The 1,058,803-nt window shown below is 46.3% G+C and overlaps 1 protein-coding gene across 1 annotated transcript; it reads right to left on the reverse strand.

Moving 5' to 3' along the window:
- Positions 1-98,705: 98,705 nt before the first annotated feature.
- On the reverse strand, positions 98,706-974,972 carry MMP2 (matrix metallopeptidase 2). Its single transcript, XM_040328746.1, has 13 exons — positions 974,669-974,972; positions 897,898-898,121; positions 895,907-896,055; positions 819,582-819,710; positions 810,513-810,686; positions 706,070-706,243; positions 608,425-608,598; positions 480,380-480,535; positions 433,325-433,466; positions 294,733-294,869; positions 248,799-248,958; positions 185,209-185,318; positions 98,706-99,450 (listed from the first exon to the last, which is right to left on the reverse strand). The coding sequence occupies exons 1-13, from the start codon at positions 974,807-974,809 to the stop codon at positions 99,347-99,349; spliced, it is 1,974 nt and encodes a 657-aa protein (XP_040184680.1). The 5' UTR covers positions 974,810-974,972; the 3' UTR covers positions 98,706-99,346.
- Positions 974,973-1,058,803: the final 83,831 nt, after the last annotated feature.

Below are 1,058,803 nucleotides of genomic sequence, written 5' to 3' on the forward strand. Positions count from 1 at the left end.
CGGCCATGCCATCCATTGTGCTACTGAGTCCATATGTGTAATCAACTGCTGTGCTGAGCATACTCTCCTTTTACTGTATAAAGAAAAGCCCGGAGCTAAGAGAAAGAATGCCATAGGCGGAGGGCTGGCATGGCTATGGTAAGATGGGAATGTAAGAGAGAGGGATGTGGATTGGCAGGAGCAAGGTGGGAGGGGGAGGGGGACAGGTCAGTTAAAAGAGTTGATCCCTCCCACCACTGTAACACATCCCCAGGGAAATTTTCAGAGATGTCCAGGATACAGGAGCTGCTAGCAGAGCTCAGGGCCAAAGCCTCAGCCAGGGGGCAGGATTGGGTTCAGCAGAACCTGGGCCCCATCATGGACCAGCCAGCGGTAGGTCCGCAAACCAGGGGGAGAGAGTCAGCGCGAGCTAGGCGCTCCAATCCGCCTGATGGCTTCTCCCCTGACCTGTCTCCCAGAGCCGTGCGTTCAGGGAATCCCGCCTCGCGGGCCCCTTCGGGCCCCCCCGCCAAGCGGAGGAACGCTATCGCAGGGGGGACGCCAGAAGGAATCCCCAGCCCCAACGCAGCTCTACGGGTGGCCAGTCCGGGAGCTCCGGAGCGGCCTATTCGCCCGTTCGGCGGATGGAATCGGAGCGCGCGGGCCCCTCCCACCACGCGGTGGAACTCGTGGGGGGGCCTCGGCGGGCCAGAATCGAGGGTGGCGGTCCCCGGGCCTACTACCTCCGCGGCGAGTAGGAGTGATGGCACCAGGACTGGAGAGAGCCCCCCCGGCCCGGGGAAGGTGACGAGGAAATCGGTCGGCGGGTCTGCGGTGAGGAGGCAAAGCCAGGAGTCAGCAGGACCTTCGCCTCCCAGGGATCCTTCCCCTGAGGGGTTTTCTTCTGATGGCGAATGAGGCGCAGACAGGTCGGAGGGCGAGTTGTCCGGATCTGAGGAGGAGCCGGTTGTCGCAGCACGGTCAGCGGCGAAGGATTCGGGACGGTCGGCTGGGGGTTCTCTCCCCAGGCAGCCCGGTAAGTCTACACATAAGGATATTACTGATAACATGTCTGTTAGGGGGGTTGATGGTGTTAGCCAGGACAGGTCAGGGACCGAGGGGTCCAAGGGGGAGGAGGCTGGTTTTAAGGGGTTTTTGGCTGGGATAAAGGAGTTGGTCAGCCTTTTTGAGCAGGGGGGAGCGGGTCTAGTCCGGCGGCCGCATGGGGGGCCCCGCAGGCGAGCGTAGGGGTGAGTGTACCTGAGGCGGGGGTGGTTTCGCCCCCTGCGACGGTTGTCCCCCCTCCACCCCCGCGGTGGCAGATAACGCACAGAAAAAGGGGGAGGAGGGTAGCAAGGCTACGGTGGAAAGGCAGGACGTTGTGAGGTTGGCTGATGCCGCTAAATGCGAAGTATACGTATGCTTCGAGGGCCCGTTGGGGACTCATTTAAAGGCGGAGGTACGCGAGAAAATTGGTAAAGGTGAGTATGTGGAGATATTTTCATTGTTGCCGCTGGAAAAGTTCAACCTGGATAGGGTCAAGCCGGATAACTACAAAAAGGACGACGAGGAAAAGCGTAGGTATCGGCTGATCCCGCGTACATTCTCTAATTGGTTGCAGGCTTTTGGTATTTTGGTCAGTGTGATTAGCACAAAAAAGCCGGAATGCGGGGCTGCACTTTTTGGGTACCAGGACTCCATAGGGGAGGCTTATAGGGTGTATGGTGGTACTGCTTGGCTTAGATACGATGAGCAGTTCAGGCAACGGATGGCAGTGCGTCCGGACTTGCGGTGGGATCACAAAGACATAAATTTGTGGGTCCGCCTCATGACTTCTGCCAGGGCCCCCAATCAGTTTTTTCAGGCAGGGGCCGGCGGATCGTCTTCCTCTGGACAGCCGGCCAGTAAAGCAAAAGGGGTGTGTTGGCAATATACATAGTTACATAGTTAGTCAGGTTGAAAAAAGACACAAGTCCATCCAGTTCAACCACAAAAAATAAAAAAACAAAATAAAAAACACAGTAAAATCCTATACACCCAACTCCATACCCACAGTTGATCCAGAGGAAGGCAAAAAAAAAACAGCAGAGCATGATCCAATTTGCTACAGCAGGGGAAAAAATTCCTTCCTGATCCCCCGAGAGGCAATCGGATTTACCCTGGATCAACTTTACCTACAAATCTTAGTACTCAGTTATATTCTGTACATTTAGGAAAGAATCCAGGCCTTTCTTAAAGCAATCTACTGAGCTGGCCAGAACCACCTCTGGAGGGAGTCTGTTCCACATTTTCACAGCTCTTACTGTGAAAAAACCTTTCCGTATTTGGAGGTGAAATCTCTTTTCCTCTAGACGTAAAGAGTGCCCCCTTGTCCTCAGTGTTGACCGTAAAGTGAATAACTCAACACCAAGTTCACTGTATGGACCTCTTATATATTTGTACATGTTGATCATATCCCCCCTTATTCTCCTCTTCTCAAGAGTGAATACATTTAGTTCTTCTAATCTTTCCTCATAGCTGAGCTCCTCCATGCCTCTTATCAGTTTGGTTGCCCTTCTCTGCACTTTCTCCAGTTCTCCGATGTCCTTTTTGAGAACTGGTGCCCAAAACTGAACTGCATAGTCCAGATGAGGTCTTACTAATGATTTGAACAGGGGCAAAATTATATCTCTGTCTCTGGAGTCCATACCTCTCTTAATACAAGAAAGGACTTTGCTCGCTTTGGAAACCGCAGCTTGGCATTGCATGCCATTATTGAGCTTATGATCAACTAAAACCCCCAGATCCTTCTCCACTACAGATCCCCCCAGTTGTACTCCCCCTAGTATGTATGATGCATGCATATTCTTAGCCCCCAAGTGCATAACTTTACATTTATCTACATTAAACCTCATCTGCCACTTAGTCGCCCAATTAGACAGAGCATTGAGGTCGGCTTGTAAATTGGAGACATCCTGCAAGGACGTTATTCCACTGAATAGCTTGGTGTCATCTGCAAAGACATAAATGTTACTTTTGATCTCAGACCCAATATCATTTATAAATATATTGAAAAGTAAGGGTCCCAGCACTGAACCTTGGGGTACACCACTGATAACATTGGACCATTCAGAGTAAGAATCATTAACCACGACTCTCTGAATTCTGTCTTTCAGCCAGTTTTCTATCCATTTACAAACTGATATATCCAATCCTGTAGACCTTACCTTACACATGAGCCGTGTGTGCGGAACTGTATCGAACGCTTTTGCAAAATCCAAATATATCACGTCCACAGCCACGCCTCTGTCCAGGGTTTTACTTACCTCTTCATAAAAGGAAATCAGGTTTGTCTGACAACTTCTGTCTTTCATGAATCCATGTTGTCTGCTGCTTAAATAGTTTTTTTCCAGCAAGAACTCATCCATGTGGTCTTTTATTAAACGTTCCAGTATCTTCCCAACTATAGAAGGTAAACTAACAGGTCTATAGTTACTTGGTAAATACTTTGTTCCCTTTTTAAATATGGGCACCACATTGGCCCTGCGCCAATCCAGTGGTACTATTCCTGTCTTTAATGAGTCCCTAAATATTAGATACAGTGGCTTTGAAATGACAGAGCTCAACTCACCTAGGATCCGTGGATGGATGCCATCAGGTCCAGGTGCTTTATCCACCTTTATTCTGTCTAAATATTTCTGGACCATATCACTTTTGAGCCATTGTGGATTTGAGGCTGTGTCACTCCCACCCCCATTTTGGACATGAGCTCCCCCATGCTCCATTGTATACACAGAGCTGAAGAAAACATTTAATAAATTTGCCTTCTCTTTGTCCCCAGTCACCCACTCTAGATTATTTTGTAAGGGGCCTACATGCTCAGACTTCACCTTTTTACTATTAATATATTTAAAGAATTTTTTGGGGTTTGTCCTACTATCTTTTGCAATCTGTCGTTCGTTTTGAATTTTTGCATCCTTGATTTCCTTTTTGCATATCCTGTTATATTCTTTGTAACATTTAAACAACACTAGTGTTGCTTCATTTTTATATTTTTTAAAAGCTACTTTCTTATTGTTTATAGCTTTTTTAACTTTGACCGTGAGCCACATAGGTTTTATTTTTAGCCTTTTAAACTTATTGCCCATGGGAACATACTTTGCAGTGAGGTTCCACACAGTCTTTTTGAAGAATTCCCATTTCTGTTCTGTGTTCATCTGTGCCAATAGTCCCTCCCAGTCCAAGTCCTGGAGAGCAGCCCTCATCCTTGGAAAATGTGCTCTCTTAAAATTTAGTGTTTTAATATTTCCTGTATGTATTTCTTGCTTATAGTTAACATTAAATGAAATCATGTTATGATCACTGCTACCCAGGTGTTCCTTTATCTGAACATTAGTAATAAGCTCTGCATGGTTTGAGATTATCAGGTCCAACAGGGCATCATTCCTAGTTGGGGCCTCAATAAACTGCACCATAAAATTGTCCTGCAATAGGTTTTTAAATTTTTGTCCTTTAACTGTCCCAGAAGTGCCATTAATCCAGTCAATTTCTGGGTAGTTAAAATCCCCCATTATTATCACCGTCCCAGACCTTGCAGCCCTTTCCATCTGTGCAAGGAGCTGAGTCTCCACCTCCTCATTAACATTGGGTGGTTTATAACAAACTCCAATGATTAATTTTGAACTACGCACATCTGTATGCAGTTCCACCCATAATGCTTCAGCCTCATCACACTCTCCATCAACCAGGTTCTCTTTCACGCTTGCTTTGAGGTTACTTCTCACATAGAGACAGACCCCTCCACCTTTCCTTTTTACCCTGTCTTTCCGAAAGAGAGCATAGCCAGAAATATTAATAGCCCAGTCATGTGAGGATTGAAGCCAAGTTTCAGCAATACCGATTACATCATAGCTCTCCTCATGCACCAGAGCTTCCAGCTCACCTGTTTTGCTTGGCAGACTTCTGGCATTGGTGAACAAACACTTAAATGTATTGTTACATTTTTCTCTGGTGTTTTTCATATAATATAACGCCGGTAGCTGCAAGTTTGGGTCATCATGCAGGTTTAAACACGAGTGTTCCGGGTGCGGGGGAACTCACGCCCTGTCACGATGTTTTAAACAAGGAAAAGGTCATTCAGGTGAGTTTGGCAACAAAAGGGAGGACTCTGGTGATGGTGGGAAGGATGCGTCCGTTCCTAAGTAAGTATCCGGATAGACAAGCGGCCCGCTTATTAGAGGAGGGTTTTGCGGAAGGTTTTAGGATTCCATGCTCATTGCAGGTCATTCTGCCCATTCCTCGCAATTTGCGGTCTGCATTGCGGCACCCTGAGGTGGTTTCGGAGAAACTGCTGAAGGAAGTGGCTTTGGGGCATATGGCAGGCCCCTTTTCAGGGGCCCCATTACCAGATTTGGTGGTTTCGCCTTTGGGGGTTGTTCTGAAGAAAGAGCCAAACAAATTTAGATTGATTCACCACCTCTCCTTTCCTAAAGGGGGGTCGGTGAATGATGCCATAGACCCGGACACTTGCACGTTTAGCTACACGTCATTTGATGCAGCCATGTCTTGGGTGCGGCACTACGGGCAAGGTGCGTTGATGGTCAAGGCCAAGTGGAAGCCGCTTTTAGGCTCTTGCCGGTGCACCCTGAAAGCTTTCGCCTGTTGGGGTGCACTTGGGATGATGAATTTTTCGTGGATCGGTGCTTGCCAATGGGGTGCTCAGTGTCGTGCGCAGTTCAGTTCGTTCTTGGAATGGGTGGTCAGGGACGTGTCAGGGGTCAATTCCATTATCCATTATTTGGATGACTTCCTCTGCGTGGTCCCGGCGGAGTCCAGGACGTGTGCGATACTGTTGGGTACGTTGGAACACGTGGCGGACAGGTTCGGGGTTCCGTTGGCTCCGGATAAGACGGAGGGTCCTAAGACAGTTCTCACATTTTTGGGGATCACAATAGACTCGGCGGCCATGAAGTGCAGGTTGCCCATTGGCAAGGTGGACGCATTGAAGGACTAGATATGAGGTATGTTGTCAGTTCAAAAAGTGACGCTTCGAGCACTGCAATCATTGTTGGGCAAGCTCAACTTTGCGTGCCGCATTGTACCCATGGGCAGGGCATTTTGTCAACGGCTGTTAGCTAGCAAGGCAGGGGTGCGGTCACCACACCATTTTGTCCGTTTGGTGAAGGCACATAGGCAAGACTTGCAGGTGTGGCACACATTCTTGGAGTCCTTTAACGAAAGGGCGCTGTGGATGTCTGGGCCCGTCAGCAACTTTGATATGGAGCTGTTCACGGACGCAACGGGTTCCACGGGCTTTGGAGCTTTCTTCCAGGGCAAGTGGAGCGCTGGTTCTTGGCATCAGTGTTGGGTGCAGGCGGGTTTTACGAAAAATTTGGTGCTGTTGGAGTTATTCCCTGTAGTGTTGGCAGTTGAACTGTGGGGCGAATCTTTTCGGGATCAAAAAGTTAGTTTTCATGGGGACAACCTGGGAGTCGTTCAAGTTATCAACAAAGCATCGGAATCGTCGCCACCGGTGGTGCGCATGCTGCAGAGGTTGGTTTTGCGTTGCATGCAATTGAACATTTTCATATATGCAGTGCATCTCCCTGGGGTAGTTTTCAGTGGGACAGGTTTCGGGAGTTGGCGCCGGAAGCGGAGCAACAAGGAATCACCTGTCCCGACTGGCTCTGGAGGATTGCCTTGGAGTAACACACGGATGGATTCGGAGGTCGGTGAGTGAGACGACGTGGGCCGCTTACAGCAAGGTGTGGGAGGAGTGGGCTGAGGTAGGCCGCGAAACAGGTGTGGAGATCACGGGTCCTGAGGCGAAGTTACTGGTGCTTTATTTCATTTCACGGGCAATGGAAGCCGGGGTGTCGATATCCATGTTGGGTAAGAAAGTGGCTGCGCTGGCCTTTTTATTTATGTTTAAATTATTTTTTATTGTTTTCACATAAATAGAAGAACTTTACATATTAACTTTAAAAACATTTTTTTAAATTCACTGACCATTATAAAATTCATAAGTTCCTCATACACATAACATTGACATATACAAACTACATATTACAACCATACAATAAACACTTGTGTGGGTACAGAGCTGGGTCCAACCTTACTATACTGTCTCTATAATGATGTCCTTTAAAATAATACCACATTTCCCTCTCTTCTCCCCCCCCCAAAGGAAAAAAAAACAATTTAAGATAAAGGGAGCAGGAAAATAGGGGTTGTACCTGCTCCTCCTTTGTGCCCAATCCCTTCCTATATATATATATTCACCCAGGTGTATCTTATCTTAAAAAAAAACAAAAAATAAATAATATATCCTATCCCTAAGGAAGTGAGGTGGTGGCCCCCCCTGTCCACCGTGCCACCTCAGGTTATGTGAGGCAAAAAAAAAAATGTTGGGGGGGGGGGGGGAGTGGGGTGGAGGGAGGGAAAAAGCTCCCTTTCTAATTATCCGCCTGCAGATTTTCTTCTCTCCCCATAATCCTTAGGTAAATCTGGGATTGCTTGAATTGTGTCCATTTCCCCAAATTTCTTGGAATTTTATTTCTGCTTCTTCTTGATAACTTATGAACTCTTCCATTACTCTTATTTTATCTACCTCACTAAACCATTCTTTTATCCTTGGTGGGTCTTTATTTCTCCAGTTTCTCGGGATTAATGGGCCAAATCCTCAAAGCAGATGCGCCGACTTAACCAGAGTTTTCTAAATTTACACGGCGCGTATCTTTGCGCCCGATCCTCATAACGAGTTACGCCTTAAAATCCGGGTTTTCCGTCCTACCTAAAATAATTACACCTGCGCATCCCCGGACACAAATTACGCTAGTCACGCCGCTGTTTTTGATAGGCAAAGATGCAAATGAGGGAGATAGGGCGATCCTCAAAATTAAGTGTGTGCGCCGTAGATTACGCCCTGTGCGCACCTGTTAGTTTCCCTGCGCAAATTTACTCTTTATAAAAGCAGACCTAATTTTACACATGCCGTGTAAGGGTCTGCTCAAGCAACTGAATAGAGGTAGAGCTGACAACACATCTCTGCAGCACAACAATCTGACTGCCAAAATGCCCGGCACATCAATGGTTGTAACGGCACTTGCCACTTTACAGGCACAAAGAAGGAGGAGGGCACAGAGGAGGAGGAGGAGGGCACAGGAGAGGGTTTACCGCCCACGGCGAGATCTTTTTGCCATGCCTGCTTCAGAGGTGTATGGCAACTACAGATTTAACAGGGAAGCCATCCTGGAGCTCACAGAAATCCTGAAGGATGATCTCACCACCCCAACCCAACGATCCCATGCCCTGCCACCTCTCCAAAAAGTAATGGCAACATTACATTTTCTGGCCACTGGGTCTTTCCAGCGCGCATCTGGAGGTCTGTCTGGGATGGTCCAGTCCTCTATGAGCAGGTGTGTCCATCAAGTGGTCCCTGCAATACTGCGGCGCATGGCCAATCAGTTCCAAAAGCCCACCCAGGAGGACCAGCGTCTGCAAACCATGACGGACTTTTATGAAATTGATGGGTTCCCACGGACCATCGGGGCGATAGACTGTACACATGTGGCACTACAGCCCCCCCATGACACTGAGCACCTGTTCCGGAATCGAAAAGGCTGGCATTCTATAAATGTGCAGGTGATTGTAGATGCCCATGGCCTCATCTGGCACGTTTGTGCTAAATTTCCTGGTTCGTGCCATGACAGTTTTATTTTCCGGCAGACCAACATCTCCCGAGATTTGGAGATGAACGTGTATGGAGACAGCTGGCTGATTGGTGAGTGACATTTGTGTCAGGTATGTCCCCCCCATGATGCAGACATCACAAGGGGCACATGCATGACTAACATCCTCCTGTCTTTTCCCTTACAGGTGACTCTGGATATGCCCTGGGACCCCACCTGATGACCCCCTTCAGGAACCCCCAAACCCCAGGAGAGCAACGCTACAACCAGGCGCACATTCGCACCCAGGCAGTTGTGGAACGCACATTTGGGCTTCTGAAGTCCCGCTTCAGATGCCTGGACAAGACTGGGGGTACATTGTTGTATTCCCCAGACTTTGTATGCCAAATAATTGGGGCATGTTGTATACTCCACAACTTTGCCATGAGAAGGGGACTGCATATTGACTTATGTGCTTACCTGACCCCCCACCCAGGCAATCCCCCCCTAACCCACTCTACCCGGTCTGCTGAGGGCACAGCAGCCAGGAGACACCTTGCAGAAGGCATCTTTTCACAGTAAATGCACATAAATCATGTCACAATGAAATTTTTTGGATTCACCAAAAACGCACATAAATCATGTCACAATGAAAATGTATGTTTGCACAGTAAATGCACATGAATAATGTCACAAAGAGAATGTATCTTTGATCAGTAAATGCACATTAATTAGATCACAATGAGAATGTATTTTTTCACAGAAAACGCACATTAATTATCTCACAATGAGAATGCATGAATGCACACCACTGTGGTCCCTAGCACAGACACATCACATGCACATCGAATTGGATTAGATCCAAGTACCCCCCCCCCTTTGGTACTTGGGAGCAGTAACGCCACACCACGGCTCCAATTATGTCACTGTGCATTCATACACCATTCAGGAACCTGGGATGACTTCTCCCTGGTCCTGGGGATCCCTACTCCACCAAAACTGAGGGTGACACCCTTATTTCATCAGGAATGCCACCCCCCAACATTCACACATCATTCACACACATAAACCAAATCATAAGTACAGTATAAGAAACAAAATCATAAAAAAAACAAAAATAAAAAAAAGTACCCCTGCAACTTAATGACGTTGCCGAGTGCTCCTTCTGGGCTGCCCACGGGCACGGCCACGGACAACTGGAGGATCTTCACGGGGGGGGGGTGTTAGCAGGGGAAGAAGTATCTTCATGGGGGGAGGTGTGAGCAGGGGAAGGAGGATCTTCATGGGGGGAGGTGTGAGCAGGGGAAGGAGGATCTTCATGGGGGGGTGGGTGAGCAGGGGAAGAAGGAGCCTCCCCTGGTGTCTGTCCTCCTGCTGGCCTGCCCTCCAAGGCCACGGCTATCCTTGTCAGACAGCCAGTGATGGCAGCCGTATTAGCCTGGCCAGCCCGGGTATTTTCCTCCACAGCCCGGGTATTGTCCTACACAGCCTGGGTGAGGGCAGTCACCTCCTGGCCCACGCCTGTTGTGGCGTTCTTCAGGTCCCACAAACATGTGATGACCCCCACTGAGTTGGTGGCCACATCACCCAGTGACTCCCTCATTACATCCAGGCTGTGCTCCATCTTGTTCAAAGTTTTTTTCATCTCACCCAGACTGCGGGTCTGCTGGGCATTGTCCCTCTGCAGACTGACCGGCAGACGCTCAAACCCCCCCTGGTCTCCTGGGTCAGCCTCCTGCTTGCCCCTGAGGCTTGTGGCCTGGGAGGAGGGGAGAGAGTGACCCATGGGGTTTGCTGCATGTTGGGGGAGGAGTGGGAGGGGCCACCCCTGATGGTGGCCTGACTGGTGCCAGCCTCTGGGGTAGCCTCTGGGGTAGCCTCAGGGGAAGACTCAAAGGTCCTATCTTGGCTCAACATGATTTCCCGGCCAATCATAAAATGGTCATTCTCCTCCCCCTCATCCTCCTCCCACTGAACCTCCTCATGAGGGCAGGTGTGGACACTCCCCTCCCATGGGGAATCCTGCCCTTCTTGGGACTCCACATCAGCCTGTCTTGGGGGTGGTGCAGCAGCCTGCCCTGATGGGCCAGCAACCTCCTGCCCTGATGAGGCTGCCACCTCCTGCCCTGATGGGGCTGCCACCTCCTGCCCTGATGACCCAGCAACCTCCTGGGCTGATGACCCAGCAACCTCCTGGGCTGATGGGGCTGCAATCTCCTGGCCATCTGTGGAGGACACAAAACAATCACAGGTTGGTGGATCCACACACTTGGCACATCTTCCCTTCCCCCACCCACACATGCTAATCAACAGATAGAAAAAACAAAAACTTACCTGTCCTCACAGGAGCATCAGAGTCAAAGCCAGGCAGGCCCACCACCTGCTGTGGGTGGAAACACTGGGTCACTGCCCATTCCTCCTCAGTCAGCCTGACTGGGCAGGGTCCCCCTCCTCCAGTGCCCCTTCTATGAGCATGCAGCGTTGCCAGCTTGTTCCGGGCCACGCTCTTCAAATCATTAATTTTTTTTTGTATGCCAGCGATGGTCCTGGTCTCCCCCCCCCGCGCCGCATTGATCCGATCGGTGATATTTTTAAGGATCTCCTTCCTCCTGGCCGGGGTGGTGTTCTGGCTCTCAGGGCCATGGAGAAAACGCCCATATTTGATGATGCCCTGAGCAAGAATTCGCTTCTTTCCCAGGGTAAAATTCAGCTTCCTGCGCTTGGGGGCCATCACAGACACCACCCAGCAACAAGAAACTCACCCCAAAAAAAAAGCAACAATACACACACAACAAACAAACAAACAAACTCACTGCAAAAAAAAATACAAACACAAGCAGACAGCTACTATAAATTAAAAAACAAACAGGCAAAAAAGGGAAACAAAAAAAAACCAAAAGACAAAAAACAAAAACACTTATCAAAAACAAACACCAAATATACTCTACAACTCCGCAAACAACTTTTCTCACAAACACAACTCACCAACAAACACTGACAAACGTTCTGAACAGAAGCAACTTGCTCAAGGAAGGGAACACAGGGAAATACTTTTGCAAGGGAAGTGTGTTTGACTGGGGCTATTTACACACAGGGCGATCCTCAAACTAAGTACGCTTGGCCTTTTACCTATCTCACTGATTGCGCTGAGCTCAGTTCTGCACATGCCCAGTGAGAAGCAGATTTGTGCGTGCATGCGCAGTACAGCCGGCCCTTCATTTGCATGGGGTCACGGCTCATTACAATGAAGCACGCCCACTTCCTTCCCACTTGCAAAAACCCTGCCTTACGCCTCGGAATTTAAGTTACGTAAGCGCAATTTTGTGCGCAAATGCGATGTGGATACGGCACTTACGACACCAACTTAGGGCGCCGTAACTTAAATGACATAAGTTAGGTAAAACTAAATTTGCACAGCTTTTTGAGGATTTGGCCCAAGGTTTTTGCTGCATTTAACCACTTGACAACTGGGCACTTAAACACCCTTAATAACCAGACCAATTTTCAGCTTTCGGTGCTCTCACATTTTGAATGACAATAACTCAGTCATACAACACTGTAACCAAATGAAATTTTTGTCCTTTTTTTCCCACAAATAGAGCTTTCTTTTGGTGGTATTTGATCACCTCTGTGGTTTTTATTTTTTCCGCTATAAATGAAAAAAGAAAGAAAATTTTGTAAAAAAAATGAATTTTTCTTCATTTCTATTATAACATTTTGCAAAAAAGTAATTTTTTTCATAAATTTGGCCTAAAATGTATACTGCTACATATCTTTGGTAAAAAAAAAAAAATTGGGTTATTATTTAGTCTGGGTGAAAGTTATAGGGTCTACAAGCTATGGTACCAATTACTGAAAATTGATCAATTTGATCACACCCGATGTACTGACAGCCTCTCTCATTTCTTGAGACCCTAACATGCCAGAAAAGTACAAATACCCCCCAAATGACCCCTTTTTGGAAAGAAGACATTCCAAGGTATTTAGAAAGAGGCATGGTGAGTTTTTAGAAGTTGTAATTTTTTCCCACAATTCTTTGCAAAATCAAGATTTTTTTTTTTTTCACAAAATGTTCATATTCGCCGGTTATTTCTCACACACAGCATATGCATAACACTAATTACACCCCAAAAAACATTCTGCTATTCCTCCCGAGTATGCCGATACCAAATGTGTGAGACTTTTACACAGCGTGGCCACATACAGAGGCCCGACATGCAGGGAGCACCATCAGGCGTTCTGGAGCACCCAGACCAGTTCTGACATTCCTCTCCTACATGGAAAAATCACCATTTATGTGCTAGAAAATTACATAGAACCCCAAAACATTATATATGCTTTTTTAGCAAAATCCCTAGAGAATACAATGGCGGTCGTTGCAACTTTTTATCGCGCACGTTATTTTCGCAGCAATTGTTCGAATGCGTTTTTTTGGAAATAAAACGGTTTTGTGCTTTTAAAAAAAAAAAAACATTAAAGTTAGCCCAATGTTTTTGCATAATGTGAAAGATGAAGTTACGCCGAGTCAATAGATACCCAACATGTCACCCTTCAATATTGCACACGCTTGTGGAATGGTGCCAAACTTCGCTACTTAAAAATCCCCATAGGCGACGCTTTAAATATTTTTACTGGTTACATCTTTTTAGTTGGAGAAGAGCTCTAGGGCCAAAAGTATTGCTCTTGCTCCAACGTTCGCAGCGATACCTCACATGTGTGGTTTGAACACCGTTTTCATATGTGGGCGGGACTTGCGTGTGCGGTCGCTTCTGTATACGAGCACGCAGGAACAGGGGCGCTTTAAAAAAAAAAAAAAATTTTATTGTTCATTTCACTTTATTTATTTTAGTTTGATACGTTTTTCCCCAAAAATAAATGTTTTGATCACTTTTATTCCTATTACAAGGAATGTAAACATCCCTTGTAATAGGAATATAGCATGACAGGTCCTCTTTACAGTGAGATGTGGGGTCAATAAGAACCCACATCTCACCTCTAGGCTGGGAAGCCTGAAAAAAAATAAAAAAAATAAAACGATCCTGGTTTCGATCGTAGCGGTGAGTCAGAAGAGGCACCGGAGGGAGAAGGGAGGGGAGACGTCCCCTTTCGCCTCCCGTAAGAACAATCAAGAGGCGGAACAGCCGACATGATTGTTCTTATGGTGTAGGGAATCGCCGGCTGAAAAAAATGATATCTGAATGATGCCTGTAGCTGCAGGCATCATTCAGATATCCCTGCACAAAGTCAAGGACGTCATGACGGCCGGCGGGCGGGAAGTGGTTAAAACGCATTTTTTCCCCAGAGTATTTTCTGGGTACTGCAGAGTATTAGCCAGGGTATTGCAGAGTATTGGCCGGGGTATTGCAGAGTATTGGTGTTGGGGTATTGCAGAGTATTAGCCGGGGTATTGCAGAGTATTGGTGCGGGGGTATTGCAGAGTATTAGCCGGGGTATTGCAGAGTATTGGTGTTGGGGTATTGCAGAGTATTGGTGTTGGGGAATTGCAGAGTATTGGTGCAGGGGTATTGCAGAGTATTGGTGCGGGGGTATTGCAGAGTATTGGTGCGGGGGTATTGCAGAGTATTGGTGCGGGGGTATTGCAGAGTATTGTGCGGGGGTATTGCAGAGTATTGGTGCGGGGGTATTGCAGAGTATTGTGCGGGGGTATTGCAGAATATTGTGCTGGGGTATTGCAGAGTATTGGTGCGGGGGTATTGCAGAGTATTGGTGCGGGGGTATTGCAGAGTATTGGTGCGGGGGTATTGCAGAGTATTGGTGCGGGGGTATTGCAGAGTAATTGCGCAGAGTAATTGTGCAGGGGTATTGCAGAGTATTGCCGGGGAGTAATGCAGAGCATTGCCGGGGAGTAATGCAGAGTATTGCGCAGGGGAGTAATGCAGAGTATTGCGCAGGGGAGTAATGCAGAGTATTGCGCAGGGGGGTATGCAGAGTATTGAGCAGGGGGGGTATGCAGAGTATTGCGCAGGGGGTGGTATGCAGAGTATTGCGCAGGGGGGTATGCAGAGTATTGCGCAGGGGGGTATGCAGAGTATTGCGCAGGGGGGTATGCAGAGTATTGCGCAGGGGGGTATGCAGAGTATTGCGCAGGGGAGGTATGCAGAGTATTTCGCAGGGGGGTATGCAGAGTATTGCGCAGGGGGGTATGCAGAGTATTGCGCAGGGGGTATGCAGAGTATTGCGCAGGGGGGGGGTATGCAGAGTATTTCGCAGGGGGGGGGGTATGCAGAGTATTTCGCAGGGGGGGGGGTATGCAGAGTATTTCGCAGGGGGTATGCAGAGTATTTCGCAGGGGGGTATGCAGAGTATTTCGCAGGGGGGTATGCAGAGTATTGCGAAGGGGGGTATGCAGAGTATTGCGCAGGGGAGGTATGCAGAGTATTTCGCAGGGGGGTATGCAGAGTATTGCGCAGGGGGGTATGCAGAGTATTGCGCAGGGGAGGTATGCAGAGTATTTCGCAGGGGGGTATGCAGAGTATTGCGCAGGGGGGTATGCAGAGTATTGCGCAGGGGGTATGCAGAGTATTGCGCAGGGGGGGTATGCAGAGTATTTCGCAGGGGGGGGGGGGATGCAGAGTATTTCGCAGGGGGGGGGGGTATGCAGAGTATTTTGCAGGGGGGTATGCAGAGTATTTCGCAGGGGGGTATGCAGAGTATTGCGAAGGGGGGTATGCAGAGTATTGCGCAGGGGAGGTATGCAGAGTATTTCGCAGGGGGGTATGCAGAGTATTGCGCAGGGGGGTATGCAGAGTATTGCGCAGGGGGGGTATGCAGAGTATTTCGCAGGGGGGGGTATGCAGAGTATTTCGCAGGGGGGGTATGCAGAGTATTTCGCAGGGGGGGTATGCAGAGTATTTCGCAGGGGGGGTATGCAGAGTATTGCGCAGGGGGGTATGCAGAGTATTGCGCAGGGGGGTATGCAGAGTATTGCGCAGGGGGGTATGCAGAGTATTGCCGGGGGTATGCAGAGTATTGCGCAGGCGGGGTATTGCAGAGTATTGTAGGGGGGGTATTGCAGCGTATTGCAGAGTGTATTGCACAGTATTGCAGAGTGTATTGCACAGTATTGCAGGGGGTTTCAGGGATGGCTGAGCAGGGATGGATGGATCTGTGACTGCAATAGTCACAGATCCATCCACAGCGCTGCTGACACCCGCGCTCCCCCCTCTCACACTGTACCGCTCGGTACAGAGAGAGGAGGGAGGAACCGGCGTCATCAAAAGACGCCGGTTTGTTTACATGTGATCGCTCCGTCATTGGACGGCCGCTATCACGGATGTTCCCGTGTGCGCGCCCCAGGGGACGCGCGGGAGAGAGACTCTGGGAGGACGTACATTGACGCCCTCCTAGAGTTAACCACCCGCCCTGTAGACGAATATTGTCTATGGGGCGGTTACCAAGTGGTTAAAAGGAATGGGGTGAGGGATGTTCTGTAGTCTTTCCTCTGTCCTTCCATAGCATGGAATAAACATTTCCAGGGATCCAATCCTATCTCCTTCCCTTCTATCTGTTTTATTAATCCTAGAACCTCCACCCAATATGTTTGGATAAATCTGCAGTGCCACCAGATATGAGCATGGTTTCCTTCTTCCCCACATTCCCTCCAGCACCAGGGCGATGTATCACAGTTTATTTTACGCATTTTAGTGGGGACATAATACCATTTGGTCAGTAACTTATAATTCATTTCTTTCTCCTTTGTGTCCTTTGATGTAGAATGTACATAATCCATAACCTTTTTCTTCAACCTCTCCGGAACTTTTTGTTTTAGTTCTATTTCCCATTTTTCCAGGGGGTGAGTGGTCCCCTCCTCATTAGTGGATATCAATAACCTATAAATTTTGGAAATTGTCCCTTTTCTATTCATCCCTCCTTGATCTATTAATCTTTCCCAGGGATTTAATCTTTCAATACTTCGCAAAGGTTTTGGAAGGGATTCAGTGAAATGTTGGAGCTGCACGTACCTCCAGCTATCCCATTGCGATCTTCCATATTTTTCTCGTAGTTCTTCTAATTGGCACAGCCTATTCCCCTTTAAAACATCCCCTAACCTTAATTTCTCAGAGTGTGTCCATTTTAGGTATAGTTTATTATTTTTTCCCGGTGGGAAATAATCATTTCCCGTTAAGGACATCAATGGGCTATTATATTTCCCCTCCGAGTCTCTAATTAATTTATCCCATATCTTGAATGTTTCTATTGTAATTGGGGAGGATGCCTTCGGGAGATCTCTGTATTTTTTCGGGATCCAAATAGTCTGTCCCAACTCCATTTTACTCATATTTTCTTCTAAAGACACCCATTTCTTATGTGATATACAGGGCCGGACTGGCCTACCGGGATCCCGGGAAATATCCCGGTAGGCCGCCTGCACTCAGTGCCCTGTGGCCGCTGATGGCTCGGAGCTTGTCTGTTGCCTGTCAGTCAGTAAAGCAAAGAGCAGCGGCGGCCGCCGCAATGCCTACTCTGATCCGGCGCCGGCGCGCCGCCCACTGAGCTGCCTCCTCTCCTGCTTCCCTCAGTGATGATATCCATGCCTGAGTGGAGCTGGAGCAGAAGAACGCCGAGCTGCTGCTTGATTTCTCCTCCTTCCATCTATCACGTGCGGCGCCAGCTCCGCCCACTGCATGAAGAAGAGCCACGAGTGAGAGCAGCAGGAGAATAGGAGAAGTAAACGGCCATGGAGATTCTCAGACTCTCATCATTACAAGGTGCATCTCTCTCTCTCTCTCTCTCTCTCTCAAAGCAAACTACCGTAATTATTTTGTTTGCCTGTAAATCGTCTGCAGAGCATTGTTTCTCTTTCCCACCATTGCAGCCCCCCCCTCTCTCTCTCCCTCCCCCCACCATTGCAGCCCCCCCTATCTCTCTCTCTCTCTCTCCCTCCCCCCACCATTGCAGCCCCCTCTCTCTCTCTCTCCCCCCACCATTGCAGCCCCCCCCCTCTCTCCCCCCCCCATTGCAGCCCCCTCTCTCCCCCCACCATTGCAGCCCCCCTCTCTCTCTCTCTCTCCCCACCATTGCAGCCCCCCTCTCTCCCCCACCATTGCAGCTCCCCCTCTCTCTCTCCCCCACCATTGCAGCCCCCCTCTCTCTCTCCCCCCACCATTGCAGCCCCCCTCTCTCTCTCCCCCCACCATTGCAGCCCCCTCTCTCTCCCCCCCACCATTGCAGCCCCCTCTCTTTCTCTCCCTCCACCATTGCAGCCCCCCCTCTCTCTCTCTCCCCCCCCCACCATTGCAGCCCCCCCTCTCTCTCTCCCCCACCATTGCAGCCCCCTATCTCTCTCCCCCCCACCATTGCAGCCCCCTATCTCTCTTCCCCCCACCATTGCAGCCCCCCTCTCTCTCTCCCCCCACCATTGCAGCCCCCCTCTCTCTCCCCCCCCACCATTGCAGCCCCCCTCTCTCTCCCCCCCACCATTGCAACCCCCCACCATTGCAGCTCCCCCTCTATCTCTCCCTCACCATTGCAGCCCCTCTTTCTCTCCCCCACCATTGCAGCCCCCCTCTCTCTCCCCCCCCATTGCAGCCCCCCCCCCTCTCTCCCCCCACCATTGCAGCCCCTCTCTCTCTCCCCCCACCATTGCAGCCCCCCTCTCTCCCCCACCATTGCAGCTCCCCCTCTCTCTCTCCCCCACCATTGCAGCCCCCCCTCTCTCCCACCATTAAAGCCCCCTCTCTCTCACACACTATAGCAGCACTTTTCTCTCTCTCACCATTGCAGCCCCCCCTCTCTCTCTCTCTGGCCCCATACACACAGCCGAGGAACTCGACGTGCCAAACACATCGAGTTCCTCGGCGTGTTCAGTCCTGGAGCCGCCGAGGAGCTCGGCGGGCCGAGTTCTCCCATAGAACAACGAGGAAATAGAGAACATGTTCTCTATTTCCTCGCCGAGGTCCTCGTCGGCTTCTTCGGCCGAAAGTGTACACACGGCCGGGTTTCTCGGCAGAATTCAGCTCTGAACCGAGTTTCTGGCTGAATTCTGCCGAGAAACTCGGTCGTGTGTACGGGGCCTCTCTCTCTCTCTCTATTGCAGCCCCCTCTCTCTCTACTGCAGCTCCTGTCTCTCACTATTGCAGCCTCTCTCTCTCTCTCACTATTGCAGCCCCTTTCTCTATGTCTCACCACTGCAGCCCCTCTCTCTCTCTCACCACTGCAGCCCCTCTATCTCTCATCATTGCAGCCCCTTTCTCTCTCTCTCACACACCATTGCAGTCCCTCTCTCTTTCTATTGCAACTCCTCTCTCACTATTGCAGCCCCTCTCTCTCTCTCTCTCTCACTATTGCAGCCCCTTTCTCTCTGTCTCACCACTGCAGCCCCACTCTCTCACCACTGCAGCCCCAATATATCTCATCATTGCAGCCCCTTTCTCTCTCGCTCACCATTGCAGCCCCTCTCTCTCTCTCTCTATTGCAGCCCCTCTCTCTCTCTCTCTCTCTCTATTGCAGCCCCTCTCTCTCTCTCTCTCTATTGCAGCCCCTCTCTCTCTCTCTCTCTATTGCAGCCCCTCTCTCTCTCTCTCTCTCTATTGCAGCTCCTCTCTCTCTCTATTGCAGCTCCTCTCTCTCACTATTGCAGCCTCTCTCTCTCTCTCACTATTGCAGCCCCTTTCTCTCTGTCTCACCACTGCAGCCCCTCTCTCTCACCACTGCAGCCCCAATATATCTCATCATTGCAGCCCCTCTCTCACTATTGCAGCCCCTCTCTCTCACTATTGCACCCCCTTTCTCACTATTGCAGCCCCTCTCTCACTATTGCAGCCCCTCTCTCTCACTATTGCAGCCCCCCCCTCTCTATTGCAGCCCCTCTCTCTTTCTATTGCAGCTCCTCTCTCTCTCTATTGCAGCCCCTCTCTCACTATTGCAGCCCCTCTCTCTCTCACTATTGCAGCCCCTCTCTCTCTCACTATTGCAGCCCCTCTCTCTCTCACCACTGCAGCCCCTCTCTCTCACCACTGCAGCCCCTCTCTCTCACCACTGCAGCCCCTTTCTCTATCTCTCATCATTGCAGCCCCTTTCTCTCTCTCTCTCACAACTGCAGCCCCTCTCTCTCACCACTGCAGCCCCTCTCTCTCTCTATTGCAGCTCCTCTCTCTCTCTCTCTCTATTGCAGCCCCTCTCTCTCTCACTATTGCAGCTACTCTCTCTCTCACCACTGCAGCCCCTCTCTCTCACCATTGCAGCCCCCCTCTCTCCCATCACTGCAGCCCCCCCTCTCTCTCTCACTATTGCAGCCCCTTTCTCTCACCATTGCAGCCCTCTCTCTCTCGCCCACCAATGCAGCCCCCCCTCTCTCCCACCATTAAAGCCCCCTCTCTCTCACACACTATAGCAGCACTTTTCTCTCTCTCACCATTGCAGCCCCCCCCTCTCTCTCTCTCTCTCTCTCTCTCTCTCTATTGCAGCCCCCTCTCTCTCTACTGCAGCTCCTGTCTCTCACTATTGCAGTCTCTCTCTCTCTCTCTCTATCTCTCTCTCTCTCTCTCTCTCTCACTATTGCAGCCCCTTTCTCTATGTCTCACCACTGCAGCCCCTCTCTCTCTCACCACTGCAGCCCCTCTATCTCTCATCATTGCAGCCCCTTTCTCTCTCTCTCTCACACACCATTGCAGTCCCTCTCTCTTTCTATTGCAACTCCTCTCTCACTATTGCAGCCTCTCTCTCTCTCTCTCTCTCTCTCTCTCTCTCTATTGCAGCCCCTTTCTCTCTGTCTCACCACTGCAGCCCCACTCTCTCACCACTGCAGCCCCAATATATCTCATCATTGCAGCCCCTTTCTCTCTCACTCACCATTGCAGCCCCTCTCTCTCTCTCTCTATTGCAGCCCCTCTCTCTCTCTCTCTCTCTATTGCAGCCCCCCTCTCTCTCTCTATTGCAGCCCCTCTCTCTCTCTCTATTGCAGCTCCTCTCTCTCTCTATTGCAGCCCCTCTCTCTCTTTCTCTCTCTCTCTATTGCAGCTCCTCTCTCTCTCTCTCTCTCTTTCTCTCTCTCTATTGCAGCTCCTCTCTCTCACTATTGCAGCCTCTCTCTCTCTCACTATTGCAGCCCCTTTCTCTCTGTCTCACCACTGCAGCCCCTCTCTCTCACCACTGCAGCCCCAATATATCTCATCATTGCAGCCCCTCTCTCACTATTGCAGCCCCTCTCTCTCACTATTGCAGCCCCTCTCTCACTATTGAGGCCCCCTCTCTCTCTATTGCAGCCCCTCTCTCTCTCTCTATTGCAGCTCATCTCTCTCTCTATTGCAGCCCCTCTCTCTCTCTATTGCAGCTCCTCTCTCTCTCTATTGCAGCCCCTCTCTCTCTCTATTGCAGCCCCACTCTCTCTGTATTGCAGCCCCTCTCTCTCTCTCTCTATTGCAGCCCTTCTCTCTCTCTCTATATTGCAGCCCCTCTCTCTCTCTCTATTGCAGCTTCTCTCTCTCTCTCTATTGCAGCCCCTCTCTCTCTCACTATTGCAGCCCCTCTCTCTCTCACCACTGCAGCCCCTCTCTCTCTCACCACTGCAGCCCCTCTCTCTCACCACTGCAGCCCCTTTCTCTATCTCTCATCATTGCAGACCCTTTCTCTCTCTCTCACAACTGCAGCCCCTCTCTCTCACCACTGCAGCCCCTCTATCTCTCATCATTGCAGCCTCTTTCTCTCTCTCTCACCATTGCAGCCTCTCTCTCTCTCTCTCTCTCTCTCTCTATTGCAGCCCCTCTCCCTCTCTCTCACTATTGCAGCCCCTCTCCCTCTCTCTCACTATTGCAGCCCCTTTCTCTCTGTCTCACCACTGCAGCCCCTTTCTCTCTCACCATTATAGCCCCTCTCTCTCACCATTGCAGCCCCTTTCTCTCTCTCTCTCGCCATTGTAGCCCCTCTTTCTCACCATTGCAGCCCCTCTCTCATGGAGTTAACTTATGTATTATAATAAAATAATATACTGTAAATAATAATAAAATGTGAATGTATTTATTATAATAATAAATAAAAACATTTTTCAGGTAAAAAAATGTGCATTTATATATATATTTTTTTGCCTGTTCTCTCTGCATTGATGCAATTTTTAGCGGTGATTTACTAACTTTTTTGCAGTGCTTTTCGGGGGGCAGTGGGGCACTTTTTTTTTATGTAATCTTTATTTTAAAGATATTTGCAGATAACAAACAGAATAACATGAGACGGGACAAAAAAAAAAAAAAAAAGTAAGGCCACAATGCATGGGAAATCTATCGCCAGGTACACACAATCAGCAAAGTAGGAAAGACCTAGGAATATCGCGGGGTGCATACTATTCGGAGGTCATATCTGGGGGAATATTTATCAACATATAACAACCATGATATAAATTCACACATCTATGGATCACCCCTACCAGCTTCGGTCAGTGCATCCCAGTGGGGCACTTTTAACCCCCGCTAGTGGCCAAAAAAGTTTAAAACTATGGGGCTGGTATGACATTTTTCCAGGGCTGGTTTTTATTCCCAGTCCGGCCCTGGTGATATATTATGGACCCAGTATATTACTCTTTTTATTATTGCTGCTTCATAATATTTTTGGGGGTCTGGAAGTAGTACCCCCCCCCCCATTTTCTCTTGATCTACTCATTACTTTATATGAGATACGACTTCCTCTCCCCTTCCAAACAAATTTTTGCATTAGACTTCTCAGGGTTCTAAAATATGCCCCAGGAATACGGATTGGTAGGCTCTGGAAGATATACAAAAATTTCGGAAGTGTCATCATTTTAATTACGTTTATCCTTCCTAGCCATGACAATCTGTATGCCTGGTATCCCTTTAGGTCTTGTTTGATTTTATTCAGTAGGGGAATATAATTATCTTGATATAAATCCATTGTTATTACTGATAAGTAGACTCCTAGATATTTCAGTCCCCTTTCCCTCCATACAAAGGGGAAGAGTGCTTTCAATTCTCTTTTATCTTTTAGGGGTGTGTCTATATGTAATATCTCAGTTTTTTCCATATTAATTTTAAAATCAGAAATCTTTCCATATTCCTCCATTTCTTCCATAACCTTTGGGAGTGATTGTCTAGGATTAGCTATAAATAGCATAATATCATCTGCGTAAGCAGCTATCTTATGTTCTTGCTCTCCTACCTTGATACCCTTTATTTCTCGGTTCTTTCTTATGGAAGTTAAGAGGGGTTCTAAAGACAGAACAAACAACAAGGGGGGAAGTGGGCATCCCTGACATGTCCCATTATGTAGCTTAAATGTCTCTGACAGAGTCCCATTCACCTGGACTTGAGCCGTAGGTTCCGAATATAATGCCCCTATCCATCTCATCATTTTTGATTTCAGGCCAAATCCTTGCAGTGTTTGTAACATGTATTCCCAATTGACTCTGTCAAAGGCCTTTTCAGCATCTACAGATAAAAAAAGGGCCGGTCTCTTTCTTTTTTTTTGGCTTCATGTATTAACAAAGATGTCCTTAGTATATTATCCCTTGTTTCCCTTCCAGGGACAAAACCTGCCTGGTCTGTCTCTATGCAGTCTGGCATGTGTAATTTCAATCTTTCGGCCAAGATCCTAGCATAGATTTTAATGTCTTCATTAATCAGGGATATTGGCCTAAAGCTTGAACACAGCGTTGGATCCTTGCCTTCTTTTGGTAGTATTGTTATATGAGCTCCTAATGCTTCTTTACGAATTTTCATCCCTTCTCCGATGGAGTTCATATAACAATAAAAGTACAGCGTTAATACTCCAAAACATTTTTTGTAGTACAAGGATGTGTACCCATCCGGTCCTGGACTTTTTCCATTTTTGCTATTTTTAATTGCCTGCTGGATTTCCTCCTCAGATATCTCACATTCTAATTTATTTGATTCTTCTTCTGGAATAGCTAATAATTTTATTTTATCTCTTTCCTCTTCTGTGTTTGCCCTTTGTCCTGACTATCGCTTACATTATACAAGGATTGATAGTACTCGAGAAATTTTTTACCAATATCTCTCGTTGTATGTTTCAAGGTCCCCCTTTTATCCTTTATTTTTGCTATATAATTTAGGTTTCGTCTTGGTTTAATTGTTTCTGCCAATAGTCTCCCAGGTTTGTTACCAAATTCATATCTTTTTTTTGCTGTTTTTAAAAATACTCTTTTTGTCTCTTGTTCCAACAGATTCTTCAATGCCTATCGTTTTCTTGTTAGCTCCTGCAGTATATTACTGTCAATTGACTCTTTATGTACCTGCTCCAGCCCCTGAATTTCTTGTAGAATCAGTTTTTTTTCAGCTGCCCCGATTTTTCTTCTTTTTGCCCCTTCAGCTATTAATCTCCCTCTCATAAATACTTTATGAGTTTCCCATAGTGTGGATGGTGCAATATTTTCTATATTATTTTCTTCAAAATTTAATTTAAATCCCTTTCCAATGCATCACAAACACTATGGTCATACAGGAGAGCAGTGGCGGCTGGTGCTCAAAAATTTGGGGGGGGGCGCAAACAAACTGAAAAATTCAACTGTTAGTAATGCAGAACTGTAAATAGCCAAGCCATTTATCAGGCGATTATGTATCATTGCTGCTAGATAAAATATATAAAATGTTAATGTTTATGTCAACTGTTAAAAAATGCAATAAAGGTATCACGAATCAGTATTTTTTTGGGGGATGGTGGGATCAGTGCCCGGGGGGAGGGATGGTGGGATCAGTGCCTGGGGGGAGGGATGGTGGGATCAGTGCCTGGGGGGAGGGATGGTGGGATCAGTGCCCGAGGAGGGGGATGGCGGGATGAGTGCCCGGGGGGAGGGATGGTGGGATGAGTGCCCGGGGGGGGATGGTGGGATCCGTGCCCGGGGGGGATCAGTGCCCGGGGGGGTGGGATCAGTGCCCGGGGGGGGATGGTGGGATCCGTGCCTGGGGGGGTGGTGGGATCAGTGCCCAGGGGGAGGGATGGTGGTATCAGTGCCCGGGGGGAGGGATGGTGGGATCAGTGCCCGAGGAGGGGGATGGTGGGATCAGTGCCTGGGGGGAGGGATGGTGGGATCAGTGCCCGGGGGGGTGGTGGGATCAGTGCCCGGGGGGGGTGGTGGGATCAGTGCCTGGGGGAGGGATGGTGGGATCAGTGCCCGGGGGGAGGGATGGTGGGATGAGTGCCCGGGGGGGTGGTGGGATGAGTGCCTGGGGGGAGGGATGGTGGGATGAGTGCCCGGGGGGGTGGTGGGATGAGTGCCTGGGGGGGGGGATGGTGGGATGAGTGCCCGGGGGGGTGGTGGGATGAGTGCCTGGGGGGAGGGATGGTGGGATGAGTGCCCGGGGGGGGATGGTGGGATGAGTGCCTGGGGGGAGGGATGGTGGGATGAGTGCCCGGGGGGGATGGTGGGATGAGTGCCTGGGGGGAGGGATGGTGGGATGAGTGCCCGGGGGGGTGGTGGGATGAGTGCCCGGGGGGAGGGATGGTGGGATGAGTGCCCGGGGGGGATGGTGGGATGAGTGCCCGGGGGGGATGGTGGGATGAGTGCCTGGGGGGAGGGATGGTGGGATGAGTGCCCGGGGGGGTGGTGGGATGAGTGCCTGGGGGGAGGGATGGTGGGATGAGTGCCCGGGGGGAGGGATGGTGGGATGAGTGCCTGGGGGGAGGGATGGTGGGATGAGTGCCCGGGGGGGGGGGGTGGTGGGATGAGTGCCTGGGGGGAGGGATGGTGGGATGAGTGCCCGGGGGGGTGGTGGGATGAGTGCCTGGGGGGAGGGATGGTGGGATGAGTGCCCGGGGGGGGGGGTGGGATGAGTGCCTGGGGGGAGGGATGGTGGGATGAGTGCCCGGGGGGAGGGATGGTGGGATGAGTGCCCGGGGGGGGTGGTGGGATGAGTGCCTGGGGGGAGGGATGGTGGGATGAGTGCCCGGGGGGGGGGTGGTGGGATGAGTGCCTGGGGGGAGGGATGGTGGGATGAGTGCCCGGGGGGGATGGTGGGATGAGTGCCTGGGGGGAGGGATGGTGGGATGAGTGCCCGGGGGGGTGGTGGGATGAGTGCCTGGGGGGAGGGATGGTGGGATGAGTGCCCGGGGGGAGGGATGGTGGGATGAGTGCCTGGGGGGAGGGATGGTGGGATGAGTGCCCGGGGGGGGTGGTGGGATGAGTGCCTGGGGGGAGGGATGGTGGGATGAGTGCCCGGGGGGGTGGTGGGATAAGTGCCTGGGGGGAGGGATGGTGGGATGAGTGCCCGGGGGGTCGGTGGGATGAGTGCCTGGGGGGAGGGATGGTGGGATGAGTGCCCGGGGGGGATGGTGGGATGAGTGCCTGGGGGGAGGGATGGTGGGATGAGTGCCCGAGGGGGATGGTGGGATGAGTGCCTGGGGGGAGGGATGGTGGGATGAGTGCCCGGGGGGGATGGTGGGATGAGTGCCTGGGGGGAGGGATGGTGGGATGAGTGCCCGAGGGGGGTGGTGGGATGAGTGCCTGGGGGGAGGGATGGTGGGATGAGTGCCCGTGGGGGTGGTGGGTTGAGTGCCTGGGGGGAGGGATGGTGGGATGAGTGCCCGGGGGTGGTGGGATGAGTGCCTGGGGGGAGGGATGGTGGGATGAGTGCCCGGGGGGAGGGATGGTGGGATGAGTGCCTGGGGAGGTGGTCGGATGAGTGCCTGGGGGAGGGATGGTGGGATGAGTGCCCGGGGGGGATGGTGGGATGAGTGCCCGGGGGGGGTGGTGGGATCAGTGCCTGGGGGAGGGATGGTGGGAGCAGTGTCCGGGGGTAGTGTGACCACATCTCCAAACTGCCATTCAGGGACACCCCCCCCCCCCCCCAAAAAGTTGATTTTTGGGAAAAAATCTAGGCATCAAGAAGAACAACAATATGTTGCACAAAGCGTGTCGTGGTTAGGGTGACCACATTTCCAAACTGCCATTCATGGACACTCGTCCCCCCCCCCTGCTGCCAGTGTGCCCATCAATTGACGCTACTGTGCCCCATCAGATGCTGCCAGTGTGCCCATCAATTGCCGCTACTGTGCCCAATCAGATGCTGCCAGTGTGCCGATTAATTGCTGCTACTGTGCCCCATCAGATGCTGCCAGTGTGCCCATCAATTGCCGCCACTGTGCCCCATCAGATGCTGCCAGTGTGCCCATCAATTGTCGCTACTGTGCCCCATCAGATGCTGCCAGTGTGCCCATCAATTGCTACTACTGTGCCCATCAATTGTTGCTTTGCTCACCTTTTATTATGAAGTCTGACTCTGTCTGGTGACTCTGGTCTGGTGGGGCAGGGGCAGTCTTCAGCCAGCGCCGGTCTTCTTTCCTGGTTCAAACAGGACAGGAGGCAGTCGGGCCACTCGGGCAAGGAGGAGGAGGAGCCTGCCTGGACTGGAGGAGGTCGGTGTGCCCATCAATTGCCGCTACTGTGCCCATCAGATGCTGCCAGTGTGCCGATTAATTGCCACTACTGTGCCCCATCAAATGCTACCAGTGTGCCCATCAATTGTTGCTACTGTGCCCCATCAGATGCTGCCAGTGTGCCCATCAATTGCCACTACTGTGCCCCATCAGATGCTGCCAGTGTACCCATCAATTGCCAGTACTGTGCCCCATTAGATGCTGCCAGTGTGTCTGTCAATTGCCGCTACTGTGCCCCATCAGATGCTGCCAGTATGCCCATCAATTGCCGCTACTGTGCCCATCAGATGCTGCCAGTGTGCCCATCAATTGCCACTACTGTGCCCCATCAAATGCCAGTGTGCCCATGAATTGTTGCTACTGTGCCCAATCAGATGCTGCTTGTGTGCCCATCAATTGCCGCTACTGTGCCCATCAGATGCTGCCAGTGTGCCGATTAATTGCCGCTACTGTGCCCAACAAATTCTGCCAGTGTGCCCATCAATTGCTGCCAGTCAGTGTCAATTCATTGCCGCTTTTGGTCACCTGATCATATGCTGTTCCATTTGCTTTGCTCACCTTTTAATATGGAGTCTGACTCTCTGTCTGGTGGTGCAGGGGCAGTCTTCAGCCAGCGCCGGTCTTCTTTCCTGGTTCAGACAGGACAGGAGGCAGTGGGGCCGCTCGGGCGGGAGGAGGAGGAGCCTGCCTGGACTGGAGGAGGTCGGTGAATGTCACGGCCCGGGCTGATTTGATGGTGCCTGAAATGCACTGCGGGCAGCGGGAGGTCAGGACGGACCGGGAGGTGGGGGGACACCTGAGCCGAGCTGTGGAGGTCACTGAGCAGTGGGCTGGAGCAGTGGAGGAGGTCAGAGTACTCGGTCTGACCTGCCGTGAGTGTGACTGCGATGCCGCTGGCTGCTCTCTCTGCTGCTTCTGCCGTGGCCAAAGGAGGAGGAGAGGAGGAGGAGGTTGGTGGGTGGAGTCGAGTCGGAGTCTTGGTTGGAGAGTGCGGGCAAAATGTGACGTCACTGGTTGCTACACGCCAAGCGGGGGGCGGCCCTAGCAACCAGTGAGTTTAGCCTTCTTTTGTTACAGTGGCACTATGGCAGGCAGTACTTATTGGATTCCGGGACATTGTATTGTCCCGGAATGAAGGCAACCGGGACAAGGGACAAAAAAAAAATTACGGGATAATCCCGGGCAGTCTGGGACACGTGGTCACCCTACCCGGGGGGAGGGATGGTGGGATGAGTGCCTGGGGGGGGGGTGGTGGGATGAGTGCCTGGGCGGAGGGATGGTGGGATGAGTGCCCGGGGGGGATGGTGGGATGAGTGCCTGGAGGGAGGGATGGTGGGATGAGTGCCCGGGGGGGGATGGTGGTTTGAGTGCCTGGGGGGGGGGATGGTGGGATGAGTGCCTGGGGGGGTGGTGGGATGAGTGCCCGGGGGGGGATGGTGGGATGAGTGCCTGGGGGGGTGGTGGGATGAGTGCCTGGGGGCTGGGGGGTGAGTCCCTTAACATTAGCAGCCCCCCCCCTTAGAGATCCCATTAGCTGAGTGAATATCAGTGCTGTGGCGGCAGGACTCGGAGTGAACTGCGGGGGGAGGGGGTGCGCTGCTGGATTGTAGATGAGAGCCCACGGCCAACACAAACACAGGTATGCTGCGGGGGGGTGAGGAGGGGGGGGGCTGCTGCTGGAATCCAGCAGCAGCAGCGGCCCCCCCCCTCCTCTCCCCCCGCAGCGCCGCATACCTGTGTTTGTGTTGGCCGTGGGCTCTCATCTACAATCCAGCAGCGCCCCCCCCTTCCCTCGCAGTTCACTCCGAGTCCTGCCGCCACAGCACTCACCAGTCCGGAGCACAGTGCGTGCTTGAAATTCCCCCCTCCATCTCAATGTGCCGCTGCTGGAAGAGAGCTCACGGTTGGCCACAAACACAGCTATGCTGGTGGTGGCGGAGCTGGCTGGCAGTACTAGCGGCGGCGGTTCTCGGGAGTGCTGATGCGGGGGATGGAGCCGGGAAGTAACACTTACCTTCTTGGCGCCGCTCCTCAATAATGCCCCCACACGATACAGAGAGATGCCGCCGGAAGTCATGTGACGATCCGCCCTCTGACCTCTGCTCCGGTCCTGCCAATCCCATGATAGCTAGCGGACATGCTAGCAAATCAAATGAAGTGGGAGTGTGTGCGGGCGCACAGCTTGCGCCCTGCACACGCCCTAAACACGGGCAAATCAGCTTCCCAGCCTGCGATCAGCTGATTGCAGGCTGGGAAGCTTCCCATAGACCGCCGCATGTCCGGCGCCTGGTCACTCTTAAAGTGACATTTTTTTAAAAAAAAAAAAAAAAATTTTTTCTTCCACAGCTTGGGGGGGGGCGGCGCCCGAGCGCCCCCCTATGGGCGGGCCGCCACTGCAGGAGAGACTCATCCAATTTCCAAGATCTCTGCCTAACCGGAACGTCCTCTAAGTCTAATAGGGTCATTACTGGGGCATGGTCCGAGAGGGTTATAGACTTTACCTCCACTTTTGTTATCCCTTCCATAAGTTGATGGTCTAAAAAAGTATAGTCAATTCTTGAATAAATGGAGTGTACCTGAGATTAATATGTAAAATCCCTTCCTTTAGGGTGGAAAATCCTCCAAATTTCTACTAATTGTTGCTGGTATAATTTTCTTTTAATAACCTTAAGAGCCCTCCCTTCCGACCGCAGGGAAAGGGGTTGAGTGTCCTTTTTATTTAAATGGCAGGGGTTACCGGATCTCACGAAAGAATTTTGGGTGAGACAGGCGCTAAAAGGTTATAGGCGGGCCAAGCCCAGCAGGGATGCCAGACGGCCAGTTTCGTTTGGATTGTTGCAGGGTTTGTTCAGCAGTTTGTCGGAGGTCTGCACCTCGACGTACAAAGTCGTGTTGTTTCACGCGGCATTTGCATTGGCCTTTTTTGGAGCATTCAGGATAGGGGAGTTGGTCAGCCCTTCCAAGAAAGTGCAGGGCGGGATCTGGATGAATGAGGTGAGTTAACAATATAAAAAAGCCGCGCCCAATATCAAAACAAATAACTATGTAACGTTGGACAGTCCATAGACAATGAGAGTGGTAATGGATTTCAACCAACATCCAGCAAATAGTATCAGTAAAATGATCAGAGGCTGATTTGCATGTAGAAATATTAGCTTGTCAGATTTTCAATGCACCTGGTGACATGCATACAATCTGTGTTATCCCACCACCAGAAACATATATCAGCTTACCAGATGGCAAGCCTTTGGTGCAGTTGGCTATAGCCCAGCCACAGCCTTTTAATCCCCTGGACTAGGATACTCCGAGATTGCCAGCCAAATAGCAGCCTGTTATGATGGAATTCCCTTGATTGCCTCTAGGGGGGGCGTTGTTGCAGCGATAGGGTGGCAATTTGGTTAAGAAAATCCAAGACGGATCAAAGCGGGAAGGGAAAAAGGGTAATCGTTTTTGCTGTGCCAGAATTGCCCTTATGTCCGGTAGTGGCTGTCCGGGGATTCTTAGAGAACCGGCCGGAAAAAGGTGGGTCCTTGCTAATACACGCAGATGGGTCGCCGCTATCCAGGTTTCAATTTACGGCGGTCTTTCGCACATGTCTGAGGTCATTGGGTTTGGCAGACAGGGAATATTCATCCCACTCTTTTCGGATAGGGGCAGCAACGAAGGCAGCCAGGAGTGGTTTAGATGAGGAGTCAGTGAAGCGGATAGGGAGATGGGAGTCTAATGGGGGCGCACATAAATACGAAACCTATTTATTGGTCAAGTTATAAAAATAAAAAAAAGGGGGGGGAAAGGGGGGGGGTAGCACTGCTGGGAAGATGTTTTCGCTGCTGGGGATATGCATATGTGTCAGTGGTCAGGGATGCTAGGTTATGGCGGAGCTATTTCTTTCTTGTCTTTCAGGTGCCCTGGTTTGGATACTGGGGTACTCCTATGTGTTTTGGGGGGCTAAGAGGGCTGAGGCTAGACCAGAAGGCCGGTAATTGGGGTTTCCTAGGGAGGAGGCCCGGATTCACTGGCTGGGAGTGCCGGGCATGTTGTGGAGTAGGATGGTTCCGGAGGTGCATAAGTATGCGCGTCTGGACAGCCCGCCCGACGTTCTTATCTTGCACGTGGGTGGGAATGACCTCGGTCTTAGGTCAATGCTGGACCTAACCAAGGACATAAAATTTGATGTCCTTCGCCTACGCATGGCTTTCCCGGACATGATTATAGTCTGGTCAGACATGGTGTCGCGCACATCGTGGCGCCTTGCCAGATCTTGGGGAGGCATTAACAGAGCCAGAAGTAAAGTGAACAGGTATGTGGGGAGGTTCATGGGGAGGAACGAAGGTTTGGTGATTCGCCACACGGAGCTGGAAGAGGAGACATGGAGGTATTTACGCAGAGACGGGGTGCACTTAACGGATGTTGGGATTGACATATGGGTGTTGGGCCTGCAGGATGGGATACAGATAGGGTTGCCACCTCATCCCTTTAAAACAGAACACATATGAATTACACAGGTTCTGTGGCTAATTAAGGTGGTAATTAGACTCATTTGGTGCCTTACATGCATTAAATTAGCCTCAGGACCTGTGTAATTCATATGTGTTCTGTTTTAAAGGGATGAGGTGGCAACCCTAGATACAGAGGGCCCTTAGGGTGTGGAGGGTCGCACAACTGTAAAGGTTTTTACAGTGGTGCGCTGTGGCGGGTGTCTGGTCTTGCTTTGCAGGAGGAGGAAATACCTGGAAAAAGATGGGTCAGGACTTGTCGGTGGTATGGGTCCTGATATTTTGGCTTTCAGCAAGCGGAGGCTTAGCTGGAAGCACTGGGAATGGGGCACTGCGGTCAGGATTGTCTTTGAGTCAGCAGGTCGGCTTGAGGCCTATTATCGGATGGGAGAAGACCGCAGTGCAGAAACCAAAGGAAGTGTTTAATAAAAGGTTTTTCCCTGCAAAAGTTGATTGACACCTTTTTGGTTTTAGTTAAATGTTAAAGTTATTATATTTTAAAATAAAGGAGGCTGCTACGGCCATGTTTACTCCACAGTCCACACCCTCGGTATTGGTCTAAGTTACTAAAAGGGAGGTATAGATGGTAACATGGGTGGTGAAGTACTGAAGTGACATAGATTATACAGTAGTCATGACTTAAGTTGGATTATTTAAATCTAGTTAATAACACATCTACATTAAATAAAAATTTGGTCTCACATAAAAAGATCTTAAATACAATGAACATCCAATTATTATGCCCACAAACATGGACTAATTGAACACCCCAACCCGTAACCCTTTGTTCGTCTCGCTCCCTCGTACCTTAAATGACGACACAGACAACTTCTTAACCTTGAATGGACATAGGGGTCGGCCACAGCTTTATTTTGTTAAACATAACGTAACTTGTTAACCTTTATTAACCTTCACATGGTTGATTACTAGGGGGGAAGCACCAGCCAGCCGCCGGCCTAAGCCGACGGGCATAAAAGCCTTCCACCCCTCCTTTCCATAATTATTCTCCTGTACCGCCAGCTGTGACTTAAATAGCCAATATAACCACTCGCACATAAATGCAAATAAATAACACAGGGCCTGCAAGGCCAACGACATATCCCCGTAAACATAGAATTACAGCAAAACAGTCCAACGTGTCCGTCCGCTTATCTAATTTTTTTTATTTTTATTTTATTTATTTATTATTATTATAATTTTTTTTTTTTTTTTTTTTGGAGAACAAAACGTAAGTAAAAATTGCAGACAATTCCAGACAGTAAGGGGCGGGAGGGCGGGGAGCTGCTCTGCTGGCGCTGCACGGTAAGAGGAAGTGGGGAGGGGGGAGCATCCTTGCTTTATAGCCTCTGTCCCATCTCCAAGTACTCCCCCCTCCCCTACTCCTGCACTATTGGTTCTACGCTGGCCTATGGTAAGCCTCCATCCCCTATGAGAGAAGGGGGGGGAGGAGTGAGGCTCGTTTAACCCCTTCCTGGCTGTCCTGCATGTCACTTAGTCCGTGGCACCTAGCCCTAATTGGGCCGGTGCCAACCAGACTAATTGAACACCCCAACCCGTAACCCTTTGTTCGTCTCACTCCCTCGTACCTTAAATGACGACACAGACAACTTCTTAACCTTGAATGGACGTAGGGGTCGGCCACAGCTTTATTTTGTTAAACATAACGTAACTTGTTAACCTTTATTAACCTTCACATGGTTGATTACTAGGGGGGAAGCACCAGCCAGCCGCTGGCCTAAGTCGACGGGCATAAAAGCCTTCCACCCCTCCTTTCCATAATTATTCTCCTGTACCGCCACAGGAGGAGCTCAGCCCCTCAAACTGAGCTCCGACCCCCACCCAGAATATAAAGGGCCTGCTCAATGCCATCCTGCAGGCCAGATAAAAATATATCCAGCACGATGTCGTTAAGGTGAACACCGTCTTGGCTCATAAGCCGTCTGTTGTCCCCTTCCAACTGTCTATGTCGGACAACTACCCCAGACCTGGCCCTGACATAACGGGACATACAGGAATTTATGGTCCTACGGGCCCTCTCTATGCCAGCAGCGTCCCTGTCCTCCTGCCAAGTGACCTGAGGGACGATCTCAGACCAAACAATCAAAAGTTCTGAAAAAAGGAAAACCATTCTCTCCAGATCCATGCGCATGAGCACAATTATTTCCGGAACCCGTAGGGAACGTATGTCGTTCCCACCGGCATGAATCACCAGCACCACCGGCGTCTGAGATTCACCGGCAATCTGGAAAGCCTCCATAAGGATCCGGGACCAAGGGAGACCCCCAATACCTCGCCAATGCACCTCCACCGGAAATCCCAGAGATCTACCGCCCGGCCGGCAAATGGCCCTCTGCGCGGCACGATGAATGTAAGAGTGCCCAACAATGTGCACAACTGGAGCGCGAGGACCTAAGAAGGAGAAAACATTAAAGTAACAATTCAGGGCGAACATAACCCGCATAGCACCCCGACTTCCACCGACCAATCCTCTGAATTTCACCCACCGAGAGCCCGGCCCTCGCTGCTTCCGTAGCCGCACCGATTCTAAATGAATGCGTGCCAAAATCACCAGCCGAAACCCCCGCAGCCGCTAGACAGCTCTTAAACACCGAACTAAGCTGGTACCGCGTAAGGGGGGCCCCAGAAGCATGTACTAGAAATTTTTCCCCAACTGGACTCACCTTCAGGAACTCTGTCACCATGGCAACCGGACAAAGGGTACCTCCCACCGCCCCCAGGCGCAGCCAGCAACCCTCGCTCAACTGATCTGTCTTGGACTTTCTAATCCAGACTTGAACCACCCCGTTAGCCAGTAAAACATCCTCCCTGAAAAGACCCCTTGGCCGAGGCCGGCACCAGCTCACTTACCCTTAATGCGCCGGAAAACGCCAGGCAAAAAGCCATGGAAAAGAGAAGCCCCTCGTATGGAGAAGAGCAAACCCCCCCCGTGACCCTGACCAAACAAAGTAAAAGAAATCGGACGCCTGCTGTCCTTCTTGGTATGCACCTTACGCCAACCCTTTAAAGCCTGCAAAATGCCAAAATGTTTTGAGCAATCCTGCCAGCCATGCAACTTCAGGTGAAAACCAACACCTCCCAGACGGCGTTGCGCCACCGCAGCGGAACAGCCGGAATGCTCTAAGCCCAATAGGTAGTCAATCGTGACTTGAAAGCGGACACTCCCGCTGGAAGCTATGTTCCTACTACCCGCCACTCCCAACCAGGCCTTCCACGCCTTACCATGATTGGCCCAGGTGGCCGGAGACACAGAGGAGGCGATGAGCGACAATAGATTTACAACGCCAGGGTCCAAAGGAACTGCGGGCAGGGCAGGCCCTCCTGAGCCGCCCCCGGGCACAGCGTGCGAAACTCCTGGAAACGGAAACGAGACAATAAATCAGCGATCACATTGTCGACACCAGGAACATGACGAGATCTAAACTATATATTAAACTCCTAGGCACCTGAGAACCAGGTGAGGGAGTAGGGCAAGGACCGGAAGGGAGGAGGAGGACAAACCATTAATGCAATGGACCACGCTGCTATTATCAGTCCAAAAACAAATCTTCCTGTCCCTGAGCTTGTCTCCCCAAAGTTCGACCGCCCCCACAATGGGAAAAAGCTCAAGGAGAGTCAGGTTGCGACATAACCCCTTATCCTGCCACTCTTGTGGCCAAGTTTCCGCGCTCCAATCGTTCCCGAGAATTGCCCCGTAACCCACCGATCCAGCTGCATCGGTGAAAAGGGACAACTCCTGACTGCCCACCTCGTCCGACAAAAAACACGTGCGACCGTTGTAGCGGCGCAAGAATTCACGCCAGACTAAAAGGTCCGCCTTTAGGCACGAAGTTAGTCGTATCCGATGTTCCGGCCTCTTGGCCCCCTTGGTAGCCAGCGATAGCCGCCGTGAAAAAACCTGACCCATCGGCATAATGCGACAGGCGAAAACCAAGAGACCCAAGAGCGACTGCAACTGACGCAGAGTGACCTTCCGAACTTCGCAAAAACCGTCAATCAAGCCCAATAGTTTCTCGAGCTTGCCCGCCGGTAACCGAAAAACCATCTCAAGGGAATCAATTTCAATGCCCAGGAAGGACAGACTGGTAGTCGGACCCTCCGTCTTTTCAGCGGAAAGCGGAACACCAAACCATCAGGGCACAAAAAGAATCCAACAAGGATTGACAATGAAAAGACCCACCCGAGGCCACGATCAGAAAATCATCCAAATAATGAATGATAGATCGACAGCCAGTGTCACACCGGACCACCCATTCTAAAAAGGAACTGAACATTTCAAAATAGTGGCACGATATAGAGCACCCCATCGGCAAACAGGTATCGTAGTAAAACAGGCCATCCACACAGCAACCCAGAAGATGGTAGCATTCCGGGTGCACCGGCAACAACCTGAAGGCGGATTCGATATCCGTCTTAGCCATAAGGGCACCCCGACCGACCCGTCGGACCAACATCACCGCCCTGTCAAAAGACACATAGTAAACCGACGCCTCCTCCTTAGAGATACCGTCGTTGACCGATGAGCCCCTCGGATAAGACAGATGGTGAATCAGGCGAAACTTACCACTGTCCTTTTTGGGGACAACCCCCAAAGGGGAAATCCTCAAATTGGAAAATGGGGGGGATGAAGAACGGACCCTCAATGCGACCCAAATTAACTTCTTTACTAACCTTGTCCCGTAGGGCGTCCGGATAGAGCGCAGCCGATTGCAAATTGTTAGCCAGTTGAGGAGAAGCTGAAGGAACAAAGGGGATAAGAAAACCATACAAAAAACCTATGCGCAACTGCTCCGCCGCTGACCTATTGGGGTAACTCTCTAGCCAGAGCAACATCTCGTCCACGCTCACCGGCGTCTTTCCCTTCAGCAGGCCCTGCGGCCCTCTGAACCGGTTTTGCGCCGCGGGGGCAGCGGACTGCCCCATGGGCGCCACCGCAAGAAGAGCATTCATGCTTAAACTTGCATAACCCAAAGAACTTGCAATGGCCCTCGTTGAAGAGCCAGCAAGTTCGCGGTCTTTTTGCGGCCGCTGCGCCCTGTTGACCTGTTGAGGAAGCAGCGGCCCCCCCGAGAAAGGGAGTCTGCCTTTGTGCCATCATGAGCCGCAGCCAGACATCCGTCGCTTTACAGCCCCATCCCACCTCGGGCTGCAACGCTAACCGCCGTCGGAACTCCTCATCATATCTCCACCAAGCACTGCCGCCATGAGATTTATATGCGTTGTAGACCGAATCCAGATAGATGAAGAGCTCCGAACAGCATTAAAGGTGTTTTTCTCCCATTATACCACCTAGTACCACAAAAGCCTGAAGCCAGTTACCTATCGTTCTAGCAATGCGGGGCCTGCGCTCGACTGACCTGTCCGTAAAAAACTTGCGCTCCTTGTCAATAGTGTGCTGGTCCGCTGACACCAGGGACCAGATATCCACGTACTTGTTATCCCATATTTTTTGCTTAATGTCATCGCTAACATGCAAGCCCAACAGGCTAATCCCGCAGAAAAAGGACTCCTTGTGCACACTAGCTCTTGGCGGAGACGGAGCCCGCTTGTTTGGAAGAGGCGTGACCGCCCCCTGGGAACCGGACTCCAGCTGCGCCAACAGTGCCTTCAGGGCCGGTACCAAAACCTGCGACCCACCCCCAGCACCCCAGGCCCCTGCATAATCAAACTCACCAACCACGGCAGAAGACGAAGGAGGAGGCACCTCTGGAGAGACCACAGATGACATCGCGGAGGCGGACGCCGGAGCAGGCGGAAGCATCGCAGCTACTGGAGAGGGAGCCACTGGAATGGGCACAGCTAAGGGAGCAACAGAGGATGCGGGCGCGCCGGACATTATGCCCACGCGAGAAGGCTGCCTAGAGCGCCTTGAGGACCCCTGCCTGGATCTATGACGGCCCTCCGAGCCGTTGGGGCTCCTGGATCGGCTGGCAGAGGAGGATGGCGACCCCCAGCGGGAGGACATAGAGCGCCTGGAACTACTATGGCGCCTGGGAGACCTATGGCGATGGCTACGGCCGTATCTGTAGTACATCTCCGAACTACGGGAGGAGGATCTGGAGTAGGACCGCATCTCCCGTCTGCGGGAGCGGTCGCGCCTGTGACTAGCGGCGCGGGGGCAATCATCAGCGGGAATGTTTTGGTGGGGCAGAGGAGGGGTTAATTAAATTCTCCCCTGCATCCTCAAATATGGATGCAAGAGGATCGCTGTGAGCAGCCTGGCCAGGGGGGGCACAACATCTACATCACCAGTAGGCATGAGGGCAGCAGCAGCATCTCTTACTAGGCCAGCCTCCTCACTAGCTGAGGAGCTGGATCCACTCGGGGCATTGGTATTGCCCATGGCTTCAGAGAACAGGGAGGGAGAGACCCAGGGAGTTAATGCAGGTCGGCAGGGGAGTGAAGAAGCGCCTCGTGGAGCTTCAACAGAGGAAGGGGGCGGGGCTACGACGGCCCCGCCCCTTCCTCCCCCCTTCACAGCCACAGCTGCTGCGGAGCCTCCCCGACGCCGTGAAACCCTGGGGGGACTAGGACTAAGCCTGACGGGCGGGCGGATGGCCCTGCGAGGGGCCAGCCGACCCCTTACCTGATCGGCGATAGCGGAGCAAGGCGAGGGGGGCAGTCCCGGCACCCCCAAATCGCCGGCAACACGGGCTAGGAAGCTGCCATCGGACCGCGCCCTCTCCCGGATCAAAGCCATTAGATCCTCAGCCATGACCAGCTTGGAGCTGCTCTGCTGGCGCTGCACGGTAAGAGGAAGTGGGGAGGGGGGAGCATCCCTGCTTTATAGCCTCTGTCCCATCTCCAAGTACTCCCCCCTCCCCTACTCCTGCACTATTGGTTCTAAGCTGGCCTATGGTAAGCCTCCATCCCCTATGAGAGAAGGGGGGGAGGAGTGAGGCTCGTTTAACCCCTTCCTGGCTGTCCTGCATGTCACTTAGTCCGTGGCACCTAGCCCTAATTGGGCCGGTGCCAACCAAACCTTGAAACATCTATTCTTGGACTGTCTGTATACACAGCCTGAAAGAAAACCAAATGACGCAAAATAACAAAAACAAATATTCAGAGTACACATGAAATTTACTTACGTCTTCTGAGAACGCTTCTAATTCTCTCCATCTGGTCCGGCTCTCTGATTTTCAAATCAGACCATCGCTTGCGCAGCTGCTCCCTGGACCTCTGCACCCCGAATTTTGCATGGAGAGTCCTCCGTACCTTCTCCATTATCTGGGCCTTGAGTTTATTGGGGTTCTTGTAAGGCCCTTTTTTGCCGTCGTAGTTCTCCTTTTTAAGAACAGCCACCATCTCTACCATCTCTTCGAAGCTCATGTTGGTGGCTTTGTACCTCCTGCTCCTCCTGGTGTGTGCCTGGCCTCTCTCCTGCCTGGTTGCAGCTTGCTGTCTTCCCTCCATCATTTCTTCTGACTCTTGCATTGACCGACTGAAAAGGGGCGTGTCAATCACTAGAACAATCGTCATGGGCGTGGCAACGTGCAGAGCTTCTCACATGCGCAGTGTATAAAGGGATATTGCGTGAATGAGAACGTCGTTCACAGTCGGTAGAAAACGTCGGAAAAATGATCGTGCAATACGACGATACGAAACTTGATTTTTGGACTTCATGATCAGTTGATGAGTTTGTGGGTTAGATATGGGGAGAAAGCTAAGGCTTGACTGACATTTTTTTTGCTAAATTTTTGACTTTCAGAAATAATGGAGGCCTTCAGAGAACAGAATCTTCACAGAATTTGTTCAAAGGAGGCCCAGGATGGCAACCCCCCTTTTCTCTAGAATTTTTATTTCACAAAAAAATTTATTGAGCCAAGATCTGGCATTGTAATGCCCCCCCCCCTAAAATAATCGACATATTGTTGCCACACAGCACGTGCACTTTGGGGGGCCAAGCCTGTATGGACAGTCTCACGGGCCACCACCACTGGAACATCAGTGGCCTCATCAGGCACAAGTGTCATGTAGTTTGTTGATGGTCTCTTTAGGAAATTGTGCAATATGCAGGAGCAAAGTATGACATTGTTCTGATTCTACTTAAGAAACCTACAGTCCTTATCTTGTTTGCAACGCCTGTATACTGCTGTTCAAAGTATATAGGGCCAAAAGGTCTTGTCAGGGCCGATCCTCGCTATAGGCTCACTATGCAAGCCGCTTAGGGCCCCGCAAAGCCGCGAAGGGCCCCCCCAAAGTAGTAGAGGCCCCGCCTGGTGAGAAGTCATTTTCGCACCCTCACCTCGCTTCTAAACTCTCTGGCTGAGTAATTTCCGACAGCAGAACACCCCCTCCCCCCGCTTCTCAACTTTCTTTAATGTGACATGTGACTGTCATGAGGGCCCCCCCGCTTCTCATTTTTAATGTGCCATGTCATTTTGCTTACGGCCCCAGGGAGGTCAGGATCGGCACTGGGTCTTGTGTAATGACCTGGGGGGAGTGGTGGCGGGGAAACTCATGCTATTTTTTTCAATGATTTTTATCCATATTGCAGGGACCAAGCATTACATTAAACCCGCAGGCAGTATTAAATTACTTTTTTCTGAGAGTAATCTCATGTTGTGCAGGGACATTTCTAAACACGTGCCACTACTATAGACACCCAGCAGGTACCATATTTGAAGGAATTTTTTATTTTTTTTCACTTTAAGCATCATTAAAATCGCTGCTCAAGAAAAAACTACAGTTTTTAAAACTTTTTGTTCCATTGATACATGTTCCCTGGGGCAAGACCCGGGTTCTCAAAGACGTTTTCCATCAATAACTTGCATATTGGGCTTTAAAATGAGCACTTTTGAATTTGAACGTTCGAGTCCCATAGACTTCAATGGGGTTCTAAATGTTCGCGCGGACGTTCTGGTGCGAACCGAACCCGGGTAGGTTCGGCTCATCCCTACTCATCAGATGTCTCCACTGATTCAATACCAGAATAATTTTCTAATGCGGTTACCGCATTTCCTTTCAAATTTTCAACCTTGATTTCTATCATATTACTATTACTTGCAATAAACATAGCATATGGTTTTCCTGCATCTTACTTAACCGCTATCTTTATTGTGCACTGGGCATGTGCTGAGGGTGTCTCCACTGTACTTTCGGCTAATTCTTTCCTAAGCAGCATTATAATACGCTCACTAGTCGACTCTTTCTTATTCAAAGAGGCAATGAAACTATCTTTTTTCTTACGAGTCTTCTCTAACATACTAACCCTCTTTTCCAATACACTCTTCTCATTCACTAATTGTTCAATACGTTTAACAGCACCTGCATCACACTTTCCTGACGCCAACATGGCAGCATACTAGTGATAGAGCTCCGCCTCTTGACCACTCCCTCAGGACCAGTGAATAGCATAAATTAAGGCATGGTTAGCCGCCACCCTATTCTCCTTTTTTTCCTCATACCTCACGCACCAGTGAAGAGTAAGCAGTATTATGTCCCCCCTCTGCCTCAGTGCAGTAGCCGTCTGGGTTCAGCCTCTCCCAGTGCGAAGTCCCAGCGCTCAGGCTGCTAAAAGCGCTATTGTCTGGGAGCCCCTTCTGTGGGTCTTATTGGGGCCCCTGCAGTGTTTCCTCTTTAGGAACGAAATCTGCTTTTAAAATTGATAACTGCAGCGCTTGTGGAATATGGGAGGGGCCAGCTATGTTTTATCTCTCTTGGCCCCTTGTGCCATACATGGTCTCCTGTACCTTTTACCTATATCTCCCTCTTTTGTCTTTCATTACCTTTTTTATTCACTGCTTCAGCAAAACAAACAGGAGAAACTACAGGCTTGTCTTCTAACACAGGTACAGAGATAGGAAAGGTTCAGTCTCTTTAACCAAGAGGCTGATATATAGACAAAGTACACGGCTATAGCCAGAGCTACAGTCTCTGATATGGTTTTGCTCACCCCAGTAGGTACACAATCCAACAATGGATCCTCTCACACAGCATGCTGCTGTCTGTGTCTGTGTCTGTGTCTGTGTCTGTCTCTCTCTCTCTCTCTCTCTCTCTCTCCACACACAGCTCATCTCTGACATGTTCAGCTCAGCTGACAATCAGGTCTGAAAGGGAAGTTCCTACCCTATTCAATTAACCCCTTCTTAACCCGCCCCAGACTGACCCTCTGCAGGTAGGTATGTATACATATATATATATATGTGTGTGTGTAGGTGTATATACAGATGTAGGTGTATGTAGATAAATCAGGAAGGAAAGTGGAATCCTTTCTCCTATGGCTTCTCCTGCTCCTTCTGTCGCTCTTTTTCAGCTATCCTTACCTCAGCTGGCCGTCCCATTTCTCCACAGATCAAGAGTCAGTTACTGCTTATAATACAAAGACCCTCAACAACTAGGGTGGGGACCACCGTATAGGTAAGTTTTCAGGAAAAAGAGTGCCCTCTTGTGCGGATTGCTTTGATTTGCTTCAGCCCCGCATGCCCACGCTCTCAAAAGGGCCAAGGCAACGCGGACGTTCTTCAGGGGAGCATAGCCTGGATGGCGCCCCCACTCAGGAGAAAATTTCCAAGGAAGACGTCTTCGCTCCTCTTCCCCATAGCCGGTGCCCCAGCAAAAGTCCTGCAGGGCCTATGGCACAGTACCTATGCCCAGGAAGCTGGTGAGTAGACACTGCCTGGAGAAGTATGCAGCTAACAGGTAATGCCAAATGTCTTTATTATTGATAAAAGTGGCACAAGATTCAGTTTTGAACTTGCCTCAATTACCTGAAGCTACTGTTACACTTGTATTGTAAACTGTTGTAGACTGTTGCCATAGGAGACAGCGTTCCTATCAGTGCAGATGTGGCATTTTGCTGGATGCTTTTACCTGCGTGGCTGTCCTTCTGTAGAAGTCTTGGAGTCTGCCGGGTTGGTGTTGCGGCTGCCTGGGGTGTCCTGGCCCTAATCCTCTCTCCCAGAGTTCTGTTGAGGAGAGATGGAATCGCTTTGCAGACTGAGGCCCTGACACATGATTCAAACCCCAAATTGTCCTGGTGAATCCTGGACAGGTGACACACCCTAGGTGTCTGGCGCCCATAAATCTACTTTGCACTGCACCCATTATACCTTACGACCCACTGTATGTGAAGGGGTGTCAGCAACTCGTGGCTCTGGTGGTTCTCGTTAGACTGAAGGAGGCCTGGCTACATATATTACAGATACAGCAGTTTGCTACTCGGGATATGGAGGCTGCACAGGAAGTCCCACATAGTTGCTTTTTAAACCACTTGAAGAGCATCCTGGCACTTTGGTGGCTAGGGAGGCCATACGGTTGAGACCCTGGGCTGAGTATTGCTTCCTAGAAACAAAAGTGGGAAGGAATTGAAGGAGCTAGAGAAAAATGCCCATATAAACAGGCTGTCAAAACTGTATACCCTGAACAAGCTAAGGGTCAACCCGCTCCTACATTCTGTAGCTTCTGCAGGTTCCAGCAATAATCAGTCCATGTGTTGGGCGAGTATAATGGGAATGGTTTAATAAATATCAACCAGCTGCTGCACCTGCAGGACTCTGATGAGAGTGACAGGGTCTGCATCCCTTTAGACATGATTTCCTTTTGGGAGTATCTTGCCAAAAAATGAAATTTTTGTAGCAGTGGGTGTAAAAGTCTGACTTGTATCTTAGTGCAGACTTCTGGGAAAAAATCAGTCACACAAGTGCATGCCCAAGCTCTAGGGCTCAGTTTCCTTTAGTGCGACTTGAGACTGGAAAGTCGCATGACAGGCCGTTCCCCATGATTTCCAATGAAGTATCGTTTATGTTTGTGCGACTTCAAGTGGCAGCGACTTCAAAATAGTCCCTGAACTACTTTGATCCCACTTTGATGCGACTTACACAGGCATTGTTTCCAGTCGCATCAAAATTGCAGCAAAAAAAAAAATTATAACTGCAAAAATCGCAGCAAGATCACGTGACTTTGGGGTTGCAATAGTGAAATGGAGCCTTGAGGTAAAATCTAGAGGGCACACTTTACGTGTTTCTGGAAAGCATGTGGTACAGGTCCTTGGATGAAGGTATCAGGCACTCATGGTCACTTCGGGAAATTCCTCACTGCTCCTCCTCCAGACCATTTCTCTCCCACGCATATGCCAAGTCCACCACAACAGGTGTGCTGCTACAATGCTTACAATAAGAAAGGAAAAAGTGAATCTGCGCTACAGAATATTTTCAAATTAATAATAAGGATCTCAGGTAGTAGGAATAGTATAATTAGTGTGAGTGGCTGCCCCTGCAAAAATCCCCACAAAAATGGAGAAAGGTATGAGAAAATAATAAAAAGCAGGTGGTGGCGCCAACCTAAAGTGTAGAATATAGACTGATGTCAATTAATAATTAATATTGTATAAGTGATATAATAAAAACCAGAAACCAAAAAATGTTACGTGGTGATCCAAAAACCAAAAAACAAATAACAAATAAAATCAAATCAAAGTTGCGTGGTGATCCAAAAACCAAAAAACAAATAAAATCAAATCAAAAAAAGTGTTCCAGTGCTAAAATCTCATTCCTTCTCTGCTTCATGCAAAAGTTTGAGTGAATCAATAAAAATATATATAGTGCAATGTGCTTTCAACAAACAGTATTCATACTGTAAGTAAAACAGTCTTTATGCAGAAAAAGTCCCATGCAATAAAAATGATTGAAACAATTAAAAAGTGCTGTGTGCTTCTTCCACGTGAAAACAACGTAAATGTAAATCTTCTGTGCAAAAAAACGTGCTCTCTCCCTGTGGTCCCGCACTCACCAGATACTTGAACCCCTGCAGGGGTAACAGGCGTTCCCAGTATAATATACTGACAAATCCCTGGATCTAAAAACTCCACCGCTCAGAAGAGGAGACAAATAGATTGCCCAATAGTGTGATACCGTTTTTAAATGATCAATAATTTTTTATTCACATTAAACAGGGTACTCACATTTAGTAGACAAGTTAAAACACATAAAGCATAAAAACGTGTGCTGTAGCTTAGAGTAGCGTCTGCTCTACCGGTTTCGTCGATCTGACGTCATCTGGAGCGCGCTCCAGATGACGTCAGATCGACGAAACCGGTAGAGCAGACGCTACTCTAAGCTACAGCACACGTTTTTATGCTTTATGTGTTTTAACTTGTCTACTAAATGTGAGTACCCTGTTTAATGTGAATAAAAAATTATTGATCATTTAAAAACGGTATCACACTATTGGGCAATCTATTTGTCTCCTCTTCTGAGCGGTGGAGTTTTTAGATCCAGGGATTTGTCAGTATATTATACTGGGAACGCCTGTTACCCCTGCAGGGGTTCAAGTATCTGGTGAGTGCGGGACCACAGGGAGAGAGCACGTTTTTTTGCACAGAAGATTTACATTTACGTTGTTTTCACGTGGAAGAAGCACACAGCACTTTTTAATTGTTTCAATCATTTTTATTGCATGGGACTTTTTCTGCATAAAGACTGTTTTACTTACAGTATGAATACTGTTTGTTGAAAGCACATTGCACTATATATATTTTTATTGATTCACTCAAACTTTTGCATGAAGCAGAGAAGGAATGAGATTTTAGCACTGGAACACTTTTTTTGATTTGATTTTATTTGTTTTTTGGTTTTTGGATCACCACGCAACTTTGATTTGATTTTATTTGTTATTTGTTTTTTGGTTTTTGGATCACCACGTAACATTTTTTGGTTTCTGGTTTTTATTATATCACTTATACAATATTAATTATTAATTGACATCAGTCTATATTCTACACTTTAGGTTGGCGCCACCACCTGCTTTTTATTATTTTCTCAATGCTTACAATGCTACAATACACTTCAGACTCAAGGGATTGCAGGTTTTCTATACAATCCTGTTTGGAGTTTGCAGGGGATGTTGGCTAGTGTCTAGTAGCAGATCGGAAGAGGTCGAACCTTTCTGGGCCCTCTTTGAGATCTTTAAGATGAAGTCCATTAAACAGTACAACCACATGGCTGGATGCTGTTGCTGGATTGTCAGGATGCCTATCCTATCCTCACACCTTAGAGGGAAAGCAAAACCAACTGTCTCCATTCTAACGGTTAGTGTACCTGGGGGTGCTTTAGTTCCTCTTATGTCTATCAGAGGAATTGGTGACGGTCAAGAACAGAATTCTGAGGAAGTATACTTCCGCTTGTTTGATGGTTTCTCAGTGCCTTAGTCATCTGGGCACAACATCATCATGCATACAGATGATTCCTGGGGTGCATGGGCACCTGCGCAAATTACAACTTCAATTTCAAGAATTCTGCAAGGGAGGAAACAGGATTGAACACCGCTAATAACAGTGTTACCCAATATGAGTAGCGGTCCGCAGTGATGGAAAGTCCTTGAGCAAGTCTCGGTCTGTTAGGACCTTTACACTGAAGAATTGCTACGAATCATGTCTACAAGACACTCGGGAAGATGCACTGTGAGGGAATTTCGGTCAAGGCAAGCGGGGATTTCCAGCCAAGGAGGGTAATCTTGAACGCGCTGGGGTTCAAGCAGCCTTTTTTAGCACTTTGGCCTTACTACACAGAGTCAAGGAAGACCAGTCTCCTTGCAGTTGAGAAACAGGGCAGTAGTTGCCTATATTCAGCTCCAGGGTGAAACTCACGGCAATATGCTAGTGAGAGAGATATAACCCATAACGCCTGGGATGGAAGATCACCAGCAAAATTCCAGAAGCAGTTTACCTCCCAGCGGATTTTTTTTAACAAGTACAAGCTTCCCAGAGCACAACGAGGGTCTATGTCCCAGGTCTTCTCTGACCTGGTCCACAGGTGGGGCTTACCACAGACAGACCTCCTTGTTTCCCAGAGTAATCGCAAACTTTGGGTATGTCTGACTTTGTTTCCGCACCCGAAGGCGCAGATGCTCTGATCTCTCCATGGGACTGCAATGAGTGAGTGAGTGAAAAACTTGTATAGCGCTACACCTGAGAACTAAATCGCCTCAAGGTGCTTTTTCCATCCATTGTTTTCCTTATCTTTCAGAAGAGGTGGGTCTTAAGTTTCTTCCTGAAGGCCCGATGGTTTTCTTCCATGCGGATGTCCATTAGCAGAGCGTTCCATAGCTGTGGCCCTTGGACTCTAATCTAACCTATATATTTTCCCCAACATTTCCTGTAAATGAGATTCCTCTTGAGGCTGTCAACAGAGAACATAGTTGTCATAGCCAGTCCTCCATATTGACCAGGAGGCCCTCGGTTTTCCCTGGCCATACAGAAGTCGTTGCCCCTCCATTACCTATGCAGACTGAGGATGCAAGCAGGGGTACTAAAGGGGGAGGGTGGGCAACTCGGTTGCTCCAGTTTCACTACAGAGTGATCTCTACTTTGTTGTGTGCGAGAAGACATTCTACTTACAACATCTAGGCCTAATTCTGGAACAAGTTTGCCTTTTCTTGGTAGAGCGAGACATTCATCCTACTGCCCTTTCAGTGCCAGCTGTTCTATACTTCCTCCAGGCCTTAGCCTATCATCACAACTCACGAGCGTCGACTATATCGACAATAACACATTTAAATGGGCCAAGAATCTTTCAGTTTGTACAACTTTTGAGTTTTTGGAGAGTAGGTCTCCAAGGAAAAGATATATTGGAGTTGCTGGTTCTCATATCAGTTCAACCGTTCGTTCCAACAGAGCAGTGTTCGGTTCAGGCCATTACTTATAAGGCAGTATAAATTTCAAGAACTTTAGGCAGAAGGTTTTCGGAGATTCAAGCTCTTGGAGCTTCAAAGTAAAAAAAAAAATATATATATATGTTCTTTTCTTTCCAAAAGGAGTAGAGTTGGTCTTGTAGATCATCTTGCCACAAACATGGCATGATAATTTTTCATAACTTTAAAGTAGTATCTGTCCTCAATTGTCCCTTTCAGGTCATCTAAATAAACCATTTATCATTCCAGCTGGGAATCAAGGGAAAGAGGTTACTGCCTGGACCCTAGCAGGCTTGGTTGTACATATAGGACTAGGGGTTGCAAGCCTCCGTCAGCAGTGGCGGAGCACTCTACCAGAGCAGTTGAAGCCTCATAGGCAACACATTCAAAAGAGCCTGTGGTGCCCATCTGTAGAGGGGTATCGTGGTCTTCCCACCATTCTTACTCAAACTTGACAGAATAGACCCGGGGGTCCTGTCATCAGGGAACTTTGTAGGAAGGACTATTTAGTCCTCTGTCTCATCCTAATTAGAGGATTGGTTGGACAAGTAGATCCCCACCCTGTCAGCTAGTTATTTATCACTAGTATGCTGCCATGTTGGCATCAGGAAAATGGAAAATTGTATCAAATACTTACCGTAATTTTCCTTTCCTGACGCCAAACCATGGCAGCATATGAGCCCACCCATGTGCGTTCGGTATGTGGCTTGTTACAAAGAATAGGACGGCGGCTAACCATGCCTTAATTTATGCTATCCACTGGTCCTGAGGGAGTGGTCAAGAGGCGGAGCTCTATCACTAGTATGCTGCCATGGTTTGGCGTCAGGAAAAGAAAATTACGGTAAGTATTTGATACAATTTTCCATTTTTTAGCTATATTCATTATATTGCCCAAGATATCCATAATTTCATGTCTTATAGCATTCTTTTGTACAGTATTAAAACCATTCTTGTTAAGTAGTTTTCCAAGAAGATCCATTGTTATGTTAAATCTGCAACTAGCCACACTGAAACCTGTTTGACCAGTTGCTTAGACAATACACACCTGAATCACCACAAACAAAAAAAAACTGCTATCAAGCTATTTAAAACTAATGCTCTTCCAAACCAGGATATTATCTCCTTACCACTGATTTCTAGTCCTCCTAGATTGCAGGCCACATTAAACATTCTCTAGGAAAAGCACGTGGGTAATAAAAAATTAAAAGCTTAAATTTTTTTAAAAAATTAAATAAAATAAAAATTCATAAAAAATAAAAATATTTTCTCCCACTCTTTCCGCAAAGATGTGTGGTTTATCCTGTCAATCTGCAGGCTATATCACATATCCAGGGGTGATCACTCCCCTTTACTCCCCAGTGTATGCACTGGTTACAGGCCTAACACACGTTAACACTACAATATAAACGTTTAAAATAAAAACATACAGACAAAAATCTTTCAAAGCGTCTGTATTCTGATGAAATTTCACAAAAACCTTCTGGAGCATCAAAGCAGGGTTTCAAGATTTGTGAGCCAGCGTCAATCTTTCATCCGCACTAGAGACGATTTTCAGTTCTGGGTAGGGTTGCCACCTCATCCCTTTAAAACAGAACACATATGAATTACACAGGTTCTGTGGCTAATTAAGGTGGTAATTAGACTCATTTGGTGCCTTACCTGCATTAAATCAGCCACAGAACCTGTGTAATTCATACTGATACGCCGGCGTAACTCTCTCTGAATCTGGCCAATAGTATTTGTAGTAACAAGTATTAATTGCATATGAAAGGCAAAATAGCTCAGGTACTTTGAGAGTACATATAGTATTAGCCCATGGCCACAGGCGTTCACTGGACAGCAAACAACTTTGTATTCTGTGGCTGGTGGTACATTAGGCATTCACCGGATACAGAAGTAAGTGTCGGCCATTACAGGCCCCAAAAATTAGCAACCAGCCACAGGCATTCACCGGACAGCAAACAACTTTGTATTCTTTGGCTGGTGGTACATTAGGCATTCAACGGATACAGAAGTAAGTGTCGGCCATTACAGGCCTCAAAAATTAGCCCACGGCCACAGGTGTTCACCTGACAGCAAACAACCTTGTATTCTGTGACTGGTGGTACATTAGGCATTCACCAGATACAGAAAAAAGTGTCAGCCAGTACAGGCCCCAAAATATTTGCCCACAGGCGTTCACCTGAATTTGAATGAAGCATGGTCTACTGGTCTCATTTTTATAAATGTGAGGTAGTCAACACTGTTGTGAGCTAGGCGAGTGCGCTTATCAGTCACAATCCCCCTGCTGCGCTGAACATCCTTTCGGACAGGACACTGGATAAGGGGAAAGCCAAAAGTTCCATTGAAAATTGTGCAAGCTCTGGCCAGAGGTCAAGCCTGCCCACCCAGTAGTCCAGGGGTTTATCACTTTTCAATGCGTCCACATCGGCCGTTAACCCGATGTAGTCGGACACCTGTCGGTCTAGGCATTCCCTGATGCTGGATCCGGAGGACAGCTGTCGATGGGTCGGCTGAAATAATGATCTCATATCATTAGTGACCAAGACATCTTCAAACCACCCTCTTCTTGCAGGCGCTGTTGGATTGGTACCCAAAACTGTTTCTCTGTGAGTGGAAATTCCTCTGCCAGCGGATGCAAAAGCAGAATGCAGCATTTCTTGAAGCAAGGCCTGGAAGTGCTGCATTCTGATAGCCCTCTGTGATGGTGGTAACATTTCCACCATGTTTTGTTTGTACCAGGGGTCTAAGTACGTTGCCACCCAGTACTGGTCCTTGCCCTTTTTGCTTTTTATATGGGGGTCCCTCTTAAAACACTGGAGCATTAAGGCCCCATTTGCACTAAACTGGAAGTGGTGTAGTGGCCTGGCTCCTGCTCATCATCCAGGATAATGTCGTCCTCGTTTTCCTCCCCCCATCCACGGACAACACCAGGGATCCCAGAAAGGTTTAAAGCATGCTCTTCTTGCTCCTCCTCCTCTGCCCCGGCACCATCCTCCTCTGACTCCTCTTCAGACTTCCGTTGTTGACTTGTCTCAGGTGGAGTAGCCCCCCCCCCTGGGAATTTATCCAGCATTGCGACTTCCTCATCTTCCTGCTCCTCGACGGCTTGATCAATGACACAACGCAATGCATGCTCCAGAAAGAAGGCGTAAGGTACGATGTCACTGACGGCGCCCTGGCTGCGACTGACCAGTTTGGTGATCTCATCAAATGGCCGCAGAAGTCTGCATGAGTCGCGCATGAGCAGCCACTGGCGCGGTGCAAAAAAACCAAGCTCCCCAGAACATGTCCTGCCGCAGAGTTCGTACAGGTAGTCGTTAACTGCACGTTTCTGCTGAAGCAGCCTATCAAGCATATACAATGTTGAGTTCCACCGCGTTGGGCAGTCACAAATAAGACGTCTGACCGGCAGGTTGTGTCACCGCTGAATGTCAGCAAGGTGAGCCATGGCCGTGTAAGATCTTCTGAAATGGGCCGAGATTTTCCTGGCCTGCCACAAGACATCCTGGAGCCCAGGGTATTTGGCAACGAATCGCTGCACGTTCAGGACGTGTGCCATGCATGGCACGTGTGTAATGTTGCCCTGTTTCAGTGTGCTCAGCAGATTGGCACCGTTGTTGCACACCACTTTACCAACTGTCAAATTGAGCGGTGTTAGCCACTGATCTGCCTGCGAACGCAAAGCTGAAAGGAGTGCAGGACCAGTGTGGCTCTTGTCTTCCAAAAGCACAACAGACGCAGCACAGCATGGCAACGTCTCACCTGGCATGTCGAATAGGTTTTGGGGATCTTGTGCGGCACAGCGGAAGAGATGGTAGCATCGGAAAATGAGGAGTCAGCCAAAGAGGAGAGGGAGGATGAAGTAGGAGGAGGAGGAGAAGAAGAGGCAGGCCTGCATGTAATCCGTAGCGGTAAAATCAAATATACATGGGTGCCACCGGTTACATGCTTGACGGCCATTAGAAGGTTCACCCAGTGGGCAGTAAAAGTTATATACCTTCCCTGCCTGTGTTTTTGAGACCACGTGTCTGTGGTCAGATGTATCTTGGCACCGACACTGTGTGCCAGAGATACATTCACTTGCCGCTGAACATGGCCATATAGCTCTGGGATGCCCTTCTGTGAAAAAAATGTCCTTCCTGGGACCTTCCATTGTGGTGTTCCAATGGCCACAAATTTTCGAAAGGCCTCTGAGTCCACCAGTTTATATGGTAGTAGTTGGCAGGCTATCAGTTCCGACACGCCAGCGGTCAACCATTGGGCAAGAGGGTTATCCGGCATCATCGTTTTTTTACAATCGAACATTTGGGCCACGGAAGCCTGCCTTTTTGCAGAAAAACGTGAGGAAGGCATGATGGAAGGTGGAGTGGAGGAAAATTGTGAGCATAGAAGGGAAGGAGAAGGAGAAAAGGCTGGACGGTGAGAGCTTGGAGTGTGGATTTGTAGATTCTGATGGCGTTGTTCCCACTAGGCTCGGTGATGGGAGGCCAGGTACCTTCTTAAGGCGGTCGTCCCTAGGTATGTGTTGGGCTTACCGCGACTTATGCGTTGACTGCAAAGGCTGCAGATGGCAACACTATTGTCTGCAGTGGAAACGTAAAAAAAAGCCCACACTGCAGAGCCATGGGCCGGCGTCCTGGGAGCGCCAGATGTGACCGTACATGGTTGATTGCTCACTCCTGATACATTAGGAGTCTGGTTTGTCCCTCCTGTGCAATGTAAGTTCGGCTCGCTTCTCCTCCCTATCTGCTGGTCCATCTCTCCCTCTGAACTCCCCTCCTCTTCCTCTCTTGTGGGCACCCACGTAACGTCTGTAGAGACGTCATCATCAACGTCACCTTCCCCATCACTAACAATAGAGATCTTGGAGTAGGCAGCAACAGTGGGCACCAACCTCCTTGGGCTGATCTGAGTACTGTCGTCAGAATGCTGAGTGCCGGCTGTTGCTACCTCCTCTTCCTGATCCAATGGCTGCACATCAAAAATGTCTTCTGATGCATCGGAAAATAATTCCTGTGACTCAAGCGGAGGGTATATGGTGGTGATGGTGTTGTAGCGAGCCACTCAACCAAGTCTGGTGCGTTCTTCGATGTAATCGAACGAACATTGTGCCACTTCCCACTTTGGCTCCGGCCTGGTTCTCTTGCCCTACCCCTACCATCCCTGCGGAAGGGCCTGCCCCTTCCTCTGCCTGTCATTTTTTAAAAGAAAGCCCCATAGAAGGGGAACCCAGGCGGAGGGGCCACATGACTGGGGGAACACTGTGCGGTGCACACACAGGATAGGGAAGTGAGGTCTTAGGGGTGGGGTTACCTAGCACGAGGAGGGTTTGTTAAAAGTAGTGGGTGGGCGGGGCTGGTCATTCCGGCCCTATTCATGGTAGAGGTAACATACAGACTGTTTTTTCCCTCCCTCCCTCCCTGTGGAAGTGTCTGGTATGGGTATTTGTTTTTAATGTTATTTTTGTGTTTCAGGTGGACGTTGGCATTGGTCTGGGGTTCCTGAGGGTTGGGTGGTGGTTGGTATATATATATATATATATATATATATATATATATATATATATATATATATATATATATATATATATATATATATATATATATGGGATGTATATACCTGAGATGGTTGGTAGGAGTCGGGGCCTGTCATGGGATGGGCACCTTCCCTATCTGGTTAGGTGGGGGCTATTGGTCAATCGTGCTGAAGAGTGAAATGAAGGAGGAAGTCATTGTCTCGTGAGCTGATTGGAGGCCATTTAATCCAGTAGGTGTTGCATGGTTTATATAGGGGGTTAAGAGGTTTTGGGGTTTGTTATTGGTTTAAGTAGCAAAGACACTAGTAGTACACCAGTCATGACCCTGTGACAAAAGTCTCTAGAGAAGCACAGTATATGTGGAAGAAGGTATAAAACAAAATCTGTCATTTTGGGAGGCCACTGGTTTATCGCACCAGTTATGAAACTTTTTTTTCAGGATTTTTTTTTTAATGTGTGTAGCAGAGGTAACGCAGCGAAAGAGGCAAATATTCAGCAGTAACCAAATACACTGCCAGTTACAATGCTGCACAATACAAATCCACTATAATATGCTTTCTATATTCGAAAGTATATTATAAGTGTATATTACACCTATATACTGCAGAGCAAGCAGCACACCTATTCCAATGCTTGAAAGGGCTTTTGTGGACCTGTTAGGTAGCGATTTGTGTCGCTAAAGTCTGTCCCTGCTGGAAATGCCAACCTCTCCCTACACTGACAAAAAGTATATGAATGTATTACACACTGGTGCTGATTTACCAAGCCTTTTCTCCATGATTCATGGAGCAAAGACTGGAGCAACAGCCGTTTTGACATTTACTAAAGGAATGCGCTGCTAAAGCAGCAAAATTCCTTATTTACTAGAATGCCTAGTGCGCCCAGGAGGGTGCACATGGTGCGCCTCTATGGACCTGGCGCACGGCATTAAGAAATGTAAAATGAAGGTGTTTGTGAGAGAGTTTATTAGGGGAGATGTGGGGTGATGTGGGGAAGTGTAGTGACATGTGTTTTTTTTTAAGTTTTACGAGCCGAATTGAAAGTGAAAGTGATTTTTGTGAAAACGAGCGGCTACGTCGGCAAGTACATTTAAACCTCCAGGGGGTTTATTTGTGTACTGCGCATGCACAAGCGGCAAATTCGGCCACTTACGCACGCCACTTCACTACGCCGGCACAATATTGGTAAATATTAAGCAGCATAGCTGGCTTTGCGTGGCTTGAAGCGGCGCACGTGAATTCCCGAATTGTTTTCAGCTTACGCTGACCATGAAGGGGAACTCCACACCAAATTGGTTCCAGCTCCTCCCACTTTGATCATTCCACTTCCTGCTGGAGCAGTGAGAAGACCTGTCTTCCAGAGCTCCTGAGTTCCAGAGACCAGCCACCAGGACCAGCCTCCAGCCCGGGAAGAGGGGAGGTATGGCCTCCCTCAGCCCAGGTGAAGGACCAGCATCCGGCCTCCGGAGGTACCCCCCCGGCGTATACAGGTCAGCATACCCAGGCTCCCTCAGGATGGTCATGCTGCCACAGCTGGGGCCCACCATGTGCCGGCCTCCATGACCCCGTCAGCGTGCAGTAGAGCGGGATGATCTGGCAGTGAAAGCGCCAGGGACTGCTCCTGCAGCTGCTTTGTCACTGGGAGAGGGGCAGGTGCATGGTGGAGGTGTAATAATGAAGTCCTCTTCAGGCAAACAGCTGGTGTGTAGTGTGGCCAAGATGGCGCCGGCTGCTGGGGGAGGAGCAGCTGAGGCCACATTCCCCAGTGTGAACCAGCCTCTTTTCAGGGAAGGGAGATGTGGCCAGCTCCCATCCAGTGCTCGCCCCCCGTGACCGCAAGTGATCCCCCCCCCCCCCCGCGACCGGAAATGACCCCCCCCCCGTGACCAGAAGTGCCAAAACCCCCCCCCCCCCACAAATTTGCGGCTGGTGTCACCGGCTTGGAGGAGAGGCCGGGGGTGCGGGGGTTGCCCAGTCCCGGATGCTGCAGCGGGCACCTCCAGGCACCCCCGGCAGGCTAAGGACGGTATGGACGGTAAAGATTAGGACGGTTTTATGGACAGTAAGCCGCCTGCCCCCCAGGTCCCCATGGACACTACCACAAGCCACGAGGGGCTCCCTGCAGCACAGACGGGATGGGGGGCATGTCAGGTGGGACCCCTCCTGGTGGACTGTGCAGCCTATGACTTTATCCGGCAGTTGGAGGGGTCCCAGGGGGGCTCCCCCCCAGTACAGGTTGAGTCCCAAGGGGCTGGTGAGGTCGCAGAGGGGTCTGGGTGGGGGAGTTTGGTGGGGGAGGTGCCCCCCTCTGCTGTAGCCCCGGGGGGAGGAGCCTGTAGTCAGGCCAAGGGTGGTGGGTCAGGGTGGTCAGGATAGATCAGCGGGGGTGGGTGCAACACCACCGGCAGGGATGGGGGCCCCCCGCCCCCTCCCCACTTCTGGGGGTGCTGAGGGGGGTGCCCCACTTCCGAAGAACATCTTACAGGGGTCTCCGGAGGCCAACTTATTGTCTGCCCTAAAGGGGGGTCGCTCTTTTGCCCAGGTGGCGGGCTCTTGTGCCCCTCTGGACCACCTGTATAGCCAGGTTTGGCGCCAAGAATTTCCGCACCCCCCTGCTGACCAGGAAAGGATGCAGGGGTCGGCGTGGACGAGGGGTACAGGTGGTCCAGAGAGGAGGCGTAGAAATGTTATCCAGCTCAGGTACGAGGGTCCGGACCCCTGCCCCGCCCGAGGTGAGGTGGTGGGCCTGGTACTTTCCTTGGGTTTTGGGGTGGGTGACCTCTTTGCGGTCATCCACCCCACCAACACGCGGGAGTTTGACATCAGTTTTGTCACTCCCGTGTGTATGGAATGCTTCATCACCAGCTTTGGGCTGGTGAGGGGCGTTGACCCTTGGAAAAAGTATCGGCTCATTCCCATCTCCAGGCAGGAGGAGGTAAAGAACATCACCATCCTGGTGAGGAATGAGTCGCTCCCTCCGGAGGACATTGCCACCTGGCTCGGGAGGTACGGGCAATTGCAAACCCCCCTGAGAAAGAACCTCGATGAGCGCGGGGTTTGGACCGGGGCTTGGTTGACCAGGATCCGGCTCAAGAGGGAGGGCAACAGCGGTATGATTCTGTCTGGAATTACGTACCAAAAGCGGTACAATTATTTTGCAAGGAAATTTGGCGTTTTATACTGTAGGCCTGTAATTTTTAGAAATAACTCACTTAAATCTGACCAAGCAAGAGTCTTGTAGGCATCCCGGGTATGATTTTTTTTTTTTAAAACAAAATTATAAAATTATAATAAAATAAATAATTATAAATAATTATAACAAATAATAATATAATTATAATAAAAATTATTCAATAATGTAATCCACTCAATCACTGAAATTTGCTCAGTTGCAGAATTGTCGCTGTCAATATTATTTTTTTTTTATGACAAATTTCCCCACAAATCGCTATCGCACATTTCTGCAAGTGATTATAATTTATTATTGCTGTTTTCTAGCTGATCTAAAACCATTTTTGACATAAAGGGACACTTTTGGACAATCTACAGTTTTTAGGCAGAAAGAACATTTTTTATTATATAAAAGTGCATGCAGGACACTGGGCAGACCACTAGGGACAATGGGGTGTGTATTCTTTACATACAGTACTGTAATCTATAAGATTACAGTATACTGTTTGTAAAGTGTTTGTTTACTTTTTTGAATTTGGCGCCGATCTCCGCTCCCGTGCGTCGTAACGTCGCAGGGAACGGAGATCGGCGGCACACAGGGACACTGTGAATCGAGCAAGGAGGACTCGCTCGCTCACACAGCGGGGTGGCATCGCTGGATCCAGGAACAAGGTAAGTAACTTGCCTGTGGATCCAGCGAAAAGGTAAGCCGCGCCGCTGCACACTCTGCACGTCCACCCTGAGCGTGACTCGGGGATACCGATCCTAACATTGGAAACCTACCCCGAGTCACGATCGGGTTTACCGCCAAGGGGGTTTAGTGTGGCAGCCCGACCCACATGAGTTCGGACTGTACGGTGGTCAGATGTAGCCGGTGCCTTGAGTTTGGCCACCAGTCCGACTCATGTGGGAAGATCTGTTGTAACATTTGTGGTGAGATGGGGCACCCATTCAGTAGGTGCCCCAAAGCATATTGGGGTCCTTTCTCAGGGGGGGGACCTCCCGGGCTGGGAGCGGCCAAAGCTCCCCCAGCGAGTGATGGCCGGGGGGATGGGGATCCTGGGGCCCCTAATGCCCCTCCGGAGGGACCAACAGGCCCACAGCCTCAAAGAAGGCGGAGCAGGCGTGGGCGAGGGGCTCCCCCCCGGGAGACACAGGCTCAGTTGGCCAGGAGGCTCCCGATCCTCTGGAAGGCGAAGCTGGTGGGGAGGAGTCGGGGAGGCCTGGGGGTCCTGGGCCTGAGGGTCCGGGCACCCGGCTTTCCCCTCCTTTTGTTGCAGGGCCGATCCCCATTCCCCTTCCCCCTCCCCCTCCTAAACCTGTTCCATCTGCCTCCACATGCAACCCCCCTTCATCTTCCCCTCCCTAGTCCCGTCCCCCCTCTCCCCTTCTTCTTCTCCCAAGTCTGATCCCCTTCCTGTCCTCCCCCTGTCTCTGCCCCCCCTCCTGCCTCTCCCATCCCCCCCTTCTGGACCCAGGGTCTCCTCTGGCCTTGTGGCCATGGAGACGGAGGCTGCTCGGGCCTCATCTAAGAGGGAAATCTCGAGCAGCGGGTCTGAGGAGGGGGGTAGCGTAGTCACCTCGGAGAGATGGCAGGAGTGGGAGCAGGTGAGACGCAAAAAGAAGAAGGGGAAGGCTGCTAAATCTGGGGGCGGGAGGTCCCCTGTGAAGGGTGGGGTTCCCCCAGGGGCACGAAGTGGGGTGTCCCTGGGGAACCCATTTGGTATCCTCTCCTCCTCCTCGGACTCAGAGGAGGAGGGAGTGTAAATATGTAAATATGTTTTGGTGTTTGTAGTATGAAGGAGAACGTGACCCTTTCAATCATTTTGATGGCGGTACCCTCTCCAATACAGAGATTGGAGAGGGTAATATTCGTTCTACAGGAGCTCGCTTTATGGCCTTTGATTTTCTCAGCCGTGTTGAAGCTGACATTTTGTTTTTGCAGAAGACCTGGCTGGCATCTGTGGCAGAGATGCATTTAGCAAAGAGGGAGTGGAGATGTGGGCCCTCCCTCTGGTCTCTTGCGGCCGAGCCCTGCAGTGGGGTTGCGGTCCTTTTTAAGACTGGTTCGGTGGCTTGCTGGCGAGTGATTGAATTGGAGATTGGTAGATGTCTGGTGGTGGACGCCGTTGTGAGGGGGGCAATTCCTCCGGCTCATTAATTTTTATGGGCCTCAAACCAAGAGGGAGAGGAAGAGCCTCCTTACGGCGGTTAAGCCTTATCTTTTTCCATCCCAGCAGGTGATCTTTGGTGGTGACTTCAATATGATCACTAGGCCCAATGACCGGGCAGGTGCCGCCAACCCTCTGGGATATGATAGTACTTTTTTGAATAGCATAGTGAGGGAGGCCGGGTTGGTGGATGTGCACGTTCGTCACCTCCCCAACCTCACTGGTTTCACATTTGCCTGAGGTAGTTCTAAGAGTAGATTAGATAGTTATTTTTTTAAAGGAGGACTCTACTTGCTCGGCTCCAGAGCTGCAGTCGGTGGAGTTCTCCGATCACTGTATGGTATCTGTGGCCCTGAATGTCGCCGACACTCCTCAGAAAGGGAGGGGTTTGTGGCACCTGAATGGGTCGCTACTGGAGGATCCTGAGGTTAGGGAAGCCTATGAGGTTTTCTTCCTGGACCAGACCTCGCTCCGTGAGGGCAACTGCTCCCACCTTGAGTGGTGGGAAGTAGTTAAAAAGAGGTCTGGCGACTTTTTCCGGGAAATCTCTGGGTACAGGGCAGCTTCCAAGTACCAGGCCTACCAGAGACTACGCAGGCAGCTTGACCGCCTGGTGTCCTCTGGGGGCTCTCGGGAACAGATATCCGGTCTGAAGGCGCAGATGAAGGAGTGTCAGTATGACCGTCTCGCCTCCCTGGTTTTTGAGAGGGATTATGGGAAGCTTATCTCTCCTGATCCCTACAAGAGCTGTGGTGAGGCGGCGAGTTCGAAGGTCTTACACGGCCTGAAGGATGCCTCGGGATCTCTGGTCCGGTCCAGATCGGGAATCCTGGGTGTCGTCAGAGACCACTTTTCGGACCTCCTGAAGAAGCGGCCTCTAGACATGGAGAAAGTCAGGGTATTCCTTAATGAGACCCCGCTGAAAGTGGGGTCTGACCTTCCTGACTCTCTAACAGAAAAGATCTCGGTAGCTGAAGTCGAGCAGGCTATCAGCTCTTTAGCTTCTAAAAAGTCGCCTGGGCCCGATGGGCTCACGGCCGAGTTCTACAAAACCTTTAAGGGCCTCTTGGCTCCTCATCTGAGGGACGTGTTTAGTGAATGTTTGGTCTATGGCCTGCTGCCTCCCTCAATGAGAATGTCAGCTCTGATCCTTCTGTCAAAGAGTAAAGATCCGTCTGTGGTGGAGAATTGGCGTCCGATCACCCTTCTTACCACAGATAGGAAGATACTGGCAAAGATCTTGTTTACACGTCTGTCTGCTTTGGCGGGCAGGATGCTGTCTCCCTCTCAGCACTGCACAATTCCTGGCCGGGGCACTTTTAGTGCCGTCCTGAACGTCCGGGAGGCTGTGGAAAGGTGCAGGGCTGATGGCAGCGAGCGGTATCTGCTTGCACTGGATCAGGCTAAAGCGTTTGATCGGGTGAACCATGAGTACCTTTGGCTGCTTCTGAGGAGATACGGTCTGCCTGATCAATTCGTTGATTGGCTACAGGTATTGTATAGGGGTGCTGAGAGCTTCCCTCTTGTCAACGGTTGGGTGGGTCGGGCCTTTGCTGTGGACTCTGGCGTCCGGCAGGGCTGCCCATTGAGCCCCCTCCTGTACATCTTTGCGGTTGACCCCTTTGTAAGGAGACTAGACTGCGGGCGTCTGGGGGGGGTTCCCAGTGGGACCTGTCGGGGGTCTGGTTTCGGCAGTGAGGGTCGTGGCCTACGGATGACGTCTCTGTGATGGTATCTGGTCGTGAGGAGGCCCATTATGTGGAATCCCAGATCGGGTGCTACTCTGAGGCGTCAGGTTCGCTGGTCAATTGGGACAAGAGTGAAGTTTTCTGGATGGGGAAGGAGGGGGAGCAGTTCCCCCCCTTCCGGACGTGTTCCCCACGCCCGTACCAGAGATTCGAGTCCTTGGCATTCATTTCGGCCCGGGTGATTATCCCAAGCTAAATTGGGAGCGCAGGCTGGTGAGTACCACTCGAAAGGTGAAGGCCTGGAGAGGTTGGAAACTTTCCCTGAGGGAAAGGGTATGCTTGGTCAAGACGTACTTATTGCCTGAGTTTCTCTTTGTGAGCTACGTGTGTGTCTTTTGCCAGCATCTCTCTATGCTCGGGTCTATGGTCTGTTCTTCCTGCTGTTGTGGGGAAACAGACTGAACCTGATCAAGAGGGAGGTCACATACCGCCAGCGAAGGCAAGGAGGGTTGAACATGGTCAACCCGGTGGTGTTCTTTATCATCATTTTTGTAAAGTACAACTTGCAGTCCATCTTTGTGGATGCGCCTTCCTGGTGGGAATGTTCATGCAAGGACTGGCTCTTGCTGTTCTTGAGGGAGTGGGGGGAGGCCCGGCGATCTGAGGAGATCGCATGGGTATCTCCCGTCCTACGTCTCCCTGGCATTGAAGGTACTGAGGCAGTGGCGGATAACTGCCCTTGAGGTGGGCTCTCTGGGTGGGCGTGAGCTGTACCTGAGGGTCATGGCCTCGGACATTTTGAAGCCCCTGTCTTTAAGGGACTGTCCTTAGAGGGTCCTCATGGGGGGGGTTAGCCCTCTTGAATTCTTCCAGAATTCTGAACAAGTTTTGGGATCTTGCATGGAGGTCGTTCCATGGACGGCTGTATGTCCGTGCAAATCTCAAGTACCGGAACCTAGGGGACAGGGAATGTCCCCGACGGGAATGTGGAGGGACATTGGAGACCATGGACCATTTTCTGGTCCAATGTCCCTTCAACATGGAGGTTCTTACAGAGGTAGGGGGTGCCATCGGCTACCCCCACTTTCCGGCCCTGACCTATGCTGAGCGAGTGTACGGTGACTTCAGGGTCCACAGGGGTTTTGAGTTATCGTCACTTTATTTAGTCAGCGTAGTTGTGCTTTATTACACTTGGCACTCTCGGTGTTTGGTGTCCACTAGGGACAAAATCCTGTCTGTGCATGAGGTGGTGGGTGACATCTTTCGGGAATTTGTGAAGGTGCGGGATCTGGAGAGGGGTAGGGTCGGGCCTGAGAGGAGCGCCTATTTATGGAGGGGGTTCCTCTTCCAGCCCCCTTAGGCCATGACCCTGCCCCTCTCCATGGGTAGGGGCAACTTTCCTTTCTCGCCCCCCTTAGATTTTGTTTATAGCTTATTTTTGAAATAAGGCTACAGACATGTCTGATTACCATGTTCTCGCTCATATGTGGGTTGGAGGTATTTGTTGTTATGGTGGTGGGGTGTGTTGTGGGTTGGCGATGATCTGGACAGTAGTGGTTTCTATGGACTTTAATATTTCCCTACTGTACCAGTGAGCTGTTTTAAGTTGGTTTTGTTGTTTTTATTGGCAATGATCTGGACAAGCTTTTTCTGATGGACTATAAAGACTTTTTCTTGTACCAGTGAGCCTATTGTAAATACCTTACTTTTTTCAGTTATTTTCTTGGAGGGTGGAGGTCGGTGGTGTGATGGTATTATGTTTGTTGTTTGTTTTATGTTACTTTGTTTATTTTGTCTATTGTTTAAATTTTTGGTCGAAGCTTAAATAAAAAAATTTCCACAGCAAATTTAAAATAAAAACCGGCGTGGGTTCCCCTCCAGGAGCACATCAGGTCCTTAGGTTTGGTCTGGATCGTAAGGGGGAAAACCTTACGCCTGAAAAAACGGTGTGGGGGTTCCCCCAAGATCCATACCAAACCCTTATCCAAGCACGCCGCCTGGCCGGACAGGAATAGGGGTGGGGACGAGCGAGCGCCCCCCCTCCTGAGCCGTACCAGGCCGAATGCCCTCAACATAGGGAAGTGTGTGCTTTGGGGCAGGGGGGCATTGCGCCCCCACCCCAAAGCACTCTTGTCCCCATGTCGATAGGGACAAGGGCCTCTTCCCGACAACCCTGGCCATTGGTTGTCGGGGTCTGCGGGTGGGGGCTTATCGGAATCTAGGGGCCCCCTTTAATAAGGTGGCCCCCAGATGCCGGCCCCCCACCCTATGTGAATGAGTATGGGGTACATCGTACCCCTACCCATTCACCTGGGGAAAAAATCTTAAGTTAAAAAAAACACTACACAGGTTTTTGAAGTAATTTATTAGTCAGCTGGGGGGTCTTCTGCCGGACCCCCCCTTTCTTCTTTAAGCTCTTTTACAAGGGGGGGTAGGCCCGGTCTCCTCCGCCGTTACCTGCAGGGGTATCTGGTCTTCTCTGTTCCCTCTTCTACCGGGCTCTAGCGCGGGGCCCGGTCTTCTCCTCCGCTGTCTTCTATGTTCCCTCTTCTGCCGGGCTCCACCGCGGGGGCCGGTCTTCTCTTCTAGCGATGTTGATACAACGAGCTCTCCCGCTGTAATGCAGTGTGAGCATTGCGCGAATACTTATATAGGCATGGGGCGTGGTCCCCGGGTGATGCCACCCGGCGACCCCACCCTTTGTTACATCACATTCCAATCATGCCCCGGGAATCTGATGTAACAAGGGGTGGGGTCGCCGGGTGGTATCACCCAGTGACCACGCCCCATGCCTATATAAGTCGTTGCACAGCGCTCACACGGCATTACCATGGGAGAGCTCGTTGTGTCAACATCTCTAGAAGAGAAGACCCAGCCCTCGCAGTGGAGCCCGGCAGAAGAGAAGACAGCGGAGGAGAAGACCGGGCCCCGCGCTGGAGCCGGGAAGAAGAGGGAACAGAGAAGACAGCGGAGGAGAAGACCGGGCCCCGCGCTGGAGCCCGGAAGAAGAGGGAACAGATAAGACAGCGAAGGAGAAGACCGGGCCCCGCGCTGGAGCCCGGAAGAAGAGGGAACAGAAGACAGAGGAGAAGACCGCCTCCCCCCCGGGAGAAAACGACGGAGAAGACCGTGCTCACCCCCCCCCCAATGTAAAAGAGCTTAAAGGGGGGAGGGTGCCCCGGCAGAAGGCGGCGGAGAAGAGCGGCTCCCCCCCGGCAGAAAACGATTGAGAAGACCGGGAGAACCCCCCCAATGTAAAAGAGCTTAAAGGGGGAGGGTGCCCCGGCAGAAGGCGGCGGAGAAGACCCCCCCCCCGGCAGAAAACGACGGAGAAGACCGGACGCACCCCCCAATGTAAAAAAGCTTAAAGGGGAAGGGTGCCCCGGCAGAAGGCGGCGGAAAAGACCGGCTCCCCCCCCGGCAGAAAACGATGGAGAAGACCGGGTGCACCCCCCAATGTAAAAGAGCTTAAAGGGGGAGGGTGCCCGCCGCGACCCCCCAGCTGACTAATAAATTGCTTCAAACACCTGTGTAGTGTGTTTTTTTAACTTAACATTTTCCCCCCAGGTAAATGGGTAGGGGTACTCATTCACATAGGGTGGGGGGCTGGTATCTGGGGGCCACCTTATTAAAGGGGGCTTCCAGATTCCGATAAGCCCCCCGCCCGCAGACCCCGACAACCAACGACCAGGGTTGTCGGGAAGATGTCCTCATCAACATGGGGACAAGGTGCATTGAGGTGGGGGGCGCAGTGCCCCCCTGCCCCAACACCCCCCATGTTGAGGGCATGCGGTCTGGTACAGCTCAAGAGGGGGAGTGCTCGCTCATCCCCACCCCCATTCGTGTCCGGCCAGGCGGCGTGCTCGGATAAGGGTTTGGTATGGATCTTGGGGGGAATCCCCACACCATTTTTTCGGTGTAGGTGTTCCCCCTTACAATCCCTACCAAACCTAAGGGCCTGATATGCTCCTGAAGGGGAACCCACGCAGTTTTTTTTTTAGGAAATTTGGTGCGGAGTTCCCCTTCATGATCAGCGTTCCCCGCTCGCCCCTGGTCCTGACGCCGGTGCCCGCGGGCACCCGCGATCGCTCGTTACAAAGCGAGAACCGGGAGCTGTGCGTGTAAACACGCAGCTCCCGGTCCTGTCAGGGGGAGAAATGCCTGATCGTCTGTTCATACAATGTATGAACAGCGATCTGTCATTTCCCCAAGTCAGTCTCACCCCCCCTTCAGTTGGGACACACACAGGGAACATAATTAACCCCTTACTCGCCCCCTAGTGTTAACCCCCTTCCCTGCCAGTGGCATTTTATAGTAATCAATGCATTTTTTAGCACTGATCGCTATAAAAATGCCAATGGTCCTAAAAATGTGTCAAAAGTGTCCGATGTGTCCGCCATAAGGTCGCAGTACCGATAAAAATCGATGATCGCCGCTATTACTAGTAAAAAAAAATATTAATAAATATGCCATAAAACTATCCGCTATTTTGTAGACGCTATAACTTTTACGCAAACCAATCAATAAACGCTTATTGCGATATGTTTATACCAAAAATGTGTAGAAGAATACGCATCGGCCTAAACTGAGAAATTTTTTTTTTATATATTTTTGGGGATATTTATTATAGCAAAAAGTAAAAAATATTATTTTTTTTTCTAAATTGTCGCTCTATTTTTGTTTATAGCGCAAAAAATAAAAACCGCAGAGGTTATCAAATACCACCAAAAGAAAGCTCTATTTGTGGGAAAAAAATTCCGCCAATTTTGTTTGGGAGCCACGTCGCACGACCGCACAATTGTGAGTAAAAGCGACGAATCGCAAAAAGTGGTCCGGTCATTGACCAGCAATATGGTCCGGGGCTGAAGTGGTTAAAAAATAACAAAACAGTAAAGTTAGCCCAATTCTTTGTGATAATGTGAAAGATGATGTTACACCGAGTAAATAGATACCTAACTTATCACGCTTTAAAATTGCACACACTGGAATGGCGCCAAACTTCGGGACGTAAAAATCTCCATTGGCTACGCTTGTTTTTTTTTTTTTACAGGTTACCAGTTTATAGTTACAGAGGAGGTCTAGTGCAAAAATGATTGCTCTCGCTCTAACGCACGCGTTTATACCTCACATGTGTGGTTTGAACTCCGTTTACATATGTGGGCGGGACTTACATGCGTTTTCGCTTCTGAGTGCAAGCTACTAGGGACAGGGGCGTTTACATTTTTTTATTTATTTTTTCCTTTTTTTTGATCACTTTTATTCCTATTACAAGAAACCTAAACATCCCTTGTAATAGGAATAGTGTGTGACAGGTCCTCTTTAGGGAGAGAGGCAGGGTCAATAAGACCCCACATCTGTCCTTCAGTCAGACCCCACTGATCTCATGCTTTCAGCCGCGATTGCAGCTTTGTTTCTGTTTTTAAATCTCTATGCTCCTCATTCGGCGGTGGACGATTCGTTCTTCCGGGCCTCCGATGGCACGGGAGAGCCCGGAGAAGCACCGAATGGCGGTGGGAGAGGGGATGTCCCCTCCCGCCGCCTGTAAGAATGATCAAGTGGCGGAACTGCCGCTATGATCGTTCTTATGGTGTGAACAATCGCCTCCTGTAAAAAAAGATATCTGAATGATGCCTGTAGCTGCACCCATCATTCAGATATCCCACACTGAATTCCAGGATGTCATATGATATCCTACGGTACGGAAATGGTTAAAATTTGCCTTGGAGTCAGGGCCGATTCTACCATTAGGCAGCCGCCTAGGGCGCACTGGAGAGAGGCGGTGGGTCTACCACCCAGGGCACCTGGCCACCTGTGATCCTACTCCCTCTCAGCAACTAACTCAACAGGCAGCTTCCTCCGCTGGCACAGCAGCGGTGGAGGAATGGAGGAAGGAAAGAAAACATTCCCTGCGTGCCCCTGATCATCACAGTGCCACTGGCATTGAGTGTGATCTGTCTGTGTACCTGCGGTCACATCGTTACTGTCCACCACCAGTCTGCCTCTGATGCAGGGCCGTCTTTAATATGGTTTGGGCCCTGGGCAAACATTTTTTTTGGGCCCCCCTCCAGCTTATTTTGGGCCTGGCTGGTTCACATGTATGTTTTGGTGGTCCTCATTTGTGCAGGTACAGCAGCCCATTGATTTGAATGGGCTGCCATGCCTTCGTTTCCTGCAGAAAAAAGGTGCATTCAGCATTTTAAAAATACAGTTGCCTTGAAATCCATTCTGCTTTTGCACCATGCTACTTACCTGCAGTTCTTGCACACACAAACGCACTGTGTTTTTAAAAGCGTGACCTAAACGTCTAAAAATGCAGCAAGTTTGACAGTGCGGGAACTGCAGATAAGTCACAACAGACAGCATAATGGACAGACAGTGCTGTATTTCAGTGCTTGATGGGCATAGGTGTGCCGTGTGCGCAGCCTATTACATGAGGCATGCGCTTTTCTTTGCAGGAAATGCAGGCATGGCGGCCCATTCAAATGAATGGGCTGCTGTGCCTGCGAAAATGTGGGCTGCCAAAACACATACATGTGAACCAGCCAGGCCCAAAATAAGCCCATCAAGCAGTTATATACAGACAGTAATGCCATGTGCTCTGAGGCCTTACTGGACTGCAGGTCTGGTCTGTGATTTAAAGAGTTCCTCTATTTTACACATGGCATGGCATGGGGTCCCATGGTGCTAAAGCAGAATGAACAGATGGTGCTGTGACCCCCATGCCATGCCATGTGTAAAATAGAGGAACTTTTTAAAACACTGACCAGACCTGCAGTGAATCATCAAATACTATAAAGACTTTGGGCACACTCTACAGAAAACTTCTATATACAATATAGATTAGCAAACAGTGTCATACCTTGAGGAGCAGGACATGAAGAAGTCAGCCTCGGGAAGAGCAAACTGGGGATGTTATAAAATCACATTCTAATTCACTTTTATATACAAGCAGCACCCAGTGGCAGGAAGGGAGAAGTGCACATCTAAAGGGAAGCCAGGGGTGCTGTACATTTTAAAACACTGGGAAGGGAAGCAGTACTGTCACTGGCTGCGTGCCGCTAATGATTTTCAGCCTGATTTGTGGGCAGCACAGGGGCTTAACGGGCGGCAGGGATCAGGAATTATGGGGCCACTTACACAGCTTCAGGCATGAGACCCCTGGAGAGAACCGTGCGGGGGGTGCTGCCGTCTGAAATTGAGGAGCAGGGGGGGCTGCCGCGAATTTAGAAGTGGGGGGCCCATTACAAAAAAAGAAATAAAGAAAGAAATAAAGAAAAATATATATAAAAAAAAAGGGGTGTTGCCATCCGGGGCCCTGGGGACCTCTGGGCCCTTTAATAAAAAGAAAAAAAGAAATAAAAAATCTATAAAAAATATATATATATATTTTTTTTTAAAAAGGGGGTTGCCATCTGGGGCCCTGGGGACCCCTGGGTCCTTTAATAATTTTTTTTATAAATAAATATATAAAAAAAAATGTTTATAAAAAAAAGGGGGGTTGTCATCCAGGGCCCTGGGGAACTACGGGCCCCTGGGGACCCCCAGACCTCTAAAAAAAAAATTGTCCCTTTACTAAAAAATAAAATAAAAATATATTTAAAAAAATATATTTTTTTTTATTTAAAAATAAATAAAAAAAGGGGGGTTGCCATCTGGGGCCCTGGGGGCCTCCGGGCCCCTGGGGACCCCTTAAAAAAATTGTCCCTTTAATAAAAAATTAAATAAAAATATATAAAAAAATATTTTTTTTATTTAAAAATAAATAAAAAACAGGGGGGTTGCCATCTGGGGCCCTGGGGACCCCTAAAAACAAAAAAAAAAAAAAAAAATTTTTTTTAAAGGGGTTGCTTTGGGCCCCCAACAGTGACAGGGCCCTGGGCAGCTTCCCCATTTGCCCTGTGGTAAAGACGGCCCTGCTCTGATGTACTGCTCCGCATCCGCTACAGCCAGCCAGCTCTGCCTCTGAGCCTCTGCCTTTCTGTCCAGTGCTGCCTATGCCCATACGTTGCATCCCCCCCTCCATCATGGAGGCCGCTCTCTCTCCTGTGTTTTTCCTATTGCGGCAGCCAGTGCAAGATTTACAGTACCCTGTCGCCGAGAACCAGAGTGATGAGATCACGCTGAAAGTACAATAACGGCGGCAGGTACTGTATGTCCCTTAGGTGGGACCTGGGCCCTCATACCCATTTTAAGGCCAATTACTAGAAGATAAGCCAGCCAAGTGGGGTCTAGCAAAATGAACAAGTCATTTCGCATAGACTGCAATGGTATTTATGGTATAACTTTTGCCCATGTTAGGCTCTTTGTTTGCCCACCCGGACCAGGGCGTATTTGTCCCATCTCTAATTTTGTAGCATACTGGATGATGTGATTCATTTTGGACAGGGCTTTGCCTTTGTATTTCTGGTGATCTGAGCATGCCCAGGGACTTAGATTTTTTGATGTTGCTTTTTGTATGTGAACAGCACTTGGATGTTTCTGAGCATGCTCATAGAGCGTGTTTTTTGGGGTTAGTAATTCAAGGACATCCTTAACAGGTGTACCCACTTTAAAGTTCAGTCTCTACCTTGGGCGAACTTGTGTTTTGCATGTTTCATGGGTAGGGATGAGCTTCGTGTTTGAGTTGAACCCATGTTCGATCGTTCATCGAAATATGAACTGTGACGGTATCGGTATGATATCCCCGTCAAGCATTCCCTCCTCTCCATACAAGAACATCACAGGATCATCCACACATGAGTCAAGACTGAATGCTGGAACCAAGACTGATTTATTGGCAGCTTGCTGCTGGTTATAAATACAGTTTTACAAGCTAAATCCTTAATCAAGGAACAATGGGAGCTCCACCCCCTTTTCACACACTCTGGAGTTTCTCATACAGAATATAGCCAGACAATTCGGAGCCGACCTGAGAAACATTTTCTTTAAATAATGACATCAGGGAAGTTAATTACAAGGTGTACAGAACACATTAGCTGGGCAGCCTGGCACCGCATAATGAAGCAATCAGAATACATAACATGAGTCACCTCTAATCACAGTACAGGATTAACATCCCTTTGAAATAAAGAGCTAGCTGCAGACGGGTCATTAACATGTCAATAGCTTGTAACACATGAATCCATTTTACCTCTAACCCACAATTTAACCAAGCAGGGAGAATTACACTGACATATCCTTCACAATGGCCCCCCTTTTTCTCCCTGCTACGGCAAACCCGGTTGGACCTTTCCTGGTCCAGTAGGGTTGACGGGTTCAGAGCTTTCAGTCCGAGGTTAACTCCGTTTGGCGTGACTGACCTCCATTGGCAACTGCTTCCGACTCAGGTATGCCACCGGGTCGTCAGATCACACGCCGGTCAGTCCCCAAGTCTTTGTGTGATCTGCAGAGTCACCAGAAGTCAGTGTGAAGACGGCGAATGGGTCTGTGCGCCGCCGTCTAGGTTATGGCTCTGAAGTGACAATCACAGGAGATTCATAAAAAGGAAAAGTTATATTTGTTGAAATGCTGTAGCACTGGTGCTCAGAGTCCGGGGGGGGAGGGGAATCAGAGCCCCATAAGGTCAGCCACCCCCTGCTCCCTCCACAGCCGCCGGTTCTCCTCTTTGAGCTTCTCCAGCTCCATCTCCAGTTCATGGAGCCTGGGGGGGTCAGCCCGCTGTGACCTCAGGTGGTTGTTCTCCTCCTCCATGCGGCTTATGCACTCCTCCAGCTCTATGTACTCACGGATCAGCTCCTGCTTGCTCATGTCCTGCAGGCTTTCCACGTGGTCCTTCATCATCAGGAACTGGGTGGTGGTGTAAGGGGCCACCGGTGGGCCCTTGACGAACATCTCGGCCCGCATCTGGGGCGCCCGCTGCGACTCCCTCTCCTCCAGTCGCTTCTTCTCCTCCCAGGTCCGCTGGTTATATGACTTCCAGGACCTCTTCTTCTTGGAGGGTAGCTGGCGGTGCCTCTTTCTGCCCAGCTCCCTCCAAGGCCCCTCCGGCTCATGGCTGTCGCCCATGACCAGCTGACAATGGTGTTCCCTGTTGTCCGTAATAACAGATTGTACCATGAGGGCTTCGTAAGGGGTGCCCAATGGTTCTTCCTGACCCAGCTCCTGGGGATCCCAAGCCGAGTCTACACAATGGGCTGCTGCTGGTGGGCGGTACCCAGATTGAGACCAATTTGATCTGGTGTTGTCATTCAGGGGGCAATTCTGCTTGAAGTGACCCAACTGTTTGCACCGGAAGCAGCGTTGTTCGTTGTCCTCCTGGCGTGGATAGCGAGGGCTCGATGTCATCGGTCTGTTAGGAGGTTGGTATCTAGCGGCTGGTGGGTGTGAGGGCACTGTTGGTCGTGGAGGTTGTACCTGTGGTGTGACCTGGTTCGTCTTGCGAGTATCCGCATATTCATCCGCCAACTTAGCGGCCTCTGGTAGAGTCATGGGCCAGCGATCTCTCACCCAGTCTTTGACATCCGTCTGGATGTGATTGTAAAATTGCTCCAGGAGCATTAGTTGCAAAATGTCCTCTGCGGTGGTGGCCTGGCTGCTGTTAACCCAGTTAGAGGCCGACCGAGATAACTGGCATGCCCATTCTGCGTAAGAGTCTTTCGTGGTTTTGCGTGAGTCCCTGAACTTCTGTCGGTGGGACTCTGGGGTTACTGCATAACGAGCCAGGAGCACTTCTTTAACCCGGGCGTAGCTATGGATATCCTGATCTGGCACGGTCCGGAAAGCATCAGAAGCTTTGCCTGACAGTTTGCCTGACAATATTGCAACCCACTCTCCTGTAGCTATTCGGTACAGGTTACATTGTCGCTCAAAATCTGCCAGGTAGTTATCAATTTCACAGTCCTTTTCATCAAAAGCTTTAAAAGCGCTAAACAAAAGCTTCCTTGTGTCCGCTGCTTGTTGGACTGCTGCCAGTTTTAACTGTAGTTCTGCGTCTCTTATGTGTTTATCCTTCTGTAGTTCTGCATCTCTTATTTGTTTATCCTTCTGTAGTTCAGCGTCTCTTATGTGTTTATCCTCCTTCGCTAACAGGTCCATCACTTTCAGCACCACATCTGCCGTTGGGTTCGGACCGAACCATGCTAGCTTCTCTCTCATTGCCTTGTTGGTTGGTGACTCCTCCTGAATCACTGGTGTCTCCATCTCTTGTACTGCTGGCGTTGCTGCATCCAAGTTCTCCTGGTCTATCTCCATTAGTTCTGCTATGATGACCCGCTTGGTTTTGTTGCTAGCAATCCTTCCACGAACTTCCAGTAGTTCTTTCGGTGTCTGCTTGGAATCCGGGTGTAAAGGAGAGTAGAAGGGAAGATCCCGCTGCTACCAACCATTTGTGACGGTATCGGTATGATATCCCCGTCAAGCATTCCCTCCTCTCCATACAAGAACATCACAGGATCATCCACACATGAGTCAAGACTGAATGCTGGAACCAAGACTGATTTATTGGCAGCTTGCTGCTGGTTATAAATACAGTTTTACAAGCTAAATCCTTAATCAAGGAACAATGGGAGCTCCACCCCCTTTTCACACACTCTGGAGTTTCTCATACAGAATATAGCCAGACAATTCGGAGCCGACCTGAGACACATTTTCTTTAAATAATGACATCAGGGAAGTTAATTACAAGGTGTACAGAACACATTAGCTGGGCAGCCTGGCACCGCATAATGAAGCAATCAGAATACATAACATGAGTCACCTCTAATCACAGTACAGGATTAACATCCCTTTGAAATAAAGAGCTAGCTGCAGACGGGTCATTAACATGTCAATAGCTTGTAACACATGAATCCATTTTACCTCTAAGGCCCCGTACACACGGCCGAGGAACTCGACGTGCCAAGCACGTCGAGTTCCTCGTCGAGTTCTGGGATGAAGCCGCCGAGGAGCTCGGCGGGCCGCCTTCTCCCATGGAACAACGAGAAAATAGAGAACATGTTCTCTATTTTCTCGTCGAGCTCCTCGGCGGCTCCATCGAGCCAAAACTGTACAGACGACAGAGTTTCTCGGCAGAATCCGGGTTTTGACCGAGTTTCTCGGTGAATTCTGCCGAGAAACTCTGTCATGTGTACGGGGCCTTACCCACAATTTAACCAAGCAGGGAGAATTACACTGACATATCCTTCACATGAACGTTTCGGGCCGTTCGCGCCAAATTCGAGTGGTGTGTCACGGCCCATAATTCACTGCGGCATTGCTGGCTGATGATTGGCCAATTATGCACTATGACCTGCATGCTTGGCCAATCACAGCGTGCAAAAAACGGAGAGCCATAATTGGCCAAAGCGCCGCATTGCAGGGCGGCCTTGTGTAGTGTGTTGCAGCAGTGGTTAGAGAAGAGATCTGTCAGAGAGAGAGAGTGTCTTTTTCTCTAGGTAGATAAAGCAGGCAGGCTAGTCAGTTAAAGGTACAGTGTGTAGAGGATATATATACATCCCAGGTGTTTTACATATATTTATACACTGTATAGTTTAGCTAGATCAGTTGTTCCTAATTTACTGGCAGGCAGTTGATTGATTGTGCTAGCTGCAGTATTCTCACGTGGTGTATTGCCTGTGTGCGCTGTAGTTTGCACCTAAAGCTACTTGGTGTGTACTGCACGGTTGCTCTGTAGTTTGCACCTAAAGATACTTGGTGTGTACTGCCCGTACGCTCTGTAGTTTGCACCTAAAGCTACTTGGTGTGTACTGCACGGTTGCTCTGTAGTTTGCACCTAAAGCTACTTGTTGTGTACTGCACGGTTGCTCTGTAGTTTTCACCTAAAGCTACTTGGTGTGTACTGCACATGTGCTCTGTAGTTTGCACCTAAAGCTACTGCCCGTTTCCTTTGTAGTTTGCACCTAAAGCTACTGCCCGTGTCCTCTGTGGTTTGCACCTAAAGCTACTTGGTGTGAACTGCACGTGTGCTCTGTAGTTTGCACCTAAAGCTACTTGGTGTGTACTGCACGGTTGCTCTGTAGTTTGTACCTAAAGCTACTTGGTGTGTACTGCATGTGTGCTCTGTAGTTTACACCTAAAGCTACTGCCCGTGTCCTCTGTAGTTTGCACCTAAAGTTACTTGGTGTGTACTGCATGGTTGCTCTGTAGTTTGCACCTAAAGCTACTTGGTGTGTACTGCCCGTGTGCTGTGTAGTTTGCACCTAAAGCTACTTGTTGTGTACTGCACGGTTGCTCTGTAGTTTGCACCTAAAGCTAATTGGTGTGTACTGACCGTGTGCTCTGTAGTTTGCACCGAAAGCTACTTGGTGTGTACAGCACGGTTGCTCTGTAGTTTGCACCTAAAGCTACTTGGTGTGTACTGCATGGTTGCTCTGTAGTTTGCACCTAAAGCTACTTGGTGTGTACAGCACGTTTGCTCTGTAGTTTGCACCTAAAGCTACTGCCCGTGTCCTCTGTAGTTTGCACCTAAAGTTACTTGGTGTGTACTGCATTGTTGCTCTGTAGTTTGCACCTAAAGCTACTTGGTGTGTACTGCATGGTTGCTCTGTAGTTTGCACCTAAAGCTACTTGGTGTGTACTGCCCGTGTGCTGTGTAGTTTGCACCTAATGCTACTGCCCGTGTCCTCTGTAGTTTGCACCTAAAGCTACTTTGTGTGTACTGCACGGTTGCTCTGTAGTTTGCACCTAAAGCTACTTGGTGTGTACTGCATGTGTGCTCTGTAGTTTGCACCTAAAGCTACTGCCCGTGTCCTCTGTAGTTTGCACCTAAAGCTACTTGTTGTGTACTGCACGGTTGCTCTGTAGTTTGCACCTAAAGCTACTTGGTGTGTACTGACCGTGTGCTCTGTAGTTTGCACCTAAAGCTACTTGGTGTGTACTGCACGGTTGCTCTGTAGTTTGCACCTAAAGCTACTTGGTGTGTACAGCACGGTTGCTCTGTAGTTTGCACCTGAAGCTACTTGGTGTGTACTGACCGTGTGCTCTGTAGTTTTCACCTAAAGCTACTGCCCGTGTCCTCTGTAGTTTGCACCTAAAGCTACTTGGTGTGTACTGCCCGTGTGCTCTGTAGTTTACACCTAAAGCTACTGCCCGTGTCCTCTGTAGTTTGCACCTAAAGTTACTTGGTGTGTACTGCATGGTTGCTCTGTAGTTTGCACCTAAAGCTACTTGGTGTGTACTGCCCGTGTGCTGTGTAGTTTGCACCTAAAGCTACTTGGTGTGTACAGCACGGTTGCTCTGTAGTTTGCACCTAAAGCTACTTGGTGTGTACTGACCGTGTGCTCTGTAGTTTGCACCTAAAGCTACTTGGTGTGCACAGCACGTTTGCTCTGTAGTTTGCACCTAAAGCTACTTGTTGTGTACTGCACGGTTGCTCTGTAGTTTGCACCTAAAGCTATTTGGTGTGTACTGCCCGTGTGCTCTGGAGTTTGTACCTAAAGCTACTTGTTGTGTACTGCACGATTGCTCTGTAGTTTGCACCTAAAGCAACTTGGTGTGTACTGACCGTGTGCTCTGTAGTTTGCACCTAAAGCTACTTGGTGTGTACTGCACGGTTGCTCTGTAGTTTGCACCTAAAGCTACTTGGTGTGTACAGCACGTTTGCTCTGTAGTTTGCACCTAAAGCTACTGCCCGTGTCCTCTGTAGTTTGCACCTAAAGCTACTTGGTGTGTACTGACCGTGTGCTCTGTAGTTTGCACCTAAAGCTACTGCCCGTGTCCTCTGTAGTTTGCACCTAAAGTTACTTGGTGTGTACTGCATTGTTGCTCTGTAGTTTGCAACCAAAGCTACTTGGTGTGTGTGATACATTTGCCTATATGTCTCAGTTTACTGCTCCCTGCTAGCCAGGTTATTGATGTGCTAATGTCCCTCACTATTTCTAAAGGTTAATTGATCTATTGTGTTGTGTGAAGGAGAGCTGGGTTTAAGTGGCTTGTGTTAATTATTCTGATTGCTCCAGTGTGGTAATTATCTCTCTATATGCGGGGTCGAGCGGTCTGGTTGATGTATTCAGTACAGCTAGTGCTCAGCGTCATTGATGTCATTGTCTAAAGAAAATGTGTTTTCAGCATCGGCCCCGTCGTGTCTACCTACTCATCTGTATGGAAGCCCCAGTGTGAGGGGGGCGGAGATTTGTCATTGTAACAGTTTTGGAAATGACATATAAGCTGTGTGTGTTATAACATTAAAGTCTGTGTTGTTCAAGCAGTAAGCTTGTCTCATGTGTGGCTTTCTGGGCGATTCCAGGGATATCCCTCCTCGTGGAATATTGGGGTGATTTTCGTTATGGGAAGAAGGGAACGTTGACGGGGATATCATACCGATACCGTCACAATTGGTTGGTAGCAGTGGGATTTTTCCCTTCTATTCCCCTTCACACCCGGATTCCAAGCAGACACTGGAAAAACTACTGGAAGTTCGTGGAAGGATTGCTAGCAACAAAACCAAGCGGGTCATCATAGCAGAATCAATGGAGCTAGACCAGGAGGACGGGATTGCAGCAACGCCAGCAGTACAAGAGATGGAGACACCAGTGATTCAGGAGGAGGAATCGCCAGCCAACAAGCTAATGAGAGAGAAGCTAGCGTGGTTCGGCCCGAACCCAACGCCAGATGTGGTACTGAAAGTGATGGACCTGTTAGCGAAGGAGGCTGAAGAAATAAGGGACGCAGAACTACAGAAGGATAAACAAATAAGGGACGCAGAACTACAGAAGGATAAACAAATAAGAGACGCAGAGCTACAGGAGGATAAACAAATAAGGGACGCAGAGCTACAGAAGGCTAAAGAAATAAGAGACGCAGAACTACAGAAGGATAAACAAATAAGAGACGCAGAGCTACAGGAGGATAAACAAATAAGGGACGCAGAACTACAGAAGGCTAAAGAAATAAGAGACGCAGAACTACAGAAGGATAAACAAATAAGGGACGCAGAACTACAGTTAAAACTGGCAGCAGTCCAACAAGCAGCCGCACATTCTCCAAACAGTGAGTACAGCACAGCAGACGCAAGGAAGATTCCGTTTAGCGCTTTTAAAGCTTTTGATGAAAAGGACTGTGAGATTGATAACTTCCTGGCGGATTTTGAGCGACAATGTAACCTGCACCGAATAGCTAGAGGAGAGTGGGTTGCAATATTGTCAGGCAAACTGTCAGGCAAAGCTTCTGATGCTTTCCGGACCGTGCCAGATCAGGATATTCATAGCTACGCCCGGGTTAAAGAAGTGCTCCTGGCTCGTTATGCAGTAACCCCAGAGTCCCACCGACAGAAGTTCAGGGACTCACGCAAAACCACGAAAGACTCTTACGCAGAATGGGCATGCCAGTTGTCCCGGTCGGCCTCTAACTGGGCTAACAGCAGCCAGGCCACCACCGCAGAGGACATTTTGCAACTAATGCTCCTGGAGCAATTTTACAATCACATCCAGACGGACGTCAAAGATTGGGTGAGAGATCGCAGGCCCATGACTCTACCAGAGGCCGCGAAGTTGGCGGATCAATATGCAGATACTCGCAAGACGAACCAGGTCACACCACAGGAACAACCTCCACCACAAACGGTGCCCTCACACCCACCAACCGCTAGATACCAACCTCCTAACAGACCGGTGACATCTAGCCCTCGCTATCCACGCCAGGAGGGCAACGAACAACGCTGCTTCCGGTGCAAACAGCTGGGTCACTTCAAGCAGAATTGCCCCATGAATGACAACACCAGGTCAAATTGGTCTCAACCTGGGTACCGCCCACCAGCAGCAGCCCATTGTGTAGACTCGGCTTGGGATCCAAAGGAGCTGGGTCAGGAAGAACCATTGGGCACCCCTTACGAAGCCCTCATGGTACAATCTGTTATTACGGACAACAGGGAACACCATTGTCAGCTGGTCATGGGCGACAGCCCTGAGCCGGAGGGGCCCTGGAGGGAGCTGGGCAGAAAGAGGCACCGCCGGCCACCCTTTAAGAAGAAGAGGTCCTGGAAGCCGTTTAACAAGCTGACCTGGGAGGAGAAGAAGCGACTGGAGGAGAGGGAGTCGCAGCGGGCGTCCCAGATGCGTGCCGAGATGTTCGCCAAGGGCCCACCGGTGGCCCCTTACACCACCACCCAGTTCCTGATGATGAAGGACCACGTGGAGAGCCTGCAGGACATGAGCAAGCAGGAGCTGATCCGTGAGTACATAGAGCTGGAGGAGTGCATAAGCCGCATGGAGGAGGAGAACAACCACCTGAGGTCACAGCGGGCTGACCCCCCCAGGCTCCATGAACTGGAGATGGAGCTGGAGAAGCTCCAAGAGGAGAACCGGCGGCTGCGGAGGGAGCAGGGGGTGGCTGACCTTATGGGGCTCTGATTCCCCCCCCCCCCCCCGGACTCTAAGCACCAGTGCTACAGCATTTCAACAAATATAACTTTTTCTTTTTATGAATCTCCTGGGATTGTCACTTCAGAGCCATAACCTGCCCCCTCCCATAGCGGGACACCTAGACGGCGGCGCACAGACCCATTCGCTGTCTTCACACTGACTTCTGGTGACTTTGCAGATCGCACAAAGACTTGGGGACTGACCGGCGTGTGATCTGACGACCCGGTGACATACCTGAGTCTGAAGCAGTTGCCAAGGGAGGTCAGTCATGCCAAACGGAGTTAACCTCTGACTAATAGCTCTGAACCCGTCAACCCTACTGGACCAGGGAAGGTCCAACCGGGTTTGCCGGAGCAGGGAGCAAAAGGGGGGCCATTGTGATACATTTGCCTATATGTCTCAGTTTACTGCTCCCTGCTAGCCAGGTTATTGATGTGCTAATGTCCCTCACTATTTATAAAGGTTAATTGATCTATTGTGTTGTGTGAAGGAGAGCTGGGTTTAAGTGGCTTGTGTTAATTATTCTGATTGCTCCAGTGTGGTAATTATCTCTCTATATGCGGGGTCGAGCGGTCTGGTTGATGTATTCAGTACAGCTAGTGCTCAGCGTCATTGATGTCATTGTCTAAAGAAAATGTGTTTTCAGCATCGGCCCCGTCGTGTCTACCTACTCATCTGTATGGAAGCCCCAGTGTGAGGGGGCCGGAGATTTGTCATTGTAACAGTTTTGGAAATGACATATAAGCTGTGTGTGTTATAACATTAAAGTCTGTGTTGTTCAAGCAGTAAGCTTGTCTCATGTGTGGCTTTCTGGGCGATTCCAGGGACATCCCTCCTCGTGGAATATTGGGGTGATTTTCGTTATGGGAAGAAGGGAACGTTGACGGGGATATCATACCGATACCGTCACAGTGTGTACTGCATGGTTGCACTGTAGTTTGCACCTAAAGCTACTTGGTGTGTACTGCCCGTGTAGTTTGCACCTAAAGCTACTGCCCGTGTCCTCTGTAGTTTGCACCTAAAGCTACTTTGTGTGTACTGCACGGTTGCTCTGTAGTTTGCACCTAAAGCTACTTGGTGTGTACTGCACATGCACTCTGTAGTTTGCACCTAAAGCTACTTTGTGTGTACTGCACGGTTGCTCTGTAGTTTGCACCTAAAGCTACTTGGTGTGTACTGACTGTGTGCTCTGTAGTTTGCACCTAAAGCTACTTGGTGTGTACTGCACGGTTGCTCTGTAGTTTGCACCTAAAGCTACTTGGTGTGTACAGCACGGTTGCTCTGTAGTTTGCACCTAAAGCTACTTGGTGTGTACAGCACGGTTGCTCTGTAGTTTGCACCTAAAGCTACTTGGTGTGTACTGCCCGTGTGCTCTGTAGTTTGCACCTAAAGCTACTTGGTGTGTACTGCACGGTTGCTCTGTAGTTTGCACCTGAAGCTACTTGGTGTGTACTGCCCGTGTGCTGTGTAGTTTTCACCTAAAGCTACTTGGTGTGTACTGCCCGTGTCCTCTGTGGTTTGCACCTAAAGCTACTTGGTGTGTACTGACCGTGTGCTCTGTAGTTTGCACCTAAAGCTACTGCCCGTGTCCTCTGTGGTTTGCACCTAAAGCTACTTGGTGTGTACTGCATTGTTGCTCTGTAGTTTGCACCTAAAGCTACTTGGTGTGTACTGCCCGTGTGCTCTGGAGTTTGTACCTATAGCTACTTGGTGTGTACTGCCCGTGTGCTCTGTAGTTTGCACCTAAAGCTACTGCCCGTGTGCTCTGTAGTTTGCACCTAAAGCTACTGCCCGTGTGCTCTGTAGTTTGCACCTAAAGCTACTTGATGTGTACTGCACGGTTGCTCTGTAGTTTGCATCTAAAGCTACTGCCTGTGTCTTCTGTAGTTTGCACCTAAAGCTACTGCCCGTGTCCTCTGTGGTTTGCACCTAAAGCTACTTGGTGTGTACTGCACGGTTGCTCTGTAGTTTGCACCTAAAGTTACTTGGTGTGTACTGCATTGTTGCTCTGTAGTTTGCACCTAAAGCTACTTGGTGTGTACTGCCCGTGTGCTCTGTAGTTTGCACCTAAAGCTACTGCCCGTGTCCTCTGTGGTTTGCACCTAAAGCTACTTGGTGTGTACTGCACGGTTGCTCTGTAGTTTGCAACTAAAGCTACTTGGTGTGTACAGCACGGTTGCTCTGTAGTTTGCACCTAAAGCTACTTGGTGTGTACTACTCGTGTGCTCTGTAGTTTTCACCTAAAGCTACTGCCCGTGTCCTCTGTGGTTTGCACCTAAAGCTACTTGGTGTGTACTGCACGGTTGCTCTGTAGTTTGCACCTAAAGCTACTTGGTGTGTACAGCACGGTTGCTCTGTAGTTTGCACCTAAAGCTACTTGGTGTGTACAGCACGGTTGCTCTGTAGTTTGCACCTAAAGCTACTTGGTGTGTACTGCCCGTGTGCTCTGGAGTTTGTACCTATAGCTACTTGGTGTGTACTGCCCGTGTGCTCTGTAGTTTGCACCTAAAGCTACTGCCCGTGTGCTCTGTAGTTTGCACCTAAAGCTACTTGGTGTGTACTGCATTGTTGCTCTGTAGTTTGCACCTAAAGCTACTTGGTGTGTACTGCCCGTGTGCTCTGTAGTTTTCACCTAAAGCTACTTGGTGTGTACTGCACGGTTGCTCTGTAGTTTGCACCTAAAGCTACTTGGTGTGTACAGCACGGTTGCTCTGTAGTTTGCACCTAAAGCTACTTGGTGTGTACAGCACGGTTGCTCTGTAGTTTGCACCTAAAGCTACTTGGTGTGTACTGCCCGTGTGCTCTGTAGTTTGCACCTAAAGCTACTTGGTGTGTACTGCACGGTTGCTCTGTAGTTTGCACCTAAAGCTACTTGGTGTGTACTGCCCGTGTCCTCTGTGGTTTGCACCTAAAGCTACTTGGTGTGTACAGCACGTTTGCTCTGTAGTTTGCACCTAAAGCTACTTGGTGTGTACTGACCGTGTGCTCTGTAGTTTGCACCTAAAGCTACTGCCCGTGTCCTCTGTGGTTTGCACCTAAAGCTACTTGGTGTGTACTGCCCGTGTGCTCTGTAGTTTGCACCTAAAGCTACTGCCCGTGTGCTCTGTAGTTTGCACCTAAAGCTACTTGGTGTGTACTGCACGGTTGCTCTGTAGTTTGCACCTAAAGCTACTTGGTATGTACTGCACAGTTGCTCTGTAGTTTGCACCTAAAGCTACTTGATGTGTACTGCCCGTGTGCTCTGTAGTTTGCATCTAAAGCTACTGCCTGTGTCTTCTGTGGTTTGCACCTAAAGCTACTGGGTGTGTACTGCCCGTGTGCTCTGTAGTTTGCACCTAAAGCTACTGCCCGTGTGCTCTGTAGTTTGCACCTAAAGCTACTTGGTGTGTACTGCACGGTTGCTCTGTAGTTTGCACCTAAAGCTACTTGGTGTGTACTGCACAGTTGCTCTGTAGTTTGCACCTAAAGTTACTTGGTGTGTACTGCATTGTTGCTCTGTAGTTTGCACCTAAAGCTACTTGGTGTGTACTGCCCGTGTGCTCTGTAGTTTGCACCTAAAGCTACTGCCTGTGTGCTCTGTTGTTTGCACCTAAAGCTACTTGGTGTGTACTGCACGGTTGCTCTGTAGTTTGCACCTAAATCTACTTGGTGTGAACTGCACGTATGCTCTGTAGTTTGCACCTAAAGCTACTTGGTGTGAACTGCACGTATGCTCTGTAGTTTGCACCTAAAGCTACTTGGTGTGTACTGCACGTGCGCTCTGTAGTTTGCACCTAAAGCTACTTGGTGTGTACTGCACGTGCGCTCTGTAGTTTGCACCTAAAGCTACTTGGTGTGTACTGCCTGTGTCCTCTGTAGTTTGCACCTAAAGCTACTGCCTGTGTGCTCTGTTGTTTGCACCTAAAGCTACTTGGTGTGTACTGCACGGTTGCTCTGTAGTTTGCACCTAAAGCTACTTGGTGTGAACTGCACGTATGCTCTGTAGTTTGCACCTAAAGCTACTTGGTGTGTACTGCACGTGCGCTCTGTAGTTTGCACCTAAAGCTACTTGGTGTGTACTGCCCGTGTGCTCTGTAGTTTGCACCTAAAGCTACTGCCCGTGTCCTCTGTGGTTTGCACCTAAAGCTACTTGGTGTGTACTGCAGGTTTGCTCTGTAGTTTGCACCTAAAGCTACTTGGTGTGTACTGCCCGTGTGCTCTGTAGTTTGCACCTAAAGCTACTGCCCGTGTGCTCTGTAGTTTGCACCTAAAGCTACTTGGTGTGTACTGCACGGTTGCTCTGTAGTTTGCACCTAAAGTTACTTGGTGTGTACTGCATTGTTGCTCTGTAGTTTGCACCTAAAGCTACTTGGTGTGTACAGCACGGTTGCTCTGTAGTTTGCACCTAAAGCTACTTGGTGTGTACAGCACGGTTGCTCTGTAGTTTGCACCTAAAGCTACTTGGTGTGTACTGCCCGTGTGCTCTGTAGTTTGCACCTAAAGCTACTTGGTGTGTACTGCACGGTTGCTCTGTAGTTTGCACCTAAAGCTACTTGGTGTGTACTGCCCGTGTGCTCTGTAGTTTGCACCTAAAGCTACTTGGTGTGTACTGCCCGTGTGCTCTGGAGTTTGCACCTAAAGCTACTGCCCGTGTGCTCTGTAGTTTGCACCTAAAGCTACTGCCCGTGTGCTCTGTAGTTTGCACCTAAAGCTACTTGGTGTGTACTGCACGGTTGCTCTGTAGTTTGCACCTAAAGCTACTTGGTATGTACTGCACAGTTGCTCTGTAGTTTGCACCTAAAGCTACTTGGTATGTACTGCACAGTTGCTCTGTAGTTTGCATCTAAAGCTACTGCCTGTGTCTTCTGTGGTTTGCACCTAAAGCTACTTGGTGTGTACTGCCCGTGTGCTCTGTAGTTTGCACCTAAAGCTACTGCCCGTGTGCTCTGTAGTTTGCACCTAAAGCTACTTGGTGTGTACTGCACGGTTGCTCTGTAGTTTGCACCTAAAGCTACTTGGTGTGTACTGCACGGTTGCTCTGTAGTTTGCACCTAAAGTTACTTGGTGTGTACTGCACAGTTGCTCTGTAGTTTGCACCTAAAGCTACTTGGTGTGTACTGCATTGTTGCTCTGTAGTTTGCACCTAAAGCTACTTGGTGTGTACTGCCCGTGTGCTCTGTAGTTTGCACCTGAAGCTACTTGGTGTGTACTGCACGGTTGCTCTGTAGTTTGCACCTAAAGCTACTTGATGTGTACTGCCCGTGTGCACTGTAGTTTGCACCTAAAGCTACTGCCGTGTCCTCTGTAGTTTGCACCTAAAGCTACTTGATGTGTACTGCCCGTGTGCTCTGTAGTTTGCACCTAAAGCTACTTGGTGTGTCCTGCCTGTGTCCTCTGTGGTTTGCAACTAAAGCTACTGCCCTTGTTCTCTGTAGTTTGCACCTAAAGCTACTTGGTGTGAACTGCACGTATGCTCTGTAGTTTGCACCTAAAGATACTTGGTGTGTACTGCACGGTTGCTCTGTAGTTTGCACCTAAAGCTACTTGGTGTGTACTGCCCGTGTGCTCTGTAGTTTGCACCTAAAGCTACTTGGTGTGAACTGCACGTATGCTCTGTAGTTTGCACCTAAAGCTACTTGGTGTGTACTGCACGTGCGCTCTGCAGTTTGCACCTAAAGCTACTTGGTGTGTACTACTCGTGTGCTCTGTAGTTTTCACCTAAAGCTACTGCCCGTGTCCTCTGTGGTTTGCACCTAAAGCTACTTGGTGTGTACAGCACGTTTGCTCTGTAGTTTGCACCTAAAGCTACTTGGTGTGTACTGCCCGTGTGCTCTGTAGTTTGCACCTAAAGCTACTGCCCGTGTGCTCTGTAGTTTGCACCTAAAGCTACTTGGTGTGTACTGCATGGTTGCTCTGTAGTTTGCACCTAAAGCTACTTGGTATGTACTGCACAGTTGCTCTGTAGTTTGCACCTAAAGCTACTTGGTGTGTACTGCCCGTGTGCTCTGTAGTTTGCATCTAAAGCTACTTGGTGTGTACTGCACGGTTGCTCTGTAGTTTGCACCTAAAGCTACTTGGTGTGTACTGACCGTGTGCTCTGTAGTTTTCACCTAAAGCTACTGCCCGTGTCCTCTGTAGTTTGCACCTAAAGCTACTTGGTGTGTACTGCACATGCGTTCTGCAGTTTGCACCTAAAGCTACTTGGTGTGTACTGCACGCGTGCTCTGTAGTTTGCACCTAAAGCCACTTGGTGTGTGCTCTGTAGTTTGCACCTAAAGCCACTTGGTGTGTGCTCTGTAGTTTGCACCTAAAGCCACTTGGTGTGTGCTCTGTAGTTTGCACCTAAAGCTACTTGGTGTGTGCTCTGTATTTTGCACCTAAAGCTACTGCCCGTGTCCTCTGAAGTTTGCACCTAAAGCTACTGCCCGTGTGCTCTGTAGTTTGCACCTAAAGCTACTGCCTGTGTGCTCTGTAGTTTGCACCTAAAGCTACTTGGTGTGTACTGCACGTGCGCTCTGTAGTTTGCACCTAAAGCTACTTGGTGTGTACTGCACGGATGCTCTGTAGTTTGCACCTAAAGCTACTTGGTGTGTACTGCCCGTGTGCTCTGCAGTTTGCACCTAAAGCTACTTGGTGTGTACTGCACGGTTGCTCTGTAGTTTGCACCTAAAGATACTTGGTGTGTACTGCACGGTTGCTCTGTAGTTTGCACCTAAAGCTACTTGGTGTGTACTGCCCGTGTGCTCTGTAGTTTGCACCTAAAGCTACTTGGTGTGTACTGCACGTGCGCTCTGTAGTTTGCACCTAAAGCTACTTGGTGTGTACTGCACGGATGCTCTGTAGTTTGCACCTAAAGCTACTGCCCGTGTGCTCTGTAGTTTGCACCTAAAGCTACTGCGTGTGTACTGCACGGTTGCTCTGTAGTTTGCACCTAAAGCTACTTGATGTGTACTGCCCGTGTGCTCTGTAGTTTGCACCTAAAGCTACTGCCGTGTGCTCTGTAGTTTGCACCTAAAGCTACTGTCCTTGTCCTCTGTAGTTTGCACCTAAAGCTACTTGGTGTGTACTGCCCGTGTGCTCTGTAGTTTGCACCTAAAGCTACTTGGTGTGTACAGCACGGTTGCTCTGTAGTTTGCACCTAAAGCTACTTGGTGTGTACTACTCGTGTGCTCTGTAGTTTGCACCTAAAGCTACTGCCCGTGTCCTCTGTGGTTTGCACCTAAAGCTACTTGGTGTGTACAGCACGTTTGCTCTGTAGTTTGCACCTAAAGCTACTTGGTGTGTACAGCACGTTTGCTCTGTAGTTTGCACCTAAAGCTACTTGGTGTGTACTGCCCGTGTGCTCTGTAGTTTGCACCTAAAGCTACTTGGTGTGTACTGCATTGTTGCTCTGTAGTTTGCACCTAAAGCTACTTGGTGTGTACTGACCATGTGCTCTGTAGTCTTCACCTAAAGCTACTGCCCGTGTCCTCTGTAGTTTGCACCTAAAGATACTTGGTGTGTACTGCACGGTTGCTCTGTAGTTTGCACCTAAAGCTACTTGGTGTGTACTGCCCGTGTGCTCTGTAGTTTGCACCTGAAGCTACTTGGTGTGAACTGCACGTATGCTCTGTAGTTTGCACCTAAAGCTACTTGGTGTGTACTGCACGTGCGCTCTGTAGTTTGCACCTAAAGCTACTTGGTGTGTACTGCACGGATGCTCTGTAGTTTGCACCTAAAGCTACTGCCCGTGTGCTCTGTAGTTTGCACCTAAAGCTACTTGGTGTGTACTGCACGGTTGCTCTGTAGTTTGCACCTAAAGCTACTTGATGTGTACTGCCCGTGTGCTCTGTAGTTTGCACCTAAAGCTACTGCCGTGTGCTCTGTAGTTTGCACCTAAAGCTACTGTCCTTGTCCTCTGTAGTTTGCACCTAAAGCTACTTGGTGTGTACTGCCCGTGTGCTCTGTAGTTTGCACCTAAAGCTACTTGGTGTGTACAGCACGGTTGCTCTGTAGTTTGCACCTAAAGCTACTTGGTGTGTACTACTCGTGTGCTCTGTAGTTTGCACCTAAAGCTACTGCCCGTGTCCTCTGTGGTTTGCACCTAAAGCTACTTGGTGTGTACAGCACGTTTGCTCTGTAGTTTGCACCTAAAGCTACTTGGTGTGTACAGCACGTTTGCTCTGTAGTTTGCACCTAAAGCTACTTGGTGTGTACTGCATTGTTGCTCTGTAGTTTGCACCTAAAGCTACTTGGTGTGTACTGCCCGTGTGCTCTGTAGTTTGCACCTAAAGCTACTGCCCGTGTGCTCTGTAGTTTGCACCTAAAGCTACTTGGTGTGTACTGCACGGTTGCTCTGTAGTTTGCACCTAAAGCTACTTGGTATGTACTGCACAGTTGTCTGTAGTTTGCACCTAAAGCTACTTGATGTGTACTGCCCGTGTGCTCTGTAGTTTGCACCTAAAGCTACTGCCGTGTCCTCTGTAGTTTGCATCTAAAGCTACTTGGTGTGTACTGCACGGTTGCTCTGTAGTTTGCACCTAAAGCTACTTGGTGTGTACTGACCGTGTGCTCTGTAGTTTTCACCTAAAGCTACTGCCCGTGTCCTCTGTAGTTTGCACCTAAAGCTACTTGGTGTGAACTGCACGTGTGCTCTGTAGTTTGCACCTAAAGCCACTTGGTGTGTGCTCTGTAGTTTGCACCTAAAGCTACTTGGTGTGTGCTCTGTAGTTTGCACCTAAAGCCACTTGGTGTGTGCTCTGTAGTTTGCACCTAAAGCTACTGCCCGTGTCCTCTGAAGTTTGCACCTAAAGCTACTTGGTGTGTACTGCACGGTTGCTCTGTAGTTTGCACCTAAAAGCTACTTGGTGTGTACTGCACATGCGCTCTGCAGTTTGCACCTAAAGCTACTTGGTGTGTACTGCCCGCGTGCTCTGTAGTTTGCACCTAAAGCTACTGCCCGTGTGCTCTGTAGTTTGCACCTAAAGCTACTGCCTGTGTGCTCTGTAGTTTGCACCTAAAGCTACCAGGTGTGTACTGCACGGTTGCTCTGTAGTTTGCACCTAAAGCTACTTGGTGTGTACTGCCCGTGTGCTCTGTAGTTTGCACCTAAAGCTACTGCCTGTGTGCTCTGTAGTTTGCACCTAAAGCTACTTGGTGTGTACTGCACGGTTGCTCTGTAGTTTGCACCTAAAGCTACTTGATGTGTACTGTCCGTGTGCTCTGTAGTTTGCACCTAAAGCTACTTCCGTGTCCTCTGTAGTTTGCACCTAAAGCTACTGCTGTGTCCTCTGTAGTTTGCACCTAAATCTACTTGGTGTTTTTTCCTCCCGTGTGCTCTGTAGTTTGCACCTAAAGCTACTTGGTGTGTACTGCACGGTTGCTCTGTAGTTTGCACCTAAAGCTACTTGGTGTGTCCTGCCTGTGTCCTCTGTGGTTTGCAACTAAAGCTACTGCCCTTGTTCTCTGTAGTTTGCACCTAAAGCTACTTGGTGTGTACTGACCATGTGCTCTGTAGTCTTCACCTAAAGCTACTGCCCGTGTGCTCTGTGGTTTGCAACTAAAGCTACTGCCCTTGTCCTCTGTAGTTTGCACCTAAAGCTACTTGGTGTGTACTGCACGGTTGCTCTGTAGTTTGCACCTAAAGATACTTGGTGTGTACTGCACGGTTGCTCTGTAGTTTGCACCTAAAGCTACTTGGTGTGTACTGCCCGTGTGCTCTGTAGTTTGCACCTAAAGCTACTGCCCGTGTCCTCTGTAGTTTGCACCTAAAGCTACTTGGTGTGTACTGCACGTGCGCTCTGTAGTTTGCACCTAAAGCTACTTGGTGTGTACTGCACGGATGCTCTGTAGTTTGCACCTAAAGCTACTTGGTGTGTACTGCACATGCGTTCTGCAGTTTGCACCTAAAGCTACTTGGTGTGTACTGCACATGTGCTCTGTAGTTTGCACCTAAAGCTACTTGGTGTGTACTGCCCGTGTGCTCTGTAGTTTGCACCTAAAGCTACTTGGTGTGTACTGCCCGTGTGCTCTGTAATTTGCACCTAAAGCTACTTGGTGTGTACTGCACGGTTGCTCTGTAGTTTGCACCTAAAGCTACTTGGTTTGTACTGCCCGTGTGCTCTGTAGTTTGCGCCTAAAGCTACTTGGTGTGTGTACTGCCTTTGTCCTCTGCAGGCCATTAGTATGTCTGGAAGGACAACAAGGAGATGCAGAGAGTCACGAGGGCAAGCTGGCTCTGCGTCTAGAGGCAACAGTGCTGGTCGTGGATGCGGTGCATCCTCATCAGCACATGGCCGTTGGATACGCTCGTCCTTGTTTTCGGCAGCTGGCTGCGTTGAGCCGCAACATGCCGAAGACTTGTTAGAGTAGCTTGCAAAGTAGCTGCCAAGGCATCCTCTTCCCTCTGCTCAATGGCATCACTCACTCCTTCCCTAGCCCCACCATGTCCTCCTGAGGAGTCCCCCGAACTGTTTGAACACAGTGTTGGGTACATGCTGCATGAGGATGCCAGGTTTTATACAGTGATGAGGAGGGAGAGGATGATGAGGTCACTGACTCTACGTGGGTGCCTGATAGGAGAGAGGAAGAGGAGGAGGAGGAGGAGGAGGAGGAGGCACAGGCACATCTCCAACGAGGCATGATGCCCTCCAGGGACCAGCTTAAGGCCAGCACACCGACTGCATCACAACGCAGAGCTACGCATTTGTGCAGGGCGCTGCTGTGTCTCAGCGTTATTCCAAAAGTTCTTTTATGTGGGCCTTTTTTGAGACATGTGCATCAGATTGCACTGCTGCTATTTGCAACATATGTCTCAAGCGTATCTCGCGTGGCCAAAACATCACCGGCTTGGGAACCACATGCTTGACCAGACATATGTTGACCTGCCATGCAGTTCATTGGCAAGCGTACCTCAAAGACCCACACCAAAGAACAAAGCGGACCTCCCCTTGCCCCTCATCAGCTGGGATCTCCAACCCCACTATACCCTCAGTCCTCTCTGAAGCCTGCACTGATAGGACTGAAGGTGTACAATTAGGTGTGTCACAGCCTAGTACATGCGGGCAATCTACTATCGGTACACTGATGACAGATTGTACCAGGCAAATTTCCCTGCCCCAGCTGCTGCAGCGCCAAAAGAAGTTCTCTCCCAGCCATCCGCATGCCCAGAGGTTGAATGATAGCTTAGCTAAATTGCTAGCACTTAAACTGCTGCCTTTTCAGTTGGTAGATTCTGCCCCCTTCCGTGAGTTTGTGGAATGTGCAGTACCTCAGTGGCAAGTTCCCAAATGCCACTTTTTCTCACGGAAGGCGATTCCGGCTCTCTACCTCCATGTGGAAGGCAAGGTCCATGCCTAGCTGGACAGGGCGGTCAGTGGTAAGGTGCATATTACCGCTGACTCATGGTCCAGCAGGCATGGACAGGGACATTACCTATCTTTCACGGCACATTGGGTGACTCTGCTGGCAGCTGGGAAGGACGCAGGGCAAGGTACAGTCGTGTTGGAGGTTGTTCCACCACCACGCCTCCAAAATGCTTAAACTGGTTGTGACACACCTCTCTCATCCACCCCCTCCTCTTCTTGTTCCTCTGTGGCCTCTTCCTGTGCTGATGTGTCCTCGGAACCAGCGGTGCTCCGTAGGCGTTCAAGGGGCTACACAGGTACGCAGGCAAAGAGATGCCATGCGGTGCTAGAGCTGGTGTGCTTGGGAGACAGGAGCCACACTGGGGCAGAGGTTCTGTCAGCTCTGCAGGGGCAGGCTCAGAGGTGGTTGACGCCACGCCAACTTAAGCCAGGAATGGTGGTTTGCGACAATGGCACCAACCTCCTCTCCGCCCTGCGACAGGGACAACTGACCCATGTGCCCTGTTTTGCTCATGTCCTTAATTTGGTGGTACAGCGGTTCTTGGGCAGGTACCCGGGCTTACAGGATGTCCTGAAGCAGGCCAGGAAAGTCTGTGTGCATTTCCGACGGTCATATAATGCCAGTGCTCGGCTGGCAGACCTCCAAAGGGAATACAACCTGCCCAAGAACCGCCTAATCTGTGACATGCCCACCAGGTGGAACTCTACTGCAGCGGCTGCACACGCAGCAGAGGGCCATCAATGAGTACCTGTGCCAATATGGCAGCAGAACTGGGTCAGGGGAGCTTTGTTTTTTTCCCCCACGCCAGTGGGCCTTGATCAGGGATGCATGAACTGTCCTGTCACCATTTGAGGAGGCCACGAGGATGGTTATCAGTGACAGTGCATGCATCAGTGAGACTGTCCCTCTTATTCACATGTTGGAGCACACGCTGCATGGAATAATGGACAGGGCCCTTGAGGCAGAACAGAGGGAGGAAGAGGAGGACTTCCTTACCTCTCAAGGCCCCCTTTATCCACACAGTGTTCCAGCTTGCCCGCCTATCACACAGGAAGAGGACGAGGAGGAGGATTGTGTCAGCATGGAGGTGGAGCCTAGCACTCAGCATCAGCAGTCTTCAAGGGATCAATTACAGTCCCAAGGAACCCATGGACTTGTACGTGGCTGGGATGAGGTGGCTGCGGATCATGTCGTCCTCAGTGACCCAGAGGACTCCACACCGAATGCCTCAGCAAACCTACGCTGCATGGCCTCCCTGATCCTGCAAAGCCTGCGCAAGGATCCTCGTATTCGTGCTATCAAGGAGAGGGATCATTACTGGCTGACAACTCTCCTTGATCCACGTTACAAAAATAAGGTTGCGGACCTTATCTTGCCAGCGCAGAGGGAGCAGAAGATGAAACATCTTCGGGAGGCCTTGCAAAAATTTCTGTGCAATGCGTTCCCAGAGACTGGGGGGTTACAAAATCCTGGTCCTGGACAACATGTTGCTGAGGCTTCGGTCAGTCACAGAAGGAGCGGTGGAGAAGGTGGCCGTCTGACTGATGCGTTCAGACAATTTTTTAGTCCGCAGCCCCAAGGTATGACCGGTTCCAGCAACCATCGCCAGCGTCTGTTTTACATGGTGCGGGAATACCTAGGGGCAAGATCAGACTTGGACACCTTTCCCACCGAAAATCCTCTGGCTTACTGGGTCTTGAGGATGAATCACTGGCCAGAGCTTGCACAGTACACAATTGAGCTACTGGCTCGTCCTGCATCCTGCGTTCTTTCAGAACGCACATTCAGTGCTGGTGGAGGCTTTGTAACCTTTCACAGGGTGCGCCTCTCCACCGACTCGGTCGATCGACTGACCTTTATTAAAATGAATCAGGCTTGGATCACCACCAGCTACCAAGCACCTGATGCTGATGTAACTGTGTAATTTTTTTTTAAATGTCAGATCCCTTCAAGACTGCCTATGCTGATGCTGAGTGACTATCCTGTTATGCTGAGTGAATATCCTTTACCTCCTCAATGATCTTGCTAATTGCTTGTAAGAACATTGTTGGTTCTGGGCACCGCCACCAGTGGCTAAGGCCCAATTTGTCTGCCCCTGTTTAACAGGGGCACTTTAATTACAATTTTTGATGCAATGCCATAAAAATACCCCCTTATTTTGTAAATGCTATAACTTTTGCGCAAATCAATCAATAAACGCTTATTCCTTTTTTTTTTTTTACGAAAAATATGTAGAAGAATACACGGCCTAAACTGAGGAAAAATTTTTTTATATATATTTTTGGGGGATTTTTATTATAGCAAAAAGTAAAAAAATATTTTTTTTCAAAATTTTCGCTCTATTTTTGTTTATAGCGCAAAAAATAAAAACCGCAGAGGTGATCAAATACCACCAAAAGAAAGCTCTATTTGTGGGAAAAAAAGGACGCCTATTTTGTTTGGGAGCCACGTCGCACGACCGCGCAATTGTCAGTTAAAGCGACGCAGTCCCGAATCGCAAAAAGTGCTCTGGTCTTTGGGCAGCAATATGATCCGGGGGTTAAGTGGTTAAGCATCATTAAAATCGCTGCTCCAGAAAAAACAACCGTTTTTAAAACTTTTTTTTCCATTAATACATGTTCCCTGGGGCAAGACCCGGGTTCTCAAACCCGTTTTCCGACAATAACTTGCATATTAGGCTTTAAAATTAGCACTTTTGAATTTGAACGTTCGAGTTCCATTGACGTCAATGGGGTTCTAAATGTTCGCGCGAACGTTTGGTCCATTCGAAGGTTCTGGTGCGAACCAAATGGAGGGGTGTTCGGCTAATCCCTATTCATGGGCTATGCATGTGTTTTCAAAGCTTGCAAGTGTTACCTGCCTTGAAAAGAGGCCAGATTGTGTGTGTGTGGGGCCGGCAAGATTATATTTGTGTGTCCTTATCGAATGTCTTTGCAAAACAGATATGTTTTTTGACTGGTTTACTTATTTTGGGTGGGGGCTATCTTCGCCTGAAATATTTGTGAGGTTGTCAATGTATGTTTTTAGGGTGTTCACTTTGATGTATTTGTCTGTGCTGCATTATTTTGCTAAAAATTTCTCAAGATGTTGTGACTAATTAATGTTTCAATCCTTAATAGATGTCTGGGTCTATTTATCCTGTTATATTTCCAAAGCATAAACCATATTCTATTCTGTCTCAAATAAACACGTTTATTTTTATTTTTTAATTTTTATTTATTTTTGCTTGATTTGTTTGTTTTTGCTTTCCTTGTTTTGTTGACCAATGAAATTACTTTAAAATTTTGAAGTTTGTTTTTTTGTTACTTTTTCATGCTACAGATTTTGACAGCTGCAGCTGAAATAGGCTGAATGGCCTAACAAAACAGGTGTGATTTTTGTCTTGAAGCTCCTTTCCTGGTGCCTTCATGCATGGATTGTTTGCTGCCATGTATAATCACCAGGAAAGGAAAAATACAGAGCGGTAAGTATTTTTTCCTTTTTACTGCAGTGGTTCTCAAGTACCCCCGGCAGGACATGTTTTGTGGATTTATCTTATCAAAAATTGCTGTCCAGACTGTCTTTTAAAGCACATGTGCAAGATGAAGGAAAACCTGCAAACATGGCCTGTTGTGGGGGGGGGGGGGTGTTTTGGGATATTGGCGGACAGGCTTGAAGTGCTGATTTACAACACTGTGTTTAAATCTAGCGCAAGGCAATCCTATTCTAATTCTGTTGTGGCAAAACTGGGCTGTACGCAGCGCATACCGCCATTTTGCCCTGTGCTATTAAACACAGAATCCATCTTAATGAAATAATCCATATTTAAGCTAAATAAATTCACTTACCATTCATTCCCTGCCATTCATACAAAGAGACACCATCACCCATCAGCTTGTTCTCAAATCATCTAGCTCCTAGTCATCATTGACTTCCAGCAGCTTGTCTCTTTATTATATAGCGTCAACATCAGTAACAAAAGGTGTGGCTTCACAAAACAGCCAATCAGACATGTTGTATACTTTCAAAAGAACCAATCACAGACATGTGATTCAAACAAATGCTTAGTAGTGATGTATACAAACGGCTGGGGGGCAGTGACCATGCTCTGTGAGACACAAAGGAATCAGATAGCATGGCCACTGCACACAGAGCCGTGTGCAAACCACCATCGCCATTGTTGCAAACCATACTTTAATCATGGATCAGATAACCATCATTTTCATATAGTTATCCTACAGTTTCCATGTACGCAGATCTGTCCACTCGGAGTCATTTAATGCAGTTGACAAGAAGTGGCCAGTCCCTTGCTGAGGCATAAATGGACATCCCTAAAAGGAGCGTGCAAATCTGCTGTTTCCATGAAAAGGTGTTTGCGCCAAAGGCCTTCCACCAACGTCTGTATGCGTGAATTCGCTCACCTGAGCACATTACAGCAAAACCCACACTGGGGGGACATCTGGCAACATACATTTATAGAATTTTCCACAACAAATTGTGGGTGTTTGAAGGAAGCCAAGTGAGTGTTAGAACCCCTGCTTGTGTTTTTTGGGTTGGGCTTTGTGTCCCTTTTCTTAAAATTAGCTTCACTTCCTGTCACACAGCTGAACAGGAAGTGAGGTTAAAACCTTACCAATGTCTTTTCTTGGGGACACACAGGTCAATCTAACTAGTGTCCCCATTAAGCAAATTGCACTCCAGCACTGCTGTGTACACCCCACATGATTAGTTAGTTTTGGGTTTAGTAAAGGCAAAGCCACTCTGCAGTACAAGCGTAGTCGCTGAAAATCTGAGGAGAAGCACTGATGATTTTAACATCTAATCATGTAGAAGCAAAGTATTTTTTTTTTTTTGTTCTTTTCTTCCTTGCTTGTCCACTTGTAGTGCAAAGTGGATTTAGATTTTGGATTTGCCTTTAGTAAATAGACCCCAAAGTCCACGATCCCTAATAATTTGGGGTGTACACAGCAAAATGCTAGAGTGCAATTTACATAATGGGAAACTATTTAGATTGATCTGTGTGTCCCCAAGAAAAGATATTAGTAAGGTTTTACCCTCACTTCCTGTTTGGCTATGTGACAGGAAGTGAATAAATTTGAAGTAGAAAGTGACAAAATTTGTGAGGTGTCTTCACCCTATCAGGGGTGCAGACATCCCCAAAAAATGAGCAGATGATACTTTTTTTGCAAATTAAGAAAATTGTTTATTTAACATTGGGTGGTGTTTTTGGGGGTCCCTAACACACATTCATACATAATAGCAACGCTGTATCCTGGCCTATTGACATGGTTATATTTTCTTAGTCCTCTCAATAAAATTATCAGAAATGTGTGCTTAAAGTAGAACTATAATCAACATGTTTTTTTTTTTTTTTTTCATTTTGGATAGAGTGAGTGAGGGAGGGAGGGTTATAGCGCCTGTCAGTTTATTTTGTACCATCCCTGTCCAATTGCGGAGATTTGCCTTCACTTCCTGACCCATAGCCACACAGGAAGTGAGAGAAAATCTATGCAAATTAAGGGAATCCAGTGCCCCCCCCTCCCCCCAGAACTAGTGTGTGTCCCGACTACCCCCTGAAAATTTCTGGACGGGTCATAAAAAACAGGGTGTGGCCTTGACAGGAAGGGGTGGGTCATTTTTCTATTAGGAGGTGCAGAAGTTTAGTCAGGCCTAGGGCAGCACAAAACCTAAATATACTACTGCATATTAGGGCTTAGACAGGATCCGATTTACAGCATGTTTTTAGATTGTGGGAGGAAACCCACGCAGGCACAGGGAGAACATGCAAACTCCAGGAAGATGGTGTCACTGGCGGGATTCGAACCAGCGACCCTTTTTGCTGCTAGGTGAAAGTGCTATCCACTACACCACTGTGCTGAACAAACATGCTTGTGGCTGAAAGCATGAGATCAATGTTTTTTTTTTCCCGATCTCATGCTTTCCAGCCTGGAGGACAGATGTGAAGTCTTATTGTACCCGTCTCTCTCCATAAAGAGGACCTGTCACACATTAGTCCTATTACAAGGGATGTTTACATTTCTTGTAATAGGGATAAAAGTGATAAAAAAAAAGAAAAAACGAAAAAAAAAATCCGTAAAAAAAAAAAAAACGCCCCTGTCCCTACTAGCTCGCACTCAGAAGCAAACGCCTATGTAAGTCCCGCCCACATATGTAAACGTTCAAACCACACCTGTGAGTTATTGACACGTGCATTAGAGCGAGAGCAATATTTTTAGCACTAGACCTCCTCTGTATCTCTAAACTGGTAACCTGTAAAAAAAATTCAAGCGTCGCCTATGGAGATTTTTAGTCCCGAAGTTTGGCGCCATTCCATGAGTGTGTGCAATATTAAAGCGTGACAAGTTAGGTATCTATTTACTCGGTGTAACATCGTCTTTCACATTATCCCTAAATATTGAACTAACTTTACTGCTTTGTTATTTCTTCATTCATGATACCGTTTTTTGGCAAAAAAAAGGCGTTTGAAAAATTATTGCGCAAATACCGTTGGAAATAAAAAAATGTAATGACCGCCACTTTATTCCCTAGGGTGTCTGCTAAAAAAAATATAGAATGTTTGGGGGTCCTGAGTAATTTTCCACGAACAAAATATAATTTTTACATGAAGGAGAGAAGTGCCAGAATAGGCGCGGTATGGAAGTGGTTATAGTGAAACAATAAAAATGAAATATTCCTTTACATTTCATAGTGGGGGGGGGGGGGGGGTATAGCATGCCTGTGAAGTAGCGCATGTTTCCTGTGCTTAGAACTGTCCCTGTACAAGATGTCATTTCTGAAGGGAAAAAAGAGTAATTAAAAAGTACTCATGGCTATAAAGAATACAGTCATTGCTCATAAAACAAAAAAAAGTGGGGGTCCCCCCAAATTTAATTACCAGGCCCTTCAGGTCTGGTATGGATATTAAGGGGAACCCCGCCATCAATGAAATAAAAAATGACGTGGGGTTCCCCCCAAATATCCATACGAGGCCCTTAAGGTCTTGTATGGATTTTAAGGGAAACTCCATCCCAAATTTATAAAAAAAAAAATGGCGTGGAGTTCCCCCAAAAATCCACACCAGACCCCTTATCCGAGCACGCAACCTGGCCGGCCGCAGAAAAGAGGGGGGGATGAGAGAGCGCCCCCCCTCTCCTGAACCGTACCAGGCCACATGCCCTCAACATGGGGAGGGTGCTTTGGGGTCCTCCCCAAAGCACCTTGTCCCCATGTTGATGGGGACAAAGGGCCTCATCCCCACAACCCTGGCCGGTGGTTGTGGGGGTCTGCGGGACTCCCAGATCCCACCCCCTGTGTGAAATGGTAATGGTGTACATTGTACCTCTACCATTTCACCAAAAAGAAGTGTCAAAAATGTAAAAAAAAAGACAATGGCCGGTTTTTGACAATGCCTTTATTAATGTCTTTTTCCTTTCCGCGCTTCTTCTTCTTCCATCTTCATCTTTTCTGCATTCATTCAGGTTTCTTCCTCCATCTTCTTCTTTTTCCTCTGCTTCTTTCTTGGGTCTTCTCATGCGCATCTTGCACCGGTTTCTTTCTCCATCTTCTCCTTCCTTCGGTCTTCTTGTCTGCATCTTGCACGGCTTCTTCTTCCCCGGACGATCGGCTTCCAATTGAAGTTCCCGCTGTGTGACGCTCCTGCGCCCCGCCCCCTCTGACGCCACGGGGAAAGCCATAAGAAATAAGAAAGTCCCGTGTGGTACATGTGCGTCAGAGGGGGGCGGGGTCACAGGAGAGTCACACAGCGGGAACTTCAATTGGAAGCGGATCGTCTGGGGAAGAAGAAGCCGTGCAAGATGCGGATGAGAAGACCGAAGGAAGGAGAAGATGGAGGAAGAAGCTGGTGCAAGATGCGGACAAGAAGACCCAAGAAAGAAGCAGAGGAAGAAGAAGATGGAGGAAGAAACCCGAATGAATGCAGGAAAGAAGAAGATGAAAGAAGAAGAAGAAGAAGCGGGGAAAGAAGACATTAATAAAGGAATTGTCAAAAACCGGCTATTGTCTTTTTTTACATTTTTGATACTTTTTTGGGGTGAAATGGTAGAGGTACAATGTACTCCATTACCATTTCACACAGGGGGGGGGGGGCTGGGATCTGGGTGTCCCCTTCGTTAAAGGAGTCTTCCAGATTCCGATAAGCCCCCTGCCTGCAGACCCCCACAACAGACAATTCATTATAGCCGTGAGTGATTTTTTAAATGACTTTTTTTCCTTCAGAATGTCATTTTGTGCAGGGACAGTTCTAAGTACGTGAAACATGCGCTATTTCACATGCTTACTTTACACCCCCCCTAGGTACGAAATTTAAAGGAATATTTCACTTTTATTGTTGCACTTTAAGCATTATTAAATTCACTGCTCCCGAAAAAACGTCAGTTTTAAAAAAAAAAAAAAAACATTGATATATGTCCCCTGGGGCAGGACTCAGGTCCCCAAACACTTTTAGGACAAAAATTAGCATATTAACCTTTAAAATTAACACTTTTGATTTTTCCCATAGACTTCTAAAGGAGTTCGGTGGTGGCTTTACATATTAATTGCATTGCGCCCGCTGCTACGCTGGTTCATGCGCCTAATTAAGTATTCATCGGGCGTGAACCGGCGCAGCACATTGCTTTTAGTAAATCAGCCCCACTATCATGTACTGCAGAGCAAGTAGCACACCTATACCAGTGCTTGAAAGGACTTTTGTGGACCTATTAGGTAGCGATTTGTGTTGCTAAAGTCTGTCCCTGCTGGAAACGCTAACTCTCCTTACACTGACAAAAAGTATATGAATGAATGTATTAGACACCTATATATTGCACAGCAGGTTGCACACCTATACCAGTCCTTAAAAGGACCTTTGTGGATCTTTTAGATAGCTATTTGATAGAATACAGCCTGTCCCTGATCCAAACAGCACCCTCTCTCTACACTGACAAAAAGCAGAATGTAAGATGGTCGCCAGATCAGGTCTATTTATAAAGTAGGGGGTATGTCCATGTGCTGAAATGTCTTAATTGTCTGTCCTGCACCACCTGATGGATGTGTCATAGGTCAAAGTTCTTATCCATGTAACATTGCGGACCGCCGCGAACATCGGCAGATGTCTGCCGGTTTGGCGGACCGCGAACGCGCAAAGTTCGCCCAGAGACGACCGCCGGGTGAACCGGCAGGCCATTTCTAATTGCAGTGTAAGAAAAAGGGGGTGAATATTGCGCTAACCGAATAAAATTAAAACTTAAGCAGCTACACTACAATAAGACAAATATTGAACAGTGATGTGGGGAAAAAAATGTAGCGCTGTGATACCATAGAGACAATGATTCCTCTTGGTAGGTGCTAAATCAATACTGTACTGAAACAGTGATGAATACCATAAACAAACAAATAATGGTAAAGTAAGTGTACAAGCTAGTGCTATAAAGAACACAAACACAAAAAATATATTAGAAAGTCCATCAAAAAATTGGAGAGATGAATAGATGGTAAAATAACCACTTGGATCCTCAGAGTCAGAATAACACCTTCTAAATGGAAGTAGGTGCAGGTCAACCCCAATGGTGCAGGTCAAAAAATATAGGTTTTATTTGAATAAAACCAAGATATACATAAAAAGTGATCACAAAGTATAAAAGGGGGCAATAGGGGAAATGGTAAAAACCAAGTCCTACGCGTTTCGTCCTAGAGGGACTTCAACTCAATATATTTTTTGTGTTTGTGTTCTTTATAGCACTAGCTTGTACACTTACTTTACCATTATTTGTTTGTTTATGGTATTCATCACTGTTTCAGTACAGTGTCTATTGATTTAGCACCTACCAAGAGGAATCATTGTCTCTATGGTATCACAGCGCTACATTTTTTCCCCGCATTTCTAATTGCAGTGGTATGCCCGCTGGCTTGCCCACAAATCCCTGGCTGTGCTGGATGGATGTTCACACTTCTGTTCAAAAGTTGGGAGGTATGGATTATGATGTACCTACAGTATAAGTGTCTAGAGGTGTTCAAATAAGCTGGTAAGAGTGCTTTCACACTAAAAGCGTCTGGGCGTCAGCGATAAAATTACTTTTTTCAGGCACTTTACAGTTGATATTGTTAGCGCTAAAGTGCCTGAAAAACGTCTCCAGTGTGAAAGGGGTCTAATAGAGAACAAGTAGGACCAGTGTAGATTGTATGTTTCCCAACCCTTTATGACTGGGTGTTTAATATAGTAACTTCTTCCCTTCCCTTTCAGCCAAGAACACTAGTATATTTCTGCCAAATACTAACATTATAGGAGCTCTCTTGATGATAGTCATTGCAGCAGTTTATTTTTAGGAACAAAAAGAAGGTTCCTTGGTTAGTGGTTTTGTCTCACTATGCAAGACGTATGTGGTCTACTTGAAAAATCAAAAAAAAAGTCAGGAAAAAATAAATAAAAGAAACTGTTTATTCTTATACGCAAAATCTTTTTAGTAGCACTGTATCTGAGCTGTATATCTAAACACATTTGCAATCATAATGTTTATTCAACCAATCAAAAAAACAAATAGGACAATTTACAAATACTGCTTCAGTCCCACAATTGTTCCGCATATTTAAATATCAGAGCCTTATAACTGTGGTTACATTTTCTTCCAACATGTAAAGCATATTCTTCTTGTTTATGTTTAGAATACATACATTGTGACAATAGACAGTACAGATCAATAAAATAAACTGTATATTAGCAGAATATTCCTATCTGCATGTATTCTATCATGACTATTTACTATCATGTAAATGGCACATTGAAAACAGCACATTTCAAAAATGCTGTTTCATTCCAAAACAAAAGTTAAATATGTATTCAATGGAACATTGTAAACCTAGCCCAAATAATATTTCACATAACTGTATTAAAACATCCCCCATGCACACAATACATTAAATATTTCTAACACAAAAATGAGGTGCAATTACATGCACTGCCATTATACCAGTGCCAGACTGGCCCTTCACATCATTTCCTTAACCAGCAACAACAAAAAATACACATTTAGAATAGAATACATAAAACAAAACATATACTCTTCAGCATGACAGCCAATCATTTTTAATATTGCCAACTTTAACAATCTTTAGTATTCTATCTTCCATTTCATGATAGTATTGATCTTTGAAGAAATAGCTGTAGCCTGAAAAACAAGAGTGACAAATAACAGTTGAATAACAGTGGAAAAGCAATTCCTAAAAATGTATGATGAAAAATAAAGAACAGAGGTCTGAACTTGGAATGAGTTTTGCTTGTTCAAAGGTTCGGAGAGCAGCCAAACTAAGGGGCAGATCCACAAAACGAGTACGCCGGCGTATCTACTGATACGCCGGCGTACTTTCAAATTTCCCGCATCGTATCTTTGTTTTGAATCCTCAAAACAAGATACGACGGCATCTGGGTTAGATCCGACAGGCGTACGGCTTCGTACGCCTTCGGATCTAAGATGCAATTTTTCGGCGTCCGCTGGGTGGCGTTCACGTCGTTTTCCACGTCGAGTATGCAAATTAGCTATTTCCGACGATCCACGACAGTACGAGCGGCCGTCGCATTCTTTTACGTCGTCTCCGGTCAGCTTTTTCCGGCGTATAGTTAAAGCTGCTGTTTCGTGGCGTATAGTTAAACCTGCTATGTTAAGTTTGGCCGTTGTTCCCGCGTTTAATTTTAATTTTTTTTTCATTTGCGTAAGTCGTCCGTGAATCGCGGGATGGACGTAATTTACATCCAAGTCAAAACAATGACGTCTTGTGACGTCATTTCGCTCAATGCACGGCGGGAAATTTAGGGACAGCGCATGCGCAGTTCGTTTGGTGCGGGGACGCGCTTCATTTAAATGAAACACGCCCCCCTACTCGCCGATTTGAATTAGGCGCCGTTACGCCACGAGAGATACACTACGCCGCCGTAACTAACGGCGCAAATTCTTTGTGGATTCAAAGCTGCCAAAAGTAAGTTACAGCGGCGTAGCGTATCTCACATACGCTGCGCCCATCTAATTGTATGTGGATCTGCCCCTAAATGTTTATTTGGCTGAGCCAAACATCCAGCTGCAGCAGGAAGTGAAACATTTAGCAGCAGGTTTACTGCATGCATGTTAAATGTGATAGCTGTCTGCTCAGGCTGGTTGTTAGAACACAAGTGGCTGCCAGCTACCTAACAACAAATCATTGTCAGGACTATTTGGCTGCCAGTCAGGTAATGAATGTAAAAAAAAGAGATGAGGATAGAGTAAAAAATAAATAAATTATACCAGACATTTATCTGAGCATGCAGCCTTACAAACTAAGAAAGAAGTAGGAGATGAACATGCTATCCCCTCAACATTGGAGTACCACCTTGTGTTTCAGGAACCCCCCAGCAAAGTCCCTACAGTCCTGGCCTGGTGGTTGTGTGTGTCTGTAGGGGGGGGGGGGTCTGCAGGCAGGGGACTTGAAACCCTCTTCAAGAATGATACTGCCCCTTCCCCTATATGAATGAGTAAGGGGTGCATAGAGTACTCCTATTCATTCACACAAAAATATAAATAAACACACATATACTGACACGTTCGGCAGGAAGTGATGTTGTCACGCCGTGATTTCCCAGCAGACTCTACGCGTTTTGCAATCAAGGTTGCATCATCAGGAAGCTTCCTGATGATGCAACGTCGATTGTGAAACGCGTAGAGGCTGCTGGGAAATCGCAACGTCACTTCCTGCTGGTTCACGAGCGGTAACGAGGCTTGGAACACGCGCGAATATAGGGGCACACACGCTGTTTCATCAAACCCCATACAGACCGCTGGAAAGGCTTAGTGCCAGCCTCAACGGCACTTGACTTGTGAGTGCAATATTTCTAATTCTGTTTTTTTACCAATAAATAGCAGTGATGTTCGTTCTGTCCACCAGATGTCTATGCTGATTATTTGCATCTGTGTTGTTAAAATTACATGTAAGGTTTTTAATTTACAAAAGACAATCATATGTGGAGTGTTCTTTTTTGGTATTGCTGCAGTTGTTCTGGTTATTTGATTTACTGTATGTGTAATTAACCACTTGACCACTGGGTACTTAAACCCACTTCCTAACTAGACCAATTTTCAGCGCTCTCACATTTTGAATGACAATTACTCAGTCATACAACATTGTACCCATATTAAATTTTTGTCCTTTTTTCACACAAATAGAGCTTTCTTTTGGTGGTATTTAATCACTGTTTTTTCTTTTTTTTGCGCTATAAAAGAAATAAAGACTTAAAATTCTGTAAAAATCTGAACTTTTCTTCGTTTCTGTTATAAAATTTAGCAAAATTAGTAATTTTTCTTCAAAATTTTTGGCCTAAATTTATAAAAAAAACTGTTTTGTGCTTTAAAAAACGGTAAAGTTAGCCCAATGTTTTTGCATAATGTGAAAGATGAAGTTACGCGCAGTAAATAGATACCCAACATGTCACCCTTCAAAATTGCATACGCTCGTGGAATGGCACCAAACTTCGCTACTTAAAAATCCCCATAGGCGACGCTTACATTTTTTTACTGGTTACATGTAGGGTTTAGTGTTGAGCAGAATACGCCATATTCGATTTCGCGATATATCTCGAATATATAGTTGAATATTCAAGATATATTCGCTAAATTCGAATATTCGTGATATTTTATCGAAATGAAATGATTGCGAATTTTCGCTATTGCGAATGCGAAAATAATTGTGAATTTTCGATAACTGCGGTAGGAGCACTCTGATTGGCTCAGAATATTCGTGATATTTTACAATACAAAATAATTGCGAATATTCGGCAAATGCGGAAGGAGCACTCTGATTGGCTCAGAATATTCTTGATATTTTACAATACAAAATAATTGCGAATATTCGGCAAATGCGGAAGGAGCACTCTGATTGGCTCAGAATATTCTTGATATTTTACAATACAAAATAATTGCGAATATTCGGCAAATGCGGAAGGAGCACTCTGATTGGCTCAGAATATTCTTGATATTTTACAATAGAAAATAAAAAGTGTTTTGCATTGGTGGTGATTCTTTACTCTATCCATCTGTCACAGCCGTTTATCAATCAAACACCTTGAAGATTGAACACGTTCATGCTGCGTGCTTTGGACTTTTTTTCACTTCACATATCAAAGACATTTTTATGAAAGATTATTTTTCTATTATTGGGACTATATTTCTTTATATATTTGTTTCACTGTGTATTTCACAAGTTATTTGCGCTTGCTTATTTTATAATTTGCCCACATGTCTTGTCACTAGACATATTTTTTATTCTTGTAGAGCGACTCCATTTTCTGTCTTGTATTAATTTATGTTGTATAACATTTTTGAGTTGCTGCTGTATTCTCCCCTTTTTTTAAGGTATGCGCAATTTTTTCCTTCTTACAAAAAAAAATAATATCAAACATACAAATATTCATAACAGAAACATACACAAAGCCCCCCCCCCTTTTGCATCAGAGACAATCAGAGTTCTCCTACCACAGTTATCGAAAATTCGCAATCATTTTCGCATTCGCATTAGCGAAAATTCGCAATTTTATTTTTTTTATATTCGGCAACATAAAAGGATCGCCTCAGCTTAGCTACTCGGCCCAGGGTCTCTAATCATACCAGCAATGCTTTTAGACGTCGATAGGATGTGATCTGTTTTAAAAATAAAATTGAAAAAATGCGAATATTCGGAATTGCGAATATTCATTGCGAAATTCGAAATATATCGCGAATACTCGAATATGCCATATTCGAGCCGAATATTCGCAATACGAATATTCGTGAGCAACACTAGTAGGGTTGAGCGAACCCATGACCCGGGTTCGGTACGGACTTTGGTTTTTTTTCCCGAACCCGGACCCGAATAATTGAAAAAAGTTTGGGTCCGGGATCGGAGTTCGGGGAAAAAAAATGTGCGGAGGTCCCCACAAATTCAATAACCAGAACCCGGCCGTCAGTTTAAAACAAAAATGACGTGGGGTTCCCCCTAAATATCCATAACCAGACCCGTTATCCGAGCACGTTGACCTGGCCGGCCGCAGAAAAGAGGGGGGGACAGAGTGCGCCCCCCCCTCTCCTGAACCGCACCAGGCCACATACCCTCAACATGGGGAGGATGTCCCCATGTTAATGAGGACAAGGGTCTCATCCCCACAACCCTTGCCCGGTGGTTGTGGGGGAATGCGGGCAGGAGGTTTATCAGAATCTGGAAGACCACTTTAACAAAGGGGACCCCCAGATCCTGACCCCTCCCTGTGTGAAATGGTAATGGGGTACACTGTACCCCTACCATTTCACGAAGGAAGTGTAAAGTATTGTAAAAAAACACACTGACACCATTGAATAAAGTCCTTTATTAAAAAAAAAAACTCCAGCGGTGAGAAATCCACTAGTTCCCGGCTTCCTGCGTTGTCCTGATCCTGCGACGGCTGCGGGTGATCTCCAGCGATGAGAAGATCCTGCGTCGGGTGATCTCCGCTCCAGCGATGAGAAGATCCATCCATCCGGCGCAGCACCATCCCCGACCTCCTCTCAGCGCTGGACACAGCCCAGCGAATGACGCGCTGCAGCTGTGACATTACTTATATAGAGGAGGCAGAGCCACCCGTCACGTGACCCCGCCCCCTCTGACGTACCCTCTGCTACGTCACTGGGTAAGCCCGGCTTCCCTCTTCCTGGGCTTCCCCAGTGATGTAGCAGAGGGTACGTCAGAGGGGGCGGGGTCACGTGACGGGTGGCCCTGCCTCCTCTATAAAAGAAATGTCACAGCTGCAGTGCATCATTCGCTGGGCTGTGTCCAGCGCTGAGAGGAGGTCGGGGATGCTGCTGCGCCGGATGGATGGATCTTCTCATCGCTGGAGCGGAGATCACCCGACGCAGGATCTTCTCATCGCTGGAGATCACCCGCAGCCGTCGCAGGATCAGGACAACGCAGGAAGCCGGGATCGAGTGGATTTCTCACCGCTGGAGTTTTTTTTTTATTTTTTTTATTAAGGACTTTATTCTATGGTGTCAGTGTGTTTTTTTACAATACTTTACACTTCCTTCGTGAAATGGTAGGGGTACAGTGTACCCCATTACCATTTCACACAGGGGGGGGTCAGGATCTGGGGGTCCTCTTTGTTAAAGGGGTCTTCCAGATTCTGATAAGCCTCCCGCCCGCATACCCCCACAACCACCGGGCAAGGGTTGTGGGGATGAGACCCTTGTCCCCATCAACATGGGGACATCCTCCCCATGTTGAGGGCATGTGGCCTGGTGCGGTTCAGGAGGGGGGGGCACACTCTGTCCCCCCCTCTTTTCTGCGGCCGGCCAGGTCAACGTGCTCGGATAACGGATCTGGTTATGGATATTTAGGGGGAACCGCACGTCATTTTTGTTTTAAATTGACGGCGGGGTTCCCCTGAATATCCATACCAGACCTGAAGGGTCTGGTTATTGAATTTGCGGGGACCTCCGTGCATTTTTATTTCTAAAAGTCCGTGTCCCATTGACTACAATGGGGTTCGAAATCAAAAAAGAAGGGGGGGATATAAGAGGGGGGAAAGAAAAAAGATGAGAAAATCTAAAATCAGAGACACAGAGAGAGAGGAAAAAGAGGAAGAAAAAGGAAGGAGGGATAGTGGAAACACAAGGATAGCACTCACATGGGCCACATCTGTAAATATATTAGAGGGGAACAACACCTAAGGTAGACATTGATGGTCAGACTTTCAGGCCAAGGAAGTATAATAAAAAATAGTTTAATAGCATATACATTTACAAACAATAAATAGAGCAATATAATTTACAACAAATGACCACTGTATGCACAATCCTCAGAAGTCGCCAACGCACGTTTCACCGTGGGGCTTCTTCAGGACGAAGACGAGGAATACATGAGTGACAAAAAACAGAAATTCATCTGCAATGATACAGTGTAATAAATTAGTGACACAAAATTGTGTAAATCAAAGAAAGAATAAAACAAATGAACATTTCAGTGTTACAATGGGGTTCGGCGTTCAGGTTCGGGTTCCCGAACCCAAACTTTTTTTTTAAAGTTCGGGTCCGGACCCGAACCCGAACATCCAGGTGTCCGCTCAACTCTAGTTACATGTTTCGAGTTACAGAGGTCTAGGGACGAAATTATTGCTCTTGCACTAACGTTCGCATCAATACCTCACATGTGTGGTTTGAACACCATTTTCATATGTGGGCGGGACTTACATATGCGTTCGCTTCTGCATGTGAGCGCACAGGGACAGGGGTGCTTTAAAAAAAATTATTGTTCATTTTACTTTATTTATTTTAGTTTGACACTTGTAAAGTTGGGGGTTGTTAACTCTTGTGGTATATGCATTTTTAAGTCATTCACGCCAGTCCGGAACTATATTTAAGTGCATGGTAGCCCATTTTTATTAAAAAGGCAAAAATAATAGTCCAAACAAAAGGTTTCCCACACAGGGGGTTCTTCTCCATCAAACACAAAACCGAAACCGAAAATACTAGCCCACCTGGCTCTCTGTAGCAGTACTTCTGCGCTTTGTCCTGGTCACCCAGACCAGCGGACGCCTCAACGTAGATGGCTTCCCTTCAGCGTCTACAGCTCTGCCTCTTGCAGTAGCCAACGTTCTGTCTGTCTCCTGCAGCCTCTCTGATTTTGGAGACCTCCTGTCTCTTACTGTGGAGCTGTCTCCAACTGAGAGCCATGAGGACTTCCCACACTCGCATTATAAAGGCTGTGCTCACCTGAGCACACACCCTGCTGATCATCCACAAAATCTGGATACAGGGTTGGAGATTCTGTCCCACCCCAGACACTGTGGAATCTTCAAACTACAGAGCTCCATGTCAAAGTACCAAAACCTGGAGAAAGCTGCAAAAGCAGTCTTCTCCAGTCCACATCTACACTCTGTAGAGTTGCACCCAGCAAATGTGCATACCCTGTGTCCAGCCAACTGTCCATTTTACTGTGACAGTAGCTCCTACTGTCACATATCCCCTCCCCTTGTTTCGACCCAGAGGGCGGAACACACCAGTCCAACCTCCTCACTTTGGCATGACCACGCAAGCTACGACCCACATGGGCCAAACCTTGTCCCATCAGGTGACTTTCTCCACGTCCCCCTGCTACATTTACTCGGGGTCGGCAAAGACAATCCCATGCCTTTTTGCGTGCATGCTTCCAAAAGCGATGTCTTTCCATTTCCCTTGGACCTACCCTAGCCACCTTATCAGTAGGGAGTTTATTACTCTTGGCACCTTTTTTCACCCAAGGCTGATTTCTGAGCTTTGAGGGTCCGATACCATTAAGGTTACCAAGGGCTCCCTCAATTTCCGATAGACCACCCCTTTTCCCTTTATTTAATTTGGAAGGGGTCAGATTTTTAAACACTTGTTTAGTGATAAGCGGGGGCTCTTTTATTGGGGTGACACTGGTCCCTCTCTGAGCTCTATGTACAGGCACCCCCTTACTGTCCAAACTTAGCGTCACTTGTTTCCTCATGTTCACTGCATGCTTCATTCTGTCAGTTTCATCACGAACATCTTCATATGACTGTGGCCTTGTCCTAGTCTCCCTCTGAAGGACCTTCTGACTGTCTTGCCACTCTGAGGTTTTTGAGTCATGTGATACCTTGCTGAGCTTTGGGCTATTTACCGTTAACCATTGTTTACCCGGATCCTTCTCAGATCTTAGAAATTCCTCAAAGCTCAGGAAATCTTCCTCAGAATTACCCTCCTGAACCTGTAGGGGGCCTAATTCTGCTATATCTTTTATCTCTTCTGTGTTAAACCTACCATTCCCTGTCTCACTACAATTTTCAGGATTTGCTACAACCATATCAACTTGACCAAGACCATCAGGTCTACCATTATTTTTGTTGTCACCCATGGTAACCAAACCATCAAAAATTGCAGATAAGCTGCATTTTCATCATGGTCAGAAATATCAATGCATTTGTCATATTTAATTTCACCTATGTTTGGCAGGGCAGTGTCTGGAGAGGAACTGCACCCAGTGGAGTGGTTGTCTATGGCAGCTTCACTATACACAAACTCCATTGGCATGAGATCCTCTACCAGCAACTGTCCCGACCGCTGAACATCATCGCATAACACAACATTTGGACCTTTGACTACAATCACTCTATTTATTGCTGTGCCATCTGGCATTTCCACAGACACCAGCTCCTTTGGCGCGGCATCATCCATTACCATATCATTAGGTCCTTTGTGGATCACAGACATGACCTCTTCTGTGCGTTCGCCATTACTTGGCGTTTCAATCTTGTGAGCAACATCATCTGCAGCAAATGCACCATTGCATACAAGTTGCTCTGCAGGTCCTTCATCTGGCACTGCAGAAATCATGTCTGCTCCACTTTTACCAACAGAGGCCTTTTCCACCAAAGCCAACAGACTTTTTGCCCACCTGTCCCAGTCTGTTATCTCTGCTCTACCAGAGGGACAGAGTGGCACAGCAACAGACACATTGAAAACTTCACTTTTGTTTAAACCAGACACAGGCGGCATAACCACACCCTCACCACCTTGCTCTGGTGGCGCTTCATTAAATGCATGAACACCTTCACACCTGTCATTGCCAGACTGCAATAACACACTTCCATCATGAGTGTTATGAAACATATCAGTTTTAGCATTTAACACTTCAATATCACCATGTTCAGGTACCGTCTTATTCCTTTAGAGCGGCACCATAGCTGTCCCAGGCAACTTCCGGCTCCAAAACGCAGAGCTCCCTGGGGGTTTCTAGGGACACATCTAACCTTTGTCTCAGTTGCTAGGGGAGATAGCACATCTTTAACTGCCTTCATAGAAACATTTTTATCTCTAGTGAGCTGCACTAGCCCATTAGCAACTGGACCATCAACTTTAGACAACACAATATTATCAGTTTTACCCATCATATTGTCATATTCAAGTTTACCACTTGCCTCCCCACTGGACAGGGCACTGCAGCGAGGCAAGTCCTATTCCACACAGACAGTGGATCTCCTATTTGGGGCCACTTCAACTCCAGTGTGCACATTGACATAGTCAATCTTTTCCATGTATTTACCAGCAACAGTCTTACCGATCATTGTAACAGGGGTTGCTATGTTCACTTGAGTGCGTTGTCTATCATTTGTTGCACTTTCGCTGGCCAACTCTCCCTGGTGGCCATGGGATGAAACTGCAGCAGCCACTGCTGACTCCTTAGCACCCCCTGCAGGCACAACAGGTACTTCCTCACTGTTGCCAGAGGTGATTGCAAACACGCTTGTACAAGGATCTGGGCTTGCAGACAAAGACCTGCAACATGCAATGCCTTTTGCCTGGCTGCACTTCCGCACACAGCCAACAGTTCCTGATGTGAACTCACTATGGAGCAAGGACCCGGATTCCACCGTCTTGTGCCCGCTGAATCCACCACTTGTAAAGTTGGGGGTTGTTAACTCTCGTGGTATATGCATTTATAAGTCATTCACGCCAGTCCGGAACTATATTTAAGGGCATGGTAGCCCATTTTTATTAAAAAGGCAAAAATAATAGTCCAAACAAAGGTTTCCCACACAGGGGGTTCTTCTCCATCAAACACAAAACCGAAAATACTAGCCCACCTGGCTCTCTGTAGCAGTACTTCTGCTCTTTGTCCTGGTCACCCAGACCAGCGGACTCCTCAACGTAGATGGCTTCCCTTCAGTGTCTACAGCTCTGCCTCTTGCAGTAGCCAATGTTCTGGCTGTCTCCTACAGCCTCTCTGATTTCTGGAGACCTCCTGTCTCTTACTGTGGAGCTGTCTCCAACTGAGAGCCATGAGGACTTCCCACACTCGCATTATAAAGGCTGTGCTCACCTGAGCACACACCCTGCTGATCATCCACAAAATCTGGATACAGGGTTGGAGATTCCGTCCCACCCCAGACACTGTGGAATCTCCAAACTACAGAGCCCCATGTCAAAGTACCAAAACCTGGAGAAAGCTGCAAAAGCAGTCTTCTCCAGTCCACATCTACGCTCTGTAGAGTTGCACCCAGAAAATGTGCATACCCTGTGTCCAGCCAACTGTCCATTTTACCGTGACAGTAGCTCCTACTGTCACACACTTTTTTCCCCAAAAATATTTTTTTGATCACTTTTATTTCTATTACAAGGAATGTAAACATCCCATGGCATGACAGGTCCTCTTTACAGAGAGATATGGGGTCAATAAGACCCCACATCCTACCTCTAGGCTGGGAAGCCTGAAATAAAAAAAAAAACAATCCTGGCTTTGATTGTAGCGGAAAGTCGGTAGAAGCACCAGAGGGCGGCGGGGGGGACGTCCCCTCTCGCCTCCCGTAAGAATGATCAAGCAGTGGAACAGCTGCTATGATCATTCTTATGGTGTAGGGAATCACTGGCTGAAAAAGCTGATATCTGAATGATGCCTGTAGCTGCAGGCATCATTCAGATGTCCTCGCACAAATTCAAGAATGTCACATGACAGCCGGCAGGTGGGAAGTGGTTAAAACGCTTTTTTTTAAATACAAAGTTAAGCATTCCTGAGTATGTATTGGGTGGGCTCCTGCGCTGTGTAGGATATGGGTGAGGGAGAGTGGGCCAGATGGGTGACAATGGGGTGGAAGGACAACAACAGGGGTGTTGTCCTCTTAAGACAGAAAAAATTGAATGTGTAAAGTGTGAAAGTGTCTGCGCTGTAGGAAACCTAGACTGGGGAAAGGGCAAGGGAGGGGTGAGTGGGCGGAAGTCCGTGGGTCAGTGGGATAATGGATGTATAAACACAGTAAGGGTGACCCACAATGAAAAGGAAATAGGTGTGGTCTGGCCTGAAAGGTGTGGCAAGAAACACATAAAAAAACTCTTGTCACTAATAAGTGAATATTTCAAACAAATAAACTTTTGAGGTGAATGGAGAAAATCAACATATAAAGTGAGCGGAGCTCAAATAAAAGTGATAAAATCTGATGAACAATGGTGAAAAACAATCAAAAAACAAGCAAAATGGAGATTGACTGATAGGTAGATAGGTGGTTGAGTATAGGAAATACCAAACTCCAGTGAGTCGTGGTGTATGATCAGGTAGGTCCACACATCGTGCACCCTTCACCAGTAGTGAATCAAATGGCTTACCTCTCTACTCACATATAAACTCAAGTCAATCACTGTACCAGCTGGTTATTGAATGGATATTTGCTTGTTTCAATCGTGGTGCATACATGTAAAGACAGCGATATAGATGTTGTTGCTTTGACTTCTTGCAAACAACAAGGAGACAAAATTTCCACAGTCAGGGGTGGTTAATGTCCACTTACACAACTTACAATGATGTATAAGGGGCGTGTGCCTATCTCCACGAGCGCCGGACTCGTATCCCAATCTTCCTACTACTGCCAGTATCCTCTCAGCATCGAATGGAGCCGTCCGCTCGTGATGAGACAAATGGGCAGAAATGAAAGGAGAGGGGGGGGGCACATCGCGTAAACCAGGCAAAATAAATTTATTAAAACAAGTATTAAAGATAAAAGACTCACATAGGGCAGTCTAAAGACGGTTCCGTAGCTACGAGCGCCGCGCTCGTCCACTGTCCGTCAGGTACTGCTCCTGGTGTGTACTCTGTATTCCTGGAGTTTGGTATTTCCTATACTCAACCACCCATCTACCTATCAGTCAATCTCCATTTTGCTTGTTTTTTGATTGTTTTTCACCATTGTTCATCAGATTTTATCACTTTTATTTGAGCTCCGCTCACTTTATATGTTGATTTTCTCCATTCACCTCAAAAGTTTATTTGTTTGAAATATTCACTTATTAGTGACAAGAGTTTTTTTTATGTGTTTCTTGCCACACCTTTCAGGCCAGACCACACCTATTTCCTTTTCATTGTGGGTCACCCTTACTGTGTTTATACATCCATTATCCCACTGACCCACGGACTTCCGCCCACTCACCCCTCCCTTGCCCTTTCCCCAGTCTAGGTTTCCTACAGCGCAGACACTTTCACACTTTACACATTCCTGAGTATGGCTGAGAATGGCCGAGTATGGCTGGGTATGGCTGAGCATGGCTGGGTATGGCTGAGCATGGCTGGGTATGGCTGAGCATGGCTGGGTATGGCCAAACATGGCTGGGTATGGCCAAGCATGGCTGGGTATGGCAGAGTATGGCTGGGTATGGCTGAGCATGGCTGGGTAGTGCAGAGTATTGCAGGGTATTGCAGAGTATTGCAGAGTATTGTATGGTATTGCAGAGTATTGTAGAGTATTGCTGTATTGCTGGGTATTGCAGAGTATTGAAGGGTATTGAAGGGTATTGCCAGGTATTCTGACTCTGTTGTGAAGCAATTTATCCCTTGTGAGACCTCTATGCCTGGCCTGTATAAGCAGATATAATCACTGAGGACAATCCTTATCAGATATCTTGAACTCACCAATACCGATTCTATTCACAGAAGTTGCTTTAATCCAAACATCAGAATACATCAGATGACAGGTTACAGCAGATGAACAGGTAGAAGTATTGTGCGGTCAAAAGATGATACTGCCTGTAGCTTACAATGCAGAATACATGTGCCCTTGTTACATGTGGCCTGATAAGCTGTCTCCATTAAGCAGGAAGAAGCAAGTCAGGAAGAAGGGGTGGAGCATTACACAGAAAGGAAGTGTGTCATAGATCCAGACAAAAGAAATATAGAGAATATGTGCATTACCACAAAAGGTCACTAGATGGCAGCATGAAACATAACATACATAGGAAATGGTTAGGAGAAACAGTATTATATATAACAAATTATATGCCCATTGGGCGGCGCACTCCCCGTCTGGCATTGTAAATGTTACTACAGTATATATATCAGAACGGTAGTGACGCAACTGCTAATAACAAACCGTGGTATTTGCCTTGATGTCTTGAAAACCTGAACATAAAAACATGCTTATATATGCTACAATAATAACTGCAGTGAGGCATCAAGAAGTGTCATTTAAAGTTCAAGACACTTTCTTCTTGAAGTCACAAGTAGGATTCAGCAGCGTAAGCAAACAAGTTCATTCTGCAAAGGGCAAGAGCAGAATCATTTCTGTGATAGGTCTGATGAAAGTCTTTACAGTCCCTTGTCTTGAAACCTCCACCTTGCGTACCTTACCATCATCACTAAGAACGCTCTTTACAATAAGTCCCATGGGCCATTCAATTCTTTCAGCTTGCTGGTCCTTAAAGGGGTTGTAAAGGTAAAAAAAGTTTACTAAATAGCTTCCTTTACCTTAGTGCAGTCCTCCTTCACTTACCTCATCCTTCGATTTTGCTTTCAAATGTCCTTAATTCTTCTGAGAAATCCTCACTTCCTGTTTATCTGTCTGTAACTCCACACAGTAATGCTAGGCTTTCTTCCTGGTGTGGAGTGTCATGCTCGCCACCTCCCTTGGACTACAGGAGAGTCAGGACGCTCTCTACGTTGCAGATAGAGAAAGGAGCCATGTGTTAGTGGGCGTCCTGACTCTCCAAGGGAGGGGGCGAGCATGACACTCCACACCAGGGAGAAAGCCTTGCATTACTGTGTGGAGTTACAGTCAGAAGAACAGGAAGTGAGGATTTCTCAGAAGAAATAAGGACATTTAAAAGCAAAATCGAAAGATGAGGTAAGTGAACTAAGGTAAAGGAAGCTATTTAGGGAAAAAAAATGTACCTTTACAACCCCTGTCACGTACCTGGTTGGAGGCCGAAATGCCGAGAGGGCTCCCCTTGCGGCTGAGTGCAGTACACCTCTGAGGTTGGGTACAGAGGGTGTAGTGCCCAGAGAAGCACAGGTTTCCAGATGGATCCAGGAGAGAAGAGCTGGCGAGTGCCTGAAGAATACTGGAGAATACAGGAAACACCGCTGGGCTGCAGTCTCTAGGAATCCTCGGTAACACTTGGCAAGGTGTGCACAAGGAGCAACAATGGAAGCTGGCTGGGGATCAAACACTGTGGATCCAGGCAGGAGATGCAGGTTGCAGGAACGGAGACAAACCAAAAATCTGGTATTGGAAAACAGGCAGGAACAGATAACTGAAGCAAAGTCTGTGAAACAAGCCGGGATCAGGTGCTGGAGAAGGTAACAAGTCAGTAAAGCAAGCCAGGGGGTCAAACCAGGAGAGCAGATCAGACAGGTCAGGAACAAGCCGGGTCACAACAGGAAATCCAAACAGCAGTAGTACAGAGGCTCAGGAACTCAGGAAGGCTGATGACAATCCAGCAATTTGGATCAGACAGTGGCAGCCTTTTATAGGCCAGCAGGAGGACTCACCTGTCACATGATGTGCCTATGGCGCCCATTTCTTCTACTAGCAAGATTGCCAGTACTTCTTCTATGGCCATTTCCCTGACAATAGGCCAGCAGGAGGATCCACCTGTCACATGATGTGCCCATGGCGCCCATTTCTTCTACTGGCAAGATTGCCAGTACTTCTTCTACGGCCATTTCTCGGACAGTGCCCCACCCCAAGGGGCAGCCTCCGGATGCCACAATGGGCCGATGCTTCGGGATGTCTGCTGTGAAAGTCCCGTACCAGTCTAGGAGCATGCACATTGTTTGCAGGCTCCCAGGAATTGTCTTCGAGAGGGTAACCCCCTCCATTTGATGAGATACTGGATCTGCCTACCTCTCCTACAGCAATCCATAATGGCTTCAACCTCAAATTCTGATTCCCCTCCTACCAGGACTGGAGGTGGAGATGGCTCTTCTCTTCCAGGAAATGGACTGGGTACCGCGGGCTTAAGCAGGGAGATGTGGAACACTGGATGGATCTTGTAAGTATTGGGTAGTGCCAGTTCAAAAGCCACTGGATTTATTTCTCCTTTAATTTCAAAGGGACCAATAAACTTGGGTCCAAGCTTCTGGGCTGGACATGAGAGCTTGAGGTTTACTGAAGAAAGCCATACCTTGTCCCCAACCTTAAAGACAGGATTCCCTCTTCTTCTGTTATCATGAAACCTCTTATTGTCCTCTTGGGCTTTTCGCATGGCCTCCTGAAGTATCTTGTCGTTAGTTTGAATGAACCTTAACCGATCCTGAACAGTGGGGGCAGATGTTTCAGGTATAGTATTTGGAAGGAAGGAAGGGTGAAATCCATAATTTGCCCAGAAGGGAGACTGATTGATGGCTGCATGCAAAGAATTGTTATATACAAACTCAGCGCAGGAAAGAAGGGAGATCCAGTCACCCTGTGAGCAAGTACAGAAGCATCAAAGATACTGTTCTAAGGTCTGGTTAGTCCTTTCTGTTTGACCATTGCTCTGGGGGTGGTACGCTGAGGAAAGACATACTTCAATTGATAGAGATTTGCAGAGATCTCTCCAGAACTTGAAGGTAAATTGTACCCCTCTGTCAGAGACAATACTATCTGGTAGTCCATGTAATCTGATGATCTCTTTCCAGGGATGGGTAGTGGCCTCAAAAGTCCCCATGGTTTGGCATTGGAACCCTTATTGCGCTGGCATGTGGTGCAGTCTTTAAGTCAGGTTGGATGAGAAAAAAAATTTGAGCAGAAAGGATCGTACTTGGCTCTGTTGTTTCAGGGGTGTTTGGAAACATTCGAGAGAGTGCATCCGCTTTCCCATTCTTGGAACCTGGGCGATATGCAAGATGAAAATTTAACCTGGAGAAAAACAAAGCCCATCGGGCTTGCCGGGGTCTTAAACGTTTGGCTGTCCTGAGGTACTCCAGGTTCTTATGGTCTGTAAAAATCATAATGGGATGAGTCGCAGGGGTGGACTGACAACTCATGGGGCCCCCGGGCAATAGAAGATTATGGGGCCCCTGGGCTTACAGATGGCCACCACTCCAGGAGGCATTGCATAGGCAGGGCAGCTAAAATCTCAGGATTTTCACATCAAAATCATGTCGGTTTTGGACATATCAGGGACAGATGTAAAAAAAACACCGATTTTTACATACTGTCTCTGGTTTTATTGAGCCTGGCAACCCTGATGGGGCCCCCTAGTGGCATGGGGCCCTCGGGCAGTGCCCGAGAGTCCCATGGTCAGTCCGCCCCTGGATGAGCGGCACCCTCCAATAAGTATCTCCATTCTTCTAAGGCAGATTTAATGGCCAATAGTTCTCGAACTCCAACGTCATAATTTCTCTCTGGTGGGCTCATCTTTTGGGAAAAGAAAGCAATGGGGTGTAGAAGAGTTTTGGGTCCTTGCCGTTGGGACAGGATTGCCCCTGTAGCTACTTCAGAGGCGTCTACTTCCAAAACGTAGGGCAGAGTTGAATCCGGGTGCTGTATAGTGTTGAGCAGAATATGCCATATTCGATTTCGCGATATATCTCGAATATATATTCGAATATTCGAGATATATTCGCTAAATTCGAATATTCGTGATATTTTATCGAAATGAAATTATTGCGATTTTTCGCTATTGCGAATGCGAAAATAATTGCGATTTTTTGATAACTGCGGTAGGAGCACTCTGATTGGCTCAGAATATTCGTGATATTTTATCGAAATATCGCAACATGCGAATGCGATATTTATTGCGCAATTTCGAGAAATGCTGGAGGAGCGCTCTGATTGGCTCAGAATATTCGTGATATTTTATCGAAATATCGCAACATGCGAATGCGATATTTATTGCGCAATTTCGACAAATGCTGTAGGAGCACTCTGATTGGCTCAGAATATTCGTGATATTTTACAATACAAAATAATTGCGAATATTCGGCAAATGCGGAAGGAGCACTCTGATTGGCTCAGAATATTCTTGATATTTTACAATACAAAATAATTGCGAATATTCGGCAAATGCAGAAGGAGCACTCTGATTGGCTCAGAATATTCTTGATATTTTACAATACAAAATAATTGCGAATATTCGGCAAATGCAGAAGGAGCACTCTGATTGGCTCAGAATATTCTTGATATTTTACAATACAAAATAATTGCGAATATTCGGCAAATGCAGAAGGAGCACTCTGATTGGCTCAGAATATTCTTGATATTTTACAATAGAAAATAAAAAGTGTTTTGCATTGGTGGTGATTCTTTACTCTATCCATCTGTCACAGCCGTTTGTCAATCAAACACCTTAAAGATTGAACACGTTCATGCTGCATGCTTTGGACTTTTTTTCACTTCACATATCAAAGACATTTTTATGAAAGATTATTTTTCTATTATTGGGACTATATTTCTTTATATATTTGTTTCACTGTGTATTTCACAAGTTATTTGCGCTTGCTTATTTTATAATTTGCCCACATGTCTTGTCACTAGACATATTTTTTATTCTTGTAGAGCGACTCCATTTTCTGTCTTGTATTAATTTATGTTGTATAACATTTTTGAGTTGCTGCTGTATTCTCCCCTTTTTTAAGGTATGCGCAATTTTTTCCTTCTTACAAAAAATAATAATATCAAACATACAAATATTCATAACATACACATACACAAAGCCCCCCCCTTTTGCATCAGAGACAATCAGAGTTCTCCTACCACAGTTATCGAAAATTCGCAATTATTTTCGCATTCGCAATAGCGAAAAATCGCAATATTTTTTTTTTCAATTTGGCAACATAAAAGGATCGCCTCAGCTTAGCTACTCTGCCCAGGGTCTCTAATCATACCAGCAATGCTTTTAGACGTCGATAGGATGTGATCTGTTTTAAAAATCAAATTGAAAAAATGCGAATATTCGGAATTGCGAATATTCACCGCGAAATTCGAAATATAGCGCGATTTCTCGAATATGCTATATTCGAGCCGAATATTCGCAATGCGAATATTCGTGAGCAACACTAGTGCTGTAGAATTGGTGCAGACGTGAACAGATTTTTTAATTTGTCAAAGGCTGCCTGAGCTTTTAGGGACCACTAGAACCGGACCGTCTGATGGGTCAATTGAGTGATGGGTGCTATGGTGGTGGAGAAACCCTTCACAAATTTCCTGTAAAAATTGGAGAACCCTATGAAGCGCTGGACACCCTTCTTGTCCGAGGGAGCTGGCCAGTCGAGTATTGCTTCCACCTTCTTTGGGTCCATTGCAATTGCTTCTGTGGATATGATGAGACCCAGAAATTGAATAGATGTCTTTTCGAAATCACATTTGTCTGCTTTGACATATAGACCATTAGCCAGATTCAGGTAGATGGGCGCATCTTTGTGCTGGCGTAACGCAACGTATATGCGCTACGCCGGGATAAGTCAGTGAGGTAACTACACGATTCACAAAGCACTTGCTCTCAACGTTGCGCCGGCGTAACGTAAATTTGAAGGCGTAAGTGTAAGTGGGTGTGACCTTATGCAAATGATGGCCTGAGCGTGGAGCAGTGGCTTAAGCCCGGCGTATCATCAACGGAGCATGCGCAATGATGTCGACGTATGATCTCTTCCTTGTGCGCATGCTCACAACTACGCCGGCCCAACTTCCTGGTATTTGCCGGCCACCGGCTTACGCCGAGCGCATAAATACGCCCAGACATGCGCCCGTCCGATGCAAAATTACATCCTGCTTTTTCCCCCCCTGAGCAAGGTAATTTTGCTGTGCGATGGCTGCTACAGTGAACAAGAGGAAGAGGAATTTTTCTCCCCAGGAGAAGGCAGTTGTCATCACTGCCATGGAGAAATATGACTCCTTCCTCCATGGTGCCCAGAGTCGGGATACTAGCTGCACAAAGAAACAGGTCATCCTGGAGACCATCGCGACTGAGGTTAGTGCCCTTGGCAATGCGACCCGGAGCGCCAAGGACATTAATAAGAAGATAAATGATCTGAAGCTCCGTGTGCGGGAGAAGCTGGCCGCCATTAGGAAGCACCAGAGGGGCACGGGTGGCGGACCACCATGCAATATCAGTTTGACCCCGGAGGAGGAGGTGGTCGCCCAGTGTCTGCAGAGGGAGCAGTTGGAGGGCGTTGAGGGCTACGATTCCCGTGATGATGCCTCTAGGACAGGTAAGGCCGCGTACACACGGTCGGACAAAACCGATGAGAATGGACCGAGGTTCAGTTTAATCGGTCCAAATCGACCGTGTGTATAGCCTATCAGTCTATTGTCCTTCGGTCCAAAATTTTAAAACATGCTTTAAAATCGACCCGACGGACCGCTGCCCGATCGGTCCAAACCGATGGTAAGTACAGAAAGCATCGGTTCAATACCCGCGCATGCTCAGAATCAAGTCGACGCGTGATTGGAAGCCTTGAACTTCGTTTTATTCAGCACGTCGTGTGTTTGATGTCACCGCGTTCTGACCCGATCGGTTTTTGAAACAATGGTGTGTATGCACATCAGACCATCAGGCCACTTCAGCGGTGAAGCGATGGAAATGGCCCGTCGGACCATTCTCATCGGTTTGGAAGTGTTTTATATCCCCTATCCGGTGTGTAGCATGTGAGGGGGTGGAAGGGAACATGTGACAAGTGTGTGGGTCCCCCAACATGTGACTGCTTTGTGTCATCCACAGATGTGCAGGAGGGAGCGGGCCCATGTTCTGCCGGTGGCCGTCCCACAACATCTTCCCCGGAACAGCCTCAGCCAGACCCCCTAGATCCAGCGGTGGAGGGGAGTGGCCACACCTCTCCTCTCGAGGAGGTGGTGGAGGAGTCGGTGGACCTTGGACAGATTTGCCTCATTATAGAGGAGACCACTGTTCTGCCTGGGCCCTCTCACAACTCCCCCCCATCAGGGAAAGCCCCTCTGTCTCAGGCACCAGCAGGGGAACCCCCTCAAGGGGCTCACCCTACACCCGCTCCCAAGCATCTTCTGCCCCAAGGAAGGTGACACGGAAGACCAGGGGTGTTCCTGATGCTGTGCAGGAACAACAACCAGGGCCGGCAGACCCGGCATATGGGGGAGATAGCCAGGCACCTGCACCGGGTGGCAGAAAACACAGCCCAAATTTTGGACGCAGTGCAGGATGGCAATGCCAATAGCGCAGCAGTGGTCACCTGCGTTGGGGAGCTGCAGGCCACCACTGCGAACCTATTGGGGCCATCCAGGCCAACACGGCTGCCATCCAGGAGGAGGGGAGGCAGAGGCAGCGAAACCATCAGCATAACCTGCCAGCTGAGGATGCAGGCCCAGACAAACCACTTTCTGAGCCGCATTGCAGTGGCCTTGGAGGGCAGGCAGCCATCACCTGCCAGGAGTGGCACACCCGGGGATGAGCCACCTCCAGATGCCCCCCCCCACCCCAGGCTCCCCCCAGGCAGCTGAGGAGCCAGAGAGGTGCCACCAGGCGCAGCCCCCGTCAGGCCAAATGAGTGCTTTTTTTTTTGTCTCAGGAGTTTTTTTTTTGGTTTTGGTTATTTATGCTCAGGATTTGAGTATTTTTTTTTATGCTCAGGTCATGAGCCTTTTTTTTTTATGTAAGCACACGGTGAGGAGTGCTGGCTACAGTGTGACTGGTGTATGAATGTGGGGGTGACACTCCTGCCAGTAAGGGGTGTCACCCTCGGTCGTCGGGGAGAAATTATCCACACGACCGCGTGAATGTGGTATGAATGGACAGCGACATAATTGGGGCCTTGGCGTGGCGTTGCTGCTCCCAAGTCCTGCATGGTGGACTTGGGCTAATCCAATGTGATGTGGATGTGGTGTGTGTGTGAGCTAGGGACCACAGTGGTGTGCATGCGTGCATTCTCCTTGTGCCATGATGAATGTGCGTGTTTAACGTGCAAAGATGTCTTCTGTGAAGCATCTCCTGACTGCTGTTTCCTCAGCAGACAGGGTAGCCTCCTTTAGGGGGGGATTGTGTGGTTCGGGGGTCAGGTCATCACGTATGCCAATCTCCAGGCCCTTTCTCATGGCGTAGTTGTGCAGCACGCAACATGCACCAATGATCTGGCACACAAAGTTTGGGGAATACCAAGGGTCCCCCCGGACTTATCCAGGCATCGGAAACGGGACTTCAGGAGGCCAAATGTGCGTTCCACCACTGCACGGGTACGTATGTGTGCAGCATTGTAGTTTATCTCTCCTCTGGTTTGGGGATTCCGGTATGAAGTCAGGAGATGGGGTCCAAGTGCATATGCAGAGTCACCTGGAAGGGAAAAGACAGGAGGATGTTAGTCGTGCATGTGTCCCTCGTGATGTCTGCATCATGGGGTTGGACAGTCATGCCTGACTCCCATGTCACTCACCAAGCAGCCAGCTGTCCCTGTACAGGTTCTGTTCAAAATCTGTTGGGATGTTGCTTTGACGGTATATGTAGCTGTCGTGGCTGGACCCTGGGTGTTTGGCACGGACGTGCCATATGAGGCATTGGGCATCGGCTATCACCTGACGTTGATGGAATGCCACTGCTTACGATTGCGGTATTGTGACGATCCTGTCTTTATGTATATAATTTGATTAAATGGATCTCAACTGCAGAGGTTTCTCAGAATACAAACCAATTAGTCACTCTATATATATATTTAAGAGTTAATGGTTTTATCTCATCACAACCTCAAATGAAGTACCAACATAATCAAAGAGCTTATTAACTCATAAGCTTCTATACTGCAATATAGATATGTGCCAGACTATGTAATATCTCTCGAGAGTTACAATAGTACTAGATAAAAGTCTATGATTTCAATCAGTGTTATAGAATCCAATAATTAAGCATACAGCTTCTACTCATGTATGTTCTGGGAGATCTCCTCTAAACAATTAAGGTAGAGTGACAGGCAAAGTCCATGAACTAACAGCATACAATAGCCTTATACTGGAATGTCTAGTTAGAGATACTTGCGGTACTGCTGGTTTAGATGAAGGAAGTGTATGCTGGAATCCTGGACGCAGGCTGTTAGGAATCCTCCCTGTAGACCGTTGTTTTAGGTTGGGATGCAATCCCTGTAGTGCTGTACCCTGGAGATGGTCAGCTGGTTCCTGGAGGGGGTGAGCTGGTTCCTGGAGAAGGTGAGCTGCTTCCTGGAGAGGTTGACCTAATGGCTGGAGTAGCAGGTTCACAGGGGTGTCAGTTCCAGGTCCTGGGTGACGGCAGGGGTCCAACAAAATAGCGGAACACCCTGCCGTCAGTGTAGTGGGTTTAAATAGCCCGCTAACCGCGGGAAAGAGCCAGCCACGCTGGACGCACTTCCGCGTTCCAGCGTGGAACGCAAGCGCGGCGCACCGGAAGTGACGCTGGGCTAGCCAAGAGACGAGCGCAGCTGAAGAAAGTAAACAAAGCTGCGCTCGTCTCACAGTGAATAACGCCAGTGGCGTTACAGGTATATGTGCTCTGTTTTTTACGGGGGGGGCCGTAGTGCCACATGTGTGCAATCCACGGTGCCTGGGAATCCTGCAATTTGGTAGAAATCCTGCATTGCCTTCAGCCGCAGATGCTCCTGGGTGGGTCTGAGGATGTGGTGGGACATGCGTCTGAGGATTGCGGGGACAACCTGGTGCACACATCTGCTCATGGTGGATTGTGACATCCCAGCCACGACTCCACTTGTACGCTGAAAAGATCCACTGGCGAGGAAATGCAGTGTTGCCAGTACCTTGACCAGTGGCTGCACTGCATGTGCACGATGTGTCTTGCTGGTGATGTCATCATGCAGGGTTGTGGCTAATTCTAGGATGGCATCAGGGCTGAATCTGAAGATGCGATACACCTCACATGCCAAAGACGTCCATGCGCGTGCGGTATATCCTCTCCCGTGCCCTCCTACGAGTCGGTGGACCCATTAGTATTGCTAGGACCACGGCTGCCCCTGGAATGTTGGCACACAGATGTGTTCTCCTGCAAGTGTGGTTGCTCAGCTCGACCGTAATGGTGCTGCTGTAGCTGCTCTCCAGCTGACCTGTGCACGTCTGGTGCAAAGAAAATCCAGCTTTTTGATGGAATAACTTTAGGCCTGACGTACGACTTACGCGCACCGCGCGTAGCCTGCGTCGGGCGCTCTTACATGCGTGAATCGGCGTATCTCCCTCATTTGCATATTTGAATAGGAAATCAATGTGAGCGCAAGATGCGTCAAGCGTAAATATGCGCCCACGATACGCCGGCGTAGGAAAGTGTAATCGGTCGGAGGAAGCCTATTTTCAGGCGTATCTTGTTCTGTGGGTACGGAACATAAATACGCCGGCGCATATTTACACTTATGCGGTGTATCTGTAGATACGCCGGCGTAAGTCTTTCTGAATCTGGCTACATGTTTTCTCAGGGTTAGGAGCACTTTCTTTACGTGGGTTCGGTGAAGTTCCAAAGAGGCAGAAAAGATGAGAATATCATCGAGGTATACTGTTAAGACCTGCAGTGGTTATGGTACTGCGGCCTTCTTTCCATCCCTCAATCGCCAAGCTTAAGTGATTAACGCTACCATAGGAGGTAGAGGGATAGTGGAGATGAATGCAGTTTCTAGGATGATTCTTCCCAATGGTTAGAATATTCCCCCAAACATGAGCCAAGACTTCATGAAGGGTGTACCAGGCATAGAACAACTTTATTGAGCAGGCTCTTATATACACCAAAAAGAATACTTGCAGTAATCGTATGGACAATGACACACTCCACCCACAACATCATACAATGGGTACTAACGAGCCTCCAATACACATCTTTTAGGAGACAGACATTCTGTCTCTGAGATAATCTACATGAGTTAATTACTAATCATTTCGGTGACAAAAGATAAGCTCTTCTTACCTGCTACACAATACACATTTATCCTCAATCGAAATTCACACAATACAGTGTCAATTAGCATCACACCATGAAAGGTTCCTGAGAGCCAGACTAAGGTTCATTTACATGACAGTAGCAGACAACATTAACACAGCAAGCTTTTATAGTACACCCGCCCTCTCTCTGCCTGGGAGATATTGAAATCAGTTAGGGAATAAACCGATTATCTCCAGGCAGAGAGCACATAATTTTCCCAAAAGTTGGAACACCCCTTTCCACACAAGGTATCCCTACCATTACATATCCCCTGATAGCCCCGATGTGGGGGACCAACATATCCAAATTTCACCCAGATCGGTCCAGGGGTTCTTAAAAAACAAACCGAACCTATGAGAAAATACTGAATAAAGTCTATTTTCTTCACATATACAATTACAAAGTAGTCAAGGAATTCCCAGAAGATATCGTTCACTAGATGCTGGAACGTGGCTGGAGCATTGCATAATCCGAACGGCATCACAAGGTATTCGAAGTGGCCGAACCTCCTCCGGAATGCTGTCTTCCACTCGTCTCCCTGGCGGATGCGGACAAGATTGTAGGCGCCCTTTAGATCTAATTTAGTGAAGAACCGGGTGGTTTTGAACCTTTGAAAGAGTTCAGGAACAAGAGGGAGAGGTTATCGATTTTTTACGGTAATTTTATTGATGTCTCTGTAGTCTACACATGGCCGTAATGTGCCGTCCTTCTTCTCCACAAAGAAAATATCCGCTCCAGCGGGAGAAGAAGAGCGTTGTATAAACCCCTTTTCAAGACTCTCATCAATATATAACTGTAAGGCTTCCAGCTTGTTCTCAGATAGAGGAAAGATTCGTCCGAATGGGATCTCAGCCCCTGGAAGCAGTTCAATCGGACAATCATAAGGCCGGTGAGGTGGGAGGACATCAGCATTTTTCTTGTCAAAAATGTCTATGAACTCATGATAAGTGTAGCGCTACCCCCTCAGGAGCCGCTGGTTGTTTTGGGATCGGCGTATTAAGTTACCTTTTTTATCGTTGTCTAGGGATGATTGTAGTAAGTAGAGCAGTAAACGAATGTCCAATCAGCAGATAAGATTTTCTAAATGCTTTATTGTCTCGGCCCAACACGACCAACATCAACATGAGATAGGACAGAAAAGGTTGATGAAGTAAGAGAACCTTGCAGTATCAGGCTTGGATAAGAGACGAGCAATCCTGCTCTCAGTATTAGTAGATACAATTCGTCGCCACTCTAGCCAGAGTGGGTGAAGTGCCCCTGGACAGACTCCTGCCACGAGCCTGGCAGCCGAAGTGTCACTTTAAGGTTGCTGGGAGGAACAGGCCTCTGCCACAGGCCTGGCTCTAGTGGGGCCTCTGCCACAGGTCAAGAACTTGGATGAGCTGAATAGTTGAGCTTATCCTCCCAGTAAATTGTGCTTGGGGTCACCGACTGACAGTACTGAGGTTATCTGTCAGTCTTCGGTCACCCAGATGGTTCGTTCGAGCTTCTCAGACAACCTGCCTCCGGATTCTCCTTGAGCTGATCCCCCACTGCACAGCACGTAGCTTGGGATCTCTTCAGTAGAGTCAGGGACCCAGTAAGTCACTGGGGCCCCCAGTAGCATCAGTCGCTCCAGGCCATGAGGGCCCAGAGTCAGGAACTCTGCGTTGCGCGAGACTCCAGGCCAAGTAGGCCATAGTGGTGGAGCACGCGATGTGCACACACCCCAAAGGTGGATGCCGCACCTGGAACCAGGAACCCGCGAAGAGCCCCGAACAACGGCTTCCGCCACAGAAATACTCCTCCCCAGCATGCCCCGCGAGGGAAAACTCCTCTAATTGGCTGCTAGGGAAAAGCGGCTCTGCCTGGACCCCTCTGGCGCCACCTGCCGCCCAGGGATGGTGCCTCATCCCTAGAACACAGAACAATCCAGATTTGGCGACAGACAAATTTGACATAATTCAGAATGAGAGCAAGTTATCTCTCTCATTCTCCCACTAACTTTAGCGTAGCACCTTTACTGAAAGTAAGGGGGTGCTACATAAGCAGAAGGGACAAGCAGGAGGTTATCAGGAGCAGGTTGCACGGCCAGACAGCTAGCAGGCTTACTGTAACTGGATGTAAAGCAATGTTGCAAGCAATAGTCTTAAGAAAAAGAGATTTCCTTCTTGACCCAGTTGATTTGTGGATTATTTGCCTATAGCCACGAAATTCCCAAGATAATGGGAAACATGGGAGAACATAACGGCTACAGAATGGCTAGGTGGATAAGTTTGTCAAGAGTGTCTGGAACAGCAACTCGGGCTAGTTCATCTTTAAGGGTCTCGGATAGTCCTTGGCGATACTGAAACCTGAGTGCTGCCTCATTCCAGCTTGTATCAGTGGACCATCTGCGGAATTCCGCTGTATAATCTTCCACTGGGTGTTCTTCTTGCCGTAAGGCGACTAAGGCAGATTCAGCGGAGGCCATACACTGGGAGTCATCATACAAAAGAGTCATAGCCTCAAAGAAAGTGTCCATAGTGTTCAAAGCCGGGCTCTTTTGTTCCAGCAGGTTATGAGCCCAAGCTTGGGGTTCCTCGGATAGTAGGGAAATGATGAATCCTACTTTGACAAACTCGGAGGAAAAGTTCTAGGCTGGAGGGCCAGGTACAGCAGGCACGCATTCTTAAAAGCCCGAAACTTATTTCGGTCACCGAAGAATCGTTCGGGTGTTGGTACCCATGGTTCAGGAGAAGGCATTATCACTGTATGGGTCGGGTTAGCAGATTATTGAGGCAGGGAAGCTGATGCTGTGTTAGTGGAAGATGAGCTAGAGTCCACCAAGGCTGGAGCAACAGGCAAATGCTGCAGCCGATCTTCCAAATGAACGTAACCGTCCTGGAGTTTCTGGATGACTTGTGTAAGGGTGGTGACTTGTTGGCACATCATCTCGAGCGGGGGAGCAACTCTGTCAGCCTCGGTCATGGCTAGATTGTACTGTCACGTACCTGGTTGGAGGCCAAAATGCAGAGAGGGCTCCCCTTGCGGCTGAGTGCAGTACACCTCTGAGGTTGGGTACAGAGGGTGTAGTTCCCAGAGAAGCACAGGTTGCCAGATGGATCCAAGACAGAAGAGCTGGCGAGTGCCTGAAGAATACTGGAGAATACAGGAAACACCCCCTGGGCTGCAGTCTCTAGGAATCCTCGGTAACACTTGGCAAGGTGTGCACAAGGAGCAACAATGGAAGCCGGCTGGGGATCAAACACTGTGGATCCAGGAGATGCAGGTTGCAGGAACGCCAAAGGTCTGATATTGGAAAACAGACAGGAACAGATAACTGAAGCAAAGTCCGTGAAACAAGCCGGGATCAGGTGATGGAGAAGGTAACAAGTCAGTAAAGCAAGCCAGGGGGTCAAACCAGGAGAGCAGATCAGACAGGTCAGGAACAAGCTGGGTCACAACAGGAAATCCAAACAGCAGTAGTACAGAGGCTCAGGAACTCAGGAAGGCTGCCGACAATCCAGCAATTTGGATAAGACAGTGGCAGCCTTTTTTAGGCCAGCAGGAGGATCCATCTGTCACATGATGTGCCTATGGCGCCCATTTCTTCTACTGGCAAGATTGCCAGTACTTCTTCTACGGCCATTTCCCTGACAACCCCTTTAACCACTTGCTTACTGTGCACATATACCTTCCTGCTCAGGCGAAATTTCAGCTTCCGGGACTGCGTCGCTTTAACTGACAATTGTGCGGTCGTGCGACGTGGCTCCCAAACAAAATTAACGTCCTTTTTTTCTCACAAATAGAGCTTTCTTTTGGTGGTATTTAATCGCCTATGCGGTTTTTATTTTTTGGGCTATAAACAAAAAAAGAGCGTCAATTTTGAAAAAAAAAACAATAATAAATATCCCATTTTAAAAAAAAAAGAAGAAAATTCTCAGTTTAGGCCGATACGTATTCTTCTACATATCTTTGGTAAAAAAAAAAAAAAAAATCGCAATAACCGTATAGTGGTTTGCGCAAAAGTTATAGCGCCTACAAAATAGGGGACATAATTATGATTTTTTTTTTATTATTTTATTTTTTTACTAGGAATGCCGGCGATCTGCAATTTTTATTGGGACTGCGACATTATAGCGGACACATCGGACACTTTTGACACATTTTTGGGACCATTCACATTTATACAGTGAACAGTGCTATAAACATGCACTGATAACTGTATAAATGTGACAGGCAGGGAAGGGGTTAACACTAGGGGGTAAGGGGGTAAGGAAGGGGTTAAAGGTGTAGCCTAGTGAGTGTTCTAACTGTAGGAGGAGGTGACCGATCTGTGTCCCTATGTACAAGGGACACAGCATCGGTCTCCTCTCCCTGACAGTACGTGGATCTCTGTGTTTACACACAGAGATCCACAGTCCTGCTCAGTTACTGGGCAATTGCGGGTTCTCTGGCAGCCATCCGCCGGGCACGCGCATCGTGTTCCCAGTAACGCGACGGGTGCATGTGCCGGCGGCTTTAAAAGACGAGGACATCATATGACGTCCTGTCAGAATAACTGAGCTACCTTGCCGCCGTCAATTGACGGCGGCTGGTAGTATGGAGGTTAAGCAGAACAAGGTCTCCAAATTGGAGGTTAGTGTTCAGATCAGTGGCAAATGTCTTGACTTCAGGACAGATCTCTGGATCTTTGTCAGGTTCTAGAAGACTGAAGACATCAGCTGTGGTTTCCTATGGATGATCCAGCAGGAATTAAGGACCTGTTAACCATGAAGAATTTGTAAAGACACTTGCAGACCTTGGCCTGGTGACAAGTGAGGCCCGGAGTAAAGCCAGAAAACAATAACGCAGGGCCGGGCATGACTGTGGGGAGGTAGGGCAAGAAAGGGTTAAAGAAGGAAGGAAGCTGGTTGGTGGAAGGAAAAATGCAGGGACTTGCAGAGAGGGGAGGAGTATTATAAAAGGGGGAGGCGTGGACCAAGGAGGAAAGTGCGGGAAGGAACGACCAGAGGAGGCAGGTTTTTCTCTGCTCCTGGTCTTTAGATAGTAAAGATGGATATAGATCTAATATTCGCACGGCTAAGGGCGGCGGCCGCGTCTCGGGACCCCGGATGGCTGGAGGAACAGGTCGGCGGTCTGCTGAGGGAAGAAGCGGGGGGTCCCAGGAGACAGAAGCGCGGCTGCCTCGCGCTTGGAGGTCCAGGGCCCCGGAGCGTTACTCGCCCAGCCCTACGGTGAGAGCTCAGCGCCCAGTTAGGAGCCCCCATGTGGACCCGGCGCCCCCCCCGGCCAAGCGCGCCAATGCTTCGGCGGGGGGTGAGGCGGACCGGAATCCTCGCCGTCGGCGGAGCTCGGTGGGCGGGGCTACGGGTCACGATGGCGCCCGTTCCTCGCCTGCCCGTCGGGGACACAGGGATCGCTCGGTCTCCCCCTCTAGCCCGGGGATCTCAAGGGGGGGGACTCGGCGTGGGAGAAGCAGGGATTCGACCGGCGGGCTGGATTCCCATGCGGCCGCCGGTTCCCGGAGGGGAGGGGGGTCGGATTCCCCCTACCAGCAAGATGGAGGGCCGGGGCCTAGTCGGGGCCCTGGGAGAGCAGATGGGCAGTCCGCCCCGACGACAGCCGGGTCACAATCCAGAGGTCGCCCGGCGCCTAGGCCAGGGTCTGCGACCTCCAGGCATGGTCCGCCTGGGGGGTTGACTTCTTCTCGGACGCCGGCTTCGGAAGACAGGTCGGAGGGCGAAGTCTCAGAGTTGGACGGAGAGGAGCCCGCGGTGGCGTCGCCGGCGGTGGACGGGCCTGCTAGGGCTGTGGGAGACGCATCCAGCCGACACGGTAAGCACACTAACTCTATGGAAGGGGATGTAGCTGCTGTTTTGTGTAGATTGTTGGGGGTTGGGGGTGGGGGGGGCACCTGTTGTTTCTGTGGGGGGTGTTGTTGCTGGGGGGGGGTGGGCCGGTAGTCCAACCCCCGCCCCCCGCTGCTGGCCCTGGGGTGGCGGGCGTCCCGCCTGCTGCGCCGGGGACACCGGCGGGTCTGGGGGAATTTTTCAGGGGATTGCGGGACCTTGTCCAGAGGTTTTCTGGGGGGCTACAACCACATCCACAGGTGGCGCCGTGGGTGGGGGGGGGCTGCAGTGGCAGCACCCCCTGCGGTGGTGGCGGACGTCCCCCTCACCGGGGGGTCGGGGCCGGTTCCGGATAGCAGCACGGCGGGGGATAAGGCGGGGGGGGACAAGCCAGCGGTGGTCAGATCTGATGTGGTGCGCATAGCTGACGCTGCAAAAGGCGAAGTCTACGTTTGTTATGAGGGTCCGCTAGGAGTGCATTTGAAACAGGAGGTGCGGGACAAGATTGTAAAAGGTGAGTACGTGGAAATCTTCTCCCTCCTCCCTTTGGAGAAGTTCAATCTGGATAGAGTGAAGCCGGATGACTCCAAAAAGGAGGATGAGGAGAAGAGGAGGTACAGGCTGATCCCGCGCACTTTTGTGAACTGGTTACAGGCCTTTGCCATTATGGCCAGCGTCAAAGGGGAGAAGAATCCGGAGCATTGCTCCGGGCTGTTCTGCTATATGGACGCGATTGGGGAGGCTCATCGGGTTTATGGGGGGACGGGTTGGCTGCGTTATGACGAGCAATTTCGTCAGCGCAGGGCTGTGCGCCCCTCACTCAGGTGGGACCACAAGGATATCAGCCTGTGGATGCGCATGATGTCTGCGCCACAGACGCCGAACCAGTTTTTTTCGGGGGGGGCCGGAGGTACATCCACCTCGGGACCGCCGGCCGGAAAAAAGTGGGGGTTATGCTGGAAGTTTAACGAGGGTTCCTGCACATATGGAGGAACCTGTCGTTTCCGTCACGAATGTTCAGGGTGTGGGGGGAGCCATCCATTGTCGCGATGTTTTAAAAAAGGGAAGCGAACAGGGGAGGCTGGGAACAAGAGGGACGACTCCGGTGAAGGGGGAAAGGATGCCTCCTTTCCTAAATAGGTATCCAGATAGGGCGGCGGCTGCGCTGCTTGCCTCCGGTTTCTCGGTGGGTTTTACCATTCCGTGCGCATTGTCAGAGGTGCCACCTTTGGCGAAGAACTTGCGGTCGGCTCTTGAGAACCCGGGGGTAGTGTCAGACAAGTTGGCCAAGGAGGTGGAATTGGGTAGGATGGGGGGGCCGTTCGAGGAGGTGCCTTTGCCCAGGCTGGTGGTGTCGCCCCTGGGAGTGGTGCCCAAAAAAGAGCCTAACAAGTTCCGCCTCATTCACCATTTGTCCTTCCCAAAGGGGGGATCGGTGAATGACGCGATTGACCCAGAGGCTTGTACAGTGTCGTACACGTCGTTCGACGCGGCAGTGCAGTGGGTCAGGCGCTATGGGCAAGGGGCGCTCATGGCGAAATCGGACATTGAGGCTGCATTTCGTTTGCTGCCGGTACACCCGGACAGTTTTTGGCTGTTGGGCTGCCGGTGGCAGGGGAAGTATTATGTGGACCAGTGTTTGCCCATGGGGTGCTCCATCTCGTGCGCCTTGTTTGAGAAGTTCAGTTCTTTTTTGGAATGGGTAGTTAGGGACGTGGCAGGGGTAAATTCTGTCATCCACTACCTTGATGATTTTCTGTGCGTTGGCCCCCCGGCTTCCAAGGTTTGCGCGACATTGCTGGCAACATTGCAGCATGTGGCGGAAAGGTTTGGAGTGCCGCTGGCGGCAGATAAGACGGAGGGTCCAACTACAGAATTGAGTTTCCTAGGGATCGTGATAGACTCGGTGGCCATGGAGTGTAGGTTACCTGTGGAGAAGGTGGACAATCTCCGGCTGGAGATAAAAGGTATGTTGGGACGCCAAAAAGTGCAGTTGAGGGCACTGCAATCACTGCTGGGCAAATTGAATTTTGCCTGCCGCATCATCCCTATGGGACGGGTGTTTAGCCGACGGCTGTCGGCGGCTACAGCAGGGGTTAAAGTGCCGACGCATTTTGTAAGACTGACAAGGGAGCTACATGCGGACTTGCGGGTGTGGCATTCGTTTCTAGAGGACTACAATGGCCGGTCCTTGTGGATGGAAGGCCCGGTGAGTAACTTTGATTTGGATCTGGTCACGGACGCGGCTGGATCTACGGGTTACGGGGCTTTCTTCAAAGGGCACTGGAGTGCGGAAGGGTGGCCGGCGGAGTGGGTCACGGAGGGGTTGGTGAAGAACCTGGTATTGCTGGAATTGTTCCCTGTGGTGGTGGCGATGGAGTTGTGGGGGGAATCTTGCAGGAATATGAAGATCAGACTAAACTGTGACAACATGGGAATGGTACAAGTCATCAATCGGATCATCGCTTCTTCTTTGCCGGTGGTTCGGTTGCTGCGCCATTTGGTGTTGAGATGCCTGCAATGGAACATATTTATGTATGCGGTGCATATTCCGGGTGTGGACAACAAGCTGGCTGACGCGCTGTCTCGCTTTCAGTGGGACAAGTTCAGAGAGTTGGCCCCGCACGCGGACAGAGAAGGGGTGCCCTGCCCGGGGTGGATGTGGGGGATTGTTTCAGAATCGCCGCAACATGGATCAGGCGCTCGGTGAGTGGGCCTACGTGGGCGGCTTATGCCAAGGTCTGGAAGGAGTGGGACATTTTCATTCGCGTTACGGAAGACAAGCCAGGTGATGCTGAAATGGGTTTGTTGGTACTGTACTTTGCGGCTAGACACATGGAGGGGGGCGGGTCTGTTTCTGCGCTGGACAAAAAGTTGGCGGCACTGGCCTTTTTATTTAAGCTACAGGGCAGGTTGGATTTTACAAAGTCTTTTTGGGTGAAACAAGCGGTGAAAGGGTACAGGAAAGGGAATAGGAGCAGGGATACGAGGAGACCGGTGTCCTTCGGGATCTTGCAGGCGATCTGTGGGGTGCTGTCGGAGGTATGCTCTGGTGAGTACGAAGTTATTTTGTTTAGGGCGGTTTTTACTATCGCGTTTTTTGGGGCGTTCCGGGTGGGAGAATTAGTTAGCCCCTCGAAAACAGTTGGGGGAGGGTTGTTAGTCACAGACGTACAAGTGGGGGAAGGTAGAGTGGTGTTTAGGTTGCGCAGGTCAAAAACGGATCAGGTCGGTAAAGGGGTGGATGTGTTTTTATATGCGCTACATGGGTCGGGAGTTTGCCCGGTGACGGTGGTGAGGGAGTTTTTGGCCATACGCCCAGGGCTGGGAGGGCCCCTGCTAATGCATGCGGACGGGTTGTTCGTGTCCAAGTTTCAATTCACGGCAGTGTTTAGGAAGTGCCTACGGGCAGCTGGGTTCGACGGAAAGCAATTCGCTTCACACTCCTTCCGCATCGGGGCGGCTACTGAGGCGGCTCTGTGCGGGTTGGATGAGGCGGCAGTGAAACGTATTGGCAGGTGGGAATCAAGGAGGTTCAGGTCATACGTTAGACCACATATGTTGATGGAGTAAAATGTCACGGAAGGTGGGAGGTGGTGCATGTGGAAGGTGGTACATGATACTGTTCACTCAATTTTGTTGTTTGTTTTTCAGATGGTGGTCAGGAGCGCCTCGTTTGGATTTTGGGGCACTCATATGTGTATTGGGGGGCCAGAAGGGCGGAAGCTAGGCCAGAGGGCAGGCAGCTGGGATTCCCTAGGGGAGAAGCCAGGATACGGTGGTTGGGTATTAGGGGGATGGGGTGGGGCAGGGTGCTGCCGGAGGTGCAACACTATGCCCGATTGGACCGTCCTCCTGATGTGTTAGTCCTCCATGTAGGGGGGAATGATTTAGGAATTAGGCCCATCGGGGACTTGATCACGGCCGTTAAGGCGGATGTATTGACCTTTCGCGCGGCTTATCCTGGAATGCTACTGGTTTGGTCCGACATAATCGTTTGGACCACTTGGCGCATGGCAAGATCGGTAGGGAGGCTGAACAAGGGGCGGATCAAGGTTAACAAGGTGATTGGGCGGTTTGTGGTGAGACATGGGGGGCTAGTGGTAAGACACTTGGAGTTGGAGGAGAACGTAGGCCTATACCTCAGTAAAGATGGTGTTCATTTATCCGATGTGGGTATGGAGCTGTGGTTTTTGGATCTGCAGGAGGGGATACAGAGGGCCCTGCGGGTGTGGAGGGGCCCGTAAGGGCAAGGCGTTACCCTTTCGGGCTGTGGCGGTGTTCGGTGGTCTTTGATGGTGGCAGTTACAGACGGGATGAAAATGGTGGTGGGCTCATCGGTGGGATGGGACCCTTATGGGGGATTATTCCAGTGGAACGGTGTCCGCTGGAATACGGGTATGGTTGCACTGCGGTGGGAAAAGGTTTGTCTCCGAGCTGGGTCGGCTGGGGACCGGTTATGGTTAATGGTTTCCACAGTGTAAGGTTAAATAAAGGAAGTTTAAGCCGGGTACCGTCAAAGACCAATAGGCTGGGTTATTATTATTAAAAGTGGTTATTAAAGTGTTAAAGGAAAAGTTTGTTGATTTAAGTATTTTATTTAATATTATTTTGTGGTAAAATAAAAATGTTGTCTGTCTTGGCCAAATTTAACTCCAACAACTTGTGTCTCTCGTTTATATAGTAGGGGGGGTAAGGTAATGGTAACAATGTGGTTGGTTTTCGGGGGGTAATTGGGCTATCCGAATTACACTGGTCATGATCTGCAGGGTTAATTTCAGATGGAACATAATGCCATTGTTCAGGTTTAGATGATTTCCTGATTCTCTCTACATGGTTGCTCACATAGATGTAGAAACGTTTAGTCTGGTTGTATATGTAGCCCAGAACAACTTTGCTGTCTGTGTAGAATTTGATGTCATCTATCTGAATGTCTAGCTCACGCAGTATGAAATCTGCTATTTCTACAGCTAGCACAGTCCCACAAAGTTCAAGCCTGGGAATCGTGTGTTCAGGCTTAGGTGCTAACTTAGCTTTCCCAAACAGAAACCCTATGTGGCCTTGATTAGAAGAATCTTTCACCTTGAGGTAAGCGACAGCTGCTATGGCCTCAGTAGATAGGGTTGCCAACTCAGAACCTGTGTAATTAATATGTGTTCTGTTTTAAAGGGATGAGTTGGCAACCCTATCAGTAGATGCGTCTGAGAAGATGTGAAGCTCTTTCCTTTGACTTGTAGCAAGGGAGGCATAAGTGTAGCAGCGTGGTATACTGATTCCATCTAAAGCAGGGGTCTCAAACTCAAATTACTTGAGGGCCACAAGACAAGTTTTCATATGCCATGGGGGGCCGCATGCAAACTTTCAAACTTCAAAAACAACAGTACTGGTGTCAGCGAACACATTATTAACCCCCAGCACTGGTGTCAGCGAGCGCATTATTACCACCAGCACTGGTGTAAGTCAGGGTTTGACAAATTTGTTTGGAATCTAGGAGCCAGCTAAAAAAGTTAGGAGCCAGAAAACGCACCCCGTCCCGACGAGCTTGCGCGCAGAAGCGAACACATACGCGAGCAGCGCCCGCATATTCAAACCACACATGTGAGGTATCGCCGCGATTGGTAGAGCAAGAGCAATAATTATAGCCCTAGACCTCCTCTGTAACTTAAAACATGCAACCTGTAGATTTTTTTAAACGTCGCCTATGAAGATTTTAAAGGGTAAAACAGTTTGTCGGCATTCCACAAGCGGACGCAATTTTGAAGTGTGACATGTTGGGTATGAATTTACTCGGCGTAACATTATCTTTCGTAATATTAAAAAAAATTGGGATAACTTTACTGTTGTCTTATTTTTTAATTAAAAAAAGTGTAATTTTTTTCCCAAAAAAGTGCGCTTGTAAGACCGCTGCGCAAATACGGCGTAACAGAAAGTATTGCAACAATCGCCATTTTATTCTCTAGGGTGTTAGGATAAAAATATATATAATGTTTGGGGGTTCTAATTAGAGGGAAGAAGATGGCAGTGAAAATAGTGTAAAATGACATTAGAATTGCTGTTTAACTTGTAATGCTTAACTTGTAATACCAACGGCCACCACCAGATGGCGCCAGCTCACACATCTGGTGGTAATAACTTGTAATACCAACGGCTCACCACCAGATGGCGCCAGCTCACAAAAAAAAATATTTTTTTTCCTCTTTGCTCCCTCCACTTCCGCCCTGCCTGCGGGCCATTTATAACTGGGCCGCGGGCCGCAAATGGCCCGCGGGCCGGTACTTTGAGACCACTGATCTAAAGCATGTAGAGATTGTTTCCAGGACTCCCACTTTGAAAGCTGGTCTATTGGTAGTGGAGCATCCCAATCTTTAATATTCTCTGAGAGCTGTCTAAGTAAGGATTTACCATGTATGGTGATAGGGTTTTGAATCCCAATGGATCGTATAGACTGTTCACCACTGACAGAACACCACGTTTGGTAAATGGCTTGTCTGCAGAGCTGACTTGAAAGCCAAAGGTATCCTTTAATAAGTTCCACCGTAGGCTCAGACTTCTCTGTAGAGGTGGTATGTCCATTCCCAGATTTAAGTCTTTAAACCCTGTGGCATGATCGCCAGGTTGAGCAGGAACAAAGATTGTCTCTGGACTGCCGCACTCTGAACAAATTGTAGCCTTTTATTAAAAGAAGGACAGCACTACAAGTCACAGCAAAATAAGACCTGACCTCTGACGTGTTTCACACTGAAACTAGTGCTTAGTCATAGATATGACTAAGCACTAGTTTCAGTGCGAAACGCGTCAGCAGTCAGGTCTTATTTTGCTGTGACTTGTAGTGCTGTCCTTTTAATAAAAGGCTACAATTTGTTCAGAGTGTGGCTGTCCAGAGACAATCTTTGTTCTTGCTTTGCTAAGTGCATTGCCTGCACTTGAGTTGTCTGCAACGGAGGATATTCATCTGGGTTCCCACCTGGAGCGGCTATTCCCTTTTCCCATGATCGCCAGGTTGAAAGGCTTTCATAACAGCAACACTATTTGAGGCAATCTTGTGTAGTCTGAGGTTGGCCTCAAAAAGCATACCTTGTGTCCTTTGGAGCAGGTCTATAGCTTCTTCATCTGTAGGTAAAGATTTAAGTCCATCGTCCACATAGAAGTCTCTCTCAACGAAGTGTCGGGCATCCGCGCCATACTCCTTCTCTCCAACAAGGGCAGTCCTTTGTAAACCGTATGTTACAGCGGGTGAGGGACTATTTCCGATCATGCGGTATTCAATCATCTCATTGTCCATATTGTTGTCACAGTGCCACAGAAACCTAAGGAAGTTCCTATGGTCTTCACGTACAATGAAGCAATGTAACATTTGTTCAATGTCAGCAGTTATGGCAACTGGGTCTCTTCTAAACCTCACAAGTACATCTACAAGGTTGTTGGTTAGGTTCTGACCAGTGAGAAAAACATCGTTCAGGGATACGCCTTAATGCTTGGTACTGGAGTCAAATACTTCCCTGATTTGCTTTGGCTTATGTGGATGATACACTCTGAAGAAAGGCTACCAGCACTCATCGTGTCTTTGAAGTGGTGGAGCTGGTTCGGCATGATCATCGTCAAAGATCCTTTTCATAAAGGTGATAAAATGGTCCTTCATTTCAGGCCTGTTCTTTAGTGTTCGCTGAAGTGAGTTGAATCTGGATAGAGCCTGTTCACGATTGGTTGGAAGTTTAACCCTTGCAGGACAAAGAGATAATGGTGCAACCCAGCTGTTAGACTCATCCTGGAAGAATTCCTTGTCCATTATTTTGATGAACTCTCTGTCTTCAACTGACAAGGCTATTTTGTTGTTATTGCTTGTAGTACAAAACACTGTGGTATCTAGGTTGTCACCACAAAGGTTAGGAGTGACATCAGGTACTTGGATGATGTCAAGAGGCTTCTCTTTTACTTCATAATGGTGAGGACAATGTTTGAATAGTGTTGCTCACGAATATTCGCATTGCGAATATTCGACTCGAATATAGCATATTCGAGAAATCGCGCTATATTTCGAATTTCGCGGTGAATATTCGCAATTCCGAATATTCGCATTTTTTCAATTTGATTTTTAAAACAGATCACATCCTATCGACGTCTAAAAGCATTGCTGGTATGATTAGAGACCCTGGGCCGAGTAGCTAAGCTGAGGCGATCCTTTTATGTTGCCAAATTGAAAAAAAAAAAATTGCGATTTTTCGCTATTGCGAATGCGAAAATGATTGCGAATTTTCGATAACTGTGGTAGGAGAACTCTGATTGTCTCTGATGCAAAAGGGGGGGGCTTTGTGTATGTGTATGTTATGAATATTTGTATGTTTGATATTATTATTTTTTGTAAGAAGGGAAAAATTGCACATACCTTAAAAAAGGGGAGAATACAGCAGCAACTCAAAAATGTTATACAACATAAATTAATACAAGACAGAAAATGGAGTCGCTCTACAAGAATAAAAAATATGTCTAGTGACAAGACATGTGGGCAAATTATAAAATAAGCAAGCGCAAATAACTTGTAAAATACACAGTGAAACAAATATATAAAGAAATATAGTCCCAATAATAGAAAAATAATCTTTCATAAAAATGTCTTTGATATGTGAAGTGAAAAAAAGTCCAAAGCATGCAGCATGAACGTGTTCAATCTTTAAGGTGTTTGATTGACAAACGGCTGTGACAGATGGATAGAGTAAAGAATCACCACCAATGCAAAACACTTTTTATTTTCTATTGTAAAATATCAAGAATATTCTGAGCCAATCAGAGTGCTCCTTCCGCATTTGCCGAATATTCGCAATTATTTTGTATTGTAAAATATCAAGAATATTCTGAGCCAATCAGAGTGCTCCTTCTGCATTTGCCGAATATTCGCAATTATTTTGTATTGTAAAATATCAAGAATATTCTGAGCCAATCAGAGTGCTCCTTCTGCATTTGCCGAATATTCGCAATTATTTTGTATTGTAAAATATCAAGAATATTCTGAGCCAATCAGAGTGCTCCTTCCGCATTTGCCGAATATTCGCAATTATTTTGTATTGTAAAATATCACGAATATTCTGAGCCAATCAGAGTGCTCCTACAGCATTTCTCGAAATTGCGCAATAAATATCGCATTCGCATGTTGCGATATTTCGATAGAATATCACGAATATTCTGAGCCAATCAGAGCGCTCCTCCAGCATTTCTCGAAATTGCGCAATAAATATCGCATTCGCATGTTGCGATATTTCGATAGAATATCACGAATATTCTGAGCCAATCAGAGTGCTCCTACCGCAGTTATTAAAAAATCGCAATTATTTTCGCATTCGCAATAGCGAAAAATCGCAATCATTTACTTTCGATAAAATATCACGAATATTCGAATTTAGCGAATATATCTCGAATATTCGAATATATATTCGAGATATATCGCGAAATCGAATATGGCATATTCTGCTCAACACTATGTTTGAAGTGGGATGCACGTCCATTTCCTAACAAGTAAGTTTTGAAGGAGCGGATCTCGGATGACGTACACATTCTATCCAAGCATACATCGCCCACGATTACCCAGCCTAGATCAAGTTTTTATGCGTAAGGGGCATTATCAGGTCCATTGCACTGCTTGCGTAATTTATGTACTCTGAGAATGTCTCTTCCTAGCAAGACCAAGATCTCAGTATTCATGACCATTGCAGGAATCTCATTAGCAAGGTGCCTTAAGTGAGGATGGTGATATGCAGCCTCTGGAGTAGGAATTTCTTCCCTTTCGTCTGGTATCTGGTCACACTCAACTAATGTTGGTAGGGGTATGCCCTCTTCCTTATTGATATGAGAGACCATGAACCCATCGGCCCTTCTGCCGAAGGTCTCTTCACGACCGGAACAGGTTCTGAGAGTATACGGTGATGCATTTCCATCTATACCAAAGATCTGTAGAAAGAAATGTTTGGACAGCCGCACTCTGGAAAAACCTTCTCGGTTGCCTTTTATTGAGCTCTGAGTTTTATTGAGTTTTCTCTGAGTTCCTGTGCCCTTGTTAAATGTGGCCTGATAAGCTGTCTCCATTAAGCAGGAAGAAGCAAGTCAGCAGGAAGAAGCAAGTCAGGAAGAATCGGTGGAGCATTACACAGAAATGAAGTGTGTCATAGATCAGACAAAAGAAATATAGAGAATATGTGCATTACCACAAAAGGTCACTAGATGGCAGCATGAAACAAGACATAACATACGAAATTACCGTATTTTCCGGCGTATAAGACGACTTTTTGGATGCAAAAAAATGCATCCAAAGTCGGGGGTCGTCTTATACGCCGGGTACGGTCTCCGTGCAGCTGCGATCGTCATAATTTCAAAGCTGCGCGCCGTCTTCTCAGCGCGTCCTCGCTGTCCTGTGATAGGCGGAACAGAAATCTTCCCAGCAGCGCCTCTGTTCTGTTTTCCGCCTATCACGGATGCCTTCTCATCCTCGGACGAGATGAGAAGGCATCCGTGATTGGCGGAACATAGAACAGAGGCGCTACTGGGAAAATTTGTGTTCTGCCAATCACAGGACACGCTGAGAAGACGGCGCGCGGCTTTGAAATCATGGACGCTCGCAGCAGACGGAGACTGTCACCGGCCTGCAAAACGTGAGTGATGGCACAGTGGGGGGGAAAGTGGGGGCACGTAATGTGATGGCACTGTGGGGGCATGCAATGTGATGGCACTGTGGGGGCATGCAATGTGATGGCACTGTGGGGGAAAGTAATGTGATGGCACTGTGGGGGAAAGTAATGTGATGGCACTGTGGGGGCATGTAATGTGATGGCACTGTGGGGGCATGTAATGTGATGGCACTGTGGGGGCATGTAATGGCACAGTGGGGGCATGTAATGGCACAGTGGGGGCATGTAATGGCACAGTGGGGCTTGGAAAAAAAGGGGGTAGTCTTATACAGTGAGTATATCCCGAAAACCTAAATTTTTCCTGGAAAATTAGGGGGTCGTCTTATACGCCGAGTCGTCTTATACGCCGGAAAATACGGTAGTTAGAAGAAACAGTATTATATATAACAAATTATATGCCCATTGCAGGGTATTGAAAATTGGAAAGAAACTGCGCTAAAACACTGCAAAAGAGAAAGCTGCAACACAGTTACAGCCTGTTCAATTTGAGAGCTGCGATTACCATGTAAACAATAGATACAAAAACAGAATATGAGAAAAATATAAATCGCGCTACCTCTAAAACATGTGAAAAAAGTGTTTAACCACTTAAGTACCTGCTCACGACTATATAAGTCCTGTTTATAAAGATGGATATCTCGGTAACGGCTGCAGCTGCTGCCACAACCGAGATATCCATCTTTACTTTGAGCAGTCCTGTAATTGATAACGTTGGTCTCCGCCGCGGATTCGCCGCAAGATCACCGATCTCGGCGTCGGGAGAGGGCCCCCCCCTCCCGCTCCCTCCACCACTTACCGGAGCCTTCGGTAGCGGCGGAGGCGATCGGGGTCCTGTCCCCTGCTCGGCTGGGATACAAGTGAGGTCAAGATGGCCCCCACCCATCCCCATAGAATAGCAGGGCGGAAGTGACGTAAATTTTTTCTAGTTGTCATTTTTTCAAATGCCAAAATGTTTTTTTTTTTTTGCATTTAAGTCTAAATATGAGATCTGAGGTCTTTTTTACCCCAGATCTCATATTTAAGAGGACCTGTCATGCTTTTTTCTATTACAAGGGATGTTTACATTCCTTGTAATAGGAATAAAAGTGATCCATTTTTTTTTCAGTGTAAAGATAAATAAAATAAATGCGCGCGACGAGCTCGCCCGCAGAAGTGAACGCATACGTGAGTAGCGCCCACATATGAAAACGGTGTTCAAACCACACAAGTGAGGTATCATCGCGATCGTTAGAGCGAGAGCAATAATTCTAGTCCTAGACCTCCGCTGTAGCTCAAAAGATGCAACCTATATAATTTTTTAAACATCGCCTATGGAGATTTTTAAGGGTAAAAGTTTGACGCCATTCCACGAGCGGGCGCAATTTTGAAGCGTGACATGTTGGGTATCATTTTACTCAACGTAACATTATCTTTTACAATATATAAAAAAATTCGGCTAACTTTACTGTTGTCTTATTTTTTAATTAAAAAAAAGTGAATTTTTTCCAAAAAAAAGTGCGCTTGTATGACTGCTGCGCAAATAAGGTGTGACAAAAAGTATTTTATTCTCTAGGGTGTTAGAAAAAAATGTATATAATGTTTGGGGGTTTTAAGTAATTTTCTAGCAAAAATAACTGTTTTAGTCTTGTAAATGCCAAATTTGAAAAACAGCCAAGGTCCTTAAAGTGGAGCTCCACCCTCTTTTACAAGTTGTCTGCATCCTCTGCTGCTCTGTCCCCTTATGCTGATTTGGCATATCATTTATTTATTTTTTAAACTCACTGTTTTACAGCTCATTTCCATTGTTTCTGGCCGCGGCCTGAGCTGCCTGAGTGTGTCATCCACGCACCGCTATGCCTCCTGGGACATGTTTGTCATCAATCCCAGGAGGCAACAGGCGTTCCTGAGTGCTGGATCAGAGATGGAAGCTCCATGATTGGCTGAGCAGCATGTCGTTTATCCACAGCCTACTAGGAACAGCTGCTGCAGGAGGCCAGACACAGTAAGAGAAACGCCGACATGAGGAGGAGAAGGAGGGGGGAGTGGGGGAGTTCTGAGGAGTCTCTGATTGTTATGTGAGATGATTGGGAGTCAGGGCTGGCTCCAGCATAAGACACAGTGCCCTGCACACGAGGAAGAATTGTGTACACTCCACATGTCCTCCTCCTGTCATACTGTCTCCTCCAACGCTGTATCCTGGCCTAGGCCAACAAGGCCCAGGCCTAGGGCAGCATTTGCAGGGGGGCAGCATGGAAAGTGTCTTGTGCTACACTGTTGGTGTAATGCAAGCTGTTTCTAATTTTGACTGTCCTATCATCCTGGACCACAAACCTTCCTCACTGTGCTATATGTTTTCTGCTGAACCATTGGCATGGTTATATATTCTTAGTCCTCTCCATAAAATTATCAGAAATTTGTGCTTGAAGTAGAACTATAGGCAACACTTTTTTTCCTATTTTGGATAGAGTAAGGGGGGGTTGTAGCCCCTGTCAATTTTTTTTTTTTTTTTACCATCCCTGTCCCATTGCAGAGATTTTCCTTCACTCTCTGCCCCATAGCTAAACAGGAAGTGATATGAAATCTATGCAAAATAAAGCGGAGGTTCACCCTCAAACTGAACTTTCTATCTATCATTTCTGCAGCCTTAATAAATGCCTGTAGCGTTGTCATTTTTTTCAAGATCTGTACCCTTACCTGTATTCAGCCTCACTTCTGGGTCTTCTTCCCTGCGGGGAGTGGGCGTGTTGCTTCTTTTCCCCGACGACTCGAGGCGTAATGGGAGCTGTGCGCAAGGTCTCCTGGGAGTGACGTTTCAACACTCACAGGAGACCAACCCGAAATAGCTAGGCGAGGCGTGTATTCTCGCGCTAGCTCGAGTGTCACGTGACGTGGGAAGCGGGTCACATGACTCGCAAAGCGCCTCATGTGACGAGGGCGCATCACGGAATCCAGGAAGTGTTTGCTTGTGGGCTTCACAATGACCACAAGCAAGATGGAAAAGCCCTGGACTATTTTTTATAAGTTATTCTTTTGGACGAAAATGGAACAGATGGATGTACGAGCGGCTAGCAAGTGAGTAGTACCATGCTAGCTATATTACATAGCATTGCAGATTTTCAAAAAAAAATGCATAACCCGCGGAACCTCCGCTTTAAGGGAATCCATTCCCCCCACCCAGGCATTGAGAACTAGTGTCCCCACTCGAAAATGTCAGGGTGGGTCTTAAACAAAGGGGTGTGGCCTTGACAGGAAGGGGGTGGGTCATATTTAAATTAGGGGGTGCACAAGTTTAGTCAGGCCTAGGGCAGCACAAAACTTAAAGCGGAGGTTCACCCATGCAGCATACTAGCGTCAGCTACAGTATGCATTTATTTTATTTTTTTCAGCTGTACTCACTGTTTAATTCGTTTCAGACTCCTTCGGGGAGTAGGCGTTCCTGTCAAGAGGGGAACATGATTGACGGCCAGCTATGGCGTGTCACGCTTCCCGGAAATAGCCGAAATAGGACTTGGCTCTTCACGGCGCCTGCGCAGTCAGCTCCTAGTCTGTGCGCAGGCGCCGTATAGCGCCGTGAAGAGCCGAGACCTACTTCGGCTATTTTCGGGAAGCCCGACGCCCCATAGCCGGCCATCAATCATGTTCCTCTCTTGATAGGAACGCCTATTCCCCCCGGGTGTCTAAAACGAAAACTATTGGATAACACTGTGAGTACAGCGCAAAAAAAATAAATAAAGGCATACTGTAGCTGACGCTAATATGCTGCATGGCATGGTAGAAAGCAGTTTTTTAGGGTGAACCTCCGCTTTAAATACACCACTAGTCTCCTCCCCATGTCTCTATAACCTCCCTCCTGTCACACCCCCCCCCCATGTCACACTGTCTCCCCCCATGTATCTATGACCCCTCTCCTGTCACACTGTCTCCCTCCATGTCTCTATGACCCCCCTCCTGTCACACTGTCTCCCCCATGTCTCTATGACCCCTCTCCTGTCACACTGTCTCCTCCCATGTCTCTTTGACCCCCCTCCTGTCACACTGTCTCCCCATGTCTCTGTGACCCCTCTCCTGTCACACTGTCTCCCGCCATGTCTCTATTACCCCCCTCCTGTCACACGGTCTCCCCCCATGTCTCTATGACACCTCTCCTGTCACACTCCCCCCATGTCTCTATGACCCCTCTCCTGTCACACTGTCTCCCCCATGTGTCTATGACTCCCCTCCTGTCACACTGTCCCCCATGTCTCTATGACCCCCCTCCTGTCACACTGTCTCCCCCATGTCTCTATAACCCCCCTCCTGTCACACTGTCTCCCCCATGTCTCTATGACCCCCCTCCTGTCACACTGTCTCCCCTATGTCACTATGACCCCCCTCATGTCACACCATCTCCCCCATGTCTCTATGATCCCCCCTCCTGTCACACTGTCTCCCCCCATGTCTCTATGACCCCCCTCCTGTCACAAAGTCTCCCCCCCATGTCTCTATGACCCTCCTCCTGTCACACTGTCTCCCCCGTGTCTCTATGACCCTCCTCCTGTCACACTGCCTCCCCCATGTCTCTATGACCACCCTCCTGTCACACTGTCCCTGCCATGTCTCTATGACCCCCCCTTCTGTCACACTGGGGGGTAATGCAATTTGGTGGAGGGCAATGTGATTTGGCGGGGTGATGAAATGTGCTGGGGGCGATGCAATTTGGCGGGGGGCAATGCAATGTGATGCAATTTGGCAGGGGAAATGCGATATGCTGGGGCGATGCGATTTGGTGGGCGAAATTATGTACTGGGGCAATGCAATTTGGTGAGGAGGCGATGCGATGTGCTGTGGCAATGCGATGCAATTTGCCGGGGGGGCGATGCAATGTGCTGGAGCGATGCGATGCAATTTGGTGGGGGGCAATGCGACTTGGTGGGCGATGTGCTGGGGCGATGCGATTTGGTGGGGGGGCGATGCAATGTGCTGGGACGATGTGATGCAATTTGGTGGGGGGCAATGCGACTTGGTGGGCGATGCGATTTGGTGGGCGATGCGATGCAATTTATCGGGGCGCTGCGATATGGTGGGCGATGTGATTTGGTGGGCGATGCAATTTGGCGTGGGGTGATACGATTTGGTGGGCGATACGATTTGGTGGGTGATGCAATTTGGTGGGGGCAGCAATCTGGTGGGGGATGTGATTGCTGGGACAATGCGATTTGTTGGGTGAGGAGCTGAGGTGATGCGATTTGGTGGGGGGAGCTGCGATTTGGTGGGCAATGTGATTTGGCGTGGGGTGATGCAATGTGCTGGGGTGATACGATTTGGTGAGCAGTGCGATTTGGTGGGGGGCAGCGATCTGGTGGGGGATGTGATTGCTGGGGCAATGCGATTTGGTGGGCGAGGAGCAGGGGTGATGCGATTTGGTGGGCGATGCGATTTGGTGGGGGAAGCGATCTGGTGGGGGGATGTGATTGCTGGGGCAATGCGATTTGGTGGACAAGGAGCTGGGGTGATGCCATTTGGTGGGCGCTATGCAATGTGCTGGGGCGATGCTCTGGGGAAATGCGATTTGGTGGACGATGCGATTTGGTGGGGGCGCTGCAATTTGGTGGGCGATGTGATTTGGTGGGCAATGCGATTTGGCGTGGGGTGATGCAATGTGCTGGGGTGATGTGATTTGGTGGGGGCAGCGATCTGGTGGGGGGGATGTGATTGCTTGGGCAATGCGATTTGGTGGGCGAGGAGCTTGGGTGATGCGATTTGGTGGGAGTGATGCGATTTGGTGGTGCTGCGATTTGGTGGACAATGTGATTTAGCGTGGGGTGATACAATGTGCTGGGGTGCAGCGATCTGGTGGGGGGATGTGATTGCTGGGGCAATGCGATTTGGTGGGCGAGGAGCTGGGGTGATGCAATTTAATGGGGGCCATGCGATGTGCTGGGGCGATGCGCTGGGGGCAATGTTATTTGGTGGGTGATGCGATGTGCTGGGGCGATGCGATGCAATTTTTGCGGGGGGGCCATGTGATGTGATGGGGGAATATTTACTCAATTTTAACAATTATCTATATAACATAGAGAAAGTTATTTGTGCAAATAGTTGTAAAGCAGTTTTTTAAATACTCCCACCATCCCATATAACACCAAAACACAAACCCCATTTTCAACATTATTATGCGCAGTTTAAACTTCATAAAGTCGTCTTCAGTACATCTAGATGCATAAATGAATTGTGTTGCTAATTATTATTATTTATTTAAATGAAAAGCTGTACAGAAAAAAGTGGGGTGACAACTTCCTCTGACACTGCTGTTGCTATGGAAACCTGACCTGAAACCTATTACATTTCTTGTGCAGCACAGAGCGTGTGCGAGATCTGCAAGCATGAAATCCAGGAAGTAATACAGTTTGGCTTCAGATGCCCACACTTAAGATGGCCACGGTCTAATGCTAGTTTATAAACTTATGCTGTAATAACCTAACAAAACAGACCTTAGTTTGCAGACTAACTTTACTAGAATACATTAAGCTTGTGTATTATAGGGGTATTTTTATTTAACCACTTGCCTACTGTGCACATACACCCCCTTCCTGCCCAGACGAGATTTTAGCTTCCGGCACTGCGTCGCTATAACTGACAATTGCGTGGTCGTGCGACGTGGCTCCCAAACAAAATTGACGTCCTGTATTTCCCCACAAATAGAGCTTTCTTTTGGTGGTATTTGATCGCCTGTGCGGTTTTTATTTTTTGGGCTATAAACAAATAAATATTTTGAAAAAAAAACACAATATTTTTTTACTTTTTGCTATAATAAATATCCCATTTTTAAAAAAAAAAATCTTTTTTTTTTCTTAGTTTAGGCAGATACGTATTATTCTATATATTTTTGGTAAAAAAAAAAAATGGCAATAACCTGGTTTGCGCAGAAGTTATATTGCCTACAAAATAGGCGACATAATGATTTATTTTTTATTTATTTTTTACTAGGAATGGCGGCGATCTGCGTTTTTTTCAGGACTGCGACATTATAGCGGACACATCGGACACTTTTGACACATTTTTGGGACCATTCACATTTTTACAGTGAACAGTACTATAAATATGCATTGATTACTGTATAAATGTGACTGGCAGGGAAGGGGTTAACCACTAGGGGGCGGGGAAGGGGTTAAATGTGTATCCTGGGTGTGTTCTAACTGTAGGTTGAGGGGGGTGACTGGGGGAGGTGACCGATCCCTATGTACAAGGGACACAGATCGGTCTCCTCTCTCCCTGACAGGACGTGGAGCTCTGTGTTTACACACAGAGCTTCACGTCCCTGCTCAGTTACTGGGCAATCGCGGGTGCCCGGCGGCCATCACGGCTGCCGGGCACGCGCACTGTGTTCCCAGTGACGCAAAGGCTTTAAATGACAGGACGTCATATGACGTTCTGTCAGAACAATAGAGCATTCCGCCCGCCGTCATTTGACGGCGGGCGGGTGTTAAGTGGTTAAAAGGTGTAATTGTGGCCGGAGCTCCACTTTAAGTGGTTAAATCACAAAGCAAAAATAAGTTTTGTATGATGGTATATATAAATCACTAATATACCAAAAACAGGAGAGGTTGATTGCCACTATAGAACACTATAGAGTACTCTCATACATTAATAATAAACATAAAAATAAATTAAATAAGAATTTAATTGCCTGTCTACACGTCCTGCTGTTTCTCCAGTGTTTTTTGTGTTTCTGCAAACCCCAGTGACTTGGCCTGTGATAAACTGCTGGGAGGCGTGGGAGCAGGCGTTTCCATCTGCCAGAGCCCCGTCTGGGCTCCGCCTAGGCTCCGCCCCCCGCAGGTGGCTCGTCTCATCAGCCCCACCTGCCCGCCCTTCATAATCTGGGCCAGAGCGCTGACGCGCTATCCAGACCTGCCAGGTCCTGCCGGCGCTGCCTGTCTACACATCCTGCTGTTTCTCTAGTGTTTTTTGTGTTTCTGCAAACCCCTGTGACTTGGCCTGTGATAAACTGCTGGGAGGCGTGGGAGCAGGCGTTGCCATCTGCCAGAGCCCCGTCTGGGCTCCGCCCCCCGCAGGTGGCTCGTCTCATCAGCCCCACCTGCCCGCCCTTCATAATCTGGGCCAGAGCGCTGACGCGCAGCGTCAGCGCAGCGGCGCCGGCGGCGGCGCGCCCTTGGCGCTCTGAAGGGCGCGACAAAGGGTGCGGCGTCTGCGGGCGTCCACGGCCGTTCGCGACTGGCGAGGGGGTAAAACGCTGCCGGACTAATCTTTCTAAGCAGAAGGGAATTGGGAACACAGCGTGTGATCTGCGACCTGTGAGGGGGTACACCAAGCGGATGGTTCCCAAAACTGGAAAGAATCTAAGACATTACAGACAGTATTAAAATTGTAAGTAATACTCCGATACATTTATCTTGACTCTCTAAAGTACTCTTTTTTGCCCCTAGGATACAAATATCAGAAATGGACTTGTTACAGTTTTACAACAATGGCTCAGTGGAGCCAGATGGATTAAAAGCTGCGTTTCTCAATTGCATTAATAAGGGACATCAACATACCGAGGGCTTAGAACCTATTTAAAAAGTATACGGAAGAAAGCACATTTGGAGGGGAAAGCTCAGTGTGGCCCTGACAAAGCCCACTATAAATATTTAGCAGGGAGACTGGTGGGTAATAGTAAATGGGCCTTAATGAATGTTCGCTCCTTAGTGGCCCATGCAAACAATATTTTTGATGTAATTAATGAACATGATTGTGATTTCTTATGTATAACTGAAACATGGCTGACGGATGCAAGCACTCCAGGAAAGCCCGGAGCAAAAGAAAGTATGCCATAGGCGGAGGGCTGGCATGACGGGGTTAATCTGGGAATGCAAGAGAGAGGAGACTGGGATGTGAAAAGTGGGAGGGGGGAGAGTATGGTACTATAAATACAATGAGCCCTCCCACTGGGGTAACACATTCCCCAGGGAAATTTCAGGGATGTCACGCATTCAGGAGCTTTTAGCTGAGCTCCGGGCCGAGGCCTCTGCCAGGGGGCAGGATTGGGTTCAGCAGAACCTGGGCCCCATCATGGACCAACCACCCGTGGGTCCACAGACCAGGGGGAGAGAGTCAGCGCGAGCTAGGCGGTCTAAGCCGCCTGAGCGCTTCTCCCCTGACCTCTCCCCGAGAGCCGTACGTCCTTCGGGCCCCCCCACCAAGCGACGGAACTCTGCTACAGGGGGGGGGGGGATGCCGGAAGGAATCCCAGCAGCAAAGCGGTTCTACGAGCGGCCGCTCCGGGAGCTCCCGGTCGGCCGAATCGCCCGTTCGTCGCAGGGACATGGAGCGCGCGGGCCCCTCCCACCACGCGGGGGATCACGTGTAGGGGCCTCTGCGGACATACTCGAGGGCGGCGAGTCACGGGCCTACTACCTCCGTGGCCGGGACTCTACGCCAGATGGAGGGTGAGGTCAGCAGAGCGGCGGGAAGGAGAGAGGACGACAGGGCTGGAGAGAGCCCCCCCACACGGGGAAAGCGACGAGGAAATCGTCCGGCGGGTTCGCAGCGAGGGGGCGGAGCCAAGAGGCGGCAGGACCTTTGCCTCCCAGGGATCCTTCCCCTGGTGGGTTTTCAGCAGATGAGGTCGATCAAGCTGTGGACCGGTCTGAGGGGGAGCTGTCCGGATCGGAGGATGGAGGGGTCAGCGCGGATAGGCCTGCAGCGGGGGATTCGGGACGGTCGGCTGGGGGTTCTCTCCCCAGGCAACCCGGTAAGTCCTCTCTAAACTCTTCTGACAATGCTGTTTCTATGCTGGGGGTGGCTGGGGTTAGCCAGGGCAGGTCAGGGACAGAGGTTTCCAGGGGTGAGGAGGCTAGTTTTAAGGGGTTCCTGGTTGGGATTAAGGAGCTGGTTGCCCGTTTTGAACAAGAGGGGGGTGGGCCTAGCCCGGCGGGGGCATGGGGCTCTCCACAGACGGGTGTAGCGGTGGTAGTGCCTGCGGCGGGGTTAGTACAGCCCCCAGTGCCGGTTGTTGACCCCCCGCTCCCTCCCCAGCGGTGGTTGAGGGCGCGCAGAAGAAAGGGGAGGAGGGTAACAAGGCCCCGGTGGAAAGGCAGGATGTTGTCAGGCTGGCCGACGCAGCGAAATGCGAGGTCTACGTTTGCTTTGAAGGGCCGTTAGGAACTCATCTGAAGGCGGAGGTACGCGAAAAAATAGGAAAAGGTGAGTATGTGGAGATATTTTCGTTGTTGCCATTGGAAAAGTTCAACCTGGACAGGGTTAAGCCGGATGACTACAAGAAAGACGACGAGGAAAAGCGTAGGTATCGGCTCATTCCGCGTACCTTCTCAAATTGGTTGCAGGCATTTGGCATTCTAGCCAGTGTGATTTGCATTAAGAAGCCAGAGTGCGGTGCGGCGCTTTTTGGGTACCAGGATTCCATAGGAGAGGGGCGTATAGGGTTTACGGGGTACTGCTTGGCTGCGATATGACGAGCAGTTTAGGCAAAAGATGGCAATGCGGCCGGATTTGCGGTGGGACCACAAAGATATCAATCTGTGGGTCCGTCTCATGACGTCTGCCAGGGTACCGAATCAGTCTTTTCGGGACGGGGCCGGTGGATCGTCTTCCTCTGGACAGCCGGCCAGTAAAACTAAAGGGGTGTGTTGGCAATACAACGCCGGGAGTTGCAAGTTTGGAGCCGCATGCAGATTCAAGCACGAGTGTTCAGGCTGCGGGGGATCTCACACCCAGGCTAGGTGTTTCAAGCAAGGAAAGGGTCGCGCAGGTGAGTTTGGCAACAAGAGGGAGGACTCCGGTGATGGTGGGAAGGATGTGTCCGTTCCTAAGTAGGTATTACATAGTTACATAGTTACATAGTTAGTCAGGTTGAAAAAAGACACACGTCCATCCAGTTCAACCTCAAAAAAAGAAACAAACAAAATAAAAAACACAATACAATCCCATACACCCAACTCCATACCCACAGTTGATCCAGAGGAAGGCAAAAAACCCCAGCAGAGCATGATCCAATTTGCTACAGCAGGGGAAAAAATTCCTTCCTGATCCCCCGAGAGGCAATCGGATTTACCCTGGATCAACTTTACCTACAAATCTTAGTACTCAGTTATTTTATGTACATTTAGGAAATAATCCAGGCCTTTCTTAAAGCAATCTACTGAGCTGGCCAGAACCACCTCTGGAGGGAGTCTGTTCCACATTTTCACAGCTCTTACTGTGAAAAAACCTTTCCGTATTTGGAGGTGAAATCTCTTTTCCTCTAGACGTAAAGAGTGCCCCCTTGTCCTCAGTGTTGACCGTAAAGTGAATAACTCAACACCAAGTACACTGTATGGACCTCTTATATTTTTGTACATGTTGATCATATCCCCCTAATTCTCCTCTTCTCAAGAGTGAATAGATTTAGTTCTTCTAATCTTTCCTCATAGCTGAGCTCCTCCATGCCTCTTATCAGTTTGGTTGCTCTTCTCTGCACTTTCTCCAGTTCTCCGATATCCTTTTTGAGAACTGGTGCCCAAAACTGAACTGCATATTCCAGATGAGGTCTTACTAATGATTTGTACAGGGGCAAAATTATATCTCTGTCTCTGGAGTCCATACCTCTCTTAATACAAGAAAGGACTTTGCTCGCTTTGGAAACCGCAGCTTGGCATTGCATGCCATTATTGAACTTATGATCAACTAAAACCCCCAGATCCTTCTCCACTACAGATCCCCCCAGTTGTACTCCCCCTAGTATGTATGATGCATGCATATTCTTAGCCCCCAAGTGCATAACTTTACATTTATCAACATTAAACCTCATCTGCCACTCAGTCGCCCAATTAGACAGAGCATTGAGGTCAGCTTGTAAATTGGAGACATCCTGCAAGGACGTTATTCCACTGCATAGCTTGGTGTCATCTGCAAAGACAGAAATGTTACTTTTGATCCCAGACCCAATATCATTTATAAATATATTGAAAAGTAAGGGTCCCAGCACTGAACCTTGGGGTACACCACTGATAACATTGGACCATTCAGAGTAAGAATCATTAACCACGACTCTCTGAATTCTGGCTTTCAGCCAATTTTCTATCCATTTACAAACTGATATATCCAATCCTGTAGACCTTACCTTACACATGAGCCGTGTGTGCGGAACTGTATCGAACGCTTTTGCAAAATCCAAATATATCACGTCCACAGCCACGCCTCTGTCCAGGGTTTTACTTACCTCTTCATAAAAGGAAATTCAGACAGGCAGGCCGCCCGTTTATTGGAAGAGGGCTTTGCGGAAGGTTTTAGGATTCCATGCTCGTTGCAGGTTATTCCGCCAGTTCCTCGCAATTTGCGGTCGGCTTTACGGCACCCTGAGGTAGTTTCGGAGAAACTAATGAAGGAAGTGGAATTGGGGCGTATGGCGGGCCCTTTCTCAGAGCCCCCCTTACCCGATTTGGTGGTTTCGCCTTTGGGAGTGGTTCCAAAGAAGGAGCCGAACAAATTCAGGCTAATTCACCACCTTTCCTTTCCAAAAGGGGGGGCGGTGAATGACGCCATTGACCCCGACACCTGTGCGGTTAGCTACACGTCCTTTGATGCGGCGGTGGCGTGGGTTCGCCACTACGGGGAAGGGGCGTTGTTGGCTAAGGCGAACGTGGAAGCGGCCTTCCGGCTGCTGCCGGTGCACCCCGACAGCTTTCGCCTGCTGGGGTGCACTTGGGGCGGTGAGTTTTTTGTGGATCAATGCCTGCCCATGGGATGTTCGGTGTCGTGCTCTCTGTTTGAGCAGTTTAGTTCATTTGTAGAATGGGTGGTCAGGGATGTGTCATGTATCAGCTCTATCATCCACTACCTAGATGATTTCCTCTGCGTGGGACCGGGGGGGTCCAAGACGTGTGCAATACTCTTGGGTATGTTGGAGCACATAGCGGACCGGTTTGGGGTTCCGTTGGCCCCAGATAAGACGGAGGGTCTGAGGACGGTGATCACGATAGACTCTACCGCCATGGAGTGCAGATTGCCGGACGGCAAGGTGGACGCGTTGAGGGACGAAGTACGAGGTATGTTCAGAAGGTGACATTGCGAGAGCTCCAATCGCTGTTGGGGAAGCTCAATTTCGCGTGTCGCATTATACCCATGGGCAGGGCTTTTTGCCGGCGGCTGTCTGCCAGCACGGCAGGGGTTAAGTCGCCACACCACTTTATCCGGCTGTTGAAGACACATAAGCAGGATTTACGGGTCTGGCATACATTTTTGGAGTCCTTTAATGGGAGGGTGCTGTGGATGGCGGGGCCGGTCAGCAACTTTGATATTATATTCGAGTTGTTCACCGATGCGGCGGGTTCCATGGGCTTTGGAGCTTTTTTCCAAGGCAAATGGAGCGCGGGCTCTTGGCCTCAGTGTTGGGTGCAGGCGGGTTTTACAAAAAACCTGGTACTTTTGGAACTGTTTCCTGTGGTGTTAGCAGTGGAACTGTGGGGCGAGGCTTTTCGGGATCGAAAAGTTCGCTTTCACGTAGACAACATGGGGGTCGTTCAGGTGCTGAACAAATCGTCTGCATCATCGGCACCAGTGGTGCGAATGCTGCAGAGGTTGACTTTACGTTGCATGCAACTGAATATTTTCCTGTATGCAGTGCACATTCCGGGGGTTGAAAACGTCATCGCTGACGCGTTCTCGTTTTCAGTGGTCCAGGTTTCGGGAGTTGGCGCCGGAAGCGGAACAGCAAGGACTCACCTGTCCCGACTGGCTGTGGAGGATTGCCTTGGAGTAGCCCACAGGTGGATTCAGAAGTCGGTGAGTGAGACGACGTGGGCCGCTTAAAGCAAGGCTTGGCAGGAGTGGGCTGAGGTAGGCCGTGAAACAGGGGTGGAAATCACGGGCCCGGATGTGAGGTTGCTAGTGCTATATTTTGTTTCGCGGTTGATGGAGGCCGGGTCGTCGGTGTCTGGATTGGGGAAGAAGGTGGCGGCTTTGGCCTTTTTATTTAAATGGCAGGGTTTGCCGGATTTCACAAAAGACTTTTGGGTCAGACAGGCACTAAAAGGTTATAGACCGGCTAAGCCCAGCAGGGATGCCAGACGGCCAGTATCGTTTGAATTACTGCAGGGTTTGTTCGATTGTTTGTTGGAGGTCTGCACCTCGACTTACGAAGTTGCGTTATTTTGTGCGGCCTTTGCATTAGCCTTTTTTGGAGCCTTCCGGATAGGGGAATTGGTTAGCCCTTCCAAGAAGGTTCAGGGCGGGATCTGGAGGAATGAGGTAAGTTGTGACAGTGATAGGGTGTCAATTTGGTTGAGAAAATCCAAAACGGACCAAGTTGGGAAGGGAAAACGGGTAACGATTTTTGCGGTGCCAGAGTCATCGTTGTGTCCGGTAGGTGCGGTGCAGAGGTTTTTGGGGAACCGTCCTGAGAAAGAGGGGTCCTTGCTCATACATGCAGATGGGTCCCCGCTATCCAGGTTTCAGTTTACAGCGGTTTTCGGCTCGTGTTTGAGGTCATTGGGTTTGGCGGACAAGGAATATTCGTCCCATTCTTTTCGTATAGGGGCGGCGGCTACTGAGGCAGCCAGGTGTGGGTTGGATGAGGAATCGGTGAAGAGGATAGGGAGATGGGAGTCCAATAGGTTTCGGATTTACGTACGCCCCCATTTGCTGGTCCAGTTATAAAAAAAAAAAAAAGAAAAAGGGGGAAATAAGATGAGCATATTTAAGGGGAAGTTATAGGGTCATGCAAAAGGGGGGGGGGGGTTTCTTCATGTGATATGTGGGAGAGTTACTGTTGTTTCGTATGGTGAATTTGTGGTGGTACGGGCTGCTAGGTTACGCTGGAGCTATTCATTTTTGTCTTACAGGTTCGACGCCGGCGCTAGTGTGGATAGTGGGGCACTCCTATGTGTATTGGGGGGCTAGGAGGGCTGAGGCAAGACCGGAAGGCAGTTGGGGTTCCCCAGGGAGGAGGCCCGGATTCACTGGATAGGGGTGCGAGGGATGCTGTGGAGTAGGCTGGTGCCTGAGGTGCATAAGTATGCGCGGCTGGACCGCCCGCCCGACGTTCTTATCCTGCACGTGGGCGGGAACGACCTCGGCATGAGGTCAATGTTGGACTTAACCAAGGACATAAAGTTTGATGTCCTCAGGTTACGTATGGCCTTCCCGGACACGATTATAGTATGGTCGGACATGGTGTCTCGCACGTCGTGGCGCCTTGCCAGATCCTGGGGGGGTATAAATAGGGCCAGGAGGAAAGTTAACAGGGACGTGGGGAGGTTAATGGAGAGGAACGGGGGTTTGGTGATTCGCCACATGGAGCTTGAGGAGGACACATGGAGGTACCTTCGCAGGGATGGGGTGCACTTAACGGACGTGGACATCGATATGTGGGTGTTAGGTCTGCAGGACGGGATACAGAGGGCCCTTAGGGTGTGGAGGGTCGCACAACTGTAAAGGTTTTTACAGTGGTGCGCTGTGGCGGGTGTATGTCGTTTTGCAGGAGGAGGAAATACTTGGTAAAGATGGGTCAGGACTTGTCGGTGGTATGGGTCCTGATATTTGGGACTGCAGCAAGCGGAGGCTTATCTGGAAACACTGGAATCGGGCACTGCGGTCAGGATTGTCTTTGAGCCAGTAGGTCGGCTTGAGGCCTATTATCGGATGGAGAAGGCCGCAGTGCAATAATCGTATAAAATGTTAATAAAGGTTTTCCCTGCAAAATTGAGTACACCTTTGGTTATAATAAATGGTTTTGAGTTCTATGTTAAAGTTATTATATTTTAAATAAAGGAGGCTGCTACGGCCATGTTTACTCCACACCCTCGGTATTGGTCTAGTTTACTATAGCATGTTTAGCATGGGTTAAGTTAAGGGTAAATGCTGAAGTGACATAGATTATACAACAGTCATGCTTTATCTGCAGCAGTACCGTCGGGGTACAAGATATTTACTCAAAATAGGGTTAATGGGCGGGGAGGTGGGACTGCTATTATCTTTAAGGATGTTTTTACTATAAAAAAAAGGAATGAGACTCAAGGAATGGGTTGTGAAATTCTATCCCTGCAATTAGAATGTGCAGTTAATATTTTTTATGATATACACATTATATATATTACTCCTGCCAGGAAGGCTTTGGCACTAGAGTTTTTCTGGACCTGGGCAGATAATGCCCATTGTAAGTCGGCCCCCACACTTCTGTTGGGTGATTTTAATGTGTGGTTAGACAAACCAGATTTAGCTGAAGCCTATCTTTTCCGTCAAAAAGGAGATGAGTTGGACTTATCCATCCTGAAGACGGAACCTACTCATATGCTGGGACACACTCTGGATGTAATACTTTCCAGGGATATAGTTATATTGCAGACTTTTTTGTGAATAAAATAATTAAAATATATAAGGGCCTTGAAGGCCAGGTAAGTGCCGAACTGGAGATGACGAGGTCACCCCCGTCGGCGGTAAGGGTACCAGAAATTCTGGTTTCAGAATTTGATTTTAGGACAGTTTCCACTATAGAAGTCTTGGATTTAATTGCGAAATCTAAGGCTTCAGCACCTCCTTCCGACCCGTGTCCAGGCCAGGTGTTTAAAGAAGCCCGTGTGATTTTAGCCCCAGTTTTAGCTGATCTTATCAATTGCTCTCTAGTGGACGGAACCATTCCTAGATTTTTTAAACGGGCAATTGTTACCCCTATCTTAAAAAAAGGTGGTACCGATCCCTCTGACCCGGAGAAGTCCAGGCCTATCACAGGGCTATCCTTTCCAGCCAAGATAATGGAGAAGGTTGTCTGTGGTCAGCTGCAGCTTTTCATGGAGGAGGGCAATCTGTTTGATAAGTGGCAGTCCGGTTTCCGGCCCAAACATGGGACGGAGACGGCGTTGCTGGATGTCATGGACCATCTACTGGTCGACGCGGATCGGGGGGCCCACTCAATCCTTATTCTCTTGGACCTGTCAGCCGCATTCGACACAGTAAATCACCAGATCTTGCTGACCCGGCTTCAGGAGGTGGCGAGGGTGAGTGACCAGGCCTTGAAATGGTTTAAGTCATTTTTAGAGGAGAGGGAGTATAGGGTGAAACTGGGGGACTTCTACTCGGAGCCTATCAAGGTGACGTGTGGGGTCCCACAGGGGTCCCCGCTTTCCCCTCTTCTCTTTAACATCTATCTTCGCCCTCTGCTGGCGGTGATCGCAAGTCTGGGACTTCGATTTCAGTCCTATGCGGATGACACCCAGTTGTTCTCCAGAATCTCGACCAATGAGCCAAAGGCAGAGGCCAAGTTGGTAGCAGGTTTAGAGATCATAAAAAACTGGATGGCAGCTAACTACCTGCAGCTAACCCAGGCCAAAACCAAGGTTCTGAGATCAGGGAATATTCCTGAGGGACACTGGGTGTTATCATGGCCCGATGGGGCAGGGGTGTGCCCGCGGACGGCCGACACGGTGGGGACACTAGGGGTCCTTATTGACAGCGACTTGACGCTAATCCCCTATGTCGGTCAGGTTGTCAAGACCTGCCATTTTAAGATGCGGCTTCTTTACCGCATTTTGCCTTTTCTGTCAGATCTGGAAAGGATCTCGGTAGTGCGAGCTCTGGTCCTTCCACATCTGGACTATTGTAATGGTCTCCTGGCTGGACTGCCTCAAGTCCAGATTAGGAGACTTCAAAAAGTCCAGAATCAGGCGGTAAGGCTTGCATTAAATCTCAGAGGCCACTGCCCCACCACGAGACATCAGGCTGCCCTGCATTGGCTGCCAGTTGGTCAGAGGGTGCGTTTTAAAATTCTAACACTTGTTTTTAAAGCGTTTCACGGGCTAGGACCCACCTATCTCTGTGAGAAATTGAATAGACATGTTACTGGCCGCTCCCTTAGATGGAGCTGCCAATTCCGTTTGGAACAGCCAAAGAGTCGGCTGAAAAAATGGGGGGGCAGGGCTTTTTCTGTCCTTGGCCCGAGAGAATGGAATCTACTTCCCCTAAGTCTTAGACAGAGTCCTGACCTACCCACATTCAGGAGGGATCTAAAAACCTATCTGTGGGCAGAGGCAGATTGATAGGAAGAGTGAGGTTAGGGTCATTCTGGCGGGAAGCACTGCTAGATCTTTTGGGAATTGTGTGTTGTCTCTCTTTTGGTCTTATGTGATTTCTATGGTTTTTGTACTGTATTGGTTTTATGGTGTTATATTGTTGTTTTATTATTTGATTTTAATTGTGGTACATATTTTATATTGTTACTATGTTAATTTATGCCTGTAACACTCGGTCCTGTTGTGAATTGTTAAGGTCTGGAAGCGTTTCGATACCTTCGGGTGATTCTACGCTATACAAGCAATAAACAATAAACAATAAACAATTAAATAGAAATTATGCATTCAAATTGATTTTCTTAAATGAAACAAAAAATAAAAATTAAAGTTATAGGGTATTATAGCAGATAAAGTCCATAAATGTTTAACACATGAAATACCAAACACCCACCCCCTCCACCAAACAATAGATTAGCTCCTTACCAGATCGCCATGATCCCTTATGACAGGGGATCATGAACAGCATATATTAGGTAGTCACTTCCAGCCACGCAGTTCAGACAGATTGGATCCTTAACATTGGGTCTCATCCACAAGTGATAAAATCACCAGCATAAATGCCCACCATGTAAAAAACAATAACAGCTCCACATAGCGCATTAAATGAGTAGAACAATGTATTAAAAAGTTGTATTGCACTTACAAGCATGCAGTAAAATAATGCCTCAAATCCGATGTGCCAGCCGGTACACAGCACGCAGCTCTGTTCTACGTCAGTTTCGTAAAATATTACTTCTACCAGGGGCAATATTTCACGAAACGGAAGTAGGGCGGAGCGGCACGCTTTCATCACACAAGAGCTCCAAACGTTCCTCGAGAGGACGGGTGTCTGGAAATTTGTGTACCGGCCGGCACATCAGATTTGAGGCATTATTTTACTGCATGCTTGTAAGTGCAATACAACTTTTTAATACATTTTTCTACTCATTTAATGCACTATGTGGAGCTGTTATTGTTTTTTACATGGTGGGCATTTATGTTGGTGATTTTATCACTTGTGGATGAGACCCAATGTTAAGGATTGAATCTGTCTGAACTGCGTGGCTGGAAGTGACTACCTAATATATGCTGTTCATGATCCCCTGTCATAAGGGATCATGGCGATCTGATAAGGAGCTAATCTATTGTTTGGTGGAGGATACATCACTATTCTTTGGACACGTTTACAACATATTCTGGAATTTGGCACAGAGCACGGGTGTTTGGCATTTCATGTGTAAAACATTTATGGACTTCTGCTTCTGCTTCTGCTATAATACCCTATAACTTTAAATGTTATTTTTTGTTTCATTTAAGAACATTTATTTGAATGCATAATTTCTATTTAATTCTTATTTAATTTATTTTTATGTTTATTATTAATGTTGTCACTGATTCACTGTGATTGAGGGGTATGAGAGTGCTCTATAGTGTTCTATAGTGGCAATCAACCTCTCCTGTTTTTGGTATATTAGTGATTTATATATACCATCATACATTGCAAGGTATTGCAGAGTATTGCCGGGTATTGCAGAGTATTGCAGGGTATTGCCATATCGCAGAGTATTGAAAGGTATTGCAGGGTATTGCCGGGTATTGCAGGGTATTGCAGGGTATTGCCGGGTATTGCAGAGTATTGCATAGTATTGCCGGGTATTGCAGAGTATGGGCAGGGTATTGCAGAGTATGGGCAAGGTATTGCAGAGTATGGGCAAGGTATTAGAGGGTATTGCAGAGTATGGGCAGGGATAGCAGAGTATGGGCAGGGATGGCTGAGCAGGGATGGATGGATCTGTGACTTCAATTGTCACAGAGCAGCCTGTGGGCACTACAGATCCAGCCGACAGCGCTGCTGCCATCCGCTCTTTCCCCATCTCCTCTCACAATGTACCGATCGGTACACAGAGGGGAGAGGAAATCAGCGTCATCACATGATGCCGGTTTGTTTACAAGTGATCGCTCCATCATTTGAAGGAGCAATCATGTGGTAAATGGCCGCGATCACGTGATATTTCCGCCCCGAGGGGGCGCGCAGGAGCAAGATTCTGGGAGGACGTCCCAGGGACATCCTCCCAGAATAACTCAACCGCGCTGTAGCCATATTTCAGCTATGGCCTGGTCGGAAAGTGGTTAAGGAAGTTGTTAGTAAGCAGGGAAGTCTGGGTAGAATCTTCACAGGAAGTGAAGCAGCCACCATCCTTTGAGAAGATACTGCAGGAAGCAAGACATTTACTGTATTTGCTGGCGTATATCTATTGCCATCACCCCTTAGAGAACTTAAGAAGTACGTTTTTACTATCTCATTCTATATTGTAGATCGTTGTTTATGTAATGTATGCAATATTGTACTTATCAAGGTCTATTTCTGTTATTTTGTAGTTTCACCTGGCTTGTTCTTATAAAACTAAGATCAAAGAAATATGGTATCTGAAGTTTAAGGGAAAAGAAGGTTTAGCTGTATGTCCTTGAGACAGAATAGTGACATTTTTAAGCTGACCTCGGAAGTCTGTACAGCCCGGGGCTACGCAATATCCACACAGTCGCAAGCCTTAAAGAAACAGGCCTGCGGCAGGCGAAGCAAGCAGCCACGCTACACAGAGATGCGCTCTGTCAAGCAGCATCAACACTAGAACGGTCTCTAAACAGCAAGACAGCTTCTTCCCCTCAGCCATGTCTCACAGTGGGACATCTTCTTACAAAACACGTTCACAAGCAAGCTCATCTAGGTCATCTGTTGCAAATGAAGCAGCTATCGCCCGTTCAAAAGCTGAAGCAGCAAGAGCCACTGCCGCATTCGCAGACCAAGAGCTGCAGATAAAAAAAGAAAAGGCCTTGAAGCAGAAAGGGTGAGACAGGAACAAGAAAGAGAGAAGGAAAGAGTACACATGGAGGATGAGCTAGCTCAGCAAGAGGCATCTCTGAAATTGCAGCAAGCTATACTGGAAGCTAACATGGAAAGGCTGGCAGTGGACCGAGACGCTGCCGCCACCATTGCAGAAGCAGAAGCTTTAGAAGCAGCCGTCTATGATGAGCCAAGAGTAGGCAGCAGCATACCAGGCCTAGAGGTGGACCAACAAGATTTCACGCAACGCACGTCAGATTATGTCTACCAGCACTATGACCCAAGCAGCATCTCACAACAAGAAATTAAGCATGACGTCAGTAAGTTACATAAAAAAAAGCAGCAACAAGCCGACCTTGGACCCCAGTGCTACAAGCAAGAAAAATCTGACAGAGATCCAGACTATCCAGTCCCAACCAAACCTTTTACTCCACAAGGTACCCAGCCTTCATACTAACATCAAACACCTGTCTTCACTCCAAAGGGGTATGCAATGAGCCGGTACGAAATGCCAACCTTATGCAAGTATGAGCCCAGCGTGCCTAAAGAAGAGATTTCTACCAGGTACGCCTATACACTGGCACCACAATACACCAGCAGCCTACCACAATGCCAATCAGGCTACTGTAGACTTTGCCAAGTTCCTTGCCAAACGTGAGTTAGTTACCCAAGGACTTGTCAAATTTAGAGATCGCCCTCAACACTACAGAGCGTGGAGATCCTCTTTCCAGAGTGCCATTCAAGGACTAGATCTATCCTGCAGGGAACAGATAGACCTCCTCATAAAGTGGCTTGGCAATGATTCTGCTGAACATGCCAAAAGGAGCAGAGACATTAGAATAAACCACCCTGAGATAGGCCTTACAAACATCTATAACAGACTGGATAGATGTTATGGCTCACCAGAGGCTATAGAGAGTACACTGTTTAAAACGATTGAGGACATCCCAAAAATACCTAGCAGAAACTACCAAAGACTCAGAGAATTCAGTGACCTGTGCATGGAGTTACAAGTGGCTAAAGCAGAAGGGGACTTACCTGGCCTTTCTTATCTTGACTCTGCTACAGGTATTAACTCCTTGGCACAAAAACGTCCTTATGAGTTACACGAACGATGGATTGCTCATGGCTGTAACTACAAACGAAAACACAATGTGCCTTTTCCACCCTTTAGTGAGTTTGAGGACTTTGTAGAGAGACAAGCAGGAATGAAAGATGACCCAGCTTCATTTTTCCAGTGTCTTATACCCCTTCTTCTGGCCCTAAACAACACAGAGCTCCAGTAGCAGTGCACAAAACTAACATTTCTTCCCACAGATTTGCAGAGTCTCAGCCAGAGGATCAAGACAGCGACCCTACTAAGTTCTGCCCTCTACATAAGATGCCACCTCTTCTGAAATGCAGAGCCTTCAGGACAAAGACCATCCAGGATCGCAAAGCTTTCCTCAAAGAGAACAACATATGTTACAAGTTCTGCTCTTCGTCCACACACTTCGCCAAGGACTGTAAGGTCAGTGTTAAATGTACAGAATGTGACAGCACAGAGCACAACACAGCTCCACACCCAAGGCCTACTCCAAGAACTTTCCCACCTGTTCATAGGGACAAGGAGCAAGGCAGGAAGACCAAAGACATAGCAATCACTTCACAGTGCACTGAAGTCTGCAAAAGAAGTACAGGTGGCAGATCCTGCTCTAAAATCAGTCTTGTGAGAGTTTACCCAAAAGGACGCAGAAACATAGCAGTCAAGCTCTCTATGTCATCTTGACCAGAGTAATAAGTCACTAGCTAGATCTGTATTTTTTGACATTCTAAACCTTAAAGGCCCCAGCAGCCCTTACTCCCTTAGGACTTGTGCAGGTACAATGGAAACGGCGGGGAAAAAACGGCCTACAAATTGAATCTTTGGATGGTAAGAAATGCCTACCCTTACCGACCATAATAGAGTGCAACCAGATGCCAGACAACAGATCAGAGATTCCCACACCAGACGCAGCAGCTCCCCAGAACTAGATGATCAGACTCAGATAATCTTACTCCTGGAGAGAGATATCTTGCAAGTCCACAAAGTAAGAAAACTGATCAACGGTCCTCAAAACCCCCCATATGCCCAAAAACTGGATCTCGGGTGGGTCATTATAGGTGATGTTTGCCTGGGAGGTGCACACAAACCAGCATCTGTTAATAACCTGCTCACTAGTACCCTCGAGAATGGTCGTCCTTCTCTTTTCCAACCCTGTCAAAATGACATCCTCATAAAGGAGCTACCACACAACAACCCTGTACTTCTTCCCTTCCTAAGTCCCCTCTGTGACAGCAATACCTATGACGACGACCAAAGCGACTTAGGAAGCACAGTGTTCAAGAGAACAAAGGAAGATAACCAGGTAGCAATGTCAATTGAGGATAGGCTTATCCTAGAAGTTATGGAAAGGAGTATGGAGAAAAACGTGACTAATAGCTGGGTTGCACCTCTTCCCTTTAAGCCACAAAGATGACATTTGCCTAAGGCCCCGTACACACAAGAGGATTTATCCGTGGAAACGGTCCCCTGGACCGTTTCCGCGGATAAATCCTCTGGCGGATTTTGATCTGATGGTTGTACTAACCATCAGATCAAAATCCGTGCGGAATTCCCTCCGCGGTGACGTGTCACGCCGTCGCCGCGATGATGACGCAGCGACGTGCGCGACGCTGAAATATAAGGACTTCCACGCATGCGTCGAATCATTACGACGCATGCGAGGGAGGGAATCAGACGGATTGATCCAGTGAGTCTGTACAGACCACCGGATCAATCCGCTGGACTGGATTCCAGCGGATAGATTTCTTAGCATGCTAAGAAATTTTTATCCGCTGGAAATCCATCGGCCCGAAAAATATCTGCAGATAAATATCCGCTGGGTCGTACACACCAGTGGATCTATCCGCTGAAACCGATCCGCGGATAAATTCCAGCGGATAGATCCTCTCGTGTGTACGGGGCCTAACAGAGAACTAGCATATAAACGCCTCACTTCCCTAAGAAACAATCTTAAAAGGAAACCAGGGATGGGAGAACATTTATTTTCCTTCATGGAGAAAATATTCCAGAATGGTCATGCTGAGATAGCCCCAAACCTCAAGGACTCAGAGGAATGTTGGTACCTACCCATATTTGGGGTCTATCACCCTAAGAAGCCAGGGCAGATTAGAGTGGTGTTCGATTCCAGCGCCAAGCATGAGGGTGTCTCTCTAAATGATGTCCTTCTCTCTGGCCCTGACCTTAAAAACAGACTATTAGGAGTACTCCTCCGTTTCTGCAAAGATTCAGTCGTATTCATGGCAGACATACAACAAACATTCTATTGCTTTCTTGTTAAAGAAGAACACCAAAACTTTCTGAGGTTTTTCTGGTTCAGGGGCAACAACCCCTCTGGAGACATCACAGAATACCGCATGAGGGTGCACATATTTGGTAACAGTCCTTCCTCTGCAGTTGCTATGTATGGCCTCAGACACTCTGCTAGAGTGGGAGAGTCAGAGTATGGGTCAGATATCAGACAATTTGTGGACAAGGATTTCTATGTAGATGATTGCTTGAAATCACTACCCACAAATGAAGCCGCAATCAGTCTCCTCAAAAGAACTCAAGCAATGCTTGCTTGTTCCAACTTAAGACTCCACAAGATTGCTTCCAACAGTAGAGAAGTTTTAGAAGCCTTTCCTGTCCAAGATCATTCTATCAAGTTAAAGGACTTAGATCTAGATACAGACTCACTTCCCATGCAACGCAGCCTTGGTTTGCTTTGGGACTTAAGATCTGACACTGAAGTAAAACCCTTTACCCGTAGAGGTGTCCTGACTATCATAAACAGCCTGTATGATCCTTCATGCCGCATACAGACGGTCGTTTTTTGTGTGAAAAAAAACGACGTTTAAAATCATGAAATAAAACAAAGTTTTTGAAACTTCATTTTCAAAAACGACAATGCCTACACACCATCGTTTTTCCAAAATGCTCTAGCAAAGTGAGGTTACGTTCACCACTTTTTTCCATTGAAGCTCGCTTCATAACTAGCTTCTGAGCATGCGCGGGTTTAAAAACGTTGTTTTGCCCACACACGGTCATTTTTTGTGAAACAAAAAAAACGACGTTTTGAAAAACGACACACAAAAATTCAAGCATGTTCGAATTTTTTTTTGTCGTTTTTCAGAAGACATAAAACGATGTTTTCCCCACACACGGTCATTTTAAATGACGTTTTCAAAAACGTTGTTTTTTTCATCACAAAAAACGACCGTCTGTACGCGGCATTAGGCTTTGCAGACACTACTTAGAGACTAGACCTGTGAGTCGTTAGATTGGGACCACCCTCTCCCCACCGACAGGAAGAACTTATGGCAGGAGTGGAAAGACTCGCTAACAGCTTTATCCAACCTTAAAATTCCATGCCCATATGCTCCTCTGTCATCTGCAGACGTTCAGATACAAACACTTTGTGTGTTTTCAGATGCTTATGTTAAAGCAATTGCTGCTGTAGCTTACTTGAAAACCATAGACACTTCAAGTTTCATTAATGCTCTTAGACGTTTCATTGCAATCAGAGGCCCAGTGAAACTCATTCGCTCCGACAGAGGGTCTAACTTTGTAGGAGCAGTAAAAGAACTTAAAGCGGAGGTTCACACAAAAAGTGAACCTCCGCTTTTTGGATCCCTCCCCCCCTCCGGTGACACATTTGGCACCTTTCAGGGGGGAGGGGGGTGCAGATACCTGTCTTAGACAGGTATTTACACCACTTCCGGGTCTGATCCCCACGGGGGAATCCAGCCTGTGACGTCACTTCCCCGGCTGTCTTCTGGGAAACACTCTTCCCAGAAGAGAGCGGGGACCAGTGACGGCGCGCCGCGATCCTCGCGCATGCGCAGTAGGGAATCGGGCAGTGAAGCAGTCAGGCTTCACTTCCTGATTCCCTCACTGAGGATGGCGGCGTAAGCAGCCGGGGACCGAGCGATTGCTCAGCCTCCGCTGCTCACATCGCGGGTGCGCTGGACAGGTAAGTGTCCATTTTTTAAAAGTCAGCAGCTGCCGTATTAGTAGCTGCTGACTTTTAAAAAAAATCGCCGGAGCCTCCGCTTTAAAATTCCTTCTAACTTGGATGTTCTCAGAGTAGAAAGATACTTGAGTGAACAAAACTGCATATGGATCTTCAACCCACCTCACTCTTCTCACATGGGAGGTGTTTGGGAGAGGATTATAGGCATAGCTCGCAGAATTCTTGACTCTATCTTCCTACAAGTAGCAACTGCAAGGCTTACTCACAAATGTTTAGTGACATTTATGGCAGAGGTTACAGCTATCATTAACGCCAGACCTTTGACATCAATTTCAAGTGACTCTAAAGATCCAGTGGTCCTCACACCTGCCATGTTACTCACACAAAAGACTAGTCTTGCCGGTGCTCCAGCTGAAGAGTTTTGTGATAAGGACCTTTACAAACGTCAATGGAGACAAGTACAAACCCTTGCCAATACCTTCTGGAACAGTTGGAGGAAACAATATATATCTACAAGTAAGGAGAAAGTGGCACACTGAAAATCCTAATCTTAAACCTGGTGATGTTGTGCTCATGAAAGATTTCCAGACACTAAAGAATATGTGGCCTTTAGGTCTGGTCATCAAAGTACTCCCAAGTGAGGACAATGGTGTCCGTAAGGTCGAGGTCAAGATCTTTCAACAGAATGAGGCTAAAGTTTTCTTAAGATCAGTGACCAAACTTGTTCTGTTGCTTTCTACGGAGGACTCTGTTAGTGACGTCACTTGACGTCAGACGGGGAGTGTTCTGTCCACCAGATGTCTATGCTGATTATCTGTATCTGTGTTGTTAAAATTACCTGTAACGTTTGTAATGTTACATAAGACAATCATATGTGGAGTGCTCGCTCTAGTGTTCTTTTTTGGTATTGCTGCAGTTGTTCTGTTTATTTGATTTACTGTGATTTACTGTATGTGTAATTAAAGACAAAGTAAACCCTCAAAAAAGAAAACCTGCAAGACAAAGGCATAATGAGCATACTAGCTCATTATGAATTACTTACCTGAGAACAAAGCCCCCACATCGTCCTCGGACACCTCCTCCGTCGCCGCCATGATACCCAAAGTGACTTCCAGGTATCACTGCTCCAGCGCTGTGACTGGCCTGAGCAGCGATGACGTCACTCCCGTGCATGCGTGCGGGAGCCGACACTAACAGCATGATGAGTGTAGGTTAAGGAGATATTTCTTGCACCTACAGGTAAGCCTTAATCTAGGCTTACCTGTAGGTCAAAGTGGTCTGTGAGGGTTTACAACCACTTCAATACCGGGCTTTTATACCCACCTCAATACCGGGCCTATTCTGGCACTTCTCTCCTACATGTACTTCTCTCCTACATCTCCTACATGTACAAATCATCGTTCTTTTGCTAGAAAATTACGCAGAACCCCCAAACATTATATATGTTTTTTTAGCAGACACCCTAGGGAATAAAACGACGGTCATTGCAACTTTTTATCTTGCACGGTATTTGCGCAATAATTTTTCAAACGCCTTTTTTTGGGAAAAAATTGTTTCATGAATTAAAAAAATAACAAAACAGTAAAGTTAGCCCAATGTTTTTGTAAAATATGGAAGATTATGTTACACCAAGTAAATAGATACCTAACATGTCACACTTTAAAATTGCGCACAATCATGGAATGGCGCCAAACTTGGTACTTAAAAATCTCCATAGGCAATGCTTTGACATTTTTTACAGGTTACCAGTTTAGATTTACAGAGGAGATCTAGTGCTAGAATTGTTGCTGGCACTCTAACGCACGCGGCGATACCTCACATATGTGGTTTAAACGGCGTTTACATATGTCGGCGGACTTACGTGTGCGTTCGCTTCTGCGCGCAAGCTACCGGGGACAGGGGTGTTTTAATTTTTTTTTTATTCTTTTATTATTATTTTTTACTTTTTTTTTTTTTACTTTTTAAAAAAATATATATTTTTTTAACTTTTATTCCTATTACAAGGAATTTACACATCCCTTGTAATAGGAAATGTGTGTGACAGGTCCTCTTTATGGAGAGATGTGGGGTCAATAAGACCCCACATCTCTCCTCCAGGCTGGAAAGCATGAGATCGGTGAAAAAGATTTACACAATAAATTATTGTGTAGATTATTGTGTAATCTCTATTTTATCTAAAACGCATGAACAATGACAACTGCTAAAAAGTTGGTCATTGTTCATGCATTGTAACCAGATATTTTTTAATTTGGTTATTGTCAAAGAAAAAAAGATATCTAAGAAAAATATATATATCTCTAAAAAAATAACAAAAAATTTAAAAAAAATTGATGTTGACAAATATTTCTAAGCAAAAATATATTTCTTGATAAAAAAAAATAAAAAAAAATAAAGAATTTCTATTAAGATATTTTTGGAAAAAATAAAAATGACACATTTGAATTGTGAAACAATAAATATTTTTGGTTACTCAACAATGTGTGGCTTATTATTATATCAATGCTGCCTAAAAGAACAAATCTAGATTTGTGGTGTTTACATTGACAATGATGAGTATTTAGTACAGGAAAATAAACATGACACTATGATAACGGAGGAGAAAGCTACAATAAACTCAAATTAGAAAATAATCAAACAAAGAAAAATACTAGAACAGGGGAAGAAAAATTGGGCCTTAGACACTGGTAGCGGTGCCACAACACTGCAACCCCTTACAGATACTCTAGTTGGGGCGCAGTAATAAGGCCTGCTGCAAAAAAATTCATCGGAAATTGTTATTACTTGCCCCTGTTAAACAGGGGCAGACAAATTGGGCCTTAGACACAACACTGCAACCCCTCACAGATACTGTAATTGGAGCGCAACAAAGAGCCACATGCAAAGAATTGCATCAAATTTTTTTTATCATACGCCCCTGTTAAACAGGGGCAGAAAAATTGGCCCTTAGGCACTGGTGGCGGTGCCACAACACTGCAACCCCTCACAGATAATGTCATTGGAGCGCAGCAAAAAGCCACATGCAAAGTATTGCATCAAAATTTGTTAATATACGTCCCTGTTAAACAGGGGCAGAAAAATTGGGCCTTAGGCACTGGTGGCGGTGCCCAGAACCAACAATGTTCTTACTAGCTATCAGCAAGATCATTGAGGAGGAAAAGGATATTCAGTCAGCAGCATAACAGGACAGTCACTCAGCATCAGCATAGGCAGTCTCCAAGGGATCTGACATTTCAAAAAAAATATTCAGTTACATCAGCATCAGGTGCTTGGTAGCTGGTGTTGATCCAAGCCTGATTCATTTTTATGAAGGTCAGTCGATCGACGGAGTCGGTGGAGAGGCGCACCCTGTGATCGGTCACAAAGCCTCCAGCAGCACTGAATGTGCATTCTGAAAGAACGCTGGATGCAGGACAAGCCAGTAGCTCAATTGCGTACCGTGCAAGCTCTGGCCAGTGATCAATCCTCAAGACCCAGTAAGCCAGAGGATTTTTGGTGGGAAAGGTGTCAAAGTCTGATCTTGCCCCTAGGTATTCCCGCACCATGTAAACCAGACGCTGGAGATGGTTGCTGGAACCGGTCATACCTTAAAAATTGTCTGAACGCATCGGTCAGAAAGCCACCTTCTCCACCGCTCCTTCTGTGACTCACCGAAGCCTCAACAACACGTTGTCCAGGACCAGGATTTGGTAATCCCCCAGGTTCTGGGAACGCGTTGCACAGACCTTTCTGCAAGGCCTCCCGAAGATGTTTCATCTTCTGCTCCCTCTGAGACGGCACGATAAGATCCGCAACCTTACTCTTGTAACGTGGATCAAGGAGAGTTGCCAGCCAGTAATGATCCCTCTCCTTGATAGCACGAATACGAGGATCCTTACGCAGGCTTTGCAGGATCAGGGAGGCCATGCAGCGTAGATTTGCTGAGGCATTCGGGGCACAGTCCTCTGGGTCACTGAGGACGACAGGATCCGCAGCCACCTCATCCCAGCCACGTAAAAATCCATGGGTTCCTTGGGACTGTAAGGCCTAGTACACACGAGAGGATTTATCCGCGGATACGGTCCACCGGACCATTTCCGCTGATAAATCCTCTCGAGGATTTCCGAGGATTTTGATCTGATGGAGTGTACTCACCATCGGATCAAAATCCGCCCCGAAATCCCATCGCGATGACGTGTCACTCCGTCGCCGCGATGATAACGCAGCGACGTGCGCGACGCTGTCATATAAGGAATTCCACGCATGCGTCGAATCATTACGACGCATGCGGGGGATTCATTCGGACGGATTGATCCGGTGAGTCTGTACAGACCAGCGGATCAATCCGTTGGGATGGATTCAAGCGGATAGATTTTAAAGCATGTCTTAAAATTTTTATCCGCTGGAAATCCATCCCAGGGGATAAAAATCAGCGGAAACAGATCCGCTGGATTGTACACACCAGGGGATCTATCCGCTGGAGCCGGTCCGCGGATCAATTCCAGCGGATGGATCCTCTCGTGTGTACGGGGCCTTAAGTGATCCCTTGAAGACTGCTGATGCTGAGTGCTAGGCTCCACCTCCATGCTGCTGATACAATCATCCTCCTCCTCCACCTCCTCGTCCTCTTCCTGTGTGCTAGGCGGGCGAGCAGGACCACTGTCTGGATAAAGGGGGCCTTGAGAGGTAAGTAAGTCCTCCTCTTCCTCCCTCTGTTCTGCCTCAAGGGCCCTGTCCATTATTCCACGTAGCGTGTGCTCCAACATGTGAATAAGAGGGACAGTCTCACTGATGCATGCACTGTCACTGCTCACCATCCTTGTGGCCTCCTCAAATGGTGACAGGACAGTGCCAGAGGCGTCCCTAGGGGGGCCAGAGGGGGCCCTGACCCCCCCCAACATCATGCTGTGCCCCACCATGTGCCCCCCCAAAAAAAAAAATATATATATTTTTTTTGCAATTTTTGTATTTTGCTCCCCGAGAGGGAGAGCGTCCCCAGTCAGCTCTGCAGGGGATTCCTCCCCCTCCCTGTGCTCGCCGACACTGCATAATGCGAGCGCTCACACAACCAGATATTCTAGCCTGGGCCGTGTTTAAGTGTGTGCACTGCAGACTGCAGTACACTGTAATCACTGAACTTCATTATCTCCATCCCTTCTGTCCCCCCCGATCTGTCTCCCTTCCCCTCTCCTGTTCTTTTAAAACATTCACAATTTACTTTCACTTTCAGTTAGGCAGATAATATACGGTGCAAATTTCTTTCCTGCATCCACAGATTGCAGGAAAGAAACTTGCATGATTCCCCCATCAACAGACAGTGGTGACAGGGGAATATCCCTCCTGCCCAGCAATTATATTCTCCCGACAAACAGTGATTATCACCAGTGACTATACAGCAACCACTAGTGATAATCATAAGATAATCTGCTCATTAATGGTTCAAATCTCAGCCAGTTTCTGCTGAACCAGCTGAGATTTAAAACTGTCTATGGCTGGTCTTAGCTCTTAGGCAGCCCATACATTGATTAGCACTGTGGAGTGTCGGCTTCCTGGCGTGATCGGGGATGTGGGATTTCAAACACACCCGAGCCCATCTCTATTGGTTGTAGACAGTTGAGCTCCCTGCAGGTTGCTTAGCAGCAGTGGACCCTTCTCTGACATGCTGATCGGGATGCAATCCAGGTGATGCTCTTAGTCAAATCCTAGTCATAAATATCAGTGATTTTATTGATCAAAGCCCACACTTTACAGGCATAGAGCCCACATGGCTGCTGATCATATGGTTGATTATATTTATGTGGTTGTACTCTTGATGCTAATAAATACTGTGTTTATTAGATCTGACTGGGAGCATCACCTGGATCACATGCCGATCAGCATGTCAACAGAGAAGGTTATACAGCATTACTGCTGCTAGGTGACCAGCTGGGGGCTCAGCTCTCTATAACCAATAGTGCCAGCCTTCCCCTGCATGCACCCATAATGTCACCAGCACTAGGTTCTAATAGACTGCCGATGCTGCCAAGGAGACAGACGCCAGACCAGCTCTGTAAATAGCAGGGACAGGAAAGCTGGGGATCCCCACTGTGGCAGAACACCAGGGCCCGGTGGCAAGACAACCTTTGAAACCCTGATAGTTCTCCCACTGCTTTGGACCCCTATATTTTCTTGGTGTGCTGGTGACATATATCTCTTGTTTTCTGCCACCCTGGGGGGCCCCAGTATAGTAGGAAGGGAGCTCACTGCAGAACATGTGAAAGGGCCCATAGTGGAATCGTAATAAAGGGCCCCAGGATATATATATATATATATATAAATAAATATATATAATTGCATTTTATAGTTGGCCCCCCTACTTTTGTCCCTGTCCCCCCATGTGCCCCCCCTAAATATGAAAGCTGGAGACGCCACTGGACATTGCATGCATTCCTGATCAAGGCCCACTGGCGTGGGGAAAAAAACCAAGCTCCCCTGACCCAGTTATGCTGCCATATTGGCACAGGTACTCATTGATGGCCCTCTGCTGCGTGTGCAGGCGCTGCAGCATGGCCAATGTAGAGTTTCATCTGGTGGGCATGTCACAGATTAGGCGGTTCTTGGGCAGGTTGTATTCCCTTTGGAGGTCTGTCAGCTGAGCAGTGGCATTATATGACCTTCGGAAATGCACACAGACTTTCCTGGCCTGCTTCAGGACATCCTGTAAGCCCGGGTACCTGCCCAAGAACCGCTGCACCACCAAATTCAGAACATAAGCAAAACAGGGCACATGGGTCAGTTGTCCCTGTCGCAGGGCAGAGAGGAGGTTGGTGCCATTGTCGCAAACCACCATTCCTGGCTTAAGCTGGCGTGGCGTCAACCACCTCTAAGCCTGCCCCTGCAGAGCTGACAGAACCTCTGCCCCAGAGTGGCTCCTGTCTCCCAAGCACACCAGCTCTAGCACCGCATGGCATCTCTTTGCCTGCATTCCTGCGTAGCCCCTCGTACGCCTACGGAGCACGGCTGGTTTCCGAGGACACATCAGCACAGGAAGAGGCCACAGAGGAAGAAGAAGAGGAGGGGTGGAGGAGAGAGGTGTGTCACAACCAGTAGTAGTGGTTTGGAGGCGTGGTGGCGGAACAACCTCCAACACTACTGTACCTTGCCTTGCATCCTTCCCAGCTGCCAGCAGAGTCACCCAATGCGCCGTGAAAGAGAGGTAACGTCCCTGTCCATGCCTGCTGGACCATGAGTCAGCGGTAATATGCACCTTACCACTGACCGCCCTGTCCAGCGAGGCATGGACATTGCCTTTCACATGGCGGTAGAGAGCCGGAATCGCCTTCCGTGAGAAAAAGTGGTGTTTGGGAACTTGCCACTGAGGTACCACACATTCCACAAACTCACGTAAGGGGGCAGAATCTACCAACTGAAAAGGCAGCAGTTGAAGTGCTAGCAATTTCGCTAAGCTAGCATTCAACCGCTGGGCATGTGGATGGCAGGGAGAGTACTTCTTTTGGCGCTGCAGCAGCTGGGGCAGGGAAATTTGTCTGGTACCATCAGTAGATTGTCCACATGTACTACCAGGTTGTGACACACCTAATTCTACACCTTCAGTCCTATCAGTGCAGGCTTCAGAGAGGACTGAGGGTCTAGTGGGGTTGGAGATCCCAGCTGATGAGGGGTAAGGGGAGGTCCGCTTTGTTCTTTGGCGTGGGTCTTTCAGGTATGCTTGCCAAAAAACTGCATGGCAGGTCGACATATGTCTGGTCAAGCGTGTGGTGCCCAAGCGGGTGATGTTTTGGCCACGCGAGATACGCTTGTGACATATGTTGCAAATAGCAGCAGTGCGATCTGATGCACATGTCTCAAAAAAGGCCCACACCAAAGAACTTTTGCAGTAACGTTGAGACACAGCAGCGCCCTGCACAGGCGTAGCTCTGCGATGTAATGCAGTTGGTGTGCTGCCCTTAAGCTGGCCCCTGGAGGGCATCCTGCCTCTTTGGAGATGTGCCTGTGCCTCTTGCTCTTCCTCCTCCTCTCTCCTATCATGACCTCATCATCCCCTCCCTCATCACTGTCGAAAACCTGGCAGTATGCTGCAGCTGGGGGAACATGACTGCCAGATTTCTGTCCCTCTCGGGCACCCCCTCTCTCTGGGCTCACATTACTGCCTTCCTCTATCTGTGTTCCATCATCAGAGCCTTTAAAACGCTGTGCATCTTCATGCAGCATGTACCCAACACTGTGTTGAAACAGTTCGGGGGACTCCTCAGGAGGACATGGTTGGACTAAGGAAGGAGTGAGTGATGCCATTGTGCAGAGGGAAGAGGACGCCTTGGCAGCTGCTTTGCCAGACAAAGTAAGCTCAGCCTGGGTGAGAGAGGATGAGGAGGATGAGGACGGCTTGGTCATCTACTCTACCAATTTGTCTGCATGTTGAGGCTCAAAACGGCCAGTTCCCGAAAACAAGGATGAGCGTGTCCAACGGCCACGTGCTGAAGAGGATGCACCGTGTCCACCACCAGCACTGTTGCCTCTATATGCAGAGCCTGCTTGCCCTTGTGACTCTCTGCCTCTCTTTGTTGTCCTTCCAGACATTATAATGGCCTGCAGAGGACAAAATCAGTACACACACCTCGTAGTTTTAGGTGCAAACTGCAGAGGACACGTGCAGTACACACCAAGTAGCTTTATGTGCAAACTAATGAGCACACTTGCAGTATACACCAAGTAGGTTTAGGTGCAAATTACAGAGCACACTTGCAGTATACACTAAGTAGGTTTAGGTGCAAACTATACAGCACAAGTGCAGTAAACACCAAGTAGGTTTAGGTGCAAATTATAGAGCACAAGTGCAATAAACACCAAGTAGGTTTAGATGCAAACTACAGAGCACAAGTGCAGTAAACACCAAGTAGGTTTAGGTGCAAACTATACAGCACATGTGCAGTAAACACCAAGTAGGTTTAGGTGCAAACTATACAGCACAAGTGCAGTAAACACCAAGTAGGTTTAGGTGCAAACTATACAGCACAAGTGAAGTAAACACCAAGTAGGTTTAGGTGCAAACTATACAGCACAAGTGCAGTAAACTCCAAGTAGGTTTAGGTGCAAACTATACAGCACAAGTGCAGTAAACACCAAGTAGGTTTAGGTGCAAACTATACAACACAAGTGCAGTAAACACCAAGTAGGTTTAGGTGCAAACTATACAGCACAAGTACAGTAAACTCCAAGTAGGTTTAGGTGCAAACTATACAGCACAAGTGCAGTAAACACCAAGTAGGTTTAGGTGCAAACTATACAGCACAAGTGCAGTAAACACCAAGGGCTAGATTCACATAGATTTGCCTATCTTTAGGCGGGCGTAGCGTATCGCATATACGCTATGCCGCCGTAACTTTGACAGGCAAGTGCAGTATTCTCAAAGCAAAGTTGCGGCGGCGCAGCGTAAATAGGCCGGCGTAAGCCCGCCTAATTCAAATGTGGAAGATGCGGGCGTGTTTTATGATAATTTATTGTGACCCCACGTAAATGACGCTTTTTCCGAACGGCGCATGTGCCGTCCGTGAAAGTATCCCAGTGCGCATGCTCCAAATTAACCCGCATAAAATCAATGCTTTCGACGTGAATGTAAATTACGCACAGCCCTATTCGCGAACGACTTACGCAAACGACGTAATCAACGTAAAATTGGACGCGGCCCCCGACGTCCATACTTACCATTGGCTATGCCTCATATGGCAGGCATAACTTTACGCCAGAAAAAGCCTTATGTAAACGACGTAAAAAAATCCGCCGGGCGCGCCTACGTTTCTGAATCGGCGTATCTAGCTCATTTGCATGTTCTACGCGGAAATCAGCGGAAGCGCCACCTAGCGGCCAGCGTAAATATGCACCCTAAGATACGACGGCGTAGGAGACTTTCGTATCTTAGCAACATTTAAGCGTATCTCAGTTTGAGCATACGCTTAAAGTTGCGACAGCGTGGATTCAGACTTACAACGGCGTATCTACTGATACGCCTGTCGGAAGTGTTACTGAATCTAGCCCCAAGTAGGTTTAAGTGCAAACTATACAGCACAAGTGCAGTAAACTCCAAGTAGGTTTAAGTGCAAACTATACAGCACAAGTGCAGTAAACACCAAGTAGGTTTAGGTGCAAACTATACAGCACAAGTGCAGTAAACACCAAGTAGGTTTAGGTGCAAACTATACAGCACAAGTGCAGTAAACACCAAGTAGGTTTAGGTGCAAACTATACAGCACAAGTGCAGTAAACACCAAGTAGGTTTAGGTGCAAACTATACAGCACAAGTGCAGTAAACACCAAGTATGTTTAAGTGCAAACTATACAGCACAAGTGCAGTAAACACCAAGTAGGTTTAGGTGCAAACTATACAGCACAAGTGCAGTAAACACCAAGTAGGTTTAGGTGCAAACTATACAACACAAGTGCAGTAAACACCAAGTAGGTTTAGGTGCAAACTATACAGCACAAGTGCAGTAAACTCCAAGTAGGTTTAGGTGCAAACTATACAACACAAGTGAAGTAAACACCAAGTAGGTTTAGGTGCAAACTATACAGCATAAGTACAGTAAACTCCAAGTAGGTTTAGGTGCAAACTATACAGCACAAGTGCAGTAAACACCAAGTAGGTTTAGGTGCAAACTATACAGCACAAGTGCAGTAAACACCAAGGGCTAGATTCACATAGATTTGCCTATCTTTAGGCGGGCGTAGCGTATCGCATATACGCTATGCCGCCGTAACTTTGACAGGCAAGTGCAGTATTCTCAAAGCAAAGTTGCGGCGGCGCAGCGTAAATAGGCCGGCGTAAGCCCGCCTAATTCAAATGTGGAAGATGCGGGCGTGTTTTATGATAATTTATTGTGACCCCACGTAAATGACGCTTTTTCCGAACGGCGCATGTGCCGTCCGTGAAAGTATCCCAGTGCGCATGCTCCAAATTAACCCGCATAAATTCAATGCTTTCGACGTGAATGTAAATTACGCACAGCCCTATTCGCGAACGACTTACGCAAACGACGTAATCAACGTAAAATTGGACGCGGCCCCCGACGTCCATACTTACCATTGGCTATGCCTCATATGGCAGGCATAACTTTACGCCAGAAAAAGCCTTATGTAAACGACGTAAAAAAATCCGCCGGGCGCGCCTACGTTTCTGAATCGGCGTATCTAGCTCATTTGCATATTCTATGCGGAAATCAGCGGAAGCGCCACCTAGCGGCCAGCGTAAATATGCACCCTAAGATACGACGGCGTAGGAGACTTTCGTATCTTAGCAACATTTAAGCGTATCTCAGTTTGAGCATACGCTTAAAGTTGCGACAGCGTGGATTCAGACTTACAACGGCGTATCTACTGATACGCCTGTCGGAAGTGTTACTGAATCTAGCCCCAAGTAGGTTTAAGTGCAAACTATACAGCACAAGTGCAGTAAACTCCAAGTAGGTTTAAGTGCAAACTATACAGCACAAGTGCAGTAAACACCAAGTAGGTTTAGGTGCAAACTATACAGCACAAGTGCAGTAAACACCAAGTAGGTTTAGGTGCAAACTATACAGCACAAGTGCAGTAAACACCAAGTAGGTTTAGGTGCAAACTATACAGCACAAGTGCAGTAAACACCAAGTAGGTTTAGGTGCAAACTATACAGCACAAGTGCAGTAAACACCAAGTAGGTTTAAGTGCAAACTATACAGCACAAGTGCAGTAAACACCAAGTAGGTTTAGGTGCAAACTATACAGCACAAGTGCAGTAAACACCAAGTAGGTTTAGGTGCAAACTATACAACACAAGTGCAGTAAACACCAAGTAGGTTTAGGTGCAAACTATACAGCACAAGTGCAGTAAACTCCAAGTAGGTTTAGGTGCAAACTATACAACACAAGTGAAGTAAACACCAAGTAGGTTTAGGTGCAAACTATACAGCATAAGTACAGTAAACTCCAAGTAGGTTTAGGTGCAAACTATACAGCACAAGTGCAGTAAACACCAAGTAGGTTTAGGTGCAAACTATACAGCACAAGTGCAGTAAACACCAAGGGCTAGATTCACATAGATTTGCCTATCTTTAGGCGGGCGTAGCGTATCGCATATACGCTATGCCGCCGTAACTTTGACAGGCAAGTGCAGTATTCTCAAAGCAAAGTTGCGGCGGCGCAGCGTAAATAGGCCGGCGTAAGCCCGCCTAATTCAAATGTGGAAGATGCGGGCGTGTTTTATGATAATTTATTGTGACCCCACGTAAATGACGCTTTTTCCGAACGGCGCATGTGCCGTCCGTGAAAGTATCCCAGTGCGCATGCTCCAAATTAACCCGCATAAATTCAATGCTTTCGACGTGAATGTAAATTACGCACAGCCCTATTCGCGAACGACTTACGCAAACGACGTAATCAACGTAAAATTGGACGCGGCCCCCGACGTCCATACTTACCATTGGCTATGCCTCATATGGCAGGCATAACTTTACGCCAGAAAAAGCCTTATGTAAACGACGTAAAAAAATCCGCCGGGCGCGCCTACGTTTCTGAATCGGCGTATCTAGCTCATTTGCATATTCTATGCGGAAATCAGCGGAAGCGCCACCTAGCGGCCAGCGTAAATATGCACCCTAAGATACGACGGCGTAGGAGACTTTCGTATCTTAGCAACATTTAAGCGTATCTCAGTTTGAGTATACGCTTAAAGTTGCGACAGCGTGGATTCAGCCTTACAACGGCGTATCTACTGATACGCCTGTCGGAAGTGTTACTGAATCTAGCCCCAAGTAGGTTTAAGTGCAAACTATACAGCACAAGTGCAGTAAACTCCAAGTAGGTTTAGGTGCAAACTATACAGCACAAGTGCAGTAAACACCAAGTAGGTTTAGGTGCAAACTATACAGCACAAGTGCAGTAAACACCAAGTAGGTTTAGGTGCAAACTATACAGCACAAGTGCAGTAAACACCAAGTAGGTTTAGGTGCAAACTATACAGCATAAGTGCAGTAAACACCAAGTAGGTTTAGGTGCAAACTATACAGCACATGTGCAGTAAACACCAAGTAGGTTTAAGTGCAAACTATACAGCACAAGTGCAGTAAACACCAAGTAGGTTTAGGTGCAAACTATACAGCACAAGTATATATATTGGAAGATACTGCGCAGGTCTATTAGGTGAAATAGTGATGACACTATAAAAATAATGTGAAAAATAATAAAAATGAAAATAATATATATGTCAGATACACACAAAAATACGATTTTAAAAGGAAAAGCTGCGCTGCAAATTAGATCAACATAAATCTTCAATTATGTTATGGGCACACAAAACCCCAGTGCATTAAAACTGAAAAAAAGTTGTGCAAAAGTCCATATAGGATGTATCACAGAAGATTGCAGGAAGTGACAGAGAGTTCTCCGAATGGGTGAGGCTAAATTTCAGGCAAAATCTTGTGAATCAGATGACAAATCCACCACCACTTATGTACCAACTGCTTACCAGAGCAAGAAATAAATCAGGCATGTATACACATAGGTCAGTAAGGGTCCTGGGTAAACTGCCACTCTCTCTCCTGTTTCACCAATCTTCTATGTCAGACCAACTTTCTCCATAGATGTAACCCAGAGGAGAAAAACACTAAAAATATAACTAGTCATTGGAGAGCGTCGTAGGACATTACAACTTCACTCAGACAGTCCAGCCTTCTGATTGTTCCAGGGTTATTTTTTTGTGTTGGGCAGCTTATGTACATCTTGTCTTATATCGGGTTTGGTAATTCCTGAAGAGGTCTAGTGATGTATTCCTTGGTGACCTGAGTCCTGGCTCTGTGCAGGCTGGAGGAGGCACAGCAATGGTCACCACTCTGCACACTCCACACACAGCACTGTGAATGAAATGTATCGTCCCCAGGAACAGCTCAGCCCTTTCCACTTCCTGGGGAGGGGGAGGGATCACATCAATGCTGCTTCTTGAACTTTTGCACAACTTTTTTTCAGTTTTAATGCACTGGGGTTTTGTGTGCCCATAACATAATTGAAGATTTATGTTGATCTAATTTACAGCGCAGCTTTTCCTTTTAAAATTATACAGCACAAGTGCAGTAAACACCAAGTAGGTTTAGGTGCAAAATTTACAGCACAAGTGCAGTAAACACCAAGTAGGTTTAGGTGCAAACTATACAACACAAGTGAAGTAAACACCAAGTAGGTTTAGGTGCAAACTATACAGCACAAGTGCAGTAAACACCAAGGGCTAGATTCACATAGATTTGCCTATCTTTAGGCGGGCGTAGCGTATCGCATATACGCTATGCCGCCGTAACTTTGACAGGCAAGTGCAGTATTCTCAAAGCAAAGTTGCGGCGGCGCAGCGTAAATAGGCCGGCGTAAGCCCGCCTAATTCAAATGTGGAAGATGCGGGCGTGTTTTATGATAATTTATTGTGACCCCACGTAAATGACGCTTTTTCCGAACGGCGCATGTGCCGTCCGTGAAAGTATCCCAGTGCGCATGCTCCAAATTAACCCGCATAAATTCAATGCTTTCGACGTGAATGTAAATTACGCACAGCCCTATTCGCGAACGACTTACGCAAACGACGTAATCAACGTAAAATTGGACGCGGCCCCCGACGTCCATACTTACCATTGGCTATGCCTCATATGGCAGGCATAACTTTACGCCAGAAAAAGCCTTATGTAAACGACGTAAAAAAATCCGCCGGGCGCGCCTACGTTTCTGAATCGGCGTATCTAGCTCATTTGCATATTCTACACGGAAATCAGCGGAAGCGCCACCTAGCGGCCAGCGTAAATATGCACCCTAAGATACGACGGCGTAGGAGACTTTCGTATCTTAGCAACATTTAAGCGCATCTCAGTTTGAGTATACGCTTAAAGTTGCGACAGCGTGGATTCAGCCTTACAACGGCGTATCTACTGATACGCCTGTCGGAAGTGTTACTGAATCTAGCCCCAAGTAGGTTTAAGTGCAAACTATACAGCACAAGTGCAGTAAACACCAAGTAGGTTTAGGTGCAAACTATACAGCACAAGTGCAGTAAACACCAAGTAGGTTTAGGTGCAAACTATACAGCACAAGTGCAGTAAACACCAAGTAGGTTTAGGTGCAAACTATACAGCACAAGTGCAGTAAACTCCAAGTAGGTTTAGGTGCAAACTATACAGCACAAGTGCAGTAAACACCAAGTAGGTTTAGGTGCAAACTATACAGCACAAGTGCAGTAAACACCAAGTAGGTTTAGGTGCAAACTATACAGCACAAGTGCAGTAAACACCAAGTAGGTTTAGGTGCAAACTATACAGCACAAGTGCAGTAAACACCAAGTAGGTTTAGGTGCAAACTATACAGCACAAGTGCAGTAAACACCAAGTAGGTTTAGGTGCAAACTATACAGCACAAGTGCAGTAAACACCAAGTAGGTTTAGGTGCAAACTATACAGCACAAGTGCAGTAAACTCCAAGTAGGTTTAGGTGCAAACTATACAGCACAAGTGCAGTAAACACCAAGTAGGTTTAGGTGCAAACTATACAGCACAAGTGCAGTAAACACCAAGTAGGTTTAGGTGCAAACTATACAACACAAGTGCAGTAAACACCAAGTAGGTTTAGGTGCAAACTATACAACACAAGTGCAGTAAACACCAAGTAGGTTTAGGTGCAAACTATACAGCACAAGTGTAGTAAACTCCAAGTAGGTTTAGGTGCAAACTATACAACACAAGTATATATATTGGAAGATACTGCGCAGGTCTATTAGGTGAAATAGTGATGACACTATAAAAATAATGTGAAAAATAATAAAAATGAAAATAATATATATGTCAGATACACACAAAAATACGATTTTAAAAGGAAAAGCTGCGCTGCAAATTAGATCAACATAAATCTTCAATTATGTTATGGGCACACAAAACCCCAGTGCATTAAAACTGAAAAAAAGTTGTGCAAAAGTCCATATAGGATGTATCACAGAAGATTGCAGGAAGTGACAGAGAGTTCTCCGAATGGGTGAGGCTAAATTTCAGGCAAAATCTTGTGAATCAGATGACAAATCCACCACCACTTATGTACCAACTGCTTACCAGAGCAAGAAATAAATCAGGCATGTATACACATAGGTCAGTAAGGGTCCTGGGTAAACTGCCACTCTCTCTCCTGTTTCACCAATCTTCTATGTCAGACCAACTTTCTCCATAGATGTAACCCAGAGGAGAAAAACACTAAAAATATAACTAGTCATTGGAGAGCGTCGTAGGACATTACAACTTCACTCAGACAGTCCAGCCTTCTGATTGTTCCAGGGTTATTTTTTTGTGTTGGGCAGCTTATGAACGTCTTGTCTTATATCGGGTTTGGTAATTCCTGAAGAGGTCTAGTGATGTATTCCTTGGTGACCTGAGTCCTGGCTCTGTGCAGGCTGGAGGAGGCACAGCAATGGTCACCACTCTGCACACTCCACACACAGCACTGTGAATGAAATGTATCGTCCCCAGGAACAGCTCAGCCCTTTCCACTTCCTGGGGAGGGGGAGGGATCACATCAATGCTGCTTCTTGAACTTTTGCACAACTTTTTTTCAGTTTTAATGCACTGGGGTTTTGTGTGCCCATAACATAATTGAAGATTTATGTTGATCTAATTTACAGCGCAGCTTTTCCTTTTAAAATTATACAGCACAAGTGCAGTAAACACCAAGTAGGTTTAGGTGCAAAATTTACAGCACAAGTGCAGTAAACACCAAGTAGGTTTAGGTGCAAACTATACAGCACAAGTGCAGTAAACACCAAGTAGGTTTAGGTGCAAACTATACAGCACAAGTGCAGTAAACACCAAGTAGGTTTAGGTGCAAACTATACAGCACACGGGCAATACAACACGTTAGAACACTGCAGCTAGCACAATCAACTGCCTGACAAATAGGAATAGCTGATCTAGCTAAACTATACAGTGTATAAATATATGTGCAACACCTGGGATGTATATATATCCTCTACACACTGTAAATGTAACTAAACTGTCTAGCCTGCCTGCTCTATCTATCTATCTAGAAAAAAAGACACTGTCTCTCTCTCTCTCTCTCTCTCTCTCTAGGACTGATCTTTTCACTAACACCGCCTCAACACACTACACAAGGCCGCCCTGCAGGCAAGCCCTGAGCCATAATTGGCCAAAGCCACCCTGGCTTTGGCCAATTACGGCTCTCTGTACTGACGGCCCTGTGATTGGCCAAACATGTGGGTCATAGTGCATGCTTGGCCAATCATCAGCGCGCAATGCCACAGTGAATTATGGGCCGTGGTGAATTTGGTGCGAACGACCCGTTTTGTTCGTATTTCAACGAACGGACGAACAGATGATGTTCGAGTCGAACATACGTTCGAATCGAACGCGGAGCTCTTCCCTATTAAAGGGTTAGTAAAGGTTCCCGTTTAAATAACAAACATGTCATACTTGCCTCCACTGTGCAGTTAGTTTTGCACAGAGTGGCCCGATCCTCCTCTTCTGGGTTTCCTCGGCGGCTGTCTCGGCTCCTCCCCGCAAGAGCTAACCACCGTTCTGGGAATCGCTCTCCCAAGGGGGTAAGCTTGAGGGCACGCTCCTGTCATACAGTCGGCGGCCATAGCCGGCGACTGTATCACCCGGCCCTGCCCCCCGGCATGCCGCGTCATTGATTTGATTAACAGCAGCGGGAGCCAATGGATGCTCTGCTATCGATCATTCAATGAATGAGCTGAGAAGCCTGGACGAGAAGCCAGCGCATTTACAAAGCGGGACTTTGGACAGCTCAGGTAAGTAAATGGTAGGGCATTGGATGTTTTTTTCACCTAATGCATAGGATGCATTAAGGCAGGGGTGCCCAACCTTTTTAAGCGCAAGGGCCACTTAAGCGACTTGGCAACTGGTCACGGGCCACAATTAGCGGAGCGGGTGGATAGCAGGTTAAATTGCAGGTAGGACACAATTCAATTTACATCTGCCACTCCTTAGAGGTGAATAGAGGGTCCAACTGGGTTGGACTGACCGTGTGAAAGGGGCCCATGGCTGCTTTCACACTGATGCGCTGCGGGTTACTCGCACCACGGGTGCAACGCAGTGTACCTTTGGCTTTTCTGCACTTTGCTATAGACTTCTATTATATTCTGCAGGTTTGGTGCACTTTCAGAAAGCTCACCAAACTCGCAGGTAATAGAAGTCTATGGCTCAGTGCAGGTAACCCACAGGTGCACTGCTCTGCATCTGTGGATTAGTTTGAAAGCAGCCCAGTAACCACTGCAGAACAGATATGCCCATACATACACTGTAATTTTAGTAATAAACTGACCTTCAGCCTAGGTTCACACTGCTGCGAATTCAAAATCGTGGTAAAATGCGCGATTTTACCGCGATTTCGCGGCCGCGATTTTGCCGCGATTTCGGCCGCAATTTAATGTAAATCGCGGCCCGAAATCGCAAAAAGTAGTACAGGAACTACTTTTTGAAATCGCAGATGCGGCGTCGCACTGATTAGGACAGTGCCATTGCCGACAATTGCCGGCAAATGCCGCCGATTTGAGATGCGATTTGACATGTCAAATCGCATCTCAAATCGTTCCAAATCGTACCCAGTGTGAACCAGGGCTATATAACAGTATTCTATTCTATTCCATACCAGAGCAGGAGGTCGCGGGCCACATCAGAGGGCTCCGCGGGCCACTGGTTGGGCATCCCTGCATTAAGGTGGAAAAATCGTGAAACTTTACAACCCTTTTAATGTTACTATAGACACTATAGTTACTATAACATTTGTCACTCATTGTAAATGCATTTAGATGAAGAATAGACTTTGTGAAACACCAAGCTCTCTCATTGTTCTTAATTTCCACCTGGTTTCAGAGAGTAAAAACATGCTTCATTTTTCAGTCCAACTAGCATCAAGAGGAAACGAAAAAGCATTCTTGTGTCTCTGACTTCAGTGCCAGCCAGTCATTGAATAAAGGAGGTGTTTGCTGCCAACAGCATTTGGATGTTGAATTCCAGTATTATGTGTAGAACATCATAAAGAACATGAGCAGTGTCCAGTTTTAAGTGACAGCATGAGGGGTTTCCAGGACCCGCCCAGACCACTTCTAGTATAATCTGTGCCTGTATTCAAGAGGGACTGTGTGAAGGCATTGGCCCAGATTCAAGAAGCAATTGCGCCCGTGTAACCATAAGTTACACGGCGCAATTGCTTACTTGCTCTGGTGTAACGAGTGCTCCTGATTCAGGAACCTCGTTACACCGACTGCAGCCTAAAATCTGCGCGGCATAAGGCACTTATGCCTCGCAGATTTTAGACTGCATTCTTGTGCTTGCCGCTAGGGGGCGCTCCCATTGTGATCAGCGTGTAGTATGCAAATTGCATACTACCAACTGATTCACAAACTTGCGCGGGCCCCGCGCAAGCCAGGTACGGAGTTTCCGTACGACAACTTTAGCGCAAGGCTGCCCTTTATAATAGCAGGGGCAGCCAATGCTAAAGTATGGCCGCCGCTCCCGCGACGTGAAATTTGAATTTCACGTCGTTTGCGTAAGTGCTTCGTGAATGGCGCTGGACGCCATTCACGTTCACTTTGAAGCAAATGACGTCCTTGCGACGCCATTTGCCGCAATGCACGTCGGGAAAGTTTCCCGACGGAGCATGCGCTGTACGCTCGGCGCGGGAGCGCGCCTTATTTAAATGATTCCCGCCCCCGGCGGGATTATTTAACTTGTGCGTGCTTACGCCGGGCAAATTTGCCGACGCGCCCTCGCAGTTCACGGAGCTACTGCTCCGTGAATCGAGGGCAGCGCAAAATATTTGCGTGGGCGCAGGGCAAAATCGTTGCCCTGTGCCCGCGCAAATAAAGTGCAAGCTATGCTGAATCTGGGCCAGTGTTTGCTCTCTCCTGCCTTGATTGTTTGCATACGTTTCTGAATAAGTCACAAGGCAACTTACCACTTCCACGGACATCTACCACAGCATCCAAATTATCGTGTACGCCATTCCATGAATCTGCAATTAGTTTTGGGAAACCAGGGTCCATTTTCTTTTTCGCTTCATTATATCTGAGCAAATAAGATAAGAAATACATTTGATTTAAGTTTAAACTTCATCAGAGAAACTTCACCAAAAAATACGGATGCAATGTATATTGATATTATATGAACCACTCCCAAGTCAGGACACTTTCACCCCCTTCCAGTCTAGGCCAATTTGCAGCTTTCAGCACTGTGGCACTTTGAATGACAATTGTGCGGTCATGCAACACTGTACCCATTTGTTCACACATATATAGCTAGATTCAGGTAGAGTTAGGTCGGCGTATCAGTAGATACGCCGACCTAACTCTGAATCTGCGCCGACCTAGGTTTTAGTGTATTCTCAAACAGAGATACACTTAAACCTATCTAAGATACGACGGCTTGCGCCGTCCTATCTTAGGGTGCAATATTTTGGCTGGCCGCTAGGTGGCGCTTCCATTGCGGTCGGCGTAGAATATGTAAATCACTAGATATGCCTATTCACGAATGTACGCCCGACCGACGCAGTACAGATACGCCGTTTACGTAACGCTTTATCAGGCCTAAAGTTATTCCAACAAATAGTTGGAATAGTAATGTTAAAGTATGGCCGCCGTTCTCGCTTTGAAATTTTATGTCGTTTGCGTAAGTCGTCCGTGAATAGGGATTTACGTAGTTTACATCCACGTCGAAATCAATAGGCCCATGCGGCGTACTTAGCCGCAATGCACACTGGAAAATGTAGGCGGTCGGCGCATGCGCAGTTGCAAAAAAACGTCAATCACGTTGGGTCAAGCCTAATTATCATAAAACACGCCCCCTCAGCCAAATTTGAATTAGGCACCCTTACGCCCGCCCGCTTTAGGCTACGCCGCCGTAACTTAGCAGGCAAGTACATTGTGAATCATGTACTTGCCTCGCTAACTTACGGCGGCGTAGCCTAAATGCCTTAAGCTACGCCGCCGAAAGGATATGAGCTCGCCATCCTGAATCTAGCTAATAGAGCTTTCTTTTGCTGGTATTTGGTATTTTGGTGGTATTTATTTTTTTTGCTATATAAATTAAAAAAAGACTAAAAATTATGAAACAAATATGTTTTTGCTTAGTTTTTGTTATAAAACTTTGCAAATAAATAATCTTTCTTCATAAATTTAGGGCAAAATGTATTATGCTAAATTTTTTGGGTAAAACTAACCCGCAACAGTGTATATTACTTAGTCTGTGTGAAAGTTAGGGAGTATACAAACTAGGGGATATACAGTCAATCTGAAAATGTATAAGTTGAGATCCTAAAATGCTGGGCGCTGCTATGAAATATGGCAGCGATCAGGACACCAGCATGGGGTATGGAAGTGACCAGGACATTGGTATGAGGTATGGTGGTGATAAGGACGCTGGTACTGTGGTGATCAGGACACTGGTATGGGGTATTGCAGTGATCAAGATGCTGGTATTGAGTATGGCAATGATCAGGACACTGGTATGGCATAGGGGATGATCAGAATGCTAGTATGACATATGGGGTGATCATAACGCTGATATGGGGTATGGCGGTGATCAGGATGCTGGTATGGGGTATAGTGGTTATTAGGGCACTAATATAATGTAAAAAAACTGTGATCATGGTACTGGTATGGTATATAGCGGTGATCAGGGCACTGGTATTGCTTATGGCAGTGATCAGGATGCTGGTATGACAAATGGCGGTGATCATGGTACTGGTGTGGTGTATGACAGTGTTTAGGTGAGCACTGGGACAGATGACAGGTCTGGCTGCATTTTCTATTACATTCTGGGGGGCATCCGGGACACTGGGGCAGTGATCAGAGACACTGGGGCCGGCTGACACTGCAGTATATTCAAAGGCTGCAGCGTCCGTTCTTTCTTTTCGTTCACCTTCTGTTCACTGTGAATGGACACAGAAATTACATGGTAATGTAATGTGATCCGCTGTCCTGTGCGCCAGAATGCCTGGTGCGCGCTCTGTGAGCCACGCAGGAACCGTCAATGTGAAGTGACGTAGGCGTACATTAACCCACATCGACGCAGCTTCCCGTCCACCGTTTATAGATAATGGGTGGACAGGAAGTCGTTCATAATAGAAGGGAATAAGTGGACCGCAATAGCAAACATACTGTATATTACCCTATATTGTACAATTATTACAGCATAGACTATTAATACATGCATACAGTGTCTTGAAAAAGTATTCATACCTCTTTACACATTTTGTTATGTTACAACCAAAAAACATGAATGTATTTTATTGGGATTTTTGGAATTGACCAAAAGTGGTACATAATTGTGAAGTGGAAGGAAAATGATAAATGTTTTTTTTTTTACAAATAAATATCTGAAAAGTGTAGCGTGCATTTGTATTCAGCCCCCTTTACTCTGATACCCCTCAGGCTAGGTTCACACTGGTGTGACAAACGCTCCGACATTGGGAGCTCATGTCGCATGGACGTGTGAAAATCAATGTTTCCCTATGGGAGCGACTTTGAAAATGCTCCCTGCACTACTTTGGTCCAATTTTGATCCCACTTCATCCCAATGAATATCACTGAAGTTGGATCAAAGTCCTATTGACGTCTTGCATGATCCAACTTTGGCATGTAACTTGTGCTCTGATGATCTTGAGGAGAAACTCCACGCCAAATAAAAATAAAACGAAGGTTCCCCATCTAAGAGCATACCAGGCCCTTCGGTGTGGTATGATTTTTTAGGGGAACCCCCTGTGCTAAAAACAGTGTGGGGGTCCCCCCAAAACCAATACCAGACCTTATGCGAGCACGCAGCCCAGCCAGTCAGGAAAGGGGGTGGGGACGCGTCGCTCTCTCCCCCTGTAATACCGTGTGTGCGGTGCGCAACAACTTATATTGGCATATATGATGTCACCACCCAGGGCATGATGGGATGGTAACGTCATAAGAGGGCGGGGTCGCCGGATGACATCACCCAGTGACCACGCCCCATGACAATATAAGTCGTTGCGCACACGGCATTACAGCAGGAGAGAGCGTCGCAACTACATCAGAAGAAGAGCAGAGGGAAGAAGATGAAGAAGACCGGGCAAGAGCTAGCAAAAGAGGAGGCAAAAGAGCAGAAGAAAGCAGAGGAACCTGGCAGAAGACACCGAACAGTGGGAGAAGAACCGGAGAGCACGGAGAAGAGGCCGGAGAGAGTGGAGAAGTTGGAAGAGACCCCAAAGTCAAAAGAAACCCCCGGAGCTACCTAATAAATTACTTGTAAAAAACCTGGGTAGTGTGTTTTATTTTTGAATTTTTTTTTCCAGGTGAATGGGTAGGGGTACAATGTACCCCATACTCATTCACATAGGGTGGGGGCCGGGATCTGGGGGCCTCCTTATTAAAGGGGGTTCACAGATTCCGATAAGCCCTCTCCCGCAGACCCCGACAACCGATGGCCAGGGTTGTTGGTAAGAGGCCCTTGTCCTCATCAACATGGGGACAGGTTGCTTTGGGGTGGGGGGTGCAGGGCCCCCTGCCTCAAAGCACCCACCCCCATGTTGAGAGCATGCGGTCTGATATGGTTCAGGAGGGGGGGCGCTAGCTCACCCCCACCCCCTTTCCTGACCGGCCTGGCTGTGTGCTCAGATAAGGGAAAAGGCAAAAGAGCAGAAAACCCAATAAAGGAACCCGGCAAATAAAAAAAAGGCTGTATTCCCCTCTAGGAGCATACCAGGCCCTTTGGATTTTAAGGGGAACCCCCCTACGCCAAAAAAACAGCGTGGGGGTCCCCCAAAATCCATACCAGACCCTGGTACATCAGGTCCCCATGCGAGTTCCCCCTTACATCTGGTCCCCATGCGAGTTCCCCCTTACATCTGGTCCCCATGCGAGTTCCCGCCCTCTTCGCGGCCAAGGCAAAAAACAAAAGAACAAAAGCTGGACAGCCGCACTCCAAAATCTTCTTTAAAAGAGATGTCTTTATTTTCAACTGTGCATACAGTCACTGCAAGCCCACAAAAATCAGTATGGCCAACGTTTCGCACTGGCGTCAGTGCTTAGATCATCACGAGGCTCACCTGGAGCGGTGAGAATTCTGTCTGTGTGTCTACTCTGGATTGTGCCTCTTCGCGGCCAACACCCCTTCAGATAAAAATCCACGGAAAAGTCAGATGAAAGTCCGATCGTGTGTATGAGGCTTTACAAAGCTTCCCTCTATGAATCTCTCTTAAAAATGGGGACCAGATGTACCAGGGTCTGGTATGGATTTTGGGGGGACCCCACGCTGTTTTTTTGGCGTAGGGGGTTCCCCTTAAAATCCAAAGGGCCTGGTATGCTCCTAGAGGGGAATACAGGCTTTTTTTTTATTTGGTATGGAGTTCCTGTAATAGATTAATTAATTTCCTGACACAATTTCTCAGGGCGAAACCCATTCTGCCGCTTGTCCAAATTAATATGGTGAGACTGTGCAATCTATAGACACAAATACCACATCTCACCTCTTTCAGCATTCACCAGCAAGAGAAAGTGACTGGAGCCTGCTGGCTCTTTTATTAAAACCACAGAATCACAAATACATGCACTTGATTGGTTCACATTATACATCCACACCCACTCTACCCTCCTCCCCACATGCCCTCCTGTGAGCACATGTAAGATTCTTTGTTTAATACTAAAACACAGGGGCTCCTTGGTCAACTTTGCAAGGGTTCTCTCCTCAAACCAATGTAAAAGGAAAAGTAGGAGGAGAAGTTCATATCTAGCATAAACAGCTCTTGTTACAAGACTCAAAGTTCCTCATGTCATCCAAAGGCATAGATTTCCTTTTAAAAGTCACACAAGCTCCGAGTGAAGGGAAGGGGAGGGGGAGGCTTTCCTGTTACAATTGAGGCATTTAGGAGGGAGTGAAGAGTGGGGGGGATGGAGCTGCTTTCAATAAAATGTCCTTTTGTATCTCCATTTCAAATGGTAACTTTTTACAATGTTATATCTGTTTTTTCATATTTTCAATGCTGGGTTCATAACTTTAAAACAATATCTGATATAAAATCCTCAAGGAAAATAAGCAGTATTGTGACATACCCATACATACATATGCATAATGCGTATAAAAAAAATAAACAGTATAGGGAATATAGGAAAGAGAAACATTTCAGTGATTCTAATAATAAAAATAATAAAATATTCATTTTATTTTCACGTCCACCACATTCCTCCTCAAGATTCATACCATACACAGTGCCTGGTATTGTCGGGATCGAAGTCGGATCCCTGTTCTTTGAAGTCAAACGCATGTCGGACTTCAAGTCGCAGGTCAAATTTGGATCCAAAGTAGTATGACTGTCATGTCGTACCAGTGTGAACCCAGCCTTACTAAAATCTAGTGGAGCCAATTGCCTTCAGAAGTTAACAAATTAGTAAATAGAATCCACCTGTGCGTAATTTAATCTCAGTATAAATACAGCTGTTATGTGAAGCCCTCAGAGGTTTGTTAGAGAACCTTAGTGAACACACAAGCACCACACTCCAGACAGGTCAGGGATGAAGTTTTGGAGAAGTTTAATGCAGGGTTAGGTTATAAAAAAATATCCCAAGCTTTGAAGATCTCACGGAGCACTGTTCTATCCATCATCCAAAAATGGAAAGAGTATGGCACAACTGCAAACCTACCAAGACATGGCCGTCCACCTAAACTGACAGGCCAAGCAAGAAAAGCATTAATCAGAGAAGTAGCCAAGAGACCTGTGGCAGCTCTGGAGGAGCTGCAGAGATCCACAGCTCAGGTGGGAGAATCTGTCCACACGACTGGTGATGGACGAACATCTGACGGGACGGTTTGCGAACGCTAACCACAAACTTTTGCAAATGTTCGCAAACCGCAAGTTCGCAGCGGGACCTATTGACTTTAATGGCAGGCAAACATTAAAAACCTGCAGGTCACATTTGCAGCCACAAAATACTTACTTACTAGCTCACCTCTCAGCAAACAACTTTGTATTCTGTGACTAGGAGGAACATTAAGCTATTCACCGGATACAGAAGTAAGTGTCGGCCATTACAGGCCCCAAAAAAGTAGCCCACGGCCATAGGCGTTCACCTGACAGCAAACAACTTTGTATTCTGTGACTGGTGGTACATTAGGCATTCACCAGATACAAAAGTAAGTGTCGGCCATTACAGGTCCCAAAAATTAGCCCACGGCCACAGGCATTCACCTGACAGCAAACAACTTTGTATTCTGTGGCTGGTGGTAGGCCAGTGTTTCTCAACTCCAGTCCTCGAGGCGCCCCAACAGGGCATGTTTTCAGGATTTCCCTCAGATGAAATGGCTGTGATAATTACCAAGGCAGTGAAACTGAACAAATCACCTGTGCAAAATAATGGAAAGCCTGAAAACATGACCTGTTGGGGCGCCTTGAGGACTGGAGTTGAGAAACACTGCATTAGGCATTCACCAGATACAGAAGTAAGTGCCACCCATTACAGGCCCCAAAAATTAGCCCACAGGCGTTCACCTGACAACAAGCAACTTTGTATTCTATGGCTGGTGGTACAATAGGCATTCACCGGATACAGAAGTAAGTGTCGGCCATTACAGGCCCCAAAAAATTAGCCCACGGCCACAGGCGTTCACCTGACAGCAAACAACTTTGTATCCTGTGGCTGGTGGTACAATAGGCATTCACCGGATACAGAAGTAAGTGTCGGCCATTACAGGCCCCAAAAATTAGCCCACGGCCACAGGCGTTCACCTGACAGCAAACAACTTTGTATTCTGTGGCTGGTGGTACATTAGGCATTCACCAGATACAGAAGTAAGTGTCGGCCATTACAGGTCCCAAAAATTAGCCCACAGGTGTTCACCTGACAACAAGCAACTTTGTATTCTATGGCTGGTGGTACAATAGGCATTCACCGGATACAGAAGTAAGTGTCGGCCATTGCATTGCACGATGGTCACTTTTACTCTCCCTCATCTTCCTTCTCCCCACTCTCTTTTTATTTACCCCTGTGTTGTCACTTTTATGTATTTTTTATTTTGGTGTAGCACATTTGTCACAGTGTGATTAGTAGGGTGTAGGTCCTCGGGCCTGCCCTGAACGTCTTGGGAGTGGGTGGACATGGCCTTCTGGCTTAGTTCGCCTGCTCTCATGGGGTCTCACTTCGAGGGAGCCCCACCTAGTACTTGGGTGGGTTTGTTTCAGCCGCCCATTACAGGCCCCAAAAATTAGGCCACAGGCATTCACCTGACAGCAAACAACTTTGTATTCTGTGACTGGAAGTAAATTTAGCTATTCACCGGATACAGAAGTATGTGTTGGCCATTACAGGCCCCAAAAATTAGCCCACAGGGGTTCACCTGACAGCAAACAACTTTGTATTATGTGGCTGATGGTACATTTGGCATTCACCGGATACAGAAGTAAGTGCCGGCCAGTACAGGCCCCAAAAATTAGCCCATGGCCACAGGCGTTCACCGGACAGCAAACAACTTTGTATTCTGTGACTGGAAGTATATTAAGCTATTCACCGGATACAAAAGTAAGTGTTGGCCAGTACAGGCCCCAAAAATTAGCCCACAGGGATTCACCTGACAGCAAACAACTTTGTATTATGTGACTGGTGGTACATTAGGCATTCACCGGATACAGAAGTAAGTGCCGGCCAGTAAAGGCCCCAAAAATTAGCCCACAGGCGTTCACCTGAATTTGAATCAAACATGGTCTACTGGTCACATGTGTTGAATTCCTCCGAGATCCATGCCTCATTCATTTTTATAAATGTGAGGTAGTCAACACTGTTGTGAGCTAGGCGAGTGCGCTTATCGGTCACGACCCCCCCTGCTGCGCTGAACGTCCTTTTGGACAGGACCCTGTATGAGGGAAAACCAACAGTTCTATTGCAAATTGTGCAAGCTCTGGCCAGAGGTCAAGCCTGCCCACCCAGTAGTCCCGGGATTCATCACTTCTCAGTCCATCCACATCGGCCGTTAACCCGATGTAGTCGGACACCTGTCGGTCTAGGCATTCCCTGATGCTGGATCCAGAGGACAGCTGTAATGGGTCGGCTGAAAGAATGATCTCATATCATTAGTGACCAACACATCTTCAAACCGCCCTCTTCTTGCAGGCGCTGTTGGATTGGTACCCGAAACTGTTTGAGTGGAAATTCCTCTGCCAGAGCACGCGAAAGCAGAATGCAGCATTTCTCGAAGCAAGGCCTGAAAGTGCTGCATTCTGATAGCCCTCTGTGATGGAGATAACATTTCCACCATGTTTTGTTTGTACCGGGGGTCTAAGTATGTTGCCACCCAGTACTGGTCCTTACCCTTTATGTTTATTATACGGGGGTCCCTCTTAAAACACTGGAGCATGAAGGCCCCCATTTGCACTAAACTGGAAGCGGTGTAGTGGCCTGGCTCCTGCTCATCATCCAGGATAATTTCGTCCTCGTTCTCCTCCCCCCATCCATGGACAACACCAGGGATCCCAGAAAGGTTTAAAGCATGCTTTTCTTGCTCCTCCTCATCCGCCCCGGCACCATCCTCCTCTGACTCCTCTTCAGACTCCTGTTGTTGACTTGTCTCAGGTGGAGTAGCCCCCCTGGGAATTCATGCATGTTCCAGAAAGAAGGCGTAAGGTACGATGTCACTGATGGCGTCCTGGCTGCGACTGACCAGTTTGGTGATCTGCATGAGTCGCGCATGAGCAGCCACTGGCACAGTGAAAAAAAAAACAAGCTCCCCAGAACCTGTCCTGCCGCAGAGTTCATACAGGTAGTCGATAACTGCACGTTTCTGCTGGAGCAGCCTATCAAGCATATACAATGTTGAGTTCCATCGCGTCGGGCAGTCACAAATAAGACATCTGACAGGCAGGTTGTGTCGCTGCTGATTGTCAGTAAGGCGAGCCATGGCCGTGTAAGATCTGAAATGGGCCGAGATTTTCCTGGCCTGCCGCAAGACGTCCTGGACCCCAGGGTATTTGGCAACGAATCGCTGCACAACCAAGTTCAGGATGTGTGCCATGCATGGCACATGTGCAATTTTGCCCTGTTTCAGCGCGCTCAGCAGATTGGCGCCGTTGTCGCACACCACTTTACCAACTGCCAAATTGAGCGGTGTTAGCCACTTATCTGCCTGTAAACGCAAAGCTGAAAGGAGTGCAGGACCAATGTGGCTCTTGTCTTCCAGGCACAACAGACGCAGCACACCATGGCAACGTCTCACCTGGCATGTCAAATAGGTTCTGGGGATCTTGGGCGGGGCAGCGGAAGAGACGGTAGCATCGGAAAAGCAGGAGTCAGCCAAGGAGGAGAGGGAGGATGGAGTAGGAGGAGAAGAAGAGGCAGGCCTGCATGCAATCCGTGGCGGTAAAACCAAATCTACATGGGTGCCACGGGTTACATGCTTGACGGCCGTCAGAAGGTTCACCCAGTGGGCAGTAAAAGTTATATACCTTCCCTGCCCGTGTTTGCTAGACCACGTGTCTGTGGTCAGATGTATCTTGGCACCGACACTGTGTGGCAGAGATACATTCACTTGCTGCTGAACATGGTCATATAGCTCTGGGATGCCCTTCTGTAAAAAAAAATCCTTCCTGGGACCTTCCATTGTGGTGTTCCAATGGCCACAAATTTTTTGAAAGGCCTCCAAGTCCACCAGTTTATATGGCAGTAGTTGGCGCGCTATCATTTCCGACAAGCCAACGGTCAACCGTTGGGCAACAGGGTTATCCAGGGTCATCGTTTTTTTACGATTGAACATTTGGGCCACGGAAGCCTGCCTTTTTGCAGAAAAACTTGAGGACGGCATGATGGAAGGTGGAGTGGAGGACAATTGTGAGCATAGAGGAGAAGGAGAAGAGGCTGGACGGTGAGAGCCTGGAGTGTGGCTTTGTGGGTTCTGATGGCATGGCTCCCACTAGGCTCGGTGATGGGAAGCCAGGTGCCTTCTTAAGGCGGTCGTTCCTAGGTGAGTGTTGGGCTTACTGTGACTTATGCATTGACTGCAAAGGCTGCAGATGGCAACACTATTGTCTGCAGCGTACATGTTAAAAAAAGCCCACACTGCGGAGCCATGGGTGACCGTACATGGTTGATGGATCGCTCCTGATACATTAGGAGTCTGGTTTGTCCCTCCTGTGGCTGGTCCATCTCTCCCTCTGAACTCCCCTCCTCTTCCTCTCTTGTGGGCACCCACGAGACCTCTGTAGACACGTCATCATCAACGTCACCTTCCCCATCACTAACAATAGAGATCTCGGAGTAAGCAGCAACAGCGGGCACCAACCTTCTTGGGCTGATCTGGGTACTGTCGTCAGACTGCTGAGTGCTGGCTGTTGCTACCTCCTCTTCCTGATCCAATGCCAAGAATGGCTGCACATCAGAAATGTCATCTGATGGATTGGAAAATAATTACTGTGACTCAAGCGGAGAGTATATGGTGGTGGTGGTGTTGGTGGTGAGCCACTCAACCAAGTCTTGTGCATCCTTTGACGTAATCAAACTAACATTGTGCCACTTCCCACTTTGGCTCCGGCCTGGTGCTCCTGCCCTACCCCTACGACCCCTGCGGAAGGGCCTGCCTCTTCCTCTGCCTGTTATTTTTTAAATGACCCTGTGACAAAAGGTATATAACATCCCGCTTCAATCTGTCGTTTTGGGGGGCCACTGGTTTATCGCACCAGTTATGAAACTTTTTTTTTCAGGAAATGTTGTCACTGTGTGTAGCAGAGGTAACAGAGCGAAAGAGGCAAAAATTCTGCAGTACCCAAATACACCACCAGTCACAATGCTGCACAATACAAATCCACTATAATATGCTTTCTATATTCTAAAGTATATTATAAGTGTATTACACACCTATATACTGCACACCAAACATTAGTACACCTATACCAGTCCTTGAAATGACTTTTGTGGACCTGTGGGGTAACGATTTGTGTAACTACAGTCAGTCTCTGCTCCGCACACAGCAACCTGTCCCTACACTGACAAAAAGTATATAAATGTATTGCACCCCTATATACTGCACACCAAGTAGTACTCCTATACCAGTCCTTGAAAGGACTTTTGTGGACCTGTCAGGTAACGATTTGTGTCACTACAATCTGTCCCTGCTCCACACACAGCAACCTGTCCCTACACTGACAAAAAGTATATAAGTGTATTGCACCCCTATATACAGCACACCAAGTAGTACACCTATACCAGTCCTTGAAAGGACTTTTGTGGACCTGTTAGCTAACGATTTGTGTCACTAGTACCACAGCCTGTCCCTGCTCCACACAGCACAGCAACCTCTCCCTAAACAGGCAAACAGCAGAATGTAAGATGACTGTAAGATCAGGTCTATTTATAAGGTAGGGGGTATGTCCATGTGCTGAAATGTCTCAATTGGCTGTCCTGTACCACCTGATGTATGTGTCATGGGTCAAAGTTCTTCTCAATGTAAAATGGCGGACAGCCGCGAATATCGCCAGATGTCCGCCTGTTCGGCGGACCGCGAACGAGCAAAGTTCACCGCGAAACGACCGCCGGGCGAACCGCCAGGCCATCTCTACACACGACAACTATTAGTTGTGCTCTGCACAAAATTGGCCTTTATAGAAGAGTGGCAGGAAGAAAGCCATAAGAAGCCCAGTATGCAGTTTGTGAGAAGCCATGTGGGGGACACAGCAAACATGTGGAAGAAGGTGCTCTGGTCAGATGATAATAATGCTGGATGTGGAGGTCCTGGGCTGGCGTGGTTACACGTGGTCTGCGGTTGTGATTCCGGTTGGATGTACTGCCAAAAAAACTCCTTTGGAGATGGCTTATGGTGGAGAAATGCACATTCAATTCAAGGGCAACAGCTCTGGTGGACATTCCTGCAGTCAGCATGCCAATTGCACGCTCCCTCAAAACTTGCGACATCTGTGGCATTGTGCTGTGTGATGAAACTGAACATTTTAGAGTGGCCTTTTATTGTGGCCAGCCTAAGGGCTCTTTCACACGTTCCTTCCGTTCGTCCGTTAACGGACCGCAATGCTTCCCTATGGGCTAGCGTCCGTTAGCGGATGAGCATCCGCTAACGTCCGTTAGCATCCGTCTGCGTTAAGTTCCTTTTTTTGGACGGAAGAAAACCCTATTTTTCTTCCGTCTAAAAAACGGAACGGACGAAAAACGGACGTTAACGGATGATCCGTTTATCATCCGATCCGCTAACGTCCGTTTTTCATCAAAATATGTAAAAAATAGAAATTCACCAAACTTTAATATGCATGCAATACGCATACACAACAATAACCTTTCACCCAGGTAGTGGTTTTTCCCAAGTCACATGTTCCCAGCACATGCTGCCCAGTTCCTGGACATTTATAGCAATTGCCTGTGTGTGATTGTCCAGCTAAAACTGATAAAATGGCAAAGGATGTGAGCCAAGAGGAGCTAATCCATCTGGTCCAAGATCGCCCTGCAATATGGGATAAGAGGTGTGGAGAATATAGCGACAGAAATGTCTCTAATAAAAAATGGGAGGAAGTCTTTCAGACGGTGACACCGAACTGGCAGACACTAAGCAAAAGAGAAGGATTGGAACGTGGTAAGTAGTTTGTGGGTTATGGGGGGTGGGTTGTTATCTTGTAGTCCACCCATATGTCAACATCCATATCCACTGACCATGTCACCTGCCACATCACCTGCCACAAGTTGTGTATTGGCCACTGGCCACGTCACCTGCCACGTCACCTGCCACAAGTTGTGAATTGGCCACTGGCCACGTCACTTGCCACAAGTTGTGAATTGGCCACTGGCCACGTCACCTGCCACAAGTTGTGAATTGGCCACTGGCCACGTCACCTGCCACATCACCCTGCCACGTCACCTGCCACAAGTTGTGGATTGGCCACTGGCCACGTCACCTGCCACATCACCTGCCACATCACCTGCCACAAGTTGTGGATTGGCCACTGGCCACGTCACCTGCCACGTCACCTGCCACAAGTTGTGAATTGGCCACTGGCCATGTCACCTGCCACAAGTTGTGAATTGGCCACTGGCCACGTCACCTGCCACATCACCTGCCACAAGTTGTGGATTGGCCACTGGCCACGTCACCTGCCACATCACCTGCCACAAGTTGTGGATTGGCCACTGGCCACGTCACCTGCCACGTCACCTGCCACAAGTTGTGGATTGGCCACTGGCCACGTCACCTGCCACAAGTTGTGGATTGTCCACTGGCCACGTCACCTGCCACATCACCTGCCACGTCACCTGCCACAAGTTGTGGATTGTCCACTGGCCACGTCACCTGCCACAAGTTGTGAATTGTCCACTGGCCACGTCACCTGCCACATCACCTGCCACGTCACCTGCCACAAGTTGTGGATTGGCCACTGGCCACGTCACCTGCCACATCACCTGCCACAAGTTGTGGATTGGCCACTGGCCACGTCACCTGCCACAATTTGTGGATTGTCCACTGGCCACGTCACCTGCCTCAAGACCCAGGGCAGCACAAAATCTAAATACACCACTGCTATCATGGCACAACTGTTCTCCAAGTATGTGTTGTTTTAAATAGTATACGTACATTTAGGAGTTCTATGGGTTTATTTTATTTTCTGTTTCTTCATAGGAGAGAGTATCGTCACACGGTGGCGCTCACTACGAGATAGGTTTAGGCGGGATTTAACGGAGGAGACAAAGTCCCGCAGTGGAGCTGGAGCATCAAAATATAAAAAGGGGGCATTTTTTGAAATGCTCGAATTTCTCCGAAACGTGATGAGCGTAAGAAGGTACCTAGCCTATTTATTACATTATTTGACCAACTGAACTACAAATATTAAACTTCATCCACACATATAAGTATCTGAATTAACAGAAATGCATAATGACCTAGTATGCATATCATAGTAGCTCATTATTAATGAATTGCTTACCTGAGATGGAAGTCCCCGTATAGGTCTTCTTTCCCCTCATTTATCACTGCCATCACTCCTTGAGTGACTGGTAGGTATTGGGGGTCATTTACTAATGGCAAATCCACTTTGCACTGCAAGTGCACTTGGAAGTACCGTCACTGTAGATCTGAGGGGAAGATCTGAAATGAGGGGAAGCTCTGCTGATTTTATCATCCAATCATGTGGATGCTAAAATACTCTTTTTTATTTTCCTTGCATGTCCCTCTCAGATCTACAGCGACTGGACTTCCAAATGCTCTGATAGTGCACTGGTAGTGCAAAGTGGATTTCCCTTTAGTAAATAACCCCCACTGTGTTTCAGGGGGTGTTGATAGGTAACAGTCAGACAACTTTGTCTATTTTTTTCTGCAAATATGTTCAAACCAAGTATTCCAAAAGTGGTATGTAGGGTTTACCACAACAGTATACACACACATGGATCTATGTATTGTAAAAACAAGTCTGTATTGACCTTCAACCCATCTACCGACCAATATTTTACAGTACTGCCAGTAACATTAGTGAAACCGATATAGAAGCTTCACAGCCAGATCCCGAGGGAGAAAGTGGAGTGACTGAAAGTGCGGCAGCTGAAGATACCACTGCAGCTGCAAGACCCATTCGATCAACCCCAAGTGTGCCTGTAAGTATCGAACATAAAATGCCTACTGTTGAAATATTGTCAAAAGATAATGTGCTAATAGATATATGTTCCACCCCTCAGATTTGTTCTGTTGCTTCAACATCGAAAAAGCGTCAGAAGAAACACACATTAGACGACGCCATGCTGAGTTTCATGGAGGAGATGAGAGGAAGGAGACCGGAATCAAACGATCCTTTTTTGGACCCTAATAACGAGGACGCATGCTTCCTAAGAAGCCAGTATCACCTGCTGCAAAAAATTAATCCAGAAAGAAAATTAGACATGCGCTTGGGAATCGGCCAGTATATCGGAAGTTGTCTAAGGGCGTCTATGTCAGGAGACCCTGTGCCCCCAGTTATCTCCCCTCCCCAACGCCAATTCTACCCCGATCACGCACCACCAGCTCCCTACACTCACCGTTTCCAACCCAGCCCTATCCCCCATCATCACCGTGCCCCTGCCTCCACTGCCCAAAATTTTCTAGTCCCACCCCAGGCACCCAACTATGATCCCTCTCCTTCCCAGGGGACTTCACACTCTGATTCTTCCCTTTTCCCCGCCCCTTATTACCAAGACCTTTAATTATTATTTTTTTGCAAAGTTGTGATACCATACTACTTTAATAAATTGGTTTTTGCCCCTTTTTTCGATGTCTATTTCTTATTTTAAAGATTTTACTATAAGTTACATTCTACATGTTGCGTTCATAAAGTTCAATTAAAAATAATAGACTGCATGAAAATGTATTTTTTTTGGTATTTTATGTGAAAAGAAACAAACTGATATATCATAGGGACACCGGTAATGACAATTAAAGCATGAAAGCATACAATCAGAAATGTAGAAATTAATTGGCGTTTTCACTATGACAACAAAGATCATGCAAATTAACTAAAAGGGGTGAAACATGTTACTAGCAAGGTGCACATCATAAAGTGCCTCGTGACTGTTTTTACACATACTGATACTGCCACGGAACCTCTCCTTCTGGGGACATAAATTTTTTTGTAAAATTGTCACGCATGGTAATGGCAGAATTGTTGGGTTGCAGTCCAGAAAAGCGTACAGAAGGTAGGTCTATCTCGTCCTCTTCCTCAACAGAAATCCCTTCCTTCTCGCGGATGACATTGTGGAGGACACAGCAGGCTTGGATTGCAAGTTGGGCATTCTCCACGCTAAGTTGTATAGCGGTATGAAATATGCGCCATTTGCCGCTCAAAATGCCAAAGGTGCATTCAATAAGGCGCCTTGCACGACTCAAGCGGTAGTTGAAGATTTTTTTGGGGGTCGTTAAATTGTGCCTGGCATGAGGCCTTAAAAGATGATGAGAAAGTCCAAATGCCTCATCAGCAACAAGAACATGTGGCAAATCTGGTCCTACAGTTGATGGTAGTGGTTTATCTGCTGGGAAATTAAAGTGTCCCTCCAGTATTCTTCTCCCCATTACTGATGCTGAAAATACTCTTGCGTCTGCATTAGATCCATAGGCTCCTATATCAACGGCTATAAATCTGTAGTTACTGTCGCAAATTGCCATTAGCACTAGGGAAAAGTATTTTTTATAATTGTAAAATTGCGAGCCAGATCCAGGTGGCACATGGATTCTGATATGTTTCCCACCCAGGGCTCCAACACAATTAGGGAATTGTGTTTTTTTCCAAAAGCCATTCGCAATTTCCTGCCACATGGTAGCATCAGGAACCGGCATTGCAGAAGACCGAAGCTCCTCCCATATTGCTTCACAGGTCTCATGTACTATTACTGATATAGTTGAGATTCCCAATAAAAAAAAATGGTTTAGTGACGTATAAGAAACTCCAGATGCAAGAAACCTAGGAAGAGTAGAAGAGTAGAAGAAATTACGAAAGGAATCCAACATTACACTGGACATAATCAAGCTAAATGGCTGGCTGGCTGGCTTACCTGAGGGTAATGAGAAGTCGCTCCTCTGGAGGCACAGCACGTCGCATGTCTGTGTTTGTCCGGTATAATCGTGGATGTAACTTTTCAAGCAAATAATCAAAGGATGGAATCGTCATTCTGGTAAAATTAAAAAATTTAGGAGGGTAACGTCACAAATCTGCATAGTGAAGAGCAAAGAAACCCTCAGTTGGCCTTTTGAGGAGCATGGGATGTGCCCAGTACCTGCGTCTCCTCGCAGACATGTTCTTGGTCATGCTTTTTTTTCTCCACACATAGTAGAGCATGACAAATGATGTCACATTCTCATAATAATTCCCCAAATCCATCGTAATAAGCAGTAAAGTACAGCAATGAATCAGGAACCAAACAGCCGGCTGTTAACATACAGCAAGAAGAAAGCACAAGGCACGCTGGGGGAAACAAAGAATCATGGGAAAATTCTTGAAAAGATGATTAATAAAGTTCTAAAACAAAAAAAATAAAAAAAACGGATCAAAAAACGGATCGAAAAACGGATGGAAAACGGACGTCAACGGACGGAAAACGGAACGGAAACGGATGTAAACGGATGGAAAACGGACGAAAAACGAATGAAAAAACGGATCAACTGAAGGGGAAAAAAATGATCTAAAAAACTGAACGGACATGTGAAAGACCCCTAAGGCACACCTGTGCAATAATTATGCTGTGTAATCAGCATCTTGATATGCCACACCTGTGAGGTGGACGAACTATCTCGTCAAATGAGAAGTGCTCACTAACAAAGATTTATCCCTGGTTCACACTGGAGCGTTTTGACATGCGATTTGACATGTCATTGGCGGCATTTGCCACCGTCCTAATCGGTGCAACGCCGTATTTGCGGTGCTGCACTGATTTCAAAATATAGGGCCAGATTCACGAACAATTACGGCGGCGTAATGTATCCTCTTTACGTTACTCCGCCGCAAGTTTTCATCGTAAGTGCTTGATTGCGTGTAATCTTGCGGCGGCGTAGCGTAAAGCCGTCCGGCGCAAGCCCGCCTAATTCAAATGGGGCGTGTACCATTTAAATTAGGCGCGTTCCTGCGCCAAACGTTCTGCGTATGCGCCGTTAGGAAATTTCCCGCCGTGCTTTGCGCGAAATTATGGCGCCCCGACGTGCCTTACGTCCTTTCGTATTCCTGGACATCTTACGCAAAAAAAAAAATTGAAATTTGACGCGGGAACGACAGCCATACTTTAACATGGCTGGTCTAAATCTAAGCCATGAAATAGCAGGCGTAAGTTTGCAACGGGAAAAACCGACTAGCGACGACGTAAGAGAATGCGACGAACGTGCGTACCTTCGTGGATCACCGTAAACAGCTAATTTGCATACCCGACGCGGAAAACGACGCAAACTCCACCCAGCGGTCGCCGAAGTATTGCATCCTTAGATCCAAAGGCGTACGAAGCTGTACGCCTGTCGGATCTTAGCCAAAAGCCGTCGTATCTTTGTTTGTGAATTACAAATAAAGATACGACGCAGCAAATTTTAAAGTACGTCGGAGTATCAGCAGATACTCGGCGTACTTTTTCTGTGAATCTGGCCCATAGTTTCTATACTACTTTTTGTGATTTTGGGCCGAGATTTTAATTGACACCTGTGCAGAAACCTGCACAGATGTCTCTGAAATCTCGTCCGAAATCAGGACTGAAAGGTGGGAGTGAAATTGTGCGAGTTCAGCTGAACTCGCACGGCTTCATTCCCACAGCCCAGTGTGAATCTGGGCTTAGACAGATTTGTGAACAATATTTGAGAGAAAGAGGCCTTGACAATGGTATAACGTAACATAACCCTTATCTGCTAAGACCCACATTTTTACCCAACCTCTATCTTTAATAAATAACTGAGACCACCACTTTAATGTTGGAGTAAAAAACTGGCCGTAGCAGCCTCCATTTATTTTAAATAACCTTTTTAAATATTAAATATCATTTTTTAACACATAAAATTATGTATACCTGAGATACAACAACAACCTTTTCCTTTAACCCTACTAGTGCTGGACTTTGCAGGCACATTAACACAACTTGTAACCATTCTAAAACCTTTTTGAGCACTGCGGTACCTAACTTCTGGTCATAGGCCTCAAGCCGACAAACTGACTCAGAGACGACCACTGACCGCTGTGCCCCCATTAACAACCTCCCAGCTACACTCTGTAAACTGGACTAACAGCCCCTTCAGAACCCATATCACCTCTGGGTAATGGCATCCACTTTTGGGGTAATTACTTCTCCTGCAAACTCCAAACACCCGCCGCCGCCATGACATCTTAACTTCGCACCTGTGTGGGAGAGACAAAAACAAGGAAAGCACCCAAAACCACCAAAACTTCTCCCCTCGTGTGCTTAGCCCGGGAAGCGGGGGGAGGGAATTTATAACCTCCCCTCCCCTCGCTCTGCTACCTCCCTTGACCACTCCTACCGACCAGACCAGGGTTTAGTTAACCCTGTCATGGCCGGCCCTCCGCTTATTGCTGTGTCTTTCATTGCTCCGGGCCTCACTTTCCTGACTGCTCCATATCAGCACAGCTGGGTATAGGCTCCGCCCATAATTCCTCCAGCTCTTAACTCATATACATTTCAGCCCACCTATAGCTTTGGCGTTCTTCTTTTTTCCTCCTATGTGCAGGATCTAGGTGTGCTCCTCTACCTGGCTGGTCTAAAGGGCTGGCCATCCGTCCATGTGTGTGGATTAGACTGGACGCAGTCCCTGATGTCTCGGCTAAATTACCCGAAATCCACGGAGCCCAGCTGCTGGTCCTCTGGGCCGCTTTTATCATGGCTAACAGCCTTGTCTGGGGTCCGTTGGGTCCATGTAAAGTGGGCAGTGGTGTTGGCAGAATCTCCCCTATGCACGCTGTGCCGATATTCACAATCAAAAAATAAAAAAAAATGGTTTGTATCCAAATGAATGCTGCATTGCTAGGTATTGATGTAACTTGCTCCCAGCAGCCACTATGCATAGCCTGAGCTCCTCCACAGGGTGTACTCTGCATAACAGGTGCACAAAATAACACTTTGTTCACACATGGTAATAACCTGTTGATGGCTTCTCATATTTGCTATTTTTTATTGTGCCAAGCCCCTCAAAAGACCAGCATTTCCAGAGAAGATAGAGGAATCACCTGTGGATGACTACCGGAGCCAGCTATGGTCTGTTGAAATATAGGATATCCTTTTATATTTCTTTGTGCTCTCCAGTTTTTCACCCCCCCCCCCCCAAAAAAAGGATAGAAGCATGTTTATGATGTCTATAATTCCCTTGGTTTGTGTACATTGAAGAATATAAGGGGGAGGCGGACTAAGGTGACCATCATTTTTTTTAATAAAAAAAAACAGTTTAAAAAAAAAAATCTGTTATTTTGAGCCACGCTTGCCTTCTCTGACTAAAAAAAACCCATTAATTGCAGCCTCACTGTGCCACCAAACGCAGCCACTCTGCAATCACATTCAGCCACTGTGCCCATCAAACGCAGCCACTGTGCCATCAATTGTCGCCACTGTGCCCATCACATGATGCAGCCACTGTGCCCATCAAACGCAGCCACTGTGCCATCACATGCAGCCACTGTGCCCATCAAACGCAGCCACTGTGCCATCACATGCAGCCACTGTGCCAACACATGCAGCCACTGTGCCATCAATTGTCGCCACTGTGCCCATCAAACGCAGCCACTGTGCCAATCACACGCAGCCACTGTGCCATCACATGCAGCCACTGTGCCAACACACGCAGCCACTGTGCCATCAATTGTTGCCACTGTGCCCATCACACGCAGCCACTGTGCCCATCACACTCAGCCACCGTGCCATCAAACGCAGCCACTGTAACCATCAATTGTTGCCAGTTTGCCCCACTGTGCCCATCAATTGCCACCAGCGTGCTACCAGTTTGCCCCATCAATTTCCACCAGTGTGCTGGTGGAGGAGGCTGACTGAGGTGACCAGCACTTTGTTAATAAAAAATGGCAGATAAAAAAAAAAGTGTTTGTGTTATTTTGAGCCATGCTGGCCTTCTCTGACTAGCAAAAAAAAAAGAACATAAATTGCAGCCTCACTATGCCACCAAACCCAGCCACTGTGCCATCACATGCAGCCACTGTGCCATCACATGCAGCCACTGTGCCAACACACGCAGTCACTGTGCCATCAATTGACGCCACTGTGCCCATCAAACGCAGCCACTGTGCCCATCATACGCAGCCACTGTGCCCATCACATGCAGCCACTGTGCCCATCAAACGCAGTCACTGTGCCAACACACACAGCCACTGTAACCATCAATTGTTGCCAGTTTGTCCCATCAATTGCCACCAGTGTGCCCATCAATTGCCGCCAGTGTGCTGCCAGTTTGCCCCATCAATTGCCACCAGTGTGCTGCCAGTTTGCCCCATCAATTGCCGCCAGTGTGCTGACAGTTTGCCCCATCAATTGCTGCTAGTGTGCTGCCAGTGTGCCCATCAATTGCCGCCAGTGTGCCCATCAATTGCCGCCAGTGTGCTGCAGTGTGCCCATCAATTGCTGCTAGTGTGCTGCCAGTTTGCCCCATCAATTGCCGCCAGTGTGCCCATCAATTGCCACTAGTGTGCCCATTTCTTCAAAACGGGGGGGGGGGGGGGGTTTGCCATCTTCATCCTGGGCACCAAATGGCCTTGTCCCAGCACTGGATTCTGTTGCAAATTCCTACCTTTTTGTTGCTGTCCTGAACAAAACTCTTTCATTATTTCCTGATTCATGGCAGGGTTAGGTTTAGTTTATTAACCACCTGGTGAATCAGGGCTGTAGATGGAAGTGTCTACCTCCCTCTAGCAGTGGTTAACCCTTTAGGGTTTGTTACTGAGCAAGGACAGCTTGACAATTCCCTTATGTTGGATGGATCAAGTGCTCGTTCTACAAGATTGGAGTATGTTGTCACAGCAGGATGTCAAAGTTATGCCCTTTTTGAACCGAAAGATGTCCAGGGGTTGGGATCAGTTTCCACACTCACTCCAGAGAGGTTAGCTTCTGCATTTCTGGCTGGGAGTCCAGGAAAAACTGGGAGGCCAACGCATAAACTAAGAAGTGACATGTCAGGATGCTTTCTGGTATTTTGGGATTGTGCACCCATACGTGCCTTAGGGGCACTTTGTGGCTCCTCTGTGGACATAGGTACGGCTTTGGTGATTGACACATGGTCCCTTAAGGCAAGCATTTTAGGCCATATTTGGAGATCTTTCATGCTTGATGTCTCAGATTGAATCATAGAAATCGCCTCGCTCCAGCAGCTCAGGTAGGTTCAGTTTAACTCTCGATCCCATTCAAGTCGGGTTTCTGGACCAGTGGCCTAAACTTGTGGTTGAAGAAACTAAATCATCTGCAATGTCGATCCCTTCTAATGACCTAGTGGTTGGTGGTTCAGTCAGGTACCAGCAAAGTAGTAGGGTAGCTCTACTTCAAGAGCAATGGGCTCAGGGCCAATGGTCTTTTTCAAGGGTCCAAGATGATCGTGTTTACTCTGCAAGGACATTATTGGTTATAGGCGGATGTGCGCTCTTGTCTCTGCTATGTCTGATCAGCATGGTCGGGATTCATAGCACGCAATAGCACAAGCAATAAGAGTATAATCTGGATATGTGTTGTTCTCTGGTATAGCGCAGAATAAGGATTCCAATCAGTGGTAAAATGGGAGTCTTGGGTTGTTATTACCAAAGATGCTGTCCATGTCTGTTTAGCTTACATTCACCCTGTCTCTGCTCAGACACACCCATCAGAATCCTTTAATTGTATTGTATTGGACATCCTGTTGGAGGAATGTCCTTATATGGTAATTTTCCTGTGTGAAGTTGACATGCTGTGACATCACTTCCTGATGGTAACTTCTTTTGTGATGGTGATAATAAAAAGAGCGACACAGAGGACTCCCGGGGGGAGATGCCAGAGATGCTGAGAATATAGCAGTGCAGTGATGTCTTTTTACTTGGATGAATGCAGTATCGAGTGAGTGGATTTTTAGCTAAGATGCATTATATCATTAAGACGAAATGTGTTATTATTAGAGACAGGAGATTTGGCTGTGTTCTCTGCCTTATTTCACTGACAGAATGGTGGGCCAGGACCAAGTGAATAGGGCCTCCTTTGGCATCGGGTCAAGATGAGGGATTGCATGGATCTACGTTCCGATGCGTAGGGAGGCTCTGCTTTGCAAAATAACACATTTTTCCTCTTTTTGAAATAATACTGGAAGTTTGAATGTGTGTGTGTGTGTGTGTGTGTCTGTTGTATGAGAAATGTCTGTTGTGTGTATGAGTGAGGCCCCGTACACACGGACGGATAATCCGATGAAAACGGTCCGTCGGACCGTTTTCAGCGGACATGTCCGCCCGGAGATTTCTGTCTGATGGTTGTACACATCATCAGACAGAAATCCGCGCGTAAACAATACGCGGGGCGTGGCCGCGCCGTCGCCGCGACGATGACACGGCGACGTGCGCGGCCCTGGAAGTTCAATGCTTCCACGCATGCGTCGAATCAGTACGACGCATGCGAGGGATAGCGGTCGTTCGGATGTGTCCGGTGAGTCTGTACAGACGACCGAACACGTCCGACGGACAGGTTTCCAGCGGACAGATTTCTTAGCATGCTAAGAAATTTTTATCCGCTGGAAACTGTCCGATCCGTCGGACAATTGTCCGCTCTGGCCTACACACGACCGGATCTGTCCGCTGGAACTGGTCCGGCGGACCAGTTTCATCGGATCGATCCGGTCGTGTGTACGGGGCCTGAGTGTTTGTTGTATGAGAAATGTCTGTTGTGTGAATGTATGGTGTTTGACTAGATTGAAGTTGTGTAGAGATAACTGAATGAGAAATGGAGACTGTGTGTGATTTGATTGTTTGTCTGATGCAGGACAGATGTCCCCACGGTTTACAATGAAGCTGTTTAGAAAAGTGACTTTTGTGTGATGTATTGAGCAGGGTGAGAATATGAATTTTATGTATGGAACAAGTAGATTGCATGAGTCTTGTAGAGTGTGTAGCTGACTCAAGACACACATTTTTCAGTGGACTTTGATGGTCATTTAGAAAAGCTTAAAATGGCTGCTGCATATATAATTTGAACATGTGCTTGAATGGGGGAGGGGCGACCAGTATTGTTGATAGTTCTGTGTATCTCTTGACTTTCCAACTTTCAGAACAAAGTTATGTGTAATATGTTCGTGATCTATATGAAACATAGAAATGGATACATTGTGATGTTTACCTTTGTATGGGACCAAGACACATGTCCCCATAAGTGTAAAAATATTTTAAGTAAAGAGTTTGGTTTTAAGTTGAAAATGCCTGCTGCATATTTAAGTGGCCAGGCATTGCTGAAAGCCAGACAATAGTAGCTGTTTGTTGAAAGGGCTACACTGTTTGAATGGTCTCAGGTTTCTAGGATCGCTGTTCGTATTTCTCAATGTCTTATTCCTTTGAAAGCTGTTGTGAACTTTGAGAAAAGAGTGTTGTTGTTTTAATGTTGTGCTATGTTGTGTTTCATGTAACTAACATTTTTGAATGTGCTGTTTAGTTAGCCAAGGGTCCAAGTAGCCTAAAGTGTGTGTCTATGGTTAAGTGTGCATTCTCAAATGTTTAGTCAGTCTTTGTGGGAAAATGTTTGGTTTTCTAGTGAAGAAATCTCGGTGTTGGCGGGAAAAACTGCATTTGGTGGCCATCTTGTTGTTGTCTGGCAGGTGGCTACTGTCACTGGCCATCGTTCTGTGGTCCAGATTTCATCTACCATTTTGTTGTGGCCTGGCTTTCATTTGCTTTTTCTTTTGGTTGATTGTTACCATGTGGCTGTGCTGTGGCATTCGTTGGCTATCTTGCTGGTTGCTGGTTGAATTTCTCAGCCTTTGGGGCAGATTTCTATGTTTGGTGCGAATTGAGTAGTGTGGTCTTTTTTGTGTTGGAATCTGGTGGACACCATATTTGTTTTCCCTTGTATGGGAAACCATGTGGTCTTGTATTTTTTTTTGTATTTAAGTAAATGTAAGCTACTGTAGGTTAGCTGTGTGTGTACTTTTTTATCATCTTTGCAGTGTGAGAGTGGCGATTTTTGTATTGAATTTGTTTTTTAAGTGAAATCTCTACTTTACACTGAATTTCAATAGATTGTAAGACTAACTTTAACTGAGTTTTTGTACACAGTGGTGTGTGTGTTGTTTTTATGTTTAAATATTTGGGAGTTTCCCAGAGAGCAATTTATTGTTTTTGAAGCTTGTATTGTAAAGCCTGCAAAGGAGGGGGGGGCTTTGGTTGACCTCAGTGAGCCATCTTTTTGCAGGAGTTTGTATTTAGGTCTCGAAACTTGTGGTAAGACTTCCGAGTCAAGGGGGATTCCATCCTATTTGAAAAAGGAGGGTTTATTCCATCCTTTCCTTGACAAAGTATTTTTTTTTTTATTGTTGAAATGTGTATGATGTTAGCCATTAATTTGCTCCCCTCCCCCTCCCTCTTCCTGTACATTGATATGTAAATAAACCAGTTTGGGGGTTTTAATTGCTGAGCATGCAACAGGAAGTTCTTTTCAGCATTTTATGCATCCACAGGAAGTTGGTGGGAGGAGCTTGGTTTTCTGAAAGGTGAGCAATGAGATTTGTGCTTGGAAGGACAATGGAAAACATTTTCGCATTTGAAAGAGTGTTATATATTTTGTTCCAGTTTTGTGAAGTTTTATACTGTAATATAACTGTAATACAGTTTTAGGTAGAGAGAAAACATGAGGCATCCAAGTTATTGTTGTAACATCTAGATACAGAGAGAAGTCACATTTTTCTGTAGAGAAAGCGGGCGTGAGTGTTCTGTTTAGTTTTGTCTGGCGACGCAGTGTATGGGCGTACAGTGGAAAGTGCTTGTGTATACATACACTGTGAGGGGTAGAGGCATAATTCGGGGGGTGAAAACGCCTTGATTAGGGTTTCTAGTTGGGGACTGGACCATATATAGTGGTTGTTGTCCGTCAATCCACTGTAGAAGAAGGCACTGGGCGGTGCTCCCCGAAATGGGTGCAAGGGTTTCCCTGGACGCAGGGGTAAGACTAAAAGCCGATTCGAATTGCCACGGACACAAAGAGGTCTGTGCAAGGGAAGGAATGGAGGCTTCCCACAGTCAGACGGTGACACAGTGCTTAAAGCCTAGTTTTGGGGCAAAGGCCATTAAACGCCAAAAAGATTGACATATGTGGTCCAAGTATACTATTTTGGGTATCCCTCTGGAGTTGATGGGGCGCGACTGCGGCTTCAGAAATCTGTAGCGATGAGTGGGCTGATGGATGTGCAGTACACGATTTTGTGATTCTCAGAGGAGGAACTGTGGTTAAAATTCTCATGCCCGTTTTTTTTAACTTTGTATGGCTGGTCCATGCAAGGTTTTCAAGCTGCTCTCATGTTTTTCCCATTGTATTTTTTTCTATTGCTGAAAGAGTGAAGGTTGGCTGTTTGTTTTGTTTTTTTCATTTTTGTTTTGGAAACTATGAAGTATCTCCCCCACATTTGTATCTGAATGTTTGTATGTATTAATGTGAATATGTTCGAACTTACCGTGGCGATCCTCTGTCGCATTGCGGCTGTTGTATTTTTGTAGGAACGGGAAAAGTAAGGGTTACAGAGGGTTTTGTTTGAACCAGTTTTAAATAATGTCATTTACAATTTACCAGTGTACAGGAATGTCATTATTGTTTGCCATTCTTTGCAGGTTAAATATGAAGGCTAGAGTAATAATTTTTGCTTATAAGTATTTTTTCAGGTCCAAGGAGTTTCTGAAAGTGTATGTACATAGAGAGCAGGTGTATGTAGATAGCTGTACACATGAATAAATACACAAGTCTAAGAAGGTAAAAGTATCATAAGCTATTTCATTGTTTTTTTTCCTGCACCACGCATCTCTTCCTTCAATCTGTAATGAGGAAGACAATGGGGGGATAAATGACAGTTTTTCAAACTAATAACACTAACCTTTCTAATTCTAACCAAAGTTTGTGCCAAGACTGTCTTTCTTTTATGGAATTTGAATCAGCAAGCAAGCAGTCTGGTGAAGTAGGTTCCCATCCCAGATGCTAAAAACCTTTCTTTCTGTCAATGGTTCCAGGTATTACACCCCAGATGGTAAGCCAAGCACAGGTTATGCAGTGACCACAGTCCCGATGTCTGTGTTATTGTCATATGAGGTTTGTTTGGAGGTCAACCAAAACCAGTCAGACTTTCCTCATTAGTTGTCACTTACATTCTCAGCTGATGGGGTAGGTGCAGTCATTGTAACATGAACTTCAAAAGGTCCACTACAGGGTTCACGAGTCCCTCCTGGACCCTGACACAATAACCAGTTTACATTCTTTCCAACCAGGTGACTCGGTCATTGTAAAGAAACTTGATGAGGGATGAGACCACGCCAGCCACTGCAAGAAGTGTCTCAAACACACCAAATAATTGATTAGTGTCTTTGTTTATTTATATTTTTTTGTTTAGTAAATTTTAGCAAGAGTAACGATGAAAAGCAACTACAGCGGTACATGCTATTTATGATGTTATTATTGGCATGAGGAGTTTTGACAAACTAGTGAAGACACCAAACAGACACTTGTCAATAGAATTTAACAATACATTTTTAGAGCGTAAAATTGGTTATAGTTTTAATAGCTCTGCCTCTTGTCGGTTTGGGTATCGGGACAACTATGTAGCCCACAAGTGTGTTTGAACTTTAGTTTGGTGCTTATGCGGATCTACAGCTTATAATGTAATTCCCCCAATGCAAGAGGTTCATGCATGCTGGTGAAACTCGTCCCAGCATCTTATGTCGCAGCCGATCGTTGGGATCTAATGCCTTTGAGAAGGTAAGAATGGCAGGGACAGCTAGAAGGGAATTGTTTACCAACCCCGACCAGGTCTGGGCATGGTTTCCTGCATGTACAAAGTGGGGGGGGCTTGAGCTTATGATACAATTGAACAATTCTCATCCATTGTGGATGGGATGTTCATGTAAACTGTTGAAGCCAGAGCTATAGTTAGTGAAGGTTGGAATCATTTGAAGGGTCTGGGAATCTTTGGGGATTTAATTTTTATTTTACAGCGGATCATAGTTGAAGGAAGGAAGTAGGGGTCTATATACTCATGTGATTTCTTCCTATTCCTTCTATATGCCATGATGAGGTACTCCTGTTGCCTGATTGGACGTGCGATCAGAGCCCAAGCAGATGACCACATCTTCCTTGATGAGACGTACCGAAGCCCAACCCACGTACAAGTCAGAGGATTCCAGACCAACCGGCAATTACTACAGCTCACCATGTCATCTCTCCTGAAGAACAGACTCTACATGTCAAGCCGTGTTTTCCTTTTTATGGACTCATATGGACTGTAAGGACTGATTCATTTCCAGGTGTAAGAAGACGATCAAGATTCATCGAGGGATACGTGGGAGCATATGACAAAAAAAAGATCTGACTGGGGCAGACTGACGCTGGTTGAGTCCCATCTGGTAGTGGAAAACATCTTAAGGTTGGAGAGTGTTGTTTGCAGAGTGGGGATATGTCCACCGATGAAGGGCCCATGTGCATTAGTGCAGACGATCGTGTTTACTCTGCAAGGACATTATTGGTTATAGGCGGATTTGCGCTCTTGTCTCTGCTATGTCTGATCAGCATGGTCGGGATTCGTAGTGCACGCCTGCAGATAGCCTCCCTTCCACAAGCAATAATAGTATAATCCGGATATGCGTTTGTTCTCTGGAATAGCGCAGAATAAGGATTCCTATCAGCGGTAAAATGGGAGTCTTGGGTTGTTATGACCAGAGATGGCGTCCATGCTTGTTTAGCTTACATTCACCCTCTCTCTGCTCAGACACACCCATCAGAATCCTTTAATTGTATTGTATTGTATTATATTGTATTGGACATCCTGTTGGAGGGATGTCCTTATATGGTCATTTTCCTGTGTGAAGGCGACATGCTGTGACATCACTTCCTGTTGGTAACTTCTTTTGTGATGGTGATAATAAAAAGAGCGTCACTTATAAGTTTATTTGTTTTTCCACAATATACATATGGATAGAAAAAAGGCAAGTACCAAACCCTTTCCCCATCCTATTTTAATACATCTTAGATCTTCTGGTCAGTGCCTTTCTATTAAGTCTATTCAAATATGTTACTTATTATTTCCTTGTTGGCTTATACTGAGACCAACAGGCTATTAATTAGGTGACTGTCCATCTTTACACTATAACCCCCCCTTTCCCCCTTTCCTTCACCTTCTTCTCTTTTTCTCACAGAGAAACAGGTGAAGGACCTAAATAATTCACAAAAATATAGGCAATGGTGACTCATCCAAAGCAGTCAGAGATAGGTGACAAGAGGCAATCCTGCATTAGTCACACTAACCAGATCATCTTATCCGATTTGATGGTGGTCATAGATATAATATTAAATACTACCATCTGCATTCCTCTGAATTAGTACTGCATATCAAAAATTGGGAGAGAAAAAAAAAGAATTGGTCAAAAAGGAATACGGATAAATATGACTGCAATTTATTAATTATCCACATAAAAACACATTAATAACACAAAAAGTGCCAGTATCTCCACAGCACTAGTAAAATTAGACGTTAGTCTAAACAAGGACAAGTGGCCACCACAATCATACACACAGCTTACATACACCTGCAGGAATCAAAGAACTGGGGCATGATAAAGAATATATAAATCACAGGGCTAGATTGAGGATAGTATAGCTGCAAGAAAATCTGTGAAGCTGGATACAGTTCCAATCAATTCTATCACCAGTTCATAGGGGACAAATTCCACATGGAGATGAAGTAGATAGAACTACAATTCAATGGTAGACAGCAGCAAGTAAGTCATTGGAAACACTGCTAGTTTGGCAGTGATAGGTGTGATTACCATTTAATGGGATCTGTTTGAACCAAGCAAGGATTGCTGTAGAGGCTGCAATCAGCAAGATGTACCATACTTCGGTACAGCTGAAAAACAAGATCACAATATCAAAAACTGCTTATTGCTTAGATCTTACCACCCTTGGAAAGTAGTCAGTATCAGTAGTAGTCAGTATCTGTAGATTTCAGAGATTCCTCTGGTTACAGAGGCCGGCGTTTTTTTGCAGATTCCTCCAGTGGTAGGGTGGGAAGTGCGCTGAAGATCTGTTAGGATCGAAACATGTAAGCATCACGCTTATCAGCGATCAAGCAGGACTGACCACCACTACAGCCACCTAATTATATTTTTACTGGGGGCCTTCTCTCCCAACTTGAGAATCTATTTTTACTGCAGCATACATCACTGCACGGACATCACTTTGAGACATACAGCAAGTATTTAAAACTGCATGCTGACTTCTTATTGCCTATCTACACTGCCATCTACTGGCATTCAAAGACATTACAAAGGCATCTATTCACCCTGGAACTGAATGGTCTGGCCTTGGTATGCAGAGGACCTGATTTGAGGGCGCACTTCCCACCCTACCACTGGAGGAATCTGCAAAAAAATGCCGGCCTCTGTAACCAGAGGAATCTCTGAAATCTACAGATACTGACTACTTTCCAAGGGTGGTAAGATCTAAGCAATAAGCAGTTTTTGATATTGTGATCTTGTTTTTCAGCTGTACCGAAGTATGGTACATCTTGCTGATTGCAGCCTCTACAGCAATCCTTGCTTGGTTCAAACAGATCCCATTATATGGTAATCACACCTATCACTGCCAAACTAGCAGTGTTTCCAATGACTTACTTGCAGCTGTCTACCATTGAATTGTAGTTCTATCTACTTCTTCTCCATGTGGAATTTGTCCCCTATGAACTGGTGATAGAATTGATTGGAACTGTATCCAGCTTCACAGATTTTCTTGCAGCTATACTATCCTCAATCTAGCCCTGTGATTTATATATTCTTTATCATGCCCCAGTTCTTTGATTCCTGCAGGTGTATGTACAGTAGGTGTTTGTGATATTGTGTTTTTAGCACGACAGCGTCGCGCTGATACTCGGCGACATGGTGCCGAGATCTCGCACTCACTGGAATAGTGACAGCACATCCCAGCAAGCGCGTCATAGAAGCGACGGGAGATCCGACTTGGATTCCCGCCAATTCTACACGTGTGCGGCGTTTGTTATGAATCCTGAGTGGGAAGTCCCCGCCGGATTTTAAATAAAAATCCGGCATGGGTCCCCCCCTCAGGAGCATACCGGGCCCTTAGGTCCGTTATGGGTTGTAAGGAGAGCCCCCCTACGCCGAAAAAAACGGCGTAGGGGATCCCCCTACAATCCATACCAGACCCGTATCCAAAGCACGCTACCCGGCCAGCCAGGAAGGGAGTGGGGACGAGCGAGCGCCCCCCCCCCCCCCTCCTGAGCCGTACCAGGCTGCATGCCCTCAACATGGGGGGGTTGGGTGCTCTGGGGCAGGGGGGCGCACTGCGGCCCCCCCACCTCAGAGCACCCTGTCCCCATGTTGATGAGGACAGGGCCCCTTCCCGACAACCCTGGCCGTTGGTTGTCGGGGTATGCGGGCGGGAGGCTTATCGGAATCTGGGAGCCCCCTTTAATAAGGGGGCCCCCAGATACCGGCCCCCCACCCTAAGTGAATGAGTATGGGGTACATCGTACCCCTACCCATTCACCTGCAAGAAAAGTGGTAAAAACACAAATAAACCACACAGTGTATTAAAATATTTTATTAGTCTGCTCCGTAGGCCGCCCCCTGTCTTCTTTATTAGCTCTTTTACCAGGGGGAGCTTCTTCTTTGACGTCTTCGGGTGGGTGGGGGCCGCCGTCTGGTTCTCTTCCACCGCCGGGGGGGTGGCTTTTAAAAAAGCCCCCACCCCCCGGCGGGTTTCCTCCGGCGTCTTCGGCGGGGCTCTTCTTCTTCCGCTATCCCGACGGGTCTTCTCCGCTATCCGGGGGGTCTCCTTCTATGTTCGCCGCTCTCCGCTGTTGACTCGTCGCACCCCGGTTCTTCGTCTCGCAGTCCGGTCCCTTCTTCCGTGCTGTACGTCTTCTTCCGTGCTGTGAGTTCTTCTTCCGTGCTGTGACGTCATGTTCTTCACTTCTCTTCTTCTCCCGATGTTGACACGCCGGTCCTTCTCGCTGAAATGACGGATGCGCGCCTTGCATCGGACCTATATAGGCCTCACAGTCCCATCATGCTCTGTACCTACCCATGTGATACCTACCTCGTGGTAGGTATCACATGGGTAGGTACAGAGCATGATGGGACTGTGAGGCCTATATAGGTCCGATGCAAGGCGCGCATCCGTCATTTCAGCAAGAAGGACCGGCGTGTCAACATCGGGAGAAGAAGAGAAGTGAAGAACATGACGTCACAGCACGGAAGAAGAACTCACAGCACGGAAGAAGGGACCGGACTGCGAGACGAAGAATCGGGGTGCGACGAGTCAACAGCGGAGAGCGGCGAACATAGAAGGAGACCCCCCGGATAGCGGAGAAGACCCGTCGGGATAGCGGAAGAAGAAGAGCCCCGCCGAAGACGCCGGAGGAAACCCGCCGGGGGGGTGGGGGCTTTTTTAAAAGCCACCCCCCCCCGGCGGTGGAAGAGAACCAGACGGTGGCCCCCACCCACCCGAAGACGTCAAAGAAGAAGCTCCCCCTGGTAAAAGAGCTAATAAAGAAGACAGGGGGCGGCCTCCGGAGCAGACTAATAAAATATTTTAATACCCTGTGTGGTTTATTTGTGTTTTTACCACTTTTCTTGCAGGTGAATGGGTAGGGGTACAATGTACCATATACTCATTCACTTAGGGTGGGGGGCCGGTATCTGGGGGCCCCCTTATTAAAGGGGGCTCCCAGATTCCGATAAGCCTCCCGCCCGCATACCCCGACAACCAACGGCCAGGGTTGTCGGGAAGGGGCCCTGTCCTCATCAACATGGGGACAGGGTGCTCTGAGGTGGGGGGGCCGCAGTGCGCCCCCCTGCCCCAGAGCACCCAACCCCCCCATGTTGAGGGCATGCAGCCTGGTACGGCTCAGGAGGGGGGGGCGCTCGCTCGTCCCCACTCCCTTCCTGGCTGGCCGGGTAGCGTGCTTTGGATACGGGTCTGGTATGGATTGTAGGGGGACCCCCTACGCCGTTTTTTTCGGCGTAGGGGGGCTCTCCTTACAACCCATAACAGACCTAAGGGCCCGGTATGCTCCTGAGGGGGGACCCATGCCGGATTTTTATTTAAAATCCGGCGGGGACTTCCCCCTCAGGATTCATAACAAACGCCGCACACGTGTAGAATTGGCGGGAATCCAAGTCGGATCTCCCGTCGCTTCTATGACGGCTCTGTCTCCATCGCGGCAAGCCAGCTCGGCGCTGGCTCCCGCGATGGGGCTCGTAGGTGCTCAATCTCGCCGAGAAAGAGAGCGAGATTGACACAAAATCGGGTTCACCTACTGTAAGCTGTGTGTATGATTGTGGTGGCCACTTGTCCTTGTTTAGACTAACGTCTAATTTTACTAGTGCTGTGGAGATACTGGCACTTTTTGTGTTATTAATGTGTTTTTATGTGGATAATTAATAAATTGCAGTAATATTTATCCGTATTCCTTTTTGACCAATTCTTTTTTTCTATCCCAATTTTTGAGGTGAAGGACCTACCCTAACCCCACCTCCCTCCAAAAAAAAAAAAATGTATAAGTCTGGAAGAAGCAGAAGTTTGTCCTTCACACTATACAGGGGGCGTCTCTTTCTTTCCCTTCCTTTACTCCTCACTGTTCTATCTCATCCAATAGTCTCTTCCCCTCGTCTGAATTTCTAAATAAGTTCCAACTCTTCCATGTTTCTTCGTATTGGTTTTTCTTACCCTTGGCTGAGAGGACCAAGTCCTCCATGGCTTCTATATCCTTCACCCTATTTATCCAGTCTAGAATTAATGGGGACCTGGTATCTCTCCAATGCAGGGGAATCCCTGCTTTAGCTGCGTTAATCATATGACACAGTACTGATCTCCTATAGGTCTGAACCGGGATCTGAGAACAGTGGAGTAAGAAGAATGCGGGATCATCGGGTAATTGTAAATCTGAGACTTTTTGTACAATTCTTAGGATCGTCGCCCAATAGTATCTTATTTTTTTACAGGACCAGAATATATGGAGCAATGTCCCGCATTCTTCTCCACATCTCCAGTATCTGTCCGAATTTTCCGTAGAGAATTTTTTACGTCGTACTGGTGTATAATATAGGGTGACCAGACATCCCTTCTTTCAGGGGACAGTCCCCAAAATGAGGACACTGTCCCCAGTTTTGTCCCCGGATTGCAGGGGTGGACTTAGGGATATGTCTGTGTCAATGACGACTCTAGGGGGGGCAGAGGGGGCCCTGACCCCCCCCAACATTATGCTGTGCCCCACCATGTGCTCCCCCCCCCCCCCAAAAAAAAAAGCATTTTTGTATTTTGCTCGGGCCGCCGCTGGAGTAACAGTCTCTCCTGAGAGGGAGAGCGTCCCCAGTCAGCTCTGCGGGGCATTGCTCCCCCCCTCCCTCTGCTCGCTGACACTGCATAATGCGAGCGCTCACACAACCACAGCCGCCCGATCTGCTCCTTCCCCTGCATCCTCATTGGCACGGAGAAGAGCGAGTTGCAGAAAGGACTCCATGAGCACTGTGGGGGAGGGGGGGGGGGCCCAAAGCCTCCATCTCAGTTACAGAAAAAACAGACTGATTTCTCCCGTCCTTAGGACAGGAGAACCAGCCTGTAAGTTCCGAGAGTGGTGACTGCAAGCTGAGCCGAGTGTCAGTCTATGACACTCTTTTACAGCCCAGCGAGTCCAGCCACCCCCCCCCACTCTCCTCACATACGAGCAGGGAGGAATACAGCTCCTCTTCCTCCTCCTTTCAGTCCCGCCCACACTATCCTGGTGTGCTGTATCTGAAGAGAGGGGATGTGTGGGCGGGAAATATGAAAATCAGCAGCATGTGTGTGAATGATGCCTGCGATTCTAGCCTGGACCGTGGGTAAGTGTGTGCACTGCAGACTGCAGTACACTGTAATCACTGAACTGCATTATCTCCATTCCTTTTCTCCCCTATCTGTCTCCCTCCCCCTCTCCTGTTCTTTCAAGACATTCACAATTTACTTTCTGTAACGGTCACCACCGTTTACGACATTCCATTCCATCGCCCCACGACAGCTTATCCGACAGTCCGACAGACTGACCCATTTCATTTCCCAGAATAACCGAGACAACACAAGCTCTGGTACTGGTTCCAAAATGAATGAATGAATGAATCCTTTAATGGTAACTTAGCTTTCTTATATACAGTACAAGCATGTTACAGTTAATCACAGGGACAAAGACACACTCCACTCACACATCACACAATGGAGGGCTTCATACACATTCTTTTAGATAATGACATTCCGATGAGTTAATTACTACTCATTACCCAGACGGTCTGGCTCCGCATTTAGAGGGGTTAATTACTACAGCTTGACAAGTCACATTCCACATCTTATTAGCATACACAATGATTAGGTCTTAAGAGCAGACCTAATTAGCACAATGGACACAAAACAGTATTAGCTTCACACAATGGAATGTCTAGGAGCAGACTCAATTAACACCTCAAAAGCATGTGTCCCCACATTGAATGAAAACACTTTATTGACCTGTCGGAGTCAGACTTTAACAACTTGTAATATTTCAAGATATCCTGCAAAACATGAATTACCAGTAATGTCCCATCGCATGTAATTTATCATTATCATTTCTCAGTCACCCTATGCCCAAAAGGGGCACAGGAGGACCCAAGAGTCATTAGTGACGCTGGCACAGGAGTACCCCCCCATCCTTCAAAAGTCTCTGGGTGTCACTGGCCATTCTGTTACACTTTCACTTTCAGTTAGGCAGGTAATATGCAGTACAAATTTCTTTCCTACATCCACAGATTGCAGGAAAGAAACTTGCATGATTCCCCCATCAACACAGACAGTGCTGACAGGGGAATATCCCTCCTGCCCAGCAATTGTATTCTCCCGACAAACAGTGATTATCACTAGTGGCTATACAGCAACCACTAGTGATAATTATAAGAGAATCTGCTCATTAATGGTTCAAATCTCAGACAGTTCCTGCTGAACCAGCTGAGATTTAAACTGTCTATGGCTGGTCTTAGCTCTTAGGCAGCCCATACATTGATCACTTTTTTTCATTCAACTATTAGGTTGAATGAAAAAAAAAAAAGAAATTATCCAATTCCCCCATCTACACATTATAGGTGGACGGGGGAATCCTCCCAGTGTGGACCAGTGCTGGAACAACCAGACTTGCTGTCCTGTCCCGGCTATTCTCTGTCTCCATGGCATCGGCGGCAGCACATTGGAACCCAGAGCTGGTTACTTTATGGGGCTGATGTACAGGAGGGCCAGCACAATTTGTTTTTAGAGATGGGCTGGGCATGTTCAAAATTCCACATGCCAGAGCCTGCCAGGAAGCCCACACTGCACAGCGCTAATCACAGGCAGTGAGACATTTCCCGGTCCGCTGCTGCACAGATCAGGCTGTGATTAGCACAGTGGAGTGTTGGCTTCCTGGCGGGATCGGGCATGTGGGATTTCAAACACACCCGAGCCCATCTCTATTGGTTGTAGACAGTTGAGCTCCCTGCAGGTTGCTGAGCAGCAGTAGAGCCTTCTCTGACATGTTGATCGTGAAGCAATCCAGGTGATGCTCCTAGTCAAAACCTAGTGTTAAATATCAGAGATTTTATTGATCAAAGCCCACACTTTACAGGCATTGAGACCACATGGCTGCGGCATATACGTTTGATTATATATATATATATATATATATATATATATATATATATATATATATATATATATATATATATATATATAAAACAAAGTATCAAATAAAGGAAACCGTGGTTCAAATGATAAAACAGCGCTTACTGATGTTTAAAAGGTAGCCCTGTATAGAGCTTAGTAAGAAAAATAAGTGATGATGTGTTGGTTGATCTAAAAAAGGTGTTAGTGCACCCTACACCAATTAAAGATTCACCAGAAATAATGTGGGTTACTCCCCCCTCTGGGGTGCAGGCTTACCACAAGCAGGAAAACAAGATGCGTGTTGCTGTTTTCCTTCTATGACACACCATCCACCACTTTCAGAATCAATGTAAGGGTTAATCTCGGCGAGGGTACATGAAAAGTGGTGGATGGTGTGTCATAGAAGGAAAACAGCAACACGCATCTTGTTTTCCTGCTTGTGGTAAGCCTGCACCCCAGAGGGGGGAGTAACCCACATTATTTCTGGTGAATCTTTAATTGGTGTAGGGTGCACTAACACCTTTTTTAGATCAACCAACACATCATCACTTATTTTTCTTACTAAGCTCTATACAGGGCTACCTTTTAAACATCAGTAAGCGCTGTTTTATCATTTGAACCACGGTTTCCTTTATTTGATACTTTGTTTTATAGTTTTAAATGGGTCTCACTCATTTATTTTAAATAGCAGCTACTAAGGATTAATATCACTGACATCCACTGATATTTCCTTTTCACTTTTGACCATTATACACTGGTTTCTTCCAAACTCAGTTCTAGTAGATACACTTTTCTCTGGCACCGGAAGTGCAAAATAGGCCTTGTTTGTTGCACCATACTTGTATCTTTTATATATATATATATATATATATATATATATATATATATATATATATATAATATATATATATATATATATATATATATATATATATATATATATGTGGTTATTCTCTTGATGCTAATAAATACTGTGTTTATTACATCTGACTGGGAGCATTACCTGGATCACATCCCGATCAGCATGTCAACAGAGAAGGTTATACAGCATTACTGCTGCTAGGTGACCAGCTGGGGGCTCAGCTCTCTATAACCAATAGTGCCAGCCTTCCCCTGCATCCACCCATAATGTCACCAGCACTAGGTCCTAATAGACTGCCGCCGCTGCCAAGGAGACAGATGCCAGACCAGCGCTGTCAATAGAAGGGACAGGACAGCTGGGGAACCCCACAGTGGTAGAACACCAGGGCCCAGTGGCAAGATAACCTTTGTGTGCTGGTGACATATCTCTTGTTTTCTGCCACCCTGGGGGGCCCCAGTATAGTAGGAAGGGAGCTCACTGCAGAACATGTGAAAGGGCACCTTGTGGGATCGTAGTAAATAGCCCCAGGAGATTTATATATATATATATATATATATATATATATATATATATATATATATATATATATAAAAAAATTGCATTTTATAGTTGGCCCCCCTACTTTTGTCCCTGTCCCCCCATGTGCCCCCCTAAATATGAAAGCTGGAGACGCCACTGGTCTGTGTCTCTGCCTGCCTCTAACCAGACAATGCCTCACCCGACCCACTTGTGGCTCACTGTGCCGCCATGTCTGCAGTGATATCTGCTCCTGCTGGCCAAACTTTCTCCCTCCATATCTACCCCCTGCACTCAGCACCTCCATCCACTCAGTGTGCTACAGGTGGGACATGGAGGTGGAGCCTCCATCTTGCTTTGGGCTCTGGCTGGCTGGAGGAGGCATACAGAGGTGGGGTTTCAGGTGGAGCCTCCATATTACCTGCTGTTCTCTTGAAAACTGTGCAGAGATTGCGCTGGGATACTTGGCTATTAAGTGTTTGGGAAATTGTGTACATCAGGAATTCAACAAAGGGTTCTCACCTCCCCCATACACCATAAACATATACAGTTCTCACCCCCCATACATCATCCACATATACAGTTCTCACCCCCCCCATACACCATCCATCCATACAGACCCCCCCCCCCCCCCACACACACACACCATCCATCCTAAATTCTAAGAAGTATATTTTTTTTATCTCACGGGTGAAATGTGAGAAATGAACGCTATCTCTAACTATATCATACAATCATTCCATAAACACATACCACATACACTGCATATATAATTTGAGGAAAATATGATTATTAAATCGTAAATTTGCCCAAAAAAAAAAATGTCCCCGGATTTAATTTCACCTTAGTATAATACGACTGCATCAGAAGCTTATAATTTAATTCCTGAGTCCGCGTACAGACTGAGGAATTTAGAGTCTGGTAGATAATCTGATATAGATATGAATAAATTATGTGAGTGTTGGTTGAGAGATGTCCCAAAACTGTCATCAGAAAATTGTGGGGAGATATACAAATTTCCATTTCAGATTTTAGTCTCACTTCGAGATAAATTAATCCAATTTAAAATAACACATAGGAGTTGTTATACAACGTATAAATTGTTTAAAATATTTCCATCAAATCCTCAAAATTGTTGGAGATGCGCAGGCATTCCAGGGAACTTTATACATATATTCTGGACCTGTCTGAAGATAAGGGGGTTTTGGAGAGAGGTCTTGAGAGTAATTGATGAAGTGATGTTAATCCAACTTGATCTGGAGGCAGGGATCTGCCTGTTGGGATTAGTAGAGGAAACTATGGCCCCTATAGAAAAAAGAATAGAGGTGCTTTTTTACGCAAGAAAGGCTATAGTGTTAAAGCGGGAGTTCACCCATTTTAAAAAAAAAAAAAAATCTCCCCTTAGCTTCCTGCTCGTTCGGTCTAGGGGAATCGGCTATTTATATTAAAATCTGAGCAGTACTTACCCGTTTTCGAGCTGCATCTTCTTCCGTCGCTTCCGGGTATGGGTCTTCGGGAGCAGGCGTTCCTTCTTGATTGACATTCTTCCGAGAGGCTTCCGACGGTCGCATCCATCGCGTCACTCGTAGCCGAAAGAAGCCGAACGTCGGTGCGGCTCTATACTGCGCCTGCGCACCGACGTTCGGCTTCTATCGGAAAATCGTGACGCGATGGATGCGACCGTCGGAAGCCTCTCGGAAGCCTGTCAATCAAGAAGGAACGCCCATTCCCGAAGCCCATACCCGGAAGCGACGGAGAGGATGCGTCTTGTAAACGGGTAAGTACTGCACATATTTTAAAATAAATAGCCGATTCCCCTAGTAATAACGAGCAGGAATCTAAGGGGGAAAAGTGCCCTCTAAGGGTGAACCCCCGCTTTAAATTGGAAAAAAACAGAAGCCCCCTCTGTGGTGCAATGGAAAAACTTGATAAACAATAATCTGTCATTGTATAAAGAGACATACCATAACAGAGGAAACGGGGAAAAGTATAAGAAAATATTGGCAAATTGGACAGAGAATGTGACAACGGCTTCAGGATAGGGGGGTGTGGAAGTGGGAGGGAACTAGAGAAATGGAAGAAAGGGATAAGAAAGAGATCAAATAGGAATAAGATGCAGAATATGTAATGGAATGTTTGTATTAATGTGATTTTAATAAGGAGATAAATGTGAAATGTATGTTTGTATATGAGAAAGGAAAAAATCAATAAAGAGATTTAATAAAAAAGATAATCTGTTTGCGTTGCCTGTTTGCGTAGTGGGGTGAAGGTCCTATCTAGGTCCTTTTCCCATTTGTCTCAAAGTCATCTCAAGGTTTGTTTAGTAATCCGTACATTTTAGAGATCACTCGGGAGAGTGGTTCTTTATCGTTACAGTATGACTCAAAGGTCGTTAACCGACGCTGAAAATTTATACCAGGTTCTAAAGATCTCATGAAGTGGTTTATTTGGAGAGCCTGCCAGATGTTAACTTCAAAGGGACCTCCTACTTGCATCAATGTTTTAATAGTTGGCCATGTTTCTGATTTAATAAAATGTGAGGCCTGATATATTCCCTTCTCTTTAAGGGTCTGGAAGACTCCTGCTTCAATACGTAGCCTAAAACTTGGGTTTCCCAAAATGGGGAACAAAGGTTTTGAAGAGAGTTTCCCATTTCGGCAAATCCGCACTGTAATCCCAAGAGTTGTACCGATTGTAGGGTGTTTCTTAAGAAAAATCGGTAGGGCTGCATAGCACCATGGGGCCCTACTCAAGGGGACTGGACTCAGCTGCTGCTCCATGTCAATCCTGTATGTCTACACCAGTCTATTAGTCTTGATAAATGTACTGCTTGGTAGTACTTAAATATATCAGGGACTGCCATTCCACCAAAGCTCTTAGGTATAGTCAACCAATCTCGTTTGATCCTTGGGCGTTTCCCCACCAAAATAAAATTCCTGGCGCAAGAACGTCACAGGGATCGTAATTGGTAATGCTTGAAGCAAATACAAAACTTTCGGGAGGACAGACATTTTAATTATATTAATGCGACCAAACCACGAATGGAAACCATGTCGCCATTTGTCAAAAAGAGATCGTACTAAATTATACGATAGTAGGTATCTTATATGTGTGAACAAACAGTTCAAAAGATAAACAGCGCTAATGAGATGATATGACAACTCAAAACTAAAGAATAAACAGCCCAGTGGACCCAGTTGGTGTAAAGGTAGTGGACTCCTAAGTGTCAGTGCACCCAAAACAATTCAAGAGAAAATACCTCTGTAGGTGCCCAAACTCACCCACCAAGGGTGTGAGATTGCCACAATAGAGAGATGTTGAAGCTCTATAGGTACACGATCTGGTCCTCCAGGTATTAGTACGTCAAAAACACAGGTCTCAGCAAGGTGTCATGAAAGACAGATAAAGAGACAAATGATAGTGCAATACTGCTTAAATGAACCTGACTAAAGAGGGTTAACAACCTAAAGTGTGTGCCCGTACAATTAATCACTGAAAGATAAGCATAAAATACGATCACCACTGTCACCGCCGTTTAAAATCCTCCAGGGGCCGCGCGCGTGCTGAGCAGAAGCTGTAAGGACAGGCGCTGGATCGAGGTTGGTGGATGGTGGAGCGCGGTGGAACGCAGGCTATGTCCGTATGTAGCGTCGTTGTAGCCACGCCCTGACGCGTTTCGTCACTTCCTGACTTCAACAGAGGGCGTGGCTACCCAACGCATTCACTGTTCCTTTATACTCTGTCAGCAAAAGGCTATTGAGTCAGTTTACCCGCCCACTGGTCATGATTGGTGCTGCTCCGATCTGGTGGGCGGGCTGACCTCAGCCTTGCTGTGTAGAGTTCACAAAGGGCAAAGTGAAAAAACGGAATAGTAAAGAAAGTTACTGCATTTAATCTGGTTAAAAAAACCTACTAATATATACAAAAATTGCTTGTCACCGACGGGTATAGGGAGCATTTGTAAATGTTCTCTACAAGCAGGGGTGTATATAGGTATATTTGGCGAATACAAGTGTTTGTTAAAATAGCTAATAAAGAAACAAATAGAAGGAATGTGTTTGTACAACACGGGTGTCAGTACACCCAATCACCGAGTGCTGTGGGCGTGTTTCAAATGCCTATCAGACAACTCGGGATTTGTATGATGTTTGCTATTGATGTTTTAAAGGTATTAGAGAGGCAGATTATTTCAGACATTCGTTTAGACTTAGTGGCTTGTGCACAGTACAGTGCAAGATGACTATGGTCATGGAGTCAAAGTAAGACATTTAATAAATTTGCGATAAAAAAATGCACAAAAAATATGCACAAAAAATGCACAGCAACGCACAACTCTCAGGTGAAAATGTGCTCATAGATGAAAAAATTCCAGGTAATATCATGGAAAATGCACAATAATATGTGCTAGTATATGTATATATGGTATATGCTGTGTATTGGTGAACAAAGGTACGCTCTTATATACAGATTATAAAACCAAGCTTATGTAGGCTGAGCCAAACTGACATAAGTTTTAGCCATCACACACTTTGTCAGTGAAAAAGAGTCTTTGAGTAGAAGTCCAGTTCAATATAGTGTGTGGCTTTATGTCATCCAAAGTTTCTGGACAGGGCCGGTATGCAATCATAGTGGTAAGGAGGGTTAAAAAAAGAGACTGATAGAAGGAGGGTTATAAAATAGAAGAACCGATATAGAATATATATAAAAATTATAGAATATATATATATATATATAAAATATATAATAAAATTAAGAAAATAGCCGGTAAAAAATACTGATAATAGAGACTGATAAAATAGGGAACGTAAAACTTGGTAAAACTGATAAAAATGGCTAAAAAAGGGGATGGTAAGACTGAAACTGTAATAAAATCAGAGGTCACTGATAAAACAGTTAATATCTAGGTCCACATTCAATCCTTTCGGCACAAGTGTGCCTGCCATAAAAATCCATTCAGTTTCACGTTTCGAAAGTTCCCTTATATGGTTACAGCCTCTCCAGGAGGATTCAACATGTTCAACACCCCAAAACTTCAGACCTGCAGGGTTCTTGTTGTGATATAATTTAAAGTGCAGGGAAACATTGTGGTCCTTGTACCCTAATTTAATATTTGCCACATGTTCGGCAATTCTGATTCTTAATTTTCTTTTTGTACGGCCGATATACATCAATTTGCACGGGCATTCAAGCATATACACGACGTGTGTTGTGTTGCATGTGATGAAGGATTTCACTTTAAATTCGATACCGTTAGAAGTAGCAGTGAAGGACTCTACAGGGCCTCTTGCTCTGTCTGCTTCCTTGCATGGGAGACATTTTTTACATGGGAAGAAGGCCTCTTTATTCCACATGGATGGTGGTTTTCTTGGAGGGTCAAGGACTTTTTTGACAATTTTATCTCCAAAATTGGCCGCTTTCCTGTATATGAATCCTGGTTTCTTTGGGAGTACAGTATTTAAAACTTTATCTAGAAAGAGGATGTGCCAGTGGTTTTTAAAGATCATCTCAACCTCTTTATACTGACTGTGATAGCCTGATATAAAACTCCATTCATGAATATTTCTTTTAGCAGGTGCTCGAGTTGTAGATAGGCAGTCGGAACGTGGTATTAGTGCCAGTTCGTCTATGATCCGGACAAGTTTATTGTTGTCGTAGCCTTTTTCTACAAATTTCTCTTTTAAAAGATTGGCCTGTGATCTAAAATCTAGAACGTTACTGCAATTTCGTTTTACTCTCATCAATTGGCCCTTAGGAATGTTCCTTAACCACATTGGGTGGTGGCCGCTTAGCATTGGCAAATAGCTATTACAGTCAGTCGGTTTGAAATAGACATTAGTACCAAGCTTATTTCCTTCTCTAAAAATGTTAAGATCAAGAAAATGCACACTCTGCTGATTGTACTCACTGGTGAGTTGGATATTACATATATTTGTATTTAGATCTTTTAAAAAGGTTTCTAATGTTAAAAGTGGACCAGCCCAAATAAAAAATAAGTCATCAATATAACGACAATAAAATAAAAGTTCCTCACGCGGTGTGTTAAAAATGGTCTTGTCCTCCCATTCCGCCATAAAAAGGTTTGCTATACTGGGGGCAAATTTAGCCCCCATAGCAACGCCTTTATTCTGTAGATAAAAACAGTCGTTATACCAGAAGAAATTGTGACTAAGGCAAAAATCAAGGCAATTACGTAAAAAAACTTTGAGGCTATGTCTGATGTCGTCTCTTTTGGAAAGTGCCCAGTTTAATGCAAAAGGGCATCATCATGCTGTATAATTGTATACAATGACGAAACATCAGCAGTGACCAAATACACGTCACTAAGTCCGGTTAGATCTATTCCTTCTAGCTGGATCAGTAGGTCTTTAGTGTCCCTCAAGTATGCCTTGGTGTTAGTAACGCTTTTTTGGAGGTAATGATCCAGAAATTCACCAACACGAGATGTAACCGAACCAATGCCGTTTACTATTGGTCTAGCAGGAGGGTACTAAATTATACATTGGTGGAAAATGTATTTTAAAAATGTCCTTCTCCTTTGATGGAATGTTTGTACCCAGATACTTAAGTGTTGTTCCCCATTTAAAACCAAAATTTGATTGAATAGTATTACGAGAAAGGGGTGTTTTTGCCACACTCATAGCTTCAGATTTAGTATGGTTTATTTTTAAATTAGATAGTAAACCATATTTCTCAAACTCTCCCATCAAATTAGGGAGAGAGATATGTGGATATGTCATGGAGAACAATAAATCGTCCGCATATGCCAAGATCTTGTGAGTTCCCTCCCCGATCTGAATTCCCCATATGTCAGGATTTTGGCGGATTCTATTCAACAGGGGTTCTAAAGCTACCGCCATGGATCTTAGGTTTGCAAACCAAGCTCTTCTTGGCCACCATGGTGCTATCAGAAGAATCTGGCCGGGAGACCTGCTGAGTTTTTGAAGAACTCGCGGAATAAGCGCCACCGGCGGGAAGGCATAGGCCAGCCCGAAGCGCCAGGTCTGGGATAGTGCATCCAGACCAGGCCCGGACTGGCCATAGGGCATACCGGGCATATGCCCGGTGGGCCGCGGCGGCCCGCGGGCCGGTAGCGGCCCGCGAATGGCCCTTGGCGGCCCGCGGGCCGATCGCGGCCCGCGAACGGCCCTCAGCGGCCCGCATGTCACTTCTACCCAGAGGTGTACCAAGGCCCTTGGGGCGGACTGAGCTGGGTTGCAAGAATGCATTTGCCCCCTGGGCTGCTCTAATGTCCTGCAAAAAGGCCACTGAGCTGGCCGAGTGCGCCACCTGCCACAAGTTGTGGATTGTCCACTGGCCACGTCACCTGCCATGTCACCTGGCCACAAGTTGTGGATTGTCCACTTGCCATGTCACCTGGTCACGTCACCTGCCACGTCACCTGGCCACATCACCTGCCACATCACCTGGCCACATCACCTGCCACAAGTTGTGGATTGTCCACTGGCCACGTCAACTGGCCACGTCACCTGCCACAAGTTGTGTATTGTCCACTTGCCACGTCACTTGCCACAAGTGGATTATGCACTTGCCAAATCACCTGGCCACGTCACCTGCCACAAGTTGTGGATTGTCCACTGGCCACGTCACCTGCCATGTTACTTGCCACAAGTTGTGGATTGTCCACTTGCCACGTCACCTGGCCACATCACCTGCCACGTCACCTGGCCATGTCACCTGCCACAAGTTGTGGATTGTCCACTGGCCACGTCACCTGCCACGTCAACTGGCCACGTCAATTGCCACAAGTTGTGGATTGTCCACTGGCCACGTGACCTGGCCACATCACCTGGCCACGTCACTTACCACAAGTTGTGGATTGTCCACTTGCCACGTCACCTGCTTCAAGTTGTGTATTGTCCACTTGCCATGTCATCTGCCATGTCACCTGGCCACGCCACCTGCCACAAGTTGTGGATTGTCCACTGGCCACGTCACCTGGCCACGTCACCTGCCACAAGTTGTGGATTGTCCACTTGCCATGTCACCTGGCCATGTCACCTGGCCACGTCACCTGCCACATCAATTTGCACGGGCATTCAAGCATATACACGACGTGTGTTGTGTTGCATGTGATGAAGGATTTCACTTTAAATTCGATACCGTTAGAAGTAGCAGTGAAGGACTCTACAGGGCCTCTTGCTCTGTCTGCTTCCTTGCATGGGAGACATTTTTTACATGGGAAGAAGGCCTCTTTATTCCACATGGATGGTGGTTTTCTTGGAGGGTCAAGGACTTTTTTGACAATTTTATCTCCAAAATTGGCCGCTTTCCTGTATATGAATCCTGGTTTCTTTGGGAGTACAGTATTTAAAACTTTATCTAGAAAGAGGATGTGCCAGTGGTTTTTAAAGATCATCTCAACCTCTTTATACTGACTGTGATAGCCTGATATAAAACTCCATTCATGAATATTTCTTTTAGCAGGTGCTCGAGTTGTAGATAGGCAGTCGGAACGTGGTATTAGTGCCAGTTCGTCTATGATCCGGACAAGTTTATTGTTGTCGTAGCCTTTTTCTACAAATTTCTCTTTTAAAAGATTGGCCTGTGATCTAAAATCTAGAACGTTACTGCAATTTCGTTTTACTCTCATCAATTGGCCCTTAGGAATGTTCCTTAACCACATTGGGTGGTGGCCGCTTAGCATTGGCAAATAGCTATTACAGTCAGTCGGTTTGAAATAGACATTAGTACCAAGCTTATTTCCTTCTCTAAAAATGTTAAGATCAAGAAAATGCACACTCTGCTGATTGTACTCACTGGTGAGTTGGATATTACATATATTTGTATTTAGATCTTTTAAAAAGGTTTCTAATGTTAAAAGTGGACCAGCCCAAATAAAAAATAAGTCATCAATATAACGACAATAAAATAAAAGTTCCTCACGCGGTGTGTTAAAAATGGTCTTGTCCTCCCATTCCGCCATAAAAAGGTTTGCTATACTGGGGGCAAATTTAGCCCCCATAGCAACGCCTTTATTCTGTAGATAAAAACAGTCGTTATACCAGAAGAAATTGTGACTAAGGCAAAAATCAAGGCAATTACGTAAAAAAACTTTGAGGCTATGTCTGATGTCGTCTCTTTTGGAAAGTGCCCAGTTTAATGCTAAAAGGGCATCATCATGCTGTATAATTGTATACAATGACGAAACATCAGCAGTGACCAAATACACGTCACTAAGTCCGGTTAGATCTATTCCTTCTAGCTGGATCAGTAGGTCTTTAGTGTCCCTCAAGTATGCCTTGGTGTTAGTAACGCTTTTTTGGAGGTAATGATCCAGAAATTCACCAACACGAGATGTAACCGAACCAATGCCGTTTACTATTGGTCTAGCAGGAGGGTACTAAATTATACATTGGTGGAAAATGTATTTTAAAAATGTCCTTCTCCTTTGATGGAATGTTTGTACCCAGATACTTAAGTGTTGTTCCCCATTTAAAACCAAAATTTGATTGAATAGTATTACGAGAAAGGGGTGTTTTTGCCACACTCATAGCTTCAGATTTAGTATGGTTTATTTTTAAATTAGATAGTAAACCATATTTCTCAAACTCTCCCATCAAATTAGGGAGAGAGATATGTGGATATGTCATGGAGAACAATAAATCGTCCGCATATGCCAAGATCTTGTGAGTTCCCTCCCCGATCTGAATTCCCCATATGTCAGGATTTTGGCGGATTCTATTCAACAGGGGTTCTAAAGCTACCGCCATGGATCTTAGGTTTGCAAACCAAGCTCTTCTTGGCCACCATGGTGCTATCAGAAGAATCTGGCCGGGAGACCTGCTGAGTTTTTGAAGAACTCGCGGAATAAGCGCCACCGGCGGGAAGGCATAGGCCAGCCCGAAGCGCCAGGTCTGGGATAGTGCATCCAGACCAGGCCCGGACTGGCCATAGGGCATACCGGGCATATGCCCGGTGGGCCGCGGCGGCCCGCGGGCCGGTAGCGGCCCGCGAATGGCCCTTGGCGGCCCGCGGGCCGATCGCGGCCCGCGAACGGCCCTCAGCGGCCCGCATGTCACTTCTACCCAGAGGTGTACCAAGGCCCTTGGGGCGGACTGAGCTGGGTTGCAAGAATGCATTTGCCCCCTGGGCTGCTCTAATGTCCTGCAAAAAGGCCACTGAGCTGGCCGAGTGCGCCACCTGCCACAAGTTGTGGATTGTCCACTGGCCACGTCACCTGCCATGTCACCTGGCCACAAGTTGTGGATTGTCCACTTGCCATGTCACCTGGTCACGTCACCTGCCACGTCACCTGGCCACATCACCTGCCACATCACCTGGCCACATCACCTGCCACAAGTTGTGGATTGTCCACTGGCCACGTCAACTGGCCACGTCACCTGCCACAAGTTGTGTATTGTCCACTTGCCACGTCACTTGCCACAAGTGGATTATGCACTTGCCAAATCACCTGGCCACGTCACCTGCCACAAGTTGTGGATTGTCCACTGGCCACGTCACCTGCCATGTTACTTGCCACAAGTTGTGGATTGTCCACTTGCCACGTCACCTGGCCACATCACCTGCCACGTCACCTGGCCATGTCACCTGCCACAAGTTGTGGATTGTCCACTGGCCACGTCACCTGCCACGTCAACTGGCCACGTCAATTGCCACAAGTTGTGGATTGTCCACTGGCCACGTGACCTGGCCACATCACCTGGCCACGTCACTTACCACAAGTTGTGGATTGTCCACTTGCCACGTCACCTGCTTCAAGTTGTGTATTGTCCACTTGCCATGTCATCTGCCATGTCACCTGGCCACGCCACCTGCCACAAGTTGTGGATTGTCCACTGGCCACGTCACCTGGCCACGTCACCTGCCACAAGTTGTGGATTGTCCACTTGCCATGTCACCTGGCCATGTCACCTGGCCACGTCACCTGCCACGTCACCTGCCACGTCACCTGGCCACGTCACCTGCCACAAGTTGTGGAATGTGCACTGGCCACGTCACCTGCCACGTCAACTGGCCACGTCACCTGCCACAAGTTGTGGATTGTCCACTTGCCACGTCACCTGCCTCAAGTTGTGTATTGTCCACTTGCCACGCCATCTGCCATGTCACCTGGCCACGCCACCTGCCACAAGTTGTGGATTGTCCACTGGCCACGTCACCTGCCACAAGTTGTGGATTGTCCACTTGCCATGTCACCTGGCCACGTCACCTGGCCACGTCACCTGCCACATCACCTGGCCACGTCACCTGCCACAAGTTGTGGAATGTCCACTGGCCACGTCACCTGCCACAAGTTGTGGATTGTCCACTTGCCACGTCACCTGCCTCAAGTTGTGTATTGTCCACTTGCCACGTCATCTGCCATGTCACCTGGCCACGCCACCTGCCACAAGTTGTGGATTGTCCACTGGCCACGTCACCTGGCCACGTCACCTGCCACAAGTTGTGGATTGTCCACTTGCCATGTCACCTGGCCACATCACCTGCCACGTCACCTGCCACATCACCTGGCCACGTCACCTGCCACGTCACCTGCCACAAGTTGTGGATTGTCCACTTGCCACGTCACCTAACCACGACACCTGCCACAAGTTGTGGATTGTCCACTTGTCACGTCACCTGCCACAAGTGGATTATCCACTTGCCAAATCACCTGGCCACGTCACCTGCCACAAGTTGTGGATTGTCCACAATGCAATGCAAGCAATTACATTTTTTAATGTTTTTTTATGGTTTTTCATAATTTGCCATCATTTTTGAGATTTCTAATGTAAAAAAATAGGTCACCTTTAAAAACGCCTATAAACGAAATCGCGGCAAAACGCCGGTACCGCGTTTTGCCGCGTTTAGCAGCGATTTGCCGCGATTTGCGTCTGAAACGCGAAAACTTTTGTGTCTGAACCCAAAATTTTGCTTCTGAAAAAACGAGCCTAAACCCAACTGTTTTAAAACGCAAAAATAAAAAAGAATGTGTGCATGGACACATAGGATAACATTAAATGTGTTCATTTGATGGGAACAGTGGCTGCATTTGATGGGACAAAGTGGCTGCATTTGATGGGGCACAGTGGCTGCATTTGATGGGACAAAGTGGCTGCATTTGATGGGACAAAGTGGCTGCATTTGATGGGACAAAGTGGCTGCATTTGATGGGGCACAGTGGCTGCATTTGATGGGACAAAGTGGCTGCATTTGATGGGGCACAGTGGCTGCATTTGATGGGACAAAGTGGCTGCATTTGATGGGACAAAGTGGCTGCATTTGATGGGGCACAGTGGCTGCATATAATGGGGCACCGTGGCTGCATTTGATGGGGCACAGTGGCTGCATTTGATGGGGCACAGTGGCTGCATATAATGGGGCACAGTGGCTGCATTTGATGTTTTTGTTCAGTTTGATTGCTTCCCCCCAAAAAAATGTTGAGCACCAGTGTGAGCCAAAAGGCTTGCACTCACAGATACTCCACTGAAAAGTTATCAATTCTCATGTCACTTTTCAGAGGCATTTGACAGACAGTAAGGAGGTGATGCCTAATTTCCTCCCTGCCTGTTTTAACCTCAGCCAGTCCCTCCAGATATTTCACTTTGTACTCCACCTTATTTTCATTACTCTTTATAGGTATTAGATGTTCTCTCACCTTATTCTTTGCACATCTAATACATAATGAGAGTTCTGGAAATAAGATGGAGTTCAAAGTGAATTTCTAAACCTAAGTTGAGAACCCCTTTCAGAAGATTTGAGGATATTATTAAACTCAGAGACTGGTGGACTTAGGCCATCATAAATAGATTGAAAATCTGCCAGTTCAGCAGAAATTTCAATCTATCAATGTGCAGACTGGTTATACAGACTCCGATCTATCAACTGACTTCAGTACAACAATGGGAAATGTCGAACGATTTCTCTCTGTTCCAGCAATGTGGAGTGATTTCTCTCTGTGCCACAAATGTGGAGCAGTCTCTCTCTCTGTGCGGGCATTCCATCATTAACCCCCGCCGCGTGCCCCCCCCCCCCCCCCGGGCTGCTCAGTCTAAAATGCCCAGGCCTATTTTTTGTCCCAGTCCGGGCCTGATCCAGACCCTCCGACTGTAGTTCTTGGGAAATCGAGAAATACCTTTCTACCTTCCTGTTTTGTCGGTTGGCAAACAAGTCTATTTCCGGATTTCCAAAGTACTGAACCAGGGTTTGAAAGACCTCTGGGTTCAGTTCCCATTCCTCCTGCCTCAACTGCTGATGGCTTCAGGTTTTGGTGAATCGTCCACCACTCCAGGGAAGTCAGGACCTGAGGGGTGAGCAGTATTTCCTGATCCAGGGACTCTCTCTTTCTGTCCCACGAAGACAGGAAGAAGAAATGCAGTATCCTGGCATGAAACTGAGCCCAGACTACTGCAGGAATGCTTGCTGACATAAGGCCTAAGACTCTCAGAACATTTCTTCTGGAGAGTCTGGGGTTCTTTATCAGGTCCCCTGCTGCTGAGGCTAGTTTTAACACTTTGTCTTCTGGCAAGAAGAGCCTCTGCTGCCTGGTGTCCACTATATATCCCAGAAAGGTCTTGACCTGTTCTGGTTTGAGGGAGGATTTTTATTTGTTGACTATCCACCCTAGACTCTCCAGGACTGCTATTGCCTTGTTGGAATCCAATGTGACTTGGATGGCTGACTTCCCTGAAATCAGTAAGTCGTCCAGATAGGGTATAAGGGATATACCCTGGAGGTGCAAAAATGCCATTGCTTCCGCTAGGATTTTTGTAAATATCCTTGGGCTGGAGGTTAGCCCAAATGGTAGTGCCCTGAACTGCCAGTGGAGGATTTCTCCTTCCACCACGACCGCAAACCTCAGGTACACCTGGCGATCCATATGTGATTGTCACCGGCGCAAAAAACAGGTTATATTATATTGACCTGCTGCGGTACTGTGTAAACCTCCAAAAAGGTTTATGAGTGAAAGCAGAAGAATGTGGTTACTGCGCTGGTCTAAATACGCAATGACACAAAATGGTAAATTAAATCTAATACAATAAAGTGCTGAATCCAGTGCAGTGATATGCGTGATAAAACACAATAAATAACTATACAAATAAATAAATAAGTAAATAAATTGCAATATCCAGCTGTTACAAGCGTGTACTATTGCGTAGTGCTAAGTGCAACTACTGTGCCACCAAACAAGATTTAAATAAGTAAATAATTAAACAATAAAAAATCTCACAAGCATGTGACTAAATAAATATCAAAATTTCATTCTGTTAAACATATGAGATAAATACGTGATACTGTGTGCAACTAGTTTACCAACAAACAGATCTGAATTAATATAAATATAAATATGGATATAAAGTGCAAAGTCATAACATATGTGCAAAAAGCTTTTTAAAGTTCATGTGCCTGCATAACACAACTCCAAGATTGCCTGGAAAACCAGCAACTTGTCAGTTTGGAATCCAGTAAAGGGAAAAAGTTTCTATGTGGTAATTTGTCCTGGAGTTATATCTCATACATCTAGGGTGCAGCTATCTCTTCCACCCGACGGAAACAAGTGCTACCACCACCAACTGCTGAAATACACACTCACCAGACCCCAGCTGATAATAATCCCAAAGCCTTATTCCGTTATGATCGATCGTGTCCTCTTTTCCTCTCTCACAAGATTTTCCTTTGTGCCTCAAAAAACAGGGGGCTCATCATAGTATAGTATGTTTTAAAAAGGTTTATTTCTTTAAAAATATTTAAAATCAAACTACTCACAAAGGAGGTGCTTTAACCAGCACCTGGTGTATTTGGCAGTATCGGGTTTGGACAGCCGCTCACCAGCTTGTCTTTGGGTTGCGCGCCCGGCTCCTGCTACACTTATGGTTCCGCTGGTCAGATGTACCCCCTCTGTGCGTTGTCCACCTGGCTTCTACGCGTTTCGCAAGTCTGCGTCATCAGGAAAGCTGGTGGATATTGATAGTGCAACTGTATTTATACTCTCAACTATTAATTGAATGAAATGGCGAAACCGGAAGTAGTTCCACCGCCATCTTGGCTAAACCGGAAGTGTCCCGGCCGCCATCTTTACTACTGTATGCTCTCAGGTATACTCTGAGCTGTCAATTGGGTGGAATGGCGAAACCGGAAGTAGTTCCACCGCCATCTTAGCTGTACCGGAAGTGCCCCAGCGGCCATCTTTACTGCTGTATGCTGGCCAGTACTGTATACAGATCATTGGGAGGATGTTTCTACTGGGTGGCTGCTATGTGTTATTGTGCAGCAAAGCCCACTCTAGCACACCGCTGCCGCCGTTACCTCCCCTTTGTTAATCTACCTCCCCTCTCTATTTTGATCTGGGAGTTACTGAGTCGAAACCGGATGTGCCCGTTACGCCATTTTAGTTTCTGGCATATACTACATATGTTATATGATTCCTAGTACCCTCACTATTTCTACCGGAAGTACCCGGTCGGCCATATTGGGTACTGGATTCCGCCCTGACTTGCTATGTGCGTCTGTGCCCGATGCTGCCATAGACACGTTACAGAGACACATCGACATTTATCGTATAGTTCTTATTACTATTGCCCTTAAGTGTCAAAAAAAACCTTAATATTGGGGAATACTTAAAAACAGTAGAGCAATCTCCATATGACAAATGGGTGGTTGCATCTACAGGTGGTTCTCAAAAAATTTGCATATTGTGATAAAGTTCATTATTTTCTGTAATGTACTGATAAACATTAGACTTTCATATATTTTAGATTCATTACACACAACTGAAGTAGTTCAAGCCTTTTTATTGTTTTAATATTGATGATTTTGGCATAAAGCTCATGAAAACCCAAAATTCCTATCTAAAAAAATTAGCATATCATGAAAAGGTTCTCTAAACGAGCTCTTAACCTAATCATCTGAATCAACTAATTAACTCTAAACACCTGCAAAAGATTCCTGAGGCTTTTAAAAACTCCCAGCCTGGTTCATTACTCCAAACCGCAATCATGGGTAAGACTGCCGACCTGACTGCTGTCCAGAAGGCCATCATTGACACCCTCAAGCAAGAGGGTAAGACACAGAAAGAAATTTCTGAACGAATAGGCTGTTCCCAGAGTGCTGTATCAAGGCACCTCAGTGGGAAGTCTGTGGGAAGGAAAAAGTGTGGCAGAAAACGCTGCACAACGAAAAGAGGTAACCGGACCCTGAGGAAGATTGTGGAGAAGGACCGATTCCAGACCTTGGGGGACCTGTGGAAGCAGTGGACTGAGTCTGGAGTAGAAACATCCAGAGCCACCGTGTACATGCGTGTGCAGGAAATGGGCTACAGGTGCCGCATTCCCCAGGTCAAGCCACCTTTGAACCAGAAACAGCGGCAGAAACGCCTGACCTGGGCTACAGAGAAGCAACACTGGACTGTTGCTCAGTGGTCCAAAGTACTTCTTTTGGATGAAAGCTAATTTTGCATGTCATTCGGTAATCAAGGTGCCAGAGTCTGGAGGAAGACTGGGGAGAGGGAAATGCCAAAATGCCTGAAGTCCAGTGTCAAGTACCCACAGTCAGTGATGGTCTGGGGTGCCATGTCAGCTGCTGGTGTTGGTCCACTGTGTTTTATCAAGGGCAGGGTGAATGCAGCTAGCTATCAGGAGATTTTGGAGCACTTCATGCTTCCATCTGCTGAAAAGCTTTATGGAGATGAAGATTTCATTTTTCAGCACGACCTGGCACCTGCTCACAGTGCCAAAACCACTGGTAAATGGTTTACTGACCATGGTATTACTGTGCTCAATTGGCCTGCCAACTCTCCTGACCTGAACCCCATAGAGAATCTGTGGGATATTGGGAAGAGAAAGTTGAGAGACGCAAGACCCAACACTCTGGATGAGCTTAAGGCCGCTACCGAAGCATCCTGGGCCTCCATAACACCTCAGCAGTGCCACAGGCTGATTGCCTCCATGCCACGCCGCATTGAAGCAGTCATTTCTGCAAAAGGATTCCCAACCAAGTATTGAGTGCATAACTGAACATAATTATTTGAAGGTTGACTTTTTTTTTATTAAAAACACTTTTCTTTTATTAGTCGGATGATATATGCAAATTTTTTGAGATAGGAATTTTGGGCCAGATCCTCAAAAGAGATACGCAGACTTAACTGCTGTTCAGTCTGTGTCTAACTTTGGAAACGATCCTCAAAAGGCTTTTTCCAAAGTTAGGCAGAAGATCAGGCATGTGTAATTGAATTACACTGCCGAATCTTAGGATGCAGTACCGCATCCGCCGCTGGGGGCATTTCGAGTCGAAATGCCGTTTCTAGTATGCAAATTAGCACTTAAGGCGATCCACAAAGCTTTCCAGCTTCGTTTTTTCGCCGTAAGTGTTATTTTGCAAGTGTAAAACTAGGGCTGATGTTACAAAGTGTAAACTAGTCACACCATGTAAAAGCCCATTCCAGCGACGGCATTTGGTATGCATTCCCGAGGGAGAACTCCACGGCAATTTGTAAAAACAAAACCGGCATGGGTTCCCCCCCAGGAGCATACCAGGCCCTTAGGTCTGGTATGGGTTGTAAGGGGACCCCCCTACGCCGAAAAATCGACGTAGGGGGTCCCCCTACAATCCATACCAGACCCGTATCCAAAGCACGCTACCCGGCCGGTCAGGAAGGGAGTGGGGACGAGCGAGCGCCCCCCCCCCCCTCCTGAGCCGTGCCAGGCCGCATGCCCTCAACATGGGGGGGTTGGGTGCTCTGGGGCAGGGGGGCGCACTGCGGGCCCCCCCACCTCAGAGCACCCTGTCCCCATGTTGATGAGGACAGGACCTCTTCCCGACAACCCTTAGTAACAGGCAGCCGGTGCGGTCTTCTGTGACGTCAGGGTCTTCTGTTCTTCTCCCCTCTTCCGATGTTGCCTCGTCGCTTCTTGTCGCTGTAATGATGGAAGCGCGCCTTGCATCCCATTTATATAGGCATCACCGTCCCATCATGCTCCGGCAGGTACCCACGTGGTGGGTGCACGTGGGTAGGCACCCACCATGTGGGTACCTACCGGAGCATGATGGGACGGTGATGCCTATATAAATGGGATGCAAGGCGCGCTTCCATCATTACAGTGACAAGAGGCGACGAGGCAACATCGGAAGAAGGGAAGAGAAGACCCTGACGTCACATAAGACTGCGCCGGCTGCCTGTTAGAAATTGAGCTAACACACAAAGATAGCAGGCAGCCAGCGCTGAAGAAGAAGGCACCGGACATCTGGAGAAGAACCGGGGTTCGCCGAGTCAACAGCGGAAGAGGGGAGAAGATGGAAGAAGCCCCCCGGAGTCCGGAGAAGCCCCCCCCGGAGAGCGGAAGAAGAAACCCCCCCCGGAGAGCGGAGAAGACCCCCGGAGAGCGGAAGAAGAAGCCCCCCCTGATAATAGAGCTAATAAAGAAGACAGGGGGGGCATCCGGAGCAGAATAATAAATTATTTTAAAAAGCCTTGTGTTGTGTGTTTACTAACTTTAACTTTTTGCCTACAGGTGAATGGATAGGGGTACGATGTACCCCATATCCATTCACTTAGGGTGGGGGGCCGGTATCTGGGGGCCCCCTTATTTGAGGGAACTCCCAGATTCCGATAAGCCCCCGCCCGCAGACCCCGACAACCAATGGCAAGGGTTGTCGGGAAGAGGTCCTGTCCTCATCAACATGGGGACAGGGTGCTCTGAGGTGGGGGGGCCCGCAGTGCGCCCCCCTGCCCCAGAGCACCCAACCCCCCCATGTTGAGGGCATGCGGCCTGGCACGGCTCAGGAGGGGGGGGGGGCGCTCGCTCGTCCCCACTCCCTTCCTGACCGGCCGGGTAGCGTGCTTTGGATACGGGTCTGGTATGGATTGTAGGGGGACCCCCTACGTCGATTTTTCGGCGTAGGGGGGTCCCCTTACAACCCATACCAGACCTAAGGGCCTGGTATGCTCCTGGGGGGTGAACCCATGCCGTTTTTTTCTTTGAAAATTGGCATGGAGTTCTCCCTCAGGAATGCATGCCGAGCGACGATGTCATTTTTTTTTTTTTTTTCCCGACGCAACTTTTTTAAGCCGTCGCGATCCTCAAAACTCGGCGTAACGTAACTTCGCGCATGCGCAATACGGCCGGCGCGGGAGCGCGCCTCATTTAAATGGGACTCGCCCCATTTGAATAGGAACGCCTTGCGCCGGCGGAATTTTAGTTACACAGCCTGAAATTTCTAGATAAGTGCTTTGTGGATCGGGCACTTAGGTAGAAACTTTAAGGCAGTGTAACTTAAATGGGATTTTTTAAATTATGCCAGGTTTTTGTGGATCTGGCCCTTTGGGTTTTCATGAGCTGTATGCCAAAATCATCAATATTAAACTATTGAACTACTTCAGTTGTGTGTGTAATGAATCTAAAATATATGAAAGTCTAATGTTTATCAGTACATTACAGAAAATAATGAACTTTATCACAATATGCTAATTTTTTGAGAACCACCTGTATAATGTTATTACTACATTTTGTCATCAAAAGTACATAAAATTATTTGAATACAAGAATAAAAATAAATTTGGAAGCTGGGAATGACTAGAATGAGTGTGGATGCATACCCAAATTCTATGCGAGTATGAATGCATGCTCAAATTGTATATGAGCCATGTGTCAATAATCCTCCAGAAAACAATTAACATCTAGTTCTACATTCATTCCCTTAGGTCTGAGTGTCTCCATTTTATAAATCCATTCTGTTTCGTTACGTGAAACCTCCCTTCTCATATTTAAATTTCTCCAGTTCTGTTCTATTTTGTCAATAGCATAAATTTTCAGTTTACTGGGATCTTTGTTATGTTTTTGTTTAAAATGCAACGAAACACTGTGGTGTATGAACCCCTTTTTTATATTCCTAATGTGCTCCCCCATGCGCACTGACAGCTTCCTAGTGGTTCTACCCACATACTGCAGCCCGCACTCGCACTCCAGCACATAGGTGACATGCGTGCTACTGCATGTAATGAGTTTCTCTATTTTGAATTCATTTTTGTTAGTGTGGGATTTGAAATGGCTGACCTTCCTAGGCCCTTTTGTTATGCAACATGGTTTGCACTTCCCGCATCTAAAAAAACCCTTCTGATCGAAGAAGGTGGTAATTTTCTTGGGAGGGTCCGGTACATTTTTTACTAAGGTGTCTCCGAGTCTTCTGGCTCTCCTGTATATGAATTTTGGCTTGGCAGGTAGAATTCTATTGAGTGCAAAGTGTAAAGGAGTGATACTGCGCTGGTCTGAAATATGTGGAATTAACTGATCTAAATTATACCACAAATAATAATGAAATAAATAACTAGTGATTGCTGCTGCAGCCAAAAAATGTTAGATATACATCAAAAGCAATATAAATGGAAATAAGCTGCGCTGCGCTATTGATATGATTTAAATATGTGATCTATACCAAACATGGATAATAAATACATAAATGAACAACCATAAAAAAGTGATTATAAGTTCAGGTGAACTTAAATAAAGTGACATGTGCACACAAGTATCTCAGTGCAATCCACGTGTATAAAGTCCCAAAGGAAAATTCAAAAATTTCCAATCTCCGTGCAGATTTCAAATGCCAGAATAGAAAGTGCTGAAAGAATCTCGGGAAATTGTGTCCAAGTAGCAGGATAGATAAAGCCACCACCTCCTATCTATGTCCTGCTTACCAGATGGAATGGATCCCTAATGAAAGAGATCAAATACGCATGTGGCTCCACAGCCCTGATGGTACTCAATCTATCCAGCAAGTAAAGGGTCTTCACTTCTCAGTTCACAATATAGCTCTCCTCTACGTTCACAATACAGCTCTCCTCTGCTGCCAATTTCAGCAAAGTTTCTTCTCTATTCCCCCAATTCACTTCTCACCTGGAAGTGTTACCTGGTGAGAAGTTTTTTGAAAACCTCTGTGGTGGTTGGAGCTAATTTTAGGGTTAAAAGTTGATTTATTTTTTAAAAGGCTGTGCGTGTATTCTGGAGTCTCTGTTTCTTTTAGGTTTTCACCTTTGCTTCCAAAGTATTTTTTTAGATTTAGTTTCCTTATACATTTTTGCAAATCTATAAATGTTTCAAATCCGTTGAAAGCTTTACTGGGCGCAAATTTAATTCCTTTATCTAGGACCAGTAACTCTTCCTGTGAAAATACAATATCGGTTAAATTAAAAATGCCTTTGCCTAGTTTAACCTTTTTCTTTTTGCTTCCCCCTCTGCACCCTCTATTTCTTGGGGGTTGTGGTTCCATCCTCCCCTGCTGGTTTGAAAAACCGGCATTGGTGGTCTGAATGACTCCCCCCAGTCCCTCCATTCCCCCTGCCACTGGGGGGTCCATAGTTTTGGCCATCATAACCCCTACCCCTCCCCCTCGGTCCTCCTCTCCAGGGTCTTGAGTATTGGCCGTTGTAGGGTTGGTAGGGATATTGGTGGGGTGGTGGTCCTCCCTGTTGTGGTGGTCCTCCCTGTTGTCCCCCCTGTGTAGATTTATTTGGGGTGGGTCTATTGGAGCTGTTTTTGTCGGGTGTGTCCGATTTCTTTTTTGTACTGGTTGAGGCAACAGTTCCCTGTGTATTTCCTACTGCTTGTGACTCAGCTGTTTCCGGTTCATCATTAAGCGAGGTGTTAGTTGAGCTAGGTGTGCTGTCATTCTCTTGCCAGCTATATATTTTTCCAGCTAAGTAATCTTTTTTATCCCGCTGGTATTTTTTTCCTCCATGTTGTCACTTTAGGTACTGGCCTTTAAAATAGTAACTTACTACTGCTGGTCGCAGCCTCCACCATATGTAAGCTGGGGGATAGGTAGCAGGTACAAAAGCTCCCTGGGATGAGCAGGCACAGATACCACGTCCAAAACATAAGTGACAAACAGTGGGGTGTTTATTGGTGCTATATACAAAGTCTTATTTACAGGTGCTGTACAGTGTGCCGAAAAACAGAACAAAAATAGTAAACAAAAAACCTAGCCGTGTCCCGGCTCTAACTATACAATATTACAAGCCCTCACTACCAGGCTGAACAAGCCTACAGCTTGTCAGCTTCCACATAATACTGCTTAACAGTTCCACCAACCTTCTTGCTCTCACAGATAAGCATTATCAGTGTTTCCCAGGCAGAGCAAAGGCTGTCTGCTCATGTGAGCTTAAATTGGCCTGTACTGGATCAGAGACAGTGGCGTCACTAGGGTTGGTGTCACCTGGTGCGGTAAAATATGGTGTCACCCCCCCCCCCCCCTCCCCCAATAACATTTTTCAAATATTTTTTATCCTACTGTTTGCTCTCTGTTCTCCTTTCTTCCCCTTTTCTCTCTCTCTCTATCCATCTTTCTTGTTCGTTCTATCCCTTCTTCTTTCTCTCCATTTTTCTTTGTCCCCTCCCCCACCTCTCTTTCTCCAGAACCGGAATTCACATCTCAGGGGCCTATAGGCCAGGGGCGTACCTAGAGCATTTGGCACCCAGGGCGGATCCAATATCTGGCACCCCCCCACGTTAAAATGTAAAAACACCCCACTGTGCCCCCTGCATACCTCTGCATCCTTCAATATCTTTTTGTTACTACTGTGTACCCCTCTCCACAACTGCACCTCTGGACCCCTTTACATTGCACAGCACCCTGCATCAATGGACCCCTTTACATTACACAGCCCCCTGCATCACTGGACCCCTTTAAAATTACACAGTACCCTGCATCACTGCACCCCTTTACATTACACAGCACCCTGCATCACTGGACCCCTTTAAAATTACACAGTACCCTGCATCACTGGACCCCTTTAAAATTACACAGCACCCTGTATCACTGGACCCCTTTACATCTCATAGCCCCCTGCACCTCTGGACCCTTTTACATTACACAGCCCCCTGCACCACTGGACCCCTTTACATCACATAGCCCCCTGCACCTATGGACCCCTTTACATTACACAGCACCCTGCATCACTGGACCCCTTTACACTACACAGCACCCTGCATCACTGCACCCCTTTTACATTACACAGCCGCCTGCACCTCTGCACCCCTTTACATCACATAGCCCCCTGCACCTCTGGACCCTTTTACACTACACAGCCCTCTGCACCCCTTTACATTACACAGCACCCTGCATCACTGCACCCCTTTTACATTACACAGCCACCTGCACCTCTGGACCCCTGCATGTTACACAGACCCCCCTTCAGTGCAGACACCCCCTCAGTGCAAACACCCCCCCACAGTGCAACCCCCCCTCAGTGCAAACACCCCCCCTTAGTGCAAACCCCCCTTAGTGAAAACCCCCTCAGTGCAAACACCCCCTTAGTACATCCCCCCTTCAGTGAAATCCCCCAGGTGCAAACACCCCCCCTCCCCATTCAGTACCTCAGATCATCGCATGCAGTGCCACAGCACATGGACAGAAGGTCCCCTTGGCCTCTCCCCCTCTGTACACACAAACAGAGAGGACTGGGCTGTGCCTGTGTGCCGACTGTCGACCACCGCTAACAGCCCGTGGCTGTGAGAGGAGGGGATGGATGGTACTGCGGTGTCACCCCGCAACCCCCCCTCCTCTTGTACCGCAGCGCTCGGCACTCCGATTCCGCGGCGCTCATGGCCCCCCCCCCACATGTCAGCTAAAAAAATATATATATATATATATATTTTTTTTATTTTTTTTAAATGGTTTAAATGGATGGTGTCACCCCTCTAGCGGGTGTCACCCAGGGCGGCCCGCACCCCCTAGCAACGCCTCTGATCAGAGATCAGAGATCCCTGAACGTGTAAGAGAGGAGCCTGGTAGAGGTGTAAACCCCGAACAGGACTTTCCCAGGCTCTCTCTGGGACGCTCTGCTACACTGTCCATGGACGAAAGAGAAATTGGCTTTTGAAATTATGTGTTCTTACCCTACCTTCACATCTCCCTTTCCTATACTGTAATTTACCGAAAATGTGATTTCTGTTTCCTAAATTATTCCATGCTTCCACATCTGCAATTAGCATTTTGTTGTTTAAAATTAGTAGGTCCAGTAGAATATTCTTTCTTGTTGGGACTTTCACCCCTTGACTCATTAAATTGTCCTGCGTCACGTTTAGGAAATGACGAGCCTTAATTGACTGTGCAGACCATTCTGCCCAGTCAGTATCAGGACATTGCTCTGTCTCACTCATTTCTAACTGTGAAAAGAGATGGGTCTCCTCCTCATCCTTAAGGTTAGGGGGCCTATAGCAAACATCTACAATACATTTTTTTTAATTCATTATTTATAGTGACACAGATAGGTGAGTTCCAAAATAATGAGAAAGCTGCCATCAGGGGGGTACAGGCAGTACACCTGTAGGGGGCCCGGAGGCCCACAGGGCCCCAGATGTCAACCCCTCTTTTATTTTTATTTTTTATAAAAAAAATATATATATTTTAATTTTTTTTTTTTAAAGGGCCAATTTTTTTTTTTTTTTGTTTAGGGGTCCGGAGGTTATTATTATTATTATTATTATTATTATTATTATTATTAAAAGGGTCCAGAGGTCCCCAGGGTTCCGGATGGCAACCCCCTTTTTTTTAATAAAAAAAAAAAAAAAATGTTATATTATTTTATTTCTTTTTTTTCTTTTTAGTTCTTTTTATATATATATTATATATATTTTTTTATTAAAGGGCTCAGAGGTCCCCAGGGCCCCATGTGGCAAACTCCCTTTTTTATAAATGTTTATTTTAATAATTTGTATATATATATATATAGCCAGATTCAGAAAGACTTACGACGGCGTATCAGTAGATACCCCGTCGCCGATTCACGAACGTACTTGCGCCCGATACGCTGTTTACGTAAGGCGTTTTTCCGGCATAAAGATAAACCACCAAAAATATGGCGCAGCCCATGCAAGGTATGGACGACGGAACAGTCGTCGTATTTTACATCGTTTGCGTAAGCGTACGTGAATGGGGCTGGGCGTAGGTGATGTTCACGTCGAAAAGCATGCGCCGTACAAACGGCCCTCATTTACATGGGGTCACGGGTAATTTACATGGAGCACGCTCCCTACCTGCCTATTTTGAATTAGGCGGGGTTACGCCAGGCCATTTGCGCTACGCCGACGTAACTTAGGAGGCAAGTGCTTTGTGAATACAGTACTTGCCTCACTATGTTACGTTGCCGTAGTGCAAATGGGATGCACTATGCTGGCATAAAGATACGCGCCTCTACGTGAATCTGGCCAATAGGGCCCAGAGGTCCCCAGGGCCCCAGATGGCAACCCCCCTTTTAAAAAAAAAATATATATATATATATATATATATATTTTATATATTTTTTTTCTTTCTTTTTTTTTTCTTTTTATTAAAGGGCCCAGAGGTCCCCAAGGCCCCGTATGGCTACCCCCCTTTTTTTATCTATATTTTTCTTTATTCCTTTTTTTTTGTAAAGGCCCCCCCCCACTTCTCAATTTGCGGCAGCCCCCCCCCCCCCTGCCACTCAAATTCAGGCAGCAGCAGCCCCCATGCCTGAAGCTGTGTAAGGGGCCCCATAATTCCTGATGGCGGCCCTGGCCATGGCTGCCATACCCTAGATAAGCCACTGATTTCAGGTACTGATATCAGCTTAAAAGCAGTCTGCAGAAGCCTCAGCATTGCACCCATGATACAGTAACCATGATTGAAATGCTTTCCAGGCTAAAATGGTTTAATTTCATCAATGCATATTTTTTCATAACATTAGTTGAATTAGATTTAATACAAAGATGAACTTATCCTTTACCACATTTCACAAACTCTCAAGACCAATTTGCTTGTCTTTATTATTTAAAAAAATACCCTTCGACTTTGTGAAATTTTCAATGCGCAGGATACATATTTTGCATGCGTTTAATTAGTATTATCACTTGATGCGATTGGTATTACCTCCAAAACTTGTCACCAGCGAAAAGGTATGTTTTCTTGTTTCTGCCCCAGTTAAATGCAGCATCCACCCGTTTGAGATCTGGTGGCAATCCAAGGTTAGTTAACTTCTTTGGGTATCCTCTTTCCAGGGCGCTTGTAGAATAAATCCAATATTCATCACCTGTTAATGAGAAATTCATGGATTTTAAAAGCACATTGTGTATATCTAAATATGCATCTGCATAAATCAGCAAGATTTTTAAGAGGACATTCAATATGCTAATGAAACTACAGGATACATTCTCTACTGTACAATATGGAGAGGACACATATAATAGAGATGGAAGAGCTGCTTGCCCCGGAATTACATATTATGGAAAGGTTCCCCAGTGGGGCTTTTAGGCAGCGATGTCAGAAAAGTAGGATAATTGTTGCTATATAAAAATAGTATTAATTTGTGAAAATCTCGGATGTCACAATGAATAAAAATGCAATATATAAAAGGCAGGTACAATAGTAAAATATCACATTTCATGATGCAGTAGACATAGACCGTTTTACATATCATTATATTCCATGTTATTATACAATGTTGAGCCCCGATGCTTTTCGACCTGTTATCGGTTTCTTCAGGGGGATAATTGTTTCTAAAAAAATATTACATGAAGTTCAAAATTAAGAAAGGAAAACATGTCATCATACATCACATTGAATCTACCATAGTGATATATTTACCGCTAAAACAAGGAATCAAAGATATATAGAGCCGCTGGATAATCCGGAGGGACTTGAGGCTACCCCCACCTTCCCAAGAGTGAAGAGCCCACCCAAGAGGGCCTAAAGGTGGGTGCCGCACTCGAAGAAGAACCTAGACCAATGGTGTCTGTCTCATAAAAACCCTCCCCCAGCATGCACAGCAAGAAGAACCCCTCCTGATAGGCTGCTGGGGAAAAGCACCCAAACCTTGACTCCACTGCTGCCACCTATCGTCCTGGGGTGGGACCAGCACCCCAGAAACAATAGAATAAGCCCACAGCCAAGCTGAGACAGAGATCCAATTTGAACAGATTAACTGGTTTAGAGCTAATTAACTCTCTGATCCCCCTCTAAATTTACGAAGCACCGGTACTTGGAAGTAACCAGGCGCTACACAAACATATAGCCATATTTGTTTCTTTTTTTTTTATCATTCAAGTTTAATCTTATTTTCAAAATATAGACGTACATTCGATATTATAAAACAAAAATTCATTACATTGCATTACACAATGACATATTCAGTATTATATTCTCTTTAACAATACCGTGGTCCAAATCAAAGAATTATTCAATAGTCAGATATAAAGAACACAACAAAAAATCACATGTTTTTGTAAACCAACCCAACTGAAGTCGAGTAAATACCCGTACATTCCCACCCTTAATCATCCCCTAAGTTTTGTTTAAACTATTGTAACTAGTATTATGAATCACACTAGAAGTTATAATATTCGACTCCATAAATATGATGAATTCGTAAATAACCTCCCTACATTCCCTACACCATATCTGGGTCGAGTCGTTTCAAGGGAAGCATAGCGCCTTCTCCATCTATTCTTCCCCCCAATTCCATAACAATTTCCTGTGGTGAATTAGAAGGGATAAAATGAAGAAATAAAGAATGGGAAAATAAATAAATACTATGGTATACTTATACTTTCGATCCAGGGAAAGAATATTTTCATAACATAAAAAATTATCAAACAATTAATGTAAAAATGTATTTGAGGAATCGACTACACCTTTAATATCCTCTCCTCAGGTTCCAGGAGATAAAAAAATACTGCCATCAGAAATGCCAGTATACCTAAATTGACTAAAGAACGCATCCATATAGATAAAATAAAATTGTATATGAAAAAAAAAAAGAACCAAACCATAAATAAAACATGTAAAGAGGGTTCCTTGTGTTATTTATATAATACAAAAAAAAATCAAAGAAATTAAACCAAAAGAAAAAGAGAAAGGAAAAGGCGGTGAGGACGAAAAAGTAAAGAGAAAGAAGGGTAGACAGCCTACCTGCCAAAGTATACAGCAATAAGTAGCAAATTGCTTTTCAAAATTCACATGGTATTTAAGATACCCAAGTACTTCAACCACGGTTCCCAAATCTCAGTAAATTGATTATCAGAATCTAATAGAAAGCCTATCCTCTTCTCTTGTTCCATTATCCAAGTGACTTTCCTTTTCATATATAATATTGAAACTGTTGGTTTTTTCCAAGCAGCTGCTATAGAAATCCTGGCTCCTATCAAAATAAATAATATTAGTCTTCTGGTAGACTTATGAGCATGTGGTATAAGTTCATTCAGTAAAGCAATCGCCGGAGACTGATGTATATTACAACCAGTTATACATCTTATAATATGAAATACTGTATTCCAGAATCTATGTATCTTTGGGCATTCCCACTATATATGATTTAAAGAACCAACCCCCTGACATCCTCTAAAGCATAGAGGAGACAAAGAAGGATAAAAAGTGGCTAGTCTAATCTCCTTGAATGTATACATCTGAGGCCCCATACACACCATAGAATCTATCCGCAGATAAATCCCATCAAATGGGTTTCTGCGGATAGATCCTATGGTGTGTACACTCCGTCGGATATTTATCTGCAGATAAATCTCCCCTGGGATGGATTTCCAGCAGATGGATATTTGCTGACATGCTCAACAAATCCATCTGCTGGAATCCATTCCAACGGATGGATCCGCTCGTCTGTACAGACTTACCGGATCCATCCGCCCAAAGGGATTCCCCGCACGCGTCGTAATGATTTGACGCATTCGTGGAATTCCTTATATGACAGCGTCGCGCCCGTCACCGCGTCATAATAGCGGTGACGGCGCGACACGTCATCGGCAGAGGATTTCAGCGCGGATTTCAATGCGATGGTGTGTACACGCCATCGCATAGAAATCTTCTGAAACCCTCGAGAGGATTTATCCGCGGATACGGTCCGCTGGACCGTATCTGCGGATAAATCCTCTCGTGTGTATGGGGCCTGAGAGTTGAGCTAATCTAGCAGCTTTGTAATACCACAATAAGTTCGGAAGACCAAATCCACCCTGTTGAGGTAGATTAAAAAGAGAGCACAAAGAAACACGTGGGTTCTTTTTATTCCAAACAAATCTGGTAAGTTTACTCTGAAAGGTTTTCAAATGGTTCATCTTTATTGGTATCGGGATCGAACGGAATAGATATAAAATCCTGGGCAAGAGAGTCATTTTAGTGGAACTTAGTGGAACTTATCCTTCCCATCCAACCTATATTATGTGAGCCCCACTCTTCTAGATCAGATTCAAGTTTCTTATATATGGGAGGGTAGTTGGCCTGATATAGGTCTTCAAATTTCGAGGTCAGATTAATACCTAAATATTTAATGGACGTTGTATTCCAACAAAAAGTATAATTTTTTCGAATGAGGGAAACCATAGACTTAGAGAGTGACACATTAAGGGCCCTGGATTTAGTAATATTGACTTTAACCCTTTCATGCCTATGCCTATGTATGACATTTGGTGTTTACAAGTTAAAATCCATATTTTTGGCTAGAAAATTACTTAGAACCCCCAAACATTATATATATATTTTTAGCAGAGAATCTAGAGAATAAAATGGCGATTGTTGCAATATTTTATGTCATACGGTATTTGTGCGGCGGTGTTTTAAACACAACTTTTTGGGAAAAATGTACTTTCATGAATTTTAAAAAAATGAAAAAGTAAAATTAGCCCAATTTTTTTGCATAATGTGAAAGATGATGTTATGCCGAGTAAATAGATACCAAGCATGACACGCTTTATAATTGCACGCACTCGTGGAATGGCGACAAACTACGGTAACTAAAAATCTCCATAGGCGACGCTTTAAACTTTTTTTACGGTTACCAGGTTAGAGTTACAGAGTAGGCCTAGTGCTATAATTATTGCTCTCGCTCTTACGATCGCGGCGATACCTCACATGTGTTATTTGAACACCGTTTTCATATGCGGGCGCGACTTCCGTATGCGCTTTCTTTGCTGCGCAAGCTCGCGGGGAGGGGGGCGCTTTAAAAATTTTTTTTTTTTGTTTTCTTATTTATTTATTTATTTTTTCTAATATTACATTTTTTTTTTTTTTTTTTTTACATTTTGATCACTTTTATTGCTGTCACAAGGAATGTAAACATCCCTTGTGACAGCAATAGGTCGTGACAGGTACTCTTTATGGAGGGATCGGGGTCTAAAAGACCTCCGAGCCCTCCTTTGCACTTCAAAGTATTCAGATCGCCGAAAACGGCGATTCTGAATACTGTGTACTTTTTTAAATCCGGCGCCATTGGCAGCCGAGAAACCCGGAAGTGACGTCATGACGCCGCTTCCGTGGTTTCAATGCGCACACTGAATCAAAGCCGTTTACGGCTTTGTTTCAGAGCGCGCCGAGACGCTGGAGGCGCCGGATCGTGGATCGGGTCTCCCGGTGGGACGGGAGGCCCGGTCAGAGCGGCGAGAGGCGGCGGGAGGGGGGGGATGTCCCCTCCCGCTCCTCCGGCATAACAACCGAGCGGCTTTTAGCCGCATCGGTTGTTATGTTTGGAAAGCCGATCGCCCGCTCTAAACAACGGTACCGGGATGATGCCTGCGGCTGCAGGCATCATCCCGGTACAACCCCTGAAAGCCGAGGACGCATATATGCGTACGCTCGGCGTGAAAGGGTTAAGGCCCGAAACTTTCGAGAATTTATCCAATAGAGAATATATTGCAGATATGTGGGTATGGAGTTGGGTGTATAGGATTGTACTGTGTTTTTTATTTTGTTTTTTTTATTTTTTGTGGTTGAACTGGATGGACTTGTGTCTTTTTTCAACCTGACTAACTGTGTAACTATGTATAAAGAAGAGATTGGGGAGGTTACAAATAGCAAAAGATCATCCGCAAATAACGCACACTTGTGTTCTTTCCGGGCACATTCAACCCCTCTGATATTCGGGTTGTTCCTTATTGCTATTGCCAAAGACTCTATTACAACAGCGAATAACAGGGGAGATAAAGGACAACCCTGACATGTACCCCTTTTAATTCTAATAGTCTCTGAATATATTCCCTGCAGTTTTATTTTGGCCTCAGGTGAAGATTAAAGAGCAGTTAAGGAACCTAAAGTTCTAGGACCAAATCCCCATCGCCTTAAGACAGAAAACATATATGGCCAGGATACTGAATCAAAAGCCTTCTGGAGGTCTTGTCAGGAATGCTGGTAGATCAGACTGTGTGACCGCACAGAGGAACCAAACAAGGTGAGTAGTGAAATAAAAGGTGTTTATTTACAAATGTGTGAACCACCAGTGCACAATAAAACGACAAACAGTATGTACAAATAAAGGGGAATACCGTATTCATAAACGAGCCAAGCCGAGGTCATACACATGGGAGGTCAGTAGATGGGTAAGGATGGGGGCAGGAATCAGGACACAGGGAGGACAAGTCCAGGCAGGGATCAAGGATCAGGATCAGGATCAGGTCCAGAAATCAGGGTCAAATACAAGCTGAAGATCAGGGTAAGTAGACCGATACCAGGGCGAGGACTGATTGCACACGCCGGGTGTATATAATCCTGTTAATTACGTTCAGGTTACACCTGAACGCAGGAAGGGCTGTGTGCTCCACACTGCTAAGAATCCCCCGCTGGTGGACGCCAGTACTGCAGCCCAAGGATAACATGCAAAATATATATAGGAAATACAGCGCAGGTCTGTGAATAATGATTTATAATGACATAAAATCAAAATAAATTAATGAGTGTGGCTGCTGCAGCAAAAAAAATGTTAGATAAACAAATAATATCAATTGTAAAGGGAATGAATGCTGCGCTGCTAGTATGGTGTGTATAAGTGATTCAATACCAACATAATAAGGTAAAATTAAACACACCACAATACACAAAGTGCTTAAATGTGCAAAAAATATCAAAAGAAAAAATAGTGCACTGAAATATATAGTCCTTATAGCTGAGATCAGCTAAAAATGATTGAACGTGTAATCTTCATGTAAACACCCAAGTTGTGTTGGAAAAAATTCACAGCAAGTGTGAGATAGCTGATTGAAGAACCTCCACCTCAAGTAAATAATCTGCTTACCGAACACCAAATAATAAATCACATGTAGTACTGATAGATAACCTCCGTTCTCCAGCTAGGTTCCTCCACACCAGATGGAATTGATGGATAGTCCTTAGCCAGAACGCACTCATGCGTTGAACCCAGGAGTAAGAACAAGAAGGGCAAACATAGAGTAGTACTGCTAACAAAACGATTTATTGGTAGAACAAAAAAATATTGCACTCACATGTCCAAAGTAGTACAAAGGCGTGTGTTTTAAATGTAAAGCCGGCTGGCTTGAATAGTCCGCTCGTTCCTTCCGGATAGTCGCGGGCAAACAGTGATGACGTCAGCACGCCGTTCCTCCCTACGCCGTTTCGTCAATGAGATGACATCTTCCAGGGGCACGAGCGGCGTGCTGACTCACCACTACTTATGTGCATTCAGTGTCAATAGGACCGCCCAGACTTGACTTCCGGGGATCGTGGACACAGATCCGCCATTTTTGATGAGGGATCCTAGCCCAAATAGTGTATATCCCAACAACATTAAATGTTGGTGCTAACAATAATTCTCCATATTATATTGAATAAAATTATATAGCAGCTAGTCACTAAGGCTAAAAGTTATGTAAAAAATTATATAAAAAAATTTGATATAAGTTATTTACAAAACAGAAAGGATTATTGGTTACGGTCAATCTAATTAATCAGATTGAACTGACTTAGGTCATATGCCGCAGACCTATCAGCGTAAAATACACCTCAATTTATAGGTGTATCTTGGTTAAAAAAACAACAACAAACACATTCAACCAGCGTTAGGCCAAGGTATAGGCACTCATTGAAGTACAAATCCCAAACCCATCATTGGTTGACCATGTGATGACATTGAATGTTTAAAATATTAAGTTAGGTCAAAAGGGACTCATATCATTGAATCCACTCATGATCCAACTGTGTGACAATATAAAAACATCCGATCATGTATGGCAGAAAATGATCGGAATAACAAAGACAAAAATCAATTAAAATTTGAAAAAGCGATGCATCAGATTGAGCTGATATGGCACACATAAGGTGCAGATCTAGAAACAGAAAATAAGTTAAAACCAGAAAAAGTAAAAAGAAAAAACATTTTTAAGGAAGTCCTGATACCCAAGATGTCAAGTCAGGTTCACAACATGTACTTCAAAGATGATACTAAGTATTCATAATGTAAGATAACCTAGCTGTTGTCAATAAACGCGTTGACATCAACATCTATATTTAATCCATATGGAGTATATGTACGAACACGGTGTATCCAGGCCATTTCTAGCCTGGATAGTTCTCTTACTAGAGAACCACCTCTCCAATGGGCATCATACTTGTCTATGCCCAGGAACAGAGTTCCCTCAGGATTCCTATTGTGACACAAATCATAATGGTGTGATACTGAATGATTTGGGAACCCTGATCTTATATTGGTTATGTGTTCTCCCAATCTCACCTGCATGGATCTCTTGGTTCGGCCTATATATTGCAACCCGCAAGGGCACTGTAGCAAATAGACTATACCCGTAGAGCTGCAGGTAATAAATGGTTCGATGGAATGCTCTCTCAAGGTACTAGTTGATATGAATCTCAGAGTTTTTTTAGGTACAGCTTTGTTTAATGTACAGATTTGACATCTGCGACATTGGTGATATCCAGAAATGCCTCTCTGGAAAAAAGAGACCTTTTTAGTTGGCGGATCTACAACGTTTGGTGCTAATTTATCCCTTAATGAAGGGACACCTCTGAATATGATCTGAGGGTTGGCCGGAAGGAAAGTGCTAATTGTCCTGTCATTGCCCAGCAAATGCCAGTGCTTTTTAATAATCTTCTTAATAAGATAGTGCTGGGTGGAGTAATTAGTGACAAATGGTACAATAGGGCCTTCCCGGCATGGCCTAGTGGCGGAATCTAAAAGTTTCGAACGGTCCATATCAGCAACCTCTTTCCTCACAGTATCCAAGCTAGTAGGTTCATAACCCTTCTCAACCAGTCTGATTTTAAGGACTTGAGATTGGGATTGGTAATCCTCAAGTGACGTGCAGTTCCTCCTCATTCTGATAAATTGGCTCTTGGGTACAGAATTGAGCCAACTTTTATGGTGGCAACTCCCCACCGGAATGAAGGAGTTCCTGTCCGTCTTCTTAAAGTGTGTTTGTGTTTGAAAGTTACCCTCCTTCTTAATGATGGTAAGGTCAAGGAAGTTGATAGTTTCCCTGTCCATCTCGTGAACGAGATGGATGCCCCTATTATTATTATTAAGGGAACCTATAAACTCATCCAGTTGGAGTTTAGTGCCATTCCATAGGAGGAGGATGTCGTCGATATACCTTGCCCACAACAAAATGTGTGGGTTCCGGTCCTTATAGACGACATCCTCCTCCCATTTAGCCATGAATAAGTTGGCAAGACTCGGCGCATATTTTGCGCCCATGGCGACACCTCTAATTTGCTGGTAGAAATTATGATTGAACCAGAAATAATTATGTCCAGCGGCATATTCCAAAAGTTCAATCAAATATTCTCTCTGTCCTTGAGGTACGTCAGAGAGAGCATCTAAATAATATTTGACAGTTGATATACCTAACTCATGTGAAATGATAGTATATAATGAGCTTACGTCAGCTGTCACCAGCCAGGTGTCATCATTCGGCTGGATCTGAGACAGCATATTGATGACCTGCTTGGTATCTTTCAGGTATGATGGCATTTGTTGGACCAAGGGTTGTAAGAAATGATCAATGTATTTGCCCACCCTGGACGTAACCGAGTCTATGCCACTGACTATCGGACGTCCAGGGGGGCAAGTGAGGCTTTTATGAATCTTTGGTAAACAATAGAGAATTGGGGTTCTAGGTGCCCTGGGAATAAGAAATTCCCGTTCTTTCTCACCCAGTATACCTAGATCAGAGCCTTTCTTAACTAGCACCTCCAGTTCTTTTTGGTATTGATTCACTGGGTTGCCCATAAGGAGTGAATAAGTATCTCGATCATCCACCAATTTCATGGTGCCCTCGATATACTTCAAACAATCCATGACAACAATGCCTCCTCCCTTGTCCGCTGGACGGATAACTATTTGGCTATTGTTACATAGGGAGTCTAGACCCTTAATTAGTTCCTGGTCCATTTTCTGATTAGTTACCTTAATAGATTCTAAGTCTCTGAGTACAACATCCCTAAAGACCCTAAGGGATGGTGCTAACGTCCCTGGAGGATTCCATGTGGATGCATTAGCCAACCCTGACTGGATAGAGGGATGCTGAGCTATTGCTCTATCTTGATTAGGGAGGCCAGCGAAATAACGCTTGATATTAATTTTCCGTATATAACGATGAACATCCATATACGTGGAGAATTTATTCATTTTTTTGGGGGGGCAAATTTGAGTCCTCTGTCTAACAGTGACAGTTCTGATTGTGTCAAAGTGTGGGAACTCAAATTATAAATGCCCAAACCCCCTACATCCTTTGTTTCTTTGGGTCTTGTTCTCCTCCCCCCTCTGCACCCTCTTTGTTTTCTACAGGTCTTTTCACACCGTGATTGGTCCTGGGAAAACCCCATTGATCGTTTGTACGAGTGCCTAGTTGGTCTAAAGGGAAATCTCTTGAGGGGCCTAACCTGTAGAGTTCTTGAATCTGGTTAGCCCTCTCATAGTCCACTTGACTGGTATTACGTGATCCATCCCTATCCCTCAATGGATAAAATTGGTTTCTCACGTCAATATCACTGTCATTATCATAGTCATCTCCACCTCTACCTGTGTAGTGACGAGTGCCATGGTGACTTGTAGGTCCCTGATTGGGGCCATAGTGATGGCCTTCAGCACCATTTCTTCCATTACCTCTTTCTCTCCTTGGGGAGTCACTATAATAGTGATGTTGACCTTGGTAATGAGCACCTCCATTACGTTCTTGGTTACCCACATATTTACCATGAGATGGTTTAACCCAACCCGAGTTGTATTCTTGATGGTAATTGTTGGGAAAGGTACCAGGTGTTTTATTTGGAAGTGCGTGTGGAGTCTTATTAACTTTTTTGGCAACCTTCTTCTTTTTAGGAGTCTTGCCTTGATCCTTATTAACCCGCGGTGTTTGTGGGAGAGTGACCCTTACAGTGGGGGTCTCCTCACCCTGCATAATAGCTTCCATTCGGGAGTTTGATTCAGATTGTTCATCAGCAGCCAGTTTCTTCTGCCATTCAAAAACTAGACTCGATTGGTAATCACTAAAATCTCTATTATACTTTTTCTTTATTTTCTGTTCCTTTTCTTCTCTATCTAAAATTTTTAAAAGGTTAGAGGATCTATCTTTATATTCGTCGCTCTCCTTATGAGATGACATTGTTTCCTTTAACGCTTTAATTTCATTATCAAGTTTAGTAAGCTTCGTATTTTTCCTGGTAACCAGAAATTCCAAAAAATTTACCCCTGCTTCATTAAAATATCGGAACCATTCCTGAAGATCTAGGTCACCCTTTTGGGTGACCTAGAGGTGGAGGTGGAGGTTCTTCAATCGGCTATCTCACACTTGCTGTGAATTTTTTCCAACACAACTTGGGTGTTTACAAGATTACACGTTCAATCATTTTTAGCTGATCTCAGCTATAAGGACTATATATTTCAGTGCACTATTTTTTCTTTTGATATTTTTTGCACATTTAAGCACTTTGTGTATTGTGGTGTGTTTAATTTTACCTTAGTATGTTGGTATTGAATCACTTATACACACCATACTAGCAGTGCAGCATTCATTCCCTTTACAATTGATATTATTTGTTTATCTAACATTTTTTTTGCTGCAGCAGCCACACTCATTAATTTATTTTGATTTTACGTCATTATAAATCATTATTCACAGACCTGCGCTGTATTTCCTATATATATTTTGCACGTTACTTAGATACCACTTACAGCAGCGGTCATCACACTACCTAAGGTAGAGTTTGTATATCACATACATATAACATTGTGGAATCACAATACACTTATTTATTCTTTATATTGATTTTGATCAATTTGGGTTGGTAGCTCACTTCACTCTTACATCGCATTTTTCATTATGGATGTTTTTGAATACCGAGCAGCCAAAAGAGTTAATACTGACGGAGTTTTCCAGATGTATCAAGAAGGCGATTTGAGTGGTTTGTTTGTCAGACTGAAAAATCTGACCATTGCTGAGATACATACACAATGGGATGTAGCCTTCTTAGAAACATATATTAAGTTAAGTATGGTGCCGAGAAGCCTTAGATGGCAGGTGAGCCCCCAAAAGGGTGACCTAGATCTTCAGGAATGGTTCCGATATTTTAATGAAGCAGGGGTAAATTTTTTGGAATTTCTGGTTACCAGGAAAAATACGAAGCTTACTAAACTTGATAATGAAATTAAAGCGTTAAAGGAAACAATGTCATCTCATAAGGAGAGCGACGAATATAAAGATAGATCCTCTAACCTTTTAAAAATTTTAGATAGAGAAGAAAAGGAACAGAAAATAAAGAAAAAGAAAAAGTATAATAGAGATTTTAGTGATTACCAATCGAGTCTAGTTTTTGAATGGCAGAAGAAACTGGCTGCTGAGGAACAATCTGAATCAAACCCCCGAATGGAAGCTATTATGCAGGGTGAGGAGACCCCCACTGTAAGGGTCACTCTCCCACAAACACCGCGGGTTAATAAGGATCAAGGCAAGACTCCTAAAAAGAAGAAGGTTGCCAAAAAAGTTAATAAGACTCCACACGCACTTCCAAATAAAACACCTGGTACCTTTCCCAACAATTACCATCAAGAATACAACTCGGGTTGGGTTAAACCATCTCATGGTAAATATGTGGGTAACCAAGAACGTAATGGAGGTGCTCATTACCAAGGTCAACATCACTATTATAGTGACTCCCCAAGGAGAGAAAGAGGTAATGGAAGAAATGGTGCTGAAGGCCATCACTATGGCCCCAATCAGGGACCTACAAGTCACCATGGCACTCGTCACTACACAGGTAGAGGTGGAGATGACTATGATGATGACAGTGATATTGACGTGAGAAACCAATTTTATCCATTGAGGGATAGGGATGGACCACGTAATACCAGTCAAGTGGACTATGAGAGGGCTAACCAGATTCAAGAACTCTACAGGTTAGGCCCCTCAAGAGATTTCCCTTTAGACCAACTAGGCACTCGTACAAACGATCAATGGGGTTTTCCCAGGACCAATCACGGTGTGAAAAGACCTGTAGAAAACAAAGAGGGTGCAGAGGGGGGAGGAGAACAAGACCCAAAGAAACAAAGGATGTAGGGGGTTTGGGCATTTATAATTTGAGTTCCCACACTTTGACACAATCAGAACTGTCACTGTTAGACAGAGGACTCAAATTTGCCCCCCCCAAAAAAATGAATAAATTCTCCACGTATATGGATGTTCATCGTTATATACGGAAAATTAATATCAAGCGTTATTTCGCTGGCCTCCCTAATCAAGAGCAATAGCTCAGCATCCCTCTATCCAGTCAGGGTTGGCTAATGCATCCACATGGAATCCTCCAGGGACGTTAGCACCATCCCTTAGGGTCTTTAGGGATGTTGTACTCAGAGACTTAGAATCTATTAAGGTAACTAATCAGAAAATGGACCAGGAACTAATTAAGGGTCTAGACTCCCTATGTAACAATAGCCAAATAGTTATCCGTCCAGCGGACAAGGGAGGAGGCATTGTTGTCATGGATCGTTTGAAGTATATCGAGGGCACCATGAAATTGGTGGATGATCGAGATACTTATTCACTCCTTATGGGCAACCCAGTGAATCAATACCAAAAAGAACTGGAGGTGCTAGTTAAGAAAGGCTCTGATCTAGGTATACTGGGTGAGAAAGAACGGGAATTTCTTATTCCCAGGGCACCTAGAACCCCAATTCTCTATTGTTTACCAAAGATTCATAAAAGCCTCACTTGCAAGTGCGCATGCGCGCGGCGCCGAGGACGGTCATGAGCTGATCGAGCTCCGCACAGCCGCGGCCCTTCAAGCTATAATCAGCACCTGAGCGGGCGGATCGGACCCTGGCCAGCACACCCCACTACTGGGACTCGGACCATGCAGCGGAGGACCGCCGGCAACAAATTTAATCAGCGCCGACCCTCACAGCATTCCCGCAAGACGCGCTCTCAGGCCCAGCAGCAATCTCCCCAGCCTAAGATGGCGCCGGGCAGGGGAGACACTACACGTGGCGGCTCCCGGGACAGGCCGGAGGATCGAGCGGAGGAGGTGAGGAGGGGAGGGGGAGACGCGGAGCGGGACACTCTGCAGACAGGGGCACAATCGCCCTGGGGACAGATACAGCCTGGCCATACAGCTGGAGGAGGAGATGGCTCTCCCTTGCATCAGGCCCCCCTAAGTGTGATGGCGCTGGGTGGCAAAGTAGCGCTGACAGGCGGAGGCCTAGACCCAGAGACTGACACTCATGGCCCTGGCAATATAATGTCCATCCAGGCTGAAGTACATAGAGACCCCTTCTCTTCACAGTCACAAATTGGGACCCCCTCCCCATGCTCTGACCAGGGCCTAGAGCCTCACCATCTTACCTTGCCTGGTTCCCCTGATGAAGCACCACTGCTGTTTACCACATCCCCAGCTTCGTCCACAGACAGACAGATGGCTGAATTAGCTGAGATCACATTCAGCCAGGGAAGCTCCGCGCTCCTGATGTCCCCTGCCCATGCCCCTGCCCCTGCTTCCTCATATTCTGGAGACACTGTGCTTCTGGCCAGATTCTCAGCCCTTTTACAACAAGAACTGACTAAAGCATGCACAATGATTACTTCTGGGATAAAGTCAGATTTCCAAAATATTGGAGCACGGCTGGATAGCATTGAAACCAAAATGGACGGCACGGTTAGACGCGTTAATCAAAACTCCAAAATTATCATGTCCTTACAGGACCAATTGGATGACGCTAACGCAAAGATTGAAGATTTGGAGAATAGATCTCGCAGGTACAATTTCCGGGTGAGGGGCCTCCCAGAAACGGTCCTGAACCTGGAGGAAACAGTCCATGCCTTGATGACACAGCTAATCCCGGACATTTCTCCCCACCAGCTAGAACTCGATAGAGTGCATCGCGCTTTAACGGCCCCCAGGCCGGACGGCCTGCCACGGGATGTTATAGTCAAGCCACACTACTACAGGATCAAGGAGAAAGTGATGCTGGAGGCCAGGCAGCTGGGCAACATAACCGTTATGGAACACCCGGTCCAAATCTTTGCGGACATTTCGCAATCCACGATCCAGAAGAGAAGAGCGCTTAAACCCCTCTTGAACCATCTTGTTAATCGTCACATCAAATATCGCTGGTCTTTTCCATTCAAACTCTCGTTCTCATATAAAGGCAGATCCTGCTCTTTCAATTCGTTTCAATCGGGAGAAGCGCTACTCCAAGAATTGGGACTGATCACCATGGATCCCCAGGCTTCCACCAGTGCCCCGGGGGGTGGAGACAGGCCTGTGTCCCCCCTATGGTCCCAGCAGGGCCGCTCCAGGGCCAGAAGGCCCCCTCCGAATACTTGATGATTGGACACAATCCGTGCCTACCTCTTTACCTAAATACCCCCCTGCAGGGCCCCCTCACAGATTTCTGGGGCTGACCCCTCCAGAAGTGAGGGTTGCAATAACGGGGACGAATAGTTCTGACGTGTCTGTTTTGTTATGCTCATTTCGTTATGTTATCCGCATACGAGTTGCCGCGAGAAGGGCCTTATTCTAAATTTTTTCTTCTTCTTTTTCGCGTTCGTTTTTTTTTTTTTTTTTTTTTTTTATATATATCCTCATGGTCACTTTTGTTTCGCGTTTTTAATTTTTCCGTTGCTACGCGATAAGACCAAGTAATCAGCTTATGTGCTGAGTTGGTCCGGTCCGGAATGGAAGCTAGAAACTGCTTTATACACTACGGGTGTGTGGTTGGCGGGGGGGGCTCCGCCTGCTCGTATCGGGTTGCGAGGGTGAAGGGCCGGGGTGGTAACGCATGCCACGAATAGCGAACTTGCCTCTCCTGGTTGGGTGAGGGCAACTTCGCGCAGGTTAACGGGCAATTTTGTTCTCTTTATGCCCATGACTACGCGCCGTTTTTCGGCGGACCCGGGGGGGGGGGGAGGGGGGAGCGTTTATTTCTCGCTCTCCCCTCCTCCTCCCCCTTCTTTCTATTTCGTCATTTTTTGCGCTATGGTTTATTTGGAATTTTTCCTTATTTTTGTTTTGGCAGCGATCGTCTTTTGGGTGGTCTTTGTCGAACTGTAATGTACTGAACTCAGATTTACTTCTTCCATGCCTTTTCTTCTTTAACCAGACTTTCTTTTCTCTCTCCTGTCCTCCTTTTGGTGCATCCCCATCCCGAGATCAGATTCCACTACAAGGTCCGAGACCCTCGGGGACTGAACCCCTGTTTCTCCAGAACCGTGAGTACAGACTACCGAACCAACATGGCGAATAGGTCCCTTACTAAATACACCATCCTAACACACAATGTGCAGGGTATTAATTCCCCTACAAAACGAGCGAAGGCCTTCCAACAGTACCACAAAATGGGAGTTGATGTTCTGCTCCTACAGGAAACGCATTTTTCAAAGACCTCGGCCCCCAGGTATTTAAACGCTAGATACACAACGGTCTTTCTATCAAATGGGCCTGACAAAAAGAGAGGGGTAGCGATATGTTTTGCAAAAAAGGTCCCATTCACGCCAATCACCGTCATTAGAGATAAGGAGGGTAGATACATCATGGTAGTGGGGAAAATCAACGAGAGCGAGGTCACTTTCCTATCGTATTATGCCCCCAATGTAGGTCAATTGGCTTTCTTTCGTTCTATGCTGGAGGTCATAATGCCCCACGTGGCGGGCCATGTGATCCTCGGCGGGGATAGTAACACCTCTCTTGATCGGGTTCTAGATAGATCCAATCCCGGGAAAGCAATACTGAAACACGCTACTAGACGAAGCGGAGTAATGGCGCGTCTTCTACATAGCTATGATCTGGTAGACGTGTGGAGAGACGCCCACTCTACTGATAGGGACTTCACGTTCTATTCCCATGTGCATAAGACATATTCACGCATAGATCATGTGTTCACGTTCTCTCCCCTGCTTTCATTCGTTTCGTCTGCTACGATAATCCCCATGTCTTGGTCGGATCACTCTTCGGTACAAATTGTGTTGACTGACCTCTGGGCAAAGTCAGGCCCACCATCGTGGCGTTTGAACGAGTCTTTACTGAATGACCCTGCCTTCGAAAAGGAAATCGAGCGAGCCATAAAACAGTTTTTTGAGGAAAACTCCTCGTCGGTCTCCTCTCCGGTGACACTGTGGGCGGCCCATAAGGCCACCGTGCGGGGAACGCTTATACAGCTTTCCTCTAAGGTTAAGAGGGAGCGTGAACACACGATTCGGCAGCAGGAAGATGAATTGCGTCGGGTAATGCGTGAACAGAAGTCTAACCCACACCTCGATTTTAGAACCCAAATAGACGAGGCGCGTACGGCTCTGAACCTGAGCCTTACTACAAAGGCGGAGAAATATCTTAGGTGGTCACACCATAGATTTTATTCTTTGGGCGATAAGCCGAACAAACTACTGGCGAGAAGGTTGACCCCTAGGCCATTTAACCCCGCTCTTCCCAAACTGAGACTGAAGAATGGCCAGGTTACCCAGAATCCCCACAAGATCCTCCAAGAGTTTGCCGATTTCTATTCTAAACTGTACGAATCTCCAGGGGACTTTAGCAGGACTCAGGCAGAGGCTTTTTTGGGTAATCTTTCTATCCCCAAGTTATCTAGCGACCACGTGGAATTGATGGAGGCAGAATTCACAACGGAGGAAATTCTGGCGGCCATTAAGTCTCTGAACCCTTCTAAATCACCGGGCCCGGACGGGTTCTCGGGCCACTACTACCGTAAATATGCGGAAATCCTAGCTCCGCATTTATGTGCTCTCTTCAATGGTTTACGCGGAGGCTCCCCCCTCGCGCCACATGAGAATAGGGCGTTTATACATGTCATCCCTAAGCCCAACAAGGACCATAGCGACTGCTCAAACTACCGCCCGATCTCGCTGATCAATGTCGACCTTAAGCTCCTGACGAAAATATTGACCACCCGAGTGAACTCATTTTTAGCACGATACATACACCCTGACCAAGTGGGATTTGTCCCCCATAGACAGGCCCCAGACCAGACTAGAAGAATCATAGACATCATATCTGCGCTAAACTCGGGCTGGGATGGGGGAGGACAGAGAGGGGCTTTACTACTAGGGTTAGATCTGCAGAAGGCGTTTGACTCACTATCCTGGGATTACCTTTTTTTTATTTTAGAGAGATATGGGTTTGGGTCACATTTTCTGACGACACTTAGAACAATATACAACGCTCCCGTTGCCAACTTGGTGGTCAAGGGCTATAGGTCTCAAGACATCCCTATACATAGAGGTACCCGACAAGGCTGCCCACTGTCCCCAGTGTTGTTTATCTTGGCTTTGGAGCCCTTGGCGACCAAGATTAGAGCACATCCGGACATATTGGGGGTCTGCTGTGGGGGACGGGAGCATAAATGTGCGCTGTTCGCGGATGACATACTGATGCTCCTCTCCTCTCCGGTTACCTCCTTGCCAATCCTGAAGGGGGTACTGGGACATTTTGCGACGTTTACGGGTTTGCGGGTAAATCATTCCAAATCCCAGGCTCTCGGCGTCTCCCTGAGGCCCCACATAGTCCGAGCCTTGCAAGGTCAGTACACTTTTAGATGGCAAGAGGAAGCCCTCCCTTACCTGGGTATTTATTTAACACCTACTCTTACTACACTATATAGGAAGAACTATCCCCCCCTGTTCCGCAAGTTGTTAGAGGACCTTCAGAGGTGGTCAACTAAACCCCCGTCATGGTTCGGTAGGCTGTATTCGGTCAAGATGATCATCCTGCCTAAGGTGTTGTACCTATTTAGAACTCTCCCATTAGCCGTTGTGAGTGCGGATCTTAGGAAGTTTCAGACCAAACTACTCGATTACATATGGGACCATAAGAGGCCTAGGGTGAACAGGAAAACATTATACACACCTAAATCGGGAGGAGGATTAGGTGTGCCGGACCTCCTTAAGTATTACCACTCAGCCCAGTTGGCTCAGCTGATCCGTTTTCACACGGGTCGATCCAAACCGCTTTGGATGGGATTGGAGTCTTCCTTGATTCCAGACAGAGAGATCAGCCACCTGATGTGGCTGAGGGGACGGAATAGGCCGTCTGTGATGTGTCCGTCTCTGTCATTCTCCCTGAGCCTCTGGGATCGCCTAGCAAAAACATACCAATTTAAATCACCACACACCCCGATGGCTTCACTATTCCACAACCCCGAGTTCACCCCGGGTCTCCGGCCCCAGGACTTTAATTGGTGGATCAATAAGGGTCTACTGAGGATAGCGGATCTATGCGACCACAAGGGGGCTTTGTCAAAGTCGGTTCTACAGGAGAGGTATGATCTTCCAAAAGCTGAATACTTTCGATACGCTCAGATTGCTCACTTTTTGGGGACTTTGAACCGCTCTTCGGACCTCTCCACATCAACGGCTATGGAACAACTTTGTAGAACCTTTGACAAACACTCCGGTCACATATCAATAATCTACAGCATGTTGTCCTCTAATACTCAAAAGTTGGTTTATATGCAAAAGTGGGAACAGGATCTTGGCACGGCTCTTGAAATGGCGGAATGGAGCAAGCTGATACAGGGGGCGTCTAGATCCTATATTAACACCTCTTTAATTGAGGCCAATTACAAAGTGTTGTTACGGTGGTACATGGTCCCTGTGCGAATAGCCACCTTTGTCCCAGGGGCGTCTCCGCGGTGCTTTAGAGGGTGCAATGAGGACGGCTCCATGTACCACACTTGGTGGATATGTCAAAAGGTGAGGCGATTCTGGATACGCACCTACAATTTTATCTATTCTATAACCCAGGTGAACCTCGTTAAGTCGCCTCTGCATGCACTGCTGGGACGCCCGGTGGAGGGTACGTCAAAGTACATGAAAAAACTGATAGCTTTTATTTTTGTGGCAGCTAGAATTTCCATCGCCAAGTCATGGAGATCCCCCACTGTCCCTTTTTGCCTCTTGAAGTCTAAGTTGTCATGGATCATGGTGAACGAGAGGTTGTCAGCCATTCTGAATGACAAAGTCAAGGTTTTCGATAAGGTGTGGGATCCCTGGATCACTTACCTCACGAATGTACACTGATCCAACTCGAGGCTGGTGGATGGGGATGCGCCATCCCTCCCCCCCTTTTTCTCTTTTTTTTTTCTTTCTCTCTCGCTCTTCTTTCCCTTCTCCTCTTCTATCCTTTTTCCTCCTCTTCTTCCTTCCTCTTTGCTCTATTACTGATATGTTACCAATTCAGAGGTAGTGGGCTGGGGTATGTTGGCCCTTTGGGCCTGGATAGCGCCACAACTGGGGGATCCCGGGCTAAGTTGACGATTATCCCTGTTGGGAGATGGTTCTGGGGGGAACGTTATGGATTCTGGATACTAGATATGTAACTGTTATGTGTAAATATGCAATAATCTGTATTGGATTGATGGCCCCCCAGATGTGGACTGCGGGTGCATATTTCCCCCCCCCCCCCGCTCCTAACTTTCTTTGTATACCCCTCTCCCTGATTTTTATTTCTCTTTGAAAACTCAATAAAAATATTGGAAACAAAAAAGCCTCACTTGCCCCCCTGGACGTCCGATAGTCAGTGGCATAGACTCGGTTACGTCCAGGGTGGGCAAATACATTGATCATTTCTTACAACCCTTGGTCCAACAAATGCCATCATACCTGAAAGATACCAAGCAGGTCATCAATATGCTGTCTCAGATCCAGCCGAATGATGACACCTGGCTGGTGACAGCTGACGTAAGCTCATTATATACTATCATTTCACATGAGTTAGGTATATCAGCTGTCAAATATTATTTAGATGCTCTCTCTGACGTACCTCAAGGACAGAGAGAATATTTGATTGATCTTTTGGAATATGCCGCTGGACATAATTATTTCTGGTTCAATCATAATTTCTACCAGCAAATTAGAGGTGTCGCCATGGGCGCAAAATATGCGCCGAGTCTTGCCAACTTATTCATGGCTAAATGGGAGGAGGATGTCGTCTATAAGGACCGGAACCCACACATTTTGTTGTGGGCAAGGTATATCGACGACATCCTCCTCCTATGGAATGGCACTAAACTCCAACTGGGTGAGTTTATAGGTTCCCTTAATAATAATAATAGGGGCATCCATCTCGTTCACGAGATGGACAGGGAAACTATCAACTTCCTTGACCTTACCATCATTAAGAAGGAGGGTAACTTTCAAACACAAACACACTTTAAGAAGACGGACAGGAACTCCTTCATTCCGGTGGGGAGTTGCCACCATAAAAGTTGGCTCAATTCTGTACCCAAGAGACAATTTATCAGAATGAGGAGGAACTGCACATCACTTGAGGATTACCAATCCCAATCTCAAGTCCTTAAAATCAGACTGGTTGAGAAGGGTTATGAACCTACTAGCTTGGATACTGTGAGGAAAGAGGTTGCTGATATGGACCGTTCGAAACTTTTAGATTCCGCCACTAGGCCATGCCGGGAAGGCCCTATTGTACCATTTGTCACTAATTACTCCACCCAGCACTATCTTATTAAGAAGATTATTAAAAAGCACTGGCATTTGCTGGGCAATGACAGGACAATTAGCACTTTCCTTCCGGCCAACCCTCAGATCATATTCAGAGGTGTCCCTTCATTAAGGGATAAATTAGCACCAAACGTTGTAGATCCGCCAACTAAAAAGGTCTCTTTTTTCCAGAGAGGCATTTCTGGATATCACCAATGTCGCAGATGTCAAATCTGTACATTAAACAAAGCTGTACCTAAAAAAACTCTGAGATTCATGTCAACTAGTACCTTGAGAGAGCATTCCATCGAACCATTTATTACCTGCAGCTCTACGGGTATAGTCTATTTGCTACAGTGCCCTTGCGGGTTGCAATATATAGGCCGAACCAAGAGATCCATGCAGGTGAGATTGGGAGAACACGTAACCAATATAAGATCAGGGTTCCCAAATCATTCAGTATCACACCATTATGATTTGTGTCACAATAGGAAACCTGAGGGAACTCTGTTCCTGGGCATAGACAAGTATGATGCCCATTGGAGAGGTGGTTCTCTAGTAAGAGAACTATCCAGGCTAGAAATGGCCTGGATACACCGCGTTCGTACATATACTCCATATGGATTAAATATAGATGTTGATGTCAACGCGTTTATTGACAACAGCTAGGTTATCTTACATTATGAATACTTAGTATCATCTTTGAAGTACATGTTGTGAACCTGACTTGACATCTGGGGTATCAGGACTTCCTTAAAAATGTTTTTTCTTTTTACTTTTTCTGGTTTTAACTTATTTTCTGTTTCTAGATCTGCACCTTATGTGTGCCATATCAGCTCAATCTGATGCATCGCTTTTTCAAATTTTAATTGATTTTTGTCTTTGTTATTCCGATCATTTTCTGCCATACATGATCAGATGTTTTTATATTGTCACACAGTTGGATCATGAGTGGATTCAATGATATGAGTCCCTTTTGACCTAACTTAATATTTTAAACATTCAATGTCATCACATTGTCAACCAATGATGGGTTTGGGATTTGTACTTCAATGAGTGCCTATACCTTGGCCTAACGCTGGTTGAATGTGTTTGTTGTTGTTTTTTTAACCAAGATACACCTATAAATTGAGGTGTATTTTACGCTGATAGGTCTGCGGCATATGACCTTAGTCGGTTCAATCTGATTAATTAGATTGACCGTAACCAATAATCCTTTCTGTTTTGTAAATAACTTATATCAAATTTTTTTATATCATTTTTTACATAACTTTTAGCCTTAGTGACTAGCTGCTATATAATTTTATTCAATATAATATGGAGAATTATTGTTAGCACCAACATTTAATGTTGTTGGGATATACACTATTTGGGCTAGGATCCCTCATCAAAAATGGCGGATCTGTGTCCACGATCCCCGGAAGTCAAGTCTGGGCGGTCCTATTGACACTGAATGCACATAAGTAGTGGTGAGTCAGCACGCCGCTCGTGCCCCTGGAAGATGTCATCTCATTGACGAAACGGCGTAGGGAGGAACGGCGTGCTGACGTCATCACTGTTTGCCCGCGACTATCCGGAAGGAACGAGCGGACTATTCAAGCCGGCCGGCTTTACATTTAAAACACACGCCTTTGTACTACTTTGGACATGTGAGTGCAATATTTTTTGTTCTACCAATAAATCGTTTTGTTAGCAGTACTACTCTATGTTTGCCCTTCTTGTTCTTACTCCTGGGTTCAACGCATGAGTGCGTTCTGGCTAAGGACTATCCATCAATTCCATCTGGTGTGGAGGAACCTAGCTGGAGAACGGAGGTTATCTATCAGTACTACATGTGATTTATTATTTGGTGTTCGGTAAGCAGATTATTTACTTGAGGTGGAGGTTCTTCAATCAGCTATCTCATGTGTTTACATGAAGATTACACGTTCAATCATTTTTAGCTGATCTCAGCTATAAGGACTATATATTTCAGTGCACTATTTTTTCTTTTGATATTTTTTGCACATTTAAGCACTTTGTGTATTGTGGTGTGTTTAATTTTACCTTATTATGTTGGTATTGAATCACTTATACACACCATACTAGCAGCGCAGCATTCATTCCCTTTACAAGGATAACATAGCACCACCAGGGAAGAACTCCCCCGACAGTCCAAGACTGTCGGGAGACACCTGGTGGTGGGCCACAGTACTGCACGCCAAATACCAGGCAGTAACACCAGCAGGGGGAACCTTCCCTGACAGTACCCCCCCCCCCCAAAGGAGCGGCCTCCGGACGCTCCAATTAGATGTTGCTGGGGGAAGTCCGTGGTGTCAAGCTGGGCAGCAGATAAAGTCACATCAGGTTGGGCCGGATGAAAGTCCATGACTTTTAACAGGGCAAAGTGCAGCTCAAGCTGGGCAGCGGGTACAGAAATCTTAAGTTGGGCAAAAAGTACATCAAGCTGGGATGCAGATAGGGGCAAATCAAGCTGGGCAGCAGACTCCGGGTCGTCGAGCTGGGCAGCAAACTCCGGGTCGTCGATCTGGGCAGCAGGCTCCGGGTCGTCGAGCTGGGCAGCAGGCTCCGGGTCGTCGAGCTGGGCAGCAGGCTCCGGGTCGTCGAGCTGGGCAGCAGGCTCCAGGTCGTCGACCTGGGCAGCGGGCAGGGACACCTCAGACTGGGCAGCGGACAGGAACTTCACAGGCAGGGCGGATGGCACTGAAACAGGCAGGGCAGATGGCACTGAAACAGGCAGGGCAGATGGCACTGAAACAGGCAGGGCAGATGGCACTGAAACAGGCAGGGCAGATGGCACTGAAACAGGCAGGGCAGATGGCACTGGCACAGCAATTTCAGGCTGGCAAACTGGCACAGCAACTTCAGGCTGGCAAACTGGCACAGCAACTTCAGGCTGGCAAACTGGCACAGCAACTTCAGGCTGGCAAACTGGCACAGGAGCTTCAGGCTGGCAAACTGGCACAGGAGCTTCAGGCTGGCAAACTAGCACAGGAACTTCAGGCTGGCAAACTTGCACAGGAACTTCAGGCTGGCATACAGGATCAGGCTGGCAAACTGGCCGCATAGCAGGTAGAGGTTTGGCAGAATCAGGTTCAGCTGGCATGCAAGCAGACTGGAGCAGGTTGGTTGGTGTGGAGACAGGTTGGGTTACTGGCAGGATCATCTTGGTTGGGAAAAAAATTTCGTTTTTTCTTGGGCTTAGCCACAGGAGCTCTGTAGGTAAGGGGTGCAGCGGACTGGAAAGGAGGATTGGGATATGGCAGAGTAGAGGGAACAGTAGCTGGAGGAAGTTTTTGTGGGTTAATAGGCGGCTGAGAAGAGACAGGTGGGTTGTATGCAGGATAGGTACAGGGAGCAGAGACTGGATATTGGTATCTGGTGGGAAGCAGTGTATACTGAGCTTCGACTGGGGTTGCCATTGGTGATGGACAGATGGATCTTTGGGAAAGTGAGTGGTTAATGGCAGGGCTGGAAACAGGTGGATTAAAGGCAGGATAGGTACAATTAGTAGAAACTGGGTAGTAATATTTGGTAGGATGCGGAATTATCTGGGCTGGGGTTGCCATAGGTGATGGACAGATGGATCCTTGGGAAGGCAGGTGGTTAATGGCAGGGCTGGAATGTAGTGGTTTGGCAGAAATCAGGAGATCTGACCATGCCTGCAGCACAGGCTGAACAAAAGCAGGTTCACACACACCTTGTCTAATCAGAGCATGCACTGAACAAATGCATTCAGACAACTTTTGCTGGGGACAAGAAGAATAATGCTCATCAAAAGACGTCGGATCATCCTCTAATAACCACACCAGGGATTCAACTTGGTCATGACTGAAGGGGGGAAAGAAATCGTCACTGCCATCAGGAATAAATGACAGGGCTGGCTTTACACACAAACGGATTAATGCCTGAACATCATTGAAAGTTATGCAACCCTGATCCACCCAGGAATGAGATGATCGGATAGTTTCCATCAGCTGGTCACTAGTCCACCCCTCCAGAACCTGGCGACAATATTCCTCATCCTCCTCTGCCAGCAGAGAAAAGTAAATGATTTCATTGAAATCCATTTTCAAAAAACGCACAACACCAGTATGGTTCCTCAAAGCAATCACGTCTGATCAAGGGATGGCCCTGGTATACTGTCAGGAATGCTGGTAGATCAGAGTGTGTGACCGCACAGAGGAACCAAACAAGGTGAGTAGTGAAATAAAAGGTGTTTATTTACAAATGTGTGAACCACCAGTGCACAATAAAACGACAAACAGTATGTACAAATAAAGGGGAATACCGTATTCATAAACGAGCCAAGCCGAGGTCATACACATGGGAGGTCAGTAGATGGGTAAGGATGGGGACAGGAATCAGGACACAGGGAGGACAAGTCCAGGCCGGGATCAAGGATCAGGATCAGGTCCAGAAATCAGGGTCAAATACAAGCTGAAGATCAGGGTAAGTAGATCGATACCAGGGCGAGGACTGATTGCACACGCCGGGTATATATAAGCCTGTTAATTACGTTCAGGTTACACCTGAACGCAGGAAGGGCTGTGTGCTCCACACTGCTAAGAATCCCCCGCTGGTGGACGCCAGTACTGCAGCCCAAGGATAACATAGCACCACCAGGGAAGAACTCCCCCGACAGTCCAAGACTGTCGGGAGACACCTAGTGGTGGGCCACAGTACTGCACGCCAAATACCAGGCAGTAACACCAGCAGGGGGAACCTTCCCTGACAGGTCTATTGACAAAAGCATACTCTCCTGTCTATGGTTTCCAACCCATCCAGATTGCAATATTGAAATTAAGTCGACCGCCTTTCGGACCTGGTCTGGAGCTTGTCTATTACGAATAAATCGTACCTGATCTTTATGTATATATTGACCTATGAAGGACGATAGTCTATTAGCCATTATTTTAGTCAATATTTTTAGGTCATTGTTAACCTCCTCCCAACCGCTCCATAGACAAAAGACGTCTACAGAGCGGTTGAGTTATTCCGGGACGACGTCCCTGGGACGTCCTCCCAGAATCCTTCACTCGCGCGCCCCCTGCGGCGCGCTCCCAGAATCATCTGTGAGCGCCGGGTCTAGAAGACCCGGCGCATCACAGATCGCGGTAAATCGCCGCTGATAGCGGCGGTTTACCACGTGATCGCTCCGTCAAATGACGGAGCGATCACTTGTAAACAAACCGGCGTCATGTAATGACGCCGGTTCCTCCCTCTCCTCTCTGTACCGATCGGTACAGTGTGAGAGGAGGGGGGGAGCGCGGGGTGTCAGCAGCTGCTGTGGGATGGATCTGTGACAAATGCAGTCACAGATCCATCCATCCCTCCCTGTGCAATACTCTGCAGTACCATCAATACTCTGCAATACCCCCCACACTCTGCAATACCCCCCACACTCTGCAATACCCCCCACAATCTGCAATACCCCCCACAATCTGCAATACCCCCCACAATCTGCAATACCCCCAATACTCCGCAATACCTGCTAATATGACAGAAACGAGATTTATTTTTTTATTTTTACAAAATTTTCAGTGTTTTTTCTTTTATAGCGCAAAAAATAAAAAACCCAGAGGTGATCAAATACCACCAAAAGAAAGCTCTATTTGTGGGGAAAAAAGGACAAAAATTTCAGATGGGCACAATGTTGTATGACTGAGTTATTGTCATTCAAATTGTGAGAGCACCGAAAGCTGAAAATTGGTCTGGTGAGGAAGGGGGTTTAAGTGCCCAGTGGTCAAGAGGTTAATCAAAGATATCGGTCTGTAATTCTCAACCAAGCTGGAATCCTTGTCAGGTTTAGGGATCACAGATATGTATGCCAAATTAAGTTGACTGCCTATTGGATTACCGTCCGATAAACCATTAAAAAACCTTGCGAGATAGGGTGCTAAAAGGATTGAAAACTTTTTGTTATAAGGAGATGAAAAGCCATCAGGGCCGGGAGCCTTATTTTTCTTCAACCCCTTAGTAACTTCCATAACCTCTTCCACTAAAATGGGAGCCTCCGTTTCATTACTATGTAAATCCGACAATCTTGGAAGATCCAAGCCCTCAAGGAACTCTGAAATTACATTAGAATCACAGCTGTCATCGAAATGATAAAGCTTTGAATAAAAATTTTGAAAGGCTTCCATCACCCGTTGAGGATTTAGGGTAAGTGAACCATCAACTTGTTTAATCTTGGGAATGATTCTTGATCTAAATCTAGGTGAAAGCTTATTTGCCAACATTGGACCAATTTTATCCTTCATTCGATAAAATTTTGTCCTGGACCATTTAATAGCTTTTCCTGCTTTAACCATAAGCGCTAGGTTTAAAGCAGTTCTGGCCACGTCAAAAGTGGAAGTAGGAAATCCAATTGGGTCCGTTTTATGTTGTAAACACAAGTCAGTAAATTTTCGTTCAAGTTCTTCTATCTCCATTTTTTTCAATCTCTTTTGTCTAGCTGCTATCTGTATCAGTTTGCCTCTAATCGTTACCTTGTGAGCTGCCCATAAGATTTCTGGCGAGATCCCGTCTGTATCATTAATATCAAAATAATCTTTTATGGTTTGTAACCATAGGTGTGCGCAGCCTATGGCATTAGGGTGTGCACCCCAAAGCTTAAACACACACTAACAATCCCTCACCATGTTCATTCAGAAAGGAAAGGGGCTGATAAATACATATTTACCAGCCCCTTCCCTCACTCATCCTAAAACCTCCCAGCAGCAACAGCCATCAGGAGAGAAGAGGAGGGAAGCCGGTAGTGCATGCCGAGGGAAGGAGGGGGGAGGCAGGGCAGTAGGGGAAATCTGTGCTGCACAGGGTGATTAGGGTGTGCCTGGGCACACCCGGCACACCCTGTGTGCATGCCTATGTTTGTAACTATATTGGGGTCATTTAAGAGTAATTGGTTAAGGGTCCAATGAGAAACCCTCCGGTTAGTATCCATCCTCTTTAAAGCCAACATAACTATGGAATGATCCGACCATGGAACATCTATAATAGAGGAGTTTAGAGCACAAGGAATATGATGAATAGATAGTAATATGTGATCTATACGCGAAAATGATTGATGAGGACTAGAGTAGTGTGTATAATCTTTTGCTGTCGGGTTCAGTTCCCTCCAGATATCCGTTAATCTGGATTGGTGAATTAGACGAGCAATTTGAGTGCTGGCTTTAGTTGGTCCGATTAATTTTGCCTTTGATGGTCCAGATTTATCCAGTCCAGAATCAAAGGCCAAATTGGAGTCACCTCCCATAACTACGATTCCCTCCATGAAAGATTGGAGAGCCTCAAACATATGGTAAAAAAAAAATTCTGTCCCCTATTAGGAGCATAATAGGAAACAAAAGTATATATTTTTCCATCCAAGGTACCCTTGATCAAAACAAACCTGCCGTCTGGATCAACATACTCCTGAGGCCCCATACACACGGGAGGATTTATCCGCGGATACGGTCCAGCGGACCGTTTCCGCGGATAAATCCTCTCAAAGATTTCTGCAGATTTCTCTGCGATGGAGTGTACTCACCATCGCATTGAAATCCGCGTCGAAATCCTCTGGCGATGACGTGTCGCGCCGTCGCCGCGATTATGACGCGGCGACGTGCGCGACGCTGTCATATAAGGAATTCCACGCATGCGTCGAATCATTACGACGCATGCGGGGGATCCCTTCGGACGGATGGATCCGGTGAGTCTGTACAGACCAGCAGATCCATCTGTTGGGATGGACTCCAGCAGATGGATATGTTCTGCATGTCAGCAAATATCCGATCTGCTGGAATCCATCCCAGGGGAGATATATCCGTGGAAAAAGATCCGCTGGCGTGTACACACCATAGGATCTATCCGCTGAAACCCATTTGCTGGGATTTATCTGCGGATGGATTCTATGGTGTGTACGGGGCCTTAGACAAGTCAAAATTGCAATGTTTAGAGAACAAAATAGCTACTCCCTTAGTTTTATTTTCAGCCTTGGATAAATAAAACGTTGGAAATTTTTCATGTAAAAACGAGGGGGTGTACCGCTTTGGGAAGTGGGTCTCCTGTAGAAATACTACATCGACACGAAGGGACTTATAGAATTGTAATGCCTTTCTTCTTTTGATCGAAGAATTCAACCTCTGTGCGTTATGCAAAACCACACGGAGGGGAGAGGGAGAACTAGTTATACCAGCCATTGAACAGGATAGTAATGAACCTAAGCAACATGCCCATCTGGAGTTTGGTGGCTCTAGAGCCAATATTAGACAGTAGATGGGCCGTATAACTGCATTAAAAGCCCTATTTCAATAGGACCATACATTTGCAGGTAGGCTAAAGAGGCAAGAAAAACAGAAAAGATAGAGAAAATCATAGAATAAGAAGAAAAATATAAACTTATCAGCATAAAGCAAAATAATAGAGAGCCAAAAAATGGCCCAGAATGAGGGGAAGGTGAAGTCCCCCTTCCCTCATTCAAAAAAGTAACATTAGAATAGCACATAAAAAGGGCTACGAACTCACACCCCAGGACGACCAAACGTCAATCTAAGGAGTGAGTTGAGACCTAATGACTCACCACTGACCTGCTATCATTGTCATAAAAAAAAAAAAAGCATAAAATAATGTCACATTCAAAAGAGATTCAGTTCGGACAAACCTTAACCATTGAACGGAAATTATAACAATTGCATTTTTGCAATGTGGGTAATATGAAAAAAAAGAAAAATCCCTGTACTCTAAAAATACTTATGCATAAAATATATACGGGCATATATATACGGATACAGAAATATCATAGGATGTTATAATAATGAAAAAAAAAATCCCTGCACTCTAAAAATACTTATGCATAAAATATATACGGGCATATATATACGGATGAATAATGGGGGGAACCAATGCGCAAACCAATCTATCAAGGGCAGATAGCCAAACAAAATACAACTAACAAGCAGCAGCCACAACTAGTAGTGCTCACACACTGGCAGTAAATTGATATATGTGGGTTGTAATGGCGCTTGCAATAAATAAGAACTAAATAATCATAATGACAATTCCTGTTGATGTATAAAAATAATATGAACCAAGTAAAAAATCCACCACTTGCTGTGTTTATAAAAATGTTCCACTCCAAATACAGTTGAAACAACCATCCAGCATCAATAAAATAATGTGGACGGTGATGGGAGTGAGAATATATTAATATGGATGTCCTAATTCAGATGATACAAATGACCTGGGATAATGGACTCACCAGAGCATCAATAAATGTGAGGGATGTTATGATTGAGATAAAATCAAATTTAACTCTAGGTGAACAAATGTGCCAATAACCGTAATATGTGATAAAAAATGAATAAATGACAATAAAATCCAAATATCAAAAATAAATAATAAGTGAAAAATCCAAAACAGTGCTCCATTCATTAAAAGTGCATTTGTGTAAAAATAGTAATAGTCCAATAATAATACTGAAAACAAACAGTCCTTATCAGTGAAAAAAATCAATATCATGCATGGGTCGTCCAGACCCAATCCATAAATAAATCAAAGTGAATTGTCCCATTAAAATTCAAAAAAACACAAAAAGTGTGTCATAAAAAATATATATAAATATAAAATGAATTAAATAAAAAATATTATTTAAATATTTTTAGTGATAAATATAGTAAAAATATATAAAAATGTGTCCAGTGCACAAACGTGCAGAAACCAATGGATGAAATCCAATAATGTGTCCAGTGCACAAACGTGCAAAATGAAGTAAATCCAAAGTAAATTACAATCAGACACTTGAAAGGTGCATATGTGCTCCACCAACCACCAGGCTTTCCACAGTGTAGGTATAACGGATCAATGTTCATGCAAGCCCCTTACCTCAAGGAGGCTATTTTAAAGCCTGTATTGCTGTCAGATAGGGATTTTCCAGCCAGCCTACTACTCCACTCCCACACGAAAAACGGCTCCAACACAGGTGCTCAAATACAAAACAGGGATGCTTCCATAGCATAATACCATAAACATTTATTTGAAATTTAAAATAGTAACACTTACAGACAGCGCTGTAACATCAGCATGTAAAACACAGACAGATATGTCTCCGCCCTGCGGCCGCAAGCGGATGACGTCACCAGCGAACCTCCTACTTCCTCCTCACGCGTATCGTGACACCACGTCACTTAATCATAGGCCGAAATAGATGGTAATAGACTTTTAATAACGTCCTGTACTGCAGAGTTAACATCAAGAATAGATTCTGGCAGACCTCTGATCCTAAAATTACCCCTTCTAGATCTATTCTCAAGTTCATCGATCTTAGCTTGCGCTATTGTCCAGTTGTTCCTGCATGTATTGCATGTGATCAGCATTTTGAGTCGTTCTAGCAATATTAACATCCAGATTATGTTCAATAGTCTCAATTCTTTTACCCAGGCTTTGAAAGTCAGCTCTAATTTCTCCAGTTATCCTTTCAGCATTTTGTGCTAAGCCTCTGTCCAGCATTTCAGATATTCTAGCAAACAATTCAGAAACATTAAAGGTGACATCAAGAGCCTGTTCATTGTTTGTAGCCTTATGGACCGGATTACTTGAGGAAATCAACACAGGTGTCATTTGAACTGTTTCCACACGGTTCGGTTCCTGAGGTAAAGCTTGATGCATTACAGGGGGACACAGAATCTTTATGTGATGGAGGTGCTTCAGCTGCAATTTGTGCATATGTATGAGGTACTGTGACCATTTTGAGAAGATTCTTTGTCACAGCAGCTTGCTTATTATCGCTTTTGCCCTTTATTTTTTTATAATATTTACCAGGCATGTGCCTGTAGCTCAGTGTATCTGTAATAGAACCACAATATGCTGAAGTTTATCTCTTATTCATATCAGGTCAGTATTTCCATATAATGAAAAATTCTTATGACATCATCTTATCACGGTGGCCAGTGGTGAGGTAAGCCTCCTTCCTTTAAGCCTCCATCTTAGCTGCGCCTTTGAAGGCACCTCTAACTCACAAATTCAAGCCTTGAGGTATTGCAACAAGCATGAGGTGAAAAGACATCACTGACAGAGGGCCTAAGGAGAACTACAATTGCTGACGCTCACCTTAATTATTATGGAATTGGCCCTTTAATAGCTCCGCCGCTGGTAAGTGGGTCTCTTTTTCATTCACCAAAGTAGTATTAGCAACAGCTATAGAGTCAAGCTTCCGACCCCGATTGTCCCTCAGCCGAGGTATCGCAGTGCAGACAAGGATGCCTCGTAGGCCTCAAAATGGCGCCGGCGGGACTCCAACAAAAGGAGTAAATACCGTCTGTAATCTCCGAGCGGACGCCCGTACTTGACTCCCCACTTAGAGCGGTGTATCCTGGGTGGATGAAGGAGGGGAAGCCGTGCAATTCACTCCACAATCCGCACTCAAGCACGGCGGTGTCTGAGGCCTCTTAGGCCTAAAAATGGCGATGATGCCACAGTATACAGCGGAGGCCTCGGTTCACAGCGATGAGTGAGCAGGCAGTTTAGCCACTCAATAAAGGTACGAGGCCGATCAGGGAGAATCCCGGACACAGGATGGGGGGTTTTGGGGATTGAAATGCCAATACCGAGAACAGATGGCTCTAGATTCTAACCGGCTAGACAGAGTTCATCCAGAGCACGTCCATCGCCATTCACGTCCGGCCACACCCCCCCATATTTGTTTCTTATACGGAACTCCATCTCGTCACATGCCACAGCACAGGAAAAAGGGTCTTTAAGTTAAATCTGACACTCTTGTGCTAAAGCACAATCTTCTCTGATTCATGAGATCAGCAACAATTTATCTCCAGGAGAAGCAGCCAGCCGGGGCTGTACAAGAAGTCTCCCTCTACATGTCAGGCTCTGCTACAAGGTACATAACACACGCTCCAGTAGAATCCTCCTCAGGGGCTGCATCCTAATTCTGATTTTCTGTAGGGGAGTCCATCAGCATCCTTGGAACTCTATCCCACCTCCAGTGAAGATCAGCAGTACCAAGCCTCAGCTCCAGGCTCATCACTTCCCAGGCTTCCTCAGGCAGACAGGCCTAAATCATCAGTCTTATCATGTACAGTTGTACACCATCCCCAGGCCACAGCGGTGTATCTAGGGTATGGCACATATGGCGTGTGCCATGGGCGCCATATTAGGGGGGGCGTTCGTGAGAAGGGGTGAGTGGCTGGGCAAAAGCAGTGTTGCCAATGCCAACCACAGCCGCCTGTATTTTTCGGCAGTTTCCGGAGCGGCCGATCCAGTCCTGGATTCAGCCAGCGGGTTGGGCCGTCCAGCCACGAGGGCGGACTTGACAGAGGATGAGCTGACGGCGCGCTACTATTGGTGGCAAGGCAAGTGATGTCATCTCATGGCGCATACCCACAGGGCAGGCCAGATTTGAAAATCAGTCACCTAGAGCAGGAGTAGGCAAGCTGTACAGGCGTAACGGAGGAGCCATCGTAGTGGTCTGAGTTTTTTTTCTGATGATCCAGAGAGTCGGCGACAGCATGATAGCCCAGGCATCCACAGCACAAACGGACCAGCCCAGGGCGAGCAGGCACACCTTAGGGTAATAAATAGAGGAGGTGATGGAGGCAGGAGGAATGGATCATGGAGGAAGAAGGGATGGATCACGAAGGAAGGAGGGATGGATCACGGAGGAAGGATGGATGGTGTGATGGTGACAGGAGGGATGGCTTATGGAGGAAGGAGGGATGGTGTGATGGAGGGATGGTGTAATGGAGGCGGGAGGGAGGGTGTGATGGTGACAGGAGGGATGGATCACAGAGGAAGGAGGGATAGATCACGGAGGAAGAATGGATGGATCACGGAGGAAGGATGGATCACGGATGAAGGATGGATGGATCATGAAGGATGGATGGATGGTGTGATGGTGACAGGAGGGATGGATCACAGAGGAAGGAGGGATGGATCACGGAGGAAGGAAGGATGGATCACGGAGGAAGGATGGATGGATCACGGAGGAAGGATGGATGGTGTGATGGTGACAGGAGGGATGGATCATGGAGGCGGGAGGGAGGATGTGATGGTGACAGGAGGGATGGATCATGGAGGGAGGATGGATGGTGTCAGGAGGGATGGATCATGGAGGAAGGAGGGATGGTGTGATGGTAACAGGAGGGATGGTGTGATGGAGGATTAAATAGAGGCAAGGCACTCAGTGGCGGTCTCGGCGGCTCTGAGGCAGTGGCACTCCCCCACAACAAAGAAGGTCAGGACACTACACTACTCTGGGGGGTGAATGTTTGACAGGGGCGCAGTTTTGATGCTTGCCATAGGTGCCATTTCCAGGAGGGGTGGTGTGATGGTGACAGGAGGGATGGTGAGATGGTGACTGGATCATGGAGGAAGGAGGGATGGATCATGGAGGCGGGAGGGAGGGTGTGATGGTGACAGGAGGGATGGATCATCTAGGAAGGAGGGATGGTGTGATGGTGACAGGAGGGATGGTTCATGGAGGAAGGAGGGATGGTGTGATGGTGACAGGAGGGATGGATCATGGAGGGAGGAGGGATGGTGTGATGGTGACAGGGGGGATGGATCATGGAGGAAGGAGTGATAGTGTGATGGTGACAAGAGGGATGGATCATGGAGGAAGGAGGGATGGTGTGATGGTAACAGGAGGGATGGTGTGATGGAGGATCAAATAGAGGCAAGGCACTCAGTGGCGGTCTCGGCGGCTCTGAGGCAGTGGCACTCCCCCACAACAAAGAAGGTCAGGACACTACTGTGGGGGGGTGAATGTTTGACAGGGGAGCAGTTTTGATGCTTGCCATAGGTGCCATTTCCACTAGATACGCCTCTGCTAGGCCAAAGTTGGGGAGGAAGAGCTCTTGCATCAGCCAGCCCCAATTATTTATACCGTTTCTCACAATGCACCACTGGCACAGTAAACTCCTAGTAGTGGGCTGGGAAAATATATGAATATTGATAATCCATACCTACTATAAGATCTCTCAGTAATACCAAAGGCAACAGTGCCACCAAATGACAGAAGGGAGAACTGACAGCCTGGATGAACTTAGGTGAAGGCAATGCTGTATCTTAGCCTAGGCCGACAAGGCTTAGGCCTAGGTTGGCACTTTGGGGGGGGCAGCACCAAAGCCACCCCCAGCACGAAAACCCCTCCCGACCCATCCTCCTGAGTCTGACTCCCAGGGCCGCCTTCTGGCTCCTGCACTAATATAGCCCCTGGCGCGGCGGCCTGTAGCCTGGCACTTGCTAAAATCATTAGCAATATGGGGAGTACTTAGGCATACGTCCCAGGGGGAGGGAGCGACTGACACCCCCATGAAACAGCCAGTGACTGGCCAGACCGGGTGCATGTCATTCCGTGGAAGAGGCGGAGCCTAATGCTCCTCCTACCCTCCCCTGAGTGACATCCTTATGCATATTCTTCCTGGCCTGGGGGCGGGGTCTCTCTGTGACTGTAGGAGGAAAAGAAAGAGGACAATGACGGGAACCCCCTCAGGTGGTGGCCAGGACAGCAAGTAAGTATTTTTGTAAGTCATCGTCCATATAAACTGTCAGTTACAGTGCTCAACATGGATTGAATGCTAATTTTCTGAGCATATTGCAATAAAGTGTTCCATGCATGCTACAATCTCATTAAACTTTGCAATACATGAACTTTCACCGATTATGGACTGTTTAATACATTTGCATAGATTCCAGTGTAGTGATATAGATATATATAGTGCCCAGTACTCCGGTTAGATAATTGATATCTTAGATGTTAGTATGATGACTTATAAATTACGTTGTTTCGCAGAAACACACCAGGCTCTCCAGAGAACGCAAAATTTAATTAACTTCCAATAACATACAAAGTCCAAATTCCACAAACGATACCAATCCAACAGAGTATTTCAGAATCCCATCTTTTCCTAGACCTGTGCAATATTCATCATAGAGTGACAAGACTAGCTGAATGCCAGCTTGACTGCCGCAAATATTGGTCTCACACTGGGGGGAGTGGTTCTCTGAATGAATGGAAACTTCCCCAAGTCTAATTACCATTAATAAATACTTGTATGTAAGGAAGTATCAGGCCATCTCACACAACTAGTCTTAGATAAGATTAACACATCAAAAGGGTCCTCAGCTGTTCCTTTGATCTGTGTTTGACCACTAACCCTTTTGGTCAGCAAACACCTTTTGATGTGTAACCTTGAATTCCTGTATGTCACACATATATACTGTGCCTTACATATACCACGATATTTTAAAATGCCTACATATCTATATTAATATTACAACATCCAGCATGCATGAAGCACTTTGCAGTACATGAATGTTCACTGAATCTGGACTGTCTAATACGTTTCCATAGATTCCAGCATATGCAATGTGCTCCATGCTAAAAATCAATGCAAACCCATTAAACAATCCACATTCAGTGAAAATCCATGCACTACAAAGTGCTCCATGCTATAATCAAAACATAAATAATATACACTAGTAAGCTGTGATATTTTGAAACTGACGAGGTTGCACGGATTGCCACTGATGAGGTGGTACTCCTAAGCTGCACTCATAGGCTGCACTGATGGGCACTGGTAGGCTGCACTGATGGGCACTGGTAGGCTGCACGGGTAGGGTACACTGATGGGCACTGATAAAGGCAGCACTGATGGGACTGTACTGGACACTGATAGGCTGTACTGATGGGCACAGGTGAGGTGGCACTCTTATGCTGCACTGATAAGACAACACTGATAGGCTGCACTGGTGGCCCCTGATGAGACTAATGCACTAATAAGGCTGCACAGATTAGGCGGCAATCCTAAGCTGCACTGATGGGGCTGCACTGAAGGCCACTAATAAGGCTGCACTGATGGCCAGTGATAAAGGCTGCACTGATGGCAACTGATAAGGCAGCATTCTTAAGCTGCACTAATAGGGCTGCACTGATAAGGCAGCACTGAAATGCTGCACTGGTGGCCCCTGATGAGGCTGTACTGATAGGTGGCACTGATGAGGCTGCACTGATGGGTACTGATATGCTTTATTTTGATATTGTTAAAGTTGTTGTTAATATTTATTTTTGTAACTTAATTCTGCATAAAACATTTAAAAGTGTAATTTCATGAGATATGTTTAGGTGTGAGGTATGTTTAGGGGCGGGGAGGGGCTGGGTGGGCCAAGTGGTGGCGAGTAACTCTTAAGGCGTGGCTAGTGGCTCAGGACTTGAAATTTTGAGCCCTGCATTGTACATTCACATAAGTCCTTGCCCTTAATGAGCTTACAATCTAAGGTTCCTAACTCACATTCATACATACACATGGCAGGGGCAATTTAGACAGGAGCCAATTACAATTGGATAGATTGATGTAAGTATGGAGTGAATGGTGCGTGATTGTGTGTGCTAATGTACAGAAAGGAAGAGGTGGAGCTCTAAGAGGAAAAGGTGGGGCCTAAAGAGGAAAGGGTGTGGTTTACAGATGATAGGGCATGTCTTAAACAGGAAGGGGTGTGGATTTGACCAGAAGGGGTGGGTCGCATTTAAATTAGGGGGTGCATGAGTTTAGTCAGGCCTGGGGCAGCACAAAACCTAAATACACCACTGGGTGAAGGTGCATAAACCAAAGACTACAAATTGGTATTGACTGACTACAGCTATGCTTACTTAGGTGTATGCAGCATGGGACCGATGCAGCATCTATCCCCCAGCATCTCTACACCTAGTCTCTACTCACAGATCCCCAAGAGGAGAGCTGATCACTGTCAATCAGCAGCTCTCCTCTCTGCTCCTCCATGCTCACTGGAGCACTGAGCTGTGGAGGGGCGGGGATCAGCCGTCTCAGTCTCCCAGCGGCATGCTGTAAAGCTGAGACAGGCACCAGTCCAGGCACCTGGCGGATCCAGACTTCATTGTCGTGATGACGTGGTGCCTGACCTGATTCTAGTGACGTCAGCAGAGAGCGGACTTCAGACCGCTCTCTGCTGAAAACAGGTCACAAGAGTGCAAATTGAATTGCACTCCTGTGACCCTTAAGAGAACCCCAGTCAAACGAGCTCAGGCTGGACTTTTCATTTAACCACTTAAGCCCTGGACCATTTGGCTGGCTAAATACCAGGCCACTTTTTTGCGATTCGCCACTGCGATGCTTTAACTGACAATTGCGCGATCATGCAACGTGGCTCCCAAACAAAATTGACGTCCTTTTTTTCACACAATAGAGCTTTCTTTTGGTGGTATTTGATCACCTCTGTGGTTTTTATTTATTGTGCTATAAACAAAAATAGAGCGACAATTTTGAAAAAAAAAAAAATTTTTACTTTTTGCTATAATAAATATTCCCCAAAAATATATATAAAAAGAAAATCATTTTTTTCCCTCAGTTTAGGCTGATTCATATTCTTCTACATATTTTTGGTAAAAAAAAATTGGTTTGCGCCAAAGTTATAGCGTCTACAAAATAGGGGATAGTTTTATTGCATTTTTATTAATAATTTATTTTCACTAGTAATGGCGGCGATCAGTGATTTTTATCATGACTGCGACATTATGGCGGACACTTTGGACACTTTTGACGCCATTTTGGGACCATTGTCATTGATACAGCGATCAGTGCTATAAAAATGCACTATTTACTGTAAAAATGACACTGGCAGTGAAGGGGTTAACCAGTAGGGGGCACTGAAGGTGTTAAGTGTGTCTATGGGAGTGCTTCTAACTGTAGGGGGCATGGGCTGTGTGTGACAAGACACCGATCACCACCGATTATAGGGAGCTGTAAGTAGTATCCTGTCACTAGGAAGAATAGGAAAATGCTTGTTTACATCAGCATTTCCCCATTCTCCCTCTCCGAGAGACGATCACTGATATCCCCGTGGACTTACAGACCTTGCGGCAGGCGCGTGCCACAATTTTGCTACTTAAAGGGGATGTACAGGTACATCCATCTGCCCAGCCTAGCCATTGTGCCGACGTATATAGTCGTGCGCTGGTCGGCAAGTGGTTAAAGTGGAGGTTCACCCATAATATAAACTTTGTATTAACACGATCTACAGAGCTTACACTTTTACAAATGACTGTTGTTATTTTTAGTTTTTATGTCATTACCGAGATTCAGATGTATTTGCTGTGACTTCCGGGTATTATTCCCCGCGGGAGTGGGCGTATCTCTCCCTTTCCCCGATGCCCCAGTGTGTGCTGGGACCTGTCCGCAATGTCTCCTGGGAGTTCTGCGTCATGATTCGATCTGCAGCACTAATAATCGAAAACTCGCGCTATCCCCCTCGTCACGTCGAAAATCGCCATTTTAAGTAAGGGAGCGCATGTCGAATTTGCCATTATACAGCTCGCGCTGCTCGTCGTCAACACAGAGCGTGCACTAGATCCTGCGGTGAATGATGGGAGCATAGCATCATCGCTTCCTGGAAGTCTTTGCTTGTGGGCTTCACAATGCCCACAAGCAAGATGGAAAACGCCTGGCACGATTTTTGTACCACTTGACCTCTGAAAGTTTTTACCCCCTTCATGACAAGGGCTTTTTTTGCTATTCAACATTGTGCTACTATGCACAATTTTTATTTTTTATTATTTAAATTAGGGCTGGGGAAATTAAAGATTAATTCCTCGATTAATCTTTAATTCTTTTGATCGATCAAAATTCTTGACATCACCGGAGAGCCTGGACAGTGAGACTTACTCTGCTGGATGCGAGCAAACTGCACCCATTGGATTGAGGTACCTCTGCATCTGTGGAGCAGGCTCCATCAGGGGAATGGGGCAAAAATAACTATCGTCTTCCTGTTCTAAGCAGTTTTGTGCAGACAATTCTTTGTGTATTGGTAACAGGGCCGCCATCAGGAATTATGGGGCCCCTTACACAGGTTCAGGCATGGGCCCCCTGGAGCCGAGAACCGGGGGGGGGGTGCTGCCGCCTGAAATTGAGAAGCGCGGGGGGGGGGGGGGGGGGGGGTCTGCCGCGAATTGAGAAGCGGGGGTGGGGCACTTTACAAAAAAAAGAAGAAATAAAGAAAAGTATATATAAAAAAAAGGGGGGTAGCCATCCGGGGCCTTGGGGACCTCGGGGCCCTTTAATAAAAATAAAAAAATAAATAAAAAAATATATATTTTTTTTTAAAAAAAAGGGGGGTTGCCATCTGGGGCCCTGGGGACCTCTGGGCCATATATATATATATATATATATATATATATATATATATATATATATATTATATATATATATATACACACACAAAAAAAAGTATATATAAAAAAAGGGGGGTTGCCATCCGGGACCTATGGGCCCTTTAAACATTTATAAAAAAAAAAAAGGGGAGTTTCCATCCAGGGCCCTGAGGATCTCTGGGTCCTTTAAAAGAATATATATATATATATATATATATATATATATATATATATATATATATATATATATATATATATATATATATATATATATATATATATAAACAAACAAAAAATAAACATTTATAAAAAAATAAAAACAGGGGGTTTGCCATCTGGGGCCCTGTGCCTGTACCCCCCTGATGGCTGCCCTGATTGGCAACATATGTTACGTGCGAAAGGCTGTTCAGTTCTTCAGGGTATTGTTAATAAAATGCGATCATGTCTGCTTCCAGAAAATGTAAACACTCTGGTATGTCTGCGTGACTGGCTAAAGAGATACCTACTTGCCTACTATAGAGTGACTGACAGTACGTTTTTCTTAAAGTTTAATAAGAAAAATATACTTATGTCAGTGCTACAATTTGAATTTAAAATGTATTTGTGTGAACTGTAAAGTTAAGTCATGGATTGTGGAAACTAACTAGTGACGTGTGATTGTATATAGTGTATACCACATTTACCACTGACTAATGCAGAGTTGCAATGCAAGGAGATCAGTTAAAAGTAGTTGGATCTGTATGTGCGTTATAATTAATCGAAATTAGTCGATAAATCGGTTTAAAAAAAAATCGATTAATCGAACATGAAAATTTTAATCAGTAACAGCCCTAATTTAAATGGAAAAAAAAGACAGACCATTTAGAAAAATAACTATTTTCTACTTTCTGTGTTAAAACATATCCAATAAATAAAAAAAATAATAATTTCTTCATAAATTTAGGCCACAATGTATTTTGCTACATGTCTTTGGTAAAATAAAAAAATCAGGAATTTACACAGCTATAGATAGTATACTGTATTGGTGATGATCAATGACTTATAGTGGGACTGTGATAGTGTGTCAGGCAATCTGGTGCCAATAGACCCTCGTTGGAAATGGTACACTTTAGGGCTCATGCACACTGCATTTCAAAGAAGCTCAAAAAAGCTGCTCCTACAGACTTTTGAGCTTTATTGAGCTCCCAATTTTACTGCCTGGAACTCCCCTCCATGTTAGGAGAGCATACGCTCTTACAATAGGTGACCAGACATCCCCAGTTTCCGGGGACAGTCCCTAGAAACAGGACACTGTCCCCGGACCAAGTCTGTCCCCAGTTTTGTCCTCGGATTGGATTGGAAAAGGGGTTGGGGCAATTTCAAAAAATTAAAGAATGAATAAAAATCTGAATTACACAACCCCGCTCTGTCGCTGCTACTAGCTTAGGGGGGTGTATTTTTTTCCATTATCTGTGCCCCTTTCTGTTGATCATGTGCTGGTCGAAGTGGAGGGACTATTTCCGCATGTTCTTCTGCCTTGGCTCAAGTCCCAGGCCAAGCCTCCTACCTGCTTATCTCCTTGCCTTCCCTGGCAGAGTGATCTTCCTCCGCTCCCCACCCAGTAGTAGCCGGGGCCCGGAGAGTTAGGCCTCGTACACACGATAGGTTAACCAGAGGACAACAGTCTGAAGGACCGTTGTCATAGGTTAACCGATGAAGCTGACTGATGGTCCGTCACGCCTACACACCATAGGTTAAATAACCGATCGTGTCAGAACGCGGTGACATAAAACACAACGACGTGCTGAAAAAAAACGAAGTTCAATGCTTCCAAGCATGCGTCGACTTGATTCTGAGCATGCGCGGGTTTTTAACCGATAGGTCAAAACCAATCGTTGGTATGCAAAACTATCGGTTAGGTGTCCATCGGTTAAATTTTAAAGCAAGTTCCAATTTTTTTAACCTAAGGTTAAATAACCTATGGGGCCCACACACAATCGGTTTTGAGCGATGAAAACGGTCCATCAGACCATGGTCCTCTGGCTAACCTATCGTGTGTACGAGGCCTAAGACTTGACAGGCTGTGAGGCAGAAGGCAGCGGCGATGGGTAGAGTCGCTGATTGCAGCCATTACTAGTAAAAAAAAAAATATGTCCCCGGATTTCATTTAAAAAAGCTGGTCACCTTATCTTACAGACAAAAAAAACCCCACTAAAAGTGCGTTCTTGAGAGGAGCTTTTAAGCGGAAAAGATGTCTAAGTGCACAAAAATGTATGAAAAAGTGCAAAAAAGCATTAAGAAGCTTGGAAAAGTTTGAAAACACACACAAAAATAGGAAAAAATTAGCTAAGGGAGGGTTTGTAAAAAAAATGCTTATGCTCAATAAAAAAAAAGCACAAAAAAGCTTGAAGAAGCTCAATAAAAACGTGCAAAAGAGCATAAAAAAGCACAAGCTTCTTCAAGCTACAGAGAAATAAAATCACAAATGCCTGTAAATTTTTCTTTGAGCTGCAGTGTGCATGAGACATGACTGACACTAACATCATTAGATAATATTATACACTGTGGCCCGGATTCACGTACGAGTTACGCCGGCGTATCTCCAGATACGCCGTCGTAACTCTGAGTCCGAGCCGTCGTATCTATGCGCCTGATTCTTAGAATCAGTTACGCATAGATTTGTATTAGATCCGACCGGCGTAAGTCTCTTACGCCATCGTATCTTAACTGCATATTTACGCTGGCCGCTAGGGGCGTGTACGCTGATTTACGCCTAGAAATATGTAAATCAGCTAGATACGCGAATTCACGAACATACACCCGGCCGACGCAGTACAGATACGCCGTTTACAGTAGGCTTTTCCCGGCGAAAAGTTACCCCTGCTATATGAGGTGTACATGCGGCGTACCAATGTTAAGTATGGACGTCGTTCCCGCGTCAAATTTTGAAAATTTTACGTTGTTTGCGTAAGTCGTTCGTGAATAGGGCTGGGCGTCATTTACGTTCACGTCGAAAGCATTGGCTTCTTGCGGGTTAATTTGGAGCATGCGCACTGGGATACTTTCTAGGACGGCGCATGCACCGTTCGTAAAAAGCGTCATTTACGTGGGGTCACATTAAATTAACATAACACACGCCCACATCTACCACATTTAAATTAGGCGGGCTTACGCCGGCCTATTTACGCTACGCCGCCGCAACTTTGGTTTGAGAATATGGCACTTGCCTGTCAAAGTTGCGGAGGCGTAACGTAAATAGGATATGTTACGCCCGCACAAAGATACGCGATTCTACGCGAATCCGGGCCTGTCACTTTACTAATGACCCTGACTGGGAAGGGGTTAACCTCTAGGAGCAATTAAGGTTTTTAGCCACAACAAGGTCAATAGAGGTTTGGAGATTAATTAGACTGACAGGTACCTAACTTAAAGAGGAAGTAAACCCCTGCAAGACAAAGGCATAATGAGCTAGTATGCATAGCATACTAGCTTATTATGAATTACTTACCTGAGATCAAAGCCCCTGCAGCAGTCCTCGGACACCTCCTTCGTCGCCATCATACCCGGAGTGACTTTCGGGTATCGCTGCTCCGGCGCTGTGACTGTCCGGAGCAGCGATGACGTCACTCCCCTGCGCATGATCGCCGTTAGAAGCGACACGCTCAGTGCGCCTGCGCTCGATATCTACGGTGCATGCGCCGTAGACAACAGTGCCTGTCTTTTCTGCAAATATCTCCTAAACCTTTTAGGTTTGGGAGATATTTGTTGCACCTACAGGTAAGCCTTAATCTAGGCTTACCTGTAGGTTAAAGGGGTTTACAACCACTTTGAGCTCGCCATACACTGATGAAAATTTGTTCGGTTCAGCAGAGACCAGTTCAATTATAATCAGTGTATGGCTATCCCTCCTCGACAGAAGTTGATTGTTTAGTCAACTTCTGTTGAAGGAACAATCTGCAAATTTTTATTGATCAGTTGATTGGCCACTGTGGCAGGTCCTTCTGTTAGAATACAATATCCCGATGAGGGGATTTTTCCATACACCTTCATGTGGATGAAGATAACTGGCCAAACAAAACAAACTGTATATGGCCATCTTGATAGTACCCTCTTTTTTGATACATTTACATCTGAGGAAGATTAGTTGACCCGTCAGTATTGAAATCAGAGATGATAAGAAATACTATTAGAAATTTTGGACAATGTTACAAATGATATAACAGATCAGGGGAAGAAAGAGGGGTTGCCAAAATGTCTCTCAGAGGGCACCTAGTTTGCAAGGGTTAACATTGCAATACTTGAAGAGCATTGTAATAAACTGTGGCAGGAAGATCTTAGCACTTAGACCCCTTTCACACTGAATGCGCTTTTCAGATGTTTTATCGCTAAAAATAGCACCTGTAAAGCGTCTCTCAAACCTCCCTAGCGTGAAAGCCCGAGTGCAAGCAGCATTTTTGGGACGGTGCAGGAGCGGTGTATACACTGCTTTTTGCACCTCCCCTGCCAATAAAATCAATGGGCAGCACTACCAAAGCTGATGAAGAAGGCGGTCCTCCAGTGCTCTTGTGACACTGCATGTGGAAGTTCCCACCCGCTCTAGCACTCTGCAAGGACGTCAATTTTGTTTGGGAGCCACGTCGCACGACCGTGCAATTGTTAGTTAAAGCGACGCAGTGCCGGAAGCTGAAATTTCACCTGGGCAGGAGGGGGGTATATGTGCCCAGTAAGCAAGTGGTTAAGTAACAGATTAGGGCTATAGGCTCTAATTGGCTTCAAAATAGGATGGGCTTGTGGCACAGAACATTGCACCATGAGCCCACCCAGGTGTTACAACAGCGAATTAATATTTGCTGTTGAAACACTGATTTTCAATCCGGCCAATCAGAAGTGGGTGTGAGACCCGTTTTCTGATTAGCCGAAAAGATTGCCTGCCGAGGGATGAAATGGAGACAACCGCCGTAATGACCCATGGATCGCAGGTGAACAGTAGGCCCCCCGCCACAATGACCCGTGGACAGCAGGGATACAGGAGGCCACTGCCAAAGCGATGGGGTAAGTGCTACCGACCACCTGATGGACCGGGGGGCTTTGTGTCGGTGCCATACTGTTTGCCGCCCCACCCCCCACAAAAAAAGGGGATGATCACCGGCTGCCAATGATCCATAATCAAAACTTAAAAAAAAAAAATTGGATAAAGTATTGAGGTGTTGGAACCCAGTTTAACTGCCATTTATGTCTCTGATATATATATATTTGCCCTTTGTTTTTTGTCCACTGTTTGAGCTGTCACCAGAGGAGAAATAAAATATAAAATGAATAAAGAGAAATAAATCTTTGAATGGATGTACTTGTTTTAGTGAAAACTGTCTAATGCCGCATACAGGGCTTTTTGCCTTCCACTACTGTATCGAAAATGAAACAAAAACATTGGCTATAGATATACAATAAACAATAAGAGTCGGTTCACACTAGGGCGACACGACTTCCAGCGCAACTTTCAGAGGCGACTCCGACACGACTTGAGCATGAACCACAAGGCGATCTGGGGCGATTTACAACACGACTTGAAGTCGTCTCCAGGACAGGAGACTTTCCAGTGGCCAATCAAACAACAATCAGCTCTAGGGGAGGGAGGGAGGGGGAGGGAGGGGGAGGGAGAGGTTTGCCTGAGAAATGTATGTTATCTTCCTGGAAAGTCGCTTCAGTTAAGACAGTGATCAGACTTGGATCAGACTTGGAGGCGACTTCCATTGAAATCAATGGGTACAAATCGCCTACAAGTCGGATTGAAGTAGTACAGGAACTTCTTTTGAAGTCAGAGCGACTCGAGTCGTGTGTATTAACACCGCTCCCATTCACTTGCATTGTTTTTCTCGACAGCACGACTTGGGACGACTTGAGGCGACTTCAAGTCGGATCCCAAGTCGCCCCAGTGTGAACCGGCTCTTATGGTATTACTTATAAATCATATCATAAACATCAATCTCACCTGCAAAGAAAACAGTCTTCTCCTCTTCAGGGTCTTCATACACAGCATCTATTTTCTCGGGTAGCTCAGACCAAAATGTAGCAACAAGGAGAGGACCTGATGGCTTCTCTCTACGGTTCACAGACCTCCATATAAACCTTGGGGGAAAAAAAATTGATATTTAGCAAAAGATTGTGTCACGAGTCAAATAAATTCCCAATTTTTCAAGCAAGTCCCGAGTTTTTTTTATACCATTAAACTGAGAATTAAACATCCTGTGTAAGACTGGATTCACACCTATGCATTTTTAATGCTTTTTGCATTTTGCAGATTTGCACTACAGTCCATTTACCAGGGATTCCTATGGAACATGTTCTGTGCCAACCCTATTAGTCAGAATGGCTTAATGGTCTTTCTCCGATATGTATGTAGCGCCCACTTACTTTCAGTACGGGCACTACACTAAAGTTAGTGGGGAATGGGAGAGTTCATTTTTGCTCCCATTCACAACTTGTTAAATTTGGGCTGCTGTCATTCCGGAACTGTCCTATGGGTCAGTCGGCATTCTAGGGGTGCGATCCCACCCCTGGGCGACAGTTGGCGCTAGAGAGGTTCTGGCAGAGCCACTTTTCCCCAGCAGCCAATTAGAGGAGTTTTCCCTCGCTGGGCATGCTATCTGTGCAGACGCCATTGATTCTCGTCTCTTCGCAGGGTCCGAGTTCCAGGTGCGGCATCCACCTTTGGGGTGCGCGCATCCATGGACCCCGCCACCATGGCCTACCTGGCCAGAGTTGCGCACCATGCGGAGCTCCATCCTGATGTTGAAAGGGGCCCCAGCGACTTGCTGGGTCCTGAACTTTACTAGGAAGATCCTAGGCTGAGGGCTGCGCGGTGGGGAATCGGCTCAGGGAGAACCCAGAGAGAGGTTATCCAGGAGTTCTGAACGAACCATCGGGAGTCTGGTTACCGAGGTACTGACAGTGCAGCTGTCTACCGGTGACTCCAACTGAATTTACTAGCAGGATTCGCTCAATCCAACCATCGCTCAATACATTTCTAAGCCTGTGGCAGAGGCCTGTTTCCTCCCAGCGATCTACAGGTGACACTTCGGCTGCCAGGCTTGTGGCAGAAGTCTGTCCGGGGGCACTTCACCCACTCTGGCTAGAGTGGCGACGAACTGATTTCACTGTTACTGAGAGCAGGATTGCTCTCTTCATCTCTAAGGCCTGATACCTCCATTCTTCTTATGCTTCATCAACCTTTCCTATCCTACCTCATGTTGATGTTGGCCGTGTTGGGCCTTGGAATAAAGCATTCAAGAAAATCCATTTGATGACTGGACATTCGCTCACTGTTTTGGCTCACTGCTATCACCCCTAGACACACTGCAGGGTAACTTAATACGCTGATCCCAAAACAATCAGCGGCTCCTTCGTGGGTAGCGCTACACGTTTCTTGCAGGTATTGGGGCTTGACTTTTTCTGACTTCATAACATTCCTTAGTCTAGTAATAGTGCTGGCTACAAAGGCTAATGCCGCGTACACAAGACCGTTTTCATGATGAGAAAAATTTAATTTTTTAACTTGGTCATTAAAAACGATCGTGTATAGGCGCATCGAGGCCTACGGGTAACTGACTGCGTTTCTGTACTTTTTTGTACTTTTAAGAATTTTAATAAATAATAAATAAATAGGCTCCAGAGCATTTTTCTCGACGTGAAAAATGGGCATTAAAAATTTAGAACATGCTCTAATTTTTCGCATCGTTTTTCACGTCGTGAAAAACGATCTGTGTACGCTTTAACGACGGGAAAAAACGTGCATGCTCAGAATCGAGCTATGAGATGGGAGCGCTCGTTCTGATAAAACTAGCATTTGTAATGGAGATAGCACATTTGTTATGTTGTAAGCGCATTCTTTTCTTCTTTTTAATGCTACACTAATCAAATTCTTTTGCTGCTGATATTCTCACAGAGTTATGACAAACTTGTTTCTTTATTATTTATTGTGATCTCATGAATAATCTTTATTTTTTGTAAGCCAGATCTCTCTATAAAAAAAAAATAAGATTTTCAATCTTTTAATGAAGATCTTCTTTTTTGGTTATTATTTGGATAATATTTTAGACTGCTTTCCATTTTTTTTTTTTAGTGCGTCAAGTTACCACAACAACATTATTATTTAGTATTATTTACCCACAAGGAGGTTAGTGTCCCTTGTTAATTTGAAAAAGTTTTTTTGAAATGTCCCTGCTTACTCACTAGCAAACTCTCTATTTTTAATAGAAACACATGGTCAAGTTTTGACAGAAAACCAAAAATCCATTTATTCTCGTTCAAAATAAAAAAAGGTGAAGGCAAACCAAAAACACAGGTAATAAAAACAAAGAAGCCAGGAAGGCAGCACTGGAGACCCTGCTTGAATTTGTGCAGACACAGATCCCCACAGCAAACAACCAAGGATGTCAAGATTGGGACCATGAGAAGCACATATATCATAATTTTCTTGTTTCCTTTGTAGCCTTCCCTGCAGTCTTCCTGCAGTCTTCCCTGCAGCCTTTGATAACCGAGTCTTCAGAGGCTGTGTCCCTGGAGGAGAGCTTGTGGCAGGAGCAGGAACAATAGCAGGAACAGGAGGTGCGATCTGCACAAGGTCGGTATAATCGGTGAGCTTCCCCATCATGCCCATGTTGACTGCCTTCAAAATTAGTGTTTTGCATCGGAGACGCGGGCCCATCTCCATTGTTGGAAGCTTGTGACCAATAAGGGCAGCAAATCTCTCTGCAGCGGTGGGGGGCTCTCTGAGGGCCGCAGTAGCCTCCCTAATTAGGGCCTGTGTCTCCTCCTCCTTCTGTATAAGCCTCCAGGCCCTTTTTGCTGTAATGCAGAGAGGAGGTATCTGCGACCTGGTGTTACACCGTGCCTCCTCCTGTGTCCCAATGGGGCCTGCCTCCTCCTGTGTCCCACTGGGGCCTGCCTTCTCCTGGCTTACATTTTCTCCCCCCTCATCCTGGCTTTGCTCTGTCTGTGTATAAAAAAGGTACATAGTTATATTTTGGTCTTCATCTATCACACACATGTTTTACCTCATGACAGTTGAAAATTGAATGCTAATAAATATTAAAGACAATCATTCTGACCCCTGCATTTTTCATTCTTGTCCCCATCATTTTTGGCCATTTTGATATGTCCAACACTTTTTGTTCAATCATTACATTTTGAGCACTAGTGACATCTATTTGACATCATTATACTTTTAGTACAAAAAATCTTTAGCAAATTAAATACCTGGCTCCATGTGGGAAAATCAGGCTCCTCCAGGAACTCTGGTTGTTCCTCCGAAGATGGCTGATCTTTGCTGCAGGGAAGGCTGGAGGGTTATCTGCAAGGAAGACTGGAGGGTTGGCTGCAGGGAAGGCTGGAGCTACTTCTGCGGGGAAGGGTTGAAAGGGATTCCCTTGCTTCCAGATGATCATCAAGGAAATGTAGTTGACTGAAGTACCACAGATTAGGCTTGTAGATCTGATCTGCAGCTGCTCCTGACCTCATTGATTTTAATACTTTACTTCGTTCAGAATGATATGTGCCCCTAATGGTTCAAATTTTTTTATTGACATCCTTGATAGTTGCTGTGGGTATCTGGGTTTTCACAAATGCAAGCAGGCTCTCCAGTGCTTGATTCCTGGCTTCTTTGTTTTTTTTTCAGATTACTTTTTGTCTGCCATAAAATTGGCAGATCCTTCCATCCTTGCAGAAACTCTGACATAAAATCGTGGTCCTTGAAGACCTGCAGGATTTCTGCAAGTCAAAATCAATACAAAAATACTAATGTCAGTCAAGCCTCTGCTACTAATCTTTCTCACCACATATAGGCCACAAACTCATCCACTGATACCCTCGATCTACACGTTCGTTTATTCTGCCTTCTTTCACACACTGAACGTCGTTTTGACCCATGCGGATTACCGTTAAATACACGGTGCATGCGTGAAGCTCCATACGCTTTCCCCTTTCGTTCTAGTATTCTCCCCGCCCCTTCTCACTCGTCTAGTGCAAGACAACATGGCGGACACTCAGCAAGTGGCAACCTCAACCGAGGAGGAAAACCAGGAGGAACCACACACCAGATCCCGGAGATACAAGGCCACAAACATGGCGTTTGAGGAGATGGTGGAAATGGGGGCAATATTGAGGAGGGAGGATTATGATGTTAAACATGGCCTATACAAAAAGTCTAATCAGGTGAAGGCCCAAATAATGGACAAAATGGTCAAAACTCTGTACCAAAAATTTGGGGTGCGCAGATCAAAGGAACAGCTCCGCAAAAGATGGTCTGACATCAAGTTGAGGGAGCCGGAGCAATACCAGAAAATTAAAAGAGTTATTTGAAAAAGTTAGTGATTTTCCTGTGTACTCAGATTAGTATTAATATCATGGTGCTGCATGTGCTTTTTCTTTAATGTAGTACAGTTCAAGATGTCAAGTTTCATGGGAATCGTAGGAATCATCCCTCATTCGCTCATAATACGATCTTTTTGTCTGATACAGTGTTTACTAAATTTCACCATGCCTATTTAGTGAGCGATTGAACGATGATACCTATGACCGATTATTGTGCCCACGAACATGAAACTTGACATCTTGAATTATTTATGTGGTTGTGTAGATGTGTTGTTAAAGCGGATGTCCGGCAAAAAAAAATATTAAAAGCCAGCAGCTACAAATACTGCAGCTGCTGACTTTTAATATTAGCACACTTACCATCGCCGTCGACTGCAGAGGACGAGTGGTCGCTCGTCACTCTGCTGCCCCACCGCCATCCTCGGTGAGGGAACCAGGAAGTGAAGCGCTTGGGCTTCACTGCCCGGTTCGCTACGGCGCATTTGTGAGTCATGCTACGCCGTGCTGACTGGTTCCCGCTGTGTTCTGGAAGTTGTGTGTTTCCCAGAACACAACGGGGGGGGGGGCTGGATCTGACATCCTGCCCGCAGTCTACCCGCAGACTGTGTGGCCGGAAGTGGGTGCAAATACCTGTCTTTAGAAAAGTATCTGCACCCCCCCCCCCTGAAAGGTGTCAAATGTGACACCGGAGGGGGGGAGTGTTCCGATGAGCGGAAGTTCCACTTTAGGGTGGAGCTCCGCTTTAACTATATTTAACTAATCTAACTGTATACGGTAAGGAGAGTATGCTCAGCAGCTGGTTACACATCTGGACTCAGTAGCACAAGTGTGGGCCACAAGAACAACCTTTTTAGTGTGTCACACACAGGTTATCCAGTGGATACTTGGTGTGTTTCCATGTGGGAAACTTGACCAAAATAGATAAATGTAGCAGCTTTGGTAATAGATACAATCATGTGTTCAGCTTAGAAGTATTGACAAAACAGACAATTGTACCACACTTCCAAAGAATGATTTATATTCCTCTTTCAGGCCTCAAATCTTTTTTACGCAAGTATCCCTTTTGTTTCAATCTCATAGAGCTTCAAAGAGCTTCAAGACGGGAGCCTAGGAACCCCACACCTCCAAACTAAGACCCACAACCGCGGCATGTGGAGGAGGAAGTGGAGGAAATGTAAACTGGCACCACAACAGGTCAGTGTCATACACCACAGCTTCAGGTAATATATGTAGGCCTGCATATTTATAATACATGGTGTTTTTCGAAACTTTAGGTGATATTCGGCCTGTGGAGCAAGAAAGATTCACCAGTCACAGTGCCCAGATGGTGATCCATGAAATCAGGGTCTGCAAACGTGACCGGGATAAAATAAACCAAATCTTGCTCCAGATCAGGCAAAAGACCAAGCAGATGGAGCAAAGACTAAAACACATACTAGATGTGGTTGGGAGGGTTTAAAATAGTGGAATATGCCCCAAAAAAATATTTTTATTTTGTTTGTTGTTTTGATAGTTTGTTTTGTAATGTTTTTAATTGTTTTTAGTACAATTGTACATGTTCATGCATTTTAGCAAGATAACCAAGACAGTACAAAAATATTTTATATTTTTCACAAAAAAAATTGAAACAATAACAAAGATTTGATACTCAACAATGTGTGGCTTCTTATATCAATGTTGCCTAAAATACCAAATAAATATTTGGGGTGTTTACACTGACAATGATGGTTATTTAGTAAAGGAAAATACACATGGCACTACAAGTGCACTAGGAGAACATAGGAGAAAGATAAAAGAAACCCAAAGAAAAAAAACAAGATGTTTTTAGTAAAAAATATATTTTTATTAAAAAGGAAGAACATTCAAACCTCATCAGGCATTGCAATGGCCCCCTACCCATAAAATACTCTAAATACTGTTGGCGGACATCACGGCCGCTTTGGGGGGCCAAGCCTGTAGGGCCAGCTTCCTAGGCCGGCAATGGCATTTCTGATTGTAGTGTGGCCTCAGGCCCAATGAAAGATAAATAATTTTGGGATTTTTTTTTAAAAAAGTTATGAAGGATGCAACAGCACATCACAACATGATTCCACTTGTACTCCGCCAGATTTTTTAAGGTCAGAAAGAGGTGGAAATGGCTGGCCATGGTGCCAAAGGCATTTTCAACAACCCTTCTGGCTCTGGCCAGCCTGAAATTAAACATCCTCCTCTCAGGGGTGAGGGTCCTTTGGGGAAAAGGCCTCATCAGATGGTGACCCAGTGCAAACGCCTCATCCACGATGAAAACAAAGGGTAGTCCCTCTTCATTCTCTGCCGCAGGTGGCAATGCCAGGTCATCTGATTGGAGCTGTTGGGCGAACTCTGTCTGGGCAAACATTCCTCCATCAGACATCTGCCCATTTTTCCCCACATCCACAAAAATAAATTTGTAATTGGCAGACACCACCGCCATCAGCATGATACTATGGAACCCTTTATAATTAAAATAATAGGACCCCGAATGGGGTGATGGTATGATGCGGACGTGCTTGCCATCAATGGCTCCTCCACAGTTGGGAAAGTTCCAACGCTGTGAAAACTCAGATGCCACAGTCTGCCATTCCTGTGGCGTAGAAGGGAACTGTGTAGTAAAAAAAAATACTTTGAGACATAAACATTGCAAGCAGATTATTCAAAAACATTCTTGCCAAAATATCAGTATATCATTAATTTGAAGGAGTATTTTAAGACAAAAAAAAGGATTACTAATCAGATTCCTCACCCCCTCTGATGGCCCAATAAAATTATTGTATGGGGGGGGGGTTCAAGATGAGTTGGGGACCTCAGAAATCAAGGCTCTAGCACTCTGAATTAAAAAAATAAAATAAATGCACACATTTTAGGGGGGGGGGGGGTCAAGCAATACAATGGAGCAGACAAAATACATTGCGAAGTGACAAGGCTAGGTGTCTTTGGGCCCAGGATAGAATGCTGGAGAGGTTGGCTATTGGAAATATGCATGTGGGCCAAAAAAGGAGCATTACAAGTTTACAGCATGCATGGGGACAAAGGGGACATTCACAGCATATTACAATCATGGGAATTAGGGACTGATTCAAAAAATACTATACATTAGCAAGCATTAAATACATAGAATGTGAGTTTAAAGGACAAAAATGTACCTTAATATAGTCCTCCTGCAGGACTTTGATTATGGCAGAACAGGTGTCTGGGATTATAAGGCCCAGAGCCTGGGGGGAGATGCCTGTCGAGAACTTGAGGTCCTGCAACTTCTCCCTGTTGCCAGGTAGCGCATCGTAGCAACTAGCCTCTGCTCAGCAGTGATGGCTTCCTGCCTGGTGATATAGGGGGACGCCAAAGCCAACAGATGCTGAAAAACGGGGTCAGACATCCTAAGGAAATTTCTGAAGTCATCAGGGTTATTCTCCTGGATCTCCCGCAGCAGAGGCATGTGACAGAATTGGTCCCGCTGGAGCAACCAATTCTTGGCCCGTGAACTCCTCCTCACCCTGTTCATGGACCGGAGCCGGGATAAAGCAGAAATCCCAGCACCAAGCACAGCACGATCTTGGCGACGGTCGTCTAATCAGATCGAACTAAAAGAACGCACTGAAGAACAGCAAGGCCTCTGAAAAACGACCTAAAAAACAGTAACAAGCGGACAAGAACGCACTGCAAAAACAGATACGATTTGACTACAAGCACCGAAAGACAGATACGAACCCACAAGCACAAACTAAACACCAGAAAACGATCTTTAAAGCACAAAGACTGAAAAGCACAAATAGTCACTCACCAAACTTTTACTAACACACGGTAACACAAAATCAGCAAAAGCAGCCCCAAGGGTGGCGCCATCCGAATGGTACTTCCCCTTTTTAGTGCTGTTGTATGTGTTGTACATCACCGCGCTTTGCTCGAGCATTTTTTTTTTACGATCGTGTGTATGCAAGGCAGGCTTCACAAGAATTACGTTGAGAAAAACTTTGTTTTTTCCATGACATTAAAACGGACATGTGTACACGGCATAAGTCTCACTGGACATTGAAACAGCTATCCATGCCATAGCTATAAAGACAGAGAAAGTAAGGCCTCCGTAAGAAAGTAAAAACTTGACTGGTGTACTGCTAGTGTGCTTGCTAAACTATACCAACCCTCAAAACCCCTTACATAAAATTGCTTACAAGATTAAACACATGACACCTTCTGGATCAAATGGCCATCAAAGGCCCCTTTATTAATTACAAAAGATAAATGACAAACAACATATAAACAGAATATATATATATATATATATATATATATATATATATATATATATATATATATATATAAATAAAGCAGCGCTCCTATTGGAATTAATACTCTATGATTTGTAAGTCCAAAGTTCATTGGAAAAACAATGTACTAGTAGGACGACTGTCAATCTAAGTGACGTCATCATGCTGATCGGCACTGGCGTGTGTCAGCACAGCGGGAGAAACAAACTAGAATCAAGCGGTGGATGCCGTTCCTGGATGCTCGTTCCTGTGACCTGATCTAGCGATGAGCGTTTTATATGATGTATTGCCTGAATTTTTCTACTAAATTGTAAGTGCAATTCCTACCTTTTATGCTTTTAAAAATTAAAACCAAACGGAATTATGCTATGTGCCACCATTTGTCTTTTTCCTCACATGGGAGTTGAGATCTAAGGAGGATTGGATTGGATTCACCCCAAGCTGTGATTTGTGTTTTTATACAACGCTCATTATCCAGCGTTGTCTGGTAAGAGTTTTACCTGACTATTGCACGAGTGGTGGTGTTGGTTATAAGGATATTACTGGATCTGCTCCGCAGGAGACATTCCTTCTCTCTTCTCACGGATTACTTTTTGGGACTATTTCTTTGACCATTGTTTTCCCAATGAACTTTGGACTTACAAATCATAGTGTATTAATTCCAATAGGAGCGCTGCTTTATATACAGGTGGTTCTCAAAAAATTAGCATATTGTGGTAAAGTTCATTATTTTCTGTAATGTACTGATAAACATTAGACTTTCATATATTTTAGATTCATTACACACAACTGAAGTAGTTCAAGCCTTTTTATTGTTTTAATATTGATGATTTTGGCATAAAGCTCATGAAAACCCAAAATTCCTATCTCAAAAAATTAGCATATCATGAAAAGGTTCTCTAAACGAGCTCTTAACCTAATCATCTGAATCAACTAATTAACTCTAAACACCTGCAAAAGATTCCTGAGGCTTTTAAAAACTCCCAGCCTGGTTCATTACTCCAAACCGCAATCATGGGTAAGACTGCCGACCTGACTGCTGTCCAGAAGGCCATCATTGACACCCTCAAGCAAGAGGGTAAGACACAGAAAGAAACTTCTGAACGAATAGGCTGTTCCCAGAGTGCTGTATCAAGGCACCTCAGTGGGAAGTCTGTGGGAAGGAAAAAGTGTGGCAGAAAACGCTGCACAACGAAAAGAGGTAACCGGACCCTGAGGAAGATTGTGGAGAAGGACCGATTCCAGACCTTGGGGGACCTGCGGAAGCAGTGGACTGAGTCTGGAGTAGAAACATCCAGAGCCACCGTGTACATGCGTGTGCAGGAAATGGGCTAGAGGTGCCGCATTCCCCAGGTCAAGCCACTTTTGAACCAGAAACAGCGGCAGAAACGCCTGACCTGGGCTACAGAGAAGCAACACTGGACTGTTGCTCAGTGGTCCAAAGTACTTCTTTTGGATGAAAGCAAATTTTGCATGTCATTCGGTAATCAAGGTGCCAGAGTCTGGAGGAAGACTGGGGAGAGGGAAATGCCAAAATGCCTGAAGCCCAGTGTCAAGTACCCACAGTCAGTGATGGTCTGGGGTGCCATGCCAGCTGCTGGTGTTGGTCCACTGTGTTTTATCAAGGGCAGGGTGAATGCAGCTAGCTATCAGGAGATTTTGGAGCACTTAATGCTTCCATCTGCTGAAAAGCTTTATGGAGATGAAGATTTCATTTTTCAGCACGACCTGGCACCTGCTCACAGTGCCAAAACCACTGGTAAATGGTTTACTGACCATGGTATTACTGTGCTCAATTGGCCTGCCAACTCTCCTGACCTGAACCCCATAGAGAATCTGTGGGATATTGGGAAGAGAAAGTTGAGAGACGCAAGACCCAACACTCTGGATGAGCTTAAGGCTGCTACCGAAGCATCCTGGGCCTCCATAACACCTCAGCAGTGCCACAGGCTGATTGCCTCCATGCCACGCCGCATTGAAGCAGTCATTTCTGCAAAAGGATTCCCAACCAAGTATTGAGTGCATAACTGAACATAATTATTTGAAGGTTGACTTTTTTTTTATTAAAAACACTTTTCTTTTATTAGTCGGATGAAATATGCTAATTTTTTGAGATAGGAATTTTGGGTTTTCATGAGCTGTATGCCAAAATCATCAATATTAAAACAATAAAACGGCTTGAACTACTTCAGTTGTGTGTAATGAATCTAAAATATATGAAAGTCTAATGTTTATCAGTACATTACAGAAAATAATGAACTTTATCACAATATGCTAATTTTTTGAGAACCACCTGTATATATTCTGTTTATATGTTGTTTGTCATTTATTCAATCTGTCTATGGACAGTAGTTAGTCGCAGCTCCAGCTATCATTAGCTTGTTCGCGAGGGAGGTGTATCTGCACATTTCTCGCTCTGTTTGGTTATTTTATCACTGTTTTATCTTATAGTTTCATTATTATAAGCACTATCTGTCTCCCTAAGTGCTGAGTATTTGGGAAGGGCTGTCTGTTTTAATTTACAATTACAAAAGATAACATATAAAAATAACTTGTAAAATTAACCATTTTAATAAAATATATACATATATCTGTAAATAAATATATATATATTTAACATATAAACATTTAAACCCAAACAAACTTTCTTTAACTGCTGTGACGAGGTTCCTGAGAGAAGGTAAAAAATTGCTATATAAATCGGCTGTCCACCATCACCACCGTATCCTGGCCTCTAGCCGTGATCCCACTAGCTCAGAGACAAATGACTCAATCCTACTTTCACCATTAGGGATGAGCCGAACACCCCCCGGTTTGGTTCGCATCAGAACCTTCGAACTGACCGAACGTTCGCGCAAACTTTAGAACCCCATTAAAGTCTATGGGACTCGAACATTTGAAATCAAATGTGCTAATTTTAAAGGCTAATATGCAAGTTATTGTCCTAAAAAGGATTTGGGGACCCGGTCCTGCCCCAGGGAACATGTATCAATGTAAAAAAAAGTTTTAAAAACTACAGTTTTTTTCGGGAGGAGTGATTTTAATGATGCTTAAAGTGAAAAAAGTCATTTAAAACTGCTTGCGGCTTTAATGTAATGTCTGGTCACTACAATATGGATGAAAATCACTGAGAAAAAAGGCATGGGTCCCCCCCCCCCCCAGGCCATTACCAGCCCCTTTGGGTCTTGTATGGATACTAAGGGGAACCCTGCACCCTAATAAAAAATAGAAAGGTGTGGTGCCCCCAGGCCCTATATACTCTGAACAGCAGTATACAGGCGATGCAAACAAGACAGGGACTGTATGTTTGTTGTTAAGTAGAATCTGTTTGTAATTTTGAACTGTTACATTTTTAAAGCCAAAAAATCAATTTTTAAACTTTTTGGAAAACATAGGGAAGGGTTATCACCCCTGTAACATTTGTTTTGCTGTCTGTGCACCTGTTCAGAAATTTCACCTCAAGCATTTGATACTGTCTCATGGCCTTATCTAAATTTTATACTTACTCATTGGGGTTTTGGTCCACATTTTTTACAATGGATAAGCTCCCTTTACAGTTATCCGCAGTATTCTGGGTTTCGTTCCGACTGTTTCCAGATTGGTAGGGGCACCGGACAGGGTTGTCCCCTGCCCCCCCTACTTTTTGCTTTGGTGATAGAACCCCTAGCTGCCCTGATTAGGAACAGCCCTGATGTTAGGGGACTGGAAATTGCCTCCACTACCCACAAGATATGCCTATTTGCGGATGATGCACTCTTAGGCCCCATACACACGAGAGGATTTATCCGCAGATACGGTCCAGCGGACCGTATCCGCGGACAAATCCTCTCGAGGATTTCAGAAGATTTCTATGCGATGGCGTGTACACACCATCGCATTGAAATCCGCGCTGAAATCCTCTGCCGATGACGTGTCGCGCCGTCGCCGCTATTATGATGCGGCGACGGGCGCGACGCTGTCATATAAGGAATTCCACGCATGCGTCAAATCATTACGACGCGTGCGGGGAATCCCTTTAGACGGATGGATCCGGTAAGTCTGTACAGACGAGCGGATCCATCCGTTGGAATGGATTCCAGCAGATGGATTTGTTGAGCATGTCAGCAAATATCCATCTGCTGGAAATCCATCCCAGGGGAGATTTATCCGCGGATAAATATCCGACGGAGTGTACACACCATAGAATCTATCCGCAGAAACCCATTTGATGGGATTTATCTGCGGATAGATTCTATGGTGTGTATGGGGCCTTATTTGTGACTTCCCCCCGTTTAACCCTTCCAAAATTAATGCAAATCCTCGATAAATTCGCTAATATCTCGGGCCTGGAAGTTAATCAATCCAAATCGCGGGCTCTCAATGTGTCTCTCTCTGCTAAGGAAGAAACTCATCTCCAGGAATATTTCCCCTTTACCTGGTCCACTACCATACCTAGGCATAAAACTCACTGGTGACCTGGCTTCTCTCTTCCGATCCAATTATCTCCCTATGCTGTCACAGCTATCATCTCTGTTAGACTCTTGGAAACCATTATGTGTCTCATGGCTTGGGCGGGTGGCTGCTGTCAAGATGTCCCTGCTTCCTAAGTTATTGTATCTTTATAGAGTCCTGCCGATAGCAGTCCCGTCTTACTTTCATCGGATTATCCAGTCCCGAGTGTTTAAATATGTATGGGGGTCTACTAAACCCAGGGTATCCAGATCTATTCTCCTCCGCAATAGACTCAATGGAGGACTTGGGATCCCCAATTTCCTTCGCTACTATCAGGCCTCCCAGCTGGCCCAGATCACTTTGCTTCATGCGTCTACTGAAATCCCCATATGGGTCAGCCTGGAGGCCATTAATATTTCTCCTCTGTTGGTCTATAATCTATTATGGTTACCCCCGTCGGCCCGCACCTCTATTACGAATCCGGTTACGCGCCATTCACTCAAAATTTGGGACACTTTATGTATCCCTTTCCAATTGGTCTCCTCCCATACCCCTTTACTCTAATTTTTTGCCACCCACTTTTTTATCCTGCTTTCACTGAACCGGAATCTTTTCGGCTATGGTCCCAGGCAGGGATATACCAAATTTGTGATATGGTAGGAAAAACGTCTCTCAAGACCTTCCTGGAACTCCAGGCCCAGGTTAAATTATTCTCCTCTGTTGAACACTTCCACTATCTACAAATAGCCCATTTGACTCGGACAACGATAGGTGTCCAACCCTCACTTGATAGTATGTCCTTCTATGAAAACATTTGTACTTCAGACCCACATGCTCCAGGTATCATATCACGTATCTATAGTCACCTTACTGCTCCACCATCTGAACTTCTTCTATATGCTGCACATTGGTCCAAAGATTTACAAGTAACATTGGAACCGGAGGACTGGATGGATATATGGGCCAACACTAAAACCTCTACTCAAAATGTGGTAGCCTTAGAGGCCAACTATAAGGTGATCATGCGGTGGTACCTAGTCCCTGCTAGGATAGCTAAGTTCTCCCCTTCTTACCTGCCCGTATGTTTCCGAGGCTGTGGAGAGAGAGGTACTCACGTACATATCTGGTGGACATGCCATATTGTACAACAATTCTGCAAAACAATATTTTTTATGGCCTCTACCCTATTACATGACAACCTCTCCCCTGATCCATCTTTAGCCTTGCTAAATCATATTAAAGGTGATTACACTAAGGCCCAGGTCCCCCTTCTTCTCCAACTGACCACGGCCGTTAAACAAACCATAGCCAAGGCTTGGAAGGCCCCTAAACTCCACATAACCAAAGTGAAACACAGAGTGACCCAAGCTATGATCCATAGTAAGACTGAAGCGATTGTTCTGGACCGAGTTTCCCGGCACGACAAAATATGGTCCCCATGGGTGGAGAATTTCCTCCCCCCTGAGTTTGATGCCACCTTACCTTCCCCATAAACGTTGTGTCGTTACCTCAATGTGACATTACGACCCCTTGGGGGTTCGCGCGCCCACGCCGACAATCTCCCTCCCTACTTCTCCTTCCTCCTTTTCTACTTCGTTTCTACCTCTCACCTTCCTATTTCCTCTTCTCCGTCCCTATTTCTTGGGACTCTCTTGTCCCCATACTAAAATACGTTACTTATGTATCCATGGGTGGTGCTGTGTTCTACCACCCCATTTAGCCTATGTTTCCTTAATTTTGAACTTACAGAGCACATACTGTTATTTTGCACTACTCTTGGAATGGAGTCGTCTCCATTGTTACTTTGGATTTAGTTGTCCCTAATTACTATGTTCCCTGTAGTATCCGTTATACGACCTTCCCTACGATGTTTGCATTGTTTTCAAGCTATCTGATGTCACATTTGTATCCATTGTAACTAAGATGTACCATTACATTGCCTTTATTGATCCAAACAGAAATGTTTGCTATGTTACTCTGTATTCTTTATTTTCAATAAAAAATGTGAACAAGAAATTTCACCTCACTTTCTGTCCCAATGACAAAAGTTTTTTTTAAATTTGGGGTTTTTAGTGAAACAAGGATTGGTGATAAAGCATCAGTGGAGAGGAGACACCTCTTACAGGAGAGAATTTCCCTTCCTAGGGGTTGATTTCCTCTCACTTCTTGTTGTCTCCTTCCATTTGCAAGTCGGAGTCGTTGTTAGTTGGATGTTTGAAAGTAGGGGCCTGCCGTATATACTCTGCAGAAATTTGGGCCTTATGCCGCTTTTCGGGTTCTAAAAAATGACGTATTTTTTTTTGGTCATTAAAAACGATCGTGTGTGGGCTCCAGAGAATTTTTCACGATCTAAAAAATGGCCATTCAAAATTTCGAACATGCTCTATTTTTTCACACCGTTTTTAACGTTGTCGTTTTTAAGGTTGTAAAAAATGGTCGTGTGTGGGCTTGAACGACGTGAAAAAAACGCGCATGCTGAGAAGCAAGTTATGAAACGGGAGCGCTCGTTCTGGTAAAACTACCTTAATAGAGTAAGCACATTCATCACGCTGTAACAGACAGAAAAGCGTGAATCGTCTTTTACTAACACAAAATCAGCTAAAGCAGCCCAAAGGGTGGCGCCATGCGAATGGAACTTCCCCTTTATAGCGCAGTTGTACGTGTTGTACGTCACCGCGCTTTGCTAGAGTTAGTCTTGGTGGGCGCTGGAACGCCCTGCTGTGATCTAATATATCAAGAATTGTAATTACATGCCATTGTTGAACAGTGGTTGAAAAATTGGGTCTTTGGTGGTTTTGGTGGTGGTGCTGGTGCCACAACACTGTAAGTCCTCACAGTTACTATTGGTGGGCGCAGGAATGGGCCCTGCTGTGAAATAGTAGATCAAGAATTGTAATTACATGCCCCTGTTGAACAGGGGCAGAAAAATTGGGCCTTTGTTGGTGGTGGTGGTGGTGCTGGTGCCACAACACTGTAAGTTCTCACAGTTACTCTTGGTGGGTGCTGGAATGGGCCCTGCTGTGAAATATTAGATCAAGAATTGTAATTGAATGCACCTGTTGAACAGGGGCAGAAAAAATTGGGCCTTTGGTGGTGGTGGTGGTGTTGCCACAACACTGTAAGCCCTCACAGTTACTCTTGGTGGGCGCAGGAATGGACCCTGCTGTGAAATATTAGATCAAGAATTGTAATTACATGCCTCTGTTGAACAGGGGCAGAAAAAATTGGGCCTTTGGTGGTGGTGGTGTTGCCACAACACTGTAAGCCCTCACAGTTACTCTTGGTGGGTGCAGGAATGGACTCTGCTGTGAAATATTAGATCAAGAATTGTAATTACATGCCCCTGGTGTTCGGGGGCAAAAAAAATTGGCCTTAGGCACTGGTTCCACAACACAGCAACCCCTCACAGATACTCTAGTTGGAGCGCAGGAATGAGCCCTGCTGCAAAGTATTACATCAAAAATTGTAATTGCACGCCCCTGTTAAACTGGGGCAAAAAAATTGGGCCTTAGGCACTGGTGCCATGACACAGCAACCCCTCACAGATACTCTAGTTGGAGCACAGGAATGAGCCCTGCTGCAAAGTATTGCATCAAAAATTGTAATTACACGCCCCTGTTAAACAGGGGCAGAAAAATTGGGCCCACACTGGGCCCACACTGGTGCTGGTGCCACAACACTGCAATCCCTTAGCCACTGGTGGCGGTGCCCAGAACCAAAAATGTTCTTACAAGCTATTAGCATGATCATTGAGGAGAAAGAGGATAGTCACTCAGCATAACAGGATAGTCAATCAGCATAACATGATAGTCACTCAGCATCAGCATAGGCAGTCTTGAAGGGATCTGACATTTAAAAATAAATTATTCGGTTACATCAGCATCAGGTGCTTGGTAGCTGGTGGTGATCCAAGACTGATTCATTTTTATGAAGGTCAGTCGATCGACCGAGTCATTGGACAGGTGCACCCTGTGATTGGTTACAAGGCATTCAGCAGCACTGAATGTGCGTTCCGAAAGAACGCTGGATGCAGGACACGCCAGTAGCTTAATTGCATACTGTGCAAGCTCTGGCCAGTGATCCATCCTCAAGACCCAGTAAGCCAGAGAACTTTTGGTGGGAAAGGTGTCCAAGTCTGATCTTGCACCTAGGTATTCCAGCACCATGTAAAACAGACGCTGGCGATGGTTGCTGGAACCGGTCATACCTTGGGGCTGACATCGGTCAGACGGCCACCTTATCCACCGCTCCTTCTTTTACTGACCAAAGCCTTAGCAACCCGTTGTCCAGGACCAGGATTTTGTGACCTCCCAGTCTCTGGGAACGCGTTGCACAGACCTTACTGCAAGGCCTCCCGAAGATGTTTCATCCTCTGTTCCCTCTGTGAAGACAAGGATCCTTCCACAGGCTTTGCAGGATCAGGGAGGCCATGCAGCGTAGGTTTGTTGAGGCATTCGGTCCGGAGTCCTCTGGGTCACTCAGGACGACATGATCCGCAGCCACCTCGTCCCAGCCATGTACAAGTCCATGGGTTTCTTGGGACTGTAATTGATCCCTTGAAGACTGCTGCTGATGCTGAGTGCTAGGCTCCACCTCCATGCTGACACAATCCTCCTCCTCCTCCTCCTCTTCCTGTGTGACAGGCGGACAAGCAGGAACACTGTCTGGATTAAGGGGGCCTTGAGAGGTAAAGAAGTCCTCCTCTTCCTCCCTCTGTTCTGCCTCAAGTACCCTGTCCATTAATCCACGCAGCATGTGCTCCAACAGGTGGATAAGAGAGACAGTGTCACTGATGCATGCACTGTCAGTGCTCACCATCCTTGTGGCCTCCTCAAATGGTGACAGGATGATGCATGCATCCCTGATCATGGCCCACTGGCGTGGGGAAAAAACAAGCTCCCCTGACCCTGTCCTGGTGCCATATTGGCACAGATACTCATTGATGGCCCTCTGCAGGTGGAACTCTACATTGGCCATGCTGCAATGGCGCGTGTGCAGCCGTTGCAGCATGGCCAATGTAGAGTTCCACCTGGAGGGCATGTCACAGATTAGGCGGTTCTTGGGTAGGTTGTATTCCTTTTGGAGGTCATTCAGCCAAGCACTGGCATTATATGACCGTCGGAAATGCACACAGAGTTTCCTGGCCTGCTTCAGGACATCCTGTAAGCCCAGGTACCTGCCCAAGAACCGCTGCCCCACCAAGTTAAGAACATGAGCTAAACAGGGCACATGGGTCAGTTGTCCCTGTCGGAGGGCGGAGAGGAGGTTGGTGCCATTGTCGCAAACCACCATTCCTGGCTTAAGCTGGCATGGCATCAACCACCTCTGAGCCTGCCCCTGGAGAGCTGACAGAACCTCTGCCCCAGTGTGGGTCCTGTCCCCCAAGCACACCAGCTCAAGCACCACATGGCATATTTTTGCCTGCGTACCTGCGTAGTCCCTTGAACGCCTACGGAGCTACGCTGGTTCCGAGGACAAATCAGTACAGGAAGAGGCCATGGAGGAAGAAGAAGAGGAGGGGGTGGAGGAGAGAGGTTTGTCACAATCACCAGTAGTAGCCTTTGGGAGGCGTGGTGGCGGAACAACCTCCAACACTACTGTACCTTGTCCTGCATCTTTCCCAGCTGCCAGCAGAGACACCTAATGTGCCCTGATAGATAGGGAACGTCTCTGTCCATGCCTGCTGGACCATGAGTCAGCAGTAATATGCACCTTACCGCTGACCGCCCTGTCCAGCGAGGCATAGTCATTGCCTTTCACATGCCGGTAGAGAGTCGGAAACGCCTTCCATGAGAAAAAGTGGCGTTTGGGAACCTGCCACTGAGGTACTGCACATTCCACAAACTCACGGAAGGGGCAAAGTCTACCAACTGAAAAGGTAGCAGTTGAAGTGCTAACAACTTAGCCAAGCTAGCATTCAACCGCTGGGCATGTGGATGGCTGGGAGCGAACTTCTTTTGGCGCTGCAGCAGCTGGGGCAGGGAAATTTGCCTGGTACAATCTGCCGTTGGTGTACCGATAGCAGATTGCACGCAAGTACTTGGCTGTGACACACCTAATTCTACGGAAAAATAAAAAATTGAGGGGCTTTGGACTTTAGAAAAATATAAAGAATTTATTCATATAAATACATCGTAGATTCAGGTCCTTACGGAGGCGCAGTGTACCCTTTTTACCCTGCGCCTACGCAAATTATTTGCGCTACGCTTCATTCATGAAGCAGTAGGCACGTAATTTGCTTGGGCGCTCTTCAAAAATGCCCTGCGTAAGGGCGCCTAATGTAAATGATCCCGTAGGGGGCGGGAATCATTTAAATTAGGCGCGTTCCCGCACCGAGCGTAGAGCGCATGCTCCGTCGGGAAACTTTCCAGACGTGCATTGCGGTAAATGACGTCGCAAGGACGTCATTTGCTTCAAAGTGAACGTGAATGGCATCCAGCGCCATTCACGATTCACTTACGCAAACTACGTAAATTTCAAACCTCGCGATGCGGGAACGACGGGTATCCTTAGCATTGGCTTCCCCTGCTTTTAGCATGTGCAGCCTTACGCGAAACCCGACAAACGCAAACGACGTAAACTGCGTACGCAGGGCTCGCGTAACGTTGTGAATCGGCGTTAGTATGCAATTTGCATACTATACACTGACCACAACGGGAACGCCACCTAGCGGCCAACGTAAGAATGCAGCCTAAGATATGAGGGCATAAGAGCCTTATGCCACGCATATCTTAGGCTGTAGTCGGCGTAACAAGCTCTCTGAATCAGGAGAACTCGTTACGCCGGGGCAAGTAAGCAATTGCGCTGCGTAACTATGGTTACGCAGGCGCAATTGCTTTTTGAATCTGGGCCATCATCTGTGCATTGGTGCCCACATAGATTATGTTACTATTTTGTATCTATTGATTATGTTTGTTGTTCTAATTTTCTTTTTTCTTTACTTAGCCAAATATACTATGCTTTTGAAGAAGTGTGCTCGCACGTGAAACATGTCAAGCTTTTCTCTCTCCAATCAAATGCAACTTGATAATCTATTGCTGCAGGTGTTGAGCCACATTTTAGGACACTGATGCTACTATGGAAAGAATTTAGTGATCTTCCTTAAGGTCTTGTCATCAGTGTGGTTCCTCCACTAGCCTATGCAATGTTCTGATTGGATGTTTTGTATATTTTTTGAAATGTAAAGGACTTTTAGAATTTAACTTATTTATATACATGAATAAATTCTTTATATTTTTCTAAAATTACTCTATTACTGTGCCTACAAAGTCCAAAGCCCCTCAATTTTTTCTTTTTCCATATTTCTCTATGAGGACGCGGCACATGTTTTATCTAGATGTATCCACAGTGCCACACTTATCTAATTAATTCAATCTATTTGGGTGGGAACACCCAGGCAACCGAGTCAAATTAACCCTTTGACTGGGAGTGGCTTTATCACTATTTATTATAATTTTTGTTATAAAAAAAACTTTATCCCAATCTTCCTGTATCTATTAACTCATATGTTTTGAGTATCTTTTTTGAATTATGGACTTTGTGGGTTCAGCATGGATGGGTTACATGTCAGAAATTCAGACAAATTGTAATGTCGATAATTAACAAGAAATTGGCACCAATCAATATATAGCTAAAATGAAATAGTTATTAAAAAAGAAATCGAATCTACATTGACATATAGGATTTCTAAATAAATATGTTAGAGAAAACATCAGCCCTTTGGGCCTTAGAGTCCAGGTCTACCCTTCTTTCCAGAACGCTACTCCAGAATTTAAATTAGCGTGGGAAAAAATACTCACAATGTGCAGCACTGAATTAACAACTTAAGACCCGGACCATTATGCAGGTTAAGGACCTTGCCCCTTTTTGCGATTCTGCACTGCGTCATTTCATAGAAAAAGATGAAGTTGTGCTAAAAAAATGAGGATGAATATGACTTATCAGGTCATATAATGGTGAACACTACAAAGTCCAAATAAGAAATTCTTCTCAAACAGAATATGTATAAATAGTGTTAAAGTTCTGTGAATAATTAAATTCCATATGAAATCACATCAGTGAAAAGGATCTGGATCGCTGCTCCCTGAAAATGCTGACCCTTACCGGATAATAAGATCCAAATGGATCAAGCCGAGCAGGTAGCCAAACACCTGGGCTGCACAGGAGATCAGAGTCTTGATGTGGTCTTCCCAGCAGTCCGTCAGCAGGGCATCCAGAAAGCAAAATAAAACTAAAATAGTGTAATACTGTATGGTATACACACACAAATCATCCCCCTGTGACTGGCAAACGGACAGTGTGACATGCAAAACCACCACCAAAGTACACACTGACCCTTACCAGAGCCCTGGATCTAAATAGATCAGAAACCGCAAGGGGAATGTAGGCAGCAAATGGAAAAAATCTTCTCACAAGACAGTCCTCGGACTCACCAGGCAAACAACGGTCATGGAGAAGAAAAGCTCACAATAGTGTGATAACGTTTTGGAACATTTATTAAATAAAACGTAGCACACTTACAGATATGACGATAAAAACAGCATAAAAGAATCCGGCCGGTAATAGAACGTATAGTCCTCAAATCGCGGTGACGTCAGTACGTCTCCTCCCGACGTTTCGTCTAATCAGACTTGCTCACGGGTAGTGAGGAGGCGTCCTGCTTCACCGCTTAAGTACATGTAAAGAGGCGGAGCCGGCAGAGCCAGTGTTGGACACACGTCTCAGGTGACCATCTGTCCGCCATCTTAACTCAGGGAAAAAAGAAGGGCAAAATACAAAAACAACCTGGAGATGCCCAGAAACTGAAGGTCACAAAGAGGAAATTTACATACGCCAATCCAATGACCTCCTGTGCGTCCCAGAGTCTCAAAAAAGCGCAGAATCCAGGTACAAATAAAAAAAATTAATTAATATAAAACAAAATATTTTAAATGCGGCCCGAAGCAGCAAAATAAAACTCTAAACAGAATAACTGCATAATTGACTGATAAATATTGCAGTTTCAAATATTTGCTAAACCAATTGTACGCTAGCAAAACAAGGTGAAGACCAAAGCTGTGGACTGCGGTGTGTATAATTACAGCACCACAAAATCGCAAAAAACGAATGTCATTACAACATGCCACAGCAACTAACATTGTCAAATTAATTAAATAAAGACAATGGGCCAAATCCACAGCCAGCGGCGCAAAATAATTTTTTTAAAACTTATGTCATTTAAGTTACGGCGCCCTAAGTTGGTGTCGTAAGTGCCGTATCCACAGCGCATTTGCGAACAAAATTGCGCCTGCCGTAACCTAAATTCGGAGGCGTAAGGCGGGGTTATGGCAAGTGGGAAGGAAGTGGGCGTGCTTCATTGTAATGAGCCGTGACCCCATGCAAATGAAGGTCCGGCCGTACTGCGCATGTGCGCAGGAATCTGCTGCTCACTGCGCATGTGCAGAACTTTGCTTGGCGCAATCAGTGAGATAGGTAAAAGGCCAAGTGTACTTAGTTTGATGATCGCCCTGTGCTTAACTAGCCCCAGGCAAACACACTTCATTTGCAAAAGCATTTCCCTGTGTTCCCTTCCATGAGCAATTTGCTTCTGCTCTTAGTTTGTCAGTGTTTGTTGGTAAGTTGTGTGTGATAGAGAAGTGTTGGAGGAGTAGTAGATAGTAGTTGTTGTTTGTTTGTGATAAGTGTATTTTTTGTTTGATTGTTTCTGCTCAGTTAATTTTTTTTTTTTTCTGCTTGGATTTTGTGTTTGGTTTTTGTGTGTTTGTATTTGACTTTGTAGTAGCTGTCTGCTTGTGTGTGTATTTTTGTGTATTTGTTTGGTGTGTATTTTTGTGTGTTTGTCCTGTTTGTTTTCGTGTTGCTGTGTGGTGTTTGTGATGGCTCCCAAACGCAGAAAGCTGAATTTTTCACATGTTGAAAAGCAAATCCTTGCCAGGTATATCATCCAATATGGAAGATATTTACATGGGCCTGATAGCCGGAACACCTCCCCGGCCCAAAGGAAGAGGATCTATGCCAAAATTACAGATCACATAAATGCGGCGGGGGGAGGGGAGACGAGGACCCCCGCTGGCATTAAGAAAAAGATCAATGATCTGAGGAGCGTGGTCCGCAATAAGGTGGCCAAGCTCACTGCGCATAGGAGGGGCACTGGAGGAGGGGGACCATGCCCCATCCGGCTGACTGAGGAGGAATGGGCAGTGGCCCGGTGTTTCGAGCCAGAGCAGGTGGTGGGCCTGCCTGGTTATCAGTCTGATGTTCCTGTGAGGCCAGGTAAGGTTTTTTTTTTCTATTTGGTGATTAGCATGTGTGGGTGGGGGAAGGGAACATGTGCCAAGTGTGTGGATCCTCAAACCTGTGATTGTTTGGTGTCTTCCACAGATGACCAGGAGATTGCTGGGCCATCAGGCCAGGCTGCTGCACCACCCCAAAGACAGGAGGCTGCTGAGGAGTCCCCAGGGGAGGGGAGTGGCCAAACCTCCCCTCATGAGGAGGCTGAGGGGGAGGAGGATGAGGGGGAGGAGGAAGAAGATCTCCAGATTGGCCGGGAAATCATTATTGCCACTGATCTCATGACATTTGACGATACCCTTGAGGCTAGCCTTGAGGCTCCCCTTGAGGCTCCCCTTGAGGCTACCCCAGAGGCTACCCCAGAGGCTGGCACCAGTCAGGCCACCATCAGTGGTAGCCCCTCCCACTCCTCCCACAACATGCCGCAACCCACAAGGGTCACTCTATCCCCTCCTCCCTGGCCACAAGCCTCAGGGGCAGGCAGGATGGCGACCCAGGAGACCAGGGGGGGGTCTGAGCATATGCCGGCCAGTCTGCTGAGGGACAATGCCCAGCAGACCCGCAGTCTGGGTGACATCAAAAAAACTATGGCCAAGATGGAGCACAGCCTGGATGTAATGAGGGAGTCACTCAGTGATGTGGCCACCAATTCATTGGGTGTCATCACCTGTTTGTGGTCCCTGCATACCGCCACAACAGGCGTGGCCCAGAAGGTGACTGCCCTCACCCGGGCTGTGCAGGACAACACCCGGGCTGTGCAGGACAACACCCGGGCTGGCCAGGCCAATATGGCTGCCATCACTGTCTGCCTGAACAGGATAGCAGTGGCCTTGGAGGGCAGGCCAACTGGAGGTCAGACACCAGGGGAGGCTCCTCGCTCCCCTGCTCCCCCCCCCATGAAGATACTCCCTCCACTGCTCCCCCCCATGAAGATACTCCCTCCCCTGCCCCCCCGTGAAGATCCTCCAGGTGCCCGTGGCCGTGCCCCTGCCCGTGGGCAGCCCAGACGGAGCACTCGCCGCCGGACTTAAATACCAGGGGTACTTTTTTTTTTTTTTTGGTTTTATAATTTTGTTTATTATACTGTACTTATGATTTGGTTTATGTGTGTGAATGATGTGTGAATGTGGGGGGGTGGCATTCCTGACAAAATAAGGGTGTCACCCTCAGTTTTGGTGGAGAAGGGATCCCCAGGACCAGGGAGAAGTGATCCTAGGTTCCTGAATGGTGTATGAATGCACAGTGACATAATTGGAGCCGTGGCGTGGCGTTACTGCTCCCAAGTACCAAAGGGGGGGGGGGGTACTTGGATCTAATCCAATTCGATGTGCATGTGATGTGTCTGTGCTAGGGACCACAGTGGTGTGCATTCATGCATTCTCATTGTGACATAAATCATGTGCGTTTCCAGAGACAAAAACATTCTCAATGTGTCATTATTCATGTGCGTTTACTGTGCAAAGCAACATTCTCATTGTGACATAATTCATGTGCGTTTGCAGTGAAAACAAATAATATCATTGTGACATAATTCATGTGCGTTTGCAGTGAAAACAATTAATATCATTGTGACATGATTTATGGCCATTTACTGTGAAAAGATGCCTTCTGCGAGGCGTCTCCTGGCTACTGTGCCCTCAGTAGACCGGGTAGAGTGGGCTAGGGGGGGATTGCCTGGGTGGGGGGTCAGGTCAGCACGTAAGTTAATCTCCAGTCCCCTTCTCATTGCAAAGTTGTGAAGAATACAACAAGCCCCTATTATTTGGCACACAAAGTCTGGGGAATACAACAGTGTACCCCCAGACTTATCCAGGCATCTGAAGCGGGACTTCAGCAGCCCAAATGTGCGCTCCACCACTGCCCGGGTGCGAATATGAGCCTCGTTGTAGCGTTGCTCTCCTGGGGTTTGGGGGTTCCTGAAGGGGGTCATCATGTGAGGTCCCAGGGCATATCCAGAGTCACCTGGAAGGGAAAAGACAGGAGGATATTAGTCATGCATGTGCCCCTTGTGATGTCTGCATCATGGGGGGGGACAGTCATACCTGACACCCATGTCACTCACCAACCAGCCAGCTGTCTCCATACACGTTCAGCTCCAATTCACGTGATATGTTGGTCTGCCTGAAGATATAGCTGTCATGGCACGAACCCGGAAATTTGGCACAGACATGCCAGATGAGGCCATGGGCATCTACGATTACCTGCACATTTATGGAATGCCAGTTTTTGCGATTCCTGAACAGGTGCTCTGTATCATGGGGGGGCTGTAGTGCCACATGGGTACAGTCAATGGCCCCGATGGTCCGTGGGAATCGGGCAATCTGATAAAAGTCGGCCATGATCTTCATTCGCTGGTCCTCCTGGGTGGGCTTTTCAAATTGACTGCCCATGCGTCTCAGTATTGCAGGGACAACCTGGTGCACACACCTGCTCATTGAGGACTGTACCATCCCAGCCAGACCTCCACATGTTCTTTGGAAAGACCCAGTGGCAAGAAAATGCAGGGTTGCCATAACTTTGATGTGAGCTGGCAGGGCATGGGGTGGGTTGGGTTGGGGTGTTGAGATCATCCTGCAGGATCCTGGTTAATTCCAGGATGGCTTCCTGGTTAAATCGGAAGTTGCCAAAGACCTCTGAAGCAGTCATGCCAAAGAGATCTTGGCATGGGCGGTATACCCTCTCCTGTGCTCTCCTCCTCCTCCTCTGTGCCCTCCTCCTTCTCTGCGCCTGTAAAGTTGCGAGTTCCGTTATAATCATGGATGGCCCGGGCATTTTGGCAGTCAGATTGAAGTCCAACAAAGAAGTGTTGTCAGCTCTTCCTCAATGGTGTTGCTTCAGCAGACCTTTACAGGGCCGGTGTAAAATTAGGGCTGCTTTTATAAAGTCTAATTTTGCTCCAGGAAATTAACAGGTGCGCACAGGGCGTAATCTACGGCGCACGGGGCGTAATCTACGGCGCACACACTTAATTTTGAGGATCGCCCTATCTCCCTCATTTGCATCTTTGCCTATCAAATAAAGCGGCGTGACTAGCGTAATTTGCGTCAGAGAATGCGCCGGAGTAATTATTTTAGGTAGGACGGAAAAACAGGATTTTTCGTTTTGAGGATCGGGCACAAAGATACGCGCGGAGTAAAATTAGAAATCTCGAGTTAAGTCGGCGCATCTGCTTTGTGGATTTGGCCCAATGTGTCTCCCACGTTGGTATAGTATATGTGCAAATTTAATGTAAAAAGAAAAAAATTAAGAATGAACATAATTAAAAATATACACAACCATCTGTATATAAAAAAATCACATATATATGGTGGCTCATCTAGGCACCTGAGACCTATGTCCATAGTACAATAAAAAACATCACCAAGGCAATAACCAATGCCCCAATGAAATGCATAGAATAAATATAAAAACAAAAACACGAACATCCTATGTATTGCATACATCAAAAATTATTTAAAGTATTTAGACTTACAATACAAAATGAGCCACTAAAGACACCACCATCGGCGACTGACTGGGGCCCTGATGATTTTAAAATTAGGGGAGGGTGGAACCCAGGAAACTGGAACAGAGGCAAGTGACAATACAGGCCTTAACTAGAACTAGGAGTTATCGATGAAGCAGTTCACATCCACTTCTATGTTCAAACCGTGCGGTTCGTAACATTTTAATGTGTGTACCCACAACATCTCGGTTCTTGAGATACTCCTCACTAGGTCACTGCCTCTCCAGTGCGCCTGAAATTTATCTATCCCCATACAAATAATGCCCTTAGGGTCTTTATTGTGGGCCACCAAAAAATGTTTGGACACTGAGTGGTTAAGGAAGCCACTCATAATATTGCTTATATGTTCATTTAAGCGTATTTGGAGTGAACGCTTTGTCCTGCCCACGTATTGAAGGCCACAAGGGCATTGCAATAAATAAATAACCCCTGTACTAGAGCAAGTAATAAATGACTCGATGGGAAAGTCTTAGATATGGCCGAAATTCCCTTGTGGAGACTCTGGATTTGGTCACAAATACCAAGCGAGAGGATCTGCTTCAGACGAAGCCGAAGGTTGACCAATTGGTTAATTATAGAGCCCCTTTTATTACAGACTACTCTTGCCAACATGCCAGTGTCAGACATATTGTGTCCAGGCAATGGCATATACTTAGAAGTGACAAGACCCTGAATGCCATTCTCCCTGATAAGCCGAGAGTGGTATTCAGGGGCTCCACATCCCTTAAAGATAAACTGTCACCTAATGTCTTGGATCCTCCCAAGATCCAATCAATGTTTTTGTCAGGCCTTGTGGGTTTTTTCAAATGTGGGAAGTGCCAGGTCTGTGCTGTTAATACTGTAATTTCAAAAAAGACCACAAGTTTTTGTTCCAGACATTCGTCTAAGACTTTTCCCATTGAGTCATTTACTACTTGCTCTAGTACAGGGGTTATTTATTTATTGCAATGCCCTTGTGGCCTTCAATACGTGGGCAGGACAAAGCGTTCACTCCAAATACGCTTAAATTAACATATAACCAATATTATGAGTGGCTTCCTTAACCACTCAGTGTCCAAACATTTTTTGGTGGCCCACAATAAAGACCCTAAGGGCATTATTTGTATGGGGATAGATAAATTTCAGGCGCACTGGAGAGGCAGTGACCTAGTGAGGAGTATCTCAAGAACCGAGATGTTGTGGGTACACACATTAAAATGTTACGAACCGCACGGTTTGAACATAGAAGTGGATGTGAACTGCTTCATCGATAACTCCTAGTTCTAGTTAAGGCCTGTATTGTCACTTGCCTCTGTTCCAGTTTCCTGGGTTCCACCCTCCCCTAATTTTAAAATCATCAGGGCCCCAGTCAGTCGCCGATGGTGGTGTCTTTAGTGGCTCATTTTGTATTGTAAGTCTAAATACTTTAAATAATTTTTGATGTATGCAATACATAGGATGTTCGTGTTTTTGTTTTTATATTTATCCTATGCATTTCATTGGGGCATTGGTTATTGCCTTGGTGATGTTTTTTATTGTACTATGGACATAGGTCTCAGGTGCCTAGATGAGCCACCATATATATGTGATTTTTTATATACATATGGTTGTGTATATTTTTAATTATGTTCATTCTTAATTTTTTTCTTTTTAAATTAAATTTGCACATATACTATACCAACGTGGGAGACACATTGTCTTTATTTAATTCATTTGACAATGTTAGTTGCTGTGGCATGTTGTAATGACATTCGTTTTTTGCGATTTTGTGGTGCTGTAATTATACACACCGCAGTCCACAGCTTTGGTCTTCACCTTGTTTTGCTAGCATACAAATTGGTTTAGCAAATATTTGGAACTGCAATATTTATCAGTCAATTATGCAGTTATTCTGCTTAGAGTTTTATTTTGCTGCATTTAAAATATTTTGTTTTATATTAATTATTTTTTTTATTTGTACCTGGATTCTGTGCTTTTTTGAGACTCTGGGATGCACAGGAGGTCATTGGATTGGCGTATGTAAATTTCCTCTTTGTGACCTTCAGTCTCTGGGCATCTCCAGGTTGTTTTTGTATTTTGCCCTTCTTTTTTCCCTGAGTTAAGATGGCGGACGGATGGTCACCTGAGACGTGTGTCCAACACTGGCTCTGCCGGCTCCGCCTCTTTACATGTACTTAAGCGGTGACGCAGGACGCCTCCTCACTACCCATGAGCAAGTCTGATTAGACGAAACGTCGGGAGGAGACGTACTGACGTCACCGCGATTTGAGGACTATACGTTCTATTACCGGCCGGATTCTTTTATGCTGTTTTTATCGTCATATCTGTAAGTGTGCTACGTTTTATTTAATAAATGTTCCAAAACGTTATCACACTATTGTGAGCTTTTCTTCTCCATGACCGTTGTTTGCCTGGTGAGTCCGAGGACTGTCTTGTGAGAAGATTTTTTCCATTTGCTGCCTACATTCCCCTTGCGGTTTCTGATCTATTTAGATCCAGGGCTCTGGTAAGGGTCAGTGTGTACTTTGGTGGTGGTTTTGCATGTCACACTGTCCGTTTGCCAGTCACAGGGGGATGATTTGTGTGTGTATACCATACAGTATTACACTATTTTAGTTTTATTTTGCTTTCTGGATGCTGGGAAGACCACATCAAGACTCTGATCTCCTGTGCAGCCCAGGTGTTTGGCTACCTGCTCGGCATGATCCATTTGGATCTTATTATCCGGTAAGGGTCAGCATTTTCAGGGAGCAGCGATCCAGATCCTTTTCACTGATGTGATTTCATATGGAATTTAATTATTCACAGAACTTTAACACGATTTATACATATTCTGTTTGAGAAGAATTTCTTATTTGGACTTTGTAGTGTTCACCATTATATGACCTGATAAGTCATATTCATCCTAATTTTTTTAGCGCAACTTCATCTTTTTCTATGTCATTTTTTGTTTGTATAAACATTTTGAGTTTGCAGCTGATTTTGAATGTATTAGATAAGCGCACTTTTTTTCATTTTTCCATATACTGCGTCATTTTAACCGACAATTGCACGGTCGTGCGACGTGGCTCCCAAACAAAATTGGCGTCCTTTTTTCCCACAAATAGAGGTTCTTTTGGTGGTATTTGATCACCTCTGTGGTTTTTATTTTTTGCGCTATAGACAAAAATAGAGCGCCAATTTTGAAAAAAATGCAATATTTTTTTATTTTGCTATAATAAATATCCCCCAAAAATATATAAAAGAAACATTTTTTTCCTCAGTTTAGGCCGATACGTATTCTTTTAGGGGATAGTTTTATGGCATTTGTATTAATATTTTTTTTTTTACTAGTAATGGCGGCGATTAGCGATTTTTTTTCGTGACTGCGACATTATGGTGGACACATCAGACACTTTTGACACATTTTTAGGACCATTGTCATTTGTACAGCGAAAAGTGCTATAAAAATGCACTGATAACTGTGAAAATGACAATGGCAGTGAAGGGGTTAACCACTAGGGGGTGCTAAGGGGTTAAGTGTGCCCTAAGGGAGTGATTCTTATTGTAGGGGGGGCATGGCTGTAGGTGTGATGTCGTTCTCTATAACAGTATATCAGTGACACTGCCACACAGAAGAACGGGAAGGTGTGTTTACACACGGAGCTTCGGCTGGGCTTCTTAAAGGCGACATACAGGTACGTGCCTGTGCCCAGCCGTGCCATTCTGCCGACGTATATCGGCGTTAGGCGGTCCTTAAGTGGTTAATAAAACTCCTAATTATTCAATACCAATCTGAGCTATCGACGTTAGATCAAGATATTCTGTTGCTGCAATCAAATAATGAGAGCATTAAAGCCCATGCCCAGTTTAATAAGCATTGTCAAGAAATAAAAGACTTTGGCCCGGTGCATTGCCACGAAATGAGATTTGCCATCGGATAAGATGGTCCGCCTCCATCACATCCTATTGGCTCACTCCTGTCACGTGACATATTTAAACGTCAAGTATCGACGCGAACATCAGTCTCAGCTAGGCTATAATAGAGAGAGGATCTCCTCTCCCTGTGATAGCTGAAGCTGCACGGAGCTGGTACACGGAGCTATTTGCGTAGTGCTGCGCCTGCGCACTACTACTTTACCTGCACCCGATGCTCTACTTTCTGTTCCCCGTTCCCTGAGCCTTAGCGGGGGACGGGGAGTAGAGCTGCGGGTGCGGGGTGTAGTTAGCGCTGGCGGGAGGCACGCTGACAGCGCTATCGGGCATTGGGATCCCGATATCGCCGTGGATCTATCTCGCTCGCGGGGAGGCATGACAGCGCTATCGGGCAGAGGGATCCCGATATCGCTGTAGATCCCGAAGTGACATTGTAATGAAGGAGAACATTTATTAGCCTGACATGGTAATAAAGGAGAACATTTATTAGCCTAGTAAATGTATGAGCTTCTGTGGCCCGATTCCGCTCTCGGAATCGGGCCACAGAGGCCATGTGAGCTCCGTGCACCAGCTCCGTGCAGCTTCAGCTATCACAGGGAGAGGAGATCCTCTCCCTATGATAGCTTAGCTGAGACTGATGTTCGCGTCGATACTTGACGTTTAAATATGTCACGTGACAGGAGTGAGCCAATAGGATGTGATGGAGGCGGACCATCTCATCCGATGGCAAATCTCATTTCGTGGCAATGCACCGGCTCAGGTCTCTGCCACAGGCCAATTACAGTAACTGAGCTAGATAGATAGATGGAGCAAATCCTCCCAGTAGATTTCTGCATTGGTCACCAGATGACAGCAAACATACCTGTCAGTACTCTGGTCACCGGATCCCCAATTGGTTTGTTCAGGCTCTGTTGGACGACCTGCCTCCGGGTCCCCCTCAAACCGACTCCCCAATCGAATGGCACCCAGCCTGGGATCCTTTCAATGGAATTGGGAACCCAGCAAGTCGCTGGGGTCCCCTGGTACCTCCGGGTGAGGTCCCAAGTAGTCTGCAATCATGGCTAGGTGGGCCACGCCGGCGGGGTCCATGGATCTGCACACCCTGAGGGTGGATGCCACATCTGGAACCGGGACCCCGTGAAGATTTTAGAACACATGACACCTGTCACAGATATACTCCTCTCCAGCACGCCCCCTGAGGGAAAAACTCCTCTGATTGGCTGCTGGAGAAACTTACTCTGCCAGAACCCCTCTGGCGCCAACTGCTGGCCAGGGATGATATTGCATCCCTGGACCACAGACTGACCCAGTGGACATTTCTGGAATGACAGAAGTCCCACAATTTGAACAAATAGTGAATGGGAGCAAGGTAACTCTCCCATTCCCCACTAACTTTAGCGTAGTGCCCATACTGAAAGTAAGGGGGCGCTACAGGTTTATCTCACACGTACAAATATGGTGGAAACACTGCAAAAAAAAAATGTTTGCCCTAAATGGATGTTTTTTGAATAGCACAATAGAAGAACAGTATCTAAAGGGTGTATCTTACACGTACAGATATGGAGGAAACACTGCAAAATATATTTTTTTGCCCTAAATGGGTTTTTTTTGAATAGCACAATAGAAAGAAAAGTATCTAAAGGGTGTATCTCACAGTAACATATGCAGTGCTGGTGTAATTTGATTTCTGAAGCAGGACTGGCTCCTATCTATTTCTCTCCCTAAAACCAACACCAGGAACCTTTCCCTAAAGTATCTAAAGCAGAGTGACTTGCTGTGCTATGTAGATCTCTGAGTAATTTGACTTCTGAAGCAGGACTGACTGACTCCTATCTAATTCTCTCCCTAAAAACAACAGCAGCAACCTTTCCCTAAAGTATCTAAAGCAGAGTGACTTGCTGTGCTATGTAGATCGCTCAGTAATTTGACTTCTGAAGCAGGACTGACTCCTATCTAATTCTCTCCCTCAGAGCAGCAGCAGCGCCAGCCTTTCCCTATCCTATCTAAAGCAGAGTGACGTGCTGTGCTATGTGCCTCTAGCTTATATAGAGGCTGGGTCACATGCTGCACTGGCCAATCACAGCCATGCCATTAGTAGGCATGGCTGTGATGGCTTATTGGTCACACAAGTTAAACAAATGTTGATTGGCTGCCCTGCAGTGCGCTATTACATTGCCGAACACCGAACTCGAACCCGAACTTACAGTAAATTGTTCGGGTTCGCTCAACCCAACTCCTTTATTATGAATTCTTTCATTTGTATTCACCATTCTTCGACCATCGGGGGGTATATAGATATCCACATATGGGCTATTCATTTTCGTGCCTGAAACAGGCCTCTCTTCATTGTGATATGGGTATTTTTTTTTAATATTTAGTTCCTCCATTATGCTTAATAAACAAAGTTTCGGATCTAATGGGATTTCTATACCTAGGGCACTATCTATGTTTTTAATTATTTCCTGCCAATATCAATGGAGTTTGGGGCAGTTCCACAGCATGTGTATCCAGTTAGCCGGTGCACCACTACACCTAGGGCATAAAGAGGATTCTCTGCGTTTCCACTTAACTCGTTTTTCAGGGGTATAGTATGATTTGTAATAAAAAGTTGATTTTTGAGTGTCGGACAGTGATACTTTTGTGATTGCAGACAATACCTCTGACCACTGAGCATCAGTCAGTGCTCCCAGGCCTCGTTCCCACTGTACCCTGACCGGTACCACTACCGATTCCTTAAATTTACTCTGCAATATCTCATATAATTTAGAGATGAGTCCCTTCTTTTGCTCCCTTTTCTTAAAAAATGCTATTATTTTAGAGGCATTAAGCTTAAATACGGATGTACGGGCCTCGACATTAAGAGCATGTCTAAGCTGGAGATACTGGAAGAACCTCTGTCTTGGAATCCTAAATTTCTTAGATATTTGCGCAAATGATTTTATGTTATCAGTTCAAAACAGTTGTTCCACATATCTCAGCCCCTGAGTTTGCCAAAGCCCAAATCTCAGAATTTAGTCTACATAACTCCCAATTACATCAGTATCTACAATTAAGGCATGCTATACATTGTGAAAGTAGACTGTCCCCATTTGTTCTGACGACACACCCTCTAATTAGGGACGTACTCTCGACAGATGACAGGGCGGGCATGATATCAAGGGTGTATGCCAGATTACCTAATTCCCCACATGATGCAAGTAAACTTCCCTGTAGAAGAGGATGGGAACGTGACCTTGGCCCTATTGATGGGGAAGTCTGGGAGCTGTGCTTGACATCTGCTCCCATGGTTTCTGTCTCTGCATCACAGAGGCTATCCCATTTATATCTTTTACATAGGGTGTACAGAACACCAGCCGGACTGCACAAATGGGGCCTCAGGGACACCCCACTGTGCCCAAAATGTAACGCACACACTGGAGATCTTTTGCATATGCTATGTCCAAAACTTTTCAGGTACTGGAGATATGTCCTTGATACTATATCTCAAGTATTTCAGATTCCAGTCATACAGTATCCAGTTGTGTGCCTGCTTGGCGCCTTGGAGCTACCCGACTTATCGCCAAATGGCCATATTGCAGTGCTGCGCTCGTTCTATCTTGCCCGCAAGGAGATTGCAAGATTATGGATTACTCCAAGAGTACCAACGGGCGGACAATGGGTAAATCAGGTCAATAAGCTACTGATTCATGAAAAACTAACATACCAGCACCGCAATGTCTTGAGGAAGTTTTATTTAATGTGGCAACCTTGGTTAGACACTCCAGGATTGGGTCCTCTTCAATTGGTGAGGAATAGACTACTGCAGGGATAGTGTGCCTAATGGGAGGGTGGAAGGCGTGTGTAAGCAGCTGTCAGTAATAGGGCAGTCTAGTGCTGCAAGAGCAAGTGGTAAAGTAATCATATGTGTTCATACTGCAGTCAATTGTTATGTTTTTGTATGTATTTATGTTTAACACTTCTGCCTCTAGAGTGTCTCCAACACCATTTTGGAGGAGCCCTGTGTTCTATTAGGCCGCACAAGATCTCAAGAGATTTGGGCGACCATTTTTGGGTGGTTTCTTTTTATAGTAAAGCTCAGGCTGGTTTTAGGCAGAACACGTGTGGATGTAGATAGGGACAGAGACCCTGCTTGTGAGGGAGAGAGAGGAGAAGACAGGGAGAGTGTTCCGGCCTGTGAGGGATAGTTCAGGGGTCCTACGGAGTCCTGCAGTGGTAACCTTGGTCGGATGAAAGACTCCCAGCTGCTACGGGTAACGTGTTTCCAGCCTCTTCCAATACGCATTGTGTGCTGGGGTATATAATGTACCATTAAGTGGGAAGTGCCTGTGATACTCAGAAATCCACATCGCTTAGAACAACAGTATCTGTATTGCATATCTGTGCCTCCATGCCTGGAGAGGAATCATTTGCCGTTTGATTGTAAAGACTGTTACTACTACCGCCTCTCGGTAATAAACGTTACCTTGTTCAAAGAACTTTACGCGTGTCTCCCTCAGTGAATCGCCGCACCCCATCCCCGCTTACATTTTGGCGTAGTTGGCAGGATGTCAGTTCCATCGTCCTCAAGCGGGGGAGCGGCTAGAGGGTCCTTCATGGCACCGTACGGAGCGGCCTTAGCACTGATTCCAAAATTCAATGGTGCAAATATTCCCCTGACAGATTGGGTGGAGAGACTGGACAGCTCGGTCCGATTGTTCAAAATACCCACAGCACACTTTGCAGATTTGGCGGTTAATGCGCTGGAAGGAGAAGCCCGCCGGGCTGTGATGGTTCTGCCTGAGAAGGAGAGAGATAACAGAGCCGCCATTGTGGCCCGCTTAGAAAGTTTGTATGGTGAGAGTACCTCCATAGTCGAACTCCGGAAGAATTTCTACAGTCGGGAGCAGTATGATCGAGAGACTATTCCTCAATTTGCAGTGGCATTGCAGGAGATCTGGTGCCGGTTGGAGGAGAAAATGGCCCCCACAGGAACTGGAGTTGCTCACCCCGATCTGCTAATACGGGACCAGTTCCTCGCTGGTGTGTGGTCCCCTTCATTAAAAAGAGCCTTGAAGGATCGAGTGAGGGCTGATGGTACAGTGAAGTTTGCAGTGATCCTACAAGAGGCCATCGAGAGGGAACAGGACCATGAACGGGCTGGTGCCAGAAGCCAGGTTACCCGCACTCAGGGAGCTGGTTGGCCGGTGGGGCAGGAAGAAGCGACTGCCCCATGCCCTGCCACAGTCTCAACGGTGGAGATGCCCTCGATGGAGAAGGCCGTACGAGACTTAGCTGAGATGGTCCCCTCCCTCAGCCAAGAGGTGGCAGCCTTGCGGAGAGGGTCAGAACAACCCCGAGCAGGGACCAACCCACTCCGGAGGGACCCAGATACTGACCGAAAATGCTGGCAGTGCGGACGGTTAGGCCACATCGCAAGGGACTGTATGAAACAGGGAGCCCAGAACGTACAAAGGCATCCTTTAAACTAGTGATTCCCGTGGTAGAGGGGCAACCCGCGGGAAATGTTCAGTCACCGCCTCAACGTGATCCTACAATGATTTCTGGATGCCCCGTGGCGACAGTGATGTTCAATAGTGTTGAGCAGAATATGCCATATTCGATTTCGCGATATATCTCGAATATATATTCGAATATTCGAGATATATTCGCTAAATTCGAATATTCGTGATATTTTATCGAAATTAATTGAATGCGATTTTTCGCTATTGCGAATGCGAAAATAATTGCGATTTTTTTAATAACTGCGGTAGGAGCGCTCTGATTGGCTTAGAATATTCGTGATATTTTATCGAAATATCGCAACATGCGAATGCGATATTTATTGCGCAATTTCGAGATATGCTGGAGGAGCGCTCTGATTGGCTCAGAATATTCGTGATATTTTATCGAAATATCGCAACATGCGAATGCGATATTTATTGCGCAATTTCGAGATATGCTGGAGGAGCGCTCTGATTGGCTCAGAATATTCGTGATATTTTATCGAAATATCGCAACATGCGAATGCGATATTTATTGCGCAATTTCGAGATATGCTGGAGGAGCGCTCTGATTGGCTCAGAATATTCCTGATATTTTATCGAAATATCGCAACATGCGAATGCGATATTTATTGCGCAATTTCGAGATATGCTGGAGGAGCGCTCTGATTGGCTCAGAATATTCCTGATATTTTATCGAAATATCGCAACATGCGAATGCGAAATTTATTGCAGATATTTCGAAAACTGCTGTAGCAGCACTCTGAAATCGAATATGTATGATATTTTAACCAAAATACATATTGCGATTGCGATTTTTCGATCGCGCATGCGCAATTGCGCGAACAACACGCGACCATTTCCTGGAGCCTTGCCAGTTTCCCAATATTACAGCAACATGGTGGGAAGCAATTTCTCAAAGTCTGAGGAAAAGTTGCTGATTTGTGTAAGTATTTTGACCACTGTTATTTCATCATCTTCAACTGCATTTAAGTCTAGTTTAAAAGTTAGTATATATGATCAGATATTAGTATTTAACCAAAAATGTGTCTCCTGCTTTTACAAAACTACAAGTCCCAGCATGCCTGGACAGCTGCAGACACCCTGGTTGGCAAATGTGTATTTAGGCACTTTTCCTTGTTATTTAGCATAATGAATTTAAAATTTTTTTGGACATAGGACGTATGCGAACGTCCTGACTTCAGTGTCCTCAAGGCCCAAGGACGTTCGAATACATATTGCCCTTTAGATGTTGCAGAACTACAACTTCCAGCATGCCTGGGAATGCTGGCACTTCTAGTATTGTAAGTTCTGCAGGCCCACATTTTTCAGGCCTTTATGCACGGGTCTCTAAACTGTGGCACCCTAGATGCAGCAAAAGTAAAATTCTTAGCATGCACTGAAAGACCGTGGCTGATGGGAGTAGTAGTTTTGCAACAGCTGGAGGTGGACTGGTCTTGAAACCCAGAGTTAGGTAACAAACCCGTAGTGTTTTGCAACCATTCTGCCTCCAGCTGGTTATTTTCTGTTGAAAAGCCTGTGGCGTGCAAAACACAACCCAAAAACTCCACCCGGTGCAAGGAAAAATTTGCACACACCTAAAGAGTGACATCACAAAAAACTGCGACGGTTGCATACGTCAGTGGTCCTCCGAAAAGGTCCCGTCTCTGACCCCCCGGGGCGTTAGGCTCCTAGGCTCCTGACAGGGAAAAGAGTTACTGTGGTCCATACAGCCGAAGCCATATGGACCCATCTCGGTCCAAGCAGCGCAATCAACACGCGAACAACACGCGACCATTTCCTGGAGCCTTGCCAGTTTCCAACTTATGATCGCAGCGCAATCACACAGCAACATGGTTGGAAGCAATTTCACTAAGTCTGAGGAAAAGTTGCTGATTTGTGTAAGTATTTTGACCACTGTTATTTCATCATCTTCAACTGCATTTAAGTCTAGTTTAAAAGTTAGTATATATGATCAGATATTAGTATTTAACCAAAAATGTGTCTCCTGCTTTTACAAAACTACAAGTCCCAGCCCAGCCCAGCATTTAAGTCTAGTTTAAAAGTTAGTATATATGATCATATATTAGTATTTCACAAAAAATGTGTCTCCTGCTTTTACAAAACTACAAGTCCCAGCATGCCTGGACAGCTGCAGACACCCTGGTTGGCAAATGTGTATTTAGGCACTTTTCCTTGTTATTTAGCATAATGAATTTAAAATTTTTTTGGACATAGGACGTATGCGAACGTCCTGACTTCAGTGTCCTCAAGGCCCAAGGACGTTCGAATACATATTGCCCTTTAGATGTTGCAGAACTACAACTTCCAGCATGCCTGGGAATGCTGGCACTTCTAGTATTGTAAGTTCTGCAGGCCCCCATTTTTCAGGCCTTTATGCACGGGTCTCTAAACTGTGGCACCCTAAATGCAGCAAAAGTAAAATTCTTAGCATGCACTGACAGACCGTGGCTGATGGGAGTAGTAGTTTTGCAACAGCTGGAGGTGGACTGGTCTTGAAACCCAGAGTTAAGTAACAAACACGTAGTGTTTTGCAACCATTCTGCCTCCAGCTGTTTTTTTCCTGTTGAAAAGCCTGTGGCGTGCAAAACACAACCCAAAAACTCCACCCGGATGCAGTGAAAAATGTGCACACACCTAAAGAGTGACATCACAAAAAACTGCGACTGGTACATACGTCAGTGGTCCTCCGAAAAAGGTCCCGTCTCTGACCCCCCGGGGCGTTAGGCTCCTGACAGGGAAAAGAGTTAGCAACGCATATCTCCCCTATACGTGTATCCTGTGTTGTTAATAATATATTCATAATTATGCAAATGATAATGGCTGCTATATTTATGCAAAAAAGGTGGCGACCGAAATGGCAGGATATAAAATCTTTCATGTTACCCCTGTCATTGATTAATAAGGCGAGAATGCTTCCAATTGTTGAATAGCATACATTTACGTCATATATCCATAAGGCTGTCAACAGAAGTATTACAATATACTTTGTTCTTCATCTTGCAGAAGTTCCTGGAAACAGGATACGATGACCTGCGGCGGCAGCCACAGAAAAGGGCTGTGGTCAGCGCCCTAATCGCTGACTTTGGCGGCCAACATGACCACAAGGCCATTGTTAAGAAGTGGTCTGACCTCAAGAGGCGCCAAATGGGTAATGTCAGACGTCTTCGGGCTAAATATCATCCAGGTAAGTTATTGTTGACAGTTATGTTTTTTTTTAAAAAAGTGTATTTTGTGCGTGAACTCGAAAGAGAGAGGAGCCGGCCTGCAGGAGTTGGGAGGCCTCCCCCAGAGGCAATCTGCCACCTTTCTCCATGCCCCGGTTGGCAATGGCGGGTGTGAGGGGGTCCTCCCAACCCAACCTCGCATAGCACACCCACCAGTGGCGGGGCTGAGACCACCAAACTCAATTCACAGGTAGCCGAGAGCGGGATCCGAACCCCTAGCTGCAGAGGTGAATCAGTTGTCAGTGCAGTGGCAATCGCGTGGAGCCACCGCAGCTCCTTTGGTGACAGTTATGTAAGGTCATATGTAATTCATGTAAGGTCAGATGTTGTTAACCAAGATGCCATGTTGTGCTAACATATATCACCACCGGCCAAGGTATTCATAGTACTGTTGAAAAAATACATGGGGCAGCAGACAGGAACACAGAAGTTATGTGGGAACATAATTTTCCCATTGCTTTGCATGGGACTTTAAAGAAAAACCCCGACCATGGCAAGTGGGGGTGGGTAAGGTTTAAACCACCTATCCTATGTTTGTGGCTGACATATAAGTAACCTGTGTGCCAAGTTTCATATAAATATCTTTAGCCGTTTGTACGTGATGCTGGAACATACATACATACATACATACATACATACATTTATGCACACACACACGTTGAGTTTTATATATATAGATTACCACTAAATTCCTGTGTTAGGAGTGGGGTTGTTATAGTAATCCCGTGTGCTCCATCAGGCCCTTTTTTTAACATGAGATGGTCTGAACAAAACAAAGGAGACAAAAACAGCTCATTTTAACATGGTTGCATCCCAGCTCACGCTCAGTCCCCTGTAGTGCCCACAAGACCCTTTAATATAACATTGTCCCATTGGTTAACTGTCTATATAAATCAATTTGTATTCATATACAATACAGCACAGTACACAGAATTTGCATACGTCATTAGAAAACATTTTTATAATATATGAACATTGTGTTATTATAGGAGCTCCAATGCCAGTTGTCCGCGCCAAGCGCAGAAGGCGCCAGGCCGATGAGGAGGAGGAGGAGGATGCGGCAGAGGAGGATGCGGCAGAGGAGGACATGGATGAGGAGGAGCAGCCAGGGCCCTCCCACTCCCCAACCCCAGCTCCTGTTGAGGAGCAAGCTGAGGAGCTTCCCCCCCCCACCACCCCAACTTCTCAAGCAGAAGAGCAGGAGGAAGAGAGCGGTCCTGTGAGCCTCATTCAGGAAGGTAAATATGTGCACAATGATTAATAACATTTCAACAACAAAATGTAGATATAAAAATGGACAACATATAAAGCGCACCTGTCAGATTGTATAACCATAATATGGTATTGATGCTAGAAGTATACAGGTAGTGCATAATTATTAGGCAAGTTGTATTTTTTGAGGATTCATTTTATTATTGAACAACAACCATGTTCTCAATGAACCCCAAAAACTCATTAATATCAAAGCTGAATTTTTTTGGAAGTAGTTTTTAGTTTGTTTTTAGTGTTAGTTATTTTCGGGGGATATCTGTGTGTGCAGGTGACTACTATTACTGTGCAGAATTATTAGGCAACTTAACCAAAAAATAAATAGATAGCCATTTCAATGATTTATTTTTAACAGTGAAACCAATATAACATCTCAACATTCACAAATACACATTTCTGACATTTAAAAACAAAACAAAAACAAATCAGTGACCAATATAGCCACCTTTCTTTGCAAGGACACTCAAAAGCCTGACATCCATGGATTCTGTCAGTGTTTTGATCTGTTCACCATCAACATTGCGTGCAGCAGCAACCACAGCCTGCCAGACACTGTTCAGAGAGGTGTACTGTTTTCCCTCCTTGTAAATCCCACATTTGATGATGGACCACAGGTTCTCAATGGGGTTCAGATCAGGTGAACAAGGAGGCCATGTCATTACTTTTTTTTATTTAATACCCTTTCTTGCCAGCCACGCTGTGGAGTACTTTGACACGTGTGATGGAGCATTGTCCTGCATGAAAATCATGTTTTTCTTGAAGGATGGTGACTTTTTCCTGTACCACTGCTTGAAGAAGGTCTCTTCCATAATCTGGCAGTAGGACTGGGAGTTGAGCTTGACTCCATCCTCAATCCGAAAAGGCCCCACAAGCTCATCTTTGATGATACCAGCCCAAACCAGTACTCCACCACCACCTTGCTGGCGTCTGAGTCGGACTGGAGCTCCCTGCCCTTTACCAATCCAGCCACGGGCTCTTCCATCTGGCCCATCAAGACTCACTCTCATTTCAGCAGTCCATAAAACCTTAGAAAAATCTTTCTTGAGATATTTATTGGCACAGTCTTGACGTTGCAGCTTGTGTGTCTTGTTCAGTGGTCATCGTCTTTCAGCCTTTCTTACCTTGGCCATGTCTCTGGGTATTGCACACCTTGTGCTTTTGGGCACCCCAGTGATGTTGCAGCTCTGAAATATGGCCAATCTTGTGGCAAGTGGCATCTTGGCAGCTGCACGCTTAACTTTTCTCAGTTCATGGGCAGTTATTTTGCACCTTTGTTTTTCCACACGCTTCTTTTGTTTGATGATCACGCTTCAGAAGCTTTGCAACTTTAAGAGTGCTGCATCCCTCTGCTAGATATCTCTCTATTTTGGACTTTTCAGAGTCTGTCAAATCCTTCTTTTGGCCAATTTTGCCAAAGAAAAGGAAATTGACTAATAATTATGCACACCTGATATAGAGTGTTGATGTCATTAGACCACACACCTTCTCATTACAGAGATGTACATTACCTAATATGCCTAATCTGTAGTAGGCTTTCGAGCCTATACAGCTTGGAGTAAGACAACATGCATAAAGAGGATGATGTGGTCCAAATACTCATTTGCCTAATAATTCTGCACTCCCGGGATGTGTTAGACACATAACAAGTGTATACACATGATAATGATTGATTAATAAGCAAAAAAAAATATTTATTTATTTGGTAACGTTATTTGAAATCCAAATGTTTTTTTATTATATCCTAAAAGCATCAAGAGATCTGAAGAGGCAAAATATACTCATTGAAAAGACGCACCAGAAGATCCTTCAGAACCAGCGTAAGATGAGCTACCTCAACCAACAAAATGCTCTGCTAGAGCAGCAGCTATCGGGTCAGATTGCGGAAATGCACCGCATTCAAAAACGGATTGAGAGCTATATTTAAATTTATTTTTGTATTAAAAAAACTTATTTTTTGGAAATGTTTCATTTCTTTTTGAGATAGAGTTGTAGGTTTTTCAACACATCTAACTTCACATCAAACAAATCAACATCAACACATTTAACTTCATAATAAGCAAAAACATTTTATACTATTATTTTATTTAACATTAACCTAGGACAAACTAAAGCACACGACACAGACACGACGAACACAAAATAAACTGTTGAAAAATGAACATAACAAAAGCAACAATATATATATATATATATACAAAGAGAGAGAGAGGGAGAGCAAGAAAGAGAGAGAATGCAGATGAGCTCTTGCAGTCAGCCCAATGGTTGCAGTATAAATGCCGCAAAACAGGGTTTAACATAAGGTTCATTGTTATAGTTACACTTGCTGTTTAGATCCGGTCTGGTAGTCCGGTCTGGTAGCTTGTAGCGGAGGCTGTTGGTGGATCCGCTGTGCCAGAAAGCTCATGAAGCTTTACTCAGCATGGAGGCAGCAGCAGGAGTATTAAAATATAATATAACTAGACAATGCATTTCCTGAGGAAAATGCGAGTGGGAATGCTGAATAGCTTAATTGGTGAGCCCCTTGCCAAAGACATTCACCATAACCACTACACTATCTTTAGGACACACAGCTTCTTTCTCTATCTGCAAAGTATAGAGTATGCTGACTTCCTGGTCGCCCCTCCCCCCTCAATAGGTTTCCCCTCCCCCCCAGGTCAGTGAGGAGGAATATTGCACTGAGGTCAGGAAAGTTATTTATGGAAAGAAATAACATTACAAACGCTTTTAATTCACAGATCTAATACATGATTTAAGCCTCCAAACAAAGCTTAATAAATCCTCAAACGTACATGCAATTGATACAACGACTACACCGTTTGAAATACACGGCCCTTGTAAACGCATCGATATGAAATTTATGTAGATAAACTTAAAAATGTGGCCATTTCTGCGATTTAGAAAAGAGCGTCTTTGTGAGTTCTGCAGCAACATTTTTTAGATAATTTCACATGAGAGTCTATGAGACATAATTTCTGGCTGTTGCTCCAATAATTAAAACTAAAATACGTATCGCAGAATTGGTCACATTGCCATAAACCAGACAAGCATAGCTACGTTTTGATCTAAAAATTGTGTATGAAAAGTAGATCTTGTGGGCGTGAGACCAATTTGTTTCCCCTTTTTGTAAAGATATTTTTAATTACAAAGATCTCCAATGTTAAGGTCACCTGACAGACTCTAAATCCCCTCCATAGGATTACATTATAACCTATTGCATTTTTGTGAAAAATTCGCAAAACGTAAATTGCGTTTTCACCAAAAAATTGTAAACGATAACGATTTGAAAAGTCATAGCCGGATAGCTAAATATTTTGTGACCGCTTTAAAGTTTTTTCAGTGTCTGTAAGTGAAAGTATGAAGTAGCTGAAACTTTTGGCATGGCATGTGAATTCAAAGGGGAAAAGGATGTTCTCATTGACTTCAATGTTTAAAAAAAGGGTCTAAAAGCTTAAAATTTATAAAAGTGTAAAAAGTAGAAAAAAACTTGAAGAAGTCCCATCATTAGCTGAACGAGACGAACATTTTTACAGTTGAATGGTCTCAATAGTTGAAAGTATGCCGAAGTTACGCAGAACCAAAAAACTTAAGGAATAATAAGATTACTAAATTTACGGATATCAATACTGGAAATGTTTATTAAAGCATTCACACTAATTAAGATTAATACATTTACGGGTATCCATACTAGGAATGCTTATTAAAGCATTCCCACTAAGTATCACACAGGCATGATTTACAAGCAGTAGTGGTAATAGTAATACATAGCATAAAAACACTTGGGGAATACTTTACAGCATCAGTAGTGGTCATAGTAGTCAATAGTGTACCAAAAAATTGGGACACAGGTGTCTTGACTGAGCTGTAATAGTAGTAGTAGACATTGACAATACAGTGTCAAATCACTCGGGCAAGAGGTGCCATGATGAACAGCAGTCTTAATAAGAGTATATAGGGTGTGAAATAACTGCTGACATAGGTGTCTTGACTGGGCAGCAGAAGCAGCAGTAGTAGTATTAACAGTAGTAGTTGATACAGAGTCATATCACATGGGCAGGAGGTGCCATCATGAACAGCAGTAGGAATAGGAGTATATAGAGTGTCAAATAACTGCTGACATAGGTGTATTGACTGGGCAGCAGCAGCAGAAGCAGCAGTAGTATTAACAGTAGTAGTTGATACAGAGTCATATCACATGGGCAGGAGGTGCCATGATGAACAGCAGTAGGAATAGGAGTATATAGAGTGTCAAATAACTGCTGACATAGGTGTCTTGACTGGGCAGCAGCAGCAGAAGCAGCAGTAGTATTAACAGTAGTAGTTGATACAGAGTCATATCACATGGGCAGGAGGTGCCATCATGAACAGCAGTAGGAATAGGAGTATATAGAGTGTCAAATAACTGCTGACATAGGTGTATTGACTGGGCAGCAGCAGCAGAAGCAGCAGTAGTATTAACAGTAGTAGTTGATACAGAGTCATATCACATGGGCAGGAGGTGCCATGATGAACAGCAGTAGGAATAGGAGTATATAGAGTGTCAAATAACTGCTGACATAGGTGTCTTGACTGGGCAGCAGCAGCAGAAGCAGCAGTAGTATTAACAGTAGTAGTTGATACAGAGTCATATCACATGGGCAGGAGGTGCCATCATGAACAGCAGTAGGAATAGGAGTATATAGAGTGTCAAATAACTGCTGACATAGGTGTCTTGACTGGGCAGCAGCAGCAGCAGAAGCAGCAGCAGTAGTATTAACAGTAGTAGTTGATACAGAGTCATATCACATGGGCAGGAGGTGCCATGATGAACAGCAGTAGGAATAGGAGTATATAGAGTGTCAAATAACTGCTGACATAGGTGTCTTGACTGGGCAGCAGCAGCAGCAGAAGCAGCAGCAGTAGTATTAACAGTAGTAGTTGATACAGAGTCATATCACATGGGCAGGAGGTGCCATGATGAACAGCAGTAGGAATAGGAGTATATAGAGTGTCAAATAACTGCTGACATAGGTGTCTTGACTGGGCAGCAGCAGCAGAAGCAGCAGTAGTATTAACAGTAGTAGTTGATACAGAGTCATATCACATGGGCAGGAGGTGCCATCATGAACAGCAGTAGGAATAGGAGTATATAGAGTGTCAAATAACTGCTGACATAGGTGTCTTGACTGGGCAGCAGCAGCAGAAGCAGCAGTAGTATTAACAGTAGTAGTTGATACAGAGTCATATCACATGGGCAGGAGGTGCCATGATGAACAGCAGTAGGAATAGGAGTATATAGAGTGTCAAATAACTGCTGACATAGGTGTCTTGACTGGGCAGCAGCAGCAGAAGCAGCAGTAGTATTAACAGTAGTAGTTGATACAGAGTCATATCACATGGGCAGGAGGTGCCATCATGAACAGCAGTAGGAATAGGAGTATATAGAGTGTCAAATAACTGCTGACATAGGTGTCTTGACTGGGCAGCAGCAGCAGCAGAAGCAGCAGCAGTAGTATTAACAGTAGTAGTTGATACAGAGTCATATCACATGGGCAGGAGGTGCCATGATGAACAGCAGTAGGAATAGGAGTATATAGAGTGTCAAATAACTGCTGACATAGGTGTCTTGACTGGGCAGCAGCAGCAGAAGCAGCAGTAGTATTAACAGTAGTAGTTGATACCGAGTCATATCACATGGGCAGGAGGTGCCATCATGAACAGCAGTAGGAATAGGAGTATATAGAGTGTCAAATAACTGCTGACATAGGTGTATTGACTGGGCAGCAGCAGCAGAAGCAGCAGTAGTATTAACAGTAGTAGTTGATACAGAGTCATATCACATGGGCAGGAGGTGCCATGATGAACAGCAGTAGGAATAGGAGTATATAGAGTGTCAAATAACTGCTGACATAGGTGTCTTGACTGGGCAGCAGCAGCAGAAGCAGCAGTAGTATTAACAGTAGTAGTTGATACAGAGTCATATCACATGGGCAGGAGGTGCCATCATGAACAGCAGTAGGAATAGGAGTATATAGAGTGTCAAATAACTGCTGACATAGGTGTATTGACTGGGCAGCAGCAGCAGAAGCAGCAGTAGTATTAACAGTAGTAGTTGATACAGAGTCATATCACATGGGCAGGAGGTGCCATGATGAACAGCAGTAGGAATAGGAGTATATAGAGTGTCAAATAACTGCTGACATAGGTGTCTTGACTGGGCAGCAGCAGCAGAAGCAGCAGTAGTATTAACAGTAGTAGTTGATACAGAGTCATATCACATGGGCAGGAGGTGCCATCATGAACAGCAGTAGGAATAGGAGTATATAGAGTGTCAAATAACTGCTGACATAGGTGTCTTGACTGGGCAGCAGCAGCAGCAGAAGCAGCAGCAGTAGTATTAACAGTAGTAGTTGATACAGAGTCATATCACATGGGCAGGAGGTGCCATGATGAACAGCAGTAGGAATAGGAGTATATAGAGTGTCAAATAACTGCTGACATAGGTGTCTTGACTGGGCAGCAGCAGCAGCAGAAGCAGCAGCAGTAGTATTAACAGTAGTAGTTGATACAGAGTCATATCACATGGGCAGGAGGTGCCATGATGAACAGCAGTAGGAATAGGAGTATATAGAGTGTCAAATAACTGCTGACATAGGTGTCTTGACTGGGCAGCAGCAGCAGAAGCAGCAGTAGTATTAACAGTAGTAGTTGATACAGAGTCATATCACATGGGCAGGAGGTGCCATCATGAACAGCAGTAGGAATAGGAGTATATAGAGTGTCAAATAACTGCTGACATAGGTGTCTTGACTGGGCAGCAGCAGCAGAAGCAGCAGTAGTATTAACAGTAGTAGTTGATACAGAGTCATATCACATGGGCAGGAGGTGCCATCATGAACAGCAGTAGGAATAGGAGTATATAGAGTGTCAAATAACTGCTGACATAGGTGTCTTGACTGGGCAGCAGCAGCAGAAGCAGCAGTAGTATTAACAGTAGTAGTTGATACAGAGTCATATCACATGGGCAGGAGGTGCCATCATGAACAGCAGTAGGAATAGGAGTATATAGAGTGTCAAATAACTGCTGACATAGGTGTCTTGACTGGGCAGCAGCAGCAGCAGAAGCAGCAGCAGTAGTATTAACAGTAGTAGTTGATACAGAGTCATATCACATGGGCAGGAGGTGCCATGATGAACAGCAGTAGGAATAGGAGTATATAGAGTGTCAAATAACTGCTGACATAGGTGTCTTGACTGGGCAGCAGCAGCAGAAGCAGCAGTAGTATTAACAGTAGTAGTTGATACCGAGTCATATCACATGGGCAGGAGGTGCCATCATGAACAGCAGTAGGAATAGGAGTATATAGAGTGTCAAATAACTGCTGACATAGGTGTATTGACTGGGCAGCAGCAGCAGAAGCAGCAGTAGTATTAACAGTAGTAGTTGATACAGAGTCATATCACATGGGCAGGAGGTGCCATGATGAACAGCAGTAGGAATAGGAGTATATAGAGTGTCAAATAACTGCTGACATAGGTGTCTTGACTGGGCAGCAGCAGCAGAAGCAGCAGTAGTATTAACAGTAGTAGTTGATACAGAGTCATATCACATGGGCAGGAGGTGCCATCATGAACAGCAGTAGGAATAGGAGTATATAGAGTGTCAAATAACTGCTGACATAGGTGTATTGACTGGGCAGCAGCAGCAGAAGCAGCAGTAGTATTAACAGTAGTAGTTGATACAGAGTCATATCACATGGGCAGGAGGTGCCATGATGAACAGCAGTAGGAATAGGAGTATATAGAGTGTCAAATAACTGCTGACATAGGTGTCTTGACTGGGCAGCAGCAGCAGAAGCAGCAGTAGTATTAACAGTAGTAGTTGATACAGAGTCATATCACATGGGCAGGAGGTGCCATCATGAACAGCAGTAGGAATAGGAGTATATAGAGTGTCAAATAACTGCTGACATAGGTGTCTTGACTGGGCAGCAGCAGCAGCAGAAGCAGCAGCAGTAGTATTAACAGTAGTAGTTGATACAGAGTCATATCACATGGGCAGGAGGTGCCATGATGAACAGCAGTAGGAATAGGAGTATATAGAGTGTCAAATAACTGCTGACATAGGTGTCTTGACTGGGCAGCAGCAGCAGCAGAAGCAGCAGCAGTAGTATTAACAGTAGTAGTTGATACAGAGTCATATCACATGGGCAGGAGGTGCCATGATGAACAGCAGTAGGAATAGGAGTATATAGAGTGTCAAATAACTGCTGACATAGGTGTCTTGACTGGGCAGCAGCAGCAGAAGCAGCAGTAGTATTAACAGTAGTAGTTGATACAGAGTCATATCACATGGGCAGGAGGTGCCATCATGAACAGCAGTAGGAATAGGAGTATATAGAGTGTCAAATAACTGCTGACATAGGTGTCTTGACTGGGCAGCAGCAGCAGAAGCAGCAGTAGTATTAACAGTAGTAGTTGATACAGAGTCATATCACATGGGCAGGAGGTGCCATCATGAACAGCAGTAGGAATAGGAGTATATAGAGTGTCAAATAACTGCTGACATAGGTGTATTGACTGGGCAGCAGCAGCAGAAGCAGCAGTAGTATTAACAGTAGTAGTTGATACAGAGTCATATCACATGGGCAGGAGGTGCCATGATGAACAGCAGTAGGAATAGGAGTATATAGAGTGTCAAATAACTGCTGACATAGGTGTCTTGACTGGGCAGCAGCAGCAGCAGAAGCAGCAGTAGTAGTATTAACAGTAGTAGTTGATACAGAGTCATATCACATGGGCAGGAGTTGCCATGATGTACAGCAGTCTTAATAAGAGTATATAGGGTGTGAAATAACTGCTGACATAATTGTCTTGACTGATCCAAAGGAGTCATGGGAGAAAATCATGTGGTCAGATGAGACTATAATATAATTTTTTGATCATAATTTCACTTACCGTGTTCGGAGGAAGAATAATGATGAGTACCATGCCAAGAACGCCATCCCTAATGTGAAGCATGGGGGTGGTAGCATCATGCTTTGGTGGTGTTTTTCTGCACATGGGACAGGGTGACTGCACTGTATTAAGGAGAGGATGACCGGGGCCATGTATTGCAAGATTTTGGGCAACAACCTCCTTCCCTGAGTTAGAGCTTTGAAGATGGGTCGAGGCTGGGTCTTCCAACATGAGAATGACCCAAAGCACACAGCCAGGATAACCAAGGATTGGCTCTGTAAGGAGCATATCAAGGTTCTGGCGTGGCCTAGCCAGTCTCCAGACCTAAACCCAATAGAGAATCTTTGGAGGGAGCTCAAACTCCGTGTTTCTCAGCGATAGCCCAGAAACATGACTGATGTAGAGAAGATCTGTGTGGAGGAGTGGGCCAAAATCCCTCCTCCAGTGTGTGCAAAGCTGGTGTAAAACTACAAGAAATTTTTGACCGCTGTAATTGCAAAGAAAGCCTACTGTACCAAATATTAACATTGATTTTCTCTGATGTTGAAATAGTTATATTCAGCACTGTAAATACATCAGGTCCGGGGCTTCATCAGGGAATGCATGGCAAGGGACCCTTCAGCGCCCTGAACCGACGACGGGTGCCAGAAAGTCACCGCCGATCCAGGACTCATTCATCTTTATGAATGTGAGTCTGTCCACGGACTCTGTGGACAGACGGGTCCTCTTGTCCGTGACCACCCCACCTGCCGCGCTGAATGTCCGCTCAGATAGTACGCTGGAGGGGGGGCAAGACAATAACTCCAGCGCATACTGAGCGAGCTCGCGGCAGGTGTCCAATCTGGCAACCCAGTACTCCATGGGGTCGTCGGTGCTCATACTGTCAGAAGCACCGACGGACGCCATGTAGTCTGCCACCATGTGGGCCAGCCGCTGGTGGTGACTGCTGCTGCTGCTGCTGGTGGTGGTACTGGGTCGCTCGGTTTGGAAGAACATCCTCATCTCTTCCATTAGGTCCCCTGCTCGGCTGCAGCTGGGTGCAGCCACCTGCTGGGTGAGATGAGGGGGGACAACTGGAGGCCGGGGAGTTGCCTGCTCCAACCGTCTGACAATGGCTGCCTGCAGTTCCTCCATCCGGTGCTGCCTCCGGCTGGCTGGGATGAACTGCTCCAGTTTCCCCTTGCACCTGGGATCCAAAAGGGTGGCCATCCAGAAATCATCCCTCGTCTTGATGGTCTTAACCCGGGGGTCCCTCCTGAGGCATCTGAGCATGTGGGCAGCCATGGGGAAGAGCACAGCCCGCTGTGACTCCTCAATGCTGGCCAGGTTAATGAGGTGCGACTCTTCTTCCCTGAGGCGCTGCTGGTCAAACTCAGACATGCCCAACCCCCGGACTATCGGTGCCCCCAACACCGGCTCTCCCTCCTGACCAGGCCCTGACTCCGGGACGACACCAGCAACCACCTCCTCCTCCTCTTCATCATCATCCTCCTCCTCCTCCTCCTCCTCCTGGTCCTGGCCCTGGTCTCGGTGGAGCATTGCTGACTCCTCCTGCTCCACCAAGGCACTCTCCCCAGCCTCGAGCAGGCGATCTAGTGTCCTCTCCAGCATGAACAGTATTGGCAGCACGCTATTGAGGCCAATTTGCTCACTGCTGACCATCTTGGTCGCCTGCTCGAAGGAGGACAACACTTGGCAGACCTGGTTTATCTGCCCCCACTGCGCACAGGCGATGAAAGGGAGTTGTGGTGAAGCCCTCTGAGTGCCTAGTTCCATCAGGTACTCCCTCACCGCCCTTTGCTGCTCCCACAACCTCTTCAGCATGTGGAGGGTGGAGTTCCACCGCGTCACACTGTCCACAATCAGCCTGTGAAGGGGCAGATTGTACTTCCGCTGCAATTTGGACAGGGACGCGGTAGCGGTTGGGGAGCGCCTGAAGTGGCTGGCAATCCTACGCGCCTTTGCCACAATGTCACTCAACCCTGGATAAGTGCGCAGGAACTTCTGCACCACCAGGTTGAGGACATGTGCCAGACAGGGCACGTGCGTCAGACTGCCAGCATGGAGGGCGGCGAGTAGGTTGCTGCCGTTATCGCAGACAACCATACCTGGCTGGAGCCTTCGGGGTGTCAGCCACTTCTGGACCTGAGCTTGAAGTGCTTTCAGCACTTCTTCTGCAGTGTGTCTCCGGTCCCCTAAACTAACAAGCTGGAGCACGGCCTGACAGCGCACGTGCCCCACACTTGAGTAGCTACGGGGGCGCTTGCTGGGAGGCTCAGCAGCTGCGGAGACAGTGGCTTGAGGGAGACCAGCAGTTCTCCCCTGGACACCCCGGGGCGGCACCACAAGATCGGTTGCCGACGATCCCTCACCGACGCCTCGGAGGGAAACCCAATGGGCCGTGAAGCTGATGTAGCGTCCCTGCCCATGCCTGCTGGTCCAGCCATCCATTGTCAGATGAACCCTGTCGCTGACAGCGTGATCCAGCGACAGGGTTACATTCTGAACAATGTGCTGGTGTAGGGCAGGGACACCAGTCCTGGCAAAGAAATGGCGGCTGGGGACACGCCATTGGGGTTGGGCCTGCTCCAACATCTGCCTGAAGGGGTTGCTGTCAACTATGTTGAAGGGCAGCAGATGTTGGGCAATAACCCTTGCCAGGAGCCCATTGAGGGAACGCACACGTCGGTCTCCAGGGGGGAAGGGAGTGGTGCGGTCAAAGGCGTCTGAAATCGACGCCTGGCGCCGGACGGCAGTGCGGGACACAGACGTGGAGGGTGCTGTGGAAGTAGAGGTCTGGCTGCCGGTACCAGTACCTCTACTAGAGGGAGCGGGGGGGCATGACCTGCTGGAAACAGATGAAGATGTGGCAGGGGCTGCTGTACCCTGCTCACTTGTGGTGGTGGCGCTGCTACCACCACCACGCTTCATCTCCTCATACAACGCCCAGTGGTTTATCCTGAGGTGCTGGTTCAGGGCTGTGGTACCCACCCGAGCCAAACACTTCCCTCTCTTCACCCTCACTTTACAAATCCGGCAGATGGCCACGGTAGGGTTGTCTGCCACCAGGGTAAAGAAATTCCAGACAGGTGACTTCAGCACCGCCCTCCTGTCAGATGGGGTGACGCTTACTTGCACCTGCTGGGATTCGGTGCGCACAGGTGGAGCTGCCTGCTGCTGCTGCTGCTGCTGCTGCTCCTCCTCCTGACACCTCCTGCTGCCATCACCAGTGGAGACCCTGACGATGGTCTCCCTGGTGGTGACCTGGCGCACCGTTTCACCAGGGTGCCTACCTTCCCCGTCGTCACTGACGTAGTGAGCCGACGCGTCAGATGGCAACCATGATGGGTCACCCTCTTCGCCCCCAGAGATGTCAGACCAAGGGCTGAGATGTGTTGGTCTGAGGGAACCACGTGACATGGAGCCTCTAGCCTGGCTCCGCTGTCCCCTCACCCACGCCTGGGTCTGACTAGGTGCTGCTGTTTCCTGCACCAAAACAGCAGCACCAGTTTGAAGGGATGTCTCTGGGATACTGCCAGCAGGTATCCCATCCTCCTCATCCATCCCTTCAAAAAGGTCCTGACCATCAGGACAGAGCTGGAGGTCTGCCTGATGCATGGCCTCCCCCAAGAGATCCCTATCACTGTCGCTGTCGAACAGTAAGATGCTGGACTCTTGGGGGCTGGGGGGGGGTAGTACAGGCAACGGTGTAATGGTGGTACTACTGTGAGTCGGGACCGACGACTCAGTGGCACTGCTGTGCCCCATGTAGTCCACCACTACTTGAGCCTGAGATGGCAATATCGGGCGGCTGCCCGATGGGAAGAACTCCCGGATCAGGCGTACTCCCCTTGCACCCGATCCTCTACCACTAGTAGGGGCACGAGAGGTACCCCGTGCTGGCAGCGATCCAGCACTGGGAGTAACTCCCCTACCCCTACTGCCACGGCCACGGATGCCGCTCATAATTGCTGATATGTGTGTGGGGGGGTTAAACTTTATTGGGGGGGAAAATGTGAACAAAATGTGTTTTTGTGTTTTTTTTACAAGACAGGCACGCAGACAAAGACGTACACAGACAGCTACTAAACTATAAGAAAAGTAGTACACCAGACAAGGACTACAAAATTAAAGAAAAAAAAAAAAAGCACTAAACAAACACTAACTTTTTTTTTTTTTTTTTTTTTTAAACACAAAACACAGACACTAAACACACACTAAGCTAAGCTAGATGAAATAAATGTACACTAACAGTGTGTACACTTACTACACAAAATTTAACTAAACTGAACACAAAACTTAGCTTTTATAAAAGCTCTTTAGGGAAAACTAAACAAAATTTGAACTGAGATGCCTATCAAATATCACTGAACAGTGAACCTGCAAGATCTGACAGTAACACAAGATGAACAAAACTTAGCTTTTAGAAAAGCTCTTTTATAAAGCTCAGATCAATATGTGTTCTGAAATCTCTTGCAAATATAACTGAACAGGGAGGATTGCAGGATCAAACAGTAACACAAATGAAAAAAACAGCACAAAACAGCACAAAACGTAGCTTTGAAAAAAGCTCTTGGGTCTATTGCTTTGAAAAAAGCAGTTGATATACTGGAAAAGATCCACTGGAATCACTAAATAGCAATGCTGGTGATGATCTAAATCAATCAAGAACAAAGACACAGGAAACCAGGAACACAGAAACAGCCTCCACACTCTATAGCCAGCTTCTGAATCTGCAATGAAATGGTGCTGGGAGTGAGCTTATATAATGTCCATGCAGGCAGGTTCCTATTGGTTGCTAACCTGTGACGAGTGTGGAAGGAGAACTCTGATTGGCTCTGATGCAAAAGGGCGGAGCAAATAATCGCGCAATATTCCTATTGCCGAATATTCGCATTGCGAATATTCGGCAATATAAAATGATCGCTTCAGCTACTCGGCCCAATGGCTCTAATCATACCAGCAATGCTTTCAGACGTCTATGGAGATCACTAGGATGTGATCTGTTTTAAAAATGAAACTGTAAAAATCGCTCTGATGCGGAAGATCGGGGCGAGGAAAATAATCGCGCGATATTGCGTTTGCCGAATAATCGCATTGCGATCTTTCTGGAAAATTCAATGAACGCTTCAGCTACTCGGCCCAGGGTCTCTAATGATACCAGCAATGCTTTTAGACGTCGATGGAGATATCTAGGATGTGATCTGATTAAAAAAAAAAATTGTAAAAAATCGAATATTCGGAATTGCGAATATTCACCGCGAATTTCGAAATATAGCGCGATTTCTCGAATATGCTATATTCGAGTCGAATATTCGCAATGCGAATATTCGTGAGCAACACTAATGTTCAACGGACAGCCGGCCAGGTGTCTGGTGGACACTGGATCAGAAGTCACTACCATGGCCTATTCGTTCTATCAGCGACATTTTGGGCCGACCCCAACGCTAGACCCCTCCTGGGTGAGACTGAAAGCTGCCAACAACCTTCCTATTCCAGTAGTAGGGGTCACTTGGATGTCCATGAATGTATATGAGCAGACCCTCCCTAGGGTTGGAATCGTGGTGACTCGGAATGCCTCTTTCCCAGAGATCCCAGTAGTGTTGGGCATGAACGCCCTAAAGGAACTGGACTTAACACGTCTCCTTCGGGAGGCTTCAACACAAGCATCTGGGCAATCGGAAACCAAAGCTGCAGAATCGGATCAAAGCTTGTCGGGCAGTTCAGACGCAGAGCCATAAACATACTGAGAAAGTGGCGCTCATCCACCTCCCTGCCCGACATCGGGTTATTATACCCCCACGCCAGGAGTTGGTGTGCCCCCTTCCCGTGGCGGCTAGAAGACCCGTCAGAGGGGCCACTGTGATGGTAGAACCACAACGCAATCTGGAAACCAAAGGTGAATGGCTGGTAGCCAGAACTTTGTCTGTTGTCCGTCAGGGACAGGTGTTGGTGCAACTGGTTAACTTGGGGTCCACCCCTATTCAAGTGCCCACGGACGTGACCATTGCCGAGTTATATACAGTACCCAAAAGCTGCATTACTGACCCTTGCCCTGGGGTGGAGGCCGCCTGCGCTGCTCTGCAAACGGCTCTACCTGATTCAGCAGAAGCCTATCTTCCGAAATTGTTAGCACAACTGGCACTTCTGGTGCCGGGAATGATTCTTGACCAACGTAACAAGCTCCAGCAATTAGTTCACAGACATATGATGGCATTCTCTCAAGGCCCTGAGGACTAAGGTTGTACTAATGCTTTGGATCATTCCATCCACACCGGAGATACAGCTCCTGTTCGGGAAAGATATCGCAATATACCCCCCGCTCTTTGTCAAGAGGTCAAAGACTTGTTACGCGGTATGCTGAAAGGGAGGGTGATTCGAGAGAGTTGTAGCCCCTGGGCTGCGCCCATAGTCCTGGTGCGAAAAAAAGATGGCAGCTTACGTTTTTGTGTGGACTATCGCAGATTGAATGCCTGTACCCATCGGGATGCTTACCCACTACCCCGGGTCGAAGAATCTCTAATGGCCTTGGGGCAGGCACAGTACTTATCCACGCTCGACTTGGCCAGCGGATATTGGCAGGTCCCCGTAAAAGAGGAAGATCGTGAAAAAACGGCCTTTATCACCCCTCTGGGACTATTTGAGTTCAATCGGATGCCCTTTGGCCTGACCAATGCCCCCAGTATGTTTCAACGGTTGATGGAACGTTGCTTGGGAGACTTGAACTTTGAATCTGTCCTGATTTATTTAGATGACATTATCATCTTCTCCAGAACTTTCGAGGACCATTTGCTACATCTGGATCAAGTCCTCCAGCGGTTGACCCAGTATGGCCCTCGGCTCAAACCAGAAAAATGTCATCTCATGAGAACCAAAATCCAGTATTTGGGGCATGTGGTCGAGGCAAAAGGGGTGTCCCCTGATCCAGATAAAATTCAGGCTGTACAGGCGTGGACAAGCCCTAAAACGGTAACAGAGCTACGCTCCTTTTTGGGACTTGTGGGTTACTACCGCAGATTCATTCCGAACTTTGCTAATATTGCAGCCCCCTTGACCCAGTTGCTGTGCGGTCAGCCTGCTCATCGCAAGGGTAAATCTTCTCCCAGTATCATTGACAGTTAGGGGGCAGCACAGAGTGAGGCATTGGAGGCCCTCAAGGTGCAGCTGACTTCTGCACCCATATTGGCCTACGCGGACTACCGTAAACCCTTCCGGGTGTACACCGATGCCAGCCTTCAAGGACTGGGGGCTGTGCTTGCTCAGGAGCAAGATGGAACTGAGCGGGTCATCGCTTATGCAAGTCGGAGCTTGCGCCCTACCGAACGTAATCCAGTCAACTACAGCTCTTTTAAACTGGAGTTGTTAGCGGTAGTCTGGGCCATCACCGAAAAGTTTGCTGAGTACTTGGTGAGTGGCCGGGTGGACATATATACTGACAACAATCCTCTCGCCTACCTAGAGACGGCGAAACTGGGCGCCTTGGAACAACGCTGGGTGGCACGATTGGCCCGGTTCAGCTATACCATTCACTACAAACCAGGGCGCTCCAATGGTAATGCTGACGCCCTCTCTCGATATCCCTTTGACCAGCCTTAGGATGATCTAGATCAACAACTCGAGGGGGAGGAGGTCGTTCCCTCCGGGGTCAACATGCAGGAGCAACTGGCTTCAATGACTCTGCAAAGTAATCAGGGCCTACCAGGAGGGTCAGAAATTCACACTCCTCGAGAATGGTTGCAATTTCAGCGGAACGATCCTGACCTGGATCAGCTCGTTAGATACTGGGACAGGAATCGGAAGCCAGATTCCAGAGAGCGAAGAAAGCTCTCACCGACGTTTTGCCAGCTGCTAAAACAGTGGGATCGGCTGGAAAGATGTAATGGACTCCTTTACCGACAAGCACGGGTGCCTGGAGAGTCACAAGTTATTCATCAGCTGGTTATCCCTCAATCGGAGGCCTTGGAGGTTTGTCAAATATTTCACCGGATTGGAGGGCACTTCTGTGCGGAACGGACAGAGGCCCTTATTCGTAGGTACATATTTTGTCCGGGACTATCTAAGTGGGTGCAAAGGGCATGTCAGGAGTGTCAGAGTTGTGCCATCCACAAGGGAAGAACAGAGCAAACTACCCCTCTGGTGGTGAGGACGGGAGAACCCTTTGAATTGCTGACCATGGACTTCCTGACAGTGGCTGACACATCGTCAGGGTATCGCTATGCCTTGGTGTTTGTGGACCACTTCTCTAAGTTTGCCATCGTAGTGCCAACTAAAGATCAGACTGCCACCACTACGGCTAAACTGTTCTGGACCTATGTAGTCCAGCCCTATGGGTGCCCCAAAAGGATTCTGTCGGACTAAGGGCCGAACTTTGAATCTAAGGTGTTTTCTGAACTGTGTCGTCTTAGTGGTATTCGGAAGTCGCATACTACTCCTTACCACCCCCAAGGAAATGGGGCCTGTGAACGTTTTAATCGCACCTTGTTGGGATTAATTCGCACCTTAGAGCAGGAACATCGAGAACGTTGGCCGCAGTATGTAGGAGATGTCATTTAGGCTTACAATCAGACTGTGCATAGAGCCACTGGTTATACTACTCATTTTCTGATGTTTGGGCGTTATGGCCGGTTACCGGTGAATTTACTCCTAGAAACCCCAGAGCCTATTATGTCAAGGACCCCATACGAGTGGGTCCAAGATCACTGGCACCGGCTGGATCAAGCCAAACAAATAGTGCTGGGAAAGCACCAGGATTTAGCCGAGGAAAGTGCTGTCCAATTGTTGCCACTTGCAGCGGGCGACAGAGTCTTGGTGAGGAATCCCAAACATCTGAGGGGCAGCAAGCTGGAGCCTAAGTGGGAGCCATGTCCATATCGGGTCGAACACCAACCTTTCACGGGGCGGCCTGTGTATGATCTGGTCTCAGAGAAGCCAGATGGGCCTCGTAAAAGACTGCATCATAATCTGCTTCGTCCCTGTGTGTTCAGTGCGGAGTCACGAACGGATAATCCTGTTCCTGTCTTCCCACCGTCGGCTAGACGGGACTGCAGCCAGGAAATCCTCAACAGTGACTCTGCAACATGGTGTTTGCCTCCTCTGCCTGCAGTAGAGAGCTTATCCCCAGCTGAAGGAGCTACAGATAACCAAGCTACTGTAACTGAATGGGACTTGCTACCAGGGGAACCAGATGTGCAAGTTACCCCCATCCCTGTGGAGGATGATCCTCTTAGAGACGAAGTAGCGCCTATTAACCCTGTCGTGGGTGAGGAACAGTGCCCTGTTGTAGCTGATGGAGATGAACGCTGGCTCCCAGTTGATGGTGGCATCATATGTGGACTCTCTGACCAGAAGTGCATTCTTTGATCAAAAATGCCTGAGTTAAAAACCAGGAGTTTAAAACAGAAGGTAAGACAGGAGTCTTCATTATTATTTTTTTCTCAATCACTGATCCAGAACAAGCTTGCAGCTAATAAAGTTGGAACTCTTGTTATATAGATTCAGCGGTGCAGCAGACGCTCTCACCTTAGTCTGCTCACCCCAGGGATAGTGATACCACCAGCTACCCCCTGAGCCGCCTCCTCACATAATCCAGCCGCGTAGCCCCCGGCGGCAACTCGGCATTCCCTGGCTTGGTGCCCCCCCGATACACCATTCACCTGCCAGCTGCACATCAATCCCCCCGGACACCAGCAGGACCCCCCTCTTCCCTAGGGCTTGAACTGCATCCCGGTAGCTACCGGCGCACGCTTCCTCGGAGTAGGACGTGTGGCCCACGGGATGTAGATAGGTAGGGCCCCATCCCCCCCCCGATTCATCGCCGCAACCTGCCAGCTGTTCATCAATCCCCCCCGGACACCAGCTGGACCCCCCTCTTCCCTAGGGCTAGAACTGCATCCCGGCAGCTACCGGCGCACGCTTCCTAGGAGTAGGACGTGTGGCCCACGGGATGTAGATAGGTAGGGCCCCACCCCCCCCTTCATCGTCGCGACCGAGTGGCCCCCCTCCCCTCTCCTCCAGATACCAGCCTGCTACCCCCTGTAATTGGGTCACCTACCACCATCGACTGACTCAATAACTACCAGTTGGCAATCCCCACCCCTGCCCCCCCCCTCGAGGTCACCACCTTGGCTCTTTGCAGCCGGAGTGGTGGTCATCTTGCGACACCCTAGCCCCACTCCCCCTTTCTCACATACCATTTGTACTTGATCCAGGGTTCGCCCGATCGCCTCTCAAGGGGTCAGGAAGGAATTTTTTCCCTGTCGTAGCATATTGGCGTAGCACGACCAGGGTTTTTTTTTTGCCTTCCTCTGGACCAAGTCAGGACCGAGGATTAAGTTAATCCTTGATAATCCCCCCCTCCCTCCTCCCCCTGGTGTTTGGCGACTATGGTTAATCTGCAATACTCTGCAGAAACCATTGGGGATTTGAGGCAATTTGCCGCAATACTACCAGCCATCACTAAAAAAGCCCTAAGAACTGAGCGACTTTTGAGAATCGATTTTTTTGCCCTAAATGGGTGTTTTTTGAATAGCACAATAGAAGAACGGTATCTAAAGTGTTTATCTCACACGTACAGATATGGTGGAAACACTGCAAATTTTGCCCTAAATGAATGTTTTTTGAATAGCACAATAGAAGAAAAGTATCTAAAGGGTGTATCTCACAGTAACATATGCAGTGCTGGTGTAATTTGATTTCTGAAGCAGGACTTGCTCCTATCTATTTCTCTCCCTAAAACCAACACCAGGAACCTTTCCCTAAAGTATCTAAAGCAGAGTGACTTGCTGTGCTATGTAGATCGCTGAGTAATTTGACTTCTGAAGCAGGACTGACTCCTATCTAATTCTCTCCCTCAGAGCAGCAGCAGCGCCAGCCTTTCCCTATCCTATCTAAAGCAGAGTGACGTGCTGTGCTATGTGCCTCTAGCTTATATAGAGGCTGGGTCACATGCTGCACTGGCCAATCACAGCCATGCCATTAGTAGGCATGGCTGTGATGGCTTATTGGTCACACAAGTTAAACAAATGTTGATTGGCTGCCCTGCAGTGCGCCATTACATTGCCGAACACCGAACTCGAACCCGAACTTACAGTAAATTGTTCGGGTTCGCTCAACCCAACTCCTTTATTATGAATTATTTTTATTTGTATTCACCATTCTTCGACCGTCGGGGGGTATATACTGTAGATATCCACATATGGGCTATTCATTTTCGTGCCTGAAACAGGCCTCTCATCATTGTGATATGGGTATTTTTTTTTAATATTTAGTTCCTCCATTATGCTTAATAAACAAAGTTTCGGATCGAATGGGATTTCTATACCTAGGGCACTATCTATGTTTTTAATTATTTCCTGCCAATATCGATGGAGTTTGGGGCAGTTCCACAGCATGTGTATCCAGTTAGCCGGTGCACCACTACACCTAGGGCATAAAGAGGATTCTCTGCGTTTCCATTTAACTCGTTTTTCAGGGGTATAGTATGATGTGTAATAAAAAGTTGTGTTAATTTTTGAGTGTCGGACAGTGATACTTTTGTGATTGCAGACAAGACCTCTGACCACTGAGCATCAGTCAGTGCTCCCAGGCCTCGTTCCCACTGTACCCTGACCAGTACCACTACCGATTCCTTAAATTTACTCTGCAATATCTCATATAATTTAGAGATGAGTCCCTTCTTTTGCTCCCTTTTCTTAAAAAATGCTATTATTTTAGAGGCATTAAGCTTAAATACGGATGTACGGGCCTCGACATTAAGAGCATGTCTAAGCTGGAGATACTGGAAGAACCTCTGTCTTGGAATCCTAAATTTCTTAGATATTTGCGCAAATGATTTTATGTTATCAGTTCAAAACAGTTGTTCCACATATCTCAGCCCCTGAGTTTGTCAAAGCCCAAATCTCTGAATTTAGTCTACATAACTCCCAATTACATCAGTATCTACAATTAAGGCATGCTATACATTGTGAAAGTAGACTGTCCCCATTTGTTCTGACGACGCACCCTCTAATTAGGGACGTACTCTCGACAGATGACAGGGCGGGCATGATATCAAGGGTGTATGCCAGATTACCTAATTCCACACATGATGCAAGTAAACTTCCCTGTAGAAGAGGATGGGAACGTGACCTTGGCCCTATTGATGGGGAAGTCTGGGAGCTGTGCTTGACATCTGCTCCCATGGTTTCTGTTGCTGCATCACAGAGGCTATCCCATTTATATCTTTTACATAGGGTGTACAGAACACCAGCCCGACTGCACAAATGGGGCCTCAGGGACAGCCCACTGTGCAAAATGTAACGCACACACTGGAGATCTTTTGCATATGCTATGGAAGTGTCCAAAACTTTTCAGGTACTGGAGATATGTCCTTGATACTATATCTCAAGTATTTCAGATTCCAGTCATACAGGATCCAGTTGTGTGGCTGCTTGGCGCCTTGGAGCTACCCGCCTTATCGCCAAATGGCCATATTGCAGTGCTGCGCTCGTTCTATCTTGCCCGCAAGGAGATTGCAAGATTATGGATTACTCCAAGAGTACCAACGGGCGGACAATGGGTAAATCAGGTCAATAAGCTACTGATTCATGAAAAACTACCGTACCAGCACCGCAATGTCTTGAGGAAGTTTTATTCAATGTGGCAACCTTGGTTAGACACTCCAGGATTGGGTCCTCTTCAATTGGTGAGGGATAGACTACTGCAGGGATAGTGTGCCTAATGGGAGGGTGGAAGGCGTGTGTAAGCAGCTGTCAGTAATAGGGCAGTCTGGTGCTGCAAGAGCAAGTGGTAAAGTAATCATATGTGTTCATACTGCAGTCAATTGTTATGTTTTTGTATGTATTTATGTTTAACACTTCTGCCTCTAGAGTGTCTCCAACACCATTTTGGAGGAGCCCTGTGTTCTGATAGGCCGCACGAGATCTCGAGAGATTTGGGCGACCATTTTTGGGTGGTTTCTTTTTATAGTAAAGCTCAGGCTGGTTTTAGGCAGAACACGTGTGGATGTAGATAGGGACAGAGACCCTGCGTGTGAGGGAGAGAGAGGAGAAGCCAGGGAGAGTGTTCCGGCCTGTGAGGGATAGTTCAGGGGTCCTACGGAGTCCTGCAGTGGTAACCTTGGTCGGATGAAAGACTCCCAGCTGCTACGGGTAACGTGTTTCCAGCCTCTTCCAATACGCATTGTGTGCTGGGGTATATAATGTACCATTAAGTGGGAAGTGCCTGTGATACTCAGAAATCCACATCGCTTAGAACAACAGTATCTGTATTGCATATCTGTGCCTCCATGCCTGGAGAGGAATCATTTGCCGTTTGATTGTAAAGACTGTTACTACTACCGCCTCTCGGTAATAAACGTTACCTTGTTCAAAGAACTTTACGCGTGTCTCCCTCAGTGAATCGCCGCACCCCATCCCCGCTTACACGTGGGCGCAGAGCTGTGAATGGTACTGATGGTGGAGTACTGGGGGTGGTGTGATGTGCGGTACTCCTCCGCAGAGTTATGTGGAGGATGTGACTACACTGGCAGGCTACGGCATTAATACTCTTTTTCTTTTCATTTTTCTCTCTTTCTTTTTTTTTTTCCTCTCTCTTCTTTTAGTTTGTTTGATTCTTCAACTTGTTGAGGTTACTGGTTGATACTACGGAACACAGTCAGATCCCACCTATTAGATTATGATCTATAATGCGCAGTGCTTTATGATACAACTGTAACTGCAATCATTGTTGATCTGCCTGTGTATGTATATGTAACTGAATTTTTTATTTTTGTACAATAAACTTTTTTCTGATTAAAAAAAAAGCCCAAATCTCTCCAATCTCTGCACTTCCTCGTAATTTGCGTTGTTCCATATTGGTGTATAGGGGGTGTAGCCTGTAATACTAGTGATCTTTTTTAATGCTAGCCATACCTTATTGAGTAGCTCGCCTGTCACAAATTTCTTATCTTTTAGAAATGTTTTTGTATCTAATAAAGATATCAATGAGTATTCCTTGCCCAGCGGAAGTAATAGCATCTGTATGGGATCATTCTCATCTACCTCTGTCCAGCCAAAAAATTGCTGAGTTTGCGAGGCTATAAAATAGTTTTTAGGATGTGGGATAGCGAGTCCCCCCTCATCTTTAGCCAGCATTAAGGTTGTTAGTTTAATACATGTATATTTTTTCTTCCAAATAAGTTTACGAAATAGAGATTCTATCCTTCTATACCAAAATGGCGCTATCAACATCGGACTATTATGAAAAAATTACAATAATTGTGGGGCCCAAATCATCTTTACAAGGTTGGGAGTTAATGGGAGTTTGCTCCAGGTTCGACATTTATCTTTAAACCTAGTCAATAATGGTTTGAGGTTGAAGTCCACATAGTCCCCCACTTTTCGTGTTACCTCAATCCCTAAATACTTAACCTTATGTTTTATTTGAATTCGTTTTGCACAGTCTGGTAATGAGATGTTTGCGGAACCCAGAGAGTTGTCCGAATGCAGAGACGAGAGTCATAAGTTCTTCGAAAGATTTTGTGGGGTCGCTCAGAAAAATTAAGGCATCATCTGCATATAAAGCTATTTTGTCCTATCTTCCTGCACGTCAAAATCCTTCTATCCCCGTGGACTGTCTGACCTCAGCAGCCAATGGTTCTACTGCCAGTGCAAACAGCAACGGGGATAGAGGGCAACCCTGTCTAGTTCCCCAGGATAACGGGAAAGCTGGCAAAATAGTGTCATTGATTCTCAGCCTTGCCAAAAGATTTTTATATAATAATTGTATCCAGGTTATGAAACCTGGACCTATACCAAAGGCAGACAATACCATCCATAAATATTCCCATTCTACCATGTCAAATGCCTTCTGGGCATCCAACGACAAAATGGCACCAGCTCCCCCGTTATCCATTGGCAATTGCAGGTTAAAAAAAAACCTATGGCCTGTTGTAATGCTGCACAGTGCTGGATGTGGTCTCAGGTCTGAGTGGTGACCTGTAATGCACAGTGCCCTGGAAGCCAGTAGTCAGAGGGGACCTGTAATTGCTGCACAGTGCTGGATGGTGGTCTGAGGGATGGATGGCCTGTAATCCACAGTGCTCTGGATGGCACAGCCAGTGATCAGAGGAGGCCTGTGTAATGCGCACACACAGTGCTCTGGACGGATGATGGTCTAAGGGGGAGGCTTCAGACCTGCTGTAATTATAATGTACTCACATTCTGCTCTGCTCTGGACCTGGGCGCCTGGCTGGCGGTTGTCTGCCTCATGACTCGGGAGTGGGACAGTCTCGTCGGGACATGGAACGCCTGGCTGTAATGCACAGTGCTGCTCTGGTCTCTGGCAGTCAGGGTACACACAGTCACTTGCTTGCTGGGAGTGGAAGCAGGCGGAGCTCTGTGAAAACTGGAAGTTAGTTCATGAGAGTAAACGTCCCTCCTTACCATTTTCGGTTTCATTTTCATCATAGTTTTCATCAGTGGACAAAAATGTGCTGTACTTTTCGTTTTCATCACTGTAAAAATTAAACTGACGAAAACCTTTTCATTGATACAATTAACACTGGTGGTCAATCGTTTCAATGGCAGCAGAGAGGTCTAGGAATAGCCTTTTCAGTCCACCAGATACTGTAATTGTCTACTTATACGTCTGGAATCCTGAATTTTGCCAACTTCGTACTCTTGATGGCCATTCACAGAAACCAGAGAAGGACGTCTAGAGGCTAGAGAGAACCTATTCTTGACAAAGGGCTTAAGCAAAGATACATGAAACATGGGGATTCAAAGGTGAGGAGGCAAGTGTAGTTTATAAGAAACTGGGTTGACCTGACAAAGAATGCGAACAGGTCCTATAATTCTAGGACTTAACTTGGGAGAAGGTTGTCGCAGTTTAATGTTCTTGGTGGACAACCATACCAGCTGATTGGGATGATAGCGGGGTGCAGGTTTTCTGTGATGATTAGGGATGAGCCGAACACCCCCCGTTCGGTTCGCACCAGAACCTTCGAACGGACCGAACGTTCGCACGAACATTTAGAACCCCATTGACGTCAATGGGACTCGAACATTCGAATTCAAAAGTGCTCATTTTAAAGCCTAATATGCAAGTTATTTGAGAACCCAGGTCTTGCCCCAGGGAACATGTATCAATGGAAAAAAAAGACGGAAAAATGCATTTTTTTCTGGAGCAGTGATTTTAATGATGCTTAACTAGTTGCCGACCAGCCGCCGCAGTTCTATGGTGGCAGGTCGGCTCTCCTGCGCGAGAGCCCGTAGCTCTACGTCGCCTCGCGAAGCGGCCACTTTGGGAGCGAGGACCGGGAGCTGTGTGTGTAAACACACAGCTCCCGGTCCTGTCAGGGGAGAAATGCCTGACCATCTGTTCATACAATGTATGGACAGCGATCAGTCATTTCCCCTAGTGAGTCCACCCCCCTACAGTTAGAACACACCCAGGGAACATGCTTAACCCCTTCCCTGCCCCCTAGTGTTAACCTCTTTCCTGCCAGTTCTATTTTTATAGTAATCAATGCATTTTTATAGCACTGATCGCTATAAAAATGCCAATGGTCCCAAAAATGTGTCAAAAGTGTCCGAAGTGTCCGCCATAATGTCGCAGTACCGAAAAAAAAAATCGCTGATCACTGCCATTACTATTAAAAAATATATATTAATAAAAATGCCATAAAACTACCCCCTATTTTGTAAACACTATGGGGCAGATCCACGTACCTTTCTATCTAAGATACACTACGCCGCCGCAACTTATCTTTTTTTTTTAATCCACAAAGAATCCACGCCGTAAGTTACGGTGGCGTAGTGTATCTCTCGCGGCGGAAGGGCGCGGAATTCAAATGGATGTAATGGGGGCGTGTTTTATGTGAATACGTCGTGACCCGACGTAAACTACGTTTTTTTTTTAACTGCGCATTGCGCCATCCCTGGGGGTATCCCAGTGCGCATTCTCGAAATTAAACCAGCCAATGCTTGCGACTGTGACGTCATTCTACGAAAATTCCTATTTGCGAACGACTTACTCAAACGACGTAAAAAATTCAAAATTGTACACAGGAATGACCGCCATACTTAACATTGAGTACGCCTCATAATAGCAGCTTTAACTATACGCCGGAAAAAGCCGAATGCAAACGGCGTAAAAAAATGCGCCGGCCGGACGTACGTTCGTGGATCGCCGTAAATAGCTAATTTGAATACTCGACGCGGATTTCCCAATTCCAGCAGATAAAAATTTGTAGACGTGTGCTTGAATTGGCTCCCGCGGATCGATCCAGTGGTCTGTACAGACTCACCGGATCAATCCGTCCGAAGGGACCCCCCGCATGCGTCGTAATGATTCGACGCATGCGTGGAATTCCTTATATGACAGCGTCGTGCTCGTCGCCGCATCATCATCGCGGCGACGGCGCGACACGTCATCGCGAGGGGATTTTGGCGCGGATTTCGATCCTATGGTGAGTACAAATCCGCTGAAATCCTCGAGAGGATTTATCCGCGGAAACGGTCCGCTGGACCGTATCCGCGGATAAATCCTCTCGTGTGTACTAGGCCTAAGGCCTCCTACACACGACCGAACATGTCCGCTGAAACTGGTCCGCGGACCAGTTTCCGCGGACATGTTCGGTCGTGTGTAGGGCCGACCGGACAATTTTCCGGCCTAGCGGACAGGTTTCCAGCGGACAAAAGTTTCTTAGCATGCCATGTCCGATGGTCAGTACGACTCATCGGACATGTCCGCTGGCCCGAGAACCCGTGCATGGCGTTGAAGTGATTTGACGCATGCGTGGAAGCATTGAACTTCTGGGTTTGCGGATTTGGCGGTGTCAACATCACCGCCACGTCACCGCGCTGTCTGTCCGCGGGTATTTTGGTTTGATGGTGTGTACAACCATCAGACCAAAATCTCTGAGTGGACATGTCCGCGGACCGTTTTCATCGGACATGTTCGATCGTCTGTACAACGCCTGTCGGATCTAGCCGAGATGCCGTCGTATCTTGTTTTGAGGATTCAAAACAAAGATACGACGCGTGAATTTTGAAATTACGCCGGCGTATCAATAGATAAGCCGGCGTAATTTATTTGTGGATCTGCCCCTATAACTTTTGCGCAAACCAATCAATAAACGCTTATTGAGATTTTTTTTTACGAAAAATATGTAGAAGAATACGTATCGGCCTAAACTGAGGAAAAAAATGTTTTTTTTTATATATATTTTTGGGGGATATTTATTATGGTAAAAAGTAAAAAATATTATTTTTTTTCAAAATTGTCGCTCTATTTTTGTTTATAGCGCAAACACTAAAAACGGCAGAGGTGATCAAATACCACCAAAGGAAAGCTGTGGGAAAAAAAAGGACGCCAATTTTGTTTGGGAGCCACGTCGCACGACCGCGCTATTGTCAGTTAAAGCGACGCAGTGCCGAATCGCAAAAAGTGGTCTTTGACCATCAATATGGTTCGGGGCTTAAGTGGTTAAAGTGAAAAAAAAAAATTCCTTTAAATATCGTACCTTCTGGGTGTCTATAGTATGCCTGTGAAGTGGCACATGTTTAGAACTGTCCCTGCACAAAATTAGATTACTATAAGATAAAAGTAATTTTAAACTGCTTGTGGCTTTAATGTAATATCTGATCCCTGCAATATGGATGAAAATCATTGAGAAAAATAGCACAGGTTTTTTTTTTTAGATGCCTTCAAAGTGTTGTTGCTAGGCAGAATAGTTAATCTTTCCACTTCCTGCACCTAGGTGCTTAATGCTTCCTAACCTACACCGCACAGACTCCTGGGAATGTAGTGGGTGTAACTTTCCAGGAGTCTATGCACTCCCCAGTCTCAAAGAATCATGTGACTTGGACAGCACAGGTGCTGAAACCTGATCTGACACTGCTTGTGCAGCACTGAGCATGTGCGAAATCTGCAAGGCTGAAATCCAGGAAGTCTTACAGTCTGGCTTCATGATGCCCACACTTAAGATGGCCCCAGTCAATTTCTATTTTATAAAGTGTCTAAATGCTGTAACAACCTAACAAAACGGACCTTAGTTTACAGACTAACTTTACTAGAATACATTAAGCTTGTGTATTACAGGGGTATTTATATTTAAAAAGTGAAATTGTGTCCGGAACTCCGCTTTAAGTAGAATCTGTTTGTAATTGTGAACTGGTTCTTTTCAAATTTTTTATTAAGCAAGAAATCACAGAGTACAATAACAAACATCTTTCAAATTGACATGGTTAAGGGTACATTGTGGTACAGTCCCAGTGGGATCAGTAAGACCGTAGAAATAATAACACAGTGATAAAGGTCTGAACAGCAAATGTCTACTGAGAGAGTGATCAAATACATTACAAAAAAGCAAAAGGACCGAGGGTTCAGCATCTATAAAAATATAACGTAAAGATCAGGGAAGGGAGGAAACCCAACCCAATATCAATGTACCAGTTAGGAAAGCACTCTGTAGATCAAAAGGAGATAATCCGTAGGCTAATTCCAGTCAAAAGCCTGTGGGATTGCCTGAGAGGATTCATATAAGGCATTTCAAAAGAAGCAGAGAACAGAGAGGGTGCAGAAGAGAAAAGAAAAAAGGAAGAGGGGAAGGAAAGAAGGAGAAAGAGCAAGAGAGCTGGAGGGTAGAGGGGAGAGTGAAGGAAGTGTCGGCGGGGCCGCACGGACCCCAGAAGGGCATAGTACTTAAAAGGGTCAATGTGACCCTGTTATGAAACCTGTCAAATCCTGGGGGAAGAAAATGATCCACCCAAGGCGACCAAGTTTTGTCGTGGTGGGCCATTCGGTCTAAGATGATAGCCTCTTTTTTGCTATGAACCATCGCCTGGGTCACCCTGTTTTTAACTTCAGCTACATGTAAATTTGGGGTTTTCCAGGCCCTAGCTATAGACTGTTTAGCAGCCGTAGTTAGTTGTAACAAGAGTCTAATCTGGGCCCTCGTGTAATCTTTTTGCACATGATTTAAAAGGGCCAGGGATGGGTCAGGGAGAAGTTTGTCATTGAGTAGGGTGGAAGCCATTTGAAATATAATTACCCAGAACTGCTGCACAACCGGACAGGACCACCATATATGCTCGTGAGTACCAGTCATACCACAACCCCGGAAACAGACAGGTGAATAAGAGGGTAAGAATTTGGAAATCCTAGCTGGGACCAGATACCACCTCATGAGGACCTTATAATTGGCTTCCAGAGCCACAATATTCTGGGAGGAGGATTTTGTACGGGACCAAATGTCGTCCCAGTCTGAATTATCCAGCGTTATCTGAAGGTCTTTAGACCACTGTGCAGCATAGAGGGGAAGATCAGTTGAGGAGGTTGTGAAGTGGCCATAAATTCGCGAGATAATACCAGGGGCATGAGGATCCGAATTGCAAATATTCTCATAAAAGGACATGCCATCTAGGGAAGGGCAGTCGCCTATTATGGAACGAACGAAATGGGCTATCTGCAGGTAACGGAAACATTCTCTGGGGGGAGTTCAGCCTGGGCCTGCAGATCTGGAAAAGACTTGAGAGATGTAGCAGTAACCAAATCGCCTATCCGGTGTAACCTGGCCTGGAGTCAGAGCCGAAAGGAGTCTGGCTCCGTGAAGGCTGGGTAAAAGAGCGGATGGCCTATAAAGGAAAGTAGAGGGACGTGGGGGGAAACCAACCGGTAACGTCCACGTAGGCTATCCCAGAGTTTGAGTGAGTGGCGGGTAACTGGGTTAAGTATAGGGCCACGAACCGAAGGGGACAACCAGAGAAGGTTAGATACCCGTAATGGGAAAACATCCACAGCCTCCAAGCTAACCCACAATGGAATTTCCAACGAGGCATGAAGTAATGTCATTTGGGCCAGCTGAGCGGCCTGGTAGTAACGGGCAAAATTGGGAATACCCAGGCCCCCACTGAGTTTGCTACGAAGGAGAATGGACCTGGAAACTCTAGGTTTAATGGGACCCCAAATGTATTTAAAAACCCGGGATTGGACAGCGCGATGAAAGTAGGAGGGGACGGAAATCGGAAGGACTCTATATAAGTATAAAAGTTTCGGAAGTAGGGACATCTTAACAGCTGCCACTCGACCGAGCCAAGAGACACAGAGCGGTTTCCAAGCTTCTAGAAGGGAAGATAAGTGCGATAACATTGGGAGGTAGTTAGAGCTATAGAGGGAGGCAGGATCAGTCGTCAGTTTTATACCCAAGTATGGCAGAGACGTGGTGGACCAAGGAAAGGGGAAATATTCTTGTAAGTGTGCAACTTCCAGAGGAGGTAGAGACACATTAAGAGCCTTAGATTTAGAGTTGTTTACTTCAAGGCCAGAAACATTCGCAAATTTCTCCCAAATGTGGATAAGGTTAGGGAGAGTCGTACGAGGTGAATAAGTGATAAATAAAAGAGCATCATCTGCGAATAGGCAGATTTTATGGGAGATGGAAGCAACCTCCAGACCTCTTACATCAGGACTAGCCCTGATCATGGCTGCAAGGGGTTCAATCGCCAGAGCGAATATTAAGGGGGATAGGGGGCACCCCTGTCTCGTACCTCTTTCTATTTAAAAAGTATCCGAGCGAAACCCAGAATACTTAACATAGGCCTGAGGTTGGTTATATAGGGAGTTCACCCACTGTAAAAAATGCGGGCCGAAACCCCAACGGGTGAGAATATAATTTAGATAAGGCCAGGAGACCGTATCAAAGGCCTTCCTAATGTCCAGGGATAATAGGTGCATGGGGACTTTACGGGTTCTGGGCTGGCTAAATATTGAAGGAGGACCACTCTTCTGATGTTATCACTGGCCTGGCGGCGAGGTATAAAGCCTACCTGGTCTTTATGTATTAGGCCACCAATGATAGGATTAAGGCGTAGGGCCATGATTTTGGCTAAGAGTTTAACATCAAGATTAAGTAATGAAATAGGCCTAAAATTGGACCATAGGGAATTATCAACATTAGGCTTAGGAATCATGGCAATTATGGCTGTCAATGTGTCTCGACCAAAGGAATGTTGCTGAAGCAAGGCGTTAAAGGAGCTAGTAAGGAGTGGGGCTAGGGTACCAGCAAATTTCTTAAAGTAGGTTCCCTAAAGCCCATCAGGGCCCGGTCGCTTATGGGGTTTAAGGGTTTTGATTGCTGCTAGAACCTCCTCAGTAGTGATGGGTCTATCAAGGGATTCGCGACTAGAGTCAGATAAAGTGGGTAGAGGAACATTCTGAAAGAGCTCATCAGCGGTGGAAGGAGAAAAGGATGACTGGGCCTTATAAAGTGTTTGTAGCCTATTCCGAAATTCAGAAAGGACCTTTACAGGATTACTAGCATAAGTATTTTTATCTATACGTAGCCTGATAGGAACATGATTCCTTTCTGGACGGCGAAGACGAAGGGCCAGAAAGGTATCTGGTTTATTAGCTTTTGTGTAGATGGTATGATTAGACCTACGAATGGATTTATCTGCTAGTTCAGCCAGAGCCAGATCCAGCTCCGTCCTCGCCTTCTCCATCTGTATCCTATAAGGCTCAGAGGGGGAGGATTGAAATTGAAGGAAACAGTGGTGAAAATCATTCTCTAGTTCGGCTAGCCTGGCCTTCCTGTCACGATTTAGGTGGGTGGATACCGAAATAAGTTTACCTCTGATGACTGGTTTATGCGCCTCCCAGAGGAGAACAGGAGAGATGTCAGGGGTAGAATTATGTTTCAAATAGTCAGCTAAGGCTATTTGAATATCAAAACAGTAAGATTGATTAGTGAGGTGAGCCTCATTTATGCACCATGTACGATCTTTGGACCTAGGGACTAAGGAAGAAACCGTGGTGATAACTGCACAGTGGTCGGACCAAGGGATAGGCTGAACAATGGAGTTGAGTAATATGGGGGAGGAGGCAACCGAAACAAAGATATGATCGATCCTGGAAAAGGATTTATGTGGGTACGAATAGAACGTGTAGTTTTTCTTAGTCGGGTTGCATTCCCGCCATGTGTCAAGCAAGGAGGCTTGTTGCAGGAGTTTCCGAAAACGGATGGAGGGGGAAAACTGGTCAGGAGCATAAGGGGATTTGTCCATGTGCGGCTGTAGCACCATGTTGGAATCACCACATAATAATAGCGTGCCTTTGCCGTGAGAACGCAAGACCTGAAGCAAGTGTGAGAAGAAGGGGATTGGATTAGTGTTTGGAGCGTAATATGAGACCAGAGTAGTCTCCACATCTTGGAGTAGGCCTACTACTATGATGTAGCGACCCTTAGGGTCCTTAATCTCAGAAGTGACTGTGAAGGGGAGAGTGTGGTGAAGAGCAAGTAGGACACCGCAGTGTTTTGTAGATGCCGAAGCAGTAAACACCTGGGGGTATCGGGAGCTAAAAAATGTTGGGGTAGTGCGAGCAGAAAAATGGGTCTCTTGGAGGGCTACTATACCTGCCTTTAAGGTTGCAAACGTTTGGAAAGCTTTAACCCTCTTATTAGGCGAGTTGAGGCCTTTGACGTTTAGGGAGAGTATATTCAAAGAGGCCATCTGGGAACGAGAATGGAGAATTTAAGCGATTCCTTCAGGGCCATGCGACCCAGCCGACCTGGAAAGGGGGGAGAAGAAGAGAAAACAAAGGAGAGAAGAAAAGAAGAAGAGGAGAAGAGGGTAATCATGTAGGGCAATCAAACGGACACAGAGAGAGAGATGAGTCAGACTCTATTGCCCGACTAAATAGTGCACCAACACACGCGCTAGCCAGCTAGCCTGTGGGTGGGTGAACCGCAGTAAGGGGGAGCAGTGACAGCTCCCTGCCACTAATGGGATATATAGATCTAACTTTTAGAAACAATTTGCAATAATAGTCGGCTCCCATTGAAGCCGGCATTTGAAAGTTAAAATAAAATACAAAAAACAATAAAACAAAAGTAACAGTACGCTTATTAACCCTGCCACTAACAATCGGGTATCTGCGAATAACATATGAAACATCAGAAGCAGATGGTGTAGTGGCAAAGTATCGAAGTAATGCACAAGATAAGGATATGGGAAAGGTAGAGGGAAGGTGGGATTAGAGGTAAGGGGAAGAGAGAGAGGGAAGGGGGGGTAGGAAGAGAGGGGGGAGGGGAAAGGGATGGAGGGGACTGGGAAGTGAAAGGGAAGGACCTATGGGGCCAGCATGGGGGATAGAAAAGGGTGGGCGAGGAGGGAAGGGGTGGAAAGGGAAGGAATAGTGTGGGGGGAAAAGGGGAGGGGTTAGACAGGGAAAGGTGGGGAGGGGAGAGCCTCAAAGATGTAATACATGAGAACTCGTGCAGTTATACAGGAGATTAACTTCCCCTTAGTATAGCATAGGGTATATTGGGTAACCACCATTATAATTTACGGGCTTCATAGCTCAGCATCCGCCAGCACCCAAATGGGCCCAGGCGGAGGCCAGGGCAACAGGACATACAGAGTCACCTGTACTAGGCAGATTGGGGAAAAGGAGAACAAATAAGCACAAAACGTCTGTACTTGTGTTGTTAAAAGGAAAGACAACTAACCATGGTAAACAAATTAAACAACATAAATTAGATTAATATAATACTGAACCTGAGCAACCCTCGTTGGCAAAGAGAGAGTTGCTGCTACCTCCTCCATGCAGGAGGGGAGAACTAGGGCAGGCTGTCCCTGTGTGCTGCAATTGGGGAACCGTCCATGGATTGGACAACTAGAAACGGAGGCTCCAGACAGTTCGAACGACTCAAATGAGGAGATTCGTCACGGCACTAGAGAAGAATCGGGAGACCTGCGAAAAAAGGTTTAGACAAGCAAACTCAGTGGGGTGAGTACAGCTGACGATTCGACGATCCATCTTTAGGTATGCGAGCAGGGGTTCCCTTACGAACGGAAGATGGACCCGGCTGAGGCCTCTGTGAGTTGGTCGTGTACGGATGAGCAGCGATGCGAGCCGGGGTGCGGGGAGAGGCAGTCTCTGGCGGTTGTGCCGGATCGGCTAGATGGAGTGACTCCAAGAGACGCTGGAGAGATTCAGGTGAGGTACAGGAATGCTGCTGGCCTTGATAGGAGAATTGCAGGGCAAAAGGGAATCGCCATGTGTATTTCAGCTGGTGATGCACAAGCACCTGTAACTGTGGTTTCATGGCACGTCTTTTTGCAATCGTGAGTGGAGCCAGATCAGAAAAGAGTTGGTAAGTGTGGCCCTGGAACAGGAGAGCGTCCTTATTACGAGCAGCAGTTAGTAATTGTTCCTTCGTGCGAAAGAAGTGTAATTTAACAATGTCACGAGGGGGACCGTCTTGCTGGCGACGGGTCAAGGCCCTGTGAATTCTATCAAATTATAACCGTTCAACCAGTATGGAGGATGCAGAGAGTTCCTGAAATAGGGCCGTTGAGAAAGATTGCAGATCATCAACACTCTCGGGTATACCTCGAATACGTAAATTAGACCTGCGAGAGCGGTTCTCCGCGTCCTCTAAGCGTGAGAGGAGGGTGGAATTTTCTTCACGGAGAGCCGCCTGCTCCTGGGCCTGTTCTTGGAGGGTCAGGTTCATGTCATCCACCCTAGTCTCTAGGTCCGCAGTGCGCTGGCCGAGCTCTCTAATCTCCCGTGACAGCCTGTTGGTTATCTGGTCGAAGGTAGTCTTAAGGGCATTGTGGAGCATGGACTCCATGTGATTAAGAAAGTCATTTTGCGACATACCCGATGACGGAAGAGTAGGGGAGCTGCCAGTATGAAATCCATCGCCATCCTCCTCGTCGCTGTCTGCCTGTACGGACCTGACTGGGGAGGCGGCCTGTTGTTTAGCCAGGGCCTTCGCCGCCATCTTGGACGAGGCGCGGGGCCAGAGCTTCCTTGATCGGCTTGGGTTCGGTTTACCGCGGTGGCCGGTCAGAACCATCCCGGGTGAAGCAGGCGGCTATCAGGGGTAGATTGCCCGAAAAGGCAGGGTTGCTGCGCGGTTCAGATATACAAGTCCCGATGTAGTGGCGGGGAGTGCGGAGCTCTAAGGGAACGCGTCCACCATCGTGAGCCTTCGCGCATGCGCCCCCGAACTGGTACTTTTTTAAAGTGTAGCTCCAGCCATAAAATCTATTTTTAAGCTTTTTTGAAAACAGAGAAGGGTTATCACCCCTGTAACATTTGTTTTGCTGTCTGTGTTAATCTGTTCAGAAGATTGCAATTCACTTTCTGTCCCAATGACAAATGATTTTTGGAAAATGTTTTTTTACCGAAACAAGGATTGGTGATAAAGCATGAGTGGACAGTAAACACCTCTTACAGAAGAGAATTTCCCTTCCTAGGGGTAGATTTCCTCTCACTTCCTGTTGTCCTCTTCCGTTTGCGAGTTGTTCGTAAGTTAGATGTTTGAAAGTAGGGGCCTGCCGTATATACTCTGCATACGTTTAGGCCCTATGTGTTTGTGTTGCCACACCACTGTAAGCCCTCACAGTTAGTCTTGGTGGGCGGCGAGCACTGGAACTCCCTGCTGTGTGAACTATTATATCAAGAACTCCAATTAAATGGCATTGTTGAACAATGGCAGAAAAAATGGGCCTTTGGTGCTGGCGCTGGTGCCACAACACTGTAAGTCCTCACAGTTACTCTTGGTAGGTGCAGGAATGGGCCCTGCTGTGAAATATTAGATCAAGAATTGTAATTACATGCCCCTGTTGAAAAGGGGCAGAAAAATTGGGCCTTTGTTGGTGATGGTGGTGCTGGTGCCACAACTCTGTAAGCCCTCACAGTTACTCTTGGTGGGCACAGGAATGGGCCCTGCTGTGAAATATTAGATCAAGAATTGTAATTACATGCCCCTGTTGAACAGGGGCAGAAAAATTGGGCCTTTGTTGGTGGTGGTGCTGGTGCCAAAACACTGCAACCCCTCACAGATACTCTAGTTAGAGTGTAGGATTGAGCCCGCTGCAAAGTATTGCATGAAAAATTGTAATTACACGCCCCTGTTAAACAGGGGCAGAAAAATTGGGCCTTAGGCACTGGTGCTGGTGCCACAACACTGCAACCCCTCACAGATACTCTAGTTGGAGCGCAGGAATGAGCCCGCTGCAAAGTATTGCATCAAAAATTTTAATTACATGCCCCTGTTAAACAGGGGCAGAAACATTGGGCCTTAGGCACTGGTGGTGTTGCCCAGAACCAAAAAATGTTCTTACAAGCCATCAGCATGATCATTGAGGAGGAAAAGGATAGTCACTCAGCATAACAGGATAGTCACTCAGCATCAGCATAGGCAGTCTTGAAGGGATCTGACATTTCAAAAAAAAATATTCAGTTACATCAGCATCAGGTGCTTGGTAGCTAAAGAAAACACTAAAAATCAGCGCTCATGGCTCTCAAAAACATTTACTATGTACCACAAAAGTGTAAAAATAAGTCCATTTATTGATGGGTCCAATCCAGACATAAAGATATATATATATATTTTTTTGTAAATCTATTTATTAAATGTTAAAACATTCAACAAAAAGAAGAAAACAACATACATTCCAACAGACATTGGTCATGACAAAAAATGGCTAAGGTACATACAGAAATATGAGACGAGGCAATCTGATTACATAAAATAAGGTGGGGAGCTCAAGTCATCACAATGGTCTCAGCGAGCCGTCATTCACGGGTAGAAGGACAACTCCGGGCAGACATAAAGATAAATTTAAAATAATAATATTAATAGTCCATGGGCCAGATTCACAAAGAGATACGACGGCGTATCTCCTGATACGCCGTCGTATCTCTGAGATCCGACGGTCGGATCTATGCGACTGATTCATAAGAATCAGTTACGCATAGATCTCCCTTAGATCCAACTGGTGTAAGTGACTTACACCGTCGGATCTTAGGCTGCAATCTTCCGCTGTCCGCTAGGTGGCGTTTCGTGTTTTACTCGCAACGAATATGCAAATGAGGAGATACGCCGATTCAGAAACGAACGCCCGCCCGTCGCTTTTTTTTTACGTCGTTTGCGTTCGGCTTTTTCCGGCAAGTAGTTACCCCTGCTATATGAGGGGTAGCTAATGTTAAGTATGGCCGTCGTTCCCGCGTCGAGTTTTGAATTTTTACGTCATTTGCGTAAGTCGGTCGCGAATATGGATGGTTGTAATTTACGTTAACGCCGAAAACAATGATGTCCTAGCGACGTCATTTGGAGCATGCGCACTGGTAAATTTCGCTGGCGGCGCATGCGCAGTTAAATCGGCGCAGGGACGCGCCTGATTTAAATTGTACACTCCCCCTAGCCACAGAATTTGAATTCCGCCGGGGGAGTTACGATCCGCCGGCGCAAGTTTGGAGGTAAGTGCTTTGTGAATACTGCACTAGTCTCGCAAAATTGCACCGGCGGATCGTAAATCACATAGATTACGCAAATCTAAAGATCCGCTAATCTATGTGAATCTAGCCCCATGTGTGTAGATAAGATACATATGATGAACTACAATGTACAGTCAGCAATTAGCTACCATGGAGCACAAAGGGTTAAGGTTTCCGGAACTCAGAGAGCAGCTCCTCAAATGGAAAAAAAATACACAGGGCCATATCCACAAAAGAGATACTCCGGCGTAAGCCGTCGTATCTCTGGTTCTAACTTTGGAACTGATCCTCAGAAGCAGTTTTCCTAAGTTAGGCAGAAGATCCGACATCTGTAAGGGACTTACACTGCCGGATCTTAGGATGCAGTACCGCATCCGCCACTGGGGGCATTTCGAGTCGAAATGCCTCTGTTAGTATGCAAATTAGCACTTAGGGCGATCCTCAAAGCTTTTGTACCTAGTTTTTACGCCGTAAGTGTTAGTTTGCCTGGTGTAAAACTAGGGCTGCTTTTACAAAGTGTAAAGTTAGTCACACCTTGTAAAGGCCCATTCAAGCGACGGCATTTGGTATGCATTCCCGAGGGAGAACTCCATGCCAATTTTCAATGAAAAAAACGGCATGGGTTCCCCCTCAGGAGCATACCAGGCCCTTAGGTCTGGTATGGGTTGTAAGGAGACCCCCCTCCGCCGCAAAATTGACGTAGGGGGTCCCCCTACAATCCATACCAGACCCGTATCCAAAGCACGCTACCCGGCCAGCCAGGAAGGGAGTGGGGACGAGCGAGCGCCCCCCCCCCCTCCTGAGCCGTGCCAGGCCGCATGCCCTCAACATGGGGGGGTTGGGTGCTCTGGGGCAGGGGGGCGCACTGCGGGCCCCCCCACCCCAGAGCACCCTGTCCCCATGTTGATGAGGACAGGACCTCTTCCCGACAACCCTTGCCATTGGTTGTCGGGGTCTGCGGGCGGAGGCTTATCGGAATCTGGGAGTCCCCTTTAATAAGGGGGCCCCCAGATACCGGCCCCCCACCCTAAGTGAATGGATATGGGGTACATCGTACCCCTATCCATTCACCTGTAGGCAAAAAGTAAAAGTTAATAAACACACAACACAAGGCTTTTTAAAATATTTTATTATTCTGCTCCGGACGCCCCCCCTGTCTTCGTTATTAGCTCAATTACCAGGGGGGGCTTCTTCTTCCACTCTCCGGGGGTCTTCTCCGCTCTCCGGGGGTGTTCCGCTCTCCGGGGGGGGCTTCTCCGGACTCCGGGGGGCTTCTTCCATCTTCTCCCCTCTTCCGCTCTTGACTCGGCGAACCCCGGTTCTTCTGCAGCTGTCCGGTGCCTTCTTCTTCAGCGCTGGCTGCCTGCTATGTTTGTGTGTTAGCTCGATTTCAAACAGGCAGCCGGCGCGGTCTTCTGTGATGTCAGGGTCTTCTGTTCTTCCTATGTTGCCTCGTCGCCTCTTGTCGCTGTAATGATGGAAGCGCGCCTTGCATCACATTTATATAGGCATCGCCGTCCCATCATGCTCCGGTAGGTACCCACGTGGTGGGTGCCTACCCACGTGCACCCACCACGTGGGTACCTACCGGAGCATGATGGGACGGCGATGCCTATATAAATGTGATGCAAGGCGCGCTTCCATCATTACAGCGACAAGAGGCGACGAGGCAACATAGGAAGAACAGAAGACCAGAAGACCCTGACATCACAGAAGACCGCGCCGGCTGCCTGTTTGAAATCGAGCTAACACACAAACATAGCAGGCAGCCAGCGCTGAAGAAGAAGGCACCGGACAGCTGCAGAAGAACCGGGGTTCGCCGAGTCAAGAGCGGAAGAGGGGAGAAGATGGAAGAAGCCCCCCGGAGTCCGGAGAAGCCCCCCCCGGAGAGCGGAACACCCCCGGAGAGCGGAGAAGACCCCCGGAGAGTGGAAGAAGAAGCCCCCCCTGGTAATTGAGCTAATAACGAAGACAGGGGGGGCGTCCGGAGCAGAATAATAAAATATTTTAAAAAGCCTTGTGTTGTGTGTTTATTAACTTTTACTTTTTGCCTACAGGTGAATGGATAGGGGTACGATGTACCCCATATCCATTCACTTAGGGTGGGGGGCCGGTATCTGGGGGCCCCCTTATTAAAGGGGACTCCCAGATTCCGATAAGCCTCCGTCCGCAGACCCCGACAACCAATGGCAAGGGTTGTCGGGAAGAGGTCCTGTCCTCATCAACATGGGGACAGGGTGCTCTGGGGTGGGGGGGCCCGCAGTGCGCCCCCCTGCCCCAGAGCACCCAACCCCCCCATGTTGAGGGCATGCGGCCTGGCACGGCTCAGGAGGGGGGGGGGGCGCTCGCTCGTCCCCACTCCCTTCCTGGCTGGCCGGGTAGCGTGCTTTGGATACGGGTCTGGTATGGATTGTAGGGGGACCCCCTACGTCAATTTTGCGGCGGAGGGGGGTCTCCTTACAACCCATACCAGACCTAAGGGCCTGGTATGCTCCTGAGGGGGAACCCATGCCGTTTTTTTCATTGAAAATTGGCATGGAGTTCTCCCTCAGGAATGCATGCCGAGCGACGCTGTCATTTTTTTTTAAAATTATTTGTTTTCCCGGCGCGTCTTTTTTTCACCCGTCGTAACTTTAGTGTCCCGTCGCAATCCACAAAGCCGCCCGGCGTCAATTACGTTCGCGCGATGCACGTCGGGAAAATGACGTCACGCGCATGCGCAGTACGGCCGGCGCGGGAGCGCGCCTCATTTAAATTGTAAACGCCCCCCGGAGAGGAGGAACGCCTTACGACGGCGGCACTTAACTTACACTGCTTGAAATTTTTACGTAAGTGCTTTGAGGATCAGGCACTTAGGTAAAAACTTTAAGTCAGTGTAACTTAACTGCTGAAAGTTAAGTTACGCCGCCTGGCTGAGGATTTGGCCCACAGTACCTTGGGGCTAGCCATATGCGATCGGTGGTAAAGAGGAAGGTGACCGGATCCTCAAATGCAAACCGCGCTGGCCGGAACTTGGGGATGAGCGGCGCTGTGAATCAACAGTGCCGTAGGTCTGATGTTGGCCACGGAAGTGTGCTGCTGCACGCTAGAGTGCAGCAGCAGACTTCCGTGCTAACATCAGACCTACGGCACTGTTGATTCACAGCGCCGCTCATCCCCTCGGACGGCAGCTGGTGTTGCAGATGTGTGACGTCATCCCCATAGAGGAACTGAGGAAGCGTGCGTTTGTGGTCCTCTCCCGGTCACAGCCGTGCTACGGCTCCAGCCAGCGCTGTCTGCGCTTGAGAATTCCCCATCTCCCTCCTCTGAGAGCCACAAGCCGTGTGACAAATTCTGGCCAGCACGGTTTTCATTTGAGAATCCGGTCACCTTCCTCTTTACCACCGATCGCATACGGCTAGCCCCAAGGTACTGTGTATTTTTCTTCCATTTGAGGAGCTGCTCTCTGAGTTCCCGGAAACCTTAACCCTTTGTGCTCCATGGTAGCTAATTGCTGACTGTACATTGTAGTTTATCATATGTACGTTATCTACACACATGGACTATTAATATTATTATTTTAAATATATCTTTATGTCTGGATTGGACCCATCAATAAATGGACCTATTTTTACATCTTTTTGGTACATAGTGAATGTTTTTGAGAGCCATGAGATTTTTAGTGTTTTCTTATGTTTCATTGGCACTGTACTTCCGGGTACGTTTTTTTTTTTTTGCAGCTCTGGACTCTCCCATATACACCCTCCAATGAGAGATTGGTAACCTCCTGAAGTTTCAATTTTTCTTATTTATACTACCATTGTTTAGCGCCAGTGTTTTTGTTGTTTTTTCAGGTGCTTGGTAGCTGGTGGTGATCCAAGCCTGATTCATTTTTATGAAGGTCAGTCGATCGACCAAGTCGGTGGAGAGGCGCACCCTGTGATTGTGATTGCCTCCAGCAGCACAGAATGTGCGTTCTGAAAGAACGCTGGATGCAGGACAAGCCAGTAGCTCAATTGCATACTGTGAAAGCTCTGGCCAGTGATCCATCCTCAAGACCCAGTAAGCCAGAGGATTTTCGGTGGGAAAGGTTTCCAAGTCTGATCTTTCCCCTAGGTATTCCCACACCATGTAAAACAGACGCTGGCAATGGTTGCTGAAACCCGGTCATACCTTGGGGCTGCGGACTAATAATGTGTCTGAACGCATCGGTCAGACGGCCACCTTCTCCACCGCTCCTTCTGTGACTGACCGAAGCCTCAGCAACACGTTGTCCAGGACCAGGATTTTGTAACCTCCTAGTCTCTGGGAACGCGCTGCACAGACCTTTCTGCAAGGTCTCCCGTTGATGTTTCATCTTCTGCTCCCTCTGCGACGGCAAGTTAAGGTCCGCAACCTTATTCTTGTAACGTGGATCAAGGAGAGTTGCCTGCCAGTGATGATCCCTCTCCTTGATAGCACAAATACGAGGATCCTTTCACAGGCTTTGCAGGATCAGGGAGGCCATATAACGTAGGTTTGCTGAGGCATTCGGTGCGGAGTCCTCTGGGTCACTGAGGACGACATGATCCACAGCCACCTCGTCCCAGCCACGTACAAGTCCATGGGTTTCTTGGGACTGTAATTGATCCCTGGAGGCTAGACTGCTGCTGATGCTGAGTGCTAGGCTCCACCTCCATGCTGACACAATCCTCCTCCTCCTCGTCCTCTTCCTGTGTGATAGGTGGGCAAGTAGGAACACTGTCTGGATGAGGGGGGCCTTGAGAGGTAAGGAAGTCCTCCTCTTCCTCCCTCTGTTCCGCCTCAAGGGCCCTGTCCATTATTCCATGCAGCGTGTGCTCCAACATGTGAATAAGAGGGACAGTTGTACTGATGCATGCACTGTCACTGCTCACCATCCTCGTGGCCTCCTCAAATGGTGACAGGACAGTGCATGCATCCCTGATCATGGCCCACTGGCGTGGGGGAAAAAAACAAGCTCCCCTGACCCAGTTCTGCTGCCATATTGGCACAGATACTCATTGATGGCCCTCTGCTGCGTGTGCAGCCGCTGCAGCATGGCCAACGTAGAGTTCCACCTGGTGGGCATGTCACAGATTAGGCGGTTCTTGGGCAGGTTGTATTCCCTTTGGAGGTCTGCCAGCCAAGCACTGGCATTATATGACCGTCGGAAATGCACACAGACTTTCCTGGCCTGCTTCAGAACATCCTGTAAGCCCGGGTACCTGCCCAAGAACCGCTGCACCACCAAGTTAAGGACATGAGCAAAACAGGGCACATGGGTCAGTTGTCCCTGTTGCAGGGTGGAGAGGAAGTTGGTGCCATTGTCGCAAACCACCGATCCTGGCTTAAGCTGGCGTGGCATCAACCGCCTCTGAGCCTGCCCCTGCAGAGCTGACAGAACCTCTGCCCCAGTGTGGCTCCTGTCCCCCAAGCACACCAGCTCAAGCACCGCATGGCATCTCATTGCCTGCGTACCTGCGTAGCCCCTTGAACGCCTATGGAGCACCGCTGGTTCCGAGGACACATCAGCACAGGAAGAGGCCACAGAGAAAGAAGAAGAGGAGGGGGTGAAGGATAGAGGCGTGTCACAAGCAGTAGTAGCATTTTGGAGGCGTGGTGGCAGAACAACCTCCAACACTACTGTACCTCGTCCTGCGTCCTTCCCAGCTGCCAGCAAAGTCACCCAATGCGCCGTGAAAGATAGGTAACGTCCCTGTCCATGCCTGCTGGACCATGAGTCAGCGGTAATATGCACCTTACCACTGACCGCCCTGTCTAGCGAGGCATGGACATTGCCTTCCACATGCTGGTAGAGAGCCGGAATCGCCTTCCGTGAGAAAAAGTGGCGTTTGGGAATTTGCCACTGAGGTACCGCACATTCCACAAACTCACGGAAGGGGGCAGAATCTACCAACTGAAAAGGCAGCAGTTGAAGTGCTAGCAATTTAGCTAAGCTAACACTCAACCGCTGGGCATGTGGATGGCTGGGAGAGAACTTATTTTGGTGCTGCAGCAGCTGGGGCAGGGAAATTTGCCTGGTACAATCTGCCATCGGTGTACCGATAGTAGATTGCCCGCATGTACTAGGCTGTGACACACCTAATTCTACACCTTCAGTCCTATCAGTGCAGGCTTCAGAGAGGACTGAGGGTATAGTGGGGTTGGAGATCCCAGCTGATGAGGGGCAAGGGGAGGTCCGCTTTGTTCTTTGGTGTGGGTCTTTGAGGTACGCTTGCCAACGAACTGCATGGCACGTCGACATATGTCTGGTCAAGCATGTGGTGCCCAAGCGGGTGATGTTTTGGCCAGGCGAGATACGCTTGAGACATATGTTGCAAATAGCAGCGGTGCGATCTGATGCACTCGTCTCAAAAAAGGCCTACACCAAAGAACTTTTGGAATAACTCTGAGAAACAGCAGCACCCTGCACATGCGTAGCTCTGCGTTGTGATGCAGTCGGTGTATTGCCCTTAAGCTGGCCCCTGGAGGGCATCCTGCCTCGTTGGAGATGTGCCTGTGCCTCCTCCTCTCTCCTATCAGGCACCCACGTATAGTCAGTGACCTCATCATCCCCTCCCTCCTCATCACTGTAGAAAACCTGGCAGTATGCTGCAGCTGGGGGAACATGACTGCCAGATTGCTGTCCTTCTTGGGCACCCCCTCTCTCTGGTCTCACGTTACTGCCTTCCTCTAGCTTTGTACCATCATCGGAGCCTTCAAAACGCTGCGCATCCTCATGCAGCATGTACCCAACACTGTGGTCAAACAGTTCGGGGGAGAAAATGGAAAGAGGGTGTGGGTCGACTTCCAATTGATGGGGGAGTGGTTGACCATGATGGAGTGAGGAGGTGTCAGGTGAGAGCTTGACCGCCGTAATTGCCAGGACTGCAGCCGAGAAGGAGACCGGCTCTAATGGGAGATTAGCAGCTTGAATAGCCTGCATATACTGCACAGCTCGTACAAGTCACGATCAACAGATCACGATAGACAGGATTCCCTTCCGATATACCTGTCTATGTCCAGGCGGGGCAGAAATCCTGGGGTGCCATATATGTTTACACCGATGCACCGCTATACTACACGCAATATGGCTGGAAGACAGGATGCCAAGCAGAGCGGGATTGAAATCCTGGGGACTAATAGAGGTGGAATGCGGTCGTCCCTACCTGAAACCAGCGCGCACGCACCAGCTATCTCCACTTTACAGCGAGATCAGCGTCAGCAGCTGCCAAAGCAGGTAGGAGATATGGCAACATTGGGGGGTGTTACCCCGGAAAATGACACTGGTGATCCCTTAAAGAGCTGGTCTGATCAGATTAACTGCAAGGAGATACAGGTATGCATGCCTGACCCACTCCATAGAGAAATGGAAGGGACAGAGGGTGAACCTAACATCAGAGCCCTATTAGAGAGGAGATTGAAGGTGTAAACAGGAAATTAGCTGTAATTGAGAATGGATTGCAGAGTGTGGAGACAATTCAGGGAGTGGTGGAGCTACGTCTGAAAACTCTGGAGGAAATAGTTTACTCACAAAACTCCCAAATAACAATGTTACAGCTATACTCTGAAGAAAATGAGAATAGGAGCAGAAGAAACAATATACGGATTAAAGGTATAGCAGAGTCGATTGAAGGACCAGCATTAAGAGATGTAGTACTGACCATAAACAAACTTCTTAAAAATCCTCCAAATACTAGTAATGGATCGGGTGCATAGAATACCAGGCTTTAAACACCGCAATCAGAGCTACCCCCGGGACGTGCTTTGTAGGATACATTTTTTCAGGATTAAGGAGGACATTCTTAGGGCGGCCTGGCAGTCGGGAACCCTGGAGTATGATGGTGGGGAGATTCGAATCTTTCCGGACCTTTGCAGGCAGACTAAACGCAGACGACGCATGTTAAAACCACTGTTAGACCTTATACTTAGCAGTGGAGCTACGTATAAATGGGGGTACCCGCTAGCAGTGTTTGTAAGAAAGGGGGGGGGAGCTTTAACTTGCGTACCCCTGAACAACTTCCAGAACTATTTAGGTTTTTGGAGACAGCACCTATAGAGGTCCCCAATTGGATCGAACTAACAACTACAACAGATTTTACTTCATAAATCAATAAAAAGGACTAAATAATAACCTAAATTATTTTTAAGGGGTGAAGAGTATACTAGAGGATATAATATGTTAATCCCTTCGTATCTTTAATTTTCCTCATCGTTTTCTTCCCATATTTGTAGTTGTGGAAAGCGTTAAAGTGCTAAAAGTTAAGGGCAGTTGAAAGGCCTCTGTTTTTTTTTTTTTTTTTGTATGTGCGTTTTTCTTTTTTTTTTCTCGGTTTTCTTTTTTTGTTTTCTCTCTCTCTCTCTCTCTCTCTCTCTCTCTTCCTCTTTCTCCTTTTTCTTTTCTCTCTTCTCTCATCCTCTCTCTCTCGTGGGGGGGGGGATCTGCCGGAGATATCCGGGGGAGTGGGCGGGGAAGGGGGGGGTGGGTGGTTTTTGGGGGATAGGGGATGGGGGGAGGGGAGGTAGGTAAGCTGCGGGGGGGTATCACAGTGAGTTAGTAGATAGGTAACAGGGACCCCAATATTTATACCCGGGGCTTTTCTCTCATTCTATCACATTATTAAAGTGCCACTGCATGGTAGATTCTAACTCACAATTATTTATTTTATTTATTTTTTATCTGATTCTCCTTCCCTAATTTAAAGGGATCATACAACACAGGGAGGTAGACACCATTGGGGAAAGGGCTCTTAGGAGAGGGCATTTGTTACATGTAGAATATACCAGTCTCTTTTTTTTTTTTGTGGGGAGACTAATGTAGATTCACGGTATTCACGGTATACTTTGTATCACGTGAGGAGGGGTAGGCGGGGAAATGGGAGTAGTATCACTTTACGAAGGGAGAGGGGGATGGGGTAGGGGGGGAGAGGGAGGGGAGGAATTAGAGAGAGTATTGGAAATTAATAAGGGATAATAAAGGATGTAAGAAGAAGAATAAAGAAATGTGGGCTCATAAATGGGAACGAAATTATTGTTATCGATTGGATCCCACAATTTTGGAGAGTATCCCTTAATCGGGGTAATGGGGAGGTGTATGTAGCGGTATGTAGTGGTAGAGAATATGGGAAGATGGGGAATCAGGGATTAAGTTAATTGGGAGTGATTGGTGGGTAATGGTCGATACTAGATATGTTATTTGGGAAAACGGTCTTATCAGGGGGTCCCAACCATCTGAAACAAATGATCGATGTTAGTGGACACGTCTATATTAGGGTATTTATCCCTGGACCCTCTTCCTCTCTCTCTATGGTCAACTTATATGTATATATGTGGGTATGGTGATATGCTGACGGGGGGGGGGGGGGGGGAGGGGTAATAATGTAATAAAAGGATGTTGTATACACTCCTGTATAGATAAATGTGCAGATGGGTTTAGGTTAATTGTGCAATTCAATCATTTGAATAATTCATTGATAGTGGTGGTTATGCTATTATTTGTTTATTTTTTATGTAGGTCACCCCCCTTTTTCGTTTCTCTCCTCTTTCCCCCTCCCTGCTGGTGGGTCTGCATATACCCATGTGGGTGTGGGGATGCACTGGCGGGGGGGGGGGGTGATGGAGGGGAGTTGTTTCTGTATATATCTGTATAATCCGGTATAGTTAAACGTCCAGGAGGGGGCAGTGTATTTGCAATAAGGGATAAATGTATTAGAGTCTGTATACTTCTGTTTATGCTTATATAGTTAAAAGTCTTGGCGGGCTTAGTTTAGTGTATCTGGAAACAGGGATAAGTGTCAACCCGTGATAAAAAGGGTTTAATAGGCGGGTGCAGGATGGCATAGGCCTCACCTCTCTGTCTTGGTTTACCACTACCCCCAATTTCTACGCCTCTACTCCGCTAGGAGGGAAGTCGGAGGCGTAGGTCCTTCTTTTTTTTTTTCTTTAGTCTTCTCTGGGATCCTAGGGGACTAACCAGATTGGAAGACATTGAGTGGAGGCGCAGTTAGCGGCCTCACATTGAGTGGAGGCGCAGTTAGCGGCCTCTATAAAACCTTATTTTATTTTTTTTCTCTACCCCTCCTTCTTTGAAACATTGGGGATAGCCTAAGAGAAATATTAAAATGACTAGGATTACTTTAACCTCTTATAATGTGAAAGGGTTAAATAACCCAGAGAAACGGTCTAAGCTGCTGGCGGAATTATGGAGATTAAAGGCGCATGTTGTATTCCTCAGGAGACACATTTCAGGAAAAATAAAATTCCAAAATTAGGAAATTACAGATTCCCAACTGTGTATCATAGTGTCTCGTTGACAGCAAAGACAAAGGGGGTATCGATTATTTTCTCAAAGACGATACCATGGAAAGAATCAAATATAATCCAGGATGAGGAAGGGCGTCTACTTATTGTAAAAGGATATATAAATGAACAGAAGGTGACTTTAGTTAACTTATATCTACCTAATGAAGGACAGGTTTCAAGTCTGGAGAAATATTCAAATATCATACATCAGAATAAGGAAGGTATTGTGATTTTGGGAGGGGATATGAATATGGCATTTGATCCTATCTTAGACACATCCAAAGGTACCTCACATATAGCGTATAGTAAACTAAGTAAAGCAAAAAAACTTTTACAAGAGCTACAGGTGGTAGATAGTTGGAGGACTACACACACACATGATAGAGACTATACGTTTTTTTCTGCAAAACACAAATCATACTCCAGAATAGATTACATATTTATATCTCAAAACTTTTTGCAGTATATAGTGGAGGCCTACATTGGATCATTTTCAATTTCAGATCACGCACCAACAAATTGTACAGTGGAATGGGGAGAACCGTCTTTACGTGAGTGGCATTGGAAAATTAATGAATCCCTTTTGAAAGACCCAGAATATGAGGAAAAAATAGCACAGGAATTAGAAGTATTTTTTTTCTATTAATGAGGGGGGGAGTTACCCCAACCTGCACACATAAGTGTTTCATTAGAGGAATTTTAATTTCACTAGTAACACGTAGGAAGTGTCAGTTGGGAGCGCAGATTGAAGCGCTACTAGGGGAAATCCGTAGATTGGAAAATATACATAAAAAATCATTGGCAATACAGATAGAGGAGAAATTGAAGTGTTCACGAGATGAACTGAATTTATTATTAACAGATAAAGCAAAAGCCTCATTAAGACGATGAAAACAAGCCTTTTATGAATACGGCAATAAACCAAGTAGGATGTTAGCAAGAGCACTTAGAGTAACGAGGGCTCAAAACCATATAGAGTGTATTAAAACAACAGGGGATAAGTTAGTTAAATCCTCACAAGAAATCGCAAAGGTATTTAGAAATTATTATATGAGTCTATACCAATTAAAAGATGAGCAAAAGACTTGACTCTGTGAGGGAGAGTCAAAGGAATATATAGAGGGGTCAGGAATGCCTAGACTTTCAGAGGAGATTGGGAGGAGTATAGATGGTCAAATTACATCAGAAGAATTTATAAGCACCCTTAAAATGTTAAAACCAGGTAAAGCTCCCGCACCAGATGGATTTACTCTATTATTTTATAAGACCTATGCTGAAAAGTTGATGCCAAGGTTCTTGGATGCATTTAATTCTATACGAGAAGGGCATAAGATGCCCGAGGAAGCTCTTATGGCACACATAGCTGTTATATCAAAGGAGGGGAAAGACCCAGCACAGTGTTCAAATTACCGACCAATATCATTACTAAATGTAGATTTAAAGATTTTTACAAAAATATTAGCAAATAGACTAATGCCATATATTCCCTGTCTGGTACATCAGGATCAAGTCGGATTTACCCCAGCGAGGGAAGGTAGAGAAAACACGCAACGGGTGATAAGTGCGATCCACTTCTCACAGTCCTATAAGAAACCCCTAGTACTTATATCTACTGATGCTGAAAAAGAATTCGATAGGGTGGATTGGAAGTTTTTAAAAACAATTATACAATATATAGGACTGGGAGAAGGGATGCAAAAATGGATTATGAGTTTATATTCTCAACCGAAAGCCAGAGTTAAGATAAACGATACCATCTCTGAGTCCTTTGCTATATGTAACGGGACACGTCAAGGGTGCCCCCTATCACCAATTATCTTTATCTTGACGTTGGAACCTTTCCTAAGAACAATAAGGCTGAATACAGATATTAGGGGTATCTGTGTAAAAGGAGGGGAACATAAACTTGCAGCATTTGCGGATGATTTGATGTTTTTCCTAACTATGCCAGTGCTATCTCTCCCCCCACTGTTATCAGAAATTGATAAATATGGGACACTCTCTAATTTTAAAGTTAATTACAATAAATCGGAAGCAATGGGGGTAGAGCTAAGTATGGCACAACAACAGCAATTAAAGACTTTTTTCTCATTTAAATGGACAAACTCACACATAGGGTACCTTGGGACTAAAATACCAAAGAAATTAAATAGAATTCTGGAATTAAATTTGGTACCGTTGGTAAGACAAATTAAGTTAGACCTGCAGAAATGGGATAAAGAAGTCTTTACTTGGTTTGGCAGAATCAACATCATAAAGATGAATGTAATGCCGAGGTTGTTAAAACCTACAACCGACGCTTCCAACGAGGATACCCCAGGGGTTTCTAAGAGACGTTAGAGCAAAGTTTGCAGGATTTATATGGGCAGGGAAACCAGCCAGAGTGCGTAGAGACATTTTAACGCTACCAAAGGAAAAAGGGGGGGTGGGATTCCCAGACCCACTCTCGTATTATGAGGCAGTACATCTGTCAAGAGTATTGGATTGGTGCGTCACACTAAAAGACAAACCATGGATCATTTTGGAACAGGCAATGTCGGAAATACCACTAGAAGGCCTAATTTGGTTAAGTGACTCCACGATACCACAAACCGTTAAACGACATCCAACGATAGGGACGACTATCAGTGTGGTTAAAAAGATTTTTTTTAAAAATAAATAGACCAACGGAAGTGAGTCAGATGATACCAATTTTGGGCAACCCGGCTTTTGTACCTGGTTTAAAGGACCCAGGTTTTCTAAATGTGAAAAGACGGGGTACAACCAGATTAACACATTTCATGAGGGATAACCATATAATGTCAAGTGAGGAAATAGAAAGTGAATTATCAGAAGATCTGGATCCATATAGGAGGAGACAGCTAAGGGCATACCTTCGATCAATCTTGGGGCAGTCGACGGAGATTGCGACATTGTCTGAATTTGAGAAGCTATGTCTAAAAGGAGACTCGCTGAGACATTTGGTATCTCTGTTTTATACCCTAGTGAACGAACTAAAAGCTCCACAAGAATTAGGTTATATGCAGGCCTGGGAGAGAGATCTAGGGGTAACCTTTTCAAACCTTTGTTGGCGTTGTCAAAAAGAAGAGGGCACTTTGTTACATATCTTTTGGGAGTGTGAAGGAGTAAAAGACTTTTGGAAAATGGTATCAGAGGTAATTGAAGAAATAACTGAAGTAGCTCTCGGAGAGAATCCGGCGACATATTTGTTGTTTGACATTCCGATTTCATTGGAAAAATATAAAAAATCTTTGGTAAGACATTTGCTCACAACAGCTAAAGCATGTATTCCGGTTCTCTGGAAAAGTAATATCTCACCAAGTAGACCACAATGGTTTGCAAAAATTACTGAAATTCAGCATATGGAAAATCTTACAATGGCCCTAAGGGAACAAGAGGACAAGTTTAGGGAAATCTGGGCCCCCTATATTAGATACAAGGAACAAGGGGAATGGGGTAGGGAGGAGGGGTAGTGGGGAAGAAGGAAAATAAATATATATATATATTTTTTTTGTTTTTGTTTATGCTTCTGCTGGTTGGACATACAGTTTTGGAGCAGGGGGGGGGGGGGGGTGGGTATAACAGGGGGAGACCCCAGGTTACTGACACCTTAAACAGGGAGAGAACACGTTAAGCGTTTAGCTAATGGGAAGTAGTAGAAAGGTGAGGTAAACCTCTACTTGTTTTTTGCTTAATTAGGAATAAGAAAATGTTGTTAAGAGAAAGGTTATTCTCGATTAAGAAAACCTGAATTCTGGCTGAAATGTATGACGTTTAATTGTGATGTGTTATTATCCCTGTGTGAGGGGGAAAAAAATGGAAAAATAAAGAATTAAAAAAAAAAAACAGTTCGGGGGACTCCTCAGGAGGACATGGTGGGGCTAGGGAAGGAGTGACTGATGCCATTGAGCAGAGGGAAGAGGACGCCTTGGCAGCTGCTTTGCCAGACAAAGTACCCTGAGCCTGGGTGAGAGAAGATGAGGAGGATGAGGACGGCTTGGTCATCCACTCTACCAAGTCTTCGGCATGTTGCGGCTCAACACGGCCAGCTGACGAAAACAAGGACGAGCGTGTCCAACGGCCACGTGCTTATAAGGATGCACCGTGTCCACGACCAGCACTGTTGCCTCTAGACGCAGAGCCTGCTTGCCCTTTTTTATCGGCTCATGACTCTGCCTCTCCTTGTTGTCCTTCCAGACATACTAATGGCCTGCAGAGGACAAAGGCAGTACACACACCACGTAGCTTTAGGTGCACACTGCAGAGAACACAGGCAGTGTACACCACATAACTTTAGGTGCAAACTGCAGAGGACACGGGCAGTACACACCAAGTAGCTTTAGGTGCAAACTGCAGAGGACACGGGCAGTACACACCACGTAGCTATTAGGTGCAAACTGCAGAGGACACGGGCAGTACACACTAAGTAGCTTTAGGTGCAAACTGTAGAGGACAGGGGCAGTGCACACCACGTAGCTTTAGGTGCAATCTGCAGAGGACATGGGCAATACACACCAAGTAGCTTTAGGTGCAAACTGCAGAGAACACGGGCAGTACACACCACGTAGCTTTAGGTGCAATCTGCAGAGGACACGGGCAGTACACACCAAGTAGCTTTAGGTGCAAACTGCAGAGAACATGGGCAGTACACACTACGTAGCTTTAGGTGCAAACTGCAGAGGACAAAGGCAGTACACACTACGTAGCTTTAGGTGCAAACTGCAGAGGACACGGGCAGTACACACCAAGTAGCTTTAGGTGCAAACTGCAGAGGACAAAGGCAGTACACACACCATGTAGCTTTAGGTGCAAACTGCAGAGGACACGGGCAGTACACACCAAGTAGCTTTAGGGGCAAACTGCAGAGGACAAAGGCAGTACACACCACGTAGCTTTAGGTGCAATCTACAGAGGACACGGGCAGTACACACCACGTAGCTTTAGGTGCACACTGCAGAGGACACAGGCAGTACACCACGTGAGAATACTGCAGCTAGCAAAATCACCTGCCTGCCAGTAAATTAGGAAGCAAAAAAGAAAAGTGCGCTACTATCATAGCATCAAAGCCATTTTTTACAGGTGTGCATAATAAATTGAATACATCAAAAAAATTAAATGAATACATTAAATAAAAATAAAAAAGTCTCTGTGTATCAAATAACCACAAGTGTTGCAAGCCAATAAGTGCAATAAGTCCTATCGCAAAGCAGCTGATTTTCAGGGATCTTATACTCTTCACAAACACTTGTTCCTATGGCGATATCAGAAGGGAAGGTAATTTAAATCCAAAAAGATAAAAGATGGCCGCTTACCAGAACGATGTATGCTCAAGGGGTTATTGGGCACTCAGAGGGCTGTAACTCCGTGGATCCCGAGAGGTATTCCAATGCTGCGTCTCAGCTCCCTTCTTGGACTTTCAGGTTTGGAAGATATGCCGTTCCGTGTGCTCCAACAGATTCTTTGTGCTCAATCAATGAGTGGGATTAGAAGGAGAGGATGAAGGACTTCATGGTGCAGTAGGTTTAATAAAAAGTTTTATTTTCTTCAGCATGACACTGACAGACAGTAAACATATTCACCCTGCAAACACGGATCCTCATAGATCAAAGGGTTGGATGTCAGCGTGTGTAACAGCTGACGGCTGCGATGCAGTCCGCACAGCTGATGAGCGTGGTGACGTCAAATGCTAGGCTCCGCTGAGACGCAGCATTGGAATACCTCTCGGGATCCACGGAGTTACAGCCTTCTGAGTGCCCAATAACCCCTTAAGGGTACATTGTTCTGGTAAGCGGCCATCTTTTATCTTTTTGGATTTAAATTACCTGCCTGCTGATATCGCCATAGGAACAAGTGTTTGTGAAGAGTATAAGATCCCTGAAAATCAGCTGCTTTGCGATAGGACTTATTGCACTTATTGGCTTGCAACACTTGTGGTTATTTGATACACAGAGACTTTTTTATTTTTTATTTTTATTTAATTTATTCATTTAACTTTTTTGATGTATTCAATTTATTATGCACACCTGTAAAAAATGGCTTTGATGCTATGATAGTAGCGCACTTTTCTTTTTTGCTTACATATGTTCTTTGGAGCCCAATATTAGGCTCCTATATATTTGAGTGCAGCACTTCACTTTTTATTTTTTCGTCACAATTTTATTTATTTTCACATTGCATTTTTTGGGAGTAGCGCGGATTGTTCTGTGCCTTTAGTAAATTAGGAAGAGCTGATCTAGCTAAACTATACAGTGTATAAATATATATACAACACCTGGGATGCATATATATCCTCTACACACTGGCCCAGATTCAAAAAGCAATTGCGCCTGCGTAACCATAGTTATGCAGCGCAATTGCTTACTTGCGCAGGCGTAACGACTTCTCCTGATTCAGAGAGCTTGTTACGCCGACTGCAGCCTAAGATATGCGTGGCATAAGGCTCTTATGCCCTCATATCTTAGGCTGCATTCTTACACAGGCCGCTAGGTGGCGTTCCCGTTGTGGTCAGCATATAGTATGCAAATTGCATACTAACGCCGATTCACAACGTTACGCGAGCCCTGCGTACGCAGTTTACGTAGTTTGCGTACGTCGGGTTTCGCGTACGGCTGCACATGCTAAAAGCAGGGGCAGCCAATGCTAAGGATACCCGTCGTTCCGGCGTCGCGAGGTTTAAATTTTACGTCGTTTGCGTAAGTGAATCGTGAATGGCGCTGGACGCCATTCACGTTCACTTTGAAGCAAATGACGTCCTTGCGACGTCATTTGCCGCAATGCACGTCGGGAAAGTTTCCCGACGGAGCATGCGCCCTACGCTCGGCGCGGGAACGCGCCTAATTTAAATGATTCCCACCCCCTACGGGATCATTTAAATTGTGCGCGCTTACGCCAGGCACTTTGCCGGAGCGCCCACGCAATTTACAGAGCTACTGCTCCGTGAATCGAGGGTAGCGCAGAAAATTTGCGGGGGCGCAGGGCAAAAACGGTGCCCTTCGCCTACGTAAAAAATGCGCAAATGTTACTGAATCTACCCCACTAACTTTAACTGACTAGCCTGCCTGCTCTATCTACCTAGAAAAAATTACACTCTCTCTCTCTGTCTCTAACCACCACCGCAACACACTACACAAGGCCGACCTGCAGGCGGACTTTTATAGTGTGGGGCATGTACTAAACCCCCTGAGCCATAATTATGGCTCTCCATTTTTTGCATGCTGTGATTGGCCAAGCATGCGGGTAATAGTGCATGCTTGGCCAATTATCAGCCAGCAATGCACTGCGATGCCACAGTGAATTATGGGCCATGACACGCCACTCGAATTTGGTGCGGACGGCCCGTAACATTCGTAATTCGACGAACGGGCGAACATACTTTGTTCGAGTCGAACATGGGTTTGACTCGAACACAAAGCTCATCCCTAGTGACGATCTACATACCCCTTGTATCCCTTGTATCTGTGTACAGACGGAAGCAGAACCTTTATGTTTCTCCAGTGCATAGTTAATCTTGACACCACGTTGGCTGCTGCAGGTACCTCTACCAAGGAAGACTGGAATGGGAGAACCCTGGGTTGATACCTGTAACGGTCACCACCGTTTACGACCTTCCATCAACCCACGACAGCTTCAGACACTCCAACCATCCAGCAGACCCAAACCATTCCATAAGAATTCCCTCAATAACGAGTCATTCACCTGCACAATCCACATTTCACAGACGTCTGACCTTTAGAGTCACAACACATCTATCATCAATAGCACACAATGAAAGGTCTTCCAGAAGCCTGACTCAATTAACAACTCACTAGCCAGGGCTAATCATTGAAAAGAGTCATTGGCCCAGATTCAGGTAGATTTGCCCATTACTTACACATGAGCTGCTCAGCTGAATTTCTCTGCGCTGGGGCAATTTTGCCAAATTGCCACCTGATTCAGGAATCGTTTGTTCATTTAATTTGCTCCTGTTTAAGGCAAAGCTGAGGGCGCAAGGCCACGCAAGTGAAAGTGGGTGTGCCCCTATGTAAATGAGCATTTTTCGGCTCAGCAGAGGTTTGCGCCGGGCGCGCGCAAGCGCAGTAAGAGCGCTGCCGTCTGCGCATGCGTCAAACTGCGCCTAGCATACTTTCAGGGCAAATCCTGCTCAGCTGCTTGCACTGAGCAAATAAATAGGAGCAGACTTGCGCAGGTTCTTTGCTGAATTTCATCCTGTTTTTTCCAACCCCCCCTGAGCAAGGAAATTCAGCCCATTTTGAAGAGATGGCACCTCCCAAAGGAACTAAAAAAAGAAAGGCAAACTTCGTGGCTGCGGAGATGGACATCCTAATTGCTGCACTCCAGCAACATAAAGAACTCCTATATGGTGCCCAGCGGGCAAACACCACCGTTGCCCAAAGGAGGGCTATCTATGAAGCCATAGCCCTGGACATCAATGCCCTGGGTAATGAAGATCGTTCCTGGGATGACATCCAAAAAAAACTGAATGATATGAGGCGCAGGGTCCGGGATAAACTGGCTCTTATCCGAAAACATACCGGTGGCACGGGAGGTGGACCGCGATGTAAGATCCGCCTAAATCATGAGGAGGAGCTTATTGCCCAAACTTTTGTGCAGGAGCAGGTGGAGGGACTTGCAGGGTACGACTCCACTGTAGGGAACTTGGGGACTGGTAAGTAATTTTTGTTTCATATCTGCTGTGCATCATGGGAGGGGGTAGAAGTGAACATATTTGTGGGTAGAAGTGAAGATGGAACTATTATTTTTGATTCATATCTGCTGTGCATCATGGGAGGGGGTAGAAGTGAACATATTTGTGGGTAGAAGTGAAGATGGAACTATTATTTTTGATTCATATCTGCTGTGCATCATGGGAGGGGGTAGAAGTGAACATGTGAGCAGTGTGTTGCACCAGCAAAATCTTTCGTTTTGGTGTCATCCACAGGTGGTGATGAGGATGATGAAGCTGGGCCGTCTTCGGCTGCGGGGCGACCCACGCCATCCATACCTGAGCCAGGGGTCCAGTCAGGCCCCATGGACATTATGGCAATGCTGGTCCAGGAGGAGATCCTACCGGGGGCCAAGTATGGTGGAGGAAGTGGTTTTGGAGGAGGATTCCTTTTTCCTCATCCAGGAGGACTCTGGCTCCCTCCAGGAGGATACCACCATCCCTGATCAACCCACCACCCCCCCGGCCAGCACGTCATCCCCCTCCAGGGCAAGCCCCTCCAGGGCAAGCCCCTCCATTGTGGACCCCTCCCCTTCTCCCTCTGTCCGTGCCCGAGCCTCTCCTCCCAGGAAGGCTCTGTCCAAGACCAGGCATATATCCTCCAGCCTCCGTGACGGTCTGCTGGAGGAGCAGGCCCTGCAGACCCGCCATATAGGGGCCATGGTGGGAGATGTTAGACGTCTGGCGGACAGCATGGCATCCACCTCCACCTCTGTGCAGCATGCCCTCACCCTGCATGCAGACCGGGACAAACATGTCTCACAGAGCCTGGCTGAAATAAGTGGCAACTCCAAGGCCATAGTCACCTGCTTGGTGGCTCAGGAGAACGCCCCCGCTTTATTAAGCAGGATGGCAGCTGCGGTGGAGGCCAACACCGCTGCAGTGCGGGAGGAGGGGAGAGTTACCCGCCGTCATCAGCGGAACACCACCACCCGCCAAATGCGGATGTTGGCCCAGACCAACACCATCCTCGCCCGCCTGGCCAACGCCATAGAGGGCATGCAGCCACCACCTGCGAGGAGTCTGGAAGTAGGGGTTGATGCTCCTCCCCCCCTCCATCCCCACCCCATGCCTCCTCCGCACCACGGAGATTGAGGAGCCAGAGCCGGGGCACCCTTGGCCCAAACAAGAAATCAAAAAAATGATATAATTTGAAGAATTATTATATGCTCAGAATATAAGTTTTATTTTTTTTGTTAGATGCTCAGAATATGAGCTTTTATATTTATTTGTAGTCCCTACACACAGTGAGGAGTGTATACTACAGTGTGACTGGTGTGTGAATGGGGGGGGGGTGGCACTCCTGCTGGAAAAGGGGTGTCACCCTCTGCCATGTGAAAGGTGTATGAATGGACAGCAACATAATTGGAGCCTTGACGCGGCGTTGCTGCTCCCTAATACCATGGGGTATTGTTGGGTCTAATCCAATTTGGGGTGCATGTGTCGTGTGTGTGCTAGGGACTACAGTGGTGTGCATACATGCATTATACTTGTGACAAGATCAGGGTGTGTTTAATGTGCAAAGAGACGTTCCACAAGACCATTCCGGATTGCTCTTCCCTCAGAAGATCCGGTAGTGTTTATTGGGGGGGGGGGGGTTGCGTGGTTCGGGGGTAAGGTCATTGCATAGCTCAATGTGCATGCCCCTTCTCTCAGCAAAATTGTGGAGAATACAACATGCCCCGACGATTTGGCACACAAAGTTGGGTGAATACAACAGGGTCCCCCCTGATTTATCCAGACATCTGAATCAAGATTTAAGGATGCCAAATGTGCGCTCCACCACCGCACGGGTACGTGCATGGGCTTCGTTAAATCTTTCCTCTCCTGGTGTTTGAGGGTTACGAAATGGGGTCATCATGTGAGGTCCCAGGGCATATGCTGCGTCACCTGGAAGGGAAAAGACAGGAGGATGTTAGTCGTGCATGTGCCCCTTGTGATGTCTGCATCATGGGGGGGGGGCAGTCATACCTGACACCCATGTCACTCACCAATCAGTCAGCTGTCTCCATACATGTTCTGGTCAAACTTGGTTGGGATGGGGCTGTGTCGGTAAATAAAACTGTCATGGCTTGACCCTGGGTGTTTGGCACGGACATGCCATATGAGGCCATGTGCATCCACAATCACCTGCACATTTATCGAATGCCAATGCTTCATGTTGCAGTAGATATGCTCGAGGAGCCGGGGGGGCGTAGTGCCACATGGGTACAATCTATTGCACCCACAGTGCGTGGGAATCTGGCTATTTCATAAAAATCACTGATTGCCTTCTGCCGCAGGTCAGCCGTGGTTTGTTTGATAAATTGTGTGCCCATGCGTCTGAGTATTGCAGGGATCACTTGGTGCACACACCTGCTCATGCTGGATTGGGACATCCCCGCCACCATTCCACCTGTGCGCTGAAATGAGCCACTTGCCAAAAAATGAAGGGTTGCCACTACCTTCACCAGTGGCTGCACTGCCTGTCCCCGATGGGTCGGGCTGCTGATGTCATCCTGCAGGATTGTTACCAACTCAAGGATGACTTCAGGGCTGAAGCGAAACATGCGATACACCTCATTATCACTCATCTCGAAAAGGTTGTAGCGCCCTCTGTAAATCCTCTCCCGTGCCCTCCTACGAGTCGGCTCAGTCAATAGAATATCAAGAACCATAGCTGCCCCTGGCATGTTGGTGCACAGATGTGAGGTCCCGAAAATGTGGGTGCTCTGCTTGTTCAGCTCGTCTGTCTAGGTGCTGCTGAAGTTGCGCGCTCCTGCAGATGACATTTGGCCATCTTTTGCTAACTTGCCCCTGCTTTTAGCAGGAGCAAGTTTGCCCGGGGAAAAAAGCTTGCGCGCTTCCAGCGCAAGATGCGCATCACACGCGCATGTTTCTGAATCATCGGCAGTACCTAATTTGCATATTCGCTGAGGGAATTCCATGAATGCGCAACTTACACCCCGCGCAAAATTGCGCTATAATTGCGCCGGAGCAGCGAGGCTGCGTGCGCGGGAAAATGGCCAAATTTCAGGCTTAACTGGTTTACAGAATCAGCCGCAAATTTGCCTGGGAGCAAATCAGTACTTGCGCGGCGCAAATCACACTTGCTCCCGCGCAAGTGCTTCTTGAATCTGGGCCATTATTGACCGGTAGGGTCACAATATTCTTTACAGACATTGGCCCAGATTCAAGTAGAATCGCGCAATATTTGCGTGGGCAAAGAGCAAATTTTTTTCTCTGCGCCCACGCAAATATTGCGCTTTGCCCGCGATTCACGGAGCAGTTGCTCCGTAAATTGCGCGGGCAATATGCTAAGCAGCCGGGCGCAAGGCTGCCTAATGTAAATGATCCCGCCGGGGGCGGGAATCATTTAAATTAGGCGCGCTCCCGCGCCGAGCGAACAACGCATGCTCCGTCGGGAAACTTTCGTCCAGCGCCATTCACGGTTCACTTACGTAAACGACGTGAAATTTAAACGTCGCGAGCGGGAGGCGCAGCTATACTTTAGCATTGGCTGCGCCTGCTATTAGCAGGAGCAACCTTATGCTAAAGGCGCCGTACGGAAACTCCGTACCTTGCGTACGCAGGGCCCGCGCAACTTTTGTGAATCGGTGGTAGTATGCAATTTGCATACTACACGCCGATCACAAAGGCCGCGCCCCCTAGCGGCCAACGCAAGAATGCAGCCTGGGATGTGAAGGCATAAGGAGGCTTATGTTTGTCACATCCTAGGCTGCATTCGGTGTAACGAGGTTCCTGAATCAGGAGCACTCGTTACACCGGAGCAAGTAAGCACTTGCGCCGCGCAACTATGGTTGCGCGGGCGCAAGTGCTTCTTGAATCTGGGCCATTAAAGAATATATGGTAAATTACTGTCCATGTTAAAACAATCCGATATATGTCTCTTTATTTCCTGGCTCAATCTGTGCCCAAAAGGGACTCCTGTTACAATACCCAAAGGCAACTTGGAAGGGTGAACATCTAAAGCCTCGTACAGACGGGCAAACATGTACGATGAAAACGGTCCGCCGGACTGTTTTCAGCGTACATGTCTGCCCGGAGATTTCTGTATGATGGCTGTACACACCATCATACATAAATCCGCGCGTACTGAGTTGGTCCCTTTTTTAGTGAGAGCAGTGCTGGGAGTCTGAATTTTAGAAAACCTCTTGATAAATTTTTGGTTGTAATTACAGAATCCAATGAATCGCTAAACTTCCTTTAAAGTGGTTGGTCTGGGCCATAATAAAATGTCATCGAGCTTCTTGGAATCCATCGGACGAGATTATATACCCCAAGAATAGTATTTCTGCTAGTTCAAAAGGAGCACTTGGAAAGTTTGGCTTACAACCTATGATCTCTAAGGCCCCGTACTCACGACCAAACATGTCTGCTGAAACTGGTCCGCGGACCAGTTTCAGCAGACATGTTAGGCCGTGTGTATGCACGAGCGGACCATTTTCGGGCGGATCGGACAGGTTTCCAGCGGACAACTGTTTCCTGGACTTGCTTTAAAACAGTCCGCTGGAAACCTGTCCCCCCGACATGTACGGTCGTCTGTACAGACCTACCGTACATGTCCGGCCGCCCGCCATCCCTCGCATGCGTGGAATGACTTTGACGCATGCGTGGAAGCATTTTAAAGGCAGGCCGCCCACATCGACGCGGCGACACTGCGGACACGCCCCGCGCGGACTTCTGTTCGATGGTGTGTACAGCCATCGAACAGAAGTCCCCGGGCAGACATGTCCGATGAAAACGGTCCGCGGACCGGTTTCATCGGACATGTCTGCTCGTGAGTACTCGGCCTTAAACGTTGGAGAACAGTGAGTAAAAGGCAACAATGATGCTGTAAATCCTTAGAATGAATGAGAATGTCATTCAAGTAGCTGACAACAAAAGTGTTGTGTAGATCCCTGAAAATGTCATTTACAAACTCTTGGAACACAGCATTGCAATGATAAAATGGCATGACGCAACACTCATTATGCCCCCTATGAGTATTGAAAGCTGTCTTCCATTCGTTCCCCACTTTGATTCTGATGAGATTGCAGGCAGAATGAAGGCCCAGTTTGGAAGAGATCTTAGATCCTTGAACACTGTGAAACAGCTCAGTAATTAAAGAAAGGGTACAGATTTTTTTTTTACAGTAATTCGATTAAGAGCCATGAAGAGAGATTGCACCAGCTCACTGAGGTCCATATGGCCCTAGTATAATGTCAGGTCTGCCAGGAGATTTCAACCATCACCTTTCCTGACCGGTAGTCTTGTTAGCCCAGTATCAGGTGAAGGAACAGTTAAGATCCTGCAGCCAGATTAGAAGACTACCAGCAAACATCTCATGGTTAGTAGAGGCCAAAAACAGGAACTAGGTGGAAGAAAGGACCATCCTAAATGATCCAAGTGGCGAACCAAGGCAGAAGTACATGGGCACAGTTAGAGGCCGAAGACAGGAACCAGGTGGAGGAAAGGACAATCCTAAATAATCCAAGTAGCGGCTTCTTCGCAGGATCAAGAGGGAAAATAAACCGGTAATTCTGGTGGCCCCAGCTTGGCCCAGAAGATCCTGGTATACAGAAATTGTAAAGATGGCAGTAGGAAATCCATGGCTTCTTCCACTACGCCCAGACCTGCTCTTGCAGGGACCAGTATTCTATCCTTCCTTACTAGGGATGAGCTTCGAGTTTGAGTCAAACTCATGTTCGACTCGAACATTGCCTGTTCGGCGAACAACGAACAATTAGGGGTGTTCGCGGCAAATTCGAAAAGCCGCGGAACACCCTGTTAAAGTCTATGGGAGAAATCTAACGTGCTAATTTTAAAGGCGTGGAGTTCCCCCACAAATTCACACCAGACCCCTTATCCGAGCACGTTAACCTGGCCGGCCGCAGAAAAGAGGGGGGGACAGAGTGCGCCCCCCTCTCCTGAACCGTACCAAGCACATGCCCTCAACATGGGGAGGATGTCCCCATGTTGATGGGGACAAGGGCCTTATCCCCACAACCCTGGCCCGGTGGTTGTGGTGGTCTGCGGGCGGGGGCTTATCAGAATCTGGAAGACCCCTTTAATAAAGGGGACCCCCAGGTCCTGGCCCCCCCTATGTGAATTGGCAATGGGGTACCTCTGTACCCCTACCATTTCACGAAGGAAGTGTAAATAGTTGGAAAAAACACACACACACCGTAGAAAAAAAGTCCTTTATTAATAAAAAAATAATCCAGCGGTGGTAATCTACTCGGTCCCAGCTCCCTGCTCCAACGTTGTCTGTATCCAGTGACGGGTGATCTCCGGTCCAGCGATGAGAAGATCCATCCATCCAGAGTGCAGCCACGCCGACCTCCTCTCTCCGCTGGACACAGTCCAGCGAATGACGCGGGTGAAGCTGTGACATTTCTTATATAGGGAAGGTGGGGCCACCCGTCACGTGACCCTGCCCCCTCTGACGCACCCTCTGCTACGTCACTGGGGAAGCCCAGTCTTCCCCTTTGCTGGGCTTCCCCAGTGACGTAGTAGAGGGTGTGTCAGAGGGTGCGGGGTCACGTTACGGGTGGCCCCACCTCCCCTATATAAGAAATGTCACAGCTTCACCCGCATCAGTCGCTGGACTGTGTCCAGCGGAGAGAGGAGGTCGGCGATGCTGCGCTCTGGATAGATGGATCTTCTCATCGCTGGATCGGAGATCAACCGCACCCGTCGCTGGATACAGACAACGTTGGAGCAGGAAGCCGGGACCGAGAGTGGATTACCACCGCTGGATTTTTTTTCTTTTTTTTTTATTAATAAAGGACTTTTTTCTACGGTGTGTGTGTTTTTTCCAACTATTTACACTTTCTTCGTGAAATGGTAGGGGTACAAAGTACCCCATTACAAATTCACATAGGGGGGGCCAGGATCTGGGGGTCCCCTTTGTTAAAGGGGTCTTCCAGATTCTGGTAAGCCCCCTGCCCGCAGACCCCCACAACCACCGGGCAAGGGTTGTGGGGATGAGGCCCTTGTCCCCATCAACATGGGGACATCCTCCCCATGTTGAGGGCATGTGGCCTGGTACGGTTCAGGAGAGGGGGGGCCGCACACTGTCCCCCCTCTTTTCTGCTGCCGGCCAGGTTAACGTGCTCGGATAAGGGGTCTGGTGTGAATTTTTGGGGGAACTCCATGCCATTTTTTTTTCAATTTGGGGTGGAGTTCCCCTTAAAATCCACACCAGACCTGAAGGGTCTGGAATGGATATTTGGGGGGAACCCCACGTAATTTTTTTTAAAATTGACGGCGGGGTTCCCCTTAATATCCATTCCAGACCTGAAGGGCCTGGTAATGGAATTTGGGGGGACCCCCACGCTATTTTTTTTTTTTATGAATGAATTCTCTCTGAATTGCCAGAGCTGACAATTCATTAGTCCGGTTTTAAAAGACTTTTTTTCCTTTCAGAAATTACACTTTGTGCAGGGACAGTTCTATGTACTGTAAACATGCGCTATTTCACATGCTAACTTTACACCCCCCAGGTACGAAATTTAAAGTAATATTTCACTTTTGTTTCACTTTTAGCATTATTAAATTCACTGCTCCCGAAAAAAAGTTTTTAAAACTTTTTTTGCATTGATACATGTCCTATCAGATAATAACGAAAGTACACTTACCAAGGCCAAGATGCTGAGGGTGGCTCCCTTTGCGACCCGGCGCGGTCCGCCCCCTGGAGTGGGGACAGGGGAACAGACGCACCAGGAGGCACCAGTACCGATGGGAAGGTGAAGGTCGGGTGCGTGGAACAGGACCAACCAGGCAGTAGTCCGCTTGGAATAGCTGGGAAGCGCGGCAGGAAATTCCAGGAGGTCCGGGAAGCAGGATTGGTAGAAAACAGGGAAATCCAGGAAACAGACTGCGGTCAAGGAAGCACAGATAAACAGGGTAGTCCAAAGTTCAAGCCAAAAGGTCAAGGGCAGGTGAGATCAGATTAGTCCAATAAGCAAGCCGAGGTCAAGGTAGGAGAAAGCAGCAATCCGGTAGAGTAGAGCCAAGGTCAGGTAAACAGGAACAAGATAAGGTAAGGTTTTTCCAAGATCCAAGAAACACTCCAAACAAACGCTGTGACAAACCATCAACTAGCCACAGGAAAGGGAGAGGTTTAAATAGCCCGCTTCAGGGCTCTGATTGGCCGGACGGACTACAGGTCTGTGCGCGCCCGTGCGCGCGCCCATGCACGCGCCCGCGCGCGCCAACACTACGCACGCGCGCGGCGCAAACAGCCGCGACTGCACCGTTCGGGGAGACAGGTAAGGATTAGTGCCCTGACATGTCCCCTGGGACAGGACCCAGGTCCCCAAACACTTTTTAGGACAATAACTTGCATATTAGCCTTTAAAATTAGCACTTTAGATTTCCAATGTTCGAGTTCCATAGACTTTAACGGGGTTTTAAAGTTCACACGAACATTTGGTGTGTTTGCAAGTTCTGGTGCGAACCGAACAGGGGGGTGTTCAGCTCATCCCTGTTCCTTACATAGTCTAAATTTGATGGCTTGGCTGTTGAAACCTACATCTTGAAGGGTCGTGGGCTTTCGGGTCCAGTTCTCTCCACTCTGGTTAATGCTAGGAAGCCGGCCTCCAGGTTCACCTATTACAAAATCTTGAAGGCATGTGTTTCCTGGTGTGAATCCAAGGGGTGGCATACTCTAAAGTATGTAATCGGTAGAATTCTTGCCTTTCTACAGCTGGTGGTAGAAATTAAGCTAGTCTTGAGCACCATCAAGGGTCAGATCTTGGTCTTATCAATATTTTTTCAAAAGCTGCTTGCCTCTCATTGCTTGGTCCGGCCTTTTATTCAAGGGGTGTTGCGTTTAAATCCACCAAGTCTCCCTTGTGCCCGTGGGATTTAAATTTAGTTTTATCTGTTTTACAAAACAGCCTTTTGAACCAATGTGCCATATTCCTTTAGTCCCGTTAACAAGGAAATAGAAGGGTATCGGAATTAGGGGCCTTTTCCTGTAAAAAGCCATATTTAATTATTCACAAAGACAGGGTGGTGTTGCGTCCTCACCCAAATTTTCTGCCTAAGGTGGTATCAGGATTCCATCTGAAACAAGATGTGGTCCTACTATCCTTTTGTCCAGATCGGCATTCTGCGGAAGAAAGATTGTTGTACTTTGGATGTAGTAAGAGCAGTCAAGATCTATCTGAAAGCAACTGCTCAGGTACGGAAAACTGATGTTTTGTTTGTTGTGCCAGAAGGTCTCAGAAGGGGCCAGGCAGTGTCATAATCTACTATCTCTAAGTGTATTGGGCAAGTTATTGTTCAGGCCTATGGTTTGGAGGAAAATACCTCCTTTTCATGTGAGAGCGCACTTAACCAGAGCTGTAAGTGCTTCATGGGCAGTGCATCACGGGCCTCCATGGCTCAGATCTGCAAGGCTGTAACTTGGTCTTCAGTCCATACATTTACGAAAATCTATCAAGTGGATGTAAGAGGGCATGAGGATGCCGCCTCCGGGAGCAAGGGGGTGCAGGCAACAGTATAGGTCCTCACATCCGATGGGGGTCTGCTTTTTGATCTGTGTCTCCCTCCCCTCAGGTTAAGCATTGCTCTGGAACATCCCATTAAGTAATTAACAAGGCTCTGTTTCCCATGATGTAAGAAAAAGAAAATAGGATTTTTTTTAATAGCTTACCTGTAAAATCCTTTTCTTGGGACACAGAGCTCCCGCCGATCTTATGGGACTCTTATTGCTTTGTTACAAAAACTGAGGTACTCTCCATATAGGAGGGGTTACATAGACCACCTGTCTTGTAATTAAGGTGTGCCAGTATCCAATCACCTGATGGTGAACTATAACCCATTAAGTAATTATCAAGGCTATGTGTCCCGTGATGTACTCCAAGAAAAGGATTTTACAGGTAAGCTGTTTAACCACTTAAGGACCGCCTCCTGCACATATACGTCGGCAGAATGGCACGGCTGGGCATAAGCACGTACAGGTTCGTCCTCTTTAAGTGCCCAGCCGTGGGTCGCGACCTGGTCCGAAGCTCCGTGACCGCGGGACCCGCGGACCCGATCGCCGCTGGAGTCCCGCGATCGGTCCCCAGAGCTGAAGAACGGGGAGAGCTGTGTGTAAACACAGTTTTCCCATTCTTCACTGTGGCACCCTCATTGATCGTGTGTAGGGAAACACAATCAATGACATCACACCTACAGCCACACCCCCCTACAGTTAGAAACACAAATGAGGTCACACTTAACCCCTTCAGCGCCCCCTTGTGGTTAACTCCCAAACTGCAATTGTCATTTTCACATTAAACAATGCATTTTTAATGCATTTTTTGCTGTGAAAATTACAATGGTCCCAAAAATGTGTCAGAATTGTCCGAAGTGTCCACCATAATGTTGCAGGCACGAAAAAAAACGCTGATCGCCGCCATTAGTAGTAAAAAAAAATTATAAAAATGCAATAAAACTATCCCCTATTTTGTAAACGCTATAAATTTTGCGCAAACCAATCGATAAACTCTTATTGCGATTTTTTTTACCACAAATAGGTAGAAGAATACGTATCAGCCTAAACTGAGGAAAAAAATGTTTATATATTTTTGGGGGATATTTATTATAGCAAAAACTAAAAAATATTGCATTTTTTTCAAAATTTGTTTATAGCTCAAAAAATAAAAACCGCAGAGGTGATCAAATACCACCAAAATAAAGCTCTATTTGTGAGAAAAAAAAGGACGCCAATTTTGTTTGGGAGCCACGTCGCACGACCACGCAATTGTCAGTTAAAGCGACGCAGTGCCGAATCTTAAAAACTGGCCAGGTCCTTTAGCTGCCTAAAGGTCTGGGTCTTAAGTGGTTAAAAAATCCTATTTTTTTTTTCTATAATAAAACACTACATTTAGTTTCTGTCCTCTGGTGTCTATTTATCATATTACTATTAGAATATGCCCCATGATTTTGGAGGGGAGCTTCAGCAAGTGTAATGAGATGGAGCCCTGTTAACCCCTATGTACTATAGCCTTGATGTTGGACTCTTTAAACACTTCAACTCTGGAAGATTTAATCCCCTTGTCCAAGTATTTTTTTTGCTATATGGCACTGCGCTACTTTAACTCGCAATAGCGCAGTCATGCAACACTGTACCCAAATGAAATTTATACAATTTTTTCCACACAAATAGAGCTTTCTTTTGGTGGTATTTGACCTTCACTGGGTTTGTTTTATTTTTTATTATATAAACTTAAAAAGACCAAACATTTTGAAAAAACATATTTTTTCTACTAAAACATATTCAATATTTTTTATTTTATTTTTTTAAATCTACCAGTAATTTTTTCATAAATTTAGGCTAATATATATTATTTGCTATAGTCTTGTTGTATATATATATATATATATATATATATATATATTATATATATATATATATATATATATATCATAGCTTGGATTTAATAGGCTTGTGTCTTTTTTCAACCTTGCCTACTGTGTAACTGTATACTAGTAATGGCGGTGATCAGCGACTTATAGTGGGATTGTGATAGTTGGCAGACAATCTGACACTAACTGCCACTTTGTGGGAACTAACTGCCCCTGACATCTCCAGTGACACTAATACAGTGATCAATGCTAATAATATACATTGTCACTGTACTAATGACACTGGCTGAGAAGGGGTTAACATCTAGAGGCAATCAAGGGGTTAATGTGTGCTGATTTTTACAACAGATTGACCTGCTTTGCAGGGAAAAAAACAAAGAGATCATTCCCTCTGTACAGAGCCCTGTGTTGATTGTCAACACAGGTCTCTGGGCTGTGATTCGACACAGCCGATCAGCAGGTCCCAGCAACAAATGATTGGCCGGGATCTGCTGACAGACTCCCTTTGTGTCAAATCACAGGGCAGTAGGCAGGCAGAGGCTAAGAAGAGGTGTATAAGAGGGGTGTGATACTGGGAAATTCAGCTCAGTGGTAGATGTGTTTGTTTTCAGTCCACAATGTGGGTTTTAAGGCCAAACTGTGGTTTTCGTTTACCAAAGTTTATTGTAAATACAAATGTGAATAAGCATACATACATTTTAAACATATGGACAGTACAAAGTTCAGCATAGTATCTTTGATAAAAAAATACATTAAGCATTGTATGATGACATTGTAAAACCTATGAAGGAGAAATCAGATATCATTGCGTAGTTCCATGACTCAAAAAACGTTAGCCAAGAGTTAAATAAAAAGCGAAGGGTAGAGGGTATGGATAAAAGAGAAAGTATCCTGGGGTGTCATCACTAACTGGTGGACCAACTAGACTATTTATAGTTATATACTTGTAAGCAGAGCTTTTTTTCTCAGAAAATAGGTGCAGGAACTCAACCACGACCCGTTGAGATTTCACAAACAGTAGAAGGGTCTAAAAGGGGCATTAAATACCAGAATTGCATTACATACAGAGTGCAGAGTTCAGGGGGTTACAAAGCTGTCACTTGTAAACACAGAAACCAGACTTCTGTGTTTACAAGTGATTGTGGTGAGGGGGCACCAAAGGGTCTGAGCCAGAGGTGGTGGAACTGAGTTCCCCCAAGTTCCCCCTGAAAAAAAGCCCTGCTTGTAAGCTATCATTAAGGGTATGGTATACTCTTTCCGAGAGTTTGAGAGTCTCCATCCGATCCAACACCTGTTGCCAGGAAATGTTGTTGGTTCTCCAATTCAGTGCAACCATCCACTGTATTGAACTACACAGGGAATGTAGTAATCTAACATATGGGGTGGGAACATCAGGAATCCCAGCATAGAGGATGCAAATTTGGGGGGAGAAGGAGATTTTGTGACCTGAGGTCGCCTCAAACGTTGCTGCTGCAGTTTTCCACACTTGGTCTAGGAAAGGGCAGCTCCAAAATGTGTGTAGGAGAGTGCCCTGTTCAGTGCAGCCCCTAAAACAGTTCGGGGAAACAGATAAATAGAAGGAATGCAGCTTAGAGGGTGTAAAGTACCACCTAGAGAATATTTTAATTGGTGTTTCTCTAAAAGAAATAGCTTTATTGCACTTATGGAGATTCTCTGCCATAGAGTACCAAGATTCAGGAGGAATTGTGACTCCCAGATCCAATTCCCAATGTAGCATCGGGGAGGATTTCTCCTCCAGTTTAAGATTATTGAGGTAGCTATATATTAGAGAGATCATCCCTCTATCCCGTGAGGAGGAGAGGCATATCTTCTCAAACAGTGTCTTGGTGGGGAGGGTGGAAAGTGAGAAGTAGTTTGCAAAAAAAGATTTTATAAGCCTGTAGTTTTCTAACTCTGAATAGGGGAGGCCGTGGTCTTTTTGTATCATTGCAAAAGATTTAAACTCCCATTTAGATTATAGTGAGGATAATGTAAATAGATTTTTATCTATCCATAATTAAAAATGTCGCCTGTTAGTGTATGCTAGGTTGAATCCGATGTCACCCAGGAATGAGGTAAGAGGGGATATAGGAGAGGAAAGAAGGTGAGTGTCATTTATTTTTACCCATAATTGAAAGAGGTGAGCAACAACCAGGTTGAGTTTGGAGAGCTTCCTGTAAAGTATATTTTTGGACCATAATATGCCCTGAAGATGGTATGGAAGAACAGAAGTAGTTTCAAATCTTTTCCATGGTATATTTTGCATAGGAGAGAACCATTGTGACAGCTGGGAGAGTTTTGTGGCCAGGTAGTAGTGCCAAAGGTTGGGTAGACCCAGGCCTCCCTTTGATTGAGGACGGTGTAAGAGAGCGTAGCTATATCTGGATTTTTTACCTGCCCAGATAAATTTGTTGATGGTTCTCTGGATACCCTCAATCCTAGTTTTGGGAACAAGTATGGGAAGGGAAATAATACAATAATTTAGGGATAATACTCATTTTAATAGCACAAACTCTGCCCAGAAATGAGATGTGATAAGAGGACCAGGAGTTCATAAGAGAGTCGACGCGTGCGATGATAGGGAGATAGTTAGCTTTATATAATTGTGTATATGAAGAGGTAATATTGACTCCCAGATATCTGAAGGAGCCTGGGCACCAAATGAGCGGGAAGTTGTTACATAATCTAGTCTGTAAATCTGGAGGTAAGTTAAGAGAAAGGGCTGAACATTTAGCAGGATTAATTTTAAGGCCTGAGATAGCATGGAAGGTGTCCAATGTATCCAAGAGCACTGGGATGGAGAGGAGGGGTTCCGTTAGGAACACTAGTGCATCATCAGCGTATAGACTAATCTTGAACTCCGAGTCCCCTCCAGGATACCCACGAATGTCAGTATTATGCCTGATGGCCTGAGCTAGAGGCTCTATGGCCAGTGCAAAAAGGAGAGGGGAGAGGGGACATCCCTGCCTGGTTCCTCTACCAAGCGGGAAGAACTCTGAATTGTTACCAGGGATTTTGATACAAGTTTGAGGGGCGTGGTAAAGGGCATTAAAGCCTTATAGGAATTTGCCTGTGATTCCGAATTTAGGAAGAAGCCTATTCAAATAGGACCAGCTCACGCTATCAAAAGCTTTGTGGATGTCCAAGCTCAAGAGGCAGGCCTGTTTGGAGTTCAAATTAGCATCCTGGATGACATTAGTCACCAGTCTTATGTTGTCTACTATCTGCCTACCTGGGATAAAGCCTGATTGGTCGTGATGGATTAAGGGAGAAATAACTGTGGCCAGTCTGTCCGCTAGGATTCTACCAAATATTTTAAGATCATTATTTAATACCTATATGGGGCGAAAATTTTGAGGGAGGGTGTGGTCATTATCGGGTTTAGGGATCAGGGAGAGGTTTGCCAAAAGCATCTCCTCTGGGAATTGATTACCCTCCAGGACATAATTAAAGAGTTTCATAAGATTAGGGGCTAATAGGGGGGACATTTTTTTATAGTAGGAGGTTGTAAAGCCATCCGGGCCCGGGGCCGTGGATACTTTGAGGGATTTAATTACCTGGGAGACTTCCTCTGTTGTACAGGGTCTGTTGAGGGATTCAGTTTGATGGAGATCCAAAGAGGGAAGTTGTAGGTCATTTAACCAGGTATTGGCGAGTGTATCTGGATCCATACCTGGGTCAGACAATAGTTTTTTGTAAAAGTCTGTGAAGATATTAAGAACTCCTTGTGGATGTGTGACCAGGTTACCATGAGTGTCACGCAATTTGTAAATATGAGTGGGGTTGACGTCTTGATTCAACTTCCTGGCAAACATTGCCGAGGGAGAATTACTGTGTAACAAGAATTTGGCCTTTGAAAACCTCAAAGACCTTTCTGTGTTAGCCGACAAAATAAGATCAAGGGCCTTGCGTTTGGATTGGATCTGTTGTGTGATTTCCTGTGAAGTTGAATGTTGTAGTTTGTTGTATAATTGATTTAAATCATTTGTCAGACATTTTATATCAGCCAGTCTTTCCCTATTTTTAGACGCTGCCATTTTGATGATATGACCCCTTAGAACTGCCTTATGGGCTACCCAAACAGAGGTAGGGGGTGTGTCTTCATTGATATTGTCTTCAAAATAGTTGTCAATATGGGTTGCAATGGAATCCTTATTTACTGAGTCGGTCAGTAGGGCATCATTAAGTCGCCAATTGTATGTTGAGGGGGAAAGGCCTATGTGTGATGTATCGAAAGAGATAATTTTGTGGTCAGACCATGGGCATGGATGTATATGAGCATGGGATGAGTTGGCCAACAAAACAGGGGTCCAAAAAATGTAGTCCAACCTGGCATAACAATTGTGTGGGTGAGAGTAATGTGTAAAGGCTTTGATTCCTACATTGTGGGCCCTCCAGGAGTCTATTAGTTGGTTTTTATTGATATGTCTGTTAATTGTCTTAGAGAACGACTTCGAGGAGGGTGAGATTTTACTTCTGTCTAGGGCTGGATGAGCTGTTAGGTTAAAATCTCCACACAGGATCATATGGGGGGAGTGAAATCTGTCAAGAATATTAAAAAAGTATATACGGATGCGATAGTAATCCCTTTGTTGTTAATAGTACCCTTTAGAATTATAAAGCGGCTATCTGGATCTTTAAAAATCTGTTGTATATCAAAAATGACTGAGTTACGGCTGAAAATTGCTACCCCGCTACGGTCTTGTTAGAGAAGGTGGTATAGTGGTGCTGACCATATGATCTATTAAAAAAGGTGGGGTGGTTGGCCGTGGCAAAGTGTGTCTCTTGGAGTAATGCCGCGTACACACCATCACTTTATGTGATGAAAAAAAATGACGTTTTTAAAAACGTCACTTTAATTGACTGTGTGTGGGGGAAAACGTTGTTTTATGTCTTGTAAAAAACGACCAAAAAAAATTGAAGCATGCTTCAATTTTATGTGTCGTTTTTCAAAAGTGCACTTTTTACTTCACAGAAATTGACCGTGTGTAGCAAAAAACGTTGTTTTCTAAGAAGTTTTTTCATCCACGCATGCCCAGAAGCTACTTATGAAGCGAGCTTCAATGGTAAAACATGGTGGAACGTAACCTCGCTTTGCAAGATCATTGTGAGAAAACGATGGTGTGTAGGCAACTTCGTCTTTGAAAATTGAAGTTTCAAAAACGTCATTTTTTACTTCACAGAAAGTGTCGTTTTTTTTCATCACATAAAGTGATGGTGTGTACGCGGCATAAGACAATGTCTGCTCCAATTCTCTTGTAGTGTTGGAATTTCTTTTTACGCTTATGAGGTGAGTTAAATCCCTGTGTATTGTGGGAAACTATTCTAAGACCCATGAGTAATCAATATGGGGACGATCAACAGAGCAAATTTTATCAGGACACAAAACCGCAAGCTTTGGTTTAGGTAATAATACAGAAATACAATTGTAATAACTATCAGCATAGACCTGGGTATAGCAGAAGAGGGTGTGTGAGTCAGGCATAAATAATCTATGTAGAGCAATGAAATCGCAAAGAATACAATGCATGAGCAATAAAACAGTATAAAAGGTTCAATCAAGTGACTGTCACTGGATAAGCTTATCCCAAAAATGGCCCTATTGGCCCATAACATAAACCACAAAATTATTAGAATAACAGAACAGACTTTGGGGACAGGAGAAGGCCTGTCAAACATTCTACAACTACGAGTTGTAAGAAATGGGACAAAAATGTCCCTAGACCACAAACCACTCGAGTGGCGGCCCATCCTGGAACGGAGCAGCAGTCGAGAACAGTTGTGGAAGTGGGGTCAATCTAGCGACGACGGATGCTCCAGGCATCTTGAAAAAAGATAAAAAAAGTAAAAATACAGGTTAATCAATGTAGGAATAAATGTGTATAGGGTGGGAGCCCCCACCCAAATGAAATGTACTATGAAGCGGAAAGGTTACTCCAGGGCGTATAGTGCATAATTAGAGAGGGCTGGGGCAAAGGTATAGTCCGAGAGAACTTCGAGGACGTAGCAAGCTCACGTTAGTTGGTAGTGGGACAAAGATATTTGACCGTGAACTCATGGAGGATATGTTGACCTACCATTGTGAGACCACAGCAGGCAGGTATTCAGCAGCAGTCCTAAGGAACGGGTTCAGGATGAGCTTCTGAGAAGTGGGTTGATGAATTGTCCCGTGCTAGAGTCCATCTCTGGAGAGGGGAGTATAAGTGGAAAAAAAACAGCGAGAAAAATATATAAAAAAAAAAAAAACAAGAGACAATGAATTGAAGCAAGGGTGACCGCACAGGATCAAAAGGGGTTAGTTCTGAAAAGATTGTATCAATCTTCTTTGGTCTCTCTGGCTGCGTCTGGAGGACAGGGTTGACCAAATCAGGGAAGGTCTGGGTGTAGCAGGGGGACGAATAAGAGGGTCTTGGGTTAACAAGCCCAATTTCACCAGAAGTTCTTTCCCTCTATGACATTGTTGACCGTGTACGTAGATCCATTGTGTGGGATCGTTAGCTTAAAGGGGAATCCCCAGCGGTATCTGATCCTAGCAGCTTGTAATACAGTGGTGACTTCCTTCATCCTGCGCCTCCTATCCAGAGTTGCAGGGGATATATCCGGATATATTTGGATTCTCTTGCCATCCATGTTGAGATTAGGGGAATTTCTGGAGACGCGCATGATGTCCTCTTTAATAAGGAAGTCCCTCATACACATCACAATGTCCCTGGGTGGACCATCAGGGGGAGGTTTGGGACGCAGCGCTCTGTGGATCCTGTCACAGATAAAGGCAGAGGGAGGTTTGTCTGGTAAAAGGCTTTGAAAAAACTTTGATACTGCAGGCATCAGATCTGTCACAGTCTCAGGGACCCCACGCAGCCTAATATTATGGCGGCGATTTCGGTTGTCAAGGTCCTCAACCTGTGCCTGCATGAAGACAAAGTTATCAGCTAAGTTCTCATAATCTTTTCTAAGATCGTTGTGAGCCAGGGAGAGCTCATCGTGCTTGGTTTCAAGGAGATCCGTGCGGCTGCCAATGCTGGCAATCTCCTGGGACAGGGCTGCAGTGGATTTATGCACTTCATGTTCTATTTTTTCCACCAATTTATTAAATATAGCTGTTAAGCTATCATCCAGGTCCGCCTTAGAGAGAGGGGGATTGTACTCACTGTTGTTGTGCTGTGTAGGAACGGCCATAGGTGGATGAACGTCCGTGCAGGCCTGTGTCCCCTCGTGCTGGCCGGCGCCATCTTGGGACGCCTTCTTGTGCCTCTGCTCCATTGTAAGGAGAAAGTTTGTCAGGGTGTGCCTGGAGCTCCGATTGGCCTTCTTCCTAGCGGATGGCATACACTGTGTGTTCCCACAGGGGTGCTGGGTGAAATCGCCGCTGAGGGTGCTAAATTGCCCTGGGAAATCCGCCTAAAAGGCCCGGGTCACGTGGAGCGCGGCTCAGGCGAGTCCGGTCAGCATCGCGCCGCGCATGCGCCCCCCAAACTGTGGTTTTAGGCTTGTCAGCCTAGTTATATTAAATTAAAAGTGAAGTCAACAAACAGTTGCCCATACTGAATGTTCAGCAGCAAAAAGTAATCAAAACTACCAAGCCATCTGGATCTCTTCCGCAGCACCGCTGGCGCTGCCCTGGTCACTTGCTCACCTTACTCCCCTGGCTTTCTGGGCTTTTCTGGCTCACTCAGCCTGTACTTAAAGCGGAGTTCCGGACACAATTTCACTTTTTATATATAAATACCCCTGTAATACACAAGCTTAATGTATTCTAGTAAAGTTAGTCTGTAAACTAAGGTCCGTTTTGTTAGGTTGTTACAGCATTTAGACACTTTATAAAATAGAAATTGACTGGGGCCATCTTAAGTGTGGGCATCATGAAGCCAGACTGTAAGACTTCCTGGATTTCAGCCTTGCAGATCTCGCACATGCTCAGTGCTGCACAAGCAGTGTTTCAGTGTTTCAGATCAGGTTTCAGCACCTGTACTGTCCAAGTCACATGATTCTTCGAGACTGGGGAGTGCACAGACTCCTGGAAAGTTACACCCACTACATTCCCAAGAGTCTGTGCGGTGTAGGTTAGGAAGCTTAAGCACCTAGGTGCAGGAAGTGGGAAGATTAACTATTCTGCCTAGCAACAACACTTTGAAGGCATCTAAAAAAAAAAAAAAAAATTCTTAAAGGACTAATGACATTTTTCTGAAACTACTGATGTAATGTTATATTTATGGGTGGAACTCCACTTTAAAGCTCCAGTTGTACAGGCCCACTCCTGACTTCTCAATAGGGGTTCTCCTGCCACCTCAGACTCTCTTACTCCTCTGAGACTTCCAGATTCCCTCAATCTCCTGGACTTGCCCAGTTGTCTCAGCTCTCCAGTCACCCTGACTTGCTTAGCTGCCTCAACTCTCAGCCTGAACAACATTAAATCTTTACTCCAGCAGGGAGTGCTGTCTCTTGGGTAGAGTACCTCTGTCCCCTAATAGGAACACACACCTGTTTTCAAATGTGAGCACTGAGCTACACCAAAGTCTATCATTATAAGGGCTATGTGCACCTGGACATGCCTGATGGCCTTCCGCAAGACATGGACATTGGGTTGGGGATTTAAACCCTCTCTAACCACTATGAGATTGCCAAAACTACAGAGCTCAATCCAGGAACACCAAAATCCAGAGACCGTTGAAAAAAACTGTTTCCTCCGCTCAAAATTGATACTCTGGAGTCCCGCACTTTGCATTAGTGCAAACCCTGTGTTCTTTTTACAGCCATTTTCCCAGTGGCAGGGCCTCACACTATCACGAGGGTCATGGGTGCTCAACCTGTGGCCCTCCAGTTGTTGTGGAACTACAAGTCCCATCATACCTCTTTTTTCCTTTGGGAGACATGCTTGTAACTGTCTGCCTTGCAATGCCTCATGGAACTTGTAGTTTTGCAACAGCTGGAGGGCCACAGGTTGAGCACCCATGGGTTATAGAGTAATCACCTTATAGGAGTACATAAATGGTCCATATATTTCACTTTCAAACTAATTGCAAATTCTAAGTCACTCTTTACACCAACGAGAAAAAAAAAAAGATTTAACCTTGGCATACAGAAAAGCTACTTGTGGTGAAAATTGAATGCCCTGTACACTGTTATAAAGTCATTAAAGAAAATAATAATAATAATTTAATATTTACTGGCAGAGATGTTAAACGTTTACTTAGGCTTAAAAAGCTAATGAACCAGAATTCACAATTATCAACTGTTGCTTGTTAAAGAAACCTTTCAGTGCAAAACATATGTTTGCCGAGTGCTCAAGACATTAGCAATTGGATATGCTATCTCTAACTTTTACAAGCCTTATTTGAGAGTTCAGAACAATGGTAACTTTCCTTACCAAACAGTAGATGTTGTCCCAACTTTAATAGACAAACAAGAAAATGTTTGCTATATTTGTTGGTTAGAAAACCTGCTATAGAAAACATTTTCACAGATAACTAACTAAGCATTTATCACATGGAAGTAATCCCTATCTGAAAAAAAAACATTTAGGCAGATTCAGAGAGACTTACGCCGATGTATCAGTAGATACGCCGTTGTAAGTCCGAATGTGCGCCGTCGTATCTTTAAGCATATTCTGGAAACCAGCTACGCCTGAATTTGGCCAAGATACGACCGAAGTAAGTCTCCTACGCCGTTGTATCTTGGGTGCATATTTACGCTGGCCGCAAGGGGCGCTTCCGTTGATTTACGCGTTGAATATGTAAATGAGCTAGATACGCCGATTCACGAACGTACTTGCTATCTGAATTATGCCTGTAGCTGCAGGCATCATTCAGATATTCCCCACTGAATTCCAGGATGTCATATGACATCCTACAGTACGGAAGTGGTTAAAATTTGCCTTGGAGTCAGGGCCAGTGCTACCACTAGGCAGCCGCCTAGGGCACACTGGAGATAGGCGGGGGCACCGCCACCCAGGGCTCCCGGCCACCGGTGATCCTACTCCCTTTCAGCAACTAACTCAACAGGCAGCCGCTCCACTCCAGAGTCCCTCCGTACAGTGTTAGAGGCACTGGCAAAGCAGCGGTGAAGAATTGAAGGAAGGAAAGAAAACATCCCCTGTGCACCCCTGATCATCACAGTGCCACTGGCAGTGAGTGTGACCTGTCTGTGTACCTGCAGTCACATCGTTACCCCCCCCTTCCATCATGGAGGCCGCTCTCTCCTGTGTTTTTCCTATTGCAGCAAACAGCGCGAGATGTACAGTACCCTGTCACCGAGAACCAGAGCGATGAGATCACGCTCAAAGTACAATAACGGCGGCAGGTACTGTATGTCCCTTAGGGTGGGACCTAGGCCCCCAGACCCATTTTAAGGCCAATAACTAGAAGATAAGCCAACCAAGTGGGACTAGCAAAATGAACAAGTCAATTCCCATAGACTGCAATGGTATTTATGTTATAACTTTTGCCCATGCTAGGCTCTTTGTTTGCCCACCTAGACCAGGGGGTGTTTGTCCCATCTCTAATTTTGTAGCATGCTGGATGATGTGATTAATTTTGGACAGGGGTTTGCCTTATTTTCTGCTAGCTGCATTTCTGTTGATCTGACCATGCCCAGGGACTTAGATTTGTTGATGTTGCTTTTTGTGTGTGAACAGCACTTGGATGTTTCTGGGCATGCTCATAGAGTGTGTTTCTTTGGGTTAGTAATTTAAGGACATCCTTAACAGGTGTACCCACTTTAAAGTTTCAGTCTCTACATTGGGTGAACTTGCGTTTTGTGTGTTTCATGGACTGTGCATGTGTTTTCAATTGCCTCATTAGCACACAAGCCTATGTTATATAAAGCTTGCAGATAGCAGTCTTTACCTTGCCCTGAAAAGAGGCAAGAGTGTGTGTGTGTGTGTGTGTGTGTGTGTGTGTGTGTGTGTGTGGGGTGTGGGGTGTGGGGGGGGGGGGCGCGACCAGAGTTTATTTGGGTGTTCTTATTGAATGTCTATTTTATTGTTGCATTTTATTTATGTCTTTGCAAATATATGTTTTTGATCAAGGTTTTTTTGACTGGTTTATTTATTTATTTTGGGTGGGGGCTATCTTCGCCTGAAATTTTTGTGAGGTTGTCAATGTATGTTGTTTTTAGGGTGTTGTTTTGTACACTTTGATGTAATTGTCTGTGCTGCATTATATTGCTAAATATTTCTCAAGATGTTGTGACTAATTAATGTTTCAATCCTTTCAAAGTCATATTTGAATTAGGAGGTGCAGAAGTTTAGTCAGGCCTAGGGCAGCACAAAACCTAAATATACTACTACATATTTAGACAGGATCCGATTTACAGCATGTTTTTAGATTGTGGGAGGAAACCCACGCAGGCACAGGGAGAACATGCAAACTCCAGGCAGATGGTGTCACGAGCGGGATTCGAACCAGCGACCCTTTTTGTTCGGCGAACAGCAAACAATTTGGGGTGTTTGCGGCAGATTCGAAAAGCAGCGGAACACCCTTTAAAAGTCTATGGGAGAAAATGATAGAATGTTAATTTTAAAGGTTAATATGCAAGTTATTGTTTGGTGACCCGGGTCCTGCCCCAGGGGACATGTATCAATGCCAAAAAAAGGTTTGAAAAAAATGCATTTTTTTCAGGAGCAGTTATTTTAATAATGCTTAACCACTTTTGTACCGTAGGATGCCATATGACGTCTTGGACTTCAGTGAGGGATATCTGAATGATGCCTGCAGCTACAGGCATCATTCAGAAATCCTTTTTTAAAGGCGGTGATTGTTCACACCATACGAATGATCATAGCGGTGCTTCTCTGGGCTCTCCCGTGGCCCGGAGAACGAATCGTCCGCCGCCGAATGAGGAGCATAGTGATTTAAAAACATAAACAAAGCGGCTGAAAGCATGAGATCAGTGATTTTTTCTTTCCTGATCTCATGCTTTCCAGCCTGGAGGACAGATGTGGGGTCTTATTGACCCCGTCTCTCTTCATAAAGAGGACCTGTCACACACTATTCCTATTACAAGGGATGTTTACGTTCCTTGTAATAGGAATAAAAGTGATAAAAAAAGGTAAAAAAAGTGCAAAACTAAAAAAAATGCGTAAACAAAAAAAAACGCCCCTGTCCCTAGTAGCTCGCGCCCAGAAGCAAACGCGCACGTAAGTCCGGCCCACATATGTAAACGCCGTTCAAACCACACATGTGAGGTATTGACGCGTGCGTTAGAGCGAGAGCAATAATTCTAGCACTAGATCTCCTCTGTAACTCTAAACTGGTAACCTGTAAAAAAAATTCAAGTGTCGCCTATGGAGATTTTTAAATCCCGAAGTTTGGCGCCATTCCATGAGTGTATCTATTTACTCGGTGTAAAATCATCTTTCACATTATCCCAAAAAATTGGGCTAACTTTACTGTTTTGTTATTTTTTAATTCATGAAAAAAAAATTTTCCAAATAAAAAGGCGTTTGAAAAATTATTGCGTAAATACCGTTGGAGATAAAAAGTTGCAATGACCGCCACTTTATTCCCTAGGGTGTCTGCTAAAAAAATATATATAATGTTTGGGGGTTCTGAGTAATTTTCCAGAAACAAAATATAATTTTTACATGAAGGAGAGAAGTGCCAGAATAGGCTCGGTATGGAAGTGGTTAAAGTGAAACAATAAAAGTGAAATATTACTTTTAATTTCATACCTAATAGTATGCCTGTGAAGTAGTGCATGTTTCCCGTGCTTAGAACTGTCCCTGTACAAGATGTCATTTCTGAAGAAAAAAAGTAATTTAACCACTTAAGACCCGGACCTTTAGGCAGCTAAAGGACCCGGCCAGGTTTTGCGATTCAGCACTGCGTTGCTTTAACAGACAATTGCGCGGTCGTGCGACGTGGCTCCCAAACAAAATTTATAGCGTTTACAAAATAGGGGATAGTTTTATTGCATTTTTATTATTTTTTTTTTTTTTTTTTTTTTTTACTACTAATGGCGGCGATCAGCGTTTTTTTTCTCGTGACTGCGACATTATGGCGGACACTTCGGACAATGTTGACACATTTTTGTCACGGAGCTTCAGACCGGGTCCCACGGCTGGGCACTAGCACAGGACGTACCTGTATGTGCATGTACCCAGCTGTGCCATTCTGCCGACGTAAATGTGCAGGAGGCGGTCCTTAAGTGGTTAAAAGTACTCGTGGCTATAAAGAATACAGAGAACAGTCATTGCTAAAAATAAAATAAAAAAAAAGCATGGGGGTCCCCCCGAATTCAATTACCAGGCCCTTCAGGTCTGGTATGGATATTAAGGGGAACCCCCGCCATCAAATAAAAAAAAATGATGTGGAGTTCCCCCCAAATATCCATACCAGGCCCCTTATCCGAGCACGCAACCTGGACGGCCGCAGGAAAAGAGGGGGGGCGAGAGAGCGCTCCCCCCTCCTGAACCGTACCAGGCCACATGTCCCCCCAAAGCACCTTGTCCATATGTTGATGGGGACAAGGGCCTCATCCCCACAACCCTTGCCGGTGGTTGTGGGGGTCTGCGGGCGGGGGGCTTATCGGAATCTGGAAGACCCCTTTAACAAAGGGGACACCCAGATCCGCCCCCCCCCGTGTGAAATGGTAATGGGGTACATTGTACCGCTACCATTTCACAAAAAAAGTAAAAAAATGTAAAAAAGACAATAGCCGGTTTTTGACAATTCCTTTATTAATGTCTTCTTTCCGCGTTTCTTCTACCATCTTCTTCTTTTCTGCATTCGGGTTTCTACCTCCATCTTGTTCTTCCTCTGCTTCTTCCTTCGGTCTTCTTGTCTGCATTTTGCACCGGCTTCTTCTTTTCTGCATTCGGGTTTCTTCCTCCATCTTGTTTTTCCTCTGCTTCTTCCTTCGGTCTTCTCGTCCGCATCTTGCACTGGCTTCTTCTTCCCTGCTTGGTTCTCCGGATGACCCGCTTCCAATTGAAGTTCCTGCTGTGTGACGCTTCTGTTCTTCTGACAATTCTTTTATCACTGAGGACGCGGAGTCACCCGGTGACCCCGCCCCCCTCTGACGCACATATACTTCACTGGGACTTCCCTATGGCTTTCCCCGTGGCGTCAGAGGGGGGCGGGGTCACCGGGTGATGCAGTGTCCTCAGTTATAAAAGAACTGTCATAAAAACAGAAGCGTCACACGGCGGGAACTTCAATTGAAAGCGGGTCGTCCGGAGAACCAAGCAGGGAAGAAGAAGCCGGTGCAAGATGCAGACGAGAAGACCGAAGGAAGAAGCAGAGGAAGAACAAGATGGAGGAAGAAACCAGAATGCAGAAAAGAAGAAGATGTAAGAAGAAGCGGGGAAAGAAGACATTAATAAAGGAATTGTCAAAAAACGACTATTGTCTTTTCTTACATTTTTTACACTTTTTTTTTACCATTTCACACAGGGGAGGCTTGTATCTAGGGGTCCCCTTTGTTAAAGGGGTCTCCCAGATTCTGATAAGCCCCCCACCCGCAGACCCCCACAACCACTGGGCAAGGGTTGTTGGGATGAGGCCCTTGTCCCCATCAACATGGGGACAAGGTGCTTTGGGGGGGACCCCAAAGCATCCTCCCCATGTTGAGGGCATGTGGCCTGGTACGCTCTCTCTTTTCCTGCGGCTGGCCAGGTTGCGTGCTTGGATAAGGGGTCTGGTGTGGAATTTTGGGGGAACTTCACGCCATTTTTTTTTTTACATTTGGAGTGGAGTTCCCCTTAAAATCCACACAAGACCTAAAGGGCCTGGTATGGATATTTGGGGGGAACCCCACGTCATTTTTTTTTAAATTTGATGGCGGGGTTCCCCTTTATATCCATACCAGACCTGAAGGGCCTGGTAATTGAATTTGGGGGGACCCCCAAGTTTTGTTTTTTTTCTTTAGCAATGACTGTTCTCTGTATTGCCGGCAATTCATTATAGCCATTTTGTCATTTTGTGCAGGTACAGTTCTAAGCACGGGAAACAAGCGCTAATTTACAGGCATGCTATACACCCCCCCCCCCCCCGGTATGAAATTAAAAGCAAAATTTCACTTTTATTGTTTCACTTTAAGCACTATTAAATTCACTGCTCCCGAAAAAACGGCCATTTAAAAAAAAAAATGCATTGATACATGTCCCCTGGGGCAGGACTCAGGTCCCCAAACACTTTTTATGACAAAAACTTGCATATTAACTTTTAAAATTAACACTTTTGATTTCTCCCATAGACTTCTAAAGGGTGTTTCGTGGCTTCTACCATTTACATATTTATTATTGCATTGCGTCCGCTGCTGCGCCAGTTTACACGCTCAATTAATGATTTATCCGGCACACCAATTGAGGCATGAACCGGCGAAGCACATTGTTCATAGTAAATTAGCCCCTCGGTGTAACAGAGTTGAAGTTATGCAAGTCAGAATACATTTTAACAAACCATAAACAAACCAAATCATGTATAATTTTTCATATGTATCTATATATATATATATATATAGATATATAATCATAAGTGATGCATATGCCGCTTCTCTGACATTTCAAGAAAACACCTGTATACATGTTGCATTATAAATACACATGATATTAAAAGTAAGAATATATGTTGATATGGAATAAATTAAAAATTTGGTTTAGATTAGATTATCAATGACATCTTAGGTCATAGGGACAAGTATGATTTTAGTATCTGTTGACCTGGGGACTTTGTTAGAAGTAATACATATATATACATGAGTGTGATTTTTAAATAGAAGTGTTTTAACCACTTAAGGACTGTCTAACGCCGATATACGTCGGCAGAATGGCACGGATGGGCACAATCACGTAAGAGTACGTCCCCTTTAAGTGCCCAGCCGTGGGTCAATGCTCCGTGACCGCGGCCATGGGACCCGCGGACCCGATCGCCCCCTGTGTCCCGTGATTGGTCACAGGAGCTGAAGAACGGGGAGAGGTGTGTGTAAACACACCTTCCTCGTTCTTCACAGTGGCAATGTCAGTGATCGTCTGTTCTCTGATATAGGGAACGACGATCAATGATGTCACACGTCCAGCCCCACCCCCCTACAATTAGAAACACATATGAGGTCACACTTAACCCCTACAGCCCCCCCTAGTGGTTAACTCCTAAACTACAATTGTCATTTTCACAGTAATCAATGCATTTTTATAGCACTTTTCGCTGTGAAAATTACAATGGTCCCAAAAATGTGTCAAAATTGTCCGATATGTCTGCCATAATGTTGCAGTCATGAAAAAAAAATTGCTGATCGCCGCCATTAGTAGTAAAAAAAAATTAATACAAATGCCATAAAACTATCCCCTATTTTGTAAACGCTATAAATTTTGTGCAAACCAATCGTTAAACGCATATTGCGATTTTTTTTACCAAAAATAGGTAGAAGAATACGTATCGGCCTAAACTGAGGAAAAAAAAAATTATATCTTTTTTTGGGATATTTATTATAGGAAAAAGTAAAAAATAGTGATTTTTTTTTCAAAATTGTCGCTCTATTTGTGGGGAAAAAAGGACGCCAATTTTGTTTGGGAGCCATGTCGTACGACCGCGCAATTGTCAGTTAAAGCGACGCAGTGCCGAATTGCAAAAAGGGGCAAGGTCCTTTAGCTGCATAATGGTCCTGGTCTTAAGTGTTTTTTTTTTACTAGGTACCTGGTCCATGGCTTCATAACAGAGCATTCCCCAGGGGACAACGGGGGAAGGAGGCACTCTTTTACTGCCCACCCGCAGTCCACCCCACCCTGGCACAAACGTGTCTAGGACTAACAATAAAAACTCTGTGGGAATCCCAGGTGCTAACACCTGCTGCCACCACCAGCATGTGGGGAAGGACCCAAATACTGACTCCAAATATTAATTAATATTTACATAGTGTGTATTATATATGCACACCTGTCCTTACAAATAGACAAAAGCTCCTAGAGCCCTATTCAGGGCCTCTCACCCACTTGCTACGCTGACCAGGGGTAACCAGGGGATTCATCTCCGGAGGAGACTGCCCAGCGCTGCTGTCCGCTCTCAGCACACAGCGGTATCTGCAGGGACCTGTATTTAAACAGGTAAAGCCTCCTAGGGTTTTTTTATTTAACCGCTTCCATACCGCGTCATTGTAAAATGACGGCGGCAGGAACCCCTCGCCGATCCGGGTGGACGTCATATGACGTCCTGTTTTCCCGGGGATCTAGGGCGTGGGCATGCGCCCGTGGCGACGCTCGAGACCCGGCGCGGGTGCCCGTCAGCCGTGATTGCCGCCGGGTGCCCGCGATTGCCGGTAATCACGGCAGGAGTGTGGATCTGTGTGTGTAAACACACAGATCCACTTCCTGTCAGAGGTGAGGAGACCAATATGTGTTCCCAGTACAGAGGAACACACATCGGTCTCCTCCCCTTGAGAGTCCTCTCCCCCCTACAGTTATAACACACCTTAGGGAACATATTAACCCCTTCAACGCCCCCTAGTGGTTAACCCCTTCCCTGCCAGTCACGTTTACACAGTAATCAATGCATATTTATAGCATTAATCGCTGTTTAAATGTGAATGGTCCCAAAAACGTGTCAAAAGTGTCCGATGTGTTCGCCGCAATGTCACAGTCACAGTAAAAAAAAATCGCAAATCGCCGCCAATACTAGTAAAAAAAATATTAAAATAAAAATGCCAAAAATCTATCACCTATTTTGTAGACGCTATAACTTTTGCGCAAACCAATCAATATACGATTATTGCAATTTTTTTTACCAAAAATATGTAGTAGAATACGTATCGGCCTAAACTGAGGAAAAAAAATGGTTTTTTTTTAAAAAATTGTGATATTTATTAAATAAAAAAGTAAAAAATATTGTGTTTTTTTTTAAAAAAGTGACGCTCTTCTTTTGTTTATAGCGCAAAAAAAAACAAAAAACGCAGAGATGATCAAATACCACCAAAATAAAGCTCTATTTGTGGGGGGAAAAAACATAAAGATTTAGTTTGGGTACAGTGTTGCATGACCACGCAATTGTCATTCAAAGTGCAACAGCGCTGAAAACTAAAAATTGGTCTGGGCAGGAAGGGGGTGAAAATGCCCTGTATACAAGGGGTTAAAGTGGAGGTTCACCCGGAAATACAATTTTTTACCCTTAGATTCCTGCTCATTTTGTCTAGGGGAATCGGCTAGTTGTTTTAAAATGGAAGCTGTACTTACCGTTGTAGAGAGCGATCTTCTCCGCCGCTTCCGGGTATGGGCTGCGGGACTGGGCGTTCCTATTTTGATTGACAGTCTTCCGACAGGCTTCCGACGGTCGCATCCATCGCGTCACGATTTTCCGAAAGTAGCCGAACGTCGGTGCGCAGGCGCAGTATAGAGCCGCACCGACGTTCGGCATCTTTCGGCTACTCGTGACGCGATGGATGCGACCGTCGGAAGCCTGTCGGAAGACTGTCAATCAAAATAGGAACGCCCAGTCCCGAAGACCATACCCGGAGTCGGCGGAGAAGATCGCTCTCTACAACGGTAAGTACAGCTTCGATTTTAAAACAACTAGCTGATTCCCCTAGACAAAATGAGCATCAATCTAAGGGTAAAAACATTTTTATGGGTGAACTCCCGCTTTACGGATAAGACACAGATACAGCATAAAAAGCAAAACCTTTACAGGTGTCACCAATCAGTCAGCGTCTAACTACTCGCTGAAGTATAATCATAAACATCTGTGCTCATCACAGGGCTTTTTACCTCACAGGAAAGCCCAATAAAAAAATAAATAAAAAAAAACACAGGCCAAATAACACAGTCCCCTCAGAAGGGCCCCCTCCCCCCTGACAGTGGCAATGTTAGCAATGCAGCAAGGGAAAAGGAGCAGGGAAGGGAGGACCCCCGAACCCCAGGAATGCCCAGCCGTACCAACCCACCGAAGCAGGAGGGACTGTACTTACCCGTCCAAGCGAGGACTCGCTGACGCATTCCTGACAGAACTACAATCGCAATGGAGGTAGCTGTCGGCCCGGTCCACTGTGAGTGAGACAACACCACAGCCCAGTCATATGTGGACCTCGGAGCAAAGCTCACCGACCACCCCAGGAGTCATGGGGTATGGCGTGGCAGACCCAGCCTCTTTGCAAAGGTGTGTCCACGCTTGCTGGTCAGACTGAGTAGACTACAAGGATCTATATAATCCAGCCTGTCTCTCAGTCGACAGTTGAAAGAAGATTCTTCAAGAAAAAGTAAAATAAAATAAAAATAAAATTTCTCCTCAGGGCGCTGGGCCCAAAGGGAGCCATACGTCCTTCTCCTTGCTAGGCAAAACTAAACTGAGGCTGCATGCTACAGTAAGGAGAGTTATGTCTGGAGGGACCGCCCCCTGGGGCCTGTTCAACTCTGTTAATGTAACATGTATTTAACTATTTAACATGTTTCTGCCTAGTCCTCTCCTGTAAACAGGGAACATAACCCACTTGTCAAGATTTAAGGAGCTGTGCCCGTCCATGGACGATAAGAGAAACAGACGTTTTGTTTCATTGTCATTTACAGAAGGTTATTGAACCTATTGAGAATTTATCATGACAGCATTATGTCAAAGGGACTGCATGCCCATTTTGCGGGTATTTTTTTTGATTTTCAAGTCGTTCATGTAACGCAATTGTTATCTTAATTTCATGTAAATATTTATATTTTTGTCAACCAATAAATGTAGCTATTTTGTATGATCATACGTCTCCGTGAATAAGTTTCATATTATAGACTGTGCATATTATAGACTGTGTCATATAGATTGACTTGTATTCAAAAATATCTTCGTTAAAAATTACTTAATAATAAATATTGTGCGGGAAAACTGTCCCCTAAAAAGCACAACACACGATCCGAGTTTCCGTCGGAATAAACTCGGAATTCCGTTCAAGCTGTCTTGCATACACGCTGTCACACCAAATTCCGACCGCCAAAAACACGGTGACGTGCAACACGTACGACGAGCCGAGAAAAATTAAGTTCAATGCTTCCGAGCATACATAGACTTGATTCTGAGCATGCATGGTTTTTCATCGTCTGAATTACATACAGACGAACGGAATTTCCGAACATGTTCGCTTTCTAACTCTGTCGGAATTTCTGACGGAAAAAGTCAGATGGGGCATACACACGGTCGGAATATCGGATGAAAAAATTCCGTCTGACTTTTTCCATCAGAAATTCCGATCGTGTGTACGAGGCATTTCAAACTTTGATGATTGTTTTAAAAAGGTAGAATGATTTTATGAATGCAGAAAATATCATAAACGTTAAAGTGGCTGTAAACCCCTCCTTACAACTTGCAACCTACAGGTAAGCCTAGATTAAGGCTTACCTGTAACCTACACGGTTAAGGAGATATTTGCTGTAAGTGCTGCACCGATGTCAATGGTGCGCGCGCCGTAGACAACGGCGCAGGCTCACTGAGCGTGCCGTGTTTATTGAAAAAAAGGGGGTGGAGATAAGGGCCGTCTAATGTGAGCCACCCTCACTGCGCGTAGCTGGAGAATAAATGTGAACACTAGTGATATTTATAAAATAAATGAATAAATTAATAAATATGCAAGAGCTGCTGCTTTAAAAATTATAGAATCCAAAATAGTTAATATGCAAATACAGTGATACCTATTATAAATAAGGTGCCAAATGTGATATTAAACAGCGCCCAAAAAAATAGGTGAAAATGTAAATCAACAAATATAATATTGGTACAGTGACATAGTGAAAAATAAATAAATAATCCACCCTCTAAGTGAGTCAATATATAAGTGTCCAAAAATCCGTGCAAAAATCGCATCAAAAAATACCAGGTTGGCAAATAAAGTCCATGAACTGTCTAAGTGAACAAAAAAATATATATAAATAGTTCATAAATGGAGAGCAAAGGAAAAGAAAAAATCCTTCCCGATCTTCAATAAGTGCTTTCACCACACCACAGTGACTGCGTGCTTCCACCACCCATCAGAAATGCAAACTCACCGCAACAAATGGCCTGACACTTTCGTGTTTAGGCACACAGGCTTGTTAACTGACTCCCTCAGTTTAGTTGATAGAACTCCTTCTTTTCATATAGAGTGGAGCATTCAGTTAAACAGATGGAGATCCGAAGCAAAAAGAAAACTCCAAGATAACAGCCATATGCAAATAAGAAAAAGAGAGCACAATAGTGTGATACTGTAACACAACTTTTAATAACACACTACAAATCTCCCAAAGAATGCACTCACAAAGGTAACTCTTGTTACAAGCAGTGTATAAATCCAAAAACTGACACGGTGTAAAACAAAAAATAAAGATATCCTCCAGGTGAACTAGTGGTCACAGCGGACCAACGAATAGCCCAAGTGTTACTCACAGCCCTTGTGCAGGTTTACTGGAGCCGCTGCTTAGGTAATTGAGCTGGTGGCAGATTAGACCATTCCACGTTCAAGCTTAGAAAGTTAAGGTGTGCGGTTGTGACTTCAGTAATCACTCCCCGACATGTTTCATCGAAATGATTTCTTCATGGGGTTACTTACCAGCTGTCTAGTGCCGCTTTATATAGTTGCCAGGGTCCTCCCTCCCCCCTTGTGTTGATGCGTGCCTACTGATGTTAACAAACTGCAGCTGAGTGGACTTACGTTCCTCCCAGCCATGCTAACATGCAGCTGATCCGCTCATCCAATCAGAGCAGCATCATCGTCATGACGCTGTAGCTGGCATTCTTCCAACGTGGTGGAGGCCCTCAGTGGCGACATCGGTGTATTACACCACATCCCACTGCCTAGTATCGAATGTAATGTCTAACCCCGATGGTTAAACTGGGGTATGACACTCAACCTGCCTGCAGTGTATTCCATAATGGAGGGATGAAAACCAAATATTGCTGACTGTCAGCTTTTCGGATGTCCCTATGACCACAAGTTACCTCTAGGTCTATGCATACAGAGTATAGCAGTATAAATTCAGAAACACAGAGTACATTGGCTCTCATTATTTAAGCACAAGAGCCAGCCAATTAATGGTGTGTATAGTTATGAATGACATGTATACATATATAAAATATATATTATATAGCACTCTAAAATCTACAAACACATCTCTAGACAATAAGTGTATATACAAAATATAAATGATATTTTAAAAATTGTATATAAAAGAGTTGCAGATATTGTTATCCATATTAAAAATGCATAAAAATATTAGTTAAAAGATATTAATAGGAATAAACAATATATATAAAATAATACATATATTTTTAAAAATGTTAAAATTATTTAAAAACATTATATTAAAATGAATACTGGAAAAAGATAATAAACTGGGCCATGAGCTGTAAATGACATGTGTATAAATGTACGTTAGTAAAACAAATAAATGCTCTGGTTTAGACGTAAGTGGGTGTACTACATCATCCCCATATGCATGCACTCATCAAAACTCTGATCATGACGGGTAGCCCAGTTGTTTGGCCCCCTTATATAAACATAGCTCATGATCATCCTATATATGTAAAAACGCATGTCTCAAATCTATTGCTCATAATTTAGGCATTGCTAATGAAGCAATTCACATCCAGTTCTATGTTTAGTCCCCTCGGAAAATGGCTTTTTAACAGGAAGATCCATTGAGTTTCGCGCTGCGACAGGTCTCTCACCCTATTTGAGCCTCTCCACGAAGGGTACACACAGTCAATACCGCAGAACTGAGCTAACGAGGGGTCTTGGTTATGTTTTTCTTTAAAGTGGACTGACACACTATGATACTCGAAGCCTTTCTTAATATTCGCAAGGTGTTCAGCCACTCGAATCCGCAATAACCGCTTGGTTCTCCCTACATAAAGTAGCCCACAGGGGCACCAGATCAGGTATACTACGTAAGAAGAGTTACACGTAATAAATTCTTTAATAGAAAAACTCTTCCCATCACTACTCATGACCTGTTGTTTACCCCTGTTACTTGTTCGTACAGTTCTACAGCAGATGCATTTCCTACAGGAGAAAAATCCATCGGGGTTAGACATTACATTCGATACTAGGCAGTGGGATGTGGTGTAATACACCGATGTCGCCACTGAGGGCCTCCACCACGTTGGAAGAATGCCAGCTACAGCGTCATGACGATGATGCTGCTCTGATTGGATGAGCGGATCAGCTGCATGTTAGCATGGCTGGGAGGAACGTAAGTCCACTCAGCTGCAGTTTGTTAACATCAGTAGGCACGCATCAACACAAGGGGGGAGGGAGGACCCTGGCAACTATATAAAGCGGCACTAGACAGCTGGTAAGTAACCCCATGAAGAAATCATTTCGATGAAACATGTCGGGGAGTGATTACTGAAGTCACAACCGCACACCTTAACTTTCTAAGCTTGAACGTGGAATGGTCTAATCTGCCACCAGCTCAATTACCTAAGCAGCGGCTCCAGTACACCTGCACAAGGGCTGTGAGTAACACTTGGGCTATTCGTTGGTCCGCTGTGACCACTAGTTCACCTGGAGGATATCTTTATTTTTTGTTTTACACCGTGTCAGTTTTTGGATTTATACACTGCTTGTAACAAGAGTTACCTTTGTGAGTGCATTCTTTGGGAGATTTGTAGTGTGTTATTAAAAGTTGTGTTACAGTATCACACTATTGTGCTCTCTTTTTCTTATTTGCATATGGCTGTTATCTTGGAGTTTTCTTTTTGCTTCGGATCTCCATCTGTTTAACTGAATGCTCCACTCTATATGAAAAGAAGGAGTTCTATCAACTAAACTGAGGGGGTCAGTTAACAAGCCTGTGTGCCTAAACACGAAAGTGTCAGGCCATTTGTTGCGGTGAGTTTGCATTTCTGATGGGTGGTGGAAGCACGCAGTCACTGTGGTGTGGTGAAAGCACTTATTGAAGATCGGGAAGGATTTTTTCTTTTCCTTTGCTCTCCATTTATGAACTATTTATATATATTTTTTTGTTCACTTAGACAGTTCATGGACTTTATTTGCCAACCTGGTATTTTTTGATGCGATTTTTGCACGGATTTTTGGACACTTATATATTGACTCACTTAGAGGGTGGATTATTTATTTATTTTTCACTATGTCACTGTACCAATATTATATTTGTTGATTTACATTTTCACCTATTTTTTTGAGCGCTGTTTAATATCACATTTGGCACCTTATTTATAATAGGTATCACTGTATTTGCATATTAACTATTTTGGATTCTATAATTTTTAAAGCAGCAGCTCTTGCATATTTATTAATTTATTCATTTATTTTATAAATATCACTAGTGTTCACATTTATTCTCCAGCTACGCGCAGTGAGGGTGGCTCACATTAGACGGCCCTTATCTCCACCCCCTTTTTTTCTACATTTATAACTTTATTCATTGCTGCTATGGAAGCCATTAATTTTCTGTCGAATAGACAGATTAATGCAGAATCAGTTTTCTCCACCAACCAGGAAATGGCTGAGTGTGAGGAAGATTATCCAGGAACTCTGAAAATCTTAGAGAACCTGTTAGAAAAACAGGTCAAAGCCTGGTGGGACGTGTTCACCTTTGAGCACTATAACAAGGAGGGACTTATTTTCAGAAGCTTGAGGTGGGAGGTGACACCTCAAGATGGTTTAACCGACACTAAGTACATGACCGAATGGTTAAATTTTTTCAATAGGGTAGGTAAAGAGTTGCAGAATTTAGTACTTAAAAGGAAAGAAATTAAATTATCTTTACTGAATGAAAAAATTCAGGTTTTACAGAATAAATTGGAACCAATTAAGGAAACCAGTTTAATGAAGGATTTTAATGTTAATATGAAAAAGAAACTGGAAAAAGTTGATAGAGAAACACAGAAAAGGAAAGTTAAAAAAATTAACAGGGATTCTGAGGATTTTAAAAATGATAAAATTTATGCTTGGCAGAGCACAGGAATCACCAATAATAATATGGATGAGGAAGCCATTGTGGATTCACAACAATCATCAAGAACCTTGGAAGTCATAGCAAAGAAGGATACTATTAAACAAAGTACCAATAGTAAAAAACCAAAGCTTGATCAGAGCTCATCCAATCAAGCTCGAGGTATTGGTACGAATATTGGTAAAAAAGATCATTATGCCTCTCAACAGGCATCACCTGGACCTTCAAGGCAGGAGAGAAATGGCCAACAATATGGTCACCAATATCAGTCCCCTCGGACTCCACAATTTTATGGGAGGAAGGATCAGTGGGACTATCCCTCACATCAGAATTACCAACAGTGGCCCCATCACCCGCCCCCTTTGGGATATTATCCAGGACCTGAATATGGACATATGGGTAACAGATTCCAACCCTTGGCAGAGGATTACCATAATGGTTATTACTCTCAACAGCCTTTTTTAGGGCATCGGGGGAGGGGAGGGAGAGGCGGGACGCCGAAGAGGTACCCACAGACCAGGAACAACAAGGGAGGAGACAAGCATGCTACTCCGAAATTTCCGCAAAGAGGACCAGAAATCTATCAAAGAGAAGACGGGGATGCAGGGCAGGGCGAAGGAAACAATCCCAGAAAACGAATGAGGGAAGTGGAAGCATAGGAATATTTAACCTGAGTAAGGTAGCGTTGAGCCCGAAAGAGCTCAATGTCCTCAATACGGGTTTAAAATGTGCCCCTAGAAAAACGATGAACAAATTCGATGTGTACATGGACACACAGAAATTCATCAGGACTCTTAATTTAAAGAAATATTTCTTGAGCCACCCTGTAACGTCTTCTATGAATAGTACCATTGTGACAACGAAAGTAGATAGTGGACTTAAGAATAAATCATTATTCAATCCCCAGATTTCCAATAATCATTTTATTGAGGTCTTCAAACAGTTGGTACTCAAAGACATTGAGGAATTACCTCTGAAAAAAGGGGTTAACCCCTGTTACATCAAAGAGGGTATTGAATCTTTGGAGGATAAGAAGGATATTGTGATCCGACCAGCGGACAAAGGGGGAGGGGTGGTAGTCCTGGACAAGGAGTTCTACTGTACCCAATTATCCCATATGTTGAGCGATACCTCCACATATAAAAAACTACCATCAGATCCTACTGAACCTTTTAAGGTACAACTTGATGCGTTGGTAGATTGGGGATATCACATTGGAGCTTTAAGTCTTAAAGAGAAAAAATACTTAGCTCCTTCAGCGTGCAGGATACCGGTGATCTATACTTTGCCGAAGATCCATAAGAATGAAACCATTCCACTTGCTCGTCCAATAGTCAACGGGATTGGATCAGTTACAGCCAGACTGGGAGAATATCTCGATAGGTTTCTTCAATTGAGTGTGCGGACCACCAAGGCATATCTGAAAGATACCACTGACCTGCTACAGTCCCTGGACAAAGTGAGCATCAAGCCTGATATAGACATTTTTTTGGTGACAGCCGACGTGGCGTCACTTTATACTATCATTCAGCATGATGATGCCGCACTGGCATTGAACTGGGCTCTTAGCAGGAGGGATGATTTATCGCACATTCAGAAGAGATTTATGGGACATGTATTAGAATTCTGCATGTCCCATAACTACTTCTGGTTCGATGGCTCTTTCTTTTCCCAGCAGGTTGGCGTGGCTATGGGGGCTAAGTTTGCCCCCAGCCTCGCCAACCTGTTTATGGCTGAGTGGGAGGACAGGCATGTTTTTCATAACCGGAGACCCCAATTATTATTTTATCGGAGGTTTATAGACGATATTTTATTTATATGGGAAGGATCACAACAAGAAGCACTCCAGTTCCTGGGAGAACTCAATAATAATTCCAATAATATTAAACTGGAATACACGATCAGTGGAAATACTGTCAATTTCTTGGATGTGACTATTCAAAGAGAAGGAAATAAATTAAAGACTAAAGTGTATTTTAAAACCACTGATCGGAACAGTTACCTGTCCATTAATAGTGGACACCATCCAGCGTGGATTAAAAATATCCCTAAGGGGCAATTTTTAAGAGTTCGACGCAACTGCTCAGATGTCACTGACTATCTCTCACAAGCACAAATACTCAAGAATAAATTTGTTCAAAAGGGATATGATGAGCCAGCTTTGAATACTATGATTGAAGACATTGCTGTTATCCCTAGAGATAAATGCTTGGAGAAGAAGGCAGAAGAGCCAAACAATAATCAACACCAATGCGGATTCCTGTCTGGGTTTCATGCCCAATATAGGGAGGTAGAGGCCATTTTTAAAAATCACTGGCACATCTTGGGTAAGGACAGACACCTTGCCGAAATTCTTCCGAGTCAACCACGATTCATCTACAGGAGGGCTCCTAATTTCGGTGATAAGGTGGTTCGTAAGATTTTAGATCCCCCAGACCAACAGGCCCTTAGAATAGATCTTAAAGGATTTTTCTCCTGTAGGAAATGCATCTGCTGTAGAACTGTACGAACAAGTAACAGGGGTAAACAACAGGTCATGAGTAGTGATGGGAAGAGTTTTTCTATTAAAGAATTTATTACGTGTAACTCTTCTTACGTAGTATACCTGATCTGGTGCCCCTGTGGGCTACTTTATGTAGGGAGAACCAAGCGGTTATTGCGGATTCGAGTGGCTGAACACCTTGCGAATATTAAGAAAGGCTTCGAGTATCATAGTGTGTCAGTCCACTTTAAAGAAAAACATAACCAAGACCCCTCGTTAGCTCAGTTCTGCGGTATTGACTGTGTGTACCCTTCGTGGAGAGGCTCAAATAGGGTGAGAGACCTGTCGCAGCGCGAAACTCAATGGATCTTCCTGTTAAAAAGCCATTTTCCGAGGGGACTAAACATAGAACTGGATGTGAATTGCTTCATTAGCAATGCCTAAATTATGAGCAATAGATTTGAGACATGCGTTTTTACATATATAGCATGATCATGAGCTATGTTTATATAAGGGGGCCAAACAACTGGGCTACCCGTCATGATCAGAGTTTTGATGAGTGCATGCATATGGGGATGATGTAGTACACCCACTTACGTCTAAACCAGAGCATTTATTTGTTTTACTAACGTACATTTATACACATGTCATTTACAGCTCATGGCCCAGTTTATTATCTTTTTCCAGTATTCATTTTAATATAATGTTTTTAAATAATTTTAACATTTTTAAAAATATATGTATTATTTTATATATATTGTTTATTCCTATTAATATCTTTTAACTAATATTTTTATGCATTTTTAATATGGATAACAATATCTGCAACTCTTTTATATACAATTTTTAAAATATCATTTATATTTTGTATATACACTTATTGTCTAGAGATGTGTTTGTAGATTTTAGAGTGCTATATAATATATATTTTATATATGTATACATGTCATTCATAACTATACACACCATTAATTGGCTGGCTCTTGTGCTTAAATAATGAGAGCCAATGTACTCTGTGTTTCTGAATTTATACTGCTATACTCTGTATGCATAGACCTAGAGGTAACTTGTGGTCATAGGGACATCCGAAAAGCTGACAGTCAGCAATATTTGGTTTTCATCCCTCCATTATGGAATACACTGCAGGCAGGTTGAGTGTCATACCCCAGTTTAACCATCGGGGTTAGACATTACATTCGATACTAGGCAGTGGGATGTGGTGTAATACACCGATGTCGCCACTGAGGGCCTCCACCACGTTGGAAGAATGCCAGCTACAGCGTCATGACGATGATGCTGCTCTGATTGGATGAGGGGATCAGCTGCATGTTAGCATGGCTGGGAGGAACGTAAGTCCACTCAGCTGCAGTTTGTTAACATCAGTAGGCACGCATCAACACAAGGGGGGAGGGAGGACCCTGGCAACTATATAAAGCGGCACTAGACAGCTGGTAAGTAACCCCATGAAGAAATCATTTCGATGAAACATGTCGGGGAGTGATTACTGAAGTCACAACCGCACACCTTAACTTTCTAAGCTTGAACGTGGAATGGTCTAATCTGCCACCAGCTCAATTACCTAAGCAGCGGCTCCAGTACACCTGCACAAGGGCTGTGAGTAACACTTGGGCTATTTGTTGGTCCGCTGTGACCACTAGTTCACCTGGAGGATATCTTTATTTTTTGTTTTACACCGTGTCAGTTTTTGGATTTATACACTGCTTGTAACAAGAGTTACCTTTGTGAGTGCATTCTTTGGGAGATTTGTAGTGTGTTATTAAAAGTTGTGTTACAGTATCACACTATTGTGCTCTCTTTTTCTTATTTGCATATGGCTGTTATCTTGGAGTTTTCTTTTTGCTTCGGATCTCCATCTGTTTAACTGAATGCTCCACTCTATATGAAAAGAAGGAGTTCTATCAACTAAACTGAGGGGGTCAGTTAACAAGCCTGTGTGCCTAAACACGAAAGTGTCAGGCCATTTGTTGCGGTGAGTTTGCATTTCTGATGGGTGGTGGAAGCACGCAGTCACTGTGGTGTGGTGAAAGCACTTATTGAAGATCGGGAAGGATTTTTTCTTTTCCTTTGCTCTCCATTTATGAACTATTTATATATATTTTTTTGTTCACTTAGACAGTTCATGGACTTTATTTGCCAACCTGGTATTTTTTGATGCGATTTTTGCACGGATTTTTGGACACTTATATATTGACTCACTTAGAGGGTGGATTATTTATTTATTTTTCACTATGTCACTGTACCAATATTATATTTGTTGATTTACATTTTCACCTATTTTTTTGAGCGCTGTTTAATATCACATTTGGCACCTTATTTATAATAGGTATCACTGTATTTGCATATTAACTATTTTGGGTGCCGTGTTTATTAATGGGGCAATGGGGGGTCAATGCCGTAATCCTGCGCATGCGCAGGGATCTGCCGTTCCCACGCGTTTACGCAGGAGAGACGTCATCGCCGCTCCGGCCAGTCACAGCCCCGGAGTGGCGAAACAAGGAAGAAGACTGCAAGAGACATGGTGGCGGTGGCTGAGGGGACCAACGAGAACTTTGGGGGCTTCCATCTCAGGTAAGTCAATCATAATGAGCTAGTATGCTATGCATACTAGCTCATTGTGACTTTCTCTTGCAGGGTTTTTTTTTTTTTAAAAAGAAGGTTGATGGTTTACTTCCTCTTAAATATTTATAAGACATACAGTAGCACTGTGCAATGTTAAGTTTTTACAGTTGGAGCAAAGTAGGTCATACTTTTTAATGGATTTTTACCTTCTTCCAGATTATCTGCTGATTTCGTTTTCTGCAGATGCAGGGTTTTAATTTATTTTTGTCTTTTGGTTTCAACCTAGATCACTATGTACTGTATGTTTGTGGAAAAATCTCTTTACAAATATTTTTCTTACCGGTCTTTAAAGAAGAATATTTCTCCCCTAATTTGTGAAATGCCATCAAACACAATGTCACTGGTGCACAAATCTGGGGTTACAGGGCCTTCTGTGGGATAAGGATCAGGTCCTGGTCTTGGTTCTTTTCCTTCTCCCCTTCCTGAAAGATTCACATAAATAAAGAATCAAATAAGATACATATAATAAATGTAAAAACGATTTCTTGCTAGACTGAGTGATTGTACCACATTCTGTAACTCTAGTAAAGGACAGTCCTAGAAATGTAAAGGTAAATTATAAAAACCACAGGAAATGGCCTAGCCAGCATGGAATGATATAGTAATATGACTGAGCTCTGTGCAGGGACACCTATGGTAAAGTGGTGCAGTCACTGGGTGTGCCTTCCCTACATCAGAACTTTGCCTAATGCCTGAGGCAAGTGCCAAGAAGCCCCAACCGACTTAGGAACGTGTCTAATCCTGCTGCCCAATCTCCTGCTATGTCCTACTCTGGGATTTGGCATATTTTCTTTGGAAGAAAGAGGAAGTCTGTCGATGCCTGGGAAGCACCTAGGGTACCAAGGCTCACGCCAGGCTGTACATACAGCTTAAAAGGCAACTTTCAAATACATGCCAGGCCTTAGTAGTTGGTGCAGTTTGGGCAGCAATAATGAAGGACAAAGAGGCCAGTGATGTATACCTCTATTGAAATGATCCTCTGAAGCCCAAGTTATCCCCTTCATTAAGCAATAGGACAACATCTGGCACCAAAAGGCTCCCTTCCAACCATGCTCTATAGCAGTGATGGTGAACCTTGGCACCCCAAATGTTTTGGAACTACATTTCCCATGGTTCTCATGCACTCTGCAGTGTAGATGAGCATCATGGGAAATGTAGTTCAAAAACATCTGAGGTGCCAAGGTTCGCCATCACTGCTCTATAGCAACTAAATATTACTTGGGAAAGAGAGGAGGAGAGTGGAAGTCATGCCTATTATGAACAGTAGGCCACACAAGAGGTGGTTAATGAATGTGGAGATAACTTTTTTTTACAATTGAATCTTATGGCTGCATTATTGAACCAAGTTTTATTCACCTGAGGCCTTGTACAGACGACACCGTTTTCATCGGACATGCCTGCTGGGAGGTTTTGGTCTGATGTGTGTACACAACATCAGACCAAAATCCCTGCGGACACAGAACGCGGTGACGTAGAAGACACCGACGTTCTCTGACACGGAAGTTCAATGCTTCCACTCATGCGTCGAATCAATTCGACGCATGCGCGGGATTTCGGGCCGCTAGTTATACGTCATAACCAGCGGACATGTCCGATGAGTCGTACTAACCATCGGACATGTCGACGGACATGGTTCCAGCGGACAAGTTTCTTAGCATGCTAAGAAACTTTTGTCCGCTGGAAACCTGTCCTCTAGGCCAGGAAACCAGTCCGCAAGGCCGTACACACGGTCGGACATGTCCGCGGAAACTGGTCCGCGGACCAGTTTCAGCAGACATGTTCGGTCGTGTGTACGAGGCCTAACAGTAAAACAAAGCATACTAATGTCTGGTGTGCTGCTAGTGTTATTCTGTGTGCTTAACCCTTCATATACCTACAGTCAGCCAGGAGGGCTGGTAGCAGGGGCAGACTGACAACCCATGGGCCCCCCGGGCAATAGGAGATTATGGGGTCCCAGGCAATAGGAGATTATGGGGCCACACAGTATACACACAATATACACACAGAGTATACATACATATACACACACACAGTATACATACACACACACTGAGAAGGTACTGGAGAGGCAGGGCAGCTATAATCTTGGCATTTTTAGACCAAAAGGATGTCGGATAAGGGACATTTCAGGTACAGATGTAAAAAACAGATTTTTACATACTGTCCCTGGTTTTACTAAGGCTGGCAATCCTGATGGCGCCCCCTAGTGGCAGTGCAGTGCCCGAATGGTCAGTCCGCCCCTGGCTGGTAGGTTCTGCAGGAAGTAGAGCTGGGAGAAGTTCTACAGAGGAGAGGAGAAAGTCCTGTATGCAGTTTTCAAAGAGAGCTCCTCAAGGGACATTTGCTGTTGATCACTCAAACTTTTTCTGACGGTGTCCAGAAAAAGAGGACAGTTCAGGATTTTGTACATAGGAAAAACATTGTCCCCATTCATTGGTTTGGTCAAGTTCCCAAAATCCCTTTACCCCATCCATGTTATTACCCCTAATAAAACAACAAAACCAAGCTCAGAGACTAATTTCTCATGTCCAACTGTGAGTGGAGAATTATTGTTGTCTAGCTATGCAGGAATAGGGGAACCAGTTACCAGCAGCCCCTGCAGGGGTAGTGCTACACTAATATAAAAGGTTTCTAATTTAGGATGCATACTCATATATATAGGGAAGTCATAACTACATACTGTAGCTTTAACCCTTTTTAAAGCGGAACTAAACCCATTGATTTACCGCTTTAATACTTGGCACTTTTTCTCCCTTCCTGACAAGCCAAATTTTCAGCTTTCAGCACTGTTGCATTTTAAATGACAATTGTGCGGTCATGCAATGCTCTACCCAAACAACATTTTTATATAGTTCCCTTTTGGTGGTATTTAATCACCACTGGGTTTCTTATTTTTTGCTTACAAAAACAAAAAAAGGCCAAAAATTTGAAAAATTTGGAGAATAAGTAATTTTTTTTCTTGTAAAAAATTATTTACTGCTCTGTTCCTAAAAAAAATTCTAATAGTTAGTACTGCTGCAACTTCATGTGAGACACACAATCAAATACAACAAAATAAATAAGCTGCGCTGAATACAGTGATATGTCAATATAAAGTGACACATGAAAAAATGTCAGAAGCAGGGAAACTAATGAATCCTCTTTGCCCCTGATAATAAACCATACATTAATGAAACTTAAATAGTGAACATAAAAAATAAGAGAATACAAAAATGCTCAAGAAATGAAAAGTGAAGAGGGGACAGTGTCTATTCAAGTGGGGGGGAGTATGTAGTGCCTGGTTACTTTTCAGAACCAGTGCTAGTGTAAATTTAGAGGGGGTCAGAGAGTTAAGTGACTCTGGCCTGGTTGATTTGTTTAAATTTGAAGCCTCTGTCCCAGCTTTGGCTGTGCTGTGGGCTCATGCTGGCGGTTCTGGGGTGCGGGTCACACCCCAGGCCGACAGGTGGCAGCAGTGGAGTCAAGGATTCAGATTCTTCCCCCAGCTGCCTATCAGGAGGAGTCTTCCTTGCTGTGCATGCTGGGGAGGGGTATTTATGAGGCAGGCGCCATTTTCTTGGGTCTTCTTCCCGTGTGGCACCCACCTTCAGCCATACCATGGCACCCCGGCAAAATGGCCTTCCGGGCCGGGGTGTGCGTGCTACGTGGTGTTCCTGGTTCCGGGACCATGTTGGTCCGGAGCAACTGAGCTGTGGCTGGAGCCCAGTGATCGACTGGGTCCCCAATCTGATGAGGTCCTGAACTGTCCGTTCCTGTGTGAGGAAGCTGTTCGGTGGAGAGTCTACCTGAGGAGTACCAAGAGAGGCTGGTGTTCCAAAAGGGCCCTGACTATCCACCGGGGACCAGGGTAACTGGGTGCTGAGAGGCTGGACGTCGGTCGCCTATCAGCCGGTACCCATACCGAAACTACCTGAAGGAGATCCGGGTGTCGAATCTGTTAAGGATTCGGGACCACTATTATCTCCATTGGGCCATATTCTCCAAGAATCTCCGCCTGCTTCGCTTAGGGCACTTACACTCCGCTGTCCCAACTTACTGGAGCAGGTGTTGTATTCCCCAACCACTTGCTCCATAAGTTGGAACAGCGGAGTGTAAGTGTCCCGGCGTAGCCTGGCGGATCTCCAAGGGGGCGGCTTCTATTCAAATGAAGCGCGCCCCCGATGCAAAAGAACTGGGCATGCGCCGGGCTGCAAAAAGCCCAGTGCGCATGCTCCAGTTCTCGGCGGAAAACGTCAATGACGCCGACGTGTGCGTCATTGACGTAAAGTCGTATTCAAGAACAACTTACGTAAACGACGTATCCGACGAAAAAACACGACGGGGACCCGACGCCATCCGTAACATGGCCTACGCGAGACTTGCGGAAACTTACCCCTCATATAGCAGGGGTAAGTTTCCGCTTACGCAAACGACGTTAGCGACGGTTACGCGACGCGAACTCGTTCGGGAATCGGCGTAGAAGGATCATTTGCATATGCAAATGACTCCTTCACGTAAATGCCATCTAGCGGCGGCCGGCGTCATTGCATTTAAGATCCGCCAGTGTAAGATGGCGGATCTTAAGTGTATCTATGCAAAAATGATTCTGAGAATCAGGAGCATAGATACACTGGCCTAAAAAGGGAGTTACGATGGAGTATCTGACTTACTCCATCGTAACTTCACTGAGAATATGGCCCATTGTGTTCAACTATCAGGAGGGTCTGTGGCAGAGACTTAAAGGGTCACTAAAGGAAAACATTTTTTAGCTAAAAAGCTTCCTTTACCTTACTGCAGTCCTGGTTTCATGTCCTCATTGTTCGTTTTTGCTTTGATGTTGCTGTAATTCCTCTGTTCTGGACACTTCCTGGTTGCCTGTTTCCAGTAAAGCCCAGAGCAGGGAACAAAGTGACTAGGAGGAGGGCTGGCATGACAGAGGGAACAGGGTACGTGGGGAAATTAATGATTGGCCAGCCAGCGTTGCGGGGGCGGGGAGAGGAGTTCATAAAAGGGGATGTTCCCGCCCCCGGCAAGCACAGCGCGGAGGAAAGTCAGGGAGCAGCACCATGTCGGATGTAGCTAGTATGTTGGCCCAACTGCAGGCGGAGGCGGCGGCGCACGGCCCTGAGTGGCTTCGGGAGCAGCTGCTGCCTATATTCGGTAGGCCGGCAGCAGGAGAAGGTGAGGGGGGTCAAGACACGGGGCGAGCTCGGCGGTCTAGCCCGCCGGAGCGCTTCTCACCCGACTCCTCCCCCAGGGCCCAGCGTCACCTAGGGAGTCCCCATTCGCGTGCCCCTCCGGGCCCCCCCCGCGAAGCGCGCTGCTATGCCTGCAAAGGGGGGGACCGGGAGGAATCCCCAACGTGGACGGGGCTCGGCAAGCGGCCGCTCCGCCAGCCCTGGGGCGGCCCCAACGCCCGCTCGGCACATGGACTCTGAGACGGCGGGCCCCGCCCCCCGGGCTACTGCGCGGGGCGCGGTGCCTCAGCAAGGGAGGCCTAGAAGTGTGACTGCTGGGCCATCCACTTCCCCAGCCTGCGGCCTGGCTACTGCGGGTATGGAGGACGGGAGATCTAGTGAAGGACAAGTTGGAGGCAGCAGGGCTGGGGGAAGCCCCCCAGGCCCGCGGAAGGCGACGCAGAAATCCGTGAACGGGTCTGGTGCGCAGAAGGGTGGTCAGGCGGACGGATCCTTCCCCTGGTGGGTTTTTCGGTGGAGGACGAGGAACCATCTGCAGTGCGGTCGGAGGGGGAGCTGACGGAGTCCGAGGACGATCTACCCCCCCGGAGGACGGCAGCTGCGGTGTAGACGGGACGGTCGGCTGGTGGGTCAATCCCTAGGCAGCCCAGTAAGTCTGATTTACCATTACCTTTTACTGCTGGTTTGGGGGTGTTAGCGCCAGTTAGCGGCGGGGTGGGGGCTGCTAGTGCTGTGGGGTCTGAAGGGTCTAGTGTGGTAGCAGGGACGGCTCCTGGCAACGGTGTAGGCGGGGTGGCGGACCTGGGACTGGGAGGTTTTGCGGGTTTCCTAGCGGGTATAAAGGAGTTGGTGGGTAGGTTTGAGAACCCGGGCGGGGCGGTATCCGGACCGGCGGCGGCTTGGGTCCCCCCCGCGGGGGCGGTTGGGGGTGGAGTTGTGGTTTCTGCGGTGCCCGGGACTCCCCCGGCAGTGGTGACTGCGCCCCCGCCGGTGGTAGCCGCCGCGGCAACGCCTGGGGGTGCGGTAGCATTGGTGGTGCCTGCGGAAGGCAAAGGAGCAGGTGAGCCGGCGGGTAGGCAGGAGATAATTTGGCTCGCCGACGCGGCGAAATGTGAGGTTTACGTCTGCTATGAGGCGTCGTTGGGGACCCACCTGAAGGCGGAGTTTAGAGAAAAGATCTGGAAGGGTGAGTATGTGGAGATTTTCTCTCTTCTCCTATTGGAAAAATGTAATCTGGATAGGGGTAAGCCGGACAAATCCAAGAAGGAAGAGGAGGAGAGGCGTAGGTATCGGTTGATCCCGCGTACGTTCGCCAATTGGTTGCAGGCCTTTAGTATTCTGGCATGTGTAGTGGGGGAGAAGAAACCGGAGTACTGTTCGGGGCTCTTTATTTACCAGAATGCGATTGGGGAGGCACACAGAGTTTACGTGGGTTCCGCGTGGCTGCGGTACGATGAACAGTTTAGGCAGAGAATGGCGGTGCGACCGGACCTGCGCTGGAACCAGAAGGACATGAACCTTTGGCTGTGTTTGATGATGGCGGCGAGGGCCCTGGGCCAGTTTTTTCAGGGGGGGGGGGGCGGGGGTCCAACTTCCCAAGGGCAACCGGCCAGTCGGGCTAAAGGGGTGTGTTGGCAGTTCAACTCTGGCACCTGCAGGTTCGGAGGCACCTGCCGGTACAAGCACGAGTGCTCTGGTTGCGGGGGCTCCCAACCTTTGTCAAAATGTTTTAAACAAGGCAAGGAGCGTGCCGGAGAGTCTGCTAACAAGAGGGAGGACTCCAGTGATGGTGGAAAGGATGCGGCCGTTTCTCGGTAGGTATCCGGACAAGGGGGCGGCGCACATTCTGGAGAGGGGTTTTTCGGTGGGTTTTCGGATTCCGTGCAATCTGGAGGTGGTTCCCCCGGTTTCTCGCAAACCCGAAGTGGTTTCGGAGAAACTACGGAAGGAGGTGGCTCTCGGGTGCATGGGGGGTCCTTTTTTGGCAGCACCCTGGGTGGATCTAGTAGTTTCTCCACTTGGGGTGGTCCCCAAATAGGAACCCAACAAGTTTAGGTTGATTCACCACCTCTCCTTTCCAAAAGGGGATGGGATCGGTCAATGACGCGATTGATCCGGAGGCCTGTACGGTGAGCTACACATCGTTTGATGCGGCAGTGCACTGGGTTAGGCACTATGGGCGGGGTGCGTTGATGGCAAAGTCGGATATCGAAGTGGCGTTTCGCTTGTTGCCAGTACACCCGGACAGTTTCCGACTGTTAGGGTGTCATTGGGAGGGGCAGTTCTATGTGGACCAGTGTCTTCCCATGGGGTGCTCCATTTCCTGTGCGCTGTTCGAGATGTTCAGCTCGTTCTTTGAGTTGGTGGTGCGGGACGTGTCAGGTCTCAATTCAATCATCCATTATCTGGACGAATTCCTGTGTGTGGGTCCGGCGGCCTCTAGGATTTCCGCTGTGCTTCTGGCTATGCTTGAACACATCGCAGACCGTTTCGGGGTGCCATTGGCCCCCGAGAAGACGGAAGGGCCGCGCACGGTCATGACGTTCTCGGGCATCACTTTGGATTCTGAGGCGATGGAATGCCGATTGCCGGAAGACAAATTAGAGGCACTTAAGGCGGAGATCAGGGGCATGCTGGGGGTTAGAAAAGTTCGGCTGCGGGAGCTCCAGTCCTTGCTGGGCAAACTGAATTTTGCGTGCCGCATTTTGCCCATGGGACGGGTATTTAGCCGATGGTAGTTGGCTAGTATGGCGGGGGTGGAGTCACCTAAGCACCTTGGTAGCCTGAAGAAGGTACACAGGGAAGACTTGCGAGTGTGGCACTCCTTTTTGGAGTCCTTCAATGGCAGGGCGCTGTGGATGGCAGGCCCGGTCAGTAACTTTGATCTGGAACTGTACACGGACGCCGCGGGGTCCACAGGTTTTCGGAGCTTTCTTCCAGGGCAGGTGGAGCGCGGGCCCGCGGCCGGCGAGCTGGGTGGAGGCAGGTTTTACAAAGAACCTGGTGTTACTGGAATTGTTTCCGGTGGTACTGGCGGTGGAACTGTGGGGGACTGATTTCAGGGACAGGAAGGTTAGATTCCATGGTGACAACCTGGGAGTGATGCAAGTGATCAACCGGGTGTCGGCCTTTTCGCCCCCAGTGGTTCGCTTGCTGCAGCATCTAGTGCTGAGATGCTTGCAATTTAATGTTTTTATTCATGCAGTTCACCTCCCTGGAGTGGAGAACGTCATTGCTGACGCTTTATCTCACTTTCAGTGGGACAGGTTCAGAGAGTTGGTGCCGGCAGCGGAACAACACGGAGTGCCTTGTCTGGATTGGCTGTGGAGGATTGTGTTAGCGTGATCTCTAGATGGCTCAGGAGGTCGGTGAGTGAGGCCACGTGGGGGGCGTACAGCAAGGTGTGGCAGGAGTGGGAGTCTTTTGCGAGATTGGCGGCGGTCGAGACGTTTGGTACTGAGGTTCGTTGGTTGGTGCTTTACTTTGTGTCCAGAAACATGGAAGACGGGGTGTCGGTGGCCGCGTTGAACAAAAAAATGGCTGGCCTGGCGTTCCTGTTCAAGTTACAGGGTTGCCAGGACTTCACCAAAGACTTTTGGGTGTGACAGGCGCTCAAAGGCTACAGGAAGGCCAGAGTGACTAGGGACTCTAGGCGCCCGGTGTCTTTCTCCGTTCTTCAGGGACTCTTGCAAAAGTTTCCCTTTGATCTGTTGATCGGATTACGAGGTAGCGCTGTTCAGGGTGGCATTTGCATTGGCGTTTTTCGGCGCCTTCAGGATCGGTGAGCTGGTCAGCCCTTCTAAGAAGGTCCAAGGGGGCTTGGGGTTACACGAGGTAAGTTGTGGGGTGGACAGGGTGTCAGTGTGGCTGCGCAGGTTGAAAACGGTCCAGGCAGGGAGGGGAAAGGAGGTCCAGGTTTTTGCGTTGCCTGGGTCCCCACTGTGTCCAGTGGGGGCGGTACAGGCCTTCTTAGAGGTGCGCTCTGGGGCGGGGGGGTCCTTCTTGATGCACAGGGATGGATTGCCTCTAAGTTTCGGTTTGTTGCTGTTTTTAAGAAGGGCGTGCGTGCATTGGGGTTGGACGAGAAAGAGAGGCCCGGAGCAAAAATCAGCATGCCATAAGCACAGGGCCGGCCATGACGGGGTTAAAGAAAAACCCTGCCATGGTCGGGGGGAGGGGTTAGCAGTGAAGGAGAGCGGTGGGAGGGGAGGTTATAAATTCCCCCTCCCACGCTTCCCGGGTTAACACGCACGAGGGGCGAAGTTTGCTGCTGGGGACTCTGGGCTCTGCCAGAAACGACTGGGGAGAGGTAGGCCGCGACCGGGGACTTTATTTTCGGGCGATCTGCGGTTCAGAGAGGCGCTGTTGGGGATCTGTGCTCTGCCAGACGGAAAAAAAAAAAAAAACGAGCGCTGCTAGGCCGCGGCCGGGGACTCGATTTTTCTTTCACCTCCATCTGCCTGCTACTATGGCTGGGGTTGAGGCGATGCTCGCCCAGCTCAGGCAGGAGGCGGATCGCCGCGGTGAGGGGTGGCTCCAGTCCATGCTGGGGCCGCTCCTCCCACAGGGGGATACCAGGACTGATTTACCCGGGGGGGAGGGGGGCACCCCGCGAGTGCGGGGGTCTCGGCCTGCAGAGTGGGTCAATAACGATAATTCACCCGTCCGGGGGGGGGGGGGGACACCCCGCGATCGCGGGTGTCCCGGCCTCCTGTGCGGTATTCCCCAGGACCGTCCACCCGGTCCCATAGGAGGGAGGGCAGCCCCATACGGGCCCCCTCGGGCCCCCCAGCAAAACGTACAGCGGCGGCGGGGCGCCAGGAGAAGGCCACCGATCGGCAGCGTGGGGCAGGGAGGGGGTGGCCAGGGGGCTCTAATGCGGCGGCCAGGTCCGCTCGGCGAGAAGATCGGAGGGACGCGGGCTCCAACCCCCGTTTTGCACCGGAGGGCCGAGAGCCTCGGCAACGCACATCTGTCCCTGCGGTGTCTAGCTCTCCAGCATCCGCGGCTAGCCACCTCCAATCCAGCCCCGTGGTGAGGGAGCGAGGGGAGGGGAAGACGGCAGAGTGTACGAGGCGCCAAGGAAAGCAACGAGGGTGCGCAGCGAGAGCGAGTCCAGCTCTGGGCCCACGGCTCCCAGGCCCGAGTCGCCTGGAGGGCTTTCATCTGGTGAGGAGGGTCAGCCTGGAGATCGATCGGAAGGGGAGCTGTCGGAGGAGGATGTCGGGCCCAGGACGGAGGTCGCAGAACGGGAGTCAAGCCGGACGGCTGGTGGGATTGCTTCCAGACAGCCCTGTGAGTCGTTTTTGGCTTTTTCTTCTACTGTACAAAATGTGGGGGTGTCAGTGGGGGGACGGGGAGGGGGTCCCCGTAGTCGGTTAGGGGTGCCCGCAGGGGTGAGTAGTGGGGGTTCTGGTGCCCTGGGGAACAGTCGGGAGAGGATGCGGGTTTGCACCGGTTTCTGTCTGGTCTGGAGGCGTTGGTGAGCCAGCTGAAGGGTGGGGTCAGCCCCGCCGTTAGCCTGGCGGCAGCATGGGGTCCGGCGGGGGGGTCCGGGGTTACGTCACCTGCAGTGGCAGTCACCGTGTCGGGGGCTGTGGTGCCTGTGGACAAGGGGCAAGAGGTAGGGGCGGTGGAGGGTACTGTGGTGCCGCCTATGGAAAAAGGAGATGCGGGAGTCGATTCCGCGAAGAAGAGGGATTTGGTCCGGTTGGCGGACGCAGCAAAAGGGGAGGTGTATACATGTTATGAGGGACCGCTGGGTTCGCATTTGAAACCGGAGGTGCGGGAAAAGATTTGGAAGAGTGAATATGTAGAGATATTCGCGTTGTTACCGCTGGAGTCCAAGAAAGAGGACGAGGAGAAGAGGAGGTATAGGCTTATACCTAGGACTTTTGCGAACTGGTCGCAGGCCTACTCGATCATGGCGAGCGTGATCGGCGAGAAAAACCCCGAACATTGTTCGGCGCTTTTCAGTTACCAGGAGGCGATTAGCGAAGCCTACCGAAGTTACGGGGGCACCGGGTGGCTCCGGTATGATGAGCAGTTCCGGCAACGCCGGGCTATCAGGCCAGATATTAGGTGGGACACTAAGGACATGCGGCTTATGTCGGCCCCACGGACGTCCACGCCGTTTTTTCAGGGGGGGGGGGCGGTGGAACCTCTTCCCCAGGACAGTCGGCCAGAAAGAAAAAGGGGGTCTGCTGGCAGTTCAACGAAGGAAACTGAAAGTTCGGAGGGTCTTGCCGGTTCAAGAACGAGTGCTCCAGCTGTGGTGGCAATCACCCCTCTGCCCGGTGTTTTAAACAAGGCAAGGGACGTTCCGGAGATTCTTCAAGTAAGAGGGAGGACTCCGGTGATGGTGGAAAGGATGCGACCGTTTCTCGGTAGATATCCTGACAGGGCGGCCGCCCTGTCATTGGAAAGGGGATTCTCCGTGGGTTTTAGCATTCCGTGCAAGTTGGCGGTGGTCCCCCCGGTGGCTAAGAATTTGCGTTCCGCGTTACAACACCCGGAGGTGGTTTCGGAGAAACTGCTGAAGGAAGTGGCATTGGGCAGGATGGGGGGCCCATTTGTCTCGCCTCCCTTGGACGATTTGGTGGTTTCCCCATTGGGGGTGGTGCCTAAGAAGGAGCCGAACAAATTCCGGCTCACTCATCATTTGTCGTTTCCAAAGGGGGGGTCGGTCAACGACGCTATCAGCATGGAGGAGTGTACGGTGAGTTACACCTCTTTTGATGCTGCGGTGGGCTGGGTTAGACGGTATGGCCGGGGGGCCTTGATGGCCAAGTCGGACATTGAGGCGGCGTTTCGGCCCCTGCCGGTCCACCCGGATAGTTTTCGGCTTTTGGGTTGCCATTGGGGTGGGGAGTTCTACATAGACAAGTGTCTACCGATGGGCTGCTCCATTTCCTGCGCGCTGTTTGAACGGTTTAGTTCTTTCCTAGAATGGGTGGTTCGGGATGTGTCCGGAGTGAGCTCCGTGATCCACTATCTGGACGACTTCCTCTGTGTTGGCCCGGCTGGGTCGCGGATTTGCGCAGTGTTGTTGGCCACGTTGGAGCACATTGCGGAGCGATTTGGTGTGCCGCTGGCACCCGAGAAAACGGAAGGACCGAGATCGGTCATCCAATTCTTGGGCATTGTGATCGATTCGGAGGTGATGGAATGTAGGTTACCGCTGGACAAGTTGGAGGGCCTCAAGGCCGAGATTCAGGAGATGGTGGGTTTGCGGAAAGTGCAACTCCGAGCGCTGCAGTCGCTCCTGGGGAAGCTAAATTTCGCATGCCGCATTCTCCCCATGGGGAGGGTCTTTTGCAGGCGTCTCTCGGCGGCCACAGCGGGGGTCAGGTCACCCAGGCACTATGTGCGCCTGGGGAAGGAACATAGGGAGGATTTGTTGGTGTGGCACTCCTTTTTGAAATCCTTCAACGGCAGGGCCTTGTGGATGTCCGGTCCGGTGAGTAATTTTGACATGGAGTTGTTCACAGATGCAGCCGGAGGTGCAGGTTTTGGGGCATATTTTCAGGGGCAGTGGAGTGCGGGCTCTTGGCCTCAGGCCTGGTTGGAGGCGAGGTTCACAAAGAACTTGGTGCTGTTGGAATTATTTCCGGTGGTGCTGGCAGTAGAATTGTGGGGTTTGGCCTTCCGGGACCGGAAGGTGCGGTTCCATGGTGATAATATGGGGGTGGTCCAGGTGATCAACAGAGTTATGGCGTCCTCTCCGCCAGTTATTCGGCTATTACGGCACCTGGTGCTGCGCTGTTTGCATATGAACGTATTTGTATATGCAGTGCATTTACCGGGGTAGGAGAATGTAGTGGCTGACGCTCTGTCTCGCTTTCAGTGGGACAGGTTCCGGGAGCTGGTGCCGGAGGCAGAGGAGCAAGGGGTCCCCTGTCCGGAGTGGCTTTGGAGGATTCCGTTGGAATCGTCTCCAGTTGGATCAGAAAGTCGGTAAGTGTGAACACTTGGAGGGCGTATGAGAAGGTTTGGGCGGAATGGCAGGCTCTGGTTAGGGAGGCCGAGGTGGACCCGGCCGGTCCCGAGGTCAAGGGATTGGTGATTTATTTCTTGGCCAGGAACATGGAGGCCGGGGTGTCTCAGTCCATGTTGGACAAAAAATTGGCTGGCTTGGCTTTCCTGTTGGCAAGGGTGTCCGGACTTTACTAAGGAATTTTGTGTCCGGCAGGCTCTTAAAGGTTACAGGAAGCAGGGGCGTCGGGCGGATTCCCGGCGCCCGGTGTCGTTTGAAATATTGAGGGGTATTATGGGGGAGTTGGGGATATTGTGTTCGTCCCGGTTTGAGGTGTTATTGTTTCGGGTGGCGTTCGCGTTGGCGTTTTTTGGAGCTTTTCGAGTAGGGGAATTGGTTAGCCCCTCGAAGACAGTACAGGGTGGCATGTTAGCTGGTGACGTGGCGTGGACGCGAGAAGGGGTTGCATTGTTGCTACGTCGGTCCAAGACGGATCAGAAAGGGAAGGGCAAAGTGGTGTGAGTTTTCCCTATTGAGGGGTCGGACTTATGCCCGGTTAGGGTGGTGCAGGAATTTTTGGAAGTACGGCCGAAGTTGGGCGGATCATTTTTGCTGCATGAGGATGGGACAGCGTTGTCGCGGTATCAATTCGTGACGGTGTTCAGACGGTGCCTGGGGGCTTTGGGCCTTGTGGCTCAGGAGTTCTCGGCGCATTCTTTTCGGATTGGGGCCGCGACGGAAGCGGCCCGTTGTGGCTTGGATGAGGAATTGGTGAAGAGGATTGGCAGATGGGAGTCAAGGAGGTTTCGACTATATGTTAGACCCCAGCTCATGGTAGAATTAGGGGTGAGCGGGGGTGCAGGCTAATATACGTCCCGAGAAAAGTTAAGGGGCCACCTCCAATGTTGGTGGGGAGTGGACCGGGGTTTTTGGTTAAGGGAACATGTTGGGGTCGGGGATGGGAGCGTCTCCCGATGGGCTTATTTGTGATGGTTTTCTTACTTACTGTCTTTCAGGTGTGGGACAAGGACTGGTCTGGATAATGGGCCACTCCTTCGTTCATAGGGGGGCTGCGAGAGCGGATAGGCGACCGGACGGTCGCCAGCTGGGGGTCCCAAGACAGGAAGCGATGGTGCGGTGGTTGGGTTTCCCGGGGATGTTGTGGAGCAGGGTGGTGCCGGAAGTGCACAAGTTTGCACGGTTGGATCGACCGCCGGATGTTTTGTTGATACATGCGGGGGGTAACGACCTTGGGATTCGTACTATGTTGGATGTCGCACGCGACATCAAATTAGATTTTTTGCGAATTCGCATCTCCTACCCGGAAACGGTAGTGATATGGTCCGACATTGTGGGCAGGTCATCATGGCGGATGGCCAGATCATGGGAAGGTGTGAACAGGGCCAGGAGAAAGATCAATCGGGACGTGGCTAAGTTTGTGATCAGGAATGGCGGGTTGGTGGTTAGACATCCTGAGTTGGAGGTGGATACGTGGAGGTATCAGCTGAGAGATGGAGTACATTTGACCGACGTGGGGATTGACATGTGGGTGTTGGGCCTGCAAGATGGGATCCAGCGAGTATTGAGGGTGTGGAGGGGCGCCCAAAGGTAAGGAGTTACCTTTGGGTGCTGGTGGCGGGTGTTTTGGACTTTGCAGGAGAAGAACTTACCCTAAAGTGAATGCCATTACCCAGAGGTGGTATGTGTTCTGAAGGGGCTGGTAGTCCAGTCTACCAAGGTGTAGCTGGGAAGTGGTTAATGGGGGCACTGCGGTCAGGTGGTCGTCTCTGAGTCAGTTTGTCGGCTTGAGGCCTAAGACCAGAGTTAGGTATCGCAGTGCTCATAAAGGTTTAGCATGGTTACAAATGGTTTAATGTGCCTGCAAAGTCCAGCACCAGTAGTGTTAATATTGTATTTCAGGTTTACATATGTTTATGTGTGGAAATGTTATTTAATGTTATTTAATATTTAAAAAAGGTTATTTAAAATAAATGGAGGCTGCTACGGCCAGTTTTTTACTCCAAAGATTACAGTAGTGGTTTCAGTTATTTATTAAGGTAAAAGTTGAGTAAAATGTGGGTCTTAGCAGATAAGGGTTTATGTATTTATACCATAGTCAAGAGAGGCCCGGAGCAAAAATCAGCATGCCATAAGCGCAGGGCCGGCCATGACGGGGTTAAAGAAAAACCCTGCCATGGTCGGGGGGAGGGGTTAGCAGTGAAGGAGAGCGGTGGGAGGGGAGGTTATAAAATCCCCCTCCCACGCTTCCCGGGTTAACACGCACGAGGGGCGAAGTTTCCCACCCACCCTCCCTTTGTTGGTTATTTTGAGGGGGCAATTGGTTTATTGGGGTAGTAACGGTAAGTGATATGGCGTTTGTGGTCTGGGTGCTTTTCTGTTTTTTTGTCTCTCCACACAGGTGCAAACTTATGATGTCATGGCGGCGGCGGGTGTTTTGGACTTTGCAGGAGAAGAAATTACCCTAAAGTGGATGCAATTACCCAGAGGTGGTATGGGTTCTGAAGGGGCTGGTAGTCCAGTCTACCAAGGTGTAGCTGGGAAGTGGTTAATGGGGGCACTGCGGTCAGGTGGTCGTCTCTGAGTCAGTTTGTCGGCTTGAGGCCTAAGACCAGAGTTAGGTATCGCAGTGCTCATAAAGGTTTAGCATGGTTACAAATGGTTTAATGTGCCTGCAAAGTCCAGCACCAGTAGTGTTAATATTGTATTTCAGGTTTACATATGTTTATGTGTGGAAATGTTATTTAATGTTATTTAATATTTAAAAAAGGTTATTTAAAATAAATGGAGGCTGCTACGGCCAGTTTTTTACTCCAAAGATTACAGTAGTGGTTTCAGTTATTTATTAAGGTAAAAGTTGAGTAAAATGTGGGTCTTAGCAGATAAGGGTTTATGTATTTATACCATAGTCAAGGATTTTCTTCCCACTGCGACCGAGGCGGCTCGTTCTGGGTCGGGCATGGAAGTGGTTAAGCGTATTGGCAGGTGGGAATCCCGTAGGTTCCAGAGCTACGTTCGCCCCCACCTTTTGGATAGGTAAGGCAGTTTGAGGGGGGGGATGTGTGTGGGTTTGTGAAGTAGGGGAGTGTTATCATTTTGTGTTGGGGTGATCTGTTGTGGTTACCTGGTTTGTACTTACCGTATTTTCCGGCGTATAAGACGACTGGGCGTATAAGAAAATTTTTTGGTTTTGGGATATACTCACTGTATGAGACTACCCCCTTCTTACTAGTCTTTCTGAAAGCTGAGGGGGAGCCAGAACCGCTGACAGAAACAGGCTTTTTCAAATCTCACTGTGCCATTACATTACACGCCTCACTGTGCCATTACATCACTTGCCCCTCACTGTGCCATCACTTGCCCCCTCTCTGTGCCATCACTTGCCCCCTCTCTGTGCCATCACTTGCCCCCTCTCTGTGCCATCACTTGCTCACTGTGCCATCACTTGCCCCCTCTCTGTGCCATCACTTGCCCCCTCTCTGTGCCATCACTTGCCCCCTCTCTGTGCCATCACTTGCCCCCTCTCTGTGTCATCACTTGCTCACTGTGCCATCACTTGCCCCCTCTCTGTGCCATCACTTGCCCCCTTTCTGTGCCATCACTTGCCCCCTCTCTGTGCCATCACTGCAAACGGTGCATTTACGGTACTCACATTTTTTTTCTGAATAGCAGGCCAGGCGGTGCGGTGACAGTCTCCGTGCTGCGAGCGTCAAGGATTTAAAAGACGCGCCTTCTCCTCAGACTGTCCTGTGTTAGGCGGAACACAAATCTTCCCAGCAGCACTTCTGTTCTTTGTTCCGCCTATCACGGATGTCTTCTCATCTCGTTCGAGGATGAGAAGGCATCTGTGATAGCAGAAACACAGAACAGAGGCGCTGCTGGGAATATTTGTGTTCCTCCTATCACAGAACACACTGAGGAGAAGGAGCGTCTTTCAAATCATTGACACTCGCAGCAGCACGGAGACCGTACCCGGCGTATAAGACGATCCCCGACTTTGGATGCATTTTTTTGCATCCAGAAAGTCATCTTATACGCCGGAAAATACGGTATCTTTTCTTTCAGGTGCGATTCAGGCCTTAGTGTGGATTCTCGGCCACTCATTCCTCTTCTGGGGGGCTAAGCGGGCTGACGTTAGGCCGGATGGTCGGCAACTGGGCTTTCCTAGAGAGGAAGCCTGTGTTCGCTGGCTGGGTGTGCCGGGGATGCTTTGGGGTAGGACAGTCCCGGAGGTGCATCGCTTTGCGCGCCTGGACCGGCCACCCGACGTTTTACTATTGCACGTGGGTGGCAACGATCTTGGGGTTCGATCGATGCTGGACATTACAAGGGACATCAAATTTGATGTCCTGAGGCTTAGGATGGCATTCCCGGACACGGTTATTGTGTGGTCCGACATAGTTGCTCGGACCGCATGGCGATTAGCGAGGTCGGTGGAAGGAATCAATAAGGCCTGAAGGAAGATTAACCGCGATGTGGGCAGATTTATGGTTGGGAATGGGGGGTTGGTGGTGCGCCACATGGAACTGGAGGAGGACACCTGGAGGTACGCGCAGCGGCTCAAAATCCTGAGGACGTCATATAATGTCCAGTCAGGATTCTACAACCACTTTGCCGACGTCAATATTTCATTGGCGAGCGGCAAGTGTTTAATAAATACTACCTTGTACGGTATCACACTATGTGAGTTTTTTTTCCCATTACGCATGTTATATGGTTACCGTATCTCTGGCTTCAACAAGACTACATGTATTTACACTTCCTGGTGTTTACTGGTGTAGCACTACCCCCAAAATAGCTGCTGGTTTAGATTTGGGCCTGCCGTTACCTTACTGTTCCATACGCTCGTTTCAGGGGTTCACCTTGAAGAGTTGCGCACAGAAATGTCTGCACCAAACACAAAGTCTCTTTTCAAGGTTTTTATTGAACAAAGTTCTCTAACAGAGGGGTAGAGGGATGGGGAGAGACTCAGGTACCTTGGTTTTGCAGATCATGGGTACAACTCAGATTCAGAGGATTAATTCAGTTCCACACTGGATGTCAGCAACCACCAGATAGACCTACTCTCACTGGCTCGTCAAAGTCTCTGCCACACACTTGATAAGTGTTGTCAGGCCGTCCCACGATCTTCTGCCACAAGATCGTGTAACCACTTGCACACTTTGTACAGTTCCAATAAAGCACACAACTCACGGTGCCAAGAATCTTTCAGCCAGGCCGGCAGCACAGGGAGGTAAATTTGCCAGGATACGTCCTTCAATTGAATCCCACTAGTTCAGCTTCCTCCCTTGGGCAAGGTAGCGAAGGACCATCCCTGGATTAGTAGGCCCCAGAAACTCCTGGGCCTACTCTCAGGCCGCGTACACACGGTCGATCCATCCGATGAGAATGGTCCGACGGACCGTTTTCATTGGTTCACCGCTGAAGCAGACCGATGGTCTGATGTGCGTACACACCATCAGTTCAAAAACCGATCGGGTCAGAACGCGGTGACGTAAAACACACGACGTGCTGAAAAAAATTAAGTTCAATGCTTCCAAGCATGCGTCGACTTGATTCTGAGCATGCGCGGGTTTTAAACTGATGCTTTTGTGTACTAACCATCGGTTTGGACCGATGGTCAGCGGTCCATCGGTTCGATTTTAAAGCAAGTTCTCTAATTTTTGTCTGAAGCACAACAGACCGATGGGCCGTACACACGGTCAGTTTGGACTGATGAAACTGGACTTCAGGCCGTTTATCGGTTTGGACCGACCGTGTGTACGTGGCCTCAGGTGCGAGGCCTCGGACCAGCCGGCCCCGAGGCTATGAAACAGCTCACACATCCCTGAAGACAGGGAGGCCATCAGGTCAGGATCGGAAGACCCTCGCCAAAACGGCATCTGTTAAGTACCCCTCCCCAGGATGCACAGCGGGTTGACCACGCCCCTGAGCCGCTTCTGGGAAAGAGATACCCAATGCATTCACCCTGCTGCCTTTCCAACCTTGACCAGTGGTAACACTGTCAAGGGGAAAATTGTGCAACCCAGCTGAACTGAAACAGAACCAACAATTTAGCATAATCCTCCTGAGCTAAACTATAGCTCAGGCAACTAAAATTTAACACATGGCGCATACTCAATGGGAGCATGGCGCTACACACTTCCCCCACTGCAAAAAATACATTCTCGTCATAGAGAAAAATTTTTACTCTCACACCTGAGAATCGGTACCTGAGTCCCAAAAACTTGGACGGGAAGGGAAAGGGTAAAATAATAAAAGAAAATATAAATTTAAGTACAAAATTAGCTGACAGGGGCTATAACCCTCCCTCACTCTATCCAAAATGAAAGAAAAAAAGTATTGATTATAGTTCTACTTTAAGCACAAATTGTTGATAATTTTATTGAGAGGACTAAGAAAATATAACCATGCCAATAGGCCAGGATAAAGCGTTGCTAATATGTATGAATGTGTGTTAGGGACCCCCAAAAACACCACCCAATGTTAAATAAACAATTTTCTTAATTTGCAAATAAGTATTATCTGCTCATTTTTTGGGGATGTCTGCACCCCTGATAGGGTGAAGACACCTCACAAATGTTGTCACTTTCTACTTCAAATTCATTCACTTCCTGTCACATAGCCAAACAGCAAGTGAGGGTAAAACCTTACTAATGTCTTTTCTTGGGGACACACAGATCAATCTAAATAGTTTCCCATTATGTAAATTGCACTCTAGAATTTTGCTGTGTACACCCCAAATTATTAGGGATCTTGGACTTTGGGGTCCATTCACTAAAGGCAAATCCACTTTGCACTACAAGTGGACAAGCAAGGAAGAAAAAAACAAAAAAAATTTGCTTCTACAGGATTGGATGTTAAAACTATCAGTGCTTCCCCTCTGATTTTCAGCAACTACGCTTCTACTGCAGAGTGGCTTTGCCTTTACTAAACCCCAAACTAACTAATGATTTGGGATGTACACAGCAGTGCTGGAGTGAAATTTGCTTAATGGGGACACTAGTTAGATTGACCTGTGTCCCCAAGAAAAGACATTGGTAGGGGTTTAACCTCACTTGCTGTTCAGCTGTGTGACAGGAAGTGAAGCCAATTTAAAAAAAATGGACACAAAGCCCAAACCAAAAAACACAAGCAGGGGTTCTAACACTCACTTGGCTTCCCTCAAACACCCATAATTAGAATAGGATTGGCTTGCGCTAGATTTAAGCACAGTGCTGTAAATCAGCACTTCAAGCCTGTCCACCAATACTACACCCCCCAACAGGCCATGTTTGCAGGTTTTCCTTCATCTTGCACATGTGCTTTAAAAGACAGTCTGGACAGCAATTCTTGATAAGATAAATCCACAAAACATGTCCTGTTGGGGGTACTTAAGGACTGAGGCTGAGAATCACTGCAGTAAAAAAGGAAACAATACTTACTGCTCTGTATTTTTCCTTTCCTGGTGACTAAACATGGCAGCAAACATTTCATGCATACACACCAGGAAAGGAGCTTCGAGACACATCACAACTGATTGGCCAAACCAATCAGCCCTAATTCAGCTGCAGCTGTCAAAATCTGTAGCATGAAAAAGTAACAAAAAACAAACTTTAAAATTTGAAAGTAATTGTATTGGTAAACAAAACAAGGAAAGCAAAAAAAATAAAACAAAAACAAAAATAAATAAATATAAAAAATTAAAATAAACATAGGTTCATTTGAGACAGTAAACAGAATATGGTTTATGCTTTGGAAATAACACAATAGAGCCACAGACACAGGATTGAAACATTGGTCACAACATCTTGAGAAATATTTAGCAAAATAATGCAGCACAGACAAAGTGAACACCGTAAAAAAAACATACATTGACAAAAAAAAACCTTGTTCAAAAACATATCTGTTTTGCAAAGACATTCTTGCCAGCCCCCACACACACAGGGCCTGATCCTCAAAAGGGATACGCCGGCGTATCTACTGATACGCCATCGTATCCCTGTTTCTATCTATGGAACTGATCCACAGAATCAGTTTCACATAGATAGGCAGAAGATCCGACATGTGTAAGGGACTTACACTGTCGGATCTTAGGATGCAGTACCGCAGCCGCCGCTGGGGGCATTTCTCGTCGAAATGCCGCTTCGGGTATGCAAATTAGCACTTACGGAGATCCACAAAGCTTTTACGCTTCGTTTTTTCTCCGTAAGTATTAGTTTGCCGTCGCAAAATTAGGGCTGCTTTTACAAAGTGTAAAGTTAGTACACCTTGTAAAAGTAGACCCTTCTTTCCCGCGACGCTGTCAAATTTCTTTTTAAATTATTATTTTTCCCGCCGCATCTTTTTTTTTCCCCCCGACGCAACTTTTTTTACCCGGCGCAATTCACAAAACTCGGCATAACGTAAAACCGCGCAAAGCACATCGGGAAAATCGCGTTGGGAGCATGCGCAGTACGTCCGGGAGCGCGCCTAATTTAAATGGGACTCGCCCCATTAGATTAGGAACGCCTTGCGCCGGACGGATTTAAGTTACACCACTCAAAAATTCTAGGTAAGTGCTTTGTGGATCGGGCACTTAGGTAGAGATTTTGCGGCAGTGTAACTTAAATGGGAAAAATTACGTTGCGCCGGGTTTTTGTGGATTAGGCCCACAGTCTGCCCTCTTCTCAGGGCAGCTAGCAAATGCTCTAAACACACTTTATATAACATAGGCTTGTGTGTTAATGATGCAATTGAAAGCACATGGACAAAGTTCAGTCTCTACTTTGGGTGAACTTGTAAGTGGTTACACCTGTTAAGGATGTCCTTAAATTACTAACCCAAAAAACACGCTCTATGAGCATGCTCAGAGACATCCAAGTGAGTTCACACACAAAAAGCAACATCAAAAAATCTAAGTCCCTGGGCATGCTCAGTTCACCAGAAATGCAGAGGCAGAAACATAAACAAAGCTGCAATCGTGGCTCAAAGCATGAGATCTCTGTTTTTTTCCCGATCTCATGCTTTCCAGCCTGAAGGACAGATGTGAGGTCTTATTGAATTATTATGTAAAAAAAAATTATAATAATAATAAAAATGCCCTGTCCCTAGTAGCTCGCACTCAGAAGCGAACATGCATGCAAGTCCCGCCCACATATGTAAACGCCGTTCAAACCACACATGTGAGGTATTGACGCATGCGTTAAAGCGAGAGCACTAGACCTCCTCTGTAACTCTAAACTGGTAACCTGTAAAAAAAAAACAAGCGTCGCCTATGGAGATTTTATGAAGTTTGGAGTCATTCCATGAGTGTGTGCAATATTAAAGCGTGACAAGTTAGGTATCTATTTACTCGGTGTAACATCGTCTTTCACATTATCACAAAAAATTGGGCTAACTTTACTGTTTTCTTATTTTTTAACCACTTGAGCCCCGGACCATATTGCTGGTCAATGACTGGGCCACTTTTTGCGATTCGGCACTGACAATTGCACGGTCGTGCGTTTTATGGCATTTTTATTAATATTTTTACTAGTAATGGCGGCGATTTTTATCGGTACTGCGACCTTATTACGGACACTTTTGACACATTTTTGGGACCATTGTCATTTTTATAGCGACCAGTGCTATAAAAATGCATTAATTACTATAAAAATGCCACTGGCAGAGAAGGGGTTAAGTATGTTCCCTAGGTGTGTTCTAACTGAAGGGGGGTGAGACTTACTTGGGGAAATGACAGATCGCTATTCATATTGTATGAACAGACGATCAGGCATTTGTCCCCCTGACAGGACCGGGAGCTGTGTGTTTACACACACACAACTCCTGATTCTCGCTCTGGGACCAGGGGCGAGCGGGGAACGCTGATGATGAAGGGGAACTCCACACTAAATTTAAGAAAAAAAACGGTGTGGGTTCCCCTGCAGTGGCACATTAGACCCTTAGATTTGGTCTGGATCGTAAGGGGGGAAACCTACGCCGAAAAAAGCAGCGTGGGGGTTCCCCCAAGATCCATACCAAACCCTTATCCGAACACGCAGTCTGGCCGGACAGGAATGGGGGTGGGGACGAGCGAGTGCCCCCCCTCCTGAGCCCTACCAAACTGCATGCCCTCAACATGGGGAAGTGTGTGCTTTGGGGCAGGAGGGGCACTGCGCCCCCCCACCCCAAAGCACTCTTGTCCCCATGATGATGGGGACAAGGGCCTCTTCCCGACAACCCTGGCCGTTGGTTGTCGGGGTATGCGGGCGGGGGGCTTATCAGAATCTGGGAGCCCCCTTTAATAAGGTGGCCCCCAGATACCGGCCCCCCATCCTATGTGAATGAGTATGGGGTACATCGTACCCCTACCCATTCACCTGGGGGAAAAATGGAAAGTTAAAAAAACACACTACACAGATTTTTAAAATAATTTATTAGTCAGCTGGGGGTCTTCCGCCGGGGCCCCCACCCCATTTAAGCTATTTTGCATTTGGGGGGGCACCCGGTCTTCGTAGTTTTCTGCCGGGGGGTGTGCCACCCCCCCCCCCCGGGCTTCTCCGCTGTCTTCCGCCAGGGTAGTTTTCTGACGGGGGGTGGGCCACCCCCTAAACTTCTCCGCTGTCTTCCGCCGGGGCCCCCACCCCATTTAAGCTCTTTTACATTTGGGGGGCACCCGGTCTTTGTAGTTTTCTGCCGGGGGGTGTGCCCCCCCGGGCTTCTCTGCTGTCTTCCGCCAGGGTAGTTTTCTGCCGGGGGGTGGGTCACCCCCCTAAGCTTCTCGGCTGTCTTATGCCGGGGCCCCCACCCCATTTAAGCTCTTTTACATTCGGGGGGCACCTGGTCTTCGTAGTTTTCTGCCGGGGGTGGGCCACCCCCCGGACTTCTCCGTTGTTTTCCGCCAGGGTAGTTTTCTGCCGGGGGGTGGGCCACCTCCCGGGCTTCTCCACTGTGTTCTCTGTTCCCTTTTCTGCCGGGCTCCGGTCTTCTCTCTTCTGCCGTCCGCCCGGGCTTCTTTCCGCTGTGTTCTCTGTTCCCTCTTCTGCCTGGCTCCATCGCGGGGGCCAGGGCTTCTCTCCACTGTCTTCTCTGTTCCCTCTTCTGCCGGGCTCCGGTCCTCTCTCTTCCCTCTTCTGCCGTCCGCCCGGGCTTCTGCGCTGTGTTCTCTGTTCCCTCTTCTGCCTGGCTCCACCGTGGGGGCAGGGCTTCTCTCCGCTGTCTTTTTCCTTCTTCTCTTCCAGCGATGTTGACACGACGAGCTCTCCCGCTGTAATGCCGTCTTCTGCCTGGCTCCACCGCGGGGGCCAGGGCTTCTCCGCTGTCTTCTTCCTTCTTCTGTTCCAGCGATGTTGACACAACAAGCTCTCCCGCTGTAATGCTGTCTGAGCGGTGCGCAACGACTTATATAGGCATAGGGCGTGGTCACCGGGTGATGCCACCCAGTGACCCCACCCTTTGTGACATCACATTCCCGGGGCATGATGGGAATGTGATGTCACAAAGGGTGGGGTCACCGGGTGGCATCACCCGTTGACCACGCCCTATGCCTATATAAGTCGTTGCGCACCGCTCAGACGGCAATACAGCGGGAGAGCTCGTTGTGTCAACATCGCTGGAACAGAAGAAGGAAGAAGACAGCGGAGAAGCCCTGGCCCCCGCGGTGGAGCCAGGCAGAAGAGAGAAGACCGGAGCCCGGGAGAAGACAGCCAGGAGAAGCCCGGGCCCGGGGACCCGGCAGAAAACGTTGAAGACTGGGCCTACACCCCCCTTGTAAAAGAGCTTAAAGAAGAAATGGGGGGCCCCGGCAGAAGACCCCCCCCAGCTGACTAATAAATTACTACAAAAATCTGTGTGGTGTTTTTTTTAAACTTTACATTTTTCCACCATGTGAATGGGTAGGGGTACGATGTACCCCATACTCATTCACATAGGGTGGGGGGATGGCATCTGGGGGCCACCTTATTAAAGGGGGCTCCCAGATTCCGATAACCCCCCGCCCGCATACCCTGACAACCAACGGCCAGCGTTGTCGGGAAGAGACCCTTGTCCCTATCGACATGGGGACAAGAGTGCTTTGGGGTGGGGGGCGCAGTGCCCCCTGCCCCAAAGCACACACTCCCCCTGCTCGCTCGTCCCCACCCCCATTCCTGTCTGGCCAGACTGCGTGCTTGGATAAGGGTTTGTTATGGATCTTGGAGGAACCCCCACACTGTTTTTTTCAGCATAGGTTTTCCCCCTTACGATCCAGACCAACCTGAAGGGTCTAATGTGCCACTGCAGGGGAACCCACGCTGTTTTTTTGTTTGAAATTTGGCACCGAGTTCCCCTTCATGGTCAGCGCAAGCTGAAAACGGTTTGGGCTTTCACGTGCGCAGCCTCAAGTCGCGCAAATGCAGCTACGCCGCTTGGGATTTACCAAGATTTTGCCGGCGTAGTGAGATGGCGTGCGTTAAAAAACTCCCAAATTGCCGCGCACGCATGCGTAGTACACAAATAAACCTCCCGGAGGTTTATTCGTACTTGCGGCGTACGGCGCTCGTTTTCACAAAAATCACTTTCACTTTCAATTCGGCCCGGGAAACTTAAAGCGGTGGTTCCCCCTTAAAAACAACTTTTTTTTATTCCACTGGCCCCCCACATTACAATCGAATTAAGGCTATTATTTTTTTTTGTCTGCTGTACATACCTTGATACAGCATCTTCACCCGTGCATCCGGGTTGCGAGTCCCGCGGGAGTGGGCGTTCCTCACATGTGTTTGATTGACATTTTTCGGAAAAACGAGCTCCCCCCTGTCGCGTCAGCCGCGTCACGGTTGGCGAAAGGAGCCGAACGGCGAGTCGGCGCTATACTGTGCATGCGCATAGCCGTTCGGCTCCTTTCGCCAATCGTGACGCGGCTTACGCGACGGGGGGAGAGCTCGTTTTTGGGAAAAACATCAATCAAACACATGTGAGGAACGCCCACTCCCGCGGGACTCGCAACCCGGATGCACGGGTGAAGATGCTGTATCAAGGTATGTACAGCAGCAAAAAAAAAAAAATAGCCTTAATTCGATTGTAATGTGGGGGGCCAGTGGAATAAAAAAAAGTTGTTTTTAAGGGGGAACCACCCCTTTAAACAAACACATGTCACTACACTTCCCCACATCCCCCCTAATAAACTCCCGCCCAAACCCCTTCTAATTACATTTCTAAATGCCGTGCGCCAGGTCTATAGAGGCGCACCATGCGCCCTCTCCTGGGCGCACTAGGCATTATAGTAAATAAAGAAATACGCTGCTCTGCCAGCGTATTTCTTTAGTAAATGTCAAAAAGGCTTTTACTCCTGCCTTTGCTCCATGAATCATGGAGCAAAGGCTTGGTAAATCAGCCCCATAATGTCAATAATTCACATATATAGGTTCTTTATTTTACCAGGTATTATCATTTAGACAGATGAGTCTTTTGCAAGGGGTGTAAATTCATCATCATCAGGTTCAGTGTTGCCAACCGTCAGTATTTTTACTGGCAGCCAGTAAAAAATAGGCAATTTGCTCCTGCCAGTAAATGCCAGTAAAATAAAAAGGTTGCCAGTAAAAAATATGGCTGTGATGCTTGGCTTGGTCCAGAGCTGGCCGAAACCATCTCAATGCCTGCTACAGTGTGTTCGGGCGGCTCTGGCGGAGGCGGTGCCTGAGCATGTCCTGTGATATGGTGCAAGGGAGCCAAGCCGAGCAGCCAGATCGGGTCGGGAGCAAGGCAGGCTGGGAGCGGGACTGTCAGTGCTATTTAGACTGGAGTGGACTGGAGGGATCACCTGGCATGGAGAGTGACTGTCGCTGTGACTCAGGAGTGGACTTGTGTCGGTGATCTGTGCTGCTGCACACTGCTGTCATTGGCCCAGATTCAGGTACGACTTGCGCGGGGGCAATCGCGATTTGCGCCGCGTAAGTACGGATTTGCACCCAGGCAAATTTTTGCGGATGACCCAGAAAACAAGCTAAGCCTTAAATCAGGCATTTTTCAGCGCAGGCAGTTTCTCTTCCCTGGCGCAATTAATGGGCATTTTTGCACAGGGTGCAACTTGCGCTCTCAGTGTTTTCCCTCAGCAAATATGCAAATTAGGAACTAACGCTGATTCAAAAACCTGCGTGGGTGAGGCGCAGTTTGCACACCAAGCGCGCAAGCTGTTTGCCCCGGGCAAACTTGCACATTATAAAAGCAGGGGCAAGTTAGCAACAGATGGCCACAGGTCAGCTGGAGAGCAACTACAGCACTCCTCACCGTGTGTAGGGACTACAAAAAAAAAAAAAAAAAAAACTTTGAGCATAAACTAAATATAGAAAAGCTCCTAATCTGAGCAAAAAAAAAATATCCCCAAAAAAAAAAAATATAAGCATATTCAAAATAAATAGAAAAAGCTCATTATATGAGCAGCAAGGGATACTGTAGGTAAAAAATACAAAAAATAAAAGGAAAATAATATATTTTTTTTTTTGGACATCCTTGTGCCAAGGGTGCCCCGGCTCTGGCTCCTCAGTCTGCGTGGTTGAGCCTGTGGTGGGGATGGAGCCTGGGCTGAGGATGGAGCCTGTGGTGGGGATGGAGCATGGGGTGGGGATGGAGGGGGGGGAGGAGCATCAACCCCTACTTCCTCACTCCTGGCAGGTGGTGCCTGCATGCCCTCCATGGCGTTGGCCAGGCGGGTGAGCACGCTGTTGGTTTGGGCCAACATCCGCAGCTGCCGGGTGGTATTGGTCCTCTGCTGCCGCCGGGTTAATCTCCCCTCCTCCCGCACAGCAGCAGTGTTGGCCTCCACTGCACCTGCCAACCTGCTCACCTCCACTGTTAGCAAAGCGATGGCGCCCTGCTGCTCGACCATGCAGGCGACGATGGCTCCTCAGTTGGCACTGACTTCCTCCAAGCTCTCAGTATCTCGTATCCCCCGGTCAGCATGCAGGGTGAGGGCCTGCTGCAGAGAGGAGGAGGAGGATGCCAGGCTGTCCGCCACCCGCCTCAAGTCTCCCACCATGTCCCCTATATGGCGGGTATGCCGGGCCTGCTCCTTCTGCAGACCTTCACGGAGGCTGGAGGGTACACCCCTCGTTTTACATAGAGCCTTCCTTGGAGGAGAGGCTGGGGCACGAACTGAGGGAGAAGAAGGGGAGGGGGCCACACTGGAGGGAGGGACACTGGAGGGGGGGACACTGGAGGGGGGGACATTGGAGGGGCTTGCCCTGGAGGGGCATGACGTTATGGTCGGGGGGTGGTGGGGAGGTCAGGGATGGTGGGATCCTCCTGGAGGTACACAGATTCATCCAGGTTGAGGATAATGGACTCCTCCACCACTTCCTCCTCCCTAGATGGACTATGGGCGATATCCTCCTCCACCAACATGCCCAGTATCTGCAGGGGGCCTGACTGGACCCCATGATGTTCTGGGGATGGCATGGGTCGCCCTACAGCCGACGACGGCCCAGCCTCATCATCAACATCTGTGGATGACACAAAAAAAATATGTTGCTGGAGCAACACACTTATCACATGTTCCCTTCTACCCCCTCCCATGATACACAGCAAATATGAGAAAAAATAAACTTGTTACATGTTCCCTTCTACCCCCTCATATGTTCCCTTCTACCCCCTCCCATGATACACAGCAAATATGAGAAATAAAAACTTTTTACATCTTCCCTTCTACCCCCTCATATGTTCCCTTCTACCCCCTCCCATGATACACAGCAAATATGAGAAAAAAAAAACTTACCAGTCCCCAAGTCCCCAACAGTGGAGTCATAGCCTGGGAGTCCCTCCACCTGCTCCAGCGCTAAACTCTGTGCGATAACCTCCTCCTCTGGATTTAATCGTAAAGAGCAGGCTGGTCCTCCTCCCGTGCTCCTGCTATGCTTTCTGATTAGGACAATTTTGTCCCTGACTCGACGACGCATGTCAGTAAAAAATTTTTGGATGTCCTCCCAGGACCTCTCCTCAATGCCCAGGGCATTTATGTCCAATGTAATAGCCTCATATATTGCCCTCATTTGGGCTACGGTGGTATTCTTCCGCTCTGAACCATAAAAAACGGCAGTATGGCGCGTCAGTGCCGCAAGCAGTATATCCATCTCAGCGGAGACAAAATTTGCTTTTCTTTTTTTTTTCAGGGGGTGCCATCTCAGAAAAAAGGGCAAAATTACCTTGCTCAGGGGGGGGGGGGGTGGAACAAGCAGGATGTAATTTTGCACAGGACCTGCGCAGGTCTGCCCCTATTTATTTGCTCAGTGCAAGCAGGTGAGCAGGATTTGCCCTGAAAATAGGACAGGTGCAGTTGCACACAGGCACACATGGAAGCGTTCGATCTGAGCATGCTCCGTAGAGGATGCGATGCGCCGGGCGTAAGCCACTGCTGAGCGGAAAGACCATCATTTGCATAGGGGCACACCCACTTTCACTTGCACAGGCTTGCGCCCTCAATTTTGCCTTACACAGGAGCAAATTACCAGACAAAAGGCATCCTGAATCAGGTGGCAATCTTGACAAATTGCCCCGGCGCAGAGAAATTCAGCTAAGCTGCACAGGTGTAAGTAATGGGCAAATCTACCTGAATCTGGGCCATTGTCACTGTGAAGCCTCATACACACGATCGGACTTCCAACTGACTTTTCCGTGGATTTTGCTCCGAAGGGCATTGGCCGTGAACTTGGTATGCATACACACGCCAACAAACACGAACGTAGTGACGTAATAGACGTACTACGTGGTTTTTCTGCTCTTTACCTCCACCCTTTGGGCAACTTCTGCGATTGTTGTCTGAATCATTAGCATTGGTTCTGAGCATGCGTGTTTGTACTTTAGACTTTAGTCCGATGGACTTGTGTACACACAACATTTGTTGCCGGGAAAATTGTGTCTGTTCTCACAGCGAATATTTGTGCGATGAAAAAGCGAAAAAGTTTGTCCGATGGAGCGTACACACGGTCAGATTGGCCGCTAAAACAAGTCCATCGGACATTTGTTGTCAAAAAGTCAGATCGTATGTATGGACCTTGAGAGTCAGTTTCATATGTGTGTGTGCCTGACCCAATCTAATTTCTTACCCTCCTGAGTCGTGTCCCTGAGCTACTTACTATATCGAAAATAAGAAATATGTTTTTTGTATTATTATTTATTATGTCTTAAATCGTATTGCTAATTGTATATTCTACTTGTTTGTAGCCTAAATACTGAAATTTGCACTTAAAACTTTTGGAAATGCCAGTAAAAATGTGGCTGTGCCAGTAACTTTTGGGTGGTTTGTCAGTAAATTTCAATCTGGTAGGTTGGCAACACTGATCAGGTTCCAGGCACAGTTCTGTGTCGCTCTGAAGGAGCATAGTCTTTGTTAAGGATGTGTCAATCAGTCTTTGAAGATTTCCCCTAATAAAGTTAATGCAGCAACATCCACACAGTATAAGGACTGCGGCTGCCATAACAATAGAGATGAGCAAACTTTTTACAAAATTACCCCATTTACCAAACCATTTTTCAAAGAGTTCTCAGTTAATTCTTGGGATAGCATTTGTAGTCATTGTAAGACCTTGGTGATACTTCCATCAGGTGCCGTATTGTTTGGAATAAAAGTGCAGTTATATTTAATAGTATTTCATTGCTGACATTTAAGGTATAATTTCTCTAACAATGTGGAATGTATGGGCCAGATTCACGTAGAGCGGCGCATATATAGACCGGCGTAGCGCATCTCATTTCCGTTACGCCGGCTCAACTTAGAGACGCAAGTACCGTATCCACAGAGTATTTGCGCCCAAATATGCGCCAGCGTAACGTTAATTCTGAAGCGCAAGGCGGGGTAATTGAAAGTGGGAAGGAAGTGGGCGTGCTCCATTGAAATGAGTCGTGACCCCATGCAAATGAAGGGCCGGCCGGACTGCGCATGCGCGCATGGCGCTGACTATGTTCTGCGCCTCACTGTGCATGCTCAGAACTCGGCCCGGCGCAATCAGTGAGATAGGAACTAGGCCCAGCGTACTTAGTGAGATACGCCTAGTGCATAAATAGGCCCAGACATACGTCCTTCCATTGCAAAAGTACATCCATGTGTTTCCCTTCCTGAAGCAAGGTGCTTTTATTCTGTTGTCTGTGGCTGTTTGTTGGTTTGTGTCGGAGTGTTATTGGAAAGTCTTATTGGAGAGTGTTATTGGAGATTGTATTTGCTGTCTGTATTTGCTGTCTGTTTTTTGTGTCTGTTTTTTGTGTCTGTTTTTTGTGTCTGTTTTTTGTGTCTGTTTTTTGTGTCTGTTTTGTGCTGTCTGTTTTGTGCTGTCTGTTTTGTGCTGTCTGTTTTGTGCTGTCTGTTTTGTGCTGTCTGTTTTGTGCTGTCTGTTTTGTGCTGTCTGTTTGTGCTGTCTGTTTGTGCTGTCTGTTTGTGCTGTCTGTTTTTGCTGTCTGTTTTTGCTGTCTGTTTTTGCTGAGTGTTTGTGCTGAGTGTTTGTGCTGAGTGTTTGTGCTGAGTGTTTGTGCTGAGTGTTTGTTGCTGAGATGGCACCAAAGAAGAGGAAGTTGAACTTCTCTGTGCGGGAGAAGGAGATTCTGACCAGGGCCATTACCCTATATGGGCGGTTTTTGCATGGCCCTGAGAGCCGGGACACCACCCCGGCCAGGAAGAAGCAGATCCTGCAGGACATTGTAGATGATATCAATGTGTTGGGGAGGGAGACGAGGACCCTCAGTGGGATCACAAAAAAGATCAATGATCTGAGGCGCGTGGTCCGTGGGAAGCTGGCCAAGCTAACAGCACATTCCAGGGGCACTGGAGGGGGACCACCTTGCACCATTAGGCTGACTGCTGAGGAGCGTGCAGTGGCCCAGTGCTTCCACAGGCAGCAAGTGGTGGGCCTGCCTGGCTTTGACTCCGAGGAGGCTGTGAGGACAGGTAATTTTTTATTTATTTTTTCTATCTGGCAAGTAGCATGTGTGGGGGGGAAGGGAATATGTGACAAGTGTGTGGATCCTCCAACCTGTGAATGTTTTGTGTCATCCACAGATAGGCAGGAGGGTGCGGGGCCATCTGGCCAGTCTGCACCATCCCCCGGACATCAGGCTGATGAAGACACCCAGGCAAGCCCGGAGTCCTCAGGGGAGGGGAGTGGCCACAGCTCACCTCATGAGGAGGATGAGGAGGAGGAGGTTGAGGGGGGGAGGTTGAGGAGGAGGAGGTCACCAGTGCCAATGAGGTAGTTCTCTATTTGGAGGAGGTTCCCCCTGTGGCTGGCAGCAGTCAGGCCTCCATCAGGGGTAGCCCCTCCCACTCCTCCCCCGACAGGACTCCCCCGCAAGGGTCTCTCCTACTCCCAGGCCACAAGCCTCATCTGGAGGCAGGAAGGCGACCCACAAGACCAGGGGGTGGCAGACTTTCTGCCTGCTAATCTGTGGAGGGACCAGGCCCTTCAGACCCGCCATCTGGGTCAGGTCACCCAGACTTTGGCACGGATGGAGGAGAGCCTGGCCTCCATAAAGGACTCAGTGATGGACATGAGCTGTAACTCTTTGGCTTTCATAAACTGCTTCAATGAAATGCAGACCGCCACAGCAGGCGTGGGTCAGGAGGTGGGTGCCCTGACCCAGGCAGTCCAGGCCAACACGGCAACCCTGAATGTGGGCCTCACCAGGATAGCCGTGGCCTTGGAGGGCAGGCCGGCAGGTGGGCAGAGACCAGGGGAGGCTCCTCCTTCCCCTGATTCCCCCCCCCCATGAGTCTCCCCTGAGGGGCCGTGGCCGGCCCAGGCGTGGGTCACGCCAACAACATAAATTTTTTGTGTATTTTTGTTTTCAGTGTTTTATTTTATTTTTTTGTTTTTACTGTGATTATGATTTGTTTTATGTTTGTGAATGATGTATAAATGTGGGGGTGACATTCCTGCTGGAAAAGGGGTGTCACACTCATTTGTGGTGGAGAAGGGTTCCCCAGGACCAGGGAGAAGTGATCCCAGGTCCGTGTGAATGGTGTATGAATGTACAGTGACATAATTGGAGCCTTGGCGTGGCGTTGCTGCTCCCTAGTACCGTGCGGTGTACTTTGGTCTAATCCAATTTGATGAGGATGTGGGGTGTGTGTGCTAGGGACCACAGTGGTGTGCATGCGTGCATTCTACTTGTGCCATGATTAATGTGTGTGTTTAATGTGCAAAGATGCCTTCTGTGAGGCGTCTCCTGACTGCTGCTCCCTCAGAAGACGGGGTACCCTCGGTTAGGGGGGAATGTCTGGTTCGGGGGTCAGGTCATCACAGAGCTCAATCTCCAGGCCCCTTCTCATGGCGAAGTTGTGCAGCATGCAACATGCCCCGATGATCTGGCACACAAAGTTTGGGGAATACAACAGGGTACCCCCAGACTTATTCAGGCATCGGAAACGGGACTTCCACCACTCCACGGGTACGTGCGTGTGCTTCATTGTATCTTTGCTCTCCTGGGGTTTGGGGGTTCCGGAATGGAGTCATGAGATGGGGTCCAAGTGCATATGCAGAGTCACCTGGAAGGGAAAAGACAGGAGGATGTTAGTCGTGCATGTGCCCCTCGTGATGTCTGCATCATGGGGGGGACAGTCATGCCTGACACCCATAATTCCTGGATGGCATCAGGGCTGAATCTGAAGATGCGAAACACCTCAGAATCAGCCATGCCAAAGACGTCTATGCGCAGTCGGTATATCCTCTCCTGTGTCCTCCTCCGTTCCCTCCTCCTTCTGCGCGCATCTAAAGCCACTAGTATAGCTATGACCATGGATGCCCCTGGCATGTTGGCATACAGATTGTTGTCCTGCAAGTGTGTGTGCTCAGCTCGTCCCCAACGGTGTTGCTTTAGCTGACCTGCACACGTCTGGTGCAAAGTTAAGGCTGCTTTTATAAGGGGTAACTTTAGACCGGACATACAGCTGATGCGCACAGCGCGTAGCCTGCACCGCACAAATGTACTTTTGTGGATCGCCGTATCTCCCTCATTTGCATATTTGACTAGCAAAACAATGGTGCGTCTAGCGTATTTTTGCGCCCCACGATGCGCCGTTGTAATCTTTTTACGTCGGTCGGAAAAAGCTGGTTTTCAGGCGTATCTCATTTTGGGCATACGGCGCATAGATACGCACGGCGCATATTTACACTTATGCCGCGCATCTCTAGATACGCCGGCGTAAGTGCTTTGTGAATCTGGCCCTATGTTCCTTGCTAAAGAACATTATTTTTTACCAAATTGTTATGGGTAAAATTTGGCTTTAACAGTTAAAAAAACAGTTACATTTCCGGAATGCAACTGTCATATTTGCTTGTGCCCTCAACCAAACTGTGAAACCGTCAAATGACTGGGGTCATAACTGATCACATGTGTAGCATCATGGCAGTTGAGATCAAACAGAGGCTAAGATGGCACTTCCTTCACTGAAAAGGATAAGAGGATTCAGTTCTGCTTTAACCCTAAAGGTATAGTTCACCTTTACCACAATAAACTGCCTATGCAAATAAGGGGCATCTGTAGATAAAAACAAACTGTGTAGCTCTGACTAAAGTTGAATAAAGAGCTTTCTATAGGTGTAGGCCATTTGCTTACCTTATGAAACCTGACTGGAATACTCCCAGGTAGGAATGAGCTTCGAATTAGAGTCAAACTCATGTTCGACTCGAACATTGCCTGTTCGCCTATTCGGCGAACAGCGAACAATTTGGGGTGTTCGCGGCAAATTCGAAAAGCCGCACAACACCCTGTAAAAGTCTATGGGAGAAATCTAAAGTGCCAATTTTAAAGACTAATATGCAAGTTATTGTCCTAAAAAGTGTTCGGGGACCTGGGTCCTGCCCCAGGGGACATGTATCAATGCAAAAAAAAAGTTTTAAAAAATTTAGTTTTTTCGGGAGCAGTGATTTTAATAATGCTTAAAGTGAAACAATAAAAGTGAAATATTCCTTTAAATTTTGTACCTGGGGGTGTATAATATGCATGTGAAGTAGCGCTTGATTCCCTTGCTTAGAACTGTCCCTGCACAAAGTGTAATTTCTGAAGGAAAAAAAGTCATTTAAAATCACTTGCGGCTATAATGAATTGTCGGCTCCCCGCAATTCAGAGAAAAGTCATTCATAAAAAGAAATTCAATTACCAGGCCCTTCAGGTCTGGTATGGATATTTAGGGGAACTGCACGTTAAATTAAAAAAAAATGACGTGGGGTTCCCCCAAATATCCATTCCAGACCCTTCAGGTCTGGTGTGGATTTTAAGGGGAACTCCACCCCTAATTAAAAAAATGGCATGGAGATCCCCCCAAAAATCCACACCAGACCCCTTATCCGAGCACGCAACCTGGCAGGCCGCAGGAAAAGAGGGGAAAAAGACAAAAAAAAAAACCTAAGGGTGGCACTTTAAAAGTGACCACAAGCAAAGTCAGTTTTTTTGTAAAAATATATATAATTTTATTACAGTACAAAAAATTGAATTAATGGATAAAAAGACACAATGGAATGGATTGAATCCAAAACAATCTTTCTTGTAGATAAACTTTGATGTCAAACCCAACAGCCGTTTCGATATACAACCTTCCTCAGGGGTATTATAGACGTTACAATTCAAAATTATATTATTATAAAATTAATTCACTGATCTATGTGTCGAGAAACAATGTGCATGTCTCAAGATATTATAAAGAGATACTAGACTTGCGTCTCATGACTCAGCAGGCCAGGCCGAAGACAGAACTCCAACGGGGGTCCCCATCAGAACACACAAGAGAAACAAAAAAGGGTCCAAATATGTCCCCCATCTGCTCCCAATCCTAATGGAAAATAATATATCCCAAAGGCAACGAAAGTAGAGATTGTACATATAGTCCAAAATCATCCAGAACCAGCCGATATTCAGTAGTGGTAACACTTGTCTCTGAGGTGAAGATATTTGTAGTTCCACCCCAGCGGAGTGTATCTATACACTAGTGGATACCCAGAACTGGCACAAATCCGACATTGCATCAGTATGATCTATAATTTTGAAAATTCAATTATATGGGAAGATATTTACGATTATTAACTGGTATTTATTTACCAAATTATAAACAAATTAAAAGAGGAATCAAAGTCCTATTGGATGCAATGGATAAGGCAGAGGGCACCATAATAATAGGAGGAGACCTAAATTTCATTATGGACCCAAAGATTGATACTACAGCAATTCAATCACATAGAAATAATAATCAACTAGAAGAATTTAAACAACTATTAGAAAAATATCAAATGGTAGATATTTGGAGAGTCCAACACCAAACTGAAAAAAACTACTCATATTATTCAAACATCCATAAAACTTACCACAGAATAGACTATTTCTTTATAAATCAAACAGGTCTTAGGATGTCCTGTTGTACAAATATCGGAAGTTTTCTGTGGTCTGATCATGCACTGATTTATATGGAGTTACAGATAATTGAATATTCAAAATTGAGAGGAGTATGGAGATTGAACGATAATCTGATTATGGATAATGAATGTGAAAAAGATATTCGTCGAACAATAATAGATTTTGTTCAGAACCACGAGTCAGATGAATTTTTAATCCCCATACAATGGGAAACATTAAAATATGTAGCAAGGGGTCAATTTATCAAGCATGGAGCCAGACTAAAAAAAGATAAAGAACAAAAAATAACCCAATTATGGGAGGAAATATACATTTTGGAAAGGATACACAAACAAAAACCTAATCCAATAGATGCAATTAAATTAAAAGATAAACAAAGATAACTAAAAGACAGGCTTGATGAACAGCCCTTACGGTGGAGGGATAAAAATAGGGCCCAACAATATAATTATGGTAATAAAACTGGGAAATGACTTGCTTGAACATTAAAACAACAACAACCTTTAACATCCATAGTAAAAAAAAAAAAACTATAGGGCAAATGACTTATGATCCTAAATAAATTTCAGAAAAATTTCACACATACTATTCCAAATTATATAATATAAAGGGACAACAAAAAAAAAAAAGAAAAGGAGGAAAATATAAAGGAAATATGGCAATATATTAAGAAAACAGCCCTACCTACTCTCTCTAAAGAAATAATGGAGGAATTAGATAGGGAAATATCAGTAGAAGAGATACAACAGGTTATATCCAGTCTGGATCTGGGCAAAAGCCCGGGTCCGGATGGATATACATCAAGATTTTATAAAACATATCAGGATATAATTGTACCAATCTTAAAAAAGACATACAATTGTATTTCTGGAAAACAAACATTTACATCTCAAACAATGGAAACATTTATTACATTAATTCCTAAACCAGGTAAAGATCATACATTATGTAATAACTACCGTCCAATTTCCTTTACCAATATATAGATTATCACCGATTTTGTCAAAACACATAAACTTAGATCAAACAGGTTTTATTGAAGGTAGAGAAACAAGAGACAACATAATAAAAACGTGTACACTGATGCAATATGCCCAAAAGACTGCCATCCCAGCATGTCTTGTATCATTAGATGCCGAAAAAGCATTTGACAGAGTGGGATGGCGGTTTATGGAAGAAACTTTGATACAAATAGGAATTGGTCCTAAAATGTTGAATATGATTATGGCATTATATCATAGCTCTAAAGCAAAAGTTAAAATAAATGGGAATTATTCGGAGTATATAGAAATAACAAATGGAACTCGACAGGTATGTCCCCTGTCTCCATTGTTATACGTATTGGTAATGGAACATCTTACCACGGCAATACGGGAAAATAAAGATATTCAGGGGATAAACATTAAAGGGGTTGTAAAGGTTTGTCTTTTATTTTCTAAATAGGTTCCTTTAAGCTAGTGCATTGTTGGTTCACTTATCTTTTCCTTCGATTTCCCTTCTAAATGTTTTTTTTCTTTGTTTGAATTTCTCACTTGCTGTTTGTCCTCAGTAGACTTTCCACCATCATCCGAGCGGTGGAAAGTCATTTAGAACAGCTTACTGAACACCTTACTGAGGAGGAACAGGAAGTGAGAAATTCAGACAAAGAAAACAAAGAAAAAAGGGAAATTGAAGGAAAAGGTAAGTGAACCAACAATGCACTAGCTTTAAGGAACCTATTTAGAAAATAAAAAACAAACCTTTACAACCCCTTTAAAGAACAAGAATACAAAATAGCAGTTTATACAGATGATTTATTAGTATATATTACCAATCCGATTATATCAATACCAAACTTAATACAGGAGATTAAAAACTTTGGTAAACTAAGTAATTATAAAGTGAATTACGATAAATCAGAAATGTTAAATATCTCATTGACAGAAGAAACACAAACGCTTCTCCAAAAAAAATTCACTTTAAATGGCAAAAGGAGGTAATTAAATATTTAGGGATATATATTCCAACTAATTGTCAGAGAAACATATTGTAAAGAAACATATTTGACTTTAAACACTAGATGGCAGCAAAGTTGACAGTGAGAGCTGTCAAAGAAACCTTCAGCTGCAGACTGGCTGTCACATGACACGCACCACATGACTTCCTGGCTGCCTATAAAGCTGAGCAGATGCTCAGAGGAAATTGCAGGTTTGTCTTCAGCTTCCTGTACCCGAGTTCCTGTTTCCTATTGATTGATTACCTGCTGTCACCCGGATTGACCCTGACCTACTCTGATCTTCTCCTGGACTCGACCTCGGCTTGTTTTACGGACTTTGTTCCTGCCTCCTGTGTTTGACCCTCTACCTGTGACCCGGATTCACCTTCAGTCTCCTGTGCTTTGACCTTCTGCTTGTGACCCAGTTTTGCCTCCTGTCTCCAGTGCCTTGACCCACAGTCTGTGACCTGGATTGTCTGTTTAGCTGTGTTTGAGCCTCAGCCTGCTCTGGACTTTCTACCTGACTTCTCCTGCTGGACCCTGATACCCATTGGTCCCTGCTACAGTTCTACAGGACTTCCACGCAAGCTCTACCCTGCCTGCTGGTAGCTTGTGCCTCTTGATGCCATCCACCCTCTGTACCACATCCAGGGGGCGGACTGAGCTTAGTTGCATCAGCGAACTGCTCTCGGCATCTCGGCCTTGGTAAGTACCCTATTCTGATACTAATTTGAAAAAGCTACAAGAATTTAATTATACTTTAATAATAAAAGAAGCAATACAACTATATAAAAGTATTATAAAATTATTTATTCATGGATGGGAAGAATTAATGTGGTAAAAATGAATATACTACCTAAACTGTTGTATATATTTAAAGCTATACCCATGATTCCTCCCCAAAAATTAATGGAACAATTACGAAAAGCAATGAGCAGTTTTATTTGGGCACAAAAAGTCCCAAGAATAAAAAGGGAGATATTAATTAGAACTAAGGAAAACGGAGGACTGTCCTTGCCTGACTTTAATAAATTCTCACAGGCAGCATCAATGGTTAGGTTAATTGATTGGCATCATAACACAGAGAAGAGACAATGGATCAAAATAGAAGAAAAGTCTCCCATGGATAAAACCTCAATTTTTTCCAGATAAAAATGCTTTAACACTTTTTGTGATAGATACATTAAAAATATGGGATGCAATTATCAAAAAAGGGGCACTATCTACAATAGTGGTTCTCAACCTGGGGGTCGGGACCCCCTCGGGGGTCAAATGATGATTTGCCAGGGGTCACCAGATCCTGGGATGTTCCTGAAGCCCGCACCACTCTCCCAGCCTTCTTGCGGCTGCTCAGCAGGGATGTCTCTGGAGCCGGTGGCCACCCAGCTGGCTGTTCCTGGAGCACACGGCCGCCCACTCAGCCTCTTTGCAGCCACCCATTCACCCATTCAGTTCACAGCATGGCTGGGGGGCAGAGACTAGAGGTCCACTGATTGGTGGGGATTGTGAGGTGGGAGGGGCTGGAGGAGACCCCATCTCCTGATTTCAGCATAGGTGTCACTGCTACGAGAGTCACCACAAAGTCAGAGACACACTGGGTAACACTACCTGCGATTATAGTTGCCATTAAAAGTCCCCACTACAGTTTTAAGATCAGCAGATGACCTTGATCAAGAGCACCTAAGTTGGCTGATCAGAACTCCCCCCAGCATTGCCACTCGTCCCATTCCCCCTCCACCAAGGAGTTAGAGAAGGAATTAAAATAGAGAATACATGGAAGGGAGAGGAAAATAGTGGGAGGAAGAAAGAAAAAGGTAGAGAAAAAATAACAGAAAGAAACAAGAAAGACAGCTAGAGAGCGGGATGGGGGAAAACAAGAAATTAGGATAGCGAGAGATAAAAGGGAAAAAGAGGAGAACAAATAGAAAGAGTGGTACATCCTAAAATGTACCATATGAGGTTTTAATACTGTATGATTGGAGGGGACTCAGGGAGCACTAAATTTCTGCGGGGTTAGGGGGGCAAATTACTTGTCTTGCCTTGGGTGCTGACAACCCGCGCTACGAAAATAATTTTACTGTTAGGGGTCCCCACAACTTGGGAAATTTTATCAAGGGGTCACGGCACTAAAAGGTTGAGAACCACTGATCTACAATGAATGGGCCAATGACTCCAATTTTCCATAATCCAGAATTCCCTCCAGCACAAAAAGCTAGTAAATGTTTAAAATGGAATAGCACAGAGACTACTAGAATAGCACAAGTTCTGAAGGAGGGTAGAATACCAAATTTTCAGGATATAGGAATTGAATTCAAGGATAAATGGATATGGAAATACTCCCAACTAAAAACATATATAGAATCTAAAATACAAATATCAGCATTAAATAGATCATTGACAGGGTTTGAACACTTATTAATAGAAGATCAAGAAATGAGTAGACGCCTGTCAAATGTTTATAAATTACTACTTCCATCAGGTCCAATCAATGAAGTAATACATATGAGAAAATGGGGGGAGGAGATAGAAATACCAATATCTTGAATGGAATGGGAAAAGGCAATACTAATAATTCATAAAGCATCAACATAAATGAATCATCAAGAAAGAAATGATAAATTACTAAATGAGGTGGTATTGGAATCCAGTTGCCTTAAATAAAATTAATAAAGACAATGCAGCAATGTGCTGGAGGTGTTTTAAGGAAAGGAACATTGGTACACATTTAGTATGAGTGTAGACGTGTGAAGGAGTTCTGGAATAAGATAATGACAATCTATCAAAAAGTATCAGGAGTAGAATTAGAAATAGATATAAAAGATATAGTATTATCAATCACATCAAGATCTATAAAAAATACAAGATTAGATATTTTTCACTACATGATTACAGCGGCAAGAACAATAATAGCACGTAAATGGAGAAAGACAGAGGCCCATATTCTCGTAGATCGGCGCATATTTAGTCAGGCGTAGCGCATCTCAGATGCGCTACGCCGGCTTAACTTGGAGAGAGCTGTCCCATATTCCCGGACCACATGCGTCCTACGATGCGCTCGCGCAACTTAAATGTGTCGGCGTAAGCCGGCGCAAGTGACGGTAGGAGGGAAGTGGGCGTGAAGCATTCTAATGAACCGTGACCCCATGCAAATGATGTCCAGACCGAACGGAGCATGCGCCGGACGTGCCCCGCCCTCTGCGCATGCGCAAACCAACATTAGGCGTAACTCCCCGCTGAGTTGGGCCGGCCCAGTGCATAAAAGCGTCACCACATGCGCCCAACGAGTGCAAAGTGACTCCATTTATTCTGTTGGTGGTGTGAGATTTAGATCTTTAACTTTGCAATGCCTGGACCCAGGAAGGAGAGAAGAAAAAAAAACTTCACCCCAGATGAGAGGGCCATCATTGTCTCTGCGATGGAGAGATACGATGCTCGCCTCCATGGTGCAGATAGTGGCAGCACCAGCAAGACAAAAAAGGATGAGATCCTTAGGAGAATTGCTGCACAGGTCAATGCCTTAGGCCATGAGGTCAGGACCCCCCAGGACATAAAAAAAAAATGAATGACCTGCGTGGTGTGGTGAGGAATAAGCTTGTCACCATTAACAAGCATTCCAGGGGCACTGGAGGGGGGCCACCCTGTCCCATTCGGCTCACAGAAGAGGAGCAGGTGATTGCCAGATGCCTTCAGAGGGAGCAGGTGGAGGGCCTGGAGGGCCACGACTCAAGTGAGCCGCCCATGAGGACAGGTAAGTGTGTTTTATCTTCTATCTGGTGTGTAGCATGTTTGGGGGGGGCAAGGGGACATGTGACAAGTGTGTGGGTCCACCAACATGTGAATGTTTTGTGTCATCCACAGGTGTGCAGGAGGGAGCGGGGCCATCCAATGCTGCCAGTGGCCGTCCCACGCCATCATCCCCTGAGCATCCTGCTTCTGTGGCAGACCCCCTGGGAAGCCAACAGGCCTTGGTGGAGGGGAGTGGGCAGTCCTCCGTGCAGGAGGTGGTTGAGGAGGTCGTCCATGAGGAGGTGGTCCATGAGGAGGTGGTCCACACAGATCAGGAGGTGTTCCTCTTTTTGGAGGATTCTCATGTGGTGGCAGGACCATCCCAAACCCACCACATCTCCAGCCCCTCAGGGTCCTCCAACACCCTCTCCAGTCCCTCCCGTCCCATCCCCCTCATCTCCAGCCCCTCAAGGTCCTCCCCCTATGCAAGGGCCCCAGCCACTCCTGTCCCCAGGAAGGCGACCCACAGGACAAGGGTTGCGGCAGGAATGCTGCAAGAAAATCTTGCCAGGCAGCAGGACCAACAGAGCCGCCATATGGGGGAACTTGTGGTGGAGTTGAGGCGCCTATCCAACAGCGTGGCCTCCTTGGGAGCAGTACCAGATGCTCTCCAAGATGTCGCTGGAAACAGTGCAGCCAAAGTCACCAGCCTGGGGGAGCTGAAGACGACCACAGCTGATCTTGTGGGGGAGGTCAGGTGCCTTTGAGTGGCTGTACAGGCCCAGACAGCTTCCCAGGAGGCCCACACAGCTTCCCTGGAGGCTGTGCTCACCCGCATAGCGGTGGCTTTAGAGGGCAGACAGGCAGCCAGGGAGGGACCTGGGGATGCTCCTCCACCTGATGCCCCACCCCCCCAACTGAGGCTCCCCCCAGGCAAGTGAGGGCCAGGAACCTGGGCACCAGGCGTAGCCCGCGCCGGGGCAAGTGATTTTTTTTAACTTATGTTTGCTCTGTTTAAGAGCTTTTTTTATATTATTTGCTCTGGTTAAGAGCTTTTTTTTTTGGGTGCTGCACACACGCAGTAGTGCAGAGTACGGTGTGAATGGTGTGTGAATGTGGGGGGGTGACACTCCTGCCAGTAAGGGGTGTCACCCTCGGTCGCTGGGGATACGTTCTTCCCAGGTCCGTATGAATGACGTATGAATGGATAGCAACATCATTGGGGCCTTGACGCGGCGTTGCTGCTCCCTAGTACCATGTGGGGTACTTCGGTCTAATCCAATGTGATGTGCATGTGGGGTGTGTGTGCTAGGGACCACAGTGGTGTGCATGCATGCATTCTCATTGTGCCATGTTTAATGTGTGTGTTTAACGTTCAAAGATTCGTTCCACGAGACATCTCCTGACTGCTGTACCATCAGCAGATGGGGTACCCTCGGTTAGGGGGGGATTGTCTGGTTCGGGGGTCAGGTCATCACGTATGTCAATCTCCAGGCCCTTTCTCACTGCGAAGTTGTGCAGCATGCAGCGATGATCTGGCACACGAAGTTTGGGGAATACAACAGGGTACCCCCAGTCTTATCCAGGCATCGGAAATGTGACTTAAGGAGGCCAAATGTGCGTTCCACCACTCCACGGGTGCGTGTGCTTCATTGTATCTTCTCTCTCCTGGGGTTTGGGGGTTCCGGAATGGGGTCATGAGATGGGGTCCCAGTGCATATGCAGAGTCACCTGGAAGGGAAAAGACAGGAGGATGTTAGTCATGCATGTGCCCCTCATGATGTCTGCATCATGGGGGGGACAGTCATACCTGACACCCATGTCACTCACCAACCAGCCAGCTGTCCCCATACACGTTCTGTTCAAATTGTCTTGGGATGTTGCTTTGACGGAATATGAAGCTGTCATGGCTGGATCCTGGGTGTTTGGCACAGACGTGCCATATGAGGCCATGGGCATCCACTATCACCTGTACATTGATTGAATGCCAATGCTTCCGATTGCGATAAATGTGCTCTGTCTCATGGGGGGGCTGTAGTGCCACATGTGTGCAATCAATGGCCCCCACGGTGCGTGGGAATCCGTCAATTAGGCAGAAATCACACATTGAGTTCAGCCGCAGGTCCTCCTGGGTGGGTTTGATGATGTGGTGGGACATGCGTCTGAGGATTGCAGGGACAACCTGGTGCACACATCTGCTCATGCTGGTTTGTGATATCCCAGCCACGTCTCCACTTGTTCTTTGAAAAGAACCAGTGGCCAGGAAATGCAGTGTTGCCAGGACCTTCACCAGTGGCTGCACTGCATGTGAGCGGTGTGTCTGGCTGGTGATGTCATCCTGCAGGGCTCTGGTAATTTCCAGGATGGCATCAGGGCTGAATCTGAAACAGCGATACACATCCAAATCACCCATGCCAAAGAGGCTAATGCGCGGTGAGTATATCCTCTCACGTGCCCTCCTACGTGCCCTCCTCCTTCTACGCGCCTCGGCCTCTGCACACACTAGTAGTGCTAAGACCACGCCTGCCCCTGGCATGTTGGCATACGAATGTGTTGTCCTATAAGTGTGGTTGCTCAGCTCGTCCGGGATGGTGCTGCTGTATTTGCTTTCAAGCTGACTTACTCAGGTCTGGAGCAAAGTTACCCGTGCTTTATGAGGGGTAACTTTAGGCCGGCCATTCGTCTTACGCGCACAGCGCGTAGCCTACGCCGATCGTGCGTAGGTTCGGGAATCAGCGCATCTACATTATTTGCATATTTGAATACTAATTCTATGGCAGCGCAGGATGCCATCAGCGGAAATATGCGCCTACGCTGCGTAAACTGAAATAAGTTAAGACGGACGGGAGAAGCCTTGTTTCTGGCGGATCTGGTTCTGTGACTACGGCGCATAAATACGAAGGCGCATCTTTACACTTACGCCGCGCATGTCCATATACGCCGGCGTAACTTCTTTGAGAATATGGCCCAGAAACCCCAACAATAATAGAATGGGTAAATGAAATGAATGAAACACAACATATGGAAAAAAGATAAGGAAGGATACATAAAAAATCAATACCAGAAGTGGGAAGATTTCAGGCACTCGGTAAATATAACTACATTTTTTTTAGGGGTTTGAGGGGAGAGGCAGAGTGGAGGAGAAGAAGAGAGAGAAGAAGAGAGAGAAAAAGAGAGAGAAAAAGAGAGAGAAAAAGAGAGAGAAAAAGAGAGAGAAAAAGAGAGAGAAAAAGAGAGAGAAAAAGAGAGAGAGAGAGAGAATAATATAGTTTTTTTTTTTTTTTTATGAATGTGTATGGAAGTAAGCATGAATGACTGAATGGGTCGGTTAATATTTTAAATATATTTTTAGGATAAAGAAGTGTATAAGTATTGAATAAGGTTTTATGTGTAGCGGGGTCACACTATCATGGACTATATAGTGTGAATCCCCACTGGAGCTCTAGTTATATTTGTATAAACATGTTGACATTTTGTTTAGAAGCCAAGCATTGTGGGATCAGGAGATATGCACTCCATTGACTCATAGTAGAAACAGACTACACTTTCCACAATGCCCTGCCTTATTGGAACATGTGACACCTCCGCACAGACCTCCGCTAGGGGCGCTCGCGAGCATAGACTATTAAAAAGTGCACTATAGGGTTAACCTGTTAGACATTTCTTTTACTGTTTGCTGACTCTTGCAAGGGCTCTTGCGGAGTCATTGTGTGTTAATACTTGTGTATAATTAATATGCTATTCAAACCCTTTTGATTTGCTTTACCATATGCACAGTAAAGTTATTCTTTGGTTTGAATATAGTAATTGTGTGACGTGTGTTTACTCCGGGAATCGCCCACAGGAGAACGTAATAATATTGCATTGTTTTTTTTTGCATGTTTCATGTGTGCTATTGTGGCCTCAACCAAGTAGGGGCCACAATACTTTTATAATTATCTGGTGTGCCAAGGGAGGGTTCAAGCTAGTTAAAAGGGGTGAATCAGTTATTGAGAGTAGATCCCAAATCTAATCAGTGGCTCCTCCGGGGGTAGCACTACATATATATATATTTGGAACAATTGTAAATTGTATGGAATCTTGTCTAAATGATTTTTTTGTATTAAGAAAGAAAGAAAAGAAGAAAATCAATAAAGAGAAATTAAAAACAAAAATGAGCTTCGCAGCACAATGGTACAGCAGCGTTTGAACCGGCTTTCACTCACGTGTATAGAAAATGATATCCTAAAAACCATTGACTTCAAGCCAATTATAAAGGAATTCTCTATAAAGAAGTATCACAAGTTTAATAAATAATTGGTGCTTTTGTACTGTCCCATTTCAATCTGTAATTTCTTGTTTTTCAATTTCTTGCTTTTCAATATTGTCCAAACGTTGTGTTAATGTTTAAACACTGATTTTGTTGGAAGTACCAATAAATATAGCCTTATTGATAATTTGCATTTTTATTCTTGTGTGTGATTTTGTATACAGGGCCTTAGTGCACTGTATTGCCCGGGGGCCTCTAATGCTCTTAGGCTCCATGCACACATGCACACAGAAGCTGATAAACTGTAGTTTATTGGCGTTTTGTCTTTTTTTTAAAAGCCCATAAACTGCACTCTATGTTAGCCTATGTGTCCATGCACACATGGAAGTTTTTTAGTGTTATTGAGCAGTGGAGTTTATAGGCTTTTTTCTGAACGCCATAAATTTGCCAGGATTTCAAAGTGCCGTTTTTCGGTGGGAAAAACGCAAAACGCCGAAAAACGCTAATATACGCTCAAAAATGCAGCTCACCAGCGTTTTTTTTTTATCCCAAAAAAAGAAAAAAAAAGAAGCTACACTGAAAAACACTAATAAAAGCTATTGTAAAAGCGCTTAAAAAAGTTGAAAGGCTCCCAGCAAAGCTACTGGTGTGTTTTATAGCTTTTTTTAGCTTCCAGTGTGCATGGAGCCAAGATGGCACTGAAGGAATCAGGTTGGTCAGTACTATTGTATTGTTGGAAGGAATTCGGGGGGGGGGATAAAAGTCTGCAGATTAGGGGGGCGCAAATTACTTGCCTTGCCCCGGGTGCTGACAACTCATGCTACGCCACTGGCCTTTTGTAAACACAAGTACATTTTCAAGTTCTAAACTTTGGCTGGTTAAATCAGACTCAATTCACAACTGAAACTACTTACCATAAAGGTCTTGAATTCCACTGATATCATCTTGTGAGAGGCGGAAGTTTTTAGTGTAGGTATAAATTGGGGCCATTAAAGCACCTGGGTCATCAGAGTGTTCCAATCCGAGAGCATGTCCAAACTCATGAGCAGCCACAAGAAACAGACTGTATCCTGAAAAAACAAATGCATATATTGAGATTTTGATTTTTCCAATGTATTTTTTTTTGTGTGGAGCATTCAGCACAATCAATGGGGTGGGTATACTAAAGACACATAGACTGTACATTTTGCAAGTGCAATTGCACTCATTTTCCCCAGGGCTTTACAGTGGTAAGGCTCCGTTGCTTTCCATCGGCTAATCACATGCAAGGAAAAAAGGGCAAAATTCTTTTTTTTTCTTTGCACCTGATTGGGTATTCTTTGCCAAGTGAAGCTTTACCACATTTACATTCAGACAGGGTTTACATCTAAGCCGCATTCGGCACACAGCAGGGGTCCTGTGCGTCCCCGAATTTTGGGCTGAATTTGAACCTGAAATTAACCAAAAGACTCACAGGACCCGGAGCAAATTAACATCAGAGCCACAGAAACCGCCTCCATAGAGAGCCAGTCACAATCTCTTGCCATTGTGAATTGGAACCCACATCCAATTCACACTAATGTGAACCCAGCCTTACTAAGAAAATTAGTGCAGTTGAGTTAGCTTCTTATTCGCATGCAGAAGTTGGCTCCTTATTCTGCCAGCTTCTTATTCAGGTTGGATCTTTATTCACAAAAGTGATTATTTACTAAACAATCATCTGCAATGTTTATAATAAAATTGTGAACTTTAACAACAATTCTTTATCTCTAAATGTATTTAACTAGTTGCCGACCAGCCGCCGTCGTTTTACGGCGGCAGGTCAACACTCCTGTGCGAGAGCCCGTAGTATAACGTCGGGCGCGTGAACGGCTAGGGGGCGCGCGCGCGCCTCCCCGCCACTCACGACGATCAGATTCGCTTTGGAACTGATCAATCTCCAGGTCCAGGCCAATAAAATCTGGCCTGGACCTGGTGATCACTCTCAGCCAATGGTTGTCTTCCCCTGTCTCTGTATTTGTAAACATTGACAAGGGAAGTGCTGCTCTCTCCCTCGTGTCGGTCTTTTAGTTCCAGAACGAGAGGGAGAGAGCATCTAAACGTGAGTTACACAACAGTACACTGACACCAGGTCACATAGGCACACATTTAACCCCCCGATCACCCCCCAAATTAATCTCTTCACTGCCTGTCACTGTGTCACCCAGTACAGCGATCAGATTTTTTAAAATCATTTTTAGGGTAATTAGTCTTAAGCCCTAATAAGTCTAGGGACCCCCCCTAACCCCCCCAATAAAGGTTTAACCCCTTGATTACCCCCTGTCACCAGTGATCACAGTATAAGTGTCACGGGTGACGCAGTTTAGCTAGTTTATTTTTTATAGCGTCAAGGCACCGCCATATATTTCCCAATAAAGGTTTAACCCCCTGATTGCCCGGCGGGTGATCAAAGTTTGGTTTTAGCGCCAGATAGGGTCTGCGTCGCCCCAGGCAGCGTCAGATTAGTGCCAGTAGCGCTAACACCCTCGCACGCACCTTACGCCTCCCTTAGTGGTATAGTATCTGAACGGATCGATACCTGATCTGATCTATACTAGCGTCCCCTGCAATTTAGGGTTCCCAAAAACGCATTGTTAGCGGGATCAGCCCAGATACCTGCTAGCACCAACGTTTAGCCCCTTCGCCCAGCCCACACAAGTGCAGTATCGATCAATCAATCAATCACTGTCACAAAACACAAAAACACATAACTGCAGTGTTTGCAGAGTCAGGCCTGATCTCTGCGATCGCTAACAGTTTCAGGTCAGGTGCTTTTTTACCTGTGAATCTTACTACTGTACCCCTAAATTTAGAGCTCAAAATGGCAAATCGAAGGTACAGTAGTGAAGAGGCCTACTTGTTTCTGAGCCTGACAGATAGTGAGGAGGAGGTCACGCATCTGTCAAATTCTAGCTCAGAATACGATCCTATAGACGACAGTGGCTCCCTGACAGATAGCTCTGACGACGGAGTTGTGGTCCCTGCTAGGGTCAGGCGTACCAGACCCTCATCTTCTGCTGTCGCTGAGGTGCAAGAACCGCAGGGCTCTCGTATGGAGCAGAGAAGTACTAGCGCCGCTATTCCTTCTGGTGAACTGGCAAGCACCAGCGGCTTAGTACATCCTGGTCGTATATCCAGCACTGCAGTATCACATGGTGACGTGGCGAGTCCCATAAGTGCAGTTCAAGCTGGCGAGGTGGCAAGCACAAGTAGTGTCCCGCTGCCACCAAGAAGAAGACGACAAAGACAGGCCTGTCATCCCCATAGTGCCCTCCCTGCTGCATTCGTCAATCCTGATTTGGTGCCCACCACTTCTGCAGCACCCGTACTTCCCCCATTCACTGGCCAACCCAGAATTCAGGTGGAAACAGTTGATTTTACGCCACTGGATTTTTATTTGCTGTTTTTCACCGAAGATTAGAGTTGAGCGGACACCTGGATGTTCGGGTTCGAACCCGAACTTTTAAAAAAAAGTTTGGGTTCGGGAACCCGAACCCGAACTCCATTGTAGTCAATGGGACATGGACTTTTAGAAAAAAAAATGTGCGGAGGTCCACGCAAATTCAATAACCAGACCCTTTAGGTCTGGTATGGATATTCAGGGGAACCCCGCCGTCAATTTAAAACAAAAATGACGTGCGGTTCCCCCTAAATATCCATAACCAGACCCTTCAGGTCTGGTATGGATATTCAGGGGAACCCCGCCATCAATTTAAAACAAAAATGACCTGCGGTTCCCCCTAAATATCCATAACCAGACCCGTTATCCGAGCACGTTGACCTGGCCGGCCGCAGAAAAGAGGGGGGGACAGAGTGCGGCCCCCCCCTCTCCTGAACCGCACCAGGCCACATGCCCTCAACATGGGGAGGATGTCCCCATGTTGATGGGGACAAGGGTCTCATCCCCACAACCTTTGCCCTGTGGTTGTGGGGTATGCGGGCGGGGGGTTTATCAGAATCTGGAAGACCCCTTTAACAAAGGGGACCCCCAGATCCTGATCCCCCCCTTTCCTCTTCTCGGGCTTACCCAGTGACGTAGCAGAGGGTACGTCAGAGGGGGCGGGGTCACGTGACGGGTGGCTCTGCCTCCTCTATATAAGAAATGTCACAGCTTCAGCCGCTCATTCGCTGGACTGTGCCCAGCGGTGAGAGGAGGTCCGGGATTTTTTACAAGACTTTACACTTCCTTCGTGAAATGGTAGAGGTACAGTGTACCCCATTACCATTTCACACAGGGGGGGTCAGGATCTGGGGAGAGAGCCTGCTTACAGTGTAATAATTTGTTAGCAGTGAAGTGGAGGGATTCACGGAATGTTTTCGTTCTGTCCACGCTTCACGCAGACACGGCAGTCCAAATTCCTACGGCGACTGGTGTTGTGGAGAAACCCCTCTGTATCCACGAGTACAACCTTAACATGGGAGGGGTGGACCTCAATGACCAGTTGTTGGCACTGTACCTAATTGCCCGTAAGGCCAGACGCTGGTACAAAAAGTGTCTGTTTATTTGTTTCAATTGGCTTTGCTGAACACTCATGTGCTATACAGAGCTTCAGGACGGACTGGATCCTTCCTAAAATTCCAGGAAGAGATCATTGCAGCCCTTCTGTTTCCAGACGGTGCTATGCCCCACCTTCCCAACGCAATTGCAGTGAGCCGGCTGTATGAGAGGCATTTTCCTTTTGTCCTCCCTGGTACCCCTACCCAAAGAAACCGCCAAAGAAGATGTCGTGTCTGCAGCAAACGCGAATTTAAGCGTGACACCCGCTTTTATTGTCCCTCCTGTCCTGACCAACCTGGTCTCTGCATTGGTGTATGTTTCAAACGCTACCACACACTAGTTGAGTTTTAGCGTAGGGTACAGCACCACACAGTCCTAGGCACACTAACACAGAAAAAATATAAAATAAAAAATAAAAAAATAGTTGTGGTTGTATTTTTCTCCTCTCTCTTTATTGTTCTCTCTTATGTTCACTCTCTACTGTCCACTCACTATTGTTCTATATCTATTGTTCTCTCTATTTTTACAATGTTTTATTGTATTTGCTTTGCAGGTATGGTATGTTATACTGTAATGTTTGTTTTAATGTTAACCATCATTTGCTTAGCAGGTACTGTACGCCATTCAGTTGCAGCGCGGATTTATTAAGCGTGACAGCAACAGCATTTGCTCCCACGATACATAAACCCGCGACTCCAACGCTGTAGGAGGTGATTTCACCACCACAGTTAAAAAAAAGAGCATATATGCCGAAGCATGGGGGCATTAGGGGCAGAGGAGCGATTTTGCTCCTAATGCCGCATACATACGGTCGAAATTCCGACGGAGGCTTGCCTGTGGAAAAGTTTGACCGTGTGTACGCAGCATAACTTTTTTTGCAAGAGGATGCCCCCATGCTTCGGCATATATATTTTTTAGGCACAGGTTGCGTTAAATTTTTTTTTATTTTTTACTGTTTTTTTTTGGTATTTGCTTTGCAGGTATGGTATGGTAAGGTCTTACTGTTAAAATGTAATGTTACTTTTTTTAATGTTAACCATCATTTGCTGTAAAAAAAACGCCTTTCGGTTGCAGCGTGGATTTATTTAGCGTGACAGCAACAGCGTTTGCTCCCACGATACATAAAGCCGCGACTCCAATGCTGTAGGAGGTGATTTCACCACTACAGTTAAAAAAAGAGCATATATGCCGAAGCATGGGGGCATTAGGGGCGGAGGAACGATTTTGCTCCTAATGCCGCGTACATACAGTCGAAACTCTGACGGAAGCTTGCCCGTGGAAAAGTCAGACCGAATGTGAGCGGCATAACTTTTTTGCGGGAGGATGCCCCCATGCTTTGGCATATATAAATGGTGCATGTATGCCCATCATTAGAAGTGGGTGGATGAAGGGAGGTATTGTAATGGTGGGCATACCCACCGATCAATCTCTTTTTTTTGTTTAGGCAACAGGCTGCAAGAAAAAAAAAAAAAAGATTACAATACATGTCCAACAAGAACCATCAACGTATGGTATGTTGCTGGACCTTGAATGGTTATACCAGAATGATGCCTGCGGGTTTAGGTATTATCTTGGTATCTTTCTTTTCAGCCAGCAGTCGGCTTTAATGTAAAAGCAATCCTAGCGGTCAATTAGCCTCTAGACTGCTTTTACAAGCAGTGGGAGGGAATGCCCCCCTCGGATATAATCAGCGCCATTGGGAAAGTGGGAAAACATTTTATCACACCGATCTTGGTGTGGTCAGATGCTTTGAGGGCAGAGGAGAGATCTAGAGTCTGATAGACCCCAATGTTTTCAAAAAAGAGTACCTGTCACTAACTATTGCTATCATAGGGGATATTTACATGCCCTAAGATAACAATAAAAATTCTAAAAAAAATAAAAAAAGGAAGGAACAGTTTAAAATAAAATTAAAAAAGCAAAATATATAATAATAATAAAAAAAAACCCTGTCCCCCCCTGCTCTCGTGCAAAGACAAACGCAAGCGTCAGTCTGGCGTCGTATGTAAACAGCAATTGTACCATGCATGTGAGGTATCACCGTGAAGGTCAGATTGAGGGCAGTAATTTTAGCAGTAGACCTACTCTGTAAATCTAATGTGGTAACCTGTAGAGGCTTTTAAAGGCTTTTAAAAATGTATGTGGTTTGTCGCCACTGCGCATTTGTGCGCAATTTTAAAGCGTGTCGCGTTTGGTATCTATGTACTCGGCCTAAGATCATCTTTTTTTATTTCATCAAACATTTGGGCAATATAGTGTGTTTTAGTGCATTAAAATAAAAAAATATGTATTTTTGCCCAAAAAAATGCAACACCCACCATTTTAATATGTAGGGCCTTTGCTTTAAAATATATAATGTTTGGGGGTTCAACGCAATTTTCTTGCAAAAAAAAATATGTCTTCATGTAAACAAAAAGTGTCAGAAAGGACTTTGTCTTCAAAGTGGTTAGAAGAGTGGGTGATGTGTGATATAAGCTTTTAAATGTTGTGCATAAAATGCCAGGACAATTCTAAACCCTCCCAAATTACCCCATTTTGGAAAGAAGACACCCTAAGCTATTTGCTGAGAGGCATGTCGAGTCCATGGAATATTTTATATTTTGACACAAGTTGCGGGAAAGAGAATTATTTTTATTTATTTTTAATTTTTTTGCACAAAAGTGTCACTAAATGATATATTGCTTAAACATGCCATGGGCATATGTGGAATTACACCCCATAATACATTTTGTTACTTCTCCTGAGTACGGGGATACCACATGTGAGAGAGCCTAGCCGCATATGGGACCCCAAAAACCAAGCACCGCCTTCAGGCTTTCTAAGGGTGTAAATTTTTTATTTCACTCCTCAATGCCTATCACAGTTTCGGAGGCCATGGAATGCCCAGATGGCACAAAACCCCCCCAAATGACCCCATTGTGGTATCCCCATACTCAGGAGAAGCAGCAGAATGTATTTTGGGGTGTAATTCCACATATGCCCATGGCATGTGTGAGCAATATATCATTTAGTGACAACTTTGTGCAAAAAAAAAAAACATGTTCCCGCAACTTAAGGCAAAATATTAAATATTCCATAGACTCAACATGCCTCTCAGCAAATAGCTTGGGGTGTCTACTTTCCAAAATGGGGTCATTTGGGGGGGGGGGGTTGTGCTATTTGGGCATTTTATGGCCTTCAAAACTGTGATAGGTAGTGAGGAGTGAAATCAAAAATTTATGCCCTTAGAAATCCTGAAGGCGGTGCTTGGTTTTCGGGGCCCCGTATACGGCTAGGCTCCCAAAAAGTCCCACACATGTGGTATACCCGTACTCAGGAGAAGCAGCAGAATGTATTTTGGGGTGTAATTCCACATATAACCATGGCATGTGTGAGCAATATATCATTTAGTTACAACTTTTTGTAATTGTTTATTTATTTTTTGTCATTATTCAATCACTTGGTACAAAAAATAATAATATCCAGTGGGCTCAACATGCCCCTCAGCAATTTCCTTGGGGTGTCTACTTTCCAAAATGTGGTCATTTGGGAGGGTTCTGTACTGCCCTAACATTTTAGCACCTCAAGAAATGAGATAGGCAGTCTTAAACTAAAAGCTGTGTAAATTCCAGAAAATGTACCCTAGTTTGTAGACGCTATAGCTTTTGCGCAAACCAATAAAAATACGCTTATTGACATTTTTTTTACTAAAGAAAATTGAGTTTGTTCGATTTTTCTAATAACAAAAACTAGAAAATATCATTTTTTTTCTAAATTTTGGTATTTTCCGTTTAAAGCGCAAAAATTAAAAATTGCAGAGGCAATCAAATACCATCAAAAGAAAGCTCTATTTGTGGGGAAAAAAAGGATGCAAATTTTGTTTGGGTACAACATTGTATGACCGCGCAATTACCAGTTAAAGCAGCACAGTGCCAAATTGTAAAAACACCTCTGGTCTTTAGGCTGACAAATGGTCCGGGGCTAAAGTGGTTAAAGGGGTAATTCTGAATAAATATATGAAAACCTTCTTGGCTCACCCAAATTCCATTTGTTTTATATTTATTGGGCATCCTACTATATAGGGAATTTCAATTTGGCCTGAGCCAAGTGATATAAATCCTAAAGTATGGCACCTTGAAAGCCATGCATTTCAATGGGAAATTCCGAATAAGAAGCCAAGCTATTCCTATATGAAATCCATCTTGGCTCACCCAAATTGCACTTGTTTTATACTCATTGGCCATCCTACTATATAGGGAAGTTCAATTTGGGCCGAGCCACGTGATATAAATCCTAAAATATGGCACCTTGCTATCATATATTTGTTACAGTAAGGCTGCAATGATGGTGAGGGGGGCTGTAATGACAGTGAGGGGGGCTGTAATGATGGTAAGGGGGAAGTTATCATGGTGAGGGGGGCTGTAATGATGGCGAGGGCGGCTGCAATGATGGTGAGGGGGGTTGCAATGATGGTGAGGGAGGCTGCAATGAGGGCACAGTAAGGCGGCAGTGATGGTGAGGCTGCAATGAGAGCACAGTAGAGGCTGCAATGATGGTGAGGCGGCAATAATGGGCACGGTGGGGTGGCAATGATGGGCACGGGTTGGGGGACTTTCAGTTTTTTTCTTTGGCGGGGGGGGGGGGGCGGCATTGAAGGACCCGGCCTTGGGGCAGCAAAGGGCGTAAATCTGGGCCTGCCTATGGCAAGACTTATCTGTAGGCAAAATGGATATCTCCTAAACGTGTACCGTTTAGGGGATTTAAACCCTGCATGCAGCCCTATCTTGTTTGTAACCCGGAAACCGCCTGTATATTCCAATTTAAAAAAAAAAAAAATTTCCTCAGTTTAGGCCGATATGTATTCTTCTAAATGTTTTTGGTAAAAAAAATTGCAATAGGCGTATATTGATTGTTTTGTGCAAAAGTTATGATGTCTACAAAATAGGGGATAGATTTATGACATTTTTATTATTATATTTTTAACTAGTAATGGTCAGCGATTTTTATTGGGACTGCGATTTGCGGTGGCCAGATTGGACACTTTTGACACATTTTTGGGACCAGTGACAATTATACATCGATCAGTGCTATAAAAATGCACTGATTACTGTATAAATGTCACTTTCAGGGAAGTGGTTAACACTAGGGGGCGATCAAGGGGTTAACTGTGTTCCCTAGGTGTGTTCTAACTGTGGGGGGAAGGGACTGACTAGGAGGAGAGAGAGAGATCGGTGTTCATACTTAGAATGAACACACGATCTGTCTCCTCCCCCCTGAGAGAACCAGGATCTGTGTGTTACACAGAGATCCTGGTTCTCGCTCTGTCACGAGCGATCGCGGGTGCCCAGCACACACGCCCCCTAGTGGTCAAAAGGCGATTCGATGTAAGGAAACTTAATTTCGTCCAGGGGAGCCAACCTGCCGCAGCTGGTCGTGAAGGGGTTAACTTCTATAGTCAGGAAGATACTGGAGAGTTTAATAAAAGACCACATAGACGAGTTCTTGCTGGAAAAAAAATATTTTAAGCAACAGACAGCATTGAGTCATGAAAGAAAATCCTAAGAGTATGATGGCCATGGTTAGAACATGGATATACTCTAGGGTTAAAATTAAACAAAATGATGGTGGTGAGGAGGAAGGAGCTGGTCCGCGGACCAGTTTCAGCAGACATGTTTGGCCGTGTGTAGGCCCGAGCGGACCATTTTCGGGCGGATCGGACAGGTTTCCAGCGGACAACTGTTTCCTGGACTTGCTTTAAAACAGTCCGCTGGAAACCTGTCCGCCCGGACATGTACGGTCGTCTGTACAGACCTACCGTACATGTCCGGCCGCCCGCCATCCCTCGCATGCGTCAAATGACTTTGACGCATGCGTGGAAGCATTTAAAAGGCAGGCCTGCCCACGTCGCCGCGTCATTGTCGCGGCGACACCGCGTCATCAACGCGGCGACACCGCGGACACGCCCCGCGTATTGTTTACGCGCAGACTTCTGTTCGATGGTGTGTACAGCCATCGAACAGAAGTCCCTGGGCAGACATGTCCGATGAAAACGGTCCACGGACCGGTTTCATCGGACATGTCTGCTCGTGAGTACAAGGCCAAAGGTATGTGAGTAGAAAGGGGAGAATATTCTTTCCCTTTCTACTCACATACCTTTTTGTTCTTATACTTTGAGGATTGTCATTCTCTCTGTTTGATAAGGTTGGCCTGGTTTCATTTTTTACTTTTCATTTGACTATTTCTATTCCAAATACCCTCTACACTTTTACCTTTGAGTGCCCCATGTGCAGTCCTTGTGGGTGGATGGTGTGCTGATGGGTGCCCCTTCTCCTGTGGTCCCTGGTAATAAATGTTGTATATAATGTAAGTGTTATTCGGTGTCAGCCTAATGTACAATTATTATTTATATTGTCATATTGTTGAATGTTACTAACATATTGTTGACCTGATTGATCCTCACTGTCCCTTGAAAATGGTACTTTTTGAGTTGAGTAGATACAGTAGTATTCTCTGCCTATAAAGTCCCATTGGGTAATTTCTTGTATTTATTTTTTGCATATTGGGATGTTGGCAGTGCAGTCCCCTTTAACCAGTTGAAGATCAGGCATTTTCTGAAACTTTTTGGTTACATGTGAAAATCAGTTCTTTGCTAGACAATTTGTTAGAACTCCCAAACATTATTATTATTATATTTTTAGAGGCCCTAGAAAATAAATTGTAGGGTTTTGCAATTTTTTTTTTATTTCACACGGTATTTGCGCAGCGTTTTTTCAAATGCAGTTTTTGGGAAAAAATACACTTTTCAAATGCTAATGCAAAAAAATAGGATTTTATGCTCACCGTAAAATCTTTTTCTCTGAGTTCAGGGACGGACACAGCCTTGATCTTGACAACTTGGGAAAAAGCCTTCCTTTAGGAGTGACTAGGCAAAAAGTGTTAACAACTTCAAAGCTGAACCGCCCCACCCAGGGTGTGGTCTTACTGACAATGTCCCCTCAGCCTGCACCAAGCAGTTCAGTTCGTAGTAAGCAGTACAAACCTAAAAAAGGAGGGGTGGGTGCTGTGTCCGTCCATGAACTCAGAGAAAAAGATTTTACCGTGAGCATAAAATCCTATTTTCTCTTTCGTTCATGGACGGAAACAGCCTTAATCTTGACAACGTGGGACGTCCCAAAGCAGTGTCAAAATGAGGGGTGGGAACAGCATAAAATTAAACTTCACCCCAAAACAAAACAGAGCTCCTCAACTGAGGAGTTGTAACTCTAAACAGCCACCTGCAAAACTTTGCGGCCGAAGAAGCATCCGAAGATGCACTCACATCAACTTAGTGAAAAGTGTGGCTGGGCGACCAGGTCGTCGCCTTACACACCTGGGAAACAGACACTTGATGTCAGAAAGCCCAAGAGGCACCATTGCCCTGGTCCAATGCATCATGATAGGGAGACGCCCAAACCTTTATGGCGTAATTTGAATAGAGGTAAGATTTATCTGGGACCCCAGAGACCCAGAAAAACCAAGTAAATGGGCAAGGGCTATTGGACTATGTCGGTACTTAGGTAAATCAGTTATCAATAGAGTATGATAGAGGTAAAAAAGTTCAATTTATTAAAACATAAACATAACATAAATAACTTGAGAAATACACAGTGTTTTAAAAATACAGAGATGGTAGTGTAGAACAATTGATTATACGACCAGCCAACACCTAATGAAGATGGTATAACGGGCCCTAGTTTGCGGGCAACGATCAGGCGGAGGGGGTCATATAGATCAGGCTCTCAACTAGTTTTGCTACTCAAAGGTAGCTTCGTCAGGAGATTTGGGTCTGTGAATACAGATTCACTCCTCGGAGGAGCCTAGGCCCCACGTAGAGACAAAGTCTCACGTAGGTTGTGGATGGTGGAAACGCCCCCAGCAAGATGAGGATCTGTATTGACTGTATATAATGTCAAAAAACTTAAGTGCCCTGGGACCTAATTAGTAGTGGGCGAGGACCAACCAAAGGAGCCACCAAGAAAAACAATTCTGGGAGAGCCCAGTTAAGGGATACCAGCAATGGAGGTAGAAAGTTAGGACCAATTGAATGGGTAGATCAAGCAGCGTGTCCCAGGGTCGGGTGTGTAAGGCATAGGGAAGGCATAGATTAGCCGGTACTGACTCCACGGCGCCACTAACGCATCTGTCGCGTCTGCCCATGGGTCTCTTGACCTGGCCACAAACCTCAATACCTTCCGATTGAGTCGAGACGCCAGGACATCTAAGTCTGGCGTGCCCCATCTTGGGCAAAGGAGCTGAAACACCTCCGGGTTTAGAGACCATTCTCCTTGGTCCAGCATCTGGCGACTCAGGTAGTCCGCCTGCCAGTTTTCCACACCCGGAATGTATATGGCCGACAGGGCCGGTATGCTCCTTTCTGCCCACCTTAGGATGTGAGCGACTTCTGACGCTGCAGCCGAGCTTCTTGTTCCTCCTTGATGGTTGACATATGCCACCGCCGTGGCATTGTCTGACTGGATCCTGACTGGACGCCCTTGTAGCCTCTGAGACTATGTGGAGAGGCACAGCCTTATCGCCCTAAGTTTCAGGACATTGATTGGCAAATTGGAATCCTCTGGAGACCAGCGACCCTGGGTCGACTGAACCCCCCAGACTCCTCCCCAACCAGTAAGGCTGGCGTCTGTCGTGATGACTGTCCAGTGATAAGGAAGGAACGACTTCCCGGACAGAAGTGCCGGTGAGGTCAGCCACAAAACTAGGGAGGCCATGACCAGGTGGCTCACCCGGATTTGATAATCCAGGGATGATGGGCACTTGTCCCATCTGGACATAATTTCCTTCTGTAGCACTCGCGTGTGAGATTGTGCATATGGTACCACCTCAAAGGAGGCAACCATGAGGCCCAGGACTCGCATTCAAAGGTGGAGTGACGACCATTTCTGGGATGTCAACTGCCACACCGCAGCTCGAAGGGTCTACAACTTTTCCACAGGGAAGAAAACCTTTGCCTCTGAGGAGTCCAGAGGCGTTGAGTTGGTACCATTACTGACTTCTGAATGTTCAGTAGCCACCCAAAGTGTCTGAGGGTCTGACAGGTTATAGACATGCTCACCTCTAATTCTGAGGCTGAAGCGGCCCTCGGAAGCAGGTCATCCAAGTAGCCTACGATAGCGATGCCACGTTGTCTTAGTAGGGCGAGAATTGGGGCAAGCACCTTGGTGAACACCCTTGGTGCTGATGTCTGGCCAAAGGGGAGAGACACAATTTATAGTGGTCTTCCCCGACCGCAAAACGCAGATATCTCTGATGCTTTGTGCATATGGGGACATGTAACTAGGCATCCCTGATGTCCAAGGATGCCAGAAAGTCCCCCGGCAGTGAACCGATTCCATCCGAAATCTTTGTACCTTCACGAAGCAATTGAGGGCCCTAAGGTCCAGAATTGGGCGAACGCCCTCCTTCTTTGGTACTATGAACAGATTGGAGTAAAACCCTTGAAACCGTTCCAGAAACTGGGACAGGAATAAGCACCTCGCAATTTTGAAGGTCTTAAACTGCCCCAAATAGGGCTTCCCGACGCGTCGGTTGTAGCTGGAGGTTGGAGGGAAAAAATCTGTTTGGTGGGCAAGATAGAATTCAATCTTGTACTCTGAAGACACTACTTCGCAAACCCACCGGTCGGGGACCTAAGATGTCCACCGGGTCGAGAATTCGCGAAGACGCCCCCCATCCGCAAGATGGGTGGGGGCAAACTTTCATGCGGACGTAGCTTGTCTGCAGGTTTGTTGGGTTTGCGAAACCAGGGACGTCTCTGTCCCTGAGCAAGCGCTTTATCGGCCTGTGGTCTTTTACCCGCCGTACTGGGCGAACAAAAAAAAACGCTTGTGTGCGGTAAAGAAGGGCTCTTGCCTATGGACTGTGGAAGCAATGTGCTCTTACCTCCTGTAGCATCTTTAATTATGTCATGCAGGGAAGTTCCAAAAAGTCTGTCGCCCTTAAAGGGCAAGTCCATCAGGGCTTTCTTGGAAGATAGGTCGGCAGGCCAAATCTTTAACCAAAGTAGACGGCGTAACACCACCGCCTGACTTGAAGCTCTGGCCAGCAGAGGACTAGTGCCCAAGGCTGATTCACAAATGACTTTTAGGCCTTGTACTAGTTGGTCAGCTAGGGCTACCTTGTTTGAGGAAGCCTGACGTGCTTGTAACCCATTGAGCAGCATCTTTGAACATTCCGTGAGTGTCTGAGACACCAGGGCCCCAACTATGGTTGGGCATACAGCCAAACCCACTACCATGTACAGGTTGCGGGTGATCGCCTCATCCTTCTCGTCTGCAGGGTCTTTGAAGGTGGGAGCCCCCTCCACTGGTATGGTGGTTAGCTTGTTTAATCTGGACACCGGAGGGTCCACTATCGGGGGCGAGGTCCATCTTTTCAAGAAACTCTCTTCAAGAGGAAAACGCACCGCTAGATCTTTAGGAACTGAAAAAACCTTCTGTGGTTTATCCCACTCCTTGTATAAAAGTTTGTCTAAATAAGACATACACGGAGACACTTTAGCAGTGCGGGTTGCCTTACGGAACCCAAAAGGGACTGGCGCATCTGCTGCTTCTGCAGACCCCTCTATTTTTTGAGTATCTCGCACTGTGGTGCGACGCCATGCTGTCCAGACACCTGACACAGGGACTCCCCTCCTGGCTGCAGCAGAGACAAGTGGTTCCCCCCCAGAGGACTCACCACCCAGGAACCGTGTAGATGGTTTAGCTAGCAGAGCTGCTTCCTGCAGTGTGTTTCTGTCGATTTGTGCTCTCCAAAAGCTGGGATCGAAGGCTGTTTGTGGGGCTGCTATTTTTGTCAATCTTTCAGACTGATCAGTCAGCAGAGTGTATCTGTTCATCTGCCGTTTTAAGATGGTCTGATCCATGGTAAAATGGCTGCCGATCTGAAACTAGAGGCCAACAGGGCGGAAAACCACAGTGCAGCAGAGTAATGCAGCAGTCAGTACACATCAGCAGAAATCACCAAGAGAATGGCCGCCGAGCATCGCTAGAGGCCAATACAGATGCGGCTACAAGGACATGGCTGCCAGTGCAAGTAAAAAAAATACAGCATGGGCACACCAAACATGGCCGCCGACAGCATGGAGCAGGACACACAGGTAGCAGAATCTCTTATGCAGCTTTATACACTGTGCAAGTAAAGAAATACAGCATGTACACACTAAACATTGCCACCGACAGCATGGAGCAGGACACACAGGTAAGCAGAATCTCTTATGCAGCTTTATACATTGAAAAAACTTTTTCAAAGAAAATACATTTCTTATAAGAAAAAAAACACTGCGCAGAAAAAAAAAATGTGTAAGTGCTGCCAAGTACCAGAAAATTGTAGATACAAATTAAAAGAGAAATTAAAAAGAAGAGGTACAGTGCAAAAACCTGTGAATAATTAATTGTGAGACCCTAATGTTTAAACATGGGTATAAAATAAATGAATACACAAAAAGGTGGCCTGAATATACAGGCAATCAAGGACCCGTACTAAATAGTGAATAAATGTTAATGATAAGTCCAAAGGTGTCAAGTAGAAAACAATTAACATATTAAAAAAGTCCAAAAGATAAATTCTCCAGTGTGAAATGCTAATAATAAACTCAAGATGTGACATCAAAAGAAATCCATGTGATCTGTCCACCAGATAAAACACCCGAGTGACTTAGTGTTGTAGTCTGCTTACCGGAACAAATGACCACGACAGCGGTCAATATGGGCACAGGATTTATTTAAAGTCTCCCAGCAAGACTAGGGGGAATCCGGTTCCTAGGTCCTGGATATGGCTTTCACATATGTCTCAGAAGGGAGAGAAAATAGAAGATCCCCATAGTGTAAAATTGCTAAAAAAGGTTTTTTTTTTTTTTTTTTAAAGTAATGCACTTACAGAATTGTCGACAATGTGCGCATTGAAATAGACATCCGCCTGTGTGTGCGAGTGATCTCGGCATCTTCTCGTGTCCTCCCGCTGTCTCTGCTTACTGTGTAGGAGACGTGATGGCGTCGGGACGCAGGCTACACCTACGCGTTTCGTCACAAGATGACGTCGTCGGGGATTGGCTGCTCAGCCAATCCCCGACGACGTCATCTTGTGATGAAATGCGTAGGTGTGGCCTGCGTCCCGACGCCATCATGTCTCCTACACAGTAAGCAGAGACAGCGGGAGGACACGAGAAGACGCCGAGATCACTCGCACACACAGGCGGATGTCTATTTCAATGTGCACATTGTCGACAGTTCTGTAAGTGCATTACTTTTTAATAAAATACCCTTTTTTAGCAATTTTACACTATGGGGATTTTCTATTTTCTCTCCCTTCTGAGACATATGTGAAAGCCATATCCAGGACCTAGGAACCGGATTCCCCCTAGTCTTGCTGGGAGACTTTAAATAAATCCTGTGCCGATATTGACCGCTGTCGTGGTCATTTGTTCCGGTAAGCAGACTACAACAGTAAGTCACTCGGGTGTTTTTTTCTGTTGGACAGATCACATGGATTTCTTTTGATGTCACATCTTGAGTTTACTATTAGCGATTCACCATTTCACACTGGAGAATTTATCTTTTGGACTTTAATATATTCATTGTTTTCTACTTGACACATTTGGACTTTGTTATCATTAACATTTATTCACTATTTAGTACGGGTCCTTGATTGCCTGTATATTCAGGCCACCTTTTTGTGTATTCATTTATTTTATACCCATGTTTAAACATTAGGGTCTCACAATTAATTATTCACAGCTTTATACATTGTGCAAGTAAAGAAATACAGCATGGACACACCAAACATGGCTGCCGACCGCATGGAGCAGGACACACAGGTAGCAGAATCTCTTATGCAGCTTTATACCTTGTGCAAGTAAAGAAATACAGCATTGACACACCAAACATGGCCGCCGATAGCATGGAGCAGGACTCACAGGTAAGCTGAATCTCTTATGCAGCTTTATACATTGTGCAAGTAAAGAAATACAGCATGGACACACCAAACATGGCCACCGACAGCATGGAGCAGGACACACAGGTACGCCTTTCGGGCGTTCAAACTATTTAAGGAAGGAGAGGAGGAAATTGAAGCGTTCCTGCAGGACTTTGAGAGACTATGCCAGATACATAAGGTACTTTCCCAAGATTGGGTCGCCTTACTGGCGAGTAATTTAACTGGCAGAGTGGCAGATGCATATTTGGCCATGGAGGACGAGGACGCTAAAGACTATGACTGGGTAAAAGAAGCTCTGCTAGCCCAATTTGCCATTACACCTGAAGCCAGCCGGATTACGTTTTGAGAATCCCCGGAAACAAACCAACATAACATACGTGGAGTGGGCACATCGTCTGCAGCGGAACCTTAAGGGCTGGTTCCAAGGAATAAAGTAGAATGACCGCGCTTAGGAAACGCTAAATGGAAATATGTAGCAGTGTTAATAAGAACCAAACATAAAGTATATAATCCAATATAGGAAAAAGTGAAAGACTGCAGCCCCCCCAAAAATGTGATCCCCTAAAGGATACAGAGAATAATAGCAGTGGTGTGGGGGTAGTGGCGCTGTCTAAATGAAGGCTGATAATACCCAGAAGTTGGTATGTACCGGACTATATTAGCCTCAAAATGGTGTATGACTAGTGGGTCTAAAATATAGTGCCTCCTTAGGTTAGTAAGTGGTGTACCAGTGGTAGAGTGAATATGATAACTACCATGAGTGTTGCTATAACCACATGCAGTACATAACGTAAATTAGTGCAAAAAATACAGATAAATATAAATGTGACCAACGTTGAGTAAAAATAATATGAAGTAGTAGCAAACAGCACTAATGCTGGAACTAAAAAGTGTCCAAAAAAATATATATCCAAAAAATATAAAAATATTAGTTATTAATCCATAAAAAACAACAGTCCATATGTATGAACCAATGTGAAAAAGTAAATAAAGTGACAGCAGTCCATAAAGGTGTATCAAAGGTGATAATTGGTGACCATGTGACTTTCCAGGCAGGTAGGTGATCACAGTATGCGATAGTGCAGTTATGCGCAGTGGGTCCGGTGCTCCCCCTCCTGGGTCCCTACTCACCAGAGGAACTCACCCCTGCAGGGGTAAAGTGCATAAAACGTGGATGATGTCCAGGCGACTCAGGTCCTCGCTCTCCTTATGGATCCTATAGTCCAGCTGGTGCCAAAGGTCCTAGGTAACCAAATTCCTCCAAAGGGAAAAAAAGGGTCTCATAGGGTAGTAGGTTCAAGTTTCAGGGAGTATAATTTATTAGTACAGCCGTAGGCTTATACTGGAACAGTATATACAAAAATATGTGAACATAAAATAAGATAAAATAAAATAAAACTGGGGCCAGATAAAATGCTTATAAAAACAAGCAGACAGTTATCTGTATGGTAACAAGCTTCCCTGCACAGCACCGAGTCCAAAAACAAAGATCAGCGCCAGCATGGGAACGGCGTGCGTTCCACCAGGTAATCAGCTGGTTGATCCAGGAAGTGCGTGCGGGCGTGCGTGTATCCGCTTTACGCACGTTTCGTTCTCTTACGTCTTCTGAAGCGGGTACACGCATACCGCTACTGATGGTTAATATAGCCAGCGTCACCATGGAAGGACCCTCCCACTTAGCGGCGGTATCTAATCATATTTTCGATGGGGAAATCCCGTGCAATCGAATCATATCGGCAGATGTCCCTGGGTAGATATAGTTTCCATGGTGGGCATTGGCTTAAACGGAAATGACACAACATTACATGCGGTAACATCTAAGTTTGACTATACAGGTTATATGGGCACAGGGTTCGCGAGCTGCTCTCATTTGCGATACTAGTGTGGAGTACAGTCAGAACTAAGATGCATATGTTAAAACAGAACAGAACAGCATGGATGGATTAAAGATGAATAATGATAAACCAACTAAACCAAATGTGTTAATGCATTTGAACCCTGTGATCAGTAAGTAAGCCCGATATAGGGGTAACCTCATGTATATGGCATAATGCATGTGTAAAAATGCAAATTAAAAAGAGAGCATACATTTCAGAATACATAATGCAATAGTATAACCCCTCACAGGGTGACCACCCCAAGGCTGCAATATGCAATACACCTCAACTAAGCAGCAGGTGAGGGGGCAAGTGGGGGCAGTAATATACCTTATATTAAGGCATAAGGGGACAGAATGGATAGCATAACCCATGTCTTATAGAAAATGGGATCAGATGGTGGAGTACAAGACACATGAGTGCTGGGGTACACGACACTAGCGTCATAGAATAAATATGGATGAGTGGACAATAGGCATTAAACATAGGCAATGCATCACCCTGGGGAGACGCAAAAACTGGACAAGACAATAAAAAAATTATATATATATAGAAAGCGGGGCCTCCCAGGCAGCATACCCCGAGAAGTGGCAAGCAAAGGATGGGACTCTAGGTGGAATGATATCTGTATTTATATCTAATAGTCCCCCATAAGTTAGGGAGCACTGTATATCCCTGTGTGCCCTGAGCAGGTGATCTGAAGTACCCTTCAACTACGGGTTTGCAAGGAAGCAGTTAAGGTCAATGTCCTTGTTCAACCCATGGGGTGCAAGCGAGCCCAGGCGGTATATCCAACTGGTCTCGTTTTGGGATATGGCAATGATCTTATTTCCTCCCCTTCAGTTATCTTTTATTGTATCAATGCCATAAAAAATCAGGCCAGTGGGGTCTTGCTGGTGGAATTCTTTAAAATGGCGTGAGAGATGGTGTTTGGGGAAACCTGCTTTGATCCTATTGATGTGTTCCCGGATTCTTATCTTCAAGGGTCGCGTGGTTCTACCCACGTATTGCAAGTGGCACGGACACTCAATGACATAAGTCACGTCCTTTGGCACCAGCTGGACTATAGGATCCATAAGGAGAGCGAGGACCTGAGTCGCCTGGACATCATCCACGTTTTATGCACTTTACCCCTGCATGGGGTGAGTGCCTCTGGTGAGTAGGGACCCAGGAGGGGGAGCACCGGACCCACTGCGCATAACTGCACTATCGCATACTGTGATCACCTACCTGCCTGGAAAGTCACATGGTCACCAATTATCACCTTTGATACACCTTTATGGACTGATGTCACTTTATTTACTTTTTCACATTGGTTCATACATATGGACTGTTGTTTTTTATGGATTAATAACTAATATTTTTATATTTTTTGGATATATATTTTTTTGGACACTTTTTAGTTCCAGCATTAGTGCTGTTTGCTACTACTTCATATTATTTTTACTCAACGTTGGTCACATTTATATTTATCTGTATTTTTTGCACTAATTTACGTTATGTACTGCATGTGGTTATAGCAACACTCATGGTAGTTATCATATTCACTCTACCACTGGTACACCACTTACTAACCTAAGGAGGCACTATATTTTAGACCCACTAGTCATACACCATTTTGAGGCTAATATAGTCCGGTACATACCAACTTCTGGGTATTATCAGCCTTCATTTAGACAGCGCCACTACCCCCACACCACTGCTATTATTCTCTGTATCCTTTAGGGGATCACATTTTTGGGGGGGCTGCAGTCTTTCACTTTTTCCTATATTGGATTATATACTTTATGTTTGGTTCTTATTAACACTGCTACATATTTCCATTTAGCGTTTCCTAAGCGCGGTCATTCTACTTTATTTTTTGTTTCACACCTACCGGTGTGTTTTACTGCAGCTATGGAACTGTTTGGCTATATGAGCAGTAGAAATATAGACGTTGGGGGCATTTTTAGCCAGGAAGAAATTATTAACAGACAGGATATGCAAGGGTTGGTCAAACAACTAAGGCATATAATGGAAAAGCAATTGAGAGTATGGTGGGACATAGCCACCCTGGAAACATATATAAAAGAAAAAATTACCCCCAGGAGGTTACGATGGGATATACACCCGAATGACAACGTTGAGGACGCTGAGCTTATGAACGAATTGTATTGTTTTTTTAATACATGTGAAAACGAACTCCTACATAAAATTGTTAAAAGAAGGAAGTTCAAATTAAAAACAATAGAAAAAAGTATTACAGAAATACAAAATCTTTTAACACCATTTGCAAGCCAGCAAGACTATAAAGACAAAACCAAAGAATTGCAGGATCTGATTAAAAAATATGACAGTGACATCCATAGCAAGAAGCAAAAGAAATTTAAGAGGGATGTACTTGACTATAAAAATATGCAAGTATATAAATGGCAAGCTTCTATGGAAGACCCGACAGAAGGGCTTGATGATACTATAACTGATGAGAGTGAACTCATACTTATAGCTAATGATGGGGAAGCCACCCCCAGGCACCCGATCATCTATACAACAACCAATGGACCTGAACAACACGGACAAAACACCCCTCATATGCCAAGATGGCAACAAGGGAGACCCGAGAACAGAAGGGTTAGATATCAAGATAATGAATACTATAGGAGCCCCAATCCACCCAGAAGGAGGTCATATAGCCGTAACAGGCACTCCTCAGGAAGAGACCACTACCCCACCAATCCACACTACAATCATGGTAGAAATGGAGGGGACTATGAGGATTTTCACAGAGGAGGCCCCAACACCCGTCCACCAGGAAGATGGAGACCGAGAACGGGTTACGGAAATCCAGGATGGAGAGGGACGAATGGCAACCGAGGGGCTACCCATGGAAGACCACAAGGGAGAGGAGAAAACCCAAGGAACCAAGTACATCAAGGACAGGGAACCTACCCCAGTCCATGGGACAACAGATCACGCAATCAGGACAGAGAAATGGAACACACCCAAAGAGAAAACGCACCAGAGGGTGCAGGGGAGGGCAGAAGAAAACGCCCAAGGCACTATTAGGCAAAGGCATATTTAATCTTAGTGACATTCAACTAACTAAGGAAGAGTTACATATTTTAGACTTGGGCCTCAAATATTCCCCAGAAAAGGCGCTAGATCAATTTGAGGTCTATATAGACCTCCAGAAATTTCTCAGAAAATTTAATCTACGAAAATTCTTCTTGACCAATCAAGATGAAAGCCCAATGGAAACATCTGAATACACTCAAGCTAACTTAAGGAATAATTCCACATTCAACCCAAATACACCAGGGAATCAGTGTATAGGGGCTTTTAAGAAAATGGTGGAATGTGACCTTAGGAAATTGCAGCGTAAATTTAAAAACAAAAATAGAGATGTGTGGAAAACAATTAAGGAAATCGGTAAGAAAAACAAAGTCATTATTAGACCGGCTGACAAGGGGGGTGGCCTCGTTATCCTTAACAAAAGGGATTATGAAGAGGAGATGGAAAATTTGCTCAAAGTTGAAAATACGTATAAGAAGCTGAAGGGGAACCCTAAAATACGGTTTAACAAATTACTCGAGAAATTCGTAAAAAAGGGGAAGACCTTAGGGATACTGAATAAAAATGAAGCTGAGTATTTAGTGTCGAATTCTACGAAAACACCGGTGCTATATTACACTCCCAAGATACATAAGAGACTTGAAAAACCTCCAGGCAGACCTATAATAAGTGGTATTAATTCCATTTTCTCTCATCTAGGAGAGTACCTCGACACCTATCTGCAACCTATTGTTAAGTTGGGAAGATTCCACCTTCGTGACAGCCTACAACTGATCAACGAATTACAACAGGTTGACGGTGCGGAACATCTACTCCTGGCTACCATTGATGTTAACTCTCTTTACACCAGCATATCCCAGGAGGATGGTGTCATGGGGGTAGAAAAAGCTCTACATCAAAACACCAATCTAAAACAAGCACAGATTAACTTTATTGTTGAAGGACTTAAGATGGCCATGGAGTGCAATTATTTTTGGTACCGGAAACCACTACTATGTCCAAACTAGGGGGGTAGCGATGGGGGCCCGTTATGCCCCCAGCGTTGCCAACCTACTGATGGACAGCTGGGAGGAAGAGTATGTTTACAGTCGTAATATCCCACAGATCAAACTGTATAGGCGATATATTGACGACCTTATTATCCTCTGGGACGGCACGATCGACACTTTCCAGGCATTTCTATCTAATCTGAATACCAACATATTTGGCCTCACCTTTACTGGTAAATGCAGTACAGAATGCATAGACTATCTTGATCTACAGATCTACAAGGAGGGCTCAAAATTACACACAAGAACCCACTTCAAAACCACGGATCACAATGGATATATTCCATCTACTAGCTGCCACCATCCTAGGTGGAAAGCTAATATACCAAAAGGACAACTGATGCGACTCCGGAGGAATTGCAGTTCTGTTACTGAATTTCAAGCACAAGCTGACATAATTGTCGACCGGTTCAAAGAAAAAGGGTATAAAGAGGCACATTTAGCGAAATTAAAAGATGAAGTGCTGAATATGGACAGGAACAATATGTTGTCACTTAATAAAAAGAACAAAAAGAACAAAACTGATGTGGCATTTATTACCGGCTTCAATTCCCAATATAAAGACTTTGAGCACATAGTAAAAAAGTACTGGCCAATCTTACAGGAAGACCATGCCCTCACCAAAGTCCTGGGCAAAAAACCTAGCTTCATCTACAGACGTGCCCCCTCCCTACGTCATCATTTGGTGCACAATGTAGTAGACCCACCCCAACAGGTCAATATCTGCCCTGATCTGAAGGGATTCTTCAAATGTCAGAGATGCCTGGGCTGCAGGGTCAGCAAAAAGCAACCGAGAAGAAAAATGAGTTTTAAATCCAGAAATGATTTCAAAGAATACAAAATCAAGGAACTCATTACCTGTGACACAACGCACGTGACTTATGTCATTGAGTGTCCCTGCCACTTGCAATACGTGGGTAGAACCACGCGACCCTTGAAGATAAGAATCCGGGAACACATCAATAGGATCAAAGCAGGTTTCCCCAAACACCATCTCTCACGCCATTTTAAAGAATTCCACCAGCAAGACCCCACTGGCCTGATTTTTTATGGCATTGATACAATAAAAGATAACTGGAGGGGAGGAAATAAGATCATTGCCATATCCCAAAACGAGACCAGTTGGATATACCGCCTGGGCTCGCTTGCACCCCATGGGTTGAACAAGGACATTGACCTTAACTGCTTCCTTGCAAACCCGTAGTTGAAGGGTACTTCAGATCACCTGCTCAGGGCACACAGGGATATACAGTGCTCCCTACCCCTGTCTACCACCAACTTATGGGGGACTATTAGATATAAATACAGATATCATTCCACCTAGAGTCCCATCCTTTGCTTGCCACTTCTCGGGGTATGCTGCCTGGGAGGCCCCGCTTTCTATATATATATAATTTTTTTTATTGTCTTGTCCAGTTTTTGCGTCTCCCCAGGGTGATGCATTGCCTATGTTTAATGCCTATTGTCCACTCATCCATATTTATTCTATGACGCTAGTGTCGTGTACCCCAGCACTGATGTGTCTTGTACTCCACCATCTGATCCCATTTTCTATAAGACATGGGTTATGCTATCCATTCTGTCCCCTTATGCATTAATATAAGGTATATTACTGCCCCCACTTGCCCCCTCACCTGCTGCTTAGTTGAGGTGTATTGCATATTGCAGCCTTGGGGTGGTCACCCTGTGAGGGGTTATACTATTGCATTATGTATTCTGAAATGTATGCTCTCTTTTTAATTTGCATTTTTACACATGCATTATGCCATATACATGAGGTTACCCCTATATCGGGCTTACTTACTGATCACAGGGTTCAAATGCATTAACACATTTGGTTTAGTTGGTTTATCATTATTCATCTTTAATCCATCCATGCTGTTCTGTTCTGTTTTAACATATGCATCTTAGTTCTGACTGTACTCCACACTAGTATCGCAAATGAGAGCAGCTCGCGAACCCTGTGCCCATATAACCTGTATAGTCAAACTTAGATGTTACCGCATGTAATGTTGTGTCATGTCCGTTTAAGCCAATGCCCACCATGGAAACTATATCTACCCAGGGACATCTGCCAAAATGATTCGATTGCACGGGATTTCCCCATCGAAAATATGATTAGATACCGCCGCTAAGTGGGAGGGTCCTTCCATGGTGACGCTGGCTATATTAACCATCAGTAGCGGTATGCGTGTACCCGCTTCAGAAGACGTAAGAGAACGAAACGTGCGTAAAGCGGATACACGCACGCCCGCACGCACTTCCTGGATCAACCAGCTGATTTCCTGGTGGAACGCACGCCGTCCCCATGCTGGCGCTGATCTTTGTTTTTGGACTCGGTGCTGTGCAGGGAAGCTTGTTACCATACAGATAACTGTCTGCTTGTTTTTATAAGCATTTTATCTGGCCCCAGTTTTATTTTATTTTATCTTATTTTATGTTCACATATTTTTGTATATACTGTTCCAGTATAAGCCTACGGCTGTACTAATAAATTATACTCCCTGAAACTTGAACCTACTACCCTATGAGACCCTTTTTTTCCCTTTGGAGGAATTTGGTTACCTAGGACCTTTGGCACCAGCTGGACTATAGGATCCATAAGGAGAGCGAGGACCTGAGTCGCCTGGACATCATCCACGTTTTATGCACTTTACCCCTGCAGGGGTGAGTGCCTCTGGTGAGTAGGGACCCAGGAGGGGGAGCACCGGACCCACTGCGCATAACTGCACTATCGCATACTGTGATCACCTACCTGCCTGGAAAGTCACATGGTCACCAATTATCACCTTTGATACACCTTTATGGACTGCTGTAACTTTATTTACTTTTTCACATTGGTTCATACATATGGACTGTTGTGTTTTATGGATTAATAACTAATATTTTTATATTTTTTGGATATATATTTTTTTGGACACTTTTTAGTTCCAGCATTAGTGCTGTTTGCTACTACTTCATATTATTTTTACTCAACGTTGGTCACATTTATATTTATCTGTATTTTTTGCACTAATTTACGTTATGTACTGCATGTGGTTATAGCAACACTCATGGTAGTTATCATATTCACTCTACCACTGGTACACCACTTACTAACCTAAGGAGGCACTATATTTTAGACCCACTAGTCATACACCATTTTGAGGCTAATATAGTCCGGTACATACCAACTTCTGGGTATTATCAGCCTTCATTTAGACAGCGCCACTACCCCCACACCACTGCTATGGTTCCAAGGAAGCCACGCTTATACCATAGAGGACATCACCCAGCTAGTACTCTTAGAACAGTTCTTTAACCACATCCCTCCAGTAGTACGGGATTGGGTGCGAGATAAGCGACCACGGACTGTACAGCAATCGGCCACTTTGGCCGATGAATATCTGGACTCTCGAAGGTCAGACGAAAAGGAGCGCTATCCACTATTCCACTATCTCGGCCCAGTTTACCAGCCCGACCAATCCTCCTACCAGACTTAAGTTCTATACCTGTAACCAAACTGGTCATCAGCAGCGATATTGCCCTACCTGATCCATGAGGTACCGAGAGACTGCTCATTGCTCATCCATCCAGACCCTCAGCCCAACACAAACCTCCTACCAGACCTAAGTGCTATACCTGTAACCAAAACGGTCATCTGCAGCGATATTGCCCTACCCGATCCACAAGGTACCGAGAGACTGCTCATCCATTCAGACCAGCTGCTCATCGCTTCCAGAACGAGCCCAACCATCGAGATGTTCAGGAAGAGTGCGGCAAACTTTTTGAAGCTGATCCTGTCCAAGCTGCTGCCGGAGATAATCGGCAGCACCATCATCAGGCGGTTTGGGTTAATGGGCAGCCGGCCCAGGGACTCCGCGACTCCGGGGCTACGATTACCCTCATCCAGCCTCACATGATTCCCCAGTCGGCCCGGCCTGGCCAGACTGTTGCAGTCAGGGTAGCAGGGGGCAAGGTGCTGCGATTATCCACCGCCCAAGTCCTCTTGGATTGGGGAGCAGGGGAGCGACAAGTGCGAGTGGCATTACTACGTGAGTTACCCGCAGAAGTACTTTTGGGGAACGATTCGGGGCATTTAACTTCCTCATATGCCCCAGAGGCCGCCATGGCCGTGACCACCCGATGCCAGAGCCAACTTCAAGGCTCCTATGTGGACCAAGACGCCTCCATGTTCGGGCTGGGAGCTGTACTAAGTTGGTGATGATGGGAAAGAGCAAACTGGTGGCGTATCTCAGCCACAACGTGTTACCCTGTGAAGTTGGATATGCTGCCATGGAAAAAGTGTTTGGCCTTAGTCTGGGCATTAAAGAAATTGCAGCCCTATGTGTATGGACGCTTTTTTACCGTCATGTCGGACCACAATCCCTTGATATGGCTTAACCGGGTGGCGGGAGAGAACTGGCGATTACTAAGGTGGAGCCTGGCTTTGCAACCGTACAATTTCACCATACAATATCGGCCAGGGCCTCAAAACGGGAATGCTGATGGGTTATCCCGGCAGACAGACCTGGAACCTTAAGACTGCTTTTCCAAAATCCTCGAGTTGACCCATTCGGGGTCCCACTGTGGCTGTTGGACTGTTTCCCAGGGGGAGTAATGTCATGGACCTTGGAATGCTGAAGCGTTTCTACTTGAAATCTGTTACACAGTGGGGGGTCTTCTGTCCTGTCTTAAGGCTAAATCCCCCCCTCCAGACGGCTCCATGGTCTGGAGGGAAAGTATTGTTCTGTGTTTGGCTGTTTGTGTACTGTGATTACCCACTGGGGCTTCTGTCTCATTACACATATCAGTTCTCCTGTTCAAGCTATCGGACCAATCCCTGCTGACCCTGTTTCAAGTCCTCATTTGCATGGCCAAGGGGACCTAATTGGGAACTACAATGTACTTTACAATTGACCAATAGGAAAGTGGTTTCAAACTGCTGTATAAAAGTGTGTGTGCATCCAATAAAAGAGTCTCCGGTTTGAACTTACATACAGCCTGCCTGGTGTTTGTTCTGATGGATTTCGAATGGCACATAGCTGTAGTTCGAATCCCGGAGCCAGGGCCACCATCAGGAATTATGGGGCCCCTTACACAGCTTCAGGCATGGGCCCCCTGGAGCAGAGAACCGGGGGGGGGAGGGGCCTGCCGCCTGAAATTGAGAAGCGGGGGGGGGCTGCCGCAGATTGAGAAGCGGGGGGGCCCTTTACACAAAAAAGAAGAAATAAAGAAAAAAATATATAAAAAAAAGGGGGTAGCCATCTGGGGACCTCTGGGCCCTTTAATAAAAATAAAAAAGATATATAAAAAAATATATATTTTTTTTTAACAAGGGGGTTGCCATCTGGGGACCTCTGGGCCCTTTAATAATATATATAAATGTGTGTGTGTGTGTGTGTGTGTGTGTGTGTGTGTATGTATGTATATATATATATATATATATATATATATATATATATATATATATATATATATATATAGATATATAGATATATAGATATATAAAGAAATTACAAAAAAGGGGGGTTGCCATCCGGGACCTCTGGGCCCTTTAATAAAAATGAAAAAAAGAAACCTCTGGGCCCTTTAATAATAATAAAATATATATATATATATATATATATATATATATATATATATATATATATATATATATATATAAAAATTAAAATAAACATTTATGAAAAAAAAGGGGGGTTGCCATCTGGGGACCTCAGGGCCCTTTAATAAAATATATATATATATATATATATATATATATATATATATATAAACAAAAATAAAAATATAAACATTTATAAAAAAAAAGGGGGGGGATTTGCCACACATGGGGCCCTGGGGACCTCTGAGCCCTTTAATAATATATATATATATATATATATATATATATATATATATATATATATAAAAACATATAAAGACAAAAAAATATATATATAAAAAAAATATAATTTTTTTTATAAAAAAAGGGGGGTTGCCATCCGGGGCCCTATAAAAAATATATAAAGACAAAAAATATATATATATATATATATATATATATATATATATATATATATATATATAAAAAATATATATATATATAAAAAAAATATATAATTTTTTTTATAAAAAAGGGAGGTTGCCACCCGGGGCCCTGGGAACCTCTGGGCCCTTTAATAATAATAATAATAATAATATTATATATATATGGGGACCTCCGGACCTCTAAAAAAAAAAAAAATGGCCCTTTATTAAAAAATAAAATAAAAATATATAAATAAAATATTTTTTTTATAAAAAATAAATAAAAAAAGGGGGGTTGCCATCCGGGGCCTCCGGGCCCCTGGGGACCTCCGGACCTCTAAAAAAGAAAATTGGCCCCTAAAAAATAAATAAAAAAAAAAACATTTTTTTTTTTTTAAAGGGGGTTGCCATCCGGGCCCCTGGGGACCTCCGGGCCCCTTACAGGTGTAATGCCTGTACCCCCCTGATGGCGGCCCTGCCCGGAGCATCGGATGGCGATCTGCAATCTGATCCAATAGTAGCAGAGGAGTGTCGGGAGAGTGAAACCGAGCGAGCAAGGGTCTTGTTACAAGCATAATCTCTTATGCAGCGCTATACACTGATTTAGTGACTTATGGTTCCCCAAGTGAAGCTCCCCAGAGGAACCCCTGCCCAACAGCTAGCTCAGAGAGTCTAAGGAGGAGGGGGGAGGGAGGGAAAAAGGGGAATATAGAGCCCTTTACTCACCTCTCCAGGGATGCCCAGCTCTGTCTTCTTGCTAAAGCAAGGTAGAAACTACTTACCCTTCCTGTGGGTTTATGCTGGAAGCATCCTGAACAGCGCATCTACCGCATGGTAACGGAGGTGGCTGTCAGCCAGGCTACTGCTACTCGGCCTTATAGACAAGTCCTATGCAAGCCCGGGCATGTCGTGGACGATCCAGTGCATAGCTATGGTCGGCACACGCTCGATGGCCGAAACTGGGGGGACTACAAGGATCTGGGATCCAGCCTGTCACCCAGTCAGCAGTTGATCGAATATCGCAGGAAAAACTTAAATAAATAAAAAATCCAAAAAATAAATTTGAACTAAAAGCCTCCAAGCCTATTGGCCTGAAGGGAGCTATGTCTCCTCCTTAACTAGGCAGAAAAAAACTGAACTGCTTGGTGCAGGCTGAGGGGATATACAATAGTCAGAAGGACCGCACCCTGGGTGGGGCGGTTTAGATTTGAAGTTGTTAACACTTTCTGCCTAGTCACTCCTAAAAGAAGGTTATTTTCCACGTTGTCAAGATTAAGGCTGTGTCCGTCCATGAATGAAAGAGAAAAAACACAATACTTAAAGAGGAAGTATACCCCGATAGGTTTTACTTCCTCTTTTGCTCAGTGCAAACCCTGTAAATGTAAAAACATAATGGCATTGCATACTAGCCCATTATGTGACACTTACCTGCAAACGAAGCCCACGCCGTCCCCTGTGAACGCTGCGTCCATTTTCTCCCCTCTTCCTTCCGGAGTCGCGGACACTGTTCTGTGATTGGCTGGAGCCACGTGACATCACTAGCATTGGTGCACTACAAGTGATTTATCTCCTAAACGGCACACATTTAGGAGATATTTCCACTACCTATAGGTAAGCCTTAAGTCAGCAGGAAGGGTGTGCAACCACTTTAACCACATTTTTTTGTAAAATGCAAAAGATGATGTCACACTAAGTAACTAGATACCAAACATGTCACTTTACAGGTTACCACTTTAGATGTACAGAGAAGGTCTAGTGCTAGAATTACTACTCATGATCTGATGTTCAACGGTAACACCTCACATTTGTTGGACGATTACAGGTCGCATGCGTTCGGGGCCGACACATATGTTTGCCTTTGTGCGCTAGCACAGGGGGATGGGGCACTTGAATTTTTATTTTATTATTCATTTATATTATACATTTTTTACACTGTTTCATTAAATTGTTTTTTCGTATCACTTTTATTGCTGTCACAGGGAATGTAAACATCCCTGTGACAGCAATAGGGACGTGACAGGTACTTTTTATGGAGGCATCTGGGGCCTATAAGACCCCAAATCCTTCCTTTGCACGTGAAAGCATTAAAACGCCAAGATCCGCGTTTTTGAACACTAATGACGTCACTTCCAGGTTACCATATCTGAGACCCGATCAAAGCAGACATCGGCTTTGTTCAGTTCTCTGGCTACCTGGTGCATGTGCCGGCTGGTTGCTCGGGACTCCAGGTGGGACGGGAGAGCCCTGGCAAGCGGCAGAAGGCAGCAGGACATCCTATCCCACTGCTTGTAATAACAGCCGAGCGGCTGTTTAGCTGTTTGTTATTACAAGAAAGCCGACCGCCAGCTCTAAAAAACGGTACTCGGGTGATGCCTGCAGCATCACAGATACATGATTTGGCAGCAAGTGGTTAAACACTTTACCTATCTCCATTTATTGATATGTATTTATTAGGGATGCACCAATACCGATACTAGCCATTTTCGTGAGTATGGCTACTTGTGAAAATGCTCCAATACCGTGAACCGAAACTGACGTCGCTTGGGAGCAGACCTCCTCCTCCTCCCTTCCGGACAGTGCCTTCCCCGCTGCTTCCTCCCAGTGGCCTCCCTTGGTGCAGGCCCGCCGGGCTGCCTGTCCTAGCAGCCCACAAGCCTTGTCTCCGTTCTACACACCTCTCTCCTCCAGCTCTGACTCCCGGCCACACAGAGCACTGGATCCGGGCTCTCGCTGGCTGGATGCTGAGGCAGAGGGGAGAGGGGCTCTACATGAAGACACTGTACAGCGGTACCCTGTTGTACTGAGCCCTCCTCCATTTTTCCTTTTTATGAACTGGTGCCCAAAACTGAACTGCATATTCTAGATGGTGTCTTACTAATGATTTGTACAAGGGCAAAGTTATACCTTTCTCTGAAATCCATAAGACCCCTTTCACACTGAGGTGCTTTGCAGGCGCTATAGCACTAAAAATAGCACCTGCAGAGCACCCTGAAAGAGCCTCTCCATTCACTTCATTGTGAAAGCCTGTCCAGCACACTGGAGCGGTGCTCTGGCAGGGCATCAGAAAAAGTCATCCCAGGTGAAATCTCATAAGACAAAATGCATCGGGTGACATCTACCTACACCACTACGCTACTCTGCATTTCTGTCCAAGCCTTTATGTACTATGAAAATGTGAGTGTACTTTTTTACATTTTCATTTTTTAAAAACCTTACGGTATTATGCTATGTGGGCCTTTCTTTCAATTCTTGGTAACCACGCATATTGAGACCTTCCACCCATATCCATTATTTATGGATATTTATGTATTTTTCACAAAGAATGTATTTACAGCCTTAAGGTTGGTCCCAGGTTGAGCCGCCATTTAGGGAGCTTGATTGCAGACCCACCGGCGCCCATTGCTAAGCAGCGGGCACCGGGAGGAATCCCCGGCCTAGGTGGTACCCAGCCAGGAGACAAGGATCGGTAGACAAGGATCGAGCGGTGGCGGTTGCTGGGCCTCCCGCCCGGCAGGGTGCCACCCAGCGTGGAAGACCCGCCAGAGCGGCTATGGGCTCCTCTTCTAGGGCGGCCATGGCCATCCCGGGGAGAAGCGGAGGTCCTGACGGTGGTGACAGCGTCGCGTACAGAGTGCCATCTGCGGCCCCGCAGAGAGCCCTGCGGGGGATGATGGCAGGGGAGAGGCGTGAAGAAGGATGAGGTCCGGTGGCCCCCCAGCACAGGTCGGTGACTACAGCGTCCCCTGCTTCCCAGGGGGACCAGCGTTCTGAGGGAGAGCTGTCAGACACAGACTTGGTTGGTCCTGAAATAGTGGCGGGCCCGTCGGGGGTGCAGCGCGGATCTGGTGTGACGGGTGGTTGGACGGGTTTCCCCTGGGCAGCCGGGTAAGTCCTCTTCTATTCCTCTCACTGTTTCTGCTCCTGTGTCTGTGGTATCTGTGTCCCCACCTCCCCCCCTTCCCCTTGCAGCAATGTCTGGGTATCCAGTGGGGGGGTGGTTACATGGCAGTGCCGGTGGGTGTGGGGTTGGGTACAGGTGTGGGGGGTGGGTTCCCCAGTGCTGGCGCGGCATTTCTGCAGCAACTGGTGGCGTCTCTGATTCAAGGTTGTCGGGATATGGCTAGTGGGGGGGCTTGGCTGTTCCCGCTGTGACCCCAGTACCACCAGTGGCAGCTTGGCTGGTGGGGGATTGTGGGCGGGCGGGCGCCACGGCCCTGTCAGTCTCAACAGCGGGAGTGCAGGTTGGCCTACAGCAGCATCCGGGGGCTCCCGGGGCTGTTCTGGCTCCCATGACGGTGACCTCTACAGTGGGGGTGGGAGTAGGAGTAGTGAATCCGGTGCCGCTCAGGTGAGGTGGGGGGCCGAGTGTCGTTCCCCCGGCGGGGGTTGGTGCTTCTCAGGTGAGTACGGGCAGAGGTCCGGCTACAGGGTTGAGGGTGGATGGTGTTCGTTTAGCGGACGCGGCTCGGTGTGAGGTTTATCTCTGCTACGAGGGCCCCTTAGGTGCACGGAAGTGAGGGAACGCATTTGTAAGGAAAAATACGTTGAGATCTTCTAATTGCTGCCGCTGGAAAAGTTTAATTTGGACAAAGTTGTTCATCATTCAACATATTTTCAAGGTTTTTGGTGCCCCCCTTGCACAGGACAAGACGGAGGGGCCTGTGACGGTGTTGAAATTTGTGGGTATCTTTATTGATACTGAAAGGATGGAATGCATGCTTCCGGAGGACAACCTCACAGATCCCTGGGAGTCGGTGGGGTCAGTGGCCCGTAGTTCGAAGGTGCAGTTGAGGGTTTTGCAATCAGTGTTGGGTAAGCTCAAATTTGCTTGCCGGATTATGCCTATGGAAAGGGTTTTCTGCAGAAGGTTGGTGGCTGCCACGGCTGGGGTGAGGGCCCTTCATCATTTTGTTCGCTTGGGTCGGGAGCACAGGGATGATCTGCGAGTTTGGGACAGGTTTCTGGAGAAGTATAACGGGAGGTCTTTTTGGTTGGAACCGGTGGCACAGGCACCAGATTTAATGCTCTTTACCGATGTGGCAGGATCGGTGGGGTTTGCGGCCTATGTTCAGGGAAGGTGGTGCATGGACAGATGGCCGGAGGTATTGTCGGAGTCGGCATTGATCAGGAATTTGATGCTGCTGGAGTTGTTTCCTATAGTGTTGGTGGTAGAAATTTGGGGGCAGAGTTTCGGAACCAGAGGATTTGTTTCCATTGTGACAATCTGGGGGTGGTGCATGCAATCAACTCGTTGATGGCATCATCATATCCAGTGGTGCGTGTGTTACGCCATTTAGTGTTAAGATGCTTGGAATTTAATATTGTTGCGTGTGCTGTGCATATCCCCGGGATGGTTAATGAGGTGGCTGATGCGCTCTCTCGTTTGCAGTGGGACAGATTTCGGCAGCTGGGTCCAGAGGCGGAGCAGTGTGTGGTTCCGTGCCCGAGTGGCTTGTGGGATCTGCTGTTGGAACGGTGATGTCGTTGCTTCAGCGGTCTGTTGCGGAATCTACTTGGAAGTCGTATAAGTGTGTGTGGCGGAAGTAGTACGAATTTTGTGAGTGATCTTGGGGTTGGTCCCTCTTCTGAGGACAGACTCCATGTGTTGTTGTATTTGCTGGGGCGTAATTGTGAGCAGGGGGTGTCGTTTGTGTCTTTAAATGTCAAAATGGCTGGTTTAGCGTTTTTGTTTCGTTTGGGGGGGGTTGAGGATGTCACAAAGGCATTTGTGGTGCGCAAGGCGTTGCGGGGATATCGGAAGGGGCGTGTGCGGCCTGATTCCAGGCGGCCGGTGTCCTTGGCGATGTTGGAAGTTTTAGTGGGGGTGTTGCCTCGGGTGTGTAGTTCTCCATTTGAGGTTTAGTTATTTCGGACAGCTTTTGTGGTAGCCTTTTTTGGGGCGCTGAGGGTGGGCGAATTGGTTAGCCCTTCAAAGTCAGTGGCTGGGAGTTTGGATGTGTTAGATGTGAGGGTGCATTGGGAATCTAAAACCGACCAGTTGGGCAAGGGGACTAAAGTGGTGTTAGGCAGGGTGCCCGGACTGGGTCTTTGCCCGGTACAGATACTCCAGGAGTGGTCAGTTTTACGGACTCCTGGGGCGGGTCCTCTTTTGGTTCACAAAAATGGTTTGCGCTTGTCGAGGTATCAGTTTGGGGCGGTGTTCAAACGTTGCTTGGGGCTGGGGGGTTCAATGTGGCTGAATATTCCTCCCATTCTTTCAGAATTGGGGCGGCGACTGAGGCTTCCTGTTGGGGGTTGAGCGATGAGATTCTGCAGTGGATTGGTCGCTGGGAGTCCCAACGTTTCAGGCTTTATGTTCGCCCTCACTTGCTGTAGGGGTGGGGGGGTGGGGGGGCCCTTCCTTTTGTGCTTCTCCTCAATGTTGGTATTTGTGGGGTTCTGTTGGGGAGTGTTTGTTGGAGGAAGTATGTGTGGTGCCTGGTTTCTCTATCTATGTCTATTGTGTTCTTTTCTTTTAAGCCCGGTGTGCTTGATGTGGATCCTGGGCCATTCTTACGTTCACTGGGGGGCAAAACAGGCTTTGGTCAGGCCAGGAGGCAGGCAGATGGGTTTTCCCCGGGGGGAAGCAATGGTGCGTTGGATTGGGATCCCTGGCATGCTCTGGTCTAGGGTAATGCCTGAGATTCATCATTATGCCCATTTGGATAGGTCGCCGGATGTGCTTCTGTTACTCGTGGGGGGCAATGACCTCTGTTTACGGGCATCTCGGGACCTCATTAGGGACGTCAAATGGGATTTTCTCCGGATACGTTCGGCATTCCCGGAGACCATCGTAGTGTGGTCGGATATTATTAGGAGGTTCGTTCTGTTGACAAGGGGCTCGTTCTGTTGACAAGATCAACAAGGCGAGGGTAAAGGTCAATAAGGCGGTGGCAAAATTTGTGGCCCGTAATGGGGGGTTGGTTGTTCGCCACTGTATGGCCTCTATTTAAAAGGGGATGGGGTGCATTTGTCCGCGGTGGGCATAGACATGTGGGTCCTGGGGCTCCAGGATGGGCTACAATGTGCCTTATGGCTGTGGCGGGCCGTCCACTCGTAAGGGATCACTGGTGGACGTCTGTGGCAGGGGTCTCTGTGTTCCCGAAGGTCGGATGGTGGTGGCATATATATATATATATATATATATATATATATATATATTTATATATATTTAGTTTCGATAGTTTTTATTAGTTTTGACAGTTTTAAACATAAGTGACATGAACAAAAAATACAAAGAAACATATCAGTGAGTTGGATCACAAGGTGAGGAGGCATCTTATCCATACAAGACTAAGATGGTGTACATAACAGATGAGAGTAATTGGATACCCGTAACCCATCACGCCAGAAGGGCCATTTTTCATATAGAACCGAGGTAATAGTATATCACCAAACTCAACATGACTAAAATGAGATAATACAACTGAAGTAACAAAAACAAGAAAAACAAGAAAAAAAAAAAACAGAATAGCAGACTAAAACTTGGGCATTAGAAACAAACGCAGTCAATCACCCTTAGCAGTGGGCAGTATATCTGCATTGTGTCAGGCAAGAGCTAACTCACGGAGGGCCAGGTCAGGGTTGAACCTTATACCATTCGTTCCAAGGTTCCCAGACTTTATTAATCTCTGTATAATTACCTACCCTATAGTTGTTCATATGTGCCATTGGTATTGATTATTTGGATAACTTCAGACAGTGTAGGTCGAGGAGTGGTCTTCCAATGTCTGACCAAGGCTAGCCTAGTAGCTAGAAGGATGTGGGATAGAAGCGTCCTTGAATGATAAGGGATCTGATCTATACCCAAGGAAAGTAGCGCCAGCCCTGGGGACAGGGTCAGATTGAGTTTAAGGACCTGTGCTACCAGGTTTTGGATTAGCTGCCAGTATTGCATTGTCACGGGGGAAGGACCATAGAATATGGAACAGCGTACCCGTTCCCCCACATTCCCTCCAGCACCCGGGGGATATACCCTTGCCGATCTTGGACAATCTGAATGTGGTGAGATACCATCTCAATAAGATTTTTTGGAATAGTTCCCAAAGATTAACACATTTGGTGGAGGAGGTATGTTACCCTCAGGGCCGTCTGCCATTGATCAACTGAATATACTGTATCGAATTCTCTCTCCCAGGCTTGCATATCAAAAGATTTGGTGAATGTGAACTTATCCTGTAGGTAAGAGTAGAACACTGATATGCCCTTGACATTTGTACGTTTTGCTGAGTAATATTGAGCTATATGACACGGGAGGAGAGTATATAGGTCAGTCTGTTTCAGTAGGTGTGAAATTTGCACATATGAAAAGCATTCAGTCGTGGGTATAGAGTACTCCAGTTGGAGAGCTCTAAATGTTTTGAGTGCAGGTCCCACATACAAGTCCTCTATATCTAGTACCCCACCTGAACTCCAGCCCTCCACAGAGATATCAGGGATAAGACAGGATAGAGCAGTCAGCGGAAATCTCATTGGGATGAGTCTATACTGTGGGGAAACTTGCGTCAGTATTCCCATGCATCAGTAGATGTTCTTATAGTCGGTCCAATGTCCGGGGATGGGTCTGGACGGAGGTTGCTCGTGATGAGATAGTCGTAAAGATTCCGGCCCGGGATCTGCTGTTGTTCAAGAGCAGCCCACAGGGATGGAGCGGAGTTAGGAAACCAGCCCTTCAGCTGGGCTAAGATCGAGGCTGTATAGTAATCCTTGATGTGGGTGTGGCCTATACCTCCCGCCCTCCTATGCTTGATAATTTTGCGGAATGCGCATAGCGCCCGTTTACCCCCCCAAAGAAATTTATTGAGAGTAGATTGCGCTGAGAGGAAGAAGGAGGGTGGGACCGGGATGGGCAGAGTCCTAAAGACATATAGTAGCTGTGGGAGGACCTGCATTTTGAAGGCGGCCAGTCGCCCCGACCAGGATAGTTCGAATTTTGCCAGAGCCTCTAATTTAGTATGTAACAATTGCAAAAACGGGGTGTAGTTTTCCCTTACTAACTCAGAGGGTGAAGATGTGAGAGTTATACCTAGGTATGATATACCTTTCTCCATCCATGTAAAGGGAAACTTCGTGCTAAGGGCGTGCCTAGTTTGGGCAGGAATACCCAACCCTAAAATATGTGACTTGGTTTCATTGACCTTATAGTATGACACTGTCGTAAATAATTGCAATAACTGGTGAGCCGAAGCCAGAGAGGACTCGACATCGGTGAGCATCAAAATGATGTCATCCGCAAAGAGGCTTATGGTATGTTGTACACCTCCAACCATAAAGCCACTTATCTGGTGGTGACAATGTATATAAGTTGCCAGGGGTTCCATAAGGAGATTAAATATAAGAGGGGACAATGGGCACCCCTGGCAGGTTCCATTAGAAATATTGAATGCCTTGGAGAGCGTCCCCGATATATACACCTGGGCCGAGGGAGTCGTTTAAAGTGCCATAATAGCCGAGTATATTCTGCCCTTGAACCCAAATTTGGAAAGCACTTTGGCCAAGTAATCCCAGTGGACTCTATCAAATGCCTTCTCTGCGTCCAAAGCAAGGAGCAGAGAAGGCGTCTTTGTTCAATTGGCTAGGTGCACAATATTAATTAGACGCCTAGTGGCATCAGATGTCTGTCGGCCCTTTGTGAACCTCGATTGGTCCAGGTGTATCAATGACAGCAATAGGTCCACCAATCTATTGGCGAGGAGCTTGGCATATAACTTCAAATCGTTATTGAGCAATGAAATGGGCTTAAAATTCTGGGGTATGTCAGGGTCCTTCCCGGGCTTCGGCAACGCCACAATCATAGCCCTGAGCATCTCAGATGGAAAAAAGGACGAGGAGGCAGCTTGATTAAAAATACCTCCTAAATATGGGACTAGTTCCAGTTTAAATGCCTTATAATACTCTCCGGTGAAGCCATCAGGCCCAGGAGCTTTGTTGTTAGGAAGGGAATCTATGGCTTTGGCGATTTCAGTTTCCAAAAAGGGAGAATTTAAATCTTCCAGTTGGTCAGATGATATTTGGGGGAGTTCAATTTTGTTCAGAAAGTCTGAGATAATGGGTCCCGTGGGTTGGATTGTGGAAGGGTCATCTTTTAAATTGTAGAGTGAGCTGTAATAGCAACTGAACGCGTCAGCTATCGCTTGTGGGTGGAACAATTTATCTCGGGTGAAGGGGTGACGAACAAAGGGGATAGTGGTCTTATGTCTCAACCCTCTGAGGCGGTTGGCCAAGAGTTTCCCAGCCCTGTTGCCACTTACGTAGTATGTCATTTTAAGGCGCTTGGAAGATTTTTCAAAGTTGTCGAGTAGAATCAAGCGGAGCTCGCTCCTAAGTTGTGTTAATTGACTAGAGACTAGCGGGGAAGCATTTTGCTTATTCTGGGATTCTAGAGTGTGTATATGTGAAGAAAATAGACTTTATTCTGGACTTTCTCATAGGTTCTGTTTGTTTTTTAAGAACCCCTGGACCGATCTGGGTGAAATTTGGATATGTTGATCCCCCAGATCGGAGCTATCAGGGGATATGTAATTGTAGGGATACCTTGTGTGGAAAGGGGTGCTCCAACTTTTGGGAAACTTGGGGTGCTCTCTGCCTGGAGATAATTGGTTTATTCCTTAACTGATATCAATATCTCCCAGGCAGAGCTTGCTGTGATAATATCGTCTGCGGTGTCATGTAAATGAACTTTGGTCTTTCTCTCAAGAAGCGTTCATTGTGTGAATTTCTATTGTTTAGCAGGTGAGAAGAGCTTATCTCTGCATCACCTCGTCTGGGTAACTGACCAGTAATTAACACATGTGGATTACATCGGAGACAGGACGTCTGTTTCCTTAGAGGTCGTTAGTAAAACCATTGTATGATGTTGTGTGAGGAGATTGTCATTGTTCATCTGATTACTTCAAGTATTCCTTTTGCTGTATATAAGACCTGCCTCTCATTAAAGCTATTGTAGATCTGGACACCCTTCATGAAGTCTTGGCTCATGTTTGGGGGGAACATTCATCTTGGAAACTGCATTCATCTCCACTATCCCCCTACCTTCTATGGTAGCGATAATCCCTTATGCTCGGCGATTGAGGGACGGAAAGAAGGCCGCAGTACCTTAACCACTGCAGGTCTTAACAGTATATTAGAAATGAGAGTTTGTATCTGCTGCCCTCTCATCCTCTTAGCCCTCGCACCCATCTTAATCAAAACCCCTCTCATAAATGCCTTATGGAAATTCCATAATACCATAGGGTCCGATACAGAGCCGACATTACAAGAGAAAAAAATCAGTTAGTTCCTTCTGCAAGGTCTTTCTGGAGTAGTCAGCTTGAAACAACCTCGGGCTGGAACGCCAGACGAATGCAGTATCCACGCCCGGCGAATCAGTAACCGAGAGTGTCACAGAGGTATGATCCGACCATGTGATAACATTAATTTTAGTATCCACAATTTTAGGCAACAACCATTTGTCCGTAAAAAAAGATCTAATCTTGTGTAAACGCCATGACTCGTTAAGAAGAAAGAATAGTCCCTCTCAGTGCTGTGGAGACATCTCCAAGTGTCAGAGATCCTGTGAGTGTAGTGTTGATTGCAGAGAATGATGGTGTCTGCGTGAGCACGACGTGGAGTCCATCTGAGGATCAGGGGAGGTTGAAGTCTCCACATAGGAGAAGAAAACCCTTTTGTATCGGTCTAACACTTCTGAGGACTTGTTTTAAAAAGTGTATTTGGTGGTCATTAGACGCATAAACATTAACCACTGTGTAAGTGATAGAGTTGATGTCGCACACAAGGATGTGGTAGTGTCCCTGGGAGTCAGCAATTTCATTGTGCAATTTGAACGCAACAGAGTCCCTAATTGCTGTCATCACCCCCCGTTTTTTAGCCGAGGCACTGGCTTTAAAGATGTGTGGATATTTTGGATGGGTGCATTTAGGTGTTTTGTCGCCCTGAAAGTGGGTCTCTTGGGTGCAGAGGACATCACAATTAAATCGAATCGCCTCAGCCCACAATGATTTTCTTTTGGCTGGGTGGTTGAGGCCTTTAGCGTTAATAGTCAAGAAAGTGATAGTCATCCTGGGACAGCGATCTCAGTTTATAAGCAGTATGAAAAATAATTAACACTTACATCAGGTGGCTTAGTATACCATACCGGTGAGCCAAGAAGAGTCACCTTCACGGTCAGACGATCACGCGTGAGTCCATTCAATAGATCTTCAGTGGATAGGAGGATGCTTATGAGACCAACTGCAGAGTGGGGTGTTAGACTGCAACGTAAACAATGAGAAACAAACAAAAATAAAAAAAAACACAAAAATAGAGAAAAAAGATCCAAAACAGGTAAACATAGGTCACTGTGACCTGAGTGCAGATTATGGCTGCAAGTAACCAAAAGGGTGTAAGGCAAGTTCAGCAGGGTGCCTCCAGAACAGGGCAATCAGGAATAGTAAAACAATATCAGCAGCCCACAGCTTCTTCAGCTGTGTGAGCGAGCATTCTTGGAGTTGACCACATTCCAATCACCTCCAACGCGATCTGGATTGCGGCTGTTAGACCCACCGGGGAGATCATCTGGGATGATATTCCATGTCTTGAGAAAGTCTAAGCCTTTAGCCAGGGAATCCACTGTATGTTCTTTTCCATCATTGGTGATAATGAGTTTGGTTGGAAATCCCCATTTATAGACTATTTTGTGGTTACGCAATGCCTTGGAAATGGTGTTGAGATTTTGCCGTTTCTGCAACGTAAATTGAGATAAATCGGAGAAGAACTGAAGATCTTTGTACTGTGGGGGGATGAGATCCCTATTACACACCTTGGACATCAGTCGTTCTTTTACGTGGAAAAAATGCAGGCGTAGGATGATATCCCTCGGTATTTTATCTGGAAGGTAGGAGGGTTTTGGTAGTCTGTGGATTCTGTCCATTTTTATGTCCATTTCAGTGAGGTCAGGTAGGATTGAGGTAAAGATCTTGGAGACATAATCGCGCAATTCTGATTGTTGAATGGATTCGGGAACCCCGTGTATTTTGAGGTTGTTCCTCCTGGAAGGGTCCTCTATGTCTGCAATTTTAGCCTTGACTGCCTCCATTTCTTCGTCCCTAGCATCATGGGCATCCACAAGGCTGTTGATTGTGGTGGCAAATTCCCCCATCCTATTCTCGACATGGTCTACCCGTGATGTTACAGCCTGCAGTTCACTCCCAAATTTATGGACGCACGCCATCATGTCGCTGTGAAGGGAGCTCCTCAGAGATACCAGCATATCTTTAAGCGTGGTATCCAACACTGGTTGGTTACTCGTGGGGAAACGGTCGATGGAGTCCGAGAGCTCCCTGGTGTTGTCTCCAGATTCAAGGCCTGCACTCACCTCATGGGAAGATCCTGTATTATCCAACTTAAACCTGGCTTTCTCAGGGCTTCCAGATGCAGAGGAAGAGGTAGGAGAGTGTCTATTGCTAGTTGGAGACATTCGTTTAGAGGGTTTATCCTTCCTCTGTGGTAGATGAGGGGTGCTGGCTGCAGAGGGCCCAGGTGTGCCAGTGCTATCTTTCCTCTGCTCTAGGGAGAAGTATTCTGTTAGTTTTTGCGGCTTTTGAAGCCCCTTTTGTTTTTTGGTCATGTTTGCAGGAATCAGCGAAGGGTAGTTATAAAGGCAGGTTGTCTCAATCTGCTCAGTGTGGGCTGCTATGTGCTAATTATTCTCTGTGGGGCCTGGAGCACCATTTTTATTTGCCATCTCGGAGCTAAGCAGGCCTAGCTTCAGGTAGATCAGGTCAATAGTGGTGCAAAGAGCAGGCCATCTCCACCCCCTCCAATCAGAGAAAAAAGCTCCACTCCAGCCTCCCTCTGGGGTGCAGTGCTGTTAGGTCTGGGTGTTCTGTCAGTGAGGCAGGATCTGGCTTGGTTTGCAGGAGGACTGCAGGCCTCGGGTGTACCAAGATGGCCGCCGTGAGTCTGCTATACAGCAGGTGTACAGAAAGTGCAGTTCCAAATACTGGTCGCAGGGATAGAAGGGAGGGTGGGTGCTAGTGGGCGACCGTATTGCCAAAGGAGGCTCGGCCGAGGTGCGCTTCCTCGGGGTACAGCACCAGGAAAGTCCGGGAATTCACAGGCCTAACTAGGCCGCACCAGATCGCGGTCGCCGTGGACGATTCTGGGACCCGGCGTGGCCGTCAGACAGCACCGGGTAGGTGGTGAGGAGGGGGGTAAGGGCTGGATGTGGTCCCCTACCTCCAGAAGCTGTGGGATCCGGCTCCCCCGGCAGGCCTCGAGCAGGCAATATGGCGGCGGGTTGGTGCGGGAGTATCTCCGGCGCCGACCGGTCAAATTCCTCCAGAGTACTGACACCAGACTTTGCGGGGATCAGGGCCAAGGATGTTGAAGGTTTTAGGGCTCAGAAGGGCGAAGAAACACCCCGATGGCTGCGGATTACAATAGTGGTACTCGGAGCTCCTCTCTGAGACGTCCGCCGCCGTCCACGTCTGGCCACGCCCCCTCTCTCTATATATATATATTTATATGTATATATCAGTTATGGGTGGTAGAGGTTGGGGGCCTGTCTCGGGATGGGCACCTCCCCTATATGGTCATGGGCTATTGGTTAGGGATGAGCCGAACACCCCGTTCGGTTCGCACCAGAACCTTCGAACGGACCGACCATTCGCACAAACATTTAGCACCCCATTGACGTCTATGGGACTCGAACGTTCGAATTCAAAAGTGCTAATTTTAAAGCCTAATATGCAAGTTATTGTAGTAAAATGTGTTTGAGAACCCGGGTCTTGCCCCAGGGAACATGTATCAATGGAAAAAAAAAGTTTTAAAAACGGTTGTTTTTTTTGGAGCAGTGATTTTAATGATGCTTAACCACTTCAGCCCCGTACTATATTGCTGGTCAAAGACCGGGCCCCTTTTTGCGATTCGGCACTGCGTCGTTTAACTGACAATTGCGCGGTCGTGCGACGTGGCTCCCAAACAAAATTGGCATCCTTTTTTCCCACAAATAGAGCTTTCTTTTGGTGGTATTTGATCACTGTAACGGATTATGGACTATTCTGCCTGGACATTGATAATAATTGCAGGATCTTGAGAGACTACAAGATGTTGGTTAATTGTGACCCCAACCAGTCAATATTCTATGACTCAGTCTAGTGACATGCTAATTGCGTCAGGGCCTGGGAGACAGTCCATTGTCCTTGTATAAAGGTGTTGTAATGGACAGGTGTTAATCCCAGGTCTGCTCTCAGAACTATAATTATGCATGCTAAAAACTGTTTATGTGTGATAACACTGTCTCTGTATGCGGAGACGAAACGTCTGCCTAGGAGACGGAGTGGGTGAAGGTTTTGTTGTTATTAATTAAAGAAGGTTTAGTAATTAGCCTTAGTGTGTGATGAGGGGGGGAGTGTCATTTGTTTCTGTACAGTTGTAACCAGATATAAGGAGGAAAAATGTGGAAAATAAAGTGAGTCTGCTTGACTCTGCAAACGTAGCACGTCTCGTTTCTTGGAAGGGCGTTCGATGGGATATACCGGCGGTACCTGCATATCGCAGCTTGCCAGGGAAAAGGACGTCTCCAACGGCTGAGACCCTCACACCACTTGGGTAGCCGTTACAATCACCTCTGCGGTTTTTATTTTTTGCGCTATAAACAAACAAATAGAGCAACAATTTTGAAAAAAAAATAATATTTTTTACTTTTTGCCATAATAAATATCCCCAAAAATATATAAAAAAAACATTTTTTTTCCTCAGTTTAGGCCGATGCGTATTCTTCTACATATTTTTCATAAAAAAAATCGCAATAAGCGTTTATTGATTGGTTTGTGCAAAAGTTATAGCGTTTACAAAATAGGGGATAGTTTTATGGCATTTTTATTAATATTTTTTTTTTACTAGTAATGGCAGCGATCAGCGATTTTTATTGTTACTGCGACCTTATGGCGAACACTTCGGACACTTCTGACACATTTTTGGGACCATTAGCATTTATTTTTATAGCGATCAGTGCTATAAAAATGCATTGATTACTATAAAAATGCCACTGGCAGGGAAGGGGTTAACACTAGGGGGCGAGGAAGGGGTTAAGTATGTTCCCTGTGTGTGTTCTAACTGAAGGGGGGGTGGGAATGACTAGGGGAAATGACTGATCGCTGTTCATACATTGTATAAACAGACGATCCGTCATTCCTCCCCCTGACAGGACCGGGAGCTGTGTGTTTACACACACAGCCCCCGGTTCTCGCTCTGTAACAAGCGATCGCGGGTGCCCAGCAGTGATCACGCCCGCCGGGCACACGCATCGGCACCAGGGGCGAGCGGGGGGCGCCCCTATTGGCTGAAACGCGGGATTGACGTATAGCTACGTGATCTCGCGCAGCCGACCTGCCGCCATATAACTGGCGGCTGGTCGGCAAGTAGTTAAAGTGAAAAGAATAAATTAAAAATTCCTTTAAATATCGTACCTGCTGGGTGTCTATAGTATACCTGTGAAGTGGCACGTGTTTAGAACTGTCCCTGCACAAAATGAGATTACTATAAGAAAAAAGTAATTTAAAACTGCTTGGGGCTTTAATGTAATGTCTGGTCCCTGCAATATGGATGAAAATCATTGAGAAAAATAGCACAGACACAGACAGTACACACACCACGTAGCTTTAGGTGCACACTGCAGAGGACAATGGCAGTACACACACCACGTAGCTTTAGGTGCACACTACAGAGGACACGGGCAGTACACACCACATAGCTTTAGGTGCACACTGCAGAGGACACAGGCAGTACACACCATGTAGCTTTAGGTGCACACTGCAAAGGACACAGGCAGTACACACACCACGTAGCTTTAGGTGCACACTGCAGAGGACACAGGCTGTACACAACGTGGGAATACTGCAGCTAGCACAATCACCTGCCTGCCTGTCAGTAAATTAGGAAGAGCGGATCTAGCTAAACTATACAGTGTATAAATATATATACAACACCTGGGATGCATATATATCCTCTACACACTGTAACTTTAACTGACTAGCCTGCCTGCCTGCTCTATCTACCTACAAAAAATGACACTCTCTCTCTCTGTCTTCCCTCTCTAAACCACCGCAACACACTACACAAGGCCGACCTGCAGGCGGCCTTTTATAGTGTGGGGCATGTACTAAACCCCCTGAGCCATAATTGGCCAAAGCCACCCTGGCTTTGGCCATTTATGGCTCTCCGTTTTTTGCAAGCTGTGATTGGCCAAGCATGTGGGTCATAGTGCATGCTTGGCCAATCATCAGCCAGCAATGCACTATGCTGCCGCAGTGAATTATGGGCCATGACACGCCACTCGAATTTGGCGCGAATGGCCCAAAACTTTCGTAATTCGACGAACGATCAAACATACGCTGTTCGAGTCGAACATGAGTTCGACTCGAATACGAAGCTCATCTCTACTATTGGTCATCGGGCTAAATGGTGGAAGAAGGATTGAGTCATTGTCTCTGAGCTGTGGATCGCGGCTGGAGGCCAGGATACTGTGGAGATCGTGACAGGCGATGAAATAGCAGTTGGTACCTTCTTTCAGGAACCCAGGCGCAGCAGTTAAGGAAAATCTGCAGGGGAAAATGGTATGTGTTAAATATATACCGTTATGGAAAGATATATATATTTATAAAAATTGTTATTTTTGATAAGTTATTTTTTATGTTATCTTTTGGAGTTAATAAATGGGCCTTTGTTGGTCATTTAAACCAGAAGATGTAATGGTCTTATTTAGAAGTAAGTTAGCATAAGGATAAGGGGTTTTGGTAAACAGCATGCACAATAGCATTGCACCAGTCATGTGTTTTTGTTAATATTTTGTGAACATTTTGTGACAGTACAATAGATTGGGGGGATCCGCGCTTAGGATAAGGAGTTTTTTAAGCTGCTGCCTCCCTGACAAGTCTCAAAAAAACCTGGATATATTAATTAATTAGATTAGGGGGTGGTGGCGCTGCTTATACTTGGTGTTTGAGTGTCCACAGGATGTCCTATATTATAAGAAGATGTTATATTTGTAGGGGAGCTCCAATTACTAGGAGAGACCAATGGAAGTGGGTCTCCTAGACCTGCTTGTCGTTTATCCAAACGACCAGGTGCTACCCCCTATTATTGCTTATAATCAGCACTGGTGACCCAATGATCTGTTGGTTCTTCCAGTGAAATTGGTGTGTGTGTTTCAAAAAGAGTGTGAAGGCAGCCAGTAGATTAAATTGCAGTTCTGGTAATGTCCTATGTGCTAGGTGTCTCAAGTGGTTCCAAATTATAACCTCAGGGTGATAATGTGTGCAATAGGTGCACAGATCCAGTGTTCCGTGATATCCAAATTAAAAAATATATATAAACAGGGATGGACTGGCCATAGGGAGTACCGGGAGATTCCCGGTGGGCTGGTCCATAAATGGGCCGATTTTGAGTGACAGCCCAGAGTTTCTGCGCTCTGCTGACTGCTGCTTATGAGAGTACTGTGTATTAGCGAGGACTTGCTCTGCTCATCCCACACATCCACAGCCAGTCAGCAGGCAGCGTAACCCTCCCCCCTCCAGCCCGCCACATTTGACTACCCGGGTGCTGGAGTGGGGCTGAATGGGGGCGCAAGGAAGGAGAAACACAATGCCGACGAGATACAAGAACGATTGCCAGTCCTGCAGCACACAGATCGGCAGGACTCGGGAGAAATGTCACATCACAGTCTAACATGTACACTGGCTGCAGTGTCTTCCAGAAATCTAGGCAGTGTGCAGGTCAGTCCCCTCTCCCCCTCTCTCTCCGTCCCTCTTGTCTCTCGCTCCAGTACTTTTTTGTATAGCTGTTTGCACACTGATAAGACCTGCTGGCATTCTGTGTCCAGTGACTGTGTGACACATGGCTGGCTGTTAACCATTTCAGTTATTTAGCCAGAGCTCTGTGTGTGCTGCACGGTTTGTGTGATGTTTTTTGGAAGGATTAACTGCTAGTTCAGGCTAGAACTTCACAGACCAATTAACTGTTTACTGTCCTCCACTAATCCTGACCAGATCACTGTTTGTAAGAACATTTGTATTTTGGAAATTGGATGTGCAGTTGTCACATGGGTGTACTTTCAAAGGAAGATTACCAACTTGATCTTTACAGAGATGGTTTAAATGGAGTGGAGCAATCCTGCGATACTATATACTGTTACACTGGGTTCAGCCATGAACGCAGTCTCTGACCATCTCCTGTAGTATGTCCGCAGTCTCTGATCATCTCCTGTAGTATGTCCGCAGTCTCTGACCATCTCCTGTAGTATGTCCGCAGTCTCTGACCATCTCCTGTAGTATGTCCGCAGTCTCTGATCATCTCCTGTAGTATGTCCGCAGTCTCTGACCATCTCCTGTAGTATGTCCGCAGTCTCTGACCATCTCCTGTAGTATGTCCGCAGTCTCTGATCATCTCCTGTAGTATGTCCGCAGTCTCTGACCATCTCCTGTAGTATGTCCGCAGTCTCTGACCATCTCCTGTAGTATGTCCGCAGTCTCTGACCATCTCCTGTAGTATGTCCGCAGTCTCTGACCATCTCCTGTAGTATGTCCGCAGTCTCTGACCATCTCCTGTAGTATGTCCGCAGTCTCTGACCATCTCCTGTAGTAGGTCTGCAGTCTCTGACCATCTCCTGTAGTATGTCCGCAGTCTCTGACCATCTCCTGTAGTATGTCCGCAGTCTCTGATCATCTCCTGTAGTATGTCCGCAGTCTCTGACCATCTCCTGTAGTATGTCCGCAGTCTCTGATCATCTCCTGTAGTATGTCCGCAGTCTCTGACCATCTCCTGTAGTATGTCCGCAGTCTCTGATCATCTCCTGTAGTATGTCTGCAGTCTCTGACCATCTCCTGTAGTATGTCCGCAGTCTCTGACCATCTCCTGTAGTATGTCCGCAGTCTCTGATCATCTCCTGTAGTATGTCCGCAGTCTCTGACCATCTCCTGTAGTATGTCCGCAGTCTCTGACCATCTCCTGTAGTATGTCCGCAGTCTCTGATCATCTCCTGTAGTATGTCTGCAGTCTCTGACCATCTCCTGTAGTAGGTCTGCAGTCTCTGACCATCTCCTGTAGTATGTCCGCAGTCTCTGACCATCTCCTGTAGTATGTCCGCAGTCTCTGATCATCTCCTGTAGTATGTCCGCAGTCTCTGATCATCTCCTGTAGTATGTCCGCAGTCTCTGACCATCTTCTGTAGTATGTCTGCAGTCTCTGATCATCTCCTGTAGTATGTCCGCAGTCTCTGACCATCTCCTGTAGTATGTCCGCAGTCTCTGATCATCTCCTGTAGTATGTCTGCAGTCTCTGACCATCTCCTGTAGTATGTCCGCAGTCTCTGACCATCTCCTGTAGTATGTCCGCAGTCTCTGATCATCTCCTGTAGTATGTCCGCAGTCTCTGACCATCTCCTGTAGTATGTCTGCAGTCTCTGATCATCTCCTGTAGTATGTCCACAGTCTCTGACCATCTCCTGTAGTATGTCCGCAGTCTCTGACCATCTCCTGTAGTATGTCCGCAGTCTCTGATCATCTCCTGTAGTATGTCCGCAAGTCTCTGACCATCTCCTGTAGTATGTCCGCAGTCTCTGACCATCTCCTGTAGTATGTCCGCAGTCTCTGATCATCTCCTGTAGTATGTCCGCAGTCTCTGACCATCTCCTGTAGTATGTCCGCAGTCTCTGACCATCTCCTGTAGTATGTCTGCAGTCTCTGACCATCTCCTGTACCGTGTCTAGTTTATAAACTGTTTTTGTGTGTGTTCGCAAAATTAAAGTGGGCCAGTCTGGATGAAGTCCAGGGCCAAATTTTTGTCCCAGTCCATCCCTGTATATAAAACACAAAAAATATATATAAAGTGTCCCCCAGGGCACTATGAGTGATAATTCAGGACCATTAAGGTCAGGGAAACTATATAATCAATCTGTTTATATATATATATATATTTTTTAAATAATTTCACTCAATAATTATTTTCTTCATCCTCACTATTATATGGATTTGTTGTGTATATGCATAAGAGTGATTGCAGTACAATGGAGTTTCCAACTCAAGATCTTTACTTGTTATATGTTCACACTGGGGTATTAGCAATTGAGTAGCCAACTGAGTTGTTTAGCATATCAATATAATTTCTAATACAAAGAGCTATTTTTGTCTTCGGCGCCGTTGTGTCCTTCCCCCTAATTGGACAATACCAAGGGTTAACGGGTGGGAGGACTATGGGATCTAATTAACCGTATAGCCAGCAATCAAATTCCTCACTATAGGCGGGACACATCCAAAGCCGTGTATAAAAATCATGAGCGTACGTTTGGTGCTTGAATCGCCTTTGAGAACGTCATACGACGAAACGCGTCAGGTGACCATAGACGCAAGCACACACGTACGCACGGCCCACCAGCTGACTGTATCGCTGTCCTCCGAGCCGCGATCTGCCTGAACGGGAAGCCACGAACGCTCTCTGCTGTCCGCACGGCGGTATCGTGTGATACAGGCTTCGCTTGATAGCTCGTGAGTAGGAACGGATAACAGGGCTTATTGTGCCATCGTAGCTCATCTTCATTTTTATTTTCATTTTTATATATCATTTTTTTCTGCAAGCTTATTTTTTGATTGGTCCTCTGATCTTCAATTTTAATTTCATTATTTTTTATTCCCTGGAAGTGTTTCCTAAACTAACTTTTCTCTGCTACTTGTACATATATCCCACGGGGATTTGGGATTATTGGTTGGTTTGCTATACCACCTAACAACTAGCAGATTCATTTATGATTATATTTTTTAAATAAAGACAAATGGTCTTTTTCTTTTACCAACGCAGTGTCACGCTATGTGGATTTCTTTTTTTCTTTTTTAATTATTATCCTTCGGACACCTGGAAGTTGCTTGGATTCCCTTCCCTCCCCCTCTGGAGAGGTGATTAAGTATTGTCTTGCCGTTTAACAATATAAACCAGCGCAACAACAAATACCGAGGTACCACCACCATTGCCTTCTGCCCCTAGGGGTGCCAACATCTGGTGAGTGGGGACCCAACAGGGGGAGCACAAAAGTCACGATAAAATCGATCAAGAAGAAAATCACACGAAGTCACTATTTTGTTTTTCTAAATATGCACTTTTGTCATCAGTGATACATTGTTTCCAAACTGAACAATTGTTTGGTCTCTGAGATCCTGCTTAATCAAGAGGTCTTTCTAGCAAATCCACTGCTTATACCCACTGAGGGTTGTTTTGTTTATTTTGATTAATTTTATATGTGAGCTCGGACGTTCAACTTCACTCCTCACATGTTCACTTTTCACTGTTGCTGGTTTTCTTTCACTTCTAAGTAACCACAGCAAGCATATATATATATATTTTTTATCCTTGTCTATGCACCCTATTGAGGGTTGGTATATATTCATATTAATTAATTGTCGCTTTGCATTTAATTTCTGGTTTAGGACCTGACAATATTTGTTGTTGGTCATAATCAGACTGTATTGTTCCTTTCATTTATTTTTTCTTTACACTTATTTTTCAACTCACCTATTGGCAGAGGTGACTTACACCAAGGCTCACAGTACAACCATTACTTCTTGCCTGCACAGTGTCCTGGAATAAGGCACTAACAATTTATATACCATTTGGTTGACACTTTATCCCACAGTCACTTTAGGGTGCTATACCCTGAATTATCACTCATAGTGCCCTGGGGGACACTTTATATATATTTTTTGTGTTTTATATATATTTTTTAATTTGGATATCACGGAACACTGGATCTGTGCACCTATTGCACACATTATCACCCTGAGGTTATAATTTGGAACCACTTGAGACACCTAGCACATAGGACATTACCAGAACTGCAATTTAATCTACTGGCTGCCTTCACACTCTTTTTGAAACACACACACCAATTTCACTGGAAGAACCAACAGATCATTGGGTCACCAGTGCTGATTATAAGCAATAATAGGGGGTAGCACCTGGTCGTTTGGATAAACGACAAGCAGGTCTAGGAGACCCACTTCCATTGGTCTCTCCTAGTAATTGGAGCTCCCCTACAAATATAACATCTTCTTATAATATAGGACATCCTGTGGACACTCAAACACCAAGTATAAGCAGCGCCACCACCCCCTAATCTAATTAATTAATATATCCAGGTTTTTTTGAGACTTGTCAGGGAGGCAGCAGCTTAAAAAACTCCTTATCCTAAGCGCGGATCCCCCCAATCTATTTTTCTAGCAACTATATTAGTTGTATTTAGATCTGCAGCTATGGACATTTTTGGCTACATGTCAAACAGAAACATTGATGTGGGAGGTATTTTCAGCCAGGAACAAGTAAACACAAAACAAGATATGGAAAGTTTGTTGAAACAACTGAAACATGCATTAGAGAAACAGTTAAGGGTTTGGTGGGACATAGCCACCCTTGAAACCTATGTGAAAGAAAAAATAACACCTAGACGCCTAAGATGGGATGTAAACCCGAACGACCATCTAAATGACCCAGCATTGACAGAAAAATGGTTCCAGTTTTTTAGTAAATGTGAAAGTGACTTATTACAGACCATCATAAAGAGGAGACAAGTCAAACTTAAAGGAGTGGAGTCACAAATAGTAGAATTAAAAAATTCTCTAGTCCCCTTCACTAGTAAACCCGAGTATAAAGAAAAAGAATTACAGCTTCAAACCCACATAAAAAAATATGACACTGACATACAACTAAAAAAACAAAAAAAGTTTAAAAGGGATGTACTGGACTACAAGAATAACAAAGTATACAAGTGGCAAGTGGAGGATGATTGCCTTTTTGAATTAGATGAAAACTCCCTGTCTGAAAGTTCAAGTGAGGACTTAGAAGATATTGAACCAGAAGAAATGGACGGCAGACCGAGACTAAGATTTGAATTGACCCCAGAACAACAGCCAAGAAATGACACTAATCAACATACAAGACCAAGAATAGATATGAGAGAATCAAGAAGAAGACGAGAGTCTGGAAGAGGCAACACTGAACATCATAACACCCCTAGAAGATATAGATCCCCAAATATGGGATATGGAGCAGGGAGACAATATCCCTATCAAAGAGAACAAACAGAAAATGGGGGTTTTCAGAGAGGAAATCACAACAACAGACCTCAAGGGAGACGACAATCCAACACCACATACAGGAACCCCCGGTGGGCAGGACACACCAGGAATCGAGGAGGAGCCAATGGATGGGAAAATACACCGAGAGACAGAGAGAGACATCAAGAACCTACAGACCAATACACTCAACGGAACCAACCAATGAATGGGAGACCAGGCCGAACTCCGAATTGGGAGAGAACGGACACTACAATGGAGTGGCACCAAAAAGAGGAGATGCACAAGAGGAAAGAGAGGGGGGCAGAAGAAAAAGGCAAAGAGAGTACTAGGGGAGGGGATTTATAATCTCAGCAGTGCCATTTTCTCAGATGAAGAATGGAAAGCACTAGATCTCGGCCTAAAATTTGCCCCTGAAAAAACATTAAATAAATTTGACACATATATAGATCTACAAAAGTATATGAGGAAGCTAAACCTTAAAAAACATTTTACCCTAAATAAAGATGTACGTCTGCCAGACCCCAAGATGTATATACATACTAATCTAAAAAATAAATCGTTATACAATCCGAAAACACCTGGTAACCAATGCCTCAACGCCTTTAGAAAGATGGTGGAAAAGGACATTGAAACATTGGAAAAAAAGCAATCGAGAGGTAACAAGAACATTTGGAAAACAATAAAACAAATTGGAGAGAAGAAGGAAGTTGTCATTAGACCGGCGGATAAGGGGGGGGGGGATTAGTTATACTCAATAAAATTGACTATGAAGCTGAAATGGAGAATCTATTAAATGTACCTGATACATATGTAAAGTTAAAAAAGAACCCTGGACCCATATATAAAAAACAACTATCTCAATATGTCAAGAAGGGAGTAAGACTGGGGATCCTGAACACCAAAGAGGCGAAGTATCTAATATCTGAGTCCACAAAGACACCAGTTATATATCAGGTGCCTAAAATCCACAAACGATTACAGAAACCGCCAGGAAGACCGATCGTGAGCGGTATAAATTCCATTTTCTCGCGACTAGGAGAATACCTGGACCAATTCCTCAAACCATTGGTAACAAAAGGGAGATCCCATTTGAAGGATGGCACTCAATTAATGGTAGAATTAGGGAATATCAAGAACACCGAGAATCTACTGCTGGCAACAATAGATGTAGACTCGTTATATACAAGTATAAGACAACAAGACGGACTAAAAGGAGTGGAAAAGGCACTACACGAACTTACTGAAATGAGGCAAGAACAAGTAACATTCATATTAGAGGGCTTGAAAATGGCTATGGCTAATAATCATTTCTGGTACAAGAAACAGTTTTATGTACAGAAGAAGGGCGTAGCGATGGGGGCTCGCTACGCCCCGAGTGTCGCTAATTTGTTTATGGACATGTGGGAGTCGGAACATATATACGGGCAGAACATACCTCAGTTACGACACTACAGAAGATACATAGATGATCTTATCATCCTCTGGGATGGGACAGAAGACAGCCTAAAAACCTTCATACAGGAACTAAACAATAATAGATTTGGTATAACCTTTACGGGGAAATGGCATGACCAATCTGTTGACTATCTGGATCTACAGATATTTAAGCATAATGGGGAGCTCTGCACAAAAACATTCTTCAAAAAAACCGACAGAAACGGATACATATCCACCTCTAGCTGCCACCACCCCCAGTGGATAGGCAATATCCCTAAGGGACAACTGCTGAGAGTAAGGAGAAACTGTCGACGATTAGAAGATTATGATATCCAAGCAGAAGTACTCATCAAGAGATTCCTCGAAAAAGGTTATAAAGAAGACCTATTAACCAAACTAAAGAACAACATCAGACTAATGGATAGAGAAACACTGTTGAAGAAAAAGAAATCCACAACAGCACCAAAAATGGACCTATGCTTTATTACTGGATTCAATAACCAGTATCAACAAGTGGAGAAGATTTTTAGAAAGTACTGGCCCATCCTTAGAGAAGATAGAACACTAGCTAACATCCTCCCACCTCGCCCTAAGTTCATCTATCGGAGAGCTCCTACTTTAAGGACACATCTTGTACATAATGTACTAGATCCCCCTCAGAACATCAATATATGTCCAGATCTTAAAGGCTTCTATAGGTGTCAACGTTGCCTCCCATGCAGAACCAACCGACCTCAACCCCGGAGAAAAACCACCTTTAAATCCACAGTATATAATCAGGAATATCAAATAAAAGAATTAATCACGTGCAACAGCACGCACGTGACTTACGTCATTGAGTGCCCATGCCACCTACAGTATATAGGCCGTACCACCAGGGCCCTGCGTGTAAGAATCCGAGAACATATAAGAAACATAAAAAAAGGCTTTCCCAAGCACAGTCTCTCGAGACACTTCGCAGAGAAACACCACAAAGACCCGAGCTGCATGACCTTCTTTGGGATTGACATCATCAAGGATCACTGGCGGGGTGGCAATAAACGAGTACAAGTGTCACAAAACGAAACAAGATGGATACACAAGATGGGATCTCTAGCGCCTAGAGGCCTAAACTTAGACATAGACCTGAATTGTTTCATTTCCAATTTCTAATAACAATAAGACCATCTTAATTAGATGCCCCACTGGAGATCTGATCTTTATAGCCAATATTTCAGATGAAACATATCTTCTTTGATCAACTTCATACCAATTTTCTACTAAGAGCACTCTCTGATAGAATTATCTGATAGAATCAACAGGTGAATCCAAACCTAGAAGTATTACTTCCTTCCCTCCAGACCAAGTTTACTAGAAACAAATAAAATTACCACATATAAAGAACCAACATAAGATTGAAACTAAATATGAAAATCTTCAAACCATCCAACCCCAAATAAAAGTATGTGGGTTCTGGACTACAACACTCCTTATCCTTAGATATTAGGTGATTATATCCCACAAAGAGATGTGGGGTTCCTCACCATCCTTTCTATAAGCCATTGTTAACAATCTGAAACAGATGATAGGCTCCACTCAAAATATAGAAAATGCCCGGCATCAATGAAAGACATTTTGTCAAATTTTCGGTTACATCTTTTGTAGTATCTCATACATACTTTTCAGTTATGCATCTATTTTCAGAATAAGAACTCCCCGTCACACTCACCGAGGGAGGAGTATGAAACCATCCCTTTTTTCCCTCCTTGTATATAGACTACCCACCTAGTGGACCGCCTTGTTATAACAACATATTGTTGAGTGGGGGCATTCTCCCCTCCCCCACGGGCGAATGATGGGCTCTCTCATACAAGGCTTGCCCACTATGTGTATAGGATAATACAACACAAACACAATGAGCTCTCTGTACACAATTATTTACAGTATTGGATAACTATGGAACCCAGATAGGATTCCTTCACACTGACTCGAGTCTTATATTTAAACTATTATCACCCTATATACACTTTACACTTGGATATTCTTCCTTTAATATCTCTCCTTGATCATTAAGGTCAGGGAAACTATATAATCAATCTGTTTATATACATATATATTTTTTAAATAATTTCACTCAATAATTATGTTCTTCATCCTCACTATTATATGGATTTGTTGTGTATATGCATAAGAGTGATTGCAGTACAATGGAGTTTCCAACTCAAGATCTTTACTTGTTATATGTTCACACTGGGGTATTAGCAATTGAGTAGCCAACTGAGTTGTTTAGCATATCAATATAATTTCTAATACAAAGAGCTATTTTTGTCTTCGGCGCCGTTGTGTCCTTCCCCCTAATTGGATAATACCAAGGGTTAACGGGTGGGAGGACTATGGGATCTAATTAACCGTATAGCCAGCAATCAAATTCCTCACTATAGGCGGGACACATCCAAAGCCGTGTATAAAAATCATGAGCGTACGTTTGGTGCTTGAATCGCCTTTGAGAACGTCATACGACGAAACGCGTCAGGTGACCATAGACACAAGCACACACGTACGCACGGCCCACCAGCTGACTGTATCGCTGTCCTCCGAGCCGCGATCTGCCTGAACGGGAAGCCACGAACGCTCTCTGCTGTCCGCACGGCGGTATCGTGTGATACAGGCTTCGCTTGATAGCTCGTGAGTAGGAACGGATAACAGGGCTTATTGTGCCATCGTAGCTCATCTTCATTTTTATTTTCATTTTTATATATCATTTTTTTCTGCAAGCTTATTTTTTGATTGGTCCTCTGATCTTCAATTTTAATTTCATTATTTTTTATTCCCTGGAAGTGTTTCCTAAACTAACTTTTCTCTGCTACTTACATATATCCCACGGGGATTTTGGGATTATTGGTTGGTTTGCTATACCACCTAACAACTAGCAGATTCATTTATGATTATATTTTTTAAATAAAGACAAATGGTCTTTTTCTTTTACCAACGCAGTGTCACGCTATGTGGATTTCTTTTTTTCTTTTTTAATTATTATCCTTCGGACACCTGGAAGTTGCTTGGATTCCCTTCCCTCCCCCTCTGGAGAGGTGATTAAGTATTGTCTTGCCGTTTAACAATATAAACCAGCGCAACAACAAATACCGAGGTACCACCACCATTGCCTTCTGCCCCTAGGGGTGCCAACATCTGGTGAGTGGGGACCCAACAGGGGGAGCACAAAAGTCACGATAAAATCGATCAAGAAGAAAATCACATGAAGTCACTATTTTGTTTTTCTAAATATGCACTTTTGTCATCAGTGATACATTGTTTCCAAACTGAACAATTGTTTGGTCTCTGAGATCCTGCTTAATCAAGAGGTCTTTCTAGCAAATCCACTGCTTATACCCACTGAGGGTTGTTTTGTTTATTTTGATTAATTTTATATGTGAGCTCGGACGTTCAACTTCACTCCTCACATGTTCACTTTTCACTGTTGCTGGTTTTCTTTCACTTCTAAGTAACCACAGCAAGCATATATATATATATATTTTTTATCCTTGTCTATGCACCCTATTGAGGGTTGGTATATATTCATATTAATTAATTGTCGCTTTGCATTTAATTTCTGGTTTAGGACCTGACAATATTTGTTGTTGGTCATAATCAGACTGTATTGTTCCTTTCATTTATTTTTTCTTTACACTTATTTTTCAACTCACCTATTGGCAGAGGTGACTTACACCAAGGCTCACAGTACAACCATTACTTCTTGCCTGCACAGTGTCCTGGAATAAGGCACTAACAATTTATATACCATTTGGTTGACACTTTATCCCACAGTCACTTTAGGGTGCTATACCCTGAATTATCACTCATAGTGCCCTGGGGGACACTTTATATATATTTTTTGTGTTTTATATATATTTTTTAATTTGGATATCACGGAACACTGGATCTGTGCACCTATTGCACACATTATCACCCTGAGGTTATAATTTGGAACCACTTGAGACACCTAGCACATAGGACATTACCAGAACTGCAATTTAATCTACTGGCTGCCTTCACACTCTTTTTGAAACACACACACCAATTTCACTGGAAGAACCAACAGATCATTGGGTCACCAGTGCTGATTATAAACAATAATAGGGGGTAGCACCTGGTCGTTTGGATAAACGACAAGCAGGTCTAGGAGACCCACTTCCATTGGTCTCTCCTAGTAATTGGAGCTCCCCTACAAATATAACATCTTCTTATAATATAGGACATCCTGTGGACACTCAAACACCAAGTATAAGCAGCGCCACCACCCCCTAATCTAATTAATTAATTTTGTGACAGTACAGTTCCCAGTCCTGGTAATTGTCACCCAGGGTTCTCAAATAGGCAGGTTGAGGGGCTCCAATGTTGTTTAATGTGGAGGAATCTGTTTTATCAGTTTCCTCCAAAGTTTTTAAAATCCAGTTGGGGACCCTTGAGCCTGGAGATTCCATAGTGATATGGGTGGGATGGAATCTCCAATCCTGGGACAGGGCTTTGGAAACAGCCAGGAGTCTGGCTGGTTGATTGAGCAGGTGGGTCCTGGGCTTATAGCAGAGTCAGGGCTAGTGTTCTGGGCCCCACCCTCCAGAGGAGTCCAGGTGTGCATGGGAAAATCCAGAGTGCAGGCTTGCAAGGGAGAAGTGTGCATGTCTGCATGCTATAGTCAGAAGGCCCAAAGCTGTGGGCTGAGCAGCACGGAAGCTGAGAGGAGGTACAGTGATTGTATGGGAACTTTGGTACATGGCCAGGAGGGCTGAAGTGTAAAGCCTAAGCGGCAGTATTGCTGAAGAGAGGTAGGTGGCTTGGTATTTTCCGTTGATTATTACATTACTGCTGTAGCAATTTGAGACCCCCTGCGAATTCTGGATAGATGCTTTCTTTCTTTAATAAAAGTGGGCCAACAAGCCCTTAAAAGGCACAACTGGCGTGGACTCTGCTCACTGGTATGTTCTACACAGAAGCTAAATAACCCCCAATACCACAATATATATGAGCGCTGCACTTTGTTTATAATTACAGTTTTTTTTCCACTGGTCTTGGGTTGTGCTGGCTACTACACATATATATCTATAGACTGAAGCACAGTGCGATATATTCACAATTTTTTACACTGTTACATAGTTAGTCTGGTTGAAAAAAGATGCAAGTCCACCTAGATCAACCAATCGAAGAAAACACATTTTTGTTTATTTTTTAATAAAGGAATTGTCAAAAAATGTGTGTGTTTTTATTAATTTTGACACTTTGTTAGTGAATGGGTATGGGTACTATGTACCCAAATTCTCATTCACATGGAGGCTTCCACTCCCCCCCCTTTCCTGACCTGGTAGGCTGCATGCCCATATAAAGGCCTGGTTTGGACTGGGGGGTGGGCAACATGTGTTTTTTAGTTGCTTTTCTTTTAAAGCGGAGCTCTGCCGTACAAAAAATATTAAAAGCCAGCAGCTACAAATACTACAGCTACTGACTTTTAATATTAGGACACTTACCTGTTGTAACGGACCTATGAACTATTCTGCCTGGACATCGATAATCCTCATGCAGTGAGGCCTACAAAGAACTGCATGACTTGTTACAATTGGATTTACCACATTATATTCTGAGCTCAAAGGGTTAATTATAGAAGGAACTCTTTCACTGCTAAGTGCTAATATTCCCTTTGCATAGCTAATTGACTCTCCTTTGTGTAGTTAACAGCCTCCTGTCAGGTGTATGCTGATGGGATTATGTGTGAGTGTATAATTGTTTTAAAGGTTAATTGAATTCTATTGATAAAGGAAGGTGTCTGATCAAATCATGTTAAATGTAAGCTTGGAGCCAAACCGTCTAGAGACTGATTGGCTCAAGGGAATGTCATTATTTCAAAGTATCTGTATTGAAGCCCCCCCTGTGTGAGGGGGGGCGGAGATTGTCATTGTTCCTGTACAGTTTGTAACCACATATAAGCTAGGTGAAATGTGCCATTAAACAGTCTACTTGACCCTTCAAACGTAGCCTCGTCTCGTTCTTGGAAGGGCGTTCGATGGGATATACCGGCTGTACCTGCATATCACAACTTGCCAGGGAAAAGGACATCTCCAACGGCTGATACCCCCTCACTACCAGTGGGTAGCCGTTACATTGGTTGGCAGCAGCGGGATGGTCCTTTTATCCAAAGAGCAAGTTCCGAATGGAGTCTCACTACGCCAGGCTGAAAAGATCCACACTAAAAGATCTATTGGAGAGTCGTGGTAGGAGTACCAGTAACAGACCACGGAGGGAGCTGATAGCTGACCTGCTGGAGCTGGATGAAATGGATGGATCCATGGAAGGAACGGAGCCCCTTGCACCTGTCAGCGAGGAAGATGTAATTACGGGTATTGTACAGCGGAGATTATCCTTGTATCCAGAAACGTCCGTGGAACTAATAAACCAGCTGTTCCAGGAAGCAAGGAAGGAGATACAAACGAAGAGGGGACAAGAACTGGAACTGGTAAGAGCTAGACAGCCCATTACACATGCAGGTCCTACTCCCCCACCCGCTGCTACAGGAAAGAAAATACCATTCACTGCATTTAAAGCTTTTGTAGAAAGTGAGGAGGAAATGGATGGATATTTGGCTGATTTTGAGAGGCAGTGCTCACTACACCAGGTACCACCAGACCAATGGGTCACTATTTTGTCAGGGAAATTGTCGGGCAAAGCCAATGAAGCCTTTCGGGCTCTCGCTCCAGAGGATATTTTACAAAATCAGCAAGTTAAAAAGGCGCTGCTAACCCGATACGCCGTAACTCCAGAAGCCTATTGCCGTCGCTTCCGGGAGTCCAAGAAGAAGGCTGTGGACTCCCACATGGAATGGGCCAACCGGTTACAAAGGGTGGCATCCCTTTGGGTCCAAGGGTGCAAGGCCAACACTGGGGAGGAAGTGTTGCAGCTGTTCCTAATGAAACATTTCTTCCAAGACCTGGCCGCAGACATACAAGACTGGATACGAGATCGCCGTCCCGCTAACTTAAACGAGGCGGCTCGGCTAGCAGATGAGTACGCGGAAACAAGGAAAGTAAGCCAGGGTACTACACGGCTGGCTCATAAGGTAGAACCACGTACTCCAACCGTCACCCCACGCCCAGAGTTTCAGGCTCCAGTACCACCAGGACCACCACGTCCTCAGGGGCCTCACAACTACCCCCGGGATTCGTCAAGGGTGACGTGTTATCACTGCAGCGACACGGGACATATTGCTCGTTATTGCCCTCTGAGAGCTACAACTACCAACTGGAGACGCACAACCCCCAACACAGAGGGCACTCCATCACGTCCCTCTGTGGCTCACTGCCTGGAGACCGAGGGGGGCCCGGAGGAATGTCTGGGAATGTTTTATGAGGCAGACCCAATAGAAGCTGCCTCTCCAGATAACCGTCAGCATCACCGTCAGGAGGTACGGGTGAATGGACGAGCAGCACAAGGCCTAAGAGATACCGGGACTACTATCACATTGATTCAAAACCATCTGGTAAGGCCAGAGAACATGTCCACTCGCACAGTTGCCGTCCGGGTCGCAGGGGGTGCTGTATTTTGCGTACCCACTGCCCGGGTGCACTTAGACTGGGGAGCCGGGTCAGGAAAGACCACAGTTGGTATCATGGACAACCTACCTGCCGAGGTTGTGCTGGGCAACGACATTGGCCCTCTGACTTCGGCTTATTTACCTACACCTGCTGCTGCTTGTCCCGTGACCACCCACGTTGCTGCAACCACCCACGTTGCTGGAAGCAACTCGCTTGCTGCTGAGACCCGGGTAAGACTACCTTCCCCGACATGTACTGTAGATCCGGCACAATATCACAGTCTAAAATGGGAATGTGACAAGTTGGCCAGTGAGAAATCAGAGATGCAACGACACTACGTCATGTATTATGAGATGTCCCGTGGCTTGAACATTGAAATGCACAAACAGGCGGAAATTGTCAAAAGATTAAATGGGATTTGCATCCAGGTGGTGCCTTATCTGTCCCAAGAGCATCAGCAACAGGTTTTGGGAGCCATTGAGAGAGCAAAGCAAGTGACTGTTCCAGAACTGAATTCCATTATTCACCTTCACCATCACCTACCGATCTGGTAAGCCAAATGACAATGCGGATGGTTTATCCAGGCAAACAGAACTTTTTCCCTAACAGCAGACCGTACATCCCCAAGTTGACCCGAAAAGGATCAATCCGGGTCTGCCGGAGTGTTCCACAAAAGGGGAGTAGTGTAACGGACCTATGAACTATTCTGCCTGGACATCGATAATCCTCATGCAGTGAGGCCTACAAAGAACTGCATGACTTGTTACAATTGGATTTACCACATTATATTCTGAGCTCAAAGGGTTAATTATAGAAGGGACTCTTTCACTGCTAAGTGCTAATATTCCCTTTGCATAGCTAATTGACTCTCCTTTGTGTAGTTAACAGTCAGGTGTATGCTGAGTGCATAATTGTTTTAAAGGTTAATTGAATTCTATTGATAAAGGAAGGTGTCTGATCAAATCATGTTAAATGTAAGCTTGGAGCCAAACTGTCTAGAGACTGATTGGCTCAAGGGAATGTCATTATTTCAAAGTATCTGTATTGAAGCCCCCCCCCTGTGTGAGGGGGGGCGGAGATTGTCATTGTTCCTGTACAGTTTGTAACCACATATAAGCTAGGTGAAATGTGCCATTAAACAGTCTACTTGACCCTTCAAACGTAGCCTCGTCTCGTTCTTGGAAGGGTGTTCGATGGGATATACCGGCTGTACCTGCATATCACAACTTGCCAGGGAAAAGGACGTCTCCAACGGCTGATACCCCCTCACTACCAGTGGGTAGCCGTTACACCTGTCCTGGAGTCCAGCGATGTCGGCAGCAGAAGACTAGCAATCGCTCGTCACTCTGCTGCCCCCACCACCACCATAAGGGAAGCAGGAAGTGAAGCATTGCGGCTTCGATGCCCGGTTTCCTACGGCACATGCGCGAGTCGTGCATCACCATGCTCACTGGTCCCGCTGTGTTCTGGAAGCTGTGTGTTTCCCAGAACACAACGGGGGGACAGGGACAGGAAGTGACGCACTACCCGCAGGTCCCCGCAGAGTGGACTCCCAGGAGTTGGGTGCAAATACCTGTCTTAGACAGGTATCTGCACCCCCCGAAAGGTGCCAAATGTGACACCGGAGGAGGGGAGGTTTCCGATAAGCGGAAGTTCCACTTTAGGGTCTAGCTCCCCTTTGACCAGCTTTTTTTTATTATTTACAGTAGCTGTCAGCGGGGAACCAATTGACAGTTGATGACTCATCCCTTGTTAAGGATGTCACAACTGGCTTTCTGGCCCCACTCCTTAAAAACTAAATGATACTGCACCCTGATTGGCAAAGCTTTGCTGTGCAGGGCGTTCGGCGGGGCAAATTCAGATGTTGGGTGAACAGGCGGAACAGCCAATGTTTGGCCCAAACTCATGCTCGGGCCGAACCTTCCACCCAACACTAATCACTATCATATCTCCAGTGTCTCTTCAGAGAGAATACGTTTAATGTTTGTAGTCATTCCAAGAAACTAAGGTCCTCCAGTTCCCTTATTAGCTTTGTTGCCCTTCTCTGGACTCTCCATTTCCAGCACATGCTTCCTGAGGAATGGTAACCAGAACTGGATGGCATACTCAGATGTGTCTGAACCAGTGTTTCATAAAGTGACACATGAAGACCTCATAATCTATTGGATATAACAAGCAAAAGTATAACCATTGCTCTTGTAACGTTTGGGGATTATAGCTCCGCAAGACTAAGTGCATAAACCGTTTAAAAACGGCTTTTATATACAAACAAACCAAAAATAAGTCTTCACTCAGCACACAGGGAAAACTATAAAATAAAGTCCGCTTAGCTTTAACATAAAATAAAGTCCGCTTGTCTTCAGGACAAAAATAAGTTAAAGAAAAAGCACATACAGTTTGTAGATGGGTCTTTGCCCCAGAACTTTAAAAGTCCTAGCTGTATCCTTAACAGCTCCCAGCAGACGCACAGCTCATCTCCACAGGTGCAATCCCCATACTCCTCCTCATCACACTTCCAGCACCACTTCCTGTTTTATGAGATGTTCTCTGGATTTGTTAACCCCCTCTATGCTGACTCCCAGTGGTCAGGGGCAGAGGCCCCCCCCCCCTCGAATAGCACTTTAGAGCCTCCGAAATTCCGTGCCCCAAATGACTAGGGATGAGCTTCGCGTTCGATACGAATGTATGTTCGACTCGAACATCGGTCGTTCGATCGTTCGTCGAAACTCGAACAAAACGGGTCGTTCGCGCCAAATTCGAGTGACGCAAAACGTCCCATAATTCACTGCGGCGTTGAGCGCTGATGATTGGCCAAGCATGCTGTATGTCCCGCATGCTTGGCTAATCACAGCGCGCAAAAAACGAAGAGCCATAATTGGCCAAAGCCAGGGTGGCTTTGGCCAATTATGGCTCAGGGGGATTAGTACACACCCCACACTATAAAAGGCAGCATGCGCGGCGGCCTCGTGTAGTGTGTTCCGGCTTTGTGAAAGAGAGGAGCAGTCAGACAGTTAGAGAGAGAGAGATAGATAGAGACACAGTGGGGTAGATTCAGGTAGGGCTGCGCTCTCTTACGGAGGCGCAGCGTACCGTTTTAACGCTACGCCTCCGTAAATTACTTGCGCTACGCTTCATTCACGAAGCAGTAGCTCCGTAATTTGTGTGTGCGCTCCGTAAAACTGGCCGGCGTAAGCGCGCGTAATTTAAATGATCCCGTAGGGGGCGTGGATCATTTAAATTAGTCACAAAATATTCCAACTGCACACCTTACAGGAAAATGGCCAATAAGTAAAAGGGTGCTGAAACGATCACCAGCTGGGAACCGGAAAGCAAATCATGTACACATATTCGCCAGCACACCAAGGATCATTGAAAAAACTTCCAAAAATTTTATGCATAATAGCGATCCAAAAAGCAACGTTTCGAGGTCACACAGGACCTCTTCGTCAGGCAAAAGACTTTTGCCTGACGAAGAGGTCCTGCATGACCTCGAAACGTTGCTTTTTGGATCGCTATTATGCATTAAATTTTTGGACGTTTTTTCAATGATCCTTGCTGTGCTGGCGAATATGTGTAGATCATTTAAATTAGGCGCGTTCCCGCGCCGAACGTAGTGCGCATGCTCCGTCTGGAAACTTTCCCGACGTGAATTGCGGTAAATGACGTCGCAAGGACGTCATTTGCTTCAACGTGAACGTAAATGGCGTCCAGTGCCATTCACGATTCACTTACGCAAACAACGTAATTTTCAAAAATCGCAATGCGGGAACGACGGGTATACTTAGCATTGGCTGCTCCTGCTAATAGCATGAGCAGCCTTACGCAGAAACCGACGAACGCAAACAACGTAAAATGCGAACGCCAGGAGCGTGTACGGTTGGGAATCGGCGTGAGTATGCAATTTGCATACTCTACGCTGACCACTACGGGAACGCCACCTAGCGGCCAGCGTAAGAGCCTTATGCCAGTCATATCTTAGGCTACAGTCGGTGTATCGAGCTTTCTGAATACAGAAAAGTCGATACGCCGGCGCAAATTAGCAATTACGCTGCGTATCTATGGATACGCAGGCGTAATTGCTACCTGAATCTACCCCAGTGTCTTTTCTACCAGATAGATAGATAGATAGATAGATAAATAGATAGATAGATAGATAGATAGAGCAGGAAGGCTAGTCAGTATAGTTAAATCTACAGTTTGTAGAGAATATATTCACATCCCTAGGAGTTGTCAATATATTTATAAACTGTATAGCTCAGCTAGATCTGCTATTAGTATCTGTCAGGCAGGAGATTGTTCTTCATGCAGTGCTCTAACATGTTGTATTGCCTGCATTAGGGATTAGCTTAAACATAGTACTCTGTGTTATTCAACGTGTGCTAGTTAATTGCACATACACGCATTACCTGTTACTGCACGTGTGCAATTTATTTGCACAGAAACGCAGTCGCTGTTAATGCAAGTGGGCTATTGAATTGCACAGAAACGCAGTCACTCTTACTGCGTGTGTGCTGTTTAATAGTAAGTAAACGCAGTTGGTGTCACTGCGTGTGTGCTGTTACATAGCACCTGAACGCAGTCGCTCTTACTGCGTGTGTGCAGTTTACTAACACCTGAACGCAGTTGGTGTGACTGCGTCTGTTTTGTTACATAGCACCTGAACGCAGTCGCTCTTACTGCGTGTGTGCAGTTTACTAACACCTGAACGCAGTTGGTGTGACTGCGTCTGTTTTGTTACATAGCACCTGAACGCAGTCGCTCTTACTGCGTGTGTGCAATTTACTAACACCTGAACGCAGTTGGTGTGACTGCGTCTGTTTTGTTACATAGCACCTGAACGCAGTCGCTCTTACTGCATGTGTGCAGTTTACTAACACCTGAACGCAGTTGGTGTGACTGCGTCTGTTTTGTTACATAGCACCTGAATGCATAAATATGGCTGGAAGGACAAAGAGAGGCAGAGAGTCACGAGGGCAAGCAGGCTCTGCATCTAGAGGTAACGCTGGTGGTGGATGTGGTGCATCCTCTTCAGCACGTGGCCGTGGCCGCTCGTCCTTCTTTTCGGGAGCTGGCCGTGTTGAGCCTCAACATGCAGAGAAATTAGTTGAGTGGATGACCAAGCCGTCCTCATCCTCCTCATCCTCTCTCACACAGACTGATCATAGTTTTTCTGGCAAAGCAGCTGCCAAGGCGTCCTCTTCCCTCTGCACAATGGCATCACACAATCCTTCCCTAGTCCCACCGTGTCCTCCTGAGGAGTCCCCCGAACTGTTTCAACACAGTGTTGGGTACATGCTGCATGAAGATGCGCAGCGTTTTGAAGACTCCGATGATGGAACATAGATAGAGGAAGGCATTGATGTGAGCCCAGGGAGAGGGTGTGGCCGAGAGGGACAACAATCTGGGAGTGATGTTCCCCCAGCTGGAGCATACTGCCAGGTTGTCGACAGGGATGATGAGGAGGGAGGGGATGATGAGGTCACTGACTCTACCTGGGTGCCTGATAGGAGAGAGGAGGAGGAAGAGGAGGATGAGGAAGAGGAGGAGGAGGACGAGGCACAGGCACATCTCCAAAGAGGCAGGATGCCCTCCAGGGGTCAGCTTAAGGGCAGCACACCAACTGCATTACGTGGCACTGCTGTGTCTTAACGGTACAGCAAAAGTTCTTTGGTGTGGGCCTTTTTTGAAACATGTCCATCAGATCGTACATTTGCTGTTTGCAACATATGTCTCAAGCGTATCTCGCGTGGCCAAAACATCACCCGCTTGGGCACCACATGCTTGTCCAGACATATGTCGAGCTGCCATGCAGCTCGTTGGCAAGCATACCAGAAAGACCCACACCAAAGACCAAAGCTTACCTCCCCTTGCCCTTCTGTGACCTCCAATCCCACTAGACCCCCAGTCCTCTCTGAAGCCTGCACTGAAGTTGTAGAAATAGGTGTGTCACAACCTAGTAGTGGTAGTACATGCGGGCAATCTACTGATAGTACCAGACTAATTTCCCTGCCCCAGCTGCTGCAAAGCCTGAAAGAAGTACACTCCCAGCCATCCTCATGCCCAGCGGTTGAATGCTAGCTTACCAAAATTGCTAGCACTTCAACTGTTACCTTTTCAGTTGGTAGATTCTGCCCCCTTCCGTGAGTTTGTGGAATGTGCAGTACCTCAGTGGCAAGTACCCAAACGCCACTTTTTCTCACGGAAGGCGATTCCGGCTCTCTACCGGCATGTGGAAGGCAATGTCCATGCCTCGCTGGACAGGGAGGTCAGTGGTAAGGTGCATCTTACCGCTGACTCATGGTCCAGCAGGCATGGACAGGGACGTTACCTGTCTTTTACGGCCCATTGGGTGACTCTGCTGGCAGCTGGGAAGGACGCAGGGCAAGGTACAGTAGTTTTGGAGGTTGTTCCGCCACCACGCCTCCAAAACACTACTACTGCTTGTGACACACCTCTCTCCTCCACCCCCTTCTCTTCTTCTTCCTCTGTGGCCTCTTCCTGTGGTGATGCTTCCTCAGAACCAGCCGTGCTCCGTAGGCGTACGAGGGGCTACGCAGGAATGCAGGCCAAGAGATGCCATGCGGTGCTAGAGCTGGTGTGCTTGGGAGACAGGAGCCACACTGGGGAAGAGGTTCTTTCAGCTCTGCAGGGGCAAGCTCAGTGGTGGTTGACGCCACACCAGCTGAAGTCTGGAATGGTGGTCAGCGATAATGGCACCAACCTCCTCTCTGCCCTGCGACAGGGAAAACTCACCCATGTGCACTGTTTTGCGCATGTTCTCAATTTGGTGGTGCAGCGGTTCTTGGGCAGGTACCCGGGCTTACAGGATGTCCTGAAGCAGGCCAGGAAAGTCTGTGTGCATTTCCGGAGGTCATATAATGCCACTGCTTGGCTGACAGACCTCCAGAGGGAATACAACCTGCCCAAGAACCGCCTAATCTGTGACATGCCCACCAGATGGAACTCTACGTTGGCCATGCTGCAGCGTCTGCACACGCAGCAGGGGGCCATCAATGAGTACCTGTGCCAATATGGCAGCAGAACTGGCTCAGGGGAGCTTGGTTTTTTTTCACCACGGCAGTGGGCCTTGATCAGGGATGCATGCACTTTCCTGTCACCATTTGAGGAGGCCACGGGGATGGTGAGCAGTGACAGTGCATGCATCAGTGAGACTGTCCCGCTTATTCACATGTTGGAGCACACCCTATGTGGAATAATGGACAGGGCCCTTGAAGCAGAACAGAGGGAGGAAGAGGAGGACTTCCTTACCTCTCAAGGCCCCCTTTATCCAGACACTGTTCCTGCTTGCCCACCTAGAACACAGGAAGAGGAGGAGGATGAGGAGGAGGAGGAGGAGGAGGAGGATTGTATCAGCAGCATGGAGGTGGAGCCTAGCACTCAGCATCAACAGCAGCAGTGTTCAAGGGATCATTTACAGTCCCAAGGAACACGTGGACTTTTACGTGTTCCTTTACGTGGGATGAGGTGGCTTCGGATCCTGTCGTCCTCAGTGACCCAGAGGACTCTGCCCCGAATGCCTCTGCAAACCTACGCTGCATGGCCTCCCTGATCCTGCAAAGCCTGCGTAGGGATCCTCGTGTACGTGCTATCAAGGAGAGGGATCATTACTGGCTGGCAACTCTCCTTGATCCACGTTACAAGAGTAAGGTAGCGGACCTTATGTTGCCATCGCAGAGGGAGCAGAAGATGAAACTTCTGCGGGAGGCCTTGCAGAAGGGTCTGTGCAATGCGTTCTCAGAACCGGGGGGATTACCACAACCTGGCCCTGGACAACGTCTTGCTGAGGCTTCGGTGAGTCAGAGAAGGAGCGATGGAGAAGGTGGCCATCTGACCGATGCGTTCAGACAATTTTTTAGTCCGCAGCCCCAAGGTCTGACCGGTTCCAGCAACCATCGCCAGCGTCTGGTTTACATGGTCCGGGAATACCTAGCGGCAAGATCCGACTTGGACACCTTCCCCACGGAAAATCCTCTGGCTTACTGGGTCTTGAGGATGGATCACTGGCCAGAGCTTGCACAGTACGCAATTGAGCTACTGGCTTGCCCTGCATCCAGTGTTCTTTCAGAACGCACATTCAGTGCTGCTGGAGGCTTTGTGACCGATCACAGGGTGCGCCTCTCCACCGACTCTGTTGATCGACTGACCTTCATCAAATGAATCAGGCTTGGATCAACACCAGCTACCAAGCACCTGATGCTGATGTTACTGAATAATAATTTTTTGTTGAAATGTCAGATCCCTTTGAGACTGCTGATGCTGAGTGACTGTCCTGTTATGCTGCTGATGGAATATCCTTCTCCTCCTCACTTTTCTTGCTGATAGCTAGTAAGAAATTTTGTTTTTCTGTGCTCCGCCACCAGTGCCTAAGGCCTAATTTTTCTGTCCCTGTTTAACAAGGGCGCCTAATAAAAAAATTTGATGCAATACTTTGCACGTGGCTCCTTGTTGCACTCCAATTAACAATATTGGGAGGGGTTGCAGTGTTGTGTTGTGCCTAAGGCCTAATTTTTCTGCCCCTGTGTAACAAGGGCGTCTAATAAAAAATTTTGATGCAATACTTTGCACGTGGCCTAAGGCACAATTTTTCTGCCCCTGTGTAACAGGGGCGTCTAATAACAATTTTTGATGCAATACTTTGCACGTGGCTCCTTGTTGCGCTCCAATTACAGATATTGGGAGGGGTTGCAGTGTTGTGTTGTGCCTACGGACACATTTTTGTGCCCCTGTGTAACAGGGGTGCCTAATAACAATTGTTGATGCAATACTTTGCACGTGGCTCTTTGTTGCGCTCCAATTACAGTATGTTTGAGGGGTGCCCTTTTTTCTACAATTTTGCTTTCACAAAAAAATAATGGCCCCCCCCACCACCCCTAAAATAAATCGAGAAATTGTTGCCACACAGCACGTGCGCAAGCAGTATTAAATTACTTTGTTCTTATAATAATTTCATGTTGTGCAGGGACATTTCTAAACACGTGCCACTACTATAGACACACAGCAGGCGTGATATTTGAAGGAATTTTTCATTTTTTTAAGCATCATTAACCACTTCCCGACCTCCGCATGTAAATGTACGTCCACAATATGGCACGTACAGGCACATGGGCGTTAATGTACGTCCTTGCCTATTAGCAGGTGGGGGGTACGATCGGAACCCCCCCCCGCTACATGCGGCGGTCGGGTTCGCTCGGGGAGCGATCCGGGACCACGGCGCAGCTATTTGTTTATAGCCGCTCCATCGCGATCGCTCCCCGGAGCTGAAGAACGGGGAGAGCTGTATGTAAACACGGCTTCCCCGTGCTTCACTATGGCGGCGCATCGATCGTGTCATCCCCTTTATAGGGGAGACACAATCAATGACGTCAGTCCTACAGCCACACCCCCCTACAGTTGTAAACACACACTAGGTGCACCCTAACTCCTACAGCGCCACCTGTGGTTAACTCCCAAACTGCAACTGTCATTTTCACAATAAAGAATGCAATTTAAATGCATTTTTTGCTGTGAAAATGACAATGGTCCCAAAAATGTGTCAAAATTGTCCGAAGTGTCCGCCATAATGTCGCAGTCACGAAAAAAAATGCTGATCGCCGCCATTAGTAGTAAAAAAAAATAAAAATAATAAAAATGCAATAAAACTATCCCCTATTTTGTAAACGCTATAAATTTTGCGCAAACCAATCGATAAACGCTTATTGCGATTTTTTTTACTAAAAATAGGTCGAAGAATACGTATCGGCCTAAACTGAGGGAAAAAAATGTTTTTATATATGTTTTTGGGGGATATTTATTATAGCAAAAAGTAAAAAATATTGGCCCAGATTCAGGTACGACTTGCGCGGGAGCAAGTGTGATTTGCACCGCGCAAGTACGGATTTGCTCCCAGGCAAATTTGCGGGTGACCCAGAAAGCAAGCTAAGCCTGAAATGTGCCATTTTTGCACGGAGGCAGTTTCTCTGCCCCGGCGCAATTAAGGGGCAATTTTGCTCAGGGAGCAACTTGCGCTCTCATGGTTTTTCCTCAGCAAATATGCAAATGAGGAACTGCCACTGATTCATAAACTTGCGCGTGTGAGGAGCATTTTGCTCCCAAAGCGCGCAAGCTGTTTAGCCGGGGCAAATTTGCACTTTATAAAAGCAGGGGCAAGTTAGCAACAGATGGCCACAGGTCAGCTGGAGAGAAACTACAGCACTCCTCACCGTGTGTAGGGACTACAAACAAAAACAAAAAAACTTTGAGCATAAACTAAATATAGAAAAGCTCCTAATCTGAGCAAAAAAAAAATATCCCCAAAAAAATAAATATATAAGCATAATCAAAATAAATAGAAAAGGCTCATTATATGAGCAGCAAGGGATAGGTAAAAAATACAAAAATAAAAGGAAAATATATATATATTTTTTTGGACATCCTTGTGCCAAGGGTGCCCCGGCTCTGGCTCCTCAGTCTGCGTGGTTAAGCCTGTGGTGGGGATGGAGCCTGGGCTGAGGATGGAGCCTGTGGTGGGGATCGAGCATGGGGTGGGGATGGAGGGGGGGGAGGAGCATCAACCCCTACTTCCTCACTCCTGGCAGGTGGTGCCTGCAAGCCCTCCATGGCGTTGGCCAGGCGGGTGAGCACGCTGTTGGTTTGGGCCAACATCCGCAGCTGCCGGGTGGTATTGGTCCTCTGCTGCCGCCGGGTTAATCTCCCCTCCTCCCGCACAGCAGCAGTGTTGGCCTCCACCGCACCTGCCAACCTGCTCACCTCCGCTGTTAGCAAAGCGATGGCGCCCTGCTGCTCAACCATGCAGGTGACCATGGCTCCACAGTTGGCACTGACTTCCTCCAAGCTCTCAGTATCTCGTATCCCCGGTCAGCATGCAGGGTGAGGGCCTGCTGCAGAGAGGAGGAGGAGGATGCCAGGCTGTCCGCCACCCGCCTCAAGTCTCCCACCATGTCCCCTATATGGCGGGTCTGCCGGGCCTGCTCCTCCTGCAGACCTTCACGGAGGCTGGAGGGTACACCCCTAGTTTTACATAGAGCCTTTCTTGGAGGAGAGGCTGGGGCACGAACTGAGGGAGAAGAAGGGGAGTGGGCCACACTGGAGGGAGGGACACTGGAGGGGGGGACACTGGAGGGGCTTGCCCTGGAGGGGGATGACGTGATGGTCGGGGGGTGGTGGGGAGGTCAGGGATGGTGGGAGCCTCCTGGAGGTACACAGATTCATCCAGGTTGAGGATAATGGACTCCTCCACCACTTCCTCCTCCCTAGATGGACTATGGGCGATATCCTCCTCCACCAACATGCCCAGGATCTGCAGGGGGCCTGACTGACCCCATGATGTTCTGGGGATGGCGTGGGTCGCCCTACAGCCGACGATGGCCCAGCCTCATCATCAACATCTGTGGATGACACAAAAAATATATGTTGCTGGAGCAACACACTTATCACATGTTCCCTTCTACCCCCTCCCATGATACACAGCAGATATGAGAAACAAAAACTTTTTACATCTTCCCTTCTACCCCCTCATATGTTCCCTTCTACCCCCTCCCATGATACACAGCAAATATGAGAAACAAAAACTTGTTACATGTTCCCTTCTACCCCCTAATATGTTCATTTCTACCCCCTCCCATGATACACAGCAAATATGAGAAACAAAAACTTGTTACATGTTCCCTTCTACCCCCTCATATGTTCACTTCTACCCCCTCCCATGATACACAGCAAATATGAGAAACAAAAACTTGTTACATGTTCCCTTCTACCCCCTCATATGTTCCCTTCTACCCCCTCCCATGATACACAGCAGATATGAGAAACACAAACTTGTTACATGTTCCCTTCTACCCCCTCATATGTTCACTTCTACCCCCTCCCATGATACACAGCAAATATGAGAAACAAAAACTTGTTACATGTTCCCTTCTACCCCCTCATATGTTCACTTCTACCCCCTCCCATGATACACAGCAGATATGAGACACAAAAAAACTTACCAGTCCCCAAGTCCCCAACAGTGGAGTCATAGCCTGGCAGTCCCTCCACCTGCTCCAGCGCTAGACTCTGAGAGATGACCTCCTCCTCCGGATTGAGTCGCACAGAACAGGCTGGTCCTCCTCCCGTGCCCCTGCTATGCTTTCTGATTAGGACAATTTTGTCCCTGACTCGACGACGCATGTCAGTAAAATTTTTTTGGATGTCCATCCAAGTCCGGTCCTCAAAGCCCAGGGCATTTATGTCCAATGTAATAGCCTCATATATTGCCCTCCTTTGGGCTACGGTGGTATTCTTCCGCTCTGAACCAAAAAGAACGGCAGTATGGCGCGTCAGTGCCGCAAGCAGTATATCCATCTCAGCGGAGACAAAATTTGCTTTTCTTTTTTTTTTCCTTATCAGGAGGTGCCATCTCAGAAAACAGGGCAAAATTACCTTGCTCAGGGGGGGTGGAACAAGCAGGATGTAATTTTGCACAGGACCTGCGCAGGTCTGCCCCTATTTATTTGCTCAGTGCAAGCAGGTGGGCAAAATTTGCCCTGAAAATAGGAGCAAACCACTGCTGAGTGGAAAAAAGATCATTTGCATAGGGCACACCCACTTTCACTTGCGCTGCCTTAGGCCCTGATTTTTGCCTTACAAAGGAGCAAGTTAGCAGACAAAAGGAATCCTGAATCAGGTGGCAATCTTTCCAATTTGCCCCAGCGCAGAGCAAATCAGCTGCTCTTCACATGTGCAACTAAAGGGCAAATCTACCTGAATCTGGGCCATTGAATTTTTTTCAAAATTGTCGCTCTATTTTTGTTTATAGCGCAAAAACTAAAAACCGCAGATGTGATCAAATACCACCAAAAGAAAGCTCTATTTGTGGGAAAAAAAGGACGCCAATTTTGTTTGGGAGCCACGTCGCACGACCGCGCAATTGTCAGTTAAAGCGACGCAGTCCCGAACTGTAAAAACACCTTGGGTCTTTAGGCTGCATATTGGTCCGGGGCTTAAGTGGTTAAAATCGCTGCTCTGGAAAAACGGCCTATTTAAAAAAAAAAATTCCATTGATACATGTTCCCTGGGGCAAGACCCGGGTTCTGAAAGACGTTTTCCAACATTAAATTGAATATTGGTCTTTAAAATTAGCGTTTTTGAATTCGAACGTTCGAGTCCCATAGACTTCAATGGGGTTCTAAATGTTCGTGCGAACCCGCGGTCTGTTCGAATGTTCTGGTGCGAACCGAACCCGGGTATGTTCGGCTCATCCCTACAAATGACTATCAAGACAGAGAGAACTGCGAGCCAGAGAATCCCTCACCCATTTTGGGTGACCCCCTAAACACTCTCACAGCTCTGTTTAAAGGGACCACAACCCAAATACTGGAGCTGTAAAGCAGCCGTCCAGGATCCAACCTTGGTGTCCTGTACATATCCCCCCCCTCTGCCTCAACGCGGAGGTGTTGGAGGCACCACTTGACATCATACAATGGACTCGGGAAAGGGCATCGGCATTCTGATGTTGTCTCCCGGGGCTGTGCTCTATCATAAAATTGAACTCCTGGAGAGAAAGGAACCACCTTGTTACCCTGGCATTGGTGTGCTTGTTCTGTCTCGTCCAGGTAAGGGGAGCATGGTCTGACACCAAGCGAAATTTCCTACCTAGACCGAAGCGTACCGTTGATGTGGATGCAAAGTTTTGTCCAAGGCCCTTTGGAACGTGGCGGGGGTAGAGTGTAGACCAAACGGCATCCTTTTACCCCGGAAGCGGCCTTCCGGGGTAGAGAAGGCTGTTTTCTCCCTGGCTTTCTATGGTCAGGGGAATCTGCCAGTACCCTTTTGTGAGGTCCAGCATGGTGATATACCTGGCAGAACTCAACCTCTCAATTAACTCATCTACCCGGGACATGCGATATGCATCAAACTTGGAGACTTCATTAAGTTTTCTGAAGTTGTTGCAGAAGCGGAGGGTGCCGTTGGGTTTGGGTACTAACACGATTGGACTCGACCACTTGCTCTGCGACTCTTCAATGACTCCAAGCTCGAGCATTCTTTTAACCTCTTCAGATATTGCCACCCTATGGGCTACTGGGATACGGTAAGGCTTTAACCAAATTTTTACATTGGGTTTGGTTACAATATCATGCTCAATGGCGTTGGTGAGACTGGGCAACACTGAAAACATGTCCCTATTTCTTTGCAGAAACTCTTTTGCTTTGTGGGTTTGGGGCCTAGTCAGGGTAGCAGCAACCTGCACCAGGTCGATCCCTGCAGGGTCCCATGAATGTACCCCTACCACCGCAGATACCTGTTCTCTGTCCGGCCTCCAGGGTTTCAACAAATTTACATGATAGATCTGGTATGGTTTTCTTTTCCCTGGCTGGTGTACCTTGTAATTCACCTCACCCACTTTCTCTACTACCTAAAACAGACCTTGCCACTTGGCCAAGAATTTGCTCTCCACCGTGGGTATTAGAACAGCCACCCGGTCTCCTACTTGAAACTGTCTAATTTTAGTCGACCTGTTATACACTCTTCTTCAGGCTGGGTTCACACTTGTCCGACAAACGCTCTGACATTGGGAGCTCATGTCGCATGACGTGTGAAAATCAATGTTTCCCTATGAGAGCCGTCTTAACTGGTCCGACACAAGTCGGTCCGACTTTGAAAATGCTCCCTGTACTACTTTGGTCCGACTTTGATCCTACTTCAGCCCATTGAAATTCATTGAAGTCGGACCAAAGTAGGAGCCTTGTCCTTACCATCCGACTTTTGACATCCGACATTGTGATTACAACAGCAGTCAAAGGAATTTATCTCACTCTGGGGTTGTTTTGATTGGTCAAAGAACAAGTTAGACTATCACAAAGTCGGATCAAAGTAGTATCCTGTTCATGAAAGTATGGATGTAGGACCAATGTAGGATCAATGTAGGACCAATGTAGGACCGATGTCGCAGAGCAAAGTAGGATGAAAGTTGTACTGCTGTCGTGTAGTATAGTGTGAACCCAGCCTTAGGCATCATGAGCCTTCTGCATGTGCTCCCTCACCAGCGGCATCAACTTAGCCACCCTAGCTCAAACGGTGAGAAGCCCATGGATGCTTGTGGAACCTCCCGGATGGCAAACAACAGGGCAGGGAGTAACATATCTCAATCCTTCCCATCTTTCTGGACCACTCTTTTCAACATGGACTTTAGAGTTTTATTAAACCTCTCAACTAGGCCATCGGCCTGCGGGTGATAGACGGATGGCCGCAACTGCTTAATCTGAAACAGTTTGCACAAGTCCGCCATCACCTTTGACATATAAGAGGTGCCCTGGTCCATCAGTATCTTTTTGGGGAACCCAGTTCGTGAGAACATTTGAAATAATTCCCTGGCAATGGCCTTAGAGGAAGTTTTCCTCCAAAGGGACCGCTTCTGGATACCTGGTTGCGTAATCTAGGATGACTATTATGCATTGGTGCCTCCTGTAAAAGGCGCCTGTCACTGCTCTGCGCTCCACACTGGAACGCAGCGCGGCGACCGCGCAATGATGTCATCGCCCGGCGCCGCGTGCGTTCCAGCTTGGAACGCGGAAGTGCCCAGCGCAATCAGCGCTGTATAGGGCACACATGCCTCTCACCTATAAACAGAACGGCGTGTATTACACATGCCTAGGGATGAGCCAAACACCCCCCCCCCCGTTCGGTTCGCACCAGAACCTTCGAACGGACCGAACATTTAGAACCCCATTGAAGTCTATGGGACTCGAATGTTCGAATTCACAAGTGCTCATTCTAGGGGGCGTGGCTAACCGCCGAGCTGTATGGAAGCCTGAATCCACAGCTCCTGCACTGAACGGAGAACCGAGCACCAACAGCACTGATCCACACAGCAGAAATGCAGTACCAGGACCCCTGTACATCGGGGAACTAGACTGGGACCTCCCGCAAACGAAAGGAGTACAGGATGCCAAGGAAATTTACTAATTTCTTCTCTATGGCGCCCATTGGACGAATCCAAGATGGCGCTTGTGATCGCTCCCCGCGAGGCAATCGGGCCTACACTGACCTGCCTGATGAAGATGATTCATCCATCCGGCCACAGATTCTATCCCCAGATCCCTCCTCGCCTCCTGGGCCATCTTCTACCTCCAACAGCCCGGCAAAGGCACGGATGTGCCTGGATACAGGAGCCCAGGCCTCTGAGGTAAGACCTGCACTGGACAGTCTCCTTACACTGCCGCTTGCATCATCATCCATTGCGGCCTTCCCCACTACCAACCAGCCGGTTATTGACACGATGCTGAAGGACATGCTGATCTCATTACATAGCTCCCTGCATAATGACATTTCAACTATGATCTCAGCATTTAGATCAGAGATGGTGCACATAGGGAACAGGATGGGGCATATTGAATATAAGCCCACACTAGAGATGAACAGCAGTGGGTGCGGGCCAAAATGGCGGACCTCGAGGACCGTTCGAGACGCAATAACCTCAAAATCCGTGGTATACCAGAAACGATCGTTCCGGCCGATCTGAACTCATACGCTAGAAAGATGATTTCTACTTTGCTGTCTGACCTCCCTCCCGTGGAGACTATCACTGATGGCATCCACCGATTGCCGAAACTCCCTCATCTCCCTGTGGAAGTCCCCCGTGACACCCTGATGAGAATCCACTTCTTTCATGCTAAAGATATGCTCCTAAAAAAAAGCAGGCCCATGGACCAACTACCACAACCTTACTCACAGCTACAACTTTTTGCTGATATCTCCCAATACACCAGGCAACAAAGGCGTCAGCTCCAAACCATCACCAAGCCTCTCAACAACCACAAGATACCCTACCAATGGGGGTTCCCGACCAAGCTTCTGGTAACCAAAAATGGGGTGAAACACAGCATCCACACAGTGAAAGAAGGCATTAAACTGCTTAGAAAGTGGAAAATTCTCCCTGAAGGGGACACCTCACCGCAATTCTCTCCCGCAGAGAACTCTCGATCCCTCATCAAGAGTTCCCACTTCAATGCGGACAAGTGATCTTGAGGTCAGTGCATTCATTGTACAAGTTTAAATATGCACTCCGGTTCGGTGCCTGCTCGTGGCAGATAGTCCACAAACTTCTACCCTCCAATAATGCTCAGTAGTTTTACTGGTATACTACTGACCCCTGTTCTTGTTTTATTGTGCCCTTCCCTCTTTGTTCCTTTTTTTTACCCCTGTGTCATCTTACACTGACTGTTGTCCTCATATCTTCCTCCCTACCTGCCCTGATCCCAGAGAGCACGATTCTACTGCACCGCAGTCTTCCCTGAAAGATCCCCATCCGTGAACCTCGGCATCCGACGGACTCACAGGATTCCCTATTGACCCAGCTCTACTGTTCACGAACTGTAAGTACTACTTTACCTTCACATGCTACGCACCACTTTCCAAGATGCCAAAATGTATTTCACTTAACGTGAAAGGCCTAAACCATCCAGCCAAAAGGGCCTCTATGTGGAAAACAGCTCTTGACTCCCATTGTGATGTCCTCTGTGCACAAGAGACACACTTTAAGATTACTGCAGAACCCTCTTGTACCAACAAAAACTTTCACAATCTCTTTAAGGCCTCCAGGCCTGACAAAAAGAATGGCGTTCTGATAGCCTTCAAAAACACAGCATCTCTCAAACTCCACAATACCTTGATTGACCCCAATGGTAGATACCTAGCGTTGGACTGCTCCTTGAATGATGTCAGATACACCATTGTGACGGTATACGCCACCAACAAAAAACAAATCAGCTTCCTGTCCAAAATGATGAAGAAAATCGACCGCTTTAAGCAAGGCCACCTCATCGTCTGCGGAGACTTTAATATAATCCCGGATACCTCCATTGATGCTTCGTCCAGATCTAGTCGGACCTCATCACCTATGAGCTCCATACGTTCACACGATTTATACGACGTGTGGCGTTGCCACCATACTACCGAAAGAGACTACTCTTATTTTTCTCTGTGTTATAATTCTTACACCCGAATTGACTACTTTTTAGTTGACAAATGGACCCTACCTACAGCATCAGCATCCGAGATTTCTACCATTACGTGGTCAGACCATGCTCCAGTCACACTAACTATCAGTGATTCACTATCTACTTCCGGTATGCGGATTTGGAGAGCTAATGCAGCAATCATACACTCACCAACCTACTCGGTGTACATCAAAGACTGTTTAGAAGAATTTTTCACCCTTAATGCTGGCTCTGTCAGCGATAATACTGTTCTTTGGAATGCCAATAAGGCGTTCATCCGAGGGATTTTTATTCAACTGGGAGCTAGAGAGAGGAGGAGGAGATCCCAGCATCTAGATACCCTCACATCTGAGATCAACTCACTAGAAAGTCAAAATCAATCTCACCCAGACCAAACACAAACTAGGTCTTCTCAGGCAAGAACTGAGATCCCACCTATGGACTCTTTTGAAAGGGCCCATACTCACTTCAGAGCTAGACATTACTCCACAGGTAATAAAGCAGGGAAAGCCATGGCCACCAGAATCAAGGGTCATTACTCCAAGACCAAAATCACCCACCTTTACCACCCCGCCTCAATTTAAAAACTACTAGATCCCTCAGCCATTGCGGAAGCTTTTCGCCACTACTATAATACACTTTACAACTTAAGAGACGATACCTCTGTATCGCAGCCCTCCCCCCATGATATATCATCGTTCCTTTGAGGAGATCAACCTCCCTAGTTTATCTGAGGACCAACTGAAAACGTTAAATGCCCCATTTACTTCCCAAGAAATTCTGCTTACAATATCAAAATTACCCTCCAATAAATCCCCAGGCCCTGATGGACTCACCAGTGAGTACTATAAACAGTTTGGGAACATTCTATCGCCCTTCCCCTCTAATGTGTGCAATGACGCTGCCTCGTCCTCCTCTCTCCCTCCCGAAATGCTATCTGCCCTGATCATTACGCTGCCAAAGCCAGGCAAGGAACCCACTTATGCACAAAATTTCTGACCCATATCACTCCTCAACCTAGACACTAAGATCTATGCAAAACTCATAGCCAATCGGCTGATTGACCTGATGCCCCTACTCATACACAACGACCAGTCTGGTTTCACGAAAGAGAGACAAACGTTCGACGCTACTCGCAGGATTTTTAATATTATTCATAATGCTGGGTCGACACAAACGCCTTCTCTGCTCCTCTCCCTGGACGCAGAGAAGGCGTTCAATAAAGTCCATTGGGAATACATGAAAGCAACCCTCATTAAATTTGGCTTCCAGGGACCTATATTATCAGCCATATTGGCGCTATACTCTTCCCCCTCAGCACAGGTCTACACTTCAGAGATGCTCTCTAAACCATTCGCTATCACTAATGGCACCTGACAAGGCTGCCCTTTGTCCCCGCTCATATTCAACCTAGTGATGGAACCCCTAGCAGAACACGTCAGGGCCCACTTCAAAATAACAAGCTTCAAAATCGGCACTGTAGACCACAAAATCAATTTATTCGCAGATGACGTGATACTGATGCTTACCGACCCCCTTTCCTCCCTGGCTTCGGTACAATCACTATTGCAAGATTTAGTAATATTTCCTATTACAAGGTTAATGAACATAAGTCCCACATTCTAGACTTGGGCGTAGACGCAATCACGAGCAACATCCTCAGAAATACATATCCATACTCCTGGGCAGACACTGGAATAACTTAGGTATCACACTTTCAAAATCAACAAAGGGTCTCTCTACTCATAACTACACTAACCTTAGACAAATGCTGATCAGAGAAACTGCAAAACTCTCTAAACACGAATTCTCATGGGCGGGCGCTTAGCGGCCTTTAAAATGATGTTACTGCCCAAGTTATTATATATCTTCCGTACATTACCTATACCTCTCTCACACTTGTAGCGCCCCCTTACTTTCAGTAAAGACACCACGCTAAAGTTAGTGGGGAATGAGAGAGATAATTTGCTCTCATTCCCGAAATATGTTAAATTTGGCTGTCGCCAAATCTGGATTGTTCTGTGGGTCAGACTGCGTTCTAGGGATGTGGTACCATCCCTGGGCGGCAGGTGGCACCAGAGAGGTCCAGGCGGAGCCGCTTTTTCCTAGCAGCCAATTAGAGGAGTTTTCCCTCGCGGGGCATGCTGGGGAGGAGTATTTCTGTGGCAGAAGCCGTTGTTCTTGGTTCTTCGCGGGTTCCTGGTTCCGGGTGCGGCACCCACCTTCAGGGTGTGCACACATCACGGGCCCCACCACTATGGCCTACCTGGCCTGGGGTCACGCGCAAGGCGGAGTTCCTGACTCTGGGCCCTCATGGCATGGGGCAACTGATGCTACCAGGGGCCCCAGTGACTTACTGGGTCCCCAGCTCTACTGAAGAGATCCTAAGCAAAGTGCTGTGCGGTGGGGGATCGGCTCAAGGAGAACCCAGAGGCAGGTTGTCTGAGAGACTTGAACGAACCATCGGGGATCTGGTGACCGGGACATTGACAGGTACACTTCAACTGTCAACCGGTGACCTTGGTGCAATTCATTGGGAGGATTCGCTCTGCTGTCCACATTGTCAGCATTGAGCCTGTGGCAGAGACCTCATCTGGCATCCTAATTTAATATAATCAGAGCCAAGTCCGTGGCAGGGACTTGTTCCTTCCCATAACCTTAAAGTGACGCTTCGGCTGCCAGGCTCGTGGCAGGAGTCTGTCCTGAGGCACCTCACCCACTCTGGCTGGAGTGGCAACGAACTGTAACTACTACTACTCAGAGCAGGATTGCTTTCCTCTTATGCAGGCCTGATACTGCAAGGTTCTCTTACTTCATCAACCTTTTCTGTCTACCTCATGTTGATGTTGGTCATGTTGGGCCGAGAAATAAAGCATTCAGAAAACCTTATTCGCTGATTGGACATTCGTTTACTGCTCTACTCACTACCTTCACCCCTAGACAACACATAGAGGTAACTCAATACGCCGATCCCAAATCAACCAGCGGCTCCTGAGGGGGTAGCGCTACACACTCATACCTCAATTCCCTGCAATCCATTCTTACTCAATTTGTGTGGCAGGGTAAAAAATCTAGATGCAGTCATGCAAAACTTATCAAACACAGATCGGTAGGGGGGATGGGTTACGTTGATATCTGAGACTACTATTTAGCTACTATACTTTCACAAATTAAAGAATGGCACACCATGACACCGGGACCAAACCTATCAAATTGGTTGTTTAGTGTGGTCGCCAAGAGTACACCACTGAACCTATACTCCCCTACCATTCAAGCCTCCGTCAAGGCTTGGAGAATAATTGACCACACCCAATGGACCAATCATCTGACCAAGCCCATACCCATCCTCATTGGGACACTAAAATGCTATATCCGGACTTAACTATCCCAACCTGGCTAACAGACCGCATGACTCGTACCTCTGAACTCCGTTCCATTGCTGCTACAAATTCATTCTCACAAATTCAAAAGGAATTTAAAGCTCCCACCAGAGATTACTTTACTTACTACAGATTACAAAAATGCCTAGCAGCAAACCCTTCTCTAGAAGGCTCTTTACCCCTAAACCTATGAAACTACTTCTTCTCTGACACACATAAATTTAGGGGCACCTCAACAATATACTCCATTTTACATGACAAGAACACCTTCCAAAAAATCCAAACCCCTCACCGACTGGGAAACTGATGTACAATGCCATTTCTCTGATCAGCAATGGCAAGTTGCAATTAAATCTACAGTATATACAAATACACATCCTGCACCTCGCTATGGGAACTTACTCAAAAAATATTAATGAGATGGTATATGACACCAGATAGCCAAATTCTGTGCATACACCTCAAACACATGCTGGAGAGAATGCAGCTTACCAGGCACGCTCTTACATATTTTTTGGTCCTGCCCACACATACGACAAATTTGGACTGACGTAGAAATGATGCTGCGGGAGATTCTTCACCTCCCCGTCGCATTAACACCTCACTTAGCTATCCTCAATTTGACTATTGATGATATACCACCGAACCTCCATCTTGTGACCACTCATATTCTGTTGGCAACAAGACTTTTGATCGTTAAAATATGGTAAACGACTCCCCGATCAGTACCCGGGAGCTGCTGGAGGTCCCCGGGGAAGCCGAGGACAATCGCAGTGGCTCCCAGTCGGATGCCGACGACACGGTACCCCTGGAGGATCCGTCAGCTCCGGTGCTGCCGTGGAACGCAGTGAGTATCTCACCGGGGTCCCTCGTGCAAGGTTCTGTGGAGGCCTCGGGCTCGGACGGGCCCGAGCTCACGCTTAGAGACATTTTCACCGCAATAACTGCATGTAATTCATCGGTGACACATATGGCAGCTGAGCTTAAAGGGGTCAAGGCAGAAATGTCATTTTTGCGCCAAGACATGCAAAAACTGAGGGACCGCACTACTGATGTGGAGGGACGTGTGAGTGTACTGGAGGATGACTTAGCCCCCATGCAAAGGGAGGCTCATGCCCAACAATTAATGGTCGCCAAGCACGCGGCAAAAATCGATGAGCTCGAGAACAGAATGCGTCGCAATAATATTAGAGCTATTGGAATCCCTGAAAGAATGGAAGGGAAAAATCCAGTGGCATTCATAGAACAATGGCTGACAGAAAAATTTGGCAAGGAATCATTCTCAAATATGTTTGCTGTGGAACGCGCGCATCGCGTCCCTTTGAGGCCTCTACCCCCTGGGAACCCCCCCAGGGCCTTCCTGTTCAAACTCTTACATTACAGGGATAGGGATGTCATTCTGTCTAAGGCGCGCACTTTGGGAGATGTTCTAGTAATGGACAACTCCAGGATCTCCCTGTTCCCAGATTTCTCAGCAGAGGTGCAAAAACAGCGTGCACAATTTAATGAGGTTAAGAAGCGGCTGCGCTTCCTGGAATTACAATATGCCATGCTTTACCCTGCCCGGCTGCGAGTGGTAGCCAGAAATGAAGTACACTTCTTTGAGAGACCTGCCCAAGCCATGCAGTGGATGGACAGGGAGGAACGCTCCTTGCGGGAAGATTTGGGGAGAAGACGCAGGAATGATTGACTGTCCCCTATCGGGTCTGTTTTTTGCTAGTCGCGCTCTCTGACGGAGGGGCTGAAGTTCTGTTTTATTTTCAATCTCCTAACAAGGCGGAGGACTATTTCCATGGGAAGTGCTTACATTGTTTGAATACGTTTCAAGTCACCCTGACTAAAGGTCTGCTGATTGTAGAGGCCTTTGAGCTGGCTAGTGAACTTAGCCCCCTGACAATGGGTCCCTCGTGGACGAGGTGGTTCTTCTTCAGTTTTTTGATTTTTTTTCTTATGTTTGACTTTTTTTTTGAGTTTAAAACACGTCCTGTTGGACGGAGAACTTACAGTCTGCCTAACTTTTGCCTCTACAGGTTATGCCCAGTCTGCACGGACTTGGTAGTCAAGGGGATATTCTGCTATAATACCTACAGTACTAGAAGTGTGCCTTTATATGATGTTCACCCTTTTTTTTGGCATTTCGCATTATTTTTTTATAAGTTTTTTCTGGTCCAGGACAGGAGGGTTTTTATTTTCTGTGGGGTTGCCTTGGTCTACTCATTTTGGCAGATGTCTCTGATGTGTCTGATATCATTGTCTATCAATATCACTAATGGCTACTAACTGTGTGTTGACTAGCTGGAATGTTAGGGGCTTAGGAGATAAAGTGAAACGTCTTGCAGTGGGTCATGTACTTAAACGCCTGGGCTCCTCAGTGGTGTGCTTACAAGAGACCCACATGATTCAGGGACAGGACTCCCCGTTCTCATCTAGACTGTATGGCAGTCAATATCATTCAACCTACTCATCGTATGCCAGAGGGGTTAGCATACTCATTGGCATAAATGTCCCGTTTGCTCTTACCTCCTCTCTTATAGATCCGGGGGGTCGTTTTGTTTTTTTGCACTGCATGTTGAATGGCATACAGTGCATCATAGCTAGCGTGTATATACCGCCTCCCTTTTCGGTAGATGTCCTTAAGACCCTAGCTACCTTCATGTCCCGACGCCCGGGGGTCCCTGCTCTGGTAGTAGGGGATTTTAATAATTTTCTTTGTGCTAGCCTTGACAAGTTTTCTCCTGGGGCATCGGCGACCACCCCGAGAGGGAGCCAGACGCCTTTCGCCCGGCTTCTGCAGGAGCTGGGTTTGAGGGACGTTTGGAGGCTTAGCCACCCACGGGAGAAATGTTATTCATGTCACTCAGCCTCACATAGGGGTCTTTCAAGAATTGATCTAGGCCTGGGTAACGGTGAGATGCTTCCCCTGGTCTCGTCCGCGAGGTATGAGACCAGGTCTGTTTCTGATCATTCACCTCTCAGGCTTAATCCGTTCTGGATGTCGCTGTTCCCAACCCCTGATCCTATCCGCACCGAACTAGTGAATTTTATCAGGGTTAATAGAAACTCCACTGGGCTTGGTGTGATGTGGGATTCTCTTAAAGCTTATCTGAGGGGTCAATTTATCCGATCTATCAATTCCATCAAAACTGGGACGAAGTCCTGGGAGCAATTTGTACTTCGGGAGGCTGAGAGGGCTGAGTCAGCTTACGTGGACTCCCCCTCTGAGAATACCGAACGGGCGTGGAATGAAGCACAGAATATGGTAAAACATGTAACTCTGACTAGGGCCGAGAATAAGAGATTCTTCCTACAGCAGAAATATTTTGAAGACAGGGAGGGTACTGGTCATATGCTGGCTATGATGGTGAAATCGCAGAGGGGGTCGGCCCATATAGAGTCAATTAAGGATGGTTCTGGGACACTAGTGTCTTCTCACGCGGAGGTATTGTCCACATTTAAGGATTTCTATGCTGATGGGTATTCCTCTAAGGTCTCGCCCACGAGGGAGGAGATTACTCCCTTTTTGGATCAGTGTCCTCTCCCGCGCCTGGCGGCCGTTGAGGTGGCGCAATTGAATGCTCCACTCACGGTGGATGAGATACTAGATGCCTTAGCGCTCTCCTCTCCTGGTAAGTCTCCGGGCTCGGATGGCTTGCCGGCGGAGGTTTATGGGCGCTACTCAGATGGTCTGATATCTCTTTTGAAAGATGTGTTTGTGGATTCGTTCGAGCGAGGCTCACTGCCCCAATCTATGAATGAAGCCATAATAGTGTTATTACTGAAACCGGGTAAGAATCCCCAGAGTGCTGATTCTTATAGACCTATATCATTATTGACGACTGACGTTAAATTATTAGCCAGAGTATTAGCCACCAGATTAGCCAAGGTCATAAATAAGCTTATACACACAGATCAGTCAGGTTTCATCCCCTCCCGATCCACAGCCATTAACATTAGGCGTCTTTTTCTTAACCTACAGATACCCGCCGATAACGAGGGCCAGAGAGCGATACTATCCTTAGACGCGGCCAAGGCCTTTGATAGCGTCGAATGGCCTTATTTGTGGGAGGTCCTGGGTCGTTTTGGATTGGGTGACAACTTTCTGCAATGGGTACGCCTATTGTATGCTGCCCCCACGGCCAGGCTTAGAGTGAATGGGGACCTCACGGACCCCTTTCCTTTGTATAGAGGCACAAGGCAGGGGTGTCCCTTGTCACCCCTGCTTTTTGCTATGGCCCTCGAACCGTTGGCGGCTTTGATTAGGTCCTCCCCCTTGATAGCCGGATTCCAGAGAGGCGACTGTATAGAGAAAATCTCACTTTACGCAGATGATACTTTGTTGTATCTGGGAGATGTGGGTACATCCCTAACGGCGGCTATGGAGCTAATCCAACGCTTTGGCTCCTTGTCAGGTTTTTCAATTAATTGGAGCAAATCCGTTCTGTTACCTGTTGATGGCCCGATTGACTCTTTACCAGAGGCGGCAGGGTCCTTGCAGGTGGTTACATCCTTTAAATACCTGGGGGTTCAGGTGTCAGTCAACCCACAGAAATATTTGGAGGAGAACCTCTTACCCCTTTTCAAACGCCTACAATCGACGTGCAATACCTGGTGTAAACTCCCGTTGTCAGTGATAGGACGCATAAATTTAATTAAGATGGTGTGGGGCCCCCAACTTTTATATATTATGCATAACTCCCCTCAGTGGATACCTCGTCGCTGGTTCACCCGTATAGACTCCCTGTTTAGATCATTGATTTGGAAAAAGAAGGTTGCCCGCATTCGACTATCTACATTGCAATATGACAAAGACCAAGGGGGAGCGGCGGTCCCCAATCCTAAATTTTATTTTTTTGCTTCCCAACTACAGCATTTGTGTGGTATGGGGCGGGTTAGCGACAATGATTCCATTGACAAGCTGCTCCGAGTGGGATCGGGGGAAGCGTCGGTTTTGACATGTCTGGAGGCGGGGTTTCCGCATCTACCACGGGCAGCGCCCACAGTGGTCCTTTTGGGAAAACTGTGGACTACGGTCAAGTCAACATTGGGCGTCTCGGGATTTTTAGTGGATACTCCCCTGTGGGACAACCTGAATTTGATGGAGGTCTCCAAACTTGACGGCTTCCTATCTTGGAAATTGGCAGGGATTCAGAATATTGCCCAGATCTACCATAACAATGTACTTAAATCGTTTCAAGACTTACAAAATGAGTTTGATCTACCTAGGCAGCAATTTTATAGATATTTACAACTCAGACATGCCCTTCAGGCCCAAGGTCGGATTTCTGTCCTCCAACTTCCTAGTCATAGGCTGATCATAGATATATCCACTGGCAAAGATAAAAAAGGAATGATATCCCAAGTATACTCCTCCCTTCTGTCGTCTATACAGAACTCAGCGACTTTACCATGTAGGAGAGGCTGGGCGGAGGACCTGGGGGACATTGATGGGGAGACATGGGACTCTTGTCTGCAAGCAGGTCCCTTGACCTCAGTTTCACAATCCCATAGACTGTCTCACCTGTTTCTGTTGCACAGGGTCTACCGCACACCCATTCAACTGTTCCGTTGGGGAAGAAGGGATTCCTCTCTGTGTCCCAAACATTGTGGGGAGGAAGGTTCACTCATTCACCTAATGTGGCGCTGTCCCAAATTGCATCGGTTCTGGAGGAGTGTCACTGAGGTTATTTCCTCGGTGTTTCAGGTCAGGGTCCCGTTGGACCCCAAGATATGCATACTAGGTGCTGTTGACGAAGAGGTATATCCTCCACCGTTTAATATAGCAGTGATTAGGCTTTTATATCTAGCAAGGAAACAGATAGCTAGACTCTGGCTGTCTCCGCACGTCCCGACTAAAAAACAATGGGTCGACCAGGTAAACCTCATTATTGTAAGGGAGCACTACACGTATCAGCATAGAAATGCACCCAAAAAATTCTCCTCCATCTGGCAGCCCTGGTTGGAGACGCCTGGGTTGGCACCTCCGAGACTGGTCATGACTCGGCTGTTGCAGATGTAGGTGGTACTCTCCCCCAGGGCTTAATGCCTGCTCGTGAATGGCAATATTTACACTACTGGGCATTATACTGTGGACTCGTGAGATTTCATTATTGGTGGGCGAGGGTTCAGAATGACTGGGCAGACTGTGCAGTGCAGAATTTCTATAAGGCCCGTTGGCCTAGTGTTTGGTCTAGTGGAGGGCAAGGCGTTTTCTTTTTGCCTACCCGACCCAGTGTTACTTTCGTTATTACAATGTATGGTTTTTGTACCTTTCTTGTGCCTTAATGCTGACATGTGTACGCTACCTGCCTTTCAGTGATGATACTCTGTGTATTTCTCATGTATGCTGATTTATATTATTGTATCTGAATTTCTTTTATTCTTGGCACAATAAAACATTTTTTTGATTTAAAAAAAAAAAATATGGTAAACGAAAGATGCCCCTAGACTCACAGAAGTAGTCACCTTAGTACAAACTCACTATACCTATGAAACTATCCTAAGTTAATCAACCTCTGGAATCCGTGGACTCTTTGGTACACAAACAAATACAACAAGTGATAAATTCATGACATATACTATGGTCTCTTGATGGTGCTCCCCCCCCTCTAACCTGCTCCCTCCTCCCCTTTTACCTTCCCTACCCTTCCCCCTCTCTGCTCCCTTCTTGATGCTACATATGCATGCTGTTACTGCTGCAACTTACTACCAGTATGTTATGTGTTCAACTTATCCATTGATTCTCCTGTCTCAAACTGGAATGTACGCACTGTGAGAGGTGCGAGCCTATTACTATGTTATTGCTCAATTTGGGTACGTTGCCATTTCTATACTGTCTTTTACATCTTATTATTGTACTTGCATTCCTGTACACTTGAAAAATTTCAATAAAACATTTGAAATAAAAAAAAAAGTGGGTCCCCCCCTCCAGATTCATACCAGGTCCTTTGAGTCTGGTATGGCCCTTAAAGGGGAACCCCCACACAAAAAAACGGTACAAGGTCCCCGCCAAAATCCATACCAGACCCTTATCTGAGCATGCAGCCTGGCAGTCCAGGAAAAGGTGGAGGTGAGCGAGCGCCCCCCCCCCCTCCTGAACCATACTAGGCCACATGCCCTCAACATGGTGGCTCCACAATGATTTAAGACATCGGTGGCAGAATCGGAGAAATAAGACATGTTGGAGCTACGACGGGTACATTCTTCATTTTTAATAAAGGATTTGTCAAAAAAAAGGTGCTAATTTTAAAGCCTAATATGCAAGTTATTGTCGTAAAACGGGTTTGAGAACCCGGGTCTTGCCCCAGGGGACATGTATCAATGTAAAAATAGTTTTAAAAATGTTTGTTTTTTCTGGAGCATTAATTTTAATGATGCTTAAAGTGAAAAAAAAATGAAAAATTCCTTTAAATATCATACCTGCTGGGTGTCTATAGTATGCCTGTGATGTGGCACATGTTTAGAACTGTTCCTGCACAAAATGAGATCACTATAAGAAAAAAGTAATTTAAAACTGCTTGCGGCTTTAATGTAATGTCTGGTCCCTGCAATATGGATGAAAACCATTGAGAAAAATAGCATGAGTTTCCCCGCCCGCCTCCCCCCAGGTCATTACCAGCCCCTTTGGCCCTATATACTTTTAACAGCAGTATACAGGCGGTGCAAACAAGACAGGGCCTGTAGGTTTGTTGTTAAGTAGAATCTGTTTGTAATTTTGAACTGGTGCTTCTTTAAATTGTAACTCCAGCCATAAAATCAATGTTTAAGCCTTTCTGAAAACATAGAGAAGGGTTATCACCCCTGTAACATTTGTTTTGCTGTCTGTGTGCATCTGTTCAGAATATTGCAATTCACTTTCTGTCCCAATGACAAATGATTTTTTTTAAATTTGGGTTTTTTAGTGAAACAAGGATTGGTGATAAAGCATCAGTGGACAGGAGACACCTCTTACAGAAGAGAATTTCCCTTCCTAGGGGTAGATTTCCTCTCACTTCCTGTTGTCTCCTTCCGTTTGCAAGTAGGATTCGTTTGTAAGTTGGATGTTTGAAAGTAGGGGCCTGCCGTATATACTCTGCAGAAATTTGGGGTCTAGGTGTTGGTGTTGCCACAACACTGTAAGCCCTCACAGTTAGTCTTGGTGGGCGCTGGAAAGCCCTGCTGTGTGAACTAGTATATCAAGAATTGTAATTACATGCCATTGTTGAACAGTGGTAGAAAAATTGGGCGCTCGTGCCACAACACTGTAAGTCCTCACAGTTACTCTTGGTGGGCGCAGGAATGGGCCCTGCTGTGAAATATTAGATCAAGAATTGTAATTACACGCCCCTGTTAAACAGGGGCAGAAAAATTGGGCCTTAGGCACTGGTGCTGGTGCCACAACACTGTAAGTCCTCACAGTTACTCTTGGTGGGCGCAGGAATGGGCCCTGCTGTGAAATATTAGATCAAGAATTGTAATTACACGCCCCTGTTAAACAGGGGCAGAAAAATTGGGCCTTAGGCACTGGTGCTGGTGCCACAACACTGTAAGTCCTCAAAGTTACTCTTGGTGGGCGCAGGAATGGGCCCTGCTGTGAAATATTAGATCAAGAATTGTAATTACATGCCCCTGTTGAAAAGGGGAAGAAAAATTGGGCCTTTGTTGGTGGTGCTGGTGCCACAACTCTCTAAGCCCTCACAGTAACTCTTGGTGGACACAGGAATGGGCCCTGCTGTGAAATATTAGATCAAGAACTGTAATTACATGCCCCTGTTGAACAGGGGCAGAAAAATCGGGCCTTTGTTGGTGGTGGTGCTGGTGCCACAACACTGCAACCCCTCACAGATACTCTAGTTGGAGCGCAGGAATGAGCCCGCTGCAAAGTATTACATAAAGAATTGGAATTACATACCCCTGTTAAACAGGGGCAGAAAAATTGGGCCTTAGCCACTGGTGGCAGTGCCTAGGGCCAAAAATTTTCTTTACAAGCTTATCAGCATGATAATTGAGGAGGAAAAGGATAGTCACTTAGCATCAGCATAGGTAGTCTTGAAGGGATCTGACATTTCAAAAAAAATCCAAGCCTGATTCATTTTTATGAAGGTCAGTCGATCGACCGAGTCGGTGGAGAGGCGCACCCTGTGATCGGTTACAAAGCCTCCAGCAGCACTGAATGTGCATTCTGAAAGAACGCTGGATGCAGGACAAGCCAGTAGCTCAATTGCGTACTGTGCAAGCTCTGGCCAGTGATCTATCCTCAAGACCCAGTAAACCAGAGGATTTTCATTTGTAAAGGTGTCCAAGTCTGATCTTGCCCCTAGGTATTCCCGAACTATGTAAAACAGACGCTGGCGATGGTTGCTGTAACCAGTCATACCTTGGGGCTGCAGACTAAAAAATTGTCTGAACGCATCGGTCAGACGGCCACCTTCTCCACTGCTCCTTCTGTGACTGACCAAAGCATCAGCAACATGTTGTCCAGGACCAGGATTTTGTAACCTCCTAGTCTCTGGGAACGCGTTGCACAGACCTTTTTGCAAGGCCTCCCGAAGATGTTTCATCTTCTGCTCCCTCTGTGCCAGCAAGATAAAGTCTGCAACCTTACTCTTGTAACGTGGATCAAGGAGGGTTGCCAGCCAGTAATGATCCCTATCCTTGATAGCATGAATACGAGGATCCTTCCGCAGGCTTTGCAGGATCAGGGAGGCCATACAACGTAGGTTTGCTGAGGCATTCGGTGCAGAGTCCTCTGGGTCACTGAGGACTACATGATCCGCAGCCACCTCGTCCCAGCCACGTACAAGTCCATGGGTTTCTTGGGACTGTAATTGAAGACTGCTGCTGATGCTGAGTGCTAGGCTCCACCTCCATGCTGACACAATCCTCCTCCTCCTCCTCCTCCTCCTCCTCCTCTTCCTCCTCTTCCTCTTCCTGTGTGATAGGCGGGCAAGCAGGAACACTGTCTGGATAAAGGGGTCCTTGAGAGGTAAGGAGGTCCTCCTCTTCCTCCCTCTGTTCTGCCTCAAGGGCCCTGTCCATTATTCCACGCAGCGTGTCCCCCAACAGATGAATAACAGGGACAGTGTCACTGTGTTACGACCCTGATTCTGAGAACACTCTGTCTCAAGTTTAGACTCCAGCTGTAGAGGCCTATCAGAATTAACCACCAGCTCACTCTCACTGAACTATAAGAGTATGGGGTCTATATCATCATATCCTCTGATTGGAGCAAAACATGTAGTAATAGTTTAATACTTGTTAAACTATGTAGTAACCTTTGTCTAGAGAAATGACAAGGATAAGTCTTTAGTAAGTGCTTTCTGAATATATAGGTAGTGGACTTGAGTCATGTAGGAAATTAGCACTCCTGGTATAACATATAGAAGCAAACCTCAATATATTTAGAGCAAGTATCTCAACAGTTAATATGTATTTCTGAAAGAGAGAGATGAAGGTAGTCCAGACTATGGGTAGCAACACTAACTGTATGGCAAAATAGTCTTTAAACACAAGCAGTTAAAGAGGTAGTGTGGACCAGGTCAGTTTGCATAGGAGTAGATGGTAATCCCAATGTGCAGTAATATGCTCTATATAATTATGCAGTTTAAGAAGTAGTGTAGACCAGGTCTGTTTGCACAGGAGAAGATGGTAATCCCAATATGCAGTAATATGCTCTATATGCTTATGCAGTTTAAGAAGTAGTGTGGACCAGGTCTGTTTGCACAGGAGAAGATGGTAATCCCAATATGCAGTAGTATGCTCTATATGCTTATGCAGTTTAAGAAGTAGTGTGGACCAGGTCTGTTTGCACAGGAGTAGATGGTAATCCCAATATGCAGTAATATGCTCTATATGCTTATGCAGTTTAAGAAGTAGTGTGGACCAGGTCTGTTTGCACAGGAGTAGATGGTAATCCCAATATGCAGTAATATACTCTATATACTTGCGGTTAGGAGGTAGTCCAGACTGGGAAAATAAGCACAGGTGTATAGCTGGTGGTCCTTCTATCTAGTATAGCAAATAAGATCTGGATCCAAGTATCCCACAAGTGAACTTCAAGGTTGGTGTGAGTTGGTGGAGGGTCTCCAGGTGGCGACAGGGTCCAACAGGAATATTCCAACAACCTGTCGCCAGTGCTGGAGGTTTAAATAGCCCGGTCTCCCATGCACGCCGAGCGCCGCACACTGGAACGCACTTCCGCGTTCCAGCGTGGAGCGCAGACGTCCGCGTACCGGAAGTGACGCGGATGTCTATGTGAATGGAGCGCAGCTGTCATAGTAGGTAAAGCTGCGCTCCTAGTACCCAAATTAACGCTAATAGCGTTACACACTGATGCATGCACTGTCACTGCTCACCATCCTCATGGCCTCCTCAAATGGTGACAGGAAAGTGCATGCATCCCTGATCATGGCCCACTGGCATGGGGAAAAAAACAAGCTCCCCTGACCCTGTCCTGCTGCCATATTGGCACAGATACTCATTGATGGCCCTCTGCTGCATGTGCAGCCGCTGCAGCATAGCCAACGTAGAGTTCCACCTGGTGGTCATGTCACAGATTAGGTGGTTCTTGGGCAGGTTGTATCCCTATTGGAGGTCTGCCAGCCGAGCACTGGCATTACATGACCTTTGGAAATGCACACAGACTTTCCTGGCCTGCTTCAGTACATCCTGTAAGCCCTGGTACCTGCCCAAGAACCGCTGCACCACCAAGTTAAGGACATGAGCAAAACAGGGCACATGGGTCAGTTGTCCCTTTCGCAGGGCGGAGAGGAGGTTGGTGCCATTGTCGCAAACCACCATTCCTGGCTTAAGCTGGCGTGGCGTCAACCACCTCTGAGCCTGCCCCTGCAGAGCTGACAGAACCTCTGGCCCAGTGTGGCTCCTGTCCCCCTATAGAGCACCACTGGTTCTGAGGACACATCAGCACAGGAAGAGGCCACAGAGGAAGAAGAAGAGGAGGGGGTGGAGGAGAGAGGTGTGTCACAACCAGTAGTAGCAGTTTGGCGACGTGGTGGCAGAACAACCTCCAACACTACTGTACCTTGTCCTGCGTCCTTCCCAGCTGCCAGCAGAGTCACCCAATGCGCCATGAAAGATAGGTGACATCCCTGTCCATGCCTGCTGGACCATGAGTCAGCGGTAATATGCACCTTACCACTGACTGCCCTGTCCAGCGAGGCATGGACATTGCCTTCCACATGGCGGTAGAGAGCCGGAATCGCCTTCCATGAGAAAAAGTGGTGTTTGAGAACTTGCCACTGAGGTACCGCACATTCCACAAACTCACGGAAGGGGACAGAATCACTAACTGAAAAGGCAGCAATTGAAGTGCTAGCAATTTAGCTAAGCTAGCATTCAACCGCTGGGCATCTGGATGGCTGGGAGAGAACTTCTTTCGGCGCTGCAGCAGGTGGGGCAGGGAAATTTGCCTGGTACAATCTGCCATCGGTGTACCGATAGTAGATTGCCCGCAAGTACTTGGCTGTGACACACCTAATTCTACACCTTCAGTTCTATTAGTGCAGGCTTCAGAGAGGACTTAGGGTATAGTGGGGTTGGAGATCCCAGCTGATGAGGAGCAAGGAGAGGTCTGCTTTTGTTCTTTGGTGTGGGTCTTTGAGGTACGCTTGCCAACGAACTGCATGGCAGGTCGACATATGTCTGGTCAAGCATGTGGCGTCCAAGCGGGTGATGTTTTGGCCACGCGAGATACGCTTGAGACATATGTTGCAAATAGCAGCGGTGCGATCTGATGCACTCGTCTCAAAAAAGGCCTACACCAAAGAACTTTTGGAATAACGCTGAGAGACAGCACCTCCCTGCACATGCGTAGCTCTGCAGTGTGATGTAGTCTGTGTGCTGCCCTTAAGCTGGCCCCTGGAGGGCATCCTGCCTCGTTGGAGATGTGCCTCCTTCTCCTCCTCCTCCTCCTCTCTCCTATCAGGCACCCACGTAGAGTCAGTGACCTCATCATCCCCTCCCTCCTCATCACTGTAGAAAACCTGGCAGTATGCTGCAGCTGGGGGAACATGACTGCTAGTTTGCTGTCCTTCTTGGGCACCCCCTCTCTCTGCACTCACGTTACTGACTTCCTCTAGCTGTATACCATCATCGGAGCCTTCAAAATGTACCCAATACTGTGGTCAAACAGTTCGGGGGACTCTTTAGGAGGACATGGTGGGGCTAGGGAAAGAATGACTGATGTCATTGAGCAGAGGGAAGAGGCCGCGTTGGCAGCTGCTTTGTCAGACAAAGTAAACTGAGCCTGGGTGAGAGAGGATGAGGAGGATGAGGATGGCTTGGCCATCCACTCTACCATGTCTTCGGCATATTGTGGCTCAACACGGCCAGCTGCCGGAAAAAAGGATGAGCTTGTCCCACGGCCACGTGCTGATGAGGATGCACCGTGTCCACGACCAGCACTGTTGCCTATAGACACAGAGCCTGCTTGCCCTCTTTTATTGGCTTGTGACTCTCTGCCTCTCCTTGTTGTCCTTCCAGACATAGGAATGACCTGCAGAGGACACAGACAGTACACCATGTGAAAGTACTTGCAGCAATATACCCTGCCTGTAGTATTAATATGAGCAGATCCCTGCCTCTAGGAGTAAATATGAGAAACACCAGCTTTACGTTAGGTGCACAATGTGCAGAGGACACAGACAGTACACACACCACGTAGCTTTAGGTGCACACTGTAGAGGACACAGACAGTACACCACGTGAAAGTACTTGCAGCAATATACCCTGCCTGTAGTATTAATATGAGCAGATCCTTGCTTCTAGGAGTAAATATGAGAAACACCAGCTTTACGTTAGTTGCACAATGTGCAGAGGACACAGACTACAACACATGGCAGGGGAGGTATACCAAAAGAATGGCCCAGCTGGTGTGATGAAGACAGATGAATAAAGTAAGAATTTGTAGATCAACTGCTGTCCAATACAGTGGCGGCTGGTGCTCCATTTTTTTAGGGGGGCGCAAACAAAATCACAACCACCCCCCCCCCCCCAACGTCACTCACCCATGATTGGGCTTACAGACGGACAGAGATATAGAATAGATAGATAGATAGATAGATAGATAGATAGATAGATAGATAGATAGATAGATAGATAGATAGATAGATAGATAGAAATAGATAGAATAGATAGATAGAATAGATAGATAGAATAGATAGAATAGATAGATAGATAGAATGAATAGATAGCTAGCTATAGATATAGAATAGATAGCTAGCTATAGATATAGAATAGATAGCTAGCTATAGATATAGAATAGATAGCTAGCTATAGATATAGAATAGATAGAAATAGATATAGAATAGATAGATAGAATAGATAGCTAGCTATAGATATAGAATAGATAGCTAGCTATAGATATAGAATAGATAGAAATAGATATAGAATAGATAGATAGAATAGATAGCTAGCTATAGATATAGAATAGATAGCTAGCTATAGATATAGAATAGATAGCTAGCTATAGATATAGAATAAGATAGCTAGCTATAGATATAGAATAAGATAGCTAGCTATAGATATAGAATAAGATAGCTAGCTATAGATATAGAATAAGATAGCTAGCTATAGATATAGAATAAGATAGCTAGCTATAGATATAGAATAAGATAGCTAGCTATAGATATAGAATAAGATAGCTAGCTATATATAGATAGATATAAGATAGCTAGATATAGAATAGATAGAATAGATAGATAGATAGATAGATAGATAGATAGATAGATAGATATAGAATAGATAGCTAGCTATAGATATAGAATAGATAGAAATAGATATAGAATAGATAGATAGAATAGATAGCTAGCTATAGATATAGAATAGATAGCTAGCTATAGATATAGAATAGATAGAAATAGATATATAATAGATAGATAGAATAGATAGCTAGCTATAGATATAGAATAGATAGCTAGCTATAGATATAGAATAGATAGCTAGCTATAGATATAGAATAGATAGCTAGCTATAGATATAGAATAGATAGCTAGCTATAGATATAGAATAGATAGATAGAATAGATAGATAGAATAGATAGATAGATAGATAGAATAGATAGAATAGATAGAATAGATAGATAGAATAGATAGATAGAATAGATAGAATAGATAGAATAGATAGAATAGATAGATAGAATAGATAGATAGAATAGATAGATAGATAGATAGAATGAATAGATAGCTAGCTATAGATATAGAATAGATAGATAGAGATAGATAGATAGATAGATAGATAGATAGATAGATAGATAGATAGATAGATAGATAGATAGATAGATAGATAGATAGATAGATAGATATAGAATAGATAGCTAGCTATAGATATAGAATAGATAGAATAGATATAAATAGATATAGAATAGATAGATAGATAGATAGATAGATAGATAGATAGATAGATAATAAATAGATAGATAGATAGATAGATAGATAGATATAGATATAGATAGATAGAGATATAATAGATTGATATATAGAGAGATAGATAGAATAGATAGAGATATAATAGATAGATATATAGGCCCAGATTCTCATACATTAGCGCTGCTCCTGGGCAGCGTAATGTATGAGCTCTAACGTTACACCGCCGCAGGTCTACAGGTTTAAATCCTGATTCTCAGAACACTTACCTGTAAACTTGCGGCGGTGTATCGTTAGATTGCTCGGCGCAAGCCCGCCCAATTCAAATGGGGCGGGCACCATTTAAATTAGGCGCGCTCCCGCGCCGAGCGTACTGCGCATGCTCCGTCGGGTAAATTACCCGACGTGCATTGCGCTAAATGACGTCGCCCCGATGTCATTTGCCTAGATGTATACGTAAATGGCGTCCAGCGCCATTCACGGACGTCTTACGCAAACGACATAATTTTGATTCAATTCGACGCGGGAACGACGGCCATAGTTAACATTGGTTGCCCCTGCTAATAGCAGGGGCAACCTTACGTGTCGGGTACGCTATGCAAACGACGTTAATTCGCTGCGTCGACCTCGCGTATGTTCGGGAATCGCCGTACTTACCTCATTTGCATAGACGACGGGGAAAAGCGACGATGCGACACCTAGCGGCGGGAAAAAAAATTACTTTTAAGATCTGACAGCGTAACAGCCTTACGCTTGTCAGATCTAATGGGTACCTATGCGCAACTGATTCTAAGAATCAGTCGCATAGATACCCGGGGCCAGATGAGGAGTTACGACGGCGCTAATGGTGTTGCGCCGTCGTAACGCCTTCGATAATCTGGGCCATAGAGAGATAGAGAGATAGATAGAGAGATAGATAGAGAGATAGATAGAGAGAGAGAGAGAGAGATAGATAGATAGATAGATAGATAGATAGATAGATAGATAGATAGATAGATAGATAGATAGACAGATAGACAGATAGACAGATAGATAGAAATAGAATAGATAGATAGAAATAGATAGATATAGAATAGATAGATAGAAATAGAAATAGATAGATATAGAATAGATAGATATAGAATAGATAGATAGATAGATAGATAGATAGATAGATAGATAGATAGATAGATAGATAGATAGATAGATAGATAGATATAGATATAGAATATATAGATATAGATAGATAGATAGAAATAGATAGATATAGAATAGATAGATGGATAGATAGATAGAAATAGATAGATAGATAGATAGATAGATAGCTATACTGTATAGATAGATAGATAGAAAGATAGATAGATAGATAGATAGATAGATAGATAGATAGATAGATAGATAGATAGATAGATAGATAGATAGATAGATAGAAAGATAGATAGATAGATTTAGAATAGAAAGAGAGAGATATAGAAGAGAGATGAGAGAATAAAGACCTATACACAGCATGAGCTGCATGACTCTAGGAGGTCGCAGAGCTGGGAACCCTCGTGTTACACATACTGGAGATGTGTAATAACACTAACAGCCCCATCAAGATTACTGTCCCCAGGAAATGTGGTAAAAGCTTCTCGGGAAACTGCTGCACATTCTGAGAGCACAACACAAGAGTTCTCTGCTTAATTACCTGCTACCGTGTTTCCCCGAAAATAAGCCTGGGTCTTATATTAATTTTGTTACCCAAAAACACACTAGGGCTTATTATCGGGGTAGGTCTTATTCTATCTTGTCTCCCCCCTGCCTCTCAGAAATCCCCTGTGGAAATTCCTAAAACTTACAGCACTGCATATTGCATTATGTGTATGTCTGGAATTCAAATTGTACAACATACCTTCTTAGTGCTGGGAACATCTGTAACCCTTGGAAGCTCTCTTCAAGCACTGCAGAGGGAGGGGGGCCCGATATCCCTCGCTGACAGCTTGCAGAAGAGATGATATCAGCTGATCGCTGCTCAGCTATTCTGTTGCCCGTCTGAGCCCTTATCTCAGCTTTAAGGAATGCAGAGGGAGGGGGGCCCGAAATTCCACCCGACAGCATTCAGAGGAGCAGATCGGCGTAACATCAGCTGATCGCTGCTCGGCATTTTCGTTGCCAGTCGGAGCCCTTATCTCAGCTCTAAGGAATGCAGAGGGAGGGGGGCCCGACATTCCACCCAACAGCATTCAGAGGAGCAGATCGGCGTAACATCAGCTGATCGCTGCTCGGCATTTTCGTTGCCAGTCGGAGCCCTTATCTCAGCTCTAAGGAATGCAGAGGGAGGGGGGCCCGACATTCCTCCTGACAGCTTTTAGAAAAGCAGATCAGCGTAACATCAGCTGAGCGCTGCTTGGTGATTCCGTGGCCCGCCAAAAGTCTCTTCACATCTCTAAGGAATGCAGAGGGAGGAGAGACCGCGATCCCCGCTGGGAGGAGACTGGAAGATAACAGCGCGAGTACAGCTGAGAGCAGAGGGAGGTCAGCGCTATACCAAAAGGTACAACTACACTATACAATACAGTAATAGAGTGGACTCTAGTATTTCCCTGACACTTTAAACTAGGGCTTATTTTAATCAGGAAGGGGAATATTTCAATCATATATCAATCGCTTGCTAATAACTACAACAAATTACCTCATATGCTGGCATGGGAAAGGGAACTTAATATCAACTGGGATTTATCTGACTGGTGCAGTAATTATTCTAGATCCATTAAAGGATATGTGAATATATCCCTTGTAGAGGCTAATGTTAAAATTTACACTAGGTGGTATCTGGTTCCCGTTAAACTGGCTTCCATGTATCCGTCAACTTCGCCCCTTTGCTTCAGAGGTTGTCAGGGATTGGGGTCTATGATACATATATGGTGGGAATGTCCCAAAATACGTGGATACTGGAATAAGGTGTTCAACATAATAAGACGTGTCACAGGCTGTAATTTGCATCAATCCCCCACTATCGCTTTACTTCACGGGATGTTACCCCAAACCTCCAAGGTTATTAGAAAACTCATCCTATACATTCTGACAGGTGCCAGGATCACAATTGCAGCTGCGTGGAAAAAATCTACTGTCTCCATCCGGTATATGAAACAAAAGGTTACATGGATTATGGAACAAGAAAAGAGGGTCTGTTCCATGTTGGATATGTCTACTCTTTTCCATGAAATATGGGAACCGTGGATGAAATTTATGGGAATATCTTTTATCCCATAAAGGCTGTGGTGATATTTATATCCATAAGACGATGTAGTTCGTTGGCAGGCAGGCTGCCATCTCTTTTTCCTTTTACTTTCCTCTGACCTTCTTTTTATTTTTCTTTTCTTCTCTTTTTCTCTTTTCATTGATTGTTATTTGATTTGATAATTTTGTCTTTTACACGAGGATAACATCCTTGTTATTTCTCACTCTCAGAGTGATATGTTTAGAAAAAAAAAAAAAAAAAAAAAGATATATATAAACATTTGTATTAGCATATGTTTGAGTTATCTAAAGATTCCACCAAATTTTTGGGGATGTTAGGTATGTTAAGGGTATTGAAAATATATATTTACAGTTACTGGTGGGTATTGGTGATAGTTATTGGAGGGAGGAAAGGGGGATTTAAGGATTTGCTTAACCTCTTGGACACAGACTGTTCCCAGTGGGGGTGTCAGAGAGGTCTTGGTTATACAGAAATCCTGCCCTTTGTTCGCTCCATGAAATTAAACCCAGTACACACATGGTTTTTTTTTTTTTTTTTTTTTTTTGTGTGACGACAATAAGTCTGAGGAATTATATAATATATGGAAATATCCTTTTATTTATTTAATTATAAATTATTGGTTATACCTAGCTTTTCTATTATCTATTACAATCGGTTATACTCTCACCGTATGGTGATAGCATATGATATGGTTGTATATGATAGTCAGTTTCTATGACAAGAACATCTTCTATGTAAAACAATGCATTGGATTTATTATTTACTGTGTATTACTAAATTGTATACTGCTGTTTTAGTACAAATGTATGTACTTTTATTGAAAATAAACATAAATTTGAATGAAAAAAAAAAAAACTAGGGCTTATTTTCAGGGTAGGGCTTATATTGCAGCCCTTCCTGAAAATCGGGGTAGGTCTTATTTTCGGGGTAGGTCTTACTTTCGGGGAAACACGGTAGCAGCTCAGTGAGATGTCCCGATCACCGGCCGAAATCCTCTCATGTTCAGACTTGCCAGGATGAGTCACTGAGAAAACCGGAAGTGATTGGCTGGTTCGATAAAAGCACCGCCCTAAGTCCTATGGATCAGCCAATCACTAACCACCAACAGGACACATCCAGCACAGAGTGGTTGTAAGAGCACGGAGCTTTGCGCTCCATGGGCAGTATAAAAGCCAGCCGATAGATTTGCTTGCCCAATCTCACGATTTCGATGACATCATGCTTCCCACAGCACCTCTGTGGCCGGCGCTCCGCCCCCCCACACACACACTTAAAGGGACATGTTATAAAAAAAATGACATTTTTTTTTTTCATTTTTTTTTTTTTTGGTTGATGAGTAGCTTTGGGGGGGCGGCGCCCCTGCGCCCCCTATGGACAGGCCGCCACTGAATTGGTCAGAGAAACCTTACAAGAGAAAGATATCAACACTAACACTTGAAATTCCATGAACTGTTATAAGTGGCCATGGCATGTCAGGAGCACATTTGTACAGGCTATGATACCCCCATGACTGTTGTAGGTGGGAAATTGATAGACCGAGTGGTCATCAAGAGTTTATTCAATTACCACAATGAATGACCAAGGGGACATTGTCACTTTGCCGGATCCTAGATTTTACTTGTAGGATTAATACCTACAGTGTCATTTTTTTGTTGCTGCTATTGAGGAAATCATGGACGGGAGCGATCACCCCTTTTCAGTTTTTGTTTTAATTTTTCCTCCGGATCCACATTTGGCTTTATGTGCAGAACTTCAGGGGATATAATGATGAGTTAGTAAGATTAGGGTCCTGGCGGTTTCATCACGGCAAGAAAAAGGAAAGAAGAAGAAAAGTTTTTTTCCCTCTCTGATTGCTCTAATTTGAGTATGGACTGCCTTATGTTGGTAGTACCAGCGCACTGACCGCTAGGGGCAGTGTTCTGCAACTTCTACCACTGCAGAAAGAATAACTTGTATATATATTTTCTCCTAAGCCCTTGCAGTTTGAGAAAATCTTAGCACTTATTTTAGATGTGTCTCTTTGGGAGAAAAGGAGGCTTCGCCTTAGTTGGCAGAGGTGCAGCTTCAATTTCACCCTCAGTGGCCCAGATTCAAGAAGCAATTGCGCCCGTGTAACCATAAGTTACACGGCGCAATTGCTTACTTGCTCCGGTGTAACGAGTGCTCCTGATTCAGGAACCTCCTTACACCGGCTGCAGCCTAAAATCTGCGCGGCATAAGGCTCTTATGCCTCGCAGATTTTAGGCTGCATTCTTGCGGGGGCCGCTAGGGGGCGCTCCCATTGTGTATCAGCGTGTAGTATGCAAATTGCATACTACCACTGATTCACAATCTTGCGCTACTTTAGCGCAAGGCTGCCCTTTCTAATAGCAAGGGCAGCCTGTGCTAAAGTATACCGCCGCTCCCGCGTCGCAACGTTCAAATGTTACGTCGTTTGCGTAAGTGCTTCGTGAATGGCGCTGGACGCCATTCACGTTCACTTTGAAGCAAATGACGTCCTTGCGACGTCATTTGCCGCAATGCACGTTGGGAAAGTTTCCCGACGGAGCATGCGCTGTACGCTCGGCGCGGGAGCGCGCCTAATTTAAATGATTCCTGCCCCCAGCGGGATCATTTAACTTGCGCGCGCTTACGCCGGGCAAATTTGCCGGTGCGCCCTCGCAAGTCACGGAGCTACTGCTACAAAATATTTGCGTGGGCGCAGGGCAAAATCGTTGCCCTGCTCCCACGCAAATATCGTGCAAATCTTATTGAATCTGGGCCAGTGACTTTAGATGTATATTAATGTATATTTTGTGTATGTTCTTCCATTTTTGTTTTCAGGTTATTGATCATCTATCAAAACTGTCGGAGAATGGGGCAGGATAGATAGTCAGGAATGTGTAATGTCATAATGCATCACTGTGAATAATTGTACAAAGTAATGTTTTATATTTTTAAAAATTTTCTCTCTTTTCTATTTCTTTCTTTTACTGTTAAATCAACTCAGGTCAGGTGTTCGGGCTTGAACACCAGTTTGTTGGGACACTGAGGACAGTGTCTATTTAAGTGGGGGGAGTGTGTAGCGCCTGGTTACTTCCAAGTACCGGTGCTTTGTTAAATTTAGAGGGGCATCAGAGAGTTAGTTGGCTCTGATCCAGTTAAGCTGTTCAACTTGGGTCTCTGTCTCAGCTTGGCTGTGCTGTGGGCTTATTCCTGGGGTGCTATTCCCACCCCAGGACGATAGGTGGCAGCAGTGGAGTCGAGGTGGGTGCTTTTCCCCAGCAGCCTATCAGGAGGGTTTCTCCTCGCTGTGCAAACTGGGGGAGGGTATTTATGAGACAGACGCCATTGGTCTGGGTCTTCTTCGAGTGGTCACCGATCAGTCGGTAACCTGCAAACTACCTGAAGGAGATCCAGGGCAAAGTCTATTAAGGAGGATTATCCCCGCTACCTCAATCCTAAGGAGGGTCTGTGGCAGAGACTTTTCCTCTAAGTTCCTCTAAGTTTTCCTCTAAGTTCCGAGTGATACTCTGGCTGCCAGGTCAGTGAGAGAGGCCTGTCCAGGTACACTATACCCACTCCGGCTGGAGTGGCGAAGAAGACTGTGGGGCTGATTTTCCAAGCCTTTACTCCATGACTCATGGAGTAAAAGCAGGAGTAGCAGCCGTTTTGACATTTACTAAAGAAATACGCTGCTAGTGCAGTGTATTTCAATAGTTACTAAAGTGCTCAGTGCGCCCGGCACATTGAAATGTAAATTGCGGGGGTTCGGGTGGGAGTTTATTAGGGGAGGGAGGGGGGTGATGCAGGGGAAGTGTAGTGACATGTGTTTGAATGTGTTTGGCGGGCCGAATTGAAAGTGAAAGTGTTTTTTGTAAACAGATCCCCGTATGCTTGCACAGTGCGCCTGAACCTCTGGAGGTTCATTTGCATACTGGGCATGCGTAGAGAGAAATTTCAGAGCTTCCCATGCGCCGTGTCAGTACGCTGAGAAAATCTTGGTAAATACCAAGCGGCGTACCCGTGATTGCGCTGCGTGACGCGGCACACGGGAATCTCCGACCTGTTTTCAGCCTGCGCTGACCATGAAGGGGAACTCCGCGCCAAATTTCAAACTTGAAACCGGCGCGGGTCCCCCTCCAGGGGTACATTAGGCTCTTAGGCTTGGTCTGGAATGTGAGGGGTTAAACCTGCGCCTAAAATCGGCGCAGGGTTTCCCCCCAGATCCAAACCAAGCCCTCATCCCAGGCACACAGTCTGGCCCGGACAGGAATGGGGGCGGGGACGAGCGAGCGCCCCCCCTCCTGAGCCGTACCAGACCACATGCCCTCAACATGGGGGAGTGTGTGCTGTGGGGGAGGGGGGGCACTGTCGATAGGGACAAGAGCCTCTTCCCGACAACCCTTGCCATTGGTTGTCGGGGTCTGTGGGCGGGGGCTAATCGGAATCTGCGAGCCCCCTTTAATAAGGGGGCCCCCAGATGCCGGCCCCCACCCTATGTGAATGAGTATGGGGTACATCGTACCTCTACCCATTCACCTGGGGGAACAATTTAAAGTAAAAAAAAAAACACCACACAGAATAAAATAATTTATTAATCAGCTCTGGAGCCCCCCCTTTCTTCTTTAGCTCTTTCACAAGGGGGGGTTTCTTCTTTCCCGATCTTCCGCCGGGACCCTGGGCTTCGGTGATTTCTGCCGGGGGAGGGCGCCATCCCTCGGTCCTCTCCGGAGCCTTCCGCCGGGGGCCCCACCCCATTTAAGCTTTTACATTAGGGGGGGGCATCCGGACTTCGGCGAGTTCTGCCGGGGGATGGCGCCTATCCCCCGGTCTTTCCGGTGCCTTCCGCCAGGGCTCCGGTCTTGTTCCTCGTCTTCTGCCGGGGGTGCGCCAACTCCCCGGTCTTTTCTCTGCTCCCTCTTCTGCCTGTCTCCCCCGCAGAGCCAGGGCTTTCTTTCCGCTTCTTTCTTCTCTGTTCCCTCTTCTGCCTGTCTCCTCCGGGAGCCCAGGGCTTTCTTTCCGCTGTCTTCTTCCTTCTCTTCCATTGGATGTTGACACGACGAGGTTCCGCGCTGACATGCTGTGTGAGCGGCGGGCATCGACTTATATAGGGCAATGCCACCATGTGACCTCAACCCATGTGACATCACATTCCCTGGGCATGATGGGAATGTGATGTCACATGGGATGAGGTCACATGCTGGCATTGCCCTATATAAGTCAATGCCCACTGCTCACACGGCATTCCAGCGCGAGACCTCGTCGTGTCAACATCGAATGGAAGAGAAGGGAGAAGACAGCAGAGACAAGCCCTGAGCTCCGCGGAGGAGACAGGCAGAAGCGGAAGGCACCGCAGAAGCCCGGAGGGTGGCGCCCTCCGGCGGAAGAAAGCCCTGTGCTCCGCGGAGGAGACAGGCAGAAGCGGAAGGCACCGCAGAAGCCCGCGGGTGTCGCCCCCCGGCGGAAAACACCGTAGAAGCCCGGAGCCCTCCCACATAGGCAAGAAGCCTCATGGCGAAGGGGGCTCCGGCAGAAAACAGCCCGGGGGGGGGGGGGGCTACAGCAGCACCCCCCGGCAGAAAACGACGAAGCCCGGAGCCCTCCCACATAGGCAAGGAGCCTCATGGCGAAGGGGGCTCCGGCAGAAAACAGCCCGGGGGGGCTACAGCAGCACCCCCCCGGCAGAAAACGACGAAGCCCGGAGCCCTCCCACATAGGCAAGGAGACTCATGGCGAAGGGGGCTCCGTCAGAAAATGGCGTAGAAGACAAGGGGGGGTAGGTGCACCCCCCCGCAGAAAACGACGAAGCCTGGAGCCCTCCCACATAGGCAAGGAGCCTCATGGCGAAGGGGCTCCGGCAGAAAACAGCCCGGGGGGGGGCTACAGTAGCACCCCCCCCCGGCAGAAAACGACGAAGCCCGGAGCCCTCCCACATAGGCAAGGAGCCTCATGGCGAAGGGGGCTCCGGCAGAAAACAGCCCGGGGGGGGGGGCTACAGCAGCACCCCCCCCCGGCAGAAATCGACGAAGCCCGGAGCCCTCTCACATAGGCAAGGAGCCTCATGGCGAAGGGGGTCCCGGCTGAAGACGGCGAAGCCCGGGGCCTAATGGGGTGGTGGTGGGGGGCCCCGGCAGAAGAGCCCCGGCTGACTAATAAATTAATTTATTAATGTGTGTGGTGTTTTATTTATTTACATTTTTTTCCCCAGGTGAATGGGTAGGGGTACAATGTACCCCCATACTCATTCACATAGGGTGGGGGGCGGAATCTGGGGGCCACCTTATTAAAGGGGCCTCTCAGATTCTGATAAGCCCCCCGCCCACATACCCCGACAACCAACGGCCAGGGTTGTCAGGAAGAGGCTCTTGTCCCTATCGACATGTGTGCTTTGGGGTGGGGGGCAGTTCCACCCTCCCCCACAGCACACACTCCCCCATGTTGAGGGCATGCGGTCTGGTACGGCTCAGGAGGGGGGGGGGGCGCTCGTACGTCCCCGCCCCCATTCCTGTCCGGTCAGACTGCATGCCTGGGATAAGAGCTTGGTCTGGATCTTGGGGGGGGGGAGACCCCACGCTGGTTTTCGGTGCGGGTTTAACCCCTTATGTTCCAGACCAAGTCTAAGAGCCTGGTATGCACCTGGAGGGGAACCCACATTTTTTTTATTTGGTCTGGAGTTCCCCTTCATGAACAGCGATCTGTCATTTACCCATGTCAGTCCCACCCCCCCTTCAGTTAGAACACACCCAGGGAACATATTTAACCCCTCCCTCGCACCTAGTGTTAACCCCTTCCCTGCCAGTGTAATTTTTATAGTAAGCAATGCATTTTGATAGCACTGATCGCTAGAAAAATGCCAATGGTTCCAAAAAAGTGTCCGATGTGTCCGCCATAATGTCGCAGTACCGATAAAAATCGCTGATCGCCGCAATAACTAGTTAAAAATAAAAATTAACAAAAATGCCATATTTTGTAGACGCTATAACTTTTGCCAAAACCAATTAATAAACGCTATTTGCGTTTTTTTGGAACCAAAAAGATGTAGAATATGTATCGGCCTAAACTGAGGAATTTTTTTTTTTTTTAGAATATATATTTTTGGGGATATTTATTATAGCAAAAAGTCAAAATTATATATATTTTTTTAAATTGTCGCTCTATTTTTGGTTATAGCTCTAAAAAATAAAAAAATGCAGAGGTGATCAAATACCACCAAAATAAAGCTCTCTTTGTGGGAAAAAAAAGGTTGCCAATTTTGTTTGGGAGCCACGTCGCACGACTGCGCAATTGTCAGTTAAAGCAACGCCGTGCCAAATGCACGCGTCAATACCTCACATGTGTGGTTTGAACGGTATTTACATATGTGGGCGGGATTTACGCAAGTCCCGCCCACATATGTAAACATCGTTCAAACCACACATGTGAGGTATTGACGCGTGCGTTAGAGCGAGAGTAATACTTTTAGCACTAGACCTTCTTTGTAACTATAAACTGGTAACCTGAAAAAAAAAAAAGGTTGCCTATGGGGATTTTAAAGTACTGAATTTTGGCCCCATTTCATGAGTGTTTGCAATAGTAAAGCGTGACATGTAAGGTATCTATTTACTCGGTGTAACATCATCTTTCATATTATCACCAAAAATTGGGCTAACTTTAGTGTTTTGTTAATTTTTAACCACTTGAGCCCCAGACCATATTACTGGTCAATGACCAGGCCAGTTTTTGTGATTCGGCACTGCGTCGTTTTAACTGACAATTGCGCGGTCGTGCGACGTGGTTCCCAATCAAAATTGTCGTCCTTTTTTTCCCCACAAATAGATTATTAAATGTGCGTGTTCACTTCTGTCTGTAAGGACAGGGGCATTTTAATTATTATTATTTAGTTTTGTAATGTAATAATTCACTAAAACCTCCCCTTCAGGCTGGAAAGCATGAGTTCAGGGGAAAAAAAAAAAGCTCTCATGCCATTGCAGCTTTGTTCCTACATGAGTCTGCTCAGACACTTAGAAAAAAATTTCCCTTCTTTTTAAAAGGTGAAAATCACTTGGATGCTCATAGAAGCTTGGTTGGGTTAATACCAGGTGTAAGCACTTACAAGGTCACCCAAACTAGAGACTGAAATTTGTTCATGTGATTTCAATTGCTTCATTACTAGCACATGTTATAAAAAGCGTGGATCGATCAGTCCTCAGCTGCCCACATAGGGGCAGGCAGGAATGCTGTTGCTAAACAGAAATGTGTTTTTTTGCATGTTAAATTTTATTTTGCCAATGGTTTTTGTTTATTTTTAAATGATGTTCACTTTGATGTATTTGTCTCTGCGGCCTTATTTTGAAAAAAAATTGTGAAGATGTTGGGACGTTAAACCTATTTTTGATTTTTGAAATGTACTTTTGTTTGTGTGTGTGTTTGTTTGTTTGTCTTTTTTTGCTTTTCTTGTTTTGTTGACCAATAAAAATTACTTTAAAATTTTGAAGTTTTGTTTTTTGTTACTTTTTCATGCTACATATTTTGACAGGTGCAGCTGAAATAGGTTTGGGCCTAACAAATTATGTGTGATTTTTGTCTAAGCTTCTTTCCTGGTGTGTAGGCATGAAATGTTTGCCATGTTTAATCTCAAGGAAATTAAAGACAAACTGGTAAGTATTTTCTTTTTTCTGCAGTGGTCCTCAGCCCTCAAGTACCCCCGACAGGACATGTTTTGTGGATTTCTCTTATCAAGAATTGCTGTCCAGACTGTCTTTTAAAGCAAGATGAAGGAAAACCCCTGGGGGGGGGGCTATTGGTGGACAGGCTTGAAGTGCTGATTTACAGCACTGTGCTTAAATCTAGCGCAAGGCAATCCTATTCAAATTGTGGGTGTTTGAGGGAAGCCAAGTGAGTGTTAGAACCCCTGCTTGTTTTTTTTTGGGTTGAACTTTGTGTCCCTTTTCTTAAAATTGGCTTCACTTCCTGTCACACAGCTGAACAGGAAGTGAGGTTAAAACCCTACCAGTGTCTTTTCTTGGGGACACAGGTCAATCTAACTAGTGTCCCCATTAAGCAAATTGCACTCCAGCACTGCTGTGTACACCCCAAATCATGGGTCTTCAAACTACGGCCCTCCAGTTGTTCAGGAACTACAATTCCCATCATGCCTAGTCATGTCTGTGAATGTCAGTGCATTACAAGGCCTCATGGGATGTGTAGTTCTACAACAGCTGGAGGGCCGTAGTTTGAGGATCCCTGCCCCAAATTATTATTTAGTTTGGGGTTTAGTAAAGGCAAAGCCACTCTGTAAGTACAAGCATAGTTGCTGAAAATCAGAGAGGAAGCACTGATGGTTTTAACATCCAATCCTGTAGAAGCAAAGTTCTTTTGTTTTCTTCCTTGCTTGTCCACTTGTAGTGCAAAGTGGATTTGCCTTTAGTAAATGGACCCCAAAGTCCAAGATCCCTAATAATTTGGGGTGTACACAGCAAAATGCTAGAGTGCAATTTACATAATGGGAAACTATTTAGATTGATCTCTGTGTCCCCCAAGAAAAGATATTAGTAAGGTTTTACCCTCACTTCCTGTTTGGCTATGTGACAGGAAGTGAATGAATTTGAATTAGAAAGGGTGAAGACACCTCACAAATGTTGTCACTATCAGGGGTGCAGACATCCCCAAAAAATGAGCAGATAATACTTATTTGCAAATTACTAATTTTTTAGTTAACATTGGGTGGTGTTTGTGGGTGGTCCTAACACACACATTCATACATATTAGCAACGCTGTATCCTGGCCTATTGGCATGGTTATATTTTCTTAGGCCTCTCAATAAAACTTGTGCTTAAACTAGAACTATAATCAACACTTTTTATTTTCTTTAATTTTGGATAGAGTGAGGGAGGGTTATAAGGCCCTGTCAGTTTATTTTGTATTATCTGTGTCCAATTGGGGAGATTTGCCTTCACTTCCTGCCCCATAGCCAAACAGGAAGTGAGAGAAAAACTTTGCAAATTAAGGGAGTCCAGTAGCCCCCCCCCCCCAGAACTAGTGTGTGTGTGTGCCCTGAAAATTCCTGGGCGGGTCATACAAAAACAGGGTGTGGCTTTGACAGGAAGGGGTGGGTAATTTTTCTATTAGGAGGTTCAGAAATGTAGTCAGGCCTAGGGCAGCACAAAACCTAAATATACTACTGCATATTAGGGCTTATTTAGACCGGATCCGATTTACAGCATGTTTTTATATTGTGGGAGGAAACCCACGCAGGCACAGGGAGAACATGCAAGCTCCATGCAGATGGTGTCACGAGCGGGATTCGAACCAGCCACCCTTTTGCTGCTAGGTCAAAGTGCTATACACTACACCACTGTGCTGAACGAACATGATTGCAGCTGAAATAGGAAGAAAAGTGATCCAAAATAAAAAAAAGTGACAAAAAAGTGCAAGAAGAAAAATATGAGGTAAAAAAAAATATATATAAAAAAAAAAAAAAAACGCCCCTGTCCCTAGAAGCTCGCACTCAGAAGCGAATATGCATGTAACACCATTCAAACCACACATGTGAGGTATTGACGCGTGCGTTAGAGCGAGAGAAATAATTCTAGCCCTAGACCTCCTCTGTAACTCTGAACTGGTCACCTGTAAAAAAAAATCAAGCATCGCCTATGGATATTTTTATGTCCCGAAGTATGGCGCCATTCCATGAGTGTGTGCAATATTAAAGCGTGACAAGTTGGTATCTATTTACTCGGTGTAACATCATCTTTCACATTATCCATAAAAATTGGGCTAACTTTACGGTTTTGTTATTTTTTAATTCATGGACCGTTTTTTTTTTTGGGCCAAAAATTATTGCGCAAATACCGTTGGAAATCAAATAAAAAATGGCCGCCACTTTATTCCCTAGTGTGTCTACTAAAAAAATATATTTAATGTTTGGGGGTCCTGAGTAATTTCCCAGGAAGTGCCAGAATAGGCGCGGTATGGAAGTGGTTAAAGTGAAATATTCCTTTAAATTTCATACAGGGGGGGAGGGGGTTTACACGCATGTCCCTGTACAAGATGTCATTTCTGAAGTGAAAAAAAAGTAAGTTTAAAGTACTCATGGCTATAAAGAATAGTCATTGCTCATAAAACTAAAAAAAAAAAAATGTATGGGGGTCCCCCCAAATTAAATTACCAGGCCCTTCAGGTCTGGAATGGATATTAAGGGGAACCCCGCTGTAAAAACCAAAAAAAAAATGGTGTGGGGTCCCCCCAAATATCCATACCAGGCCCTTCAGGTCTGGTGTGGATTTTAAGGGGAACTCCACCCCAAATTTAAAAAAAAATGGCGTGGAGTCCCCCTAAAAATCCACACCAGACCCTTATCTGAGCATGTTAACCTGGCCGGCCGCAGAAAAGAGGGGGGGACAGAGTGCAGCCCCCCCCTCTCCTGAACCGCACCAGGCCACATGCCCTCAACATGGGGGGATGTCCCCGTGTTGATGGGGACAAGGGCCTCATCCCCACAACCCTTGCCCGGTGGTTGTGGGGGTCTGCGGGACGGGGGGCTTATCAGAATCTGGAAGACCCCTTTAACAAAGGGGACCCCCAGATCCCACCCCCCCCTGTGTGAAATAGTAATGGGGTACATTGTACCCCTACCATTTTACCAAAAAAAAGTGACAAAAGTGTGAAAAATGACAGTAGCCGGTTTTTGACAAATCTTTTAATAAAATCTTCTTTCGGCGGGTCCTTCTTCTTTCATTCGGGTTTCTTCCTCTGCTTCTTTCTTGGGTCTTCTCGTCCACATCTTGCCGTCTTGCCGTCTTCTCCCATCTTCTTCTCTGTCCGTCGACCTTCTCATCCCGCATCTTCTTGATCTTCTGGGTGCTGCACTTGAAATTGAAGATCCTGCCGTGTTCCCGCTCCTGGGACCCGCCCCCCTCTGATGCCACAGGTTAACTCATATGAAAGTCCGCGTGTGGCATATGTGCGTCAGAGGGGGGCGGGGTCACATGAGTGTGACACGGCGGGAACTTCAATTGGAAGCTGCGGCGGCTTCTTCTTCTCCGGACGTCGCGCTTGAAATTGAATTCCCCCGCCGTGTGACGCTCTGTGACCCCGCCCCCCTCTGACGCACATGACTTTCTAAGGAGTTTACTTGTGGCCTCAGAGGGGGGCGGGTCCCAGGAGCGGAACACGGCGGCCAATTCAAATTCAAGCGCTGCGTCCAGGGAAGAAAAAGAGGTGGACGAGAAGGCTGGCGGACCGAGAAGAAGACCGGAGAAGACACCGGGCAAGATGCGGACGAGGAGGCTGAAGGACAGAGAAGACAGGAGAAGACACCGGGCAAGATGCGGACGAGAAGGCTGAAGGACGGACGGAGAAGATAGAAGAACACGTCGGGCAAGATGTGGATGAGAAGACCCAAGAAAGAAGCAGAGGAAGAAACCCGAATGAAAGAAGAAAAGAAGATTTTATTAAAAGATTTGTCAAAAACCGGCTACTGTCATTTTTAACACTTTTAATTTTTTTTGGGGGTGAAATGGTAGAGGTACAATGTACCCCATTACCATTTTACATGGGGGGGCATGATCTGGGGGTCCCCTTTGTTAAAGGGGTCTTCCAGATTCTGATAAGCTCCCCACCCGCAGACCCCCACAACCACCGGGCAAGGGTTGTGGGGATGAGGTCCTTGTCCCCATCAACATGGGGACATCCTCCCCATGTTGAGGGCATGTGGCCTGGTGCGGTTCAGGAGAGGGGGGGCCACACTCTGTCCCCCCCTCTTTTCTGCGGCCGGCCAGGTCAACGTGCTCGGATAAGGGTCTGGTGAGGATTTTTAGGGGGACTCCACACCATTTTTTTTTTAATTTGGGGTGGAGTTCCCCTTAAAATCCACACCAGACCTGAAGGGCCTGGTATGGATATTTGCCAGGGGAATCCACGCCATTTTTTTTTTTTTACGGCGGGGTTCCCCTTAATATCCATATCAGACCTGAAGGGCCTGGTAATTTAATTTGGGGGACCCCCATACATTTTTTTTTTCCTTTATGAATGAATCCCTTTAGAATTGCCGGGAGCCGACAATTCATTATTGCCGCGTGTGAATTTTAAATGGATTTTTTCCTTCAGAATGTAATTTTTCGCGCGGACAGTTCTAAGTGCGGGAAAAATGCGCTATTTCACATGCTGATATTACACCCCCCCTAGGTACGAAATTTAAAGGAATATTTCACTTTATTGTTTCACTTTAAGCATTATTAATTTCACTGCTCCCGAAAAAACGGCCGTTTTAAAAAATAAAAAAAGCATTGATACATGTCCCCTGGGGCAGGACTGAGGTCCCCAAACACTTTTTAGGACAAAACTTGCAGATTAGCCTTTAAAATGAACACTTGATTTCTCCCATAGACTTCTATAGGGAGTTCGGCGCGGCTTTACATTTTACTTGCAATGCGCCGGCTGCTACGCTGGTTCATGCGCTTAATTAAGGCTTCACCCGGCGCACTAATTAAGACATGAACCAGCGCAGCGCACTGACAATAGTAAATCAGCCCCTAAGTGTTGTTGGAAGCAGGACTGTTTCCCTATTGCTACTCCTGAATCTGCGATTTCTCCTTTTACTTCAACTCTTCTATCACCACAAAGTTTTATAGTTTTTACCCGGCTGGGTAATAAAGAGCACAGAAAAAGACACCTGTCATGGACATTCCCTTACTGCTACATTCACCATACACCCCTAGACGGCAGAGAAGCCACGAGGTAACATGCCACCCAAAACAAACCAGCAGCTCCTTCGGGGATGCTACAGTTGTAAAAAGTTTATTCTATTAAAACAGCTTCAAACATTGCACTCACATAAGCTCATATCAATGAAGCCTAGAGGCATCCACTTGCAGCAGCAAGTACTGGTGTAATGTGGTCTCAGTGGACACAGCATAGGTGAACTGAATCTCACCAGCGAAATATCGTGTCACTTCAGTATAGCGTGCCGTGAAGCATTGAAAAAACAGTTCTATGTGACTTTAAAGTTGAGTTCCACCCAAAAATTGAACTTCCGCTTTAAGGGAAGGTGACCCCCTGACATTCCACATTTGACATGTCATTTTTTTTGGGGTGGGGGTGGAAACCCTCTTTTTAGAGGGTTCCAGCTCCCACTTCTTCCCAGGGCAATGTGGTGCCGGAAGGAAGTTCACCTCTCCCCCCTCCCTCTCAGAAATCATCTGGAACACGTCACAGTGTCACAGTGTGCAGCGTGGCTTGAAGTCACAGCCAAGCGCCCACAGTGACAATGCTGGCGCCGTGGAGAGGAGGGGGAGATGGGCGTGGCCTCATTCCCCCACATCGCTGGACCCTGGGACAGGTGAGTGTCCGATTATTAAAAGTCAGCAGCTGCAGTATTTGTAGCTGATGACTTTTAATATATATATATATATATATTTTTTTTTTTATATTCAGAACTCCGCTTTAACTAAAAATCATATGTGTCTCATGGATGCATAGAGAAGGGCTTGGGAGCGAGCATGCACCAGTGCCCCCAGAGCAAGTGGCTTGATATTGGGGGCACTGGCTGAAGAGGAGGAGTCAGGAGCACCAGTGGAGCACCCCAAAAGAGGAGGATTGGGGATGCTCTGTGCAAAACCACTGCACAGAGCAGGTAAGTATAACATGTTTGTTTTTGTTTTTTAGCCTTTAACCACTTAAGCCCCGGATCATTTTGTTGCTAAAGGACCAGGCCCCTTTTTGCGATTCGGCACTGCGTCGCTTTAACTGCGGTCATGCAACGTGGCTTCCAAACAAAACTGACGTCCTTTTTTTCCCCACAAATAGAGCTTTCTTTTGGTGGTATTTAATCACCTCTGTGGTTTTTCTTTTTTGTGCTATAAACAAAAATAGAGAGACAATTTTGAAAAAAATTCAATATTGTTTACTTTTTGCTATAATAAAAATCCCCCAAAAATATATACATTTTTTTTCCTCAGTTTAGGCCAATACATATTCTTCTACATATTTTTTGTAAAAAAAAAAATCGCAATAAGCGTTTATTGATTGGTTTGCGCAAAATAGGGGAATTTTTTACTAGTAATGGCGGAGATCATAATTATTTATTGTGACTGCGTCATTATGGCGGACACATGGGACAATTTTGAGCGATCAGTGCTGTAAAAATGCACTGAATATTGTGAAAATGACACTAGCAGTAAAGGGGTTAACCTGTAGGGGGTGCTGAAGGGGTAAAGTGTGATCAAAGGGAGTGATTCTTACTGTGTGGGGGCGTGGCTTGGCGTCTGATGTCACTAATCGGCGTTCCCTATGACAGGAAACAGACGATCAGTGACACTCTCACTAGGAAGAACGGGGAAATGTTTGTTTACACTTACCTCTTCCCAGGGATGGACTGACCATTGGGACTACAGGGAGTTTCCCGGTGGGCCGATGGCTCAGTGGGCCGGCTTCAGTGACAGCGGACCGCCGCCCCCCTCTGCTCCTCTATCTCTCCCTCCCCGCAGAGCTTACCTCCTCTCCCTCTCCGCAGCGCTCACCTGGGGGGAACAGAGAATCAGGGGGAGGACCAGAGGAGCAGGGGGGATGACAGAGGAGCATGGGGGAGGGGACAGACAGCTGATGCAACAGCTATGGCCTGGGAGTTTCTCACTTCTGCCTAATCTTGTCCCATAAGTGGGAGCACCAAACTGATTCTTTGCCCCGGGTGAAATAATGTCTAGCTTCCCTACTGGTACTGCCTATAAGAGTACCAGTACCAACCGTTCTACTCTAATAAAGTAGAACGGCTAGTGGCTAGTGAAGGGGGAGAGGGGGCTTGGGTGGCCGGGGGGGGGGGGGGGTGTCTGGCCACCATAGGAGAGACATGTCAAAGTGGGCCAGTCTGGATGAAGTCCAGGGCCCAATTTTTGTCCCAGTCCAGCCCTGCCTCTTCCTGTTCTTCAGCTCTGTGACCCGATCACGGGACACCGGCGGGGATCGGGTCCACGGGTCCCGCAGGTGTGGTCATGGACCACAGGACCGGGTCGCGAGCGCGCCGCCAGCTGCGCGCACGACCCACGGCTGGGCTCTTAAAGACGAAGTACCTGTATGTGCTTATGCCCAGCCATGCCGCTCTGCCAACGTATATCGGCGTTAGGCGGTCCTTAACTACTTGCCGACCAGCCGCCGTCATTCTACAGCGGCAGGTCGGCTCTCCTGGGCGAGAGCCCGTAGCTATACGGCGGCTCTTTGAGTGGCCACTAGGGCGCGTGCGCGCGCCCCCCGCTCGCCCCCGACTCCCGTGCGTGTGCCCGGCGGGCTCGATCGCCGCCGGGCACCCGCGATTGCTCGTTACAGAGCGGGGACCGGGAGCTGTCAGGGGGGGAAATGCTGATCTTCTGTTCATACAATGTATGAACAGAGGATCAGTGTTTCCCCTAGTGAGGCCACCCCCCCCACAGTAAGAACACACCCAGGGACATACTTAACCCCTTCCCCGCCCCCTAGTGTTAATCCCTTCACTGCCAGTGGCATTTTTATAGTAATCCAATGCATTTTTATAGCACTGATCACTATAAAAATGGCAATGGTCCCAAAAATGTGTCAAAAGTGTCCGCCATAATATCGCAGTACCAAAAAAAATCGCTGATCGCCGCCATTACTAGTAAAAAAAAATATTTTATTAAAAATGCCATAAAAATACCCCCTATTTTGTAAACGCTATAACTTTTGCGCAAACCAATCAACAAACGCTTATTGCGATTTTTTTTAACGAAAAATATGTAGAAGAATACGTATCGTCCTAAACTGAGGAAAAAAAAAGTTTTTTTATATATTTTTTACTAGTAAAAAAAAATATTTTAATAAAAATGCCATAAAAATACCCCCTATTTTGTAAACGCTATAACTTTTGCGCAAACCAATCAACAAACGCTTATTGCGATTTTTTTTAATGAAAAATATGTAGAAGAATACGTATCGTCCTAAACTGAGGAAAAAAAAGGTTTTTTATATATTTTTGGGGGATATTTATTACAGCAAAAAGTAAAAAATATTCATTTTTTTTTTTAAATTGTCGCTCTATTTTTGTTTATAGCGCAAAAAATAAAAACCACAGAGGTGATCAAATACCACCAAAAGAGAGGGGCGTGGCGACCGGACCCTAAGATGGATGTGTAGCTTAGGAGCTCCGTGATCCCCAGGAGAAAATCAGCTCCCATCAGCGCTCACAGGCAGCATCCACAGCCGCAAACACCACCGCCTGCCCTGCGAACCGCGGCCGCACAATCTGCGAATGGGGAAGAACAGGAAAAAACCCCTTCAGCCGCAGAAATTGGAGAACTTCTTCTCCTCAGCAGCGCGCGGGTTTCAACAAAATAGCGCCGACGCCAGAAGCTCTCGAGAGGACAGGCACGGAGCGCAGCAAGGAGGACGCGATCTCCCATCTGATGACACCCGCCCGTTGCTTCCGATCAGCAGCTCATCGTCGGGGACAAACAGCCCAACTACCCGGAGCCCTGCCAAGACAAAGCAGAGGAGGCACTCCCCGTCACAGCCGCACCACGCTCCGGACATGGAGGTAAGCGGACCCCAGCGTGACAGCACTGGCCAGAGGCTTCAGGGAGGGGATCCCATAACGGACTTTCCCACTGACAACAGGCCTTTGTCTGACACGATGCTAAAGGACATGCTGCTGTCCCTGAGATCATCCCTGCAGGCTGATCTATACGCAGGGCTTAAAGAATGTCGGGCAGAGGTCCACGCCCTGGGGAACAGAGTCACTCAGGTGGAAACCAAAATGGAGGAGTGCACATCATCATACAATGTGCTGGTTGGGGCCCACACAGATCAGAGGGAGGAAATGGTCTGGATAAAGGACAAAATAGCGGATCTCGAAGACAGATCCAGGAGGAATAACCTCAAACTACGCGGTGTTCCCGAGTCTGTTGCACCTAATCAGCTCTTACAATTTGCGCAGACCCTATTTTCCACGTTGCTGCCGGAGGCGACGGCTCAGGATCTCCTCGTGGACAGAATCCACAGAATCCCCAAACCATCCTTCCTCCCTGATGACACTCCGAGAGATGTCCTGTTAAGAGTGCATTTTTTTCATATCAAGGACCAAATCTTGCTAATGTCCCGTAAACCTGGAGGTATGCCTCAGCAGTATGCTACAGTAAGGCTTTTACCTGACCTATCCAGGCACACTTTGCAACATCGTCGGAACCTGTTATCTATTACCAAAGCATTGAGAAACCACAATATCCTCCATAAGTGGAAATATCCAGCTACGCTTTCAATCACCCACAATGGCAATACTGTCACGGTGTCCAAATTGGAAGAAGGGTTAGCTGCCCTACGACAATGGGGTATGCTCCCGGATCAGTCCGCACTCCCACCTTCCGCCTCCGCCCCACAACCGTTGCAAAATGATTGGCAGGTGGTGTCACGCAAGAGATCCTCCAAAAAGAATACTAGTGGATTTGCTCACGCCTAATTGCCGAGCCACATTCTCCTACCGGGAGGAGTTACTGTCTTCTAACTCTCCTATTCACCCCCGTTTTTCAATAGCAGCTACGACTGCACAAGGATCGCTTTATGGATCCATTTCTTAAATCAACCCTGTTAAGTGTTTCTGTTGGTTTTCTTTTTTTTGCATTTTTTGTTCTTCCCTCATATATCCATGTTTTTGTGATGTACACAGCCGCTTCTGTCTTAATAAGCCCAGCATCGTCGAAGACCGACTACCCAGGCTTTCACCCTCGTCCACATTACCGGCACTCAGGTGCGATCGACCAAAGAACTGTGAGTACCTGAGCACTGCCACCCAGAATACACTGTCTCTGTCACAATGACGATTAAAATACTGTCAATGAATGCTCGGGGTCTAAACCACCCTGCTAAACGGTTCTCCATGTGGAAAGAAACCCGTAAGCGAGGAGCCGACATCCTATGTGTGCAGGAAACCCACTTTCACTTAGGCAACGCCCCAGCCTGCTTCCATAAAGACTATATACAGCCTACACACCTACCGGCAAGAGCGGAGGGGTCCTGCTTGCTATCAGGAACACTCTTTCCTTCCAACCTAGAAACGTGGTTCTGGATGACGGTGGCAGATATATTATTGTGGCGGGTGATATCAACTCCAAACCTTACACCATAGCCACGTTATACGCACCTAACAAGCACCAACTACGCTTTATAACCAAAGTCCTCAAGAAAGCAAAAGCGCTGAACTACGGTAACCTGCTGGTATGCGGGGACTTCAACGTTACAAGCGATCCATCCATAGACTCTTCCTCAGGCATGGTCAAAGGAGCTTTGGCACTCAAGTCCCTGATCCACAGGGAGGAACTATTTGACGCATGGAGGTGCCTTCATGCGAATGAAAGGGACTACACCTTTTTTTCGAACAGACACTGCTCATATTCCTGCATAGATATGTTTTTGTTGGATAAGTGGCTTTTGCAAAATGTGGAAGTCACAACAATTCATGACATTACATGGTCAGACCATGCAGCTATTGCACTGTCTATAAAAGAAAGGGGAGTCTCCTCTTCACCACCCATCTGGCGCTGTAATCCCAGAATCCTCCAAGATCAACACTACCAAAAAACCATAGCGACCCACTTACACAACTACTTTCTCGATAACGCAGGTTCGGTAGCGGATCCATTTACTATATGGAATGCGCACAAGGCCTTCATAAGAGGCATACTAAGGGCTACTGAAAAAAAAAAGCAGGCCAGTCGTCTCAACACAGTACTCACAGAATTACGAGATATAGAGGCCTCAGAACAAACAATCTCCCTCGGCCCCTTTAGCAAAAAAATTACATGCCCGTAGAGAAAAAATTAGAGAACTCCTATCTCAACAATACGACAAACATTTGAGAAGTCTCAGGCTGAATTACTATTCTAATGCTAACAGAGCAGGAAAATACCTGGCAAATAGGCTTAAAGCAGCTCGCACTAAGACAAGAATTGCATATCTGCTTAACCAAACTTCCACACACAAAATAATCAACCCCCAGGCAATAGCTAACCAGTTTGCAGAGTATTATAGCTCACTATATAACCTCCGAGACTACCCTAACACCCCCCAACCAAACGAGGAAACCATCAATACTTTCCTGCGGAAGATACACCTTCCTTCCCTGTCTGAGCAACAGCTTAATTTACTTAATGCCCCTATTACAGAACAGGAAGTGGAAAAAATAATTCACTCACTCCCTCCTGGGAAATCACCCGGACCCGACGGGTTCTCCAACGAATACTTCAAGATATTCAAATCCACTCTGCCTCCCCACATGTCCACTATCTTTAATGAAGCCACAGTCTCGGCTTCCCTGCCACGAGAAATGCTAATAGCCCATATAGTAACCCTCCCTAAACCAGGCAAGGACCCCACGACACCGGCAAACTTCAGGCCTATATCTCTCCTCAACACGAACACAAAAATGTATGCGAAACTCTTGGCCAAGAGACTAACAGATATTATCCCTCATATCATTCAACGCGACCAGATGGGTTTTGTGCGGGGGAGACAAACCTCCGACGCTACGAGGAGACTTGTTAACATAATACATCATGCTGAGCGAACTCGAACGCCTTCTCTGCTGCTGTCTATAGACGCAGAGAAGGCGTTCGACAGAGTCCACTGGACTTATATGGAAAAAGTTCTAGATAGGTTTGGTTTCAGGGGACCCATATTGAATGCTATTATGGCTTTATATTCCTGCCCTTCGGCAAGGGTGCTTTCTGGGGGGTTTCTGTCATCAACGTTTACCATTTCCAATGGAACAAGACAGGGTTGCCCCCTGTCCCCATCCATCTTCAACTTGATGATAGAGCCCCTAGCGGAAGCTATCAGGTCGAACACCCGGATTACGGGCTTTCAGTTTGGTTCTGGGGAGCATGTTATTAACTTGTTTGCTGATGATGTAATTCTGCTCCTGACCAACCCACATACATCCTTGAAAGAAGCACACAACATTCTCACGTCCTTTGGGGAGGTATCGTACTACAAAGTCAATTTTGCCAAGTCTCTGATCTTAGACCTGGGGGTACCTCCCCGTACTAAATCCCTGTTACAAACTACTCTGCCCTACACCTGGAGCTCGGGAAAAATCACTTACCTTGGCATTACGCTTACAAACAGAATATCAGCGCTTGTCAGAGCCAATTTATACCCACTCATAGCTAGACTGGAGAACCAATTCAGGGATTTAGCACAAAAAGAAATATCCTGGATGGGTAGAATCGCTGCATACAAAATGCTCATATTACCGCAAATATTGTACGTGTTCCGCACACTGCCGATCCATATACCACAGCACTATCTCAAGAAACTCACATCTATGGGTTAGAAGTACATATGGAACAGTAAAAAAGCAAGATGCTTACGAAACAACCTAACTTCCCATAAACGAGTAGGAGGGGCGGGATTGGCAGATGTATATGAGTATCTCTGGGCGGTGAGGTTGGACCAAATCAAGTACTGGTTCCTGGAGAAGGATAAGCCTCTCTGGGTCGACCTAGAAAGGGACATTTCAGTAACTACAGACCTAAAACTACTACTCCTGAGTGATAGGTGGGTGCAGTGGGACCTGATTACACTTCCACCTACCGTGCAGGCCTCTATGAGGGCCTGGAGGTTCCTACTGGAACACCATCAACAAGACATGCAAGACACGAAATACAAACTCCCATTACAATTGCTGGAGGTCAAACTCCCAATGTTGAAGGTGAGGGACTTGATGGACCAAGGCATTACACATATCTCTGACATTTATGCAGGCCCTACACTTAAATAGACATGCCAAATTATGGCACAATATCGCCTCACTAATACCACACTGTTCACGTGTTTAAGAATCAATCACTTCCTCAGAACTACATCTCCACCAACAATACACCTCCCGAGCAGGATATGGCATTTCTACTCCTCAGCCACACCTGTCACAAAAGGCATATCCTTCTTCTATAATACGCTTAGGGATAGGTTGACGTTTTCAAAAACCATAGCAATGAAAAAATGGGAATCGGACCTTGGTACCACTTTTTCTGACTCCCAATGGACACAAGCATTCAAGACCATACATACGGCCTCATACTGTGTCAAACACTGGGAACTAACGATCAAATTAGCAAACAGGTGGCATTACACCCCGCTTAGAATTGCCCAGTTCTTCCCAGGCGCATCTCCTAGTTGCTGGAGGAATTGTGGACAACCGGGGAACCTACTTCACATGTTTTGGCACTGTCCGAATATAAGAAGTTTATGGAACCAGGTTTTCCATCTCATTTCTTCCCTGACAGGTGTACTCACGTCCCCAGACCCTGCCCTGGCGATTTTACATCTGAACATTGACAAATTTCAACATGTCATGAGGCCGATGGTTACGCACTTACTTTTAGAGACACGCTCCAAGATTCTACAAAATTGGAAATCCAGTCAGGCCTTAAACCTATCAGATATAGTAACAGCCACCCATAGGAACTATACTTTTGAGAGACTGATAGCTATTAACTCAATGAGATGTAAGCATTTTGACGACTGCTGGGCTCCGTGGCCCGATACTCCTGCTTCATGGTAATACTTTCCATCTTGCTATGACTACATTGTATAAATACATTTTGGAAGCTTGTATGTCACAATACCTATGATACCTTTTGTTATCTTTGTTTTTATATTTTACCCTTTAAATATTCAATAACCATATTGAAAAAAAAATACCACCAAAAGAAATCTCTATTTGTGGAAAAAAAAGGACGCCAATTTTGTTTGGGAGCCATGTCGCACGACCGCGCAATTGTCAGTTAAAGCGGCACAGTCCCGAATCGCAAAAAGTGCTCTGGTCTTTGGGCAGCAATATGGTCCGGGGGTTAAGTGGTTAAGTGCTTAATGTCGCTTTAATGTCGCTTTAAAGTGTTTGTTAGTGTAATTTTTTTTAGTAAAATAACAAACATGATATTTACTTGCCATGTGTGTCCAGTGGTCCTATGGGGGACCTCATCTTCTGGGGTCTTCCATAGAAAGCCGCTTCCTATGGTGGCACAACTGTGGTCTCAAACCCATGTGCAATTTTTAACACACACAGACCCACCCCTCTGCTCTCTGCCCTGCTGCTGCCTCTGTGAGCAGAGAGAGTGGAGAGAGCTGCTGAATATGGGCACAAAGCAGAATTGAGATAGGACTCAGGTAAGTGTAAAGATGGGTGAGGGGATTATATAAACACCAGGATATTTTTTTTACCTTACTGCAGGTAATGCAATAAGGTAAAAAATGTCCAGGCTTTAGAACAACTTTAAAGTTCATAAACGTGTCCCCTGCCCCCCCCCCATAGCAATGTCCTCTATTCCTTCACATCACCCCTACAGTAATGTACTTTGCCCCTCCCACAGTAGTGTCCTCTCCCCCTCCCCCATAGCAGTGCCTTCTGCCCCTTCACATCACCCCCCCCCCCCCCCACTGTAGTGTCCCCTGAACCTCTGCCCCCGCCACAGCAGTGTACTCAGTCCCTTTTCACATCACCCCCCCATATTTAGGGTCTAACATGTAACATGCTCCTACTCAACCACTTCCCACCACCAACGCTCCCCTGTCTGTGATGGTGGGTGGGGGATCTTCTCCCTGCACCCGCTGTCACCATTTGAAAACAGTGTGGCCATACAGGGCTCCACTGACATGGCCGTGTCATTTATGCACACTGCACAGTTTCCTATAAATGAATAAACTACAAGTACCATCATAAAAGGCAGAAGAAAGAATTCCACAGTGTATATTATTAATTAATGGTTAAAGATCCAAGATAAATAAAGCATGTCAGTCAGTATGGTAAAATCTTGCTCAGTCCTTTTCACACAGTGGGAGAGCCGATCAGCAGTTGTATCCAAGGAGGGGAAGCGAAGTGACAAGATGACTGACCGGCTTCCGGGACCACACTGGAATACACAGAACCAGAAGTGACGTCAGGCCCCCGCTGATCGCGGGAGCAATGCTTTACAGGATGCAATGTAAAAAAAATTATAAATGTACTTTCTTTTTACCTGCAAAAAAGGTGTGCATTTGTTTGTAGCGCCCCCTTACTTTCAGTAAAGGCACTACGCTAAAGTTAGTGGGAGAATGAGAGAGGTAAGTTGCTATCAGTCCTAATTGTGTTAAATTTGGCTGTAGCCAAATCTGGATTGTTCTGTGGGTCAGACTGCGTTCTAGGGATGTGATGCAATCCCTGGACGACAGGTGGCACCAGAGAGGTCCAGGCGGAGCCGCTTCTTCCAAGCAGCCAATGAGAGGATTTGAGCCTCGCATGCTGGGAGGGAGTATTTCTGTGGCGGAGGCCGTTCTTGGTTCTTCGTGGGTTCCTGGTTCCGGGGGTGGCACCCACCTTTAGGGTGTGCGCACATCGCGGGCCCCACCACTATGGCCCACCTGGCCTGGGGTCGCGCGCCACGCAGAGTTCCATACTCTGGGCCCTCCTGGCTTAGAGCAACTGATGCCACAAAGGGGCCCCAGTGACTGACTGGGTCCCCCTTCTACTGAGGAGATCCCAGGCTGTGTGCCGTTCGGTGGGGGATCGGCTCAAGGAGAACCGGGAGGCAGGTTGTCTGAGAGACTTGAACGAACCATCGGGGATCTGGTGACCGGTTACTGACAGGCACGCTGAAACTGTCAGACGGTGACCCTGACGTGATTTATTGGGAGGATTCGCTCTGCGTTCACATTGTCAGCATTGAGCCTGTGGCAGAGGCCTCAACTGGCATCTTAATTCAATCATAGCCAGGCCTGTGGCAGAGGCCTGTTCCTCCCAACAATCTTAAAGTGACGCTCCGGCTGCCAGGCCTGTGGCAGGGGTCTGTCCGGGGGCACTTCGCCCACTCTGGCTGGAGTGGCAACGAATTGTACAACTGTTGCTGAGAGCAGGATTGCTTTCCTTCTATCCAGGCCTGATACCGCAAGGTTCTTCTACTTTATCAACCTTTTCTGTCTACCTCATGTTGATGTTGGCCATGTGTTGGGCCGAGAAATAAAGCATTCAGAAAACCTCATTCGCTGATTGGACATTCGTTTACTGCTCTGCTCACTACTATTACCCCAGGACAACGATTAAAGGTAACTTAATACGCCGATCCAAAAACAACCAGCGACTCCTGAGGGGGTAGCGCTACATGTTATTTTTTTTAATTTTTTTTACAAAAGGTGAACTTAAAGTGTATACTAAACCCAGGACCCTGAATTCACTATATCTTGTCTCCCACAGTACACAGAACATGGAAATGCAATTATTTTAGTAAATATAAACTGCTAAATATCTTTTCTCATCAGAAGTATATAGCAGTTTTGTGACTTCTGGTTAAAGCTTGTAGGATGACTTTTCATTCTACTCTGGCTGTCCTATGAGGTTGCAGGACCCCTGACTCTCTGACTGGACAGTGCTGATTGGCCCTGTGCTGATAACATGCACTTTTCCAAGAAAAAAACTCTCTAGCAATACACACCAAACTGAGCATGTGCAGAGTGACAAAGGCTCTGTCTTATCAGTTGATAGATTGGGGACAGTGGAATAAGGGATCGGAGAAGACAGGAACAAACAGCCTTTTTACACAATGTAGATGATTAACCCCTTAGGTTCCATAGTGAGTATAACAAGTATGCTTTACTGCATATAAAGACTGATTTTACTGTTTGGGGCTTAGTAACACTTTAAAGTGTTTCTAAAGTCTGGAGGTTTTTTACCTTCATGCATTCTTTGCATGAAGGTAAAAAACCTTCAGTGTGCAGCTCCCCCAGCAGCCTCTCCTAATACTTACCTAAGCCCAATATCAATCCAATGATGTGCATAAGAGCAGTGGCTCTGCCGGATCTCTCCCTTCTCATTGACTGAGAAAGCCCATTATACTTTTACTTTGCAGGGTTTGCAGGGGAACAAAGAGGAAGTAAAACACATCAGGGTTTACTTCCTCTTTTAAAGTATATGTGAACCTTCACCTTTTACTACAACCCATTCAGCTTAAAATAGAAATGAAAGGCAAAACATTTGAGTATAGATATATATATATATATATATATATATATATATATATATATATATATATAAAAATATATATATATAAACACCCTTTTCCCCTTTTTTATAAGTGATAGCATTTCCTCTGTTCTCAGAGAGCTCGGTAAGGAGAAGCACCACACTGATCTTCCCAGTGAATGGCTGTGTCTGGGAACATGTCAAGTCTGATCATTGGAGGAGAGCAGATTGAGTTCCCAGCACAGCTAGAACACTGACCACGCTGTGCCCTCATTCCTGGTGTAGTCAGTTTCTTTAGCAAAGCAGAGGGACTGGCTGGAACACTGAGTATTTTACACAAAGGAAAAAAATGCCAAAAGAACATGATATTTTTTTATACAAGTACATGGTACAGCAATCATAGTATTAACTTATGGGCCTACATATTCTTTAAATGTGACAAACTACTACTAGCTGTCTTTATAAACTTTATTCTAACATACTGTCTGGTAATTTACTTTGTTATTTCTATAGGTTTTAATTACCTTGATCAGGGCAGAAACCCCATTTGCGGTCATTATCATAGTTGCTGGTTGTTGCACACCATAGTTTGCCATCGCTTCTTCCAGTGCTGGTGCATGAGTTATAATTATTGCCAAGGAAAGTAAAAGGGAAGACACAAGGAGAGCCATCTGAATTTCCGCCCACTGTGGAGAGTGCTGAAATAAAAGATGATGAATTTATTTTAAAGCAATTGCACATCCAACTAATATAAAAAAAATAGCAAAACATTATTTAAAATGTCAATTCCAAGTAAAATACTTAAAATGCAGCAGTACACTTTCAAGATTATCCCTACGTTTAGCACTTTACTTCTACTAATACAGTTCCCCATGCATTAAGCCTACAGGATGTGGAGGCAGCTTCATGATTACATTCAGAAATTTACCAGCTATGAAATTTTGCTTACCTTGGGGCATAAAATCAATGTGCTGTTGTCTACCAAAAGATAAAGAATGTGCAAAAGAGTAATGGCAATTTGGAAGCCAAATTCTTATGCCAAAAAAATGGTACAATCAAATTTCTCATTTGACCCATGGAAGGTATTGTACACACCAAGCAGTGTTGCCAACCTGCCAGATTGAAATTCACTGACATGACACCCAAAATTTATTGGCACAACCAAGTTTTTCCTGGCATTTCCAAAACTTACAAACCTACAGTTTTAAATGCAAATGTCAGTATTTAAGCTACAAACAAGTACAATATGCAATTAGCAATATGATTTAGGGTAAATATTTGTCAGGTCACCTGTGGTCAGATGACAGATGCACCCCGTTGGAGTGAGGAGTGCACCACAAGGTAGTGGACCCTATAGCAGACTGCTGCGGATGGACCACAGAGTGGATATGGGGGACAGGCCCACTGGAGCTCAAACAGGGATCCCACAGGAAGCTTGAGCCCAAGATTCCCCAGGGCGCGGAATCTAAGATCCAGCTGGTATTCACCAGAGCCTCTAGTGGTGAGGATGGCCTTAGCTGCAAATGGATTCAGGTCGCGGCCCCCAGGGGCCCCTAGGTCACGCTCCGTAGGGAGAGAGGGGAAGCAGCCACTCAGGACACAAGAGATAGTGAAGGGTAAGCCAAGGTCGGGCGACAAGCAGACAAGGATAAACAAGGGACAGGCCAAGGGTCAGGGTCACAGGCAAACAAGAGTAGTCGGGGACAAGCCAAGATCGGTACACAGAGATGAATGTAGCACACGGCAAGCAGGAACCTAAACACACAATGCTTAACAAACAATGTTGATCAGCAATGCAGACCTGCAGTGCACTGGTTAATATATAGTTCCTGGAATGGCCTAAGATGAACACATGGAGAGAAAGGTAAGCTGACAGACATTACTGTATATCCATGACAATATTTAGGTAAAAAACATATTTAATTACATTACATATGGACTCATTATGTAGAACAAAAGTTTCCCCTCAAGGGAAGGACTTTGTAGGCACAGATAGTATAACCACAAAGGGTAAAATTCATTGAATATTTATTGTACAAAATTAGACAAAAGAAAAGAAAAATTAATATGGAAAAATGAATCATCATATAAAGCGTACAGCCATGCATGGATGTAACATACATATACTGGAAATCCACTCATGGGTGGAAATCATACGATGGAGAGAATCCTACACGTTACGGAGACAAATCTCCTTCTTCAGGGAAAATCCACTGTATTTTTTATATTGTAATCTAAAATACAAAAACAGTTCATAAACTTACAGCATTTACTAAGTCAAACATTTGAGCCACCACAATGACAAAAAAATGGATCTTATAAAAAGCAGATATAATGGTATGGTGGTAGTATACTTACATAGACATGCATGAATGAGAGCTCGCAGCAGAGTATCAGAAAGAAAAACAAGACCAAAAGGTCATGTATAGAAAAAATAATGATGATCCGGAAAAAAGGGGGTTTAAAAAACCAAAGCCACATGGCTAGGCATAGAAAGTGTCAGCGCGTGATAGTACTCTGTCAAACTAGACATTTAAAGCATGTCTACTTTGAAGATATGTAGAAGACGGATGTATTATTAGGTACGTCATATTCCTTTCTTAAAGCGGTGAACGTTTTTAAGGTTCTTCCTTCATATAGCTGAGCCAATCTGACTATCCCCTTTACTACCCATTCCCTAATTTCTCCTACTGTCTCCAACTCCTGGAGGTTCCTGTTATTCCATAGAGGCGCATATTCTGTTACACTGCCCTGTCCTCCCAATGACCTTGCTGCTTTCCATACTTTAATGGCCATCTTGACCGTGGGGAAATTTTTATCAAATTAGTCGGCCTCCAATACCTCTATGACTGTTTTATGGGGTGCCCCCAAAATCATTAGGCCTCCATTTGTGTCTCCTCCTGGCTCTGTTTTTGCTCCTGTATGCTGCAATTTTGCTGCCAGGAAATAGCAACGTGGATTTGGTATTGCCATTCCCCCCTCTCTTATTGACAGTTGCAGGGTTTGTAACCTGATTCTAGCTTGTCCTCCTTTCCATATTAATTCTCTAAACAGAGTGTCTATTTTCCTGAACCATTTTTTGTGTATCCATATAGGTGCATTATGCAGCACATATAATAATTGTGGCATCCACAGCATTTTGATAAAATTACATCTCCCGGCAACCGACAGTGGGAGATGCCGCTAGATTTGAATTTTATTTTTAAATTTAGACAGAAGGGGAACTATATTATTCCCTATATATTTGTTAGGGTCACTTGTTATATATATTCCTAAGTACTTCATACTCCCCACTATCTCCAACTGTGGGATTTCTACCAGTGTCTGGATCCTCATTGGGTCTACCAGCATTAATGCTGATTTCTCCCAATGTATAACCAGTCCTGAGAGTCTACCAAATTCTCTAAAAATAGCCATTGCCTGCTTAATGGAGTGATCCGTGTCACCGAGGAAGAGGAGAACATCGTCCGCATAGAGAGCGATTCTCTCCTCCCCAGTCGGTCTCACGAACCCCTCCATTTTTGTATCTGTTCTTATTGAAGTGGCCACTGGTTTCATTGCTAAAGCAAAAAGCAGGGGTGACAATGGGCACCCCTGCCTTGTGCCCCCTTTCTAACTGAATCTTAGCTGAATAGTCATTATTGACTCTGATTCTCGCACTAGGGCCATTATTTTGGCCCACCTAATAAATGTTGGGCCAAACATGCCAGATATACCCCCATTCCAAGCTGTCAAAAGCTTTAACCACATCTAAGGACAACACTGCTCTTGTGCCTCCGTTCTCTGTTGGCATTTGCAAGTTAAGAAATACCCTCCTAATATTCATGCTAGTTGATCTACTCTGTATAAATCCAGTTTAGTCCTGATGTATAAGTCTCGCAACAATTTTATTTAACCTACCCGCCATTATTTTAGCCAATATTTTAGCGTCTGCGCAGAGAAGGGAGATAGGTCGATATGATGCAGTCTCTAATGGATTCTTCCCTTCCTTGTGCAATACTATTATTGTAGCTTCAGTCATTGAGGTTGGCAACTTCTCCTCTTCCATCGCCAAGTTCAATACCTTAAGAAGTTCTAGGAGTAGCACTTTCCCATAGTATTTATAGGTTTCAGGGGACTTCTGATTAGCCATCTCAGTGACTGCTAATTGTACCTCTTCAAGGGTTATTGGGGCCTCCATTTGCGCTTCCTCTGTCTCTGTGAGAGTCGGTAATTCTAGGTTCTCAAAAAAGCCTTCCAATTCCTCTACTCCTGCTACACCTTGTGACCTATATAACTTGTGATAATATTCTCTAAATGTGTCTGTAATCACTGACACCCATGTGGAAATTTCTCAATTAGGTGTATTGATCGCGGGTACCGTGGAGGGGGAGGAATTGGTTCTTACTAAATGTTCAAACATTATCCCGACACTTTCCCCTTCCCCAAATGCAACTTGCTTTTGAAATAATCCCTTTTTCTCAGATTTCCTTATCATTTCAACCCTGTATTCCTGTTGCTTGTTTAGCCATATTCTTTGTTTCTCCAATGTTGGGTTCTCAATATATCCCTTCTCTGTCTTCTCTAGTTCCTTCCTAATCCTATTTTCCCAATCCTTTGATACTTTTTTGATTTTTGCCACTTGTTGGATACTCAGGCCCCTAAGGAATGCGTTCAATGCATCCCACATCACTCCCTGCGTCACAGTTCCTTCATTGAACTCTATAAACTCTTTTAATTTTGATAATATCTCCTCAGTAGGGATGAGCTTCGAGTTCGAGTTGAACTCATGTTCGATTCAAACATTGCCTGTTCGGCGAACAACGAACAATTTGAGGTGTTCGCAGCAAATTCGAAAAGCCGCGGAACACCCTGTTAAAGTCTATGGGAGAAATATAAAGTACTAATTTTAAAGGCTAACATGCAAGTTATTGTCCTAAAAAGTGTTTAGGGACCTGGGTCCTGCCCCAGGGGACATGTATCAATGCAAAAAAAAGTTTTAAAAACTGACGTTTTTTCGGGAGCAGTGAATTTAATAATGCTTAGAGTGAAACAATAAAAGTGAAATATTCCTTTAAATTTCGTACCTAGGGGGGGGTGTAAAGTTAGCATGTGAAATAGCGCATGTTTCCAGTACTTAGAACTGTCACTGCACAAAGTGTCATTTCTGAAAGAAAAAAGGTAATTTAAAACCGGACTTGCGGCTATAATGAATTGTTGGCTCCCGGAAATTCAGAGAGGATTCATTCATAAAAAATAAAAAAAAGCGTGGGGTCCCCCCAAATTCAATTACCAGGCCCTTCAGGTCTGGTATGGATCTTAAGGGGAACCCCGCCGTCAATTTAAAAAAAATTACGTGGGGTTTCCCTACTCATCCCTACTCCTCAGGTTCCCCCATTAGTTCAAACCACAACGGACTAATTTTCCATTCCCTTTCACGCCTACTCCCCTCTAGATTTCTTGTTATTGTCACCAATGAATGATCCGATACCCCTCTGGCCCGGTATACTATTTCCCTTATATAAATATATCCTGGATAGTGTGGAATAGGAACTAGAGCAACAAGAATATTGCAACTCCTCTGGGTTTCTCACTCTCCATATATCGAATAACCCCACTTCCTGTAAGAACTGATGCAACTGATTCTCTGGGGCATTCTGTAGACTTTCTCTTGGAAACCTATCCCATTTTTTATTTATTACCTCATTAACCACTTAAGGACCCCTTCACGCTAATATACGTCGGCAGAATGGCACTGCTGGGCACATCCATGTACGTGGCTCTTTAAGCCCAGCCGTGGGGTCGCGCACGCCTGCCGCCGGCACGCTCCCGCGACCCGGTCTGAAGCTCCGTGACCACGGCTGCGGGACTCGCGGCCCAGATCGCCGCTGGAGTCCCGCGATCGGTCCCCGGAGCTGAAGGCGCTGTCATCGATCGTGTGTTCCCTAATATAGGGACACATAATCAATGACGTCACACCTATAGCCACATCCCCCTACAGTTGAAAACACAGATGAGGTCATACATAACCCCTTCAGCGCCCCCTGTGGTTAACTCCCAAACTGCAATTGTCATTTTCACAGTAAACAATGCATTTTAAATGCATTTTTTGCTGTGAAAATGACAATGGTCCCAAAAATGTGTCAAAATTGACCGAAGTGTCCGCCATAATGTCGCAGTCACGAAAAAAAATCCCTGATCGCCGCCATTAGTAGTAAAAGAAAAAATGCAATAAAACTATCCCCTATTTTGTAAACGCTATAGATTTTCCGCAAACCAACCGATAAACGCTTATTGCGTTTTTTTTTTACCAAAAATAGGTAAAAGAATACGTATCGGCCTAAACTGAGGAAAAATATTTTTTTATATATATTTTTGGGGGATATTAATTATAGCAAAAAAGTAAAAAATATTGCATTTTTTTCAAAATTGTTGCTCTATTTTTGTTTATAGCGCAAAAAATAAAAACCGCAGAGGTGATCAAATACCAACAAAAGAAAGCTCTATTTGTGGGAAAAAAAGGACGCCAATTTTGTTTGGGAGCCACGTCGCACGACCGCGCAATTGTCAGTTAAAGCGATGCAGTGACGAATCGCAAAAACTGGCCGGGTCCTTTAGCTGCCTAAAGGTCCGGGTTTTAAGTGGTTAAAATCCCCCATTGCTATGACAGGAATCCCAGTTTTATCCATCATAAAATCCATTAATTTATACATAACTTCCAATTTAAATGGAGGAGGGATATATATATTTGCTAGAACGTATTCCCTGTTTTCTATTACACAATAAAGAAAAACATACCGCCCTTCCTCATCAATACTGATCTGCTTACAGGTGAACATCACTCCCCTTTTAACCAAAACTGCCACACCTCTTGAATAGGAGGTGTGGACCGAATGGTATTGATGTTGAAATTTCCTTTTTTGGGCTTGTTTCCTGATTTCCTTGGAATAGTGGGCCAGATTCACGTACAATTGCGCCGGGGACATGTAAGCCATTTAAGTTACACCGCCGTAAGTTTTCAGGTTTAGTGCTCGATCCACAAAGCACTTACCTGGAAACTTGCGGCGGTGTATCGTAAATGCGTCCGGCGCAAGGCGGGCCAAATAGAATGGGGCGAAGACAATTTAAATTAGGCGCGCTCCCATGCTGGACGTACTGCGCATGCTCCCGTCGCAAATTTGCCGACGTGCTTTGCGCGAAATTACAACGCGCCGACGTTTTGTGAATCGCGACGTCAAAAAAGATTTACGCCGGAAAAAAAAAAAAGATTTGAAAAAAATTCAAAAGCGACGCGGGAAAGACAGGCATACTTTAACATGGTGGAGTACTTTTACACCATGTTAAAGGTGCCCTATATTTGCGACGGAAATCTAACACTCGCGACGATGTAACGACGGGAAAAATCTTTGTGGATCGCCGTAACTCCTAATTTGCATACTCGACGCTGGTTTACGACGCAAACTCCCCCCAGCGGCGGCCGCGGTACTGCATCCTAAGATCCGACAGTGTAAGTCCATTACACCTGTCGGATCTTCTGCCTATGTATGCGTAACTGATTCTATGAATCAGTCACATAGTTAGAAACAGAGATACGACGGCGTATCGGGATATACGCCGTCATATCTCTTTTGTGAATCTGGCCCAGTGTGTCTACTGCAAGCAGATTAGTCCCGCCTTGTGCGCTTCCAACATATCAAATACTGCTGCTCTTTTGGCTGGAGTACCCAATCTACGGACATTCCCGAATCCTATTTTCAATATTCTATCCTGCATTAAGTCGTATCCATAAAACTTCTATAACAGGAGATAATCATGTTCTTTCTAACCAAAAAAAAAAAGCAAACAAAGGAGCAAAAATGAATTTTACACCCCATAGTGCGCACCTACTCCTAATTTTCCTTTTAGAAGCACTGTATGGAGTAAATCTGTATATTCCCCCCAGTTGCTATTTATTTTACTTGTGTATTTTATCATTATTTTATATAACTTGTGCCATTTTCCTTTTTAGTGGCACTGTATGGAGCAAATGTATATGATTTCCCCAGTTACTATTTAATATACTTGAGTTTTTTTATCATTGTTTTATTTATCCCCTGTGCTTTTTCTATTTAAACATACTGGGCCAGATTCACAAAAGAATTACGCCGGCGTATCTATTGATACGCCGCGTAATTTTAAATTTCCCGCGTCGTATCTTTGTTTTGTATCTACAAAACAAGATACGACTGCATCTAGTACGCCGTCGGATCTGAGATGCATTTTTTCCGCTGGCCGCTAGGTGGCGTTTCCGTCGAATTCCGCGTGGAGTATGCAAATTAGCTAGTTACGGCGATCCACAAACGTACGTCCGGCCGGCGCATTTTTTACGTCGTTTGCGTTCGGCTTTTTCCGGCGTATAGTTACCCCTGCTATTATGAGGCGTACTCAATGTTAAGTATGGCCGGAGGCAGCTGAGGGAGTCCATGAGATTGGCTGTGTAAAACCTCAGCTCCGGGTCTAACTATCCATCCTACAGGCATCCTGCCCTCGATCTGCTCCTACAGACGGCGGGCACCCGATTCAGGAATAATGGTGAATAAATATGGGCCCCCGGCATCCCCCATCCGCGGCGGAACAGCGGACCCGGTCCCAGAGGCAAGATGGCGCCGATCCTGCAGCAGCACACGAGGCCGCACAGCAGCCTGCTTCTTCTGCAGCCCAGGACACATATCAGGGGGTGAGTGGCTCTGTCCCTGCTCTATTCCGCACCCAGGCTGGGACATCTGGTTCCTCTGAGTCCCTAGTATGTTCGGAGGACCCTGCATCCCTGAGCCCCCCCCCCCCGCTGCGGAGCCTACACTAGCAGAGATTATGGTGGCCATTAAAGATGTAAAAACCTCTCTCACTATGCAAATGGAGAGTATCCATATTGACTTCTCCCTCCTAAAACAAGATGTTCAGAACTTGAGGGATAGGACGGGGGAGGTGGAGGGCCGTGTCAGTTCATTAGAAGATGTAGTGCATCCCCTGTCTGCTACTATGTGCACGGCCAATGATGAACTGGGGGCCCTGAGGGCCAAGTTGGACGATTTGGAGAATCATTCCAGAAGGAACAACCTTCGCTTTGTGGGGTTCCCAGAACGATCAGAGGGGTCTCGCCCTGAAAGATTCTTGCACCAATGGCTGCGTGACGCATTTGGAATGGAGGAATTCTCCAGGACCTTTGAAATTGAGCAGGCACACCGTACCCCACCACGTGCTCCCCAACCTGGGGCCCCCCCAAGATCTCTCATTGCAAAGTTTCCAAATTTCTGGGATAAGGCTACTATTTTGCGCCTGGCAAGAAAAAAAGGCTCCCTCAGGTTCAACGGTAACAACATCTCCATTTACCCTGATTTTTCAGCTGAAGTGCAACGCCAGCATGTATCCTGTGCTGCAGTAAAAGACCGCCTTCATAATAAAGGCCTTCCCTATGCAATGTTGTTCCCAGCTAAACTGAGAATCATACACGAAGGAAAAGCTCACTTTTGCTCTTGTCCTAAAGACGCCATGGCATGGCTGGATGGCAGATTCTGGAAACGTGCCCGGCATCGTCTGAACTGATCCTGCAAGCAATGGTTTGGGGTCTTGGGACCATACACTTCCCTTATCCTGCATCCCCCCCCTTTTTTTTCGAGAGATGGGGCCCTGATGAACTGGGCCTTGGTTATTTGGAGGGGCGGGGGGTGGGGGGGGGGCTTGCCTCCTGAATGTTTTTTTTTGGCAGGGTGTATGATTAGTCTGGTTATCCCCTCATCCCAGGATTGGAAAAGTTCCCCTTTTGACTGACTTTACTTGTTGTTGGTTTTCCTTTTTTTTTTCTTTCCCTTATATCCTACAGAAGGAGCCACCACTGCTATGGGACTGACAATATTGCAGTGACCCTGGTTAGCAATGCAGGCTGCATTGCATGTAAGGTACTGTCACTTTGAAGCCACTTGCACTATTCACTGATGTGCCTTTTAAGAAACACATATTCTTTTGATCCTACCTCAGGGCAGTTATACTACATCTGTGAGCCCACATGGAACTACCACTTCCCCGATACCAACAAGTGGCATGGCCACAGGTCTATCTACTCCCTTCCATGACTGTAGATGAAGGGGGTAGTAATTTGTTTGGGGATCCAATGCTCACTGTGTTGGGGTTAGTAGAGCAGGGTGGGGGGTGGGATGAGATGGGGGTTTGGGTGGCATTCTCACAGATTTTCCATGCCGGGAAAGGCCGCCCACTGTGGTATTTGGGTAATAAGTTTGCTCCTATGAATCCTAGTTTTCCACTGTTACTATATCATAGTCATCAACTGTACTGCGAAATTCACTATAGGTGGGATACTGTGTTGAAAATTTATTTTTGCTCTGCATATGTAATAACTGTATTTCCTCATGGCAGACACGGTTAAAATTCTCTCATGGAATGTTAGAGGGCTGAACTCACCTCACAATCGGTCTCTGATGTTTTCCTATTTGAAAAAACACAAGCCTCACATTATTTGTCTCCAGGAGACGCACCTTATGGCCCCTACATTGAAATACCTTAAACGTCCCTGGCTGGCCTCTCAGTATGCCACTTACTCCAGTTTCTCACGAGGAGTCTCGATCTTGGTGGCCAAGGCCCTGGGGGCTTAGACTCTGAGTATGCAGACAGACCCAGCGGGTCGGTTTGTAGTACTCACTATTCGTATAGCTTTCTCAATGTTTACGCTAGTAAACATTTATACCCCCCCCCCGTTTTCTCAGGAAGTCCTCTCCAAATTGTCACTAATACTACTATCTCGATCCCCAGGTCCCCTGCTCTTTGTGGGCGACTTTAATGCTGTACTTGATCCCTCTGTGGACTGCTTGTGGGGTGGGGGCAGACCATATCCCTCCTTTGTTGACTGGACTAGGGTATACTCCCTTACAGAGTTATGGCGTTGGAAACACCCGTAAGACAGACAATTTTCTTGTCATTCGGATTCTTTCTATACTATGTCTCGCATAGATTTGGCATTTGCCCCGGCGGATGTGCTCCCATTGGTGCACTCGGTCAGGTACTTGCCTAGAGGAATATCAGATCACGCCCCCCTACTGGTAGGTCTCTTTCTCCTGCCAAAATCAGGCCCTAGGGTCTGGAGGTTGAACTCCTATTGGCTCGAGGATGAGACTGTTCAGGCTCAGTGCCAAAAAAGTATGGTTGACTATTGGACTCTTAATCAGGATACCACTGTAATCAGCAATGCCTGGGAGGCCTCCAAGGCGGTGCTGAGAGGATCCTTTATGTCAATTACGGGTATATTGCATAAAAACAATCAACAGCACACTAAAGAACTTGAACAGGCTCTGGTACTATCAGAGGCTGAATACTCCAAATGTCTGCAGATACGTTGGCCTCTTGGCTCCGTAGTCGCCGAGACTATGAACTTAGATTGTTAGATTTAACTAAAAAACGCATGCTCTATGTTACACAAAAGACGTTTGAGCATGATAACAAGGTGGGTCGTTTATTCACGTATATTACAAGAGCTGAGAGTACCCCTATTTCTATCCCTAGGATACGGACTTCAATGAATCAGATTAGCGATGTCCCTCAAGATATAACGGATGCCTTTCTTTCTATCGTGATCTTTACACATCTAGGGCCGACTACTCTGACACACAGCTTAACGATTACTTGGACCAAATACCACTACCTAAACTGAAAGACCGGGTTCGGGAGGAGTTGGATAAACCGTTGTCTGTAGAAGAATTAGCACTTGCAATTTCACAGATGCCGGCTCATAAATCACCAGGCTTAGATGGGTTCCCAGTAGAATGGTATAAGCAATTCCAACACCTGCTTAGTCCTCTGCTACTTAAGACTTACAATGAGGCACTGAAAGAGGGGGTGCTGCCCCCCTCGATGAGAGAGACTCTGATTGTTCTGCTTCTTAAACCCAGGAAAGACCCACTGAAGTGTGATTCTTAACGTCCGATATCTCTTATAAATGTAGATGCAAACATTTTAGCTAAGGACTTGGCGAACCGTCTGAATAAGGTGATTGCTCGCCTGGTGGGAAGTGATCAGGGTGGTTTTATTCCAGGAAGGTCGACTAGAATGAACATTCGTAGACTGTTCCATAACCTGTCATATGCACACGACTGTCCCTCAACTCGAGTTGTGGTGTCCTTGGACACCTGCAAAGCCTTCGACAGTGTAGAATGGCCATATCTGTTCTGAGTCTTACAGTTGTATGGTTTTGGACCTCGCTTAATTGCCTGGATTCGACACCTTTATACCATGCCACTTGCCCGCATTCGCATTAACTCACAGGTTACGGAAACTTTACGAATTACTAGGGGGACAGGCAGGGGTGTCCGTTGTCACCCCTACTATTTGCCCTAGCCATGGAACCCCTTGCTATAAAGATACGCAATTATCCACTTCTTCAGGGTTTGCCTATTAATGGTATTGAGGAGCAAATCTTGCTGTATGCGGACGACACGTTTATTTGGCAGATGCCCAAGACTCACTTGCTAACGTATTGGAAATGGTGTCGGACTTCAGGGATTTCTCAGGATTCAGAGTAAATTGGGAGAAGTCTATTATTTACCCCATAGATCAGTCGCCTAATCTCCAAATCCACTCGCACTCTAGATTGCTGGTGGCCACCTCGTTTAGATACTTGGGTGTTGTGGTTCAACTACCATTATCCCTATATATCACTAATAATTTGAGCCCTGTGTTACTTCAGCTGCAGGCCCAGACTAAACAATGGAAAGACTTACCCCTAGATCTGATGGGATGGGACAATGTCCTAAAAATGATATACTTACCAAAGTTACTGTATGTTCTAGCCAATGCCCCATGCAAAATTCCCAAATCCTTATTTAAGAGCATTGACTCGATTTGTATAGCATTCCTCTGGAATGGTAAGGCCCCTAGGGTAGCACTTGAAATGCTTAGACTTCCGTCTCATTTGGCGGGATTGGCATTCCCTGACCTTTACCTCTATTATCAATACGTCCTTGCGATGTAATTTGGAGCAATGCACACTGGGATATTTTACAGACGGCGCATGCGCCGTTCAAAAAAAACGTAAAAAACGCGGGGTCAAGTCAAATTTGAATAAAACATGCCCCCAACATCCCAATTTGAATTACGCGGCCTTACACCGCAACACATACGTTACGCCGCCGTAAATAAGGGCGCAAGTTCTTTCAGAATACAGAACTTGCGCCCAAAGTTACAGCGGTGTAACGTATCGGGGATACGTTACGCCAGCAGAAAGATCCGCTGATCTTTCAGAATCTGGCCCACTATCTGTGCAAATTTACCTTTAGTAAGAATCTGTGCTATTTGCATATATATATATATGTGTTTTACCCTCAATATGTTCACCCCCTTTTGTGTTCCCTGAAATGATACCCTTTGATAGCTCACCCTCCCCCTCCCTTTCTGTTCTCCCGCCCCCCTCGCCTTGTATTCGCTTGAGATAACAGCTTTTGATATCTTACCCTCCTCCCCCCTTTACCATTCTCTCTCCCCTCCCACCTCCCTCCAACACCTTCCTAGGTAATCCCTGAGGGCTTTTTTTGTGATCGGTCCATACATCCCCATTCCTCCCACACTCTCCCCCACCTTCCCCCCACCTCCCCCCCATCCCCCCCCCCTTCCACACACACGCCTCAAACCAAATTTCATTACGATACATTCCCCTCCCATTCTTGTCATTCTTGTGGAACGTGTCTCCCACCACCCAGCCCATCTATAATGCTTATTTTTCCTTCCCCTTTAACCTCCCTATATCTTTCCTTTAAACTGAGTGTCCCTTCATTTTATTGAAAGCTGATCCTTTTTGTCCTTGAGCCATGCCATCGCGCCTTCTGGGGTACCAAAAAAAAAAAAAGTCCCTCCGCTTCTGTAGAAATGGTGAGAAATCAGGGTACAATGAGACCTTGGATCCTTCCCAAGTAATGCTCCCCATCTCTCTACCCTTTTTCAGTAGTGTTACTTTATCCCTGTAATTTAGGAATTTCATCAACATTGAACGTGGATGTCCTCCTGGGGGAGGAGGTTTAAAGGGGACTCTATGCGCTCTTTCTATCGAAAACTGTTGCGAAAAACATTCTCTTCCAAATAACTTTATAAACCATTTTTCCCAGAAACTGTATTGGATTAGTCCCTTCGCACTTTTCCGACAGTCCCTCCAGTCTCACATTATCCCTGCAAAATCTGTTTTCTATTTCATCCATTTTTTCATCGAACTTGCTCACTTGTTCTTGCATTGTTTTAACCCCTTGCTGTATCGGATATAGGTCGTCTTCTATTTGAGATATTCTTCCCTCTGCCTCTGTTATCCTTTTGTTTGTTTTTTGGAGCTCATGCTGCACTGAAATCAACTACTCTTTAATGCCCTTCATCTGGTCACACAACTCCCCCAGTGTCTGCTTACATGCATTAACCACCAGATATACATCATTTAATGTGGGGGTACCCTCCGTGATAGGAACTGATCCTGGATCTGTCTCATCTGTCTCGGCCCCTTTGTCAACCGTAGCTATATTTTAATTGCTGACATTTTTAGCAATTGCTGCCGATTGTCCTTGTCTCTTCCTAGCTATTGTTGTTTTAGCTTGGGCCAGTGATCTGGTTGGGGTGTGAGCTGGTGCATAAGCAAATATCCCTAATTTAGCAGCTGCTGCATTAGCTAGTCCACCCTTTTCCTTTTTCTTTCCCGGCCCGTAATGATTGTGGCTCCGACATAGCAGCTTTTTTTTTTCTTTTCTCCCATTCTCCCCCGCTGTCCAGCTCAATATCCCTTCTTTCAAAAAAAAGGGGGGAAGGAAAGAAACCTTTTTCCTACAAAAGTCAATGGAGCATTAGATATTTTTACCCCCTGACGCCAACTTAGGGGGCTTTTCCATATATCCAAAGTCCACAACTGGCAAAGCAAATTTTTGCAACATACAACAGTTCTATACAGTATGCCAGTTATATCAAGAGCCATACTATGCTCAATGCACCAAAATTATGCTGCTCTTCTCCATTTTTACTACTCACTCAGTCCTTTGGGTTTTCTCAGCTGTCACAGGTAGAGTATAGCCAGCCTCTTTAATAATGTACACTTGCGTGTTGGCACCTCCGTTCAGGGCTCGTTCCACAGCGCTGCCCCCTTTCCTTCACTCCCCCGCCACTCTCCTTCACCATATGGCTGTGCAGCCCGTCGTCTCTCTTGTCTCTCCCCTCTCGATCAGCGAGGGGGGCTCTTCTATAGCCCAATAGACGGCCCAAGCTAGCCAGAACAAACCACCGTCAGCTCTCGATTCACGGCTCTCCAAGGTTCGCCGGTCACATGTCTCCTGTCGTCCAATCAGGAGTGCTGGGGAACAGACGTGTAGCTGTGCTGCTCGTAGATTCCGGCAAGCAGACAAACCAGCGGCCAGTGAAGGACGGAAACCAGGGGACCCACGGAAGCACAAGCTAACAGCCTGACCACATCACAGGACGGGACCACCAAACCTCCTCTCCACCGACACCCGCCGCAAGACACAACGTGGTATAGCCAGTACTGTCGGTCATAGGGCTGAGGGCTGAGGGAGACACACACCTCACTCCATCTCACATCACATCCTTACTCCTCCATCCAGTCACATCCCGAACTGGCAGATTTTTTGCCATTTTCATGTAAATTATTTATTTGTTGTTTACCTCTAAAACAGCTTGTATAGTTTGAGAGGATGAATCACTGCATGATGATAGACGTCAGCACAGAATTATTGACCGGAGAAGAGAACTCTTTATCTGGGGTCACCAAATGAACAACACCGCCAAATGTTGGACATAACATAGGCAGGAATACAACAAGTCCCAAGAATAGCTCCAATAGCTTGGCAGTCCAAATGTTGGGATAGCCTGAAAATCTGTATATAAACAAAAAAGTCTGGTCATGGCATGCTGCGTGTAAAAGCATCGCATTCTGCCAAAGCCGACAAAGAATCCCCACAGAAAGAGCATAAAGCTGGATAGTAGTGAAATTACCTTATTCAGGAGACAACTAGTATCTTCACTCCTCATCAGTGAACGCTTCTGACTGATCCAGCCACAGCCCAGCCCTTAAATAAGGGCGGTCTTGCATAGCAAATCTCCAGCTGGCGTGTGTGAGCAATCAATGCCACATCTCGCCAGGAACTGGATAGTGCGGTCCTCCGGGTGCGCGGCGCATCGCGCCCCCCCCTGCCCATAGTCAAGATGGTGACCTGGGAGGAGTGACGTCATGCGTGGCGCTCCCACCACCACGCATGCGCGGCTGCCCTGATATGAAACAACGCGAGATTGGAGGACAAACGAGAGATGGAATTAGGCAGTCCGTCCTCACATAGATCAAGTGTCTGTACTAGGACAGACAACGTGATCAATAATGGTTGCGAATTTAGTAATGGGACAAGATAACATACAGTAAAGGCAGAGATGGAACAAAGCCAATGTGTATATCCACAGACACCGGAAGAAAGCCGCAAAATTAATGCCGGTCAGATCAAAGTGGAAATTTTTCATGAAAATGGCAAACAATCACATTACATCAATTTGACATTAAATGATGTTTATACACTGTTTTAGTAATAATGTGGGTGATCGTTCTCGCATATGAGGTTCATTCCTATTTTGTGATAGTACTCATCCATTCTATTTGCTTTGATCTATCATAATAATTCACAGTTCTATATTTATTAGAGAAATTTACAACTATTTTTGTTTATGGATTCTATACAATCCTCCCTCAATAATCTGGATGTATGCGATCCTGGTTTGTTCCGTGGCCATCCGTGCGCTGACCCTTTCTATGCCTACCCACGTGGCTTTGGTTTTTAATGTTCCGGATCATCATTATGTAGCGCTACCCCCTCAGGAGCCGCTGATTGATTTGGAATTAAACTCTCTCTTTGCTTGGCTCACCCCTATTTAACTGGCTCGAACCCTCCCTTGACACATCAGAAACCTAGTGGGTGTATTGTGACCTCTGCTTAGCTAGAGCCACAATAGCCGCCATACAACATGCAATGACAATGTATCAACGGTATTAAAAAAGGGGGGGAGTCCGCGCTTAGGATGTAAATTAGTGCTGCTGCCTCCCTAAGGAATCTCAGTGATGAGATCAGTGATAATATAAAAAATGTTGGGATAGTGGCGCTGCAGATTGAATCACCCTAGGGTGTTCACAGTCCCTGTGTGAACACAGGTGTTGGGTAATCTGTTTATAGGAAAAGTCCAATCCAATGAACCTCCCTGTTAGGAAAACCGCAATCCTTCAGATTACCCTATTTAATGGTGCCAATTATATAGCTACCGCATAGATGGTTAATGTGGGAGTATCCTTGTGCAGGATCTTAAAACCTGATGCCCCAGACTGTGTATGTCAGGTAAAAAATCTCGTTGCAAAACAGTACCAAGTGAAGAAATATATATATCACTGTATACACCAAAAACAAAAAACAAAAGTACGGTCTCCAAAATAAAGGTATGGACAGGAGCCTGTGCAGACGGGCTGAAGTCACTCTGCTCTAATTGTCATCCAGATTATGTGAACAATTGTAAGGTATGTCCTAAGTGCTTAGATATGCAAAATATAAAATATATTGTAAATAAAGTGAGCAAAGTGCAACTAATGACCCCTGTATATTCCCAGGGTGTCTGAGGGGCGCTGCGCACCCTTGCTGGTGTGCCTGGTAGTGAATGTGAATCCTTATATTAGGTGTCTTATGATAGTAAAGAGAAGTATTGATTACATATACAAAAACTCGTGTCAGGTATTGACCAAAAAATATTGTGCAAAAATGTGCTGTGAAGTGTCTAAGAAGTTAAAATAAAATTGAGTAAAAAGAAGCCACACGGGGGAAGGCTCCGCACAAATTAATAAGACCTTTCAACTTGGCGTGCAGGTCATATCTTAGAAGTTCATATATGCACAAGAGTCCAAACAAATTAAAGAAAAAGTGACAAAATAAATAAACAAGAGGGCATGGCAGCCACACAATTGTTTAGGCAAAGAAAGGAATATAGTCCTATGTTGTCATTCCTTTATGCAAGTTAACCCTCAATTAACTGGTGACTTGAAGTGCCAATGAAGTACGTTGGAATATCGGTGACAGCTGTGCTCCCCCACATGGGTCCCCACTCACCAGATGTCGTCACCCCCCAGGGGGCAAAAAGCGGATGGTGGTGGTACCTTGATGTCTGTAAGGTTGTAGTCTCCTGCGATCAATCCTCAGTTTCCTCTTTTGACCAGGAAGAAGGGGGTGTTTGGAGTGGTTTCTCAGGTGTCAGCGATAGGTCATTCAATGGTTAAAAAATAAAAAGAAAGAAACGCATAGCGTAATACGTTTTAAATTGTTAGGGTAAAACCCAACAAATTATTTTAATAAAAAAGGGAAGTATATAAAAATGAACAGTGGGAGTGGAAGCTCCTCACTAATCCCTGCGCAGAGGGAAACTCCACCGAACAATGGGTTTAAAAACAAAGCAAAAGAAAAAGTTGTTGAAGACACCACGCTGCACTAGCCTAGTGTCTGCTGCTGCTAATATTGCACCACTGCCTTCACAGCCGTGTGAAATCCTCCCTCGGCGTCCGTGTATAATAGCGCAGTGAACAGCTGAGACGAGTGGCGTGCTGGCAGGTAGCGTGTGAACAAGCGTATGAGCGTATGTCTAGGTCACCTGACGCGTTTCATCATGTGACGTTCTCAAAGGCGATAACAAGCTTCATACGCCTGAAGTTAATATATGCTGCTGCAGATGTATCCCGCCCCCGGGCTGCGGGAGGATAGAATTTGGATAGGTGTTACCAATCAAAGAAAGAGCCCTCGGGTACTAATGTTGTTTAACCCCTGGGAGACCTAATGCAGGGGACGAGATGTGCATATGCAGCCGCTAATGGAAATATAAGAAACATACTTAAATGATGTAGCAAAATCTTTATACACTAATCTCTATACTCTATTTGTATTTTGTGTGTTATCTCATGAGTCCAGAAAATGCAACACAAAGGAAATAAATAAAAGATAAATAAATGCAGAAGTCTTAATGGTTTCCCTTCTTGTTGGTGTTATATACTGCTAAATGTTCCTATGTTTTTGGTAGTGTCAGAGCTGTACACTACTGTATCATACCAGTATCTATCTCAGATGACTATATGGGATATATCTCGATGTTACTAAGTATATATTCTTGATAATTGGAAAAATCTACTGACCTGGCGTTAGTTAATAAACTAGCTGATATATTGGGTTTAATGAGAATGTGTAGTCCCAATAGCCACATAATGTAGTGAGGTTGACATATCGCTTAGTATATATGTACACATTCCTAAGGTCCCAAATAGGCCAGAACTATATATAAGCATGTTTAAATATGTGTTGGTACAGAACCTAATTAATTAGTGAAACATGGAAATTTTATAAAATTATTTCCACTGAGCTGTCTGGGAGAGGGTATTTTTAAATTGGTATGTATTAAGCTAAAGGGGTTCTCGGACATATATATTATACGACACACCTCCCCGAATATACCATATGTAATCTGACCCCAAATTTTAGAGAAAAAATCATTCATATGGATAATATACTGCTGTACTGTCTGGGAGAGGATATCTTAGTGCAAATTGAAAAGGACTGAAAAAATTACTTTTTCTGTCCATGTGTTCAGTGTCACCTTCCATTACAGGGGCAACATCTCTGAAACAAGTTTAGACACTAAGAGTGAAAAAATGAGCTTAGTGTCTAATAATAATACAGAAATTATATCTGAAAAATCCAGGGGGTCCTTGGTAATCTAGAAGTATTACCCTTAAACGGAGAATGATTAAAAATAAACTGTATAGGCCATAGTGTAGTCCCCAACCTTGTGGATACTAATTATATGTATCATATTACTGAATATAGAGTGTCAATCACCCTGTTATGATATATTTTAAATTGATAAATTCGCTACTTGAAAATGGAATGGAAATCGCACAGTCAAAATGAAGAGCCAGGTCTAAAGGACCGATGTTTTAGTAATTTGAGAAGGAGAGGATTTAGTAGACTGATGCATTTCATGATAGGTAACCATGTGATGAATAATGAGCAGATGGAGAAGGCATACGGGGAAGAACTAGATCTATGGAGACGAAATCAGCTCAGAACTTTCATAGGATCTCTGAAACTTCGAGAGGAAGAAATAGGGAGTCCATCGAAATTTGAAGAAATATGTTTAAAAAGAGAACCAATGAGACATATATTATCATATATGTATAATTTACTGATCAGGTCAGATGCACCAGAAGAACTTGTCTTTATACAGGCGTGGGAAAGAGATCTGGATTTAAAGTTCTCAGAGAGCAGTCTCTGTTAAGGCATTTGATTACGGCAGCTAAGTCCTGTATACCAATATTATGGAAGAGTACAGCACTTCCAACAAAGACACAATGGTTTAGTAGAATAACAGAGATTCAGCTGATGGAAAATCTCACTATGGGGCTGAGGGAGCGAGAGGAGGAGTACCGGAGGACTTGGACTCCATATATTGAATACAGGGAACAGAATCCTTGAGGGGGAGAGGGGGGGTGGGGAGAGGGGGGAGAGGGGGGAGAGGAATAATCTTGTTTTTTTTTTTGTTTTTTTTTTCTTTTTTCTTTCTTGCGAGGGATTGGGGAGGGGAATGAGGGGGAAATATTACTCCCTTTGGGTGGAATGCTCCTCCGTTGGGCGAGGTCGGGGGAGGCAAGACCACGCAAGGGGTAGTATTGGTGTAAGGGAGAGTTGAGAGGGTGAAAACAAAGAAAGAAGAAAGGTATATAAGGACCAAGAGATGTTTAGTTGATGTGAAATATGGATGTTAAGGTATATATGATGCAGAAGAGATTGTTTTTTGATTGTGAAAAAAAATATACATAAAATAAAGAATTATAAAAAAAAAAAAAAAAATGAAGTGTCATAAAGTAATTATTTTCTACTATCTGTATTATAGTTATCATTTATAATGGTCACAAGCTTAGTAACCAAGGAGATAATGTGTGAATTCAAGTCCTATCAAATATAAACACAGTTACAAACTGTACATCTTGTAATGTGTTGGGAGGAGTAGGTAATATGTCTCCCTCACATCACATTGAGGCACTAGGAAAAAAAACAGGAATGTTAAGGTTTTAAATAAAGATACTAAAAGTTGCAATCTCTTATTTAGTAAATGGTAAATCTTCCCTTCCTTGTTACCAAAAATATTTTTTTTCTTCATCTTAAAAGTTTGAAATGAAACAATTTAAATCGATATCCAGGTTGAGGCCGCCAGGCGCTAGCGACCCCAACCTGTGTATCCAGCGGGTCTCATTCTGGGAAACCTGAATCTTTTTGTTCCCCCCCCCCCCCCGCCAGTGATCCTTTATAATGTCAATGCCGAAGAAAGTGAGGCATGAGGGATCTTTGTGATGTTTTTCATCAAAATGTCTGGAAAGGCTATGTTTAGGGAAACCATTTCTTATGTTGGCAATATGTTCCCGTATTCTTACTCGTAAGGGTCTGGTGGTTCTGCCGACATATTGTAACCGGCACGGGCACTCTATGACATAAGTCACATGAGTGCTGTTACATGTTATCAATTCTTTAATTTGGAACTCCCTATTATTCACATGCGATTTAAAAGTAGTTTTTCTTCGGGGTTGCGGTCTGTTGGTTCTACAGGGTAAGCATCTTTGGCATCGATAGAAGCCTTTGAGCTCTGGGCAAATATTTACTTGTTTTGGAGGATCCAAGACATTGTGGACAAGATGTGTCCTGAGGGTAGGTGCTTTGCGGTAAATGAATTTTGGACGTTGGGGTAGTAGTGTGGCTAAAGTTCTATCCTCTCTCAGGATTGGCCAATATTTGTTGAAAATGTTTTCCAAGTCATGATATTGGTGACTATACCCTGTAATAAAGGCCATATCCATACCAGATGTAATTTTTGATGGTTTCTTTTTAAACATTGCTCCCCTGTCCATGTCACGTATCGACATTTTTAATTTCATTAGCACTTCTAATTTATAACCCTTTTCCAGGAACTTTTTAATCAACATGTCAGCCTGCAGATCATAGTCTTCTATTCGATGGCAATTTCTTCTAATACGGAGTAGCTGTCCTTTCGGTATGTTCCCTGTCCACTTTGGGTGGTGACAGCTGGACACTGGTATATAGCCATTCCTGTCCGTCTTTTTAAAGAAGGTCTTAGTGGCCAATACGACATTATGTTTGAAGATTTGCAGGTCTAAGTAGTCGATGGTTTGTGTGTCCCATTTTCCTGTGAAGGTGATTCCAAACCTGTTGTCATTTTTATGAAATTGTCCAGAGACTCTGGTGTTCCCTCCCATAAAATCATCAGATCGTCTATGTAGCGTCTATACAGTCTGAGTTGTGGTATATCAAGACTGTATATATATTCGGCTTCCCACAGATCCATAAAGAGGTTCGATACACTCGGAGCGTAGCGAGCCCCCATCGCGACTCCTTTCTTTTGTACATAGAAGTCATTTTTGTACCAGAAATGGTTATTCATCATAGCCATCTTCAGACCTTCCAAAATAAACGAGATTTGTTCTTGTTTCATTGTGGTGTGATTATGTAATGCCACTTCTACTCCCTTCAGGCCATCCAATTTTCTGATACTGGTGTAAAGGGAATCAACGTCTATAGTTGCCAATAGGAGGTTATCCGTATTGCTGATGTTCTGGAGTTCCGTTATTAGTTGCGTACCATCTTTCAGATGCGACCTTCCCTTGGTAACCAGTGGTTTAAGAAACTGGTCCAAATATTCACCTAGACGTGAAAAAATAGAATTTATGCCGCTTACAATAGGCCTTCCGGGTGGTTTATCTAATCTTTTGTGTATTTTGGGCACTTGATAAATGACCGGAGTTTTTGTAGATTCCGAGATGAGATAGATTGCCTCATTTTTATTTAAATTTCCTATGGTTTTACCTTTATTGACAAATTTTAAAAGTTGTTTCTTGTAAGCGGATGCAGGGTTCTTCTTGAGTTTTACATAGGTGTCTGGTACTTTGTAGCAAGTTCTCCATTTCTGATTCATAGTCAGCTTTTGTGAGTATAACCAGCCCCCCCCCCCCCCTTATCCGCAGGTCTTATCACCACTCCTTTCTTCTCCCCGATTTGTTTGATAGTTTGTTTGTTTGATAGTTTTCCAGATATTTTTGTTTCCTCTATGTTGTTTTCTTTCCATTTTTTCAATGTCTTTTTCTACCATCTTTCTGAAGGCACTTAGACATTGGTTCCCTGATGTTATAGGATTATACAACGACTTATTTTTCAAAGTAGTATGAGTATATTGTGAAAAATCCTGTGTAGGTTTGTCTTCATTTAAGGCGAAATGTTTTTTCAAATTTAATTTCCTCATAAATTTTTGTAAGTCGATATAGGTGTCAAATTTATCTAAAGCTTTTGTGGGTGCAAATTTAAGGCCAAGATCCAAAGCTTGCCACTCTTCATCCGTGAAGGTGACACTGGTTAGATTATAGATACCTTCACCTAAAACTCTCTTTGGCGTTTTTTTCTTCCTCCCTCTCTTCCCTCTGGGTTGTCTCCTCTTTCTTGTTGCCATTCCGATACTGGGTTGTTCCTTTCCCAATCCTGGGTTCTTCCTGTTCTGCCATTCATATTCTCACTCCAATAATGATGTTGTTCTAGGGGTTCTTGTCCTCTGTCCCTGTCTCGGGGTGTAGTTTCCCATCCGGTGCCTGACCCCCTGTTCCAGGGTTGACCTCCCCATCGAGGGTTTCTGTAAGTGATTTTTGGTGGTCGTCTTCCCGGGGGTCTTTGGTTGAGGCCTCCTCTGGGAAAACCCCTATATTCCCTTTGCTCTCTTTGTGGGGAATTGCGTCTCCAACCTCCACTCCTAGTATTAGGGGACCTCTGTCTTCTAGGGGTGTGTTGGGGGCGGTTGTAGGTTCTATCTGGTCCTTGATTGCGTGATTGGTCCCTTCGGCCTCTAGGATATGGACTAAAATTGCCAGACGTTCTTAGTTCTGGTTCAGGTGATGTTTCAAATCTTAGTGTTGGTCTCTCCATATTTAAATCTTCCAGATCTTCACTTAAAGACTCATCTTCCGAATTGTCATCTAAGGGACATTCCTCCTCTGCTTGCCATTTGTAGACTCTGTTGTTTTTATAGTCCAAGACGTCTCTTTTGAACTTTTTTTGTTTCTTATTTTGTATTTCTATATCATATTTTTTGATGTTATTTTGTAGTTGGCTTTCTTTTTCTTTGTATTCTGTTTTGTCTGCATAGGGTAATAAGGAATTTTTCCCCTCATGCCTCACTTTCTTCGGCATTGACATTATAAAGGATCACTGGCGGGGGGGGGGGAACAAAAAGATTCAGGTTTCCCAGAATGAGACCCGCTGGATACACAGGTTGGGGTCGCTAGCGCCTGGCGGCCTCAACCTGGATATCGATTTAAATTGTTTCATTTCAAACTTTTAAGATGAAGAAAAAAAATATTTTTGGTAACAAGGAAGGGAAGATTTACCATTTACTAAATAAGAGATTGCAACTTTTAGTATCTTTATTTAAAACCTTAACATTCCTGTTTTTTTTCCTAGTGCCTCAATGTGATGTGAGGGAGACATATTACCTACTCCTCCCAACACATTACAAGATGTACAGTTTGTAACTGTGTTTATATTTGATAGGACTTGAATTCACACATTATCTCCTTGGTTACTAAGTTTGTGACTGTGACGGTATCGGTATGATATCCCCGTCAAGCATTCCCTCCTCTCCATACAAGAACATCACAGGATCCTCCACACATGAGTCAAGACTGAATGCTGGAACCAAGACTGATTTATTGGCAGCTTGCTGCTGGTTATAAATACAGTTTTACAAGCTAAATCCTTAATCAAGGAACAATGGGAGCTCCACCCCCTTTTCACCCACTCTGGAGTTTCTCATACAGAATATAGCCAGACAATTCGAAGCCGACCTGAGACACATTTTCTTTAAATAATGACATCAGGGAAGTTAATTACAAGGTGTACAGAACACATTAGCTGGGCAGCCTGGCACCGCATAATGAAGCAATCAGAATACATAACATGAGTCACCTCTAATCACAGTAACAGGATTAACATCCCTTTGAAATAAGGAGCTAGCTGCAGATGGGTCATTAACATGTCAATAGCTTGTAACACATGAATCCATTTTACCTCTAACCCACAATTTAACCAAGCAGGGAGATTTATACTGACATATCCTTCACAATGGCCCCCCTTTTTCTCCCTGCTACGGCAAACCCGGTTGGACCTTCCCTGGTCCAGTAGGGTTGACGGGTTCAGAGCTTTTAGTCCGAGGTTAACTCCGTTTGGCGTGACTGACCTCCATTGGTAACTGCTTCCGACTCAGGTATGCCACCGGGTCGTCAGATCACACGCCGGTCAGTCCCCAAGTCTTTGTGCGATCTGCAGAGTCACCAGAAGTCAGTGTGAAGACGGCGAATGGGTCTGTGCACCGCCGTCTAGGTGTCCCGCTATGGGAGGGGCAGGTTATGGCTCTGAAGTGACAATCACAGGAGATTCATAAAAAGGAAAAGTTATATTTGTTGAAATGCTGTAGCACTGGTGCTCAGAGTCCGGGGGGGGGGGGAATCAGAGCCCCATAAGGTCAGCCACCCCCTGCTCCCTCCGCAGCCGCCGGTTCTCCTCTTGGAGCTTCTCCAGCTCCATCTCCAGTTCATGGAGCCTGGGGGGGTCAGCCTGCTGTGACCTCAGGTGGTTGTTCTCCTCCTCCATGCGGCTTATGCACTCCTCCAGCTCCATGTATTCACGGATCAGCTCCTGCTTGCTCATGTCCTGCAGGCTTTCCACGTGGTTCTTCATCATCAGGAACTGGGTGGTGGTGTAAGGGGCCACCGGTGGGCCCTTGGCGAACATCTCGGCCCACATCTGGGGCGCCCGCTGCGATTCCATCTCCTCCAGTCGCTTTTTCTCCTCCCAGGTCCGCTGGTTATATGACTTCCAGGACCTCTTCTTCTTGGAGGGTAGCTGGCGGTGCCTCTTTCTGCCCAGCTCCCTCCAGGGCCCCTCCGGCTCATGGCTGTCGCCCATGACCAGCTGACAATGGTGTTCCCTGTTGTCCGTAATAACAGATTGTACCATGAGGGCTTCGTAAGGGGTGCCCAATGGTTCTTCCTGACCCAGCTCCTGGGGATCCCAAGCCGAGTCTACACAATGGGCTGCTGCTGGTGGGCGGTACCCAGGTTGAGACCAATTTGACCTGGTGTTGTCATTCATGGGGCAATTCTGCTTGAAGTGACCCAACTGTTCGCACCGGAAGCAGCGTTGTTCGTTGTCCTCCTGGCGTGGGTAGCGAGGGCTAGATGTCATCGGTCTGTTAGGCGGTTGGTATCTAGCGGCTGGTGGGTGTGAGGGCGCCGTTGGTCATGGAGGTTGTACCCGTGGTGTGACCTGGTTTGTCTTGCGAGTATCCGCATATTCATCCGCCAACTTCGCGGCCTCTGGTAGAGTCATGGGCCTGCGATCTCTCACCCAATCTTTGACGTCCGTCTGGATGTGATTGTAAAATTGCTCCAGGAGCATTAGTTGCAAAATGTCCTCTGCGGTGGTGGCCTGGCTGCTGTTAACCCAGTTAGAGGCCGACAGGGACAACTGGCATGCCCATTCCGCGTAAGAGTCTTTCGTGGTTTTGCGTGAGTCCCTGAACTTCTGTCGGTGGGACTCTGGGGTTACTGCATAACGAGCCAGGAGCACTTCTTTAACCCTGGCGTAGCTATGGATATCCTGATCTGGCACGGTCCGGAAAGCATCAGAAGCTTTGCCTGACAGTTTGCCTGACAATATTGCAACCCACTCTCTTCTAGCTATTCGGTGCAGGTTACATTGTTGCTCAAAATCAGCCAGGTAGTTATCAATCTCACAGTCCTTTTCATCGAAAGCTTTAAAAGCGCTAAACGGAATCTTCCTTGCGTCTGCTGTGCTGTAATCACTGTTTGGAGAATTTGCGGCTGCTTGTTGGACTGCTGCCAGTTTTAACTGTAGCTCTGCATCTCTTATGTGTTTATCCTCCTTCGCTAACAGGTCCATCACTTTCAGCACCACATCCGGCGTTGGGTTCGGGCCGAACCACGCTAGCTTCTCTCTCATTAGCTTGTTGGCTGGTGATTCCTCCTCCTGAATCACTGGTGTCTCCATCTCTTGTACTGCTGGCGTTGCTGCAATCACGTTCTCCTGGTCTAGCTCCATTAATTCTGCTATGATGACCCGCTTGGTTTTGTTGCTAGCAATCCTTCCACGAACTTCCAGTAGTTCTTTTAAGCAGGGTGTAGCAGCCTTCCATTCACTGTTCCCAGTGTCTGCTTGGAGTCCTGGTGTAAGGGAGAGTAGAAGGGAAGATCCCGCTGCTGCCAACCAATTGTGACGGTATCGGTATGATATCCCCGTCAAGCATTCCCTCCTCTCCATACAAGAACATCACAGGATCCTCCACACATGAGTCAAGACTGAATGCTGGAACCAAGACTGATTTATTGGCAGCTTGCTGCTGGTTATAAATACAGTTTTACAAGCTAAATCCTTAATCAAGGAACAATGGGAGCTCCACCCCCTTTTAACCCACTCTGGAGTTCTCATACAGAATATAGCCAGACAATTCGAAGCCGACCTGAGACACATTTTCTTTAAATAATGACATCAGGGAAGTTAATTACAAGGTGTACAGAACACATTAGCTGGGCAGCCTGGCACCGCATAATGAAGCAATCAGAATACATAACATGAGTCACCTCTAATCACAGTAACAGGATTAACATCCCTTTGAAATAAGGAGCTAGCTGCAGACGGGTCATTAACATGTCAATAGCTTGTAACACATGAATCCATTTTACCTCTAACCCACAATTTAACCAAGCAGGGAGATTTACACTGACATATCCTTCACAGTGACCATTATAATTGATAACTATATTACAGATAGTAGAAAATAATTACTTTATGACACTTCATTTTGACTGTGCGATTTCCATTCCATTTTCAAGTAGCAAATTTTTCAATTTAAAATATATCATAAAAGGGTGATTGACACTCTATATTCAGTAATATGATACATATAATTAGTATCCACAAGGTTGGGGACTACACTATGGCCTATACAGTTTATTTTTAATCATTCTCCGTTTAAGGGTAATACTTCTAGATTACCAAGGACCCCCTGGATTTTTCAGATATCATTTCTGTATTATTATTAGACACTATGCTCATTTTTTCACTCTTAGTGTCTAAACTTGTTTCAGAGATGTTGCCCCTGTAATGGAAGGTGACACTGAACACATGGACAGAAAAAGTAATTTTTTCAGTCCTTTTCAATTTGCACTAAGATATCCTCTCCCAGACAGTACAGCAGTATATTATCCATATGAATGATTTTTTCTCTAAAATTTGGGGTCAGATTACATATGGTATATTCGGGGAGGTGTGTCGTATAATATATATGTCCGAGAACCCCTTTAGCTTAATACATACCAATTTAAAAATACCCTCTCCCAGACAGCTCAGTGGAAATAATTTTATAAAATTTCCATGTTTCACTAATTAATTAGGTTCTGTACCAACACATATTTAAACATGCTTATATATAGTTCTGGCCTATTTGGGACCTTAGGAATGTTTACATATATACTAAGCGATATGTCAACCTCACTACATTATGTGGCTATTGGGACTACACATTCTCATTAAACCCAATATATCAGCTAGTTTAATAACTAACGCCAGGTCAGTAGATTTTTCCAATTATCAAGAATATATACTTAGTAACATCGAGATATATCTCATATAGTCATCTGAGATAGATACTGGTATGATACAGTAGTGTACAGCTCTGACACTACCAAAAACATAGGAACATTTAGCAGTATATAACATCTACAAGAATGGAAACCATTAAGACTTCTGCATTTATTTATCTTTTATTTATTTCCTTTGTGTTGCATTTTCTGGACTCATGAGATAACACACAAAATACAAATAGAGTATAGAGATTAGTGTATAAAGATTTTGCTACATCATTTAAGTATGTTTCTTATATTTCCATTAGCGGCTGCATATGCACATCTCGTCCCCTGCATTAGGTCTCCCAGGGGTTAAACAACATTAGTACCCGAGGGCTCTTTCTTTGATTGGTAACACCTATCCAAATCCTATCCTCCCGCAGCCCGGGGGCGGGATACATCTGCAGCAGCATATATTAACTTCAGGTGTATGAAGCTTGTTATCGCCTTTGAGAACGTCACATGACAAAACGCGTCAGGTGACCTAAACATACGCTGATACGCTTGTTCACACGCTACCTGCCAGCACGCCACTCGTCTCAGCTGTTCACTGCGCTATTATACACGGACGCCGAGGGAGGATTTCACACGGCTGTGAAGGCAGTGGTGCAATATTAGCAGCAGCAGACAGTAGGCTAGAGCAGCGTGGTGTCTTCAACAACTTTTTCTTTTGCTTTGTTTTTAAACCCATTGTTCGGTGGAGTTTCCCTCTGCGCAGGGATTAGTGAGGAGCTTCCACTCCCACTGTTCATTTTTATATACTTCCCTTTTTTATTAAAATAATTTGTTGGGTTTTACCCTAACAATTTAAAACGTATTACGCTATGCGTTTCTTTCTTTTTATTTTTTAACCATTGAATGACCTATCGCTGACACCTGAGAAACCACTCCAAACACCCCCTGCTTCCTGGTCAAAGGAGAAATCTGAGGATTGATCGCAGGAGACTACAACCTTACAGACATCAAGGTACCACCACCATCCGCTTTTTGCCCCCTGGGGGGTGATGACATCTGGTGAGTGGGGACCCATGTGGGGGAGCACAGCTGTCACCGATATTCCAACGTACTTCATTGGCACTTCAAGTCACCAGTTAATTGAGGGTTAACTTGCATAAAGGAATGACAACATAGGACTATCTTCCTTTTTTTTGCCTAAACAATTGTGTGGCTGCCATGCCCTCTTGTTTATTTATTTTGTCACTTTTTCTTTAATTTGTTTGGACTCTTGTGCATATATGAACTTCTAAGATATGACCTGCACGCCAAGTTGAAAGGTCTTAATAATTTGTGCGGAGCCTTCCCCCGTGTGGCTTCTTTTTACTCAATTTTATTTTAACTTCTTAGACACTTCACAGCACATTTTTGCACAATATTTTTTGGTCAATACCTGACACGAGTTTTTGTATATGTAATCAATACTTCTCTTTACTATCATAAGACACCTAATATAAGGATTCACATTCACTACCAGGCACACCAGCAAGGGTGCGCAGCGCCCCTCAGACACCCTGGGAATATACAGGGGTCATTAGTTGCACTTTGCTCACTTTATTTACAATATATTTTATATTTTGCATATCTAAGCACTTAGGACATACCTTACAATTGTTCACATAATCTGGATGACAATTAGAGCAGAGTGACTTCAGCCCGTCTGCACAGGCTCCTGTCCACACCTTTATTTTGGAGACCGTACTTTTGTTTTTTGTTTTTGGTGTATACAGTGATATATATATTTCTTCACTTGGTACTGTTTTGCAACGAGATTTTTTACCTGACAGTCTGGGGCATCAGGTTTTAAGATCCTGCACAAGTATACTCCCACATTAACCATCTATGCGGTAGCTATATAATTGGCACCATTAAATAGAAAAACCGCAATCCTTCAGATTACCCTAACAGGGAGGTTCATTGGATTGGACTTTTCCTATAAACAGATTACCCAACACCTGTGTTCACACAGGGACTGTGAACACCCTAGGGTGATTCAATGTATCAACGGTATTACCTGCTTTTATGGACGGTCCCTCCAGGTGAGAAAAATATACTCCACACAGTCAATATATTTAAACCAAAGAGGATAAGTTTACTTTATGTAAATTAGAGAAAGCAAACATGGATTTGAAACACAATGACACAATATGATTCTGCAAGGGCCCTTGCGGGAATCAGTAGTAAATAGTAATAATGAAAATATCTAAGCTAAGGAATGATACCATTCAGTTAAACTAATGTAGGCAGTCTATGCTTGCGAGCTCCCTCTAGCGGGCAATCCTGCAGAACAGCTAAAGAACGTCTCGAGACTAAAGTCCACGTTGCGGCCGGTTGGTGCACATTAGGTTTATAATCCGCAAGTGGCAAACGATAAACGAACGTTAATTAAACACAGTATCTTGAACAGCAACGTGGGTGAACAGATCACTCTTCAGCGTCAGTCACTTCTGCATAAACAACTATGAAATAGAGATGGCCTCTAAGTTTCAGTTAGAAGCCAAACATGTGTCTCCGGCTTATAGGGTGGCACTAAGTTAATTGTCAGAAAGGGAGGATTTGAGGTTGAGCATGTGCTCTCTCACCCGACAGGCCCGATCCGCCTGAGTTCTTCTCAAAAGGATGCATTGGTAGATCACTACTCCACAGAAAGAGGTCTCCGGCATCAGGTTCCCCACAGTTTCAGATGTCAGCTGGGTGGCCTCTCCGGTCTCCTGGAACACGAGCTGGGTATGGTGGTCTTGCTTCCTTCTGGATGGCTGGTCTCTCGGAGGAGTTAGGTCCAGGCTTCAGGCCTAGCAATACGGCTGTGCTGTCCTCCACAGCTCAGCAGAGGAGAAGAAGCAGGTCCTGAGATAGAGAGATCAGTCCCTCCCTTTCCTTAAGTAAGCTCCCCCATCAGTCTGTGCGGAGGTGTCACATGTTCCGATAACTCAGGGCATTGTGGGATGTGTAGTCTGTTTTTCCTAAGAGTCAACGGAGTCCATATCTCTCGCTACTTGCAGTCCCACAATGCATAACTTCTTAAAGGCATCCTACATATTTACAAGCGTGGATAAAGTTCCAGCGGGGATTCAGGCCTGTCATTAGACTCTGACAGGATGACCCAGCTACAATTATTTTTTCTATACATGACCTTTTGGTCTTGTTTTCATTTCTGATACTCTGCTGCGAGCTCTCATGCATGCATGTCTATGTAAGTATACTACCGCCATACCATTATATCTGCTTTTTATAAGATCCATTGTTTTGTCATCGTGGTGGCTCAAATGTTTGACTTGGTCAATGCTGTAAGTTTATGAATTGTTTTTGTATTTTAGATTACAATATAAAAAATACAGTGGATTTTCCCTGAAGAAGTAGTTTCGTCTCCGTAACGCGTAGGATTCTCTCCATTGTATGATTTCCACCCATGAGTGGGTTTCCAGTATATGTATGTTGCATCCATGCATGGCTGTACGCTTTATATGATGATTCATTTTTCTATATGATTTTTTTTTTTCTTTTGTCTAATTTTGTACAATAAATATTTAATGAATTTTACCCTTTGTGGTTATACTATCTGTGCCTACAAAGTCCTGCCCTTGAGGGGAAACTTTTGTTCTATATTAGTTTAGGATGTTGGCCAATATAATATAACAGAACTGTTTTCTACAAACAATCTCCTACCTTTTTGATATATATGGACTCATTATGGGATAAAATCTTAGGAATAAAGAAAATGGAGGAAACATGGGTATGCTTTAAAAGCATATTAAAGGGGGATGACGTAGCACGCACGCAGACGAGCTGGCGGAGGAACCTGGACATGGCGCCGGAGGTGAACGGCTGAACAAGGCTCCAGGTGCCGGGCGATACGAGCGATCGAGCTGATGCGGCTAGTGAGGCGCGGTGTGAGAGACCGCAGAAAACCCCCGAGATGAATAGCAGCCCCCGAATCCTCTTCGGAGATCCCAGGACGTGGCTCACGGTACACCGCTGGGATGAGAAGCGGAGTGTGGTGGCGAGTGTGAGTGCGGGGGCAAGCCGGCGGAAGCCCCACAAGAAAACGAGCATAGGACATCTGTACCTGGTGAGAGCCTCTGTACCCCCCCCCCCCCGGTCTCGGAAGATGGAAAAGAGAGAGGGGGCGAGGTGAGCAATATGAAGGTATACTGAAGTTATCAGCGTTCTTTCCCTCTCTAAACATTAAACTTGTGGTTGAGAGCACTGGTGCATATGAACCGTTACATATGAACTGGAGCATACAAATCTGAATAAATTTGAATTTGAGCAGACACAAGGTGTGCCTACCTAAGGGGCAAATCAACCTGTAAAAGGAGGGACAAGTGGAGTTAAAAGTTAATGTGGCACTATATAAATATACATTCTTCCTGCAGCATTGAGACATTAATATAACACAAGAAGAAGGTGGACGGTTGAAATGCTGTGTACATATTTTATTATAAGCCGTAGCGAGCGGGAGGAAATTGTGCACTGCTAATGCCAGGTGGAAGGCAAATTTCTGGCACACAGACTGTTCACTAGCTGAGGTAGTCTGTATCGTTTTTTTTTTTTTTTTTTTTACAGCTTTGGTAATGAGTAACCCGCAAATTACAACCAAACAGTACTGAGGTGTCAAGGGGGGTTCTATATATCTACTACCCCAGAAACTTTTATGTACAATCATAAGCTGAACTGATGGCTGAGTTGAACTGAACCAGGTTAAAGGCTGATAAGTGACAAAAAAGTGACAAAAAAGATACGCAGATATATGTGTATTGTTGTGCTTTTTTAAGGTCATTTTTACCCGCACAGTAATTTATTTTGAATTCTTTTCTAACAAAGATGTTTTTAAATACAAGTCAATCTATATGACATAGTCTATAATATGAAACTTATTCACGGAGACGTATGATCATACAAAATAGCCAATTTATTGGTAGACAAAATATGAATATTTACATGAAATTAAAATACCAATTGCGTTACATAAACACTTGAAAATCAATAAAATACCCCCAAAATGGGCATGCGGTACACCTGACATTTGTGCAATGGTAGGTTCTCATTATGGTTCCGATAACAATGAAACAAAAGCGTCTATTTCACATGTCCAACCGTTACTATACTGCAGGTTAGTAAGTGGTTAACAATGTGAAATCTATTGGACGTTTGTTTTGTCAATAAAATTAGAACTATGTAAAAATAAAAATATAATAAAAATTGAACTCTTTAAGGAAAAATTTACCAATTATTGATTATGAGAACAAACCATAACTACAAGATATATCAATTCCAAAATGACTATTTCCTACTGGCAAGTGACCAGAGCTAAAATGGTTGCAGTCTTTCCATGTATCTTCATGCATTGTGCTAGTGTGCCCCTCCTCATCGGAGTCAGTCCTCCCTGCATCATACTTCAGTCATTGTTTCATTCCTGCTTTTCATGGGGTCATCCTATTGATGGGGTCTCTTCATTCTGGGCTCTCCTCTTTTCTAATTTTGTTCCCTCATTATATATCGATCAGGACAATAGGACTATAAAGATTATACCCAGTTCTGCCCATTTGATCTGTGTCTTTAATTCATAGGTTCATGGCCCCTATGGGAGTTCCTGTCAAGACGTGTCTGAACCATTGACTGACAGCTTAATGATTAACTTGTTCCCTGGGCTTTGAGAACCTCAAGTAATATCACTTTCAACCACTAGGTGTCTCACCTTTATTGTGAGATTAACTGTATGTTTATATTTATATCATTGGGGAAACTACCTACATATATGTATATATCTATATATCTCTATATATATATCTCTATCTATATATATATATATATATATATATATATATCTATATATCTCTATCTATATATATATATATATATATATATATATATATATATATATATATATATATATATATATATATATATATATATATATATATATATATATATATTGTGAGGGATTAGCTCGTGGGGGATCACCTTTTCTGAAATCACAGTCTGTAAGCAGGCACTTTCTTTTAAGTCTGGCGGATGCCAGATTTTATTTATAAACGGTTTGCAGATTAAAATAAACAAAACAGTAAATTAAATCCTTGCCGTCCGGCGCTAAACTAAACAAACAGGATCTCCTCTCTATACAGTGTGGGGCTAGTCCCTGACACCCACAAAACATGCAGTAAAGCAAACCTTTTCAGTCCAGCACTCAGCGCTCCCCTCACTCAGGTCCCTTCCTGAGTTTCAAGCCAGAGACCTGTTGTGCTCTCTTCCTGGACATTTAAAGTCCAGCTGATTGTGGACTCCAGTGGACCCAAACATCCGGACCGGAATCCTAGCCAGGCCCAGAGGCTGTAAAACCCGGAATGGATTCCGGTTCAGTCTCTCATAATGGAACGTATGCGAGGTGAAATGTACCTATGATCATGTATCGCACCTCGCATACTGTCACATATCCTCCCCCTCTGCTCAAGCCCCTGCGGCTGAGCACTTGACCCAACCATACAGTGCACACGGGAGAGGGCATCTGCATTATTTTGGAGCTTCCCTGGCCTGTGCTCCACCGCAAATTTAAAAGGCTGTAGAGCCAGGAACCACCTTGTCACATGAGCATTTTTCTCCCTGTTATCACACATCCACTTCAGGGGAGCATGGTCTGTGACCAGCTTAAATGACCTCCCCAGTAGGTAATACCTCAGGGAGTCTAAGGCCCACTTAATGGCGAGACACTCCTTTTCTACGATGGCATAATTTTTCTCGTGCTTGTTCAGCTTCCTGCTCAGGTATACCACTGGGTGCTCCTCACCATCCCTGATCTGTGACAGTACGGCCCCTAGTCCCACCTCAGAGGCATCCGTCTGTATAACAAACTCCTGGCTAAAATCCGGGGTTACTAGTACGGGTACCATACAAAGAGCCTGTTTTAACTTCTGAAATGCCCCCTCGGCTTCGGGGTTCCATTTGACCATGACCGACCCCTTACCCTTCGTTAGATCGGTCAAGGGGGCGGCAATGGTGGCAAAATTGGGTATAAAACGCCTGTAATACCCCGTAATGCCCAGGAAGGCCCTCACTTGTTTTTTATTGACTGGTTGGGGCCATTTTTGAATTGCCTCAATCTTATTGGTCTGCGGCTTGACCATCCCCCGGCCAATAATGTACCCAAGGTATTTGGCCTCCTCCAGGCCTATGGCACATTTCTTTGGATTGGCCGTGAGACGTGCTTCCCTAAGGGAATCTACGACCGCTTGTACACGGAGCAGGTGCGATTCCCAATCTGGGCTGTGGATGACCACATCGTCCAAGTACGCCGCTGCATACGAGCGATGTGGTCTCAAAATTTTGTCCATCATTCGCTGGAATGATGCAGGGGCTCCGTGCAGACCAAACGGCATCCGCTTATACTGAAACGAGCCCTCAGGAGTGGAAAAGGCAGTCTTCTCCTTGGCCAATTCAGTAAGCGGTATCTGCCAATAACCTTTCGTTAGGTCTAGGGTCGTTATGTAGCGAGCCTGTCCCAACCTGTCCACAAGTTCGTCGACCCGGGGCATCGGGTAGGCGTCAAATTTGGACACACTGTTAAGTTTTCTAAAATCATTACAAAACCTAATACTGCCATCAGGTTTTGAGACCAGCACTATGGGACTTGACCACTCACTGTGAGACTCCTCGATCACATCCAACTCTAACATATTTTTTATTTCTTCCGCAACTGCCTCTCGCCGGGCTTCTGGAATTCTATATGGTTTTACATTTACCCGAACCCCTGGTTCCGTCACTATGTCATGTTGGATCGTGTTGGTCAGTCCGGGTAAGGGGGAGAAAAAGTCTCTATTTTTCTGCACGAATGCCCTAACGTCACTTTGCTGTGCTACGGACAGGGAATCCGTGATGGGAACGTCAGGTATCACGGGTATCCGGTCTGTTGGAAGTGGGGACGTGGCCAGTAAAGTCTCTCGGTCCTTCCAGGGCTTTAAGAGATTTACATGGTAAATTTGGTGTGGTTTCCTTTTCCCTGGCTGGTAGACTTTGTAGTTTACCTCCCCCACCCTTTGGACAACCTCAAAGGGACCCTGCCACTTGGCTAAAAACTTGCTTTCTACCGTGGGAACCAGTACCAACACTCTGTCCCCCGGGTTGAAAGTACGGACCTTGGCACCCCGGTTATAGACCCTCCTTTGGGCCTCCTGGGCTCGCTCCATATGTTCCCGTACTAGGGGCAGAACGGCTGCGATTCGGTCCTGCATCAAGGAGACATGCTCTATGATGCTCCTATATGGACTGACCTCTCCTTCCCACGTTTCTTTAGCAATATCTAGCAGGCCCCTGGGATGCCTACCATACAAGAGCTCAAAGGGGGAATAGCCTGTGGAGGCCTGTGGAACCTCTCGTATGGCAAACATGAGATATGGTAGCAAAAAATCCCAGTCTCTCCCATCCTTGTCGACCACCTTTTTCAACATACTCTTCAATGTTTTATTAAACCTTTCGACCAGACCATCTGTCTGGGGGTGGTAGACAGAAGTACGGAGATGGGAGATTTTGTACAATCTACACAATTCCTTGGTAACCCTTGACATAAAAGGGGTGCCTTGATCGGTCAAGATCTCTTTTGGGATCCCCACTCGACTAAACACCTGGACTAATTCCTTGGCAATAACCTTGGCGGAGGTGTTACGCAAGGGTATGGCCTCAGGATAGCGAGTCGCATAGTCCAGGATCACCAGAATATGCTGGTGACCTCGGGCAGATTTCACGACCGGCCCCACCAGGTCCATGCCAATCCTTTCAAAGGGGACCTCAATTATTGGTAGAGGAACAAGGGGGCTGCGAAAATGGGGCGATGGTGCTGACATTTGGCACTCGGGGCACGATTCACAGTACTCCTTGACCTCTGCATGCAAACCGGGCCAGAAGAATCTTTGGGTGATTCTCTCCCTGTTTTTTTCGACCCCGAGATGTCCCCCCATTACGTGACCATGAGCCAGGTCTAGCACCACCCTGCGAAAGGGTTTGGGAACCAGTAGCTGTTCTACCTCTTCCTCTCCATGTTTTATCACCCGATATAACAAATTGTTTTTAATTGCCATGTAGGGAAAGGACACCACCCAATTAGGATCCACCGGTTCCCCATCCAACACCTTAACATGTTCCCTGGCATTCATGAGGGTGGGCTCTCGCAGCTGCTCGGTACAGAAATCCTCCCTCCTGACCTCCAAGTCGGGTACCACATTTTGGCTACTCTCCATGTCAGGGTCAGGCGAGGTTTCCTGTTCGTTACCCTCAGGCTGGGTGCTAGCTTCTAAGTCCTCCGGTTCCCCAGCCATGGCAGGGAATGGTGGAGGATCTCCGGCCTCCTCGATCCCACCAACAGCATGCCCTTCCCTTTGGCAAAACGGGTCTGGTGAGAGTTCCCGTGTTTCCCCAGTAGGGGGAGCGCTATCTACGGGCCTCCCTTCACTCTCCCATAACTTCCAAAAATGAGGAAAGTCTCTCCCCACTAAGTCTTCATGGAGCAGTGAAGGTACCACCCCCACTGAATGTGTTACACAGCCCCAGGGGGTATCAACCTCAACCACCGCTGTCTGGTAGTCCCGAGTGTCCCCATGGATGCATATTACCCCAATACAACTGGGGTGTAGTTTTGCGGGGTCTACACACGCACTCCTGACTAAGGTCACCACACTACCAGAGTCTAGCAGGGCTGTAAGAGGCTTGCCATCTATTGAAATAACGCACATTTGTTTTTCAAGGCGACTCTGACTTGTCGCAACACATGCGACCTGTGCAAACAGAGAAATGCGTCTTACCCTATCAACATAATCACATTGCATAGGTTCATCATTTAGAGGGCAATCTGCAGCAATATGGCCTAATGCATGGCAACGAAAACACCGTATTTGCCCTACCCCCAGTCCTTTTAACGGTCCCAAAAACCTTCCTGGCTTCTTTGGCCAGTCTCCAGGTCTAGGACCTACATTCTCATCTGCTGTAACAACAGTCTTATCCACTCTCCCCAAACTCTTGAACCCCGGAACAGTCTTACCCGAACCGTTGGGAGATCTTGCACCCCGAGACACACCGAAGTGGGGCGTAGGTGGGTTTATCAAGTCCTCAGTAGCACTGTACCTCTCCACTAGGTCCACCATTTGGGCTGCAGTGTTGGGGTCCCCCTGTCCGACCCACTTTCTCAGGGTAGCAGGGAGCGCACGCAGGTACCGGTCCATTACCACACGCTCCACAATCTGGGGGCTGGTCAGAGTCTCTGGCTGCAACCACTTCCTGGTGAGGTGGACCAGGTCAAACATTTGTGACCGGGGTGGCTTGTTGCTGGAATAGGACCACTGATGCACGCGCTGGGCCCGGACTGCCATGGTGACACCCAAGCGTGCGAGTATTTCTGTCTTTAGAGTCTCATAGTCCTGGGCCTTATCTGGTTCTAGGTCAAAATAGGCCTTTTGGGGTTCTCCTGTTAGGAATGGGGCCAATAGTCCCGCCCACTGCTCTTTTGGCCATCCTTCGCGGTCAGCGACTCTCTCGAAAGTCGCCATGTACGCCTCAACATCATCCGCCGGTGTCATCTTTTGCAGGTGGTAGGAAGCACGTACAATCTTTGGTTCCGCTAACACCGGAGGTGCGGACCCCTTTTTCAGTTCCACCAGAGCTTCGGCGAACTGTCGGTTCATCTCCTGCTGGGCAGCGTGTTGTGCTGCAACGGCCTCTGCGACTTGGCGATGTTGTGCTGCAGCGGCCTCTGCGACTTGGCGGTTTATCTCCTGCTGGGCAGCCTGTTGTGCTGCAGCGGCCTCTGCGACTTGGCGGTTGGTTTCCCGCTGGGCTGCATTGGCCTGTAGCAGGGCCTTTAACATTTCTTCCATTTTCAGAAAAGTGCCCGCTGAATCCACCACGTGTGAGGGATTAGCTCGTGGGGATCACCTTTTCTGAAATCACAGTCTGTAAGCAGGCACTTTCTTTTAAGTCTGGCGGATGCCAGATTTTATTTATAAACGGTTTGCAGATTAAAATAAACAAAACAGTAAATTAAATCCTTGCCGTCCGGCGCTAAACTAAACAAACAGGATCTCCTCTCTATACAGTGTGGGGCTAGTCCCTGACACCCACAAAACATGCAGTAAAGCAAACCTTTTCAGTCCAGCACTCAGCGCTCCCCTCACTCAGGTCCCTTCCTGAGTTTCAAGATAGAGACCTGTTGTGCTCTCTTCCTCGACATTTAAAGTCCAGCTGATTGTGGACTCCAGTGGACCCAAACATCCGGACCGGAATCCTAGCCAGGCCCAGAGGCTGTAAAACCCGGAATGGATTCCGGTTCAGTCTCTCATAATGGAACGTATGCGAGGTGAAATGTACCTATGATCATGTATCGCACCTCGCATACTGTCACAATATATATATTACACACACACACACATATACACACTCTGGTAACCCTACATTTCACAAAATACAATTAGTATACTTTTGTATCCCACATAACATGTTTCTATATTCCTCTATAAGTGTATATCTTTTAAAAACATTTTTTTCTAAATATGCATAGGTTATATCTCTCAGTTAATGCAAAATAATTATCAACGTGGATGCATGAATCATTTTGATATGTGTTCGATGGATACGTGTTACAGGTTAATTTAGATTTTTATAATCACAATTTGATATCTTTCATAATGTTGATTAGCTTCTTTAAAACACTTCTATTTCAACTCATATTTCTCATATATTTCTTTTTTTCTAACAAAGTTCTAAATTAACGGATGTGATGGTCATATATTTCCCTCGGTCCTAAGATGTCATTGATAATCTAAACATTATTTTTCATTTGTTTAATGTTAACATATATTCTTTTAATATCATGTGTATTTTCAAGATATTTCTATCATATGATATGTCCATAACATAGATAGATGCATGTCTTTGTCCTTGGTGTTTAATTAACTGGGTTATTTTGCTATTTGTTCCGATGGACTTAGGCAGCATTCAAGGATATTTTAAAAGTGACACAGCTTGTTTAAACAGTTCCTTACTTGAACACATTGGGCCTGATTTACCAAGCCTTTACTCCATGACTCATGGAGTAAAAGCAGGAGTAGCAGCCGTTTGGCCATTTACTAAAGAAATACGCTGCTAGTGCAGTGTATTTCCCTAGTTACTAATGTGCTCCGTGCGCCCAGGAGAGGGTGCATTGTGCACCAGTACAGACCTGGCGCACGGCACATTAAACTGTAAATTGCGGGGGTTTGGGCGGGAGTTTATTAGGGGGGGAGGTGGGGGGATGCAGGGGAAGTGAAGTGACATGTGTTTTAAAGTGTTTGGCGGGCCGAATTGAAAGGGAAAGTGTTTTTTGAAAACAGATCCCCGTACGCTTGCACAGTGCGCCTGAACCTCGGGAGGTTCATTTGCATACTGGGCATGCGCAGAGAGAAAAGTCAGGGATTCCCGTGCGCCTTGTCAGTACGCCGTGAAAATCTTGGTAAATACCAAGCGGCGTACCCGTGATTGCGCTGCGTGACGCGGCGCACGGGAATCTCCGAGCTGTTTTCAGCCCTGAAGGGGAACTCGGCGCCAAATTTCAAACTTGAAATCGACGCGGGTCCCCCTTCAGGGCTACATTAGGCTCTTAGGCTTGGTCCGGAACGTGAGGGGTGCAAACCAAGCCCTCATCCCAAGCATGCAGTCTGGCCCGGACAGGAATGGGGGAGGGGACGAGCGAGCGCCCCCCCCCCTCCTGAGCCGTACCAGACCGCATGCCCTCAACATGGGGGAGTGTGTGCTGTGGGGGAGGGGGCACTGCCCCCCCACCCCACAGCACTCTTGCCCCCATGTCGATAGGGACAAGAGCCTCTTCCCGACAACCCTTGCCATTGGTTGTCGGGGTATGCGGGCGGGGCTAATCGGAATCTGCGAGCTCCCTTTAATAAGGGGGCCCCCAGATGCCGGCCCCCCACCCTATGTGAATGAGTATGGGGTACATCGTACCTCTACCCATTCACAAGGGGGAAAGTGTAAAGTAAAAAAAACACACCACACAGAATAAAATATTTTATTAATCTGCTCCGGAGCCCCCCCTTTCTTCTTTAGCTCTCTTAGAAGGGGGGGTTTCTTCTCTCCCGATCTTCCGCCGGGACCCTGGGCTTCGGTGATTTCTGCCGGGGGAGGGCGCCATCCCTCGGTCCTCTCCGGAGCCTTCCGCCGGATGCCCCCACCCCATTTAAGCTCTTTTTCATTAGGGAGGGGCATCCGGACTTCGGGGTCTTCTGCCGGGGGATGGCGCCTATCCCCCGGTCTTTCCGGTGCCTTCCGCCAGGGTTCCGGTCTTCCTGGTCTTCTGCCGGGGGTGCGCCAACTCCCCGGTCTTTTCTCTTCTGTCTTCTCTGCTCCCTCTTCTGCCTGGCTCCCCCGCGGAGCCAGGGCTTTCTTCCGTCTTCTTTCTTCTCTATTCCTTCTTCTGCCTGTCTCCTCCGCGGAGCACAGGGCTTGTCTCCGCTGTCTTCTTCCTTCTCTTCCATTGGATGTTGACACGACGAGGTCCGGCGCTGGAATGCCGTCTGAGCAGTGGGCATGGACTTATATAGGGCAATGCCACCATGTGACCTCAACCCATGTGACATCACATTCCCATCATGCCCAGGGAATGTGATGTCACATGGGTTGAGGTCACATGGTGGCATTACCCTATATAAGTCCATGCCCGCCGCTGACACGGCATGTCAGCGCGGAACCTCGTCGTGTCAACATCGAATGGAAGAGAAGGAAGAAGACAGCGGAGACAAGCCCTGTGCTCCGCGGAGGAGACAGGCAGAAGAAGGAAGAGAGAAGAAAGAAGACGGAAGAAAGCCCTGGCTCCGCGGGGGAGCCAGGCAGAAGAGGGAGCAGAGAAGACAGAAGAGAAAAGACCGGGGAGTTGGCGCACCCCCGGCAGAAGACCAGGAAGACCGGAACCCTGGCGGAAGGCACCGGAAAGACCGGGGGATAGGCGCCATCCCCCGGCAGAAGACCCCGAAGTCCGGATGCCCCTCCCTAATGAAAAAGAGCTTAAATGGGGTGGGGGCATCCGGCGGAAGGCTCCGGAGAGGACCGAGGGATGGCGCCCTCCCCCGGCAGAAATCACCGAAGCCCAGGGTCCCGGCGGAAGATCGGGAGAGAAGAAACCCCCCCTTCTAAGAGAGCTAAAGAAGAAAGGGGGGGCTCCGGAGCAGATTAATAAAATATTTTATTCTGTGTGGTGTTTTTTTTTTACTTTACATTTCCCCCATGTGAATGGGTAGAGGTACGATGTACCCCATACTCATTCACATAGGGTGGGGGGCCGGAATCTGGGGACCCCTTATTAAAGGGGTCTCTCAGATTCTGATAAGCTCTCCGCCCGCATACCCCGACAACCAACGGCCAGGGTTGTCGGGAAGAGGCTCTTGTCCCTATCGACATGGGGGCAAGAGTGCTTTGGGGTGGGGGGGCAGTGCCCCCCTCCCCCACAGCACACACTCCCCCATGTTGAGGGCATGTGGTCTGGTATGGCTCAGGAGGGAGGGGGGCGCTCGCTCGTCCCCACCCCCATTCCTGTCTGACCAGACTGCGTGCCTGGGATAAGGGCTTGGTTTGGATCTTGGGGGGGCCCCCACGCTATTTTTTTTGGCCCCGGTTTAACCCCTTATGTTCCAGACCAAGCCTAAGAGCCTGGTATGCACCTGGAGGGAACCCACCTTATTTTTTTTTTGGGGGGTCTGGAGTTCCCCTTCATGAACAGCGATCTGTCATTTACACATGTCAGTCCCACCCCCCCCCTACAGTTAGAACACACCCAGGGAACATATTTGTAACGGACACAGGCATGCTGCCGAGACAGTTATGATCTTCGTGCAGGGGGACTACAAGGAACTGCATGGCTTGTCACAAGGGGATGTACCACATTGTATTCTGAGCTCAAAGGGTTAACTGGACAAGTCTCTTTCACTGCTGGAATGCTAATGTTCCCTTCGCATAGCTAATGAACTCTTCTTTTGTGTGCAGGTAAACAGCCCCCCTGTGAGGTGTATGCTGATGGGGATTATGTGTGAGTGATAATTGTTTTAAAGGTTAATTGAATTCTATGTGCCTGGCCAGGAAATGTTAAGTGGGGTGAGGTGCCGAAGAGTCTAGAAACTGGTCAAGTGATTAATTCAAGGAGATGTCATTGTTTCAGGGGGTCTGTGTTGAAGCCCCCTACTGGGAAAAGGGGAGGGCGGAAACTGTCATTGTTCTTGTAACAGTTGTAACCAGATATAAGCAGGTGAAATATGCCAAATAAAGTGAGTCTGCTTGACCCTCCAAACGTAGCACGTCTCGTTTCTTGGAAGGGCGTTCGATGGGATATACCGGCGGTACCTGCATATCGCAGCTTGCCAGGGAAAAGGACGTCTCCAACGGCCGATACCCCTCACTACCAGTGGGTAGCCGTTACATTGGTTGGTAGCAGTGGGATGGTCCTTTTATCCAAAGAGCAAGTTCTGAATGGAGTCGCAGTACGCCAGGCTGAAAAGATCCACACTGAAAGATTTATTAGAGAGTCGTGGTAGGAGCGCCAGCAACAGACCACGGAGGGAGCTGATAGCTGACCTGCTGGAGCTGGACGAAATGGATGGATCCATGGAAGGAACGGAGCCCCTTGCACCGGTCAGCAAAGAAGATGTAATTACTGGGATTGTACAGCGGAGATTATCCTTGTATCCAGAAACGTCCGTGGAACTAATCAACCAGCTGTTCCGGGAAGCAAGGGAAGAAATACAAACTAAGAGGGGACAAGAACTGGAACTGGTAAGAGCGAGACAGCCCATTACACCTGCAGTTCCTACCCCCCCACCTGCTGCTACAGGAAAGAAAATACTGTTCACTGCATTTAAAGCTTTTGTAGAAAGTGAGGAGGAAATCGATGGATATTTGGCGGACTTTGAGAGGCAGTGCTCACTACACCAGGTACCACCAGACCAATGGGTCACTATTTTGTCGGGGAAATTGTCGGGCAAAGCCAATGAAGCCTTTCGGGCTCTTGCTCCAGAGGATATTTTACAATACCAGCAAGTTAAAAAGGCGCTGCTAACCCGATATGCCGTGACGCCAGAAGCCTACCGCCGGCGCTTCCGGGAGTCCAAGAAGATGGCTGTGGACTCCCACATGGAATGGGCCAACCAGTTACAAAGGGTGGCATCCCTTTGGGTCCAAGGGTGCAAGGCCAACACCGGGGAGGAAGTATTGCAGCTGTTCCTAATGGAACATTTCTTCCAAGACCTGGCCGCAGACATACAAGACTGGGTACGAGATCGCCGGCCCGCTAACTTAAACGAGGCGGCTCGGCTAGCAGATGAGTACGCGGAAACAAGGAAAGTAAGCCAGGGTACTATGCGGCTGGCTCATAAGGTAGAACCGCGTACTCCAACCGTCACCCCACGCCCAGAGTTTCGGGCTCCAGTTCCACCACATCCTCAGGGGCCTAGCAACTACCCCCGGGATTCGCCTAGGGTGACGTGCCATCACTGCAGCGACACGGGACATATTGCTCGTTATTGCCCTTTGAGAGCTACAAATAACAATTGGAGACGCACAACACCCAACACAGAGGTCACTCCATCACGTCCCTCTGCGGCCCACTGCCTGGAGACCGAGGGGGGCCCTGAGGAATGTCTGGGAATTTGGTATGAGGCAGACCCAATACAAGCTGCCTCTCCGGATAACCGTCAGCATCACCGTCAGGAGGTACGAGTGAATGGACAAGTAGCACAAGGCCTAAGAGATTCCGGGACTACTATCACTCTGATTCAAAAACATCTGGTAAAGCCAGAGAACGTGTCCACTCGCACAGTTGCCGTCCGGGTCGCAGGGGGTGCTGTATTTCACGTACCCACCACCCGGGTGCACTTAGACTGGGGAGCCGGGTCAGGAAAGACCACAGTTGGTATCATGGACAACCTACCTGCCGAGGTGGTGCTGGGCAACGACATTGGCACTCTGACTTCGGCTTATTTACCTACACCTGCTGCTGCTTGTCCCGTGACCACCCGCGTTGCTGGAATCAACCCGCTTGCTGCTGAGAACCGGGTAAGACTACCTTCCCCGACATGTACTGTAGATCCGGCACAATATCACAGTCTAAAATGGGAATGTGACAAGTTGGCCAGTGAGAAATCAGAGATGCAACGACACTATGTCATGTATTATGAGATGTCCCGTGGCTTGAACATTGAAATGCACAAACAGGCGGAAATTGTCAAAAGATTAAATGGGATTTGCATCCAGGTGGTGCCGTATCTGCCCCAAGAGCATCAGCAACAGGTTTTGGGAGCCATTGAGAGAGCAAAGCAAGTGACTGTTCCAGAACTGAATTCTATTATTCACCGTCACCATCAGCTACCGACCTGGTAAGCCAATGGGAAGGCTGACGGACGGTCCAGGCAAACGGAACTTTTACCCTAACAGCAGACCGGACATCCCCAAGTTGATCCGAAAAGGATCAATCCGGGTCTGCCGGAGTGTTCCACAAAGGGGGAGTAGTGTAACGGACACAGGCATGCTGCCGAGACAGTTATGATCTTCGTGCAGGGGGACTACAAGGAACTGCATGGCTTGTCACAAGGGGATGTACCACATTGTATTCTGAGCTCAAAGGGTTAACTGGACAAGTCTCTTTCACTGCTGGAATGCTAATGTTCCCTTCACATAGCTAATGAATAGTGTTGAGCAGAATATGCCATATTCGATTTCGCGATATATCTCGAATATATATTCGAATATTCGAGATAAATTCGCTAAATTCGAATATTCGTGATATTTTATCGAAATTAAATGATTGCGATTTTTCGCTATTGCGAATGCGAAAATAATTGCGATTTTTTGATAACTGCGGTAGGAGCACTCTGATTGGCTCAGAATATTCGTGATATTTTATCGAAATATCGCAACATGCGAATGCGATATTTATTGCGCAATTTCGAGAAATGCTGGAGGAGCGCTCTGATTGGCTCAGAATATTCGTGATATTTTATCGAAATATCGCAACATGCGAATGCGATATTTATTGCGCAATTTCGACAAATGCTGTAGGAGCACTCTGATTGGCTCAGAATATTCGTGATATTTTACAATACAAAATAATTGCGAATATTCGGCAAATGCGGAAGGAGCACTCTGATTGGCTCAGAATATTCTTGATATTTTACAATACAAAATAATTGCGAATATTCGGCAAATGCAGAAGGAGCACTCTGATTGGCTCAGAATATTCTTGATATTTTACAATACAAAATAATTGCGAATATTCGGCAAATGCGGAAGGAGCACTCTGATTGGCTCAGAATATTCGTGATATTTTACAATAGAGAATAAAAAGTGTTTTGCATTGGTGGTGATTCTTTACTCTATCCATCTGTCACAGCCATTTGTCAATCAAACACCTTGAAGATTGAACACGTTCATGCTGCATGCTTTGGACTTTTTTTCACTTCACATATCAAAGACATTTTTATGAAAGATTTTTATTCTATTATTGGGACTATATTTCTTTATATATTTGTTTCACTGTGTATTTCACAAGTTATTTGCGCTTGCTTATTTTATAATTTGCCCACATGTCTTGTCACTAGACATATTTTTTATTCTTGTAGAGCGACTCCATTTTCTGTCTTGTATTAATTTATGTTGTATAACATTTTTGAGTTGCTGCTGTATTCTCCCCTTTTTTAAGGTATGCGCAATTTTTTCCTTCTTACAAAAAATAATAATATCAAACATACAAATATTCATAACAGAAACATACACAAAGCCCCCCCCCTTTTGCATCAGAGACAATCAGAGTTCTCCTACCACAGTTATCGAAAATTCGCAATCATTTTCGCATTCGCAATAGCGAAAAATCGCAATATTTTTTTTTTCAATTTGGCAACATAAAAGGATCGCCTCAGCTTAGCTACTCGGCCCAGGGTCTCTAATCATACCAGCAATGCTTTTAGACGTCGATAGGATGTGATCTGTTTTAAAAATCAAATTGAAAAAATGCGAATATTCGGAATTGCGAATATTCACCGCGAAATTCGAAATATAGCGCGATTTCTCGAATATGCTATATTCGAGTCGAATATTCGCAATGCGAATATTCGTGAGCAACACTACTAATGAACTCTTCTTTTGTGTGCAGGTAAACAGCCCCCCTGTGAGGTGTATGCTGATGGGGATTATGTGTGAGTGATAATTGTTTTAAAGGTTAATTGAATTCTATGTGCCTGGCCAGGAAATGTTAAGTGGGGTGAGGTGCCGAAGAGTCTAGAAACTGGTCAAGTGATTAATTCAAGGAGATGTCATTGTTTCAGGGGGTCTGTGTTGAAGCCCCCTACTGGGAAAAGGGGAGGGCGGAAACTGTCATTGTTCTTGTAACAGTTGTAACCAGATATAAGCAGGTGAAATATGCCAAATAAAGTGAGTCTGCTTGACCCTCCAAACGTAGCACGTCTCGTTTCTTGGAAGGGCGTTCGATGGGATATACCGGCGGTACCTGCATATCGCAGCTTGCCAGGGAAAAGGACGTCTCCAACGGCCGATACCCCTCACTACCAGTGGGTAGCCGTTACAATATTTAACCCCTCCCTCGCACCTAGTGTTAACCCCTTCCCTGCCAGTGGCATTTTTTGAGTAAGCAATGCATTTTTTACAGCACTGATCGCTAGAAAAATGCCAATGGTTCAAAAAAAGTGTTCGATGTGTCCGCCATAATGTCGTAGTACCGATAAAAATCGCTGATCGCCCCAATAACTAGTTAAAACAACAAAAAAAAAAAATTGTAGACGCTATAACTTTTGCAAAAACCAAACACTAAACGCTATTTGCGATTTTTTGGAACCAAAAAGATGTAGAATACGTATCGGCCTAAACTGAGGGTTTTTTTAGTTTTTTGAATATATATTTTTGGGGATATTTATTATAGCAAAAAGTAAAAATAATTTTTACATATGTGGGCGGGACTTACGCAAGTCCCGCCCACATATATAAACATCGTTCAAACCACACATGTGAGGTATTGACGCGTGCGTTAGAGCGAGAGCAATACTTTTACCACTAGACCTTCTTTGTAACTATAAACTGGTAACCTGGAAAAAAAAGAAAAAGGTCGCCTATGGGGATATTCACGGAATTCATTTTGGCCCCATTGCAGGAGTGTTTCCAATAGTAAAGCGTGACATGTAAGGTATCTATTTACTCAGTGTAACATCATCTTTCACATTATCCCCAAAAATTGGGCTCACTTTTGTGTTTTGTTAATTTTTAACCACTTGAGCCCGGACCATATTTCTGGTCAATGACCGGGCAAGTTTTTGTGATTCGGCGCGGCGTCGCTTTAACTGACAATTGCGCAGTCGTGCCACGTGGCTTCCAAACAAAATTGGCAACCTTTTTTTTCCCACAAATAGATTATTAAATGTGCGTGTTTACTTCTGTCTTTAACACCTCCCCTTCAGGCTGGAAAGCATCAGATCAGGGGAAACAAAAAAAAAAAGCTCTCATTCCATTGCAGCTTGGTTCCTACATGTGTGATGAACTGAGCATGCTCAAACACTTAGAAAAAAAATATCCTTTCTTTTTAAAAGTTGAAAAACACTCATTGGATGCTCATAGAGCGTGGTTTGGATTAATTGCAGGTGTGCCCAATTACAAGCTCACCCAAACTAGAGACTGCAATTTGTTCATGTGATTTCAATTGCTTCATTACTAGCACTGTTATAAAAAGCTTGGATCGATCAGTCCTCAGCTGCCCTCAGAAGGGGCAGGCTGGCAGAAATGCTGTTGCTAAACACAAATGTGGTTTGTTGCATGGGTTTTGTTTTATTTTGCCAATGGTTTTGGTTTATTTTTAAATGATGTTCACTTTGATGTATTTGTCTATGTGGCCTTATTTTATGAAAAATGTGTGAAGCTATGGTTAATTAGAATTTTGAAATGTATTTTTGTTTGTTTGTCTTTTTTTGCTTTCCTTGTTTTGTTGACCAATAAAAATTACTTTAAAATTGTTAAGTTTGTCTTTTGTTACTTTTTCATGCTACATATGTTGACAGCTGCAGCTGAACTAGGTTTGGGCCTAACAAATTATGTGTGATTTTTGTCTAAGCTTCTTTCCTGGTGTGTAATCATGAAATGTTTGCCATGTTTATTCTCCATGACTTTCAAGACAAAAACTGGTAAGTATTTTATTTATTCTGCAGTGGTCCTCAGCCCTCAAGTACCCCCGACAGGACATGTTTTGGGGATTTCTCTTATCAAGAATTGCTGTCCAGACTGTATTTTAAAGCACATGTGCAAGATGAAGGAAAACCTGCAAACATGGCCTGTGGGGGGGGGGGGTTTGCTATTGGTGGACAGGCTTGACGTGCTGATTTACAGCACTGTGCTTAAATCTAGCGCAAGGCAATCCTATTCAAATTGTGGGTGTTTGAGGGAAGCCAAGTGAGTGTTAGAACCCCTGCTCTGTGTTTTTTTATTTTTGTGTTGAGCTTTGTGTCCCTTTTCTTAAAATTGGCTTCACTTCCTGTCACACAGCTGAACAGGAAGTGAGGTTAAAACCCTACCAGTGTCATTTCTTGGGGACACCGGTCAATCTAACTAGTGTCCCCATTAAGCAAATTGCACTCCAGCACTGCTGTGTACACCCCAAATCATGGGTCTTCAAACTACGGCCCTCCAGTTGTTCAGGAACTACAATTCCCATCATGCCTAGTCATGTCTGTGAATGTCAGTGCATTACAAGGCCTCATGGGATGTGTAGTTCTACAACAGCTGGAGGGCCGTAGTTTGAGGATCCCTGCCCCAAATGATTATTTAGTTTGGGGTTTAGTAAAGGCAAAGCCACTCTGCAGTACAAGCATAGTTGCTGAAAATCAGAGAGGAAGCACTGATGGTTTTAACATCCAATCCTGTAGAAGCAAAGTTGTTTTGTTTTCTTCCTTGCTTTGCACTTGTAGGAGTGGATTTGCCTTTAGTAAATGGACCCCAAAGTCCAAGATCCCTAATAATTTGGGGTGTACACAGCAAAATGCTAAAATGCAATTTACATAATGGGAAACTATTTAGATTGATCTCTGTGTCCCCAAGAAAATATATTAGTAAGGTTTTACCCTCACTTCCTGTTTGGCTATGTGACAGGAAGTGAATAAATTAGAAAGGGTGAAGACACCTCACAAATGTTGTCACTATCAGGGGTGCAGACATCCCCAAAAAAATGAGCAGATAATACTTATTTGCAAATTAATAATTTAGTTAACATTGGGTGGGGTGCTCTAACACACACATTCCTACATATTAGCAACGCTGTATCCTGGCCTATTGGCATGGTTATATTTTCTTAGGCCTCTCAATAAAACTCTATGAAATTTGTGCTTAAACTAGAACCAGGGGCGGACTGACAACTCATGGGGCCCCTGGGCAATAGAAGATTATGGGGCCCCTCTGGCTTACAGATGACCACCACGCCAGGAGGTAGTGCAGAGGCGGGCAGCTAAAATCTTGGGATATTCACATTAAAAGCATGTCATTTTTGGACATATCGGGGACAGATCTAATAAAAACACAGATTTTTACATACTGTCCCTGGTTTTACTGAGCCTGGCAACCCGGATGGGGCCCCCTAGTGGCATGGGGCCCTCGGGCAGTGCCCGAGTGACTCAATGGTCAGTCCGCCCCTGACAAGAACTATAATCAACAAGTTTTATTTTCTTTAATTTTGGATAGAGTGAGGGAGGGTTATAGGCCCTGTCAGTTTATTTTGTATTATCTGTGTCCAATTGGGGAGATTTCCCTTCACTTCCTGCCCCATAGCCAAACAGGAAGTGAGAGAAAAACTATGCAAATTAACCACTTCCCGCCCAGCCTATGGCCGATTTACGTCCGGGAAGTGGTTACACAATCCTGACAGGACGTCCTGCAGGATTTCATGCCGCACGCGCCTGTGGGGGCACGCAGCGCGGCGATCGGTGATGCGGGGTGTCAGTCTGACACCCTGCATCTCCGATCTCGGTAAAGAGTCTCTCACGGAGACGGAGACTCTTTACCACGTGATCAGCCGTGTCCAATCACGGCTGATCACGATGTAAACAGGAAGAGCCATCGATGGCTCTTCCTCACTCGCGTCTGACAGACGCGAGTATAGGAGAGCCGATCGGCGGCTCTCCTGACAGGGGGCGTTCGCGCTGATTGTTTATCAGCGCAGCCCCCCCTCGGATCACCACACTGGACCACCAGGGATGCCCACCCTGGACCACCAGGGTGTGCAAAAACAAAAAAAATATAGAACAAAAAGCATTAAAAAATAAGAAAAAAGATGCCAATCAGTGCCCACAAATGGGCACTGACTGGGAAAATCAGTGCCACCCCACAGTGCCCATCCATGCACAGTGCCCACCTATCAGTGCCCACCTGTGCCACCCATAAGTATCCATCAGTGCCACCCATAAGTGCCGCCCATAAGTATCCATCAGTGCCACCCATAAGTGCCGCCCATCTGTGCCGCCCATGAGTGCCCATCAGTGCCGCCTATGAGTGCCCATCAGTGCCGCATAGCAGCGCCGCCAATCAATGCCACCTCATCTGTGCCGTCAGTACTACCTCATCGATGTCCATCAGTGCCATCTCATCGGTGCCCATCAGTGCCGCCATATCAGTGCCCGTAATTGAAAGAGAAAAACGTATTTACAAAAAAATTAACCTAAAAAAAGAAAAACGTTTTTTTGTTTCAAAATTTGCAGTCTTTTTTTAGTTGTTGCGCAAAAAAAAAAACGCAGAGGTGATCAAATAACAACAAAAGAAAGCTCTATTTGTGGGGAAAAAAGGACGCCAATTTTGTTTGGGTACAGTGTTGTATGACCGCGCAATTGCCATTCAAAGTGCGACAGTGTTGAAAGCTGAAAATTGGCTTGGGCGGGAAGGTGCGTAAGTGCCTGGTATGGAAGTGGTTAAGGGAATCCAGTGCCCCCCCAGAACTAGTGTGTGGGTCCCCTGAAAATTACTGGGCGGGGTTATACAAAAACAGGGTGTGACCTTGACAGGAAGGGGTGGGTCATTTTTCTATTAGGAGGTGCAGATATGTAGTCAGGCCTAGGGCAGAACCAAACCTAAATATACTACTGCATATTAGGGCTTATTTAGACCGGAACCGATTTACAGCGTGTTTTTATATTGTGGGAGGAAACCCACGCAGGCACAGGGAGAACATGCAAACTCCATGCAGATGCTGTCACGGGCGGGATTCGAACCAACGACTCTTTTGCTGCTAGGTCAAAGTGCTATACACTACACCACTGTGGTGAACGAACATGATTGCAGCTGAAAGCATGAGAACTTTTTTTTTTTTTTTCAATACCATGCTTTCCAGCCTTATTGACCCCGCCTCTCTCCATAAAGAGGACCTGTCACACACTAGTCCTATTACAAGGGATGTTTACATTCCTTGTAATAGGAAGAAAACTGATCATTTTTTTTTTATTTATTTTTTTCAGTGTAAAACATTATAAAACGAAATAAAAATAAATAAGAAAACCCCCAAAAAATTTTTTAAAGCGCCCCGTCCCGACGAGCTCGCGCACAGAAGCAAACGCATACGCGAGTAGCGCCCGCATATGAAAACAGTATTCAAACCACACAAGTGAGGTATCGCCGCGATCGTTAGAGTGAGAGCAATAATTCTAGCCCTAGACCTACTCTGCAACTCAAAAAATGCAACCTGTAGAATTTTTTAAACGTCGCCTATCGAGATTTTTAAAGGGTAAAAGTTTGACGCCATGCCACGAGCGGGCGCAATTTTTAAGCGTGACATGTTGGGTATCATTTTACTCGGCGTAACATTATCTTTCACAATATAGAAAAAAATTGGGCAAAATGTATTGCTGTCTTATTTTTTAATTCAAAAAAGTGATTTTTATCCAAAAAAAGTGCGCTTGTAAGACCGCTGCGCAAATACGGTGTGACAAAAAGTATTGCAATGACTGCCATTTTATTCCCTAGGATGTCTGCTAAAAAAAATATATAATGTTTGGGGGTTCTGATTAATTTTCTAGCAAAAAAATTGTGATTTTCACATGAAGGAGAGAAGTGCCAGAATTAACCCGGTGGGCAAGTGGTTAAAGTACTCATGGCTATAAAGAATAGAGTCATTGCTCATTAAAAAAAAAAAAAAAAAAAAAAGGGGGTCCCTCCAAATTAAATTACCAGGCCCTTCAGGTCTGGAATGGATATTAAGGGGAACCCCGCCGTAAAAACCAAAAAAAAAAAAGACGTGCGGTTCCCGGCAAATATCCATTCCAGACCCTTCAGGTCTGGTGTGGATTTTAAGGGGAACTCCACCCCAAATTGAAAAAAAAAATGGCGTGGAGTCCCCCTAAAAATCCACACCAGACCCTTATCCGAGCACGTTGACCTGGCCGGCCGCAGAAAAGAGGGGGGGACAGAGTGCGGCCCCCCCCCCTCTCCTGAACCGCACCAGGCCACATGCCCTCAACATGGGGAGGATGTCCCCATGTTTATGGGGACAAGGGTCTCATCCCCACAACCCTTGCCCGGTGGTTGTGGGGGTATGCGGGCGGGAGGTTTATCAGAATCTGGAAGACCCCTTTAACAAAGGGGACCCCCAGATCCTGACCCCCCCCCCTGTGTGAAATGGTAATGGGGTACATTGTACCTCTACCATTTCACCCCCAAAAAAATGTCAAAGTGTTAAAAATGACAGTAGCCGGTTTTTGACAAATCTTTTAATAAAATCTTCTTTTCTTCTTTCCTTCGGGTTTCTTCCGCTGCTTCTTTCTTCTCGTCCACATCTTGCCCGACGTCTTCTTCTATCTTCTCCGTCCGTCCTTCCGCCTTCTGGTCCCGCATCTTGCCCGTTGTCTTCTCCGTCCGCCTCCTCGTCCGCATCTTGGGTCTTCTGCGGTCTTCTTCTCGGTCCGCCGCCTTCTCGTCCCCGGACCCAGCGTTTGAATTTGATTTGGCCGCCGTTTTCCCGCTCCTGGGACCCGCCCCCCTCTGACGCCACAAGTAAACTCCTTAGAAGGTCATGTGCGTCAGAATGGGGCGGGGTCACATGAGTGTGACACGGCGGGAACTTCTTCTCTGGGCGGCGCGATTGAAATTGAATTCCCCCGCTGTGTGACGCTCTGCGACCCCGCCCCCCTCTGATGCACATGACCTTCTAAGGAGTTTACTTGTGGCGTCAGAGGGGGGCGGGTCCCAGGAGCGGGAAAACGGCGGCCAAATCAAATTCAAACGCTGGGTCCGGGGACGAGAAGGCGGCGGGCCGAGAAGAAGACCGCAGAAGACCCAAGATGCGGACGAGGAGGCGGACGGAGAAGACAACGGGCAAGATGCGGGACCAGAAGGCGGAAGGACGGACGGAGAAGATAGAAGAAGACGTCGGGCAAGATGTGGACGAGAAGAAAGAAGCAGCGGAAGAAACCCGAAGGAAAGAAGAAAAGAAGATTTTATTAAAAGATTTGTCAAAAACCGGCTACTGTCATTTTTAACACTTTGACATTTTTTTGGGGGTGAAATGGTAGAGGTACAATGTACCCCATTACCATTTCACACAGGGGGGGGGGTCAGGATCTGGGGGTCCCCTTTGTTAAAGGGGTCTTCCAGATTCTGATAAACCTCCCGCCCGCATACCCCCACAACCACCGGGCAAGGGTTGTGGGGATGAGACCCTTGTCCCCATCAACATGGGGACATCCTCCCCATGTTGAGGGCATGTGGCCTGGTGCGGTTCAGGAGAGGGGGGGGCCGCACTCTGTCCCCCCCTCTTTTCTGCGGCCGGCCAGGTCAACGTGCTCGGATAAGGGTCTGGTGTGGATTTTTAGGGGGACTCCACGCCATTTTTTTTTTCAATTTGGGGTGGAGTTCCCCTTAAAATCCACACCAGACCTGAAGGGTCTGGAATGGATATTTGCCGGGAACCGCACGTCTTTTTTTTTTTGGGGTTTTTACGGCGGGGTTCCCCTTAATATCCATTCCAGACCTGAAGGGCCTGGTAATTTAATTTGGGGGAACCCCTACACATTTTTTTTGTTTGTTTTATGAATGAATCCCTTTAGAATTGTCAGAGCCGACAATTCATTATAGCCGCGTGTGAATTTTTAAATGACTTTTTTCCTTCAGAATGTCACTTTGTGCAGGGGGAGTTCTAAGTGCGGGAAAAATGCGCTATTTCACATGCTGACATTACACCCCCCCTAGGTACGAAATTTAAAGGAATATTTCACTTTTATTGTTTCACTTTAAGAATTATTAATTTCACTGCTCCCGAAAAAACGGCCGTTTTAAAAAATAAAAAAAGCATTGATACATGTTCCCTGGGGCAGGACTGAGGTCCCCAAACACTTTTTAGGACAAAACTTGCAGATTAGCCTTTAAAATGAACACTTTTGATTTCTCCCATAGACTTCTATAGGGAGTTCGGCGCGGCTTTACATATTAGTTTCAATGCGCCGGCTGCTACGCTGGGTTATGCGCCCAATTAAGCCTCCACCCGGAGTACTAATTAACGCATGAACCAGCGCAGCGCACAGAGCATAGTAAATCAGGCCCAATGTTTTTTCTCAGATAAGGCTTGTTTCTATGTGATAAATGCTTAGTTAGCTATCTGTGAAAACTTTTCCTATGGCAGGATTTATAACCAACACTGATTTCTTTGTCCTGTGATGAGAATCGTCATTGTTTCAAACTTTCACCCAAGCTTGTAAAAGTTATAGATAGCCAATTCAATTGTTAATGTCTTGGATGCTTGGCAAACATGGGCTAAGGTGTTGTCAGGGATCTGCCACCTAAGGGTTAACAGTGCAGACTGATTCCAATGATTGGCAACAGGCTGCCTTATTTAAACCCCTCAGCAGCACTGTGTCCTTGCTGTCTGATCTGCATCTTATCGGGAGACCTGATCCTGAACCTGCATCATTCTGACCTGGCTTTCTGACTCCGCTGCCATCTCCAGTCCTGACCTGCTCTGTTTACCTGTCTGCCAGATCCTCTGTTGCCGAATCCAGCCTCAAATCTGACCATTCCTTGCCTGCTGCTTTTGTCTGTACTGATCCTCCGTGTATGACCTGGCCTGTCTGACTCCTCTCCTGCTGTTGCCTGCACCTGCATGTGCATGTTGCTCTCAGGCGCACCTGCATCCGGTGATCTGCGTCCGCTGACCTGCATCCGGTGACCTGGGTCCGCAGACCTGCATCCGCTGACCAGCATCCTGCTAACCAGTTAATCGGCATCCGCTGACCTGCATCCGCTGACCTGTGTCCGGTGACCTGCATCCGCTGATCTGCCTCCGATGATCTGCATCCAGCTGACCTGCACCTACAGCGCTCCAGCCCTTCTAATTAGACTTCATCTCCAATCTCAGAGACTCTGCAGGCACTCATACCCCACTGTGCTCCTACGGTCACTGTCTCAACCCCAGTGATCCCGGAACCAGGGCGGTACGAGAGGTCTCCCTCTGCGCGTCAGGATCACTCCCAAGGTACGTGTCAGTATCAGACAGCCATGCCTGAGCCTGCAAGAGGGACCTCTTGCACCAAGATCTTCCAACTCCTCTCTGATCTCTCTCTAGAGGTGAAGTCTCTCCAGGATGGCCATGCACGCTTAGAGGGACAAATGCAACACCAGGCTACCACTACGGATCCATCTACCAACAGGATACCTACAGAAGCCACTTCTGCACCCTCTATAACAATGCTGCCTCCAGAGCCAAGGGTCCCATCCCAGAGAGGTTCTCCGGAGACCGAAGTAAGTTTCGGGCTTTTCGCAATGCATGCGAGTTGTACTTCTCCCTGCAACCAGTGCTTTAAGTGGGCCGGAACGCGGCGGTACTCAGTACCGCCACTTCCAAAAATTGCCCTGGAGAGTACCAGCACCTCTCCGTGCGCCCAGTACGTGGGTTTCCGGTACCGGAGCGCAGCGGAGAGCTAGCTACAGCATTGTAGTGGCTGGCCGGCGCTGGGCGAATTACATCGCGCACCGTCTCTCCTCCATAATGTCATTGGCTGGGCAGCTAGTGGAGGGGGGCGGGTCGTGTGCAGAGTACAGCTCAGGCAGGCGCAGGCAGGGAGTTGACCTCACGTTAGGTGACGTCAACTCCTTTCCGCGCGCCTGTGAGGAGCGATCAGTGCGGCGACCTGAGTGGGTGACTGGTCCTCCTAGGAGTCAGGACGGTGCAGCAAAGTGAACATCGGACTTTGCTTTGGAATCCAACTTCTGAAGAGTACTGGTGAGTGACAGGCCCGGACTGGGACAAGAACATTAGTTCCTCTCTGTACCAGTACCCCCCCCACCACACATTAGTTCCTCTCTGTACCAGTACCCCCCTGCACATCAGACCCCCCCCCTCATCACACACACACATTCGTTCCTCTCTGTACCAGTACCCCCCTGCACATCAGACCCCCCCATCACACACATATATATTAGTTCCTCTATGTACCAGTACCCCCCCCACCACCGCACATTAGTTCCTCTCTGTACCAGTACCCCCCTGCACATCAGACCCCCCATCACACACATATATATTAGTTCCTCTATGTACCAGTACCCCCCCACCACCGCACATTCGTTCCTCTCTGTACCAGTACCCCCCTGCACATCAGACCCCCCCCCTCATCACACACACACACACACACACACATATATATTAGTTCCTCTATGTACCAGTACCCCCCCACCACCGCACATTAGTTCCTCTCTGTACCAGTACCCCCCTGCACATTAGACCCCCCCATCACACACATATATATTAGTTCCTCTATGTACCAGTACCCCCCCACCACCGCACATTCGTTCCTCTCTGTACCAGTACCCCCCTGCACATCAGACCCCCCCCTCATCACACACACACATTAGTTCCTCTCTGTACCAGTACCCCCCCCCACCACCACACATTAGTGCCTCTCTGTACCAGTACCCCTCTGCACATCAGACCCCCCCCCTCATCACACACACACACACACACACATTAGTTCCTCTCTGTACCAGTACCCCCCTGCACATCAGACCCCCCCATCACACACACATATATATATATATATATATTAGTTCCTCTCTGTACCAGTACTCCCCCCCCCTTACCACACACACACACACACACACACACACACACCAGTTCCTGTATTGGGGGGGGGGGAGCACCGGCGCCTAATAGAGTACCGGCACCTCTTTTGGCCCACTTAAAGCACTGCCTGCAACCCCTAACATTCTCCCAGGAAACTACAAGTGGGGTTTGTCATTTCATTACTGCTGGGGGAACCTCAGTCCTGGGCACATAATTTGCTTGAAGAACGTCATGTTTTACTGGACTCCTTGTCGTCCTTTTTCAAGGCCATGTCGCTCCTTTATAAGGATCCCCAACGGATTTCCACAGCTGAAGCTGCTCTTCATGCGTTCCAGCAAGGCCGCAGAGCGGTCGAGGACTATATAATGGACTTTAGGCGCTGGAGTGCAGATACCCAATGGAATCATTCAGCTTTACGGCACCAGTTCCGCTTAGGCCTGTCTAAAAGATTAAAAGATGAACTGGCCCAAGTTGGCATACCAGACTCTTTGGAGAACCTAATGGCTTTGGTTATCCAGATAGATCGGCGCCTTCGGGAACGCAGTGCAGAAAAAATAAATCAACAGACTCGTCCCACCTGGATGTTACCCTGTGTGGTCATCCTGCTGCCAACAGACCTGTCTCAGCTAGATCTTTGCCAATCTCTCCTGAACCAGTGCAAGTCAGTTTAATAAGACCCTCGTTATCTGCTGAGGAACGTTCACGCTGGAAACGGCTTAATCTCTGCCTGTACTGTGGGGGGGCCGGCCACCATGTACATTTATGTCCAGTAAAAACTCAAAGATGTTTGTCCATCTCGCCTACCAGCAAACCAGCACCCTCTGCCAATACAACTCACCTGGCCCTTTGCATCTCTTTCCAGCTCCCAGGAAGGACTGTGCCTGCTACTGCAATTATAGACTCTGGAGCATGTAGTTGCTTTATTGATTTGAACTTTGCCAACCAACAGTGCATTACACTCAAGCACAGGGCACAAGGACTCTCCATCTTCTGGCAGATGGTTCCTGTATTAAATCTGGCCTGGTCACCCAGGAGACACAATTTTTACCCGTAGTCACGGCCATGGGTCATAAGGAACTTCTGAAACTCGATGCAATTGCATCTCCCCTGTTCCCGGTCATCCTTGGCCTACCATCGCTCCAGGCCCACAATCCGCAAGTTAACTGGGTTACCGGGGAAATAAAGTTCCAGTCCTCTTACTATCAAGAACATTGCTTGCCCTCACTTCCTAAGGTGTCGGGGCCCGCTGCTATGCCTGGAATCTGATACAGAGTTACTCTCACAAGTACCCAAGCCATATTACAAGTTTTTAGATGTGTTCAGCAAACGGGGGGCTGAGACTCTTCCTCCCCACCGTTCATACGATTGCCCAATCGAGCTATTGCCTGGAGCCGAGATCCCCTTTGGGCGGATCTACCCCCTGTCTGAACGGGAACTAGAGGTTTTAAAGAAATATGTAGACAAGAACCTTAAGAGGAGATTCATCCGGCCATCCACCTCTCCAGCAGGGGCCGGAATCGTTTTTGTGGAGAAAAAAGACCACTCCTTATGTCCTTGTGTTGATTACCGGGAACTAAATAAAGTGACATTTAAGAACCGGTATCCTTTACCCCTGGTTGCCCGAGCTGTTCCAGAGACTGAGAACTACCGCTGTTTTTACTAAACTTGATCTTCGAGGGGCTTATAATTTAGTTCGTATCCGTGCAGGGGACGAATGGAAAATGGCCTTCCGTACCAGGTTCGGCCACTTTGAGTATTCGGTGATGCCCTTCGGCCTGTGCAATGCCCCTGCCACTTTTCAGCACTTCGCAAACGATATCTTCAGAGACTGGCTAGATATCTTTGTAATCGTTTACCTTGACGACATCCTGATTTTTTCCACATCCTTGGATCAACACCGGAAACACGTTAAAGTGGGAGTTCACCCATAAGAATTTTTTTTCAAAAAATCCCCTTAGATTCCTGCTCGTTTTGTCTAGGGGAATCGGCTAGTTGTGTTAAAATATGAGCTGTACTTGCCCGTTTTCGAGATCTTCTCCGTCGCTTCCAGGATATGGGTCTTCGGGAGCGGGCTTCCTTCTTGATTGACAGTCTTCCGAGAGGCTTCCGACGGTCGCATCCATCGCGTCACTAGTAGCCGAAAGAAGCCGAACATTGGTGCGGCTCTATACTGCGCCTGCGCAACGACATTCGGCTTCTTTCGGAAAATCGTGACGCGTTGGATGCGACCGTCGGAATCCTCTCGGAAGACTGTCAATCAAGAAGGAACGCCCACTCCCGCAGCCCATACCCGGAAGTGGCGGAGAAGATGCATCGCGTAAACGGTAAGTACGGCTCATATTTTAACACAACTAGCGGATTCCCCTAGACAAAACGAGCATTAATCTAAGGGGAAAAAGTGTAATTTAGGGGTGAACCTCCGCTTTAAGATGGTACTCTGCCGCCTCCGTCAGCATGGGTTATATGCCAAGCCAGAAAAGTGTGAATTCAAGCGGCAGAGTATTCAGTTCTTGGGCTTCTGGATTGGCCTGCACCCTCAGAAAAGAAAGGGGTGCAGCGTTTTGTTGGCTTTGCCAATTTTTACAGGAGATTTATAAAAGGTTTCTCTGCAATCATTTCCCCCATTACTTAGCTCACAAAACAGAACATCCGTTTCCACTGGAACTCCGAGGCCCAGGCTGCCTTTTCTACACTGAAGGAACTTTTTACCTCTGCTCCCATGCTGAGCCACCCAGATCCCGCACTACCTTACCTACTCGAGGTAGATGCTTCGGAAACAGCGGTAGGGGCAGTTATCTCCCAGCGTCAAGGCCTCAAAGATCTCATGCATCCCATAGCTTTTTTCTCCCGTAAACTCTCCCCAGCCGAAAGAAATTACGATGTGGGGGATCGTGAACTTTTGGCTATTAAGGCCGCACTAGAAGAGTGGCGGTATCTCTTAGAGGGAGCAGCACATCCCATACTTATTTATACGGATCACAAGAATCTGGAGTATTTGAGAACTGCCAAGCGCCTGAAGACGTGGTGGGCACTATTCTTTTCCAGATTTTCATTTCACATCACCTATCGGCCAGGATCAAGAAACACCAAGCCAGACGCTCTCGCGCATGTTCGATGATCCAAAAGATGCCTCAGTTCCGGATACTATTCTTTCCAAAGGCAACTTTTTGCTGGTCCAGACAGATCTGATGTTCAGCTTAAAGCAAGTTTCAGCAGGAATGCCCAGTCCACCAGGAGTGTCCTTGATACCCAGGGATGGGTTACTTTGGAAAGACAGTAAAATCTTTGTACCGGCAAGTTTCCAGACCAAAGTTCTGAGTCTGTGTCACGATCATCCCTTGGCTGGCCATTTCGGGGTCCACAAGACCCTTGACCTGGTTCAGCGCATGTTCTGGTGGCCTAGGCTTGAGAAGGATTGCAAAGAATATGTGCAGTCATGTGTTGTTTGTACCCAAAGCAAATCTGCTAGGACCAATTCCTGGGGTCTTCTAAGACCGTTACCAGTCCCTGACCGTCCCTGGAGTATGATAGCCATGGACTTTATAGTCGAGTTACCCCCATCCGAAGGACATACATCCATTTTTGTAGTGGTCGACCGCCTCTCCAAGATGGCCCACTTTTTACCCCTGAAAAAGACGCCTTCTGCCATGGAAACAGCCCAGGTGTTCATGCGGGAGATTGTAAGGCTACACGGAATTCCAACCAACATTGTGTCTGACAGAGGGGTCCAGTTCACCTCTCGCTTTTGGAAGGCACTATGCCAGGCCCTGAAAATGTAACTATGTCCTCTGTCTACCATCCTCAGACAAATGGACAAACCGAGAGGATGAACCAGACTCTTGAGCAATATATACGATGCTTTACCACATTTGTTCAGGACGATTGGGTAGCACTATTACCGTTGGCAGAATTTGCCTTCAATAATGCCAGTCACTCAGTTACGGATCAGTCTCCATTTTTTGCAAATTATGGGTTCCATCCTGTCTTCTTACCTAACATTATCCCTGAATCTCCAGTTCCAGCAGTACAGAATACTGTTGACTTCCTGGGTCGCAACAACAAATTGTTACAAGAGACAGGCAACTAATAAGAGAATATATGACCGAAAGAGAAGAGGCAAATTGTGTCTCCAACCAGGTGACCAAGTGTGGTTGTCTACTACCAATCTTAGAATGGCTTGTCCCTCGAAGAAATTGGCGCCAAAGTTTATTGGGTCTTTTTCAGTCAAGAAAAAACTAAATGAAGTGTCTTATGAACTTATCTTACCTAATTCACTTAAGATCCACCCGGTGTTCCACGTGTCCCTGCTGAAACCCACAGTACCTGATCCCTTCCCAGGCAGAGGACCGGGACCACCTGAACCTGTGATGGTTGATGGAGACGAGGAATAGGAGGTGGAGGCTATCGTAGACTGCAGGAAAAGAGGTAAACAACTACAATACTTGGTCAAATGGAAGGGGTATGGACCAGAGGAGAACTCCTGGGAACCCAAGCAGAATGTGCATGCCCAAGAGCTGATCCAGGCCTTCTTCCGAAGCCACCCTCAAAAAAGAGCAAGAGGGGGGGGCAATGTCAGGGATCTGGCACCTAAGGGTTAACAGTGCAGACTGATTCCAATGATTGGAAACAAAAAACAAAAGAACAAAAGCTGGACAGCCGCACTCCAAAATTTTCTTTAAAAGAGATGTCTTTATTTTCAACTGTGCATACAGTCACTGCAAGCCCACAAAAATCTGTATGGCCAACGTTTCGCACTGGCGTCAGTGCTCAGCCATGACTAAGCACTGACGCCACTGCGAAACGTTGGCCATACAGATTTTTGTGGGCTTGCAGTGACTGTATGCACAGTTGAAAATAAAGACATCTCTTTTAAAGAAAATTTTGGAGTGCGGCTGTCCAGCTTTTGTTCTTTTGTTTTTTGCCATTACCGCATTGCCAGCACCCTGGTGGTTCAACAACCCCTGATCATCACAAGGCTCACCTGGAGCGGTGAGAATTCTGTCTGAATGATTGGCAACAGGCTGCCTTATTTAAACCCCTCAGCAGCACTGTGTCCTTGCTGTCTGATCTGCATCTTATCCGGAGACCCGGTCCTGAACCTGCATCATTCTGACCTGGCTTTCTGACTCCGCTGCCATCTCCAGTCCTGACCTGCTCTGTTTACCTGTCTGCCAGATCCTCTGTTGCCAAATCCAGCCTCAAATCTGACCATTCCTTGCCTTCTGCTTTTGTCTGTACTGATCCTCCGTGTATGACCTGGCCTGTCTGACTCCTCTCCTGCTGTCGCCTGCACCTGCATGTGCATGTTGCTCTCAGGCGCACCTGCATCCGGTGACCTGCGTCCGCTGACCTGCATCCGGTGACCTGCGTCTGCAGACCTGCATCCGCTGACCTGCATCCCGCTGACCAGCATCCTGCTAACCAGTTAATCGGCATTCGCTGACCTGCGTCCGGTGACCTGCATCCGCTGATCTGCATCCGATGATCTGCATCCAGCTGACCTGCACCTACAGCGCTCCAGCCCTTCTCATTAGACTTCATCTCCAATCTCAGAGACTCTGCAGGCACTCATACCCCACTGTGCTCCTACGGTCACTGTCTCAACCCCAGTGATCCCGGAACCAGGGCGGTACGAGAGGTCTCCCTCTGCACGTCAGGCGCACTCCCAAGGTACGTGTCAGGTGTGTTTTTTTTTGACTTTTCATATTTTTGTTGGTAGATATTAAATTATTATTATTATTTTGCTTCATAATCCACAACAGTATACTTGTCCAGATACAGATACTATATATCTATTATCGGACTTTCCTTTCATACTGTTAAGTCCGAAACTCAGCTTGATGGAGACCCTGAGAGCAGTGTGAATTCCTTAGTCAACCCCACAGATATTTTTACACGTGTACACAGTTAAGCACAGTTAAGCATCAAGTTGCTAAACTTCTGATTTCTTTGTAAAAACCTCTGTTTTGGGACTCAGTCTGATAGACTTGAGATACTGAGCGCAACGTGAAAATCTTAACCAGGTGTTAAGCCACTATCTGACCTCTTACTCACAGTACATCACCCCTAAGAGCCCCACTTTCATATATTTCTCAATTCTTTTTTGCTTTGTGCTTGCTATCCTATATCTCTGGCACCCTCTCCCACATACCTACTAGGATGAGTACGAGATCGACAAAAGTGACAAATGCAACTAAAGTAACAAAAGCAACAGAACCTAAAGCAGCAAGATAAAGTCTTAATGCGAGTAATATACAAAAATATCTAACTAAAAAATGTAGCCCTACAAGCCCTATACACGGAAAATCACAGGCAACTAAGAAAAAAAAAAGAAGAGTTGGGGAAGAAGAAGGGAGAAGCACAGCAAAAGTTTAAGTAAATGCCAGGATGGAGAGCCAAGCGGGTATAGGATAACAAAGTATACAAACTCAAATGCCAACTAAATTAGAAATGGCGGAAATGTTCGAAGGACTGGAAAGGAAGCTTGAAAACTTCTTCAAGACAGAAATCGCAACAATGCAAGCAGATTTGGGACATCTACTAAAAAGGGTGGAGGATGCAGAGGATGCAGATGACGACAAACAAGCACTGGAAATACAAGAGCTAAAAACGCAAATCAAAAACGTACAAATAAATCAGAGAGAAGTAGCATATAAAATAGAAAATCAAGAAAATCAAAGTAGATGTCAAAATCTAAGGATGAGGGGAATACCAGAGGAACAAGGGGAGGAACTAAGGAAAACAATTAAGGAAATATCCAATCCCCTACTAGATAGAGGAGTAGAACAAGAACTTAAAATAGGTCGAGTACATCAGGAAATCTCTGTATTTGAATGCAGAAACACTGCCTGATATCATTGTCTGATTTCAGAAATAAGAAGAGAAGGCGGAGATTTGGAAAAGATTAAGAGACAGACAACCTCTAAAATATAAAGGAAGGGATCTCCAAATCTTTACAGACCTATCATCAGAGACATTGGCGAGAAGAAGACTCCTCAAGCCATTATTGGCCCAATTGAGAACAGCTAATATTAAATATAGCTGGGGGTTCCCGGCACCCTTAGTTGCCCAAAAAGATGGTAGATTTGTGAGGCTAAAATATCCGGAGGATCTAGAAGACTTTTGTAAAGAAATAGGAATACCAAAGATGGATAAACCGGAATGGACAAAGAAATAAAGATGAGGAGAGGGTCAAGGACATAAAATGAGGGCCTAGAAAGAGGACAGGAAAACTGTGAAAATATTTTAAGAGTAGAATTACTGTGATAAGAGCGGCACCTGAGGGGGGGGGATGTTAGAACAAGTTGAGTAGCCTGGATAGCCTTGGGGGATGAGAGGCCGTTCTCTCCCCCCGCCGCCCACTAAGTGGGAGGGGAAGGGTGGCGGGGGATAGGCAACGAAGGTCACGGTCAGAGTAACACCCCACGAGAAAAATATAGCTCATGGAGTGAAAATGGAGGAGGACTCCAAACACAAGCCAGAAACCAGTGAGAGGTGGGGGGGTATAGGAGGTATGGGGGGCGGGAAAGGGAGGGGGAGGGGTTATGGAGGGGGAGAAGATGGGGTGGGTGGTGGAAGGGAGGGTAGAGGGGCTACTTACAGAAATATCATATTTTTCTTCAAAGACAAAATTTAAACAACCCATCTTGGCAAAAACAGTGCTCAAAAACTAGCCAACTATGACAACTGTTACATTTCTGACCTATAACGTACAAGGGCTCAATATGCCTACAAAAAGGCATAAGATTCTCAAAGAGATTGAGCATTATCGGGCAGGAGTGGTCTTTCTACAAGAAACCCCCCAGTCACATGAGCCAAATGTGAGGTTGTATTCCCATCGGCTTCCAATTTTGTATTTTGAAGACTCAATGACAAATAAGGCAAGAGGGGTCGCAATTGGCCAAGGAACTTGGTTCGTTCTGCAGGACCGACTAACGGATCCAGAGGGAAGATATCTCTTTCTGAGGGGGAAGCTGATGGGAATGGAATACACATTGGCCAATATATACTGCCCCAATAGGGATACAACGGTATATCTGGGGAGAGTCCTGGAAAGATTATCAAATTTTAAAAAGGGGAAAGTGGTTAGGCTGGAGATTAGAATTTTTTAATGAACTTAAAGCAAGATAGTATGTCACGTATTACGATAGTAAGGAACGTTCAGTTGAAGGCAATAAAACATAAAATACACTGCCACCAACTGGTGGACGTGTGGAGAATACAACATCCTAGGGTACAAGACTTCACATACTATTCCCCTGTACATGGGACTTACACCAGGATAGATTATTGGATGGTGGAGCATAGGATTTTAGATTTAGTGATATCTACTAATATTGAAATAACTACTTTATCCGACCATGCACCAGTAACTATGGAAATCAAAATACCCGAAGCCCAGAGACAAATATATTCTTGGAGATTAAATGAAGAGCTCTTAGATAAACAAGGGGAGGAGCTAGTAAAAAAAGAATTAGAACAATACTTTAGCATAAACGGAATCAATGAGATTGCGGATGACACCCTGTGGGATGCCCATAAAGCCTACATAAGGGGAATCCTGATCTCGATGGGAGCACGAAAAAAGTGAGAACAAATAAAAAAGAGGGAAAAGGTAGTAAAAGAAATATATCTACTAGAACAGAGGCATAAAAAAAGAGGAGTGCAAGAACAGGAACTGCTACAAGTGCTAGTAATAAAAAGGGATGAGTTGAAGGAACTATTAGAGGAGGAAACAAGGAAAACCTATAATAAGATGGCTAAGGAAAGATATCAATGGGGAAGTAAGAACAGCAGGTGCCTCGCAAGGATGTTAAGGAAAAAAAAATCAACAAACTTTCTAGATTAAAAAAAAATAAAAAATGGTTTTAATAACGAGGGTTTTCCGGGAGTTCTAAGCAAATCATACTAAGCAAGACAGAGCAGACAAGGGGTAGAGGGGCAAAAAGAAAGGATAAAATAATATCTGACAAAAGCTAGGATTCCTAGGATAACAGAAGAACGAGCCCTATCCCTTGCAATGCCTATTACAGAAGATGAAATTAGTTCAGCATTAAAAGAGTCCGCACCGGATAAAAGATCCCCAGTCTACTCCTGTCGATCGATGCCAAAAAGGCGTTCGACAGGGTAGACTGGGGATTCATGATGAACACATTAGAAAGCATGGGGATAGGACCTAGAATGATGCAGTGGATAAAAACATTATATAAAGGACCTACGGCCATGGTAAATGTCAATGGAACATTACCATCCCCCTTTGAGATGAAAAATGGGACGAGACAGGGATGCCCCCTGTCTCCGCTCTTGTTTTTACTAGCATTGGAGCCACTATTGGCAACGGTGTGGGGAGATGTGGACATAGGGGGCTTTAGAGTAGGGGAAGTGGAGCATAAGTTAGCCGCGTTCGCAGAAGACGTACTATTTTACATATCGAACCCCCTGCATCACGATGCCTACATTTTTGAGAGTATTAAAAGAATATGGAGAACTTTCCAATTTTAAGATCAATTCGAACAAATCTGAAATATTAAATATCAATATGAAAACAAAAGAGGAAAAATACTTACAACAAAAATTCCCATTTTCCTGGAGCGAGACGGAAATAAAACACACAGGCCCAGATTCTGAAAGGACTTATGACGGCGCAGCGCCATGTACGCCGTAGTAAGTCCAAAATCGAGCCGTCGTAAATATGCGCCTGATTCTTAGAATCAGTTACGCATAGATATCCATTAGATCCGACAGGCGTAAGTCACTTACACCGTCAGATCGTTAATGCATTTTTCTGCTGGCCGCTAGGGGCGTGTAAGCTGATTTACGCGTCAAAATATTTATATTAGCTAGAGACGCGAATTCCCGAGCGTACACGCGGCCGACGCAGGAAAGATACGCCGTTTACGTTAGGCTTTTCCCGGTGTAATGTTGCCCCTGCTATATGAGGCATAACTGTGGCGTACCAATGTTAAGTATGGCCATCGTTCCCGCGTCGAAATTTTAAAAAGTTACGTCGTTTGCGTAAGTTGTCCGTGAATGGGGCTGGACGTCATTTACGTTCACGTCAAAATCAATGACGTCCTTGCGGCGTACTTTGGAGCAATGCACACTGGGAAATTCCATGGACGGCGCATGCGCTGTTCGGGAAAAACTTCAATCACGTCGGGTCACAGTACATTTACATAAAACACGCGCCCCCCTGATCCAAATTTGAATGAGGCGGGCTTATGCCGGCCTATTTACGCTACGCCGCCGCAAATTACGGAGCAAGTGCTTTGAGAATACAGCACTTGCCTGTCTAAGTTGCGGCGGCGTAACGTAAATCGGATACGTTACGCCGCCGCAGAGATACGCCGCTGGACAAGAATCTGGCCCTTAGGGATTAAACTAACAAACTCACCGAAGAAATTATATCAAGCTAATTTTATTCCATTATTGGAGGAAATTAAAACAGATAAAAAAAGAATAGAAGTACGCTCTCTTTCATGGACAGGTAGGATTAATGCCTTAAAAATGATAATATTTCCAAAGATCATGTACAAGTTCCAGATGCTCCCCATATATATACCCCCAACATATTTTAGGATATTAAAAACACTAATTACAAAATTAATATGGCACAATAAAAAACCTAGCACTGACGACATTGCAGAAAACAAAAAATCAAGGGGGACTCAGTGTGCCGATTTTCAAAAATACTATGAAGCAATTTTACTAAAACAGTTGGTAGAATGGGCAAAAATAACGAATGAGAAAAGATGGGTTAATATAGAACACACGCTGGCTAACACAAAATTAGGTAGGGATATATGGACACCTCCACGACATAGGGTATTGGGGGATAATGGCAACACACTGACACAGATAGTGCTGAAAATATGGGATAAGGTTCACAAAAAAAAAAAATGGATTTATAACTCACCACTGATAGCACTAAAGGAAAATAATTACTTTGCACCGGGAAAAAAATCAATGGGAGGTAATTGGATTAAAAAAGAAAATGCACAGGAACGTTAAAGATTGGGTGGAGATCTTAAAAGAACATACCCTTATCAATGCCACCCTAAACCACTTTAGGGAGGTCTGTAAGAAATTTCAACTTTCCTCAAACTCTGGGCCCCTCACACCTGTACAATTTAACCCAGTTTTTGCCCCTGGGATGTCCAACCAATTCCTCACAGGTTTATGGCCACATAAGGAAATACTAGCTCACCACTTCTTCCGAGATGACTCCTTTCTAGACCGCAACTCTCTCCCAACAAATCTAAGCAACAACCCCTTTCCCTACTGGACTTATTTCCAGATACGCCACTTCCTTAAAACACTGAACAGAGATTTATGCGTTTCCTGAGCTCTCATCCCTTTTGAAAATCTCTGCACTCAATCTACACCACAGCAGCATATGATTTCTGGCATCCATTCTATGCTCTTTGCCTCCGTTTCCCACAAAGCCGGGAAAGCTTGCTTAACATGGGAAAGGGAACTACATCTAGACCTATCTGAGGAGGACTGGGAACACATTTTTACAATAGCACACAAAGGCTCACTCAATATTACGACACAAGAGAACAATTATAAAACCCTAGTCCCATGGTATCGAATGCCTGATCTGCTCAACAAATTAAACCCAGATACATCAGAGAAATGTTGGAGATGTTCAACCGAAACAGGTACACTCTTACACATTTGGTAGTACTGCCGACTTATTCAGACATTTTGGACACATCATCGCCTCACAGGTGACCACATACTCTCTAGACTACACTCCGGCTCAGCTCATCCTGCACCATTCCTCCATTTCAGCTCACTCATACAGGAAATATTTGGTTGTACATATGATTAATGCAGCTAAACTATGTATCCCAGCACATTGGGGCTTTTTACATCCCCCAACTATCTCTGAATGGCTTATTTGTGTGAGGAAAATAGCTGAAATGGAGGAACTAATCCACATAGTACGAGACATCCCATCAAAATTATCCCGGATCTGGGCCTGTTGGACCCACTTCTGTACCACAGAGAGATATGCCTCCTTGATGGGTCTGAATTGTCCCGAACTCTCCAATGGACATCGATATGCCCCGATTAACAACTTTTTAGGAGATCATTCTTCTAATACATCGCACAGAACTTCCCTCTTTTACTCAAAAGCCGATCCCAGGAAGAAACCACTCTTAGCAGGGATCATCACATGAGCCTCTGCTTACACGCTGCGCCCTGTGAAGACCGAGGAGGTGACACCTTCGGAGCTCCCCCGCCCTCCCCCCCTTCTCCTACTTCCTTTCTTTACCTCCTCCCGTCTTCCCCCCTTCCCCTTTTTTTCCTTCCCTCTCTCTCTGTTTTTCTTTTCTTTTCCTTCTTATTTAATTATTTTCTCTTGCCCTGACTCGGGTGACACCACACTGCATACACATCCCCGTTTGCAAATTGGCCCCGGTGACTGACTGGCTGCTCCCCTTACTCTCCACACCAGACTGGATAATCAAGACTGTCCCCCCACGCAATCTTGCCCCAATTTAAGGATCCTATCTTTCCATAATTACTCAGGTATAGACAAAATCCTATATATGCGTAAATTGAGTGCTGCCTTTACGCTGACCCTGACACCTGATATGTTGTGATTGGGGCGACTGCTTTGTCTTTGTATGGTTACAGAAATATATTGAATGTGTTCTTTGGATTTTGACTATTGGGTACAACGTTTGTTTGGATATATTTTCATGAGTAAGGACATTTCCATTCTGTATGTGGCTATGATATTCACTCGTAAAGAAGAAGGGCCTATTTTAACGTGCATGTAACGCGAGGTGATACTGCGAATGCACCTATTGATAATGTGCCAACACCCCCGATATTGCAGGAATTTGAATGGAAAACTATTAAAGGCACACAGTACAATTTGTATAGAAAACTAGAAATTTAATATGAAATATCATAAAATCAAACGGACATAAAATCAATTATAGAAATTAGGTCAGTGACTGGTACTACAAGGATAATAACAACAACTATACAATCTCATTATACACAAGCTTCATTTAGAAAGCACAATTAACGCGCGTGTCCCCGATGGAGAGAATGACGCCAATACAATATTGGCGTCATTCTCTCCATCGGGGACACGCGCGGATTCGTGTGCTAATTTGGGCTTCAGGATTTTTGCCTTGCTAGTCCTATATAATATCCTCTGCCTTACTGACTGAGGATTTCTGGACTGCTTTGATAGACATACTTATTTACCTAATGTGCCTAGCTTAATACATCTAGCACTGAACCACCGCGCTTATACACCCCCGGACCCGAATTCTTATTGCTTACCAGCAATTGATCGCCTCAACACCATTATTTCTATAAACTCGTGTCTTATGAGAATATACCTACATTAGGCTGGAATAATACGAACTGTATACCCAGCCACTGTGGGGATAACTGCACGATTGTCGCTTGTTTACCCCCAACGCGGCCTATTTATGCAAAATCTTATGCTCCTGAGGAAGCGCAAAGTGCGTAACATATAGAGCAAGCCCTCCATTAACCTCCGGATTACTACACGGGATATACAACTCAACATCGTATCGTTAATTGTGCTTTCTAAATGAAGCTTGTGTATAATGAGATTGTATAGTTGTTGTTATTATCCTTGTAGTACCAGTCACTGACCTAATTTCTATAATTGATTTTATGTCCGTTTGATTTTATGATATTTCATATTAAATTTCTAGTTTTCTATACAAATTGTACTGTGTGCCTTTAAAGCCCAACTTAATAGTTTTCCATTCAAATTCCTATGATATTCACTCACCTTTTGTTTGTATGAAAAAGTGTGTATCTATACTTTGTCCTTAATAAATTTTATATGAAAAAAAAAAAAAAAATGCACAACTACGAGACATTATGCAAGGTGGAAAAATATGCACTATACAAGAACTAAAAATAAAAAAAAGGATCTGATGGATATAAATGAATGGAGGTATTTCCAACTTAGACACTTCATAGCCCCACTCCCTCACTCGCTAAGGGAAGATGACGACTTAACACCAATGGAACATTTATGTAACATGGAAAATACTTGCGGGAATATATCCCGAATATATAAAATTCTGATGGAAGGGGAGAGGCTGGAAGTGCCAACATTCATAAAAACCTGGAAGAGGGAATTGGGGAAACGAGGAAGAAATCAAGAAGTGAGTTAAATTCTGAAACTTGTACACGGCTCATCAATAAATAATAAGATGATGGAAATGAACTACAAATGTATAACTAGGTGGTATAGAACTCCTGATATCTTGGGGGAAGTACCAAGTAGACCAAACAATGGAGTGTTGGTGGGGGTGTGGACAAGTGGGAACAATGGCCCACATATGGTGGCAATGCCCTAAGATAGAGATCTATTGGAAGGAAGTGTTAACCAATATCAAAGAGATCACCAAGATAGATCTACCTGTGGAACCTTGGACATGCTTATTTCATGGAGTAAATATGCTGTTAAAGGAATACAAAAATTCAATGACAATACATATGATGAATAGAGATGGCCTGGCGGTTCGCCTGGCGGTCGTTTCGCGGCAAACTTTGCTCGTTCGCAGTCCGCCATACCAACGGACATCTGGCGATGTTCACATCGGTCCCCCAATTTTACATGGAGAAGAACTTTGACCTATGACTAGAGTTGAGCGGACACCTGGATGTTCGGGTTCGGACCCGAACCCGGACTTTAAAAAAAAAGTTTGGGTTCGGGACCGAACCCGAACCCGGACTTTGACCCGAACCCGAACCCCATTGAAGTCAATGGGGACCCGGACTTTTGACTACAAAAATTTCTCTAAAAAACTAAGGGAAAGGGCTGGAGGGCTGCAAATGGCAGCAAAATGTCGGGAAGAGCATGGCAAGTACTCTGGAAATAAATGTGGATAGGGAAATAACTTAAAATAACATAAAAAAATAAAAATAAAAAATATAATGATTTTGACCTTGGAGGACGAGGTCCATACAGTTTTGTTCAAAATTATTGAACCCCCCAATGCTGTAAAGGGTTTTAGGGAATTTAGTGTACATTTGTAATTGTATTCAGAATGAAATCCTACAAGGACTTCATAAAGAACCATATGCAACTAATATGATATCAATTGGTTTTGTAATACAGTAGTAAATGCAAAATTCAAGGCAATGGGCACTGTTGAAACGCTACCTGGTCGTGGAAGAAAGAAGATGCTGACTTCGACTGCTGTGCGCTACCTGAAGCGTAGAGTGGAGAAAAGTCCCTGTGTGACTGCTGAGGAACTGAGAAAATATTTGTCAGATGTGGGTACTGAAGTTTCTGCTCAGACAATACGGCGCACACTGCGTAATGAAGGCCTCCATGCCAGAACTCCCAGGCGCACCCCCACTCCCAGACGGAACTCCGCTTTAAACAGTCAATAAAGTAAACCTGAAGCAAAGTTGTTTTCAGGGCTTAGTTAAAGCTTAGTTAAAAAAAAAAAAAAAAATCAGCGCAAGAGACAACAGTCCAAATTTTCCCGGAATCCCAGAAAATTTGCTTAGTCACAGATAGCCGCAGCTTCCGCCTGTAAAAACTTGGCCATGGGCCAAATTTGGAATTGCACATGCACTGCTCAGGCTCGGGCAAGCTTGGCCATTTGGGCTCAGCCTAGCTTGGCCATTCGGGGCTGGGGCAAGCTCAGCCTAGCTCGGCTGTTCGGGCTTGAGTGGGGGGCGCATGCACTATGACATCATGGTGCCACCCTGAATGAAATGGGCACGTCCCCCTGGAGACACAAATGAACAGGAAAGGCCGGGCTATGAGCGAAGGAGTCCAGGGACCGACCATCTCCTGCATCATGTCCGCACACTCTCTGATCATCTCCGGTATCATTTCCGCACACTCTCTGACCTTCTCCTGTAGGAAATGTGTTCCCTGGGAGGTGTTTCTAACTGTGGGGGGAGGGGACTGATTGGAGGAGGAGAGATATCGCTGTTCCTGATTACTAGGAACACTAGATCACTCTCTACTCCCGTGTCAGAACGGGGATCTGTTTGTTTACATTGACAGATCCCCGTTCTTGCTCTCTGTAGAGAGATTGTGGCTGGCCACGTGCATCGGCTCCCCTGTCGTGCAGCAGGCACACCTGCTATAGCTCTTAAATGAGCCGACATACACCTAGGGCGATTTGCGTGAACTATTCAACCAGCTGCAGTATAATGACGGCGACTGATTGGCAAGTGGTTAATGCATATTTTTAAAATAGTTAATACAATATAAATTAAGTCTCTGTTTTATTCTCCTGGCTATGTTGTTCCGATACCATGGGCAGCATCTACTGAAGAAGTGTTAGGAATATTACAGTATGTGTGGGTTCTTGAGGAACTCTTCCCATTTAACTTAAATAACTACAGGCATTTTGCATTCACACATTCCCTTTCTTTAAAATATTTAGATAGAGGTAATGAGAAAAGTTCATTGCATTTTATAAGTGACACACTTTGCTGATTTATTGAGTTGTGTCTTTTGAAAATTGGGTTTGCTCTAGGTGATGGTTCATATTGGTAATTTGTAGAGGGGATTCTACATGTTGTTTTAGGGTGCTTTAAATGTTTATAGTGAATGAGGCTACTAAGGCCCCTTTCACACACACATTTCTATTTTGACAGACTCCGCTTGCTCAGCAAGAATCACTCCGTTGATCCCTACTGAGCCGGCGGATGACAGGTCCATCTATGCTCACTGTGCAATGGGGGATCGGATGAAAATGGACCGCTTGTCTGTTTTTTTTCTATGATCCGATCTGCTAGGGCGAAAATAGGGTTTCCATCCGTCAGGATTCAGCGGATCGGATGTCAGTGAACATTTCACTGCTGACATCGGCCGTTCCGTAGAACTTCATGGAGCGTCCGCAGGGCCATCTTTAGCGCAGGGCAAACGGGGAACTTGCCCTGGGCCCAATTTGTTGGGGGGCCCGCGCCACCTGTGAATTTGGGGCCCCAATGACGGCTTTGCAGAGTGCACAGAGGACACAGAAGGCTGTATTCCCGTGCTAGCCAGCAGAGAGGGGGCAGGGCCGGAAGATCCACTAATGCTCTGACCCCGCCCCACGCAGCCTGTAACCTCAGAACAGTGATGGAGTGGGCGCATCAGTGAAGCTACCGGCCTGGCCCCCTCTATACTGGCTGGGGAATACAGAGGTCCTGGGGGCGGGGCCGGGAGCTTCACTGACACGCTCACTTCAATCACTGTTCTGAGGATACAGGCTGCGTGGGGCAGGGTCAGAGCATTAGTGGAGCTCCCGGCCCCGCCCCCTCTCTGTTGGCTAGCTCAGGAATACAGCCTCACGTGTCTACTCTGCAAAGCCATCATAGGTAGCATGGGCCCACCTACAAAGTGTCAGTGGAGCTCCCGGCCCAGCCCCCTCTGTAGTGGCTGGGGAATACAGAGGTCTAACCCTGCCCAATTTCAGCCTGTATGCTCAGGGTGGAGCAGAGAGTGGAAGCCCCGCCCACGGACCTCTGAAAATATGTAGTGAGCTTGGCTGGCCAGGTATGTCCTTACACCCATAAAATGCCTGACTGCTTAACCACTTTAAGACCTCTTTAAGAGCCCAGCTGTGGGTCGTGAGCACGCCGCCACCCGGTCCGAAGCTCCGTCCAGATCACAGGAGCTGAAGAACGGGGAGAGGTGAGTGTAAACAAACCTTCCCCGTTCTTCTCTGTGGCAATGTCAGTGATCGTCTGTTCCCTTATATAGGGAACGACAATCACTGACATCACACGTCCAGACCCGCCCCCCTACAGTTAGAAACACACATGAGGTCACACTTAACCCCTACAGTGCCCCCTAGTGGTTAACCCCTTCACTGCCATTGTCATTTTCACAGTAACAGTGCATTTTTATAGCACTTTTCGCTGTCAAAATGACAATGGTCTCAAAAATGTGTCAAAAGTGTCCGATGTGTCCGCCATAAAAAAAAAAATCGCTGATCGCCGCCATTAGTAGTAAAAAAAATATTAATAAAAATGCCATAAAACTATCCCCTATTTTGTAAACGCTATACATTTTGCGCAAACCAATCGATAAACGCTTATTGCGATATTTTTTACTGAAAATAGGTAGAAGAATACGTATTGGCCTAAACTGAGGAAAATGTTTTATAGCTTTTTTGGGGATATTTATTATAGAAAAAAGTTAAAAAGATTGATTTTTTTTTTCAAAATTGTCGCTCTATTTTTGTTTATAGTGCAAAAAATAAAAACCGCAGAGGTGATCAAATATCAAAAGCTCTATTTGTGGGGAAAAAAGGGTGCCAATTTTGTTTGGGAGCCACGTCGCACGACCGCGCAATTGTCAGTTAAAGCAACGCAGTGCCGAATCGCAAAAAGGGGCAAGGTCCTTTACCTGCATATTGGTTCGGGTCTTAACCGGTTAAACACTAAGCTGTGTTATTCAACTGTAAAGCTGTGCATTTCTGAAAGTCCTGTAGAATGTCCGTAGTCTTTAAATGTCTCCTGCAGTATGTCCACAGTCTCTGGTTGTCTCCTGTAGTATGTCTGCAGTCTGTTAATCTCGTGCAGTATGTCCGCAGTCTGGTAATCTCGTGCAGTATGTCCGTAGTTTCTGGTAATCTCGTGCAGTATGTCCGCAGTCTGGTAATCTCGTGCAGTATGTCCGCAGTCTGGTAATCTTGTGCAGTATGTCCGCAGTCTGGTAACCTTGTGCAGTATGTCCGCAGTCTGGTAATCTTGTGCAGTATGTATGCAGTCTGGTAATCTTGTGCAGTATGTCCGTAGTCTGGTAATCTCCTGCAGTATGTCCACACTCTCTGGTAATCTTGTGCAGTATGTCCACAGTCTCTGGTTGTCTCTTTCTGTATGTCCGCAGTCTGGAAATCTTGTGCAGTATGTCCGCAGTCTAGTAATCTCCTGCAGTATGTCTGCAGTCTCTGGTAATCTCCTGCAGTATGTCCACAGTCTCTGGTAATCTCTCCTGCAGTATGTCCACAGTCTGGTAATCTTGTGCAGTATGTCGGCAGTCTCTGGTAATCTCCTGCAGTATGTCCGCAGTCTCTGAACCTCTCCTGCAGTATGTCCGCAGTCTCTGAACCTCTCCTGCAGTAGGTCCGCAGTCTCTGAACCTCTCCTGCAGTATGTCCGCAGTCTCTGAACCTCTCGTATGTCCGCAGTCTCTGAACCTCTCGTATGTCCGCAGTCTCTGGTAACTATGTGCAGTAACCTCTATCTACCAATCAGCAAGCAGAAATTATGTGTTGTAACCTCTAGCAACCAGCCAGTAAGTGGTAAGAATAGGCTTTAACCTCTGGCAAACGATTGCAATCGCTGTGTGATCTGCTGCAGTAAACTGATTTTGAGTCTACCTGCTATTTTTTGTATGTCTCAGAATGGAGGGGGCCCCCAAGAAAATGTTTGCCCAGGGCCCAATCAAAGTTAAAGACGGCCCTAAACATCCGTACAGGTCCACCTAAAAAACTGAACGGTCTGCATGTGTGAAAGGGGCCGAAGTCAGGTGTAACCTGCAGCATGGTTACATTATATATGCCAGAAGAATGCAAAGGAGCACACAGTAAGTACAGCAAGGTTGTGCACACACCAGAGGGAAGATATAAAGGAGAGGTGAGAATGCTAGTCTCTCGATGAAGGAAAGAAGCCCCCAGAGGAATGTTACACTCAGAGGCGTTGCTTGAAACTTGTGTGCCCCAATGCAAAAGGTGTCCTCAATCTCCAGCTTTGCAGTTCCGCTCACCACTCCTGGCAAGCAACAGGTTTGGCCCCATATGCTTGGCAGTCAGTTGTCCCAGAAGGTTCAGTCCTCCTGATCAGGTCATCACCAGTGTAGGCACACACGCCAACAGGCCTCTCCAGTTCTGGACCCAGCACCGTGGAAGCCCGTTCAGTGGCTCATTCCCCAGGCTCCTCATCGTGGACACCTCAGCGTCAGGCTATGTCCTATCAGGTGTCGGCACAGACATCCCAGTAGTGAGTCGAGGAACGTAGATTGCAGAAAAATAAGCTATGTGTGCTCTAACTGGTGGCGCTGGTTGCGCCACCATCACCGCACTCGGCACTGACTGTGTGCTGCCAAAGCCTGGAATGCTATTGTACCGCCCAACCACCAGGGCACACTGGCCCAGGCTATTGGGCTGGACTGAGGAAGGCTCTGTCAGCAGAGAGGGTCGGGGCCGAGGGCTCCACTGACCTCTGAGCCTGCCCTGCTCCACTCCATGCAGCCTGTATGCCTTTGGAGGCTCAGAGCAGAGAAACCAAGGGGGAGCGCCTCCACCGGACCGCTGGGAGCCCCACCTTGGCTGCGGAGTGCCTTCGCCCTGGTCGCTAAAAGCCCTGTCCCCTGGCCACTGAGAGCCCTGCTCCTGGCCGTCAACAGCCTCACCACGGCCGCTAAGAGCCCTGCCTCAGGATCGCTGAGAGCGGGAGGTGAGCCCAGCAGGCCAGCTAGGTGTTTTCATCCATTTACACTGCCTCACTGTTATGCTAAACCCTCCCTGTTGTTTACCTCCACTGTATAGCTGTGCATTGCTGAAAGGTAAAACATTTAAAATGGCTACTTGATCATCTCCTGTAGTATGTTACATGCGAAGTCACTGGTTATCTCCTGTGATCTATCCGCAGTCACTGGTTATCTCCTGTGATCTATCCGCAGTCTCTGGTTATCTCCTGTAATATATCCGCAGTCTCTGGTTATCTCGTATAATCTATCCTCAGTCTCTGGTTACCTCCTGTAATCTATCCGCAGTCTCGGGTTATCTCCTGTAATATACCTGCAGTCTCTGGTTATCTCCTGTAATCCATCCGCAGTCTCAGAGAGTCACGGAGCATCCAAAGGATAGGAGGAGTGACGGCATGACAGGGTGGGACTGGTCGTAGTATTAGTTAGGCTCCTTTAAGGTAAGGAGAGGGGTTGCAGTGATGGTAGGTGGGGCTGCAGAGGGCATAGAGCGGAGGAAGTGACGTTTTCGTCACTCCTCCATTTTAGTCAGAGGAAGAAGCTGGGAACATGTCAGCCGTTGCGGAGCTAGTGGCTCAATTGCGCGCTGCGGGGTCCATTCAGGGTGCCGATTGGGTTCGGGCACAGGTTTCCGCGGCATTAGATAGCTCAGCCGTGGCACCCGCCGGGGGGGTAAATCTGCCGCGCACTAGGCGGTCCAGGCCACCGGAGCAGTATAGTCCAGAGTCCTCCCCTGGGAGCAGACCGCCACTCACGGAGACCCGCCAGGGGCCCTCTGACTCCGTCCCTGCAGCGGTCACAGCCTGGGCCTGCGGGGGGGCCAGGAGAAATCCGCGCCGTGGACGGAGCTCAGTGGTGGGGGGGTCAAGTGGGTCCCACTCGGGCCTTCCCCTCCTGCTCGAAGGAGATGCCAGGACAGCGCGGTCGAGGCTGCGGGGGACAGTCGTGGCAGTCCTGCGGCCCAGCGTGAAAGTCCGAGCCCACGGGCCAGTGGCCAACCATCCGTGGCAGCCAGGGGTCCGTCAGCGTCAGGGGGAAAGTCGGTGCGGAGTAGGGGTGAAGGGAGCGGTCACACAGTGGAGGCCCGGGCCAGAGGGCGAACCCTGGTACGACCTCGGCCTGTCAGGTGGTTGGAGTGGAGTCACAGGATTTATGGGCCGGGTTGAGGGATTTGGTCAAGAGGTTCGAGCCGGGCGCCGGTAGTACGTCTTCTCCTGCGGTGGCATGGTCCCCACAGGGGGGGGTCCGCTCAGACAGTAGGTGGGCCTGCGGTATCTGCGGAAGTACCGGCGGTTCTGAGTGTGGAAGCGGCCGCGACGGCTGGGGCTGCATCTTCATGTGGGACGGGGGTGGCTGCATCAGGGAGTGTTCCTGAAGCAGCGAGTGAGAAGAAGAGGGAGGCCGTCAGGCTGGCAGACGTCGCGGAAAGCGAAATGTACATTTGCTTCGAGGCCACCCTCGGGGCTCATCTCAAGCCGGAGGTTAGGGAGAAGATTTGGAAGGGGGAGTATGTTGAAATTTTCACATTGCTCCCCCTTGAGAAGGTCAATCTGGACAGATTGAAGCCAGAGGAGAGTAAGAAGGAGGACGAGGAAAAGCGGCGGTATCGCTTTATTCCCCGCACATTCACCAATTGGTTGCAGGCCTTTGCGATCATGGCTTGCGTGGTAGGGGAGAAAGCACCGGAACATTGCTCGGGTTTGTTCATTTATTTAGAGGCCATTAGCGCGGCATACCGGGCGTATGGAGGAACGGCGTGGTTGTGGTATGACGAGCAGTTCTGGCAACGGATGGCCATCAGACCTACTCTGCGCTGGGATCATAAGGACATCAACTTATGGATGACATTGATGACGGCAGCGCGGGCCCCACAGCAGTTTTTTCAGGGGGGGGTTGGAGGTACATCTGCCTCGGGACAACCGACCGACAAACGATGGGGCATTTGCTGGCAATTTAATGACGGAACGTGCAAGTATGGCGCGAACTGTCGCTTAAAGCACACATGTTCAGGATGTGGAGGTAACCCACGCTCTGTCCAAGTGTTTCAAGCGTGGCAACAACCGTCCCGGAGAGTCTGGGGGTAAAGGGAACAACTCCGGTTCGGGTGGGAAGGATGCTGCCCTTTCTCAATAGATATCCCGACAGGCATGCAGCAAGGTTGCTGGAAGACGGCTTTGCTAGCGGTTTTCAAATACCCTGTTCAATTTCGGTTATTCCCCCAGAGGCGAAGAATTTGCGGTCTGCCTTGCTACATCCTTCGGTGGTTTCAGAGAAGCTGGCTAAGGAAGTGCAATTGGGGCGGATGGCTGGGCCATTTGCAACAGCTCCATTCCGGGACTTGGTGGTTTCCCCACTGGGAGTGGTACCCAAGAAGGAACCAGGCAAGTTTCGCTCGATACACCACCTGTCTTTCCCGAAGGGCGGATTGGTTAACAACGCCATTGCACCGGAGGAGTGTACAGTTTCTTTGTTTTCAAAAAGTTTTATTAGAGATTAAACCGGTGTATCACCGAAGGACACAGATAATGCAAAATAACAACTGGATTAAACAGCATTTACAGTTCGTACATGGTGGAAACAAAGTATCCATGCCTAAATATAGGATCAGTACGTAGTCAGACCCAGAGCCCTGGGAGGAAAGCATACAGTGAATGCATAAGAAGATTACCGTAGCAAACCCATGCATCATATGTGTCAAAGTAACAAGAAAATAAAGAAAGAAAAATACATACAAAAAAAAGAAAAGAAAAAAAAAAACATACAAAACCAAATCAAAAAGATCAAGGTCAGTTATTCCTGGAGTCTATATAGAAACCATGGGTTCCACTTAGCGTCATAAATTGGGATCGAATCATATAGAGTGTGAAATATTTTTTCTGATAGCATCATCTGATCTATCCGGGCAATTATCGGAGGGAAGGGGACCGATTGCTTTTTCCAGTGAAGGGCAATAGCCCACTGAACTGCGATGCATATGGAGTGAATCAACCCCATCATCTGTTTAGGAATGTCACGCAGGTTCTGGAAAAAAAGGCAGTGCCTAAAAGTCAAGGTAATATGTTCCCCTACCAACCTATCAATCATTTCCAGGGCTGCCCTCCAGGTGGGCTGTAATTTCTCGCAATCCCAAAATAGGTGGGAAAAGGAACCCTGCTGAGGGCAGCCTCTAAAGCAAACCGGGGAGGCCTGAGGGAATATTTTGCTAAGCCGGAGTGGGGTGTAATACCACCTCGTCAAGAGCTTAATTGCAGTCTCTCTTACCGTCAGCGACTTAGTGCATTTACGCATGTTTTGCCAACCTCCAGCCCAGTCTAAATCATCATCATCATCTAAACTAAGTTCCTGCTGCCATTGCCATCTATATTTCACCAGAGCAGGTTCGGAAACTGATTCCAAAAACCTGTAGACCACTGAGATGAGGCCCTTCTGTCTAGGAGCCGAATAACAGATATCCTCAAAGAGGGAGCTCACGTCTAACCCTGGGGGGGGGGGTAATGTTGTTGGAAAAAGTGTCTTATTTGCAGGAAATGGTAAAACTCCCTAGTGGGCAAGGGATAGAGTGATTGTAAGTGAGAAAATGTGACAAACGTGGAGCCTACCAGAAATTTATCCAACTTCGTTAGGCCACAGTCTACCTCCAAATTTCAAAAGCGTCCGGGTGGTTAAAGGCTGAGGGGAATCTAGGATTGCCGAAGAATGAAGCACCCCGAGGGGCCTCCGAGACTAGCTTAAACTTATCTTTATAGTCCAACCAAAGTTTCGAACTCTCCTCCACTACACTATTCTTCAAGTGCAAACCCGGCCACGATATACCAGAGGACCACAGCAGCCCCGGGAGAAAAAAGGGGGAAATAGAGTCCCCCTCAAATCTGACCCAAGGGGCTCTAGAGTTAGCTATATTCCACTGAGCCTGCTGTGTGAACCTACTGGCCAGATAGTAGAGCCAAATCTGAGGAACTCCAAGACCCCCACGAGCCGCTGGACGGTACAAAACATCCCTGGAAAACCTCAGGGGCTTACTCTGCCATATAAACCTGTTTAGGTGAGATTGGAAATCCAACAGAAGGGATTTGGAGAGCCTAACTGGAAGGGAGCGGAACAAGTAAAGGAGCTTGGGAAGAATTGTAATTTTTAGGGCCGTTATCCTGCCAAGGAAAGAAATGTGTAGAGGGGCCCAGAGCTTTAGCAGCCTTTTCAACTTGGATAGCATCTTGGGGTAATTTGCGTTAAACAGTTTGCGGTAATCACCAGTCAGGTCAATGCCCAAGTATGGAAGAGAGTCATCCGCCCAAGAGAACGAAAAAACCTGCTTTAGGTGACTTATCTCCTCGGGGGTAAAGCCAACTGGCAGGGCCACCGATTTTGAGACACTGACCGAGAGACCGGAGATCCCCGCAAAGGTGGACAAAGTGGACAGTAGAGAGGGCAAAGTGAGTAAGGGGTCTGTGACAAACATTAAAACGTCGTCTGCATACATACAGAACTTATAAATGGAGGCACCTTTGGCATACCCGTGAATGTCTGGGTTATTTAAAATGGCAATGGCCAGGGGTTAAAGGGCCAACGCAAAAAAAAGGGGGGAAAGTGGACACCCCTGCCTTGTCCTCCTCCCTAGGCTAAAGAACTCTGAGCTGCACCCCGGGATTCGAATGAGAGTCTTGGGACTCTGGTATAGTGCCTGAAAAGCATGAAAAAACTCACCCTGGAGGCCCATGCGGGGCAAAAGAGTAGACAGATAGTTCCAGGAGACACTATCAAATGCCTTGTGTATATTCAGGCCCAACAAAAAAAGCTTGCGTGAAAATAAGTTGGCATCCTGAATAATGTTCGTTGCTAAACGTATATTGTCCGTGATAAGCCTATGGGGGATAAAACCTGACTGGTAGGGGGAAATAAGAGAGGAGATCACTCCTGCAAGCCTATCTGCCATGATCCTAGAGAAAATTATTAATTGACCGATATGGGTCTATAATTTTGAGGGAGAGCATGGTTTTTATTGGGCTTAGGGATCAGGGACATGTTGGCGAGCAACATTTCTTCAGGCAAACTACCGCCCTGCAAAACTAAATTAAATAATTGGACTAATCTAGAGGAAAGGGGTTCGGCGAATTTTTTATAATATACCGACGAAAACCCGTCGGGACCAGGGGCTGAACCAGTCTTCAGCGATTTAATAACCCCTAGGACCTCCGCAGATGTAATGGGGACATTCAATTTCTCACGCTGTGAAGAAGAAAGGAAAGGGATAGGGAGGGCCTGGAACCAGGGATCATTCTGTACAGAAGGTTCCGAGGGCCTAGCCGCAAGCATGGAGGAGTAAAACTGTGTGAAATGCTGAAGCACTTCTTGTGGGTGAGAGGAGGTCCGACCTGGACCCACATCTAGCTTATAAACATGTGGAGGGCACGTTAGCTGATTCAACTTCCTCGCAAACATGGACGAGGCCGTGTTACTATGAAGCAGGAACCGTGCCCTTGACCATCTCAGAGCCTTTTCAACCCTATCTGAGAGTAAAGTATCCAGCTCTAGGCGCTTCTGATCTATAGCTTGCCTGGTCAAGTCCAAATGTAGGGAATCAGCCCCCTTATAAAGAAGATCTAACTCGGCCGAGAGTGATAACATTTTCTGTCTATTCAGCTTATTACGTGCAGAGGCAATTCCTATAAGTTTTCCCCAGATTACTGCCTTATGGGCAGTCCAGACCGTGGCAAATGGGGTATCGGGAATGGCGTTATGTGTGAAATATTCCACTATGGCATTCGCCACATCTGACTCAACCACTGTGTCAGAAAGGAGCGCCTCATTCTGCCTCCAGGAAAAAGGGGCTGGGGCCAAACCGATGAAATTCATGGTAAAGGATACTACCTGGTGATCCGACCAGACACAGGGGTGTATTGTGGAGGACGAAGAGTTGGCTAAGAGAACTGGCGAGGCGTAGATATAATCCAACCTAGCAGAGCTGTTGTGAGGATGAGAATAAAAAGTAAATTCCCTAACTCCCACATTGTGTGCCCTCCATGAATCCACCAATTGGTGATTCAGCAATGACTCCGCTAGGGTCTTGGGGAAAGCCCTGGCATTTGCAGCAGTAGTACATCTATCTAGATTAGCATTGGCCACCATGTTAAAATACCCACCCACTATCATATGCAGGGATTGGTATTTGGTCAGGAGGGCAAAAAAAGAGTTAAAAAATAAACAGGGGCATCGTTAGGGGCATAAACACTTGCAATTGTCAATTCTTTGTTGTTCACTAGCCCTTTAACAATGACATATCTACTCTCTGAATCTCTAACAATCTGTTTAACCTCCATAGGAAAGGAGGAGTGTAAGAAAATGGCAGCGCCCCTAGACTTAGAGGAGTGGAGTGAATAAAATGCCTGAGGGAATTGTCTGTGGAAAAATTTGGGGTGGGAGCATTGAGCAAAATGAGTCTCCTGAATAAGGAGTAGTTTGGCTCCCAAAGATTTGTACATGTCAAAGGCCTTACGTCTCTTGACAGGGGAGTTAAAGCCCTTCACATTATGTGATATACATATAATAGGCATGCGGGAAGTAGAGTATCACTATAAAATTGTAAAATCGATCCAGAGTCCAACGCCATGCGGAGGACTAACATAGCACCACTACCTGTCAGGGGCGCCACTATAATCTCGGACCCAACATCATCCATATAAAACAAGGGAAAATCAACCCAAGTATTCATTTGTAGAGCACAAAGTTCTATTTTGACATAGACACGGACTGTTCCAATGGGATATAGCCGACCTGAAAAAAAATAAAGCAAAGTCCAGACAAAAACACATCAAAATAATAAACCAAAAAAGCAAAAAAAGTAAAAAAATCATAATGTAAAACATAGGAATTGGATCAGGTAGATAAGAACTCAACCTGATAACTAGAGTACCAAAATTAAACGAGACAACCAGGTCTCGAACCCAGCAGATCCAAATAAGTGAAGTGCAACGGCTCAATCACCTATCCAGGGAAGTAAAGGTCACAAATTTAGCCGGGTGGGGAGGACATGACACGGCTCCGGGGGACCAACACCAGAGGAAGAGCCTTGTAGATCGATAAAAAAAACAAAAAAATTATGATAAGTTCTTTTGAAAAATGTAGTAGTCGCCAAAGAGGAACCGGAGAGGGGTCCGAAGCAAAGCACCAACGGCAAGAGTTAGTTTAGATTTCTGTCACCCGGATCGTACCCGATTCTCCTTCTATCCCTGCAGGGAGGAGACATCTGCCAAATCGGAGCCGGTCTAGGCATTGAGGGGGGGCGGCGAATCGCACCAGCATCCAGAAGGCCAAGCTTCACCAGGATCTCCTGACCCTCTAGCAGCGATGTCGCAGAATACGTCGTGCCATTGTGGGGAATCGTTAGCTTGAAGGGAAATCCCCATTTGTATCGAATCCTGGCAGACTGGAGGATCGACATGACCTCTTTTAGGCCCCTGCGTCTGTCCAGGGTGGCGGGAGATATGTCCGGATAGATCTGGATAACATGTTCATCCAACATGATACGCTGTTTCAGGCGGGCTGCTCTCAGGATGGAGTGTACAGTTTCTTACACTTCATTCGAAGCAGCGGTGTCATGGGTGTGAAGATGTGGGCGGTGCACCCTCATGGCAAAGGCTGATGTGGAGTCGGCTTTTCGGTTGTTACCGGTTCACCCGGACAGTTTCCGGTTGTTGGGATGCACTTGGGATGGGGCATACTATGTGGATCGTTGTTTGCCCATGGGTTGCCCCATCTCTTGCGCGTTGTTTGAGACCTTCAGCTCCTTTTTGGAGTGGGTCGTGCGTGACTCTTCGGGGCTCAGCTCGATTATCCATTACCTGGATGATTTCTTGTGCGTGTGCCCCCCGGAGTCGAATGCATGCTCAGTCTTGTTAGGCACGTTGCAGTATGTGACAGATCGTTTTGGGGTCCCCTTGGCTCCAGAAAAGACAGAAGGACCCACGACATCCATTGTTTTCTTGGGCATTGTGTTGGACTCACTGCGGATGGAGTGTCGACTTCCAGAGGACAAGCTGGAGGCTCTGAAGGAGGAAGTGCGGGGGATTATTGGGCTGCGGAAGATCCAGCTGCACAAGATGCAGTCACTGCTAGGTAAGTTGAACTTCGCCTGCAGGATAATCCCCATGGGTAGGCTGTTTTGCCGCAGGCTGTCGGCAGCGTTTTGCCGCCGGCATGCAGACTCATTTCGTGAGTCTCAATGGGGAGCACAGGACTGACTTGAGGGTCTGGCACGAGTTCTTGGAGTCCTTTAACGGACGAGCATTGTGGATGTCTGGGCCCGTTAGCAACTTCGACTTGGAGCTATTTACGGATACTGCGGGATCTACGGGTTATGGAGCGTTTTGCCAAGGTAAGTGGAGCACAGAGTCCTGGCTGAAAACGTGGGAGGCGGCAGGGTTCCTGAAGAACTTGGTACTCCTGGAACTTTTCCCGATCATAGTAGCGCTTGAGCTGTGGGGCGAGTCCTTTCGGAACTCAAAAGTGCGTTTCAATTGCGACAACTTGGGGGTGGTACAGGTAGCGAATCGCATTTTGGCAGCCTCCCTGCCGGTGGTGATTTTACTGCGCCATTTAGTGCTGCGATGCTTACACTTGAATGTATTCATTTATGCCGTACACCTTCCGGGGGTCGAGAACACTTTGGCTGACGCTTTGTCTCGTTTTCAGTGGGACAGGTTCTGGGAGTTGGCACCAGCAGCGGAGCGACACGGAGTTCCCTGTCCCGACTGGATGCGGAACATTGTTTTGACAGCGCAGCACGGTGGATTCAGCGGTCGGTGAGTGAGGCTACATGGAATGCCTACTCAAAAGGTATGGCGGGAATGGATAGCTTTGGCTCAGGGACTGGGGATTGCCCCGGTTGGGCACGAGGCTGGGATCGCAGTGCTCCATTTTCTTACCTTTAAAATAGAGCAGGGGGTCTCGGTATCTGTGGTTGATCAGTTGCTGGCAGGTTTGACGTTCTTTTTTAAATGGCATGGGGAACGGGACTATACCAAGGAATTTTGGGTAAAACAGGTGGTAAAATAGTACAGGAAGGGTCGCAGGGTCAAGGATCATCGTCGGACAGTTTTTTTCGGGATGTTGCAGAACTTGTTTCGGCATTTACACTCTGTGTGCAAGTCAGTGTACGAGTGTGCACTTTTCAAGGCGGCTTTTGCACTGGCCTTTTTCGGGGCGCTAAGGGTGGGTGAGCTGGTCAGTTCTTCGAAAGGGGCGCAAGGTGGCCTATTGGTTCAAGATGTGGAGTGTTTAGACGGAGCAGTGGGAGTTTGGGTGTGTAGGTCTAAAACGGACTAAGGGGGCAAGGGCATGCGGCTACAGCTGTTCAGCGTTCCGGGTGCGGAAATCTGTCCTGTACGGCGGTGCAATGCTTTTGTTCCATGCGTCCTGGACTGGCGGGGTCCTTTTTTATGCATCTAGATGGGTCGACGTTGTCCAGATTCCAGTTCGTAGCTGTGTTTCGAAAATGTTTGGCGGTGGCGGGGTATGACCCGAAGGATTATGCTGCCACAGAAGTGGCTCGGGCAGGTTTGAACGCAGACATGGTTAACAAAATCAAGAATGAGAGCAACATAACTCTCTCATTCCCCCACTAAATTTAACATAGCGTCCTTTCTGAAGGTGAAGGGGCGCTACACACTCCCCCCACTTGAAATGACACTGTCCCCAGTGTCCTAAGGCATTCAAGCCTGAATGCCAGCCTGATATCTGCTAAACAGTAAAGGAAAGTAGGAAAAGAGAGGAAACATAATTGTAAACTTTTGGATTACAAATATTAGTGCTTTTGAAACATTATAATAACAATATGACATTACACAACATACACAACCCTATCCATCTATGCTGCCCATTCTCCACAGTGTTGATAGTAGGTGGGTCCAATAACCTGCATTGGAAATATAAAAGAGAACATACACAAAAATATACATCCTGATATACTAGTAACTTTTTATATACAAACCTCCAAGGTCAAAAGTGAGACTGCACCCTCGGGCCCGAGTGTGAAATCTCCCTGTTTCCCTGTTTTACCCTGTTGCAAGAAATAAAAAAAAACAATATATACATTTCAGTCCTTCAAGGAGAACGTTGCAGAACACTGCCCCCTAGCGGTCAGTGCACTGGTACTACAGCAGTCCAAGTTCGGTAGAAAAGAAATAGCAGCAAAGGGAAGTAAAAAAAAATATTTTTTCGCTGAACCTTCCTTCAATGCTGTGGATAAGTTGGCAAGGACCCCCTCTAACTGGCTGAACCCAACCCCCCCCCCCCCGAAGTTCTTCACATAAGCCACAATGTGGATCCGGAGAGGCCAAGGGGAAAAGGGGAAAGGAGAAAAAACAACTTGATTGGGGGCGAGAACAGTTGTCCAGAACTTCATAAAAAGCAAATAGGTCAAGAAGAACAGGCATATGACCTATTTATAAAAACGCGGGTCAGGCAGAATGACAATGTCACCCTCTGCAGTGGTTGAGATGACCGAAAATACCTGGTCTTCTCTTCCAGGAGACTTCAGCACGACCCGGTCGCTGTATATGTGCCGGCGCCAGATCCACTCTTGGTGACAGCGTTCAAACCTGGGGTTCAAGTAGGCTAAGTTCAAGTCCGCACCCTTGACAATGCAGGGGGAACCTTTAAATGTGCCCAGATGGCTTCATGGCACCATGCTTCCCGCTCTTGATCTATCCGGTACAAAAGAGAAGAGGGCACGTAGGGGTACTCATACCCATAGCTGGCAGCAATCTTTTGAATTACCAGGCGCTGCAGCCTGGCCAAACTGGGCAATGTGCGTGGGTCTCCGCGCCCTGGCAGCACTATAGCATCCGGTGCCCTTTTCAGAGCGGGGCACAGCAAGGGGCATGGGGGCGGTGAGAGAAACAACAGGAATAGACTCACCGACTCCCCAGGTCAGCTGCGGGACGTCCATGGACGATATCTGGGACCCACGCGATGCGCTCCGGCCGGAGCGTTTCTTCCTCCTGGTTTCGAAGAGGGCTCGGGATCCTCCGAAACCCAGCGACTCCGGAAAAATTTTCTCGAAAAGACTCTCCAGGGGCTCCTCATCATCCGTCAAAGAATCAAAATCGTAAGAGTTCAGTTCCTCCTCAGGCGGGTAGCCACAGGCCTTTATGGATGGGTCCCTGGGGTAGTATGGCAAGGAGCGATGGGCAGCTTGGCCTCGACCACGGCTGCGGGAGGCTGTAGCAGGCCCTTCTCCTAACGAGGCACGCCACATGGAGACCTCTGATGTGGTCTCGGCCTGTGTGCTTGTCACGCTGGTCATACTAGAAGGGTCGTCACCCTGGTCTGGTTTGTCCATAGGGCTTACCTCCGGTGAGCGAGGTGGCGAGGTAGCCGAGGGTAGGGTCAGGGTGGACGAAACCGATATAACTTCAGGGTCCGGAACCTCCGGTTCCACTATCTCCAACGATGGGGATGGCTCTGGCCATGTGGCTTCCTCCTCCGCAGTGACGACTCCCGTGACATAATTCACCCGCTACTCCCGAGGAGCTTTAGTGGATGACTTTGCAACAATTAAGTATACCCGGCATTTCTGGCACCGGGCAAATGGCTGGATCCGTATGGACAATTCCCCGCAACGAGGGCAGGACAGTCCCAAAATCTCCGATCCTCCGCTCGACAGGAGCACAAACTGTCCCTCGGTGGACATTCGGATACCCGTGTCAGTCACTATCACTCCAGGTGGAGCAAACATGTTGGAGACTCCCGGTGAGGTTGTAGGGGGTCTCAATTTCTGGGTAACAGTGCCGATAGCAAGGAAGCAGACATACCGCACATGGTCTCTATCTTCCTCGCAGGTGGGCGTCGCTCTGCTGGTTTGGCGCGAAGACTTGGCTATACGTCTCACGCAGGGATGGGTGACTCCTCCCACTTGAAGAACTTGTCTGGACACATTTCAGGTGCGTGTTCTGCTGCACGTACGCCCAAGCTTAGCTATTTGAGGTTAACTCCCTCATTGCCGGACAGTTCAAAATACGACACTCTTTGCTCTCAATAAATCTCTACTCACGATTTTCCGTTGCCAGAGGTAACAGCCAAATCCCGGACGAGCCCCCACGTGTAGCGCTACCCCCGAAGGAGCCGCTGATTGAATTTGGGATTGGCGTGTTAAGTTACCTCTATGTAGTGTCTAGGAGTGTAGGTAGTGAGTAGAGCAGTAATCAAATGTCCACTCTGTAGATTACGTTTTCCAAATGCTTTATTTTCCTGGTCCAACACGACCAACACATCAACTTGAGGTAGACAGGATAGGTTGATGAAAATAGAAAAATTTTGCAGTATCAGGCTTTGGATAAGGAAAGCAGTCCTGCCTTCTGTAATTGTTGTAGTACGTCGCCACTCTAGCCAGAGTGTGTAAAGTGCCCCCGGACAGACCTCTGCCACAGGCCTGGCAGCCAGAGCGTCACTTGAGGTTTCTGGGAGGAACAAGTCTCTGCCACAGACTTGACTCTGATTGAATGTTGAGGCCTCTGCCACAGGCCTAGTGCAAGGTTAAGTTGAATGATAGAGCGAATCCTCCCAGTAAACCATGCTAGGGTCACTGGTTGACAGTGTAAGTGTATCTGTCAATGTCCGGTCACCAGATCCCGATGGTTCGTTCAAGTCCTCTTGGATCACCTGCCTCCGGGTTCTCCTCAAGCCGATCCCCCACCGAACAGCTCACAGCCTGGGATCTCCTCAGTAGAAATGGGGACCCAGTAAGTTACTGGTGCCCCTTGGTAGCATTGCTTGGTAGTTGCTCCAGGCCAGGAGGGCCCAAAGTCAGGAACTCTGCGTAGCACGCGACCCCAGGCCAGGTAGGCCATAGTGGTGGGGCCCGTGATGTGCGCACACCCTAAAGGTGGGTGCCGCACCCGGAAACCAGGAACCCGCAAAGAACCCAGAACAACGGCCTTCGCCACAGAAATACCCCTTCCCAGCATGCCCCGCGAGGGAAAACTCCTCTAATTGGCTGCTGGGAAGAAGCAGCTCCGCCTGGATCTCTCTGGTGCCACCTGCCGCCCAGAGATGAGACCACATCCCTGGAACGCAGATTGACCCACAGAACAATCCAGATTTGGCGACAGCCAAATCTAACAAAATCAAGAATGATAGCAACATAACTCTCTCAATCCCCCACTAAATTTAACATAGCGTCCTTTCAGAAGGTAAAGGGGCGCTACAGATGCAAAATAAGGTTTGCATCTGTCACATTTTAGCGGAGAGGATCGGGGCTGATCGGGTGTCAGCGGACATGTCACCGCTGACATCCGACGCTCCATAGAGGTACATGGAGCACCCGTTCAGATCCGCCTGAAAAAGTTTACAGGCGGATCTGAAGGGTCCGCATGTGTGAAAGGGGCCTTAGGGGGACGCCGCCTGTAAAACTTGACATGTTGGGTTGCGACACTGTGAAGCCAAGTATCGATGTCATGGCTATGTGTAGTCAATTATGCAGCTGCTACCTGTATAATAATTTAGAGGTAGGTGGTAAAGGGATGGTTCAGTTTAATCATCCCTTTGAGTCCCTGTTCACATTGACTGTGGTTTTGAAATCATGTAACTTCTTTAGAAATTGCACAATTAAAATTTTAGGTGTGAATTGGAAGACCTTAGTGTGGCTTCATGTACAGATGTCTATGCAAGTCACACCTGAAATCATCAAAAGTAGTGCAGGAACTACTTTTTCAGATCGGTGCAGAATTTGAAAATGACCATTGTCATGCGATTGGACAGGTCAACAAGTTTCTCCAATGTGAATGGGGGCTTAGGCCATTCTTATATGTAATCTGGTCATGTCCACTACTCTCCCGGGATGCTTAACAGAACTTTGTCACACTGCTGTAATGTCTAGCTACCAATCAGTGAGCAGTAATGATGTGTAGTAACTTCTAGCAACCACTCAGTAAGCAGAAATGATGAGCTGTAACCTCTAGCAACTAATCAGTGAGCTTTAACATGTGCTGTAACCTCTGGCAACCAATCAGCAAGCAAAAATGATTTGCTGTAATCTCTAGCAAATAATCAGTGAGCCGTAAGGTGTGCTGTAACCTCTGACAACCAATCACAATTTCTGCCAGATCTGCCGCAGTAAGCTCCTTTTGAAAATGTTTGCCCAGGGTCCATTTAATTTTAAAGAGGGTCCTGGCTCTCGCTGCTCCGCCTCCACACCTCGGTGCCTCCAGGTTCCTTTATATGAGATCATGTCTTCTTGACTTGTCTAGCTGCATCCACCAGGACAGGAGGCAGCACTGAACAGAGTGGGAGTGGCGGGCGCCTACCCGCCCACAGGTCCTCTCTATTTTTATTGGTTCCACCTCCTTGCAGTGCCACTTCTCACCTTTGACTGCCGCTTGGCTGAGGAGCTGGACCTTCAAGGGTGTTGTTAGCCACCAGCCTGCCATGTGGACGTGGATGTGGATGTGGATGATGTTCTGAAGTGCTGCTGGCTGCTTCTGTCCATTGACCCACCCTGTCCATCCAGGGTTACTAGGTGTGTCCCTCTTTCCCTTGTGTCTTCCTTAGTCAGGCTAGCTTAGAACTGCAGTGCTGCAGAATTTATTCCTATCATTCTACTGGTATCTGAGTTGGTGATTGAGGCGCTGGGCTGAGTCTTCCATAATTGCTGTTGTGTTAGCCTGTTAGGCAGGGGTCAAGTCCTGGGGAAAAAAGTGTGGGAACTCCCACCCAAGATCCACTCTCCCACCAAAAAAAAAAAATGATACGCTCATATGCATAATTACTAAACCGCATGTTTTTTTCTTTTTTTTTCTTTAGGCAAGTTCTTTCTAAATCCCGCGATGACTCGCGACAGACCTCCACAATGTCTCCTGGGAACAATGACAAAAGCTCCCAGGAGACATTGCGGCATGGAGGAAGTGACGGAATGATGAATCCATATACAGGAAGCGGCCAGTAACATAAAGGATTACAAAGGTTCGCCTGCCCCTGACAGTGACTCGAGCTGGGTATCGCCGCTTAGTGAAGGATCGGCTCGGGCGGCTAGGCTTCTCTCGGCTGCTCTAGTCCTGCAAAGCGAACTGCGTTCCTGCTGTGAAAAAAATGCAGGGACTCCGTTCCCACGCGTTCCCGCAGGACTTGAGCCCTGCTGTTAGGCACATGTAGCAATTTGGGATCGTGGGCAGAATATTGCTGTGATTCTGCCTGCCACCGCGCCCTCATTCCAAATCGCACTGCAATGCTGGCAAAACGTAGACTATGTGTTTGTGTTCCATTCATTTTTACTGGCACCACAATGTGGTGTCTTTTTGCTGTGATTGTTGAGTGATTTATCGCAACAACAAGCATTCAAAACTACACACGTTTTGGTGCCACTAAAAATGAATGGCACACAAACGCATGGGCTGCGTTTTGCCAAAATTGCAGACTGATTTGGAATTTGCAGGCAGAATCACAGCAATTCTGCCCACGATCTTAAATTGCTACATGTGAACAGTCAGGGCCTAATAGGCTAACACAACAGCAATAATGTAAGACTCAGCCTCAGCACATTTTATAGGTACAAGGAAGCCCAGGTTTTGTTTAACCGTGTCCCTTAAGACCCTCCCACTATCATGTTTGGCCATACCCACTTTTTTGCCGATACACGCACCACAGATCACTACCTCCCTGTCATGCTCCTCTTTCTCAAGCTTGAAAGTTGGGAGGTAGGTTCTGTATGTATGGACTTTGCACAGTACCACTTCTTTTGCCTAGTATGCTGCGTAAAAAAAAAAAATCAGTGAGTGTGCTGCCTTCCACAAGATGGTGCCCCTTTGCACCTGCTCAGTAAGATTGGTTATTACACTGAACCACCAATCTCACTGGACTATGTTCATAAAAACTGGAAGAAGGCAAACAGAAATCCGGTTCAATTCTCAAGAGGATCAAGGATGTGATTGCTTACTATGAGCAACACATAGATTTTCCTTTTTCCAGTCTTTATGAATTTGACGCAATTTGTGTTATTTAAAAATACTTTTACTAAGTACCTGCTGCAGAACCCCTCCAGAACAAAAAATTATCTACAGTCCTGGGTGAGTCTGCACTCTCTAGTTCCTATTTTGCAAAAGCTCTATTAAGTGATTAGCCCTCTTGCTACTGATTTTGTATCGGTGTTAGGCAGTCATCTTTATCAATGCCAACCTTCTTCTCATTTCTTAGTGTCAGCCATGCTTCTGCTCCTTTAGTGTCAACTGTCCTTTATAGTGCTCCTTTTATTACCTTACTATCCTCTCACCTTTTCCTTCTTGCCTGCCCTGCACACTCGCCCCAATTGTTTCTACTACCACAATGTGATTTTTGGGTTTAAGAACGTAAATATAATGCCACAAGCCCACCTTATTGTGCGCCTACTGTTAATTATAAATTAAATTCTATGTCGTCCATCGAATGTGACGAGCGCATGCTAATCGTACGAGATGACATCACTGCGTTCTTGCCTTTCAAAAGAATCATGGTTCTTTTGAAAGGAGTGTGTGTACACTCAGGCGGCAAGAGATTCTTGCCAAGAATCTCGTCAGGAAAAACAACGTTTTTGACATCAGGAGACGAGAACTGATGCTAAACAAAGGGAAAGAATTGTTAACTCTGTAATGCCTCGTACACACGACCAGTTTTCCACTTTACAGTTTTTTACAGAAATTACAGTTTTTGGCTGGGAAAACTGGCTGTGTGTATGCTCCATGGCAGTTTTCCTATGGAAACACAGCGGTGGAGCATGCACACGGCCGGGATTCCCGGCCAAAGCTCTCATGGCAGTTTTCCTGCCAGGAAAACCGTCCGTGTGTAGGGGGAAAAAGCTGGCAGGACTTTTTACCAGGAAAACCGATCGTGTATACGGGGCATGAGAGGAGAAGGATGGGTAAGATGCAGAAGGGAAAAGGCAGGATGAAACGCAGGAAAAATATGCACGAATAACAAGAAAAGATAAGATGAAAAGATAAAAAGGAGGTCTGAGATGTCAAAAAGACATGCAAAACAAAGATAGTAATTTCTAAAAAGAAAATAAAAAAAGGTAAAAAGTTACGCATATTTTTTGCAATAAAACTTAAGGGCAAAGGTGAGATTTGTTGCACTTTTGTAGATATGAGGCTAATGAAGCCTCATAGCACAGTCACTGGGAAAATGTACCAGTTCACTGTAACAAGCAACATTTGTGAGCTTTCACCAGCACCGTTTCATCAAAAAATAAAGTTCTTATTGTTCAATTCATTTTATTTAAAACCTAATAAATATTACAGTGGGAAAAACAATAGTTATTGAATTAAAATGTGTTGATGGTGTATACATTTGTGTACAAATAGGTATTAGAATAATTTTATATATGCCTAATTCACCTGTTTTGTAAAGAAACAGACATTTGCACTACATGGCATCATCAGAAAGACTGATAGAATAATTTGTTGTCAGGATCGCCTCATCTGAAGGTTTTGAGGTCTCCCTGGTGCCAGGGTTCGGCACGTGGTGGACCGGGTTGATAAGTTACTAGGAGGGGCTGGGCATGACCCAGCTGTCTTGGTCTACATTGGAACCAATGATAGAATATATGGAAGGTGGAGGTTTCTTAAGAACCAATTTAAAGAACTAGGCTGCAAGTAAAAGGGAAGGACCTCCAAGGTGATATTCCCTGAATAATTGCCTGTGCCATGCGCAACACACAAAAGACAGGGGGAGATTAGAGAACTGAATGTTTAGCTAAAGATCTTGGGGGTTATTTGCTAAAAGCAAAGCCACTTTGCACTACAAGTGCACTGCATGTGCACTTGAAAGTGCAGTCACTGTAGATCTAAGGGGGCATGCAAGTAAAATAAAAAAACAGCATTTTAGCTTGCACATGATTGGATTATAAAATCAGCAGAGCATCCACCCTTTTTAGATCTCCCTCTCAGATCTACAGCGACTGCACTTTCAAGTGTACTTGTAGCGAAAAGTGGATTTGCCTTTAGTAAATAACCCCCCTGGTGTAAGAAGGATGGATATGGGTTTTTAGAGCACTGGGCTGACTTTTCTTTGGGGTACAATTCAACCTATATGCTAAAGATGGTTTGCACCTAAAAGGAAGGGGGGTCATAGAGGGGGTCAGCCCCTTTTGGTGGGCGGAATGGGTAAATGTGGGGGGGTGAATATGAAGGTTACAACCATTGAAAATGGTACCAATTGTACTAAATTAACAAATATGCTACATAAGTGCAAAATGTGACAGTGAATTAAAGTGTTTGTTTACCAATGCCAGAAGTCTGCCAAGCTAAATAGGTGAATTATTAGCTCAGATGCACGAGGAGAACTATGATTTAATTGGTATTGCTGAATCTTGGCTTCATTATTCATATGACTGGGCTATTAATATTCCTGGCTATGCTCTCTTTCAGAAAGACAGGGTAAAACAGAGGGGTGGTGGTGTCTGTCTCTATATGAGAAGTGATCTCAAAGCAAGTGTGAAAGAGGACCTAGTTGATGGAGAGTGTAATGAAACTGAAGCACTATCTGTGGAACTGTACAAAGGTGTGCATACTACAAAAGTTATCATTGGAGTTTGTTATAGATTTCCCAGTGTTAATGAGGAGGTGGAGAGTCAGCTCCTTGCACAGATATAAAGGGCTGCAAGGGCTGGTCAGACAGTGATAATAATGGGAGAATTTAACTAAGCGGAAATTCACTGGAGTAATGGTACTGATGGGCTGCATTTGATGGGCACTTCATTAAAACGGTGAGGTATACATGGGCAGGGGAACTATGTAACTATTGCAACAAGCAATGAGAAGACACATTAATAAAACGTTTTTAATTTCATACTTGTTTCTGGGCAGAATCCATAAGTCGTATCCTTGTCATAGTCTTCTGTGGTTGCACACCATCTATAGCCATCAGTTCTACCTTCAGTTGTGCAGCTGTCATAGGTGTTTCCTTGAAATTTAAAAGGGAACTTGCAAGGTTTTCCATCTGCATTTCCAGCCAATGTGAAGAGTACTAAGGAAAGAAAAGAAAGTGTTGTTAAAACTCACTTATTCTACTGCTCTTTACTGATTTTTTTTTTTTTTACAGCTGAATAATATATGTACACTGTACATACACCAGATTAGTGACAATATATCACTGTAGATATTATTATGTATTCAAAATGGGCACTTATCAAATGCGTGTTTGCACCAAGGAGTATTAGAAAGTTTAAAGATATCTGTAGAGGGTGTTCTTTAAACTTTTTTTAAAATATATTTATTTAAAATGAATAATGTTTTAAAAGCATCCTGTCTTTAATAAGGCATTTTAGGTTTAATACATAAAAAGGCGGGCATAGTCGGCACTCATGATGAGCAAATGTGACAGGTGCAGCGGCTCTAGTAACCCCTGAGGCACTGGAAGATTACTGCTGTGGGGTTGGATGGGTCAGAAGATGGAAGCTGTCAACTTATTTGGCAGCCGTCAGCACAAAGGACACATGGCATCGACTGCAAGCAATGCCCGATGTGCTGTTTTTTTTTTTCTACTTTTTTTTACTAAAATGAGTAACCAATTGTCACTTTCCAGAGTAAACATTTACTTAGTGAATAAGATGAAACTGCATTCGACATAATAATTCAATATGTACAATAGGGATGAGCCGAACACACGCTTGTTCGGTTCGCGGCAGAACAAAACGAAAGTTTGCGCGAACATTCGAACAACGTTAAATTCTATTGGGTAGATTCAGGTAGGGCGCGTAAAATTAGGTCGGCGTAGCCTAGCGTGTTTATACTACGCCGCCTTAAGTAAGAGAGGAAAGTACATGATTCTGAAAGCACTTACCTCCTTACTTAGGCGGCGTAGTGTAAACACGGCGGGCGTAAGGGCGCCTAATTCAAATTGGTTGGAGGGGGGGCGTGTTGTATTGAAATGAGGCTTGACCTCACGTTTTTTGAAGTTTTTTGCTACTGCGCATGCACCGGGCGCCTACATTTCCCAGTGCACATTGCGGCTAAGTACGCGGTACGGGCCTATTGATTTCGACGTGGACGTAAACGACGTATCTCCTGATTCGCGGACGACTTACGCAAACGACGTAAAAAATTCGAACCTCGCGGCGGTAACGGCGGCCATACTTTAACATTGTTATTCCACCTCATAGGTGGAATAACTTTAGGCCGCCTAAGGCCTTACAGAAACTACGTAATTCGACTGCGGCAGCCTGGCGTACGTTCGGGAATCGGCGTACAAGCTCATTTACATAATCTACACCGGCCGCAATGGAAGCGCCACCTAGCGGCCATCCAAAAAATTGCAATCTAAGATAGGACGGCGCAAGCCGGCCTATCTTAGATATGTTTAAGCGTATCTCTGTTTGAGCATACTCTTAAACATACGGCAGCGTAGATTCGGAGTTATGTCGGCTTATCTACTGATAAGCCGGCCTAACTCTTTGTGAATCTACCTATATGGGACCAGAATGTGAAAAATCAAAAGTGCTAATTTTAAAGGCTAATATGCAAGTTATTGTCATAAAAAGTGTTTGGGGACCTGGGCCCTGCCGCAGGGGACATGTATCAATGCAAAAAAAAGTTTTAAAAACTGACGTTTTTTCGGGAGCAGTGATTTTAATAATGTCTAAAGCGAAGTTCCACCCTGAAAAAAAAAAATTCACCCAAAAAAAAATAGCTGTTGCTATGCGGAAGTGCCGAATCTGCCTCTTCATCTTCCGCGGTAGATTCTCTGTGTGTAACTGTGTGTATCCCAGAAAGCAGCCGGCCCATTCACAAAGCGAATGCGCATGCGCAGTAGGAAACGGCGCTTGGAGTTGCCAGGATAGAGGATCGGCCTCGGCGGGGCCGACATCGCTGGCAAATAGGACGGGTAAGTGTCCTTATTAAAAGTCAGCAGCTACAGTGTTAGTAGCTGCTGACTTTTAATTTTTTTTTTTTTTTTTTAACGGACCTCCGCTTTAAAGTGAAACAATGAAAGTGAAATATTCCTTTAACCACTTCTGCCACTTCTCTCCTTCATGTAAACATCATATTTTTTTTGCTGGAAAATTACTCAGAAGCCCCAAACATTATATCATTTTTTTTTAGCAGACACCCTAAGGAATAAAGTGGCGGTCATTGCAACTTTTTATCTCGCACGGTATGTGCACAATAATTTTTCAAACGCCATTTTTTGGGGGAAAAAACGGTTTTGTAAATTTAAAAATAACAAAACAGTAAAGTTAGCCAAATTTTTTTGTATAATGTGAAGGATGATGTTACGCCGAGTAAATAGATACCGAACTTGTCAAGCTTTAAAATTGCGCACACTCATGGAATGGCACCAAACTTCGGTACTTAAAAATCTCCATATGCGCTGCTTTCATTTTTTTTACAGGTTACCAGTTTAGAGTTACAGAGATGGTCTAGGCTAGAATTGTTGCACGCATTCTAACGCACGCGGCGATAACTCACATGTGTGGTTTGAACACTGTTTACATATGTGTGCGGACTTGCGTGTGTGTTCGCTTCTACCGGGGACAGGGGCGATTTTCATCTTTTTTTTTTTGTGACAGGTCCTCTTTATGGGGAGATGTGGGGTCAATAAGACCCTGCATCTCTCCTCCAGGCTGGAAAGCATGAGATCGGAAAAAAAATTCACCAATCTCATGCTTTTAGCCGCGGCTTTGTTTACTTCCGTGTACCCGGGTGTGATGTCATAACGTCGTGTCCGGGCCTCCGACAGTCATAGATATAATACCCAGACGACTTGTTCGATGGCACGGGAGAGAATGGAGAAACACTGGATGGCGGCGGGAGGCGGTGGGAGGGGACGTCCCCTACCACTGCCTATAAGAACGATCAAGCTGCGGAACTGCCGCTTTGATCGTTCTTATGGTGCACAGAATCTCCAGCAGCAGAAGAGAAGGATATCTGAATAATGCCAGTAGCTGCAATTGTAGTTAAAACATACTACACTATCCTGGGATTCCTTTTACCTTCCCTGCTATCATAAATGCACGGCATCCGGAGACCCCTTAAACCACAGACGCAAGAGCCGCTCCCCACAACCAAGGACCACATCCAGGGATTACCCAAGGCACCATCCAGGCAGGCTGGATTACGCTGGATACACTCAGGCTTTTCTTATATGCTGTAACCTCACAGCAGTGAGGTAAGGGGCCATCCATTTACCTTAGTAGAAGGCACTGAAGAGCCATCACTATGCACATTTGCACCTTAGAAGGCACTGAAGAAGCTTTTTATTTTATTTTTGCATCACATTTTGGAATTTACCACGTTCACCTAATGAACCCTTGCATTTTTATCATGCTTATTTTACATATTTCTCATGACTATGGTATCACATAATTTACCCTTTTTCTGCTCAGACCCACCACTTTTACTCCCCCTTAGCCTTTAATAAATAATGAGACCACCACTGTAAATTGGAGTAAAAAACTGGCCGTAGCAGCCTCCTTTTATTTAAATAACTTTAAATATTAAATAATAAATAACATGTAAACACATATATACCTGAGAAAAACAGTTTTAACCCTACTAGTGCTGGACTTTGCAGGCACCATTAACACTAACTTGTAACCATTTTAACATTTTGGGCACTGCGGTACCTAACCTCTGGTCATAGGCCTCAAGCCGACAAGCTGGCTCAGAGACGACCACTGACCGCAGTGCCCCCATTAACCAACCTCCCAGCTACACTTGGTAAACTGGTAACTAACACCCCTTCAGAACCCATACCACCTCTGGGTAATGCATCCATCTTTGGGGTAATTTCTTCTCCTGCAAAGTCCAAACACCCGCCACCGCCACGACATCTTAAACCACGCACCTGTATGGGAGAAACAAAAACAAGGAAAGCACCCAAAACAAAACCCACTATAACATAACTTACAACTACCATACCAGCAAACCCGTAACCAAGGGAGGGTGGATGGGAAACTTTCTCCCCCACGTTGTGTTGCCCGGGAACGCGGGGAGGAGGAATTTATAACCTCTCCTCCCCTCCCCACTGCCCTCTCTCTAACCACTCCCACCTACCAGCCAAGGGTTTCTGTTAACCCTGTCAATGCCGGCCCTCCGCTTATTGCAGATTTGCCTTCTGCTCCGGGCCTCACTTGACTATGGTATCACATAATTTACCCTTTTTCTGCTCAAACCCACCACTTTTACTCCCCCTTAACCTTTAATAAATAATGAGACCACCACTGTTACTTGGAGTAAAAAACTGGCCATAGCAGCCTTCTTTTATTTAAATAACTTTAAATATTAAATAATAAATAACATGTAAACACATATATACCTGAGAAAAACAGTTTTAACCCTATTAGTGTATTTTGGGCACTGCGGTACTTAACCTCTGGTCATAGGCCTCAAGCCGACAAGCTGGCTCAGAGACGACCACTGACCGCAGTGCCTCCATTAACCAACCTCCCAGCTACACTTGGTAAACTGGCAACTAACACCCCTTCAGAACCCATACCACCTCCGGGTAATGGCATCCATCTTTGGGGTAATTTCTTCTCCTGCAAAGTCCAAACACCGGCCACCAGCACCCAAAGGTAACTTCTTACCTTTGGGCGCACCTCCACACCCTCAACGCTCGCTGTACACCATCTTGCAGGCCCAACACCCACATGTCAATACCCACGTCTGTCAGGTGAACTCCATCACCCCGCAGGTATCTCCATGTATCCACCTCCAACTCCGGATGCCTGACCACCAGTCCCCCATTCCTGATCACAAACCTCTCCATGTCTCTGTTGATCTTCCTCAGCGCCCTGTTCACCCCCTCCACCGACCTAGCCATCCTCCATGATGACCTAGCCACCATGTCCGACCAAACCACCACCGTATCCGGGTATGACATGCGGATCCGTAAAAAAAAATCAAATTTAATGTCCCGTGCGACATCTAGCATGGAACGAACTCCCAAGTAATTTCCCCCCACGTGTAGTACCAACACATCTGGTGGACGATCCAACCGTGCAAACTTGTGCACTTCCGGCACCACCCTGCTCCACAACATCCCAGGAAAACCCAGCCACCTTATGCACGCCTCCTGTCTTGGGACCCCCAGCTGTCGACCGTCCAGTCGCACATCCGCTCTCCTAGCCCCCCAATGTACGAAGGAGTGGCTCATTATCCAGACCAATCCTTGTCCTGCACCTGAAAGACAGTAAGCAATACATCCATCACCAAACATGCCCATCGGGAGAAGATCCCATTCCCCTTACCAAAAACCGACCCCCGCACATTGGAGGTATCCCACATCCCCTTTCTGTTACTTTTTTTTTATATACAACCTCTTACACCAAGTTCACCAGCAAATGTGGTCTTATATACAGTCGAAACCTCCTCGACCTTCACCTGCCTATCCTCTTAACCATTTCCTCATCCAGACCGTTACGTGCCGCCTCTGTCGCGGCCCCAATTCTAAATGAATGTGCCGAAAAATCCTTCGCCACGAGGCCCAATGCCATCAAACACCGTCTAAACACCGCCACAAATTGATACAGTGACAAAGGCGCCCCATCCTCGTGCAGCAAAAATGAACCATCTAACTTTGGGCGTACTTCCAGGAAATCCCGCACCACCTTAATTGGGCACAGGTCCGACCCACCAATAGGGAACACCTACACCGCCTTCCCCTTCCGATCTGTTTTGGATCTCCTTAAAAACAGCCTGACCCCTTCTTGTGCCCATACCACATCCGTGGCCAACATGCCACCCTGAACTTTTTTCGAGGGGCTAACCAACTCCCCCACCCTAAATGCACCAAAAAACGCCAGCACAAATGCTGCGCGAAACAACACCACCTGGTACCGGGACGAACACAATGTCCCCAATTCCCCCAGAATTCCCCCCAGAATTTCAAATGCCACCAGGCGCCAGGCATCCGCCCGCCGCCCTTGCTTCCTATAACCTTTAAGTGCTTGCCGCACCCAAAAATCCTCCGTAAAATCCGGACACCCTTGCCACTTAAACAGGAAAGCCAGACTCGACAACTTCTTATCCAATACAGACTGTGACACCCCAGCCTCCATATTCCTGGACAAAAAATATAGCACCAGCCCCCTTACCTCGGGCCCAGCCGGATCCACCTCCGCCTCACGAACCAGCGCCTGCCACTCCAACCAGACCTTCTCATAAGCCGCCCATGTCCCCTCACTTACCGACTTTCTGATCCAACGGGAGACGATTCCAACAGAATCCTCCACAGCCACTCTGGACAGGGGACCCCTTGCTCCTCTGCCTCTGGCACCAACTCCCGAAACCTGTCCCACTGAAACCGAGACAAGGCGTCAGCCGCTACATTGTCCACTCCCGGTAAATGCACCGCATACACAAATATATTCATTTGTAAACAGCGTAGCACCAGGTGCCGCAAGAGACGAATAACCGGGAGAGAGGACGCCGTCACTCTATTGATCACTTGTACCACCCCCAGATTATCACTGTGGAAATGAACCTTCCGGTCCTGGTATCCCACCTAATGTCCGGCCTAATCGCCCTGCGTTGCCTAAACTTCTCGTCGTAACGGAGCCACCCCATGCCTCCGTAACACCTATAGGCTTCGCTGATCGCCTCCTGGTAACTGAAAAGCGCCGAACAGTGTTCGGGGTTCTTCTCGCCGATCACGCTCGCCATGATCGAATACGCCTGCAACCAATTCGCAAAAGTCCTGGGTATCAGCCTATACCTCCTTTTCTCTTCGTCCTCTTTTTTGGACTCCTCCGGCTTAACCCAGTCTAGGTTAAACTTCTCCAGAGGCAACAGTGCGAATGTCTCCACATATTCGCTCTTCCAAATTTTTTCCCTCACCTCGCTTCAAATGTGAACCCAGGGGCGCCTCGTAACACGTATATACTTCCCCTTTTGCCGCGTCCACCAACCGGACCAGATCCCTTTTCTTTGCGGAGTCCCCCCCTGCATCAGCCTTGTCTCCAGGTTGCCCCGCGGTACTCGCCCCATCCACTACCGCGCTCTTCCCCTTAGCCACGGACACTTCCGCCACCGGCACTGCTGCCACATCCGTGGACGCCGCCACGCTAACTCCGCCTGCCGGAACCCAAGCTGCTGTCCCCCCCTTCAGCTGGCTCACCAATGCCTCCAACCCCACCAAAAAACATTGCAAGCCTGCATCCACCCCAGCCTTTTCCCCACATGCATTGGACCCTACACAGCTCCCCCCCGCCACTGCGGGCCCTACCAACCGACCTCGGGGCCCCTCCCCCCGTCCCCCTACTGAACCACCAACATTCTGTAAAACAGGAGAAATAGATGAAATAGACTTACCGGGCTGCCTGGAAGCAATCCCACCAGCCGACCGACTCGTCTCCCTCGCAGCAACCTCCGTCCTGGGCACGAACTCCTCCTCCGATCCTGACAGCTCACCCTCTGAACGGTCCCCGGGCCGGACGTCCTCCTCAGATGATGGCACACCAGGCGACTCGGGCCTGGCGGCTGAGGGCCCAGAGCTGGCATCACTTTCCCTGCGCACTCTGGACCCGTGCACGGATTTCGCCGACGCTTTTTTGGGTGCCGCTCTTCTGCTCCTCCTGCTGCGGTCTTCCACTCCCCCTAGCCCCCTCTCTTCTGGGCTGGATTGGAGGTGGCCAGCCGCGGATGGTAAGGGGCTAGCCACCGCTGCGATAGAGCTCCCCCGCCGGGGCTCCGGGACCTCCGGTGCACAACCGGGATCGGAGCCCGCAGCAAACTGATCATCACGCCGGGCGGGCCTGACCGCCGCACTGGAGCCCGGATGGGGCTCCCCTCTCTCATCTGCTGCCTGGTTGATGGGCCTGGGGAGTAGCGCTCCAGAGGCCGCAACCGCCACGCTTGCGTGGCCTCCCTCCCCGTCTCAGGTGTTCCTACTTCTCCCCCATGCGGGAGGAGCGGCTCCAGCATAGCCAGCAGCCACCCCTCGCCGAGCCGCTCGGCTTCCGCCCTAAGCTTGGCCAGCATGCCTTCAACTGCCGCCATTCTGACAAAGCAAAACTTTTCCCCAGAAGCACTCCTACCTCAAATTTTCTCCCCCACGTCGTGTTGCCCGGGAACGCGGGGAGGAGGAATTTATAACCTCTCCTCCCCTCCCCACTGCCCTCTCTCTAACCACTCCCACCTACCAGCCAAGGGTTTCTGTTAACCCTGTCATGGCCGGCCCTCCGCTTATTGCAGATTTGTCTTCTGCTCCGGGCCTCACTGCAGATGTGATTGTTTCAGAGCACATGTCATTTGCACTTGTACTATTTGAAGTTTTTTCAATGATTATTTTGCATTGTGTGACATACGTCTTCAGCATTTGAGGTTTATTTGGACACTTAGGCCCAGATTCACAGAGAGCGGGCGCACATTACGCCGCCGTACGCCACGCCAGTGTAGCACGGAGAGGTAAGCATTGAATTCAGCAAGCCAGTGCTCCCAATGCTCCGCCAGCGTGGCGTGGGTTTCATAGGCGTACGCTGGCGTAGGTGGAAGTGGGCGTGACCCCATGCAAATGATGGTCCGAGCGTGGTGCAGTGTTTTACGCCCGGCGTATCACGAACTGCGCATGCGCATACGCGGAGACCATAAGTACGCCCAGCCAGACGCACGTCCATCGCAAAAGTACCATGCTAATTGAGCACAGCCAGCACCCTCTTGGGTTGTTGGGACGGAAGCAACAGGGATTAATTGTTTTATAGAGTGGTATACTTTTCTTTGCTTGCGTTCCCTGGTGCAGACGTACTTTTGTGACCTGTGCCAACATGTCAGATAGTGAGTTTGACAGGGACAAGAGGAAGAAGAATTTCTCTGCGGATGAGAGGGCGATCCTGACCTCTGCCATCTCCAAATATGATACCTATCTCCATGGCGCACAGAGCGGGAGGACCAGCAAGGCCAGGAAGATAGAGTTCCTTCAGAAGTTGACCCTGGAGATAAATACCCTTGGCCATGAAACCAGGACCTGGAAGGAGGTTCAAAAAAAGATCAATGACATGCGTCGGCGGGTCAGGGAGAAGCTGACCAAAATGAAAAGGCACCTCAGGGGCACGGGAGGCGTATCAGCTCTGACTCTAAATGTGACAGCTGAGGAGGAGGTCATTGCCAGCTGCCTGGAGCAGGAGCAGGTGGAGGGCCTGGAGGGCTTTGACTCCAGCGAGCAGGACTTGATGAGAGGTAAGTGTGTTTCATCCCCCATCCGGTGTGGAGCATGTGAAGGGGTGCAAGGGAACATGTGACAAGTGTGTGGGTCCACCAACATGTGAATGCTGTGTGTCATCCACAGATGTTCTGGAGGGAGCTGGGCCATATTTTGCTGCTGGACGACCCACGCCATCCATGGAACATCATCTTCCTCAGTCTGACCCCCTGGGAAGCCACGAAAAAACGGTGGAGGGGAGTGCCCACACATCTGGTCTTGAGGTCGTTGTGGAGGAGCAGGTGGACATCCATCAGGAGGAATGCCTGTACCTCGCTGAGGATACCATCTTTGCCGGACCCTTTAAAACGGTGGACCTCCTGGCGACCTCCACGCCTATCAGGGGAACCCCCCTGAGGGCTACCCCGTCCAAAGGAACCCCTTCAAGGGCTACCCCGTCCAGAGGGACCCCCCGAGGGCCACCCCGTCAAGATGGACACAACCGTCTACATCTCAGAGGAAGGCTCTGTGCAAGACCAGGGGTGTAGCCGAATCCCTCCAAGAAGGGATGAAGAGGGAACAGGCCCGCCAGACACGCCACATGGCAGAAATAGCCAGTGACCTCCACCGTGTGGCTGACAGCCTGTCCTCCTTTGTTGGGTCCTCGGCAAAGACACAGGCTGAGTGCACAGTGGCTGTGCAGGGCACCACAGGCGCAATGCAGCAGTGCCCCAGCCAGCAGGCTGCTCATACCCTGGCCATCTCTGGCTGCCTGCAGGAGGTGAATGCCAATTGCGCAGCCATGGCCACATGCCTCTGTGACCAGTCACAGACCCTGGATGCCATGCATCACCATATGGTAGCAGGGGGGTCCTTCCACATCTGGGGGCCAGGGATCGGACGTGCAGGCCACCCAGGAACGGCACACCACGGCAATTGGGGAGCTGCAGGCTACAGCAGCAGGGATTGTGGTGGAGGTGAGGAGCCTGGGTGTGATAGTCCAGGCCAACACTGTCGCCAGAACAGGTGCCTACAGCGCCAGCACAATGCCAGGCAGAGGCCATTGCAGGCAGAGACCAATGGTGTGCTGACACGCATTGCCAATGCCTTGGAGGGGATGCAGGCAACATCTGCCATCAGCTCCAGGAGCGACAGCCCAGGGGATGAACCTCCCTGTGATGCCCCACGCCCCCCCCCCACCCGAGTCATCGCCACAACAACTAAGGAGCAGAACCCTGGGCACGAGGCCTGGCCCACGAGAGGGCAAATGACTGTCCTGAGGACGAGTGCAGCTCAGTCTGAGCTTTTTTTTTTTATTTGTGTGACGTGCACAGATGCATGTGCCGTGCACCTGTGAGGGCATGCCATGTCGGTCAATGGCATGATTCCAATTTTATTTATTTTTTACACGGATGTCACAGCACCATCAGACTGTACACGGTCAGGAGTGCAGAAGTGGTGACTGGACAACGACCAGGTGAATGTGGTATGAATGGACAGCAACATCATTGGGGCCTTGGCGTGGTGTTGCTGCTCCCAAGTCCCGCGCGGTGGACTTGGGCTAAACCAATGTGAGGTGGATGTGGTGTGTGAGTTAGGGACCACAGTGGTGTGCATGCGTGCATTGTCCATGTGCCATGATGAATGTGTGTGTTTAACGCGCAAAGATGCGTTCCACGAGGCAACTCCTGACTGCTGTTCCTTCAGCAGACGGGGTAGCCTTGGGCAGGGGGGGACTGTGTGGCTTGGGGGTCAGGTCATCACATATGTCAATCTCCAGGCCCTTTCTCATGGCGTAGTTGTGCAGCATGCAACATGCACCAATGATCTGGCACACAAAGTTTGGGGAATACAACAGGGCCCCCCCGGACTTATCCAGGCATCGGAAACGGGACTTCAGGATGCCAATTGTGCGCTCCACCACTGCACGGGTGCGTATGTGTGCAGCATTGTATCTTCTCTCGCCTCTAGTTTGGGGATTCCGGTATGGAGTCAGGAGATGGGGCCCAAGTGCATATGCAGAGTCACCTGGAAGGGAAAAAACAGGAGGATGTTAGCCGTGCATGTGCTCCTCGTGATGTCTGCATCATGGGGTCGGACAGTCATGCCTGACACCCATGTCACTCACCAACCAGCCAGCTGTACCTGTACACGTTCTGTTCGAATTCTGTTGGGATGTTGCTTTGACAGTATATGTAGCTGTTGTGGCTGGCCCCGGGGTGTTTGGCACGGACGTGCCATATGAGGCATTGGGCATCGGCTATCACCTGTACATTGATGGAATGCCACTGCTTACGATTGCGGTATATGTGCTCTGTGGCACGGGGGGCCGTAGTGCCACATGTGTGCAATCAATGGCCCTGACAGTGTGTGGGAATCCGGCAATTCTGTAGAAATCCTGCATTGCCTTCTGCCGCAGGTGCTCATGTGTGGGTTTGATGATGTGGTGGGACATGCGTGTGAGGATTGCGGGGACAACCTGGTGCACGTATCTGCTCATGGTGGATTGTGACATCCCAGACATGACTCCACTTGTACGTTGGAAAGATCCACTGGCGAGGAAATAGAGTGTTGCAAGTACCTTGACCAGTGGCTGCACTGCATGTGAGCGTTCTGTCTGGCTGGCGATTTCATCATGCAGGGCTGTGGCTAATTCCAGGATGGCATCAGGGCTGAATCTGAAGATGCGGTACACCTCCGATTCCCCCATGCCAAAGACGTTCATGCGCGTTCGGTATATCCTCTCCTGTGCCCTCCTCCATGCCTGTTGATCCAGTAGTGCTAGGACCATGGCTGCCCCTGGCATGTTGGCATACGGATGTGTTGTCCTGCAAGTGTGGTTGCTCAGCTCGTCCGTAACGGTGCTGCTGCAGCTGCTCTCCAGCTAACTTGTGCACGTCTGTTGCCGGGTTGCACCTCATTTATGGGGAATAACTTTACGCCGGCCGTACAACTTATGCGCACGTTCGTGAATCGCCGTATTTCCCTCATTTGCATGTTTGAATGGCTAATCAATGGGAGCAGCACCGTGCATCCAGCCCATATGTGCGCCCACGCTACGCCAGCGTGTGCAAGCTACGTCGGCGTAGGATGGCCTGTTTTTAGGCGCATATTGGTTTGTGGGTCTGGCGCACACATACGCCGGCGCACATTTGCACTTGCGTCGGCGTAACGTGATTACGTCGGCGTAAGTGCTTTGTGAATCTGGGCCTATATTGTTTGGCACATTATTTAGTTTGCCACTTGCACTCTTACAGGAGAGAATTTCCCTTCCTAGGGGTAAATTTACTTCTTACTTCCTGTTGTCCCCCTCCGTTTGTATGTAGGAGTCGTTTGTAAGTCGAATGTTTGAAAGTAGGGGACCGCCTGTATATACTATACGGTCTGCCCTATATACTCTGCAGAAAATTGTGCGTTAGGTGTTGGTGGTACCAGAACACTGTAAGCCCTCACAGTTACTCTTGGTAGGCGCACCAATTTGTAATTGTAATTACACGCCCCTGTTAGCCAGGGGCAGAAAAATTCGGTCTTAGACATTGGTGGTGGTGCCACAACACTGTAACCCCTCACAGATTCTGTTGTTGAGTGCAGTAACAAGCCCTGCTTTGAAATATTAGAGCAAACATTGTAATAACATGAAATCAACAAGTATAGAAATCCGCGCTTAGGATGTGGTATTGCTGCTGCCTCCCTAGAAGATCTCAGTGCTGGGATCAGTAGTATGTAAGTCTGAAAGGTGGGATGGTGGTGCTGCAAAGTTGGCTAGATCACCATGTGATGGTCATAGTCCCTGTTTACAAACAGGTGTTGGGTAATCAGTATAAGGGATGAATCCAATGGAGTGGATTCCCTTTGGTATGGCACACCCCCGTGTGTGGGGGCCTGACAGATTACCCGTTAATAATGCCAATAGAGATGTACTGTCAATTATACAGCTGTTGACAGTCTGTCACAGTGTAAGTGTGTCTCAAATAGTGTTATAGCAAATCACAGAAAAGTATAATAAAATATATTGCATGTGCAAAAAACAAGTAAGAAAAAAAAAAAGACACTAAGTGAAGGTCAGGACCCTGTGCAGGCCTCTAATGTCACAGTGCTGCGTGATTAGTAGGGTGGGTAGAAAAAGAGATGTATTATATTCCTATAGTACTGGTGATATATATTCCACAGGCATACTGACTTAAGTGCAATACTATTAGGTGAGAAAATATCCCGGAACCGGAAAGAACACAAAAAGAACAAAAAAAAACACAAAACAACTGCCCAAAAAAATGACAGTCCCACAGTAGCTAAGTTAGGTGAGATACGTAAAGGGATAAACCAGGAGTGGTTAAGTATCCCCCAAATTATTAAATATAGTATCCAATGATCAAGACAGGATACTGTGCAGGCAGGCAAAAATGTGTAAATACAACAATATGGTTAGAAGTCAAGCCTGACACTAGGGTGAACCTTCAATCTCTTAAGCAGATCTTATGTCATGGATCCTAGTTAACAAGTGAATCCATAAAATATGAAGAAAGGTAAAATTAAAAAAGAGTTATATAAATCCCAGTGTGTCCACTGGGAAATGCTGTGGCAGAGTTCAAATTCTTCAGATAATTCCTGGGTGCGAGTTAACCAGTGAAAAATGGTGACTTTAAGTGCTGATCTGTTATACTCCAGCAATGGTGACAGTTGTGCTCCCCCTCATGTATCCCCACTCACCAGATGTCGTCGCCCCCAGGGGGCAAAAGGCGGTTTTGGTGGTGGTACCTTGGCGTCTGCTGATGTGCGGTCTCCTCTTGTTGATCCACAACACCCCTTAGTTGCCAGGGACAGGGGGTCTTTGGAAGTATATCTCGGGCTCCAACAGTGATGTCACTCAGTAGGTAAAAAAACACAAAAAAAGGATCCACATAGCGTAATATGTTGTAGTTTTTGGACTTTCCAAAAAACTAATGTATTATAAAAATATTTGGTTAATTAAAATCGAAGTATAAACTTCACGAAAGGTCCCAAACAAATGGGTGCCTTCCACACAAGACAGTCTTAAAAACAAAGGACTAAAAAATAAAGAAAGCACACTGGTCTGACCGCCTATCCCACACTAGCTGTGTGTAAAGAAACTGCCGACACCGCCGTTCGTATCCTCCTTCGGCGTCCGTGTCAGATCTGGCAGCTAACAGCTGGGAAGTTGGCGTGCTGCCAGGTAGCGTGCGAGTGTACGTACAGTCTTGTAAGTGGGTCATCTGACGCGTTTCGTCATGTGACTTTTTCAAAGGTGATACAAGCCTGATGCGTACTGGTTACTTTATATGCGGCGGCAGATGTATCACGCCTCCAGGGAGAAAGGTGATTGGGTAGACCTAATCCAATGAAGAGTACCCTCCTAGTTTTTAACCCATGGAAGTGCCAAAAGCAGGAGGCGAGATGATCATTATGAGCCGCCGCTCATAAGACATTAAATACATTACAGAATGAAGAAATAAATAGATCAACTTGTCCATAAACAGGCAAATGTATATCAATGGCAGCTCGGATAGTTCAAAATAGGGAGATGTTATAGTTTATAAGGGGAGCGGAACTCAGCTATGGGACGCCCATAAGATGAGTTCATTAACCCTGAAATAGCCAAACTGATGAGGTCTAATATGTATACCGCTACTATATGGTGTTGGTAGTATGGTAGAGAATTAATGGAGATATTTTTTGAAAGAGCATGGTGTAAATGGTAATTGCTTTCAGTTTAAGGTTCTAAGAAAGGAAATAATTAATATTGAAACGGAGGAACAAGAAATCACATATCTAATTGTCAGTCCCGGTGTATGGCGTGTAATCCACTTTAATAGCAGTTGTACACCCATTGGGGTAATATTGAATAATATGTTACTGAATGGTTAATGCATAGTTATTATATAAACCATAAATATTAAATGGAAACAAATATTGATCTGACGACAGGTAAAAAAAACCTTAGGGGGTTGATCACTAGAGCACTCAATATGGTGCCGATATTAAAGCGGAGTTCCGGCCACAATTTCACTTTTTAAATATAAATACCCCTGTAATACACAAGCTTAATGTATTCTAGTAAAGTTAGTCTGTAAACTAAGGTCCGTTTTGTTAGGTTGTTACAGCATTTAGACACTTTATAAAATAAAAATTGACTGGGGCCATCTTAAGCGTGGGCATCATGAAGCCAGACTGTATGACTTCCTGGATTTCAGCCTTGCACCTGTGCTGTCCAAGTCACATGATTCTTTGAGACTGGGGAGTGCACAGACTCCTGGAAAGTTACACCCACTACATTCCCAGGAGTCTGTGCAGTGTAGGTTAGGAAGCATTAAGCACCTAGGTGCAGGAAGTGGGAAGATTAACTATTCTGCCTAGCAACAACACTTTGAAGGCATCTAAAAAAAATGTTTTTTTTCATAAAGGACTAATGACATTTTTTTAAAACTACTGATGTAATGTTATATTTATGGGTGGAACTCCACTTTAAGATATAAATGGTAGGGTCCCATTAGGGAGCTAATGGATGGAGCTCATATGTTTGAGCCACAAATGGTATACCTCAAGGAACGGGTACCCTTCCTGAATATGTATTTTCAATGGGGGACTCCAAGTCATACAGTGCAAACCCAAAATCAGCCATCTTAATTGGGGTGGAATGCTGTTGTGGGTCAGATTTAGTAAAGACCCTATGGTGGGTAAGAACCACAATCGAAGGGAAGAGATCTACGGTATGAGACTAGTACTCCCCATTAAGTGATTGGTTAACCGAGGTATTCCAACTTACTGGCGTGTTGTCTGGAAGAGAGTATCTCAAAATAGTGCACGTGTATACTCAACAGGGGTGAAGTATTGTAGGACCCCTTTAATAGGGGAAAATCAAAAAGGAGGGTATACGATAAGAGGCCATTTCCTCCTTGGATGATAGATGAGTGTAAAAAATATTAATAAATAGAAAAAAATACAAAATGATATACAGATGTGTATATATGATGTTTTATATGCGTGATATGTTGTGGAACCCCAAAAGGGGATGTGCACCACAGAAGAAGCTCAGGTAGAAAATTGGTAACTAATCAAAGGCTATACGTTAACAATTTTTTTTTTTTTTTAAATAAAAATTTCAACTTCATTGCTGTGATATCTGGGAAAGGATATCCAAAGTGGTATAGGTGTATAATTGTGCACACCCAAACCCGTGGGTTTTTATAGAAGTCATTGTATACTAGATTTTAGATAGTTATATATTAGGCTGAATCTACTAGAAATTGGAAATAAAACAATTTAAGTCAATGTCCAGGTTGAGGCCTCCAGGAGCTAGAGACCCCATCCTGTGTATCCAGCGAGTCTCGTTTTGGGAAACCTGGATCTTTTTGTTGCCCCCTCGCCAATGGTCCTTGATAATATCAACACCATAAAAGGTGAGACAAGAGGGATCCCTGTGGTGTTTTTCATCAAAATGCCTTGAAAGACTGTTTGGGGAACCCATTTCGTATGTTGGTGATGTGTTCCTGTATTCTTACTCGTAAGGGTCTGGTGGTTCGGCCAACGTACTGTAGACGGCAGGGGCACTCTATGACATAAGTCACATGTGTGCTATTGCAGGTTATCAATTCTTTTATTTGGAACTCTTTATTGTTTACTTGGGACTTGAAAGTAGTTTTTCTACGAGGTTGTGGTCTATTAGTTCTGCAGGGTAGGCACCTTTGGCATCTGTAGAAACCTTTAAGTTCTGGGCAAATGTTCACTTGTTTAGGAGGGTCAAGAACATTATGAACCAAGTGTGTCCTTAATGTTGGTGCTTTCCGGTAAATAAATCTGGGTCGATGGGGCAGTAAGGTAGATAAAGTCCTGTCCTCTCTCAGAATGAGCCAGTATTTCTTGAAAATGTTTTCAAGTTCTTGATATTGGTTGCTGTACCCCGTAATAAAGGCCATATCCATGGTAGGTATCTTTTGTGTCTCTTTTTTCTTGAGCATTGTTCCCCTGTCCATGTCGCGGATATTTGCTTTTAATTTTATCAGCATATCTGACTTGTAGCCTTTTTCCAGAAATCTTCTGATGAGCACATCAGACTGTGTATCATAATCTTCTATCCGATGGCAGTTTCTCCTAATTCGAAGTAGCTGCCCTTTAGGTACAGTTGTGTTCAAAATGATTCAACCCCCAATGCTGTAAAGGGTTTTAGGGAATTTAGTGTACATTTGTAATTGTATTCAGAATGAAATCCTACAAGGACTTCTTAAAGAACCATATGCAACTAAAATGACATCAATCGGTTTTGTAATACAGTAGTAAATGTTTCTTTTGTGAATTCTTCATTTACACAATTATTCAACCCCTTAAAGACTACCACTCTGAAGAACAGAGGTTCATTGAAGTGTATTCAATCAGGTATTGAAAACACCTGTGGATGTCAGGGAGCAGCAATAAAGCCTAATAAGCATTAATTAGGCAGCTTTAAAATTACTGTGATACTCAGCTCCTTCTAGACATTTACTGGTGTGGTTACAAACATGGTGAAGTCAAGAGAATGGTCTAGGAAGACAAGAGAAGAGGTGATTACTCTTCACAGGAAGGGCAATGGCTATAAGAAGATTGCAAAGATGTTAAACATACCAAGAGACACCATAGGAAGCATCATTTGCAAATTCAAGGCAAAGGGCACTGTTAAAACGCTACCTGGTCATGGCAGAACGAAGATGCTGACTTCGACTGCTGTGCGCTACCTGAAGCGTAGAGTGGAGAAAAGTCCCTGTGTGACTGCTGAGGAACTGAGAAAAGATTTGTCAGATGTGGGTACTGAAGTTTCTGCTCAGACAATACGGCGCACACTGCGTAATAAAGGCCTCCATGCCAGAACTCCCAGGCGCACCCCCTTGCTGTCTCCAAAGAATAAGAAGAGTCCACTGCAGTATGCCAAAAGTCATGTGGACAAACCACAGAAGTTTTGGGATTGTGTTCTGTGGACTGATGAAACTGTTTGGGCCCATGGATCAACGCTATGTTTGGAGGAGGAAGAACAAGGCCTATAATGAAAAGAACACCTTGCCCACTGTGAAGCATGGCGGGGGTTTAATCATGCTTTGGGGCTGTTTTGCTTCTGCAGGTACAGGGAAGCTTCAGCGTGTGCAAGGTACCATGAATTCTCTTCAGTACCAGGAGATATTGGATGACAATGTGATGCAGTCCGTCACAAACCTGAGGCTTGGGAGACGTTGGACCTTTCAACAGGACAATGATCCCAAGTATACCTCCAAGTCCACTAGAGCATGGTTGCAGATTAAAGGCTGGAACATTTTGAAGTGGCCATCGCAGTCACCAGACTTAAATCTGATTGAGAACCTCTGGTGGGACTTAAAGAAAGCAGTTGCAGTGCGCAAGCCTAAGAATGTGACTGAACTGGAGGCTTTTGCCCATGACGAATGGGCGAAGATACCCGTAGATCGCTGCAAGACACTTGTGTCAAGCTATGCTTCACGTTTAAAAGCTGTTATAACTGTAAAAGGATGTTGTACTAAGTACTAAGATTGAATGTCACTTGGGGGTTGAATAAAACTGATAATGATGTGAGCACAGAAAAGACATTTGTGGTTATTTCATTATAAATGATATGTTATATTTGTCTGACCTACACGTGCCTCTTTGATTAAATTGTAAGCAGGATGACTGAATGATCAAAATCAATGTCAAACTGGCCAAAACAATCAATTTCAGTGGGGGTTGAATAATTTTGAATACAACTGTATGTACCCTGTCCACTTTGGATGGTGACAGCTGGACACCGGTATATAGCCATTCCTGTCCGTCTTTTTAAAGAAGGTTTTGGTGGCTAATATACCTCCCTCCTTGAAGATTTGCAAATCCAGATAGTCGATGGTATGTGCGTGCCATTTCCCTGTGAAGGTAATTCCATACCTATTGCTATTGAGTTGTTGTATGAAGCTCTCTAGAGATTCCGCTGTTTGATCAAATCATCAATGTATCGTCTATAGAGTTTGAGTTGTGGTATATTACGACCATATATGTACTCAGCTTCCCACATATCCATAAAAAGGTTCGCTACACTAGGGGCGTAGCGTGCCCCCATAGCTACCCCTTTCTTTTGTACATAAAAATCCTTTTTATACCAGAAATGGTTGTTCATCATGGCCATCCTCAGCCCCTCCAGAATAAACAAAATTTGTTCCTGTTTCATTGTGGTAAATTGATGTAGTGCCATCTCTACTCCCTTTAGTCCATCTGCCTGTCTGATGCTGGTGTACAGGGAATCAACGTCTATAGTTGCCAATAGGCAATTTTCTGTATTCTCAATATTCTGAAACTCCACTATTAATTGTGTGCTGTCTTTGAGATGTGATCTGCCCATCGTCACCAGGGGTTTAAGAAACTGATCCAAATATTCTCCTAATCTTGAAAAAATTGAGTTTATGCCACTCACAATGGGCCTGCCAGGTGGCTTTTTAAGTCGTTTGTGTATCTTGGGCACCTGGTAGATGACTGGAGTCTTGGTAGATTTAGAAATGATATAAGTGGCTTCCTTCTTGTTTAAAATTCCCTGAGCTTTTCCCTTTTTCACATACTTTAAAAGTTGCTTCTTGTAAACAGGTGCTGGGTTCTTCTTTAATTTCTCATATGTATCTGGTACTTGTAGCAAGTTATTCATTTCCATCTCATAGTCTGTTTTTTTGAGTATAACTAATCCTCCTTCCTTATCTGCAGGCCTTATAACCACTTTCTTTTCACCAATTTGTTTGATAGTTTTCCAGATATTTTTATTCCCTCTGTGTTGTTTCTTCTCAAGATTTTTAATGTCCTTCTCTACCATTTTTCTAAAGGCACTCAGACATTGATTGCCTGGTGTTTTGGGATTGTATAAAGATTTATTTTTCAAGGTGGTGTGTGTGTACACTGATATTTCCTGTGTGTGTGAGTCTGTATTCATGGCAAAATGTTTCTTTAGATTCAGTTTCCTCATGAATTTTTGCAAGTCAATATAGGTATCAAATTTGTCTAGAGATTTGTCAGGTGCGAATTTTAGACCAAGATCTAAGACTTGCCATTCCTCATCCGTAAAAGTGGCATCGCTGAGATTGTATATTCCTTCGCCTAATACTCTTTGGCGTTTTCTTCTTCCCCCCTCTCTTCCCTCTAGGGCGTCTCCCCTTTCTTGTTGCCATTCTGTTGTTGAGTTGTTCCTCTCCCAATCCTGGGTTCTTCCTGTTCTGCCACTCATGTCCTGGTTCCAATGGTGGTGTTGGTCTTGAGGTTCCTGCTCTCTCTCTCTCTCTGTCTCGGGGTGTATTTCCCCAGCCAGTGGCTGCTCCCCTGTTCCAAGTTTGGCCTCCCCATCGGGGGTTTCTGTAGGTGATCTTGGGTTGCTGTCTTTCGGGGGGTCTGTGATTGAAGCCCCCTCTGGGAAAACCCCTATTTTCCCTTTCCCTTTGTTCCCTATGTGGGGAATTACGTCTCCAACCTCCATTTCTGGCGGCGGGGGATCTGTATCCTCTGGGAGTATTTGAGGGCCTGTTGAAGGTCCTATCTGGTCAACACGGCCAGCTCCCGAAAACATGGACGAGCGTTCCAAAGGCCACGTGCTGAAGAAGATGAACCGTGTCCACGACCAGCACTGTTGCCTCTAGACGCAGAGCCTGCTTGCCCTCGTGACTCTCTGCTTCTCTTTGTTGTCCTTCCAGACATTATAATGGCCTGCAGAGGACAAAGCCAGTACACACACCTCGTAGCTTTAGGTGCAAAGTAACACTTGCACTATTAACCAAGTGTGTTTAGGTGCAAAGTACTTAGCACACCTGCACTATAAACCAAATGGGTTTAGGTGCACAGTAATTAGTACACCTGCACTATAAACCAAGTGTGTTTAGGTGCAAAGTACTTAGCACACCTGCACTATTAACCAAATGGGTTTAGGTGCAAATTACTTAGCACACCTGCACTATAAACCAAGTGGGGTAGATTCAGGTAGATTTGCCCATTAATTACACCTGTGCAGCTCAGCTCAATTGCTCTGCGCCGGCGCAATTGGGCAAGATTGCCACCTGATTCAGGATGCCTTTTGTGTGGTAATTTGCGCCTGTGTAAGGCAAAATTGAGGGCGCAAGCCAGCGCAAGTGAAAGTGGGTGTGCCCCTATGCAAATGATGCTCTGTCCGCTCAGCAGTGGCTTGCGCCTAGCGCACGCATGCGCAGATCGAACGCTCCCGTGTGCGCATGCCTGCAACTGCGCCTGTCATACTTTCTGGGCAACGCCGGCCCACCTGCTTGCACTGAGCAAATAAATAGGGGCAGATCTGCGCAGGTCCTGTGCAAAATTACATCCTGCTTTTTCCACCCCCCCTGAGCAAGGTAATTTTGCCCTTTATTTGAGATGGCACCTCCTCGTAGGGAAAAAAAAGAGGAAAGCTAACTTCAATTTATCTGAGATGGAGATCATGCTGGGGGCACTCAATCGCCATACTGCTGTGCTGTATGGTGCCCAGCGGAAGAATACCACCACAGCCCAAAGGAGGGCAATCTTTGATGCCATCACCTTAGACATGAATGCGCTGGGCAATGAGGAGAGGACCTGGGACGAGATCCAGAAGAAATTAAACGATATGCGGCGTCGGGTTCGGGACAAAATGGTCCTAATATGCAAGCATACCAGGGGCACGGGAGGAGGACCAGCCTGCCCTTTACGGTTAAATGCGGAGGAGGAGGTGATTGCTCAGAGTTTTGCCCTGGAGCAGGTGGAGGGAGTCCCAGGATACGATTCCATTGTTGGGGACTGGTAATTTTTTTTCTCATATTTGCTGTGTATCATGGGAGGGGGTAGAAGGGAACATGTGAGTGGGTAGAAGGGAACATATGACAAGTGTATTTTTGCTCATATTTGCTGTGTATCATGGGAGGGGGTAGAAGGGAACATATGACAAGTGTAATTTTGCTCATATTTGCTGTGTATCATGGGAGGGGGTAGAAGGGAACATGTGAGAAGTGTGTGGCTCCAGCAACATGTGTTTTTTTGTGCCATCCACAGATGTTGAGGATGAAGCTGGGCCGTCGTCGGCTACAGGGCGACCCACGCCATCCCCACATCCTCAGGTGGTACAGTAAACCCCCATGGAGATCCTGGCCATGATGGTGGAGGAGGAGACCACCCATAGGCCATCTATGGAGGAGGAAGTGGTGGAGGAGTTGATTGACCTCCAACAGGAGGCCTCTATATACCTCCAGGAGGATCCCACCATCCCTGACCTCCCCACCACCCCCCCGACCATAACGTCATCCCCCTCCAGGGCAAGCCCCTCCAGTGTCCCTCCCACCATTGTCCCTCCCACCATTGTTGCCCCCTCTAGTGTCCCTCCCACCAGTGTGACCCCCTCCCCTTCTTCTCCCTCAGGACGTGCCCCAGCCTCTCCTCCCAGGAAGGATCTTTCCTAAATGAGGGGTGTACCCTCCAGCCTCCGAGAGGGGCTGCATGAGGAACAGGCCCGGCAGACCCGCCATATAGGGGCCATGGTGGGTGATTTGAGGCAGGTGGCGGACAGCCTGGCATCCTCCTCCTCCTCTGTGCAGCAGGCCCTCACCCTGCATGCTGACCGGGGGGAAAAGAGACACAGAGAGCCTGGAGGAAGTCAGCGCGAACTGTGGAGCCATGGTCACCTGCATGGTAGAGCAGCAGGGCGCCACCGCTTTGCTCACAGCGGAGGTGAGCAGGTTGGCAGGTGCAGTGGAGGCCAACACTGCTGCTGTGCGAGAGGAGGGGAGACTTACCCGGCGGCACCAGAGGAACACTACCACCCGGCAGCTGCGGATGTTGGCACAAACCAACAATGTGCTCACCCGCCTGGCCAATGCCATGGAGGGCAGGCAGGCACCACCTGCCAGAAGTGAGGAAGTAGGGGATGCTGCACCTCCCCCCCTCCATCCCCACCCCAGGCTCAACCACGCCGACTGAGGAGCCAGAGCTGGGGCACCCTTGGCACGAGGATGTCGAAAAAAAATAAATTATTATTTTCCTGTCCCTTTTTTTTTTATTTTACATATCCCTCGGTGCTCAGATAAGGAGCGTTTTCTATTTACTTTGATTATGCTCATAATTTTTTGATTTTTGGATATTTTTTTTTGTTCAGATTATGAGCTTTTATATTTTTATTTAATGCTCAGATTATGAGCTTTTATATTTTTATTTAATGCTCAGATTATGAGCTTTTATATTTTTATTTTATGCTCAAACTTTGAGTTTTTATTTTAATTTGTAGTCCCTACACACGGTGAGGAGTGTATACTACAGTGTGACTGGTGTGTGAATGGGGGGGGTGTCACTCCTGCTGGAAAAGGGGTGTCACCCTCTGCCATGTGAAAGGTGTATGAATGGACAGCAACATAATTGGAGCCTTGACGCGGCGTTGCTGCTGCCCAATACCATGGGGTATCCTTGGGTCTAATCCAATTTTGGGTGCATGTGGGGTGTGTGTGCTAGGGACCACAGTGGTGTGCATGCGTGCATTCTACTTGTGACATGATTAATGTTGTGTGTTTAACGTGAAAAGAGACGTTCCACGAGACCACTCCTGACTGCTCTTCCCTCAGTAGACCAGGTAGAGTTTCTTGGGGGGGGGATTGTGTGGTTGGGGGGTCAGGTCATCACGTATGTTAATCTCCAGGCCCTTTCTCATGGCGAAGTTGTGCAGAATGCAACATGCACCGATGATCTGGCACACAAAGTTTGGGGAATACAACAGGGTACCCCCAGACTTATCCAGGCATCTGAAACGGGACTTCAGGATGCCAAATGTGCGTTCCACCACTGCACGGGTACGTGCGTGTGCTTCGTTATATCTTTCCTCTCCTGGGGTTTGGGGGTTCCGGAATGGGGTCATTAGATGAGGTCCCAGTGCATATGCCGCGTCACCTGGAAGGGAAAAGACAGGAGGATGTTAGTCATGCATGTGCCCCTCGTGATGTCTGCATCATGGGGGGGGACAGTCATACCTGACACCCATGTCACTCACCAACCAGCCAGCTGTCCCCATACATGTTCTGGTCAAATTCTGTTGGGATGCTGCTCTGACGGAATATAAAGCTGTCATGACAGGACCCCGGGTGTTTGGCACGGACGTGCCATATGAGGCCATGGGCATCCACTATGACCTGGACATTGATGGAATGCCAATGCTTCCGATTACAGTATATGTGCTCGGTCTCACGGGGGGGCTGTAGTGCCACATGGGTACAATCAATGGCCCCCACGGTGCATGGGAATCTTGCAATCTGATAGAAATCTGTCACTGTCCTCTGCCGCAGGTCCTCCTGGGTGGGTTTGATAAATTGATTGGACATGCGTCTCAGGATTGCAGGAATAACCTGGTGAACACATCCGCTCATGCTGGATTGTGACATCCCAGCCACAATTCCACCTGTACGGTGAAAAGAGCCAGTGGCCAGGAAATGCAGGGTTGCCACTACCTTGACCAGTGGCTCGACTGCATGTCCACGATGTGTCTGGCTGGTGATGTCATCATGCAGGATTGTGGCTAATTCCAGGATGACTTCAGGGCTGAATCTAAACATGCGATACACCTCTGAATCCCCCATGGCAAAGATGTTCCTGCGCACTCAGTATATCCTCTCCTGTGCCCTCCTACGAGTCGGTTCACTCAGTAGTATTGCTAGAACCATAGCTGCCCCTGGCATGTTGGCACACAGATGTGAGGTCCAGAAAGTGTGGGTGCTCTGCTTGCTCAGCTCGTCCGTAACGGTGCTGCTGTATTTGCTCTCCAGCTGACCTGGGAACATCTGTTGCCAAGTTGCCCCTGCTTTTATGAGGAGCAATTTTGCCCTGGCCAAACAGCTTGCGCGCTTGGTGTGCAAACTGCGCCTCACACGCGCAGGTTTTTTAATCAGCGTTAGTTCCTCATTTGCATATTTGCTGAGGGAAAACAATGAGAGCGCAAGTTGCACCCTGCGCAAAAATGCACATTACATGTGCCGGGGCAGAGAAACCGCGTCAGTGGAAAAATGCCTAATTTCAGGCTTAGCTTGTTTTCTGGGTCATCCTCCTATTTGCCTGGGCGCAAATCAGTACTTGCGCGGCGCATATCGCGATTGCGCGCGCGCAAGTCGTACCTGAATCCGGGCCAGTGTGTTTAGGTGCAAAGTACATAGCACACCTGCACTATAAACCAAATGGGTTTAGGTACACAGTACATCGCACACCTGCACTATAAACCAAATGGGTTTAGGTACACAGTACATAGCACACCTGCACTATAAACCAAATGGGTTTAGGTACACAGTACATCGCACACCTGCACTATAAACCAAATGGGTTTAGGTGCAAAGTACTTAGCACACCTGCACTATTAACCGAGTGTGTTTAGGTGCACAGTAATTAGCACACCTGCACCATTAACCAAGTGTGTTTAGGTGCAAAGTACTTAGAACACCTGCACTATAAACCAAATGGGTTTAGGTGCATGGTAATTAGCACACCTGCACTATAAACCAAGTGGGTTTAGGTGGGTTTAGGGTTTAGGTGCACTGAGCCCACGGGCAATACAACACAAGAGTGAGAACACTGCAGCTAGCAGCACAGATTAGGAAGAACCAATCTAACTAAACTATACAGTGTATACATATATGTACAACTCCTGGGATGTATATATATCCTCTACACTGTAAATTTAACTGACTAGCCTGCCTGCTCTATCTAAAGGACAAGTAAAGGAAAGAGGGGGGGTTTTCCTTGCGCTAGGAGAATGAATATAAATGAATTTCAAATGGATAAGTGAATAAATAAATAGTGAGTAATTCCAGCAGCAACGCTAAACATGTGATATACACGCAAAAAGTAAAAAGAAAAAAGATGAGTTGCGCTAGGAGTCGCAACTTAATGCGAAAATAATATAAATAAATAAATGCATAAATGAATAAATGAATAAAGTGCTAGTGCAAAAAATAGCAAAAAAAAGGGATGATGCCCAAACAGTCATGGGAAAAACCTTTCGGGGTAATTACAACAATCTGCTATTTGGGACCAAACACTTAAAAAACTTTGTTAGTCCATTAGAATTGCATACTAATCAATTGTTAGGCAGTCCAAAATGAGAGGGGAAATCAACAGCAGAACCCCAAAACATATGAATGTCCAAATAGATGGGCAAAAAACAGTTGCAGAGTAATAAAATGATCCAAATATTGAACAGCCTCTGGTCTCTGGTCAGAAGAAACATATATTCCCACCGAGAGGTAAGTAAGGGTGTGCTCTTACCAGATCCACGATCATAAAAAGCGTGTCGATCCACTCAGGTCATGGAGAAAACTCGGTCACAGCTGACAGGCAGAATATCCTCTCCAATGTGTTTAACGGCTCCACGTCCATCCGGCGAACCAGGGGAAGAAATAGGCTCAGAATGTGAAGTACCGTCAAATATTTATTAAAAATTGTGCAACATATACACAGCGGTACATATAATTTAAAATTGCCGGCTAAAACAAGCAAACAGATACAAATAAAAAACGTGCGCCCGTGCATCCGGGGTCACGTAAAACGCAATGACGTTCGGTGCGTGGCTCCGCCCTGATCGATTTCACCACAGATGGCGTTGTCAAAGGGCACGGGCGACGCACTGAACGTCAGCCTTATATGCCTACAGAGCAGGCAACCAAGCCTCTCTCTCAGCTAGCAGCCTCCAATCAGGAACGGCCGCAGGATCAATGAACCCGGAAGGGGAGGATCTGAATGACCCGGAACTTCCTACCAGTAAGACCGCCCTTGACATAGATAGGACTATCCTATGTCAGCAGGGTAAGGTCCTACCTCATGAGGATATTCTCAATGGTCAGCAGACATCCCACCATTCATTTCATATAAATGTTTTAGTTAAAGAGTCACTGTCTGTCACATCGTATGTTCTTACTATACATAAACAGATAACGCCATATTAACCTAAAAACGGGTAAATTCATGTCACCACTTTATAGCATCTATTAAAAACGCCAGAAAGATAGCAGCATGAACATTATACCCAAATTAATATCATATCAGCCAAAACAGGGATTTTAATATCTGAAAGAGAAATCGCAGTTGGCTGACATCTGTATTCTCCCTATACATTAAAATCATAAAGGTCAAAACATAAAAAATCTAAAAATTAATAAATCTAATATATCACATTGAGAGCCCTCTAGTGGTTGATAAAAAAATGACATTGCCATTTAACCAGCATCTGTGAGTATTACAGGTAGGTAAATCCCTATTGGAGACAAGAACAATCCCCAGAAGGGTAACCTACCTCCCCAAGGGGTCCCACACGGATCTTAAAGGCCAAAAATTAAACCGATAATCGTATACTATCCTCATCTTTAGTATCAAATTTCAATAGTATACAATCCTCAGATGGACCCAGAAAATTGGAGTGGCAAGAAAGGGGGGAAGAAAATGAATAGTTCAGCAAGAGATCACTAAGAATTGTCTAAAAAGGCATTGACCTCTATGTCCACATTCAAACCCTGCGGTTTAAGACATTTCATGCGATATATCCAACTCATCTCGAGTTTTGATATCGCTATCCTTTTTGATCCACCTCTCCAGTGGGGTTTGAGGATGTCAATGGCAATAAAGGAAGTGCCACTAGGATCCCTGGCATGCACCTCCCTATAATGCCGAGAAACAGAATGTTCTCTAAATCCTCTCCTTATGTTCCCAATGTGTTCATTGACCCTTACCTGGAACTTTCTTACAGTACGTCCAACGTACTGTAACCCACATGGGCAGATAAGTAAATAAACTACATGGGTCATAGAGCATGTAATAAAAGATTTGATGTTAAACACTTGTGAGGTGCTATTTGAAATGAAATTCAAGGTCTTGCGTTCTTTAATGGCATTGATTTTACATACCGCACATTTTTGGCATTTATGGTAGCCAATTATATTTTGAAAGAACATGGGTTTATTCAATGGTGGATCCACGACTCCTGGAGCCAGAGAATCCCTTAATGAGGGGACCCCTCTAAAGACTACCCGAGGTTGTTCTGGTAACGCAGGGCCAAGGATAGCATCCTCTTTGATGAGATGCCAATGTTTCTTAACCAGTTTTTTAATTAGATAGTGCTGATTTGAATAACTAGTGATGAAAGGAGATATGTATTGATTATTTTCCTCACTAGAAACGCATTTATCCTGCAACAACACATTTCTATCGATAATTTTAGCTTCTCGCGTTTGTTTAAAGAGGTCTGTTTCCTGATAACATTTTGGCTTGTTCATCGAAGTCTTCCATCTTGCTGCAATTGCGTCTAAGCCTCAAGTATTGGCTCTTAGGAACCGAATCCAGCCAGGCCTTATGGTGACAGCTGTCACGGGGAATAAAGGAGTTGCGATCTGTTGATTTAAAGTATGTGGACGTCACAAATTGACCGTCCTCCACCCTTATTTCCAGATCTAAAAAATTTGAACTATTCATTTTCTTCCCCCCTTTCTTGCCACTCCAATTTTCTGGGTCCATCTGAGGATTGTATACTATTGAAATTTGATACTAAAGATGAGGATAGTATACGATTATCGGTTTAATTTTTTGCCTTTAAGATCCGTGTGGGACCCCTTGGGGAGGTAGGTTACCCTTCTGGGGATTGTTCTTGTCTCCAATAGGGATTTACCTACCTGTAATACTCACAGATGCTGGTTAAATGGCAATGTCATTTTTTTATCAACCACTAGAGGGCTCTCAATGTGATATATTAGATTTATTAATTTTTAGATTTTTTATGTTTTGACCTTTATGATTTTAATGTATAGGGAGAATACAGATGTCAGCCAACTGCGATTTCTCTTTCAGATATTAAAATCCCTGTTTTGGCTGATATGATATTAATTTGGGTATAATGTTCATGCTGCTATCTTTCTGGCGTTTTTAATAGATGCTATAAAGTGGTGACATGAATTTACCCGTTTTTAGGTTAATATGGCGTTATCTGTTTATGTATAGTAAGAACATACGATGTGACAGACAGTGACTCTTTAACTAAAACATTTATATGAAATGAATGGTGGGATGTCTGCTGACCATTGAGAATATCCTCATGAGGTAGGACCTTACCCTGCTGACATAGGATAGTCCTATCTATGTCAAGGGCGGTCTTACTGGTAGGAAGTTCCGGGTCATTCAGATCCTCCCCTTCCGGGTTCATTGATCCTGCGGCCGTTCCTGATTGGAGGCTGCTAGCTGAGAGAGAGGCTTGGTTGCCTGCTCTGTAGGCATATAAGGCTGACGTTCAGTGCGTCGCCCGTGCCCTTTGACAACGCCATCTGTGGTGAAATCGATCAGGGCGGAGCCACGCACCGAACGTCATTGCGTTTTACGTGACCCCGGATGCACGGGCGCACGTTTTTTATTTGTATCTGTTTGCTTGTTTTAGCCGGCAATTTTAAATTATATGTACCGCTGTGTATATGTTGCACAATTTTTAATAAATATTTGACGGTACTTCACATTCTGAGCCTATTTCTTCCCCTGGTTCGCCGGATGGACGTGGAGCCGTTAAACACATTGGAGAGGATATTCTGCCTGTCAGCTGTGACCGAGTTTTCTCCATGACCTGAGTGGATCGACACGCTTTTTATGATCGTGGATCTGGTAAGAGCACACCCTTACTTACCTCTCGGTGGGAATATATGTTTCTTCTGACCAGAGACCAGAGGCTGTTCAATATTTGGATCATTTTATTACTCTGCAACTGTTTTTTGCCCATCTATTTGGACATTCATATGTTTTGGGGTTCTGCTGTTGATTTCCCCTCTCATTTTGGACTGCCTAACAATTGATTAGTATGCAATTCTAATGGACTAACAAAGTTTTTTAAGCGTTTGGTCCCAAATAGCAGATTGTTGTAATTACCCCGAAAGGTTTTTCCCATGACTGTTTGGGCATCATCCCTTTTTTTTGCTATTTTTTGCACTAGCACTTTATTCATTTATTCATTTATGCATTTATTTATTTATATTATTTTCGCATTAAGTTGCGACTCCTAGCGCAACTCATCTTTTTTCTTTTTACTTTTTGCGTGTATATCACATGTTTAGCGTTGCTGCTGGAATTACTCACTATTTATTTATTCACTTATCCATTTGAAATTCATTTATATTCATTCTCCTAGCGCAAGGAAAACCCCCCCTCTTTCCTTTACTTGTCTTTTTGATATATTTTTTCCTTGCTGCTTGGTTTTTTTGTTCACTGTGTGCAAACATGGATGTGTTCGAATATCGGTCCTCACGCACCATTGTCAAAGATGGCGTGTTTGAGATCAACAAAGAACCAGATAATGATCTTGGTGGCCTATTCATGAGATTAAAGAATCTTATGGTTGCTGAATTGCATACTCAGTGGGATATTGCTATGTTAGATCAATATGTAGCTGACTCCATGGTTCCAAGGAGCTTAAGATGGGAGGTCAGCCCCCAAAAAGGTGAATTGGAATTGGCTGAATGGTTCCAATATTTTAATGAGGCGGGCGTAAAATTTTTGCAGTTTTTGGCTCAGCGCAAGAAGTGCAAATTAACACGCTTGGATGATGAAATTAAACTCATTAAGGTTAAACTTGGGCCCCTGACTGATAGTGTGGAGTATAAGGAGCGATCCTTAGTTCTTAAAAAACTGTTGGAAAAGGAGGAAACTGAACAAAAGAATAAGAAAAGAAAAAAGTTTAACAGAGATATAGCAGATTATAAATCAGGTTTGGTTTTTGACTGGCAGAGCAAAATCCAAGAAAACGAGAGTAATTCACTGGACATGGATACAGCTCCTCCACCCAATCAAAATATGGGTGCTGTAGCTGCTTCCAGCTCAACTCCTCATACACCTAATAGACCTATCCTTCGCCCAAGAAGGGTCTCCTATAAATCACCGGGGAGGGAGAGATCGTCTCAGTTATCTCAACCTCCAAAACCCAGGGATGTACAGAATAAAGGTCCTTCTGCTAAATCTCCAGGTTGGAGAAATAAAATTAAAGTACGGAAACCAGAAACCCCTCGTCGGGAAGTAAGAGATTTTGGGAGACCTTCTTGGAGACCCCAGGAAGGAGCCAGATATGATTATCCTATTCCAGTGAGCAACCGTTTCCAACCTTTACAGGAATTTCGATCCTTCGGGGGACCCTATCAACAGTTGGGTGCCTCCGGTGGATGGAATAGAGATGATAGGTCATCTTCTTATTACTATCCTTCAATGCCTCCTACCTCCTTCTACCCCTCTAGACCTGTTAACCAATATGACCCTTATTACCAACAAGACCAATGGAGAGATCGAGAACCGAATCAATATCAGGATTTTCCCAGGTCCAATCAAGACCAACTAAGAAGGGTAGACAGAAAAGAGGAAGTAGAGGGGGGAAAAAAGCAAAGAATAAAAAGAAAGAGAACACAATAGGTCAGGGGATCTTCAATCTCAGCACTGTCACGCTGACCTCAGAGGAGGTTACTCTCCTCGATAAAGGATTGAAGTTTGCCCCACCTAAAACACTAAATAAATTTGAGACGCATATGGACGTACATAAATTTTCTAGGAAATTAAGTATGAAAAGGTTTTTTCTTTCTAAACCTGCCATAGCGTCCACTAACATCAATACAGATGTGGAAATTCAACATTCCAATCTTTCGAATGCCTCTTTGTTCAACCCCCCTGGAGGTATGGCACCTAACATCAAGGTTTTTAGGGATGTACTTTTGAGGGATCTCGAAAAAATTGATGTTAGGAAAACCAAACTCAATAAACCCCTGCAGGCTGGTTTTGACCAACTTTGCGAAGAAAAAAGTATTGTGATCCGCCCCGCTGATAAAGGGGGCGGAATTGTGATACTTAATAAGTCTGATTACCTCGAGGTACTTGGTAATATAGTTGGAGATAGGGATACCTATTTACCACTCCCCAAGGACCCCAGACCATCGTATAGGAAAGTCTTGACTGGAATAGTAAAGAAAGGTTATACTTCTGGAGTTCTCAATAAAAAAGAAAAAGCTTTTTTGGTTCCAGCTTCTTCAAGGATCCCAGTGATATACTACCTGCCCAAGATCCATAAAGATCCGGTCCACCCTCCCGGGAGGCCGATAATTAGTGGAATAGATTCCATCTCTTCTAGGGCAGGTAAGTATATCGATGGGTTCCTTCAGCCGTTGGTTAGGGCCTTACCGGCCTTTATCCGCGACAGTAAACATGTGATTAATATAATGAACAACATCCCACATGAGGAAGGTTTATGGTTGGTTACAGCAGACGTCACGTCTCTGTACACCATCATACCCCACGATTGGGGAATTTCATCTGTGAAATATTTTTTGGAAAGGGATTCTGCTCTGCTGGAGATCCAGCAAAGATTCATTATGGATCTTTTACAGTTTGCAACCACTCACAATTTTTTTTGGTTCGGTGGCAGATACTTCCTACAAAAGAGGGGGGTCGCTATGGGGGCTAAATTTGCCCCTAGCCTGGCCAACCTCTTTATGGGGAAATGGGAGGAGGATGTCGTCTATGCTGACCGCAGACCAGAATTGGTCTTGTGGGCTAGATACATAGACAACGTCCTCCTCCTATGGAGAGGATCCAGGGAGTCTCTGGTTGACTTTATGGATTGTCTCAATACCAACAATAGGGGGATTGAATTTAAGTATGAGGCAGATCAGGAGAAGATCAATTTTTTAGATCTGGAAATAAGGGTGGAGGACGGTCAATTTGTGACGTCCACATACTTTAAATCAACAGATCGCAACTCCTTTATTCCCCGTGACAGCTGTCACCATAAGGCCTGGCTGGATTCGGTTCCTAAGAGCCAATACTTGAGGCTTAGACGCAATTGCAGCAAGATGGAAGACTTCGATGAACAAGCCAAAATGTTAACTGCAAGATTTTTAAATAAAGGGTATCAGGAAACAGACCTCTTTAAACAAACGCGAGAAGCTAAAATTATCGATAGAAATGTGTTGTTGCAGGATAAATGCGTTTCTAGTGAGGAAAATAATCAATACATATCTCCTTTCATCACTAGTTATTCAAATCAGCACTATCTAATTAAAAAACTGGTTAAGAAACATTGGCATCTCATCAAAGAGGATGCTATCCTTGGCCCTGCGTTACCAGAACAACCTCGGGTAGTCTTTAGAGGGGTCCCCTCATTAAGGGATTCTCTGGCTCCAGGAGTCGTGGATCCACCATTGAATAAACCCATGTTCTTTCAAAATATAATTGGCTACCATAAATGCCAAAAATGTGCGGTATGTAAAATCAATGCCATTAAAGAACGCAAGACCTTGAATTTCATTTCAAATAGCACCTCACAAGTGTTTAACATCAAATCTTTTATTACATGCTCTATGACCCATGTAGTTTATTTACTTATCTGCCCATGTGGGTTACAGTACGTTGGACGTACTGTAAGAAAGTTCCAGGTAAGGGTCAATGAACACATTGGGAACATAAGGAGAGGATTTAGAGAACATTCTGTTTCTCGGCATTATAGGGAGGTGCATGCCAGGGATCCTAGTGGCACTTCCTTTATTGCCATTGACATCCTCAAACCCCACTGGAGAGGTGGATCAAAAAGGATAGCGATATCAAAACTCGAGATGAGTTGGATATATCGCATGAAATGTCTTAAACCGCAGGGTTTGAATGTGGACATAGAGGTCAATGCCTTTTTAGACAATTCTTAGTGATCTCTTGCTGAACTATTCATTTTCTTCCCCCCTTTCTTGCCACTCCAATTTTCTGGGTCCATCTGAGGATTGTATACTATTGAAATTTGATACTAAAGATGAGGATAGTATACGATTATCGGTTTAATTTTTTGCCTTTAAGATCCGTGTGGGACCCCTTGGGGAGGTAGGTTACCCTTCTGGGGATTGTTCTTGTCTCCAATAGGGATTTACCTACCTGTAATACTCACAGATGCTGGTTAAATGGCAATGTCATTTTTTTTATCAACCACTAGAGGGCTCTCAATGTGATATATTAGATTTATTAATTTTTAGATTTTTTATGTTTTGACCTTTATGATTTTAATGTATAGGGAGAATACAGATGTCAGCCAACTGCGATTTCTCTTTCAGATATTAAAATCCCTGTTTTGGCTGATATGATATTAATTTGGGTATAATGTTCATGCTGCTATCTTTCTGGCGTTTTTAATAGATGCTATAAAGTGGTGACATGAATTTACCCGTTTTTAGGTTAATATGGCGTTATCTGTTTATGTATAGTAAGAACATACGATGTGACAGACAGTGACTCTTTAACTAAAACATTTATATGAAATGAATGGTGGGATGTCTGCTGACCATTGAGAATATCCTCATGAGGTAGGACCTTACCCTGCTGACATAGGATAGTCCTATCTATGTCAAGGGCGGTCTTACTGGTAGGAAGTTCCGGGTCATTCAGATCCTCCCCTTCCGGGTTCATTGATCCTGCGGCCGTTCCTGATTGGAGGCTGCTAGCTGAGAGAGAGGCTTGGTTGCCTGCTCTGTAGGCATATAAGGCTGACGTTCAGTGCGTCGCCCGTGCCCTTTGACAACGCCATCTGTGGTGAAATCGATCAGGGCGGAGCCACGCACCGAACGTCATTGCGTTTTACGTGACCCCGGATGCACGGGCGCACGTTTTTTATTTGTATCTGTTTGCTTGTTTTAGCCGGCAATTTTAAATTATATGTACCGCTGTGTATATGTTGCACAATTTTTAATAAATATTTGACGGTACTTCACATTCTGAGCCTATTTCTTCCCCTGGTTCGCCGGATGGACGTGGAGCCGTTAAACACATTGGAGAGGATATTCTGCCTGTCAGCTGTGACCGAGTTTTCTCCATGACCTGAGTGGATCGACACGCTTTTTATGATCGTGGATCTGGTAAGAGCACACCCTTACTTACCTCTCGGTGGGAATATATGTTTCTTCTGACCAGAGACCAGAGGCTGTTCAATATTTGGATCATTTTATTACTCTGCAACTGTTTTTTGCCCATCTATTTGGACATTCATATGTTTTGGGGTTCTGCTGTTGATTTCCCCTCTCATTTTGGACTGCCTAACAATTGATTAGTATGCAATTCTAATGGACTAACAAAGTTTTTTAAGCGTTTGGTCCCAAATAGCAGATTGTTGTAATTACCCCGAAAGGTTTTTCCCATGACTGTTTGGGCATCATCCCTTTTTTTTGCTATTTTTTGCACTAGCACTTTATTCATTTATTCATTTATGCATTTATTTATTTATATTATTTTCGCATTAAGTTGCGACTCCTAGCGCAACTCATCTTTTTTCTTTCTGCCTGCTCTATCTAGCTAGAAAAAAAAGACAAAGACAATCTCTCTGTCTGATCTGTAACCAGCGCTGGATCACACTACACGAGGCCGCCCAGCAGGCAGCCTTTTATAGTGTGGGGCGTGTGCTAAAGCCCTGAGCCATAATTGGCCAAAGCCACCCTGGCTTTGGCCAATTATGGCTCTCTGTTTTTTGCGCGCTGTGATTGGCCAAGCATGCGGGTCATAGTGCATGCTTGGCCAATCATCAGCGCGCAATGCCGCAGTGAATTATGGGCCGTGGCGCGTCACTCGAATTTGGCGCGAACAACCCGTTTTGTTCGAATTTCGACGAACAATCGAACAGGCACTGTTCGAGTCGAACATGGGTTTGACTAGAACACGAAGCTCATCCCTAACCACTAATAGCATTTTGGAGGCGTGGTGGTGGAACAAGCTCCAACAATACATGACCCTGGCCTGCATCCTTCCCAGCTGCCAGCAGAGTTACCCAGTGCACCATGAAAGAAAGGTAATGTCCCTGTCCATTCCTGCTGGACCATGAGTCAGCCGTAATATGTACCTTACTGCTGACCGCCCTGTCCAACAAGGCCAAGACATTGCCTTCCACATGCCGGTAGAAAGCCGGAATGACCTTCTGTGAAAAGAAATGGTGTTTTGGAACCTGCCACTGAGGTACCGCACATTCCACAAATTCACGAAAGAGGGCAGAGTCTACCAGCTGAAAAGACAGCAGTTGGAATGCTAGCAATTTAGCCAAGCTAGCATTCAGACACTGTGCATGTGGATGGCTGGGACCGCATTTTTTTTTACGGTTTAGCAACTGGGGTAGGGAAATTTGCCTGCTACAATCAGATTTAGGTGCACGGCTAGCAGATTGCCCGCAAGTGCTTGGGACACCTAATTCTACGCCTTCATTCCTCTCAGTGCAGGTTTCTGAGAGGATTGAAGGTATAATGGGGTTATAGATCCCAGCTGTTGAGGAGCAAGGCGAGGTCCGGCCTTGTTCTTTGGTGTGGGTCTTTTAAGTACTGTTGCCAACAGACTGCATGGGAGGTAGACATATGTCTGGTCAAGCATGTGGTGCCCAAGCGGCTGCTGTTTTGGCCACACTTGATATGCTTCAGACATATGTTGCAAACAGCAACGGTGCGATCTGCTGCACACATGTCAAAAAAGGCCCACACCAAAGAATTTTTTTAAATATGCGGGAAGTCTGCAGTGCCCTGCACATGCGGAGCTCTGCGGTGTGATGCAGTCAGGTGGCTGCCCTTAAGCTGGCCCCTGGAGGGCATCCTGTCTCATTGGAGATGTGCCTCCTCCTCTCTTTTATCAGTCACACACGTAGAGTCAGTGACCTCATCATCCCCTCCCTCCTCGTCACTGGAGGAAACTTGGCAGTATGCTGCAGCAGGGGGAACATGACTGCCAGTTTTTTGTCCTTCTTGGGTACCCCCTCTCTCTGGGCTCACCTTACTGCCTTCATCCTTAACCTGGGTACCATCATCGGAGCCTTCAAAACGCTGTGCATCCTCCTGCAGCATGTACCCGACACTGTGGTCGAACAGTTCAGGGGACTCCTCCGTGCATGATAGTGGGGCTAGGGAAGGAGTGACTGATGACATTGAGCCAATGGAATAGGCCACTTTGGCAGCTGCAATGGCAGGCAAACTACTCTGAGCCTGGGTGACAGAGGATGAGGACGACTTTGTTATCCACTCCACCAACTCTTCTGCATGTTGTGGCTCAAAAACACGGCCAGCTGCAGGAAAAAAAATAAGGACAAGCGTGCCCCACGGCCATGTGCTGAGGATGCACCGTGTCCACATCCAGCACTTTTGGCTGTAGACACAGAGCCTGCTTGCCCTCGTTTAGTGGCCTGTGAGTGTCTGCCTCTCCTTGGTGGCCTTCCAGACATGCTGTAAAATTTGATTAGCAAAACACTGCCTGAAATTGAATAGAAAAAGTACACCAGGAAATCAGGAATGGCCTGCAGTCAGATATAGGCTTGGCAAGACTGGATGCAGTGAATATATATATATATATATATATATATATATATATATATACACATATATATATATTTAGGAGACTGTATATATATATATTTAGGAGACTGTATATATATTTAATGCACTGCAGCTCACTAAATCACCAGCCTGCCTAAAGGTATATTTAAAAACGTACACCAGGAATTGCCTGCAGTCAGATATAGGCTTGGCTAGACTTGGTGGCCTTCCAGACATGCTGTAAAATTTGATTAGTAAAACACTGCCTGAAATTTACTAGAAAGGGTACACCAGGAAATCAGGAATGGCCTGCAGTCAGATAAAGGCTTGGCTAGACTGGATGCAGTGGATATATATACATGTAGGAGACTGTGTATATATATATATATATATATATATATATATATATATATATATATATATATATATATATATTTAATGCACTGCAGATCACTGACGCACCTGCCTGCCTGCAAGTATATTTGAAAACGTACACCAGGAATGGCCTGCAGTCAGATATAGGCTTGGCTAGACTGGAATGCAGTGGATATATATATATATATATATATGTAGGAGGAGTCTGTATATATTTTTAATGCACTGCAGCTGTTAGGATTAAGTTCACCTGCTGGTGGCACTATCCTGCTCTGGGCTGTTTACTGCAGCTCCAGTGTCCACAGCAGGTGTCTCCCAGGAGCCAGCAGGCTGGTGTAATCATGAAAATTAGTGTTCAGCTGCCTGGGGGCTACTTAAATACTGCAGCTGCTGACTTTTAATATATGGACACTTACCTGTTCTGGAGTCCAGTGACATCCTCGGTGAAGGAATCAGGAAGTGAAGCGCTCCGGCTTCACTGCCCGATTCCCTAAGGTGCATGCTCGAGTCGGGCAGCGCCGTCCTCACTGGTCCCCGCTGTGTTCTGAGAGCCGTGTGTTTCCCAGAACACAACGGGCGGGGGCGGAAAGTGACGCACTACCCGCAGAATACCCGCAGAGAGGACTCCCGGAAGTGGGTGCAAATACCTGTTTTAGACAGGTATCTGCACCTCCTTCCCCCTGAAAGGTGTCAAATGTGACATCAGAGGGGGGAGGGTTCCGATGAGCTGAAGTTCCACTTTAGGGTGGAGCTCCGCTTTAAGGCTTCTCCTCCCTTCCCCCGGCGCGTTACGATTTTGGTCCCTGCCTTGTTGCTTATCCTGTCCAGTCTTCACCCCTGTGCCCTGCTCCTGTCTCCCTCTGTTCTGTCCCCAGCCGTGATCCCCCATCCTTGCAACCCTTGTACCCTTGTCCCTAACTTGGTCTCTATATTTATGCATTTAGTTCAGGTTCAACAGCTCTTGTTAGCCCGGTTTTTGGTTCTGTTTGGGGTAGTTCATGTTCACTGTGTGCTGTGTTTGCTGTGTTCATTGTTTGCTATTTCTCCCTGTAAATAAATTTCACTTTAATATATGTAGCACTACCCCCCCCCTCCCGAAGGAGCTGCTGGTTTGATTTGGGTCTACGCTTTGGCTATCAACCCCTGAAACTGTCTCAAACTCTCCCTTGGCACAACTGGTATCAGTAAGAATTGTGGTCCCCAATGGTTTATTGGGGAACACAATATTTTATCACAACACGATAAAAATATATTAACCGATTGTTACCTGGTGTTGTACTGGTCCCACAGTATGACAGATAGACTGTACACAGATTTAAATTAACCAATGGAATTTTACTGGGTAAGCATAAAAGCAAAGGGACAAATGTAAGACAACAGTGGACTACTTAAAGGGCCCTGTAATGCCGCGTACACACCATCGTTTTCTGCGATGGAAAAATGCGACGCTTTATGTGCTTTAAAAAAACGTCATTTTTCAAACTTCAATTTGAACAACGACGTAGCATACACACCATCGCTTTTTCACAACGCTCTAGCACAGCGCAGTTCCGTCAATCACGCACGACGTCACTATAAAGGGTCGTTTCCATGCGGAAGACGGCCTCTTTTGCTGATATCGTGTTGCTGCGTGTTAGTAAAAGTTTGGTGAGATACGATTCGTGATTTTCAGTGACTGTGCTTTAAATTTCGTTTTCTTGTCTATAAGCTGAAAAACACCTTAACGAATGTGCTGATTCCATTCTGAACAGTCGTTTTACATGAATGAGCGCTGCAGTCTCCTAACTTGCTTCTGAGCATGCGCGGGCTTAAATCGACGTTTTTACGTACACACGGTCAATGTTTAGAACACAGAAAACGACGTCGGCCAAAAACGACACATAAAATTGAAGCATGCTTCAATTTTTTTCTGTCGTTTTTTAGAAGACATAAAACGACGTTTTTGCCCACACACGGTCAATTAAATTGACGTTTTTGAAAATGACGTTTTTTTCCATCGCAGAAAACGATGGTGTGTACGCGGCATAAGAGTCGGAAATATAGTAACAAATATATGCAAGTTAAATTATAAATATAAGAACCAGTGTAAGAGCACAGCAGAGAAATTCCTTTAGCAAGGTGTTCACACTGAAGCACCTCTCAGCCAGGCATCACTCAGTTCTCTTTGATAACAATGCTGTTCAGCTTAGTATAACCAATTACTTAGTTAAAGAGTAAATAAATAGATATTAAGGCCTCATGCCCACGGACGTTTTAAAAAATGGGCTGTAAAACTAGTACAGACACCAGGAAAGACAGATGTTGATTTTAACGCAATTTTTCCCACATTTTGCATTGAATTCAATGCACGTTTGCCGCGCTAGCTTTCAGTCGCGTTTTACTTTCTCTATTCAAAATCAATGGTTGCCTATGGGAGCCCATTGATTTGAATAGAGGTAACTCCAGAAGTCGGATAAAGATGATCCGACTTGCGGGGCAACTCGTGTGCAGAGAATTTGAAGGGGGACCCCGCGAAAATTAAAGAAAAAATTTGCGTGAAGTTCCCCCCCAGGATGATACCAGACCCTTCGGTCTGGTATGGATCTTAAGGGGAATCCCAAACACCGAAAAAAAAAAACGGTGTGGGGGTTCCACCAGGATCCATACCAGACCCTTATCCGAGCACACAGCTCGGCAGGTCAGGAAGGGGGGTGAGCGAGTGCCCCCCCTCCCAGACCATACCAGGCCACATGCCCTCAACATGGGGGGGGGGTTGGTGCTTTCTCCCGCTCTCTGGTGCCTTCTCCGCACTCTCCGGTTCTTCTCTCGCTCTCCGGTGCTTTCTGCCTTCTGCCGGGCTCCGCTCTCTTCTTCCAGCTCTTTTACCAGCGGCGGCCTGGTCTTCCCTCCTTCCGATTTTGACTCGACTTATTCTCCCGCTGTAATGCCGGGTGCGTGGTCCACAACGATTTATATAGGCGGAAGATCGGGCCGCCACTGGTAAAAGAACTGGAAGAAGACAGCGGAGCCCGGCAGAAGGCAGAAAGCACCGGAGAGCGAGAAAAGAACCGGAGAGCACAGAGAAGGCACCAGAGAGCGGGAGAAGACGCTGGAGAGAGCGGAGAAGTCAGGAGAAGACGTCAGAAGAAGACCCCCGGAGCTGCCTAAAAAAAATTATTTTAAAAACCTGTGTAGTGTGTTTTTTATATTGACACTTCCCCCCCCCCCCAGGTGAATGGGTAGGGGTACGATGTACCCCTACTCATTCACATAGGGTGGGGGGCCAGGATCTGGGGGCCCCCTTATTAAAGGGGGATCCCAGATTCCGATAAGGCCCCCGCCCTCAGACCCCGACAACCAACAGCCAGGGTTGTCGGGAAGAGGCCCTTGTCCCCATCAACATGGGGACAAGGTGCTTTGGGGGTGGAGGGCATGTGGCCTGGTATGGTCTGGGAGGGGGGCGCTCGCTTGCCCCCTTCCTGACCTGCCAGCCTGAGTGCTCCTATAAGGGTCTGGTGTGGTCCTGGGGGGAACCCCCACGCAGTTTTTTTTTCCGGTGTGGGTGATTCCCCTTAAGATCCATACCAGACCAAAGGGTCTGGTATCATCCTGGGGGGGAACCTTGCGTTTTTTTTTTTTTTCGCAGGGGTTCCCCTTCAAGATTCTCCGCACATGACTCGCTCCTCAAGTCGGATCAACTTGATCCGACTTTTGGTGCAACCTCTATTCAAATCAATGGGCTCCCATAGGAAACCATTGATTTTGAATAGAGAAAGACGCTGTTTTTTTTTTTTTTGCAGCTTAGTCATTTACAGTTTAAAAATTTCAGGGTGGGCATGAGGCCATAGGCTAACATGGAGAGCCATTTTTAAGCTGCAAAAAAACGCTCAGAAAAGTGTCTGTAAAAACGCCCGTGGGCATGAGGCCTTACAGTCTACTTTACCTATCCGGCAGTCTTTAACCACTTCCCTACCGGCCCATAGTAAAATGACGTCCACAAAGAACTTCTGCCGTTCAGAGTGGACGTCATATGACGTCCTGGGCTTTCCGGGTGGATATCTGAATGATGCCTGCAGCTAGAGGCATCATTCAGATATCCTTCTAAACTGCCGGCGATTCTGCACAACGTAAGAACGATCATAGCGGCGGTTCCGCCGCTAGATCGTTCTTACAGGCGGCGGGAGGGGACATCCCCCCCCTCCCGCCGCCATCCGGTGCTTCTCCGGGCTCTCCCGTGCCATCGGGGGCCCGGAGAACGAATCGTCCGGCGCTCGCAGGAAGCATAGAGATGACTGGTGACCAGATGGTCACCAGTCATCTTTATGACCGTTGGAGGACCCGGGCGCGATGTGATGACGTCACGCCCGGGTCCCGTAAGTAAACAAAGCCGCGATTGCGGCTGCTAAGCAACCACAAGCATGAGATCGGTGAATTTTTTTTCACCGATTTCATGCTTTCCAGCCTGGAGGAGAGATGTGGGGTCTTATTGACCCCGCATCTCTCCATAAAGAGTACCTGTCACACACATTCCTATTACAAGGGATGTTTACATTCCTTGTAATAGGAATAAAAGTGATAAAAAAAAAAAAAAAATTAAAAAAAAAAGTGTAAAAAAAGAAATAAATATATAAAAAAAAAAAAAGAAATAAAAATTTATTTTTTTAACGCCCCTGTCCCCGGTAGCTTGCGTGCAGAAGCGAACGCACACGCAAGTCCCGCCGACATATGTAAACGCCGTTTAAACCACATATGTGAGGTATCGCCGCGTGCGTTAGAGTGCCAGCAACAATTCTAGCACTAGATCTCCTCTGTAAATCTAAACTGGTAACCTGTAAAAAATTTCAAATCGTTGCCTATGGAGATTTTTAAGTACCGAAGTTTGGCGCCATTCCATGAGTGTGCGCAATTTTAAAGCGTGACATGTTAGGTATCTATTTACTCGGTGTAACATCATATTTCATATTTTACAAAAAAATTGGGCTAACTTTACTGTTTTTAAATTTTTTTAATTCATGAAACAATTTTTTTCCCAAAAAAAGGCGTTTGAAAAATTATTGCGCAAATACCGTGCAAGATAAAAGGTTTCAATGACCGTCGTTTTATTCCCTAGGGTGTCTGCTAAAAAAAACATATATAATGTTTGGGGGTTCTGCGTAATTTTCTAGCAAAAAAATTATGATTTGTACATGTAGGAGAGAAGTGCCAGAATAGGCCCGGTATGGATGGGTGTATAACTGCCCGGTATGGAAGAGGTTAAATACTATACTTCACTAAGGTAGTTTGGTTGATCAGACCAAACGTTTATATGATCGTTCTTAACTGTTCACACGTGTTTTAGTTGCATGCGTTGGTGCACTATGGTTAATTTGTAATCCAAACGGGAATGAATAACTGATGAGATGAACCAGGTAATCAAACTGCACAGGCAAGTCTAACAATTCACCCTCCTGCAATACAGTCAGTATGCTAGGGCAGGTGCTCGTCTCACCCAACCAAGTTAGTCCTTGTGCTTTCTGGTTGCTCCGCCTGCAAACTCCGATCCACGATCCTCCCGGCACCGTCAGTCTCCAGTCCTCAACAGGTCACTGTTGCACTGGAACACCATCCGATCACTCGGTCAGGGATCCTCTCTCCAATGATGGCGATCTGCACAGGCGTGAATAGGCCTCAAGACTCTGGCCTAGATTTCCGGAGAGACACCTCACACAGGCGTCCTCCTGGGTTGAAGAGGCGGTCCAGAGAGAGCGTGCCAAACACTTCATCCTCCTTAAATTACCTCCCCCAGCAGGCTGTGTGGAGTGCAAAGCATTCTGGGATTGCACAGTTGCTCTCTGGGTAGTGTAGTCTATAGACAAACCAGGGCAATAGAGCCTTTTTCTCCCTGTACTTCGTTTCCCAACATTCCTTGCTGTAGCAGTGCAAAACTAAATAGAATGTGGCTATCCAACATTTGGCCACCGGAGGGAGCTGAGTTCCTTCTATAGCTGCAAATGGTAGTCTTTGAATCACATATAAAGTGATGCCTTGCTACACACTCCCCCCACTCAAAAATCTTTGGTCCTCCAAAGATAGTAACAATTCATAACCTGGTACATGCTGTCTTGATACACGCGGAGAAACTTAGGTTAATGCTTACATGACACAGTAAACAATTTGCATTTTCATAAGAGGAGCCCAAACTCAGGCAGCTCATATTATAACACAGAATTGACAGAGGAACCTCTCACCAATTGTCATAGGAAGGGGGGTTTACAGTGGATTTACAGTGGATGGACAAGACATATTAACTGTCCTTCTGGAGGTGAACACCGCCTCTTCAGAGCATTCACCCAGTTGGCTTTAAGTCAGTTTTTTAGGGTGAATGGCTCTTCTTTCCTTTTCTCCTTGTTCCGGCATGCAAAGTTCCACTTCTGATGAAGCAACTACTTCTTCCTCTGGAACTTCTTCTTAGGAGGCATCTGCTTCTTCTTTTGGAGCTTCTGCTTCTTCTTCTGAAATGTCTTCTTCTTCTGAGGCATCTGCTTCTTCTTCTGAAACTTCTTCTTCTGGAACTTTTCCAGAAAGATATGAAGTCTCTTCAGGGTCCCCTATTGGCAGAGAATCCGGTTCATCTTCCAAGTCCTCAGAGCATAGCGCAAGGCACAAACTCACGAGCCTCTGGCCGGAGAGCCCCATTGTCGGTTGTCCCAGGGGAAGATAGAGAATAGCTGGTGACCTCTTGGGACTGAGATAGCCATAGCCAATCTGGTTCAATGCCTTCTTCTGAATCTTCATACTCCTTATCTTGAGGAGATGACTGGGATCTGGTAACCGGCCGTGACCCTTGGGAGGTTGAGGGGGTCACCTGTGGGTCTGACATGGGAGGCAGGCGGACTGCTTCAGAGAGAGGTAATTCATTATTCCGGTGCCAAGTCTTTAGTGGTCCGCACAAATTCCTCAGCAATACTCTATCCCCTGGCTGCAAGTCTTGTATTCTGACCTTCGAGTCATAGTTCCATTTATTTCTCAGTCCTCTTTGGTCTGATGTAGCTTGGGCTATTTCATAGGCCGTTTTCAGACTTCTTCGCAGTCAGTCCACATATTCCTTGTGTGAAGTGGCTGATGTATGGTCAAGGGAGATTCTAAAGGCCAGATCCACTGGAAGCCGAGCTTCACTTCCAAACAACAGCCGGTAAGGGGAATACCCTGTTGCATCACTTGTGGTAATATTGTAAGCATGCACAATGGCAGCTACATGCTTACTCCACTGATGTTTCTTCTCTGTGCCCAAGGTTCCCAGCATGTCTAAGAGAGTATGATTAAAATGCACCCGCTGAGCATTCCCCTGAGGGTGATAAGGATTGGTTCTGGACTTTTTTATGCCCAATAAATTCAACAGTTTTTGCATGAGGTTGCTCTCAAAGTCTCTTCCCTGGTCTAAATGTATACGTTGGGGCAACCCATAATGGACAAAAAACTTTTCTACTAATACTTTTGCCACTGTGGGAGCTTGCTGGTCTCTTGTTGTGAAGGCTTGGGCATATCTGGTAAAGTGATCAGTTACCACCAAGACATTCCCCTGTCCACTCAGATCAGGCTCCAGGCAAAGGAAATCAATGCACACCAGTTCCATGGGTCCCTGAATTTGAAGATTGGCCCATTGGGGCAGCTCAATGTGGCAAGGTCTTCCTCTGGATGCATTGCATGCAGGAGTGACAGTAACCTTCAACTTTAGCCCGCATGTAAGGCTAGTAAAACCTGTCCCTTACTAACTGGAAGGTTCTTTCGGGCCCTAGATGACCATGGTTGTCATTAAGGGCGTTTAAGGCCGTTTCCCTGTGCTTGGTGGGCAGGAACAGTTACCATTTTTCTTCCAAACCATCAGAGGGGCCCCTTCGGTAGACCAAATGGGAAGGGAGGAACTGCCGCTCCAGGTGAGTGCAGTGCAATCAGTGTCCTCTCAGAAACGTGGGTGCCGGAAATGCACAAGGCAAAACTTGGAGAAAATATGGACGGCTGCACACCACAAAAACCTTGAAAAGGTAGTTTTTAATGTTAAAAAAAAGGAATAAAGCACTACAAAGCACAGCAAGCAGTGGGGTGTATATCTGACGCATTTCACACTGGGGTCTCACTGCTTAGTCATAGCTATGACTAAGCACTGAGATCCCAGTGTGAAACGCGTCAGTATACACGCCACTGCTTGCTGTGCTTTGTAGTGCTTTATTCCTTTTTTTTACAATTAAAAGCTACCTTTTCAAGGTTTTTGTGTTGTGCGGCCGTCCATATTTTCTCTTCAAGTTTTCCCTTCGGTAGACCACCCCTTGATGTAACTGCAACCGGTCCCATGCTTTATGCAACAGTCGAGCCTCTTTCGGAGAGTCTGTAAGAAGCACATCTGGGCATTGTTCTTCCAAAGCCTTCAGTATTAGTCTCCCCAGGGTGTCTTCTTGCTGGTCTCTTCTCAGGTCCTTCTTTGACAGCTTTGGTAAGCTTTCTTACCCCACTTGGGCTACAGTAACATTTGGGTACCCCAACAGCCGATAGTCCAACCTCTTTGGCCTTGGAACCTCCTTTGACCTGAAGTTCAGCCCCTTGGTATACGGCTCGCACTCCTTCTGGGGTCAGCTGAGTCCACTCCTCGATGGGGTCGCCAAGACCATGTGGCCTTCTGGATAAGGCATCTGCATCCCTATTCCCAACACCTGTTTGGTATTTCAGGCTAAAAGTAAATCCTGAAAGGACAGCCAACCATCGGTGTCCTGTAGCATCCAGCTTGGCAGTAGTGAGAAGATAAGTGAGTGGGTTGTTGTCAGTTGTCACCACAAATTCAGCCCCATATAGGTAGTCCCTTAACTTGTCCACAACAGCCCACTTTAGGGCCAGGAACTCAAGCTTGTGCATTGGGTAGTTCTTTTCAGCAGGGACCAGACTCCTGCTCACATAGGCGACAGGCAGTAGATGGCCATCGTGCTCCTGATACAGCACCCCACCTAATCCATCTCGACTGGCATCAACATGTAGTTCATAGTGTTTTTTGGGCTCTGCATAGGCCAAGACAGGGGCAGTGGTTAGGCTCTTATTCAACTGAATAAATGCCTCTTCACACTTGGTGTTCCACTGATCCTGAATAGACTCCTTAGGCTTCCTGGGCCCCATAGTGAGTTTCACAGGTTTGACCAGTTCTGGGACATCATCTTCTCCTTCACTCCTCAGCAACTCATTAAGGGGTCGGGCTATCTTGGCAAATCCCTCCCCAAACCTCCTATTATAGGAGCAGAAGCCCAGAAATGAACAGAGTTCGGTCACATTGGTAGGCCTCGGCCAGGAGGTAACAGCATCCAACTTCTCCCGATCTGTAGCCACCCCTTCTGCCGACACGATGTGACCCAGATAGTGGACCAAGGACTGTTAAAATTGACACTTCTCTGGAGAAAGCTTCAGGCCTTTCAGGACTTTCTCCAACCTTTCCTCATGTTCTTCTAGGGTTCTGCCAAACACGATAACATCGTCCAGATACACTAGTACTTCTATCAGGATCATGCCCCCTACTGTGCTCTCCATTAGCCTTTGGAAAGGGGTCAGGGCTACTCACAGACCCTGAGGCATGCGGTTGAACTCGAAAAACCCTACTGGGGTAATAAAAGCTGTCTTTACCCTGTCCTCAGGGTGCATGGGGATCTGATAGTACCCACTCTTTAGATCCATCACACTGAACAATTTGGCCCCCGATAAACTCTGTAGGGCATCTTCTATCCGAGGGGTAGTATAGTGATCAGAAATGGTTCTTCGGTTCAAGGTTCAGTAGTCGATACATAGCCTCAAGGACCCATTCTTCTTTCGAACTACCACGATTGGGGAGGCATAAGGACTCTTAGACTCTCGAATGATTCCCATCCTCTTGAGCTGCTCACGTAAATCTTCTATGTCGCACACGTCACGTCATATTCATCCTTGGAGAATATCTTCTGCCATCTAGCCAATTGAGCTTTGGCTCTCTCCTTCCATTTGGGTGGGAGAGCTGCGTCTCCTGTACAGAGCTTCTCCATTGTGGCTTTAGCCCCCTCTTCCTTCTTCCAGTCAGATGGGCCCACTGGGGTGGCCGGTACCTTCACAGGTGTGGTCATAGTGTTTCTGATGCTCACGGAGACCTTCCCGTGGTTCCTTTGCAGGGCCTTCAATGGGACCACCTCAGGGATCACGTTTATCCCCTTTTTCTTTTTTATGTGGATCCGCTTCCAGAACAAAGGGACCTGGCTGTTCCCAGGTGAGTTTGACAGAGGCCTTCAAGCAAGTCACTTCTCCTGGTTGTAGTATCTTCTCCGTTTTGTCCAAATCGCAAGATCTTGCCGACTCCCTCAGTCGGGACCTCCCATTGCAATACTAGACGCTGGTAGGTCTGTCTCAACATTGGGTGCACTTTTGTAGATGGGGTACTCTGTTCTTGGACTAGAGGTGTCAAGAGTCTCCTGACCAAGTCGGTGTTAGTCCCAATGATGAGGGAATTTTTCTCAGCTCCGGGTGGGCGAGGACAGACTACTGCCAAAGTGTCAAAAGTTTCTGTCCCTCCTGCCACTGAGGGGTCAAAGGTTAGCTTGATTGGCAAGTAACCATCGTAAGGGAAGTTTTGAGTTCCAATCCCCCATATCTCCAGCTCTTTCAGCTTGTGCATCGGCAGGTGTTTTAGATGTCTATGATAAAAGTCTCTATATAGAAGAGTCACTTGGGCTCCAGTGTCAAGGAGGCCCTTGGTGTAGATTCCTTGTACTTGAATTGAGACTGAAGGGGAGGGCCCCACTAACTTAGCAGGAAATTTCTTTTGAGGGACCTTCTTGTTTGGTTCTGCTGTCTGTACTCCTCTCTTTCTTTGACTTTTATTGAGGCTAGACCCTTGTTGGGCCTGGTGTGCACCGATCTTTCACCGTTTGGCAGTCTGGGTCGTGGGACGGAAAGTATTGGGTCGCTCAGCGGCAACAACGGGGGCGTTTGGCAAAGATTTGTGCCCCAGATGTTGTCTCCTTGCGTCGTTGAATGTCTTGGAGTCAGCTGAGACTGGTAGACACCCAGTTGACTCCTTCACCGAGGACCTCTGAAGTTTTCCGCCGGTTTGCGGTACTGTGCTGCAGCTTTCTCTGGGCTTGGACACACTTCCCTAACATGCCCGACTCCTCCACAGTTGAAGCAGGTCAGTAGTCTCCTGGGCTTCTTTGGTGAGTCCGTGTTGGAACTGAGAGGTTTCTTAGACTCTCCTGGGGCATCCCTGCTGGGTAGCATAGTTTTCTGGCTTGTCAGGGTGCACACCATTTCTATTAACTGAAACACCTGAGCCTTCAAAAGTTCCACCTGGGTGTCACTCTCGTCCGTACCGATCGCTCTGACTCTTTTGGGTGCTCCTTTTATTGTCCAGCATGACGTCTTCTTCCCTTACCAGTCAGATTAAGTCACGATACTCTAGAACACCCCCACCCTGCAGGGTTCGCAGTACAAGGGCAATGGGGTCTAGAGGTTGGGCACCCCTTAAAACTTGTCGTGTACAGGCCTCATCAACCTTTTGAGTATCCATGCCTTTCTTCAGCAGGATCTGATGTATGATCCTGTCCAAACGTCTTAGGGACATTTTCTCTCCTTATTTCTGGTAACAGTGCTCCAATTCATAAAGGAGTTCAGTAACTTTCTCAGCACAGCCATACACATCTTGAAGGGCGCTCAGGTAGACTTGTGCAGTACAATCCTTTTTACTGAGCTTTAGGCCGCGTACACATGATCGCTCAAAAACGATGAAAACTGACTGAAGGACCGTTTCATCGGTCCAAACCGATCGTGTGTGGGCCCCATCGGTCAGTTATCCTTCGGTCAAAAAAAAGAAAAACTTGCTTTAAAATGTAACCGATGGACGCCTAACCGATAAGTCAAAACCGATCGTTAGTATGCAAAAGCATCGGTCAAAAGGCCGCACATGCTCAGAATCAAGTCGACGCATGCTTGGAAGCATTGAACTTTGTTTTTTTCAGAACGTCGTGTGTTTTACGTCACCGCGTTCTGATACAATCAGTTTTTAACCGATAGTGTGTAGGCACATAAGATAGCTTCATCGGTTAACCAATGAAACGGTCCTTCAGTCCGTTTTCATCGGTTATGACCGATCGCGTGTACGCGGCCTTAGGTTACGTATGATCTCCAAGGCAGGGCCCCTCAAGCTCTCTGTGATCCTTTGTTTCTTCTGCGGTTCAGGGATCTCCCATTCCTCCAAAGCCTGAGTGGCGCAATCCAACCACTCTTCGAACCCATCTTCCGCTGAAAGCACTAACTGTCTTCCTGAGAAGATTCTGAGCTTCCGGTATCCAGCTATCACATAGTCTGAAGGGTCCTTCTTGCATTTGGTGATAATTTCACAGAGGACAGCACATAGTTCAGGACTAATGGTGGTTAGTGGTGAGGGTCTTGGTGCCCCCGCTTTGACTAGCCCCACTTAAACTGGGAGCAGCTGGGCTAGTGGATGTAGGACCACCTCCTGATAAGTCTGGATGTATCAGGAAAAATTCTGTTTGATCGGCTGTTCTCACACTGGGACCCTTGAAATGGTCAGGGATTCCCTTCTTCCATTCACACAAAGCATAAGTGTGTGGGACCCGTGTGCTTGTCTCCACATCAATTACCCATGGCTTCTTATCTTGGGACAGTACTCTCAGGACTGGATTTAATTTCTATTCTGTCCAAGCCTCCCCTTTTATCTCGATCACTAAACAGGCGTCAGGAGAGGTTTTCTCCTCCCTACATCTTTTGGTGGCAGCAACAGGATCCATTGTGGTGTTGGCAAGGGTTCCGTCTAGGGGGGGGTTGATTGCAAAGCCGTAGATATCCCGGAAAAGCTCCCACGTGTAGCACTACCCCCAAAGGAGCTGCTGGTTTGATTTGGGTCTACGCTTTGGCTATCAACCCCTGAAACTGGCTCAAACCCTCCCTTGGCACAACTGGTATCAGTAAGAATTGTGGTCCCCAATGGTTGTTGGGGAACACAATATTTTATCACAACACGATAAAAATATATAAAACCGATTGTTACCTGGTGTTGTACTGGTCCCCCAGTATGACAGATAGACTGCACACAGATTTAACTTACCAATGGAATTTTACTGGGTAAGCATAAAAGCAAAGGGACAAATGTAAGACAATAGTGAACTACTAAACAATAGAAAGTATTCAGCGCTGGAAAAAAACAATATAACAATAGTAAAAAATGCAAGCAAGCACTCAGGATAAATTCATAAAAAAACGTCCCAAAGCAAAAATACAGTATAAACAGTGCAGCTCAAAAAATATAAAATTAAATATAAAAAAACAATAAATAAGAAGTACATATGTGTACGTGAAAAAAAGAGAAAATCCAATCAATTTTCAATTGCGCAGTGTAGGTAAATATAAGTGACCAGATAGATATCCTCCACTGTGCATAAGGATGGCCTCTCACCTCAAATAATCGACCTTAAAAGGTCACTGAGCGTAATGATCAATCAAAGGATCCTGGTAGGATAAGTCAAGGGATTGCTTGGCAGCTCCGTGGGAATCACAAGTGACCAAAATTCAGCAGCAATAATCCACCATAAAAGGACAAAAAAAGAGAGAGATCTAATTCTCTCAGTAGCAACAGTTTATTGTAAACTAACACATTTAGAAAACACTCACATGCTGGGGCACTCTAACACGAGTGCTATCTGACAGGCGTGCAGTGTAGACAGTTTAATAATACAAACTGCGGCGATCGCGGGTGACGTCATGCGTAGCTCCTCCGGCCGTACGCGTTACGTCCTGTGGGCGGGACTTCTTTAGCGTGGGCAGACACGCAGGCGTCCCGCTGATGCTAGTATATATAGTGAGTATAACGTCATGGCAACCGCTACATTAACCAATCGGATACAAGACATGCATCTCAATATACAAAGGAGACACCGATTCGTCAACTGGGAGTGCCACAATACACCAACAAACTAAAAAACGAATAAACAGAGGTGCATTTAATTAATGAAACATGCAGACTGGTCACTAGCTGCATGGAGAAAAAGCTTAATTTAAAACTTCATTTAAAAGAAATGTATGTGTATACCGGGGGAGAGCGAACCCCAATATGCCACCATAATAACCAATTTTCTTAGAATCAAAAATATTATTGCACCTCTGTATAGAACAGAAGGGGAAACACTACATTAACCCCTTCATTGCAAAAGATTATTTTCAAAATTAGATGAATATTTCAATTATTTATAGAAGACATCATCCACGATCACCTTGAATGTAAAATATACACTTATATAAAAACCATAAAATATACTTATATATGAATTAATACAGAATCCCAGAGAAAAATATAAAGATAACAATGAAAAATAAAAAAGATAAAAATCATTATGCATATAATATAATAAAAATAATATTTATGTAATAGAAATAAAACAATTAAGATCAAATTCAACGTTTAAGCCTGCAGACGATAAAACCTTGGTCTCGAATATCCAATAGGATTTGCGGCGACTCAATTGGCGGATAAATTGACTCAATTGGCACCTCCAGTGCTTAGAAACTTTCTCAATCCCCCAAAATTTCAGGCCTTTTGGATCTCGTTGATGGTATTTTCTGAAATGTTGGGAGACACTAAGGGGCTGATTTACTATTAACAGTGCGCTGCGCCGGTTCATGGCTTAATTAGTGCGCCGGATGAATCCTTAATTCATCAAACCAGTCCTTCAAAACTCACTTCCTTTCATGGAAACCCTCACTCTACAGCTGCAAACAAATCCCCAAGACACGGTCCATATTCTGCTCTGCTATAGAACACCCGGCCCAAAAACGCACCTTCTCACGTCATTGACAGAATTCATCGCCACCTTTACCCTAAGCATCAAACACCTTTTGGTGCTTGGGGACTTCAACCTCTGGGCCAACTCCTCGCTGGACCCCGTCGCCAATGCCTGCATTGACCATCTGGAAGGATTAGGTCTGCAGCAACTAATATTAGGCCCTACTCATGCCTCAGGTCATACGCTCGATCTCATTTTCAAACAAGATTTGGAAATTGACATCTTGGAAAATGAGCCACTACCATGGACCGATCACCATGCCATTCAATTCAAAATCACCAATAACGTCAGGCCAAAAAAAAAAACGACAAAACCGGTGACAACTCACTGGACGAGATCCCAGAAGAAGCTCCACTCGGAACTCTTCCAAACAACACTAGGAAACAAAATAAAATCAATCCAACAAAAACAAAATGCCACAGAAACACTTGACGCCATCAACAAGGCGCTACTGTGGTCAGCGGATTTGTTGGCACCAAAACGCAAAACTTGCATCCGGAAAAACAACTTCAGCTTGTTCAATGACCAGCTGACGTTGCTAAAGCAAGAGCATAGAAGAGCAGAAGCTGCTTGGAAAAGGAGCTCGTCTGAAGAAAACCACACCATTTATAAGACAATAACAAAGAAATATCACAAAGAAATCTTTATGGCCAAAAAAAATCACTTCTCCAACATCATCGCAAATGCCCTAAACCGCCCCTGCGAACTCTTCAAGCTGGTTTCGCAGACAATGAATCCAGCTTGTTTAGAGGCCCCCAATTCTGATTCACAAGAATTTTGCAACAAATTATCAGATTATTTCATTAATAAAATTGAAAAAATCTGTGAAAAGTATTCAGCAAAATGGAATCGTCACAAACCCTGCCCCAAATCCCAAACCTAATACCCACATAAACCCGCCGCAACCACCAAAATTCACTCTAAAACCCATCTCCATCAATGCCACTAAAAACATAATCGGGACTCTGCGCAACAGCATAGGACCCAATGACATCATTCCCACCAAACTGCTGAAAGAAAGTGCCGATATACTGGCACCAGGTATCATGCAGCTCATTAACCAATCATTCAAGGAGAGCATGGTGCCCACCCTGCTGAAACAAGGTACAATAAAACCAATCCTAAAAAAAAACACCCTCCACCCAAAGACCCAAACAACCGGAGGCCCATAACAGGTTTAAATGTTTTCTCCAAGGTAATGGAGAAAGAAGTTGTACAACAGCTGCAACTGCATTTAGATACCCATAAATTACTAGACACGTTCCAATCAGGCTTACGTCCGGGTCACGGAACAGAAACGGCGCTGCTCAAAATATGGGACGATGTTCTAGAGGCTGCAGATGAAGGAGAATCTTCTCCTGATCCTGCTGGACCTAAGCGCGGCTTTTGACACGGTAGACCACAGACTACTGCTAGCTAGGTTAGCTGAAGTGGCTAAAGTCGCGGAAGGTGATTTACCTTGGTTCTCCTCCTTCCTGGAAAACTGATCACAAACAGTGAAACTGGGACCTTTCACTTCTGAAAAACGTACGGTATCATGCGAAGTCCCTCAGGGGTCTCCCTTGTCGCCCGTTTTGTTTAATATCTATATTCGCCCCCTATTTGAAATCATCAGGAACCAGAAGCTACTTTACCACTCCTATGCAGACGACACTCAACTGTATTTCCGCATCTGCAACAACAAGGATGTTTTTCTTGGACTAGAGAAATCCCTCTCTCTAGAAGATAACTGGATGACATCCAGTTATCTTAAACTCAACAGTTCAAAAACAGAACTTCCCCTGTTTCGCGCCTACCGGCAAAATCACCCCGGGCCAACTTGGACCCTCCCGCCCATTCTGGGAAAAACCATCACCCCTAGCACCAAAGTCAAAAGTCTCAAAATCTTTTTTGACTCCTATGACAATAGATGCACAAATAGGGTCTGTAGTCAGCGGATCCCACCATCTGCTGCGCCTACTATGCCGACTCGCCCCATTTATCCCAAAAGAGGACATTGCAGTCGTGGTGGGAACAATCATCAATTCCAGACTCGACTACGCAAATGCCCTCTATCTAGGACTCCCCAAATACCAAATTACTCATCTGCAAGTCGTTCAAAATACGGCCGCTCGATTGGTGACTGGCAAAAAAACATGGGAATCAATCTCACCTTCGCTGAGAGCCCTTCATTGGTTACCAGTAAAAGACAGAATCACTTTCAAGGCGCTCTCCCTAACGCATAAGTGTATTCACGGAAATGCCCCCCAATATCTATGCGAAAAAAGAAAAGCCCATAACCCAAATCGCATTCTGCGATCCACAAATCAAAACCTACTCCAGATACCCAAAGCCAGATACAAGACCAAAGGAGATCGAAGATTTGCAGTCCAAGGTTCTCGGCTGTGGAATGCGCTACCAACTACCATCCGACTGGAGTCGGACCACTTGGCTTTCAGGAGAAAGATTAAAACCCATCTCTTCTGAGGTCAAGGGGTTCCTTACCCATGAAATGGATACAGCGCCCAGAGGCGATTCAGTTTGCATGTGCTTGCGCTTTATACGTTTTTTCACTCATTCACTCACTAGGCGCATGAACCAGCGCAGCAGCCAGCGCAATTCAAGTAATATGTAAAGCCGCCGCCGAACTCCCTTTAGAAGTCTATGGGAGAAATTAAAAGTGTTAATTTTAAAGGCTAATATGCTAGTTTTTGTCCTAAAAAGTGTTTGGGGACCTGCCCCAGGGGACATGTATCGATGCTTTTTTTATTTTTTAAAATGGCCGTTTTTTCGGGAGCAGTGAATTTAATAATGCTTAAAGTGCAACAATAAAAGTGAAATACAGTGCCTTGTGAAAGTATTCGGCCCCCTTGAACTTTGTGACCTTTTGCCACATTTCAGTCTTCAAACATAAAGATATAAAACTGTAATTTTTTTTGAAGAATCAACAACAAGTGGGACACAATCATGAAGTGAAACGAAATGTATTGAATATTTCAAACTTTTTTTAAAAATAAAAAACTGAAAAATTGGGCGTGCAAAATTATTCAGCCCCTTTACTTTCAGTGCAGCAAACTCTCTCCAGAAGTTCAGTGAGGATCTCCGAATGATCCAATGTTGACCTAAATGACTAATGATGATAAATAGAATCCACCTGTGTGTAATCAAGTCTCCATATAAATGCACCTGCACTGTGATAGTCTCAGAGGTCCGTTTAAAGCGCAGAGAGCATCATGAAGAACAAGGAACACACCAGGCAGGTCCGAGATACTGTTGTGGAGAAGTTTAAAGCCGGATTTGGATATAAAAAGATTTCCCAAGCTTTAAATATCCCAAGGAGCACTGTGCAAGCGATAATATTGAAATGGAAGGAGTATCAGACCACTGCAAATCTACGAACACCTGGCCGTCCCTCTAAACTTTCAGCTCATACAAGGAGAAGACTGATCAGAGATGCAACCAAGAGGCCCATGATCACTCTGGATGAACTGCAGAGATCTACAGCTGAAGTGGGAGACTCTGTCCATAGTACAACAATCAGTCGTATACTAGATATGTGCATTCCTGTTCGTACGAATGTTATTTTCGTACGAAAATTTTCATTTTCGTACCCGCAGAATAATGTGTACATACGAAAAAATTAAAGCACCAAAATACAAAAACGACGGGATTACGAATGAGCTGCATAACGAACAACCGCAAATACGAACGAACGATCTGACGAAAATACGACAAAACGAAAACGGCAAAAGAACGAAAATTACATCTATAACAAAAGATTTGCATTCTGTATCCTGTTTGAATCCCCTCTCTGCTCGTATCCTCAGCCGTATGTTCACACGACATCCACAACAAAAGATTTGCACTCTGTATCTTGTTTGAATCCCTTCTCTGTTCGCACCCTCAGTCGTATGCTCATATGACATCCACAACAAAAGACCCGCACTCTGCATTTTGTTTGAATCCTTTCCCTGTCCGCATCCCCAGTCGCATGCTCACACGACATCCACAACAAAAGATTTGCATTCTGTATCCTGTTTGAATCCCCTCTCTGCTCGTATCCTCAGCCGTATGTTCACACGACATCCACAACAAAAGATTTGCACTCTGTATCTTGTTTGAATCCCTTCTCTGTTCGCACCCTCAGTCGTATGCTCACACGGCATCCACAACAAAAGACCTGCACCCTGTATTTTGAATTCCTTTTTTCTGTTCGTATTTTGGATTCAACAGAATGCAAATCTTTTGCTACAGATGTCACACAAACACATGACCGAAAACACCAAAAGAAAAAGGACCCAAAACACAGAATGCAAATCCCTTGCCACAGATGTAATTTTTGTTTTTTTGAATGGGCAGTGAGTGTAGTTAGTTAGTGAAGCAGCTTCTCTTTTGTGCTGAGTAGTACAGTAAAGCCAAATAAACTTTTCTGTGGATTTTCATCTGAAGGGAGATCAGTTGGCCAGACTTTTATAATAATATAAATAATAATAATGGTTTTCTGATGGAGTTTAAAAACGAACACATTTTCTGAGAACGAACGGAAAACGATCGTTTTTATGTTTGTTGTTAAAAAAGTCTGACCAAGTGTATGGGGCTTAACAATCGTTAATATGGATGAGCCGCGTGTTGAAAGTGCTGCGAATCCCACGATATATTTACGAAAGTACAAAATGACGAAAATCCTTTTTCTGTTCGTATCTTCAGTCGCATGCCCACATGACATCCACAACAAATTGTCATAGATGTCACACGAACACACGACTGAAAACACGAACAGAAAAAGGAATCCAAAACACAGAATTCAAATCATTGACGAAAATTCACGAAAATTATTGTCTAACAAGTAACGAACATGAATTAAACAGAATAAAGAACCATCCCGCATGTACGAAAATAAAACGGTAACGAAAATACGAAACGATCGGAATACGAAAAAATCTCGTCGTACGAAAAACGAACGGGAACGAACAGGAAAACGGGCGTCTTACGAAAAACGAACGGAAACGAACGATACGAAACAGAACAAAAAAAACGAAAAAAAATTCTGTGCACATGTCTATCGTATACTGCACAAATCTGGCCTTTATGGAAGAGTGGCAAGAAGAAAGCCATTTCTTAAAGATATCCATAAAAAGTGTAGTTTAAAGTTTGCCACAAGCCACCTGGGAGACACACCAAACATGTGGAAGAAGGTGCTCTGGTCAGATGAAACCAAAATCGAACTTTTTGGCAACAACAACTTTTTGGCAAAACGTTATGTTTGGCGTAAAAGCAACACAGCTCATCACCCTGAACACACCATCCCCACTGTCAAACATGGTGGTGGCAGTATCATGGTTTGGGCCTGCTTTTCTTCAGCAGGGACAGGGAAGATGGTTAAAATTGAAGGGAACAACGGAGAAAATTGTGGCGCTGCAAAATAAATGACACAAGGGTAGAATAAAGTCCGCTGGATAGGAGATAAATCCTTATTACAAAATAAACAATTATTTAAAAAACATGTATATATTTAAACAAAATTTGAAAAATGAGGATAAAAAAGTAGATAAAGATAAATATGGTAAAACCTGGGATTGGTTGGTGATGCAGTGAGTCATAGAGGAAGGGACACTGTTCTGTGTGGAGCTGATTGTCCCAAAAACGTTATCCTAGGGCAAGCCTTTCAAGCAGGGGAGACCAGAGCAGGGACTCCAAACATGTGTACAAAAAAGAAAACAAAAGGCGCCTCCAGGTTAAAACGTTAATGCAGCTTTTAATACACAAATGTCAGTGTGAACTTACATTTTAAAATCTTAAAATCCGGTGAGGAAAGAGCTGGATCAGATGCTGAGGGAGGAGGGTGAGAGGGACGTCCGTCCGGGCTAGTTGTTTGTGCTGATTTTCTCCGAGGACACTCCTATACCTGTCGGTTGTTGTGCTGTGAGACAGCTGGTCCGGAGGGATAGTGAAAACGAGGCCCGGAGCGCAGCGCATGCCGCGGTGACGTCACCAGGTGCGACGACGTTTCGAAGCTGGCGCCGTCGGATGACTAAACGCGCTTCTTTCTCAAGCATGGGGAAGGACGTGGAGAAAGTCTATTTGTAAGTATTTAGACATGCGCCATCTTGTGGAGAAAAATAGGAACTGATCCTCATTTTAAGAGAAAACCACATAGAAAGATAGACATTGGGAGTTGGTATATGGGCTTGTTTCCAGTAATTAAACTTTGTGTAATAGATATAAAGGGAATACATATACTAGATATATCTCTGGAATACCTTGGGGAATACAGGAATACCATTGATAAATATATAAGTAAAACATTTCTCTTTAAAGAGGTATGCTTATGTGTAAATGATTAATATGTTGAGAGTAAATAAAATAAAACTATGTAACTTTAAAAAAGATAAAAGAGAATATGTATGTATACCAAGGCTGGTGAAGGTATGTATCTACATCTGAAGGTCAATCTATTATTTAGATGAAACATTTTTGTATCAAAAAAAGTGTTAATATTGTGATTGATTCTGTAACTATTAATATCTACGATTAAAAGGATTATATGGGTGGACTTTTTGGGCGGATTAAAGGAGAGTGGAGATTTCCAACATTTCATTTATACCACCTGGCGAGAGGGTTTCTAAAATGTATATCCAGTATGTCTCGCGTTCGCATAATTTAAAAAACCTTTCAGCTTCAGTAAGGTTTTTGGGGATTTGTTCCAAGATCCATACTTCTAGTTTATCAGTACAACTATTGTGGAATTTGGCAAAATGTTGGGGGACACTATGTTTATCTGTCCCGCCTTCTATCTTTCTACGGTGTTGACCGAACCTTTGCCTAAGTGGGCGTATCGTGCGGCCCACATAGAGCAAATGGCAGGGGCAACGAAGGCAGTACACGACGTGGTCAGAAGAGCAATTATAGAATTCAGTGAAAGTGTACATTTTTTCTTTATCGGTAAAGTTTTTTTGGCCATGTTTTACAAAACTACACATTTTGCACAGAGCTTTTTTGCATTGAAACATGCCTATCAAAGGTATCAGATAGGACTGATGTAATTGGTTAGGGTTAATAGATTTTAATTTACTTGGGGCTATTTTGTTTTTTATGTTGGGTGCTCTCCTATATGTTATTTTGGGCAATTTTGGTAGTATGGTTTTGAGATGTATATCCTCTAAGAGGATGGGCCAGTGTTTTTTTAGGATTAGTTCCATCTTTTTATGTTCTCGGTGGAACCTGGTGATGAAACGAGCCGAATGGTCAAAATTCAAAGACTTTTTTCTTTCTTTGGGATGGTCTTGTGTGTATTTAGTATATGCTTCTTTTATTAGTGATTCGGGATACCCTTTTTCTCGTAATTTCTTAGTCAGTATTTCACTTTGTTCAGCATAATCTGTGGTAGTGGTGCAGTTTCGCCGTAACCGGCAAAATTGACCTCTCGGTATATTGTTTTTCCACTTCAAATAGTGGCAACTTTTGAAGTGCAAAAGCGAGTTGCCTGCAGTGGGTTTGGAATAATTTCTAGCATGAATGACATTGTCTAGATGGTATAACTCCAAATCTAAAAAAGCCAATTTCTCTGGGTCTGTGACAAAGGTGAAGTTTAGGCTGTAGTCATTAGAATTGCAATATTGGACAAACTCTTCGCAATTGTTTTGTGTGCCACTCCAGATAATGATGATGTCATCTATGTATCTGCCATAGAAGACTACATTTTTTGCGTGGGGGTTGTTATTCCAGATATGCCTATCTTCCCATAGGCCCATGGACAAGTTAGCATAAGAGGGTGCAAAATTGGCGCCCATGGCGGTACCTTTTTGCTGTAAATAAAATTGACCATCAAAAGAAAAATAATTGTGTGTTAGGCAATAATCAGTACAGTCCAGAATGAAGGATGCTTGTCTGATATTCATGTAGGGGTTTTGAGATAGGAAGTGCTTGATGGCGGAAAGGCCAAAAGTATGGGGTATGGAGGTGTAAAGGGCGCTAACATCCAAAGACATCCACATGTAGTCTTTTTCCCATGAGTAGGGTTTGAGTTGTTCTAAGAGGTGTGTGCCATCTCTAATGTATGCTGGCAGGGACTGGGCTAGGGGTTGTAAATAAAAATCTATGTATTGCGATAGACCTGACGTAATGCTGTCCATGGCAGCTATTATGGGTCTGCCAGGTGGGTCAACGAGGGCCTTGTGTATTTTAGGGATATGGTAAAAATACGGGACTCTATAAAAATCTTTAAGTAAATAAGAAATTTCTGATTTTTCTAAAATCTGTAAATGAGTTGCTTGTTTGATGAGGGTATTGATTTCTATTTTGTAGTCAGGGAGAGGATCTTTAGTTAGTTTTTTATAAGTGGATTGATCGTCAAGTAGGCGATGAGCTTCTTTTAGGTAGTCCTTACGATTTTGAATGACTATGCCTCCCCCTTTATCTGCTGTTTTTATGATTAAATCATTATTGTCAGCAAGAGCAGAGAGAGCTTTTTTCTCACGAGGGGGCAAGAAGCCTAAATTAGTTGAATGGGAGGGTGGGTGTGCACATAGTCTTTTGATATCTGCATATACCATATTGTAGAAGGTGGTGATGTGGGGACCTTTCGATTGGTATGGGTAAAAGGAGGATTTGGCTTTTAAAGTAGAATGGACTATAGGTGGTGATGTGAGGGGGTGTTGTGTGAGGTTTTCTAGTTGATCTTGTGTACATTCACTATATAATTCTTCCAATATCTCGATAATGTCACTATCGAATTCAAAGGAACAATCCATAGACTCTGATGTTGTGGGAATCAATATATCTGTTTGTTTTTTCTTTTGTATTTCAAAAAAACGTTTGAGGGTGAGATTCCTTATATATTTGTTTAGATCTTTGAATAACAGATAAGGATCTGGTTTAGATGATGGGGCAAAGTTTAGTCCTCTACTGAGCAGGATGGTTTCTTCTGACGTAAGGACATGGTTAGAGAGGTTAAAGATTTTAGCTGTTTTCGTGACTTGGGGAGATTTACTTTTTTGTTGGTTTTTGTTTCTGTTTCTGCCCCCTCTACAGCCTCTCCGTCGTGCTTTAGTTTTTGCACGACCGCTGGGGAGGGGTTCAATACTAAAAAAGAAGCCTGCATTCCGGTATCTTGACCAGATTTTTGGGACAATCAGCTCCACACAGAACAGTGTCCCTTCCTCTATGACTCACTGCATCACCAACCAATCCCAGGTTTTACCATATTTATCTTTATCTACTTTTTTATCCTCATTTTTCAAATTTTGTTTAAATATATACATGTTTTTTAAATAATTGTTTATTTTGTAATAAGGATTTATCTCCTATCCAGCGGACTTTATTCTACCCTTGTGTCATTTATTACGGCGATTCCCGAACGTACGTGCGCTCGACGCAGAGAATTTACGTCGTTTCCGTAGCCTTTCCGACGCGTAAAGTTGCCCCTGCTATTATGAGGGGCAACCAATGTTAAGTATGGCCGTCCTTCCCGCGTCAAAATTTTAAAAAATTACGTCGTTTGCGTAAGACGTCCGTGAATAGCGCCATTTACGTTAACGTCTAAGCAAATGACATTGGTGCGACGTCATTTAGTGCAATGAACGTCGGGTAATTTACCCGACGGAGCATGCGTAGTACGCTCGGCGCGGGAGCGCGCCTAATTTAAATGGTGCCCGCCCCATTTGAATTGGGCGGGCTTGCGCCGAGCGATTTAACGATACACCGCCGCAAGTTTACAGGTAAGTGTTCTGAGAATCAGGCTGTAAACCTGTAAACCTGCGGCGGTGTAACGTAAATCACATACGTTACGCTGCCCAGGAGCAACATAAATGTATGTGAGGGCCTGTAGTTTGCACTTAAAGCTACTTGGTGTGTACCAGTACTGCACTTGTGCTCTGTAGTTTGCACCTAAAGTTACTTGGTGTGTATTGCACTTGTGCTCTGTAGTTTGCACCTAAAGTTACTTTGTGTGTACCAGTACTGCACTTGTGCTCTGTAGTTTGCACCTAATGTTACTTTGTGCGTACCAGTACTGCACTTGTGCTCTGTAGTTTGCAGCTAAAGTTACTTGGTGTGTACTGCACTTGTGCTCTGTAGTTTGCACCTAAAGAAACCGATGCTATTTTTCTCAGTGATTTTCATCCATATTGCAGGGACCAAACATTACATTAAAGCCGCAAGCAGTCTTAAAGTACTTTTTTCTTACAGTAATCTCATTTTGTGAAAGGACAGTTCTAAATACGTGCCACTACTATAGACCCCCAGCAGGTACGATATTTAAAGGAATTTTAAAATGAGCACTTTTGAATTCGAACGTTCGAGTCCTATTGAAGTCAATGGGGTTCTAAATGTTCGCTCGAACGTTCGGTCCGTTCGAAGGTTCTGGTACGAACTGTTCAGGTCATCCCTAGTGTGGTGTATATGCTTGAATGTGAATGTGGCCTGCAATATGTGGGGCGCACTTCTCGTGCGCTCCATGTTTGTGTATGAGAACACATTAGTAACATCAAAAGAGGGGCTAAAACTCCCAGGTGCTGATTTACCAAGCCTTTGCTCCATGATTCATGGAGCAAAGGCAGGAGTAAAAGCCGTTTTGACATTTACTAAAGAAATGCGCTGGCAGAGCAACAAATTTCTTTATTTACTATAATGCCTAGTGCGCCCAGGAGAGGGCGCATGGTGCGCCTCTATAGACCTGGCGCACAACATTTAGAAATGTAAAATGAAAGGGTTTGAGAGGGAGTTTATTAGGGGGGGTGATGTGGGGAAGTGTAGTGACATGTCTTTAACTTTCGCGGACCGAATTGAAAGTGAAAGTGATATTTCTGAAAACGAGCGCGTACGCCGCAAGTACAGGTAAACCTCCGGGAGGTTTATTTGTGTACTGCGCATGCGTGAGCGGAAATTACCGTGATTCACGCACGCTGCTTCACTACGTCGTCAAAATCTTGGTAAATACCAAGCAGTGTAGCTTCCTTTGCGTGGCTTGAAGCAGCGCACTTGACTCCCCGAATCGTTTTCACCTTACACTGACATTGAAGGGGAACTCCGTGCCAAATTTCAAACAAAAAAACGGCGTGGGTTCCCCTCCAGTGGCACATCAGGCCCTTCGGTTTGGTATGGACTGCAAGGGGGAAAACCTATGGCGAAAGAAATGTGTGGGGGTTCCCCCAAGATCCATACCAAACCCTTATCTGAGCACGCTGCCTGGCCGGACAGGAATGGGGGTGGGGACGAGCGAAGCATGCCCTCAACATGGGGGAGTGTGTGCTTTGGGGAAGGGGGCACTGCGCCCCCACCCCAAAGAACTCTTGTCCCCATGTTGATAGGGGCAAGGGCCTCTTCCCGACAACCCTTGCCATTGGTTGTCGGGGTATGCGGGCGGGGTATGTGGGCGGGGGCTTATCGGAATCTGGGAGCCTCCTTTTTTTTATAAGGTGGCCCCCAGATGCCGGCCCCCCACCCTATGAGAATGATTTTGGGGTACATCGTATCCCTACCCATTCACCGGGAGGAAAAATGTAAAAAAACACTACACAGATTTTTGTAGTAATTTATTAGTCAGCTGGGGGGTCTTCTGCCGGGGCCCCCCTTTCTTCTTTAAGCTCTTTTACAAGGGGGGTAGGCACGGTCTTCGCCGTTTTCTGCGGGGGGGGGGGCAGTCTTCTCTCTGTTGCCGGGCCCCCAGGCTTCTCCTGGCTGTCTTCTGCCGGGCTCCGGTCTTCTCCTCCGCTGTCTTCTCTCTTCCCTCTTCTGCCGGGCCCGCCCGGGCTTCTCTCCGCTGTCTTCTCTCTTCCCTTTTCTGCCTGGCTCCACCGTGGGGGCCGGGGCTTCTCCGCTGTCTTGTTCCTTCTTCTCTTCCAGCGATGTTGACACGACGAGCTCTCCCGCTGTAATGCCGTCTGAGCATTGTGCAACAACTTATATGCATAGGTGGTCAACGGGTGATGCCACCCGGCGACCCCACCCTTTGCGACATCACATTCCCATCATGCGCCAGGAATGTGATGTCACAAAAAATGGGGTCACCGGGTGGCACCACCCGGTGACCACGCCCTATACCTATATAAGTCGTTGCGCAAAACGCTCAGATGGCATTACAGCGGGAGAGTTTGTCGTGTCAACATCGCTGGAAGAGAAGGAACAAGACAGCGGAGAAGCCCCGGCCCTCGCGTTGGAGCCAGGCAGAAGAGGGAACAGAGAATACAGCGGAGAAGGGGGAAGAGAGAAGACCGGGCCCACGCAGGGCTCGGCAGAAGAGGGAAGAGAGAAGACAGCGGAGAAGAAGACCGGACCCCGCAGTGGAGCCCGGCGGAAGACAGTGGAGAAGCCCGGGGGGGGGTGGCCCACCCCCGTCAGAAAACCACGAAAGACCGGGTGCCCCACCCAAATGTAAAAGAGCTTGAAATGGGTGGGGGCCACGGGAGAAGACCCCCCAGCTGACTAATAAATAATTTTACAAATCTGTGTAGTGTGTTTTTTTTACTTTACATTTTCCCCCCAGGTGAATGGGTAGGGGTACGATGTACCCCATACTCATTCACATAGGGTGGAGGGCCGGTATCTGGGGGCCACCTTATTAAAGGGGGCTCCCAGATTCTGATAAGCCCCCCGCCCGCAGACCCCGACAACCAACGGCCAGGGTTTTTGTTTTAAATTTGGTGTGGAGTTTCCCTTCATGATCAGCGTCCCCCTCTCGCCCCTGGTCCCGATGCAGGTGCCCGGCGGGCGCGATCATTGCCGTGCACCCGCGAGCGAGAATCGGGAGTTGGGTGTGTAAACACACAGCTCCCGGTCCTGTCAGGGGGACAAATGCCTTATCGTCTGTTCATACAATGTATGAATAGCGATCTGTCATTTCCCAAGTCAATCCCACCCCCTTCAGTTAGAACACACCCAGGGAACATAATTAACCCCTTCCTCGCCCCCTAGTGTTAACACCTTCCCTGCCAGTGGCATTTTTATAGTAATCAATGCATTTTTATAGCACTGGTCGCTATAAAAATGACAATGGTCCCAAAAATGTGTCAAAAGTGTCCGCAATAAGGTCGCAGTACCGATAAAAATCAATGATCGCCGCCATTACTAGTAAAAAAAAATATTACTAAAAATGGCATAAAACTATCCCCTATTTTGTAGACGCTATAACTTTTGCGCAAACCAATCAATAAACGCTTATTGCGATTTTTTTTTTTATACAAAAAATATGTAGAAGAATACGTATCGGCCTAAACTGAGGAAAACATTTTTTTTATATATATTTTTTGGGATATTTATTATAGCAAAAAGTAAAAAATATTCTTATTTATTTTCAAAATTGTCGCTCTATTTTTGTTTATAGCGCAAAAAATAAAAACTGCAGAGGTGATCAAATGCCACCAAAAAATCTCTATTTGTGGGAAAAAAAGGACGCCAATTTTGTTTGGGAGCACTGTCGCACGACCGCGCAATTGTCAGTTAAAACGACGCAGTGCCAAATCGCAAAAAGTGGCCCGGTCATTGACCAGCAATATGGTCCGGGCTGAAGTGGTTAAAAAATAACAAAACAGGAAAGTTATCCCAATTTTTTGTGATAATGTGAAAGATGATGTTACACCGAGTAAATAGATACCTAACTTGTCACGCTTTAATATTGCACACACTCATGGAATGGCGCCAAACTTCGGGACTTAAAATTCTCCATAGGCGACGCTTGTTTTTTTTTACAGGTTACCAGTTTAGAGTTACAGAGGAGGTCTAGTGCTAAAATTATTGCTCTCGCTCTACCGCATGCATCAATACCTCACATGTGTGGTTTGAACGGCGTTTACATATGTGGGCGGGACTTGCATGCGTTTTCGCTTCTGAGTGCGAGCTACTAGGAACAGGGGTGTTTTAATTATTATCATTATTATTATTATTATTTTCTTTTTTTTTACGTAATAATTCAATAAGACCTCACATCTGTCCTTCAGGCTGGAAAGCATGAGATCGGGGGAAAAAAAAACACAGATCTCATGCTTTTAGCCACGATTGCAGCTTTGTTTATGTTTCTGCCTCTGCATTTCTGGTGATCTGAGCATGCCCAGGGACTTAGATTTTTTGATGTTGCTTTTTGTGTGTGAACAGCACTTGGATGTCTCTGAGCATGCTCATAGTGTGTTTTTCGGGTTAGTAATTTAAGGACATCCTTAACAGGTGTACCCATTTACAAGTTCACCCAATGTATAGACTGAACTTTAGTTTTGTGTTTCATGGGCTGTCCATGTGTTTTCAATTACATAGTTACATAGTTAGTCAGGTTGAAAAAAGACACAAGTCCATCCAGTTCAACCACAAAAAATAAACAAACAAAATTGCCTCATTAGCACACAAGCCTATGTTATATAAAGCTGGTATAGAGCAGTGGTTAGCTGCCCTGAAAAGAGGGCAGGTTGTGTGTGTGTGGGGGCCGGTTGGCAAGAATGTCTTTGCAAAACAGATATGTTTTTGATCAAGGTTTTTTTTTGTCAATGTATGTTTTTTTTAGGGTGTTCACTTTGATGTATTTGTCTGTGCTGCATTATTTTGCTAAATATTTCTCAAGATGTTATGACTAATGTTTCAATCTTGTGTCTGTGGGTCTATTCTGTTATTTCCAAAGCATAAACCATATTCTGTTTACTGTCTCAAATGAACCTATGTTTATTTGTATTTTTTATATTTATTTATTTTGTTTTTGTTTTTGTTTTGTTTTTGCTTTTCTTGTTTTGTTGACCAATAAAATTACTTTCAAAATTTGAAGTTTGTTTTTTGTTACTTTTTCATGCTACAGATTTTGAAAGCTGCAGCTGAAATAGGCCTGATTGGCCTAACAAAACAGTTGTGATTTTTGTCTCGAAGCTCTTTTCCTGGTGCCTTCATGAGTGAAATGTTGCCATGTAGTCACCAGGAAAGGAAAAAAACAGAGCGGTAAGTATTGTTTCCTTTTTTACTGCAGTGGTTCTCAGCCTCAGTCCTCAAGTAACCCCGACAGGACATGTTTTGTGGATTTATCTTATCAAGAATTGCTGTCCAGACTGTCTTTTAAAGCACATGTGCAAGCTGAAGGAACACCTGCAAACATGGCCTGTTGGGGGGGCTTGAAGTGCTGATTTACAGCACTGTGCTTAAATCTAGAGCAGGGCAATCCTATTCTAATTGTGGGTGTTTGAGGGAAGCCAAGTGAGTGTTAGAACCCCTGCTTGTGTTTTTTGGGTTGGGCTTTGTGTCCCTTTTCTTAAAATTGGCTTCACTTCCTGTCACAAGGCTGAACAGGAAGTGAGGTTAAAACCCTACCAATGTCTTTTCTTGGGGACACACAGTTCAATCTAACTAGTGTCCCCATTAAGCAAATTGCACTCCAGCACTGCTGTGTACACCCCAAATGATTAATTAGTTTGGGGTTTAGTAAAGGCAAAGCCACTCTGCAGTACAAGCGTAGTCTCTGAATGATTTTAACATCCAATCCTGTAGAAGCAACGTTTTTTTTCTTTTTTTTTTTTCTTCCTTGCTTGTCCACTTGTCCCCCCCAAAGCACCTTGTCCCCATGTTGATGGGGACAAGGGCCTCATCCCCACAACGCTGGCCGGTGGTTGTGGGGGTCTTTCGGGCGGGGGGCTTATCAGAATCTGGAAGACACCTTTAACAAAGGAGACCCCCAGATCGCGGCCCACCTGTGTTAAATGGTAATGGGGTACATTGTACCTCTACCATTTCACCCAAAAAAAAGTGTAAAAAATTTAAAAAATTACAATAGCTGTTTTTTGACAATTCCTTTATTAATGTCTTCTTTCCGTGCTTCTTCTTCCATCTTCTTCTTTTCTGCTTTCATTCGAGTTTCTTCCTCCATCTTCTTCTTCCTCTGCTTCTTTCTTGGGTTTTCTCGTCCGCATCTTGACCGGCATCTTCTTCTACCTTCTTCCCCTTCCGTCAGCCTTCTCGTCTGCATCTTGCTTCTTCTTCCCCGATGATGGGCTCCCAATTGAAGTTCCCGCCGTGTGACGCTCCCGTTCTTCAGACAGTACTTTTATCACTGAGGACGCGGCGTCATGCGGTGACCCCGCCCCCTCTGATGCCACGGGAAAAGACATAAGAAAGTACCCGTGTGGTACATGTGCGTCAGAGGGGGGCGGGGTCACAGGACCTTCACACAGCGGGAACTTCAATTGGAAGCGCATAGTCCGGGGAAGAAGAAGCCACGCAAAATGCATCCGCTTGCAATTGAAGTTCCCGCTGTGTGACGCTCCTGTGACCCCGCCCCCCTCTGGCACACATGGAGACTTTCCCCATGGCGTCAGAGGGGGCGGGATCACAGGAGCATCACACAGCGGGAACTTAAATTGGAAGCGAATCGAAGAAGAAGCAAGATGCAGACTAGAAGGCAGATGGAAGGAGAAGAAGATGGAAGAAGAAGCCGGTGCAAGATGCGGACAAGAAGACCCAAGAAAGAAGCAGAGGAAGAAGATGGAGGAAGAAGAAGCGCGGAAAGAAGACATTAATAAAGGAATTGTTAAAAACCGGCTATTGAATTTTTTTTACATTTTTGACACTTTTTTTGGGGTGAAATGGTAGAGGTACAATGTACCCCATTACCATTTCACATGGGGGGGCCGGGATCTGGGGGTCCCCTTTGTTAAAGGGGTCTTCCAGATTCCGATAAGCCCCCCGCCCGCAGACCCCCACAACCACCGGCCAGGGTTGTGGGGATGAGGCCCTTGTCCCCATCAACATGGGGACATCCTCCCCATGTTGAGGGCGTGTGGCCTGGTATGGTTCAGGAGAGGGGGGCCGCACTCTGTCCCCCCTCTTTTCTGCGGCCGGCCAGGTTAACGTGGTTGGATAAGGGGTCTGGTGTGGATTTTTGGGGGAATTTCACGCCATTTTTTTTTTAAATTTGGGGTGGAGTTCCCCTTAAAATCCATACCAGACCTGAAGGGCCTGGTATGGATATTTGGGGGGAACCCCCACGTAATTATTTTTTTTTTTTACGGCGGGGTTCCCCTTAATATCCATACCAGACCTGAAGGGCCTGGTAATGGAATTTTGGGGGACCCCACGTTTTTTTTTTAGGAACAAATTCTCTCAGAATTGCCGGGAGCCGACAATTCATTATAGCCGCAAGTGATTTTTTTAAATAACTTTTTTTCCATTAGAATGTCATTTTGTACAGGGACAGTTCTAACCATGGGAAACATGCACTTTTCACATTCTTACTTTACAGCCCCTCTAGGTACGAAATTTAAAGGAATACAGTGCCTTGCGAAAGTATTCGGCCCCCTTGAACTTTGTGACCTTTTGCCACATTTCAGGCTTCAAACATAAAGATATAAAACTGATTTTTTTTTTAAGAATCAACAACAAGTGGGACACAATCATGAAGTGGAACGCAATTTATTGGATATTTCAAACTTAAAAAAAAAATAAAAAAACTGAAAAATTGGGCGTGCAAAATTATTCAGCCCCCTTAAGTTAATACTTTGTAGCGTCACCTTTTGCTGCGATTACAGCTGTAAGTCGCTTGGGGTATGTCTCTATCAGTTTTGCACATTGAGAGACTGAAATTTTTGCCCATTCCTCCTTGCAAAACAGCTCAAGCTCAGTGAGGTTGGATGGAGAGTGTTTGTGAACAGCAGTTTTCAGTTCTTTCCACAGATTCTCGATGATTGGATTCAGGTCTGGACTTTGACTTGGCCATTCTAACACCTGGATATGTTTATTTCCATTGTAGATTTTGCTTTATGTTTTGGATCATTGTCTTGTTGGAAGACAAATCTCCGTCCCAGTCTCAGGTCTTTTGCAGACTCAATCAGGTTTTCTTCCAGAATGGTCCTGTATTTGGCTCCATCCATCTTCCCTTCAATTTTGCCAACGGCTCTGATAGGCTTTCCCAATACAGCCCGGAAGCTTATTCTCGGAGCGCACAGACTGTACGCCCCTTGAATAAGATGACAGGCGTCTCAGCCAATCACGTTGGCCGGTTCTGGCTACCTGTAACCTGATTGGCTGAGACGCCTGTCAGTCATCGAGGGCGGGAGAAGACATCGTGGGACGTGGATGCCTGACTCCAGTAAAGGTAAGTGCCGGGGGGGGACGCAATTTACAGGGCAAAGTGGGGACAATTGGCACAGTGGCTGCGTTTAATGGCATGGCACAGTGGTGACAATGTATGGCACAGGGGCTGCGTTTAATGGCATGGCACAGTGGTGACAATGGATGGCACAGTGACTGCGTTTATTGGCATGGCACAGTGGTGACAATGTATGGCACAGTGGCTGCGTTTAATGGCATGGCACAGTGGTGACAATGGATGGCACAGTGGCTGCGTTTAATGGCATGGCACAGTGGTGACAATGTATGGCACAGTGGCTGCGTTTAATGGCATGGCACAGTGGTGACAATGTATGGCACAGTGGCTGCGTTTAATGGCATGGCACAGTGGTGACAATGTATGGCACAGTGGCTGCGTTTAATGGCATGGCACAGTGGTGACAATGTATGGCACAGGGGCTGCGTTTAATGGCATGGCACAGTGGTGCGAATTGATGGCACAGTGGTGCGAATTGATGGCACAGTGACTGCGTTTAATGGCATGGTATTGATGGCACAGTGGCTGCATTTGATGGCATGTAACAGTGGCTGCAATTGGGCACAGTGAGACTGCAATTTTTTTTTCTTTGCGCCCCCCCCCAAAAATTTTGAGCACCAGCCGCCACTGGCCTCCATGCCACGCTGCATTGAAGCAGTCATTTCTGCAAAAGGATTCAAGACCAAGTATTGTGTGCATAACTGAACATAATTAGTTGAAGGTTGACTTTTTTTTTATTAAAAACACTTTTCTTTTATTGGTCGGATGAAATATGCTAATTTTTTGAGATAGGAATTTGGGGTTTTCATGAGCTGTATGCCAAAATCATCAATATTAAAACAATAAAAGGCTTGAACTACTTCAGTTGTGTGTAATGAATCTAAAATATATGAAAGTCTAATGTTTATCAGTACATTACAGAAAATAATGAACTTTATCACAATATGCTAATTTTTTGAGAATGACCTGTATATGGAAAGAGTTACCAGGGAATCATTATCAGATTCCATCCAAGCCAGGTTAGATGCTAGTGCATCTCTGTCCTTTTTGGCATCCTGTCCTTTTTTCCTGCAGTGTCTACCTGCACTCAGGTTTCCACCGTTATACTAACTAGACCAACCTTTAATTTCCACTGTTTCAGGTAATTATTTTTCACTACCCCAGGCCACCTCTGTGACCACCATACAACCTGCACATTTATATAACCCTTATTAACCATAATATAATCCACACCACCCCACTTTCACCTTTAATTATTCACTCCAATTCCCCCGCACACTGGGTACACCCCATTATTCCCCTAACAACATACGTTTTGTATTCCATTTTCACTTTATTGTTTTATTACTTTTAATCAACAATAATTTTTATTCATTCTTATATATCATTTTCATATGTCTAATTTTTTACACATTCACCTACTCACTCACTTATTACGCCTACCACCACTGCCCTATTCGGCAATTACACACTGTACTATATATATATATATATAATTTTTTCCTTCATTCCATTATCATTCCCAATCACCTTACCTTTCAAACACCAGACTATTAATCAATTAATCAATTGTTAATTAACATTTATTAACCTAATTATGACAACCTACTACCCGTACTTAGAATTCACTCCTATTGGACTCTATGGATGCCTTTACTCTTTCTTCATAAATGTTGGTAACCAACACTTGCCCCAGCCCACGCTATATCTTATAAGCCTACTACTACTACATATACATACGGGCCAGCTGTCATTCAACAGCTCCCCCTTGAATTCATTCATCCCCCTAACGTTATTTAACCTAACCATGGTTATTATGGGTGTTTTTCTTGTAGGCTTGCTCCTCCGCTGCCCTGGGGGGCGTTCATCTTGTGGCTCCTTGCAAGCTGTTCTAGGTAGGCCGTTCGCTACTGGGAGAACGGGAGCAGCCCGGGCCCCTTCGATCCACCCAATGGCCTTATACATTGCTCATTTTTTCCCCAGTGGTAATTATTAAATTATTATGGCTAATTCACTATGATGTATGTTGACCTATGTCTTCTCATCCAATTTTGATTCCATGTAATTATTATATTATATATATTTTTTAGAAATCCCAGCCCCCTGAAGAGACCCAACTGGTCGAAACGCGTCGGGGCTACAGTACTGCTCATGGGGTTTCAATACTGCCTATTACATAAGGCTTTATATTGTATAATTATTTGCAATCATGTTATGTATTTATTTCATGTCTACTGCATCCAGCAATGTCACGTGTTTTAACCTGTATAACTGTCATCATTCCTGTAATCCTCTTTGTACTCTTGTGGTATCCGAGATCCTCGGTATTAAATATTAATTTATACAACAATTTTACTATTTCCAATTTTTCTACATCGCTGCCTAAAAGTCCCAATGGGGAACCTTTCTTTTTTTCATGCAATTCCGGGGCGAGCAGCCTTTTCATCTCCTAGATTATGTTTCTTTTCTCCTTTTTTCGTACTCAAATCACCCTGACCTAGCTGCTGCCACCCTTGGCCTGGAGTAACAGCGACATCCCAGGCGAACAATAGTGGTCACTCACAGCACAGCCATGGCTGAAACAGAAGACAAATTTGCACAAATCACACATGTCTGAGTAAACTAACTCTCAGACTTCCCTCTAAATTTACAACAGCGCTGGCTCAAAAAGAGCAAGCCGCATGCCCGCAGCGGTCATGTGAGGCACGCTCTCTGATGGGAGGGGCTGGGATGCGCCACGCCAGGAGGGGAGGACGGAGCAACCCAAGCAGCGGCGTGTCGGCTGTAACACCGCAGCACGAGGGGCTGAGACGCCACAACAGTGCTGGATCAAGCCGTCGGATCGTCTGTCATCCGTCTCCGCCCGTGCTCCGCAGAGCCATCGCGGTAGCCCCCGCTTTCCCCCCTGCTGCCGTCAGGAGCCAGCAAGGGAAAACTAAGTAGAGAAGGGCTCCGGCAGCAGCGTGGAACAGCGCTCACTTCCTGATTCCACCTGATTCCACCTGTCTCACACTCCCGCACCCACTGCATGTGAAGAGGACCAGGTAAACGAATGTTAAGATCTTGTGTGTTGCCTAAACTGTCCCAAGCAGAGGCTGGTTTGAGCTGGAAGGAGCTGATACATGGATGGGTGTGAGTAAGCAAGTACCCATTTAAAAGTGTGTCAGTATTTTAGCTTATGGATGTGGTTATGAACTGCCTGTGCCTGTGCAATATGAGACTCAGAGAATAATAAACAGGGGGACATAGTTTTTGGGTCTTACGGACGAGCCAATACGCTTAACTACGGGTATTTAAAAAATATCTCCTCGTTCCTCTCAAGCACTCCTGGCCCAAAAAAAAACTGTCTTCTGTTGATGGGAGGTGTATTTTGCAGAGCTGGGTAGGTGGGGGTTGTTATCAACTTCCCACTTACTGAGGTGTACGGACATCAAGCAGACCACCTTGCGTACGTGGGGCGGTACACAATATACCCCCTCTGTCTGTTCCCGTGGCCGCTTTTCTTTATTTAAAGGCCCTCAAAGAGTGGAGATACCCCGCAGGCGCCTCCTAGTTACAAACAGGTTGGAAACCGGAATACCCCACTGTTCCTTCTCAGCATACCCCTAACCACTGGCGAAACTGGGGAAATGGATAAGAGCCAGGAGAAAAGATAATATGAACAGGTCTACAAGGGGCTCGGCCCCCAAGAATTCTAAGGACAACGTTGCCACTTCCACAATAAGACAGTATCTAACACAGGAGGGGGGTGCTAAGAGCCCGGGTCCCTTAACCACTTCCAGACCTTAGGTGTTTTTCAGATTTGGTGTTTGCAAGACTAAAACAGTTTTTTCTGCTAGAAAATTCCTTAAACCCCCAAACATTATATATTTTTTTTCTAACACCCTACAGAATAAAATAGTGGTCATTGCAATACTTTTTGTCACACCGTATTTGCGCAGCGGTCTTACAAGCGCACTTTTTTTTGGAAAAAAATCACTTTTTTTAATTAAAAAATAAGACAACAATAAATTTGGCCCAATTTTTTTATATATTGTGAAAGATAATGTTACGCCAAGTACAATGATACCCAACATGTCACGCTTAAAAATTGCGCCCGCTCGTGGCATGGCGTCAAACTTTTTCCCTTAAAAATCTCGATAGGCAACGTTTAAAAAATTCTATAGGTTGCATTTTTTGAGCTACAGAGTAGCTCTAGGGCTAGAATTATTGCTCTCGCTCTAACGATTGCGGCAATATGTCACTTGTGTGATTTGAACACCGTTTTCATATGCGGGCGCTACTCGCATATGCGTTCGTTTCTGTGCGCGAGCTCGTCGGGACGGGGCGCTTTAAAAAAAATTTTGTTTTGTTTTCTTATTTATTTTTATTTATTTTATTACTTTTTACACTGAAAAACAAAATAATAATAATTTGATCACTTTTATTCCTATTATAAGGAATGTAAACATCCCTTGTAATAGAAAAAAGCATGACAGGTCCTCTTAAATATGAGATCTGGGGTCAAAAAGACCTCAGATCTCATAATTAGACTAAAATGCAAGAAAAAAAAATGTTTCTTTAAGACGTCACTTCCGCCCAGCAGAGCTATGGGGACGGGCGAAGGAGATTTTTCCTTCAGTCTCGTCCCCAGTCAGCAGCCGAACGCACACGATCTCCTCAGCCGCTACCGACGGCTCCGGTAAGCGGCGGAGGGTGCGGGAGAGCGGCGGGAGGGGGGGGCCCTCTCCCGCCACCGATAACGGCGATCTCGCGGCGAATCCGCCGCGGAGACCGCCGTTATCGTGTACCGGACCGTGCACACTAAAGATAGATACCTCGGTTGTGGCAGCAGCTGCTGCCGTTACCGAGATATCAATCTTTAAAAAGAGGACGTACATCGTCGTGCGCAGGTCTGGAAGTGGTTAAAGAAAATAGAAAAAAAAGGGACGGGTAAAAAAGGGGTCAGTGATCAGCCCTCAGTTAATACGGATACATCAACAGAGGGGGAGCAAGACACGACATGTGGAAGCGTCAAGGTCCGATTCACAAGCGCTATCCAAGGGAGAGATGTGTGACATGCTCAGTAAATTGGAGGAATCAATAAACACCCAAATTAACACCCAAATTAATCTGCTAAGAGCAGACTTAGGCCATCTTCTCTCACGGGTAGAGGAGACAGAAGTAAAGGTGGAACAACAAGTGGTAGAACTGAGTCAGTTAAAAGAGCAGTTCCTTGCAATGACATTGAATCAGAGGAGATTACAGTATCGGTTAGAGGATCAGGAAACCCGTAATAGGAGAAAAAACCTAAGAATCCGCTCAAAGAAGAAAGAGGGGAAAATTTGAGGGAGGTTATGAACGATATCTTTTTACCTTTTTTGGGCAAAGACGCCGAAGATCATCTTAAAATAGAGCGAGTCCACCGTATAGGAAGAGCAAAGAATCGTGAGAGTGAATGGCCTAGGGACATAATAGTCTTTTTATGAAGATAAAGCTGAAATTTGGACAAGTTTAAGACGTAAACCACCTCTGAGTTATAAAGGAGCAGAAATCCAGATCTTTACAGACTTAGCCTGGGAAACTCTGACACGAAGGAGGCTATTGAAACCGCTTCTCGCACAAATGCGCCAAGCGGAGATTGCGTATCAATGGGGCTTTCCTGCCTGTCTTATTGGGAAGAAAGATGGCGTGTCGGCCAGACTAACTTTCCCTGAAGAGCTGGAAGTTTTCTGTCATAAATTAGGCATGCCGGTCATAGATATACCTGAGTGGATAGAATAGAGTATACTGTAATGTCATGAACAGATAGGTGTGGGGAGGTGGTGTGGGTGGCACATGGGAGTGGGGGGGGGGAGTGGGGAGTCGGGTGGGGGCGGGATCCTCACCCCTTTCCCCTGTCCCCCCAGTTTGCCAGGGGAACTGGCGATAGGGGTGGCGCAACCTAAAACCTACCTCACATAATTGAATCGATGGAAAATGGGAATTGAGACCACCCACGGTTCAGAGGTCAGGTATAGGCCTAGGGGGGGGTGAGGGGGAGGGGAAGGGGGCTCTTCGGGACTTTCTATGCAAAATATGGGGAACTGCCGAATAGGGAGCTATGGGTGAGCTAAAGTTTCTGTCATATAATGTTAAGGGGTTAAACTCTTTGGGGAAAAGACACAAGATACTAGATGAGGTTGGACGTTACAGAGCGAACGTAGTTTTTATCCAGGAGTCGCATTTGACACTGGAGTCTAATGTCAAGCTATATTCTCCCATGTTTCCAACGTGGTTTTACGGGGATTCTATTTCTAAACATGCTAGGGGCGTAGCGATTGGATTTGCAAGAGGGACAGGGTTCGCCCTAGAGGCGAGACTGTCTGACCCGGAAGGAAGGTTTTTATTGCTAAAAGGGAAATTGGGGAATACCAGGTATACACTTGCAAACATCTACGCCCCCAATACAAACTCAATAACATATTTAGATAGAATCCTCAAAAGGCTAAATAATTTTGTGGAGGGCTATACGATTCTTATGGGAGACCTCAACTTGTGTATGAGTCCGTTGATAGTACGTCCCGAGTGAAGGAGACAAATAACGCACAGCTTAAAAAATTAAGACGCAAGATGCAGGACTGCCAGCTGGTTGATGTATGGAGGGTACAACACCCAAACACACTGGACTATATGTTCTTCTGTCCTCCACATGGGACGTACTCTAGGCTAGATTACATTTTGTTAGACCACAGGCTACTAGACAAGGTTACCGGGACCGGGATTGAAATTATGACTATTTCGGATCATGCCCCGATAACGATGCTTTTAAAGACTTCGGCTCATTTGGATCCACTTCCCCTTTGGCACCTTAATGAAGATTTGATAAGAGACGAAGAAAGGGTAGGAAGGGTGGAAGAGGAACTTAAACAATTTTTTTTAACTAATGACACGGAAGGGATCTCCAGTGCCACTCTCTGGGAGACGCATAAAGCGTATATTAGAGGGATATCAATTGCTGAGGGGGTGAGGGAGAAAAAAGAGAGAAAAGGCAAGCTTAATGCCTTGAGTAAAGAAATAGCGAGTCTGGAACAAAAACATAAAGAACGGGGTCTAAAAGAGACGTATCTTAATCTAACGTTAAAGAGGGATGAATTTAAGGAGATTTTAGAACAAGAAGCCAATAAAAGATTAAATAGTATTGCCAGAGAGAGATACCTATGGGGTAATAAGGCTAGTAAACATCTCGCCAAAATGGTTCAAAAAAAGAAAACGAGAAATTACATAGAAAAAATTAAGAAGAAAAACGGGGAGTTGGTGTATTCTAATAAAAAGATTGCAGAAACATTAAAAAATTATTACGAGGATCTGGAGACTACACCTGGGGTGGGTTGATGAACCATCGGTTGAGCCGCTGGTTGCCCGCCATATTGCTGAGTACTGGGAGGTCAATGAAGGCTCTACGGGTGGGCACATGGTATGGGATGCGTTTAAAGCGTCCACCCGGAGTGTGTACATTGCTGCTATCAAGGCTGCTAGAACTGTGAAGAATTCAGAGTCGGAGGCGCTCCAGGTCCATGAGGTTCGGTGTGCGAAGGCTCATGCTGAGGCGCCCTCTGCCTCCACACTTGCGGAGTTGCAGATGGCCAGAAGGGCCTTCTTGGTTCATCTGCAATCTCTTACGCAATGCACGTTTAAATGTAAGGCGGAAGACTTATTTGAGAAGGGGGACAAGAACGGAAAATTGCTGGCATATTTAGCGGCGGATGCTAGGCCTCATGTGGCAATTCCTTGCATACACACGGCGGGAGGAGCCTTGGTAAGGGACAGGGAGGGGATAATGCAGGCTTTTGTGTCCTACTACTCTGACCTCTATGCGGCTATCCCACAGTACGACAATCAGGTTCTGACGGACCTGCTGGACTCCTTTCCGATCCCGGTGTTGCCTGGGGAGGCGGTGGAGCTCCTGGAGGCTCCTTTTTCTCCTAAGGAGCTGGCTGTGGCTATTGCTTCCTTCCCAAATGGAAAGGCACCGGGTCCTGATGGGATTCCGGCAGAGTGGTACAAGACTTACTCAGATGTGGTCTCGCACAGGTTGCTGACCCTTTATGGGGAATGTTTGGAGGTGGGAAGTTTGCCCCCCTCGTGGTACATGGCCCAGGTGGTTGTGCTTCCCAAGCCAGGGAAGGACCCCCTCCATTGTTCCTCATATAGGCCAATTGCTCTACTGAATATGGACCTAAAAATTTTGACCAAGATGTTAGCTAATAGGTTGATGCCCTGCCTAGAACACTTAATTTCACCTGACCAGACAGGGTTCATGCCCAAGAAGGCTACAGATATCAATTTACGCAGAGTGTACGCCCACACGCAGATTGACGGGGACATATCTCACGGGGGGGCCCTGGTGTTTTTCGATCTTGAGAAGGCGTTCGACTCCATTGATTGGGGCTACATGACCCAGGTACTGGAGCGTATGGGCTTCGGCCCTGTGTTCCTCAATTGGATACCATTGCTATATAGTAGTCCGGTGGCGGCAATTCGTCTAAATGGAGAGGTGTCGAGCGCCTTCCCGGTATTCAGAGGCACCAGGCAGGGTTGCCCCTTGTCGCCGGGCTTATTCGCCCTGGTGATGGAACCCCTGGCAATTGCATTACGATCCTCGCCTCAAATTGAGGGAATCAAGGTGGGTACTCTGACTGAGTCATTAGCTCTTTACGCAGATGACCTGGTTTTGTTTCTGGGGGATACTGGTCCTTCCCTACATGCCGCACTTTCATTAATGAGCAGGTTTTCTGTGGTCTCGGGCCTCAAGGTCAACTGGACCAAGTCAAAAATCCTCCCACTCCGGTCCCATGTGTCGCCTGGACAAGCTGACCCTTCTAATCCCCTACAGTGGGTGACTCAGATTAGGTACCTGGGGTTACAAATTTCAAACTCTGTGTCAGACTTTGTCAACCTTAATGTGTCCCCATTGTTGAGCACTGTCTCTAGGAAGTTGAACTCCTGGAAGAATCTCCCCCTGTCCCTCATTGGTAGGGTCAATCTTATTAAAATGAAGATTCTCCCTCTCCTGCTTTATACACTTAGGAACTCTCCGGTGTGGATCCCAAAGTCCATTTTTAAGGCCATAGATGGTATGATCTCCTCCTTCTTGTGGCAGGGTAATCTCCCACGTCTCAAGTTGGCCATCCTTAAACAACCCTGGGGGGAGGGGGGTTTGGCGGTACCCGACTTTCATAGGTACTTCCTGGCAGGCCAGCTGACGGTTGCACACCGTTGGCTGACTTCTGCTCCAGATGATGCTGCGGTGTCATTGGAGGCGGCTTGTGTGGGTTCCTATGAGGCGCTCTCCTACTTGGTTTATAGAGGCCCGAGGGCCCCTTACCCCTTGACGCACTCCATGAGGTCAGTGATCAGAGCATGGTCTGTGGCACGAGAATTGAGGCCTTCTGATCGCCTCACCCTCTCCCCTAAAACACCTCTATGGAGAAATCCTAATTTGTCACACTTTCTGGACTACCCGGACCCGGTGGTGTGGGCGGCCTATGGGATAAAGACCCTAAGTCACATTGTGGGGAACGGTGTACTTATGACATTTGATGAACTAAAGGCGCGCTATGACCTTCCCAATACCCATTTCTTTAGGTTCCTGCAGTTGCGCCATGCATTCCTGGCTCAATTTGGTGGGATTCCTTTGACTTTAGAGATCGGGGATTTGGAATCGCTGGCCCGTAGCGAATCACTTCCTAAGACGGTATCTAGCCTCTATCAGGAGCTCTTTCAGGACACTACCAAGCTGCTGTCGCCTTGCAGGAGTGCTTGGGTGGCTGTAGCCCCGGGACTGGACAGGGACGACTGGGACGATATCTGGGGGGCGGCATTTCAGGCCCTGGTTTCCACTAGGGACAGGCTTATACACTACAAGTTCTTGCATAGGATATACCTGACCCCGGCCAGACTGGCTAGAATGTTCGGAGGTCAAGGCTCCGCCTGCTGGCGGTGCTCCATGCCCTCTGCCGATTTTATGCATGTCTTCTGGGATTGCCCCCAGGTCAGGGCATACTGGCAGGCGGTGGTAGATTGCATTAGGTCGGTCACCTCTATCTCGATCCCCATGACTGTGGAGGTGTGTTTGCTGCAACTAGTTGAACCCCTGGCCACGACCAGGGCTATAAGGACTCTTCTCATTCTGCTGCTTTTTTATGCCAAAAAGAGAATCATCCTTTCGTGGAAAAGTTCCTCAGCTCCAACGGTGACGGCCTGGAAGGTGTTAGTCAACAAAGCCATCCCATTCTATAAGGCAACTTACTTGAATAGAGGGGCATTGACCAAGTTTGATAAGGTATGGGGGGGCTGGATGGCCTCTGTGGATACAGTGTCAGATTGAGCTGGATAGGTAGGAGGCATGCGTGGTCTGACGGCTGAGGGGGTCAGAGAAATTGTGGGAAGGGACGCCAGAGGGGTGCAGGATATGTCTCATGATGACTGTTCACTTTGAAAAGGGTACTTGTTATTGCCTATTATGGAGGGGTTCGGTCCTCTGTGATGGAGTAAGAACATCCGTCTCTTAGCTCGGTACTGGGGTCGAGGGTCGGCAAGAAGGCGTTATTTATACTGTGTAAGGGGGAACGGTCAAGCTTGGACTTCATTGCATTATAATCCATCTCATTACATTTGACCGGTGTTGAATATGTCTAATGCAAGTATTTGTCCCCCCCCCCTTTTTTTTTTTTTTATCTCCCTCTCCTTCCCCCCCCCCCTCCCACTCCCCCCCTTCCCCCTTTTCTCTTGGTTGGGTTTTGGTTTGTACACCGGTCTATGTGTCATGACCGGTAAATGTTGGTCGCGTTTGTGGCCTGTTATTGTGTATGTGTCTTGAAAAATTCAATAAAAATAATTTTACAAAAAAAAAAAAAAATTATTACGAAGAGGTATATACGATTAGTCAGAATAGGTGGCAAACGGGAGAAAAAGAGGCTAAGATTCGAGATTTCTTAGAAGGGGCAGGACTCACGAAGATTGGGGATATTGCTAGACTTAGTCTAGATAGACCAATAACTGAAGAGGAAATTAAAATTGCCTTGAAAAATACAGCAAGTGGGAAAAGCCCAGGACCCGATGGGTTCACCGTATTTAACTACAAAAAATTCAGTAGTATCTTAATACCGAAATTGTGCAATTATTTTAATGGTCTCGGGGTAGAGTTTGACTTAAGTAGGGAAGCGCTTGCAGCCGCAATTACATTAATTTTAAAATATCCTGAGCAGGATATCGGCCAATTTCGTTATTAAATACAGACATAAAGCTTTTTGCCAAAATTCTAGTGGAGCGATTGAAAGAGTTTATTCACTTATTGGTCCATCCTGATCAGGTGGGGTTCGTTCCCGACAGAGAAGGTAAAGATAACGGTATAAGAGCGCTTCTCCTGCTTCAGAAAATAAGGAAGAATGAGTCCCCAGGTCTACTCCTGTCAGTGGATGCCGAAAAAGCATTTGACAGGGTAGACTGTGGACTCATGAACCTAACCCTCGAGGCGATGGGATTGGGGCAGAGATTTATTAGCTGAGGTAATACACTCTATCATGCCCCCTCGGCAAAAATTAAAATTAATGGTACTCTCTCGGACTCCTTCGAAATGAAGAATGGGACAAGGCAGGGATGCCCTCTCTCTCCCCCCTTTTTTTTATTCTATCCCTAGAACCGTTATTAGCCACGATCCGCAGAGACCCCGGGATCAACGGGGTCAAAGTGGAGGGTGAGAAACATAAACTATCGGCGTTCGCGGATGATATCCTATTTTATGTGACTAATCCCCTAAACACAATCCCCAAGCTAACTAAGGTTTTATTACAATACGGCGATATTTCGAATTTCAAGATTAATGTTACAAAATCTGAAATCCTAAATATTAATTTAAATAAAAAGGATGAAAGGAGGCTGAGGGAGATCTGCCAATTCCCTTGGACAAAAGAATTAAAATACCTGGGTATTAAGCTAGCCAATTCGGTTAAGAAGATCTATAAAATAAACTTCATACCTCTGTTAAACGAGATTAAAAATGAGATTAAAAAAATAATCAATAGGCCCATTTCCTGGATAGGACGCATTAATACTGTAAAAATGATCTTAGTACCTAAAATACTCTACAAATTCCAATTGATCCCTATAGCCCTGCCACAGCAATACCTTAGAATCCTGAATTCATTACTCTTGAACTACGTTTGGAAAAACAAAAAACACAGGATTTCTCAATTTTAAAACAAGATAAAAAAATGGGGGGGCTGGCAGTTCCCGATATAAGGAAATATCATAAAGCGGCGGTTTTGTCCCGAGTGGTAGAATGGGCTAGAGATAGACAAGGGAAGAGGTGGGTTCAAATAGAAAAAGCACAAGCTAGGGCATGTTTAAGTAATATAATTTGGATTCCTGCACAATTTAGAGATCTAAATAATAAAACTTTTGATTTAACACAAGACACTTTGAGGGCGTGGGATAGGACCATGGCACAACTGGATATGAAATTTAACTCTCCACTAATTAACTTAAAATAAAACGCATATTTTGCACCAGGGGAAAAAAATCGGGGGGAATTGGATTAAAAAAAAGGAAATACACTTGGGGGACATAATAAAAGATGGTGAAGTTAGGACTTATGAAGAACTGAAATTGTGAACCGACGTTTGGAAGTTGGATAGGTGGCGGTACTCTCAGTTAAAGCATCCGACACCTCCCCCGCCCTTTACGGACTGGGGAGGAGTTAGCACCACTAGAGAAATTATGTAGAATAGAGAATTCAAGGGGCACTGTTTCAAAATTATACAAATTACTTATAAAGATAGACTCACAGGGTGAACCCTATTTTGTTCAGAAATGGGAGAGGGAGTTGGGCACTGCCTGAGGGAAAAATACTTTTGAAAAGTTGATGCAAATAACTCATTCGTCCGCGACTGACACGCAAACCGCCGAGACAAATTATAAATGTATCGCTGGTTGGTACATTACCCCTGACAAAATTAGCAAATTCAGAATGGATCAGCCTGCCGAGTGCTGGCGAGGCTGTTCAGAAAGGGGAACGATGGCCCATTTGTGGTGGACCTGTCCTAAAATCCAAAAGTATTGGGATCTCATTTTGAGGCAAATAAAGGAGATCACAGGAAATGAGATCAAAAAAGATCCCTGGGTGGTTCTCTTCCATGGTACCCAGGAGGGTATTAAAATATACAGGCAATCACTCATACCCCATTTGCTAAACGCGGCTAAAAGGCTTATATCAAGAAAGTGGCAGGAGGTCGAAAGCCCACAGGTATGGAAGTGGATTGACGTTGTCGAGGAAACTTATAGGATGGAAGAACTAAAGGATAGGGTTGTTGAGAGGAACAAGGAGTGTAGGGAAAAATGGAAAAAGTGGCGAGAGTATAAAAAAACATGGTGCTATGTGGAAAAACTGAGAGTTGACGGATGAAACATGTGGAGAATATGGTGACTTTGATCTATTAATGGAGTTACCCCGATGATTTTAACTTGTTAACCCCCTTATCGGTAAACCCGAGCGTGACTCGGGGTGGCTTTTTTATGTTGCGATCGGTATCCCCGAGTCACGCTCGGGGTGTATGTGCAGAGAGCGCAGCGGCGTCCCTTACCTTCTCCAGGCGATCCAGCGATGATCTCCCATTGCTGTGATTGCCGCCGTGACCGCCGCCGCTCCGTCCATCGGTCATCTGACTTCCTGGTTCCGTTCCCTGCACCGCAATGGTGCATGGGAGCGGAACTGGGAGGGAAATTCAAATGTATGCACCAACACAAACATATAAAAAGTAGGTAATACAATGTAATCTGAGAGGATTACACTGTATCACCTTGAAAACTGACACAGTGCCCTTTCAGTGCCCCTTGCCATTTTCATTAGTGACATATAAAACCTTTGAAAATCCTATAAAAAATGTCATCAAAAAAGCGCTGTCCTACTAATGCGCTTTTGGATCAGCTGAGCGAAGCAGAGTTGATCGCAGAACAGAGCGATAGTGAGTCGTGGGGAGATTTGTCATCTGGATCTGACACTGATCCAGAAAGTGACAACGCCGATGATCCCGCACCTGACCTAAGTGATGTGCGCACTTGGTGCCCTATAGACAGTGATGCGGACCAGGTAGCGCCCCCGAGGTTCCGATTCACTGGATCTCCTGGGATGAAGGTTGACGTGGAGAGTGACAACCCTCTGGCGTACCTGAAACTTTTTCTTTCTGAGGAGGTAATTTTAAAAATTGTGACCGAGACCAATCGCTACCACGATCAGCAATCTGCTACGCTGCGTGGCAGATTTTCCAGATCCATAAAATGGGAACCGGTCACTGAGGAGGACATCTGGAGTTTTCTGGGACTCATTATCCTTCAGGGGGTGGTGGGCAAACCGCTCCAGAAATGGTACTGGACCACCAATAAGATGCTGGCCACTCCATTTTTTGGCACTGTGATGTCTGAGTATCGTTTTTCACTTATTATGAAAAACTTACACTTCGCCAACAACAAAGAATTTGATGAGGCCACGCATCCTGCGCCAAAGCTAAAAAAAAATCTGGGAGGTGTGCCAGATGATTGTCGCCAACTTTCAGCGGACCTACGTGCCAGAAAGGGATGTCAGTATGGACGAAAGTCTGATGGCCTACAAGGGACGCCTGAGTTGGATCCAATTTATTGCATCCAAAAGAGCGCGCTTTGGCATAAAATTTTATATGCTATGTGAATCTTCCACCGGATATATATGGAATGCGGTAATTTACACCGGGAAAGGTACCAAATTCAATCCCAGGTACAACCGCTATGGGATGGCCACATTGTCTGTCCTTTCACTGCTGGACCCATTACTGAACCAGGGATACTGCGTGACAACGGACAATTTTTATACGTCACTGGAACTTTATGAGTTTTTGCTCCTCAATAAAACGGATGGGTATGGTACCGTTAGGCCAAACCGGCGTGACATGCCATCTACGTTTGGCAAGAAAAAATAAAAAAAAGGAGAGATGGTTGCCTTTCAAAAGGGCAAAATGATGGCAATGCGCTGGCGAGACAAAAAGGACGTGTGTCTCATGAGCACTGTGCACAGCACCTCCACTACCATGGTCCGCACAAAACACGGAAAAGATGTGCTGAAACCGCAAGTCGTGATCGACTATAACCACACAATGGGAGGTGTCGACCGAGCCGATCAGGCAATGACATTTTACCCGGCGATGCGAAAACAACAAAAGAAGTACTATAAAAAGATTTTCAGGCATCTCCTTGAACAATGTCTTTGGAACGCTTATATTCTTTATAAAGCAAACACGAACATACCTCTTGTTCATTCTGACTTTATATGGAAGGTGGCTGAGCAGATTTTTATCAACCACCCGACGCCATCAGTGTCTGCTAACAGACCCGGACGACGCTCTGTTAACGTTGGGAATCCAGAGCGCCTGACAGGTCATCATTTTGTAGAATTTGTACCGCCAACCGCACGAAAGTTAGCGCCTACCAGGATGTGCGTCGTTTATGTCGGGTCAAGACCTATTAACATAAAACACGCCCCCATCTCACCCATTTGAATTGCGCGCCCTTACGCCGACACAGATACACTACGCCGCCGTCACTAATGGCGCAAATTCTTTGAGAATACGGGAAATACGCTGTAAGTTATGGCGGCGTAGTGTATCTACGCCGGCCGTAAAGAAGCACCGCGCTTCGTGGATCTGGCCCTGTGTATATATATATATATATATATATATATATATATATATATATATGAAAGAGGGGGTGTAGTGGCGCTTGCAGTAAATAAATAAATAAAATAGACAAGAAACGCACAGCAACGTGTGATAATGTCCAAAAAAATGTGTTCCACTCCAAATTCCTCTTTATAATCCTCTCGCATCAATGACTTATGATGTGAAGGAGGGGATGTGTGAAGATAATGAGATCCAAACAATATTTATGACTCAATGTCTAGAGTTCATACACAATCATATATGATGAAGCAAAATGTGGATAATTGCATTTGTAAGAGTGAATCCATGTAACCACAAATAAACGTAGTAAAAGGGTGAACCCAAATGACAGTACGTGCACTATAATACTATAATAATAGGCAAAAAAAAAAAAAAACGCACAGCAACGTGTGATAATGTCCAAAAAAATGTGTTCCACTCCAAATTCCTCTATAAACTCCTCTCACATCAATGACTATGATGTGAAGGAGAGATTGTGTGAAGATAATGAGATCCAAACAATATTTATGACTCAAAGTCTTGAGTTCATACACAATCATATATGATGAAGCAAAATGTGGATAATTGCATTTGTAAGAGTGAATCCATGCAACCACAAATAAACATAGGAAAATGGTGAACCCAAATGACAGTACGTGCACTATAAAGTCTGTGCCTAAAAAATATAAATATATAATAAATAAATAATGTTCCAGTTAGGTGCACTAATTAAATGTGCCAAATAAATAAATAATGTTCCAGTAATCAAAGTGTCCCAAAAAAATTCCCATGCAAAAAAACAGGATAATTGTATCACAGTGAACATGGAATAAATAAAGTGCTTGATGCAAAAATTCCCAAAAAGTGCAATAGTGCTAGGTTAGAGGATGATGCTGCAATCCAATGCAAGATCCATTCCGTGTAGTAGTGCAGAATCAGAAGGTAAATACTAGCCTCTCACCTCATGAAAGGCTAATTAGAGCCTTTAGGTAATATGAAGGTCAGCAGGGGATAGCTCTGGATCCAGGGCAGCCCAGGTAATTTTCATCACATAAGGTCCCAGGTAATTTTCATCACATAAGGTCCCAGCCGCTCTCAATAAAGCATAAGGCAAAACTCCATAGTGTAGTAGGTAGGAATAACATTTAATAACACATAGTATCACTTACAGTTAAAATCTTTGAACACCAGCAGCAACAGCAAACGGTTCACAGACAAACGAAATGACCGACAGCTAATCTCCACTTTTGGCCGCGAGCGGAAATAACGTCACCGACGGCACTTCTCCAAACACCTGACGCGTTGCGTGGCTGAACTACGCCACTTAATCGTAGGTAAGGAGTGCCGTAGGTGAATGGTGACTTATAAAGGGGCTATGATTGGTGCTAATTTTGTGCAGCTGCAGACACTTTCACAAACGCCAACCAACATTCCAAGCTTCAAAACAGATTTTTTCACATCAAGTTAGAGTACTGACATAGTTAGGATCAAGATGCAAGGTTCATAATACTATTATTAATATCAACAATACAAGTCCATTTTGCTCCCTCTTGTGGTGGAAGGTGGTATTGCTCATAATGCAAGAAGCAAAAAAAAAAAAATATCTGTGGGATAAAGCATGCTCTAGCCCCCTCCTGTGGAGGAAACATGCAATCAATGATAATAATTTGCTGACAACTAAGTGCCACTCTCCCCATAATTAATAAGGGAAATGCATGAAAATAAGACCCCAGATAATATGCGATAAAAATTGTAAAGGTCTAAGTAATAAAAACAAGGTAATTAAAAGAAGTAAAAAGACTAAAAATTGCTTAAAACTACTTAAAATTCCTAGAATAAGAGGGCAATGCTAAAATGTGGCAAGGACCATGAATGAAATCTAAAAATTGGAAATAAAACAGTTCAGATCAAATTCTATGTTGTGTCCATTGGGGGTCAAAGTACACAATTCATGGATCCATCGAGATTCAGCTTGGCTAATTTTTTTCACTTTGTTATCACCCCTCCAATGGGGTTTATACTTCTCAATGCCCCATACTTTTAAAGAGGAGGGGTCTTTGTTATGACATTGCTCATAGTGACGAGATAGGCTGTGTTTTGGAAAACCATTTATTATATTTTGCGTGTGTTCACGTAATCTTTTCCACAGCGGTCGTTTTGTTCTCCCCACATACTGAATATGGCAAGGGCATTCCAAGAGGTATACCACTCCTTCCGTTCTACATGAGATAAAGTCTTTAATTTTATACTCTCTACCTGTAAAACAAGATTTGAAGGTTTCTTTTTTTTTTTACTTTCTTTGGTATGTTTGCAAGTGAAACAAGTCTTGCAGGGGTAGTAGCCTTTCTCATTGAAGAAGGAAAAAGATTTCTTTTCAGGAGGATCCAGAACATTTTTCGCAATTAGATCTCTCAAGGTAGGTGCCCTTCTATATGTAAAAAGAGGTCTCTCTGGGAGTATACTTGTCAAATGGCGATCACCCTTTACAATATGCCAATACTTCCTGCAGATGGTTTCAACTTGTTTATGCTGTACACTATAGTCCATTATTAAAGGTACACCCCCAGGAAAAGTATTTCTTCTAACAGAATCCTGGATAAGAGAATTTCGATCCAAGGCCATCACATCGTGTATTTTCTTGTCAATAAAATCTGGTTGGTAGCCTTTCTCTATGAACCTCTTTCCAATAAAATCTGCTTGTTTTAAAAAAGTGTCATTCTTAGTACAGTTTCTTCTAAGTCTTAAAAGCTGTCCCTTCGGTATATTGTCCAGCCATGGTGAATGGTGCCAGCTATCTAGAGGTAGGTAGCTGTTTCTATCCACTATTTTAAAATGTGTTTGAGTGATCAATTTCAGTCCTTCTTTGATTATTTCTAGGTCAAGGAAATTGATTTTCTCATCACTAATTTCCCAGGAGAGTGAGATATTCTTATTATTTGTATTCAGATAAAAACCAAAGTCCGTTAATTTTTCTCTATCTCCTGACCAGATAATTAAAATATCATCAATGTATCGTTTATATAAGAGCAATACTTTTGGTTTCCTGTTGTATAGGACCTCCTCTTCCCACTCGGCCATATATAAGTTGGCCACACTGGGTGCATATTTAGCGCCCATTGCAATCCCACAAATTTGTTTAAAATAGTCATTTTGGTACCAAAAGTAGTTGTGGTCCAGACTATATTCTAGACAGCTTTTGATGAACTTTTTTTGTTCATCCTTCAGGTCACTTAGATCATTCAGTGCCCAACTAGTTGCTTGAACCGCTTCCTTGTGGTTAATAATAGTATATAGGGATGAAACATCAGCCGTAGCCATATATACAGAATCCCCTTCCAATGTAATGGTGTCTAGTAGTTGTATCAGATGTTTAGTGTCACGCAAATATGATTCCGTCTTCTTTACTAGGGGTTGTAGAAACCAGTCGATGTATTCTCCAATCCTGGCCCCTACGGAATTTATTCCGTTGACAATAGGTCTTCCCGGGGGATTTTCTCTTGATTTGTGCACTTTGGGAAGTGTGTATATGACCGGGATCTTACACCCCACTGGTTGTAAATATTTGCCTTCTTTTTTAATTAGAAGTCCCTTAGTAGTTCCTCTTTTGACTAAACTAGCCAGATCATCCTTATACCTGACTATGGGGTTGCCCGGGAGTTTCAAATAAGTGGTGCCATCGCTCAATTGTCGTTCAATCTCTTTTTGGTAAGCTACCTTTGACTGAACGACAATGGCACCCCCCTTATCTGCTTGTCTTACCACCACATCTTTCCTTTCTTCAAGTTTCCGGATTCCATTCTTAATATCTCCAGGGTCATATACCTTTTTGATCTTCAATTCTTGCAAATCTTTTAAAACCAATCGTCTAAATGCTTTGATATGTCCTTCATTGCTCACTGGTGGTTTCCAGACTGATTTGTTCCTTAGATTATTGTGTACTACATCATTTTCTGAACTTATATTTCTCATCGCCCCTTCACCTGGTTTACTCAACATATACTTTTGTTGATGTCAACATAGGCATCAAATTTGTTGAAATTCTTCTTTGGGGCAAACTTTAATCCTTTATCCAATACCTTCAGTTCTTCCTGAGTAAGCTCTACTCCGCTAATGTTGATCACACCTTCTCCTATTAGTCTCTTTTTCTTCTGTTTCTTGCTTCCCGCCCTGCATCCTCTCCTCGAACTTTGTTTCTTCCAGACCGATTGTCTTGGTTCTTTCCTGGTGATCTTGTTTTCCTTCTTTCCCTGTCCCAATTCCTTTGGGGGTCTTGGTTCCTGGGATCGTGGTTCCTCATCTCCCCAGGTCTGTATCCCGGACTGGGGTTCCTCGGTCTCTGTACCCCATATTCCTGTTGACGCCTCGGGGATTCTTGACGTCTCTGTTCTAAAAAATGTCTTGGTGACCCATTTCTAATATTTCTTCCGTATGGGCCATGATGGTTCCATGTTCTGGAATTTTCATGATGTCTCGGGGTTCTCCCCCCCCCTATCATCGTCACCTCTCAGATGGTTATAATGATTATATACAGGGACATTGTACATATTTTCATAGTCTCTCCTGCCCTCAGTTTGGTAATGATAATCATCACGTCTATGGTTTTCATAGCCACCATTTCCAGTATGATAGGTCTGATTCCTCCACGGGGGCGTCCGGGATCTTCCCCTATTGTTATTTTGGACAAAGGGTCTAGGTGCGTTCTGAGAATTCTGGTTGTGTCGGTTTTTCCAAAAGGGTTTCCATCCATTCTTTCTAGGTTTTGGATTTGGGGTGTTATTCCCTTGTTGGATTGTACCGGTATCTCCATTCTGCATCGTCCCTCCCCCGTTACTAGTATTTGGTTCTGGTTCCGGAGTGCTTCTATTAGAAGTGGTTCCAGATTCTTCTAATTTGTTTTGCCATTTGAACACAAGGTCATCTTCATAATCCTTCATATCTCGCTGATATTTACGTTTTTTCCTAGCAGCAGTCTCCTTATCCTTTTGTTCCATATCTCGCTGCAGTTGTTTAGATAAGGCTATGAACTCAGGTAGATCCTTGCTGCTTTCCAAATTCGTTTTTAGTTCTGTTATTGTCCTGTCCAGGGCTCTATTTTTTTTTCGTTGATAAAGGATTAAAGTTTGCCCCAAAGAAGAATTTCAACAAATTTGATGCCTATGTTGACATCAACAAATTTGCCAGAAGCTTACATATAAAAAAGTATATGTTGAGTAAACCAGGTGAAGGGGCGATGAGAAATATAAGATCAAAAAATGATGTAGTACACAGTAATCTAAGGAACAAATCAGTCTGGAAACCACCAGTGAGCAATGAAGGACATATCGAAGCATTTAGACGATTGGTTTTAAAAGATTTACAAGAATTGAAGATCAAAAAGGTATATGACCCTGGAGATATTAAGAATGGAATCCGGAAACTTGAAGAAAGGAAAGATGTGGTGGTAAGACAAGCAGATAAGGGGGGTGCCATTGTCGTTCAGTCAAAGGTAGCTTACCAAAAAGAGATTGAACGACAATTGAGCGATGGCACCACTTTTTTGAAACTCCCGGGCAACCCCATAGTCAGGTATAAGGATGATCTGGCTAGTTTAGTCAAAAGAGGAACTACTAAGGGACTTCTAACTAAAAAAGAAGGCAAATATTTACAACCAGTGGGGTGTAAGATCCCGGTCATATACACACTTCCCAAAGTGCACAAATCAAGAGAAAATCCCCCGGGAAGACCTATTGTCAACGGAATAAATTCTGTAGGGGCCAGGATTGGAGAATACATCGACTGAGTTCTAAAACCCCTAGTAAAGAAGACGGAATCATATTTGCGTGACACGAAACATCTGATACAACTACTAGACACCATTACATTGGAAGGGGATTCTGTATATATGGCTACAGCTGATGTTTCATCCCTATATTCTATTATTAACCACAAGGAAGCGGTTCAAGCAACTAGTTGGGCACTGAATGATCTAAGTGACCTGAAGGATGAACAAAAAAAGTTCATCAAAAGCTGTCTAGAATATAGTCTGGACCACAACTACTTTTGGTACCAAAATTACTATTTTAAACAAATTTGTGGGATTGCGATGGGCGCTAAATATGCACCCAGTGTGGCCAACTTATATATGGCCGAGTGGGAAGAGGAGGTCCTATACAACAGGAAACCAAAAGAATTGCTCTTATATAAACGATACATCGATGATATTTTAATTATCTGGTCAGGAGATAGAGAAAAATTAACGGACTTTGGTTTTTATCTGAATACAAATAATAAGAATATCTCACTCTCCTGGGAAATTAGTGATGAGAAAATCAATTTCCTTGACCTAGAAATAATCAAAGAAGGACCGAAATTGATCACCCAAACACATTTTAAAATAGTGGATAGAAACAGTTACCTACCTCTAGATAGCTGGCACCATTCACCATGGCTGGACAATATACCGAAGGGACAGCTTTTAAGACTTAGAAGAAACTGTACTAAGAATGACACTTTTTTAAAACAAGCAGATTTTATTGGAAAGAGGTTCATAGAGAAAGGCTACCAACCAGATTTTATTGACAAGAAAATACATGATGTGATGGCCTTGGATCGAAATTCTCTTATCCAGGATTCTGTTAGAAGAAATACTTTTCCTGGGGGTGTACCTTTAATAATGGACTATAGTGTACAGCATAAACAAGTTGAAACCATCTGCAGGAAGTATTGGCATATTGTAAAGGGTGATCGCCATTTGACAAGTATACTCCCAGAGAGACCTCTTTTTACATATAGAAGGGCACCTACCTTGAGAGATCTAATTGCGAAAAATGTTCTGGATCCTCCTGAAAAGAAATCTTTTTCCTTCTTCAATGAGAAAGGCTACTACCCCTGCAAGACTTGTTTCACTTGCAAACATACCAAAGAAAGTAAAAAAAAAAAGAAACCTTCAAATCTTGTTTTACAGGTAGAGAGTATAAAATTAAAGACTTTATCTCATGTAGAACGGAAGGAGTGGTATACCTCTTGGAATGCCCTTGCCATATTCAGTATGTGGGGAGAACAAAACGACCGCTGTGGAAAAGATTACGTGAACACACGCAAAATATAATAAATGGTTTTCCAAAACACAGCCTATCTCGTCACTATGAGCAATGTCATAACAAAGACCCCTCCTCTTTAAAAGTATGGGGCATTGAGAAGTATAAACCCCATTGGAGGGGTGATAACAAAGTGAAAAAAATTAGCCAAGCTGAATCTCGATGGATCCATGAATTGTGTACTTTGACCCCCATTGGACACAACATAGAATTTGATCCGAACTGTTTTATTTCCAATTTTTAGATTTTATTCATGGTCCTCACCACATTTTAGCATTGCCCTCTTATTCTAGGAATTTTAAGTAGTTTTAAGCAATTTTTAGTCTTTTTACTTCTTTTAATTACCTTGTTTTTATTACATAGACCTTTACAATTTTTATTGCATATTATCTGGGGTCTTATTTTCATGCATTTCCCTTATTAATTATGGGGAGAGTGGCACTTAGTTGTCAGCAAATTATTATCATTGATTGCATGTTTCCTCCACAGGAGGGGGCTAGAGCATGCTTTATCCCGCAGATATTTATTTTTTCTTTTTTTTTCTTTGCTTCTTGCATTATGAGCAATACCACCTCCCACCACAAGAGGGAGCAAAACGGACTTGTATTGTTGATATTAATAATAGTATTATGAACCTTGCATCTTGATCCTAACTATGTCAGTACTCTAACTTGATGTGAAAAAATCTGTTTTGAAGCTTGGAATGTTGGTTGGCGTTTGTGAAAGTGTCTGCAGCTGCACAAAATTAGCACCAATCATAGCCCCTTTATAAGTCACCATTCACCTACGGCACTCCTTATCTACGATTAAGTGGCGTAGTTCAGCCACGCAACGCGTCATGTGTTTGGAGAAGTGCCGTCGGTGACGTTATTTCCGCTCGCGGCCGAGAGCGGAGATTAGCTGTCTGTCATTTCGTTTGTCTGTGAACCGTTTGCTGTTGCTGCTGGTGTTCAAAGATTTTAACTGTAAGTGATACTATGTGTTATTAAATGTTATTCCTACCTACTACACTATGGAGTTTTGCCTTATGCTTTATTGAGAGCGGCTGGGACCTTATGTGATGAAAATTACCTGGGACCTTATGTGATGAAAATTACCTGGGCTGCCCTGGATCCAGAGCTATCCCCTGCTGACCTTCATATTACCTAAAGGCTCTAATTAGCCTTTCATGAGGTGAGAGGCTAGTATTTACCTTCTGATTCTGCACTACTACACAGAATGGATCGTGCATTGGATTGTAGCATCATCCTCTAACTTAGCACTATTGCACTTTTTGGGAATTTTTGCATCAAGCACTTTATTATTTATTCCACGTTCACTGTGATACAATTATCCTGTTTTTTGCATGGGAATTTTTTTGGGACACTTTGATTACTGGAACAATATTTATTTATTTATTTGGCACATTTAATTAGTGCACCTAACTGGAACATTATTTATTTATTATATATTTATATTTTTTAGGCACAGACTTTATAGTGCACGTACTGTCATTTGGGTTCACCATTTTCCTACGTTTATTTGTGGTTGCATGGATTCACTCTTACAAATGCAATTATCCACATTTTGCTTCATCATATATGATTGTGTATGAACTCAAGACTTTGAGTCATAAATATTGTTTGGATCTCATTATCTTCACACAATCCCTCCTTCACATCATAGTCATTGATGTGAGAGGAGTTTATAGAGGAATTTGGAGTGGAACACATTTTTTTGGACATTATCACACGTTGCTGTGCGTTTTTTTTTTGTTTTTTTTTGCCTATTATTATAGTATTATAGTGCACGTACTGTCATTTGGGTTCACCCTTTTACTACGTTTATTTGTGGTTACATGGATTCACTCTTACAAATGCAATTATCCACATTTTGCTTCATCATATATGATTGTGTATGAACTCTAGACATTGAGTCATAAATATTGTTTGGATCTCATTATCTTCACACATCCCCTCCTTCACATCATAAGTCATTGATGCGAGAGGATTATAAAGAGGAATTTGGAGTGGAACACATTTTTTTGGACATTATCACACGTTGCTGTGCGTTTCTTGTCTATTTTATTTACTGCAAGCGCCACTACACCCCCTCTTTCTTATATGCTGATTGGTGCGTGAGCACTTTCATGTAGTGGCTGCTGCATATATTTGTTTATTTATTTATACACTTTGTTTATTAGTTAGGTTACCCTAGGTTAGTTGTGGTTTTGCACATTGATTCCCCCCCTTTTATTTATTTATTTATTTATTTATTTATTTATATATATATATATATATATATATATATATATATATATATATATATATATTAAATGCACTGCAGCTTACTGAGTCACCTGCCTGCCTGAAGAATATTAGAAAAAGTACACCACGAACGGCCTGCAGTCAGATATATATATATATACACTCTGTGTGTGAATAACCTGCCTGTCTGTTCAATCTAAATGACACTCTCTCTCGGTCCTCGCCAGCAACACACTACACAGGGCCGACATGCAGGCGGCCTTATATAGTGTGGGGCGTGGACTTAGTCCCCCTGAGCCATAATTGGCCAAAGGCGCTGGGATTGGCCAATGCATGCGGGTCATAGTGCATGCTTTGGCCAATCATCATCCAGCAATGCACTGCGATCTCGCACACGAATTTGGTGCGAACGCCCCATAATGTTCGTTTTTTGACAAACGGGCGAACAGCCAATGTTCAAGTCGAACTCATGTTTGACCGAAACATAAAGCTCATCCCTAATGTACAAGAAATAATTATGTTGCATTTTATATCTCCTTTTATATCTTCTCTCTTTACCTTATTTATGAAGCTAAGTCAGTCTTCACTTTGCAAAGTGAAAACTCTACTAGAAAAGTGCTGTTTGTGAAATTTTTTTTTTTTGCACTAACACTTAATTTTTCAGGTCTACCTTAAAGAAATCCCTTATAAGGAAGGCTGTTTCATCCCTATCGATTGTGTCTTCCCTTTTGGCCTGGTCAATGAGAGCACTGAGGTGAAATTTGTTATAGGATCTCCAGGTAGTTTTTGATATGTGCACGAATCAGACAGTAGTCTGTATGATTCTCTGAGTTACTTGAATCTGTCCTAGACAACTATGCCATGTCCTTTTTCTGCCCATAAAATAATGACATCATGATTATTCGAGAGTTCTCAAGGCTTTTTTCAAGCTGACCAACTATGTAACTATTGCAACAAGCAATCAGATAGTTCTTTAGTAAAAAATAAGACACATTAATAAAAAGTTTTTAATGTCATACTTGTTTCTAGGCAAAATTCATAAGTTGTATCCTTGTCATAGTCTTTTGTGGTTGCACACCATCTATAGCCATCACTTTTTCCTTCAGTTGTGCAGCTGTCATGTCTGACAGCACTGGAGGGCAGCGATGGGGGGACATCCCCTCCCACGGCCTGTAAAAGCAATCAAGTAGCTAAAAAGCTGCTATGATGACTTTTACATGTAAGGGAATCACCGGCTGAAAAAAAAGATATCTGGATGACACCTGTAGCTGCAGGCATCATTCAGATATTTCCACTTCAAGTCCAGAACGTCAAATGACCACCTAAGGAGAAATGGTTCTAAAGGCAGAAGATTTGTTATCTTAAAGTGGTTGTAAACCCCTCCTTACAACTTGCACCTACAGGTAAGCCTAGATTAAGGCTTACCTGTAGGTGCAAGAAATATCTCCTTAACCTACACGGTTAAGGAGATATTTGCAGTAAGGCCTGCACCAATGTCTACGGCACATGCTAGCATACTAGCTCATTATGACTTTCTCTTGCAGGTTTTTTTTTGTTAAAAGGTTGAGGGTTTACTTCCTCTTTAATGCATTCTATGCATTAAGATAAATAACCTTCTGTGTGCAGCAGCCCCTCTCAGCCCCCCTAATAATTACCTGAGCCCCATCTTAATCCAGCAATGTTACACAAGAGACTTGGCTGTCCGGGATTCTCCCTCCTGACTAGTTGAGACAGACAACAGGCATCATTGGCTCCCACTGCTGCCAATCAAAGTCAGTAAACCAATGAGGAGAGAAAGTGTATGGGGCTGAGCCACTGCTCCATGTCTGAATCGACACACAGGGCAAGTTGCTTGCTGTGGGGGCACTCGGCAGCAAGGAGGGGCCAGGAGGGCCACAAAGGACACAAGAAGAGGAGGATCTGGGCTGCTCTGTGCAAAACTACTGCAGGTAAGTATAAAATGTTTGTTATTTTTAAACAATAAAAAACAAGACTTTAGTATCACTTTAATTTCTTCATATTCCAAAAAGAGTCCTATTGGGGGGACTTGTACTGTCCCCATTTCATTTCTTGATGCACTGAATTGTCAGAAGTCAGTACATCAGAACTAGGGATGAGCCGAACACCCTCCGGTTCGGTTTGCAGCAGGCAAAAAGTTTGTTCGAACACACGGACAAAGTAAAAGTCTATGGGACATGAATGTGAAAAATCAAAAGTGCTAATTTTAAAAGGTTAATATGCAAATTATTGCCATAAAAAATATTTGAGCACCCGGGTCCTGCCCCAGGGGACATGTATCAATGCAAAAAAAAGTTTTAAAAATTGCTGTTTTTTAGGGAGCAGTGATTTTAATAATGCTTAAAGTGAAACAATAAAAATGAAATATTCCTTTAAATATGGTGTCTATAGTATGCCTGTAAAGTGGTGCAGTTTTCCCTTGTTTAGAACGATACCACATCAAAATGACATTTCCAAAGGACAAAAGGTCATTTAAAACTGCTTGCGGCTGTAATGTATTGTCGGGTCCTAGCAAATATAGGTGGAAATCATTGAGAAAAATGGCACTCAATTTTTTTTTAAATGGCGTGGGGGTCTCCCAGGCACTATATACTCTAAACCGCAGTATATATACACACTATATGGCCTGCCCTATATACTCTGCAGAAAATTGGGCCTTAGGTGTTGGTGGTACCAGAACACTGTAAGCCCTCACAGTTACTCTTGGTGGGTGCAGGAATGGGCCCTGCTGTGAAATATTAGATTAAGAATTGTAGTTACATGCCCCTGTTAGACAGTGGCAGAAAAATTGGGCCTTAAAGCGGGAGTTCACCCATTTATTAAATTTTTTTTTTTTCTCCCCTTAGATTCCTGCTCGTTCGGTCTAGGGGAATCGGCTATTTGTATTAAAATATGAGCAGTACTTACCCGTTTTCGAGCTGCATCTTCTTCCGTCGCTTCCGGGTATGGGTCTTCGGGAGCGGGCGTTCCTTCTTGATTGACAGTCTTCCGAGAGGCTTCCGACGGTCGCATCCATCGCGTCACTCGTAGCCGAAAGAAGCCGAACGTCGGTGCGGCTCTATACTGCGCCTGCGCACCGACGTTCGTCTTCTTTCGGAAAATCGTGACGCGATGGATGCGACCGTCGGAAGCCTCTCGGAAGACTGTCAATCAAGAAGGAACGCCCATACCCGGAAGCGACGGAGAGGATGCATCTCGTAAACGGGTAAGTACTGCACATATTTTACAACAAATAGCCGATTCCCCTAGAGAAAACGAGCAGGAATCTAAGGGGAAAAAGTGCCCTCTAAGGGTCAACCCCCGCTTTAAGCAGTGGTGGTGGTGCCTTAACCAAAAATATTCTTAGAAGCTAGCATCATCAAGATTGAAGAGGAATAGGATAATCACTTAGCATAGGCAGTCTTCGAGGGAACCCACATCCATAGAAAATTCAATTGGTTACATCAGCATCAGGTGCTTGGTGAATGTGAGCCTATCTACGGAGTCTGTGGACAGGCGCACTCTGAGATCTGTTACAAACCCTCCAGCAGCACTGAATGTGCGTTCAGAAAGAACGCTGGATGCAGAACAGGCCAGTATCTCAATTGCATATTGAGCAAGCTCTGGCCAGTGGTCCATCCTCAAGACCCAGTAACCCAGTGGATGCTCTGTTGGAAAGGTCTCCAAGTCTGCCCTTGCCCCTAGATATTCCTGCACCATGTAATGCAGACGCTGGAGATGGTTGCTTGAACCGATCAGACCTGAGGACTGAAAAATTGTCTGAAGGCATCGGTCAGCCGACCACCTTCTCCACTGCTCTTTCTCTGACTGAACGAAGCCTCAGCAACACATTGTCGAGCACCAGGAAATTGTAACCTCCCAGTGTCTGTAAATGCACTGCACAAACCTTTCTTCAAGGCCTCCTGAAGATGTTTCATCCTCTGCTCCCTCTGAGAAGGTAACCTTACCCTTGTAACGTGGATCAAGAAGGTTTACCAGCCAGTAATGATCCCACTCCTTGATACCACAAATCCTAGGGTCCTTTTCACAGGCTTTGCAGAATCAGAGAGGCCATGCAGTGTAAGTTTGCAGAGGCATTCTGGGTGACTAAGGATCACATGATCAGCAACTACCTCCTCCCAGCCAAATACAACTCCTTGGGTTCGCACAAGTTTGTAGCTTCGCCTCTGCTGTTTACTATTTAATTTCTAAAGGACTACATATTCCATGGGACCTTTCTGCTTGCAAGCAGTCACACCTGTACTGGCTCCGCATCCTGAAACTCCTTTCAGCACCTTTGTAGTTCAGAAGGCAGACTCTGTGCCTATTCACAAGGCATAGTAACAACAGTCACAATTTAAGGAATTAACTGTAGTGATTTACCGCATGAGCTTGGTAGTGCATAGATAAGTTTATCTTTCTTTAACTAGAATGCATTTTATTAACGACCTTGTTGTTGGATACATTAAAACGCGCCTCTAAAACTGACATTTTATTTGTATGAATAAATACAATAGGTTAATGTATGATCTACTTTTCCTGACTATTAAATGTAATTCACATTTATGCAGTGTTCAACTATAGATTTTGAACCTTTAGCAGAGTATATGCATTAAGATTCTTTAGATATACAGTATACATGTTTACAATGTTATGCCCAATGTCTCTTGTCGAGAATCAGTCATACTTGATCCTGCTTGCTCCAATATGCTCATACTTACTTATATTTCACTTCACTGCAGAAGGGCATGATATACATATGAATGCCGCCTTTATTTACATATGAATGCTGCCAGCCTCAGCTATTTACATATAAATGCAGCCCCTATTTACATATGAATGATACTATTATTTACATATGAATGACGGTTATATACATGTAAACACAGGGGGCTGTATTCAGGTAGAATTGCGCTTTTTTTTACGGAGGCGCAGGGCAACGTTTTTGCCTTGCGCCCCCGCAAAATTACTGCGCTGCCCTTGATTCACGGAGCAGTAGCTCCGTAAATTGCGTGGGCGCGCCGGCAAAATGTCCGGCGTAAGCGCGCGCAATTTAAATGATCCCGTAGGGGGCGGGAATCATCATAAGAGCCTAATGCCGCGCATATCTTAGGCTGCAGTTGGCGTAACGATGTTCCTGAATCAGGAGCATTCGTTACGCCGGGGCAAGTAAGCAATTGCGCCTGTGTAACTATGGTTACACAGACGCAATTGCTTCTTGAATCCAGCCCAGGGTCTGTAGGTGAGTCACCTGTACATAACAATAGGGCAGAGCTGGGCAGCATTAGTAGCAGCACTTCACACTGAGATATCAGATATCTTTTACCAATAACTTTTAAATCAAATTTTGTATGGTACAAAAAGAAATTTTTTAAATAAATACAATTTAGTACCTACAATACTACTCTATGTGGATCCCCCTTTTTTCTTTTCCACGTCCATCACCAACCGGAATAAGGCTACGGTGAACCGCTGAGGATACCGCTCATCACCAGGTAGTAAGACGTACCAACAACCCTGATCCAGTAAGGCTCTACACCCCCTAGTGGGGACTTCTATCTGGTGAGTGGGGACCCAATTGGGGGGAACGTGGACCACGTATGGTTATTCAGATGACAGATGAGGCTGTGAGGGATTGAAAACATATATCCTCTGGAGAGCACAGGAATCATTGTCAATATAGGATTGTGGAGGGTCTTATATATTATACATACTTTTTCCTGACAGTCTGCAGAGACTATTTATCACTTACAGCCTACAGGCTACTATCGGCTCAATGTTTTTTGTGTTTTATTGTTGTGGGTCTTGTTACAATGCTGGCTTGATTTAATCAATTCTGGCACACTGCTGGCCTGATATAATTATTTGAGTGTGTTCACAGGAGGCTTGCTGGGTTGTCTCTGAACCTCATTTACAAATTATTTTTTTCACCATTTTTTTCACCATATGAGTTTTTATATTATTTTGAGTTGATCACATATGGTTGGACTGAATTGTCGTATTGCATGGTATAGGAACGGGTAATTCAGATTTAGGAATCGTAAGCGGACTGAAGGAATTCAGACCTCACCTTTATTCATTATAATTTTATTTATTATTTGTATTTTTACCCACACCATGCACTCTTTATCATTCTAGCACGGATTATATATAATTAGAGATATTTGGAAGCTCTTATCTGGATAGGTTCCTTTTTTCTACTTGTCCGCAAAATGGAGATCACATGTTAACAGGAACTCTTTTTCACATACTTGTGGCTGATAACACTCAGTAACACTCACATCTATTAAAACAAACAGGCACTGGAGTGACATCTAGTGGACAAGTTGGGCTTAGTCCACCTCTGGTCACCGTGTGTGTGTGTGTGTGTGTGTGTGTGTGTGTGTGTGTGTGTGTGTGTGTGTGTGTGTGTGTATATATATATATATATATATATATATATACACATACATACATACATACATACATACATACATATATATTTTTTATATTTTATATATTTTTTATTTCTTACTTTTTCATCTGCTGATCAAGAGGACATACACGGGGTGATTGCACAATATATACTGCATATTGTTATATAATTATCACAAACCAATAAAAAGGGAACCCAATCATTATTGGAGGCTCTTCATATGAGCTAACCATATTGAGGTACCCGACATTGCAAATTTATTCACCAATTTAGAGGTACACGAAGACATACCAATATTAAAATCTAGCAGCGCCAATACCCCGAACACATATTTTATTAATTCACATTTATGCAGTGTACAACTATAGATTTTGAACTTTTAGCAGAGTATATGCATTCAGATTCTTTAGATATACAGTATACATGTTTACAATGTTATGCCCAATGTCTCTTGTCGAGAATCAGTCATACTTGATCCTGCTTGCTCCAATATGCTCATACTTACTTATATTTCACTTCACTGCAGAGGGGCATGATATACATATGAATGTCGCCTTTATTTACATATGAATGCTGCCAGCCTCATCTATTTACATATAAATGCAGCCCCTATTTACATATGAATGCTCCTGTTATTTACATATGAATGACGGTTATATACATGTAAACACAGGGTCTGTAGGTGAGTCACCTGTACATAACAATAGGGCAGAGCTGGGCAGCATTAGTAGCAGCACTTCACACTGAGATATCAGGACACAGCAAAGGGCTAAAACTTCAAGGGACAAGGGAATTTAAACTGGGATAGTTGGCAAGTATGAGGCAGCTGCTTTGGGCCCCACAACAATGACAGGGCCCAGGGCAGCTTCCCCTTTGCCCTGCCTTAAAGAGGTTGTAAAGGTAAAAAAAAAATCCCTAAATAGCTTCCTTTACCTTAGTGCAGTCCTCCTTCACTTACCTCATACTTCGATTTTGCTTTTAAATGTCCTTATTTCTTCTGAGAAATCCTCACTTCCTTTTCTTCTGTCTGTAACTACACACAGTAATGCAAGGCTTTCTCCCTGGTGTGGAAAAAGCCTCTTGAGGAGTCGAGTAGGAGTGTCAGGACGCCCACTAACACACAGCTCTTTTCTCTATCTGCAAAGTAGAGAGTGTCCTGACTTGCCTGCTCACCCCCTCCCCCCTCAAGAGGCTTTCTCCACACCAGGGAGAAAGCCTCGCATTACAGTGTGTAGTTACAGACAGAAGAACAGGAAGTGAGGATTTCTCAGAAGAAATAAGGACATTTAAAAGCAAAATCGAAGGATGAGGTAAGTGAAGGAGGACTGCACTAAGGTAAAGGAAGCTATATAGGGAAACATTTTTTTACCTTTACAACCCCTTTAAAGATGGCCCTGGGCTCACCTGGTTATATCTGAATAAATACTACACATTTAAGTATTGAACATTACTTTCAAAATGACTTTAACTTTCTAAAACTCACTGGAGATTTTAGTGATTGATTTTACAAATACTGTACTTTCCTGAAATCGCCCTCTCTACGTGCCCCTAGGATTGCTAGCACCAGGGGTCAAGTCCTGGGGAAAAAAGTGTGGGAACTCCCACCCAAGATCCACTCCGCCACCAAAAAAAAAATAATAATACGCTCATATGCATAATAAATAAACCGCAAGTTCTTTCTAAATCCCGCGATAACTCGTGGCAGACCTCCGCAATGACTCCTGGGAACAATGACAAAAGCTCCCAGGAGACATTGCGGCATCGAGGAAGTGACGGAATACCCGCACACTACCTGATGAATCCATATACAGGAAGTGGCCAGTAACATAAAGAATTACTAAGGTTCGCTTGCCCCTGACAGTGACTTGAGCTGGGCATCGCCGCTTAGTGAAGGATTGGCTCGGGCGGCTCGGCTGCTCTAGTCCTGGAAAGGGAACTGAGTTCCTGCTGTGAAAAAAGTGCAGGAACTCTGTTCCCGCAGGACTTGAGCCCTGGCTAGCACCCTCTGTACCATATAAGTTGAATTCTGGTGAATTACCTACACATGCTGAACAAGCTACTACAGCAATAGTGCCTGAATCAACCTGGTATTTTTAAATATGCCTCAGTACCCCTGCAGGTGACAAACTATTGTTGCAGAGCAATAAAAATCAGAGGAATAACTTAGCAAAAATGTTAGACTTACATTCATGAGGGCAGAATCCATATTTCTGATCTTTATCAAAGTCATAGGTAGTAGAACACCAGATAAATCCATCATTGCGGCCAGCATCAGTGCAGCTGTTGTATTCTTTGTCATTGAATTTGAAAGGAAACTTGCAGAATTCTCCATCAGCATTTCCATATTTGACCTTCACAACTAAAGTGAATAGTAAGAGTTAACAAGCAATCAATCCAATAATGCCAGTAAAAGCACAGTAGTACTAATTGTGAATCTTTTATTTATTTTTTTATTTTTAAAGTTACAAGAAAACTAAAAAGGGAATAACAGATAGCTTTGAAAGGCTCATGTTTCTCATTGTTCACTGAGTGCATAATAAAATTCTTCTACCTAGTATGGATGAGTGAACTGGACAAGTTTGGTTGGCAGGAGGTTTTACAAACCCAGTGGGAAATTCATAAACCTTGAACATAGCGCCAAAAAGCTAATGAATTTGAAAGTAGCAAGGTTCCTTTGAAATATTTTGTTAAAATACTGCCACCGGAGACATGTACATGTACCAATGCAAAAATAACATAAAAGTTCAGTGGCAAGAGGGTTTTTTTATGTGACTTACAGGGATAATTCGAGGCTCATTTATCGCTGTTAACTAATGACCTGCAGGGGCTTTCATAGCATCACCAATGAAAAATATCGGATACTGAATTTCACTTTCAGGCCCCATTCGCACCTGGAGTAGTGAAGTAGTGGCTCGTTTTTCCCATGACACACATAGGGAAGCCTGTTTATTTTAATGGGCTGTGCTACACTTGGCAAATTTAGGACATTTTGGCGTGGTGTGGGTTGCACATTTTTTACTTTGCATTTTGCTGTGTTTGTCACCCGTTTTGTCATGTGGAAAAAATGTGTGTTTGCTTCTGTGTTTGGTGTGCCGCTTACAATTAAAGACCCTAAAAGTACAACAAGCTAATTTTAGGTGTATAACTGTGGCCATACACTATAAAATCTGATTGTACAATCTCTGTATAATCTCCTTTAGATTTACCCAAACTATATAATAGGAGGACACACCATCAATCCAATCACTCTGTATCCAATCAGGCAGGCTCTTGCAATACATAAGGGGTGTACCTTGGACTGGGGCCCCAGGGAGTTCAGCATGTGACCTGAGCCCATTTTGAGTGATGCAGGGGAAGCAAGGCTAATGCACACATTGATAGATGTCGGGGATGCTGTGCAAACATAGTTGATGGATGAAGGGTGTGAGATAATGAGGTCAGCTGGTAAACTCCTTCCTGTGTCTTACTGGTTTATCTGTCCCAAATCTACATACCAGCAAGTGATGAAGCTTTCTATGAAATATACAGCAAAGGCTAAGGTGAGGCCTTGTTCTTAAAATCAAAGAAATCTTTTTTTTTTTTTTTTTCTGCAACTGAGGTAGATTTTACAAAAAAAGTAGAACTTGGCCTTTAAGTCTTGACATATTGAGTATTTACTCAACACAACCTCATCTTTTATATTTTAACAATAAATATGGTAATATATTGCATAAGTGTAACACCCTCCTAGTTAGTATAGGTTGCTAGGTATATTTAGTTTAGCTCCTCTGTAATCAGTGGAGCAGGGGTTGATTGTTTTAGCCTGCTCAGTGTTACACGGGCTGCTGGTCTTATTGCTTTCCCCTGCATTCTAGAAAATTCTAGAATTACATTGTGAGGAAGAATGGGAGAGCAGTGTGCATTTTTGAAAACCCAGCCAATCTTTGGAGAATGGGTCCAGAAGGTAGTTGGGGAGTCTGAAGTCTAATATTCTGAAGCCTAGAGCAGGGGGAGCGTGGATCGCCGGGCCCTGCCAGAGGAGTCCCTTGTCTGGGTAGTCTGCTGAGATTCTGCTTGGAGATCATCGAGGTCTCAGTCATAGCACTGGTCTGGAGGGTCTATTCCTCAAAGTGTGGGGTTTCTCTTTTATGGGCTGAAGACACACTCTGAAGGATACCAGTTAAAGGCTGAATGGGAGAGGATGCAGTGGTTGGTGATATCATGAGTTTGCATCTCCTTCACTAAGCAGCACCCAGTCTCTAGGGCATTGGACAAAGGTCAGTACTCACAAGACCTCACAATCATTAGCAATCATTAGCTGCTACCTTCAAAGTGCCTTTAAAAATTATTCATACCCTTTGACATTTTCCACAAGCATCACTGTGTTGTCATGTTACAGCCAAAAACGTAAATGTATTTTATTGGAATTTTATGTGACAGACCAACACAAAGTGGAATATAATTGTGAAGTGAAAGGTAAATGATAAATGGTTTTCAATTTTTTTTTTACAAATAAATATGTGAAAAGTGTGGCATGCATTTGTATTCAGCCCTCTTTTCTAATGCCCCTAACTAGAATCTAATGCAAACAATTGCCTTCAGGAGTCACCAAATTAGTAAATAAAGTCCATTTGTGTGAAATTTAATCTCAGTATAAGTACAGCTGTTCTGTGAAGCGCTCAGAGATTTGTTAGAGAACCTTAGTGAACAAACAGCATCAAGAAGGCCAAGGAATACACCAGACAATCCAGAGATAAAAAGTTGTGGAGAAGTTTAAAGTGGGGTTAGGTTATAAAAAAATATCCCAAGCTTTGACCATCTCACAGAGCACTGTTCAATCCATCATCTGAAAATGGAAACTGCAAACCTACTAAGACATGACCATCCACCTCAACTGACGGGCCAGGCAAAGAGAGCATTAATCAGGAAAGCAGCCAAAAGGCCCATGGTAACTCTGGGAGAGCTGCAGAGATCCACATCTCAGGTTGGAGAATCCACAGGACATCTATTAGTCGTGGACTCCACAAGTCTGGCCTTTATGGAAGAGTGGCACAAGAAGAAAGCCATTGTTGAAAGAAAGACATAAGAAATCACATTTTCAGTTTGCGACAAGCCATGCGGAGCACACAGCAAACACATGGAAGAAGGTGCTCTAGTCAGATGAGACCAAATATGAAGTTTTGGCCTAAAAGCAAAATGCTATGTGTGGCAGAAAACTAACACTGCACATCACCCTGAACACACCAGCCCCACCATGAAGCATGTTGGGGGCAGAATCATGTTATGGGAATGCTTTTCTTCAGCAGGGACAGGGAAGCTGGTCAGAGTTGATGGGAAGATGAATTGGGCCAAATACAGAGCATTCTTACAAGGAAACCTGTTAAGCTGCGTGCACACGACTGTTTTTAATGTCATGGAAAAAACAATGTTTTTCTTGACGTGATTCTTGTCAAGCCTGCCTTGCATATACACGATCGTGAAAAAAAAATGCTTGAGCATTGTTGACGTACAACACGTACGATGGCATTATAAAAGGGAAGTTCCATTTGATTGGCGACACCCTTTGGGCTGATTATGAAAATTTCCCTTCTCATAACCTGCTTCTGAGCATGCACGTTTTTTCCCCCGTCTTTAAAGCCTACACACAACTGTTTTTCACGACACGAAAAACTAAGAGAAAAAATAGAGCATGCTACAAACGGTCGTTTTTAATGACCAATTTAAAAAATTGCATTTTTCTTGTCATAAAAAAAGGTTGGTGTGTACATAACAGTCTGCAAAAGCATATGTATGTGTTAGAATGACTCAGTCAAAGTCCAGACCTAAATCCAATTGAGAATCTGTGAAAAGACTTAAATACAGTTGTATGCAAAAGTTTAGGAACCCCTGACAATTTCCATGATTGTCATTTATAAATATTTGGGTGTTTGGATCAGCAATTTCATTTTGATCTATCAAATAACTGAAGGACACAGTAATATTTCAGTAGTGAAATGAGGTTTATTGGATTAACCAAAAATGCGCAATATGCATCAAAACAAAATTAGAAAGGTGCATAAATTTAGGCACCCTTGTCATTTTGTGGATTTGAATACCTGTAACTACTTAGCACTGATTAATTGGAACACACAATTGGTTGGGTGAGCTCATTAAGCCTTGAACTTCATAGACAGGTGCATCCAATCATGAGAAAAAAGGAATTTAATCCCCCTGGTGGTATTCCCGAGTCTGGCTCGGGGTGGAATTTCAGAACCAAAAGCGGTAACCCCGGGGGCGTGGCCTGGCTATGGAGGAGCGAGGACGTGTGTCTCATCAGCTCCTCGTCCATCGGCACCTATACAGCAGCACAGAGGGGGATAAACGCCCCCTAAAATGCAAGTTATTGTCGGAAAACGGGTTTGGGGACCCGGGTCTTGTCCCAGGGAACATGTATCAATGGAAAAAAAGTTTTAAAAACGGTCGTTTTTTCTGGAGCAGCGATTTTAATGATGCTTAAATTGAAAAAAGAAAAAATGAAAAATTCCTTTAAATATCGTACCTGCTGGGTGTCTATAGTAGTGGCACGTGTTTAGAACTGTCCCTGCACAAAATGAGATTACTATAAGAAAAAAGTAATTTAAGACTGCTTGCGGCTTTAATGTAATGTTTGGTCCCTGCAATATGGATGAAAATCACTGAGAAAAATAGCATGGATTTCCCCGCCCCCCTCCCCCCAGGTCATTACAAGCCCCTTTGGCCCTATATACTTTGAACAGCAGTATACAGGTGGTGCAAGCAAGACAGGGACTGTCGGTTTGTTAAGTAGAATCTGTTTGTAATTTTCAACTGGTACTTCTTAAAAATGTAACCATATTTCTACAGTTAGAGGCTCCTCTCCTTTATGCAGTAAAAAAAAAAATTCCCAAACAGTATTTCTTTTGATACAAATTAAAGGGGTGTTCCAGTCTTTTTTTAAGTTTATTAAAAGTCAGCAGCTACAAAAAGTGTAGCTGCTGGCTTTTAATAAACAGACACTTACCTGCTCCACGGTTTCAGCGACGCGCAGGCCCGGCGCTCCGCTCCTCGCCCACCTTCATTACTAGTGTGGGCACCCGGCAGTGACAGCTTTCGGCTTCACGGCCGGGCACCCACTGCGCATGCGCGAGCGGCGCGGCGGCGTCCGATTGGACAGGCGCTCGCCTACAGGGAGGGGCTGCAATAAGGCGATTAAGCTAATCGCCTTACCAGCCCCTCGGTGGAAGGAGGAAGTGGGACATGAAGTCCCACTCCTCCTGACCCCCCCACTACCCCCCCAAAAAAATGACATGTCAAATGTGGCATGTAAGGGGGGAAGGAGTGGATTAGGCGGAAGTTCAATTTTTAGGTGGAACTCCGCTTTAAAGATCTGAGTAAAAGGTTAAATTTTAGACAGGTTCTGTTTAGCTCTTAAGTGAAAAAACAAAGTGGCGTTTCGTCTTACAAGACGAAGTCTCTTAAGACGAAACGCATCGGATGACACCTGCCTACACCACTACGCTATCTTTTATCTCCATTTGATGCTTTTATGTTCTACCGAAATGTGAGTTTACCTTTTTTTACATAATAAATATTTTTACGGTATTATGCTATGTGGACCTTCTTTTTCATTTTTGGTAACCACATATGAATATCGAGACCTCCTTTGAATGTATGGGAATATCTACCCCTCTCCCTGTGATGCATCCGTGTGGTCGATATTTGGATGTGAGAGCCCCATTACCTCTGACTCTACGGTGATCATCACCACAAGCCGGTTTGATCTAAGTGGTATACACCTCTTTAGGTCAATCACCTCCGATAAGCCTTGACACAGTTGGTGACGGCTCTCTCTGCAAGTCTTTCTGTTTTTCAAATTTTTCTGAAGTTTCTCCACATCAGTGAAATCCTATGATGTATATCAATTTGCATTTTTTAAGAACTTTGGGTTATGCACTGTGGTGGACTGATATTTTTACTTTGTTTCGTTTATGTTAAGCACTTCTTGAATGCTCATTCATATTTATGATTGTTTATTGATTTAAATATTCACCCATGTTGATATCACAATGTAATTAACCAATACTTTGTGAATCTATATATGAGCGCTGCACTTTGTTTTTTCACTGAGTTTTCCAATGGTTGTGCTGGCTACTACACATATATTGATTGACACAGTAGCACAGCGCGATATATATCCACTTTTCCCCTTTAGCTGTTAAGCCTTCCTAGATTTCGCAGGAGACCTATACATAGAACCAGTGTCAGCTCGTCCATAGAGGGCCCATGGGCGCCGCCCCCCATCCATGTGTATGGCCCCCTGATCTGCATATCAGGGCACCAGACTATGGATTCCAATGGGGGGGAGTGTTTTTTTAAAGCACCTGATTAGAGCCCGAGGCTCCAATAGGCTTCAAAAAAGGGTGGCCTTGGGGCGCAGAGCACTGCGCCCGAAGCCCACCCAGTTGTGTGACAATAGCAAATAAATTTTTGCTATTTTCACATACAATTTCCTCCCTGCCAATCAGAAGGCAGGTCGTGAGACCTGTTTCCAGATTGGCCAAAGCATCAGGCGATCCTATTGGAGCCGCCCGGAGGGGGGTGATGCTTGTTTGCCACTCCCCCAAAAGGAGGCCACTGCATAGAACATTACTGTTTATTACTGTCGGGATATAGAAGGACATATTTGACATTCCATAAAGTGGCGATAAGCATGCTTTTTAGCATACAGCAATATATAAGGATAGTTTATAGGAAAGTCCTCACTTTGTTTTTTTATCACCTGCATGTTCAGGAGTTAACATTTGCATTTTAATGTGTGAAATATTCAGAATGTTTGTCAGTTTTTTTTATTTTTTTACTGAACATTAATATATTAATTGTATCCTGACATATGTTATATATCTTCTTACTTGCAGAATCTAAAATCATATATGCAGGTAGTACAAGGAGGTTTAATGGCAATCCAAGAAAATATACCGTATATACTCGAGTATCAGACGAGTTTTTTTAGCACATTCTTTGTGCTGAAAAAGCCCCCTGCCTCACTGTGTCCATCTGCAGCCTCCTGCGCTTGATCTCCCAGTTTTGTGACATGCAGTTTAGTCGGCGGCCGTCCAGTATAACAAAGCCCAGCCTTCTCCTCGTCCTCGTCTGTGATAGGCGGAATACTGACTCACTGCTGTAAAACTGAATCAGTGTGCCGTCAACGATGAGAACGACGGCCGCACTGGATGGCCGCCGACTAGACTGCATGTCACAGCGCCGGTGTTCTGGAGATCAGGTACATGAGGCAGGGAGATGGGCACAGTGAGGCATGCAGATGGGCACAGTGAGGCATGCAAATGGGCACAGTGAGGCATGCAGATGGGCACAGTGAGGCATGCAGATGGGCACAGTGAGGCATGCAGATGGGCACAGTGAGGCATGCAGATGAGCACAGTGAGGCTGCAAATGAGCACAGGTGAAGCTGCAGATGGGCATTGCTGGCCCTCTTTTCCACTTAAAGTAGCTGCTGCATTTCTCACCCTAGGCTTATATTTGAGTCAATATGTTTTCCCATTTTTTTGTGGTAAAATTAGGTGCCTCGGCTTATATTCGGGTCGGCTTATACTTGAGCATATACAGTAATTGTGATCTTAAAATGTATTTCCATTTTTGCAGCTAGATTTGTTACATGTTCCCATTCACATAGTCAAAAATGTAAAAACAAATTTAAAAGTGCTGCTTACTTTTTACTTTATGCCCATAAAGTGCTGCTAACCTTTATATATACTTTGCTTCTCTTTATCTGTCAGAGGGCCGGGGATTTAGTGTTTACCATAATTAGCCCTGTTTTTACTGTGCTGGCAAATCTCATTATCATTGGTATCAGTTTGCCTGTGTAAGAACAGATTCACTGTTAAATTGTTTAGAGTAGCTTGCAGTCTACCCAGAGACCTGCTCCAAACAAACATCCAAAAGGTAAGAAATATGATTTAAAAAAAATATTTTTAGGCATGCTGTATGAATGGGAACACATAAACATATAGGGCAAGATTCAGAGAACACTTAGGCTGGCGTATCTACAGATATGCAGCGTAAGTGTCCAGATGCGCCATCGTATCTATGCGTCTGATTCCTAACACTAGATACGCCTGAAATACGCCCGACATAAGTTGCCGTACGCCGTCGTATCTTGGGTGCATATTTATGCTGGCCGCAAGGGGCGGTTCCGTAGATTTACGCGTCGAATATGCAAATGACCTAGATACGCCGATTCACAAACGTACTTGCGCCCGTCGGGTATAGCTACGTCGTTTACGTAAGGCTTGCGTCCAGCGTAAAGTTACCCCTGCTATATGAGGCTCAGGTAATGCCTTTACGTAAACGATGTAAAAATATACGCTTGTTCCGACGTCCATACTTTTATGGACGTCGGAACAAGCGTATATTTTTACGTCGTTTACGTAAGTCGTACGTGAATGGGGCTGGGCTTAAGTTACGTTCACATCGAAAGCATTGAGCCGACGTATCTTAGGGAGTATTTGCGACGTGATTCTGAGCATGCGCGCGCAAGCGCAGTTCGTTCGGCGCTTCATTTACATGGGGTCACGCTTCATTACAATACAACACGCCCACTGCCTTGCTACTTTGAATTACGCGGGCTTACGCCAGCCCATTTACGTTACGCCGGAGTACATATGGGAGCAAGTGCTTTGTGAATACAGTACTTGCCTCTCTATGTTATGCCGGCGTAGCGCATATGAGATGCGCTACGCCCGCTCAAAGATACGCCGATGTATCTGAATCTGGCCCATAGTGGGGTTTTCTCAAATTTGACTTCAAAAGAGGAAATACATTTGAATACCAAAAGAACATTTGTTTGGCTGAAAACTTTGTGGATGCACGCCATAAGCAAAAATTGGTTTAAGGTGTTGGGAGTAAAGTTCCATATTAGAAGCATGTTTGTGGTCCTCCTGTAGAGAATGGTAGCTATGACTAAGCATTGATATCCAATGCGAAACGCGTCAGATGTTTTTCCCACTGTGTGCTGATACCTGTAGTGCATTTTTCCTTCACCCAATAAAGGGCACGTCTTTTTAAGTATTTGGAGTGCGGCTGTCCATATTTTCCTTCCTTTGTAGAGAATGGTGTATTTGATTTTTTATTTTTATTTGAAAAGCACACTTATATGTTTCATTTAATCACTAGACAATTATTATATCCAACTTAGTTTCTATGGATATTATATGTATGGGAAACATTAAAATTTGATTATATACAAGGGAATCCTTCTTACCTTGACCTTCTCCTAAGGTCCAAAGTTCATCATCATCAAAGTGGGAATCACCACCAATTCCTGATCCTGGTGCAAAAGCATGAGCCAAAAGCCCATCTTTACCATCAAATGGATATCCATCTCCATGTTCTAAAACATATGTGCAAAAAAATGAAGAGGAAACAATTTTAAGATAGTGTAGAAACAAAACTCAATTAAATACGATGAGTGATGAGCAGATGGTCCACACAAAGCCAGACAAAGCAAATCACAACAAATTGGACTAATGTGCTGCATGTGGAATGTTACAAAGTTTGACTATAGGACTAAAACACCATTTTCTTTTTAAACAGCAATATGCCATGTGATGTTTAAAACCTCTACTTGGTATACTTCTGAAAAAGTAGTATTGAGCCAACAGAGGTGATATTCAACAGGATTGATATGGTTGGGTATATCCTATATGTATATAAAAGGGTACACCATCTAAATTAAAGCATAAACTGCTTTTTGCTCCCCACATCAGTCTCACTGTATGAGGAAAATGAAAATGAAAGACTATTACAGAAAAAGCTAAAAAAAATAAATAATAATAATTGGTATCGAAAGATTTGTATTATTGAGTGGCAGCATGTGACAAAAAACATTCTTAACCACTTGCCGACCGCCATACGCCAATGTACGTCGGCAGAATCGCACGGGCAGGCAGATTGGCGTACATGTACTTCCCTGCCTCCCAGCGGGAGCCCACCCTGTGCCCAAGGCAGTGGTTTTCGCTTCAGGAGCGATACGTGATGAGGGGGCGGCCATTGATTTCTGACCACCCCCTCGCAATCGCTCCTGGCGAATGAGAAGCTTCCCCTGCCTGTGAACTGTAAACACTGGCAGGAGGAAGTGATGTCACTCTCCTCGAGGCGGTCTTTTTGACTGGAGCTTGAGGAGAGAAGACATCTCAGAGTAAGTGCACCAACACTACACTGACACCAGGACACATAGGCACACTTTCCACCCCCAGATCACCCCCAGTCACAGTGTCACTGTTTGCAAAGGTAATGTTTTTTACTGATCACTGCATTCAGTGTCATTTGTGATAGTAAAATGTGTCAGGGCAGTTAGCTTTAGGCCCCTTTAGGTCCAGGGTAGCCCCCTCCCCCCCCCTTTAATAAAGGTTTAACCCCTTGTTTTCAACCAGTGTCACTCAGGCCCCGTACACACGGCCGAGGAACTCGACGTGCTTGGCACGTCGAGTTCCTCGTCGAGTTCTGGGATGAAGCCGCCGAGGAGCTCGGCGGGACGCCTTCTCCCATAGAACAACGAGAAAATAGAGAACATGTTCTCTATTTTCTCGACGAGCTCCTCGGCGGCTCCATCGAGCCAAAAGTGTACACACGACAGAGATTCTCGGCAGAATCCGGGTTTTGACCGAGTTTCTCGGTGAATTCTGCCGAGAAACTCTGTCGTGTGTACGAGGCCTCAGTGATCTTTTTTCTGATCACCGTATTGCTGGTGATGCTAGGTAGCCAGTTATTTTTTAGGTTCACCGCCAGGTTTTTATAGCGTCAGGTACCCCCATATATTGCCTAATAACCCCTTGATTGCCCCTAGAGTTAACCCTTTCACCAGTGATCACCATATAAGTGTCACTGGTGACGCTGGTTAGCCAGTTAGTTATTTAGGTTCAGGTGATATCAATTAGGTTTTAGCGTCAGTCAGTGTATGCGTCGCCCCAGGCAGCGTCAGGTTAGTGCCAGTAGTGCAACACCCATGCAGGCAGCATACACCTCCCTTAGTGGTATAGTATCTGAACAGATAAATATCTGATCAGATCTATACTAGCATCACCAGCAGTTTAGGGTTCCAAAAAACGCATCGTTAGCGGGATCAGCCCAGATACCTGCTAGCACCTGCGTTTTGCCCCTCCGCCCAGCCCAACCAAGTGCAGTATCGATTGATCACTGTCACTTACAAAACACTAAACACATAACAGCAGTGTTCGCAGAGTCAGGCCTGATCCCAGCGATCGCTAACAGTTTTTTTTTCATTTTGATACAGTTGCTGACAGTCAGGTGATTTTTTACCTGTGAATCTCACTACTTGTACCAGTAAATTTAGATCCCAAAATGGCAAATCAAAGGTACACTAGTGAAGAGGCCTACACATTTCTTAGCATGACAGATAGTGAGGAGGAGGTCACTCATCTGTCAGATTCAGACTCAGAATACGATCCTGTAGACGACAGCAGCTCCATGACAGATAGCTCTGGTGACGAAGTTAAGGTCCCTGCCAAGGTCAGGCGTACCCGACACCATTCTTCTGATGTTGTTAAGGTGCAAGAAACGCAGGGCTCTCGTATGGAGCAGAGAAGTACTAGTACCGCTCATCCTTCTGGTGAATTGGCAAGCACCAGCGACCTAGTACACCCTGGACGTACATCCAGCACTGCAGTAACATTTGATGATGTGGCGAGTCCCATAAATGCAGTTCAAGCTGGTGAGGTGGCAAGCACAAGTAGTGTCACACTGCCACCAAGAAGAAGATAAAGACAGGCCCGTTGTGCCAATAGTGTCCTGCATGCAGACTTTGCCAATCCCGATTGGGTCCCCACCACTTCTGCAAAACCCGTACTTCCCCCAATCACTGGCCAATCCGGAATTCAGGTGGAAACAGTTGATTTTACGGCACTTGATTTTTATTGGCTGTTTTTCACCGAAGATCTCTATAGATCTATTGTGGACCAAACTAATTTGTATGCTGGTCAATACATCCCCGCTAATCCCCAGTCCACCCTTGCCAAAGAATGGAAACCAGTTACGATTTCCGAATTTAAGACGTTTCTGGGCCTTTCCCTCGACATGGGCATAGTTAAATTGAGTGAGCTACGGTTATATTGGTCCATTGACCCAGTTTACCATGTGCCAGTGTTCTCTGCCTCCATGACCATGGCACGATACGAGCAGATTGAGCTTGCAGTTCATGCATTTCAACAACAATGAACTTTGTCAACCTCGTGGAGACCCTGAATTTGATCGGCTCTACAAAATTCGGCCCCTCATAAACCACTTCAATGAATGTTTTGCAGCCTTGTATACTCCCCATCAAGTTGTCTGCGTTGACGAGTCCCTGATTACATTTTTTGGCCGCTTGTCTTTCAAACAGTACCTTCACAGCAAGCATGGCAGATACGGGGTCAAGATGTATAAGCTCTGTGACAGGGCCACAGGCTATACATATAGTTTTATGGTTTATGAGGGAAAAGATAGTCACGTAGAGCCGGAGAACTGCCCAGATTACATAGGGAGCGCTGGCAAGATGGTGTGGAACCTGGTGTCAACCTTATTCGGAAAGGGGTACCACTTATATGTGGACAATTATTACACGCGCGTGCCACTTTTTAGTCACTTGTTTGATCAGCAAATTGGCGCATGTGGCACCATGCGACCTAATCGCTTACCCCAGGGGCTTGTAGATTCCTGTTTTAGGCTGGGGGAGAGAGCCTGCTTGAAGTGTAAAAAAAACTCTCGCTGTGAAGTGGAGGTATAATAAAAAAACATTCGTTCTTTCCTCCCTTCACGCAGACATGATAGTCCAAATTCGTATGGCAGCTGGTCTTGTGGAGAAACCCCTCTGTGTCCACTAATATAACCCAAATATGGGAGGGGTGGACCTTAAAAATGTATGTAGTTTGTCGCCACTGCACGTTTGTGAGCAATTTTAAGGCATGTCATGTTTGGTATCCATGTACTTGACCTAAGATCATCTTTTTTATTTCATCAAACATTTGGGCAATATAGTGTGTTTTAGTGCTTTAAAAAAATATATAATGTTTGGGGGTTAAACGTGTGTAGTGCCTGGTTACTTAAAAAGTACCGGTGCTAGTTAAATTTAGAGAGGGATCAGAGTGTTAACTGACTCTGATCCAATTATTATGTTCAAAACTGGTCTCTGTCTCAGCTTGGCTGTGCTGTGGGCTGTCTTTTGTTACTGGGGTGTAGTTCCTACCCCAGGGCGATGGGTGGCAGCAGTGGAGTCGAGGTTTGGGTGCTCTTCCCCAGCAGCCTATCAGGATAGTTGAGCCTCGCTGTGCATGCTGGGGGAGGGTGTTTATGGGTCAAATGCCATTGGTCTGGGTTCTTCTTCGGATTGCGGCACCCACCTTTAGGGTGACTGCGCATCACGGCCTTCCAGGCCAGGGTGCGCGTTCCACTCGGTGTTACTGGTTCCGGAACCATGTTGGTCCGGAACATTTGAGCTGTGGCAGGGAGCCCAGTAGTCGACTGAGTTCCCAATCCTGAAGATCCCAAGAGATCAATGGTGATTCCATCTGAGGAGAGCCAATGAGAGGCTGGCGATCCAATAGGGTCTCGACAAACCACCGGGGATCAAGGTAGCAGGACACTGAGAGGCTGGTCACCTGTTAGTCGGTACCTAAAAACTATCTGAAGGAGATCCAGACGCAATTCTATCAAGGAGGATCATCTCCGTAATCATAATAGCAGAGAGGGCCTGTGGCAGAGGCTTTTCCCTGAGTCCATTTCAGGAGGGTCTGTGGCAGAGACATTTTTTCTTCAAGTTCAAGCGATACCCTGGCTGCCAGGTCAGTGAGACTGGGCCTGTCCGGGTACGCTATATCCACTCTGGCTGGAGTGGCGGAGAATACAAAGCATTGTTGGGAGCAGGACTGTTTCCCCATTGTTGCGCCTGAGTCTGCTACTTCTTCTTTTACTTCACTTCTACTCTTCATCACAAGTTTTAATGTTTTTACCCGACTGGGTAATAAAGAGCACAGAAAAAGACACCTGTCGTGGACATTCCGTTACTGCTATATGCACCATACACCCCTAGGACGGCGGAAGAGCCACAAGGTAACGTGCCACCCAAAACAAACCAGCAGCTCTTCCGGGGGTAGTGCTACACGTAATTTCCTTGCAAAAAAAAGTTTTCATGTAAACAAAAAGTGTCAGAAAGGGCTTTGTCTTCAAGTGAGTGAGTGAGTGAGAAACTTGTAAAGCGCAACACATGCAAACTGAATCGCCTCTGGGCGCTGTATCCATTTCATGGGTAAAGAACCCCTTGATCTCAGAGGAGATGGGTTTTAACCTTTCTCCTAAAGGCCATGTGGTCCAACTCCAGTCGGATGGTGGTTGGTAGTTCATTCCACAGCCGAGGTCCCTGGACTGCAAATCTTCGATCTCCTTTGGACTTGGACTTGGGTTATGGGCTTTTATTTTTTCACATAGATATTGGGGGGCGTTGCCTTGAATACACTTATGCATTAGGCAGAGTGCCTTGAAAGTGATTCTGTCTTTTACTGGCAACCAATGAAGGTATCTCAGCGAAGGTGAGATTGATTCCAATGGTTTTTTGCCGGTCACTAATCGAGCGGCCGTATTTTGAACGACTTGCAGACGAGTGATTTGGTATTTGGGGAGTCCTAGATAGAGGGCATTTGCGTAGTCCAGTCTGGAATTGATGATTGTTCCCGCCACGACTGCCATGTCCTCTTTCGGGATAAAGAGGGTGAGTCTGCATAGTAGGCGCAGCAGATGGTGTGATCCACTGACTACTGACCCTATTTGTGCATCCATTGTCATGTAGGTGTTGAAAATGACTCCGAGACTTTTGACTTTGGTGCTGGGGGTGATTAGTTTTACCCAGAATGGGCAGGGGAGTCCATGTTGACGCGGGGTGATTTTTTTCGGTTAGCGTGAAACAGGAGAAGTTCTGTTTTTGAACCGTTGAGTTTAAGATAACTGGATGTCAAGTAATTAGAAGCGTGGATGACATAAGCTTCTAAACGTTGTGCATAAAATGCCAGGACAGTTCAAAACCCCACCAAATGAGCCCATTTTGGAAAGTAGACACCCAAAGCTTATTTGCTGAGAGGCATGTCGAGTCCATGGAATATTTTATATTTTGACACAAGTTGCTGGAAAAATACTTTTTTTTTTTTTTTTGCACAAAGCTGTCACTAAATGATATATTGCTCAAATATGCCACAGGCATATGTGGAATTACACCCCAATATACATTGTTACTTCTCTTGAGTACGGGGATACCACATGTGTGAGACTTTTTGGGAGCCTAGCCGCATACGGGACCCCAAAAACCAAGAAGCGCCTTCAGGCTTTCTAAAGGTGTAAATCTTTGATTTCACTCCTCACTGCCTATCACAGTTTCGGAGGCCATGAAATGCCCAGTTGGTGCAAACTCCCCCCAAATTACCCCATTTTGGAAAGTAGACACCCCAAGCTATTTGCTGAGAGCTATTGTGAGTATTTTGCAGATCTCGCCTTTTTGTCTCAATGTTTTGAAAATTGAAAAAATAAAAAATGTCTTTCTTAATTTTCAAAAACAAATGAGAGCTGTAAAATACCCACCATGCCTCTCAGAAAATAGCTTGGGGTGTCTACTTTCCAAAATGAGGTCATTTGGGGGGGTCTTGTGCCATCTGGTCATTCCATGGCCTCCAAAACTGTGATAGACAGTGAGGAGTGAAATCAAAATTTTACACCCTTAGAAATCCTGAAGGCGGTTCTCGGGGTTCTGTACGCGGCTAGGCATTACACCCCAATATACATTGTTAAAAAATAACAAATTGATAACAAATAACAGGGTGAATGTGGCAGAAAAGGTGCCTGCAGCCAGTGTCCGCGACAATGCCCCCCCTGTCCCATAGTCTGGCACACCCAGCTAGATTCACCACGGGTCAGCTTGGGGCTGTCCGGGAGAGTCTTATAGTTCAGTTTTCCGGGAAAGTCCATCAGCGTTCCTATTCTGCTTTTATGGCCGATACTGGATGGTAAAATTGTAAGGCTGCAGGGCCAAGCTCCATCGTAACAAACGTCCATTATCCCCGAAGACCCGATTAAGCCAGATTAATGGATTGTGGTTGGTGAGCACCGTAAAAGATCGTCCGTAGAGATAAGGTTGAAATTTCTTGAGAGCCCACACCAGTGCCAAACACTCCTTCTCCATGGCTGCATAACTGACTTCCCTGGGTAGCAGCTTCCAACTGATGTAGGCCACAGGGTGCTCACCACCATGATGTCCTACTTGGCTCAGTACTGCCCCCAGCCCGAATGTAGAGGCATCTGTGTGGACACAAAAACGTTTCGTTGGGTTAGGGGCAGCTAGAACAGGAGCCACATTTAGTGCATTCTTTAATCGTTGGAAGGCAGCTTCACACTCTGGACCACAGTACCTGTCGGGGGAGGTGCTTCTTGGTAAGGTCTGTCAGGGGTTTAGCGATGGAACTATATTCCATGACAAACTTCCTATAGTACCCAGCTTTGCCGAGGAACTCCATGACCTGGGTTTTAGTACGGGGGGTCAGCCACTTAGCAACTGCCTCAATCTTGGCAGGCTCAGGTTGTTGTTGTCCACTGCCTACTCGATATCCAAGGTACTATACCTTGGACATCCCTATGCTGCATTTTTCTGGTTTAAGCGTTAGCCCTGCACCCTTAATGCGGTCTAACACGACACCAAGGTGAACAAGATGGTCCTCCCAGGTATCACTGTAGATTGCAATGTCGTCCAGATTTTCCCTGATCAATGCGATCTAACAGATCATCCACCCTGGGCATAGGATAAGTGTCAGTGGTGGTGCAATCATTTAATCTGCGGTAGTCTACGCAGAAGCGAGTCGCGCCATCCCGCTTCGGTACAAGGACCACCGGGGAAGCCCAGGGGCTGCTGGATGGCTCAATGACTCCCAACTCAAGCATCTCCTTAATCTCATGACGCATTCCCTCTCTCTTACTGCGTCAGGTATCCGGTAAGCCGCCTGTCTTAGTGGCAGCTGTCCTGGGGTCTCCACTCGGTACACTGCCATAGTAGTGTACCCAGGGACTTTGGAGAACATTTCTCTTCTCTGACTAAGGACCTGTCTAACTTGTTCTCTCTGCGTTGGTCTTAGCTGGTCGTCAAGCTTTATTGTCTCTATCCCTGCAGTAATCCTATTTAGCTCTGGGAGCACCAGCAGGGGAAGGTTCTCAGAATATTCCACAGGGGGAGCACATATAGTGGCTACCTCTTCTGATCTTTCCCAGTATGCTTTCAACATGTTTACACAGAGCTCTCAGCCGGAAAAACAACTCGGGCTGGTTTAACGACACTCTCACTCTACTGAAACAGGATCGCAGAAGAGCTGAAGGAGCTTTGAGGAGGAACCCATCAAAAGAAAACCTCACAAAGTACAAAACCCTCACCAAGAATTACCACAAAGCAATCTTTAAAGCCAAAAAAGAGCATTTCGCAAACACCATCTCAAAAGCCCTAAACCGTCCACGGGAACTTTTTAAACTAAACTAGTCGCTAAGACTATGAACCCCGCATGCTTGGAGCCCCCTGCAAGTGAGACTCAAGAATTCTGTAACGAATTATTTGACTTTTTCATCGACAAAATAGAAAAGATTCGGCAAACAGTGCAACAGAAAAAAAACATTAAGCCCACTCAGATACAGCAAGAAGAAGCAATCCACATGAATAGTCCACGATCAACGATTTTCGAACTGGTCCCAATTTCCATCGACACCACAAAAAACATCATCGGAAGCCTCCGAGACAACACATCACCAAATGACATCATCCCTACAAAACTCTTGAAAGAATGCACGGACATCTTGGCCCCCATCATAACGCACATCATAAACCAATCGTTCAGGGAAGGGATGGTTCCGAGCACCCTCAAGCAAGGCATAATAAAACCCCTCCTAAAAAAACCCAACCTCGACCCTAAAGACCCAAACCATCGCAGACCGGTAACAAGCCTGAACACCATCTCCAAGATCATGGAGAAAGCAGTAGTACAACAGCTTCAGCCCCATCTTGACGACCACAAACTACTAGATGCCCTACAATCAGGTTTTCGCCCAGGCCACGGCACAGAAACGGCTCTCCTCAAGATATGGGATGACGCTCTCGAAGCAGCAGATGACGGAGAATCCTGTCTCCTAGTGCTGCTGGACCTTAGTGCAGCCTTCGACACGGTAGACCACAACATATTGCTCACGCGACTCAAAGAAGTAGCCGGAGTCTCTGATGCGGCCCTACCGTGGTTCGCATCTTTCCTAGAAAATTGCACTCAGACCGTGAAACTTGGAGATTTCACATCAGAAACACGGACCATCACATGCGGAGTTCCTCAAGGATCACCCCTCTCACCTGTACTCTTCAACATCTACATCCGCCCGCTCCTCAAAATCATCAGCAAACAGGACCTGTGCTACCACTCCTATGCGGACGACACGCAGCTGTACCTTCGAATCACCAACAAACAAGACCAATTCCATGAACTAGGAAAATGTCTTACACTGATCGACAATTGGATGACGGAAAGCTCCCTCAAACTCAACGGATCCAAAACAGAGCTACTCACCCTTCATGCAAATAGGAAATCTATCTCCAGGACCACATGGACACCACCCACCATCCTCGGACAAACCATCGCGCCAAGCAATAAAGTCAAAAGTCTCGGAGTCATCTTTGACGCAGACATGACGATGGATGCACAAATAGGATCAGTCGTCAGCGGTTCTCATCATCTGCTCCGCATGCTACGTAGACTCATTCCCTTCATCCCGGAAGAGGACACGGCAGTAGTGGTTGGAACAATCATCAACTCACGACTCGACTACGCAAATTCACTCTATTTAGGACTACCGAAATACCAGATTACACGTCTACAAGTCGTCCAAAACACAGCAGCCAGACTGGTAACGGGTAAAAAGCCGTGGGAACCAATCTCCCCGGCCTTGAGGTCCCTCCACTGGCTGCCCGTACAGGACCGGGTGACATTCAAGACTCTCTGCCTCACCCACAAATGTACACAGGGTAAAGCTCCTCAATATTTAAGCGAGAAAATAAAACCCTACGTCACCCAGCGCGTGCTCCGATCAACCAACCAAAACCTTCTCCAAATCCCAAATCTCACTACAAATCTAAGGGAGAACGTAGATTCTCGGTCCAAGGACCACGGCTCTGGAATGCTCTACCCACGACCATCCGCTTGGAAGAAAACCATCGGGTTTTTAGGAAAAAACTGAAGACCCACCTCTTCTGAAAGACCTGTACAACTTTGGATGCCAAGCGCCTTGAGGCGATTAAGTTCGCATTTGCTGCGCTATATAAGTTTCTCACTCACTCACTCACATGAAAAGTCCGTCGGACTCTTTCATCCGAACATTTAGCCACGAGGTAGGTTGTGGCACAGATCTTTGCCAAAACCCAGTAAGGTCCCTGCCAAGTGGCCTGTCACCCACCTCCCATACAGTAACTCAAATGGGGTGAACCCGGTAGATTCCTGCGGCACCTCCCGAGAAGCAAAGTGAAGGTGCGGCAGATATCTCTCCCAATCCCTGTGAGAGGTTGCAAATGTCCTAAGCAGCTGTTTCAGTGTTCCATTGAACCTCTCACACAGCCCGTTGTTCTAGGGGTGATAAGGAGAGCTATGTAGGGGCTTTATCGCACAGGAAGCCCACCCTGGAAAAGATCCGTAGCAAGGCATCTGCCACGGTTTCTGCGTGGATATTTGCTAGGGGAATGGCCTCTGGGTACTGGGTGGCATAATCCACCACGGTAAGGATATATCTCTTCCCAGAAGGACTAGGTCTGGGCAATGGTCCTACCAGGTCTACGGCAACACGGCTAAATTGTTCATCAATGATAAGTAAAGGGTGTAGGGGAGCTTTCAGTGGGCCCCTATGCTTACCCACCCGCTGGCATGTATCACAGGTTCGGCAATACTGTGGGACATCCCCTGTAATCCCTGGCCAAAAAAACAACTGAGTCAGATGGTGGAGGGTCCCGGTCATCCCCAGGTGTCCGGATAAGTGTATGTCATGCCCAATGCGCAGCAGATCATGCCGATATTTCTGCAGCACAACCATCTGCCGCTTGGGCGGATGGGAGGCTGTTTTTTCCTCTGTTACTCGATGGAGTAATCCCTGGACCCACTCTACACGCTCCCTCTCCAACCCCCCCGGGGTCCAATCCTGCTCTTTCCCTATAGCTAGCTAGGGAAGGGACGCTGAGCGTTGCCTGTGCAAAGTCATGGGGAGAAGCCCAAGTCGGGGTAGGAATGGCTGGGGTAGTACAGTCTAGGTTAGGGGTGACAGGTCTTACCAGGGTCCCGTCCTCAAGGAAGCGCACCTCCATCTGGGCTTGCTGGCGGGTGGTAACAGGGCAGGCTTCCGGGGATACATCCAGGGAGAAGGCTGAATTTAAACGTCCCAAATTGTTGCCCAAAAAAACCTCCGCAGGTAAGTTCTGCATTATTCCAACTTCCACTTCTTTGGCCCCCGAACCCCAATCAAGGTGAACCCTGGCAGTGGGGACCCGCATAACATTTCCCCCGGCCACCCGCATAGCCACAGACCGTCCCGTTTGTTCTGCTGGGGTTATCATTTGGGACTGTATCAGGGTAATTGTAGCTCCGGTGTCCCGCAGTCCCTGGGCAGCCTGACCGTTAATCCACACGGCTTGTCGATGGTGCAAATGATTATCTGTAGCAGCTGCTTGCAGCACACGCGGGAATGGCCAGGAATCCTCCTATAGAGCGGCCGACTACTCATTCAGCGCACCTCGAGCGCATCAACTAACACTTCCCCCCCCGGCTAGTGCGATTTGTCCATCTCTGATGGGGCCCCAGGTGAACATGGGGCCCATGGGCTGTGCCCAGGGGTGCCCGCTCAGTAAGACGGCCCTGTACTGTAAAATGTTTCTGCCTTACATACAGAATATATAATGCACTTCTGTCATGATTTAATCTTCCAATAAAGCTTTCGTAAACAAAACAAAAAAAAAATGTTTCTGCTTTTTTTTTTTTTGCAAAATGAATTACAAGCAACGAAGCTAGTGGGATAGAAACCTCATCTACTGAAGCAACCTCATCTTTTATATTTAACCAAAGAAATGGGCATTCTATTGTGTGTGTTTGCACTTAAATTCATTTTATCATATGTGGGGTCTTCAAAAAGTTTCAGTACACATTATATATATATATATATATATATATATATATATATATATATATATATATATATATATATATACACACATACACACACACACACACATATATATATATATATATATATATATATATATATATATATATATATATATATATATATATATATATATAAAATGGAGTTTAAAAAAGTGCAGAAACTTTTTGAAGAAGCATTTATTAATCAGTTGTATATAACGTAACGCAAGATAAAAATTTGCAACCATCATCTTTTTATTCTACAGTGCCTCTGTTTAAGAAAATATATATTGTCCTGGGGGTTTAAGTAATTTTTTGGCCAAGAATAAGGATTTTCATATGCGTGCAAAAAATTTAAATACCGTAAATTGCTCTAGAGCCGAGCTGGTTTGGAGGAAACTATCCAGAAGATTCCATGTTTCTTGTTTATGCTCCCCCTCTAAGGGAAGAATAAACTGGGTATGAAAGTAATATTTGTACTCTGGTCAAGTGTATTAAAAAGTATGTTTTGGAATTAGAATTTCTTAAGATACCTGCCAGCATACAATGTAAAAAATGTCCTTCATTTTGTTTCTGCATGTCAAATTAAATATTATAAGAGAGACAGCAGAAAAAAAGAGGGCTTTTTATTGAAATTTGCTCTCTTTGTTGGAGGGGCCCATATATCACCATACAGATACAGATGCAGGTCCCTTTAACTCCATTTCCCATGTCTCGCTAGGTTTCTGAACATGCCCATGACATATATTTTCCTTATCTTCCCTCCCTCAATAGCAAGTAACAATAGAGAAGCCACATCTGATGAGACAGAGCTCTGACAGTGATGCGCGACGCTGTCATATAAGGAATTCCACGCATGCGTCGAATCATTCAAATATTTATCTGCTGGAATCCATCCCAGGGGATAAATATCCGCGGAAAAAGATCCGCTGGAGTGTACACACCATAGGATCTATCCGCTGAAACCCATTCGCTGGGATTTTTCAGCGGATGGATTCTATCGTGTGTATGGGGCCTTAGAGGTGCCTCTCTTGTCTTTTATACTCTGTAAAAAAAATGCTTTGATATACAAGTGCTTTGGATTACAAGCATGTTTCTGGAACAAACTATGCTCGCAAACCAAGGTTTTACTGTACCTGCCTTCATAAGATCATAACAAGGCTGTATGTTTTTCTCTGTATGTTATATATTGAATCATCTATGGCTGTTTTATTATAGTTCAACTACATATACTATCAGGCGGTGATGTGAATGTTTTGATAACCATTATCCTTATGTATGAGGGTCAGTATAGTTTAGGATTTTTTTAAAGGGCAAGCTGGATACTTAGTCTTTGAGCATATTTTCTTAGTTATAATGTAGTTTGGATTAAATGTCCTGTATAAATAAAAGGTCTACCTCCATCCCCTTTAACCTCTTGCCGACCGCCCACCGTAGTGGGTCCTTTCAGGGGGAGAAATGACTGATCGCATGTTCATACAATGTATGAACAGCGATCTGTCATTTCCCCTAGTCAGTCCCACCCCCCCTTCAGTTAGAACACAATGAGGGAACATAATTAACCCCTTCCTCGCCCCCTAGTGTTAACCCCTTCCCTGCCAGTGAAATTTTTACAGTAATCAATGCATTTTTATAGCACTGATCGCTATAAAAATGCCAATGGTCCCAAAAATGTGTCAATAGTGTCCGAAGTGTCCGCCATAAGGTCGCAGTACCGATAAAATTTTGCAGATCGCCGCCATTACTAAAAAAAAAAAAAAAATAATAATATTAATAAAAATGCCATAAATCTATCCCCTATTTTGTAGACGCTATAATTTTTGCGCAAACCAATCAATAAATGCTTATTGCAATTTTTTTTACGAAAAATATGTAGAAGAATACGTATCAGCCTAAACTGAGAAAAAAAATTATTTTTTTTATATATTTTTAGAGGATATTTATTACAGCAAAAAGTAAAACATATTAATTTTTTTTCAAAATTGTCGCTCTATTTTTGTTTATAGCGCAAAAAATATAAACCGCAGAGATAATCAAATACCACCAAAAGAAAGCTCTATTTGTGGGGAAAAAAGGATGCAAATTTTGTTTGGGAGCCACGTCGCACGACCATGCAATTGTCAGTTAAAGCGACGCAGTGCCGAATCGCAAAAAGTGGCCCGGTCATTGACCAGCAAAATGGTCCTGGGGTGAAGTGATTAAGGTATGTGATTATTTATACTTGCACATCTCTCCGGTGGATGATACACAGTCAGGCGAACATTTGCCTCAGCTCCTCTTCTGGTCTATTCTATCTGTGTTGACTATCTCCTTTGGCACAAAACTACTTGCCTTGTCTTCCCGTAGCCTAGATTGACAAGACGAACCTAAGTGGTATCGCCTTACTTTTCTTTTCTTTTTTTTCCTTCCCTCCCTTTTTTCTTTTCTTAGGGAGTGATCACTTGACTTCACAGGGATGGGGGGGGGGTTAAATTTGTATATGAGCTATGTATGTTAATAAGATTTGCTTTGTTTATTTTGTTTATACAATTGTTAATATCCGGCACCCCATCATATGAAATGATCTTGTAGCCCTGACGAAGCGGCGATGACCTCGAAACAGGTAGGATAATCTCTAACCTGTCGAATGGTTGCCTTTTTGCTTTTATGTATTATGTTGTTGTACTAGATTTCCCATGATATGTACCAATTTTTAATCTTTGTTTAATAAAGACATGTATATTTTAGATTATGTTTTCTTTTGTTGAACTTGATATTAATGAGAGGCCATCCTTGAACACCCTTTCATTTCTCTTACATGTTGATGGGAACAAGGTGATGAAACTCTGACTGTGGATCATCAGTATAACAATGAAAAATGTGATTGCTTTCTCCAAATTTAAAAAAAATTGTGAAAAAATTAAAAAGGGGGAAAATGTTCTCTTAATCTTTGTGTTAAAAAAAACCCACAAGAATCATTCAAAGGATAAAAAAACATCCAAAGGTGCTATTGTAAATCTAACAATTATCAAAAGGTACAGCAGTCCCCAGAGTGCAGCGCTATTCACTTGTCAGATATCATGCATTTGACCATGGGTCAGCTTCAACACTTCCAATATTGCACCCTGTTCAGGAGAGAGAGTAATATAGATAGCCAGATGGCCCCTTACCAGAATTGGTGGACTCCTATCACGGGAGTCAAGACAGCTTCAGATGTTCACACCGACAGCCAGTCTAGTACACAAACACCTCTGTGCAGGGATCACTCAAACAGTATAGCCTGTGGGTTGGTGTCTGATTGTTCATCTCACTTCCGATCAGCTGCTCCAAACTCTCCCACTGACATGTTTCCCAGTAGATGCTTGTTATAGGGAAACATGTCGGTGGGCAGTGGCGGCCCGTCCATAGGGGCGCCCGGGCGCCGCCCCCATCCCACAGTCAGTAAAAAAAAAAAAAAAAAATTTTTTTTAAGTCTGTCCCTTTAAGATTTTTTTTCCCAAAAACTGGCTTTATGTGCTCTGTGTCCGCTCGCCGGACGCCGGGAACAGTGCTGTTCGAATAGCGCCACGTCTGTGCAATCACAGGATTGCAGACGCGGCGCTACATTGGCACAAAAAATATGCCATTGTGGCGTTCTCCATCGCGCCACTCGCTTCCGGCGCGATGGAGTGTATTGTTATGGCCGGGCGGGTGCATACACTGTCTGTGTGCACCCGCCCGTCTCTGTGCTCGTTCCGACGTCACTGGGAAAACAGGAAGTGACGTCGGCTCAGCTCGAGTTCAGTGCGCCCGACCGTGGAAGAGGTAAGCCTGTCTGTCTCTACATCGGCGGCCGCTTCACAGCATCCAACCCCTCCCGCGATTTCCACAAAGTATTTTGGTATTCGGCGGCCGCCCCCCCCCCCACTTATTCAACCTTTTTTTTCTATTTAGTATTCGCCCCCCCCCCCCGCTTATTTAAAGTCTTTTTTTGCATCTAATATTCGGCGGACCAACCCCCCCCCCCCCCCGCTTATTCAAACTCTTTATTTTTTTCTAATATTTTAATATTTTATTTTATATTAGTTAAATATATTAAGCTTATTAACAGTTTATTTTTTATATCTGATTCAATTTAGCATTAAGTATAAAAAAAGTTTTTTTTTTAATAACTGGGGGGGGGAGGTGGTCTGGTGGGGTAGTGTTACCGCCCGCTGTAGTGTTTCTTGTGCTGTAATGAATTTTTACATAGAAAAGAAATGTTGTTAATAAATGGGTAAATGAATTATAAAAAAGATTTTTCCAATAACGGTTATTAAAAAAATCTTTTTTTTATAATTAATTTACCCATTTATTAACAACATTTCTTTTCTATGTAAAAATTCATTACAGCACAAATAGCGGGCGGTAACACTACCCCACCAGACCACAACCCCCTCCCCCCAGTTATTAAAAAAAAAACTTTTTTTATACTGAATGTGCAGGGAAAATATCGGCCGTCAACACCGCCCCACCCCCCGCTTGCAAATTGTCCTGCGACTTGGGACTGGAAAGTTGCAGGAGAAGTTGGACCCGATGATTTCCAATGAGAACTGTTCAGATCTGTGCAACTTTGAAGTAGTCCCTGCATTACTTTTGTCCCACCTTGATGTGACTTGAGGTCCATAGACCTCCAGAATACATAGGCATTGCTTCAAGTCGCTGCAAAAAGTTGTGGCAGAATCTTGCGACTTTCAGGCTAATGCAGTCTGAAAGTTGCACAATTCTACTGCAATTCTGATGTGACTTAAAGGAGTTCTCTGAGCTAAAACTTTTAACCCCCGCTGTGCCCGGGCTGTAAAACTATACAAAATAAACTTTCACTTACCTGCCTACGATCCCCCGTTGTTCCGATATCGCCGTCCCGTTCTCCGGTCCCGGTCTCTTCCACTTCCTGGGGGTCGGTGACTCACAGTGCGCTCAGCCTATCAGCGGCCGCAGCAATGTCCCGTCGCGGCCGCTGATAGGCTGAGCGCACTGTGAGTCACCGACCCCCAGGAAGTGGAAGAGACCGGGACCGGAGAACAGGATGGCGATATCGGAACAACGGGGGATCGTAGGCAGGTAAGTGAAAGTTTGTTTTGTATAGTTTTACAGCCCGGGCACAGCGGGGGTTAAAAGTTTTAGCTCAGAGAACTCCTTTAAAGCAATGCCTGTGTATTCTCGAGGTCTACGGACCTCAAGTTGCATCAAAGTGGGACCAAAGTAATGCAGGGACTACTTTGAAGTCGCACAGATATGAACGGTTCTCATTGGAAACGACTTGTCATGCAACATTTAAGTCCCAAGTCGCAGGACAAGTAATTCCTGCAGTCTCTGGTAATCTTGTGCAGTATGTCCGCAGTCTCTGGTAATCTTGTGTAGTATGTCTGCAGTCTCTGGTAATCTTCTGCAGTATGTCTGCAGTCTCTGGTAATCTTGTGCAGTATGTCCGCAGTCTCTGGTAATCTTGTGCAGTATGTCCGCAGTCTCTGGTAATCTTGTGCAGTATGTCCGCAGTCTCTGGTAATCTTTTGCAGTATGTCCGCAGTCTCTGGTAATCTCCTGCAGTATGTCCGCAGTCTCTGGTAATCTTGTGCAGTATGTCCGCAGTCTCTGGTAATCTTGTGCAGTATGTCCGCAGTCTCTGGTAATCTTGTGTAGTATGTCTGCAGTCTCTGGTAATCTTTTGCAGTATGTCCGCAGTCTCTGGTAATCTCCTGCAGTATGTCCGCAGTCTCTGGTAATCTCCTGCAGTATGTCTGCAGTCTCTGGTAATCTCCTGCAGTATGTCTGCAGTCTCTGGTAATCTTGTGCAGTATGTCCGCAGTCTCTGGTAATCTTGTGCAGTATGTCCGCAGTCTCTGGTAATCTTGTGCAGTATGTCCGCAGTCTCTGGTAATCTTGTGTAGTATGTCCGCAGTCTCTGGTAATCTTTTGCAGTATGTCCGCAGTCTCTGGTAATCTCCTGCAGTATGTCCGCAGTCTCTGGTAATCTTGTGTAGTATGTCCGCAGTCTCTGGTACTCTTGTGCAGTATGTCCGCAGTCTCTGGTAATCTTGTGCAGTATGTCCGCAGTCTCTGGTAATCCTGTGCAGTATGTCCGCAGTCTCTGGTACTCTTGTGCAGTATGTCCGCAGTCTCTGGTAATCTTGTGCAGTATGTCCGCAGTCTCTGGTAATCTTGTGCAGTATGTCCGCAGTCTCTGGTAATCTTGTGCAGTATGTCCGCAGTCTCTGGTAATCCTGTGCAGTATGTCAGCAGTCTCTGGTAATCCTGTGCAGTATGTCCACAGTCTCTGGTAATCTTGTGCAGTATGTCCGCAGTCTCTGGTAATCTCCTGCCCATTTCGAGTCCTTCATTACTAACAGTGTCATATTTTAGTTTGTTTGCACCGATCTGTAAGGCTGCGCTATATACCATGATTTGTGATGCTGGGGCTATATACTCTGTGCTGTGACGCTGAGCTGTATACTCCTGACATTGAGTGGAATACAGGGGACGGAGTGGTGGATTATATAAGGGGTGTGGCTTATGAGAAGTGGGAGGGACCAAATGTGGAAGGGCGGGGTATTGCGCCCCCCATCATAAAACTTCACCAGCCGCCACTGTCGGTGGGAGATAGTCCATAGGCGTCACCACATATCAGAAGGCTACCTCAACATTAGCAGCTGTTTTTAAGATTTCGTTTTTTCGTTTGCTGTGCTTTAAGAGTTTTTTTTTTTTTTTTAATAAAGCACCATTTGCTTACTACACTATGATATTCTCATCTTTCTTTTTTTTTTTTTAACATTGCACCTTCCACCTAATGAACTTCTTTGAGTTGAATACTCACTGAGTGGCAACACTTTTTATTTATTTTTTTAACAGAAGGAATGTTTATTCAGGTATTCAATCGGTTACAGGTTAAGCATAGCAAGGTTTACAATGAAAGACAATATGCAATGTAACGTTAGAAAAAGTCAAACAAAACCAAGGAAACAAAATGCATCCAGCAAGTATAGAACATTAGGGTATATTCCAGATTAACTTGGGAATACCTTATCCTCTCGCACATTAGACATGACATGGTCTGCACAGTGTTTTGTGCCATCAATGAGGGAGGTAGAAGGGGGGTTGGGGAAAAAGTGTGGGAGGAAAGAAGGGGGGTGAAGCACGCCCCTGTCCGGTGTTACCAGACAGGGGAGCCGGAAAGGTCAGCAGGAGGGATAAGTAAGAGTGAGGTGGAATGGGGTCCACCACCTGAAGCTATAGCGTGAGAGGTCTGGCCGTCGCCCATGCCGACCAAATTTTCTGAAATTTCTTGGGGCAGTTACGTCCTATGTATGTCAGCTTATAAAGAAGGAGAGTTTCATTCACTAAGTCCTTCCCAGTAGCGACCCGAGGTGGCTCTGTTGCTTTCCATTGGAGTAGTATTGTTTTCCTAGCATAGAATGCAGCATAAAAGATAAACAGATTCTTGTGGGTAGTTGTGGGCAAGTTATCAGTGATACCCAACAATAGGACCAAGGGATCAAGCCCAACAGGCACCCCACTAATTGAACCCATGTCAGCAGCCACTGCCCGCCAAAACTCCTGTATTTGTGGGCAAAGCCAAACCATGGGGGTTATTTACAAAAGGCAAATCCACTTTGCACTACAAGTGCACTGCAAGTGCACTTGGAAGCAAAGTCGCTTTAAATCTGAGAGGTAGATCTGACATGAGGAGAAACTCTGTTGATTTTATCATCCAATCATTTGCAAGCTAAAATGCTGTTTTTTATTTCTCTTCCGTTCATGGACGGACACAGCAGCATTGACCTTAGAGTTATATATCCTTCCTTTCAGGAGAGACTAGGCAGAAAAAAACAGCACTTCAAGTGTTAAAACACTTCTCTCAGTACAGCACCTCCCAGGAGGCGGGTCCCCCGGGTACATCCCACTCTCTGGATCATCCAGCCTCAGTTTTTTTTCTGCCTAGCATTAGGAGAAGACATGGCCCTTCTGGAGCCCATGTGCTCTGGAGATTTTTTGCGATTTTTCCGCTTTTATTCGATTTTTTCCTGCATTTTTGGATCCTGGGATCTGCAATCAACTGCCGACTGGGTGACAGGCTGGATCTGCAATCCTTGTAGTCCCCCGATGTTCGGCCATCGAGCGTGTGCCGGCCTTTAGCTACGCGCTGGGCTGTCCACTACATGCCCCGTTGCTCCAGGGGTGGCCGGTGAGCTATATGCTACAGGGCACACATATGACCGGTCTCTATGGCTGTGTCACAGTGTGCCGGGCCGACAGCCATGCTGTATCTGCTGCGGACGTTGGGTCTGTCTGGAATGCCTCCAGCCGGTGGTCGCAGGACGGGTAAGTAGTATCCCCTTGCCTCGGCAGGGTGGTTCGGCTGGTGCATTCCTGGGGAGGTCGACTGTGTGTCCGCCCTGCTTTTCTCTCTCCCTTCCTCTCCCTCCTTCCCCATTCTGGGTGGCGGCTGTGAGGTGGGGGGTCCACCTGGGGGGGCCCTGTTACTGCTGGGGGGCTGTGCTGCTATGGGGTGCTATTTGTTTTTTATTGTGCTGTGTATGCTGGACAGTGTTCTGCTGTGTGTTACTGGGTTTTTAAACACGTGTACGGCCGCCATTTTACCGGTGATGCGGTTCTATGTATCAGCGGCCATTTTCTTGTAGCCCACATGCTGTTTTTTCTGCATGTCGGCAGCCATCTTGGAAAAGTTTTGGCCTCTAGTGTCTGGAATAACGGCGCCAAAGCCCACAGCATACTTCCTGAGGGACGGCACAGCACGGACAGCGCTCTCAGCTCTGCAGCAGTAATACAGCCTGTTTTGGGTGGTGAGTCCCCTGCTCTCTGTTACAGCCGGGAGGGTGGCCTGTGGGTCCTATTCTGCAGTACTAGGGCAGCATATACGGTGGGTCAGCATGGAGTCTGAACCGGAGGCTTCTACCCCAACCAATGCCACAGTTAACCCTAAGTGCCCCTGCTCCTGCGACCTTGGTGGATGCTATGACGGCAGTCCTTGAGGTGTTTGTCGCCAGGATTGAAGTGGCAAGTGGCCAGAAGGGGGGTAAAAAGCTCCCCCTCCCTGCGGCTGCGCCTGCTTCTGGGGATGTCTCTGATGCGGAATCAGGCCCTGCTACTGCATCTGGCCCTGGTTCTGTCATGTCAGATGATGCAGACTTAGCCCACACGGACAGTGAGGATGACTCTGCTTCAGGGTCAGCGCATGATAAGGCATTTGTTGGAGCTCTTATCCCTGCGGTGTGGGACACTCAGAAACTTGAGGATTTGGCGGAGGCATCAGATGTGCCGATCCCTTTTGGGTTCCACAAGCCACCCTGCACCACGAAAGGAATGGGATCGGCCGCAGAAAGTTTTTGCAGTACCAAAATACTTTGCGGTCTGTTACCCTTTTGAGGAGGACTTTTTAAAAAAGTGGGTTTCTCCTCTGTCAGTGGACCCTTCGGTGTCCAGGCTGAACAAGGCCACCACGTTGCCTGTGGAAGGGGCTCCCACATTTAAGGACCTTGCAGATAGGAGAGCTGAGGCTGTGGCCCGCTCCATATTCACAGTGGTGGGGTCGGGCTAAGTCCCTGTTGCAGGAGCTGGAGGAGCAGAATGCTTCTGAGACCTGTGTGGACCTGGCCGACCAGCTGGTGCAAGGCCTAAAATTTGTCTGTGAGTCGGCCCTGGATAAGCTCTCCAGGGCCTCTGCCTATGCGGTGGTACTATGCCGCCTTGTGTGGCTAAAGTGTTGGTCTGCAGACCAGTCCTCTAAGAAGGCCCTGATGGATTTGCCTTTTAAGGCTGAACGGCTTTTTGGGGCGTCCCTGGATGACATCATAAAAGATGCCACAGTCGGTAAGAGTACTCTGCTCCCGCAATCTGGGAAGGGTAAGGAGCCTTGCCGTAAGCAAGGGCCCTCATTTACTACCCCCAAGTGTTTTTTTCGCTCGCCAAGTGCGTCAGGAAAATGTTCACTGAAGGGCAAAAGCGCCCCTGGTACCACAAGCCCAACAAGCCTGCGGACAAGCTTGCCTCCGCATGAAGGTCTGCCCTCGCCCACATCTCGGGTGGGGGGCCGGCTTCGCGAATTTGCGGCTCCGTAGAGGTCTCTTCTTTCCGACTGTTGGGTTTGCGAAGTAGTTTCCTCGGGGTACAAGATAGACTTTCTCTCTTGTCTCTCTTGTTCTCTCTTGTCCACCAAACAGATTTTTTCCCTCCAACCTCCGGTTCACCTGAAGGATCTGTCAGGGGCTGTCCAGGATCTGCTGGTCAGGGGAGTGATTGTGCCGGTTGCCTCAACGGAACGGTTTCAGGGATTTTACTCCAATCTGTTTGTAGTCCCCAAGAAGGATGGGGTCCGTCCAATCCTGGACCTCAATGCCCTCAATTGCTTTGTCAAAGTGCAAAAATTCAGGATGGAGTCGATTCGCTCAGTAATAGCAGCGCTCCATCAGGGGGATTTCCTAGCATCCTTGGATATCAAGGACGCGTACCTGCATATCCCCATATGCGCAAAACACCAGAGGTTTCTGCGTTTTGCGGTCGGGGAGGACCACTTTCAATTTGTGGCCCTCCCGTTCGGCCTGGCCTCAGCACCACTGGTTTTCACCAAGGTGCTCGCCCCGATTCTGGCCCTGCTGCGGCAGCGCGGGATCGCTATCGTGGGATACCTGCACGACCTTCTTCTGAGAGCTTCCTCAAGCTCAGAGTTAGAAGAGGACATGTCTATCACCTGTCAGACCCTCCGAGAATTCGGTTGGCTATTGAATATCCAGAAGTCAGTACTGGAGAGTTTTTCTCCCAACGGAAAAACTGCACACTCTGCGGTGCAGCGGTTGGTGACCCAGAAATGGGCGTCGCTTCTCTTTAGCATGAGAGTGCTGGGTCTGATGGTGGCCTCTTTCGAGGCAGTTCCGTATGCCCAATTCCACACCCGAGTGTTGCAGAAAGAGATTCTGTCACGTTAGAACAAGCTTCCTTCGTCTCTGGATTACCAGATTCGGGTAAGTCGACTGGTCAAGTCCTCTCTAGTGTGGTGGCTGACATCTCCGGTACTTCGGACCGGAAAATCGTTTCTGCCATGTCATTGGACAGTGATCACGACGGATGCCAGCATCTCCGGCTGGGGGAGTGTCTGGGGTGTCCAGTCAGCCCAGGGGCGCTGGACTCAGGAGGAGTCCCGCCTTCCAATCAATGTACTGGAGCTCCGAGCGATCAAGTTGTGTCTCTCCAAGTGGTCTCTGGGTCTGCAAGGCCGACCGGTCAGAATCCAGTCCGACAACGCCACGGCCGTGGCATACGTCAATCATCAGGGGGGCACACGAAGCTCGGCTGCAGCGACGGAAGTCCCGCACATCCTCCGGTGGGCCGAAAGTTACGTTCCGGCTCTGTCGGCAGTGTACATTCTGGGGGTGCAGAACTGGCAGGCCGACTACCTATGTCGCCAAAAGCTAGACCAAGGAGAATGGTCACTACAACCGGAGGTGTTTCAGAGTCTGTGCCAAAAATGGGGCACTCCAGACATGGACCTTCTAGTGTCGTCTCAATCGGAAGGTGTCACGATTCGTGACCAGGTCAAGGGACCCGTGGGCGGACGTGTCAGACGCGTTGGTGGCGCCATGGGGTCACTATCGCCTAATATACGCCTTCCCTCCCCTGCAGCTTCTTCCTCGCCTGCTGCGCAGGGTGGAAGCCGAGGGGATACCAATAATCCTGATCACTCCGGATTGGCCGCGCCGTCCCTGGTACGCAGGCCTGGTGCGTCTGGTGGCAGACGTCCCTTGGCGTTCATCCCTGAGAGAAGACCTTCCGTCGCAGGATCCTATCTTTCACCCTGCCTTACAGTCGCTGGCTTCAACGCCGTGGCTGTTGAGAGCCAGGTGTTGAAGGACCGAGGCCTGTCGGGCTCGGTGATCTCTACGATGCTACAAGCACGGAAGTCCACTTCACGAAAGATTTACCATCGTACGTGGAAGGCCTACATCTCAATGTGCCAGATTCAGAAAGACTTACGCCGACGTATCTACTGATACGCCGTCGTAAGTCCAAATGTGCGCCATCGTATCTATGCGCTGATTCTCTAAATCAGATACGCCTGAATTGTGGCAGGATACGACCGACGCAAGTCTCCTATGCCGTCGTATCTTGGGTGCATATTTACGCTGGCCGCAAGGGGCGCTTCCGTTGATTTATGCAAATGACCTAGATACGCCGATTCACGAACGTACTTGCGCCCGTCGTAGTAAGCTACGCCGTTTACATAAGGCGTACGTCCGGCTTAAAGATAAACCACCAAATAGCTGGTCTAAGTCGTCTAGGGTATGGATGTCTGAACTGCCGTCAGATTTTACGTTGTTTGCATAAGTCGTACGTGAATGGGCTGGGCGTAGGTTACGTTCACGTTGAAAGCATTGAGCCGTCGTATCTTAGGGAGTATATGCGACGTGATTCTGAGCATGCACGCGCATGCGCCGTTCGTACAGCCATGCATTTACATGAGGTCACGACTCATTTTAATACAACACGCCCACTACCTGCCTACTTTGAATTAGGCGGGCTTACGCCGGCCTATTTACGTTACGCTGGCGTAAATATGGGAGCAACTGCTTTGTGAATACTCAGCTTGCCTCTCAATGTTACGTCGGTGTAGCGCATATGAGATGCGCTACGCCGGCACAAAGATACGACAATGTACCTGAATCTGGCTATATGTGTGAAGAGATGAAATGGCACCCCCGTGCACACGTGATGTCCCGGATTCTGCTGTTTTTTTACAGCGTGGAGTGGATCAGGCTCTCGCCTTAAGTACGGTTAAGGCCGGGTACACATGAACAAACATGTACGGTGAAAGCGGTCCGTCGGACCGTTTTCACCGTACATGTCTGCCAGAGGGCTTCTGTACGATGGTTGTACACACCATCGTACAGAAGTCCGCGCGTAAACATTACGCGGGGCGTAATTTAAAGGCTTCCACGCATGCGTCGAAGTCATTCGACGCATGCGAGGGACGGCGGGCGCCTGGACATGTACGGTAGGTCTGTACTGACGACCGTAAATGTCCGAGCGGGCAGGATTCCAGCGGACGGTTTTAAAACACGTCCAGGAATATTTGTCCGCTGGGAAAAGGCCCGGCGGGCAAATATTTGCTGGAATTCGGCCCGCTCGCGCCCACACACGACCAAACATGTCTGCTGAAACTGGCCCGCGGACCAGTTTCAGCATACATGTTTGGTCGTGTGTATGGGGCCTAAGAGTCAGATTTCGGCTCTAGCTGTCTACTTTCAGCGACCCTTGGCGGCGCACTCCTTGGTGTGTACGTTTGTGCAGGGGGTTCGGCATGTGGCCCCTCCTTTGCGCCCTCCACTGCCTCCATGGGACTTGAATTTAGTTCTTTCGGTGCTTCAAGAAGCTCTGTTTAAGGACATTTGGAAGATTCCTTTGTTGACTCTGTCCCAGAAGGTGTTTTTTTGGTGGCAATTACCTCGGTCAGACAGGTATCTGAACTGGCGGCCTTGTCCTGCAAGGCTCCTTACTTGGTCATCCATAAGGATAAGGTGGTGCTGCGGCCGCAGCCGTCATTCCTTCCAAAGGGTTGTTTCGGCTTTTCACATTAATGAGGACATTGTTTTGCCATCCTTATGTCCTCGGCCGAAAAACCCGAAGGAGGCCACTTTGCATTCCTTGGACGTGGTTCGGGCCCTACGGGTGTACTTGTCTGCTACGGCTCCGTTTCAGAAGTCGGACTCACTGTTCGTGTCGGTGACTGGTCTTTAGAAGGGTCTGGCGGTCTCGTCGGCCACCATTTCTAGGTGGATCAGACAGGTCGTGCTCCAGGCCTATGCCCTAAAGGGGCGGGCGCCTCCCTTTCAGGTTACGGCGCATTCGACCAGGGCGATTGGTGCCTCTTGGGCTTTCCGCCATCAAGCGTCTGTCTTACAGGTGTGTAAGGCAGTGACCTGGTCGTCAATCCACTCCTTTGGCCGCAAGGTTTTACAGGCGGCAGTTTAAGATTGAAGTTCCTCCGTTGAGGAACTCTGGTTTGTTTGGGGTGAAGCTTGGTTTGCTGTGTTTTTTCCCACCCCTCGAAATTTTTTGACACTGCTTGGGGAAGTCCCTAAGGTCAATGCTGCTGTGTCCGTCCATGAACGGAAGAGAAAATAGGATTTACTCACCGTAAAATGTATTTCTCTGAGTTCATGGACGGACACAGAACCCACCCCTCGTTTGTTTGTACTGCTTTACGAACTGAGGCTGGATGATCCAGAGAGTGGGATGTACCCGGGGGACCCGCCCCCTGGAAGGTGCTGTACTGAGAGAAGTGTTTTAACACTTGAAGTGCTGTTTTTTCTGCCTAGTCTCTCCTGAAAGGAAGGATATATAACCCGAAGGTCAATGCTGCTGTGTCCGTCCATGAACTCAGAGAAATGGATTTTACGATGAGTACAAAAATCCTATTTTTCCTTGCATGTCCCCCTCGGATCTACAGCAACTGCACTTCCAAAGTGCACTTTTAAGTGGACTGGCAGTGCACTTGTAGTGCAAAGTGGATTTGCCTTTAGTAAATAACCCCCCATGTGTATGTAGTTGCCAACCTCCCGCTTGCATTTAGGGCATTGATCATCAGAGGTAGGGATGAGCCGAACACCCCCCCGTTCGGTTCGCACCAGAACCTTTGAACAGACCGACTGTTCGCGCGAACATTTAGAACCCCATTGACGCCTATTGGACTCGAACGTTCGAATTCAAAAGTGCTCATTTTAAAGGCTAATATGCAAGTCATAAAACATCTTTGAGAACCCGGGTCTTGCCCCAGGGAACATGTATCAATGGAAAAAAGTTAAAAAACAGTCGTTTTTTTCAGGAGCAGGACTCCTGAAAAAAACTTTTTTTCCATTGATACATGTTCCCTCGGGCAAGACCCGGGTTCTCAAAGACGTTTTCACAGGCAAACTATAAACACCCAGCAGGTACAATATTTAAATGAATTTTTCATTTTTTTTTTTTTTTTTATTTAAGCATCATTAAAATCACTGCTTCTGCATATTGTACCTGCTGGGTGTCTATAGTATGCCTGTGATAACGTCTTTAAAGCGGTAGTTCACCCTCACCCACATGATTTTACCATCGAGACAGGCATTGTAGCGCGAGCTACAGTATGCCTGTCCCGATTTTTTTAACCCCGGACTCACCTTGTAATCGGACATCGTAGATTTCGGCTCCCGCGGGGAATGGGCGTGCCTATGGAGAGGGAGGATGATTGACGGCCGGCCCTGGCACGTCACTCTCCCCGAAGACAGCCGGAGTAGGTCTCGGTTCTTCACGGCGCCTGCGCACAGGCTATGCGCAGGCGCCGTGAAGAGCCAAGCCTATTTCGGCTATTTCCGGAGAAGCGTGACGCGCCAGAGCCGGCCGTCAATCATCCTCCGTCTCCATAGGCACGCCCATTCCCCGGTATCTTCGATGAACGATTACAAGGTGAGTACGGGGGTAAAAAAATCGGGACAGGCATACTGTAGCTCGCGCTACAATGCCTGATTTTATGGTAGTAGAAATTTTTTTTTTTTTTTCGTTCATAGGGTGAACCCCCGCTTTAAATAGCACAATCACCTGCCTGCCAGTAAATTAGGAAGAAATGATCTAGCTAAGCTATACAGTGTATAAATATATGTACAATACCTGGGATGTATATATATCCTCTACACACTGTAACATTAACTGACTAGCTTGCCTGCCTGCTCTATCTACCTGCAAAAAATTACACTCTCTCTCTCTGTTTTCTGTTAACTGCCGCAACACACTACACAAGGCCGCCCATAGTGTGGGGCGTGTACTAAACCCCCTGAGCCATAATTGGCCAAAGACACCCTGGCTTTGGCTAATTATGGCTCTCCGTTTTGTGCACGCTGTGATTGGCCAAGCATGCGGGTCATAGTGCATGCTTGGCCAATCATCAGCGCGCAATGCCGCAGTGAATTTTGAGCCATGGTGAACGACCCGTTTTGTTCGTATTTCGAAGAAAGATCGAACATACGATGTTCGAGTCGAACATACGTTCGACTCAAACACGAAGCTCATCCCTAATCAGAGGTATGATACATTACTGCTAATCTTTGAGGAGTGTAATACACTCTGTGGAGAAATTTTAGCTGTATAAATCTGTCCCTTGCAGAGTTAATAAGGTGGATAAACTGTTGTAGGCCCTCAGACCAATCCTCCTCAGTTAGCGCCGGGAGGTCTCGTTGCCAGGCAGAGAAGGCTCTAGCAGCCCCAGAGCCGCCCGCACAGGTAAGTCAGAGATAAATTGAGGATAGTGTTCTATCCATGAAATGGGATCTAAGCCGCCTCTATACCGTGTGAGGTTTGACCTTAATAGAACCCTGGAATTGCAACCTGAGGGCGTGCCTCAACTGCAAGTGCCTAAAATACATCCAGGGGAAAGCCCAAATTTACCCTTCAGCTTTCCAAAGGAGAGCAGACGTCCCTCAGGCATGACATCTCTCAGTGTTCTAACTCCATATCTGGCCCAAAAGGTGTGGGCCAGGCACAGTCCTCAAATGGGGCATTAATGGATTTCCCCACAGAGGGATGTGGGGAGAGAACGTCTGCGGCTCCTCCAGAAGCTTTGAGACTTGTGTCCACACCCCTACCGTGGTCCTCATGGGGGTAGTAATTTGTGTGATGAATCTAGGCCCTCTGTAGACTAAATTGCTTAATTCAGAATAGGATCCTAAGATGGCTGCCTCTAGGTTGACCAAGGGATAGGACTGATCCTGCATAAACCACCACCTCACTGATACCAGGACAGCCGCCCAATAATATTAAAGTTGGGAAGAGCAAGACCACCCCCTGACAGAGAGAGCTGTAGCATGGACCTAGGTACCGACTCCTGCCATATAAATGAACTGACCGTTTGTTCTAGTTTCACAAAGGAGTTAGAAATACTGACACTGGTGTTCCTAAAAACATATTGAACCTTAGGGATGAAGGACATCTTAATTACATTGACACGGCCTACAGGGGTGAGTGGTAGAGACATCCAGATAGAGCTCTTCTGTACAAGCCTCTAAATGACCTGGTACACATTGGACCCCAGATACGTTGGTAGCTGCCTATGGATCTGGATACCCAGATACTTGAAACTATCAATCCATTGAAGAGGGGCGGGCAGGCCTGGGGGGTCCTCTTTGATTTGGGGAGAATAAGACCGATTTGTTCCAATTGATTCTAATCCCTGAGAATTTGCCAAATGTATCAATCAGTTCTATGGCTGCTGACAAAGATTGGTGGGGATCCTTAAGATAAAGGAGGACCTTCTCGACAATGGGGTAGACTGATATACTGGCGACCATCAAGGAGGATCGGAGGAGGATAGCCAGGGGCTTGATTGTAAGAGCAAATAGGGCCAGGGAGAGGGCTGCAGCCTTGCCTGGTGCCCCAATGGAGCTGGAATGGGGCAGAGAGATGGTCACCTGAGCAGTCGGGGCAGAGTATAGCATCCAAAGCCACGTTATAAAGGTGGGACCCAGGCCAAATCTCTAAAGTACATTCCACAAATAGTCCCACTCCACCGAGTCAAAGGCTTTTTCAGCATCCAATGAGGCCATCACCTCCTATCCCACCCCCCCAGCCACCCGATCGATCACTGTGAACAACCTCCTCAGATTATGTCACGTACCTGATATTTGTGAGCCCGAATTTCAGGGGACGGCCTCCCTTACGGCTCCCACTCGTGGCCCCCTGGTAAGGTAACAGTAGGCACAGGAGTAAGGAGTGGCATGGGTGCCTGGCAGGATCAACAAGGTGAGGAAGTGGATCAGCCAACTAGAAGCTTCCTTGCAGGAACTGGGATCCAGGAACTGAATTGGTTCCGTAGACTGGATCAGGAACAGCTCAGCAGACTGGAATAGCTTAGTAGACTGGATCAGCTTAGCATACTGGATCAGGAGCAGCTCAGCAGACTGGATCAGCTCAGCAGATTGGATCAGCTTGGCAAGCTGGATCGGAAGCAGGAACAGATAGGACCAATACAGGAGTAGTCAGACAGGCCAGGTCGAATATCAGGCAGACAGCAAAGGTACAAGGGTTCAGGCGAAGAGGAGTCACAAACTAGCCAAGGTCAGATGCAGGCAGATAACTGGATAGTCAAAGGTAAGCCGGGTCTTAATTCAGGTAACAGTCTCAGATCAGGTTTAAAAGGCACACAATGCTGTAGAGCAGACAGCGAAGACTGCATGTGACAGGCAGGCTTAAATAGCCCGCCTGACGCCAGCAGAGTTGCGTACCCGCACAGGCATACGTGGCCACAATCTGGAACTGAAGAGTTTAAGGTGCCTGTTTCTGGCAGGATCTTCATGACAGATTAATATCCGTACCCTAGCCTGTCTGATCCCCGTGTACCAAGGAAAGTATCACTGCATTAAGACGATTAGCCAGTACTTTGGTTAGGTTTTTTGCATCCACATTTAATAGTGAAATTTACCTGTAGGATGGGCAAAGATCGGGCTCCTTCCTAGGCTTGGGAATGACCATGATCACCGCACGCATCATAGAACGTGGCAAAGAGACCAGTGGCGGCTGGTGCTCAACATTTTTGGGGGGGCGCAAACAAATGAAAAAAAAAAAAAAAAAAAACAATTGCAGCATCACTGTGCCCATCAAACTCAGCTACTGTGCCCATCAATTGCAACCACTGTGCCCATAAAATGCAGCCACTGTGCCCATCAAATGCAGCCACTGTGCCATGCAATCAAACGCAGCCACTGTGCCATCATTTATCGCCACTGTGCCCATCAATTGTCACCACTGTGCCATGCCATCAATTGTCACCACTGTGCCATCAATTGTCACCACTGTGCCCAGCAATTGTCACCACTGTGCCCAGCAATTGTCACCACTGTGCCCAGCAATTGTAGCCACTGTACCTCGCAATTGTCGCCACTGTGCCCAGTAAAATGCTGGCTGCCACTGTGACCTGAAAAAATGCCCCCCCCCCTGCCTGACACTTACCTTTCTGGGGTCAGCCATGCTTCTACCGTCCCTCGATGTCTTCTCCCGCCCTCGGTGACGCTTCAGCCAATCAGGTTACCGGTAACCAGAACCAGTGAACCCGGTTGGCTGAGACGCCTGTCACTCTTATCCAAGGAAAGCACCCCCCGTGGAAGCCGACTACAGCCTGAGGGCTGTAATCGGAAAGCCTATCAGAGCCGCTGGCTGATAGGCACTTCCACAGCCGCCGTTATTCAGATGGCCGGCGCTCACCAGGGAGCCGGCCATCTGAATATTCAGCAGCAATACATAGATTCATGCAATGCATAAATCTATGTATATTGTGATCAGTGGCGTGTGCGGGAGCCAGAGGTGGCGGCGCTCCAGCGCCCTCTATACCTGCACCGCCACTGATTAAGAGACGTCTCTAAGAGATGTCAAGAGGGTCTCTCAAAGTCGTGCAGCCAGCGAGGTGCAATGCGCCTTGAAGAACTTGGCTGGAAGGCCATCCTCCCCCCCGGGGTCTTGTCGGCCTGCATAGAGGTCACTGCCACCTGAACCTCCTTCAGAGTAATAGGGGCCTCCAATGTCAAACGTGCGCCTTCTGATAGAGTGGGGAAGTTAAGATCATCAAGGAAGGACTGGCATTCTATGGGGGTGTACTCTGCTCTAGATGAGTATAAGTCCCTATTGTAGGCTGAAAACCAGACATTTATGTCTTCCGGATCCGATAGGAACCTTCCTGACCCATCCCTAATGTTAGCTATGTCGGTGGTAACTGCAGGCTCTCTGGAGAGCCAGGCGAGCATACGACCCAACCTCTCTCCCTGCTCGAATACCCTTTGTGATTGATAGAGTATTTTTTCTTTGCTGCCAAGAGCCTAAGGAGCTGAACCTCCCTCAGTGCCACAAGCAGATGACTCTCCTCCCCGGTTTCAACATTGCCAGCCTCCAATCTCTGGGCAGTAGCCTCAGCCTGGGCAAGTGAAGCCTGGGAGGACGAGCGTGCCGCCCCAATAGTGGACCTATACTGCTGCTTGATATAAGTTTTTAATTCTTTAAAACAGGCAGGAGTCTCAATCCCAATAGGGTCAGGGGCCTAATATTCCGTAATGGCCAACTCCATCTCAGGTTTTTTGATTACCAACGTTTTTATTGTAGTATTAAAAAGGCAAAACAAAAAATAGAAATCATAGAGAAAGACATCAGATAATCATGTAAAAGTGTATATCATGAGAAAAGACATTCAAAGCATAATATAAAAATAAATAAGACAAAAAAAAACAAAAGAGCAATTCCAAAGCATACAGAAAAAGACCTGAATAAGAAATACAAACGGTCTTGTTTGTCATGGCATAACAATCTCATATAGACTTTAGCTTCATTCCAACAAAATGTGCTTATGTGTCTTCCAAAGTTCCCATCTACTATCAAATAGATGTATCTTATCCTGTAGAGTATATAATATCCTCTCCATAATCATCACCATATCAATTCTATCATAAATAGAGGTTAGGGGTATAACAGGGGACTTCCAGTGAAGAGCGATGGCTAGAGAGTAGCTATACAGATAGGCCCGGATTCACAGACATCGGTGCATATTTATGCTGCCGTAGCGTATCTCCTTTGTGCTACGCTGACGCAGCGCAGAGAGGCAAGCATGAAATTCAGGAAGCCAGTGCTCCCAAAGCTGCGTCGATTTCGAAGGCGACGTAGGTGGAAGTGGGTGTGACCCCATGCAAATGATGGTTCGAGCGTGGAGCAGTGTTTTACGCCCAGCATATCATGAACGGAGCATGCGCAGTGACTTGGATGTATGACCGCTCCCCTGTGCGCATGCTCACAACTACGCTGGCGCAACTTCCTGGGATACGCCGGTCCACCGGCTTACGCCGAGCGCAAAAATACGCCCAGCCATACGCCCGTCCGGCACAAAAGTACATCCGTTTGCTTGTTTCCCCCCCTGAAGCAAAGTACTTTTGTTGAGCCATGGCAGCTGCTAAGGAGAGGAGGAAGAGAAATCTTTCGAAGGAGGAGAGGGCTATACTGCTATCTGCTATAGCCAAATATGATGTGTACCTCTATGGTGCCCAGGACCAGCAGGGCACGTAAGAGGGAGATCCAGGAGAAGATCACCCTGGATGTCAATGCCCTTGGGCATGAGACCAGGACCCCCGACGATATCAATAAGAAGATCAATGATATGAGACGTCGGGTCCGGGATAAGCTGGCCAGTATGAGGAGGCACGCCAGGGGCACGGGATTAGGACCAGCTTCTGCTCTGCAGTTGACTGATGAGGAGGAGGTTATCGCCAGCTGTCTGGAGCAGGAGCAGGTGGAGGGCATGGAGGGCTTTGACTCCAGTGAGCAGGACTTGAGGACAGATTAGTGTGTTTTATCCTCCATTCGGTGTGTATCATGTGAGGGGGTGGAAGGGAACATGTAACAAGTGTGTGGGTCCACCAACATGTGAATGTTTTGTGTCCACAAATCCACAGATGTGCTGGAGGGAGCTGGGCCGTCGTCTGCCGACCCATGCCATCCCCGGAACATCCTGTGCCTCAGCCTGACCCCCTGGGAAGCCCGGTAATATTGGTGGAGGGGAGTGCCCACACCTCTCCTCTAGAGGTTGTTGTGGAGGAGCCGGTGGATCTCCACCAGGAGGAATGCCTCTATTATGAGGAGGCTTCCACCTTCCCCGGACCCTCAGACACCTCCCCCCATCAGGTCTACCCCCTCTCGGGCTACCCCGTCCGGACGGGCACAAGCCTCTCCATCTCCCAGGAAGGCTATACGGAAGACCAGGGGTGTACCCGGAGCCCTCCAAGAAGGGCTGCAGAGGAATCAGGCCCGGCAGACACGCCATATGGGTGCTCTAGCCGGTGACCTGCGCCGTGTGGCAGACAGCCTGGCCTCCTCAGCCAAGACCCAGGCTGAATGCACATTGGCTGTGCAGCAGTGCCTCACGCAGCAGGCTGAGCAGAGCAGCTCCATCTCTGACAGCCTTCAGGATGTGAGCGCTAACTTCAGGATGCCAAATGTGCGCTCCACCACTGCACAGGTACGTATGTGTGCAGCATTGTATCTTCTCTGGCCTCTGGTTTGGCGATTCCGGTATGGAGTCAGGAGATGGGGCCCAAGTGCATATGCAGAGTCACCTGGAAGGGAAAAGACAGGAGGATGTTAGTCGTGCATGTGCCCCTTGTGACGTCTGCATCATGGGGTCAGATAGTCATGCCTGACACCCATGTCACTCACCAACCAGCCAGCTGTCCCTGTACATGTTCTGTTCGAATTCTGTTGGGATGTTGCTTTGATGGTATATGTAGCTGTCGTGGCTGGCCCCTGGGTGTTTGGCACGGACGTGCCATATGAGGCATTGGGCATCGGCTATCACCTGGACGTTGATGGAATGCCACTGCTTACGATTGCGGTATATGTGCTCTGTGGCACGGGGGGGCCGTAGTGCCACATGTGTTCAATCAATGGCCCCCACGGTGCGTGGGAATCCGGCAATTCTGTAGAAATCCTGCATTGCCTTCTGCCGCAGATGCTCATGGGTGGGTTTGATGATGTGGTGGGACATGCGTGTGAGGCCTCGTACACACGACAGAGATTCTCGGCAGAATTCGCCGAGAAACTCGGTCAAAACCCGGATTCTGCCGAGAATCTCTGTCGTCTGTACAGTTTTGGCTCGATGGAGCCGCCGAGGAGCTCGACGAGAAAATAGAGAACATGTTCTCTATTTTCTCGTTGGCCGCGTTGTTCTATAGGAGAAGGCGGCCCACCGAGCTCTTCGGCGGCTTCATCCCAAAACGAGACGAGGAACTCGACGTGCCAAGCACGTCGAGTTTCTCTGTCGTGTGTACGAGGCCTGAGGAGTGCGGGGACAACCTGGTGCACGCATCTGCTCATGGTGGATTGTGACATCCCAGACACGACTCCACTTGTACGTTGGAATGATCCACTGGCAAGGAAATGCAGTGTTGCCAGTACCTTGACCAGTGGCTGCACTGCATGTGAGCGTTCTGTCTGGCTGGTGATTTCATCATGCAGGGCTGTGGCTAATTCTAGGATGGCATCAGGGCTGAATCTGAAGATGCGATACACCTCCGATTCCCCCATGCCAAAGACGTTCATGCGCGTTCGGTATATCCTGGCATGTTGGCATACGGATGTGTTGTCCTGCAAGTGTGGTTGCTCAGCTTGTCTGTAACGGTGCTGCTGCAGCTGCTCTCCAGCTGACCTGTGCACGTCTGTTGCTGAGTTACACCTGCTTTATGAGGAATAACTTTAGGCCGGACGTACAACTTACGCGCACATCGCGTAGCCTGCGCCGGGCGCAAGTACGTTGTGAATCGCCGTATCTCCCATATTTGAATAGAAAATCAATGGGAGCGCCAGATGCGTCCAGCGTAAATATGCGCCGGCGTAGGCAAGTTACGTCGGTCGGGTGAAGCCTATTTTCAGGCGTATCTAGTTTTGTGGGCACGGCCCACAGATACGACGGCGCATATTTTCACTTACGCCGTGCATCTCGAGATACGTTGGCGCAAGTGCTTTGTGAATATGGGCCTTTGTATGTATAAGACAATCTTCCCTGCGAAGGATCGTCGCTCCCAGTAAACACATTGGGATCGTGTGTTCCAAAGAGGTCCCCAGATATCGCAGAGGCGACAGCAGTCGACTTTTTCCAAACAGGGGCGAGGAACCCACAATCCCAAAATATATGTCTGAATGTGCCCCTCATCTGACAGCCCTAAAGCACAATCCAGATGCTCCTGGGAACATCACCTGGAGTCTGGATGGAGTGTAGTACCATCTGGTCATTACCTTATGTAACGGAACCCCAAATGGGACAGGGGTTAAATCCGTTCATGATATTCCATTCCATTCAAGACAGCTTATTGACACTCCAACCAACAGGACCCGATCCATCCCATTTCCCAGAATAAGACGAGACACACAGCTCTGTGCTTTCTGGTTTCAAAATTAATGACAACTTTAATGATTTCTTAGCTTGTTTATATGCAGTACAACAGGTTACAGAAATCACAGGAACAATCAAACTCTCCACCCCCCCTCATCATACCATGGGGGGGCTTCAATCACATTCTTTTACATAATTATATTCAGAGTTAATTATCCCCCAGACGTTACGTCTCCTACAAGTACATTCCACACATAAACAGTATACATAATGAGAGGTCTAGGAGCCAAGCTGACTCTCAGTTTCAATCCACAGAAGCAGTCTTAGTTAGCATCTCAACAGCCTCACACAATGGAAGGCCTTTCAAGAGCCAGGCTCATTTAACGTGTCACTAGCCAGGGCTGTGACGATATTGGTATGATATCCCCGTCAAGCATTCCCTTCTTCCCATAAAAGAAATCACAGCAGCATCCATACATGAGCCAAGGCTTAATGCTGGTATAACAGAGTTTTAATAGTAAAAACCAGAGCTTATATGTGGTTACAACTGTTACAATGACAAATCTCCGCCCCCCCCTTACACAGTGGGGGGTCTTCAATACAGCTCCTTTGAAATAAAGATATTTCTTTGAACTAGTCAGTATCTAGCCGGTTCGGCACCGCATATAGAGAGATAATTACCACAATGAAGCAATCAGCATAATTAACATGAGCCACCTATCTAATCACAGTAACCAGTAAACACAGGGCTAGAACAATTAACATTTGAAACAGGGCTAGCTGCAGAAGAGTAAATACAATTAACAGCCTTAAACGAGCAGGGAGGATTAAACTGAAGCATATAGGTAAAAAGTCCACCACAATGGCCCCCCTTCTTCTCCCTGCTCCGGAAAACCCGGTTGGACCTTTCCTGGTCCAGTAGGGTTGACGGGTTCAGAGCTTTTAGTCCGAGGTTAACTCCGTTTGGCGTGACAATCCATCAGCATTCCCGTTTTGCTTGCCTGGGCGGTAATGAATCGTAAAGTCATAGGGCTGTAAGGTCAAGCTCCAGCGTAGCAAACGGGCGTTGTCCCCTGAAACCCGGTTAAGCCACACCAAGGGGTTGTGATCGGTGATGAGAGTGAAAGCCCGGCCATAAAGGTAAGGTGTGAGCTTTTTGAGTGCCCATACCAAGGCCAAACACTCTTTTTCAATGGTGGCGTAACTGACCTCCCTTGGCAACAGCTTCCGACTCAGGTATGCCACCGGGTGCTCTCCTCCATCCTCCCCGATCTGGCTTAGTACTGCCCCCAGTCCAAACATTGAAGCATCTGTGTGGACAATAAATCTTTTGTTAGGATCTGGGGTAACCAACACCGGAGCATTAACCAGAGCAGTCTTTAGGGTTTGGAAAGCCACCTCGCATTCCGGGGACCACAGGACTTGTCGGGGTAGCTTCTTTTTGGTCAAGTCGGTCAGGGGTTTGGCCAGGGCGCTATAGTCGGGTACAAAGCGTCTGTAATAGCCGGCTGTGCCCAAGAAAGCCATGACTTGTGTCTTGGTGTGGGGAGTGGGCCAATTGGCAACGGCCTCGATCTTGGCCGGCTCCGGCCGTTGCTTACCACATCCTACTCGGTGGCCCAAATATTGTACCTCTGCCATACCCAAATGACATTTGTCGGGTTTCAGGGTCAGCCCGGCCCCCTTGATCCTATCCAATACTACCCCTACGTGCTCTAGGTGCGCTTCCCATGTATCGCTGTAGATGGCGATGTCATCCAGATAAGCGCATGCAAAGCTCTGGAGACCCCCAAGTAACTGATCCACCATCCGTTGGAAGGTGGCCGGGGCGTTCTTCATCCCGAACGGCATAACCCGGAATTGGTATAGGCCGAACGGGGTGATGAAGGCCGACTTGAGTCTGGCATCTTCTGCTAGAGGAATCTGCCAATATCCCTTGCATAGGTCTATTGTGGTCAGATACTTCCCTGCAGAGATACGGTCAAGCAGCTCGTCCATCTGTGGCATCGGATAGGCGTCCGTAACTGTCTTGTCGTTGAGGCGCCGGTAATCTACACAGAAGCGGGTTGTCCCATCCTTCTTTGGCACTAAGACTACCGGCGAGGCCCAAGGACTTTCTGAGGGTTCGATTACGCCTAGCCGAAGCATCTCATCTATCTCCTTCCGCATTCCTTCCCGGACTGCTTCGGGGATACGGTAAGGAGGCTGTCTCAGGGGTGTCTGTCCTGGAGTCTCCACCTTGTGTACGGCTAGGCGTGTGTATCCAGGCTCCTGAGAGAATGTGGCCTGTTTTTCTTCTAGTAAGCGGCCAGCTTGAGCCCGCTCTTGCGGCTCCAGCTGTTCACCTAGCTGGACTTTCTCTATCTGGGTCATCCCTTCGCTACTGCCCAATAGGTCGGGAAGGGGTAGGGTCTCTGTGTCTTCTCCTGCTGGTGCACAGATAGCGGCTACCTCCTCTGCCCGTTCCTGATAGGCCTTGAGCATGTTGATGTGAAAGGTTCGTTTCACATCTTCATCCTCGCAACTGGCTATCGTGTAGGTAGTGTCGCATATCTGTCCTATAACTTTATAGGGGCCCTGCCAGGCAGCCTGGAGCTTGTCTGTTCGGACCGGCCTTAATACCATGACCTTTTGGCCTATCTGAAAGCTCCGGTGCCTAGCCCGTCGGTCATACCATACCTTCTGGCGCTGTTGGGCCGCCTGGAGGTTCTCTCGCACTGTCTGGGCTAATTCCTCCATGCGATCCCTCAGCTCCAGGACATAAGGTACAACCGGGGTCCCCTCAATTTCTGTTTGCCCCTCCCAGTGATCCTTGATGAGATCTAAGGGCCCCCTCACCCGCCTCCCATAGAGAAGTTCGAAGGGTGAGAATCCGGTCGATTCCTGCGGTACCTCTCGGTAGGCAAAGAGAAGGTGCGGCAGGAATCGCTCCCAATCCTTGTACGCCCCTGTGAACGATTTCAACATTTGCCTTAGCGTTCCATTGAAGCGCTCGCACAGGCCGTTAGTCTGGGGGTGGTATGGGGAGCTAGTCAGGGATTTAACTCCACAGGTTTTCCATATCTGCTGGGTTACCTCGGCCGTGAATTGGGTACCTTGGTCGGACAGAACCTCCTTGGGAAAGCCTACTCGGGAAAATACTTTAACTAGGGCCTTTGCTACAGTCTCAGCCTGTATGTTAGAGAGAGCTAGCGCTTCGGGGTAACGGGTGGCGTAGTCTACTACGGTGAGTATATACCGCTTGCCGGAACGGCTAGGTTGGGCCAGGGGCCCTATAATGTCCACGGCTACCCTTGTGAACGGTTCTTCAATAATGGGCATGGAAACTAGTTTAGCCTTTGGGTGGTCTCCCTTTTTACCTATACGTTGGCATACCTCGCACGTTTGACAATACGCCCTGACGTCGTCGGATACCCCAGGCCAGAAAAAGTTCTGGGTTATCCGATACCCTGTCTTGCGTATTCCCAAATGGCCTGCCAAGGGTACGTCGTGCCCAATCCTCAATAACTCCTGCCGGTACTTCCGGGGAACTACCAGCTGGCGTTTTTGCTTAGGCCCTGGGGCATTACCCCGGGTCTCGGTGAGCCTGTACAAGCGGCCTTCCTCCCAGATAAATTGCTCCTTCTCTAACCCCCCTTGGCCCCTCCTGGCTTTCTCTCGATACTTTCTGAGGGAAGGGTCTCCGGTCACCTCCCGCACAAAGTCCTCTGGGGTGTCCCAGGGTAGGGGTTCCACAGTCAAGGGTAGGTTGGGTTGGCTTACCTGGGTCTCGGTAGGAAGCGGATGGCTCTCGGCAGCGCGACTTTGTGCTCTGGTGGTTACTGCGTGGGCCTCCTGAGCGGTGGTAGAGGCGAACGCCGAAGTCAGGGGCCCAATGTCGTTGCCCAAGATGACTTCAGAAGGTAAGTCTTTCATGACGCCCACATGAACATCGCCAGCTCCCGCACCCCAGTCCAGGTGTACCTGTGCAGTAGGAATACGGTATACTGCCCCCCCTGCCACTTTCACAGCAATTGATTTCCCCGGTTTCTCTGATGCAGTAATAAGGTGTCTTTGTACCAACGTGATGGTCGCCCCACTGTCTCTTAATCCTCGGGCGGTTTTTCCGTTAACCATGACCAGCTGACAATGGTGTTTCCGGTTGTCCGTAATAACAGATTGTACCGTGAGGGCTTCGTAAAGGGGGCCCAATGGTTCTTCCTGACCCAGCTCCTGGGGATCCCAAGCCGAGTCTACACAATGGGCTGCTGCTGGTGGGCGGTACCCAGGTTGAGACCAATTTGACCTGGTGTTGTCGTTCATGGGGCAATTTTGCTTGAAGTGACCGAGCTGTTTGCACCGGAAGCAGCGTTGTTCGTTGTCCTCCTGGCGTGGATAGCGAGGGCTAGATGTCATCGGTCTGTTAGGAGGTTGGTATCTAGCGGCTGGTGGGTGTGAGGGCGCCGTTGGTCGTGGAGGTTGTACCCGTGGTGTGACCTGGTTTGTCTTGCGAGTATCCGCATATTCATCCGCCAACTTCGCGGCCTCTGGTAGAGTCATGGGCCTGCGATCTCTCACCCAATCTTTGACATCCGTCTGGATGTGATTGTAAAATTGCTCCAGGAGCATTAGTTGCAAAATGTCCTCTGCGGTGGTGGCCTGGCTGCTGTTAACCCAGTTAGAGGCCGACAGGGACAGCTGGCATGCCCATTCTGCGTAAGAGTCTTTCGTGGTTTTGCGTGAGTCCCTGAACTTCTGTCGGTGGGACTCTGGGGTTACTGCATAACGAGCCAGGAGCGCTTCTTTAACCCTGGCGTAGCTATGGATATCCTGATCTGGCACGGTCCGGAAAGCATCAGAAGCTTTGCCTGACAGTTTGCCTGACAATATTGAAACCCACTCTCCTCTAGCTATTCGGTGCAGGTTACATTGTCGCTCAAAATCCGCCAGGTAGTTATCAATCTCACAGTCCTTTTCATCAAAAGCTTTAAAAGCGCTAAACGGAATCTTCCTTGCGTCTGCTGTGCTGTACTCACTGTTCGTAGAAGGTGCGGCTGCTTGTTGGACTGCTGCCAGTTTTAACTGTAGCTCTGCGTCTCTTATTTCTTTAGCCTCCTTCGCTAACAGGTCCATCACTTTCAGCACCACATCCGGCATTGGGTTCGGGCCGAACCACGCTAGCTTCTCTCTCATTAGCTTGTTGGTTGGTGACTCCTCCTGAATCACTGGTGTCTCCATCTCTTGTACTGCTGGCGTTGCTGCAATCCCGTTCTCCTGGTCTAGCTCCATTAATTCTGCTATGATGACCCGCTTGGTTTTGTTGCTAGCAATCCTTCCACGAACTTCCAGTAGTTCTTTCAGTGTATTTCTTTTAAGCAGGGTGTAGCAGCCTTCCATTCACTGTTCCCAGTGTCTGCTTGGAAACCTGGGTGTAAAGGAGAGTAGAAGGGAAGATCCCGCTGCTGCCAACCAATTTGTGACGATATTGGTATGATATCCCCGTCAAGCATTCCCTTCTTCCCATAAAAGAAATCACAGCAGCATCCATACATGAGCCAAGGCTTAATGCTGGTATAACACAGAGTTTTAATAGTAAAAACCAGAGCTTATATGTGGTTACAACTGTTACAATGACAAATCTCCGCCCCCCCTTACACAGTGGGGGGTCTTCAATACAGCTCCTTTGAAATAAAGATATTTCTTTGAACTAGTCAGTATCTAGCCGGTTCGGCACCGCATATAGAGAGATAATTACCACAATGAAGCAATCAGCATAATTAACATGAGCCACTTATCTAATCACAGTAACCAGTAAACACAGGGCTAGAACAATTAACATTTGAAACGGGGCTAGCTGCAGAAGAGTATATACAATTAACAGCCTTAAACGTGCAGGGAGGATTAAACTGAAGCATATAGGTAAAAAGTCCATCACAAGGGCTAATCATTGAAAAGTCATTATTGACCGGTAGGGTCACAATATTCTTTACAGACATTAAGGAATGTATGGTAGATTACTGTCCATGTTAAAAAAATCCAAAATATGTCTCTTTATTTCCTGGCTCAATCTGTGCCCAAAAGTGACTCCTGTTACATGGCTCCCTCCTTGTGGAACACTCCGGCAGACCCGGCTTGATCCTTTTCAGGTCAACTTGGGGGATGTCCGGAACTAGGAGGCCGGGATGACGTCTGTTTGCCGGGATAAACCATCAGCATTGCCATTTGGCTTACCAGGTCGGTAGCTGATGGTGAAGGTGAATAATGGAATTCAGTTCTGGAACAGTCACTTGCTTTGCTCTCTCAATGGCTCCCAAAACCTGTTGCTGATGCTCTTGGGAGAGATAAGGCAACACCTGGATGCAAATCCCATTTAATCTTTTGACAATTTCAGCCTGTTTGTGCATTTCAATGTTCAAGCCACGGGACATCTCATAATACATGACGTAGTGTCGTTGCATCTCTGATTTCTCACTGGCCAACTTGTGACATTTCCATTTTTGGCTGTGTTATTGTGCCGGATCTACAGTACATGTCGGGGAAGGTAGTCTTACCCGGGTCTCAGAAGCAAGCGAGTTGGTTCCAGCAACGCGGGTTGGGGCACAGGTAGTCACTGTGTGGGCTTCAGCGGGGCACATCGGGGCGTACGCAGAAACAAGGGGGGCCAAATCATTCCCCAGTAGTACATCTGCTGGCAAATCCTTCATCACCCCCACATTCACATGTCCTGAACCAACCTCCCAATCCAGGTGAACCCGGGCAACGGGTAGCCAGAAGATGGTGCCTCCCGCTACTCTTACGGCTACGGTGTCTCCGGTGTGCTGGCTCTCTGGGATGAGTTTCTTCTGTAGCTTGGTCATCGTGGCCCCAGTATCGCGTAGCCCATTGGTTACCTTTCCATTGACCCGGACAGTCTGCCTGTGTTGCTGCCTGTTGTCCTGGTTAGCTGCTTGTATAGGATCTGCCTCGTGCAGAACGCCCCAATGTTCTTCCTCAATGCAGTGGGCCCCTTTCTGGCTGTCTCCATGACTGTGACTGCCTGGGTGGATTCAATGGACAGTCTAGCTTTCTGTGTCCTAGCTGTTTACACCCAAAACACCTGATGGGCTGTGAGTAGTCCTGGGAGTTGAACCTAGGCTGCTGAGGATAAGTGGCCGCTGGAGGTGGGGTTGTAGGACGGTCCGACTGGGGTTTGTAGGCAATAGCCGGCGGGGGTGCCGCTGATCGATAATCCACCAGAGCTGTGGTTTTGACCACAGAGTTGTCCAGTTTGCGGGCGTCTGTGTATTTGTCCGCCAGGCGAGCTGCTTCAGACAAGGAGAAAGGGTTTCTGTCCCAGATCCACTCTCTGACTTCCCGGGACAGTTTGTCAAAGAAGTGCTCCAGCAGGAACACCTGCAGCACCTCTTCCCCAGATTCTGCTTGGCATCCATCGACCCAGTGGGATGCTGTGCAGTGTAGGCGGCATGCCCACTCAGTATATGAGTCTCCAGTCTGCTTGCTCGTCTCTCGGAACCGCCTCCGGTATGCCTCCGGTGTGACGGCATACCTGGCCAAAAGTGCTTCTTTTACCAGTCCATAGTTCATAATATCCTTGTCTGGGATGGCCCTGAACGCTTCACTGGCCCGGCTGGACAATTTCCCAGACAAAATGGTAACCCATTCCTCTGTGGGCACCCGGTGTAGGGCACATTGCCGTTCAAAATCAGCAAGGTACCCATCAATCTCCCCTTCAGTTTCAATGAAGTTCTTAAAAGCAGCAAAATGTATCTCTTTCTCCTTTCAGTTGGTGCTGCTGTGACTTCTGCTGCTGCAGAACGTCTTTGCCGTAGCCAATTTGCGTCCACAGCAGCTATAACTTGATGATCTCCGGTGGAGGGTTAGGACCATAGTGTGCCAGGCTTAGTTTGACAGCCCGATCAAAACTTGCCTCCTCCGGGGTCCTGTCTGTTAAGCTGGGCCTTTCCGTTAAGTTGGGTCTTTCCGCTCCATCCATTTGGACAAGTTCTGTGATCACGTCCATCTTCTCATGGTTGCTGGCTGGTCTGCCACGGTTCTCCAGTAGTCCTTGTAGCTGTCCTTTAAGCAATGGAATTATCCCACCGCTGCCACCAATTGTAACGGAACCCCAAATGGGACTGGGGTTAAATCCATTCACGATATTCCATTCCATCCAAGACAGCTTATCGACACTCCAACCAACAGGACCCGATCCATCCCATTTCCCAGAATAAGACGAGACACACAGCTCTGTGCTTTCTGGTTTCAAAATGAATGACAACTTTAACGGTTTCTTAGCTTTCTTATATGCAGTACAACAGGTTACAGAAATCACAGGAACAATCAAACTCTCCACCCCCCCTCATCACACCATGAGGGGGCTTCAATCACATTCTTTTACATAATGATATTCAGAGTTAATTATCCCCCAGACTTTACGTCTCCGACAAGTACATTCCACACATAAACAGTATACATAATGAGAGGTCTAGGAGCCAGGCTGACCCTCAGTTTCAATCCACAGAAGCAGTCTTAGTTAGCATCTCGACAGCCTCACACAATGGAAGGCCTTTCATTTAACGTGTCACTAGCCAGGGCTAATCATTGAAAAGAGTCATTATTGACCGGTAGGGTCACAATATTCTTTACAGACATTAAGGAATGTGTGGTAGATTACTGTCCATGTTAAAACAATCCAATATATGTCTCTTTATTTCCTGGCTCAATCTGTGCCCAAATGTGACTCCTGTTACACCTTATATGCCGTTTCTCTAACCGCTAGTGATTTAGTGGCCCTCCGAAGGTTTGACAGCATGGCGTCCCAATCATCCGGTGTGAAGTGTACGTTACAGTCAGTTTCCCACTTTAGTCTGTAAAGAGGATCATCCGAAAAACCTGAAGCCAAAGAAGTTTTATAAAGAGTCAAAATGAGACCCTTATGCCGCGTACACACGATCATTTTTCGGCATGAAAAAAACTATGTTTTTAAAAAATGTCATTTAAAATGATTGTGTGTGGCTTTCACATAATTTTTCGGGTTCTGAAAAATGACAAAAAAAATATACATTAGAACATGCTGCTTTTTTTTAACAATGTTTTAAACTCTGTCGTTTTTCGGGTTGTAAAAAATGATCGTGTGTGGGCTAAAACGACGTTAAAAACCCGCGCATGCTCAGAAGCAAGTTATGAGACGGAGCACTCGTTCTGGTAAAACTACCGTTCGTAATGGAGTAAGCACGCTGTAACAGACAGAAAAGAGCAAATCGTCTTTTACTAACACAAAATCAGCTAAAGCAGCCCCAAGGGTGGCGTCATCCGCATGGAACGTCCCCTTTATAGTGCCGTCGTACGTGTTGTACGTCACCGCACTTTGCTAGAGCATTTTTTTTTAAACGATCGTGTGTGGGCAACGTCGTTTTAAAGATGAAGTTGGAAAAAAATAATTTTTTTTTCTAGGTGCTGAAAAACTTTGTTTTTTACATGCCGAAAAATGATCGTCTGTACGCGGCATAAGCTCTAGGTGTTTCTCGGCATATCCGTTCGTAGGCAGTAGAGGGGGAGGAAGGAGTTAGACCATAATGGGAAATATAAAAATGTCTAATTTGCATAAAATGGAGGTATTCCCGAAGTGGGATCTGTTTTTGTGTGCGCAGTAGTTCAAACAAGGCAAACAAATCTCCAATTTGGAGATCTGCTAATGTAGTCAGGGAATTGGATTTCCACCAAACATAGTTATGAAATGCTGAGGGAAACAATGGTTCCCCAAGAAAAGACAGGCTTGGAGGGGAGGGTGAGATTAATCCGAGTTTGTTTTTATAACGGTGCCAGAGGATAAGAGCGTGGGATACGATCGAGTTGAGGGGCGCAAGCTTATGCATAATATTGGAGGGCGACCATAATATAGACGAGAGGCAATAGGGTAAGACGGAGTCAGCTTGAAACTTAACCCAGGGTACTTTTGATTCTGGAATATTCCATTGCGCTATCTGTGAAGCTTCGGTAAAAGGGTCATTTTGACCGCTATCACTCTGCCCAAGAATGAAATGCGGTACGAGCTCCAAGTTTTAAGTAGGCTCTGTAACCGGGACACAAGGTAAATAATTAGCAGCAAAGATAGACGAGTATTGTAGAGTGCTGTAGATGCCAAGATAAGGGATCTTAACCTTTGACCATTGGAATGGGAAAGACTTACGGAGAGCTTCACACTGGGCAGAGGGTATATTTATGGGAAGGGCAGTAGACTTAGTCATGTTCACCTTAAGTCCAGAAATAAAGGCAAATTTATCCAGTACAGTGAGCAAGTTAGGAAGGGAGGTTTGGGGTTGGGTCAGAAAGATCATAACGTCATCCGCATACATACAGAGTTTAGATTGGGAGGATTCTAATGGATAACCACCAATATCTGGGTGTAATTTAATGGCGAATTGCAAGGGGTTCTAAAGCTAATCCATCTCAGGTTTGACACGCTCATCTGAGACCCAGTACCTAGATAAGAACCATAGGCAGTCACCCGAGGGCCCACCAGGTGTGTTTCCTGCAGAATGCATATATCAGGGGAGTATTGTATGAGAAATATAAAGACCAGGGCACATTTTATTTTAGACTTCATCCCCCCAACATTCCAAGAGATTACTGTCAGGGGGCCATAAGGGATTGCATGGGGATATAATGGAGGGGTTCAGCCCCGCATCTGGATCAGGGAACACAGCCCCCGAGGGGGATTTCCACCATTGACAGCCTTCCGGCAGCAGAATTGTCTGCAGAATCTGTGTTGCATGTAAAAACAAAATTTCTTCATAAACTAATGTAAAACTTAGACATAAAATAAATGCAACCAAACAAAAAGCATAAACCCCAACTCCACCCCCCCTCCCACCCTGTGCATCCATTCCAACTTGGGAGCACCTGTATCCCCCCAACAAGTATGGTTAGGAACCACATAGGGTCATGAACATCAGTCAAGTAGGCCCCCCAATTGGGACTTTAACAGCAACAACTCAATAGTACAATATATATATATTAATTTATTTACAAAATTACCAAATATACAGTTGAATAAAAACACATAAATAGTGAGTTGGTGCATGAATATCCATGAGGATTCGGTAGAGCCCATCGCGTTTCGGGACAGCGTCCTTTCGTCAGGGGCTAGTATCCAAGCGGGATCACACTATATAATGCAAATAACATAATTTTAGAGTGTTATACATTAACATATTGAATGTCTGTACATAAGAGCACTTAGAGAGCACAGTAATAACATGGTGTTTAGATCATACCCATCACCACACTGTAAGGGCCCATGGCTGGACAGACGTGCCCCCCAAGGAAGCGGCAAACTCCCTGAGAATCCACACACGGGTGAGAGGGGTCCCCAAGAAACTCCCAACAGATCCAAAAAAGACGCCACCAAGGTGCCGGCACAGCAGCCGCAACAACAGGCTCTTCAGTTCTAAAACAAAATTATATAGAATAAAACATAACAATCCCAATATATCTTAAATAAGAAACCCCCAGAGAAAACCCCCCTTAGCAGGCATGAATGAAAAGAGGCCATACCTAAATAGTAGGACAATTGGTCTAGTTTCAGGATAATCGTAGATATCACTTATGACCAGGACCAAACAGCTAGTACACTTAGTGGCGCTATCATCTGTATAAACACACAAATACTTCCCATAAATATTGGTAAAAAAATCATCATGTCCCATTGAAAAATGCCCAATGGGAAAACATAACAGTGTTGGACCATCCATCCCCACAATGTCATGTGTGTAACATACCTCAGCACGATCTATCTAGATTTCCTGCAGCATCATCGCGTCAGCCATGACAAACATGCCGAGCGGCGATGATGGCTTTTTGTACCCTGTAATGTGTGTAAATGGTAGACATTGCCTTTGCCCAGGTTTGGACCTTGCTGGACCTTAGTGTCCCCGGGGGTTTTACTGCGGTGACCCTTGGGGATCCTCCCACCCGGCGCACGTGGGCCGCTTTCCTTCTTTTTTATGGCCTGGCGTGCTACCATCCGGAATCTTCCGGTGGGTGCTTGCCTTGGGGCCATGCGTGCATCGGCGGGCCCGGGCTGTGGGGTATGGCGTGTCACCTGCCGGCCCCCTTGTGTGGTACGGTTGGTGGGTGTTGTGCCCTGTCGCTCTGCGCCCGGGTCCTTGTTGATGCCACTTTGGTGTAGGTGGCGGGTGCTGCCATGCTCTCTCTCTCTATATAATTGTGTATTATACCCTAACCCCCTGTTTTTGATGTCCCCTTTATATGTGGTATATAATATATAGTACACATTATCTTGACCAATGGTGCTGGATTGGCACTGTTAACCTGTCAATACTAAGAATAGTCAAAGAGATGTGGCCAGATATGATGCACCCTCGCATTGTAAATTACAGCTTACGCTTTTGGTGCGTGTGACGTAGCTGGTCACGTGGCTTTGTGTGTATTCATGGTTCTGGAGGTGTGTGTCCCTCTTGCGGTGTGGGGTGGTGGCTTAGTCCACTGGGCTCTGTTGCCGCATGACGTTGGACGTAATTGCGTCGTGACGTCACGCGTACTGCCACCACGTTTAGTGTCATGCAGCTTCAGGCACGATTGCGTCATGACGCCACGTGTTCCATCCCTGCCCCTTCCCTTAACCATCATCGCCGCGCGGCATGTTTGTCATGGCTGACGCGATGATGCTGCAGGAAATCTAGATAGATTGTGCTGAGGTATGTTACACACATGACATTGTGGGGATGGATGGGCCAACACTGTTATGTTTTCCCATTGGGCATTTTTCAATGGGACATGATGATTTTTTACCAATACTTATGGGAAGTATTTGTGTGTTTATACAGATGATAGCGCCAATAAGTGTACTGGCTGTTTGGTCCTGGTCATAAGTGATATCTACGATTATCCTGAAACTAGACCAATTGTCCTACTATTTAGGTATGGCCTCTTTTCATTCATGCCTGCTAAGGGGGATTTTCTCTGGGGGTTTCTTATTTAAGATATATTGGGATTGTATGTTATTTTATTCTATATAATTTTGTTTTAGAACTGAAGAGCCTGTTGCGGCTGTTATGCCCGCACCTTGGTGGTGTCTTTTTTAGATCTGTTGGGAGTTTCTTGGGGACCCCTCTCACCCGTGTGTCATTTGGATTATCGGGGGTTTGCCGCTTCCTTGGGGGGCACGTCTGTCCAGCCATGGGCCCTTACAGTGTTGTGATGGGTATGATCTAAACACCATGTAATTACTGTGTTCTCTAAGTGCTCTTATGTACAGACATTCAATATGTTAATGTATAACACTCTAAAATTATGTTATTTGCATTATATAGTGTGATCCTGCTTGGATACTAGCCCCTGACAAAGGGACGCTGTCCCGAAACGTGTTGGACTCTACCGAATCCTCGTGGATATTCATGCACCAACGCACTATTTGTGTTTTTATTTAACTGTATATTTTGGAATTGTGTGAATAAATTATTATTATATATATTTTTTTGTACTATTGAGTTGTTGTCGTTAAAGTCCCAAATGGGGTGTTATCTTTCAATTTTCGATTTATGCCTGTGAAGTTGGCAACACAAACAGATCTCTTTTGATGTTCATTCTAAGTCAAGTAGGCGATGTATACCCGGGCACTATATGCATAGGGGTGTAGCAGAGATGCTGCAAACTGAGCAGGAGAAAAAAAGGATCATGGATCTCCTGGCTGAGCCAGTGGTACAAACTTGAGCTGCTTGTGTGTAGCGCCAGGCTGCGCAAATGGACAAGGTAAGGCACTAATAAACTGTCCAATATATTCCCTTGAGCCGACAACCCGGCTGGGTAGGATGGCCACAAAACTGGGTGCCTTGGCAGAGCCAAGGGAATGACTGCAATCCCGTGACAGTGGTATAAAGATGAGCGGAAAAGAAAAGCCACTGGGTCCCAGGGAGGGCTGCCAGACCATCGTTCAGGGTTTAAGCAGAACAGTTACCTCTGTCCAGCAGCCAGTCCCCTCCCTTAGCAGGTTCAGAAGGTCCAAGGAAAATTAGTCCAGCCAGCCACCTGGATGAAGGGCAGGAAATGAAAAAAGGGGTGACACCGGACACTTGGCAGAGATGTCCCCAGCACACAAGGGCAGGGAAAAAAGTAAGAAGTCACAAAGCAGGTAATGACTCACACAGTGCGGACCCGGCCTAGGGTCGCAAGGTCTCTGTATAATCAACGCTGCTTCCTCTGGTGCAGTGAAGAACTGAAGAATCGACCACCCGCAAGCGTGCCGGGAACAACATACTGTACTAAGGGATTGCTTAAAAGCATCAAACAACTTCCGCTGTTTTTGAGTATCCACAGAGAAGTCCGGGAAAAACATGAGGCGGGCAGCCTCATGGCGGATGATATCCATCTTCCGGGCCTCTTGGAGTATGAGATCCCGGTCCCGAAAGTTCATCAATTTAAAGATGAATGTGTGCGGGGGTGTCCCCAGAGGCCCGTGGGTAGGAGGCATCCTATGAGCCCACTTCACAACAAAGTGAGATGAAAAGGGCACCTGGGGGAAGAGTGTACAGAGGAGATGTTCAGTGAAGGCAGGGATGTCGGGCCTTCAGTCCCTTCAGGGAGTCCAATGATCCGTAAATTATTGCGTTGATTACTGTTCTCTGCGTCTTCTGACTTGGCCTCCAAATGTTTCAGCCGGACCTGGATAGTATGCAGGGTGGCAGTATGATCTCTCACCATGTCCTCTGTGTCCCCTACGGGACGTTCGGCCTCATCCACCCACCGGTGGATCTTTTCATAGTCCTTTATCATAAGGCCCATCTCGAGCTGCAGGGAGTCGATCTTTGTGGTGAGCGCTGCCTGACATCCATTGATGGCCTGCATGAGTGCCGAAAAGTTAGCATTCTCTGTGAGGGCTGCGTTGGCCTCCGAGGTTTGCGTCGCCATATTGAAAGTCTCCTCCACGTGCACAGCCATTCCAGAATATCGGGCCGGGGTTCCCACGCATTGTGATTTACGAGTCCCCCCATTGTTCTTGAGGCAGGACACAAGCCGATGAGGAAGGTTAGAGTGGTCTTAGCCAGGCAGGGTGAAATAGCAGGATGATATACCCTCCGTTAGTGCAGAGCTCCGCTCCTAGACGTCCAGCCCTGTCACCATCTTGGTCACGCCCCAACGATTAACTATCTTCACAGAGAGTTTGGAGCAGCTAATCGGAGGTGAGGTGAACAACCAGACATCAACCCAAAGGCTATAATGTTTAAGTGATCCCTGTACAGAGGTGTTTGTGTACTAGACTGGCTGTCGGTGTGAACATCTGAAGCCGTCTTCCTTTTGGTACAAGGCAAGTTTGACTCCCGTGATAGCAGTCCACCAATTCTGGTAAGGGGCCATCCGGCTGTCTATATTACTCTCTCTCCTAAACGGGTGCAATATTGGAAGTGTTGAAGCTGACCCATGGTCAAATGAATGATATCTCACAAGTATGGATCATTTAACATCAGCAGGCTATTTGACAAGTGAATAGTGCTGCACTCTGGGGACTGCTGTACCTTTGATAATTGTTAGATTTACTAGACATGTGCATTTGTTTTCGTCCGAATTTAGGGTGTTTTCGTTATCGTTTTAACAAACGAAAATGAACGCGCAGAATCCGAAATCCTAAAGATCCGACATAAAAAAAATGCTTTGTTTTCGTTGCTACAACAGTTCGATATACAGAACAATCTAGAAAAATGCTCATTAAAGCCTATACATTAATTAAAGTGGTCAAAGTGGCTAACCTAGTGGTCAATAATCAAATATACGAATGACAAAAATCATAATAAAGTGCCTAGTGCAAACAACAATCAATGATCCTATTAGGGCTCGTACAGACGACCGGACAGTCCGCTCAAAACGGTCCGCCGGACCGTTTTCAGCGAACATGTCCGGCCGGAGATTTCTGTATGATGGTTGTACACACCATCATACAGAAATCCGCGCGTACACAATACGCGGTGACGAGGCCGCGCCTTCGCCGCGACTATGACTCGGCGACGTGCGCGGCCCTGGAAGTTCAATGCTTCCACGCATGCATCGAAGTAATTCGACGCATGCGAGGGATGGCGGCCGGTCGGACATGTACGGTGAGTCTGTACAGACGACCGAACATGTCCGACGGACAGGATTTCAGCGGACATGTTTCTTAGCATGCTAAGAAACATTTGTCCGCTGCAAAACGGTCGGCTGGACAAATGTCCGCTGGTAGTGAGTTCCTGGTAGTGAGCTCACAGAGCGCTTACCTTAACCCAAAAGGGTCGTAGCTTAGAGCGGTGTGTGACTGGCCTCTCTGGATCAGCGTGGTAGCTGTGTGGACATCAGCTGACAGTAAAGCTGGGCTTCACCAAAATGGTGGCTGTCAATGGCTTCTCTGCTTTTTGAGTCACTCACCACTGAACAAGTATGCAGATCAGCAAGAGACAGCCAGGTGAGTAGCATTATCAGAAGAGGGTCAGCAGTCTTCAGCAGGAAGATTATCTGCCAAATGAATTGCATCAGTATATGAACTGTTTATCCACATGAATTGCATCTTTATATGAACTGTTTATCCATTCATTTCACTGGATTGCTTAGGCATCATTTAATAGGCACCTCATTTGTCCATTGCACTAGCACCTTATAACGGATGTGCATTAGGCAATCTGCCTATCTAGCACTTTCACTATCTAATAGGATCATTGATTGTTGTTTGCACTAGGCACTTTATTATGATTTTTGTCATTCGTGTATTTGATTATTGACCACTAGGTTTGGCACTTTGACCACTTTAATTAATGTATAGGCTTTAATGAGCATTTTTCTAGATTGTTCTGTGTATTATTTTTGCGCTCATCACTTTTCTTGTTTCTTATCTATACACAGTGAGTTGTTTTCACTTTAGATTGCAGCAGCAATTATACTGTATACACTAGGGGTGCAACGGATCAAAAAACGTACGGTACGGATCAGAGTCACGGATCGGATCATTTTTCGGATCAGCCAAAAAAAATGTAACGTGGCTCGAGCACTTTCAGCATGTGTTTAAAGCCCTCGTTTTGCACAACCGAATATGGCCTCATGTCTGCACCTATAAACACACCGATGGCGTTTGTGATGGCTTTAGCCCGGTCTGATCGTGCAACAAGGGGCTGCTTAAATGCTGCGCTGATGAGCGGTTGTTGAGCAGCTTTCGTTTTCATTTTCACTCCTGTCAGTGAAACACCAGGGTGATATCGCTTCATGCGTGGCCATGCTTGATGTGTTTCCACTAGGGTTGCCACCTCATCCCTTTTAAAACAGAACACATATGAATTACACAGGTTCTGTGGCTGATTAAGGTGGTAATTGAACTCAAGTGGAGCCTTATCTAAATTAAATTAGCCTCAGAACCTGTGTAATTCATATGTGTTCTGTTTTAAAGGGATGAGGTGGCAACCCTAGTTTCCACTGTCATATGGCTTTTTTGTGCCACAGTGCCTACACACCATCACGGTTTTATCCACTAACCTCTTTCCTTCATCATTATATTTGACAGGGAAGCCAAAATGCTCTCATACAGGGGATTTAAATGACGCGGGGTGTTCAATCTCCTCCGTTCCTCCACTCGCCATGACCACGCTGTGTGTGGACTGAACATGCACACAATTTTTTTTCCATAAATCAATCCGCGGACCACACGTGTGCGGTTCGGATCAATATCTTCTGTTCGGGTCGTGGATCGATGACAATCCGTTGCACCACTAGTATACACGTTTGTATTTACTCATCCAATTCCACTTTGACTAGCGCTAAAGATTACCACTCATTCAACAGTTCGATATAGATAGGAAATTTGACATGACGCTGACAATAGCAATCTGTGTCTATCGAACCTGCGGTCGAATGTGCCTAACCTAACTCTATTAGTCCAAGATTATTCTACATAGAGAGGAAAGATTCGACATAGAGCGGAAAGATTCGACATAGAGAGAAAAGATTCGGCATTATAGAGACAGTGTTGGGGTAGACCATTCGACATGAATGACGAAGATTCTGCGAAGCAGCGAAAAACATACGAACGTTGAATCTGGCTTATGGTGTCTGTCGAAAGTTCTAAGAAGATTCGACAAGCAGCTAAACTGTACGACGCCGCAATCATACATTTCCGGTCAAATGTCTGGCCCATAGGCTATAGAAGAATTTGAATGTTGGTTGACTAGTAGTAATAATTTATAAATATAATTATTACTAGTGTCATACAACATTAGAATTCTTTTATAGCTTGTAGCGGAACATTCTACCGGAAATGTACATTTGCGGCGTCGTACAGTTTAGCTGCTCTGTCGAATCTTCTTAGAACATTCGACAGACACCATAAGCCTTCAATGACAGATTCAACCTTAATTAATTCGGATTTTCGGACAAATGCATTTTTTAACGAAACAAAATAAATAAAAACGAATTTCGGGAGTAACTAAATTAATACATTTTTCGGACGAAAAACGAAATTCCTAAACAAAATATTTCAATGTGCACATGTCTAATGCTGCGTACACACGACCATTTTTTGGGTTGTAAAAAATGACGTTTTTTTTTAATGTCATTAAAAATGATCGTGTGTGGGCTCCAGAGCATTTTTCACGATGTAAAAAGTGGCCATTAAAAATGTCGAACATGCTCTAATTTTTCACAACATTTTTAACGTTGTCGTTTTTTAACGTTGTAAAAAATGGACGTGTGTGGGCTTTAACGACGTGAAAAAAACACGCATTATCAGAAGCAAGTTATGAGGCGGGAGCGCTCGTTCTGGTAAAACTAGCGTTTGTAATGGAGTAAGCACATTCATCACGCTGTAACAGACTGAAAAGCACAAATCGTCTTTTACTAACACAAAATCAGCTAAAGCAGCCCAAAGGGTGGCGCCATCCGAATGGAGCTTCCCCTTTATAGTGCCGTTGTACGTGTTGTACGTCACCGCGCTTTGCTAGAGCAAGACCGCTTTAACGATCGGGTTGAAAAAAACTTTGTTTTTTCTAGACCATTAAAAATTTAATTTTTTACAGTCCGAAAAACGGTCATGTGTACGCGGCATAAGATTTACAATAGCGCCTTTTGGATGTTTTTTTATCCCTTGAATGATTTTTTTTTTTTTTTAAAAACACTGGCCCAGATTCTCGAAGGCGTTACGACGGCGCAACACCATTAGCGCCGTCGTAACTCCTCATCTGGCCCCGGGTATCTATGCGACTGATTCTTAGAATCAGTTGCGCATAGGTACCCATTAGATCTGACAAGCGTAAGGCTGTTACGCTGTCAGATCTTAAAAGTAATTTTTTTTCCCGCCGCTAGGTGTCGCATCGTCGCTTTTCCCCGTCGTCTATGCAAATGAGGTAAGTACGGCGATTCCCGAACATACGCAAGGTCGACGCAGCAAATTAACGTCGTTTGCGTAGCGTACCCGACACGTAAGGTTGCCCCTGCTATTAGCAGGGGCAACCAATGTTAACTCTGGCCGTCGTTCCCGCGTCGAATTGAATCAAAATTACGTCATTTGCGTAAGACGTCCGTGAATGGCGCTGGACGCCATTTACGTATACATCTAGGCAAATGACGTCGGGGCGACGTCATTTAGCGCAATGCACGTCGGGTAATTTACCCGACGGAGCATGCGCAGTACGCTCGGCGCGGGAGCGCGCCTAATTTAAACGATGCACCGCCGCAAGTTTACAGGTAAGTGTTCTGAGAATCAGGATTTAAACCTGTAGACCTGCGGCGGTGTAACGTAGAGCTCATACATTACGCTGCCCAGGAGCAGCGCTAATGTATGAGAATCTGGGCCATTGTTTTTGTGGGAACATATATATATGTGTGTGTATGTATGTATGTGTGTGTGTGTATATATATATATATATATATATATATATATATATATATATATATATATATATATATATATATATATATATATATATATATATATATATATATATATATATATAAAATCTTTTTATAACAAGAGAACATTTCACTCCTTTTTTTCCCCTTTTTTTTTTTCTTTTTTTCACAAATTGTGTCAAATTTGGAGAAAATAAAAGCAATCAAGTTTTTCACTGTTAGTTGTTATACTGATGATCCACAATCAGAGTTTCATCACCTGATTATCTATTCATTCACAGTTTTTGCACATCTTTTTTGTTTTATATGTATTGTCTATGGATTAAGTATTAAGCCTTTAAAATTGCTGCAATATTGTTAGAACACTCACATTAGGTTTGAGTACATCACAGCCATTTCACATGATATTGATTAACACTCACATTAGGTTTGAGTACATCACAGCTATATCACATGATATTCATCAAGTGATCGGGTGAGCGCAGAATTTACCTATTATATGATGGGGACAAGAGCCTCGTCCCCACAAACCTTGCCCGGTGGTTGTGGGGGTCTGCTGGCGGGGGGCTTATCAGAATCCGGAAGCCCCCTTTAACAAGAGGGGCTCCAGATCTCACCCCCTGTGTGAATGGGTAGGGGTACATTGTACCCCTACCCATTCACCAAAAAAGTGTGCAGAAGTTAAAACCACAAAGACAGTTTTTGACAATTCCTTTATAAAAAAAAATAAAAGTGTCCCACACTATCCACAAACAATTCTCCTGTGCTCTGGTGTTCCTTGCTATAGGGCAACGTCATCCAATTACAGGGTAAATTCTATGGTCTTGCAGCCCTCCTCAGAATCATGGGAATTCATAAAGCTAAAAAAAGAAAAGAAAAATGAGGGCGCACGACCTAGTGTATTACCGTTTAAAAAGGATTTTTATTGAATATATTAAAACAATGGTCATACTCACAAAATGAGTTGTAAACAGCGCTTAACACATAAATAAACTGGTACACAGCATCGCTAAACGAACACAATGACCGCACGGAACAGATGGTATCAGAACGGCAATATAGCTGACGCGTTTTAGAGGCAAACCTCATCAGAGCCTTGGTGGTCCGTAGTTGCTCCCTCATACAGGAGCTCTCAAATATTTATACAAGTGAGCATGTGCAGAGAAGCCCGACCACAGGCCAGCCCCAATTTGCTAATCCCGCCCATCTCGCCCCTGGCCAATCCTGTCCTATGGGCAGGGCCGTCTTTAATATGGTTTGGGCCCAGGGCAAACATTTTCTTTGGGCCCCCCTCCAGCTTATTTTGGGCCTGGCTGGTTCACATGTATGTTTTGGCGGCCCTCATTTGTGCAGGCACAGCAGCCCATTGATTTGAATGGGCTGCCATGCCTTTGTTTCCTGCAGAAAAAAGGTGCATTCAGCATTTGAAAAATACAGTTGCCTTGAAATCCATTCTGCTTTTGCGCCATGCTACTTACCTGCAGTTCTTGCACACACAAACGCACTGTGTTTTTAAAAGCGTGACCTAAACGTCTAAAAATGCAGCAAGTTTGACAGTGCGGGAACTGCAGATAAGTCACAGCAGACAGTAGAATGGACAGACAGTGCTGTATTTCAGTGCTTGATGGGCATAGGCGTGCCGTGTGCGCAGCCTATTACATGAGGCATGCGCTTTTCTTTGCAGGAAACGCAGGCATGGTGGCCCATTCAAATGAATGGGCTGCTATGCCTGCGCAAATGTGGGCCGCCAAAACACATACATGTGAACCAGCCAGGCCCAAAATAAGCCCATCAAGCAGTTAAATACAGACAGTAATGCCATGCGCTCTGAGACCTTACTCAGCCTGGACTGCAGGTCTGGTCTGTGATTTAAAGAGTTCCTCTATTTTACACATGGCATGGCATGGGGTCCCATGGTGCTAAAGCAGAATGGACAGACGGTGCTGTGACCCCATGCCATGCCATGTGTAAAATAGAGGAACTTTTTAAAACACTGACCAGACCTGCAGTGAATCATCAAATATTATAAAGACTTTGGGCACACTCTACAGAAAACTTATATTTACAATATAGATTAGCAAACAGTGACATACCTTGAGGAGCAGGACATGAAGAAGTCAGCCTCGGGAAGAGCAAACTGGGGATGTTATAAAATCACATTCTAATTCACTTTTATATACAAGCAGCACCCAGTGGCAGGAAGGGAGAAGTGCACGTCTAAAGGGAAGCCAGGGGTGCTGTACATTTTAAAACACTGGGAAGGGAAGCAGTACTGTCACTGGCTGCGTGCCGCTGATGATTTTCAGCCTGATTTGTGGGCAGCACAGGGGCTTAACGGGCGACAGGGCTGCCATCAGGAATTATGGGGCCACTTACACAGCTTCAGGCATGGGCCCCCTGGAGCAAAGAACCGGGATGGGGGGGTGCTGCCGCCTGAAATTGAGAAGCAGGGGGGGGGGGCTGCCACAAATTTAGAAGCGGGGGGCCCTTTAGAAAAAAGAAATAAACAAAAATATATATAAAAAAAGGGGTGTAGCCATCCTCTGGGCCCTTTAATAAAAAGAAAAAAATAAATAAAAAATATATATAAAATATATATTTTAAAAAGGGGGTTGCAATCTGGGGCCATGGGGACCTCTGGGCCCTTTAATAATTTTTTTTTTAATAAAAATAAATTGCAAAAAAAAAGGGGGTTGCCATCTGGGACCTCTGGGCCCTTTAATAAAAAATAAAAAATATATATATAAAAAAGAAACGTTTATAAAAAAATAAAAAAAAGGGGGGGTTGCCATCCAGGGCCCTGGGGACCTCTGGGCCCTTCAATAAAAAAAATATATAAACAAAAATAAAAAAATAAACATTTATAAAAAAAATAAAGGGTGTTTGCCACATGGGGACCTCTGAGTCCTTTAATAAAAAAAATATATATATATTAAAAAAAAAAAAAAAATTTAATTTAAAAATAAATAAAAAAAAGGGGCGTTGCCATCGGCCCAGATGGACCCCTAAAAAATTGTCCCTTTAATAAAAAAAAAATATATTAAAAAAATATATATTTTTTTTTATTTAAAAATAAATAAAAAAATGGGGGGTTGCCATCTGGGGCCCTGGGGGCCTCCGGACCCCTAAAAAAAAAATTTTTTTTTTTTTTTTTTTTTTTTTTTTTAAAGGGGGTTGCTTTGGGCCCCCAACAGTGACAGGGCCCAGGGCACCTGCCCCATTTGCCCTGCGGTAAAGACGGCCCTGCCTATGGGGTGTGGCTAGTGAATATCACCACAACGGGAAATTTATGTATGTATATCTCGAGGGCCAGCCTTATTGCCTGTAAGAGCCTTGGTATGGTAAACGTTTATATGGATATACATGAATGCACACACCTCAGTATCCGTTCAAAAAGTACTAAGATGGAAAACATACCAGTAGGTATGGCCAATGCGCCCAAAGCATCTCCTTACCAGGCAAACGCAGTTCCTCTTCCGCAGCAATGGATCCATAGCCAGACAAGACACTCAGCAAAACTCCTCTTTCTGTCCGTAGGTGTGCCCTGACACGCACGCCATCAATGAACAAGGAAGTGAATGCGTTCCAGCCCTCACTATGGGTGGGCCGGTACGTCACTCCCACTCGTGCGCATGCGCACGGCACGCGGCGCATACTCTTGCCGCGATACCGGAAGAGTGGGTGTGTATGCGTTCTACCCACTACTTCCGGTTCGTCTGGAGGGTCCACCGTTGCACAATATATAGAAATAGGCGCACAAATGGTTTAGTGGTGAGTGGGGGGATAGAGCTGCAACGATACTATCTAATATTACAGTGGTTCTCAACTCCTGTCCTCGGGACGTACTAACAGGCCAGATTTTAAGTATTACTTTGGGGAGATGCAGACTAGAATACTGCACTCACTGAGCAGCAAATGATATCACCTGTGATGTATTTCAGTTATCTTGCAAACTTGGCCTGTAAGTGGGTCCTGAGGACAGGTGTTGAGAACCACTGTAATATTAGTTGCTAGATTGACCATCCCTATAAGGCCAAACAAATGAATACTGGCGCATAGATACCTATATGGCATCGCTCCCCCCGGTGGCCAGAAAAGGGAAGTATCCAACAAATTAGGGGAAGCCTGTACACAATAAACCTATGTACCTTCTCCACACATGCTCACATGCACAGAGCCTCTGAATGCATGCGGTGAGTTAGGTGTACATATATAAATACTGTCATGCCTTCATTCATAAGGCTCATCGTCTTCATAGTTTTGACTTTAGTTTGAATTAAATCAATGCTGCCATCTAGTGGACTTTCTGTTTAATTGCACCAGTTCTATGTTAATATAGTCAGCTAGAATAGTTCATTAATTTGGTCCAAGCAAACTTCCGTATTTCTATCCCATGAGGCTTTGCAGCACCTCCAGAGCCTTCTTTTCCATTTTTCCTTCCAAGCAAGCACATGTCTGCTGAGTTCTATCTCACGTCAGCCATATCGATGCATCTACGGTACGTGCAACTTTGTCTCTCTAGATAGATAGATAGATAGGGAGGCTCTAATTGTATTATTGTTTATTAATTGTAATCTGTTTGTATCTATTACAGTTTTACTCTGTCTTGTGCTAATAAAAGTTCATAAGGATTCCGCGCCTACTGGAATGCATTAGTATAAGAAGAGTTATCAGTGTGCCTGAATACACATCAGTCACGTGTAGTGAGGGGCAGAACAGTAAAACGTAGGCTTCTAAACAGGGCCGGAGTGGGACTCATTTTCAGCCCTGGAGTTTCATGCCGACCAGCCCACTTTAGTTCATGACTATTAAAATAATGTAATTAAAACCTCAAAATATAAGTTTGCAATGGCGCACTGTTCTCTACAGCCTGTAGAGACTGAGTACAGACCCCCACTCCCTCAGTCCAAACCCCCCTCCACCAAGTAAAAAACCCCTTCCCTCAGTACTGACCCCCCTTACCTCAGTACAGACCCCCCTTTCCTCAGTACAGAGCCCCCTTTCCTCAGTACAGAGCCCCCTTTCCTCAGTATAGAGCCCCCTTTCCTCAGTACAGACGCCCCTTCCCTCAGTACAGACGCCCCTTCGCTCAGTACAGACGCCCCTTCCCTCAGTACAGACCCCCCTTCCCTCAGTACAGACCCCCCTTCCCTCAGTACAGACCCCCCTTCCCTCAGTACAGACCCCCCTTCCCTCAGTACAGAGCCCCCTCCCTCAGTACAGAGCCCCCTTCCCTCAGTACAGAGCCCCCTTCCCTCAGTACAGAGCCCCCTTCCCTCAGTACAGACCCCCATTCCCTCAGTACAGACCCCCCTTCCCTCAGTACAGACCACACTCGCTCACTATAGACCCCCCTCTCCACTAAGTACAGTCACCCCCTTCAGTATAGACCCCCCCTCCCCCAGTCCATACCCCCCTACACTAAGTACAGTCACCCCCTTCAGTATATACCCCCCCCTCCCCCAGTCTATACCCCCCCCTTACACTAAGTACAGTCACCCCCTTCAGTATAGACCCCCCCTCCCCCAGTCTATACCCCCCTTACACTAAGTACAGTCACCCCCTTCAGTATAGACCCCCCCTCCCCCAGTCTATACCCCCCTTACACTAAGTACAGTCACCCCCTTCAGTATAGACCCCCCTCCCCCAGTCTATACCCCCCCCTTACACTAAGTACAGTCACCCCCTTCAGTATAGACCCCCCCTCCCCCAGTCTATACCCCCCCCTTACACTAAGTACAGTCACCCCCTTCAGTATAGACCCCCCCTCCCCCAGTCTATAACCCCCTTACACTAAGTACAGTCACCCCCTTCAGTATAGACCCCCCTCCCCCAGTCCATACCCCCCTTACACTAAGTACAGTCACCCCCTTCAGTATAGACCCCCCCTCCCCCAGTCTATACCCCCCTTACACTAAGTACAGTCACCCCCTTCAGTATACCCCCCCTTACACTAAGTACAGTTACCCCCTTCAGTATAGACCCCCCCCCTCCCCTTACAGTCTCCCCGGCCAGCCCAGAAACCCTACACTAAGTACAGTACAGACACCCCTCCTTCACTCAGTCCACACTTTGTGCCCCTCCTCCATCTAGGAAAGAGTACATTAAAGACCATAGCATACACAGCAGTGTCCCACCTCTGGTCTGTGTAAAAAGCCAAGGAGGGGAGGCCCCCACCTATTACACCACACCTCGGCTCAGGCTCAGGCTGGCGATAGACACCCCCTCGCAATCTGTCACCCTTCCCTTCCCTCCCCCTACCTGTTCCAGCACTCACATCCGTTCCGGGCTCCAGTCAGCAGCTGGAGGGGAGACGAGGGTAGCGTGCAGCCGCGCCGCCCGCGCGGGGACAGTGACATCATCATGTCTGTGAGCTGTGACTGGCTCAGCAAATCACCGGCTGTTTAATGCGGGCGTCGGTCACTCCCTCCCCCTGGCCAAGTACGCCCCGTATGTAGCGCAAGTCCCACGCTATAGTAGGCCGCCGCGCCGGGGGCTAAATTTATAAGGGAGCCAGAAGGCGGCCGCGGAAGCTAATATAAATAAAAGGACGGATCGAACCGGCCCACAACCCGACCAGCCCACCGGGAATTATCCCGTTCTCCCGATTAGCCAATCCGGGCCTGCTTCTAAACATGGCTAGCATACAGAACTTCCAGCAAAACGAAGGTTTCTAAGCACAGCCAGCATACAGAACGCCATAGAAACCAAGGCTTCTAAGCACAGCTACCACATAGAACCCCAAAGAGACATCAGAGTTAGCAGCTTCCATATACAGCTAGACATCATGTCGCAGACAAAGTCAGAGCACCTCGTGACAAGGTCAGAAGTTTACTCCACGAGCTCAAGGAGGTCAGTGAAAAGCGAAACAATCGCCATTGCCCGCGCAAAGGCAGAATCTGCAAAGGTGAAAGCTGACTTTGCAGCAAAAGAGGCCGAAGTAAAGGCTAGGTTTGCTGAAAAAGAGATGCAAATCGAATTAGAGAAACTAGCTGCAGAGAAGGAGTCAGCGGCTGCTGCAGCCGAGGCAGACATCCTAGAAGAACTTGCAAAGCCCACCAGTGAGCAGCGCAGCAACGTGCTAGGGGAAGAATCCGTTCCTCATGACAGTACAGAGTGTACCTCAGAATATGTGCGGCGACACGCCAAACCAGACAACTGCCCGCTTAAAGCGCCAAGAGCGGAATCAACTCCCGCCATTCACACGCCTTATATCAAGCAAGAAAGTAAACCTGCACTTAGTCAGTTTTCAGCACATTCTGCATCCAGGCTATCAAAGCACTACGTCACAGTTGACCAAGTCGAAAATGAAGAACAACAAGTTAAAAGACCCAGCGACAGCATCTCTGATGACCGCATCTGCTCCACAAGTTCCTGGCACAACAAAGCGCCCCCTGGCTACTCACACAACGATAAAGGTATGTCAGATTTCTTCAAGCTCTTAGCACGACGTGAACTGTAAGCAAAAGGACTTGCAAAGTTTAACGATCGCCCTGAAAGTTATAGAGCATGGCGTTCGTCCTTCAGAAATGCAATTAAGGATCTTGGTTTTAAAGCAAGTGAGGAAGCCGATCTCTTAGTCCAATCACTGGGGAATGAGTCATCAGAGCATGCAATGAGAATCAGAGACATTAACATTAATTACCCAACCAAAGGGCTGAGCATGATATGGGAGAGGATTGACGAATGTTACGTTTCCCCAGAAGTTCTAGAAAACTCTCTTTTTAAAAGAATAGAGGACTTTCCTAAGATTTATAACAAAGGCTACCAGAAGCTGAGAGAATTGAGTGACCTAGTGACAGAACTCCAAATAGCCAAATCAGAAGGAGACTTGCCAGGCCTTGCCTTTCTGGACACAGCCCGTGGTGTTAACCCTATAGTGCAGAAGCTACCTTACAGCCTTCAAGAAGCCTGGATTACACGAGGCTCCAACTACAAGCAAAGGCACAACTTTCCCTTCCCACCATTCTCTTATTTTGTGGACTTAATTCGCCATCAAGCAAAGGTTAAAAATGATCCTAGTTTTGACATCTCATCATCTGAGTCTGCTCTCCCTAGGCCAAGTAAGCCTGCTCTAACCCGCAACTTCAAAGTCACACCTGTTGCAGTACGCAAAACAAGTGTATCTCCAGCTGAGAATCCAAGCAGAGAGTGCCCTCTTCACAAGAAGCCTCATTCATTGTCAAAGTGCAGAGGTTTTAGAGAAAAGACTCTCCAAGATCGCAGAACCTTCCTCAAAGAAAACAGAATTTGTTACAGGTGCTGCGCATCAACTTCTCACATCGGTAAAGACTGTAAAGTGAGCATCAACTGCTCCGAGTGTAACAGCACAGAACACAACACAGCTCTACATCCAGGGCCAGCGCCATGGACTCTTACCCCCTCACTCCAGGTGGAAGAGCACGGCGGGGAGCAACAAGACACAGTACCTCCTGTAGTTACACCCCAGTGCACCCAAGTATGTGGAGAAGGTTCGTCTAACAAATCCTGCTCCAAGATTTGTCTTGTTACAGTTTACCCCACAGGCCACAGAGAAAAAGCAGTGAAGCTATACGTGATCCTGGACGATCAAAGCAACAGATCACTCGCCAGGTCAACCTTCTTTGACACCTTCAAAATCAAGGAAGCAAACTCTTCATACTTACTCAAGACTTGTACAGGGGTAAGTGAAGAAACTGGGAGAAGAGCCATCGGTTACCAAATCGAATCCTTTGATGGTCAGACAACCCTGCCTCTGCCAACTCTAATCGAGTGCAATCAGTTCCCAACTGAAAGAGAGGAGATCCCTACACCAGAGGTGGCACTTCATTACAGACATCTGAAGGGCATAGCACACCTCATCCCTGAACTGGATCCCCAGGCTGAGATAGCACTTCTCCTTGGGAGGGACATCATCAGAGTTCACAAGGTGAGAAAACAAATCAATGGTCCCCACAACTCCCCCTATGCCGAGAAGCTAGATCTCGGATGGGTCATCATAGGCAACGTATGCCTAGGGAGTGTTCACAAACCAACCAGCGTGAACTCTCTCTTTACAAAGACACTAGAGGGTGGGCGTCCATCCTTATTTCAGCCTTGTACCAACAGATTCCTCGTAAGAGAGAAGCCTGCCAGTGTAATTCATTCCAACCCTTACACCGCTAATCTTCTTTGTGATGAAGACAGAGATCGTTTAGGATGCTCAGTTTTCCAAGGGACTAAAGAAGATCACAAACTTGCCCCATCAATTGAAGATCATATCTTATTGGAAATAATGAGACAGGGATTCCACAAAAACAATGAAAACAGCTGGGTAGCACCCCTGCCTTTCAAAGCACAGAGACCCTGCCTTGCTAACAACAGAGAACAAGCTTTAAAGCGCTTTTCTTCCCTTAAACGCAATCTTCAAAGAAAGCCAGAAATGAAAGGGCATTTCTTCTCATTCATGAGTAAGATGTTTGAGGATGACCATGCTGAGATAGCCCCACCTTTAAAAGACAAAGAAGAGTGCTGGTACCTACCAATCTTCGGTGTCTACCACCCCAAGAAGCCAGGTAAAATCCGGGTAGTGTTTGACTCCAGCTCTCAGCACGAAGGGGTCTCACTAAATGATGTCCTCCTAAAGGGACCAGATCTCAACAACACACTTCTTGGTGTTCTCATCAGGTTCCGCAAGGAAGCAGTTGCCATAGTTGCAGACATACAGCAAATGTTTCACAGCTTCCAAGTCAAGGAAGAACACAGGAACTTCTTGAGATTCCTATGGTTCAAAGACAATGACCCTACTAAAGACATTACAGAATACCGCATGAAAGTTCACGTTTTTGGTAACAGTCCATCCCCTGCTGTTGCCATCTACGGACTTAAGCTATCCGCTCAAGAAGGTGAGAAAGACGTTACACAGTTTATTGAAAGAGACTTTTATGTAGATGATGGTCTGAAATCACTTTCTTCACCTGAAGCTGCAATAAGTCTACTCAAGAGGACTCAAAGCACACTTGCCTTTTCAAATCTTAGACTGCATAAGATAGCATCAAACAGCAAGGTCGTCATGGAGGCCTTCCCTTCTCAAGATTATGCCAGTGACTTCAAAGATCTGGACTTAGCTACAGACTCCCTTCCTATGCAACGCAGCCTAGGACTCAACTGGGACCTCAAGACTGACACCCTTACCTTTCAGGTCGACCAAGAGCCAAAACCCTTCACTCGGCGAGGTGTCCTATCCACCATCAACAGCCTGTATGATCCACTCGGGTTCGCAGCACCGGTGACCGTCCAAGGTAAGATTATGCTTAGAGAGCTTACTGCAGACACATGTGATTGGGATTCTCCACTACCTCCTGAGAAAGAGACATTATGGGTAACATGGAGAGACTCTTTAAAGACTTTATCTAACCTACACATACATAGACCATACACCCACTTTCCTCCTGAAAGGGTTCAGTCTAGAAAGTTATGTGTATTCTGCGATGCTTCAGTCAAAGCAATAGGAGCAGTAACCTACCTCAAGTCAGTAGACATCGAGGGCCAAATTCATATTGGGTTCCTTATGGGCAAGGCCAAGCTAGCACCATGTCCTGAAACCACCATTCCAAGATTGGAACTGTGTGCTGCTGTATTAGCAGTAGAACTAGCAGAACTTATTACAACTGAGATGGATATAGAACTCGAGGATACAGAGTTTTACACAGACAGCAAGGTAGTGTTGGGCTACATTTACAACGAAAGTAGGAGATTCTATGTCTATGTGCACAACAGAGTCCTAAGGATCAGGAAGTCTACACAGCCCACCCAGTGGCGTTATGTCTCAACTGATCATAACCCAGCAGATCATGCCACAAGGTCTGTGCCAGAATCCCGTCTCAAAGACACTACATGGCTCACAGGACCACCCTTCCTATACAAGTCAGTGCCTACCACTCCACAAAGGGAGACCTATGAACTGTTAGAACCTGAATCTGACTCAGACATCCGTCCTCAGGTTTCCACACTACATACAACAATTTCTAACCAACTGTTGAGATCCAAGCGCTTCGATAAGTTCTCCACTTGGAAATCCTTACAAAGAGCTACAGCTTGCTTGGTTCACATAGCCAGATCCTTTAAAGGCACCCCTACAAGACCAAGTTGTTGCAAAGGTTGGCATTATTGCCACAAGCCATATACAGTAGATGAGCTCACAGAAGCAAAAAATTTAATCATCCGCTGTATCCAACAAGAGACTTATGCACTAACACTAGAATGTCTTCAATATAACAAGAGCATTCCAAAGAACTATCCTCTAAGGAAACTCAACCCCTTTATAGACAATGAAGGACTGTTAAGAGTTGAAGGGCGCATCTCAAATGCAGGACTTGATACTGGTGAAAGCAATCCTGTCATAATACCAAATAACCATGTTGCTTCTTTACTTGTGGAACACTACCACACACAGACAAAACATCAAGGACGTTTGTTCACGTAAGGAGCTTTGCGTGTGGCTGGACTCTGGATAGTGGGAGCCAAGAGACTTGTGAGTAAAACCATTTTCAAATGTATCACCTGTCGTAAGCTTTGTGGTATTTTCCAAACCCAGAAAATGGCCAACCTTCCTGCAGACCGTCTCAGTACAGAACCCCCTTTCACAAACGTCGGTCTTGATGTGTTTGGGCCTTGGGCTGTCATCACACGTCAAACCAGAGGAGGCAGTGCTAACAGTAAACGCTGGGCTGTCATGTTTACTTGCATGTGCATCAGAGCTGTACACATAGAAGTAATTGAGTCCTTAGACACATCCAGCTTCATCAATGCCCTGAGATGTTTCATCTATATTAGAGGCCCTGTCAAGCACATACGCTCTGATAGAGGAACCAACTTTGTTGGAGCTTGCAAAGAATTGAATATCACTTCAAACCTTGACACATAACATGTTGAGAGATACCTTTCAGAACAGGGTTGTACATGGACATTTAACCCCCCACACTCTTCTCACATGGGAGGTGCCTGGGAGCGTATGATTGGTATAGCTCGAAGAATCCTAGATTCAATGTTTCTACAATTGGGAACTTCAAAACTCACACATGAGACTCTGACAACCTTCATGGCTGAAGTATCAGCTATAATGAATGCCAGACCCTTGACATCTATACCCAATGATCCTGAAGATCCTTTCCTGCTTACACCTTCCACTTTGCTCACTCAGAAAGTCGAGGTGATCACAGCTCCTTCTGTCAATCTCGACCCAAAGGACTTATACAGATGTCAATGGAAAAGAGTACAAGTGTTAGCCGACACCTTTTGGAACAAGTGGAAGAAACAATACTTGTCTAATCTACAGACCAGGAACAAATGGCAAGACAGCAAGCCCAACTTAGACCCTGGTGCCATTGTTCTCATGAAAGACTCTCAGTCAAGGAGAAACGATTTGCCTTTGGGTCTGACAACCCAAGTGTTTCCCAGTGAAGATGGACACGTCAGGAAAGTTGAACTCAAAGTCATTAGGCAAGGCCAGGCTAAACTTTTCCTCAGACCTGTTTCCGAACTTGTTTTGTTACTCTCCTCCGGAGTGCCATGATGTGTGGTATCCGCGGGAAACCAGGCGAGGAGTGTCATGCCTTCATTCATAAGGCTCATCGTCTTCATAGTTTTGACTTTAGTTTGAATTAAATCAATGCTGCCATCTAGTGGACTTTCTGTTTAATTGCACCAGTTCTATGTTAATATAGTCAGCTAGAATAGTTCATTAATTTGGTCCAAGCAAGCTTCCGTATTTCTATCCCATGAGGCTTTGCAGCACCTCCAGAGCCTTCTTTTCCATTTTTCCTTCCAAGCAAGCACATGTCTGCTGAGTTCTATCTCACGTCAGCCATATCGATGCATCTACGGTACGTGCAACTTTGTCTCTCTAGATAGATAGATAGGGAGGCTCTAATTGTATTATTGTTTATTAATTGTAATCTGTTTGTATCTATTACAGTTTTAGAGCCGGTTCACACTAGGGCGACACGACTTCCAGCACGACTTTCAGAGGCGACTCCGACACGACTTGAACATGAACCACAGGGCGATCTGGGGCGATTTACAACACAACTTGAAGTCGTCTCCAGGACAGGAGACTTTCCAGTGGCCAATAAAACAACAATCAGCTCTGGGAGAGGGAGGGGGAGGGAGGGGGGCAGGAGAGATTTGCCTGATAAATGTATGTTATCTTCCTGGAAAGTAGCTTCAGATAAGACAGTGATCCGACTTCTGAGGCGACTTCCATTGAAATCAATGGGTACAAATCACCTACAAGTCGGATTGAAGTAGTACAGGAACCTTTTCTGAAGTCGGATCGCCTTGAGTCGTGTGTATTAACACCGCTCCCATTCACTTCCATTGTTTTTCTCTACAGCGCGACTTGGGACGGCTTGAGGCGACATGAAGTCGGATCGCAAGTCGCCCCAGTGTGAACCGGCTCTTACTCTGTCTTGTGCTAATAAAAGTTCATAAGGATTCCGCGCCTACTGGAATGCATTAGTATGAAAAGAGTTATCAGTGTGCCCGAATACACATCAGTCACGTGTAGTGAGGGGCATAACAAATACACTATAGAAGTATACATTGCAATCTAGTTGGATTAATAAAATCTATACCATATATAGCAGCCCAAACTGAAATGGTATGGGATATTATAAATATAAATAAATTAGATTAAATGGCCCTATTTATACTACCGTAATCTACTATACCTAGGCAGAAGTAATAATAACAATAATATTAATAATATTCCAATAATGCCATACAGTAAAATAGATCAATACAAACTCAAATTTAGAATTAAGTATAGAATGTACAATTAAAAACCATTGTATATTGATAAAATACACATATAGATCTATGTATATCCACACATCTGTAGGCATACGTGCACATATACACAACACATAAAATCATACAATGATAAAATAATATAAAAATGTGTGAAAAATTACATATATAAATCCATTTATAATCAATGTATTGCTAGCAACCCCAACCCACGGCATGCCAGAACCGCATACCTCGTTCGTGATGTCTGAGACATCGCGGCCCTACAGGGAGGCTACTAACCACCTATATATAACCAATGAGGCACAATGAAGAAATTAGATTGTTACAACCTCCCTCCACATTATTCTAAATATACACAATTTCCCTTAATATGAGGGATAATCTCCAAATGAGGGCCCCCTTAAGCTAACTGGCAGGCAACCCCATCGTGCCCTCCACATTAGAATAATGTGGAGGGAGGTTGTAACAATCTAATTTCTTCATTGTGCCTCATTGGTTATATATAGGTGGTCAGTAGCCTCCCTGTAGGGCCACGATGTCTCGGACATCACGAACGAGGAATGCGGTTCTGGCATGCCGTGGGTTGGGGTTACTAGCAATACATTGATTATATATGGATTTGTATATGTGTAATTTTTCACACATTTTTATATTATTTTATCATTTTATGGTTTTATGTGTTGTGTATATGTGCACGTATGCCTACAGATATGTGTGGATATACATAGATCTATACAGTATGTGTATTTTATCAATATACTGTACAATGTTTTTTAATTCTATATTCTATACTTAAATCTAAATTTGAATTTGTATTGATCTATTTTTACTGTATGGCAGTATTGGAATATTATTAATATTATTGTTATTATTACTTCTGCCTAGTGTAGGATTGGGGGATCTGACTCCAATGGTAGGTGCGTTTTCCAGTGAGTACGCCAGTCCAGAACTGAGGGCCAAATCCACAAAAGAGATACTCCGGCGTAAGCCGTCATATCTCTGGTTCTAACTTTGGAACTGATCCTCACAAGCAGTTTTCCAAAGTTAGGCAGAAGATCCGACATCTGTAAGGGACTTACACTGCCGGATCTTAGGATGCAGTACCGCATCCGCCACTGGGGGCATTTCGAGTCGAAATGCCTCTTCTGGTATGCAAATTAGCACTTAGGGCGATCCACAAAGCTTTTCTGCTTCGTTTTTTCGCCGTAAGTTTTAGTTTGCCAAGTGTAAAACTAGGGCTGCTTTTACATGGTCTAAAGTTAGTAACACCATGTAAAAGCACATTCAAGTGACGGCATTTGGTATGCATTCCCGAGGGAGAACTCCACGGCAATTTGTAAAATCCAAACCGGCATGGGTTCCCCCCCAGGAGCATACCAGGCCCTTAGGTCTGGTATGGGTTGTAAGGAGACCCCCCCTCCGCCGAAAAATCGACGTAGGGGGTCCCCCTACAATCCATACCAGACCCGTATCCAAAGCACGCTACCCGGCCGGCCAGGAATGGGAGTGGGGACGAGCGAGCCCCCCCCCTCCTGAGCCGTGCCAGGCCGCATGCCCTCAACATGGGGGGGTTGTGTGCTCTGGGGCAGGGGGGCGCACTGCGGGCCCCCCCACCCCAGAGCACCCTGTCCCCATGTTGATGAGGACAGGACCTCTTCCCGACAACCCTTGCCGTTGGTTGTCGGGGTCTGCGGGCGGGGGGCTTATCGGAATCTGGGAGTCCCCTCAAATAAGGGGGCCCCCAGATACCGGCCCCCCACCCTAAGTGAATGGATATGGGGTACATCGTACCCCTATCCATTCACCTGGAGGCAAAAAGTTAAAGTTATTAAACACACAACACAAGGGTTTTTAAAATAATTTATTATTCTGCTCCGGAGGCCCCCTTGTCTTCTTTATTAGCTCTAATACCAGGGGGGCTTCTTCTTCCGCTCTCCGGGGGTCTTCTCCGCTCTCCGGGGGGGGCTTCTTCTTCTGCTCTCCGGGGGGGGGCCTCTCCGCTCTCCGGGGGTCTTCTTCTCTCTCCGGGGGTCTTCTTCTATCTTCGCCGCTCTCCGCTGTTGACTCGGCGAACCCCGGTTCTTCTGCAGCTGTCCGGTGCCTTCTTCTTCAGCGCTGGCTGCCTGCTATCTTTGTGTGTTAGCTCAATTAGTAACAGGCAGCCAGCGCGGTCTTCTGTGACGTCAGGTTCTTCTTCTCCCCTCTTCCGATGTTGACTCGTCGCCTCTTGACACTGCAATGATGGAAGCGCGCCTTGCATCCCATTTATATAGGCATCACCGTCCCATCATGCTCCGGCAGGTACCCACGTGGTGGGTGCCTACCCACGTGCACCCACCACGTGGGTACCTACCGGAGCATGATGGGACGGTGATGCCTATATAAATGGGATGCAAGGCGCGCTTCCATCATTGCAGTGTCAAGAGGTGACGAGTCAACATCGGAAGAGGGGAGAAGAAGAACCAGACGTCACAGAAGACCGCGCTGGCTGCCTGTTACTAATTGAGCTAACACACAAAGATAGCAGGCAACCAGCGCTGAAGAAGAAGGCACCGGACAGCTGCAGAAGAACCGGGGTTCGCCGAGTCAACAGCGGAGAGCGGTGAAGATAGAAGAAGACCCCCGGAGAGAGAAGAAGACCCCCGGAGAGCGGAGAGGCCCCCCCCCGGAGAGCGGAAGAAGAAGCCCCCCCTGGTATTAGAGCTAATAAAGAAGACGGGGGGGCCTCCGGAGCAGAATAATAAATTATTTTAAAAACCCTTGTGTTGTGTGTTTAATAACTTTAACTTTTTGCCTCCAGGTGAATGGGTAGGGGTACGATGTACCCCATATCCATTCACTTAGGGTGGGGGGCCGGTATCTGGGGGCCCCCTTATTTGAGGGGACTCCCAGATTCCGATAAGCCCCCCCGCCCGCAGACCCCGACAACCAACGGCAAGGGTTGTCGGGAAGAGGTCCTGTCCTCATCAACATGGGGACAGGGTGTTCTGGGGTGGGGGGGCCCGCAGTGCGCCCCCCTGCCCCAGAGAACCCAACCCCCCCATGTTGAGGGCATGCGGCCTGGCACGGCTCAGGAGGGGGGGGGCGCTCGCTCGTCCCCACTCCCATTCCTGGCCGGCCGGGTAGCGTGCTTTGGATACGGGTCTGGTATGGATTGTAGGGGGACCCCCTACGTCGATTTTTCGGCGTGGGGGGGTCTCCTTACAACCATACCAGACCTAAGGGCCTGGTATGCTCTTGGGGGGGGGGGAACCCATGCCGGTTTTTTCTTTGAAAATTGGCATGGAGTTCTCCCTCTCAGGAATACATGCCGAGCGACGCTGTCATTTTTTTTTTATAATTATTTGTTTTCCCGGCGCGTATATTTTTTTTCACCCATCGCAACTTTAGTGTCCCGTCGCAATCCACAAAGCCCGGCGTCAATTACGTTCGCGCGCTATGCACGTCTGGAAAATTACGTCACACGCATGCGCAGTACGGCCGGCGCGGGAGCGCGCCTCATTTAAATTTTAAACGCCCCCCGGAGATGAGGACCGCCTTACGACGGAGGCACTTAAGTTACACGGCCTGAAATTTCTAGGTAAGTGCTTTGTGGATCAGGCACTTAGGTAGAAACTTTAAGTCAGTGTAACTTAACTGCTGAAAGTTAAGTTACGCCGCCTGGCTGAGGATTTGGCCCTGAGTTTTTAAGGGCCTGGTAGCCCACTTTTATTTAAAAAGCATTAAAGTTCACAAATACAATAGTAGCCCTCGCAGGGGGTTCCACCATTCCTGTATCTTGCAAAACTCAACAGTTTAGCCTCCTGGCTTTCACACACTTGCCATCCAGCTGTTTATCTTGCAAACTCAACAGCCGCACGCAGTGTCTGATTCGCACACAGCGACTTATCCGCACACGTTTGAGCTTCTTGGACGCACACAGCATCAATCTTCTTTTCTCACACAGAGACACCAGCCGACATCTGCCACCTGCAGATATGCATGCTCTAGCTGCAACCCATGCAGCCTCTCTCTCCTCTCAGATAGATGAGAGCTCATCTGGCTCCCAGGGACAGACTTCCTGGGGCCCTGAGCGATGTTCAGGTCAGTTGTACTATATAGCTGAACACACAGCTGTCCAATTAGCGTGTCTTTTTCTCCAGAATTTGGCGTAAACCAGCCATTTTTCACACAGCACAGGGTCCCACCCTTACACTAGGTATAGTAGATTAGTATAACTAGGGCCATTTAATCTAATTTATTTATATTTATAATATCCCATACCATTTCAGTTTGGGCTGCTACAGTATATATGGTATAGATTTTATTAATCCAACTAGATTGCAATGTATACTTCTATAGTGTATTTATATATGTACGCCTAACTCACCGCATTCATTCAGAGGCTCTGTGCATGTGAGCATGTGTGGAGAAGGTACATAGGTTTACTGTGTACAGGCTTCCCCTAATTTGTTGGACACTTCCCTTTTCTGGCCACCGGGGGAGCGATGCTGTATAGGTATCTATGCGCCAGTATTCATTTGTTTGGCCTTATAGGGATGGTCAATCTAGCAACTAATATTAGATAGTATAGTTGCAGCTCTATCCCCCCACTCACCACTAAACCATTTGTGCGCCTATTTCTATATATTGTGTGATGGTGGACCCTCCAGACGAACCGGAAGTAGTGGGTGGAACGCATACACACCCGCTCTTACGGTATCGCTGCAAGAATATGCGCCATGTGCCGTGCGCAAGTGCACGAGTGGGAGTGACGTTCCGGCCCACCCATAGTGAGGGCTGGAACGCATTCACTTCCTTGTTCATTTATGGTGTGCTTGTCAGCGCACGCCTACGGAAAGAAAGAGAGAGGTTTTGCTGAGTGTCTTGTCTGGCTATGGATCCATTGATGCGGAAGAGAAACTGCGTTTGCCTGGTAAGGAGATGCTTTGTGCTTATTGGCCATACCTACTGGTATTTTTTCTGTCTTGGTACTTTTTGAACGGATAGTGAGGTGTGTGCATTCATGTATATCCATATAAACTAGGGGTGCACTGAAATGGAAATTTCAGAACCGAAACAAAACTGAAATAAAAAAAAAACAATCTGAAACCGAAAATGACTTTTCTTTCTTTTTTCCCCCATTTCAATTTTTGATGGCCACAGTGGCGACGGGTGTTGGCACAGTGGCTGTATGTGATGGCACAGTGGCTGCGTTTGATGGGCACAGTGACTGCGTTTGATGGGCACAGTGGCGACGTGTGTTGGCAGTGGCACAGTGGCTGCATTTGATGGGCACAGTGGCTGCATGTGATGGGCACAGTGGCTGCATTTGATGGGCACAGTGGCTGCATTTGATGGGCACAGTGGCTGCATTTGATGGGCACAGTGGCGGCAAGTGATGGGCACACTGGCGGTAATTGATGGGGCAAACTGGCAGTGGCAATAATAATTGATGGTTACAGTGGCTGCGCTTGATGGCACAGTGGCTGCGTTTGATGGGCACAGTGGCGACGTGTGATGGGCACAGTGGCTGCGTTTGATGGGCGCAGTGGCTGCGTGTGATGGCACAGTGAGGCTGCAATTAATGTTTTTTTTGGTAGTCCGAGAAGGCAAGCATGGCTCAATAACACACAAACGTTTTTAAAAAAAAAGCGTTTGTGTGTTATTGAGCCATGCTTGCCTTCTCTGACTACCAAAAAAAAATATCAATTGCAGCCTCACTGTGCCACTGGGAAAAATGGCAGATTCTTTTATTTTTTATTTTTTTTATCTGCCATTTTTTCATTAAGAAAGTGCTGGTCACCTCAGTCATTTCCCATAGTAGTGATATTCACTAGCCACACCCCATAGGACAGGATTGGCCAGGGGGGAGATGGGCGGGATTAGCAGATTGGGGCTGGCCTGTTTGGCCTGTGGTCAGGCTTCTCCGCACATGCTCACTTGTATAAATATTTGAGAGCTCCTGTATGAGGGAGCAACTACGGACCACCAAGGCTATGATGAAAAAGGTTCGCCTCTGAAACGCGTCAGCTATATTGCCGGTCTGATACCATCTGATCCATGCTGTCATTGTGTTCGTTTGGCGATGCTGTGTGCCAGTTTTATCATGTGTTAAGCGCTGTTTACAACTCCTTTTGTGAGTATGACCATTGTTTTATTATATTCAATAAAATCCCTTTTAAACGATAATACACTAGGTCGGTGCGCCCTAATTTTTCTTTTCTTTTTTCCACACTATCCATCCATCTTCAATCACGCTGCCCGATGGACCCGAAAAATTGAAAAAAAATATATTCATAGGAGGTCCCGCTGTGACAGCTATTATATAGGCAAGGGCAGGGCCACCCTCTGATGTAACCATATGACCACGCCCCCCTCTGACATCACCCAAACCACCCCCCATGTTGAGGGAATGTGGCTTGGTATGGTTCAGGAGGGGGACTCTCGCTTGTCTCCACCCTAATCTGTCCTCCAGGCTGCATGCTCGGATAAGGGTATCGATTTTCGGGGGGGACCCCACGCCAAGTTTTTTTAATTTTGGAGAGGAGTTCCTCTTAAAATCCATACCAGTCCCAAAGGGCCTGGTATACATTTTGTGGGGGGGGGGGCACGCTTTAAAAAAAAAGTTGGTGTGGAGTTCCCTTACTATCCATACCAGACCCAAAGCAGCCGTGTAAGCAGCCTTATATAGTGTGGGGTGTGGACTTAGCCCCAGAGCAATGATTGCCTAAAATCGGGCCCATTCCTATATACCACTTGTAGTTATTGAATTTGATTTGAACAGGATCAAGACCCAGATTCACTTGAATCTCAGGCAAAGCTAATTTCACATGGTTTTCTAATTATTTTTTAAGGATAAAGAATTACCCCAGCGGCCAAAGTTAATCATGATATCGGCATCTCCATCCTTTAGTCGATTGAACTTCAGAGGTGTTACATCACTCCAAACTTGAAATGCCCGAGCAAATGCATCATCCACAGTTTCAGAATCCAGATCAGTAGTGTACCCTAGAATCCTAAAGAGAACTATGAACTGTTTAGTGCAAAATATAAACTGTACATATCTTAGCAGTTTTACTATCCAAATTCTTCATACTAATAAACATTATTTATTATAGGAAATTACAAGACACTTGGACTGTGGGCTTCCATGAGCGCACAAAGGCATTCCCTGAAAATATCTAGCAAATCTTACACTGATGTGTAGCTAGCTTGCTGCACACATTGCACATTCAAATTGTGCTTCTTTCATGATTTCTGTTTTAAAAAAATTGCACAGAGGAATGTGTGTCTACAAATGTGACCAGTGCATGTAAAAAAAAAATATCCTACAATGTTATGTTGGAAACCCATTAAGAGACTTGGATGTATGCAATTGTGTACATGCCATAGCTAAAGTAGTCATGTGTAATAATTTTTTTTTTTAATTCACCTTTAACCGGTTTACACAGATTTACTGCGGCAGAATGGCTCTCCTGGGCGAAATCCCGTAAATATATGGCTTTGCCCAGGAGAGCCACCAGAGGGCATCCGCGCGCCCGCTGCACAGCAGGGAACCCGGTGCGCGTTGCCCTACGTCGCAATACCACTAAAAATCGCAGATCACCGCCATTACTAGTAAAAATAATTAAAAACGCCATATAAATGCAATAAATCTTTCCCATAGTTTGTAGACGCTTTAACTTTTACGCAAACCAGAGAATATACGCTTATTGCGTTTTTCTTACCAAAACTATGTAGAAGAAAACATATCTGCCTAAACTGAGGAAATAATTTGTTTTTGTTTTTTTACAAATTGGGATACTTACTATAGCAAAAAGTAAAAGATTCTTTGTTTTTTCAAAATTGGCGCTATTCTTTTGTTTATGGCCTCAAATACTACCAAAAGAAAGCTTTATTAGTGGGAAAAAAAGGACGTCAATTTTGTTTGGGTACAACATTGCACGACTGCGGCCGCGTAGTTGTCAGTTAAAGCGACGCAGTGCCGTATTGCAAAAAAAATGGCCCAGTCATTGAGCAGCCAAATCTTCCGGGGCTGAAGTGGTTAATGATATCATGTGTTTTTTTTTCTCATAAAAGATGCACATATAATATCTCTTAGACCCGGTACACACAACCAAACATGTATGCTGAAACTGGTCCGCGGACCAGTTTCAGCATACATGTTCGGTCGTGTGTAGGCGCGAGCGGGCCGAATTTCAGCAAACATTTTCCCGCCGGGCCTTTTCCCAGCAGACAAATATTCCTGGACGTGTTTTAAAACCGTCCACTGGAATCCTGCCCGCTCGGACATGTACGGTCGTCAGTACAGACCTACCGTACATGTCCGAGCGCCCGCCGTCCCTCGCATGCGTCAAATGACTTTGACGCATGCGTGGAAGCCTTTAAATGGCAGGCCCACCCACGTCGCCGTGTCATCGCCGCGGCGACGACGCGGACACGCCCCGCGTATTGTTTACGCGTGGACTTCTGTACGTTAATTAGTACAGCCATCGTACAGAAGCCCTCTGGCAGGCATGTACGGTGAAAACGGTCCGACGGACCGGTTTCATCGTACATGTTTGCTCGTGTTTTCCCGGGACTAACAATGCTTAAACTAACCCAAAATATTAGAAAAAAACAAAAACATTTTAATTTTAGGAATGCCAACACTTGTCATGTGCCAATGTACAGTCAAAAGATAGAACATACACAGTAAAACAAACCATATTTATTAGTACATTTAGTGTAGAGTATGTACAGCACAACATTGCAAGCCCAGAATAAATAGGATGCAATTTGCCTGCCCATACATGATCAATGTGCTGATCCACACACATAAACTTTAATAAATAAGGACCATTAGATCAGATTTTCACCTGTATGTGATATGGTTCTTTTCCCATTTTGGTTTCCTTGGGAAGAACTGGTAATTGGACACATCAGGGTTACCACACCTTGGCTTTTTCATGGTATCAATAGTCTTTTGATCGATCTCTCCTGTCTCAGAAATATGGAAAAATTTCTGCATTTTCTTCAGTGTGTCTTTCAGTACCATAATGCAACCATCTTTAGGGCAACCATAGTACTTCAGCAGGTATTGCTGCAAGTAAAAAAAAAATGGGCTCATTCAAAACTGAAATAAATACATTCAAAGATTAATTCTGTTCAAAGCCCAATTCTATTCAGATTTTGCTAAGTTTTAATGTGTAAACAAATTCTACCTCTCCTTAATTGTAATACATTGTCTGATTGCTGCACAATACTTTAAAGCCAATACAGTAAAGTCAAGTACAGCTTCCACTTGGATACTACCTTTATCTAAATATGAGCACTGTAGGCCTCATGAACCAAAGCAATAGTGTCCTTTCTCTGCACCCTCTCCCCTTGGTCATTCACAAAACACAGAGCTGCGAGTTGCATTGTGTGAATGGCTAAGGGAATAGAAGTTGGAGAAATTACATCAGTGCTACACATCAAAAATAAGCAAAATCTCTGTGCCTGGAGTTGGGCTTTAATTCAGAATTTCTTTAAAAATAAAGATTATTCTGGCTTAGGCACAATTTTTTTTATTTTATTTTGTATAGGTCATGATGAATACTGAATAACAGGATATTTTGAAATGTTGATCTGTAAAAAGAAATAAATACAAATTAACACCATTACCTGTTTTCCTTAAATTGAAATTGAAAAAGTTGGTGCCCAGACTAAAGCAATATAAACAGATTCAAAAATTGACAGAAGAGTGTGACCATGAGTAATGCCGCATACAGACGGTCATTTTTTGTGATGAAAAAAAAATGACGTTTGAAGTGATGAAAAAAAACGACATTTTTGAAACTTCATTTTCAAAAACCATGTAGCATACACACCATCATTTTGAAAAATGATGAACAAAGTGACGGCACTCTAAAGGGGAAGTTCTATTCGCCTTGAGGCTGCTTTTAGCTGGTTACTTGTTAGTAAAAGATGATTCGTGCTTTTTTGTCTGTTACAGCGTGATGAATGTGCTTACTCCATTATGAATGGTAGTTTTACCTCCCGTCTCAAAACTTGCTTCTGGGCATGTGCGGGTTTAAAAACGTCGTTTTGCCCACACACTATCATTTTCATTGACACAAAAAATGACATTTTGAAAAACGACACAAAAAATTCGAGCATGTTCGAATTTTTTTTTTGTCATTTTTCAGAAGACATAAAATGACATTTTGCCCACACACGATCATTTTAATTGACATTTTTAAAAATGTCATTTTATTTCATCACAAAAAATGACCGTCTGTACGCGGCATAACACTGTATGAGCCAGGTTGATCAAGCGATAAAAATTATTCAGTGATAAGTGTCATTGCCATTAATTAATCAAATATTGAAAAGTTTTTGGCATGACCTTTGAAATTGAGGAGGTCCCCAGACTCCTCACAAAAGTCATACCCCATCAGAAACACTGGTCCTTAAAGAGGGGGTTCACCCTATAAAATATTTTTTTTTTTCTAGCAGTAAATTAAGCATAGTAGCGCGAGCTACAGTATGCCTTTATTTTTTTGTTTTGCCCCGTACTCACTGTTTAATCCTATAGTAAAGATTCCGACTCCCCGCGGGGAATGGGCGTTCCTATCCAGAGGGAAGATGATTGACGGCCGGCTCTGGCGCGTCACGCTTCTCCGGAAATAGCCAAAATAGGACTTGACTCTTCACGGTGCCTGCGCATAGTCTGTGCGCAGGCGCCGTAAAGCGCCGTGAAGAGCCGAGACCTACTCCGGCTATCTTCGGGGAGCGTGACGTGCCATAGCCGGCCGTCAATCATTTTCCCTCTGGATAGGAACGCCCATTCCCCACGGGGAGGCGGAATCTTCACTATAGGATTAAACAGTGAGTACAGGGCAAAAAAAATAAATAAAGGCATACTGTAGCTCGCGCTACTATGCTGAATTTAATGCTATAATGTTGTTACTGAGGGTGAACCACCGCTTTAACTCTGTTGCTCATGTCATGTGCTAACATAGGAGGGTTTATGTGCAAACTACCAGCCTCTATAGTAGAGGGAAGTATGTTACAAGCCCCTTACACTTTAACTATAACGTAAAAAAAAAACCAGTATACTGGTTAAGGTGAGGATCGCTGGACAAATATGTGTATTCTAAAATGTGATAATTGTTTTGTGGAGATTGTTAGGCAGCTATCTTGTCCTAATGACACCTTTAGGTGGTCCTTTTGAAATCAAGACGAGGGGTTGGAGAATGAAAGTGCCATTAGTAGATGCCCAGAATACAAATGAAATTTGTAATCAACAAGATTAGCCAATGTGTTTTGGAGATTACAAGGAGGCATCATCAGGGCTACACATGCATGAAAACATTTTTCAATAGAGGACTAAGGCCCCGTACACACGTCCGAGGAACTCGACGGGCAAAACACATTGTTTTGCTCGTCGAGTTCCTTGTGAAGCCGCCGAGGATCTTGGCGAGCCAAGTTTCCTCATTGACTAACGAGGAAATAGAGAACATGTTCTCTATTTGGCTCGACGAGATCCTCGTCGGCTTCCTCGGCCAAAAGTGTACACACCACCGGGTTTCTCGGCAGAATACGGCTCCGATCGAGTTTCTGGCTGAATTCTGCCGAGAAACTCGGTCGTGTGTACGGGGCCTTAGAAACTATATAAAATAACAAACATATCATACTTACCTCAACTGTGCAGTTCGTTTTGCACAGAGTAGCCCCGATACTCAACTTCTGGGGTCCCTCCGGCATAGGATGCATCGTGGGTAGTGTTTGACCCTTACAGTGTTTGCGGCACCCTTGAGCATCTCTATTTACCCATAATAGTACACACGACCGGTTTCCTCGGCAAAATACGGCTCCCATCGAGTTAGCCAAGTTTCCTCATTGACTAACGAGGAAATAGAGAACATGTTCTCTATTTGGCTCGACGAGATCCTCGTCGGCTTTCTCGGCCAAAAGTGTACACACCACCGGGTTTCTCGGCAGAATACGGCTCCGATCGAATTTCTGGCTGAATTCTGCCGAGAAACTCAGTCGTGTGTACGGGGCCTTAGAAACTATATAAAATAACAAACATATCATACTTACCTCAACTGTGCAGTTCGTTTTGCACAGAGTAGCCCCGATACTCAACTTCTGGGGTCCCTCCGGCATAGGATGCATCGTGGGTAGTGTTTGACCCTTACAGTGTTTGCGGCACCCTTGAGCATCTCTATTTACCCATAATAGTACACACGACCGGTTTCCTCGGCAGAATACGGCTCCCATCGAGTTTCTGGATGAATTCTGCCGAGAAACTCGGTCATGTGTACGGGGCCTAAGGGTTTTATTCCTCCCACTGACTAGCAATGTATAAGGCATTTTTTCTATTGCCACAAGATAAATTGATTTCAGTAAGACCTAAAAATAATTTTAGGGGTTCATGTAAAAAGGTTAAGAAAGGCTTGTCTAGTTGATCATTGTGCATAAGATTAATGTGCCATATGGTCTGATTTGTAATAATCAATAGTATTTATAATAACTAGTATAATTCACAATACTGAGAAATAAAGCGGAAAATTTAATTCAAATACTTACCGTAATTTTCCTTTCCTTTCCTGACGGCTCCATGTCAGCACAGCTGGGGATTAACTAGCAAAACAGGGGAGTGATAATGCTACACACTCCTCAATTCTGACTAAAACAGTAACAGAAGCCATGATGCCTCTGTCAAGTTCAATTGTCATTAAGCCAAGACTATAAATATTTTGGTGCCCACATAGCCGCATTGCAGTTATTTTGAGACACCCAGGCCGGCTGTCACTCTCAAGGTCTGGACCCTTCTAGTGAGAGTGCCGTGATTCTCCTGGCACAGCCAGCCCTACAGCCTGCAGGCCAAGGAGATGAGGTTAACAACCAAGAGACAATAATCTTGCTGGAAGCCGTAAAATCATTATGTGTTCCACCTGAAAATGACAAACAGATGCACAGACTTCCTGATGGCAGGATTCGCCTTGATTACATTTTTTAGAGCTTAGCCCACATCCGATGGGTTAACTTCTTGAGTACTCCCCAAAGGGAACGTGAGAAGAAAACCTCTTGTGTGATATGACCTCTGAATGTCAGTTCGGGCACAAAGTTCGAGCACTGGCATGAGCACCATCCTGTCTGGGAAGTACGCAAGTATGGGTTCTCTAAACCCAAGGACACCAATACTGATGTAATTACCACCAGTAAATCAGAGAGAGGTACCACAGGGTGATTGAAGGCATCTGATGAAATAACATCCATCAGCATTGGGATATCTCATTCCGGAAACAATTTGAGGTTTCAAGTTGCATCTTGAAAAACTGTATAATTAAGCCTTGGAAGCACGCTGTATGCCGGTGAAGACAGAGATAGCCAAAATGCATGCATATAGCATGCTTGCGCATAGAACCAAGTCAACCCTCGCCTGTAGGCATTCGGAGCAGGCTTCTGAGGAGTCCAGAGTAAAATCTTGATCAGCGAATATACTGGGCATATATGCCATGTTCCACTATAGGTATGCTTAGCTTTGTCCTTTGTCTCATAAGATTATTCCAATCTTCACAGAGCATTCAACATCCATTAGCCCCTGCCTCTCCAGACCCCAGCCATCAGCCTTAGCCTGTCGGATGCCAGATGAATGGGACTGGGGAAGATTTAATCTACCAGGCAGAGGGAGTCACTCCTTCACACTCATAAGGATGAGTAGTGGGTACCAGAACTAACACCTTCCCTCGCCTCAGCCTTATCTGGAAGCTGAGAATCAGAGGGAGCAGCAGAAAAACTCATAAGCCGTCTTGGCGATCTATTTTGCGTCAACACCTCCACTCCGAGTGCTTGTGGATCCTGGGCCCAGGGATGGAACTTCAGCAACTTAGTGCCGACTGGGAATGTAAGCGGTCTACCTCTGACAGAAGAAACACAAAGCTTTTTTAGTTCTCGGAAGACTCGCAGTAGCCTGGATCATCCATTGTCGTCCAGACTTGTCGTAGTTTGCCTGAAGGTTCTTCCGGCCAGGCACATAGGTCGCAGATCGTTGGGAGGATTGACTTGGGTAAATTCTAGAATTAGAGGAAACTTCAGAAGTGAGAGACTGAGCCTTGTATCCAGATGTAGGCCACAGTCGTTGTGCTGTTTAACTTTCCCAGGACAGGCTTACCCTGGATGAGATGACTGAAGGCTAAGAGCCTGAAAAGGCTGCCCTCAACTCCAGGACGGAGTCTTGAATTCTTGACACAAGGTCATTGGCCCTGAGCTCATCGTTCTTGAAGTAGGGCTCCCCTACACTGGCTGGTGTCTGACTGCACCACCAGATTGTCTGAGCTGCTGGAGCGAGGTGATTTTTATGGCTCAATCTGAGACGTGAAGGACAAAAGATCTCCATATATGGCCCAAAATGCTTGCCTTGGGAGACCACGTGTCAATCACCACAGCCGTACCCATGTCCACAGAGGAACCACATAGTGCCCCTAGGGCATGTATGGGTGGCACAATCCCAAAATAACCAAAAGCATCTTGACAAGGAAGTTTCACTGACTTCTTGGTTTATGCATTGGTTTCCCTGTCTTTCCTGGACCCCCAGCCAGAAAACGCAGAAGCTAGGCTCTCTGGTGTGAGAGTGAACGTGGAAACTGACTCTTGAATTTTCAGTTTTCTTTAATTCAGTAGACCTTCATCTTGAGGCAGGAAGCCCAAATTGGTCACTATTAAATTTAGGCTTGATCTGCGATTTAAGAAAAAATCCTGTGATAGTGTTTGTCTTTGAAGGTCACATCTTCTGATGGTAAGGTCATGTATATGGCCAATCCCACCAAGGACACATACTGACCAAAGGGGTGATCCCAACCCCTAAACCCCTTTATGTTCAAAAGGCATAACTTTGACATCCTGCTGTGATGATACACTCCAATCTTGACGAATAAGCACTTGATCCATTCCACATCCAGCTGTCTTCTAGACGTACTTAAAATGCTTCCAAAGCTTCACTTCTATATGAAGGCATTTCACCAACCTTACCAATCTGGACACAGGTCGTCCTCATCTTTCTGTTTAGGAGAGAATTGATTGGCCTGAGAATGCCCTGAAAGAAGGCTGGACATTGCCAAACAGACGGTCCCCGCACAAGACGAATCTAGTCCTTCCTTTAGAGCGTCTTGACCATCTGCTTAATTGTGACAACTGGTTAGGTGTCTTTGTCATCTTTATTTTAGGTTGCTTGACCTAGGCAACATCCCTGCAGTCACATTTGTTTGTTTCTCTCTGGAAGGATCTGAAGTGGATTGTTCGCTTGGGAAGGCTTGAAAGCTTCACAGGGTGAGTGGAAAACACTATTTTAGAGTGTATTGACCACATGTTTAATGAATGCGACACCTGTTAGGTGCCGTCATCCCTATCCTTGGATGCTTGAATAAAGCAGAATGTATACCGTCATGTCCATCCAAAGTTTGGAAAATGGGCTGCTTCACCTGGTATAACCCTTTTTGCAGGGTGAGCAGAAAACCCTCCTTTTGAGTGTATAGGCAATGTGTTTCTTGGATGTGACAACCTTTTAGGTATCACCCTTATCCCTGGCTACTTGAGCCAGTGGGATACATTCTGCCATGCCCATCCAGAAATTCGGAAAATGGGCAGCTTCACCTGGTATGGATAGGCCGCTTCTCATTGTCAGAGCAGATAACCCTTTTCGGAGGGTGAGCAGAAAACACTCCTTTAGAGTGTATAGGCAATGTGTTTCTTGAATGTGACTACCTTTTAGGTGCCACCTTTATCCCTGGCTGCTTGAGCCCGTGGGATACATATTGTCATGCCCATCCATGTATTCCTCTTATGGAGCCTGAAGAGGGATGTCTGCTTGGGAAAGCTATGAGATGGCTCCTTGCCATAGAATTTTAAACCTTTCCGAGGGTAAGCTGTCAGCACAGCTGGGAATAACTCTTTGAGTATATTGGCTACTTGTTAAAAAATTAGTCAACCTGTCAGGTATCATCATCCTCATCTCTGGCTGTTAAATCAAAGCCAGATTCACACCGTCATGTTCATCCCCGTCTTCTTCTTGAAGAGCCTGAAGCGTATTCACTCTGAGATTGGTAAACACTCAGGCAGCGTACACACGGTCGGACCAAACCGATGAAAACTGACCTAAGTTCAGTTTCATTGGTCCAAACCGACCGTGTGTATGGCCCATCGGTCTTTTGTCCGTCGGACAAAAATTTGAGAACTTGCTTTAAAATCGACCCGATGGCCCGCTGACCGATAGGTCCAAACCAATGGTTAGTACACAAAAGCATCGGTTCAAAACCCGCGCATGCTCAGAATCAAGTCGATGCATGCTTGGAAGCATTGAACTTTGTTTTTTTCAGCACGTCGTGTGTTATACATCACCGCGTTCTGACCCGATCGGATTTTGAACTGATGGTGTGTACACACATCAGACCATCAGGCCACTTCAGCGGTGGACCGATGAAAACGGTCCGTCGGACCGTTTTCATCGGATGAACCAGTCGTGTGTACAGGGCCTAATAGGTAACCTCTCCACCGGGTTTGCACACCATTCAGCAAACCAACCCATAGCTCCGGAACACACTGGTGCGCTTTTGACGTGCGACCCGACACGCCAAATCACATGTCAAATAGGCGGCAATAGCACCACCCTAATTGGTGCAACGCTGCATCTGCGGCACCGCACCAACTTCACAAAGGCAGTATCGTACTACCCTTTGCGATTTCAGGTCACGACCCATATTGACATCCGCACAGAGAGTTGCACAGATGTCTCTGAAAATCGTGACCAGAATCGAAACTGATCAAAACAAAACAGATTATAGCGCACACATGCAAAAATGACATTTATCCTGCAAGGCTAGTTAAAAACACCTGAACTTATTCAAAAATACGGGGTATGGTAACTGATCAGCAGAGGAAAAGTCTGAATTGCACAGCCTCAATCCCACAATCCAGTGCAACAAGGGACAAGGGGAAAAAGGTTAAATGCAGTAAATAGATTGCTTAGTAACAAACCCTGAGGGGTTAACCACAGCTAGAGGGAGTCAGAAGCTTCCATCTACAGCCCTGTAATGCAGCATACATTTGGATGCAAAGCATTTGAGCTCACCCAACCTCCAACATCCGACCGTTGACACTGGCACAGCGCGGGTGCGCGTGCATAGGGGAGCACTCTGCCATGACCGCTGTCCATCTTGTTTGGACCCTGCGGACCCCAGACATGGCTGTTAGCCATGATAAAGCCACCCCGAGGACCAGCAGCAGGGCTCCCTGGATTATGGTAATTTAGACGAGACACCAGGGACTGTGTCCAGCTTGATACATAGGTATGGGCGACCAGCCCTTTTGACCAGCCAGGTAGAGGAGCACACCTACGTCTTGCGCGTAGGAGGAAAAGAGAAGAACGCTGAGGTGAGTGAAAAATGTATACAAGTTAAGTCCTGTGGGCGTGGAGTGGGCAGAGCCTGTACCCAGCTGTGCTGACATGGAGCCGTCAGTAAAAGGGAAATGCAAATAAAATAGAAATAAAAATTGAAACAGTGGACTGCACATCCTGTGTATTGGGTGCTGGGATTAGGCAGCCTCCCATCTGCCACTGCTATATAATTTCAGTGAGTCACTGCACTTCCAAAAGTTTCTTGCTCAATAGTTGATTTCTTTATTAGTAGAAAACATCTTCTGACATAAACATGCATGTCAGAAGATGTTTTGCTACAAATAAAGAAAGTAAATATTGAGCAAGAAACTTTTGGGAGTACAATGCACTCATTGGAATCAAAATCTATATGTAAAAAGCATTTACAGTGGAACCTCGGATTGCGAGTAACGCGGTAATGAGTGTTTCGCAATACAAGCACTGTATTTTTAAAAATCCTGACTCGGTTTGCGAGTGTTGTCTCACAAAACGAGCAGGATTCAAGCCAAAGTGGTGTCCAATACCACGTTTGGCCTAAACTGGGGGGCACCAGAGTCGAGCAGAGCCTTTTTGCGCCATTCGGAGCCATTTAGAAATGCTCGGAAAATCTCAGAAATTCACAATGTGGAACAAATTTATTTTGTTTCTATTGACTTTAATGGGAAAACTCGCTTTGATATGCAAGTCCATTCTCCTGGAACAGATTATGCTCGTAATCCAAGGCTCCATTGTAGAACAAAAATGTAAAATGGGAATCCAAAGTTTGTAGGATATTGCAAGGTACATCAACTAACAAAAGCTGTTGTAGGATTTTATGGACATTGCCTAGAAAAAACAGAAAGTTAGGACCTGGACTGAGCTGGGTAAGTAAAAAAATCTGAATAGAAGTGATATGTTAGATCAAAGTGGATATACATTTTAAGTAGGGTTGTCCCTATATCACTTTTTTGAGACCGAGTACAAGTACCAATACTTTTTTTCAAGAAATCGCCGATACCGATTACCGATACTTTTTTTATGTCATGTGACAGTGGCAGTATGTGTAATTTCTTCTTCTTTTTTTCTTTTTTTTGGGGGTCTGGGGGGATTGTCAGTGTGTTTTATTTTTTTATTTTTTTTATTATAAAAAAAAAAAAAAACATTTATTTATTGCAATTTTTTTTTTTTTTAATCAGCCCTGTTGGGGGTCTTTGGTGAGATATCAGGGGTCTTAACCGACCCCTGACATCTCCCCTTTAAGATGTAAACACAGGTTACTATGCTCAGTTATGTGACTGGACAGAGGCAGTGATCACTGACTCTGTTCATTCTGAAAAGGTAGGAGCCGGGTTGAGCGGCTCCTACCTCCGCTCTCCATCCTGACAGCACGGAGGGGGGATGACAGCACGGAGGCAGGGCCATCTTAATAGCATCATGGGCCCCTGGACAAAGTAATGCTCTGGGGCCCCTACAATGGTGACAGTGCAGGTAAACAGACATCAAGTAGGTAGGAGGCAGACAAGCGGAGCTTCAACTTTTGGGTGGAGCTCCGCATTAACTACATGAACAATCATTCTGTACAGCAAAGAAACCGCATCCACAAAGCTACTTATGCAGGTGGGCTCTCATTGCTGCCGACTCAACAACTCCCACTCCAGCTCCTACCCACAGGCTTTGGGTTCCGAGCATTTAAGCTGCATGAGGTGGGGTCAGAGCATCACTGGCACTCTGGCCCTGCCCTCCCTGCTGGCTGTAAAATAGGTATCATTCTGCACAGCATGGCGCACTGCTGCCAGCCTGCCTCCCCTGTGTATCCATCACTCTCAGTACCATCATGGGGCCCCCAATTTTGGGGCAGCAAGGGCTCAAGGACCAGCTGCTTTGGGGAAAGTGCAGGGGCCCCCATGCAGCTGGGGCCCCTGGGCAGTGCCCAGGTGTGCCCTCTCATTAAGACAGCCCTGCATGGAGGGGGACAGTCAGCGGTGATCGGTGCGGCTTTGGGGGGGAGTTACAAGCACCGATCACCGCTGTATAACTTTAACCAAAACAGTTGAAAAGGGGGCAGATCAGTGCTTGTAACTCCCCTGCCGCACCGATCACCCTGACTGCCCAGGTATCCGGTGAAGCATTGGAGCATTTCTCCGAGTACAAGTACAATGCTCTGTATCGATACTGATACTAGTATGGGGACATCCCTAATTTTAAGTCTTTTATGAATATGTACAGAATACAAATATTGTTCTAGACCATATATTTTCTTTGACTGTATTTCAGTTTGAAATACTGAATGTATTTGTTGTGTGTGATTGTAACCCAAAAGAAGAATGAACTATGCAATTCTTGAAATGCAAAGATTATCTTGTATATACAGGCAGTGACTGATCAGCAAGTATTGTCAGCATTTGTGCAGCTACATCTCCCTGTAGGCCATTAGTATCTCTGGAAGGACAACAAGGAGAGGCAGAGAGTCACAATCCGATAAAAGAGGGCAAGCAGGCTCTGCGTCTAGAGGCAACAGTGTTGCTGGTCGTGGACACGGTGCATCCTCATCAACATGTAGCCGTGGGACACGCTCATTCTTTTTTTTTGGCAGCTGGCCGCTTTGAGCCGCAACATGCCAAACATTTGGTAGAGTGGATGACCAAGCCGTCCTCATCCTCCTTATCCTCTCTCACCCAGGCTCAGGGTACTTTGTCTGGCAAAGCAGCTGCCAACGCGGCCTCTTCCTTCTCCTTAATGACATCAGTCACTCCTTCCCTAGCCCCACCATGTCCTCCTGAGGAGTCCCCCGAACTGTTTGACCACAGCGTTGGGTACATGCTGCAGGAGGATGCGCAGCATTTTAAAAGCTCCGATGATGGTACACAGCTAGAGGAAGGCAGTAACATGAGCCCAGAGAGAGGGGGTGCCCAAGAAGGACAGCAATCTGGCAGTCAAGTTCCCCCAGCTGCAGCATACTGCCAGGTTTTCTACAGTAATGAGGAGGAAGGGGATGATGAGGTCACTGACTCCACGTGGGTGCCTGATAGGAGAGAGTAGGAGGAGGAGGAGGCATATCTCCAATGAGGCAAGATGCCCTCCAGGGGCCAGCTTAAGGGCAGCACACCGACTGCATCACAACGTAGAGCTCCGCATGTGCAGGGCGCTGCTGTCTCTCCACATTATTTCAAAAGTTCTTTGGTGTAGGCATTTGTGACGGTATCGGTATGATATCCCCGTCAACGTTCCCTTCTTCCCATAACGAAAATCACCCCAATATTCCACGAGGAGGGATATCCCTGGAATCGCCCAGAAAGCCACACATGAGACCAGCTTACTGCTTGAACAACACAGAGTTTTTAATCGTAAGAAAACCAGAGCTTATATGTGGTTACAACTGTTACAATGACAAATCTCCGCCCCCCCTCACACAGTGGGGGGTCTTCAATACAGCTCCTTTGAAATAAAGATATTTCTTTGAACTACTCAGTATCTAGCCGGTTCGGCACCGCATATAGAGAGATAATTATCACAAGGAAGCAATCAGCATAATTAACATGAGCCACTTATCTAATCACAGTAACCAGTAAACACAGGGCTAGAACAATTAACATTTGAAACAGGGCTGGCTGCAGAAGAGTAAATACAATTAACAGCCTTAAACAAGCAGGGAGGATTAAACTGAAGCATATAGGTAAAAAGTCCATCACAATGGCCCCCCTTCTTCTCCCTGCTCCGGAAAAGCCGGTTGGACCTTTCCTGGTCCAGTAGGGTTGACGGGTTCAGAGCTTTTAGTCCGAGGTTAACTCCGTTTGGCATGACTGACCTCCCTTGGCAACTGCTTCAGACTCAGGTATGTCACCGGGTCGTCAGATCACACGCCGGTCAGTCCCCAAGTCTTTGTGCGATCTGCAAAGTCACCAGAAGTCAGTGTGAAGACGGCGAATGGGTCTGTGCGCCGCCATCTAGGTGTCCCGCTATGGGAGGGGCAGGTTATGGCTCTGAAGTGACAGTCACAGGAGATTCATAAAAAAAAAAGAAAAAGTTATATTTGTTGAAATGCTGTAGCACTGGTGCTCAGAGTCCGGGGGGGGGGGAGAGGGGACTCAGAGCTCCATAAGGTCAGCCACCCCCTGCTCCCTCCGCAGCCGCCGGTTCTCCTCTTTGAGCTTCTCCAGCTCCATCTCCAGTTCATGGAGCCTGGGGGGGTCAGCCCGCTGTGACCTCAGGTGGTTGTTCTCCTCCTCCATGCGGCTTATGCACTCCTCCAGCTCTATGTACTCACGGATCAGATCCTGCTTGCTCATGTCCTGCAGGCTCTCCACGTGGTCCTTCATCATCAGGAACTGGGTGGTGGTGTAAGGGGCCACCGGTGGGCCCTTGGCGAACATCTCGGCCCGCATCTGGGGCGCCCGCTGTGATTCCATCTCCTCCAGTCGCTTCTTCTCCTCCCAGGTCCGCTGGTTATATGACTTCCAGGACCTCTTCTTCTTGGAGGGTAGCTGGCGGTGCCTCTTTCTGCCCAGCTCCCTCCAAGGCCCCTCCGGCTCATGGCTGTCGCCCATGACCAGCTGACAATGGTGTTCCCTGTTGTCCGTAATAACAGATTGTACCATGAGGGCTTCGTAAGGGGTGCCCAATGGTTCTTCCTGACCCAGCTCCTGGGGATCCCAAGCCGAGTCTACACAATGGGCTGCTGCTGGTGGGCGGTACCCAGGTTGAGACCAATTTGACCTGGTGTTGTCATTCATGGGGCAATTCTGCTTGAAGTGACCCAACTGTTTGCACCGGAAGCAGCGTTGTTCGTTGTCCTCCTGGCGTGGGTAGCGAGGGCTAGATGTCATCGGTCTGTTAGGCGGTTGGTATCTAGCGGCTGGTGGGTGTGAGGGCGCCGTTGGTTGTGGAGGTTGTACCCGTGGTGTGACCTGGTTTGTCTTGCGAGTATCCGCATATTCATCCGCCAACTTCGCGGCCTCTGGTAGAGTCATGGGCCTGCGATCTCTCACCCAATCTTTGACATCCGTCTGGATGTGATTGTAAAATTGCTTCAGGAGCATTAGTTGCAAAATGTCCTCTGCGGTGGTGGCCTGGCTGCTGTTAACCCAGTTAGAGGCCGACAGGGACAGCTGGCATGCCCATTCTGCGTAAGAGTCTTTCGTGGTTTTGCGTGAGTCCCTGAACTTCTGTCGGTGGGACTCTGGGGTTACTGCATAACGAGCCAGGAGCGCTTCTTTAACCCTGGCGTAGCTATGGATATCCTGATCTGGCACGGTCCGGAAAGCATCAGAAGCTTTGCCTGACAGTTTGCCTGACAATATTGAAACCCACTCTCCTCTAGCTATTCGGTGCAGGTTACATTGTCGCTCAAAATCCGCCAGGTAGTTATCAATCTCACAGTCCTTTTCATCAAAAGCTTTAAAAGCGCTAAACGGAATCTTCCTTGCGTCTGCTGTGCTGTACTCACTGTTCGTAGAAGGTGCGGCTGCTTGTTGGACTGCTGCCAGTTTTAACTGTAGCTCTGCGTCCCTTATTTGTTTATCCTTCTGTAGTTCTGCGTCCCTTATTTGTTTATCCTTCTGTAGCTCTGCGTCTCTTATTTCTTTAGCCTTCTGTAGCTCTGCGTCTCTTATTTGTTTATCCTTCTGTAGCTCTGCGTCTCTTATTTCTTTAGCCTTCTGTAGCTCTGCGTTTACTAACATGTCCATCACTTTCAGCACCACATCCGGCGTTGGGTTCGGGCCGAACCACGCTAGCTTCTCTCTCATTAGCTTGTTGGTTGGTGACTCCTCCTGAATCACTGGTGTCTCCATCTCTTGTACTGCTGGCGTTGCTGCAATCCCGTTCTCCTGGTCTAGCTCCATTAATTCTGCTATGATGACCCGCTTGGTTTTGTTGCTAGCAATCCTTCCATGAACTTCCAGTAGTTCTTTCAGTGTATTTCTTTTAAGCAGGGTGTAGCAGCCTTCCATTCACTGTTCCCAGTGTCTGCTTGGAATCCGGGTGTAAAGGAGAGTAGAAGGGAAGATCCCGCTGCTGCCAACCAATTTGTGACGGTATCGGTATGATATCCCCGTCAACGTTCCCTTCTTCCCATAACGAAAATCACCCCAATATTCCACGAGGAGGGATATCCCTGGAATCGCCCAGAAAGCCACACATGAGACCAGCTTACTGCTTGAACAACACAGAGTTTTTAATCGTAAGAAAACCAGAGCTTATATGTGGTTACAACTGTTACAATGACAAATCTCCGCCCCCCCTCACACAGTGGGGGGTCTTCAATACAGCTCCTTTGAAATAAAGATATTTCTTTGAACTACTCAGTATCTAGCCGGTTCGGCACCGCATATAGAGAGATAATTATCACAAGGAAGCAATCAGCATAATTAACATGAGCCACTTATCTAATCACAGTAACCAGTAAACACAGGGCTAGAACAATTAACATTTGAAACAGGGCTGGCTGCAGAAGAGTAAATACAATTAACAGCCTTAAACAAGCAGGGAGGATTAAACTGAAGCATATAGGTAAAAAGTCCATCACAGCCTTTTTTGAGACGAGTGCATCAGATCGCACAGCTGCTATTTGCAACATATGTCGCAAGCGTATCTCGCGTGGGCACCACATGCTTGACCAGACATATGTTGACCTGCCATGCACTTCATTGGCAAGCGTACCTCAAAGACCCACACCAAAGAACAAAGCGGACCTCTCCTTGCTCCTCATCTGCTGGGATCTCCAACCCCACTATACCTTCAGTCCTCTCTGAAGCCTGCACTGATAGGACTGAAGATGTAGAATTAGGTGTGTCACAGCCAAGTACTTGCAGGCAATCTGCTATCGGTACACCAACATCAGATTGTACCAGGCAAATTTCCCTGCCCCAGCTGCTGCAGTGCCAAAAGAAGTTCTCTCCCAGCCATCCACATGCCCAGTGGTTAAATGCTAGCTTAGCTAAATTTCTAGCACTTCAACTGCTGCCTTTTCAGTTGGTAGATTCTGCCCCCTTACGTGAGTTTGTGGAATGTGCGGTACCTCAGTGGCAGGTTCCCAAACGCCACTTTTTCTCACGGAAGGTGATTCCGGCTCTCTAACGGCATGTGGAAGGCAATGTCCATGCCTCACTGGACAGGGCGGTCAGTGGTAAGGTGCATATTACTGCTGACTCATGGTCCAGCAGGCATGGACAGGGACGTTACCTATTTTTCACGGCGCATTGGGTGACTCTGCTGGCAGCTGGGAAGGATGCAGGACAAGGTACAGTAGTGTTGGAGGTTGTTCCATCAACACCCCTCCAAAATGCTACTACTGGTGATTGTGACACACCTCTCTCCTCCACCCCCTACTCTTCTTCTTCCTCTGTGGCCTCTTCCTGTGCTGATTTGTCCTCAGAACCAGCGGTGCTCCGTAGGTGTTCAAGTGGCTATGCAGGTATGCAGGCAAAGAGATGCCATGCGGTGCCTGAGCTGGTGTACTTGGGGGACAGGAGCCACACTGGGGCAGAGGTTCTGTCAGCTCTGCAGGGGCAGGCTCCGAGGTGGTTGATGCCACGCCAGCTTAAGCCAGGAATGGTGGTTTGCTCAATGGCACCAACCTCCTCTCTGCCCTGCGACAGGGACAACTGACCCATGTGCCCTGTTTTGCTCATGTCCTTAACTTGGTGGTGCAGCGGTTATTGGGCAGGTACCTGGGCTTACAGGATGTCCTGAAGCAGGCCAGGAAACTCTGTGTACATTTCCAACGGTCATATAATGCCAGTGCTCAGGTGGCAGACCTTCAAAAGGAATACAAACCTGCTCAAGAACCGCCTAATCTGTGACTTGCCAAAATAGCAATTTTTTATTACAGTACATGTCGAACAAACAGAAATTACATAAAAATCAACAATCGAAGAAGGAGCACATTAAGTTTACTAATGGCCTGAGTGGTATAAGCCTGCTATAGTGAAGGGTCCAATCTTCCCTACATGGTTCACCAAGACATTGGCTTCTTCAGGGGAATAGGACAAAACCAATATATTAACTGTTGCTCTACAAAGGGAATATAACAATAAATACATGTAATTTTAAAAAATACAAAATACACAAATTGAGCGATACCAGATAGTGGGATATACAGTAGATATCATCCCCCTCCCACCGTATGGTGGGAATCAAACATAGGGAACTCCCACTTTATTTAGAGACTGGAACAGCATAATATTGGTTAGTCCAGGGCTCAAAATTTGTGCTCGCCTCCTCGCATTCGGCGAGGGGATTTATGTGCAGTGCGAGTATCCCACGCCGCTCAGACACACACAGTGCGGCCAGTATTCAACTATACAGCTGCTGCGCTGTCCCTTCACAGGCTAGCAACAGATTGGACACCAGCGCCGCCCGGGACTGCCCCTCTACACCTCCGATAGGCCAGTAGGATTGTGCCTAGAACTGCCGCCCGGGACTGCCCCTCTCCGCCTCGGACCGCCCCTCTCCACCTGTCCTTTTACAGATGGCTGCTGCCCATAAAAAATATGGCCACGGCAGGCTTTAGAACTGTGCAAGCTCAGTTCTGAGGCCAGCCCAGACTCAGACAAGGGGCAGACAGAATGGCGTATAGTTGGTGACATCACGGCGGCGGCGCCTTTTATGAATCACAGGCTACCGCAGGGGTAGCTGGGATCGTCCGGGGACAAGGGCAGCCCTGATTGCAGATGACCATAAACTGTACAATCAGATTGTACAATCTCCAGTAAGATGGCCATCCACTGTACAGTCAGATTATACAGTGGATGGCCATCTTACAGGAGATTATACAATCAGATTGTACAATGTATGGCCATCTTACTGGAGATTTTACAATCACATTGTACAATGTATGTGTACAATCTCCTGTAAGATGGCCATACACTGTACAATCAGATTGTACAGTGTATGGCAATCTTACAGAAGATTGTACAATCGGATTGCCATACACTGTACAATCAGATTGTACAATCTTCTGTAAGATTGCCATACACTGTACAATCTGATTGTACAATCTTCTGTAAGATGGCCATACACTGTACAATCTCTTTTAAAGTGAATCTTCAGTCACGCTCTGGACAGTCTCCTGCCCCTCTGATGCCCGGTAGATGTGCCGATGGAAGAACCAGCTGGTACATCTGCCCACACAAAAGAAAGAAAGAATTCCGGCATAAGGGGAAACTCTGCAGACCCTGACATAAAGGGGAACTCTTATGTGAAGGGCAATACTGCAGAGAGCAGTCTCTGATGTAAGTGGAAACTCTGTAAAGGGAAACGCTGCAGAGTCCAGACCATAATGTTGGGGGGAATGCTGTAGACTCTGATGTAACAGACAACTTTGTGGACTGTGGTGTAAAGGGGAACTCTGTAGTCGAATGCTTTATGTTAATATTAATAAAGTTGTTGTTAATATTTATTTTAAAACGTAATACTGCAAAACACATTTAACAGTATAATTTCATGAGATCATTTCCGAGGACGTGTTTAGTGGTGGAATTAGGGGCGGGCAGGGAAACTGGTGTCGAGTGACTCCTAAGGCCTGCCTAGTAGCTCAGGACTTGACATTTTGAGCCCTGGGTTAGTCTATTCTGTACCTTATTATGAGAGCATATGCTATCCAGAATGTTACCAAAACACAGGCTTTAGACCACCCAAAAAGAAGGTACAGAGGTGGACATCACAGAGTAACAGCCCACAGACCAGGCATCACAGAAACTGTTTCAGACTCAAATGAGAGAGATTTCTGGTTCACAGGGATTATTTTTGTAATTATTAGCATTATCTCCTCTTCTTCTGGATTATTTGAATAAAAAAAATGCCACAAACCTTTAGTCCAACCAGCAGAGAATTGACATTTAAAATGTTTAGTAAGGGGGAATTGTTTTAATTTCAAATATCTTTGATATCTTTATAAATATGAGTTCTTAATATTATACACTAGCCAGCAGGTGGTGTAAATAATGTAAGAATGAATGAAAAATATTTTTGAATGATTACAACTGTGAAGTATTTTAGTTTTTTTCTAGATACAAACGTATATTGTAATGGCCACAACAGAACACACAGTCTGTCCACCCAACCATGTGGGATTTATTCTTGGGATGTACTCACTAAGGCTTCTTTCACACCTGTGAACCTCCGCTTGCTCAGCGGGGATCGCTCCTCTGATCCCCGCTGAGCCGGCAGATGACACACTGTACAGGGACCGCCCTGTCTTTTCTCCACTCTCCTCTATGGGGGGATCAGATGAACACGGACAGCCTGTCCGTTTTCACCCGATCCGGTCGGCAGACGGATGGAAAAATAGAGTTTTCCTCCGTCTGCAGAATCGGAGGATTGTGTAATCGGGTGAGATCCGGTGTCAGCGGATATTCATCCGCTGACACCCGCAATCTCGTAGGGACCAATGTATGTCCCTTTTTCATCCATCCGTGTATTGATGAAAAAGCGGTCCGCCTGTGTGAAAGAGCCCTTAGTAGTACTTCAAACTTTTGGCCTGACTAGCAAAAAGTAAATGGTATGGACCTACCATTTTTTCAATCTTTTGGTTTGACATAAGAATCACCAAATGTATAATCAGGAGGAAACAAAGCTTATGCCAATATGTCTGATAATATGTGATATGTTAGCCTCACATATTCCATACTTGCATACTTTTTTCTCACCAATTAGAGCTTTTCTCTCAACATGGAATGCTCTGGACCTTCTTCATCACAAGACCCAATTTGAGTATCCCCTTTCCTGAATACACTCCAAGGCAGGGCCGCCATCAGGGGGGTACAGGCATTACACCTGTAAGGGGCCCGGAGGTCCCCAGGGGCCCGGATGGCAACCCCCTTTTTTTATTTATTTTTTATAAAAAAAAATATTTTTTATATATATTTTTATTTTATTTTTTTAGAGGTCCGGAGGTCCCCATATATATATAATAATATTATTATTATTAAAGGGCCCAGAGGTCCCCAGGGCCCCGGATGGCAACCCCCCTTTTTATAAAAAAAAAATATTTTTTTTATATATATTTTTTTTATATATATATTTTTTTGTCTTTATATATATTTTTATATATATATATATATATATATATATATTATTAAAGGGCTCAGAGGTCCCCAGGGCCCCATGTGTGGCCCCCTTTTTTTTAATAAATGTTTATTTTTTTATTTTTGTTTATATATATATATATATATATATATATATATATATATATATATATATTTATTATTATTAAAGGGCCCTGAGGTCCCCAGGGCCCTGGATGGCAACCCCCCTTTTTTTATTTTTTTTCATAAATGTTTATTTTTAATTTTTTATATATATATATATATATATATATATATATATATATATATATATTTTTATTATTATTATTAAAGTGCCCAGAGGTTTCTTTTTTTCATTTTTATTAAAGGGCCCAGAGGTCCTGGATGGCAACCCCCCTTTTTTGCAATTTCTTATATATATACACACACACACACACACATATAGGGCCCCAGATGGCAACCCCCTTTTTAAAAAAAAAATATATATTTTTTTATATATATTTTTTATTTTTATTAAAGGGCCCAGAGGTCCCCAGGGCCCCGGATGGCTACCCCCCTTTTTTTATATTTTTTTCTTTATTTCTTCGTTTTTGTGTAAAGGCCCCCCCCCCGCTTCTCAATCCGCGGGAAGCCCCCTCCCCCGCTTCTCAATTTATGGCGGCAGCACCCCCCCCCCCCGGTTCTCTGCTCCAGGGGGCCCATGCCAGAAGCTGTGTAAGGGGCCCCATAATTCCTGATGGCGGCCCTGCTCCAAGGTACAGGTTAGCATATGGCTTAGCACACCTAGTCCTCATTGCTATCCCCCTGTATCTGAACATAGTGGGATTCGTTGAACATAAAACTATTGTGAAGCAGAATAAACTGCAAAAGAGAGAAAATATATATATAGATATATTCAAGTAGTGATATTCCTGTTTCATTGAAGGGTACAGCATGTGAGAAATATATACAGAACATTCATATTCAAAGATACAATAAATTCAATTAATTTCACTTCTGTACAACTTGCAAGCATCAACACATCATCAATACAGCAAAGCCAGAGGGTGTAATGTGCCTGGAGCACACACACAAATCAAACACCAAATTTTCTTCAAAGTATGCAGCTTGACCGCATGTGAAGACCATCCAGTTGATATAATGTATCCCTTTGTCCAAAACAAAAGAAGTTTAACTTGGGGTCCACATACTGACTAAGGCCCCTTTCACATTGGAGCGGGAGCCGCGGTGGCGGTATAGCGCTGCTAAAAATAGCGGCGATATACCGCCGGGATTGCCGTGGGAATCGGCCGCTAGCGGTGCGGTATTAACCCCCCCGCTAGCGGCCGATAAAGGGTTAATACCGCGGTTTCCCATTGTTTTAAATGGGAAGGAGCGCTATACACGCCGCTCCTCTCACCGCTTCAAAGATGCTGCTGACAGGAGATTTTTTTCTATCCCACCAGCGCATCGCCTCAGTGTGAAAGCCCTCGGGCTTTCACATTGAGTATGCAGTGAAGGAGTTTTTCAGGCGGTATAGCAGCGCTATTTTTAGCGCTGTACCACCTGAAAAACTCCTCAGTATGAAAGGGGTCTTATGTGCTCTGTCATTGCATTAACACTCAGCTCAATCAGGCTGGGTTAACACTATTGCGAACTGGATGCACCTACACGGCATCCAATTTGCAGAACATTTGAAAACATTGTTTTCAATAGGTATGGTTCACATATGTGTGTTGCACTCTGCATTGCACAAAATTTGTGTGCATTTTCTAGGCAGTGCGGTGCGAATTGCAGGCACATAATCTATAATGGGAACGAATCTCATTCGCATATGTGTTCTGTTCTGAACAGGCATTCTCTCCCCATCCTCCTACACCTCCAACATAGTTGCACAGTAGGTGAGGTTGAAAAAAAACATAAGTCCACCAAGTCCAACCTATGTGTGTGATCATATGTCAGTATTACATTGTATATCCTTGTATCTTGTGGTCGTTCAGGTGCTTATCGAATATTTTTTTTAAACTATCAATGCTCCCCGCTGAAACCATCATCTGTGGAAGGGAATTCCACATCCTTGCCGCTCTTACAGTAAAGAACCCTCTACGCAGTGTAAGGTTAAACCTCATTTCTTCTCATTTTAATGAGTGGCCATGTGTCTTATTAAACTCCCTTCCCCGGAAAACGTTTTATCCCTATTGTGGGGTCACCAGTGTGGTATTTGTATATTGAAATCATATCCCCTCTCCAGCTTCTCTTCTCCAGAGAGAATAAGTTCAGTGCTCGCAACCTTTCTTTATAACTAATATCCTCCAGTCCCTTTATTAGCTTTGTTGCCCTTCTCTGTACTCGCTCCATTTCAAGTACGTCCTTCCTGAGAACTGCTACCCAGAAATAGACAGCATGCTCCAGGTGAGGCCGGACCAGAGTCTTGTAGAGTGGGAGAGTTATCTCTTCAGTAAATCCCCTTTTTAATGCATGCCAATATTCTTTGTTAGCAGCAGCTTATCATTGCATGCCATTGCTGAGCCTATCATCTACTAGGACCCCCAGGGCCTTTCCCATCCTTGATACCCCCAGAGGTTCTCCCCCCAGTGAGTAGATTGCATTCATATTTTTGCCACCCAAATGCATTATTTAAAATCTTTCCACATTTAAACCTCATTTGCCATGTAGTTGCCCTACCCATTAATTTGTTCATATCTTCTTGCAAGGTTTCCACATCCAGTAAATACAGAGATTGTACTGTTTACCCAATCATCCAGGTTGTTTATGAACAAATTAAATAGGATTAGTCCCAGCACAGAACCCTGGGGGACCCCACTTTCAAACCCTGACCATTCTGAGTACTCCCCATTTATTACTACCCTCTGAACTCACCCTTGTAGCCAGTTTTCAATCCATGAACTCACCCTATGGTCCATGCGAACGGACTTTACATCATACAGTAAACGTTTATGGGGAACTGTATCAAATGATTTAGCAAAATCCAGATACACCACATCTACGGGTCTTCCTTTATCTAGATGGAAGCTCACCTCCTCATAGAAGGTTAATATATTGGTTTGGCAAGAACGATTCTTCATGAATCCATGCTGATTACTGCTAATGATACCGTTTTCATTACTAAAATCTTGTATATAGTCCCTTATCATCCTCCGTATATAGTCCCCACACCACTCGGACTGCTCGCATTTTGCGAGTGGATTTTGAGGGCTGGCGCAGAAGGGCTGCCTGGAAGAGAGGGGGGGTGAGCACCGCAGGTTGTATGGGAGTCCTTCTCCCAGCTCTCATAGAGGGGAAGAGAGAGGAGAGATCTGGCTGGTTGATCAGAGCGCGGGGGACATCGCCAGCGGCTTTCATTTCAATAGCCGAGTGTTCCCCGCACATGCTGTCACACACAGCCCCGCCCCCTGGTCTCAGGGAATTTGATAGACAGATCACCTATGAAATCCCGGGACGAGTGACGTGTATCAAAGTTCGTGTATGTGTCGCCGAGCGGCGGGGAATTGAAATGAAAGCTGTTCCAGTGATGTCCCTCAGCGCTCTTATCATCTGGCCAGCAATGCTCTTCCTCTCTTCTGCTCCCCTGCATTATGGACACAGGTAGGCTGCATTATGGACACAGGCAGGCTGTATTATGGACACAGGCAGGCTACATTATGGACACAGGCAGGCTACATTATGGACACAGGTAGGCTGCATTATGGACACAGGTAGGCTGCATTATGGACACAGGTAGGCTGCATTATGGACACAGGTAGGCTGCATTATGGACACAGGTAGGCTGCATTATGGACACAGGCAGGCTGCATTATGGACACAGGCAGGCTGCATTGGTGGACACGGGTGAGGCTGCATTGGTGGACACGGGTGAGGCTGCATTGGTGGACACGGGTGAGACTGCATTGGTGGACACGGGTGAGGCTGCATTGGTGGACACGGGTGAGACTGCATTGGTGGACACGGGTGAGACTGCATTGGTGGACACGGGTGAGACTGCATTGGTGGACATGGGTGAGACTGCATTGGTGGACACCGGTGAGACTGCATTGGTGGACACGGGTGAGACTGCGTTGGTGGACACGGGTGAGACTGCGTTGGTGGACACGGGTGAAACTGCGTTGGTGGACACGGGTGAGGCTGCGTTGGTGGACATAGGTGAAGCTGCATTGGTGGACACAGGCAGGCTGCATTGGTGGACATGGGTGAGGCTGCATTGGTGGACGCGGGTAAGCTGCATTGATGAGCATGGATAATGTTGCTTAATTCTGCATAAAACATTTAAGTGTAATTTCATGAGTTTATAAGGGCGTGTTTAGGGGCCGAATTGGGGGCGGGGCAGGGTAGGGGTTGGGTGGGGCAACTGGTGGCAATTAACCCTTGAGGCCTGGCTAGTAGCTCAGGACTTGAAATTTTGAGCCCTGCTCATAGACACACAATACTCTTAGGCCCAGATTCACGTAGAACGGCGCATCTTTATGCAGGCGTATCGCATCTCATATGCGTTACGCCGACGTAACTTAGAGAGGTAAGGTCCGTATTCTCATAGCAAATGCGTCCAATTTTGCGCCGGCATAGCGTAAATTCGTTGGCGTAAGCCAGCGTAATTCAAAGTCGGAAGGTAGTGGGCGTGATCTATTTAAATGATGCGTGACCCCATGCAAATGAAGTGTCAAACGACCGGCGCATGCGCCCTGACGGCCCACCGTTTACACCCAGGGCATAAATACGCCCAGACATGGCGAGTGCAAAAGTACACCCGTCTGTTTGTTAGTGGTATAAGTGCTTTTGCACGACCGGCGCATGCGCCGTGACGTGATTGTATGTCCCGGGCCCCTCTGTGCATGCCTACAACTACGCCCGGCGTAAACCCTGAGATACGCTGGCCCACCGTTAACGCCCAGGGCATAAATACGCCCAGACATGCGCCCGTCGAGTGAAAAAGTACACCCGTCTGTTTGTTAGTGGTGTAAGTGCTTTGGCTGTCTTCCTTTGTGCCATGTCTGCTCGTCGCAGTGATAGGAGGAAGAAAAACTTCTCCCCAGAGGAGAGGGCCATTATCATATCAGCCATGGAGAGGTATGATGCTCGCCTCCATGGGGTACAAAGTAAAGACACCAGCAAGGGGAAGAGGGATGAGATCCTGATACGGATCACTACCCAGGTCAATGCCCTTGGGGATGTGGTCAATGCCCTTGGGAATTGTTAAAAAAAATGAACGACCTGCGTAGGAGGGTCAAAGAGAAGCTGGGCAAGATGAGGAGGCATGCCAGTGCCACTGGAGGTGGACCAGCCTCTACTATTAGGCTGACTCCTGAGGAGCAGGTGGTTGCCCGATGCCTTGAGAGGGAGCAAGTGGAGGTAGTGGAGGGCTATGACTCAGTTGAGCAGGCCTTGAGGACAGGTAAGTGTGTTTTTTCTCCTATCTGGCGTGTAGCATGTGAGGGGGTGGAAGGGAACATGTGACAAGTGTGTGGGTCCTCCAACATGTGAATGTTTTGTGTCATCCACAGATGTCCAGGAGGGAGCTGGGCCATCATCTGCCTCTGCCCGTCCCACACCATCATCCCCTGAGCATCATGCCTCTGACCCCCTGGGAAGCCAAGAGGCATTGGTGGAGGGGAGTGTACAGACCTCCAATGAAGAGGAGGTGGAGGATGACTTTGTCCCTATGGGTGAGGAGGTGTGCCTGTATTTTGATGAATCCTCCCTCTCGGCTGATCCGTCGCAGACGTAAAGCCCCATCTCTTCCAGCCCCTCAGGATCCATCCCCAACACACCCACTCCCTCAAGTGCCTCCCCGTATGCCAGGCCCCAAGCCTCTCCTGGCCCCAGGAAGGCTACCAGGAAGGCCAGGGGGGTTCCTGAGTTCCTTCCGGAACATTTAACCAGGGCACAGGACTCCCAGACCCGCCATATGGGTGAGATGGCCATGGAGATGCGGCGTGTGGCAGACAGCAACATAAATGATGCCCTTCAAGATCTATCTGGCAACAGTGTAGCGGTGATCACCTGTCTGGGGGAGCTGCAGGCCACAACGGCTACCCTTGTGGCAGAGGTGAGGTCCCTGAGAGAGGCCGTACAGGGCAACACAGCTGCCATTGAGTCGGAGGGGAGGCAGTCGCGGCTGGTGCAGGCAGAGACAAATACCATCCTCACCCGCATTGCCGTGGCTTTGGAGGGCAGGCCTCCAGCCAGGGAGAGACCTGGGGATGCTCCTCCACCTGATGCCCCCCCACCTGAGCCTTCTACCAGGCAGTTACGGAGCCGTGGCCGTGGCCATGGCAGCAGGCTTGGCCCAGGACAGGGCAACTGATTTTTTGGTTTTGCCCTTTTTTTGCTCTGGTGAAGAGCGTTTTTGTTTATTTTTGCTCATTTTTGGTCATGAGGTTTTTATTTTTTTCCTCAGGTCATGAGTTTTTTTTTTTCAATTACTGCACACGGTGAGGCGTGCAGATTATAGTGTGAATGGTGTGTGAATGTGGGGGTGACACTCCTGCCAGCAAAGGGGTGTCACCCTCGGTCGTTGGGAATACGTTTTCCCCACGACCCGTGTGAATGTGGTATGAATGGTCAGCAACATAATTGGAGCCTTGGCGTGGCGTTGCTGCTCCCAAGTCCTGCTTGGTGGACTTGGGCTAATTTAATGTGATGTGGATGTGGTGTGTGTGAACTAGGGACCACAGTGGTGTGCATGCGTGCATTCTCCTTGTGCCATGATGAATGTGTGTGTTTAACGTGTAAAGATACATCCGAGGCATCTCCTGACTGCTGTTCCCTCAGCAGACGGGGTAGTCTCGGGCAGGGGGGGAATGTCTGGTTCGGGGGTCAGGTCATCGCGTATGTCAATCTCCAGGCCCAAAGTTATGCAGCATGCAACATGCACCGATGATCTGGCACACGAAGTTTGGGGAATATAACACGGTCCCCCCCGGACTTATTCAGGCATCGGAAACGGGACTTCAGGATGCCATATGTGCGTTCCACCACTGCACGGGTACGTATGTGTGCTTCATTGTAGTTTCTCTCTCCTCTGGTTTGGGAATCCCGGAATGGAGTCATGATATAGGGCCCAAGTGCATATGCAGAGTCACCTGAAGGGGAAAAGACAGGAGGATGTTAGTCGTGCATGTGCCCCTCGTGATGTCTGCATCATGGGGTCGGACAGTCATGCCTGACTCCCCTGTCACTCACCAACCAGCCAGCTGTTCCCGTACGCGTTCTGTTCGAATTCTGTTGGGATGGTGCTTTGACGGTATATGTAGCTGTCGTGGCTGGCCCCGGGGTGTTTGGCACGGACGTGCCATATGAGGCCTTGGCCATCGACTATCACCTGTACGTTGATGGAATGCCAGTGCTTCCGATTGCTGTATATGTGCTCTGTGGCACGGGGGGGCCGTAGTGCCACATGTGTGCAATCAATGGCCCCCACGGTGCGTGGGAATCCTGCAATACTGACGAAATCCTGCATTGCCTTATGCCGCAGGTGCTCCTGGGTGGGTCTGATGATGTGATGGGACATGCGTCTGAGGATTGCGGGGACAACCTGGTGCACACATCTGCTCATGCTGGTTTGTGACATCCCAGCCACTACTTCACTTGTACGCTGGAATGATCCACTGGCGAGAAAATGCAGTGTTGCCAGTACCTTGACCAGTGGCTGCACTGCATGTGAGCGGTGTGTTGGGCTGGTGATGTCATCATGCAGGGCTGCGGCTAATTCCAGGATGGCATCAGTGTTGAATCTGAAGATACGATACACCTCCGAATCCCCCATGCCAAAGACGTTCATGCGCGTTTGGTATATCCTCTCCTGTGCCCTCCTCCTTTTACGTGCCTGGGCACACACTAGTAGTGCTATGACCATGCCTGCCCCTGGCATGTTGACATACGGATGTGTTGTTCTGCAAGTGTGGTTGCTCAGCTCATCCGTAACGGTGCTGCTGAAGCTGCTCTCCAGCTGATCTGCACACATCTGGTGCAAAGTTACCCCTGCTTTATGAGGGGTAACTTTAGCCCGGACGTACAGCTTACGCGCACCGCGCGTAGCCAAACGTATGTTTCTGAATCGGCGTATCTCCCTCATTTGCATATTTGAATACAAAATCAATGGGAGCGCAAGATGCATCCAGCGTAAATATGCACCCACGCTACGCCGGCGCAGAAAAGTTACGTCGGTCGGAAGAAGCCTATTTTCAGGCGTATCTGGTTTTGTGGGTACGGCGCATAGATACGCCGGCGCATATATACACTTACGCCGCGCATCTCGAGATACGCCGGCGTAACTTCTTTGAGAATCTGGGCCTTAATTTTACTTTTATAATATTTTTTTCGTGACTGGGGACTTCCTGACAATCGCTTTTGAAATGCGTAGGTATGTTTACTGCACCTGGACTCTACACCCCTTCAACCTGTGTAATCTGGTTGGCTGAATCTTGAAAGATACCTTTTTTTTGACCTGTAAGTGGGTGGAGTCATGCACTCTGGATATGTAAGCAGACTAAATTCCCTAAAAGCAACTTAGATTAACTATGTTTTGGATATAGGCATGTCTCAATCTTTTCATTATGAATCAAAATTTGGAATTTTTTTTATTGATTCTTCAATTTGGATGTATCAGAATCTCCAAATCACAATAGTGACAAATTTCAATTTTAAGTGAACCAATATTATAACAAAAACAACAAAGTAATTTGTGTTTATTTGTTTCATTCGACATGATGCAATAGTTTGGCCCTTTTGTTAATGAAGCATCCAAAATAATATAATGACATAATGAATGATCCGAATACATTTTGATCCATTAATTTTTATTCTAGTGATCATAGTATGAATATTCTATTAAGATTCTTTTTGTATTGGGCTTGAGAGACCATTTGTTTAACCACTTCAGCCTCGGAAGATTTTTCCCCTTAATGACTAGGCCATTTTTTGCGATACGGCACTGCATCGCTTTAACTGACAATTTTGCGGTTGTAAACGCTGTATCCAAACAAAATTGGCGTAATTTTTTTCCCACAAATAGAGCATTCTTTTGGTGCTATTTGATCACCTTTGCAGTTTTTATTTTTTGCGCTATAAACAAAAAAATAGCGACAATTTTGAAAAAAACAAACAATATTTTTTACTTTTTGCTATAATAAATATCCCAAATAAACATCTTTATCAGTTTAGGCCAATATATATTCTTCTACATATTTTTGCGAAAAATAATTGCAATGGGGTAGATTCAGGTAGCAATTACGCCTGCGTATCCATAGATACTAAAAAGTTATCAATTAAAAGTGAACTGTTGTTCAAAGTGATAAAACAGCGCTATAAACAGATATACTCTGTTCAAATGGGTATCCTGAATAAGTGATGGTGAGAGAGGTGATCGATCAATGGTATAAAAGCACCTAATACCAAACAAAAATTAATTTGTGAATGCACCAAAATGTGGATAAGTCGCCCAAAAAGGAGGAAATAGGCTTACCACAGCAAATCAAAGTGTGATTTGCTTACAAACCATCTGTGTATCCAGGTACTGTACGGGTTAAACCAACTCAGGCGGGGGTACATAGGAGGCAAAGAAACACAGAGATCATAGTGTAATGTGACTAAACATTGACCCCTGCTAAGAATGGAAAAAACCCTTTGGTTAATGCCCGTACAATGTTGTGAAAAAAGGTATGCATATAATGAAATGGTTTCACCAATCAGCTTCTGTCCCCAGGAGCCGCGCGAGTACTGCAGATCAGCTGGTCTCGTTCTCCTGCGGTGGTGGACAAAAGATGGAGCGCGGTGGAACGCACTTTCGACTTCCGTGTAGCGTCTAACTGTAGCCACGCCCTTATATCCATAGATACGCAGCGTAATTGCTAAGTAGCACCGGCGTATCTACTTTCTGTATTTAGAAAGCTCGATACGCCGACTGTAGCCTAAGATATGACTGGCATAAGGCTCTTATGCCGTCGTATCTTAGGCTGCATTCTTACGATGGCCGCTAGGTGGCGTTCCCGTAGTGGTCAGCGTAGAGTATGCAAATTGCATACTCACGCCGATTCACAAACGTACGCGCGCCCGGCGTTCGAGTTTTACGTCGTTTGTGTTCGTCGATTTCTGCGTAAGGCTGCTCCTGCTATTAGGAGGCGCAGCCAATGGTAAGTATACATGTCGTTCCCGCGTTGCGATTTTCGAAATTTACGTCGTTTGCGTAAGTGATTGTGAATGGCGCTGGACGCCATTTACGTTCACGTCGAAGCAAATGACGTCCTTGCGACGTCATTTACCGCAATGCACGTCGGGAAATTTTCCTGACGGAGCATGTGCAGTACGTTCGGCGCGGGAACTCGCCTAATTTAAATGATCCACGCCCCCTACGGGATCATTTAAATTATGTGCGCTTACGCCGGCCACTTTTACGAAACGCCCACGCAAATTACGGAGCAAATGCTTCGTGAATGAAGCGTAGCTCAAGTAATTTACGGAGGCGTAGCGTAAAAACGGTACGCAGCGCATCCGTAGTAGTGCGCGCCCCTACCTGAATCTACCCCAATAAGCGTATATTGATTGGTTTGTGCAAAAGTTATAGCGTCTACAAAACAGGGGATAGATTTATGGCATTTTCATTATTATTATTTTTTTTTTTACTAGAGATCAGTAACTTTTAGCGGGACTGCCACATTGCAGCAGGCAAATTGGACACCTAAAATAAATTGTTGACACTTGTTTGGGAACCAGTGACATTATTACAGTAATCAGTGCTAAAAATATGCACTGTTATTGTACTAATGACACTGGCAGGGAAGGGGTCAACATCAGGGGCGATCAAGGGGTTAAATGTGTTCCCTCACTGTGTGTTCTAACTGTATGGGGGACTGTGTCACTGGGGAAACACACAGATCCGTCTTCCTGCATATCAGAAAGACAGGATCCCTATTTTGTCATTATGGGGAACGATCGCTGTTCGCTGACTGGCTCCCCCACTGGTCAATGCCCGTGGAAATGGCTTTCTCTGCCGAGAATCCCGACGAGAAAATAGAGCGCAGGTTCTCTATTTTCTTCGTCAGGATTCCCAGTAATTTTCTCGCCGAGAAAGCATACACACAGCTTTCTTGCTGAGATAACCGTGCACATGCCCACAAATCACTGTGTACGAGCCGAAATACACCTACGGCGATATGTGGGATCGAGCCACATTGCCGTAGTATAACTGCGGCTACTGGGCCTTTAAAGGAGTTGTAAAGGAAAAAAAATGTTTTGCTGAAATTACTGTTTACAGGGTATAGAGACATAATAGTTAACTGATTCCTTTTAAAAATGATTAAACATTGATAAAAATCAATCATATAATGTACCTGTAGTTTCAGTTTCGTTTATGCATGCTTTTTCATGCTTCTGTGAAGTACAGAGACACAGAGCCAATAGAGGGCAGTGATGGTTTGTAAAACAAAAGTGATTGGTTCTGAGGGGTTTTAGACACACAGTAATCACATCTCCTTGATTAGTGCCACAGAGAGAAAGCTTCCATGACTTTTTTCATCAGGAAACAGACTGTTCAGAACAGAAAAGGATTACAGCAACATCATAGCAAAAACGAACAATGAGGACATGAAAACAGGACTGCAGTAAGGTAAAGGAAGCTATTTAGATAAAAAAAAATTCCTTTAGTGACCCTTTAAGCAGTTAATTTGAATGTGCGTGGCCCAACAAGTAAAGCTAGTTGGAAATCGGGAATGAATTAAACTTAACATACCGAATTAATACATATTAATTCAGATTCATTTGTTTTATTCAGATGAGAGTGGTGTAATAGGCTCATGGATAATCAGCTGATTTTTTTTTTGCATAAACATTTTTCATTCTAAAAAAATGCACTACATATGCATTTTAAATGCACTATAGTTCATATTACAATATACCTGTAATACAATAAGGTAAAAAAGTGAAATTGGATGATTCTTAAGCCCGGTACACAAAAAACGTTGGTTTTCCAGAAGGGATTCCCGGCAAGCTAGCCTTGCCTAGCCCTGTGTACACACGGCCATTCAAAAGAACCGCCGTTCTTTTGAATGGCAAGAACGCAGTGACATCATCAACTACAACGAGCCTGCACGCGTCACATTCAATGCCGTTGCCGCCATCTTGCTACACCCTACACAATCCTTGTATGCTACCACGCATGCGTCGAAGTCTCTTAGCACATCCGCGGGTTAACCTGGGACAGGTAAGTATACACACGAATGGCTTTCTCTGCAGGAAACACTCTGCCGAGAATCCCGACGAGAAAATAGAGAGCAGGTTCTCTATTTTTCTCGTCAGGATTCCCAGGAATTTTCTCGCAGAGAAAGCACACGCATGGTTTTCTCGGCAAAAAGCTCTCCCAGCAGCTTTCTTGCTGAGATAACCATGCGTGTGTACGAGGCTTTAGGCTTATATAATGTGCAGGAGTAATGCATTCTGGTAGTGCTGTCTGATTGGCTGCATTGCTTGTGCAATAAAGTAAATTTGTGTAAATTTGTAATCGTCATTCAGTTCCACAGTCTGCTGCAATTCTTAGGTTTGAAAAGATTTAAGATTAGACTGCATTAATTCTGTGTGTCTGAAAAAAATGAATGACTAATCTCCCGAAAAATGTAATAAGCACGAATAACAAATATAGCCAATATAAGTAACAAATGAGTAATAGAACGAATCCGTTCAATACACTGAATATATACTCTCCAGAAATAACAAGTCAATCTCAAAACAAATCATTCTAACATAACAGTTATGACAGGATGAAATACTTTACTTAGGCACCGTTCACATCTTGGCGTTCGCAGAAAATTGCGAGACGCTCGTGCGTTCCCCCATCACTTCCTTGTCACCTGACGAATCGTGGCAAAATCATACTGTGATTGGGGTGTCATTGGAAGTGATGGGGAACGCATGGGTGTCCTGTGATTTGCTGCTATTTTTAATTGCGGGCAGAATCGCTGCGATTCCGGCCGCGATTTGGAATGCCAAGATGTGAACGAAGCCTTAACGAATGAAAAAAAATATATATATTTCTGTCATGCACGAGTTTTGGATTTCAAATCAAATCCATTTTAGCCACTAGATGCTGGTGCTAATAATACTTGCACTTTAGGAAACATTGGGGTTGATTTTGTTGGAGATGCAACAAACCTACAGCTTAGATTATTGTATATCAGATGCAGTTTAGAAAAAGGACACAAGATGTCGCTAATGCTCAATGATATGCTATGCTATGTTCTTTATGATATGTTGTTTTTTCTATCCCCAGTGATCTACTTGTTGGTTTCTTTTTCCTGCCTTGTTGTCTGTGTGTGTTGTTCTTCTTACCATCATGTGGAGACATCTATGTCTGTGTGATGATGTTCCAATAAAGAAGCCAGTTCCTGATTACTACACAATGTCTGATCTGAATTAGTCTCCGCTGCACCTATCAATCGTACTCTGCAACAGGTTATGGGCCCAGAGTCCGGATAAAGTCTTATGACCAGGTGCGTCCCAAGGAGAACAAAGCCTTGAACGGAAGACAGCGTGGCTGATGCGGAGATCGACATAAGGAAGCTTTCCAGTGACATCTCCTATAGACAAGTAGGTCTGTTTATATATAAAGGAGGGATAAAATGGCTGGAAACTCAGAGCTTAAACTCTGTGACAAAGCTGAACAATGACAATTATCAGCTATGGAAGTTTAAAGTGGAAATGCTATTATCCAGAGATGACGTGTGGGAGGTTACCACTACAGAGAGGCCACTGGATAATAATCAGGACTGGGACAAGAAAAACAGACAAGCACGTGCCACAATAAGTTTACTAGTGGAGGATGATCAGCTCACTCATATACGCAATGACACAGCGAAAGGCATGTGGGATGTACTGAAAAGACTGCATGAAAGATCCAGTTTAAACAACAAGCTGTTTATGCAACGGAAACTTTACAAAATGAGACTTGGCAGAGAACAGGACATGCAGGAGCATATAAACGCAATGCTGGAAGTGATTGCGCAACTCAGATCAATCGGGGAGAACATAACAGACAGTCACATTGCATCCATGTTGTTATGCAGTTTACCCGACACATACACTGCATTAATCAATGCACTGGAGACACGACCTGAAACAGATCTGACGGTAGCATTTGTAAAAACCAGGCTCATAGACGAGTATCAGAGAAGAAAGGAATTAGTGCATGACTCCACAGAAACCAGCATCGCTCTTAAAGCTACAGACGCAAGATTACACAGGAAAGAAACCAGAGCGTGTTTCAGATGGCACAAATAGGGACACATAAAGAAAGACTGTACTATATGGAAAGCAGAGCAAATGAGACAATGTCCCTCCTATGCTAAACAAAAGGTCAAAACCACAATCAGTGACCCAAGGGAAGGCAACTGGAATGCCACATTTAAAGCGACAGGCAACAATAAATGCCAAGACTGGTGCATTGATTCAGGAGCAACCAGTCACATGACGAGTGATAGAAGTTTCTTCACAGAACTTGATCTAAACAACAAAGAAACTATTTACCTTGCAGATGGAAGCACAATACATGCAGAAGGATGTGGGCATGGAACCCTTGTATGCCCTGATGATGCGGGACACAATTTAACCATACCAGTGAAACATGTGCTTTATGTTCCTAATCTAGAAGGAGGACTCTTAACTGTGAAGTGTCTAACAGCCAGAGGACTCACTGTGAAATTCCAAGGTGACAAGTGTTCCATTCTAAACGGCAAACAGACAATAGCAAGCACCAAGCTGGATGATCATCTATATCACCTCAACACAGTGAAGGAAAAGGCGAGACTATGTACACACAAGCACAATGACTGTATACATATATGGCACAGACGTCTAGGTCACAGACACCCGGAATGCATACAGGAACTGTATGAGGAGGAATCTGACAAGGGATCTGATAATATCCCCTTGTCCAGTCACTGTCAAATGTGAGTGTTGCATCAAATCCAAAGCTACAAGAGCAACACTTCCCAAAGTTAGTCAGAAGAGAGCTTCAAGACCACTTTACTTAGTTCACAGTGACGTGTGTGGTCCCCTAAACCCACCAACACCTGGAGGCAACAGGTATATAGTGACTTTCATAGACGACTACTCAAGATATACAGTCACCTGTACCTAATGCAACACAAGAGTGAAGTTTTCAACAAATTACAAGACTATATAAAAAAGACAAGTAACAAGTTCCAGAGGAAGCCTCTCATACTTCGGAGCGATAATGGAGGTGAATTCACAGGAGGTAAGATATAAGAGTACTTAAAAAGGCATGGAATAGAACATCAAAAGACAGTTCCGTATACACCAGAACAAAATGGAGAAGCTGAATGAAAGAATAGAACTCTGACTGAAATGATGCTGACAGACTCTGGACTACCACAAAAATACTGGGGTGAGGCAGCCATGACAGCTACATATTTGCAGAACATACTTCTTTCCAAAACAGTGGAGAAAACCCCATATGAACTATGGCACAATGAGAAGCCAAGTGTAAAACACCTAAGAGTTTTTGGATGCAAAGCATTCGTCTACATACCTGAAGAAAAACGCACCAAACTCCAAAACAGAGCGTTTGAAGGTATCTTCGTTGGATACAGTGATAATGTCAAGGGTTACAGAATCCTAAATCCCAAAACAGCCAAGGTTACCATTAGCAACAGCGTAACTTTTGTTGAAGATTTAAGAGACAATGTAATGACAACAGTAGACGCAAGAATAGAAGAGAAAACTGATATTGACCCGCCCATCTCTGTAACTTCCGAACAAACAGTTGAAGTGAGTGTAGACTCAACCAGTACTGAAGAGCAGACACAAGAAGGTCAACAAGAGAAAACAAAGGTAAACCACCCATACGTCTCTCATACAAAGCAAGTACTGCCAGTATCAACGAACCTGTAAACTGGGAAGACATATCTCAACTTTCAGAACAAGAAGCAACTAAATGAATAAAGGGTGCTGAGGAAGAGATAAAATCCATGCATGACACTTAAACATGGACACTTACAGAACTACCACCCGGAAGGAAAGCCATAGGCTGTAAATGGACTTTTAAAGTGAAATACAACGTAGATGGCACAATTGAACGGTACAAAGCAAGACTAGTAGCCAAAGGCTATTCTCAAAAATACGGAGAGGACTATGATGAGACGTTTGCACCAGTAGTCAAGCACACTACAATACGGACTTTACTGACAGTAGCCATAACCAGGAAAATGCAAGTGAAACATTTCGATGTGAAAACCGCGTTTCTACATGGCGATTTAACCGAAGAAATCTACATGGAACAGCCGCCAGGATTCAAAGATGAACAAAGGTCAGACCTAGTATGCAAACTTCGCAGGAGTATATATGGCCTAAAGCAAGTAGCCAGAGCATGGAATATAAAAATAAATGAAGTGCTTACACATCAAAACTTTCAAAAGAGTAAAGCAGACCCCTGCTTATACACAAAGAGATTGGCAAACAGATGGGTCTATATGCTTATTTATGTGGATGATATCCTGATTTGCTTTGAGCAAGAAGGGGATGAAGCAGAAATATTGGAAAAACGAAATCAGCACTTTGACACCAAAGACCTCGGCAACATAAAGTATTACCTCGGCATCCAGATCGAGAGAGAGGAAGATGGCAGCTTCCTTCTGAATCAAAGACACAAAATACAAGAAATAATTGAAACTTTTCGAATGGAAGACGCCAAACCAGTGAAATCTCCCATGGAAACCAAGGGGGTAATCCACAAAGAAGCGGTGCAACGTAATTTTTCCTATTTAAGTTACACCGCCGCAAAATTTCTACCCAAGTGCCCGATCCACAAAGCGCTTACCTAGAAATTTTGAGCGGTGTAACTTAAATCCGGCCGGCGCAAGGCGTTCCTCTTCTCCAGGGGGCGATTCCCATTTAAATGAGGCGCGCTCCCGCGCCGGCCATACTGCGCATGCTCGTGACGTCATTTTCCTGGCGTGCATAGCGCAAAATTACGTTACGTCGGGCTTTGTGGATCGCGACGGGACAATAAAGTTGCGTCGGGTAAAAAAAAAGATACAGCGCCAAAAAAAATATTTAAAATAAAAAAAAAATCGCGTCGCTAGCAAGAAAGGTCTGTTTTTACAAGGTGTAAACAGTTTACACCTTGTAAAAGCAGCCCTAATTTTGCGTTTGCAAAATAAAACTTGCCGAGAAAAAACGAAGCTGAAAAGCTTCGTGGATCTCCGTAAGTTCTAATTTGCATACCCGAGGCGGCATTTCGACGCGAAATGCCCCCAGTGGCGGCATCCTATGATCCGACAGTGTAATTCAATTACACATGTCGGATCTTCGTCCTAACTATGGGAAACTGATTCTGTGGATCAGTTCCATAGTTAGGACCAGGGATACGACGGAGTAACAGCAGTTACTCCGTCGTATCTCTTTTGAGGATTTGGCCCCAACTACCTAAAGGAGATGAATTGTCAAGACAACCCATTACCTACTAATACTCAATACAGGAAAACAATAGGGAAATTGCTGTACCTTACCACCGCTACAAGGCCGGACATTGCAGCAACAGTTGGAATCCTATGCAGAAAGGTTTCAATACTAAATCAAAAGGATTGGAATGCTGTAAAACGAATCATTAGCTATCTTAAAGGGACTTTGCACTGCAAGCTAAAGTTACCAGCAAGCGATGAAAGCACCTTAACAGGATATGTGGATGCTGACTGGGCAGGAGACACCAATGACAAAAAATCTACCAGTGGATACTTATTTTTCCTGTCAGGATGCGCCATCAGTTGGACTAGTAAAAAGCAACTCACTGTTTCACTGTCGTCTACTGAAGCAGAATACATTGCTGCAGCGCAGGCAAGCAAATAAGTTATATGGCTGAGACAGCTATTAACAGATTTAGGTCAACCACAGTTGGGACCAACAGAAGTCTATGAGGACAATCAAGGATGCATTGTACTTGCACATACTGAAGGAGTTAATTCAAGAACCAAGCACATTGATGTGAAGTTTCACTTTCTTAAGGATCTTCAAGAGCAAGGTCTTCTTGAGTTAATTTATTGCCCGACTGAGAATATGACAGCAGACATCCTTACAAAGCCTCTGACCGCCGAAAGACATTTAAAGCTCACAAAGAAGATAGGTTTAACAGACTAAGCCTTAGTTGTTGAGAAGGGGTGTTGGAGATGCAACAAACCTACAGCTTAGATTATTGTATATCTGATGCAGATTAGAAAAAGGACACAAGATGTTGCTAATGCTCAATGATATGCTATGCTGTGTTCTTTATGATATGTTGTATTTTCTATCCCCAGTGATCTACTTGTTGGTTTCTTTTTCCTAGCTTGTTGTCTGTGTGTGTTGTTCTTCTTACCATGATGTGGAGACATCTTTGTCTGTGTGATGATGTTCCAATAAAGAAGCCAGTTCCTGATTACTACACAATGTCTATTCTGAATTAGACTCTGCTGCACCTATCAATCGTACTCTGCAACAGATTTACTAAAACTGGAGAGTGTAAAATCTGGTGCAGCTTTACATAGAAACCATTAAGCTTCCATGTTTATTTGTCAAAGCTTAATTGAACAAGCTGAAGCTGGTTGGCTACCATGCACGACTGCACTGGATTTTGCAAAATGTTTGAATACATCTACATTGCAGGCTTTATCTTTTCAATGACTGTTGGATTTTCTGTCAGTTGATACAATGTATCAATTTGAGTGAAAAAATAAAATTACAAACCTGCGCTATGGTAATGTATTTAAACAATAAAAATAGGGCTGCTGCTGTAGTGTAAGGTAAGTACCCCAAAAAGTGAAAAAAGGTAATTAACCTCAGCACTGCTCCTGTAAACTACTAACATGTAAGAAGGCCGAGCAGCGGCCTGTGTTTATGGGAGGAGCCCAGCAGCCTATGTAACTTCCTCACCCGCCTCTGGGCTCCGTCGGCTTCCTGCTTCAGCACAGGCTTCCAGCGCACTTTGATTGCTTCATCCGTCGCAGCCGTGCCATCCGTGCCTTCCAAGACATCGAGCCGACACAACACCTCCGCAGACACCGAGGCGTCCCTCGGTTCTTATCCGCCCGACCGCGGCAAGGTAGGCTCTGCTCTCCCGGCACCCAAACCCCTTCCGCACCGCAGGCTTGCCAGCCATTTCAGCCCCCACCGCACCAACCCAGCCACTGCACGATCACCGCAGCCAGACATTTCAACTTCTCCCACCACATCCCGATCACCCGCTCCTTGTGCCTACTACCCTCTCTCGCTCCACACCCACGGCATTGCTTACACGGCACATCGGCCACACTCTCCACTGTCAGCTTGTCTGCAAAACTCACTGACACCACATGCACGCAATTAAAGTCCACAGGCAGATAAAACAATCTAGTCGATGCGCATTATCCAGTATTCTGCATCTACAATTTGTCAAAGTGTCACCTTATTGCCACAAATTGAGTAGGTCACAATGCACCATGTAGAATAAATGTCAATAGATGTATTACTCCTGCATCTTGTGTAGCCTGCCTCTGTGCATTTGATTCATAGGCACGTAACACTAGCTTTCCATGCTGCCTGTATCCATGCCGTTTTTAAACTGTGAATTTGTTGTTGTTCTGTTATCCACTTCCAACACACACTTCCGCATAGCAACCAAACTTGTAGCTTCTCCGATTCACCACAGGTGCAGAAATAGCAAAGCAGGGGGCGCTACATTAACTACAATTGCATATACATGTGAAATTATATAATTAAATTAAATATGTGCCAATAGTGCAGTGGCCAATCAGCACCCAATTAGGTGAATAATAAGCCAGTTTGAATCATTAAAGCATTCCCATGCATAAATCATATACAAAAAAAGTCCATTCAAAATATCAGTGAATGATTGGAGTGTCCATAGGTTGTAGTGCATAAATATTAACAGTGCTTAAAGAATTCTTCAATTCACACTGTGCAGAGAAAGGGAGGGTTTCCACCTTCACCAATTAGGGTACACCGCAAAAGTGCTAATAAGGATGGCACCTTACCAGATGTCGTTGACCTTTTTCGTTAAAAAGAGGTCAAATATAGCATTGTGTCACAATGGACAAACTGTGGCAGCTCCTTTAGTTCCTTTAGTTCAGCTTGAGGCGGTACCTGGGCACGCACAGCTATCAACTTCCGGTCCCGCTGGTTCTCTGACGCCAGAGGTGGACTGCACGCCGGCTTCCCCAGCGAGGAACCATCTCTTTCTGACCTTAAGCCGTACAGCCTCAGTGCCGGGACGTGGGCACTATTTCAAGTAAGGAGCCACTCGGCACTGTGCAATTTTATTTGTTTTAATAAATGGTATCATGCTATGGCGGTCTTTTCTTCTTTTTGTCACGCTTAATGACATTCTAGTCAAGCCGAACTAAAGGAACTAAAGGAACTCAGCTGCCACAGTTTGTCCATTGTGACACAATGCTATATTTGACCTCTTTTTAACGAAAAAGGTCAATGACATCTGGTAAGGTGCCATCCTTATTAGCACTTTTGTGGTGTACCCTAATTGGTGAAGGTGGAAACCCTCCCTTTTTCTGCACAGCGTGAATTGAAGAATTCTTTAAGCACTGTTAATATTTATGCACTACAACCTATGGACACTCCAATCATTCACTGATATTTTGAATGGACTTTTTTTGTATAGGATTTATGCATGGGAATGCTTTAATGATTCAAACTGGCTTATTATTCACCTAATTGGGTGCTGATTGGCCACTGCACTATTGGCACATATTTAATTATATAATTTCACATGTATATGCATTTTTAGTTAATGTAGCGCCCCCTGCTTTGCTATTTTTATACCGATTTCAGTTTACTGATTTTTTGGGGAGCAGCTTTTTATTTATTTATTTATGTAGTTATTGATTCACTTATGTATTTTATTGGCGCAAGATACTTACTCCCACCACAGGTGCAGCTGGGTTGCGTACCCTCAACCCCTACATGCACGCAGATGAATATTGCTATCCCCATTACATGGGAACCCACGTGATCCTTATCACTTGGGCAGATTTTACGCACCACGTGGAATACCAGTGTACTGCGTCGGGAGCTCACGCCAATCCAGCCCTGCGTCCCCTGCCATAGTATTCAGTACTGCACACCCCTTTCGCAGCACCGCAATATGAGGTTTACACGTTATTATTTGTTGTCCTGTGCACCATCATGCATTTTCAACACAGCCCATTCATCCTTCCTCCACTTGCTTCAGAGCAATTCCAGACACGTCCCACTTGCCTCCGAGGCATGCCTCCACACAGCCCGCGCTCCTCACACCTCACACCCGCATGCACACCCCCATCAGTAGCGACCTCACCTCCAGCTCACGCTCCACAGCCCGGCAGTCGCCAACCACATGGCAAACGCGCTCTCACGCTTCTCTCGTGGGACGTTCCCCCCCACTCACCCAGCTGCAGTACGTCTCGGGCGCACACAAGCGCCTTCTCAGCTGCAGCTTCACCCCATTCCACACGGCCAAATCCGCCATGGTCCTGTCCCAGTACATGCTCCAGAGCCAGGTACTCAGTCACAGTGCATCAGTTCATGCCTCTGTCATGGGTCATTTCAGCTACTTGCCCTACCACAAACATGCCCCAACAAACCCACACACGTCCCTACACACAGTCCTGACCCAAACATGCCCCTCTCTTCTTAGCCCCATTTCAGCACATGCTCCAGAGTTTCGCATCTCTGCCATGGGAATTTCTGTCACTCATTTCGCCGACACTCATCCAGATCCCAACCCCTGCACGTTCCCGCAGGCAGGCTTGCCTCGAACGTTTCCCAACAGTGTCACTCTCATTTCAGCACATGATCCAGAGCCCCCGCATTGTCAGCCAGACCTGCAACGCACCGCTTCATGCCTCTGTCATGGGACATTTCGGCCACAAGCCGTCACCGTTTCACCCCGTTCGTCGCTCGCTTAGAACATTCCAGCTTAGCCAGCCCCGTCCTCATATACTGTCATTTCTCCACAGGTCAGTCAAGTTCACCAGCTCCTCCCGTATGCCAGATTGATAGTCATTTCTACAGGTAAAAAAAAAAGAGAAACCCCCATGCCCCGCAGGACACAGCAACAACCCTGTTTTGTCTCACCCCTGTAGGTTCCTGTTTGACCCACCCCGACCTCGTAGACAAGACTTCGTACCCAGGGCACGAATTACCCTGAGCCATGTCTCAGGCCGGCAGTGAAGACCTTTTCGCCCCTCCCTCACCGCCCCCAGCCTCAGAGAGCGGCAGCGCACGCTCCTTCAGGGGATGGACCATCCCCAAGTTAACAGCGGAGTTGAGGCGCAAGCAGGTGCCCTTTTCGGCCACAGCCAGAAAGGCAGAACTCTTTAGGCTCCTGTTCCCACCTCCAGCCTCAAACGATGTCCCGCTAGCCTCACCTGGACCGAGCACCCAGCAAGCCTCCTTACAGTCCATATCCGCCGCCGTGTCCCAACTCCACGCCATGGTTTCAACCCTCTCCACCACTGTCATAGACATGCAGGCGAGGATGACTCTTCTGGAGGCTCGCCCACCTACGGCCACCTCCGATCCGCCCACGGTCACCTCGGACCTGTCCACAGTCCAACCGCAGATACCTCCCCCGCTTACACCAACAGGCAATTGCTCCGTAGTCCTCCCAGCACACTTGGTCCACGCCAACATCAGGAAGGACATCCTGGACGGCAAGGACGTCAACCTAGCTTCCCTCCTCATCTCAGTCCACGATCTAGCTGAGAACAAGGCCTATGCCTGGGGAGACGTCTCAGTGGTCCTCAAGGCCAAAGACCCAAGGCTCAACCCTAAATTATCGGTCCCGGAATTTGCCTTGGCCTTTGGCATGCTCAGGAACGTCCTATGCTCTGCCTCCCCCAGTAGGAGGGAAGAGCTGGACCTCTATCTCCACACCTTAGTGGATCTGGGCTACAAGTAAGGAGGGTTTTCATTTTATGACTACTATCTCTCCTTCTCAGCCAAAGCAGCGGCCAGGCTGCTACAGTTCCAGACCACAACAGATTGGAGTCTCATGGACACCGAGTTGTTCTGCCATCACTTCGCCGGCCTGCGCTCACCCTTATGCGCTGTTTGCCAATCCTCCATCCACACCGCCACGTGGTGCGCCAAGACCGCCAACACTCGCCCGTTTGAACTCACCTTCACCTCAAGGGCAACTCCGGGCCTACCGGCCACCCAGCAGACAACTCTGGCCGACAAGTTCGGGTGCCCAGTACAGACACTAGGCGGCGCAGCCATTTGCAACAATTTCAACCACGGCTCCTGCAACTTCTGCTCCACGTCTGCCTTACATGCCATAGAGCGCACCCCAGAACCCTATGCCTAGTCAAACAACAAAAGAAGACCTGACTAGGCCGCATAAATATCCCCTGGCTGGAGCTCTACCTTACCTCCCACCCCACCCCCTCTCTCACCACCTTCCTCGTCCAAGGCTTCACAGCAGGGTTTCACACAGGCCTCATTTCCCTGCCCCACACAATGCACAAGTGTAGAAACCTGCGCTCAGCCGCCACAGACGAGCAGGCCATAGACCAGCTCTTAAAGACAGAGCTAGAGCGAGGCTTCATCATAGGCCCCTTCACCAGGCCCCCCTTCAGCACCTGGAGAGTCAGCCCTATTGGGCTTGTTAAAGGAAAGTTCTCAAATAAAGTACGTTTGGTTTACGACCTGTCTGTGCCTCATTCTTTCCCCACCCCCAGCCTGAACTCCTTAATCCCCTCGGAGGAGTTCTCCCTAAAATATGCGTCCGTAGACATGGCAATCCAAGCCATAATCAAAACCGGCACGGGCATCTGGCTCTCCAAGGCCGACATCTCAGACGCCTTCAAACTCCTGCCTATGCACCCATCCCTCTGGTGCTGGCATGGCATCAAATGGAGAAAGTCATACTACTTCGCCACCAAGCTGACATTCATCTCCAAGTCTAGTCCCTGGCTTTTCGACACCTTCGCACAGACTCTCACCTGGATACTCGTGCACCAAGCCCAGTGTCAAGAAGTCATCCACTACTTGGATGACTTTTTGCTGATTGAACAACCCGACACACCTCCAGGAGACCTCCAAAAGTTGAGACTCGTCTTCAAGAATCTCAACGTCCCCATCACGGAACACAAAGTGGACGGCCCAGCACACTCCATCACCTTCCTTGGAGTTAACCTGGATACCACCTCCATGCAAGCCAGCCTCCCCTCCAACAAACTGACCCGCATCAGGGCAGTCCTCCATAGTTTCACCCAAATGCAGGGCTGCACCAAGAAGCAGCTGCAGTCCCTCCTGGGAATGCTCAATTTCGTGGTAAGAATCATCCCTCAGTGCCGATCCTTTGTGTCATGCCTCCTGGTTTTCCTTTCCCAGGCACAGGACCCCGATCAGATTCTCAAACTGGATACCGCAGCCTTAGCGGACCTCTCGATGTGGGAAGAATTTCTCACCAACTGGAACGGTATATTCATATTTATACCGTCAGTATCACCCCTTTCCCCACAAGTTGTGACCGACGCCGCAGCCTCTACAGGTTTCGCGGCTATTTTTGGCCACCACTGGTTCGCAGGATCATGGCCGGCAGAAATACTAGCAATCCCGGGCTTCACCCAGACGTCCTCCTTGTTCGAGTTGTACCCAGTCGTAGCAGCCACCCAACTCTGGGGCCACAGCTGGGCTGGACAAACTGTAACCTTCACCACGACAACCAGGCCACAGCCGACATTATCAACAAGGGCAGGTCCAGGTCCCTTATTATAATGTCCTTCCTACGTCGGCTGGTGCAACTGTCCTTACTACACCAATTCAACGTGCATTGTACCTTCCTCACCGGCAAGTGTAATCTCGCCGCAGACGCCTTGTCCTGCTTTAATTATGCCTCCTTTTTCCAGCAGAAACCCAGAGCCGATCCATCTTCAGCCCCTATTCCTCCTTGGTCTCAACTGACCCTGGACTGACACAGCACCTACAGCAAGAAACCCAGCTGATTAACCAGTCTCTCTCTCTCGCAATACCCTCAAAGCCTATCACACAGCTTGGGACACCTTTAGCAAGTTCTTGACGCACCACTCCGCGAACACCACCCTGAACGTCAAGCACGTACTGGCCTTCATCTCCTACTGCCATACTTGCCAGTCCCTTTCATATAACACCATCCGTCTCTACCTGGCAGGCATTCAGCACTTTCTGGCCTTACAAGATCCGGCGAAGCAGTCAAAGCTGCCCTACGCGCAGTCCAGAAACAACAACCAGCCGTCAACGCCAAACGCCTGCCCATAACCAGCACCATATTTAGAGACATGTCTGCCATCCTCGCCACATCCCCGTTCGGCCTCCTCCCTAGCTTGGTCATACAAGCGGCCATCTACCTGGCGTATTATGGTTTCCTCCGGCCAAGCGAGTTCGCCTACAACAGCCCCGCCGGCCAAGTCCTGTGCAGACGACACTTGGTCCACCATCAAGACCGCTTTACGATCCATCTTACTACCTCAAAAACACAGCAATCAGGCCCTGGCTTAGATATCGCCATTTACAAGACAGGTAACGCCTGGTGCCCAGTAACCGTTTTGGACCGCCTGTTACTTTTGCCAGCCCAATCAGACTCCGCTCCTCTACTCCCTTTTCTGAACAAACCTCTCAACACCAGCCAGTTCATTAAACACGTGAGGATCCTCCTACGGAGTCTGCACCTCAATCCTACTCAGTATTCGGGTCACTCCTTTCGTATCGGAGCAGCCTCAGCCGCCTCGCGACACGGGGTCCCCGACCATGTCATTAAGAAGCTAGGCAGGTGGAAGTCTGCCTGCTTTGCTCGGTACATTCCTGACCCTCAGGCGGAGATGGCACAAGCCTTCACCAAACTTGCTCACTAATGTTCTGACTCAATGAAACTATACCCCTACCTGAATGTCTTTGCCCCCTTATTTTGGCGTACTGTCCATTAGGCCAGCACACACTTCAGGCCCATTGTATGTTGTGAGGCCTAGTCAGTCTGTGTCCATGTCGGTATCGGCCATAGGGCTCCAACCATAAACATGTGTGTGTGTGTGTGCATATATATATATATATCTCTACACAATTTGTGTCAACACATATAACATAATAAGGTTCTCAGTGCCAATATAGTGCAAAATTAAAGTGTAATCAATAAAAGTCCATCAGATGTGGAATGATGAGCTGGTGACAAGTTGAAATATATGAAATCATTTTCTGGTGACTTTCCATGCTCCCCTCCTGGGTCCCCATTCACCAGATGGAAATGGTAAATACGCCTGTATCAGAATGGTGAATTCTGTCCACAGAGTAAGTAGGTATATCTGGCCTTTAAGGAGAGATCTCCCGATGGTCCAGATCCTTCAGGCTCTCACGGTAAATGAAAATCTGTTGCAATGTGATTTTAAACAAATAAAGGTAAGATCATATAGTGTAATACTGCAAATTTTATTTTATAAGGTTTAAAATCATTGAACTTGCAACCAAAACAGAAATTGCCGCCTTGGCATACAAACAGCCTTCACAGTATCAATAGGAAGTGACTAAACGTCATCTAGTGTTATAAATTATGCATTACATAGAATTGAATTATTTCCTTTAACATAGAGAGAGAATAAATAAGTAAACCACAATATGTTATATACAAATATAAAAATATAAATATCCCACAATAATACATGTTACATATATTAATAAATTAAAATTCCACATTTAACCCTTTTGGCATGAGTGATTGTAACTGATATATCCATTGAGATTCATTTTGGGAGATAGCCTGTTTCAAATTAGTGCCCCTCCAGTGTTTCTTTACCCTGTCGATGCCACAGAAAATAAGTTTAGATGGATATCTGTTGTGGAACCTCCTGAAATGGTATGATAAGCTGTGTTTACGAAAACCTAAAATCTTAAACTTAGAAATTTATCATAAATTAAAAGGGGATCCTGTGAACAAATTAAAAGCCACTTTAATTAAAAAAATGAAGAAGAAAGCACAAGAAAAAGGCATATTGGATAAGAAGGAAGCCCAATATTTCGTTCCATTCCGCACCTAAAACTCCTATTATATATCAGGTTCCCAAGATACATAAAGATATCCAGAAACCCCCAAGATGCCCCATTATTAATGGGGTGGACTCTTTATTCTCCAGAGTTGAAGAATACTTGGACCACTTCTTACAACCAATTGCCCAGAAATTTCCTTCCTACACCAAAGACAGTAGAGACCTTATTAATTTCATTAGGGATGTTCCAACTAACGAACAGACATTTCTAGCAAGTATAGATGTTGATTCTTTATACACTTATATTAGACAGAAAGATGCAACCTCTGGGATAAAATGGGCCTTAGAAACTGAAACATCATTCCACAATACACAAATAGTGTTAGATTTACTACAATTATCAATGTAAAACAACTATTTTTGGCATGATAGGCTATATTACAAACAAGTAAGGGGAGTCGCCAAGGGAGCGAAGTATGCTCCCACGTTGGCGAATATTTTCATGAGTAAATTGGAATCAGAGGAAATATTTGGAAAAAACATTCCAGGATTGAAGATATACAAATACCACATAGACAATATTTTTCTTATTTGGGAGGAAAGTGAGGAGTCTTTGAAAGAGTTTTTACAACATATGAACATCAATAAATACAATATTTATTTTTCAGCAAATTACAGTTGGGAAAAGGTTAACTATCTGAACCTAGAAATTTTCAAACTCAATAATAGTCTGTACACGCGTACATTTTTTAAGAATACAGACAGAAATAGCTATATCCCCACCACTAGTGGCCACCACCCGAAGTGGATTTCGGGGGTACCCAAAGGTCAGATGATGAGGATCAATAGGAATTGTGATCTACAAGAAGACTATGCTATTCAATCTAATATGTTGGTGGACAGATTTGAACAAAAGGGGTCTAGACGGCAACAACTTATTAAAACACAACAAGAAGTAGGGAAAATGGATAGGAAACAAATGCTCATTCCCAAACCCAAAAAGAAAGAAAAATATGATCTCACATTTTGTACTGAATTTAAATGACAATATAAGCAAATACAAAGAATTATTAAAACACACTGGCCCATATCACTCAGAGATCCAGTTCTGTTTAAAACCTTACCAACACGCCCAAAGTTTATTTATAAACATCCCCCAATAAACAGCAAACAGTTTTCTTTTTAAATGCGGCAGATGCTTAGTCTGTGGAACATGTAAAGGTGGAAAGTAACACATTTTAAATCTAAATCTACAGGACAGATATTTGAAATCCCCAAATTTATAACTTGCGGCACCACGCATGTCACGTACCTCTTGGAGTGCGAATGTGGTCTTCAATATGTGGGGAGGACCACAAGAGAACTTAAAGTTAGACTGAGGGAAAACATCAACATCAAAAAGGGTTTTCGTAAACACAGCTTATCATACCATTTCAAGAGGTTCCACAACAGAGACCTATCTAAACTTATTTCTGTGGCATCAACAGGGTTGATAAACAATGGAGGGGCACTAATTTGAAACAGGCTATCTCCCAAAACGAAACTCAATTGATATATCAGTTACAATCACTCATGCCAAAAGGGTTAAATGTGGACTTGGACATTAAGGCCCGGATTCACTTAGGAGATACGACGGCGTATCTCTGAGTCTGAGGCGTCGTATCTTGGCGCCTGATTCAAAGAATCAGATACGCCAAAATTTATCTAAGATACGACCAGCGTAAGTCTCCTACGCCGTCGTATCTTAACTGCATATTTACGCTGGCCGCTAGGGGCGTGTACGCTAATTTACGCCTAGAAATATGTAAATCAGCTAGATACGCCTATTCACGAACGTACGCCCGGCCGACGCAGTACAGATACGCCGTTTATGTTAGGCTTTTTCCAGGGTAAAGTTACCCCTGCTCTATGAGGCGTAGATGAGGCGTACCAATGTTAGGTATGGACGTCGGAACAGCGTCAAATTTTTCACGTTTTACGTCGTTTGCGTAAGTCGTTCGCGAATAGGGCTGGGCGTCATTTACGTTCACGTCTAAAGCAATGACTATTTGCGGCGTAATTTGGAGAATGCACACTGGAATACTTTCACGTACGGCGCATGCACCATTCGTAAAAAGCGTAATTTACGTCGGGTCACAATAAATTTACATAACACACGCCCACATCTTCCACATTTGAATTAGGCGGGCTTACGCCGGCCTATTTACGCTACGCCGCCGCAACTTTGTGAATACTGCACTTGCCTGTCAAAGTTGCGGAGGCGTAACATAAATAGGATACGTTACGCCCGCACAAAGATGCGCTCTCCTACGTGAATCTGGCCCTAATTGTTTTCTTAGTAATTTCTAATTTTGTCATTTTAATTTATTCATATATGTCGTTGATTTTTCTTATACATATTTGTTTTATATAATGTTTTGTAATATGTAGTATATAACAGGTATTATTGTGGGATATTTAAATTTTTATATAACATATATTGTGGTTTACTTATTTATTCTCTCTCTATGTTAAAGGAAAGAATTCAATTCTATGCAATGCATAATGTATAACACTAGATGGCATTTAGTCACTTCCTGTTGATCCAGGAAGATTACATTACTTCCGGTTTTGCAGATCACTTCCAGTTCCGATATATGTGTCATTTCCGGTTCCATCGGAAACCGGAAGTGAGGGTAATTTCGAACTGCGATGAGAGTAGTGGGAGTAGTGGGAGTCATTGGATGTAGTCGGGGAGCTTAAAGTATAAAAGACAGCCAACCACAGACTCCATAAGCTTTTGATGACGCCCAGTGAGAGGGGCGAAACATGTCAAGCTACGGAGGATCTGTGAAGGCTGTTTGTATTCCAAGGTGGCAATTTCTGTACGTTTTAAAGTTTTGGATGTAAATGCAATGATTTTAAACCTTTTAAAATAAAATTTGCAGTATTACACTATATGATCTTTCCCCCATTTGTTTAAAATCACATCACAACGGATTTTTATTTACAGCGTGAGCCTGAAGGATCCGGACCATCGGGAGGAGGATAAGAGATATCTCTCCTTTTAAGGCCGAACAAGTGGTGGCAGTATAACAATTGACCACCGGAGGGAGCTGAGTTCCTTCTCAAAAACTGTAGTCTCTCGGCCACATTTCAAAGTGACACCTTACTACACCTATATCAGTTGTCTCCAAACTGTAGCCCTATACTTGCCTTTATCGGGGCAAGCATACTTACTCTGTGGACGGAGTCACCATTCTGATACAGGCGTATTTACCATTTCCATCTGGTGAGTGGGGACCCAGAAGGGGAGCACGGAAAGTCACCAGAAAATAATTTGTCACCAGCTCATCATTCCACATCTGATGGACTTTTATTGATTGCACTTTAATTTTGCACTATATTGGCACTGAGCACCTTATTATGTTATACTGTGGGCCAGATTCACAGACGAAGTATGCCGGCGTATCTAATGATACGCCGGTGTACTTTCAAATTTCCCGCGTCGTTGTTTTGAATCCTCGAAACAAGATACGACGGCTTCTGGGTTAGATCCGACAGGTGTACGTCTTCGTACGCCTTCGGATCTAAGATGCAATACTTCGGCGTCCGCTGGGTGGCGTTTTCCGTGTCGGGTATGCAAATTAGCGATTTATGACGATCCACGAACGTACGCGCGGCTGTCGCATTTTCGAACGTCGTCTGTAGTTGGCTTTTTCCGGCGTATAGTTAAAGCTGGTATTTTTCGCCGTATACATAGAATTGCCATGTTAAGTATGGCCGTTGTTCCCACGTCAAAATTTGAATTTTAATTTTTTTTTGCATAAGTCGTCCGTGAATAGGGATGGACGTAACTCACGTCTAAGTTTAAAAAATGACGTTGTTGCGACGTCATTTAGCGCAATGCACGGCGGGAAATTTAGGAACGACGCATGCGCATTTCATTCGGCGCGGGGACGCGCTTCATTTAAATGAAACCCGCCCCCAACCCGCCCAATTTGAAATTCACCACCAGAAATACACTACGCCGCTGTAACTTACGGCGTGAAATCGCTGAGGATTCGAAAATGCGCCAGGTAAGGTACGGCGGCGTAGTGTATCTCTGATACGCTGCACCGTTCTACATGTATGTGGATCTGGCCCTGTATGTTTTGACACAAATTACGTAGAGATATATAACGGAAAATTTATATCAAATACTTACCGTAATTTTCCTTTCCTGATGGACTCCATGGCAGCCTACATGTGGGTTAATCCCGCCCCCTCATACCTCATAGGACCCTTCTCCCATAAATCTTTGCTCTGGGCCAGAGGCCGTGTTCCATAATTTAGCCTACTCCAGCCACTGGGAGGGAACTCCTGCTGCCATGGAGTCCATCAGGAAAGGAAAATTACGGTAAGTATTTGATATAAATTTTCCGTTTTCCTGACAGACTCCATGGCAGCCTACGTGTGGGAAATAACTAGCCATCCACACCCGGGTGGGCAGAGTGCTGGACAAAAGCAAAAAGGTTTAATTGGCACCATCAACAGACAAGATATGTAAACCAAAATTAACGAGGCTGGCTCTACGCAGTAGTGTGCCTTCAACGTGTTACTTGAAGACCACGAGGCCGCCTTCCAAATAACTTCTGGAGCCACGTGACGCGAGGCCGCCCATGATTAAGATACACTTCTAGTTGAGTGAGCAGTCACCGTTTCTGGAGGTACCAAGCCCTTGGCTTTGAAGGCCCACTAAATGGCCTGAACAATCCATGCTGCGATATATATCTGGAAGAGGCAAGCATTCCCTTATTCTTCCCATAAAAAAAGAACAAACAAGTGGTCGGTCTGACGGAAAGAAGCTGTAGCTTCAAGATACTGACGCCAAGCTTTTCCAATATCTAAGGGATGAGCACTGGAATCCTCTGTAGATCTGAACGTTGGAAGGGCAGTCGGATTGTCATGAAACACAGATGCCACTTTGGGTTTTAAAACCAACATAGGAATTATAAAGGTTAAAAATGTCTCCTTGCAGCCCAGAGAACTGATTTCAGAGACCCTCTTGGCCGATGTTATAGCCACCAAGAAGGCAACTTTTAGAGAGAGTCATTTGATAGAGGACCGACTGAGAAAAAATCCAGGACAAGGGGAAGATCCCAATTAGAGAATTTTGTCTTTTTCTGAGGTCTGAGCTTTATTGCTCATCTAAACAACTACTGAATAAGACTGACAATGAGATCCAAGCCTGATTGTAGGAAGCCCAGGATATCATGTATCTTTGGGTTATTACAAGAACCTGCAGTGGAAGTGGTGTAGTCTGCAAACTTTTTCCAAATCCTCTGGTAGACCCTGTTGGTGCCTGCTCTAGTGGCATTTAATAATGTGGAGATGGCCCTACTTGGACAGCCTATGGCCTCCAACCTTCCCCTCTCAAGAGCCAGATCATCAGATGTAGATGGACCGGGCATGGATGTAGAATTGCCCCTTGTGATAGGAGATCTGGTCTGAAGGGTAGAGGAAATGGGTCCCGGAAGCCAAGTTGCATCAGCAGCGGAAACCATGGCCTGTTTGGCCAGTACAGGACTATTGCCACTATCTCTGCTTCTTCTATCCTGAGCCTCGACAGAAACCGGAGAATGACAGGAACCGGGGGAAAGGCATAGGCCCTGTGGAACCGCCAATGGTCTGTCATAACATATACCTGAAAGCCTGGGGATACCGAGACCTCGTGTAGTAGCTCTCTAGTCTGAAGTTGCAGAAGAAGGCGAACAAGTCTACTTTCGGAATGACCCCCAGGGACAGGACCCACCTGAAGACTTCGGAGGGAAGTCCACTCGTTGTCCAGAGAAATCGTCAACAGAAAATCTGCCTAAACGTTCTGGACTCCAGGGAGGTAGACAGCTGCCAGGTTTTTCTGGGCCCAGGTCATGATGGGCTGTACTTCCTTCGACAGGAATAGACTGAGTACCCCCCTGTCTCTTGATGAATGCGACTGCTGTCCTGTTGTTCAGTCTTAAGAGGACTGAGGCTCCTGCTGTTAAGTGGTGAAAGGCCTACAGAGCGCAGAACGCTGCCCGGAGTTCCAGAACATTGGAAAACTATCCTGTGAGGGAAAATTCCATATGCCTTGGGCTACTTCTGTCAGCCCCTGTTGCTGGCATCTGTAGTGATGGTGACCCAAGACACAGGTGCGATCAAGTGACAATTGAGGAGGTTCCTCTGTTGTAGCCACGAAGGAAGGCTCTCCCGCATGGATGAGATTATTTGGATAGAGTGATCCCGAAGCCCTGGGTTCCACCGCTGAAGGAAACCCTTCTGGAAGGGCCGTATTTTCCATTGAGCCCACTTTACCATGGGTGTTGTTGCCACCATGGTGCTGATGATCTTTAGGCATTGAGAGGCTCGGAGATGAGAGGACGACATTGCAAGCCAAACTCTGTCCCGGATCACTGGGATTTTCCCAGGGGTAACGAGATGGTGCTCTTGATAGCGTTGACGTGTTCCCTGAGGAATAACCAGGGACTGCGTAGGATCCAGATGGCTACTTTTCCAGATTCAGAAGCCAAGCAAACTCGAGTAGTGTGGAGATGACCTGGGATCTGTGGATTAGCAACTGCTCCCTGTCCCGAGATAACAAAAGCAGGTCATCTAGATAGTGATACAGACGGATACCTCTGGTCCTGATCAGAGCCACGACAGCCAACAAGAGTTTTGAAAACACACAAGGCAAGGTTGTAAGCCCGAAGGGGAGACAGATGAACTGCAGATGGATTTGATCGACAGCAAAGCAAAGGTATTTCTAGAATTCTGACGCTATCGGAACATGAACATGGAGCGTTCTTCAGGTCTATAGACACAAGCCAATCGCCTGGTTAGATTGCTCGACTGATCATGAGTAGTATCTCTATCTTGAACTTCTTCTCGATAAAATAATTCAAGTGGGTTAGGTCTATAACTGGCCTCCAGGAGCCATTTTTCTTCAACACCATGAAGAGGGGCGAGTAGACCCATTGAAACCTTTCGTCGGCTGTAACTGAAAATGCAGCACCCTGAGCCACAAGGGAGTCTGCATAGGACAGTAGAATTCGCTTTTTCTCTTTCGAGAGAGACAAGGATGCCGACTCTTGTCTGGGCAGGCGTAAAATATCATAAAGACTTAGGGGATTCTTGTCCACCGGAAGATGCCCCTTTTGAAAACTTCTGGCCTGAAGGCTATATTTCCCTCCAGGTCTTCTTGAACTCATGGCCAGGCCTATAGTAGCGAGCATCCCTTGCTCAAACTGAACATTGCCTGGGCTGTGTTCTCTTCTGGTTTAGCAGACAGCGATCCTGGGGAAAGAACCCCCGACTTGCCCCCTTTGGCACAGGTGATGGCACTGTCCAATTTGTTCCCAAAGAGGGACGAACCTTCAAAGGGAATCCTGCACCATGCCTGCTTGAAGGCAGGGTCAGCTACCCATGGGCGCAGCCACAATGTACGCTTAGCCGTGACAGATGACAGCATGATCCGAACCACCAGGTGAATTATGTTTATGAAAGCTTCACCCAAAAAAGCCAGCGCCAACCTTAGCCCATGAATAGATGAGCTCCTGGCCAGTTCTTCTGAGATGCTCCTCAGAGAAGCATCTATGTCGTCCGCCCAGACTTCCATCGCTTTAGAAAGAGCTGTGAGAGCTAGAGCTGGTTTGATTCTCATACCTGCTCTGAGGCGATTCCATTTCGCATGTGCTGCGCTATATACGTTTTTCATTCATTCATTCATTCAATGTAGATCCGCTTGAGGTCGGTCTCAATTTTCCTCTCCAGGCCATCCCTAAAGGAAACAGTATCCTCCAATGGGAGTGTGACGTGCCTAGACACCCTCAATGGGGCTGCATCAATGAGAGGAGCCAACTCCAGGTGTTTTACATCCTTGCTTATAAATGGGTACAATTTTTGACACCTTTGTTAACAGGCAATACTTCCTTTCAACACCACCACATTCATCGGTAATTATTGCACCGAGTTCACCCAAAAAGGAGAAATTAGGGTTTTTTTTTTTTTTTTTTTGAGGCGTTTAAAATATTTCCTCTGTTTAGAGGGTGCCCCCACTGGCTCTTCTCATCTAAAAGCTTCTTTGACAGCTTTGACCAGTTGTTGTACTGGGGCAAATTCAAAACCTGCACCAGGGTCATCTACCTCCACCCCACTGTCTGAGGCTTCAATTGAGGAATGGCTCGGCTGTGAAGGGCCTGGGGCCTCGAGATCATCCCTAATAGGGACTAACATAGTGTTGCCAGCAGGGTTGTGGGTATGACCAGAATCCACTTTACTCAGGGATTCATGGACCACCTTTCTGACCAGTGCTTCCACTTGTTGGTCTCCACCCTCTCTTTTGCGACTTTAGAAAAGCATCAATCGCAGAGCGATTTACCATCAGGAACCTGGGCCTCCCATACCCAGCACGCTTTCCTCACAGAGCGGCTGGAGTGGTGGTGAGATTGTCGCCCAGAGGTGGTTTTAGACTCCTCTCTGAGGTACCTAGATCTAAAAGGGAGATCTATGATGTCTGGAGCTTGAAGAGAAGTGACGACGTTGAGACCTAGGACGGTCTTTGCCATGCTTTGGTGTTCAGACCTAAAAGTGCTGTGGGAAAAAGAAAGGGTTAAGAGCTCCTGAATGAGTGAACCCAAGCATCACAGGCAGAAAGGAACAAAATCCTATTTGCAGCGCAAGGGTTGGCCACAAGAGGGAGGTGACATATCCATGGCAAGGCAGTTTGAAACTGAAATGAACCATTAAAGCCTTATGAGAAACAGGAGTGACAACAGGCATGAGAAAGCACAATTCAAACATAGCCAGCACCTAGGGAGCCTGCAGAAAACAATTTACCTTGTAAACCAGAGACCAGTGCATAGGGAAACTGCTGCATAAGCATGCAAGTCATCCCAAGGAATAGCTGCTTTGACAGCTATTTAAATATGCCACCGATAATGATGTCACCACCCCACAGCGCGCCTGCGCTGGAAAAAATGTCGCGACCCGGTGGCGACCAATCGCATGTGCAACTGCCGCCACCATTTTGGCAAACTGCGATTGCACGAACCAAGCATGGAATCTTCGTTCGTGGCTTGCAGATGCGCAGACAGGTCCTGGCGACTTTCTGAAGCAGCGAGCTGGAACGCAGCTGCGCTCCAGCCGCCATGGCCACTCACTGGAGTTTGATAGAAAATAAGGAGACAAACAAAACACAGAGACACGGCTGCCATATAAAATGAATATCTTTGTACATTACCACCACCATGGCACGATCCGGACCAGAACCTGGGACTGGGGAGCTGTTCGCTCGACCCACTGCACGATCGGGCGTTTACAAAGCCTCCCGCTAATAGCTGGGACGTTTGGCCATATTGCCGCTTGCCTGCCAATGGCCAGGTTAGTAAGCTCTTCATGGTATCGCATCATATCGCCCATGTCCACCTGCTAATAACTGGGATTGCTGGACTGCAGAGAGGATCACCGCTAACCACCAACGTATCGCTGTGCACACCACCAGGCCTGGATTACAGAAAACTTCATGAAAAGGTAAGACTATATCTTGGTCCTAGGAGGAGGACAAAAAAAGGAACACGGCCTCTGGCCCAGAGCAAAGATTTATGGGAGAAGGGTCCTATGAGTTCAAAAAAATGGGAAAGGGGAATAACATTAAGGCACTCACATTGGCCCACATCCGAAATAGTAATTCAAAAAAAGAAAGGTTGTACTACGCTAGGTAGCGACATGGCGGACTTTAAAGGGCAATCACAGGGACATTTTTCGTTATAAAAATAGAGTTTAATTACAAAATTATACATATACAAATAAATTTCATATCAATAAAATGTTATCAAAAAAGAACATAGATACATATTCGAGCAATAGAACGTCTCGCCGACGCGTTTCGCCTTACGGCTTCTTCTGGACGAGTTGTATGATTTTATAACAAGGAGGTATTGCTACTTGCATGTGTCTGAAAGAAAATTATACACTTATAACATATAGATAACATAAAGACATAATCCAATAAAATATTGAGGGCCAGCATGCAACAAAACCAAATATAGTACCAATTGAGTTGGTGGTCATCCGCATCCATCACAAATCATTGGAGTAGTACCAAAAATAAGTACGTGAGCTGTTAAGACTTTGTCTTAACAGCTCACGTACTTATTTTTGGTACTACTCCAATGATTTGTGATGGATGCGGATGACCACCAACTCAATTGGTACTATATTTGGTTTTGTTGCATGCTGGCCCTCAATATTTTATTGGATTATGTCTTTATGTTATCTATATGTTATAAGTGTATAATTTTCTTTCAGACACATGCAAGTAGCAATACCTCCTTGTTATAAAATCATACAACTCGTCCAGAAGAAGCCGTAAGGCGAAACGCGTCGGCGAGACGTTCTATTGCTCGAATATGTATCTATGTTCTTTTTTGATAACATTTTATTGATATGAAATTTATTTGTATATGTATAATTTTAATTATTCAAAAATAAGTACGTGAGCTGTTAAGACTTTGTCTTAACAGCTCACGTACTTATTTTTGGTACTACTCCAATGATTTGTGATGGATGCGGATGACCACCAACTCAATTGGTACTATATTTGGTTTTGTTGCATGCTGGCCCTCAATATTTTATTGGATTATGTCTTTATGTTATCTATATGTTATAAGTGTATAATTTTCTTTCAGACACATGCAAGTAGCAATACCTCCTTGTTATAAAATCATACAACTCGTCCAGAAGAAGCCGTAAGGCGAAACGCGTCGGCGAGACGTTCTATTGCTCGAATATGTATCTATGTTCTTTTTTGATAACATTTTATTGATATGAAATTTATTTGTATATGTATAATTTTGTAATTAAACTCTATTTTTATAACGAAAAATGTCCCTGTGATTGCCCTTTAAAGTCCGCCATGTCGCTACCTAGCGTAGTACAACCTTTCTTTTTTTGAAGGGTCCTATGAGGTATGAGGGGGCGGGATTAACCCACACGTAGGCTGCCATGGAGTCTGTCAGGAAATATATATATATATATATATATATATATATATACATGTATGTTAGTAGTTTACAGGAGCAGCGCTGAGTTTAATTTCCTTTTTTCAATGTATCAATTTGTTAAGGAAAGCGGCTGTCCGGAAGGGAGTTTAACAAGACACATGGCCACTCATTAAAATTAGAAAGAAAAGAGGTTTAACCTTAAACTGTGTAGAGAGTTCTTTACTGTATAAGCGGCCAGGATGTGGAATTCCCTTTCTCAGATGGTGGTTTCAGCTGGGAGCATCGATGGTTTAAAAAAACTATTAGATAAGCACCTGAACGACCACAACATACAGGTTGATAAACCTATGTCTTTTTTCAACCTCACCTATTATGTATGAATGTGATTGTATAAACTACTTAAAACTATAGAATTAATTGAGACAAAACAAACAAACTACATTTATTCAGGGATTGAATGTGCTGGTAAAAGTGTCAGTTTTTTTTTTTTTTTACACTTTTCAAGTATTATCTAACTGATGGACATAGTGATCATAAAAAGAGCAGGTTTAATATAGAAGTGATGATCTTAAATACTTAATATTTTCCATGATTTTTGCAGGTTTACCTAATAGATTTGGGGCAGTAGTAATAGTTGCAACTTGACAGTTCTTGGAAGTGTTTGTATTGCTGCAGTTTTAATAAGACAATGTTTTCTTTTGATATTGTTTTTAGTATTGGTATATAACCTTGGTCATAGAGCAGGGGTCTCCAAACTTTCTAAACAAAGGTCCAGTTTACTGTCCTTCAGAATTTAGAGGGGCTGGGCATTGGTGTCAGTCAGAGGAATAATGCCCAATCCTTGGTGTCAGTGGGAGGAATGATGCACAATCATTGGTAGTGAGAGGAATATTACCCCATTGTTGGTGTCAGTTGGAGGAATTGTGCCCCATCATTGGTGTCAGTGGGAGGAAGATGCTTGCCCCTGATAAAGGCAAGCATAGGGCTACAGTTTGGAGACCACTGATATAGGCGTAGCAAGGTGTCACTTTGTAATGTGGCCGAGAGACTACAGTTTGTTATTGAGAAGGAACTCAGCTCCCTCCGGTGGTCAATTGTTATACTGCCGCCACTTGTTCGGTTCAATTACATCACAGCAATGCATTATAGACCCAGATGTACAAGAAGAAAAGACTCCATTGCCTTGGGTGTTTAACAGACTATGATGCCCACAGTGCTACTGTTCTACCCAAAGTGCATTGTATCATGCACAGCCTTCTGGGAGAAGCTACTTAAAGGAAGGGGAGGCTTGCAAGCAGGAAGCCTGTGCTGAGCCCTGCTTTAAGGGCGCCTAGGCCTCAGAAGCCTGGGCCTAGAGTCGCCAGTGCAGATAGCCTATCCTGAGGGGGATCCTTGATGCAGTATTCGGCCTACATTCCACGGCAACCAGAGTCGCCTGTCCATCAGCACTTTGTGACGGCTGCACAGAGGACAAGAGATTGCCAGTTGTGGAGAGGCCGAGGACCGGGACACTACAGACAGAGCGTACCGGAGAGGCGAGGCCTCATTGGGTGAGAAGAGCACCTGCCCAACAATATAATAACTGTATTGCAGGAGGGTGGATCTGATAGACTCACTGTTTTGGAAGTTAACACACCACGTTCAGCAATACATTGCATCCGGCAATAACTGTGCATTGAAGGGATGGGTGCCTGTGTCGCCAGCACGCTTTATATTTACTTTGAATGTTCGTTTCTATTTTCCTCATACCTATTGGATTACAAATTGTTAACGTGCACCAACTAAAGCTAGCAAACACTTCAGTTAACCAGAAGGAACGATTACAGGACTTAGTCTGACTAACTAAACTATCATAGTAGCGGACACGTGTCTAAGAACTGCCCGCTAGAGGGAGCTAAAAAATTATAGACTGATATACATAACGTAATTATTTTATACTCATTTTGTACAGTATTGTTATTCCTGAGACCTGGTTGAGGCCTAGTGGAAAGGTACTCCAGTGCTGGTAGTATTGTATTGGGGAAATCCCTCCACCACGTTCTCACACAGGTCTGATTTTTGTCTGTATTATTCAAACTTGTTCCTTAATCTTTATCATTGACTCTTGTAGGGTCCTGTAAGGCCCCGTACACACGACCGAACATGTCTGCTGAAACTCGTCCGCGGACCAGTTTCAGCAGACATGTTCGGTCGTCTGTATAGCCGAGCGGACAGGATTCCAGCGTACATTTGCCCGCCAGACCTTTTTCAAGTGGGCAAATGTTTCTAAACTTGCTTAGAAACATGCCCGCTGGAATCCTGCCCGTCGGACATGTTCGGTCGTCTGTACAGACTTACCGTACATGTCCGAGCGGCCGCCATCCCTCACATGCGTCGAATGACTTTGACGCATGCGTGGAAGCATTGAACTTCCAGGGCCGCGCACGTCGCCGCGTCATCGTCGCGGCGACGGCGCGGCCTCGTCACCGCGTACCGTGTACGCGTGGATTTCTGTATGATGGTGTGTACATCCATCATACAGAAATCTCCAGGCGGGCATGTACGCTGAAAACGGTCCGGCGGACCGTTTTCATCATATATGTTTGCCCGTGTGTACGAGGCCTAAGATTTAGTGGTAAGGAGTATGCAATGCGCAACAGTCAGAAGAACAGTATGTAGCTTACAATATATGCTATATGTTATATATATATATATATATATATATATATATATATATATATATATATATATATATATATAGATATGTCCTATATGTTACATATTTCTAACCTCTTCACTCTATACACTAAATATTCCTGACCACTATACTCTGTACACTGTACACAGACTTGGAAATAGCATGCCAAACTGCAGCTAACAAAGCTAGAAATACTCTCCTGCATTTAACCATTTTGCTGCCAGAGACATTTTTTTGCACACATGTTTAAAAAATCATTGTAGGCCCAAAGATTACATAAACCCCTAAATATTATCTATTTTCTGAAAGCGGACACCCTAGAGAATAAAATCGTGGTAGTTCCAATTTGTTATGTCACTAGATATTACCGTAAAGTCTAGTACACAAAAGATTTAAGTTAAAAGCACACTAAAGTGAATTTTAGGGCAAACACAAACTACTCACATTTTTGATAAAATATAAAAGACAAGGTTGCACTAAGTAAGTAGATACCCAACATGTCAAACCTTAAATTTGTGTGCCCTGTGAAATGGCGACAAATTTCTATTATGACGACAGGAAGTCAGGTTAATCTGGGGGTGTTGTCACAGACGGGAGATACATTTTCTACCTTGTTTAGAAAATAATTCACCAATTACTATCAGGTGTCGGCTGCAGAGGTAGCCAGAAAGGTTTAAGGACTTTGGATAGCTTCAGCTATTCAAAATGAGAAAATTAAGGCCTCTATAAATTGTCCAGAGGATTTCTACTCAATGCTGCATCCTGAGGCTTGTTGAGTTAAGGAGAGCAGTGAGCTGAGGAAGACTTCTGAAGGTGAAGTGGTTGTTGATATCTTTGCTCAACAAGCTCACCAAAAGAGCATTGCAGGCTTGGAACAGAGACACCAGCAGCAAATGGAGGCCATTGTGAAACAGCTTCAGAGACAGCAGGCCGAGGTTGGGAGTCAGGCCAGTAAAATACCGACTTTTCGGGTAAGCCACTTATTGCCAAAGATGACTGCAGTTGATGACCCTGAGATGTTTCTGACCACGTTTGAGAGAACAGCGTAAAAAGAGAGTTGGCCTAAAGAACAGTGGGCTGGACTAGTGGCCCCCCTATTATCTGGAGAAGCCCAAAAGGCATATTTTGATTAGGAGCTTGCAGATGCAAAAAAATATGATCGGTTAAAAGAGGAAATATTGGCACGTTTTGGTGTAACCCTGGCTGTCCGTGCTCAGCGGGTCCACAATTGGAGTTATCAGCTGAAGAAGCCACCTCAATCACAGATGTATGACCTCATCCATTTGGCCAGGAAATGGCTGCAGCCAGAAACTCTGTCCGGACCAGAAATTTGGGAGCGAGTAGTCATGGTAAAATTTCTTAGGTCTCTTTCTAACACCCTGCAGAAATGGGTGAGCCATGGCGGTCCGGAAACCGCAGACAAACTAGTAGACCTGGTCGAAAGGTACCTAACAGAAAATTTGTCCCCTTTCCCCAGGGACGCACAGACTTTCCACCCCAAGACCAGACCCTCCCCACCTATAGGTAAGACTGCATCAAGGAATGGGGGTGAAGAGAGGGACCAAAGAACAACTAGAGGTATTATCGGGACCACTGATAGTGGTTGGCGAGAGCGGCCTGGAAGACCCATCCCACAAGAGAGGACCAGAAGGTTGATTTGTTACCGTTGCCGGGAAGAGGGACATGTAGCAGCGGTTTGCCCAGCGGTTGATGAACCCATGCAGTGTGACTTTCTGACAGAGAGACGACAGTCCCTTTTTGCAACCACATGCACTGCAGTAAAGGGGAATGAGAAACCTTTATGTAGAATGTGCTTAGATGGTAAAGATGTTGTGGTATTGTTGGATTCAGGTAGCCTGGTCACCTTAGTGAAAAGTGATCTAGTGGTGGGAAAAACCTTACATCCTAGGAAAATGGCTGTAGTTTGTGTACATGGGGACACTCGAGAATATCCGGTGACTACGTTTTCCTTTGAAACCTCCCTCGGTAACTTGTGTCACCAAGTGGGTCTAGTTCCCCGACTGCCACATGACGCCATTGTGGGAAGGGATTTCCCAAAGTTCTGGGAACTCTGGGATTGCCCAGATTCCCCAGTAAGTGTTTTTTCTGAGCCTGAACCATCTACTCCAGAATCCTCTAACTGTGGGGATTCTCCTGAGTTTCCGTTCTCAGTCTTAGCAGGAGAAACACCAGTCCCTAGGGAGGAGCCGGCTACCTCAGAAGAGGAACAACGGCTGATAGGGTTTAATGACCTTGAGGTGCACAGAGAAAATTTTGTCACTGAGCAATTGAGGGACCCCACATTGCTAAGAGCCCGGGAGAATATAGTGAAGATAGATGGGGAGTTAGTTAACCCTGACAAGAGGGTTTCCCTCCCTTACTTCATTATTAAAAGGGACCTGTTATATTGAGTGTCACAGAGGATAGAGGACACCATTGAGCAACTGGTAGTGCCTAAACCGTACCGCAAGATGGTGTTGGAACTGACCCATGGGCACATTCTTGGGGGACATTTGGGAGCAGAAAAAACCCGGGAGAGAATCACGCAGAGGTTTCATTGGCCTGGGATCACTAAGGAAGTGGAAGTGTACTGCTCTTCCTGTCCAGTGTGTCAGATTACTGCACCCATGCCACATTTTCGCAGGTCCCCTTTGAGGGGATCGCCATGGACTTTGTTGGCCCCTTACTGAAGTCCACTAGAGGGCACCAGCACATCTTGGTAATAATGGACTATGCCACCCGTTACCCAGAAGCGATTCCTCTCAGAAACACCTCTGCTAAAACCATTGCTAAAGAGTTATTTCAGGTTTTCAGCCGTGTGGGTCTCCCTAAGGAAATCCTAACTGACCAGGGCACCCTGTTTATGTCTAAAGTGACTAGAGAACTTTGTAAACTCCTGAAAGTGACCCAATTACGTACATCAGTATATCACCCTCAAACAGATGGGTAAGTGGAAAGGTTTAATAAAACCTTAAAACAAATTTTGAGGAAGGTGGTGGATAAAGACGAAAAGAATTGGGATTATCTGCTACCTTATCTGATGTTTGCCATAAGAGAGGTTCAGCAATCGTCCACAGGGTTCTCTCCGTTTGAGTTATTGTATAGGAGGCACCCCAGGGACTACTGGACATTGCCAGGGAAACATGGGAGAGTGAGAGTTCCCCTCATCGTAGTGTGATTGAACATGTGGCCCAAATGCAAGATAGAATTGCCCAAGTGATGCCGATTGTGAAGGTACATTTAGCCCAAGCCCAGTTGGCTCAACAAAGGATTTACAATCGTGGGGCCCAGGTCATTCCTTTTCACCTGGTGATAGGGTGTTGGTGCTGGTCCCCACGTTCGAAAGTAAATTCCTAGCCAAATGGCAGGGTCCCTATGAAGTGTTGGAGAAAATGGGGTTGGTGAATTATAAAATTAGCCAACCGGGAAGACGAAAACCTGAGCAACTCTATCACGTGAACTTGTTGAAACCATGGAAGCATAGAGAGTCCTTGGTCACTAAGACTACCCAATCTTCTGCTCCGTTTAACCTGGCTGTCCCTGAAGTTGGGATAGCGGAGACTCTGTCCAAAACTCAGCAACAGGAGGCTAAAGAGTTTGTGCTCCGAAATAGGGAGAAGTTTTCGGACTTGCCAGGTTGGGTCTCCGGAGTTAAACATGACATTATCACCACACCAGGGGATAAGGTCAAGTTGAAGCCCTATCGAATTCCAGAAGCCCGGCGAGAGGCAATTCGCCAGGAAGTAAAACAAATGCTTGCGCTAGGGGTGATAGAAGAGTCAAATAGTGATTGGTCCAGTCCCATTGTCTTAGTACCCAAACCAGATGGAAGTTGCCGGTTTTGTAATGATTTTCGCCGCCTGAATACAATCACTAAGTTTGACACCTCTCCTATGCCCCGCATAGATGAACTGATTGATCGCTTAGGCACTGCCCGGTACATGACGATGTTAGACCTGACCAAGGGTTATTGGCAAATTCCTCTCTCGGAGTCGGTCAGGGAAAAAACAGCATTTGTAACTCCAGAAGGATCTTTTCAATATCGGAGGATGCCTTTTGGGTTACAGAATGCTCCCGCCACGTTTCAACGCACCATGGATAAGACCCTTCGGCCTCATCGAGCCTATGCTGCTGCATACCTCGATGATGTGGTCATCCACAGTGAGGATTGGGACTCACACTTACCAAAAGTTCAGTCTGTGTTGGATTCCATCTGGGAAGCCGGGTTTACAACCAATCCAAAAAATGTACCTTTGGGTTAGAAGAGGCGAAGTATCTGGGGTATACCATTGGAAGAGGTCTAATCAAGCCCCAGATAAACAAAGTTGAGGCTATTCAGGATTGGCCACGTCCCGCCAATAAGAAACAGGTTTGTGCATTTTTGGGGATTGCGGCTTATTATCGCCATTTTGCTTCACAGGCTGCTCCCCTGACCAATTCGACCAAAGGGAAGGAGTCTGTCATGACCAAATGGACTCCCGAAGCAGAAACAGCTTTTCAGGCTTTAAAACAGGCCTTATGTAGTCAGCCAGTTTTAAATTCGCCTGATTTTTCACGGGACTTTGTGGTTCAGACAGATGCGGCAAATGTGGGGTTAGGAGCTGTACTGTCCCAGGTTATTAAGGGGGAGGAACACCCTGTTCTTTACCTCAGCCGAAAGTTGAAGGCCCATGAGGAGAATTATGCCACCATTGAGAAAGAGTGTTTGGTGGTGAAATGGGCTTTGGATTCTCTCCGGTACTACCTCGTGGGTAGACAGTTTGAACTGGTGACGGATCATGCCCCATTGAAGTGGATGGCACAAAACAAGGAAACCAATAGGAGAATAAATAGGTGGTTCCTGGCCCTTCAGGAATTTAGTTTTGTGGTAACAAATCACCCCGGTGTTAAAATGGGGAATACAGATTGTTTGTCCCGAGTACATGCGTGCCTGGCAACCTGTGTCCCAACCCTAGGGTTGAAACAAGAGGGGGGGGGGTATGTGACAGGAAGTCGGGTAAATCTGGGGGTGTTGTCACAGAAGGGAGATACATTTCTGCCTTGTTTAGAAAATTCACCAATTACTATCAGGTGTCGGCTGCAGAGGTAGCCAGAAAGGTTTAAGGACGTTGGATAGCTTCAGCTGTTCAGAATGAGGAAATTAAAGCCACTATAAATTGTCCAGAGGATTACTACTCAATGCTGCATCCTGAGGCTTGTTGGCTTAAGGAGAGCAGTGAGCTGAGGAAGACTTCTGAAGGTGAAGTGGTTGTTGATATCTTTGCTGTGTGATAAGAAAATCAAAAAGACTATTGTTTTCTGCTGGAAGACCAGCAGTGTCTGCCCAGCAGTAGGCTGTGCCAGACTCCATAGGTAGGTTCCTGTGTTGTGAAGGTAGACGGCCCAAGTGGCCAGGGTTTATTTTATGTTTTATTTTGTTTATGCTGTTTTGATGTTTGCACTTGTTTCCAGCAATATGGAAGAATAAACCATAACCCTTGTTTTTCAACCACCCACGGCTGCCTCTCTGTATAATTCAGTGTGTAGTGAACCCACTCAGGAGGTCACACACCCCGCTACCAAGCTAATCCCTTACAATATATATATATTGTAGCAGAGCGTCCCAGAGAGAGCCTGGGAAAGTCCTGTTCGGGGTTTATACCTCTCCCAGGCTCCTCTCTTACACGTTCAGGGAGCTCTGATCCAGTTCAGGTGTTCCTCTCTCCCAGGTCCATTTAAGCTCACCTGAGCAGACAGCCTTTGCTCTGCCTGGGGAACACAGTTGGTACTGATCTGTGAGAGAGCAAGGAGGTTGGTGGAAAACTGTTCAGCCGTGTGTATTTAAGCTGACAAGCTGTAGGCTTGTTCAACCTGGTAGTGAGGGCCTGTATATATATTGTGTAGCTAGAGCCGAGACACGGCTAGGTTTTTGTTTAATTACTAATTTTGTTCTGTTTGCTTTTTCTGCACAATGTACAGCACTTGTAAATAGACTTTGTATATAACACCAATAAACACCCCACTGTTTTTCACTTATCTTATGGACTTGGTATCTGTGCCTGCTCATCCCAGGGAGTTTTTTGTACCTGCTACCTATTCCCCAGGTTACATATGGTGGAGGCTGCGACCAGCAGTAGTAAGTTACTATTTAAAAAGGCCAGTACCTAAAGTGAATAAACATGGAGGAAATCCTCAAACAAATGGTGTTATCAAACGCTGCACTGCAGCAAGCCAATGCTATAGCACTGGAGCAAACCAAGGTGCTGTACCAACAAATTGTTGCTGTACAGGAGCAATCGCAGAGGCAGATTGGTGCTGCACAGGAGCAATCACAGAGGCTGTTTGAACAGCTTGCCACTGATGCAAAAGCGGATAGGAAAACCCTGACTGAGGTTGCAGAGACGCTAGCACAGTGGGCACCTGCGAAAATCAAGGATATTGGAGACAAGCCCTCAGCCATCCATGTGGGTCGCTTTCTGTCTAAGATGACTACGGATGATGATCCAGAGGCCTTCCTACTAACATTTGAACGGACCGCTGAGAGGGAAGGTTGGCCTCAAACCAAGTGGGCAGGACTGATTGCCCCCTTACTTTCTGGTGAATCACAGAAGGCCTACTATGATCTGGAGTCGGCAGAAGCGGGAGACTATGAAGGTCAAGCAGGAAATCCTGGCGCAACTCGGTGTCACCTTGGCCGTTCGAGCACAGCGGGTCCACAGCTGGTTCTTCCAAGTTGAGAGGCCCCCAAGATCGCAGATGTTTGATCTAATCCATCTGGTGCGAAAATGGCTACAGCCGGATTCCCTGTCTGTGCCACAAATAGTGGAGCGTGTGGTCATGGACCAATTCCTGAGGTCACTGCCAATTCCCCTGCAGAAGTGGGTGAGTCAAGGAGACCCCAATTCGGCAGATAACCTGGTGGAACTCATTGAAAGGTACTTTGCTGCAGAGAACTTGGTCACCACCCCAACAGCCGCACGGACTTTCCACCCAAAGCCACGGTCTCCCCAGGCAACCAGTAAGACTGTTCCAGGGGAAGTGGGTGGTAAGCATGGCAAGGAAGTAGGGGGGAGGATTCTTGGTGCTAGGACTGAAGTTTGGCGTCCCAAACAAGGGAAGCCACTGTCTGTCAACAAACCAAACTGGGGAAACGTCAGGTGTTTTCGTTGCCAAGAACTGGGACATGTTGCAGCAAACTGTCCGTTGACAGATAAACCAATGCAGTGTCATCTATCTGTTAGAAGGCAGTCTATGTTTGCTGCTGTTTCATGCGCTGCATGAAACATGGGCACTTGCTAGGAGGCCATTTAGGGGTTGAGAAAACCACTGAAAGAGTGTTGCGCGGGTTTTACTGGCCTGGGATACAGAAACATATTGCGAATTATTGTCAGTCCTGTCCTGTGTGTCAGATGTCAGCCCCACTTCCGAAGTCCTTTAGTGCCCTTGCCCATTATTGAAGTGCCCTTTGAGAGCATTGCTATGGACCTTGTGGATCCGCTCCCAAAATCTGCCCGTGGTCATCAGCATATCCTCGTGATCATGAATTACGATACCCGTTACCCTGAGGCCGTTCCCTTACGCGCCGCGTCTGCTAAAAACATTGCCAAAGAGCTGTTTATGGTGTTCAATCGGGTTGGCATCCCTAAAGAAATCCTTACAGACCAGGGTACTCCGTTTATGTCACGAATAACTAGGGAGCTGTGCAAGTTATTTAAGGTGACGCAGTTGCGAACCTCGGTGTATCATACTCAAACGGATGGCTTGGTGGAACGCTTCAATAAGACTTTAAAGAGTATGTTAAAAAAGGTTGTTGACAAGGATGGGAAAAACTGGGACTTCCTGATACCATACTTGATGTTCACCATCAGGGAGGTTCCCCAGTCCTCTACGGGGTACTCTCCATTTGAGCCACTTTATGGGAGACACCCTCGAGGACTCTTAGACATAGCCAAGGAAACTTGGGAGGGGGAACAGACACCCCACAAAAGTGTCATTGAGCATATCGCTCAAATGCAGGAGAGGATTGCAGCAATCATGCCGGTGGTAAAAGAACACTTACTGCAGGCCCAAGCAGCCCAACAGAGAATATACAACAGGGGGGCCCAACTCCGTGTTTTCTCACCTGGTGACAGGGTCCTAATGTTAGTTCCCACTGTTGAGAGCAAGATCCTGGCTAAGTGGCAGGGTCCCTTTTTGAAGTAATTGAAAAAGTTGGGGAGGTCAATTACAAGGTGTATCAACCAGGTAAAAGGAAGCCTGAACAGATTTACCACATAAATCTGGTAAAGCCCTGGAAGGATAGACTGGCATTGACTGTGAGGTCCCTCCCTGTAACGCCTAAAGGGGAGTCCCCCTCTGATCCCTTAGGTCACAATTCCAGACACCATGGCCCGGATTCAGAAAGATGAGCGCATGTTTCTGCGGGCGTAACGTATCTCCGATACCAGCAGTGTCTGCCCAGCAGTAGGCTGTGCCAGACTCCATAGGTAGGTTCCTGTGTTGTGAAGGTAGACGGCCCAAGTGGCCAGGGTTTATTTTATGTTTTATTTTGTTTATGCTGTTTTGATGTTTGCACTTGTTTCCAGCAATATGGGAGAATAAACCATAACCCTTGTTTTTCAACCACCCACGGCTGCCTCTCTGTATAATTCAGTGTGTATAACACCATTTGTTTGAGGATTTCCTCCATCTCCGATACGTTGCACCGCTGTAACTTTGGGCACAAGTTCCGTATGCAGAAAGAACTTGCGCCCTTAGTTACGGCGGCGTAACGTATGTGTGGCAGCGTAAGCCCGCCTAATTCAAATAGGGATGTTGTGGGTCGTGTTTTATTTAAATTTTAGTTGACCCCGCATTTTTTACGGTTTTTTTGAACGGCGCATGCGCCGTCCGTGAAATATCCCAGTGTGCATTGCTCCAAAGTACGCCGCAAGGACGTATTGGATTCGACGTGAACGTAAATTATGTCCAGCCCTATTCGCGAACGACTTACGCAAACGACGTAAAATTTTCAAAACTTGGCGCGGGAACGACGTCCATACTTGACATTAGCTACGCCTCATATAGCAGTGGTAACTATACGCCGAAAAAAGCCTAACGTAAACGACATAAAAAAATGCGCCGGCGGAACGTACGTTTCGGAATCGGCGTAAATACCTAATTAGCATATTCCTCGCATAACTATATGGAAGCGCCACCTAGCGGCCAGCGTAAATATTCAGCCTAAGATACGACGGTGTAAGACACTTACGCTGGTCGTATCTTAGGGAAATCTATGCGTAACTGATTCTCTGAATCAGGCGCATAGATACGATGGCCCGCACTCAGAGATACGACGGCGTATCTGGAGATACGCCATCGTATCTCGTTTTTGAATCCGGGCCCCTGTCTTATTCCCAAAAACAGGAAGCTAGAGAGTTCCTGATAAGGAATAGAGAAGTTTTCAGAGTTGCATGATATTGTTACTGAACCTGGAGTCCGTGTCAAGCTCAAACCATACCGAATTCCCGAAGCTAGAAGAAAGGACATCGGTGAGGAAGTTAAAAGGATGTTGGAGCTAGATGTTATTGAGGAATCCAATAGTGACTGGTCTAGCCCCATTGTATTAGTCCCAAAACCGGATGGCACTTGGAGGTTTTGCAACGACTTCAGAAAGCTTAATGCAGTGACAAAGTTTGACACGTACCCAATGCCCAGGGTAGACAAACTTATAGACCGACTTGGCAAGGCCCATTATCTGACCACTTTGGACTTGACCAAAGGGTAATGGCAAATACCCCTGACTAATGGTGCCAAAGAAAAGACTGCGTTTGTGACCCCAGAGGGATCATTTCAGCATAAGAAAATGCCTTTTGGGTTGCAAAATGCCCCTGCAACATTTCAGAGGGCCATGGACAGGACCCTAAGACCTCACCGACAGTATGCTGCAGCCTATCTGGATGACATAGTGGTGCATAGCACTGACTGGGAGTCTCACTTGCCCAGTGTCCAAGCTGTACTTGATTCCCTTTTCAAGGAAGGTTTCACGGCGAATCCAAAAAAATCTGCCATTGGTTTGGAGGAAGCGAAGTATTAGGGCTACACTATTGGCCATGGAGTTATTAAACCCCAGGTGAATAAAATAGAAGCCATCCAGGAGTGGCCATGTCCTGCAAACAAGAAGCAGGTCAGGAAGGTTTATTCCAAATTTTGCAACTATAGCTGCCCCACTGACAGACCTTACAAAAGGGAAAGTCTCCGTAATGGTGAAATGGTTCCCAGTAGCGGAAGAATCTTTCCAAGTTCTGAAGAAGGCTCTTTGTGCACAGCCAGTGCTATACTCCCCCGATTTCTCCAAAGACTTTTTGGTTCAGACAGATGCCTCTGATGTAGGTATCGGGGCAGTATTGTCACAGGTACACAATGGGGAAGAACACCCTGTGGTGTACCTAAGCAGAAAGCTCAATGATCATGAAAAAAAGTATGCAGTCATTGAAAAAGAATGCTTAGCCATAAAGTGGGCCATGGATGCGCTAAGATACTATTTGTTAGGGCGCCAGTTCGAGTTAATAACTGACCATGCTCCCCTGAAATAGATGGCCCAAAAGAAGGAGACTAATAGACGGGTGAACCGTTGGTTTTTGGCTCTACAGGATTACTCCTTTAATGTAAAACACAGGCCAGGTGTTGAGATGGGGAATGTAGATGCCCTGTCCCGTGTTCACTCCAGTTGGGCCACAGGTGTTCCAACCCTAGGGTTGAAACAAGGAGGGAGGATGTGTAGCAGAGCGTCCCAGAGAGAGCCTGGGAAAGTCCTGTTCGGGGTTTATACCTCTCCCAGGCTCCTCTCTTAGACGTTCTGAGAGCTCTGATCCAGTTAAGGTGTTCCTCTCTCTCAGGTCCATTTAAGCTCACCTGAGCAGACAGCCTTTGCTCTGCCTGGGAAACACAGTTGGTACTGATCTGTGAGAGAGCAAGGAGGTTGGTGGAAAACTGTTAAGCCGTGTGTATTTAAGCTGACAAGCTGTAGGCTTGTTCAGCCTGGTAGTGAGGGCCTGTATATATATCGTGTAGCTAGAGCCGAGACACGGCTAGGTCTTTTGTTCTGTTTGCTTTTCTGCACACTGTACAGCACCTGTAAATAGACTTTGTATATAACACCAATAAATACCTCACTGTTTTTCACTTATCTTATGGACTTGGTATTTGTGCCTGCTCATCCCAGGGAGTTTTTTGTACCTGCTACCTATTCCCCAGGTTACAATATATACTACATAACTGTGACTCTTGCACTATGTTTCTTAGACTTTATGTTATATACTCCTCGGCCCTGCATTTTGTACGTAATAAACACATGACCCCTGCTCTATTAACACTATGTTGTACATGCTCCTGATCCACACACTCTGTAAATTTATTACATACTCTTGACTCCTGCACTCTATATGCTATATTCAACACTAAATACCCCTGAAGAAAATGTTACTGTTTTATCAGTTGCAGGTTGCTAAGTAGTCCCTGATTCTTTTATTGAAGAGTGCCTCATAGTTCCACCAATGGGGGTGCCAAAAAGTACTCCAAATCTTTCACAATCCTAGCAACACCCATACTAGGTGGCCTGCAAGACCACACCTACACCTCTATGTATGGAGCTTCTGAGGGCCAGGGCAGGTTGTGCCACGTCCTCCCACTGCTTCTGGTATTTGAAGGCCAGGATGCACTTTTGAGTCTTGAATTGGATCACTGCCCAGGCCCAGTGATGGCACACTTGGGTCATGAGGATGAGATCCTTTTTTGGGATCACCGAGTATTATTTTCCTGTGTGAAAGGACCCTTACTAAAACTAGAGAGTGAAAAATCTGGTGCAGCTCTGCATTGAAACCAGTTATTCCATTTTTTTTTTGTCAAAGCTTAATTGAACAAGCCAAAGTTAGAAGCTGATTAGCTAACATGCACAGCTGCACCAGATGTTGCACTCTCCAGTTTTAGTAAATCAACCCCATTGTGTCTAAAGGTAAAAAAAAGAAACTTAGAAATATCAATTTACACATATTTAAAACCAAACTGTAGACCAGTTGCTTTACTAAATAATGATATAAAAATCCTGACTAAGCTCCTCACTTTACAGTTAAGGAAAATACTACCTTCTGTCATCGATCCGGATCAAACTGGTTTTATGACAAACAAGTCTACAGATATAAATCTCCACAGGTTGCTTTCTAACATTCACGCTCCACACATTAACCAGGGCTCTAGGGTAGTGGCCTCCCTAGACATAGAAAAGGTCTTTGATACAGTCGAGTGGCCTTTCCTGTGGGAGGTCTTGAGAAGAATGGGTTTCCCCTTGCGCTTCATTGACTGGCTCAAGATAGTGTACAAAAATCCCACCGTCTCGATTAGGTAGGGAGGTGGTCTCTCCTCTTCCTTCTCCCTTCTCTCGCCGGCCATTTTTGCCATAGCCATGGAATCAGTGGCAGAGGGACTCCGTACCTCTCAACACATTAAGACCCTATGGGTGGGCTGGCTGGAGGAGAGGGTAGCCCTGTACGCGGATGACTTATTGTTGTTCTTGAATGATGCAGGGCCCTCCCTGCTGGGAGCATTGCAAGTGTTAGACTCTTACTCTAGCCTCACAGGACTCAAAGTTAATTGGGACAAATCCCTACTTTTCCCCATTGACCCTGGGGCACAGACTTCCACTGCTCCGGGTCTCCCACTACAGTGGGTGGACCACTTTAAATACATAGGAGTATGGATTTCTAGGCAGGCCTCAGAGTATGTCCCCCTAAACTTATCACAGGTTATGCAGGATACTAAACTCCAGCTGAAGGCATGGGAATCTCTACCACTCTTTTTAATGGGATGGGTCAACTTGCTCAAAATGAAAGTATTACCTAAAGTATATGTATCTGTTCAGACACGCTCCCGGTTTGATTCCCAAATCTGTCTTTGTCTGCTTAAATCAGATTTTTTTCGACTTTCTTATGGGGCCCCCACCCTCCAAGATATAAACTGTCTTCACTTGTCAGACCTCCTTCCCAGGGGGCATGGCCTTCCCAGACTCTCACAAATATTTTCTGGCCACTCAACTGGTTACCGCCGCCTGGCGGCTCACCCAGGACCTAACTAACTCCTCTACAATGCTGGAGGCGGCCATAGTTGGGTCCTTAGAGGCTATTCAGGCACTGTTGTTTAGGGGCTCCAAAGCCCCCTACCCACTAACTCCATCTATGCTGACAACTCTTAGAGCCTGGAAAGTAGGTCTGATTGGTGAAAAATACCCTGAAACGGCAATGTCACCCATTTGGAAGAACCCATCCTTAAAACACTTTTATATGCTACCCGATCCGATAACATGGACAAAATACAAAATAAAAATCAGCTCACAGATAGTGAGCCAAGGCTCTTTATGCCTACTAACTAGTCATTCTGAAGACTTTAACGTACCCCAGACACACGACTTTACCTATAGACAGCTCTGCCATGCCTTTTAAGAGTCAATTTCCTCTGGCCTTGCTTACCATGATGGAATCAGAGTTAGAACAGACACTGAGAACTGACTGTGTGGAGAGGCCCACAACTCGCCTTTATGCTTATCTGGTTACGATTGCATTGGCTCCCCTAGATAAAGTAAGAGCTAAGTGGTTGAGGGATATACTACACCTAGACAATGATGACTGGGATGACATTTGGGATCTACAGTTTAAAACATTAGTTTCCACATGGGACAGATTAATCCAATACACAGAGCTTATTTCACCCCTTCTAAGCTTCATGTGATGAATCCCTCCCACACCTTGGAGTGTTGGAGGTGCGGTGACTCCCAGGGAGATTTTACACACATTTTTTGGTCATATCCGAGAATAAGGAGTTATTAAGGTACTAGCAGACACCAATAAACACACATCAACATCGGTACCTCTAGTTAAGGAAGTTTGCGTATTGGGTCTGGTAGACAATTTTCTTCATACCAGAGCAAAAATAAAACCTTGTCAGCCTCTTTTTATTCTATGCAAGAAAGGCCATCACCTTGCATTGGAAGAAACAAGCCCCCCCCTTCCACCTCCTTTTGGAAAAAAAATTATTACAAACAACCTACCACTTTACAAGGACACTTACGCATATAAGGGATGCCCTATCAAATATGACAAAGTATGGGCCAAGTGGCTTGCAGACCCCGCCACAGCCTTCTAGATATGTAAATAAAAACTATAGCCCAGAGTTGCCTTGTCAATAATTGTGTTGATCTTGAAGGAATGCAAAAGATGTGAGTCGGTCTATTCATTTGGTTCTATACTGCCACCTAGTGGAGGGGGTTACGCGGTCAGTGTACTGAACCTATGAGAAAGCCTCCTACTTTTATCATAAGCACCATGAATGCTGGATCTGCACCCCTGCCAGTGTTGCCAACCTACCAGATTGAAATTTACTGGCGCAGCCACGTTTTTACTGGCATTTCACAAAAGTTACTAAATTAAATTTTTAGGTGCAAATTTCAGTATTTAGGCTACAAACAAGTACGCTAGGCAAATAGCAATGTGATTTAAGGTATATATTAAGGTAGAAACACATATTTTTTTATTTTCTATATAATAAGGGCAAATTATTTAGTCACATCCCCCTCTGCCACTAACACCCCCTGCCTTCACCCCCCTCTGCGGAGCCACAATCTCCCCCTGCCTCCAATCTCCCTCTGCCTCCAATATCCCCCTGCCTCCAATCACCCCCTGCCTCCATCGTCCCCTGCCTCCATCCCCCTCTGCGGTGCCACCAACAACCCCTGTCTCCATCCCCCACCCTCTGCGGTGCCACCATCCCCCTGTGCGGTGCCAACAACACCCTCTTCCTCCAATCACCCCCTGCCACTAACACCCCTTGCCTCCAATCGCCCCCTGCCACTAACACCACTTGCCTCCAATCGCCCCCTGCCACTAACACCCCTTGCCTCCAATCTCCCCCTGCCTCCATTGCCCCCTGCCTCCATTCCCTTCTGCGGTGCGACCGCAGCCACCATCACCCCCTGCCTCCAATCACCCCCTGCCTCCAATCTCCATGCGCAGTTCCAAGCCGAACCGATCTTGGTTATTTTTACTGGCACATTCTTGCAACCACGGACATTTACGAACGGGGGAAAAAAGTGCCAGTTTTTACGAACTGTCAGTAAAAATACGGACGGTTGGCAAAACTGACCCCTGCATGGGTGAAGGGGGGGGTTATGGATGTACTATTATAGTGTTGTTGTCTCTTTTATTGTGATTGGAATACTAATAAAAAGATTTCCCCCCCAAAAAAATAATAATAATAAAATGTTCACTTTTTAACTGTTTTAAAATTCCAGAAGATAAAATAATACACAGCTTGGTGGAAAATATCTGTCTGATGAAACCTCTTTTACGGAATAGCAGGGAGGGTGTATTCACTATGCAGACAGCTCTTATCCATCATTTAATTTGTAAGGCACACTGGGGTAAGTACTTGTGTGAGGATATACAGGACTCTTGTGTGCCATCACGTGCACATCCATGACCACAGTTAGGTACAGCATTTTCTGGCAGATTTTGATAATTATATAGTGACTACACTGGGCAAGAGGAGTGTGTCTACTTATAGAAATTATTTAGCATGCTGATATTTTAAAAGGTTAGGTGAAATTAAACCCTGGCTGCAGAGTAGGGGGTAAAGAGAGAAAGGTCTTCCTTTCTGATTTACTGAATATTTAAAGAAAGTTCTACTGTTATTTTTAATCCATAACATCAAAGAATGTTTGGTAAAGTTAATACACTGTTATTAACAAAAATACCTCATTATTTGTCAGTTCGATGTAAAATCAGTATTGTTTTATAATGAGAACAGTTTTCTTTTTTTTGCATTGTTACTTTTCTTACAGTGTGGAAGGTTATCATTGTTACGCTCCTAAAAATTACTGACAATGTACTTACTATATGATGCATGATTTGCAGTAAACAATTGTATTGTTAAAGTAGGTTTAATCATAAAGGGTTTGTTAATGCATTCTTATATTTTAATACATTATCAATAGCTCTAAACCTTTATGCTGTTTAGGTATTAAAGAGATATATTTTAGTAGGGTGGAGGGGGGGTTACACATGAATGAGGAATTTAAGGCCACTATGTGAAATGTTCATAATAAAATAAATAGCACACAGATAATGTTTTTCTGTGGTTTTTATGTGATATATGTGTCTGTGTAGAATACCAAGCCATTTCTTAAGAAACTAACAACAGAGAAGAGCTGACATTTATCATAATAAATGTAAATATTGCCCAAGTCTTTAGCTAATTATGCCACTAACACATCTTTGAATGCAAGGGGGAATTGGCTGGTTATAGAACTAGTGAAATAGTGAAAATGAATTAAGAATTAGCTACATATGCTTTTTTTATTTTTGAAAAGGGCTTCAACATAATCTGTAAAAAAAATTGATTTAAAATAAATCTTTCAACTTCCATGAAAATGTAATCAAAAATCATTGTAGTATGCACAGATTAGGCATTCTATGGCTCAGTGTTATTTAGTGTCAAAACACTTTTTGCAATTTATGTTAACATAAAACTTAAATGAATAAATTGTTGCAAACAGACTTACGGTAACCAACTCTTTGTCTGTTTTGGGCGACGTGTCTCCCGGAAACTTAATGATGGGTGAAGGTGCAGCTGTGTTTTGGTCAATCAGATCAAAAAATTGAAAATAAAAAGCACAGAGATGAATAGCTTGAATACATTTCATCGTTAGCTAGCTAGTGGCAAATCCCCGGTTACAGTATAGAGAGTCTTTCAGAAACTTCTTGTGCCTCTAAATTGGTAATTCTTTATCTCGTCCTGACAGCTGCCCAACTTTTCTCTGTGTTGAGTTCCTTTGTGTGGAATGTGATCCAGATGTACTGTACACTGTGTAGCTAACTCAGGAGAAATTGGGAAACATGAGAGGAGGAGGGAAGCCAGATGTGGCTGGCAGGATGTTCTTAACCCCATAAATCCTGGTGTAAAGCATAGTGACTCAGTGTGACACAAAGATTCTCTTTGTAGACTGTTTTTTAAACCTCAGTATCCTACAATATTAATGCATATAATAACTTCTGCTTTAATAAGAATATGCATAAAACAAATCCTTTCAGCTCTGGTTCACACTGGTGCAATTTGGCATGCCGCATGCGATTTGGCATGTCAAATTGGCTGCATTTTCCGGCAATGGCACCGTCTTAATCAGTGTGACGCCGCATCTGCGGCGCTGCACTGATTTAAAAAAAGTAGTTTCTGTACTCCTTTTTGCGATTTCGGCCCTGCGATGTCTCTGTAATCGTGGCCGAAATCTGGACTGACAGGCAAGAGTGAAATCGTGCGAGTTCAGCTTAATGTTTAAACCACTGGCAACAAAAGCGAGTACACCCCTAAGTGAAAATTTCCAAATTAGGCCCAATTAGCCATTTTCCCTCCCCGGTGTCATGTGTCTCAGGTGTTAATGGGGAGCAGGTGTGTTAAATTTGTTGTTATTGCTCTCACTCTCTCATACTGGTCACTGGAAGTTCAACATGGCACCTCATGGCAAAGAACTCTCTTAGGATCTGAAAAAAATAATTGCTGCTTTACATGACCAAGGCTATAAGAAGATTGCCAAGACCCTGAAACTGAGCTGCAGCATGGTGGCCAAGACCATATAACTGTTTAACAGGACAGGTTCCACGCAGAACATCATTGTTGTTTTGAGGCTTGAAAGCCCCATATAATTTGACTCCCTTAATGGTAACAACTATCAGGGCATGGAGAATCAGGTTAGCTTGTGAAAAATATCCTGGAATTACCATGTCCCCGAATACCCCCTTGTGGGGGAATCCCCAGTTGTTCCAATTGAGCTCCATTCAAGATCCAGGAGCTGGGCAAAATATAAGGTTAAAATTATAGACCAGGTAGTGCAGGGAAGAAATGTTAAACCCTTTATAAGATTCATGGAACAGTGGAATATTCCAGATGGCTATTTTTTCCACTATATGCAATTTTCTCACGCCCTTTCTGCCCAATTTTCACAAGGTGTCCCCCAACTTATAGTCTGGGTTAGAGCAAGTAGACAAAATAAATAAAGAAACCTATATCAGCTCTATATACTCACCTTTTCACAGCCTATGTATTTGAGATAAGAGAGCACCGGTCGAGATGGGAGAGGGATACCCAGGGATGGACTGACCATTGGGACTACAGGGAGTTTCCCGGTGGGCTGATGGCTCAGTGGGCCGGCTTCAGTGACAGCGGACCGCCGCCCCCTCTGCGCCTCTGTCTCTCCCTTCCCGCAGCACTCGCCTCCTCCCCCTCCCTGCAGCGCTCACCTGGGGGAGGACCAGAGGAGCAGGGGGCGATGACAGAGGAGCATGGGGGAGGGGACAGACAGCTGACTCAACAGCTATGGCCTGGGAGTTTCTCACTTCTGCCTAATCTTGTCCCATTGAGGGGGGGGGCACTGAACTGATTCTTTGCCCCAGGAGAAAAAATGTCTAGCTTCCCCACTAGTACTGCCTATAAAGGTACCAGTACCAGCCGTTCTACTCTAATAAAGTAGAACGGCTAGTGGCTAGTGAAGAGGGAGAGGGGGCTTGGGTGGGGTGGGGGGGGGATGCGGGAGTTGTCTGGCCGCCATGGAAGAGGCCTGTCAAAGTGGGCCAGTCTGAATGAAGTCCAGGGCCAAATTTTTGTCCCAGTCCAGCCCTGGGGATACTCCAGAGTTAGAGGAAAAATATTGGGAAGATATATGGAGATTCTCCTTTCAGACACTGGTCTCTCTGCAAGATAAACTCATACAATTCAAGATAACACATAGAGCTCATTATACACCAAATGGACTACATAAAATAATCCCATCAAACTCTCAGAATTGCTGAAGATGTGAGCAGGTTCCAGGTGATTTTATCCATATATTCTGGACCTGCACGGTTATCGTCATGTTCTGGACAGGAATCATAGACGTGATTATTGCAGTTACGTCTGTTGCTCTAGAACAGAACGTGGCAATTTGCCTCTTAGGATCAGTGAAAAAAAATATCTAGGGGGCGCATGCGCGGCGCGATGCTAGCAGGACGCGGCTGAGCTGAGCTCCGTCAGACCGGCTCTTCTAGGCTAAAATCCCGGGGCCATCCGCTCTCTACAAACACCTAAAAACAGCTCCAGCACCCCCGCGGAACATCCCGGTGCATGCCAGCCAAAAAAAAAGGGCGAAACAGCCGCTCCACCAACTCGCTCACAAATTACCTCCTGGGCCTGGAGCGCTCCATAAGCCCTAAGAAGAAGATGTCCCAAGATGGCGCCATCGTACACGCGGCCTCCGGCGGCTCCAAGCAGCCTGCAGCTCTGCTCCCAGGCAACAGTGAGTACTCACCTCATCTCACTAAATCGGACTTAGATGCCAGCTTGGCTGCAATATATGAAAAGCTGGTGGGCAAGCTGGAGTCAGAGCTCCATAGATCCACCAGTGTACTCTCACAAGAGATAGCCTGTATTGGAGGCCGCACAGATGTGCTAGAAACCAAACATGAAGAGCTATCCCTAGCTCATAAGGATCTCAGAAAAGATTATGAAAATCTAGCTGACAGTTTCTCCTTTATGCAAGCCCATATAGAAGATTTAGACAACAGAAACAGGAGAAATAATATCAGGGTGCGTGGCATACCAGAATCCATCACTGATATTAAGCAAGCCATCACTACGTTGTTCCACAACCTAGTTCCTGACAAGCCTTTATCTGCCTTTTCATGCGACAGGCTCCATAGAGCCCTGAGGCCTAAACCTGCCCCAGACAAACCCCCGCGTGATGTTATCATGTGCATGAGAGACTTTATTGTCAAAGAAGAAATCATGAGAGCTTCCAGAAACGCACATAATATAGATCTTGATGGAGTTAGGTTACAAATATACCCTGATATTTCCCCTGCTACACTGGACAGAAGGCGTAGAATGAAGGAGGTCACCAGCGTACTACAGGCTGCCAGAATAAAATATCGATGGGGTTTTCCATTTAAACTCTCCATTTTACACAACGGTAACACACATGTGGTTTACAACGTCATTGAAGGTAAAGAGCTCCTAGCTAAGCTTGGTCTACTGGAACACTCTCCTCCCAGACGATTCCCTCCCACTCCAAGATCCTCCTCCGGATGGTCCACTCCTGCTTCCAGGCGCTCACAACGTAACCTAGACGGATGGAATGGATGGAATCGACTCTTCGACCCGATACACCCTGCGGCCGAAATCCCCCCTTTGGGGTGACCCATCTATGCTTAGAGACCTCTACGTGATCAAATAAGAAATCTTGAAACAGATCTTCAAAATAGAAATACCTTATATTTTTTTTTTTCTCTTCTCGCCTACCCTCCTTATTGGAGACTATGACTCTTTTTTTTTTTTTTTTTTTTTTTCTATCTCCCCCCCCTCTCCCCTTTTTTTTTTTTTTTTTTCTTTTATAGGTATCTCCAATCCAGTTTGGGTACCCCACTCTGCGGTGTTGGCCGCTTGGACTGCAACGTGAGCTTTTTTGATACTTAACATTTTTTTTCTTTTTTTTCAGGCAGGAACAAAAATGTTCCCAGTTATGGATCCATACATTTATACTAGACCACCCAAATATTTCATTGTTTATATGATGCAATTGTATCACCATGCACTTAAAAACTTCTGTAGTTCATTCTGTTATATAGCCTAGAGCACGTGCTGGCGCTGGTTTGCCCCACTTCTGCCCTTGAGTGCTCCCTCTCATCCTGATTTAGAGATGCAGCAGGGATCCCCACTGGCAGATTCAGGACAGTTTTGTCCTCTTGTTCAATTTCTATGGCTGTGGGGCCTTTTTTCCCACAGCCCCCTTTTTCTTTTTCAGTTTTTTGTTAATATTTTTTTTATTCATAATGGAAGACTCATTATGTTGAATATGTTTGGTATGTTGCTGACAGATATAACTTGTTTACATGCTTGCAAAGTGAAATTCCTTAATCCACACTATAGACCATCGTACATAAATCTACTTTCCCCCTCCACAGACGAGACCTGCAGTCCACACATTTTAATAACTACACCTACATACTTACCGACCCCACCGGGCATTCCACCTCTCACCTCACCCACCCATCACGGCTACTCAACTAAACTTCATAATGGGACTTAAAATCTTTTCACACAATGTGCAGGGATTCAACTCCCCAAATAAACGCAAAAAAGCCTTCAAGCACTATAAAAGATTGGGTGCAGACATCATCTTATTGCAAGAGACACACTTCTCCTCCAATAACCATCCCAAATACTTTGATAGATCCTTTAACCAGGTTCACTATACCACATTCGCCAATAAATCCAGAGGGGTTGCCATCATGGTTCGGAACACAATTGTGCTAGAAATCTCCAATGTCTACAAAGATGCAGACAGCCGCTTTATTATTTTAAAAGGTAAATTGAACAGACGCTCTCTCACAATAGCCTCAGTATATGCCCCCAATGACTCACAAACATTATTCTTTAACACATTTTTTGATGTCCTAGACCAATACATCTCCCCACATATGATCATCGGTGGCGATTTCAACCTTGCTGCCCATCCGGCATTAGACAGAAGTAGAGTTGTTCCCTCCTCCAAAGCCTTCACCAAATCCATCAATCGCTCACTTAGTAATCGCCAATTAATAGATGCATGGAGAGCTCACAACACAGGTGTCAAGGAATATACTCATTACTCCCACCCACATGATTGTTATGCAAGGCTGGATTACATATTTTGTACTCCCGTCTTGCTGGCTAACTCCCCCTCTGCCACTATACATCCTTGCCCATGGTCGGACCACAATATGGTGGTCTTTGAAACAACTCATATAGGACTTCCTCCTACGACATTCAGCTGGAGAATAAATGACTCATTGCTATCGGACAAACCCACATTTCAAAAAATCTACACACACATAGAGGAATACTTTACGGACAATAAGCCAGAGGACTCACCCCCCACGGCTATTTGGGCCGCGCATAAGGCTGTCTTGAGAGGTCATTTTATTAGCATTGCTGCGGCTAAGAAAAAGGCCAAATTGGCGGACATCAAATGTCTCACCAAAGAACTCCACGACCTCTATAACAAGCTCAGTCTTTCCTCTACCCCAGAGCTAACCAACCTAATTCAAACGAAACGTCTAGCTCTAGACACATTGTTGTCAGAGGACACAGAAAAATCAATGAGATTTTCCAAATCCAAATTTTTGCTACACGGAAACTCTGCTTCCACAATGTTCGCCAGAAAGCTGAATTCAGAATCCAAACCCCCACACCTTTATAAATTAAGAAACTCAAATGGCCATTTAGTTTCTCATCCCCAAGAAGTTATGAAAATCTTCACATCCTTTTACAAAGACCTTCTATCTGGCCCTCAATCACACCCCTCCCCTGATTCACTGAAATGGCTAGAAAAAATCCATCTCCCTACCCTCACGGTGGAACAAATAGCTAGTTTAAATGAACCATGCTCTGACCTAGAACTTATAGATCTCATAAAATCTCTAAAAACTTCAACTGCCCCAGGCCCTGACGGTTTCTCAACCACATATTATAAAAAATTTGCCACCCTCCTTGTCCCAAATCTTACCAGACTGTTTAATCATGTCCTAATGGGTGGACATTTCCCAGATGACATGCTACTAGCCAATCTATCACTAATCCCAAAACCCCAAAAAGACCATTCCTTACCTCAAAATTTCCGTCCTATATCCGTCCTAAATAATGACCTCAAACTATTCGGAAAACTTCTTGCCAATAGATTAGCCTCGGTCATCACATCCCTCATTAAAGCCGACCAATCTGGTTTTATACCAAGCAGACAATTGACGGACAACATAAGACTTGCAACTAACGTAATACAAGATGCTATCCTCTTCTCTCTCCCGGTCTGTCTATTGAGCCTAGACATACATAAGGCCTTTGATAGTGTCAATTGGTCTTATTTAAATCTCCTCCTTCCCAAATTTGGGATTTCTGATAAATTCATTCATGGATTTAATGCCCTATATCAAGCCCCTCAGACTAGGATTAGAATCCCAGGACACAACTCAGACTTTTTCCCTCTTAGCAGAGGCACTAGACAGGGCTGTCCCCTCTCCCCACTTTTATTCGCCCTAGCAATTGAACCTCTTGCCCAAGCAATTAGACAAAACGATTTAATTAAAGGATATCGAAAGGACCCCGACCAATTTAAAATAAATTTATATGCTGATGACGCACTGCTCTTCATAACAGACCCTATGATATCACTACCCAACCTCCTATCTGAATTAGATTCCTTCCATAAGCTCTCAGGTTTGTTTATTAACATTAAGAAATGCTCAGCCTTACCAATCAATTACCCCCTAGACACTCTCTCCCTCCTCCAAAAGAATTTTAATTTTACATGGTCTTCCACTTCGCTCAAATATTTGGGTGTCAATATTACCCCCTCCTATAAATTACTATATAACGCAAACTACCTCCCCCTCTTTTCCCATATAAAAACACTGCTTAAAAACTGGTCCTCCTTCCATATTTCCTTTTTGGGGAGGATCTGTGCTGTCAAGATGACAATATTACCCAAACTCCTTTTTTACTTCAGAGCTCTCCCCATTAACGTACCGAAAACCCGCATAGCTGCCTTACAGAGAGATATAAATAAATTCATCTGGTTGAATAAAAAACCAAGAAGTAGTTACAATCTTATGCACGAAGCACAAATCAATGGTGGCCTGGGCCTCCCACACCTTTGGTACTACTTTTTATCAGCTAGACTCACGCAAATAGCTCAATGGCACTCCCCAGATAGAGCCATCCCATGGCTGAGATTTGAATCTTCAGCCCTATCCCCTTTTTCTTTAAAAAATTTACTATGGTCCAACTCCAGAAAATATTTCAACGCCTCAAAGAAAAATGTAATTGTTGCCCACTCTTTGCAGTTGTGGAATAGGATTAAAGAACCTCTCAACCTCTCTTCATTGATCCCCCCTCTGTCTTCATATATAGGGGACCATAGATTCCCACCTGCTTATCCTGACGGCTCGGGGTTCCATGAATGGACACACAGAAAACTGACAGATCTTAACTCCATACTCCTAAATAAAAAATTCTCCTCTTTTCCCTCATTACAATCAAGATTTAATCTTCCCAGCACGGAGATATCTAACTATAATCTAATCAAAAATTTCTATGCAAAACACTATTCCCTCTCAGTTACATCCTCCCGTACCATTTTTGAGGACATTTGCCTTACATCACCCAGGGATCGTGGTCTGATCTCTCGTATATACAAATTCTTAAATAATCTTTATCAACCTGATAAAACCGCCCCCATGCTTAGCTGGGAAAGAGATCTAAACTGCACTCTGCCCATAGAAACATGGCATAAAATGATTGACAATCTTCGTAAAAGTAATCTGGCCACCAACTTTAGAGAAACCCCACTGAAACTCTTTACCAGATGGTATCTGACACCTACAAAAATCCACACATTTTACCCCTCCTCCTCACCACTGTGCTTCAGGGGCTGCCCTGTTGAGGGCTCCTATATCCACATTTTCTGGAGCTGTGACCTCCTGGAACCCATATGGCGGGCAGCTGTGAATAGGCTGGAGGCCTCTTCGGGTTGCAAAGTCATTCTCTCACCCTTGACTTGCTTGCTGTTCGCAGATGTTCACAATATCCCCCCACCATGTAATAGATTGCTCCACTCCCTTATTGGTTCAATTCAGTGGATGATTGCTTGTAATTGGAAATCAAAAAATCTACCATGGCCGCAGGTCCTATCCAGAATGGATATGCTCAATCTATCCGAGAGGATCTTTCATACTCTCTCGGATAGTATGCAAACATATAATGATAAATGGAATTATTGGTTGCTTCCCTAAAAAATATCCACCTGTCTATAATGCTAACTACTCAGGTTTGAAGTACACACTAAATATTGAAACAATGAATGCCTGGCATTATCCCCCATCCTATGTACCATCACTGCCCTTAGGAATGTCTTATAATCACTGTAAGATCCCTGCATTATGTATTACGTTTTTCAACTTTTACATTTTCATACTGTAAGCGAAATTACTCTGTCTGGTCATTATCTTCCAAATAAAGCTTTTGTAAACAAAAAAGAAAAAAAATATCTATACAGTGGCTAAGAGAACACAAATAAGCTTAATACTTTTCTACGCGAGAAAGGCAATTGTATTAAACTGAAAAAAAACAGCTCCACCTTCAATAGCCTTTTGGAAATATCTAATAAACAGTAATTTACCTTTATATGAAGATGCATATTGTAATAGAGGAAATAAAAAAAAATATGAGAAAGTATAGTCTAGTTGGATAGCAGATCCTACAACAGCATCTGAACTGTCTATGGACTAAACATGAAGGAATAGGAATGTGGCAAGGGGAATGGACGGATGTGAACATATGGGTAGTCGAGAGAGTAATAAAACAAAGCAATTTAAGATAAGGAAGTGAAGGGATATACAAACCACACCAAATTATGAGTTTACTGGGGGAGAATTAAACTCTTGATGTAATGTGGATATAATAAATAATACGTAGAAGCTCCTGCGTGAAATAAAAATAGTCTGAATGTATGTGTTTTATGTGTATATGGAAAAATCAATAAAGAAAAAAAAAAGACAGTCCCAGTTAACCTGCATGCAGTATAGGTACAGTATAGCAGTGGTCATCAACCCTGTCCTCAGGGCCCACTAACAGGCCAGCTTTGCAAGATAACTGAAATACATCATAGGTGATATAATTTGCTTCTTAGTGATTGCAGTATTCTACTCTGCATCTCCCCAAGGTAATACATAAAATCTGGCCTGTTAGTGGGCCCTGAGGACAGGGTTGATGACCAGTGGCATCTCCAGCTTTCATATTTAGGGGGGCACATGGGGGGACAGGGACAAAAGTAGGTGGGCCAACTATAAAATGCAATTATATATATTTATATATATATATCCTGGGACCCTTTACTACGATCCCACAACAAGCCCTTTTAGATGTTCTGCAGTGAGCTACCTTCCTACTGTATTGGGGCCCCCCAGGGTGGCAGAAAACAAGAGATATATGTCACCAGCACACCAAGAAAATATAAGGGTCCAAAGCAGTGGGAGAACTATCAGGGTTGCAAAGGTTGTCTTGCCACCTGGCCCTTCTAATTCAGGGGTTGTCCTGCCCCTGCTATTGACAGCGCTGGTCTGGCATCTGTCTCCTTAGCAACAGCGGCAGTCTATTAGGACCTACTGCTGGTGACATTATGGGTGCATGCAGGGGAAGTCTGGCACTATTGGTTGTAGAGAGCCGAGCCCCCCAGCTGGTCACCTAGCAGCAGTAATGCTGTATAACCTTCTCTGTCAACATGCTGATCGGGATGAGATCCAGGTGATGCTCCCAGTCAGATCAAATGAACACAGTGGCCCAGATTCACAGAGAGCAGGCGCACATTACGCCGCCGTAGGGCAAACAATGTACACTACGCCAACGCAGCGCAGAGAGGCAAGCATGGAATTCAGCAAGCCAGTGCCCCCCAAACGCTGCGCCAGCGTGGCCTGGGCTTCGAAGGCGTACGCCGGCGTAGGTGGAAGTGGGCGTGACCCATGCAAATGAGGTGTGACCCCATGCAAATGATGGGCCGAGCGCCAGACAGATACGTATCACGAACTGCGCATGCGCCGTATGCGCGTGACGTGGACGCATCACTCTGCGCCTGCTCACAACCACGTCGGAACAACTGCCTAAACTACGCCGGATCACTGCATACGGCGTGAACGTAACCTACGCCCAGCCAGACACACGTCCAACGTAAAATACGCCGGCTTGTGTTCCCTGGTGCAGACCTTTGCATGTCTGCTGCTGGGTTGCACCTCCTTTATGGGGCTTAACTTTACGCCGGACGTACAACTTACGCGCACCTCGCGTAGCTTGCGTCGGGCGCACGTACGTTCGTGAATCGCCGTAGTTCCCTCATTTACATATTTGAATGGCTGATCAATGGGAGCGCCACCATGCGTCCAGCCTAAATAAGCGCCCACCCTACGCCTGCAAGTTACGTCGGCGGGGTAAAGCCTGATTTTAGGCGCATATTAGTTTGTGGGTCCGGCGCACAGATACGACGGCGCACATTTGCACTTACGTCGGCGTAACTTGTTATAAGTTGGCGTAAGTGCTTGGTGAATCTGGGCCAGTATTTATTAGCATCAAGAGTACAACCACATACAGTATACAGTATATAATCAACCGTATATTCAGCAGCCATGTGGGCTCTATGCCTGTAAGGTGTGGGCTTTGATCAATAAAATCACTATCATATTTAACACTAGGATTTGACTAGGAACATCACCTGGATTACATCACAATCAGCATGTCAGAGAAGGCTCCACTGCTGCTAAGCAACCTGCAGGGAGCTCAACTGTCTACAACCATTAGAGATGGGCTTGGGTGTGTATGAAATTCTACATGCCCGATCCTGCCAAGAAGCCGACACTGCACAGTGCTAATCACAGGCACCTTTTTTCCTTCTTTTTTTCTTTTCCTTCTATAACATTATTTGCCTAGTAATTTGCACTCCACTCTCTTCTCACCTGCAGTCATCATCCTTGACCTATGTCCATATTTCACTTCTTGCCTGATGCCTGTCCATCCTGGGTGCGCGCCTCTTCTGTGTGTGGGGAGCCTTCTGCCTCAGTCCCTTGCAGGATCTATGCCTTAGAACCTTAGCCACCGGCTTGGGCCTAGTTCCCGGTCGGCGGCCATTTTGGTACACCCAAACATAGTGTTCACCCATTCAAATCACCCCCATTCATCCTCCTCAGCCCTATTGTTGGGTTGTGTATACCCCAAGCCCCCCCCCTCCATTAGCTCTCTCAGGTATTAAATCTAAATCTATTAAATCAACTTTCACTACTTGATCCAGGCTTTGCTCGATCGCCCTTGAGGGATCAGGAAGGAATTTTTTCTCTGACCACTGCAGATTGGTACGGCACGGACGGGGTTTTTTGCCTTCCTCTGGATCAACGGGGATCGAAGGTTTAGCGAAGGGAGGCCCACTTGAAAATCTTCCTCCCATTAAATCATTCAAATACCCCCCGATCAATATTACTTTTCCCCGCGTTCTGCGACTATGGCTAACCTGAAATACACCACAGAATCTATCCGGGATCTAAAACCATCTGCCTCAATATTATCAGAGGTCACCATAAAATCTCTAAGGAGTATGCAACTGTTAAGAATTGATCGACGATCAACAGTCAAACATTATACCCATTCACCCCAGCCTAAGCGCATATCATGCGTTTTGGTCAACACAAGATCGGCAGTAAAACACCGACAAGAAATCCATGATTTCATCCTAGAAAACGACTTAGACTGCCTATCACAGAAAGCTGGCTTACAGCGGACTTTAACACCATTCTGGGAGAACTGGTGCCAGCAAATTATCGCATTCAAATGCAAAACAGAGTGGGACAAAGAGGGGGAGGCCTGGCGGTGATCCACAAGATTCACCTCTCAATCACCAAACCAGTCCTTCAAAACTCGCTTCCATTCATGGAAACCCTAACTCTGCAACTGCAAACAAATCCCCAAGACACTGTTCATATCCTACTTTGCTATAGACCACCAGGTCCAAAAACGCACTTCCTCTCGTTATTGACGGAATTCATCTCCGCCTATACCCTAAACATCAAACATTTTTTGATGCTCGGGGACTTCAACCTGTGGGCAAACTCCTCATTGGACCCCGTCGCCGACGCCTGCATCGACCATCTGGAAGGATTAGGTCTGCAGCAACTAATACTTGGGCCCACTCATACCTCAGGTCATACGCTCAATCTCATTTTCAAACAAGACATGGAAATAGACGTCTTGGAAAATGAGCCGCAACCATGGACAGATCACCATGCGATTAAATTCACAATTACCAAAAACGCCCCCTTAAAAAATACAATAAAACCGGTGACAACACACTGGACTAGATGCTCCACTCGGAACTCTTCAAAACAACACTAGGGAACAAAATAAAAACAATCCAACAACAGCAAACAGCCACAGAAACGCTCTACGTCATCAACAAAGCTCTACTACATCAGCCGACTTAGTAGCACCAAAACGAAAAACTTGCATCTGGAAAAACAATGCCAGCTGGTTTAATGACCAGCTGTCGTTGCTAAAGCAAGAGCGTAGAAGAGCAGAAGCTGCTTGGAAAAGAAGCTTTTCGGAGGTAAACCACACCACTTATAAGAGAATCACCAAGAAATACTACAAAGAAATATTTATGGCCAAAAAAAATCATATCTCTAACATCATCACAAATGCCCAAAACCGCCCCCGCAAACTCTTCAAGCTGATTACTCAGACGATGAACCCAGCTTGTTTAGAGGCCCCCGATTCCAACTCACAAGAATTTTGCAATGATTTATCGGATTATTTTATTAACAAAATTTAAGGAATCCGTGTAAGCATTCAGCAAAATAGACCCCTCGTCAACCCCTCCCCAAAGCTCAAACCAAACACCCACTCAATACCTTGCTGAAACAAGGTATAATAAAACCGATTCTAAAAAAAAAACACCCTCGACCCTAAAGATCCAAACAACCGTTGACCCATAACAGCCCTAAATGTCTTCTCCAAGGTAATGGAGAAAGAAGTTGTGCAACAGCTACAACATCATTTAGACATTCATTAATTACTCGATCCGTTTCAGTCGGGTTTTCGTCCTGGTCACGAAACAGAAACAGCGCTGCTCAAAATATGGGATGACGCTCTAGAGGCCGCAGACGAAGGAGAATATTGTCTCCTGGTACTGTTGGACCTAAGCGCTGCCTTCGACACTGTAGACCATGGACTACTTCTGACTCGGCTAGCTGAAGTAGCCAGAGTCACGGAATGTAATTTAGCTTGGTTCTCCTCCTTCTTGGAAAACCGATCACAAATAGTGAAATTGGGACCCTTCACTTCTGAAAAACGGACGGTATCATGTGGAGTCCCTCAGGGATCCCCTTTGTCACCGGTTCTGTTCAATATTCATCTCCGCCCTCTTTTTGAAATCATCAGTAACCAGAAGTTACTTTATCACTCTTATGCAGATGATACACAATTGTATTTTCGCATATGCAACAAAAAGGATCATTCTCTTGGACTAGAGAAATGCCTCTCTTTAATAGAAAACTGGATGACAAAGAGTTATTTTAAACTCAACAGTTCAAAAACTGAACTTCTTCTGTTTCACACCAACCGTAAAAATCATCCCGCAACAACATGGATGATCCCGCCCATTCTGGGTCAATCCATCACCCCTAGCGCCAAAGTCAAAAGTCTTGGAGTCATCTTTGACACCAACATGACAATGGATGCACAAATAGGGTCAGTAGTCAGCGGATCACACCATCTGCTGCGCCTACTACGCAGACTCACCCCCTTTATTCCGAAAGAAGACGTTGCAGTCGTGGTGGGAACAATTATCAATTCCAGACTGGACTATGCAAACGCCCTCTATCTCGGACTCCCCAAATACCAAATCGCTCGTCTGCAAGTCGTTCAAAATACGGCCGCTCGACTAGTGACTGGCAAAAAACCATGGGAATCAATCTCACCTTCACTGAGATCCCTTCATTGGCTGCCACTAAAAGACAGAATCACTTTCAAGGCACTCTGTCTAATGCATAAGTGCATTCATGAAAACGCCCCCCAATACCTATGCGAAAAAATAAAAGCTCACATCCCCAATCGTATTCTACGATCCACCAATCAAAACCTTGTCCAGATACCCAAAGCCAGATACAAGTCCAAAGGAGATCGAAGGTTTGCAGTCCAGGGACCACGACTGTGGAACGCTCTGCCTACCACCACTCGATTGGAGCCGAACCACTTGGCCTTCAGGAGAAAGATTAAAACCCATCTCTTCTGAGGTCAAGGGGTTTCACTCACAGAATGGATACAGCGCCCAGAGGCGATTCAGTTCGCATGTGTTGCGCTTTATAAGTTTTTCACTCACTCATTCACTCACTCATCCTCTGTTTCTGTCACAACGGATTCCTCATCTTCTGAAGCATTCAAGTCTCTATCTAGTGGGCATGAGGCCTCCATGAATTCTTTTGTAGAGTACAAATCAACATCGCCCTCCAATCCTTCTCAGACTGTGGTATGAATTCAGGGGCTTCTGGCTGAAGTGTCCCACTACTTGTCACTCAGATGAGGGCAGGAATGAAGTACTAGGCTCTGCCTGTTGAGAAGACCATAACCACTCTTTAGGTCCATGACGCTGAACCACTTAGCTCCTGACAGGCTCTGTAGTGCATCCTCAATCCGAGGGGTAGTATACTGGTCAGGAATAGTCCGCTTGTTGAGGGTCCTGTAGTCAATGCACAACCTCAAAGAGCCATTTTTCTTTCTTACTACTACTATGGGAGAAGCAAAAGGACTCCTGGATTCCCGGATAGTTCCGGTCCTTTTTAATTCTGCAAGTTGCTCCCTGAGATCTTCTAAATCCGTCAGGGGAACTCTTCGGACCTGTTCTCTGAAAGGCTTGTCCTCTCTCAATCGGATCCTGTGGGTGGCGCTTTTTGCACATCCAACATCAAACTCAGTCTTTGAGAATAACTTCTGCCACTTACTAAGTTGAGCTTCCATCCTCTCCTTCTATCCTGGTGGAAGTTCAGCGCCATTAGGCTGGTGACTCTTTTTTGAGTCTTCTATCTTTTTGCTATCCGCCAGATTGGACGGGCTGACGGGGGTGGCTTGATGGACCCGGCCCAGTAGCACTCTGGCTGGCACTTTCACAGGGCTGGCGGTGGGGTTCCGCATGTTAACGGATACCCATCCACGATTTTTCTCCAGTACCTTCAATGGGATCACTTCAGGTATCACTTCCAATCCCTCTGAGGGTCGACCCGGGTCGGGTTCAAGGACAAGAAACAGGCCCGGCTGAGACCAGGTAAGTTTGACTGAGGCCCTGAGGCAGGTTACTTCTCCAGGCTGCAGGATCCTCACGGTCTTCCCTAACCGCCAGATCCTACCCACTCCTTCTTCAGGGGCATTTTTCTCCATCACCAGCTGGTGGAATACCCTCCTTAACATTGGATGGACCCTTTGAACTGAGATCTCTGCTGCTTAGATTAAGGGGGCCAGAAGTCTCCGGACCAAAGCCATGTTTGTCCCTATGATGAGGGAGCTCTTATGGGCCCCTGGGGGCCGAGGGCAGACTATCGCCAGGGTATCAAAGGTCTCTGCGACCCCAGCTATTGAAGAATCAAAGGTCAGGCATATTGGTAAATACCCATCATAAGGGAAACTCTGAGTTCCAATGCCCCATATCTCCAACTCTCCTAACTTCTGCAAAGGCAAATGAGAAAGGTACTGGTCATAAAAGTCTCTTAACAGAAGAGTCACTTGTGCTCTGGTGTCCATGAGGGCTTTGGTGTAGATCCATTCCACTTGAATGGGCACTAACGGGGAGGGCCCCACCAAATTCGCAGGAAACTTCCGAGGTGTTGTTTTCCCGCTTTCTCCTGTAACTCGTATTTTCACTCTTCTCTTGCGTGGGCTTCTTTTAGCCCCTTCCCAGTCACTGGAGCGGGAGCTGGGAGTTGGCCTAAAAGTGAGCTCTTCTTTCTGCCTCTGTCCCTCTGTTTCATTTTTTTGGTTGGAGTTGTCTATGATAGGCGGGCTCCTGGTTGACTCCTTCACCGGGGCCCTCTGAAGTTTTCCGCCGGCCGGTACATTGGTTGGTAAGCATTGACTGGGCTAGGACAAACTTCTCTGGTGTGTCCTATCCCTCCACAATTAAAACAGGAAATGAACCTTCTTGGTTTATTTTGCTGGTCATAGGATCCATAGGCGAACTTCTCGGTTTTATCTCTCTTAGGTTGGTGGGGGTAAAACCCTGCTTGGCCAGATAGAGCAGCCACCAGTTCCGTCAACTGAGACACTTGTGACTCCAAGAGGTCAACTTTGGGGTCACTGTCCTCAGTGGCTGCGACTCGCACTCGTGCAGGAGTCTCTGTGGCTTGGTACTTGTTCTTCTGATCTAGGAGGTCCACCTCCTGCCGAATGACCCGGACCAGGTCGGGATACTTCAACACCCCAGTTCCCTTTTGAGCTTGTAACTTAAAGACAATGGGGTCCATTGATTGGGCTCCCCTTATCACTTTTTGGAAGCGCGCTTTATCCATTTGTTTTGAATCTAGCCTTTTCTTTACCAACATCCGGTGCAGGATCTTATCCAGGCGGCTAACAAACTCAGACAGCTTCTCCCCCTTCTTTTGGAAGCAATGCTCCAATTGGCAGCGAAGCTCACTAATGTCTTCAGTCCTCCCGAACACATTCTGTAGAACATCTAAATAATCTTGGGCAGTGCAATTGTCTTTACTATGCTTGAGGTTGCGTATAGCCTCTAAGGCTGGTCCTCTGAGGCTTTCCATAATCCTCTGCTTCTTATTCTTCTCTGGGATCCCCCACTCTTACAGAGCTTGGACGGCATGATCCATCCATTCCTCAAAACCGTCTTCCGAAGAGGGTACAGTGTGTTTTCCAGAGAAAATTCTTAGCTTCCTATATCCGGTGGTCAAACAGTCAGGAGAATCTTTCTTGCACTGGGCTACAATCTCCTCCAGGACAGCACATAATTCAGGGTTGAAGTCCTTAAGTGGTGCTTTGACAGACCCCTTCACGTTTTTTTCCCGAAGCCCCAACAGGTGCTGGGAGGCTAGAAGAAGTAGAAGGGGTTACACTAGAGGAAGAAGGAATGGCTGACTCTGGTTCAGGTAGTAACAGGAAAAGTTTTGTGCCATCCATGGTCTCTACGCTAGGTTCTTTAAAACAGTCCGGAACTCCATATTTCCATTCACATAGAACATAGGTGTGTGAGTTTTCACTGTCCACTTTCGAGTTAGTCGCCCAGACTCTCTGATCTAAGGACTAGTGATGTTGCGAACCTAAAATTTTTGGTTCGCGAACGGCGAACGCGAACTTCCGCAAAAGTTCGTGAACCGGGCGAACCGCCATAGACTTCGATGGGCAGGCGAATTTTAAAACCCACAGGGACTCTTTCTGGCCACAATAGTGATGGAAAAGTTGTTTCAACCCTAACCCTGTCGGTAACCCTAATCCTATCTGTAACCCTAACCCTATCTGTAACCCTAACCATGTCTGTAACCCTAACCCTATCTGTAACCCTAACTCTATCTGTAACCCTAACCCTGTCTGTAACCCTAACCCTGTATGTAACCATAACCCTATCTGTAACCCTAACCCTATCTGTAACCCTAACCCTGTCTGTAATAGGGTTCACAGTGAAAGACCAAACTCTGACTATGTCCTCAGAACTTTTCGAGTTCAGGGTACGTGGCCTCTGAACACTGGGCATTATTCTTGGGCCAAAGGGAATCACAGCACCATGACCACGACGGCCCCTGCGGGGTGGCCTGCCTCTGCCTGTCATTTTTTTTTAGATTAGTTTAGTTGTACTATGCGTGCAAGCTACTGTGCCACCAGATATGATATGTGGCACTGGACAGGTGGGCACAGTTTACACTGTGAGGCAAAGACACCCTGGCAGACAAATGGCTACTATTATGTATTGCAGTGAATTTTGTTTTTATACCTTATCAACTGTGCCAACACAATATAGATGAGATGTGGCACTGGACAGGTGGGCACCGTTTACCCTGTGAGCCTAGGCCCCTTACATTACACAGCACCCTGCACCACTGGACCCCTTTATATTACACAGCAGCTTGCACCACTGGGCCCCTTACATTACACAGCACCCTGCACCACTCGACCCCTTTATATTACACAGCACCTCTGGACCCCTTTACATTACACAGCACTGCACCCCTTTACATTACACAGCACTGGACCCCTTTAAATTACACAGCACTGCACCACTGGACCCCTTTACATTACACAGCACTGCACCACTGGACCCCTTTACATTACACAGCACTGCACCACTGGACCCCTTTACATTACACAGCACTGCACCACTGGACCCCTTTACATTACACAGCACTGCACCACTGGACCCCTTTACATTACACAGCACTGCACCTCTAGACCCCTTTACATTACACAGCACTGCACCACTGGACCCCTTTACATTACACAGCACTGCACCACTGGACCCCTTTACATTACACAGCACTGCACCACTGGACCTCTTTACATTACGCAGCACTGCACCACTGGACCCCTTTACATTACACAGCACTGCACCACTGGACCCCTTTACATTACCCAGCACTGCACCTCTGGACCCCTTTACATTACACAGCACTGCACCTCTGGACCCCTTTACATTACACAGCACTGCACCACTGGACCCCTTTACATTACGCAGCACTGCACCACTGGACCCCTTTACATTACACAGCACTGCACCACTGGACCCCTTTACATTACCCAGCACTGCACCTCTGGACCCCTTTACATTACACAGCACTGCACCTCTGGACCCCTTTACATTACACAGCACTGCACCACTGGACCCCTTTACATTACACAGCACTGCACCACTGGACCCCTTTACATTACACAGCACTGCACCACTGGACCCCTTTACATTACACAGCACTGCACCACTGGACCCCTTTACATTACACAGCACTGCACCACTGGACCCCTTTACATTACACAGCACTGCACCACTGGACCCATTTACATTACACAGCACCCTGCACCTCTAATCTAACTAAACTATACAGTGTATAAATATATTTACAACTCCTGGTGATGTATATATATCCTCTACACACTGTTACATTAACTGACTAGCCTGCCTGCTCTATCTAACTCCAAAAAATTACACTGTCTCTCTCTCTCTCTCTCTGTCTGTCTGTCTCTCTCTGTAAACCACGCAGCACAGATTACAGGGGGGAAAAAAAGCAGACTGATTGATTAGCCCTAACAAGGACTGTTTGGGGTGCTGTTCTAATAGCAGAGATCAGATGAGTCTTTCAGGACTGGAGTACACTGGCCTAAGCTAGCGCTTTCCTTATAAAATCAGCAGCAGCAACTCTGTCCCTCCTCTCACTAAGAATGCAAGTTCAGAATGAATCTAAAATGGATGCTGCCCGAGAGGTGGGAGGGTCAGGGAGGGAGGGTATGCTGCTGATTGGCTGGAATGTGTCTGCTGACTGTGAGGTAGAGGGTCAAAGTATGCTCAATGTTAATTAATAGGAGGCGGATCGAACATCGCATATGTTCGCCCGCGGCGGCGAACGCGAACAAACGGAAATCGCCGGCGAACAGTTCTGTACATCTTTACTGAGGACAAAGCTTTCAGGATTGAGAGTACTTCCCTTTCACTCCAAGTTTCTCCCCGTACTTCTACCACTAGACCTTTATATAATGGAACATTCTCTTCTATGCACCATTTAGCTACAGCGGCTGCATCCATGGCTGATCTTGGTACGGGCGGGGTTCAGTATGAGGGGATATTTGATAGTTTGAGAAGTAGAATCCTGGACGAGCCCCCACATGTAGCGCTACCCCCTCAGGAGCTGCTGGTTCGTTTTGGGATCTACTCTCTTTCATTTAACTCACCCCTATTCAACAAGCTCGAACCTCCCTTGACACATCAGAAGTCTGGTGGGTAAGGTATTGTGACCTCTGCTGGGCTGGGGTCACAATAGCAGGCACACAATATACAGTGAAACAACAATAGTATTACCTGCTCTCATGGAAGGCCCCTCCAGACAAGAAAATAAACTTCACACAGTGGATATAGTTAAACCAGAAAGATATGTTTACTTCATGTGAACTTGAAGAAACAAGCATAGGTTTAGATCACAAACAAATAACTGTTAGGTAATATCTCACTATGATTCCGCAAGGGCCCTTGCAGGAATCCGCAATAAATATCAGCACATAAAGGTTCAGATAAAGAATAGTACAATTCACTTAAACTAAGGTAGGAAATCTATGCTCGCGAGCTCCCTCCAGCGAGCAGTTTTGCAGAACAGTTAATGTCCACGTTGCGGCCGGTAGGTGCACGTTAAATTTGTAATCCACAGTGGCAGTCAATGAAAGAAATTACCCAACAAAGTATCTGGAACGGTGAATGTTGGTGAACTGATCACTCGTCAGCGTTGGTCACTTCTATAACACACTTAACAGTTAACTGGGCCTCTAAGTTTCAGCTGGAGGCCGAACACGTATCTACGGCCTGTGGGGTGGCACTAAGTTGTCTGTCTAGGTGGAAGTCAAAACTGAGCGTATGCTCTCTCACCCGACAGGCCGATCCGCCTGAGTTCTCCTCAGAAGGCACGTTGGTAAAACACTGCTCCACAGCACAAGGGTCCCAGACGAGGGTGTTCCACTGTTTCAGACGTCAGCTGGGATGCCTCTTCGATCTCCGGGAACACGGGCAGGATACTGGAGTCTTTCTTCCTTCCGGATGGCTGGTCTCTCGGTGGGTTTAGGCCCAGGCTTCTGGCCTAGCAGCACGGCTGTGCTGTGACGGCAGCTCCGCAGTGGTGAAGATGCTGGTCCCGAGAGAGATCGGCCGCGCCCTTTTCTTAAGTAACCTCCCACATAAGTCTGTGCGGAGGTGTCACATGTTCCAATGCTGCAGGGCATTATGGGATGTGTAGTCTGTTTCTCCTAAGAGTCAATGGAGTCCATATCTCCCACTACTTGCAATCCCATAATGCATAACTCCTTAAAGGTATTTTACATATTTACAAGCGTGAATAAAGTCCCAGCGGGGATGGCCTGTCCTTAGACTCTAACATGATGACCCCGCTATACCAGTAATTTACTACAACAACAATTTCCATTTACCTGGGCAGAGTCGAGTATTCCATACCTGGGCATCAATCTCACTAAATCTATTAAATCAATATATGCTCACAACTACATCCCCCCTGAGGAACAAAATACAAAATGACCTCCACAGAATTGAAAACTTGGAACTCTCATGGTGGGGCAGACTAGCTGCGTTCAAGATGATCCAATTACCCCAAATTCTATATTTATTCAGAAATCTAGAAAAAATCTAGATGCGCGCATTCTAAATTGATAAAGCATAGACTATCCGGCGGGTTAGGATATGTAGATTTCCGAGATTACTTCTCTGCCACGGTTTTGACTCAACTGCGAGAATGGTTCCTTCCTGCGCCCTCCACCAGGTGGGGAGAGATTGAATCTTCCTACAGCTCATTTAGCCCATCGAATTTATGACTGTTCAGTGCCCAAATGGGACACAGAACCCCGGCCCATCTACCTCCCTCGATGAAAATATCCATCAATACGTGGCTCATCCTTTTGGTACACAAACACCCCACTGAACCATCCGTCACTATGGACATTTCAATTGAGGTACTGAAACAGACGATTGACCATCTGTCTATCTCTTCTTGGCGAACAAATGGTATCAAATACCTGAAGCACTTATATACCAAGGGCTCCCTAAAATCCTTTGCACAGCTCAGGTTGGAATTCCACATTCCTCAAACGTCCCTTTATCAATACATACAAATAAAGCATAGCTTGAGGAACTCCTCGGCACATCTTCAGTTGGCACTCCTGTCCATAGGGGTTAATCTGGTACCGAGTGACACGCGCCACTCGGTGCTAAATCTCCTTCTGGCTGCTAGGCTGTTGATCACCAGAAAGTGGAAAAATGCTAATCCCCCTTCCACCTCAGAAGTGGTCGACCTAACAAACCTACACTGCACTTATGAAAGAATGTTAGCGTCCTCACTAGGACGTCTTCAAGCTTCTCTTGAACTTTGGTCACCATGGTTATCCTGGTTCTCAAACACTGAATGGTCCTTATTAACATGAGTAACTGCTTTCATCAATATGATCCATGGAGGAGTACCAGAGCCCACTGGGCGCAGTGTGTTCCCTCTGAGGGGCGTTAACGGGGCTCAGATCTCTGATCTACTTTAAAATAGCTTTACCTCATGTTGATGGCGATTGACCGCACTCCAGTTTAGGTGATGCTACTACTAAATGTACTAAATGTATGAACTGTACTGGTTGCTCCTTTATTGTTATACTCCTTTTATTGTTAGACTCCTTTAGTGAATTTCTTGTTGTGTTTGCAACAGCTATGTTAAATTGTGATGTTCAGCACCATAGGAACTACTGTTACAAGTGTTTTTTTTTTTTTACTGTACTGTTCATCCACTGAGCCTATGTACCTTTTAATGAACACTGTACTGTACCTTTTTGTTTTACCTGAAAATTCAATAAAAAAGATTGAATTAAAAAAAAAATAAGTATGTGTCGGCCATTGCAGGCCCCAAAAATTAGCCCACAGCCACAGGCGTTCATGGGACAGCAAACAACTTTGTATTCTGTGGCTGGTGGTACATTAGGCATTCAACGGATACAGAAGTAAGTGTCGGCCATTGCAGGCCCCAAAAATTAGCCCACGGCCACAGGTGTTCACCGGACAGCAAACAACTTTGTATTCTGTGGCTGGTGGTACATTAGGCATTCAACGGATACAGAAGTAAGTGTCAGCCATTACAGGCCCCAAAAATTAGCCCACGGCCACAGGTGTTCACCTGACAGCAAACAACCTTGTATTCTGTGGCTGGTGGTACATTAGGCATTCACCGGATACAGAAAAAAGTGTCGGCCAGTACAGGCCCAAAAAATTTGCCCAAAGGCGTTCACCAGAATTTGAATGAAACATGGTCTACTGGTCACATGTGTTGAATTCCTCCGAGATCCATGCTTCATTCATTTTTATAAATGTGAGGTAGTCAACACTGTTGTGAGCTAGGCGAGTGCGCTTATCGGTCACAACCCCCTCTGCTGCGCTGAACGTCCTTTCAGACAGGACACTGGATGAGGGGTAAGCCAACAGTTCCATTGCAAATTGTGCAAGCTCTGGCCAGAGGTCAAGCCTGCCCACCCACCCAGTAGTCCAGGAGTTCATCACTTCTCAGTGCGTCCACATCGGCCGTTAACCCGATGTAGTCGGACACCTGTCGGTCTAGGTCAGGGATATGCAATTAGCGGACCTCCAGCTGTTGCCAAACTACAAGTCCCATTATGCCTCTGCCTCTGGGTTTCATGCTTGATGCTGTCAGAGTCTCGCTATGCCTCATGGGACTTGTAGTTTGGCAACAGCTGGAGGTCCGCTAATTGCATATCCCTGGTCTAGGTGTTCCCTGATGCTGGATCCGGAGGACAGCTGTCGATGGGTCGGCTGAAAGAATGATCTCATATCATTAGTGACCAAGACATCTTCAAACCGCCCTCTTCTTGCAGGCACTGTTGGATTGGTACCCGAAACTGTTTCTCTGTGAGTGGAAATTCTTCTGCCAGCGGTCACAAAAGCAGAATGCAGCATTTCTCGAAGCAAGGCCTAGAAGTACTGCATTCTGATAGCCCTCTGTGATGCTGGTAACATTTCCGCCATGTTTTGTTTGTGCCGGGGGTCTAAGTACATTGCCACCCAGTACTGGTCTTTGACCTTTATGCATTTTATACGGGGGTCACTCTTAAAACACTGGAGCATGAAGGCCCCCATTTGCACTAAACTGGAAGCGGTGTAGTGGCCTGGCTCCTGCTCATCATCCAGGATAATTCCGTCCTCGTTCTCCTCCCCCCATCCACGGACAACACCAGGGATCCCAGAAAGATTTAAAGCATGCTCTTCTTGCTCCTCCTCCTCCGCCCCGGCACCATCCTCCTTTTCAGACTCCCGTTGTTGACTTGTCTCAGGTGGAGTAGCCCCCCCCTGGGAATTCATCCAGCATTGTGACTTCCTCATCTTCCTGCTCCTGCTCCTCGACGGCTTGATCAATGACACAACGCAATGCATGCTCCAGAAAGAAGGCGTAAGGTACGATGTCACTGATGGCGCCCTGGCTGCGACTGACCAGTTTGGTGATTTCATCAAATGGCCGCAGAAGTCTGCATGAGTCGCGCATGAGCAGCCACTGGTGCGGTGCAAAAAAACCAAGCTCCCCAGAACCTGTCCTGCCGCAGAGTTCGTACAGGTAGTCGTTAACTGCACGTTTCTGCTGGAGCAGCCTATCAAGCATATACAATGTTGAGTTCCATCGCGTCGGGCAGTCACAAATAACACGTCTGACAGGCAGGTTGTCTCGCCGCTGAATGTCAGCAAGGCGAGCCATGGTTGGTAAGATCTTCTGAAATGGGCCGAGATTTTCCTGGTCTGCCGCAAGATGTCCTGGAGCCCAGGGTATTTGGCAATGAATCGCTGCACGACCAAGTTCAGGACGTGTGTCATGCATGGCACGTGTGTAATTTTGCCCTGTTTCAGCGCGCTCAGCAGATTGACACTGTTGTTGCAAACCACTTTACCAACTGTCAAATTGAGCGGTGTTAGCCACTGATCTGCCTGTGAACGCAAAGCTGAAAGGAGTGCAGGACCAGTATGGTTCTTGTCTTCCAGGCACAACAGACGCAGCACAGCATGGCAACGTCTCACCTGGCATGTCGAATAGGTTCTGGGGATCTTGGGCGGCGCAGTGGAAGAGACGGTAGCATCAGAAAATGAGGAGTCAGCCGAGGAGGAGAGGGAGGATGGAGGAGGAGGAGAAGAAGAGGCAGGCCTGCATGTAATCCGTGGCAGTAAAACCAAATCTACATGGGTGCCACGGGTTACATGCTTGACGGCCGTCAGAAGGTTCACCCAGTGGGCAGTGAAAGTTATATACCTTCCCTGCCCGTGTTTGCTAGACCACGTGTCTATGGTCAGATGTATCTTGGCACTGACACTGTGTGCCAGAGATACATTCACTTGCCGCTGAACATGGCCATATAGCTCTGGGATGCCCTTCTGTGAAAAAAAATCCTTCCTGGGACCCTCCATTGTGGTGTTCCAATGGCCACAAATTTTCGAAAGGCCTCAGACTCCACCAGTTTATATAGCAGTAGTTGGCGGGCTATCAGTTCCGACAAGCCAGCGGTCAACCATTGGGCAAGAGGGTGGCAAGCCACTCAACCAAGTCTGGTGCGTCCTTTGACGTAATCGAACGAACATTGTGCCACTTCCCACTTTGGCTCCGGCCTGGTGCTACTGCCCTACCCCTACCATCCCTGCGGAAGGGCCTGCCTCTTCCTCTGCCTGTCATTTTTTAAATGACCCTGTGACAACAAAAGTCTCTAGAGAAGCACAGTATATGTGGAAGAAGGTATATAACACCCCGCTTCAATCTGTCAATTTGGGGGGCCACTGGTTTATCACACCAGTTCTGGAACTTTTTTTTCAGGATTTTTTTTTTATGTGTGTAGCAGAGGTAACGCAGAGGCAAAAATCCAGCAGTAACCAAATACACCGCCAGTCACAATGCTGCACAATACAAATCCACTATAATATGCTTTCTATATTTGAAAGTATATTATAAGTGTATATTACACCTATATACTGCAGAGCAAGTAGCACACATATACCAGTGTTTGAAAGTACTTTTGTGTACCTGTTAGGTAGCGATTTGTGTCGCTAAACTCTGTCCCTGCTAGAATCGCCAACCTCTCCCTACACTGACAAAAAATATATGAATGTATTACACACTATCATGTAATGCAGAGCAAGTTGCACACCTATATCAGTGCTTGAAAGGACTTTTGTGGACCTGTTAGGTAGCGATTTGTGTCGCTAAACTCTGTCCCTGCTGGAAATGCCAACCTCTCCCTACACTGACAAAAAGTATATGAATGTATTCGACACCTATATACTAGAGCAAGTAGCACACCAATACCAGTCCTTAAAAGGACTTTTGCGGACCTTTTAGATAGCTATTTGAATAAATGCAGCCTGTCCCTGCTCCAAACAGCACCCTCTCCCTACACTGACAAAAAGCAGAATGTAAGATGGCCGCCAGATCAGGTCTATTTATAAGGTAGGGGGTATGTCCATGTGCTGAAATGTCTCAATTGGCTGTCCTGCACCACCTGATGGATGTGTCATAGGTCAAAGTTTTTACCCATGTAACATTGCGGACCGCCGCAAACATCGCCAGATGTCCGCCGGTTTGGCGGACCGCGAACGACCAAAGTTCGACACGAAACGACCGCCGGGCGAACCGGCAGGCCATCTCTACTTGAGAGTCTATCCCAGATTTCTAGCGAGGAGGAGAGAGTAGGACATAGTATAATCTGTCTCTCTTTCATTGGGAGCCACATAATATGTGAAATAGGTTCCGGGGCGACAGGAATAAGATTCTGTGGTCATCCATATTGTTCGCAGTTGTTGGGAGTGAAACCTAGAGAGTTGGGCCAACTGGGCCACGTAAACATATTTCAGTAGATCGGGCAGGCCAAGTCCCCCTTTCCGTTTTGGTGTGTACATTGTACCTTTGTTCACCCCAGGCCTCTTATCGCCCCAAATAAACTGGATAATTTTATTTTGAAATGCTTGGCGATCAGTTCAAACTAATGACACTGGTATGGTGCGAAACAGATATAGGACCCTCTTTAATGCATTAATTTTTATTGAGTGTAATCTGCCAAACCACAATGGGGGGTTTATCTGCCATCTGGCCAGGTCCTCCTCAGTCAGCCGTTTAAATAGGGCAGGGTAATTCCGTTTATATCGCATTTGAATAGATGAGGTCAAACGTATCCTAAAATGTGGAAGAGCCTCTGGCTCCCATAAAAATTGGTAGGACTGTTTTAGCATTTTCTGGGCAGAACTCTACAGAGAAAGATTCAATTCCCTGGATTTGCTGTGGTTGATTTTTAGACCTGAAATTTCAGAGAATGGTTGTAAAATTGCATTGAAATTGGGGAGGGAAGTGATTGGTGAAGACAATGCCAGCAAAAGGTCATCCGCAAAGAGCAAGCATTTATGCTCACCGTCCCCTCAGGCAATGCACCTAATATCCGGGCAGGAGCAAATCCTTATAGCCAGGGGCTCTATCGCTAGAGCAAATAACAGTGGGGACAATGGGCATCCCTGTCTAGTTCCCCTCCTAATAGCAAGAGGTTGGCAAGAGTATCCCCTAAGCATTAAAGAAACTGTTGGGTTTCATACAGCATTTGAAGGAGGGCCAGAAAGCGCTCTCCAAATCCAAAGCGGCATAGAACGTCAAATAAATAATCCCAGGAGAGGGAATCGAACGCTTTCTGGATGTCCAACTGGATAGCTGAAATTAGGTTTATTATCCTGCGGGTCTGATCCGACACCTGGCGGTTTGGGATAAAGCCTGCCTGGTCTGGATGAATATAGTGTGGGAGGAAAGAGTTTAATTTAAGGGCCAGCACTTTAGTTAATATTTTTAGATCGTGTTTGTGATACATTTGCCTATATGTCTCAGTTTACTGCTCCCTGCTAGCCATGTCTGTAGAGGTAGAAAGGAATTTCATGTGTGATTCATTCCTCTGACCGGTTATTGACGTGCTAATGTCCCCTCACTATTCTAAAGGTTAATTGATCTATTGTGTTGTGTAAAGAAGATCTGTGTTTACCCTTAAAAGATTTGTATTGTATCATCAGGCTAAATGATTAGAGAAGTAGGCCCCTTACACCACCACCCAGTTCCTTATGATGAAGGACCACGTGGAGAGCCTGCAGGACATGAGCAAGCAGGATCTGATCCGTGAGTACATAGAGCTGGAGGAGTGCATAAGCCGCATGGAGGAGGAGAACAACCACCTGAGGTCACAGCGGGCTGACCCCCCCAGGCTCCCTGAACTGGAGATGGAGCTGGAGAAGCTCAAAGAGGAGAACCGGCGGCTGCGGAGGGAGCAGGGGGTGGCTGACCTTATGGGGCTCTGAGTCCCCTCCCCCCCCCCCGGACTCTGAGCACCAGTGCTACAGCATTTCAACAAATATAACTTTTTCTTTTTATGAATCTCCTGTGATCGTCACTTCAGAGCCACAACCTGCCCCCTCCCATAGCGGGACACCTAGACGGCGGCGCACAGACCCATTCGCTGTCTTCACACTGACTTCTGGTGACTTTGCAGATCGCACAAAGACTTGGGGACTGACCGGCGTGTGATCTGACGACCCGGTGACATACCTGAGTCTGAAGCAGTTGCCAAGGGAGGTCAGTCATGCCAAACGGAGTTAACCTCGGACTAAAAGCTCTGAACCCGTCAACCCTACTGGACCAGGGAAGGTCCAACCGGGTTTGCCGGAGCAGGGAGCAAAAGGGGGGCCATTGTGATACATTTGCCTATATGTCTCAGTTTACTGCTCCCTGCTAGCCATGTCTGTAGAGGTAGAAAGGAATTTCATGTGTGATTCATTCCTCTGACCGGTTATTGACGTGCTAATGTCCCCTCACTATTCTAAAGGTTAATTGATCTATTGTGTTGTGTAAAGAAGATCTGTGTTTACCCTTAAAAGATTTGTATTGTATCATCAGGCTAAATGATTAGAGAAGTAGTATGTTAATTATTCTGATTGCTTCAGTGTATTAATTAACTCCACTGATGTCTTTATCTAAAGAAACGTGTCTGCATGGTCGGCTCCGACTTGTCTCCTATAATCTGTATGGGAAACCCCACTGTGTGAGGGGGGCGTTCCTAACAGGCTGTAACCACATATAAGCTGAGTTTTTGTGTCATTAAAGTGTCTTGGTTCCAGCATCCAGTCTTGACTCATGTGTGGGGAATCCTGTGATGTTCTTGTATGGAGAGGAGGGAATGCTTGACGGGGATATCATACCGATACCGTCACAGATGCATCCAGTCTTGACTCATGTGTGGGGAATCCTGTGATGTTCTTGTATGGAGAGGAGGGAATGCTTGACGGGGATATCATACCGATACCGTCACAGTGTTGATTACGGAGATCGGGTGGTAATTGGCACAATCCCCATGATCTTTTCCTGGTTTTGGTATTACATGTACTGTAGGTAAGCTGCATTCCCGTGACTTGGGATTTAGTTTTCCCATCTCAGATCGTTAAAATAGGAACATAGATGGGGAGCAAGAAACTCTTGATACTTTCTATAATAATGACCAGAGAAGTCGTCTGGCCCAGGGGTTTTAGAGGGGTGGATTGTTTTTATGGCCATCTTAATCTCTAATTCTGTAAAGTCTTTGTCCATCAATTCCATGTGGGCTTGTGTCAGTTTGGGTAATTGGACATTGCGAAAGAAAGTATCCGCCTTGGTTGACGCATATTTAGTTAGTGGGCTATACAGTCTGGCGTAAAATTTGTGGAATTCCTTGAGGATCTTTTCGGGATTTTGAGTGGGGTGCCCAGTGGGTAGTCTCAATTTAGGTAAAGTCGGCGTGTATGGTCGAGGTACTAGTTTCCTAGCCAACATTGTGGTTGGTTTATCTCCCATTGGTAATATATATGGTTGGACCAGCTAATATGTTTCTCCGCTTGGGTGGTCAAACTTAGGTTTAGTGCCAGTCTCGCTTCATCAATTTTTTGCCTAATGTCGATCTGGGGGGTCCTATGCTGTTCCTCCATTAGTTTGTCTAGATCCGTTTACAATTGTTTAATTGTTTGTTCTCGGGACTGTTTCGCTCTAGCCACCATTTGAATGAATTTTTCCCCATATCGTAGCTTTGTGGGCCACCCAATTGATCGCTGGGGATGTATCCAATGACTTATTGGTCCAAAAATACCCCCTTTATCTTTCTCGATTTCGGTGTAGCGTATGGGGTCATTCAGTAAGCTTGCATTAAGCCTCCATGGAGAGGGACCAGGTTTAATCCAGAGTCCTGTTGTGGAGAGTTTAATTGGGGAATGATCGGACCAGGGAGTGGACAGTATTTTAATCAGTGTCAGATATGGGAATAATGGGGTACGCACTAAGAAATGATCTATCCGGGAATAGGTATGATGTACCTGTGAAAAGTGTGTGTAGTCCCTTGCTGACGGGTTACTCTCCAGGCATCGATCAGATCATAGAAGTGAAGCTACCTTACTGCTACCAATTGGTAGTCGTTTAAGGGTCGGTCTGGTGGGGTCAGATTTGTCCATAATCCTATCTAATGGTATGTTGCGGTCTCCCCCCATGATCACCTGTCCCTGTACATTGGCCATCAATATTCTAAGCATTTTACTAAAGAACTTGAAAAGCAAACCTCCACCCCACCCTTTTTTTCAGGACCAGAGGCCAAGTAATATTTTGGATACTTAACATTCAGGTATCGGGGGCTGAGGTTTTAGAAAAGTGGGTTTCCTGCAGAAGGAGGACTTTAGCTTTTTGTGTGTGATAAAAATTAGTTGGGGAATTGAAACCATGGACATTATGGGTAATTACTGTATAGTCAGTGGAGTATGTTTTAGCCATCGTGGCAGGGCAGAGCACTCTTACCTTGTGTCGCGTAAGGAGTATGTGAGACAGCTTGGGCAGGTGTTGTCAGCTTCTGAATCATCCAGGACCAGGTAGTGTGAGTGGAGCATGGAGCCAAGACTCGGGAAGGAGGGAGGGAAGAGGGGAAAGAGGAGAGAGTAAGAAACAGATGAATAAAAGAAAAAAACATTTGGCCATAGGCCTAAGTGTACTCTCGTAAAAAAACATGAGTACATTAGCGACTTTGTGGGGAATAACCCCAACTGGATGCAAAGTCCAGAACTGTACATGCAAGGGTACCATCCTCCTCAGAGGGGAAGTAGTCTCGCAAATGGGTGGCATGTATTGCCGCCCTGACCCAAGAAACTAAGACCTATAAACAGGTCAACAGGGGTTAAACTTAGACTAATATAGTCATATAAAACTGTGTAGATGGTCCGCACCAAGCCTTCCTCCTCAAAGGCTGTGAGACCAGGGCAGGTGGCTTTCCCATTGGTTACTCCTGCCCCAGGCCCACCGGCCCAGGGGGACTTAAGTATCCCCCTTACAGAGGGGGCTGGCACACCACCTTGCTATCACAAAATAAACTAGTAACTAACAATAATAAACAACAATCAAGTAAGTATTCAGGTTATATAGGGAACTGTACTGTTCTTGTACAACCAGGATGATTGCGTCAGAACCACAGCCATTTGTGGACTTTAACCAGTCCAACGTGGAGGGACTTTAGTGTTCCCCGTTTGGGGAAATTTGCGGTCACCATTTTCAGGTATTCTGAGAAGATCTTCTGGCCTGCGAGTTCTTTCGGTCCTGCCACAACAGGGAGAGGGGGATGATTTGTTTGATGTGAGGGGGAGGGGTTGTGGGAGTCCGTGTGATGATTCCCAGATCCAGCAATAGGTCTTCACCATCTTGAAACGTTGAGAAGGAGTGGGATCTGCCTTTGAATGTGAAAGATAACTTAAAAGGAAACGCCCATCGATATTTTATCTGTTTGTTCACAAGCTGTTGCAGCAAGGGCTTAGGGTTTCTGCGTTTTTGCACTGTAGAAGGGGCTAGATCAGTGAAGAGTTGAATTGGAGCGTCAAATAATGACAAGTCTTGTCGATTTCGGGCTGCAAACTTCTCCTTTATGCAATAATAGTGTGGCTTGACTATGATATCGTGTGGCAAGCAGTCCGTCCTTGGAGCTGTTAGGGCACGATGGAATCGATCGATCTCCATTTGGTGCGTGTTAATATCAGGAATCAGGTCTTTCATCAGCTCCCTCCTTCCAGATCAGTATGAGTTTCAGGGAGTCCTCGTATGCACACATTATACCTGCGAGAACAGTTTTCCAAATCTTCAATTTTAGTATAAGCCTCTTACAATCTGTCCTGGAGGTCAGTAATCATATTGGAATTCTGATTGACCTTTTTAACTGTGCAGTCCACCTTTTCAACCATCTCAAATCTCTCTCCTATGCTGTGAATGTCTATTTTGAGATCAGTGGTGATCATAGTGCAGGCTTTGGAAAGCTCTTGCTGCAGCATAGTAGAAAAGCGAACAAGTAACACTGCATCTCCTGCATAATGTGCTGGCTGAGGTGCAGCATAGTCAAGGTTGGATTGATTGAACATGACCTCCGTCATTTCAGCCATATTCCTGTCATTGGGGAATCAACGGGTTCCTGCATGTCCCTGTATGTGTCTGGTGATGGGGGCTGTGATAGGGACTCGCCCCACTGGTCTGCTTCCAGGTCTCCAGATGATTGTGAGGAGAAGGGGTCCCTGATGTGGTCAGTCTGGTACTGCTTGGTCTCCTTCTGCAAGGATTTGTCTGCCTTGGAGTCCATGCTGCCTGGTGTGTCTACACGTCCCAGCGCCATCTTGGATTGCGGCCTGTGTAGGGGGAGGGTCCCACACCTCTGTTCGATTTAGGCTGTTTGTATTGTTTTCTTTTTGGCTGGCCTTGTGCCCTCTGGTTCATTACCGCCTCGGGATGTGTGCCTTGCAGTTCCCGGTCTTTTCTTCCACTGTCTGTGCTGTATATAGCTAAATTAGGTCAGAGAGTGCGGAGCCCGTTCAGAGCACGTCTGCCTCCGGGATCCCGCATATGCGCAAAAAGAATCCTTTTGAGACTTCCCTTCATGGTCACTAGATGCCGCAGATGTGGTGCATGTAGAAATTATGTAGAATGGGGCTGGAGCTACGGGTGCTCTTTGCTGCTTACGTATCTGTAGCAAGGTGCCACTTCGGAACGTAGCTAATAGAATACAGTTTTACAGTTTGTGAATAAGAAGGAACTCAGCTCCTTCCGGTGTTCAATTATTATATTGTGTAAGGGGTTAGCTCAGTAGCGGTGGTGTGTGACTCCCTGGATGGGTTCACTACACACTGAACGATACAGAGAAACAGCCGAAGACGGTTGAAAACAAAGAATTTGGTTTATTCTTCCATCTTGCTGGAAACAAGTGCAAACATCCAAACAGCATAAACAAAATCAAACATAAAATAAACCCTGGCCACTTGGGGCGTCTACCTTCACCACACAGGAACCTATCTATGGAGTCTGGCACAGCCTACTGCTGAGCAGACACTGCTGGTCCTACAGCAGAAAAACAAATAGTCTTTTTGATTTTTATCACACAGAAAAATCAACAGCACCTCACCTCTTCAGAAGTATTTCTGTTCACTGCTCTCCTTCACTCAAAAAGCCTCAGGATGCAGCAATCAGTAGTAATCCTCTGGATTACTTATAGAGGCCTTAATTGCCTCATTCTGAACAGGTGAAGTTTTTCAACGCCCTCTGCAGCCGACGCCTGATAATAATTGGTGTATTGTCTAAACAAGGCAGAAATATATCTCCATCTGTGACAACACCCACAGATTTACCTGACTTCCTGTCACATATCCCCCTTTTGTTTCAACCCTAGGGTTGGGACACAGGTTGCCAGGCAGGCATGCACTCGGGACAACCCATCTGCATTCCCCATTTTAGCACTGGGGCGATGCATTACCACAAAACTAAATTCCTGGAGGGCCAGGAACCACCTATTTATTCTCCTATTGGTCTCTTTGTTCTGTGCCATCCACTTCAATGGGGCATGATCCGTCACCAGTTCAAACTGTCTACCCACGAGGTAGTACCGGAGAGAATCCAAAGCCCATTTCACCGCCAAACACTCAAACACCATTTCTCAATGGTGGCATAATTCTCCTCATGGCCCTTCAACTTTCGGATGAGGTACATAACAGGGTGTTCCTCCCCCTTGATAATCTGGGACAGTACAGCTCCTTATCCCACATTTGGCGCATCTGTCTGGACCACAAAGTCCCGTGAAAAATCAGGCGAATTTAAAACTGGCTGACTACATAAGGCCTGTTTTAAAGCCTGAAAAGCTGTTTCTGCTTCGGGAGTCCATTTGGTCATTACAGACTCCTTCCCTTTGGTCAAATTGGTCAGGGGAGCAACCTGTGAGGCAAAATGGGGGATAAAGCGGCGATAATAGCCCGTGATCCCCAAAAATGCACGAACCTGTTTCTTGGTGGGACATGGCCAACCCTGAATAGCCTCAACTTTGTTTATTTGGGGCTTGATTATACCTCTTCCACTGGTATACCCCAGATACTTTGCCTCTTCTAGCCCAAGGGTACATTTTTTTGGATTGGCTGTAAACCCGGCTTTCCAGATGGAATCCAACACAGCCTGAACTTTTGGTAAGTGTGTGTCAGGGCACTAACTCTTACCTGCCTTCCAGAACGGTGCAATCGCGGCTGTTTGCGCCGCGCGCGCACGTGGTGTTGGCGCGCGCGTGCTTGGTGTTGGCGCGTGCGGGCGCGTGCAGGTGCGCGCGCACGGACGCGCAAGACCTGTAGTTCCGTCCAGCCAATCAGAGCCCTGAGCGGGCTATTTAAACCTCTCCCTTTCCTGTGGCTAGTTGCTGGTTTGTCACAGCGTTTGTTTGGAGTGTTTCCTGGATCCTGGAAAAACCTTACCTGATCTTGTTCCTGTTTACCTGACCTTGGCTATATTCTACCGGATTGCTGCTTTCTCCTACCTTGACCTCGGCTTGCTTATTGGACTATTCTGATCTCACCTGCCCTTGACCTTTTTGGCTTGAACTTTGGACTACCTTGTTTATCTGAGCTTCCTTGACCACAGTCTGTTTTCTGGATTTCCCTGTTTCCTACCAATCCTGCTTCCCGGACCTCCTGGAATTCCCTGCCGTATCTTCAGCCATTTCCAAGTGGACTACTGCCTGGTTGTTCCTGTTTCACGCACCCAACCTTCACCTTCCCATCGGTACCGGTGCCTCCTGGTGCGTCTGTTCCCACTTCAGGGGGCGGACCGCGCCGGGTCGCAAAGGGAGCCACCCTCAGCATCTTGGCCTTGGTAAGTGTACTTTTGTTACTACCTGATAGTACCTGATAGTACAAACCAGCAAGATGTCCGAGGCCGACAGGGTGCGCTCGCCTTTTGAGACGCTATGCCAACAAGTCTCAGCCCTCACCGAAGCGGTACAGAAACTTCAGGAAGGCTATCTGCATATAGATGGTCGCTTACAACAGATGAATGTCACCCCCGGATCCTCGACCGCCTCCGCGGCATTAGCTACAGGTCCTGCTTCTTCTCAACCCTCTTCTGCTTCTCCAGTGCTGGTAACTCACCCTGAACCACGTGTGCCTACCCCGGAGCGATTCGCTGGCGACCGAAAGAAATTTCGGGCATTTAAGAACGCTTGCTCCCTGTATCTGACTCTTCAACCCAGGACTTTTTGTTCAGAAGCTGTAAAGGTTGGTTTCGTGATCTCCCTCCTTGCAGATGAACCACAAGCTTTGGCCCATAGTTTGTTGGAACAAGGGAGCCCGATATTAGACACCATGGACACTTTCTTTGAACATTTATCTAAGTTATACGATGATCCTCTCCGTTCAGCTACCGCGGAACTTACCCTTCAACAACTAACTCAGGGGAAGAGACCCGTAGAGGACTACGTTGCTGACTTCCGTAAATGGTCTGCTGATACAGGGTGGAATGAAACTGCCCTAAAATACCAGTTTCGCCAAGGGTTGTCGGAATCCCTCAAGGACGAGCTAGCCAGAGGTGACCTGCCTGCCACTCTGGAAGCCTTAATCCAATCGGCCACCCAGCTTGATCGACGCCTTCGAGAACGCCGGCAGGAACGCTTCCAGACATCCCGTCCTAATTGGATTCCGCCTAGATTCTCACCGGCTCCTCCACCTGCTCCAGTTCCACCTGTTGCTTCGTCTTCAGATCCAGAACCAATGCAGCTCGGTCTACTCCGGGCACCTCTCACCCCTGAAGAGAGACAACGTAGACGGCAGTCCAACCTCTGCCTGTATTGTGGCGCTGCAGGACATTTTCTTCGCACCTGTCCCATAAGACCCAGTAAGTCAAGACTACCGTCTTTTTTCAATTGCCATATTTCCAACTTACCACAGACTTATGTTGTACTTTTTCTTTCTCTACAGCTCCCGCAGGGGGCGGTCCGGCTGCCAGCCATCGTTGACTCCGGGGCTTGCAGCTGCTTCCTTGATTCTGCCCTAGCCCAGAAGCTGCATGTCCCATACCGGCCAAAAAACTTTCAGTTACAGATCCATCTGGCAGACGGCTCTCTACCCCGCTCTGGATTAGTTACCATGGAAACTCTGCCCATCCACGCCATCTCCGACACCGGCCATCGAGAGTATCTGTGCCTGGACCTCATTCCTTCCCCTTTATTCCCTATTATTTTGGGCTTACCCTGGCTACAAGCGCATCAACCTTCTATAGACTGGCTCAAAAAAGACATCACATTCCCTTCTGCTTTCTGTTCTCAGCATTGTCTTCCTCCCGTTAAAGCCTCCTGCTCCACCTTGATATCTGCACCATCGGATCTTCAACACGTTCCTGCTGCATACTCAGACTTTAAGGATGTGTTCGATAAGCAACAGGCTGACCGCCTTCCCCCACATCGGCCATACGATTGCCCGGTTGATTTACTTCCCGGTTCTAAAATTCCCTTTTGGTCGAATCTTTCCACTCTCAGAGACTGAATTGGTGGCCCTAAAGGCCTATATCGATGAAAATTTAGGAAAGAAATTCATCCGCCCTTCATCTTCCCCAGCCGGGGCTGGAATCTTTTTTGTTGAGAAAAAAGATGGTTCCCTCAGGCCCTGTATTGATTACAGGGAGCTAAATAAAATCACCGTCAAAAATAGGTATCCTTTGCCCCTCATTCCGGAACTTTTTCAACGCTTCCGATCAGCCCGGATTTTCTCTAAGCTCGATCTCCGTGGGGCCTACAACCTCATCCGGATCAGGCATGGGGACGAATGGAAGACCGCTTTTAGATCAAGGTTCGGGCACTTTGAATACCTAGTAATGCCATTCGGCCTCTGCAACGCCCCTGCCACCTTCCAACATCTGGTAAATGACATTTTTCGCCAATATCTGGATGACTTTCTAGTCGTCTACTTGGACGACATCCTCATTTGTTCGGTATCACTCGAACTACATCGCACCCACGTTAAGAAGGTCCTGACTATCCTCAGAGAACACAAGCTTTATCTTAAAGCGGAAAAATGCGAATTTGAGAAGACTACAATTCAGTTTTTGGGGTTCATCATTTCAACCGACGGTATATCCATGGATCCGCAAAAGGTCAAAGCAGTTCAGGATTGGCCAGCGCCAGTTGACAAGAAAGGGGTACAGCGTTTTATTGGCTTTGCCAACTTTTACCGAAGATTCATTGTTGGTTTCTCATCCATTGTGGCCCCTATCACTCGTCTAACTCACCAAGGTCATCGCTTTCATTGGTTCCGGGAAGCTCAAGAAGCATTCAAAAAGTTAAAAATCTTGTTTTCTTCAGCCCCTATCCTTAGGCATCCAGATCCAAGCTTGCCCTTTATCCTGGAAGTCGACGCTTCGGAGACGGCCATCGGTGCTATCCTGTCACAAAGGCAAGGACCCAAATCCTTACTACACCCCATAGCTTACGCTTCACGGAAACTAAATCTCTCGGAAAGAAATTATGATGTTGGGGACCGGGAACTGTTGGCCATTAAGTTCGCTCTAGAAGAGTGGAGGTACCTCTTAGAGGGTGCTCTTCACCCCATCTTGATCTTCACAGACCATAAAAACTTGGAATACCTGCGATCTGCCAAACGTCTGAGACCTAGGCAAGCCCGTTGGGCCTTGTTCTTTGCCCGCTTCAACTTTCACATAACCTTCAGACCAGGATCTAAGAATGGAAAAGCTGACGCCCTATCCAGAATGTTCATCGAAACTCCTGATCAGTCAGAACCCAGTACCATCTTGACGTCCCAAAATTTCTTTCTGATTTCTCAGTTGGATCTACTTTCCTCTTTAAAGATGGCTTCCACTCAAATTACCAACATACCCTCACTCTCTCTTGAAAGACGAGACGGTTTATTATGGTCTCGAGGCAAAATTTTTGTACCTGAACAAGTGAGACAACTAGTACTGAGCATATTCCATGACCACAAACTAGCAGGCCATTTTGGAGCTCGGAAAACCGCGGAATTAGTTAGCCGCTCCTTCTGGTGGCCAAAGTGGAGGTCGGACTGTAAAGACTATGTAACTTCGTGCTCTCGGTGTCAGCGTTACAAAGGCCCAAACGCCAAATCCTGGGGTTTACTCAGACCTCTTCCTGTTCCTGAACGCCCCTGGGCGGACATCTCTATGGATTTTATTGTAGACTTACCACCTTCTGGAGGCTTTACTACAATCCTGGTAGTGGTCGACCGGCTGTCCAAATTTGCACATTTTGTGCCCATGATTGGCACACCCTCTGCAGCAGAAACCGCTAAAGTTTTCTTCAAAGAGATCGTGAAGCTCCACGGAACACCCAAAAGCATCGTTTCGGATAGAGGTGTACAATTTACATCTAAATTTTGGAAGGAACTTTGTAAATCTCTGGAGATTAAAATCTGCCTCTCATCAGCTTACCACCCGCAGTCCAATGGTCAGACAGAGAGGACCAACCAAACGTTGGAACAGTATCTCCGTTGCTTCTGCTCCTCGTCGCAAGATGACTGGTCGTCTTTGCTACCATCCGCAGAATTTGCGTATAACAATTCTCTACATTCATCCACTAACCAGACTCCATTTTGGGCTAACTATGGTTACCATCCTACTTTTCTTCCAAATTCAATTCCCGAGATTCCTGTACCTGCTGTCCAAGAACATATAGTTGCTTTTCAACAAAATTTTCAAAGACTTCAAAAAAACATGCAACAGGCCCAGGAAAATTACAAAAGATCCTACGATAAAGGAAAGAAGGAGTGTCCAGCTTTCAAAATCGGGGAGAAGGTATGGCTATCGGCCACGAACCTTAGGTTACCCATTCCTTCTCGGAAATTAGGTCCCAGATTCATAGGCCCATTCGAAATTAAAAGAGTGATCAATCCTGTGGCTTTTGAACTAACATTACCAGGGTCATACAAGATCCACCCCGTATTCCACGCATCTCTGCTCAAACCCGTTATTCCAGACTCTTTTCCAGGAAGGGAGGAACTTCCACCTCCTCCAGTGGAGATTGAAGGTGAAAAAGAATTTGAGGTCGAATCTATTTTAGGTTGTCGGAAGAGAGGGAGACAACTCCAGTACCTTGTCAAGTGGAAGGGTTACCCGCCTGAAGACACCTCATGGGAACCTTCCAGAAATTTACATGCTCCTCGCCTGATCCGAATTTTTCACCGGGACCATCCGGAACTGATGGACAGTTTAGGCGTCCGGAGTCCGCCCCTAGGGAGGGGGCACTGTCAGGGCACTAACTCTTACCTGCCTTCCAGAACGGTGCAATCGCGGCTGTTTGCGACGCGCGCGCGTGGTGTGGGCGCGCGCGTGCGTGGTGTTGGCGCGCGCGGGCGCGTGCAGGTGCGCGCGCACGGACGCGCAAGACCTGTAGTTCCATCCAGCCAATCAGAGCCCTGAGCGGGCTATTTAAACCTCTCCCTTTCCTGTGGCTAGTTGCTGGTTTGTCACAGCGTTTGTTTGGAGTGTTTCCTGGATCCTGGAAAAACCTTACCTGATCTTGTTCCTGTTTACCTGACCTTGGCTATACTCTACCGGATTGCTGCTTTCTCCTACCTTGACCTCGGCTTGCTTATTGGACTATTCTGATCTCACCTGCCCTTGACCTTTTTGGCTTGAACTTTGGACTACCTTGTTTATCTGAGCTTCCTTGACCACAGTCTGTTTTCTGGATTTCCCTGTTTCCTACCAATCCTGCTTCCCGGACCTCCTGGAATTCCCTGCCGTATCTTCAGCCATTTCCAAGTGGACTACTGCCTGGTTGTTCCTGTTTCACGCACCAAACCTTCACCTTCCCATCGGTACCGGTGCCTCCTGGTGCGTCTGTTCCCCTGTCCCCACTTCAGGGGGCGGACCGCGCCGGGTCGCAAAGGGAGCCACCCTCAGCATCTTGGCCTTGGTAAGTGTACTTTTGTTACTACCTGATAGTACCTGATAGTGTGAGTCCCAATCCTCACTGTGGATGACAACGTCATCAAAGTATGCAGCAGCATAGGCTCGATGAGGCCGAAGGGTCTTATCCATGGTGCGTTGAAATGTGGCGGGAGCATTCTGTAACCCAAAAGGCATCCTCCGATATTGGAAAGATCCATCTGGAGTTACAAATGCTGTTTTTTCCCTGGCCGACTCTGAGAGAGGAATTTGCCAATAACCCTTGGTCAGGTCTAACGTCGTCATGTACCGGGCAGTACCGAGGCGATCAATCAGTTCATCTATGCGGGGCATAGGATAGGTGTCAAACTTAGTGATTTGATTCAGGCGGCGAAAGTCATTACAAAACCGCCAGCTTCCATCTAGTTTGGGCACTAAGACAATGGGACTGGACCATTCACTATTTGACTCTTCTATCACCCCCAGCTCAAGCATTTTTTTTACTTCCTGGCGAATTGCCTCTCACCGAGCTTCTGGAATTCTATAAGGCTTCAACTTGACCTTATCCCCTGGTGTGGTGATAATGTCATGTTCAACTCCGGAGACCCAACCTGGCAGGTCTGAAAACGTCTCCTTATTACGGAGCACAAATTCTTTAACCTCCTGTTGCTGAGTTTTGGATAGAGTCTCCGCTATCCCAACTTCAGGGACAGCTAGGTTAAATGGAGCAGTAAATCGGGTAGTCTTCGCGACCAAGGACTCTCTATCTTTCCAGGGTTTCAGCAAGTTCACGTGATAGAGCTGCTCAGGTTTTCGTCTTTCCGGTTGGCTAATTTTATAATTCACCACCCCCATTTTCTCCAACACTTCATAGGGACCCTGCCATTTGGCTAGGAATTTACTTTCGACCATGGGGACCAGCACCAACACCATATCACCAGGTGCAAAGGAACTGACCTGGGCCCCACGATTGTAAATCCTTTGTTGAGCCAATTGGGCTTGGGCTAAATGTTCCTTCACAATCGGCATCACTTTCAATTCTATCTTGCATTTGGGCCACATGTTCAATTACACTTCGATGAGGGGAACTCTCACTCTCCCATGTTTCCCTGGCAATGTCCAGTAGGCCCCGGGGGTGCCTCCCATACAGTAGCTCAAACGGAAAGAACCCTGTGGACGATTGGGGAACCTCTCTTATGGCAAACATCAGATAAGGGAGCAGATAATCCCAATTCTTTCCGTCTTTATCCACCACCTTCCTCAACATTTGTTTTAAGGTTTTATTAAACCTTTCCACTAACCCGTCTGTTTGAGGGTGATATACTGATGTACATAATTGGGTCACTTTCAGGAGTTTACAAAGTTCTTTGGTCACCCTAGACATAAACGGGGTGCCCTGGTCAGTTAGGACTTCCTTAGGAAGACCCACACGGCTGAAAACCTGAAATAACTCTTTGACAATGGTTTTAGCAGAGGTGTTTCGAAGAGGAATTGCTTCTGAGTTACGGGTGGCATAGTCCATTATTACCAAGATGTGCTGGTGCCCTCTAGTGGACTTCAGTAAGGGGCCAACCAAGTCCATGGTGATCCTCTCAAAAGGGACCTCGATAATGGGCAGGGGTACCAACGGACTGCGGAAATGTGGCATGGTTGCAGTAATCTGACACACTGAACAGGAAGAGCAGTACAATTCCACTTCCTTAGTGATCCCAGGCCAATAAAACCTCTGGGTGATCCCAAATGTCCCCCAAGAATGTGCCCATGGGCCAGTTCCAAAACCATCTTGCGGTACAGTTTAGGCAAACATAAAATAAACCCTGGCCACTTGGGGCGTCTACCTTCACCACACAGGAACCTATCTATGGAGTCTGGCACAGCAAACTGCTGAGCAGACACTGCTGGTCCTACAGCAGAAAAACAAATAGTCTTTTTGATTTTTATCACACAGAAAAATCAACAGCACCTCACATCTTCAGAAGTATTTCTGTTCACTGCTCTCCTTCACTCAAAAAACCTCAGGATGCAGCAATCAGTAGTAATCCTCTGGATTACGTATAGAGGCCTTAATTGCCTCATTCTGAACAGCTGAAGTTTTTCAACGCCCTTAAACCTTTCTGGCAACTTCTGCAGCCGACGCCTGAAAATAATTGGTGTATTGTCTAAACAAGGCAGAAATGTATCTCCCATCTGTGACAACACCCACAGATTTACCTGACTTCCTGTCACAATTGCAATTATTATAGAACAATGCATTATGGACCTTGAAGTACAGGGAGATAAAGACTCCTTTAATTTGGGTGTTAAATAAACTACAATGCCCACAGTGCTACTGTGCTACCAGATTGCACTGCATCACACACAGTCGTCTGGGAGGAGCTTTTTAAGGCAAGGGAAGGTTTGCATCCAGTCTCTTGAGACACCATCTTCAAGCCAGCAGAAAGCCTGCGCTGAGGCCTGCTACAAGTTTGACTAGGTCCGAGAAGCCTGGGCCTACAGTCACCAGAGCAGATCGCCTAATCCGTGGGGAATCCTTGTTGCAGTGTTGATCTACACTTCACAGCAACCAGAGTCGCCTATCCACCAGCACCTTGTGACGGCTGCGCGGAGGACCAGGGACTGCAAACTGCAGAGAGGCTGAGAACCGAGACGGAACGTACCGGCGAGGCCTCATTTGGTGAGAGGGCACCTGCCCATCGATATAAATAACTATCGCAAAAAGGTGATTCTTATAGACTCACTTATACTTTTTGGGAAGTTAACACGCCACGTGCAGGGATACATTGCGTCTGGCAGTGACAGTGCATTGAGAGGATTGGCGTTTGTGCGCCAGCACGCAATATACTTTGGGTGTTTGTTTTCTCCTTCTTTACACATCCTATTGGATTACAATTAACTAATGTGCACCAACTGAGGCTAGCAGAAGACTACTTCTAACCGGAAGGAATAATTACAAAATTCAGTTTGTCTGGCTGAGCTAACGCAGTGGGACATGTGTCTGTGGAACTGACTGCTGGAGGGAGCCAAAGAGCATATAGACTGACACATATAATAAAACTGTTTATACTCATCTGTACAGTCATTGGCCCAGATTCAGGTAGATTTGCCCATTACTTACACATGAGCTGCTCAGCTGAATATCTCTGCGCTGGAGCAATTTTGCCAAATTGCCACCTGATTCAGGAATCGTTTGTTCAATTAATTTGCTCCTGTTTAAGGCAAAGCTGAGGGCGCAAGGCCGTGCAAGTCAAAGTGGGTGTGCCCCTATGTAAATGAGGAATTTTCGGCTCAGCAGAGGTTTGCGCCGGGCGCGCGCATGCGCAGTTAGAGCGCTGCCGTCTGCGCATGCGTCAAACTGCGCCTAGCATACTTTCAGGGCAAATCATGCTCAGCTGCTTGCACTGAGCAAATAAATAGGAGCAGACTTGCGCAGGTTCTTTGCTGAATTTCATCCTGCTTTTTCCTACCCCCCCTGAGCAAGGAAATTCAGCCCATTTTCAAGAGATGGCACCTCCCAAAGGAACCAAAAAAAGGAAGGCAAACTTTGTGGCTGCGGAGATGGACATCTTAATTGCTGCACTCCAGCAACATAGAGAGCTTCTATATGGTGCCCAGCGGGCAAACACCACCGTTGCCCAAAGGAGGGCTATCTATGAAGCCATAGCCCTGGACATCAATGCCCTGGGTAATGAAGAGCGTTCCTGGGATGACATCCAGAAAAAGCTCAACGATATGAGGCGCAGGGTCCGGGATAAACTGGCTCTTATCAGAAAACATACCGGTGGCACGGGAGGTGGCCCACAATGTAAGATCCGCCTCAATCAGGAGGAGGAGCTTATTGCCCAAACGTTTGTGCAGGAGCAGGTGGAGGGACTTGAAGGGTACGACTCCACTGTTGGGAACTTGGGGACTGGTAAGTTATTTTTGTTTCATATCTGCTGTGCATCATGGGAGGGGGTAGAAGTGAACATATTTGTGAGTAGAAGTGAAGATGGAAGTATTATTTTTGTTTCATATCTGCTGTGCATCATGGGAGGGGGTAGAAGTGAACATATTTGTGGGTAGAAGTGAAGATGGAAGTATTATTTTTGTTTCATATCTGCTGTGCATCATGGGAGGGGGTAGAAGTGAACATGTGAGAAGTGTGTTGCACCAGCAAAATATTTCGTTTTGGTGTCATCCACAGGTGGTGATGAGGAAGATGAAGCTGGGCCGTCTTCGGCTGCGGGTCGACCCAGCCCATCCATACCAGAGCCAGGGGTCCAGTCAGGCCCCATGGACATTCTGTCTATGCTGGTCCAGGAGGAGATCCTACCGGGGCCAAGTATGGTGGAGGAACTTGTTTGCGAGGAGGATTCCTTTTTCCTCATCCAGGAGGACTCTGGCTCCCTCCAGGAGGATACCACCATCTCTGGGCAACCCACCACCCCCCCGCCCAGCACGTCATCCCCCTCCAGGGCAAGCCCCTCCAGGGCAAGCCCCTCCATTGTGGACCCCTCCCCTTCTCCCTCTGTCCGTGCCCAAGCCTCTCCTCCCAGGAAGGCTCAGTCCAAAACGAGGCATATATCCTCCAGCCTCCGTGACGGTCTGCTGGAGGAGCAGGCCCTGCAGACCCGCCATATAGGGGCCATGGTGGGAGAGGTGCGTCGTCTGGCGGACAGCATGGCATCCACCTCCACCTCTGTGCAGCATGCCCTCACCCTGCATGCGGACCGGGACAAACATGTCTCACAGAGCCTGGGGGAAATTAGTGGCAACTCCAAGGCCATAGTCACCTGATTGGTGGCTCAGGAGACCACACCCGCTTTATTAAGCAGGATGACAGCTGTGGTGGAGGCCAATACCGCTGCTGTGCAGGCCAACACCGCTGCAGTGCGGGAGGAGGCGAGAGTTACCCGCCGTCATCAGCGGGATACCACCACCCGCCAAATGAGGATGTTGGCCCAGACCAACACCATCCTCGCCCGCCTGGCCAACGCCATGGAGGGCATGCAGCCACCACCTGCGCGGAGTGTGGAAGTAGGGGTTGATGCTCCTCCCCCCTCAATCCCCACCCCATGCCTCCTCCGCACCACGGAGATTGAGGAGCCAGAGCCGGGGCACCCTTGGCCCAAAGAAAAAAACTAAAAAATAATATAATTTCTACATTTATTTTATGCACAGAATATGATTTATTATTTTTTTTTTATATATGCTCAGGATATGAGTTTATTTTTTTTATATGCTCAGGATATGAGCTTTTATATTTATTTGTAGTCCCTACACACGGTGAGGAGTGTATACTACAGTGTGACTGGTATGTGAATGGGGGGGGTGGCACTCCTGCTGGAAAAGGGGTGTCACCCTCTGCCATGTGAAAGGTGTATGAATGGACAGCAACATAATTGGAGCCTTGACGCGGCGTTGCTGCTCCCTAATACCATGGGGTATTGTTGGGTCTAATCCAATTTGGGGTGCATGTGTCGGGTGTGTGCTAGGGACTACAGTGGTGTGCATACATGCATTATACTTGTGACAAGATCAGGGTGTGTTTAATGTGCAAAGAGACGTTCCACAAGACCATTCCGGATTTCTCTTCCCTCAGAAGATCCGGTAGTGTTTCTTGGGGGGGGGGGGTTGCATGGTTCGGGGGTAAGGTCATTGCGTAGCTCAATGTGCATGCCCCTTCTTTGAGCAAAATTGTGGAGAATACTACATGCCCCGACGATTTGGCACACAAAGTTGGGTGAATACAACAGGGTCTCCCCTGATTTATCCAGACATCTGAATCGAGATTTAAGGATGCCAAATGTGCGCTCCACCACCGCACGGGTACGTGCATGGGCTTCGTTATATCTTTCCTCTCCTGGTGTTTGAGGGTTACGAAATGGGGTCATTGTGATACATTTGCCTATATGTCTCAGTTTAATTCTCCCTGCTTGCCATTGTGATTACCATCCGGTTATTGAAGCTAATGTCCCCTCACTATTTCTAAAGGTTAATTGATCTATTGTGTTGTGTGAAGGAGATCTGTGTTTAAGTGGCTTGTGTTAATTATGCTGATTGCTTCATTGTGGTAATTATCTCTCTATATGCGGTGCCGAACCGGCTAGATACTGATTAGTTCAAAGAAATATCTTTATTTCAAAGGAGCTGTATTGAAGACCCCCCACTGTGTAAGAGGGGGGCGGAGATTTGTCATTGTAACAGTTTTGGAAATGACATATAAGCTGTGTGTGTTATAACATTAAACTCTGTGTTGTTCCAGCAGTAAGCTTGGCATGTGTGGATTTCTGGGCGACTCCAGGGATATTCCTTCTCGTGGAATATTGGGGTGATTTTCGTTATGGGAAGAAGGGAACGTTGACGGGGATATCATACCAATACCGTCACAATTGGTTGGCAGCAGTGGGATTTTTCCCTTCTATTCCCCTTCACACCCGGATTCCAAGCAGACACTGGAAGAACTACTGGAAGTTCGTGGAAGGATTGCTAGCAACAAAACCAAGCGGGTCATCATAGCAGAATCAATGGAGATAGACCAGGAGGACGGGATTGCAGCAACGCCAGCAGTACAAGAGATGGAGACACCAGTGATTCAGGAGGAGGAATCGCCAGCCAACAAGCTAATGAGAGAGAAGCTAGCGTGGTTCGGCCCGAACCCAACGGAAGATGTGGTGCTGAGAGTGATGGACCTGTTAGCGAAGGAGGCTAAAGAAATAAGGGACGCAGAACTACAGAAGGCTAAAGAAATAAGAGACGCAGAACTACAGGAGGATAAACAAATAAGGGACGCAGAACTACAGTTAAAACTGGCCGCAGTCCAACAAGCAGCCGCACCTTCTCCGAACAGTGAGTACAGCACAGCAGACACAAGGAAGATTCCGTTTAGCGCTTTTAAAGCTTTTGATGAAAAGGACTGTGAAATTGATAACTACCTGGCGGATTTTGAGCGACAATGTAACCTGCACCGAATAGCTAGAAGAGAGTGGGTTGCAATATTGTCAGGCAAACTGTCAGGCAAAGCTTCTGATGCTTTCCGGACCGTGCCAGATCAGGATATCCATAGCTACGCCAGGGTTAAAGAAGTGCTCCTGGCTCGTTATGCAGTAACCCCAGAGTCCCACCGACAGAAGTTCAGGGACTCACGCAAAACCACGAAAGACTCTTACGCGGAATGGGCATGCCAGCTGTCCCTGTCGGCCTCTAACTGGGTTAACAGCAGCCAGGCCACCACCGCAGAGGACATTTTGCAACTAATGCTCCTGGAGCAATTTTACAATCACATCCAGACGGATGTCAAGGATTGGGTGAGAGATCGCAGGCCCATGACTCTACCAGAGGCCGCGAAGTTGGCAGATGAATATGCGGATACTCGCAAGACAAACCAGGTCACACCACGGGTACAACCTCCACAACCAACGGCGCCCTCACACCCACCAGCCGCTAGATACCAACCGCCTAACAGACCGATGACATATAGCCCTCGCTACCCACGCCAGGAGGACAACGAACAACGCTGCTTCCGGTGCAAACAGTTGGGTCACTTCAAGCAGAATTGCCCCATGAATGACAACACCAGGTCAAACTGGTCTCAACCTGGGTACCGCCCACCAGCAGCAGCCCATTGTGTAGACTCGGCTTGGGATCCCCAAGAGCTGGGTCAGGAAGAACCATTGGGCACCCCTTACGAAGCCCTCACGGTACAATCTGTTATTACGGACAACAGGGAACACCATTGTCAGCTGGTCATGGGCGACAGCCATGAGCCGGAGGGGCCTTGGAGGGAGCTGGGCAGAAAGAGGCACCGCCAGCTACCCTCCAAGAAGAAGAGGTCCTGGAAGTCATATAACCAGCGGACCTGGGAGGAGAAGAAGCGACTGGAGGAGATGGAATCGCAGCGGGCGCCCCAGATGCGGGCCGAGATGTTCGCCAAGGGCCCACCGGTGGCCCCTTACACCACCACCCAGTTCCTGATGATGAAGGACCACGTGGAAAGCCTGCAGGACATGAGCAAGCAGGATCTGATCCGTGAGTACATAGAGCTGGAGGAGTGCATAAGCCGCATGGAGGAGGAAAACAACCACCTGAGGTCACAGCGGGCTGACCCCCCCAGGCTCCATGAACTGGAGATGGAGCTGGAGAAGCTCAAAGAGGAGAACCGGCGGCTGCGGAGGGAGCAGGGGGTGGCTGACCTTATGGGGCTCTGAGTCCCCTTCCCCCCCCCCGGACTCTGAGCACCAGTGCTACAGCATTTCAACGAATATAACTTTTTCTTTTTATGAATCTCCTGTGACTGTCACTTCAGAGCCATAACCTGCCCCTCCCATAGCGGGACACCTAGAGGGCGGCGCACAGACCCATTCGCCGTCTTCACACTGACTTCTGGTGACTTTGCAGATCGCACAAAGACTTGGGGACTGACCGGCGTGTGATCTGACGACCCGGTGGCATACCTGAGTCTGAACCAGTTGCCAAGGGAGGTCAGTCATGCCAAACGGAGTTAACCTCGGACTAAAAGCTCTAAACCCGTCAACCCTACTGGACCAGGGAAGGTCCAACCGGGTTTTCCGGAGCAGGGAGAAAAAGGGGGGGCCATTGTGATACATTTGCCTATATGTCTCAGTTTAATTCTCCCTGCTTGCCATTGTGATTACCATCCGGTTATTGAAGCTAATGTCCCCTCACTATTTCTAAAGGTTAATTGATCTATTGTGTTGTGTGAAGGAGATCTGTGTTTAAGTGGCTTGTGTTAATTATGCTGATTGCTTCATTGTGGTAATTATCTCTCTATATGCGGTGCTGAACCGGCTAGATACTGATTAGTTCAAAGAAATATCTTTATTTCAAAGGAGCTGTATTGAAGACCCCCCACTGTGTAAGAGGGGGGCGGAGATTTGTCATTGTAACAGTTTTGGAAATGACATATAAGCTGTGTGTGTTATAACATTAAACTCTGTGTTGTTCCAGCAGTAAGCTTGGCATGTGTGGCTTTCTGGGCGACTCCAGGGATATTCCTTCTCGTGGAATATTGGGGTGATTTTCGTTATGGGAAGAAGGGAACGTTGACGGGGATATCATACCAATACCGTCACAGTCATCATGTGACGTCCCAGGGCATATGCAGAGTCACCTGGAAGGAAAAAGACAGGAGGATGTTAGTCGTGCATGTGCCCCTTGTGATGTGTGCATCATGGGGGGGGGGGGCAGTCATACCTGACACCCATGTCACTCACCAATCAGCCAGCTGTCTCCATACATTTTCTGGTCAAACTCGGTTGGGATGGGGCTGTGTCGGTAAATAAAACTGTCATGGCTTGACCCTGGGTGTTTGGCACGGACATGCCATATGAGGCCATGTGCATCCACAATCACCTGCACATTTATCGAATGCCAATGCTTCCTGTTGCAGTAGATATGCTCGAGGTGCCGGGGGGGGGGCGTAGTGCCACATGGGTACAATCTATTGCACCCACAGTGCGTGGAAATCTGGCTAGTGCATAAAAATCACTGATTGCCTTCTGCCGCAGGTCAGCCGTGGTTGGTTTGATAAATTGTGTGCCCATTCGTCTGAGTATTGCAGGGATCACTTGGTGCACACACCTGCTCATGCTGGATTGGGACATCCCCGCCACCATTCCACCTGTGCGCTGAAATGAGCCACTTGACAAAAAATGAAGGGTTGCCACTACCTTCACCAGTGGCTGCACTGCCTGTCCCCGATGGGTCGGGCTGCTGATGTCATCCTGCAGGATTGTTACCAACTCAAGGATGACTTCAGGGCTGAAGCGAAACATGTGATACACCTCATTATCACTCATATGAAAAAGGTTGTAGCGCCCTCTGTAAATCCTCTCCCGTGCCCTCCTACGAGTCGGCTCAGTCAATAGAATATCAAGAACCATAGCTGCCCCTGGCATGTTGGTGCACAGATGTGAGGTCCCTAAAATGTGGGTGCTCTGCTTTTTCAGCTCGTCTGTCTAGGTGCTGCTGAAGTTGCGCGCTCCTTCAGATGACATTTGGCCATCTTTTGCTAACTTGCCCCTGCTTTTAGCAGGAGCAAGTTTGCCAGGGGAAAAAAGCTTGCGCGCTTCCAGCGCAAGATGCGCATCATACGCGCATGTTTCTGAATCATCGGCAGTACCTAATTTACATATTCGCTGAGGGAATTCCATGAAGGCGCAACTTACACCCCGCGCAAAATTGCGCGAAAATTGCGCAGGAGCAGCTAGGCTGTGTGCGCGGGAAAATGGCCGCATTTCAGGCTTAACTGGTTTACTGAATCAGCCGCAAATTTGCATGGGAGCAAATCAGTACTTGCGCGGCGCAAATCACACTTGCTCCCGCGCAAGTGCTTCTTGAATCTGGGCCATTGTTATTTCCGAGAGCTTGGTGAGACCTGGTGGAGAGGTACTCCAGTGCTGACATTACTGCATTGGGGAAATCCCTCCACTGCGTACTTACTTAGGCGTGACTTCACCTTGCATTGTTTAAACTTGTTATTTAACCTCCCTGGCGGTATGATTCTGTCTGAAAAAACATGCTAAAAGCGGTACCATTATTTGCAAGGAAATTTGGCGTTTTATATTGTAGGTCTGTAATTTTTAGAAATAACTCACTTAAATCTGACCAAACAAGCTTCTAATAGGCATCCCGGGTATGACATTTTTTTAAAAACAAAATGATAAATTATAATATAATAAATAATTATAAATAATTATAACAAATAATAATATAATTATAATAAAAATTATTCAATAATGTAATCAAATCAAAATCACTGAAATTTGCTCAGTTGCAGAATTGTTGCTGTCATTATTTTTTTTTTTTTATGACGAATTTCCCCACAAATCGCTATCGCACAATTCTGCAAGTGATTATAATTTATTATCGCTGTTTTTTAGCTGATCTAAAACTATTTTTGACATAAAGGGACACTTTTGGTTGCTATGGACAATCTACAGTTTGCAGGGAGAAAGAAACGTTTTTATTATATAAAATGACATGCATGACACAGGACAGACCACTAGGGACAGGGGGGGTGTGTTTTTTTTACATACAGTACTGTAATCTATAAGATTACAGTATACTGTATGTAAGGTGTTTGTTTACTTTTTTGAATTTGGCGCCGTTCTCCGTCCCCGTGCGTCGTAACGTCGCAGGGAACGGAGATCGGCGTCACACGGAGGCACTGTGTGAATCGAGCGAGGTCCCGCTCGCTCACACAGCGCGGTGGCATCGCTGGATCCAGGGACAAGGTAAGTAACTTGTGCCTGTGGATCTAGCGAGGCAAGCCCGTGGCTGACACGGGGTTACCGATCGTAGCAGGAAAATCTAACCCCGTGTCAGACACGGGAAGACCGCCAGGGAGGTTAATCCCATATCATTGACTCTTACATGGCCCTGTTTGAAGTCAACTGTGATTTGAAACTAAATATAGGAGAATCGAACAGAATTTTTAAGGTGCAAAAAATACGAAAGTTTATATCAAAAATAGATACATTTTATTATACAAAATTAGAAAAGATATAAAAATCCATCATATAATAAATAAGGCTTCATAAATGCATACAGACAATTCTTTCGAAATGTTTCGCCATTCAATTTGTCTTCTTCAGGAGTTTGTCAAGCACTACTGAAACGCAGAATGAAAATGAAAAATCACATAATGGTATACACAAGAAAATACAACAATAAACACATTTAAGAAAAACAAATAATATATATAAATTAGGGCTGTGCAAATTTTTTATGACTGCTTTTGGTACCGTTTGGTATTACTCGCACCATTTTTACAGTTTATGTAGCTACATCGATTTTATCTCCAGTGCAATATTTATTTGGTTACCTACTTGAAGACTATAAAAGTTTTAATGCTATTCACATCAAGCGCTGCCTTTGTGTGTTTTTTGTATCCTGCTATCCATTTTTCCAGTGGTTGGTAGCTGCACTGGGAATCAGCCTGCAAGGAGATCAGCTAAAAGTAGTTGGATCTGTATGTGCGTTATGATTAATTCGAAATTAGTCGATTAATCGATAAAAAAAAAAAGATTAATCGAACAGAAAAAATTTGATCAGTAACAGCCCTAATATAAATGATGACCAGATCATAATCAATGTTATAAACAGAATGCCAATGGGTATATGCAGTGAAAGGATGATAAAGAAAGAATAAGAAAAAGAAAAAATAAAATAAAATATGTGAATAAATAAATGAACTTTTACCTGTAAATATTGATGGATGCGTTTAGAAAATGTATGAATGTACATTTCTTGGGACAACATCAGGAGGAGAACCTTAAGATAGAGTCATATGGTGTACCATAGAGAGGGGAAGATATTATATGTCAAACACACATGTACAAAGACATATGTTGGAGAATGCTGGCAATAGGCTAAAGCAGTGTTCATCAACCCTGTCCTCAGGACCCACTAACAGGCCAGGTTTTATGTATTACCTTGGGGAGATGCAGACTAGAATACTGCAATCACTGAGCAGCAAATGATACCACCTGTAATGTATTTCAGTTATCTTGCAAACCTGGCCTGTTTGTGGGCCCTGAGAACAGGGTTGATGACCACTGGGATAAAGGACCAATCTGGAGGGGCATACAAAATTATACAAGTAATTATGAGTAGGGATGAGCCGAACACCCCAACACCAGAACCTGCGAACACACCAAATATTCGTGTGAACTTTAGAACCCCGTTAAAGTCTATGGGACTCAAACGTTTGAAATCTAAAGTGCTAATTTTAAAGGCTAATATGCAAGTTATTGTCCTAAAAAGTGTTTGGGGACCTGTGTTCTGACCCTGACATGTATCAATGCAAAAAAAGAACTGCACAAAGTGTAATTTCTGAAGGAAAAAAAGTCATTTAAAAATGACTTGCGGCTATAATGAATTGTCGGCTCCCGGCACTTCAGAGAGAATTCATTCATAAAAAAAAAAAAATACGTGGGGTTCCCCCCAAATATCCATTCCAGACCCTTCAGGTCTGGTGTGGATTTTAAGGGGAACTCCACCCCAAATTTAAAAAAAATATGGCTTGGAGTTCCCCCAAAAATCCACACCAGACCCCTTATCCGAGCACGTAACCTGGCCGGCCACAGAAAAGAGGGGAGGGACGAGAGAGCGCCCCCCCCCCTCCTGAACCGTACCAGGCCACATGCCCTCAACATGGGGAGGATGTCCCCATGTTGATGGGGACAAGGGCCTCATCCCCACAACCCTTGCCCTGTGGTTGTGTGGGTCTGCGGGCGGGGGGCTTATCAGAGTCTGGAAGACCCCTTTAACAAAGGGGACCCCCAGATCCTGGCCCCCCCTATGTGAAATGGTAATGGGGTACATTGTACCCCTACCATTTCACAAAGGAAGTGTAAATAATTGTAAAAAACACACACACACACCGTGGAAAAAAGTCCTTTATTAAAAAAAAAAAAAAAAAAAATCCAGCGGTGGTAATCCACTCTCGATCCCCGCTCCCCGCTCCAACGTTGTCGGTATCCAGCGACGGGTGATGTCCTCTCCGGTCCAGCGATGAGAAGATCATCCAGGATCCAGAGCGCAGCATCGCCGGCTGCCTGTCTCCACCGCAGACAGCCCGGCGAATGACGCGGCTGGAGCTAGTGACATTTATCATATAGGTGAGGCGGGGCCACCCGTCACGTGACCCCACCCCCCTCTGACACAAGGGGGAAACCTGGGCTTCCCCAGTGACGTAGCAGAGGGTGTGTCAGAGGGGGATGGGGTCACGTGACGGGTGGCCCCGCCTCACGTATATAATAAATGTCATTAGCTCCAGCCACGTCATTCCCCGGGCTGTCTCCGGTGGAGACAGGCGGCCGGCGATGCTGCGCTCTGGATCCCGCTCTGGATCTTCGCTGGACTGGAGAGGAGATCACCCGTCGCTGGATACTGACAACGTTGGAGCGGGGATCGAGAGTGGATTACCACCACTGGTTTATTATTATTATTTTTTTTTATAAAGGACTTTTTTCCACGGTGTGTGTGTTTTTTTTACAATTATTTACACTTCCTTCGTAAAATGGTAGGGGTACAATGTACCCCATTACCAGTTCACGTAGGGGGGGGCAGGATCTGGGGGTCCCCTTTTTTAAAGGGGTCTTCCAGATTCTGATAAGTCCCCCGCCCGCAGACCCCCACAACCAAGGGTTGTGGGGATGAGGCCCTTGTCCCCATCAACATGGGGACATCCTCCCCATGTTGAGGGCATGTGGCCGGGTACGGTTCAGGAGGGGGGGCTGCTCTCTGTCCCCCCTCTTTTCTGCGGCCGACCAGGTTACGTGCTCGGATAAGGGGTCTGGTGTGGATTTTTGGGGGAACTCCACTCCATTTTTTTTAATTTGGGGTGGAGTTCCCCTTAAAATCCACACCAGACCTGAAGGGTCTGCAATGAATATTTGGGGGGGACCCCACGTCATTTTTTTATTTTTAATTGACGGCGGGGTTTAACAACTGCATACCTGATAAGTGCAAATTAGACCATCAGCGCAGTCAAGATAGAAAGAAATCCAAAGCCACATATGCGGCAATCAGCCAGCATGAGATCTATAATATATGAATGCTCAATGGAATGTTTGCAGAATAAACCTCCAATTTTAGAAACAAAAGGAACGGGAAAAGCAAAGTAGAGAATCTAGCTGCTTACATCCAGAAAGGTGCCTCTCCTTCAGACGCTGACCCTGCCGACCATACACAGGGGTGTCAGATCCGCCTTCAGCTTCCATAGCCGAATAACCCAGAAGTGACGGTTTAAGCTTGGATAACCTACAAAAAACAGAAGTGCGTCACTCCATGCCCCGCAAATGATACCTGACCATCCAGGAAACAAAGAAACAAAATGCAGATTAGGCCAAAATTAGGCAGGGCAGACCTGGCAAACATGAGGAAGACCCCAAATGTAGGTCTCTGCATTTTACATCCCTGAAGGAACCGAAACTTTAAATGTACCAAAAATTTGGCTACCAATCGGGCAAAAGATAGGTTTCCTCCAGCAGGTGGTGCCAGCGCAGAAACCCAAGGGGGAACCCCCCGGGGAATCTGGATGAGCGCCCTGGGTGCCCGTATGGTCACCTGACTCAATCACCAATCACCTGACTGTGATTTGAAACCGTGCTTTATCCTTCTTTTACCAAGTAAACGCTTTATTCTTGATCAAACTGCATCTTGTGTGGAATCTTGTCTGTTACAGTTGGACGGGTAACCAGCATAAGGTAACAGTATTTAACTGTATTTATATCACTGTATGGTATCATTGTGGTTTCCAACTGTCAGTGGGTTCCACAATCATTGGGTTGTCCAGTTGTGCCAAGGGAGGGTTTGAGCCAAACTTTTGGGGTTTATAGGCAAAGCGTAGACCCAAATCTAAACCAGCAGCTCCTCCAGGGGTAGTGCTACATATCTCATTGAGGTGCTGCTTCCACCAAGTTCTGTGATTCAGAATCAAGTGAGGCACAGAACAAAAAGTAAGAAATACCATAGTGGAGGGCCGGGCATGACAGTGTGTGCAGGACACACAGGGGTTAATTTACTGGGGGATGGAGAGGTAAGGGGGAAAGGCTGAGGGGGAGTGGCCGTATAAATAGAAGAGGCGGGAACAGTTTGCAGGGGTAGTTAGTGGAGGAGGCAGTTTTTCACGCTGCTCCTCCAGCATGGCATGCATAGATCTGCTGTTAGGGCGACTGCGGGTGGCGGCAGATAAAGGGCCGGATTGGCTGGAGCAGGGCATCGCGGGGATGCTCGAGGACCAGGCCGGAGGATCGGGAGAGGGGACGAGCGGAGACACGACTCCACGCGGGCGGCGGTCACGGCCGCCGGCCCGCTATTCACCCAGCCCAGCATCCATGTCACAGAGGCAGGTGAGGAGTCCCCCGGGGGGTTGATCCGTCCCCCCCCGGCGAAGAGGAACTAGCGGGACGAGAGCGCGGGGCCTGGGCTGCTTACACGTGACCAGCCGAGTTCAGGGGCCGGGGCCGGTCAGGTGCCGCTTCCCCAAGTTCAATCCGCGGGGAGATGGTGGACATTCCCTCCCGATCGGGGACAGTAGTATCGTGGGGGGTGCTCGGCAGGAGGAACACACTGGCATGGCCCCGGGGCCCTCTCCACGTGGGGCCGGCGGTTCCACGGGTGGGCGTGGCCTATCGGGCCGGACTGGAGGGACCCAAGATGGTGGAGGTTGTGGTGAGGACAGTCCCAGGAGCACACCAGGTGGACGGGGAGGTGCAGCACGGAGGGGTGGCAAAGCAGATGCGGGCCGGCCTGATCAGAGAGAGGCCTTCGCAACCTCCAGGTTTGCTTCACCTGGGGGGCTGACAGCGCCACCTATCCCAGTCAGGGAGGACCGATCCGAAGGCGAACTGTCAGGGGGAGAAGAAGAGGTGCCGGTGCGGGAGGCAGCGATGGAGATCCACGCGATGGTCGTATCTCCGTTGGGGGTGGTGCCTAAGAAGGAACGGAACAAGTTCCGTCTTACCCACCACTTATCTTTCCCTAAAGAGGGTTCGGTGAACGATTTCATTGGCCCCTAAAGCATGCACGGTATCCTACACGTCGCTCAACGCGGTGGTCAGCTGGGTCCGGCGGTACGGGCGTGGGGCACTGATAGCCAAGTCGGACATTGAATCGGCATTCAGGCTTTTGCCGGTGCACCCGGATAGCTTTCAGCTGTTGAGTTGTTGCTGGGAGGGCCAGTTTTACGTGAATCAGTGTTTGCTAGACATGTGCAATTAGTTTAGTTACTAATTCGTTTTTAACAAAGATTCGGAAATTCGTTAATTTAGAATTTTTCAGAATTTTTATTTTCGAAATTTCAAATTTTTCATTTTCGAAATTTCGAAATTTCGAATCTTTCGAAAATTCTAAATTTCGGAATTTCGAATTTTCGAATTTTTCAGTTTCGAAAATTCCAATTTTCGAATTTTCGAATTTTTCATTTTCGAATTTCGAATTTTCGAATTTTTAATTTTCCAATTTCGAATTTTCGAAATTTCGAATTTTTCATTTTCGAAAGATTCGAAATTTCGAAATTTCAAAAATGAAAAATTAGACATTTGGAAAATGAAAAATTCGAAATTTCAAAAAATGAAAAATTCGAAATTTCAAAAAATGAAAAATTCGAAAATGAAAAATTTCGAATTTTTCATTTTCGAAATTTCGAATTTTTCATTTTCGAAATTTCAAATTTTTCAATTTCCAAAAAAATTCAAAATTTCGGAAAAATTCGGAAATACGAAAATTTTGTAATTTTTTTCGTTTTCGAATTTTTTCATTTTCAAATTTCGAAAATTCGAAAAATTCTAAAATTCGGAATTTCGAAAATGTTTCATTTTCTAATTTGGAAATTTTCAAATTTCAAAATTTCGAATTTTTCATTTTCTAATTTTCTAATTTCTAATTTTTGAATTTTCGAACATTTGAATTTTTCTTTTTCGAAATTTCGAATTTTTCATTTTCGAAATTTCGAATTTTTCATTTTCGAAATTTCGAATTTTCGAATTTTCAATTTTCGTATTTTTAATTTTCGACTTTTCGAATTTCGAATATTCGAATTTTGAATTTCGAATATTCGAATTTCGAATATTCGACTTTTCGAATTTCGAATATTCGAATTTCGAATATTCGAATTTCGAAAATTCGAAAATGAAAAAATTTCAAAATTTCGGAAAAATTCGAAATTTCGAAAATTAAAAATTCGAAATTTCGAAAATTGAACAATTTAAAAATAAAAAAAAATCGAAAATAAAAAAAAATCGAAATTTGGAATTTAACCACTTGACCACTGGGCACTTAAACACCTTTAATAACCAGACCAATTTTCAGCTTTTGTGTCCTTTTTTTCCCCACAAATAGAGCTTTCTTTTGGTGGTATTTGATCACCTCTGCTGTTTTTTATTTTTTTTCGCTATAAATGAAAAAAGAACGGAAATTTTGTAAAAAAAATAATTATATTATAATAATCTATTATAACATTTTGCAAAAAAGTAAATTTTCTTCATAAATTTTGTTCTAAAATGTATACTGCTACATATCTTTGGTAAAAAAAATGAATATTTATTATTTTGTCTCGGTGAAAGTTATAGGGTCTACAAGCTATGGTACCAATTACTGGTATGTACAGGAGAGGAGTGTGGATGGTATAATAGTGGGCAGTGTGTGCAGGAGAGGAGTGTAGAGGGTATGATGGGGGCAGTATCCACAGGAGAGGAGTGTGAAGGGTATGATAGTGGGCAGTATGCACAGGAGAGGAGTGTGGAGGGTATGATAGTGGGCTGTATGCACAGGAGAGGAGTGTGGAGGGTTTGACAGTGAGCAGTATGTACAGGAGAGGAGTGTAGACGGTATGATACTGAGCAGTATGTACATTAAATGAGTGTGGAGGGTAAGACATGTATGTATAGGAGAGGAGTGTGGAGGGTATGATAGTGGGCTGTATGCACAGGAGAGGAGTGTGGAGGGTTTGACAGTGAGCAGTATGTACAGGAGAGGAGTGTAGACGGTATGATACTGAGCAGTATGTACATTAAATGAGTGTGGAGGGTAAGACATGTATGTATAGGAGAGGAGTGTGGAGGGTATGACAGTGAGCAGTATGTACAGGAGAGGAGTGTGGAGAGTGCGATAGGGGGAACTATGTATAGGAGAGGAGTGTGGAGAGTAGGGATGAGCCGAACACCCCCGTGTTCGGTTCGCACCAGAACCTTCAAACGGACCTAACGTTCGCGCGAACGTATCGAACCCCATTGACGTCTATTGAACTCGAACGTTCAAATTCAAAAGTGCTCATTTTAAAGCCCAATATACAAGTTATTGTCAGAAAACGGGTTTGGGGACCCGGGTCTTGCCCCAGGAAACATGTATCAATGGAAAAAAAAGTTTTAAAAACTGTCATTTTTTGTGGAGCAGCGATTTTAATGATGCTTAAAGTGAAAAGAAAAATTCCTTTAAATATCGTACCTGCTGGGTGTCTATAGTAGTGGTACGTGTTTAGAACTGTCCCTGCACAAAATAAGATTACTATAATAAAAAAGTAATTTAAGACTGCTTGCGGCTTTAATGTAATGTTTGGTCCCTGCAATATGGATGAAAATCACTGAGAAAAATAGCATAGGTTTCCCCGCCCCCCTCCCTCCAGGTCATTAAAAAGCCCCTTTGAACAAAAGTATACAGGTGGTGCAAACAAGACAGGGACTGTCGGTTTGTTGTTAAGTAGAATCTATTTGTAATTTTTAACTGGTACTTCTTTAAAGTGTAGCTTCAACCATAAAATTTTTTTTTAAGCTTTTCTGAAAACATAGAGAAGAGTTATCATATCACCCTTGTAACATTGGTTTTGCTGTCTGTGTGCATCTGTTCAGAATATTGCACCTCACTTTCTGTCCCAATGACAAATGATTTTTTGAATTTTTTTTTTTTTGTGAAACAAGGATTGTGATAAAGCATCAGTGGACAGGAGACACCTCTTACAGAAGAGAATTTCCCTTCCTAGGGGTAGATTTCCTCTCACTTCCTGTTGGCTCCTTCCGTTTTCAATTAGGAGTCATTTGTAATTTGGATGTTTGAAAGTAGGGGCCTGCCATATATACTCTGCAGAAATTTGGGACCTAGGTGTTGGTGTTGCCACAACATTGTAAGCCCTCACAGTTAGTCTTGGTGGGCTCTGAAACGCCCTGCTGTGAAATATTAGATCAAGAATTGTAATTACACGCCCCTGTTGAACAGGGGCAAAAAAATTGGGCCTTAGGCACTTGTGGCTGTGCAAAAAACACTGCAACCCCTCACAGATACTGTAATTGGAGCGCAGCAAAGCGCCTCATGCAAAGTATTGCATCAAAAATTGTTATTACACGCCCCTGTTAAACAGGGGCAGAAAAATTGGGCCTTAGGCACTGGTGGCGGTGCCCAGAACCAACAATATTCTTACTAGCTAGTAGCAAGATCATTGAGGAGGAAAAGGATATTCAGTCAGCAGCATAACAGGACAGTCACTCAGCATTAGCATAGGCAGTCTCCAAGGGATCTGACATTTCCAAAAAATTATTCAGTTACATCAGCATCAGGTGCTTCGTAGCTGGTGTTGATCCAAGCCTGATTAATTTTTATGAAGAGACGTACCCTGTGATCGGTCACAAAGCCTCCAGCAGCACTGAATGTGCGTTCTGAAAGAACGCTGGATGCAGGACAAGCCAGTAGCTCAATTGCGTACTGTGCAAGCTCTGGCCAGTGATCCATCCTCAAGACCCAGTAAGCCAGAGGATTTTCGGTGGGGAAGGTGTCCAAGTCTGATCTTGCCCCTAGATACTCCGGCACCATGTAAACCAGACGCTGGCGATGGTTGCTGCAACCGGTCATACCTCAGGGCTGCGGACTAAAAAATTGTCTGGACACATCAGTCAGACGGCCATCGTCTCCACCGCTCCTTCTTTGACTCACCGAAGCCTCAGCAACACGTTGTCCAGGACCAGGATTTGGTAATCCCCCAGGTTCTGGGAACGCGTTGCACAGACCTTTCTGCAAGGCCTCCCGAAGATGTTTCAGCTTCTGCTCCCTCTGCGACGGCAAGATAAGCTCCGCAACCTTACTCTTGTAACATGGATCAAGGAGAGTTGACAGACAGTAATGATCCCTCTCCTTGATACCGAATACGAGGATCCTTACGCAGGCTTTGCAGGATCAGGGAGGCTATGCAGCGTAGGTTTGCTGAGGCATTTGGGGCACAGTCCTCTGGGTCACTGAGGACGACAGGATCCGCAGCCACCTCATCCCAGCCACGTAAAAGTCCATGGGTTCCTTGGGACTGTAAATGATCCCTTGAAGACTGCTGCTGCTGATGCTGAGTGATAGGCTCCACCTCCATGCTGATGATACAATCATCCTCCTCCTCCTTGTCCCCTTCCTGTGTGCTACAGTAGGTGTTTGTGATATTGTGTTTTAGCACGACAGCATCGTGCTGATTCTCGGCGACATGGTGCCGAGATCTCGCCGACATCTCGCACTCACTGGAATAGTGACAGCACATTCCAACGTGCGCGTCATAGAAGCGACGGGAGATCCGACTTGGATTCCCGCCAATTCTACACGTGTGCGGCGTTTGTTATGAATCCTGAGGGGGAAGTCCCCGCCGGATTTTAAATAAAAATTCGGCATGGGTTCCCCCCTCAGGAGCATACCGGGCCCTTAGGTCCCCTTCGTGTGCGTGGCTTGCGTCGGACTTATATAGGCCTCACAGTCCCATCATGCTCCGGTAGGTACCACGTGTGTAGGTATCACATGGGTAGGTACCAGAGCAAGATGGGACTGTGAGGCCTATATAAATCCGATGCAAGCCACGCACACGTCATTGCAGCGAGAAGAGGCGACGTGTCAGCATCGGGAGAAGAGAAGAAGAGAAGACGTCACAGCACAGCGGCCTGAAGGGAGAAGTAGAAGACGTCACAGAACAGCGGAAGAAGAGGAGAAGACGTCACAGAACAGCGGAAGAAGGAGAAGGCACCGGACAGCGGGAGGAAGAACCGGGGTGCGCCGAGTCAAGAGCGGAGAGCGCCGAACATAGAAGAAGACCCCCCGGAGCGGAGAAGACGTCACAGAAGAGCGGTGAAGACCCCGGAGAGCAGGAGAAGACCCCCGGAAATCGGAAGAAGAAGCTCCCCCTGGTAAAAGAGCTAAAGAAGACAGGGGGAGCCTCCGGAGCAGACTAATAAAATATTTTAATACCCTGTGTTTTTTATTTGTGTTTTTACCACTTTTCCTCCAGGTGAATGGGTAGGGGTACGATGTACCCCATATCCATTCACTTAGGGTTGGGGGCCGGTATCTAGGGGCCCCCTTATTAAAGGGGGCTCCCAGATTCCGATAAGCCTCCCGCCCGCATACCCCGACAACCAACGGCCAGGGTTGTCGGGAAGGGGCCCTGTCCTCATCAACATGTCCTCATCAACATGTTGAGGGCATGCAGCCCGGTACGGCTCAGGAGGGGGGGGGCGCTCGCTCGTCCCCACTCCTTTCCTGACCGGCCGGGTAGCGTGCTTTGGATACGGGTCTGGTATGGATTGTAGGGGGACCCCCTACGCCGTTTTTTCGGCGTAGGGGGGCTCTCCTTACAACCCATAACAGACCTAAGGGCCCGGTATGCTCCTGAGGGGGGAACCCATGCCGAATTTTTATTTAAAATCCGGCGGGGACTTCCCCCTCAGGATTCATAACAAACGCCGCACACGTGTAGAATTGGCGGGAATCCAAGTCGGATCTCCCGTCGCTTCTATGACGGCTCTGTCTCCATCGCGGCAAGCCAGCTCGGCGCTGGCTCCCGCGATGGGGCTCGTAGGAAAGGGAGCGAGATTGACACAATATCGCGTGCACCTACTGTAGGTGGGCAAGCAGGACCACTGTCTGGATAAAGGGGGCCTTGAGAGGTAAGGAAGTCCTCCTCTTCCTCCCTCTGTTCTGCCTCAGGGGGCCCTGTCCATTATTCCACGTAGTGTGTGCTCCAACATGTGCATAAGAGGCACAGTCTCACTGATGCATGCACTGTCACTGCTCACCATCTGTTAGGATTAAGTTCACCTCCTGGTGGCACTATCCTGCTCTGGGCTGTTTGGTGCAGTTCCAGTGTCCACCAGCAGGTGTCTCCTAGAAGCCAGCAGGTTCTGATCAGCCACACCTGGCTCCAACTGCCAGGTGGATATTTAAGGCTGCTCCTCCCTTTCCCCAGTGCGTCACGATTCTGGTCCTTTCCTGTCTGCCTGCTACCAGCTTGTGCCTGATAACCTGCCCTTATCCTTATCCTGATCCATCCTGCACCCTTCTTGCCTTGTTCTTTGCTCTTGTCCCCAGCCGTGTCCCTTTCCTTGCATCCCTGTTGCCTTTTCCCTTATGTTGTAGATTTTGTATATAGATAGCTGTTAGGTTTATTAGTTATTCTTGTTTGCTGGAGTGGTTTATGTTTTCACTGGTTGCTGTGTATGTTTATTGGTGTATGTTCACTGTAAATAAATATCACTTAATACATATATCCTTTGTTTGGTCTCAGTTCCTCTGTGTAGCTACGTGTCTGGTCACCTTAGCTGCTGATCCTGACATAATCGTGACGCCCACTAACGACCAGATCTGCTACACTTGGGGACTGAGAGCCAGTTGATTTGGATTTTTGCTTTTCCTTTCACAATGTTGAGGGTGCAGGTTATTTGCCGTGTGCAACTTGCAGTAGAGGATAAGGATTTGTGTCATTCACTGTGGCAGGATCTCACTGAGGAGGAGCTGCTTGGAAGCATTCTGACTGCACATGCCTTAGCCGTGGAGGGTAGATTTTCATTTGGTCAAGTACTACCTTTCATTCAGGTCTGTTCTGAGCTACTGTTTCAGGTTACCTCTCAGGACCATGATGTTTTCACTCCTCCATTTACTTTGTACCAGGCTGGATTTTTGGGATGGTTGCTAAAAAATTGTGCAGGTTCATTTCTCCAGCAGTATGCAGCCTATTCACAGCAGGTGGTGTTGGAATGTATTGCTTCTGTGCACTGTTTAATTGAGCAATGTGAGCAAGGGAGAGACAGACTGACTTTAGTTCAACCTCTGCTACAAACTTGGTCAGAGATCATATCCCCAGTGCTAGATAAGTCACATAAGTACCCTGCCACCAGAGGGCACACTTCCCCTGTATGCAATCAATTGAAAGCTACCCCTGCAGTATAGGGTGACCACATTTCCATACAGCCATTCAGGGACACCCCCCCCCAGCAAGCAGCGGTCGGTGACATCACAAGGAGGCAGTGCCGCCATATGACGTGGCCGAGAGGCCCCGCCCCTTACCTATTTAAGCATTTGTTTCATGTATGGAAGCCCAACATTGCAGCTGCTTAGATTCACAGAGTGTAATTGTTCTTGCGATGTTGGGCTAACATACATGAAACAAATGCTGTTTATATCTAAGGCACTAAAGTTGTATATAAAACCCTGTACTTTATACCACAAAAGAAATACAAATGACACAAGGGATCTGGGGTAAAAACTGCACATACACTGACCTACCCGACTACTACACTGACCTACTGTACCTGATCCCTACACTGACCTACCTGACCACTACACTGACCTTCCTGATCCCTACACTGACCTAATTGATTGCTGCATTGAAATACCTGACCACTACACTAACCTGATTCCTACACTGACCTACCTGATCATTACACTGACCTACCCGATTCCTACCCCGTCCATTGGGGGAGCATGTCAGATCCTCAGCTCTAAGGGACTAATGCTGGGACCTGTAGTCCTTCATTAGGAGGATGAGGCCAGTGGCAGACTGGCAGTGCTGGGGGCATGGGTTAAGTGGCAGTGCTTGGGAAGGGATGGGATCACTAACTCTCACTTGCTGTCACCTGTTAGTGTCCATTTGGGAGGGGAGAGGGGCTTGGTGAGGATGGGAGAAGGGGTGGGAGAGAGAGAGAGAAGGGGTGAAAGAGAGAGAGAGAAGGGGTGGGAGAGAGAGAAGGGGTGGGAGAGAGAGAGAAGGGGTGGGAGAGAGAGAGAAGGGGTGGGAGAGAGTGAAGGGGTGGGAGAGAGAAGGGGGGGGAGAGAGAGAGAAGGGGTGGGAGAGAGAAGGGGAGAGAGAGAGAGAGAGAGAGAGAGAGAGAGAGAAGGGGTGGGAGAGAGAGAGAGAGAAGGGGTGGGAGCGAGAGAGAGAGAGAAGGGGTGGGAGAGAGAGAGAAGGGGTGGGAGAGAGAGAGAGAAGGGGTGGGGGAGAGAGAGAGAAGGGGTGAGGGAGAGAGAGAGAAGGGGTGATGGAGAGAGAGAGAGAGAGAGAGAAGGGGTGAGGGAGAGAGAGAGAGAAGGGGTGAGAGAGAGAGAGAGAGAAGGGGTGAGAGAGAGAGAGAGAGAGAGAGAGATAGAGAGAAGGGGTGGGAGAGAGATAGAGAGAAGAGGTGGGAGAGAGAGAGAGAGAGAAGAGGTGGGAGAGAGAGAGAGAGAGAAGGGGTGGGAGAGAGAGAGAGAGAAGGGGTGGGAGAGAGATAGAGAGAAGGGGTGGGAGAGAGATAGAGAAAAGGGGTGGGAGAGAGATAGAGAGAAGGGGTGGGAGAGAGAGAGAGAGAGAGAAGGGGTGGGAGAGAGAGAGAAGGGGTGGGAGAGAGAGAGAAGGGGTGTGAGAGAGAGAAGGGGAGAGAGAGAAGGGGTGAGGGAGAGAGAGAAGGGGTGGGAGAGAGAGAGAGAGAAGGGGTGGGAGAGAGATAGAGAGAAGGGGTGGGAGAGAGATAGAGAGAAGGGGTGGGAGAGAGAGAGAGAGAGAAGGGGTGGGAGAGAGAGAGAAGGGGTGGGAGAGAGAGAGAAGGGGTGTGAGAGAGAGAAGGGGAGAGAGAGAAGGGGTGAGGGAGAGAGAGAGAGAGAGAGAAGGGGTGGGAGAGAGAGAGAGAAGGGGTGGGAGAGAGAGAAGGGGAGAGAGAGAGAGAGAGAAGGGGAGAGAGAGAGAGAGAGAGAGAGAAGGGGTGGGAGAGAGAGAGAGAAGGGGAGAGAGAGAGAAGGGGTGGGAGAGAGAGGGGGATGGGAGAGAGAGAGGGGTGAGTGAAATTGAACCCCTAAGCTGGCCTGCAGTCCTTCCTGTACCCCCTGTCCCAGCCCCTGTCTGTGGGTAGGTGTGTGTGATGTATGCACCTACCTCCAGACCATCCTTGTCCTCTCTGTCAGCCTTGATGATAGGCACAGCTGGAGCAGACGTTGGGGGAAGGTGTGCAGGCTCTGGGAGGATGTCACTGCTGCTCAGGTCTTCTCTCACTCCCTCTCGTGCTGTTCCTTCCAGTCAGCCTCCTGCTGCTCCCCGGGGCCACCACTCTCTGTTGTCCTCAGGTGATGATGCTGCTCTCCGTCTCAGATCAGAAGCTGTGTCCCTCTCTGGTATGTCAGGGGGCAGCCTCGGAGCTCAGCTGCTTTGGGTCCCAGGAGGCAGACAGAGCAGAAGCGCAGAGGAGGAAGTGAAATCCTCCCGCGCTTTCAGTTCTGAACAGAGGGGGTGCACTGCAGCCGTGATGTCACTGGTTGCTACACGCCAAGCGGCTGTAGCAACCAGTGAGCACAATGAAAGTCATGGGGAGGTGGTTCTGCATGCCGCAGACAGCGCTACCACGGCTCAGACTCTGCTGAATTCATAATGACTTTACCCAGTGCTTCATTCCGGGACATTGTATTGTCCCGGAATGAAGGCATCCGGGAACAGGGACACAGATGCCAATTAAGGGACAGTCCCGGGCAATCCGGGACACGTGGGCACCCTACTGCAGTACCGTTACCCATGGCAACATCTTCCTGTATTTCTGATACTCTTCCCTCTATTCCCCCTAGTACTGTTTCTACCTTCCCACCATCAGCAGTACAGCCTGGTCAGCACAAGGCAACTACATGCAGTAATCCAATATCTAAGCCTAAGAAAAAGAAACAAAGTTCATCTCCTGCTCTTATATCTGTGCCACTATCCATGTTGCCTGTTGATCCTGTTCCCACCGATCTGGTGCCTGATGCAATCCAGTCCTCCTCCATGCAGACTGCTAATGCAATCCAGTCCTCCTCCATGCAGACTGCTGATGCGATCCAGTCCTCCTCCATGTTGCCACCTGCAGATGTGATCCAGTCCTCCTCCATGTTGCCGCCTGCTGATGCGATCCAGTCCTCCTCCATGTTGCCGCCTGCTGATGCGATCCAGTCCTCCTCCATGTTGCTGCCTGATGATGCGATCCAGTCCTCCTTAATGTTGCCACCTGCAGATGCGATCCAGTCCTCCTCCATGTTGCCGCCTGCAGATGCGATCCAGTCCTCCTCCATGTTGCCGCCTGCTGATGCAATCCACTCCTCCTCCATGCAGACTGCTGATTTGACCCAGTCCTCCTCCATGTTGCCGCCTGCTGATGCGACCCAGTCCTCCTCCATGTTGCCGCCTGCTGATGCGACCCAGTCCTCCTCCATGTTGCCGCCTGATGATGCGATCCAGTCCTCCTCCATGCAGACTGCTGATGCGACCCAGTCCTCCTCCATGTTGCCACCTGATGATGCGATCCATGCCTTCTCCATGCTGCCGTCTGTTGCAAAGCCTGCTGCGGGTGATCTGCCATCTGTTGCCAAGCTTGCCACAGCGGGTTCCCGGGCTGCCGCTGATCAGCTTGATTATGCTGATTCTGGGGCTGCCGCCCCTCTGGACTATGCTGATTCCGGGGCTGCCGCCCCTCTGGACTATGTTGATTCCGGGGCTGCCGCCCCTCTGGACTATGTTGATTCCGGGGCTGCCGCCCCTCTAGACTATGCTGATTCCGGGGCTGCCGCCCCTCTGGACTATGCTGATTCCGGGGCTACCGCCCCTCTGGACTATGCTGATTCCGGGGCTGCTGCCCCTCTGGACTATGCTGATTCCGGGGCTGCCGCCCCTCTGGACTATGCTGATTCCGGGGCTGCCGCCCCTCTGGACTATGCTGATTCCGGGGCTGCCGCCCCTCTGAACTATACTGATTCCGGGGCTGCCGCCCCTCTGGACTATGCTGATTCCGGGGCTGCCGCCCCTCCGGACTATGCCAAATCTCTACTTGCTGTCAAACTGGTCACTGATTGGGTTAAGCACCGATCTAATTATGTGTCTGAGGCTACTAAAGATCCAGTGTTATGTGGCCTAAAGGGGTTGTCTGGGTGGGTCAAGATCCCTACATTTGCTCATCCCGAGTTCTTTTTGCAGCTAGATGATCCTGTTGTGCCAAGGCCAGGTGGTCCAGATCTCCCCTTTAAACTTGAGAGCCAAATATACTGTTACAGCCCCGGTAGTAGAGGTCCCATGGGAAAAGACAGTGTTCCATTTGAGCTTTGTCCTGACCCAGGGGTCATCTCTGTGATCCCTGGGGCATTTGGGGACCCATGTGGGGTAACCTATGCGCTGGGTAGACTCGAGGTACAGTGCAGAGCGGCCTCTAGTAACAGAGGGAGAGAATGTCCAGTTGTGAAGGAATGCCCTGGCATCGGGGTACCTGCACGGACCAGGGACTCTGGCATTGGGCGGTCGGGTGTCCTTTGGTGTCCCGGCATTGGGACACAGGCTGCTTTTAAGAATATACCTTTGGTGTTGCGCCTCCTTAGGGATCTGACCAGCAGAGAACCCAGACAGTTTTGGGACCCCGGCGGCGGGGTCTCACCAGGCCTTCAGACATGGACAGTGGAGTGCTCAGTCAGTTTGCAGATCCTGGTGGTGGGGCCCTATGGAGCGTCCAGAGGCCGCTCCTTAAGGTGGGGAATCTGTTAGGATTAAGTTCACCTCCTGGTGGCACTATCCTGCTCTGGGCTGTTTGGTGCAGTTCCAGTGTCCACCAGCAGGTGTCTCCTAGAAGCCAGCAGGTTCTGATCAGCCACACCTGGCTCCAACTGCCAGGTGGATATTTAAGGCTGCTCCTCCCTTTCCCCAGTGCGTCACGATTCTGGTCCTTTCCTGTCTGCCTGCTACCAGCTTGTGCCTGATAACCTGCCCTTATCCTTATCCTGATCCATCCTGCACCCTTCTTGCCTTGTTCTTTGCTCTTGTCCCCAGCCGTGTCCCTTTCCTTGCATCCCTGTTGCCTTTTCCCTTATGTTGTAGATTTTGTATATAGATAGCTGTTAGGTTTATTAGTTATTCTTGTTTGCTGGAGTGGTTTATGTTTTCACTGGTTGCTGTGTATGTTTATTGGTGTATGTTCACTGTAAATAAATATCACTTAATACATATATCCTTTGTTTGGTCTCAGTTCCTCTGTGTAGCTACGTGTCTGGTCACCTTAGCTGCTGATCCTGACACCATCCTTGTGGCCTCCTCAAATGGTGACAGGACGTGCATGCATCCCTGATCAAGGCCCACTGGCGTGGGGAAAAAAACCAAGCTCCCCTGACCCAGTTCTGCTGCCATATTGGCACAGGTACTCATTGATGGCCCTCTGCTGCATGTGTAGCCGCTGCAGCATGGCCAATGTAGAGTTCCATCTGGTGGGCATGTCACAGATTAGGCGGTTCTTGGGCAGGTTGTATTCCCTTTGGAGGTCTGTCAGCCGAGCAGTGGCATTATATGACCTTCAGAAATGCACAAAGACTTTCCTGGCCTGCTTCAGGACATCCTGTAAGCCCGGGTACCTGCCCAAGAACCGCTGCACCACCAAATTCAGAACATGAGCGAAACAGGGCACATGGGTCAGTTGTCCCTGTCGCAGGGCAGAGAGGAGGTTGGTGCCATTGTCGCTAACCACCATTCCTGGCTTAAACTGGCGTGGCATCAACCACCTCTGAGCCTGCCCCTGCAGAGCTGACAGAACCTCTGCCCCAGTGTGGCTCCTGTCTCCCAAGCACACCAGCTCTAGCACCGCATGGCATCTCTTTGCCTGCATTTCTGCGTAGCCCCTCGTACGCCTACGGAGCACGGCTGGTTCCGAGGACACATCAGCACAGGAAGAGGCCACAGAGGAAGAAGAGGAGGGGGTGGAGGAGAGAGGTGTGTCACAACCGGTAGGAGTGTTTTGGAGGCGTGGTGGCGGAACAACCTCCAACACTACTGTACCTTGCCCTGCGTCCTTCCCAGCTGCCAGCAGAGTCACCCAATGCGCTGTGAAAGATAGGTAACGTCCCTGTCCATGCCTGCTGGACCATGAGTCAGCGGTGATATGCACCTTACTACTGACCGCCCTGTCCAGCGAGGCATGGACATTGCCTTCCACATGGCGGTAGAGAGCCGGAATCGCCTTCCGTGAGAAAAAGTGGCGTTTGGGAACTTGCCACTGAGGTACCGCACATTCCACAAACTCACAGAAGGGGGCAGAATCTACCAACTGAAAAGGTAGCAGTTGAAGTGCTAGCAATTTCGCTAAGCTAGCATTCAACCGCTGGGCATGTGGATGGCAGGGAGAGTACTTCTTTCGGCGCTGCAGCAGCTGGGGCAGGGAAATTTGGCTGGTACAATCTGACATTGGTGTACTGATAGTAGATTGACCGCATGTACTACTAGGTTGTGACACACCTAATTCTACACCTTCAGTCCTATCAGTGCAGGCTTCAGAGAGGACTGAGGGTATAGTGGGGTTGGAGATCCGAGCTGATGAGGGGCAAGGGGAGGTCCGCTAGGGGAGGTCCGCTTTATTCTTTGGTGTGGGTCTTTCAGGTTTGCTTGCCAACGAACTGCATGGCAGGTCGACATATGTCTGGTCAAGCATGTGGTGCCCAAGCGGGTGATGTTTTGGCCACGCGGGATACGCTTGAGACATATGTTGCAAATAGCAATGGTGCAATCTAATGCACATGTCCCACACCAAAGAACTTTTGCAGTAACGTTGAGACACAGCAGCGCCCTGCACAGGCGTAGCTCTGCGATGTAATGCAGTTGGTGTGCTGCCCTTAAGCTGGCCCCTGGAGGGAATCCTGCCTCTTTGGAGATGTGCCTGTGCCACCTCCTCCTCCTCCTTCTCTCTCCTATCAGGCACCCACGTAGAGTCAGTGACCTCATCATCCCCTCCCTCCTCATCACTGTCGAAAACCTGGCAGTATGCTGCCCCTCTGGCAACATGACTGCCAGATTGCTGTCCCTCTCGGGCACCCCCTCTCTCTGGGCTCACATTACTGCCTTCCTCTATATGTGTTCCATCATCAGAGCCTTCAAAACACTGCGCATCTTCATGCAGCATGTACCCAACACTGTGTTGAAACAGTTCGGGGGACTCCTCAGGAGGACATGGTGGGACTAGGGAAGGAGTAAGTGATGCCATTGAGCAGAGGGAGGAGGACGCCTTGGCAGCTAATTTGCCAGACAAAGTACCCTGAGCCTGGCTGAGAGAGGATGGGGACGAAGATGAGGATGGCTTGGTCATCCACTCTACCAATTTGTCTGCATGTTGAGGCTCAACGCGGCCAGCTCCCGAAAAGAAGGACGAGCGTGTGCAACGGCCACGTGCTGAAGAGGATGCACCGTGTCCACCACCAGCACTGTTGCCTCTAGATGCAGAGCCTGCTTGCTCTCGTGACTCTCTGCCTCTCTTTGTTGTCCTTCCAGACATTATAATGGCTTGAAGAGGACAAAATCAGTACACACACTTCGTAGATTTAGGTGCAAACTGCAGAGGACACGTGCAGTACACACCAAGTAGCTTTATGTGCAAACTAATAAGCACACTTGCAGTATACACCAAGTAGGTTTAGGTGCAAACTAGAGAGCACACTTGCAGTATACACTAAGTAGGTTTAAGTGCAAACTATACAGCACACGTGTAGTAAACACCAAGTAGGTTTAGGTGCAAACTATACAGCACAAGTGCAGTAAACTCCATGTAGGTTTAAGTGCAAACTATACATCACAAGTGCAAAAAACATCAAGTACGTTTAGGTGCAAACTATACAGCACAAGTGCAGTAAACTCCAAGTAGGTTTAAGTGCAAATTATACAGCACAAGTGCAGTAAACACCAAGTACGTTTAGGTGCAAACTATACAGCACAAGTGCAGTAAACACCAAGTACGTTTAGGTGCAAACTATACAGCACAAGTGCAGTAAACACCAAGTACGTTTAGGTGCAAACTATACAGCACAAGTGCAGTAAACACCAAGTAGGTTTAAGTGCAAACTATACAGCACAAGTGCAGTAAACACCAAGTACGTTTAGGTGCAAACTATACAGCACAAGTGCAGTAAACACCGAGTACGTTTAGGTGCAAACTATACAGCACAAGTGCAGTAAACTCCAAGTAGGTTTAAGTGCAAACTATACAGCACAAGTGCAGTAAACACCAAGTACGTTTAGGTGCTACCTATACAGCACAAGTGCAGTAAACACCAAGTACGTTTAGGTGCAACCTATATAGCACAAGTGCAGTAAACACCAAGTACGTTTAGGTGCAACCTATACAGCACTCGGGCAATACAACAAGTTAGAAGACTGCAGCTAGCACAATCAACTGCCTGACAAATAGGAATAGCTGATCTAGCTAAACTATACAGTGTATAAATATATGTACAACACCTGGGATGTATATATATCCTCTACACACTGTAAATTTAACTAAACTGACTAGCCTGCCTGCTCTATCTATCTATCTATCTATCTAGTAAAAAAGGCACTGGCCTATATTCACATACCCCGGCGTAAGTGTGGGCGGGCGTAGCGTATCGTATTTATGCTACGCCGCCGCAACTTAGAGAGGCAAGTGCTGTATTCACAAAGCACTTGTGTCCTAAGTTACGGCGGCGTAGAGTAAATGTGCCGGCGTAAGCGTGCCTAATTCAAATTGGGAAGAGGTGGGCGTGTTTTGTGCAAATAAAGCATGACCCCACGTAAATGAACGTACGGCGCATGCGCCATCTGTGGACGTATCCCAGTGTGCATGCGTCGGATAGAATGCCCAAGATACGTCGAACACTGCCTACGACGTGGTGATTCACTAAGTGCTTTAGTGTGTGTAAGATTAAAAGATAGGAGGAACAGGGGCCGATTCAAAGGGAAGGGGGAGGAAGGGGGAGGGGGGAGGGGGGAGGGGATAGGAAGTAACAGGGTGGTGAGGGAGGGGCAACACGAACTCAAGGCGGATATGAAGGGAGGTGGAGCAAATGGGAGTGAGAATGGATGCTAGAGGGGGGGACTGATTGGGGGGGGGGGGGGGGGGGTGGAGGGGAAAGTGGGGGGAGAGAGGGGGAATATAATTAGGATTTAATTAGCCTAGACTCACCTACATGGGGTTGGAAGTGTCGCCATAAGGCCACATAGAATAGGTTATGGGTTCTCAACGGGGAAGGAAGAGGTGAGGTTCAATATAAATGGGACCAAATGTCTATGAATTTATGATTTTACGCTTTCTCTTACTTCTATCCTTACGATTTTCCTTTTAATCATGTGTAATATGTATATATATACAAAAGATGTATAAATTCATGTACTAGTCAGGAGGAATGATTAGAATAAGACGAGCAAACTGTATATAAGAGATCCAATGGGCCACCAGTTAGATGATCTAGGACGGATGAAATAAACGTGGGGTAGGGGGTGGGGGGGAGCAGCCTTAGAAAATAAAGAAGATGGGCGCCGGTCGGGGAGCCGGAAGAGACTCTCCGCTGTGCTTTCACACTTTACCCAACAAGCGTCTCTCCTCCTTTTGGAGGGAAGTCGGAGACGCGTGGGGGTGTTTTTTTTTTTTTTTTTTTTTTATTGTGGTTTTTTTTTTTTTTTTTTTTTGAAAAATTACTCGGATATCTGGACAGAGGTCTTAAGTTCGAGCTACAAAAGGGGTGGGGAAATTAGTTTTTTTTTTTTTTTTTGATCCCGATCGTCGTCTTCCTCCTCTTTTCTTTCATACCTCCTTCCTTGGAGATAAGGTCCGAGACCCCCGTAGGAGGGGTGTCGGTACATAAACGGAATTAAACAATGAGATCAGAAATGTATAAAATAAACATAACCTCTTATAATGTTAAAGGGCTAAATATCCCGGAAAAAAGAACGAAACTGATGCTGGAACTGGGAGATTAAAAACACAAATCGTTTTCCTACAGGAAACACATTTCAGAAAAGATAAGACTCCAAAATTGAAGAACCAGAGATTCCCAGTGGCTTACATAGGGGCCTCACAATCTTCAAAAGCAAATGTGGTAGCAATTCTACTAGCTAAAGACTTAATCTGGAATGAATCTAAAGTGGTGACAGATGAAGAAGGAAGGTTCCTTTTGATAAAAGGGACAATTAACGAACAAAAGGTCACACTTGTAAATATTTATCTTCCTAATGATGACCCGGTCACCACTTTGGGTAAATTCGCGGAAAAGATAAAAGAAAACAAAGAAGGGGTTTTGATATTAGGAGGAGATATGAATTTGCTATTGGACCCCAGCCTGTATTCTTCCAGGGGGGCATACGGCATATCCAACTCCAAACTGAGACAAGTAAGAAATATGCTGTATGACTTGCAGCTAGTGGATAGCTGGAGGTCCCAACACGCCCACGAAAGAGACTATAGCTTTTATTCCCATAAACATAAAACCTACACACGGATCGATTACATTTTCCTAGATCGAGCGGTTTTGCTGAACCTAAGGGAAACTTCGATTGGTTCTATTACAATCTCGGACCATGCCCCAGTTAGTTGTCTCATTGACTGGGGAGTTTCAGGACCCAGAGAATGGAATTGGAGGGTTAATGAGTCTCGAATTAAAGACCCAGAGTACGAGGAGAAGATAAGTCAGGAAATAGATTTATTTTTTGAAAGAAACAGGGATGATGAAACTTCTCCTCTCTGTAAATGGGAAGCATACAAATGCTACCTGAGGGGAGTGCTTATTTCTATGGGAGCCCACAGGAAGAGGAAACTCGGGGTTAAGTTAGATACCATACTGAGAGAGATTAAAATAGCGGAAAATGTACATAAGAAAGCGCAGAAAACAAGAAATGAGGAGAGATTGATGTCCCTAAGAGAGAATTTAAATTTACTACTGATGGATAAGGCGAAAGCTAAGTTGAGCAGATGTAGAAGGGCTTACTATGAATTTGGCAATAAACCCAGTAAGATGCTAGCGAATGCATTGAGAGAGTCTAGGGCCAGTAAACATATTGAGAAAATAAAAACACAGGGCGACAACATAGTGAGCTCTTCACAATTAATAGCGAAAGCGTTCAGAGAATATTATATGGGCTTGTACCAACTTGACAACCAATCCGCAGTAGAGAAAATACAGAATAGAGAGGAGAGAGTAAGAGAATACCTAATGAAGTCAGCAATGCCTAAAATCCCAAATGAAAGTATAGGAAGTCTGGAGAGCCCAATTACAGTAAAAGAATGTCAGGAGGTAATAAAGGAAATGAAACCAGGGAAATCACCTGGACCTGACGGATATACGCTTCTATACTATAAAACCTTTCAAGAGAAATTAATATCTAAATTTCTAGAGGCCTTTAACTCATTGAAAGAAGGACATCAGATGAGAAGAGAAACATTAGGGGCCCATATAGCTGTTATTCCAAACAAAGGGAAAGACCCCATGGTGTGTGCGAGCTATCGACCGATATCTTTGTTGAGTGTTGACTTAAAAATATTCTCAAAGATAATCGCCAATAGACTAGCAATACATATTCCACCGCTCATACACTCGGATCAGGTAGGCTTTGTCCCCGGAAGAGAAGGGAGGGAGAACACGCAAAGAGTGCGTAGTACCATCTACTTGGCCCAATTCCATCATAAACCATTAGCACTCATTTCAACTGATGCGGAAAAAGCCTTCGACAGGGTGGACTGGGGCTTTTTAAATGCTACATTAAGGTACATTGGGCTAGGAGTTGGTATGCAGAACTGGATCGCGAGTCTCTACTCCTTCCCATCGGCTAGAGTGAAGGTGAATGAGGCACTATCGGACCCATTCCCAATCCGGAACGGGACCAGGCAAGGTTGCCCGCTCTCGCCAATCATCTTTATTCTAACACTGGAGCCACTGCTGAGGATAATACGATCAAATGCCGATATAAGAGGTTTTCAGATTAAAGGAACTGAATATAAAGTAGCGGCTTTTGCAGATGATCTGTTGTTCTCAGTAGTGGCCCCAGAACTATCATTTCCACCTTTGATGAAAGAGATTAGGGAATTTGGAATTCTCTCTAACTTTAAAGTAAATTACAGCAAGTCAGAGGCGATGGGGATAGAAATGAACAAACAAATACAAGACCAACTAACAGTTAATTTCACCTTTAAATGGACGGACTCCCATATAACCTATCTTGGGACAAAAATTTCAAAAAATTTAAATAGAATATTCGAGTTGAATTTTGTTCCGATGGCCAGGAAAATTAAATCAGACTTCACTAGATGGGAAAAGGAGACTTACTCATGGTTTGGGAGAATCAACATCCTAAAAATGAACGTGTTACCAAGACTACTTTATTTATTTCAAACACTACCGGTAAAGATCCCTGTGAGCTTTCTTAGGGAATTAAGAGCCAGGTTCGCGAAGTTTATATGGGCAGGTAAAACGGCGAGATTACGGAGAGAAATTTTAACTTTGCCCAAGGAGAGGGGTGGAGTGGGCTTCCCGGACCCAATAGGTTACTATGACGCAGCTCACATGTCAAGGATGGTCGAATGGTGCATTCAGGAGAAGCACAAACCGTGGATACTCTTAGAGCAAAAAATTACAAACATCCCCCTAGAAGGAATGGCGTGGATACAAGAAGTAGACATACCAGGTGAGGTTAAGAAACATCCAACAATAGGGCCTACCCTGCACGTCATGAAAAAATTAACCAGGAAAACGAAACTCTCGCCTCACCCAAGCCACTTACTCCGGTCCTGGGAAACCCGAAATTTCAAATAGGGCTCCTAGATCCACATTTCAAGAGGTTAAAACGTTTAGGTTGGAGTAGAGTAATACACTTTGAGGGGGAGAGTCTAGGGGCAAGAAGAGAGGAAAGAGAAGAGGTTATTAAAAAAGAACTCGATTCACTTAGACAAAATCAACTAAAAACGGCCACCAGAGCAATAAATCCAAAAAGGGGACCGCTAAGAGACCTTTCAGGATTTGAGGAAATGTGCCTGAAGGGAGATGAGATGAGACATGGTCTCTCTCTGATGTACAGTCTCTGGGTAGAAATGGGAGCACCAAACGACTTACCATTTATACGAACCTGGGAAAGAGAGCTGGAAGTGTTTTTTTCCGAAAATCAGAGAACAAAAATTTTTAAATTTACGCATAAAGCATCATTGGCTACCAGATACCAAGAGGGGGGGGGTATAAAATCTTAACCAGATGGTATAAAACCCCTGTAGTACTAAACTGGATATTCCCGGAAGTTTCAGATAGGTGTTGGCGATGTGGCAAGGAGAAGGGTACTATGCTACATGTTTTCTGGTCATGTGTAAAGTTAAGGGACTTTTGGAAAATGGTCATGGACACAGTTAGAGACATCACAGAGGTGGACTAAGCACTAACTGTAAGTGCGAAACGCGTCGGCCATCCTGTTTTTCTGTTGGTTGCAGTGACTGTGTTTGTACAGTTGAAAATAAAGACAACCTTTTTAAGTTACTTTGGAGTGCGGCTGTCCAGTTTTCGTTTCTTCAATTGCTAAAATACATCACAGGTGATATCATTTGCTGCTCAGTGATTGCAGTATTCTAGTCTCCATCTCCCCAAGGTAATACATAAAACCTGGGTTGTTAGTGGGCCCTGAGGACAGGGTTGATGACCGCTGGCTTAGTATACAAAAAAATCGTGCTAACTTTAGTATATATATATATATATATATATATATATATAACATGTTTGAGGGTTCTGAGTCATTTTCATGTAGGAGAGAAGTGCCAGAATTGGCATGGGTGGTAATAAAGTACCACAAAAAAGTAATATACAAATAATTATTATAAGCACTTTGATCTCATCCTCTCAGTCTGCTGCTGCAGAGTGTGTCAGCTTGTATTTAAACTGGCCTCTCTACTCTGTATGTAGCTTCTGACAGGCTGTGCAAGCAGCCCCGTATCTCCAGAACCATAAATGATAGCAGCCCCATATTTTGACCAGCTGTTGGGTGTATCTCCAGCTACACAACCCCCAAATGTGTAGTCTCTGGTCGCCGAGCTACAATCCTCGAAGTCGATCTTTTTTTTTTTTTTTTTTTTTTGGGCAAATGGGCCTATCTTGAGGAAGGGGCCTGGAGCTGCAGCTCCAATAGCCCCTATGTTAATCCAGCCCTGAGTAGAAGTGGTATAACGGGTGTGTAGCGCCCCCTTACTTTCAGTATGGGCACTACGCTAAAGTTAGTGGGGAATGGGAGAGTTAGTTTGCTCCCATTCGCAATTTACTAAATTGGGACTTCCTGTCATTCCAGAAATGTCCACCGGGTCAGTCTGTACTCCAGGGATGCGGTGCCATCCCTGTCCAGCAGTTGGCGCCAGAGGGGTTCTGGCAGTGCAAGTTTTCCCCAGCAGCCAATCAGAGGAGTTTTTCCCTCGCGGGGCATGCTGGGGGAGAGTATATCTGTGACAGGTGTCATGTGCTCAAAAAATCTTTGCGGGGTCCTGGTTCCAGGTGCGGCATCCACCTTCAGGGTGCGTGCATCCATGGACCCCGCCGGCGCGGCCTACCTGGCCAAAATTGCAAGCTACACAGAACCTCATCCGGAGGTAAAAGGGGACTCCAGTGACTTACTGGGTCCCCAGTTCTATTGAGAGGATCCCAGGCTGGATGCTGTTAGATTGGGGGGTCGGCTTAAAGGAGAACCCAGAGGCAGGTTGTCCAACAGGGCTTGAACGAACCAATCGGGGATCTGGTGACCGGAATGCTGACAGGTACGCTTTGCTGTCATCTGGTGACCTATTCTAAAACCTACTGGGAGGAATCGCTCCATTCATCCATCTAGCTTGCTTAAAGTAATTGGCCTGTGGCAGAGGCCCTAGAGCCAGGTCTGTGAGAGAGACCTGTTCCTCCCAGAAAATTCAAAGTGACACCTCAGCTGCCAGGCTTGTGAGAGGGGTCTGTCCGGGGGCAATTCACCCACTCTGGCTAGAGTGGCGACGAATCACAATTTGATACTACTGAGAGCAGGATTGCTCGGTTCATATCCAGGCCTGATACTGCAAGGTTCTCCCTTTCTCTTCATCAACCTTTTCTTCCTATTTGATGTTGATGTTGGCTGTATTGGCCTGGAAATAAAGCATTGGAAAAACCTTTATTCATTGTCTGGACCTTCGCTCACTACTTTGTTTCTACAACTGCACCCCTGGGCCACATTAAGGTAACTTGATATGCCGATCCCAACAACAAATCAGTGGCTCCTTCGGGGGTAGCGCTACACGTGTAATGGTGGGGATGAAAACAGCTGAAAGACTGCAGGCAAAGGCTGTAGATCACAACATTGCAGTTGGCAGCAGATATGTAAGAAAAAGCCAAAACTACAGAGCTCTATGGACCAGCCCTGTGGACAGCAATGACTTGTACCTCTGGGGAAATGCTACCAGAAGGATTGGGATGACTTCTACTTCCAGTCCTCTGCAAGCTGCCTGCATTTAGACAAAATCCTCCCTTACTGCTGTAGTTACTTTTCCCTCACAACTTTCCTCCTCTCAAATCGATGGCACCCATACACTAGGGTGACCAGATGTCCCTGATTTCCGGGGACAGTCCCCGTTTTGAGGCCATCATCCCCGGAGCCTGTGTGTCCCCGGTTTTGTCCCCGGATTCAGGGGTGGCTCCCATATCCATTGCTGACACTAGCCAACAGGACATGCAGCAGTGTGACCATGGATGCAGTGCAGACAGTGATTGGGGGCAAGCTGGGGGGCATATGGCTGCAGAGACAGTGAGTGGACCTGTCAGGCTGAAGGTCTGATGTTGGGGTGGGCGGGAGCGATATGCAAAGCTCCGCCCCCTTGTCAGACAACCCAGTGCATGGACTGAACAGCCGAGATCTCGGCAGAACACTGGAGTTTAGTGGGCAGGAAGAACATCAAGGTGCCCAGCAGCTGACAAGCTCTCTCCCTCTGCCTTTCTGCTACAAGATACATTAGAAGACGATCCTCAGCTTCCTGTTATTCTCCCTGCATGGCTCAGTGTTGTCATATCAGCTCTTCTCCCCTGCATGATCTTCCATCAACCTCCGTAAGTTTGTGACCCTCCCCCTTCTATATACTTGTCCTGCTCACATTCCCCCTCACTTGTTCCCAGGACAGTCTCAATGCAGTCACCCCTGTACTCTCCTTCTCTGCCCCATAGTGGATTGTTCCTTCAACTCACTGCCCCCAGGCTGTGTATTCTGTTCTGCCCCCCCCCCCCCCCCATTCTGTCACCTAGATTCAGGTCTTCTATCTTATCATATCCAGTGCAACTTCTCACTCCTCTCTTCTAGTCTCATTTCCCCCTCAATTCTGCTATAAATCTCCCATCTAGGGTGCCCACGTGTCCCGGATTGCCCGGGACTGTCCCTTAATTGGCATCTGTGTCCCTGTTCCCGGATGCCTTCATTGCGGGACAATACAGTGTCCCGAAATTAAGCACTGGGTAAAGTCATGATGAATTCAGCAGAGTCTGAGCCACGGTAGCGCTGTCTGCGGCATGCAGAACCACCTCCACCTGACTTTCATTGTGCTCACTGGTTGCTAGAGCCGCTTGGCGTGTAGCAACCAGTGACATCACGGCTGCAGTGCACCCCCTCTGTGTTCAGAGCTGAAAGCGCGGGAGGATTTCACTTCCTCCTCCGACCTCCGCGCTTCTGCTCTGTCTGTCTCCTGGGACCCAAAGCAGCTGAGCTCCGAGGCTGCCCTTTGACACACCAGAGAGGGACAAATGTGCAGCATCTGATGTGAGAGGGAGAGCAGCAGCATCTGAGAAGAACAGAGAGTGGTGGCCCCCGGGGAGCAGCAGGAGGCTGACTGGAAGGAACAGCGCCAGAGGGAGTGAGAGAAGACCTGAGCAGCAGTGACATCCTCCCAGTCCCAGAGCCTGCACACCTTCCCCCAACGTCTGCTCCAGCTGTGCCTGTCATTAAGAAGAAACATAGGCTGTCAGAGAGGACAGAGGACAAGGATGGTCTGGAGGTAGGTGCATCACACACACCTACCCACAGACAGGGGCTGGGACAGGCTGTACAGGAAGGACTGCAGGCCAGCTTAGGGGGTCAATTTCACTCACCACCCCCCCTCTCTCTCTTCCATCCCCCTCTCTCTCCCATCTCCCTCTCTCATCCACCCCTCTCTCTAATCCCCCCCTCTCTCTCTCTCTCTCTCTCTCTCTCTCTCTCTCTCTCTCTCATCTACCCCCCTCTCTCTTCCATCCCCCTCTCTCTCCCATCCCTCTCTCTCTCTCTCTCTCTCTCATCTACTCCCCTCTCTCTTCCACCCCCCCTCTCTCTCTCTCTCTCTCTCTCCCCTTTTCTCTCTCTCTCTCCCACCCCCCTCTCTCTCTCCCACCCCCTCTCTCTCCCACCCCTTCTCTCTCTCTCTCTCTCTCTCTCTCTCCCACCCCTTCTCTCTCTCTCCCACCCCTTCTCTCTCTCTCTCCCACCCCTCTCTCTCTCTCTCTCTCTCCCACCCGTTCTCTCTCTCTCCCACCCCCCCTCTCTCTCTCCCACCCCTTCTCTCTCTCTCTCCCACCCCTTCTCTCTCTCTCTCCCACCCCTCTCTCTCTCTCTCTCTCTCTCTCCCACCCGTTCTCTCTCTCTCTCCCACCCCCCCCTCTCTCTCTCCCACCCCTTCTCTCTCTCTCTCCCACCCCTTCTCTCTCTCTCTCCCACCCCTTCTCTCTCTCTCCCACCCCTTCTCTCTCTCTCTCCCACCCCTTCTCTCTCTCTCTCACCCCCTCTCTCTCTCCCACCCCCCCCCCTCTCTCTCTCTCCCACCCCTTCTCTCTCTCTCTCTCCCACCCCTTCTCTCTCCCTCTCTCCCACCCCTTCTCTCTCTCTCTCTCTCCCACCCCTTCTCTCTCTCTCTCACCCCTTCTCTCTCTTTCTCTCTCTCACACCCCTTCTCTGTCTCGCACCCCTTCTCTCTCTCTCTCCCGCACCCCTTCTCTCTCTCTCTCTCGCACCCCCCCTCTCTCTTTCTCTCTCTCGCACCCCTTCTCTCTCTCTCTCGCACCCCTTCTCTCTCTCGCACCCCTTCTCTCTCTCTCTCTCGCACCCCTTCTCTCTCTCTCTCTCACACCCCTTCTCTCTCTCTCTCTCGCACCCCTTCTCTCTCTCTCTCGCACCCCTTCTCTCTCTCTCTCTCTCTCTCCCACCCCTTCTCTCTCTCTCACCCCTTCTCTCTCTCTCTCCCACCCCTTCTCTCTCTCCCACCCCTTCTCTCTCTCTCTCCCACCCCTTCTCTCTCTCTCTCCCACCCCTTCTCTCTCGCACCCCTTCTCTCTCTCTCTCTCTCTCTCTCTCTCGCACCCCTTCTCTCTCTCTCTCTCCCCCACCCCTTTTCTCTCTCTCTCCCAACCCTTCTCTCTCTCTCTCCCACCCCTTCTCTCTCTCTCCCACCCCCTCTCTCTCTCCCACCCCTTCTCTCTCTCCCACCCCCTCTCTCTCTCCCACCCCTTCTCTCTCTCTCTCCCACCCCTTCTATCTCTCTCTCCCACCCCCCTCTCTCTCTCTCTCCCACCCCTTCTCTCTCTCTCTCTCTCCCACCCCCTCTCTCTCTCTCTCCCACCCCTTCTCTCTCTCTCCCACCCCTTCTCTCTCTCTCTCTCTCTCACCCCTTCTCTCTCTCACCCCTTCTCTCTCTCGCACCCCTTCTCTCTCTCTCTCTCTCGCACCCCTTCTCTCTCTCTCTCTCTCGCACCCCTTCTCTCTCTCGCACCCCTTCTCTCTCTCTCGCACCCCTTCTCTCTCTCCCACCCCTTCTCTCTCTCTCCCACCCCTTCTCTCTCTCCCACCCCTTCTCTCTCTCTCTCTCACCCCTTCTCTCTCTCTCTCCCACCCCTTCTCTCTCTCCCACCCCTTCTCTCTCTCTCTCTCTCTCCCACCCCTTCTCTCTCTCGCACCCCTTCTCTCTCTCTCTCTCTCTCTCGCACCCCTTCTCTCTCTCTCTCCCACCCCTTCTCTCTCTCCCACCCCTTCTCTCTCTCTCTCTCTCCCACCCCTTCTCTCTCTCGCACCCCTTCTCTCTCTCTCTCTCTCTCTCTCTCTCGCACCCCTTCTCTCTCTCTCTCCCACCCCTTCTCTCTCTCTCTCCCACCCCTTCTCTCTCTCTCCCACCCCTTCTCTCTCTCTCTCCCACCCCTTCTCTCTCTCTCTCACCCCCTCTCTCTCTCCCACCCCCCCCCCTCTCTCTCTCTCCCACCCCTTCTCTCTCTCTCTCTCCCACCCCTTCTCTCTCCCTCTCTCCCACCCCTTCTCTCTCTCTCTCTCTCCCACCCCTTCTCTCTCTCTCTCACCCCTTCTCTCTCTTTCTCTCTCTCACACCCCTTCTCTGTCTCGCACCCCTTCTCTCTCTCTCTCCCGCACCCCTTCTCTCTCTCTCTCTCGCACCCCCCCTCTCTCTTTCTCTCTCTCGCACCCCTTCTCTCTCTCTCTCGCACCCCTTCTCTCTCTCGCACCCCTTCTCTCTCTCTCTCTCGCACCCCTTCTCTCTCTCTCTCTCACACCCCTTCTCTCTCTCTCTCTCGCACCCCTTCTCTCTCTCTCTCGCACCCCTTCTCTCTCTCTCTCTCTCTCTCCCACCCCTTCTCTCTCTCTCACCCCTTCTCTCTCTCTCTCCCACCCCTTCTCTCTCTCCCACCCCTTCTCTCTCTCTCTCCCACCCCTTCTCTCTCTCTCTCCCACCCCTTCTCTCTCGCACCCCTTCTCTCTCTCTCTCTCTCTCTCTCTCGCACCCCTTCTCTCTCTCTCTCTCCCCCACCCCTTTTCTCTCTCTCTCCCAACCCTTCTCTCTCTCTCTCCCACCCCTTCTCTCTCTCTCCCACCCCCTCTCTCTCTCCCACCCCTTCTCTCTCTCCCACCCCCTCTCTCTCTCCCACCCCTTCTCTCTCTCTCTCCCACCCCTTCTATCTCTCTCTCCCACCCCCCTCTCTCTCTCTCTCCCACCCCTTCTCTCTCTCTCTCTCTCCCACCCCCTCTCTCTCTCTCTCCCACCCCTTCTCTCTCTCTCCCACCCCTTCTCTCTCTCTCTCTCTCTCTCTCACCCCTTCTCTCTCTCACCCCTTCTCTCTCTCGCACCCCTTCTCTCTCTCTCTCTCTCGCACCCCTTCTCTCTCTCTCTCTCTCGCACCCCTTCTCTCTCTCGCACCCCTTCTCTCTCTCTCGCACCCCTTCTCTCTCTCCCACCCCTTCTCTCTCTCTCCCACCCCTTCTCTCTCTCCCACCCCTTCTCTCTCTCTCTCTCTCACCCCTTCTCTCTCTCTCTCCCACCCCTTCTCTCTCTCCCACCCCTTCTCTCTCTCTCTCTCTCTCCCACCCCTTCTCTCTCTCGCACCCCTTCTCTCTCTCTCTCTCTCTCTCGCACCCCTTCTCTCTCTCTCTCCCACCCCTTCTCTCTCTCCCACCCCTTCTCTCTCTCTCTCTCTCCCACCCCTTCTCTCTCTCGCACCCCTTCTCTCTCTCTCTCTCTCTCTCTCTCTCTCTCTCGCACCCCTTCTCTCTCTCTCTCCCACCCCTTCTCTCTCTCTCTCCCACCCCTTCTCTCTCTCTCCCACCCCTTCTCTCTCTCTCTCCCACC

The sequence above is a fragment of the Rana temporaria genome, chromosome 11, assembly GCF_905171775.1.
Source record: "Rana temporaria chromosome 11, aRanTem1.1, whole genome shotgun sequence".
NCBI classification, from domain to species: Eukaryota; Metazoa; Chordata; class Amphibia; order Anura; family Ranidae; genus Rana; species Rana temporaria.

Coding starts and splice junctions, on each gene's coding strand:
- MMP2 (XM_040328746.1), bottom strand. CDS start 974,809: ATGAAATGTATTCAAGCTATTCATCTCTGTGCTTTTTATTTTCAATTT. Junction 896,056..897,897: donor AAGAACCATATCACATACAG/GTGAAAATCTGA, acceptor AGTTCTCTTTAG/GATTCTAGGGTACACTACTG. Junction 608,599..706,069: donor TGGATTCTGCCCAGAAACAA/GTATGAAATTAA, acceptor CTTTTATTTCAG/CACTCTCCACAGTGGGCGGA.